At 44.4% G+C, this 1,153,433-nt stretch overlaps 2 protein-coding genes across 2 annotated transcripts; one reads left to right on the top strand and one right to left on the bottom strand.

The window, feature by feature from the left end:
- Positions 1 to 120,668: 120,668 nt before the first annotated feature.
- Positions 120,669 to 323,159, top strand: TGFBR2 (transforming growth factor beta receptor 2). The gene is made up of 13 exons (XM_078663940.1): positions 120,669 to 121,014; positions 209,661 to 209,844; positions 239,946 to 240,130; positions 243,992 to 244,160; positions 245,893 to 246,095; positions 250,025 to 250,081; positions 251,715 to 251,771; positions 263,466 to 263,628; positions 268,958 to 269,160; positions 279,308 to 280,095; positions 286,689 to 286,830; positions 314,510 to 314,637; positions 322,651 to 323,159. Exons 1-13 carry the CDS (start codon positions 120,918 to 120,920, stop codon positions 322,828 to 322,830), a joined length of 2,556 nt encoding a protein of 851 aa, XP_078520066.1. The 5' UTR covers positions 120,669 to 120,917; the 3' UTR covers positions 322,831 to 323,159.
- Positions 323,160 to 367,267: 44,108 nt separating this feature from the next.
- On the bottom strand, positions 367,268 to 1,022,154 carry GADL1 (glutamate decarboxylase like 1). The gene is made up of 15 exons (XM_078663939.1): positions 1,021,947 to 1,022,154; positions 867,419 to 867,585; positions 858,617 to 858,743; positions 836,860 to 836,950; positions 828,397 to 828,503; positions 806,356 to 806,471; positions 781,359 to 781,438; positions 781,180 to 781,234; positions 769,217 to 769,333; positions 761,240 to 761,304; positions 739,157 to 739,238; positions 684,102 to 684,301; positions 635,517 to 635,568; positions 621,191 to 621,280; positions 367,268 to 367,545 (listed from the first exon to the last, which is right to left on the bottom strand). Exons 1-15 carry the CDS (start codon positions 1,021,978 to 1,021,980, stop codon positions 367,372 to 367,374), a joined length of 1,557 nt encoding a protein of 518 aa, XP_078520065.1. The 5' UTR covers positions 1,021,981 to 1,022,154; the 3' UTR covers positions 367,268 to 367,371.
- Positions 1,022,155 to 1,153,433: the final 131,279 nt, after the last annotated feature.

The raw sequence follows: 1,153,433 nt of genomic DNA, 5'->3' as shown, positions 1-1,153,433 counted from the left end.
TGAGATTTCTACTTATAGGTTGGCCAAATACTGTGGAACAACAAAACCCTGAGGTGTTTAGAATGATGTTACAAAAGAGCTCATTTTACTACATCACATATGCAACTTGAATTAGTTGGACTGGTGTCCTAGGAGATATATATAATATTTATGGATGTAAGAAGTTGAGGATCCACACATTGTTTCACTATGCTTTGAGGTAGATGCATCAAGCATTTTTGCGAGCGCAAACGGTGCGAATCGAAAAATTCGGCCGTTTGCGCCCGCAAAAATGGCATTTGAGATGCATCAAGGGTTCATGCACTCGCAATTTAAGAATTCGCAAATAATTGCGAGTTCTCAAATTGCGATTGCATTTAAGGAATCGCAATTTGCGATTCCTTAAATGCAATGCATGAACCATTCCAAGATTGCGAATTCGCAATCTGGGGCCGCTATTTACCGCGAAGTCAAACTACGTGGTAAATACCAAAAACGTAGAAATATGCACTTTAGTGCATTTTTCTAAGTTGTATGTTACACACACACATGTCCTTGGGACATGTGTGTGCGCAACACCAGTGAACATTACCATTTCAGGGGTGCAACAGGGTGTCCTTTGGACACCCTGGCACCCTTGAATTTGCGGCACATTTGCGATTCGCTAATTGCTAATCGCAAATAAGGAATGACTCCCCATTCATTCCTATGGGCCCTTAGGCTCATAGGAATGAATGGGAAAGCCATTCCCTATTTGCGATTAGCAATCAGCGAATCACAAATAAGGAATCAGTAGAAAACGCAAATAATATAGCGATTCCAACATGCATCCCGTTTTGCGAGTCTTTAATAGCGAATCCTTAAAATTCGTTATTAAGGACTCGCAAAACATAACTTTGATGCATCTGGGGGTTTGTCTTTTGGGGAATGCATGCACTGCTGTACACTTGGGTGTAAGCACTGGATTTGGAATGTAAAGGATGTACGATGCATGCTTTTGAGCACGCTTTCATATCGTACTGAGAATTAAAAATGGTGCTCAGCACTATGGGTTTTATAACTATGCTATTAAAGAAAGTAAAATCTGCAGATTGTGAGTCTGCAATTTATGTTGTAGGAACGAACTAATTCTGTTGTTTAGTTCTTGAAGCTTCATTGAAATTAGCGGGTGAGGCATTCTTTTTGTTCATATATTATGGAACATCCGGTGGCTCCTCCATTAGGGCGGAGGAGCATCGCCCCACTGTTTTCTCGCAGTGCGAGAAGCAGAAACATAAAATGGTAAAACTACCATTTTATGTTTCTGCTTCTCGCATTGTGAGAAAGCAGTGGGGCAATACTTCTCCACACTAATGGAGGAGCCTCCGGATTTTCCATAACTACCATTTTATGTTTCTGCTTCTCGCACTGCGAGAAAGCAGAAGGGTTTGGTTGGGGGCGGGCGAGTGGGCGGGTAAGGTCTAGGGCAGTGGAGGCATGGCTTGCCCACTGCTGTGGCCACTGACTGTTTGGTCGGCTCTCTGGGGCCGACTAAACCAGTAATGCGCACTCTGCCTTTTCTCCATGTACGCAGCATGCAGCCTACATGGAGAATATGGCCTCCCCATAGGTGCCGGGCTGGTCGGCATCCGGGCTAATCCGAACGCTGCAATGGCAGCGTTGTGATTGACTTAGACGAGGGGAGGGAGGCTGCCTGTTTCCTGTTCCTGCTGGAGGTAGGAGAACAGGAAAACACAGGACCCGGCGAAAGGTACGTTTTAAAAAATGTATTAACTCCCCCCGCGTGACCCTTCTGCGTGACCCCCAACTCGCGATTAATGATGACCGTGACTGAGTAACTACCAAGCAATAGCGCCAAGTGAGGAAAGTGTGTGTTCTAGAGTTGGAGATGTGTTGACCTGCATTGGCAAGGCCACTGAGGTTTAAATATCACCGGTGTTATATGAAAGGGCAGCTGGGATTTGAACCAGTGAGGTGGCACTCATGCAACACACACATAAACTTGGATTCAGTGGGAGAGGATTTGCACTCCCCCACTCAAAAAGTCAAGGACAAGTCGAGCTGGACTACAACTTAGGCAGGGTCCTGGTCTCGGAATGTAAGAAGCTTTTATTACGCTGTCATGAACATGATGGTGCATTGCATGTTCCAGGTGGAATTTTAGAAGATGATCTCTCAGGAAACAATTTGCACTTTGGTGGAATTGGGCTGAGAGGGGAGCCCAGATGTCACTGCATTAGTCCACAGGGATCCCAGTGACCATGTTGTATACCCTCTGTTTTTTTTTTACATAGGGGGACTAGCTCCTTATGGAAAGAGGCATCGATGCGTAATGAGAGATATGAGGACAGATAGGCCCAGTCTGTCAACTGCGGTTTTCCACTTATCAGTGGTAAGTGGTAAGAAGTTTATAGCTACTTGTATTTGTTCACTTCCACTTTTGAGATAAGCAGTTGCTGCTTTCTTGGTTACCGTTGCTCGTGAGTGGGTGGTCGGACTGAGGGTGTCTGGGTGGAAAGATGTAGAATGCTTCCTCTACAGATCTGCCTAGTGAGGTGGCTCCACCTCTGTGATGGTGGATCTTTATCTTGTTGGCCTTGTTTGGAAATACAGGATTATATAATGGACAGGAGGCACAAAGGTGTCTCACGCATTGGAACAGACGATTATCCAAGGAGTGTCAAGCGCTCTTTGAAAGAGTTTTTAGCATCTACCACCCTAGCTTGGCAGTATTTTTTCTTTCCTTAGAGGACACTATGCTTGAAGATCCTGCATTGGATGCAACATGAAGCTCGATCCACACGTGAACTTGTTTTTCTTCAACTCTTGGGCTTGCCGCGTCCTTTTACTTCCTGGAGGTATTCCGTAGACTTGGTTAGACCCTCAACGAGGATATTTGTTCTTAGTTTAAAGGATGCTACAGTGTTCTGGGTCTGGGTGACTTTGCTCACAGTTTCCTCAGATGGCCCCACCATCAGAAACCCTTGACCTGATTGACTCTCTTGTCACTGGGCCGCCAATGCGAGGCTGAGCAGACACGGGTAGGGGGAAAACTAACTATGGACCTGTGCATAAGGAGAAAACTTGAGCGTGTCATGATCATTGGTAGTTTGTTTTTCAGAAACCACTGCCTCCTTTCAAAGTTTGTTTGTGGAAAACAAAATAAATGGTCAACGGACCACAAAATGAGACTCGCTCATCCTTCATCTGAACCTTAAGTGTGTGCATCACTCCGGTGAGTGCACTTGCCAGGGAGGTGGGGATCCCTAACTTCAGCAAGTAGACTGCTGATTGGATGTGGGGGCAGGTGTCTGTGGTGACTCAGAAGCTGGGCCAGGCAAAGTGTGTAACAAACTTAAAATTAAGGCCCTTGTATTTCTACAAGGACCTTTTTGACAAGATTACTGTCCAAGTAAAACTGGTAGTTGGAAAAATAAATATCATTTATTTTGGCTACTTGACCAATACCAACTAGTAAGTGGGAACATGGTTTTGAATGTATTTAGATTTACTGACCAATAGCAACAGATATGTGAAAAACGAATTTGCTTTTGTTACGGTTACTGGCTGGGAGAAACTCGTAAAAGGAAAAATAAATATGAGTTGTATGTCTGGTTGCTGGTCCTTTGCAACTGGTATTTGGAAAAATAATTTGCGATTGATTTAAGTGGCTGACCACTGTTAACTAGCAATTACAAAAATGAACATGGGTTTAATTGTTAACTTGCTGACCAGTATCTAAAGCAATAGGAACATTTGGGTTTCAAGAGGTTTGGTTATTAATAGTGACTGTTAAGTGGAAAAATAAAATTTTAGAAAGGCTTAGTAATCAGCAGCAATGAGTGACTGGAAAGAAATTCTCACAATTTTCAAACTAAACCATTAAAGGAGTATGCAGGGGTTTGTTATGCGGAAGGGGAACTGTGTGTGTGGTTCCAGGGAGGAAGATGTTCAGATTTTCCAGGCCTTGTTTATGGGTCATTTAATTCCCCATAGTCACACAATCCTGGCAAAACGCGCTTCAACACTATATTCAGGGATGGAGGTTGGAGCATCATCCTCCATGAAGTTGTCTCAAACCCAGGGCCTTTCTAAAGTAAAACCATTTGGAAATTGTCTTTTAGTTTATCCCATCCTCTTCTGATGATGTTGTCTTTCTATCAAAAGTGCTTTTGGTATGTACTTGCTGGTGTCTGTCTTTGCATACGCAGTTTAAAAACTGCCCTTCGCTTACAGAGGTGTCTTGTGTCCCTCGTCCTAGGGATATAAAGAAGAGGTAAATCCTGAATCCTCTCTGTTTCTAATTTATATCTCCAATTTTCAGTGACATAAACCCGTTCTTTTTGGTAAGGTTACCGGGGATGTATGTCGTTACAACGCGATGTTTTACATCGCAGTACTTTACGACGCATGTTTTACAACGCAAGTCGTTACCACGACTTGCATTGTTGGGGGCTGGATAGTGAATAGTTTAATTTACTATTCCAACTCCAGTCCCCGGGGATAGTAGGGAAGGAGTTGGATAGTAAATTAAACTATTTACTATCCTGGAGCGCCCCCCAGCGCAATTCGTTGTTACAACTTGCGTTGTAAAAGTTGCGTCGTAAGGGAACTGCGGTGTAACATCCGCGCTGTAAAGGATGTTCCCCGGTTACCGGTGACAGAATAGAACATGTTCATCCTTTTATTCTACCAATCAATACGGGGTAACTTCCAAGACACCATTCTAGCTAGAATTCTCAAATTCTATATGGTTATTGATCATTTATTTGCAGATGCTTCCATCGAGTTATGTGTATCAGGAATCTGAGATCTAACCATCTTGAGCACTGAATAGCAAACATTTCAGATCTAACCATCTTGAGCAGTGAGTGGCAGACATTTCAGATCTAATCATCGTGAACACTGAAGTCAGAATCTAAGATCTAAGCACCTTGAGCACTGAATGCCTGGAATCTGAGATCTAACAATCTTGCGCACTAAATGCCAGGAATCTGAGAACTAACAATCTTGAGCACTGAATGCCAGGAATCTGAGATCTAACAATCTTGAGCACTGAATGCCAGAAATTTGAGAACTAACAATCTTGAGCACTGAATGCCAGGAATCTGAGAACTAACAATCTTGAGCACTGAATGCCTGGAATCTGAGATCTAACAATCTTGAGCACTGAATGCCAGGAATCTGAGAACTAACAATATTGAGCACTGAATGCCAGGAATCTGAGAACTAACAATCTTGAGCACTGAATGCCTGGAATCTGAGATCTAACAATCTTGAGCACTGAATGCCTGGAATCTGAGATCTAACAATCTTGAGCACTGAATGCCTGGAATCTGAGATCTAACAATCTTGAGCACTGAATGCCTGGAATCTGGGATCTAACAGTCTTGAGCACTGACTGCCTGGAATCTGAGATCTAACAGTCTTGAGCACTGACTGCCTGGAATCTGAGATCTAACAATCTTGAGCACTGAATGCCTGGAATCTGAGATCTAACAATCTTGAGCACTGAATGCCTGGAATCTGAGATCTAACAGTCTTGAGCACTGACTGCCTGGAATCTGAGATCTAAAAATCTTGAGCACTGAATGCCAGGAATATGACATCTAACAATCTTGAGCACTGAATGCCAGGAATCTGAGATCTAACCATCATGAGCATTGAGTACCTTTGGTAGACGAAGCCGTTTTTAAACCTTACGCTTTATAATAACATTGTTTCAGTATATTTGATCACTTTGACTTTTCCCCAGAGCCTTCACAGACTTGAGAGTCTGTGTGTAGGTAAGATATGCAATTTTTTCCCGTGCTACCTTTATTAAACAGGGCGACCCTCTTCAAGTTGGTAATGCAACACTACTCTGTAGATAGTGTTTTTCAACAGATAATCAATTGTCTGCCTGGAAAAATCTGAACTTTAAAGGTTCTGTATCCTATAGAATATGCCACGTATGTGCTGACGTAAGGCAGTGAAATGGCTAGCAGAAAAGTATTTATTAATGGGTTTCCAGTGCTATCAAGCAGCTAGTTTTTGTCTTTTTTGCTGCTGATTAAATTTCCAATATTCAATAATGTTTACACCATTTCTCACCTCATGTGAGTGTATAGCACTATAGCAAATAAATTGATGGTGCCACTGGAGGTGGCTTCAATTGAAGTCGATCATCAACTCGTGGTCAAGCCGCAGTGACTCATGGCTTCACTTTGGTACTTTTCTAAAAGGCCTGCCGTGACACTGAGATATTTTTTAATGATTTTTCTCATGCTTTCCCATCGACCTGTTTTAGTAGCCAATTGCCTTGTTGACTATATTGAAAACAATTAAGTCATATTATATCTGGACATGTCATGTCATGAGCTGCATCAAAGTGCTGAGGCAAGTCGTGATTTTGCAAGAAGGAGCTTTGATGTGTAATAAGAGCGAGGGAAGGAGGAGAAACTGGTGTTGGAGTGATCTTCCTCGAAATGTGTGCATCTCACTGGCCCATTGAATAGTGCATTTTGTCAGCAAGTAGAAAGTAAGGCAACACAGGTAGGAGCAGAAGATGGAAGGGTGAAGAAGGAGAGGGAAGGAGGTTGAACCGGGAGGAATGAGTCAGCTAAGGTTCTAAATAATTCATGATGAAAAGGATATTAGGACAGACCATCAAAGGTTCCAATAACACAAGCAGACCATTTGTCTGTGCCATCTGCACACAGTGTCTGCAGTCAATCCTTTCATTCTTCCTCTCCCTAATGGTCACCAGGTGGCCTACAACATTAGGGAATCATGATGAAGGAAGGGCTGGGGCTGCTAGTTACTCTGCCTGTCACCTTGTTGAGTGCATGTGGTTCTGGGGTCTTCTGGCAGAATAGAAGCATCAGTATTGAAGGAGAAGGTTGAAGGTAACAACACAAAAAGATGATGGACGGAATGCTGAACATTGTCAAACATTCACCCCCTGTCACAGAACTGGGTTAAAACCATTGCTCTTTTGCTTGCCACGCCACTCCAGTTTGGACTCAGCCATGTGCAAATCAGTCTTGACACTGCTCCCCATGGGAACAGTCCAGGCCGAACTGTCAGGCCAGGTCCTCCCTGGACCGAAAAACAAGCATCCTGGGACCAGTTGTGGGGTATCATTCCCCATCAGCCACGCTAGCTTGAATCCAGCGGCACAGCAAGCACGGGACTCACGTCTGGGCATACTCTTCCCACTTAGGTTGACTATAACAACACAAAAAGATAATAGACGGAATGCCGAACATTGTTAAACATTCATTCCCAGTCACTGATATGGGATAAATCCATTGCTTTTTTGCTAGCCATGCCTCTGCAGTTTGGACCCAGCCGTATGCAAATCAGTCTTGACCCTGCTCCCCATGGGAACAGTCCAGCCCGAACTGCCAGACCAGGTCCTCCCTGGACCAGAAAACAAGTATCCTGGGACTGGTTTCAGAGTATTGCCCTCATCAGCCAAGCTAGCTTGAATCCAGTGGCATAGTGAGCACGGGACCCACGTCTGGGCATACCCTTCCCACTTAGAGTGACAATAGCAACAAAAAAAGATGATGGACGGTATGCTGAACATCGTCAAACATTCACCACTAGTCACATGTCTATGCCCAGATGTGGGTCACTTTGTGAATAAAGTGCATGGATGAGATAACTAATTACATGTATGATGCTAGTGTATACTTCTGTGATGTTAAGTAGCCCCTCATGCATTCCAAAGGAAGCAAAGGGTTACACCTAAACAGCAAATAAAAAGAAGGTGAGACTAAAATGCTCCTGTGGTCAGATCAAAGACTCAGTTGACAGTGACTTGCAACAATAGCTGAAGGCCCTTGAGGAAAAGAAGCTACTAAGTGAAAAAACCTGAAGCCCTTACAGGTCAAACCTAAAAATATGAATGGGATGCAGAAAGGAGCACATGCAACAATTAAAAAAAATCCTACACAGGTTCTCCTCAATCAACGTACCAGGGATGTGCGAAACAGCTCACTGCTATTTTTCCACAGTGCAGTAGCGGCCAGTGGAGGGAGTTCCGTGGGGCGGTGAGGCGGGGCGGGGGAGGGGCAGGGTGGGGGTAGTAAACACCAGAATATGGATGAACGGAGGTAAGTAAACAATTAAATAAATAAAACAAATTTTGTTGCGTGCGCTGCATGGCAAAATGCCTTTCTTCATTTACCTCTATCTTCGTAGCCTATGTATCTATTCTAAACTGTTTTGCCCAAACTTTGAGACCTGAGCAACATGGCTGATGCCCGATGGAGTTGCTAGACAACCAATGAGGAGATGGGTTTCCCCCTCGACCGTCACCTACCCAGCCGGACATTGGACACAGTTCTTCCTTGTCTCCCTGCTCTGGCTCATTCCTCCCCTCCTTTCCTAATAATTCTCTCGACCTCGTTTGTTTGTTTTACTACACCTTACTACGCTATTGTAACTGATGTAATTTTTAATGCAACGTTCCTCTGTTATAGCGATCTGATACCTATGGGTAAAGCCAGCGCTTTATATTCCTTTTGATGTACCTTCTAATGCAACGTTCCCCTGGTTTTGCGCTCTGATACCTCCGGGTCTAGATAGTGCTATATAACCTTCGCAAATCAAATAAACTAGAAACTGTTTTTTCCTGAACACTGAGACCTGAGCAACATGGCTGATGACCGGTGGAGCTGCTTGACAGCTAATGAGGAGACTGGCCCTGATTTCCCCCTTGACGGTCACCTACCCAGCCGGACATTTGGCATTGTTCCTCCTCATCTCCCCGCTATTACTCCTCCTCCCTTCCCTCCTTCGAATTATTGAAACATTGTTTATGTGTAATGTACCTTACTATGCTCTTGTATCTGATGTAACTTGTAATGCAACGATTCTCAATGTAAAGCTCTCTCATACCCTCTTGGGGCAAGTTCGAGCAATATAAAACTTTATAAATAAATACATTTAAAAAATGTAAATGTACCACAGAAAGTGAATCATCACAATGAATACAGTGCATTTGAATCTTGGATACACTCAACCATCATTCTCAGAACAGTGAACTACATACAATCTGTGCACAGTGCACCTGACATCCTAGCCGCTGTGCACCCTTTGACGCAGTGAAACACTTCCTTCCACACTGCCTAGGTGTCCCGAGTATTGAAGCCGCGCTTCAGCTAACACATTTGAAAAGCACATTTGCTATTTTCTTGAATGCTGCACCCAACAAATTTCCCTTGGCTCATGTCCACATTTTACTTCTGCAGAACCCTAAAGCATACCATGTTTCTAGGATTCATATGTGCATATGTTTGTTGAAGATCAGCCTAACTAACTTTGTGAGACAACTGTACCATATCAACAAAAACATTATTATTTATTTATTTATTGAGTTTTATATAGCGCCGTCTAGACCCGAGGGTATTAGAGTGCTTTACATGTTATGAGATTACATTTACAAGAAGTACATGAGGGGATTCATTAGAGTCAAAGAAAAGAGCAATACATCATCAGGTGATTATAAAGTCACAACAGTATAATACCATCAACACACCCTGGAGAGGTCACCACCATAATGGCAGTCGTTATCAGCTTCATTTATAATGTGTTCATCACTGTTTACATCCAGGCATGGAGGGGGAATGTTGCCTCCTCAGTTAGGATTGTAAATCTCCAGTCTATTCACAAGCATTCAGGTGCATCAGTGTCAGTGCCTTATTTAATTTGATTTGATTTGATTCTGGAATTTATATAGCGCACGATTGCCCAGGAACATCTAGGCGCTTTGAGAAGGAGATAGCCGGAAGTAGTGCATTAATTTGAAAAAAGCCATGTCTTTAGTAGTTTTCTGAAACCGAGCAGTGTTGGGCAGCTTTTGATATTTAGCGGAAGAGAGTTCCACAACCTCACAGTACCCAGGTCAAAGCTTTATTCCTCCCCAGCTTGCTTTCTTGAATTTTGGTGTTTGGAGGAGTTTGCTCTATGCTGAGTGTAGGTGCCTTGATGGGTGGTACCAGGTGAGGTGTTGTTTCAAGAATGTTGGTCCATTTCCGTGGACAGCTTTGTATGCTAGTCATAGGGCCTTAAAGTCTATCCTTTTCTTGATAGGACGCCAGTGGAGTTTTTTCAAACCTTCGGAGATGGATTGGAATTTGGGAACATCTAGCAGTAATCTAGCAGCAGTGTTTTGTGCTCGCTGAAGTTTAATCATATGTTGGTTCTGAAGGCCTAAGTATAGTGCATTTCTGTAGTCCAGTTTAGCCAAGACTTGGACTGTCACTAGCGTTTTTACCACTTCGGGGGGATGAAGGAGCGCCTTTTATGGATTGATTTTAGAGTGACAAAACACTGATGAGACGACTTTGTTGACCTGTTGTTGGAAGGTCAATCTGTCATCAATGAAAAACACACAGGTTCCTCACTTTCTGAACTGGAGTAGGGACAGCACCCATACTAGAAAGCCACCAATTTTGTGACCAAAAGGATGTGTCAGAGCCTAAGAAGAGGGCCTCAGTTTTTGTTCCATTGAGCTTTAGACAGCGTGTCCCCATCCAGTGGTTAATGTGGGGGTATGCACTGGTTGAAATGCTCGGCTGTTTCCTCTGGATTGCTGGAAATGGACACCACAGTTTGGGTGTCATCAGTGTAGGATAAGAGTGTAAAGCCAAATTGCCTGATGACCTTGGCGGGAGGGGTCACATAAAGGTTAAACACGGTGAGGCTTAAGGAGGCGCCCTGTGGCACCCCGCAAGGCAAGGTAAACTGTTTTGAGCAGGAGTCCCCTATCTGAACATATTGATATCTGTTGTTCAGAAAGGATTTGAGCAGTGTAAAATGAACCCTCTTCTCAACTGGCAGCCAGTCCATGGTATGCAAATTAGGTAATATATGCTTTCTCGTCACAGTGCCAAACACAGCCCTCACTGTGAAATTTTGAGGCATCTACAATTTCCTTAAGTTGGACTTTGATATCATGGAATATTATCGCCCGTCAGGAGAGGGATCTCAGCAGAAGAGCCCGGATCTGAAAATCAAAGCATATGAATGAGTGGCACACCTTGGCAAACTCTGGCGGTGCATTGGTGGTGGTGCTAGTGGAGGGAGGGCCGAGTTGGTCATGTCGCTTACCCACTGGTCTGTCCAGGGTAGGCATAATAGGTCAGTTGGCCCTTTGGAAGAAAAAACTTTAAAACAAGTGGAGTGCATCCTAGGAAAAGAGGAGAGCAATTGGTCTAGGGCAAGCTAGGAAACCAATAAGTAACTCCTAGCATTCACTTACCGGGCCACTGAGCAGACAGCATGCTGTGTAAAGAGCACTACTGGCCGACAGTCAATGCAAGGTCAGCATACATACAGTGGCCACAGTCGACGGTGGCAATTGGAGCAAGCCACATAATTGCCTGTCAAGAAGCAGCATTAATATTATAGGCAAATATTGCCCAGTTTAAGATGAATATTGTACAGTTTACAAGCCTGCTGCTTACCATCATGCGACTTGAACTGGCTCACTGTAGAAAGGGAAACAGTGTTGAAATTATGGACAAGTTATGTCTGTTGTCAGAAAAAGAACAGAAAATTGACATTAGCTTCAATTTATGGACAATTCATGTAATTAGTGGACATGTGGGCATCCTACCTCAGGAAGGCATTCAACAGACCTACACTGGATACCAGAATGTCATTCTAAAACTATACCTGTACAAATGCTAACTGGGTCTTCATAAAGTCTACCTTCCTATCCCATCAAACTGAAATATTGCAGAGCTGGGTACAAGATCATTTTACAGGGAAGGGAAGTGACATTTACTGGTTGTGTCAGATTAGGAGTACTGTCCCTTTAATGATGTGGTAGCATTGTAGTTTTACCTTACCACTGTCAGATGCTACACCAGATTGGGAAACATCCATTACAACGCAGTCATTACAACAACCTACCTTTACAACGCAAATGTTACAACGCAACAGCCTTTATATCGCATGCCATTACAATGCATGCCATTATAATGCATGTCACTACAACGCATGCTATTACAATGCATACCGTTACTACACATGCCATTACAACGCATTATAAGGTAAGTAATGGAGATATTTTTAATAATAGGGTGGGTATGGGTTTTGGGGTACATGGGAACAATAATTTTTACCCCTACACTATCCAACACTTACCCTACCGTTACCCTTAAAGTATTATATGTTGTAATGGAATGCATTGTAATGGAATGCGTTGTAATGGTAGTTTTTAAAAATGCGTTGTAATGGCATGCGTTGTAAAATCATGCAATGTAATGGTAGTTGCGATGTAAAGACAGCGCTGTAAAAGCATGTGTTGTAATTGTATGCGTTGTAACGCCATATATTCAGCAAAACTTAGTGAACTTTGCCGGCGCGGCGGAATTTTAAGCACATCCCTGGTTAAGATAAAATCACGTAGCTGCCAGTACATTATAAGCTAGAAAACTGTAAAAAGTAACTCTTTGCCTGATTTCTCTACACATCCTGCTACCTGGCGAGGCCTCTGATTTACACTACAGCCTCATGTGCGTTTGGAGCGGGAAAGTGTATATCATACCGCTAAGACCGAAGCGCCATCGCGAGACTTGGCCTTACATTTCAGACTCATAACTCAGCCTGCACAGGACAAGGTAGGATTGCTCCACTGCCTCCCAGCTATCTCCCACGGGAACTCTCAGAGGAAGCAGAACCAGGTCAAAGTCTGCTCTCACAACTGCACCTGCAGCGGGTGAACTCTCAGCAGGTGGGGCCTGCCCGGTGCTCTGTAGTGCAGAAAAATACCCGCCACAGGAGCTTTAGAAAACAAGCTTTGAAAAAAAAAGTGTCCATTTTGATTTAAATCCAATAGACATCTTTTTTTTGTTTAATGTTGATTAACAAATCCCCCCCAAATCTTTTTTTTATTCTCCAAAAGCGCAGTTAAGGGAAAAAGGGAATCGTTTATTTGTAAGTGTGTCGTTGTACATTTAAATAATGAACATTTCCTTTTATGAGTACTTGCATTTGTATCCCTTTAAAGTCTGTGGAGGAAGGCCCTTCTTTTTTGGATGTCTGCTTGCAGGCTCGAAGTTTAAGAGCTCCATAGTCCATGGCTCTGTGTGCCTGTGGTATTAACAGTGCTGGAAATAGAAACAAATTACCCCAGGATCCCATAAATTAGGGGTGCGGCGTGGCAACAGATAGTGGGCGGAGTCAAGTGGGGCAGTCATGAAGCGCCCAGAATAACAGTCAACTTTACATTTTTATTCAAGGCCGGACTGGCCGTAGTGGCATCAGGCGTTTCCCCGAGAGGGTGGGGCCGTTTTTGTTACTGGGGGCCGGTCTTGCAATGCAACAAAAGCAGCAGGGGACTGGTCAGTTAACATTGCCAGGGCTGCTTTGGGTTCCCAGTCCGGCCCTGCTTGTATTTTCAAAACTGTCACAAAGAAATTGCCCACAAGGCAAATGTGACTGTATATTTGTTCTGGCTTACTTAATTGGTATCAAAAAGGAAACATTTCAAAATATCTTATGGGGTTAAGTCGCCTTCTGTCGAGATCTTGGAATGCCCAGCAATTTTTAGGGGATGGTAATAATGCTAAGATAACTCTAGTGGTTAATGCACTTGGCGGATTGACCAGTGTTTTTTCTAGTCACAGTTCTAACTTATCATTAAGTAGCATTGGCAGTTAGGAGCATATTCTCAAGGAACTATCGCCGAGTTATTGGCACTTTATCGCAGCCAAAGTCGCAATAAATTTATCTCACCATTCACATGCTGGTGCTAAAAGCCCATATCACAAGGTAACCTGCGATAGCAGCCGCAAAAAACATCGCCAAAGATGACCCCCGCAACTATCGCTAATGAGATGCAGAGTAGGCGTTCCCGTGCAAAAAGCCGCGACAACACCACTCTGCAACATTCTCAACGACCAGCCAGATTTGTGATGAGAACCCAAAACAGGCGATAAGGTGCGTTGTCAGCAGGAAATTAACACCTACTCTGACCTGGTGTAAAGTCAGACGACAGCCTGCACCAGAAAAGGGAGCACAGCCCAGAGCCACACCTGAAGAGCAACATATGCCATGGAGCCACTGCTCATGCAGCTGTGAGCCCCAACAGGGCCACAACACCCACCTTCACCACCCCAGGACCCCACCCTGGCCCCCCTGGGCAAAGACATGGCACATCAACTTCATGTAATCTTATACAAAATAATTCGCCTGATGTCCACAATCACAACAATCAACATGCATGTGTCGTCACAAAAATTATCATCACACATTCACCTTTGAATAACCAAACAAAACATTTTATTCAACAAAACTCAAAAGAGCAATTTTGAAGATTCATGGCGAGTCTCCTAGGACAATCTGTAGGTTACTGCCTGCAAGACAAAATTCCAGATAAGAAAGTGTGTCATGCACACATCAAAGGACAGAGAGAGAGTGAAAGAGAGAGAGAGATACAGAGAGAGAGAGAAAGAGAGGGAGAGAGAGAGAGAAAGAGAGGGAGAGAGAGAAAGAGAGCAGGAGAGAGAAAGAGAGGGAGAGAGAGAGATAGAACGAGAGGGAGAGAGAGGGAAAGAGAGGGAGAGAGAGAGAGTGAAAGAGAGGGAGAGAGACACAGTGAAAAGAAGAGATGGATAGGGTGAGAGAGGGCTGACACTGTGCACCCAGGCCTCACTGCTCACCTGATGGCACTGGTGTGTCTCCAACCATGTGCCGGTATGCACTGCAGTCCACCAGGTCCATCATCAGAAACAGATCCCTCATCTGAAAGAGAGTCCAGATACATGCAGGGCAGCTGGGATTTGAACCACTGCAGTGGCACTCATGCAACACACACATAATCTTGGATTCACTGGGTGAGGATTTGCACTCCACAACTCAAAAAGTCAAGGACAAGTCGAGCTGGACTACAACTTAGGCAGGACCTTTGTCCCGGAATGTAAGAAGCTTTTATTACACTATCATGAACATGAAATGCGTTACATGTTCCAGGTGGAATTTTATAAGATGTTCTCTCAGGAAACCATTTGCACTTTGGTGGAATTGGGCTGAAAGGGGAGCCCAGATGTCACTGCATTAGTCCAGCAGGGTTCCCAGTGACATTTTGTACACCTTATGTTTTTATACATCGGACATAATGAGAGCGTGCTTGGTCCTCATGAAAGTAGGCATTTATGACTGAGGAGAGTGAAGAAAATTACATATTTATATGTATTTGTGCCCCCACGCGCTACCCTCTCACCATCTGCCATGTTGAATAAAACCCCCTGCATTACTTTACATTCAAAGGCCTTATTTCTCTGTCACCAGGCCTCTCCATGCCAGACCCTGAAAAAGGCACATGTTGCATTTCCCTGCAGCACATTAGATATTTTTGCTGAGCCCTCTCGGAGAAGAGGCCCAGCCCGGGGTGTCTTAACAGTGTTAAACAAGGGTCGACTTGATAAAGCTGCATTCCGGCCCCGAGCAGGAGGCAAGCAGAAGCCCATCTGCAGAGATAAGGCCCAGTTTTGCGGTCCGGCCCGAGCAGGAGGCGAGTAGAAGCCCATCTGCAGAGATAAGGCCCAGTTTCCCTGTCGGCTCTCAGAGATAAGTGGGGCCCATGTCAAGGGAAACCTCCAAGACCGTTACACAATGGGTGGACAGAAAGGGCCAAACCGACTTGCTAGTATGAAGCACCAACACTTCTACAGATGAGAGCAATCTGCATCCTGCCCCGAGCTAGAGATAAGACCAAACATGCTAGTCACTCTGACACCCAGGACCCTCCCTAACCAACAGAAAGGAAACAGCCCTCGTGTAAAAGTCTGATAAAGTTACGCAAACAGGCAGGGCGAGTTTTAGCTGACCTTGCAACCCCCTCTATGCACCCACCCACCTATGACTCATTACAGTGAACGCCTACATGCTCATATCTTTTTTTTCTTCTGCTTGGAGGGCTCCTCCCTATGTATGCAAAGAATGTATAAATATTGTACTCTGTGAATAAAGTTCAGAACTCTCCTGAACCCTCTTGGTGCAGGAGCTCTCTTTTAACTCGAGTTAATGAAATAAAGCCCATTGACTCTGACACCACGGACTCTGCTCCTCATTTATGCTTGACCCTTTTGATATTTATAGAAATTATGATAGTGTAAATAATTTATTTACCACATTCTGGCGCCCGAACAGGAACGCATCCCCTATCCCACGCGCCGGTGATGTAGGTCCGGCCCCTGCCCCCTTCTACAGCCTAGACGGACTTCAAGTGTACACGCCAGCGGGACTTCCCGCCAACTCCCTCAGGCCCACGGAGGAGGCGGACTGCGACCAGACATCCACACGAGGCGGTGAGGAAGATTGCGGAGCGTCCTGACCCAGAGCCCAACCAGTGAGAGCGCCGAGTCCGAGGTCTTCAGAGATCCGCCATTCCTGCGCAAGCGTCAAGTGTCCGGTGACCAGGTCTTCAAGTTCTGCTTCCCGGTGAGTACTATTGGGAATGCATAAAGACGGGTTCATTTAATGAACACGGTAAAGACGTGTCTCCTTCACGAGACCGGTATGGTTGTACTGTATTTCAGTACATAAGGATACGCTGTATATATTTTGAGTTTTGAGTTTTTTTTAATTGTTTTAGTTAGGTTCCAGCATGCCGTTGTTTTCAAAATTGCGTAAAATAGGCACTAAAAAGGGAATATTAGAAGAGGCAGTTAATGTCCCACCAAGAGATACCCCCGGCCATTTTATGTATAACAAACATGGCATAGGCGCCGTTTTATACCTTGATCTCTGGGTAGATTATACAAAGGATTTAGAGGCAATGTATAGATGGCCTGTTACGGGAACGTGGGATGCAGAATGTATCATGAGAGTAGAAGAGGAACTATGGAAAAGGAAATCAAGGCCTTCTCAAAAAGAAGCCATTGACTTATGGCGCAAAGAAGCAAATAGGAGAGCCCAGAAAGAACTCAACAAAGCTGAGAAAGGTAGACAGATGTCAGAACAGGCTAAAGAAAAGAAGTTACAAGATGAGGGTGAACAGGTCAGATCAGAACAGATGGATAGGGAGAGAAACGCTCTTGTTACTGGTATCTACCCTGTACTCTCAGAGGAGATCAAGGAGGAAGTTCCCCAAGATGTACCCCTTAAAATTAAACCAACGGCCCCAGAGGCGTTCCTTTCCGCCTACCTAGCAGAGCCACCCCCAGCCTACATAGACGCACCATTTCCCCCGCTCCCACCAGAGGCCGTGCCCCAGCCAATCTAGGACCAACAGCAGGCTTCCGGGGGTGCGGAAGGGGGGAGGGATAAGGAAATAAAGGATGACGTCGAACTCCCTAGATGTATATATGATTTACAGCCAGGTATTACTGGTCCAATGCGCGCCATATCAATACGAGTAAGGCAAGCCATCGCAGAGCTAGATGGACTGCCTGATATGAATACACATTTAGATGCCTTGTATGAGTTCATCAGAACAGGACGGAACCATGAATGCGTAGCTCAAGCTGTGGAAAATAGAAAAGTAAAAGCTAAGAACAACATCCTCCGTTTTATTATCAACTGTCTGATCAGGGAACTTGATGAGGGTGATGGGGACGTGGAGGCTAGTTTAATAGAGTGGAGCGACAGCATCAATGACGGTAAACATGATAAGGTAGCGCAGACAGAAGCAATGACGAACAAGATTAAAAAGAAAATACTAGCAATACGCAACGCCGAGAAGGAAGGCAGGGATAGTGTTTCAGAGGAAGGGGATAACAACGAGCCGGCAGACAAAATGAATTTTCTGGGCGTAGCACGGCACTGTAATGGCACCAAACACCATCGACCTCAGAAAACAAGGGTTAACAAGGAAACAAACATCTCTCCTGAGGATTTGTTCCAAACAACTGAAAAAGCCCTAGACCATTGGATGGACGACGAGCCACCCCTCACGCCACATGAGAGGGAGTTGGCTCGGTCGGCCACCCAGTGGGTGTCCCAATATCATGTATATAATCCCGACATAGTGGCCCAGATGTTCCTGAGCCTCCCACCACTCGAACAACGCCTGGCCAGCATCTATATGGTCCAACACTTGATCACGTTGTATGAGAGCCAATATCACCACCCTGGCAAATTATATAAAATACTGGAAAACGTAATACTAGATAGATGCATGAAACAGGGCCCAGAACTGATTAACACCATTTTAGACTTGCGTCTCCAATATGAACAATTCCTATCCGCCTCAATGACACCCGACCCTCGCCCCAGAGGACAGTACCCTCTGCGAGAGGTCCACCCCATAAGAAAAACAGATGGCACTGTCCAGCGGGTATATGTCTATACCCCTCTCACCAAGCTAGAAATACTGGAAATGAAGAGGTTGTTACCTTCCCATGATAAAGACCCGGGGGGGTTTCACAGAGAAATAAAAGATATACTCCGTATACTTACCCTGATATCCTAAGGTTACTAAAGGTCTTGTTACCAGCAGGCATATACGAGAAACTTAAAGAGAAAGACTGGTATGTGGGAGATAAAACGTTGAAATGGGCAGAGTTGCAAGTGGAAGATGCAGGTAGGGCCCCGGGAGATGGCCTTGGTGAAAAAATTGAGGAGCTCCCCGAACTCCTTATACAAATTTTACCAAGACTATTGACGACCAAAAAGGAAGACTGGGATGCAATTTCAGCATGTACACAGAAACCAGAGGAAGACACGAGCGATTACTACACTAGGTTGGAGAAATGCTTCGCTGTCAACAGTGGTTTAAAACACAGTAGTGAGGCCTATCCCCACCTTTTTGTGACCAAACTGGTAGATAACGCCCTTCCTCAGATTAGGAATAGAGTGCTGAAGGTTGAGAGTACTTGGCAAGCAAATAGCCCCTCACAAATGTTACAGATGTTGCAATACCACCAAAATAGAATAAGGGAAGAGCAAGAACAAGAAAAGAAGCGCATGAAGGATACAAAAATGAAGGTGCTAGTTGCCCAAACAGTACCTGCAAACACGAACAAGAATGGTACCGCACCCACTAAAGGGACCTGCAATTATTGTAAACAACAGGGTCATTTTGTAAGGGAATGCCCCGTCCTAAAGCACAATATAGCCACAGGTAAAACAAAGGAAAGGCCCTATGCACCCAGACAGTACAACACTCAACAGACACAAGCCCCCACCCCGCAGCAGGTCCAGACGCCCGCTGCCGCTGCACCTCAAATGTATCAGTACACGCAGTCAGACTACCCAGAATACCAATCTTTTTCATGAAACAGCCTAGAGAGGGAAGATTGCTTGCCCCTTATCCCAGTTCCTGTGGACCAAGAGGGTCCTTATGTGCATGCTCGTTTGCTGGGGCAAGATAGAAAGTTTCTGATTGACACAGGGGCAAGCAGGACCACCATCAGTCATGACGAGGTCCCAGGGGCACCTCTCTCGGGCTCACAGAATTTATCCCTGGGATTTTCTGGAAAGCCAATTGTCAACAAAGTATCAGAACCAGTCTCTTTAGGGGTGGGTCCATAGACACGCACCACAGACCTACTACTCACTAAAACATGTCCAGAGAATTTACTAGGTATAAAGACACTAAAAGAACTGGGAGCAGTTATCTGTTGCTCACCAGAAGGAGTAAGACTGTTTTTGCGGGATTTCAAAGGGCATTTCACGGTTAGAGATTTTGATCCCAGACTTAAGGATGTCCCACAGTATCTATGGGCACAAGGTTCGACTGACGTAGGTTACATGGATATAACACCACACGAGGTCACTCTTAAGGAAGGAGTAGTCCTACCCCGAATACGACAGTACAGGATTCCACCTGAGGCTGAAACAGCCTTATTAAAAATAATTTAAGAACTCATTGAACAGGGGGTGGTGGTGGAGACAGACTCGAATGTGTGTAACTCCCCCGTCCTCCCTGTTCTTAAACGCACAGACCCTCAAGCACCCCCAGTTTACAGACTAGTAGTTGACCTTCGAGAACTGAACAAATGCGTGGTCCCACAATACCCAGTGGTCCCAGACATTTCCTCAATATTGACTGCCATTGATTCTGAGGCAACATTTTTCACGGTCATTGACCGGAAAAATTTATTCTTCAGCATTCCAATACATCCTGACAGTCAATATCTTTTCGGATTCAGTTTAAAAGGACGCAGCTTCAAATTTACAAGAGCTCCCCAAGGCTTTACAGAAAGCCCAAGTGTTTACAGTCAGGCATTAAAGAGACAACTTGACAGTATTAGTATGCCTACCAACACAGCATTAATACAGTACATGGATGACATTCTCATCACAGCAAGATCAGAAACTGACTGTGAAAAGGCTTCCCTCACGGTCCTTCACTTTCTGGCGGACAAGGGGCACAAGGTGTCCCCTTCGAAGTTACAGTTCTGTGAACAGCAAGTGGCTTACTTAGGGCACTTGCTGTCCAAGGAGGGTAGGCAGCTGACACAAGAACAAATTAAATTGATTTCCAACATTTCACAACCCAAAACACAGAAAGAAGTACGTGCATTCATTGGCCTTACTTCCTATTGCAGACAATGGATTCCCCAGTATGCCCACATAGTCAAGCCACTCATACAATTGACTATATTGGAGGCGGCCACCTCTAACGTCCTCCCTTGGACATCAGAGCACACCCTAGCATTTGAGGAACTAAAACGGGCATTATGTCAAGCGCCAGTTTTAGCCACTCCTGATTACAAGAAACACTTCACCCTGTTCGTGACAGAGCGGGATGGAACAGCACTATCTGTTCTCACACAAGACCAAGCAGGGAAACACAAGCCATGTGCTTATTTTTCTAGTACACTGGACCATGTAGCACAGGCTCTGCCAGCATGCTTGAAATCTGTTGCGGCCACAGCTTTGGCCATAAGACAAAGTGACTCGATAGTGCTGGGACACTCTCTGACAGTACAAGTACCACACGCAGTGGAAGTTCTCCTGAATAGGACACAGACGCAACACCTGACTATAGCAAGATTGACAGGATACGAGCTGACACTATATCAACCCCACATAGAGATTAGAAGATATAACATACTCAACCCTGCCACTCTTTTACCCTCAAGCACAGATGACACCACACCCCATGACTGTGTGGAAGTAATAAATGTAGTGACGAAGCCAAGACAAGACTTGACAGATGTTGCACTCCCAGACCCTGACATAACGTTTTATGTAGATGGATCATGCATGAGAACAGGGGCAGGAGAATTAGTGGCAGCATACGCCGTAACTACTGACCATGAGATCATAGAGGCACAAAGATTAGATATCCTGTCAGCACAAGCAGCAGAGCTCATTGCTTTGACGCAAGCCTGTAAACGAGCAAAACAGTTAAGGGTTAACATCTACACTGATTCACAATATGCATTTGGGGTAGTTCATGACTTTGGGGTACTATGGAGGGAGAGAGGTTTTCTGACCTCACACGAGGCCAAGATACAGCATGGCCCTCTCATACAGGCCTTGTTAGAAGCAATACACCTACCCACAGCCATAGCGATCCTGAAATGCAAAGCACACACCAAGGCCACAGATGTCATTTCCCAAGGAAATGACCTGGCAGACCGAACTGCTAAACAGACAGCTCAGACTCCAATTGACATAACAAACTCACAGGTATTACCACTGACATGGACTATGACAGTCAGGGATCCCTCCAAAGATGTACAAGATATACAGACCCATGCCACTCCAGATGAAATAAAGAAATGGACTGAACAAGGAGGGGTCCAGACTGACCAGGGTTGGATGACAAAAAGACATGGTTCCTCCCAGATTCTATGGTACAGGTGATAATAGAGACAGCACATAGCCCGGCACACTTGGGAGAGAAGGGAATGTTGGATGGCCTGCAGAATATCTGGTTTAACAAACACTTGCGAGCGGCAGCAAAACAGAAAGTGAAGACTTGCATGATTTGTTGCCAATTCAACCCTGGAAAAGGCATCTCAGTGGAACAGGGTGGATTTCATCCCCCTGATCACCCTTTTGAGGTTCTCCAAATGGATTATATCCAAATGGACAGATGTAGAGGTCACAAGTACGTCCTGGTAGTGGTGTGTGCCCTCACCAGATGGACAGAAGCTTACCCAGTCCCAGATTATACTGCAGTTACAACAGCCAAACAGTTAGTGAGGGAGTTCTTCCCGAGATACAGGTTGCCACGTGTCATTTACTCAGACAATGGCCAGCCCTTCTCCTCTGAGCTCATGAAACAGGTGTCCCTTCTGTTGGGATATACCTGGAAGTTCCATTGTGTAAGGCATCCACAAGCAGCAGGTCTAGTAGAGAGACATAACCAGACCCTCAAAACAAAATTAGCTAAAGTCTGTGCAGAAAAGGGCGTGGATTGGATGGTAGCCTTACCGGTTGCCCTCTTTTACATGCGCATGGTAGCTCATTCTAGAACCGGCCTATCCCCATATGAGGTGGTCTTTGGAAGACCGCCGAATATGTGGGGTACACCAATACCTAAAAGAATAACTGATGTTGACAGTACTATGCCCACAGATTACCTGGCTTCCTTGATGTCTGCACTACTCTCTTGCCGTTCGCAGGTTGCCGCTGCCTTCCCTGACAACACCCAGGTCGAGGACCATGCCATAGCCCCAGGGGACTGGGTGCTAGTGAGGAACTTCGACCGGACGAGCCCTCTGGACCCCAGGTGGAAGGCACCAAAATTAGTCCTGCTGACGACGAGGACGGCCATCAAAGTCGAGGAAAGAAAGGGGTGGCTGCATGCCAGTCACTGTAAAAAATACTTTGGGACTACCGGAACATTTGCTAAAAACAAAGACAGTACAGATTTTGAGCCCCCTTTTTTGGAAAAGACTCCCCAGCAAGAGTACACTTCCAAACTGAGATCTAGAAGGTCAGTCGACGTTTGATTGTCTAAGTCCACTCGGTGGTGAAGCGGTTGAACATGATGTCTGACTTGAATAAACTAGTGAACAGTAAAGAAAAAAGGACTAATATGAGAGAGAAATACTACAAGCTATTACACAGCAGATGTATAGTGTCTCTGATTATTGTACTTTTTATGAGCATTGTGGTAATAAGTATTGGCTGGTTCTTACATGTTCTCTATCCACCTGCTGTCTCACAGAACGCCACCATAGTACACTCACATGTTGAGCTCCCAGTACACTTAGAGAACAGAAGAAATTAATTTAAGAACAATACTTTCATCACCCTTTTACAACAACATCAACTGGCCATAAACACATCCAACTGCTGGGTGTGCGGTCTTCTTCCCCACACAGTTGCCAAAGGCATGCCTTTCATCACTCTCCCTTTTTCTTATGAAGGCTCTTGTACTGGTTGGTGGGAAACAAACAAAGCTTCCTATATGGCCAACACGGACACAAAAGAGCAGTCTCAGCTCCGATATCACCTATACATTTTATGTTGGCGAGGTGAAAAGAACAGGACATGTGGTACCCCGCTAGAGCAGGAAGCCTATGCTGACCGCGGTAACAGATCTAATGGTTTATATTATCAGTATATGGACAGGAGAAAAAGATCCGTTTCGCCTGTTTTTGTGGCATCAACGAAAGCCCCTTTTTGTGTCCAAAGTAAAGGAAAGATACGTATGGGTGATAGCATCTGCAATCACACAGTCAATTTGAATGGAACAAACAATACACGGCTTGTAGCCGCACAGGGCACCTACTTCATATGTGGGGATAAAGGTTATACATGGCTCCCACAGGGCTGGTCCGGCACATGTTACATTGCTTTTCTCCTCCCCCCCACCTACACTGCCCCTGCGGACTATCATGAAATTGAGCCTCTGACTGTCTATAACAGACGGCGAAGGGGGGTCATAGATACAGAAGATACAGCAGGGCAGGAGGCGGGAGACTTCTTTGCCGGAGTCATTCCATTTTGGGGTCCAATGGTAAACAGCAGGAACATCCGCCACCTCACACGAGTGGTGCAAAATACGATAGATGCAACGGCAGGTGCCCTCTCTAATCTCACAGCCGAGGTGGTCGCGGATAGACTCATGACCCTACAAAATCGCATTGTTTTAGACATCGTTCTGGCTGACCGTGGTGGTGTATGCAAATTGATCTCCACGAGTTGTTGTGTGTTTATTCCAAATAACGCACCTACGGTATACCAAGCCATTGCCAAGCTACACAAGATGTCAAGTCAGCTAGACATGGATAAAGGAGAATGGTCCTTAAGCAGCTGGTTGTGGGGATTAATATCAACATGGGGATGGAAAGTGTTGACTGTAATAGGATCAATACTGCTTATCATCTTCAGTTGTTGCCTTTGCGTCCAATGCGGTCCGGCCATCTGCGGTCTGTGCGCCACCGCCTGCATACCCCGCCTACACATACCGACCAGAGAAAATGAAAAGATCATGTTGCAAGAACACATTAACGGCCTGATGAAAATAGAGGTGTATTAGAGGGGTGCGCTTGGGGACAAGGAGGGAATGAAGAAAATTACATATTTATATGTATTTGTGCCCCCACGCGCTACCCTCTCACCATCTGCCATGTTGAATAAAAACCCCTGCATTACTTTACATTCAGAGGCCTTATTTCTCTGTCACCAGGCCTCTCCATGCCAGACCCTGAAAAAGGCACATGTTGCATTTCCCTGCAGCACATTAGATATTTTTGCCGAGCCCTCTCGGAGAAGAGGCCCAGCCCGGGGTGTCTTAACAGTGTTAAACAAGGGTCGACTTGATAAAGCTGCATTCCGGCCCCGAGCAGGAGGCAAGCAGAAGCCCATCTGCAGAGATAAGGCCCAGTTTTGCAGTCCGGCCCCGAGCAGGAGGCGAGTAGAAGCCCATCTGCAGAGATAAGGCCCAGTTTCCCTGTCGGCTCTCAGAGATAAGTGGGGCCCATGTCAAGGGAAACCTCCAAGACCGTTACACAATGGGTGGACAGAAAGGGCCAAACCGACTTGCTAGTATGAAGCAGCAACACTTCTACAGATGAGAGCAATCTGCATCCTGCCCCGAGCTAGAGATAAGACCAAACATGCTAGTCACTCTGACACCCAGGACCCTCCCTAACCAACAGAAAGGAAACAGCTCTCGTGTAAAAGTCTGATAAAGTTACGCAAACAGACAGGGCGAGTTTTAGCTGACCTTGCAACCCCCTCTATGCACCCACCCACCTATGACTCATTACAGTGAACGCCTACATGATCATATATTTTTTTTTCTTCTGCTTAGAGGGCTCCTCCCTATGTATGCAAAGAATGTATAAATATTGTACTCTGTGAATAAAGTTCAGAACTCTCCTGAACCCGCTTGGTGCAGGAGCTCTCCTTTAACTCGAGTTAATGAAATAAAGCCCATTGACTCTGACACCACGGACTCTGCTCCTCATTTATGCTTGACCCTTTTGATATTTATAGAAATTATGATAGTGTAAATAATTTATTTACCACAAGAGATATAAGTACAGGTAGGCCTAGTCTGGATATTGTGGTTTTCCACTTTTCAGTGGTAGATGGTAAGGAGTTTCTAGCTTCTTGTATTTGTTCACTTCCACTTTTGAGATGAACAGTTGCTGCTTTCTTGGTCCCCGTTGCTTGTGAGTGGATGGTAGAACTGATGGTGTCTGGGTGGAAAGTAGAGGAATCCTTCCTCTACAGATCTGCCTTGTGAGGTGGCTCCGGATCACCGACATAATATTGAATACAAAAATATAGAATTACCAAAATATCGACCAAAAAATATAGAATGCAAAAATATTGAATTCCTATCTACAAACAGGTAAGTATAAAGAAATTGAATCAAAAATATTGTTGTAAAAAATATAGTTAGTCAAAATATCGAATTTTTTAAAATGTCTTAAAAGTATTTTAAAATTAATGAATTAATAAATATAATTAACTAAAACATACTTAAAAATGCTTAAATAACCTTAAAATTATTAGATAATTAATTTAAGCTATAAAAAAGACATACAATTTTATTTTTTAATACGTATATATATTAACGTAATATTAATAAAACATATACAATATTTTTACCGTAGGATAGCGGGAGGGTAAAATTTGCTATTACCACTCCAGTGAGTGCAACAGTAGGGAAAACGTTGGATAGCGTAGGGGTCAAAATTACTATTCCCACTCCAGTGAGTGCAACAGTAGGGAAAGTGTTGGATAGCGTAGGGGTAAAAATTACTATTCCCACTCCAGTGAGTGCAACAGTAAGGAAAGCGTTGGATAGCGGGAGGGTAAAAATGACTATTCCCACTCCAGTGAGTGCAACAGTAGGGAAAGCGTTGGATAGCGGGAGGGTAAAAATTACTATTGCCACTCCAGAGAGTGCAACAGTAGGGAAAGCGTTGGATAGCGGGAGGGTAAAAATTACTTTTCCCACTCCAGAAAGTGCAACAGTAGGGAAAGCATTGGATAGGGTAGGGGTAAAAATTACTATTCCCACTTCAGAGAGTGCAACAGTAGGGAAAGCGTTGGATAGCGTAGGGGTAAAAATTTCTATTCCCACTCCAGAGAGTGCAACAGTAGGGAAAGTGTTGGATAGCATAGGGGTAAAAGTTACTATTCCCACTCCAGAGAGTGGAACAGTAGGGAAAGCGTTGGATAGCGTAGGGGTAAAAATTACTATTTCTACTCCAGAGAGTGCAACAGTAGGGAAAGCGTTGGATAGGCTAGGGGTAAAAATGAGTATTTCCACTCTAGTGAGTTTAGCAGAAGGGAAAGTAATGATTTAATATATTAATAAAAATTTATTAAATATCAATACAATAAAAAAAGTATTAAAATTAATTACCAATTTATTATTATGTAATAATTAATCAATTAGAAATACAAGTTTATATTAGTTATTAAAATTAATTACCTATTCATAATTAATTAACAACTAATTAATTTTCAATTAATAATGAAGTAACAGTAAATTAATTATCAATACACAAAAAGTATTTTTAATATGTAATTAATTACAATTACATTACTTTCCACCCTATTCCCCTATAAACCCACAATCAGCTACAGAAAATAAATTAATACAATTATCGTAATTATCAATTATTGAATTAATACAAATTAATTACCAATTACCAATTCATTAACAATAAATAAAAAATTATTACCAATAAATAAATAAAAAATTATTTGCTTAATTACAATTAAATTACTTCCCACCCTATTCCCCTATAAACCCACAACCCGCTACAGAAAATAAATTAATAAAATTAATATAATTATCAATTAATCAATTAATAAAAAGTAATTACCAATTCAAAATTAATTAACAATTAATTTAAAATGAATATCAATAAATACATAAAAATATGTAATTAATTACAATTAAATTACTTCCCATCCTATTCCCATATAAACCTACAACCCGCTACAGAACTAAATGCAAAATTAAATTAAAAATAATTAGTAATTTCTAAAAATGTATATTTAATTTAATATAATTAAATTACTTCCCACCCTATTCCCCTATAAACCCACAGAATTAAATTATGCAAAAATGAAATAACATAAAATTCATTACTTAAAATAATTTACAAATATAATATACACTCTTCACACATATACTAACATAAAAAACTATTTAAAAAATTCAATATTATAAAAAATTCGATATATTTTAATACCTATATAATATACTTCGATATATTGACTTTCTATATTTTAAAAATCGATATTGTATTACTTACCTTCAATTCGATATTTTTTACCACTATATTCTGTCCATTCGATATTTTGTCCATTCTATATTTTGACTTTGATATTATGGCTATTCTATATTTTGGATTCAATATTATGTCTAGTCACCGTGGCTCCACCTCTGTGATGCTGGATCTTTATCTTGTTGGCCTTGTTTGGAAATACAGGATTAGGAGGCACAAAGGTGTCTCGCACACTGGAAAAGCCGATTATCCAAGGAGTGTCAAGCGCTCTTTGAAGGAGTTTTTAGCATCTACCCCCCAAGCTTGGCAGTATTTTTTCTTTCCTTAGAGGACACCATGCTTGAAGATCCTGCATTGGATGCAACATGAAGCTCGAACCACACGTGAACTTGTTTTTCTTCAACTCTTGGGCTTGCCGCGCCCTTTTACTTCCTGGAGGTATTCCGTAGACTTGGTAAGACCCTCAGTGTGGATATTTGCTCTTAGTTTACAGGATGCTACAGTCTTCAGGGTCTGGGTGACTTTGCTCACAGTTTCCTCAGATGGCCCCACCATCAGAAACCCTTGACCTGATTGACTCTCTTGTCACTGGGCCGCCAATGCGAGGCTGAGCAGACACGAGTAGGGGGAAAACTAACTATGGACCTGTGCATAAGGAGAAAACTTGAGCGTGTCATGATCATTGGTAGTTTGTTTTTCAGAAACCACTGCCTCCTTTCAAAGTTTGTTTGTGGAAAACAAAATAAATGGTCAACGGACCACAAAATGAGACTTGCTCATCCTTCATCTGAACCTTAAGCGTGTGCATCACTCCGGTGAGTGCACTTGCAAGGGAGGTGGGGATCCCTAACTTCAGCAAGTAGACTGCTGATTGGATGTGGGGGCAGGTGTCTGTGGTGACTCAGAAGCTGGGCCAGGCAAAGTGTGTAACAAACTTAAAATTAAGGCCCTTGTATTTCTACAAGGACCTTTTTGACAAGATTACTGTCCAAGTAAAACTGGTAGTTGGAAAATATAAATATCATTTATTTTGGCTACTTGACCAATACCGACTAGTAAGTGGGAACATGATTTTGAATGTATTTAGATTTACTGACCAATAGCAACAGATATGTGAAAAAACTAATTTTCATTTGTTACGGTTACTGGCTGGGAGAAACTCGTAAAAGGAAAAATAAATATGAGTTGTATGTCTGGTTGCTGGTCATTTGCAACTGGTATGTGGAAAAATAATTTGCAATTCATTTAAGTGGCTGACCACTGTTAACTAGCAATTACAAAAATGAACATGGGTTTAATTGTTAACTTGCTGACCAGTATCTAAAGCAATAGGAACATTTGGGTTTCAAGAGGTTTGGTTATTAATAGTGACTGTTAAGTGGAAAAATTACATTTTAGAAAGGCTTAGTAATCAGCAGCAATGAGTGACTGGAAAAAAATTCTCACAATGTTCAAACTAAACCATTAAAGGAGTATGCAGGGGTTTGTTATGCGGAAGGGGAACTGTGTGTGTGGTTGCAGGGAGGAAGATGTTCAGAATTTCCAGGCCTTGTTTATGGGTCATTTAATTCCCCATAGTCACACAATCCTGGCAAAACATGCTTCAACACTACATTCAGGGTTGGAGGTTGGAGCAGCCTCCTCCATGAAGTGGTCTCAAACCCAGGGCCTTTCTAAAGTAAAACCATTTGGAAATGGTCTTTTAGTTTATCCCATCCTCTTCTGATGTTGTCTTTCTATCAAAAGTGCTTTTGGTATGTACTTGCTGGTGTCTGTCTTTGCATACGCAGTTTAAAAATGCCCTTCGCTTACAGAGGTGTCTTGTGTCCCTCATCCTAGGGATATAAAGAAGAGGTAAATCCTGAATCCTCTCTGTTTCTCATTTATATCTCCAATTTTCAGTGACATAAACCTGTTCTTTTTGGTAAGGTTACCAGTGACAGAATAGGACATGTTCATCCTTTTATTCTACCAATCAATACGGGATAACTTCCAAGACACCATTCTAGCTAGAATTCTCAAATTCCATATGGTTATTGATCATTTATTTGCAGATGCTTCCATCGAGTTATGTGTATCAGGAATCTGAGATCTAACCATCTTGAGCAGTGAGTGGCAGACATATCTGATCTAATCACCGTGAGCACTGAAGCCAGGAATCTAAGATCTAAGCACCTTGAGCACTGAAGCCAGGAATCTAAGATCTAAGCACCTTGAGCACTGAATGCCTGGAATCTGAGATCTAACAATCTTGAGCACTGAATGCCAGGAATATGACATCTAACAATATTGAGCACTGAATTCCTGGAATCTGAGATCTAACAATCTTGAGCACTGAATGCCTGGAATCTGAGATCTAACAATCTTGAGCACTGAATGCCTGGAATATGACATCTAACAATATTGAGCACTGAATGCCTGGAATCTGAGATCTAACAATCTTGAGCACTGAATGCCTGGAATCTGAGAACTAACAATCTTGACCACTGAATGCCTGGAGTCTGATATCTAACAATCTTGAGGACTGAATGCCAGGAATATGACATCTAACAATCTTGAGCACTGAATGCCAAGAATATGAGATCTAACAATCTTGAGCACTGAATGCCTGGAATCTGAGATCTAACAATCTTGAGCACCTAATGCCTGGAATCTGAGATCTAACAATCTTGAGCACTGAATGCCTGGAATCTGAGATCTAACAATCTTGAGCACTGAATGCCTGGAATCTGAGATCTAACCATCATCAGCATTGAGTACCTTTGGTAGACGAAGCCGTTCTTAAACCTTACGCTTTATAATAACATTGTTTCAGTATATTTGATCATTTTGACTTTTCCCCAGAGCCTTCACAGACGTGAGAGTCTGTGTGTAGGTTAGATATGCAGTTTTTTCCCGTGCTACCTTCATTAATTAGGGTGCCCTTCTTCAAGTTGATCATGCAACACTACTCTGTAGATAGTGTTTTTCACTAGATCATCAATTGTCTGCCTGGAAAAATCAGAACTTTAAAGGTTCTGTATCCGATAGGATATGCCACGTATGTGCTGACGTAAGGCAGTGAAATGGCTAGCAGAAAATTATTTATTAATGGGTTTCCAGTGCTATCAAGCAGCTAGGTTTTGTCTTTTTTGCTGCTGATTAAATTTCCAATATTCAATAATGTTTACACCAATTCTCACCTCATGTAAGTGTATAGCACTATAGCAAAATATTGATGGTGCCACTGGAGGTGGGTTCAATTGAAGTCGATCACCAACTTGTGGTTAAGCCACAGTGACTCATGGCTTCACTTTGGTACTTTTCTAAAAGGCCTGCAGTGACACTGAGATATTTTTAATGATTTTTCTCATGCTTTCCCATCGACATGTTTTAGTAGCCAATTGCCTTGTTGACTATATTGAAAACAATTAAGTCATATTATATCTGGGCATGTCATGCCATGAGCTGCACCAAAGTGCTGAGGCATGTCGTGATTTTGCAAGAAGGAGCTTTGATGTGTAATAAGAGCGAGGGAAGGAGGAGAAACTGGTGTTGGAGTGATCTTCCTCGAAATGTGTGTATCTCACTGGCCCATTGAATAGTGCATTTTGTCAGCAAGTAGAAAGTAAGGCAACACAGGTAGGAGCAGAAGATGGAAGGGTGAAGAAGGAGAGGGAAGGAGGTTGAACTGGGAGGAATGAGTCAGATAAGGTTCGGAATAATTCATGATGAAAAGGATATTAGGACAGCCCATCAAAGGTTCCAGCAACACAAGCAGACCATTGGTCTGTGCCATCTGCACACAGTGTCTGCAGTCAATCCTTTCATTCTTCCTCTCCCTAATGGTCACCAGGTGGCCTACAACATTAGGGAATCACGATGAAGGAAGGACTGGGGCTGCTAGTAACTCTACCAGTCACCTTGTTGAGTGCATGTGGTTCTGGGGTCTTCTGGCAGAATAGAACCTTCAGTGTTGAAGGAGAAGGTTGAAGGTAACAACACAAAATGGTGATGGACAGAATTCAGAACATTGTCAAACATTCACCCCCTGTCACAGATCTGGGTAAAATCCATTGTTTTTTTTGCTTACCATGCCACCCCAGTTTGGACCCAGCCATGTGCAAATTAGTCTTGACACTGCTACCCATGGGAACAGTCCAGCCCGAACTGCCAGGTCAGGTCCTCCATGGACCGAAAATCAAGCATCTTGGAACCAGTTTCCGGGTTTCATCCCCCATTTGCCAGGCTAGCTTGAATCCAGTGGCATAGTGAGCACGGGACCCACGTCTGGGCATACCCTTCCCACTTAGGGTGACAATAGCAACACAAAAAGATGGTGGACGGAATGCTGAACATCTTCCTATATTCACCCCTAGTCACAGATCTATGCCCAGCCAGATGTGGGTCACTTTGTGTATAAAGTGAATGAATGAGATAACTAACTACATTTATGATGCTAGTGTATACTTTTGAGATGTTAAGTAGCCCCTCATGCATTCCAAAGGAAGCAAAGTGATACACCCAAACAGCAAATAAAAAGAAGGTGAGACTAAAATGCTCCTGTGGTCAGATCAAAGACTCGACTGACAGTGACTTGCATCAATAGCTGAAGGCCCTTGAGGAAAAGAAGCTACTAGCTGAAAAAAGCTGAAGCACTCACAGGTCAAACCGAAACATAGGAATGGGATGCAGAACGGAGCACATACAACAATTAAAAAGAAATCCTACACATGTTCTCCTCAATCACCGTACAAGGGATGTGTCAAACAGCTCACTGCTATGTGTTCCACAGTGCACCATTACCCACTGCATTGTGTACCGCAACCAACGGCATAGTGCACCAGCCCACATAGCACAGGGCACTACCACTTACAGAACAGTGCACTCCCACCCTCAACACATACAGCTGCAAGCTTAGGCTCACTGCACCACCACCCCCAGAAGTGTGCATCAAAACTTGCCGCAAAGTACACCACCATCCGCTACATAGCGTAACCACACCATGAGGTTCTTTATTTTTGACTCCATCTTACATTTGTCATGAATTTGTGTTGCCTTTACACAGACTGCTCTATTCATGAAGTGTTTCTGCCCTTTGGACTGCAATGTGTAAAAAAAAACCTCTGTCCTTGCTTTAAAACAAATCTCAGACACTAGCTGGCCTAACTTCATACAGACATGTTCTGCCATTACTCATTGACCTATACGTGCTGTAGTTAATTAACGTATGGGTTGGGCAGAAACACGACGTAAGGGGGACATTCTGGTTACATGATGTTTTTCTATTGGCTGATATTTTGCAGATCTTGTATGTCCATATTAGGTATTTTGTATGCTTGCAGAAGCTAGGACTGCCCATTTCTTTTATGTTTAGTTTGTAAATCCTAAGCATATAAAAGACCTCTGTGTTCTGTATTCTTTAGACTACCTCATTCACTTGCTACGGCTTCTGTGTGATGTGGCCTCACTTATTACATTTAATAAAGATGTCTTTTAAAATTTCAGCTTCTGTGCCAAGTTCTTTTGTATTAGTGAGACCCCTGAGAATGAAGATTTCAGTTCTTCAAATGGCGCGGCCAACGCGGGCTTCATCAGAGAAGTGACTTTCTGTGGGAGTGATCTTGTCAGGAGACAGAAAGCTACTGAGGAAGACAAGACAGGATTCTACTAAGAAGGTACTCTGTGCACAGTGATTCTGGGGATTTTTCGTCTCTGCAGCCCAGTGTATTTCTACTCTTCCTGATTTTGATCCTCCACATGATGTCACTCCTGACTGAGAACCCTTTTTGGCGTGAGTATTAAAAAAAAAACAAAGAGACCGTTAGGTCATTTAGAACTTGACAGTTAGAATTTGGATAACCTTTTTGATTGGTAAGAGTAAGGTAGTTTAGTAACCCTTACTTTAGCTTTGGAAGAGTAAGGTAGTTTAGTAACGCTTACTGTAGCTTTGGAACTTTGGAATTTGTGTTGGCCAACTTTTGGATTTGTATAGGTTTGTATACGCGAATTGCAATTTGTGTAGACAGGTAATGAAGAGAATTTTCTCTATTTGGTTTAGTTGAACGGTGCACGTACGAAAAGTACATTAAGCACTATTTTGATTATAATATTGTATATTTTGCAATATTTTGGGCATGCCTGTTTAAAAGCTCACATGAGAATGTGTTGCTTTATATTTGGAAGGTACCATGTTGTGATGTGAAGTAAATTAGCCGGCTTCCCTAGAGGGAATATCTAAATAGGTTTAGATTTACAAACATATTTCTTCCTTGGTGATTTTGTATCCCCAGGGAATTAAAATATGGACATAATACATTCAAGGATCCTTTGTTCTGTGCAATTTTATGAGTGAAGATATGCAGAGCGATTTTTGGTGTTCTGCTAGTCAAAGCTAGTGAATTGAGTATGTTTTTGCTTCTTGGACATACATCAGTCTGTTGGGCTGTTTTTGCAGTCTTTTGGAACACAATTGAGAAGCGTTTCTTGTAAATATGACTTACAACTAGTATTTACAAATGGTTTGGTTTAAGTACAGTCTGTGGGCTGTCCTTTATTTCTGTTCTGAGTATTGATATGTGGGTTAAATGTGTGTTTAAATGTCTATGTGGTTTTCCCATTAGTGCAATTTCTGTAAGTACATAGCGTTGGCGCTATTCACGAAATGCATGACTAAAAGCGCGCCGTATTGTGTGTCCTGAGTGTTTGACCCCTTTCTGTTTGTCTGAAATGAGTTCAAATGTGTGTTTGTGTTTTTTTTATGTTTTCAGTCTATTAAGCAAGATGTCTAAATGTTTAAAAACTAAAATGTAAATTCACATTCACTAGGAATAAAAAAAAAAAAAAAACGAAATGGGATGTTTTGAAAAAAAAAAAAAATAAACTTACAGCACTTTCCTTAGATACATTGTGTTAGGTATTAACAGGCAAACAGATCAGCAGAAGTAAATTCCTGCTGAACTCAAAATAATATAGAACACGCATTGATATGTTTTAGTTTGAAAAAGACTGCCAGCTTGTTACAAGCACTTAGAGACAAGCTGAATAGACAGGATTTTTTATTTAGCCAGGATTTTCCCCTCAGTTGCACAGGTGAAAACGTTGCATTTCAGAATGTTGTTTTAAAAAGGTTTCAACACTAAGGTTCATTATTTTGTATTATGGGAAGACATTTTAATTGCGGGTTTTTCTTTCTTTAAGCATTTCTGTAAGTATATTCTTGGCTCAGTTGCTAAATAATAATTAACCAATGTAATGAAGAAACAGTTAAAAAGAAAGAAACTGTAAAAGATGCTGAAACAAGATAGGGCAAGCCAAGGAAACTAAAAAGTTAACGATGTCTTGAACATTGATTGGCAATCTCAGATAAAGATCAATCAGGGAAATTGGCTTTGCGAGGTCAGTTTCTTACAGTTTAAACTGGTTAATGTGTAAATGACCTGGGGAGGTCAGGCCACTTTGTTCTTTGCAGGCCTACATGGCAAAAATGAAGTCAGATTCAAGGAATTACAGAGCCTTAATATGTGGAATCATCAAAAATGATAGGGTTATAAAAATAAGTGCTACAAAATTTGTTTTTTACTATTCATGAAGCTTAATACTTATATTGTGACCTCCTAGCATTATAATTTAATTTAAGTTATGGTATACTGCATAATGAGGAAATTAGCATATAGAATTTCACTTGACGCAGGCGTGAAAAACTCATTTTTCTCAGGATTTGCAGAAGATATGACCAATAGCCAATCTCTGCAATTTGTAAAGAACATTCTGAGGATGATTAATATGTAACATTATTATAGGATCTTTATTTTTAAGTGCCCCAAATGTTAAAGTCGAATTTGGGTAAAATGTGGGCATTTTTGCCATTTACAATAGCTTTAAAAGTGCTTTAGGCTTCAGTAAATGCATACATTTAGGTATAATACAAATTTGCAGGTTGTTCTCATTTGGGTTTCCTTTTAAATAGGTCAGTGAGTCAATGTGCCTGGTGCAGAGGTTTGAGTTTAATATCAGGGTGGAAGGTTTTAACTTTTGCTGGACCTAACTGAGCCTTCATCCATTTAAGGTAGATGAAATGAGTACCATTGCAAACAAGCATTTGTTCTAAAAACTGGTATGTGTGTTATGTTCTGCGAATTAGTCACAGTAACTGTTTTAATAATCTAAGTATAGAAATAAATTGTAGCCCCTAACAGGAGTAATATAAATATCATGTGTTTTTAAATAGGGTTGGCTATTGCAGGTTAGAAAGAGTTGGGAAGTTTTTTTTTGTCTTTTTCAGCCTTAGAGTGAGGTGGGAGTTAGGAGTAAGTGTAAACAGATGGAGAAATGATTGCTTGGAAAAGCAGGGCCTCAAAGGGTGTTGGCGCAGGGGACATGCAGAGTGTCTGTGAAAAAGTTTTTGGAAAGTTAAAAGGGTTTAGCATGTTTTCAAAAGATGGTTGTTACAGTTGATATTTTGTGTGTTATGTGCAGAAATGTTTGTGTGTTTTACATATTATTGCATTTTATCCTTTTATGAATTGTTCCTGCTGGTCCTGTGTGTCAGAAGCGACACAGTTAGTGGTGTTTGACAGCCAAATGTCCACTAACTGGTGATCTGCTGTCAAAAGGAGGGTGAGGTTTTTAAGCCTGACAAATTAAGCAGGCCTGAATATTCTGTTTTGGGCTGCAGGTTCACAGTGCATAAAAGTGCATGCAATAGTGTTGTGTGTCACCGCTTATTTACATATGCTATTGTTTTGTCTATGCTTTTTGTGCTTGATATACGCAAGTATATCTGATGGCTTGATATGTGCGTTTTGTGTGTTTTTTTTAATGCATGTTTTTGTTTCATGTTGCTGCTTTTTAATACTATTACAAGTTTACCTGTGTTGTGAAGGGATATATATGACGATGTGTATCCTGTACAACAGTTGGGTAGATTTGCTCTGACACTAAATTTCACAGATAGACAGACAACACTACACCAGTGTATGTCAAATTTGGCTTTAATGGTATTTGAAGGAAAATAAAAAAGAGATATACAGAATCAAAGTGTGTCATCTGCAATTAGTCACAATACTGTCTTCTTCCTTTAAGGAACAGGCAGCCCTAAAATTATGTATCCTTGATTGGACGTAAGGATAAATTATAGATTTGTGACTCTTGTACATGGTGACCTAATTTCTATATTACATTAGTCAGTTTTGTTTTGCTTCCTAAGTAGTGTATGGCTTTTTACCTAGTCCCATTTCCCTTTTCCAAATTCGTTTCACCAGTTGGTGTATTGCTCAGGTTCACACTTCCAGACTGCAGTAATGTACCAGAGACCCCATATTATGTATAATTCCCTTTTGTATGACCAGTCTGGTTTTCAAAAATTTTCTTTAGGCCTACTCTGATGTTTTTCCAGTCTGACTGTTAGGGTAGTGATGGACTGGTTAACTGACTCAATACTATAGTAAGACAAGTTTTCCACCTCAATAGGAGACACCTTACTTCTTTTTGAATATGCCAAATTCAATGCCTATTCTAATTTGGTTTTTAGGTCCTTTTTTCTGCTGCTTTAATTTTTGATGGACCAGATGTATTTTAAATAATAGAAATATCAGGACTCTCTAGTTCTTGTCTTTTGTTTCCACATTTTGATCATTAGCTTTTGTATTGCATAGTCCACCTGATGCACAATTATTAAAGGGAGGTATCTACATGTCCCTGATAATATGTATGGTGTGATCTCTCTTTTGAGGTGTTCTAGATAAGGAATTTAGGAACACCTATATGTAATCATTTAGAGAAAAAAAATGTGTTTGCCCCATTAGACAATGCCACTATGTGTGAGGACATCCATTCATATAGAATTCCCATGTCGCTATCTACCCTTAGATGGTAGAGGATATGCTCTCATATGGAAACCCAATTGAAGAAATCAGAGGCACTGTTTTGCTTATTACCTTTGTTTTTGTATTCTTTCAGAATAACAGTGTGTTCTAGACCAGAAATGTCCCATGACGTATGGCCACTCCTTTAAAGATTGCAGGCCACTTGCTTGCAGTCCCTTGTTATACAATGAACTGTTTTTGTACTTAATTGAAGGAAACAACTGTGTCACATTTCCTACGTCACTAGGTTCTGCAGGATTAAATCATGATAACCTGTGGAACTCACCCACAATCCCATCAGTGACAGCTAACAGATGAACAGTCCCAACACCCAGAAAGTGCTTCATCAGTGATATCTCCAACGTATTGTGCTTGCTTCATCAGAAGGCGTTGAACATCAGAAAAGAAGGAGGATCTGGTTTTGCCACAGAACCAGAATTTTAGTGCAAAGAGCGAAAGAGAAGGATTCTTGTTGTTTGAGGCTTCAGTTTTCCACCCACCTGTCATGAGCTGGTTAACCTCTGACAGTATGCAGTCCCTTGAGCCCCTTGGCCTGAGTTTTGGCCACACAACCCCTTTTCCTTTGCTCCAATGGAAGTGGAGTGCACCGGAGGATTTGAGATTGGCAAAAGGCACTACATTATGGTGCCCATGAAAGAGCAGCCCGAGCATCCTCTGACACTGAATAAGAGAGTGTTGGAGCCTGAAAGTGTTGCTGAGAGTGACAGTCTGTTGCTCTTCCCCGATTAATAGTACTTGGGTCTGCATGAGATGATCTGTGCCCTTGATCAATGAAGAGCACACTATCTGTAGTGCCTGCAGCACAGGAAATATTGGTGCACTGCATTGAGACATTGAGACTTTCAAGTGAGCTGTGAGTGTTTGCCAGGAAGGCACTCCAACGGATACTGAGTAACATCATTTTCATGAAAAGCCTGAATGTAGAGGCCCATGCGGAAGAAAACAACAGAAACAGGATTTTGATGGACAATAGAAGTCTGCCAGAGAGGCTTTGACGGACTCTGGGTATTTCCCGTGCGATTGCATGGAATTGGTGTTTGGAGACTGATTCTTATTGTTTTTTTGGCATTGTCAATAGTCACTGAAATACATAAAGTTTGCAAAATAATTTTAGGATTTGCCTGTGTAATGGCAAAAGGGAGGTCTGAGGTTCTTTAATTTTGACTCCATCTTACATTTGTCATGAATTTGTGTTGCCTTTACACAGACTGCTCTATTCATGAAGTGTTTCTGCCCTTTGGACTGCAATGTGTAGAAAACCCCCCTCTGTCCTTGCTTTGAAAGCAATCTAGCTGGCCTAACTTCATACAGACATGTTCTGCCTTTACTGATTGACCTATAAGTGCTGTAGTTAATTAACTTATGGGTTGGGCAGAAACACGACGTAAGGGGGACATTCTGGTTACATGATGTTTTTCTATTGGCTGATATTTTGCAGATCTTGTATGTCCATATTAGGTATTTTGTATGCTTGCAGAAGCTAGGACTGCCCCTTTCTTTTATGTTGAGTTTGTAACTCCTAAGCATATAAAAGACCTCTGTGTTCTGTATTCTTTAGACTACCTCATTCACTTGCTACGGCTTCTGTGTGACGTGGCCTCACTTATTAAATTTAATAAAGATGTCTTTTAATATTTCAGCTTCTGTGCCAAGTTCTTTTGTATTAGTGAGACCCCTGAGAATGAAGATTTCAGTTCTTCAACCAGTGACATAGTGCAGCATCACACACAGCGCAATGTAAATGTACCACATAAAGTGAACCATCACAATGAATACAGTGAATTTGAATCTTTGATACACTCAACCATCACCCTCAGAACAGTGAACTACAAACAATCTGTGTACAGTGCACCTCACATCCAAGCCGCTGTGCACCCTTTGACACCGTGAAACACTTCCTTCTACACTGCCTAGGTGTCCTGAGTATTGAAGCCCCGCTTCAGCTAACACATTTCAAAAGCAAAATTGCTATTTTCTTGAATGCTGCCCGCACCAAATTGCCCTCAGTTCATGTCCAAATTTTACCTGTGCAGAACCCCTCAGCATATCATTTTTCTAGGAATCGTATGTGCATTTGTTTGTTGAAGATGAGCCTAACTAACTTTGTTAGACAACTGTACCATATCAACAAAAGCTTTATTATTTATTTATTTATTGAGTTTTATGTAGCGCTGGCTAGAGCCGACGATATCAGAGTGCTTTACATGGTGTGAGATTATCTTTACCAGAAGTACATGAGGGGATTCATGAGAGTCAAAGAAAAAAGCAATACATCATTAGGTAGTTATAAAGTCACAACAGTATAATACCATCAACACACCCTGGAGAGGTCCCCCACTCTGACGTTAGTATCCTTACACTAAATGTACGGGGCCTACACACACCCAGCAAGCGCTACTCTGTATACTCCTACATACGGCGCATGGCGGCCAACATCACGTTCTTACAAGAGACGCACGTTAACGCTACTGAACTCATTCGCCTACAAGCCAAATGGCGAGGGACCATTTGCGCCACACAATATTCAGCGTTCGCGCGCGGCGCATTGATCTGGGTAAGACCTGGTACTCCCTTCCGAGCGCTCCGGCGAGTAGTAGATAGAGAGGGCAGATACGCGCTCCTGGAGGGAATTCTTGATGGACAAGGGGTACTTCTTGGCAGCATATACGCCCCTAACACGGATCAGGACCAGTTCTGGGATCACCTTACGGGCGTCCTGGCCCAGTTCACCACAGTCCCATGGGTGCTGGGAGGCGACTTTAACTGCACACTAGACCCCTTACTGGACCGCTCACATCCTCCCCCCACACACTCCCCGGCCCCCCGGCAGGCGGCCCTCTTCAGGGCATGGACCACACACTGGGCACTCACTGACGCATGGCGACACCTACACCCACTGGCTCGCATCTACTCCTTCCACTCGATTCCACATAACCTTCGGGTCCGCCTGGACCGTTTCCTCTGCTCGGCTCCGATCCTCCCTAAGGTTACATCTACAGATTACCTGGGACGGATCCTCTCGGATCATGATGCCCACATAATACGTCTTACCTGGCGCCCCCCGCATCCACCGGTCCCCACCTGGCGCCTCCCTAGAGACTGTCTAACAGACCCGGTCTTCAGAGACGCGCACAAAACCAGCATACGTGACTACTTTATGCACAATGAGAACACAGCGTCATCGGTACTAGTGGAGTGGGACGCGTATAAGGTGGTAGCACGGGGAGAATGCATCAAACAGATAGTGGGGGTCCGCCGCACCTTAGAACGGTCGCTCTTAACGACGGAACAAGCTCTAGCTGCTCTCACCAAACGGCCTGACGACTCGGAGGAACACACCGTACTCACGGCAGAGGCCAAGACGGAATATCAAACTGCCTGCGCTGACCTCCGTAAGTATAATTTCAGAGCATACGCCTCTCGGGTGCACAAAGACAGAGACAAAACCGGGGCGCTTCTGGCCTGGATGGCGAAGCAGGACACCGAAATCAAGCCGATCACGGACATTATCAACCCGGAGGGTGAACTGGTGCAATCACAAGCTGAGATTCTCCTAGCATTCCAACGCCATTATACACGAGTGTACGACGCCCCGGCATGCTGTACCCCGCTTACCGCGGATCAGTTTTTAGACCCCCTGACGCTGCCCACGATATCGGATTCCGACAAACGCGCACTTGACGCCAAGATAATTCCCTCTGACATCACCCAAGCGATACGCGCCCTGTCCCGCAATAAAGCACCGGGACTAGACGGCTTCCCACTAGAATACTACTCAACATTCTCTCCCCTGGTGGTTCCCCGTCTGTCACGGGTGTTCGGGGCGTCACTCCATTTGGGGAAACTACCCCAGTCGCTACGGGAATCCGTGATTGTCACCTTTCTTAAACCTCACAGGGATCCACTTCACATGGGGTCATACCGGCCTATCACACTCCTGGCGGCGGATTGTAAGATCCTGGGGAAGATCCTTGCTGATCGTTATGCACAGGTCATACGCCCGCTGGTCCACCCCGACCAATGTGGCTTCGTTCCCGGGAGAAATACCTCCCAGAACCTCCGCCGAGTCTTCCATATCCAAGATCAAGTACGCGACAGATTTCCCCGCGCTGCCTGCCTCATTATGGACCTGGAGAAGGCGTTTGACACCCTCACCTGGCCCTACCTATTTTCGGTCCTGCGACGCCTTAATCTCGGCCCGACGCTCATGGCATATACCCGCCTCCTATACACCGACCTCACTACTCGAGTTCGTATTGGAAGATGTATCTCGCCGGCGTTTGAAGTCCGACGAGGCACAAGACAAGGCTGCCCCTTGTCGCCCCTCTTGTTCGCGCTGGCGGTCGAGCCGCTGGCGGTTCGACTACGTCGGGAAGGTGTGGACTGGGGAATACCGCTTGCAGACGGGACCCATTGCGTATCCATGTACGCGGATGATCTCCTCATATATGTCCGAGACGTTGAAATGGACCTAACCCCTATAGGGGCCACATTGGCGGACTTCGCAACTGCCTCGGGTCTACAAGTCAACTGGGACAAGTCCACAGTTTACCCCCTACACCCGGACCTACCCCCCCGAGACATCGACCTTGGACCACATAGGCTTTCATGGTCCACGGAAGCTCCCCGATACCTCGGCGTCCGCTTATACCATTCTCCGACGGACATCTTTGAGGGCAACCACCGCAGGGTACTAGAGAGTCTGCGCCCGACGGTCGCCTTCTGGAATAAACTACCACTGGCCCCGATTGGACGGATAGCCCTTGCTAAAATGGTGATGCTCCCCCGGCTCCTCTACCATTTTACAAACCTGCCGGTGATACCGCCCAGATCCTTCTTTCGTGACGTTGACTCCCTCTTAGGAACTCTCATCTGGGGAACAGGCCGCCACAGAATCGCCCTGAAAACTCTTCAACTCCCCACAACGCAGGGGGGACTCGGCGCGCCATCCTTCGAGGCATATTTCCTCGCGGCACAGCTCCAGTGGCTGTCCTACTGGACAGCGGACCGTTACCCTCAGGAGACGGTTACACCTACTGGCAGAATCGCGACTCCGGAGCTCACCCGTCTGCTCCTCCCGGGCACCAAACCACGGCGCACTTGCCCCCTCCAGGTGACGATAGCGCGCCGGTGCATGCTACGGGTACACCGGCTGTCCCCCGGTAGACCCCCATACTCCCCGCTGCTGCCATTAATAGGCGGCCCCAAGCAGGATTCCTACTTTGCGGCCCCACTGCTTGCCGACTGGTCCCGCTGTGGCATCACGGTTCTAGAATCACTCTTCGAGGAGGGTCAGCTGAAACCACTGGACCGTCTGGTCGCAGACTACGGGCTCCCCCCAGGCCAATTCCTTAGATACAGGCAATTGCTCGACGGATACCGTCCCCATTTCAATCTCCAAAATGGCGAGCCAGACACGCATCCAGTAATACATACTATCCTGCATATGGGGGTGGGTCGCCACCTGATCACGTGGCTATACAAATCCATCCGGGAACTCTCATACACCCCCCTGACGACCCTACGAGCCACTTGGGAAGAGGACATAGGCCGTGTTCTGCACGACTCGGAGTGGACTAAAGCGCTTGAGGCCCCTAAACGCGTCTCTCGGAACGCCCGCTTCAAAAATATTCAATATTATATATTACACAGGGCATATCTCACCCCAGCGCGATTGCAGAAGTTCTACCCCTCCACGCCATTCCTATGTCCCAGATGCTGTTCCCCAGCTGCAAACTTCCGTCACATGTTTTGGGACTGTCCCAATCTCCAACCTTTCTGGCAGGCGGTGCACAACACACTACTGGAACTCACGGGTCTCACTACACTAGCCACCTGGGAGTCCTGTGCATTAGGCATCCTCCACATCTCTAAGCGTGCACCAGTGCATAGGCGCTTCGTGTCCTTAGCGCTTCTACTGGCCAATAGATGTATAACCATGCGCTGGCGATCCCCAGAGGGTCCCCCCATAGCACAATGGAAGGGGGCGGTTAGCAAATGGGCGGCTGCGGAGGAAGACGCTTTAAGGGAAGAGGAAGCCAAGGGCGCACGCAAATTTCCCATCTCCATGGAATGGGCCATACTCCTTCACAGCTTCCGCCAGTCCACGCAAGCTGGAGACCCGCCTAATCCTTCCCCTCCCCCCACCCAAGAGGTTCGGTAACCTCCACCTGAAGTGAGCCACCCCAGGGTCAGGCCCCGATCATCCCCTACGTCCTAGGCAACCTCTCGCATGCCCGGCCATCCGTGGGTTTCTTTCCCCAATCCCCCCCCCCTCCACACCCGCCGCCAATATCTCCCTACTTGGACCCTGCTAGCGCCTACATGCTTCCCTCCCACAGTTTCGTTACCCCTTTGTTCACTGGTTACACTGTTATGTGCACAGTACAGATCCAGATCCGGCGCTGTTACGGCATGGAAATACCCATCTGATCTTATGCATCGCCCCTATGGTGATGTCGTCCCATCACCTCTCAGCCGGCAGGAGCCTTTACATGATTATAATGCACTGATTGACCGAAGTCATGTTTCTGTGTACCAGTTCTATATAGCATGTAAACGTTGCACACATAGCTGTTCGTGGCTGAATGTTGAGGCCACGTCGGCAGACTGTTCATTCTGTACTGCAATATTTTACTGCAACAATAAAAACAAATTTAAATAAAAAAAAAAACACACCCTGGAGAGGTCACCACCATAATGGCAGTCGTTATCGGCTTAATTTATGATGTGATCATCACTGTTTACATCCAGGCATCACTGCTTACATCCAGGCATGGAGGGGAGTGTTGCCTCCTCGGTTAGGATTGTAAATCTCCAGTCTAACTCTATTCACAAGCATGCTGGTGCATCAGTGTCAGTGCCTTAAAATGAACCCTCTTCTCAACTGGCAGCCCATGATATGCAAATTAAGGGTCGGATGTACGACCATTGAATTTTGCGACACGCAAATTGCGACAAATTGCGAGTCGCAATTTGCGAGTCTCAAAATTCAATGTTCAACAGTGACACTGTTTGTGATTCCCAATGGAGTCGCAAATTCCATGCCTCATGAATATTAATGAGGAGCTGTCCCAATTTGAGACCCCATTAGGAATGGCTAGCACTCTGAGGGATGGTGGCCTGCTTGGGTCAGCAGACTATCATGTCTGGGACTGCTTTGTCACTAAAGCAGTTTTTTTAATGCAGCCTGTTTTCATTAAAGGAAAACGGGATGCATATAAAAATAATATTAAACTTTTCAGTTTATTTTTTTAAGGGCAGGCAGTGGTCCCTGGGAAAACTGCCTGCTCTTAAAAATAATTGCGCACTCATTTACAAAGGGGAAGGCGTCCCCTGGGAACCCCTTCCTGTTTGCGAATAGTTTACCACCTACATGAAGTAGGTGGTAAAATGCAAGTGTTTTGAAACCGCAAATGTGGTCGCAAAACACTCATACATGGTAATAGCACTCGCTATTAGGAAGGGACGCCTTTGGCACACCCCTTCCTAATACTGAGTCGCTAGCCCTATTTTGCAAGTCGCTAATAGATTAGCGACTCACAAAATAGGGTTAGTACATTGGGCCACCGTTTATTGCGGATGCAAATGGACCAAATGCCTCTTTGCAACCAGAATAAATGGCTGTACATCTGGCTCTAGGTGAGATGTGCTCTTTCGTCAGAATGCCAAACACAGCCCTCACAGTGAAATTTTTAGGCATCTACAATTTCCTCAAGTTGGACTGTGGAATATTATCGCCCCGTCAGGGAAAAAGTGTTATTGCACACCTGGAGAGGGATCTCAGCAGAAGAGCCAGGATCTGAAAGGACAAAGCATCTGTATGAGTGGTACACCTTGACAAAATCTGGCGGTGCATAGGTGGTGGAGCTAGTGGAGGGAGGGCCGAGTTGGTCATGTCGCTTGCCCACTGGTCTGGCCAGGGTAGGCATAATAGGTCAGTTGGCCCCTTGGAAGAACAAAAATTAAAAACAAGTGCAGTGCATTCTAGGAAAAGAGGACAGCAATCGGTCAAGGGCAAGCTAGGAAACCAATAAGTAACTCTTAGCATAAAGGCGCTATGCATGACCATTGAGTTCTTATTGTTTAAGTTAGGTTGCATGGTCCGGTATAGTTGGATGACCAGACCGAGTATTGGGATGTTCGGGGAAAGGGAAAGTCTCACAATATGGAAATGGAAAACTGTGCTATTTTACCTACGCATCACACACATCTCCAAAACACTACAAACTAGTTGCAATGACTGCACAGGGTAAATACACTATGATAACATGGAATATACGGGGTATGGGTACAGTTCAGAAGCGGCATAGGATACATCCGCAGCTACAACGTCGTAAAGCACACGTAGTATATTTACAAGAGTCTCACATGATAGGCAGTGAAGTAACGAAACTGCGCAAGAAATGGAGGGGACACATTTTTTCCACCTTCTACTCCAGTTATACAAGGGGAACCAATATTTGGGTACGACATGGAGTCCCATTTATAGCTCGGGAACAGAGAGTGGACAAACTAGGAAGATACATATTTGTAAAAGGTACGTTTGATGGGCAACCCGTAGTCCTGGGCACGATGTATGCTCCGAACTTTGAACAAGATAAGTACTGGGACATAGTGAGCGGGGCACTGGCGGGATGGGAAACGCAACCATGGATACTGGGTGGAGACTGGAATGCGGTAATGGATGTGACCCTGGATAGGTCGCATCTGCCACTACATGGGGCAGGTGTGTTCAAGCAAGCTGAGGCATTGGCTAGGTGGGCATAAGGATGGGAGTTATGTGATGTCTGGAGGATGAGACACCCCGCGCACAGGGAATGCTCCTATTATTCGGCAGTGCATGACCTACACACCAGAATAGACAGGATATACTGCTCCACCAGGATAGCAATGCAGACACTTCAATCCATGTACTTACCAAAAACCTTTCCGGATCATAACCCAATGGAGATAACTATGGCATGGGGGATGGTACCCACACCGGTTCCCACGGGGCGGTATGGTCACAGCTGCTGGAGGACTCAGTATTCGGTAAAGAACTCTCAGTGACCAATGAACATTATTTTGCGGAAAATAGCAACACAGCGACAAACAGACTCATCGAATTGGATGCTTTTAAATCTGTGATTAAGGGGAATACGATAAGCACGACAGTAGGAGTCCGACAGGAACTCCATAAGGCTTTGATAGATGTGAAAGACAACATGGGTAAATTGGAGCAAGAGGCTGTAATGAACGATGACCAAAAGGGCCCACTGCAAGAAGCGAGAATTAAACATGCAGAACTTTTAGAGTCCCTGCGGGTCATAGATTATCAAGCATATACGAGGAAAGCACAGACCGAAGCAGATAGATCCTGGGCCCTACTTGCCAAATGAATCCGAGATGCCCCCCCCCCACGGTGATTATACACGAAACTGTAACAATGGCTGGGGCATAAGTTAATACACAGGCAGATATCAACACGGCCTTTCAACAATACTACGCCACATTATACAGTGAAACACACCATAACGCGAAATCCCAAACAGAAGCCTTCCTCTCTAAACTGACATACCCAAGACAGCCACAGCTCAGAAAACTCTCGAGGGTCCTATCACCCAATCCGAGATTAGAGTAGCCCGGAAGGGACTTCCACGGAATAAAACCCCGGGCATAGACGGAATCCCCATAGAATTTTATAGTACGTACGCAGACACCCTGGTACCTTAACTGGAGGTGTTGTATAAAACAGCATGGGAGACGGGATCTCTACCAAGTACAATGGCGCAAGCGTTAGTAATATCCCTTCCGAAGGCTAAGAGGGATCCTATGGATATGGCAAACTACCGGCCGTTGTCCCTACTGAGTACGGAATATAAAATCCTAAGTAAGGTGCTGGCTAATAGGCTGCTGCCATCTCTGTCCGAATTAATCCACATTGACCAAACCGGGTTCTTGCCATCACGTAGCACATCATTAAATATTAGGAAGCTACACCACTTAATGACGGAGGACCCGAGTTGATACCCACTCGCGGGCTGTCTTTCATTAGACTTAAGACAAGCCTTTGATTCTATTAACTGGGAATATATGTTTCAGACCCTGGAGAAATTTGGGATACCTGAAGGGTATATCGCATGGTTGCGTCTGCTGTATAAGACCCCCATGGCGCGAGCCCGCACTGGTAACCACATTTCGGGCAAATACCCAATACGTAAAGGGACAATCAGGGCTGTCCCCTATCGCCTCTCATTTTCATACTGGCACTGGAGCCACTGGCTATAGAACTGTGAAAAGAGTTCGCAGGTCGGGGCATATTACTGGGAAATACATTACACCTGTTCTCAGCATATGCAGACAACAGCATTTTGTATTTACAGGACCTCAATGCGCCACTAACCTCAATATACGACACGTTCCGTCGATTTGAAACTATGTCTGGATTGGCTATCAATGTGGGGAAATCACATGCTTTATTATTCACAGCACATGCAGAACTTGAAAGTATAGACTTCGGAGAAGCTCGACTAGCGGTGGCTCAGACTACTTTTAAATACCTAGGCATACAAATTTATAGGGCACATGAAGATATGCTAGATGGTAACCTGCACAAAGCAATCCGGGCTCTGAGGTCTAGTATAGTTTTCTGGACATCATTGCCACTATCTGTTATGGAGAGGGTGGCCCTAGCACAAATGGTAGTGCTGCCGAGGCTCTTGTACTATTTCACGAATTTACCATTAATTGTACCGCAGGCCACGTTCAAACTGCTGAACACGATGCTTACTGACCTTATTTGGGGGAACGGCAGAAGGCGAATAAGCTTGAAGAAGCTACAAATGGGCACACAACTGGGAGGCTTGGGTATCCCGGACCAGCGAGCGTCCTACTATGCAAGCCAGCTGCAGTGGCTATCATACTGGACGGCGGGACGCAATTTACAGGAAATAGGGTTTACAGAGATAGATATTGATAATGGTGCATTGCATTTGCTATTATTACCTGGTAGTAGACCCCCGAGAGACCTTCCCCCATTGTTGGCCACGGCGCTCCGATGCTGAAAGGCGGCACTACAGTACACACAGGCACCCCCGGCATATGCAGGTAACATCCCTCTGTTGGGGATCCCGCTAACGGGAGGTAAGATCACGAAACGCAAGATGAAGCCCTGGTTGGAAGCGGGGGTTAGCACGGTATCAGACCTGTTTGGGGATGGAATATTGCTAGATCATGATACCTTTCTCAACGAGACTGGAGTCCCGGCACACTTATACATACTACACGCCGCATTGCTGAGATACATAAAAATGCACTGGGCCCCGAAAAGGCAGGAACCCCCCGCCAATTACCTGGTCAAGATGGTATATTACATGGGGAGAGGTAGACACCTTATAAGATGGCTCTATACAGGCATCAGCACACATACGAAGGCCGCTCTAGACACACTGAGAGCGGCATGGGCGGAAGACATAGGTAAGGACATAACAGATAAAGAATGGGCAAAGATACTGGAACACCCAAGGAAGACATCGAGGAACACAAAATTCAAATTCATACAGACAATGGTGTTGCACCAAGCTTATCTTACTCCACATAAATAAGATAGAATGTTCCCCCAAACTCAGCATTATTGCACGAGATGCTTTCTAGAAGGAGCGCACTTACTCTACATGTTATGAACCTGTCCAAAGGTGCGGGGATACTGGGACACTGTCAGGCAAAGAACGGGGGAAGCGGCAAGCCGAGAAATACAGAACACAATAGAGGAGTGCATCTTAGGACTCCACAAACAATTATCCAAACACAAAGTGCAATACCGCTTTATAGATTTAGCGCTAATCTTAGCTATACGTAATATAACTATGAGATGGAAATCGCGGAAACCCCCAGATGTAATCACCTGGCACATGGAATTACTGCGATGTGGTACTGCTGAGAGTGCGGCATTGAGTAGAGAAGAACTAAAGGGCCTGCGAAAAACACCAATAGCAATGGAATGGGATGTGATGCTAGAAGCCATAAAATCAGTAGATGAAGTTTAAGACGCTAAGCCGAATATATTCTGACTGCCCAGATGGAGATCTAAGTATAGTTAACAACGCATAGGCAGGGAGATGTAATACGAGTACACATGGCTATGAAGTGAGCATTTACCGCGTGATGCAGAATGCACAAGATTTATACATATACGTGAGACTGGGGAGGGAAGGGAGGGGGGAAGTTGGGGACTGTTTACTGTATTAATGAGACAATGTACTACAATCACTTGGGATCGCTAACTCAAAGAAAAGTGACTCGTGCAAATATTGAATAGTCTGATTATAGACAGTTACACTACAGAAGGAATATGTCCCGAATGTAGGTTTTTGACATACAGAGCAATATTGATGTCACAAGTATGTAATGTGATGGTATATGATATATAAAGCTTCAAAAACCAATAAAATGTGTTTAAAAAAAATAAGTAACTCTTAGCATTCACTTACCGGGCCACTGAGCAGACAGCATGCTGTGTAGAGAGCACTAGTGCCCGACGTATCAGCCAATGCAAGGTCAGCATACATACAGTGGCCACAGTAGACGGTGGCAGCTGGAGCAAGCCACATGATTGCCTGTCAAGAAGCAGCATTAATATTATAGCAAATATTGTGCAATTTATGGACAGTTCACAAGCCTGCTGTTTAACACCATGCGACTTTTACTGGCTCACTGTAGAAACGGAAACAGTGTTGACATTATGGACAAGTCATCATGTCTGTTGTCAGGAAAATAAACAGAAAATTGACATTAGCTTCAATTCATGGGCAATTCATCTAATTAGCAGCCGCGGCCCGTGGAGGGAGTTCGGTGGGGCAGGGAGGCGGTGCGGGGGAGGGGCAGGGTGGAGGGTGGTAAACAACGGAATATGGATAATTGCAGGGAAGTAAACAATGTAATAAATACAATGAATTTCGTAGCGCACCCTGCATCGCAAAATGTGATGCAGCGCCCGCTCCGAAATTAGTTTTATTTATTACATTGTTTACTTATCTGCAATTATCCATATTCCGTTGTTTATCACCTTGCCCCTCCCCCGCACCACCGCCCTGCCCCACCGAACTCCCTCCACGGGCCGTGGCTGCTAATTAGTGGACATGTGGGCATCCTACCTCAGGAAGGCATTCAACAGAGCTACACTGACTGCCAGAATGTACTTCTAAAACGAAACCTGATACTTTTAGCAAATGCTGGAAATCTTTCACTTCCTTTTTGCTAATTTGAGTTTTTTATGAAGTAGTTTCTGCCCGTCTAATGCCAACTGGATCTTAGATAAAGTCTACCTTCCTATCCCATGCAGCAGAAATATTGCACAGCTGGGTACAAGAGCATTTTACACTGGTTGTGTCAGATTAGGAGTACAGACCCTTTAATGATGTGGTAGCAGTGTAGTTTTACCTCACTACTGTCAGATGCTACACTAGATTGCATCACATGAAACGTAGAAATCACAATTGTGTGTATGACGCCCTCCAAGGCTTTCAAACTACCTATGGTGTTGCTCACAGACCTTCCTGGTATCAACATGAGTATCAGCAACTTCTTTATATCAAAGTCCAAGCCAGAAGCCCTCAGTGTCTGTATAATACAGCAAGTTGCAGCTCATATAATACCAAGATTCACAGAAATGTTATTAATATATTGTTCAACATGTGGGCAGCAAGCATCAAAAGTTTATTCACATCTGTCCATTCATCGATCTATAGATTCAAAATCCACCCACCAAGATCCACCATTCACCTATAACAATCCATTCCCCCAGCAAGATCCATCCGCCCAATCATCCAACCATCCGCCCATCCGTCCGTCCATCCATTCAACCATCCATCCATCAATACATGAAGCCATTTGTCCATTCATCAGCAAATCCATCCAAGAACCCGTCTGTCCATCCACTAATCGATCTATCTATCTATCCATGTACCCACCAAGATCAACCCATCCACCCACCAAGGTCTATCCATTCACCTAGGTCGATCCATCTAAGCGCATTCCCAGCCATCCTTCTGTTTATCCATCCATGCACCCACCAAGATCCATCCATCTGTCCATCCATCCATCCTACCACCAAGATACACCCTTTTACATAGATCCATCCATCCAAACACGTTCCATCCATCCATCCATATGTCCTGATCTAGCCATCCTCCAAGCACCAGGTTCATTCATCCCTCTGTCTGTCCCTCCATTCATCCACCCAAGTACCCATCCACCCATTAATCTATCTACCCTTCTATTTACCAAAATCCATCCATCTGTCCATCCTCCCAACATCTATTCAGCCACCCTCCTATTTACACCCTATCCATTCATACCCACATTCTCCATCTATTCATTAATCCGTTCATTTCAATATCCATCTATCTCTCTAGTCATCCATTCGTTCATCAATCCGTACAACTATCTACTTAAAACAATAGTTGATTAAAAATCAACGTGCTCAAATTAAATGAAAACCTATGTAAGTAAACATCTTAGTGCCAAATTATGTCTGGGTAAAAAACACTAGGAAATCATATGCCGGAAAAAGCAGTACAGACAATAGGTTACAACTTTTTAAATGTCTTGCAATGTTTTCGTGTTCTATTAAAAATATATCGATTCCATTCAGTGCTCAATAACCTTTGACACTGCACTCAAAACCAGTTCTAATGCAGGTTAAGATTATGGGTGGATGAATATCTTGGAGTTTTACTCTGCGGAATTCCACGGAGTTACATAAATTCTCTGCAATAATCCGAGGAGTTTTTCTAGTATGCCGAATTCGGCATGTCACACTGCTAGCGATGAGTTTTTAGTGTCGGGACCTTGTACCGCGCTGTAAAATCAGTGCGAAGTGAACCAAACGGCGTGCTTGAGGTCACTGCTTCTGTCTGCCACTTGAGAAGATTTTCTACTCAAGCTGCAGCTTTCGCAATGCAAACGGTCGCGACCCGCCATGACCGCCAGCGTTGAGAAATATCGCCGGGAGGCATTCTTGCACTCGAAAATCACACCAGGGGACGTAAATTCTTGCTCGCCAGATTAATGTTGGTGAACTGGTCACGAGAAAAAATTCTGCCATGAGGTGCTTGACAGAGTTTTTCTTGCGCAGACTGGGCAAAACTCAGTGAACTTCACCGGCGGAGCAGAATTTTAAGCACACCCCTAGTTAAGATAAGATCACAGCTGCCGGTAAGCTAAGCCGATAAGCTAGAAAACTGTAAAAAGTAACTCTTTCCATGATTTCTCTACACATTCTGCTACCTGGCGAGGCCTCTGATTTACACAACAGCCTCATGTGCGTTTGGAGCGGGAAAGTGTATATCAGACGCTCTAAGACCGAAGAGCCATCGCGAGACGTGGCCTTACATTTGAGACTCATAACTCAGCCTGCACAGGACAAGGTAGGATCAGCCGCGGCCGGTAGTAGGTGTAACTGCAGGGCGGTGACGTGGGGAGGTAAGTAAACATATAAATAAATAAAACGAATTTCGTTGTGTGCACTGCATCACCAAATGCGATGCAGTACGCGCAACGAAATTCGTTTTATTTATTTATATGTTTACTTACCTGTAAAACTCCGTAATCCATACATTACTATCCCCCACACTGCCCCTCCCCCTCCCCAGGTCACCGCCCTGCAGTTACACCTACTTCCGGCTGTGGCTGGGTAGGATTGCTCCACTGCCTCCCAGCTATCTCCCACGGGAACTCTCAGCGGAAGCACAACCAGGTCAAAGTCTGCCCTCACAACTGCACCTGCAGCGGTTGAACTCTCAGCAGGCGGGGCCTGCCCGGTGCTCAGTAGTGCAGAGAAATACCCGCCACAGGAGCTTCAGAAAACCAGTTTTAAAAAAAGTGTTCATTTTGCTTTAAATCCAATAGACATCTTTTTTTTGTTTAATCTTGAGTAATAAATCCCTCCAAATGTTTTTTTATTCGCCAAATGCGCGGTTTAGCAAAAAAGGGAATAGTTTAATTGTAAGTGTGTCCTTGTACATTTAAATAATGAACATATTCATTTTATTGGTAATTGCAATTGTATCCCTTTAAGGTGTTCCTGAATCACAGGCACTGTATCTATGAAAATTGTAGTTTTGGGGATTTCATTCAGATGTTTATATAATTGCCAGCTACAACGAGCTCCAAGTGCCATCTAAGGGTCAACAGAGCTCTTCCTATGTCTGTGTAGGAAGGACAAAAGGTGGCCCTTCTTTTTGGTTTGTCTCCTTGCAGGCCTCCCACCTCGAAATACCAAAAGAGCAGTATCACACATCCTGGATTCGGAAGAACTACAAGGGTGACCACCCTGCAGCAACCCCGGTCCGCCTGAAAGAGGCCAGGGCCGGACTGGGAACCACAACCGGCCCTGGTAAAGTGCTCGCCCCCCCCCCCCCCAAATTTCGGCCGATTTTGGTACAGGGCCGATTTTGCAGCTATGCTGCAAAAAAGGCCCTGTAACAAAAACGGCCCCCTGGGGCCCAGAACCGACCAGTCCGGCCCTGAAAGAGGCTGTACAAAACTAGGTAGAGAAGTAGGAGGACTAACACACTCATTGGATGATGTAATCAGTGATGCCATCAATTATGTCATAGAACATGTCATGAGTGATAAAATATGTGAGGTCATAAGCAGTGCATGGCTGGGGAACACGGTATTATTATCTCTGCCAGCTATAACTGGTGAATTTCTGTATTTTTTATTAATTTCAAAACATTACGTTGTCACTGACATTTTCACCTATTATGTCACTTTAACCTTTGTGTTTTGCAGTGAATATATACATATATAAATTCACTGGAAACAAATCAAAGGTTAAAGAAACATTATAGTTCAGTGAAATTTTCTGTGACAGTGTAACGTTTTAAGCTCAAAATCCACTGAAATTCAACAGTTATAGTTATCTGAAGCCACTACAACTCGTGCCCTCCTATAACTCATATTTTTGATGGTTTTACTTTAACGTAAAGTAAGATATAATTGTAATTCTTAACTATGTTGTCAGTTTAACCTTTGTTTTTTGTGAATATAAACACCTATATATATGTATATGTATATGTATATATATATATATATATATATATATATATATATATATATATATATATATATATATATACGTGTGTGTGTGTATATGTGTACATATTTGTATATATGTGTGATATATAAACATATATTACCTACTGGTGGTCGTTACTAAGTAGTAGTTAGGACCTAGTTTCCATAGGAAAAGCATTTTTTGATTTCCCAAGAACTTTGGCAAGTTTGACGCATCTTTGCGAAATGTTCAAACCTAATGGGACGGTCACGTCAGCTACTGTCTTGAAAATTTCAGAGTGATCCATCGGGTGGGGGCCGAGAAAAAGAGGGGGTCCCAAAATGCCTTTTCTCCATGTTAATTTCCATAGGAAACTGTTGACGCTAAAAATGGCCACGGAGAGGCGCTGGTCGGTCCCCTCCCTTAAAAAAAACCAGCTGATATCGGCCTAAATACATTTAATAACACAAAAATGGAGCATGGCTAACCAAGATGGTGTGAGGCTGCATTTCCCTGAAGGGCCGTATAATCAACGCTAGACTAAAGGGGAAGTGCCTTTCTGCCCTAAAAATAGTTGAGACTGCACTTGAGATGAGTTCTCCTGCTTCCTGAGAGGCAAGGCCTTGAAGCCAAAATCAAGACAGCTAAACCAAGAGATCTCAGGATTTATGTAAGGCCTGAGAGTGGGAGATATCCCGTGAAGAAATGGAGGGGCAGATCCCTGCCAGGGAGCCCTCCTGCTGATCAGCATGGAAGGAATGGTGAGGTTGCACCCTGTGTGGCGCTTACAGAGGGGTGTGTAGGCAATGGCCTGCATTTGTACTAATAGCCCGCTAATATATATATATATGTATGCGTGTGTGTATATGGGTACATATTTGTATATATGTGTGATATATATACATATATTACCTACTGGTGGTCGCTACTAGGTAGTAGTTAGGACCTAGTTTCCATAGGAAAAGCGTTTTTTGATTTCCCAATAACTTTGGCAAGTTTGACGCATCTTTGCGAAATGTTCAAACCTAATGGGACGGTATTTTTTGTTGTTGTTTTGAGACAAAGGATCGCTGGGGAGCACTGACGTAATCGAGCGAAGTAAGAGAAATGCACATGAGCCCTAGAGGGCCACGATGTAAAGAGCCTGCAGCCGTCCTCATAGTGGTTCAGTCCAAAACCAACAACAGAGCTACGGTGGGCAGCTCTAGGCTGGATCAGAGTATCGCTGGGCCTGCATAGGAGCAGTTGCCCCCTTACCCTTGGTGGACCTGGGCCCTGAACTGTGCTGAAGATGTCAGGCGGGTTGTTGCATGCGATGATATGCAAGTCCTAAAGGGGCAGACGGACACATCGGTGCTGTTAAAGACGAGAAACATCCTTTACCCCACATGTGTTACTCCGCATGCCATTTATTTATGTATTTATTTATGTATTTATAAGGTGCTACACTCATCCCGAGGGATATCAAGGCGCTAATAACGAATATCCTGATACGGCTGCAAGAGTGGGTTTTATTACTTGGGGAACAGATGTGTTTTTAGTTTTTTCCGGAACAATACGTAGTTGGAAGTGAGCTGTAGGTCCAGAGGTAGCTCATTCCACTTCCTAGCTGCCAGATAGGAGAATGATCGCCCTCCGGTCCTCACTTTCTTAATGCGCTTTGTTCTGGCCAAGGCTAGATGAAATGACCGCAGGCTCCTTGTGGGGACATAAAACTCGATTTTCTCCTGGAGTATTTTAGGGCCAGTTCGGTAGAGAGCCTTATGTGCGTGACTGAGTAGCTCAAATGCTGCTCTTTGGCGCATGGGTAACCAGTGCAAGATCTTCATGCACGTTGAGGCCGAACTTAGCTTGCCCTTGTTGCAGACATGTTTGGCGGCGGCGTTCTGAAGCCCCTGTAGTCGTGTGAACAGGAGCTCGTTCATGCCTACCAATAGTGCATTCCCACAATCCATCTGACTAACCAGTAGGGCTTGCGTAACAGATCTTCTGCATTCCAATGGTATCCTGGGGAAGAGCTTGGCCAGGAGTTTCAGGGTAGCAACACCTTTGCCACAAAGGGACCGTACATGGTCCTTCATGGACAGGGTATCATCAATAATGATGCCCAGGTTTTTTACGCAATGTTTTAGAGTTGGTGCGGTGCCAAGTGTGTGTGGCCACCATGTGGCGTCCCAAACTAATTTGGCACCCCCGAAAAGTAAGATCTCGGATTTCCCTGCGTTCAGCTTAAACAATGCTCATGCATCCATTGAGCCATCTCTGTAAGGCAGTTATGTAGCTTTGATTTAGTGACCTCTGGTCTTTCATCCAGGGCTATCAACAGCTTAGTGCCATCTGCATAGGAGTATATACCGATACCCCACTTCCTGCTGATTTTAGCCAGTGATGAAACATAGGCATTGAATAAAGTGGGGCTTAATGAAGCTCCATGCGGGACACCACAGCTGATGTGGCTAGATTTGGATTGAAATTGACCAAGGTGGACTGATTGTGTTCGATTACTTAGAAAAGAGCTGAGCCAACCCAACGCGTTGGAATGGATTCATGATGCCATTACCCTGCATTTTTTACACCTCGAAATCTTTTACAACGCATGGCTTTACACTGCAAACTATTACAACGCATTCCCCAATGTAACACCCCTGTTAAAAATCATTCAGAATTTAACAAAGACAACCCGACATCTAAATCATGCCAGCGCTGTCTTAAATTATCAGCGAGTGGCTGTGCTCGAAATAGCGCTGCGTGTTGCAATCAGGAAGTTCCTACAAAGAACCTCAGGTGCTGCCACCAACCTTGAGTCCTCTTTCATTCTGATCTGTAGGTTTCTTCCTCTCTTGCTCTAGGTAAATATTTGATGGTGGAAATAAGTGGCAGTCCAAAAATTAGTACTGGTGTCTCCCACTGGAAACCACTGCCTCAAATTAAGCAATGCTGTGGGTGCAATAGCAGATACAGATTACGGCTGCCAGACCATGAGTGGGTTTGGTCGGTGAGATGGGAAGGATGAGCCCAGGGGGTTGCTTGGGGAGGGGGGTATTTGAGGTGTTACACACCCCCTATTAAATGTATTTTATGATAAATAGTTGGGTGTGGGTGTTTTTTTAGTCGGGTATGGTGAGGTGTCTATCGGAATTCACCAGGAACTATAACACACACATACAAAAATGCGCACACACTCTCTCCTTCTGTCTTTTTGGAAAGACTTAATAAATGTTGAGCATTTCACCAAATAATGTGCTTTCTCTCACTTAGTTCCAGAGGCGGCTCATCCTTTGGAGAAGAGGAGCGCTGTTCAACTTAAATTACCCCCAAAGAAAAAAAATAAAATGGTTCATTACAATTTTATTTTTCATCCTCCCGTCCTGAACCGAGTGTCAGGACAAATACGAGTCCGCTGCTGAATTAAAGCAGCAGGGAGGAGGGTGTGCTGTTTGTGCACTTTTCAAAGTACACATGTCTTTTTAGCTGGCCCACAATTTGAAAACTCTAACCCAACTGTTTTAAGACAGCTGGGTTAGAGTAAGAGCAGGCCTCCAGGGTGCTAGGGAGCGCTGAGTGAGGTCACTCACTCCATTCAGGGCACTGCTCTCAGAGCATGAGAGCAGCACCAGGATTGGTGCCCGCACTGCAGCATCCAGTTCCTTTGAAAAGGTCCGGAGCGGAGGACGTCGATGTCGGTTCAGGTAAGTTTGTTTTATTATTAATATTTGCACGTGCCCTCCCCCTCGCCATAGATGCCAGCTGCCACTACATTGTTCCCCTGCCAATTTGCATTCCACTCCGTTTCTGCTGCTCCCTATGCCACACTCATGTGCCCGGCTTGTCATATAATGTATTTTAACATTATGTGCCAGGGTGATTGTTGGGTAATCAGAAGCTCACACCCTTCTATTCTTACTGACCAAGCTGCGCCCCTGGATGAGCTCACCAAATAAGTTCAATTGGAATTTTTAAACGGATGTATGACATTACAACACATGCTTTTACATCGCATGCCTTTACATCGCAGTTTTTACAACGCATGCTGTTACAACGCATAGCGCTCAAGGGTGCTGGATAGTGAATAGTTTAATTTACTATTCCAACTCCAGTCCCTGTGGATAGTAGGGAAGGTGTTGGATAGTAAATTAAAACTATTCCCTATCCTAGAGCGCCCCCCAGTGCAATGCGTTAAAATGGTTTTCGTTGTAAAACCTGCGTTGTAAAAGCACTGCATGGTAAAAGTTGCGTGGTAGAGGATGTTTCCCATTTTAAACAAATACAACAGAGGTCAGTTCACTCCAGCTGGATTGTGACCCACTTGATGTCAGTAGGAGGCTTTGCAACCTGAGATTGACTTGATGAGGGTGCTCTATGATCCATTCTTGAAACAGCAGACTGGAGAGGGAGCATGCATACAAAATGCCAAAGGGCAAGGTATTTCTGCTGGAATAAATCGTAAGCGGCCATTCCAGATCCTAAGTCCTACATATCCTTTTATTCTACATCAGTGATAGATGCCCCTTTTGGTGTTGAAGTCGATGGTTCGGGATTCCGCTTAGCTGAGAACCCCAACCATCATGGTATTGATGATCTGGAAATGAACCTAATATGTTTGTTGAAGAATGTAGGTAGTGCCTTTGTAATTTCTAAACCCATCTGATGCATAGTATATGATATAAATTTGAAAAAATTTATATGAAGTTTTGATGTATGTTCTCTGGAACAACAATTGGTTGGTGCAGAATTGGAACATGGAAGTTATAATGTAGAGCATGTCATAATATGTTCCTTTGTATATGTGGGTCCGGCCAATCAGTGGCGGCTGGTGCTGGGTGCAGAAAAAGCTACTGCCTAACGGGTGGGTTCACTACTAATAAATGTATTACAGTTACTTGGGTTATGAACGGACCTCTTCTATTGTATCCTTGAAGAATATGTGATGTTACAATGCGTGGTGTTACCAAGCGGTAGGTAACAACACGGTCAACACTTCGTCCGCGTTGTTACCACGAATGGCATTACATCGCAAGTCATTTCAGCAACTTGCGCTAGATGGCGCGCTGGACTTATGAATGGTATAAATTACTATTCCTATTCCAGGTAGTGCAACAGCTGGGAAGGTGTTGGATTTAAAATCCAACACATTCCCTGGTGTTGCACGCCACCTAGTGCAAGTCGTTGAAACGACTTGCGCTGTAATGCCATGCGTGGTAACAACGCGGACGATGTAACGCCCGCGCTGTTATCAACCAGCATGGTATCACCAGCGTTGTAAACGCTGTCTCCCATCCTTGAATAATGAAATACAGATGGAACTTCCATATCACATATCTGGTGCCTATGAACCATTGAATTGTCAGATAAGTGACCCATTGTTTTAAGGTTATGCATAAAGGACAACATGGGATAGTATCCTTTGACATGGAGTAGGAGCACAGTGAGCTAGAAGTTAATGTGTTTTATTTTGTTCTATAAAGCAATGTGCTTTTGACTAAAACATTGGCATTGTGATGGAAGATATCTATAATACATTGGAAGTGTTGTCTTATAACTAGAATCCTAAAGTGCCAGGTGTAGTGGATGTGATTCCATTTGCCTTTGACAGCACACACCCTCCCTCTATTGACTTGACATTGTTGACAACTTAGGCGAATAGTATCCTTTCAATTACATGGTGCTGTCAAGCTATAGGCAGTGGTGGCACTTCCGCTAAGGCGGAGGAGCGTTGCCCCACTGCTTCGCAACAGTGAAGTAAAGGAAATATAAAATGATAATAACTTGAGTAATTATCATTTTATGTTTCCTTCTGGTGCAGCTTTGCATTTGGGATGGGGCTGCTGCGACGACAGAGGAGCAGGGGAGGAGAGGTTTGCTCACTCCTAAGTGCACATGACTGTTTGGCCGGCCCTCTCAGGGTGGCCAAACATTCATGCGCACTTCGAATCTTCGCCATGCAAGCTAAATTACAGCTTGCATGGAGAACATGCCTAGGCCCCAATTCCCTGGCTGAGCGCCGATGGACTGTGCTTAGCCCAAACACAACGCTGCATTGCAGTGTTGCGATTGGGGATCGGGAGGCTGGGAGCCGGGTGATTTCTGCTGCTTCCTGCAACCTGCTGGGGGACCGAAGTCAGCAAGAAGACGACGGAGGAGAGGCGGCGGTCTGCCGGCCGTTACATGTTATTTTAAAAACTTTTTTCGCCCCCCTGCCTCCACCCTAGCCCCATCACCCTGGTCCAGTAGCAGCCTGTACTGGCAAAAGGAAGAGCACATTGCAGATACTACCTAACATTATAGGGTTTTGACAGCCTTGCCTACTTTCAGTTCTGGATGCCACCTTCATGACCATAGGTAGCAAGGACTGTGCCAAAGGTGCCACAGGATAAGCCCGAGGTAGAAGATGCTTTTCCTCGCTGTCCTAACTAAGATCCTTGTGTGTGACAGTTTTTTTTATTAAAATTGCTCTATAGTAAAATCTTGCTACTGAGATCAACCAAAATTGATTCAATATATTATGCCTGCAGGCCTTTGGGTGAAAAGTTATAAAGGCTTCTGCTGTTCTGTTCAGGCATTCTTGCCAATTCTGCGAGCAGGAGGCAGAAATATGGAGAGGGACAACGACTAAAAATCACTAGTGGATATCCTGTCTGCCATATACAATTGCCATGGGATATAATGTACTTGTAAAACGGCAGATGTGACATCTCTCCTGTTTATGACAGAGTAACCCATCTGCTAAAGTCTAAATCAGGTCCTAAGCAGGCTCGGACTGGCCGTAGCGGGCACCGGGCAATCCCCCGCAAGGGTAGGGGCCGTTTTTGTTACAGGACAGTTTTTGCAGCATTGCTGCAAAAACGGCCCTATAACAAAATCGGACGAAAACCGGCCCTGGCAAAGAGCGCGGTCGCACCCCCAAACCCCCGAGCACTTTGCCAGGGCCGGTTTTGGTTCCCAGTCCGGCCCTGGTCCTAAGTTTCAATCTAGACTTCTCTTTTACAAACTAATGTTCCTTTATGTGTTACACTGATTTGTTTTGAAGTAAAACAAGACTGCAACTCCCAGGATGCAATAGACTGTGAAATTAAATCTGTGAATTTCTGGACATGTTCTCTTATGATCACATGTGGACAGCCCAAAAACTCGCCAATGTGAAACAGTGCACAGTAGGGGCTGGGTTTAGTCTAAATGAATTACACCACCATGACCTACCTCTTCCTGCACTTTACAGCCCCTTGACAATGTTCCACCTCTAACTACCTCTTCCCCTCTCCCCTCTCCACGCCTAGTTCCCTCCTCCCGGAATGAGGTTTAGCCCAAGACACTGTGCACTCATCGAAGCTACCTCAGGACTTCCCCACCTCAGTGACGCTCAGCACATTGTGTCTTTGGAACATTTATGTTTACCTATGCCTTTTTATGTGATTTCTGATTTAAATCTGTTGTAAATCGCTCCGATACCCTCGGGTCTGGCCAGCGCTAAATAAAACTCCTTAATGAATAATAAATAAATTAAACAACCCTTTCTTTTTTAAATCGAGTACTTACAAATGTGTTCAGATGGCACTGAAGGTGTTGAAATGAGGGCTGATTCTCTTTCACAAGAAAGGCCTCAGTAAAATTTGCAATAACTCCTAAGTGTTAAGGTAATAAAAACGTTTTACGTGCATTACAAGGGTGGTCTGGGACCCTACAAAAACGTATTAGATTGCAGGGCTTTGTAGTTTGCAGACTGTGTACATATGTGCCCAACTAAAAAACAAGCACGGTCTCTGTCTGGGTTACTTGTTATGGGCACCATATCTCAGCTTTGCTCAGCGAGTCCTTGGAGTTCCCCAGTGTTTACATTCTCCAAATTAACCTTATCAGCAGTGACTGGCGATAAAGTGCAACCAGGCGAACCACTTAAAACCTCTTAACATTACTGACAGATGCTGCAGAAGATAGGAGGTCAAATTCTTCGGAAGCTTTCAGTCTGATCAAAGGACATGTTTTTAAAACACAGGGTCCCCAGGGAAATTATTATTCTTTTTTTTTTTACAGTTTTATGTAGCGCGAACTCGACCCCAAATTTGTAAATTGCAGTCTCTTAAAATAGTCATTAAAATTGCAACTTCAGGAATGCAGAAATTTGTTTTGAAGGTAAGTAATGTAATATCGATTTTAAAAATATAGACAGTCAAAATATCGAAGTACATAATATAGTTTATTAAAAATATCGAATTTTTAATATATTTTAAGTAAATAATTGTATGTTATTTAATTATTGTGTAATTTAATTCTGTAGCGGGTTGTGGGTTTATAGGGGAATAGGAAGGGAAGTAATTTAATTATCATTAATTAAATATGTTAATTATTTGGTATTTATTTAGAATAAAGTGTTAATTAATTTTTAATTGGTAATTAATTAATTCTTAATTGATAATTTTTTTATTAATTGATTAATTCTTAATTATGTGAATTAAATTAATTTATTTACTGTAGCGGATTGTGGGATTATAGGGGAATAGGGTGGGAAGTAATTTAATTATAATTAATTAAATATGTTAATTAATTATTTGGTATTTATTTTTAATAAATTGTTAAATCATTTTTAATTGGTAATTAATTAATTCTTAATTGATAATTAATTTGTATTAATTGATTAATTGATGATTGAGAGGAGTTGGCCTAACGGCTAGGGCGCTCCACCTCGGACCTGGGGATCTGGGTTCGAGTCTCGGTAATGACGCCAAAACCTCCTGTGATTCTGGGCAAATCACTTAATCTCCCCGTGCCTAAAATGAAAGAGTCTCCTCGTGTAACGTAACTGGAAAATATGTAAAGCGCTCTGATACCTGATTCGGTTCGGGTCTAGTTCGCGCTATATAAAACTCTGCTAAATAAAAATAAAAAAATAAAAAAATGATTATGTGAATTATATTAATTTATTTTCACTAGAGTGTGATTAGTAATTTTTACCTCTACGCTATCCAACGCTTTCCCTACTGTTGCACTCTCTGGAGTGGGAATAGTAATTTTTACCCCTACGCTATGCAACACTTTCCCTACTGTTGCACTCTCTGGACTGGGAATAGTAATTTTTACCCCTACGCTATCCAACACTTTCCCTACTATTGCACTCTCTGGAGTGGGAATAGTAATTTTTACCCCTACGCTATCCAACACTTTCCCTACTGTTGCACTCTCCAGAGTGGGAATAGTAATTTTTACCTCTACGCTATCCAATACTTTCTCTACTGTTGCACTCTCTGGAGTGGGAATAGTAATTTTTACCCCTACGCTATCCAACGCTTTCCCTACTGTTGCACTCTCTGGAGTGGGAATAGTAATTTTTACCCCTATGCTATCCAATGCTTTCCCTACTGTTGCACTCTCTGGAGTGGGAATAGTAATTTTTACCCCTGCGCTATCCAACGCTTTCCCTACTGTTGCACTCTCTGGAGTGGTAATAGTAATTTTTACCCCTACACTATTCAACGCTTTCCCTACTGTTGCACTCTCTGGAGTGGGAATAGTAATTTTTACGCCTACGCTATCCAACGCTTTCCCTACTGTTGCACTCTCTGGAGTGGGAATAGTAATGTTTACCCCTACGCTATCCAACGCTTTCCCTACTGTTGCAGTCTTTGGAGTGGGAATAGTAATTTTTACCCCTACGCTATCCAACGCTTTCCCTACTGTTGCACTTCCAGGAGTGGGAATAGTAATTTTTACACCTCCGCTATCCTACGGTAATAATATTGTGTATTTTTTATTAATATTATGTTAATATATATATATGTTTTAACAGATATGATAATATTTTTTTTATATAAGTTAAATTAGTTATTTAATAATTTTAAGGTAATTTAAGTATTTTTAAGTATATTTTAGCTATTTATTTTTAATAATTTTTTTATTTTACATTATTTTTAACTAATTCGATATTTATACAATGTATATATATAAACGATATTTTGGACTCGATATTTTGGTACTTACCTGTTTGTAGATAGGAATTTGATATTTTGTCCCTCGATATTTTGGCTTCGATATTTTGGGTAGTCTATATTGTGTCCGTCGATATTTACTCAGTGATCCTTTTCTTTCATCATCTTCCCTATACCACCCACAACGTCCTTTTCTATTGTTATTAGTCATGCATTTTTCCATTTCCAGTGTGGTCCTCTCAACTATAGCAGCTGCGCTTATTTAATTATTTAGGCTTACAGCGCAGTCCGCTTTCACTTTAGGGGCCTCGTGTATTTATTTATTTAATTTGTCGTGCGGGGCGCTTTCACTTTAGCGGCCGCGCTTATTTATTTATTTATTTTGCAGCGCAATCGCTTTCACTTTCGCGACCAGGCTACAAAAAGCTTTCTATTTATTACTTTGTGTAAAAGAGTCCCATATGTGCTTTCACTTTAATATTGGTTGCGCCCCTTTCTTTAGATGCTGCTCACTGTAACCTGAATACGGCGAGCAGCGTCTAAAGACAGGGGCACAGCCACCATTAAAGTGGTCTTGCATTTGCAAGCGTTTGAGCTATTAGCATTAGAAATGACAATGCCTTTTTATATATATGTTGCAATTTACAATGCCAATAACTTAAAATCTCGCAATTGCGAGACCTACGGGGAGATTAAGTGATTTGCTCTGAAATCACAGGAGGTTGAGCTGACGCTGAGATTCGAACCTGGTTCCCCAGCTCTAAAGTCAGCTGCTCTATCTGTTATGCCACATCCTCTCCCCAATGCCATAAATGGGCAGGGATAGGTGAGTGGGTCAAGCAGGGGGTGGAGACAAATTCCTGGTGGCATTTCAAACTGCATTGTATACCATAAGGCAGATTCCCTCTTGGTTCATGAGATCATTGCACTTGTGCAAATGGAGATTTGCACAAGTGTTTGATCTGATGACCACAAAAGCAATAGTGTGAATATGTTGCATCCCAAAATAAAGTTCCATGTCAGCGCAACTGAGGAGAGAAATGCACAACCCCATATCAGCACCACATTAGCAAATCAGTTGTTACACCATGGCGCAAGGGATTTGTGCAACAATGCAGAAGCCACTTTGTGGCAAATGTGGCCTATTGCCCAAAGGGGGTCTGATTTTATGGTCAGCATTAATTGTTATCCATCAAGACAAGCAAATATCATTGAGCAGTAAAAGGTCAACCGGTTGACATAGACAAGGGAGTTCGGTTACGCCCCGCAGGTACAATTGACTGCAGCAGAATTTCCAAAATGTTCCATTGCACTCTGTGAGCACAGCGAGCAGAAACACCTACCTGCTCTCAGCTTTTTCACACCAATATATTTCATGGTTGTGGTGTTTTGTGGAGTGCAGCATGCCACCAAAGAGCCAGGAGGAGGCTTTTGGTGCTTTGATCTGCTCATCTCTTCCAGAGTAGGCAGGGAGTTGGTGGGGTACGTTAGGCTGGTCTCAGCTAAGTTGAAGGTGTGTTGAGTAGAGAGGTTTTCAATTACTTTCTAGACTGAAGATGGTTCTTTGGTATATTTAGGGAAGAGTACTGGGCACTGCAAGGAGGAGGTCTTCTGTGCACGTTCTATTGAACTGTCTGTCACCTTGTGTAGTTGGAGCGGAGTGTTTAGTTAGTGATGTTTTGGTTGGACAATTTCTGTAGTCACTGAAACTGCCAGGAACACTAATTCCAATTGGATTGCTTCCCAACCCCAAACTTCTTACTGCGGGCCATTTTTACCACGAATTGTACCCCAACTGATCACCAGGAAGCAGGCACTCAAATCATGCCAGGTGCTGGATTTTGTTTAGAGACTTGGTGTCTCCTTTCTGTTTGTCTAAATGTCACTGGCACTGCATCTGTGTTATGTCTGGCAGAGCTAATCTCTTATGTTCATTGGGCAGATGGTGAGTGGGCTTTGGGCCAGTCCCCTACAAACCATTGACTTTCTTACGGGAGACCTTGTTGGCCATCTTGAATCAGCCGAAAGAAATATTTTTGTCCCAACATTCTGCTATTGACTGTTTAGGTTCCTTCCACCTCCAGGAAGTGCTTCCATTGGAATGCACGAGGCACTTTGTTAAATCTTTAAAGTATACTAAGTTGTCACAGTATGAAAGACTGAGTAAGTATGAATGTGTGTATGATTGAGAGCATTCTTATATGTATTGTTTAGGGGGTTCCTGCAAAGACATGATTTCACCTTGCATTTTAAATTGATTTGTACATATGTTACCATGTCACTGTATTGTCATTTTGATAAAATAATCACTAGAAAATGAGAAAAACAAAATTGTTATGAAAATGATAGAAAATAAATGAAAGAAATAAAACACAAATACTAAGTCTAAGTGAAAGACTTCATGTTTCTTGTAGCATTTTGCATGTAATTTTGATGAAACTTTAATGCTATTGTGTAAAGAAATATAGGTCAGAATAGAGGTTCCCCCCTTTCTTGTTGTAGGTTCCTTCCACCTCCAGGAAGTGCTTCCCTTGGAATGCACGAGGCACTTTGTTAAATCTTTAAAGTATACTAAGTTGTCACACTTTTTGTCACAATCTGTCCTTTACATCAAACATACAATGTATACAGGAAGTAATCGTGATTTTTTTTTTCAATGCAAGACACAATGGTTCACTTGACAAAAAATCAAGTTAAGTGCTTGGGATGCCAAAGTGCCAATCTGCGAATGGTTCCCATTAAAGATAAGACACTAGGGTGTGATTAGAAACCACAGTCAGCCGCCAGGCCACAACAACTCCCATGCTCCTGCAGCGGCATCACTGCAGAAACACAAATTAAGATCACTTAGTGGTTTTTGAAAATCTAATAGGTCTGGCTTATAACTGAAATTTGAAGCCAGGCTTAATGGCTTTGCCAATGCTTGTTCATACTGGTAAGCACGTTACCACTGTCACCTATCCTGCTTAAGGACAGCAGCACATATGCACATTTGCTCCTTGTGTGATCTCGCTTCTGTATTCTGTGCACTTTGCATCACGTTGCAGCGCGTTCAATTCTGGCATGTTGAAGCGTAGGCTTGTCTTGGGTGACAACATGTGTACTTTTAACGCGGTCCTCATGCACGTGTCAAGGACTTGCTTCCTTGTTGTTCCGTATTTCTGACGTTGGTGTTGCCTCCTCTGTCTAAAAAACACTGTGTTCTGGACACACGTGACCTGCTGACATGACATGAAGACAAAGGCGGGGCCGGCAACGGCCCCGCCGCAAGTATGGCGGGGCACCGCCCACCCCCCCCCACCAGCCCTCTGTGGTGGGGCACTCCCCGCCGCGTCATAGTGACGCGGCGGGGAGCGCCTCATCGTGGATTGGACACAGGGCTCCACAGTGACCCGGAAGCGATTGAATCGCTTCCAGGTCGCTGGGGAGCAAAGGTCAGGCCAGTTAGAACCGGCCTGGCCAGTAGGGAAGAGTTATCGGACCTAATTACTCAGTTCGCCTTAACTGACACAAAGGATGCGTTCCTGGGCAATTTCAACCTCCATTGGAACAAGGCAGAAGACACCTCAGTCCGACTACTCACGAACCTCCTGGAAGTTAACAATCTAAATCAACTCTGCAATGAACCAACACACATCAAAGACTCCACCCTTGAGGTGATTATAATTAAAAATGACCTTATCTTCATCAGCTCCATCTCACCTGATGACTGGTCTGATCACCATCTAATTATTTTCAATATCAATACCCCAGTCAGACCCCTCCCCGAAGTTGTTAAGAAACCTAAGCAGTTAACCAGAAACATCAAACAAGTCCCAATTCTTGAACTTGAATCCAAGATTAGCGATCAACCTCAGCGATTCCCCCTCTTGTCTACTGACGTAAGAGCTCACTTCAAACTACAACTCATCAATCTCAGAAGTTCTCGATCAAGTGGCCCGCCTAAACAAAAACAACTGAGATCTACAAAAGCATGGGTTAATACCGAACTCCACAGTGAAAGAAGAAACCTCAGACAAGCAGATAGGACATGGAGACAAATCCCCTCGACAAATCACCTAGCACGACTAGGAACTATAAGGCTGTTATACAAAAAGCACATCTTTAGAGAAAAAGCCTCCTTTTTCTGCAACCAACTGGACTGTGCAATAAAAAAAGACCCAGGGAGCTCTTTAACATTGTTAAACGACAAACCACGATGTCACTCCCTCTTGTTATAATCGCCACAAATGAACGATGTGAAGAAATCGCTCGCTTTTTCTCTGACGAAGTCGCCAAAATGGAGCAATCCTTCTTACAAGTCTCCCTTCTTCCCTTCGTCCTTTCTACACTCACCGACCCACCTCGGCTGCTCCACCTCCAGATCCCATTGTTGACCAAATGACCACTAAAGGAACTAACAGCTCCCTGAGTCTTTCCAAACTGAAAAACAACGCCAACTGGGTGGACTTCAAAGGAAGTCTTCAATATAATCATGAATCTAAAACCATTGGCCCACATCAAAGATCCCCTCCCATTCACCTTGGTGAAAAATCTCACATCATCGCCCGATCTGGACTCTAATCATCAACACATCTCTCACCACAGGTTGTGTACCAAACTCTCTCCAACTAGGACAAATCACACCCATTCCGAAAAATACCATGGCTGACCGTAACGATCTCAACAACCTCAGATCTATTTCCAACCTCCTGTTCCAAGACTTTGGAAAAATGTGTCTTACAACATCCTATGGCATCCTGCTGTTGCTAGGTGCTTAGAATGTACATGTTAGAGAATGTTGTCCTTTGAGTATTATGCCAGGCAGTTAGAGCCTGGGTTTGCTGTTGTTCAGACCTATCTTATGGATGGGATCCTTATGCTGAAAATAAATCGACTTTTAACTGGCCTTGGATGGACATTCATTCTTACATTTGGCGACAGGAGATGGGATGGCATTACGTATCTCAACATCATCAGTCTAATGAAGATTTGTTTTTTTAAATTTCTTCATTCTAACAAATAAACAGAAGAATCTTCCCTGGACAATGTATTGTTTAATTTTTAACCTATTTTAAAGGGAAATACTTCAATCCTCTAACATCTATATCTTTTTTTTAAAAGACTTGTGACGGATCTTGCCGGTTATGGATCAACTATTTTATCCATAGGCAAGAGCGTAAACTAAATTCGCCTTGATTTGCAAACTATCGCTTTGTGCTCTGTGCCTTCTTTTTGTTCAGTGACTGTTCATCATATGTTAAATGTGATCTTCCCCGCACACTCGCCCCTAGTGCATGTTGTTGGAAGGGGTTGGGAGCTGTAATCGGTGCGGGATCATCGTGACCGTTAAGTCTTTTGGGGCAGAAAATTTGCCGCACACTCGCCCCTTTCATCATTTATCAGCAGGGGTTGGGAGTTGGTCTCGGTGCGGGCCCGCACTGACGTTTACCTTTTAATATATTCATTGGTACACGCGGCACTCGCTGCGCTCGCTACAACCTTTTTTATTATCATTTAAAAAATTGTTGATTCGAAGAACCCACCTTGTTGGAATTCTTCTTTTGAGTCATCGACATTGTCATTCAGAGTATGTATGCCTTTGCGTCCCTGCTACGCGATCTTCACAGCATTCCAGCGCAGCACGGCCTCCTTCTCCTGCGTCTGAGTCATCACGCAAGCATTCACGGCGTGACGTCAGAGTACGCTGCTACGTGGCGGCCATTTTAGCTTTGTGTTCAGCTGTGTCCTAGCAACGCGGGGAGCTATTTTCATCGGGGATTCGCTTTTGGGTGTTTCCTTGGATATTCATTTAGATTTACATTCCACAGGTTACAGTACTTATCGACACTTTGTTGTTTCTTCCTGACAACAGTGACAAGATGGAGTTCTAATATCGATTACGTTAAAACCGATTTCTTGGATCACTCGGTTTAACCTTCTACAGGTACTTTGCTTAACATTGCGATTGTGTCTGACAACAGTGGCTCTCATTTCTTATGATTTCCCTTACTGCAAAAAGGTTTATGATTATTACTTCATGGAGGATTTTGTAAACTAAAGGCACGCTGACTCTACAAATTGTATGACAAAACTCTGAAGTCAATTTAGAAAATGTGCATATTGCACACTTTCGGTAGTGCTTATTTAGAGTTATAACTTACTCAGAGATATTATATATTTTTTGTAGCCTGTTCTTCTTATCATTTTACAATTTGTGAAAGGCATTTCCTATGACAGTTTATCTAAAATTGTGACTTCTATTTTTGTTTTACTATCATTTCTGTTCATATAAGGATTTAGTGTAACATGCAAAACGTGACTGCCCCACCATTTTTTTTAACGTCTCCTGGTGATCCACCCATAAGGTGGCAAAAATGGAAAAAAGTATTTGAGAGGTATGCTAGGGTATGTGGGTCTTCGTTAAGTGCAGAGAGAAAAACTGCATTATTGTTACACTGTTTAGGATCAGAAGTTCAGGAGGTGTTTGACCATCTTCCTGACCTTGATGATAGTAGTCTGAATGAATATGAAATTTTCATTGCTCAATTGAATAAACACTATCTGCCTAAAGTTTCAACCATTTTAGAGAGATATCATTTCGACGAAGAACCCAAGTGGAGGAGGAAACTATTGAGAACTACATAACCGCTCTCAGGAAATTGGCCTCCTCTTGCAAATTTGGTCCTTCGTTAGACGAAAGTATGCGTGATCAATTCATGCTAGGTTGTAGTATAGTGTGTGTTAGAGTGGAGTTATGGCAGAAAGACGAACGGAGCTTAGAAGATGTCATCACATTTGCCAAGAGAATTGAGCATTCTATAAAATGTGTTGAAGTCATTAAGAAAAATGGTGAATTTAAAGATAAAAGCACTATACATGTTGTTAAAACTCCTAACAAAGAAAATGTAAATCATAAGGATGTAAAGAAAAATGTTACCAATAGTGATACTACTAACAAATCCAGTGTTTCTTCCAAATTTAATTATTCAAATGTGAAATGTTTTCGTTGTGGAAGGTTGGGTCACTTTGCGAACGACAGACAATGCCCTGGGTGGAAGACTACTTGTTCTAAGTGTAAAAGGAAGGGACATTTTTCTGCTCCTTGCAAAGGGAGATCATACAAAGGCAAAGTTAGTGAAGTTTTTATGATCCTGAAGATATTTTTGAAGATTCAGAAGAGGTTGACTGTGGGCAAATCCTGGTTCAAGCAATTGGTAGTAAGGAATCTAAGACTTGTCCCATAGATGAAATTTCTGTAGATGGTAAAGCTACTAGAGTTCTTTTTGATTCTGGGGCTAACATCACTATTGTGTCTAAAGATTTTTATTTGCAAAACCTAAAAGACAAAGTTAAAATATACAAACCCGACATTAGCCCATTTGCTTGTGGCCGTGAGCCAATCAAACTTTTTGCCTATTTCCAGGGTCTGATTGAATACAAAAACACATTGACCTATTGCAAAGATTTACATATCACAAAAGGGTGATAGTATTCTAAATTGGTTTAACCATAGGGACCTTGGGGTCATGCTTGATCCGAATTCATCACCTCCCATAATTTTGAAAAACAATTTTAGGTCTACCTCTGTTTCAGCTATTCATCAATCTTCTGACGGTGAATTTACTGACATGCTCAAGGCAAAATTTCCTGGGTTTATTTCGGAAAAATTGGGTTGCTTAAAAGATTATATCCACCACATACGTTTGCTTGATCAAGCAAAGCCTTCTTGCTGTAAAGTTTGTAATGTACCTGTAGCTGTCAGGGAACAAGTTAAAAATGAACTAGTACGTCTGAATAAGGATGGCATATTTGAGGAAGTGGAAGCAATGCATTGGCTTGCTCCGGTGGTGGCCGCAAAGAAGTCTGATAGCTCCCTCCGTCTGTGTGTGGACCTCAGGGAGCTAAAGAAGAATGTTGTAGTAGATCGTTACCCCCTGCCCAAAATTTCAGACATGTTGATGTTGTTAAAAGGGGCTAAGGTGTTCAGTACAATAGACTTGAGGTCTGCCTATCACCAGATTAGGTTGGATGAAGAATCCAAGGATTTAACGGCATTCATAACTCCTTTTGGTACTTTTCGATTCGCAAGACTCCATTTTGGCCTAGTTTCGGCTGCTTCAGTGTTTCAGAGTGCATTAGAAAATGTATTGAAAGATCTTCTGGGTGTTAGAATCTACCAAGATGACATTCTTATCTTTGGGAAAGACAACAAAGAACATAATGTAAGGGTTCTGGATGTTTTATTCAGACTCAATGAGTTCAAACTAACCGTGAAAATTGAGAAGTGCAAATTTAGAAGAGATTCCATTGATTATTTGGGACACACCATATCTGCTGCAGGTATAATGCCAAAAGAGAGTTTAATTACTGCTATTCTAAAGTTGAACTCTCCGACCAATAAAGAAGAATTGATGAGCTTCTTAGGTATGGCAGAATTCTATATTAAGTTTGTTGATGGTTTTGCCTCGTTGTGTGCACACATGAGAACTCTTCTTAGGAAGGGCTGTGAATTTGTTTGGGATGAAGAATGTGAAAGAGAATTTTGTGTGATTAAGGAAAAGTTGAATTCTACACATAAACTGAGCAGTTTTGATTCTGAGAAAGAGTCTGCCTTGGTGACTGATGCAAGTCTTAAAGGCTTAGGAGCGGTTCTTTTACAAAGAGATGGAGATCAGGAAAATGTTATCTTATTTTTGTCTAGAAGTTTGATAGGAGCTGAGTTACGCTATTCTGTGATCGAAAGGGAGGCACTTGCTGTGTTTTGGGCGGTAAAAAAGCTAAAGAGCTTGCTATGGGGAGGCAAATTCGAAATTAGAACTGACCACAAACCTTTGTGCGAAATCTTAAGAAAGAAAGGTATTGATGCAGTCTCAGGCAGAATTACGAAATGGGTTGTGGGACTACAGGATTATGATTTTGATGTGAAGTACCTACCTGGTGTAGACAATAAAGTTGCTGATGCTTTGTCCCGTTTGGTTCCAGATAAAGAAGATGTTCTTCATGGCGAAGTCGATGAAGATGATGAGTTAGCTTGTGCAATTGAAGAGTGTATTGTAGGAAAAGATAGGTGGAAGAAGGATCTGTTTGAAGATCCAGTTTTAATGAAGGTTATGCAAAATGTAAACAATGGTTGGCCTTCAAAACCCAAGGATGGTACAGGTGCAGACAAATTTTGGCATGTTAAGGATCAACTTTCTATGCAGTATGGTTTTCTTCTAAGAGGAATTAGGCTTATTCCCCCAAGTTCTGTTAGAGAAGAGCCTATCTCATTGGCACATCATGGACACTTAGGAATTTCTAAAAGCAAAGAAAGGTTAAGGTTATCATATTGGTGTCCAGGAAGGGACCTACAAGTGGAGCGTAAGATCAGAGATTGTTTTGAGTGTGCTTTAAGCGAAAAGGTGGCTAAGCCTAAAATTCAACCGATGGTCATAAGAGAGCGCCCAAATGCACCTTGGAAGGAAATTGGTTTAGATATCCTTGGTCCTGTGTTTTCTTCAGGCTCAGAATGGTATTTTTTTGTGCTCATTGATTTCTTTTCAAGATGGCCTGAGATAGCCATTACGCGAGGTATTGAAACTAAACATGTTATCTCATTCTTGGAAAAAAAAAATTTGAAAGAGAAGAAAAACCCAATACGATTCTTACAGATAATGGTGTTCAACTAGTTTCTAAAGAAATGGAAACATTTATTTCTAAACATGGTATTTTACACAAAAGATCTGCTTTGTACCACCCAGAAACCAACGGCATGGTTGAGAGATTCAACCGAGTCCTTAAAGAAACCATTGGCATTGCAAAATCTGCAGGTCTTGAATGGCGCACAGAAATTTTTAAAAAGGTAAAGGTTTACAGACTATCACCTCATGCTGTAACAAAACGAACGCCTTTTGAACTCTTTAGAGGCAGATGTCCTAATACCCTTGTAACACCATCTTGGGTAAATGACATGCAACCTAATTTATTCAATGAGAATGAAAACAGTGATTGGTCTTTAGCTGAGTCAAAAAAGATTGAGTCGAGGAAAGAACATCATGATATAAAAAAATGTGTAAAAAAAACTCTGGTTGAAATTGGTGATTGGGTTATAATAAAAAATCCCTCTAATAAAAAATCTTCAAGGTTTTTGAAACCCATAAAGGTCATTAAGATTTTTAAAAACGCTGTTAAGACTGATGACCACCGCATTCGGAACTTGAACAGGGTGGTGGTAGTTAGGAAAGACTTTGCACATCATTTTATTGACTCTTCTTCAACTTCACGACAGAATGAATCACGACGGAAAGATCTACTTCATCAAAAGGGTTCATCTACTACCATGAGTTCTGATCATCGAAGTCTTTCACCTTTGACTCGTAAGTCTAGAAGAGTTTCTCATTCCCCTCAATATTTACGTGTCTATGTTAAATAGGCTAAGTATTGTTTGTTCTTCTTTCTTTCTTTGTTTTAAGGAGAGGAGATGTGTGGCATCCTACTGTTGCTAGGTGCCTTAGAATGTACATGTTAGAGAATGTTGTCCTTTGAGTATTAGGCCAGGCAGTGAGAGCCTGGGTTTGCTGTTGTTCAGACCTATCTTATGGATGGGATCCTTATGCTGAGAATAAATCTACTTTTAACTGGCCTTGGATGGAAATTCATTCTTACACACCTTAATCATCATATACGAAAATTCTCTCTCCTTGAAACCTTCCAATCAGGTTTAGAAAAGGCTGTAGTACTGAAACGGCTATGCAGAATATATCTGATGATATACACGATCCTTACACGAGGGTGGTACTTGCCTACTTATCCTACTTGACCTATTGGTGGCATTCAATACTGTTAATTACCCAGCCCTACATGAATCTCTGAAGTTTCGATTCGGTTTTAATGGTACCGTCTTAAAATTGTTCACATCCTTCCTACAACACCATTCGCAACAAATTAAAATCAACTCATATCTTTCAAAACCCACACAGGTCAATCTTGGCGTGCGTCAGGGCTCAATTCTATCCCCCTCCGTTTTCAATCTCTTCATGGAACCGCTAACGGTCATCATGAAACAGGCAGGGATCAAATATCACCTGTATGCTGATGACACTCAACTTTACTACAAAATCAAATCACCCAGTGACATTTGCCATTTCAACAACACACTGAACAAGTTACAAGCCTGTTTTTCTCTAATCTCTTAAAGCTAAACCCCATCAAAACAGAAGTAATTATATTCTCCACCAAAAACAACCACCTACCAATCCATGAATGGCTCAGCGACATGAACGCTTTAAATTGCTCTCTTACTCTATCCAACGCCGCAAAGTCCCTTGGCTTCTTCCTGGACATCAACATGTCAATGAAAGAGCACATCAAGAATTCAGAAAAAGAAGCACTGTACACATGAAGTAAACCATTTATTACCGCTGATGATTTCAAGATTGTGGTGCAATCTTTGGTCCTCTCCAGACTAGACTATGTTAATGCCACTCTCACTGGGACCCCGAAAACTCACCTAGCCTCCCCTTAGATCAATTCTTAACATGGCAGCTCGGCTCATTTCAGACATTAAACAGTTTGAACACTTCATTCCTGCTCTCAAGAGCCTCAACTGGCTTCCCATCGAAAGAAGATGTACTTACAAGACTGCCTGTATCATTCACAAAGCCCTTCACTCACATACACCCAACTACTTAGAAAACAAGCTGTCGAAAATAGGGACCACTAAACCTTTGAGAAGCACCAACGCACATTTGCTCCTACCTCCCAATCTAAAAAAGTCAGCAATCAAGTTGCGCTCTTTTTCCGGAAATGAATTGAGCATATGGAACTCCCTACCTCGTGACCTTCGATGCAACCCTTCTTTCCATTGCTTCAAAAGAAACCTGAAACTCCTACTTCTCAACACATACCTTAACTCCTAGATTACTGAACTTGGTTAATTGTCGCTTGGTCAAATCTAGACCTTCTGTCATAGACGGCTGTTTATTTGCCTATGCTGTCTATTAGATCCTCTTGAATTGCATCTCTTGTTGTCTATTTTTCTATTATCATCTTTGATGTGTACTATTATCTATTGAATTCTCACCTCATATGTTATGCATGCCTGTTTTACTGTATTCTTTCATGATCATGTGAAGCGCTCTGACATCTTAGGGTCTAGCAAGCGCTATATAAAACTTATAAATAAAAAATTGTCATGCCCCATCAAAGCTACAAAGTGAAAAGGGACACTATTGTCACATTAAATATGTTGAGGGCCCACTGAAAACAGACAATAGTAAATTATTAAAATTGCAGCAGAACTCATGAGATGTGCTAGCACTGTTGTCATGCACTTTTGGTGACTCCCCCACCGTTACCCCCCGCCTGTCCTCCCCAGCCCTCCCCCCGAAAAGTACCACTTGATCCCACTGTAAATATTGGAAAGGTGCTACCAGTATGGAATTAAAATTATAAAGTTTACCCTGAGAAGTGCCATTTTTCCACCATCACAAATGCTGAGACTGCTGAGATTTTTCTTGAGAATCCTGTTACAGATAATGGAGACATGCAGAGAAGGGCCTGTACTGCTTCATTACAAACCCATAAAAAGAACCTTTAGATACGTAAATAAATTAATATATTTAAAAAATGTAATTGTCATTAAAAAGGTGCAACCGCAGTGATGGAGTGGGGCTGTTTGGTGCACTCTATTTGGAGCCTGAAGCTGCACATGCGGCAGCATGCTAGCAAGGAACTACTATTCCAAGTGGGCACAGTATCCACAGACTTTCACAGTGCCAGAGACACAGCAGCCATCTTGGATTATTGGGTATACATTTCCCCATGGTTCAAAGCATCCTTTGCTTGGCAATTGTGATATAATATTGCAGCTGCCAGGACCCCGCTGATGGATTCCAGATTTGACTTTTTGTGCTTCCTGGGATTGTTGTGAATGAATAATTGGATCAAGAGACATAGACTGAAGTAGTGATGCTGATTTAAACAAACTTTGTTATAATTCTCTTAAACATTTATTGAACTGTGTAATCTTGGGTTATTTACTAAATTACCCTGTGATGTAATAAAGAGGGCTCTACAAGTGCATTATGCCATGTATGTTTCAAAATGCTGTGTGCAAGTTCTACAGGCATAACTCTTCTTTTGTCAGAGCCTATGGTGAAAAAGATCGAGTTGTCATCAATTATCCATGACATATAAAAGAACAGAGAGCTGGATGCAAAGACCTCGGGGTTTAACTACATTCATATGACTATATTGACCAGACAAGTGAAGGGTAGCAGTGGTGGAGTCCTGTGTTTCTGTTTTCTTTTTTAGGTCTCGCCTGTCGATGCGCATGCGCATCGAGCAAGCGAGACTATGGGGGCTTATCCACTCTTGATCCACTGCAAGGAATCGTGGCGATTCCTTGCAGTGCCCGTGACTTTTAAGCTCAATGCGCATGCGCATTGAGCTTAAAAGCGCGTGCACGTCCGTCTTGTTTTACCCGCTCCGCCCCCTCCCCTTCCCGCTGTGTACCATTTCTCCTCCCCCCTCCCCTCTCCTCCGTCCGTCTTGTTTGTTTAATTTAACCCGCTCCGCCCCCTCCCCTTCCCGCCGTGTCGCATTTCTCCTCCCCCCTCCCCTCTCTTCCCTCAGTCTCGTTTGTTTAATTTAACCCGCTCCGCCCCCTCCCCTTCCCGCCGTGTCGCATTTCTCCTCCCCCCTCCCCTCTCTTCCCTCCGTCTCGTTTGTTTATTTTACCCGCTCCGCCCCCTCCCGAGTTAGCCCACTGCTCTCTTCCCAGCTCTGAAGATCATCCTCGGCAAAAGAGCCGCCGACCCGCAGCCAGCATCAATGCGGTACAGACCTAGGACTATGCTGGTAAGTACTGGCCTCCGGTGCAAATGCTTGTTTCCTTTGTTGAAGGATGGGACATGTAATTTCCTGCCTGACTTTAACGTGGCCGCTGGATCAGTGAGCGAATTGTGTATTTTGTCTGCCTTTCTGGCCTCTTACCAAGCCCGGTCATGTGGTTCTAGAGCGCAGATGCGTGCGAGGGCTGCAAAGAAGTAAACAAACGAGTGGGCGCTGTGGTGTGTCACCGACGAGTTGAATAAACAATTTCCCACGGCAAAAATCGTGAAATAAAGCTCTTATCTTTGATTTATGGTAGTTGCGCTGTTGAAATGAGATATACTTCTATCAGCCCCACCTCTTGACAGAATGTACACACATCATGACACCGTCCCAACTTTATTTCTTGGCAAGCAAGCGCAAATAATACAGAAATCTACCTGTTTAGCATGTACTGCAGTGCATTTCCTTAATTAGGATCCACACCACAGGGTATCCGGGTGACCCGAATGTGTAGGGACTGTCCCGGGTTTCAACATCATTCTAGCCAGTACATTTAGCAAGTAGACAAACGAGTGAACAAAGGTGATTTGTCATGCGCTCCAGTGCAGAATGAGTTAGAAGCCCTCTACGGAAAATAATTAACTGAGAAGATCTGATGTGTAAAAGTTTGCATTTATTTACTCCTTATGTTTGTTTTCTACATTGGTGTTCTGTGGCCCTCAATTGATGCAAACTTGTGGTCTTGCTTCTGTGTTTCAGCAATGTCTCGGTGTTTGGTTTTCAAAGTCTGATCGCCATGCCTTAAAAATAATGCATTTTGCAAGCTGCATGTGAACTTACACTACAGCTCGTTACAAATAAATGCATCTCTGTTGACACCACTCATTCCTTTGGACGTACCTCTTAGGCAATTGTGGGGAAGAATGACTTGTGTATTTTTAGTGTTTTGAGGGCCCAGAATGTGACAGAAAGCATTGTGAAAATGAAGTTGTTTTAAACTCACATTATACCAGAATACGGTAGGCTGTCACAAAATGTGTAAAAAAAAAATAGGTTTAAGAAAAAAGCGCTTTCAAATTATAGATTTTTTGTAATACACCATCAGACTGTAACTCGTGCAAACATTTTTATACGTGTCCATTACAATCACGCACTCCACAGCTCAGCAGCTGACACCCTTACAGTGCCTCTCAAGTAGCATAGATCTATGTCATCACAAGGTTTCAAAGGGCTCCATCAATTAAAGCCTCACCCTCACCAACCCTCACCCTCACTCACCCTCAACCCCTCACCCTCACTCACCCTCACCCTCACTCACCCTCACTCACCCTCACTCACCCTCACTCACCCTCAACCCCTCACCCACCCTCACTCACCCTCAACCCCTCACCCTCACTCACCCTCAACCCCTCCCTCACCCTCACTCACCCTCACCCTCACTCACCCTCACTCAGCGCAACCACAGCATCTTCACTAAATATATTTAATAAACTTTAAGCTATTGGCAATATAAAATAAAATCCATTTTATTTACGTATTAATTATTAATTGTTTTTTTAAGCCATTGATTTTTTTTATATCAATACATATAAGTCACATATAAGTCCCGTTAATACAAAACATGTTGCTTTACAAATGCTAGAGGTGTCACATTTACAAAAATTATAACTATTGGCTTTGTAAAGAAGAAAGCTATTAATTTAGCTATTTAGAAAAAACAACACATAAATAAAAAACAAAAAAAAATAACACCTATAGCTCAAACTTTACTACTGCGAGACCTATTGCATTTCCAATGCTTGTTATCCTATTCATCTCGACCACTGGCCATCAAATGTCCATATAGGTGGTCACTTGTGGGGGTGGCGAGAGACAGATATGAAAGTTGCCTGCACGTGGTGTTTGTGGATTTAAAGTCAGCTTTTGACCTGATCTCACAGGAAAAGCTATAGTCAACAATGAAGGAGATGGGGATGCCACAAGAACTGTGGTCCCTGCTGGTACAACTGCATATCAGCAATTATGCCCTTGTAAGAGGGGAAAAGGAGGGCAATCTAACTGACCATGTAGACATACAGAGGGGGGTGAGACAGGGGTGTGCTATAGTCCCAACCATGTTTACACTCTACACAAATGGCTTAATTAGCACCCTATAGGATTGCCGTGGGGATTGTCGAGGCTTGCAAATAAGTGAAATCCAGCCCTCCTATTCGCCTATCATGCCCTGTTAATCACCAAAACACCTATGGGATTACAGAGCATTTTAGATCAATTTTCAGATTCATTCTCCAGGTTTGCCTTAGAGATTAATATTTCTAAAACCAAGTTTGTGGTATTTCACCCGCACAAGACCTTTAGAGGGAAAGTGAGCCTGGGATCTGCCAACCCGGAGCAGGTCAAGGAATTTGACTGTAATGTAAATGTGTTTGTATTTATATAGCGCACTTCTACCCAGAGGTCTCTTAGCGCTGTATTCACACCGCTGTGGAACCCATCTTGGCTTTCCTGTGAAATGCCCCCTCTGGAGCACCCCCAAGGTGAAGCCAGGCATCCACAGCGCTGCTGGGGCCGTTGTGGAGATTAAGCAAGCTATTGCCCAGAGTCACAGAGTGAGACCCATGATTAGACTAGGCACCGAGGCAAGAATTATCAGGTCCGGGGAGATTGAGTCCAAGAACCGCCGAGGCGGGAATTGAACCCTGGTCCCAGGCCAGACCTCTGCATCAGGGTCTGCCGCTCTAACCATTGAGCCACGCTTCTCCACTTTTAGGTACTGTTTAGGTATGAGATTGTCAAGTAACCCATAGTGGCAGCCAGAGTTTGAAAAGCCAAATGTCATTACAGGATGTTTAGGGAGCTAAACAAGTTTGATTCCTGTCCAATATCCCTGGTCTTTGTAATCTATCGCGCCAATGGAATGGATGCGGCTTTTTTATGGGGCCCAACTATGGTGGCATGATGAAATCAATGGCTTAGAGCTAACTGAGAGCAGATTCATACGATCAGCTCTGGCCTTGCCCAGAGTGCCCTTCTTACCCCCATGCGATTATATCTAGGGCTGATGAATATTGTACAAATTGCAGCCCTGAACCCTCTGCTATATTGGATAAAGCGTTGGTCTGGTAAGTGCAGATCCCAGTGAAACAAGCTGTGGTAGAAATCAAAGAGTTGGATAAACAATTAGCAATACCCTGGCTACAACATATTAAAACTTGGATGTATGAACAAGGTATGCAAGACGTGTGGGATAAACCAGAGAACATTAGCAAAGGGATGGCATCGCAGCGGAAGGATCGATATTGAGCATGTATTCAGGATAGGTGGAGACCCCCAGTTGCACACAGTACTTTAATAGGGTGATTTATGGATGGAAAATATATTCCAGCCATTGAACATTTCCTGGGTGGGAAACGGCCATTACAACACAGCTGTTTCCCTGCATAACCCTGACCACACATACACCGTTCCCACGAATAGCCTCTAGCATGCATACCTTTACAATGTGGTAAGGGTGTGCAGCGTTACGTTGTAAACTTATGTGTGATAAAGGTATGTGTGTAATAAGAGGGGTGGAGGCTATCTGTGTCGTTAGAGGAAACTGACCCTTCCGATTCCACTGTATGACATGTGTCGCACCTCAGAAGAGCTGGAGAGGTGACTTCGTGGAGAGGTAAGGGGAATTTTAAATTAATTAACTAATTTTGTTCCGGCTGGGGTGTAGGGGTCTGCTTCTAGGGCTCAGGGGAGGGATAGTTTTAAGAAGGGCTGGTCGCCGGGGGAGGTCGTACCGGGGTCTGTTTTTAGGGTTCAGGGGAGGAGTATTTGTTAGAAGGGTTGGGGCTGGGTGAGGTCACGCAAGGGTACAGTCCAGGGGTATTTCTTTTTTTAAGAACTGATGAGCTGAGGGGCACAAGGACCTGTTTTAGGAGTAGGTGCTGGGGCAGGGGTCAGGGAAAACCTTTACCACTAATATGCCCTTAGCATGCATGACTTTACAATGCAACTCTTTGTAAAGGTTTGGTTGGAAAGGCATATTCGTGGTAAAGGCGATGCGTGGTAATGGCATTCACGTTGTAACACATGCGTGGTAAAGGACTGCATTGCAACAGAATATGATCTAACGTCATAAAACCTTCCTCGGCCAGACAGAGCTCCCTTTGGCAAGATCTCTTTTCCTGAAACTCAGATACAGAATTCTTTCAGTAAATGAGTTCAGGAATAGGTTGCAGGCAAGCACTATATCACCTTTATGCCCTGCATGTTTGTCTTGCACTGAATCTGAAGAACATTTCTTGTTTTTTTACCCACTTTTTGCAAATCCCAGGAGAATGTGGATATCCCCGGCGTGTTGGCGATTGTCCCTGATGCGATACATAGGGAGATGCGTATAGTACAACCCGAAAACACTGAGTGGGTAGTTTGCTCGGTATCCAGGTATCCCCTGCAGGCCTGGTGCATAAGGTGTAAAATCTTAAATAATGTTTAAAATGGATATATAAGCAGGTACCATATGTGCATGAAATTGCTTACGGAGCAACCAGAGTTTTACCCCTGATGAAGGGTTATGAAATATAATAGCACTTTATTAAGGGCAGTTAATGATATTGAACATAATTTTAATGAAACTTAATGTATTTTTATTGTATTTATATATTTTTTACATGATGTGATTTGACAATACCACACTGCTATGGAAAAATGTATTTTTTAGGTATTAGATGATGTAATGTAATGATTCATGATCAAAATGACCCAATAAATATATTCTAAGAGAAAGATGCTTCCTCTGGATCCTGCTCACAAGGGTAGTGTAACCCGGCAGTAACAATATAAAGTTTTATAACTGCCCATCCGTAAGTGTTCACAGCCCTCATTTTGCAAAACCTAAAATGTAGAAACCTCACAAGAAGTATTAGTCTTGTCACTTCATACCTTCAGCCATGCTGACTTTTGTGATATTACAGGCCTGTTCATACATGTTAGAATGTATGTAGCATGCTTTGAAGAACCCTCAAGCGCAGGTACTGGCACACAGGTACCATTTACGCCATTAGGAGCCTTTTAGATGTGTTCTTTGGATTAATTCTTCAAGAGGTGAGGGGTGGAACTGGTTCTTATGAAGTTGTGCTTTGAAGATTACATTTTTAGGTCAGGGAAGAACTGGAAAAAGACAAGGGCCTGATTTACAGTTTGGCAGAGGGCCACTCTGTCACAAACAGGACGGATATTGTGGCCTCTTTATTGCAAATACCTAAGGCCGATGGTTCCTAACCTGGGAATCTGAGGACCCCTCGGGGTATGAATTTAGAAATGCTCCAACCTTCCTATTAGGAATAAAATGTAGTTTTTTAAATATTTGTTTGTTAAATGAAATAAAATATTTCATAAGTTTTTGTTTGATGAATGCTTATAGCTGCATTTTGTATGTATGTATTATTTTGTGGTTCAAATCATTGAAAATGCCTAGGCTGGGGTCCCTGGTTTCCAGTCATCAATTAATCAGTATTTGTAGAGTGCTGCTAATCCCCCGGGAGGGTATGCAGGTGCTTAGTTGTGCTTAGTTGTTGGGCTCACCCGAAAATACAGGTCTTCAGTATCTTCCTGATATCTGCCAGCAAGGGTGCTGTCCAGAGGTGGAGTACTTGGCAGCGAAGTAGAAGGAACGGCCTCCGCTGTGGCTTCAGCAGATGTGTGGTGTCTGGGAGAGGGGGGTAAGGTGAAAATATCTGGATGGTTGGTGGAAGTTCAGGCGGTGGTTCAGGTATGCTGGTCCTTGGTCATGGAGGGCTTAGTAGGCGTGCGTCTGTATCTCAGTATCAGTATCTGTGTCAGTATCTTGTAATGTATCTTGGAATGTACTATAAGCTCGGTATTGACCCAAGTGGGGATCCCAGTGTTCCACTAATGATTGCTTGTTTAACAACCTCTCCTTATGACTGCAGTAGATATGTGGTAGCTGGTGTGGGCAAAGAAGCAAGAGAAATCCAGCAAACATGGACATTTTGGCCACAAAGATGGCCGATATGATTTCCCTGAACCTCTTTCTGCGAGCCTCTTTCTCTTCTTCATGATCCTCCATGGCCCGAAAGTGGTTCAAATGACCAGATAGCATGGGAAATCTCGGTGTTCATACTGCTTTTGCATTTTGCTTTTGCAAAATGTCATAGTTAGGCTGTAACCATTTCTTTTGGGATTGAAAATCCTGTTTATTTGCAAAAATTGTGTTTTAGCTGAACTGGGTATCTGAGATATTTTTTTATTAATCCCCCTCTCACTGCCACCGTTTCCTACCAGCCGCCACTGGATGCACCACTGCCGGTTATTATTCTTGTTGCCTTTCCCACATGTCACTATCGTGCTATCTGCAAACATCTTATAATGCAACTTTTATAACCCTGCTTTAATCTTACAGTTTCATTTTGTAATTCCTCAGCATGATGCAAGAGGTTCACTCAATTAGATATAATGTCTTACAGAGAGAGCCATGTAGTCTCTGCTAGTCTTTTCATCAGATACACCCAATAACACTGTTTTCTGAAACCGGTGTGATGTTTAATTATTCTCTTTGTAGCAGAAAAGAATAGGAACAAAATGTTCATAGAGGAAAGAATTTGAACAGAAAACAAAAAAGAGATTAGAAACCCCAAAAAAGAAAAGAGAGTTAGTCAATCGTGTCAGGATAAGGAAAGATGTTTTATTTACTGAAACTTTAATAGCATGTGGCGGTCACAGAAAGTATGGCCCTACAGATGGAAATGTCTGTACCTGAGAATTGGGCTACAGAGAACTCAGCCAACATGGACTCAGGCGGGTTTCAGTAACACATCTAATGCCCCTAGCAAAACTGAAACCGGCAACGTTTTAAAGCCAAATGGTAATTTGTGCCCAGTGGAGACAGTGTGAGTAACATATTAGCATCAGAATGGCCCACTGCACCAACGTGCTCACCCATTGGCCATCAACAGGGAGTCTCCACCTATAGGCATGTCCTGCTGGTGTGGTGCCCCGTTAGTGATTGGCTGACATAGCACCATAGACAGACTGTAAGGATTATTCGTAAATGGAACCACTTGTAGGTAATAAGGACCACACGGATACATAATCAGGGCCTTGTGGAAACGTTTTTGATGTTATTTAAGCAGATTACTTGAAATTACATTAGGCAGAGGGCCCAATTGAATTAAAAAGTGCACTCCAAAAAGTAACATCAGGACAAGGGAACAGATCAAAATGAAATAAATGTTTTCAGTCTAATTGAGAGACAAACAGCGCTTTACACATTAGTGGTCAGCCAGTCAGCCAGAACATTTCTTCCCTTACGTGTCTACAAACAAATACGTTGTGCAGACACTTCAAAACTGAGCCTGGGTGGTCGACAACTAGGCTTCCTCTACTCAAGTACAGATACATCTGCCTGATTTCAAATGTTTTTTGTTGAGTTGTACCACATGGGGCACTGTACCTTTAGCTGAGGCTGTGGTGTCATGAACTGTGCCTTGTACATCACGTACTTAGAACCCTAAAATTCTCTTGTGAGCCATTACCATAATTTGGTATTCACGACAGGACTGAGACGGTTCCATTCTTATTGAACATAGAATATATCTGGGACTGGTCTCAATGAATGCCTTGTATCTAGGTATCTCCAAAGGCGAGTTAGCTATGTGTTGAAGCCATTCATCCAGAACAATAAATGAGGAGTAAGTTAATAACTTACTTTCGATTCTGTGTTGCTGCAATGTATAAATACTGGCCAGCTATAGGTTATTATAATACAGTATATATTTTAATATTCTTTAAACTGTGTCTCCATAAAGTATTTTAAATGGTCGAGAATATATATATATATATATATATATATATATATATATATATATATATATATATATATATATATATATATATATATATATATATATATATATATATATATATATATATATATCCATGAAGCTTTTCTCCAACTGACGAGAGCCACCATCCCTACAGGGCGGCTTTGCAAAACGGGCATGGAGCAACCCGCATTTTGGCACACCAAGGCAAAAAAGAGAGAAAACTGCGAAGCCCAACTGTGTCTCTCACTGGCTTTATTAGCTGTTCTGAAGTGGCAGGACATCAAACCCTACGCGTTTCGGCCGTTATTAATGGCCTTGTTCACAGGTGAGGTGCATCACAATCAATTAGCTAACACACTTTTGAACACCCTCATCACGTGACCAGGTAACAGTACTACCAGTCCCATAGTGCACCTTGGTTGTTGTTACACAGTGCGGTATCCGTAAACTGTAGCTGAATAGCGTCTTGGAACCACAGATAGAGTAAAACCATTTATCAATCCTTGTATACTGTGATATTATTATACATATTATCATATTATGATATATATATATATATATATATATATATATATATATATATATATATATATATATATATATATATATATATATATATTGCAGCTCCAGCCGTCCTTTACTCAGAAAAGACGAACACGCACTCCCGAGGTTATTTTTTATATATATATATATATATATATATATATATATATATATATATATATATATATATATATATATGATTCCAGCAAAGTTTTCTTCAAAAGAAGACGCCGCACACCACCTCAGTTATATGACTGATTTGTTTATTTCTTGTAGGTTCCCCACCTACGCGTTTCAGACAGATACACTGTCCTTGATCACGGTTACAAACACGTGTCCATCATTGATTTCTACCATTTATACTGACTAACTCCACTTGGCAATTAAGGTGCATTGTGGGTGCAGTAGTTTTTTTTTGCATTTTTTGTATCTTGCAGTGCGCTATTACCCAACCGGATCGCGGCATTATAATGGCATTTCTTGAACATTAAGTTGTTATCAATAATTATAGTCTTATTCGTCACATAATGCTAGACGATGTGAGACCACGGGGGAGTCAAGGACTGAGTGTCCATGTGGGAATTTATTAGCTAAGTGCCCAAGTTCTCCATTACTCGTGGTACACTCGAACACTCCTTTAGAAATAATCTTTGTTGAACTTTGATTTTGTACATAATTAATCTTTTGATTCCAAATGCTATGATTTGGATATGGCAAATTGAAATGACCTAATGTAATTGATAGTTTCTTAACTCTGCGCAACCCCGACTGTTGATCAAAGTATATAATGACATTATCGAACGGAGGCACTCAGCCTCACACATGCCACGAGTAATGGAGAACTTGGGCACTTAGCTAATAAATTCTTTGCAAAATAGTAGGGACTGGTACGCAGATGTGCCTTTGCTATATTTGGTGAAAATCCCTCCAGTAGTTCCTGAGAAAATCAAAAGAGAAAAAATATGTATATCTATAGCAGTTTACGTGTAAGCTTACTGTAAGCTTACCTTTCTAGCACAAGCTGCATTCTGATTGGCTGCCAATGTCTGTCAACACTCCAAACCAGAAAGTGTTGGCAGCCATCTTGTGCCTCGGTAGACTGAGGCACAGGAAAGCAGAAAAACAAACATGTAGAAATCAAAAAGGGGGCAGGGTAGAAGCACCCCGACCCCCTAGGCATGCTCAGGGGGTCCCACAAGGACCCCCAAGGCAAAAATAATTGTTTTCAAAACACAAATTCTTCATCCAAGAAGTGTTGGCAGCCATCTTGGGACCAATATACATGATAGCACCTCATTAAAAAGCTTTGCAGTTAATAGAAGGTTTTAGGACTTTAGTTACATTATAAATCATTTGTTGATGGTACCATACTCATTTTAGGAATTGTGGTGTGTTCTAAGGTGATTTTACCATGTGAAAAAGCCTTCTGCTGGGATATCATGAATCATGTTTGAAAGAAAACTATTATCTCATGCTTTTCCCACAGTGGTTTGGAAGGGGATCTATAAGCTAAACTGAAAGCAGTGATGTCATCAGTGATGTCATTTGAGATGTCATCAGTGATGTCACTGACCATGTCATGAATGATCTAATATGTGACATCATCAGCAGTGGATTGCGGGTGCGCGAAATATAGTTAGTACAACTAACTATATAGGAGCAATTTCAATGGCTTTGTATGAGTGAAATGTCCAGCTAACTATAACACCCCTAAAACTTATAGTTTTTTGAGTGAATTTCAAAGGTTTTTTAAAAGCTAATTCCTAACTATATAAGGCCTGAAACCTATGGTTTTTTCAGTGAATATATATACATATATATATATATATATATATATTCACTGAAAAAACCATAGGTTATAGACCATATATAGTTAGGAATTTGCATTTACAAAACCTTGAAAATTCACTGAAAAAACCATAGGTTAGAGACCATATATAGTTAGCTGGACATTTTATTGACATAAAACCAATGAAATTCCATATATAGTTAGTTGCACTAACTATATATCGCGCACCCGCAATCCACTGCTGATGATGTCACATATTACATCATTCATGACATGGTCAGTGACATCACTGATGACATCACTGATGACATCTCAAATTACATCACTGATGACATCTCAAATGGCATCACTGATGACATCATCTAGTGTCTGTGTGTTTTTGTAAAGTTTAAATATGTTTTACATATTGAAGAATGAGTGGATGTATGGAAGACTGAGTGTGTGTGTGACTCTGTGCATATTAATGTATACTTGTATCAGTGATTGTATAAGAGAGTAAGTATGTGTTAGTATATGTGTGAAAAGTATGGTGTTCTGTGTTTAACTGTATAGATGAGGAAATCGAAGTGTGATTGATTCTTCACAGGACTGACTAGGTGTATGAGTGCATATGATAGTGTTGTAATAATGAGTGACTGTATGTATGAGTGATTGTATGGGTGAATGAGTGAATGTGTGTGTAGACGTAGGAATCAGTGAGTGCATATGTAGTAACTGGTATTGGTGTGTCATGATGTCATCAGTGATGTCATTTGAGATGTCATCAGTGATGTCATTTGAGATGTCATCAGTGATGTCATCAGTGATGTCACTGAAGTATGGTGTTCTGTGTTTAACTGTATAGATGAGGAAATGGAAGTGTGATTGATTCTTTACAGGACTGACTAAGTGTGTGAGTAACTCCATGGATGAGTGGCAGTGCGTGAGTGTCTGCATAGGTGTATGAGTGCATATGATAGTGTTGTAATAATGAGTGACTGTATGTATGAGTGATTGTATGGGTGAATGAGTGAATGTGTGTGTAGACGTAGGAATCAGTGAGTGCGTATGTAGTAACTGGTATTGTTGTGTCATGATGTCATCAGTGATGTAATTTGAGAAGTCATCAGTGATGTCATCAGTGATGTCATTTGAGATGTCATCAGTGATGTCATCAGTGATGTCACTGACCATGTCATGAATGATGTAATATGTGACATCATCAGCAGTGGATTGCGGGTGCGCGATATATAGTTAGTGCAACTAACTATATATGGAATTTCCTTGGTTTTATGTCAATAAAATGTCCAGCTAACTATATATGGTCTCTAACCTATGGTTTTTTCAGTGAATTTTCAAGGTTTTGTAAATGCTAATTCCTAACTATATATGGTCTATAACCTATGGTTTTTTCAGTGAATTTCATTGGTTTTTTAAAAGCTAATATCTATAGCTGTAAAATATATTCTTTATTACGTGACGTATCACGTAGCCACGTGAGACGCCTCATGACGCGTCGCATAACCGTGACGTATCGGCTCTGCAGCGCAAACAAAACCCGTAACGTAAGCGTGCCGGAGCACGCTTACAGATATATATATTTTTTTTAACCTTTATTCGACAAAATCCACACGTGCACATATCTTGAGGCCTTGCAAAGGCACATCAAACAAACAGTCGCTACAATTTTGCCAAGTTTGCTGGAAATCTATTCCCTTAATTTTTTTTTTATTGTTTCTCTTGGTTTTCCCCTTGTTACGCTTACCGGGACGCTACCCGGTACGCGAACCGGACGCTCCAAAAACACAAGATGGCGGACTCCCGTTACGCTGCCGGTTAGCTGCCCGGTTCGCGTACCGGGAAGCGCCTCTACCACGAAAAATCGCGGGGGACTTTAATATCCCCCTCATCAATCCTAGGGGGTCAGGAGGGGTTTACCTTGCCCCCTTTCCTTCATTTCCCCCTTCTTTTTTCACCACATCTTGTCTCTCGAACCTACCGAGAGACAAGATGGCGGCCGCTCCGGACTGTTTACAATGTTGACAGCTACGCTGCCGGTTAGCTGCCCGGTGAGCTGCCCGGTGAGCTGCCCGGTGAGCTGCCCGGTTCGCGTACCGGGACGCGCCTCTACGGCGTAAAATCGCAAAAAAAAAAAAATTATTATTTTTTGCCCCGCGGGGCACTTTAATATCCCCCTCATCAATCCTAGGGGGTCAGGAGTGGTCTACCTTGCCCCCTTTCCTTCATTTCCCCCTTCGTTTTTCACCACATCTTGTCTCTCGATCGTACCGAGAGACAAGATGGCGGCCGCTCCAGACTGTTTAGAATGTTGACAGACACCGGAGAGCCAATCAGCTTCGCTTCGCGAAGTTCCGTTACGCGTCAGGTACGCGAACCGGGGCGCTAACCGGAGCGCTGTCACAGATATATATATTTTTTTAAACGTTAATTTCTCAAAATCCACTGGAGCACATATATTGAGACATAGCAAAGGCACGTCGGGCAAACCATATCTACAATTTTGCCAAGTTTCATGTAAATCTATTCAGCCGTTCGAGCTAAAAGTGAGTCCAACCGCCCTATGGAAAAATGAATGGGAAAAACGCGTTTTGGGACCCCCCTTTATTCTCGCCCCCCCCCCTTGACAAAACCCCCCCCAAATTTTCAGGGGCTGCTCAGAAACAAAATGTGCCATTTTCCTGAAAATTTCAGCCAATTCCGTCCACAAGCGCCAAAGTTATTAGACATAGAATTTTCAGAAATCCCATAGAGAAAAAATCCTAACTATATATACCCACTGGCTATCGCCAGTAGGTAATATACATATATAAACATATATAATCTGCATATCTATATAAATATAAATGCATGCATACATATACATATATGCATACATATGCATGCTATTTACATGAAAGTTTTAAAAACACTAATAAAAGCAAAGCTAAAAAGCCACCTCATTACAAACAGAATGGCTTTAACTTAAACGAGGGCGAGATCTATTGCATTTTCAATGCTTGTTTACTTTGGTTCTATCAAGAAGGCATTCAGATGTGTCACACATTTGCCATAAATTCTGAATGTTAGCACTCTAGTTGCTCATTAGATCACTGTAGTAAAGCTAGTGCTCACCAGGGAAGTCTGCTGCTAATCATGGTTTGCAGCCATTTTCCCGCATTTTTTATCCCGCAGACTTTCAGTCCGCATACCATTATCCCGCAAGGTCATTGACCTCGCATACCATTATCCCGCATTTTTTCAAAACGCATGTGCATTTATCGCGCATGCCTTTACAAAGAATTACGTTTTAAAGGCATGTATGGTAAATGCATTTGCGTTGTGAAAACCACGATGACGAGAGAGGTAAGTGGGTTTGTGTTAATTTTTTCGTGGGTTAGTGATTGTGTAGTGTAGTGTAGTGTTGTGTAGTGTAGTGTTGTGTTAGTGTAGTGTAGAGTTGTGGTGGTTGTTTAGTGTAGGGTCATGCTGGGGGTAGTGTTTTAGGGTTTAGGGTTGTGTTGTAGTGTTTGCGTAGTGTAGGGTCATGCTGGGGGTAGTGTTTTAGGGTTTAGGGTAGTGTTGTAGTGTTTGCGTAGTGTAGGGTCATGCTGGGGGTAGTGTTTTAGGGTTTAGGGTTGTTTTGTAGTGTTTGCGTAGTGTAGGGTCATGCTGGGGCTAGTGTTTTAGGGTTTAGGGTAGTGTTGTAGTGTTTGCATAGTGTAGGGTCATGCTGGGCGTAGTGTTTTAGGGTTTAGGATAGTGTTGTAGTGTTTGCGTAGTGTAGGGTCATGCTGGGGGTAGTGTTTTAGGGTTTTGGGTAGTGTTGTAGTGTTTGCGTAGTGTAGGGTCATGCTGGGGTGTAGTATTTTAGGGTTTAGGGTAGTGTTGTAGTGTTTGCGTAGTGTAGGGTCATGCTGGGGGTAGTGTTTTAGGGTTTTGGGTAGTGTTGTAGTGTTTGCGTAGTGTAGGGTCATGCTGGGGGTAGTGTTTTAGGGTTTTGGGTAGTGTTGTAGTGTTTGCGTAGTGTAGGGTCATGCTGGGGTGTAGTGTTTTAGGGTTTTGGGTATTGTTGTAGTGTTTGCGTAGTGTAGGGTCATGCTGGGGTGTAGTGTTTTAGGGTTTTGGGTAGTGTTGTAGTGTTTGCGTAGTGTAGGGTCATGCTGGGGTGTAGTGTTTTAGGGTTTTGGGTAGTGTTGTAGTGTTTGCGTAGTGTAGGGTCATGCTGGGGGTAGTGTTTTAGGGTTTTGGGTAGTGTTGTAGTGTTTGCGTAGTGTAGGGTCATGCTGGGGGGTAGTGTTTTAGGGTTTTGGGTAGTGTTGTAGTGTTTGCGTAGTGTAGGGTCATGCTGGGGGTAGTGTTTTAGGGTTTAGGGTAGTGTTGTAGTGTTTGCGTAGTGTAGGGTCATGCTGGGGGTAGTGTTTTAGGGTTTAGGGTAGTGTTGTAGTGTTTGCGTAGTGTATGGTCATGCTGGGGGTAGTGTTTTAGGGTTTAGGGTAGTGTTGTAGTGTTTGCGTAGTGTAGGGTCATGCTGGGGGTAGTGTTTTAGGGTTTAGGGTAGTGTTGTAGTGTTTGCGTAGTGTAGGGTCATGCTGGGGGTAGTGTTTTAGGGTTTAGGGTAGTGTTGTAGTGTTTGCGTAGTGTAGGGTCATGCTGGGGGTAGTGTTTTAGGGTTTAGGGTAGTGTTGTAGTGTTTGCGTAGTGTAGGGTCATGCTGGGGGTAGTGTTTTAGGGTTTAGGGTAGTGTTGTAGTGTTTGCGTAGTGTAGGGGCATGCTGGGGTGTAGTGTTTTAGGGTTTTGGGTAGTGTTGTAGTGTTTGCGTAGTGTAGGGTCATGCTGGGGGTAGTGTTTTAGGGTTTAGGGTAGTGTTGTATTGTTTGCGTAGTGTAGGGTCATGCTGGGGTGTAGTGTTTTAGGGTTTTGGGTAGTGTTGTAGTGTTTGCGTAGTGTAGGGTCATGCTGGGGGTAGTGTTTTAGGGTTTAGGGTAGTGTTGTAGTGTTTGCGTAGTGTAGGGTCATGCTGGGGGTAGTGTTTTAGGGTTTAGGGTTGTGTTGTCGTGTTTGCGTAGTGTAGGGTCATGCTGGGGGTAGTGTTTTAGGGTTTAGGGTTGTGTTGTAGTGTTTGCGTAGTATAGGGTCATGCTGGGGGTAGTGTTTTAGGGTTTAGGGTAGTGTTGTAGTGTTTGCGTAGTGTAGGGTCATGCTGGGGTGTAGTGTTTTAGGGTTTTGGGTAGTGTTGTAGTGTTTGCGTAGTGTAGGGTCATGCTGGGGGTAGTGTTTTAGGGTTTAGGGTAGTGTTGTAGTGTTTGTGTAGTGTAGGGTCATGCTGGGGGTAGTGTTTTAGGGTTTAGGGTAGTGTTGTACTGTTTGTGTAGTGTAGGGTCATGCTGGGGGTAGTGTTTTAGGGTTTAGGGTAGTTTAGTTGTTTAGTGTATGCTAAAGGCATATTCGTTCTAAAAGTTTTCATTATTTTAATTTGCGGGTTAATAGTACATGCGGGATTTTTTTTGCGGACTGATGGTATGCGGGATTTCGTCATATATTCGCTAATCATACTTTCTATGGCAAAATGAACCCCCTCATTTTGTTCCTTTTTAAATTAAATGTTTTAAGAGTTACCACTTTATTCCAATCAAGATGGCTTCAGGTGTGCCATACCTTTGTAATAAGTAGGACTGTTAGCACTCTAGTTGTTCTTTAGAACACTCTGGGACATTCTGTCATTGGGCTATAGTTGGGCTACATCTGGCTGATATTTGGGCTACATTTGTTTTTTTTTGTCTCTGGTGGCCATCGTTGGGCTACATTGGGCTACATTGGACTACATTGGGCTACATTTGGGCTCCAACATATATATAGCCCAATGTAGCCCAATATATATTTTTCAAAGTTAATTTTCGTAAACACCACTGGAGCCTATATCTTGAGACATAGCAAAGGCACATCGGGCTACCAGTCCCTACAATTTTGCCAAGTTTGGTGTAAATCCATTCAGCCGTTCAGGCTAAAAGTGAGGCCAACCGCCCTATGGAAAATTGCATGGGAAAAACACGTTTTGGGACCCCCCTTTTTTCTCGGCCCCCCCTTGACGAAACCCCCCCAAATTTTCAGGGGCTGCTCAGAAACAAAATGTTCCATTTTCCTGAAAATTTCAGCCAATTCTGTCCTCAAACGCCAAAGTTATTCGACATAGAATTTTCAAAAATCCCATAGGAAAAAAATCCTAACTATATATACCTACTGGCTATCGCCAGTAGGTAATATATATGTATAGAGGGAGATAGAGAGAGATAAAGATATAGATATAAAGTACAGAAAATATTAATTTTACACTTTTACACTTTTACTGTCGATGCTACAATCTACGGCCAAACTGAAGGTCAATGCACATGCCTATTTAAACTTCCAAGAAAGCCTGCTAATGAAAACCAAGGAGACATGTGTACCAAAAAACAGTCATGAATAAAGATCTAGCCCAAGACAACGGCTACACATGTACATTACCTAGAAAACATGAAAAAGTCACTCCTCGCCTAACAAATGCAGGCATGCATATGTCATGACCTCAGACATCTGACACTGGCGCCTGCAATGCAATGGTGCACACGTAAAATACACATGAATAATTAGAATACACATGTAATAAAGGTGCTCTTTATGCATGCATTTGAATTGAATGCAGCTAGACTTTATTGAAACTGTTCTTTCATAAGCAAATGAGTCCTGATAAAGGCAGGAGTATGTCAGGTGAAGCTCTTCAAATGCAACCCCATTATTCATGAGAGGCGGTAAATGGGATTATGGCTATGTGATAGAGAAGGATATAATTGGTGCTGTTTGAATGTTGCGATATACGTCAAAGCCGTAGGAAGTAAGTAAGTAAGTAATATTCAACACATGAATGTCAAGGCTTCTTAGCACTAATGTGTCTGAGAGACATGCTCTAGACACTAGAAACAAAGAACCAAGTCTTCAAGCATTTTCTGAAGACCAGCCTGCTTGTTTGAGACCTCAGTGAGAATGGCATCGAATGCCACAGCTTACAGGCCAACAGGAAAAAACCTTTGCCCCCCCCCCCCCTCCAATTTGCTTTCTTTACCTTGGGGATAACCACCAACCGGGCAGTGAATGATCTTAAGTCACGTCTAAGTGACTTCTGAAAGATGGAAGGGCCAGAATCATGGAGGGCCTTGTATACAATGCATAAGGCCTTACATTTTACCCGAGCCTGAACGGGCAGCCAGTATAGCTCCCAAATGCTCTTTGATATGGGACAAAATTTTGGAATTTTTAGTAGTGAGCGGGCTGCTGCGTTCTGCAAAGACAAACTTCAATTGCAAATGCTTCAGTGCTCCCAAATAGAGAGCTTTACAGTATTTATTTATTTATTTATTTATTTATTTATTTATTATAGAGTTTTGTATAGCGCGAACAAGACCCGTGGGTATCAGAGCGCTTAACATAGAGTAGGTGAAAAGCATAACATATATATTGACAATAAAAAGAATCACAGATATGAGGTAGATGAAGTGCAATCATTCTTGACACATGTGCCAGTGTTGTTAAAAGTGAGTTGCAGCTCCAATTGTATCAAAAGCAAAGTATATACACATAGGTGAGGTAGATAGTTATAAGTAGTCTATCTTCGATAGAACCAAGTCAACTATTACCATTTTTTGTAAGTCTAATGGGATGAATAGAAAGATCTTTTTTAAATCTTAAAGATATAGAAACATAAAGATGCAATATGATTGATCTGTTCTGAAAACACAATTGATCATCGAACATGATTCCCAGATTTTTTGCTTTTCGAACTGGGGATGGGCACGCCCAGAGACAGCCGGCCACCAAGTATTGTTCCAGAAATAGGTGTTCTTTCCAAAGAGACCTCTGTTATCTCAGTATTCAATTTGAGACACTTTTCCTGCATCCATCTAGCGATGTGTGCCACACAGTTGTTAAATTCTTTGGCCACACGTCTAAATCAGATGAAATTTATACCACTATTTGTGTATCATCTGCGTAAGAAATTGCAGAATTTATTGGCCCTGAAATAAATTCACATACATTTTGCAACACAGATCTTGGTAGAAAATAACATTCTAAATGATGTCCAAAACTCTTATTATTGTTTTAAGCCAGGAAAATCAGAATTAAGATTGTCTTAAACCATGATAAAACCCTTAATAAATGAGCAACTATTGCCTGGCTTAAGACAGTCTAATGAGTGTCTTAAGTCTGGAAAACTCCTTAGAAAGCTGGCTTCTTAGAATGTATTCTTAGTGCATTATTTATTTTTAAAATGTAATTTAATGGGATTTTTTCTTTAAAATCTATGCCAGTCTGCATTACTTATGTTATTGTTTCTCTCACAGTGTAGTTCATCATACTAAATGCTTTTGTTTGAATCTCAGCATGTGAATGACTCTATCTAGTGGTAACTGGTAAATACCTTGGTGAGTGGAGGCTGGATATAAGTATTTACTGAAAAAACGCAGTGAAAGTTTAATGTTTCACCAGTTATGGTATGCAATGAACACCGTTACTTTGGCTTGTATTTGCTGAACCATAACTAGCCTTCAAATTAATTTTTTTGTATGAATTTCCATGTGTTTTGTGATATGCGTCATTTATCTGCCATGTACACTCTAGGTCTGCACACACCTTTCGACCATGTGCAGAGCAGGTTGGCGACAGGCCCTATAACCGACAAGCTGCAGGCGGCCAACCCCCAGTGTGCATAGCACACAAGGCTTTGAGTGCAGAGTGTGGCCTTCGTCCAAGCACTACACTCGGCCAGCGGCAGGCAGCCAACCTCCACTGTGCACAGCACACAAGGCTGTGAGTGCAGAGTGTGGCATTTGTCCAGGCCCTGTACCCAACCAGCTGCAGGCAGCCAACCCTCACTCTGCATAGCGCACACAGCTTTGGGTGTGGAGCCCTGGCTTTTTTCCAAGCCCTGCACACAACCCACTGTGGTGGCCAACCCCCATTATGCATAGCATATAATGTTTTGCGTGTGGAGCCTGGCCATCATCCAGGTCCTACAGAAAAGCCACTGTGGTGGGAAACCCTACTGTGCATGTCCAGATAAGCTCTTCAGAGCACCATACATTTCTGCATGCTCCTCATTAGAAACAGTAAAGAGTTATAGTGATAATTAGAACATTTGCGTGAACTTTACCCCCGGAGCAAAGAATCGTCCTTGTGATGCTGTTCACATGCACAACAATGGTACCTTTTCAGCCTACTTTGGTCAAGTACATTCTGGGCCCTTGTCCAGTGGATTTGCTTCAGCGGCTTGCCATCATATTGCATCTAAAGCAGCTGCTTTTCAATTCCAAATAGTGGGTTGGCAAGAGTATGAACCAGAGGGCACAGTGTGAAGCACAGCTGTGCAGAACTTAATTTGTAAAATAGAAGGGGTTCAGCCAAAAGCTCTGCTCAGAAGCCTACGGCCAGTGCCGTTCAATGTTGCTGCTCCCAATAGTCCATCTCATGACTCTTTAATTCACTACCAGACACTTCCTGTCCCTTTATCTCTCTCCTGTGGGTTTATGCTTTCTCCTTTGTCAGAGTTTTTCCATCTTTCTCTTCCTCGCTCATTCCACCTAATGTGTTGTTCCTTCTCTTGCTCCCTGTAAGTGTCTGATGAGGAACAACAACCTCCAGCTCAAACTAAGTACTGCAGCTTTGCAGAAAAAATCTCAAAATTAGCAAATTTAGAAAACCTTCAAGGATTTCGGGGGGGGGGTCAAGGGATCCGAATCTAGGCAAAAGTGCAGAATAGCAAGCATAGACCAGGTATCCAGAACCACAGATCAAACCTGTTTCAAAAGTTAGAATTGTGTGGAAAATCCCAACAAAAGAGGGAATGCCTAGTGCTGCAAATGAATTTTGGACTCACAGAGCTCTATCTCATCTTCAGTATTGGAGAGGGTGTAGTTGGCACACAGATTGAGGTAATTTTAGTGCCTTCAAGATTTGGGCTGAGGACCCTGAAGTTCTAATTATGGGTAAGCAAATTTGTGAAATTAAATTCTGTTTTGGAGATAGGGAATGTGTGTAAGAAACTAAGAAACGGTGTGCATATCACAAAGTTGGCAATGGTTTTCATTGTGGGTCCTCTACATGAAAATCATGACTTTTATAGAGTTTTAATTCATATTTATTATAAATCAGACAAATTATTAAACAGAAACAGTGATTTTCTCTTCTGCAACACTACTCGACATAAAAAATAACCCCTGCAGTATGTGTCTTGTAGAGAATAAAATGTATGTAATAGTATTGTGGGAGTCTCCTGTATGAGATAGTGATTTAATACACAATTAGTATATATCACACTGCAAAAGTAATTTGTGCTAGAAGATGTTGTGATAATGTTGTGGCCCTTTGCCTCCTTTGGGGAGTTCCTACTCCCATCCAAGAGATTCGCCCGGGCCATTCCTTGTTGGTTTAACCTTTACTATATTTTCCAATCTTCTTCCTGTTTTTATGCATATTCTGCCGCTCATTTTTCATATATCTTCTATTTTTGCAGCTGGGCTCAGTGATGGCAAATGTGTGACAGATCTTCAGGTGAGTCTGTGTCATGTCTCACCTTTTGTGCCTTCACATCTCTGCCCTGTGTACTGAAAGTCGGAGAAGTGAGGGCAGAGTCTGTCCAAGTAGAAAATATGCTTGGAAAAGGTCACAGGAGAGTAGAGGTGAAGAAAGAAGGTAAGCCTTAGCTAGATGGAATCCAAGAGGCCTATCTTCTGTGGATGTTTAGGTCCAGTCTTTTGCACAAATTGTCTTTACTGTACCCACAGTCCACAAGTCATTCACACCTCAGATCCTCAGATCTGCTTTAGTTTTACTTCCCATCTTGAAGTAGCGTAATGCGTAAATATGTATATTTGTCACTGTAGGAGAAGATGAGGTCCAGAAACACTTTTTTCCTTCATATTGTTACATCACTGACGTCTAAGGACAAGTGTGTGATGCAACACATTTTTGAAAATATTGTCCTTTCAAAAACATATTGTTTTGTCCAGGATGCTGTTGCATTTTTAATACAAAGTTACCCGCCACGTACAATAACTGTTCATGCCAAAATACATTTAGCAGTACAATGAAAATTTTAGAAATGTGTTGAAGGAGATTTGAAATGCAGTTTGAAAGTGAAAGGTTGAACTAGGAAGTAGGTTGGGGTGGCATAATGCCATCAAGTCATCCATACTGTGTATCTTCAATAGATGCGGGAACCCAAGTGTAGCTGTGCTTTGCGTTACTGTATTTAAATATGTCAATTTTTTAACTTTTACATTTTCATAACATGATTAATCTAGATTTTCTCAGAAATGTACATTATTGGGGAAATTTGACCCCTCTAAATCCAAGAATCATTCTTACTCTCCTAAGAAGACTAATGTCAAGTGCCAACAGTTCGGCCAGACCCCATTATACAAAACCCGCTTGGATGGCTTTGGTGGTCCTTTACTTCTTTGAACTCGTGAACAAGAGCCAGGAGCTCCGAAACGTGTTGCGCTTTGATTTGTAATTCAAAAAAACAATGGTCCTAAGCAAACAGTAAGATTTCAGAAAGAATTGAATATAGACCATGATAGGTTGCTATATAAATCCAATGCCCAGCGGGACAAGGAGTTTAATTCATACAATATTTTGAGAATAAATCAAAGGATGAACTAAAACAAACATTTATAGTGGGGCACAGTCCTGTACCCTGCAACGAGGGGGAAGTGCGGCGGAATGGAGTAACAATTCACACAATTTTGACAAACTACAAATAGAGGCAAAGACTGGGAGCAATGGCAACTTGCATTCAAGGAGAAAATACAGCAAGTTTAGCCAAAATAGTGGCCACAACAATTAGGCACAATGGATATTTGTGGCACTATTTAGAAAAGTCGACGTTTTGATCCCAAGCTCATTAATTAATGGGATCATCTTCAGGACTAGAACATAACATTTGCCTGGTTTATGTGATTAGCGCCTGTTGGGGTAAAAAACAGGGAAACAAAAGAAAGTAACCTATAAGAATAACTAGAAACATTTAAGAAGTACAGTAAGTCAGCAAGTAAGTATTAAGAGCATACAGTAGTCGGATTCGAACGGCCACGTGGAGAAAATATACTGTTGTAATTGATGTGAGGGTGATTGTCCATTATTGTTACAGAGATTATAGAGGTGAAAGTGATCCCCGGCTCAGAGCACTATCATTCAACATGCCAATGTACGAGATCAAAATTATGCAGACAACATATTTTTATGCAAACTTAGGTGTGCTACCGGTGCCGTGAAGGTATCTATTCGGCGCGTAAGGAGCACAGTCGTGGTAGAGACCTAGCAGTGAAATATCGGCAAAAAATGCGTGCAAAACTAGACTGATCATTCAATCAGCGTGAGTAGAAGAAGTTGCCGGGTGTCAAGAGGCAATGAGCTGTGAGTGACAATTCTGGTCAATATTGTGAGGTAAAACCTGGTTTGTGCGGCGCATGAAAAGGGTGGAACATGAGGTATAGGCTTACCAAGGGTATGAACGTGAGGATAACACGTAAAGCAGTTGGTGGTGATATTGCCGAAGTGGGGGGACAGTAACGTCTTGGCAGAGTACAATGAACCGCTGAAAAGAAGTAGCGACAGCCTATTAATAATAAATAAAAAGGGCCAAGTGGGGGATGTGACTTGGGGTGGTGATGAACCTAGGGTGCATACCTCAAGAGACTGGGTTAGTCGTGCCGGCTGGTGGAGCGCGAGGCTCCTAGCCAGGGGTGGCTAATAGGCCGTTGCGGTGTGGTGGTTGGTCCGCCGTTGTCCTTAACTTTGGTCGTTAGGTTGCTGTGTTGGATTGAGTACGAGCTGGGGAGATAAAGGTTCGATTTAGCCAATACGGAGGGAAGGAGTCAGGTGCGGCAGGTAGCAGCAGGGCGGTGGCCCGTTGTTAAATCTTACCTTGAAATACGCAATGGTATTCTCTGTGTAACCAGCCACGATGTGCTGTGTGGTGCCCAGCGCGATGGCAGGCACTGATTATTTGTTTGGCCGCTCTCGGTTAAGTAGAGTGATAGTGGCCACCATCTTGGATTAGTCATCGGGGTGCCGGGAGGAAGGAAGGACTAAGGCTCATTGTATGTACAATGGAGATGGAGGAGTTACGCTACGAAAATGTATCGAAACGAACGAGGGACTACTGTCCAAAGTGTGTAGGGTAGAGATTGACTTGTTACGCTACAAGTTTATGTGTGTGTATAAGGTAGCCATATTTGGGAGAGATGGAAAGTGATACAGCCAAACGGGGATGGGAAAGTGTGGCTAATTTGAGCTATTAAACAGGAGGCAGTGTGTATAAGATTGTGCGGCCTCGTCTTACTTTACTTCTTTGTTTTAGCTGCACCTGCTAGTAGATTTCCATTATGAGTGGGACATTCTTGGTTCAGAGAAGTACATAATATATCTCTATGTTTGCTGAAGTCAGTCTCTCTGCAGCAATCCTAGAAGGCTGGTCAAACTGGACTCTGCTCGAGTGTACCTGAATAAAATATGCTTGGTTTGTATTCTCTACTGTCTGAGCGACTCTTCATTTGTATGAAAGGATGAGAGGTGGTTGCGAGTGACCCGGATGGTCCTAATCAGTTCACTTCCTTCAGTTGGCCCTCGAACAGGGACTCCATCAGGTGACCCATCCACGCCCACGGAAGGGTGTGGAGGTCGGGCTATCGTTTGGTCTGACAGGCAGAGCAGGGATCCCTGCACGAGAGAGTCCTGAACTCGCAGCTGCCCCATCTGTCTGGCTGGGTGGGGTCTCGCCCAGTGGTCATCCCGACTGGGGTCCTGAATGGCGAAATCTTGGATTTGACTATTTGGTCTGAAGAGTCGGCAGTGGATAATAAATTCTATTGACCTGTGTGCACCAGGTAAGTTTGTTTTGGTTCTTTGTGGATATAGTACCAATTTGGTTTGTCTTTAGCAAGGTCTGAGGAACGATTTTGTTTTGCATTTGTTACGGTCAGAGGACTGATTTTGGCTTGCATTTGGTACTGTCTGAGGACCGATTTGGATACTCAGTGTTTGTGAACACTTTGCCCGGCACCATAAAGAATTTGGCTTACTTTTGAAAATGCTGGTGTTCAGTTACTTTTTGGTTTCTTGTTGTAGTTGTTGTTCTGCTGATGCTCGACTGGAAGAAAGTCAGCCTGCGCCTCCTGAAGGCACTCCGAATTTTGATATGTGTGTGAAACATGGACTTGTCACTATTATGTTTAGTACATTATGACACAAATATATGAGGGACAATACTGAGTTGCAGTGGCCATTGACGGGCACTTTTGATGAACAAAAAATTGGGTCTTTAGAGGAGAAGTTGCTTGCGAGAAGAAGCAGGCAGTCTATTTTGATTTGCTCAGAACATGGCAGAAAGAGGCTAAACAGAGGCGAATGAAAGCAGAGAAAGAGGCCCGGAAGAGGAAAATGTAAACATTGACTCAGAAAGCTGTAGAGCATTATAGAGAGAAGCAGGAGATAGGAATTGTATGTGAAGATAGGAGGTTTCGACTGAATATTGATAAATCTTATGTAGCCCAAGAAGAAAATGATGCCTTTGTGGAAGAATTGCTAGATGCTCGACCTCCATCTCTGTATGGCCCGCAGACGGCATATCCCGCTCTTCTCCCCCAGGCCCAGCTACCTGTTTCTTCTATCTCTGCTGTTTCTGCTTCTGTTACTGTCAATCAGACTGCCTTGGCCACAGCACCTCCTTTCTTTGTCTTCACCGTCTGTGGCAACTGTGACTGTTAGCACTCCTGCCATACCTATTGCTTCAGCATCCCTTTCGCCAGCTCTTACACCCATGACCCAGCCAGCTGCGACGTTAATGCCCACTACCTCTGTTATCACTCCCACTGTGTTCCTCCATTCCTAAACATTACAGAGTGGTGAGACACCAGTACGTGTCCCTGAGGATAGAGACTGGACAAAATTTAAGGAGCGCCTGGAGCGAACACTGGTGCGATCTGTTATAGGAGAGGCAGAGAAACAGGTAGTGGCTAATCAGGCTGTGCAGTGGGCCCGAAACCCCATTTATGGTGTGGAGGATGTGTGGAGAATGATGAAGATTATGAGCCTTTTGTACAACAGCATGCCCTCAAGCACAATTCTGCTATTTTGATTGGACTGTGGGAGCAGTGTTTCAATGATGCAACACCACAGATTATATATGATATTAAGGATCACGTATATGTTGCTGACATGGCGCCTGGTCACGTTTTTAGTATTGTCGCAACACTGGTTGCTTAATGGGGTAGGCTGCTTGAGGAGAGCCCAAAGACAGTATCCCAGTTTCCAATGAGGGAGGTCCACCTTATATATCAATCTGAAATACCAGAGATGCAGGAACAGCATAATGTTGATCAGGGGTAGCAGCCAGTTTCCAAGAACAGTGTGTTTATACTCCATGGAAAAGGAGTGAGGTATTATCCCTTCAGACTCAGTTACCTGACCTTAGGAAACATCCTACTGCATATTGCAAATGATTGACTGAAACAGGCTCTTCAACTGTAATGACATTTGCGGATATTGAAATGTTCTTTGATTCCGGTTGATATTTGGAGACAAGTACACACAAAGGATCATGTTGTGGAATTGGGTGGTACCAGGGATCAAATTAAAGTATGGGACCAGGAGAGGAAGTCCGGTGAGAAACCTAAAGCAGAAATACTTGTTTTGCCTGGTCGTATCATTACATACATGTCTGCTCTTACCCCGCCCTGAAAGGTTGATTGGAACAAGCTCTCGGCTTGTCGTCAGAAGAAAGATGAGAGTGTGTTTGATTTTTTCACTCGCTTTAATGGTGTGTTTCTAGATAGTAGTGGGCAGGACTGGTCGATCAAAGGTGGTGTGTGTTTGTTTGTTAATAGATTTGTTTCAAACTTGCTCCCCAAGATTGTGACTCGATTACAGGCTTCCGAGAGTACCTGGTCCACATCTTTCTTTTCTTTCTGTTATTTTGAATATGGTGCAGTATTATGAGCACAGGGACAATGAGGATAAGGAGAAGGCGGAAAAGAAGCACAAGAATTTGAAGACAAAGGTGTGTTGCAGCAGGCTTCTCAGGAGAATGGTAGAGGACGTGCTTGTTTAGCCCGACAGTTTCCACATACTAGCAGGAATACTATGCCGGTGTGGCCGAATCAGTGTGCATATTATAAGGAGGAGGACACTGGCACAGTGAGTGGTACTACTGCAGATGGTGGCAGTCCCAAGAGGACGAGGGTCTCATGGACAGGGTCGTGAAGATGGTGACCAGGACAGGGCTCAGAACACTGTGGCATCTCATGGTCGTACTAATCAGAACTACTTTGACGACCCTCTGGGCAAACAGTATTATCATGATAACTACGATACGGATGAGGTGACCGAGATGTCTTACAGCTAAGACAGCCAGAGACTGGGTGAGGGGCCAGTTTTGATACCTGTAGACCAATGAGGTCCGTATGTTAGTGCGGATGTGCATGGTTCAACTAAGGAGTTTTTGGTGGATTCAGGTGCAACGAACAGCTCTATTTCTCGTTCCTTAGTCCCTGCAGCGACTCTGTCTGACCATCATTATGTTTCAGTAAGGATTTTCTGGTGTACCGGTTGTGAGCCCCATTTCAAAGCCTTGTGCGTTGACTATTAGTCCTTTCACTGTGCATTCGCCATTCTTGTTGACGTCCAATTGTGGAGAGAATTAGAGGGGTTTGGACTTGTTGAAGAAATTGCATGCTACAATTTAAGGCTCCATTGTTAGCAAGTAACATACCTCGAGTTAAGATTTTTATTCACACGTGTTCCAAATAATACTTTGGACCATATTTTAATGAATGTAATGAGAGTCTCTCTCTCTGTACGAAGTCACATGTAAATAATGGTTTCAGCACCGAGTGAATAATTGATGCCTGGGTGCTTCATTGAAACTTGGGATACTTTTGACGCACAACATATAAGCGTTTTTGGCATACAATGTTTATGTTCTCTGTTTTTAATCCTTAGGTCTGACGGTGTGGCAGTACTTTTAGCTTGCTCCAGTCATAGACCGACCAGGTCGTATAAATCATACTCCTGAGCTCACCTTTGGGCACCCAATGAATTTATGAGCACTATCTGGCCCTGAAGAATTGCCTTCAGGGCATGAAACATGTTGACCATGTCTGAGGGTTGAAATTAGGCCATACTAATGGTTATTTTGGTCCTCAATACCCCTCTTTGCACGTTTTAACAAAGTGGCTAGCCACACGAATAAAGGTTACTTTGTGGACTATCCAACTTTTTTTTAAATTCACATTTTGCTCACTACCTCACTTTTCTATGTACCTCATACTCTAGAAAATCACGGCAAGGAACAAAAGATCTCCGTAAAAGAGTAACACGCGTTGTTACCCGTCAGGCATTGCAGCGCCAGCTTGACGTAGGAGCAGGAAGCCGATGATGCAAACAACATCACAAAAGGCTGAATGAGACATGTCATCCAGCCCATTAGTTGTGTGAGGCTTCTTAGTTCCGACAAGGAACTTGCTGACTTCCCAAACTCCCATTTCCTCCACTACTTCTTCCGAGAGAGAGACTCTATTACAGACTTAATTCTAGGGGAACTTTGTACAACCTCTTTTGCTACATGTTCTTTGGACAGGTACACTGGACCGCTCTAAACACTGTCCCCCTTCGTCCCCCTCCTTGTTCAAATATACTGCGTGGGTTGCCCCCACGGGACACTTAGGATACCAAGAGTGACACTATTTCACTTCTCTGGCCCAATACACACTGGGTTTCTGTCCCCAGTATTCCGCATCTGCGGTTTTATTTAATTCTTGATATAACCTTGAACCTAGCCACACTCCGTCCATAATGGAAGATGTACCGGGTCTTAGTTTTGATGATGATGCCATTGACGAAGCCCTCAGGGCAGCACCCAGCTTACTCACCATCTCGGCTGCCTCTGCCTCTGGCGCTACTAATGACGACTGGGTCATACTTACCGATATGAAGAAAGAACTAATAAGGATTACGATGCATGGGATAATGATGACCGAATACCTGAGAAGTAAAATCGCCCCACAAGGCCTCATTGTGAACATCATACCCAAACTCTTCTTAGAAGACAAACAATTTAAGGTCGACTGGGTCCAGGTATCCTGGAAATGCACCAAAGATTTACTCTTTCTAATCGTGCAAACATCCAAACGGCTGTCAGAGGCCTTATTAGAGAAAATACAATATGAAGGTAAACACCCAGGCTATCTATTGAGCAAAAACAGCTATGTACTCAACTGCATGATTCCCAAAGTTAGAAACTTAAACCATAACACAGACAAACATAATGATATCAAAAATAGTATTTTTTAATAAAAACAAAGATAAATCTATACAGTATAAATATACAGTTATCATGAATTATTGATAAAAAAATGATAAGTTCCCTAATTAAAGAAAACATAAATTTAAAACATGTTAGAAAGACAATGATACAAGTCCTTTCTACAGTTACTGTGGCTGTTAGGTTTGAGAAAATCACAGCCATAGAAGCCACAATGAGAAGTGCGGTCAACAAGAATACCAAGGCTAACTTCACCACCAAACTAGCAGAGATCAACCAAGAAATGGCAGATCACCATGAATACCTCCTGAACCAGAAAACAGCCAAACTGCAGAAAGATATTGCAAAATTTGAGAAGGAGAAAGTCTATCCATACTTGAAGGAGGGCTTCAAGAACAAAAAGACAAGCTACTCCTCGGACGAAAACGCAGACAATAATAGCCGACGAGGCTCAACTAGCAGTGATTCAAGTGGAGGATATAATCCAAGGAACAACCGGGCCCCACAACACCCTAATTGGCAACCAGGGTACCACCAAGGACCAGTGTTCCATGGGCCCCAACACATGGCACCCCCGTGGCAATACCCCTTCTACCAACAGGGTCCACCACAATTTTTCCCCTCAAACCCGCCACCTTTTCAAGGCAGAGGTTGGGGCAGAGGAAGAGGGCGAAAGCGAGGCGGACAGAAAGGGGTCCAGTGGCAAGATCAACCAACTCCACAGACCACGGTAGAAACCAGGAGTGCAACCAGAGGGAGAAGAGTCTGACGGTGAACCTCTCGAAAAGAGTGCTGACCCCCGCGGAAAATAAAGTTTTAGAAAAGGGACTTGGCTTCGTCCCCACTCCCATTAATGACAGTTTTCAGGAAATGATTGAAATTAAACAACTCTTCAGGAAGATACGCCTGAGAGCCTTCTTCGATGGCAAACCAGAACAAGACAGTCAAGATACAGGACTACGGAAACCCTCCACTTTTACACCCACTGATGGGATGGTCCCACCGGAGATTCTGGCCTTTGAGAGAGCGGTCCTAACCAGCCTTACCAACAAACCACAATGTCACCAATTCAATAACCTGACCAAAGCAGAGAGACAGGCCTCCCAGGCGCTAGGTAATGACAACACAATCGTCATTAAACAAGGAGACAAAGGGGGTGCCACAGTCATCCAAGATTATGTTGAGTATGACCTGGAATGTAGACGACAACTTTCCAACAGTACCCACTATAGACCCCTCACCGTAGACCCTACTAAACGCCTGACAACTACCATCATGAGTCTTGTGTTAGAGGGAGAAACCAATGAATGGCTATCAAAAAAGGAAGCAGAATTCCTCATCACCACCGAACCAGTAACGCCCTACTTCTACACGCTGCCTAAAATTCACAAGGGGGTTACCCCGATGCCTGGCAGGCCCATCGTCTCTGGAATAGGGTCCCTTTTGGAACCTCTATCCCAATTTTGCGACGTCTTCCTGCAACCTATAGTCAAGAAAATTCCTTCTTTTCTTCAGGATACCAGAGACGTCCTACGCCTGATTGACGATATGGATGGGAGGGAAAATGTCGACCTCATACTAACATTGGACGTAGAAGCCCTCTACACAAATATCCCTCAGCAAGCCACACTTGAGGCAGTAGAGTCTGCTTTGAGGTCGGAGGAATGGACATCACCCACCCCTATCTCTTTCATCATGGCTCTTGCGAGTATAGCCCTGACAGAGAACTTCTTCAGATATGAATCGCAATTGTACCACCAGATCCGTGGCACTTCCATGGGTTCTACCTTTGCGCCGAGCCTGGCCTGTATTTACATGGCTACCTTCGAGGAACATTTCATCTACCCCGCCGACACCAACCCATTCCTCGAACACCTGTCCCTATGGCGTCGCTACATCGACGACATTTTGATCCTTTGGAAGGGGGATCGGACGAGTTGTGAGGCCTTTTGCTCATGGATTAATCTCCAGAACCCGTTTCTCAAATTTACGGGTACCATTTCTGAACTATCACTCCCCTTCCTCGACCTTACCATCAGGTTGGATCCCACGGAGATCACCACCACTCTCTACAGGAAAGAGACCGACAGGAACAGTCTCCTCCTTTACCAGAGCCACCACACCAGGGCCCTGAGGGAGAATTTACCCTTCGGGCAATTCCTTCGGATTCGCAGAAACTGCACATCGGTAACTGATTATGAACGCAAAGCATCTACCTTACAACATAAACTCCAGGAGAGGGGCTACCCTACCAGACTTCTGAAACAATCAGCTAAACGAGCACTCAACAACAATAGAAAAGCCCTTTTGGAGACACACACTAAGCCAGTAGATGATGCCATCACATGTGTAACCACTTACACCAAGAATTCCACCTTCATCAAGAAGATAATCAATTCCCATTGGGGCACTCTGAATTCTGCTGGATTGGACATTCCACGTCCACGCTTCGCCTTTAAAAGAACTGCCAACCTTAAGGATACCTTGACCCATACTCGACCAAAGAAGTCAAGTACCCAACACCAGAATACACTTTGGGACTTACCACCAGTGGTTGGCCATTTCAGATGTGGTAACTGCATCGTCTGTCCACAGTCCATACAAAGCAAAGAGATTACTCTATCAACATCTTTCACTTGGCATATGAACAAACATACCAACTGCAACAGCAGTAGATGTATATATATGCTCACATGCCCCTGCGGGCTTAAATATATAGGCATGACAATGCGCACTGTGAAAACACGCATAATTGAACACAACAGCAACATTCGCTGTACTAAGACACACACAAGGCTTTATGAACATTGCAAAGAAGCTGGTCACTCAGCAGAAAACATGAAATGGGTAGTCTTAGAATGGCACCCATCCATCAGTCAACAAGCATTACATAGACTGGAACAGAGGTGGGTGCATCGCTTACAATTAGACACCTGTGGGTTGAATGATTCTGTCCCTTGGAATCAGCTAGTAAGATAACTCTTATGACTCTCCATTAATACTCTGCCTAGCCCGGGATGATGTTGAGATTGGACACCTAAAAAAGACAGACTTAACTAGTCCCTCTACACACTCTGGTGCCCTCACACCTCCCAACACACCCCCGTCCCACTCGATCACCTACAGCCCGTAAATCCCTTCATAGCATCACCTGCACGGGGGGCTAACATTAACCCTTTGGAAGACGCCCATAGGACCCATCCGGTTTACCCGCCCCCCTAAGGCGACGCTAGTTTTGGGACGCTCCCTTACATTTTTGATGGTCTCGCCAGTTTTGGGACATTCCCTGACGTAGCCGCCTCCACTTTCAAAGATCTCCTCTAGGGTTCATTGCAATTCTCTACAGAGGGATGTACCGCCCTGAGACCATACAACACACTCTAGTAGGACCCGGGGGGGGGGGTTCGTAAGGTTAAGACACTTCTTTCCTATCCCATGATACTTGACCCCTGACCTTATCGTCAGTTCAGTCAACTACAATTCCCGTCCTCTGACACGAGAGGCCCCTGATTGGCTGCCCTGGCATATACGTCACAGGAGACACGCCCCCACTGAGACTCGCAAGCCCGGCATTTAATGGCGACTGGGTTACAGCGCTCTACCGGCTGTTCCGCATGTCTTTACACGCCTGAGTGTGTGGGGGTAGGTTACTAATGGCGCCGACCTCTCGTCGCTAAGGTAAGCAATCAGGGTCTTTAACCTTTCTCCGACGCTACGTCTTTGACGGACTCCCCAAAGATACCACATGGGGCTTCACGTACCGCCGGGCTGCGGTTAATGGTGACTGCCCTTACCTGGTCCTGCGGCTCTGCCTGATTTGGCGGTCGGGCCGCCACACGCACTTTTACACCCACGGCCCACCAGACCGCTGGTCGCACCGCCGACCACCGCCGCACTCGCTCGGCACCTGCGGGCGGGGCCGCGGACTGAGACTGGGAATTTGTCCTACCATACAGCACAGCCTGGCGTGGCGGGACCCCGTGTGATTTACTGGCTGTCCCGTCATTCGAATTCCTCCCCCGACTATGATCTGGTTATGACTCCTTGTCTCCCTCCCTCCCTTTTTGATTGTTTCTGCAGGGAGTTACCGCTAGCGCACGCCCCACCTGAACCAGCCGCGCAGATTGACACAGGGTTTTGCAATGGTAAGCCCCGGCACTTGCTGGGAGTCACACTTGCTGGTAGTCTTCCCTTTTAGTCCTTGTCTTCCCCCACGGGGGCCACTGGCTGTTCTAAATAAGCTATTATTTCTTGACACGAAAGGCTCCATTGTTAGCAAGTAACATACCTCGAGTTAAGATTTTTATTCACACGTGTTCCAAATAATACTTTGGACCATATTTTAATGAATGTAATGAGAGCCTCTCTCTCTGTACGAAGTCACATGTAAATAATGGTTTCAGCACCGAGTGAATAATTGATGCCTGGGTGCTTCATTGAAACTTGGGATACTTTTGACGCACAACATATAAGCGTTTTTGGCATACAATGTTTATGTTCTCTGTTTTTAACCCTTAGGTCTGACGGTGTGGCAGTACTTTTAGCTTGCTCCAGTCATAGACCGACCAGGTTGTATAAATCATACTCCTGAGCTCACCTTTGGGCACCCAATGAGTTTATGAGCACTATCTGGTCCTGAAGAATTGCCTTTAGGGCATGAAACATGTTGACCATGTCTGAGGGTTGAAATGAGGCCATACTAATGGTTATTTTGGTCCTCAATACCCCTCTTTGCACGTTTTAACAAAGTGGCAAGCCACACGAGTAAAGGTTACTTTGTGGACTATCCAACTTTTTTTAAAATTCACATTTTGCGCACTACCTCACTTTTCTATGTACCTCATACGCTAGAAAATCACGGCAAGGAACAAAAGATCTCCGTAAAAGAGTAACACGCGTTGTTACCCGTCAGGCATTGCAGCGCCAGCTTGACGTAGGAGCAGGAAGCCGATGATGCAAACAACATCACAAAAGGCTGAATGAGACATGTCATCCAGCCCATTAGTTGTGTGAGGCTTCTTAGTTCCGACAAGGAACTTGCTGACTTCCCAAACTCCCTTTTCCTCCACTACTTCTTCCGAGAGAGAGACTCTATTACAGACTTAATTCTAGGGGAACTTTGTACAACCTCTTTTGCTACAATTTACTGCTCCCCAGCCGGCATCTATATGATGATGGGTCGTGATGTGGTGAGCGCTAAGCAGTGTTTGTCCAAAGATGATCCCCTCCCTGCTGAATTTAAAGATGTGCCACCCGCATTGTGGCAACGGGCGACGCAGATGTGGGTTTGTTGCAGATATCGCCTGTTTCAATTCGTGTCAAGGAAGGTGCTATTTTACCCCGATATTCCTCAGTATAAGATACTGCAGGCAGGAGAGCGAGCTTTGAAAATGATTGTACAGGATTTAATTGAGAAAGGAGTGGTTGAGGAGATTACTGGTAATGTTTGCAATAGCCCTATTCTTCTCAATCTATGGGTCCCTATGAGTATTAAGAAGATGTTTATCATTTTGTGATTGATTTGGGAGAAATTAACAAAATAGTGATTCCCCAGTTCCTGGGGGTCCCTGACATTACAACTCTCTTTACGATGATTCCTTCTTCTGCTAAATTCTTTTCTGTCATTGACTTGAAAAATGCATTCTTCAGTATCCACATTCATCCTGATAGCAGATATCTGTTCGGGTTCACCCTCGCCGTTAGAAGCTTTAGATTCTGTTGCGCTCCTCAAGGCTATACAGAGAGTCAAAGTATCTACAGTCAGGCCTTTGAAAGCTCAGCTTGATTCCTTGTCACTCTTTACGGTGGTCAGTTTTTAAATATCGACCTACCTTAAAATCGAGTTTTTAATATCGTATGGACAGAATATCGAAGTCAAGAATATCGTTGACCAGAATATCGACCCCAAGGTAAGTGATATTATTTTTTTCAACCCCCTCCTTTGCGCCCGTCGGCCAACAGCCGTCGCAGGCTCTACCTCCATAGTGCTGCCGATGTGGCCCCGCCCGCTCAATGTAACGCCCCGCACTTTGGCGGATTTACCGCCATGGTTAAGGTGTTACTATCGAAGTAAGTAATATCGAAGTAAGTAATATCGTAAGCAAAAATATTGTTGTCAATATTATCAAGATTTTTTTTATTTTAGCATGTATTTTATATGTATATTAAACATTTTTTTTAATGTATTTTCATGAATTGTAAAATAAATGTTTAGAAATTAGTAATTTTGCTAAAGTAAAGTTTGCATTTTAGTATCAGAGTGGGTTGTGGGTTTATAGGGGAATAGGGTGGGAAGTAATTTAATTATAATTAATTAATGTGTTTATTTATTGTCATTGATTATTAATTTATTGGTAATTAATGTTTATTAATTAGTAAATGTATAATTATAATAATTATAATTAATGTATTGTTATTTTTGTATTAATGTATTGTTAATTAATTATTAATTGGTAATTAATTTTTATTACGTGATTAATTGATGATTAAATTAATTATGTGTTTTTTTATGTGTAGTGGGTTGTGAGTTTATAGGGGAATAGGGTGGGAAGTAATTAAATTAAATTAATTAATTGTTTTTATTTATTGTTAATGATTATTAATGTATTGTTGATTCTTTTTTAATTGGTAATTAATTTGTATTATTAGGTAATTTGTAATTATATTAGAATTAATTTATTATGAATTGTTATTAATTAATTAATTGATCATTAAATGAATAGTGTTTTTTTGTATGTGCAGTGTGTTGTGTGTTAAAGGGGGAATAGTGTGGCAAGTAATTTAATGTTATTCAAGTAAATATTAATTTATTTGAATCCTGAGCTGTCTAACAGCAGTCACGGCTGTGGCTGTCTCAATAAGACAATTGGCGGGACTCGTACTCGATACTGACCTCATAGTTATGGTACCCCATGCTGTGGAAACACTTTTGAATAAGACAAGGACACAGCACATCATCAGTGCACGTTTTACAGGTTACGATCTAACACTCTTGCGAAAGCACATTACAATCAAATGCTGTGCCACTCGGAACCCAGCCACATTACCACCCCTCCCTTCTGAGAATGAGGAAATTGACATACATGATTGTATCTTCCGGATGAAAGAAGAGATGAAAGGACGGGTAAACCTGACTGATGTTCCCTTATCTGACCCCCAAGGGGAACTATAGGTCGATGGCCCTTGTTTTAAATTACCAGATGGCACCACAACAGCTGCGTATGCAATTACTACATTCCGCACGGTAGTTGAGACATCGCGATTTCCCTATCATTCAGCCCAAGCTGCAGAGTTAGTGAGACCCTAATACGAGCCTGTAAATTGAGTGAAGGTCTGGCTGTCAATATTTATACTGATAGCCAGTATGCCTTCGGGTTGCGCATAATTTTGGGCCACGCTGGGCAGAGAGAGGGTTCCTTACTTCCCATGGGACGAGAATACAACATGGCCCTCTCACATATAGGCTTTTGTCTGCTTTGAAACTCCCTAAGAAGTTAGCAATAGTGAAGTGCAGCACCCATAAGAAAGTTACTGACGATGTGGGTAAGGGGAACATTTGTGCAGATCAGGCAGCTAAGGAAACAGTCTGAACTAAGATGAAAAGAATGTTTGTAGCTGGTCCCGTCAGGTGGGTACCCGAGTTCTCCATGTTTGAGGATACACTTGACAATGTGAAGGAGATACAGAGTGAGGCCACGGTGCAGGAATTAGCAATGTGGCAACAAAGTACAGCAAATTTAAACGATGAGGGATGCTGGATTGAGAAGTCAGGGAAGCAAAGATGGATGTTGTCAGACGCATATATTCTTCCTGTATTGACAATGGCCAATGGCCAGGCTCATATCAGTGCTAAGGGTATTTGAAAGTTGTTAGATCCCGTATGGTAAAATGACAACAACTCGAAGAAAGCTGCACGTTTAGTGAAATACTGCATGGTGTGTGTGATGCCAGTCCTGGAAAGGGTACCACCCGGTACTTATGGATCTCCCACTTTCCCTTTTGAGGTCCTACAAATTGACTTCATAGAGATGGACAGGGTCAATAATTTGAAGTATGTGTTGGTGGTTGTCTGTGTGTTCGGTAAATGGGTTGAGGCCTACCCCACTAAAGAAAATACAGCCATTGCGACTGCAAAGATGGTCCTGAAGGAGTTCTTTCCTCGCTTTGGCTTGCTCTGTGTGATCTGGAGTTATAATGGAAGTCATTTCAATGCCAAGGCTATTTAGTTGGTTTGTGAGGGACCACACATCAGACAGAAGTTTCATGCTTCGAATCACCTCCATACAGCAGGTTTGGTTGAGAAGTACAATGGTACTCCAGAAACTGAAATTGACAAAGATTCAGTAGACCACTGGATTGCAGTGGCCAGATGCTTTACCATTAGCTCTTTTGTGCACAAGAACAACAGCACATTCTAGGGCAGGATTATCACCCTACGCGGTCTTGTTCGGATGCCCAGTGAATGTCTGGGGCGTCCCTCGTAGGTTCTCAGAGATTGAGTACCCTTTATTGACCGATTACCTGTGTCAGTTAAATGAAAATTTGCATTCTATTCACCAACAGATACAAGAGTGGCTTCCGCCCATACCAGAGGGGCCTGGCCACAACATCCAGCTGGGTGTTGCTTTGAGACTTTCAGCGGAAGAAGAGCTTGGAGCCCCATTGGAAGGGGCACGAGTTAGTCATCTTTGCCACCAGTAGTGCTGTGAAAGTTGCTGGCAGAAAGAATTGGATTCATTCCAGTCACTGCCGCAGAGTACCCTTGCCGTTACCCTATGACCAGTGGGTGAGGTATGGTAATGGGGATGCTATACCTCAGTTTGTCCCCTTCAGTGACGCACAGCTTATATGGACCCAAACAGATGCTAAGAACGATGATGTACTAAACGCAGCAGTCCCCCCGGAGATCCGAGCAATTATAGAGCCCCACTTCATTGACCCCTATGTGCCTGGAGTCACCAGGTACAATGTGTGCCTTCGGTTGAAGAACGGTGCACAAAAGGAGAAGTCAGACTCTTTAGGGATGGACTGTGCAAGTCAGGGTGTAGTTTGACAATAGTACCAAATGTGTTAGTTTAGAGTGAAGCGAGATTGGTGCATTGTTCTGACATTGGACAGGATAGATCGAACGTGCTCCCTTGGAGGGGTGTACATTATCATGTGCGACATGGGATTCCTTGAGAGCTAGGACTGAACAGCTCCACCGCCGGTGCTCAAGATTGCCAACGTTGATGAACAATAGGAGCCTGTACCATTGAGGCTCAGCCGGACACTGGGAACTATTCCCTACATTATTACTTTTTACTGCATTCCCCTTCTTTGCTTCATAATGAATCCGTTTTGTCAGCCTATTAATGAGGAGGAACAGCCATTTGCATTGCCGTGTCCAGAATGGTGTTGGTCCACAAAGAGTAAAATACTTTTTGCATTAATAGTTGGAATTGCTTTAGTTGCAATACTTGGAATATCTCTTGGTTTCCATAGGAGAAGTATCTCATACCTTCCTTGGTTGGTACAACGCCCATTTCCCCTGAACACATTTTTGTTACTTTAGCCCCTCACAAAGGAGATCACTGACAGACTTGCACAGATAATGTCTTCATACCTCATGATGTGTCCAATATAACAAATTGTTGAGTTTGTGGATTGCTCCCCTCAGCTACTCATAAAGGTGATAATTTGTTTCCATGCCTTTGTCATATCCTGGGAGTTGTGAGGGTTGGTTTGCATTGTTTGTCATGGTACACTACCATTTCCACCACTCCGCTCAGGTTATGACACCTGCTGATTCTCGCACTGTGGTTGGTTATATACATTTTTATCATGGGTTTACTCCTATAGGTAAGGCAGGACTAAACATCTCTGGTACTTTGTCCCCAAACGCTTGAATGAGCAAATATGAACAAGGTGAAGAACAACACATGGCTTTCAATGGAAAGATTTCCAGAAGTTTATTACATCTGAGTATTGTCAATATTTCCAAGATTGTAATGTCACTAAGGACAAACCAATACTGGTGTCTGTGGTTCTTCGCTCAGCAGCTGCCTTCTGTGTCACGGGGAGGGGGGAGATAGAGTTGGGGAAAAATAAATGCAATTTCACCTACCCACTCAGCAAAATTAATAGTCCTCCTTTTATCATACCCCCTAACGTCTATGTCATCTGTGGATCCTGACCTTATATATGGCTTCCTAGGGGATGGTCCGGCAGGTGTTACCTCTCTTTTCTTCTTCCCCTGGTGTATGTTGCTCCAACCAATTACCATAAGGATCATCAGCTGCAGCGTAGGAGTATATACTTGCCCCGAGTCAGAAGGGTCATTGACACGCAGGATATAGATCAGACGGGTACCACCTTACAGCAGTTTGAGTATGCAATGAAGGGTATCATACTTTTTGGGGCCCCATGTCCAATAGCCTTAAAATTTGTTGGTTAACAAGGGTTGTTGAAGTGGTTATTAACAGTAAAGCTGGTTTACTGACAAACATCACTGCTGAGCTTCAAGCTACGCGGTTAGTTACCTTGCAGAACCGGATGGTGTTAGACGTCATACTTGCAGATAGGGGTGGGGCCTGTCACGTCATTGGCAGTAGCTTTTGTGTGTAGATACCTGACCATGCCCCAAATGTGTATGCTGCCATACAGAAATTGCATAGACTCTAATCTGACATACATCAGAGAAAATGGTACTGGGTCTTTCTCTGGGATGTTCTGGGGTATTCTCAAGTCCTGGGGTTGGAAGATCCTTAGCATTCTTGCTGTGATTGCTGGTATTTTCTTCACATGTTGCCTTTGCTTACACTGTATCCCGACCTGCTGCACTTATTGTACAAATGTTCTCACCCATAAACCGAAGAAGTCAGTTCATGACACTAGCGCTGCTATTATGTTGCAAAAGAACAATAACGATATGATGCAAATCGATGAGGGCATTTTTGGTTGCACATCATCCCTTGTTACTTCTACCCCCAATATGGAGTATATGGTTTTCTCCAAGTGTTGATGTCCTTTACTTCTTAGAATACTACACCTTTTCCCTTCATAATATAAAATGGGTTAGGGAATGCTAAAAGGAGGGGCTGATGAAATGAAAATTTTTGTGCTTTTATGGATAGTGCATATCCGAATATAGATCAATGAAACTGAAACTGAAATGAAAATGTTTTGCTATTTTGTTTGTGCTTTGTTCTTGCGCTGTTAGCACTCGCTGCACCATTTTATGTTCAGCCGCCATTTTGAATCATGTCGTCAGCTGCGTATTCCCTGACTCAAGAAGCAGGCTGTGGAAATGTTCGTTTCTCCAAGATTAGGCCTTGCTCTGCTAATGAATGCACTGTTTTTACATTCCTTTCTCATAGATAGAGGCTTTCTCCCACTAGCCTAGTGATAGATACACGCAGAACGACCTTGGCATAAAGATAATGTGTGCCCGGTCTCAGAGTCGAGACTCGTCTTACTGTACTTCTTTGTTTTAGCTGCACCTGCTAGTTGATTTCCATTATGAGCGGGACATTCTGGATTCAGAAACGTGCTATGTATGTTTGCTGAAGTCAGTCCCTCTGCAGCAATCCTAAGAGGCTGGTCAGACTGGACTCTGCTCGAGTGTACCTGAATAAAATATACTTGATTTGTATTCTCTACTATCTGACCGACTCTTCATTTGTATGGAAGGCTGAGAGATGGTCGCGAGTGACCCGGTTGGCCCTATTCGGTTCACTTCTTTCAACCCCACTCCATACCACTCCACTCCACTCTATGCCACTCCACTTTATGACACTCCATTCTATGACACTCAATTCTAGAACACTCTGCGCCACTTCACATTACAACATTCTATGCCACTCTATGACATTCTTTGCAACTCCACTCTACTACTCTTTATTCCACTTTACTCCACTCACAGGTACTCCACTCTATGCCACTCTAGTCCATTCTACAACACATTACTCCACTCTACAACACTTTACTTCATGTTCGACACAATACTCCTCTCTATGCTACGCAACTGTATGACACTTCACCCTACGCTCCTCGACTCTACTCTGACATCTTCTCTACTCTACTCCACTCTACGCAACTCCAGTATACAACACTCCACACCACTCTATGCCACTTAACTCTAAGCCATTCTACTCCACTCTACGTACCTCCACCGCAAAGTGGACAATCTACAACTCTCTATGCCACTCCACTCTATGTCACACAACTCTACAACTCTACAATCTATGACTCTCCACGGCACACCACTCCAATCTATCACACTTCATTTTGCGACACTGTAGTCTACAACACTTCACTGCATTATACTCCACGCTATGCCATTCCATTGTACTCTACTCTACCCCAAGACACTCTACGAAACTATATGCCCATCCACTACACGGTCTTCAACTCTGCGCACTCCACTCTATAACATTTCACTCTATGATACTCCACTTTACAACTCTCCACTCTACGTACGTCACTCAACTTCATGCCACTCTACTCCACTCTACACCATTCTCTACTCCACTCTCCGCCACCCTTCTCTACTGCACTCTACGCCACTCTATTCCACTCATCCCCACTCTACTCTACGCCCATCCTCTCTATGGCTCTCAACTCTGGGCTCCTCCACTCTTTGACATTCCACTGAATGACACTCCACTCTATGCACTCTAGTCCACTCTATGCCACCTTCTCTATTGCACTCTACACCACTCTACTCCACTCTTCTGTGCTCTACACTACTCTACTCTATTATACCCTATGCCACTCTACTCCACTGTACTAAGCTCTACGTCACTTTACTCCATTCCACTCTACACCACTGCATGACACTCCACTCTGCTCCACAACATTCCACTATACTCCACGATACTCCACTTACTCCACAGCAATCTGTTCCGCTCCATGGCACTCCACTATGTGACAATCCACTCCACCCTACTCCACTCTACTTTACGACACACTACTCTACAACACATTATTCCACTTTACACCATTCCACTTTAAGACAATCTATACCACCCCACTCTACGACACTCTATGACCCCACTCTACGTCCCCCTGCATCACTCCACTCCACTCTACTTTACTCCACACTACACCACTGTATTCCACTCTACACAACACTCACTCAACTCCACTCTACTCCAATTTACTTCACAATAATACTCCTCTCCATTCCAGGACATTCCACACTGTGACACTCCCCGACACTCCACTCTACAACATTCCACTCTACGACTCTCAACTCTACAAAACTACGGCATTCTATGACCTTCCACTCCATGCCACTCTCCTCTACGCCACTTTTCGCCATGCTCAACAGCAGCCACGCTGGTGTACAACATGGGCACACTGGCGTAACGAAAAGTGAGGGGGCCTCCCTGCACAGTACTAGGGGGCTCTCTCCAGGCTCAATCAGGAGCTCTCCAGCCAGACTGCAGGGCCGATGGGGCCCCTTGGAGATAGGGGCCCCCCCCGCACCACGTGGGCTGCGGGGCCTGTGTTACGCCCCTGCATGGGCAAAAAACACCTTTGCAAAACCAATGGCTCTTGCATAGGCGAGACCTAATGGCTTTCAAATGCTTGTTTACTAAGCACTTAAACACAATTAAGATTTCAGCATTTTCGATATAAAATAGACACGGGTCTGTTAGTAAACATTAACCGGACCGATTTATTCAAGAGTTATACCCTTCATGTTCGTCCCGTGGCAAACTTTGTCTCTGCAGCGGGCTTACAAAACCCCGAGTAGGAAATGGCCGTACCCGCCCGCGCCCGCGGATTTAAGGGCAGAGCGTAGCCGGAGGCATGTGAAAAATGCACGGCGAGGAGCGGGACGGTCCGTGAAGGCACGTCTGCGCTGCGAGGGGGCCTGGCCACGGAAAAAGGGCCGGCTCTGCGGGGATGACAGGAAGGGGTGAGGTTTTCTATGCAAGAAAGAAAAAAAAACAGTAAAAAAGTGCCTGAGACCTGGGAGCAGCGGGCCAGCTGTTTGCGAAGTTGAACGTTTCCTGTTCCCCTGCTCGGTGCTCGGCTGTGAGTCACCAGACACGGAGGGCTGGGAGGGCTGGGGGACGGGAGGGAGGCAGGCAGGAGCCTGTGCTGGAATCCGGGGCTCGCTCGGGACGGAGAGGGACATCGAGGGCCAGAGAGAGGCCCCCGCATGAAGAGGCCCCCTCCGGGCCCCGGCCTGGTCTTATGAGAGCCCCGCTGGAGGGACCATGACGGAGGGGCGGCCCCGGGGCCAGCTCTGGCTGCTGCACGCTGTCTGGTGGAGCCTGGCGGCCAGCGCCGTGCCGCCCTACCTTCTGGACTCCGGTAAGTGCCCTGTGCCCCCGCCCGCTGCGCCCGTCCCAGGCTGGCTGGCCTGTGCGGACGTGCGCTCTCGGTTATGTGAATTCTGTACAGCGCCTGGCGTGCTCCGGACAAGGGCCTCTGGGAGCTGCTGTTTCCGAATGCACCTTGGTGGTGTCTGACTCCTGGCCGAAGGCGGCCATAGAAAGAAGTATTTTAAATAAATTGATGCATAATCCCGAAGGTCAGAGGACTCGTGCTGTCTGGGAGTCTTCGGACTGCGTGTGGGACAGACTCCTCCACATGCTGAACACTAGCTCGGTTGAGCGCCTGCTGCGGAGATATGTCTGACTAGCAACAGGTTTCAGTCTCAGGGTGGCCGAGAGCTGCAGAGTTCAGTGTGCAACGACTCGAACATGTCACCTGTACCCATCCCTGTAGGATTGCTCAGCAGGTCACTGCACCTGCTCCAGATGCGTGTGCGTGAGATGCGCTTCACCTGTTCACATCACAGCAAGATTGGTCAGTCGTTTATTTGTGCCCTGGATAGATCTGCATAAAGCCTACCTTTCGAATTTCCCAGCCAGATAGTTCAGCGGGTTAATGTTCTTGCAGTGGCGGTCTGGGGTTTACAAGCTTGACTCCTGGCACGGTTGGTTCTATCAAAGCACTATACATTGAATGTACTTGTACGGATCAATAATAACACTATATATTTACACGCCAGGAGACAATTCCGTGCCTACTGTCGTCAATTATAATATTAGGAGACGCCGCGTTTCATATAAAAGTGACTTTTCCTGCTTTGCATGTAATCCATTGAGCAAAAAATGCTTTACTTTGGTGAAACAAATCTAAGTGGGTTTTGTTCTGAAAACGCAACATATGGGTAATCTTATTTTCCGTTTATTTTGCCTTCTCTGCCCTGCGGTCAGCGTGTGAGGGAGATGAAGAGAGTTGAGCTATGTTGGGGAGATGTGCGCGTAGTTTGCAGGTGAGCGGCACGAACCCTAACACGATTAACTCCGCCTTTCACCCTTCTGATGCCAGTAAAGCGCCAAGGTTTTTGATGCAGGCGCTGCGCCAGTAATGGAACAGTTTGTGCCCCGGGGCTCCCACAGAGAGGGGCGCAGCTCACCCTCATCCACTTGAGACGCTCTTCCCGCCACTCTCCGCCCCTGTGAAGCAGCTTTTGTAATCACGGCGCTGCTGCGTGGGAGGCTTCGCATGGTTTCTCCTGCGCAACGCTCTGTTTGATTTCTGTATCAATCTCTGTGAGCTAACCCCCGGCATGCGAGGCTGGTGGATAGCGTGTCCTCCGTTTAACGCTCACACCTCAGTTGCTGGGTGTAGCGGCCTTTAAATTACACAAAACTATAAAAACATACCATAACGTCGATGACAAAATCCCTCACATTAGTTATTCTCGTAAATGTTATGTCCCAGGGTGCAGTGAAGCGGGAAATGGCTGACCTTGGGCCAGTAAACAAAGCACACGAAGTAAATATTATGGTTCAATAATTCTATCGAGATGTTCGGGGGAGAATCTTGTAAATGCCACCAGAAACATCGGGTGACTTTGTTGGGCAATAACTCACTTGTTAGGTATGTTATATATTTTTTCATATATATCATGTTTATATTGGGTGGCAGTATGCTTTATAAAGGGACTGTTTTTGGGCAAAAAAGGGTTTCTAGGTGCCGGCAAGTTAACCACAGTGCTGTACTGTTTGGTTGTCTGCAGTATAAGGATAGACACCTGTTAGTTGCGTTACTCAGCAGTTGTGTTATAAGCAGAAGTATGTCATGCATTAATTAGCTGATAGTTTGTAAAGATCCCCCCCCCCCCCCCCCCCGCCTCCTCCTCCAGTCTCCGGCTGCTGGTAGGCCCTGATTGCCGGCCCTGATTGCCGGTGGCGCAATGTTCAGGTTTCCTTTACCATTCTCGGAGAGTTCGCTGCTTAACAAAGGGCACTGTTGCAGCTGCGTTTTTGATGCTGGCACTACATAAATGCAAAGCTATGTTTAGCAGGTGGTTATGTGGGCGAAGGAAATAATTAAATATAAGCCCCCCCCCCCCCCCCGTTGTGTGAAATGTATAATTCACAGGGATGTATGAATGTGTGACTGTGGGAATTGTGTGGTTCAAACACAGCCTTGCTACAACCTGCCGGGCAGTTAGACGGGGGCGATTGAAGAGACGGAGGGGGCACGCCACCCGGCGACCGGAATGGTGGGGATGCAGACGGAAGTGGTGGCGGGGCAGACAAGGTGGCCGTGGGGCAGATTATAGGAAGACGAGGAGCGGGTGTAAAATTACCGCCCGGAAATATCGCCGCTGTGTGTGTTAATAAAACTACCCAGTCACGCAGTAACCTTGTCTATAACAGCCCGTAACCTGTATTGTACCTTACATTCGCTTTATTCACTAACCAGTGCTCAATTTAACACGTCATACAATGACACATCAGAGTTTATCTTGGAAGTTAAGGACACAATGCAAATTGTGCAATGTGGACTTTAAAGAGCGAGTCTGTGTTCTGCGCTGGCTGATCAGTGCTGACGTCGCGTTGTACTGATTCCTCTGGGCAACATTCTAATGCACTGGTGAAACTGTTGTGTATTTGTCCATTGTGCCTCAACAATGCTGTTTTTGGCACTCCACTCCATTGTAAAGTGCTGTCTCAGGTACCTGAAGTGTGCCACCCTTGCTTTGTCGCGTGTGCCTGGCACCAGGAGTTTACACAAACGCCTCATTGCAGTTGGGTGGGGCAATGCACCTGTTGCACTAATTATTGTGTGACCGTAGTCTGATCCTACGCAGCCTGAAAGAATGTTGTGATGCGTAGTAGTAAAATACGTTATCTGCAGCACCGACGCACAGTGGCTGTGAGATCAAGCACTATACAATAAATACTGTTTATTGTACAACTTTCCAAAACTTGCCTCAACACATCAGCTTCCTTCGCATATAGCATTTGTATTATTTTTGCATTTATACAGCTCTTACTTCCCCTGACAAGGCGTTGAAGCGCTTAATTGCACTTGAAAGTTCTGGACTGTGACGGCACCTGTGTTGCCTTCCAACCGAAAGGCATCCGCTTTGATTGGTATTACACTCTCTGCTTTATTATTATTATTACTTCGGAATATCCTAAGGTTTGATGACCCCTGTGGCGCCAGGGATTCGGGTTTCAGTGCTTGCGAATACAAAAGAGGTGACCAAAATCTCAGGGGCCCTGACCAACTTTGGAATGGAGCATCTTCATTCTTACGTTTTATTTATGAGTGTAATAAACAAAGGCAAAACTTATCGCAGCCCCTTAAATGATAAAACTTTATAAAATACATAAACTGATCAAGTTGATTGTCTAATATGGGAAGAGTAAATACATTGCTGTCTCCTGTCAATGTCATATTTAAAGTGTCGCCTAAAATGATGCATTTTCCCATCCTGCAAAGTTCAACTCATAATCACACCCTTTAGAACTCTCCAGCTGTATCATACCCCCAGATTAATCAAAGTCCTGTTTTGCGAGTCCTTAAGAGCGATTTTTAAGGAATTGCTATTAAAGACTCGCAAAACGGGATGCATGTAGAAATCGCAATATTTTTTGCGATTTCTACTGCTTCCTTATTTTCGATTCGCTAATTGCTAATCGCAAATAAGGAATGGCTTTCCCATTCATTCCTATGGGCCTAAAGGCCCATAGGAATGATTGGGGAGTCATTCCTTATTTGCGATTAGCAATTAGCGAATCGCAAATAGGGAAGCGATTTCAAGGGTGCCAGAGTGTCCAAAGGACACCCTGTTGCACCCCTGAAATGGTAATGTTGACTGGTGTTGCGCACACATGTCCAAAGGACATGTGTGTGTGTAACATACAACTTAGAAAAATACACTAAAGTGCATTTTTCTAAGTTTTTGCTATTTACCACGTAGTTTGACTTCTCGGTACATAGCGGCCCCAGATTGCAAATTCGCAATTTTAAAATGTTTCATGAATTGCATTTAAGGAATCTCAAATTGAGATTCCTTAAATGCAATTATTCGCAATTTAGCGATTTTCGAAATTGCAATATTTGCATTTGGGATGATGAATCCCAAATGCAAAAATAGCGCTCGCAAAGGGGCAGATTCTCAGAATCTGGCCCTTTGCCAGCCGATTTTGCCTTAATGAATCTGGCTGATAGCTCCTTGGCGTAGCATGTTCACAAATTGCCGAGGATCACCCATTTCGGTGGTGTGGAGAAGCCTGGCTGAGCACGAGAACTCGGCCACAACAGACAGGCGCTCGCTGAACACACCACTCTACATATGACACACCCGTCGTAAAATGCCTTGCACGTGCGGTCCTGAACACACATTGGGGCAGATTTAGAGACCAGCGCCCTATCGACTCACAATGGCCCAGAGGGGGGAACACAGAGGGTGTTCTACGCTGGGCTCTGAGTGGCTATTAGTGCCCCCAGAAAGGACTGCCCCTGCCGCCTGGGGCATTACCCGTGCATGAGTCTGCACGGCCATGTCAGGGGGCACTTCATACACCTGTCATTGGTAGGAAGACCATGTTGTGTTTTTGTCATGTTATGATGAAGGAAGGCTTAAGACAGGGGTCCCTAGAACTTGAAGATTGAGAACTTAAATCAACATATGCTAAATAGCCATTATGTTCTTTGTCCAGCGGGACAGGGATTTTATTTTAACAATATAAAAATACCATGGAATTGAAAGTGATGTCAAGGGGCACAGCCTGTGACCCACAGACAACAAGACAGAACAACAATTTTCAGGCAAAAAACGGTCTGTTTCCTAGTATTCAGTAGACAGACTTAATTAAATCATGTGCAATACATTCTGGGTATTTAAGGGACATATGGTACATAGGTGTCACCTGTCACATATGGTACATAGGTGACACATATGGTACATATGTTTTTCTGTCTTGTTGTCTGTGGGTCACAGGCTGTGCCCCTTGACATCACTTTCAATTCCATGTTATTTTTTATATTGTTAAAATACAAAATCCTGTCCGGCTGGACAAAGAACATAATGGCTATGTAGCATATGTTGATTTAAGTTCTCAATCTTCAAGTTCTAGGGACCCCTGTCTTTAGTAACAATTAAGCGCCCAAGGTCCCTAGTGTATTACCTTTGGGTTCCCTTGTCTTTGTAAACATGATGAAGTAAGGCAACAGCCTCAGGGCTCCTAATGTAGATGGCATCGAATTACAGCAAAAGCCCTCCTGTTTTTCGCTGCACCAGCCTCATGCCAGAGGCAAAATGTCATTGTTTTCTGGGCGAGCTGGAACCCTCGCACTGGTCCTGCCTAGCTTTGCCTATCCATCTCAGCAGACACTATGCGACATTAATTACTTACCACAAGAGGCACTAATTTCACCTGTCTCGAGACCATGCTTTCATCCGTCCACCCCTGGAAGCACATCATTTATCACAGTGGTGTGTCAGGAGGCACTACATGCACACGTCCATTCCTAAAGGTACAACATGGATTCGAAACACTCGAGATTTACAGAATTAATCTCTCTCTGGAGGATGTAAATATACTTTAGGTCTTCACCCTCATCTCACAGTGCCTCTACCGGATGTTGAACCCGAGGGAGGCATCACTCACCCTCACACACAGGAGAGCGCCCAATGTTTGGCTGAAAAACAGAAGCTTCTAACAGCTATCAAGGCCCAAGTGGAAACTTGCAATTTTTGCTCTAAAATTTTATGTTTTAAAATCAATGGATGATTCCCACCTATAAGACAATTTATGTGAAAATATGATTGAGACTTTGCTGCAAGGTGTGTGTGCGTGTGTGTGCGTGCATGTATGTGTGTGTCTGTGTGTGCGTGTGTCACTCCGAGTGCCACCCTATGTTCCCATTTAATTCTGTCACTTAAAGTTCTGTCATTGGCCTGGACAGGCAACTGGACTGTGTAATGAAACCACTCTATTTTTATACAAGGGATGTGTGCTTGCCCCAACACTTTACATTTTCTAGTTTTTAGGTCTGGCCTTTGAGACAGCTTTAGATGTCTTGCTTGACTACTATTTTCCATCAAAAATCATACATAATACACGCATGTAAAGAGGCTTAAGGTCAGACTTAATCCAGCGATCAGTTAAATCTCATGCCACCCTTTGCTTCCGGCTAGCATACTCTGTAGCATGGGCAGTCGGTCAGTCCACTTTACCCATTGGCTCACTTCACTTTGAGTGGCTGCTCAAAGCCTGTGCACGTTGTTCTCCGCCACTTAAAAGTAGTTCTGTTATCTTCAGTGACACACCCAGTTCAGAGTGTTTTTTTTTATCTGTTTATTTATATCAACTCTGAATGCCAGCTATATATTTTACCTACACTCTAGAGGCCCAGTTGGGGATTTTTTCCTGTCTTTTTTTAAGCTGCTGTTCTGAAGTTTTTACATGTCATAATATTGTAGCTGCGTGCAATCTGAGTGCTTGGTTAGGTGGTGTTTATTCTTGTCTCCTTCATAAGTAATGAAAATTATAACATGCACAGCACAAGTAAACAGTATGTTATTTAAAATTCATCACTAGTAACACTGTTATAGTAGTGATTTTTTAGTTTTGCCCATTTTTTTTATCGCAAACATATGGTGGCCATGTTTAGGCGCGACATGTCTTTTTCTATATATTTTTGTGGCGCATGCTTGCAACGAAAACAAAAATGCACCAGCCTGCCAAGGCCTTACCCAGGGACTTTGCCAGTGCTTGTTCTGATTTCGATCTCCTCTTAGACGACCTCCCAGATCCCCTCCTACGTCAAGTTTAGGAAAATACATTCTCTTAATTACGAAAATTATGAGCTATTTGATTATACAGTGGTTGGGCATCAAAGCTCTTTTAATGTCTCCAATGTATATGTTGTGGCGGACTCTTTAAACATTCATCTTGAAAAACGGCCAAACAATGTTGTATGGAGCCGGCTCCTTCGGGGGCTCGTGCAGCAGTGATGGTCACATGTTGAAAGTGCTGCTGTTTGCACGGATTTGAGTGTAGACTTTGGCTATTATCTACATTGCAGGCCTCAAGCAGAACTGAGGAGCTAATGAGACAAATTGTGTGATGCTTACCTCGCATGCAACACCCAATAGGCCCACTTGCATGCACTGTCGTGCAAAAGCCACTCCTATGCTGCATTGGTCACTTCTGTGCTGCATTGGCCATTCTTGTGCTTGCTTTGGCCACTCCTGCGCTTGCTTTGGCCACTCCTGTGCTTGCATTGGCCACTCCTGCGCTTGCATTGGCCACTCCTGCGCTTGCATTGGCCACGCCTGTGCTTGCACTGGCCACGCCTGTGCTTGCATTGGCCAGTCTTGTGCTTGCATTGGCCAGTCTTGTACTTGCATTGGCCACTCCTGTGCCTGTATTGGTCACTCCTGTGCCTGCATTGGCCACTCCTGTGCCTGCATTGGCCACTCCTGTGACCGCATTGGCCACTCCTGTGCTTGCATTGGCCACTCCTGTGCTTGCATTGGCCACTCCAGTGCAGCATTGGCCCCTCCAGTGCAGCATTGGCCCTTCCAGTGCAGCATTGGCCACTCCTGCATTTGCATTGGCCACTCCTGCGTTTGCATTGGCCACTCCTGTGCTTGCATTGGCCACTCCTGTGCTTGCATTGCCCCACTCATGTGCTTGCATTGGCCACTCCAATGACTTCTGATTTGCCCTACTCCGACTGATCAAAAAGAGGTCGACAACAAATGATTTTAGACCTTAGAAAAGCCACTCAGGGTAGGGCTGGGATTCAGTCTAGCAGGGTGAGTGGTCTATCTAAGCCCTTGCAATTGATTTTTACGCACCCCAGTAGTACATTATGGATCATATCTCAATTGTTGCATCAAGCGACTGCCCTCCTTAGATCTTTAAAGCTAGAGGGTGCCTTGGTCGAGGCGGCAGTGCCGTATGCCATTTTACATTTGTTTTTGGAACAAAAGCTATTATTGTTAAATCCAGCTTGGCCAATTTGTTGCCTGAGAATCAGGTCACCCCTATAATTGTATTGTGATTTCTAGGGTCGTCTTCCCAACCTTTACACGCTTACCAATATCTGGGATCCATCATACAGCTTAAATTCACGCGGATTTGATTGTGCAGGGGCTGCACATAACAGCCAATATCAGCGCAGACATTGTGATTGACCTGTTGATAGTTTGCAACATGTTTTGTTCGCATGTCGGTGGATGCAGCTCCTATGGCTGCCAATAACACACACATTCCAATTGCATCTGAGAATTTGACTCTGAATAGATCTTTGCATAAATGGACGATATGTGATAAGAAAACAAAAAAATTGAATGCCTTGCATTTGTTGATGGTTAATAAGTGCTAATAGATCTGATTGTTTCACTCTAAATACAATAATAACTAATAATTCATATCTTATCATTACTAAGAACAAAGAACAGTCTGTTTGTTTTTCAGTGTTTATTTCTATTAGACATTTCTGGTTGTCCGACTTGCCAAATTCACATTATCTGATCAGGTGTGCACTAGGATATTTTAAAAAGAGAAATGGAAGCAATGAACAGGTCTGACCATCTTTACAGCCGTTCCTTCCTATACAAGGTCCTCGTTGCGGGGCAGAGAAAGAGAGACACTGAAGTCTGTAATGGATATCCCTTTGCACTTTGGAAGCTAAACCCATACCCCACAGTTATCCACAGACTGTACATTTCGAATAGGAACACAATCTCCTTTGTGAGTCAATTTTGTTTATTAGTGTTTTACAAAATTATTTAAAAAATCGTGTAATTTTGCAAAGGATATGAACTTTCTAACTTTTGAAAGCTTTTCTTCTGTGTGAAATTTGCTGTGTGGGAGATTTTTCTGTGGGGGAATTCTCATGCAATACGTAGTCTTTGTGTTTTTTCCCTCCAAAGCCTACTATTAGATGGATTTTTATACTCCTTTATTTTAGTGAAGTTGGCGAAAATGTCTGATTTTGCCAATTTCCAAGAACCCTAGTTTGTTGACATGTTAGAATGCCTATGAATGAATACATTACAAGTCTATAATACTCCAATGTGTACCATTACCATTGTGTATGGATTATACTTATCTTAATTTTCCTCCTTACTGCTTGTGTATGTTTAAGCAATTCTAGGGAAGATTTATAAAGTCTTTGCACCAGCGCAATGTTGTCAAAGTAACACAACATGGCATTAGTCTGGTAAGGGGATTTACTTATAGGGTAAAGGTATTTTGCATTGGTCAAATGAGCCCAGTGCGGTTTTTCAGTGCAAGTAGCAGATTGCGCAACTTTACTCCACTGTGTGTCAATTGGTCCGTTACTTGGGTGAAGCACGCAAACACCCATGGTTTTTGAGGCAAAGCCCAATCTACTAAAATAGTGAGACAAATCTTTGCATTAAAGAATAACACCTCCTTGTAGCAGGCACTAACTTTGAGAAATGAGTTTATTTTTCAAACTTTCCTCTCATTGTATATGTGCTGCACAGGGTGGCATGTCTAAGAATTTGTCTAGGATTGGTGTTTGTAATGGAATGATATAGGTCCAGAATAAAACCTTTCTAGCCAGCCCAGACACATCTTTACACCCTGGTGGAAAGGTTGCGCGTAGCACTGGGCAGCCTCTTTGTGAGACGGTACTCGGGCCTTAGGAGCCAAGACAGTTGTGGTTTTCAGATTTAGGACAATGAACTGGGGTGGAAGACGTTTCGTCTCCGGAACAGCCACCCCCACATATCAGGGCCTTACCCACCCTGCTCAACTTGGCAGTTCGGGCTGGACTGTTCCCATGAGGCACAGGGTCAGACTGATTTGCATATGGCCATGTCTGAACTGGGGTGGCAGAGTGGGCTAAAGAACGGTGATGGATTAAACCTAGATCTTTTGACTGGGTGTGAGTGTTTGATTGGTTCAGATGCTCCGTCCATCACCACCCCCTTTTGTACCGCAACTTTAGAAAGGAGCTTAAAACTTAAAAAACGAAGGGCTTTGCAATCATGTTCTATGTAATCAGCGCCAAGAAACCTCAGGGTATCCAAGCGCCCTGCAAATTTTATTAACATAACATATGAGGGCAGGCCGCAGGCTATTATTAATAAACCTGACTTTCATTTGTTTTCTTCCCCTGGCGCATGTTCAGTGCAGCACAGCAACTTTGATTGCCGCACTGCATTACACAAAAATGATTAAATCTGCCCCCCTCACAACTATCAACTGATTCCACGTAAGAGGGTGACGTGCACCAGTTGTTTTGCAGCCAATATCACTCATCCTGCTCGGGTCTGCATTCTCACTTTTCCACCTGTATTCCAGCCTGCTTAGGACTGCAGATATTAACCTTAGCTTGTTCTACATATTTTATTGGTCCTTTCATTAACATATGTTTTTGTGTCAGTAGATTTATGCATAAGCTCTGTTGCTATTTACACTAAGGTCACAACATGTATACAAAGTCACCAGCCATCCCCCAAGTCTGATGTTTCACTTTCAGCCCAGGGCATCTACTTCCATAAAGAAAGGTATGACTACAGCCTTGTGGCGCCACCTAGAGGTGGCACTAAATTACTGCAAAAGGCTTGATTTTTTTCTTTTTTTTTGACTGAATGTAATGTACACCAGGTAGCAAATTTCTAATGAGGCTGGGGTATTGAAAATCGTCACATCAATTCTGCTTCAGCCACTCTAGGTTTTTTACCCTGCCACACCTTGCAGGCTGGCATTTGCAGTTTCACATCCACCAGTTAGTATTATTGTGGGTTTAAAAATCCTTTCATGCAAATGGTCTTCAAATCACTTTTTGTCACTGCGTCCTTGACCCAGATTCCTACATTCTTCCCTTCTGCAGTGAATGCTGTGCTTACAGCTTACAGCCTTTCCTATCACCTTACATAAACTTTTATTTCATGGTTTACTTTGCATTCTGTAGACGAGTCAAGGAGTCCCTGTGGGCTGTGCCGGCTTCCGGATACGGAAGTGCAGTGTCAGGAAACGCGTCGCGGGGTCAGCCTATTTCGAGCCACAGGAAATGTTTTTGTACCACCCAGCCGTGTAACCCAGAGCTGGAGGCTTTCACTTCTTAGCATGGATTGACAGGCGTGCATGCAGGAGGGCGCGGGGAGGCTGGGGCAGCTGCACACATCAGAGGCCTTGTTTACCCTGGAGTAGCTTTAAAGCCCTACATAAGTAACAAGGCTTACCAACCAGATTTACCGCCATAAATTATAAAACTGTTAAAAAATAAAGATACAAAAATAAGCAGGCGTTATATACAGATGGATACCCTCGTGGAGGGGGGACGATGAAAGGGTTGAGGGTGGGAGAGAAGAATCTTCGATATGTTACACAGTGCGGCGCAGGAATACAGATACTAAGGGGCATATTTATGAGTTCTGGCGCATCTCTGCAAATCAGCAGGGATACGCCAGAACAAATGCGTCACGCAAACTACTCTTGCGTCACGGCGGATGCGCCGCATTTAAAATGCGGCACGGCGCGGCGCAAGGGTAGGCAGATGCGTGACGCATCTCGTGACGTAAGGGCGGCGCATCGCTGGAGTCGCGTCGCAAGCGCGACGCGACTCCAGCACTGCTCGGGTATACCCTATACTTAACGTGCTGCATCAGTCCTTACGCCTGCTTCAAGCAGGCATAAGGAATTGACGTAGCAGCGTTGCACAAGTGCCTGCGTGAAATCTTGTAGATTTCACGCAGGCACTTTTGCAAGGCGCACCTGCCCCGGAACGCCCAGCCTGCGTCAGAACGCCCACATGTGGCGCAGGGCTTTACAACGTGACGCATCTGCCTAGATGCATCACGTTGTAAATGGGTCGCAGGGATGCGCCACGTTTACACCGCTGTTGCGTCACGCATCGGCGGCGTAAACGTGGCGCAAGTGCCTTGTAAATCTGCCTCTTAGAGTATAAGGAACAAGCATTTGTAATGTAATATGTCTCGCAGATACGAGAGGTTTGAGCTATTGGCAATGCAATAGCTTAAACTCTTGCAAATGCGAGAACTTTTTCATTGCAAATGTTTTTATGTTTACGAGCTCCCATGCGGCGCTTTCACATTTATGGAGGCCGCGCCCCTTTCTTTAGACAAGCCGCGTCTAAAGATAGGGGCGTGTCCAACATTAAAGTGAAACCCCAGCATGGGGCGCTTTGACAAAAAAAAAGCATCTGTTTGTCAAGTTGACAAACAGATATTTTTTTGTAAAAGCACCAATGCCGCGCTTTTGCTTTAATTGCACCCGCGTACCCTTCTTTAGACAATGCTTGTCTAAAGAAAGGGGCCGGCTTCCATGAATGTGAAAGCACAGCATGGGTGCTAGTAAACAAATAAATAAATAAGCGCAGACACTATACTTAAAGCGGACTGCTCTGTTAAAATAAATAAAGAAAAAAACACAACCGCTATAGTTAAAGCGGACTGCCATTAGTAAATAAAAATAAAAGCGGGCTGCGTGCTGCGACCTAGTGGCTGCAATAGGGATACATCATTAAACAAAATAGTGCTCACAGCCAAGATAGGGCAGACCGTGTAAAAAGACAAGTAAAAAGTCCAGGCGTAATGGGAGGTAACAAATGCAGACAAGGCAGTACTAAGGAGGGAGTAACAAGCCTAATACCGACACGGAAGCCAGCGTTTACGAAGGACAATGATGCAAGCCAATTACAAATATTGGCAGAAAGTGGGCGGGGCTTCAAAGCCATACTCCAATACTGCATGCCTCGTAGCAGCGGATGCGCTGCCCAGGCTCGACCCAATAAATGGAACTGGTGCACAAATGCAGCAAACACTCATTTTTACTTTTTTATTATCACTTCTTTATTTAGGTTGTGGAGCGCCCACATTTTCCGCCAGTACATAATACAGAAACATTTTCGAATCAGGACAACAGATTGCGGCCAAAGATTGGCCCTGCTTTTCATTTTAGATCATTTTATTCACCAGTATAGTTTTTAACAAAGTTTTGTTCCTTGTTTAAAATTCAAATCACATTTAGTTTATTCCTCTTTTTTTCTGCTTTAGTAAGAATGAAGCAAGCTGATTGTTCCTCAAACTTAGTTTGATAGTTTTGCTTTTTAAAAGTTGAGAAAAACTCGTCTCGAAACCTACTGATGATTAAATATACCACATGGTTATTATTGAACTGAAACGTCCTCTGTGTTTGCTTCTGTGTCTTTATCTCATGCCTCCTCGATGGAAGGGAAGATTCAGTGAGGGGGCATGGAAGGGCTAGCAGAAGTTCTAGGGCCAGAGAATGTAAATGTACTTGTAAAGCGCACTGCAACTCCTTGCCGGAGTATCGTGGCGCTGGAGACCACTGGGGAACCCGTCCTGGTTTTCCCTGTGAGATGGTCCCTTACTGGGTATCTCCAAGGTGAAACCAGGCATCCCCGGCGACTTGTGGGGGGCCGTTGTAGAGATGAGGCAAGCTTAATGCCCAGAGTTGCCGAGTGTGATCCCTGGTTAGAGTAGGCACCGAGGCAAGAATTATTGAGTCCGTTGACCCTGGTCACGACCCTGCCGCGTCGGGAATTGAACCCTGGTCCCGGGCTGTTCTCTGCTTCCGGGTCTGCCGCCTCTAACCAGTGAGCCACACCACTCCACACAGAAGCACTTTCTTTTCAAAGTAGGTTATGATGAGAAGCTGGTATCACTGAGCAAATGATTAATTAATTAATTAATTACTTTATTTATTTATTAAAGTGTTTTGTGACGTGAGGAGCATCCTACGACTGACTTCTGAGCACTGCTATTTACAGACCAATACAGTAGAAAGTAAACCAAAAGCGACGACAAATAAAATTAATTTCTTGAGTCCTACAAGACAAGAATGGGAGAATGACCCCTGTCTAACGTTCTTCGATCACAAGCCCAAGTAAAGATTTTCAGTGAATTGGTCACCTTGGTCGGTCAGTTGTAAGGAGGTTCTCGAGTCTGGGGTAGTTCTGTTCTGCTCTGTAGTGATCCAGAGATTTGCAGACTGGCTGCGGTGCCTCTTCGATTGAGGAGGGATTCAGGGATCAGGTGTGAGGATGCTGGTGAGACGGTGTGTATCACTTACAACGCAACTTTTACATCGTAATACTGTTACAACGCAGCTATTACAACGCAGGATCCATTACAACGCATGGCATTACAACGCATGGCATTACATCACAGATGCTATTACAACGCATACCATTACATCGTAAGTATTGGTAAGTATATAATTTATTTTAATTTTATTTAATATTATATAAATGATTTAATTAATATTAATTATAAATAAAAATAAATAAAAATATTTATTTATGTTTTTAAATATTATAAATTAAATTTATTATTTTAAGTAATTTTTTAAATAAATATGAGTATAGGAGTATATGTATAGGTGTACTGAGGTTTTAGGGCAGGGTTTGGGTTTTGGGGTACAGGGGTGTTTTTAGGTTTCAGGGTAGGGTTTGGTTTTTGGGGTACAGGGGTGTTTTTAGGTTTCAGGGTAGGGTTTGGGTTTTGGGGTACAGGGGTGTTTTTAGGTTTCAGGGTAGGGTTTGGTTTTTGGGGTACAGGGGTGTTTTTAGGTTTCAGGGCAGGGTTAGGGTTTTGGGGTACAGGGGTGTTTTTAGGTTTCAGGGCAGGGTTTGGGTTTTGGGGTACAGGGGTGTTTTTAGGTTTCAGGGTAGGATTTGGGTTTTGGGGTACAGGGGTGTTTTTAGGTTTCAGGGCAGGGTTTGGGTTTTGGGGTACAGGGGTGTTTTTAGGTTTTAGGGTAGGGTTTGGGTTTTGGGGTACAGGGGTGTTTTTAGGTTTCAGGGTAGGGTTTGGTTTTTGGGGTACAGGGGTGTTTTTAGGTTTCAGGGTAGGGTTTGGGTTTTGGGGTACAGGGGTGTTTTTAGGTTTCAGGGTAGGGTTTGGTTTTTGGGGTACAGGGGTGTTTTTAGGTTTCAGGGCAGGGTTTGGGTTTTGGGGTACAGGGGTGTTTTTAGGTTTTAGGGTAGGGTTTGGGTTTTGGGGTACAGGGGTGTTTTTAGGTTTTAGGGCAGGGTTTGGCATTAGGGATAATTAAATTATATTTACCATTTTAAAATTAATTGAAATATATTTAATAAATTAAATTAATTATTTTACATTAATTACATTTTTTAATTAAATTAATTAAATTAAATAAATTAATATTATTAATTTAATTTAATTTCATTATAAAAAATATGTACATTAAACTAATTACTTTTTTTAATTAAATTAAATTAATTAAAATTTTTATTATATTTACATTTATTAAATAGATATTATTTTATTAAAATAAATTAATGACAATTTTTAAATGTCTTTTAATTAAATTATTTAAAAAAAATTATTTACAATAAACTAAATAACATTTTAAAAAAAAAGTCAACTTACCTATACTTACGATGTAATGCCATGCGTTGTAATAGCATCTGCGATGTAATGCCATGCATTGTAATGACATCCGTTGTAATGGATCCCGCGTTGTAAAATCTGCGTTGTAACGGAATGCGTTGTAATACAACGCGTTGTACTGACACCAATCCTGGTGAGACGCTCCTGTTGGGAATGCAGCAGGATGACCGACTTTGGTAGGAGTGACAGGACCTTCTTCCAGTAGGCCTGGGTGGTGGTGTCCTTCATAAGGCACCCCCTTCCCTGGCCCTTCAGAAAGGAGTAAGACTACAGTTGAGAATTATTGCAAAGCGATTCCTACCACTGAGAAGGCACTAGAGACCAGCCTTGGCAGAGATAGTCCAGGTTTTCTGAGTCCTTCAGTGCATTGCACCAGTCCAGGGGCTGCTCATGAGCACTCACATTCCTAAAATGCACAGCTGTGGCTCTGTCCAACTTGTGCCCACCACAGCATCGTTACCCAGAGGGCACACTGTAGACGCTTCGCTCACACGCAGCATCCTCCCTCATTATAGTACACCAGGGACCTACTCTTCCCCCACATACTGGTTGCATCTTCTAGCTCTAAGCCCAGGCCCCATCCATCCTTTCTTTCAACTTCCTTCATTGACATATTGGTATTTTTGCAGATATTTGGAGGAACAGTTCAATGGTTATAACAGCGTCAGGCAAAAATAAATGTTTGCCTCTGGTGGCCCATCCGTCACCGGCAGAGGGTTCCCAAGTGCAATACGGCATCCTTTGCTGCCACCTCCTGGAGGCGCCATGACACCTCCTGGAGGCGCCAGAATGTGCACGCCTTACCTTGCCTTATGAACGTGCTAATCCTGGATATTTTGTATATGTTGCTGTGAAGTGAACTATAGAACGGTTTTAGCCCTGCAGAAGTATCTAAGCTTTAAACACTGTTATGTGTGGGGTCCACACGAGACCAGATTACAGAACAAGCGGGTGCTGGGTAGCAGGTTTTGGCATGTTAGTGGGAATGCGGAGTATTCTGTTGATTACCATATATTTACATAACCCATTTTTATATTAAGTATTTGACTGCATTTATTAAAAAGTGAAAGCATCATAGATGAGGTGCAACATTATGATGCAGTGCATGCACATATTTTGTATTTATCCTTACACTATTCACCCTTTTAAACTCCAAGAGTAGTAGTGATTTCCCAGAACCCTCCATTTTTTGGACAAGGGCCAAAGCTGTAATTTGAACGCTGGGTTTCTAGTTCCAAGGGCATCAATTTAGCAATAATTCCAGATTGCCTCACTGCTTTGCTCTTCCACCTTTGTGGAGTTGCTTGCTCGTCCAACCATCACCATCCAACCACCACCAGGCCTTTTGTCCCACCAGGTTTCTATCAACTTTAAAACAGGGATAATCCAAAACTTGGCAAGAAGTCGTGGTTTTTGTGGTGTAAATCTAGTTAAAAGAACATTGAAGACGAAGAGGTTGTGTGCCATGTTTGGAGTCCATGCATCTCCCCTCCACAGGAGGGTTCATGTGAACTTTATTTTTACTCACATGAGGCTCCTTAAAATGTCCCTCTTCTGTATCCAATACCCTAAAAAGTGCAACATTTGTCTGAAACACGCCTCCTTTGGCTTTTGGGAGGGAACTTTTGCCCCCTGCTATTTCCTTCACTTGTTTTAATTATGTTGTTATGCGACCCACAACACACTTCGTAGGAATGCATGTGCTTAGTGTACACACTAAAAGGGGAATTAACTACACTTGTTACAGATTTTCAGTCTGTTATTATGTGATGGATAATACACCATGACTCACCTTTTGCCTCCCCCGCACTGGCTTTTTTAAGCAAAATCTTCTCTGTATGTTATTTTTAATATTTGTTTTATAAAGTGTGAACCCGACCCGCTTGATTTACCACAGGAAATACACTACAGGAAATCACAACCGGAAATACCAATACAGTAAGCCTTTTCTCTCCAACCACCACCCCATACAGTACCCGGCACACATTTCTATGCATCCTGCAGAATACACTGCAGGCGTGGTTTGCAAATTCGAGGTAAGACTTTGATCAAAGGGGAAAAAACGCAGGCAGAGTACATAGGAGGGGGGGGGGTAAGGGGGGGGGGTTGCAGGTTGTCATGCCTGTCTAAAGGTACAGTCTTTTTTAGTACTGTCCGTAGGTTAATTTATCAATCGATCCGCTGGAATAATGTGGCAGGGAATCGCCAAATTATGTGGCAGGTTTGTCTAAATTACACGGCAAGGAAATGCAAATTATCCAACCTAATGCGGCACGTGTGATAGTATTACTGCATAATTCTGTCCTTTTTATCACCTGTTAAAAGTGTCTAGGCAAAAGTTTGACCTCATTAGTGCTACTACTTAACTTCTAAATATTTAATAAGCAGCTGAAAGAGGACAATTGAACCTGTGGATAGGGCCGGCCTTCCTTCCACTGCACAGCAACATGGGTTGTCGGAATTTTAGGAACTTTTGAACTAGAAACACTTTTTTTTTTTTGCTAAAATCTGCAGATTATGCAGCAGATGATGGATTTTGTGGCAAATGCGGCAAATCCATGCATTTGCAGAAAACGACAGGGCTTCAGAATAGCATGATCTGCAGGGCCCTGTTTCTCAGTTTTTTTTAAGTGTGCTTTAAGTCACAGGGCCTAAGCCACAATCAAGGCAAGACATTTTAGGTAGAAGAGATGTTACTATACATTGCATGCTTACATTTCATTAACAAAACATGGTTAGATAAAATGTCTACCCAACGCTAGTGAGGTCTGGATTTGTTTGCCCTATGCCCTTCCTGCTGGGCATTGCCTGTTGGCATTCTGCAGGGTTTGAGAACTGTGCTTGCTTCTTGGTGTTTGACTTGTTTTGTCCAGTGACATTCTGACTTCCCAGAACAGTTATTGTTATATTGTATGTGTTTTAATCTCAGTGTGTTTTTGCACATTGATTGGAGGCCTTCCAGGGCTGACTGCAAACATTTAGAAAATGTAAGCCGTCCTGGTTTAAGTACTCTCGTATCACGTTTCGCCTCTAAAGGCAACAAGCCTTTATTAACTCAACGCTCCGGATTAAAAAGAATTACAAAGATGTTGAAACTCGATCTGAAATGGGTTCTACTTATTTCCTGTTTATTCAAGAACAGCAAACAGCTATGAGTCTGTCAAGGAATGTATTGTCGACCCTTTCACGTCTCATATATTAACATTCACGAGAGTGTGTTCATTACAATTTCTGTATAAAGGACATTGAACTCACTCGGAACGGTACAGAGAATAGGCGGGCGTCGCCCAGGACTTTCTAGGGCATCACCGAGTGAAGTGGGGCATGCCCAGGATCACACAAACAGTAACATTTGTGGTCTGCGAGTGTCCATAGGCATGAAGACTATATGGGGGCTGGAAAAATAAAATTAAATTGATGAAACTGAAGGCTGGCATTTGAAGGTTTTTAGAAAATAGACACATAAATATAGATAGATATATACTACTTTATTGTGCATGATTAATTAAAACCTTTACAATGTAAATCAAAAAGTATTCATTAAAACATAAATCAAATGTAAACGTGTTAAAACAAAGTTGCAGTCCTTGAGACAAAACACAAGAATCCATGGTGAGATAGCCGCAGCAAAATTAAAAGAGGCTTGACATCATGTTAGACAGCCTATTTATCCTAAAATCAAAACAGAACAAGTACAAAATTAAGAATTAGATTCTTCCTCTCTGTCTGGCATGGGAAAAAAAAAGATTCCAAGGTACAAAAAAGAATAATTAATTTATGATAACAGTTCGGGGGAACCCTATAATCTAATCAGTACTAGACAATGTAAGGGGGGGCCAAAGAGGTCTCTCTGGGGGATAGTCTTCTGAAGTACCATTAAGCTTGTCCTTAGACACTCCACCATAAAAAAAATACCAGTATTTGTAAAGCTCACAGCTACCGAAGTGGTGTCCCAGCGCTGGGGGCCCTCGAGAAGATTAAGCGTGCTATTGCCCAGAGGGGGAACATCACTTACAATGCAACTTTTACCACGCAGTGCCTTTACGACGCAACTTTTACAACGCAAACCATTACAACGAAATGCGCTGGGGGGCGCTCTAGGATAGGGAATGTGTTTAATGTACTATCCAACACCTTCCCTACTATCCACGGGGACTGGAGTTGGAATAGTAAATTAAACAATTCACTATCCAGCACCTAAAAGCATTATGCGTTGTAATGGTATGCGTTGTAAAACTTGCGTTGTAAAAGCATGCGATGTAAAAGCATGCGTTGTAATGTCGTACATCCGCCCAGAGTCACATGATGCTGGGCTGACCTGCCGCCGGCACCGGGGATCGAACCGTGAGTCCCAGATTCCAGCGTCAGTAGCCCTGGCTGCTGCCCACACCTCTTCCATAGAGTTTACCCACCATGTCAATGACATCCTTAACTGAACGAAACCTAGTGGTGGACAGACAGACTTAATCTGTTCCTAGATTTACAGCAGGAGGGTGCAGTCGTAATACTGGGGGGTGAGCGGGAATGTCCCACTTACAGCCCTCGCCGGGGTAACTGGCCCACATGCAGCTTTGGATAACCAGGGTTTGCTCTCAGTGCCTTTATTTTCATAGGGTGCCCACTTTAGTAGGTGAATGAATGTAGGTGAGCATGCCTCAAAACAAGTGGAGTAGGCAGGGAGGGTGGTGTGGTGATTCCTATCACAGCACAGTCACTGTAGTGGGAGAGAAATACACACCCTGCACCCTCCTGGACCTGGTCTGTACCCAGTAGGTCTGTAACCCACAGCACAAACAGTGTAAGTGTAAGACATAATTAAATCAGGTTTATTCCATGTACCTGGAGAACAAGTTATAGGCAACAGACTCTACTACGTACATTTCCTCTCTCAGCATCTTTGTAGACGCACCAACCACAGCAAATCCTTCCCAGTTCTGGTAGAAAGTCAAATCATGTGAAATCTCCAAGGACACAGTTCTGCCCACCCTTTGCGACAATCACTACTCTCTAAGCCCTATTCGTTCAATGTCTACCTTATTTTATTTATTAGGCCTGGCTAAACACAGCAGCTTCGGAAAGACCTATTGTTGCCATTCCTACAAAATGTCCACAGAGTAGCCCAGAGGAGCATTTCCCTCTCTCACCTCTTGCTACTGGGTGTTTAATGTAACCTTCCTGCTTCCATTGCAATGCAGGACGGATTATTATTGCACATCTCAAAAGCACAGGGAATTCTTGCACATTATATTCTTCATCTTATGTGTGCATTGCATACAGAAAGAAAATCGTTTTGTTTTTGTTCTGTGCATCAGGCTTCTTTACTCTTTTTGACAGGAAGTGTGTGTGAGTCAGACACACACATATTTTCAAACACTTCTATCCACACAGCCCGGTATCAAAAATATAATAGCATTGGCTAAACGAATAGGTCTGGCATTGCATGAAACACAGGCACTCTCACATACAGTTTAAATATTTTGCACATTAACGCCAGTTCTATTGACTTTGCCAAAGCTTGTGGCTCAGAGGCTCGCTATCTTCTTTTTATCTATTTCGGATGCCTCCACGCGCGTCTTTAGTGCTAGCTAGGAGCAGCTTCGCCTGATCTGCCTCCATGTTTCCATTCCTGGCTTTTGTTTTACAAATGATAATCAGTTGCATTAGTACAGCTGGTTCAATTAAAGCAAACAACTCCCAAAATACACTGATTGTCGGAATCAAAGCCCAGGCCTGGAGACATTGAGTCCTTTCAGCATAAAGTGGTGTGTTAACACTGGCTCTGAATGTAGAATGCATCATTGGACTGATCTCAAATGTTATTGTTGCGTTGGGTTACATTCTTATTTCAAGGGTTTGTATAGCGCTGGGTTGTGGTAGGGACCACTTCGTAGCGCTGAAATGAAATCCCCTTGCCTAGCAATGCCACTTGCTGCTGAATGGTCATCAGATGGTAAAGCAGGGGCAAAAGGTGTTCAGCCGCCACAATGAGAGGAACATCTTGGTGCACAAGTGCACAGGTAGGCATGTAATGGGCCCCAGGCTTACGTCAAAGCATGAGATGATCACGTAGAAGGGTAAAGACGAAGAAAGGACTGGCCAAGACAGCCTACTTAAAAGAGAGAGGGTGTCTATGTGGCATATGCTATGCAGTTCTATACAACCAAGGCATAACCTAGCCTGGCATAATGCCATCAGGCCTTTAAATGTAAAGTCGATGGGAGAGTAGCCTTGTGAGGTGTAGCATGTGTCGCGGGATGCAAGAAGAGGGGGTGGTAAGGGCTTTAGTGTTCCTAAAAAGGTTTTTAAAACCAAGCATTTTTCATCAAAGACTATTTGAACAACAGGAGGCAGCACTAGGAAGATGCCAGGAAATGAATGGACAGCACAGTGAGGTGCAGAGAAGGATGGACCTCAAAAAGATGGAGGCAAAAAATTGCAAAATCATTGGAGAAAGGTCTATGGTCACCTTATTTCCTAAACAGGATTAAATGTAAAGCTGGAGACCGTGCAGGGCCTGCGTGTCAGAGGTGTGGAGTACAATGGGCAGCTTGGCAGGGCCTGTCGGACACATGCACCTGCAGCTGCGTGTGGGACTTGTGTAGAGTGAATCTAGCTGCAAAGCGACAGAACACTGTACACATTCAGGGTTGTACAGAAGGAGGAAGAGAGAGGGGTTGGTACCTTGGATACAGCATCAAGTGCAGGGTTTGCACTTGAGTGGGGCAGCTCGCAGGGAACTTCAGGGCAGTGGCCGGAGTGGTAGGTAGGGGACGGTAGGCAGTTGAAAACTGTGGGAGCTGGAACTCTTAGCTGATGGCTGACGTCCATTGGCCACCCTGTGGCCTGACATCCCTCGGTTACCCTGCGACAAGGTGTTGCTTGACGTCACGGGTTACCTGCCCCTTGCAGAAGTGGGGACGGTGTGAGGAGGGGTGACTCTGGACTTGGACGGTGTTCCAGACCCTCGGATCACGGCAGGAGAATACCTGTCACCAAACCAGCAACCCCCCACCTATGCATTTCTTGTTTTCTAGTCTTGCAATGCTGCTGGGTGTTACTGTGCCTGGACAGCGGAGTAATGGAGCGGAGGCCCCTGCAGGCAGGCCACCAACCATTACTACTGAAACCTCAGACTTTTCGCAAAAAGAAAACGAGACTCAGAGCCTTCTCTCACGTGGCTCCTAAGCTCTGGAATTCTCACCCACCTGAAATTTGCAGAATCCTCTACACGGCGGCGTTCAAACATGAAGTAAAAACAATCCTAATGAACAAGTTCCTGCCTTAATTGGTTCATGGCTTGCCTGTTTGTAAAATGTTTTTGATGTTCTCCTAACAATTGTTAAGTCTATGTTTCTCTGCCATACCTTAATTATGTAACGTTTTGCTCCCATCAATGTACAATTTTATTAGCTCATCACGCTAGCCTCCCTTACCCTCTCCTCAACGACCCCTTACTTTGTTCCTCCCTCCATTACTGTGAAGCGCTCTGATACCCTTCGGGGTCTTGTTTGTGCTATACAAAACTTTAAATAAATACATTAATAAAAAATTTACCTAAATCTCCAAAGCCAATAAACCGGTGTGCATATGGGAGACTCAGAAGCCCCTCATCACATTCTGGAGGGGGGTGGGGGGTCGGTCTTGCAGGCACATGTCTGAAATCTGATCAAGCTGCAGGCAGCATCATCTGCACGTAGTCATAGTATACCCCGTCAATTACAGCAAATGAGCGCTTAATCTCTGGGCGAGGGTCTGCATTGATTCACCCCCAGACAGTCAGACAGACTGAAAGAGCAAACGTGGAGGCGGGAGGGGGCGGATGTGTGAAAGGCAAACGCATTACCTTCGCGTAGGATTCAGGGTTCAGAGCGACATTCTACTGCTACCGAAAGTAGGGATGAGGCAGTTTTGCCACTGAGTAGGTGTGAAAGAAACGCCGCACAGGATTGTGTATGCAGAGAAAAAGGTCTTTCACCTCAGAATGGAACAAGAGAAATAAATCATTTGATGCACCACAGAGAGACCGACAGGTCCCCCAAGGATGCCAGTACCCCGCCTGCTCCTGCCGTGGTGTGGTTTCACACAGCACAGTCACACCCCATCTCACAAGCACCCTGGAAACCTTCAGAAACACCCAGCATGAATACAGTGCACTCTCCCAAAACCAGCTTACAAGACACCGACCTGGTTTGTGATGCACACATTGAATTCACTAGGGTCTGGCTGATCAAGGGACAAGGGTCCCACCAAACCAGACAAAAAACAACAGGCAAGTGCTTCAACACGCCCACCCACACACATAAGACAAACACCTCAAAACAAACTCTCCTAGCCACGCACAAGCAACCACAACCTACACTCAAACACGGTTCTTCTGTGTCTGCACAAAAGGGCGCCCAGATGAAGCCACAGACACTTTCCACTGACAAAGGTTAACGCTCCAGTAGAAATGTCAGTAATCTAATATAGCACAACACTTGTGCACTCCACATTTACTTGAGCCAGGCCAGGTCTTTCTGAAATGTCTTCACTTTTTCTAGGTGGCTCTTGGACAAATTCACCACCTGTGGTCAGTGGCACCCCGCGCCTTCTGCTCTTCGAAGCATGTTGTGATCTAGGAAAGGCCATGAGCCCAAAGATGGTTGCTACTATCAGAATTTCAAATTGTCTTCTGTACTATACATATATTTATATTTTTTGAGCGTCTGCTTATAGTGAATATATGTGTATACCCGCGTTAGCACTTTTAAAGTGCAAACATAGCTAAGCAGCAATGTCTTTTTAAATGGTTGGAGGCTTTGCAGCACCACAAGCGCAATCGAATTTTGTTAGCTGGAGGGTTCCCCATACACTAAAAAAAAAGACTGTTTTCATGCCTTTTTTCAGACAATTGACAGTGCTGCCTTACCCTGCCTCTCAGAAGCTTTGGCACTGGATTGGGCCTGTGGAGTGTAGAGCATTCACCATTTTAGTTGCCCCATGTAGTTCTCCATACTGTTTTCATCCTCCTTAACACGCACGCCCACAATTCATGAAAATATGATATCCGCCTGGGCAGAAGTTACTTATTGCCATCTGTCGTAACCCCAGAGGAGAGACAATGGACCGAAAGTAATCAGTTTTTGTGCCGTTGGGCAGGACGACGCCCCTCTCAAACACTACAGTACCCCTGGGTGGTGCCTTGTATAGAGGGGGCCCTTTTCGACCCCTCTCCTGGGCTGGGATCCTCCAGGCACCATTATTGCAAATACAAGTGAGTAAACTGGACCTAAGGGCACCAATAACAGACACACATAACTTAGGGTTCTTGACCAACATGCATACAATGCACAAATAACTCTTTGCAGCAGGTGTGAGGGTGATGCGCATCATCATCACGGGGCACGTGCACTGGGTACCACAAGGCTATGCGCCCCAGAAAAGCACGTGGCGATGTATGTCAGGCCAGCACAGGGATGGGTGATGCAGGAGGGGAGCACTGTTTTTTATTGTTGTTGCTCAAGGAGCAGGGTAAAGTTGATTGGGTGGGTACGGGGTGATTTTCATCAGGGGCTTCAGGGGGATGGACACAGTGGGCACAAGGTGACAGGCAGCTGAGGATACAGAATGATTACATTAAAAGCACCAGGTGACGTGCACCAATGGGAACATTCTCTGTGCAGTCCCATAGACTCAGTTTGCAGACTCTCCTGCCACTCACTCCTGCGGGAGGTCAGAATTTCACTTTGTAAATGAAGGCGGTGTCAAGTTACATTTTCTACACAAGTTGTATTGATGATTTTAGTGTTTGCAGTACGGTTTGTTTTTGTGTTCTTGATTTCATAGGAATTTCAGTGGTTCCCTATTTCCAGGTTACAGCGGCCTAGCTGAACAAACACACTTCTGCAGCGTCTAAACGTCACTGTGCCTGACTCGTAAAAAAATCGATTATCCCGTGATTTACATGCCTGGAGACCCCTTCAAGCCATGGATGAAATGTGACAAGAGAAAGCCATGAAAGGCTGCCTGGACTACACCAAAGACAGGCTGTGCTAGTTACAGCAGGCAGTGTGCAGCGTCATTGATATGTCCATCGACTATTACAGCAAGTGCCCGCCACAAAAATGCCCATTTGAAGTCAGGGAAAACAGCAGTTGACGTGTTACCAAGGGGTAGCTGTTAAACTCCATTTCAAGGGCACGTTGCTTGTATACATACATTTCTCACTCAGGCAATCGGAAAGCTGCCAGATGCACACAGAACACCTTTGTCCTTTCTTCTTGTCTCTCCAGATGATGTAACATGAATTAAAGATGCAGGCTCCGTTCATCAAGATGCTAATGGTCGACGCAGCATCACCGATCACCCTGCACCAGAGAAAAACAGACAACTGCCCCACATCACAGCAGCACGTCCTACAAAACATAGGGGACTGGAGACCTTCAGAAGGAAATAAACAAAGATAAACTTATAAGAAAGAGGCAAAGTGTGGAATCTCAGTTTAACAAACAGGTTGGAGTGGAAAACGACAAAGGCCCAACTTATGCAATGCAATAGGTCACACATTTTAGAAACTTTGACCTATTGGTATTGTAAATAAAAATGCCTTTTATTTGTGTTTAAAAAAAAAACTGTAATACTAAAAGGCTTTGTCATTTACAATACCAATAGGTCAAAGTTTCTAAAATGCAAGACATATTGCATTGCTAAAGTGTGTTGTTTACAAGTAAACTATGCTGCATTTTCACGTTAATAGAGGCCACGCCCTTTTCTTTAGACGAGCCATGTGTAAAGAAAGGTCTTCGGCAGCTGTTAAAGTGAAAGCGCGGTATGGGATGCGTTTACCAAAAAAAGCATTTGTTAAGACATGCTTTTTTTTGTAAAAGCGCCCTGTGAAAGCACGCATGGCGCACTGAATATGCTGAATGTTGCATGAAAGTATGTAGTGCCTGCAGTAGGAGAAACCAATAAAGAAAATAGTGCTTACAGAGTAAATAAGACCTATTGTGTAACAAATGAAGTTAAGGGGCCAGTCTTCATGGGAGGTTATAAATGAAGACAAGGCGTTACTTAGGATGGACTAACAAGCCTATTAACGAATCAGAAGCAAGCATTTATGAAGGACAATGACCTAAGCCAATGACAAATACGGCCTGAGAGTGGGCGGGGCTTCAAGTCCATACACCAATACAGCATGCCTCGCAGAGTCGCGCATGCGCTGCCCAGGCTCGACCTAAAAATATAGGGTACTTGCTGGATTCCTACTGTCCCACTGAAATGCAGGGACAGGTTTCACAGACCGCAGGAAGTAGCTACCTAGTGAAAGAAGGGCCATTCTCTGGCACAGCAACTCCCACACATCCTACACTCAACATATGACTGGCTGTCGTGTTGCAGCTATTCGCTGGGCGGCATACCAATCACAGGACACAGGTTAGGCGGGTACTTCATTTATTGTCACATTGTACAGCAGCTCGTCAGTACATCCGTCCTCGTCTCTGCCATGGTCATTGTCCGTCCTCTTCCTGTACCGTCAGCGGAACTGGTGTCCGGTGACGACCTGGTCACTCTCCCTTAGGACCCACAGGGTCCTAATGCCCTACTGTCGGTCGCCCACCCTATCAGGGCATGACATCTCCCCCCTTGTTGCAAACAAATGTTCATGACACATTTATCATAACCACTGTCGCCCACCATTGACAGTCCTCATTCACAGTTGCATTGATGAAGGGGAAAAACGAAAAAGGAAAAGAGAGAGAGAGAGAGAGCACTTGTCATTCTACATTTCTTCAATGAGTCTCTGTTGTTTACTGCATGCCCTTCGTTATTCTAGTTTCTCCATCGCTTCATTGTCCTTTATCTTCTACCTTCCATATGGCTGCATCTGTCGCTGCCATTTCTTCTTTCTCCGCCTTCTTTGTCCTTGAAATGCTATCTCTTTCTTGTTATTCGCTGTTTGTCGTAGACAGCCGTTATCATCCATCCTTTCACTTTCGTCACCGCCAGTGACTCTTTGGAGAGCTTGTTGTCTTATCATCTATATTATTTCTGTCTCAACACCTTTGGTCCTGGCCCTGCGGTGCCTCTTTCCTTTATTTCCTTGGTGGCGCTTGTCCGCTCTGCTCAATGCATGTCTTTGTCCTTTCTTTTTGCTGCTCTTTCTCCTGTGGTATGTCTTTCCGTGTGGCTCCCTTTTACCCCTTTTTTCCTAGGCTCTCCTTGTCCTTTTAGCCTTTTTTAGGCTCTCCTTGTCCTTTTCTCTTGTGTCCCTTTTGTGTCCTTTTTTTTCTTCTTCTTCTTCTGTTATTCTCCTTGTCCTTTTAGCCTTTTCTAGGCTCTCCTTGTCCTTTTAGCCTTTTCTAGGCCATCCTTGTCCTTTTCTCTTGTGTCCCTTTTGTGTCCTTTTTTCTTCTTCTTCTTCTGTTATTCTCCTTGTCCTTTTAGCCTTTTCTAGGCTCTCCTTGTCCTTTTAGCCTTTTCTAGGCTATCCTTGTCCTTTTCTCTTGTGTCCCTTTTGTGTCCTTTTTCTTCTTCTTCTTCTGTTATTCTCCTTGTCCTTTTAGCCTTTTCTAGGCTCTCCTTGCCCTCTTTTCTTTTTTTTGTGTCTCTTTTGTTGTCTTTGTGTCTCCTTTTTCTCTCTTTTTCTTTTGTGTTCTCCTTTTTCCTTTCCTGTTTCTTTGGTCCCTTCTTTCCTCGTTATTTTGCTCCTCGTTCTTCTTTCTTCTTTTCTTTATTGCCTTGTAACTTCTCTTTTGCTCTTTCTTTGTCCTTGCGCAATCTTTGTCCTTTTATTTCTCTTTGTTGTTCTGCTTTCTTTCCTTTTGTTTCCTTTTCTTTTCTTTGTTGTGTCTCTTTTCTGTCTTTTATTTAACCTTCTCTGGCTTGTTCCACTCTCTTGTTCTTCTTTCTTATATATGTATATATTCTTTCCTTCTTCCTCCTTCTCTAAGTCCTCTTTGTCCCTCTTTTCTTTGTTGTTTCTCTTTTCTGTCTTTTGTTCAGCCTTCTGTGGCTTCCTCCACTCTCTTTATTGCACTCTCTTTTGCTCCTTTCTTAACTCTTTTCTTTTCTTCTTTCTCTTTCTTTCTCTTTTTATTTCACTTAATATTCTTTTCTTTTCTCTTTTCTTATTGCACTGTCTTCTTTCTTTTTCTTATTGCTCTTTTTCCACTTGTGCGCTCTTTTGCCCGTTATTTATCCTTTATTCTTCAATCACGACATTTATCTCCTTTGTCTCCCTTTTCAGACCTTTTCCGTGCTTATCTTTCTTTTCTTCTTTATCTTCTTTTTCTTCCTGTCTTTTCTTCTTGCTCGCGTTCTCCTTTATTCACCTTGTCTTATGTTCTTCTTCTTCATTGCCCTTTGCCTGGCTTTGAAATGGCTGCTCTGTTCTTTCCTTTGATCATTTCTTGAGACTCTGTTTCTTTTGGTATGCTATGTTGTGCTCCTTTTTCTTTATCCTTTATCTTTTTGTCTGGCACCTTAATTGTGTTTGTGCTTATTCTCTTCTCTTTTATCTTCTTTGTTGTTCTTCTTTTGCCCCTTATTTTCTTCTTTGTTGTTTTGTTGTGGGGATCTTTAGTCCCTTTCTACCTCTGTTTACCTTTGTTTTCTCTTCGTGTTCTTTAATTGTCTCTTTTTCAATGTTGTTTCACTTATTTTCTTCTTCGCCTGGCCTTGAAATGGCAGCCCCGCTGTTTCTTATGGCCTGTTTCTCCAATGTCCCATTTAAAATGGCCGCCATTATCTCGCGAGATTTCGCGATCGAAATCTCGCTTTTCCTGACCTCATGATGGCCTCCTCATTTGTTTCCCACTTTCATTGGCTCAGCCGCCTGACTTAGTGATGGCCGCCGAGACTCCTAAGCTCTCGCGAGACCTCGCGCCTTGCTTTCAAAGGCCCGCGCTTGTTCTTAGCGCTTACCGCGATCTGCTGCATCTTTCTACAGTCGCTGTCTGGTGGGCTCCCGCGTCGCTCTTCCCGTCTTCCATCTCACTTGCGGCACATCCAGGGTGAGCACCTGGTTTTTCCACGATGGTGCACGTGCTGGACACACGTCGATCCGTTTCTTTCCCTCGTCGCCAGTGTCGTGTTGCAGCTATTCGCTGGGCGGCATACCAATCACAGGACACAGGTTAGGCGGGTACTTCATTTATTGGCACATTGTACAGCAGCTCGTCAGTACATCCGTCCTCGTCTCTGCCCTGGTCATTGTCCGTCCTCTTCCTGTCCCGTCACCGGAACTGGTGTCCGGTGACGACCTGGTCACTCTCCCTTAGGACCCACAGGGTCCTAATGCCCTACTGTCGGTCGCCCACCCTATCAGGACATGACACTGGCACCAATGTGTGGGCCTGCGACCTGCAGGCGCACACGCTCCTTTTCGCAGCAGGTACCCAACCCACTGAGCTGTCGTCCCCGTTTGTCCATAGGATGGGAAAGAATAAGCCAAGACAAGAAAACAACCCAGATGCTCTCACATTTTCACTGAAACCTGAAAACCGCATGGGCCGAGACTGGCTGCAACCAAAGCCAGGCTGAGAAAGAAAAGTAAATTGCCCCTGACACATGGAACTTCCCTTTGGCCCTGAAGTGTTTCCACTTGATATCTAAACAGTCATCACTTAGATGTCCAGGCCTAACACCTTCTAGACTAAACACACGCCAAGAGCTTTGTTCTGAGGTATTTTAAAGGAATGGAAATACAGTTCAAATCGGGCCATTCCTCGAGCGGTGTCTGTAGGTGGAGGTGGAGTGTAAGTGGTCCACAGCTCAGCTCTCTAGAAACCAAAGCTAAAGCTCCCTGATAGGCCCTGGGGGCGGGGCCATCAGCCAAAGAATGTCAATCAAACTTAGATTTGCAGGCGTGGAAAGCAAGCGTGCTCGAGCCATTTCTTTCTGAGTTTCGAAGATGACAGTGGGAGACACGTTTTCAGGGCATGTGGTTGATAACAGTGGGGCAGATTTACAAGCCCCTTGCGCCTCTTTTACGCCGCCGTTGCGCCATGGTGCAGTGTATTTACAACGTGACGTATCTGGGAGATACGTCACGTTGTAAAGCCCTGCGCCACATGTAGGCGTTCCTGCGCGGGAGGGGGGGGCGTCCCGGCGCAGGAACACCTCCTAGAAGTGGCTAAGTGAAATCTACAAGATTCGACTCAGTCACTTTTAAGGCCATAATGCGTAAAAACCCTGCGCCTGCTTGAAGCAGGCATAAGGTTTGACGTAGCATGTTAGGGATAGGGCACCCCCGAGCCTTGCTGGAGTTGCGTCGCGGACGCAACTCCAGCAATGCGCCGCCTTTCCGATGGGGGATGCAACACGCATCTGCCCATCCGTGCGCCACGGTGCGCCGCATCAGTGGTGGCGCGCGGGTGGGCAGATTCATCGCAACTCTTCTGGCGCATCCCTGCAGATTAGCAGAGATGTGCCCGAAGTTGTAAATCTGCCCCTATATGTTTGCGAGTGATTATTGTTTTCTCACAAAACATAAGTGAACGTTCATGCTTTGCTAGGGTACGTGTGAGAGAAGCAGAATCAACCCTTCTACAGCAGATCGGTGAAATTTTGCACCTATTTATAAAAAAAAAAATCCGATCCGTGATGAACATTAAAACATGGCATTTTTGAAGAATTAATTTCAAATGCACGTTTTGCGCTCTTCCTTTCCAAAGCGCTATTGGTTTTCAGCGACTCGTGAATCGTGTCTGACGTGGGCTCATCTAGCTCCCAGAGGCGGTTTATTCAGTTTGAAGTGCTACATGAATGAAGGAGTGTGCAGCTCAGATGCCCTGCTCATCCCGTTATTGGCCTCTCAGCAGAGAAGCCTGTGTTTGTAACATTTCAGTTTAGGCTTGTAGGTACCAGCCACTCAAGGCAAGACCCCAGACCTGTATCACTGCAACCCAAGCTGACAGATGATAGCGTTTGCTTATTTCTGGGTTGATTGCAGTCTGAAATAAGACAACAATTATTGGGAGGCATTTAATTGCATGCTACAAAAACTGAAAACTCTCTTAGTACGTAAATAGTAATTGCTTTAACTAGCCTGCTAAAAGGCACCCGTGTTATCAACCTGCAGTTTGTGGTTTGTGCTGTATAAATCTTCAGATTTATTCTTATCTAATTCGAATTAGGAAGGAAGGCGCAGATGAGTGTGGGAATGGATGGAAGGACTCATGGTCATTTGTAGGTCTCTCCTAGTAGGCAGCGCATTCGCCGTCTAAAGCAAAATTGATTTACTAATAACATACAAGGGCATTGAGCCCATCTATTGCTTACCATTGGTTGGCTTTCCTGTCACTCTCATATGCCTACTTCTTGTTTGTGTTCCAGTGTGTTTGCCCACCCATGGAGCATAGCCTCTTTACCATCTCTTTTGACTGTCTGGCCTCTGTGTTTTCATTGCTTGCTTTCCAAGCACTGCATCTTAATTATGGGTTAAGCACTGTGTGGCAGCGCATGTGTTTTCCTGCTGTCTACTGTACTTTTCTTTTCCTTCCATCCACCTGCGCACTCCAACCCTCTTGCTCATTGCTTCTCCTCCCCACCTCCACCCTTTATTTTGCTTTCCTGCAATCTTGCTCTTCGTGTTGCTTCCCCCGCCCACCTCTCCCACCTGTTGCTTCTCCTTCATACTCTCACCCACCATGTTGCTTCCCCACCGAGCCTTCCTTCTATTTCTTCGATTGCTTCTTCCCCCCACATCCACCCTCCATGTTGCTCCGGTTTCTCCTGTTGCTTCCCTTCACCTTGGTTCTCTGTGTGGCCCTTAACGTGTGCTTCAAAATGAAAAATGCCTTTGTGCTACTTTTTTATTTTTATTTGCTGATCCTACCCAGTAAATATAAAACATGTTGTGTTATTTTGTTGACTGGCAGCTGCGTGATGCACTTGCCTGCAAAATGATGCATCCGCCGTGTCATTGAGCCTTTTTATTTTCCTTAGCCATGTTGAACAGCATCGAGGATATAGTACAACATGGCTTAAAACCATTGGTAAAGCCAATTGGTCTTGCCTTTGCCAATGCTTGTTTATATGTTTGAATGGGGGAGTCTGGTTAGTTACTGGGCTTTGGTGACATGTTATACCTGACTCCTTTTACTTTGAACATGTGCTTTCCATCTGAGCAGGGATTAAGGTATTAAGGGGATATGTAGCATCAAAATGTATTTATTTTATTTTTTTATTTTGAAAGTTTTATATAGCGCGGACAAGATCTTTGCAGATATCAGAGCGCTTTACACAGAAAGGGTACATGTGGGAACATAATCAAAACAATTAAGTCTGGGGAGCATAAAATACAAATAACTGAGGGCACAGCCAGCATGTAACTCAGTGAATCACTAATACAAATAATGCATATGTGCAACGGGGGTCAGACAAATAATACAGATCGGTGCCTTTTCTTAAGGTGACCTACTTAACAGTTCAGGTGTTTTTTGCCATGAGGATAGCTTTTACTTCTTTCTTAAACAGTGTAGTGGAAGAGATGAGCCTAGTTTCGGGGGGGAGTGAGTTCCAGATTCTGGGTGCCATTCCTGAGAAGGAGCGTTTATATGTTTTTTCCTTCCGGAGTCTACGAGGCTTCAGCAGAAGATTGTTTGTGCCTCTAGTTTTTCTAGCGCCGCCAGAAATTGTCAACTTCTGCGTGAGGTAGCCAGGAGAGTTCAGGTGTATCGCCTTGTGTGCCATGCAGGCGATTTTCAGATGTATTCTGGCTTCAAAAGGCAGCCAGTTCAGGGATTTTAAGTCAGGTGTAATATGAGAGTGCTTTTTTGACCCAGTTATGAGCCTCGCTGCAGCGTTTAGAGAAGCTCTTAGAGGTGCGGTAGTAGTTAGCGGGAGTCCGCAGAGGGCGACGCTGCCATATTCTATTCGAGGGATGACTAGTGATTGTACTGCGGTTTGGAAGTCATTGGCTGGGAGGAATGCTTTAAGTTTCCTCAGGGTATTGATTTGGAAATTCGCTCCCTTCGTAGCCTTGTTGATGTGTTGCTGCATGCTGAGATTGGTGTCGAGGGTTATGCCTAAAGATTTAGCTGAGTCCACGATGGTGGGTTCGACATTGAGTGCAGTAAGGTGTTTAAGCCAACTTTGAGTGGTGGAGATCTTCGATGTAGGTGATATCAGAAGGAACTCTGTTTTCAAAGCATTGAGTTTGAGATGATTATCGGCTAGCCAGGATTGGGTGCTTCTGATAGTTGAGTTCAGGAGCAGAATGTCTTTGGGGGGTTGTAATTTGAGATATAGTTGGGTGTCATCGGCGTACATGTGAAAGTGTAAGTTGGATGCTTGTAGCAAGGAGGTTAGAGGTTCCATCACTAAGTTGAACAAAGTTGGGGATAGAGAGGATCCTTGGGGGACGCCCAGTGTTACCGGTATAGGCGATGACATCAGATTGTTGCTCTTGAACTTCTGCGATCTGTTGTGAAGGAAGGAAGTGAACCATTTGAGAACAGTTCCAGATAATCCCATTCTAGTGCTTAATAGTTCGAGTAAGTTCTCATGTTTAACGGTATCGAATGCTGAAGAGAGATCAAGAAGGATGAGGAGGCAGGTGTCGTTTTGGTCTAGCATTTGAAGTGCGTCGTCAATTATGTGAGTCATAGCAGTTTCTGTACTGTGTCCTGCTCGGAAACCTGATTGATGAGGATTGAGGAGATCAAATTGTTCAATGTGTTTAGTCAATTGTAGTTGTACGCATTTTTCCAGCAGTTTGGCGAGAGTGGGGATATTAGTGATGGGACGATTATTGTTCAGATCAGAGGGGTCTGCTGTAGGTTTCTTTAGTAAGGGTGTGACTTGTCCAACCTTGAGGGAGTCGGGTATGGTTCCTTGTTGAAGTGAGCCGTTAATAATTCTGGTCCAGAGTGGGAGAAGCAAAGGGGCAAAGTCTTTTACAGCGTTAGCAGGAAGGGGATCTGTTAGGTGATTGGATGGTTTCAAGGTGCTGAGCAGTTTGCCAATTTCCTCTTCAGAGTATGTGCCAAAGGATGACCATGTAGCATTGTTTTTTGGTTCAGTGGGTGCTATGCAGTGTGGTTTGGAATAGAGGCTTGCGTCCGCGAGGAGATCACTCTTTATGTTGTCAGTTTTTTGGGTAAAGAAAGCGGAGAATTCTTCACAGGAGGGAGCTTCGCGTACAGTGCTGAGTGGTTGGGGTTGTTCCTGGGATTGTGTTTTGATTAGCTCAAACAGTTTTCTCGGACGGTTTTTTGCTTGGTCCAGCTGGAGGCTGAAGAAGTCTAGTTTTGAGCGTTTTATTTTCCTGAAATAGGCGTTTCTCTTTTTCTTCAGCGTTTTTAGGTGCAGTGCAGAGGGAGTTGATCTCCAGGTGCGTTCTGCCATTCGCATGTCTCGTCTGTCCTCATTGAGACTTCCGTTATACCATGGGTTGGACATTTTAGTTGAGACTCTTTTTAACTGCATAGGTGCCGCCTCATTTATTATTGTGGACATAGCATTGAGGTAGTGGTCCGTCAATGTTTGAACGTCCTCAACGCCGGGCGGTGGTAGTAGGAGATTGCAGCTGTTAGGAGACAGAGAGCTTGGGTTGAGCTTTTTCAGGTCTCTTTTCCAGACTTTGGGTTTAGCGGATTGAGCCGGGATGGATTTCACTTTTACACTGATGAAGAATGTGACAGTATGGTGATCTGACCAGTCACAAGGTTGGATAGACTCTAGTTGGATAGAGTCCTCTTTGGAGATGATAAGGTCGAGGGTGGAGCCTTTCTTGTGGGTCGGGCTGTTGCATATTTGGGTGAGGTGAAGGGCATTGAGGAAACTTTTAAGACTATTTACCATCGCGTCATTGTGATCGTTCCAGTGGAGGTTGAAGTCGCCAAGGTATATTTGGGTGAGCTGCCGTCCGGAATTTGTTGAGATCATATCCATGATTTGTTGAGAAAAGGTAAGGTTGTCTCTGGGTGGGTGGTAAATGCAGTGTAGAGAGCATATCGGTTTGTCCCCACTGATAATGTCTAGGCAAATGTATTCAAACGCCGACGACACCCAGCTGATCCTCTCCCTCACCAACGACCCCGCCACCGCCAGAGCCAACCTGCACGAAGGGATGACAGACGTAGCCAAATGGATGTCGAACAGCCGCCTGAAACTGAACTCGGACAAGACGGAAGTCCTCATCCTGGGATCATCACCCTCCGCCTGGGACGACTCCTGGTGGCCCCCCGCCTTGGGCAGCGCACCCAAACCCACAGACCACGCACGCAACCTGGGCTTCATCCTGGACTCCTCCCTCTCCATGACCAGACAAGTCAACGCTGTCTCCTCTTCGTGCTTCAACATCCTGCGCATGCTACGTAAGATCTTCCGGTGGATCCCCACCGAGACCAGGAAGACGGTCACCCAGGCCCTCGTCACCAGCCGTCTGGACTACGGCAACTCCCTCTACGCCGGAACCACCGCCAAACTCCAGAAGAGACTCCAGCGGATCCAGAACACCTCAGCACAACTCATCCTGGACATCCCCGCCGCAGCCACATCTCCGGACACCTGAGAGACCTGCACTGGCTCCCGGTCAACAAGAGAATCACCTTCCGGCTCCTCACCCACGCACACAAAGCCCTACACAACCAAGGCCCGGAATACCTCAACAGCCGCCTCAACTTCTACGCTCCCAAACGCCAACTTCGATCGACCAGCCACGCCCTCGCCGCCGTCCCCCGCATCCAAAGAGCCACCACAGGAGGAAGGTCCTTCGCCTACCTGGCCGCCAAGACTTGGAACTCCCTTCCGACCCACCTCCGCCTGACCCAAGACCACCTCGACTTCAGGAAGCAGCTCAAGACCTGGCTGTTCGAGCAGTAGCGGACCCCCTCCCCCCAGCGCCTTGAGACCCTCCGGGTGAGTAGTGCGCTATATAAATGCTTTGATTGATTGATTGAAAGGATGTTAGGGATGTTATAGGGGTGGACTTGCCTTTCAGAACCGAGAGGTTGTTCCTGTGGATGCATGCAATTCCTCCACCTATTTTGCCTGGCCTGTCAAGTCTAATTATGTGGTAATTAGGTGGAACCAGAATGTCCATTATAGGTGAGGAGGCTTCAGTTAGCCATGTTTCAGTCAGTTTGATTAGGTCAAGGTCCAGCGATAAGAGGAGATCAGCGATGGCGGCGGAATGTTTCGAGGCTGATCTGCAGTTAAGAAGAGTGCATTTGAGACGGGGTGTGTTGGGAGCGGTGGAGGGTTCAAGAGAGGGTTCAAGAGAGAGAGGGACTTTTCTAAGGTTCTTGGGGTTGGAGGTTCTGCTGTTTAGTGAGGGGGGTCTAAGGGCATTTGAGTGTATCGTACGAATGGTGAGATGTGTGGTGGATGTGTTATTTTGGGGGGTTGGGTCATACTCACGTAGGAGAGTGAGTGTGTCGAGGTCCGAAAGAGCGTTGCAGTGGCGCCGGGGGCGGTTGTTGCGATTGCTGGCAGGGATTGAAGTCCAGTGTGGGGGGTGTCGAGTGAGAGGGTTACCCGAAGAGGTGCGGGACTCATTGGGAGGGGAGGTGGAGGTGGGGGAGGGCATGCAGGGGCGACGGGGGCAGTTGTAGCGATTACGAGCAGGCATTGAGGTCCGGTGTGCGGAGTGCTGAGTGATAGTGTCAACCGGTAGGGTAGGGGACCTCTTTGGGGAGGAGGTGGAGGTGAGTGAGGGATGTACGGGGTGTGTGGAGAGTAGATCTTTGATGCTGTGTATGTCTCCTTTAATCTGGATGAGGGTGGCCATAATCAAGTCCAATGTGGGGTGGGTGATGGAGGTGGGGGTGGAGGTCGATGGTGGCTGACCGGCCAAGCAGTTGTCGTGCAGGCGGTGTAGTGGGCTGATGTTGGTGTAGGACTCCGTTATGTTAGTGTACGAGATGGTATTAGGAGGAGGAGAGTGTATGGCCGTGTTGGGTGAGGATGAGGTGGGTAGGAGGTTGGTGGTATGAGTATGAGTGTGGTCGTGAGTGTGGGCGTTGTTGGTGGGCGGAGAGATCAAAGTGGAGGATGGGTGTATGTTAGAGATCAGAGTGGAGGGTGGGTGTATGTTAGTGGAGCTGGGGATGCAGGAAGGATAATGGGGGCTGAGAGTAGGCGGGGAAATGGTATTGGGGGTGGTCCTGTTGTGAGGGGGGGGAGTTAGAATAAGAGAAGAGGTGTGTTCTGCGTAGTTAGTTAGAAGGGGTTGGGGGCTGAGTATGGGGGGGCATAGAGGGTGGGATTTGTTTTTGTGCGTGTTATTTTGGTGCGAGACTAGGTTAGCTGTGTTAATGTTGGCTGTGATGTTCTGGGAGAGAGGCGTGTTAATGGTATGTGTGGAGGACCTGGGCCTGGAAGGAGGGGTGGGGGTGCGAGTGTTGTGAGAGTTGGAAGGAGCTGTGTCTGTGTTTGAGGCGTGAGTGATTGTTACCTTGTGCTAAACTGGGAGAGAGGTGTTATGGGTGGGAGCTGAGAAGTCTGGGGTGGTAGGTGTGTCACTGAATGCAGAGTGCGTAGCAGCTGCCTGGGGCTGTGCTAGGTTAGAAGTGTTGTGTGTGATGGGAGCTATGGGGTCAGGGGTGAGGTCAGGGGTGGTGGAACTGAGGGCAGTGCGAGTGTCTGACCGCGGGTTGGAGAGGTGATCTTTGAAGGTGGGGAACAGGTTGTCTAGTAGTTCCAAGTTCCTGTCTGTGGCTTGGGAAAGGACCATCCCGTTATTGTAAATAGTAATGGTGGCTCTACCTGGGAATAGTAGTGAAGGTGTGATGGAGAGAGTTAGGCCATGAGCGGATTTTCTGGTGGTAGAGACTGTGAGTAAGGTGTGGAACGTTTTTCTCCATTGAGCTCTGCGTGTGGTGTGGAAGATGATGTCAGTGTTCAGGGATCCATTGACCGGTGAGAAGTAGGTGTCGGCAAAGGGTGTTTCAGGGTGCGATCTCAGGAAGTTGTGTTTATAGCGTTTAGCGGCTTTTTTGGTGAGTGTGGGTGGGTAGTTTATTCTATAAGTGTGCTCGCCGATGGGATCCATATTAGAATGGCGAGGTTGAACTGAAGTGGTACCCGTGTGCATCAGAAAACAGAAAACAAATGCAAACAGTACGTTACATGGAGCCAAACGTGATACTATTGAGCAGCCGATATAAACATAGTCAAAATCAAAATCTAAATACAATAATCACAATCAGACTCAGCAGTCGATATAAACATAGTCAGAATCAAACTCTAAATACAATAATCACAATCAGACTCAAGATACAACAATATCAGAATATAGGAGGTGGTAATTGGTGCAGTCCAGGAGAGGAGTGGAATGGGTTCACCTTACAACAAAGGAAGGAGACAGAAATATATAAAGGGAGATAGAAATAAAATAAGCATAAAAATACTGATAGTAATAATACAAGTATGAGGTAGCATGGTAATAGTAATAATAAAGTATGAGGTAGCAGTCGGTGCAGTACAGAAATAGAGGAAGAAGGGTACAGCTTATAACAGTGGATAGTCTAGAGGTGTAATATTAGTGATACACTAGAACAAGATACAGGTGTACAGAGTGAAGAGATATGGAGTTTTTAGAAATATGAGGTAGTTAACGGTGCAATACTATATTGAAAGTGCGAAGGGTGTAATATACACAAAGAAGTATAATATTAATGATATACCGGGTCAAAGTAGAAGGGCAACTGTGAAGAATGGGAAGGTTTTCACCTCAGAGGTCTGAGAGACATCAGCCACTAGGCAAGCTCCACTTTCACAATAAATTGGAAGCCCCCCAGAAACTATCATTGACAAATATTCCTGTTATTCACAGCTACCCAATTCTAATCCTATATAACATGAGATCATTGCTTAGCATCGTCTGCCTCAGGGACCATGTTATGTTTTGTTGATTTGTATAGTGCACCATTCACCGGAGAGGGTATCAAGGCACTTGGGCAAGGTCTATAGGTGTGTGGCCCCAAGGTGCTTATATGAAGAACCAGTTCTTCAGCTTCTTGCAGAACTCAAGAAGGGAGGAGGAGGCTCTGATGTGTTGAGGGATATCGTTTAGTGTACACGGTGCCATGTATGAGAATGATCGACCTCCCGTTTTGCTTTTGCAGATGTGAGAAGTATATGAATCAATGAAATAGCATTTATTGAGCACGCAGCTACTCAGAAAGAGTGTCCCGGTGCTGAAAAGACTCTATCAGACCCTCGGCTGCTCCTAGAAGCTGGAGATCGGGAATTAATTACGGAAAAGCCAGGTTTTAAGCATTTTCCTAAAAATGGCAACGTCGGTCACTTTCCTAAGAGTCAGTGAGCAAAGGTTCCAGGTATGGGCACCATGGAACCGAAAGGAACAGCCGCCGGAACTGGCACAGCGTATCCTGGGAATGTATGCAAGTGAAAGTGATGCAGAGCGTAGGTGTCTGGTCGGTTGGTGAAAGTGTATGCAGCTGTTCAGGCATTCTGGTTCTGTGTTGTGTAGAGCTTTGTATGTGTGTGTGGGAAGTTTGAATTGGCTTTGCTTGTGAATGGGCCTGTGAAGATTCTTCTAGTGTGGTGTGATGTGGGTGTGGCATGGGAGGTTGAGGATGAGTCTTGTAGCTGTGTTCTTGATGATCTAGAGTCTGTGTAGGAGTTGTTTGGAGATTCCAGCATAGAGAGTGCTGTTTTAGTCCAGCCTGCTGGTGAGGAGTGCTTGCGTGATAGTCCATCTGGTGTTCCGAGGCAGCCATCTGATTATCTTTCACAGCATGCATACAATGTGGAAGTAGGAGGTGCACACTGCGTTGACTTGAGACTGCATATTGAACATGTCATCTTGCATGATCCCTAGATTTTTGGCGTGATCAGTGGGTGTTGGTGTTCCTCCTAGCTCCATCAGACATCACGTGAAATCCCATGGGAAGGTCTTGCTGCCGAAGACAAGTACTTCCGCCGTGTCCGAGTTGAGCTTCAGGCAGTTGGTTCGCATTCATTCTGCTACCATGGTCATGCAGTTGGTGAAGTTGGTTCTGGGGTGTTTAACTTGTCGGTCATAGACAGGATGAGTTGGGTATCATCGACATAGGAGATGACAGTGATGTGTTGTGATCAGATGACGTTGGCAAGTATAGTCATGTATATGTTGAGAAGAGTGGGGCTGAGAGACGATTCCTGTGGGACTCTGAATATCAATTTCTTGGTCTCTAATGTCAAGGGTTGCAGCCTGACTCTCTGGGTTCTTCCCGTGAGGAAGTAACACATATATTTTGAGAGTGGATCCTTGCATGCCAATCTTGTGGAGTCTTCTGATGAGGGTGTTGTGGGAGACAGTGCTGAAGGCTGCTGAGAGTTCGAGCAGGATGAGGGCCGCTGTTTATCCTCAGTCCAGGATGTTTCAAATGTCATTTGTGCCCACAAAGAGTGCTGTTTTTGTTTTGTGGTTCTTTCTGAATTCCGACTGTGTGTTGTCTAGAAGATGATTAAGTTTGAGGGGGGTTGTGAGTTGCTTGTTAATGGTCCTCAATCACTTTGGCTGGGTATGGGAGCACAGAGATGGGTCGACTATGGCCTTCTTGAGGAAGGCTTGATTTCTGCTAGTTTCCATTCATCCAGGAAAGTGGCAGACATGATTGAGGTGTTGATGATATGGGTCAGGGGGTTGCCGATTGGTGAGGGTCCCAGTTTGTAGATGTTCTGGTGGAATGGATCCGTTGGGGCCCCTGAGTGGATGTTCCGTATGATTGCAGCTGTTTCGTTTCTGATGAGGGTTGTCCATTTGGTCAGATGGCTATCTCAGTTGGTAGTGGGTAGGTTAGCAATGAAATTCTCTGGGGTTGGGTTGGTTTGTGAAGTTACTGTAGATGTTTGCAATTTTGCTGTGGAAGAAGTTGGATAGGTTGTTGCAAAGTTGTTGGGAGGCAGCAATGTTGTTGACAGTGGCTAAGGGCGAGGTGAAAGCCTTGACGATCGGGCAGATCTCATTGCAGCTGTTGGAGCTTCCTTCGATGGGGTCCACTAGTGCCTTTTTCTTGGTGTCTCTAATTTGCTGGTGATAGCATCTGAGTGCAGCCTTGTAGGTAGTTCTGTCGGTGGTGTCATGCCGGGCTCTCAATTTCCTATCTAGCTGTTACAGTGTTGTTTGGTGTTTCAGAGGGCTTCTGTGTACCAGCAGGCCTGCTTGTTTGATTTACTGTGCTTGTTGCATTTGATGAGTGCAAGGGATTCCACGCAATTCTTGATCCAGTTGTTGAAATTGTTGATGTCCTTGTTGAGGATGTCTGTGGGGTTAGTGCTGAGGGCACTGAGACAGCCTGCTTCTGTGAATGTGCCCTAGCTGTGGCTTGGAGTGCTGCATCTGGTAGCAGTGTTGACTGGAGGTGTACTGATGTGGAAATGGACGATTGAGTGGTTGGTCTCAGTGAGCTGTGAAGTGGAGTTGTTTTGATGCTGTCGGTTGGGATGAAGATGGGATTCAGTGTGTTTCCTGCAGTGTGTGTTGGTTCTTTGACTAGCTGGGTGCATCCGATGTTGCTCAAGCTTTTGAGAAGTGCTGTGGAGCAGCGGTTGTTTCGGTCTCACAGGTGAAATTTGATGTCACCGTGGAGAATTTAGGCTCTGGAGTCGATAGTGAGCGGAGTGACAAAGTCGGTGATAAAGTTGGTGAAGGTGGCTTGGGTTCCAGGTGGTTGGTAGGCCATGGTTCCGTTCAGTGTGAATTTTTGGGAGATTTGCAGCTTGATGTGCAGGTGTTCTATGAATGGAGTGGTGTTTGCTGTGGATGTTGTGCATTTGATGGATTACTTGTAGATGATAGCGAGTCCTCCCCCTGGCTTGTGAAGGCTTTCCTGTTGAGCGATCTTGTAGACCACTGGGATTGCCGTAGTGATGTTGGGAGCCAATGAGGAGTTGAGACGGGTCTCTGTAATGAAGAGGATGTCGGTTGTGTTGCTGCTCAGAAGGTTCCATATTTTAGTTGAGTTTTTGCTAAATGATCATGAGCTGAGAAGCATGCGTGCGATTGGTTGTTGAGATGAGGGGTTGCTGTGGCATAGGATGGGAGTGTAGGTGTTGTTGGTGCTTTTGTAGTGTGTGTGGTGGGGTGTTGAGGATGTCTGTGGGGTTAGTGCTGATGGCACTGAGACAGCCTGCTTCTGTGAATGTGCCCTAGCTATGGCTTGTAGTGCTGCATCTGGTAGCAGTGTTGACTGGAGGTGTACTGATGTGGAAATGGACGATTGAGTGGTTGGTCTCAGTGAGCTGTGAAGTGGAGTTGTTTTGATGCTGTCGGTTGTGATGAAGATGGGATTCTGTGTGTGTCCTGCAGTGTGTGTTGGTTCTTTGACTAGCTGGGTGCATCCGATGTTGCTCAAGCTTTTGAGAAGTGCTGTGGAGCAGCTGTTGTTTCGGTCTTACAGGTGAAATTTGATGTCACCGTGGAGAATTTAGGCACTGGAGTCGATAGTGAGCGGTGTGACAAAGTCGGTGATAAAGTTGGTAAAGGTGGCTTGGGTTCCAGGTGGTTGGTAGGCGAGGCTTCCGTTCAACGGGAATTTTTGGGAGATTTGCAGCTTAATGTGCAGGTGTTCCATGAATGGAGTGGCGTTCACTGTGGATGTTCTGCATTTGATGGATTACTTGTAGATGATAGCAAGTCCTCCCCCTGGCTTGTGAAGGCTTTCCTGTCGAGCGATCTTGTAGACCACTGGGATTGCTGTAGTGATGTTGGGAGCCAATGAGGAGTTGAGACTGGTCTCTGTAATGAAGAGGATGTCGGTTGTGTTGCTGCTCAGAAGGTTCCATATTTTGGTTGAGTTTTTGCAAAGGGATCATGAGCTGAGAAGCATGCATGCGAGTGGGTGTTGACATGAGGGGTTGATGTGGCATAGGATGGGAGTGTAGGCATTGTTTGTGATTTTGTGGTGTGTGTGGTGGGGGTGTTGAGTGCATTAGTAGTATTTGTGTGGGGTTGTGGATGGGAGACTTCTGGAGAATTGGCAGAGGGTACAGGTGAAGGCTCTTACCCTTGGTGTGATGTGCGATGCAGCAGCAGGTAGGGGAACGACATCTGGGGCCCAGCGACCTAAGGAGTGCTGTATAGTATCGCTGGACGGTGATAGGAGCAGGGTTTCTGGCGCTGGGTGCAGTCCAGGCTCAGATGAGTGCTGAAGGGCTTGCCCATACCCTCTGCATGCATCTGCTGTGCGTCCATGTTGCAACTGTCATTAAGTAGGTCCTGAGAGGGAGGAGTCCCAGGTGCCATGATGTCATTTCCTGTGTTGATGGGTGATGGGTAATTAAGTCCTCTTCCTTGGCTTCTTCTTTTAAAGACAGTTTTGGCAGAAAAGAAGTAAAGGTACTTCCTGGGCTGGTGGATGATGGGAAATCCGGTGATGTCACTTCCTGCGCCGGTGGGTGGTGGAATTTCTTTTACAAAATCCATAATTTAGTGGTCGGTTTATTTCTCATAATGCCCCTCCTTAATCTATAATTTAGTGATCGGATTATTTCCCCAAAACACCCTTTAGATTCAAATAATGCTATCAGAACATGCTTGTTGGGAGCACTGAGATTTAGACATCTGATTTCAGAGTCATAAGAATAATAAAGGCATCTTGAACTGTGTACAAGGTATGCAGAAGAGCAGAGCAACAAATATGTTTTGAAAGTCACAATCTGAGTGGCTGTTTGAGGATTATTACATCACAAACTTCAAACTTTCAGAAAGAAGGCGTTTGTTACCAGTTAATGCTCACGTTCCAATAGAAGTGAATTCCAGTCATACATGCTGACATCTCCACCCTCCCTCCCTTTTTTTTGCCCCTAAACTTTCTGAGTTTTGTGTACGAAATCCATTCTTGGTTATCAGACATATCAACTGTCTGCAGCTGTCTCAGCTCAGACAGTGGTTGGCGAGAGAGCCATTTGACACAACGGTGACCCCGGTATCAGTAGGGTCTAACCACCAAGAAATCCTAAAAGACATCAAGTGTGACCGCCCATCACAGGATCTCACCCAACGATAGCCAACGGCTAGCACGCTGCAGTACTATCAAATCAAGAGCTAGGCGGGCATGGCTGGTGTCACGCATGCGCTTCTCCTGTGCCCTACATAACCGTTGGCACGGAAACAAATGAACCCTGATGGAATCAAACCATGTCAGAAGCGCCAATCATAAGTCGTATCAAGGTTTAAAATTTAATTTGATAGAATTGGCTTCATTCTAAATGCAATAGGAATGAACCACGTTTATGAAATTAGTAAAATTGTGTTAGTTTTGAATATTCATATATAAATCTTTGTTTTAATGTTGTTTGTAAGATCAGTTTTTTTAATCTAATGTGCTGAAACAATCTTAATATTGTTCAGCCATTTTGAGGTTTTACTTTGGGTTGGTGGTTTGTGGCCTTTATTCAAATCTTAGTTATTCACCTCTGAATGACTCTTCTGGAAACCATGATAACTAGCTGGTTGTACTCACTATAACCCAATGCCGCGGCATGGATTAGCGGTGGGTTTATCTGAACCCCCTAACAGCAGTAACTCCCAAAGTAGTTGATACATAGAACGTGGGGCAAAGAAAAGGCGAGTATAGAAAAGTGTTGGGGTGATCATTCCATAAGGTGAGGGACTGTTTTGGCCAAAATAAGAAAATCAGTGTTGTCTGAAGCCCTAAAAAGCTTCACGTCATTCTGGAAAACAGGCAACAGGAGGTCTCTCTCCATCAATAACAACTCGATAACTGAAATGTCATTTTATAGTTAGAGCCCTAGGTAATTTGAGATGGAGACATTTTGTGCATCAGCTATTTTATGTATATTTTAAGTCCATCATTCATCTGAATTTCACTATTTTTAGCATGGAATGGTGGTCTCACAATTATTTGTAATAAACTTTAACCCACGGCACCGAAAAAAGGTTATTCAAAGGTATCACCTAAAGCACCCATTGAAGGCAGCCTGGGAATTCAATATGAATAAGTGATAGCGTAGAGGACATCATGATAGAGCCATTAGGAAATATTGTGTCATAATAACCTGTAATGCACTGATGCAAAGGGCCTTTTTCACTGGTATTCAGGTGTACAACCAGGACACCTGTAATCACGGCGCTGCATCGAATATAGTTGGATCACAGGTGTGAGCCGCTTTTTCAATTATTGTCTGTTGAAACCAATTTGCACAAAATAAAAGAGCATCCGCTCTTACCTACATATTTACATGATTTTGTAGTGTTGTCCGGGCTTTATTTTGTCATAGTGTTGAGTTTTTATAGAGGATTTCTTGAATATTGCAGTTCTGCATGGAGTAATTAGTAGCAAACATAAATGCTTCTCTTGGTGTTAATTTGAGCATCATGAGTTTGTGTTTATATAAAAGGCATTCACTCCACATAAACACACATTTAAATAACTAAGTATTCATTTTATATAAACAAGTGTCATAATTATCCAAACCTGATTATTTTTCAGATGACACGAACGTATTTGCATGTTTGGGTGACTCTGTGGCCCTCCTGCGGGTCCTTGTCGAGCTGGGTCTGGTGGCTTAGTTGACTAATCCATCCCCTGTAGGGTCTTGTGTATGATCTCAGGGTCATTGGTTCAAATCCTGGCGGGCCCACTCAGCCTTTCATCCTTCTGAGGTCAATAAAACGAGTACCATTGAGTTGGATAACAATACACATCTGTTGTTCAGTGTCAAGATACCTTTCTGGGAGGCGGTATGCTTTACAAACAAATATCAAGTTAAAATCATAAAAATATATGAATCCAATGTACAAATTGAAATACGGAACTGCTTTACTCTTTGCACCTCTTTCATACCGGTAGTATCTACCTGTGGGGTCTCGGTAAGAAGACGGACAATATTAAGAGAAACTAAAACGATTGTATCCTGGGCAGAAAATAAACTTTTTGTACTAATGCATTCAGTAGAATCCTTCCGGTGTGCCTCACTATAGGAACGGTTTTGTCTGTAAAAGTTATTAATATAACTCGCTATAGGTTCTAGCAAACAACTCTTGTCACCATAGATCTTCCACAAGGGACAGCAAGATGCCTATAAATCTTTTTAGGTATGATATTGTCACTGATAGATGTCCGGTGATATGATATTTCTATATATTTTCCGTGCACCTTTTATGAGAAAACTTTTGATCAGGTGTTATCATGTTAAACAACATACGATACACCCACTGATGAAAGTATAGAAGCAGATATGTTCAGGTAGGAAAATTAAAATATTTAAATCCAAACATTGAAAGATTCCAGTATTTAATTTATTAATGATCAAATATGTTTATCTGGGAATGATAAAATCAAATATCAGTTTGCAAAATTCTAATTAATTAGCAATTTAACATATTAATAGCTTTAGGCATTTTTAGTACTCTAGGGTTATCATATTTCATTAGTGCGTCCAAACAATTTTTCATTGATACAGTACTGAGGCATGCAATAAAGTAAATTTTTAGCTTGCTACTCGCTACCAATAGTTTCGGCAATCGAATATTAGTATCGGACACAGTTTTTAAGTGAGAAACAAAAGTTATGATCATAGGTGACATAAGCCAAAGAGGAAATCTGGTACATTTACAACCCAACTCCCAGCACCTAATAATTGCTCCAGTTCGGCTATCACCATAGGCTGGAATCATGCCTAAAAGTACCAATTTACTAGGGGTGGGTGGAATTTGCGAAATTGACTTTCGCAAACTATCGCGAAATAGCGCAAAATCTCCGCGAGCATGCGGAACTTTTGCAAAGATGCGGAAATTGCTTTTCCCGCCCGTTCGCCATGTCTTTTTGCGTGCTTGCGGGGAAATGAACCTCTAACTTGCCATTGCGGTCGCTAATGGGCGTGGCCATCTTGCTTGCGATGCTTATTTCCTCTTCTGGGTCGAATGACGTGTTCGCGATCGCAAACTCGCGAAGGGTAGCACGACCGGTTACCAACAATCCAACACCTTGTGGCGCACGCGAACGGATAGGAAAACTCGTCGGCGAACGCAGGGACCCGGTAAGTCGCTGCCTCCTGCGCAAGAACGCATTTTTAAAGCTCGAACAAGAAAAAAAGTAAGTTTCACGGCAGATTGCAAAAGTTTTGACATTTTCACGCTCTCCGCGGAACGCAAAAATGTCAAAATATTGCAAATTTCGCAAGCGTAACAAAATTTACCGCCCAGTCCTACAAATTACCCAATTTATTTTTTATCTCTAATACCTCTGTTTAGCAAAAATGTTGGGGCACACTTATCAATTTTTCATGCAGCACAACGCAGCAAACCACCTTGCTGCACTGGTTGAAAGGGCAGGAATGCGCCCTTTTTAACACCACATGGCGCATTCCTGTCCTTTCCTTGCGCTGGCACACTCTTGGCTGTCTGGTGCCAACCCAGGCACCCTTGCACCATGGTGCAAATGTGCCTGCATTGTAAGCAGGATTGTTTTTTTGCAGGAAGGGACATTTTCCTACACAAAAACAATCCTTCAAGGCCTTTTCATCTATGTGTGCTGCACAATTTGTTGTGATTTGCGCTGCGTGACATTACTCTATATTTATCACGCCACGTAGCGCCATGCAAGGTGGCCTTGCGTGACTTAAGAAATCTTACTTCAGTGTTGCGTCTTCCTTCAGCCCCCCTTGAGTGGCGCTTGGGCGATGTAACCCATTGGTAAATATACTTCAATGTAATTTTAAATGCTGGGTGAACTATAGCAAAGTGCAGATGTAGATAACTTAACCATTTCATATTAGAACCAAATACTTTGGTTTCTTATCAAAAATAAACTTATTTGCATCCTTAGTAACACTGCAGGGTCATGAAAATGAGAGGTCATTGAAAATAACTCTATTTTCATGGGAAGCTAATTAACATATTGATAACTAGTTTTGTTTGCGATGTGCTTCTATCCTCTTAGCAGGGCCACCGCAGATAGGCAGTACTAGAGGGGCAAATTATGCGGCAGGGTTGAGTAAATTATGCAACAAGAAAAGACAAATTATGCTGCGTTATGGGGTACATTTTGTAATAGTATTTCTTCATTATTTTGCCCTTTTTACACCTGTGAACACTGTCTGGTCATTGTTTGCACCTCACGAGTACCAGTTGAACACACAAATATAGCAACGAGCAATAGAAAGGTGGCCAGTCAACCTTTGCAAATGGCCTTCCATGCGTGGCAACACGTCGCTACGTTTTCAGAAACTTTTGAACAGTTTGAGCTTGAAACATTTGTTTTGCTAAAATCTGCAGGCTATGCAGCGAATGATGGATTATGTGGCAAATGTAGTAAATTTATAATAATGCAAAAAAACGCTGCAGCCGCACAATCACATATTTCCAGTGGCCCTGCCTATTATTTGATTTCTCCTATATTATCTCTTTTGAAAGTTCTTTTTCACTTTCATATCCCTTTCTAATTTTATGATGCAACAGGCTCCAATAAAGTTTGTTTACTTCTGGTGTTAACCAATACCTTTTTGATTTTGCTAAAGTAGTATTACAGGAGCTTTGAGTCAGTCCTTTCCATCCATTGGTCCGTTATTGTGCCATGCTCACTGTTCTTCCATCCACAAGAGCATTCAGCGTTGGGCAACAGAACAACCCACTTCATCCATTGGCTAACTTCACTGCGAGTGACAGCATTCTGTCATTTAACCCCTTCGTTGCTGCCGTCGGCCAACGGCCGTTGCGAGCACTACCTCGGTAGTGCTGCGCACGTCCGTTGGCCGACGCAGCCCCGCCCGCGCAATAGAACGCCTGCAGCGCGGCTGATTGTGCACCACGCTAAACGGGTTAACAAGGAGCACATCCGCATAATTTAGTTTCCTTCATTGCTATGGACCACTATGGCAATGTGTGCTTACGGAGACACAAACTTTTTTTATGTGCATTCAGCCAATGTTTGTTTTTTGATTGACCAGGACCCAGCAGCTTCCCCTACAATAAAGTTTTGCAAAAAAAAAAAAAATGACAATACAAAACAAACATAGGCAAAGTGAAAAGATGCTGCGGTTCATTAATGTGTGGACTTTCCTAATGTCTCAATGAAAGTCCATATCTGATTAAATCCAACTGTGGACTTTGCATGCAGTCTAAAGTCCAGCCATGCAGCCAATGGTGGGGACATTGATTAAATGAAATGCGTTTAATGCTCCCATTTTTTTAAAGGAGTTTTATAACAATTTTGCTCTGGACCCATATAGACGGGCACTTTGAGCGCAGGTCAGAAAATATTGTGGTGTGTGCACACCGATAGCGCTTGTTGGCGCTTCTAAATTTCACAGTAGAAAAGTAAATAAAAACTATTTTTGTATGAGGAGGTTTTTAAAAACATATTAATTTTAACGGTCCACATTTTAAGGGTCCTAGAAATATTATCTGTTCTCCTCCACATCTGTCCGACCCTAGATGCATCCGCCCTCTCTTTATCAGCCTTACTCGCCCTTCCTCCTCGTCACTTCCCCATCCCTGTTTACCACCTTCACTCTTCCTGCACCCCCCCTTCCCTTGTCCACCCTCAACCCTCTTCCCCTCCAACCCCACCCACTTCTGCCCCTCCCTGTGATCACAGCTTACTGGACTTTGGACCTTGCCTTTACTCGTCTACCAGTTTGTGTTCGCGTCACCCTTCCCCTCTTCTCTCCATGCTGTGTCTCTCACCCTCCCCTCCTCTTTCCCACCTTCATTATCTGTATACTTCCCCTACTCCAACCCCCCTGAATCTCTCACCTTACCTTCTTTTCCCCTTGCGTATTTGTGCTTATTGTTTATCTCGACCTTACAAGTAACTATGTTGCCATGCTCTACGAACTGTGTAACCTTTGTAACGATGTAATCTGTAACTATGATCTGATGCTCATGTAAAGCGCTCTGATACCTCCGGGTCTAGCCAGCGCTATATAAAACTTTTAAAATAAATAAAATAAAATAAATAAATATTTAAAAAATAAAATAATTGAACATATACGTTTAAAATTGGTTGTATGCAAATTCTTAAACTTGAAAGTTCAGAGTGGTCCTTTCTGCAGAGGAAACATTTTAAAAGACTTGGGAGACTTTCTTTCCAAGCTGTTATTTTGGCATGCTTGTGCAAGCAGGGCTGGACTTGCAGAGAAACAAGCAGGGTTCTGTTACTCTTCCAGCTCCTCCGACCCAGCAGGTGGACTCTTCCCAGAGCACAAACAGGTCTTTCTTTAGCTAATATATGTTTCCTTATAGGGTCACAGTGCAGAGCCTTGACATGGGCCCCCGAGGCACGCCGGTACCACTGGGGACCCATAATTGCTGCATGCACCATTTGGAAGTGGATGTCAACCTTGCAGAACATCTTTGTATGTGTTCAGAGCACATCCTGCCCTCTCCAGGGCCCAGTTCATGGAAAATTCCACTCCATTCTCTCCATGTAAAACACCAATGTCACCAGAAGCACAGTTTCCCAGACTGTAAAGCAAGCTGTGAATTAGAAGGCCCTGTTTATGGGACCAATTACAATAGTCTTTCACCTGGTTGACGACAGAGGCACGCGTGGCTAAACCATGCGTGGCTCCGCAACACTGCCCGAACAACGAATGCGTCTTAACAACACATTCCTTTACCATGCATGCCTTTCCCATGCAATTTTGTGGTAAAGACAAGACTTGTAAAGGGATATATGTGTGGTAAAGATCACACCCCAGCCCTCCTGCCCTAAGCACTAAAAACAACCCGACCCCCCCCCCCGAGCCCGACTCCTCCTGAGACCTTAAAACAACCCTGACCCACCTTAGAGCCCTACAAAAAAACTTACCAGACCAAGTCTCCAGATCCTTCCTCTTCCTGTGCCTGCGCACGCGTATCTAGACCGCACACTGCCTTAAAAAACGCATCCGATTGGTTAAGGCATATGCATGGTTAAGGCAAGTGTGGTTCCGCTAGAGGGGAAACGGCATACGTGGCTCAGCCCGAGTTGTCAAGGCTGATTCCCCTATAATCTTTTTGTACGGCTCTTGCATGATCAGCTAAACTCAGATTCAAGGTTGGGGGGTAAAAATACAGGCCAAGAAAGTAAGCTCCACCCACGGGTGAAGGTAGTGATAGAGAGGTGCATTTCAGCTGCACTCGTATCCCAAAAAACATACCATTATGTCTTATTGATTAAAAGAGCCAATAATGGCTGGTATAGGCCTTCTGCTCCAACAATCCAATGTCTGTCTTCCTGTGTCTCTCTTTTTCAGTTAAAACATTCTACCCATAGATGGAAAGGTCTAGTAACTTCACAGGCCTGCTGGTTTGGGCAATAACAGTCATTAAAAGCCCTCTCTTTGTTATAGTCTATCGTCTACAGTTCGACCTTTAACACTATTAGCACATTTTCGTCAGTGTGGATAAAATGTCCTAAATCAATCATGGGCAAAGTGAAAGACAATAATTGAAATGTTGGAGCAGAGTGTCTTTATCAGCTGTTGATGGTTCTGCTACTCTATACGATTCAATGGAGCTCGCGCCATGGAAATGACCTAATACAACGATTCTCCACTGAGGGTTCCATAGACGTTTTAAGGGAGGCGTGAGCAAAGAGGGCAGTTGCCCAGGAACCAACCTTCCAAGGATCCCTGGGGAAGTGAATTTTCTCTTTATTTGACCACTGTCAATCAGTGCTTAATTTATAAAAATATACGTGCCAGGACCCTCGTCAAGGGGCCATTTGGGGCTGGCATCACCCATTGGCCCACCAGAGCGGCCAAAGACTGCACTAATACAAATACCAATTTTCGGACCCCTGCGGTTGTGATCATTCAGACTAATCCAGTCCCCGAAAGCTACAAGCATGGCTTGGGTCATTTTTTGAATTATTAAACAAATCTCTAAACTGGACAATCAGCTCCACCATGTGGCAGACTGTGATAGGTGACGGTGTTGACAAGTAAGCCCAAATTAATCACTGCTGTCTATCTTGTTTCTTTACCCAAACCTCTCTCCCTACCACTACCTCAGACTCTGTTTCTCTAGTGTGTGTCATTTTAAGGAATTTTGGGGTCCCGAGTAAGACATAAAAGTTTAACCTATAATTTATAATTGTTTAGCATCAATTTGGCTTGAATTAGCTGGAAATAGGCACTAACGCTCAAAACTGTTCCATATATGGGCCCCAAATAATCCTTGCACGGGCCCCCAAAATTCTTAAGATGACACTTGCGGGGATCCCAGAGTACCTGATTTTTAACATAACAGCATATGTAGATAAAGGTGTTTCACAAAAGAAGGCATAACCTCCACAGCCTAAACAGACAAAGGTGTTTATTGAATTGTATTGTTTCCTAAGTAATACAAAAGGAAGCACTGTAGCATGTGACCTCAAACGCGGTGCAACAACAGAAGAGCCTAAACTCATAGATGGGAAAAAGTACATGAAGGAGAGAAAAGCCCAATAGATAGACTATATCGAAAACTGAAAAATGGCACTGTTTCTTTAAGGAGACGCTTTCTGATCCCAGCATGCCTTGTGCCAGCAGCTGCCTCACGAGCTCAGTTGTTTCTCTGGCTTGTGCTGAGTCGATCTCACAACACTTCTAGGGTTTTCAAACTCTATTTTTTAGGTTTTCTCCTCCGAATGGAATCTGTTTCACGGCATTCCACATTATAAGTGTGGTTGAAACTTTTCCACTCTAAACAAATCAAGCAATCTTGTGCATATTGTCGAAAAAAGGCTGTATCGTAGCAAGTTACCCGACTAGCATTGCTTGCTAGGAATCAATCTTCATAGGCCACACAATGGGTATCCGTGGGCCGGTGTATTCTGACCTGTGTGTAAACCCCTGTTTATTCACGGGTCAGAATTATAAATTGGAAGGTATTTAACCCCTCCCATGCTCATGACGAGGTCAGCTCGTCATTAGCCACGGGGCTCGTGTGCTCATGACGAGCTGAGCTCGTCATGGCCTTTAGAACGCACACACGCGGGGCTAATTCCCCTGCTGTGCTGAGCGTTCTAAGGAAACGGGTATGGCCGTGACGAGCTCAGCTCGCCATGAGCACACGAGCACCGTGGCTCATGACGAGCTGACCTCGTCATGAGCACCGGGGCTCTGTGTGCGCCCCCAGCACAGCGGGGTAGTCAGCCCCGCGGCCAAGGGGTTAACGCATTCGATAATTATCAGATGTGTTAAATACCTCAACTTTTGTTTTGTTAAATTTCGGCAGGTCAAACCTGCCGAAATTTAACATGACTAAAGCATACGGTATTTTGATGGGTTAAACACCACAATCCGCATGTTATTCCCCACAAATATGTAATAGGCGCTATGTCTCGCACCCAATAATTAATGTACGTTGTGGTATCAGGTGCAACAAATAGCACCTATACTGGTAATCAGGGGCAAAGTGTTTTGTCATCCAGGTAATATACACTGTAAAGATCTTAACATCATCGCCCTTATGTTAAGCGATAATACTTCCACATGGAACCAACACAATGTGTGTAATAAATTCTAAACAAATCTCTACACAGTCAAACAGACGCAAACATCAAGACACAACCAATGGATGGAAAAAGGTAAACCTGGAAATATAGGCTAGGGGTGCCAAGATTACGGAAGCCTTTTGCTATCATATTAATTGTAGAACATGCTTTTCAGAGGCAGATACCATAACCTGGGAGTCTGAAATCATGCGGCAAAGCAGGACCAAATTATGAGGCAGAATTGATTAAATTAAAAAAGGCAAAAAACAGCAAATTGTACCATGATGCAGCATATTTTGTGATAGTAATACTTCATTATTTTGTCATTTTTACATGTGTTAACATGGTCTCGGAAAGCATTTCACCTATCGGTACCAATTTAACGCCCAAGTGCTGCAATACGGAATTGGAAAATGAAAAGTTCACTTGTGTGACAGGTCTTCCACTGAGCAATACCACGTATTATCATGTTTTTAGTACCTTTTGACCTGTTTGAGTTAGGACTTTTTTGTTAAAATCTTCTGATTATGCAGCAGATGGTGGATTATGTGGCAAATAATTATGCGATAAACGCGACCGATGCAGAATTATATAATTCCAGTGGCCTTGACCGTGACATAAAATGATATATTGTGTTTTCCCTTAAAAGAATGGGATAATAGAATTAACTATGGAATGTGTGCTTTTTTCGAGTAAATTCATCGAAAGAATAATCCGGTTTTGCTGCCGGGCCACCATCGCTCCAGATTTAACCCCGCCACATGCATGCCAGGGGTGGGGGGCGTTTGCCTCCTCACCAGCCCGCAGCGTAGACATCTCTTTTTTTGGGGGGGGAATAACCACTGAAGAAAGAGAAAAGTCGTTTGTGAGCCCATCAGGGCGCGGAATATCGACCTGGCTTCCCGCCGACTTTAAAAACTGGACGCTTGTTTATAGCAGTTTGCAGGCCTGCAATTTTGCACAAGTGTTTTTGAAGGAAAAACAGGGCGTTAACGGCCCGGGCCTGTCATTTGCTCTGCCCTTACTTAGCAGAAAGGAGGCTTTTCAGAGCGAGGAAATTACGGGCTGGCCTGGCCTGGAGAAGTGAGCTCTCCGTCGCGTGACTGCGAGGCTGTTTTCGTTCCTCTCTCAGCAGCTTGTCGGGGCAGAAGGAGGGTGCATTAAGGGCTGGCCGGCGCAGGAAGCGCGCCCTGTGCTCGTGCGCATTCCCAGCGTGCCCGCAGATGCACATTACGGCTGATACAGATCACGGCGCGCGTCATCGCTGCGCTGCTGCTTAATGCGCTGGCACTGCCCCCACATTCCTCCTGCGGACAACTGGGCATCAAGACCTCCAAACTAAGCCAGAAATTAACATATTACATTTTCACAGCATGTCGTGCTCAGGCTTAAGGCCCGTAATTCAGTAACATCCGTGCAAATGAGACAGCATTTGAAGTCCTATCACGTCACCGCACCACATATGTGTGTGTGCCACTGACTCCCAAATAATCTTTGTTTTGGTGGTACAGCGTCAGGGCTATTAGAAAGAATGCTGCCGCATGCCAAGGCAGCCTAGCCCTGACTCCACCTCATGCCTCCTTCTCACACCACCCTACATTGGCTCTTTATTTTATAAATTGTTTTTCATCCTTGTTGTCGTGTAAAGCGCTCTGATACCTCCGGGTCTAGCCAGTGCTATATAAAACTCTGGCAAATAAACAAATACATCCTTGCTTCTCCTTTTATCACTGTTTATCATTCTCTTTCTCCCATTTCTTGCTCTCTATGTTGCTGAAAATTAAGCCCCGGGTCACCCCCAGAAGAGAGCGCGGTGCCCACAGTCTGCAAGCCCCTGCAACTTGATGCCTTTGGGTATTTGTTGGGCTGTATATACATTTTCAACATTTTTATTATGTGCTGTACCACGCTATGTAGTGATTTCTGCAGGCAAAAGGCAGCTCTTCAGCTTCGCTAGCCCCAGCGTTGGACTGTTGGGCACTGTGGACCTGCCACAGAGAGTGGCTTTAAAGGGCCAGTGCGTGGGCTGTTTTTTTGGTCCCATGGGCTTTGATGGGGCAAAAAAAAAAACACGGCCCGCAATATGGCTCTTTCCAGCCAGCATATCGTGCCAAAGTGCCGGTTGTATGTCAATACAATGCGGGCTTTTACCCCGCATGCCATTACAACGCGGGGATTACAACGAAAGTCGTTACAACGACTTTCGCTGGAGGGCGCTGGATAGTGGAATAGTTTAATTTTCTATTCCAACTCCAGCCCACGTTGACAGTAGGGAAGGTGTTGGATAGAAAATTAAACTATTCCCTATCCAACAGCGCCCTCCAGCGAAAGTCGTTGTAACGACTTTCGTTGTAATCCCCGCGTTGTAATGGTAGTGTGGGGTAATCCCCGCGTTGTAAAGTCTGTTCTCCCAAAGTGCCCAACGGGACCGGTGCAACACCACCTGGCTCCCTATTGATCATGGATAGGATAGGGGGTCCCCATCTCATGAATATACACTGTTTTCTTTCCCTGGAATTTTACATACCCGAAGGTATCAGGTATCAGAGCGCTTTACCTGAGCACCAATTGCTTTACACTAGCACACATTAATTTTTTGTTAGGCACGGAGAGGTTAAGTGATATGCCCAGAAGCACAGGATGTTGAGCGTCATTGCTGAGGCTCGAACCCAGTTCCCCAGATTTGAGATTGACCGTCCTAGCCGTTACACCACTCCTGGGGATGCAGTATTGGTGGCCTGCTGAAAACAGGCATTGCTCCACCAGGCACCAATGGAGATGTATGTCTGTTGACAGAAGTCATCCTCGCCAAGAAAACCTTAAGGAAATGGTAAAATAGTGACATTTTCAGTGTGATGGACCCTAGAAGCTGAGAAGAAAGCGATATACCTGGCAGGCAGTAAACACATGGATATACAAATTCACCGTGCCTATAGATTTCAAAATGTCTTTAACATTTCACTTCACTTCAGTTCCCACCCACCCCTTGCACATAGATAATCTATCAGATGTATATTATGGCGGAGACTGGACATGGAGGAGGAAGGGTGAACCCGTCAAAGGTGGTGCAGAACTTCCAAGCACAGACTGCAAAGCTAGACTAATGTTGTGTACTGGGTGATACAGCAGCGGGGGCATAACACAGGCCCCCGCAGCCCCCGCGGTGCGGGGGGGCCCCTGAGCTGCAGGGGGCCTCCTCAGCACAGTACTCAGGCCTGAGAGCTCCGGATTAAATCCAGAGCGGGGGCCCCTCCGTGTACCTTGCAGGGGGGCCCTCAACTTTTGTTATGCCACTGCACAGCACGCTACTGCCCGTGTACACATATATCACAGGATCAAATACGAGATGTATTATACCAATATTATATGCTCAAGCATCAAACACATTTAGATATATCAGTGTAGAAGTTATAATGCCTCTACACAAATAACAGCCATGGCAGCAAGTAATTAGTGTTACGAAGAAACCAAAATAAGCAATTAATCTCCCAACCTCGGCTTGGATTTTTACTCCATTATCAGATTAAAACAATTTTTTTTAAAAACCTGTATGTCCCCCATTATCTCTGTGCTTCACTATCTCACACTGCAGATGATGATTCAAAATCAGTAATGCTGAGCTGCGGAAGTCAGCACCCTCCTTCCATAAATACAAACACTAACTGTTTTCTTGGCTGAGGCCCAAACTCACCGCAAACATCTGAGAAGATAAATAATCTGTAGGTGTTTGCTTGAAGAATAAAATAGCGGTGAGCTTAAGTCTAATTTTGCTTTTGCATAATTATGAGAAATTCTGCAAAAATTATGTGAAATTATACAAATGCAAAACTAGCCTTTAGTTCTAGATTTTTTTGCGAAATGTGTCCTCACATCCATTTTGGAGGCGAGGACGCATTTTATGCTTATAAAAAAAAAAATGCACAAAAAACACAAGTAGTAAGCGCTATATAAATGGTGCAATACAATCACTATAAGTTTCACAAACAACAGCCGCACATGTTCTGGGCTTTTGTACTGTCCCTCTGCTCCTTCACTAAATATTTTACCTCAAACACAGTGTAATTATATCATGTGGCATATGTTGTCTCTCGACTAATGTGCTGCTGTAGATCCTCATCTCAAGGGGATTAGACATTTGACAAAGATTTGACAAAGTTCCTTTATTAAAGGAGAAACGAGTGAAAGCATCTTTTGCGAAACGCCACTTCCTGTTATGTTTCATTTTCCTCTCCTGTAGGTGTTTGGTGAGAGCTGCTGAGAGGCTTTGCGGAAGTAGAGTCGTTCACGCAGCCTCGTGGTGGCGTCTGTGTGAACACACACTTCGCATGCGCCCGCTGAGCACACACCAGGCAGCTCCATTAGAGATTGTTTTCAAGGTTTGACAAAGGGTCAATCAATCAATCAATCAGGGGTTTATAAAGCGCGCTACTCATCCGTGAGGGTCTCAAGGCGCTGGGGGGAGGGAGGGAGGTGCAGCTCCGGATCAGTCGAAGAACTAGGTCTTGAGGCTCATCCTGAAGGTGTGCAGAGTGGGGGAGCATCTGATGTTGACTGGGAGCTCATTCCAGGTCTTTGCTGCGATGGAGGAGAAGGCTCTTCCGCCTGCTCTGGTTCTGCAGATGCGTGGGGTCTCTGCCAGGGCGAGGTTGGTGGAGCGGATGTTCCTTTTGGGTATGTGGAAGGAGACTCTCTCGTTGAGGTATTTGGGACCGATGTTTTGGAGGGATTTGTAGGCATGGGTGAGTAGCTTGAAGGTTACTCTCTTCTCGATGGGGAGCCAGTGGAGGTCTCATAGGTGCTGGGTTGAGTGCTCGTGTCGTGGGGTTCAGAGGACGAGTCTGGCTGTGGTGTTCTGGATGGTTTGGAGTTTGTATAGCACGGTTTTGTTGATTCCGGCGCAGACGGAATTATCGTAGTCCAGTCTTCTGGTTATGAATGCGTGGGTGACGGTCTTTCTGCATTCAGGGGGGGGGGTATCCAATTAAAGGTTTTACAGAGGAAGCGGAGGGAGTTGAATCAGGTGGGGGCGACGGCGTTGATCTGGCAGGTTAATGCAAACCTTTATAAATGTTCCTTTATCATTAAGTAGAATTGACCTCAATTTCAGTGATCCACCCTCATGGCCAAACGTTTTTCTGTGTACAGATTTTTGTTTACTCCTCCTGTGTGGCCTGTATTTCCTGCGTATATATTTTATCTATACTTGAACCGATAATTGTTGCAAGTCAAATGCTCAGTGACTGTTTATTACCTTGCTCTCGAATTTGTAAAGCACTTTGATACCTCCCGTCTAGCTAGCACTATATAAAACCTTTAAATATTAATAAGTAATATTTAAGGATTCATTTTTATGTACATTATATTTCTTCCCTTGCTTTCTTAATTCTCTTTTTACCTGTTCTTTTTCGATTTCCGTTTTACAATTTCCCATTTTTTGCTTCTTTGAGAAGTGGAGTTTTTTTTTTCTCTATGAAAATGATGTACAGTCACAATATGCTTTTGCGCGTATAGTGCAGGTTTCAGCAGGCAGGTGAAGTTATGTTTCTGAGGGGTTGTTACTGACTGGCCTGGCCTCTCTGGGCTAGTGCAACACGTTGTGTGTGATAATGAAGCTAGAACATTTGAACGAAAAGAAAAAAAAAAGACAGCAGTGACAAAAATTAAAAACACACACACGACGATAAAAACAACAGTGAGTCAGTGACCAAGTGCGAACATTTTTTTTTTTAAAGGAATTTTGGCCCCAGTGCCCCTCAGAAAATCTAAATATCACAGACTTCCTAATAGATCGAGAGTTTGATCTCCTGAGGTCGCTCCTGCAGAATGATTTAGATAAAGAGGGTTTTCAAACCCCAGGGTTGTGTTTGTATTTATATACAGTGCTTACATTTGTGGGTTAACCTGTTACTAAATGTCTCCTATTTGTTTCAAATGAATGGACTGGAAGTGCAGGAAGAAATGAATGGGTTTGTCCAAGATCACGCAGTTCGGACTAGTGGGGATTAGAAATCAAGACTTTCTCCATGGCCAGTGATCCACGGATGCTTTTCAGGTCCCCCCTGGCCGACATTAAGCACTATGAAGCGCTGTGAAACCCTGAAATAACCCAAAGCTGTAGTTGAATAATTTATGGGAAGAAAACAAACTGAAGTAACGTTTATCTGGGACAAATGCTCAAAGGGTTGAGCTCATGCTGCTGGTACCTGATCGGGACCTCCGTAGGCTGTTTGAATTTCAGGCGGACTGACTCGGCTTCTTATGCTTGCAGTTTGATTAAATAAATACAACTGTATTATGTAGTAATGCAATTTGTATTTAACGTGCCTACAGTTACTTTATTGTGTGCTGCGTTCTATATGAATTGGCGCTATGGTTGTGGAATGAAAAGTGACTCAATCTACAAATATTGCGCCTTGAGGTTTGCGGTCGGCGCCGTTACGTGGAAATAGCATCTCCCATCTCATGACTGCTGCCTCCGGCGGGGTCACATTGTTGTGCTGGGAGACTGTCGGCATTGACCGAGCCGGGGCATGTCAGGACAGAGCTCTGCGCTGCAGAGAGCCGTTCTTTCCTTTCATGTGCCCAGTTCGCAGTTTCCAGTCCTGCAGTCCATGTGCTTGTTGCGGGCTTTGTGCTCTGACTTCTGTCGAAGGGACCCTTTTCATCTAATTTGTGTTTTATTGAAGTTATTACAAGTTGACATTTATTAAGCACCGCCACAAACGTGCTTAACATAAAAGCTGTGAACGCAAACAGCACGCAGGCAGATCAGAGGCCAGCTGTTTCACTGTCACTCGCTCACAGCTGCTAATGTAGCTGGTTGAGCTAATAAGCGCTTTAGCCAGACCCAGCTGCTCGCCACCTTAAATCACTGGTTCAGAGTCCCCCTGGCGGCTCAAGCTTTCATTGTCCCGAGTCTGACAGCATGGACAGTGGTAAATGAGTGATGGTTCTTGTGTAGGGCATGAATCGGCTGCAAGGCACCCAGTTGTTCCCATCTAAATTAACTAAGGCTTGTGGAGATACATAACATGGTTTGTCGAGGATCCCACAGTTTGCTCAAGTTCCTTCCACTTTAACCATAGAGATGCATACGGATTTTGTGGATTATTGGGCCAAGTTACCATTTTCTGAGGGAGTGTTAACTGGTTGTTTAAAAGGGAGCCAGCTGCATTCCGTCTGAAAATAAACAAGCAGCTATTGGGTGCAATCTTGATAACCTTATAGCGAACATTCTTGTAGGCTGTGTGATCAACCAGATGAAATAATCTGCTGGATGAGGCACAGATACCTCCATCTTGCATATCGCTGGTGACACTGGTGATTCATTCTTATTAATACTCCTTGATCTACAACCGGGGTTTGACAACATGAACCACAAAATCCTTATTTAATACTCTAAAGGAACACATGGGTTTCAGATGCAGTTTTCTCCACTGGTTTCAATATTTCCCACCTAACCAATGGTTTGGAAATGATAAGAATTGACATCTGTTTCTCAATCCCTGTCCTCTTGGGCGCATCTCGTGTGTCTCTTCTGGCAGATGCACTCTCCAATCTCTACCTGGAACCACCGGGTGACATCATCAGAGGACAGTATTTGATGTCACCAATATGCTGGCATCACCCAGCTTTACCTGAAGGCTCCTCTCCTGCAGGTATCACCTTAGGCTCTTCGACTCTTGATGGCACCTAACCTGGACGATGGCGCATCATCTCAAACTTAACCCCAACCAGAGAGCGATTGTGCTCATCTGGTCTCAATCCTGTTCCACCTCAGTCCAGAGATGGCTAGACTGTACCTGACTGCACTCCATCCATGATAGAAAAGGGCTGAAACAGTGGACCTCGCTCTGCAAATTAACTCGGGCTCCCTAACGATGTCAACACGCTGGTCAAGAGCTCTAATTATCAGATGTGACTTATCTGGGGGCAAAAGTCTCATTCAGAAACAGGACTGAAGTGGTGTGGTTCACGCAGTGGTACCTTTCAGAACTGAGTATAGGTATCTCATGCTCTCAATAGTTCTTTAAATCCACCTAGGCACTCTCAGAGCATCGTTTCATGCTGCAGCACATCTTACATCTGCGATTGGATGCTATCAGAACCCTTTAAATGGCTCCTGATTGATGGTAGATAAACTTATAAACTGATGTGTTTAGTGCATAAACTCCTTCACTCTGGTCAGGCTTCCAATCTGGCAAGAAATTAGAAGATTTCAAGGGGGTTCCTACCAATTTCCCAGTTCAGGCAACGTTCTTTTAGAAATCCCTAATTTTCAACAAAACAAAAATCAGCCTTTTTCCAGATAAGCTCCCAAGTCTGCAATTCCATTCCATCTGCAGCCCACACCATCTTTTCAAACTAGAACTAAAGCATATTTCCCTCTGAACCATTAGTTGCCCTCATCCTCTCTGCAGCACAGTGACTGCCTAAGTGTGGTGTACTGAAATCGCCTCTGTGGACACGGTACTGTACTGTGCTGGTACTGTACGCGGTGAATGCTCAGGGACCGACCTCACCATCATATTGCTTGCTGTTATGGGCTGACTCAACATATATTTGTGAATATTTGGACTTCTGTACAGGTGCTGATTTGGTTCCAGTCTTCACTGTTGTAAAATTAGGGTTGAACCTATGTATTGTCATTGATGTATATAGGCTGGTAATCTTTATTACATATTAGCCTGGTGATGGACTGTCCAGTACTTGTAAAGCGCGAACAATTACCCGAAGGTGTCAAGGTGCTGGGGGCCATCGGGAAGATTAAGCGTGCTGTTGCCCAGAGTCACATGGTGCTGGGCTAATCATCTGCCGGGGATCAAACCGTGAGCCCCCGGGTTCCAGAGTCAGTCACCCTGGCTGCTGCGCTACACCTCTTCCACTATGTTACCTTGTTCTATCCGCTGCCCTCTATATAGTGCTCTGTTGCTCTTGGTTCTTCTATGTGCTAAAGAAGAACTTTCAACCAATAAATAACAAATACTTCAATGTAGTAAGGAAGATAGAAGCCAAATCTAAGTTTCTCACGCCTGTAAATTGGCTGCTAGACAAGATCTTGGGTACCCGTAACCTCTTTTTTCCCAGGACTCGGATACCCGAGACGTTAGGTGCTATGAAAGGCCATTCTTCTTCTTTTCCTGCTAACAACTAAAGCTCTTCTTAGTAACAGAGTTGTAATGCAGTCCACTTCCTCTGGCCGGCTGCCTTGAATGGGCCGGAGAAGGTATAACATTCCTCCTATTGTGTACAAGGAACAAAGGTCTCAGCAGGCAGAGCCATCTTTCATAATAAGATGTACTAAACAGACAAAAATAGCCCATTATTTCAATGCACCAGTTAACCTCTCCCCCCCTGGGGACACGCTCTTCCACGTCTCTTGCAGAGTGTAGATGTAACTGGCCAAAACACGAGCTGGCACAAGGTGAGTGTCGTTGAATAGCTCCAGAGCTGGTCTACCTCATAAATGATACTGTACAAGGTTTCATCATATTGAGAAATATATAGATTACCATATTATTCTAGCTTATGTCACAAACCTATGTCTATCAATTTATGTATACATCAATATCAATAAAACAGTTCTTGTGTAGCGCAGGGTAACACCCATGAGGGTATCCAGGTGCTGTGCCGAGGGAGTTCACTCGAAGCGCCAAATGTTGAGTCCCTTCTTGAATTCTGTCCATGATGGTGCATTTCGGAGGTGGAGTGGTTGAGCTTTCCAGGATTCGGCAGCGAGGTGAGTGAAGAAACATCCCCGGTGCAGCATCCAGGGCCGGATTGGGGACATCAACCAGCCCTGGCAGATTGCTGCTCGACCGGATCTGGGAGCGGGGGGAGGGAGATGCTAGTAAAAAGCACAGCTCCCGCTCTTAATACTGGGGGCCAATATCGCAGCACTGCTGCAAAACCATCCTCCAGTGACAAAACCGTCCCCCACAGCTAGAAAACCGGACTCCACCCCTCTGGCCCACCGGGGAAACACCCAGTGCCTGCTACGGCCAGTCCGGCCCTGCCAGCATCGATGGATGCGCGGGGTCAGTGCAAGGGTGAGCTTTGAGGACCGGAGGTTTCTGGATGGTTGGTGGAAGTTCAGGTGGTGGTTCATATGTGCAGGTCCCTGGTCATGGAGGGCTTTGGAGGTGTGGGTCAGGAGCTTGAATTGGCTTCTCTTCTGGATGGGGAGCCAGTGGAGGTCTCTCAGGTTTTGGGTGACGTGGGTCCTTTTGGGCAGGTCTAGGATCAGTCTGGCTGCTGTGTTCCGGATCGTCTGGATTGTTCTCATGAGTTCTCTGTTGGTTCCTGCTGTGTGCATATATATATATATATATACACACACACACATACATATACATATATATCAGGTTGTATGCTGCAGCGAACTTTCAGGGGATGGGCACCTTCTCTCCCTGATTGCAAGAATTCCAACATATACCAGTCTATGATTGCTGGTGGGTTATGATGTTTAACAGGTGTGTCTGGAGGTCTTGCCAAAGCTTTTATGTGTTGCCTGGCATGTTAGTATGTGACAGCATTAGCTAGAGTTAGTGGTGGCAAGGTTCTCTCAAAGCTTTCATGTGTGACCTGTATTTTATGGCTTGTTTATTGACTTGCATGTTAGTATGTAAGTGCATTAATATGTATGTAGTGGTGGTGGTGGTGAGGTCCTTCCAAATCTTTTATGTGTGGGCTATATGAATTGAATTGTCCATTGCCTAGCATGTTATTATGTGAGGGCATTAACTGGATGTAGTGGTGGTAAAGGGCTTCCAAAGCTTTTATGTGTGGCCTGTATTATGTGGCTTGTCCATTGCCTGGCATGTTAGTATGTGAGGGCATTAGCATGTATGTAGTGGTAGTGGCAAGGTCCTTCCAAAGCTTTTAAGTGTGGCCTGTATGATTTGGCTTGTCCATTGCCTGGCATGTTAGTATGTGCGGGCATTAACTGCAGTTAGTGAGGTGTTGGGAGCCATGACATCTATGGACCGGCCTTTTAACTCTATGGCAGGCGTGAGCCGTGCTGGATGTGTGCCAGGTGTGCTGTCTAATATGTTGTAAGGGTTGTACACCTTTGTATCCCTTGTATTATTATTTACAGTATTATGAATTTACTTCATTAGGACTTGATTGATTCAGACTAATCCACAAAAATTGTTAATACCCATTACTCCTTCAGGAGTCTTCTCACTTACGTTACTTGCAGACACCTCACTGAGTGGACGTCTGTTGGCGTGGACTCTCTGTTCGGTATACCCTATTTACACATGGGAGACTTGAGAATCCAAGTGTTGGCTACTGGCTTTACTCAGCACTCACGCTACCAGTGGCATCCTTCAGAGCTCCAGCAGATGAGTGACAGTGTCTCTGATTGGCTCCCACTGCTGCCATTCATGCCATGACAGCATAGCCCGCCCACTTGGGTGAAGGGTGTTGGGTTCATGCTTTGCATTACTAATCTCTCAAGTTAGCTTTAGTCCATTTCTGAGCGGGTGGATTAGCTTTTACAGGGAGCATGTCTTTATAATCCCTGGGAATTAGCCCTCTTAACACAGGAAGTGGCGTAGCAAGGGTGGGACAGCATCTGATGCGCGCGAGGGAAAGCCCCTTACTCTACGCGGCACAGTAAAAAGCCATAGGTGGGATACAGCTGTCGCCCCACACACCGTCGATATGGTGTTGCTGACCTACCGCAGTAGTCAAGGCTATGCCCCTTGTGTAAGTAGGTGTCAGCAACAGTAGGGGTTCCTGATTCACGGTTTAGCCTAGTTTGAGCATACACCTGTTGCTCAGTTTCTTCTAGTCTCTCCACTCATCTGGCTCTAATAGCCCTATGTTTACTTCCTTATTGATCATTTAATAACACATGCATATGGGTGATAAGCATGATTCACAAATCTAGAAAGAACATGTGTACAAGGGTATTTCAACATCATGCCACAGTTGTCCTAATCCAGGTTTGCGTATCGTTCGGGTGCCAAGGGTTAGAAGACTAGGCTTACGTCAACTTTACGAGGTTTCATTCATGCGTGTGCTGCGGGACATGTGTAATTTGTAGCACGTGCATCTGTGTTGCAGTTTACTACCATTTGAATGCTTCTGAAGCGGTTTCAGAGTCTGTTCTCCATCTATGGTTTTGGGGTACTCATTGACTGCAGTTATATTGTCTGTTGCCTACTCGTGCAGTAAATAAGATGTATTGTTACTTCCCCGTTTCATGGCACTTGGAACATGTGAAAGGCTGCATTGGCCTTGGTGGGGGTTCAGACTTACCCCTTTCCAGCCACAGCAGATGTCAGGAACAAGTGTTTAACTCACTGAGCCATCTTGCAGGCACCAGTACTGGTGACACAGGGGGCTCCTCCATATTTACAAGGAGAGAAAAAGCCACCCTGCGTGACTTTTCCTCTCCTCGTAAATATGGCCACTTCACACGCAGCACTTTGCGTGGAAGTGGCGTTCCAATGGGAGTTGCTGTGGGTGTTCCCACGCAACACCCATGGAACAAGACACATCTCCAGATTTACGAGAAATCGTAAATCTGGAGATGCGTGTGAATGCTACGCCACCCTAGAGGTGGCGTATCGAGGCGCAACAAGGAGAAATATTTTCAATTCTGCTCGTTTTTATTATCTCTTTCAATGCGTGCTGCATTGTATAGCACGCATTGAAAGAGGAAGAAGCCTCTTGTGATTGTTTTTGTGCAGGAAGGGAAAAACAATCTCCCCACGACGCAGGCATCCTTGCACCATGGTGCAAAGGTGCCTGCGCCGGCGCATGGCTGCAGTTTGTGCGCCAGAACAGGGGAAGCACAGAGATGCAACATATTCGTATAAATATGTCGCATCTCTGTGCTTTCCAAACTAACGCAGCATGGCACAGTAAAAAGACTTGCTGCACCGTGCTGCATTACTTTGTTGTAAATCTGCCCCCAAGTGTTCAACTCTCTGAGCCATCTTGCAGGCACCAGCTTCTTCCCAAAACTGAAACATTTGTTGTGCAGGTGAGCGTGTTATGTTGAAAACAAGCGTTCTAGATTCTTGCTAAATGCTTGGCCCAAAGTTTAAAAAAAACACCCGCTCAACAAAAGCGGGCGAGCCCTCATATGGAAGTTTGTACGCACAGAATGTACCTACCAGAACTCATCACTTGCCAGCTTTCAAACTAAGATATAACTTTGTCTTCCAGTGTGTTCGCCCAATGCCAAGAGAAAACGCTGGATGCCGTACGAGCACTTTACTGCACGCACTATTGACGTATGTGATAAAAACCCCTGTTAATAGAAGGTTAATCAGATTTCATCAGCCCAGTTTAGGAGAATTCCTGGGCGTGAAAGCACACTGAACACCCCGTACCAGACCTTCTGCTTTGCATTATGATAGATTTAAAAAAGATGGTCTGGGATGCGGCCCAAGTAATTACCAGTGGCTGAGATTAATCCAAGCATCCCACCCATCACTGTTATGAGTACTTCAGTGTGACACCCAAGTGTGATGGGTGTGCCCAGACGTGGGCCCTGTGCTCGCTCAACCACTGGAACCAATCTTTACTTAACTGATGAGCCCAACTTGGGTGAAACTGGTCCTGGGTTGCTTGTGTTCCGGTTCAGAGATGGGGATGGACTGCTCCTATTATAGCTGGATGAAACTGATTTGCATATGCCTGGGTCTAATCTGAGGTGGCATGGTGGGCAAAAAAAATCCATAGACCGGGATGTGGTTTCAAGTAATTACTAATTGTTGAGATTAATTTAAGCATTCCATCCATCACTTTTTTTTATATGCTACAATGTTGAAACCCGAAAGGGCCCAACCGTCTCTTTCACAAGAGTGGCAAATTAAATACTGTAAAGTTGGGTATAAGTAAAAAAATGTATGTACAGTTCTCTCAAAATTTTAGTACCAGAAACATGTTGTTATTGATATTCAAAGGCTTTATGTGGCCAAAGCAGTGCCACATAAAGCCTCGCTTCTTTACTGTTTGTCATTTGTTCACAGTGTGTTTCCCTTGTTTACACCCTGAGTGGTAATGCTAACTACAGGGCAGGCAGTAGCTCCTAGTGTGGCCACCTTTCCAAGAAAGAAATACTAGCCATTAGTTGTTGTTTTAAGAGTCTGCAAAGGGCTAGAGATAATATTCACTAGGACTTAGAAGAAACTCTGATGAATTTATTTGTAACATGACTTTCCTGCATTTATTTACTTTCATTATTAGTGATGGACCATTAAATCAGCTCTAGAACCCATATAAATGTGTTTTCTACTAATATTTACTGTTTGAGTTACGAATAGATATGGGCTATTAATATCGCCTTTAGGCGATTTTGCTTAGTTTTTTACCCGCTGCTACATTAAAATACTGGTTGTGTCGGTAGAACACTGGCCAGGTAGCAACCCTAGCATTTTCTATCCCAGGAAGGAACAATGGGGACTGGCACCAGCTGCTCAGGGTGAACAAGACACATCTTCCCAAGGAACCTGAGCTTGAGGCCAAAAAGTGGGTGGAGTGGAAGTAGGTTCCCATCTGGCCTTTTAGGCTGGTGAACGGTGTCCCACTAAACTGCGCCACCGATATTTTAAAGTTTTCTACCGGAACCAATCGTATTTTAAAGTTGTCTACCGGCACCCACCGGTATCATTAAATTTTCTACCGGCACCCACCGGTATCTTAAAGTTTTCTACCGGCACCACCGGTATCTTAAAGTTTTCTACCGGCACCACTGGTATTTTAATGTTTTCTACAAGCACAACCGGTATTTTAAACTTTTCTACTCGCACCGCCGGTATTTTAATGTTTTCTGCCTGCACCAACCAGTATGTTAAAGTTTTTTACTGCCACCACCTGTATTTTAATGTTTTCTACCAGCACCATAGTGTAAAAAAAGTTTCCTACCTGCACATACCGGTATTTTAAAGTTTTCTACCAACACCCACCGGTATTTTCAAGTAGGTTACCGACACCCACCGGTATTTAAAGTTTTCTACCGGCTCCACCTGTATTTTAATGTCCCCGCCGGTACAAAAATAAGCAAAACCACTTAAAGCCGGTACTTTGAGCCCTTATCTGTCCAGGCCTTGGCAGACAGTAAAACAAGAACAAATGGCCGATATTTTGCTCTTGGAAAGCGGTGTTGTGGCCGGACCATAACAGCTCAGCAGTACCACACTTTGTTTTAGGAGATCGAAGAAACTGCCGGGGAGCAGCAGGCCCCTCGCTCACTTCCAGAGGGCCAAGACACCGCATTGTAAGGCCTGGAGGGGGCCTGGGCAGTCTAGACTATCCAGAATGTCCGCGTCTGCCCAAGAATGGCAGCGAAAGTGGATATGCGCCTCCGTACTCCCAAGCGAGCCCAGCACAGGCCGCTGCTGACGTAAACATACGGGGATTCTCGCCCTGAAGCTACATCCCTTAAAGGGGCCAAGTCCAGGTTCGCAGACGTGCTTGGAGCATGGAAGAGAGCGCGTGCAGCCCTGCAAGCCTCATCACGCGCGCTGTGTCGACCCAGCATCCACCCGGAGCACGCGGCCTTCTCCCAAACAGGCCAGTTCTTTATTGGCAGCGCAGGGCCTCCTCGAAAGCTGTGCGTCACTAACGCTTTGAAGGGACAATTTCTGACAACACCTGGAGAAAGAACGCGCCGGCCGCCCTTGGATGCCTAAATGGCAGCACTCCCCGGCAGCCCCGAGTTTCCATTCTAAAATACTTTGCGTTTTGCATTTGTCACACATTTTCACTCACGTGGCCTCCGCTTGCTTAAAAAAATACCCCTTCTTTAACTGTTTAGATTTAGAAATTTCTAAAGAGCAATGCATGGTTGCAGTGTCATATTGAGGATTGGGGCCAATAAATATTTTGGGGGGCACTGTCTGGAACAGCTTTGAATTGTATAATTCATCTTGCTAATTGAAGCCCTATGTTGCATAACAATAATGAATTCTACTTTAAAGATTAAATCACAAAAATGCACAGAAGTGAGCTGGAGTGAAGCTTCACTTTAAAAGGGGACCTCCTGGAAGGTGGGGGCCCTCAGCATTTGCCCACTTTCCCAGGCCTTTAAACTTCTCTGGGTTGTTGTGTGGAGTGGAAAGTGCAGGAGAGTGATTTAGTGAGTGAGTGAGAACAGACAAGCACAGAAATGAGCCTTAATGACCTGTGCAGTGACGCCTGTCAGTGTGTGGCCAGCGACCATTCCCTTAGGTGGAGGAGTCGCAACCAGTCTGTCTTCTCTTTCTATGGAAAACACTTTCCGACAAGTAGACTAAACATTACCAGGACCACAGGGATCAGTGTACTCTCCTTGTTCTGTTTCGGTGGATTGTCCGTATGAGGCCTGGTTGCTCAAGCATTCTGAAGACAGCGTGTTGGTTCCAAAGGAAGGAGAAGTGACGTAGTGGGTAAGAAGTTGATGATACAAAAGAGTTTTATTCAATCTTGCACTCAGTCAAATGGTTTGATCCTGGGCAAAGCGATTCATCTCCTTGAGCCACAAGTTCCTTATCTCCTGCATTTTGAAACATGTATATCCTGGAAAAGTGGTATTGGTAGCATGTTGAGCTCATTTGTGACAGACGTGAAATCCATATTAGAGCAGGCGCACACACGGTTTATTTTACCTCTCTGCCTCTGTACGTTCCCCCACCACGCTCGGTTTCTAGCCCGCCACACAGCGCTATCTTCCTTAATTTCACTCCCTCTTTGAAGCAAAAGCTCAGTCTCCTCTGTTGTTCCTTTTTCCATCTCCAGTCATGGAAGAAGACTATAGTTTCCCTCTTCCTTTTGACTTCTCTTGTTTGTTTTCAATAATTCAAGTTTTAATTCCTTCAATTTTAAGACTCTTAGTAACTTTTTTTGACTCTTTTCAGTTGGATTTTCACCTCCAAACAGACCCGTGATGGAATTCAATATCTGTCCTGATTTTTCCAGTTATGAAAGTTATGCTTCAAAGTGACTTTTTGCAAAGTTTCCTTTTCTTCTGTCTTCATCTTGTTGCCAACTGAAAAATATTCACGCTTCTTTCCAGGATTTGTAACCCAATCAGATAAGCAGTGAACAGCAACTCAATGGAATCAAGTGTTTGGGAAATCTGTCTGGGCATTTTAGTGTTGCCTAAGGATTTGATTTGTACAAAGACCTGGCAGTAACACTAAGAAAATGCATATGCTTTGCACTAAAAACACCCATCGGGAACACAATACCAGGAGGTAAATGGCACCTTCTCTGTGGTCACCACAGTGTGCCTCAGGTCAGATCAGGTGTTATCCACTGAAGTAGATGTACTACTGTGTTAAGTAACCGCCTTACAATAGGGCGGGAGTGTAGACAGCCGTAGACTATGGGGCCTCACCAGGAGGGGTGACTGAGGAAGAGTCCCAGAATGTTGGTGGGTCACAGACACAGGTAGATGTTTCCAGTTCTGGTACTTCCATTGTGGACAAGGCCATCTTCATGGTGCCACCTTCAAGCTTCATCAGAATGAGACTTGAAACCCACCTTTATGAGAATTTTGCTCTTATGATCGCCACCCTCCGTCCAGTCCATGAGAACGTCATCCATGTATCGCAGATCCACCACCGGTTTCATAGGCTGCTGTTAAGAGATTTTCATTCTCCTGCATTATTCTTGTGACCAACCTGACCAGGCAGTTTGGTGATTGTAAAAGGAAAACGCCCTGTGTCGTACTGAAGATGTTCTATTAGGAGGCCGTTCTTTGCAAGGCCTTTAACCCCTTCGATACGGATGACAAAGCCAGCTCGTCATGGGCGTTACCTGCGCTACGCGGATGACGAGCTGGCTTTGTCACAAACCGCGCATTTTTAAAATTCCAGCGCACAGCGGGAAAACGCGATAGCGCGGTAGCGATTAAGAAAGGATGTGTTATTTACCTGTAGTAAATTTGATTCTCTTACTGCATATGTCTCATACCATTATTGGCCCATGGAAGTCTTACGTCACCTAGTGGTGAGATGGGACATTGCACTTTAACCGGGGAACGGGTGGGACCACATGTCCCTCCTGTGTCTCTCTCTACCCACACATCCTGAGTTTGAACAGGAATGGGCTAGATCTGACAGCAGTAAAGTTGCACTTAACTCTCCAAGATTACAAGGAAACTAATGGAAAGTAGGAGGTGTACACTGCTGAATAATCCTCCTCCAGATGAAGGTTTATTGATTTCATTCAGTGAGACCTTGCTGTAGGTGGGACTTACATTAAGGCATCTAATTATACACATTATTGACCCATAAAGTAAATTAAGTGCCGGTGGTGAATACAGTATAAACATTTTTGTTTTCTTTCCTTTATAAAATGTAGGCACACTTCAGAAATATTTGGAAGCAATTGCATGCACTTAAGAGTCAAATATCATTCAACATATTTAGGGGGGTCGGGGGGGTTGAGATTATTGTGTCAATTTCAGGAGCTGTTGTTGCCGTGTTAGGGTCTGGAGGTACCATCTGAACTTGATCTCTTCTACTTCAGATTTTCTTGGATTGTCTTTATCGTTACATAGGTTTGTTTTTCAAAAACTATTTTGACAGTACTGTTTATATGGAGTGTGTGTCAGGGAATGAATAGAACTCTTCACGGAGCAGGGCTACAGGCGCCATTTTAAAGTTGCCTTCCAGAGAGGCCGGTGGGCGTAATAAAGCTGGCCTTTTTAGTGCTGTTTAGTCGTTTGCCCTTGGTGGCAAGATGCCAGCTCACCCAGTCAGGCCATTCGAAGGCTCTTTAGAAGGGGGAAAGGCGTGATGGGAAACTGAGCGTGAGAACTGGGAAGTGGTCACGAGCCAACATCTACTGACAATGCAAAGTTCTGTCAAAGTTTTATATTTTAATCATTTAAAATTTCACCCGTGGCACACACGCAGAGCTTTCTGCATTACATCTTTAAACCCTTGCTGGTTTTCACCGAAATCTAACCTCTCTCATTTTAGGAAAGGGGTTGAGATTTTTTGGGAATCTTCTGTTGACATTTTTGAGAAACAACTTTACGCTTAGGTGGTCCCACATTCAGACAATCCCAGCATTTACCAGTATTCCAGAAACATGGTTACCGTGGGTCAAAAGTCCACCCTACAGAGACATTAATTGAGTGCTTAATTTGTAAAGTGCCTGTGCTGCCAATAATAGTAACAATGCAACCACTAACCATCCCACTTCTACAAGGGTGACATTTCGGACTATTCCAGTCCCTCAAAGTTATAAGAATGGCTGGGCGGCAGGCAATAGTCCTTTTTAAATCGATTGAATTATTAATTAACTTTTGTGGTCATCTCAAATTTAGCCAGACATCGCCACCTTGTGGCAGACTGTCAAGCGCCAGTGTTGACAATTAAGTGCCTGTGTGAGGCACCTGAAACCACTGGCTCAAATTAAGCACTGCAGGAATTAGATGTATTTTCATTGGCAGGCAAGTTTAGAGTGAGTTTATCCTTAACATGTACAAATATCAATAGTTTAATGCAGGAAAACTGCAGAAGAAGGTAGTCCAATGTGTGATGATGAGAGAGGCAGGGGCATTGTGATATTACAACTGGCCATTGACACTCTTGCAAGATATTGCTTTTCTGCAAGTCCTAGATTTTCAGCCAACAACACCAGCATTCTGGCTCTGGCCTTTGGATGTGATGTTCCATTTTGTATTAAGCTTCCAGAGGTGAGAAGAAAGGGCACCCATTTGGCATGAAAAATGCTCAAATATTAATTTTCAGTAGGGGGAGCGGAAGGCCGTGGTTCCACGTGGAAAATAACTTTTCCAGAGGAGAAGAAACAGAAAAGTGCTGCAAGTGCAAATGCACGTTTCATCAAACTTTACTCCTGCCAAGTGCCGACATATAAAACAATCTGCAAGAGATTGTACAAATGGAAGAAGCATAGGCCTTGAAATCTACTCATTGCATGGAGTTCTAAGGGTACTCCTACTAGGGCTTTAAGTGGGCTGGGTCCCTCTTTGTCTCAGTCCGGTAATAATAAAGGACAGACATTATTCATCCCCTGTATTCATGCTGTTAACCTTAATGGCAAAAAATAAAATGTAAAAACATTAAAGTAATCCATGTCAACTATTTGGTTTCTGTTTATATTTCATGTTTTACTTAATGTTGCATTACCCAATAGTGTTATCTTCTTTCAGAATGGTGTGTTTCAGTTTTTTTTTCTTCTTCCGTTTAGCATATTAGACTTGTATAATGCATACTTTCAACTGACTCGCCTCCATGCATTTAACATGAGCCATGACTGAGCGCCCTGGCGTTGAGGCTAAAGCCAGCTCGAGTTTCTCACAGTGCCTGTCAGTGTGCCAGAAAAGGTGTTCAGAATACATGCTCATCCAATCCTTGGCCTCTCTGCAGGGGAAACGGCTTTTACAACGAAGCCGTTTCCCCGAAATCTTTAACCACGCATGCAGTACAACGCATGCGTGGTTACAACTAGTGCCTTTACCACGCATGCCTTTACTACGATGTTTGTAGTAAAGGCATATGTGGTAAAAGTAAAAAAAAAGGGGGGGGCTTGGGGGGGTCTCCCCCCCAAATAAAACAACTCACCTTAAGTCACGTCGGCATCAGAGTCGATTAAGAGAAATCGGTAAAAAAAATGCCGTTTTCTCTTCACGACGTATGACGTCACCACGCAAATAGTCGGTGAAAGGTTTATGCGTGCTAAACGAATTCCGTTGTAACGCATGCGTGGTAAAGGCATGCGTTGCAACGGAATTCGTTGTATCATCATATATTCCTCTGCAGAGCGCACAGAGCAATGGTCATGTGATTGTGATTCTGTACAAATGCATGAAGGAGGTATATATTTGTAAAAATATTGACAAGGCGAAAGTAAAACTAAATGCAGCGGTTACAGGTGAGGGGGTGTCTGTGTTTGCAGAGTGGTGAAGTGAAAAAGTTGCGACCTAGAGTGAATCGAACACGAGTGATTGAGACACTCTGTAGACGATTACCCCTCCCACAGGCCTCAGCAATGTTTATTTAATTCACACTCTCGCAATTTCAGTACTGAAACATTTTGAATATTAATTATTTAAAACAAAATTATTTGTTGTTGCTCATTTATCTTAACTAGTATACAAACATTGACAAAGCCAATAGTCATGGCTGGTTTTAGGTGTATGTCACTTGTTGTTTTATATGCAATAACAGAAAGCTCAGAGAGGAACCAAAATACTGGTTGGGAGGCACACACTAGGTCCCTTTTCAAGACACACCTCCCCTGCTTTATTGATCCCACTTAAAACCCTGCAGATTGATGCAAATAGCAGTGCCTAATCAGTGACCTTTGGGTATCCAATCCCACCCTGTGTGGGGGAGGGTGGGAGTTGGTAGGTAGGTCAAGACACATTTTCTTTACATAAAAAGCAGCCTGGTGCTCCCTTTCAGTGGAATTCTTCCAATACCACGTTCTTCAGCTGGCCTAGCCCTGATGTTCTAACTGGCTTACAAGGCTCTATTTTTTCTGACAGATGTTTTCCTGAGGAACTTTTTATGCCTCTTGGAACGCTCCATCCTCAGACCGGATCCTGCAGGCGGAGGTTCTGCCAGCCTAACATCAGATCCCATCCTGGGCCAGCAGTCAAGCGGAAGTGCTTCCCTTGGGAGAGGCCTGGCCGTGAGCATAGTGGAAAATAACAATACACATCCTCCCTTGATTCAGTAGCCCACGAGACTATTGTGTGACTCTGAGTGCGAAAAACCAAGAGCACTCTTTTTATGGCTCAGAAAAAAATCTGATTTCCTCTTCACACCCTGCTTAAGCATGAAAAGCCGATATTAGCTGAATGAACCGGCTTTAGAGGGCCTTGGTTGCATTTTGTGGCGTGTTGGCACAATGTGAGGTACACTTAGCTTTCTGGTATCACACAGAAGGGATGTACGTCAGTACAACGCGATCATTTTGATCGCGGTACTTTACAACGCGGTTTTCACAACGCAAATCGTTACAACGACTTGCGTTGGTGGTCGCTGGATTGTGGATTAATTTAATTTTCTAATCCAACTCCAGCCCACGTAACAGTAGGGAAGGTGTTGGAATAGAAAATCAAATTATTCCTTAAGCTAGAGCGCCATCCAGCGCAAGTCGTAGTAACGACTTGCGTTGTAAAGGTCGCGCGGTGTAAACACCGCGTTGTAAAGGATGTTTCCCTACAGAAGCATTCAAGACATAATGCACACCCATCAATATATGAAATCGTACTTTGCAAAACGTTCAAAAGTTCCATTACCATATAGGTATGTAGGTATATTATATCATTATTATATAAAACATAGACGCCTCCAATATTTAAATAGAAGGCTGTCTCTAAATGTCTTATGAGCTTCTTGTTGTGACATCACTAGTCACTGTAATGCAAAAATTACATCACTATTGTAATACGTTATTATAGTTGAGTAGTGACAGCAGAGTGTCAGCTGCCAGAGCCTGCAGACTTTGTGAAAGGCTGACCACGAAGTAGAATTACAACTGCAGTTTAACCATCAGAAAGGAGAGCTCGCCTTTCAGCTTCTTTAAGTGAATTGTCCTTGAAAATGATCTCCATTAGCAGATAAGGATACTTTTATAGAGTACTTTTTTTGAAAAAGAAGTGCTAACATGAAAGCAGCAATCTCTCTGCACGCTACCACGCATTTGTAGTGTATCTGTTTTTTTAAAGCAACTTAGATTACACTCTTTACAAGAGGTTTTTGCAACAATTAATTGCTGCATGTTTATTTTTAAACTGCAGATTCTCTATTTATTCTTGGGTTTTGAAAGTAATCTTGTCGTTCGTTTTATGCCCTTTGTCCTTCAGCCTTGCCCCTCTGTGGTCATACAACGCCCCCTTGGACTAGCATGAACCTTCTAACGTATAGTAGACACTACTTGAGTCCATACATAAGGCTGCATATGATTTGTCATGTCTTTGTGGGTTCAGGGTGGGGTTTTCTATGCCCCATGTCTTGCTCCCTGGAATAAGAAGAAAAAAACCTTGGACACTCGTAAGTACTCTGAACTGTTTTGGTTGTAGAAGGTACAAGGCTGATTTGCATATGTGTCATCCCCCTTTGCTACCCCTGGTATCAGCAGGAACACATCAGCAGGAATAGAAAGCAAACAGGGCTTTAATAACTAGGTTTACTTTCCATGGGTTTCACTCCTTGCTGCTTCAAAGCATCTCACCAGCAAGTGCTATGTTATTGTTTCTTGGCGCTGGATAAACACAACATCTATGCCCATCATAAACCCAGGAAAGGCAGCAGTGCCTTGGAAAAAATACGTTTTGCAGCATGTGCTGCGGTAGATCACATGCGAGGACTCTCTTACCATCTAGTGTTGGGTGCAGGCGTTTTAAGTTGTTTTTCTCCGAAGAAGAGGTTTTACTTTAATGGTGGAATGCGATCCCTCTGCGAAACCCACAATGCACCAGGACAAAGAGACCAACTCAGATTATTTTTTGTGAATCTACAGCACTACAAGCTCCAAACCATTTGATAATGGTAAGAAACAATTTTCTTACAGAAGGTTATTGATCAGAGTCAAGTCTCCAGTGTTTTTGTTGTAAAACCCATAATATATAAGGTGAGAGGGAAAGTATTCCAGGCTTTGTTTATTAAGCAGAACGCTGATAAAGGGCTAAAGGTGCGATCGGGGGTCAAACCTGTAATGTCATTATTGGTCAAGGAGTGTTTGATGTACCTTTCTGCTATCCCCAGTATTTTGCTGAATTGCTGTTCCTAGCATTGTTGGCTTATAGGGCAATCTGTGCTCATGAGTTGTCTGGCACAATACAAAAAAACAATCTACATTCTGGGAGGACATGGTGAGTAAAAATAATTGGCCGCCCTTTGATGCAGCATTGAAAAATAAAAGCAGACCCAGCTTTATCAAGAGTATTTCTGTTTTACTGCTGCTAGAGGAGCACATGGTGTTCGAGAAGGGCAAACAAAAAGGACAGGCCAGCTGCAATGGCTGCATACCTGGGGAGGCCTCTGCTGGCAGAGCTGGGCGACCAGACACTGGGAAAGACTCCAGCTCTGATCTCCAGTTTATGATGGTGGTTGTCGTCCAAAACTCGGGGCAGCTGCTACAAGATGCAATAGTGTACATTCCTCAGAGGGAGGGAGGGTCAAGCTCTAATATAGAATATGGTATCTGGGAGCACCGGAAATTGATTCATCTCCGAAAGAGAAAGTGATGTGAACAGAGGGTCTTGAAAGAGGGAAGAAAAGTAATGAATAGGATGGAGTTAGGAATGATAAATCTATACTTCCTCTGTCTGCACTTACCTTTCAATATTCTGTTCCTTGAAGTTAGTTGACAATATTCTTGTCCTGTTACCCAATCTTACCTATCTACAATCACTCACAATGAGAGTCCCAAAACGCCTCTTTGTCTGATGACATCTGGTTGGGTTGTTGTAAAGATGAAGCTGAGGCGGATAAGATGTTCAATGAATGGTTTATTAATTCCTTAAACCATAGACCCACCGGAGCAGCTGGGCAAACGTCCCGACTCTCCAGAAACCAACCGCCTTTTCCCCACAATACACCAAGCTCTAACATTCTAAATTACATCACTACATTCTAACTATGACATATGCATGTTATACAGTTTGATTGGACATTACATTTACATTGACTCTAATAAAAGATATAATCAACTACCACATGTCTCTTTTATACAAAAATAACAGAATGAAATAAATCAAACATCTAAGATGTAATCGTCAAATTTCTTAGGAACTTTAGGAATCCTCTTGAGGGGTAAATGATCAACCTGAGCAGATGTTCCAATAGACTCCTGAAGATTGGAACCACCCTCACAAACACTGGAACTCTCTGAAGAAACAACAGTTCCAGTGCCAGCATCGTGAGTAGAGTCATCAGAGAACACATCAGCCACATCAGCAGCATGAAACTTCTCATCACAACCAAGGTCATTCCAAGTGCAACCACCATCCTCATCTTTGGCAAAAAAACGTTCTTGCCCAAGTTTGAGAAGAATAACTGAACCCTTGCTCCACCAACCCTTCTCAGCCAACAGAACAGCAGACTCAGTTACCCCTTCAACCTGAAACGGATTGGAAAACTTGGAAGAACCTTTGGGAGATATGGTAGGTTTCACCACACGTACCCAGTCACCAACCTTGATGCATTTATCTTTGGACTTGAGAGAAGCATCATGATAACTTTTACCAGTGATGCGAGACTCCAGAATGTTTTGTTTGACTTCATCAATGATAACTTTCATGTTAACTTCCTCCCCCACGCTTTTAACAAAGTTGGGCCTTAAGACAGATTTAGCTTGTCTGCCTCTCATCAATAGATATGGAGAAAAACCCGTGGAGGAATTTGGAGTGATGTGGTAACTCCATAATTTCTCCTTCAAGAATTGCAGAACATCCAACTTGCTCTCTAAGGCAGCCTGAATTCCCTCCTTAATAAATCTATTGGCCCTTTCCACTTGGCCATTGGCCCTGGGACAATACAAAGGAGTGGTTTCAGACTTTACTCCAAACTTTTCCAAAAATTCTTTCATTTTCCTGGATACAAATTGCACCCCATTGTCAGATAATATGAAATTTGGAGCACCCTCCAAACTGAAAACAAAATTCAAAAAATCAATAACAGCATCAGTATTGGGATGTTCCACAAAGGTGTAATAAATCCATTTGGAAAAATTATCAATCAATACAATGGAGAATCTTCTCTCCCTTCCCAAACATTCAAAGGGGCCAGAAAAATCAATAGAAATTCTATCCCAAGGGCCAACAGCTCCTTCTTTAAGAGACAAAGGTTGGGTTGAAACCTTCCAGTGCTTATCTGCTCTGACACAAACAGAACAGTTGTCAATGACCTTCTCAATACCAGCATCCATACCAGGCCACCAATAGTGGTTCTTGAGAATCTTCTTGGTACCAGAAACACCAGGGTGACCAACATGAGCAAGCTTGATGAGTTTACTTCTTAAACCATCAGGAGGAATAAACAAGTGTTGACGCAACAAAATATTCCCCTCAATGCTAAGCTCATCAGCAACCTGGGCAAAACTCCTGAAACACTCCTCCAAATTCCTAATGGGAGGCCAACCATTACCTACAAAATTTTTTACTTTATTGAGTACCAGATCCTTGTCCATGGCCTCAATCCAACTTTCCTCTGAAATGCCTGATTCAAATGTGCTCACAGCATCGACCAGTGCCACTACACATTCATGTTCATCCAAAATATCATTGTTATCTTCCTCACTGGGAGGAAGCCTGGACAAACAATCAGCGGTGAAATTTTTTCCACCCGGAATGTGCTGCGTTTCAAAATTGTATTCTTGAAGTCTGGCAATCAACCTCACCAGTCTGGAAGATGCTTTGCCGCTCTTTACACCATCCATCATAAATACCAGCGGTTTATGATCCGTGACAAGTACAAAAGGCCTGCCCCACAGAAAACTCTTGAATTTTTCAACGGCCCAGACACACGCTAAGGCCTCCTTTTCTATAGTGCTGTAATGCTTTTCAGCACCCCGAATAGCTCTTGAAATAAAAGATATTACTCTCTCTCTGCCCTCAACCATTTGAGAAAAAACAGCACCGAGACCAACAGTACTGGCATCCACGGTGACGAAGGATTTGCCCTGAGGATCAAAGGTTTTAAGACCCGGTGCTTTAGAAATAAGCTTCTTTACATTGACAAAAGCTTCATCATGGCTCTTGTCCCAACTAAACTGAACCCCCTTTCTAAGAAGCTGTCTAAGAGGCTCCACCACTAAAGCGTACCCTTTCACAAACCTTGAATAATACTCTCCCAAACCTAAGAAAGAGCGCAAAGAATCTTTGTCCTGGGGTGTACTGATGTTATCTAAATTGTTGACCAAATCCTCTTTTGGAAAAATGCCATCGGCCGTGATTTTGTGCCCCAGGTAATTAAGTTCTTCAACTAGGAATTTACACTTTTCTTTGCTGACTGTCATGCCTTTACTACCAAGAATATTGAGAACTTTGTTGAGAATAACATTGTGTTGTTCACAAGTCTGGGCAACAATTAAAATGTCATCCTGGAATGACTGAACACCAGTGATGCCTCGAAACAAATTCTCAATGAGCTTTTGAAACACACTGGCTGCAGATGCCAGCCCAAATGGCATTCTTTTAAATCTATACAACCCAAAGGGAGTAGTGAAAGTGGTCAGATCTTTCGAAGAATCATCCAGGGGTACCTGATGGTATGCAGATTTGAGGTCTATGATAGAAAAATACCTGGCACCATTGACCGCTGACAACATATCCTGAATGCGAGGTAACGGATGCGTGTCAACGACAATGTTCTTATTGAGAGACCTCAAATCTACACATAGCCTCAAATCTTGATTCTTTTTAAGTGCCAAAACTATGGCCGACACCCATTCAGAACTATCAGTAGTCTCAATGATACCCTCTGAGCATAACTTGTCCAGATGGACCTTCAGTTTCTCACGAATGCCCAGCGGAACAACACGCACTTTATGTTGAATGGGAATGGCATCCTTCTTTAGCTTAATTTTATGCATATACCCTTTCACTTGACCAACAACATTTTTGAACACATTGGCATGTCTCTTTATAATCATATCTAAACTACATTTGTCCATGTAGATATTATTAACATCAAATTCTCTGAGTTGCAGGGGACGATCAGAACCAGGACACAAAATTACTCCCAGCCTTCCTAAGTCAAACCACCCAACTAAATTCTTACCATCAATGGCAACATAAATTTTGGTGAAACTTTTCCTAGACTCAAACTCAAGGGAATCTTCAAAGTAACCTAACATGGTGATATCAAAGTTCCCAAATGCTTTGGGATTGATGTCAGATTTATGGAGAACAACATTTTTCCAATTGTCCCTAAAAAACACATCAGACAGGATGGTGATCGGTGAGCCAGAATCAGCCATGGCTTGAAAAGAAATATCACCAACTAAAACCATGCCTAACGGTGCTTTAAACGGAAAACTGACATTGTTTACAGAATAGTCAAAAACACAGTCATAAATGGTTAACAACATGTTCTGCAGATCTTCATCAACAACGTCAACATTATTGACCCCCGAGCTTGAAGAACTAGCACTCCTCCTAGGTGCATGGCAAACAGAAGAAAAGTGGCCAACTTTCCCACAATTAACACATCTTTTTTTTTCAGCAGGACAGTTGACATTGTTGGCAAGATGTGCTTTGGAACCACACCTATAACAGGCAGATTTATTGACAGCAACCTGTTTAGAATTTGACTTTCCTTTGTTGGACAATTGCACAGCACATACCGAAGAAGCAGAAGATGAAGAATTGAAAGACTTGGCATTCTCAGCAGAAATGACTTTAGAAGATAAAATGGATCTTTCAATCCCCTTCGCTAGATCAACAGCTTCACTTAATGTGGGATTTCGACAAGCCAGAAGTCTTTCTTGGACCTTTTTTGATTCACATTAAAAAATCAATTGATCTCTAATACAATAATCCACAGTCGCCCCATAGTCACAATTAGCAGCTAGCACTCTTAAAGCAGCCACATATTCCTCAATTGTTTCATCAGGAAATTGTTTCCTCTTATGAAATGCATGTCTTTCAATAAGAACATTAGGCTCATCCTGGAATTGTTTTTCGAGTCTGGCTACTGCTTCCTTGTAAATATTCCAACCATCACCACCTCCACTGGGTGGAGGAATGGGAATCAAGTTTTTAAAAATCTCAATAGCTGCAGAACCCAAATAACTGAATAAAATGGCTTTTAATCTTTCAGCTGAAAACTTGGACCCATCAATAGCCACAATATAATTTTCGAAACTTTCAAACCATTTCTTCCATTCTAATTTAGGCTTACCTGGAATTTGTAGAAAAATTGTGGGCTGATTGCAGATTTGAGCATTTGCCATGTTACAAGTCTCTGAAACCCTGAATAAGGAGATAAAGTTAGTAGTGGCACCCACCTCCTAAGGAACTGTAAATTAAATAGACCGTGGAACTAAATCAGAATTACTCAGAATAAACTCTGAAGGAGTAAACAATGCGCCAATCTCAGAAATAGCTCAGGAAGACCAGCATATCAATTACATTGAGCATAAAAGTGAACATGCATTTGAGTGAAAGTCATCAAGTTGTTAAAGTGTGCGCATCATTGAAAACGCGTTGTTCAAAGAAATTAATAGTGTGCGTATTACTGGTTAGGAAAAGCTCCTGAAGTAACACCTTGAAATTTGAAGTAAGATGTCAAAGTGCGCGCATCACTGAAAATGCGCAAATGAAGAAAATGGCCTGAACCATGCAGTAACACAATGACTTAGGATGAAAGTGTGCGCATCACTGAAAATGCGCTAATAGGCAAAAGCACGGAAGCGTGCGTATGTCTATTGCTGACGTAGAAATCGATCGGAGCCACAAGAAGAGTCTCACCGTTAATGATAAATAAATAGCCTCGGATAGATACGCGAGGCAGCTGGACTGATCCTCGGTGAATTGCAGAAAATGGCCGCCAAGCGTGAGCACGTGATGACGTCACTGAAGCGCAGACAAACAGCAAACCCCCCACAAAATGGCTGAAGCAGCGTAGTGACGTTATCATGAAACGCACTGCGGGGTTATTGATGACGTTGTCAAATGCTGTGGCGGTTACTCACGCGCTGGAACTCCGGGCTCGATTTGAAGTTAACGATGTTAACTGATCCCACGAAGCAGGTAGGAGACTCCCAAATCAGATTAAAAGGAAGTAACAGTACCTGGAAGATTGTAGAATGCAGCTGAAGTGATAAAAAAATTTCAGATGAAAGAATTGAGTCTTGGGCTAGAATATCCGGTAACTGGTGGCAAAAATTACCGAAAATTAAAATTCGCCGATCAATCCAGTGGGTCTAGTTGAACCATCCCATCCTCGTCGCCAATGTAAAGATGAAGCTGAGGCGGATAAGATGTTCAATGAATGGTTTATTAATTCCTTAAACCATAGACCCACCGGAGCAGCTGGGCAAACGTCCCGACTCTCCAGAAACCAACCGCCTTCTCCCCACAATACACCAAGCTCTAACATTCTAAATTACATCACTACATTCTAACTATGACATATGCATGTTATACAGTTTGATTGGACATTACATTTACATTGACTCTAATAAAAGATATAATCAACTACCACAGTTGTACCTACTATGGCGTCGTTCACCAAATGTCCCCTTTGAGTGGCACAAAAGTGAGTGAAACTACTGTCCTCTCCTCAGACTTTTGACCAACTTCTCTCCCTGATCTGTGCTTCCCTGAATCCACAGACTTTATCGCTGAGGAGCAGAGAACTGAGGCTGCCAGAGGGAGCAGCGCTAGCAGAAATGCAACACAAATTCAAAATGTTTGGCAACTGCAAATGACCCGTTGGGTGCTTCCACTTTTTTGCGGCAGTGCGGGCGTTTAAAAAAACGGGCGCGGTCGCGTCGGCCAACGGCAGAACCAGCGAGGTAGTGCTGCCGTCGGGCAGTGGCCGACGGCAGCAGCCAACGGGTTAAGATGCCTGGGTTATGATGACTGTCCAAATGACTCCGTTTGAAATTTAAAATCCTATAATTATATCCTTTCACCACCTGTTCACATCATACTGCTGCTGTCCACTTGAAATTGTTTTCAACATGTGGGATGGGTTAGTGAAGGGGTACCCTAATTCATATCGAGGTTCCAAAGAAAGCCTCTTTCCCATGTATCACCTACAAACGTAAAGTATATAATGGTAACCAGCCATTATGTCCTTTGATCCTATGTTTTTTTAAAGCATCTGTGCTGAATGTCTACTGTATTTGTAAAACCTGAGTCCTTATTGCTGTTTTATGGCTGTGATAGTCTATATCTTCTATGCAGCATTCTTACACACATGCATCACGAGTCCGAACAATTTGCAACTCTAAAATGCACCTGTAAATGATGCACCTGAGGATGAAGGTCTCGCTCTTTGTGAATGTCCATCCACTTACCAGATAACGGCATTTTGAATACGGAGGGTGCATCAGTGGCATGTGACATTTCAGAGCACAATTGGTCTAATAGCCACAGAGAGAAGATATTACGCCCCTTTCTGGGTTCACAATATTTTGTGCTCTCCTTATGCACATTATCTATCTTATTCAGCTATCTGGCATCTTGAAGTAGCAGAAGGCGATAGATGGTACCAGGGATGAAAATGTGTCGATCTACGAAGATTGCAATAAATTGAATATTGTTTCTAATTCTGTTAATGGGCTCATTACACTCAACAAAGTTAGAATGGGGAGCTCATCGAAAAATATATAAAAGAAAAACAGCTACACAGGTTTTCAGGATATCTTTAAAGATGAATTTATAGTATTGGCTAAATTCCATATAATGACTATCAGTGAAAGGCAACTAAATATTTGCTGGTCATTAAAAAAACCAGTGTATTTTACTGTTCGATTGGTTGGCAAGCCTAGCTCCAGCTACAATCAATACGTGTATGCTGTATTTGTTTCCTAATATGCCCCACACTCTTATGTAAAGGTACACAATTGTGTAGTTTTTGTTTACACAACACACTTTGGGCCTTATTGACAGTTTGGAGGATGAGATACTCCGTCAAAATGTGATGGATACGACGATGCACGCCGTGCTGAATGCACTGCTTGCTTAAATATGGAGACCGGAAACTGTTGGTGTGTTTTTTTATTTATCCCACCTACATGTTTGGTGGGTGTTGTTATAAGTCAGAAATATGGCTGTTGGAACAACATATCCTTCCGCCTCTCTTGCTTTGGCGGGGATACGACCCCTACGTGTTGCAAAGTAACCAAACAAAATTTGTTTCTTTATTTATTTATTCAAAGTTTTATATAGCGCGAACAAGATCCTTACAGATATCAGAGCGCTTCACAGAGACAGGGGTAGGGGCAGCAGGAATGAACAGAGATAATGGGAGCAGTACAATAGTCACTAACCTAGTAGGATAATAATAACGTACAGAAAACATATCAATATACAATCAGGTAAACAATTAATATAAGACGGCACAAGTCATTGATCTCACTACAGAAGGGTTCAGGTAAACCTTGGATGTGTGGATGGCTTATACCAATTTCTTAGGATAGAGAGAACACTGGGTGGGGGCATCGGGAGGGTGATTCAATAAACCAAAGTGTATCATATATTGGTCGGTAGTAAGAGAGTAGCGTAGTAGTGTCACCATCAAGTAGGAGTATAGTGCCAAAGGACAAGGTGAACAGTGATACAAAGCGATGCAGAGTCTCTGATCCAGCACCTATAAAGTTCAGGCGATCTTGGCCAGAAGGATGGTTTTCACCTCTTTCTTGAAGAGTGCAGTGGAGGAGATAAGCCTGGTTTCAGGAGGGAGCGCATTCCAGATCCTGGGTGCCATTCCTGAGAAGGAGCGCTTGTATGTTTTCTCTTTCCGGAATCTACTAGGTTTCAGGAGTAGATTTTTTGTACTTCTATTGGATCTTGATCTTGTTGTTAAACAAAAATGTGATGGATATCCCGTCTGCTGTATTACATATGCCATAATGTATAGTACACATGTTATACAGCACTAGGGAGATCTGCCACGTATGTGATGCCAAGGCCCAGATTCCCAACGATTTAGCATTGAGTTAGTGTTACTTTTGTAACGTTAAACCTATTTGGGGATTAACAAACCAACGCTCATTGGTATTAGCAGTCATTTGTATAGAAAAGTTACGCAAAGCAGTTTGAAACACTGCTTTGCATTACTTTGCGTCAAAGGGGCCTCACATGGGTGGTACATGGGCATTCCCATGCAACCAACACATGCTTTTGGATGCTAAACCGTACCTGCTAACATTAGTAGACAGGGTTTCGTGCCAAAAATTAACACAGCTGTAAAGCAGGCGTTACACGGAGAAATCTTTTAATTTCATCTTTGTTTTCGGCCTTGCATGCGTGCTGCACTGTGCAGTACACATATAAAGTAGGGAAAGCTTTGAAGCGTGTCTAGGCACATTATTGTATACAGGAAGGTCACCCTTCCTGTACAAAACCTATGCTAGACTCAGGCACGCACCCTAGCACTATGACTCCAAGGTGTGTGCACTCTCCTGCTCTCTCCCTGTCATTCAATGCAACGCAGCCTCTTTAGTTCCTCGCTGCATTCCTTGACAGTTTTCATAATCTGGGCCTAAGTGTCTCCCGTCTGCCAAACTCTAATTAAGGGTTTGAAGGCCAGGTTTTGATTTCGGCGAACAGGCCCTAAAATTTGCCACCCCTGGTATACTGGGCAACCTGCTTTTGCCATATGTTCCTCCACAAAATCTCCGCTCCCTGGGGTAACACCTGGTGATGGTTCCCCGGATACTGATAGTTCACCCTGGAGGCTGCTGTTTCCGCAGTAGATTATGAACAAGGGGGGGTTTTACCCATATAAGTCACTGGGACCTGGGTTGTGTAGATACTGAGAGGAAGGGGTCCCAGTGTATTGAGGAAATGATTACATATACTTTAAATGCAATTAATCAACCACAAATGTTTCTATCCACACAGTTTAATTCACAGTGGGATAAAGTATATCCGATATACATCATGTAAAAAACAATCAACTGTATTATACGTCATACAGTGCCCCAGGAAGGGAGAAGGAACGTGATAGTGAGGAGATCGTGAAGTGGTGGGATTAAGTGACAGTAAAATCAATCTTTAAAGCACTTATTCATGCTATCAACAAAGTAGCAACAACTTGCATGCCGCATAGTGTTATTATTCAAAAGAAAGGCATACAACACAGAGTAACGTGTATATACAAATTGTTGGAGTGAAGTTGCCACATTAAGAACAAACAGTCGACGTTTCGACCCTCTTGTGGTTGCAGGATCGATTAACCTTGCTGTGGGGTCTTCATCAGGACCATAAGGGGAGAGTTGGGGCAAAGGACCTATTGAGGATGTAATGAATTGCGAATTAGAGGGTAATGAATAGGCCTCAAAATAATCACATAGGTAGAGACAAACATTCACTACGTTGATGTAAATTAATTGCGCACTGTTATTTGATACGAGTCATAAGTGTAACTATAATACAGTTGATTGTTTTTTACATGATGTATATCGGATATACTTTATCCCACTGTGAATTAAACTGTGTGGATAGAAACATTTGTGGTTGATTAATTGCATTTAAAGTATATGTAATCATTTCCTCAATACACTGGGACCCCTTCCTCTCAGTTTCCGCAGTAGGGCGGCTCTCCTCTGGAACTCACTGCCTGCTCACATCCGCGGCCTTAACAACTACCTGGAATTCAGGAAGGCTATTAAAACTCACCTCTTTCCTGCACCGTAGACCTACTCTCTGCTCCATCTGAACGTGTCAGTTGCTCTGCTGTCAGCGCCGGGACGCCTCTGCGCTGGGAAAGCTGTTGCGCTTTACAAGTTGCGGTAACATAACATAGATTACTCCGACACAAACGTGACTGATATCCCATCCACCTCAGGACACCATTTTGTTTTTAAACAAAGTCATTGCTTTCTACTGCTTCTACTAACTTTTGATCAGTGGCATCTGGCACACTAAGACCCTCAGAGTTCAGATGCTGTTCCTTTCCATATTTACTGGCCATTATTGGGGGACCAACCAGGGAGAGGTGGGGGGCGTTTTAAGGAGATTCCGGAACCTTCCATTTTCAGAATAGAATAATAAAGAAATGAGATATTAATGATGGGAAGAAGTGGAAAAGTCATAACTTTTCCAACCAGAAGACAGTAAGTTTCTTGAAGAATGATCTGGGTTGTTTGCAGTCCTTCATTCTGATGCTGCTCCTTGATTTTGGTTGCGCAAACTATTTTGTTATTTATGCAGCTTGTTGGGAAGAATAACCTTGAACCTCAAAAGATGTAGCATTTAAACTTTCTTTTCTTCTTCCTGCCCTCAGATAAAAGCATGATGGATTACGACATGCTGCTCATGCCCATGCCCCAACATGATCCAGAGCCTCGCGAGCTGTGCAGGTGGTGTGATCGATTATCGCCCAGGTGCAACCTCCGCGACACATGCTACAGCAATTGCAGCGCCACTGCCACCTGTGAACATCGCCAAGAAGCTTGTGCCGCACTACAGTAAGGGCCTTAATCATCAAAACCACTTAGAGCTCCAAGTCACTATTGCATGTTGACAATTATTTCAACATCTGTAGTATATTTTGGGTTCCATCTTGAAAACTGCTTAACCTGCATGGCATATATTTCTTTACATATTTCATTATTTTTAGAAAATCCTCCATGCAGTGATTGTAGAGCATTTGCGATTTTGCAGCAAGGCAGTTTTAAGTATCTTCATAGGGTGCACCAGATTCCTCCTAGAAGAAAATAATTTGTCCCGATTGCATATGGATGCAAGTGAAGGCCTCAAAATCTGACTTTATACAAGACTCTAAAAATCCTACCAGCTACAGATTCGGGGCACTATTTCTGCCTGGGTTGTTTGATCACACAAATTAGTCTATTTGTCAATAGCGGTGGACGAACAGTGGTTATTGGGTCACATACCTGGTCTCCTATACCAAATGCTGATTTGTTCTCTGTATCTAGTGTATTTTATGATTACTGAGCCCTGGCTCTGAGGCAGGGGAGGCGGCAGGAGGGTTTCTGGGACTGCAGTGATGTCCTACTGAGTTGATGAAGTTCTGAAATATTCCCTCAAAGATGTACCGGTCAAGTTGTTTCTTGTAGTCAGATAATTCTTTCAAGTTTTAGTGGTGGATCAAGTGGATTCTGGAGTTATGAGTCTTGTATCTCGATGGATTTGCTCTACGTTTTAACACTTTAGGTTTGTTCTGTTAGATAAAAGAGGAGTGACTGACTCTAAGGAGACTGGATGAGCTGTAAATGGGAACCTGAGCTTTGACACTAAAAGACGTGCAGTTCGGGTGCGTTGTTATTAGGTGTGGGTGGGTGGTGGACTCCATCCGCTCTGCCAGCGGAGTTTGCTGAGTTTTTGCTACTCTGCGCTCTGCTTGGTGCTCGAAGTTCGGTCAAAAACTCTGCCAACCGCCGTGTAGCAGAGTCTGCTTGCACCCACCCCTGGCCTGTCAAAGGATTGGGTTCTATTTATTGTTAACATGTGATTGTGCCCCTAGAACAAGCCAGTTCACATTGTAGTCGTGAGGCACCCAGGCCTCACTTTTGGCAATCCACTCACAGCTCGACTTGAGCTGCAATCCTGCGGGGAAGTGTAAACAACGATGGAGTATGCAATCACATTACTTCTGAGTGCATAATGATTAATCTAGCCAATCAAGACAAGCAGGGGAAGGGTAAATGTTGGCGCAAAAACACACATTAAAAGTTAATCATAACACTAGAGACATGATTGTGGCTCATAGACTGCCTCCTCAGTGGCTGCGAACCCCCACTACCCCCACACACCTATAGCAAAGCAAACCAGGAAATTCAGCATTTACCAACCCCAAAACGCCAGCTGCACCAACCGATGCCTGAATCTCTGGCTCCGCCATCTTGCTACAGTTTGTCGCACATGCGTAGGTGTAATCAGCAATTTGGGATTGGGAAATGTAGTCTGTGGATTTGGAAGCAGGTTTGTGTTGAAGACTTATAAATACAGAATTTTTTGGTTTGCCTTGCTATAGGTGTGTGGGGTAGCGGGAGTCACAGCCACTGAAGAGGCAGTGTAAGAGCGACAATAGTGTCTCTACTGTAATGCTTTACTTAATGTGTTTTTGCACCAGCATTTACTCCGCTCCAGCTTGTCTTGATTGGCTAGAATAATCATTATGCACATGGAAGTAATGCTATTGCCTACTCTTTCGTTATTTGTATGTCCTCGCAGGAATGCAGCGTGAGCCGAGCTGTGAGTGGATTGGCAAACGCTGAGGTCCGGGTCACTGACAACTACAATGTGAACTGGTTTGTTCTTGGTGCACAATCACAATTTGTCAATAAATAGAAGCGAATCCTTTGACAGGATTTGCAAAGGAAATTAAATATAACAACGGTAGGATGCCACATATGGTTGGCATGCAGCCGGCAAAGCGAGGCAGATGGAACACATGCCCTTTAAACAGGTTACACTGAAAGGATTACTAGAGCGTAGCAAACTCCGCCTGCTCGCAGAACTCCATGGAATCTCGTGGAGTTTTTGGGTACCTCCACGGAATTCTTCAGAGTGAAACTCTGCAAGATCTGCCCAGGTCTAGGTGTTATAATGGCCGGGGCAACTTTTTTTTACTTAACGCACATTGCAGCAGGTATGATTTTGAATTTGTGTGTTCATCAGATGCTAGTGATTACTTGGCATGTGTGCATTTTGTCATTTTATAACTCCTGAGTTTCTTCCTGTTTGTGCAGCTTGAAGTAAGAAATGTTATAGCCACTGAAACATTCAAACTTCCCCTTCTTCACTTTGAAGAACTGTAATCTTCATTCTCAGGGGTCTCACTAATACAAAGAACTTGGCACAGAAGCTGAAATATGAAAAGACATCTTTATTAAACTTAATTAAGTGAGACTACGTCACACAGAAGCCTTAACAACTGAATGAGGCAGTCTGAAGAGTACAAAACACAGAGGCCTTTTATATGCTTAGGGTTACAAACTCAGCACAAAAGAAAGGGGCAGTCCTAGCTTTTGCAAGCATGCAAAATACCTAATATGGACATACAAGATCTGCAAAATATTAGCCAATAGGAGAACATTAAAAAAAAGCATCATATAACCAGAACGTCCCCCTTAAGTCGTGTTTCTGCCCAACCCACAAGTAAATTAATTACAGCACCTATAGGTCAATCAGTAATGGCAGGACATGTCTGTATGCAGTTAGGCCAGCTGGTGTCTGAGATTGATTTCAAAGCAAGGACAGAGGGGGGTTTTCAACACGTTGCAGTCCAAAGGGCAGAGACACTTCATGAATAGAGCAGCCTGTGTAAAGGCAACACAAATTGACGACAAATGTAAGATGGAGTCAAAATTAAAGAACCTCAGACCCTCCTTTTGCCATTACACAGGCAAATCCTAAAATTATTTTGCAAACATTTTCAGGGCTCCTAGTTATTTCAGCGACTATTGACAATGCCAGTAAAACAATAAGAATCAGTCTCCAAACACCCATTCTATGCAATCGCACGGGAAATACCCAGAGTCCGTCGAAGCCTCTCTGGCAGGCTTCCATTGTCCATCAAATCTGCTTCTGTTGTTTTCTTCCTCATGGGCCTCTTCATTCAGGCCTTTCATGAAAATGATTTTTCTAAGTATCCGTTGGAGTGCCCTCCTGGCAAACACTCACAGCTCACTTAAAAGTCTCAATGCAGTGCACCAATATTTCCTGTGCTGCAGGCACTACAGATATTGTGCTCTTCGTTAGTCATGGGCACAGATCATCTCATGCAGACCCAAGTACTATTAATCGGGAAAGAGCAACAGACTGTCACACTCAGCAACACTTTCAGGCTCCAACACTCTCTATTCAGTGTCAGAGGATGCTCGGGCTGGATGTATGACGTTACAACGCATACTTTTACAACGCCTACCTTTACATCGCAAGTTTTACAACGCATACCTTTACAACGCATAGTGCTTTTAGGGGCTGGATAGTGAATAGTTTAATTTACTATTCCAACTCCAGTCCCCGTGGATAGTAGGGAAGGTGTTGGATAGTAAAATAAACCTATTCCCTATCCTAGAGCGCCCCCCAGCGCTGTGCGTTGTAATAGATTGCGTTGTAAAAGTTGCGTCGTAAAGGCACTGCGTGGTAAAAGTTGCGTTGTAAAGGATGTTTACCGCTCGGGCTGCTCTTTCATTTAATCATAGGTACCACAATGTAGTGCCTTTTGCCAATCCTGGATCCTCCGGTGCACTGCACTTCCGTTGGAGCAAAGAAAAGGGGGTGTGTGGCCAAAACTCAGGCCAAGGGGCTCAAGGGACTGCACACTGTCAGAGGTTACCAGCACATGACAGGTGGAAAACTGAAGCCTCAATTCTTTCGCTCTTTTGCACTGAAACTCTGGTTCTGTGGCAAAACCAGCTCCTCCTTCTTTTCTGATGTTCAACGCCTTCTGATGAAGCAAGCACAATACTTTGGAGATACCATTGATGGCACGCTGGCGATCACTGTCTGGGTGCTGGGACTTTTCATCTGTTAGCTGTCACTGATGGGATTGTGGGTGAGTTCCGCAGGTTATTATGACTTAATCCCGCAGAACCTAGTGACGTAGGAAATGTGACACAGTTGTTAGTTTCCTTCAATTAAGTACAAAAACAGTTCATTGTATAACAAGGGGACTTCAAGCAAGGGGCCTGCAATCTTCAAAGGAATGGCCATACGCCATGGGACTATTGTGATCTAAAATACACTGTCATTCTCAAAGGCAATACAAAGACAAAGGCAGTAGGCAAAACAGTGCCTCTAGCCTCTTTAATTGGGTTTCCATGTGAGAGCATATCCTCTACCATCTAAAGGTTGATAGCGACATGGCAATTCTATCTGAATGGATGTCCTCATACATAGTGGCATTGTCTAATGGGGCAAACACATTTTTTTTCTCTCAATTATTACATATAGGTGTTCCCTGATTCCCTATCTACAACACCTCAAAAGAGAAATCGCATAATACATATTATCAGGGACATGTAGATACCTCCCTTTAATAATTGTGCATCAGGTGGACTATGCAATACAAAAGCTAATGATCAAAATGTGGAAACAAAAGACAAGAACTAGAGAGTCCTGGTATTTCCATGATTTGGAACACATCTAATCCACCAAAAATTAAAGCAGCAGAAAAAAGGAACTAAAAACCAAATTAGAATAGGCATTGAATTTGTCATATTCAAAAAACGTAAGGTGTCTCCTATTGAGGTGGAAAACTTATCTTACTATAGTATTGAGTCAGTTAACCAGTCCATCACTACCCTGACAGTCAGACTGGAAAACATCAGAGTAGGCCTAAAGAAAATTCTTGAAAACCAGTCTGGTCATACAAAAGGGAATTATACATAATATGGGGGTCTCTGGTACATTACTGCAATCTGGAAGTGTGAACCTGAACAATACAAAAATAATAAAAGGGCTAACTGGTGAAAGGAATATGGAAAAGAGAAATGGAACTAGGACACAGCTAAAACCCCCAATAGCTAGGCACGATGAGATATCGGTCAGGGATGAAGTAACAAAAGAAAAATCTATAGGAAGAACAAGGAATTACTTGGGTGAACAAAAATCAAAAATAGTTCACAAATGTTTGCTCTACCGCTGGCCGCTAAAACATATACGGTAATCTCCGCTAATGTTCCAGTTCCTTCTTCAGGGAAAAATGAAACCTTGTTTCCTTTATGGTACAAAGCCATACACTACTTAGGAAGCAGAACAAAACTGACTAATATAATATAGAAATTAGGTCACCATGTACAAGAGTCACAAATCTATAATTTATCCTTACGTCCAATCAGGATACATAAATTTAGGGCTGCCTTTCCTTAAGGGAAGGGGGGGCAGTAGCGTGACTAACAGCAGGTGACACACTTTGATCCTGTATATCTCTTTTATTTTACTTCAATACTATATAGCCAAATTTGACATACACTGGTGAAGTGTTGTCTGTCTTGTTCACAGCATAAAAAATCATATCTGTGAAATTTAGTATCAGCGCAAATTCACCCAACTGTTGTGCAGCGATATACATCGTCATGTAGAACCCTTCACAACACAGGTGAACTTGTTATAGTATCTAAACAGCAACATAAAACAAAAACATGCATAAAATAAAAAAAACACACACATGCCAAGCCATCAGATATACGCGCTGTATATCAAGCACAAAAAGCATAGACAAAGTACAATAGCATATGTAAATAAGCGGTAACACACAACACCATTGCATGCACTTTATGCACTGTGAACCTGCAGCCCAAAACAGAATATTTAGGCCTGCTTAATTTGTCAGGCTTAAAATCCTCACCCTCCTTTTGACAGCAGATCACCAGTTAGTGGAGATTTGGCTTACTGTGTCGCTTCTGACACACAGGACCAGCAGGAACAATTCATAAAAGGATAAAATGCAAAAATATGTAAACGCACAAACATTTCTTTTCAAAAGAAGTCATAATAAAAAAAAGCAAATCTTTTTCAACATACTGCTGACACTGCACATAACACACAAAATATCAACTGTAACCAACCATCTTTTGAAAACATGCTAAACCACCTTAATTTTGACGTCCCAAAAACTGTTTCACAGACACTCTGCGTGTCCCGTGCGCCAACACCCTTTGAGGCCCTGCTTTTCCAAGCAATGATTTCTCCATCTGTTTACACTTACTCCTATCCTACCTCACTGACCTTAAGGTCAAAATCTGCCTTGTGGGCTCCTCAGCCCTCTCCCTCTTCCTCACTCTAAGGCTGAAAAAGACAAAAAACCTTCCCAACTCTTTCTAACCTGCAATAACCAACCCTATTTAAAAACACATGATATATATATTACTCCTGTTAGGGGCTACAATTTATTTCTATACTTAGATTATTAAAACAGTTACTGTGACTAATTCGCAGAACATAATAACACACATACCAGTTTTTAGAACAAATGCTTGTTTGCAATGGTACTCATTTCATCAACCTTAAATGGATGAAGGTCTCAGTTATGTCCAGCCAAAGTTAAAACCTTCCACCCTGATATTAAACTCAAACCTCTGCACCAGGCACATTGGCTCACTGAGCCATTTAAAAGCAAACCCAAATGGGAACAACCTGCAAATTTGTATTATACCTAAATGTATGCATTTACTGAAGCCTAAAGCACTTTAAAGCTATTGTCAATGGCAAAAATGCCAAAATTTTACCCAAATTCGACTTTGATGTTTGGGGCACTTAAAAATAAAGATCCTACAATTGCATTACTTATTAATCATCCTCAGAATGTTCTTTACAAATTGCAGAGATTGGACATTAGACATATCTCATGCAAATCCTGAGAAAAATGAGTTTTTCACGCCTGCGCCAAGTGAAATTCTATATGCTAATGTCCTCATTATGCAGTATAACATACCTTAAATTAAATTATAATGCTAGGAGGTCACAGTATAAGTATTAAGCTTCATGAATAGTAAAAAACGAATTTTGTAGCACTTATTTTTATAACCCAATCATTTTTGATAATTCCACATATTAAGGCTCTGTAATTCCTCGAATCTGACTTCATTTTCTTTTTTTTTTGCTCCATGTAGGAACAAGGTGGCCTGGCCTCCCCAGGTCATGTACACATTAACCAGATTTACTCTGAAATAAACTGTAAGAAACTGACCTCTTCACCCGAAACTGACCTCGCGAAGCCAATTTCCCTGATTGATCTTTATCTGAGATTGCCAATCAATGTTCAAGACATCGTTAACTTTTTAGTTTCCTTGCACTTGCCTTATCTTGTTTCAGCATCTGTTACTGTTTCTTTCTTTTTAAATGTTTCTTCATTACATGGGTTAATTATTATTTAGCAACAGAGCCAAGAATATGCTTACAGAAATGCTTAAAGAGAGGAAAAAACCCTTAATTGAAATGTCTTCCTATAATACAAAATAATGAACCTTAGTTTTGGAACCTTTTTAAAACAACATTCTGAAATGCAAAGTTTCACCCGTGCAACTGAGGGCAAAGTCCTGGCTGAATAAATATTCCTGTTTATTTAGCTTGTCTCTCAATGTTTGTAACATAAGCACAGTGGCTGTCTATTTAAAACTAAAACTAAGACATTTCCAGTTCCAAAATGCGTGTGCAATACAGCAAGGTCCAATGTATTCAGATGATGTGTTTGCCTGTTAATATCTAATACAATGTATCTAAGGAAAATGCTGTAAGTTTATTTATTTTTCGCAAACCACCCAATTTCGTTTTTTGGGGGCTTTTTTTATTCCTAGTGAATGTGAATTTACATTTCAGTTTTTAAGCATTTATACATTTTGCTTAATAGACTGAAAACATCAAAAAGAAACACAAACACACATTTGAGCTCATTTCAGACATAAACAGAAAGGGGTCAAACACTCAGGACACACAATACGGCGCGCTTTAGCCATGCATTTCATAAATAGCGCCATCGCTATGTACTTACAGAAGTTGCACTAATGGGAAAACCACATGGACATTTAAACACACATTTAACCCACAAACCAATACTCAGAACAGAAACAAAGGACAGCCCACAGACTGTACTTAAATCAAACCATTTGTAAATACTAGTTGTAAGTCATATTTACAAGAAACGCTTCTCAATTGTGTACCAAAAGACTCCAAAAACAGACTGCTACATATCCAAGAAGCCAAAACACACTCAATTCACTAGCTTTGGCTGGCAGAACACCAAAAATCGCTCTGCATATCTTCATTCATAAAATTGCGCAGAACAAAGGATCCTTGTATGTATTATGTCCATATTTTAATTCCCTGGGGATACAGAATCACCAAGGAAGATATATGTTTGTATACCTAAACCTATTTAGGTATTTCTTCTAGGAGAGCCGGCTAATTAATTTCACATCACACTATGGTACCTTTCAAATAAAGCAACACATTCCTCTATGTGAGCTTTGAAACAGGCATGCCAAAAATATTGCAGAATATACAATATTATAATCAAAGTAGTGCTTAATGTACTTTTCGTATGTGCACTGTTCAACAAAACCAAATAGAGAAAAATCTCCTCATTACCTGTCTACACAAATTGCAATTTGCATATCAAATCCATACAAATCAAAAGTTGGCCAACACAAATTCCAAAGTTCCAAAGCTACAGTAAGCGTTACTAAACTACCTTACTTTTACCAATCAAAAGGTTGTCCAAATTCTAACTGCCAATTTCTAAATGACCTAACGGTCCTTTGTTTGGCATACTCACGCCAAAAAGGTTCTCAGTCAGGAGTGACATCATGTGGAGGATCAAAATCAGGAAGATCAGAAATATACTGGGCTGCAAAGACAAAGAATCTCCAGAATCCTTGTGCACAGAGTAGTAGAGTCCCGTCCTGTCCTCCTCAGTATATTTCAGTCTCCTGACAAGATCACTCCTTCAGAAAGTCACTTCTCTGATGAAGCCCACGTTGGCCGCGCCATTTGAAGAACTGTAATCTTCATTCTCAGGGGTCTCACTAATACAAAGAACTTGGCACAGAAGCTGAAATATGAAAAGACATCTTTATTAAACTTAATTAAGTGAGACTACGTCACACAGAAGCCTTAACAACTGAATGAGGCAGTCTGAAGAGTACAAAACACAGAGGCCTTTTATATGCTTAGGGTTACAAACTCAGCACAAAAGAAAGGGGCAGTCCTAGCTTTTGCAAGCATGCAAAATACCTAATATGGTCATACAAAGATCTGCAAAATATTAGCCAATAGGAGAACATTAAAAAAAAGCATCATATAACCAGAACGTCCCCCTTACGTCGTGTTTCTGCCCAACCCACAAGTAAATTAATTACAGCACCTACAGGTCAATCAGTAATGGCAGGACATGTCTGTATGCAGTTAGGCCAGCTGGTGTCTGAGATTGATTTCAAAGCAAGGACAGAGGGGGGTTTTCAACACGTTGCAGTCCAAAGGGCAGAGACACTTCATGAATAGAGCAGCCTGTGTAAAGGCAACACAAATTGACGACAAATGTAAGATGGAGTCAAAATTAAAGAACCTTAACTTCAGGTCCTCCACCAGATGCCCCATCTCTTTCCTCCATTCCCACCCCTTAAACTAGATCCTCCATCTCTGTTTGCCTTTGCCTCCATCCCGCCACCTTCTCACTAACTTCAACTTTGCTTCCATTCTGGCACTGCCTATGTACTCCAATCACTAAATTCACCTTTACTTCTGTTTCGCCACCGTCTATGTTCTTCTCTCACTCCCTACACCTTTACTTCTATTTTCACCTTTCTCTAAATTTACATTCAAAATTCCATCTCCTGATCTGACATCATCCTAATCCTACCCTAGCTCTGTTGCCTCTATCTACTGCTTTATTTCCACCCCTCCTAAATTTCGTCCTCCTCCTGCTCTTCCATCTTTACTTGCAAATCTCCCTCCTACTTTCCTCCCATTTCCAAATGAGTGTTTACTTCCTTTGCTTTTCTATACCCTCTTCTACTTTCATCTTAAGCTTACTTCCTTTTCTCTTTTATACCTCCTTTTGCTCCTCACTGCATCATTGCTTCCTTTTCTCCCCTTCAGCTCCTTCTTTCACCATCTTTAATTCTTTCTGGCACCCTGTACATCTCACCTTTGCTTCATTTTACTTTCTTGCCTCCTTCTATACCTTCTTTCCTTCTCATCACATACCTGCTTTCACCACCTATATCACGTCCCCTTCTCACTTCATTCTTACTGCTTTTTCTTCCTTTAGCCCGCCATCTCCTGCCTTCCCCGTCTTTACCACCCATCCACCACCTGTTTCCCCTCTCCACACTCTTCCCACCTTAACTTCAACTCATGAACATCAATTCACCAAAATGCAAGGGGTAGCAGAAGTGAAATCACACGCTCTTTGACCTTCAAGTTTACTCATACACAGTTGCTTACACATACACACACACACACTCTCACGTAAACACACTCACCCGCAAGCACACAACATACATTTAAAAGTATAGTTTTTTACTTATCTCAGTTGCCACGGAAGCCATATTCCACCTAATTGTACTCCACTTCTTATTGCACTTATAGGGAATAATGTTGCATTATTCACTATTAGTGTAATAAAAAAATTGAGAGGAATCCAAACGTGTGGATCCCCAACTGATGTCTAAAAAGACGATCTGCCACTGTGTTCCTGGCACTGATTTTGCCACCTCTGAGGCCAGGGGTCGCTAAGACCGTGCCAGGGGTTGCAGCTGCGAAACCTAAATGACGTCCATGTTTCAACTGGCTTCTGCCCGTCATCCAATGAAATAGCTAGGCCTTGCACCGCCCAAGGCAGCTGCATGTAAGAGTGGGGGTGCTAGTGATTCATGTTTGCCGCCCCACGATGGACGTAAGTAAGAATTGTGCCGCCCGGGACCACCCCCACCCCCCTTTGCTACGCCACTGTCCTGTCCCTTTCCTCCATCCTGTCAATCTGTTCTGTACTTCTTCCTCCTCCTCCAGCTCTTGTCAGCGGAGGTCGATATGATGTTCCCTACAGCAAACACAAGAAATTAAGAAGTAAATTAGGCTAATAGGTTTTTGTAAAAATGAGGGTCCTTGGTTTAGAGAGAAGGCCCTTAAGTTTAACAATTAACTCTCAAATCACAATATGGCCTGAGTCAGTGGAGACTGTAATTACACTTCTCCATTCCCTCTAGTTCTCTGTGAAAATGCAATTAGCCTAGTACTGACAGTCTTTTGTTTTTCCATTCCTTTTCACTTTTTTATAATTTTTCCCTATCTTGTCATTTCCATATTTGTGAAATAATATGGTGGCATGCAGGATCACGCGTGCATGCATGCGCACCCTTTGCACATAGCATATTTGTGCTCTTTTCATGTTGCATAATTACAGACCACCCATTTCATGAAGAACATTAAGTTGTAGCAAAATATATTATGAAATAAGCCTTTGTATAAATTAAATATATTATTCCTTTTTGCACGCAATTTCCTTCCTATCATGCACAACGTGTGCATAGTTTAAGATGCACATGAAACTTTATATTGTTCATCTGAAATGCACACTATGCACATAGATAACATGCTCGTGGGAAAGATGGCACTGGAAAAATAACTGGTCTGCACCTGGAAATGTATGTATTTATTTATTTGTAGAATTTCAATAATGCTTCTACCAAAGTGATTTACAAAAATGAATGTACAGTAATAAATGTAATAAAAATATGAAATAACAAGTAGAGAAACAAAAAAATAAGAGACCAAAAGAAGATACAAGGAGAAAAGAGAGGATAGAGAATAAAAACTCTCATAGCAGTTAACACCGATTTGTCCTGAAAATATATACTAATTAAAAAGTATTAAAGTCAAATCACACAGTACCTCCGAAAAGGGGATACACCAGATGCCCAGCAACAGATGGAATCAACCAAAAGGAGAAAACGTGCTCAGTCTATTCTTGATTCTTTCCTAGATGGAAACAGATACATTTATTCATTCTAATCTTGTCACTTCATGACTGCTCTTTTCCATGTCTCATGCATCTTGCTCACCGCTTCCCTGTTCCATCCCGGAACGCGTGATTGAAGAACATGCTCATTGTCACTCTTGGTCATGAACCCTTGAAAAAACTATCTAGATCACATGATCTGTAAGTCTACCATTCTAAACCAGTTTGGGACAAGGGCTATGTAGGATCAGGGAAAGTTGGAGAAAATCATCTACTCCACATTGCATCTTGCCAGATTGGGAGTGACTTCCCTGGTGAGTGTCTTGCACACACTGGAATTGTCTGTCATTTGTCACACCTCACATCACATTCTGCATAGAAAAATTGAGTTATTTGCCTTATTGGCCCCTTTTGCTGCACATTTTTCTCATGCAAAGTGTCCCTTTGTTAATCAAAAAAATATTCTTTGCAGCTGGAAAAAATAACATCAACAATTTTCATTTTCTTGTCCTTGTCAGGGGAGAGGAGTTGGCCTAACGGCTAGGGCGCTCGACCTGGGGATCTGGGTTCCAGTCTCGGTAATGACGCCAAACATCCTGTGATTCTGGGCAAATCACGTAATCTCCCCGTGCCTAACAAAAATGAATGTGTGTCCTCATGTAACGTAAATGTAATATGTAAAGCGCTCCGATACCCGATTCGGGTCAAGATCGCACTATATAAAACTCTGCAAAAAAAATAAAAAATAAACTGGGCAGATTTAGATCCATAAGTACTTGTGGGATCTACCCTACTAACATTCAGAAAAACAAGTATTCACCCCTGCTAGGTTTCCCTCACAGTTTTTTCATCCTGGTGTTCCACTGAACAAAGCTGTGGGGTTATCCTCTTCAGATTAGGCACACTCTTACATAAGACAGCTGTTTACTGATGGTACTTGTCCAGCGAATTTGGAGGATTTTCCTCAGACAGGTGTTGATGAAGGTCTGGACTTTGTTGGTGGAGATCACTATTGTCCTCCAAGTTTCTGCTCCATACAGAAGGACTGATCTTACGTCGGTGTTAAAAAGACGTATCTTAGTTTGTGGCAGTCGGTCCTTGGAGCTCCAGGTCTTCAGTTGAATGAAGAACAGATCCTGTGCACACGCAAAAGTAGTTTGTGGTCCTGAGGTCAGGACCTGCGAGTATGTTGAGAGAAGAGGGGATTTCGTAAAAGTTTTAAGAATACCAATTACAAAGGTTCTGGTGGTTGAAAAATATTTATAAATCAAATGTTGGTCAGTACACCCGGACCTCATACGCCTACAGAACGCATGGATCGGGTGCGCTCCTCATTACCCTGATATCCACACGAAGATCGATACGCACACGTCTTCGACTTCAGCTCCAAACGGATGAGTGGAGCTCTGATGATTTCCGTTTTACCCATAAGTGCCGTATACACGTGGCAGGCGTCCTTTCAGTCCTGCCTCCACGTCCCCCATAACTACACCGTAGCGTTACAGCCCTGATGAGTCACATCTCCTTCATGGTGTGACGAAACACGTGTCGGCTGGCTACTTTTTCTCTACTGACCCACATTTGATTTATAAATATTTTTCAACCACCAGAACCTTTGTAATTGGTATTCTTGAAACTTTTACGAAAACCCCTCTTCTCTCAACATACTCGCAGGTCCTGACCTCAGGACCACAAACTACTTTTGCAGGTGCACAGGATCTGTTCTTCAAACTTTTGGTATAGGCCTCCCTACACTTTCGCAGGGGTTGTCTTTTCCTTTGGGTTTGTGTTCCCCTGTCCTTCTCTGCACCGCGTGCCCTCTGCACAAACATAAGAAACAAGATCAAACTGCACAGAGCGCCATCACTTCCTGCTCCCTAAACTCAAAACCCATTCCCTTTCCAAAAACTTCTTTAGTTGAATGGAGGCAACCCTTGCTTCTCCAATTCTTACCTTAGCCCATAAAATTATTATAAAAAAATGTATTGGGGCCAATCAGCAAAATATTTGCCATGCGACTTACTTGCAGTGAAAAGGGCAACTACATACTTAAAATTCAGATCCTGATTCACAAAATTAAGATCTGGGGATTATTTTGAATCCGGTTGTCAGTTCTGACTTTAATAATTCATGCAATGGGGTGATGGATGATAACGGTCCCATGAAAATGATTCAATGCAAACGGTTGGAGAAACAAAAAGTATTGACATTCGGAATGCCTTTGTCAGCAATTCTAAACTTAAACATAAACAAATCTTAAATGCTGCAGTAATTGTGCCAACATGCAGTGAACATTCTCATGATTGTAGTGGTGTGGTTGTGGGAAAGGGGAACATTGAATACTATTCTCCTGAAGAAGGAGTCGGAGAAAAACAAGTTTAACCGGGATGTACACCAACCCAAATTCTGCACCTTTAGAGTTTCTGTAATGAGGCCAATAGATAAGTTTGGGGATATGACAAACATTTGTATCCTAGTGATAATTCATACTTTTCCATAGTGCACATCGAAGGGTTTCTAAATTTGGTGATAATCAGAAACATCCTAAATTTATAGGTGCACCTCTACACCTGCAGATATGTTCAACATTTACATGAATGGGCCCATAATGATGTCCTAACACCAAGCCTATCAGGCAAAGGCTCAGGTCTTCTGGCAATGTGCTTCCTCTACACAGTTGTTCAGACCACATTCAAGTTAACGTGGAACGCCGATATGCCACAGGGGCCATCTTAGATCCAGTAGGGCGATAGCTGGTCTTTGACCAACTGATCATCCCGGCTTACGGTTGTCACCAAACCTTGGAGAGGAGGAAATCATGTTCAAGTGCATCTTCCTTTCAGGTTGGTGATTGCTTCAAGCCAACCAGTTTCAATGGATCTGTTAGTGCCAAGTGTGTTGCTAAACTTTTCCCATATGGAAAATAGTTTTTGCTGCTGAAAAACCTCCCCTACATTGTCACAAGTGAAAGGGCGAGATTTTGATCGATACCTTATATCTATTGATCCAAACCTCGATCTGGTCGACTGAACCTTTATTGCCTGTCTTGGAAGGAAACAGTACACCTATCTGCAAATTAGTTCACCCAAGAAAGGACTCTACTCTCAAAGATCACGGACAACTTCTAGGTTTCAAAAGTTTATTGTAAAGATATAATGAGCTGCAAATACAAGCATCTCAGAATGAGATTCACGAGGTACACAGGTCCAATTACATACATGTGCTCTCGAAAAGCCCTCAGACGAGCAACAGAAATCACTAACACTAGTTCTAAAAATAGCAAAGCTATCAGCATAGACGCATATCTCTCCTTCATTTAGGTTGGAGGAAAACAAACACAGGTTAGGCGTCCCTACCCTGTTCTAGATGGTATCCCTACTTAACCAAATCCCAACCTAACAAAGGTGTCAGCAATGAATGACCCCCAAGGGAAGTCACCCACTCTAAGTCTCTTGGTGAAAACCTAAAGTTCTCCAGTCATGACCCCTCACTGCCTACCCATCCGCTCTCTAAAGGGTCCTCAGGTCTCTGCTCTAACTCCACCCAGGGGTGCTGTCCCTAATACAAAATAGTCAACAACATTTGAGACGCCCCTTGCGAAACGCCTCTCACGTGGTGCAACTTCAGGCTTTTTCCATGATGCTTTGTATTGGGCCTCAGACGTTAGAGTTGACCTTGCTTCTCAGTCTCTTCTCCGGCCCGCTGATACCCCTTAAACATTCCAGAACCCTCCTCCATGTCTGGGCCGTCTACTGAACAGGCCTCTATTCATTCACTTATAATTGGATCCCCCCTTTCCTGTTGCAGACAGATATCTGCCGCCAAGAACCCAACTCTCATAGACTTCTAAAAAGGCTTGCAACATTTCTCAGCCCGGACATGTACGTGTAGATCAATGCTAAAACATTTCAGGCCTACAATATTTCACATTATGATTATAGCATTCTATTTCTTCATTTAATTAAAGCATGTTAAAACTCTTATTCTATTATTTAGAAAACATTACTCTAAATCATGGCCCATTAATGCAATGACCAAAAACGTTAAACAATCTGTGTCGTGAAAAGAAACACCTTCCCTTTTAGCTCCAGCTCTGGCCCTGAGGCCTACCACGTTCTGCGTTTTACCACAGACCATCTTATATGTTTAACAGCTACACGACATAGATTCAAAATAATCACGTCTAATAAAATCATATAATGTCACACATTTCTGTATTAATTCCACTTCTACTTAAATCTCTATATTAGCTATACATTTAGAATATAATTTCAGATACTATTAGCACTCATGGCATTTCTCTTCATGAATTATGCTCTCTATAGGTAAGTGTGATGTACTCATATATTTATATCAGTTTGCGCTCTCTCAGTTCCCCCCTTTGATGACCTCTCGGGGTCATCACTAACATTTAAACTGCAGTTATTGCTGGCATTCTCTGCGCTTCCAGAGCTCTCAGGCTCCTGTACTGATTATCTTGTATGGCAGCCAATCTCTGCAACTGTTCTCTTTGGGCCCTTTCTGACCTTCTTGCTCTGTACCATTTGAATACCCTCACCAATCCCCACAATATTATCCCACAGATCAATACTATGATGATAGGCTTTAGGATATACCAAATAAAGCTTTTGCCTAAGGTGGAAAACCACCCTCCAACTGTACTCATTCCGTGGCCCACCTTTTCCCAGACATTTTCTCTACTCAAGTCTTCGATCTCTTTGTGTATATTAGTTATGTTCTTAATAACTTTCTCAAGGGGCTTTGAAAGGTCTGGAATGTAAGTGCAACATTCCTGAACCTTCAAAGCCTTACAGACTCCGCCCTCTTTTGCTAATAAGACATCTAATGCAAGCCGATTTTGAAGAACCATAGCCCTTATCGATTGCATCTCTCCTTCTACCAGCATTAAGGACTGAGCAGTGCTGGCAGACAACCTGTCGACAACTGTTGCCAGTCGTCTAATTTTAACATCATTAAGGATTATTCCCAAAAGAGGGAACATAGCTCCAAAGACATCTCCAACCATTTCTGCATCGCCTAAATCTCTCCTTCCCCTCGATGATGTCTGGCCCTCAATGATCAATAAGTCTTGTGCATGATATATTTTGGGGAAGACAATTGCCAAGTAACATGATCCATACCAGTTGTCAGGTAGTCTCACGTAAGCATTTCTTCCACATACAAAATACACATTTGGAATTACTTGCATTCCCTTCAGGAAATCCTTAGTGTAGTACTCTAAATTAAAAGCATGTTCACAGTCAACTTCACCCACGTATACATTTTCATAATACGTTTTGGCTCGGTGAAGACATAACTTTCCTTTCTGCGCTTTATCTAAAGCTATTGGACCACTACTACCCTTTCTCTTGTGTGACTTCTCTTCCTCGGTCCAATCTAATTTCCCTTGTCCTGATTTTTTCAAAATCTTTTGTCTCCTGTAACGATCATCCACCTGCCCTATGAACTTTTTCTCGACTTCTGACACCTTGCATGTCAGATTATTTCTACGGGCATGTGAAGTATCTAAGGTAATCCAAGGAATGAAGAACTTGGCCAATCTGTCTTCACTCTTCCAGTAATCCCATTTATTCATCTGCTTATAATTCGGGACTTCTGGCAACACAGAATCATAATTGGAGAAATAGTATTCAAAACTATCTCTCTCATAAAATATACTAAGCAATAAGCTACATGTAATGCCATATGTCAGAGGGAGGTGATGATATCGAATTCCTTCATCTACAGACGCAGGCAACTGCATGCAGACGTAGCAATCCTTAACCTCCATGGCATCCACGTATTCATACAAAAGTTTAGCATAAGCATTTGACCTAAAGTCTCCTTGGGACTCGTCTACATGTAACCTGCGGGCTTCTGCAGCCAATAACGCTTTCTCTTGAGTGTTTTCCCTTTTCTCACCTGCAACAGTGGGTGTAAGTGTTACTACAGAATTCGCATCAGTTACCTTTACCTCTTCCTCATGTCCCTTTACATAAGAAATTGTTACCACTAAAGCTATTAATATTATCACTCCTACTATTAGTGTACCTATTATACATTTAGCTCTGCGGTTCGGGGTGCCGGCCTCCATTTCGTCAGACAATCTAGCTTTTCCCTTTCTCTTTGCAAAAAAAGTTCTTTTCCTCTCGTTCCTTTACAGTCTCTTTCAATCCTTTTTTGTCTTTAGAATCCACACAGCTGGAGGCTGACAGCCTTTTTCGCAAAAAGTCCTTTCACAGTTCAAAAAGACAACCCTAGCCCTTCTCCATCCACTCAAAGGGTTCCCTAAAATTCTCTGCTTCCTGGGCGCTAGGTAATCTTCTTTTCTTCTGCTTGCTTTATTTACAAAGTCCTTTAACAATCGACTATTAGATTTGTGGTTGCAGCTTCAATAGCATAGTTCAATATTTCCATGCGAAGAGTATGCTCTTCATGTGCTGTTATCGTGGTACCAAAGTCGGGGAATTTCAATTCTGTAAGAAACATGTGTTTTAACTTGCTGAGGCGGGGAGGTCTGGGGAGCACGAATGTTAGTGACCCTTCTTGTTCGACACCGGGTACCAACAGTTGTATTTCCACGGTGATAATGGGCTCAGAACTGGACACCACCACCGCTCGGATCCTCCCTGTCTCCGGTTTCACAGACATTTGTCGCCAGATATGTCCACTCAGGTGTGGAGTATCTTCTGTTAGGCACACGCACTCTTCTTGACCTTCTTCGGTCTGGTGTTTCAGCGCCCTGAGCACCTTCTTCTGGGTCTGAGTCTTCTGATATCGGAGGAAGGGTTGCTTCTGGAGTTGACCTCAGGCTAGAACTTCTTCTTTGCGGCCAATTTGCTTCTCCACGTGCCCTTCTACTCCTTCTCCTTCTGGTCTGTTCTCGCTCTCTTTCAGACCTGTCAGGGTCAGACTCGTACTCCCAGCTGTCTTCTCCTTCTGTAGCGTCTTCTGTTTCGCTGTTGTACTGACCGTCCTCAGCTTGGTCAGACTCGTTCCCTGCTTCCACTGGCACCTCTACAGCTTGGCTAGCCCCCTCTATGGCTTCTTGGTCCTCTGCTGGACGTCCATCCGAGAGAGGAGCTGTTTCCAGAGGTGCTGGAACCCTTTTCGTATGCGACGCGTGTATCCAGTTGGGCAGGCCTCCCACCTTTACAGCTGTACTTGTGATCAGGATGACCTGGTAGGGCCCACGCCAACGAATATCCAAGCAGCTTCTTCTCACATGTTTCTTCACCAGGACCCAGTCCCCAGGATACAGGTCATGGCAAGGGCCCTGGCACGCTGGAACCTCTGCAGCCTGCACCTGAAGGGACACAGAACGCATGGCGTCAGACAGCCCCTTACAATAGTCCAGGATCATATCATCTGTGATATTTAACAGTGCAGTAGCTGGAATAGATGGCAGTCTCATTGCTCTCCCCATTAACACCTCATGTGGTGACAACCCTGTTCTTCTGTCTGGGGTACTACGAAGGCTCATGAGTACTAATGGCAGGGCGTCAGGCCAATTCAGGGTCGTTGAGGAGCAAACTTTCGCTATTCTGGACTTGATCGTGCCATTAATTTGTTCCACAATTCCTGAGGCTTCTGGTCGGTAACTGCAATGGAGCTTTTGGTCTATATTCAGTGCAACACAAATCATCTTCACAAGCTCGCTGTTAAAATGTGTTCCCCTATCTGATTCCAAAAAGGCCGGCACCCCGAAACGAGGGATAAGTTCTCTAAGCAGTAACTTAGCCACTGTGAGGGTGTCGCACCTACGTGTAGGGTATGCCTCAACCCATCTGGAGAACACACAAACAACCACCAGGACATAGCGGAGGCGGTTGCATCTTGGCATTTCAATGAAATCTATCTGCATTCTGTTGAATGGACCTCCAGACCTTCCTATGTGACTTAGTGCAACTGGTGTTCTTTTCCCTACATTCAGCTGCTGGCAGGTCACACAACGCTGGCACACTGCTTCTGCTGCTATTCTAAACTTAGGATTGTACCAAGTCTGTCTAAACACTCTCAGCATAGCATCTCTCCCTAAGTGTACGGGACCATGTATGAGTCTAGCCATTGGACTCACCATCTCATTGGGCAACACTGCTCTGCCGTCTGCTGAGACCCAAAAATGAGTCTCACCCATTACACATCCTGCCTTTTCCCATGTTTCTTTCTCAGAATCAGGAGCATTTTCTTGCATGGTTGACAGTTCATCCCAAGTATCAACAGTTTCCAGTATCATGGCTAATTCAGTTCTTACATTTATTCCACCCACATCCACCTCTGTGAAAGAGTAACCTTGTTCTGCGCAATACCGCGCAACTTCATCAGCATATCTATTGCCTTTTGAAACAAAGTCCTCATTTTTGGTATGTGCGATGCACTTTACAACTGCGATACTTGCTGGACATTGCAATGCTTCTAACAACAGGCGCACAAACTCTCCATTGCGAATGGGAGAGCCTGAAGAAGTCATGAACCCTCTTTGAGACCATAACTGCCCGTAATCATGAACTACCCCAAACCCGTATTGGCTGTCGGTGTAGATGGTGACTCGAATTTGATTGCCTGCTAAGCAAGCACGTGTTAGGGCAATAATCTCGGCTACCTGAGCGGAGTTTACTCCTTCCAGGCACCCTGCTTCCACAACTCCTTCAATTGTACAAACAGCATAAGCTGCTCTCAACTGCCCAACTTCGTCTCTTACACATGAGCCATCCACAAAGAAAACTTCGTCTGGGTCGGTCAGTGGCTCATCTACGATGTCGGGTCTGGGTTTGGTGCATAGTTCAGTCACATCGAGACAGTCATGGTCTGTATATTCATCATCATCATCAATATCATTTGGAAGTGGCATTAAGGTAGCAGGGTTCAAAACAGAGCATCTCTTGAGGGTCACGTTCTCTGCAGCAAGAATAACTTGCTCATAGCGCGTGAGCCTGCTGTTGGTCAGATGCTGTGTTTTGGTCCTGGTCATCAACAGTTCAACAGAATGTGGCACGCACACCTCTAACGGGTGCCCCATAACAATATTTTCACATCTCTCAATGCTGACACCCGTTGCAGCAACGGATTTGAGACATCCGGGCAACGCTGCGGCTACTGGGTCTAAAGTAGCTGAGAAATAAGCAACTGGTCTACGGGCATTCCCATGGATTTGGACCAACACAGACAACGCACAACCTTCTCTCTCACAACAGTAAAGAAAGAATTGTTTATTGTAATCAGGCATTCCCAATGCCGGGGCACGACACAGGTCCTCTCTCAGCTGTAAGAATGCCATCAAACAGTCCTTGTCCCATGGTACCGGATCACTCACCTCTTTGTGCGTCAGTTTTTGCAAGGGCTTTGCTTTCAGTGAAAAGTTCACGATCCACTGTCGGCAATAACCCACCATCCCTAGGAACATCCTGACCTCTCTCTGTGTCTGAGGCGCATTCATTTTCATGATCGCCTCTATCCTGTCTGGTGACACTTTTCGTTTGCCTTTCTCAATTCTGTGTCCCAAGTACTGCACTTCTGTCAGGCAGTACTGCAATTTTCCCGGGGATACCTTATGCCCATTGGCAGCTAGGTGATTTAACAAAGCAATGGAGTCTTCCCTGCAAGCCTCTTCTGTGTCTGACGCCACAAGGAGGTCGTCTATGTACTGGACCAGAACTGACTTCTGGGGCAGCACTAGACTTTCAAGATTTTTCTTCAGAAGCTGGTTAAAGATCGATGGACTCTCTGTATACCCCTGAGGGATACGACACCATGTTAGGACGCGATTTTCCAGCTTAAATGCGAAAAGAAAATGGCTATCTTCGTCCAAAGGGATCGAAAAGAAAGCCTGACAAAGATCGATCACAGTGAACCACTCAGCTTGGAATGGAATCTGAAACAGTATCACTGATGGATTCGGTACCACTGGACAACATGAAACGACTATGTTATTAATCTTTCGAAGGTCCTGCACTATCCGGAATTTCCCATTTGGTTTCTGCAGACCCATAATCGGGGAGTTACATGGACTACCCACGATTTCTTTCAGTATTCCCTGTTTAATCATGGACTCGATCACGGGTTTTATGCCTGCAATCGTTTCTGGAGTCAATTTATACTGGGGTGTTCTTGGGAACTCAGCATGCGGTTTCACTACAATTTTCACTGGATCCACCCCTTTGACCAATCCAATCTCTTCCCCAGTGAAATCCCATACCTCTGATGCCACTGTCTCTCTCAAATCCCAGGGAAGCTCGTCTACTGTCAAAGTAGGGTACAGCTCCACACATATTCTTGAGTTTGCAACTTTGAAATCTGCATCATCATCATTAGTCAATACCTCCACTCCCTGGGGTGTACAGTATATAGTACAATTCAATTTGCACAACAGGTCTCTTCCTAGCAGACACACAGGGCTTGAATCGCAAACCACAAATTGGTGCTCATCGCTGTACTTCCCTATTTTCACCTGTACCGGTTCTGTCAATTGGCTGGTTATTCTCCTGTTTGCGACCCCTACCACCTGTATGGTCTCTCCAGACATGGGCAGGTCTGGAACTGCAGCTGATCTGATCGTGGATCTAGTGGCTCCTGTGTCCACCAGAAATGTCGTAGGGCACCCTGCTACTTCTGCTTCCACATAGGGTCCCCTCTGATCTACCTCTAAGGCTGCCCCAAGGGTGCAGTCTTCTCTTTCCACCCTCTGTCCGGTTAATGGGTCCACATAATAGCATTCTTCACCTTCCACAAACAGGGGCATTTGTCTATAGGTCTTACCCATACTCCCTACTCGAGGAGGTTGCGGGAACTGGGCTCGGGGAGGAGCCCCCCCCCCTTTGAGCACCTTTCCTTGGTATGGCGTCGCCCCTCTCATAGGTGCGCTCTGGACCTCTTCCTCCTCTATCTCTTGCTCTCCGATCTCTACATTGTAAGGGCACTCGCGTTTCCAATGCCCCAACTCGTTGCACTGGTGGCACCTGGTCGTTTTCTTCAAGGTAGCTATGTCTACTCTGGGTCTAAAGGTAGTACTCTCCTCATTACCCTTGTTCTGACTGTACTGCTTCTTACCTCCTGTACCTGTCCCTTGCTGCTGTTGTTGCGGTCCCCCCTTTCCTGCTGCCTGCAATTGTACCACCATCAGCTTCTCTTTTAGTTTCTTAGCCTTGGAGTCTACCTCATCACAGCAGTACCTAGCATATCTCAGTATTTCATCTAGGGGTCTACTTTGCCAACAAATCGAGTGTTGCTGAATCATTAAACTAATATCCGGTCTCAGTCCCAGGACGAACTTGGACACGAATTGCCCTATGTCCTTTGGATCCATTACATCCAAGCCGCTATACTGTTTAAACGCCTTCAGCAATCTCTCGTAATATTCATGGACTGTCTCTTTGGGTTCCTGTCTCGTTCTGTCTATTCTGACCCAATCTATGTCTTGCATTGGCACTTTTTCTTTCAGCCAAGTCATCACTCTCTCGAATTTTGCCATCACGATCTCGGACGGCCCATTAGTCCTAGCATCTCTCTCTGGCTCCGTTGTGGGCCACTCAGCGCTAACCTTGCATGCTGTCCACAGATCCCCTGGTACTACAATGTCAAACAGCGTGTTCAGATCTATCCATAGGACTTTTGAGATCTTTACAAACCTCTCGACTTGCTTGTACCACTCCACGGGGCTCTCTCGTAACTTGGGGAAAGATGTGGTAAAAGCAGCTAAATCTCCCCTACTCCAAGGGACATGTACATAGCTCCCATTGGCAACTTCACGCAAAGGGTAAGCTTCTATTCCCTGCTGTCCTGGTGTTATACCAATCATGCTTCTTCTGCCGGTCCCTTTCTTGGACCACCTCTCTTCCCATTTATCTAGTGCCCTCCATGTCCTTATTCCAGTAATCAATTCCCTTATGTGTGTTTTCAGCCCAATCGTTCTCCTCTCATCTAGATCTCGATCTGAGTAATGTAGCCTGTGGTTACCCTGTAATGCTTTGGTTCTTGACAAGTCCACCATATATTTGCCTGCTAGTTCGACTAACTTCTCATGGACTGCTCTCGCCTTTCGTGTGATGTCCTTTGCCATATACAGTATTTCATCCTGTTCATACATTTCCATTCTTTCTAAAGGCAGGGTACCATCTACCATGTCATCCAGATCTGACCTTAAGCTGGAGACATCAAGTCTCTTGGCTTTTATCTCAGCTCGCAATATGTCTTTTGAAGGGGGCTCACTGGTCTCCCTACCATCCCAACTTCTAGCTCTGCGTTTGGGCTCAGGAGAATTAATGGGTGGCCTCCCTTGCTCCCATCTCTCCAGGTCCCATGCTCGGCCATCCAATCTTGGAAGGTGATGGAACACGGGCCTTTTATCCCTACTCTCTCTCTGCCTACTCTCTTCTTCTCCCCTCACACCGCACATCTCTCTGTTATTTTCCCTCTGTTCGCTACACTCCCTTTGCCTCGTATCGCTCAGTATCCGATACGATCCTTCCTGGTTCCCCATATTCCCTGGGCTGCGCTCATTTCTGTCATCACAGGGACTATGGTGCGACCTCTCACAACTCCCATTCTGTTCTCTGGTGGCAGGCACACAGTGTGGACACTTAAAGCTGTTCCTGTACTCTTGCGCTCTCCTCTCCCTTTCACTGAGTATTGGGCACGCCACCCCTCCACTCCCGGGGCCCCCGTTTTCCAGGTCTGTTCTACCTCCATTCCGGGCCCAATGGGTGACTCCCCTACTCCCTCTACAGTCCCACTCCGGGCTACTCTCCCCAGCCCCGCAGTGAGTTCGTGCTCTGCTGTCCTGACTTTCCCTTTCTGCTTCTGCAGCATTGATGCACTTTTGAGCCTTCACTGCCTCATCCCACTGCTTCATGTACTCATTTAGTTCTTGAAAGGATTTTCGTCCAGATCCCCTCAGATCCATTGGCCATCTGGGGCCCCCAGGATCTCCCCCTGGGTCCCCTGCTGTGTGCATCGGGGTGCTCCACTCTCTGGGTATCGGCATCTGACTTGGGGAATTAGTGGTATCGTTCCTCCTTGCCTGCTCTGCTCTTTCTCTGTCTTTCCGTTTCCGTTCTTCCCCTTTTGCTCTCTCTTGGTCATATATCGATATTATAGGACCTATGGTAACAGGTACCTGTAGTGCATCTGGTAATGGGTAGGATGTGGCACTTTCCGTTTCCGGCGCTCTTTGTACCACAAACCTACCGACTACCTGTTGCACCTGACTAGGCTGGAACAACTCTTTCTTTGGCTCAGGATCCCACTGTGAACTGGGAAGCGGTCTATGCTCTCCTGCAATGCCCCCCTTTTCTCCTTCAGTATTCTCGACCTCTCCCCCTGCTCTATTATACGGGGGTGGCCTGTCTGTCAGTAATCTGTTTATCAGGCTGTCCTCTGTTTCGCTCTCATCATCTTCTTCTAGGGGGCTTTTATTTACTGGCGCCTCTAACACTGGGTACAGTTTATTTATTTCCAAATTATGCACTCTCCATCTTTTAGCATCCGCATCCCACCTGGCATCCTGTACTGCCCTTACCGAGCGTTTCACCCTTTCTTGTCGTCTATTCATATTCCTTTCATGCGCTGCCCTAAGCCATGCTTCAAGGGCTTCAAACTGGGTTGGTCTAGGCAAGGGTCTCTTTGAGGTCATGACTGATTTCAATCGATGTAACACCTCTAATCTGAACGTCCCGTACTTCGGGAACGTCAGTTCCTCGTTTCCTTCAGTAATCTTACTCCACTCTGATATCCAAAGGATCGTATGCAACCCAACATTTACTGCCATATAACGAGCTGGCGTACCCTCCGGCGGGGCTTCTTCCCCTTCATACGATCCCCGCTTCTCTTTCTTAAACAGCGCTTTCAACCATTTAAAACACTTCATAATTATGCGCACAAAATCCAGCCTCGCTACTCTGTTTACTTCCTGATGACAATCCACCAATCCTGTCGCGGCTTTGCTAGCTTGGCCTATCACAGCGCGGTCTTTCTCCTGTTGGCCAATCACGTCGCGACCCTGTATGACGTGTTCGCTAGCTGGCCTATCACAGCGCGGTCTTTCTCCGGTCAGCCAATCACTGCGCGACACCACCTGACGTCTCTTTTCTCCGCTTCGCAGCAGCACCCCTCCTTTCTCAACTCGTCTCCCGGTTATGCATGCGTCCCATTCATACACTGAAAAATGACTACTTCCGACCAAGCGGTCACTTCTCTCGACTGTACGTCCACAGTCTATCTGTAATTGTCAACACAACTGACGAGATGTCTATCGTCTCTCTGATAGGTTACTTACACACACAGTAACTTCCGACCAGCGTCCGTTACTCACGCACTCACTCTTACGTTCCCCCTATCTCGGTCTCTCGGGTGATCAATGGTACCTCATGACCCCCTTCACACTAGTTGACAATTACTCTGGGTGTCCGATACACCCGAACCACTTAAGCTCTCCTTGAACTTAAGATTTCCACCGGTTGCGCGCGCTCACAACCTGTTCCACAGTCACTCTACAAACATTCAACTCCGCCAGACATTACAACATAGATACAATACAAAAACACCGCAATCTAACACGCATAACCCTTTATACTCACTCTCGACTGATACTGCTGCTTTTTCTGTCTCACGTCATCCGGATCTTCATCTGCGGGCTGTTCTTCCGATCATCGATTTCTAGGGGCCTTGGGGTAAGCTAACCTGGCCTAGGTCACCGTCCTCAAGAAGGCAACCATCCTCTATAGCTACCAACTGAAAGGGCGAGATTTTGATCGATACCTTATATCTATTGATCCAAACCTCGATCTGGTCGACTGAACCTTTATTGCCTGTCTTGGAAGGAAACAGTACACCTATCTGCAAATTAGTTCACCCAAGAAAGGACTCTACTCTCAAAGATCACGGACAACTTCTAGGTTTCAAAAGTTTATTGTAAAGATATAATGAGCTGCAAATACAAGCATCTCAGAATGAGATTCACGAGGTACACAGGTCCAATTACATACATGTGCTCTCGAAAAGCCCTCAGACGAGCAACAGAAATCACTAACACTAGTTCTAAAAATAGCAAAGCTATCAGCATAGACGCATATCTCTCCTTCATTTAGGTTGGAGGAAAACAAACACAGGTTAGGCGTCCCTACCCTGTTCTAGATGGTATCCCTACTTAACCAAATCCCAACCTAACAAAGGTGTCAGCAATGAATGACCCCCAAGGGAAGTCACCCACTCTAAGTCTCTTGGTGAAAACCTAAAGTTCTCCAGTCATGACCCCTCACTGCCTACCCATCCGCTCTCTAAAGGGTCCTCAGGTCTCTGCTCTAACTCCACCCAGGGGTGCTGTCCCTAATACAAAATAGTCAACAACATTTGAGACGCCCCTTGCGAAACGCCTCTCACGTGGTGCAACTTCAGGCTTTTTCCATGATGCTTTGTATTGGGCCTCAGACGTTAGAGTTGACCTTGCTTCTCAGTCTCTTCTCCGGCCCGCTGATACCCCTTAAACATTCCAGAACCCTCCTCCATGTCTGGGCCGTCTACTGAACAGGCCTCTATTCATTCACTTATAATTGGATCCCCCCTTTCCTGTTGCAGACAGATATCTGCCGCCAAGAACCCAACTCTCATAGACTTCTAAAAAGGCTTGCAACATTTCTCAGCCCGGACATGTACGTGTAGATCAATGCTAAAACATTTCAGGCCTACAATATTTCACATTATGATTATAGCATTCTATTTCTTCATTTAATTAAAGCATGTTAAAACTCTTATTCTATTATTTAGAAAACATTACTCTAAATCATGGCCCATTAATGCAATGACCAAAAACGTTAAACAATCTGTGTCGTGAAAAGAAACACCTTCCCTTTTAGCTCCAGCTCTGGCCCTGAGGCCTACCACGTTCTGCGTTTTACCACAGACCATCTTATATGTTTAACAGCTACACGACATAGATTCAAAATAATCACGTCTAATAAAATCATATAATGTCACACATTTCTGTATTAATTCCACTTCTACTTAAATCTCTATATTAGCTATACATTTAGAATATAATTTCAGATACTATTAGCACTCATGGCATTTCTCTTCATGAATTATGCTCTCTATAGGTAAGTGTGATGTACTCATATATTTATATCAGTTTGCGCTCTCTCACAAGTGCAGAGGAGGTTTCTTGTACCATTGTCAGGAATATATTTCTGGCCTGTTAAGTGGCTAGAGAGATGTTTGTGTCCAAGCTCACAGTGCATTCCTGCCCTGGCATGCCTACTCCCCACCTATTGAAGTACATTTACTCACACGATTCACGTGAATGTTTCTTTTTACGAATGCAATGCATTTTATTAGCTTTTAAAAATCCCAATTCATTTCATAACCACACACACACTCTCTATCTCGCCCTCTTTCGCTCTGTCTCTCTCGTGTTCAAATCTATTGCCATTGTGTAGTCGACTCGCCTCACTGAGAGTTTGCAGAGCATCCTGGGAATTCAGGAAATATGTATGGGGGGCGTGAAGGCTGCAGCCAATGACGAAGGACGGCCCGGGTTCGCACTTAACTAGCAGCAGAAATTGCCCTTCCTGTAGCAAGACCCTTTCTTGGCCTCAAACATAACACCAAAACGACCGGATGGGCGCAAGTTGGTTTATTTTTGTAGCTTTCAGCCACAAAAATGTGTTGCTCACAGTTTATGATTCCAGTGTAAGTGAAACATGTGCCCCATTCTATTTCCACCATCTGGGTTTGAGATTGAGTTCAGAGAGGGGTTCTGGATAAGTAACTTTAACGGATGTAATAATTTGGGTCAAAGGGGTAGCAGAGATGTTTGGAACACCCATTCAGGATGTCTCCTCACAATAAAATATTATACAAATCATCCCTCAAAAGGCAAGCTTCAGTTTATGGTCTGTGTGTTGAAATGATTGATTTTTATTACGTTGTTATAATTCTAAATGTAAGTATGTGATTGCCAGGCTAGTGAAAATAGTCGATGTCTAATATAGCATATTATTTGCATCAAGTGTACTATTAAAGCTGCTTTCACACATTTATTACTGCTATGCAAAGGTCAAAGTGCAGGCCAATTAGGTCTCTTCTTAAAGTCCCCTTCAGAAGACAGCTGGGCCCACACTCAGAAGGTCTATTTAGTTACATTGATCTGGCTGAGGGGATTGAAGCCCTTGTGGTGGTTCTGGCTGAATTCATTTGCTGATAATTGCTACAAATTTAAAACAGCATACACTTAGGGGTCGATTAGGATGGCGGTGAATCCGCATCCTCTGGGCCGGTGGAAGCCACCACCGGCCCGGAGGATGCGGATTCACCGCCGCAGTCCCTGTAAACACCACCCGCCAGATCAGTATGGTGGTAGGATCAGTGGCGGACGGCAGGTCCGTCCGCCGCTGATCCGCGGGGTGTAGCCTGCTATTTGGTGGCGGTGTCTGCAAGACACCGCCAGTCAAATTAGCTTTTCCGCGGCGGTTTTTCCGCCGTGGAAAAGCATGTGGACCTTTGCTTCTGGGGGGCCCTTGTGGGCCCCCAGGGTGAAGGGGGGGTGGACATGGGGGATACCTATGGTACCCCCCTGCATTTGCATGCACAAAGCAGCAGGCACCGCGCGGTGCCTGACGCTTTGTGCATGCAAATGCAATGCATGCATTTTTAACATTGCGGCGGGTGCTGCTTGAAGCAGCACCCGCCACAATGTTAAAGATACAGGATGTGACCGCCAGGGTGGCAGTCACATCCTAATTGGCATGGAGGGAACACCGCTGCCCTTGCAGACGGTCCCTCCACCTCGGGGTGGCGGACGGACGCAAGTCCGTCCGCCATCCTAATCGGCCCCCATATGTGTAGAGGCAGAGAGGGTAAAGGGAATTGGATCTGCATCCTGAAAGTCTTTAGGCTCCGCCCCTTGAGATTCATGGCCCCACCTAGCAATGGTAAGAAATGCCATATTCCATGTTGTTGATCTGAAAATGTACTGCATGCGTGCACACACACATGGATGCACACACACACACACACACACACACACACACACATGCATGCACACACACGCATGCACTCACATACACACAAATGTGAACAGAACAACACAATGTTGGAACACAAAGCAACCCAATACTCTCTCTGTCTTCTTTTCCACTTCCCTGAAATCTTTAGGCAAACAACTGGTGAGAGGTCCCTGCCCACCCAGCTGTGTGATCATCTGGCGGCACGACTCAAAGGGGATGAAGATCCTACCTCAGGCCTGTGTATGATGGAAGAAAGGAGGATAGTGGATGGACTTCTCTACATGTGCTTGTGCCGAAGGAATGAATGCAACAATAACCCGGCGCCCAAAACAGGTATGCTGGTTCTTTCCTCTTTGCTAAACTACACCAGTGGGACAGAGAGGGCCCGATTCACAGAAATAATTTAAGACAAAATCGTAAACTTACTACCATTTTGGTATTCACAGAAGGCACTTACTCATTTTAGTATTCACAGAAGTTAGGAGTCCTAACTTTAGGACTCCTAAATGCCTTCTGTGAATACAGAAAGACTTAAAGTTAGGATTTTTCACAGTTCAGGAGTAGTAAAGTTAGGACTCCTAACTTTAGGACTCCTAAATGTCTTTTGTGAATACTGAAAGTCTTAAAGTTAGGATTTTTCTCAATTTAGGAGTAGTAAAGTTAGGACTCCTAACTTTAGGACTCCTAAATGCCTTCTGTGAATACCGAAAGTCTTAAAGTTAGGATTTTTCTCAATTTAGGAGTAGTAAGAGGATGAGGATGAAGACGACATGATATAGGAATTATAGAGAATGGGGAGAATCTGTCTCCAGAGAGGACCAGATTAGGTTATTGCTTTGTGATGAGGTGTTGCTAAAAGAGGAGGCTCTTTAGTTCTTTCTTGAATGGAGGTCTGATGAGCTTAGGTGGATATGACCCAGCAAAGAGTTACACATTCTTGGGGAGTGGCAAAGGGTCTTGTATCTAGTTTCCTCCTTCCTGCAGTTTTGTTATTTTGCCCAGATGGTTTTGTTGCTGTGCATCTTACTTCACTATCACAAATTTGTGGTTGCACTGTATACTGAAGCGCCTGGAGTTAACTCCGTTATAGGCTACGTACCATGTATTGAATGCCCGGAGGGTAGACAAAGAGATGCCAAGGAGTTGCTTGAGTGTAAGTGTGATTATGATATGGTTTCAGAGGCCTTTAAAAGGTTGGCTACTCGATATAAGAAACTCCTCAATTGAGTTAGATGGGACTTTGGTATGGACCAGTAGAGCATTGTCTCCTTTGGGGAGTGACAATTTGTGTACTGCAGTTCTAATGTATGTATCGTGTAGGGAGGGTTTCACTGTGCAGGCGGTTTTTGTCTTCTGCGTGATGTAGGTCCTAAAGCTGAGATTGGGGATGATGTGCATTCTCTATGCGATGAGTCAAACCTGGCCAAGACTAAGAAATTACTTGACCCTTCCTCTCTCTGAAAATGTTGCATGTGTTTAGATGACCAAGGCAGTAAGTAAGGTCTAAGTTCTCAATACACATTATGCAACGCCAGATTTTCTCCAGGGTGGTGCAGAATGTGTACCTTCACATGGAAGCACCGTTAATTGTTTACAAATTGAATACACTACATTGCATGTGGTCCTATGTTATGTTATGTTGTGTGTATATGTATAGTACATAACGTACCTGGAATCGCACCCTTGCACTGAAGACATTTGGTTGTTCCCACCTATTTAAAAATTAACACTCTACTAGTGTTCTGGGGTACTTGGAACACAATAACAAATGTATGCTTCGGCCAAAGTACACAGCCTCTCATATGCACCTACCTATCAGAGTGACTCTACTTTATGAGAACTAACCTGCTACTAATGTAATAGGTTATGCTCAGTCTCCAATAAATGCTCTCATCACATGTGGGTCAGGAAAGTTATGCTAAAAGCCTAGGGATTCACAAGTCAAACAAGATGAGCTGGCAAATAGGTATGAACTCCTCTCGCTGTTCCCACTTATTTAGAAATCAGATGCACAACTGATGTAGAGAATTAAATGGAGGGATACCGACACACCCCTCTCCCAGGCCAAATAATGCAGAAATACAAATGATGATCTACATGTTAAATATGTGCCTGCGGGCTGCATGACTTGATTCACTATGCCAAGTAATAGGTGACTACTGTAGTGGCGGCCATATTGGAAGGAATAATTCTGAATAATAATTATGTTGTAAGGTGGAAAAAGTTAATAGACTTTAAATTCTCACATAACAAAAAAAGCCAACAACTTGACCAGTCCCATTCCATCAAGCCTAAATCCAAAAACGAATAAAAGAAAATTGCTATATAATAATAAATCTTTCTTTATTCGGTTAATCACAGGGAAAACCATAAAAGAAGCAATCGACAATTTCAATAATATACATAAAAAGAGACATTTCAAATGACGTTTAAGATTTAGTGACAACAAGAAGCATATATTTTTAAAAAAGAGAAAAATGTTTGCTTTAAAAGTTATGAGTTTTTTCAGTGCATGTTGCTAAAGGTTTTTTCTGTGATTCATAATACATTTTAAAAAATTTAGGACTAGGTAGCAAATTTCTTCAGACTCTAGGGATTGCAGTCGATAAAAGGCCGGTCGGCACTGTCTAAGGCCCCACCGCCTGCATATCGGGAGAATCCAACGTTTTCTGTGGGGGTGGTAGAACTTACAAAACAAGAAAGCGTGGATATTCGATTGAATTGATTTCCCGTCGCAGGGGCATGGGGGCATGTTTTTTTCCCAGGCCTTATTTATGGGAAAAGCTACCAGTCTGTAAAAAAGATTCAATCTGAACCTGGTCAGTAACATCCTCTCGTAAGTTTTACTCTGTAGGGTAAGGTAGGGTTGGATGCCACGTAGGTTTTACTCTGTAGGGTAAGGTAGGGTTGGATGCCAGGTAAGTTTTACTCTGTAGGGTAAGGTAGGGTTGGATGCCAGCAAAATTGCTATATGTAACTCTGTGAGAATCTTGTAAGAAATTCCCTTATTCTAATATACCAACATTTCAACTGGGTCAAAAATGCCAGCCTCCAGGGCAAAACAATCCCATAGCGGAAAACATTGTCTGATGTCACAGGAGATCTAAAGAGGAAGTGCTAAAAATCTGAATAGACCATACTACATTTTAACATAGTCCTTTATAACTAGTATATGAGGGCCTGATAAAACACAGCTCATATGTAGTTCACAAAAACGTTTATCAGATTAACTGGTTGTATATTCTCCCTCGGTATGGTTTCATTCAAGCTCCCAAATAGATGGGTCTGGAAAGTTGCAATACAGGATACTTCCCACTTTTTATGGTATTGTGCACTATATATGTTTTCCTGTAATTTGTTCTTCTCTAGGATAGCCCACCATAGACTGTTCTCAAATTCATGCTTTACATAGATTATTGAACTGGAGGAGCCTGCATCCTTTTCATTCTAACGTTTGACTTAAGTTCAGTAAATCTGGTGCAGAATATTTATCTACTTTCACCGACTTTCACCCACACAGGGTAACCGGGGCAAATAATGATAGATATGATGTTGTCCTACAGTTCCTCATCTCCTTCAAATTGACCCGAACAAGCACAACTGCTAACCAATCAAATGCTGAGCTACGGTAAACAGCTCACCGACAAAGGGGATGTCAACTTTTGTTTGCATGTCACTCTTTTGGGGAACATCCTTTACAACGCAACTTTTACAACGAAGTACCTTTACGACGCAACCATTACAACACAACTTTTACAACGACTTGCGCTGGGGGGCGCTCTAGGATAGGGAATAGTTTCCAACACCTTCCCTTCTATCCACGGGGACTGGAGTTGGAATAGTAAATTAAACTATTCACTATCCAGCGCCCCCCAACGCAAGTCGTTGTAACGACTTGCGTTGTAAAACTTGCGTTGTAAAGGCATGCGTTGTAACAGCATGCGTTGTAACGTCATACATCCCACTCTTTCACATAGCTAATGCTGTCTCTAGCCACACCCAAAAAGAGATTAGTTCTCCTTATTTAATATAAGGACATCAGCACTGACACATCTTCCAACTCATGGTCTAAGACCTTCCAACATCTACTAGAAAGTATGTTATAAGAGGATTAAAAGGATAAGATAATGTAATGTACTACAAACATGCCATTTTAACTTCCTTCATTGTGAGACCATCTTTATGTTTGTCTAGTAAAAGAGGTTTTCGAACGATCCAAACACGATGGAGGAATTCCAATGCACCAGCAGTGCCGGTATTGTGACCTGACGCCATCCGATTGCAAAAACGAAGGCCGCTGCACAAGTAACTGTCACATCTTCGCCATCTGCGATTCCGCCCATGAAGTCTGCGCTGCTGTCTGGTGAGACAACTTTGTTTTTATGCACAACAATAGGGATTTTCAGCTAACCAGTTGGCTGGCAGTCCCAAACCCGCTTGGTTGTCCTTGTAGACACACTATGAAGGTTCAAACCGGATAATAATAATGATGTGTTTTCTACGCACTGTGAATAACCTACGGCGCTGTTAGTAAATTCAGTGGTGTTCAATTTACCAACGTCTGAATAATGAAGTGCTAACTTGGTTTTATATTGACTCAAACTTGAAAACTCTTAGAGGCAGCATGCCAGCTATAGTGACTTTTTCCAAGAAAAAGAACAATTATTTTCTCTTCTTGGCTCCTGGAACAAAATGTTAAGTATTGCCGGCTTGGGACCCTCTCCAGGAGGCAGCCTGTTTTTTAAAAAAAATGTGGGACTTCCTATATGATAGGTCACAATCCACAGAGATGAAGATATCAGCTGTCTTCTTAAGAAAATCTAGGCCCTGCAGCAGTTGAACTGTGACGGATTATCAGTTCTAAATTTTATGTTGAGGAACAGGTGGTATTCGGTTATTCGACCCATTTGTCTGAAGGTTCTTATCTTTACACGTAAGCATGCCGATACAGAAGAGATGTTTCAGAAGATCTTTTACTTATTTTTTTTTAGTCTACTGTAGGTAGGCTGCTAGCTGGTCTTTTAGGTGTGCCCCCTGAATATCGAACTCACAATATCCGTGGGACGGGCATATCGAGGGCAAAATATCGACTCGTAAGTTTAGGTTTTCTAAACCCAACTTCACATATATGTACATGTATGGTACATGCATCTTCAAGGTACAGAGTTGCGGATTTAGGACTAGTAAATATATACTTCCCTATAAGCGCTTAGCTTTCAATTTTTTCTCCTTCGATAATCTTTCCTCGATATTCTTCTCTCTCGATATTTTTTTTGTCAATATCCAGCAATACAACCAGTCTTTTGAGGCAGTGTTGTTTTATATTAACTTTGGTTCTTTTAGATTTGTGAATTTAATAATGCCGTTAGTTTTTTAAAATTCGGATTTATTGTGTAGTTTTACCTGTACAGTCCAATCCATGATTACTTCCTTACTTTTAGAATGTGGTTTAGAGGTTCTTGATACTGTTTGTGAATCTTTCTGCTGAAAATTTTTACATTGTACAGCAGCGTATATGCCATTTATTTTGCATGCGTATGTGCTTTAAAAGTAACAAATATTGAGTAACATAACAGAATAATTTCAAGGGAACGGGGAATTTAGGAGATCATAGACGTTTGTAACAGTGGGACCCGTGCAGGTAAGTGCGGTGCAGTGGGGCGGGTGTGGGGGGGGGGGTGAAAGTGACAAACGACGGGATAGGGAATGTAAAATAAATAAAATAAAATAAATAAATAATAAAACCACGTACCTTGCGCTCACCGCATCGCTGCGTCGGCAATGCGGCAAGCACAAGGTAAGTGGTTTTATTTATTTATTTATTTTATGTTCCCTATCCCGTCATTTGTCACTTTTACCGTCCCTCGCCCCGCCCCTGCTCCGCCTCACCCCGCTTACCTGCACGGTCCACCACAGGTTTGTAGCAAAGCAATATCAAATTTCCGGCTATAAAAATCATGTTTGGGATTCCAGTGTGAGACAGGGAGACATATTCAGAGAACATGTATGCTGTTGATCATTTGCTGATGTAGTTGTTGGAACCTTCACCTAAGGAGGCTGACACAGCAAGCCTTTTGATTCTAATTATTCTGCAGGCGAAAGAAGGGTCGAAACGTGACCTTGGAAACCTTGTGTCATGACCCCAGGGAGAATTTATACGGTCACTCACTGGGCAACGTGGATGAAGGGAAATGTGTCCTGAAGGAACAGAAGGTGGAAGGCGGGTTGCTGTACCTGTGCGCCTGTACTGGAGAAGACTGCAACAACCAGCCCAGCTTCAGTGACTTTGATGCTGAAGGTATGTCCGCTGACAGTGATCCTCCCACTGCATGTGAGAAGACAATGGTCGCAGATTCACAATGTTCTGTGCATGTGCAGCGTTACTTTCCATGCCCAAATTACCTTTTTTTAGAAGTGTAGAAATATTTTTGCAAGATGATTTTACACTTATCAAAAGTTTTTTTTTGTGAGTTAATGTACTCTCATGAATAGAGTGGGAATTTCAGGCCAGGGACCCATGAAAGTTGATCCCAAATATAATTGTTTCTTGGCATTTGCAAAAATAATGTTTTTGTGGGTATTCTAAAAGGTTTTGTGACCCATTTTGACCATAGAAATTGTCAGAGATGTACTTCTGCCACAGGGAAGAGGTACATCTCTTTGCAGGGTTGGCACAAATCACTATCAACATTGGCATGGGTGTTTGAGAAGGGTTTTTCAAGAGCTGGCAAATGTTGACATCGATTGGCCAGTTACGCCGCGGCGATGGTTGGTTTGACAAGCCTCATATGTATCGAGGGCAACTGTTGAATTGTTCCTGAGTCTGCCCAGTTGTTCCATGGGGAGATGTCAGGGTTGCTTGGTCTGTGAAACCATTGGGTGCTGAAATGTACCAGAATCTGCTCAGTTACCCAAACAAAGCAAAACCAAAGGGGATGATGGACGGAGTGTTGAACATTGCAAGCACTCACGCCCAGTCAACTGATCTGGGTTTAATCCATCATCATTCTTTAGCTCACTCCGCCACCCCAGTTCAGAAATGGCCATATGCAAATCAGTCTGACCCTGTGCCTCATGGGAACCCGAACAGGCATGCTGAATTTTTCCAGGGAGTGCGAAATGATGGCAGATATGCACGCTTAATTCACAATTGTGAAGTAAGAGATGCTGAAAGTGTGATAGGATTTGCCCAAACATTTAAATACTCCCTCACAGACTAGGCACAAAATGTAAACTTATTAGCACTTAAACCCATTGCATATGTGCCAGGATGCCTCCAAGGCAACACCACATAATGATTAGGAAGGTTTCTGAAAAATCTCTTGCCATATAGAGAGATGGGTGGGTATGAAATACTCCCGACACTGGCAGGGTCGTACGGGAAGGGCTTTCAAGTGACCGGCAAATGTTGACTGTCCAATAATTCCATGGGGATGTTCAGAATGCCATGAGAGGACTATTCATTTGTATCAAGGGCACTGCTGAATTGTGCTACAGGCTGCTGAGTTGTCCCACAGGAAGTGCTGACGTATACCCGAAGCTGCCCGGTTATCCCAACAGGCATGCTGAATTTCTCCAAGGGGTAAGACATTATGGCAGGATCAGCAAGTTTCCTTCAATGGGAACTTCACAATTGTGAAGGAGGAGCTGCTGTGCTTTGTGATAGGGTTTGTCTAAATATGTTAAGATCTGCTCACGGTCTGGGCAACATCAGTTTAAATTTAACTAGGACTTAAGTCGTGACAAGCATGCCACGATGCCTCGTAGGCAAGTCAACATCTGCTTCCACATAATGATTTGGAGGTCGGATGGTTTTTCCACTGTCCCTGATCATTAACCATTGCATGCTTTTCGGTGCAGCTGACCAGTTGTTTTCAAAGAAGTAAAAACCAGTTTAATCATTATAGGAGAGGCCGCAGGATAATGAAACCTGGGCGGTCAGATTTTGAACATCTCAACAAAGACCAGGAACCCGAGACCCCTATATTTGATGTTGGCCCCTCAACAGCATTCAAAATCCTAGGGATGTTTTCAACTAAACCTTTTTAGGTCTTGCCTACCAGACAGCACAACCTTTCAGTTGACGAAAAGCCCTATTGTCAGCTTACAGTGGGCTTTCAGCCCGCTCATTTCTTACCATGGTTAATTATATTGTCACTCTCATTTGCTTGCTTTTTATTGCTTGCCTTGTGTGGCCTTTACATTCTCTTATGTTTTTTTACCTCCTCTGGAGCATGGCCTCATTACTTTTGTCCTTCAACTGCTTACTTTTCAAGCACTACTTTTTCCTTTTGTTTGAGCACTCCATGAGAGCGCATGTGTTTTCCAGCTGTCCCCCTCTTGTTACTGTATTGTCCTCTTCATGGGTTCATGTTGCTGTCACCCTTGTGTTTCTCCCACACCTCCCTCCGTGATGCACTTGCCCAAGTGTTCACCTCTCGCCTCAGCAGGTCCATGTTGCTGTTTCCCGTCCGTGTGCTTCCCCTCACCCTGCATGCTGCATTTCTCATTTTAAGTTTTTGTTTCCCTATAACCCTGCCATCTATGTTGCTTCCGCCTTGGCCGCTGGCCTTCCAAGTTGATTCCCCCAATCCGCTTCCTTCGTGTTTCTTCCACCCATTTGCCCTCAATCAGTGGCGGCTCGCATAGGGCGTGCTGCAGGGCAGGGTGAGGCAGGGGTAGTCAACTTGGACATAGGACGGAACGGTCGTATGTCCGAGTTTACTACGCCCCCACCCAGCCCCTCCTCTGCCCCGCAGCATGCTCTATGCGAGCCGCCACTGCCCTCCATGTTGCTTCCCCACGCTCTCTGTTACTCCTCCCATACCCCCAACTACTTAAAAAAAAACTCTTTTGCCCTACTTTTTTCTTTTCATTTAGAGATCCAACTTGAATCAGCAAATAAAGAATAGATAAAAAGACCTCAGTTATTTTGTAGGTGTGCAAATGCGCGGTACCTGTGTCTATTGCCTATAAAATGATGGGGCCAGCCACATCAAAGGCTTTTTTCTCTTTTTTTAGCCATACTGTGTAGCATAACTAAAAACCATTAGCACAGCCACTGTTTACCTAAGGGGAGGTCCATTGATTTTTCCAATGCTTGTTTGTATGTGGAATTATTTTAACTTAATCAGAGATAATGCGCGTTTTTACAAAGAATGGGTTGAAGACAAAATTACATTTGACCCAGTTCAGAAAATATTTTACAGCCAAGGTCTTGTCATCTACGCTGTCTTAACAGCTAATGTTTAAAGTATATACAGGGGTTGACTCACATAAGCATTCATGAGTATGGGAATTAGTACCACAGGAGTACTCTTTACATACTCTTGCATGTTTTTTTTATCAGCCCTGATACGTCCAACTCCCTATAAATAAAAGTGAAAGAATGCAGAGCCTCTTCTATTTGCAGTAATCGTATATGAATATTGACAGAGTATTCCCATGTTATTCTATTTTAGATGTTTTGGGGCCAGTACCGAAAATGCATGTACTCTAAAGGCCCTTTTCAAATTGGCCCCAGTGTGCTCAAAACTTCACTTTTATGTAAAAAAAAGTGCCCACTTTTGCTTACGACAGTGAACCTAGATGCAGGCGCGGTTCACAGCTGTGCACTGTGGTTCTCACCAGGATCTAATAGTCAACAAGATTCTGCTGTGAATTACAAAGGTATTATGGAGTATTGTACTGACTATAACCATTGTGTACTCAGATCCAGACCACCGACAAGAAGTAGGACAAGAAATTGGCTGAATGGCCCCTTTGTCAGCTAAGCTTTACCCAGACACCAAATCCATATCCTAGGACACATTAGAAGTAATTTTTGAGCATCCATTGTTGTTGCATATCAGGTGCCTAAGCCAAATAGAGTTGATCAAATTCCCCGGATAGCAATTTTGGGAGATTTGGGACTTGATTGGAGTTTGCACTTTGTTCTGTTATTGGCTTTCCCCAAACCTTTCCATTTCCACCATTAACATCCATTTTGGACGTTTGAGGTCCCCATTGGTACCAGTTACTATGTCTTTGTTATAAGAAATGTATTGCCGGTAACGTAGCACTGGTCTGGAGGGCGGCATCATTATTTTATGTTTCTTGTGCTGAGTTGAATGAACTTATGGGCATTGAATCACTACAGGATCTAATTGTTGTAAGTCATATCAGTATTTTATTTGTTGACTGATTTATTTCGAAGCAGTGTAGTAATCGCAATCATTGTATAATTAGGTCCGGACCAATCCGAAGTAATAGGACAGAAGATTGGATGGAAGGAACCTCCCTTAGGTAAGTTTTATTTTGATTCTATGATTCATTTGAAGTAAGGGCCTGATTTATACTTTGGCAGACGAAGTAAGTATTGTCCCCACTGCGGAGTACTTTACTCCCGCCATTGCGAGGGTACTCCACTCACCAACGTTAGAGAAGTCCACCAGCCTGGATGACATCTCTTGTATTTACAGGAAGGGTCATGCATCGAAAGTTTGATGGACGACTTCATCAACATGATGGGGCAGTACCTCAAACTTTCAATATTTGTTCTAATTTCAAAAAGAAAATCCCACTGTATAATTTTCTTTTTGAAAATAAAAAACAAATAACCCTCTCGCTGTGAGAGAATTTTCTCATGGTGTTAGGGTCAATTTATACTTTTCACTGCCCACTATCACCAGGTTTTACCTGGCAATGACGGACAGTGAAAGCGGGCCAGGTGTTCGCCCACTCTAAATAGGACGGCCAAACACATGGCCAAACCTCCGACAGCCCTTCCTCTGTCGGGCCGCCAGAGGTGTTTATAGGTGACGGAGACAGAGTAGTCTGTGCCATCTACTCACTAAAGTTCCGCCTGATGCTAAATGAGGTGGGCAGAAATTTGACCACCAAAGTCTAAATCGGGTCCTAAGTTTTTAACTTTTGAAGTAGTTCAGTGCTGGGTAACGACCCCAGGTTGGCTGGAACAAATTTGCACTGATGGGTAGTAGTGGACACGTTTAACCTTGATTTAATTTTCTATTTGCTCTGGATGTCCAGTTTTCTTCTTTGTGCAGTTCTTTCCCCCCTTTGGCATCTATTTGCAATAGCTGAGGTACACATTGTTACGGGTTCCTGAGTTTTTTGTGTTAAGAAATGTAATGACTCTAACGTAAGACTGGGTTGCACTTGTGCACCATTGTTTTATGTTTCTTTGCTTGGGATTCTTGTAATGGACATCTCTGCTTGAGCTCTGTTACTTTTAATTCTCAATACAAAAATTACCCATTAAAAAAGGAAAACATGTACAATTTTATTGTCAATGTTGTTGTGAAGACCATGATGGTCTCCATTTTAGGTAGTATATCTTTACTTCATGGTCTCCCCACAGCCTGTTCTCTTTAATAGAAAGTATGAACTTCATAACAGGCCATGAAATATGCAAATTTCCTCATGGCTGCCCACTGTTTAAGCTCACATGTTTTGTCATTTTCGTCATTAACAACATGGAACCGAAACTAAAGCTTAACATGTGGATAGATCTGATGTACTTAAATGAGTCTTGACACATCCAACTTCCCATAAGTAAAAGTGGAAAGAACACAGAATCCTTTCTATTTGCATTAATTTTATATGAATATTGCCTGAATATTTCCATTTTAGATGTTTGGGGCCAGTTACGAAAAAGCATGTGCGAATATGTAAAAGAGAACTACAGAAGTACTTGTTTGCGTAATTTTTTTTGTAAATATGCCACAGTGTGCCCAAAACCTCGCTTCCATGTAAAGAAGTGCCTAGCTCAACTTATGACATTGAAGGTAGATGCAAGCGCTCTTCGCAACCGTGTACTTTGGTTCTCCCTGGAATATAATTGTAGTTCACCACAGAATCCTCTTGTCTGACTGATTCATTACAAAGGACTGTACTGACTATAGCCATTATTACTTAGATCCAGACCACCTTCAAGACGAAGGACAAGAAACTAGCTGGAAGGAACCCTCACTAGGTAAGATTTTAATACATATTCTAGGACTCATTAGAAGTCATTTTTGAACATCCAGTGTTGCTGCCTGTCAGTAATTGACCAGTGCTTATCGGGTTCCTAACCCAAATATAGTTATCCACTGGCTGTCGGGTTCCTAAACCGAATGTAGTTGACGAGTGCTTGTCAGGTTCCTAACCCGAATATAGTTGAACAGATCCCACGGCTGGATTTTCTTTTAGAAAATTTTAAAAAAGCATTGACACACTCGCCATGGGAGATTTCTCTCATAGTGTTGGGGTCATTTTGTAGTTTTCACTGCCTGTTACCGCCAGGTTTTACCTGGCAATTACGGACTGTGTAAACTGGCCATGTGTTCGCTCACTCTAAAGAAGGCGGGTGAACACATGGCCAAACCTCAGATGACCCTTACACAGGCCATCAAAACTGTACGTTGGTGGTGGAGACAGAGAAGTTTCCACCGTCTATATACCAAAATTGCATCCGAAGCGGGAGAAACTTCACTTTGGCAACTGAGTACCCTCTTTACCAAAGTCCAAATCTGGCCTTACATTTTTAACTGATGAAGTAGTTGCTTGATAAATACCGACCCCAGGTTGGGGTGGACCAATGGGTATTAGTGGAGAAGTTTCGGCTTGACTTGCGCTTATCTTTGCTCTGGATGTCCCGTTTTCCTTTTTGCCCAGTTCTTTTCCTCCTATGGCATCTATATGGAATGGCTGAGGTTCACATTGATACGAGTTTCTGAGTTTTTTGTGGTAATAAATGTATTGATTCTAATGTAAGAGTGTTTTGCACCTGTGCACCATTGTTTCATATGTTTCTCTGCTATGGATTCTTGTAGCGGGCACCTCTGCTTGAGCTGTGTTGCTTTGAATTCTAAATTCAAAAAAATACTCATAAAAAGGGGGAAAAAACATTTGTAGTGCCAATATTGTTGTGAACACCCCATGATGGTTTAATTTTAGTTAGCTTATTGCTGCCTCATGGTCTACCTGCCGTCTGTTATCTGTAAAAGAATGTCTGACTTTCCTTGCAGCCCACAAAATATGCTGAGTTCATCCTGGCTGCTTACTGTTTAAGCCCTCGTTTTGCCACTTTCATTAGTAACAACATGGAACCTCAATTAAAACTAAACATGAGATTAGATCTGACATGGTTTTCGCCATGTTAAATCAGTCTGGTAAGAGATACAGTGTCTCTGAGCTCTGTTTTATTTTGTAAATATGAGATAGAATCAGTGGTCAAATTCTATTCAAACTCCAGGATTTGACCATTGATTAGGACAGGCCTTCTTGCTAGAAGCATTGCGAGAGGTTGTGTCAGATTGAAGATCTAGTTTCTCTCAGTCCGAGGACTGGTTTCTGACTCCATGAGGAGTGCTGAAGACATCCCTGACCGAATGTACACATTTTCCTCTCCCTGATGAAGTCCGATAAGAAACAGCTGAACGAGCTGTTCAGAGGCATCTATGATCCATCTTGAGAAACTTAAAGGGCTGTTTGCTATTTAATGCTGTAGCTACAATTTAGAATTGTACTTAGATATAGCATTAAGGTGTTAGGATGCTGGAAACAGCTTGTTCAATTGCTCGGAATGGCCTACTTGTTTTCAGTAATCATAATATAGCCTTGTAGCCCGCCGTAGCGGGCTATACCGGCTATTAAAGGCCCGCTGCAGCGTTAAAGGCCCGAGCCGAAGGCGAGGGACTTTAACAAAGTAGCAGGACTTTAATTGCCGGTATAGCCCTGCTACGAAGGGCTATAAGGCTATTGGAACATTCTGCCACTAGAAGGCAGAATGTTCTAACAAATAAAACAAAGCATTCAGGGAGCAAGAGGGGGAGGGCAGAATGTTCTAACAAATAAAACAAAGCCTTCAGGGAGCGCGAGGGGATTAAAATTCCCTCAGGCTCCCTGAACCCTTTGTTCAGAGCCAGAGCTGTGAACAAAGAAACATTGGAATGTTGGAGGTCCGGGCTTATACCAGCCATTATAAGCCCGGAGCACTCCATTGTTATCAATGGACCTACCAACATTCCAATGTCCTACCATGCATTATTGTTATTATTTTTATATACTGTGTGTTTACCATTCATATTTTTAGCATTAGACTGGGGATATTAAAATATTTTTTTTAATCTACATTCCCCGTTATCTTTGTGTGCGTTGTTCACAAATGAAAGATTGTTTGGATTGCCACTGTGTCCCTGAATCTTGAGGGATCTGATAGTAATACCCTGAAAACACTGCTTGTGCATGATCGCTCTTCCGTCTGTGTCAAGGCTGTGGACCAACTGGATTTTCTAATTCAATATTGGTACAATCAAAAATGTCCATCAGAGGGTTAGAAAGCTGACCGTTGCAGCTCCGGGGTCCCCCAGAATTCAAAGAAATATGTGGAGGTCTATATTTAGATCTGACTGTGGGCCTTCTAGCAAGATTTTCAATCAAGAAAGACCCAATGAACAGAAAAGCAAAGTGTTGATTAACAAGGAAGACAATTTGGGTTGGAGAGAAGTATGTCAATACTGTCGTTATTTCCTTGAATTTCAGCCACCTCCAGATGCTCTTGTTCCAGAGACAAAGTAGTCTGGGGTATGCTTGAATGTTTGGTTGCAGAACTTGTCTTCACAGGCCTAATATAGCATATTTTAGCCTAAACCGAACTAGAAATTAGCAGAATGCTGTGCAAGATGGGGGTATCACAATGAGACTCTGTTGGTGCTAGGGAGAGGGGTATAACTGGCCAAACGAAGGAGCGAGAGAAGGTAAATCATTTCTTTGGAGGAACTGAATAATAGACAGAGGGGCAGGAGGTGTATAATCTAGGCTCTGGGAGCATAGGAGTTTGTTTGTTGTAATTCAAGATGCCATTTTGTAGTTTTCACTGCCCGTTACTGACAGGTGTTACCTGACTAAGTATCCTTACCACCAACATAATGGTCCGCCCGCTCAATTTAAGTGTGGGTGGACTATAGGTTAGGCTACAACTGTGACTACTCCATCACCGCCATAGCCATACCTCTCAGACGGCCCACAGAGTAAATCCGTTGGTAAAATGGCTATATGTTCCCTCACCCTATCGGGAAGGGCAGCCATATAGCCATTTCTTTACTGTCCATCACTGCAATGCAAACTCTGGCAGTAAGGAAATGCTAATAAAGCTCCTCCTGCTAAGAGAGATGACTTCAATGGGGAGAGGAGCATTACACTTTTTATTTTTAAAAAGAAAATTGCGTTTTTGTATTTTCTTTTTAAAGACATATGATCAAGATGGCCGCCTGGTAGGAGCTTCCCGAAGGAGCTCCCCGTGCTTGGGATCCCTTAACCGGGTATATCCCTGTTAGCGGCAGCCAGCGATCTCTCCCGTATTAAGAGTAACAGGAGTAACGTTTTGGACACCGCTGTGACCCGCCAGCTCCACAACTGAGGAGTCCCTGCAGGAACGGAGAGCTGGAAAAGGCTTGGGACGCGGAACAACGTTGGGAACGGCCCACACCACAGCAGAGGAGCCCAAGTGACATCGGAGGGCTGAGAGAGGCTCGGGACGTTGGTAGTCGCCACCCGATATCCTCCACAGCCAGCACCAAGGACAAAGCGGAACGCACACCGGACCCCTCCCCCACCCCCGAACAGAGGCAGATGCTGAGATCGGGAGCTAGGGGGTCGCATCTCAGCAGATACTCCGGGACCGAAGGGGGTCGAGGCAACAACAACGGAACACCCTCCCGACTGCAGCAGAGGACGCTGGTCGCAGCACCGGGATCAGCAGGAGGATCACCGGGATCAGCGGGAGCAAGCCACGCGCCTGCTCGCTTTTAAAAAATCTAACTCCTTTGTTCAAAATGGCTGGGGCCATAAAACTGTAGCTATAAATCTCCCCGTACCTCTGTTGTCCACGTGGCCCCTCAGCTTAACTCCCCCACACAGAGATAAGAATTCCTCCCAGCTAGCCTTGAGCTCTGCTTGCTTAAACAGAAAGTGTAATCTCTTCCCCTGTGCTTAAAGTAATAGCAGCAGACAGAGGACTAATATCTCTATCTCCCCTGCCGGCACAGCAACAAACAGAGGACTACTGTCTCGATCTGATCTATTTGGCGGCCATTTTAGACTAGTCTCTATTGGACTATAGTATTTTAGACTAGTGGGAAAGAATGCCGGCCTATGATCGTAGTATTATACTTCTACCTATATTTTGAACATTTGTATAGTGCAGATTGCTACCTCATATATGAAAGAATGTCTGCCTATTATTGCAGTATTACACTCCTAGCTTTATTTTGAACTTTTGTAATACACAGATTGCTACCTCATATATGAAAGAGTGTTTTGCCATCATAGCAGTATTACACTCCTAGCTTTATTTTGAACATTTGTAATGTACAGATTGCTACCTTATATATGAAAGAGTGTTTGCATATCATTGCAGTATTATACCTATAACGGTATTTTGAACATTTGTAATGCACAGATTACTACCTCAAATATTTTGGTTCCTCACTAGTGCCATTTTTACCTGTATTTTGAACATTTGTAAATGCACAGATTGCTACCTCATATTTTTTTGGTTTGACAACCAATGTCACTTTCGACTCTTGAGTTTTGACTCACGCAAATTGTAGTATCTGGATCCTATCTCTATATTCTATCAGTATTATACTTGCACTTGTATTCTGCACTACTCTGCACATTTCCGTAACCTACTCCCCTTTCCTACCTTCTCTCTCCTGTTATGCACAGACTGCTACCTCATACTTAATATACACCTAATGTAACCTACTCCTATTCCTACAGACTGCTACCTCATACTTAATATACACCTAATGTAACCTACTTCTATTCCTACTTTCTCTCTCCTGTTATGCACAGACTACTACATCATACTTAATATACTTCTAATGTATCCTGCACTATTGCACAGTTATACAACCTGCATCCATTTTCATTCTTCTCTCTAAGGCACCGACTACCATCCCATATATCTTTGGTTGCACACGAGTTTCACCTCTGCCCCCTAGGGCCACTCTTGATCCATATATCTCTGGTTGATCACTAGTGTCACTTCTGCCCCTTAGGGTCACTTTTGATCCGTGTAACTTGATACTTGCATCTGTACCCTTTTCCCAGTATTTTACTTCACTTTTGTACTTTGTAATGCCGTATATATTTGCTTTACTTTGTAATATCATATGTATTTGCTATACTGTAATAACGTATGTATTTGCTATACTGCACAATCGTATATCCTGGTTATGCTGATTGATCACTAGTGCCACTTTTGTACTCTATAACCTACTGTATGTATATGTTTCTCTGCACACACTTACATTTGGGCTATGCTGATTGATCACTAGTACTACTCTTGCACTGCGTAACCTACTGTATGTATTTGTTTCTCCTGCACAAGTGTACCACTACACTGCACTCCCCCATTCCCTCCTAAAGCATCATCGCAACATGGATCCGATCGGCAATCACACATATAAAATCAACTACCCACCATCACTCACCAAAAAAGCCGCTAAACGCTTTAAACACAACTTCCTTAGGTCACAACCTGAAACCCCCTTTGCTGACACCTACTTCTCACCGGTCACTGGATCCCTGAACACTGATATCATATTCCATACCACACGCAGAGCTCAATGGAGAAAAGCGTTCCTCACCCTACTCACCGTCTCCTCCACCAGGAAATCCGCTCACAGCCTAACTCTCTCCATCACACCATCCCAACTCTTTCCAGGCAGAGCCACCATCACCATTTACAATAACGGGATTGTCCTAGCTCAATCCACAGACAGGAACCTGGAACTGCTAGACAACCTGTTCCCCACCTTCAAAAAGCACCTCTCCCACTCGCAGTCCAACACTCATATCCCCTCCAGTCCCACCAACCATGACCTCACAGCCACATACTCCTCAATCAGGGACACACCTACCACCCCTGATCGCCCATTTCCCACCCACAACCCCTCTAGCCCAGTTCAGCACCATGCAGTTGTAACACACGCCTCAAACACAGACACAGATCGCTCCCCCTCTTACACCACTCACACCCCCACCCCTTTTAACAACCCCCAGACCTCCACACATACCATAAACACTCCTCTCACACCTACAGCGGGCATCATCACTACGCTCACCCCTAACAGCACAGCTCTCACACACAACACACCTAACCTAGTCCAGCACCAGAACAACACGCACTGCGACAAATCCCCCCCTTCATCCCCCCCATTCTCAGTCCCCATTACCCTCTAACTAACCACGCAGGACACACCTCCTCTCTTAATTTAACTCCCCCTCCCCACAACAGGACCATCCCCTATCCCATTTCCCCTCCTACTCTCAGCCCCCATTACCCTTCCTGCTCCCCCACCATGACTATCAGTCTCCCAGCCTACACCCTGACCCCCCCGCCTACCACCAATGCCCTCACTCTTACCACCAACGCCCTCACTCATACCACCAACCTCCTCCCTACCTCATCCACACCCCTCCCGCCAAAAACATCTCTCCTCCCTAACACCTTCCCGTACACCAACACAACGCATACCTCCTCGAACACCAGCCCACACTCCCACCTGCACACGAATTCCCTGGTCAGCCATTCACCTCTGACTGCCGCCCCCACCTCCACCACCTACCCCACGATGGACTACGTCATGGCCACCCTTACTCAGATCAAAGAAGACATACACAACATCAAGGAACTACTCGCCACCCACCCCATACACCCTGCACCCACCTCCCCTCTCAACTTGTCCCCTACCCCTCCAGCTGACTCCCTCACTCAACACGCCCCAAACCGGGCGTCAATTACTGCCCATAGGCGGAGCAATTGCCCTCGTCCCCCTCGTCGTCCCTACAACCCCTCACACAACTACACCTCCCCGCCCAACGGGTCCCCCACCCTTCCGACTAACTCTCTCACTCAACTCTCCCCCAACCTGACCTCACTCCCAGCTAGCAATCGCAACAACCGCCCTCGTCGCACTCACAACTCTACTTCTGACCGCGACACACTCACCCTTCTCCGCTCCTATGACCCAGCCCCCCAAAATAACACAACCACCCCACACCTCAACATTCCCACGATACACTCAAATCCCCTTAGACCCCCCACACTAAACAGCAGATTCTCCATCCCCAATGACTTTAGAAAAGTCCCTCTCTCTCTAGAACCGTCTACCACTCTCAACACACCTCGTCTCAAATGCACTCTCCTCAACTGTAGATCGGCCTCGAAACACTCTGCCGCTATTGCTGATCTCCTCTTATCAAGGGACCTTGACCTAATCATCTTGACCGAAACCTGGCTAACTGAATCTTCGACACCTATAATGGACATTCTGGTTCCTCCCAACTACCACATTATCAGGCTAGACAGAGCAGGCAAATTAGGTGGTGGAATCGCATGCATCTACAGGAATAACCTCTCTGTTCAGAAAGTCAATTCTACCTCCCTACCATCCCCAACAACTTGGGAATACATCTGCCTTGATATTATCAGTGAGGGCAAACCGATATGCTCTCTTCACAGCATCTACCACCCACCCAGGGACAACTTCACCTTTTCCCAACAAATCATGGATATGATCTCAACCAATTCCGGACGCGGTGGTAAATAGTCTTAAAAACTTCCTCGATGCCCTCAACCTCACCCAAATATGCAACAGCCCGACCCACGAGAAAGGTTCTATCCTCGACCTGATCATCTCCAAAGAGGAATCTATCCAACTCGACTCCATCCAACCCTGTGACTGGTCAGATCATCATACTGTCACATTCTTTATCAATGAAAAAGTTAAAGTTAACCCGGCTCAAGTATCCAAACCCAAAGTCTGGAAAAGAGACATGAAAAAACTCAACCCAGGCTCTATACCCCCTAACAGGTGCAATCTCTTACTGCCACCGACAGGCGATACGGACGTTCAAACACTGACTGACCATTATCTCAACACTATGACCTCTATAATTAATGAGGCTGCATCTTTGCAGCTAAAAAGAGCCTCTACTAAAATCTCTAATCCATGGTACGACGGGAGACTCAATGAAGATAGACGAGACATGCGAATGGCAGAGCGTACCTGGAGATCAGCTCCCTCGGCAATGCACCTAAAAGATCTGAAGAAAAAGAGAAACGCCTACTTCAGGAAAATAAAACGCTCAAAATCAGACTTCTTCAGCCTCCAGCTCGACCAAGCAAAAAACCGTCCGAGAAAACTGTTTGAGCTAATCAGATCACAATCCAAGGATCAACCCCAACCACTCATCACTGCGCGTGAGGCACCATCCTGTGAAGACTTCGCTGCTTTCTTTACCCAAAAAACTGTCAACATAAAGAGCGATCTCCTCATTGACGCAAGCCTCTACTCCAAACCCCAGTGCCTAGCAGCCACTGAACCAAAAAACAATGCCACATGGTCAACCTTTGGCACATACTCAGAAGAAGAAATTGGCAAACTGCTCAGCACCCTGAAACCATCCAATCACCTCACGGACCCCCTTCCTGCTGCAGCAGTAAAAGACTTTACCCCCTTTCTTATCCCTCTCTGGACTAAAATTATCAACAGCTCTCTCCAACAAGGAAGCATACCTGACTCCCTAAAAGTTGGTCAGGTCACACCTCTCCTAAAGAAACCTACAGCCGACCCCTCTGATCTCAACAATTACCGTCCCATTACCAATATTCCCACTCTCGCCAAACTGCTGGAAAAATGCGCACAACTACAATTGTCTAAACACATTGAACAATTTGATCTCCTCAACCCGCACCAGTCAGGCTTCCGAGCAGGGCACAGTACAGAAACGGCTATGACTCACATAATTGACGACGCACTTCAAATGCTACACCAAAACGACACCTGCCTGCTCATCCTCCTTGATCTCTCCTCAGCATTTGATACCGTTAAACATGAGAATCTACTTGAGCTCCTAAACACAAGAATGGGCTTATCTGGAACTGTTCTCAAGTGGTTCACCTCCTTTCTTCACAACAGGTCGCAGAAATTCAAGAGCAACAACCTGATGTCTTCGCCAATACCCGTAACGCTAGGTGTCCCCCAAGGATCCTCTCTATCCCCAACTCTGTTCAACCTAGTCATGGAACCGCTCACCACCTTGCTACAAGCATCCAATGTACACTTTCACATGTACGCAGATGATACCCAACTTTATCTCAAATTACAGTCCCCCAAGGACATCTTGCTCCTGAACTCAACGATCAGATGCACCCAATCCTGGCTGGCAGATAATCATCTCAAACTCAATGCCCTGAAAACAGAGTTCCTTCTGATCTCACCTCCAGCGAAGGTCTCCACCACTCAAATTTGACTTAAAGTCCTAACCGCACTCAATGTCCAACCCACCATCGTGGACTCAGCAAAATCCCTAGGCATAACACTCGACACCAATTTGAACATGCAGCAACATATCAGCAAGGCAACAAAGGGAGCAAACTTCCAGATCAACACTCTGAGGAAACTTAAACCCTACTTCCCAGCCAAAGACTTCCAAACCGCAGTACAAGCACTAGTCATCCCTCGAATTGAATACGGCAGCATCGCCCTCTGTGGACTCCCCCTAACTACAACCGCACCCCTAAGAGCTTCTCTAAACGCTGCAGCGAGACTCATCACTGGGTCAAAAAAACACTCCCATATTACCCCTGACTTGAAATCCCTGAACTGGCTGCCATTTGAAGCTAGAATACATCTGAAAATCGCCTGCATGACACACAAGGCGGTACATCTAAACTCACCCGGATACCTCGCTCAGAAACTGACAATCTCTGGAGGAGCTAGAAACACCAGAGGCACAAACAATCTTCTGTTGAAACCTCTAAGATTCCGGAAGGAAAAAACATATAAGCGCTCCTTCTCGGGAATGGCGCCTAGGATCTGGAACTCTCTCCCGCCCGAAACCAGGCTTATCTCTTCCACCACACTCTTTAAAAATGAAGTAAAAGCTATCCTCATGGCTAAATACACCTGAACTATTATCTTGACCACTGTTAGTACTCTGCACCGATCTATACTACATGTTTGACCCTTTTGATTATTTGTATGAACTGTCTTATTACTCACATGTTTGGCTTTGTAGCCACCTATTTGTACCATTTTGTACTCATGTCATGTTGGGCTTAGTTGCCACCTATTTGTATTAATTGACCTACTGATTTATCTGTTAACCATGCTCCCTCATGTACTTCTCTTTGTAAAGCGCTCTGATATCTGAAAGGATCTTGTCCGCGCTATATAAAACTTTCAAAATAAAATTTCTTTACTGTCCATCACTGCAATGCAAACTCTGGCAGTAAGGAAATGCTAATAAAGCTCCTCCTGCTAAGAGAGATGACTTCAATGGGGAGAGGAGCATTACACTTTTTATTTTTTAAAAGAAAATTGCGTTTTTGTATTTTCTTTTTGAAAATAGAAAAGAAAACTCTGTTTGGTGCAGGGCTGGGTCCTGCTGATACAGCCCTGCACCAAACCATGACGGTGGTCCTTGCCAATGCATTATAAATAGGGCTCCCGGTTTAATGGTATTTATTTTTTCGACATTTCTGTCTGTATTTATCCATGTTTATTTTTTGCTCATTTTGTTTGTATTCATCCATTTATATTTGGTGTTTTCTGTATAAATGAAGCAGCAATGGGTATTTTTCCACATTTATTTGACTGATAAATATATACACGCACTTGAATGTCCAAATGGTTTCAGCAGTATACAGTGCATCGCATTATCTGAAGACACTTGCATTGTAGAATAGCATAATTAACTGTAGATCTGCTCGTAATTGGGAAATCTATTGTCTTTTTACATCTCTCCTCTCAATCTGTACACTTACTGACCGGGCACTCATGACTGACAGTAGAAAAAATCACCCAAAGAAGGTCTATTTTCCTTATTTTTATGTATTTAAAAGTAAATATAGACAGGAAAATAAATGGTTTTCTGCCTGTAGTTATTTGTAAAAATCAGTAAAAAACAGAATACTGGGAGCCCGAATTATAAATGACCGTCTGCTTGGCGATAATTTATACATTTGGGGGACGGTCCCTGCAAAAGCAGGCTTAGGTCTGCATTCCCTGTAACTCATACAACACTGTCTTGCATAATCGCAGATATAAACTATTACAACAGTTAAACCGCCATGACATAAAGAATTTGGCAACATTTGCTCTGCATGGGAAAGACAATCAGTCCATGTAAAGGTCATGGTGCATGTCTAAACTGAGCTTTTTGCAAGGCACAGAGAATTGTGTAACAAGTCACCTCCACTGCAGTGCATGGACACTTCACTGTTAATGCACTGCAGTGGAAACACTAGGCCGGGCAAGGCTGCTGCTGACCAATCAGCAGCTAAGCTGCCATAAAGAGGCTCAGCAACAAAGAGGACTATCCAATGGCTCTCTCTTCGTGCACTTGTTTTTTGTAATGACTTGAGCTGCCTGCAGACATCTAAAGCAGTCTTTAGCTAAAGCAGCCTCCAGCACGTCCTAAAAAGGAAATCACTTCTCCTTTAATACTAGAAGGACATCAGCACTGACAAACTCTCCTCTGAATGGACTAAGGGCAGCCAGGTAACCAAGAGAAAGTACAGCATAAAAGAGTTAAGTGGGAAGCTGATAAAATGTTATGTAATAAAGCTGTTCATTCTGAGCTCTTCTTTCTGTCTGTGTAATTACAGAGACTTTCAGACAATCCAACCCGGATGGATCAATAGCTATCAATAAGCTGTGTAAGTTTTGTGATGAGAGAGAATCCACCTGCAAAAATGAGGGCCGCTGCAACAGCACCTGTGAAATCACCTCCATCTGTGAGAAGCACCAGGAGGTCTGCGTTGCTATCTGGTGAGACATCTTTGTTTTCTGCACATGTGAGAGAAGCAAACATCCAATCAGCTGCTGTTCCTAAAGTGATGTAATAGTTTATTTGCAGATACATTGTTACAATTCAAAGTAGACTAGTTGTTTCTGTAGAGCATTGCATATGGCACTTTTGTTACTTCACCACACTGTCAATCCATCAAGGATTTGGAAAGTGCCACAAATCACCCGTGAGGGTTTCAAGGCGCTGGAGTTGCTAGCTGCTTTGTGGTGATCCGTTCATTCAAACAGCCAGGTTTTGAGTCCTTTCATGAATTGCTGGAGCCATGAGGCAGTCCTGAGGTGCAGGGGAAGGTCGTTCCACGCTTTGGCTGCCAGGTGTGAGAAGGAGCGTCCTCCGCTGCTGCTTTGGCATATCCGGGGAGGGGGATGGGGGGGTCTCTGCTAAGAAGAGGGATGTGGATCGTAGGTGTCTAGTTGGTTGGTGGAAGGTCATGCCCTTGTATGTAAATAACAGGCTTTGCTATTACCCATTAAGTGGTGCTTTAATGAATTCAGAAGGATGCATGACTAATTTGTTTTTATCAGGTTCAAATTCTATTCACTATCTGCGCCAACTTGTCTCAAGAAAAAAAAAACAATTGTTTCATCTTCTCAACTCCTCAAAAAAATGTTGTGCTGTAGTGTTTTGATTTGATTTTTGAATTTGTAAAGCGCAGCAGTTACCCAAGGGCATCAAGGCGCTGTAGACTACCATCCAAAAGAGGTTCCCTAAGAGAAGACGATATAGGAGATGGCTACCTGCAAAATAGCCAAGTCTTGAGAACCTTCCTGAAGGGCAGGTGCTGGGAAATGGCCTTCGTGTTTTTGGAAGGGTATTCCAGAGCTTGCCGGCGGCAGTAGAGAATGCTCTGTCGCCCCATCTCTTCCTGGTTGTTCTAGGTACGCAGAGATGTAGGTTAGAAGATGAGCGAAGAGATCTGCCAGGGTAGTACCAACTAAACATGGCTTTTACTCTCGTTGGGTAGGGGAGATAGGGAGCCTTATGGACCATAGAAAGAGATTTGAAGCTGATGCGTTTGTTAATTGTAAGCCAGTTGAGGGTTCCCCAACCCTTGGCAGCTGAGTGTCTTTTGGGAATGTCCAGAACCAGTCTCGCAAGGGCATTCTGCACCAGCTGGAGTGTATACTGCGCATTCCTGTTCAAATCTAGGTAGAGTGAATTGCAGTAATCCAACCTTGACATTACCAGGCCGAGAGCAAGCTGCTTGTAGGCGGGTGCAGGATAAAAGAGAAGATTATTTTCAATCTGTCCGGGAGGCAGCCAAGTTTTAGAATCTTAGTGCACATTACCAAAGTTCCCGCAACACCATCTAAACTCAACTATTGATCGTTACAAGTGACACCATGGATGCACGAAAGAAGAAGCACATGGGTATAAAAACAAAGGAATCAAGCAAAGACTGATAGGAGGCCTTCAAACATTAACTGCTGTTTTTCACCTGCCCGTGTTTTCAGCAATCCCACTTTAGCCGTCATTCCAAAAGCAACTAGTCCATATGATGTTAAAGGATCCCCATATATAACCTTCAAAGTAACCTCTATTCTTGTGCTTATCTGGTGGAAACTGTGGTTCAGTAGCAAAGTCACATGTATTGGAATCAAGGAGCCCAAGTGGTTTAAATAGTAATTTTTCCAATCTTCACAAATTGTGTGATCCTGGACGAAACACTTCCTGTACCTGTATTTCAGTATTCCAAGACCCTATTATGTTGCTGGAAGTTTCTTCAAGGTTGGGGATGTGTCACAGTCTTGAAGCTAGGCATTCGTAGGCTGGTTGAAGGGTCTGAGACAGGAGTAAATGTAAATGTAAATGTCGGAATTTGTAAAGCGCACAGCTACCTCCACCGGAGGTGTCCCGGCGCTGTCCGTATACCGCTTAGGAACCCTTCCTGGCTTTCCTGGGAAATGTCCACTCCTGGGCACCCCCCAGGTGCAGCCAGGCATCCCAGCGCTTTTGGGGCCGTTGTGGAGACTAAGCAAGCTATTGCCCAGAGTTGCAGCGTGGGACCCATGATCAGAACAGGCACTGAGGCGAGAATATCCAGTCAGGGGAATTAATGAGCCGGAGACCCGCCGAGGCGGGAATCGAACCCTGGTCCCTGGCCAGAGCTCTGCATCAAGGTCTGCCTGCTCTAACCATTGAGCCACACTTCTCCATGAGTGGCACATCCTGTGTCGGGTTTCATCTGGGGTCAGACTCCTTCACATAGGGGCACGTACCCTCGATCATAGCCCTTTATTCCCTCTCAAATACCACTGGATGGTGAAAGGAGATGTGTTTTTAACACACTTTAAGATGTGATTGCTCTGTAGTGACCTGCTACCCAAATCACGTCTTGCTTTTCCGCTCCAAGAGATTTCTTTACTTGTTCTCTTTAGTCACCAGCTACTTATGGGCTCTCCATGCAGACAGCATCGAACTAGACTGGCCACCTGCCTCCGGGTCGTTCTGGACATTTTTTTCAGTGGTGGACTTTTGTGTGATAGCCTAATGCACTCTGGGTGTTGTAGTCCTGTCTTGCATCTATAGACCTAATTAAACTGACACACTTGAAGTCCACGATTTGTAGGTGAATAGTTCAGGACTGGAGACAATGTCTATAATGACCTGGAGTAAGGTGGTCACTTAACATACGACTATACATGTGGGTGTTAACTACTGTCTACAAATCTACAATGTTGTCGCAGTACCTGGTGCTGTGAATACATCTAATAAGATATAAAAAGGATGTAGCTAATAAGATAGACATATGTGGGATATGAGAAGTATGTATTAAGTTTAATATATCTATAATTTCTGCTGCATAGTCCATTCCTTTCACCAACCCTTCAGATCTTACTTTGTCTTCCTGTCCTAGAAGCAACTCATGTTTGAAATGCTCCTGTTTCACATGACATTGTGCTGTGCACAGCAGAGGTTAATCGTTCGGGAGGGGCTCTTGTGTGTAAACTAGATGTTCATAACTTGACACGGTGCAAAGCCCTGCTATTTTTTTATGATTAAAGGTCTCAAAAGAGACCACGTGCATGCCTGATTGGCAATGTTTCAAACATTTATAAGAACTTAAAAAGGCTTTTAGGCACAATTGAATTTTTTTTAAGATGCTTATTTCATGTCGGACAAAACAGCAAATCCATTTCTTAAAAGAATAAAATGACAAACATACTTGATACACATGGAAAACAGTAGCGGCTGGCATGACTCGCGGGTGGGGGAGCTGGCACAGGATCGCGCGGGCAGGGGGGGACAGGGGGAGGAAGTGGTCAATAATTTAAAAAAAAATGTTAACTAACCTTTTCTGTGCGCCAGGTCCTGTGTCTTTACTGCTCATGCTATCCTGCCTCCGACAGGAACAGGAAGGAGGCCGCCTCCCTCCCTTCCCCTCCCCTAAGCCAATCACTTGGAGCGTTGATATTGGTAGGGACTCCGCCCAGCCAGGAGCTGTAGGTGATGGCATGTTCTCCATGCAGGAGAAGTGCAGAGTGCACATGACTGGTTTGGGCGGCTTTCTCGCAGGGCAAGAAAGCAGTGGGAAGACGCTCCTCCGCCCTAGTGGAGGAGGTGCCCCTGGAGAACAGAGATGCGAGTCACCCTTCACCGCAATACTAGTTTACAAAAAGCAATTACCTTTCTGTTGACGTTGTTTACACTCTGCTGCAGTATAGGAGAAATGTATCCAGCACGTGTGTGTGTGCTTTAAAGTCAATAAACACATAAACCGGTATTGCACTACACAGCGCCATGAAACCCGAAGGAAGCACACAGGGCCGGCCTAAGGCATGTGCAAGCTGTGCACCTGCACAGGGCCGCCAAACCCCAGGGGCCGCCACGCCAATATATATCCTTAGATACATATTTGCGTGGCGGCCCCTGGCAGGGATTTGGCGGCCTCGGGCCCCCTACCTACACTCCCTGCTCAGGGCCTCCGTGAGCCCAGAGACGGCCCTGGAAGCACATGCTCTCTACAAGTAATTATAAAATATCATATTTACGGTGACCAAATCTTAAGAACCAAATACCGGTACATATTGCAAAAGTAGAAGGACTACTTTTACATCAACAGAGGGAGCGGCGCAAAATGAAAGCTCTCATCAACATAGGAGAGGCACTAAGAAAATAAATAGAATGTAATTTCTAAAACCAGCATCATACTTGTTAATTAAATTGCTTACTTATAACAGCTGCTAAGTAGCACAGCTTCAGGGCACCTAAAAGGTGCCTCTCACTGTTTTCAGTTGACCCCCTCTAAAAACCGGGACAGGAGCCAAAATTGCCAAAATCTCTAGGGACACTGGTGAAAACCCAGGACTGTACCCGGAAATTCAGGAAGCCTGGTCGCCCTAATCATATTGCATAAAATAGCATTCTGCAAAAGACTTGGAGCCAGATATAGGTCGCCATTTACCGGTCGGTAACGGACGATTTCGGCCGTTACCGACCGGTATTTGGGATTTGGCATGTAGGGGGCATCTCATTTACAGAATCGGTATATTTACCGATTCGGTAAATATACAGAATCGGTAAAATACAGAATCAGTAAATTTACCGATTCTGTAAATCAAGATGTAGGTGGCACTTCAAAGAGTGCCACAGGCCCTTTAGGAGTCGGTATTTACCACCCAATCCCATTGGGTGGTAAAATACCGAATTCCAGTGTACATGCACATCTGTGCAAGTACACCTATGCCATGTGACACACAGACATGCCCTTAGGGCATGTCTGTGTGCCACATGGCACACAAGCCTGCAATTGGGGTGCTACACGGTGTCAAAGTGACACCCCGTTCCCCCTGCCAGGATTCGGTATTTACCGAATCGGTAAATACCGAATCGGTATTTTCAATTAATTCCTATGGGCTTCAAAGCCCATAGGAATCAATGGGGAATACCGATTCGGTATTTACCGAATCGGTAAATACCGAATCTTACAGATTCGGTAATTGTAAATTAAAAATTACCTACATCTGCCTCCTTCCAATTTACCGATTCATAAATTCCGAATCGGTAAATTTCGGTATTTATGAGTGGGTAAATCAGATTTGCCTACATCGGGGCCTAAGAGCTTTTTAAGGGCATACGGTTTTGTGATACGTAAAAGAGTACTGACTTTTTTAAACACACCACTAATTACATTTCAAATGTTAAATCGTATGTGGAAAAAATGTATAGGATCCTAGTCTGGAAGCAAAAGAGATGTTAAGAGAGCACGTCCCTTATTCACATAATTGTTAGCCTAGATGTATTTGCGGCCTATTTAACATGAAGGATACAATTGTTTTTCATTTACAGGCGGAAGAACGATAAAGGCATGACCTTAGAAACACTGTGCCATGACCCCAGCGTGCCCTTGTATAATTACACCCTGGACACCGTGGACGAAGAGCGGTGTCTGCTGAAGGAGCAGAAGGCTGCTGGTGGTCTGCTGTACCTGTGCGCGTGCACAGGTCAAGAGTGCAACGACATGCCCACCTTCAGTGACGTCGACCTTGAAGGTACGCATGCTCGGCACTATGCTATCGAACGTATCCCTGCAAATCTGCATGCAGAATGATTTACAGAAAGGGTCGAGGATATAAAACTGCACTTATTTATATTATGGGAAATTTTGTAAACATGTGGTGCATTGATCAAAGGAAACAGGACCCTTTTAGTTTCCTATGTCATAAAAAACCTTCCACAACAGACAATTACAAAAAATGATTTGACCCGCACACACTACACATAAGAAATCAGTTCCACCGGGTGAAATAGTTCACACAATTCTTTATTCTTTGAATCTTTATTTTCTTCTTCACAGTAGCCAATGTGTTTCGTCCTATTAAAGAACTTCTTCAGGGCTCATCAGTCATCCGTCATGTTCCAATGAGTGTTCCCTCTTCTCGAGTAGAGCAGACCTTATGGTCCTTCTTCTGTGTCCCTACAGTATTGGGATCATTTGTCTAAAGGATGTACTTGTCTTCTTGATATCCCTATGGCATTCCGTTTATAAGAGGACAGCTTCAAGAGCTTTGCATCCTCAGTCTGGAGTCTTTGGTCAGGCTGATATTATAAGGTAGGTTCCTTGAACAGTATACGGTCAATGTTCACCCATGCCCCTTAAAAGTATCACCAGCACGGCATCCTTCTCTCGAAGTCCAACACCATCAAAACTGTGTGAAGGGAATTCCATAGGGATATCAAGAAGACAAGTGCATCCTTTAGACGAATGATCCCAATGTCCACTTTCAGAACTCCCTCTTAGCACTAGGCACTGACCGGCACAAAACTCCAAAATAGGGTCAGTCCTGTGCATGAAGCCCTTTGTTTCTAATTAGGGTCCCACTGGACGGGTAGAAGAAGGGCACTTTTGCCCAATTAGCCCAACCACTCTGCCTCGCCCACTCTGGCTGTTTGTATAAAGTATACCCCAGACTGTGCCACTCTGGCTGTTCTTGCAGTGTGTGCCCTCGGCTGTACCACTCCGGCTGTTTATGGAATGGGTGCTCTGGAGTGTGCGAAGTTATTTCAATTTTTTTCAAGCAACATTTCATAAGAGCTTGCCGCTATCTCGATGAGTTATTCTTCACGCGAGAGCATACTTCTTGTAAAAATGTCACATGGGATTCTGACACGAAACTGGTTCAAGCAAGAAATACCTCATTGTGGGGCATTGTGTGCGCTGACTGTCCCGCAAAGTAAAATTACACAAAATTGCATAATGCATAATTTCATGTAACACAATTATGAGATTCTCACAAATTTGACCAGTTTAATTTCAATTGTGCTCATGCCTTCCTTTGGCTATGCCATGTTTCCATACTGCCACCTTGGGGGCGTACTTATTGTAGTGGGCATACCTTGCTATGTTCTTCAGTAAATATAGGGTGCCAGGCTGCTGCCTACGGGCACTTCCATTGTGCCTCCTTTTTGACGTACACTCGTGCATTAAATGAGTGAGCTAATATACTAAGCAACATATAAAAACACTTTGAGCGCCAGATGCTTTTCCATTCCTGTTTCCTTGTTTTATATCCGTATTCCATTTAAGTGAAAGCAGACTCCCTGGGCCGCTTGCCTCGGGTCGCCATGGCGGGAAGACAAACGAACATTACAGCATCAGACATGTGGTTTCCTGTCTGTGTTGAACGTGGAGCGGAACATCGCAGCCAGCTGCTCCTGGCCCCGCCCCCAACAACCAGCCAAACAACCGTCAGCAATTGGTTTCGATTGCACTGACTGGCGTCTTGGCCTAGTGACGTCACAGAACAACGTAGGGTACTGATGCTACATCCTCCTCCAATCCTTCTCCTTTATTCCCCTTCTGGCTCTGTATTCAGACCCTCTAATAGCCGTATGACTGTAAGACAGATTTAAAGTCTGACTGGAACAGGGGTATCCAAGGTAGTTCCAGGACTCCCATGCTGTACCAGATTTTCAGTAAAAACACATCAGGGCTTTAAGTGGGCCTGGTCCTGCCGGTGCTCAGCACCAGCAGTTCTAAAAAGCAAGTGTTGGCACCCTATCGGGCTCTTCATTTTTACCCACTCACTAAGGCTGACAAAAATCTTAACTTTGTAGAAGTGTCACCCATTACTGCCTTCGATGCAACTTCAAAGAGACTCGTTATAGTTCTTTCATAGTCTCATTATTACAGAAACGAAGCATTTTCAATATTCTATGCAACAAAGCCGTAGTTGTTGCTTAGTTATCTTATGCAAAAAACAACAAGTGATGGACTGAATGTGGATCAATGTCACACACTCCCCCAGTCAAAAGATCTGGGCCCAAATCCATCGTTTTTTTGCACTCCACACCACCCTGGGTCAGATAATGGCTTTATGCAAATCAGCTCTGACCCTGTTGCCCCATGGGAACAGTCCAGTCTGAACTACAACAGCCATATCTTTCCCTGACCGGAATCAAGCATCCGAGGACCGGACCGGTTTCGAGGTAACACCTCTCTTCAGCCCGGCTAGCTTGACTCCAAGTGGTGTGGAGTGCCTGGGACCCACGTCTGGGCATCCCCAGCGCACTTAGGGCGGCAATTGCAAAAAACAACAAGTGATGGACTGAATGTGGATCAATGTCACACACTCCCCCAGTCAAAAGATCTGGGCCCAAATCCATCGTTTTTTTGCACTCCACACCACCCTGGGTCAGATAATGGCTTTATGCAAATCAGCTCTGACCCTGTTGCCCCATGGGAACAGTCCAGTCTGAACTACAACAGCCATATCTTTCCCAGACCGGAATCAAGCATCCGAGGACCGGACCGGTTTCGAGGTAACACCTCTCTTCAGCCCGGCTAGCTTGACTCCAAGTGGTGTGGAGTGCCTGGGACCCACGTCTGGGCATCCCCAGCGCACTTAGGGCGGCAATTGCAAAAAACAACAAGTGATGGACTGAATGTGGATCAATGTCACACACTCCCCCAGTCAAAAGATCTGGGCCCAAATCCATCGTTTTTTTGCACTCCACACCACCCTGGGTCAGATAATGGCTTTATGCAAATCAGCTCTGACCCTGTTGCCCCATGGGAACAGTCCAGTCTGAACTACAACAGCCATATCTTTCCCAGACCGGAATCAAGCATCCGAGGACCGGACCGGTTTCGAGGTAACACCTCTCTTCAGCCCGGCTAGCTTGACTCCAAGTGGTGTGGAGTGCCTGCGACCCACGTCTGGGCATCCCCAGCACACTTAGGGCGGCAATTGCAAAAAACAACAAGTGATGGACTGAATGTGGATCAATGTCACACACTCCCCCAGTCAAAAGATCTGGGCCCAAATCCATCGTTTTTTTGCACTCCACACCACCCTGGGTCAGATAATGGCTTTATGCAAATCAGCTCTGACCCTGTTGCCCCATGGGAACAGTCCAGTCTGAACTACAACAGCCATATCTTTCCCAGACCGGAATCAAGCATCCGAGGACCGGACCGGTTTCGAGGTAACACCTCTCTTCAGCCCGGCTAGCTTGACTCCAAGTGGTGTGGAGTGCCTGGGACGTGGGTCCCAGGCACTCCACACCACTTGGAGTCAAGCTAGCCGGGCTGAAGAGAGGTGTTACCTCGAAACCGGTCCGGTCCTCGGATGCTTGATTCCGTTCTGGGAAGGACATGGCTTTTGTAGTTCGGACTGGACTGTTCCCATGGGGCAACAGGGTCAGAGCTGATTTGCATATTGCCATTGTCTAACCCAGGGTGGTGTGGAGTGCAAAAAAACGATGGATTTGGGCCCAGATCTTTTGACTGGGGGAGTGTGTGACATTGATCCACATTCAGTCCATCACTTGTTGTTTTTGCAATTGCCGCCCTAAGTGCGCTGGGGATGCCCAGACGTGGGTCCCAGGCACTCCACACCACTTGGAGTCAAGCTAGCCGGGCTGAAGAGAGGTGTTACCTCGAAACCGGTCCGGTCCTCGGATGCTTGATTCCGTTCTGGGAAGGACATGGCTTTTGTAGTTCGGACTGGACTGTTCCCATGGGGCAACAGGGTCAGAGCTGATTTGCATATCGCCATTGTCTAACCCAGGGTGGTGTGGAGTGCAAAAAAACGATGGATTTGGGCCCAGATCTTTTGACTGGGGGAGTGTGTGACATTGATCCACATTCAGTCCATCACTTGTTGTTTTTGCAATTGCCGCCCTAAGTGCGCTGGGGATGCCCAGACGTGGGTCCCAGGCTCTCCACACCACTTGGAGTCAAGCTAGCCGGGCTGAAGAGAGGTGTTACCTCGAAACCGGTCCGGTCCTCGGATGCTTGATTCCGTTCTGGGAAGGACATGGCTTTTGTAGTTCGGACTGGACTGTTCCCATGGGGCAACAGGGTCAGTGCTGATTTGCATATCGCCATTGTCTAACCCAGGGTGGTGTGGAGTGCAAAAAAACGATGGATTTGGGCCCAGATCTTTTGACTGGGGGAGTGTGTGACATTGATCCACATTCAGTCCATCACTTGTTGTTTTTGCAATTGCCGCCCTAAGTGCGCTGGGGATGCCCAGACGTGGGTCCCAGGCACTCCACACCACTTGGAGTCAAGCTAGCCGGGCTGAAGAGAGGTGTTACCTCGAAACTTGTCCGGTCCTCGGATGCTTGATTCCGTTCTGGGAAGGACATGGCTTTTGTAGTTCGGACTGGACTGTTCCCATGGGGCAACAGGGTCAGAGCTGATTTGCATATCGCCATTGTCTAACCCAGGGTGGTGTGGAGTGCAAAAAAACGATGGATTTGGGCCCAGATCTTTTGACTGGGGGAGTGTGTGACATTGATCCACATTCAGTCCATCACTTGTTGTTTTTGCAATTGCCGCCCTAAGTGCGCTGGGGATGCCCAGACGTGGGTCCCAGGCACTCCACACCACTTGGAGTCAAGCTAGCCGGGCTGAAGAGAGGTGTTACCTCGAAACCGGTCCTCGGATGCTTGATTCCGTTCTGGGAAGGACATGGCTTTTGTAGTTCGGACTGGACTGTTCCCATGGGGCAACAGGGTCAGAGCTGATTTGCATATCGCCATTGTCTAACCCAGGGTGGTGTGGAGTGCAAAAAAACGATGGATTTGGGCCCAGATCTTTTGACTGGGGGAGTGTGTGACATTGATCCACATTCAGTCCATCACTTGTTGTTTTTGCAATTGCCGCCCTAAGTGCGCTGGGGATGCCCAGACGTGGGTCCCAGGCACTCCACACCACTTGGAGTCAAGCTAGCCGGGCTGAAGAGAGGTGTTACCTCGAAACCGGTCCGGTCCTCGGATGCTTGATTCCGTTCTGGGAAGGACATGGCTTTTGTAGTTCGGACTGGACTGTTCCCATGGGGCAACAGGGTCAGAGCTGATTTGCATATCGCCATTGTCTAACCCAGGGTGGTGTGGAGTGCAAAAAAACGATGGATTTGGGCCCAGATCTTTTGACTGGGGGAGTGTGTGACATTGATCCACATTCAGTCCATCACTTGTTGTTTTTGCAATTGCCGCCCTAAGTGCGCTGGGGATGCCCAGACGTGGGTCCCAGGCACTCCACACCACTTGGAGTCAAGCTAGCCGGGCTGAAGAGAGGTGTTACCTCGAAACCGGTCCGGTCCTCGGATGCTTGATTCCGTTCTGGGAAGGACATGGCTTTTGTAGTTCGGACTGGACTGTTCCCATGGGGCAACAGGGTCAGAGCTGATTTGCATATCGCCATTTTCTAACCCAGGGTGGTGTGGAGTGCAAAAAAACGATGGATTTGGGCCCAGATCTTTTGACTGGGGGAGTGTGTGACATTGATCCACATTCAGTCCATCACTTGTTGTTTTTGCAATTGCCGCCCTAAGTGCGCTGGGGATGCCCAGACGTGGGTCCCAGGCTCTCCACACCACTTGGAGTCAAGCTAGCCGGGCTGAAGAGAGGTGTTACCTCGAAACCGGTCCGGTCCTCGGATGCTTGATTCCGTTCTGGGAAGGACATGGCTTTTGTAGTTCGGACTGGACTGTTCCCATGGGGCAACAGGGTCAGTGCTGATTTGCATATCGCCATTGTCTAACCCAGGGTGGTGTGGAGTGCAAAAAAACGATGGATTTGGGCCCAGATCTTTTGACTGGGGGAGTGTGTGACATTGATCCACATTCAGTCCATCACTTGTTGTTTTTGCAATTGCCGCCCTAAGTGCGCTGGGGATGCCCAGACGTGGGTCCCAGGCACTCCACACCACTTGGAGTCAAGCTAGCCGGGCTGAAGAGAGGTGTTACCTCGAAACTTGTCCGGTCCTCGGATGCTTGATTCCGTTCTGGGAAGGACATGGCTTTTGTAGTTCGGACTGGACTGTTCCCATGGGGCAACAGGGTCAGAGCTGATTTGCATATCGCCATTGTCTAACCCAGGGTGGTGTGGAGTGCAAAAAAACGATGGATTTGGGCCCAGATCTTTTGACTGGGGGAGTGTGTGACATTGATCCACATTCAGTCCATCACTTGTTGTTTTTGCAATTGCCGCCCTAAGTGCGCTGGGGATGCCCAGACGTGGGTCCCAGGCACTCCACACCACTTGGAGTCAAGCTAGCCGGGCTGAAGAGAGGTGTTACCTCGAAACCGGTCCTCGGATGCTTGATTCCGTTCTGGGAAGGACATGGCTTTTGTAGTTCGGACTGGACTGTTCCCATGGGGCAACAGGGTCAGAGCTGATTTGCATATCGCCATTGTCTAACCCAGGGTGGTGTGGAGTGCAAAAAAACGATGGATTTGGGCCCAGATCTTTTGACTGGGGGAGTGTGTGACATTGATCCACATTCAGTCCATCACTTGTTGTTTTTGCAATTGCCGCCCTAAGTGCGCTGGGGATGCCCAGACGTGGGTCCCAGGCACTCCACACCACTTGGAGTCAAGCTAGCCGGGCTGAAGAGAGGTGTTACCTCGAAACCGGTCCGGTCCTCGGATGCTTGATTCCGTTCTGGGAAGGACATGGCTTTTGTAGTTCGGACTGGACTGTTCCCATGGGGCAACAGGGATCGAGCTGATTTGCATATCGCCATTGTCTAACCCAGGGTGGTGTGGAGTGCAAAAAAACGATGGATTTGGGCCCAGATCTTTTGACTGGGGGAGTGTGTGACATTGATCCACATTCAGTCCATCACTTGTTGTTTTTGCAATTGCCGCCCTAAGTGCGCTGGGGATGCCCAGACGTGGGTCCCAGGCACTCCACACCACTTGGAGTCAAGCTAGCCGGGCTGAAGAGAGGTGTTACCTCGAAACCGGTCCGGTCCTTGGATGCTTGATTCCGTTCTGGGAAGGACATGGCTTTTGTAGTTCGGACTGGACTGTTCCCATGGGGCAACAGGGTCAGAGCTGATTTGCATATCGCCATTGTCTAACCCAGGGTGGTGTGGAGTGCAAAAAAACGATGGATTTGGGCCCAGATCTTTTGACTGGGGGAGTGTGTGACATTGATCCACATTCAGTCCATCACTTGTTGTTTTTGCAATTGCCGCCCTAAGTGCGCTGGGGATGCCCAGACGTGGGTCCCAGGCACTCCACACCACTTGGAGTCAAGCTAGCCGGGCTGAAGAAAGGTGTTACCTCGAAACCGGTCCGGTCCTCGGATGCTTGATTCCGTTCTGGGAAGGACATGGCTTTTGTAGTTCGGACTGGACTGTTCCCATGGGGCAACAGGGTCAGAGCTGATTTGCATATCGCCATTGTCTAACCCAGGGTGGTGTGGAGTGGAAAAAAACGATGGATTTGGGCCCAGATCTTTTGACTGGGGGAGTGTGTGACATTGATCCACATTCAGTCCATCACTTGTTGTTTTTGTAGTTATCTTATGCAACCATTGACAAAGCCAACAGTCCTGACTTCTAGGTGTAATGCTACTTGTTGTGTTTTATATCTGGATGCAATGACAGAAGCAGCAAAATATGCGTCGGGCGGCACACTATGATAAGCACGGATTTTTAGTTTCGTTTTTAAGCCACACCCTTAATTATATCCACCACGCCCCTTTGAGAGACCTCCTCCCACCAGTTTCTAAATCACACTTAAGCCCTGCACAAAGTAAACTATTTCCTTTCAGGCTGATAAAATATACTTTTATTTCATATGAATATCCTAAAAGGTTGACATGGACCTGGTATTCTAAGACCTTCGTTGGATACCCAAGTTGTGGTGAAAATGTCAGACTCGAGTCTGGAATGGAATCCTGAGATCTGGACATGAAAGTTTCTGAACTCCGGCATTGCTGGCAATTTGCTGCAAGGCCATATAATGGCAATAGAGAGCTATATAAATCTTTATAACATATAACCTCTTTAGGGAATCACAGGAGTCACGGTTTTAGGCTTCCATGATTACTGAGCACATAATAGTAGTCTGTTCACTGAGGTGCACTCCAGAGCAGACAGATTTAAAAACAAGCATTGGCAATACCAAAAGGTCTCACCTAATAGGACACAAAACAAACAGCACGGGAGCAAAAGAAACATGGGGGCTGAGGGGAAAGCAGGAGAGATGGAACTGGTGGGAGGAGCAATGAAAAGAAGCACACAGACGAGGGCAAGAGGGAGTGGGTGGCTAGAAGGAGTTGGGTAGCAGAGAAAAATACAGTGTACTGGGGGAAGAGACGTACATAAGGGAGACGGCCTGAAAACACATGCATTCTAATGGAGTGCTTCACACAAAACAAAAAAGCAGTAAGCTGTGGAAATGGCAGTGCCAGCCATTCAAAGAGATTGTAAAAAGGCAATGCTGCAAGGGAGAGACAAACACAAGATTGAAACCTGGGAGACGAATGAGAAGCAGGCAAATGCGAGTGACAAGAAAAGCCAACCAATGGAAAGCAATGTGCGAGTTTCAAGCGCCTCGATTTTCTTGGTAAGCCACAATATGCCTCGCAACAGACAGCGCATGTGCTCACTATCCGGTAAGTTCGATCTAAATATTTCTCTGTGTTGACCCCTGCTGGCAGGCAGTCCATTCTGCAGAATAGCATGTTTTACCGTAGTGCCAGCAAACATTTGGAGCGTATGCTAAGGAAATGGAGAAAAAAAAGGTTTTAATTTCTAGGTTTAAGGAGTATAAGACTCAGGTAGTTACAGTGGGTGGCTCCTGTCCCAAATATGCCAAAAACGTCTAACCAAACATCAGTGGCTGCATAATAAGTATTTACCAGGGGTGATAACTAAGTTACTGTGACACAATAAAGGTTTTGAAAAATAGTAGACTGGCATGTTTCAAACAATTTTCTGACTCCTGTTATGTCCAGTTAGTTTTGTGAAGCTGATCAAATGTCCAGTATTCAGGATATTGAACTTCTTTTCTCCTCTGCCCCATCATGAACACATCTCAAGAGATGCACTAGAAGTATTTAGAGTATCCTGGTAATTTCATGCATCTTCCAGTGATTCTCAGAGACTTCTCAGGCTGCTTTATCTGGTCAGAGAAATCTGACTATGCTACCAGTGGAAACAGGGATTCCTGCTGGGCGGTCCTCAGATTACCAGGTTCAGAACCATATAAGGGGATATACAATGTTCAGGAATTTCTTATGTATTTACCTATAACAAAAGTGTAAATTTACCTTTGTGAATAAGACCCACTACAAACAGAGGGACGCCCTATTTAATTCCTGCTGTTTCCACTGCTTGTACTTCCTTTCAACTTTCCACAGCCAATGGGAGGCAGGTGAGAGGTTAAAGGTGGACCAACAGGTCAATCCTGTGATGTCAGCGGGGGGAATATTGTCACTTCCATTAATCCTGGAATTGTGGTGAATAATCTTCAATGGGGATAGCAGTGAAAAGAAAGATGAATTCACTTCCTGTGGTGTTCACAACGGGTCAAAGTTCAAGTGATAGCATTTCGTCTACCACTTTGATTTCTGCACAACAATCTCATAGTTTTCAGTACATTACTAGAATCCAACACTAAATGGTCAGGTGCTAGGAAATAATGTACCCTGTCGGGAGAGGGGGCGGGGGCAGCTCAAAGGTCACATGATGTCACTTCCTGTATTGTCATTAAGTCATTGTTCATTAAGGTATTGTCAATGCCATATTTTTTAGAAATATACAATAAAAAAACTCTTGCTGCTTACATATGTCTTTTTAAGATGTTATGAACATTCTGTAGGGAGACTGATTCTTTATTGGACCAAACTGTTACAATGTATTTTGCTGATTCTCACTTTTTTTTTTTCCAGAATGGAAGGGGATTCCAAAGGCGATGCTAATCCCCATCAGCCTCCTCCCGCCCATCTTAATTGCCTTCTTGGTCATTATCGCTTTCTATTGTTACCGCATCAACAGAAGAAAGAAACTCCATCGGAAGTGGGAGAAGGACTGCAAGTCCAGGCACCCTAACATGGACTGCAGTGACATCCGGGCCATCATGATGGACGACGACCGCTCTGACATCAGTTCCACGTGCGCTAACAACATCAACCACAACACCGAGCTCCTCCCCATCGAGCTGGACACCTTGGTGGGTAAGGGCCGGTTCGCCGAGGTGTACAAAGCCAAGCTGAAGCAAAACACTTCAGACCAATACGAAACTGTGGCCGTCAAGATCTTCCCGTATGAGGAGTACGCCTCCTGGAAAAACGAGAAGGACGTTTTCTCGGATATCAACCTGAAGCATGAGAATGTTCTCCAGTTCCTGACAGCGGAGGAACGCAAGACAGATCGCGGCAAGCAGTATTGGCTTATCACCGCCTTCCACTCCAAGGGGAACCTACAGGAATACCTCTCCAGACATATCATCTGCTGGGGAGACCTCTGGAAGCTTGGAGGATCCCTCGCTCAGGGCATCGCCCACTTGCACAGTGACCACACGCCCTGTGGGCGACCCAAAATGCCCATCGTTCATCGGGATCTGAAGAGCTCCAACATCTTGGTGAAGAGTGACCTCACCTGCTGCCTGTGTGATTTCGGGCTCTCCCTCCACCTGGATCCAATGCTGTCCGTGGATGACCTGGCGAACAGCGGGCAGGTGAGTCATGTCCCATTGTTGAGTAGCGACTTGCAGGGATTTAGCCTGTGACTCATTTTATGAATCAGTCTCTGGGAACAAACCTAAAACAACACAATCAGCACAAATGGTGAAGAGTTTGACATGGCTCAGAAAAGAGTCTGACAGTATTTATAAACAGTGTGGCTAAAAAAACCCTTAGGCAGCATGAGCCATCCTTGATTCTAGAACTCTAATTAGATGAATCACCTGGGAGTGCACTGCATGAACTCTGGCTGTTGTTTGTTTAACTGTTAGTGCCCACATCAATGATGTGGAATATTAATTTAGAGTAAGTTTTAAAATAGTTAATTTCATTTTATTAAAAGAATTTTCAAAACTATTGCACACACTTTTTCGCAGGTTTTCATAAAAAAATTAAAAAGAGTTGGGGCTAGATGTAGGTAACTCTAATTTACCGACCCTTAAATACCGAATTTTACCGATTCTGTATTTATGAGTCGGTAAATTAGAAGGAGGGAGATGTAGGTACATTTTTATTTTGAATTACCGAATCTGTAACATTCGGTATTTACCGATTCGGTAAATACCGAATCGGTATTGCCCATTGATTCCTATGGGCCTTGAAGCCCATAGGAATCAATGGGCAATACCGAATCGGTATTTACCGAATCGGTAAATACTGAATCCTGCAAGGGTGCAGGGGGTGTCACTTTGACACCCTCTAGCACCCCAAGTACAGGCTTGTGTGACATGTGGCACACATACATGCCCTAAGGGCATGTCTGTGTGTCACATTGCACAGGTGTGCATGCACAGATGTGCATGCACACCTGAATTCGGTAATTTACCACCCAATAGGATTGGGTGGTAAAATACCGACTCTTAAGGGCCTGTGGCACTCTTAGGATTGTCAGCTACATATGGATTTACCGAATCAGTAAATATACCGATTCGGTATTTTACCGATTCTGTAAATTTACCGATTCTGTAAATTTACAGAATCGGTAAAATATAGGCCCCCTACATCAGAAAACCCTAATACCGGTCGGTAACGCGCGAATTCGGCCGTTACCGACCGGTATTAGGGCTCCTACATCTGGCCCTTAATCAGCTAAACATTTTAGAACATTTTAGAAATTAATATTAAAAGGAGTAACCACACTTTCCTGACTCGTTGGGAAGCAAGGATCCTCTGGATTCTGACGGCACTGCACTCTGATGGAAATTCCAGCCGGATCATTCATTAGGAATAATGGTGTTTATCAGTCCTTTAGAGAAAGATCTCATGATGGTGGTTAATCCAGTGTAATACAAATGCTTTTTGTAATCCTGTGTTTTCCCAAGGCAGAGGGCCTGCGCACACCCATTACTAGCAAGGGACCAGGGCAGTACTAGAGCCATGATGCCAGGTTTAATCCACCCTCCTGAAGAGGTGCAGACTAAGGAAAGCCATTGGTTTCCATTGAATTAGTGTGATAGGTGGAGCTCCAGTTTCCCTCATGTGAATGGTGTAGGAACAAGTGTCCCCTAAAGCAGCCACGGATAAAGAAAGAACCCACAAAGTGGCAGGTTTCCATTAGATAACATGATGCAGAGAAAGAAAGAACCCACATGGTGGCAGGTTTCCATTAGATAACATGATACAGAGAAAGAAAGAATCCACATGGTGGCGGGTTTCAATTAGATAACACGCTACAGAGAAAGAAAGAACCCACATGGTGGCAGGTTTCCATTAGATAACACGCTGCGAAGAAAGAAAGAACCCACATGGTGGCAGGTTTCCATTCAATGACATGCTACGGAGAAAGAAAGAGCCCACATGGTGGCGGGTTTCCTTTAGATAACACGCTGCAGAGAAAGAAAGAACCCACATGGTGGCGGGTTTCCATTCGATGACACGCCACAGAGAAAGAAAGAACCCACTTGGTGGCGGGTTTCCATTAGATAACACGCTGCAGAGAAAGAAAGAACCCACATGGTGGCGGGTTTCCATTAGATAGCAAAAACAGTTGTGGTGAGATGCACTCCTTTTTTCAATTCTTGTTTTTCTTCATATATTCTATATTTGATTAGTTCATTTCCATTAGTTATTCACCTTTGTTCGGCGTGCAAAACCTCTCCGCGCTCCGCCCAAATTGCGCTGCAATTATGAAAACGAACTGAAGTGGAGCCTGTTTAGACCCCGTTAAGCTGCACAGCCATATCCTCAAATAAGTCCAATAAATCAAACTTACATATTTTTTCTTCCTTTATCCTTATTTTCTCCATACTTTTATCAATCCTTTTATCTGTTAATTTCTTCAATTTATTTTACTCATTTCGCTTTCTTCTCAACACTTTCTTAAACAACACAGGAGAAACGTGTTTCCACAAATCACCGTTTATTCCAGAATACCCAATGCATTTCGGGATTTCCCTTCGTCAGGGGTTTATCTGAGAGAAAAAAATGTATACTTTCAATACAACCCGACTTCTTAACATCAGTGTACAAACATTAAACGTTAAAAATATCGTCAATTAAACATTGTTCTCTTAAAATATTTTAGCAGTATACAACATTTATTGCTAATTTTCTCCTAATTTTGATATATCGCGTAGCTCATTTATAAAAAAGGAAACTGCAACTTTCTTCTACATTTCTTGTTAATTCCCTCTATTACGACAACTTTTAAGTTAATCCAAACCCCCAGCTTCCACTATCTGCTTTCTATTCCAGTCTCAACTAAACAAATCGTCCCATGCCCTGCTTACCGTGACTCATGTTCGTAAACTTTTTGCCTTCATCATTCTGATCTGCTTACACATTTTATCGAACCTTGTTCCTGCCGTATCACGGTCTAACTGCGGTTACTCCCGCACTCTTGTTACTTGCACGACTGCGCACTGTTTCTGCCATTTTTATCCTGACATCCCTTCCCCCGGTGTTCTGAATTAGTGCTCTGCCTAAGATATGGACCGAAATTCAACCCTCCCGCTATACGCCTTGTTCGTTGATACTTCAATAGGAGTCTATACACACATACACTGTGTCGAGCTTTCCTTGTAAAACTACATCACCCAGAATGCTTTCCTGTGACATTTACCAACACCGTACTAACACTCCTCACTACCCCGAGTTCTCTTCGTTTAAACACTATGTGATGTAACACTAAATTCTTTCAATGCCATGAACAAATAAATGCAAATGCCAAATTGATGTGTCTTAATAAAAATACTCTCTAATAACCACTTGTTTGTGTCCAATTAATTCTCCAAGTCATATTGTATGTAATCTCCGTTTTAAGTGTCACGAAAACAGCTCTCCTGAATGTTCCATGCAGTTCTCCATGTTGTTAAATGCGCTTCTTCATTTATCCATGTTTCTTCTTCTCTGTGGGTGCAATCCCTCCGTTGGACGGTAAGTTCATACATAGCAAAAACAGTTGTGGTGAGATGCACTCCTTTTTTCAATTCTTGTTTTTCTTCATATATTCTATATTTGATTAGTTCATTTCCATTAGTTATTCACCTTTGTTCGGCGTGCAAAACCTCTCCGCGCTCCGCCCAAATTGCGCTGCAATTATGAAAACGAACTGAAGTGGAGCCTGTTTAGACCCCGTTAAGCTGCACAGCCATATCCTCAAATAAGTCCAATAAATCAAACTTACATATTTTTTCTTCCTTTATCCTTATTTTCTCCATACTTTTATCAATCCTTTTATCTGTTAATTTCTTCAATTTATTTTACTCATTTCGCTTTCTTCGCAACACTTTCTTAAACAACACAGGAGAAACGTGTTTCCACAAATCACCGTTTATTCCAGAATACCCAATGCATTTCGGGATTTCCCTTCGTCAGGGGTTTATCTGAGAGAAAAAAATTTATACTTTCAATACAACCCGACTTCTTAACATCAGTGTACAAACATTAAACGTTAAAAATATCGTCAATTAAACATTGTTCTCTTAAAATATTTTAGCAGTATACAACATTTATTGCTCATTTTCTCCTAATTTTGATATATCGCGTAGCTCATTTATAAAAAAGGAAACTGCAACTTTCTTCTACATTTCTTGTTAATTCCCTCTATTACGACAACTTTTAAGTTAATCCAAACCCCCAGCTTCCTCTATCTGCTTTCTATTCCAGTCTCAACTAAACAAATCGTCCCATGCCCTGCTTACCGTGACTCATGTTCGTAAACTTTTTGCCTTCATCATTCTGATCTGCTTACACATTTTATCGAACCTTGTTCCTGCCGTATCACGGTCTAACTGCGGTTACTCCCGCACTCTTGTTACTTGCACGACTGCGCACTGTTTCTGCCATTTTTATCCTGACATCCCTTCCCCCGGTGTTCTGAATTAGTGCTCTGCCTAAGATATGGACCGAAATTCAACCCTCCCGCTATACGCCTTGTTCGTTGATACTTCAATAGGAGTCTATACACACATACACTGTGTCGAGCTTTCCTTGTAAAACTACATCACCCAGAATGCTTTCCTGTGACATTTACCAACACCGTACTAACACTCCTCACTACCCCGAGTTCTCTTCGTTTAAACACTATGTGATGTAACACTAAATTCTTTCAATGCCATGAACAAATAAATGCAAATGCCAAATTGATGTATCTTAATAAAAATACTCTCTAATAACCACTTGTTTGTGTCCAATTAATTCTCCAAGTCATTAGATAACACGCTGCAGAGAAAAAAAGAACCCACATGGTGGCGGGTTTCCACTTTCCATTCGATGACACGCTGTGGAGAAAGAAAGAACCCACATGGTGGTGGGTTTCCATTAGATAACACACTGTAGAGAAAGAAAGAACCCACATGGTTGTGAGTCTCCATTAGATAACACGCTGCAGAGAAAGAAAGAACCCACATGGTGGCGGGTTTCCATTAGATAACACGCGGCAGAGAAAGAAAGAACCCACATGGTGGCAGGTTTCCATTGGATAACACGCTGCAGTGAAAGAAAGAACCCACATGGTGGCAGGTTTCCATTCGATGACACGCTGCGGAGAAAGAAAGTACCCACATGGTGGCGGGTTTCCATTAGATAACACGCTGCAGAGAAAGAAAGAACCCACATGGTGGCGGGTTTCCATTAGATAACATGCTGCAGAGAAAGAAAGAACCCACATGGTGGCGGGTGTCCACTTTCCATTCGATGACACGGTGTGGAGAAAGAAAGAACCCACAAGGTGGTGGGTTTCCATTAGATAACACACTGTAGAGAAAGAAAGAACCCACATGGTGGCGGGTTTCTATTCGATGACTCACTGCAGAAAAAGAAAGAACCCACATGGTGGCGGGTTTCCATTCAATGGCACGCTGCTGTAAAAGAAAGAAAGAACCTGCATGGTGGCGGGTTTCCATTCGATGGCACGCTGCTGAGAAAGAAAGAATCTGCATGGTGGCGGGTTTCCATTCGATGACACGCTCAGGTCTGCACCACTGTTGACTCATGACCCAGGATTAAGAGCAGGTCATTGAGGTGGAAGGACCTATTTCCTGGGCCTCATGTTTGGATATTTATTGAGTGGATGCAGCATGTTGTGGGTGTGGCCCCTGCCTGCCTGTGCTTCCCAGAGTCCTGTGCTTCCACAGGCTGTTACATTCAAATAGTGGCATTCAAGATCACTACCAGATGATGTAACTTACCTCAGACGGTATCTTCTGTAGTTGTAAAGGGATGCATTATCATTTGTCTACATTCGTTTGAATTCTCCTTTGTTTTCGGTGGGTTGCATGCATAGCAACTTTACTCCATTGACTAGGCCAGCTGTGGAAAGCTTGGATCTTACCCAAGACTTTCTTGGCAGATCCGAGCCCTGAATGTAGTCTGTTTAGGGAAGAGAGGCGGTCTCTAGGTCTAGTGGAAGAGGTCTGCCCTCTAATGCTGACTTTCACATTCAATAAAAACTAGGATCCCAAAATAATGACTTTATCTCAATGGGCTTCGGTTATCCAAGGATGCTAAATGAAAACCCCAGATAGTGTTACTAAATGTATGCGGAGGTTCTTGTTGAAGTTTTACATCCCTGCGACATACGTGGCTGGAACTGCAGTAGTGACACCTAGTGGCATGCAAATGAATCAACATAATGCACACATAGCTGCTTATGTACAGAGCTTAGCTACATTTGGATTGAAATCTACTGCAGTCAAATTGTTGTACATGTACAGCTTCTATCTACACTGCGGTAGATCAGGTAAGGGTCATACCCTCCTTCTGTAATGTTCCAGTACAGCTCTGAAGCTGAGTTAGAAACTTCCTAATGTCAAAGATAAACTATAGAGGAACTACCTTAGACAAATATAGCTCCCCCAGAGTTCATCTAAGCCACTTCAGGTTTACACCAGTGCCAAGCAAACTGTCTTAAAGCAGGGAACCGTGAAGCATGTCTGCCCTGCCTCTGCTTCTGGAGATGGGGTTAGGGAGGAAGGGCTGGGTCCAGGTCTGTCCTATTCCATGGTCTGACTCAGTTGAGGCTCCACTAGATCTTCACAAGCACAGACCTTTGAGCTATGTAAGTTTTACCTGGATCAAATTCCTGGTCCTCTGCATGCACCTGTCTGTCAGAACTGACTTTGGGTCACTTTGTTGCCCCTCTGTGCAGGTGGGCACAGCCAGGTACATGGCCCCGGAAGTGCTGGAATCCAGAATTAATTTGGAGAACCTGGAGTCGTTTAAGCAGACGGACGTGTACTCCATGGCACTGGTCCTCTGGGAGCTGACCTCCCGCTGCAATTCTATTGGAGGTAAGCAAGGTGTCCTGATTGTCAGTCATCATTGTTACCTGATGGAAAGGGAACCGCTCATTGCATAGTCACATGCAAAAAACTCAAATTGTGGTTAAAAAAAAAATAATAATCTGCATACTGATTGACATAATTAAGGCTTATGACACATACCTATCATTAGGTTCACTTACTCCGGTAAAATAAATATCAGTGTATGGATTTTCCACCAATGTAGCTCAACGGTTTGGGGGAGATATATATGTGTTTTTCAGGGTAAGGCACCATGCAGAGGTAGTTTCTAGGTGTGAGTTTGTTGGTGTTCACATTCTTTATACCAGCAGTTTTCCTCATCAAATACAAGTGTAAATTTACTCCTGAAAAAAATGCAAGAGTAAGTGACTTCCCAGGGTTGGGAAGAGAAGGGAATGTTTTCATATTTATTGGTAATATGAGCAGAGAGTTTCCTCTGTGGGGAAAAGTATTTATTTGTGCGAAAATTAGTTTAAAACCGTTAGTTGTGCAACATTAATCATTCCGCCTTATTCATCATAAGTAAATGTTATCCATTGGAGTTTTTCTGGAGTAAAGCTTGGATTCTGTGTGAACTCTAAGAAAGTAAGAAATTTACTGTAAACCTAAGCCAAGGAGAGTAGATTTCACGGCTCACGCGGATAGGTTTTGTGTCTGTAAAGATTATTTATTTTTTAATGGTTCATAGTTTAGGTACTTGTTCCTGGTAGTTGTGTGTGATGTGCAGGTGATTCGTTTGAATTTCAGCAGGGCCTCCTCAGCCTTTCATTCTTCTTAAGTCGAAACACTAAGTACCATTACGGTTGGTCATGGTAACATATGTTCTTTGCAGTACCTACGAACAGCAATAGTCAGTTTGACATTGTACATGAACAGGGATGTTAATAGTTATGCTTACAAAGTTCGCAATAAATCAATAAGTATCAATCAGTATTTTGAATATTGGATCAAATTGATGGCAAATCTGCCTACTAATTCAACAGCAGCATTGTAGACCTGGTACAATGCTGGGGATGCCCAGGAGAACAAGAAGCAGATGAGACCACGTAGACCTTGCATGCTACAGTAAAACTAGAACAACTCACCATTTCAGACCCTGACACATCCACACCACCGTCTCTCAGTTTAAGACTATGGACCTGATTTAGATTTCGACGGATGGGTTACTCCTTCACAACTGTGATGGATATCTTATCCTCCGAAAAATAAATCTCATTATATCCTATGGGATTTATTATTCAGCGGACGGGATATTCATCACCGTTGTGATGGAGTAACCCATCCGTCGAAATCTAAATCAAGACCGAAGTGTGTAAATCTAAAAAGGATTAAATCTGCAAATTTTCTGAATTTCACAAAGGTTGCAAAGGATTTTATGGACAAATGACCCATGCAAAAACCTATTTTGCAACGCGCAACTTTCCTCTTGTAAAAAGAGCTTCTGTGCAAGCTCTTTTTCTGTGGAAACCGTTTTTGTAGGAATATTTACCAACAAGTGAAAATTTGCAAAGGGGAAAACCTTTGCAACTTCATGAAGTTGAGAAGATTGTTCACCTTTACAAAAAAAAGCACTAAAAAATTTGAATTTTGCACATGGATAATGAAGACCTATGCATTTTAGTATTAAACTACACCTATAAACACAAATTCACCAGCCCTAACAGCGGCTTGGATTGATGATGGTGCTAAACTTGAATTTGATGCTAAGCATTGCTTCGGATAAGAATCACCAGAGGTACCTTTGACTTGTTTTGGTTTACCTTAGCTAAAAATACTTTATTATATATAGGTCAAGTTCCAGCTATCCCTCTTTTGCTGATTAAACCATAACTGCAAAAAGCAGGCATCCAATCATTGTGCAAGTCTTGGTTCTCTCCAACCTGGATGGTTGCAACACCCTAGTCCCCGTCATCACCGATTCCCAGATAGTCCCGCTGATGAGCATCCTTCATACTGATCGTTGTCTCATGAAAGTTCTCAAAAGAATGCCCGTGTCACCCTATGTTGGACCTGGCCCTCTCTGCAGGGCCACCCCAAACATTTTGCCTTTTTCCTCTCCACTTTTTGATGTATTAGTTTTTGCTGGCCTTAGGACTCTGCACACTTTAGCACCGCTAACCAGTGCTAAAGTGCTTGTGCTCTCTCCCTAAAGCATGGTTTGAATGGCTTACACCTGGTTAGCGTACTTAATTTCCTTGTAAGTCCCTTGTAGAGTGGTACACCATATACCCAGGGCCTGTGAATTAAATTCTACTAGTGGGTCTGCAGCACTTATTACACCACCCACTTAAGTAGCCCTTTAAAACATGTCCAAGGCCTGCTATTGCCGCCTGGATGCAGTGTTAAAATGTCATGTTGACTTGGCATTGAAACTGTCTAGCCAAGTCTTAAACACCCCTTTAATTACATACGTCACCCCAAAGGTAGGCCCTAGGTAGCCCATAGAGCCCTGTGCTGTGTAATTAAAAGTTTGGAAATGTTCTCTTAAGTTTTGCATGTCCTATTGACAAAACCTAAACTCGTTTGTCACTTCTGTTAGGCCTACCCCTCCAATAGGAAAACGTTGGGGATTCCTTATTACATTTAATAAGCTGTAATTTCTAATTGGGTGCTGGTGGCTATGTCATGTTTAGTTTCTATGAAATTGTTATGTATAAACCCTCTTTAATGGTAAAGGCAGATTTTGTATTACAATTTTGAAAATGCCACTTTAGAAAGTTGGTATTTTCCTGTCCTTAGCCCTTCTGTGCATGTAGCCTGTCTTGGGTCACATGAGGCTCATCAGCAACAGGGATATTAACACACTGGGCTTTCTTGCATGTTTTTGTGGCAGATAGATTTGATTCCATTTCTTTGAGGCAAGAGTATCACAAGTAGGCCATTTTTTTTATCCTAATCGTCAGCCTTTCTTCCTTGCTTTCACTTCCTGTCTGTGCACACATCCGCCTGCCTGTCCCTTTCCGGGCGGGTTTTCGCAGTTGTCAAAGAAAGTACAGAGATCCTGTCATCTCCTGCTTAATCCCTTTCATACAAAGCTTCGCTGTCTAAAGTAATTTGGAGTTTGCAGGGGATCAAACGGAATATCCGGCAGAATTAAAGGTGCCCAAAAAAGAAAGATTCTGCTTTAAAACCACGAGTGTGTGGAAGCCTTGTAATTAGTCATGCAAGCTCTGACCAGAGCATGTGAAAGTAAATACTGCAGCAACCTCAGGATGTGCTGACAAGGCTTCTTTATGAGGGGGGAAGAGACAAAGAGACCCTTCAGTAGAATTACTAGTCAGTTTATTTTTTCTTGATGACCTTGGGATCACAATGCTTTAAATCTTATTTATTTATTTATTTATTTAATGGTTTTGTAAAGCGCGTAGTAACTCTTAAGAGCATCCCAGCGCTGATCTGCTTCTCCAGGGGTTTTAGCCGACTAGTGGGATTATATTTGCGGGAAAAGGAAGGTCTTTAAGGTCTTTCTGAACTGGAGATAGTTTGGTTCTGTCCTAAGTGTTCGGGGTAACTGGTTCCATCGTTTCGCCGTGTGAACCGAGAAGCGACGGCCACCGGTCTTAGCTTTTCTCACTCTAGGGACTGCAATGAGGTTTTCTGCATTGGACCGAAGATCCCTCTCTGCTTTGTATGGGATTAAAAGTTCTTTCAGAAGAGGGGGACCGTTGTTGTTGAGTGTTTTATGGGCCAGACAGAGGGCTTTGAACAGGACCCTTTCTCTGACTGGGAGCCAGTGGAGAGAGTTGAGGGCCGGCCTGGCGGAGGATCTTCCAGGTGTGCCCGTAAGTAGGCGGGCTGCGGCATTTTGGACTTTCTGCAGTGAGTTCAAGGTGGCTTCAGGGGCTCCCAAGTATGTAGCGTTACAGTAGTCTAATCTTGCCAGGATTAGACCCTGGATGAGGAGCCTCCTTGCGGTCTCTGGGAGCAGGGGAAAGATCTTCCTGCAGGCTCTGAGTAGTCCAAAGCATGTCCCTGCAGTTCTCTTTGCCTGGGTTTTAAAACTCATGTCTTTCTCAATCCACACACCAAGGCTCTTGACCTCTTCCTTGGGTGCGGGAGGGTCCCCTAGGCACCTGGGCCAAAGGTAAGATGGTAAAGAGGGCCCATTGTGGCCCATCAGGAGGATCTCGGTCTTGGACCCGTTCAATTTCAAGGAGGAGAGATTCATCCATCGGTGGACTTCGGAAAGGCAGCTGTGGAGGTCGGAAGGAGCGTGGTGAGGGTGGGAAAGAGTAACGACCAGCTGAGTGTCGTCGGCGTAGTTGATGACTGACACGCCGTACGAGCTGACCCTCTTCTCCAGTGGGGCCATGTACACGTTGAAAAGTGTAGGGCTATACCCTATCTATACCCTCCCCCAAACCCAAGGAGGAAGTGGCAACCACTGTTGCTACATGAAGTGATGGCTTCACCAAAAGCCTAACAACGCCCACATTCAGCCTGTCCATGGGGACCAAGTTATTGAATGTCACATGACAATTTAATTTGCTATTATGTCACTTATTCCAATATAGCCAAACATTTCGATACATGGACCTTTTCCGTGAACCATGCGTATATATCAGTGGAGCTCTAAAGCGTAGTTCAGTTTTAGCCTTTAGCAGTTTTTAGGTCGAGCCTGTCCCATTCCGCAGGAATGGATAGGATCGAATTCAAGTGCTCGATCGGCTAGTGAAACCACTGGCGTTTCTTCACAGTGCATGTGAGGTCACGTGGCTACAAAGCAGGTCACGTGGCCACACAAGCACGAGCATCCCCGTAATCCGCCTGCCCCCACCAGGCTCGCATTCCCGCCCCCTCACCAGGCCTCACATCTGCCTGCCACACTTCTCCTCCCCCAATTATGTGGCCGGCCGTACTTAGGTTCCTGGCCGCTTCCCGGCCGCTCTTGTTTTTAGCTCCCCTTACCATTTGCTCCTGCCTCCGAGAGCTTCAAAGGGATCTGCTTCACACTTCACGGCCGCCGTGACTCACATTTCTCCTTCCTTCGTGCCCAGCCCCCCTCCCAGCGCTGCCTTGTTTTTCATGCTCGAATCCTTCACCCTGCTTTGGCCTGTCTTTCGTTCTTGTTCTCTCCTGTCCTCTATCTCCCACCTTTATGTTTAATCCTTTCTGCCTCTTTCTCTGTCATACAGATTTACATGCACTTCCCAGAGCAATGGAGAAAGCCAAAGCACCCCTCCCCACGCCCCTTTATGTTTCTCTTACTCCACCTATCTCTCCTTCCTCTCGCTCGCTTTTTTCCCCTCCCTCCCCTTTCTTTCTTCCTTCCTTTCTTTCTTTCGTTCTTTCTTCCTTCCTTGCTTTCTTTCTTTCGTTCTTTCTTTCATTCTTCCCTTCTTTCTTTCATTCTTCCTTCCTTTGTTCGTTTCTTCCTTCATTTCTTTCTTCCTTTCTCTCTTCTTACTTTCTTTCTTCCTTTCTCTTTTTCTTTTTCTTTCATTCTCTCTTTCTTCCTTTCTCTCGTTTTCTTTCTTCCTTCCTGCCTTCATTTTTTCTTTCTGTCTTCTTTCTTTCTTTCTTTCCCCCTTTATTTCTTTCTTTCTCTTCTTTCTTTCTTCCTTTCTCTTTTTCTTTTTCTTTCATTCTTTCTTTCTTCCTTTCTCTCGTTTTCTTTCTTCCTTTCTTTTTTATTTCTTTCCATCCTTCTTTCCTTCCTTCCTCTTTCTTTCTTTCTTTCTTTCCTTCTTTCTTTCCTTCTTTCTTTCTTTCTTTCTTTCCTCTTACCCCCCTATCTCCCCCTCAGCTTCTTTCTCTCCACCTTTCCCTTCCTGTGTCTCTCTTTCACCCCCTCTCTCTACCCCCCCCCCGCACACACACATTTCCATCCACTCCACAGTACAATGAAGAACAGTCAATTCCCCATTTCTCACAGATTGAGGCTGCAATCATTTCATTATAAAGTACAAAATGTCTAATTATCTTGGTGATTGCGAGGGGGGAAAACCGAGAAAGCACATAATATTGAAATGAATAGTTCAGATTCTTGAATACGGAAATAACTTGATTAGTGCTGGGGATCCGGTGTGCGTTGTCTGGCAGAGAACGAAAGACCCACAAGCGAGACCTATTGGCAATGCCAATGCTTGTTAGATATATTAGGAATCAGCCATAAAACGTGTTTTTTGGCTGATGAAGATGGCTCCTAAACTTTCTTCATTTCCCCACTCCCTATCTTCTTTCGCAGCATCTTCACTCTAACTCCTTTTGTTACCAATTCTTTACATATTGTATGCTTTGGATGTACCTAGAAGTATTTCCTTCCACCTCATGCTGTTGGCTGTTTGGTGTAACCTTTTACTTTCTATAGAGGGACTATTTTAACTGTCAAAAGTCCACTGACTCATCACACAGTAAGCCTGCTACCTTATAGGTGTATTATATATAAAAAACGTAGTTTTTGTTTTTTCAATGCAGCAAGCCTTTTAATCAGGACTCAACATTCAAGTCAGACCTATTGGCGTTGCCAATGCCTGTTTATCATCCAAGGCAGAGTGGCTGCTCTACGTTTTGACACACAGTGGCCACCTTGCCTTCTGTTGAGTTAATCTGATATTGGCATTACTCTAGAGAGGACTAGTCTAATCCCAGCTTTAGGGTCACTTCTTCATTCATTCATTTATTTATTTATTTTATGTGATTACATAGCGCTAGAATCGACCCCCGAAGGGGTATCTCTGCGCTGAGCGGAACACGGATAGATGTGTGAATCCCAGCAAGCTAACAGGTGCCAAAAAGAGTGGTTTTAAGCACCTTCCTGAATTGTAAGTAGTCTGTACACTGTCTCAGAGGTAGGGGCACTTCTTTCCAGTAACAGGGGCCAAGATGGGAGAGAGCCTTTCCGCCTAGTCTTGCTCTTTTAACTCGAGGTACCATCAGCATATGTTTGGTACTCGAGTGAGATCTCAAGGGAACATAAGGCTTGAATTTCTCAGAGAGATAGGTGGGGCCTAAGTTATGCAGTGCCTTGTGGATAGTGCAGCAGATTTTGACTTTAACCCTTTGGCGGATGGGAAGCCAATGTAGTTTCATCAAAAGAGATGCTCAGTAGCATTGCTTTTAATGCCAGAAAGTAAACCTGTTCCTGCCAGTGTGCCTACTTTGGCTTCATTCACCTAGTATTTTCTCTTTAGGCACATCAGTGCTCATATTCAGCTTTTAAAGTGGAGGCTGAAGCTGTTTCCCATCAGCGGTCCTCCACCAGTGTTGCTTACCTGGCACATGCCGAGGGATGCTTCATGTCTCATGTTCTACGCTGATGCAGGACGCCATGTTTGTAGAGTTGAGCAAGGATATTTTATGCCAATAGCTCTCAGCAAAATGCTCTGCGAACAGATTTGTGACTAGGAAAAAAATGTGTTATGCACTTATAGTTATGAAAATGACTTAAAACCCTTGCCTTGGTAGTACCAACAGCACATGCGTATCTATTTAACTATATCAAACGCTTTGATGTAGAAGCAGGGCGAAAAGTATGAAGAGCAAAGTTTATTTCAGAATTTAAGGATAAGGAATCTCATGGTGACACTGTGGTCGACCTGAGATTCCGTGTGGCATCAGTCTCGTCACAATTGTCATTCAAAGTATGTGAACCCTCAGCTCATCTTATTCATTCACTTTTGATATGCTGATGACACCCACATTATTGTGTAACTTGACAGCGATCTACAGAGCTCAGCCTCACAATTTCAAGATTGGCGCTGCACTATCCATCTTTGGATGAGTGCCAACCACTTGAAACTCAGCGGCAGGAAGACAGAAATCCTTTATTCCACCAATTTATCTGCTCTTCTATTTTGGCTGTATAGTTAGGCCTGACACCTATCCTTGTCTATGTGGCGAAAAATCTTGGTGCAACATTGACTCGCAGGGCCAATCACCAATGTTGCAACGTCTTGTGTGTTCCAACTGCACACATTGAGATGTGTGCTTCATCTTTGTTCATCATCACAGAAAGTGAAACTTCTGAGCACTTTTGTAGACATCCTTCCGCATTATTGCAATGCAATTATTTATGTGGAGTTAGCAGCTTTTCTGATTCAAAAGCTGCAGCTTGTTCGGAATTACACTGCCAGGGCGGCAGGTAGGGTGCACCCAGGGGCTCACACTACACCTACCTTGGCTTCACTGCACTGGCTGCCAGTAAAGGAGTGTATCCTTTTTATGTCTCTATGTGCTGTGCACAAGGCAGTGCACACGCCACAGAGATCATCACGCCTAAGGTGATACATCCCCACCTGTTCGTTAAGATCCAAAGCCAATTCTGCCTGGCAGTTCCCAAATTCCAGCTTGAAATTCTGGGCAAGAGATCCCTTTCCTAGCAGCTGCATCTAGGTGGAACTTGTAGCAATATGCCAAATGGAATTAGTGGAAATTTAGGCAGTGACTCAAGACCTGCCTATTTCCTGTTTGTGGTCAATCGACTGGCTAGCTCTACTCTTGCTTTGGTGTATTTGTACTTGTGTTGGTTTCTGGTCTTTCAGCAGCAAGGTACCCTACACAGGGTGCTTGCTGCTTTCTATAAATTACAATGCAAATACAGATACAAGTTCACAAGCCCTTTCAGCGCTAGAGCTGGCATAGTGCAAAAAGCATAGCTGTGAGGGGCACAGAACAACAATGTGCGGCGGCAAATGTCAGACCGCAAGAATTGGAAGGTCTGTCAAGGGCCCGCCCCTAATGCTGCCATAAAGCTACTTGGCTGGCAAGGTAGTTGTTTGGGGTGAGTGCCTGTTGCATATTTGAATTGTCTGAAACCCACAGGTGTACATTTTTTGAGGAATGACTGCCATCTATTGTTTCTGAGGTTGATAAAATGCATTTGGACAGTATTAAAGACTATTGCTTATATTACTTAAGCAGAAGAGACGATTCCGTTTGTGGTGTTAATAAGTCATATGATCTGGGAACTTCTCTGGTAGCATTCCCTTTCATTTTTTATCATATCACTGCCATCATTAAAGGGTGCCAGCCATTTGCAAATTAGTCTTAGTTTCACCTAAAAATTGAGGGCCCATTTCACAAAGGTAAAGTTCGACGAAAGTCTAACTTTACGACTTAGGTTATTCACAGAGGGCATTTACTACTCGTAAATGCACTTTGTGAGTACTGAAAATCGTAAAATTTGACTTTCGGTGTTCCCAAAGGGCATTTACGAGTAGTAAATGCCCTTTGTGAATAACGTAAGTCGTAAAGTTAGACTTTTGTCTAACTTTACCTTTGTGAATCGGGCCCTTAGTTGTCCAGCCCAGAAAGTTAGAACATGAACATTCTGAACAGGGCCATCAGGACATTTGGAATTTTTAGACCTCATCAGTTTCTTCTGGCATGAGTTACTACGACACTGAAAACTTGAGACTCCACCCTGGGAGTACACCTTTGATGTTGGGAAACTCTGATAAAGCAAAGATGTAATGGATGCAAAGGTTTACATCACTTTTTACTACTGTAAATTTATCTGGGCCACATTCCATTCCATCGTTTTTATGTCACCTGTGCCATTACAGAAACAAACTATATGTGTCAAGCCCTCATGCATCGCACCTCAATGTTCCCAGGAAGGTCGTATTACACCTCCTAAATCTTCAAACCAAACATCCAGGTCCACCAGTAATGACTCCAGAAGGATTGGAAGCTATCCCACCACTCTACAAGTACAGGATAATGTACAGTATGGACTCAGGCTTCTGCCGCCGCCCCAAAAGGGGCGGGCATTCTCACCTGCTAAGCCACACCCCTTCTGAACTGACACACAAACAAAGCCAGACGCGCCGGCTTCAGCCTTGTTCGGTCTCTCATGGAGCTGCACCTTCACTTTCTCTGGAAGAGTGACCTCACCCCATGTCTGGGCACAAACAACCAACTTGGGGAGACGCCCCAGGGCCACAAAAATCTAAAAAAAAATGCAAGAATGTCAGGAAGCAATAAGTAAAACAACTTATTTCAGTACTATCATTTGTATTATTCTTTGTTCAATGCATGTTTCTTTCTCAGATTCCAGCAGTCATGAAGCTAGCATGGTTGGAACTTTCTGCGTTGCGGTTTCCGGGTGCTCCCATTGGGCTCCAGTGGGGGCGGAGAGCGACAGCATGCTGCTTGAAAGAAGAGGCGGGGAAGCATGGCGAATGTTTGTCTGGGTTTTCATCAGGGTGTAATTTTCAGACAAATTTAGAAATGCAATACTGCTTTCTTAGGTAGGGGACCAACATTACTCTGCCAGGACAGCTGCGTGCCAGATGTTGGGCACTGCTGAACATTTCTTTCATCCTCTGGGCAGGAATTTGCAGATAGGTAGGGCAGGACAAATGTATTTCATTCTCACAGACTTCTAGAAATGCGAAGCATCTGGAAAAAAGTTAGTATTCAGAGTCTATGATGTCATTTCTTAGTGCTTGCCAGTTTTTTATTAAGTCGTCCTCCTTGCTTCGCCTCAAGCTATCCTCTTTCTTGTTTTCCCATTTCAGACTTCCTTTATTCCTCAAGGATTCAATAATGCTCCAAAACCATAAGGATATATGTTAAAGTGGCCAACCTATAGACAGAGGGCCTAAAAATAAACCTGATCTAAAATCTAAGCTTTCCTACATGATTCAGTGTTGTGATTTTCATCAAACAGCTTTATCTGCACACATGTGGAGTGGTGACAAGATAAACACTGGTCTTAAATGACAAAGTTTACATTGTGGGCACCATAACTGATTCTCTCAGACCTGGGAGGAATTAAAAGGAAGTAAAACCATCCCCGTAGAAATACTGTTATCCCACCCTGCCTCCAGCCCACCCCTCTTGTGTTACTTCTGAATCTGATGTATGCAGATCGAAATGAGAGAACACGATGGGTCGCTTTTACCATGTGATAAAATCCACAGCATTTATTTATTTTTATTTTTTGAAGCTTATATAGTGCAGGAATCACCCTTGAGGGGGTATCTCCTCGCTGCGGTCAAGCAGCGCTAGGGTTACAGGCAATTAAGCCACATAGGCTTCAGTTTTTAGGAGTTTCCTGAAGCTCAAGTGATCCTCACCACAACTGTGCAAAGTGAGGGGTAATGAATTCCACAACCATGGAGCCCTGTAAGAGAAGGATTTGCCTCCTGAACGCAATTTCTTCACACGGGGAATAGTAAGAAGATTTTGCGTATCCAAGCGTAATACTCTGCTGGGCTGGTAAGGAATACGTTTCTGAGCTAAAAAGCGACATCCTTTGCCATTTAAGGCTTTGTGGACAGTACAGCACACTTTGAATAAATTCTCTGGTGGATGGGCAGCCAGTGAAGTTGCTGTAGGAGAGGAAGAGAGGCCGTTCTAGGAGGCATATTATTGACCAAGCGCGCCGCCGTGTTCTGTACAACCTGTAATCTATTTAGCAGAGATTCGCTGTCAGCGTCCAAAAGCGCATTGCAATAGTGCAGGCGACTCATAACCAGTGCCTGAACTAAGGTTTTGCGTACCGCTAGTGGAAGTAGAGGAAAGACTCTACGCAGCAAGGAAACATATAAAAGCAAGTCCCAAAGGTAGCCCCCACTTGGTCCTGCCAAGACAGTGTCTGATCTAAGTAAACACCCAAGCTTTTTACGACCGTCCTAGGGACAGGGCAGTCCCCAAGTCCGCTGGCCACAATCCATAGATCAGAGTGTTTTAGCATTACCGAACAAGATAATCTCCGTCTTTCCCGATTGCCTCTGTATGCCCTGTTTTACCTGCACAAAGTCCTCCATGTATCACCTGGAGACATTTGTGCAGGAAAAATGGAGCTGTGCGTCCAATCACACGTGGCGCTGATCTCGGAGCTCAAAAGCAGCCACGAACCCAGAGTGCACCTGATTGTAGATTAATGGAGGAGCTCTGATTGAGCCCTCTGGTGTTTAAAGTAATTATACCATAGCTGGAACATACCATATCAACAGAAGGAAGGACGAAAGGTTGAGGGGGACCTGAGTGGATCTAAAAGTATGTCATTGAGTGTGTGCCCTCATCCGTCAGGAAGGCTCGCTGATCCCTGAAACCATCTTATGAACAACATTTGTGAAACCAAACATAAGTACATTATGGTCAATCACGAGGAGAGCATCCTATATTTGCATAAATAGAGAAATATATCTATGACTTGTTCCCAACACAATACAATAAGTGGGCGAATCATTACCTTGCCTGTAACTATGGATTCTTCATAACCCCAGCACTTTGGGCTTGATTCACAAAAACTTTGCTATGAGTAGGTCTGACTTACTCTTGTACTACTCCTTGCCTTTCCTGAAGTCCAGGAGTCTGACACAATTACTCCTGGCTTTAGTCATGGAATTCAATAGAAAGCACTAGAAGAGTAGGAAACAGGACAATGTTTGTAAATCAGTTCTTCTGTCTCCTCTACGGAATACAAATATTAGTGAACAGAGTATTTTACATGTGAAACACATTTCATTGTTTTGGCCAGGCTTAAACTCTCAACCAGCTACACATGTTGGTTTGGGGTCTTGCCTCGTTCGAAATGCACCACGGTCCACGTGTTGAAAATGAATGGTGAAACACATCACCTGTGGGGGGTAGAAATGAAATTCAGTGAAAAATTATTTCCATTCGATCTATGAACGCTATGTTCTCACTCTTGCGTGCAAACTGCACACTAGTCATTCACCCTAACTGTAAGTTGCAGAATAATTGCAGGGACACACACGCACACATATATGTGAACCCCTCTTCTCACCATTGTTTCTCTCGTCCCTCTTCAATGATTTTTCTGTCGATTTTCATTAAGGGCGGGCGGAGAATTCCGCTCCGGCAGCGGAGTGTGCGGAGATTTGCCTACTCTGCGTTCCGTGGAGTATAGGGCAAAACTCCCACTCCACAGCAGAGCGGAGTTGGCCAGCCCCCACCTCCAGCCCCCCCTAAAAAAATGTACAAATTAATGTAAAAAGCAATACAAACACACTTACCTGTAGTGTGGCGTCCCCGCGCTGCCCTCCTCCTCCTCGCCGACTTCGGACGTACATCTTGCGAGAACTGCGCATGTGCGCACCGACTGACAATATAACAACGTAAAGCACCACAAGTAGGAGTAATGTGCTATACAACTTCAGAGTAACCCAATAAGAATGCAGATACCTATTTTCAGTTCTCCATTTTAGTAAGGAAGTGTGTTGGTTGGATAGTGACGATCTCGCATCAGCCAGTGGTCTATCAATGATGTCATGGATCTTAATCAGAAAATGGGCCCCTTTTTCCCAGTTGGGGTATATTGGTCTGTAGTGGACCCCTCACCCTCCTGGCCCTAATGCAGCTTCACCTACTGACCTAAAGGTAGATCCGCCTCTGTGGCCATTCCGTACTACAGCAGAAGGTCTTGAACCATTTGTCCCCTCCCCCTAAACACTTCCTACAGCCTGTTATTGTTTGAGCATTGCATTGTTTTGTTTCTCCACAGATAGCCTTGTGCTAAAGCAATGCAGTACACACACACACACCTGAAATACACCTCTTCATAGAATTGATGACTGTAGCATCAGCACACCTCACCCTTCTGATGTTACTCTCCCAAAAGAAAAGAGTGATCCCAACTGTACATCTTCAGCTGGTAGACCCCCCATCCAAACTTCCCTCCAACCCCTAGGTGAATGGTGGCTGAGACCTGTGATGCAGGACATGTGTTTATGTATGTTGCATTCTGAGATGTCAAGCTGTTGGGGTTCACCCAAGGCCATCTCAAATAACCAGTATTGTGCTGGTGCTATTGCAATTTGTTGATATTAAAATGTATCAACAGTGTTACAACTTGTCAACAGGAAACTGTACAGCATTTTATGTTAATAACATATTGCACCATTTAACAATGCCAGTGATATTTTAATAAATATCACTTTGCCCAAAACCGGTTTTTAACACTAACAAATTGAAACACTGTGGAATAAATCTGTTAAGTGATGTGGCCAGTACTGCTGACGAATGCCATTACCACCAAACAAATGGTTCACTGCCCAATTCTTATTTTTCTTTGAATTCTGATACTTGTAGCTTTGCATCTCTCATCGTAAATCAAAAAGCTGAAATGTAACACAGTCAAAACGTGGAGGAAATGAATTTAGCTACACATTGTGTCTGATATTTGAATCAGCATACTGTTGAAGACTTCTAAACTAAGCAGAGACATGACGATGTATATGCTACCCAGAATAAATTGAAGACAAGAGGGAATGTATTAAATAATTTGGGGCCTGATGTATTAATCTCTGTTTGTAACCCCAAATGAGCAAATTTCACACCAACTGATTTGCAAACTAGGATGCAGTTTGCAAGCTAATTTAGGTACAAATAGGTCACATCGCACACTGCGTTTTCGCTGATCTTCACTACTTGTGACGCACAGCGATTAACTTTGAGCTTAGCGAGAATGGCCTATGAGAGGCAGTTGACCGCCATGCCTAGAGATAGGTGCTGCTTTGTAAAGATCATTTTCCTGGGAAGACATCAGGGAGAGAATGCAGCCTGCTTCTCAGGAGGCCTCTTAACATAATTCAGAATGGTAAACGGTCAGGGGCAGCTTTCCCTTTGCAAATAAAACTCCAACCCAAATCAGGTATCAGTAGCTGGTCAATTACCTACAACCGCATTTACAGCAACAAGCCATTGATACATGTGATTGCAATTCACCACCAAGAGGAGACGCCCCTTTCACTTTACCCTCCTAACCACAATGAAGAGGAGACGCCCCTTTCACATGCCACCTACACACAATCCGGGCTCGAGTCGGGGTACCACGCGGGTGGACGGAGGTCCCACACTTATTTTACTGGGAGCTCGATAGCTGGAGCAAATAGAACCACACATTTACTCTTTGGCCTCTCTGGGGCGAGATCAGAGCCCATTCAGAGCGCTGCTCATGCGCTGGCTTCTCTAATGCAATCGCATCAAAGGGGTGCGCGAGGGGAGGCAATGAGTCTGATGGTGCAAGCCACCTTTCGTGACGTCACTTCCTGTCGTGACATCAGCGTCCCCCCGCTTCATTTTTTAGGACTTATGCCCTGCCCACAATCAAGAGGAGCCGCCCCTTTCACATGCCCTCTTAACCCCTTCCATGCTCATGACGGAACGGTTCCGTCATCAGCGTCGGTGCTCCGGTGCTGATGACGGAACATTTCCGTCATGAGTCAATGTGATTTATGACCCTTCAGCACTGCAGCGAAATTCGCGCAGCACTGAAGAGGTTAACCACAATCAGGAGAAGACGCCCCTTTCACATGCCCTCCTAACCACAATCAGGAGAAGACGCCCCTTTCACATGCCCTCCTAACCACAATCAAGAGGAGGCGCCCCTTTCACATGTTCTCTTAACCACAATCAAGAGGAGACGCCCCATTCACATGCCCTCCTAACCACAATCAGGAGAAGACGCCCCTTTCCCGTGCCCTCCTAACCACAATCAAGAGGAGATGCCCCTTTCACATGCCCTCCTAACCACAATCAAGAGGAGATGCCCCTTTTACATGCCCTCCTAACCACAATCAAGAGGAGACGCCCCTTTCACATGCCCTCATAACCACAATAAAGAGGAGACACCCCTTTTACATGCCCTCCTACCCATAATCAAGAAGAGACGCCCCTTTCCCATGCCCTCCTACCCACAATCAGGAGAAGACGCTCCTTTCACATGCTCTTCTACCCACAATCAGGAGAAGACGCCCCTTTCACATGTCCTTCTAACCACAATCAAGAGGAGACGCCCCTTTCACATGCCCTCTTAACCACAATCAGGAGAAGACGCCCCTTTCACATTCCCTCTTAACCACAATCAAGAGGAGTCGCCCCTTTCACATGCCCTCTTAACCACAATCTGGAGAAGACGCCCCTTTCACATGCCCTCTTAACCACAATCAAGAGGAGTCGCCCCTTTCACATGCCCTCTTAACTACAATCAAGAGGAGACACCCCTTTCACATGCCCTCCTACCCTTAATCAAGAAGAGACGCCCCTTTCACATGCCCTCCTACCCACAATCAGGAGAAGACGCCCCTTTCACATGCCCTCCTACCCACAATCAGGAGAAGACGGCCCTTTCACATGCCCTCTTAACCACAATCAAGAGGAGTCGCCCCTTTCACATGCCCTCTTAACTACAATCAAGAGGAGACACCCCTTTCACATGCCCTCCTACCCTTAATCAAGAAGAGACGCCCCTTTCACATGCCCTCCTACCCACAATCAGGAGAAGACGCCCCTTTCACATGCCCTCCTACCCACAATCAGGAGAAGACGCCCCTTTCACATGCCCTCCAAACCACAATCAAGAGGAGACGCCACTTTCACATGCCCTCTTAACTACAATCAAGTGGAGATGCCCCTTTCACACACCTTCCTAACTACAATCAAGAGGAGACGCCCCTTTCACATGCCCTCCTACCCACAATAAAGAGGAGACGCCCCTTTCACATGCTCTCTTAACCACAATCAAGAGGAGATGCCCCTTTCACATGCCCTCCTAACCACAATCAAAGAGACGCCCCTTTCACATGCCCTCTCAAACAATCAAGAGGAGACGCCCCTTTCACATGCCCTCTTAACTACAATCAAGAGGAGACGCCCCTTTCACATGCCCTCCCAAACACAATCAAGAGGAGACACCCCTTTCACATGCCCCCCTACCCACAATCAGGAGAAGATGCCCCTTTCACATGCCCTCCTACCCACAATCAAGAGGAGACGCCCCTTTCACATGCCCTCCCAAACACAATCAAGAGGAGACGCCCCTTTCACATGTCCTCCTACCCGCAATCAGGAGAAGACGCCCCTTTCACATGCCCTCCTACCCACAATCAAGAGGAGACGCCCCTTTCATATGCCCACCTATCCAAAATCAAGAGGAGACGCCCCTTTCACATGCCCTCCTATCCACAATCAAGAGGAGACTCCCCTTTCACATGCCCTCCTACCGACAATCAAAAGAAGCCCCTTTCACATGCCCTCCTAACCACAATCAAGAGGAGGCGCCCCTTTCCCGTGCCCTGCTACCCACAATCAAGAGGAGACGCCCCTTTCACATGCCCTCCTACCGACAATCAAGAGGAGAAGCCCCTTTCACATGCCCTCCTAACCACAATCAAGAGGAGACGCCCCTTTCACATGCCCTCCTAACTTGAATCAAGAGGAGACGCCCCTTTCACATGCAGTGGCGGCTCCTCTATGGGGGCGTTTGGGCTCCGCCCCCCTGCTTTCTCGCAGTGCAAGAAGGCAGAAAAAAATTGTAGTTATTACTGTAATAGCTACCATTTGTTTCTGCCTTCTCGCACGGTGAGAAAGGAGAAGTTCCTGGTTGAGAGTGGGCGGTGTTACTCGAGGGCAGGGGGGAGTGGCTTGCCCGCTGTTGTTAATACTGTCTGTTTGGGCAGCCTGAGGCCGCCCAAACAGACAGTATTAACAACAGTGGGCAAGCCACTCCCCCCTGCCCTCGAGTAACACCGCCCACTCTCCCTGTTCTCTCTGTATGCTGCAGCATACAGAGAGAAAATGACGCGGGTGCGGCCGCAGCCGCACCAATCACAACGCTGCCATTGCAGCGTAGTGATTGGTGGAGGGGAGGGAGGCTGCCTTCCTGAGGACAAGCGCTGCAGCCAGGAATTCAAAAACTGGACGGAGGGAGTTGGGAGTCTCGGGAAGGTTAGTTTTACTTTATTTTATATTTTTGTTCCCATTATACCCCTCCCGCCTCCCCCTCCCATCCCCTCCGCGGCGCGATGACCCCATACCCACGCCACACCCCTTGTAATGCTTGCCGCGACCGCTGCCTTTAAAGGTACATTAATTCATGGCTAATTTATGTTAGTGATGACATAGTAAAAAGACTAGCAGGAAGGGGAAAGGGGGGCATAAAAATACTATAGGAAGGAATGACCACCCATAGTGCAAGCTTCAATCACACAGAAATGAATATTACGGGCCGCTGCGCTGCATCTCGACCTATTTACGTACAATACAGAAAGTATTTTATCCGCATATGTTACTTGGTTACAGATCAGTAATAACGCTGGGAGCCAGATTCCATCACCCATACTTTTTGATTTCACTCAAATGATACATAATATTCTTAACTATAGAGGCTTTCTGATTTCCAAAACTTCAGCGGAATAATTACTTTCATTACTGGTCCTGGGACACCGGCATCATAAAAGTATTAAAAGGGTCGGCACAACCTGAGTTCAACCTTAAAAATCTTTTCGAAAGTTTTTTGTTTAAAATATGCGATGTTGGGCCTGCTCCAAAAACATTCAACTGACAGTAGTGATGCGTGTTGTGACAAGTATTCTCCCAACAACCAACCGTTGTTCTGTTTGATGTCCTGTGTGTTGTTGTTGTGTTTGTGTTCTGCGTTACTATTGTGTTCTGTGTAATTTCCTGTGTATTACGGTTGTGCTCTGTGTAAGGTCCTGTGTGTTACTGTTGTGTTCTGTGTGATATCCTGTGTGTTACTGTTTCGGACTTTTACGCCCCCACTACTTACAAATCCCACCAGCCGCCACTGTTCACATGCCCTCTCAGTCACAATCAAGAGCAGACGCCCCTTTCACATGCCCTCTCAAACACAATCAAGAGGAGAAGCCCCTTTCACAAGCCCTCCTAACTGCAATTCAGAAGGATTCACAAAACCCCTTTTGCAAGCCTGAAAAGCGATTCCACTCGTCAAACAATGTTATTTTGGAAATCGCAGAGTTTGAGCCTTCATCAGGTCTTTAATTGAAAGCAGAAGGATGCTAGGTTCACGAGTAAACGAGAAATTTGCATGCTTTGCGGTTTTGTAGTAGTGCTAATATCATTGCCTCATTTGAAGGCTATCATCACCCACACACTTACAGCTAGATTCATCATTGGCCGTTTTGCGAGTCCTTAATAGCGATTATTAAGGAATCGCTATTAAGGACTTGCAAAACGGGATTCATGTAGAAATCGCAAATAAAATTGCGATTCCTACAGCTTCCTTATTTGCGATTAGCAAATTGCTAATCGCAAATAAGGAATAACTCCCCATTCATTCCTATGGGCCTAGGCCCATAGGAATGAATGGGGAGTTATTCCTTATTTGCGATTAGCAATTTGCTAATCGCAAATAAGGATGTGATTTCAAGGGTGCAGGGGTGTCCAAAGGACACCCTGTAGCACCCCTGAAATGCAAATGTACACATGTGTTGCGCACACACATGTCCAAAGGACGTGTGTGTGTGTAACATGCAACTTAGGAAAAAGCACTGAAGTGCATTTTTCTAAGTTTTCGCTATTTACCACAAAGTTACAATTCGTGGTAAATAACGGCCAAAAATTGCGAATTCGCAAAATAAAAATGGTTAATGAGTTGCAGAGATTCCTTAAATGCAATTCCTCGCAAATATACGATTTCGCAATTAGCGATTTTTGCATTTGGGATGATGAATCCCAAATGCAAAAATTGCACTCGCAAAGGGACAGATTCTCAGAATCTGGCCCTTTGCAAGCCGATTTGACAATGATGAATCTAGCTGTTAGGTCTGTAAAATATGAGAAAAATTGTAGAATTTAGGGCATCCCACTTTATGCAAACCAGCTCTAAGCAGCCCCGAGGATTCATGGAGCTGCCCTTACAATGCCATTCTCAGGTGTAGAAGTCGCCCCGAATGCTGACAATTGAGAAAATCTTTTTCAGACTCACGTCTGTAAAAGTGTTTTGCCTGTAAACCCGATCTGGAATCGGATAGCGGCTGGGAAGTCTGTGCGGCATTTCTGTGACTCGTGACGGCACTGTCTGGGGATTCACCCTTCCTTGTAACAGGAGGAGCTGGCAGACACTCTGTACACTTTGAAGAATTCTCTTTTATGCCTTAGTTCACAATGTTAAACCCGTTTTGTGTTTGCTTTCCACCTCTTCCTGTTTAGTTAATGTAGTGTGACGCCCTCTCTTCACTTTAGTTTGCCCGTGAACCTGAGAGCTGCTAAACTAAATAAACAAACTGTGCAGTGTTATTCATTAAATTTAGAACACAATCCCAATGAATCACAGCCCATGTAACCACTTTTTTTTATTTTTTTGTCGAAAATATCAAAGGTAGTTTACATTTAAAAAAACGAAATCCAGGACTTTATTTACAAAAATAAAAACAAAATAAGATGAAGCCTTGGTGAGCTCATCTCATTGGACAATGTAAGATCTCTGTGCATTATTAGCAGCACATTCTAGCGGTTAGCTATGTCACTCCCATATCACTGCTGCTTTTCTTGCTTCTTATGCCGAGCTTTCCAAAGAGGGTACAGAAGGGCTGGATTCACCACACATTTTCAGGGTAGCTTAATAAGCTAAATTTACATGTAATCTAGTTATCAATCATTACTTTATCAGAATGCATCCTTAAAGTAAAATAAAACATGCCTTTAGTTACAGAAAAGGTTTTAGTGCAACCTGATCGAACTGATGCTTGGGGCACACAATGGTGATGGACCATGGTGACAGAGAATGGGCTGTACCAGTCAAGTGTATGTAAAGCAAGTGTTAACTGCTGCCCATAATGCTGATGTTTTGATTAGGTTGCTTTGTTAATAAGGAAAGCTATGTGAACCTCTCAACAATGTTTTTATGGGCATGTGGGGAGGAGTTATTTGGCCCAATAGCTACTCTATACAGTAGCTATTGTGTGATTAGTTGTTTTGATTGTTAAACCATGGTATACACACAGATTTCAGCAGCTCACACAACCTCCTGAGCTAGCTGCCCGTAGGAAATCTGCCTTTTCTGTGTGGTCACCCCAGATTGTTCACATTTTTCTCGACCCTATGATTTTGGTCACTTTAGAACTCTGTGGATTTTACCCCTGCTGACCAATGGGTCTGTGTTCCCTCTTTAAACACGATTGACTTGGCTTTTACTAATTGGTATACTTAATTTGCCAATAAGTCCCTAGTAGATGGTGTAGAAAGGGTACCCAGGACCTGGAAGTTAAGTCTCACTAGTAGAATGCAACACCTATTGTGCCATCCACTGCAGTGGTAAAGCAAACATGACATAAGGCCTACCCTGTGTAGCTTGACTGCTGCAGTGGTAATCCCGCAATGTAACCCACCAAAACAACCTTTTTTGACCGGTAAAAACCTCCCTTTAAAATATTAGGAAGTCACCCCTATGTAATCTGTTTGGCCCACAAGGTATGGTGCATCGTATTTTAAAGGGGGGCATATAGAAAATGAATAATACCATGTCCCTACGGTGACAAGGTCCAAAAAGCTATTTTAACTGTTGCAGACCTAACTGTCCTTTGGACAAATTCAGAGTTCAGGTTAAAATACCAATACTGCTAACTCAGAAAAAAGGGACCAGCTATAAAAATAATTGAACAACTTTTAAAATAGTTTTTAAAACCCAATTCAATAGTGAAGCCAGATGTTTCATAAATATTAAGGAAAAGTAACTTTTATACAGTTACCTTTTCCCTGCCGATGCTCCGGGAGGCTAATTTGCATTAGCTCTCCAACAGTAGCACAATCAGTGATTAGCTTCGAATTGCTGTGAAAGAGGTGTGAAATGCCACAAAGAGTAAACAGTAGGCTGACCTGAATGTGAGGAGATGACTCCTCTGAATTCAACAAAAGATGCAGTGTGGGGGCTGTGAATCTCCTTTTGACAGCACAGTGTCATTTCAAATCATGCTGACGGGTCTGTTGAGCCACATGTAATAATTGGGGTGCATTTAAAAGATAGAGAACAGGATGCCAAGACAATTCTTATTAAACCCCTGTCGGGTTGCTGAAAGACCTTGTTTTGTCCTGCCAGATTTCTGTCTCTAGGTTTGTTGCTGGTCCAGGTCCCGCTTCAATCTGGATTTTAGTGTGGATGGGGGGAGATACTAGGATTACCATAATAAACTTCCCACTCGCACCAACAGCCTTAGAGCCGAAGTTTAGTTTGGATTTTTCCTGACACAGTGTGTTTTGGACATGATTACAGTAAGGCAAATAGGAATAACTGCAAAAATCAATAGGTTGGGGCCTGCTAGCTTTCACCACTGGTTAGGGAGGGGTCAGGAGTCACCCCCACGAACTAGCTAATGGCAGGCATAAATGCGGCATACCAAGGCACTTTCTTCAGAACACTTTCTGGACCTGCAGAAGATCAGAAGAGGACTGGACCTTCTGGCTGTAACCTTAGATGATCTCCGAAGGACTGAGCTTGCTTCCTCTTGTAGCCAGGAAAAAGAAGCCGACTCCAAGGGTTAGTTGGCTAACCTCCTCTGTGGATATAGGGAGACAACATCCTGCAAGAAGCCTTTTCCTGGAATTACCCAGATGGCCAGTGGCAACTGGACATGCACTAAACCCTCTGTTGGCCTCTGTCTCTGCCTGATACCCTGGGAGCCTTTAAACACCTCACCTGACGGGCCCTATAAGTGTACTTTGGTTGGTTGGGACTTAAGCAACTTAGTCAGACGGTAAAATATTTGACCAGGGCAAACCTCGTAGGTGTATCCGACCCGTACTCCATCATGGTCGGCCTCAAATTGTGCCTACATCTTAGTATACCGTGACCATTCATTATCACTGTAGCTTTGTGATTTTTTACTCCATTTCTAATTTGAAATTTGAAATCGATTTCTGTTGTATTCTTAGTAGCTTGTTGCCATTTTTGTGTCTTTTTGTTTATTAATTTATACTTGTCTAATTTAGTTAGGGATTTAGATTTTTATGCATTAGGACTATTACTGTTTTGGTACTGCATAAATACTTTATACATAGCCCTAAGTTTAGCATGTCTTCCCTGTGCCATAGCTACCAGAGGGTTTAAGTTGAGCTCAGGTCAATTTAGTGACTGGGAGGGCTCACCCTGACAAGGTAGTGATTATTCCCTAAGGTGCCCAGCGCACGCCACCCATGTTCCAAATTCCTACACTCACCAACTGTTACATGTGAAAGACATTAATGGCAAATTAGACATATAGTCACAGAATATACAGTCCTTGCACCACATACATGGAACACAAGTTGTTGAGAAATTATTTTTTTCAGGAGAATGTATGGATGAAAAAATACAGCAGAAACAACAGGTTGTGTACACAGACACACTGCTGTCTCCATGTTGGATTGCATGGTAACAAGTGGAAGATTTTTAAGACTTGGTCTAGCTCATGGATGCTATGGACCTCACCTGTTATTTTGTGTTGTGTTCATGGCTTAGTAAAGTAGCTTATTGGGAAGCTATTCCCAGGCTTTCTTACTATATCTCTATATGAGGACCACTGCAACCCTACTCCAATTTAGGAAAGAGTTGAAGATGCACCTCTTTAAAGAACACTACATCACAAAGCAGAAACTGTTCACTGCTCTAGAACCCAACCACTTCTACTGCTCTGGAACCCAACCAATTCTTTATTGTATCCTTGCCTTTGACCCTGTTCAGCACTCCGCTTCCTTTTGTCTAGGTTCACGCTATAGAAATATATCATATATAAATAGCTGGTTTAACTTCTTAGCAAGTTTGTCGATGAAGCAGTGTGATTCTGATGTCAACTTCAGAGCTCTTGAAGTGCAGCAGATTAGAACAAGTGAAAAAGTGACTCAAAGGAATGTCAAGAAGGAAGTTAGATGTGTGGTATGCAGTGTTGCGTGTCCTGTAATATAACAACAATGACCGCAGATTGTTCATACATCTGCTAGGTTAATTAGTTGTTTTTTTGGTCCTGATGTCAGTCACTGTTCATTAACATATGTCGTCCTCAAGTATTTAATGAACATTGTTTACAAAATGCTGTACAGTGTCCAGCCCCTGGATCTAAAGTTCGGTGAAGTAATTTCCTGAGGTATTACATCCAGGTTGAAAGGGTGTGAGATGACACCGCCTCTGTGTGGCAGGGATATGAGGCTACAGTTGTTACTAATGTTGACTAGCAAACAACATCTAAACATTATGGGCCCGATGTAGGACACCAAATACCGGTCGGTAACAGCAGATTTCGGCCGTTACCGACCGGTATTTGCTTTTTGAGATGTAGGGGGCCCAAATTTTAACAAATCGGTAAATTTACCAATTCAGTAACTTTAGATGTAGGTGGCACTTAAAATAGTGCCACAGGCCCTTAAGAATTCGTTATTTACCATGAAATACTATTTCATGGCAAATAACGAATTCCTGTGTACATGCACATCTGTGCATGTACACCTGTGCCATGTGGCACATATACATGCCCTAAGGGCATGTGTGTGTGTCACATGGCACACAAGCCAGAATCAGGGGTGCAAGAGGGTGTCAAAGTGACACCCTTTCCCCCTTGACAATTTGGTAATTTTACCGAATCGGTATTTACCGATTCGGTAATCGACATTGATTCCTATGGGCCTCAAGGCCCATAGGAATCAATGGCAATTACCGAATCGGTAAATACCGAATCCTACCGATTCTGTATTTTTTACCGAATTTTTACCTACATTGGATTTACCGATTCATAAATAACGAATCGGTAAAATTCGGTATTTATGAATCGGTAAATCCAATTTACCTACATCTAGCCCCAAGGGCCCGATGTAGGACACCAAATACCGGTCGGTAACGGCTGATTTCGGCTGTTACCGACCGGTATTTGCTTTTTGAGATGTAGGGGGCCCAAATTTTAACGAATCAGTAAATTTACCGATTCGGTAAAATACCGAATGGTAAATTTACCGAATCGGTACATCTAGATGTAGGTGGCACCTAAAATAGTGCCACAGGCCCTTAAGAATTCGTTATTTACCATGAAATACTATTTCATGGTAAATAACGAATTCCTGTGTACATGCACATCTGTGCCATGTGGCACACATACATGCCCTAAGGGCATGTATGTGTGTCACATGGCAAACAAGCCAGAATCAGGGGTGCAACAGGGTGTCAAAGTGACACCCTGTCCCCCTTGACATTTCGGTAATTTTACCGAATCGGTATTTACCGATTCGGTAATTGACATTGATTCCTATGGGCCTCAAGGCCCATAGGAATCAATGGCAATTACCGAATCGGTAAATATCGATTCGGTAAATACCGAATCCTACCGATTCGGTTTTTTTTTTCCGAATTTTTACCTAGATTGGATTTACCGATTCATAAATACCGAATCGGTAAAATTCGGTATTTATGAATCGGTAAATCCAATTTACCTGCATCTAGCCCTATATGTATTGGAAAGCCTCGCCTTTCAGAATTGTCATTCCTTTAGCTCTTTGGAGAAAGTCAGGGGTGGAGGAAGGAAAGGGAAATACGAGTCTGTCTTAAATCAACATCATTGTTTAGAAACAGTAATGAGGGTACGCTAACAATTCAGAAAATGACTGAAAATGTTTGTCTCACAAACCCTAAATCAATAAACATGTCACATATAAGAAGCAATCCCCTCCATCAACTCCACGCTTTATTTCTTTTTCCTCGCCTTTTTCTAAGGCCATTTCAGCCGAGAAAGAAGCATCAATCACTTCTGTTCTTCCTGCATTGTAAAAAACACACAATGAGTGAAATCAAGCAGAGAGTGATCTACTTTATATGTCTCCTGTACAGAGTTGTACCAATACTAAGAGTGGACTTTGGGTCAGCCCATTTCTTATCATTGGGTGGCTTTCTATCAATCTTATTTGCTTGCTTCCTGTTAAATGGCTTTTCTTTCTCTTCTTGTTGTTGACCCTTCCCGGGAGCATAAACTCTTTACCATCCTTTTGATTGGATGACTTGTATCCTTCCACTGCTTTTATTTATAGACCTATGTTTTCTTTTGCTTTCTTTCTCCTCTGGAGTGCATGTGTTTTCTCTCTCTCCATCTTCTCTCTGTGTTGCTTCCCCTTTGAGATGCCCATCTCCACACAGTGGAGAAGTGTGGCTCAATGGTTAGAGCAGCAGACCCTGATGCACAGTCTAGCCTGGGACCAGGGTTCAATTCCCCGCCTCGGCGGGTCTTGGGCTAAAAAATTCCACGGACCTGATAATTTTCGCCTCGGTGCCTATTCCAATCATGGAGTCCAACTCTGGGCAATAACTTGCTTAATCTCCAAAACGGCCCCCACAACGCTAAGGATGCCTGGCCTCCACCTTGGGGGTACCCAGGAGTGGACACCTCACAGGGAAAGCCAGGATGGGTTCCACAGCGGTATTCGTACAAGCGCCTTGAGACCCTTGCGGGTGAGTAGTGTGCTATACAAGTATCAATTTACATTTACATTACACACACTCTCTGTGTTGCCCGCCAAACCCCTGCTCACCCACTGCATCCCCCACATGTCCCCTTCTTGGTCATGTTTTTTAATAACCCTCAGCTCACCCCTTGGACTTGCTCTTCCCCCTACCTGCTCACTGCCATTTCTCAGAAGCTTTGACTTGCTGTTCTATTCCTCTCACTCCTCTGCTGTTCCCTGGACTTATGTGTCCCTTTTAGTTCTTTTCCTTTTTTTCCCCCTGTGAGTACAGCCAGACTGCTGCAACTTGCTATAGGGGTTGCTTGTTTTTTTACTAGATGTGCTATTGCGCGCCTTTTTTGTTTATTTAAGTCATCACTCCAAAATGGGAATCCACCATCCTGGAGCTGTAAATAAAAAACAAATGCCTGCCACATGATTTATCCACACATCATCATGCGGGTGACAAACGTCACAATGGCAGCTAAGTGGAGGGGCATGTGCGTGCATTTATCATCACGCTGGAGCCTTCTAGCGTCACAATGCATACGGGCGCAAGCGTGATGATGCAAGTTTACGTGTACATCATTTACACCAGTTGCGGGCCATAATAAAGATTTGGAGGGGCGGGTGGAGGGGGTACATGGGAGCACGGTAGGGGGTGCGTGCAGTGGGTTAATAATAAAAAACAAATTTAAAATAAAAACGTACCTGGAGCTACCTCCCACGTCGCACTCGGCATAGTCCCTCCTGGTCCCAGCAAGCACTGGGGCCATGTCACGGACTGCCTGCAATACCCGCACTGCTCTCGCAGGAGAGCAGCGCAGGGATTGGTCCGAGCGGCAGGAAAGACGCCCTGCTCAGACCAGGGTGTCTGTGGGGTTTTTCCAGTCCGTCTGCTCAATGCAGCTGGGCTGGAGAAAACCTAAGTGAGCATGTGTGTTTTGGTCAGCCTGAGACGGCCAGCCAAAACACATATGCACACTTAGCGAGTGGAATACACATCCCACTCCTCCTCCCAATGCCCCGCCTATCCCTTTGCAAGCTGGCTCAGGGCGGAAAATGAAAAATAAAATGATGACATTGTTTTATTTTTCATTTACTGGCTCTGAGCCAGGCAGTGGGGCAATGCTCCTCCGCCATTGTGGAGGAGCCGCCACTAATTTACATGTATTTACCTATTTTTCCAATTCTGTTGACCATAGGCAATAAACCTTAACAATGACTTGCACTCCCAGCTTATCTTTGTCCCGTAGAGTTCCTTTGTGTCTGGTTTACATTGCGCACTATCTTGTAAGGAACCAAGGTTCGTGGCTGTGGACAGGAGTATTGTGCTTTCGGGTTTGATAGGCTTTTGCAGGTGGTAGATTAGATTTTCTCTAATAAAATGTGACAAACTTCCAGAAGGAACATGACTAAGGGTGAAAAAGATGTCTCTCAAGCAGATGTAAACATGTGTTCATTTTCTATGTCCTGTGCCCTGTTTTATATATGTGAACCACATGCATTTACTGTTCTGTGTTTGTTTACTCTCTGGCAGAAGTGAAAGACTACGAGCCTCCATTTGGATCCAAAGTGCGGGAGCATCCTTGTGTGGAGAGCATGAAGGACAACGTGCTGAGGGACCGGGGACGACCCGAGATTCCCAACCCCTGGCTCAGCCACCAGGTGAGACCTTCCTGCCTGTGACGTTCACGTGTAGTGCGCGGAGAGTGTTTCCTAGTAACCAAAACCATTTTCATGCTTATTTAAAATATTATTAAAATTAAGTATGCACTGGGTTTGGTACAGTTTACCAGAAGGAGATTATGGCATAGGAACAGGCTTTGCTGGTCTGGTCCAGGCTTGTCAGAAGTTATAACCAGGCCTGTGGCCAAAGCAATGTGGGGATCCTCTGGACGAATAGATGGCATCTGGCACCATCTAGTGATATGCCCAGGTAAGCAGCCTTATTATCATGGACCTCTATGGTCTGATCCCAGTCTCCTCCCACCGGCATCCAATTCAGTCATCTGGAATGAGGGAGAAGGCTGGCAGTGAACAAGAGGAACATTTGTCATATTTGTCATTTCTCAACTTCCCTTCCCTCACTGTCCAAGGCGATATCATCAGGCCGGAAGGAAGGCTGGTGTCAAGGGAGCTGGTGGTGGGGAGGCCGGTTATCCTTTACTCCGCTCTCTCGCCCTTGTAGCCTACCTTCTTATGGGTCCTCTGGTCCATTGTCGCTCAATGAGTTATGACCAGACCAGGGATAAAAGCACAGGGAGTGTACCGGACTACCACTGGTTGAGTTGGGAAGGAACCAACCACGGCCCGTGCAGGTAAGAGCGGGGGCAGTGGGGCCGGGTGGGGGGATTTCGACAGATAGCGACGAGGGAAAATTGAATAAAGAATGAATTTCCCCTCATTGTCGGTCGAAATCCCCACCCAATCTGCCCCACCGCTCTTACCCGCACAGGCCGCGGCTGAAGGGATCACCCCTTTGTTTGCCCTGCTCCCTACTAGTCCCTTGATAATGCAGTCCTACACTCTTCCTTCCTCCCTATTGAGAGTTAGACAGTGATGTGCCAGAGAATCCACATAGGATTTGATGCCGGCGGAGACTACTTAATATTTTTGCTAATAAACATTCAAACCAATGGGGTGTAAATACCTTTGTCAAAATTGCCCATAGCATGCTAACTGAGCATGCTCAGATTCTGACTCATGTCGTTCATAACGTGGCCTATAAGACATAATCTACCCTGTGAGAAAACATTTGATTAACTAGGGCCAGATGATGCATTTTATTGACATAGGTTTTCGAGGTATTTCAGATGGGACACTCCTTTACCAATAGGAAATGACTGCAGGCATGTGAGGAGTTCTACCTGCAAGAAATATTTGTTAAATATGGATCAATATTGAATTTTGCAGCACAGTTTCCCCATAAAAATAGCTATTAATGCATTGGCATTCTGATAATTTCAAATAATTGGAACCTGGAATTAGACCTGGGCTTTTTTCCTGTTGAAAATGGGTCAAATATCTTCCTTCATTTTTGTATTTAGGGTTATATCATTTTTCAACCCACTGCACGTATGAGTGCTCCTCACATGACACGAGAGCTCCATCTTGTGGACGACACGAGTGCTCCACCTCTGGCTGACACAAGTGGTCAATTTTATGGCTTAAACACGAGTACTCCACCATCTGGATGAGATGAGTGGTTGTGGATGACTCGAGCGCTGCACCTTGTGGATGACTTGAGTGGTCCACCTTGTGGATGACATGAGTGATCCATTTGGTGGATGACAATAGTGCTCCACCTGGTGGATGACATTAGTGCTCCACCTGGTATATCACTCTTAAGTGGTCCACCTTGTGGGTGACGCAAGTGCTTTCTACCTTGTGAATGACATTAGTGCTCCACTTAGTGGATGACATGAGTGCTCCACTTAGTGGATGACATGAGTGCTCCACCTTGTGGCTGACATGAGTGCTCCACCTTGTGGATGACATGAGTGCTCCACCTTGTGGATGACATGAGTGCTCCACCTTGTGGATGACACGAGTGCTCCATCTGGTGGATGACATTAGTGCACGTTTGTGATCAGCTCTGAGAATGTAGCGCCAGGCAGAGTTGTCACTGATCTTGCGTTTTCATAAAGAAATCTGTAAACCTTTAAAGAAAAATAAAATAAAAAAATTGAAAAAAAAACATGCATACATTTCAGATTCAGTGCTTAGAATTGTGTTTAGGTACATGCGTCCAAAATACTCCTTTTGTCATATCCTGAACAATACTTCATCATACTAGTTAGCATGGGGATGTTATTGAAGTTTGTCAAAGCTGATAAGTCCACTGCCTCTGTCTGTGGTCACAGGACTACCTGTGTACATTGTGGTGAGTCAATAAAAGACACTGGAGATGCATTTACACTAGCACTCTAAGGAGCGATGAGATTGGCTAAGCCAATCAGAAATCTTAAAAGTCAGTCAATAATTATTATTGTTTGCCTGCAGTCTACGCTCACTCAAGAGCATGAAGTAGGCAGGAACTTTTAATGTTTTTGTGAGGGGAAGAGCATGGAAAATGGGAGCTAATAGTCTTATTCTGCACATGCTACCAGGCATTACATTTTGTTTATTGCATTTTCCTTTCACTGTATGTCCTTGTTGGTTTTACTGGCAATTAACTCCTCTTAATTCACACAGTAAATGGTAATAACACTTAAAAACAAGTGTCCTAACAACATGTTCCACCATGATAAACCATAGATAAATATGCAAACACTCACATTTGACAGAACACTGCACGCACCGAACAAAACACGCCTTTTATACCCTTATTATTCATAAAAGTCCACTTAGATGTCACATAATTATAAGATGATAGAGATGTCAAAAGTGTTACAATAAACAGAACAACATCCACCATGCAGCCATTAACTCCTCAACATAGATATACCAATGTCCCTAGACTCCAAGTAACACTGTTGTTGATTGGTCATAGTCCACATACAATGCCTAAGCCGTGCAGAAGTCAGTTCAACCCTTCAGCGTCATCGCTCCAATACCAGTGAGATTGCAGAGTGATTCACATGCCAGTCTGCTGTACTTCATTTGTGCCAGTGGTTGCAGGTGGTGGGCACTGGCATGCCTTTTTGGGGCTCTGGCCCTATTTTTCATCATATAACCCACTGCAAAAGAGATAGAGAGAGAGTAAGAGATGTATAAAAGGTAGAAAGATAGAGGAATATGAATCAGGGCTAGGTAGCTTTGGTATTCATCAGCCCAGGAATACAACAGCAACAGAGGCCGGAACTTAAGTAAAAACTATGGGGCATATGTACAAGCCCCTATCGCCATGGGAACGTCACTTTTTGTGAAGTTTCCATGGCGATAGGGGCTTTGCCTTATTTACAAGGCAGCGTTAAGCCACTTAACGAAGCATAACTCTGCCTTGTAAAGAAGGCCCCCTTTCACCTTATGCTTAGCATGAAAGGGGTGGGCAGTGGGTGTTGCGGTGGACGTTCCACTGCAACACCCATTGATTTTGACGCTGCCCACAATTTACAAGGGCAGCATAAATAGGTGGCAGTGCCAAAATTAAGACCCGGAAACACCTGGCCTTAACTTGGCAAGAAACGAGGAGAAATGCTTTATTTCTCCTCGTTTTTGCTTTTTCCATGTGTGCTGCCTTGTGTTAAATGCCTAGGATTGTTTATGTGCAGGAAGGTGACCCATTAACCCCTTGAACGTGGCTGGAATTCCCCCTCGGTGCGGGCGAATTCCACGCGTGCGTGGTTCGGACAGCCCCCGGCTGTCCGGCGCACACGCCCACCGTGACTTTGGGCGGCCCCCGGCCGTCCAGTGCATGCAAAGGGTTAAGCAGCACCCAAAGAAGTGACAAAACTGCATTTAAAGATTGTTTATGTGCAGGAAGGGACACTTTCCGACACATAAACAATCTTCCCCTGCACACAGACACCCTTGCACTACGGTACAAGGGTGCCTGTGTTGGTGCTACACTGCTAAGTGTAGCACCAGTGCTGGGGGAAACACAAGGCTGCACCTTATCCTTTTAAATATGGTGCAGCCTTGCGTTTCTGAAGTGACTTAGTGAGGCGTTAAGCCATGACGGCTAACACCTCACTCCGCCACTTCTTTGTAAATATCCTCCTATGTTTTAAAAGTTCAGAACTGAATTGTCATGGAAACTTCCTTCACCCTCATATAGCAGGGGCAACTCCTGTGCATAGAACAACTCTTCAAGGACATAGTGATGGCAGTCTGTGCTACAAATATGGGAACAGCAGTACAGCAGAGCATGGCAGGTACATGGCTGTTGGGCAGCCCCACAGTGGGAGCATTCGGGAAGCTCTGCGGACCAAGACTCAAAGTAAACAAGAGTCATTTTGTAGTAATAGGAACATGATGTGTAGCGTCTGCTGCCTGCGCCTGTCTAGGTCACAAAGTTGGCAGCACTCATGGCTCCTCTGAGCCAAGCAAGGCTTTGGCAGCAGGTACACGAGTGTCTGGGACCTCAGTGCTCTCTGCTCTGTCGAAGGCCTTTTTCAGAAGAAAAGACAGGATCCTTTAATCCTCTGCTGCTCTCAGGATGTTTGGCTTCCACAGCTGCTACACACAATGCCGAATTAGTCTGCCATGGCATGTTCAGCCTTGCCCTAGTCTGGCTTTTGTACACTTCTGTGATCTTATAAAAAAGAACTGTGTTCCTATTGAGAGATTATAACACACTGAGTACATATGTCTTAAAGTTTCAAAGATGGGGTTGCATATATATGGCAAATCATCTTTCTGACCAGTTCCTCTGAAAGGCCTTTAGGGGTGGAGTCGAATCAGTCACTTGACAAATTTGACATGTGACTCGACATGTGACTCTTCCTGAACGATCCTCCTTTCCTATCAGAAGCACCAATCAGTCAGGATATCACTTGACTTCCCCCCTAGGCTAGTCAGTCTGAAATATGAAAGCAATATGCTGTTAGTGTTGGGTTGGGTTTACTGTTATTATTAGTGTTAGTGGTCTTAGTGCCAGTGGGTTGGTGTCAATGTCAGTGTTACGGTTCGTGTTAATGATAGAGTTAGTTTTGGCAGGATTGTTAGGGCCCGATTCACAGAATGAACTTAAGACTCAATCCTAAACTTACTACTATTTTAGTATTCACAGAATGCTCTTACTACTTTTGGCATTCACAGAATGCACTTACTACTTTTGGTATTCACAGAATGAATTTACAACTTTTGGTATTCACAGAAGTTAGGATTTTTTCTTAAGACAGACTTAAAACAGACGTAAGTTAGGATTTTGTCTTAAGTCTGTCTTAAGTCTGTCTTAAGTCTGTCTTAAGTTTGTCTTAAGTCTGTCTTAAGTCTGGTCTGTCTTAAGTTTGTCTTAAGTCTGTCTTAAGTCTGTCTTAAGTTTGTCTTAAGTCTGTCTTAAGTTTGTCTTAAGTCTGTCTTAAGACAAACTTAAGACAAAATCCAAACTTCTGTGAATACCAAAAGTAGTAAGTTCATTCTGTGAATGCCAAAAGTAGTAAGTGCATTCTGTGAATACCAAAATAGTAGTAAGTTTAGGATTGAGTCTTAAGTTCATTCTGTGAATCAGGCCCTTAGACTTTATGTTGTTACTATTGGTGTTAGCTTTCTTAGTTTTGGGGTAGTTGTTGTTAGTGTAGCAATACGTGTGTTGTTGGTCTCATTGTTAATGGTATTAGCTTTATTAGAGCTGTAAATATTGTTATTGTTTTTAGTTGTTGATACTGTTAATTGTATTGTTTTCATTGTTAGTGTTCTTGTTTTTTGCGGTGTGTTTAGTGTTTGTTAGATGTGTGAGTGTTAATATTAGTGTTGTTAACATTTGTGTTTGTATAGTGATGGTTAGTGTTGGTAATGCTAGCGTTCTTAGTATTAGTCTTTAGTTTTATCACTGTTAGTATTGATATTAGTGCTGGCAGTGTTCCTGGTTGTGTTGTTGGTTTTGTTAGTGTTGTCAGTGGTACTGTTGTGAGTTTTGTGTTAGTAGTATTAATGTTGTTAGAGTTGTTAGTGTTAGTGTATTTAGGGTTGGTGTTAGTGCTGTTTATATTAATGTTTTAGTATTTGTGCACACATTGTTAATGTTAGAGTTGTGTGGGTTAGCATTGTTAGTGTTAGCCTTGTAAGTGTTATCATAGTTAGTATTAGTCCTGATATTATTGCTGTTAGTGTTCCCGTTTGTTGTGCTAGTGTTGATATTAGTGTTGTTAGCGTTAGTGTTTGTTTAGTGAGTGTTAGTGTTGTTAGGGTTAGCATTCTTAGTATTAGACTTTACTTTAATAATTATTAGTGCAGTTAGTGTTCATGATTGTGTTGTTGGTTTTGTTAGTGTTGTCAGTGTTACTGTTGTTAGTTTTGTGTTAGTAGTATTAATGTTAATATTAATGATAGAGTTGTTAGTTTTAGTGTATTTACGGTTGGTATTAGTGCTGTTGGGGTTAGTGCTGTTTATTTTAATATTGTTAGTGTTTTAGAGTTAGTACACACAATATTAATGTTAGTGTTTTTAGGGACGACAATGTTAGTATTAACGTTCTTAGTGTTATAGCTAGTATTCGTCCTGAAAGTATTGCTGTTAGTGTTTGTGCTTGCTCGTTGTCTTTGTTTAGTGAGTGTTAATGTTGTTAGGGTTAGTATTCTTAGTATTGCTGTTTATACTAATATTGTTTGAGCTATTATTGTTAGTGCAAGCATTGTTAATGTTAGTGTAGTTAGAACTTGATAATCCCTATTCAGGAACATATTGTGGCATCAGTTCTAGGATCCTTCGACGGTATCTCAGTTACTAATTCTCTTCAGTGTTGTGCTGAATAATTAACTCAACCCATTTTAAGCAAATTGAAACAAGAAAATGGCACCAAACCGTTCTCGCCAGTGAAATCACTGGTGTAAAACATTTCCAGTCCTTCTTGCACATTTCTGGGATCCTAGAAGGATGAAACTGCAGAACGAAGGGCAGTGGCAGAGCAGTTAAGTAAACAAAAGAGAGAAAGAGAAGAAAGGAGAAATGGGAAAGAGGAAAAGTATACAATGGTAGCAGTGGAAAAAACGAACTGGATTGGTTGGTGCAAAGTTGCTAAGTATTTCCCTTGTAGAATTCGTTTTTTCTTCAAAAAACCTCATTGTAGTTGTAAAGTTAAAAAAATTCTGAAAACAATCCATCAGAAAAAGGTTTTGTAGAAAAAATGGGAAAAAAAGTCCTGGAAAAGATTTACCTAAAAAAATACTTTTTTTTTTTGCTGCATAGGCAATGTTTTGCACAGTCGACAGATCCTTGCAACCTGTGTAAAGTGTGTAAACTTTGTGGGTTAACATTTTACCCAGACATTCTGGTGATGGAAAGCTGGAGATAGTAGGGGGCAGAAGGCCTGCCTTCAAAGACCATCATCAAATCCCAGTGAACCCATCATTCAGGATATCATTCTGGACCGTCTGATATGGAATCCAGACATTTCACTCGAGCCTTCCGCTCATCCATTGACCACTGGTTGACATCTTGCCCCAACATATTAATTGTCAACTTGTAGTGGTAGAGCAATAAATTAATCAAAAAGCAGCAATCAAAGACCGTTGATAGATAAAATACAACATGGCTTAAGTGAGTTAAAAGGGGACAGAAGGTGGTAGATTTAAGAAGCTGTGCACATTTGTCAAAAAATACATTTGCGAAATTCCTGTGAATTCTGCAAATATTTGAAAACTGGTGATCGACTTTTTGAACTGTTTTTTTGTGGAATGTTAGGGAAATTTGGCAAATTGTAGTATATCTAAGACAGCGGAACAGACGAACACTGCCTGGGCTACACCAGTTTTAAAAAGTCACCTTATACACATGATGGGTTCCATGACCTACCAACTATTGAGACACAACACACCCACACTTAAGCACATCATTCAAGCCATCTGACCAGTGATTTTGTAGTCCCCAAACTAGGAAATTACCTTGTGTTACTTGTCAGAGTCTACGCCATCCTCATCAACTTCAGGAAGTGTGGGAAGCCTTCTTCTTCAAGGGTCCTTAAAATCTTACAGAGCAAGCTTTATGTCAAAATCTATATCTGTATAGAGCTATGCGTGCTGTTAATCACTTAAAATAAGTAATAATAAGTAATATATTTCCCCCCATTTCTGTAGGGTATCCAGTTGGTGTGTGAAACGATCACCGAGTGCTGGGATCACGACCCTGAGGCTCGACTGACCGCGCAGTGCGTGGCCGAGCGCTTCAGTGAGTTGGAGCATGTCGATAGCCTCTCGGAAAGAAGCTGTTCAGAAGAGAAGATTCCAGAAGACTGTTCGGTGGACAACACCTTGTAAGGATGGTTTGATTGTGAACTTGGAAACAATGGCACCAGCACTGACCTCTGAATATGGATTTAAAGAAACTGTTACAAAAAACAGGATGAACTCACCTCTGCTCACTTCAAGCTTCTCTCCCAAGAGGAACAAGGAATTATGGGAGTGAAGAATGGGATGATTTGCATCTGAACTTGGAACACTTTCAGAGTATCAGCTGAGTCAACGTTTCCTCAGGAAACACAATTTACAATAGTCATTGACCTTTGCACTTTATAAATACCTGTATATAGCTATGGAATAACTATTTTTATATATACAATAATCTTCTAAAGAATCAAGCTAAAAAATACATCCAGGAAAAAATACAAATAGGAAGGCTGAGCTACTAAACAAAAATACTAGTGTGAAAGTATAGTGCTGCATAACACCAGAAAAACACCAGGAAACACCATCATAAACCGAGCATATGGGGTAGAGGATGCTTTGGGCCCAGATCTTTTGACTGAGGGAGTGTGTGACATTGATCCACATTCAGTCCATCACTTGTTGTTTTTTGCAATTGCCGCCCTAAGTGCGCTGGGGATGCCCAGACGTGGGTCCCAGGCACTCCACACCACTTGGAGTCAAGCTAGCCGGGATGAAGAGAGGTGTTACCTCGAAACCGGTCCGGTCCTCGGATGCTTGATTCCGGTCTGGGAAAGATATGGCTGTTGTAGTTCGGACTGGACTGTTCCCATGGGGCAACAGGGTCAGAGCTGATTTGCATAAAGCCATTATCTGACCCAGGGTGGTGTGGAGTGCAAAAAAACGATGGATTTGGGCCCAGATCTTTTGACTGGGGGAGTGTGTGACTTTGATCCACGTTCAGTCCATCACTTGTTGTTTTTTGCAATTGCCGCCCTAAGTGCGCTGGGGATGCCCAGACGTGGGTCCCAGGCACTCCACACCACTTGGAGTCAAGCTAGCCGGGCTGAAGAGAGGTGTTACCTCGAAACCGGTCCGGTCCTCGGATGCTTGATTCCGGTCTGGGAAAGATATGGCTGTTGTAGTTCGGACTGGACTGTTCCCATGGGGCAACAGGGTCAGAGCTGATTTGCATAAAGCCATTATCTGACCCAGGGTGGTGTGGAGTGCAAAAAAACGATGGATTTGGGCCCAGATCTTTTGACTGGGGGAGTGTGTGACATTGATCCACATTCAGTCCATCACTTGTTGTTTTTTGTAATTGCCGCCCTAAGTGCGCTGGGGATGCCCAGACGTGGGTCCCAGGCACTCCACACCACTTGGAGTCAAGCTAGCCGGGCTGAAGAGAGGTGTTACCTCGAAACCGGTCCGGTCCTCGGATGCTTGATTCCGGTCTGGGAAAGATATGGCTGTTGTAGTTCGGACTGGACTGTTCCCATGGGGCAACAGGGTCAGAGCTGATTTGCATAAAGCCATTATCTGACCCAGGGTGGTGTGGAGTGCAAAAAAACGATGGATTTGGGCCCAGATTTTTTGACTGGGGGAGTGTGTGACATTGATCCACATTCAGTCCATCACTTGTTGTTTTTTGCAATTGCCGCCCTAAGTGCGCTGGGGATGCCCAGACGTGGGTCCCAGGCACTCCACACCACTTGGAGTCAAGCTAGCCGGGCTGAAGAGAGGTGTTACCTCGAAACCGGTCCGGTCCTCGGATGCTTGATTCCGGTCTGGGAAAGATATGGCTGTTGTAGTTCGGACTGGACTGTTCCCATGGGGCAACAGGGTCAGAGATGATTTGCATAAAGCCATTATCTGACCCAGGGTGGTGTGGAGTGCAAAAAAACGATGGATTTGGGCCCAGATCTTTTGACTGGGGGAGTGTGTGACATTGATTCACATTCAGTCCATCACTTGTTGTTTTTTGCAGAGGATGTACTCAAGCCAGGTCAAGATTTGACTGTACGTGGAGGTCAACCAGAAATTGCATAAAGATCTAATATGGTCGATTAACTAGCCTCATTCTCCATGTCTTTAGGATTTTGTTTACACCGGTGAATTACTCATATAACAAATAGGAAGACATGTATGCTAGGAAACAAAGAATTCAGACACACCTTTTCTGCTGCTGTTTTGAAGATTAAAAAAAATGGTATTGAATGAGGAACCAAACAGCAAAGTTTACCTCGTATTAATGAAGTAGACAATATAATTCTACCCTGGACAGGTCTGCTGCACTCAATGGAAATCTCTTTTTTTCAAATCTTCAGAAGACTGCAATAGTCCGGGGGGAGGATCTAACCATTACGAAAGAAGGGTTTTGCAAAAGTAGCAGAGCGGCAGTATGATGCTTTTCTGCTCTTTCTTTTACCTCATTTAATACACAGAAAACAACAATCGATCCAGGACTTGGGTACCAATAGGGACCTCATGCTTAACTAAGTGTGTGCGAAACACTAGTTGGAATTGCAAATGAAAATCATGGTATAAAATCAGAAAAAATGAAAAAAGATTAAAAAAGCAATGCTGCTTATTTCCAAATATGTGGTAAATTATATAGGAGTTTTTGATTGATTGGCCTTTGGTGGACTTCACTAATTTAACTGTGCAGAGAGGCCAAAATACACAACACTTGCCGATAAGTTATCCATGCACGTGTGCGCTGCTCTGTGGTGATCATTTAGCAGAGGTAACTATAGATTCAATCAGAGGAAAACAACTGCTCTGGATTAAAGGGTTTTTAGATATGACAATATGTGCAGAATGGGACTTTGCAATACAATCAGATATGCTACATAAGGTGCCAGGAAAAATGCAGAATTCATGCAACATCTTTATACTATGTGAAACCCCTCTAGTGCATGGCCTAGTGCATAATGTTGGACATCGTAAATACTTTAAAATAAAACAAGTCACTGGTGTGCTCTTTATAGCGGAGAAAATGGATGTCACTTAACCCATTATCCCTCAATCTTCTCCACTGGGGGCACTGTGATGTCACCAAGGATGATAAAAGCATCTTGTTGTTTGTGAGTGTCAAACAATGTGTCAGGGGTCACAGGTCAAAGATCATGTGAGCTAGAGGTATGGATCCAAAAAGAGAAACGGGCCCTTTGACCTTGCCACATTCTCTCACTTCAAATTAAAAGTCTTGAATCCAGAACTAGGCCAGAAGCTGATGGCATTCACATAATTTTTACTTCATATAAAAAAAGCTAAAGCCCAAAATATTGTCATACTTTGAGGACGGTATCATTTTAAACTCGATTTTGTCAGCCAAAGACAGGTATCACTCAAAGCTATTAAAAAATTGCTCTACTTTATAGTAAGATTGTTTTTTATTGTTAAAGAAAGTTATTACAGACTTTGATTGTTATTACATAATAAAAGTGGTGGCTCTTCCTCTTGGTTAGATGCCTAAAAAGCTCAAATTTATTTTGTTGTTTATTACCATACTTAAAAAAAAAGCTTTTAAAATATTAAAAGTATTCTTCAAGGGGTCTGTCATCTGGAGCTGCTCTGCAGACAAGTACAGTTTGGAAACATGGGTGCAGATTTACTAACACTTTGCTCCAGATTTGTGTTACAAAAGTGACAGAAAATTGCTGGTGTGGAATTTACTCTCCAACGCAAATGAAGGGCTCTTACCTTGAATTGTATATGGGCGTTCCCATGCAACCACCAATGTGTGTTTTGATGCAATTCCCTATCTACTAAGGTCAGCAATGACATAAGACCCCTGGTCTCCACAAGCAATTGTGTGCTGCTCACGTAAAGCTGTTGAACGCGGGGATAGCTCAGGATTTCTCAGGCCTGGTATCCCTGAGAACAGCCTCTGTCATTCACTGCACCAAACCTGGCAATTTTCTGTTTCCACAAAAGCTGTGCACCTCTGGTCACTAGTCTCACTTTTGCATTATAAAGAGGCAATTGTAAAAAGAATATATCTCTGCAGCAGCATAAATGAATGAATGGTACTTTCTATAAAAAAAAAACACAGACAAAATAAGGATTTATTTTCGATCTACCTAAAGCCACTTTTTATAAACAAACCCCAGAATTTGATTTAAGGGAAGGTGAGTAAATATTGAATCCTTTTACGGGTAACTTAATATTGAAAGCTTGCAAAGTACCACCCAATATTGGACCTAGTTGGGGTGCATAGGTACCTTTACTCTTGAAAGCAGTACCCTCCTTGTGCAGCACGTGCAGCACCTGTTCAAGGCAGGGTACATCACAATGGTGTTTCAGGTGCTCCGCCGACATCACACTGAAGGCTAGGCCAGAAAGTCAGCCATTCATTTTTATTGTGTATTTCACAAGTCTGCCAACTGTCGCTCCGTCATATGATACCATCACCCATTCCTGGCTTTTCAGCCAGTGGCATGTTGCATTGTGGGGTTTGTAGTTTTGCTCGTAATAATGTCATTAGGGGCTCAATCCCCCAGCATTCAAAGTGCTGTTGAATTCACAGAAAGTGTTATATATATGACATGGAGCTACCAGTCTGCTGTTTTAAAAGTTTACAAATCCATCCAGTCCACTACAAAAGCTTCCTGTTTCATACATTAACTCAATAGTAAAATCAGTTCACATATTTTGTGAGGTTTCAGTCTCTCATTCACATCATGCATTAAAACATGCATTCCACTGCAAAGAGTTTATCGTGTATGTGGTGGTCATTTTTATACCGAGTTTCACATCATAGCAAAGGTACAGCATGGACAGCAGCAGCACAACCTTCCCTAACACAAGGAATAAATAAAGGACAGGTGTCAGTAACAGAAGGAACATCATATGATATTCTTACACATACAAGATAGATAAAGCGGAGATGGCTAACACACTTAGGAGGAAGTGATTGGAGTTAAAGGATGTGCACGCTCATTATAAACATGAATAACATACAAGAAGTGCAACGCTCCTGGAAAAAAACAGCCAGACATCTTATTGAATTGCCATCCATGCATGAGTGTCCCTCACCAACCTGGTGGTATGCTTCATCACTGGGTTTCACATCCAGCACTGGCAATCATCCAAGGGTACTGATGGTCACTGGTTGTACAGTTTCCTATTTATGGGTTATCTGGTTTTAGATGAGGATATGTTCCTTATCACAACATTTGGTGCCTTCCTTTGTTACTCAGTCCGACTGATATTAAAATGGTGTGTGGGTGAGCTAAAATGGTTTATACTGGTGTCTCCCTAATACAAGATTCAAAACAGGGCAGGTCAAACAATAGACCGCGCTGCCCTATTCCATCAACACGTTTCAGTGGTCAAGCATTGCTCTATGGGGTCAGGCACTTTCCTCAGGACTGTTGGTGTCTCATATCATCAAATACTATGAAACAGTTCCTGGTTCATAGGCCGTGTTATGTAAGTGCATCTAATACATCCTCTGTCGTTTCATAACAAGGGCCAACAGCAGTGAAAACACCCCTTCTTCATAGAGCAGGTACACCCTGGGCAGAAACAGTGCAAACTTCCCTTCTCCAGAGGACTGGTGAGGGCAGCAACAGTGCACACTTTGCTTCCCCACAGGACAACTGCACCATGGTAGCTGCAGAATACGCTTCCCTCTCTCCCAGAAGGCAAACAGTGCAACCTTCCATTCCCTGCACAACATATTCAGCAGGGCAGGCTAATACAAGGTTTCATCATTCAGAGCATGCCCAGTTAAGGCATAAGTGACTTGTAGGCAGTGGTGGCTCCTCCGCAATGGCGAAGGAGCGTCGCCCCACTGCCTGGCTAAGAGGCAGTAAATGAAAGATAAAACTAAGTCAGTGTTTGATTTTCCCCTTTTGTGGCTCTGAGCCAGCTTGCGAAGGGAGGTCGGGGCATTGGGAGGAGGAGTGCGACGTGCAGTCCACTCGCTAATTGAGCATATGTGTTTTGGCCGGCCGTCTCAGGCTGACCAAAACACACTTGCGCACTTAGGTTTTCTCCAGCCCGGTTGCATTGAGCTGCTGGGCTCGAGAAACCCCACAGACCCCCTGGTCTGAGCAGGGCGTCTTTCCTGCCTGCTCAGACCACTCCCGCACTGCTAATGTGAGAGCAGCACAGGGATGGAGTCTGTGACGTGGACCCAGTATTGCTGGGACCAGGCAGGGCTATGCCGAGAGCGACGCGGGAAGCAGCTCCAGGTATGTTTTTATTTTGAATTATTTTTTAATTATAACCACTTGTGCGTTCCCCGCCTGGACCCCCCTGCGCCCCCCCTGCCCGTCTCACCACCTCTTCATTGTGGTGGCCGCGACTGCTTGTAGGTACAGAGAGGAATGTATAGGTGGATGATAGGGTACATATGGAGTTCTGACACCATTTACCCTTAGTTGATATTCCGCTTCGGGATCTTGAAAGTCCTACGTCTGTCACTCAGAGATCTGCTGACACTGCTGTTAACTATTGTCATATCCTGCTGTCTTCTTTGTGTCACTTTCTTTAGTCCCAGCTGCTGCCATTAACATGCACTTTTGTCAGTGAACTTTAGAGCTCCAGTTCTAGGTCCTTGCTGTAATACAGATACCTTCTCTGCACAAGGAGTGAAAGGGAATGAGGTAGAGCTGTGTGCCCAGTACAATAAATTGAAGGAAAATGGAAGAAACAAAAAGCCTATTTGCTGATCCTTTGTTTCCCCTCCATTGCCCCCCCCTGCTCTAAATTCCCCTTCTCTCCATGAGATAGTCTCCCTTTATCTCGGTTGCTGTACATCCAATCAGTACCTCTACACATCGTCTCCCTCCCTCCCTTTTCTCTCTCTGTCTCTCCGCTTGCTTCTAGTCACCCCACTGCTTACATTTTTCTCTCTTCTCAGTCTTTTCTGAATTTCCTATTGTTTTGCATTCATTTGTCCTTGCATACTTTACATTTACCACGAAATACCTTATACTTTTCATTAACACCTCCCTCTCGCCATTTTCTATCCCAACATAATGTATTATACATACTTTCTCATTTCTACAACTCTTCTCAAGTCTACCACTCTTTCACCCCCTCTCAGCTGCCTCCTCTAACTTCCTTCTCTCTACTACTTCTGTCTCCCAATGCATCACCAGTTACCAGTGCTAAGATTTTTTCCATCTTGATCGATTGATTATAGTGCTTATATAGCGTATACTGTCACCCTACGGGTATCCTGGCGCTTCAGACTAGGGAGAATTGACCAGAATAGAATAGGTCAGAGCAGAGAAACAGGGAGACAAGAAGTTAAACCCTAGGAAAGAGCCAGGTTTTTAGACTCCTACGAAACTCTATCAGAGAATCAGTTTGTCTGAGGTTCAGGGGTAGTTCGTTCCAAAGGCGGGCACCAGCCACATTAAATGCCCCCCTTCCCGACCTAGAGCGTTTGAACCTGGGAACCGTCAATAAACTGGCGCTAGAGGAGCGAAGCTGCCCCTTGGGCTGGTACCATGTAAACTTTTCCTGCAGTGGGACTGGACCCAGCTCGTGCACCGCTCTGCATACCAGGCAGAGAGACTTAAAGTGGAGCCTTTCCTTAATAGGCAGCCAATGGGGCACACTTTTCTGCAGGAGTGGTGTCACATCTGTTGTTTGTTTCCCAAAGGTGGTTGTCTAGTATCCCACCTAATATTCTCTTGCACATCAATTCCCCTGCTCTCTCCTGTGTCTCACAGTGCCCTCTCTACTCACAGCTACTCTCGTGAAATTGTTTTAATCATTCATCCTCCTCCCTCTTCTTAAACGCATGTCTTGGGGTGGGCGGAACTTGCGGAGCTGTACTTCACGGAATTCTGGGGAGTTAAATAAAAACGCTGTGCGATTCCGTGGAGTTCCACCCATCTGTAACCTGCAAGGGAGTCTTCTCTACGCTGGTTGCTGGGGGTGGCTCTCCTGGCAGAAAGCAAAGGCGTTACGCTTTTTTCTAGCAGGCAGCCGCGGCCCATGCAGGTAAGAGCGGTGGGGCCAGGTTGGGGGGTGTTCGACAGATGACGACAAGGGAACATTAATTATTTATTTAATTTTCCCTTGTGGTCATCTATCGAATCCCTCCCCTCTCAACCCGGCCGGTATTAGGATCCATCAGCCTTGCAGGTCTGTTGAAGCAACACAGCGCAAACACATCTGGAATGGTGAAAGCAGTCATTTGCTTGCGGCTCAGCTGTGGCAGGGTGGTCCAGGCCTGTGCGGAAACTGCTCAGCCAGGAACATTTTGTCTGAATGTTAATGATGTGGGTAGGAGCCTGCTCCTGGCAGGTAGTGTATTGTTTAAATCAATCATACATTGAATTGCCAACAAACTCAAGCTAGTCACTTCCCCCTGTTGCAATTGCAAACACTGAGAAAATCTGCTATTGCACTGATCATCACTCCTACCATCAGCCCAAGGGTCTTGGCAGTCTACAGCCCAAACTGTGGCCTCCTGTTTGTTGCTGAACCAGTAGTCAGAATACCATTCTCAACCTAATTGGCAATGAATACCCTCCTCAGAGATTCTCGGTTCACTCACACACACACACACACACAGGTGTACACAGAAGACACCGAAGAGTATCCACAAACACATAGGTGAATACACACAGCCCTAGAGTGTGCGCATTAAAGCTTCTCCTCCCCCTTAAAAATAGACAGGCGTACAGAGAAAAGACTATGAGGTGACCTCAGCGCTTTAAAATAAAAATGTTGCCATCTGCGGAGAACATAACACGTCCATGAAATCCCTCTAATGACAATCGGCGCACATGGTACAGTGACATTATTACATTGAATGTTAAATAAGCCAATCGGCTCATTGGGGAAAAAAGGACCTGGGTTTTTGGGCCTGAGGCCTTGGCCTTGGTCCTGGTGCCTGGATCCTAAGTCATAGGTCCTGAGTTCTTGGGCCTAGTTCCTGAGAAGTGACTAAAGTGCATTTATTTTCACCAACATAAAATATAGGTGAGAATGCACATACAAAATGGTTTGCAGTACTAATGTCAACTTTACCATTTGAAATAAACTGGGAAAAATTCTATGGGATCTACTCACAAATTCCATTTTGTAGTATGTGAAATAGTGCGGAGATCTACACCACCATGGTGGAGATCTCTACATATGTAAGTGGGCGTTTCAGTAGTAAATGTGGGAGCTACATGGGGGACCAGCTGGAAAATGGAGAATATTTGCTACTTAATGGGAAACAAAAATTAAGGATGGGTTCAGGCAGCGACATGTTGACACAAAGGCACATCCACAAAAGGGCAAGACCAATGCTATTCACAAACTGCACTTTTAAAGTTACGACAGTCCTAAAGGTGTCAAGAACGATGTGAATGTTCTCCATCCCAGCTTTAAATTAAGTCAAACACCACACATGGCCACCCACAGGTAATACCCCATGAAAAGGCGAATACCGTGTGGTTTAGCAACTGTAATAATAGGTCATATACCGTAATTCCTCCTTCCAAGGGGTTTTACTTGTAATTGCACAATATTGGTGTGAAATTACACATGAAAATTGCATGTAATTTAAGCGCTGCCCTAGTAACATGCACCCTGTAGGGCTGAAGTGACAATTCAATTTGTGGCAGGCAGAGGTCGGGGTTTGCAGGATCTGTTGAGAACCACAATCTCAGACTTCCACAGAGGTTGGGGTGTGTAGGATCTGTTGAGAACTACAATCCCAAACTTCTACAGAGGTCAAGGTGGGCAGGATCTGTTGAGAACCACAATCCCAAACTTTTACAGAGGTCGCGGTGCACAAGATCCATTGGGAATCACAATCCCAGACTTCTACAGAGGTCACAGTGGGCAGGATCTGTTGGGAATCACGGTCCCAGACTTTTACAGAGGTCGCAGTGGACAGGATCTGTTGGAAATCACGATCCCAGATTTCTACAGAGGTCACGGTCGGCAGGATCTGTTGGGAATCACGATCCTAGACTTCTACAGAAGTCGTTGTGGGCAAGATCTGTTGGGAATCACGATCCCAGACTTTTACAGAGGTCACAATGGGTAGGATCTGTTGGGAATCACGATCCCAGACTTCTACAGAGGTCGAGGTGGGCAGGATCTCTTAGCAATCACGATCCCAGACTTCTACAGAGGTCGCGGTGGGCAAGATCTCTTGGGAATCACGATCCCAGTCTTCTACAGAGATCGCAATGGGCAGGATCTGTTGGGAATCACGATCCCAGATTTCTACAGAGGTCACAGTGGGCAGTATCTTTTGGGAATCACGGTCCCAGACTTCTACAGAGGTCGAGGTGGACAGTATCTGTTAGGAATCACAATCCCAGACTTCTACAGAGGTCACATTGGGCAAGATCTGTTGGGAATCACGATCCCAGACTTTGCCAGAGGTCGCAGTGAGCAAGATCTGTTGGGAACCATGATCCCAAACTTCTACAGAGGTCGAGGTGGGCAGGATCTCTTGGGAATCACGATCCCAGACTTCTACAGAGGTCTAGGTGGACAGTATCTGTTGGGAATCACAACCCCAGACTTCTACAGAGGTCGCACTGGGCAAGATCTGTTGGGAATCACGATCCCAGACTTTTACATAGGTCAAGGTAGGCAGGATCTGTTGGGAATCACAATCCCAGACGTATACAGAGGTTGCGGCGGGCAATAATATGGGAAGTGTGATATCTGGCTGTGCCAGAGGGGTGGGGGAGATAAAGGAGGGAGATGTGACACTAATTAATTACTGTGGAAGAACTACTAAGTAACAAGACAAAACAAAAAACTACGACTTACATAATATAAAGTGATGTTAAAAAAACAATCAAGGCTTGGATTAAGCTGTCACACATGATGTGGGGCCTCCGCGCCGCTTAAGTTTATTGTGCATGTGAAACAAGCAATCATGCTAACAACCGGCATTATCCTCCAGAATGAGAACCCCCAGGGGCCAAACTCCTAGGATAACACCCCACAGGGTCCTAAATCCCAGGATAACAACCCCCAAAGGCCTGAATCTCAGGATAACAACCCCCCAGGGGCCTGAGTCTCAGGATAACAACCCCAATGGCCTGAGTCCTGGGATAACCCCCAGATATCAAAGCCCAGGATAACAACCCCCAGGGGGCTGAATCCCAGGATAACAATCCCCAGCGGCCAGTGGCACGGGATATCAATCCCATGGACCTGAGTCCTAGGATAACAACCCCCAGGGGCCTGAGGCCTGGGATAACAACCCCCAGGTGCCTGAGTCCCAGGATAACAACCCCAAGGGGCCTGAGGCTTGAGATATCAACCCCCAGGGGCCTGAGTCCTAGAATAATAACCCCCAGGGGCCTGAGACCTAGCATAAAAAAACAGGGGCCTGAGTCCCAGGGTAACAACCCCCAGTGGCCTGAGTCCCAGGATAATAACCCCTGGGGCCTGAGTCCCAGATAACAACCCGCAGGGGCCTGAGTCCCAGATAACAACCCCCAAGGGTATGATTCCCAGGATATCAACACTCACAGGCCTGAGACCCAGGATTTCATTTCATTTTCATTTAGAAAGTTTTATATAACGCAAACAAGATCCCGAAACCCCATGGGCCTGAGTCCTAGGATAACAACCCCCAGGGGCCTGAGGTCTAGGATAATAACCCCCGGGGCCTGAGTCCTGGAATGACAACCCCCAGGGGCCTGAGTCCCCGGATAACAATCCCCAGGGGTCTGAGTCCCAGGATAATAATACCCAGAATAACAACCCCCAGGGGCCTGAGTCCTATGATAACAACCCCCAGGTGCCCGAGTCCCAGAATAACAACCCCAGTGGCCCTAGTCCCAGGATAATAACCCCAAGGAGTCTGAGTCCCAGGATAACACCAGGGGTCTGAGTCCTTGGATAACAAACCCCAGGGGCCTGGGATATCAACCCCTAGGAGAACAACCCCCAGGGGCCTGAGTCCTAGGATATTAACCCCCAGGGGCCTGAGGCCTGGGATATCAACTGACAGGGTCGTGAGTCATAGGATAATAACTCCCAGGGGCCTGAGGCCTATGATAACAACCCACAGGGGCCTCCCAGAATACCAACCCCCAGGGACCTGAGTCCCAGGATAATAACCCCCGGGGGCCTGAGCCCCAGGATAACAATCCCCAGGGGTATGAGTCCCAGGATAGCAACACTCAGGGGCCTGCGTCCCAGGATAACAACCCCCAGGGGCCTGAGTCCTAGGATATTAACCCCCAGGGGCCTGAGGCCTGGGATATCAACTGACAGGGTCGTGAGTCATAGGATAATAACTCCCAGAGGCCTGAGGCCTATGATGACAACCCCCAGGGGCCTGAGTCCCAGGATAACATCCCCCAAGGGGCCTGTGTCCCAGGATAACAACCCGCAGGGGATTGAGTCCTAGGATAACAACCCAGAGGGTCCTGAGGCCCCAGGGGTCATTAAAGAAGCAGCAAATTGGATAGCCATGCGGTCATAACGCCACTGTTGTACAACATACCTTTTTTTTTTTTGGAGAGTTTTTTTATATAGCGCGAACTTGAACCGAACCGAATCAGTTACCAGTTACGTTACAAGAGGACACACTTTCATTTTTTTTTAGGCACGGGGAGATAAAGTGATTTGCCCAGAATCACAGGTTTTTTTTGGCGTCGTTACCGAGACTCGAACCAAGTTCCCCAGGTCCGAGGTCGAGCGCCTTAGCCGTTACCCTCTCCCCAATGAATAATGCTTACTGCTGAGATGTGTAGGAACCCATGTTGCAGTGGGAGAATTTGGGGCACAGTGCCAGCATCTTTCATGACTTCACTTTACGCAGGCAAGTGACTGATACACTACTGGCGTTTCACACTTTCAGAGGCACCATCCTGTTGAAAATCTTACAATTTTTCATATAAAACAGTTGAATCAAAAGAAGAAAGGGCTGTTGTCAGTCACAAGTCAGGTACGCTTTCTATATATATGTCTCATATTTTTTCGAGGTTGCAGAATTTTCAGAAACATCAACCTATTGATAAATTTTGCTTAGAAGGTTAGTACGTCTACAGCATAAATCAGCATCTAACATGCAAGTCCTTGGCATTAAAAAATATAGCAGAGCAGAATATAGCTTTGAAGAAAATAGCATTGCAGATTATATAGCTTTGAGGAATATTCCATTGAAGAATATAACATTGCATAATATAGCATTGCATAATATTCCATTGCAGAATATATCATTGTAGAATATAGCATTGCAGAATGTAACATTGAAGAATATTCAATTGCAGAATATAGCATTGCAGAATATTCCAATGCAAAATATAGCAGTACAGGACATAGCATTGCAGAGTATAGCATTGCAGATTATAGCAATGTAGAATATTCCATTGCAGAATATAGCAGTACAGAACATAGCATTGTAGAATATAGTGTTACAGAATAAATAATTGCAGAATTTTCAATTACAGAAGATAACACTGCAGAATATTCCATTGCAGAATATAGCACTATATAATATTTTGTTGCAGAATATAGCATTGCAGAATATTCCGTAGACGAATATAGTATTGCAGAATATAGCATCGAAGGATATTCCACTGCAGAATATAGCATTGCAGAATATCCTATTGGAGAATATACCCTGACAGAATATAGCACTGCAGAATTTTCCATTGCAGAATATAGCACTTCAGAATTTTCCATTGCAGAATATAGCAAGGAATATTGATAGAAAGCTCAAACCTAGGAAGCTTGCAGGGGTTTGGTTATCCAGGGGTATCCACCATCTAAGAAGATGTGCGTGAGACATACTGGGCACAGGATCAAATCATAGAAGAGATCTCAATGGGCTAAAGCACTGTATGTAACTTGTATGTTACAGGTGTCAGTCACATAAAATAGTTCCCTCCCTACAATGCACAAATAGATGAATATATATATAGAAACACGCTGCAATGAGGAACTTTCTGAGAAAAGTGGGTAAAAATGACAAGCTTCTCAGGTTCTGCAGATGTGCTTGAATGTTAATCTCTACTTTACAAATGAAATAAAATATGATTAACTATCAGTCCCCAATGTAGTTTGGCCAACAATTTAACATGCAGCTATTTAAAGGTGAAAGGCCAACTGGTACAGAATAATTTGCTTTTTAGGTCGAACCTGGGCAGCCCATTTGCTGCTCTGCGAGACATGCTGTATTGAGGTAGGGATTTGAAGCTCCACCCATATTTTTCATTGGCTTGTGTCATTGTCCACTGTAAACTGCGGCTGTTCATTGGTCAATAGGCTTAGCAGTCCCTTCTTACTGGTGCCTTGTCTCATTTTGTAACCTTCCATGGCGACACCCTCTAATACGAGTGTTACTCAGTAGGCTTCAATTGCAGCCTCCGAGCACTATTTTCTCAAAATGCTTTGTCCTGCCAGCTGTTGCAGGCAAGACACACTCTCTCCTAACACTTTATTATTTATTTTTATAGCACAAACGCATTAGCAATCCAATAGGTTTCGTAATTGAGAGAGTTTACGCTATTGGCATTGTAAATGACAATGTCTTATTTATCTCTTTTAAAAACAACACATAAACGGCATTGTCATTTACGATGCCAATAGTTCCAACTCTCATAATTGTGACACCTATTGTATTGCAAATGCTTGTTTAGCCATGTATTTGCCTCTCTTCCCGTTATGCCCACCCCCACCCCAACCCCCTTCGTGCCCTCCTCTCCAATCAGTCTTGATCACAGTTCCTATATTTTTTATGCTCTTGAACTGCTGGTGGTAGGTGCTATATATGGCTAACAGTGTTATTAGAACATGCGGGCCCTTTTAATAAATCAGTCAATCAATCAATCAATCAGTGATTTGTATAGCGCGCTACTCACCCCGAAGGGTCTCAAGGCGCTGGGGGGAGGGGTCCGTTACTGCTCGAAAAGCCAGGTCTTGAGTTGCTTCCTGAAGGAGCGGTGGTCCTGGGTCAGCCGTAGGTGCGTGATTGGCTGGTAGGTAACAAGGGAAGCAAGCAGCTTGATAACATAGGCTGCTGGTACCTGGGCACATTTTGTAGCTCTTGTATCAATAAAAACATGATTCTCTGTGTTGCTTGTTGCCCATGTTTTGCGCTCTACGTGCCATGGCCACGGTTGGCAGCGCTGGCACTGGGCAGTTATCTCACGCTGTTCCAGATGCGCGGGGGTGAGTGGGCGCAGATGAATGCAGCTTCAGGTGCCAGCGTGCTCACTGCCACGGCTGTGTTCCTGGGCGGAGGGGGGCAGGGTGGGCAGCCTGCCAGCTCCCTCTCTTCCCACGTGCTGGCTCTGCACGAGGAGGCTTGGCAGCAGCGGCTTCCGGCGCGGGCCTCTTCCAGCCTGTGTTATGGATACAGTGTAGGAGTCACAGCTGCATCGGAATCCCAGCGCCTGGGGATTAGTGCAGGAAGGAAAGACGACAGTGCTCTCAGGCAGAAACTTTAAAGCAACAGTACTGAGACGACATGTGAGTATTACACGGAGAAGCATTCAGACCCAGCAACTGGACCCATGTCCTCAGAAGCACCTCTAAAATCCAGCCTGTTTACCAGGGGGTGCAAATAGGGTTGTTGTTTTTCTTCTTTTTTCAAACTTCACAAAGGTATATGGAAAACTCTGCAAAAGTTGTCATTTTTTTTTTACTCTGTCACTTTCACATGAAAACCAAGACTAAAGAACATTTTATGTTGCATGTATTTATATTTAACACTCATTGTAAACATATCCTTTCGATGTTCACCTAAATCACTTATTTTTCTTCTCCACAAAATGTACTACACACGGTAAACTTGAAGAGAAAAATTATGTTTACGCATGCTGTTGCACATAGAAAATCACCATAAAAGGTAGTATCAGAGAACAAATCTGTTCACCCGTGCTGTTGCACATAGAAAATCACCATAAAACAACGTATATTTGTGAAGTGCACGTTCCCAGAACGGTATCTCGGCGCTGAATAACAAATGATTATTGTTACCCTACTAAATGGTATTCATTTTATCGACCTCAGAAGAATAAAATGCTGAGTGGACTCACTAGGATTTGAACCTGTGACCACGAGGTCAAACACAGGACCTTACAGTGGAAAATTAGTTCACTAAACCACCAGACATGGCATCTGGTAAAATCTCAGAGAAAAAATCTGTGTACTCTTACAGTTGTGCATAGAAAATTACCATAAGAGGTAAACTTGCAGTAAAAAATTATGCTTATGCTTGCTGTTGTGTATAGAAAAGCACCATAAAAGATAAAGTTGCAACGAAACGTAGGGGCAGATTTATGTTGGACCTGCGCCACTTTTGCGCCACTGTTGCGTCACTTCTGTGACGCAGCGGCAGCGTAAACCCTGCGCCACATTGAGACATACTTACATCGTGACGCATCTATGGAGATGCGTCACAGTGTAAGGCCCTGCACCACATGAAACCTGCGTCAGGTTTCATGTGGGTGTTACCACGCAGGGGGAGCGTTCCGTCGCAGGAACGCCCCTGAAAAGTGACTCAGTGAAATCTACAAGATTTCACTGAGTCACTTTATCAACACTGATGCGTCAAAACCCTGTGCCTGCTTGAAGCAGGCGTAAGGCTTGACGCACCACGTTACAGATAGGGCAAGTTGGAAAAGTGCTGGAGTTGCGTGCCGCACGCAACACAACTTCAGCACTGCACCAACTTCACGCCCTAGATACGACACGCATCTGTTTATTCCTGCGCCATGGTACGCCGCATCCCTGTAAGTATAACCACACTGCTCTCTTTTTATCCGTTTATGACCTGTCCATTTTTGTTTATTAAAACACGCACACTTTTTGTTTTCTTCTAGAATGGTCCATATTCAGGAGTCTTAGATTAAAACTATTTGGCAGACTCGTACATAACTACGGTACTGAGCCTTTTCTCTTCCTACCACCACCGTGAACTCTTTCATTTGTATTTGACCCTCCCTGGGCTACTTTTTTCAATATATTCATTTTTACTTTAGATCGATTGCCCTCCCAACAACCACCCCCTCACACCGCACGTGTCCTGCTGAAGACCCTCTTGTAAGGGCCAACTTGTTCCTACCTATGTATGGGGTCGATACATCGACAACTGGATCCCTCACCAGCTTCCTGTCCTAGCTACAAATAAATTGGCTCTCAGTGGAAGCATGCTGTCTATCTAATACAGTGTCATTTATGCGTTATTGTGTGCCTGGCGCAAACCTTAGCCAGTCTCTGAGTATCTTACAAAGGAGTATTTGTGACCTGTACTGGTTTTTATTTTATTCACCACATCTACCCTCACCTTGACTCCCCCCCTGTTCCTTTTCCCCGATCCCCCCCCCCCCCCCCCCCCCCGGCACTATGACATGTTGATTATGCATTGATGCTATATGTGCTAATTTCTAATGCAGTACTTTGTGATTAAATAACAAACATACACCCTATTCCAGTTTATTATCTCTATTTTCTTTCAATTATCTATCACAACTACCTTGTATCTATCCTGGGACCTCTCTCTCTTGTACCTATAGCTACCCGCGTCCCACCGACTTTTTCGGGTTACACCCATTTACTATAACGCATTGTAAATGCGGTGCATCATGGGTGGCGCAAGGATAAACTTGCGTTCAGCATTTTTCCTGTCCCATTATGCCTAAGCTTGCAGTCAGTCCCAGGATGCTTTTTTCCGGTCCAGTGAGGACATGGCCTGGCAGTTTGGGCTGGACTGTTCCCATGAGGCACAGGGTCAAGACTGATTTACATATGGCTGGGTCCAAACTGGGGTGACAAGGCAACCAAAATAACAAAGGATTTAACCCAGATCTGTGACTAGGGTGACTGCTGTGCATAGATCACCATAAAAGATACATTCTAAGAGAACATTTCTGCTTAGACTTGCTGTTGTGCAATAGAAAATCGCCATAAAAGTAAAGTTTCAGGGAAAATTGCTGCTTATGCTTGCTGTAGTCCTCAGAAAAGTGCAAAAAGGTAAACTTGCAGGCTACAATTTTGCATGCACTTGCAATACAATTCAATTCAATAAATCTTTATTCGGTAATCAAAATCACCATGAAAGAATCAAAATCGAAAATCAATGCAATACATTTTCACGTTTTGTTGCGTCCAATTCGAGTAAAAACACATCACACTGCAATTAAAAGGAAGTAGCTAAGTTGAGAAGAAAACTTTTCACAAGCAAGGGCAAATTGGAAACTTTGCAAACAATTTGAAACCACCTATTCGGGATATTCGCAAAACTGCTGGCAATTAAAGATCATCAGAGAATCCAGGGGCTTAGCTTTGTGTGAGGGTGAGGGAGGGCGTGGGGTGTTACCAGTGCTTAATTTGTAAAAAAAGAAGTGCAGGTGCTGAAAATTTTGCCAAGCTGGCCACAGCTCACTTCTTCCTCCGGTGAGCCCCACTTACAACACTCTCACTGCCTCAGTCTCTATCTTCTTGCCTTGATCTGTTGTCTGTCCCCTAAGTCTTTGGTCTCAGAGTCTATCCTCTCACCTCTCTAATTGTTTTCTACCATCTTTGTCACACCTGGTGTGTTACCTTATTTCCTGTATTTCAGATTTGCCCTCTATTCTTTCTAGCCCTGCCCTTTTTCTTCTTCACGTTTATCCATGCTCTGCTCTCTCTTCCCTTGATCTTGGCTCTTTACTATCACTCTTCTAGCAGTTATTAGCTGTGTCTCCATGTTATCATTTGTCTGCTTTTTTTCCTCTGTTATTTCCTCTACATCCTTTCATTCGGTCTTCTCTCTTCTTAATGCTCTCTTCTTCACATCATGGCTGCTCTCACTTTGTATCTGATTTGCTCTCCTTTTCTTCTACTTAGCTCCGCCGTATCTCTCTCCTCTCCTGTTGTTTCTTTCTCCTCTTTACTCCTGCTCTCTCTCTCATTTATAACACTGCTGCTGCCTGTGACCCCTGTCGGCAGCCTATACATGTCCCTGCTATTTTTATCTCTGCGTTTTCCAGTTGTCTTTTCTAAAGAAGAGGAAGATGACATGTGTTTTACTTTCTTACCTACACCGAGTGCAAAACTAAAATGTACACCAAATGAAAATGCTATTTTTGCGTATATTAATCAGTGCAGTATAACTGGATTATATTTCTTAACAGGTAGCTGCTCGAGCACAGAAGGTGATGTCACTGCTAGTGCAGCCTGTAATTAGTAGGTCCAGGGATGGCAACAGCATCCATCCACTGCTCAGTTTGCTTTGACCCTGCCTGCTACAGCACAGGCATTGTCCCCAGCCGTAATGCTGCCAATGCCGGTAAGTATGGCTGTGGTGCCTACTGGACTCACGCACGCTCAGCAATTACCATGCTGGGGTGCAGCGCACAGATTCTACAGGTGACGCCATGGTGCATAAAGGTTGTGTTGTGCCACAACCGCATCGAGCACGCTGAGGATAGCAGCAATGCAGGGCTGCAGGATTTGCTACTCTGGCTACACAGCAAGTGGAAAGTCCACACTTACTTTTGTTTATTCTTCCTCAAGAGCCCTCACTCCCAAATTCCAAATGCGCTCTTGCAACTTCCTTGCCTCAACTCCGTCATGAGCCAGCCCCCAGCTACAATTATCCAATGGGAGGCTTAGGCTCAGGCAGTGGCAGGGTGCAGCAGACTCAGGGAATAGAATTCAAGGCATAGTTTGTCGGTGACGTCCTGGATTTGTGATCAGCCTGATGACATCATCACTAAAGTGGTGATACACAATCATGCCTGCCTGGACAGGCATATGCTGGCCTGTCTATAAACATTTACCAGCCAGTCACCATGCAATGTACATTATTCTTTTTATTTTAAATTTGAACCATTAATATTGAGACCACCACCTGCAGGGTCAGAAATTGTAGCTCCGGCCCTGTTAAAGAAGTGCCGGTCCTGAGCACCTGAAAGCACCTACTCAAATTAAGCACTGGGCGTGTTACACAGCCCTAGCACCCTAAAAAATGTATTCTGTAGTAAATAGTTGGGTACAGGTGCTTTCAGACAGGTATGGTGTGGTGTCTGTCGGATTTCACCCAGAGTGTTCACATGCCCACAATGGCAAAAACACACACACACACTCGTTCTCTCGTCTCTGCCTTAAAACTTGGTAGTTTGAAAACTATTGTGATTTAAGTACCCCTAACAATCAGCACTGCTCTGTTCTTCCGCTGCCTCTTCAGCACCCCTCATGTCCTGCTTCTCATATAATGCATTTTTAACATTTAATGTCAGCGTGATTGTTGGGAAATATGAAACTTAAACCCCCTTAATCTTACTGCCCAAGCTACACCCTGAGAGAATATAGATTGTCTTGTTCACATAGCGAAGTGCCAGCACAATTTGTGGGCATTGTATATATCAATAGACACTGTCTACAAACAAATGCCAGTGGTTCCCCTCTAATGATCAAAAGAGAACCAGATCTGCTGCATCCCCTTACAAAACTTCCTTTACTAAGATTATGGGCGACCCAGATCAAGAAGTGCTTTGTGAGAGTTTCCATTCAAGTTTTCTTTGTGCAGTAGGCATTTGTTTGCATAAATTTACATATCTTGGTAGAGCTTGCTATGTTTCTTGATGGTAAACAACCTTTACAATGCAGTCATTACATCGCACTACCTTTACATAGCAGTCATTACATTGCAACATTCTTTACATCGCATGTCATTACAACCCAGCCATTACATTGGTGGTTAAGGCAGAGCATGATCACACACATCTACGCGGTGCCTTGAGGTACAGGATTTCTTTGGCAGGGCTAGCCTTACAGAACGATTGTGTTCACAGGCAGACCCCCCTGACGGACACCAGTTCGAGTTTGTGTAACACATAAACTCGTGAATGTTCTCCCCTTATGTTTGGGGACTTAATCTCCACTGAATGATCGGAAGACCCGGAGGAGTACGGATCTGCCAGACCTACTCCATTCGGGAGACCCTGTGACCGAACTACGGCATGGGTAACGAGTGGATTTGATCGCGACAGTCCTGAGGAAGACCGAAGTGACCTTTCGAGGCACAATTGAAGCGGTCGAAACATGTTGACTTCAGCAGTGGTAGGAGGGTAGTCTTGAGGAACCTTATTTTCTCAATAAGACATTTCCCCATCCTTTTCATACTTTTTAATCCTGATAAGGGTATCAAATTGGGTTCAATAAAGTAATTCTTTCTATTGGCAACCTTAATCAGTTTTAAACACATCTTTACTGCACTTTTTTGTCGCACTATCAGCTTATCCACGAGGTGTTCACTGCACGTTCTATCACTCATGTATGTTATTCGTTGTACGTATTGACTGATTGTGTTGTACGTCTCATAGTGTGGAATTTATTACTTTTTCCCCTTCCCTAATGCTCCGCCCTGGATGTGGCTACACCAGGGCATTTGTAGCAGGCCCTATGATGAAGCATGTCACATACCTCGGTATGTGAGTGAGGGCAGTTTTTTCAAATTGGAGAATTTTCCTTTGTTGTAGTTGTGTACTCTAATACCCCTTGTGTGTGATCATTTGGTTTGCTCCAGGGGTGTGTTGATAAGGCAGTGCATGGTCTAGCTGCTGGCTGCTGCTCGGCGGAAGCAGGAAGATGCCAGGAAGAGAGCTAGAGGATACAGTGAGGTAAGTGGGGCTGTTGCCAGAGCTGGGTTTGGGTTTCTATGGGTTGGGGGGTTGTTTTCAGGGTAGTTTTCTGGGCGGGGGTCATATTCAGGGCTGGAGGGTCAGTGTGGTTTTCAGGGCTGGTGGGGGTGGTGGGGTAGCTTTTTAATTAGAGGTTAGAGTATTGAGCATAAGGGCAGTGGAACAAGTTGGGGTAGTTTTAGGGACAGCATGGGTGATGGGAGGGGGTCGGGGTTGTGTGTGTATAGAGGCAGGGTTTTAGCCCTCAGGGCAGGGGAATGGGTACTCTATAGTTTTTAGGGCTTAGGAGAGGGTGGGTCATTTTTAGGGCTGGGGCAGGTAGTTTTTTAAATGAGGGGTTAGGGTTTTAGGCTTAAGAGCAATGAAAGGGATTGGGGTGGGAGGGAAGGTTTTTGGCCTCAGGGCCAGGGAGGGCAGGTAGGAGGTTTGTAGCTTAGGGCGGGGGAGAGAAGGTCAGAGCAGTGGCACCTTAGCCACGCATACCCCTTAATCATTCAGGCCTTTTCCATGAAATTATGTGGTAAAGGCATGTGTGGTAAATAGTTTGCAGTGGCGGGTTCTCCGCTAAGGTGGAGGAGCGTTGCCCCACTGCTTTCAAGCAGTGTGAGTAAAGGTAAAATAAAATAATAATACCTCAATGTTATTATTTTATTGTTTTCAGCTTCTTTGCAGGCGGGGCTGCTCTGCTCTCAGAGCAGGGCAGGGGAGGAGTGGTTTTCCCACTCCAAGTGCGCATGAATGCTTGGCCAGTCCGCTGGGGCTGGTCAAACATTCATGCGCACTTTGCATGTTCTCCACGCAGGATGCATTACAGCCTGCTTGGAGAACATACTCAGGTCCCCAGTCCTCACCTGAGCACCGATGGGGTTCAGACCAATCACAATGCTGCATTGCAGCGTTGTGATTGGTCAGGGGAGCCTGGGTTTCTGTTCCTGGCCCAAAGGAGGAGAGATGGAGCAGAGACGTGGGATGTGGCGATAAGGTAAGTGTTTTCAAAAACTGTTTTTTTACATTCCCCTTGCTCCTCTTTCCTGACCGCTGCCCCGCCACCCCGAGCCATACCGGCCGCCAATGGTGGTTTGGACTGTGTGGTAGAGTCATGCGTGGTTTAGCAATGTGTGCCTCTATCATGCGACCCTCAAAAAGCCTTCCCTATATTTCTAAAATCATGTGGAATCATTATCCTTGTTATGTTATATCTATTTTGTAAAGCGCAACAAATCACACCCTAAGGTGTATCACAGCACTCTGCCTTTTCATGTATCGCATCTACTCCTGGACTGAACACTACAGCCCATTCTCTCTCACTCCTTTCTGTCGAATCACCCTGTCATTCCCCTCCAGCCTCCGAATGCCTTACTCTGAGTGAAAACTACCCACAGCCACATGACTATCTACCCACTCACTATTATTGTATTTCTGCAAACTTCTCACTCCTCAGCTCATAGTTCACAATCTCCTTCTTCCCTGTGACATTATAATACCTCATCTCCTCACTCCTGTATATTTATCCCTCCAGCCATTTCACAAACTCACATCCCTTCCGCTAACAATTACATCTAACCCTAATAATTTAATCGACCACAGAGAAAGTGGAGTAAATGCATGGAATGGTTTCCTTGAGAACACAGGACTAATCCTATACCCCAAAAGTACTAAATTTACCACGAACCTTGTATTCAGGATTAGTAACCTATTAGCACACTACCCACCGAATGTGCTTCTAGGTTTAAGGAACGTTATATAAATGCAGTTACAATACAATAAAATACACGTTGATGGAAATAGCAAACATGAAAGCAGCAGTTGTGTTTGCACTTTATTCAGAGCATTAACTGTAGACAGCATCATCTACTGAGAATATTTACAGATTTTAATAGCACAGGGGCATATTACCAACGATTAGCGATATTTATCGCTAACGATGCTTAGCAACTAATTTTTTAACGCTAAGCATCGCCGGAAATTATTGCGCAGATAACTTGCTATTAGCAAGGTTTATCTCAGAAGTGATAAAAATCCTCGTGCTAACTGCCAAATGAGAGATTATTGCTGGAAAACCAACGATAATCTCTCGAAGTTTGGCGTTAGCTTGATGATAGGGGCTCATAAATTTAGCCATGATATCCACCTTCCATAGGATATCATGGCTAAGTCAGGAAAATGCCAGGTGTAAAAAAAGCAGTGCTAACCGCGGTTAACGCTGCTTTTTTTAATCACTAACAGGGTTAGCGAAATTCTTGATAATAGGAGAAATGTCGCTTAACAACATTTCTCCTATTATTTTTCTCTGGAACGCCCCCTTTGCATCTCATTAGAGATGCAAGGGGAAGCGTAGAGAAAAAGGGTGCTAACATGCAAATTTGCGTGTTAGTACCCTGTTGCTGATAGGGAGATAATTTTATCTCCGCTTTCTTGGCTTTTAAAGAAAGCCAAAAAAGCGGAGATAAATCCCTTGATAATATGCCCCACAGTGCCTCTGAAGTAGGAATCCAAGCAAAGGGCATAGAATTCGGGGGCAGTTTACAACTGTTAGCATCTGAAGTCTATGGGCATTTTCACACATGCTCTGTGTTCCTGCGTCACACACGACGCAGGCAAATAACAGTAATTAATGCCTGTATTCTAATTATTTTGATTGGATGATCTGGTCTTAGTCCTAAAGTGCCTGAAGGGCAGTGCTTAATTTGTGAATAAATGAGTGCCAGGGCCCAAGGTATTTCACAGGAGGACTTTGCAGCTTGCCCCACCTACTTCACCTGCCGGCGCCTCCATTCCCACTGTTAGTTACTAACCATCACACTCCAACAAATGTGTCAATTTGGACTAGTCTATGTCGCCCAAAGCTGTACGACTGTCATGGACAAAGTATTTTATTATTTTAATTTTTAACGTGTAAATTGAATTTTTAAACAATCTGCGGGCGTGCCCTGCTTAAAAACAGACCAACAGTGCCACTTTGTGGGGGACAGTAAAAAAGAACTACCGGTGTTGAAAAATAAGTTCCAGCGTCAAGCACAAGCAAACATTGCCACAAATTAAGCACTGCCGAAAACCAATGAAATACTAACTAAGAGGCCCATCATGATCGTGGACGGACTTGAGTCCGTCCGCGACCATGGAGGAGGAGGGAACCTCCGCATGGCCTGCGGAGTTCCCTCCTGTCCAATTAGGATGTGACCGCCACCCTGGCGGTCACATCCTCTATTTTTACCATTGCGGCAGGTGCGGCTTCAAGCTGCACCTGCCGCAATGGTAAAAATGCATACATTGCATTTGTATGCAGAAAGCGGCAGGCACCGTGCGGATTTCTGCATACAAATGCAGGGGGGTACCATAGGTACCCCCCATGTGCACCCCGCAGCCCCCCTTCACCCAGGGGGCCCGCAACAGGCCCCCGCAGTGAAGTTCCACATGCTTTTCCACGACGGAAAACCCGCAGCGGAAAAGCATTTTTTAAAGCCCATCCTAATATGGTTGGCGGTGTCTGAAAGACACCGCCACCATATTAGAGCTTCTCCGCCGCCGTTGTAAGCCAACCGCGGCGGAAAAGCTGCGGACGGAAACCAGGACCCACCAGCCATTCTAATGTTATGTTATGTTATGTTATGTTACAGGTTTGTTTGAGCGCACAGCTGCCCCAGCTAAGGGGCGTCCCGGCGCTGACCGTGTCATTATACCGAAAGAGAAACAGAGAGAGAGAAACCTTAGATCAAAGGGAAAAGATAGGTTTTAATGGCCTTCCGCCTAATGTGGCGGTTGGTCTTTGGTGGATCCGCTGCGGTTTTTCCGCATCCTCCGGGCCGGCGGTGGCTTCCGCCGGCCCGGAGGATGCGGAAAAACCGCAATCGTAATAGGCCCCTTAGTAATTAATTTGTGAATTTTGGAGAGCATTAATTTTACCTTTTGAGAACTTTAAAGCACTAGAATAAACTGATCATGAAAATTCTGGGGAAGAGAAAAGGGAGGTGTGTTCAATTTGAAGGACGGGGTGCAATTCTGATATCCATTGAAAGCTGGCCCTTACTGTGGGTGATCGCTTCTAGCATAGTTGGAACACTTGGTTTCTTTGGATTTTTTTTGTGGTAGATGTCCCAGGGTACACAATTGTAGACTGTGTAAGGCCTTCAACCCAACATTTGATCTGTTGGAACTGGGCCTATTTACAAGGTCACTCCCAAACCTTTTGCCTTCCTCTTTCTACTTTTTGCTGAATTCGTTTTTGCTGGCCTTAGGATACTGTGCACCTTACCACTGTTAACCAGTGCTAAAGTGCTCTCTCCTTAAAACATGGTACCATTGGCGTATACCCAACTGGCATAGTTAATGTACTTATAAGTCCCTGGTAAAGTTCTCTGCATGAGCCCAGGGACTGGAAATTAAATGCTAATAATGGCCCTGCAGCACTGATTGTACCACCCATTTAAGTACCCCCTTTCAACATTTCTCAAGCCTGCCACTGCTGAGCTTGTGTGTGCAGTTTAAACTGTCAGTTGAACCTGGCGAAATAAATCTTTTGCCAGGCCAACCCTTCCCTTTTCCCCTAAGGAAGGCCCTGGTCAGGCCCAAGGGCAGATTGCAGTGTATATAAAAAGTTGGACACATGCTTATTATAATTGGGGAGAGGATGTTGCCTAACGGCTAGGGTGGTCGATCTCAAATCTATGGAACTGGGTTCGAGTCTTGGCAATGATGCTCAATATCCTCAACATCCTGTGATTCTGGGCAAATCACGGAATCTCCCCGTGCCTAACAGAAATGAATGTGTCTGTTCTTGTGTAAGCAGCTGGTGCTCAGGTAAGGTGCTCTGATACCTCCCAGTCAAGTTCACGCTATATAAAACTCCGAGGGGTACTTGTACGTTTTACATGTCCTGGTTGATATTCCTGGGTGTTGCTTTATGCTTTTAGTTGCTATTTTACAGTGTATTGTTTAAAAAATCATAACTCTGTTTCTACTGATTGGAAGTTTGTTGTTTTAGTCTTGTTTTATTTATTAAATTAAATTAAACTCTATTTTTCTAACCTAGTGTGTAATCATTTTGTGCAGTGTTTACACTGTTTTACAGTTTGAAGTGTTGCATACATCCTTTACACATTGACTCTAAGTTAAGCCTGGCTGATCTTTGCCAATCTACCAGAGGGTTGAGCACAGGTTAATTTGGGGTTTGCTTGTACCTTATCCTGGCTAGGATTGTGGTTGCTGCTTGACCCGGTCTCACACCTCAGCTGACTAGTAACCCAGGGGCATATTACCAAGGGCAAGTATTGCCGTTTTTTCGGCGAATTGTGCCGAGAAAGCGGCGATACTGCTAGAGCCCTATTAACAAGGGCATTTTAAAGCCTGGCGCAAGCCCACTTTGCATGTCGGCGATAAACATCGCTAATGACATGCAAAGTGGGCGTTCCCACGTCCAACCACATGTAAAATGTGGTTGGAGGTGGGAACACCCTATTACCTAGGCAGGCGTTGGGAGAGGGAGACCTGCGATAAACTTGTTTATCGCAGATCTCCCAACGCCTGCTCTGACCAGGTGTTAGGGCATTGATAACATGGAGGAGTGGATCATAAAGCTGAATCCACCCCCCCATATTATCAAGGAACACATTAGCGCGTGAAAACAACGTTTGTTTTCATGAGCTAATGTTCCATATCGCCGACTATCGCCAGATTTCAATTCACCTACGTGATGCGCATTGATAATTGCGCGCTAAAAAGGCGATGAAATCCGGCGATAGCCGGCGATATGGGGATGTGCGTTGTGCGTTTACTAACGCACTTCTTGGTAATATGCCCCCCAGTTTCTAACAAGATTCAATCCCGACCAATTGATACATATCTATGCCTAGTTGAGAATAAAGCACATTTGTTCTGCTACATATTTCCTCACATTCTATAAAGCACCACATTGTAGGTCAAGATGCACAGAATGTAAGCCGCGGCATGCACTGAACATTGTGTTTGTCTAACTGTGGCCACACTGTGATGGAACACCTTCAGTACAGGAGCATGGGGACTGCAGTATTTTGGATGGATTCCAAGGGCAGTCTATCATAAACATGTATGGGTGGTCCAGTATAAGTATCTGGCCTGTGGCTTTAAGCTTTATATAACTCCATGTTTTCATTGGAGTGACTGATGAATAACATCCAGTGTATTATTATAAACACTGACATTTTTTATAGCTGGATGTAAAGGGACATGTTGTTCCTTTACTGAATGCTCCAGCATGTACGGAAGAGGAATGTGAATGAGTTATGGGGCCTGGGTTAGAGTTGAGTGCACTGGAAAAATTCTCTGATATGTGGAGGAAGTGTAAATCCAATGAGAATTCACCTACTGAATTTCCTCCATCATCCAGCTGTGGATTCTTCTCCAATATCCTAAAGTGGGGTAAAAGTCACAGGTGAAATGTTCTAGTGCATTAGCTCTTCATCAAGGGTGTCTTGGGGTATTTTTATGCAACTATACAAAATACATTTTGTGCCTTTCTTTCCATTTTTCACAAGCACAAACACAGCAGAGCTAACTAAATGTTGATGGTGCCATGGGTGCACTTCAAGGGATGCCATAGGAGACCACCTTTATGGTGGATGCTCACAAACAGTCCTCCACACACCAGAACATGTTCCATTACCACTCAACTCTAAACCACATCCACAATCTTGTAAATATTTTAATATCCTTTTATTTGAACAGATAACAATTTGCACAACTTTCTTGATCCTGTTCAAGGAATGCGCCATCCTTCAACATAGCAGTGAAGGTCTGTTGAGATTTATGCTGCAAATAATATCATATAATTGCCTTTATATATGTAGATTATTGTAATGAGGATATAATATCACTCAATCTTCTGAAGCACATTTTTGCCCCCTAAGAATCTGTGGGTATTATGAGGGTGCAGTAGTTTGAGGAGAATTCTTTCAAAGGGCCAGAAAGAAGGTATAACGAGTTAACCACTTGCCACCGAAGATCTTCAGATCAGGTTTGTAATGTGACATGGCCAGCTCATCCTTCGTAGGTTGATATATTGAGTAAATTTATATGGGACAGTCTTAGCACCAGTTATTAATATAGAGTATTATTTTGAGGGGAAATGTATATCACACAATTGGAATTATTTCAACTTATTGTATTTTTGATGGAATCATTTTTTATGGCTACATGGACAACAAACATTGGCTTGCCCCTATGGAGATTAGCAAGACACACCACAGGAGAACTCTAGACATTGCCTAAGTGGCAGTTTCTATTGATGAACCAGAGTGAACTTCAGATAAATTCTAGCAAACAGAAACTTTAGTTGCAGGAGGAAAAAAATATTTCTGGCTCTTGGCAGCAGATAATATGGGTTCACGACCAACTGCTGCGAAGGTGGCAAAAAAATCATGGGTTTTATATAGATTAGCTTTCAGGGTCAGGTGTAGTTTTGTACTGGTTGCAAATTGTGTACTGTCTCTTTGGGATGTATGACGTTACAACGCATAATTTTACCACGCATAACTTTACAACGCGGTTTTTACCACGCATACCATTACAACGCATAGCGCTTAGAGGTGCTGGATAGTGGTAAGTAGAATTTTCTATTCCAACTCCAGTCCCCGTGGACACTAGGGAAGGTGTTGGATATAAAATTAAACTTATTTCCTACCCTACAGCGCCCCCCAGCGCAATGCGTTGTAATGGTTTGCGTGGTAATACCTGCGTTGTAATGGTAGTGCGGTGTAAAAATTTCGTTGTAAACGTTGCATACCGTCTTTTTGTGATCAGTAATTTATTTTGTGAACCAACCTATGTTCTTATAGGTCAGTTTATAAAACGTGAAATTGGAGCGGGTCAAAGAATGGCCTGCCTCCTTAACCCGTTGACCGTGGTGCAAATTCTGCAGCGATGCCGGTGAAATAATGGGTGGGCATGGTTCAGACGACCCCGGCCGTCTTCCACACACGCCCACCATGACATCAGACGACCGTCCAACGCACTGAAAGGGTTAATATTTATTAGGCAGGTCACCTATTGTGACCCCCCACTTATTAGCTCTAATTGTCACAAGGATGGCAGCCTTCAAGGGTCAGCCGACCACCATCCATGCATACGTATTATAAAATGATTTTTTAAAGCAGCCTGATTTCTTAAAGGAAAGGGAACTTTTAAAAATGTCATTGACAGCAGACAGTAGTCCCCTGGACCTGTGTTTATGCCCCTTGAAGAAACCACTGACATTATCAAAGGAAAAGTGGTCCAAAAGGACCTCTTCTTCTTTACAAATTAGTTATCACTCGACCTGAGAGTCAGTAACTGGTCAGTGGTTTAAGACTGGAATCCCAGTCGCAAAGCATTGATACATAGGTTACGATCCTCAATGTGGAAGGGACACCACAAACCTACCCCATTGCAGATTGCGAATCAGTAATCATCTCAAAACCCATTTAGCAATTCTGAATCACTAAATGGGTTTAGTACATCAGAAAACTACTTTTTACCAATGACAAACTCTCCAAAATAGTATGTTTGCAACAGCAAATAGATTTTATCTACATCTGGCCGCTAACTCTTAAGTCTCAGTTTAATAAACCTAGTATCCTGTTTTGCCATCATGTAGGTGATAAGTAAGATCCTGCCCCATTCTCTCTATAGATTGTAGAAGAACTGCCATCCAGGCAACCATTACTGTGTGCCAGGACTATGGCACCTCTATTTGCATTTACATACCTCAGGAGTTACTTGGCAGATTGCTGGTAGATCAAAATGCAGCTGATAGAGCAATCTCAGGTCTATGTAGACACGCCTACACTTCTGGTCATCTGGCCAAACTGCACTGGCTACCTCTGCACAAAGAATCTGGTTTAAATGCCTTTGCATTGACTGTTCACCCCATACCGCCCCTCCTTCAACAATACACATTTCAAAAGTATGTCCCCCATCGACACCTGTGGTCTCCCTCAGCCCACCTCCCAAATGTTTCCAGGAGGCAAAAAGTTAGAGAAGGAGGCAAAGCTCTGTCATTTCGGGCAGCTAAGGTCTGGAATCAGCTTCCGGTTTTGGACTGAGAGCAGAGCAACTAACTGAAAATCAGGAAACTTTTTAAGACATGTAGACTCCTGCAATACCCTTAAATGTAGAAGTCAGAGGTTCTCTGAGTTGGTCTATGTTGTGCTGTAGTGTGTTCGTCATTTGCACCACTTACTGAGTCGGTGATGCAACGAGTACAAGGTAAGTGTTTTTGTTTTTATATTTTTTTATGTTCAGCATCCCATTGTATGTCAACTTCCACCCCACCTCACCGCGCTTACCTGCATGGGCCGCCACTGTTTTTGATATTCATTTACCACGGCCGCCATAGGGCAGCACGGTATACCTCTGGAGAGCCCTTGCTGCCATGCTCCACTATCACCACAATGTTCTCATGTGTTTTTTTGTGTCAGATCATAGCAGGCTATTCACAACTGCATTTTCTAGTACAGTAGTATTTAGTAGTTCTATGATAGTCTTGCTAAAGTACTACAAAATATTATTCATAAATCAACAAGTGAACATCTCCACCTCTCCTATCTTTTCTATGGGGAGACCCTCACACATGTAGGTTTACTACTGAGTAGTAGATGTGTGCGGGACCAGAGGAGTGGCTGGGAGAACGGACATACATAATACTAAAACATGAAGTTACCAACAAGAGAGTAAACTCATTTTTATTCACAAACTGCACTTCTGGCGTTACTACAGCCAAAAAAGGATCCAAAACAGAGTAAGTCTAGCACCACACATGGACAACACCCTCTGTAGAAGTAATGCAGTCAGAGACTTAAATTTAACACCATAGGAATTAATGTTAAATTTCATTAAATTATTTAAAATAATAAAAAATATACATTAACATAATTTAGTATTAAAACATCTAAACATAAAACATTAATTTTATAATTATAAAATATTTAAATAACCTTTTGTGAATTTATAAGTGAGTGTAACATATTTTTGTATAAAGAAAAAACTAAACTACTTCAAATTAATTCTGTTTGTCTACTTTAATAATTAGTACTGGCCCCCCTTTTATTTTCTCTTTTTATCAACCAAATTGATTCCATTCTGTGTCAGATTCCCGCAGATGCACCATTGATAGGAGGGAAACCGGTTCCAATACTATTGTATGCGGACGACGCTGTGTTATTGTCCCGCACGCAGATTGGTCTACAGCGCCTTATTGATAGATTTATGCTGTTTATTGAAAGTAGGAGACTACTAATAAATACATCTAAAACCTTTGCAATGTCCTGTGGGGTGAAAGCCAAGAAAGCCAAATCTAGCTTTTTTATAGAAAAGGTTAAGATGACACAAGTTAAAACCTTTTGCTATCTAGGAATTACTTATGCAAACGATGGGACATGGCAACCCGAGTTCGACAACATCAGCTTAAAAATGATAAGGACTACTAATAGTATTTTTAAATTTTCATCTAAACTTGGGGTGAGGAGCATCAAAGACATGATGAATATCTATAATGTAAAAGGTGATACATCAGCGCTGTATGGTGCGGGGGTGTGGGGACATTGCGTTGGCCCATCTGTACAGAGAGATGAAAATAAGTTCCTTAGAAAGTTGTTGTGTGTACCACCTTCAGCATCAGTAGAACTGATTCACGAAGAAGTCGGAATCAAATGTATTTCTGACTTAGCAGCATTACGTCCTTTGCTGCTATGGCACTCAATCTGGGCCAAGACTGAAACACAATTCACCCAGGAGATAATCCTTGATTGTCTCAGGCTCGACCACTCTTTGCGTATCATGTGGCTTAAGTACATCCACCACTGGTTTAATCTGCTATTCAAGTTTGACATATTTCTTGACCCCAAATCTGTTGTATCTATCCCCAAAAACGACATAAAACTAAGGTTTTTAAATCACAAGAAGGAGTGTCGTGACAGGGTATCTGGAACGTTACAATCTGTGATGTTCTACCGGGAATGTAATCCAATTTCCGGTTTCCAACCTTATCTTTCTAGCGTTACTCGTAATTCTCACCGGTTTGTCTTAACACGCTTAAGGTTGGGAATCGCACACCATCTTGTAGCATTCCCTGTAATGAAAGCCAGATCCGATACTGTATGCCCTTGTAATAATATCTCACGTCAGAGTTGCTGCCACTTTTTATTGTTTTGTAAATGTTACCGTTCTTTTATGGTATTATATCTAAAACCCATCCTTTTAAAAAACAATGTTCGTTCTACAAAGAATGCTTTACAGCTACTATCCTCTTTAAATGATTTGGATATTTGTTTTTTTGTTGCGTCATACATACTAAAATGTACAGCTGCCAGGAAAGCCATAGTCATCTGATGCATTTGACCGTGTTTAACCCTATGCTCTCCTGTCTGTAAATTTGTATGTATTTTAAGTGAATTCAGTTTTTATCAGGTAATAGACTGTGTATCGTCTAAATCCCAATTGTACCGGTCAAATTAATTAATTATGTTTTTAGACTGTAACATATTATGTTCGTGATGGTTTTTTAGATAGTTTAGTTTGGTGACTTTGATGAAATTTTAGGAAACAATGTTAAATATGTAAATCTGTTTTGCTTGTATGGTTTGTTTTACAAATCGAATAAAGCTTTGAACCGAAAATTAATATGCATAATAAAACATTTATTTTCTTTACTTTCCAATGTTTTTTCACATCAGTGTTTTCACCTACTTTCTACTGTCAGGTATTCAAGATCTCAATACTTGTGGAGAGCGGGGGATGACAGTGGATCTATGTCTCTGGCTATGGCCTTTGAAAGACACCAACCTGAGCAAAGCACATAATCAGGCACTGATTAAATTATCATTCTCCAAAAGAGTGAATCTGAACTCAGTGTCTTCAACATAATTCCAAGGTTGGAGAGGAACCAGAAATTATTGTTACTATGGATACAATCCTGTGCTGAAGACATAAGAAGTACTGCAAAGGCATATCTTGAGTGCAAATAACACTAACCAAAAATTTTAAGAAAATGAAGGCTAAGGTGGCCTGTGGAAATGAGGAAAAACAGTGGCCTAAGGCAAGTTTCGATAAATTAGTGGTCCACTGAGCCAGGCGGCTCGGAGCACAGTGGTTCCCAAGAGTGTGTGCATGGTTGGCACGATTGGTGGCGCCTGGAGGAAGGATTTACCAGGAGGAAATAAACAGTGTTTTTATCGCATGGGGTAGGATGATGGGCCTTGGAAGACTTGGGGTCTGGGAGTTCACCAAACAAACAGAAGTTCTTACAAAATACCTGGCTTAGAGCTAGTCGATGTGGGGCAGATTTACAAGGCCCTTGCATCACTTTTGCACCGCTGTTGCGTCACTTTTGTGATGCAGTGGCGGCGTAAAAGTTGCGGCCCATTTACAACGTGACGCATCTAGGGAGATGCGTCACGTTGTGAAGCCCTGCATGGCATTATACCTGTGTCAGGTATAATAATGTGTTCCCACGCAGGAAAGCCTTGCAAAAGTGACGCAGTGAAATCTACAAGATTTCACTGCGTGACTTTTAGGACGCCACTGCGTCAAAACCTTACGCCTGCTTGAAGCAGGCGTAAGGAGTGACGCAGTGTATTGGGAATAGGCTGCAACACGCATTGCTGGAGTTGTGTCATGCTTGCGACACGACGCCAGCAATGCGTAACTTTTCCATCAACAGATGCGTCTGAATTTCTGACGCATCTGTCAATCCTTGCGCCATGATGTGCCGTATTATAAATACGGTGCATCCATGGTGACGCAAGGATTTTGCATGGCGGCGCAGGGAAAGTGACGCATCTCTACCCTATGCGTCACTTTCTTGTAAATCTGCCCCTGTGTTTCTTTTGAGGAAAGCTGTGGATGCTCTAGCTGCACAATGAGAAGAGAACTAGCTTATTGTTTAGAAGACAGAAACCCTAGGACAATACTCGCTCTTGGGAGCAAAGCTGAGAGTACCGAGACAGTGTGTGAAACTGATTAACATCAAGGGTACCCTAATCCTTACCTGGTGTGTTGGGTATTTCCTGGGGCCACCTATTAGGTCATAGGTGATGTTAGGGTTGCCACACCCGAATCAGGAGTGTGCCTGGTATAGAGAATAGGACATATGTTCAGAAAGACTGGATCTATTTTAGAGATCCATTCCGGATATTGATATCAGACAAATGTACAAACAATTAGTGTAGATGGAGCTCATTGAAATATTCGTAATCCTCTTACTTTGGCGTCAGTCGGGCGCACTGGCACCTATGTTGGACACCCACGAATGTTACTTCTGTTTGCTTTTCCGAAGAGGCGTTTTCCATACTCCTGATTGTAACTGTAAGAATCATTCTTATAAGTGCGGATGTAAAGGAAAAATACAATAAATACGGGCTTATGGAGAAAGAAATCTTTGCAGTTATAGATTATTGCATAAAAGAACGTCAACATCATTATAGTTTGGAGGAAATTCCAGATGTCCTTCAAATATTTTTTTTGTCCAATTATCTTTAAGGCATATATAAAAAGAGTTACACTATCCTATAACTAGACAATCAGTTAGACATTTAAAATTAACTGTCATATCAGCACACAGAATGTACAAAACAGAGAGCAACAACTATAAAACACATCGGTATCATGGGAGCAATAGCAGCACCTTTTAATGTCCAATATTTAAGAACAAGCATTAGCAAATCCAAAAGACCTGATGATTTTATAGTGTGCGGATCTGCCATACACACAAACAAGGTCAAACAAATGTCAAGCCCACTGTATTTAATCGTAGACAAAACATCAGTAAAGTGCATTTGACAGAAAAAAGTACTCATTTATTTTCTATAGCATACTTATTTCAGATGCCTTCACCCGAACTTGCTTCCATTGCTACTGAGCCGCTCTCTGGCTGTAAAATAGTCCTTAGGCATCACACTCGAGGAGAAAGCACATGCCCAAAGAGACAGTAAAAACGTGCTGATAGAAGATGTGATTGGCCAGTCTCAGGCTAATAACTGGTTCCAGAACAAAAGAAACCAGTGACTGATCCAAACATCCTTATAGTATGTATAGAATACAATATATTCTCTATGAAAGGTAAATCACCCTACACATCCCTGAAAAGAGGGTGTAAATATACACTGATAAAAACTAGGAACAGTCCATCAGTAACACACATCAAACTTTAAACTACTCTGTGAAAACATTACAGTTGTTTTGCTAAAATGAGTCTCATAAAATCAGGATTTCCTATTCTGCATTGATTCCTATTGTGAACCTAAATAACATTCCCATAGGCGCTACACGGGGTTTGAATGCTGTGTGTGTGTATATGTATCGCCACTGAGTAGTTATACAAAAATCTTTTTCAGAAGGAATGCGGGCAGTGTCAAAATGGATGGTGGAGAATTGTTTACAATGTAATGTGGGCAAAACAGAAGTCTTACTGTTTGGGGAGGCGGTGACATTGTGGTCTGATGAGTGGTGGCCCACTGAATTAGGACCTGTACCAATTCCGAAACAGACTGTTAAAAATTTAGGAGTATTGTTCGATCAAGCCTTGACATTCAAACATCATGTCAATCAAGTCGCTGGCACCTGTTTCAGGACCATTGGACTATTGAAAAGGGTATTTCCCTATCTACCTGATAATCACAGGAAGACTCTAGTCCAGGTACTAGTGATCAGTAGATTAGACTACTGCAATGGCCTTCTTTTGTCAACTAATGAAGGCCAAATGAACAAAATGCAAGTAGTCCAAAATACAGCGGCGAGGTTGGTCCTTAATGTTCCATCTAGGACCCCCTCCCAACCTCTACTGGTTAAACTTCATTGGTTGCCTGTGCGGCAACGCACAAAGTTTAAAATTTTATGTACTATCCATAAATGTTTGATAGGAAAGGGCCCCAAATGTCTTACTAAAGCCTTTCAACCTTATATCCCAGGCCGTTCCTTACGATCCAGCAACCTCCTTTTATTACAGGTCCCTAAAGTAAGAAAGTCTCGTCAGGGAGGTCGCGCCCTGGCATACACTGGACCCGTTCTCTGGAATTCCCTCTCTCCAACATTAAAACTTATCACTAATCACCTTCTTTTTCGTAAAACCCTCAAGACCCATCTTTTTATTAGTAGTTAATTTTCCACCTGTTCTAGCTTCTGAAACGATCTGGCACAGTATAGTCTCCTACACTGGACAAAGCGCGGAGATACCCCTTCGGGGGTTTATTCAGGCGCTATATAAGCACATAAAATAAAAATAAAATAAAAAATAGTTAGGATGGTGTTTCCATAGGAATTGAGTTTTTTGGTGTGCTAATAACTTTGGCACCGTTATACAAATCTTCACGAAATTATCCACAAAAAAATGGAAAGTTTGTGAGTGATCCGTCAAGTGAAGGCAGAGAAAAAGGGGGGTGTCCCAAAACTCAAAATCCCCATGCAATGTCTGTAGACATTTGTGGCATGTGCTACATCCAAAACGTCTGAATGGAATTACACCAAATTAGGCAGAAAGCTAGATCTTGGTCCAGAAATCATGATTAAGGTTAAAAAATATTTGTATATCTGGACGGTTAGGTTCACGGGACTCTTGAGAGAGAACGGTGAGCACAACCTAAAAAAATAGAGCATAGTGATCAGCATAGGAGGCTTATCTTCCCTCGGGTCACCTCGTTCGTGTGAGCGTGAGGATCATGCAAGAGCTAGCACTCCGATTGGCTGGCAGCAACATGAAACCAAATGTTATGGCAGCCATTTTTATGTTTTTAAAATACAATATAAGGGGGCATGGTAGGGATACCCTGTTGGCCTAGCTCTTGTGGAGGGGGAGAGGGGAGATCCCAGAGGGACTCCCCCAGGGCATAATGTAAATGGCAGCTGCCATTGATTTTTTCTTTAAAATGATACCTGGGGTGTGCCAGGGTCCTGGGATCGATATATAGACATTTTTGGGGACGTTGCCATGGTTGGAGCTCCCCGCCAAGCAGATTTCTTCCCCAGGAGCCCATGCCCTGGGGCCCATGACATTTTGCAAAGGTGAGAAGGAGAGGGAGGCACACAGCCTCCATCCCCAAGCATCATAAGGCCCATGGGACCACATCTCTGGGGCCGCTATATTTAAAAAAGAGAAGGGAGCATTCAGCCTCCCTCCTTAAGCATCCAAATTCCCAGTGAACCACATCTATTTAATGGGGAGGGTGGAGAACAGGCCCCCTTCCCAAGCCTCTAAAAGCCTGGGACCCCATCTCCCAGGGCTGGCTTAAATTATATGTCCAAGGAAGACCACTCCTGCAGCAGTTTCCTGTCTGCAGGAGCACAAGCAGGAAAAAATATTTGCACTCCCACCCAGCGTGAGCAGCAAAAATGCTCCCGGCAGGTGGGAGCATCCAGTTTGTTACCTGCCCGTGCTCTTGTGGGCAGGAAAAGAGATTGCAGAGAACACAGAAAACTCCTGCTCCGGCTGCAATGCCAGCTACCATTGCACACTGGATGGCTTAATGCAGGGAGCCCACATTAGGCCTAGGGGATTGTGTCCCCAGGGCCCGTAAAGGCTCAGGGAGAGGGGTGTCTGTGCCCTTCCCTCCCCTTAAAAAATGGTACAGCCCCAGTGGATTGGGTCCTCAGGGCTTGTAAAAGGCTAGAGGATGGGGGCTGCATGCCTGAGGTGCCCATTGAACCCTAGTAGTTGCTGTATTTACTACCCCAGCACTCCAAAGGGACATTTCCTTGCTTGTAACAGGGCCCATGGCATTTTTACTTCACCGCTGCATCCAGCTGTTGATTGCTGTAATAAAGCATTACAAAAAGTTAAATTTATGCTTGGTAACATAAAACACAGTAATTAAATGTTAAAATAGTGACATAAAAACTCCACATGGTACTCCGCTTAATGCCACATAATTTTCATTTTCTTGCTTCATAATTAGGCTCTCCACTGCCGCATAATTCCAGGGGCTCTGACTTTGGTGGTGTAGACTGCCACCTGGTTGTACCAGGCCTTTACTGAGATTCAGAGGGGAGGAGAGAAACATCCAAAAAAAGAATGTGGCATTACTACACGGCTGACACTGACCTCACTCTTTAAGGGCTATTAGCAACACCCACTTCTCAATAAATATGTATATTTTGTTATAGAGTTATGCTCCTTCAAAAATCATGTAAGCAATTAATATATTTTAGACCCTAAACATATTGAAAGCACAATATTAACGTTTTCTGCCTTTACCCTCAGGCTATATGTATTCCTGCAGGAGCCTAAGTAATGTAGAAAATGTGTTCATGTCAATAAAACCATCAAAAGGAAAATGTGTTTTCTTTATTTCGAGAAAAGTAACTGGCCAGTTCTCTCATGTTCAGTGGCCCATGGAGAAGGTAGGGGCCACATTGCACCCCTGCACCAGCATCTGTCTGGGGTCCTAGAATTCCTGGAGTACGGGATTCCCCGGATGCCTGGATTCACTGATGCTCTTATGTCTTCTTGCTTCGGGTGCTTTCTGCTGGTGCAAGCTAAAGATGCTGCTTCTGATACATCACTGCAGCTGTGTTCTCTCAGGGAGTCTGAGGTGAGACACACACGTCCACAGTATCATTTGTCTTCTTGTATCACAGGTTTTAGCAGTATTAATGCTGTTTCGACACATCGAAATGCTCAGTGATTTCATAACTTTTATTGTGCCCCTACTCATTTGCTACATCTTTGCCCATCCAGTACTTGAGCCCCTCCGCAGACAGTGTCACCCTACCACACGTGCGTTAGTCTCACCAAAACTTTTTTTTCAAACAAAAGCAAACTTTTTGACATCATCAAGCAAACCCCACATGTAGGGCCTTTAAGGCAAGCCTGTTTGTGATTTTTTTTATTGTGATCAGAAATCACAAAATAGATATTTAGCAATCACCACTGTATAAAAACCAGACAGACATAAGAAACTGACATCCCAGCCAGGGGGTATGCAGACAAAATATCGATATTTAAATATTGATATACAATTATATCGAAGGGACATAATATAGAAGGTAAGGAATATCGATAGATTTAATATCGATATTAGTAATATCGAAGTTTGAAATATCGATGCAGTAATATCGATGTTAATAATTTCGATGTTACTAATATCGATTTTTTAAATTATTTTTTTGTATATTATTATGTATTTATTATGTTTGTAATTTATTTTTATGTCATTTAATACAATTTTGTATTTTAGTACTGTAGCGGGTTGTGGGTTTATAGGGTAATAGGGTGGGAAGTAATTTAATTATGTTAAATTAATTATTAATTGGTAGGAATTATAAATTCATTTTAATTAATTGGTAATTAATTTTAATTAATTGGTAATTCATTTTAATTAATTGATTAATTGATAAATATGTTCTGTAGCGGGTTGTGGGTTTATAGGGGAATAGGGTGGGAATTAATTTAATTATGTTACATTAATTATCAATTAGTAGGAATTATAAATTAATTTTAATTAATTGGTAATGATTTTTAATTAATTGGTAATTAATTTTAATTAATTGATTAAGTGATAAATATGTTCTGTAGTGGGTTGTGGGTTTATAGGGGAATAGGGTGGTAAGTAATTTAAATGTAATTAAGTAATAATGTTCTTTACTTAATCGTTTTGTTAATTATATAATTGATAATTAATTATTAATTGGTAATTAAATAATATTATATGGTATTTTTTATTAATTTTTTAGTTACAAATATTTTGATAATCATGTTTTTAATAATTATTTATTAGTATTTGTAAATTGTTTATATTTATTTAATAGTTAATATTTTTTATTATTTATAAAAATACATTTATTTATAAGTTTGTTATTTTTACCCCTACGCTATCCAACACTTTCCCTACTGTTGCACTCTGTGGAGTTGGAATAGTAATTGTTACCCCTACGCTATCCAACACTTTCCTTACTGTTGCACTCTCTGGAGTGGGAATAGTAATTTTTACCCCTACGCTATCCAACACTTTCTCTACTGTTGCACTCTCTGGAGTGGGAATAGTAATTTTTACCCCTACGCTATCCAACACTTTCCCTACTGTTGCACTCTCTGGAGTGGGAATAGTAATTGTTACCCCTACGCTATCCAACACTTTCCCTACTGTTGCACTCTCTGGAGTGGGAATAGTAATTTTTACCTGTACGCTATCCAAAATGTATTTAATTTTTTTAATTAGTTTTACATTGTTATTAATTGTATTTATATTATTATTTTATGTATATAAATTTATTTGTAATTTGTTATATTTTCATTTATTTATAAGTTATTAAAATAATTATTTTAGAGTTATTATTAATGAAGGATATACTATGTATTATATCTTTATTATTATTAGTTTTTATTACATTATTGATTAATTTTAAATATTATAATATATTTTAACTATATTTATTACATTTATAATTATTATTTTGTTAATATTACATTGTTTCTTATTAAAATAAAACGATATTTTCCAAAAAACGATATTTTTGACATCGATATATTTTTTTCGATATTTTTGTACTTACCTTGTCAGAGATAGGATCTCGATATTATTGCCATCGATATTTTTATTGCGATATTTTGGTAGGTAGATATTTTTGTAGTCGATATTTTGTCATAGATTCCAGCCAGGGATGTGCAGAACCCCACTATGGAAGGAAACTGATGAGTGAAGTTAACATCCTACAGGAAGTGAGTTTGCCATGCAGGAAAGCAAACCGAAGAGTGCTGTTGTACAAGAGCTGGATTTGACTTTCCCAAAAAATAGACCTCTGAAAGTATGTTACATTAATTGTCTGTATCCTTTATTAGCGGTACACATAAGGCTTTCAGACTGCTAAATCAACATTGTCAATGATACCCAAGGGCTCTACATTGCACAGAATGTAAACATGTAAACATATGACTCACACGGTTTGCAGCATGGACATTCTGACATTATCTTCTGATGGCCATCACAGGAACATGATCATGTGTGGTGTATTGATTGATGTGCAACACCTGCAAAATACCTTTATGGTCCAGAACTCAAAAAGGCCCCACCCCCCACCCCCAGTTTAGTGCCTCTTTGAGGGAGCACCCCGCACTTCAATGAGATCTCAGCAATTTGAAAAGCAGAGGAGAACAAGCTTCACAGGGCATTGGGATGAATTGATGGATGAATGACTGGATGATGAACGGATGAAGATGTCTGTATGTGAATGAACAAATCCATAAAGTTATGTTAGAGAAATGCACAAATAAGTCAACTGATAGACGCAAGGAAGGAATTAATTAATTAACTCATTTCGAGAATTATAGGCCTGCGCACACCCTATGAGCAGGTGAATGAGGGACATCTTGTTGCAGCAGGCAGGATTCACAATGGGGCTATGGGATCAACGTATTTCTTGGGTCCGTGCTGTCTTTATTTAATTAGTTTGTCCATGTGCTGTAAATAGCGAAATGTATCATGGGAGCCTGTGCACAGGTGGAGAACGGGTTTATAAACCAGGCCCCTCGTTGGTTAACAATGACACCCTATTGAAAAGAATCTGTAACAAGTGGTCACATGAGCACACACATACACACACACACAATAACAGCAGGTAAATAATATCAGACAACTATCTCAGAAGTACAGCAGTGATGTAGTCCACACTAAGATGATGCAGAACATGAGCGGACCCATGTGTGCAGCCCGGTACCCAAGGCAGGAAGAAAACAATGATAAGGTGCAAAACAAACTATTCATACCAAACAGACCATATTATTAATGCTACCAACTGTTAGTTTTAAACCCTGACAAAACCAACAAGATATCTATTCATGGCATAACAACACATTTTATAAATAGATTACAAATTTGATTTTCAGTTAAAACTTTACAAGTTGTTCCCTGTCAATTGTTACTATGGCTTAACAACAGTTACTGCAGGAACTCAACACATCAGGGTCACGTGCATGAAGGAAGACACATGTCTAGATACTGAACATGAAATATGTAAGTAAATAAATACTTCTTTTCAAATCGCTAAAAGTTATAGCCTAGCAACAAAAGTATCATTTAAAACCTAGATTTTTTTGAGAAGTTAACAACCGTTAAATTCCGAAATTGCTGACTATTTTTTTTTTTTTTTTTTTTTTTTTTATCGGTGTGACATTACCTGTCTTTATGGAGTTTTTCAGCTTGGGATGAGTGAGGTATGTGCGAAATACGATTTTTATGCCGCAATTTCCATATGTTTGAAGTATTTATGAGCAGTTTTTTTGTTCCTCTGCTTCCCACTAGAGAGCTGGGAAAATGACTGCATGTGTGTTTTTACCACACAACGTGTACCGAGTCCTCACTGGAATACAGAATCAAGTTTGCACCTGAATTGTTGATAAAAGGGGACTCGGATTGGGCCCCCCCACAATCTCTAAGTCCTTTTACACAGCTCAGTATGAAGGGGGTTCCTTCAGTCCCAGGCAGGATTCCATCATGTTTCTTATTTGTGTGGAAGTATGAGGTTAGGTAGATTTCCAGATATGTTTCTAAAATTCAGAAGTAAGTGACAGAGTGACAGACGATGGCGGCCAGGCTTCTATTAAAGTCAAGTGACTTACTGCCAAGCGGGCGATTCTACAAAAAACCTGTTGGGCTGGGATGGAATTGGTCAGTCAAAGCCTTTTACTAAACTTACAAGTAATGTTCACTGCTGAGGCGCAGACGCTTCTGCATGCTGGTAGAATGTCAAAAAATAGGCTGGAAAATGTAGTTTCTAAAAATAGAAATGTAGTTTGCTAAAATAAAAATGTAATTTGCAAAAATAAAGGCCACATCAAAATATTAATCTTCAAAAACTGCATATCTTTAATCCCACTACAAAACACTTGCCACCAGCCAAACTGGGATTGGTATTGGAATAATACTTTACTTCAGACCTACAATATGATAGGTGAATGTGGCTAGTTATGGGAATTTGTAGCAGGTGTTTTTTTTTTGCAAGGACTTCTGCTTGTACAGTGTTAATTGTTGCAATTGTTTGGATTCTATATTTTTTAAGTCTATATTTTTAAGGTCTTTGTTTTCACAGGCAACCCTCTTGAATACGTTTTAGGGACAGATGCACAGAGGGGTCCCAAGGCTTCCTTTGAATTAATTTGAAAACTCCAATTTCGTGTGATTCGTGAGATTTCAAGCGTTTTATTCTTCTGAACAGGTGTCTGAAAAAATCAATTTCACAAACACAAGATTAGCAGCAGTATTTTCAGAGATAGTACTTATGTTTAAACAAACAGGAGTATTAGCCGTACAATCCCAAAGCCCAATGCTAATATTCAGTATTAATTTAAGAAGTGCATCTTTACAAAGAATTTTAAAAGTGTTCAACCAAGTCCCTGACATAAGTCAGTGCTACCTGTGGTGTTTCTGCTCAGGTGTGTTGGAAGAAGACTGTGGAATAGCCTTTTCAGTTGTGTACTCCATTCTGGGGCACAACTTGCGCCAGATCTGTTGCAATCATTATGATGCATAAAGGGTATATAATATATATTCCTTCCTAGGACCCTAACATAAAAATATATTTAGAAGGTTGAAAAATGTTGGGTTTGTTCATTTAAAATGTAAGGGACATTGTAGGAGTTTGTCAGTTACAGTGTTCTAAAAGAGATTGATGATTCACAGTCACCAGGTCTGATTTGGAGTTTGATGTATTGGGTGTGTCATATCCTATGGCACTTGTAATACGGCGGACGGGATATCCGTCACATTTGTCACATCCCACAAACTCCAAATCATCCTCTAGGGATAATTGTGCTCTGTGAATTTGTCAAATTTGTGAAATAAAAGGTTGTCAACTTATCCAACTTTTTTCCGCAAGGTCGGGATGAGGGAAGAGGTAAGGTCTTATCATCTTATATACCTGAACTTCGACATCTTATTCATTTAATGATTTCCATCAAACCTCATGTTGGAAAAGGCCCTGAATCTAGGAGGTGATTCTCAAGATGTATTCAACATTCATACAAAAGTTTTATATTATTTTGAAATTTCCAGCATAATTAACTGATCACAAACATTCGGCTATAAACACATTCTTTGTCTGAAAAAGAAAACAGGAACCAGCAGCCTCGTCGGCTGCTGGACTACAGCTACAAATCTTTGCCGAGCAGATCAATCTCATCCAGTACGAAATCCATGTCTTCGCGGCTGACTTGAGGGCTGATGATGATCTGACGGAAGAAGTTGACTTTGCCCCGGTGAGGCTGGTAGCCCACCATCATGCTGCCTTTTTTCATCATCCGCTCTTTAATAACAGGAGCCACCTGAGAAGGAAGAGGATATGTGATGAATTCTGGGACCGCTTATCAGCCAGATTTAAATATATACACACATGAAAAGAGGCATATGTGAAAATGTAATCCCATGGCTAGTTCTTACAGATTCCCTGCATAACCAAATTCACATAAGCCACATGCAGTGGAAAGATCTCCGAATCAATTGCTCATAAAGCTATGTCAAAAATAGGGATATTTTAGTTAGGCAAGAATATCACCCAATCGTAAACTATTTGTACAAATCAAAAGTATTGAATGGGTTTCTAAAGGTGGAACAATATGCAGAAATGTACACTTTTATGTCTCAAGTATATAGCAATGCTTGCCATATTTACGAAGGACTTTCAGAAAAATAAGTGAAAGAAAACCAGAGATACTACAACTAGGCCTGTGAAATATGTAAATTATGCTTGCGTAATTCATTAATTTCACGAATTTTACATTAGGCTTGTTATGTGAAATTCCCAAAATTATGCGATTATGAAACTTTGCATAATTACACTGCATATGTGCTAAATATTTACAATGAATCGTGCCATTCACAGTAAAAAAATTGATGTATTGCATTTTCTTTTGATATCTAGGGACAGATTTACAACCCCCTTGCGACATGTTTACGACACTGTTGCGTCACTTCTGTGACACAGCGGCGTCATAAACAATGTGCCACCATGCGGCAGATTTACAATGTGACGCATCTAGTGAGATACGTCACATTGTAAAGCCCTGGGCTACATTATACCTGCATCAGGAATAATGTATGCAGGGTGGGCGTTCCGTCGCAAGGAAGCCCGGTAAAAGTGACGCAGTGAAATCAACAAGATTTCACTGAGTCACCTTTACTTCCATGCTGCGTCAAAACCCTGCACCTGCTTGAAGCAGGCATAAGTAGTGAAGCAGCATGTCAGGCATAGGGCGCCCCTGAGCATTGCTGGAGTTGCGTTGTGCTTGCCACATGACTACAGCACCGCGCTGCCCTTACGCCAGAAGATGCAACACACATCTGGCTATCCTTGCCCCACAGTGCTCTGCATTGTAAACGCGACACATGCGTGGTGGTGCAAGGGTATTCCTGCATGTCGCATCTTTATTGCTGCATCCCTGCTGATATACAGTGATGCGCCAGTCCTTGTAAATCTGTCCTGTAGTCTTTTTCTCTTTTGTTCTTTTTTATTTTTTCTCTCCTTCTTATCTATAATTTAATTTGCTCTCTATATGACTTTACATACATTGTTAACCAAAACTATTAAACTTCCTGAAATCTAAAAATTGGCACGAGGGCGCATTTCATGTTAAAATATAGCACAAAAGGACAGATTTATATTTCACATATTTTTGCGTAGTTTTGCTCGAATTTCACGTAATTAGACAAAAGCAATTTACGCAAATTTCACATGCTGCTAAATACAACCGAAATGTACATGAGTTAGCCAAACATACTTTACTTCCATGGTTTCATCACTTCCTGTAAGAGAAGTAGGCTTTTGTTAAGGTTGAACATGGAAAACCCTCACAGATGTAACAAATGATGAGAAATTGTTCTACCTTTATAGGTACAGTGCTTAGCATTGAAAGTTGCAACACACTCTCCAAAAGTTTGATTATGCATAATTTCTGAGGCAGTCCATCTTGCATCGGGTTTGACGTCATTACCACATTTTTGGGGAGGAAAGATGATAAGGGCGGGATTTCCTTTAATTGCCTATCCGCTGCCATACATCAAATAGAACCCTCCCTATAGCTCCATCTCTCTCTCAGAAATAAGGGAAGGGAGTAAATGTTTCTGCAATCTCACATCTCATATCCGAGTTCAGGTTATTGCAGCTGCCCTGCCCTCCCCTCCTTCTGTTATATCTGTCAAACCTGGATCACGATTCATCCAGAGGGGGTATGAGGAGGATGCAGAAAACAGGAGAGTGACTGAATGTGCAATTACATAAATAGATGTAATGCAGAGTGAGTACAGGATGTTTAGTGGTTTAAACACAGAGATCAATTTCTTAGACCCAGTGAGAATCCATCATGTCTTCTTTCTTTTGCCCATGAAGTTAATGTCAAGAAAGGGAAATGAAAAGAGTGCAAGGCCATGCACATTTTCCTATTATCCTGCACACTGCTTCCCCCAAATTAGAAAAATAATATTCTCTCTACTCTCAATCATGCTTTTTTTAATCATATGGATTTACATATTGAAAATTTAACTTCCAGACTATACCATCTTGCCCTATTCGTCACAGCATGAAAATTGCTATCAATAGCACAAAAACTAACAGTTTGATTACAATCCTGGCGGATGGGATACTTCATCCCAAACATGACTGATATCTTGTTTGCCGTATTGCAAGTTCCATAGGATATAATGTAATTGTAATACAGCGGATAGGATATTCATCACGTTTGTGACAGAGTATCCCATTCGCCAAGATCGTAATCATGCCCTAAAACAATTATCACAAACAAAAGCAGTAGCAACGAGGGGTGTTAATCCACATGCATGTTCCAAAGTCTAGCAGCTCCAAATACCATGGTGGACACCGCTACATAATTAAGGACCTCCAGAGAGGGTTGACTACAACTAACTTTGTAGGCCTAGCACAATCTAGCCAACATCATGGCAACAAACACAGTGTTATGAGCAATCATAAAGGTAACTATCTTAAGAAGACTACTGAGAGAAGCTGACAGTCCGGTCACATAAATGGAGAGCAATTGAACATGCCTCGTGTCAATGCTCGCGTTTCTCCATCAAAGAGCACCACAACAGCAGGTTCAGCCATCTTTCGCTTCAGCACTCCAACACCTCCATTCTCCTCAAACATCAACCTGCTGACAGTAGGACTAAGACTGGGCATCGCACTGATTTGCGGACCACAGCACTGGCGAGAAACCAGGCGTCGCAAAAAGAACTTTCTTGTAATACACTTTTGAATGGATGAAAGTTCACCACGCCGATGAGTGCCCCATTCACCAGGCCACTCATCAGCCTGGCAGAGCACAGCTTGACCTTCTAGGACATGGAGATACAAAACTTAACTTCAGCCAGAAATAGTTACTTCGTCAGTTCAACACATATACATCACTCCAAGAGGCTGGACTGCTCTAGACACTGATCTTCTTTCTTCTCCCAAGGGCCGAATGATGGCATGTTGGCCTTTCTTCATGCCTAATCCTGTGTTTGCTTTATCCTCACACATGTGTGTCCTTCAGGTTCCTCGCTCACTTGCCTCACCACCAATGTAATGGTGTGGCCACTGGCCAGGTACTAGTAGACAAAGAACTTTGGGGAAACTGGTACAATTCTGAAAATGTATTATAGTTAAAAGTAGGCAGATAACCACCAGAAACAATCATGCTCCAAAATATGACCACGCAAAAGATACAAGTCGACACCTCCTAAGTGACATTTTCTCACGTGGCAACAGTATCATTCTTACTAGAAAGACAATCCCACCTCAACACCAACTGCTCTTGCAGTCATGGTGAGGGAGGCAGGAAGGCACTGATGTGGATGTGTGGGCCAATGACAGGAAGAAAGGATGTGTTGACATGAGTTTCCCTGTCTGTCCTTTGCACAGACTGATCATTCCACATGGTTAGATGCATTGATGTGATGATGTCAGCATTGATACACACAAATTGCCTACTACAAATAGCCCCGAAATGCATGGGACTGGCTAGTCAGCTACACCGCCTAATTACTCAGCCTTTACAGGAGACAAGGAATTGTACAACACTATTATTTTTTTTAATGGTTTTATTTAGCATTTTCAGAAGAAGAACAAGACACACAGTACATTTCCTAATGAAGCAGTGTGAAGTACATAGAAGTAGGAAACACGGGCCAGGCCCCCGCCCAAGCAATCAGCACCAATCAATTACAAATGCAGTCAGCACGTACATACAAAAAAACACACAAAAAAAGGGGGAAAAAACCAACATCATTCCACTCGCATGGTCCCAATGGAATACAGCCAGCCAGTTGGAAGTTCGGCTCTCGAGAAGCCCCTCTCGGTGTACGACGAGGACATGAGGTGAAGATCAGACACCGTAATGGTTCTAGACATTTTCATACGGAACCCTCCCGCCACCTGTAAACGGTGTGCAGTCATAATATCGAGTCTTTTATTTCGACTGGACAGAATATCGAGTAAAAAATATAGAATGGACATAATATCGACTAGACATAATATAGACAACAAAAATATCGACTAGAGAAAATTAATATCGAATAGAATGGACATAATATCGAATCAAAAATATAGAATGGACATAATATCGGCTAGACATAATATAGCCAACAAAAATATCGAATTTAAGGTAAGTTAATAATAATTTTTATTTTTGGTGTAATATAAGTCTGTAGCGGGTTGTGGGTTTATAGGGGAATAGGGTGGGAAGTAATTTAATTCTAATTAATTAAATATGTTAATTTATTTATTGATATTTATTTAGAATTAATTGTTAATTACTTATTAATTGGTAATTAATTAAAATATAATTGGTAATTAATTATAATTGATTAATTGATAAATATTTTAATTTTAGTAATTTATTTTCTGTAGCGGGTTGTGGGTTTATAGGGGAATAGGGTGGGAAGTAAAGTAATTATAATTAATTAAATATGTTAATTTATTTATTGATATTTATTTAGAATTAATTGTTAATTAATTATTAATTGGTAATTAATTAAAATATAATTGGTAATTAATAATAATTGATTAATTGATAAATATTTTAATTTTAGTAATTTATTTTCTGTAACGGGTTGTGGGTTTATAGGGGAATAGGGTGGGAAGTAATTTAATTATAATTAATTAAATATGTTAATCTATTTATTGATATTTATTTAGAATTCATTGTTAATTAATTATTAATTGGTAATTAATTAAAATATAATTGGTAATTAATTATAATTGATTAATTGATAAATATTTTAATTTTAGTAATTTATTTTCTGTAGCGGGTTGTGGGTTTATAGGGGAATAGGGTCGGAAGTAATTTAATTATAATTAATTAAATTTGTCATTTAAATTATTGGTATTTATTTTGAATTAATTGTTAATTAATTTTTAATAGGTAATTAATTAAAATATAATTGGTAATTAAAATAAATTTATTAATTTTGAAATTGTAAATTAATTTATTGTTAATCGGTAATTAATTAGTATGAGTAGGCAATTTTTATAATTAAATAACTTTATTTTGTATTTATAAATAAATATTTAATATTTTTTATACACAAATAAAATATTTTATTTATTTGTAATTGGTATTACTATTTATGTTATTTATATCTATTTGTGAAGTATTTACTTTCCCTATTATTGCACTCTCTGAAGTTGGAATAGTAATTTAAACCCCTACGCTATACAACACTTTCCCTACTGTTGCACCCACTGGAGTGGGTATGCAACGTTTACAACGCAACTTTTACTATGCACTACCATTACAACGAAACTTTTACAACGCAAAAACTTTTACAACGCATACATTTACAAAGCATGTTTTTACAACGCAGATACCTTTACAACGCATACCATTACAACGTAAGTATTGCTAAGTATATAATTATTTTTAAAATGTTATATGTTTGGGTTTTTGGGTAAAGGGGTATTTTTAGGGTTCAGGGTCAGTTTTCAGTTTTTGGGTAAAGGGGTATTTTTAGAGTTCATGGTCAGTTTTCAGTTTTTGGGTAAAGGGGTATTTTTAGTGTTCAGGGTCAGTTTTCAGTTTCTGGGGTAAAGGGGTATTTTTAGGGTTCAGGGTCAGTTTTCAGTTTTTGGGTATAGGGGTATTTTTAGGGTTCAGGGTCAGTTTTCAGTTTTTGGGTTAAGGGGTATTTTTAGGGTTCAGGGTCAGTTTTCAGTTTCTGGGGTAAAGGGGTATTTTTAGGGTTCAGGGTCAGTTTTCAGTTTTTGGGTAAAGGGGTATTTTTAGGGTTCAGGGACAGTTTTCAGTTTTTGAGTAAAGGGGTATTTTTAGGGTTCAGGGTCAGTTTTCAGTTTTTGGGGTAAAGGGGTATATTTAGGGTTCAGGGTCAGTTTTCAGTTTTTGGGTAAAGGGGTATTTTTAAGGTTCAGGGTCAGTTTTCAGTTTCTGGGGTAAAGGGGTATATTTAGGGTTCAGGGTCAGTTTTCAGTTTTTGGGTAAAGGGGTATTTGTAGGGTTCAGGGTCAGTTTTCAGTTTTTGGGTAAAGGGGTATTTTTAGGGTTCATGGTCAGTTTTCAGTTTTTGGGGTAAAGGGGTATATTTAGGGTTCAGGGTCAGTTTTCAGTTTTTGGGTAAAGGGGTATTTTTAGGGTTCAGGGTCAGTTTTCAGTTTCAGGGGTAAAGGGGTATTTTTAGGGTTCAGGGTCAGTTTTCAGTTTTTGGGTAAAGGGGTATTTGTAGGGTTCAGGGTCAGTTTTCAGTTTTTGGGTAAAGGGGTATTTTTAGGGTTCAGGGTCAGTTTTCAGTTTTTGGGGTAAAGGGGTATATTTAGGGTTCAGGGTCAGTTTTCAGTTTTTGGGTAAAGGGGTATTTTTAGGGTTCAGGGTCAGTTTTCGGTTTCTGGGGTAAAGGGGTATTTTTAGGGTTCAGGGTCAGTTTTCAGTTTTTGGGTAAAGGGGTATTTTTAGGGTTCAGGGTCAGTTTTCAGTTTTTGGGTAAAGGGGTATTTTTAGGGTTCAGGGTCAGTTTAGGGTTTTTGGGGTACAGGGGTACTTTGTAAAAATAAAGTAAAATTACATTTAAATTACATTAATTAAATACAATTAAATAAAATTAAATTATATTATAATATTTTAAATTAATTTATATTAAAAAAAATATTATATACTTACCAATACTTACGTTGTAATGGTATGCGCTGTAAAGGTATATGCGTTGTAAAATCTTGCGTTGAAAATGTATGAGTTGTAAAAGTTTTTGTGTTGTAAAAGTTTTGATGTAATGGTAGGTGTTGTAAAAGTATGCGTTGTAACGTCATACATCCCTGGAGTGGGAATAGTAATTTTAACCCCTACGCTATCCAGCGCTTTCCCTACTGTTGCACCCACTGGAGTGGGAATAGTAAATTTTACTTCTACGCTATCCAACACTTTTGCTAATGTTGAACTCACTATAGTTGTTACAATAAATTTTAACCATTTTCTATGCTACGCTAAAAATGTTAAATATGTTTATTTAATAATATGTTTATATATATATATATATATATATATATATATATATATATATATATATATATATATATATATATATATATATATGTATTATTTTTGGTGATATAATTTTTTTAATTATAGAAATTATTTATTAAAATTAAAATTTTAAAATAATTATTTCTAAGTTTATATTAAATATATTTATTACTATATTAGTTTTAACTTAATTTAAAGACATTTAAAAAAATCGATATTTTGACAGTCTATATTTTTGTAAGTCGATATTTTGGAGTCAATATTTTGGTACTTACCTGTTTGTAGATAGGGAGTCGATATTTTGTCACTCGATATTTTTCACTCGATATTTGTGTATCTCGATATTTGTGACGTCGATATTATGTCAGTGATCCCTGTAAACGTCATAGGTGAGTAGTGAATGGGCGCCATATGACATCAAAGCTGCTCCAGACCATGCACAGAGAAGATGTCAGCGCAGTGCTATGATTGTGTGATTGTGGTAGCTACTTTTCCCATTTTTCACCTTCAAAAGTGAGGAATTTTATTTCTTTAACTTCAAAGACTATGTGCAAGGTGGGGCTTTAAATGTATCAATATTGTTTGGAGGGGGAGGAGCTATGCGCGGATCCAAGATGGACGCGCGAGCAGAGGGTTCCCGAGACCCCTTCCGCCACCCTAATTTATCCTGCCACAGATCCTGATTTGGACAACGGGTGCTTCCCGTTGATGCCCTGCTGATATCGAAAGCTTTTTCCAAAATTCAATTTGGCCACCGGGAACTGGACTTGTTGCACCCCATAATCTGAGGCCTACGGCGGTGACCATCCGGGGGCTCGCGTTCCCGTGGTGCCCAGGTGGCAATTGAACAACAACGGCTGGAGTGACGCCTCCGCTGCCCCTGTACTACTTTCGGTTTCGATTTCGGTCATTGTTGGTGCCGACTCATTGCTGGTAGACACTGCTGCTCTGCTCTAGTCGCAGACTCGCATTCTGCTGTCGCTCCTCGACTTCTCGACTCCTTCAGTTTGCCGTAGGGGTGCCCAGTCTGTCCAGGTCTCGGAAGACCCTTTGGAGCTCGTTGAACATTATGACGGGCAGGACGGACCCCGAGAGGCGCCATGCCAGAGGCACGAATCGAGGGGGAGCCGCTCAGACCCAGACTATAGACCGCTTTACTCGCCCGAAGGGATCCCCGGGGGGATCGAGTAAGTCCCCCGGAGAGGCTGGTGACGGTGCCCCTGTGAATGAGGAGCCGACTTTGGCAGATGTTATGGGCGCCATTGCCAACATCCAGACTGCGATGGGGCAGCAATATGAAACTCTTGCTACTAAGTTGGATACGTTGCGATTGAGGTCAACCTTATCAGGACAGACCTGGGGAAAACCAACGAACGAGTCAAATCGTTGGATGTGAAGACGGCGAGCTTAATTACGGATGTCTCGGATCTTCAGACCGAGGTCCGCGACCTTCGCATGGACAGGAACTCGTTTGCCCGTCGGCTAGATGATTTCGAGAGCCGGGCCAGACGAAATAATGTCCGCATCGTGGGCGTTCCGGAGACTTCCGCGGAAGTACCGACGGATCTTCTGGTTGAGGACCTTATCCGGAACTATTTGTCACCAAAGGGTCTTAGTAATCTTTTTGCAGTGGAGCGCGCTCATCGAATTCCAGGTGGGAAGCCCAAGCTTGGGGCCGCTCCGAGGCCTATCATAGCCAGGATCTTTAACTACCGGGATAGGGACGCTATCCTGCAGGCATCCCGTGTCACTGGTCCCACCAAGTTTGAAAAGGTTTCGATCAGTTTCTACCCGGACTTCACCCAGGCAGTGCAGAAGCAGCGTATGGCCTTTACGGGGGTGAAACGACGACTTAGAGACATGGACCTGAAGTATGCCATGCTTTTTCCGGCTCGCCTGCGGATTGAGCATAAAACATTTTTCTTTGATCATCCCGAGGCGGCCAGTGACTGGTTGGACACTTTGCCGACACAGCATGCTCGCTCGGAGAATATGAGGGGTGCCGAGGGCGGCCTGGAAGACCTGGAGTAGTGAGTCGGTGCCGATGAGCCATTATTGGACGCTTTGCAGTGGCTCTGTGATATTGATGTATATACGCAATTAATACCCGGGGGTGGTTGGACTCGGGACTTTTCCTCCTCAGGGGACACTTTTCTCTCTTCTTGTAGGTTAGTTTAATGGGGCGACAGGCACATTGCAAGTTGGGGTGGCTTTCTGGTCTACCACAGGGGTGCAGGGAGGGGGGTTGTGTGTTGAGGGTTCTTTGGGGGATGGGGGGGTCTTTTCTTGTTTGTTTCTTTCGAGGCTCTGATTTGGTCGCTCTTTTCTCCTTTGTGCTTGCTCTGTGGCGGGGGGGGGCTGTTGTTTTTTGTCTGGGATGGGGGATAGGGGGCTGCGGGTGCTGAGCTGGAACGTTAATGGTCTCGGGGATTGAATTAAACGGGGGATAGTTTTGCAGTACTTGAAGCATCACGCCCCGGATATTGTACTACTACAAGAAACGCATTTGGTGGGCAATACGTGCCGTGCGCTGAATAGGAGAGGCTACCGTTTGGTGGCCCACTCTGGATTCACCACTGGGTCGAGGGGGGCGGGTATCTTGGTTAGGAACTCCCTCCCCCTCGAGGTAGATGACGAGGTGCTAGATGATAGGGGTCGCTATGCTGCTATCGTGGGTCGGTGGGAGGGGAAGACGATTTCCATTTTGTCTGTGTATGTTCCCCCCGGTCTGCAGTCAACCACATTTTCGGATTTGGTTGGAGTAATCCTAGGGCTCCCCGATGGTTTGCTAGTAGTGGGTGGAGATTTTAACTCGGTGGTCAGTGGAGAGGAGGATCAACACCCTTGTAGGACCCTCCCCACAGCGCAGTTATGGTTGGGCCGGTTCATGGATACACTGGGCTTAGCGGACTGTTGGAGACAGCTCCACCCTGGCCAGCTCCAATACACCTTTTTCTCGGGGGCCCATGGTAGTCTGTCGCGACTCGATTATATTCTTATTCCGGCGGCACACATGGTCTCAGTGAGGGAAATTAGGCATCTTGCGAGGGGGATTTCAGATCATTCCCCATTGTGGCTCACCATTGATGTGCGGCTGGAGTCAGGGGTTCGTGTTGCTCCTATTAATTCGTGGCATCTTCGTGACCCCAACATCCGCAAGGAAGTGGCTAAATGTGTGGATTATTACTTTGCCGAGAACGAGGGGTCAGTGTCCTCCCCTGTTACTCTGTGGGAGGCGGGTAAAACTGTGATCCGGGGTCAGACCCTCTCTTTGATTGCCAGCGAAAGGGGGCGCAGAACTAAAGAAGTGGTACGGCTTGAAAGCGATATCTCTGAATTGGAAGAACGGATGGAATCGGGGATTACGCCTGCTAGCTTACACTCCTTGGCGCTCAAACAGTTTGAATACAGGGCTCTGGTGACTGATGCGGCTAAGGTGATGAATCGTGAACAGCAGGGACGCTTGTATGATTTGGGTGATAAGGCGGGGAAATTGCTTGCTTGTCTTGATAAGCGGGATAGAGTGAATCGTGTTGTGCCTGTTGTTGAGCGAGGGGATGGTGTGCGAGTGGTGGACCCGGTCGAGATCGTTGAGGTCTTTGCCCAGCACTTTCGAAAGGTGTATTCGCCGGTCTCGGATAGACCTGAGGCGGACTCGCACCTGTTGCTCCGCGATATCACGTTGCCTAGCCTCTCGGAGTCGGACAGAGAGCTTATGGAGGTGGATTTTTCCACCGATGAAGTAGCACTCGCTATCCGTGCGCTTCGTTCTGGTAAGGCTTCGGGCCCGAATGGTTTACCAGTGGAGCTGTATAAGTTGTGTCCTGATAAAATGGCGCCGCACCTTCGTCGAGCATTCTTGGCGTCGCGAGATCTCGGGCTTCTTCCCCGTGATCAGAGACTGGCATCCATTGTGGTCATTCACAAAGACGGAAAGCCCCGGGAACATTGTTCATCATATCGGCCGATCTCGCTTCTGAACGTGGAGCCTAAGGTTCTTGCTAAAATGTTGGCGAACCGCGTGATCACGGTGATCGGTGACCTTGTGCACCCTGATCAATCTGGGTTTATCCCCCACCGTAACACTGCCCTCAATCTGCGCCATCTGCACGGTGTTCTGGCGAGGGCGGGATCTCTTGCAGATCCGTCCGTTTTGGTTTCCCTTGACGCCTCGATGGCTTTCGACACTGTGGAATGGCCCTATTTGTGGGCTGCCCTCGCTAAATTTGGCTTCGGTCCTAAGTTCATTGGATGGGTTCAACTGTTGTATGAACAACCGCTTGCGCAGGTGGTGGTTAACGGAAGGGCCTCGTTCCCTTTGTCCTCGGACGTGGCACCAGACAGGGCTGCCCTTTGTCGCCTCTCCTTTTCGCGCTTGCTCTTGAACCCCTTGCCGCGTGGCTCCGTTGGGAGCGCTCGCTCCAGGGCATATGGTGGTCTCCTACCTTTGAGGATCGGGTATCCCTGTATGCTGATGATATTCTGTTGTACCTCACTTCTCCCCGTAAATCATTGGGGGTTCTGTTCGACGTCCTGAGCTCCTTCGGGAAAAATTCGGGTTTGGTTATTAACTGGACCAAATCCTGTATTTACCCGCTTGCGGGTGGACAACCTTCTCTGCCTCGCTACTGCCCTATACCTGTCTCCAGGGATGGTTTCAAATACTTGGGGATTTACATCTCTATGGACCCTAAAGTCCGATTTGAGCGAAATTTACTGCCTCCGCTGGCTCGACTTCGGTCGGATGTGGCGGCATGGTGTGGACTGCCTCTCTCCCCTCTGGGGAGGGCAGCCCTGTTTAAAATGATGTCTCTTCCCCGATTCTTATACGCACTCCAGAATACGCTGGACTTGGTTCCGGCTGGATATTTTAGTGAAATCGAGGGCCTCCAGAGGAAATTGATTTGGGGCGGGAGGCCGCGTATAGCGCTGGCGAAACTGATTTTGCCCTGTATGATGGTGGGATAGCCTTACCGGATGTCAAACGTTATTATTGGGCGTCCCAGTTGAGTGCTATTAATCACGCAATGTTTGGCCCTGTCCCTAATCCTGCTTATGATATGGATAAGTGGCAGCTCCCGGGAGGGGATTACAATAGGGCGCTCTATTCCAAGGGTGCCGGACGGTGTTTGACAGGTCCCACTGCGGTGGCACTGCGTGTCTGGGGCAGTGCGACATCAGCCACGGGTTGGACTGATAGACTCACTAGGGCGACTCCTCTCTATGCAGCTGAGAGATTGGGTGGTCTGTGGTCCTCGAAGGGTTTCGATAGGTGGGACCTTATCGGTATCAGCAAAGTGGGTGATCTTTGGACCACCAATAGAGTTAAAACTCTTGACGAGTTGCAACGGGAATATAAACTGAGTGATAGGGAATATTTTCGATACCTTCAGGTCCGCCATGCGCTCAATTCGGTTTTCCCTGCTGGCACTTCGATCCCTGAGTCTTCTCCCTTGGAGGATAGAGTGCTTGATGGGCATGTCCCCGACAGCACTATCTCCCTCATCTACAAGAAACTCATTAATGTCCGTTCGGACCTTCTTGTGCAGCTGCGTGAGGCATGGACTAGTAACGGGCTGGAACTAGACGATGAGGATTGGCAGGCTGCAGTTTCTTCCCCAAAGGAAGTTGCTATTCCGGCACGTCTCCGGCTGGTGCAGCTAAAGATTCTTCATCGCACCTATGTCACGGGTCCATGATTGATGCATATGGGTTATTCGATGGATGGGCTATGTCGGCGTGGATGTGGTTTGCTTGCTACTTTCCTCCACATTATATGGGAGTGCCCGGAGGTAGTGGTTTTTTGGACTTGAGTGCATGAGGTGATGGGAGAGGTGACGGGCGTCGGGCTACTTCCTGAGGCCCGGCGCTGCCTGCTGAATATTTGGGAACCGAATGACTGCACCGTTGCCCAGACTCAGTGGGTCACACTGGGAAATATTATTGCTAAACGAGATATTGCTCAACTCTGGGGGTCTCATAGGGCACCACTGGTCTCGACCTGGGAGGAGAACATGGACTGGTGCATGTTTAGGGAAAAAATTGCATACGTCTCCCGGGGTAGGCCTAAGAAATGGGGTAGAATTTGGGGCCCGTGGAATTTGTATCGTGGTGGGATTTGTGACCCTCCTTTCGTAGAGACCCGTGATGATACTGGTTCTCCCTGATTGTACGTTCCAGTAATCTGGAATGTTTGTCTAATGTAAAGTGTTGCTCGCTCTTGGTCCCCACACCCCATCTCCATGATTTCCTGTTGTTCGCTTTTCGTTCTCCCCCTCATGTCACATGTAGCAGCTTCTATGTTGGTAAATTGGCCTCGTCTTCTTTTCTTTTGGGTTCTTTTATTTGTTCTTTGTGTGTTATAAAAATGGAAACCTTTTATTCCTCCTCATTTACCAAATGCTTCTGACCACGTCGTGCTTTTCCGCTGCCGGGCCCTTGGGTTGTCGGCTGATGAGCTGTGTACTGCTTTGTTTTTATTGTTTCGTATTGCTGGCCGGCCTTGGTGGTTGTAGGCCTGTATGTGTCTTTATTTTGCAAATAAAGGTTTTCAAAAAAAAAATATATATATTGTTTGGAAGAGCAGAGGTCTGTTTTTTTATATTTTTCCCATAAGCTGGCACCATATGCCAACACTACCAAGAATGACCACCATATGGACACCAGATGCCAGGGGTGGTCATAGTATGGCAGAGATTGCCACAGTACATGAAGGCCCACCTCATATCATAAATGCCCCCAGTCTGGCATCGACGGCTTCGTTGTGTACTTTTGAAACCCTGCCTCCCGTTATAGATTCCATGGCTTAGATCAAATAAGGATCCCTGCCCCCATTACATCTTCTGCCACCATGTACCTCTATTCAGCACCTATTTAACCAATCTGTTCAACAGTTCTGTGCGGTCGGCGGAGTACCCTTGCAAATGGAAACATGCCCTGGTACTCCTGCTTCTGAAAAAAAAGGCAGGTTCAGGCCTCCTCAGTATGGCAAATTACCACCCTATTTCCTTAATCCCATATGTGGAAAAAGTAATTGAGAAGCTTATACAATCACAACTTTTTCTTTATTTCGAGGAAAACAACCTGCTGAATGTGTCCCAAACGGAGTCAGAGTTATCACAGTAGGAAAACCGCTCTGCTGGCCCTGACCGATAACATCAGGCTGACTGACGATAGGGGGCAAATCTGCTCTCCTTATCCTTCTGCAGCCTGTGACACTATGTCCCATGCTGTTCTAATCAAAAGACTGCATGCGATCGGTCTTCAATGACCTACTCATGACCGGTTTCTATCCATCCTGTTGGGCAGATCACAGTCCATTTACCTTCCACCGTTTAGACCTGATCCTTCACCCTAACATGTGGTGTCTCCCAGGGCTCATCTTTGGGCCACACACTCTTTAACATTTATATGACCCATTTGGAAGACACTGCAAGAGCAAGGGGGAGTTTGACATGTCCTACACCAAAAATACACAGCTGATTGAATCAATAGCAGAAAATACTGAAACAAGCAGATGCAACCCGATAGACTGCCTGACCTGACTTCACTCGCCTCATGGATGAAAGATCAGTGCTTGAAACTGAACGGAGATAAAACTGAAATGATTCTCCTGTGGATGGCAGATTCCATCTTGAATGACTCCGGGTAGCCCAACATTCTTGGCCCTGCATCTACCCCTAAAAACACAGTGAGGAACTTAGAGATTTTAATAGGCAACACACCTTCCATGAAAGAGCATATTACCTATATATGCAGCTCATGTTATGGCACCCTGCACCTCTTGCGCCAAAACCCTCATCCAGTTGTCTCTCATAAGCCACTTAGATTAAGGAGATGCTTTGTATGTCGGAATGGCGAATTATCAATTTTCCCTTTTGCAAATTATTAAGAACCTGACCGCCTGCCTGATATGCAATATTCCTAATACACCTGCATTACATAACATAATGTAAATTAACATGAAATAAAATAACATAACATATAACATGGTATAATATAACAAATGGCCATCATATGCCGGGAGTGCTCACCAGAAGCCGAAGAGAATCCCTGTGAGCCAAGGGTGGTCAGGCATGCCAGCATGGCTACAATATGCAAGGGGGTGGGAGGTCGACGTAAACTACGGTAGGCTCTTTGCATGCCAAGATCCGAGGAGAGCTACTTGCTGTCAAGAAAGGCTTCTGTAGTAAAGTACCTCTTTTGACATGGTTATCCCCCCACTTTATGCCTGATGACTGATGTGATTTTGAACTGTGAGTGCCCTGGGTCCCTGCAAAACGTGTCCCCAGGGTCACATCTCCTTCCCTAAAATGTGCCCCTAGTAAACAGTAGCCCCGATACCTAGGGCAAGCGGACAGAAGAAGGTCCCCTAGGGGCCCCTCACCCAGACAAGGTGGTGCCACCCTCGCAGTCTGAGTGTCCAAAGGGCAGGACAAATCCAAGGAGTTGACTTAGCACACAGCCCTGTGAGCCATGTCACCCCACACTGCTTGAGGTATAGATAAATCACCTCTCTAGAAGGCCTTAATAGCCCTAAGGCAGGCTGCAATATACCCCAGGTGTTGACACCCCCGCATGAGTCAGGGAAGCCATAAAAAGTACATGGGCTGGATACCCATCCGCATGAGTTTCCTAGCTACATGATGGCTTTCCTGAATAAATCATTGCTGATTCCAGTGTCAGATTTATTAATAAGTTCACACAGGACACCCTTCTAGAGGGTCCCCTGAATCCTTATTAGCCACTAGTGTGAGTGTCTAGTTTTAGCCAGCCTGTCATCACCAGACATGTTTCTGAACTCCTGGGTGGAGAGCCAGAGCTCCTCGGATCCAGAAACAATGCCTGCCCTGGGTGGAGGTAGTCACACCTTCCTCCTGCAGGATCTGCCTAGGCAGAAGCAGGAACTTAAAAGGACATGCCATCTTTGAACCCTGCCCCCAGCCCTCTTCTGTTAGAAGCAGATGGGAACCTACCAGTCCTGTTCCACTGTTGGTGGGGGATCTGGCGGGAAAATTAGATAAAATTTGAGGTGTGTCTACCTTTCCCCTGTACCTCTCTGCAGGTGGGGCAGGCAAGGTAGACCCCACGTTTCACTATCTTCCATCTTGAGTATGGGGATGTTAGCTAATTAGAAGTCAGGGTATGCACACTCCCCACGTGGGGTGAGCCTAAAGGGGTGTAGGCACTCCACAGGTAAGCGGCCCATTGGCTACTACCAGGCCCCTCTAAATTCAGTATTTAGTGGTTCTCAGAGAAACTGACTTCAGATTTGACGGACATAATGAAGACGACGGAAGAAGACCGCTGGTGGAACAGGAACTGAGCCCGGCTACAGAAAAAAACTGTGCAAACCATGCCAACTGCAAACAGAACTCGACAATAGCACCCTGCTGTCCCTCCTGAAACCTGCTAGACTTCCAAGAAACCCTGGAGTCTCTGCAACTCTTTGCCAATTTCCAAGAACCTTACTTTGGGCTACAGGCTCTATTTCCCGGCATCTACCGATAAAGAAACCACTGTGGTTGAGGACTGGCACACTCTGTATTGACGCAACTCACCACTGGAAAGAACGTTGCAGCATTCAAGGCCTCCACCCACTCGAGGGATCCTCTCAGCGCAAAGACTCCTGCTGGAAACAGCCCCGTTTCTGAGAGCCTGTGCTTTCCTGCCAGTGCCTTCGACAGCGTAAGCAGCAATGTTAGCATGACCGCCTCCTGCTCCGTGACGGACTGCTCTTCATCACATCTGTGGCCTGACCATTGCCAGTGAACTCTGACATACAGTATACACGACTTCTGGTACTCCTGCTCCAGGTGCATCGCAACTCCTCCTGTACCCGAGTCCTGGACCTTCATCTATCCGGTGAAGACCTTCAACCGTTCCAGGTAGCGGGGTCTTCCGAAACTCCTCGGCAGAGTCCTCCTTCCAGCGACCGCAAAGGTAACTGCGTTGGCGGTCCTCAACCATCTATGACTACACCTTCAGCCTGGCAACCGCGACCGCTGGGTTGGCATTGCTTTCATAGAACTACAGTGATCTGCTGCCGGCGACCGCAACGGTAACTGGGTTAGCAGTTTACTGAACTCCATTAAAAGTATACATCTCCTTTGCTTCCTGCACCGACTGCAATGGTAAACATTTGACGTCATCTCTCGCCGAGTTTGTAGATACTGATAGTACTGCATACTTTGAACTGCATTGCCTTTTATCCCGATTTCCACAGTCTGCAAACTATTTATTGGAATATTTTAAAACTGTAGAAAGTATATCTCTGGTTTGAAGTCTTGTTTCTCAAATATATATAAAGATAATTGTTATTTTTATACAAATTGGTCTTGGATTTATTCTTGAGTGTGTGTTTCAAATATTGCCTCTGTCAGTACAAAAATGCTTAACAATGCCTTCTGATAAACCTTACTGCTCACCCACACTACCACAAAAGTGAGTTAGTATTATCAACTTATTGCCTCTATCTTCCTTTGGAGATCTCTCGCACTCTCTATATAGTGTACTTCACTTCAGCACACTGTACACAAAGGCAGTTTCCTACAGCCACCGTGTGGCAGGAATACACACCGAGGCCAGGTTGGGTACTCATGGGAAAAGAGTGTACCAAGATGCCAGTGTGGCCTCTGTCCCCACACCCTAGAGGCCAGGCAGCCACAGTTACAGGAACACGCTGCTGTATTGTTAAGCAGTTGTTTTTAAACAGCCTATGGGCATATGCATCAAAAATCGGTAATACAAGTCCTTATTAGCGAACAATAAGGAATCGCTAATAAGGACTTGCATACCGCGATGCATCAAGAGATTCGGTATTAAATACCGAATCGGTAAAAATCGCAAAATAAATCCAAAACCACGACTGCGAGACCCCAAAATAAAGATTAGCAAATACGGATTAGCAAATACCGAATCGGTATTTGCGATTTCGGTATAAGCGAATTCGCAAAAAATAAAACGGCGCATCTGAAGCAGGTTGATGACATCACAACCAGGAAGTAACACAGCCCATGCTTCATTCAGTGCCCTGAGGAGCTCAGAGGAGGAGGTAGAGCACAGGAGCTGAGGAGTGACACAGTGCCAGCACAAACCAGATACTGCACAGAATTCCAGGAGGAAGAAGGATGCACCCTAGGACAAGGAAACGCCCAGGTAGAGGAAGCAAAAGTTTTCTGACAAAGAACTTGAACTACTCATTGAGGGGGTGAGCAGCAAACATGACAAGCTGTTTGGCAAGCTGTCCCTGAAGGTGCCTGAGTCAGAGAAGCGAAAGATGTGGCTGCGCATCAAGGAGAGGGTGAATGCTGTAGGAGTCACCCACCGCAGCATTGACGATTTAAAAAAGAGGTGGTATGACCTCAGGAAAAGGGCAAAGGAGAGGATTGCAGAAAGGGTGAAGGATGCAGCTGGCACAGGAGGGGGAACATCGAACGTCACACCAAACACAGCCCTCGAGGACTTCGTTGAGGCTACCATTAAGCCTGAAGCTGTTGTGGGGGTCACCCAATTGGACAATTCCAGTGCTGCGGCAGGAGGACAAGGTAAGATGCATGCCAGTGCAGATATGCAGCGTGTTGTCAACCCCTGCCCATTCCCCCAGGCCAAACACAGTGCATATGTAGCGGTGCCTAACGCATATCCCCTCACCAGAGTGTTGCATCATGGGAGTTGTAGTCATATCATGAAAGAGTGCATGTCTGACCCTTGATGTGAATGAAATGAAACCAGCAGCACTGGGCCAAATGTCAGTCCAAATATGTCCTTTATGTAGATGAAAGTATGCAAAACAGATACATCATGACAAAATAATAACAATGCACTGTTTCACACACAGATGCATCACACCTTGATTCAGACGACAGCGGCCGCCTCGTCATGTCTGAAACCCCAGTGGTGACAAATGCTGAGACCTCGCAGGGACGTGAGCCCACAACACCACCATCACCACCGCCACAACCATCACCACCAACACCACCACCACCACCACCACAGCGGACAACTACACCACCACTACCACCACCGCAGACAATTACACAAAGCCGCAGGGAAAATGTCCCCTCCCTGCAGGTGATGGAGACAAAGCAGAGGCCAGCAGCCACAATTGTTCCACGGCAGACAGCTGTTACTCCGACCGCCCAAACACCAGCACGTGTGCGAGTCCGACAGCGGGCCAGGGCCCTGGGTAGAGCTGCAGGGAGATCTGAGGATCCAACAGACGGGTACAGAGTGGTTGAGACATGGATGCTGCGTGTCCAGCGCCTGCAGGGTAGACACATGCGTGCTATTAACAATGACCTTTCCAAATTGTCAAACAAAATTGGCGTGAGATGACCACAGACGTTGCTGAGGGCAACAGAGACATTAAACAGTGCCTGCAGGAACTCACACGTGCTGTCATTAAAGGCCAACAGAGCGAGCGCCGGAGGCATCGGCAGAACATGCTCCATTCCAATGCCTCCATTAGGGCCATCTCTAAGCTGTGCAACAGCACAGCTGTGCTTTCACGCAGGTCTGTGTCCCTGCAGGTCGACTTGGGGCAATATTGTGGAGATGTGGCTAAGTCCTTAGAAAAAGTGACCACTGCAGTGGAGCATCTGCAGTCTGGGACTTTCAGTGCCAGCAGTTTGGGAGGGGAGGAGGGGAGTGAGGCTGCTTCAAGCATGAGCAGCATCTCTGTGCCGGAGGCCAGCGAGAGGAGGCGCAGTGCGCGCAGCGCCACAGCCACTGACCCACATCGCGGCGATGTGGAGGAGTCACGAGACAGGATGCTGGGGGTACATGGCAAGCGCAAATAGCCATGTTCCATTGACTCCCTGGCCATGGTGACGTAACCATGGGCCAACTATACTGCCACATGATACACCCGTGATGACAACGGACATGTATCCCAATATTTTTTTGAATCTGCGTCATGTTGGTGTCTCATTTATCTGAACCTGACAGCTGCTCATGAGCATTAAAAATTTGCAAACAAGATCATGTTGTGATAGCTCATTCTTACCTGTCTCAGAAGTGATGCTGGGTGATGTATGTCCGCCTCCTTTGGCCTTCTGCTGTGTTAGGCACGTGTGGCTGTTGGTGTTGGGGTTGCTGTGCACGTAAGTCGTCCTCTCCGTCCACCTCTATTAGTATCCCCCTTCTTGTGGCAATGTTGTGCAGCATGGTACAGACCGCTATGATCCGGCAGCAGGTCACTGGGTCATACTGCAAGGCACCTCCTGTCTTCTGTAGTATCCGGAAGCGACTCTTGAGGATGCCAAAGGTTTGCTCCACCACATTCCTGTTGCTGATGTGTGCTGTGTTGTAGCGCTGCTCCTGAGGTGTTGCTGGGTTGAGGTAGGGAGTGAGGAGATACTCACGCAAGGCATAGGCGCTGTCACCTGCAGGGTGGGGAGCAAAGGGTTAGCAGCATGAATGCAATTGTACATGTGAGGATGGAGTTACTGATGAGGCATTAGTATGTACCTAGAAGGTGTCCCTCTCCAAATTCACCGTTGATCAGACGCTTGTGGATGCCACTGTGACGGAATATGTATGCGTCGTGTGTGCTTCCGGGGAATTGGGCTACGATGTCCTTTATGATGTGCTTGGCATTGCACACGACCTGCACGTTGATTGAATGATATGACGTCCGGTTGCGGAAGATGTATTCGTTGGCTGAGGGAGAACAGATGGGGACATGAGTGCAGTCAACACATCCTATCACATGGGGAAATTGTACCACCTGGTAGAACTCCCGTTTGGTGCGGTTCAACTGCTGTGGGGTTGTGGGGAAGCTGATATGGCGATGTATAAATGTCAGCATGGCATCTAGGAATTTGTGGAAGAAGCGTGATAGTGCGCTTTTGCGACACGCCTCCAGCTTCTGCTATTACCCCCTGGAAGCTTCCAGACGCCAGCATGTGCAGGCTGCATAGCACCTGGACATGGGCTGGGATGGCGTTGGTCCTACGGGTCTGGTAGTGCAGTAGTGGTTCCAGCTCAGCAATGAGGCGCATGATTATCTGTACTTGTCGTAGATCAGTTCCTCTGTCTGGCCCAGCAATGTGATGCGCACCCTGAAGACCCTGTCCTGGATCATCCTCCTGCGCTGTGCAAGAGCGTTGATTCTCCTCCTCCTAGCAAGCACGTAGGGGGCAGCCTTTTTGGTAGACATACAGGGTCTCCAGAGGCATATTTAAAGGGTTTCTGATTGTCTGCACCTGTGCTTTAATATTTATTTTTTTCTTCCTTCCAATAACTTTACCTCCAGTTTGTGATTCCCCTTATTTTGCTCATGCAAAATATCGATTTTGGGCATTTTCGGTATTTGCGAGTTTTGATGCATTTTGTTGCGATTCTTTAATAGCGATTCGGTATTTCCGGAGGCTGATTTCTTTCTCGGTATTACCGCTTGGCTAATTTGCGTTTCGTCAATTTTCCGAGGGGATTATTTAGCGATTCTTTATTTTTGTAGGATATGGGGTTGATGCATTGCATTTTCAGGTTTAACATTCGGTATCGGCCTGTTTTACCGATTCGCTAATTTACCGGGAGATATTTCGCTTGATGCATCTGCCAGCTAATGTTTCTCACTCGTTTTAAATTAGAAGAATTGTGAACTTAAAGAAAAGGAGAAGAAATAAACCTTGTTTCTACATTTTTACAACACAAAAATGCACTGTGCTCGTTTATTTAAAGTCAGAGAGGTTTATTGGCCAGAAGAAATATGGACAGGTCATTTACTAGCCACCAATTTCATTCCAAAACAAACAGAACTGCACAAATCACATGTTTTCACCTCTCAGGCTGGGCCTCGCTGCAGTAAACAGCCATGTTTTCTTTCATGTCTGCATGTGCTCTGGGCCTCCTTCCATCAGCTGCTCATAAACGAGGGATGTTCACCAGAGCCTGTAGCCTCACGTCCCATGAGCAACAAAGACAGACATAAACACACTCTCTGGCAATAACAGCAGACCACTTCCACAATCTCAACGAGGCAACAAGCAATGGAAAGGATGAATGAATGCAGCCTTGTGCTGATGAGCCTGGAGGCAAGGCTCGGGGCCGTAGACTGGGAAAACCAAAAGGTTGTCTAATATTCTGTATTGGTTTTACAGGTGACAAAACATACTTAATAGTTACCATTTTTAAAGCAGACACATGCACACACACAAATTGTATTACGGTTTTCCAATTCAAACTCAATACAAGAATGGAAAGTTGAGTCGCAGACCCATGCTACCAGCGCCTAACCCACTGAGCTCGCCTCACAGATGTCAGCTTCACGCTGATGGACTGAGCTAAAAGTCCATGCTTTGCAGATTGCATCACTGGGGTTTTTAATGTTATGTTATGTTATGTTATGTTATTTTATTTTGTATAGCGCACGGATGCCGCAGCCAAGAGGCGTCCCGGCGCTTGGAGAATTGGATAACACAACACATATAAGAAGGCGAAGGCAAGAAGACAAGACTAAACTGTGGAAAAGAGGAAGGTCTTCAAAGCCTTCCTAAAAAGAAACAAGTCAGGGATTGAACGGAGAGGAGCTGGCAGAGAGTTCCAGAGGGCAGCCGCCAGCACTGAGAACGAGCGTCCACCCATTCTAGCTCGTTTAAAACGCGGCACCATGGCAAGGTTCAATCCAGCAGAGCGAAGAGCTCTAGCAGGGACATAGTGCAGGATAGTCTGTGAGAGAATCGGAGGGGAAGCTAGTTTAAGAATTTTAAAAGTTAAGCAGAGGGCTTTGAACTTAACTCTTTGCTCAATCGGTAGCCAGTGGAGATTCTGAATAGTTCGACGAGCTGAGACAAATTTCGGGAGGCCGACAAGCATCCTAGCCGCCGCATTTTGGACCCTCTGAAGGCGGGATAGTTCGGCCTGATTTAAACCCAAAAACAGAGAGTTGGCATAGTCCAATCTGGTAAGAACCAGAGCTTGGACAATGAATTTATTTTATTTTTATGAAGTGCTGTAGCCAAGGCTGTGGCTTTACTACACGTAGGCAGATGAGGCAGTGTGCAGTGAGGCAAGGAGGGCCGAATAACTCGGACTAGTTCTGGAAGAGTCGAGTCTTTACCAGGTTACGGAAGCTGCCGTGGGAGTGTTGATGTAAGATGAGGGCTGGTCAGACGAGCTGAACTAAAAACAGCTGTCAGTGTTGAGATAAAGTGACTCTCGGGACGCACATGAGGACATATTATCAAGGCAGGCGAAATGAAAATATCGCTGCTTTTGTGGCCGTTTTCGGCCGCAAAGCGGCGATAATTTTATCGCCCTATTAGCAAGCTATCGCTAACATCAGTTAGCAACAGCTTTTAGGTGATATCGAGCGGTTTGGGGCCCGTTTTACATGTCAGCGATATTTATCGCTAATGACATACAAAGTGGTCGTACCCAACCAGTTAGCGACTGAAAGTAGTCGCTAACATCGCTATCGCCTATTAGCAAGGCAGGCATAGCGATAAAAGAATTTGTGCTAAGCGCAAATATCGCTGAAAACGAACGCCTGCTCAGACCACTTCTTAACCTGTATATCCAATGGGAGTTGGATATTCAGGTTAAGACACTGTTGGCGTTAATGCCTGAATATCACTGGTTTTCCAGCGATATTCACGCATTTCGCCGCTATCGCCGGATATTTTATCGCATTGGAGATAAACGTTGCTAATAGCACGTTATCTCTGCGATAAAATCCGGCGATGCTTGATGATAAAAAAAATTTCGCTAAGCTTCTTTAGCGATAAATATTGCTATTTGTTGATAATATGCCCTCTGGGCTTTTATTTTGTCTGAAATAAAGAAGAAGAAACACTGGGTAAAGGCAGCATGCTGAAAATACATTAATAATAACAACAACAATAAAGATAATAATAATATATATATTTTTTTTAAATGAAGAAGAAAAATGAACCTACCGGTGCAATTCCATTTAAAGTGTTGGGATAACGGAAGGCAACAACACAATAATAGAACCTGGTAACACCCCAGGAAGTGACATCACGCAACTTTTAACTCTGCTGATAGGTCATTAAAAACTTCAGGCAACAGCATGCTACAATGAGTGGTTGCAAACAGCAGCTAAGTGCTACTTTTAAAAGTAGAAACAGATAAAACCATAGCTACATCAGCAGTAAGACTAATTTAAAACAGACGGCACAAACCAGTCCAGGGTGGGTGGGGGTTGGGGGTGGGAGGTCCAAACATGAACAGAGCGGTAGCATTGATATACGCTTTATTAAAGGTGTCCATGTAATGTTTAGCAATAATGTGCTTCTTTAATTTCACTATTTGTTTAATTTATTCCTAGCAATTTACTGATAGAAAGTTTATGATTGAATGTAATGGCTTATTTAATGGAAATAAACAAAATATCAATTACAATAAAATAATCTGTGTCAGTAAAATAATACAGATAAAACAACATTAGGTAAAAACATTAATTGGACAACAGGATGTGGGAGCACACTGCTGACCTCTCAGGCAAGGTTCGCCCCTGGCATTCTGGGAAATGCGAGATCAGCACTATCTGCGCCAACTGTGGCGAAACACTTGAACACTCTTGAAGCAAGCAAGTACCTGAAACTGCATTTACCACAATTCCAGGGGCCGACCTTGCTGGGAGGTGAGGCGGTGTGCTCCCAGCCCTTTTCCTGTAAAAACATTAATTGGTTAAAAATAAAATCTTTGTTTAAACAATTCACTAAGGGCTAGATGTAGGTAAGTTGTATTTACCGATTCATAAATACCGAATTTTACCGATTCGGTATTTATGAATCGGTAAATATTAAGGGGGGAGATGTAGGTATTTCCAGATGTGGAAATACCGAATCGTTAAAATTCGGTATTTACCAATTCGGTAAATACCGAATCGGTATTTCCTATTGATTCCTATGGGCTGTGAATACCGATTCCAGCGAGGGTGCAGGGGGTGTCACTTTGACACCCTCTGGCACCCCAAAAATAGGCATGTGCGCCGTGTGGCACACAGACATGCCCTAAGGGCATGTCTGTGTGCCACATGGCACAGGTGTGCATGCACACATGTGCATGCACACCTGGATTCGGTATTTTACCACCCAATTGGATTGGGTGGTAAAATGCCGATTCTTAAAGCCCTGTGGCACTCTGACATGTGCCAGCTACATCTGCATTTACAGAATCGGTATTTTACCGAGTCTGTATTTACCGATTCGGTAATTTTACCGAATCGGTAAATACAGAATCGGTAAAATACCGATTCTGTAAATGCATGCCCTACATCTGAAAACACTAATACCGGTCGGAAACGGCCAAAATCGGCTGTTTCCGACCGGTATTAGGGCTCCTACATCTGGCCCTAAGACCTATTTCTACACGACTTTAAGCTAAGTTTAAAATGTCATTAATCTACGCAGAGTGGCAATCTTGTGAGCAGGAGCAGTATGTTATTGCTTCTCGAATGTGCTGTGACAAATGCTGCCTTCAGATATTTCTTCCTTAGGTCAGTCAAAGATGGACACAAGCATCGAGGGTCAGATTTACCAAAGACTTGCACTGCCTTTGGGTCAGGCAAGGCCTTAACCACATCGACGCTGATGACGAGCTCAACTCGTCATGAGGTACACCTCTCGTACGCTCATGACGAGCTGAGCTCGTCATGAACCGCGGGATTTTTAAAACTTCAGCGCACAGCGGGAAAATGCGCCGCACCGATGCGGTTGAATGAGGTTTACTAAGCCATTCAAAGCCACCTTGTGTGGCTCTGCGTGCCTTAGTAAATCCAGAATAATGCAAGGCAGCTCAGATCGCTTTGCGCTGAAAATGTGTTCCATGGGTGGAGCACGGAATTTGATGCAATCCCAAATTTACTAAGATTATTAAACCTGGGATTACATCAAAATGGTACACAATCCCAAGTGAGACGTAACGAAGACGTAACGTATCTTTATTTCCCCTCGTTATGTCCTCGAAGGATTGTTTGTTGTGCAGAAAGGTGTGCTTTCCATGGCAGAAGGGTCTCTGCATTGTCACTAGGCAGCACACAGTGCGCCAGTGCTAGGAAAGAACAGAAATGCACCTTATCCAGTGCCACTAGAATCATGCGATTGTCCGGCTGCAGCGATTTTCGCATAATTACAGATTTTCAGCATTTGCCACCTAAACCATCATCTGCCGCCTAATCTACAGATTGTAACATAATTTTTTTGTTTCTAGCTCGAACTGTTCAAATGTTACTAAAAATGCAGCAGAGCAGTGGAAAGCACTTTGCAAAGCTGGACTTGTCACCTTTCTGTTGCTTATTGCTATATATGGGTGTTAAACGGGTACTAATGAAGTGTAATTTATGGCCAGGCAGTGTTTTTCTTGCTACATAATTTACTCAGCCCTACCTCATAATTTGGCTCTATCATGCTGGATAATTCCAGTGGCCCTGATCATATTTTAGTAGATATGCCACAACTTTGCTCTCTCCCTTACACGCAACGCAGCAAGTTGTCTTACTAACATGCACGGCGTGACTTCTTTGTAAATCTGCCCCATGATATTCTCGTTGGTCTCATCCTTGTACCCCAGTATCTGCATTCGTTAGATGGTTTACACTGTTTATTCGACATACCTATATGTTTTTTATTAAAGGTAAAGAACACAGAAATACAAATATAATATATGGTTCAGAGGATGATATGTGTATACATTTATACAGCAATGACATTTGACAATAAAAGGACTAAATAAGTGAGAACAGAAGACTGAATGAACTAGTACTGATATTAAAAATCAATAATAAATAGCACAAAATAGTTATAAAACTGAACTTGGGACTAAATAAGTAGTTATTTTTGCAGGTTGGATGAAGTTAAATATACCGGACTTGCGTAGGTATATTTTTCAATTTTATTATATGCATGTTTATACTTCCATGATGTCTTCAATTCAGGTGATCTGCGAGTGATGGTCATAGTCTTACATATCAGGGTCTTGTGCTCCAGGTGGGGATGTTTGCAAGAACTGATAAAGGTGAAAGATTATTACAGCAATCAGTCGTTGGTCCAAACCACTCTGAACTTGGTGGCAGCCACCCTTATGCGAAGATCTTGCCGCTTCCTTCTCGGAGAAATCAAGACTCATCTCTGCTGACCTTGCCTCTAAGAAAGCACTATTGCCTCCCTCATGTGCCGCCTCCCCCCTTGACCCCTTTAATAAGGACAAATCGACCACCGAGAACAATGCGTCGTGGGGCACCTTTACCCCATTTAGTGAAATGTAATCACTAGTTTCTTCAGGATATCAACCCCTCCAACCACTTCAGTGACCCGTTGCCCCCTGCTATCTTTAAAGAAATCAAGAATGCACTCATTCCCACCTGGACAAGGATAGTAAAAGCTTCTCTTCAACAAGGCCCAATCCCCAGTTGCCTAAAAGCAGCTCAGGTATCACCTATTCTAAAAATACCTAACGCTGACAAATCGGACCTCAATAATTTCTGTCCCATTTCCAACATCCCCATCCTAGCGAAACTTCTAGAAAAATATGTTCAATATCAACTTTGTGCTCACATAGAGAATTATCAACTTCTAGACCAGCATCAATCTGTTTTTAGGAAGGGACACAGCACTGAATCGGCTCTCACCCACGTTATGAATGACATTTTAAAAATGCTTGACAAAAACAAATCCTGCCTCTTGATTCTCCTTCACCTTTCCTCCGCATTCGACACGGTTAATCATGGCAACCTCCTATCCATCTTGCAAAACAGAATGGGTTTTGCTGATCATTTGTTACAATGGTTCTCATCTTTCCTACATCACAGATCACACAGAGTCAAGGCAAACCACTCTCTCTCCCAGCCCTCTCCTGTACTCATGGGGGTCCCTCAAGTGTCTACCCTATCTCCCATCCTCTTCAACCTTTTTCTGGACCCTCTCGCTAACTCACTAAACTCCATGAACATTCTCTTCCACATGTATGCGGATGACATGCAACTCTATTTGAAAATCTCATCCTTAGAAAACATCATCTCCCTCAACACTACCCTAACGTCTACTCAAAACTGGTTTACGGAGAACCATCTCCTGCTTAACACTTTCAAAACAGAATTCCTGCTCATCTCCCTGAAGAACCGGGTTTTCTTAGAACCCAGCGGTGCCAGGGACATACCCGAAGTCTTCGAGTTCTCCTGTCTTGGAATACAGAGACACGGAATACTTCTAGGTGTCGTCAGAGATCAAATTTATTAGCTGCAGCTAGTAAGAGTAAACCAAGCAATACAACACGGTGTACAACTCAGGAGACATCTCAATTTTCATAGAGCAAGACATCACTTTTTATGCTGTTTTCGATTAATTATGAATGCACACCCACTGCGGCAAATTCTGACCAATGAAACACATTTTCACATACATTATTACATTCCAGAAAGCTCACTTTACATTGTACCAACCCACAAGTTAATTATTAGGACTGTCCCAAATTCAATTTCCACAAGCCGAACAAACCCATAATTGAAAGCACTACCCATGTAATGAAAAGTCGTAAGGAAAGAAACAATTTAGACGTTGAGTAGGATAAGATATGTGCAAGACACTAAAAGTTAACGATATCCTGAACATTGATTGGTAATTTCAGACAACGATCAGCTAGGAAAATTGGCTTCGCGAAAGGGTCAGTTTCAGGTGACGGGGTCAACATCTTGCAATTCACTCACAAGTCGAAAAGGGCCTATTAATGCATTCATGAACAACGAAGCCCATGCAACTTTGTTCGTTCGTTTACCTCCACAAGCCTACGTGAGGGCAACACAAAATGGCACCACGTACAATGCAAACAAAATGGAGTCCGGTCCCGAAAACCACGGAACCTCATCCCCTCCAAACCACATCCCTAAGATAGACCTATGGCTGAGTCACCTCACTGCTTTCAATTGCACTCCTCTCATCATAGACTCAGGCAAATCTCTCGGAGTCACCATAGACAAGCACCTGAATATGAAAAGTCATGTCAGCAATGTAAGGGAGAAAACCAGTTTTTGTGGTCACTCAGAAATATCAAACCTTTCCTTCCACTAAATGATTTCAAGCATGTGGTCCAAGCGCTCGTCTTGCCGAGGCTAGGCTACAGCAGTGCTACTCTCTGTGGCCTTCCCAAATACGCCCTGGCACCACTAAGGTCAACTCTGAAATGCGGCGCCTAGACTGTTCACAGACACCAAACGATACGACCATATATGCCCAGTCCTAGAATCTCTCAATTGGCTACCATACCAAGCTCGAATTTAGTTAAAGCTGTCCTGGCTCACAAAGCCCTTCCCTTTAATACTCCCAGGTACCTTGCACAAAAACTTGAACTATCCTGTGGTTTTAGAGCCTCAAGAAGCGCCACTGGCTTCCTCCTAAAACCACTAATACTTAACAAAAAAAGAACTTGTCATCGAGCCTTCTCCAGCACTGCGCCAAAGATTTGGAACTCTCTACCACCGGAAGTACGCAGAATCTCATCAACAACGACTTTCAAATTGGAAGCTAAACGATTCCTTAAGAACAAATTCTTACTCTAAGAGGGATATGCTCACTTGCTCAGATGATGATATTGCATTTATGTTATTCCTCCCATCATATTGTAAAGCGTTCTGATATCCTTTCGGGATCTTGTTTGCACTATATAAAACTTTATAAATAAATATTAGCTGCAATTGTGGAATTTAAATCTTCAGATCTTCTAAGTTCCTTTAGGCTCAAGACCCGTCTGCGCACGCTAAATAAGCATGTCCCATGTACAAACTAAATACTGTTTTGCGACTCGCTATTAGGAAGGGGCGTTCCCTTCCTAATAGCGACCGAAAAGCTATGTACCAATGTTTTTCGACCGCAATTGCGGTCGCAAAACACTCACAAATTACCACCTACTTCAAGTAGGTGGTAATGCATTCGCAAATGGGAAGGGGTCCTCAGGGGACCCCTTCTCCTTTGCAAATGCATGCAATATAGTTTTTTAAGGGCAGGCAGTGGAAAACGGGCTGCATTAAAAAAAAGCTGCTTTATTTGAAAAAAATATTAATTACCCAGACATGGTGGTCTGCTGAGCCCAGCAGGCCACCATACCTGGGAGGGCCTATCATTCCCAATGGGGTCGCAAATTGAGAGAGGCTCATTAGTATTCATGAGCCTCACAATTTGCGACCCCATGGGAATCACAAACAGTGTTAAACACACTGTTGTACATGCCAAATATCGCCTCGCAAATTGCGAGTCGCAAATGCAATGCAATTTGTGAGGCGCTATTTGGCAGGTCATCCATCTGGCCTTAAATGCTTTCATGAATTCTCCTTGGCTGAAATGCGGTGACAGACATAGTTTATTTTCGCCCTATAAGATAGTCCAAGTAGAGACGGCAGTGATTGCTCGGTCCCTTTTTTGGAAGCCTAGGGAGACGAAAAACGGTGACCCAATAGAGATTTGATTTCCTTTGTGTAAATGTGATTGATGTTATCAACCGTTTTCTCCTTAAAAACGATGGAGGCATATGAGAGTGATGGTGTCAGCTTTTAAGTGTTTATTTAAAGGGATTAGGATATGGCCCAACCACCATATACCCTAGAGAATCGCTTTACTTATCAAGTAACAAACGGGAATGTCTTCTTTTTGTTTGTGATATGATCTGTCCAAGATAGCTTATTGTCAACTGTTAGGCCTAAATACTCATTTATAAGAGGTTAGTGGTTCTATAAGATTATTACCAATGGTCCACTTCACTCCCTTCTGAGTACTACCAAAGGACATTACTTTTGTTTTCCCCAGGTTAATTTATAGTTCATTTATCTGTTTCATCAATCCCATTGAAATCAGTTGATTAAATAGCAGGCTTTTCAGACCTGAGGGTCTCAAAGCTAATACAATGATGTCATCAGCATACCACCATCACAGACTTTTTGCAATGAGATTGCAAACTACTTTGAACAAAAGATTGTTAACATTACGAACATTTTTCCAGCTACTCCTTTAAATGATGAAAACAGCGTACAAGGGAACAATACCGGGACAGCCAGATGGAACACTTTCGCCATGATTGATCAGGCAGACACTTTACAAATCATGTCAAAAATTAAATCGGGTTCGCCACTTGACCCTTGTCCCCCCTCTCTGGTTCATGTAATTAAAGAAGAGGTGAACCCCATGATTAACGCTATTATCAATGCATCACTCCAATCTGGAGAAGTCCCCAGTACATGGAAGACTGCGATTGTAAAACCATTGCAAAAAAAGACTTTACATGATCCCTCTGTCCTAACGAACCTGCGACCTATCTCTCAACTCCCCGCTCTATGTAAATGTGCTGAAACCCTGGTTAACAAACAGCTATCAACATTCTTGGAGGTAAACAACATCTTACACCCCAACCAGGCAGGTTTCAGAGCAAACCACTCCACAGAATCAGCATTACTATCCACAACAGAAACCATAAAAGCTGCACTGGATCAAGGGAGTAAGGCAGTCCTGATCCTCCTTGATCTATCGGCAGCATTCGACACGGTGTCCCATGCCATTTTATTACATCACCTAGTTGAGGCTGGCATAGGGGGCACCGTGTTGAACTGGTTCAAAAACTTTCTATTACATAGAAAACAAATAATCAGGTTAGGACAATATGACTCGGAGGAGAAGGAGATTGGCTCACGGGTGCCTCAGGGCTCAAGTTTGAGCCCCACTCTATTCAATCTGTATATGGCACCCCTGATCAACCTAATTGCTTCCTATAATGTGAATACGGTTGCATACGCCGACGACACTCAATTAGTCCTGGTTCTGGATGATGATACAGATAAGGCCGAACAGGTTCTAAAAGAATGTCTGACTGCGACTTTCAATTGGATGCATGATAACCACCTTAAATGCAACTCTGCTAAAACAGAGATCCTACCATTTGGGAAAAACAATCTCTTCTCTCCACACACCTGCTGGCCATCTGATGCGGAAGCTCCCCCAAATACCATCAACGCAACTCGAAACCTGGGCATAAAATTCGACGACATGCTTTCCTTTAAACAACAATCTAAAGAAGTAGCTGCCGTCTGTTTCAACATCATAAAAGGCCTACGCAAATTCTTTGATTACCTGCCGTTGTCTGCCCGCCGCACAGTAGCAATTGCTTTAATCACATCAAGAATTGACTACTGTAATAGTCTGTATGCAGGGGTGGTAAAATCTACCCTGCATAAATTACAGATGGTTCAAAACGCGGCGGCGCGGCTGGTCTTAAGGTGGCCAAGAAAATCGTCAGCGTCAGCCGCCCTGGACAAGTTGCACTGGCTTCCCATCGGAAGCGTATATTATTTAAAATCCTTGTGATTACATTTAGATGTTTCCACAAGCGTGGCCCAAAATATCTGTCCAACAAATTTCACAGATATCATCCCATTAGAGAACTTAGGTCAGCTACGGCCAATTTGATGACTGTCCCCAAGTTTAGACTTGCCACTAAGGGCGGAAAATCATTGGCAGTTCTAGGAGCCAAAGCCTGGAACACACTCCCTGCGCACCTCCGCCTAATCACATCAGAACAGATCTTCAAAAAATCCTTAAAAACCTGGATTTACGGATTGGCAGAATCAAAGTGCAAAACTCTTGTCTAACTGTATACAACACCTTGAACTTAGATAAAACATCTGATAATCTACCAGCTATGAAGTCAAAGCGCCAGGATTCTCCCTGGAGTGACAGAGCGCTATATAAAAAAAAAAAAACATCAAACATCAAACACTAGGTAATAAATGTGTTGCCTAGTTTTGGTACAAAGCCGTTCAGGTGATTGAGGTATGCTGTTAGGTCCAAGATGGATGTATAACGTTACATCGCATTCTGTTGTAACACATGCCTTTACCACGCATGCATTACAACACAAATGCTATTACAACGCAAAACTTTACCACACTTGTTATTTCAACGAATAAGCCTTTAACACACATGCCTTTACAAGGAATTTTGTTGTAAAAGCATGTATTTTAAAGGCATATGCATGGCAAAGGTTTCCCTGACCCCTACCCTACACACTAATTCTGGTCCCTGGCGTACCCCAACCCCCACCCTCTGGACCCAACCCTTCTAAAAATGTACCCTTCCCCTGCTCTAAACCCTTAAAACCTACCCCTGCACTCTCCCTGACCCCCAGGCCCTTCCCCTGCCGTAGACCCTAAAGCACTACCCCTACGTGTCCCCCCGTAACCCAAACCAATAAAATAGTAGCTCCAGGCCCAACCCCCTTACCTCTCTCCTCGTGCAAGCCACTCGTCTGAGGTGCGTTGTACGTTGTTGTGAGGAAGCGAAAGAGTCTCTCCATCTCCTCTAATGACGTGGATTGCCTACCAACGTGGCTATTTCCACACATATGCCCTTACTACTACACATATGCCTTTTACCATACATACCTTTATAACAGAATTTGTTGTAAAGGCATGCATGGTAAAAACATATGCGTAGTAAAAAATGCATAGTAAAGGCTACGCCGTTGTAATGGAGCATGCATTGTAACACATGCGTTGTAATGACATGCGTGGAAAAAGCTGCCAGTGTAATAGCTGTTTCCCAGCCAAGCTATATAAGGAGAAAAATGGCCTAGACTGTTTGATGTAATTTTTGGAGAAAGAACTCCTTTACACAGCTTAATTTGGAGCTAGGTGTTTTCATGCAGCAATGTCAATAAGTGTAGTAGCGTGTGGTTAATGCCTCATTTCGACAGTTTATCCCAGGGTTTCCTCTGGTTTACCATTTCGAAGTCAGAGGAATAGTCTACATAATAGGCTTTAAGATTAGTTTTCTTTTTAGTGTTTTGTCCACCAATAACTTCAACCTGGCAATGTTATCGATCGTACAGCAATTGGATCTGAATCTGGATTGATTTAATGGAAGGAAATGTTTATGATGATGGGTGGCTTGTCTTGATGAGTGAGAGAGTGGACCCCCACTTGAGTTTCTACCCTCTCTCCCTGCAGATATGTAGGGATACAGCTTTTTGGGAGGTGATGCTGTACCGCTCCAGACCTTCACAGTGACAGAAGAAGCCCAGATAACATCTGCATGTGTGATCACACAGTGTTTTTAAGACTATTTATCAAGAAAAACAAAAAACAAGGCTAACAAAATATCAGCAATACACCACATAATATAGCCTTGTAGCGGGCTATACCGGCTATTAAAGGCCCGCTGCAGTGTTAAAGGCCCGAGCCGAAGGTTAGGGACTTTAACAAGGCCACACCCACCAAGCAAAATGTTGGTAAATATGGGCCTACATCCGTGGCGTAGCTAGGCACTTTGCCACCTGTGGCGGTCTATGACTTTGCCGCCCGCGACAGATGCGCTGAAGAGTGGGAGTGCTGGCGATGATTCCTGCGTTTGCCACCCCCGCAGCAAACTCATTTAAGAGCGGGGGCAGGCCGCCACCCCCAAAACGTGTACCACCCAAGGCGGACCGCCCCTGCCCGCACACCCCTTGCTGCGCCACTGGCCAACATTTTCATATGTAAACACCTTCGGGACATCTGGCTATTTTTATTATGACGCTGCATAGAGTGGTGGAATCACAGTGAAAATGTTAAGCGGGGACATAAAGCATTCAGAACACTTTATAGCCTATTGCTGGCATGCTGTTGGACAATAACTGTTGTTAATTGCCCTCAATTATGCACCCTTGTCTGCCGCTTGGGTTCAATATTTGGACAATTAACTGGGCTTAACATTTTCTGCTGAAGGTGTTATTCACAAGCAATGCCCTGAATTTTGGACTGGGTGTGTCTACAATTCAGCAAACCTGAGTAAATTCGTATACTTTATATAGTTTAAAGAGAGTGTTCATTTTTAAATTGCCACCAGTATAACTTCAACAGTAAGAAAAAAAAATCGGACTTTTTTGACTGTCTTTTTGATATATTGGTAGAACCTAATTGTTTATTTTCTATATGCAATATTTTCCCGACATATGTGAAAGCAACAGATTTAGAGGCATAGCTGTCAATGGATCAGCAAGCGCAGTGGCACCGGGACCCAGCATCAGAGGGGCCCACTTCATCTCAATTAGAGATTTTGGGGCAGATTTACCACTTTTTCATGCAGCACTGTGTAGCATCCGCAAATGCTGTGCTGCGCTGCGTGAAAAGGACAGAGGAGGAGAATATACTGAAATAAGACACTCTCCTCCCCTTTCTCTAGCGCCGGCGCTGCAATCAGCTGCCGTGCGCCACGGAGACACCTTTGCGTCATGATGCATGGGTGTCTCCCTGAGTCTGGCATATGTTCCAGTACAATAGACGCAACCTGTTAGAAGATAGAGACTATAGGCCGAACGAGTACGCTCTGAGTCAGCCAGATTCAAAACTGTGTTGTTGTCTATATTACCTGATGTACTGATTAATAATTTCTATTGATGGAAAGAGAAAAAAGTGTTTTTAATAAAATTAACAAACAAAACCTATTTTGCATTTTGAACAATCCTTAAGTTGTGTCATGATAGTTACTGGATGGTCGCTTTATCAGTATGAGAATTAATTGAGGAACACAGAAAGGAAATCTTTTTGTTTATTGTTTATACCACCCAGTCCTTTCTGGTCTTCTGGGTAACTCTCTCTTATGTGAGGCCAGTACAAAATACTACCCATAGACTGACTTGAAACCTTTTCCCTCTTTGTACGTGTGCTGTACAGGCAGCACACGTGCAAGGTCGGAAAAGAAAGGAGAAATGAAAGCATTTACTCTTCATTGCGCCCACTTCAAAAGGGTGCAGTTTTCTGATGCTAAACACTGTCTACTTTATTTAGTAAATTGGGTTTAGCATCAGAAACCTTGGGTGGTTGCATGGGAATGTGGGAACTCCCATGCTCCACCCATGGTACGCCCCCTTGGCGCTAAGTAATGCAAACATTACTTTCGTGTTAGTAAATCGGAAAAACAAGGGGGCTGATGTACAAGCCCCTTATGCCACTTTTGCGTCACTTTTCCCATGTTAAAAGTGACGCAAAAGTGGCGCAAGGGGCTTGTAAATCTGCCCCAAGATTTTTCGCCGCTTTGCGTCACTTTTGTGACGTAAACACAGCTTAAAATCTTAGTAAATCTCCCCCTTTATTTTTACTACCTGATCAAGGCAGGGCGAGCTATTTCCTTGGGTGCATTCAGCCTCTGGGCGGTCGTGTTGTGCCTCTGAACAGATTGTCGTGTGAGAGTCGCCATGGCGCTTTACCTCTGTCCTTTATGATGTTGTCAATTTCCCTCCACTCTCAGCGGCTTTCCATTATGTCCAGAACAAATGACAAAGCCTGGTCCATGAATCGTTCTTTGAGTGTCTCGCTCGCTCTTCCGTCCGCGCGCCGTGAGCTCGATAGGTTACTGATGTAAAACTCGGAGCTGCCAGGCACTCGTTTGTCACGAGGAAGAAAATCCATAGTCGGCCATGAATCCGCGCTTCCATCTTACGCTGTCGCTTGAGCTCGCGCGCTGGAGTCAGTCATGGCGTTCCAGGGAACGGGGGTGTCACCAGCCCACTATAAATCACTTTTATTGCACAGCATCAAATTAATGAGCCCTCTAAGACAGGTGGGTTGGCCCCAGGAGTCTTTTTAAATGTATTAATTTATTTTTTTAAGTTTGAATTTATTGAAAACCAGAAAAAAAAGAACAACAGTATGATAAACAGAATAGATCATAGAGATTATTGAGATTATATACAGGGATAGGAAATGCAATAGTTACAATAAACAGCCCGAGGAGTCTTTAATCCACGCCAGACTTTCTGGCTTTCCATATAAAATACACTCACGTACAATTAATCTAAATGAAGCATTTTAATAGCGGAGATGGGAGATGTCCTCAAGATGTCCAAACCCCACGCGCTGACAGAGGTTAGCTTGGCAGGGGCGTAACACAGGCCCCTGCAGCCCCCGCGGTGCGGGGGGCCCTCACCCTCCAGGGAGCCCCGTCAGCACCGCACTTCTGCTGGGGAGCTCTAGAGTGACTCAGGAGGGGGACCCTTCACGTACCCTGCAGCGGGGCCCCCTCAAGGTTCGTTACGCCACTGAAGCTGGGAAGAGCTCTTCAGGGGCCACCGTTAAAAACACCTGCCCTTTAGAACCCAGGACCGCATTCTGACAGCAGGGTAAGTGTAAAAGCAGGCGCTAGTTCTACAACCATGGGGCGTCATTAACGAAAAGTGACGCATCGCTGCTTGAAAACAGCGATGCGTCACTTTTCATTGCACCCTCCCTGCGACACCAATGATGCGTCATATTTACAGTATGACGCATCATGTCGCAAGGAGTTACAGATATGTCAGTATTTCTGACGTATCTGTATGGCGCAAAAGTGATGCATTGCTGGAGTGTGTCACAAAAGTGACGCAACTCCAGCAGTGCGTCCTTTCACATGGGGCAAGCCCCATGTGAAAGGGCCTGCTTCAGTCTTACACCTGCTGTGAGGCAGGTGTAAGATACTGACGCATTTGCACCCTAGAAGTGGCGCAGTGAAATCTTATATATTTCACTGCGTCACTTCTACGACCCTTACTTGCGTCAATACGCCCCCCTTGCATACATTATACCTGGCGCAGGTATAATGTGGCACAGGGGTTTACAAAGTGACGCATCTACCTAGATGCGTCACTTTGTAAATATGGCGCAACAAGGCGCATTTTTACGGCACTGGTGCATCACAAAAAGTGACGCACCAGTGGCGTAAAAGTGGCGCACAGCCTCATAAATGAGGCCCATGAGTTTTGTGCAAACTGCGCTTAGTCCAGGGGGTGGTATACAGCCTTTACAACAAAACTTTTACAACGACATACCATTACAACGCAACTTTTACAACGCAAACTATTACAACGCATTGCTCTGGGGGGCGCTCTAGGATAGGGAATAGGTTCATTTACTATCCAATAACCTTCCCTACTATCCACGGGGACTGGATTTGGAATAGTAAATTAAACTATTCACTATCCAGCGCCTAAAAGCATTATGCGTTGTAAAAGTATGCGTTGTAAAAACTGCGTTGTAAAGGCATGCGGTGTAAAAGCATGCGTTGTAACGTCATACATCCCAGGGGGTGTTTGCATGCGTAATTTCATTGAGTTAATGCCTAAAGGAAAATACACGTGAAAATCAGTGCAGGGAGGAAAACACAATGCAGTGAATCCTTGTATGCACAGGATTATAATTAAACGATCAGAATGAGGTCAAAAGTGTTTTTAACACTTTTGAACCCTAACGTGGGTGTGGACCATGCATAAGTGGAAACCTGCATGTGAACGGTGGCCTCCATGAAATGCATCTATTGTTGCATAAAATAATAAACAAGTAGATGCTTTATGCAAACAGTTCCCCTTCCAGGAGCAGCAAGGCTTGGCCTTCCACAAACTCTGGGGCATATTATCAAGGGGGTTTATCTCCGCTTTTTTGGCTTTAAAAGCCAAGAAAGCGGAGATAAAATTATCTCCCTATTACCTAGCTGTCGCTAACACCAGTTAGCGACAGCTAGTAGGAGATAGCGACCATCTTGGGCCCCACTTTGCATGTCAGTGATATTTATCACTAATGACATGCAAAAGTGGGCGTGCCAAGATGTTAGCGACTGGAAACAGTCGCTAACATCGCTATCTCCCATTACCAACTTTTGGAGATATTCGCGCTAAGCGCGAATATCTCCAAATGCTAACACCTGCCCTGAGCAGTTCTTAGCCATGTTATCCAATGGGAGGTGGATAACATGGCTAAGAGCATTAGCTCGGTAATGCATGAATATCGCTGACTTTTCAGCGATATTCATGCATTGCGGCCGTTTTTTATCGCATTTGCGATAAACCTTGGTAATACCAAGGTTTATCTGCGATAAAAATCGCCGCAGCTCAGCGGTAACATTTTGTCTCTAACCAAGCAATAGCGATAATTATCGCTATTGCTTGGTAATATGCCCCTCTGTTCTCTGCTCCTGCTCTACCATGGACACCAAGCCGGGGGTGCAAATGCACCCTACCTATGCTAACAAGGCTGGTCCATCCAAGGCGGAGCCTCTGCAGACCTGGGAAGCACGCAGGACCAACCTGGAGAGGGATGTTAGTGAAATGTGAAAAAGAAGGGTCAAGGCCAGGATTAAAGCTGTACAAGAACATCTTGCAAACTCTGACCTTTGAACTAATGCACAGGATCTAATATTTGCAACACAAAGAGATGGTGCTAAGGACCAACAGATGAGCAAAGGCTGTGCGAGTAATGCTGAGGTGGATGGCTGACTATTCGCTAAATATAAAGCCGGCAGGGGCTGACAATAGCACAACAGTGTTGGACGGAGGACGATAGACTATATATTCCGGTACTTAAGATTTAAGCTTGTGCAAAGGTTCTGTCTTTCCGAAGTTGGCTAACATCACTCAACTTTGCCTTTTTACTGAGTTTCCTAAGTAAAAAAAATTTCACAAATTCTTTTTGCTGCAAAATTCTGCTCTTAAAAGTGCTTTCAGTGCTTTGATAACTTGTCGCAATTCTTTTAGTCCAATACTTTGGGGCATATTACCAAGGGAGGCGATAGACAATTATCGCTGAAAACGGCCGCTAAGCGGCGATAATTCTATCACCCCATTACCAAGCTGTCGCTAACTGATGTTAGCGTCAGCTTATAGGTGATAGTGAGCGGTTTGGGGCCCGCTTTGCATGTCAGCGATGTTTATCGCTAATGACATGCAAAGTGGGTGTACCCAACCCGTTAGCGACTGAAAGACCACCAGACCACCAGAAGATCAATCAATCAATCAATCAATCAATCAATCAATCAATCAATCAATCATAATATTTGTATAGCGCACTACTCACCCGGAGGGTCTCAAGGCGCTTGGGGGAAGGGGTCCGCTACTGCTCGAACAGCCAGGTCTTGAGTTGTCTCCTGAAGGCGAGGTGGTCCTGGGTCAGCCGAAGGTGGATGGGGAGGGAGTTCCATGTCTTGGCCGCCAGGTAGGAGAAGGATCTGCCTCCGGCGGTGGCTCTTCGGATGCGTGGTACGGCGGCGAGGGCGAGGCTGGTAGACCGTAGCTGGCGGGTGGGCGTGTAGAAGGTCAGGCGGTCGTTGAGGTACTTGGGGCCCAGGTCGTGGAGAGACTTGTGTGCGTGGGTGAGGAGTCTAAACGTGATCCTCTTGTTGACGGGGAGCCAGTGCAGGTCCCTCAGGTGGCCGGAGATGTGGCTGCGTCGGGGGATGTCCAGGATGAGTCGGGCGGAGGCGTTCTGGATGCGTTGGAGTCTTTTCTGTAGCTTGGCTGTGGTTCCGGCGTAGAGGGTGTTTCCGTAGTCCAGTCGGCTGGTGACGAGGGCCTGGGTGACCGTCTTCCTGGTTTCGGTCGGGATCCATCGGAAGATCTTGCGAAGCATGCGGAGGGTGTGAAAGCATGATGAGGAGACGGCTTTGACTTGTCTGGTCATCGAGAGGGAGGAGTCCAGGATGAAGCCCAGGTTGCGTGCGTGGTCTGTTGGCTTGGGAGCGGTGCCCAGGGCTGGAGGCCACCAGGAGTCGTCCCAGGCGGAGGGTGATGGTCCCAGGATGAGTACTTCCGTCTTGTCTGAGTTTAGTTTCAGGCGGCTGTTCTTCATCCACTCGGCGACGTCTTTCATCCCTTCATGTAGGCTGGTTCTGGCGGTGTCGAGGTCTCTGGTGAGGGAGAGGATCAGTTGGGTGTCGTCGGTGTAGGAGATGATGTTGAGGTTGTGTTGGCGTGCGATGGCAGCAAGGGGTCTCATGTAGACGTTGAAGAGGGTGGGGCTGAGTGAAGATCCTTGCGGGACGCCGCAGATGACTTCGGTGGCCTTGGAGCGAAATGGGGGGAGGCGTACTCTCTGTGTTCTTCCGGCGAGGAACGAGATGATCCATTCCAGTGCCTTGTCTTGGATGCCGGTGTTGCTGAGGCGTTGGACTAGGGTGCGGTGGCAGACAGTGTCAAACGCTGCAGAGAGGTCCAGGAGGATGAGTGCCGCTGTTTCCCTGTTGTCGAGCAGGGCTCGGATGTCGTCGGTGGCTGCGATGAGGGCGGTCTCGGTGCTGTGGTTGGCTCTGAACCCGGACTGCGAGGGGTCGAGGGATCCGTACGTCTCGAGGAAGGCGGCAAGCTGTCTGTTGACGATCTTCTCGATGACTTTGGCAGGAAAAGGGAGGAGCAAGATGGGGCGGAAGTTCTTGAGGTCGGTGGGGTCCGCTGTTGGTTTCTTCAGTAGGGCGCTGAGCTCGGCATGCTTCCAGCTCTCCGGGAAGGTGGCGGTGTTGAAGGAGGTGTTGATGATGTTCCGGAGTTGGGGTGCGATGGTGGAGTCGGCCTTGTTGAAGACGTGGTGGGGGCAAGGGTCGGTTGGAGATCCGGAGTGGATGGTGTTCAACGTGCTGGCTGTGTCTTCGGTGGTCACCGTGGTCCAGGTGCGAAGGGTGGCGGTGGAGTGCGTTGGTTCGATGGTAGGGCGCGTGGATGGTGTGCCGAAACTGTTGTGGATGTCGGCAATCTTGCGGTGGAAGAACGAGGCGAGGGAGTCGCAGAGATCTTGTGAAGGAGTGATGTCGTTGTTGCCGGTGCTGGGGTTGGAGAACTCCTTGACGATGCTGAAGAGTTCCTTGCTGTCGTGGGCGTTGTTGTCCAGTCGCTCCTTCAGTGATTTCTTCTTGATGGTGGGGATGAGCTGGTGGTGCTTGCGGGTGGCGTGTTTGAGGGCGGTCATGTTGTCAGTGGTCTGGTCGAGGCGCCAGGCTTTCTCGAGGGTGCGGCAGGTCTTCTTGGAGTCCTTGAGTTCGTCGGTGAACCAGGGGACCTTCTTGCTTCTGGGTCTGCTGGGAGGGTTCTTTAGTGGTGCGAGGTCGTCGGCGTAGGCGTTGGGGTCCGTTGTGCTGGCAGGTGGGTTCTGGCTGAGGGAGGTGGTGAGCTGGTCGGCGGTGATCTTGCTCCAGCTCCTGTGAGGAACCTGTTGCGGGTGGTGGTGGGTTGTGGTTTTTCTGAAGCTGAAGTGGACGCAGCTGTGGTCGGTCCAGTGGAGTCCAGTGGAGTGGTTGAAGGTGATGTGCTTGCTGGATGAGAAGACGGGATCAAGCGTGTGGCCGGCGTAGTGGGTGGGGGTGTTCACCAGCTGCTTGAGTCCGAGGTTGGCGAGGTTGTCCAGCAGGGCGACGGTGTTGCGATCCTTGTTGTTCTCCAGGTGGAAGTTGAGGTCCCCTAGGAGGATGTAGTCAGCGGAGCGGAGGGCGTGCAGGCTGATGAAGTCCGTGATGTCTTCGCTGACATATGTGCGTGGTCCCGGGGGTCTGTAGATGAGGGTGCCTCTGAGGGTCGTCTTTGGGTCGGTGTGGATCTGGAAGTGGAGGTGCTCGGCGGTGGCGAGGGTGTCGTTGGAGTCGGTCGTGATGCGGATGGTGTTCTTGTGGATGATGGCGATGCCTCCTCTGGTCTGGTTGACGCGGTCTCTCCTGATGATCTTGTACCCGTCCGGGATGGCGATGTCGGGGGCTGATGTGGCGTTCATCCAGGTTTCCGAGAGGAAGGCGACGTCAGGTGATGTTGTGTCGAGGAGGTTCCAGAGTTCCACGGCGTGTCTGTGGACGGAGCGAGGGTTGAGCAGGATGCACTTGAGGTTGTTGCTGGAGCTTGGCTTGGCGGGCGCGGTGCAGGTTCGGAGGCAGGTGAACTTGTAGGTTCTGCAGGTGAATGGTCCGTGAATGCATTTCGGGGCGGCCCGGCAGCAGGTGGGGTTCCGGCCGGCATTGAGTGCGTTGAGGGCAGCGGCGTCGTAGGTCTGTCGGGTCGTCTTGCGTCGGTGGGGGCCAGGGGTCCTGGCACTGGGCGCGGACCAGGCAAGGACGGGCGCAGACGGGCTTACCTTTGGCGCACCTTCGACGCTCCGTCGGTGCTCCCGCTGCGCGCGGTCGCTCAGGGGGCGTCATAAGTAAGGAGCAGTTGATAACGTCGCTATCGCCTATTAACAAGGCAGATGTAGCATTGGAAACATTTGCACTAAGCGCGAATATCTCCAAAACTAACGCCTGCTCAGACCAGTTTTTAGCCATGTTATCCAATGGGAGGTTGATAACATGGCTAAGAACATTTTGTCGCTAATGCGTGAATATCGCTGTATTCTCAGCGATATTCAAGCTATCGCCGGAAAAATGATTGCTTTGGAGATAAACCTTGCTAATAGCAAGTTATCTCAGGGATAATTTCCGGCGATGCTTAGCGATAAAAAATTAGTTGCTAAGCCTAGTTAGCGATAAATATCGCTAATCGTTGGTAATATGCCCCTATGTTCCTCGTCCAAGTTCACACTAATGTGAGGTGTCAATGCACCTTCTAGACAGGCATCCTACTGCCAATGTAAAATAATGAATTTTCCAAATGTACCCTGGGTCCTCTCAGGCGGAGGCTCCGTGCCCACACTCCAAGCACTAGATAAGTGGCGCTGGTTCAACCACATCTCCTGAGTAGGCTACCCAGGCTTCAAAAATACAGAAAAACATGAAAAAGATAAAAGTCTCCTCAACTGTACCCAGGAATACTGGAAATGGGAGTGAGGACAACAGAAGGGGAATAACCATGGCAGTAGCAGCAGAAACAGCCAGCGCTGGTGCTCACAGGTATCACAGACCCAAAAGAATGTTTCCCTTAAGAATCCCAGGACATGTTCAGGCCACAAAGAAGACAAGCCTAAACCACCAACCACAATCGAAGACAGCCACAGACACAACCCATCAAACATTGTCACAGTGAACGCCATTGAAGTGGAGGGCATCTACAGGACATGGGAGGTGAAGACCTAAGAACATAACCTCAATTGAGCTTGAGCAAACATCCAAACAAAACTTGGATGAAACCGTAGGGACAACAGGAAGTGACACTCCAAAGAGCCCAAACATCATGAGCAAAATGCCAGGATCAGCCCAGCCCACGGAAGCCCAGTCGCTCAACGAACAGCCATTAGGCGAGAACCTCTGAAGATCCTAGGAAGAAAAGAAGCAGAGTGGGTGGTGAATCTGCAGAAACACCTAGAGCATAGCAATGAGAGATACAAAGAAGGGGCTTTACAAAAGGAGACCCCAAGATGAGATCCACCAATCCTCACCAGTGCAGAGTCATGTTAGAGTGAAGAAAAGAAATGATAAAGGAAGAAGTAGGCTCAACCACAAAGACACTAAACTAAGAAAAAACATGGAAAAAGGTAATTGCTTTTTATTGAGGAGTAGTCCCCAAGAAGGTAACCCCGAAGCATAGGCGAATGACTGGATAGAGCGAATGACTTCGGGAAAAGGAGAAGGAAGACATGATTGATTCATCAATCTGTTCCCGACACCACAGTTGGAAAACAATCTCTAAGGAAGTAATCAAGGTGAAGGTCTAGCCATGTCAAATCAAATACCCTCAATTGTTATAGTATCCAAAGACACCCCACTATTGTGAAGCATCCCGAAGTCAGGGATACCAAAAGTTGGAGAACCAGAAGGATTCCTTGAATGGATGTATGTCAGTGCAACACGATAATTTTGATCGCGGTACTTTACAATGCGGTTTTCACAACGCAAGTCGTACCAACGACTTGCGTTGGAGGGCGCTGGATTGTGGATTAATTTAATTTTCTATTCCAAATCCAGCCCACGTAACAGTAGGGAAGGTGTTGGAATAGAAAATCAAACTATTCCTTAAGCAAGAGCACCATCCAGCGCAAGCCGTAGTAATGACTTGCGTTGTAATGGCTGCGTCGTAAAGGTCTCGCGGTGTAAACACCGCGTTGTAAAGGATGTTTTCCCCTTGAACCATGGCTACTGCACAAATTCATAGAAAAGGCCCTAGGAGGAGACAAGAATTAAGTCATCTGGAAGATTGCATTGAAACAAGAGCCGCAAGAGAAGAAGAATCATTCAAGGAAGCAGACTAGCTCTTCAAAGACACCCAAAATGTCTTGTGCAGAGTAAAAGGGGTTACACACACAGAGAGAAGAAAAACAGACTGAGCATAGAATCAACCTGGACCAGCCACAGGACCTGGGCTTGTGGGTGTAGAGAGCAGGTGCCACAAGAACTTGACCAGTGGAACATAAGCCTTTCCATAGTTAGGTAGCAATGAATTACAACATAGCAAGCTTGATCGAAAAGCAGGACATTGCCATTCTCTGTTTCTTTGTCTAGTGGATTTTAAACATACCAAGATGCTGAATACCTACAATATGTCTGGAGCAGAAGGTACCTGCAGGATCCGGGGGCCTCATTTATGAAAAGTGACGCATCGCTGCGTGAAAACAGCGATGCGTCACTTTTCACTTTGCTCTCCCTGCGACACTAATGATGCCTCATATTTACAGTATGACGCATCATGTCGCAAGGAGTTACAGATAGGTCAGTATTTCTGACGTATCTGTAGGTGCAAAAGTGACGCATTGCTGGAGTTTGTCACAAAAGTGACGCAACTCCAGCAATGTGTACTTTCACATGGGGCAAGCCCCATGTGAAAGGGCTTGTGTCAGTCTTACGCCTGCCATGAGGCAGGCGTTAGATTTTGATGCATTAGCGTCCAAGAAATGGTGCAGTGAAATCTTATAGATTTTACTGCGTCACTTCTACGACCCTTTCTTGCGTCAATACGCCCCCTTGCATACATTATACCTGGCGCAGGTATAATGTGGCGCAGGGGTTTACAAAGTGACGCATCTATCTAGATGCGTCACTTTGTAAATGTGGTGCAACAAGGCACATTTTTTACTCCACTGGTGCGTCACTAAAAGTGACGCACCAGCGGCGTAAAAGTGACGCAAGGGCTCATAAATGAGCCCCAAGGAGTCTGGCCAAACAGAGCCAACTTGCACAAGAGGAGAAGTAGTAGGCAAGTCAGAGTGCTCAAGCCAGAGCCCCCTGAAAAAATTAAACCACAAGAGGTGCGACAGCTGTGTGCTGACCAGCAGAAGGGGGAAACAAATAACGAAGCTTTAGATTGTCCTACAAATAAAAGACAGGATTGGAAGCCTTACTAGCAAACACTGGGGGCCTCATCTATGAAAAATGACGCATCGCTGCGTGAAAGCAGCGATGCGTCACTTCTCAGTGCGCACTCCTTGCGTCATGATTGATGCGTCATATTTATAATATGACGCATCAGGGCGCAAGGAGTTACAGATACGTCAGTATTTCTGACGTATTTGTAGGCGCAAAAGTGACGCATTGCTGGAGTGTGTCATAAAAGTGACGCAATTCCAGCAATGTGTCCTTTCACATGGGGCAAGCCCATGTGAAAGGGCCTGCGTCAGTCTTACGCCTGCTGTGAGGCAGGCGTAAGATTTTGACGCATTTGAGTCCTAGAAGTGGCGCAGTGAAATCTCATAGATTTCACTGCGTCACTTCCATGACCCTTTCTTGCGTCAATACGCCCCCTTGCATACATTATACCTGGCACAGGAATTATGTGGCGCAGGGGTTTACAAAGTGACGCATCTACCTAGATACGTCACTTTGTAAATATGGCGCAACAAGGCGCATTTTTTACTCCACTGGTGCGTCACAAAAAGTGACGCACCGGCGGCGTAAAAGTGACACACAGCCTCATAAATGAGGCCCCAGGATCCAGAAACCACCTGAGATCACAGCATCAGTAAACTGTGGTTAGAAAGGAAAAGAGAAAGATACACAGGTGTCACCACCACATGGTAGGCTCCAGGCATGGACTGAAGCAAAACAGATGTCTGCAGAGGTCTTCTGAAAGACAACCTCACCACCAATAAGTGTGAGGTCTGAGCACGGATCAGACTGAGCTAACACTCCAGACCACAGAAATGAAAAAGATGAAGAGTCAACACTTCAGTGAAAACTCCAATAGGTTGACATAGTTATGTGGTGACAGAGAAACTTGCCCCGTATGTGCGAGTCAAGAGATAGAGAATTTTACAAGCAAGGCGCACGTGACACAAGTACACAAGAGGCCAATAGCAATATAGTGCAGTGAGGGCACATGGAAACAGCAATTCTTTAGCTAATCCTAAAACAGACAACAGATTTGCTGCAAAGAGTAAGGGGGCTTGGCTGGGCTTGAACTACTGTGCTGAGTACCTAATTCCTGAGCCACAGCACCAGTAGTTAGAATCCAAATTGCAGATCTCAGCATCAATCTGTAACTAGCGAAAGATCAAGAGAAGGTCAGTAATGACATTCTTTAAACTTCATGTTATTCCTCCATACAGACCATGATGATAGTGGTAGCGGGAATGAAACCCTAACCAACAGGCTGAGATTTAAATATTAAGGAGTGACCATTAAACAAAATATAGAAATATGAGGTAGGTGAGAGGTGGTGCAAAATCTCCACGCAATCCAGTCACCACACTGCCCTTTAAAAACAGCAGCAAACTAATGTCAAACATCAAGGTACAAGCATGAATGCCGAGGTCAGCCCAATCTAAGATGGCATCTGTTGATGCACAGTGTCTCAGCCCACAGTGAGCCAGTCTCCTGAGTGAGCCAGCGTTCACTGTGTGAAACAGCCTGCATGTGCCATACCTCGCATCCACAAATGAACAGGGAAGAAAACGACAAGGCACCCAGCTTTCTGCACACACCAGAAAAGTGAAATCGAGAACAGAAAGCATGAATCAATAAATCAAACTGTTCTTATATAGCAAGGCATGTTAGGCATGAGGGTATCCAGGCACTAGGCTGATGGTCTCAGACGAACAGCCAGGTCAAGAGTCCCTTCCTGCAGTCCGCCAATGAGGGTGCTGTTCAATGGCGGAGGGGAAGGGCGTTGCAGGATTTGGCAGTGAAGTGGGAGAAGGATTGTCTTACGGTGCAGCAGGGGCAGATGTGCAGTGTTGGTGCGAGGTGAGTGAAGTGTAGGTTCCTGGGTGGCTGGTGCAAGTTCAGGCAATGGTTCATGTATGCTGGTCCTTGGTCGTGGAGGGCTTTGTAGACATCGGTCAGTAGCTGAAATGGCATCTCTTCTGGATGGGGAGCCATGGAGGTCTCTCAGGTGCTGGGAGATGTGAGTTCTTTTAGGCAGGTTAAAGATCAGTCTGGCTCCTGAATTCTGGTTTTCTGGAGTCTTCTCATAAGTTCACCGGGGGTGCCTGCATATAGTGTGTTGCCGTAGTCCAGATGACTGGTGATGAGGGCCTGAACCCCTGTTTTCCTGGTGAAGGTGGGTAGCCATTTGAAAATTCTGCAGAGCGTGCAAAAGCAGGCTGAGGAAATGGCATTGACCTGTCATTTCATGGGGAGTTTGCTGTCCAGGATGGTGCCGAGGTTGCGAGCGTGAACTACGGAGTGGGGCTGGGTCTGAGGTCCGATGGCCACCAGGAGTCATTCCAGAGGTAGGTGTGGCTGCCAAAAATCAGTACTTTGGTTTTGTTTATGTTGAGTTTCAGGCATTTGCCCATCATCCAGGCTGAGACGTTCTTCATGCAGTTGTGAAAGTTGGTTTTCGTCATAGTGGGGTCCGCTGAGAGTGAGAGGATGAGCTGGGTATTGTCAGCATATGAGATGATGTTGATGACTTGGGCTCTGACGCTGTCTGCTGCTGCTAGCAGCGTCACATAGGTGTTGAAGAGGGTGGGGCTGATGAATGATCCTTGCAGGGCTCATCAGATGGTGTGCTTGGGCTGTGAGGTGAAGGGAGGGAGACAAGTCCTCTGTGTGCACCCGAAGAGGAAGAATGGCATCAATCTGAGGGTGTTGTCTTTGATTCCGATCTGATGGAGTTGATTGATGAGTGTGTGGTGGGAGACGGTGTTGAAGGCAGCAGAGAGGTCGAGAAGGATCAGGGCGGCTGATTCCCCTCTGCCAAGTAAGGTGCAGATCTTGTCTGTCACGGCGATCAGGGCCATCTCAGTGCTGTGGTTGGCTCTGAATCCAGGTTGGGAGAGGTCTAGAAGGTTGTTTCTCTCTAGGTGTTCAGTAAGTTGGAGGCTGATGGACTTCTCAAGGACTTTGATGGGAAACAGGACCAGTAAGATGGGGCGATGGTTCTGGAGGACTTTGGGGCCTGCAGAGGGTTTCTTGAGAAGGGATCAGACCTCTGCATGTTTCCATGCATCGGGGAAGGTGGCTGTAGTAATGGACATGTTGGAGGTGTTGCAAGGGTAGAAACCCAAACTCCTGGGATAATGAGATGAAAAAACCCCAGCTCCTGTTGCATTCTGTGTGTGCCTCCTGCTACAGCAATTGACCCTTCTTGCGCTTTTGAGCTGACAAGGTCATTCTCCGTCCGAGTCAGTTCTTTCTTCCTAAGGTGGTGTCTTCTTTTCACTGTCAGGAGGATATTGTTCTCCCGGTGTTTTTTCCGGCTCCTGCCTCTCCTGAGGAGGTGCTCCTCCATTCGTTGGATGCGCTGAGGGCTCTCCACCTCGACTTGGAGCGTACGGCTGATTTCCGTAAGGTTGATTCCTTGATGTCACCTATGGCCTCTCGGGTCTGGGGCTTCGGCCTTCTTTGTCCACCATGTCTCGTTGGGTCCGGGGCGCTGTGGTTTCTGCTTACGATTCTGCCCACTGTCCTCTGCCTTCTTCTGCTCAGGGTCGGTTGACTCGGAGCGTGGGCCATGTTCAAGGGGGCCTCATTGAGGGACATTTGCAATGCTGCCATGTGGGCTTCTCCCCATACTTTTGTTACACATTATCGTCTTCAGTTGGGGATGGCGGTGAGGTTCCGTGAATTCTGAACCAGTTTCATAAAGGTCATGGTTTTGTTACGAATTTGATATTAGTGAACCGTAACTAGTTAGTGCGGCAAGTATGAGTGTTTTCGTCATGTTAGACCAATGGATTCACTACGCATTTAGGGATTTCGTTCTGAACCCTTGGGTTCCATTTTGTGTATGGCAGCCATTTTGTGGTTGCCCTCACATAGGCCGATGACTGTGGCTGAACTAGTCTTTTAAGGACATGTACACCTTAGCTCGAGTTCGTGCTGACTCCTGTTTGACCTGAGTGAACTGACCCTGTTGCCTGAAGCTGACCTTGTTAAACCAGTTCCTGCCCTTTAGCTGATCAAGATTAAGGATCAGAGCACAGGACATCATAAATTTTTCCTGCACACAAATATGCCTTATCCTACTCTCACATGTTTCTGCTCCTTTCTTTATGGTCTATTTATGATTGGGTTGTGGCCTTTTTTATTATGGGTTTGTTCGACCTGTCTAAAGAAGAATGTTGGGTTTGACCGATGATTGATCATGGGCTGGGCAACTGAAAAGTGGGTTTTACCGTCATGCGATACCTCTGGTGTAGATACATGTGATTGGACAGTTTGTAAATGTTAGGTATTTGTCTGGAATGTGATTTTTGGCATAAAAAGGGATGACTTGCTTTGTAAAATTGAGCAGTCTCCTGAGAACTCATACCGTGATGATTTCTAGGACTTCTGTTACTGGCTGCAGCCAATAAATTTGATCTTTGACGCCACTCAGAAGTATCCCGTGTCTCTGTATTCTAAGACAGGTGAACCCGAAGACTTTGCGCGTGCCCCTGGCGCCGCTGGGTTTTAAAACCCGGTTCTTCAGTTGGCGCCCAACGTGGGACAACTTCAGCGGTACCGGTCCAAGCCTGAAGATCGTGAGGAACTTCGTGAGGAAATTCTGGAGGACGGCCACCACTTCATCGACCCCAGCATGTCGAACGTGGACTGAAGGTCTTTTCTGCGAGGCTTCCCGCTTTCCTGACGGCTACTAAGGACTGCTGCCCTGACTGTCGCCCTGTCTTGGACCCATTTGTGATGCTTTGTACGGCGAGACGAGAGACGGGTCTTCTGGTGGTGGGACTGATACCTCAGTTAAGTATAAGTGGGTCGCTCCCAGTCCTTAGTTTTTGGTTCTTTGGTTCTTAGTTTGTTTGGTCCTTAGTTTTGATTTGAAAATTGCAATTTCCAAAGCCGAGGGACACGTATATTTGCGAGACTATCGTTGTAGATAATCCCTTAAAGTTTGAAGCTAGATTAGTGAGCAAAGATGCCTAGTCTTAGCAAAATTAGGAGGATATTTTGTTGTGGTTGTAACAGGGATTCCCGATTGGAGGATTCATGTCCGATACCTCCAGTTGGAACTCCGACTTATGAGCTCTATTCTAAACACGGCGTGGGCCCCATTACGTTTAATGAAGTATGGGTCCACTATACTAGGAAAGATGGTGTTTTACGATGGCACCAATATGGTAGTTTTGATACCGAGATTTTAGATAATTTAGAAACGAAATTATTTAGGAAGAAAGCCCGGCCGGCAATGTTTGACTCCTTTCGCCTTTGGCATAAAGAAGCCAAACAGAGAGAAATTAAAAAAGCTAAACGAGATAGGAAAGATAAGAATATGTCAGTACTACAAGCTGCTAGGCAGTACAGGGATGATGGAGAGGAGCGAGCGAAGGAAGTTTCAGATAGGCAGCGTTGTATGGCCATAGATAAATATTATCCGGCCTTGCCGTCTCCTCCTCCGAAAGCGATTGAAGATCTTGAAAAAGATCCTTTGATGTCTCATTTACTAAGATTACCACCTCCTTATGTGCAGGGTGCTACTGCACCTCTATTACCTCCGGTTGTTCCATCCTTTGTGGTTCAACCTCCTGCTGTTGCTCAGCCACCCGGTACTCCACAGATGGCTTTACCTCCTCCTGCGCAACCCGCTCTAGGGACGTAAGCTTCGCTACCAGCTTTGCCTCAAACTCCTTTGCCTTCCGCTTCTGCATCTGAGACTCCTACTGTTCTTATTACTACACCTTCTTTGCCTCAAAATACTTATTCTCCTGTTCTTATGTCTGCTTCTTCTCCTTCTGTTCGAAAACGAATGACAGAGACTGTTACTAGTTTATTGTCTCCATTATTTGGGTCATTGAATATGACCCCTGTTTTGGAACGTAAGCAGAGTCGTAGCCAGCTTCCTGGTTCCGAGGAACGGGCTGTGTTGGATTTGTTGGCTCGTAAATGGATTATAAATGCCTCAAGGTATAGTTTGCCAGCGGTTATGGATGTTTTCTTTCAGTGGGAACCGCCCAAGCAAAGGTATGTTTTTAATGTAATGTGTATGTTTCTGTGACAGGAATGGGAAGATAATGATTTGGGTTTGATCCCGCAGGAACTACTTGATGTTCAGTCGGATTTTGCTAAAGGGATGATAGTGGAATCTGATATTACAGATGCCGTAGAGACGATACTGGCTTTTAGATATAGCCTTCCGCCTCAGACATTGTACGAACCTGATTCCTCTGTTAGAAGAAAAGCGAGACAGTATCCCATGAGAGAAGTTCCTCCTGTATGGAAGGAAGCAGATCAGGCTAATGTAAATCAGGGTATTGTTGCCGCACCGGCTCATTTTCAGCGAGTATGGGTACATGTCCCTTGGAAGAGAGCAGAGGTCTTGGCTCTTAAGCAGACCTTACCTGATCCTCGTAAGATTCCTGCTGGTTATTACAAAGAGTTGTCCCAGACAGTAGATGCATGTATTATGAATTTAGCCAACATCGATATGTTGATGGGTAATGTAGTTCCGCAACGTTTGTGGGCGAAGATTCGTCATGAGAATCATGCGGCAGTATTAGGAGATACTTGGGCGAATATTATTGCTGCAGATGGTAGACAACAGAGAGGTGCTAAACCTGAACCTTTGGTTACAGAATTGCCAGGTAGAATTATTAATTTAATGAAGACGATGATGCCTGCTTTACGAGTGAATTGGGATAAGTTAGCAGCATGTAAGCAGAAGAAAGATGAAAGTGTTTCTGATTTCTTCACTAGGTTTGAAGAAACATTTATAGATCATAGTGGTCAGGACATGAGTACGGAAGGTGGGCAAAGATTATTTGTGGACAAATTTGTCTTTAATTTGCTCCCTGAACTTTCTAATAAGTTGAAAGAGTCTAAAAGTTCTTGGGCTGTTTCATCGTCGGCCCAGATATTGGCGACTGCACAGTACTATGAGAATAGGGATAAGGACGAGAAAGAAAAAGCAGAGAAAAAGACAAAAGACTTAAAGACAAAGGTTCTTTTGCAGCAGGCGTATCCGCCTCGCTCGAATCAGCAAGAGTCACAGCAACGCCCACAGTTTCAGCAACCTCCACAGCTTCAGAGACCGCAACAGAACGCTAGGTATTTTCCTCCAAGACCCCCCTTGGGTTTGAATCAGTGTGCGTACTGTAGGGAGGAAGGTCATTATAAAAATGAGTGCCCTGTTTTACGACAACGCGCGAGTGGTATGCCGGCCCCGAGAGGCCGTGGTGGTTTTCAGCAAGTGTCTAGGGGTAGAGGACGTGGTACGTTTCCTCAGAACGAACGTTCCTTTCCCCCGCAGAATTCTATGAATTGCTTTGATCAACAGAAAATTGCATCTGGTCAGTCGACTCAGAACTATGCTGATGACTATTATGTTGAGAGTGAGAATGCTGATTATAATGATTGCTAGGACAGCCATGGACAAAGAGAGGGAGTAGTGTCGGTTCCAGTAGATCAGAGTGGGGCTTATGCTGCAGTAGCCACATCGGGTGTGGTAGAGCCTTTTCTTTTGGATACTGGTGCAGCGAAGAGTTCTATCATGCACTCTAAACTCCCTGGCGCACCTTTGTCTGGCTTAACTAATGTTTCAGTAGGATTCTTTTGCGCCCCAGTTCGTAACCCAGTTGCTAGTCCCTTGTCTCTTTCTATAGGACCTTGTGAATTGGAAGCACCTCTCATTTTAACGACAGGTTGTGGTGAGAATTTGTTGGGTTTGGATTTGTTGAAAAGGTTGCATGCAACATTACGTTGTTCTCCTTCGGGAGTACAGCTTACATTGGGTAAGAAAGTGATCTCTCCGATGTATTTGTCTAAAGATCGGCTTCCACCGGAATTGCGTTCTCTCCCTGATACTCTTTGGGCTACTGGTCCTAATGATGTGGGTCTTTTGGAGATTCCACCTTACGTTGTAATGCTTAAAGCGAATGTTAAATTGCCACGCATTCCCCAATATAGGATTTCTAGCAATGGTGAAAGAGCGCTTTTAGCGATCATCTATGATTTGATTGAGAAAGATGTGATTGAAGAAACGAGAAGTAATGTGAGTTGATTCCTGCTTCAGCTGGCTGGTTTTCAGTCATAGACTTGAAAAATGCTTTCTTCAGTATTTCAATTGCTGAGGAGAGTAGAGATATTTTTGGCTTCTCTTTAGGAGGCCGAAGCTTCCGGTTTAAGAGAGCTCCCCAAGGCTATTGTGAAAGTCCTTCTATCTATAGTCAGGCGTTGAAAACTCAACTTGATACTCTTGTGTTGCCTGCTGGTGCTGCTCTTATTCAGTATGTGGATGATCTGTTAGTGGCCGCTGATGATGAGAAAACTTGTAAAGAAGCTACTCTTTCTTTGTTGCGACATTTGTCGGACTTGCATCATAAAGTGTCACCTTCTAAGTTGCAGTATTGTCACCAAGAAGTGACCTACTTAGGTCATCTCTTGTCGAAGGAGGGAAGAAGGGTGACCCCAGAACGAATTCAAGCGATTGTTTGAATGAATGTGCCAAGTACACAGAGAGAAGTGCGTGCTTTCTTGGGTATCACGTCGTATTGTAGACAGTGGATTCCGAACTTTTCTTTATTGGCAAAACCTCTATTGGCATTGACTTGTAAGGATATACCGAACCCTCTTCCTTGGTCCGACGATTGTCAGAAAAGTTTTTCTGAATTGCGTGATGCGTTGTGTTCTGCTCCAGTGTTGGGTACTCCTGACTACAGTAAGCCTTTTACACTCTATGTCCACGAGAGAGAGGGTTGTGCATTGTCAGTTTTGACTCAAAAATTTGGTGATAAGCAACGTAGCTAGAGCGTTGCCTAGTTGCTTAAGAGCTACAGCGGCAGCGGCTGTTTCCATCCGACAGTCTGCTGGATTGGTGATGGATAATACATTGGTCGTGATGGTTCCACATGCAGTGGATACTCTGTTAAATAGAACAAAGACTCAGCACCTTACTAGTGCGAGGTTGTCGGGTTATGAGCTGACGCTTTTGGCTAGTCATGTGCACATCAAGCGGTGTAATGTATTGAATCCAGCAACATTGTTGCCGATTTCTGTGGATACAGATGGTCAGGAACAGCATGATTGTTTTTTGAGGACGGAAGAGGAGACGAAGGGTAGAGTCGACCTGAAAGACACTCCTCTTTCGGATCCTGATGGTACGCTATGGGTTGATGGGTCATGCTACAAGCTCCCGAATGGTGATACAACTGCAGCATATGCTGTGACGACATTGTGTACGATCGTTGAAGCTGCACGTATCCCACAAAATTCAGCCCAAGCAGCAGAGTTGATTGCACTGACGAGAGTGTGTGTGTTGTCGAAAGGAAAGAGAGTGACTGTGTATACCGATAGCCAGTATGCGTTTGGTGTTGCTCATAGTTTTGGGCGTTTGTGGAAAGAACGTGGATTTCTTACTTCGCATGGTACGAAGATTCAGCATGGTCAGTTGGTGAATGAGCTTCTCGAGTCACTTTCGTTGCCGATGCAAGTTGCGATCGTGAAATGCAGTGCACATAAGAAGGTTACCGATGATGTTTCTTGTGGTAATGCGTTTGCGGATGAAGTTGCGAAAGAAGTGGCGAAAGATGTGACGAGTCGAATGTATGTTGCGGGCCCAGCAAGATGGGTTCTGGATAGAGGAATATGTGAAGATACGATAGAGAGTATGAAGTCAATTCAGGCTGAAGCTACAGAGAAAGAATTGAGGGGCATATTACCAAGCAATAGCGATAATTATCGCTATTGCTTGGTTAGAGACAAAAATTTACCGCAGAGCTGCGGCGATTTTTATCGCAGATAAACCTTGGTATTACCAAGGTTTATCGCAAATGCGATAAAAAACGGCTGCAATGCATGAATATCGCTGAAAAGTCAGCGATATTCATGCATTACCGAGCTAATGCTCTTAGCCATGTTATCCACCTCCCATTGGATAACATGGCTAAGAACTGATCAGGGGCAGGTGTTAGCTTTTGGAGATATTCGCGCTTAGCGCGAATATCTCCAAAAGTTGGTAATAGGAGATAGCGATGTTAGCGACTGTTTCCAGTCTCTAACATCTTGGCAGGCCCACTTTGCATGTCATTAGTGATAAATATCACTGACATGCAAAGTGGGGCCCAAGAAGATCGCTATCTCCTACTAGCTGTCGCTAACTGGTGTTAGCGACAGCTAGGTAATAGGGAGATAATTGTATCTCCGCTTTCTTGGCTTTTAAAGCCAAAAAAGCGGAGATAAACCCCCTTGATAATATGCCCCTGAGTGTGTGGAGAGAGAGTAAGGGAAAATTGGATTCGACTGGTTGTTGGACTGAGTTGTCAGAACATCAGCGATGGTTGTTACCTGATGCGTATGTGCTTGCAGTGGTTACGATGGCGCATGGAATGGCTCACATTAGTGCGAAAGGGATTTGTAAGTTGTTGGCTCCAGTATGGCAGAATGCTGGAATTCCTAAGTGTGAGGAGAATCTGGTCAAGAACTGCATTGTTTGTCTGATGTATAATCCTGGCAAGGGAACTCCAACTCCAGCTGGTCACTTTGCGCCTCCGATGTATCCGTTCGAGGTGCTACAATTGGATTTCATACACATGGAAAGGTGTAATAATCTAAAATACGTCCTTGTAGTTGTTTGTGCCTTTTCGAGATGGGTAGAGGCATACCCCCTGAAAGATAATACTGCCTTGTCCACAGCTAAAGCCCTACTCAAGGAATTTTTCCCCTGATTCGGATTGCCAAGGATGGTATGGAGTGATAATGGAAGTGAATTTGTGGGTCAAGTCATGAAGAGAGTGTGTGAAGGTTTGGGCATTAGGCAAACATTTCATGCTGCAAATCACCCCCAATCAGCTGGCCTAGTCGAGTGCTATAATGGCACTCTGAAGCTGAAACTAGCCAAGATTCAGGCGAGCTCTGGTCTTCAATGGCCCGATGCTTTGCCGTTGGCACTTTTGTCAACTAGGACTACAGTGCATTCCCGAATTGGTCTTAGTCCCTATGAGATCGTGTTTGGCCGCCCGGCAAATGTATGGGGAGTGCCGAGGCCAACAAAGTTTAGCGAGATTGAACATCCCGAGCTGGTTGACTACTTGTATGATTTGACGGCTAAATTGCGTGTCTTACACCAACAGGTTTACGATACACTTCCTCAAGCATCTGAAGATTCAGGACACGCCATTGACCCTGGTTCCTGGGTGTTGGTGCGCAACTTTCAGCGGACAAAGAATGATCAGCCCCGCTGGATTGGACCATTTCAAGTCCTTTTATCGACGCGTACCGCAGTGAGAGTTCAGGGCAAGAAGAACTGGATCCACGGCGTACATTGTAAGAGGGTATCAGGGGGGAGACACTTACCACATTGCCGCCACCGCCGAGAGTCACACGGCCACAGAGAAGGCTCCAGTGGTAACCGCCGACACCGCCAAGAGTCCAAGGGCACCGGACTCCGCGCCGCCGCTCCGGGAGACCACAAATCCTGGCAGGCAACGCGGCGGCGCGTGCAGAGTGACGCCGGACGCGCCCAGAGAGCGCCAAACACCGCAATAAAGGCAGGACAACCCCGGCAGAGCGGGGGAGACACTTACCACATTGCCGCCACCGCCGAGAGTCACACGGCCACAGAGAAGGCTCCAGTGGTAACCGCTGACACCGCCAAGAGTCAAAGGGCACCGGACTCCGCGCCGCCGCTCCGGGAGACCACAAATCCTGGCAGGCAACGCGGCGGCGCGTGCAGAGTGACGCCAGACGCGCCCAGAGAGCGCCAAACACCGCAATAAAGGCAGGACAACCCCGGCAGAGCGGGGGAGACACTTACCACATTGCCGTCACCGCCGAGAGTCACACGGCCACAGAGAAGGCTCCAGTGGTAACCGCCGACACCGCCAAGAGTCCAAGGGCACCGGACTCCGCGCCGCCGCTCCGGGAGACCACAAATCCCGGCAGGCAACGCGGCGGCGCGTGCAGAGTGACGCCGGACGCGCCCAGAGAGCGCCAAACACCGCAATAAAGGCAGGACAACCCCCGCGTCGCGGGACGCGAGCGGGACGCCCGGGGCTAAGCCCGGGCAAAGGGCGGGCCCTCTACGGCCCTCATCGGCACGACCGGCCAGGCTAGGCCACCCCCCTGGTAGCTTTTACACGGACCATAAGGTACTGTCCCCAGTGTGTACTATTTTATATCATTTGTCCATAGAGGCATTGGCCTTCTATTTCGTTACTGGATTTTTGCTTGACTTGCATAGCATATTGTTGCCAACATCTACAGTACCCATCTGAGTTGAGCCTTGTAAGGTTGCCTAAAATAACCGCTTCAATTATGGGGAAAAAGCTGGTTTCTGCCCCAGCTGAGACAGTGAATACTCTGGATTCATATCTTGTACAAGTGGTTAGTAACATCAATAATAAGAGAAGGCAATCTCTGGGCCTAAGCCAATCACCCATTCTGCCTATAGATGGCCCCTCTACAAGTATTCTAAGTACAGCGACAATGGATTCACCTACAGAAAATCCGCCGTTAGATCTTGCAGACTCTAATCCCCAAAATAATAGCATTGAGGCTGCTGCTGCCATTGACGCTGATTTTCCAACAGATAGAACAGATCTAATAGATCTATCAGATAGTGTTTTTATTGATGCGAACCACCAGCCAGCTGCTACGGATGAAGACCCACAATCCCCGCAGCCATCCACACGGGCTGTTAGAGCCTGTAGAAGACTCCCAGTAAAGAGGGGGGGGAAACAATTAGGAAGGAAAAAACCCGCCACACCACCCCCAAGGCGGGGGGGGAAATATGCAGACCCTGACATTGATATAGAGTCTAAACGCGTTATCGATGAGGATCTTTTTAATAGGATTCAAGAAATGATAGACATTAAGATCAGGACTATAATTAAACCCTTGATCGGGAAATTAGATAAATTAACATCTGAGGTTAAAAAACTGGGTGGGGTACACGGTAAACTAATAGAAGAGGTAGAGAATTTATCCTCCCTCGTCACAAATCTAACACCCACGGATGTGGAGGTTACCCCAATGGAAAGCAATTCACAGCCCATCCAACAAGGGCTGTTGCTTCTGCCAGCGTTACCGTCAGTACCTGTTCCTGGTCAGGATGTAGTTGTAGAAGCTGGAGACACCCGTAACAACACTACTGGCTCTATAGTGGTTACGCAACAAGAGAACGTCTCAGCTCAATTCATAGTGGAAGCCTCGCCGGTAGTACTGGTGTTGGCAAATGTCCCTGTTCTATCACAAGGTAAAATAGAGTCCAATCAGGATCTAAAAGATAAAGCGTTACATTGGCTCTCTAACAATATGCATATGGCTCAACAAGGGCTCGATAAACTGGCAGGTGATATTGTTATGACTAGGAGGGTATCTTGGATTGGCAGTAAGTTAAAAAAGTTTCAAGGGGACTGTGTTATCCTCAACTTTGCCAATGCCGAGGTCCTCCCAGATATTTTGAGCAATGTTTTCCCACCCCAACGTCGTAGTGGTTCCATAGTCCCTCTCACTCTTAAGTTTTTCTATGATGAGACTCAGTTTGCTACCATACCCACTATTCCGAATTACAAAAGAAATACTAATCCCAGTGGGTGGGGAGGGGGTATCAGATCTCGACATTTTAATGACCGGTTTCAGCCCATAGCACACCGGGAGCAAGGAAGATTCAACTACCTGAAAGAGTTAAATAACAGGCCTGTCCTTGCACATGAGCCAAGGTTTAATGGTTGGGGTTCCGGCCTTATGGGTTATGAACATAGTGTTTGGGGAAATAGGCCTACACATTGGTTGAGAAACGATCAGTTTCTTACACGCCCAAATACCCCACAACCTATGTGGAACCCAGCTCTATATGGACAGGGTCAGGCGGCTACTCCATTTGAGTGGGGCTTCGCCACAGGAAACAGGTTTGGGCCTTTATCTGATTTAAACACCTGTGATTGACTTGAACCAGGAATTGATCTGGAAAGGGAGGTGTTGAACAACCCAATATTAAAATGTGGAGATCTAAATACTGCTGAGCACTTAAACAATTTTGTCCCCAATGTAGCACCAGAGTCTCAGGTGCCAATTAATGCCGTACAGCAACCGCTTTCATCTCGGACTGTGGTTTTTGCAAGTACGAGTACGTTGGGAGAGGGTATACAGAGCCTCTGTCGAGCTGAAATCAGCGAAGGCCCATTATGGCAAACAGCAGTTGAAGGTGTCTTAGAGGATGCAAATGATTTAAGGCTACCCACTGATTCCTGTAAGATCATTAGTTGGAATGTCGCAGGCCTAATTGCAAAGCGTCAGGATCTTGCCTGGTTGAGCTTTGTTAATAAGCATCATATCATCGCTTTGCAGGAAACCTGGGACACATCCAACAATCTCTGGTGGGACGGGTTTACCTGCTTTACCAAACCCGCAGTGGCTAGCAGGGCGGGCAGAGCAAAAGGTGGACTGGTGATTTTGATCGCATTAGATTTAGTAGGAAGCTATAGGCAGATCAGTACTGACTCTGACAACATCCTAATGGTTGAAAGGGTGATTAATAAAACAAGTAGGACTTTATATGTAAATTTCTACAACTCAGGGAACAGTGATTATAGCGGTCGCAATATATCCAGTTTGGACAATATTTTAAACTCAGCAGCACAGAATATCGAGTTAGATTTTGAGTTTATTTTATTAGGCGATTTTAATATTCATTTATGTAATTTAGCCTGTAAGGGAAGAGGCGTAAATGAGTTTGATGATGCGGCTTTACAGGGACCTCATTTTGAACACTCTGCAGAGGGCCAGGAGCTTGAAGATTTATTGGCTAATTATGATTTATACGAACCTGATTGCGGCCTGAGAATGCCAACTTTTACAGGCGCCCAAAATGGCACAGTGATTGACTACATTTTTGTGTCACCAGGGATCTTAAATCGGACCATGGCCTACCGTACAGTTGCAACATACTATAGTGACCATAACCCAGTTTTACTCGAAGTGGCCTGGGGTGCCCAGATGGGGGCGCCACCAATGACTGCAAAACCGGCACATCCCCTGAGGACCACTGACCAAGATCGACGAGTGAAGTGGGCTAAAGTGATTCCGGAAAATTTTTATGGAAAATGCTTCCCTAAAATTAAAGACCAGGTGGAGCTTTGTAAAAATCCGGGCACGCAAGGTAAACACATAGTAGCAGCTTATGAGGCAATCTGCAACCAGGTTTCTAAGGATCTTTTAGCAAAACCAACCCAGGGAGCACAAGGACATAAGCGATGGTTCGATTCTGTATGCTCGAAAGCTCACAGAGAACTGTTGGCAGCCCTAAAAAATGTCCCAAGGGACAAAGATGTAATTTCGAGATCAAGGAAAACCTATAGGGCAGCCATTAAGAATCGTAAAGACACCATTAAACGTGAAACATGGGATAACCTTCTTTCAGCGGCAGTGCTTAAGGATAGTAAGAAATTCTGGGAGATTATCAAACAGCCTCTATTCTCGGATGACAGCAATGCACCCATGGACTGCGTGATCACAGATGAAAAATGGTTGTCTTTCTTCAAAAATGTTTATGGGGCTGATGATGAGGGTATTAAAAAGGGCCCATTAACCAATGTGGTTGTACATCCCATCATCTTTAATTCCCAAGAAGTGGAGAAAGCTCTTTTGGCAACTACCAAACATAAGGCACCTGGGCCTGATGGAGTCCCTGCTGACTTTTTTATGTACTCTCCTAAATTGTGGGCTGAGGTTATGACAAATGTGTTTAATGCTGTGAATGGTAATCCAGCTCCCGCCTCGTGGGCCAGATCCACCATCGTCCCCATTTTTAAAAACAAAGGTCAGCGGGATGATCCCGCGTTTTATAGGCCCATATCCCTCTTGGACTCAACTATAAAAATTCTGGGCAGAGTCCTTTTATCTAGACTGAGGGAGAATGTTGAGGGCTGTGGTGGGCTGTCAGACCTGCAATATGGTTTTAGGGAGAGAAAAGGGACCATTGAACAATGTATTAATCTGCATTTACTCATCTCTAAGTATACGGTGGCCAAGGAGGGTTCTGTGTTTATGGCATTTATGGACCTCTCCTCGGCCTTTGACCTTGTTAATAGAGCAAAACTTTGGTCAATTCTTTTAGAGATGGGTATTGATGAAGCTTTGGTTACGTTTATGGCCACCATGCATCAGGAGCTTTTCGCAGCTGTCCGAGTGTCAAACAATGGCAGATGTACCCCACTTTTTAAATCTTTAAAAGGGGTTCGGCAAGGCTGCATCTTAGCCCCCACGCTTTTCACTATCTATATTAATGGCCTGGGGGCACACCTGCGAGATCAGGACGCGGATGTGCCACGTGCAGGAGATGTCCATATCCCGGCACTCCTGTACGCGGATGACGCCGTGTTGATCGCCCGCACTGGTGTAGGTTTGCAGCGCCTCTTGGACGCTTTTGGCTCCTTCATGGACAATTTGGACCTTAAGGTTAATGTTTCCAAATCACATACGATGGTTATGGGGCGTGAGCGCTCCAAAAAAAGACATAAATCATTTTTCTGCAGAGGGGCCCCGGTAGCTAAGGTAACCACATTTCCCTATTTGGGTGTATTCTTTGTGGGGCGCTAGGGTAAACAGGAAATGTTCGGGAGGTGCGGCAGTTGTGGGCAAAAACTTTTGTAATGGGTATTTATGTTCTAGGTATACAAACAGACTCATGAACACAGCTACTATAACAGTTATAGTTACAACAAAAGCTATTTTGACCTTCGTGGTCCATGTGGAAAACATTGGCTCGTAAAAAGGTATGCGTCTAGGCGCAATAGGAAACTCTTCTTCTAGGATTACACGACCAAAAAGGTACATTGCTAGCTAAAAGTCCAGAAATAGGCCTAGCAGTCCGACCTGCCAGAGGGTTTCTTCGTTCCTGCGTCCGTCAGAGTCTCACAGGCAGACTCGTATCCCTATTCCAAGGTAGAAGCCATATCCATTTGAACAGAATCTTCTTTCTGAACAGAGCACAATAATTGAAAAGTTCCAGCTCTCAACGAGTTCAGTCCAGTGTCTCGCTCAGCGCTCAGACCGGTAGTCTAGCAAACCCTATCTTATGCAATGAAGTCCTTCCCTATCTCCTGACAATGTGGTCTGAGGCGCCGTGTGTCGGCCTTCTGGGCCGAAGATTGTATCGCTCACGACCCAACACTTCAGGGTCAGAAAAGAGCACACCCGGGGCTTTCCGTACTGGTGACGTTTGGTCGTCTGGGGTACTTGAAACAGAATTCAACGCTACTGCACGCTCACTTGCAACTTCAGTGGAGACCAAGTCATCTGATCTCGCCGATCCTTCCTGTAGCCTCTGCTCAATCTCACAGGCGTCAGAAAAGGGCACAAATGCATCAGCTCTTTCAGTTTCCTGTGTTAGAATTTCCCCTGGACGTGACCGCTCACCAGGGAGTGGAAGTGGTAGCCGTTTCAGATGCGAAACATGTATCCAATGTTTTCGGCCATCCACTTTAACCGCCGTCCGGGTGGCCAGCAAAATCTGCCGTGGCTCAGACCATCTAGGAGCCAAGCTGGTGTCTCGCTCAAACTTTTTGACCAGGACCCACTGGCCGGGCTGTAAACGATGACCGGGGCCCTCTGGCAGTGGCTGCAGTACAGAAGCTACCTGCTGATGAATAGAACGAAGGTCTTTAGTCAAAGCATACAGGTAATCAATCAACATAGGATATTCAATATCTGCAAAAGAACGAGGTCGAGGTACCCCCCACACGTTAGCAGGTCTCCCAAACAGTATCTCATATGGAGAGAGACCCGAACGTGAGTGCGGGGTGACACGTAAAGACATAAGGGCTAGAGGTAAAGTGTCAGGCCAGTTCAACCCCGTGCTCTCCTTTATTTTTGCCATTTTCAATTTTAGAATGCCATTGTACTTTTCCACGAGCCCTGCTGATTGGGGGTGTCGGGCAGCATGGAACTTTTGTTGTATGTGTAAGCCCTCGCAGATATGCCGCACAAGGGCCCCATGGAAATGTTGCCCGTTGTCCGACCAGATCAAGCGAGGCAATCCGAAGCGAGGCACAAACTCTTTCAGGAGAGCTTTTGCAGTTGCCAATGCTGTGTTCTCCTTAGTAGGGTATGCCTCAACCCATTTGCTAAATGCACAAACTACAACCAGTACATATTTGAGATTATTGACGCGGTCCATATGAATATAATCCATTTGGAGCACTTCAAAAGGCAATGCAGGTGGTGCGAAATTCCCGGCTAAAACAGTTTCTCCTTTTCCTGGATTATGCTGCAAGCAGACCATGCAATATTGGACCAAACGGACAGCCGTCCGTTGGATATTCGGATTATTCCAAACTGGATCTAAGATCCCACAGATACCCTTTGCTCCTATGTGTGCTGGTCCGTGTGCCATTGTTACCACAGCCTGTACTAATGCATTGGGCAGTAGCCATCTTTGTTTTTCAGTCAAGTCGATCCAACAATCATTTTCATCCAATCTCCCTATCTCTTGTTCCCATTTCTCTAGTTCCGCTGGGGTGGCTTCCTTCTGTAATATTCTCACACTTTCCATAGTATTATCAAATAATCCACAGTCTTCCCCCACCCATCTAGCAGAGGAATGAACGTACATGGGTGACATCAGCGACTGAGCTGTCTGCTTGGCCACCTGGTCTGCAAAAGCATTGCCTTCTCCCACCTCATCCACAATCACTTTGTGAGCACTGCATTTGATAATAGCCACTTTCTTGGGGAGTGTGAGAGCATCCAACAACCTCAAAACCAGCTGCCCATTCTGTATTCTCTGACCGTGTGAAGTAAGGAAACCCCTTTCTTTCCACAGCCGCCCAAAACTATGGGCTACGCCAAAGGCGTATTGGCTGTCCGTGTAAATGTTGACCTCTAGTCCCTCACTCAGCTCACAGGCTCGTAACAAGGCCATAAGTTCAGCAGCTTGGGCTGATCGGTGGGGTAGTCTGAGTGTTTCAACAACTGTTTTCAGAGTCGTGATCGCATATGCAGCTGTCGTTGTGCCATCTGTTAGTTTGAAACAGGAACCATCCACATATAGCTCTCCCTGGGGTTGATCTAAGGGTGTGTCTGTGAGGTCAATTCTACCCTTGGTCTCTTCCTCTGTGCGATATATGCAATCATGTAAATTAGTGTCCTGTTCACTCGTATGGAGTGGTAACAATGTGGCTGGGTTCAATGTTGCACATCGAGTAATCGTAATATGTGGTGCAAATAAGGTCAGCTCATACCCAGTAAGGCGTGCACTTGTAAGATGCTGCGTTTTTGTTTTATTTAGCAAGGTGTCTACTGCATGCGGCACCATTACAGTCAAATTGGAATTTAAAACGAGTCCTTCTGACTGCCGGATGGCCACCGCTACTGCAGCCGTAGCCCTCAGACAGCTAGGAAGTGCTCTTGCAACATTATCCAATGTTGCTGACAAATAGGCGCACGGTCTTTGCTTACCTCCAAAGGCCTGCGTTAAAACAGATAATGAACAACCGTCGACCTCGTGTACATATAGTACAAAAGGTTTACGATAATCTGGAGTACCCAGAACAGGGGCAGAGCATAAAGCAGTTTTTAGAGAGTCAAAAGAGAGCTGACATTCATCCGTCCAGGGTAGGGGTTCATGCACATCTTTGGTAGTCAAATGCAACAAAGGTTTAGCCAGAAGTGAAAAATTAGGTATCCATTGGCGACAGTAAGATGTGATGCCAAGAAAAGCGCGGACTTCACGCTGCGTGCAAGGTACAGACATGTTAGAAATGGTAGCAATACGTTCAGGTGTTAGTCGTCTACCCTCCTTCGATAAGAGATGACCTAAGTAGGTCACCTCCTTTCGACAATACTGAAATTTAGATAAGGATACCTTGTTCCCCTCTACAGCCAAATGGTGCAACAATTTAACCGTAGCTTTTTTACATCCATCCTCTGTGTCAGATGCAATGAGTAAGTCATCTACATATTGCAAGAGGACATTGCCATCCGGCAATTCTAAGTCATCCAACAGAGCCTTCAGAGCCTGGCTATATATGCTCGGACTTTCAGTGTAGCCTTGAGGAGCGCGACAGAAGCGGAAGCTGCGTCCGGATATTGAAAATCCGAAGATCTGTCTGCTATCAGGGTGGATAGGAATGCTGAAGAAAGCATTTTTCAGGTCAATGACCGAAAAGTACTGTGCAGTCGGAGGAATCATGGTGAGAATGGTAGTGATATCGGTCACCACAGGATACTGTGGTACCACAATTTTGTTAACGGCTCGCAAATCAATCACAAAACGATAGGCAGCACCCATCTCCCCTTGGTCATGGTTCCTCTTCAAAATCGGGAGGATCGGACTATTGCAAATATTGGCGTTTGTTTCTTCTACAACCCCTTTGTCAATCAATTCCTGGATGATGTGCAATAAAGCCCGTTCCCCCGCCGGTGCTATTTTGTACTGTGGGATGCGTGGTAGTTTAGCGCCTTGCTTCAACGTGATGTGAACTGGGGGTATGTCCAGTTCACCCACATCTGCGTCCCCTGTCGCCCAAAGGGAGGTTGGGACGCCATCGAACTCCGGTGGGAGTCGTTCATTTTTCGTAAAACATTGTTTAACAGGTGTTACAGAGGGACGTATAGTTAAATAGACCCCATCCGCAGAACAATGTATAGTAGCATTCAATCTTTTCAGCATATCCAATCCCAACAGGTTCTCCCCACAATTCGATGTCAATAAGAAAGGAGTGTCCATAGTGGCTGGACCAATCGTAAAGGGGATAGGTTTAGAGATGGGGCTTACAACGGGGACTCCGGAAAAACCCACCGAAACATTGTTTTGCCCGGACAGAGCTGCCCCTGGAACCAATGATCGAGCAACGGAACTGTTCATTGCTCCTGTGTCAATTAGAAAATTTTCAGATGTCCCCAACACTTCCCCTCTGATGTAGGGTCCCCTCTGATTGACCGGAATTGACACATGGCCCCCCCTCTGTCCCTGGCTATCCTATGCTGGGGCATATTCATCATCATTCCCTTCGGCATAGTCACCATGATAGTATTGTCTGCGTTGGGTATTATCGAAGTGGTTCCTTTCTGACCTGTCTTGTTGAACGTCTCTGTACTCGTCTCTATGCATATCACCTCGGTCGGGGCCCCCTCGTCCTCTACCTCGTCCGCGATTTGCTGCGTTCTGGGCGGCCAAGTATGGACACTGAGCCTTCCAGTGTCCCTCCTCTTTACAATAGGAACATTGGTTGATGCCTATTGACGGGGCTCCTCCTGAACCCCTTCCTGTCCCCGCCCCTCTCGTCATTGGGCCCCGACCACCTCTACCTCCTCCTTGCCCTCGAACCACTTGCTGTAACAGTACTCGGGTCTTCAGATCCTTAACCTTTTTATCCACCTTATCCTTATTTTCATTTTCTCTATGCTCGTAGTACTGGGCCATGCTGAGTATTACAGACGGGGAAGAGGTAGTCCAGGTACTCTCTGCCGCCTCCAGTCGTGCTGAAATTTCCGGAGCCAGGTTCGTAACGAACCTGTTAACGAACAACCTTGTGCCCCCTTCTGTGGCCAAATCTTGTCCACTAAAATCAATAAAAACCTCTTCGAACCTGGTAAAGAAGTCGGACACACTTTCGTCCTTCTTTTGTCTACAGGCGGACAGTTTATCCCAATCGACTTTTCGGGGTGGGATCAGAGTATGCATGAAAGTTATTATTTTCGCTGGAAGAGAAGTTATTTCCACTCTTGGTTTGTCCCCTGGTTTGCGATCCTGGTCCCAGCCCCTTAACTCCTCCCACGTGCCACCAAATTCAGCATGATTAGAATCGTGCACCTGTCGCCATATATCAACCGGTACTAGCAGTCCGAAGAACAATTCAACATCGGCTAAAGTCATTACAGCGGATGCAGCTGCTTCGGTCAATTCTTTGTAGTACGCAGTAGGATTCTTTCGAGGATCTGGCAACTGAGATTTCAATGCCAGTACTTCACTTCTTTTCCATGGGGTATAAACCCACTGTTCCTGGAACCGAGCCGCCACCCCTTGTCGTATGATCGCCTGGTTACCATCTCGTTGTTCGGGGATTTCGGGATGATAGATTGGGTGTACTTCTCGCATAGGGTATTGCGTAGTCCACTGTGGACTTTTCAAGAATAATCTGTCGCGATATTGTACCAAAGTGTCTACATTCTTAAATACTTCTTCCGGTGTTAGGCTAAATTTATGGGCCCAATCTCTGATAGTATACAGGATCTGGGGGGCTGTCCCGTCCCTAAAGCTTATTTCCCAATACCCAATGAGCGAATTGGACATTTCGTATAGCACATGTTGTTGCATGACTGGCTCTAAATCCTTCACAGTACTCCATATGTCAATCAGGGTATATACTTCATTCCGCACCCACTTGACAGCCTGGTCTCCTAATGCTTCTTTTTCGCCATATTCTACGGATGCTCTAGTGAACAAACGCTTGCTATCTAGGCCCCCTACAGCTCCCCTCGGGGTCGGGTCAAACCCTCTGGGTGTAATACAAGCTCGGGGGGAGGATATCTCCGGCATAGGGAGACTCAAGTGCGTCTGAGGGGAAGTGATCAGTTGTGTAGACTCGGGGACAAGCGTAGCCAAGGCCCCACCTTGAGGAGAGGAAACATCGTTATTTTGTTCATTGATAACGGAGCCCCGTTCCTCGGGCGCAGATGCCCGTGGTCTAACTTCTGGCTGGACAGGTATTGCAGGGTATATACGCTCCGGGGCATATGGTGGGGGAGGCCTTGCATTTAACAATTCCTCAATCTCATCTTCCGCCCCTTCTCTGGCTACATAACATTGGTCTACCTGCAGTTTAAACCGCCTGTCTGCAATTTCAATATTTTGTTCTACCTTATTTTTATCATATGCGATAGCCTTCTGGGTAATAGTCTGTCCCTGCTCTATCTTCATTAATTTTTCAGATCGAATGCGTCGTCTCTTAGCTTCTTTCTGCCATTTGTTAAGGGTGTCGAACATCGACTGCCGGCTGCGTTTAATAAAAAGACGTTCTTGTAAATATGCCAGTTTTTGTTCATCGAAAGACCCTGTTTTCGGCCACTGTAATTCTATATTGTCCTTAGTGTATTTATGCCACAGAGAGTTAAAGATGAGGGGGCCAATACCATGCTTACAATACATAAAGTGGCTAGGTGTCCCCTCTGGGGGGTTCGGCTGACTCTCGTCTAACCTCCCTTCCTCACTATGGACACAACCAAAACACAATTTGCTAAGGCACGGCATATTGTATTATCTAGTTTCTGGCTGAAAAGGAATTTCTCCGTTAGTACAAATTCAACAAAATTAAATATCACGTTATCCTTACGCTTTCATTCTCATGGCCATGACACCCATCATCCTCACATCCGTATTTTCCTTATACATCAGACAAACGTAAAACGTGACACATAAGTTCCTGCAATTGCAATCGAAAAAGTGGAGCCCGTCGGCTCCCACTCGTGGAGAACTCTTCTGCTAATTTATTCAAAAGGCTGCAAAAACACGACCAACAACAGTCTCGTCCTCAGACTGCCTAAAGATGGTTACACAGGTTTTAAACCACAGACCGGTCTACAGGCCATCCGACAGCATTCATGGTTCACCTCCCGAACTGTTCTGGCTAAGCCCGCGTTTCAGCGCCGCTCCAGATTTGTCCGGGTGCTACCCAATCTCAACCATCGGCTTTCCCGAGAACAGTCCGGCCGAGCAGGAACCGCAGTTCCCCTAGGCGTATAATCCTTATCTTTAGTGTACCCAGAGCGTTCGCACGTGCAGTTCCACACTGCCCCCGTCGAACCTCCGACCAAATCCTCTCTGTGACAACTAATGCAAAGTCAGAGCTTCTCCGTGACCATGGGCCACCAAATGCTTAAATCCCGTTATTTAAATCTGCATATGCAATTCAACATATAACGAGACACAACACTCACCTGGTGCACGCAGGTTTGCCGGAACGTTCTTCACTGCCGACGTTTGCCCAGTATCAGCGCTGCAGGTTCTCGGGTTGCACCCGAAGGACTCCGGCGTGGGGTTACTAGCAGCTGAAGCCCTCCGGATCGGGAGGGCAGAGCAAAACCCCAATTTCTTATGCGTCTGGTCTGCAACTCTCCCGATCAAGAGGACCCCTTTCGATGTCGCCTGTGGCTACACAGGGACGACCCCAACGCGGAGTCCCGGCGGAGTCGCCAACTGAAGTACCGAAAAATATATGATCCCCTCCCAACAATAATCATTACATTACCAAGTCCCTTATCATTACAAATAAGCAGTCGGTCGGCAGTGTAGAAGGTTCAAGCGTTTATTAGACAAACACAAACTCTGCCAGAGGAGCTCCTTGCGACCTGACCCAAAAGGTCCGCCAAGAAGACTGCTGGCACATTGTCAGCACATCACATATATACAATTGCGTTGGCACCGGCATGGCCTAACATGGAAAAATACAAATTGGTACAAGCTAGTACAGTAATAGGAAAACCCATATAAGGCACACAAAGAGCTCCTGATTTCGCTCAGGCAGCAAGGTCAGACGGGTGACTCCCTTCTGTCTTCTCAGAGACAAACCACCCTGCACCCTCCCGGAATGTGCTTATCGGCCCTTCCTCGGCTAACTACGACCTTGCCGAGCCTACCGAGCTGAAACAGCAGTTTCTGCAACAGTTGGTTTCTTTCCCAGGAGCAGGGCCTTTAGAGCTAAGGGAGAATAAGGCCTGTGCATGTACGATATTAAAGAAGGCCATAGTATGGTATTCATATAGCGTAACGTGGCATGAAGCTAAGTGAAAGTAAATACCGTAAATGCTAATTATGCATGTCTACAGTGTGAGTTTAGAGACACCATGCTAATCCTAACATATCGATTATCAATACTACGTGATCAGGAATCGATTCTGGTACCTCAGTTTGACCAGAATGGAACGTGGGGGCCACAGATAAGAGCAAAGAGGCTGGCGGTCATCAGATCTTCTTCAGCGCTCTTGGGCTTTGCGGGTAAGCTGGGAGCCAGGCCTATGGAAGCCCTTTTAAAAATCTACAAGTGTAAGCCTGTGGCTATTGCACTATATGGATCCCCTTTGTGGGGGTATGTAAACCTTGACCCCATACAAAGGGCAGAAAATAGATTCATAAGATCTCTTCTCTCCATCCCCCAGTCAACTCCGACCTATTCCATACATAAAGAGGTGGGTCTGTCCTACCTGTCAGACTCATTGAGTTTAGCACCCCTGACCCTGTGGTTGAAAATGTGGTTAAATGAAGATCTTCCTTTGAACCACATAATATTGAAGGACGTCTTATCACTTGATAAATATAGTAGTATCCCATGGCTGGCATATTTAACTAAATCATTTACTGAATTGGGTCGCCCAGAACTCTTTTCGAGCCCAGATAAAATTAGGGCTCTGGATATAGACCATATAAAAAAGTCATTTAGGGATATGAAGGAAGCGCGCCGCGAGGAAGTTGAACTGCAGAAGCCAGCAGTTAGGGCACACAATCTTTTGGTGAGCGTACCTTCCCTTGCACCTTACCTCACCTTTGTCACATTCCCTTATCACAGGTTTTTACTAACTAAATTCAGGTTTAACCTGTTACATTTTTATTTAGGTTCCTTCAAGTCTTGGCAGAAGCCAGACTTAGCCCCCCCTTGCAGCTGTGACCATTTTTCAGTGCAGGACACAATGCATTTTGTCATGTTTTGTAGCCTGTACCATGAGCAGAGGAAAAACTATTTGCTCCCTATCCTGAAAGAAGTGGGTTTTTACTCAGGTCCGTCCGGCGTTGCTTTATTTACAACTCCTGACAAATCCCCGCACAACTTTTTGTATTGCTAACTTCTTAGTGGCCGCTGCGAGGGCAAAAATGGGGGGCCAAACTTCGCCTTAAATAATATTTTAAAGTGTTGTGTTTTTCTTTTGATATGAATTGTAAAATGTATTTTCTATTTTAATCTTGTATATAGTATTTATAATATGTATTTAGATTAATGTTTTTTAGGTAATTGAAGGGTCATTTATGTATGTATCCCTTCTCAGGGTTTTATTGTTTTGTTTCTTTGTATGACTTGGAATAAGTCGAATAAAGATATTCTGACTGACTGACTGGGTATCATTACCTCTGCCGTATGACCAGTAGGTCCAGGAGGGTGTTGGTGATTCAGAGACTGATACAGTTCCACATTACGTTCCATTCAGTGACGCACGTTTGGTTGGGCCAAGTTCTGAGCGCGAGGATAACGATATTTTGCAAGAAGCTGTGTCTCCACCTGCACGATTGGACACTACTGAGACTGAGTTGTTGTTCCGAGATCAGACAGTGCCTGGTAAAGGCCGCTATAATCTACGACCGAGAGCCGATGGACTAATAAACAATTAATTCCTTTTGAAAAAAAAACGCTCTCTCATCCGAAAAGCTGTTTTGATCTATTTTTCTTTTTTCGAACCGCCATCCGGGTTCAGCTGTAGGGTCGCGGTATGAAGCCTTGGAGTGTACAGCCGTGAAGACATAAGGTCGACGGTTCTGGTTTGTTCTAGGGCGTTCCCTGGACTTACAGATGTACCTTTGAGCCGAAGAGAACCATCTGCCGCGAACAGCACGGTTAGAGGATGGAGTTTTTTGAGATCGAGAGAGCTGTTGTAGAAATGAACTTTAAGACGAGACTGTGTAGACTAATGAGTAGCAAATGTTTTTTGATAACATGTCTTTTAATGTTACTTAGCATAACGATGTTCTTAGTGGGATATCTTGTTTTTTCTTTCCAAGTGACTTTTGCACCCACCATACAACCTATGTCTTTTCCTACTACTACTTCTTCGCATTCTTTTCATCCTTTGCCTGAACATGAATCTATCAGAAGATTGGAATTTGTTAATAATTCCTTTGTGCAGCTTCTGCATCAGCATCAGTTAGTAGTGAACACCACTAATTGCTGGGTGTGTGGTCTTATGCCTCAAACCATGGATACGGGTATTCCTTACCTGGTTCTGCCATTCAGCTATAATGGATCTGTATGGGCATATAGGACGATGTTTATTTATGCCCATGAAGTTTACCCCCTGCGTTCTATGAAAGATAATCCAAGTAATAGTGCTCTAGTGAAAGGAATAGTAGATATGATTAGAGGAATCGATTCCTATGAGACTATCCCTAAAGATGAGACACTAGCTTATATTGGTTGGAACGTGACTGGATATGGTGTTAGTCTGAGTGAAAAGCAGCGAAGGGAAAAATCATCCCCGATTTGGATGGTGCCCCATCATGGTCATTTTTGTCTGCAAGGTAATGGCAAGAATCCGAGAGCTCAGTTAGGGAAGAGTGTTTGTACTGAGACGTATGTTTTTGTGTCCCAGACTTCCCCACCGTTTTTAGCAGCTATGGGTACGTATTTTGTGTGCTATGATAGAGCATATACATGGTTGCCCCCTGATTTGTCGGGAACATGTTATGTTTCGTATCTGTTGCCCCTACGTATACTGCAGCAGCAGATTACCACAGAACTAGAGTAGTTAGAGGTGTCTTCAGTAAGGAAGATACTTCAGGACAAGAATTGGGAGATTTTCTGAAGGGTTTCCTGCCATTTTGGGGACCTATGGTTAATAGTAGGAACATATGGCAATTGACGAGAGTGGTTGAGTCCACCATAGTTGAGACTGCCGGTGCCCTTAGTAATTTGACTGCTGAGCTCCAATCGGATCGTCTTATGACGTTGCAGAATCGAGTTGCGTTAGACATCATACTTGCAGACAGAGGAGGGGTATGTAAATTGATTCAATCGAGCTGCTGCATTTTTATTCCAGACAATGCTCCTACAGTGTACCAGGCCATTTCCAAGCTACATAAGATCTCCGAGTCTGTACACATGGACGAAGGAGATTGGTAGTTGATGGGATGGTTTTGGGGATTGTTATCCACTTGGGGATGGAAGATTCTGATGATCATTGGGATGGCTTTAGCGATTCTTTTCCTGTTCTGTCTTTGTGTGCAGTGCGCTCCTGCTATATGTGGCCTCTGTGCTACTACATGTGCAAGGAGACCTGTCCCAAGAGAGGTACTAAGTAATAGGATTATGCTCCAGCAACATCTTGATGATCTGATGAATATAGACCTGGACTCAGATTGACGAGAGTTTAGGTTATTGCCTATGTAAGGGCAAAAGGAGATCTGAGGTTCCGTGAATTCTGAACCCGTTTCATAAAGGTCATGGTTTTGTTACGAATTTGATATTAGCGAACCGTAACTAGTTAGTGCGGCAAGTATGAGTGTTTTCGTCATGTTAGACCGATGGATTCACTACGTATTTAGGGATTTCGTTCTGAACCCTTGGGTTCCATTTTGTGTATGGCAGCCATTTTGTGGTTGCCCTCACATAGGCCGATGACTGTGGCTGAACTAGTCTTTTAAGGACATGTACACCTTAGCTCGTGTTCGTGCTGACTCCTGTTTGACCTGAGTGAACTGACCCTGTTGCCTGAAGCTGACCTTGTTGAACAAGTTCCTGCCCTTTAGCTGATCAAGATTAAGGATCAGAGCACAGGACATCATAAAGTTTTACTGCCCACAAATATGCCTTATCCTACTCTCACTTGTTTCTGCTCCTTTCTTTATGGTCTATTTATGATTGGGTTGTGGCCTTTTTTTATTATGGGTTCGTTCGACATGTCTAAAGAAGAATGTTGGGTTTGACCGATGATTGATCATGGGCTGGGCAACTGAAAAGTGGGTTTTACCGTCATGCGATACCTCTGGTGTAGATACATGTGATTGGACAGTTTGTAAATGTTAGGTATTTGTCTAGAATGTGATTTTTGGCATAAAAAGGGATGACTTGCTTTGTAAAATTGAGCAGTCTCCTGAGAAATCATACCATGATGATTTCTAGGACTTCTGTTACGGGCTGCAGCCAATAAATTTGATCTTTGACGCCACTCAGAAGTATCCCGTGTCTCTGTATTCTACGACAGGTGAACCCGAAGACTTTGGGCGTGCTTCTGGCGCCGTTGGGTTTTAAAACCCGTTTTTTCAGCGGCCTCTGCTGCCTTTGGGGCTTGTGTCCTGTCTACGGTTCATGATTTGTAGAATGTACTGTTTTCTGTTGATTAAAATGGACCTGTTTTTTCCCAAACTTTCTGGTCTGTTTTTTTCTTGCAATCACCGTGTGCTTGGGTATGGGCTCACTTGTAAGGAATGGGACGGGGAGACAGGACGAGGAGGTAATGCCCGGTTACTCACCGGTAATATCCATTACTCCGAGTCCTGGTCTCCCCGTCCCATTCCTGAGCCCTTCCCTCCCTCCCTGGTTTGGGTTTTCTTTGGGTGATTGTCTGTTTTTCGTTCTGGTTTCTTTGGTATTCTCAGGATGTTTCTTTGATGCACTTCCCCCTTTATCGTCACGTGATGGTGACGTCATCCTGGGGGAAGTGCAAACAGCTCAGCTAGGCTAGGGGTTTCTGTGGAGCAGACTAGCTGCTCACTTGTAAGGAATGGGAATGGGTAAGTAACCGGGCATTTGTGCGCATACATTTTGTGTTTGCAGTTACATTTTGATGCAAGCATTCACTGTCGATGCCAATACGCATTAGCAAAGCCAATAGCTCATCCATTTAAAGTCAGAACATCTTACGTTTTGCCAGTCCTTGCTATTTCACTGCCTCTAATTACATTCAAACAATAGCAGAATTATTTTTCACTGAAAGGGCAAAAAAATATGTAGGAAGGTTTGCAAGAAAAACGTTATCAAGGCAGGTAGACTTTGTTAGCTCTTTCAAAAATCTCCTAATTTTCTTAATAATTGCTTAAGAGCAACATTAGAAATGGGGGCTCCGGTCTAGAAAAAAGTGCCAGGTGACCTAAAAGAGCAACCGTGTGGTGTGGCGCCGCGGCCAGGGCGACTGACGCTGGAATCTGGGGACCACGGTTCGATTCCCGGCTCCGGCGGCAGGTTAGCCCAGCACCATGTGACTCTGGGCAATAGCTCGCTTAATCTTCCCGACGGCCCCCCAGCGCCTAGAGACCCTTACGGGTGATTGTGCGCTTTACAAATGTGGACTTTACTTTACCAGAGCTCTTCTCTGATTGGCTCTTTTCTGTTTCCCAGCTCTGCCGAATAAGCATAACTGTAATAAAGTGATCTGATGTGGCCACAAAAAAGGCAAATAGTTACAGCTTTATAAAGCAATACATGTCAACATTTAAATAAATAAACCGCTACATTTAACTTAACAAAAATGGCGCTTAGACCAATAACATTACTATTCTCACCTGTCATTTACTGTTCTGCTGACTGTGGCCCTATGTACTATAAAGTCGTGTCTGTCTTGGATCTCCGTTACCGCTTGTGGGTGAATTTTCTCTTTTTTTTTGTTTTGAGAGTAGTTTAACCCAGTAGTATTTCAGCAGATACAAATGTGCTGGTTTGTGGGAGGATCGGTTCTAGGCACATAATTTAAAGCCAGTGCACCTCTCAGAGCAGACTTGTCAAACGTAGCTGTTATTTAGAAAGTTTTCCATAATAATTTTCTCCACCAGCCAATACACTGGCAGTGTTTTCCAAAAGCCGCTTTTTGGATACACTTTCACATTAGAACATTTTTCCACTAACCTCGTCCCAAACCTGCCAAAATTCTTTCCTCTGCAAGCACACTGCTGTTATTGAGACAGATGCAAATAATATTAGTGGAAACGCTGAATTCTGGAGCAGAAATAGTCCGTCGTTGGTTTCTACGTGCTTGGAAATTCACTAGTCTAGTTTCCTGCTTTTTTTGCTTCATTTCCCATTTTCGACCAGCAATTTCACACCCGACTGACTTCTTATTCATTCGCATGTAGAAAAGCACCGAACAAATGTTACAGATACGTCACAAACTCGAATTCAATGCATGGGGCGTTAAGAAAGGAGTTACTGCTGTAAAAGCCAGGGGTGGCTGGTGTCAGGGAAAAGTGGCGGGGCAGTGCGGGCAGGGGGGTAGGGACGACGACAATAGCACACTGGGAAAAAAAAAACGTATCTGCCGCCTGTAAGATTGTCTGATGCAGTCTAGTGTTTGGGGGGTGGAGCCAGGGAAGGAGCAGGAACAGGAGGAGCTGGGGGACGGTCTTGAGGCAGTTAGAGTAGGGACAGGGTCGAGGTAGGATGTATGAATAAAGGCTCCAAATAAAATACATCCTGTGTCTCTTATAATTTAGTAGCATGCTACACTGCCCGCTGCATTGCCACTCTTCTGGTACTCTGCAGGACAGGCTGAGGCTCCCAGACATCCCTCCGGCTAATCCAGATGCTGCTGACAGCATGAGAGAAGTGCCTGGATTGGTTTGAGCGCACTAGATTTGCGCTTCAACTGGGACTGTGTCACTGTGAGCCTGTGCCTGCTGTCTCCAACCCGGCAAAGCAGATCGGTTTGGAGTCTTTTCAGTGCGCATGTTGGTTTGGCCATTCTAGGACTCAAAAAAAAGTGTTACTCTTAACTTTACCATAGCGCCTAGGGAGGAAAAAATAAGAGGCAGTCAAGGGAGCGTGGGCGCATTGTATCCCTAAAGTCTCACACCTCAAAAGACATTTCTATAGCAGTAGCACGCCCACGGGGTGGGTGGGTCACGATGGTGTTAAACCTCAATTTCATGAGGCAATGTGCTCAAATCAAGGGCTACATCAGCACATCAAGAACACAGTTAAGTAAGAAAGGACTGACTTCATAAGTGAGTTGTAAGGCAGAATTAGAAATTTATGAAAATACATTACAACAATGTAATAAGTGCAGTACATAGATAATAAAGTGCTGATGCAACAGATCTCAGTTAAATGCATAAAATGATTGCCATAAAGGCACTCAGTAATGAGACAATAAGAAACCAAATCAATAATTGCCTAAGTACCAAATGTTCAGCAGAATTAGTAAAATAATCAGACCGCATCCCTAATTGCATTGGAATTGTCTCTGGCTTTCCCTCAAAATCAACAGTTTGATTTTCTTTTAGACAAGCATGGAAAGTGCTGAATCACCATAGTGTGATCAAAGAAATATATTTTCAACAAGTCAGAAATACGACTTTAGAAAATTAAAAAAAAAAAAAATCACCAGAGCACTAACCCACTACATGAACACATGCTCAACCTCCTCTGCCCTAATGTCATCCACACGTGTCAGAACAAAATACTTCCATAAACAACAGTGAACCATTGTGAAAGAATGCAATCGTGTGTGCAAGCAAAGACCCTTGGAGAAAAGATACAATACTGAGCCCATAATAGAGAGTCTTATTCGAGGATAGCGTCAATCGGAAATAAACAGACATGACTTGCTCGTCTAAAAGCAGCAGAAATAATAAACAGTGAATATGACACAATGAGACATCCGTTTTGAACAAGAGGGTGTATGAGGCCTAGCAAAGTGAGGCCTTTTAGAATAAGCCAGTAAAAAGCACTTTAACCGCTCACATCAAAATTGTGTCAAAAGCATTATCTTCATGCAAGTATACACGTTGATTTGAGCGTAGATGAATATTCTGCATACTATTAATAATGCACAAAAGTTTTCTCAGGGATAAGGGTGGGGCAAGGAGTAAATTGTGTAAAGTCATCCTGGGTCAAGGGGTGCATGATGTCACTTCCTGTACCGCTGTCATTCATTTTGGTGAATTGCCATTCATGATAAAAGAAACATGTTGTAAACTAGGTGGGAGAAAAAGTCAGAGTGTGATATTCGTGAAGCAAGCTAAAGCCAAAGATTGGAAGGCAGTTACAGATCTGAAGCAGTACTGAGATCTGAGTTACCCTAAAATATCAACAAAGAAGATCTGGAGGAAAAGTGCAACCAGCTACACCCTGGCTTGATTAACCAAAACGTGAGGGCAACACAGAGCATGCTTTATGGGAGCAGTCCCGTAAACAGAATCTATTAGAAACCATTGGTGGCCTCAATTGAGGCATTGGTATGCATGGACACAATGAGACCATGGGCCTCATTTAGGAAAAGTGACGCATCGCTGCGTGAAAACAGCAATGCATCACTTTTCATTGCGCCCTCCTTGCGAAATGCTGGATGCATCATATTTACAGTATGACTTATCATGTCACAAGGAGTTACAGATAGGTCAGTATTTCTGCCCGATCTGTAGGCGCAAAAATGACGCATTGCTGGAGTGTGTCAAGAAAGTGACACAACTCCATCAATGGGTCATTTCACATGGGCAAGTCCATTTCAAATGTGCCTGTGTCAGTCTTACGCCTGCTGTGAGGCAGGTGTAAGATTTGACGCATTTCCGTCCTAGAAGTGACGCAGTGAAATCTCATAGATTTCACTGCGTCACTTCTACAGGCTTACTTGAGTCAGAACGCCCACCCTGCATATATTGTACCTGGCGCAGGTATAATGTGGCGCAGGGTTTACAATGCAAAATATCTACCTAGTTGCGTCACTTTGTAAATATGACGCAGCATGGCGCATTTTCTACCCTGCTGGTGCGTCACAAAAAGTGACATACCAGCGCAAAAGTGACACAGGGGCTCATAAATAAGCCGCCATCCATTTAGCTCAAAAGAAAAAGACAAAGGGGTTTGCTAGAGTTTAGTAAGTTGCTTTATCTTTTAGAAATAAACCCACATTTGGACAAGCCTCAAACTTCCATTTAAAAGAAAAATGTTGACTTTTGAGGATTTTTTGTTCTTGAACTAAATATAACATTTCTGAATTTGTATATTTGTCTGATCTATACTAGTTCCTGTATTTTTGGATATTGTTTTGAGGTTCAAATCGTAGAAACTGCTTAGGCGGGGGCTCCCGGCCTCCATAGTGATTCAGTTGCAGCACCCAGAAGTCAAAAGATTAAGAACCGCTGTTCTAGCGCATACCTCATCAAGCTATGCGCAAATAATGAATTAATAAATCATACGAAGATGCAGGAATATAGATTTTTTTCTTCATAGTTTTATGTAGCGCAAACCTTACCCGAAGGAATAGGGTATCAGAGCGCTGTACACGAGCACCAGTTGCATTACACAAGAACACATTCATTTTTATTAGGCATGGGGAGATTGAGTGATTTGCCCAGAATCACAGGATGTTGAGCACCACTGCTGAGACTCGTACTCGGTTTCCCAGATTTGAGATCGACCGCCCTAGCCGTTAGGCTACATCCTCATCCCCAGATTTAAAAAAACAATAGTAGTTATGTTGAAATGCATTCAATGATATGGATCATATATTGAATATGAGTAATGTTATCCGCTTAAACTATTCATTATTGTTCATACATTTGATGTATAATCTTTTTCCAGGTACTATCTGTTGTTGGTAAAGTTTGTGCTAAAACACATATCATTTCTTATGTATTCTCAGTAATGAAACACAGTAACATTTTCTTTAAAATGTGTTGCCTTTTTTCTTTTATTATTTAACCAGAAAGGTGTGCAGGGCACTGCTGAGATTATTTATTTTCCAGAACCTAAAAGCGTGACACCTTGGTCCCAGTGGAAGCTGTAGAAAGTAAACAGTACTCACCAAGACCCTATTTGCCTCTATGTCTTGGAAATGAGTTTGCCTCTTGTGAGGCTAGGAATCACAAAGGCAGTGCCCTGGGTCTCAAGAGACAAACAGCATCCCTGAGGCTCGACTAACCACCTCACAACATACGATCAATCATCAGTATAGATTGGGAGGTGAGGACATGGTCCGCGGCAAAGGGCCAGGGTTGTTTTCAGGTGCCATTGGTGTTTTTGCTGGGACCCTGGAACAATTATGGAAAATTGGTGCTGCTGGAGGCCTGTGCATGTCTTCTGCTGCAGACTCATTGGTGTGGAACTAGGGGAATCAGGCAATGTGTCCTGACTTCTTCTCTTGTTGGACTCTTGATAGAAGATAGCTGGCTCTGAAGTCTGAGACAACTGCTCTTCTGAAGGCTAAGTAATGAGGTGACTTGGTTACTTACCATTATCACCCCCCCCCCTCCACCCCATGGGCGTTGATTCACCAAAATGCCTGGGGTATCAGAAGTGACATCATATGTTTTGACCCCAATGACATCACAGGAAGTGATGTTCTATTACTTTAGACACACTGCCCCCTCCCCTCAGCTGGTTGTGATCTGTCTAACTTTTCTATTATCTGCCACGTCTTTCTCAGCTGTTGTTAACTCTTGTTCACCCTTCCTGTCAATCTTATCTGTGTCTTTCTTACTGATCTCCATATAATACATGTTTTTCCCTCTCTCACTGATTTCCTTTCTCACCTGCTCCGTCTCTTTTTCTACTCTATTTCATCTTTCTGCCTCCCTTCTTATTGCCTTATCTGTCCTTTTTCCCTTGACTATGGTGCATGCAGTATTAGTGGTGCTTCTTTCATCCCTCTTTGTCTCTCTCAAGCATACACCCTCCTGTGTTTGTCAGGGGGCATAGCTTTGTGGGGGTGGGGAGGAGGTATTTGGGGTGTTACACCCCCTAATAAATGCATTTTGTGATAAATACTTGGGTGCAGGTGCTTTCAGTCGGATACGGCAAGATGTCAGTTTGCACCAGGAATTTTTACACGCACATAGAAAACCGTCCCTCTCTCTGTTTGGAAAGACTTAAAAGATATTGATTATTTCACAAAATAATGTGCTTACCCCAAACAAACCGCGTCCTCTCCCTTTCTGCTGTCGTTGTGCGCCCATCTTATCGTATGATGTATTTTAACATTATATGTCAACATGATTGTTTGGAAATCTGAAGCCCGCCCCCAAATATTATTGACCAAGCTGCGTCCCTGCTCTCACCTTTCTCTCTGTAGTCTATCCTTCCTTTTGTTACTTTACCCTTATTTCACCTCAAACACTTTTACCTTTAACTCCTCTCTCTTTTTCTCTCTCCTGTAGTTTTTTCTTACTCTCTCCACAAGCTCAGGGGCAGAGGGATGATCCACACCACTTGGAACAATAAATGATTCTTTTCCAAGTTAGCTAATGTCATCAGAGGTCAGGGGGTCGCAGCAACAGTGCTGGGGGTCGCAGGAGGCAAGCCAGGGGTCGCAGCTGCGACGCCTGGCGACCACTAAATGACGTCCATGTTCCCCCTTCCCCATTTCCACATCTCCCACCTTCCACTCGCTGTGGTTCCAATCCCACTATGGAGCTCAGTGGTGTAAAAAACACATTTCATTCATCTCACCCAAGTGCATGTAAGGCACTCACAAGTACAGCAAGATGCCAGATGGTGATTCAGCAGGCAGGGGCCACAAAACCAGATGCTTCCACATAAATGTCACAATGACTGGCAGGGAGTGGTCCAATAGTTTAAAACATACATGGGTTCAGAGAACAGCCATAACAACGTGGGGATTACCCCGCACTGCCATTACAACGCGGGGATTACCGCGAAAGTCGTTACAACGACTTTCGCTGGAGGGCGCTGTTGGATAGGGAATAGTTTAATTTTCTATCCAACACCTTCCCTACTGTCAACGTGGGCTGGAGTTGGAATAGAAAATTAAACTATTCCACTATCCAGCGCCCTCCAGCCAAAGTCGTTGTAACGACTTTCGTTGTAATCCCCGCATTGTAATGGCATGCGGAGTAAAAGCCCGCGCTGTTTTGACATACAACCATGGGTTCACTAAAGGTATGGCGAACACCACAGAAGGTGTCATAGGTCTTGCGCCTACTGATGAACCGTCCACCATACCTTCAGATCAGGGCACAAGTCCTAAAAAAAGAAGTGGGGGGATGCTGTCACGGGAAGTGGTGTCACGAAAGGTGGCTTGCACCATCGGGCTCATTGCCTCCCCTCGCTCACCCCTTAGATGCGATTGCATCTGAGAAGTCAGCGCGTGAGCAGCGTGCTGTGAGCTCCAAGCTCCTCGTCCCAGAGAGGCCAAAGAGTGAAGTCCAGCTGTTTGGCAGGGGGGACGGCGTCCACCCTGTAAAATAAGTGGGGGGACGCTGTCCACCCGCGTGGTACCCCGACTGGAGCCCTGCTTCAGACCCATTCTACTGCCACCCACAGGCTGGGTGCGCTCTCAGTGAAAATGCAATATGGGACAAGCTGCATCATCACTCAGAATGCCCCCTTAAACGGCCCCACCGCCCCACCATTGTTACCTGCACGGACCGCAGCTGTGGTACATGCTAATTTTTTCAGCACCAACCAAATTGTGCCATTCACTGAAATGGTCCTCAAAATGATCAGCCTCGGAAGGAACAAAGAGCCAGATGTACGAGGCAAACGATTCCAGTATACACAAGGCAAAATGCAACTCAGTAACTCGGAAGTGGTGTGTTTTGGGGTGTCCCTTCCTAATACTGAATAGCATTGGTATGTATGAATGTTTTGAGACCAGGAACAGAGCCGGTCCTAGGCCTTCTGAGGTCCCGGGCGAAAGGGAAGATGTGAGGCCCCTCTAAGTGCCTTACTGTCTGCGCGAGTGTGCGCAGCGCTTTTCCTGCATTCCATATCGGGCCCCTTGCTCTGTGGTCTACTTTGCGGGGCCGGCGGCGGGGCCCCCTGAGCGCGAGGCCCCGGGCAGCTGCCCATACCGTTCATGCCTAGGACCGGCCCTGACCAGGAACTCTGAGTTACCACCAACTTCAAGTTAGTGGTAACCCATTCATAAAGGGGAATTGATCCCCAAGGGACCCCTTACCCTTGGTGAATATGGGCGCCTATATGTTTTAAGAGCAGGCAGAGGTCCCACGGACCAATATCTGCTCTTAAAAATGAAATGGTAGCATTTTATTTTAATTTTGGAAATGCATCACATTTTCCTTTAAGGAAAACAGGCTTTATTACAAAAAAAATATTGCTCTATTTAAAAAGCAATCACAGACATGATGGTCTGCTGACTCCAGGAGGCCACCATCCCTGTGATGGTGGCCATTCACAATTGGTCGCAAATTGTGACCTGCCTCATGACTACTGATGAGGCAGTTTACATTTGCGACCGACTGCAAATCGCTAACAGTGTCAAACACACTGTTGTACATAGCAGTTTGCGATTTATAATAGCAAAACACTACAGTTCGCTATTAGGAAATTGTAAACACGCAATGGGGCTCGATGTATGTAGCATTTTACTGTTCGCAAACGTCCAGGCCGTTTGCAACCGGCAAAATGCTTTTTGGCATGTACAAAAGGCAAAATGTGACTCAATAACCTGTTACCGAATCGCATTTTGCTTTTGCCATTCGATATTAGGAATGGGGCGTGTTTAGGGCGTCCCTTCCTAATACCGAATAGCACTGGTATGTAGGAATGGTTTGTGACTAGGAAGGCAATTGCAAATCATTCGGAGTTACCACCAACTCCATGTTGTTGGTAATCCATTCGCAAATGGGAAGGGACCGGTTCCCTTTGGTGAATGTATGTGAAAACTTTTTTTTTAGAGTGGGCAGTGGTCTCAAGGAACACAGGCTGCTCTTGAAAAATTAAATGAAAACTTTTCATTTTGCTTTTTGCAATGCATCCAATTTTCCTTTAAGGAAAACGGGCTGCTTTACAAAAAAAAGATTGCTTTATTTAAAAGCAATCACAGACATGGTGGTCTGCTGACCTCAGCAGGCCACCATCCCTGTGATGTTTGCGATTCCTAATAGGTCGTAAATTGAGACCTACCTCATTAATATTCATGAGGTAGGCTGTTTGCAACCAACTGGGAATCACACACTTTCCTGCATGCCGTTTTGCGATTTCCTAATTGCGAATTGCAAGCATTCGAAATTAGGGAATCGCAAAATGGTTTCTTAGTACATCTGGCCCAAAGCTTCAGGGTAGGTCGAGAAACCATTCACACTTGTGACTGGCAGTATTTGTAGCAGAGCTTAACCTGGGCCTTTCATTCTTCCGCGGCTGGTGACAATGAGCACGCTGTGTTGGGTAAAGACAGCTCACATTGTTTGAGCACATAAAGATAGCAGGGGCCTCATTTATGAGGTCGTGCGTCACTTTTACGACGACGGTGCGTCACTTTTTGTGACGCACCAGCAGCGTAAAAAGTGTGCCTTGTTGCACCGTATTTACAAAGTGACGCATCTAGGTAGATGCGTCACTTTGTAAACCCCTGCCCTACATTATACCTATGCCAGGTATAATGTATGCAGGGGGGGAGGGGGGCATTCTGACGCAAGACAGGGTCATAGAAGTGACGCAGTGAAATCTACAAGATTTCACTGCGCCACTTCTAGGACACAAAGGCGTCAATTTCTTATGCCTGCCTCACAGCAGGCGTAAGACTGACGCAGGCCTTTTCACATGGGGCTTGCCCCATGTGAAAGGACACATTGCTGGAGTTGTGTCACTTTTGTGACACACTCCAGCAATGCGTCACTTTTGCGCTATACAGATACGTCAGAAATACTGATGTATCTGTAACTCCTTGCGCCATGATGCGTCATACTGTAATTATGACGCATCATTGGTGTCGCAAAGAGGGCGCTGTTTTCACGCAGCGATGCGTCACTTTTCATAAATGAGGCCCCTTGTTTTTAGTGGTGGCTCCTATATGAATATACCAATTATTATTGCCAAACAAAAGTATTCCACTTTACTTCTGCTTTTGGGTACACAGATCTGTTAATTTAATTCCATGTTTGGTAATGTGTTGGACAATTACCAACAATAAAGTGCAGATGAGTTCGGTTAAAATTAACGCATACATCCTCCCCCGCCAGAAGTTAATATGATGACAGGTAAAAAAAACTCTGCACTTCCAATGCATTGTGGGAGTTTTACAAGCACACCAGGTGCATAATAGTTCCCTGGAATGAATAACGCCATTGTCTGTTAAATACAGGTTTATTGACAGTGGCGCGTGCCAACAGGCCTCTCCCTGCTCTGCAGCAACCACTGGCTTGCCAGATACCCAGATCAGGTTGAGTAGTTAGGCTAGGAAAACATGCTCTCGAGTAGGGAGAGAAAACGACAATTACTAGAGATATTGTTAAATCTTGGCACAGCGGTGTTAGTGATGGAGAAACAGCCCTGTCAATCAAGGAGGGGCGCAAGCACTCAGGCGCTCGCTGCTAGTGCACAGGAGTGTTGTGCAGTGCTTAACTTGTAAACAAATAAGTGACGGGGCCGCGCTTGTCAGGAGGCCACTGGATCTTGTACCATCCATTACCCCTGCCAGCGCTGCCAATGACAGTACCAAACTCCTAACCATCACACTCCTACGAGTGTGACAATTCATACTATACCAGGGCCTCACAGCTATAAGAATGGCTTGAGTGGAGGTTCTTAGTCATTGTTAATCAATATTCAATTAATGAATGGCTGTTGCTGTGCTCATTACTAATTAGGCAGACAGCGCCACCATGTGGCAGACTGTCATAAGAGCCTGTGCTGACATTTAAGTGCTGGTGCCGAGCACTGGAAACCATCAGCTCAAATTAAGTAGTGGTGTTGTGCGATATTTATCACCCTTGGTAAGTAATGTTACACTGGGGAGCGTGTGAAATAAAGTCTGCATGACTTATAACTCTGACCCCTGCACCAACAGGGATTGGCTCAGGGGTTAGAATTTTACGAGCCGTAAACTAGGTAGGAAAGTAGGTAGCACCAGGGGCGTAGTTTGTTCAGTAAGATTGGGGTGGGTGAGCTTCAAATATCCCAACAATCACGCTGGCATATCATGGTAAAATACATTGGGCCTCATTTATAAGAAATGACGCATCGCTGCGTGAAAGCAGCGATGCGTCATTTCTCAGTGCGCACTCCTTGCGACATGATTGATGCCTCATATTTACAGTATGACGCATCATGTCGCAAGGAGTTACAGATACGTCAGTATTTCTGACGTATCTGTAAGCGCAAAAGTCACGCATTGCTGGAATGTGTCTCAAAAGTGACGCAACTCCAGCAATGCTTCCTTTCACATGGGGAAAGCCCATGTGAAAGGGCTTGCGTCAGTCTTACGCCTGCTGTGAGGTAGGCGCAAGATTTTGACGCAACAGCGTCCTAAAAGTGACGCAGTGAAATCTCATAGATTTCACAGCGTCACTATTACGAGGCTTTTTGCGGGGGAACGCCCCCCTCTGCATACATTATACCTGACGCAGGTATAATGTAGCGCAGGGGTTTACAAAGTGACGCATCTACCTAGATGCATCACTTTGTAAATAGTGCGCAACAGGAGGCATGTTTTAGGCCGCCGATGCGTCACAAAAAGTGACACATCGGAAGCGCAAAACTGACGCAAGGCCTCATGAATGAGGCCCATTATTTGAGAAGCAGAGCATGAGTGGGCTTAAGGGGCAGAGCAAAGGGATAGCAGCCCAAATTGTTAGGGTTACGTAAACATCAATCTTTTGTAATATAAGAATTTCCAAACATAGAGGAGAGATAGAGTGTGTGTATTTTTTTTGTCTGAATGTGCACATAAAAATCCTATCTGAAATCTGACTGACACCTCACAATACCTGATCAAAAGCACCTGGATCCAACCATTTCGTACAGAGTACATTTATTGGGGGGTGTAACACCCCAAACACCCCCCCCTGAAGCCATGCCCCTGGGTAGCCTCACAGTCCCCACTGTGTGGGGGCCCCTTTGCCGCAGCAGGCCCCATCCTGCACTATGCACGGACAGTGGCCCTCAAGCCTGAGAGCTCCTGACTGGGTCTAGAACGTGCCATTATAATAAATGGGGTGACCCAGTATAGTGTCAAAGGAGCTGGGTATCGATCAGTAAGGAAAACAGTTGGTCCTAGACATTCCTACGTACACTGAAATTTACTAACAATAAGTGAAAATAAGAAAAATCCACACAGCTGTGGTAAGCGATTAAGTCATATAGTTGAGAGAGTACGTAATATACAAGCACATTCCACACTGGTGACTCATAGGGAAAAGGCACCCAAGAGGCAATTTAATTGTAAACATTAGTTTATTTCATGATAAATCACATGCATTAAATGAAAGACATATATAAACATAGGAGCATACTGTTCAGCATGTAATGCTCAGAAGGTTACTTCCAAGGAAGAAGGAAGTGAAAGTTGCTGCTCATGTGACAGGTAAAAAGAGAGGATGAATATCATCAAGAACATTTGAAGAAGAACAATTCAAAACCACTAAAATACGAGGGATCTGGCTATGATTCCCAACAAGGCCAGTAGCTCTAATGTAGTAGGCCTGCCCCTAAACTAAATGGCAATACACGTTTTAATAATTATTCCTTGATTTGATGCACAGTGCAAATTCATCTGTGGCTGGGGCAGGGGGGAATAAATGTTGAGTGCAGGCCCAATGTGGAAATGTCTACGTTTCGACCTGGACGCAAAAGGGTGAAAGGACTCCTCTGCTGCGGGTCTTCTTCAGGACCGGGGCGAGGGGAACAAACCTATGTTCAACTGTGTGAAGTACGATGCCCCGGGACACTGGGTAATCCAAATATGGTTGTAGTGCGATGAAATCTTGTTCAAAACTCTGCTCCCAGTCAAACCGTCCTGAGAGTGCCCCAACAGTGGGGACAAATTAACCCCAAAGTGCCGCTGGAGAAAAGTGCGGCTTGGGACCTCTTATTTATTTGCTACCAGTCCCACAATAGTATTACAAATCTTATTTGAATCCTATACAGAACATATCCGTATCCGTCAATGTCAACGAAGGGTCCGGAGCATGGGCGGCCTCCTCCATGTACTTTACTGGGGTGGCCATCAAGTTTCATTAGGCCACTGGGTAGCACAAAAGAGAGACTTGATGGGCACTGCATTTTTATGTTTCCATTTCGGCACCTGTGCATTACTTTAGAACTCAGCTATCCAGAATATAATATGTGTGCCCTGGATGTGCCCTCGGTCTTGGCACTTCTTGAGTAAGGAAAAGCATATTCTACCATATGTTTCCTACACAATTACGGGAATACTGAGTAACATTCCCACTCCCTGCTCTTCGTAAACCTCAAAACACATCCAGTTCACCACAAAGACCGCCTCCCAGATAGAGTCAGCTTCAACAGGGTCCTAATCTGAGGTGCCTCCTGCAGTGACCTCAAGGCCTCACACATCAAACTGATGATACAGGGAGGGGCTAGAGACCCAAAGCACCCTGGTGCCTTTGGTCAGACCAGACATAGTACGGTGCATAGCGAGTGCAGCGAGCAACTCTAACCACTACAAGGAGAGCTTGGAGGGGGGGGGGGGAGGGCGGTTCCACCTAACAAAGTTTGGGATTTTTAAAAGTGGTGCTTACTACAACCCATTTTCCATTATATATTCAATTGTATTAGCATTTAAACGATGACCTTACAGTGCACCAGGATGTGACAATCTTCAACGATTCGCTCACTATCACCCTCCAACAGAGCACCTCATCTCTCCATACAGGCACGGCTCCTTCTTTATGGCGGAGGAGCATCGCCCCACTGCTGGAACAAGCAGACGAACATAAAATAAAATTATAATAAAGAGGTTAATAAAACTGCTTTATTATCATTTTATTTTACTCCGGAGCCACCGCCAAGTCTTAAGGGTGGTCTTAAGGGTGGTGTTTCCTGTCAGCAGAAGGAATAGCTAGCTGAGCACTACCAGTGTGCATGTGGGTTTGGCCAGATGTCCACGACCAGTCAATCCTTCATGTGCACTTGGATATCTCCAAGCTGTTGTTGGGAGATATCCGCAGGGCTCAATAACACAGGCTCCCAGTACCTGCTAGAGTATGGAGCCAGGAAATCAAAAAAATGGAGAGAAGAGGTGGTGCTGGGTGGCACCGAGGTGGGCACGTCCTCCTCTTGCAAAAGTAACGATAATCAATTGTGATCACGGAAGCCACGGACTGAGGAGGAAGCACAACGAGGCTGGGGGTTGATTGGACCCTCAAATACCCTTCTGTCCAGTATTGGCTCATGGGGCATTATTCCTCATCTTCCCAAGCATACTTCATCAGTAGTTTTAGCACTAGCTAGGGAAATGTGTAAATATAAACTATATATCTATACACATTGATAAATTATATCACCACTGCACTTTTTGTACATACACCTTAATTGTGGCAAGACATTAGTGAGTGACAGGGGGATCTGAACCCGGTCCTGACGAAGGGGCATGATGCCCCGAAACATGTTGACCCGCACAGGAAAGTAAGCCCAGTAACCCGCTTACCCTTTCCGACACCACATTTTTTATTGATACCAGCCAGTGTTTATTAAATAGTTTTTTCTATCACTAGGCCAGGTATTTTTTAACATCACCTTTCTTTATCACCCCTGACCCTACTGACACTCACTCCAACTCACTCACATAGCACCCACATTTAAAAGGTGCTCCAGCGTAGTCGCTTGTCGCAGCACTGCCCCGTCCGGCAGCCGGGCGGGAAGACCCCGATGATGAAGCATGACACCAAGGGCCCTTTTGGTGTGTGAGGGGTATTTTAACAAACTGTGTATACTCCAGTAACAACAGGATATACACAGTACCTCTTCGAAGTGGACCTTTTTGGAGTATGGAGCCAGCCTGCTCAGCCCAATCCATACACTCCTCTTATGCTGGGTAATACCAGCATGAGAGTAGCGTCTGGATTGGCGCATGGCACTCTGGAAGCCTGTGTGAGCATCGTCGCGTCGGAGCTGAAGAGGCGACGAGGCGGCGGACGTCGGGCTTTCAGGTAAGTTTTAATTTTTTTTATTCGGCCACCGTTTTCCCCAGCTAGTGGCCGCCACTGTCTCCATGGTCTAACTCTCACATGTATTTCATTTGTTTTATAGCCCCTCTCATACCAATGTAGGGTGTTGAAGCACTTTACATCACCCACATAAACACAGAGACAATGAATCATACATCTGTAACTCAAAGTACAAAAAATGTTTCATAAAACAAAGGGGAATACAAGATACAGGATTTACATGTCTTCCATATTGGTAGGCATTTTTAAGAGTGCTTGGTCTGGGGAAGCACAAACTCAGGATTTATAATGTAACACAGTGATTAGGATTGGCTCTACTAATACGAATTTCTTTCTACCCAAATAAACCCTTTGTAGCAACTTTAGGATAATGAAAACTAGTGTAAAACTTAATTGATGGCAGTTTATAGCTCACTGCTAGGTTACGATTGTTATGAACTGCACTGTATGAAAAGGGGCTCTGGTCATAAAATACTTTTTTGTGATCTGCATGATACATATTCTTTGCAGCAGTCCTATTAACTTGCCTCTAAACTGTGGAACTCCCTCCCTATTCAGATTCGCCACCTAGATTGCTTGCTACCCTTCTGTAAGGCCATCAAAACCTACCTGTTCCCCATGGTCTAGCCCCTAGCTTTCTACTGACACTGCTACCAGCGCCGGGACGCCTCTTCGCTGAGGCAGCTGCGCGCTATACAAGATTACCTAACATAACATACCTAGAGTTATCTTAACAGTTTTATTGTTGCCTGAAAACTGCTGTATATAGAAGGATCTCTGCAGTGGGTGCTTTTAAAAAGGCTGCATTGCTACAAAACCAGTCCCAAGTAACAAAACCAGCTCCCCACACTTCTCACCTTCTGGGGAAATGCTGAGGTCCGGTACGGCCAGTCTGGCCATGCAATCATCTTTGGTCCAGCAGTGACATGACATAGGTAGAATCCCTTACTGCAGCAACATTACAATTGGGGCTTCTCCTAGAGCAAAAATGTGAATTGGTGCTTTTCTTACTGAAGAGTCTTAATGGTGGGAGTTGACTTTACTGAAGTGACACCGCAATGGGAGGTGACTTTACTGAAGTGACACCGCAGTGGGAGATAACTTAACTGAAGTGACACCGCAGTGGGAGGTAACTTAACTGAAGTGACACCGCAGTGGGAGGTAACTTAACTGAAGTGACAGCGCAGTGGGAGGTAACTTTACTGAAGTGACATCAGAGTGGGAGGTGACTTTACTGAAGTGACACTGCAGTAGGTAACTTTGCTGAAGTGACATCACAGTGGGAGGTGACTTTACTGAAGTGACACTGCAGTGGGAGGTAACTTTACTGAAGTGACATCACAGTGAGAGGTGACTTTACTGAACTGACACCGCAGTGGGAGGTTATTTTACTGAAGTGACATCATAGTGGGAGGTGACTTTACTGAAGTGACATCGCAGTGGGGGGTGACTTTACTGAAGTGACACTGCAGTGGGAGGTGACTTTACTGAAGTGACATTGCAGTGGGAGGTGACTTTACTGAAGTGACATTGCAGTGGGAGGTGACTTTACTGAATTGATTTCACAGTGCGAGGTGACTTTACTGAATTGATTTCACAGTGCGAGGTGACTTTACTGAAGAGACATCGCAGTGGGAGGTGACTTTGCTGATATGATATCGCAGTGGGAGGTGACTTTACTGAAGTGACATCGCAGCGGGTAGTGACTTTATTAAAGTGACATTGCAGTGGGAGGTGGTTTTACTGAAGTGACATTGTAGTGGGAGGTTACTTTACTGAAGTGACATCGCAGTGGGAGTTGACGTTATCACAGTGGAATCACACCTGGAGCTACCCTTATTGCAATGACATCACACTCGCTTGTGTACAAGCACATATTAGGAGCTAGCCATGCTGCAGTGACACCACACACACACCTGCCCCCCCCCCACACATCAGAGACACAAGACATTTAGGTGAAATAATACGAATGATCTAAATGGGGGTGCCCCAGAATTTCAAGGTAGGAATCAAAATGGCACCAAATATCATGGAAAAAATGCCGAAGGATAAAATATCAAAAGGTAAATACGCTTAGATTTACTATACTGAAGTCAACTGTATTTGCATTAGCGATAAATAAATCTTCATGGTGAATAGATGTGGAGTTAAGAATAGTAAATGTATACTTCCTCTATATAGACTTGCCTTTCAATATTTTGCCCCTCAATATTTTGTCCATGATATTACTGTATCATGATAGCCTCCATAATCACTAGTACAATCACAAACAGAGGCTCACTGCTGGTACAAATGAATGGGATTTGAATCAAGTTTTTATTTTTTTGTCAAAGGTCTAAGTTGTCTTTCTGCTTGCTTAATTTCAGGTCAACCACAGCACACTCTGCAAAGGATTGTTGACCATTTTAAAGTTATGCCCAATCTTTGGCCCTCGCGGTCACGTTTACAAGGAACTTCTCAGAAGGTTTTACATTTTGTTGTGAACCGAGACCAGTGGACGTTGTCCACTGATAATTGACCTGCACAGCTTCTGTGTATGCCCTCCGCCCACTGTGAAATCCCTCAGTAATAGCCTCGAACTAAGGACCTTCCTATCAGTGTAGTTAATGTGTGAGGGGCCACTGTGCTCCCAAGAATGGACTCCCAAGGTGGCCCTGGGGGACTTTGAATCTCGCCCATATGTGCTTCCATGCGGCGTTCCCATGGGGTCCTCCCTGAGTCCGACTCTTTTTAATGTGTATGTCTCCACCCTAGCGCCAGTGATTCGATCATTTGGTTTTAATCTCACATCGTACGCAGACGACACGCAGATTGCGGTGTCGCTGCTCCCAGGTGAAACAGAAAGCACAGCAGACAGGTTCAGAGGCTGTATGCGAGAGGTCAGCAACTGGATGGCACAAAATTGTCTCATGCTTAATTCAGCAAAGACGGAAGTGCTTCTTTTTGGGTCCAAGGACAACTTCTGGTCCCCACGTTGGTGGCCAGAGGAATTGGGGACCCCCCCCTTCACCGTCGGTGAAGGTTAAAAACCTGGGCGTACTTATGGACGAGTCATTGTCCTGCAAACCACAAATTAATGCTCTATCCTCAACAACCCACTATGTCTTAAAAACCATTCGTAAAGTTCTGCCGTTTCTGGCGGATGAACACAGGAAAACAGTGGTAACAGGATTGGTGTTGTCCCGATTAGACTACTGCAACAGCCTCCTGCTGAATGCCCAACAGGGACTACTAAACAAACTCCAGATCCTGCAGAATGCAGCAGCGCGCCTGATCACGGGTACCCCTAAGTTTGCCTCGGTAGCACAGGATCTGGTGAAGCTTCACTGGTTACCAGTTCGTAAAAGAATAGTTTTCAAAGCACTCTGCATGATCTTTAAGGCACTGCACGGCCTAGGCCCCCAATGTATGATGCAGCTCTTCCCCTGGTACAAGCCTGCAAGATCCTTAAGGTCAACCGAGCAGGGACTGGTGACAGTCCCAAGAGTCAGGAAAGCGTGTTGGGGGGGCAGGAGCTTTTCGGTGGGGGCAGCTAAAGCCTGGAACGCACTGCCACAGAGCCTCAGACAGTTTCATGACCTGCTGGCATTCAGGAGAGCCCTCAAGACGTGGCTCTTTACGCACTAACTCCGCTCCACACACTCACTAGTGATCACCCAGCGCCAGGACACCTCCGGGTAACAGTGCACTTTAAAAATGTGAAAAATAAATAAATAAATAAATAAACTATTCCTGCCTAGCTGGGGTCCCCTACATTAGCGCCCATGGCACAGTTTTTATGTTAAAGACGTGGACTGGAAATGAATTAAAGATAAAGGAACTGGAATATCGGTTGTATGTCAGTACAACGCATGCTTTTACCCCGCACGCCATTACAACGCGGGGATTACAACGCAAGCCGTTACAACGACTTGCGTTGGGGGGTGCTGGATAGTGGAATAGTTTAATTTTCTATTCCAACTCCAGTCCCCGTGGATAGTAGGGAAGGTGTTGGATAGAAAATTAAACTATTTCCTATCCAACCGCGCCCTCCAGCGAAAGTCGTTGTAACGACTTTCGTTGTAATCCCCGCGTTGTAATGGTAGTGCGGGGTAATAGTTGTGTCGTAAAGGATGTTTCCCGGAATATCACCCGCCTGCTGATCAACATCAGAAATGTTACAATAAAGCTAGGGATTTGCAAAATTTTCATTCTCCTTACTGTATTCAGCCATGTTCAGGATTTCCACACCCCAAAAAGGTGGAAACATTTTGACTTCTTACTGGGCCCGCATAATTTTGGTAATTTCTCTTTAATCTTGTTATGCAAAATTCCCAAAATTGAACTATTACGCAGCATTGCGTAATTACACGTCGTTCGCTATAAAAAAAAAATTGTGGTGGGTTTGCTTTTCCCCCCGCACTTTTCATGATGTGAAATGCATCCTTGCGTACACGTTAAACGGGTACACATTATGCAAAAAAATGCAGCGCCAAATACCACTTTTGCATTTTGCATAATTACACAATTTTATGTAATTTTTACAAAATATCACATAATTATGCAAAGGATAATTATGGGAATTTTCAAAGCACTCCTTCTTATGCCAGTAACTCATCTGGCTAGTACTTCTATCAAAAAGCCAACTTTTTGATACATTCTCCTTAACAAAAGTTGAGTATTGGTAAATGTTGGTTAATTATCCTTAACTAAAGTCCAGTATTACCAGTAACAGAATTTACCACCCTCCATTGGGAGTCATGAATTCCTTGGAAACACTGCAGACCTCTCTTGTCTGTGGGCATTCATGAACTAACAAGACTAACCATCCTTGGTAAAACTAACTAAACAACCTTAATGTGGGATTTACTCCTGCATAATTGTACATAGTTGTGGCTCACAATTACATGGCTGTAAGTGAACTTACACCGACTAGGTGTAGATTTGTCAATACGCAGCTGGTGTAAATCCATGCACTTTCAGTCATAAACTGACATTATAGACATACCCAGAACACACAGCCAGCCATACACCCCCTCTGCTTTGTCCTTTCACCAATCACCGCTATGCTTACTTCTGGCTGGTCCTAAGCAGGCACAGCGGCCATCACATGGGTAGACTGTGGATGCTAAAGGCAAGTGAAGCAATAAGGTGAACGCAGGAGGCAGTGCCGGACTGGCTGTAGCGGGCAACGGGTATTTCCCTGGTGGGTTGCCAGGTTGGGTTGGTTTTAGGCCTCTGGGGGCTGTTTTTGTGACCACGGGACAGCAATATCCGCCCCCTATAACAAAATTGGCCGAAACCGGCCCTGCAAACAGCTCAGCCGCACCCCGGCCCCTCCTTAGGGGGGCCGGCCTAGCAGTGTGCCAGGCCCGGTTTTGGTTCCCAGTCTGGCCCTGGCAGGAGGACTTGATTTGGGAGGGGGTCTCCAGGACTCAGGACAAAATGGCATCTAGGGGTACCGAGTAGGACCAGATATAGGATACTAGATGCGGGAGAGTCTAAATATCCTTGGATGGCTGGGGTACAGCAATGACACATCCTAAAGCATATAGTTACAGGGTCTGGTACCAAAACTGACTTATTGTGTGCAATGGTGCTCACATGGTATCTGCTCCATGCTACCAGCGGGTGTGCATGGTCATAAAACCAAGGCTTTATGATTTGTAAATGATAAATATTGATAACGAGGCACTCTTCATAAAGTCCAACAAACAAAAGGGTTGTTCCACATGTACCTTGACTCTGAGCTTTTTATGTCAAAGGCAGCCAAAGGCACTCAATGTTACATAAAGGCTGCCATAGATGTAAAAAGTGCGCAATCCAGCTACATATGAAGTTTTGGCCTCAATTTTGGACCGTATTTGGAATACATATTACTGATTTTTGTCTACCCAATTTAGTTTTATGGACTTGTTGTTTGTTGGACTTTACGAAGAGTGCTTCAGTATCAATGAAGACGCATAGAAAGGGAACAAAAAGCAACAGATGGTTCTGGGAGCACTGCTGGTTTAGACACTAGGGGCCTCATTTACAAGCCAGTGCTGCAGCGCGGCACCGCAAGTCCTTTGGCTGTGCCACGCTGCAGCACTTTCAAAGCACAGGAATGTGTCATATTTACAAGAGTATGATAGATTCATTTGCTCTCCTCTGGACCAGTGCACAATTAGCTGCCATGTGCCGATGCAGGCACCCTTACACTATGGTGCAAGGATGCATGCGTCACGGGGGTGATTGTTTATGTGCAGAAAGGTGTCCCTTCCTGCATATAAACAAACAGAAATGGTGTTTTTCAACTACTATGTGTGCTGCATTAGCACACATAGAACTTGTAAAACGTCATTTTTTTTAATGATTGTTTATGTGCAGGAAGGAACACCATCCTGCACAAAAACAATCAGAAGAGGTAAATTCCTTGTTCTATGCATGCTGCAGAATGCAGCATGCATAGAAAGAGTAAAAGAACTAGGCAAAATGAATACATTTCTCCTCGTTGTGCCTCCCTACATCCCCCGTGGGGAGGCGTAGCATTCAGACATATTTAAAAAAAATAAAAAAAATTATTTTGCATTTTTTTTATAGCGCTACTAGACCCGGAGGTTTCAGAGCGCTTTACATGAGCTACAGCGAGTTACAGGTTACATAGTTACATCACTTAAATCAAAGAGTCACATGGAGAGGAGGAGGGGGACGGGGGGAAATGCACAACGGGAAAAACGAGGAAAACAATGTCAGATGTCCGGCTGGGTAGGTGACGGCCGAGGGGGTGAAACCAGGACCAGACTCCTCTTTAGCTGCATATGGCAGCTCCACCGGGCATCAGCCAAGGTTGCTCATGTATCAAGGTGAGTACAAACAGTTTTAAAGGCCATGGAACATCGTCAAAGGTCCAACAGAAGTTCAGAGGAACGTTATTTATGAGTTATATATAGTGCTGGCTGGACCCGTAGGTATCAGAGCAGGAGGGGGGAAGGGGTAAGTGTGAAGGGAGAGGATGAAGGAAAAGATGGCAGGAGAGACGAGAAGAAGTCTGCCCAAAGACCGACTGGGTAGGTGACATTCGAGGAGGGAATCCGCAGCCCATCACCCCTATAGCTAAACAGGTAGCTCCATCGGGCATCAGTCAGATTGCTAGGTCTCAATTGATGAGGGAAAGTTACCAGAAGAAAGTCCAGTGGATAGAAAGGGTGGGAACTATGAGCAAGGACAGGTGAGGGCAAAGGTCAATAGCTGGAGAGAGGAGAAGAGTAGAGAGGCGGGGGTAGGGGGTATGGTAAAGAGGAGAAGGGAGAAAAGTCCAGTAAAGAGACTCAGGAGAGTGTGCCCAAAGACCGTCTGGGTAGGTGATGGTCAAAGAGGGAAATCCATAGCCCGCGAGGTAGCTCCACCGGGCGTCAGTCAACATTTCTAGGTCTCAGCTACTGATGGAAAGATCTCTGAGTCAAGTGTCATCGAGGGAGAGCATGAGCGGGGTTGGGTGAAGGCTGATCTAGAACAGGACGATGACCAATGATTTTAGAACAGGATTTCGATGTCTTGTAAATATGGAAATGTGTCTGGTTCCATGGGTGTTGCGTGGAAACACCCACAGCAACACCCACGGAATACCCCTTTCAGGCAAAGTGCTGCATGTAAAGAGGCCATATTTACAAGGACAGAAAACACCATGCAGGGAGGCTTTTCTTGTCCTTTTAAATATGGGGCAGCAAAATGTGCCGCTGGTGCATCACAAGCAGTGACACACTGGCGGCACAAGGGGCTTGTAAATAAGCCCCTATAAGGCCATTGGTCGCATTCTGACATGTTTAAGTAGCAAATTTCACATACCATTAGTAATGTTGGGTCTCATGGATATGAGCATTGACCAGCTTAATGTCTGAACTGCAAACAGGGATTTGGGCACAGGGAATCAATGCATAACATGCCCTGTGCCAACAAGGGGCTGCTGCAGGCTGTTCCCACTGCATGCTAGCTGCAGGATGCTGCGCTAGATGCCCACTAGACATAGACATGCAGGGCTGGACCGGGAACCACAACCGGCCCTGGCAAAGTGCTCGCCGTCCCCCCCCCCCACTCGGGGGGGGGGAGGGGGTTGAAGGTGGCGCCGAGCTCTTTGCCGGGCCGGTTTTTGGCCGATTTTGGTACAGGGAACGGCTCTGTAACAAAAACTGCCCCCAGTGGCCCCAAACCAGCCCCCCACCCGTGCGGCGCACCGGGGATTGCCCGCTGCCCGCTATGGCCAGTCCAGCCCTGTAGACATGTCCAGAAACTGCCATAGGATGTGAGTATTCCGTCTACAAGGCACGTCTGCAACTCATAAGCTATTGATTGTGTGACTGAGTTATTAAGCGCCTGGATACCCTATTGGGTGGTTCGCTGTGCTTTATAAATCCTGATTGATTGATTGATTCAGGGGTGCTATGGTACCATAGCTAACTGTGACTGGGGTGAATACATCTGTCCAGGCTTTGCATCTTAATTTTTATGTTTTCTTAGCAGTGACTTAAAACAGACATTGCACAGGAATGATGTCATACCTACGAATGATTTGGTTTTTCATAATTACACTGTGAATTATGGATTTTAATAAAATGAGAAAGCTGGAAATAAGTGTGGAGTACAGCAGCATGCAGCAGTATTAGGCAGTGCATTTTTGTGCCCATTTTCCTGTTTTAAAAGCCTTTAATAATAATAATGTACAACAGCTAACATGGACTGGTGTAATGGTGACATTTACAAACCGCTCTGCCTCATGGCTGAGTAATGGCCACAATAACCACATATTTGCACGATACAACCAGGGGCTGTTTAAAGTACAAACTTCCGCCGCAAAGTTTCTGTAGTTGCAGAATGCAACACCTAAAACTTTATCTTAAAGGTACTGAAATACATCAGTTGAATCACATTTGAAACACACTATTAACCCCTTGGGCGCGGCCGCGATTCTGTTCCTGTGCGGCCGTTTTGAAGAGTGGGCGGGTTCATGACGGCCCCCATCAGCACACAAGCACTGTGATGCATGACGGACGGGGGCCGTCATCAGCACGCAAGGGGTTAAAGCTATGCAGAATCTGTGACTAGTTCTGAATGATTACCAGTATTCCACAACATGGCTCCCTGTATTATTCAAGACCAGTTATCATATATTCAGGAATAGTTCTATTTGTTCATCGCAATGATGTGTTTTTCGTTTTAAAAATGCACCTCAAAAGATGTGTTTTGGTACTTTTCATACCTGAATTTTTTAATTTTTTTCATTGTACACCCACTTTAAGTCTAGCCTCTCGACTGTCATATCGGCACATTTACCACATATACAAAAGTACAAAATGAGGCCTATTCGCAAAGGCATTTTGGAGTAAGTGAAGGAGTACCTCTTTTACATACCCTTGTATACCTTTGAGAATTGGCCTAAAACATCTAAAATGGGAACGTTCATAGGATATTCATTACAATTAGTACAAACCGAAAGTACGGCGACTCCCTTGCAATTTTACTAATAGGAAGTTAGATCTTTCAGACCCGATTCACCGAGGTATGTAACAGTACATAAAAAGTGCAACTGGAGTACTACTCCTTATACTCATAAATGCTTTTAAGAATTAGCTCCATGTCACAAGTGCCAAGTTATGTGCTCTCTTTATATTTATATAATATCTGTACAAATCTGGAAACAACCATCTGTCACAGGAGTGCACAGATATAGGCAATGAAGAGGGTATTTTCATAAAATTGTATGCCTTTGCTATAATTTAAAAAAATCATAACTCGAGTTATGTAGCTCTTCTTATGGCAAACGTTGCCATTTTGTAACAATGGGGTTTCTAGTTGGCAGAGGTTTGCACCCTGTCCAAGTAGGGACACGTTATCCTAGTTGGAGTAAGGGATCATATAGCTAAGATAACCGTTGCTCACATCCTTGGTAACTTGGCACGAGCAGCCAGGCTTATCTCAGAGGCAATGTGTGAAGCATTTGTTCGTACACACACAGTAACACAGTGAAAACACTACAAACTGAGTCCACACCAGTTTAGAAAAATAACCAATCTTTATCTAAGTAAAACAAGACCAAAATGGCAAAAATCCAACATACAAAAGCAAAGTTATCACTATTAAAAGGTCAAGCAAGTTCAGTCCGTAGAAATCTATGGATGCATTTGTTCTAGCACAAAGTACCTTTGATGTGTCAAAATTAGAGACGAAAAACAGTGGCAGGAGAGTTAAGGCGCTGGAAACGAAAAGCAATGCATCGATTCCTTGGGCCCAGGGGAACTGAGATGTCAGTTCCATCTGCACGGCAGGGGAAGTGTTGCGTCAATTCCTTACTGCGAGGGGAAGTGAAGCATCGATTTCTGGACATGCAGCCCCGGAGCCATCCTGTGGGGCTATGTCAATGAGGAGACAGCGTTGAAGTACAATGCGTCGAAAATCCACACCACTGGTGCAATGCGGCGGAACAGGCGATGCATCGTTTTTCCAGCCGCAAACAGGCGATGCATCGATTTCTTTTCAGCCACTCAACAAGGTTTGCGTTGAGGTCATCGTGGGTGCCACGAACATTGGTGACACGGTGCTCGAACCTCAGGCAGTAGTGATCCTTAAGCTGCATGACAGGCACGGCGTTTAATCTTTGGCCGCATGGCGGCGATGTATTGAGTCTTCATTCGCAAGGAGGTGCTGCGTCGAAAAGAATTAGTGCTGAGAGTCGATCCATGGATTTCTTTTCTCTTTGCAGCAAAGCCACCTTCAAGGGACCAGAACTGGAATTGGTACCACTTGGCAGATTAGAACCCCAAGCAGATTAGTTCTGGGGATGCGTGTGAAGTCTTTGATGGCCCTGAGACTTCTTAACAAGAGGCAAGCACACACAAGCCCTTGGAAAATCTTGAAAGCAGGATGCACAAAGCAAAGTTCAGTCCTTTCTCTGTCAAAGACAGAAGCATCAAGCAGCAGGCCAGCACAACACAGCAACAACAGAGTGGCATTTCCCCTCCTACAGTATCCAGCTCTTCTTCTTGCCAGAATTTCTTTTAGTCCAGAAGTATTCTCAAGGTATGGTGTCAGATCTACAGTACTTATACCAGTTTGAATTTTTGAAGTAGGCAAACTTCAAAGAAAAGTCTTTGTAGTGAACAAGACCCTGCCTTTCCCTGAGCTGGCTCCAGACACACCACATGTGCGAGGACAGGCACAACCCTTTTCAGATGTCAGTGGTAACTCCTCACACCACTCTAGCTCAGAAAGATGCATTAGCCTGGTGATGGGCCATTAGTGTAGGAGAGTAGGGTCTGCTTTCCTATGGTCACCCCATTTATTTGCTTTTTGCTTCACTGGTTTTCGACTTAAATGTGGCTGTGGGCCTGCTAATCAGACCCACAGCCCTGCTGTTCTCTCTCTAAATTCACACCATGTACTTTAGGTACATCACCAATTGGGAGTTGGGTCACTCTTGTGAGTCCCTGTACAGTGTACTATAGGTACCCAGGGCATAGGTGCACCCAAGGCCTACCAGGGGCTGCAGCATATCTTTTGCCACCCCTGGCTGGCCATCCAAACTGACACAACTGGCTGATCACTCAACTGGGGCAAGCTCGTGTAATCACCCCTTGCTTAGATATAGTATACCTATATCTAACCTTATATCTAGACACATATACACCTATAAGTCACTCCTATGGCAGGCCTTAACAATCCTGGAGGCAGAGTGCTTGGTTTTATGTGAGATGGTGCTCTAGCATGAGCTGAGCCTGTCTGCAGCTTTCGGAACCATGTCCTTATAGCTGTTCTAGGATATTGCCATACCATATACTCTTAAGTGCATTATGAACCTCGCGGTTAAATGCTAACTCTGGTTTGGCTTTATCAAAACATGTCGTGTAAGGTGTCATACACTTTTGAATACTACCCCCTCACCAGTTCTGGTGACGGGGGTAGCATTCCACCCCTCTAGAGTGAGAAAACATGATACTTCCACTAATCCCGGTTAAAGTTAACCAGAGACTCAGCATCACAAAATGGATGCTGCTGCCACAGACTCAAGTCTGACCTCCTGCTGCTGGGAGTCCTTCCAGCGAGGGAGGCTTGGACAATAGGTTGCCTGTCTTGGGAGGTGCTAGCACCGCCCCAGACAGGCTATAGTGTATTGGGGCAGGAAGGGCTGAATGAAATGAGACACTGCCTGGGGCACACAAGGTGTCCCATGCATAGTCAAGTTCAAACCGGTGCTGGGGCACTCCAGCCCTAGCTCAGGTGCGAAACTGGACAAAGGGAAAGGGGTGTAACCACCCCCTTCCTGGGTCCCACCCATAGGAGGGACCTAGCAGGTAATCCAGCCCCTAAATTTGGTATATAGGTAGGAGCTGAGTCCCAAGACTTTAGATTTATCCTGACTGAAACTCTGATACGAAACTCTGGAGCTTTGACATCCTACTCGACGTAGAAGACTGAAGAATCTCCCTTGTGGTCAAGGAGTGACCACCCAGTGCAAACAGGCACCATCAAGCGATCAACAGTTTCCTTTGTCGACGCTCCTGCCAGAGCCTGAACACAGAGCCTGACAAGACCCAGACTTCCAGACTTTCTTCAGCCCGATACACAGCCACAGCAAAGCTGAGACCCGTGGAGGCGACGCGAGACGTGGGACCAGCCATCTTGGAAAGCCAGCGAATTGCTTTCCGTGCTACTTCTGAGGCACCCTCAAAGTTGCGCATTGGGGATTGAGAAGCCCCAGCCCCGAGCATCAACTGCACCGAAGATCAGCCCTCCACACTCCACGAGTTCTGCGTGGGGCCCTTCTGCATTTTACTGCTTGACGCGTCTGTCCGGTCACTTGCCCGTTGGCTAGTGGCCGCTGTGACGACGAAACCTTTGAATCACAACACTGGTCTGGTTGCGCCAGACTGGCCCTTGCTCCCCTGAAAAGGAGCAGCCCATCAGACCTTGCTGGTCTGATTAAGAAGCCATCTTCCTTTTCTGTGTGGGTTGCCTTTGCCAAGGCTTGTTGACTCCAATCCGGAAGCCGACACCCCCGACAGCGAGAGCCTTTGTGGGACAGTCCCTATCCAGCACCTGGTCATCGTCGATACCTCCTGGTCTATGTGGCTGCAGAGACAATCTTCACGACATCACCTGATTGCTTCGCGACATCGCCTGGTTCCTTCCTGGTTCCGTCCTGGTCACTGGCTAGTGACCCAGACTCTGTCCCCTCTGCTTTCAGGTACTCTTCATCCTCGATCCGCCCTTGGATCCACCCAGACACTTCTCTCCTGGTCGCCTGCAGCATCTTTCTCCAAGGCTCCATAGGAATCAGCGACGAAACCCGACACACTTTCACACCTATACACCCGCTTCCTGTGGGTGAGGTAACGCGAGTATTTCGGTACTCCTGTGGGTATTGACTATCCTAGTGTCCTAGTTTCCAGTAGCTTTTCCCTAGTCGATCCGGAAGTGTCCTAAAAGAACTAGTTTCCATTTCTTTCGTTCCCATTCTAACTCTATGGTTACTTGAGTGCGTGTAAAGACACTGCACGCGCATCCCGTGGACCTCCTGCTCTCTATCCATTGGTAGTACAGTGTAGCACCAGTGATTCTCCAGACCCTAGGCCTTTCCTTTGTTCGTGACGTGGTTCTTATACCACTATTTTAGTATATTGTTCGAAGTGCCCCTAGGGCATTACTGTATTTTGTGCAACTTATTGTATTTTAATTAAGTATCTTGTATTGTGCTGGTGCCTCTGACCTCATAAAGAGGTCAGAGGATTGTGTTAGAAATAAATACATATATTTTGATATACAACCTGTGTGGTGTCCTTTCACTTGGTATTAAAGGGATTTGCATATGGTAAAACAGCTGGCTTCACATGCCCTCTTGAGTTTAGCCTAAGACTGCTTTGTCCATGCTACCAATAGGATAGGTGGTCTATAAGGTTGACTTTACAACCATCACCAAAAGGGTTGTTTGGACTGGTGCAAGGTGCTCACTAGAATGGTGAACATCATATACCAGGCAAACTTCTCACATTGGTGTGCAGTGGTTGGAATTTGAGCTTGCTGTTGTTTTACCTATTGTAATCTTTGCAATATCATTTGAAAGATCATACAGGTACCTATAGGTACATATAAGACTTACAATACTTAAGTTGTACTGAACTTAGTTGTTGTAGACCAAAGGGCCTAGCACACCCTGACTACAACTCCTAGGGAGGATTAGTAGGAAAACACTTAGTGTAGGTAGGTGCACCCACCACACCTCACTAGATCATGTCTGGCACAGGTGAACCATCTAGATCTCTACCTGTGGTGAGTGACCCTCCCAGGGCACCCTTCAGATATGAAATCCTCAGCTTTCGAGAATTGATACACTTGTGTACCTCAAGAAAGTTAAAACAGGGTTCTAACCCTACTGTTCAACACCTGATGGAACTCCTAGATGAGAATGATAGTCTCAAGGCCTCTGGCACAGAGCCTACATGGAGAACAGGTGAGGGCATACCCTCCACAGAAGATGAGGCCCCTGATCCTACTGTCATGGATGATGATGAGGAAGAGGAGGAGGAGGAAGAAGATTCTGAGGAAGAGGTAGACAGCCAGGCCCAAGTTAGGAGACTTAGCCAGGCTAACCTAAGCCTACATGGGGCTGGAGAAGGGCTAGCCCTTCCCAGACCCCACAATGGACTTAACCAGAGGTATAGGAGGGACAGATCTCACTCAGGTGAATCTCTCTACTCCAATGGCTCTAGAGGTTCTCAGAGGGGAATGACTTCCTCTCAAATGAGAGAACATGAGGCTAGGATGAGGGAAGTCCAACTCAGAATAGAGAAGGAAGAACTTGCCCTAGCCCAAGCAAAACTTGCTTTGGCAAGGGAGCAAAAGTTAAGTGGATTAGATTCCACTGGTGGCAGCAATATCCCTAATGATAAAGACAGGTCCTATGACAATAGACACCTGAGTAAGATTGTGCCCCCCTACAAAGTTGGGGGTGACATCCATAAATGGATAACTGCTTTGGAGAGGGCCTGCAAAGTACAGCAGGTACCCCAAAGTCGGTGGGCAGCAATCTTGTGTCTCTCCTTTGCAGAAAAAGGAAGAGACAAGCTTCTCACAGTTAGTGATGATGATGCTAACAATTACACTGTCCTGAAGAGTACTCTAATTGATGGATTGAACAGTACAGGTTGATGTTCAGAGATACCCAGAAGACACAGACTCAGGACTGGACTGACTTTGTTGATTGTGCCACTAAGGCTCTGGAAGGCTGGTTGCTGGGAAGTAAAGTTAAGGACTATACAGGATTGTATAATTTGATCATGAGGGAGCAAATCCTTAATAATTGTCAGAACCAATTGTTGCACCAACACCTGATTGACTCAGATCTGACCTCTCCCCAAGAATTGGGAAAGAAGGCAGACAAATGGGTCAGAACCAGGGTTAAGCAGAAACCCCAGAACCAAGGTGGTGATCAGAAAAAGGCAGACCACAAAGGTGGGGATCAGAAACAAAAAGACCAGAAGTCTTCATCAGGCCCCCAAAATTCTAATGAAGGGGGGTCAAAAACTTCTAAGAAGAAGAAGAAAGAAGGTCCAAAGAAACCCCTAGTACAGTTAACAGTGGTAGTTCCCAACCCAAGGCTATAGTGGGGTTAACCATGGGTACTGAGGTGGATTCTGGCCTAGTCAGGATACCAACCCAGGCTGTTCTTGTCTGTAATGTGGACATGGCTATGTCCTCAACAGTGAGTCCCAGTACTCTGGGCAAGTACAGACAAACACCTTTGATAAATGACAAAGTGGCTCAGGCCTACAGGGACACATGTGCCAGTGTCACCATGGTGACACCTAACTTTGTGGACCCTGGACAGATTGTACTGGGCGATAATTACCTGGTGACCAATGCTAGCAATGTCACTACTACCCATAGTGTGGCAGTTGTTAACGTCTCCTGGGGAGGGGTAACTGGCCTCAAAAGAGTTGTGGTAAGTGCAGACCTCCCAGTTGAATGTCTGTTGGGCAATGACATTGAATCTTCAGTATGGTCAGAAGTGGAGTATAGGACTCATGCAGAGATGTTAGGCATATCAGCACATGTCCTTGCTGTGACCAGGTCACAGGCCAAAAAGTGCCACACTGAACAGGCCTTGGATCCTGAAACTATGGACCAAGTGCCATCCAAGAGAAAGAGCAGTAGGGTTAAGGCAGTGCCTCCCCCCTGCCTACAAGTGAGGATCAGCCTTCCCAGGAAGCTGATTCTGAGACTCCTGAAGGAACTGCCCTAGAAGAACTTGAACCTGACCAGGTTGAGTTTCTTGGGACAGGGGGACCTTCAAGGGCAGACATGAGGCAGGCACAGTTAGACTGCTCCTCTCTTGAACCCCTCAGACAGCAAGCTGCTTCTGAGGCTGCTACAGGTACCCATAACGTTTATTGGGATGAAGGACTCCTTTATTCTGAGGGTAGAGACCCCAAGCCTGGTGCTTCCAGGAGGTTGGTCATACCTCAGGCCTTTAGGGGTTTCCTTCTTACCTTGGCCCATGATATTCCCTTAGCAGGACATCTAGGCCAGAACAAGACTTGGGACAGGCATGTCCCTCACTTTCACTGGCCCCATATGTCAGAAGATACTAAGGAGTTTTGTCGCTCCTGTGTGACCTGCCAAGCCAGTGGCAAATCAGGTGGCACAACAAAGGCCCCCCTCATACCACTACCTGTGGTGGGGGTACCCTTTAAAAGAGTTGGGATTGACATTGTTGGACCAATGGATCCCCAAACAGCCTCTGGGCACAGATTTATACTGGTGGTAGTGGATCATGCCACCAGGTATCCAAAAGCTATTCCCCTAAGGACCACAACAGCACCTGTTGTGGCAAGAGCCCTCCTGGGAGTTTTTTCAAGAGTGGGCTTTCCAAAGGAGGTTGTCTCAGAAAGAGGTGCAAACTTCATGTCTGGGTACTTGACTGCTATGTGGAAGGAGTGTGGTGTTAATTACAAATTCACTACACCCTACCATCCACAGTGCAATGGGCTTGTTGAAAAATTCAACAAGACCCTCAAGGGTATGATCAAGGGTTTACCTGAAAAGCTTAGGCGAAGATGGGACATCCTTCTACCCTGCCTTCTGTTTGCTTACAGAGAGGTCCCACAAAAGGGGGTTGGCTACAGCCCTTTTGAGCTTTTGTTTGGGCATCCTGTAAGGGGACCCCTATGTCTGGTGAAGGAAGGATGGGAGTTACCTCTCAAGAATCCTAAACAAGACATAGTGGACTATGTACTTGGTCTCCGCTCCAGGATGGCTGAGTATATGAAGAAGGCTTCTAAAAACCTTGAGGCTAGCCAAGAACTTCAAAAAGCTTGGCATGACCAAAAGTCTGTGCTGACTGAGTACCAGCCAGGACAGAAGGTGTGGGTGTTGGAGCCAGTGGCCCCAGTGGCCCCAGCAGCACTCTAGGACAAATGGTGTGGACCCCACACCATTGTTGAGAAAAAGGGAGAGGTCATCTACTTGGTGGACCTTGGAACCCCTAGGAGCCCCCACCGGGTGCTCCATGTCAACAGACTCAAAGAATATGTTGACAGGGCAGACATGGGCTTGCTCATGGCTACAGACGAGGGACAGGAGGAAGAGAGTGACCCTCTCCCAGACCTGTTGACTCAGAACCCTGATTATGGTTCAGATGATGGTGTGGCCTTAGCTGGCAGCCTCACTGACCAGCAGCAACAGGACTGTAGACAAGTTCTACAGTCCTTTAGACATATGTTTTCATTGACACCTAGTCAGACTAACTGGTGCACCCATGAGGTGGATATTGGTGACAGTCTGCCTGTGAAGAGTAAGATCTACAGGCAACCTGACCATGTCAGGGACTGTATAAAGACTGAGGTACAGAAAATGCTCGAGTTGGGAGTAATTGAGCCATCAGAGAGACCTGGGCCAGCCCAGTAGTCCTTGTACCAAAACCTCACACCCAAGATGGTAAGAGAGAGATGAGTTTCTGTGTAGACTATAGAGGTCTCAATGTTGTCACTAGGACAGATGCTCACCCAATTCCAAGAGCAGATGAGCTCATTGATAGATTGGCTTCTGCCAAGTTTCTGAGCACATTTGATTTGACAGCTGGCTATTGGCAAATCAGGTTAACTGAGGATGCCAAGGCCAAAACTGCTTTCTCAACCCCAGGAGTTCATTATCAATTTGTGGTGATGCCCTTTGGCTTGAAGAATGCACCTGCCACTTTCAAAAGGTTGGTGAACCAAGTCCTCACTGGGTTGGATGACTTTTGTGCAGCTTATCTTGATGATATTGCTGTCTTCAGCTCCACCTGGGAGGATCACCTGATCCACCTGAAGAAGGTTTTAGAGGCACTGCAGAAAGCAGGCCTAACTATCAATGCCACAAAGTGCCAGATAGGGCAGAGTAAGGTTGTGTGCCTGGGCCTCCTTGTAGGTGGGGGTCAGGTTCAACCACTGGAGAGTAAGATCCAGGCCATCAAGGACTGGGCTCCTCCAACCACCCAGACACAGGTCAGAGCTTTCTTGGGCCTGTATGGTTACTACAGAAAGTTTTTTAAGAACTATGGGTCCATTGTGACACCACTTAATGACTTGACTTCAAAGAAGATGCCAAAAAAGGTTCAGTGGACAGTTAGCTGTCAAAAGGCATTTGATGACCTGAAGAAGGCCATGTGCTCTGCACCTATCTTGAGGAGTCCTGACTACTCCAAAGAGTTTATTGTCCAAACAGATGCTTCTGAGTTGGGGGTGGGAGCTGTGCTTTCACAACTTAATGTAGATGGTCAAGACCAGCCCATTGCTTTTATTAGCAGAAGGCTGACCCCTAGAGAGAAACGTTGGTCAGCTATTGAGAGGGAGGCCTTTGCTGTGGTTTGGACCCTGAAGAAGTTGAAGCCATACTTGTTTGGCACTCACTTCAAAATTCAGACAGACCATCAGCCCCTTTTGTGGCTAAATCAGATGAAGGGTGAGAATCCCAAACTGCTTAGGTAGTCTATTTCCCTACAGGGGACGGACTTTACAGTGAAGCACAGACCAGGGACTTACCGTGGCAATGCAGATGGTCTCTCCAGGTACTTCCACTTAGAACATGAAGACACAACTGGTCAAGGTTAGTCTAATGTCCCTGCGTTTGGGGGGGTGTTATGTAGGAGAGTAGGGTCTGCTTTCCTATGGTCACCCCATTTTCTTGCTTTTTGCTTCACTGGTTTTCGACTTAGATGTGGCTGCGGGCCTGCTAATCAGACCCACAGCCCTGCTGTTCTCTTTCTAAATTCACACCATGTACTTTAGGTACATCACCAATTGGGAGTTGGGTCACTCTTGTGAGTCCCTGTACAGTGTACTATAGGTACCCAGGGCATAGGTGCACCCAAGGCCTACCAGGGGCTGCAGCATATCTTTTGCCACCCCTGGCTGGCCATACAAACTGACACAACTGGCTGATCACTCAGCTGGGGCAAGGTCGTGTAATCACCCTTGCTTAGATATAGTATACCTATATCTAACCTTATATCTAGACACATATACACCTATAAGTCACTCCAATGGCAGGCCTTAACAATCCTGGAGGCAGAGTGCTTGGTTTTATGTGAGATGGTGCTCTAGCATGAGCTGAGCCTGTCTGCATCTTTCGGAACCATGTCCTTATAGCTGTTCTAGGATATTGACATACCATATACTCTTAAGTGCATTATGAACCTCGCGGTTAAATTCTAACTCTGGTTTGGCTTTATCAAAACATGTCGTGTAAGGTGTCATACGCTTTGGAATACTACCCCATCACCCGTTCTGGCGACAGGGGTAGTATTACACCCTTCTAGAGGGAGAAGACATGTTACTTCCACTAATCCCGGTTAAAGTTAACCAGAGCCTCAGCATCACAAAATGGATGCTGCTACCACAGACACAAGTCTGACCTCCTGCTTCTGGGAGTCCTTCCAGCGAGGGAGGCTTGGACAATAGGTTTCCTGTCTTGGGAGGTGCCAGCACCATCCCAGACAGGCTATAGTGTATTGGGGCAGGGAGGGCTGAATGAAATGAGACACTACCTGGGGCACACAAGGTGTCCCATGCATAGTCCAGTTCAAACCGGTGCTGGGGCACTCCAGTCCCAGCTCTGGCGCGAAACTGGACAAAGGGAAAGGGGTGTAACCACCACCTTCCTGGGTCCCACCCATAGGAGGGACCTTGCAGGTAATCCAGCCCCTAAATTTGGTATATAGGTAGGAGCTGAGTCCCAAGACTTTAGATTTGTCCTGACTGAAACTCCGATACGAAACTCTAGACCTTCGACATCCTACTCGACATAGAAGACTGAAGAATCTTCCTTGTGGTCAAGGAGTGACCACCCTGTGCAAACAGGCACCATCAAGCGATCAACGGTTTGCTTTGTCGACGCTCCTGCCGGAGCCCGAGCACGGAGCCTGACAGTTCCTGGACTTCCAGACTTCCGTCAGCCCGATCCACAGCCACAGCAAAGCTGAGACCCGTGGAGGCGACGCGAGACGTGGGATCGGCCATCTTGGAAAGCCAGTGAATTGCTTTCCGTGCAACTTCTGAGGCACCCTCGAAGTTGTGCATTGGGGATTGAGAAGCCCCAGCCCCGAGCACCAACTGCACCAAAGATCAGCCCTCCACACTCCACGAGTTCTGCGTGGGGCCCTTCTGCATTTTCCTCCTTGACGCGTCTGTCCGGTCACTTGCCCGTTGAATACAACATTGGTCTGGTTGCTCCAGACTGTCCCTTCCTTCCCTGGAAAGGAGCAGCCCATCAAACCTTGCTGGTCTGATTAAGAAGCCATCTTTCTTTTCTGCGTGGGTTGCCTTTGCCACGGCATGTTGACTCCAATCCGGAAGCCGACACCGCCGACAGTGAGAGCCTTCATGGCACAGTCAGTATCCAGCGCCTGGTCATCGTCCACACCTCCTGGTTCACGGGGCTGCAGAGACAACTTCATGACATCACCTAATTGCTTCGCGACATCGCTTGGTTCCGTCCTGGTTCCATCCTGGTCACTGGCTAGTGACCCAGACTCTGTCCCCTCTGCTTTCAGATACTCTTCAACCTCGATCCGCCCTTGGATCCACCCGGACACTTCTCTCCTGGTCGCCTGCAGCATCTTTCTCCAAGGCTCCATAGGAATCAGTGACGAAAACCGACACACTTTGACACCTATGCACCCGCTTCCTGTGGGTGAGGTAACGCGAGTATTTCAGTACTCCTGTGGGTATTGACTATCCTAGTGTCTTAGTTTCCAGTAGATTTTCCCTAGATCATCTGTAAGAGTCCTAAAAGAACTAGTTTCCATTTCTTTCATTCCCATTCTAACTCTATGGTAACTTGTGTGCGTGTAAAGACACTGCACGCGCATCCCGTGGGCCTCCTGCTCTCTATCCATTGGTAGTACAGTGTAGCACCAGCGATTCTCTAGGCCCTAGGCCTTTCCTTTGTTTGTGACGTGGTTCTTATACCACTATTTTAGTATATGGTTTGAAGTGCCCCTAGGGCATTACTGTATTTTGTGCAACTTATTGTATTTTAATTAAGTATCTTGTATTGTGCTGGTGCCTCTGACCTCATAAAGAGTTCAGAGGATTGTGTTAGAAATAAATACATATATATTTTGATATACAACCTGTGTGGTGTCCTTTCACTTGGTATTAAAGAGATTGCATATGGTAAAACAGCTGGCTTCACATGCCCTCTTGAGTTTAGCCTAAGACTGTTTTGTCCATGCTACTACTAGGATAACTGGTCTATAAGGTTGACTTTACAACCATCACCATAAGGGTTGTTTGGACTGGTGCAAGGTGCTCACTAGAATATTGAACTTCATATACCAGGCCAACTTCTCACAATTAGGGTATGCACCTCAGCTTCCTTTTTGTGACTGTCTTGAGTGAGGGCGCAAACAGCCGAACTGTCACCCTCCCTCAGCCACGGATTTCACAGGCAGTCAGAGACACAGAATGGTAAAGCAAGAAAATGCCCACTTTCTAAAAGTCATATGTAGCGTGAATGCGCTGCAATTCCAATTGCACAGCCGGACAGCACAAGTTACAAAATCTCTTTGGTACTTGATCAAATTTTATTGAATATTCGTCTTGATTCAACAAATGTTTCTATTTTTTACTATTCTTTTCACCATAAGGCGGGTTAAAGTCCAAATTTTTTCAAATGGTGCAATTATGCCCATCCGGGCCTTTTACTGCATCACGTGGGTACATATATTTCATGATCAGCAACTAGAGTTAACATCATATCCCAATGCATTTCGGGCCTTTTTTATGGCCCTTCGTCAGGGGTAGCTGTCAAATTGAAATAAAGAACCTCTGTTAATTAGATGTGGGTGGCACAATCAGTGCAGAAGGCCGGTTAGTAGTATTTGATTTACAGGCCCTTGGCACACCTGGTGCACTTTACTAGGGACTTACTAGCAAATCAAATATGCCAATCATTGATAACCAGCCACAGTAACAATTTACACCAGGAGCACTCCCACTTTAACACAGATCAGCAGTGGTAAAATGGCAGGGTTCAAAAATCAGCAAAAACCATATGCAGTGCTCAGTCAAACAAAGGAGGTCGGAACCAAAGAAGACAGGGGGGAAAAGATGCCAGGTCTAACAATGCCCTTTAGTCAACTGAGTGATACCCATTTATCACTCATAGAAAGATTCAATGCCAACAGGTCCTGCTGGGGTTCGCACTGGTGCTCTGCAGGTTACCCATAATCCCTGCATAATACACATGCATCTATCTACATTCATATCTGAATTATGTGAGTAGAATAATATATAAAATGTTCTTCATTTAACCCAATGTTCAGATTGTAACATATTTGGTTCACATTTCCTTTGATTTCTTTTCAGTATAAAATCACAAGGAAGGAATGGGCACATAGGAGGAAGAAAATAAATATATGATGTATGTTATAATTGCAAATTTTTATTTACTCTTCCTGGAAAGGGAAACTCCTTTCCTGATTGTTTCTGTCATTTCGCTGCCTTTAATGCTAAATTAACTTTGATGGGACCTTACATTCTAACTTTCATTGTAATGAGGTTATCGCAGGTAACCCTGCTTGTGATTTGTACATGGAAACTGACGCCATAGAAGCACCTTCGCACACTGCCAGGGCCGAACTTGGAGAGAAAATAGTATATATACAAAACACCTAAGGCACACCAATATCATAAATTCCCAAAATTCAGTCAAATGCGTAAGTATTTCTCCAAATGCTCCAAATGACGTATTGACACACTGTATGTTATGAGTCCATACTGTCTCAGAACAATGTTTCAATTAGTCCAAACAAATCTTCTTGGATTGGAGTCTGTGTTTAATTTCCACAATTCACAAACGTTAAACAGCAGCCGACGCGCGTTTCGCCCGCAGGGCTTTCTCAAGGCTTGTTTGTTACTTTTTCCAAAGATCTATAGTTGTAGATATTTTCTAGGCAAGCACTTCTCAGTAGCGAAACGAATATTGGCCCAAATGTTTGGCAGCGCATTAGTGGATCATTATTGGAGATTAGTACTCCTATAGTCCTTCATCATCATAGTAGTCGTGGCCTATCTTTTGTAATTTTTTCTCCTTGAGATAGAGCTGGTGTTTCTGTATCTCCTCTTTTAGTATAACCAGATTTTTTTGTACCACATCTGGGAGATTCATCTCTTCAATTTCTTTTTCTAACACTGCAATTTCTGGTAGAAGTTTATCCCTTTTAAGCTCCGCATCCCTAATCAGGATATCTATCATGCCCATAGAGGAATTCGACAACAGTTTCTCCCATTCCTTGAGATGACCCCTATCCAAGTCCTCAAAGGAGGGAAAGATTAAGATACGCAATCCTCTGGGTACCTGCTCTTTAGCTATATATTTACGAAGGACACTTGCATCCCACCATCTGGAGAGTTCCTGCTTTTTAAGTCTCTCCAGACGTAGGAATTTCTGTTTAAGTCCCTCTTTCCCAGGAGTGCTAATGCTGTTGGTATTTGAGCTGGGATTTGCATTGAACAGATCATCCATAAGGGCATTTCTGTTGGAGAGAAAATAGGCCCGCCCACCAAAATAAAAGTGCTCCATACTGCAGATTCAGATAGCCATGGATGTCATTAACCCTTTCCATGCCGGGCGCCGTCCGACATCACGGTGGGCGTGTGCGGAGGACAGCCAGGGGCTGTCCGAATCACACCCACTCATTATTCTGCCAGCACCGCGGTGGAATATGTGCCACGGTCAAGCGGTTAAGGTCACCACCCCTTGCGACCCCTACATTGCAGCCTTGTGACCCCTGGCCTTATTCACTATTAGTGTAATAAAGAATGGAGTACAGTTAGCTGGAATATGACCTTTGTGGCAGCTGAGGTAAGTAAAACATGCTTTTAAATGTATGCTGTGTGCATGCTTGCGGGTGAGAGTGTTCTTATGTAAGAGTGTGTGAATGTGTGTGCAAGTGTGAGCATGTATGCATGTGAGTGAAAGTAGAGGTCAAAAGGTGTGTGATGTCACTTCCGCCATCCCTGGCATTTTGGTGAATTGACCAGGGGCGGCTCCTCCATTATGGCGGAGAAGCGTCGCCCCAGTGCTTTCTCGCAGTGCGAGAAGCAGAAACATAAAATGGTATTTTAAATACCATTTTATGTTTCTGCTTCTCGCACTGCAAGAAAGCAGAAGGGTATGCCTGGTTGGGGGTGTTTAGGTGGGTGGACGGGTTGTGGAGGATTGGCATGCCCAATGCTGTGGGCCCTGACTGTTTGGTAGACCCTCTGGGGCCAACCAAACCAGTCATACGCACTCTGGATTTTCTCTATGTAGGCTGCATGCAGCCTACATAGAGAAAATGGCCTCCCCATAGGTGTTCAGCTGGGCGCCGTCCTCCCGGCCATTGCAGCGTTGTGATTTGCTGAGGGGAGGGGGGCTGCCTTCTTCCTGTTCCTGCCGGAGAAAGGAAAGCAGGAAAGCAGCAGGAAAACGTGGGACCCTGCCAGGAGCTTTTTTTATTCACCCCGCGCTAACTCCGTGTGACCCCTCCACCTGCGAGTCATGCCGGCCTCGTTGACGTTCATGCAGATAGCTAAAACGTGGCCACATTCTGCAAGTTGCTGAAGTTTTGAACATCTAAAGATGTTTTTTCAGGGTATGTTGTCGTGCCCTGGACAAGGGCACTAGGACCCTGTGGCACAGAACAGAGGCCAGGGGACACCGGACACCAGTTCCGGTCAGGGGAGGGGACAGGGACATTCCAGGATGAGACCTCGGGGGAAGAGGTCACTGTATGTACAAGCTGCAGTGATAAGAATAAATGTGTACCTGAGAAGCCCCCATCGTTTCCTGTGTCTGCTTGGGGGGCTGAGAGACACTACATCTGGCGACGAAGGTCTGCAGAATCGACGTATGGACATCGCGGGACTGGGACTGACTGCATCGCGATTCAAACCAGGAGCCCACCCTGGATCGCGCGTGCCCAAGAAAGAAGAGGAAAGTGCCCATGAGAAGTGCAGCGACGCAGGAGCCCACCCCGATCGCTGCGATCAGAAGACTGCCCAAGTGCGGTAAGCGCCATGTGAAAAGAGCAAAAGTTAAAGGAATTGGCGCGAGCTCTCGTGAGAGTCTCGGCGGCCATCTTCAAGTCAGGCGCGAGGACCAATGAATGTGCAGGAAAAGCAGGCGGCCATCTTTGAATCAGATTGGCTCAGAAGTATCGCGAGAATCCCGGCGGCCATTTTGAGGTCAGGCAAATAGACCAATAGGAGCAGTGAACAGCGTGGCGGCCATTTTGAGGTCAGGAAACGCCGAAAATAAAGGACAAAGTGCCGATTGAAGGCGAGAAACAAGCAACAAAGCACAAGGCAACACAAATAAAGAACAATAAGGCACAGGAACAGAAAATAAACGAAATTTAAGGAGGAAAATAAAGAATATTAAAGGGAAAGAACAAATAATAACAAAAAAGAGTGCCAAGAGAGATAAAGATAGAAAATAAAGAAAGAAGCACAAGGCAAGACAAATAGAACAAAGAAGATGCCAGACACAAAACAAAGTGCACAGTATAGAAGTCCGCTACCATTCAACCTGTCTGAGCCACAAACAGGAATTAGATGGGAAAAATGGATTAGACGCTACGAGAGATACGTGGAAGCAACAGATGTGACAGATGCCAAACGGTTAGGCCTATTCCTGAAATTAATAAGTGATGAAGTTGAAGACCTACTAGTGACACTGCCAAAAGAAGAGACCAACACCTATGAGAAATTGATAAAATGCCTGACAAACAAATTTGATCCTCAAAGGAATGTGGATTTTGAACGATACACCTTCATGATTGCCTTTCAACAACTGGATGAAACACTAGATGACTTCGCAACAAGACTGCAAAAGCTCGTAACACACTGTGAGTTTAACAAGTTCGATAATGAACAAGCAATCAGGCTGCGTATCATTGAGGGTTGCCGTGACATTGAGTTCCGCACCAGAATCCTAAAAGAGCCAACATCACTTGAAAACATCCTGTCGTTGGCAAGAGCAGAGGCGAGAGCGACAGCACACGTGAAGGAAATGGAACGAGGAAAGGTACGAAGGGTAGAGCAAGCGCACCGCATAACAAATAACAACCGCTCGGGTGGCTGGAAAAAGGAGTTCCTCAGTAGAGACAGGTGGCGAAGAGGAAGAAGAAAAGACGGAACGACTCTATCTCATGTCGGATGTCACTACTGAGTCCGGCGATGAAGGTGAAAACGGAGAAAGAATATGCCTTGTGGACAAAAGCAAGATAAAGAAGACAGAATATGTGACCATAAGTGTGGGGCCACACAAAGCAAAGTTTGTCCTGGACAGTGGCGCAACATGCAACATCATGTGTGTCTCCGAATACGAAAAAATGAAAATCAAACCAGCCCTGAGGCCATCCCGAGTTGAAGTATTCACCTGGGGATCCAGGAGACCAGTAACGAACATGGGGAAATTCATGGAAGAACTGACATACAGGGACCAAAAGATAAAAGAAGAAATACATGTGTTGAAGGGCAACATCCCAGCACCATGTCTACTGAGCAACATCACGGCTCAGATAATGGGTCTCCTAGCAATGACCTACAATATGTCAGAGAAGAGAAGCATCCTGAAGGAGTACCCCAAGCTGCTACAAGGACTAGGAAAACTGAAAGGGCGGCAAATAACGCTACATATTGATGAGACAGTGTCATGCCTGCAGTACGATTGGCGAGGCGCATTAGAGTAGTTCCGCGGTTCAGGCAGGTTATTTATGGTTGGCTTGGTTGGCAAGAAGCGTTTGAGAGACGAGTGCGCATGCGTTAGCACCACGCATGCGCAACTGAGCAGTATTCGAGTGATAAGCCCGCCCCGACATACAGGAAGCGCTTCGCGTTCAGTTAGAGAGTGTCATTTCCGTTCCGGGTTTCACTTCGGCGTCCGAGGAGCTAGAAGAAGGTTGGCGTGCAAGTACTCGTAGGTGCATTCGTTCTTCCGTAAAGCGGCTTGCTTCAGGAAGAGTGTCTTTGTTTTGCCTTATCCCTTTTGTCTTCTGTTTACCGCAGTGTGCGGTGGTATCTTTCAGTTGTTTCCGGTTTTTTGCCTCAAGGAGTTGGAGGTTTACTTTTAGTTTACATGCTCGTTACAGCGTGTGTGGTCAGACCCCTCTGTGGAGGGCATTTCGTGGATATATTGAGGCGCACCTTGAAGGTGTGCAGGGTGAGTGTCTGTGCACTTTCTGTTAAGAAGTTGATTTGGTTAATGTGGAGAAAACTGACATGTAATAAGTGTTGTTGTGTTTAAGGGTACAGACATTTCGTACACAGTCCGTTCCAGAGTTCACTAGAGTTCCTGTCGTTAAATTTATATTCCTTTGGATTCGTGGGGCATTACACAGTCCATAAGGTACATTAGACACGCATTATATAACTTTACAAGGAAGACACAGGGAGGGGTTTCTTCTCATGATTGTTTCTTATATATCCTTGCAGTGTTATACAGAAGACACCATATACCCCAGCGTGGAAGAAGACTGTGGAGTGTCTGTCTTTTCCTCCCCCTCCTACCCTTGTTTTGTTCCCCTGTGTTCCTCTTAGTTACTTTTTGGGTGTTAGTGTTACTTCCTGGCACCCGGAGGGTGACAGGGGGAAGGCAGGGTGAATAGCATCGTGGATCCAGGGCACTTCCGAGACATAACAGGTGCGTGCATGACAGACAGTAAGGCCAGTAGCGCAACATCATAGAAGAGTACCAATACACCTGCAGCCACAGGTAGAAGAGGAGCTCTAAGCACTCCTTAAGCAGGACATAATAGAGCCAGCAGAAGGACCAACGACCTGGGTATCACCAATCGTGGCCGTCCCAAAGAAGGACACGTCAAAAATAAGAATTTGTGTCGACATGAGGATACTAAACAAAGCAATTGAACGTGAGAGGCATCCCGGACCACATCTCATTGATATGATCAGCTGCCTCACAGGCACAAGACGTTTCTCCAAATTAGATCTGTGCAAGGGATATCATCAACTAGAACTAGATCCTCAGTCTCGATATATCACGATGTTCTCCACCCACTTAGGTTTCTTTAGATACAAACGTCTGAGCTTTGGGATCTCATCGGCCGCGGAAATATTTCAAGAGACAATACGACAAGTAATAAGGCCAGTGAAAAACAGTTTGAATTACAGCGATGACATTCTGGTGTTTGGAAAGTCAGACGAGGAGCACGACAAAGCTCTGAGAGAAGTATGCTCTCACCTGGAGCAAGCAGGTCTGACACTGAATGAAGACAAATGTGAGCTAGAGCGTGATGAACTAGTATTCTTTGGCCACATTTTCTCCAAGAAAGGAATGCGACCAGATCGTAGCAAAGTAAAAACACTGGAAAGAGCGAAGCAACCGAGTGATGTAGCAGAAGTAAGGTCATTCCTCGGCCTTGCTAGCTACTGTGCAAGATATATTCAAGACTTTGCCACTGTAAGCGCACCGCTAAGAGAACTAACAAAACAGGGACAAAGTTTCACGTTGACTGACAAATGCAGCAAAGAGTTCGAAGAAATAAGACATGCTGTGACAGCAGTAGATCACCTCGCATATTTTGATCCGAGACTGTGCACTGAACTTACTGTGGATGTGAGTCCAGTGGGACTGGGGGCAATACTGGCGCAACACCAACCAGGAAAAGACTCCCCAAGACACGTAGTGGCATATGGAAGCAAAAGCCTGTCAGATGTGGAAAAAGGATACTACCAGCCGGAAAAAGAGAGCTTGGCGGTAGTGTGGGCATGTGAACACTATCACATGTTCATCTACGGAAAACCATTTACAATCATAACAGATCACCAAGCACTGATAATGATATACGGAAATCCAAATGCAAAGATACCACCTAGAATAGAAAGGTGGGGAATAAGGCTCATGGACTACAACTTCAAGATAATCCACAAGCCAGGGAAGGAACACAATCCAGCTGACTACGTCTCAAGGCACCCCCTGCCACAAGCATCACAAGCAACAACGATGGCAGAGGAATACCTGAATTTCGCACTGAAACACAGCACACCGCAACGATAACAATGGAAGAGCTAGAACAAGAAACAAAGCAAGACCCGACCATGCAAGCAACAATGAATATAACAAAAGAACAAAGGTGGAGACATGTAAACAGCAACAGCAATTGGGAACAAGGGGTAGAAAGAGAAGAATTGCTGGCATTCAAAAAGATAAAAGAAGAGCTCTCCGAAAGTGAAAACGGAATAGTGATGAGAGGCACTCGAATAGTGATATCGCGGACACTGAGAAGAAGGACAGTAGAACTAGCACATGAGTCACATCGAGGGATTGTAGCAACAAAGAAAATGCTGCGAGAAAAAGTGTGGTTTCCAGGACTAGACAACATGGTCGAAGAAACTGTAATGCACTGCAACATCTGCCAAATAACAGGGCCTTCATCAAAGCCGGAGCCACTGTAAATGCCCCAACTCCCAAAAGCAGTGTGGACAGAGCTGGCAGCCGACTTTTATGGCCCCCTAGAGACAGGAAATTAACTGCTGGTAATAGTAGATGAGTTTTCCAGGTTTCCAATCGTGAGACAAGTCGCGTCAACATCGGCAAACGCAACACTACCAGTCCTAGATGACATATTTGCAGCCTGGGGCTCGCCCCAGATACTGAAGACAGACAATGGTCAATCATTCTCTCTCCAAGAGTTCAAAAGATTCATGGAATATCTTGGAATCAATCATCGACGAATAACACCTCTGTGGCCACAAGCCAATGGAATGGCCGAACGATTCATGAGAATGATCAAAAAGGCGATACAGAGAGCAAAACTAACACAAATTTCAATCGGACAAGCACTCTGTCAGGTGCTGAGGGATTATAGGAACACCCCTCACAGCTCCACAGGCAGATGTCCTGCTGAACTGGTGTTGGGGCGCTCAAGCAGAACAAGATTGCCACAAATGAAAGAGGTGGAAAGAGCGGAGCAAAAGGACATTGCTGCAAGAGACCAAGCAGCAAAAGCAAAAATGAAGGCTTATGCTGACCAGAAAAGACACGCGACAAACGCAAAGATAAAAGAAGGAGACACTGTGGTAGTGAAACAAAGACAAGTGAGGAAATCTGACAGTGCATTTTTATTTACTTATTTTATTTAGGAGATTTATAAAGCGCAACTGTCACCTTACAGGCATCCTGGCGCTAAAGCTCCACAAAAGTGGTGAACAGAGGATGTGGCAGAAAAAGGTCCAGCAGGTTAAACCTTCGGAAACAGCCAGGTTTTAACACGTTTCCTAAAGAGGAGAAGTTCCTCCGTTTGACGAATCTCCAAGGACAGACTGTTCCAGAGTTTGGCAGCAGCGACTCCAAACGATCTACCCCCAGCCCTAGCTTTCTTAAATCTGGGTACTCTCACCAAACATGCAGTTGCTGAGCAAAGTACTCTAGTTGGGGTGTACCAGACAAATTTTGCTTGCAGAGAGCTAGGCCCGAGTCCATGAAGGGCTTTGAAGACCAGGCAAAGGGATTTGAAAGATATTCTCTGCCTAAGCGGTAGCCAATGGAGTTCAGCCAACGCCGCTGAGGCAGAGGACCTTCTAGGCCAACCAAGAGCCAGCTTGGTGGCAGCGGACTGGATTCTTTGAAGTCTGTCTAGCAGCAGACCCGGTGACTCAATCAGGAGGGCGTTACAATAGTCGAGTCTGCTCAAAATGGTGCACCTGACTACCAAAGTCCAGGCCTGTAAGGGAAGTAGCGGTAGGATCTTTCGAAGGGACCTGATGAGGGCAAAACAGCTGGACGCCGTTTTCGCCACCTGAGCTTTCATGCTCAACTTATTGTCCAGCATAACGCCCAAATTGCGAACAGTAGTGACCGGTTGAGTTTTTATGGATGTTTCTGGAGGCCAGAAGTTATCCGGAAAAGGGCGAGGAATCCGATTTCCAGCACAGAACAGCACCTCAGTCTTGCTAGCGTTGAACTGCAGTGAGTTATTGTGTAGCCAGCCAGCCGTGTCTCGCAAACAGTCATGAAATGTCTCCAGCGGGATCGACTCCTCACCCTCCCAAGATAGGATGATTTGGGTATCATCTGCGTAATTAATAGCATTGATCCGGTGAGATTTTATGAGTGCAATCAGGGGTTTCAGATAAACGTTAAACAAGATCGGACTAACTGCTGAACCCTGAGGCACCCCATGTGACACCGGAGTAAATGCAGATTGAAAAGGGGGGAGAGACACCACCTGCTTCCTGTTAAGCAGGAAGGAGCGAAACCATCGCAGGACACCACCACCCACCCCGGCCTCACTCAGTCTTTTCAGGAGGATTGCATGATTTACTGTATCAAATGCGGCAGACAGGTCAAGCAGAATCAAAGCTGCAGCTTGACCTCTGTCTGCACGCATTCGAAGATCATCCATGGCAGTGAGCAAAGCCGTTTCGGTCCCATGGGCTGGGCGAAATCCAAATTGTATATCGTCCAGAAATTGGTATTTTCAAGAGACCAGTTGACAGTAACAAAGGTAAAGGGACCAATGATAACGGCATCAGTTGGTCAATATCACATCACTCGAAATAGCTCACATTTCAGAGAATTGTAAACTAAAAAGGAGGAAGCGCCAAAAGAAGAGCAAAGGGAAGACACGAAAAGGGAAGAAGCACAAGTTAACATCGGAGGACAGAGACCAAGAAGAGAATGCAAGAAGACAAAAAGACTGATTGAGGAGATATAAAAATAAGAAGGCCTGTGGAAAATGTTCTATCAGCTATCTCTCTCTCTCTCTCTCTCTCTCTCTGTCTCTCTCTCTCTCTCTCTCTCTCGCTCTCTGACCACAGGCAGTAATCGGCGAAATATTTTGTTTACATTAAGGGGGGAGATGTCGTGCCCTGGACAAGGGTACTAGGACCCTGTGGCACAGGACAGAGGCCAGGGGACACCGGACACCAGTTCTGGTCAGAGGAGGGGACAGGGACATTCCTGGATGACACCTCGGGGGAAGAGGTCACTGTATGTACAAGCTGCAGTGATAAGAATAAATGTGTACCTGAGAAGCCCCTATCGTTTCCTGTGTCTGCTTGGGGGGCTGAGAGACACTACATATGTGGTGGGGGAAGACAGAAAGTTGAAGAACTAGAGGAAATGGATGAGACATTTTTAAACCAATGAGACCCGGATCAAAACACAAAAATTAAAGAAAGGGAATAAAACACGTCAAAGAAAATAAGTGAATAGAAAAATAAAATGAAGTAGGGAGGGAGAAGTAGCAGAGAGCACAGAAGCTATGAATGAGAAAAACAATACTAAATAAGAAAAAAATTAGGAAACGAAGGCAATGGAACAGAAGGGGAAGGTGAGAGTATAAAAAAAGATGGATAAAATGGGAGTGTATATAAGGATATAAAGGGGAGATAAGGAATGAATGAAGAAAAGAAGGGAGGGGAATTTAAATGCAGCTGGCCGCATCGTCCACAGAGGGCAGCATCGTAATGGGTGTTGCTCCCTGGCAAGAGAGGATGGTCGCTTTGTGCAGTAAAGGCCACCGTAGGTCGCGAGGGCGGCACCCCCTCTGTTTATTGTCTTGTGGTGTCATGAGCTGAAAGAATGAGTGGGACCAGAGGGGTGGTCTTATAAAGTCAGCAGACTGGGCTGGGCCTCTTTGTGGTGGAAATTACAATTACAATTGAATTGCAGTAATTGTTTAAAACCGATTGGCCATCTCACTAGGAGTTTATTAATTTCTCCCCCATTGTCAATTTCCACACAGTGGAAAAGGCAGCCTTATGGAACCAGAGCTGCTTTTGTGCGCCATCTAGTGGTCACCTTTAGGTACTACTAGAACCTTTGGGACCGACTAAACTAGTGAAATAGTTCCCATAGCTGCACCGCTTGTGTGGTATTGAAAAGGGAGTGAACAAGTAGCTTCCCTCCAAAGGTGATAGCTGAAAGGTTGCCTCGACAATTTCATTTCTTCAAACAGAATTTACCATAAATCCAACAGAATAGATAAAAAATAATCAACCAGTAAGATTGTGACAGTAATTGTATATACTGGAGCCTTCCAATGAGCAACATTTATTTTAGTTGTAGCCATTGGAAAAGTCTAGTTCCCAGAAAATGAAACATGAAACTTTTTACTTTGTGTTGGCTAAAGGGCTCTTTTTTTTTTTTTTAATCTTCCCAATTACTTTTTTGTAAGGGGGAATGGTACCGCCTAGAGATTTCGCTGTGCTCAAACCCTCCCCGCCTGCACCTCTGCCTTTTCCCTTGTTTGGCACCTAATATACATGCTTCCCCCATCCACTTCTAAGACAATCTCCCTCCCCCTTTTTTCCTCTACCGTATTGTGGTAAAAAAAACTACTTTCATTAGCATTTTGCTTCTTTTAGGCTGAAAACACAGAAGCCATAGTTGCTGATTTCCCTTTGTTCTGTGCTTTTGTCACTCTCAAAAGAAAATAGCTCTTTTCAGATGTAACGGGATGACGAGGCCCAGGAGTACCAGAGTGACTAGGCCTCCATTTTCCACATCCCCAGATTCAAGAAACTGCTGCCGCAGAACGACCCCAGGCCACAAAATGACTTCCACAGTAGATCAAGGCTCCTGGAGACGGGTGAGCGAGCCACAGGCATGTGAGAGAATCTCTTCCGGTCAGTGACGACTTTGACACAAGAGGAAGGATTCAGTTCAGTTGAATTGGCTTTAGCCTGCAGAGATGACATTCAACTTCATTATAATATGAATCATCTCTACAGCACAACACGCAGCACTGATTATTTTTGCCATTTGTAACTCTCGACAGAGCCTTTATTTTGAATAAGCAGAAGATGAAAGGCTGAATCAGCCCTGTTGAATTCAAATCCCTTTTCCCCTGTCTACAGAGACGCTATTGCTGCAGGAGCCCAACCCACTGACCTGTCTGCCTGGTGGTTAAAATGCCTTTGTTGATTCCTGAGGGCGTTCGTACCCTCATCAATCAATAATAGGACAACACCACAGCAGTCCGTTGTCTGCTTTTAGTTGAATTATGAAACACCATATGTCAGTGAAACAGGATAAATGTCCAATGTTCACGAACATCATAACGCTGTCAGTAAAAGAGGGAAGAATCCGATAAAATACAGAAAGATGCCAATGCGGCCAGAGTCTGACAAAATACCCAGATGAAAGAAAAACATCCATTCAAATAGTATGTGGAATTTGACAGTAGGCTGGTTGATTCAGCCAAGAGAATCTAGGGCCATATCATCAAGAAAGGGTGATACATTATAGCCGCTTTTATCAGCAGGAAACTGCCACTAAAGCGGCGATAATGGGCTTGATAATATGCCGTTGTGAATTCCCATAGAAGCCCAGGTTCTGGTGTTAACCTAGGATGCCTTAGGAATTCACAAGAGCATATTATCAAGCCCATTATCGCCGCTTTAGCGACAGTTTCCTGCCGATAAAAGCGGCTTTAATGTATCGCCCATTCTTGATAACATGGCCCCTAGTTGTCAACCACAAACAGTGATCATTTTTCCATTACAATGACCCATCTTATCCAGTTGATCCAATGGAGGTAAAATTCACTGCCATTTAATGACATACGGGTCTAGTGAAGAAGGTGTTGGGCTTGAACCTTGCAGAAGCCTTTCAGTCAAAAGTGTTGCTTTTTGTACATGATGCTTGGTGCATCTTAAGAGGGGGCTGGTTCTCTTGCTGTAGTATTGTAGTCTGATGAAGGAAGACCTTTCACCAGTGGTGTCTTTAGAAATTATTTTGAGGCGCACACAAATGGCCATAGATAAAACTAATGTGGTCACCTATAAAGAGCAAAGTTGAGGGGTGTCTCTGTATTTACCGTTAGAGAGACAGATGGATGGATGGATGGCTGGATGGATGAATGGATGGATGGATGGATGGATGGATAGATAGGCAGATATGGACGGACGGATGGATGATCGGGCGGGTAGGCAGACAGACAGGCAGACCTAGGAGAAGGTTTGAGGGTTGGTCCTCCAGAGGCACTATAAGAGTGGTCTGACGAACATAGGATTCTGAGTAAAGCACAGGGTGGGTTCAGCAAGTGCACAGAGAAGGTAGACAAGTAATACTTCTTCAATCCATTGCCATATAAAACAGGGCTTTAAGTGGGATGACAAAACTGGGGGGTCTCTCATAGGTGAGGGGCCAATGTAATTAAGGGCATGGCTTAAAAACACCTAAGCTAAAAATACGTGCTTAGGATAGTGTATCGCCCGACTTGCATGCTGCGTTTTCTGTTATTGAATCCAGATATATGACACAACAAGTAACATCATACCTACAACAAGTCAGGACTATTGGCTTTGTCAATGGTTGTTAGTTGCATAAGATACATAAGCAGCAACTATGACTTGTATATAATACTGAAAAAGCTTCCAGTTAAAGCCCTGGTCACACAACAACAATGTTGCTGCTACTGAGTTTCAACAAGAGAAGGGGAATCCAGAGGGAAAATGACTACTGTGGTTCCGTGAATTCTAAACCCGTTTTATAAATGGTATGGTTTTGTTACAAATTTGATATTAGCGAACCGTAACTAGTCAGTGCGACAAGTACCAGTGTTTTCGTCATGTTAGATCGATGGATTCACTATGTATTTAGGGATTTCGTTTTGAACCCTTGGGTTCCATTTTGTGTGTGGCAGCCATTTTGTGGTTGCCCTCACATAGGCCGATGACTGTGGATGAACTAGTCTTTTTAAGTACACGTACATCTTAGCTGCAGTTCGTACTGACTTCTGTTTGACCTGAGTGAACTGACCCTGTTGCCTGAAGCTGACCTTGTTGAACCAGTTCCTGCCCTTTAGCTGATCTAGATTAAGGATCAGAGCACAGGACGTCGTAAACCTCTTAATGCACACAAACATGCCTTATCTTACTTCTATCTGTTTTCTGTTCCTACTTTTATGGTCTATTTATGATATGGGTTTTGGTCCTTTTATTATGGGCTTGTCTAAAGAAGAATGTTTGGTTTGTTCAGTGATTGATCATGGGCCGGACAACTGTAAAATGGATTTGTCGTTATGCAATACTTATTGCTGTGGAAACATGTGATTGGTTGAACTGTAAACTAGGAATGTTTGCCTGAAGCACAATGTTTGGCATAACAAGGGATGACTTGCTTTGTAAAGTTGAGCAGTCTCCTGAGAACTCATACCGTGATGACTTCTAGGACTTTTGTTACTGGCTGCAGCCAATAAATTTGATCTTTGACGCCACCTAGAAGTTTCCGTGTCTCTGTTTGCCAGGGCAGGGGAATCCGAAGACATTGGGCGTGTCCCTGACGCCGCCGGTTCTGATTGACCCGGTTCTTCAGTTGGCGCCCAACGTCGGGCCACTTCAGCGGTACCGGTCCAAGCCCGAGGATCGTGAGGAGCTTCGTGAGGAAATTCTGGAGGAAGGCCGCCACTTCATCGACCCCTGTATGTCGACGTGGACCGAAGGTGTTTGCTGCGAGGCTTCCCGCTTTCCGACGGCTACGAAGGACTGCTGCCCTGACTGTCGCCCTGTCTTGGACCCTCAATAGATGATTTGTAGAGCGAGACGATAGATGGTCTTCTGGTGGCGTGACAGATATTTTGGTTAAGTATAAGTGGGTCGCTCCCACAAATTTGTTTGGTTCTTGGTTCTTGGTTCTTGGTTGATTCGGCTGCTGCAGCAATCGAAGCCGAGGGGCTTGTATATTTGCGAGAGTATCGATACTCGATAACCCCTTGAAGGTGGAAGCTGGATTAGTGAGCTATAAGATGCCTGGTCTTAGCAAACTTAGAAAATGGTTTAGTTGTCGTTGCAACAAGGATTCCAGACTAGAGGACTCGTGTCCGATACCTCCGGTTGGAACTCCGACTTATGAGCTCTATTCAAAACACGGAGTGGGTCCTATTACTTATAATGAAGTATGGATCCGCTACACTAAAAAGGATGGTGTTTTACGATGGCCCCAACATGGTAGTTTTGATACTGAGATTTTAGATAATCTAGAAGTAGCGGTTTTTAGGAAGAAAGCCCGGCCGGCAATGTTTGACTCCTTCCGCCTTTGGCGTAAAGAAGCCAAACAAAGAGAAATTAAACAAGCTAAAAGAGATAAGAGAGAAAAGGATGTATCAATAATGCAAGCTGCTAGGCAGTTTAAAGAAAACGAAGAAGATAAAGCAATTGAGGTGTCAGATAGGCAACGTTGCATGGCCATAGATAAATGTTATCCGGCCTTGCTGTCTCCTCCTCCCAAAACGATTGAAGATCTTGAGTAAAAAATCCTTTGATTTCTCATTTGCTGAGATTGCCACCTCCTTATGTACAGGGTGCTACTGCACCTCCATTACCACCGGTTGCTCCACCCTTTGTTGTTCAAGCTCCTGCTGTTGTTCAGCCACCCGGTGCTCCACAGATAGTTTTGCCTCCTCCTGCGCAACCCGCTCTAGGGTCGCCATCTTTGCTACCAGCTTTGCCTCAAACTCCTTTGCCTTCCACTTCTGCATCTGAGACTCCTACTGTTCTTATGCCTACACCTTCTTTGCCTCAAAATACTTATTCTCCTGTTCTTATGTCTACTTCTTCTCCTTTTGTTCGAAAACGAATGACAGAGACTGTTTCTACTCTGTTGTCTCCATTGTTTGAGTCACTGAATATGACCCCTGTTTCGGAACGTAAGAAGAGTCGTAGTCAGCTTCCTGGTTCCGAGGAACGGGTTGTGCTGGATTTGTTGGCTCGTAGATGGATTATAAATGCTTCAAGGTATGATTTGCCAGCAGTTATGTATGCTTTCTTTCAGTGGGAACCGCCTAAGCACAGGTTTGTTTTTAATGTGATGTGTATGTTTCTGCGTCAGGAATGGGAAGATAATGATTTGGGTTTGATCCCGCAGGAACTACTTGATGTTCAGTCGGATTTTGCTAAAGGGATGATAGTGGAATCTGATATTACAGATGCTGTAGAGACAATACTGGCATTTAGGTCTAGACTTCCGCCTCAGACATTGTACGAACCTGATTCATCTGTTAGAAGAAAAGTGAGACAGTATCCAATGAAAGAAGTTCCTCCTATATGGAAGGACGCAGTTCAGGCTGATGCAAATAGGGGTATTGTTGCCGCTCCGGCGCATTTTCAGCGAATATGGGTACATGTTCCTTGGAAGAGATCAGAGGTCTTGGCTCTTAAGCAGACCTTACCTGACCCTCGTAAGAATCCTGCTGGTTATTACAAGGAGTTGTCTCAGACAGTTGATGCATGTATCATGAATTTAGCTGACATAGATATGCTGATGGGTAATGTAGTTCTGCAACCTTTGTGGGCGAAGATTCGTCATGAGAATTATGTAGCAGAATTAGGAGATACTTGGGCGAATATTATTGCTGCAGATGGTAGACAAGAGCGAGGTGCTAAACCTGAACCTTTGGTTTCGGAATTACCAGGTAGAATTATTACTTTGATGAAAACGATGATGCCCGCGCTACGAGTGAATTGGGATAAGTTAGCAGCATGTAAGCAGAAGAAAGACGAGAGTGTGTCTGATTTCTTCACTAGGTTTGAAGAGACGTTTATTGATCACAGTGGTCAGGATATGAGTACAGAAGGTGGTCAAAGGTTGTTCGTGGATAAATTTGTCTTTAACTTGCTTCCCGAACTTTCCAATAAGTTGAAAGATTCTAAGAGTTCATGGGCCGTTTCTTCGTCGGCCCAGATATTGGCTACTGCCCAATATTACGAGAATAGGGATAAAGATGAAAAGGATAAAGCGGAGAAGAAAACGAAGGATTTAAAGACGAAAGTTCTTTTGCAGCAAGCTTATCCGCCTCGTCAGAATCAGCCTCAGTTTCAGCAACCTCCGCAATTTCAAAGATTGTTACAGAAGCCTGAGCCATATGTTCAGCGATTCTTTCCTGGCCCTAATCAGTGTGCTTATTGTAGAGAAGAAGGTCATTTCAAGAATAGTTGCCCGGCTTTGTTACAGCGTACGAATGGTGCACCTGGTCAGAGAGGTCGTGGTGGTTTTCAGCAAGCGCCTAGAGGAAGAGGTCGTGGTGTGATCCCCCAGAATGAGCGTTCCTCTTCCCTACAGAATTCTGCGAATTATTTTGACAGACAGAATGCTCCGAGTGGACAGTCTGCCCAGTATTATGTTGAGGATTACTGTGTCGAAGGTGAGAGTGTTGGCTATAATGATAGCTAGGACAGCCATGGGCAAAGAGAGGGGGTAGTGTCAGTTCCAGTAGATCAGAGTGGACCTTATGTTGAAGTGAATACATCAGGTGTAGTAGAGAATTTATTTTGGGATACTGGTGCGACAAAGAGTTCTATTATGCATTCTAAACTCCCTGGCGCACCTTTGTCTGGCTTAACCAATGTTTCCGTAGGATTTTCAGGCGCCCCAGTTTGTAACCCTGTTTCTAGTCCTTTGTGCCTTTCCATTGGCCCTTGTGAATCGGAAGCTTCACTTATTCTAACAACTGGCTGTAATGAGAATCTGTTGGGTTTGGATTTGCTGAAAAGATTGTATGCGACATTACATTGTTCTCCTTTGGGAGTACAGCTTACTCTTGGTAAGAAAGGGATTTCTCCAATGTATTTGTCTAAAGATTATTTGCCACTGGAATTGCGTTCGCTTCCTGATACGCTTTGGGCTACGGGTCCAAATGATGTTGGTCTTTTGCAGATTCCACCGTATGTTGTTACCCTTAAAACGAATGTTAAACTACCTCGTATTCCCCAGTATAAAATATCGAGCGATGGCGAGAGAGCTCTTTTGGCGATTTTCTATGATCTGGTTGAGAAGGGTGTAGTTGAAGAAACGAGATGAAATGTGTGTAACAGTCCTGTTTTGCCTGTTCTTAAGCGTACTGATGCTTCTAAGCCACCTGTGTATCGGTTTGTGATCGATCTTCGAGAAGTGAATAAGATTGTCGTGCCATAGTTTCCTGTGGTACCTGATATTACTGCATTGTTGACGTTTATTCCTGCTTCGGCAGCCTGGTTTTCTGTCATTGACTTGAAGAATGCTTTCTTTAGCATTCCGATCGCTGAGGAGAGTAGGGATATTTTCGGCTTCTCTTTAGGAGGACGAAGCTTCCGGTTTAAGAGAGCTCCCCAAGGTTATTGTGAAAGTCCTTCAATTTATAGTCAGGCGTTGAAAACTCAGCTTGATGGTTTTGTGTTGCCTGCTGGTGCTACTCTTATTCAGTACGTTGATGATTTGTTGATTGCTGCTGATGATGAGAAGATTTGTAAAGAGGCTACTCTTTCGTTGTTGCGGTATTTGTCTGACCTCCACCATAAAGTGTCACCTTCAAAGTTGCAATATTGCCGACAAGAAGTAACCTACTTAGGTCATCTCTTGTCGAAGGAGGGAAGGCAATTGACCCCAGAAAGAATTCAAGCGATTGCGCAAATGAGTGTGCCATCCACACAGAGAGAAGTTTGTGCTTTTTTGGGTATTACGTCGTATTGTAGGCAATGGATCCCCAATTTTTTACTGTTGGCGAAGCCTCTGTTAGCATTGACAACAAAAGATAGTCCGTATCCTCTTCCTTGGTCTGATGAATGTCAGAAAAGTTTTTCTGAATTACGTGATGCATTGTGTTCAGCTCCTGTGTTGGGTACTCCAGACTATAGTAAGCCCTTTACGTTGTACGTGCACGAAAGAGAAGGATGTGCATTGTCAGTGTTGACACAATCTTTTGGGGACAAGCAGCGTCCATGCACATATTTCTCAGCAACGTTAGACTCAGTTGCTAAAGCATTGCCGAGTTGTTTGAGAGCTACAGCCACAGCTGCCGTTTCTATCCGACAGTCTGCTGGTCTGGTATTGGATAATACGTTGATTGTGATGGTTCCGCATGCAGTGGATACCTTATTAAACAGGACTAAGACACAGCACCTTACTAGTGCACGTCTTTCAGGTTACGAGTTGACACTGTTGGCTAGCCATGTTCATATTAGGAGATGTAACGTGCTGAATCCAGCTACGCTGTTGCCGATCTCTACAGAGACGGATGCTCAAGAACAGCATGATTGTTTTCTTCGTACAGAGGAAGAAACAAAAGCTAGAGTGGATCTTAGGGACACTCCTTTTGATAATGTTGATGGTACGCTGTGGGTTGATGGTTCGTGTTTTAAGCTTCCGAATGGTGAAACGACTGCAGCGTATGCTATCACAAGTTTAAATACAGTTGTTGAGACAGCACGCATACCACAGAACTCTCCGCAAGCAGCAGAGCTGATTGCATTGACTAGAGCGTGTGTGTTGTCGGAAGGAAAGCGAGTGAATGTATATACCGATAGTCAGTATGCGTTTGGTGTTGCTCATAGTTTTGGGCTTTTGTGGAGAGAACGAGGGTTCCTTACTTCCCATGGTACTAAAATTCAGCATGGGCAGTTAGTGAATGAACTTTTGGAATCTCTCACTCTCCCAAAGCAGATTGCAATTGTGAAATGTAGTGCGCATAAGAAAGTTGTGGACGATGTTGGTCGAGGGAATGCGTTTGCGGATGAAGTTGCAAAGGAAACAGCGAAGGATGTGATGAGCCGTATGTATGTTGCAGGACCAGCGAGATGGGTTATGGCTGGTGGAATGTGTGAAGACACGATAGAAAGTGTGAAGACGATTCAGGCTGTAGCTACAGAAAAGGAAATGAACGTTTGGAGAGAGAGTACGGGTATGTTGGATTCTACAGGTTGTTGGATTGAGTTGTCGGAACATCAGCGATGGTTGTTGCCAGATGCGTATGTGCTCCCAGTTGTTACAATGGCTCATGGATTGGCTCATATAAGTTCGAAAGGGATATGCAAGTTGTTGGCTCCAGTTTGGCAGAATGCTGGAATTCCGAAATGTGCAGAGAACGTGGTGAAACATTGTATGATTTGTCTGCAATATAATCCTGGTAAGGGAATTCCAACTCCAGCTGGTCATTTTGCTCCTCCGACGTATCCGTTTGAGGTGATACAGTTAGATTATATTCACATGGAGAGATGCAACAACCTAAAATATGTTCTTGTGGTTGTTTGCGCCTTTTCTAGATGGATAGAGGCTTACCCCCTAAAAGACAATACTGCCTTGTCTACGGCCAAGGTCTTGTTGAGAGAGTATTTCCCTAGGTATGGATTGCCGAGAATTGTATGGTCGGACAATGGGAGTGAATTTGTAGCCAACCAACCTGGTTCATATAGGCCAATAACTCTAATGAACTCAGACACCAAAATCTACTCTAAAGTACTTGCACTAAGAATAGCGAAAGTAATTGACACTTTAGTAACCATTAATCAGCATGGGTTTATACCAGGAAGGGGAACCACACATCACACTAGAAAGGTCATAACTCTTTTTGATGCTGCAGAGGTCTCAGGAGACCCGTTCGCAGTGATATTACTAGATGTCGAAAAGGCCTTTGATCGGGTTTCCTGGACTTTCTGTGGCTCATTTTGGCAAGGGTGGGGTTTGGGGGGGTCTGGTAAGAGCTCTCCAGGTTCTATACACTGATCCAACTGCTCGGATACGAGTAAATGTGGGGTACACGCTACCATTCCAGATTAAGAGGGGTACGCGGCAGGGGTGCCCATGTTCCCCGCTCCTGTTTGCTCTCTATATGGACCCATATATACGGCAAATTGATTTAAATGAGAAGATCTGCCCAGTAGGTACTCTAAGGGGACAATGTAAAATGTTGGCATATGCCGACGACGTCGCTATTGTTACTCCTCACCCCTCAGAAGCCATAGGCTTTGTAGAGGAGGAGGCACAGATTTTCGGTGAGGTGTCTGGTTATGCCTTAAACACGGCGAAAACACAGATCATTAAAAATAGCAGTACGTCCTGTCTGGATCATCGGGTGGTGCAGAGCGGTGTATATTTAGGTGTAACAATAATGTCAGACTTAGATAAGCTTGTGGAGTCAAATATAACACCAGTAATAAAAAAGGCAAAAAAGGATTTAGACCGGTTGCATAATATACATTTTTCAATTGTAGGGCGAAGTAATATAGTTAAAATGATGCTGCTACCAAAATTTCTGTATTTGTTCAGGACTATACCCTTATTGTTTGAAGCTAGGTGGTTTAAGGATATCGAGAATATGATAAATCGATTTGTTTGGGCTCATGGAAAGACCCGAAGGGCATTGAGATCTATGGCACTTCCAAGGGAGCGGGGTGGGTGGGCATTACCTGATGTGAGAATGTATTACTGGGCGGCGTGCTTTCAGTATATGGCATGTCTATTCGGAGGGTCTGAAAGCGAAGGACAGGATGAGTTAGGAACTTATGCAATATACTCATTACTGCTAAGAGATGATGCGCAGAATTGTTTCTTGAAATTTACAGAGCATAGTTATTTTAAGAGAACTAAATTTAAAACAGTTATGGCGGCCCATAAAATCTGGACCTCGTTTGCAAAAAAGTTTGGCATAGGCAGGTACAATGCCTACACCAGGCTGAGTAATAATCCGACCCTGCCTGTGGACATATTTTCCGGGGTTGTCTTCTCGGAATGGTATAGACACGGGATTAGCAAAATGGGGGATATGATAGGAGCACAGGGGGTAATGCAGTTTAGTAGTCTTCAAGCAATATACGGATTAGATTCAACTCATTTTTTCAAATATCTGCAAATTAGGAGTTTTCTGTCGAAAAAAACTGGAGGGCCGATGGGTTTTGGTATAAACCCCATTTTGGATATAGTGCAGGATGGCAAAGAGTGTACTATTAAAAGGTTTTACTATGAATTAATAGACCATCAAGTAGACGATTTGGAAAAATATGAGGGCAAGTGGGTGCAGAAGGTAGGCAGAGAAGGGGTACCATTTCGCAGGTCATTGGAGTTGGGACAGAAACTCTTATGTGCAGCACCACTCCAGGCGCAACACTATAAGACGCTGACTTCCTGTATCATACACCTGCCAGGATCGCGCAATGGGGAGGGGTAGCGGGCACTACGTGTCCAAGATGCGACAGTTCTGATGCTGATTTGTTGCATATGTTTGCGACCTGTACTCACTTAAAGTCTACCCAGGACGAAATCGATATAGGATGCCGAGCCTCAAGATATCCAGTAGACTCTGTAGATATACTGGCTGTTGTCCTTGAATGGCCAGGTCTTTTCAAACTGTTGGTCATTAATATCTATTCAAGGCCAGTTAAAAATGAGTCCACCTCCAAAACTATAGAGCTTCTTTCTTGCCTACTGGAAACTATCCCCGCGGATATGTCTTATTTAATAGGAGGCGACTTCAACTCACACTTTGAGCCTTTACCTGGTTTACTCGATGGACCCTCCCTAGAGGAGGATTCGAGTTGGCAGGTTCCCTGGACGGAAGCACCTCCTCCCAGAGCATGGAAAACTCTGGCTGTGCAGATCAACACCCTAAATCTCACACATGGGTTGAGAGCCTGTAACGGCCGTACTAAGTCCGACATTCCATCCAAATGTACTTTTAATAAACCAGGGAGGGAATCTAGAACTGACTACTTCCTCGTACAGTTAAAGGCATGGAAAAGGGTGGTTGACTTTAAAATAACATCAAGATATGACAGTGACCACAATACTCTGGAGCTAGAGTATACTATCCCCTGGGAGAAAGTGATTGGCGAGGAGAAAGAGATAGGAGGAATCCTCCTAGAGAACAACAGGAGACGCATAAAATGGGATAGGCTCGTCTCCAGTGGGGAAAGGCTTACTTCCCTCTATGCTGGGATTGTTCCCATCCTTGAGGAGGCTTTTGATTTGTGGGATCCACACCCCACAATAGACAGAAATGAGGATCTAGCTCAGATTCACACTCATTTAATCAAGAAGCTTGAAGCAGATCTTTTTGTCAAGGGCCGTCCGAAAGCACAGGGACAACTTATCGATTCCTGGTATAATCGCACCTGCCGCTCGGCAAAACAAGACCTTATTTCCACTATAAAAGAGGGAGGCAGTATGTCAGAGATCCGTTCTAAAAGGAGTGCCTATAAATCACTTCTAACTAACGCTAGAATGGAGTGGGATATACAACATTGGGAGAATCTAGCAGAGTCCCTAGTCGAGAGGGACTCCCGTAGATTCTGGAGAATAATCAACCATGGGAGCGGGGAACTTCCATCCGCAATTGAACCAAACATTGCAGCCAATGTTTGGCAGGATCACTTCCAGGGGCTATACGCCCCCGAGGCTGAGGAGTTAGAGACATCTGCGGCTAGTATTACTACCACAGATAGATCAGCCCCTTTTACCCTGAAAGATGTTGAGATGGCCATATCGGGGTTGCCATCTGGAAAAGCCCCTGGATTAGATGGGATCCAAGGTGACCTCTTTAGGCAGGAACCTGTGATCTGGGCTCCATACCTGATGGTTTTATTCAATGCAGTACTGGGGGGAATGGGCTTACCAGATACTTGGCTGGGAGCAGAGGTGGTACCGATATATAAAAAGGGCTCGCCTCTGCTCCCCGCCAACTATCGCCCGATTAGCATTATTGATGTTAGCCAAAAGTTGTTTGGACGGCTGATCCTGGATAGGCTGCAATGTTGGATGGAAGAGACAGAGATCTTGAGTCCCCTTCAAGCGGGCTTCAGGAAGGGTGTCTCACCAGTGGACCAAATACTGAGATTAAATATTCTATTCTGGAAAACTGCATACTTAGAAGAGGGGTCATTGTATGCAGTTTTTGTGGACCTCCGTGCCGCCTTCGACCTGGTCCCTCGGGCCAGGTTGTGGGCGGTACTAGAGGACATGGGTGTCCCGGGAGATATCCTCCAGATTCTCATTAGGCTCCACACAGATAATTATGCCCGGGTAAGATACGGAAAAGGAGGTAGGCTTACAGATAGGTTCCCTGTCCAACGCGGGGTAAGACAAGGATGTGTGTTGGCGCCGACCCTGTTTTGTCTATTCACGAACGGGGTGATAGAGCACCTGTGTAGAATCCCTAATATTGATGCGCCGCAATTGAACAGCAGTAGGGTGCCGGCGATTATGTTCGCGGACGACACCCTGCTGCTGTCAAAGACACCAATGAGGCTCCAAAGGATCCTGGATGGATTCTTGGACTTCTGTAATAAAAGGGGACTAGAAATAAACCCAGCGAAGACCAAATTTATGACCCTGAGCCACAAGCATAAAAGCTGCCCAAATCTACGCCTGGGATCAACACCTCTGGAGAGAGTTCAAGTGATTGAGTACCTGGGTATAACACTCAACCAAAATTTAACCTGGGTGCCACACAAAACAAAAGCAACCACTAAACTAATCCAGAGGGCGGGCGCAATCACAAGAATCGCAAAAAAGTCCCCCCTTCGCCCATTGGCACCAGCAATACAAATTTACAAGGCCCAAGCACGAGGAGGCATTACCTATGGGGCTGAACTATGGGGACACACACCGCTTCACTCTATACAAGTGGCCGAGAACAACTTCATTAGACACTTGACGCCCCTTCCCTCGAGCACCCCACTTCTTCCGTTGAGAATGGACTTGGCATTGTGCCCAATCAGTGAAGAATTGAGCCTCAAACCACTAACTTATTGGAGGCGCTTGTGGAGTAGTCAAGATTTGGGCCACTATAGAAGTGAATTACAGGAGCTCCTTAGAACGATACAAGTGTCCAAAATTCAATGGCTCAAGTATATTAGAGACATGTGTATGACCCTTGGAGTCCCAGAGCTATGGAATAATCCTGAACCAACGTCTGCAAGGCTTCCCCGGAAAGCACTCTCTAAACTTTTCTATGATTTTATGTTGCAAAGCTCTATCAGTTCAATCCGGGAGGGCTCTCTAACTGATATATTCACCAAAATAAAAGACTTTTATAGTTTTGAATATGTCCTTGATGCAATGTCCCCTGTGCACGTTAGGAACATTTTCCTACAATGGAGATACAGCTCCTTACCGCTGAGGTCGCTCACCAAAAACTGGGAGGGTAACCTGGCCTCATCCAACTGCCCTGCGTGTAATTACAAGCTAGAAAGTGACGTACACGTGGTCTTATTTTGCAAAGCTTACTGCAAAATTAGGAGCTACTGGCTCATCCCGTACCTAAGGAACTTGGGCTTTCGAACTTATGCCCCAGCCTACAGAGTCCTGAAAACTGACCTTGCATCTCCAACAGTGTTTGTAATGGCGAAATTTCTGACGGCAATGTGGAGAGCTCGCGCAAAAATTATAAGGGATTCTACCGTGCCACAAACAATTTGCCCCTAATTTAGTCTAAAAATGTACTTTTGAAATCTTGAAAATGATTTGAGTCTAAAAATGCATTTTTGAAACCTAGAAAATGATTTTATGGATCTTAACACTGATGAATTATTTTTAACATACAATTTTATTGTTAATGGCCTAATGCTTTTTTACCTGTACATCTTTTATGATCTTAACGGTCGAAATAAAGATTGTTTGAATTGAATTGAGAAGAGCATTAAGGATAGAGGTTATCCTAACGACGGAAATGGTACTCCTCGGAATAGAGGAGAAACCTGGGCAGATTCAGTATGAATACTTTATTTTCGTGGCAATGGCGATTTTAAGGCTATGTATTGCGACGGCTTGGTTAGATCGTGTACCGCCCACTTTTCACCAGTGGCTAATGAAATTGCTAGCTGCCTATAACTTAGAGAAAGCTATATATGCAAGGAGGGGAAGAAGAGGCAAGAAATTAGGTAGGGAAATATGGGAGCCGATACAAAGCTGGAAGGAAAGGGAACCTGAGTAGGAGACATTGAATGAGATGGTAGGATCTGCAAAGGAGAAGAAATGGATTTCTGTAAAAGAGGCGGAGTTCCTGGTTAATACCAACTCCAGGACTCCGTCCTTTTACATACTTCCAAAAATTCATAAACCTACACGCCCGCCACCAGGTCGCCCCATTGTGGCTGGGATCCAATCAGTACTTGAGCCGCTGTCCCAGTACGCCGATTTCTTCCTGAGAGAATCTGTGGTCAACCAGAAATCATTTGTAAAAGATACCACCGATATTTTGAATACTTTGGAGGACATTGAATACGATCCAATGAATGAATTCCTTGTCACTATTGACATAGAATCTTTATACACTTGCATACCCCAGGACGCGGCGCTGGTGGCAGCAGCACGCGCCCTGGGTGACCAGGAATGGTTTTATGATACCACCCAGGCATTTGTACTTCAATGTATTGAGTTAGCCCTCACAAGAAATTACTTCAGCTACAAAAATCAGCTTTACCTCCAGGTCTCGGGGACCTCAATGGGGGCCACTATGGCCCCCAGTTTAGCCTGTATCTACGTTGGGCAGTTTGAGGAGCACGTCATCTATCATAACAACAATCCCTTCCAGAGTAATCTCCGACTCTGGAGGAGATATATAGATGACGTGCTCTGCATTTGGTCAGGCACGGAAGAACATCTGCTTGAATTTTTCAACTGGCTTAATGTGCAGGATGCCAATCTCAAGTTTACCTGGACCTATGACAGGCACAAGGCAGTATATCTGGATCTAGATATCGAGTATAGAAACAACATGATAAATACCTGTGTACATCAGAAGCCTACTGACAGGAACTCTCTCCTGTCCTACAATTCTTTCCACTCCAGGGCGTTGAGAGATAACCTGCCCGTTGGGCAGTTTCTGAGATACAGACGTAACTGCTCCACCACCAAAACCTTTTTTGAACAATCGGAAGAATTGGCATCGAAACTTACCAATCAGAACTATCCTATAAAGACGGTGAAACAAGCTAAGAAAAGAGCTTTAAATACACCGAGGAGTGCCCTTTTGGAGAAAGTAGTTAAACCGAAAGAAGAATGTGTACCGGTTGTGATGACATACGATCCAATGGCAACTAAAATAAGGCAATCCATTCGTAAACATTGGTCTTTGTTATCAGACAATGAATTCCAAATGCCACCACCCAGATGTGCCTTCAAGAGGGCATGTAATCTGAAAGATAAACTGGTGCATTCGCGGACCCCCATGGAAAGAACGAACCCTATCTCTACTGTCCCTAATGGTCATTATCCCTGTGGAATTTGCTCTGTTTGTCCACTCACGAGAAAAAGTACGAGTGTGAGACTTACATCTGGAAAGGAATGGTTCTTACACACTTCAGTAATTGTAACTCGACTCAAGTAGTGTATAGATTGACGTGCCAGTGTGGTTTACACTACATAGGACTTACATCCCGAAAAATTAAAGTCAGAATACAGGAACATCTAAGCACCATAAGGGCCGGTAAATTAACAACAAAGCTGGTACAACACTGTTTCACAGAGAAACACACCTTCAGTTGGACAGTGTTGGAAAAGGTGAAAGGGACCCCCCATAATATTGAAAGTATCTTACTTTCAAAGGAAGCACGATGGATTTATAGCGAAAAAACAGACAAAATTGGGCTAAATGAAATTATCGAATGGAATAAGGCCAAACAGGGTGTTTAGTACCAGTCCTGGCCCTGTTCCCTGCCCTTGCAGTCGAGCTTTCGCTGTTGGTACATGCCCGTCAATATCTGGTTTGTTAACATCTGGGGTTCAATGTAGTGGGACAGGATTATACACTGAGTAGGAAGTCCTGATTGGTATGGGACATACAAAGTTGGCCCCGTGTACATCCTCACTCTTCACCTGGTGTGAAGGGTGGCTGATTCTTCTAGACATACAGCTGTGTGTTTTTGAGAGCCTTGCCACACATTGCCAATTTGAAGATTGAAGTTTTATTCAAGATGGTTGCCATATGCAGCACTGTAAAAGGCTGCCTGGCTAGAAGTGTTTTAGAGCAATCAAAGAACTTTTATTAAGTAGGGCCCTTGTACTATGGAACCATTCCAAGATGGCCGCCATATACACTATTCTTATAGGCTTCCATTGGTGTAGATCCGTCATACCGTCATACCCACCCAAAAGCTTCTGATATATGCATTGATCTTTGTATGTGGGTAAGCACTTGCAAGGGTATGGTTTTATACGATAAGATCCCCACACCTGGCTGATGATAGACAAACCCCCGCATCCGCGTATGCCGTTCTGACATGGCCGCCGCCTTCGGCACCTGTGTCATGTGACCGGGGTGGAGACGACGTGAAGCTGTTATTTTAGCGCGTACGAGGCGAGACAAGATGTGGAGGAGACAAAGCGCCTACACGGTGGTAGTACGGTGAGATGTATCAATGTCAGACGGTATCGGCTTGTTGACTGTGGCAGGGTGCTATTACTTCGTTAAGAAAAGCTCGATCGAACTGTGTGACTTTCGGTATCTTAGGCGCGGCAGCGTTTTGTGTACTCGCCTATACTGTAAGGGAGCTGCGCTCTGAGAAAGGGAGCACTGTGAATTGTGTATTTTATGAGCTGCTTGTGCTTCCCAGTAACCTGTGGGTTAGAGGTTTGATGAAAAGCCTTTATGAGACAATTTTACAACAGCCGAATGGGTGCTGAACCTTGTGAGTTAGACACCCTCGGATCAGACAATTTTACAAGAGTTGAATGGTAGCTGAGTGTATACTACTAAACAGTATGAATGACTGAATAAGATCTGTACACAGTAACAAGACTGGTGGGCCAAGGCTACGCCTCCCACATATTTACAAAAATAAAAATAAAAACTGTGTGTTTTTTTCTAACAGCAGAAAGCTTAATGTTAAGTGAAGGTGAGAACTCACGTTTGGAGTACCCCTGCATCCTTCTCTTCCCCGGGGCGGCTGGTATGAACAACTAGGCTGACTCTGGGTAATTAAAGGCTATACACGAGGTCGCACATATTGCTAACAATCAGACATTTTACATGCTTTTAATTGATTCTCATGCCTGTTCTTCCTTGGCAGTTCACACAGAACGAGTGTCCTTAAGTGGAGTGGCGGCATATAAGTGCAGCCCTGATGAAACTGCTTAAACTAATATGGCAGTGAAACATGTCGGCACTGGCTATAGGTAATGGTATGCATGTTTAGCTACCAGCCTTTTTAACATCGCAGCATATAATCACTTCCCTATAAATAAAGTTGGTTAAGGGAATTTTATGCTGTGTTTTATGCACTTGTTTATGTCTTATGTTTGTCACTAGCAGATGTTTCTGCTTTCCACTGTTTGTCACACACTTTTTGGTTGTTTGTTTTGGACACTTCTTTTCTTATTTTCTCTGAGAAACAAGTGACGACTGAAGATGAGACAGGGGCTTGTCTGGAAATTACATACCAGTTACCCCGTTGGTGTTGTTTCCGTGAGGTGTCATTTGTTTTTCACACATTTTTTTCAAAGTAGAATTTAGTCCAACACTGCTGGTGAGGACCATTGATATTGACTTATATAAGTCATAGTATTTTTGTGTTCTGTGTCACTGTCAAGGAGATTAGGCTCCCCTTTTTTTAACTTGGACGGAGTACAGTGCAGTGTCCCCTCATAAACTGTAGTGGACAATACTAGGTATCAGTACATATTGACTGTCCCTGTAATAGCCACTGAGATGCTTTGACGTCCGTGGATTGGGTCTTTTGTTGTATGACTAGGAGACATTGAAAACAATGGCGGTGGAATTTAATTTAGGGTATTGTTTTATTTGTTCCGACATATCCTGCAATGTCATTTAATTTTGTTTAAATTGTATAGTATGTTGTTTGTTATATGAAAATGATGCATGTTAATCATAATGAACTTGATTATTGTGTGCCCTGTACAATAAAAAGGGGGGGGGGGTAAAAAACGGAATAAAAATATTTTTTTTAAAAAAGGGAGTGAATTTGTGGGTCAGATCATGAAGAAAGTATGCTCTGGATTAGGAATTAACCAAAAGTTCCATGCAGCGAATCACCCCCAGTCTGCTGGACTTGTTTAATGTTACAATGGTACGCTTAAGCTGAAATTAGCTAAGGTACAAGCGAGCACTGGTCTTACATGGCCAGATGCCTTGCCGTTGGCTCTTTTGTCAACAAGGACGACTGTACATTCAAGAGTGGGACTTCCGTATGAAGTTGTGTTTGGTCGTCCAGCGAATGTTTGGAGTGTGCCTCGTCCGAAAGAATACAGCAGTATTGAATACCCTATGTTGGTGGATTACTTACATGACTTGACTGCTAAATTACATGTTCTCCACCAACAGGTCTATGACACTCTGCCGACAGCCACTACAGATCCAGGCCACGTGCTTGAACCTGGACAGTACATACTTGTGAAGAACTTTCAGCGTACAAAGAACTTGCAACCTGATTTTGTTAGTTACTAGAACCGCTGTTAGAGTAGCAGGCAAAAAGAACTGGGTGCACGCCACCCATTGTAAAAAAGTTCCTTAGCCTTTGCCATATGATCAATGGGTAAAGGGATGGTAAAGCTGATTTTGATTATGAGAAGGTCCCTAGATTCATTCCATTTTGCGATGCTCATTTGACATGGACACAGTTTGAACGTGAGGATGATGAAGTTCTACAAGCTGCTGTGCCTCCGCATCTAAGACTGGACACCACTGAGCCTGAACTATTATTCCATAGTCAAACGAAGCCTGGAAAAGACTATTATAATTTGCGACCAAGAAACAATGAGCGAAAAAAAGTATAATTTTTCATTTAGTTTTTGGAGAACGGCACTCTTTCATCCAAGAAACTGTTTTGGCCTATTTTTCTTTTTCGAGCTGCCATCCGAGCTCAGCTGTAGGGTCAAGGTGAAAAGACTAGAGAGTGCAAGCCGAAGACACAAGGTCGACGGTTCTGGTTGGTCTAAGGGAGTTCCCTGGGCTGACAGAAGCGTTCTTTAGCGAAAGGAACCAACCGCCGTGAACGGCATCGGTTAGAGGATGGAGTTTTTTGAGATTGAGAGAGCTGCTGAGGAAAAGAACTCTAAAATGAAACTGTGTAAACTAATGAGTAGCAAATGTTTTTTGATAACATGTCATTTAATGTTATTTAGCATAACGATGTTTTTAGTGGGATATCTTGTTTTTTCTTCCCAATTGACTTCTGCACCCACCTCCCAACCTATGTCTTTTCCTACTATTACTTCCTTGCATTCTTTTCATACTTTACCTGAACACAAGCAAATTAGATGGTCGGAATTTGTGAATAATTCTTTTGTACAGCTTCTGCATCAAAACCAGTTAGTAGTAAACACCACTAATTATTGGGTGTGTGGTCTTATGCCGCATACTATGGATAGAGGTATTCCTTATCTGGTTCTGCCATTCAGTTACAATGGGTCCATATGGGCATATCAGACGATGTTTGTTTATGCCGTCGAAGTTTATCCCCTGCGTCCATGAGAGATAACTCAAGTAATAAAGCCTTGGTGAAAGGAATTACAGATATGAGTAGAGATATCGAAACGTATAAGACTATTCCCAAGGATGAGTTATAAGTATATGTTGGCTGGAATGTAACCGGATATAGCATTAGTCTGGGTGAGAAGCAGAGACGAAAGAGGTCACGTCCGATTTGGATTGTACCCCATCGTGATCATTTTTGTCTGCAAGGGAAAGGCAAGAATCCGAGAGCTCAGTTAGGGAAGAGTGTTTTTACTCAGACGTATATTTTTGCGTCCCAAACTTCCCCACCGTTTTTAGCAGCTAAGGGCACGTATTTTGTCTGCTATGATAGAGCATATACATGGTTGCCCCCTGATTTTTCGGGCACATGTTATGTGGTGTATTTGTTGCCCCCTACGTATACTGCTGCTGTAGATTACCACAGAACGAGAGTTGTTAGAGGTGTCTTCGATCAGAAAGATACCACTGGACAAGAAGTGGGAGACTTCTTTAAGGGTTTCCTACCGTTTTGGGGACCTATGGCATACAGTAGAAACTTGCGGCAATTAACGAGAGTGGTTGAGTCCACCATAAATGAAACTGCCGGTGCCCTTAGTAATTTGACTGCTGAGCTTCAAGCGGATCGCTTTATGACATTACAGAATCGTATGGTTTTAGATGTTATACTTGCGGACCGAGGTCGGGTATGTAAAGTGATCCAATCGAGTTGCTGCGTTTTCATTCCAGACAATGCTCCTACAGTATATCAGGCCATTTCTAGACTACATAAGATCTCCGAGTCTATACATGTGGATAATGACGGTTGGTCGTTGACTGGATGGTTTTGGGGATTGTTATCCACTTGGGGACTGAAGATCCTGATGATCATTGGGATGGTTTTCGCAATTCTCTTCTCATGTTGTCTCTGTGTACAGTGTGGCCCTGCCATATGTGAACGTATAAAGTAGTGCCTTCCTCAGAAGAGGTGCAGGCATCCCTTGTTGCACTGCTATATAATCCTACTGGGGATTGCCCAGTGTTCCTCACAAAAATTCACTTGTAGGCTTGAAAGTTCATATCCTTAGTTTAATTCATGTTATTTCCTTTACTCTCAATTTAAACGTTCTGATGGTACATATCTTTACATTAAATCAGTCCAATGCATTTCGGTCGTTATGACCTTCATCTGGGACCATGTGAAGCTGAAAACAAGGCATGATAATGTTCTGTATCAATAAATGTCGTAATAATATAACAAATACAATTAAACATGATTGAATCAGAAGAAACACCACTGAACAAGACGGATACTTTATTTAATAACGCAGTGCGCACAGAGCCTCTAATAATTTCAGTCCTGCCATATGTGGCCTTTGTGCTACTACGTGTGTAAGAAGACCTGTCTCGAGAGCAGTCCTGAGTAATAGGATGATGCTCCAGCAGCATCTTGATGATCTGATGAATAGTGACATTGACTCAGACGCAGACTGAGTGATTGCCTATGTAAGGGCAAAAGGAGGGTCTATGGTTACGTGAATTCGGAACCCGTTTTATAAATGGTATGGTTTCGTTACGAATTTGATATTAGCGAACCGTAACTAGTTAGTAAGGCAAGTACCAGTGTTTTCGTCATGTTAGATCGATGGATTCACTATGTATTTAGGGATTTCGTTTGAACCCTTGGTTTCCATTTTGTGTGTGGCAGCCATTTTGTGGTTGCCCTCACATAGGCCGATGACTGTGGATGAACTAGTCTTTTTAAGTACACGTACATCTTAGCTGCAGTTCGTGCTGACTTCTGTTTGACCTGAGTGAACTGACCCTGTTGCCTGAAGCTGACCTTGTTGAACCAGTTCCTGCCCTTTAGCTGATCTAGATTAAGGATCAGAGCACAGGACGTCGTAAACCTCTTATTGCACACAAACATGCCTTATCTTACTTCTATCTGTTTTCTGTTCCTACTTTTATGGTCTATTTGTGATATGGGTTGTGGTCCTTTTATTATGGGCTTGTCTAAAGAAGAATGTTGGGTTTGTTCAGTGATTGATCATGGGCCGGACAACTGTAAAATGGGTTTGTCGTTATGCAATACTTATTGCTGTGGAAACATGTGATTGGTTGAACTGTAAACTAGGAATGTTTGCCTGAAGCACAATGTTTGGCATAAAAAGGGATGACTTGCTTTGTAAAGTTGAGCAGTCTCCTGAGAACTCATACCGTGATGACTTCTAGGACTTCTGTTACTGGCTGCAGCCAATAAATTTGATCTTTGACGCCACCTAGAAGCTTCCGTGTCTCTGTTTGCCAGGACAGGGGAATCCGAAAACATTGGGCGTGTCCCTGACGCCGCCGGTTCTGATTGACCCGGTTCTTCACTACTTAAAGGATTTCCCTTTCCCTACAATGATCACCTGGCATGACGTCATGCGGTAACTTCTCCACTATTGAGAAGTGAGCAGTGTGAGCAGCGCACATCAATGTGCCCGCTGTCAATGCAGTCCGGAAAATAACGTGCCGCCTGTGCCAGGGCACAAAGCAAAGCCAGATAGAGACCCATTTCGAGACCTCCTTAAAAAAACTGATGGCGCTCAGCACCAGTGAGACCCGGCCCACTTAAAGCCCTGATATAAAATGTCCATCTTAAGAAACAAGACAAGTTATAGACTGCCTTTCATATTGTTGGCACTCCTATTGATTAATAATATGAATATAAAGGAGTCTGCATCAAGTATAATTGCCATTGTTTGGTTATTACACTTAAATACTGTGCTGTGTGTCCATTACAACAGGATGGCTTGATGACCAAGGATCTTGGGTTCTAGAAGGAGATTAACAAGGTGGCACTTTAAACCCTTTATTCTATGGCCTTAATGCTATCCCAGATTGGGGCTGGACCATGTTTCTTTTTTAGGTTTAGATCACAAATTCTCTTCTAAACAAATAAAAAGTACTTTAAAACTGGCATACTCACCACTTTTTGGCTCTAATGTCACGCTTGTTTCCTTGCTTCTTATTGGTTAGAACATCCTCCTTGCCTCAGCTTCCTACTGGAGCTTCATGTGTGTCCCTGACATGGAGCATCACACAGCTTCCTGTCTGCACCCAGTGTCCTCTCCACTTGCCACAGACTCTTGCTGATGCTCTTTTTAAAAACTTTTTTACATGCACTCTCACAGAGTGCATGTGTATGACGTCTCTATACCTCACCATCATCCTCCTTCTGCTGTTACTGCTCCCTCCCTCATGTTGCTTTCCACATCCTCTTCCCCCTGTCATTGCTTCTTTCCCCGCCTTCTTCCCACTGTCATTGTCCCTTTCTCTTCCACCCCTCCGTAATTTGTTTCCCCACCCCCCTGCCTTCCTCCTGCTGTCCGTGGTTTGTTCCCCCTCACCTGCTCCCACTATCTGTGGTTTGTTTCTCACCCCCAACCTCCTCCATGATGCAAGCTTGTCACAGAGGTCTTGGGATGGGGTGGTGTCTGTGGCTTCGCTGCGTGGGTTGGTGAATTCTTGAAAGAAGGTCAGACAGTTTGTGATGCTTTGAATTTCAGGCTTTAGGGTTGTGCAATGATCATAAAGCGAAACACGGGGAAAGGGCTCACCAAGCCCTCTCAGAATCTCTTACTGCACATAAGTGCTTTCAATTAGAGACCATGGGCCTGTTGAACAAAATGTTTGCATTCAGTCAGTGGATGTGGCTTCACAAATGCAAAGTCCAGATCTGCAATGCACAAAAATAGTTTGCATTTGGGAATTACAAAATACAGTTTGCGAACCATTGCGATTCGCATGGGGAATGGGGGATGCTGACAAGGGAGCAATCCCCCACCTCACCCCCACTCAGACACCTTTCCGACTCACGATGATGTGCACTAATGGAGGACAGTCGTTCCGGGTGAGCATTCACGTGCAGAGATCTTCTTCCCATGGCTGGCTTTAGGGCAGTGCGACTGGTGCGGCTGCACTGGGCGCTAACCTGGGGAGTGGGTGCTCACCTCAGGGGGAAGCGGTGCGTTTAGCAATAACTTATTATTTAAAAACACCTGCTGCAGAGTTCCTAGTGTGCAATAAAAATGTCAAGATAACTCTTGTGATCAATGTTCCTGCTAAGGGACAGATGGAGTTTTGTCTAGGGGCAGTGTTGAGGCACCACAAAGTGGTGCAGAGGGTTAATATGCCTGTTGCAAAGAACAGATCTGTATTTTATGTAGATAGTCGAGTGGATCACTGCTTTGGTCACAGAGATCCTTTTGTCATCACCGCAGTTCATAAATTGCAATCCTAATATAGAACAGTGACTGTTACGAAAGAGCCGCATGCAAACTGCATAAAATAGGTTGTGTTAGGATGTTATGGGCCTCATTTATGAGGACCCTTGCGCTTTTTGTGAAGTTCTGTGGCACAGGAACCTGCTCCATATATAGGAGGCAGCACTGAGACACTTTTTTAAACTTAATTCTGCCTCGTAAATATTTTCCCTTTAATGCAGTTTTCTGCATTAAAGGGGCATGCAATGGGTGTTGCTGGGGGTGTTCCCAGCAACACCCATCAAACTTTGCCTCTAAAGTACCATTTAATTTTCCTAGAAACACCCATACTGCATCCTGGCAATACCAAGCTGGCTGGCTTCCTGCTGAGAATAAAGCCCTGTATAAACCCTTGCCACTGGCCTTTAAACTCAAACAAGGATCATCCCCAAGCTACCTATCAGATTCTCAACAGCGATATATACCATCAAGCAACTTAAGACCGGCCCACCAGCACATCCTCAAAGCAGTAAGATCCCCCCGTGCCCACCCGCCTAGCAGATCCCCCACCTTCTTCGACCCACACACTGGTATGTTCTCCTGCTGAACATCAGGTGCAGACTACCATTATAGGGCTTGAAATGAAAACAAAAGAAAAAAACAAACTGAAAGGACATTCATTGAAACTTAAAGGCCATAGAGGCTACAGAGAAGAAGGGCTTCATTAACCCCTTCGTCGCGGGGGTAATTCCCTCACGGCGCGGGGGGAGAGGTGGGCCGTGGTGCCGCAGTGCTCATGACGAGCTGGACTCATCACGACTATGCCCACTGATTAATTCTCCCGCACAGGCGGGGAATCAATCGCTGGGCTCGTCATGAGCATGGAAGGGGTTAATGGGGATTTGGCATACGGTAGCACAGCACAGCATGTCACCCTGCTGCGCTGCCCTACATCAAAATGAAAGGGCAGAAATGCCCTGCATTTACCCAAAACGGTGCATTCCTGTCCTTTCCCTCTGCGCTGGAGCTGTTTTGTCAGCCTAGCGTCAACGCAGGCACACTTGTACCATGGTGTAAGAGTGCCTGTGTAATCGGCAGGATTGTTTAAGTGCAGGAAGGGGCACCTTCCTGCCCAGAAACAATCCACTGAGACATGTTCCTCTTTTTATGTGTGCTGCAGAAAGCAGCACGCATGGAAAGAGGAATAAATGTGGAGAAATAAAGCTGTTGCTCCTCGTTACGACTCATATTGCGAGGAGTAAGGTTTTAGCGCATCCCTAGATGTTCATTCTTTTGTAAATCTGAGAAAGCGTCCAAATCCATAGGTGTTGCTTGGTAACACCCACCACAATGCCCATGAAAGCCTTCCTAGCAGAGTAACGCAACACAGCGATTTGCGCTGCATTGCCTTACTACATATCTATGAGGCCATTCAGAGCCATGCAAAGTGACTTTATGTGGCCTTTTAAGTATGATTTAATGATTTGATCAACTGAAGCTTCATAAAAAGTGACGCTACGGGGGTGCAAGGGGCTCATAAATATGCCGGAAATTTTCACCACAGAAGAACCTCACAATGCACAATGTTGCTTTTTTGGTTTTGTTTGTATTCATACCTCTTGCTAAAAGACAGACAGTTCACCTTTCTTAATATTGCCAAGAGTTTCTAATCTATCAATCAATAAATCAGGGGAATTGTAAGCAAGCTACTCACCTGTGAGGGTCTCAAGGTGCTGGGGGGAATAGCCTTTGTAAGAAGCCTTTTTGTCCTTTGTGTTCTTAGTCTCCACACAACAGTTGTGTAGTACCCTCATTGGGTTTTGTACCTCCACACAATCCATACATTGCCCTATGTTCCATAAGACGTGCTTGGCCTTAGGTACCAATATTATAATACAAGTGTTATTCAATGCCGGTAATAAATACATAACAAATACATGCATTATTAATTTTTAATATTTGTGCAGTTATTAAATGTTTTGCCTTTCGCAGCATGTAGGCAACAGAAGTAACAATTATTCAACTCAATGATCATTGTTTAATCAACCTCAGAAGGGTAAAATACAGTCAGGCCTCGCAGGGAGTGAACTTGTGACCTGGAAGGTACGCACAGACATCAGCAGCGAGTATTTAACTCTGAGTTTTCCGAACATCTTTCTGAACATTACATGGAGCAAACCTTCAGTGAGAGACATTTTGCTCACTGATTAAACATTGTGCACTCCGTGGAAATTTTGATTTTCTGACATTTTTTAGATGCATTTTTGCCTTTTGTTGTGTTTATCTTTGAATTAATTATGTTTTGAGAGCTCTTCAGCCTCTGGTGGTGCACACAGCAACAAACTGCTACATAGTAATGTGTTTGATACAATCCTGAGAAGTATTTGATACATTTGTTGCATACGGGTAAACCTACGCACAAAGAGCATGACACCTGTTTACAAATAATATGTGTTTGCACTTGTGGGGTCAGCAGCCAGAGGGCGCTGCAAGGTAATGAATAACCAAGTTTGCTTACACATGACTCAGGTTATGAACATTGGACACCTTTTCCCTCACTTGAGAAACATCAATTTTAATCAATATTAAATGAAAGAAGTATAAAGGACCGAGACACAGGCGAGGAATGATAATGTAAGAGCAAAGACAGAGATAGGAACTAAGTAGAGTTTAAAATCTTCCAGTAAATAGCAACTAAGCATGGACACAATTTTTTTTAATCCTTATTAATCTGATATTAACATCTAGTGCTCAATAGCCATTGGAAGAGATAGATCAGAAATATCTTAGCCTCTTCTGTTCATTAGCAGTTTTCCGCGTCAGCCACTAGGCGTCGCTGTGTCCACAGCTAACCACAGATCCTCAATTTAAACACGTCAAGCAGCGTCGCTTTTATAGTGGTGCAGCCTGGCGCAGCAAAAAAGAAACCCTGACATTTTAAAGCAGCAGTCGCGCCGTTCTAAAGAGCTGGCTCGTATTTCCACCCACCAGAGCAGCACCCGTCTCACTCTCAACAGCTAAAGTTAGCAAATGAACGCAGGGAGGAAGAAGGAAACTTTTAATGATGCTTAATGGTGACGTTCTAATAAAAGCCCCTGATATGGCTCCCCAGAGAATGCGCGGTGTGCAATTAGTGAGAAGCTCAGAATAATCGCGATGCAGCAGCACTGATTTTGGCAAAATTGCAAAACCTCTCCCCATCACATGTTGACTATCTATAATCATGCATTTGCGTGATGGTGAAATAGAACCTTATCAATGAATGAGGGCCTTTACGTCACTAAAGTGATTAGCACAAGATCACACATGGTTTCGCGTGGGGAAACTATGATTAGATCTCGGGTCCACAGTTACAGAGTGCACAACTCACTCATGAATCCTCATATCCGGGTAAGAAAAGATCACAGAACTGGCGCAGGGAGCAGTGCAGGGCGACTGGAGCATTGCATTGTAGCTGCACGTGTGTATATATGTATATATATATGTATATTTTCTTCACCAAGTTGCTCCGCTACTGAAGGCACACCATTTAACAGCCGGTGCGAGTTCCAGGGACGGGCTTTCCCTGCTCGTCAATTTCTCACCAAAGGAATAATTACTCACACTCCACCAGGAATATGATTTCTTGCAGGTTTATTATTATGCCATTACAGCGACAGCTTTACCAACGCGTTTCACAGCATCCGCTGCTTGATCACGGTTACAAACATTAGTCCTTTGTCTGTTTTTGCTTATATACTAGTAATTCACATTTGCCCTATTATGAGGCATTGTGGTACTTGTAGTTACTTAAACTTTTTATATTTTTTTAAATACATTTTCCACAAAACAATGACGTACTTAGCTTGCCTATATTCAATCATGAATATCACATGTTGCTGGCATTAATGTCCACATCGATTTTTCATGTGCAATAGTTTGTTAAAAATTCACAGTGAAACATACAAATGCGGTTTGTTTAAACACCATATTGCCTGCAACTCAGCAATTACCGCTATTTACTACTCCTGTTTGTTAGTAATACATAGGGACTTACAGCCTGATTCATCAAGGGGCCGTTTTGCGTGGCCCTAATAGCGAATCATAGCGACTCGCTATTGAGGACACGCAAAACGGTATTCATGTAGGAATTGCTAAATAAATAGCGATTCCTACATGTTCTCTATTTGCGAGTAGAAAATTGCTACTCGCAAAAAAAGGAATAACTCCCCATTCATTCCTATGGGCCAAAAGGCCCATAGGAATGAATGGGGAGTATCCCTTATTTGCGAGTAGCAATTTACTACTCGCAAATAAGATAGCGATTTTAAGGGTGCCAGGGGTGTCCAAAGGACACCCTGTAGCACCCCTAAAATGCACATTTGAACAGGTGTTGCGCACACACATGTCCAAAGGACATGTGTGTGTGCAACATGCAACTTAGAAAAATGCTTTTAAAAGCATTTTTCTAAGTTTTTGCTATTTACCGAGAGGTCTGACCTCTCGGTAAATAGCGGCCCAAATTTGCAAAATCGCAATTTTTGTAAATGTCATGAATAGCATTTAAGGAATCTCTAATAGAGATTCCTTAAATGCTAATTCTCGCATATTAGCTAATTCTTCATTAGCGATTTTTGCATTTGGGATTGTGAATCCCAAATGCCAAAATTGCACTCGCAAAAGGCAAGATTCTGAGAATCTTGCCCTTTGCGAGTGCAATTTAGCTTCATGAATCAGGCTGTAAGTGCCCACACATTTTATGCGGTTTGTATGATATTTACAAGCAATATTATTTGCGGTGAATTAATAGTCACTTTCAAGCATTTACTTCTCACTCATATTTTGGGACTCAGTGCCCTATGATTCTCACACACTATTCGCACTCTTCAATGTTAGGTGTTTTTCTGTATATATATATCAATTGCCAGTCTTTAGCTTCTTAAAGGTGCACATAAAGTTCTTCGTCTCCATTGAGACCCCCAGGGATCTTGGTTTTGAAACGAATGATTAACCTTGATTCCATGCGCCGTAGGGTCATCAGTCTATTTCCCCCTCTCTCCTTTATTGGCACTGATACCAAGCCGCTATATGTAATGTCTTTCCAGGTCTTTTTGTCTTTTTCATGGATCAACATATGTTTTGCCATTGCATAACTTTGGTCATGATTCTCTATGGCTCGGATATGTTCTAGTATCCTTTTATGGAGAGGGCAAATGGTACTTCCAATATACCTTTGGCCACAAAAGCATTGCAACAAATAAACCACATGAGTTGTTTTACAGGTGATTGTACTTTCTATTCTAAAGATCTTTCCATTAGGATCCTCTAATTTGGTAAGATTGCGTCCCACTTGACAGGCCTTGCATTGGCTGCATTTAGTAAAGCCATTTCGTCTTCCCTCCAGCCAATTTTTTGATTTCTTCATTCTTTCAAAATGGCTGTTGACCAATTTATCAGATAAAGATGGAGCTTTCCTGAAGGTTAGCTGTGGGAACTTTCCAATCTCCTTCCCTATATCTGGATCCTTTTCTAAAACATGCCAGTACTTTTGTAATACTTTACGTATTTTGTGACTTTCTTTGGTATAGGTCAAAATCATTCTGATTGGTTCCCTGGTTGTCTCATCTGATTCTTTTTCTTTTTCTTTTTCTTTTTTTGGAATCAATGTTTCAAGTCTACTTTTTTCTCTTGCTCTTCTCTCACCTTGGTCAATGTCATGCTGTTTATATCCTCTTTGCCTGAATCTGATAGCAGTTTCTTTGAATTTTTTGTTCATTTCTTCTTTATTCGAACAATTTCTCCTCATCCTTATGAATTCACCATAAGGTATATTCCTTTTTAAAGTTGCCGGATGAAAACTTTGGCCATGCAATACACTATTCGTGGCAGTTGTTTTTCTGTGCACTGTTGTCTCCAATTGGCCATTTTTAACATAGACTTTAGTGTCCAGGAATATTATTTCACTCGTACTGATGTTATGAGTGAATTTTAATCCTTCTTCATTCTCCTTTAGGATTTTCAAGTACTCCAAGAATTCTTTATTTGATCCATTCCAAATTATGAAAAGACCATCTATGAAGCGCAGCCAGAGAATCACTCTGGCTGCGTATTGGTCATTCCCTTCTCTCCAAGCTACCATTTTCTCCCACCAACCCATGACCAGGTTGGCGTAGCTTGGAGAGAAGGAAACTCCCATTGCTGTTCCACACAATTGGGTGTAATATGCCCTATCAAAAAGAAAAACATTATTATTCAGGCACCGACCGGTAATTAGCGACCTACATCTGGCCCCTAGTCCCTCACCACTGAGCGTGTGCTCGCTGTGCACTCTGGATAATGCAGTCCTTTAGCGAAATTCTTGCCCGTAGTGAGCCGCTGATCCCTGCCCTCCACAATTATGATCCCGGTGGTAGTCTACAGTAAGTAGTTATAGTCTGGATGTAGTTTCCATAGGAAGAGTGTTTATTTCATTGTCAATAACTTGTCGTTTGACAAATTCTTGCAAAATTTTCTAAACGAATGGGTCAGTCACTTCAGCTGCCGTCTTGAATGGTTTGGGGTGATCCATCAAGTGGGGGCCGAGAAAAAGAGTGGGTCCCAAAACGCTTTTTCTTCATGTTAATTTCCGTAGGAAACTTTAGACATGATTACAGCCCGAACTACAGAACGGAATTACATCAAATCTGTCAGAAAGATAGCTCTTTGTCCAGAAAACACCCTTTTTTGTTAAATGGTGTAAATCCGTTCAGTAGTTGCTGAGAAATCTAAGATTTCTCAGATATACTAATAAGGCCAAGGCGGATCATTGAACCCTCCCGATCGGGTACCTGAGATCTGATTGGCTGCCAACTCTTCAAACCAGGAAGGGCTGGCAGCCATCCTGTGACTCAGTTGAACATAGTCACAAGAAAGAAGCTTTAAAAAAAAGAAAAGGGGCAAGGTAGAAACACTCTGACCCCCTAGGCCTCTGGAACCCCTAGGGGTAAAAACAGCATTAAAAAAAGTTTTCAGTGGGAGACGCGTTGGATTCCCGACTCCTGCCGAAAATGGAAAAAAAAGAAGCATTGTCTCCCGCGCTTTGTTTAATTTAGGCCCCGGTGGGCCAGGTCCCGGGGGCATTTAAAAATAATGATGGAGGGGGCCAGCCCCAGGGACTGCCACCTTCCCAGAGCTGAATACAAAAGAAATGTGGGGCTTTGTGGCTCCCCACAGCCGCGGGGACTGCCAACTTCCCAAGGCTAACTTATATAATAAAGTGTGGAAGGGGCTCCTGCCCCCGCACTCAGCCCCAGGGACCGCTACCTCATCAGGGCACGGTATTTTTAATTTATACAAAATGCGAGGCAGGCCTTAAGGCATCTCCTGCTGCCCAGGGTACCACCATCTCAACAGGGCATATAGATTATTATTTTTAAAAAGCGCAGGAGACTCTACTGCCTCCCCCTGAGCCCCGTGGAGAACCACCTCGCTGGGATACAAAACAAATAATAAGGGGGACTATCACAGCACCCCGGCCCTGGGCTTAATTCACAAAGGAGGGGTTTCGCATGTCCTCCTCCACAAGCCCTAGATGGCCCTGGGGTCTGCCACCCCCCAGGGCCGTATCACAGCAAACAAATGATGGACGGAATACTGACAATGCAAACATTCTCCCCCAGTCAAAAGATCTAGGTTAAATTCATCGTTCTTTTGCCCACTACGCCACCCCAGTTTGGACCCAGCCATATGCAAATCAGTCTTGACCCTGTGCCTCGTGGGAACAGTCCATACTGAACTGCCAGGCCAGGTCCTCCCTGGACCAGAAACAAGCACCCTGGGACCGGTTTCAGGGTATGTCACCCTTCTTCAGCCAGGCTAGCTTGAATCCAGTGGCACAGTAAGCAAGGAACCCACATCTGCGCATACCCATCCCACTTAGGGCAATATAAAAAAAACTATGGATTTAGGCCCAGATCTCTGTACTGGGGTGAATGTATGACATTGTTCGGCATTCTGTCCATCATTTGTTTTTGCATTTGTCACCCTGAGTGGAACGGGTATGCCCAGACGTGGGTCCGTGCTCTCCATGCCACTGGAGTCAAGCTATCCTGGCTGAAGAGGGGTGAAACCCCCAAACTGGTCCTAGGATGCTTGTTTCCAGTCCAGGGAGGACCTGGCCTGGCAGTTCAGGCTGGACTGTTCCCGTTGGGCCCAGGGTCAAGACTGATTTGCACAGTGAGTGGAGCTGGGGCGCGACCAAGGCCCGGGCAGCGGAGGCGGGTTTGGGCCTTGCTTCGGGCCCCGTCCTGCCTTCTGCGGCAGATGCGGGGGGCGGCGCGGGTCTCCCTGGTGCCCATGCATAGACTGCTGCCTGGATTGGAGGCCCTCCCGGGGCCCGCTGCCTTCTGCTGCCCTCGATGCTCCTGAGCGGCCTGGGGGGCAAAGAAGAGCTACATCCACAAGCTTGCAGAGCAGCTGACATTCTGACTGCAGGTTTCCGATCCCGAGTTCCTATCACCCATTCACAGTTTCCTTGGGCCCGCTGCCTACCTACACCTCAGTGATCCCTAAGCAGCCCCCAGGCTTCGACAAAGAGCTGCATCTGTGCACTGCCCTCACCTAGCATAAGTCCTCCCTGCTCAACTCTACTTATATATATATATATATATATATATATATATATATATATATATATATATATATATATATATATATATATCAATACCGCCACCGCTGTAAGACGGATTGTGGGCGGTAGGGACACGAACACTGACTTCGGACCCCTGGCTAGAACACAGTGCCTAGAGGCTGACATCCTAATTCGATAGGGCCAACTGCGGCCTAACTGGGTCCACCATTCATCACTATACTCAGGGATCATTGCACCGCCTTCAAGCTTTGAATGCCGGGTAGGTCCTACACCGCCACCATTAGAGACCTAGAAGACCAAGGCCAAAGAAGACGTCCAGCAAAACACCCAACAAGGTCTTGAACATTTTTGTACCGGCGGACAAGCACCCCTCGCCGAACCCTGCGGAGGTAGCTGACAACATGGCCCTGACTAAAGATGTTTTTCTGAGCATGTTCAGGGATTTTAAGACAAAACTTCGGAAGCTCCTCAGCCAAGACATCCAGTAACTGTTTATAATCATGTAACTCTTACTGAACTACCGACCCCCTACCCCTCCCTGCTCTACTCCTCTCCACTTTCCTGCTACTGATTTCTGCCCATACCTGTCCTGGCCCTAGTCCCCACCCTGTTTACCTGTGAATTTTCCCGCTTCATTTGAGAGCTAGCTATTCTGTTTGATGCCCGATGGAGCTACCTGGTTTAGCTATAGGGGAGAAAGGTCGGGGATTTCCTCCTTGGACGTCACCTACCCAGTTAGTCTTTAGCCAGACTTCCTTTCGTCTCTCCTGGCGTCTCTTCCCGCTTCCTCCCTCTATTTATTATCTCTACTTCTCCCCTCTCTCAATGTATTGAGATTGAACTTTTCTGTTTGATGCCCGATGGAGCTACCTGGTTTAGCTATAGGGGAGATGGGCCGTGGACTCCCTCCTTGGTCGTCACCTACCCAGTCGGCCTTCAGACAGTTTTCATTTTGTCTCTCCTTGTTGTCTCTTCCCCTATCCTCCCTTTCTCACCTTCCCTGTCCCCTCCCTTCTACGCTCTATTTATTTTGCCATCCATGTTCCTTAAATTGTTTCTTATTGAGACCTAGCTATTTGGCCAAAGCCTGATGGAGCTACTTGATAGCTATAGAGGAGATGGGTTTTAGGACTCCCCCCTCGACCGTCACCTACCCAACCGGTCTTTGGGCAGATTTTCCTTCGTCTGTCTGCCGTATCTCCCTCCCATCCTGTTTTTCTGCGAACCTCTTCCCTCGACACCTGAGACCGAACTACTTTGTCTGATGCCTGCTGGAGCTACCTGGTTTAGCTTTAGGGGAGACGGACCAATGGATTCCCTCCATGGTCGTCACCTACCCAGGCGGTCTTTAGACAGACTTCCTCTCGTCTCTACGGCTGTCTCTTCCCTTATCCTCACTTTCTCACCTCACCTAACCCCACTTCTTTTCTCTCTCCTTTCTCTCCTCTTCTAACGTATTGCTGACTGTTCGTTATAAGGTATAATTGTTGATCTTTTTCTGTTATACTGTTAAACCACATTGTTGCACTTCCTTTTGTCCCTCCTGCTGTCTCCTCCCGCATCCTCCCTCTTTTTATGTCTCTCCTTCTCCCTTCTCTCAATGTATTGAGACTGAACCTTTTTTTGACTGATGCTTGATGGAGCTACCTGGTTTAGCTCCAGGTGTGATGGGGCGTGGATTCTCTCCTTGGTCTACACCTTACCCTGTCGGTCCTTAGACAGATCTCTTTTCATCTCTCCATATTGTCTCTTCCCCTATCCTCCCTTTCTCACCTCCCCTGCCCCCTCCACTACCTCTCTCTCTCCTTTATACCCTCTCCTAATTGTATTGCCTATTCTTTTTTGGGGATTTATTGTGTAATTGTTGAACTTTTTCTGTTACATTGTTGATTCTCATGTAAAGCGCTCTGATACCTCCGGGTCTAGCCAGCGCTATATAAAACTCTTTAAATAAATAAATAAATAAACGGCATGGGGAGCAAAAAAACGATGGATTTAGGCCCAGATCTCTGTACTTGGATACATTTATGACATTGTTCTGAATTCTGTCCATCAATTGTTTTTGCATGTGTCACCCCGAGTGGGACGAGTATGCCCAGACAAGGGTCCCATGCCACTGGAGTCAAGCTATCCTGGCTGAAGAGGGGTGAAACCCCGAAACCGGTCCTAGGATGCTTGTTTCCAGTCCAGGGAGGACCTGGCCTGGAAGTTCAGGCTGGACTGTTCCCATTGGACACCACAGGGTCAAGACTGATTTGCATATGGCTGGGTTCAAACTGGAATGGCATGGAGAGGAAAAACATGATGGATTTAGGCCCAGATCTCTGTATTGGGGTGAATGTATGACATTGTTCTGCATTCTGTCCATCAATTGTTTTTACATTTGTCACCCCAGGGCCAGCTCCATCAATTTTTTATTTTATTTTATTTTCAAAGGTTTTATATAGCGCTACTGGACCCAAGAGTATCAGAGCGCTTTACAAGATAGGGTAACACATCAAGAAAACAAATTAGAATAGTGCAGATTAATCAGATAGGATAATGCATTAAATCAAACAAACAAAGGAGATAAAAATAGCTAAGAGGTCAGTATAGGAGAAGAGGACAGGTGAAAACAAAAATTAGATAGAGATGGGAGGTAAAGAGGGAGAGAGAAAATTGGAAATGGGAGTATGAGGGGGTGGGTCAAGGAGAGGTCACAGAAGAAGGTGACAGAATAATTTCAGTAAAATTAGGTACCCCAATATTTGTTTGGAAGAAGCACCTTGAGGTTTTTTTTTAAAAGAGGGTATGACGGATTGCAGCGAAGAGCTTTGGGGAGAGAGTTCCAAATCAAAGGGGCATTTCCTGAGAATGCCTGAGATTGAGTTTTTTTGTTTTTGAGTCGATGGGGGATAAGGACAAGGGCGTTAGTGCTTCTCAAGGACCTGGAACACCCTGCTTTTTGTAGCTTGTCAGAAAGGTAAGAAGGGGTGTTTTGGTGAAGGGCTTTATGAGTGATACAGGCAATCTTGTAAGTGGATCTTCCTTCTATTGTGAGCCAATTGAGGTATTTGAGGACTGGAGAGATGTGATCAAATTGTTTGCTGTCCGAGATGAGCCTGGCCACCAGGTTAAGAACAGATTTAATTGGGGCCAGGTGGATTTTGGGAGAGCCAGCAAGAGTGGCGTTGCCGTAATCAATTCTTGAGAGGACAAGAGATTGTACAACAATTTTGAAGTCGTCCGCTAGAATGAAGGGTTTAATTTTTTAAAGGTGGTGTAGAGTGAAAAAAAGCACCTTTCGCCGTATTTTTAATGTGTGGCATGAGATTAACGTTCTGATCAATGCTAATGCCAAGGGATTTGACAGAGTTGGTGGTGGAGAGCGAGCAATTAAGGGCTTTGATATCTGAGATCCAGTTCTGGATAGGCAGTGAGTTGTTTTTAGGAGTGAAGAGGATGATTTCAATTTTTTGGGGTTAAGTTTGAGGTGGTTAAGATGGAACCAGGCTTGGATTTTATTCAGGGTATCGTTGAGGTGTAAGATGTCATTGTGGGATTTGATCTTGTAGTATAGTTGAGTGTCATCGCATAGAGGTGATAACTGATTTTAGCTTGTTTGAGAATCAAAGTGAGGGGTTCCATGAAGAGGTTGAAAAGGGTTGGGGATAGGATTGAACCTTGTGGGACACCAAGTGAGACAGGTTGAGGTTTGGAGAGGCAGTCACTGAGCTTGATTTGTTGGGTTCTATTTTGGAGATACGAGGTGAACCATTTGAGTACATTGTCCTTTAGACCAAAACGATCTTTGAGAGTTGTAAGAAGGGTGGGATGGTGGACAGTATCAAAGGCTGCAGAGAGGTCAAGGAGGATTAGGAGGGAGGATTCACCTTTGTCCAGAGATCGATGAATGTCATCCGTAATATTTAGCATAGCCGTTTCGGTACTGCATCCTTTTCTAAAACCAGTTTGGAAAACGTCCAGGAGATTGAAGGAGACTATGTGGTCATCTAGTTGGGCCAGGACACATTTTTCAAGTGCTTTTGAGAGGAAAGGAAGGTTAGAGATAGGGCATAAATTGTTTAGGTCATTGGGGTCAGCCCAGGTGTTTTTGAGGATTGGTGAGATTTGACCCAGTTGCAGGGAGGCAGGAACACAACCAGTGGCAAAGGAGGAGTTGATGATATTAGTCCAATGAGGGGCAATGATGTGTTTGAGTTTTTGGACCAATTGGGCGGGAAGAGGATATTTGGTATGAGATGATGGTTTGATTTTAGAGATGATATTAAGGACAGTGGGTCCAAAAATTGAAGAGAATTCATTCCAATGGGCATTGTTTTTAGGGAGGGGGTCATTAAAAGAGGCGAACGCTTGGGGGATAGCAAGTAGGGGTTGAGATGGTTTAAGAAGAGGGGACGAGGAAGATAAAAGTGCAATAGGAGTGTTCGTGAGGGGAAGTTGGGTGAGGGGAGATTGGGGTGAGAGAGGGGTGGACGAGAAGGATAGCTCGATCTTGTTCACTTTATTAGAAAAGAAGCTGGCGATTTCTTCACATCGTTCGACAGTGGCTAATATTTTAGAAGGGCCAGTGGAAGTTTATTTTTTGACAATGTTAAATAGTTCTCTAGGACGATTTCTGGCTTGGTCAAGTTGGGTGCGGAGGAAAGAGGCTTTTTCGTTGAAGATGTGCTTCTTGTATTTGGCCCTAGCGTTTCGTAGGAGTACCAAGTTAGCCGGGGAGGGATGACTCCTCCACTCCCGTTCATAGTGTCTGAGGGTCCGCCTTTCATTGTTAAGGTCAGAATTGAACCAGGTTTTGGGTGGGATTTTTTTGTAGTTTAAGTTTGGTTGGGGCAATAAGGTCAAGGGCTTTGCGGATAGAGTTATTATAGTGATCAGTTAGGTCAGTGGTGTTTTGAGAGAGAGGGGGAAGGAGTAGACGAGTTTTAATTGAGGATTCAAAATCGCCAGGGGGAATAAGGTGAAGATTACGAGTATGTTTCATGGGAAGACTGCCAGTAAGGGTAGGGCGAATGGTCTCAGTGTTCAAGGTGAAGAGGATAAGGTGGTGATCCGACCAGTCACCAGGTATGATCTTGGAGAGGGAGGCCAGATCCTTGCTGGACATAATAGCGTCCAGGGTGGCACCTTTTGAGTGGGTTGGGGAATGGCAGAGTTTGGTCAGTTCAGTAATGTCCATAGTGTCATTAAAGAGGATGACTGCAGCTTCATTTTTATTCCAATGGATGTTATAGTCGCCTAGGAAGAGATTCCTGGAGTTAGAGAGCGAAGCTTGGATAATGAGATCAGACATCTCCTCAGTAAAGGGGAGAGAATTACCGGGGGGGTGGTAGATAGTATGTAGACGGATAGTAGGGGAACCGGGGACAGTCAAATCAGCGCAGAGGTATTCAAAGGGGGATGGTTCCTGGAGATGGACCAGCGTGATTTTGAGTTCGTCTTTGAAAATTAGGGCAAGGCCTCCACCTATTTGTTCAATTCTGTCTTTCTTAAGGATGGAATATCCTGGAGGAATGAGCATGTCGAGGATAGATGTGGAGTGGGGGTTGAGCCAGGTTTCAGTGAGGAAAGCAATGTCAATGTTGTCACTGAGAATTGTTTCTGCGATCTCTGTTGCGTGGCAAGAGGCAGATCTGCAGTTAATCAACAAACAACAGAGGGGTGAAGAGTCAAGGAGTTGGGTGGAGGGACAAGGGGCTGTAAGTAAATTTTGGAGGGGGTCTGGGTGATGCAGGGTGGCGTGGGTATCTGCTTATTCCCAAGAGAACTGGGATAGTAGAGTGAGGGAAGGTGAAGCTAGGTGGCGGGGCAGGTGGGGGAGAGATAGGGGAGTTAACAGTTAGGTTGATTTCCAAGATCGTTGAGCAGGAAGCATGTTGAGGGGGGAGAAAGTAGTGTCTGTGTAGGGGGTGAACACATTATTCGATTCCACGGGATCAGGAGGGGACTGGTAGCTCAGAGGGAGGGGTGGACTGGGTAGATTAATGGAGTCAGTACCCGAAGTAGACGAGAGATTAGGGGGGGAAAGAGAGGTGGATTAGGATGAGACGCTCTGCAGTATTGTGAGGGAACCGTGGGGTGAGAGTGAGCAGTAGAGTGGGACCTAGCGAGGAGCGAGACGTCATTTCTAAGGGAGGACAGTTCTATGACAATGGACGAAAGGAGAAGTTCAACATTAAGGAGTGATTGGGTGAGGATTGAAGAGTGGAGGTGGTCGTTAGTATTAGCGAAATGAAAAGAGTTGGAGTTATCCAGGAGAGGGAGATTGGTGAGAAGAAGTGGAGGGAAACCTGGGGGGGAGAGGGGAGTTGTAAAGTGTGGGAGGGTCACAAGAGGGGGAGAGAGAAGAGGGGAAACGCGCGATCTTATTGAGGGGAGGGAGGCAGAGGAGGTTGGGGAGGTTATGGCATTGGGTTCTGAAAGATTGAGTGGGATATAAGGAGGCAGGACAGTAAGGGGTGGTGTGGTTGGTATATTGGAGATCACAGGAGTGATCAAGGGAATGTGAGAAGAAGTAATCTGGAGGCGTATCGGGTGCGCCGTTGTGGGGGTATGTCAGGGGGATACGCGAGGAGGGAGAGGAAGAAGTGTATCAGGAGGCGGAGAGATGGGGGAGCTAGAAGGAGAGGAGTGAATAGAAGATAGTGATTTATTGGGAGGTGGGGATAGAGGGGGTTAGATAGGAGTGGCTGGGGGAGTATATGAAGAGTCGGAAGATGTAAGGGATGGTGGGGACTTGTTCAGGGGGGATTACATGGAGTGGGGCGTTGTATAGAGCATAGAGATATCGGGGTTATAGAGGAAGCAAGAGAAGGTATGTAAGAAACAAGAGTATTTGAAGAGTTAGAGGAGTTAGGAGGGGGAGTGGAGATAACATTGGTTGAGGGGGCCTGTGGGCAGGGAGGTGTGGAGAGGGTAGCAGAGCAGGAGAGGAAGTCGGGATGGGAGGGTGTGGGGGAAGAGCGAAGTGAACAGGGTTAAAGGGGTGAAGGTGAGGTTGCGTGAGCATAGAGGGGGGTGACGATGATAGAGGAGCATGAAGAAAGGATGTGGGGTGGTAGTGGGAGTGGACGGAGTGGGTGGGAGAGACAGTAGTGGAGGTGGAAGGGAGGAAGGGAGATACACTAGGAGATTGGGAATTAGGGGAGTCATAGCAGGTTTTGGTGTTAAGAGGAGGGGAGGTCGGTGGGGATTGGGAATAGGCATCAGGGTTGCAGGAGGAGGTGGCTGGGTCAGTGAGTGGAGATAAGGGGGTAAGGGAATTAAGGGTATCAGTACTGGAAACCGAGTTGGGGGCAATGTTGGGCAGTAAAGGTTGGGTGTAGACATCACGGTTGGGGGAAGGAGTGGGAGGGTCAATGAGAGAGACGGGGGGTAAGAGGGTGTAGGGTGTCAATGCTAGTTCCAGTATTGAGAGCAGGAATAGTCGGAGGAGGTTGGGTGTATACATTAGTGATGAGAGTGGGTGAAGGTGAAATAGCTAGCAGAGTAGGGGGGCAGGTGAAGGGAAGGGTAGAGAAGGAATAAGGAGTTGGGGGGAGGGAGGAGAGGATTGAAGGTCTGTGAAAGATATTGGGCTAGAGTGCTGAAGTGGCTTTCGAAAATGTAAAGGTGTTCTTCAGACGCTTGGATGAGGATGTTACCAGATTTGAAGATGGAAATGTCTAATTTACCTGGAAAAGAGGAGGAGGGAGTGATGGAGAGTTTAAGACCGTAAGGAATGTTGCGTGAATTAGTTACAGGGAGGTGACGAAGAAATAGTCTTTTCCATTTTTGGGGGGCGTTTTGTGAAGAAGATGAAATTGGTAATTATGGAGGAGGTGAGGCTATTATAGCTATCGGCGAACAAGGTTTCTTGGTGAGGACAGAGAAGTTTGTGCTTGAGGTTTTTCCTACCATGCTTGGAGAGATGGGAGGGGTAATGGATGGACCATGAGTTAGGGCCAAGTTTAGAGATGTGAGATACTGAGGTAGTGGGAGAAAGTGTGAGGGGAGGCATAATGGGTGGAAAGGGAAGAGAGAGAGGTGTATAAATTAAACCATAAGAACCCTCAGAACAGAGAAAAGAGAGAGTGGGACTAAGGAAAGGGGGAGTAGAGTTCGATTAAGACAAAGCAGCAAACAGCTGTGTGAAGATGGGGTGTATACATATACAGGAGCAAAGTAAAGAGTATACGAAAGGAGTAGAGTACACAGGTTGTAAATTTACAATTTAGAATGTAAAGATGTGGCTAACATGGAGAAACGTACGCTCTAGCAAGGTGCCACATATGTGCACAATAGAGATTGGGGTAGATTGGGGAGTGGTGTAGATAGTGCAATAAACAAGTTAAACTATGTACACATACAAATATAGACAGTAAAGGCGGGAAGGGAGTTGAGGGGTGGCTTACAAAAGAGCGCAAATTCAGGTACGGAAAATGGAAATAGCAAAGCAGGCGACCAAAGGTGAAGGCATCCAAATGTGGATAGTGCAATAAAATAAGTTAGACTGTTTACACATATATATATAGGCATACAGAAAGGGATAAATTATACATTTGTAAGAGGTAGGAGGGGGCAATGTCCAGAACGGAAAGGCAAAGGGTAAGGCACATCAGTTTCTGCAGGGCATCAGTTGTCCTGGGGAGCTCACCCCCGGGACAGTGCAGTTTGCTATGGCTAGGTGGGAGCATCACTCCCACCAAGTCGTAACAAACCTGCTCTGTTTTCAGGAAAGAGGAGCAAAATGCTGGTGTTTAGTGAAAACAGAGCACGGTCTGTTTCCCTGCTCGCTGGGAAGCAAGCAGGGAAACAACCATTGCTTTGGGATCAGGGAGAAGCATGTCAGTAGCTCCCTGGATCACAAAGCAATGCCTGCTCCCACAGGAAACGGGGAGCGGGCATGGTCCAGTGAGACCTTGAGGCTCCAGCCGCGATCCCCACATGGAAAATGTGGATGTCCTGGGTTGAGACCAGGGCACCCACACTACAGGCTGGGCCCTGGAGATTGGACTCCCAGGGGCCGAAATCGTCCCGGGAGGGGGGGGGTCTGTGCGGCCCACTCCCATGTTTAAAAATAAATAAGTAATTGGGGCAGGGACTGAGGGATGGGGTCCCACAGCCGAAAATGGCCCTGGTGGGGAGCGTGCGGCCACCACTCTCATGTTTAAAAAAACAAAAAATGGGGTTGACCCTGGATGATGGGGTCCCTGGGGCCAAAAATGGCCGATGAGGGGGATTGCGAAGCCCCCTCTCATTTTTTTAAATTAAAAAAATAAAATAGGGTCAGGCCCTGGGAGATGGGGTTCCAGGGGCACATAATGGTCCAGGGAAGGGGGGCATGCAGCCCCCCTCCTAAAAAATTATAAGAAAAAAAGCTACTTGCTGGAGGCCGCGCCCCCTTTCTCTACTACTCTGCAAATGCACCTCCTCCAATCCTGGTTGGGAGATGAAGTCCCCTTGGCTGCCGGGGTCGTTATTGACCAATAAGACCTCCTGTTACCTCCAGTAAGCCCCATGTAGTGGGATTACTAAGAGGTGGTTGAAGGCCATGTCCCCTTTCTCCACCACTCTGCAAACACACCACTCAGCACACTGCTGGTGCGTGCGTTTGTAGAGTGGTGAAGAAAGGGGGTGTGGCCTCCTACCAGGTCTCAACAATCCCACTGGTTGGGACTTACTGGAGGCAACAGGAGGATAGTTAGCCCCCAGGATGTCTTTGGAGGCCAACTACCTCTCCGGATATCTCAAGTAAGTCCCACACAGTGGGATTACTAAGATATCTTTGGAGGCCTCGCTCCCTTTCTCCACCACTCTGCAAACACACTCGTGGTGCAGTACTAGTTGGGACAGGAAGTCCACTTCACTCCTGATATACAGGCCACTTGGTACCTCCTGTGAGTCCTGTAGAGCGGGATTGCTTAGAGCTGGGCGTTGGCCCAGTCCCTTTCTCCACCACTCTGCAAACGCGACTACCAGTTTAAAAACCATATACATTCACTGAAATACACTGGTATGTTATGTTAGGAATTAGCATTTGAAAAACCTTAGAAATTCACTAAAAAAACTAAGGTTAAAGGGACGTTATAGTTAGGAAATAGAATTTAAAAAACCTATGAAATTCTCAGAAAAGCCGTAGGTTACAGGGATGCTATAGTTAGGCTGACATTTCACTCACACAAAACCATAGAAATTCAGCAGTTATCGTTAGCTGAGCTAACTATAACTCACGCCTCTGCAATGCACTGCTTATGACCTCACATATTACATCACTGATGACATCTCAAATTGACATTATATCATACTCAGGAATTTGCTTCAGGCTCTTTTTCTTTAGATTCTAATTCACATTTTTATCATCACAACCACGTCTTTTGAACCAAAGATTCCACAGCATTGGTTCTTACATGACATTAAGAGAGGGGTGCTTTCCGCTAACAGCTGAATCTTACCTGAGGACTGCCAGTTCCTGTTTTCTTGCCCGTGGATTTTTGGAGGTGATCTGGGGGCCTGACAAGGCACGAGGACGCTCTACGCTGCTCTCTGCTGGTCTCCCCCGCTGCCTTCTGCATCTTAGTGCGCGGCCGCCGAGGGGGGAGACTACATCTCCCAGGGCTCCTTGCGGCTGGACGCAGCCCACACGCTCATTTCCGCCAGGTGGCGTCCCAAAGGACGCCAGAGTTGCGGCAGAGTGGGTGCTTTCCGCTAACAGCTGAATTTATTTATTTATTTATTTATGGTCTTGTATCGCGCATGAATCAGCCCCGAAGGGGTATCTCCGCGCGTAGCTTGCATGAATTGGGCAGACTGTAGTAAGTGAGGTGACAAAGAGAGTGGCCATGTTAATCGTATGAGAACAGGTGAGTTTTTAATTTCTTCCTAAAGGAAAAGAGATTGGAGGTTAGCCTCAACTGAGGTGGAAGAGAGTTCCACAACAAGGGGCCTTTATAGGAGGGGGCACGCCCCCCCTGTCTTACTTTGGAGACTTTAGGAACATGCAGCAGCATGGTGTTGCTGGAGCGCAGAGCCCGTCCAGGAGAATATGGAAGAAAAATTTCTTTTAGATATTTGGGGCCGGATCCATATATGCATTTGTGCATAATGCAGCACATTTTGAAGTTTATACGCTGTTGCACTGGAAGCCAATGGAGATGGGAAAGAAGAGGGCGGGAAGGGGTGCGGGGGGGAGCATTCAGGATGAGTCTTGCCGCAGTATTCTGCACCACCTGCAGTCTGCGTAGTTGTTCCTGGTTGGCAGAAATGAGTAGACTATTACAATAGTCCACTCGTCCAAGGATTAGTGCCTGTACCAGCGTTTTCCTATAGATGTTGGGTAGGAAGGGGAAGATACGCCGTAGAAGACCTATTGTGCGGAAACATGTTCCTGTAACCTGACTGACGTGATCTTTCATGATCAGAGCTTGGTCTAGGCGTACTCCCAAATTTTTGATGGTGAGTTTGGGCGCTGGGACAGGTCCTAGCTCAAGTGGCCACCAATCTGGTGACCAGAGCAGAGTGGCACCTCCGAACAACATGACCTCTGTTTTGGACACGTTGCACTGGAGGAAGTTCTGCGCCATCCATCCAGCCACTGCTCTCATGCCATCTTGAAAAGATTTCATGACAGCAGGAGTGATGGTCTGAAAGGGAAACAGCAGCTGAGTGTCGTCAGCGTAGGAGATTGGAGAGAACCCGTAAGATCTTATAATCTCTGCCAAAGGGGCCACATATACGTTAAATAACGTGGGGCTCAAGCATGAGCCCTGTGGCACACCCTTGGTAAGCTTCCTGCAGACAGATTTATGGGAGCCTAGTTTGACCCCTTGTTGTCTGTCTTCAAGAAAGCTTTCAAGCCATGCAAGGGCGGTCCCTTTTACTCCCACTGCCTTCAGACGGTCGAGAAGAATTTCATGCGACACCGTGTCGAAGGCAGCGGACAAATCCAATAGCACCAGAATCACTGAGCTCCCCCTGTCAAGTGACATTCTGATGTTATCTGTCACTGAGAGGAGAGCTGATTCGGTGCTATGGTTGGGCCTGAAACCGGATTGCGAGGGGTCCAGGCTGCCCGCTGCCTCGATGTATCTAGACAGGTGTGCATTAACGTGTTTCTCGGCCATCTTGCTGTAATAAGGCAGAAGGGAGATGGGACGGAGGTTGGAAAGCTCTGTCCACGGGAGCGCCGCATTCTTGCGGATGGGGTTCACCACTGCATTCTTCCACTCAGCTGGTACTTTTCCCTCTTTCAAAGACTGATTTATTACATCCTGAATGTGGGGGGCTAACAAGGTGCGGAGAAAGGTCAGGGTTTTGGCAGGAATGAGGTCATTCGGTGAACCAGATTTTACTTGGGTCATAATTATGTGGAGCTCTTCGGTATTGACAGGGGGAAATGTGGATAAAGTGAAGTTGGTATTGTTATATGGGGAGGAGGTATTCATGGTATCACTTTTTGGTTGGGATGCCAGAATTTTTTCATAGATTGCCTCTATTTTATTTTCGAAGTATAATGAGACCTCTTCACATAGATTTTGTGAGAAGTCATCTGGGCTTGTGCAGGCTATGGGTTTAGTGAAAGTTTCCAGAATCCTATACAATTCTTTAGGAGAGTTGCCTGCTTCTAATAGTTGTTGAGCAATAGTGTTTTTGCGGGCAGCTTTAATATGTTTATAGTAATTGTTTTGCGCTGCACGGTGTGCCTTTTCGTTCTCCTCAGAGTGTGATTTCCTCCACCTTTTTTCTATCCTCCTGCATTCTTGTTTCTCTTTCCTAAGGGCCTCGGTATACCATTTCTCCTGCTTAGCTACAGCAAGTTGTTTGAATGTTTTCAGGGGAGCAATTTTATCAATGGCTGTGGTAAGAGATTGTTGGAGCATAGTTAACTTGTGTTCTACGTCTTCGGTGTCTCTAATCTCGGGTTTCTCCCACGCCTTTTGTAACGTCTCCAGTGTGAGTTTATGCCACTGTCTGCGTATAGAGGGGGGTAGTAGTTTCTTGTGGGGACCTGCATTAGCTTTAAAAATAGTGAATTGTAGTAAGAAATGATCTGACCAATTGAGTTGGATGGGTTTATGACACAGTATGTTGTCAAAGTTGGTATATATCAGGTCAATGCAATGTCCACCTTCATGGGTGGGATCCTGATTTTTTTGTGTCAGACCGATGGTGTTCATGTCAGTAATCAAACTTTTAGCGCCTATGGAGTCAGGTTGGTCGGTATGAATATTAAAATCTCCAAGAAGGAGAAAATCCTCATTGGCTCGTATATGGGGGCCAAGCATCTCTAAGAGAGATGTAGAAAAATTGGGACAAGGAGGGGGTGGTCTGTATATAAGTACGCCTTTACTAGCTTTCCTGTTTGGGAGAATAATTCTGAAAACCATAGTTTCCATTTCCTTGCAACATTGTTTGTCCAATATGTCTAGTTTGAAGGACTCTTTATAAATTATGGCGATTCCGCCACCAATTTTGTCAGGACGGTCGGAATGATGAAATTTGTAACCCAAAGGTACTCCCAATGCAATGGCAGATACCGTGTGGGGCTTTAGCCAAGTTTCAGTGATGAAACAGAGATCTGGAGTCAAAGAATGTATTAGATCCCAGATCTCAATTTGATGTTTGGGCATTGAGCGAGCATTAATTAGGATACAGTGCAGATCATGAGGTGACTTGCTAGGTATATGGGATTCAGCGAAAAGCATAGAGGAGTAATGACATCTTTTGCATGAAAATGGTCCTACAAAGCAGGGTCTGTTGTCCTCTGAAAAGCACGGAGATGTTTGTTGATTTACGGTTTTCAGAAAGGTAGCCTCATACCTGATATGGTTATCCGCTCGTGTAGGCGGCATGTTGTAGGTACCACGCCCCGTCGCCCCGTCCTGTCGCGGACGGGCGCAGACGGGCAGCTCTTTGGCTGGTCTTCGGCTGCAATGAGGCTGCGCGCAATCGCTGCGCGCTTCCGAAGAGGCGATGGCTTAGTAGCCCCCAGTGGACAACTAGAGCGCTAACCGCTCCCGGAAGTGCCTGGCCCTCACCTGTCCGCCCTCCGCTCAACGGTAATGAATTACCGAGTCGGACCGAGGCGGGCAGGAAGAGGAATCGGGTCAGCACTCCGGTGAAGTTAAAATAGTGATAATGCAGGTATTTAAAAATGAATTAAACAATTTCGAGCAGCGCTCTCTAGAAAGCGTGCGCTGAGTAATTTAAAACACCACAAGTCTTTAAATCTTAAAATGCGCTGTTGATTAAAAATTGCGCTGCTAGTCTCTCATTTAACAGTATGACTCCGCATACAGCAAGCTAGCGGTGGGAAGACACTGCCACCGTCTTCCACCGCCTGAGGACTGCCAGTTCCTGCTTTCTTCCCCGTGGATTTTTGGAGGTGATCTGGGGGCCTGACAAGGCGCGAGGACCCGCTTTGCTGCTCTCCGCTGGTCTCCCCCGCTGCCGCTGCCTTCTGCATCTTAGTGCGCGGCCGCCGAGGGGGGAGACTACATCTCCAAGGGCTCCTTGCGGCAGGACGACGCCCACGCGCTCATTTCCCGCCAGGTGGTGCCCAAAAGGACGCCGGAGTTCCCGCGTTGCGGGACGCGCACGGGCATCGCCGGGCTAAGCCCGGGCCAAGGGCGGGCCCGTTTGAGCCCGTTCAAGGCTGGAAAGGCTGGGCTGGGCCACCCCCCTAACGCCGGATTTTGGACAAAGACAGTAACTGTACATATCTGCCTTTGTCATATATATTCCCCGTATCTGGCATTTCGCAGTAATTGAATAAACCTGTCATGGCTGGTCGCCCAGGAAGGAGGGAGAAGGCTATATTCGGAGGCTCCGTGGCCGGTACACTGGACCAATTTATTGAAAGAGCAACATCGGTACTAGCTCGCGAAATTGACTTGACAGAGCTCCTTAGACCCGGCCTTCACTAAACGGTCCTCTTTGGGCAATATTGTACTGTCTGTTACCCGGAACGATGCACAAACATAAATGACACTGATGACTCAGCAGCTATAAGTCTGAACAGCTATATAACAACCACAGACATAACGAATAGTATGGCTGATGTGCTCCCCAACACGCAGACCCAAATTAACATCAGCACAGTTACCAGTTTTTGTAAAGGGGTATCTGCCCGTGCATCAACGCTGGCTGCAACCGGGGTCACACCACCTTCATCAGGACATACTTCAGGAGCGATACCAAAAAAGAAGTGTGGGGGCGCCAAACGAGGAAAACAGCAAAAGACAGCTAAAGCCAAAAACACTGATACTCTGGCATCTGCTGTTCAAATCACCCCTGAACTACACACACCAAGACTAAGTACCCTACCTGCAAACATGTCTGTTGGCACTTCGGTTACATTGGATGAGGTGTTCTGGCTAAAAGTCGGTGGAATCTTAACATCTTCTATCCAGCCTATCACAGACAGATTAAAGCTAATTGAAGAAAGATTAAAGAAACTCGAACAATTGACTTTATCTAACCTCGAGCTCAATAAGAAGAAACACCCAATAGCTCTAACAGTGACTCAAGACGAATTTCTCCTGCAAAATGACACAAGAAATGTCCTGGCCCCAATTTCCACGCCTCAAATATCGGCACCTGATTCCACGAAAGGTATCGCGCGGAGCAGTGCCGGAGGTGGATCGGGCCTCAAGAATAACATAAGTATTCAAGAAAAAATTGACTCATCTAAGGAAACAGTGCAACAAATCACATGGTGGGAGGGGGTACTTTCAAAGTCCTGCAGGGGGGTGGAAAAAGAACCAGTGCAAAAGACGATCACGGGTGCTTGTTACCGAATATAGACTTGCCACCAGAATCCATCCCCTACGTTGTTGTCCTGGCAGGGGTCCCTGAACTAGGAAAGGGTAGTGTGGAATTGTTTGTAGAACTGAAAAACAAAACCATGCACTGGCTTAATGCTAATAGACCCCTTCCCCCATATATCCATAGTAAAATTATGCTTGTACGTAGAGTTAGCTGGGTGGGAAGGAGTAGGAAAAACATACCAGGGGATTGCATCATTATAAATTTTAAAGACACACAAGCAGTGCAACATATTTGTGACAGGTGGCTCTGTATGTCGAAAACAAGAATTCAGCCACTTGATCTTACTTACTTTTATAGCCCCAAAACACAGAGAGTAAATTATGCCTCACAGGGAAGTACTCTGGAAGGGAATCCTGGAGTACATCGCCCCGGAAATAGACCTGAATTGGAGGGCTATGGCCTGGAAGTGGGCATTCCAACCAGTAATAGGTACAGTGTACTAAACATGGTGGACTGACTCACCTCAAATATTGCCACCCCTAAGAGTGCCCGGCTAATGGCTAGGGAAGAAGAATCCACGAGACAACATTGTGAAGAACAATTTTTTAACATGGATTTGGGAGGGTTTGTAACTCACTCTGCCGAGAGTCCAGAAGGTGAAAAAAGAGACTTATCCCAATGCTGCGACAGAAAATAATCAACATACACAGAATAAGGGTGTCTTCCCTTGCAAGTTGCACATAACTCCTAAAATAGTTGCAAGGGAAGAACCTCTGGAAAACAATCATCAGGCCAGAGAACATAGCCTGTATCCACTGGCACGGTTTAGTAAAGCTGGAAGCCTATCAGGAGATGTTCCCTCACAAGCAACTGATAGTATAAACATTAATAACATAGAGTCGGACAATAGCATTAAACTGATGTCCTGGAACAGTGCGGGGCTGTCCGCAAGGACAAGGGACCCTGGTTGTTTATCCTTTATGCAGGACTTCTCAATTATTTGCCTACAGGAGTTCTGGGTGATGGAAGCCATACATATTAATGGCTACCGTACTTTTCACACTCCTGCTACTCGGTCGATAAGGGGAAGGAATAAAGGGGGGCTTTGCATCTATGTATCAAACCTATTGAATGATTTAGTAGTAAAATCTGATGCAGAGTCTGAATACTATCAGACACTGCAGATGACTGTTGAGGGCAATCAAAAAATAGTTCTGATAAACTTCTACAATAACATCCCGAAAGTGGAAATAAGTATGGTTTTAGAGGATATACGCCAAACCCTTAAGAATATTGAAGAAAAACAGTCTGGGGATATATGTGTTATATGGGTGGGCGATTTTAATTGTACTTTATGCCCGCATAGTCACTAAGGCATTTGTGGTCTGGGTACAGGAAGAGACGATTCCTGTGCACACTTCTCCCACACGACCCTGGGCAACTATCTTAATTATTTGATTTTCCAATTAGACTTGGGCTTCGCAAATGAACTATGCTCTCCTCCGGTTCCTTTTGAGCCAACTTTCATTGGAAGGGGATGTAAATCAGTAATAGATTTTGCTCTGATATCTAACCGGTATTTTGGTCATGTCCTCACCTATAAAACATGTCACATGGCAATGAGCGAGCATCTACCAAATAGCCTATCCCTCTCTTTTGCAGGGAGTAACAAAAAAACAACTAATCTAATAGAAAATTATATAGTTATAATTTAAGCCTTGCGAAGATGAATGGATATGCTATAAAGTGGGATAAAGTAGAGCCTGTGGCCTTTTTTGAAACCCTTATTAAAAACAAACATAAGGATTTTGAAGCGTGTCTAACTGCGACTGGCGAATATGCCCCAGTTATTGAGGCCTTTCTTAGAATTTCGGAAGAACTACGTAAACTGCTCACCAGGCCCCTGAAACGGGATAGAGTTAAGACTCAGGCAAGGTTCAATTCGGATTGCAGTAAGGCCCATGCTCACTTACTGATGATGCTAAAAACTGAACCGAGAAACGTGGCTGAAGTTAGACTCGCTAGAACTGCATACCAACTTGCAGTTAAAAATCGCAAGAGTCAATTGAAACAGGAAGCCTGGCAGGCGTTACACCAAGCCTGCCTAATTAAAGACAATATTGTTTTTTGGAAGGCTGTGAATGCCCCTTTTTTTGCAGATAGGGTAACCAACACGATGGAAGTGGCAATCACCGAAGATAGATGGGTCAATTATTTTAAAGAGCTTTATCAGGCAGATGACTCAACTGAGAGTGTGAGACCAGATGAAAATGGAAAAGAGGATACTGTACCCCAGGAAACATTCCTAATAAACATAGAATTTTCACTGGTGGAAGTTCAAACTGCCATTAATGATAGTGCCACAGGGAAAGCCCCAGGGCCAGACGGGGTACCAGTAGATATATATAAATCTAATATCGAGCTATGGGTCACACTTTTAACTAATGTCCTAAATAGCTGTAATAAATATGGGTTCTTCCCTACATGGCAAGAGGCTATCGTGGTCCCTAATTTTAAGAAAGGCGATCGCAACGAATCAAAATGCTACCGTCCAATAACTTTATTGGACTCACTCATGAAGGTTGCCGGGAGGGTTTTGCTTAATAGATTACAACTCTGGGCAGAAGATAAAGGCATACTCTCACAGTTCCAATACGGGTTCAGGGCAGGACTTGGTACAACAGAACAAGGTCTGAATTCAGCGCTGATTATAGCCAAGTATGTAGCGGCTAAAAAGGAAAATATATTTTTAACATTCGTCGACCTAATTTTGGCCTTTGACTGTTTAAATCACGATAAACTCTGGACCATCTTACTGCGAATGGGCGTAGAACCAAATCTGCTGACTTTTATCAAGGAGTTATATCGGGGGGCTGGGGCGAGGGTTCGGTTTGGAAATGAGGGAGAGTGCACCTCCAAGTTTGCATAATTAAAGAAGTCAGACAGGGTTGCATACTTGCACCATTTCTGTTTAACTAATACATAAATAGCATAGCTTCCCACCTCATTCAAGATAAGCAGGATTACCACCAAATCAGGAATAACCCAGTCCCCATTTTATTATATGCAGATGATGCAGTAATCATGGCACGGACCCAAGTCGGCCTTCAAAGATCACTTACTAAATTCTCTAAGTATATGATCGATAGAGGCCTAAAAATAAACTTAAGTAAGACATTCACTATGTGCTGCACCACTAAAAGAACTTCTACATGCAAAATTTCCCTCTCAAACACAAAAATAGACGCAACTGACACATTTTCGTACCTGGGCATCAATTTCGATAAAAAAGGGACCTGGTCCTTGGCGGCCCAGGCAAGAAAACTGGCCTTTTCGCGAGCAATTGGGGCCGTCCGAAACTTTGCCAATAAGCTGGGGGGACGACCTGTGCCAGTGCTAGTGGACATATATAAATCTAAATGTGTCTCCACGGCGACATACGGGGCAGGGATATGGGGAATAACAGAAACTCATAATATTCAGCTTTGCGAGAATGCTTTTCTCCGTTATCTACTAGCTGCCCCAGGGTCCACTTCTACTTATGTGTGCCATAAGGAATTAGGCTTACATTATATTTCAGACCTTATCAAAATTAACCCTCTTCTTTTATGACATAAGGTATGGTCTTCTGACGAGACAGGTTTAAATAAAGATATAATCTTGGACTGTCTTAATCTCCAAGGAGTTTCAAGAATCTTCTGGATTATGTATGTAAAGAAACTATCTAATGACATTGGACACCGTGAATACTTCGATTCCCCGAGTTGCCTTGAGATTGTTTCAAGGAAGAAGCTGAAAGAAACTTGTTTGCTCTTCCTAGAGAATAAACGCTGGTTGGAAGAGAAACGTTAGAAATGAGTCATGGAGAATCACTTGATTCTTCAAGGACCAGGGACTCAGCCATACCTGATTCAAATGCAAATTTGTTATTCTCGCATGCTACTCGCACGATTCCGGGGGTGTGGAAAATTAGTACGTTTTGGTGAACATTATCTGCGCCATCTTGCCTCTTCCCCTGATGCCACACTTTTGTCGTGCGCGCCCGCCATTTTAAGATGCCCCGATCAGAACAAACCCTTTTGCATGCCGCTGGCCCCTGACATAGCCCTTTGCCTTCACTAAGCCTGCACGCTGACCACCCCCTGCTTGCACCTGCCTTGAGTCATAAACCCCTCTTCGGCGCTGCTCTGCCCCAGGCCCTCATCCTGTTCCCAGCGCGACACCTCCCTGCTTTCCTTTCATGATCTCCGGCCCTTAGATGCAAACCCCCTTTTTCCCCGTGTGCCCGTTTTGTCCTCCCCGTTCCCAAGCCGACACCCAGCTCTGCCGATACCATCCTTGCCCCTCCCCGTACAATAGAAAGCTTCCCCCATCAAAGAATCCCCGGGTTGATCAAAGCCCCCCACCCCATGAGATCCGATCAAACTCCCCACATTCCGTGAATCGGCGGATTATCCAGCTGCGCGATGCTCATCACCTGTTGTGACTAGGGTGGGGACTTCAACTGTAAATGTGTGTGGGAACGGGCCCAAAGGGGAGTTCCGAGAATGTCTTTTCCGTACATCAAAGCTTTAACATGTATGTGTAATCTACAATAAAGTCATAAATGTGGGTATAAGAGGCCAGGCCTCAGAAAATACAGTTAGAGCACCTCAGAACGATACCTTCTGTCCGTTTCGTTGTGTTCTCCTCCGGAGAGAATAAAAAAAACCTTGTTTCCTGCTTTCCAGTCTCCAGCGCCTGCCTCTTCATTGATTTAAATAACTAGGGGGTCACAGAGGCAATACCGCCGGGCAAATATCGATTGTCCCCGACCCGATTGAACTTTTTACAATTGGCGCCCAACGTGGGGCCCATCAGCGACTCGTGGATCCAGTGGGAGAGGTCCCGACGACAGAGTGAACGACTGCAACGATCGGGAGAGCTCTTGCCCAATAGACCCTCGTCTGGCAGCCGATCATCCGAACTTCACTAGTTCCGAACAGACCTCTCTCGAGTGATCTACGGTCCTGACTGGGAACCATCAGGAGTGCCGTGAGAAATACGAGAAAAAGAGGACGATCGGGCGCTGGATTCGGAAGACAAGAAACTGTCCACATGGTCCGGGTAAGGTCGTGTTGCCACGACAAGTTGCGAAAAAAAAAATTGTTTTGATTGCTTGATTGTTCAAAATACTAGTATTGCTCTGTTTATTTTTATTTGGAGATTCACTGTCTGCAAACGGAGAAACAACAGGCTCTCTCTCCCTTTGCAAGCAGTGGAGGATAGGTAGGGTAGCAGCCGTGCTTGTTCTTTTTCTCCCCCACTCAATAATTGCTTGAAACTGAACTGTTGTTCACAAAACTATTGTTTCCTGGAGATTCCCTGTCTGCAAGCAGGGAAGAGACCACCCTTTTTGCAGATAGTGAAAAGGGTAGGTAACGCAGATCTTTGCGGACCTACTCATTCTCCCCATTGTTATTTATTGGTCGTTTGGTTTTATATTTTTTTTGATCCATGAGGTATTCACTACCTGCAAACAACGTAGAATAGAAATATTCTGTCTAGTCTTTGCACCTAGTGATAAGATAGGCAGTGCTGACTTTTTAGTCCCTCGTTACGAGCCGTCATGTCTGTCTTCTCCCCACTGATAAATAGCCTGTTTAGCCCGGACCGGGTGTTAGAGGTGGACCATATAGCTCCACTAGAAGGCACCCCTAATAAGGACATGTTCATAAACTATGGGTTAGTCACCATAGCTTATAATAAATTATGGCACAGGTATACCGAAAATAGCCAAGACAAACAGTGGCCACTGGCAGGATCCTTTGACCTTGATAAAATAGAAACGTTAGAAATAGCCCTTCGAAATAATAAGACGACGCCAATTATGCTCGACAGTCTCGGTATGTGGCGCAGAGAGGCTACGAAACGACAGAGAAAAGACGAGGATAAACCAAGTAGGGAAATATACCGACAGGACAACCCCAGGACACCGCTACCCACAACTTATCCCCCGACACTATGCAAAGGACGACCAGACTTAGGGTCAGACCAATGCGCTTTTTGTAGGTATGTCGGACACTGGAAAGCCCAATGCCCGACTCTACTGAGCGTGAGTAAAGGCAAAGGGCCGACAAGAACGACAGACCGACAGTACGAGAAAAGGCGCGAGACAGAGAAGAACCCGACTTACATAGACAGACCAGACAGAACCACCACGTTTGATTATGCCCGATGGCACAGATTTCGCCAGGAAAATCTCAGCGGCATGCTCAAGTTCTCCTAGGTCGGGCAATGTCAAGACGGGAACCCAGCCTCGTTTAAAATTCACAGACGGAAAGAGATAATTATGACCAATAACTGTTTTTATATTTGTCTTGGGTCTTTGTATGTCGTACTTGTACTGTCCCCCGTCTGAGTTTGTGTGTATGTAATGTACAAATCTGCGTCATCCCTCTACACGTGTTTCCGTGTTACTCGACCTCTGTTAGCAGAAACTTAGCATAAAAGCAACCTGGAAAGAAAGAAATGGTAAAACAAAATCCGTAGACCATTAATAAACTTGAACTTTTAATTTAACACAACAAACAAGGAATAATAACGATAAACTGTAGAAAATGAAAGTCAAACAGAACATTCACCCCCCCCCCATTCTGGAACCTTCCAAAGTAGGGCAGGGTTACGGCTACGCCCAACCAACGGCAACCCATATAAGGCGAGCCCCGCCGCCAACTCTTGGTCAGGAAATCTTAACGTATGGGGGAGCCGGAGGAGAGGCAGGAGCCCGCAGCCTGGGCATTTGCAGGTAGTCCCGCCACATGTCTCCTTGGCCGGCCGCAACGGGCCTGGAAAGACTAAGGTAGTCCCGCCACATGTCCAGAGGAGAACGAGGCACCTCTTCCTTTTCTCTTCCGTCACAGCCGCAGCAGTCCTGGACGGCGGGATGTCCTGCACGTACCTCCACAACAATTTGTCCAAGTTGGGCTGGGAGGGAGAGGCGACGCGGACGAGCCTCTCCCACCTCCACCGGTAGGAGGTTTCCCAGCCCCCAGCCCGACGCCGAACATCCCCAGTCAGGCGATGGTGCCCATACTTCCACAGCACCGAACACACCATGGTGGCACCCCAGTACTTGCGCAGCACCGAACGTACAATGGTGGCACCCCAGTATTTGCGCAGCACCGAACGTACAATGGTGGCGCTTGGGGAACACCGGATGTGGAGAGGCCTTCATGCGGGGCGATGAAAAGGAGCGGCATGGAGTGCACCGGGAGAAGGAGACGATGTGAACGAGTCTCCCTCGCCCCCCCAGGTGGGGGCATCACAGCTGCACCCCAGCTGAACGTCCCGCTCTCACAAAACAGGGACCTCTTCCTTTCACTCCGAAGGGTCTCTTCCATTCTTGCAAACTCGACGAGAGTGGCCCCTGTAGGGCCTCAAAATGGCGTCTGGATCCGCTGGAAGGCGGGCCCCGGCCACTAGAGTAACTTTGGCCAGCCGTATAACTCGAACATTTGTCCCATGGAGCACGAGCCCCCATCTCCGACAGCATCTCCGCAGCCTTGAAGATCATACAAAGGTCCCCGGCGGAACCTTCGGCCTTTGCAGGTTTCCGGTAAGGGACGGCTGCCTCGATCGCCAACGAAACAAACATGACATTGCCACACCTTCTGTTAGCGTGAATTCTAGAACTGCCGAAAAGGACTCTGGTCCAAACTGCCAGTAATGGAAACATTTCCCCCTGATGCTGCTTCCGGACTGTGCCGGCCCCGCCCAAAATGGCGCTGGTATCAATCGGAACTTACGAACGCCTCGTGGTGTTCCTTCGCACTAATATAACCTTGATGTTCTGAGATTTTATATGATCCTTTGTACACTTGGCTAGAAAAGACGAAGAGAACTCACTCGACGAATAGTGTGAAAAGATCCCCGTTACAAATGTTGATTACGAATGTACAATGTATTATATTTTTATAACTGGTGTAAACCCCATTTACGACGCACACGTACGGTATGCATATAGGAAATCTGATTACAACTGTTATGATTATGCTTCTAAATTATGAAAATATATGCCCCCGAACCCCCAGCCAATTAATAGACGTTTTAGTCTCTTACAAATGAATGAGTAAAACTTTCCGATGTTTTTATTGTTGCAAACGACACCCCCCACTGTACGCACTTTAGCCATTGCCACGACCGACCAAATACGACCGCACCCTCATAATCCATATGCTGAAATGATTTTGCAAAATAAAGTCTTTGAAACTATGGACGGGTATTGCATGCTTTATTTTAAAACAATATGGGATGGGTGGGAAAGTTCTTTTTCTGTGCACCCTACTCTGCTCTCTCTTTAAGGTTAAAAGAAGATGGTTGCCCAGCCCTGGAGGACGGATCGGATCGACAACACGACACTCCGCCTTCAAAGTACGCGACTGACTCATGAACTCTCGCGTAGAGGAAGACCTTGACTTCCAAGGATGGGTAAAACGAATGGTGTAAATGAGGGAATGTAAAAGGAGGGTGAAATGAAATAATGTAAATATTATAAAGTACAACGTTCCAAAGTAGCAGGGACCCAAGAACCGAAGAACTTTAGAACGCCACGGCGTTGAAAGAGGTTTAAGGATCCCGATAGTGAGATATATCCTTTGACTAGATACCTCACACTAGGCACCTCTGGTTTCCTTTTTATGTTTCCCCGCACACGCCCTACATGAACACACTACCCCCCCCCTCGACTCCGGAAACCATATCCCCGGGGACCCTGCCCCAAGGAGGAAAAGACGAGTAAGAGGTAAGTAAAGGACTTATGAATCCATGTATTTGAATGCGCGCGAATGCTGTCTCCCCCACCCCCCCCTTTTTTCCTCCTTCTGCAGGTTACATCAGAGATTACAGCTGAGGTGTGGCGAAGATCTGAGACCTTGCCATGTCTAAATACACGAAACGGACTAGCGCCGCAGGGTGGTGTCTAAGCACGCCTGCAAACTACTCACGTATCGAACAAACCCGAAAAATTAGCACAACCTGATAAAAAGTGATCACCCTTAAACCAGACCGGACGAATGAACCCATGTCACGTATGATGCGAAACTGTGAGGGAATGTGTGTGTGTGTGACTGAGGCGTTGGCCCAACTGGTCGAAGGACCGAGAATGCGAGAAAGTGCGACAACATGGTACCTCCTTTTTTTCTTTCCTTTTTCTCGAGGCACGTCCCCTCTACCCTGTCTAATGCTCAAACTGCATGATTACAAGATTCTAACGCAGACTCGTGAATGCCCTTTACTGTGTAATGCACTAAATAGCCTTTCTTGAATACACTGCCACCCTCTCTGTTGCACGTGTACTATTTAGCCTGCCGTTGCACTCTCTCTCTCTCTCTCTCTCTCTCTCTCTCTCTCTCTCTCTCTCTCTCTCTCTCTCTCTCTCTCTCTCTCTCTCTCTCTCTCTCTCTCTCTCTCTCTCTCTCTCTCTCTCACTCTCTCTCTCTCTCTCTCTCTCTATTTTTGCACTACCACTCTTCCGAGTGGTTAGCCCCGAAATTGGCAGATTGCCACCCCTAGCACACCACCTAATTGGCTTCAAATACCGTCAGTATTTGCACAAACGCTTGTCTTTAATACAATCACCCTGAAGCCGCGTCATTACCTCTCCTTTTCCGCTAGAAGTCAATGAACCCAGGTTGGGCCGTAAGGGAAAGGACAGGTAAGACGACAGAGGTTCCCTAATCTGACCCGAAATAAGGGAACTACATGTCAAACGGCTCCTATAGTATAAAACAAGGACCTCAGAATACGCGACCCTCCCCTCCCCGAATTGTCGCAATACCCAAACCGGAAAAGTGACCACCCCCGTTACCTCCCCTGTCTATGTCCCTGGTTGTTTCCCATAAAACCCCTGTCCTTCCTAGTTAAGTAACCGGGCTGTAAAAGGTTACGTAGGACCCAGAATGATGTTTTACAAGGTTAACAGACTAGACCAAGGTAAAGAAATCATCAAAATGAACCCCGCAGTAGTTGAAAAGCAGGATGCACCGATAGAAAGGAAATGTTTAGCCATGTTCGTCTCTCAGCAAAATACCTGTGTAGTACCATGTTGACGACTCACTGTACCCTTTTGTAAATGTGAAACTCTAGAGAACGGCATATCTTTGCCAGATTTGTCTCCCGAAGGTGGGTTACCATCAGATGAACTGTCATGCCTGTAATAAATAATTATGAAGGAAAGTCATAGTAAATCCAACAGGTCCGCCACCGGTCATTCATATGCCAGTTGTGAACATTAAATATAACGGACATTTTCATTCTTTGCCTGGAGCTGGGAGAGAAATAGACTTTTTGATTATCTTCATCTGCAAATTTTCTAAAGACTGTCTTTTCAAACTTGTTTAAGGGTACTGCTGTTGGAGGAGAGAAGGACCGGATGTGGGAGCACGAGGCCCGACTGCAGACTAAGGAACACCTGCGACATTAGCCAAGGCGAGACCACGACTGAAAAGAGCTGCAGGACGAGGCACTGTTTTCGACAGCATGAAAAGAAAGGGTCGACCTGATGCCCCTGCTCGACGTCCAGTGCCTGTCGACAAGTCCCCGCTCTCTGAATTCCGTCACACGCCCGCCTATTTGAAGTCTCTCGTTCCCCTAGTTTGTTCCCAATTTGGCCTTGCTCCATCCCCCTTTTTCCTCTGACCTACCCTATGGACTGTTTTGAACGCTCTTCTTCCATCGGAACTTTCTGACAATCACCTCAAAGGACACAGGGCGAAAAGGACCTTTCCGACCAGAAACGCGAGGAAAGGGTCGTGCCCTGCAACGCAGAACTTAGAACAGAGCTGGACTTGTAGCTCCACCGCCGGTGCTCAACAGCGCCAACGAAAGACCACAAAGAACAATGACATCCTCAATCACCGTTTTTTTATGCCTCATTTCTCTCCCAGCCGCCATTGTATTGATCCTGCTCCAATCCGAATCTGAAATATGTATTAACCTGCCAGTTCACGTCATGATATGTACTTGCTGCTCGCCGTTTTTGTATTGCATCCCTATGACTTTCCTGCTGAACAAATTTATCAAAGTTTATCAAATAGGTGCACCTCCTAAAAACTAGAAACCTCAAAATGTATTGTTTACAACTCTTTTTCATCTAGGGTTCCTACCGTTTTCTTTCTCATGCTCACTACAGTAGAACCGAATAGAAAATGAACCAGCAAGATGTCTTGAATATGTTAAAGGGAGGACTGTGGAAAATTAGTACGTTTTGGTGAACATTATCTGCGCCATCTTGCCTCTTCCCCTGATGCCACACTTTTGTCGTGCGCGCCCGCCATTTTAAGATGCCCCGATCAGAACAAACCCTTTTGCATGCCGCTGGCCCCTGACATAGCCCTTTGCCTTCACTAAGCCTGCACGCTGACCACCCCCTGCTTGCACCTGCCTTGAGTCATAAACCCCTCTTCGGCGCTGCTCTGCCCCAGGCCCTCATCCTGTTCCCAGCGCGACACCTCCCTGCTTTCCTTTCATGATCTCCGGCCCTTAGATGCAAACCCCCTTTTTCCCCGTGTGCCCGTTTTGTCCTCCCCGTTCCCAAGCCGACACCCAGCTCTGCCGATACCATCCTTGCCCCTCCCCGTACAATAGAAAGCTTCCCCCATCAAAGAATCCCCGGGTTGATCAAAGCCCCCCACCCCATGAGATCCGATCAAACTCCCCACATTCCGTGAATCGGCGGATTATCCAGCTGCGCGATGCTCATCACCTGTTGTGACTAGGGTGGGGACTTCAACTGTAAATGTGTGTGGGAACGGGCCCAAAGGGGAGTTCCGAGAATGTCTTTTCCGTACATCAAAGCTTTAACATGTATGTGTAATCTACAATAAAGTCATAAATGTGGGTATAAGAGGCCAGGCCTCAGAAAATACAGTTAGAGCACCTCAGAACAATACCTTCTGTCCGTTTCGTTGTGTTCTCCTCCGGAGAGAATAAAAAAAACCTTGTTTCCTGCTTTCCAGTCTCCAGCGCCTGCCTCTTCATTGATTTAAATAACTAGGGGGTCACAGAGGCAATACCGCCGGGCAAATATCGATTGTCCCCGACCCGATTGAACTTTTTACAGGGGGGGGGACCTTTTTTAGACTGGTTACATTTCCAGAAGTAAATTGCTGGTCTAAAAATTTGATATTATGCCCCTGGGATGACACTTCTGTTAATCCATGCTAAATTGCATACTTTTTTGTAAATTCTATACCTTGCCGAGGAAAAGATTCTTAAGTCCTATGATGAGAAAATGGTGTTTGAGACAATGCAGAACAGCACTTTTGAGATTACAAATGCTGGAAGATGAACTGACTATGCACTTTGTGTCGTCGTTTCTAAAAACTATAATCAGATACAGAACTTCAATGAACTGATCTAAAATAACCTTCCAAGCCATTGTAAATTTCTTTTAATGTATTTTATTTTCACTTTCTACTGAATTTAAATGAATCATGATAATGTGTTTTAAACTTTTGTTTACTGTGCTTTTATGGTTTTTACAATCAAAATCGAATAAAGCAGTTTTTGATTTGATTTGATTTGACATTAAGAGACAATGTATAGTGATTACAAATATATGTGTTTTAAAAATAATCCCTAGTGATGTCAAAAGAGGAAGCTTCTGATAGAGTGCGGAAGAACATCCGATAAGGTTAATCAGTCTGATCATGAATCATAATAGAAAGTAAGTGGCAAATTGCCTATAAAATTTGGGAAAAATAAATACTTACCTTATAGGCCATATATAGTATAACCTGGCATATTGATACAAATTGCATGTAATTATGAATATGTGATGTTATTCCACGGGATAATATCCCGCACACCATTACTCCGCATTTTATATAACGCAAGTGCGTTTACACCGACCTATCATGACCCCGCAAACATTTACTCCGCATATGCCTTTACCACGCATGCCATTACAACGCACAGGCATGCATGGTGAAGGCATAGACTTTGTAAAAGTACTATGGGGCCTATTACGATTGCGGATTTCCTGCATCCACCGGGCCGGCGGAAGCCACCGGCGGCCCGTAGGATGTGGGAAATCCGCCGGGGAGCCTTGAAAGACCCTCCGCCATATTAGGATGGCTGGTGGGTCTTACTATCTGTCCTCCGCTTTTCCGCCGCGGGCGGATTCCGCCCGCGGCGGAAAAGCATTAACATGGCTGGCGGTGTCTATCAGACACCGCCAGCCATATTAGGATGTCTGCGGAAAGATGCCTTTACACGGCGGCATTTCCGCCGTGTAAAGGCATACGGATTTGTGTTTGGGGGCCCGTTGCGGGCCCCCAGGGGTGAAGGGGGGGTGGGGGGTGCACATGGGGGTTACCTATGGTACCCCCCTGCATTTGCCTGCACAAAGCGGCAGGCACCGCGAGGTGCCTGGCGCTTTGTGCATGCAAATGCACAACTTACTTTTTTATCATTGCGGTGGGTGCTGCTTCAAGCAGCACCCGCCGCAATGATAAAAATACAGGATATGACCGCCAGGGTGGCGGTCACATCCTAATTTGCACGGAGGGACCGCCGCTGCCCCTGCGGACGGTCCTTTCTTCTCTATGGTGGCGGACGGACTCAGGTCTGTCCGCCATCATAATCGGCCCCTATGTGTATATATATATATATATATATATATATATATATATATATGAGGAGCTACCTCCTCCAAAGAAAAAGGCCGTGACCCAAAGGGAGACAATCAGGAGCACTTTATTGAAACAGATGGCTTAGGCGAATGCATTTCGGCATTATCAGCCTTTCTCAGCGCCCCTCTCCAACTGCTCCTAGCGCGGCGAAATGAGAACAGTCCTTCCCCTCTGTTGTTTTCACCTCTATGCTAAGCCCCCTTGATGTGGTCAGCATCCTTGTGCAGCCCCGCGTAGTGGAACTGCATATCCCACAATGCCCCAATGTTCAGCATAGTGGGACTGGATGCATACTGAATGGGGTGATATTTCCAGAGAGAGTGTTCGTGGGAGGTACAGCTGTAGGATTTCGTTGGGAGGTAAGACAGGTGAAACAACTCCGTGCCCCCTCGAGTCCCCCTTCTTTACCGCAGCTACCCTTCTGCTTGGAATCCTTCGCCGGGGTGAACACAGGAACCTGGTTACCCAAATAGAGGATGGGATATCCCCTGCCGCTGTCTCCGCCAAGCGTCGTGGTGGGTTCTGGAGCTTTTTGCTACCGCAATTCAGGAAAAAATGCTCAGTCGAGCTTGCCAGAAAGTCCAGACCAACTTTTTGCCGCGGGGGTACACGTAGATGCGCACTGGCTTAGCGCATAAATGTCTGAGCAGCTACCTCCTCCAAAGAAAAAGGCGAAATGAGAACAGTCCTTCCCCTCTGTTGTTTTCACCTCTATGCTAAGCCCCCTTGATGTGGTCAGCATCCTCGTGCAGCATATACACATATATTTTGTTAATATAAAAAAAAAAGTTTTTATTTAAATGGAATTATTTATATATATATATATATATATATATATATATATATATATATATATATATAAAAGACCACAAACTCCGGTGTAGAAGGAAGCCGTCTAGCGGGGCGGTCCGTGTTCAGGGCACCGGCAGCCCTGTGTACTATCACTCAGCACTCCCCGACTCCAGGAAAGACAACACGGACACCTGACTTGGTTTGCAGTTAGTTTAATCGAATATCCGACTGCACAGCAACGCGTTTCACCTTTCGTGACCAAGCCGAAAGGTGAAACGCGTTGCTGTGCAGTCGGATATTCGATTAAACTAACTGCAAACCAAGTCAGGTGTCCGTGTTGTCTTTCCTGGAGTCGGGGAGTGCTGAGTGATATATATATATATATATATATATATATATATTTACTGAAAAAACCATAGGTTTCACACCAGTTATAGTTCGTTTCCATTTTTGAATGTGTGTGTCAAAGGTTATTTTATGCTGATAGGAGGTCTGCCACTTTGTCACAAGGATGTTGTCATCAGTGATGTCATTTGAGATGTCATCAGTGATGTCATGAGTGATGTCACTGACCATGTCATGAGTGATGTAATATGTGACGTCATCAGCAGTGCATTGCACGCGCAAGGTATAGTGAGTCCAACTAACTATAACGTGGGAATTTCAATGGTTTTATGCGAGTAAAATTTCCACCTAACTATAACTGGTGTGAAACCTATGGTTTTTTCAGTGAATTTAATAGGTTTTTTAAATGCTAATTCCTAACTATAACTGGTGTGAAACCTATGGTTTTTTCAGTGAAAATAAATAATATATATATATATATATATATATATATATATATATATATATATTACCTACTGGCGATAGCCAGTAGGTATATATAGTTAGGATTGTTTTCCATAGGGAAATTGCAACATTCTATTGGGAATAACTTTGGCGCCGGTTGAGGAATCTTCCTGAAATTTTCCTTAACTTTGCCTCGCGGCGCTTCGGTCCTTCCCTGAAAGTTTGGGGGGGATTCGTCAAGCGGGGGCCGAGATAAAAGGGGGGTCCCAAAACGTGTTTTCCCCATGTTAATTTCCATAGGGCGGTTGGACTCACTCGGGGAGAGGTGTGGCGCCGCGGCCAGGGCGACTGACGCTGGAATCTGGGGACCACGGTTCGATCCCCGGCTCCGGCGGCAGGTTAGCCCAGCACCATGTGACTCTGGGCAATAGCTCGCTTAATCTTCCCGACGGCCCCCAGCGCCTAGAGACCCTTACGGGTGATTGTGCGCTTTACAAATGTGGACTTTACTTTATGTGGACTTTACTTTTAGCCCGAATGGCTGAATGGTTTTCCACCAAACTTGGCAAAATTGTAGGGACTGGTAGCCCGATGTGCCTTTGCTATGTCTCAAGATATGTGCTCCAGTGGTTTTTACGAAAATTTACTTTGAAAAAATATATATTGGGCTACATTGGGCTATATATATGTTAGAGCCCAAATGTAGCCCAATGTAGCCCAATGTAGCCCAAAGATGGCCACCAGAGACAAAAAAAAACAAATGTAGCCCAAATATCAGCCAGATGTAGCCCAACTATAGCCCAATGACAGAATGTCCCAGAGTGTTCTAAAGAACAACTAGAGCGCTAACAGTCTTACTTATGACAAAAGTATGGCACACCTGAAGTCATCTTGATTGGAATAAAGTGTTAACACTTAAAACATTTAATTTGCAAAGGAACAAAATGAGGGGGTTCATTTTGCCATAGAAATTATGATTAGTGCTGAAGAAAGAAAAATTAGGGCACATTTTGAGTGACTTCTCAAATCCTCTTATATTTCATTAAAAAAATTCTGATATGCAGTCTCCCAAGATGGCCACCAGAGACACAAGAGCCTGTGCTTAAAAACTCTGTTAGCAAAGCAGGCATTTGAGATTTAAAAAACGTTTTAATATATAAAAACGTTATCCGCTCATAGAATTAGCATTTAAAAAACCTTGCGAATTCAATGAAAAAACCATAGGTTTCAGGCCTTATATAGTTAGGAATTAGCATTTAAAAAACCTTGCGAATTCACTGAAAAAAGCATAGGTTTCAGGCCTTATATAGTTAGGAATTAGCATTTAAAAAACCTTTGAAATTCTCTTAAAAACCCATAGGTTTCCGGCCTTATATAGTTAGGAATTAGCATTTAAAAAAACCTTGCAAATTCACTGAAAAAACCATAGGTTTCAGGCCTTATATAGTTAGGAATTAGCATTTAAAAAACCTTTGAAATTCACTTAAAAAACCATAGGTTTCAGGCGTTATATAGTTAGGAATTAGCTTTTAAAAAACCTTAGAAATTCACTCAAAAAACTATAAGTTTTAGGGGTGTTATAGTTAGCTGGACATTTCACTCATACAAAACCATTGAAATTGCTCCTATATAGTTAGTTGTACTAACTATATTTCACGCACCCGCAATCCACTGCTGATGATGTCACATATTAGATCATTCATGACATGGTCAGTGACATCACTGATGACATCTCAAATGACATCACTGATGACATCACTGATGACATCATCCACGTGACAATCACATACACCTTTTCATACACTATTACAATTTTTCATCACTCTTTGTAAAATACAGAGTATCATATTTAAATCCATTGTCACAGCAATACAAGTATCTAAAAATCCACTCAGTGATTCATAGATGTATACACACATCTAATCACTTACCTATGGATTCACTCATACATGCTGTCAATGAACAATAGAACACTATCAAAAATACTTATACATCTATATCGACATTAAACAACAGCACGCATCCTATTCACATATGAAGTCATCCTACTCACTTATGCAAACAATGGATCATACTTACATATTTACTTAGCAAAACACTTATACAAACACCACTTCTTCTATTCATTTAGATAGTAAGTCATACTTAGTGAATTATAAAATCATTATTACAAGTATACAGTTATCCATACAGTCACTCACACAATCATTGAGTCTTATGTATACTTATTTATATACAGCAACTGCACATACACTGCTTTTTATTTTTCTAGTTTGTTGGAAGTGTACCATTGAGAAATATATTTGCTCATCACCACACTCATAAAGAGATTCACTCACCCAAACTGTTAGAACATGTAGTTTTAACTTCATATATCTACTGAATCAACTATTCACACATCTTTGGACAGTCACACACACCCCACCGAACCACACACACATTCACACTCCCATACAATACTCAGTTAACTAATCAATAACTAATATGAGTTTCTACCCTGCCCCCTTTTTTAGTTCTACACATTTGTTTTTCTGCTTTCCTGTACCTCACTCTACCGAGGCACAAGATGGCTGCCCACAATTTCTGTTTTAGAGTGTTGACAGACAGTGGCAGCCAATCAGCATGCAGCTCATGCACGTAGGGGTACCGTACCGGTAAGCTTAGGAGTAAGCTTAGGGTGAGCTGCTATAGATATATATGTGCTTTTGAAGGTAATTTTCATAAAAACCACTGGAGCAATTTTCACCAAACATAGCAAAGGCACATCTGCGTACCAGTCCCTACAATTTTCCCAAGTTTGGTGCAATTCCGTTCAGCGGTTCGGGATGTAGACTCGTCAGACTGTCCTATGGAAATTAACATGGGGAAAACACGTTTTGGGACCCCCTTTTTTCTTAGGCCCCATTTCACGAATCCTCCCGAAACCACCAGGGAAGGAGCGCAGCGGAGCTGGCCAAAATTTGGGAAAATTACACGCAAATTCCTCAACCGGCGCCAAAGTTATTCCCAATAGAATGTTGCGGATTTCCTATGGTAGCCAATCAAAACTATATATACCTACTGGCTATCGCCAGTAGGTAATATATATATATAACTATACTACTATAATAAAGGAAGAACTTTCAGCCTTTGAGGCGGGTAAACTCGGGAACAACAGCGCCAATCCACACACCCGATACACCGTTGGAATCGTCAGGGTGTGTAGATGGTTATAGGCTATATAAATGTTTTTTAAAAACGTGATTTAAAAAATTTACAGTAAAAAAAAAGCAGTCCCTCCGAAGTAGCGCCGGCCGCGACGTGCGTGCTCACGTCAGGAGCGCGGGGAGGAGCGGCGTCAAGGAGCGCGACAAGGAGCGGCGGACATGGCGCGGGGGAGGAGCGTTGACGTGAGGAGCACCGAACAGGCCAGCGGCGGAGCGAGCAGCGGACAGGCTGGAGGAGCGGCGGCTGAGGTAAGGGAGCGGCGGTGCGAGCAGCGGACAGGCTGGAGGAGCGGCGGCTAAAGTAAGGGAGCGGCAGAGATGGCGCGGGGGAGGAGCGGTGACGTGAGGAGCAGCGGACAGGCCAGCGGCGGTGCCAGCAGCGGACAGGCGGGAGGAGCGGTGGCTCAGGTAAGGGGACCCATGTCGGGGCAGGTGGGGGTCGGGGCAGGCGGGGGTCGGGGCAGTTGGGGGTCAGAGAAGGCGGGGTTCGGGGCAGGCGGGGGACGGGCCGTGCAGGGGCCCGGGCTGCTGCACAATGTCGGGGCGGGAGGGGGTCGGGGAAGCCTGTTGCACCCGGACAAGGTCGGGACGGGCTGCTAGTATTACCTACTGGCGGTCGCCAGTAGGTATATATAGTTAGGATTTTTTCTCTATGGGATTTTTGAAAATTCTATTTCTAATAACTTTGGCGTTTGTGGACGGAATTGGCTGAAATTTTCAGGAAAATGGCACATTTTGTTTCTGAGCAGCCCTTGAAAATTTGGGGGGGGTTCGTCAAGGGGGGGCCGAGAAAAAAGGGGGGTCCCAAAACGTGTTTTTAACATTGAGTTTTCCATAGGGCGGTTGGCCTCACTTTTAGCCCGAACGGCTGAATGGATTTGCACGAAACTTGGCAAAATTGTAGGGACTGGTAGCCCGATGTGCCTTTTGTAGGTCTCAATATATGTGCTCCAGTGGATTTTGAGAAATTAACGTTTAAAAAAAGATATATATCCGTAACAGCGGACCGGGCAGCGTCCCAGGACGCGTACTTTTCGCGCAACGGAGCTTTGTGAAGCGAAGCTGATTGGTTCTCTGGCGTCTGTCAACATTCCAAAAAGTCCGTAGCGGCCGCCATCTTGTCTCTCGGTAGGATCGAGAGACAAGAGGAGGCCAAAACAAAGGGGGAAATAACCATAAGGGGGCATAGTAGATCCTCGCTGACCCCCTAGGTTTGATGTGGAGGTTTTAAAAGGGCCCCGCGGGGCAAAAAAAATAATAATAATAATAATCGAACGGCTGAATGGATTTGCACGAAACTTGGCAAAATATTAGGGACTGGTAGCCCGATGTGCCTTTGCTAGGTCTCAATATATGTGCTCCAGTGGATTTTGAGAAATTAACGTTCAAAAAAAGATATATATCTGTAACAGCGCTCCGCTTCGCGTAACGGAGGTTTGCGAAGCTGATTGGTCATTCTGTCACTGGGCTATAGTTGGGCTACATCTGGCTGATATTTGGGCTACATTTGTTTTTTTGTGTGTCTGGCGGCCATCTTTGGGCTACATTGGGCTACATTGGGCTTCATTGGGCTACATTGGGCTACATTTGGGCTCCAACATATATATAGGCCAATGTAGCCCAATATATATTTTTCAAAGTTAATTTTCGTAAAAACCACTGGAGCATATATCTTGAGACATAGCAAAGGCACATCGGGCTACCAGTCCCTACAATTTTGCCAAGTTTCGTGGAAATCCATTCAGCCGTTCGAGCTAAAAGTGAGTCCAACCGCCCTATGGAAATGAAGGAAATGAATGGGTAATTTGTAATTAGCAAATAGCTAATCGCAAACTAGGAATGGTAAAGAATCGCTATTTATTCCTTAAAGTTCGCTATTTAGGAAATGCAAAAAACTTTGATGATACATATGGCGGTTCATCTCTAACAAGATAAGAAGCATAGGGATACATTTATGATGACTGGCGCATCACCAGGGATGTGTTAGTCATTCTGTGCCGCTGTTCCGTCACCTATGGTGTGCTGCATTTACAATGCGGCGCATCATGGGGCAAAAACAGCACAGATGCGTGATGTATCTGTGCCGTAAAGGTGGCGCATTGCTGGAGTTGTATCGCAAGTGTGATGAAGCTCCAGCAAGGGTCGGGGGTGCCCCTGTCGCAGGGTTTCTGTTCTCACACAGAACTGTGGACAGAGGATTGGAACCTCGGCGAATTAGGGTGTCCCAAAACTCACGTTAGTAATCAAAAACTCCTTAGCAAGCTAGGTACAGTGTCACATTGGATATAACAAACTCTCAATGTTTAGACAATCCAGAATATGAACTTATAGTACCTCAGGATACGTGGAACTCATGAACAGTCGGTCGTTATATATTTCTTAGAAACCAGAACATGGAGTTAAGAAGAACACATGTGTATTTGAAATGTTTATTTACTAATGCCGTCTTCTCAGGCGTAGTATCTTAGATAATACAAGTACACATATTATCAGTAGCAAAATTACCAGCATAGTTACTAGTACATAAAAAGCGAATGGTGATAGTATGTTAACATGCTGTAAATGAATAAGAGTTAGCAACACTTATAAGCAGCCGCGGGCCGTGGAGGGAGTTACGGTGAGGCAGGGAGGCGGGGAGGGGGAGAAGCAGGGTGGAGAATACAAGTACACATATTATCAGTAGCAAAATTACCAGCATAGTTACTAGTACATAAAAAGCGAATGGTGACAGTATGTTAACATGCTGTAAATGAATAAGAGTTAGCAACACTTATAAGCAGCCGCGGGCCGTGGAGGGAGTTACGGTGGGGCAGGGAGGCGGGGAGGGGGAGGGGCAGGGTAGAGAGGGCTCCACCCTGCTTCTCCCCCTCCCCGCCTCCCTGCCTCACCGTAACTCCCTCCACGGCCCGCGGCTGCTTATATCTCACCCTCCCTAATACACATATTATATTATTTGCTAAGAAGGTCTCTTTGTGTTGGTTTAGGGCGTGCCCATACTTTAGTGTCTTAGATTTGAAGGAATCACATCAGCATACACCAGCTCTCTCTTCATGTGAACCGCATCAACTGTTGTGTATGTGTGTTCGGCAAAGCAATATAAAACCCGCCTCATGCCCAGAATTGGCAGAAGTTTCACTTATGTTATGAGTATGAAGTCGTGGAGATCAGACCTCATAACAATTCTGTATCGTGTTGTTCTTGAAACTTTAGCACTCGCTGTACAGATATAGTTTAACAAGCAAAGCAGATAGTAGAGCAATAACATATTATTCTCATGTAAACCACGATGAACTACTAGGTGGAAAGCTAAAGCAACAACTAAGTGTCGTGTGCAGAAGTTGCAAAAAAGGAAAAATGGCGTTTAAACCGGTAATGAGCCCATGCTAACTTAACACGGTGTAAAGATATCCAGGACCTAGATGACACCTCCCCATGATCCGGAAACGAACTGAATAAGATAATAGAAGTGCCATCTCATGAGAGCAGATTGCAAGTTTATATGTGGACGGTCCGCAAGGTAAAGCATTAAAAACTAGGAAAATTTAATGCTAAAGAAAAATAAAACAGCCAAGTACTTTATCGAGTCTTAAGCCAATAGGCAAGGTAAATAATAAAAACTTGACAAATAAGTCAATGAATTGTCAATGAAATGCTAGTACTCAGCATATCAAACATGAAAAAGGTCTATGACATAACTGTGTATGCAAAATAAGCTGCAACAGCCTCCAATAGGAAGTCACCGTCTTCATCCGAAAACAGTTCAGCCATCCAATTTAAAAGCGGAAAAGAACATACGTGCTCTCCCAGCACCGGATCCTCTATCACCATCAGAGGACAGCTCGGTGGGTTTTCAAGAAAGCTCTGTTCCAAGAAAGACTGTGCTGCCGCCAATAAATTCCAGGGACCAATTAGTCCATGCATCAATGCCACAGCCATAATCCTTTCGCCAGGACAAACCAACTCGTGAGTAATGATAGGAGTCATCAGCTGATTAAAGTCGACGTCAGGAGAAACCGGTCCGCAGAGACACAAATCAATGGCCCAATCGAAATCACAGGTCAGGCAGTGAAATACAGGCTGGGCACAGGTGAAGTAGGAGAATCGAAAAGATAATCCATATGCCGTGCTTAATATCGCCAACGGCATTGTGCCATAATATTCTAGCATGCGATTGCGGAACAGTGTCAGCAGCTGCAGGGTGGGAGGTTGCATAGGAGGGACATCCATATTTAAAAATGTAAAAAAGCACAAGAGCGTCCGCTGGTAATGCAAGTAAAAATGCCAATCCACGAAGCAGAGTGGAGAAAATAGAATGAAAGAAAGCAGGGATGACTCCAAAGATTTTCTCAAATGAAGTCACGAGACCACTGGTAACAACTTTAAAAAAGTGCGCCAGGGCCTTTGTGGAGGATGCGTTAAAGATAGTCCGAACCATCTTGCTGAAATTGAAAGGCAAATCTGAATTGAAAAGGGTCTGCACCTCTGTACGGGTGTTCGCTATGTGAAGCACGAAAGTTTCACGGGCCGAACTCAAGGCCACCTCTCTCTGAGACAAAAGAGCTCTTATTCTTGCCATGCCGTTGAAATCTCTCCCAAGGTTGGTATTTGTGGACAGATTGAAAACTCCCTATGTTCATGTGTGGGAGAAAATAGAACATTTCTGCAGCAAATAACCCGTTCACTTACTGTTACGATAAAAGGAATACTTTTAATTAACTCAGAACAATCTTCATTATTGAGCATCAAATAACTACCATTTTCCAACAACTTGAACGTGGGGATGATAGCAGGAACTGGCGTGCCTTGCAACACGCAAGCCATATTTGGTCGGTGTTTGTTGCATGAACCGTGTAACTGTATGTGCCTACACATTAGTGAATGATCTGGCGTCTCAGTGCATTCCTCTCCATTCAGATAAACTTCTTGATCATCTTTGAAACATCTGTATGTGTATGGAAGCGACCAGACCTCATGAAGAAAAGCACTACCTAAAGGTTCATAACGACCTATTGGTATATATTTCATACAATTTGAAAACTTATATAAAGCAAAAGGCAGCGTTATTAAACCATGGATAAGGCACGTTGCCAAAAAACCCGCAATCCTCTGCTGATGATGTCACTGAGCATGTCATGAATGATGTAATATGTGACATCATCAGCAGTGGATTACGGGTAATAGTATGTCTAGTTTACTCCCCTATAGCTGTCTTTCTTTTAACATAAGTGTCTGTTTCCTTCCCTTATACTTACTGTTTTTGGTTCGCTTCCGGTTCGCGTACCGGCGAGCGAACTGGGAAGCGAACTAAGAGAAATAGAGGTTGGCACAGTTCCAAATATTGTACCAATTTTTTTAATAACGGGGAGGTAGTTCTGAAAAGAACTTTTTTTTATTGTTTTTGTTGTTTTATATTTTTTTTATTATTTTTCAGAATTTTTTTTTACTTTTTTTGAATTTTTCTGAACAGTTTTATATTTTTGGGGGTTTTTCTTGGAGGGGGCAATGAAAACGATTCATTGTAAAGGGCTCAACAGGAGCAACAAAACAAAAAAAAAGTATTTATTATTTTGGGCGTTTCGTACAAACTTGCATATGATAGTCAATAGCTCTGTTGATCAGAGTGATGCTTCTTTCTCCGTAGCAAATGAATCCATCGCAAAATACGCAGATGTGTTTTACTTCACCAAATCTCATTTGTATATTTGGCACCATCTCCCTGCCCTCTGGTCCCGTTACTTCCGGTACAACAGATCTTCTGGCCATAATAGGGAGATTATCTAGGTCGTTCCGAAACTGTGCAGCACTGTAGTTGTTAGGATGCCACCTAGTCATATGGCGATGCATTGTGTAGTTTCCGAAACTGTATTTTTTCTCGGTTCCTCTGGACAGTCTATCTTGACATATAAGGCAAGTTACGTATCTTGCATTTACTTTTTTCTAACCTTTGGGAATTTTAAAAAATTGCCAAATGAAGTTTTCTTTCCGGTGAGACGTCCTGGGTTCCTCAGGCAAAAACTGCCTCTCTTCCTGCTCTTCCTCGTCTTCCTCTTCTTCCTCTTCTTGCTGAATTATAACTTGAGCAGGTGGTCCACTCTTCCTTGGATGTGGTGGAGGTGGTGGGGAAGCACCAGCTGAAGCTACTAAAGAAGCCATTGCTCAGTGATCACAAAGGGTCTTTCTCTCACAATGATGAAAGTCAGAGTGAGGAAAGAAGGAGGGATTTTCATCATTTGGGAAAAACAAGAGTTCTCAACCAATCAAAAGTGTTCATTTTAGATTATATGACCTAGTCTTACATCATTAGGAAACCAAAAGTGAAATGAACCAATGAAAAGTGTTATTACCAAGTCACATGACTTGCTGTGTTTACGTTAAGCGCTTTGCAGGGCCTCCCGGTTTGCTTCCAGAAACCTGCGCTTTGCGACTCGCTTCGCGTACCAGTTCGCTAACGTAGCACGTCATATGACGTATCACGCGACAACGTGAAACGTCATGCGGACGGGAGGCGTCACGATGTTGTTTTCTAACGCGGCACTTGCAGTAAAGAAACGTTTACCGGCTCGCGGTCTATTTCGCGGCATCAAGGTCAGCTAACGGGAAGCTTCCCGATTCGCGAAGCGGGAACGAAGAAAAAAAAATATTTTAAAAAAAAATTATTCATAAACATATAAAATATATTTTTGGATTTAAAGAAGAATACATTTTACAGCTACAGATATTAGCTGTTAAAAAACCAATGAAATTCACTGAAAAAACCATAGGTTATAGACCATATATAGTTAGGAATTAGCATTTACAAAACCTTGAAAATTCACTGAAAAAACCATAGGTTATAGACCATATATAGTTAGGAATTAGCATTTAGAAAACCTTATTTTACTCACACAAAACCATTGAAATTCCATATATAGTTAGTTGCACTAACTATATATCGCGCACCCGCAATCCACTGCTGATGATGTCACATATTACATCATTCATGACATGGTCAGTGACATCACTGATGACATCACTGATGACATCTCAAATGACATCACTGATGACATCACTGATGACATCTCAAATGACATCACTGATGACATCATGACACACCAATACCAGTTACTACATACGCACTCACTGATTCCTACGTCTACACACACATTCACTCATTCACCCATACAATAACTCATACATACAGTCACTTATTATTACAACACTATCATATGCACTCATACACCTATGCAGACAGTCACACACTGCCACTCATCCATGGAGTTACTCACACACCAAGTCAGTCCTGTAAAGAATCAATCACACTTCCATTTCTTCATCTATACAGTTAAACACAGAACACCACACTTCAGTGACATCACTGATGACATCACTAATGACATCTGAAATGACATCACTGATGACATCTCAAATGACATCACTGATGACATCATGACACACCAATACCAGTTACTACATACGCACTCACTGATTCGTACGTCTACACACACATTCACTCATTCACCCATACAATTACTCATACATACAGTCAGTTATTATTAGAACACTATCATATGCACTCATACACCTAGTCAGTCCTGTGAAGAATCAATCACACTTCGATTTCCTCATCTATAGTTAAACACAGAACACCATACTTTTCACACATATACTAACACATACTTACTCTCTTATACAATCACTGATACAAGTACACATTGATATGCACAGAGTCACACACCTCCCAGCCAGCCACACACACACTCAGTCTTCCATACATCCAGTCATTCTTCAATATGTAAAACGTATTTAAACTTTACAAAAACACACAGACACTAGATGATGTCATCAGTGATGTCATTTGAGATGTCATCAGTGATGTCATCAGTGATGTCACTGACCATGTCATGAATGATGTAATATGTGACATCATCAGCAGTGGATTGCGGGTGCGCGATATATAGTTAGTGCAACTAACTATATATGGAATTTCAATGGTTTTGTGTGAGTAAAATAAGGTTTTCTAAATGCTAATTCCTAACTATATATGGTCTATAACCTATGGTTTTTTCAGTGAATATATATATATATAAAATATATACATACATATATATTTATATAAATTACCTGGTACACCCTAAAAAAAATCCCACCCTGGTCCCTTTAAATACCCCTGCACCCCATAATTATAACCCACCCTTACTCTGAAAATTACCCCAGCACCCTTAAACAGTAATCCATCCTCACCCTAAAAAAACACCCTGCCCCCAAAACCCAAACATAGCCCTTAACCCTAAAAATACCCCTGTACCCAAACCCATACCTAGCCCTGAACCCTAAAAATACCCCTGTACCCCAAAACCCAAACCTAGCCCTGAACCCTAAAAATACCCCTGTACCCCATAACCCATACCTAGCCCCGAACCCTAAAAATACCCCTGTAACCCAAAACCCAAACCTAGCCCTGAACGCTAAAAATACCCCTGTACCCCAAATCCCAAACCTAGCCCTGAACCCCAAAAATACTCCTGTACCCCAGAACCCAAACCTAGCCCTGAACCCTAAAAATACCCCTGTACCCCAAAACCCATACCCAGCCCTGAACCCTAAAAATACCCCTGTACCCCATAACCCAAACGTAGCCCTGAACCCTAAAAATACCCCTGTACCCCAGAACCCATACTTAGCCCTGAACCATAAAAATACCCCTGTACCCCAAAACCCATACCTAGCCCTGAACCCTAAAAATTCCCCTGTACCCCAAAACCCAAACCTTGCCCTGAACCCTAAAAATACCCCTGTACCCCAAAACCCATACCTAGCTGTCTCTGCACTTAGACCTCCATGAGGTGAGGCAGCACTGGCACTCTTCAATGCTTAGAGCCACCCACCCTGAGAGCCTCACTGTTTCCTTTGTATCTTCTTGGGACATTGCACTAGCAACAAGCTGGACTAAAGAATACAGCAACCAATGAGTCAATAAAAGCACTGAAAATAGGTGGCTGCATTCCAAGAACTGACAATATGAGCAAAGCTTTCTATTATGAAATACAAGCAGAAAAACATTACTCTTCCTTTCTTGTTGTTAAATGTGTTATTACCCGCAGCATTGGCACCAGATCCCATCACTGGTGTGAGGCGGTCCAGGGCGAGAAACCGCTATCAATACATGCACTGCGTCTGCAGCAGGAAACCCTCCCAAAAACCTATAATAAACCAGAGCCAATGAACAGCTTCTGCTGCCTCCTATTCCTGTGTTCTGCAATCGATGCTATACAGCAGATGAGGAGCCAAAGTGCTGAACCAAAGAAGACCCTTCAGAATGTGGGAGGGGTGTCAGAGGAGCCACTATTTCCAAGGTCCTTTGCTTTTCTCAGGGCTCTGTGCCCCACCTGCAATCATTTATGCATGTATAGTCCCTAAAGCAGAGCTGCTCAATGACACCAGGTGCTGGATTTGCTGTGTTTTCTATTTCCCTGCAAAATTGTATTTAAATCGTTTGAATCTGCTCCTCCTCCTTTGGGTGCCCTGTGGGAATTTGTTGACCCGAGCCACACAAAAATCTCTTACAAAAAATACCCCTGTACCCCAAATCCCAAACCTAGCCCTGAACCCCAGAAATACCCCTGTACCCCAAAACCCAAACCTAGCCCTGGACCTTTAAAATACCCCTGTACCCCAAAACCCATACCTAGCCCTGAACCCTAAAAATACCCCTGTACCCCAAAACCCATACCTAGCCCTGAACCCTAAAAATACCCCTGTACCCTAAAACCCATACCTAGCCCTGAACCATAAAAATACCCCTGTACCCCAAAACCCAAACCTAGCCCTGAACCCTAAAAATACCCCTGTACCCCAAAACCCATACCTAGCCCTGAACCCTAAAAATACCCCTGTACCCCAAAACCCAAACCTAGCCCTGAAACCTAAAAATACCCCTGTACCCCAAAACCCAAACCTTGCCCTGAACCCTAAAAATACCCCTGTACCCCAAAACCCAAACCTAGCCCTGAACCCTAAAAATACCCCTGTGCCCCAAAACCCAAACCTTGCCCGAACCCTAAAAATACCTCTGTACCCCATATCGCAAAACCCACCCTGAACCCTAATAAAATAATACAATAATAATCTAATTAAATAAATGATCAAATAATAATAAAAATACCCCGTACCCCATATCCCAAAACCCACTCTGAACCCATATAAAATAATAAAAATAATAATCTAAATAAAGAAATAATGATAAAATAATAATAAATAATAATCTATAATCTAAAAATACCATACTCTAAAAATAAACCCACCCTTAAAATACCCCTGAACCCCTAAAACATATACCCCAACACCCTCAAACTAAAACAATATACTTACCTTAAACTTAAATATTAAAAACATATGCTTTTACCATTCATGCTTTTACAACGAATTTCGTTGTAAAAGCATGCGTGGTAAAAGCATTTAAGATGTAATGCCATGCGTTATAATGGCATTGCGGAGTGATGGTAGGTTCGTTGTAAAAGTATGCGGAGTGATAGTATGCGGAAAGAAAGATTCGTTGTAAAAGTGTTTTACCGTAATTATACATGCAGTACCTATGGCAAGAAACAATTAATTCTGGAAACATTTATGAGAACAATATATACCAAAAATACACAAGAGAGAGACAATGTGCACACAATGTATTGTTAATATTAATTTTTCTATTTTAATTTTTTCATTTATCTTAAAATGGAAAAGTAAGAATATTGTTCAAATGTGTAGGTGAGAGATTGGGCTTTGTAGATATGCAACTACAGGAGACACACAACCTACTGCCGTGGTACTGTGTGACAAGGCAGCTCATATGGAGGAGTGGAGCCCTAACACCCCCAATGTGGAGAAGCCACTCAATGTCTCCCAGAGCTAAGGTCACTAACACAGACAATATGCAGAGAAGAGCAATGGGTCACTGGTTGTTGAAGGGTCATTCATATTTGGCAACATCTGACTTTATGCCTTTTGTGTTGCAAATGTTAGTCAATGATGAATGGAGTTCTTCGCTTGTTGCAACCATTTCTTAGACAGAGTAGTTTTACATAGTGTGTTTATAGTGCTTTTTACAACTTGTGTCTTCATGGCCCCTGCCGCCCATCCCCCTCTGAGATGCCCTTGCTCCCACCACAAAGTGCTAGAGTCAGACCTCCCAATTCTGGAGCTACCACTGTGTCTCTGCACTTAGACCTCCATGAGGTGAGGCAGCACTGGCACTCTTCAATGCTTAGAGCCACCCACCCTGAGAGCCTCACTGTTTCCTTTGTATCTTCTTGGGACATTGCACTAGCAACAAGCTGGACTAAAGAATACAGCAGCCAATGAGTCAATAAAAGCACTGAAAATAGGTGGCTGCATTCCAAGAACTGACAATATGAGCAAAGCTTTCTATTATGAAATACAGGCAGAAAAACATTACTCTTCCTTTCTTGTTGTTAAATGTGTTATTACCCGCAGCATTGGCACCAGATCCCATCACTGGTGTGAGGCGGTCCAGGGCGAGAAACCGCTATCAATACATGCAGTGCGTCTGCAGCAGGAAACCCTCCCAAAAACCTATAATAAACCAGAGCCAATGAACAGCTTCTGCTGCCTCCTATTCCTGTGTTCTGCAATCGATGCTATACAGCAGATGAGGAGCCAAAGTGCTGAACCAAAGAAGACCCTTCAGAATGTGGGAGGGGTGTCAGAGGAGCCATTATTTCCAAGGTCCTTTGCTTTTCTCAGGGCTCTGTGCCCCACCTGCAATCATTTATGCATGTATAGTCCCTAAAGCAGGGCTGCTCAATGACACCAGGTGCAGGATTTGCTGTGTTTTCTATGTCCCTGCAAAATTGTATTTAACTCCTTCCATGCTCATGACGGAACGGTTCCGTCATGAGCGTCGGTTGGCCTGTGCTCATGACGGAACCGTTCTGTCATGAGCCCGTTGGCTCATTAGAACGTTCAGCACAGCGCGAAAATTCGCGCCGCGCTGAAGCGGTTAAATAATTTGAACCTGCTCCTCCTCCTTTGGGTGCCCTGTATGAATTTGTTGACCCGGGCCACAAAAAAACCTCTTACATGCTTCCACAAGAACATACACCTTCGCAGTTCCACTATCAGGAGTTGCTATTATCAGCTTCAACTGTAAATGCACATAAAATATTAAATACGTAGCATACACTCTTCTCTGAGCAGAGACATAACTTTCTGCAGTAAATCTTTTCTCCTCCAGACAAAATCTGAAGTTAGAAGACCCGTTGTAAAGGGGTGAATGACTTCACTGACTCATTTTTGAAACAGTGTTGGAAAATGGGTTGCTGATTAGGGGCGGGGGTGAAACCCCACTCATGCAGCAACCATAAAGGGTGAGACACAAGCAAACCCTAAATTAACCTGTGCTCAACCCTCTGATAGCTTGGCACAGGAAGTCAAGCTCAACCTAGAGGCAATGTGAAAAGTATTTATGGAGCATTTCAGACAGTAATATAGTAAAAACACAACACAAGAAAAATCTCACACCGCTTTAGAAAAATAGACTCACATGTAATAAATTATTTTACATCACAATGACAAACGTCCAATCAGAAGTATTGGAGATATGCAATTTTAAAGATTTAAGTAAAAATGAAGGTTCAGGCCGACTGCGATGGAGCACAGGCCTGAATCAGGAACCAAGTTAGGCCTGCTGAACAAGAGTACCTTAAATCCTGGTTGTGGTGCATTGCGCAGTCCCGCTTCAAGGATGCATAGCACAGACGAGATGAGTCAAGGTCCTGGTGTGGAGATGTATCATGCAGCATCCACTCCAAGAAGCTGCGAGGCTGCGAAGAGAGGTTCTGTGTTGTTGTTGAGAATGCATTCAACGAGGGGCTTGCGATGCGAAGTGCTGCGATGAAGTTGCATCATACACAGGCTGGTTTAGAAGAAGCTGCTGGGCTTGCGATGTGGAGTCCTGCATCATCGTCGATGATGCCGTTGACAAGGGGTTTGCGTTGAGAAAATCTGCATTGAGGATGCGTTATTCAGCGGCGGTTCAGATGAGGCTGCGGGCTGTGATGTGAAGTCCTGCATCGGGGATGCATCTCACAGCGGTTCTGATGCAGAGTTTTGTGAGTTGATAAGATGCACTGCATTGGCTCAACTGGGCCACAGCTAGGCTGTCGGAGCACCTTCAAGTCCACTTCCAAGGGTCCAGGACTGGGGAGACCCACTTGGGGGACAAGACTCACCACAGGCTGAGTCCATATGCTGGGTTCAAGATGGGTGAACTCTGTTCTGATCAGAAGGTCAGCCAACTGGCTCTTGGAGTCACTCTTGTGGTCCAGGGTTGAAGAAGGAGGTCCAGCCCTTCACTCAGGTAGCAGGGCAGCAGTGTAGTAGGGTGAAGGGAGATAGGAGCACACTGCCATCACGTCTCAGCATCATTACCTCTGGGCATCTTGGTCGATGTAGTACATTGTTTTCTCTCAGTACAAAGTTCGAAATGATAATTGGCTAATGCCATATTTTTAGTAGCGTATCCCTAGACACATGTTTCTGGATTCCTCCGTCATCATACATACATACATACATCAGTAAGGAAAAGTTAGTAGATTGCTGGACATGCTGCTCACAGGCACAATTCCACTTAGGACAAGCAGGTGCTCCCAAGCTTGTCAGCTCAAGCGGCTCGTGGGAGCCTTTTAAAACAGCGCAAGTCCAGCAACCTACTAACTTTTCCCTACTGATGACGGAGGAATCCAGAAACACGTCTCTAGGGACACTCTACTAAAAATATGGCATCAGCCAATTATTTTTTCGAACTTTGTACTGAGAGAAAATAATGTACTACATCGACCAAGATGACTAGAGGTAATGACGCTGAGACGTGATGGCAGTATGCTCCTATCCACTTTCACAGCAGTGTAGTAGGGCAACAGAGTAGCAGCCCATCTGACAGAGCAGCACAGCAGTCCTTCTGAGCCTTCCACAGGTTCAGAGGTGTGCTGAAGAGTTGTGTCTAAGGGTCCAATCTTTATACCTGGTAGCAGCCTTGAAGAAGGAGATGCTGGGGCCTGGCAAAAAGGTTTATCTTGCCAGGTTGAAATGGCAGTTTAAAACTGCACACACAGGCTGGAATGGCAGGCTCGAGACATGTTTAAAGGGCTACTTTAGTGGGTGGCACAATAAGTGCTGCAGGCCCATTAGTAGCATTTAATTTAAAGGCCCTGTGTACCATTTTACTTGGGATCTACAATTTAACTTCACATGCCAATTTGGAGTAAACTCATTTCACAATGTTTAAAAGAGGGAGCACACGCACTTTAGCACTTTAGCACTGGTTAGCAGTGGTAAAGTGCACAGAGTCCTAAGGCCAACAAAAGCAATAAATAATGAACAGAATTCCCTCACGACCTATGCAATGAAAGTGATACCACTTCTATAATTTTACTCTTATTATTTCACACAGTATACGGCAACATCAACTTTTTTTCATTTGTATTTTTTATTTTTATTTTTGATTTTTATAAGTACAAAAGTTGCATTTGTCAATTTATCATTTATAGCATGTGCATTTCCTATAAGTCATTTGATCAAATACACAGTAATTCGTTTAAGACAATAAAAACATTTTGTCACCCGTGCAGAAAAAACATATATAAATATACAAATAAATTTCACAACACACAAACTCACTCATTCATACTACAATCACTCCTTTTTCTGCGTCTGAGGGATCGCAGATAGATACGCGATTTATTACGCAAGGTCGACGCGTTTCGGTGGTATAAAACCACCTTCCTCAGGACCTTCTGGCAGAAAAGACAGATATTCTTTGCACAAAAATAATCACTGCACGGTATGATATCTGTAACAATAAGAAGAAATATATATATTTGTAACATACGCTTTACAGATTTATGCAATTAGATTAATCTAGATACTACACTTACAGTTGCCCTGTGTAGTCGTTTCAGACTAACATTTCATTTTTATAATTCAATACTTTATAACAGGCATAATTGGTGCATATCCAATGTAACAGCACCCATCTTTAACCTAATTCGATTATGATTTATCGAGATGTCAACAACATTAAAAGGAGTCATAGAGAAAGGAGAGAAGAGAAAAAAGGAAAGATCTCCTTGAATTCCTATATAACTACACACTTATCATTTTAGAAACTTAGATGTCATGTGTGTACTCGAATTCAGATGATTTGTTATACTGAGACTCAGAATGCATACTAGATTCGAAAGTAAGACCTCCAGGAGTGATTATGTATTCTTACCCGAGATTTTTCTAAGGTAGAAACCTGCTTCGGTCAAACAGTCTCGACATAAACACGTGAAATTCTTTAGACGATCCTACATTAGGTCAGAAAATGTTATGTATCAATGCCTACTGGTGACAGGTAATGACAAGTCATAATGCCGATATACATTGATCCCAGCTTACCACGCATTAAAAACGCCTATTTCTTAATCTTATGTAGACCTCGGGTTTTGTCTTGGGTTCTTTCTTTTTTCAGGAGCCAAGTTATTCTGTAAGGAACCAACAGTTTTCTCAGGAATATGTACAATGACCTATCAATAATTCATTGGAGAGTAAGACCACATTACTAACCTTTTTAACGCTCTCGTATCCACAAGTGAAGAGGCCTTCTCTTGTATCTATTGTATTCAGATATCTTTTCTGTGTTGGCCACGTCTATTTTAAATTTATGATAGCTGAAATTAACAGAATACCAATGGTTCAATTAATTGTCTCTTAGGCTGCAGTCTATCTATTTAATTAAGCTCAAGAATTTTTAAGCTGATAACTTCCCATTTATGTAAGCATAATTTAATATAAGAGAGTACTAATACCCCCCGTAAAACGGAGAGGCAGGGCGTCGCCCTCTCTACCTGAATTTTGTTAAAATAAAATGTGGGACTGGCTTACTAGTTTTTTTTAACGCGTTGTTTTGTTTCCCAATTCCGTAGATATCTCCTCGTCACCTTCTCTTATATCTAATATTTTCAGTGTTCTTCCTTTTATGTTGACCACGTCTATTTTGATTTTAGATCGCTGAAATCAACAAAAAGCCATTAGTCATGCCCTCGCCCGATGTAAGATTATGTGACTGCTAAGGTGAAATCTATCCGTTTAGTTGGTAAAAAGACGTGTTGGGCTAGCAGCCTCCCATTCAAATTCGATATTAAAGGGTCCTATTACACCCGGATAGACACAGAGACAGAGCGTCTACCTAAACTTCGCTAACACAAATTGGGCTATTCAACTTCCCATTTACATTCGAAGTTAAAGGGTCCTGTAGTATCCCCGTTAAACTCAGAGGCAGAGCGTAGCGCTCTCTACCCTAGCTTCGCTGACCCGAATTTGGAGTTGACTTACCAGTGCTAAATCTCCCGATTCTGTAGGTGTCTCCTCGTCACAAAGCGTGGACCGGAGAAACTACGAATCACATTTCTTTTTAAATACCCGTCGATTGGCGCCAAAGTGTTTTGTCATGTGACCACCATACTGGTCGCCATTGTTGAATGGTTTTCAAACACAAGTCTCCCTTGTGATACAAGGAAACAGAACTCAAATGGTGTATTTTAGAAAAAATTCAATGCAGAAAAGGGGAACCACCTGAGAGAACAAGGAAAAAACGAGAGTGTTATTGGATTTTTTTCTTTGATAGTGTCAAGAGAGGCCTCAATGAAAATATATCGTGGTATGTGACAGAATAAGCCCCCTATGTCTCATATGGTTAGTATAAGAAGATACTGATGCATTACATCAAAAACCATATAAGATAGCATAGGTAAAACAGGTTAAGTGGGCAGTATAACGCAGAGAGCAGCCATGATAGTTTTATAATGAATTGGACTTGTTATTCCCGTCATAAACTGTAATGAGTACATAATGATATCGCTGCATCACTTAAATGAGAACCATAATACACGTCTACATTTTACATAGAGAGTAAACTATGTAAAAGCAAAATCTTGCAAAATATTTTTTATGTTATTGTTTATAATCTTAATCCATGGTTACTTTATATATCGTCATGTAGAGATACACTAGCTAATCCCGTTACAATCACGAGGATTATTTGAGTTATTCACGCTTTGTTCAGATTTTAACATGGTTCTTTTGCGATGGACCTACATCATTTAGTAATGGCGCCTAATAAAATTATCTCGTCCCAAATACGGTATGACAGACCTTCTGCAATCGCTGATATCATAAAAAAGAGTCAACACGCGTAAAATCTCCTAATTAGATAAGCGTAAGGATGACTAATATACCTGCAGGTGATGTGCTAAATAGGATTGAGATTGTAGCATAAAATTATTGGAGAAGGAAAAAACTGTCACTTAATAATGGCGGCGAGGTTCGCGATCACGTGACCTACATTGACACATATAACGAAACTGGTATTAACATTATGACATCCTTAAAAATTTTATTGTGTGGTTAATTTAAATATGAAAACAGGACCCAAATAGGAATAGTTTATCCACCAAAATAAAAATACTCGAACAAACGAAGGGAGACTTGTGTTTGAAAACCATTCAACAATGGCGACCAGTATGGTGGTCACATGACCAAACACTTTGGCGCCAATCGACGGGTATTTAAAAAGAAATGCGATTCGTAGTTTCTCCGGTCCACGCTTTGTGACGAGGAGACACCTACAGAATCGGGAGATTTAGCACTGGTAAATCAACTCCAAATTCGGGTCAGCGAAGCTAGGGTAGAGAGCGCTACGCTCTGCCTCTGAGTTTAACGGGGATACTACAGGACCCTTTAACTTCGAATGTAAATGGGAAGTTGAATAGCCCAATTTGTGTTAGCGAAGTTTAGGTAGACGCTCTGTCTCTGTGTCTATCCGGGTGTAATAGGACCCTTTAATATCGAATTTTAATGGGAGGCTGCTAGCCCAACACGTCTTTTTACCAACTAAACGGATAGATTTCACCTTAGCAGTCACATAATCTTACATCGGGCGAGGGCATGACTAATGGCTTTTTGTTGATTTCAGCGATCTAAAATCAAAATAGACGTGGTCAACATAAAAGGAAGAACACTGAAAATAATAGATATAAGAGAAGGTGACGAGGAGATATCTACGGAATTGGGAAGTAAAACAACGCGTTAAAAAAAACTAGTAAGCCAGTCCCACATTTTATTTTAACAAAATTCAGGTAGAGAGGGCGACGCCCTGCCTCTCCGTTTTACGGGGGGTATTAGTACTCTCTTATATTAAATTATGCTTACATAAATGGGAAGTTATCAGCTTAAAAATTCTTGAGCTTAATTAAATAGATAGACTGCAGCCTAAGAGACAATTAATTGAACCATTGGTATTCTGTTAATTTCAGCTATCATAAATTTAAAATAGACGTGGCCAACACAGAAAAGATATCTGAATACAATAGATACAAGAGAAGGCCTCTTCACTTGTGGATACGAGAGCGTTAAAAAGGTTAGTAATGTGGTCTTACTCTCCAATGAATTATTGATAGGTCATTGTACATATTCCTGAGAAAACTGTTGGTTCCTTACAGAATAACTTGGCTCCTGAAAAAAGAAAGAACCCAAGACAAAACCCGAGGTCTACATAAGATTAAGAAATAGGCGTTTTTAATGCGTGGTAAGCTGGGATCAATGTATATCGGCATTATGACTTGTCATTACCTGTCACCAGTAGGCATTGATACATAACATTTTCTGACCTAATGTAGGATCGTCTAAAGAATTTCACGTGTTTATGTCGAGACTGTTTGACCGAAGCAGGTTTCTACCTTAGAAAAATCTCGGGTAAGAATACATAATCACTCCTGGAGGTCTTACTTTCGAATCTAGTATGCATTCTGAGTCTCAGTATAACAAATCATCTGAATTCGAGTACACACATGGCATCTAAGTTTCTAAAATGATAAGTGTGTAGTTATATAGGAATTCAAGGAGATCTTTCCTTTTTTCTCTTCTCTCCTTTCTCTATGACTCCTTTTAATGTTGTTGACATCTCGATAAATCATAATCGAATTAGGTTAAAGATGGGTGCTGTTACATTGGATATGCACCAATTATGCCTGTTATAAAGTATTGAATTATAAAAATGAAATGTTAGTCTGAAACGACTACACAGGGCAACTGTAAGTGTAGTATCTAGATGAATCTAATTGCATAAATCTGTAAAGCGTATGTTACAAATATATATATTTCTTCTTATTGTTACAGATATCATACCGTGCAGTGATTATTTTTGTGCAAAGAATATCTGTCTTTTCTGCCAGAAGGTCCTGAGGAAGGTGGTTTTATACCACCGAAACGCGTCGACCTTGCGTAATAAATCGCGTATCTATCTGCGATCCCTCAGACGCAGAAAAAGGAGTGATTGTAGTATGAATGAGTGAGTTTGTGTGTTGTGAAATTTATTTGTATATTTATATATGTTTTTTCTGCACGGGTGACAAAATGTTTTTATTGTCTTAAACGAATTACTGTGTATTTGATCAAATGACTTATAGGAAATGCACATGCTATAAATGATAAATTGACAAATGCAACTTTTGTACTTATAAAAATCAAAAATCAAAATAAAAAATACAAATGAAAAAAAGTTGATGTTGCCGTATACTGTGTGAAATAATAAGAGTAAAATTATAGAAGTGGTATCACTTTCATTGCATAGGTCGTGAGGGCTTTTGTTGCTCCTCTCTTTCCCTGACCTTTAAAGTAAATATAGAGGGGGTCCCATATATATGTTAATACTAAGGCCAACAAAAACCAGGTCAGCAAAAATGGAGGAGGAAGGCACAATGTTTGACCACCCTAACCCTAAGATTGTAAAAAGTTAGAGAGAGTTTGGAGGAGAGACTATCATAACTCGGACAGAGAAGCATACAAGCAATGCCTTTCAAACTACAAAAAATTGCTTTAAGCAACTAAAAAGACTTACTTTGGGGAGCAAATCAGGAAGGCTGGACCTTCTTCAAAAACTTTGTTTAAAACTATTTCTATCCTTACTACCCTTGCTAGCCCCACGAGCGAAAGTAATGCTGAGTTATGTGAAACCTTGGACGCCTGCTTTCTAATAAAAGTCGAAAATATATTTTCTTCTTTTACATTCTCGCCCTTGGTTATTAATGAGGCAATGCCAATGGGAATCATAGAAGACAATAGGACCACACTTAGATTAGACCAATTTTCATCCCTGGGTCAACATGGAGTCATTAAACTATTGTCTGAGATTCGATCAGGTTCCCCGCTAGATCCATGCCCAGTTACGGTTCTGAAACTGGTTCCCAAAATCATAGCGGAAGTTCTCACCCCTTTGTTTGGGTCCATCTTTAACACGGGTCACTTCCCTAGTCCTTGGAAAACAGCCTCTATTCTCCCCCTGCTCAAAAAACCTCATTTGGATCCAATTGATCCAAGCAATTACAGACCCATCTCTCGCCTCCCTTTTCCAAGTAAAATTATCGAGAAGGCGATGAATGGCCAACTCAGCTCGTTCCTTCAGACCAACTCTCTGCTGGACACCACACAATTTGGTTTTCGAGCGGAACATAGCACTGAGTTGACACTTATTAAATCTACGGACGAGATCAGAGAGGCCTTAGATCAGGGTGGTGCTGCCATTCTTATCATGCTGGACTTATCGGCCGCATTTAATACGGTTCACCATGGTGTTTTGATGGATCGTTTATCAGCGGTTGGAGTCCAAGGCAAGGCCTGGGATCTTGTGAAATCATTTTTGACCTGCAGGACACAAACAGTGGATCTTGGTAGAAACAGGTCCAAACCCTTCTCACTCACTTGTGGCGTGCCGCAAGGGTCTTCCCTTAGTCCTACACTATTTAACATATATGTAGCACCACTGGCAGCTTTGATTAGATCCTTTCAATTCCAGTTAACCTCTTACGCCGACGACACGCAAATCGTGCTGTCTATTGAAAAGGGCTCAGAGGCTGAGACAGGTTCCAAATGCCATAATTGTATGCAGGCAATTGCAGCCTGGATGGCATCAAACTTCCCTAAACTCCATGCAGGAAAAACTGAGGTGATTGTTTTTGGAAACACCGCCAACCTTTGGACTCCGGACTGGTGGCCTAATGATATGGGCATGCCACCAATTCCGGTGGAAAGGGCAAAAAATCTGGGAGTGTTTCTCGACTCAAAACTCTCCTTCGGGGTTCAAATAAGTAAGGTTGTTTCATCCTGCTTTCAGATTCTTAGAATTGTGAGGAAAATCAAATTCCTACTCCCGGAAGATAGTTTGAAGACTGCCGTCACAGCGCTCATTCTGTCACGACTGGATTACTGCAATAGCCTTTATATTAACATTCAGAAGAGGCACTTGGTCAGACTCCAGATCGTGCAGAATGATGCAGCCAGGATGCTCACTGGCACTCCCAGGTTTCTCTTGGTGAGGTCAGGACTCAGAAATCTTCACTGGCTTCCCGTGAAACAGCGAATTCAGTTTAAGGCCCTGTGCATAGCTTCTAAGGCTCTCAATGGCATTGGTCCCGATTTCCTGAGACACTCAATACAGTGGTATGTTCCTGGGAGAGCTCTGCGCTCCTCGCAAGCCAAAGAAGTGATCTGCCCCCGCTACAATAAATCTAGCTGGGGAGGCAGAAGTTTTCGGCACGGCGCTAACAAGGCATGGAATAGCCTGCCTTTCCATCTCAGAAACTCCACTGAGCTTCTTTCATTCAGGAAGGGCTTGAAAACATGGCCCTTCTCGTAAAATAAAATAAGAACTGGTTGACCATCCCACATTCTTTTATATGCTTTACTGGTTGGTAGTGCATAGTGCCAGGACACCTCAGGGTAACAGAGCGCTTTAAAAATCTCAGTAAAATAACATAACATAACATAAGGCGGTCAGGCTTAACAAAGAGATTTTGGAGCAATATCGCTATCCAGAGTTCCTGTCCTTTAGCAACTTTCACTGGGGTTGGAATACTGCATATAGTTACAGAAGAGCCCAGTCCATCATGACTTCCTCAACTCCCTACCACTCTACTATACCACCTCCATTGGTTTGTAAAGTTTTGCAGGACCAGTGTTGTTTTTGGCCGCTAGGTTGACTGCTGAGTGAGTAGGACAGCTGGGAATGGATCTGTGAATTTATTAATCCTCTAGCCTGGGGCTCTGAGACTTAGATGATATTTGATGGCTATTTATATAGTGTGATATTCACCGTTCCACAGCTATCTGCTGGTGTATAGTTTACAACTGGACACAGGGTTGGTCTACCAGAGCTGTTCCTGAATCACAGCCTCTGCAGGCATCACTCCCAGGAAAAAGGGACTGTAGATTGATACATGGGCCCTCTAAGCCAATCACTTAAAGTAACTTATGTTGGGCAAAAAGCACCCATAGATATTACCTTCACCTACCCACGTGCCCGATCAGGGCCGGACTGGGAACCAAAACCGGCCCCGGCAAAGTGCTCGGCTGGCCCCCGGGGGGGAGGTCTGAGCTCTTTGCCGGGGCCGGTTTTCAGCCGATTTTGTTGCAGGGCCGATGTTGCAGCTATGCTGCATAAATGGCCCTGTGACAAAAACGGCCCCCAGGGGCCCAAAACCGGCCCCCACCCTTGCGGCGCACAGAGGGATTTCCCAGTGCCTGCAACGGCCAGTCCGGCCCTGTTCCCGATGCCCTCTAGGACTAGTATTGGCAAAGCCAGTAGGTATGTCCTTTGCTGTCAAGTTTGTGAGCACTTCTTTCTTTCTTTCCGTTGAAAAAGTTTCTTTATAAAGTATACCAAAAACAATTCAAAGTGGTAGCTTGTGCTTGCTTCTTTGAATGGACCTTGTTATATTTACTACTTTGTAGTTGTGGGATGGCGGCCCGAGCAGGTATGTGTACACATAGGTGGCCCTCTAAAAATTTAGACCTCACAAAATCTATACAAATATGGCTACACAAGTGTGCACATATATCTTGGCCATCTTGTAATAATGTTTTTTAAAAAGATGGCTAATTCTGCATTTAGACACATGCGCATACAGAAGCAAGTGGTTGTAGCCAATATGAAATGGTTGTTTTCATAGTCCTATCAGGCACCCAGAACAGCGGTCCATTTAGAAATTGGTCAATTTTTGCATGATACTAATCTTATGTAGTACACCTACTTTTATATGATTTCCCAGATAAAGTTGTTTTAATAATGAGGCTAAGAGTAATGCCTTGTGTTCCTCAACAATATGCAGACTTTATGGGAAGACTTCAGAAGTTTGAAAACTTTCCAATATTAAAATATAACTACCATTATTGGAATAGCTATTTAGTGTTGTATTAATCAGAACAAACCTACATTGATACCTTAGCCGAAAAGATATATGATCAAGGATCTTTCTTTTTAGCAGTCTGACAAATTAATGATTTAGAACATTCAGGGCCCCACCCAGATTTGAGGGTTCTTTGATGGTCACTTAAAACACCTCGAATCTCAGACTGTTGCTATTTCTGTGCTTGGGTATCTAGTCAGGGGACTAAACCTATCAACACTTTGAGTCTGGTTTGTGTCACAAAACTGATGCAAACCAGCATTAAGAAGATATATTCTGGGATTTACTTTCCAGCACAAAACATGTTTTGAGATGGAATGTAACCCCTAAGTAATGCAAAGTAGTGTTTTGTACTGCTTTGCACAACTTTATCAAGGGGTTGTACCATGGGTGGTACATATGAGTTCCAATGCAACCACCCATGTTTTGTGATGCAAATCCTGATGAACCAACACTGGTCAACAGTGATTTGTGCAAAAAGGTTCACTCCTATTTGAGGCAAGAGTAACATTAGAGAAAGGTTGAAGCTGCAGGTACACACAGGAACAGAATGTAGATATCCAAAAAGAGTAGTTTATTGAAGGAACAGAAGCATCATTAGTACAGATGTAAAATGACCTAGAGATTCCTCTGACTGCTCTGAACATTTAATCATCAAGAAAGTACATTCCAATACAGAACAATAAATGATCGAAAAATAACATAGCTTCTTTACAAAATACAAAGAATGTTACATTAACCAATAACTACGTAGCTTATATATCATGCCATAGAATCTGGAGAGGGCGGAACTTGCGGAGTTTCACTCTGCAGAATTGCATGGAGTTACATGAAAACTCTGAGAGATGCAACTGAGTTCTGCAAATGGGCCGAATTACGCACGTCGTGCTGATTTTTAGCACTGGGAGCTCGTTCCATGCTGAAAAATCTGTGCAAATGACACATCGTGGCACGCGAGAGGGTGCTGCTTCTTGATCTAATTTTGCTGCCGCTCGAGAAGACTTTCTACAGGAGTGGCAGCTTTCTGACTGCAAACGGTCGCAACTGCCCACAACCTCCTTCGTTGGGGAAATTTCACCGGGTGCCCACCTAGCAACATAAAATCAGACTAGGAGATGCCAAATCTAGCTTGCTAACTTAGTGTTGGTGAGCTGCATGCAAGAAAAAAGTCCTCCATGCGGCAGTAGGCAGAATTTGGTCAGAACTTCGCATTAGAAGTGTAACGCTGAGTGGTCAGAACTTATCACCCAACCCTACATCGAATGAAACAATTCCATATAGCTACACAGATACCACATATCTCTCCCTTCACAAACAACCAGTACACAAACACAAAACAATTATCCCTCAGACACTAAAATACGCACAAACCTTAATCACAACATATGAACCAACAGGCAAGAAAATGAGCACCAACAAATAAACTAAAGAAAATTAACCATAATAAAGCCTACCAGGCACTCTTTTTCTACAAGAACTCCTACCTAACTGGCCAGCTTGATCAAACCCTAACCAACCAGCTTGATAAGACCCCATAACTTGGCTTGAACAACTTCTGGCACGACCGATTTTGGCATTCGTGACCTGCTCCACAGTTGACCATTGGAAACCCAAGCAGAGTTCCATGTATATTCACCACTTTAATAGGATACCTGAACTTTGATAAACCTTTCCTCAGTAGCAACAGATATTAAATGAGGAACCAATCTCCCACATCCACAGCTCCAACATTCTTGGACATTTTCTTTGACCTACATTCAAAATGTATCTATACTTGCTAACGTCATCCCTGACAAACTTCACTTTGGTACACAATATCTGTACCTCAACACTGGAGTCATCAATATTCACCATCCCCATAGGAGAAAGACATGACGCCACTTTCCTCCGCCTCATCACATCAAAAGTAATCTGTCCTGTTACTGAATGTGGTGTCATGAGGCAGGTCCACAATAACTCTCTAATAGCTTCAGCACCATCCTTGCCAGCTTTAAGCACACTTTGGATACACTCTACCAGTATTTTATTGAACCGTTTTACCTTACCACTGAACTGGAGATAATAAAATGGAGTGTACAAATGTTTGATGCCATTTTTCTTTATAAATTCATGGAAGTCAGCAGAGGTAAATTGCACACCATTATTTGACATTTCAGAAGGTGTTCCTTCTATAGAAACACTGCACGTATTGGGTTCGGCTAGACCCTTCACATCAACCGAGTTCAAAAGATGATCAATCATAATAATCATAATAATCAAGTACCTTATGTGAGAAGGTAAAACATTAAAATGAACCAAAAAACTAAATTGCCACTGATGGAGCGAGGTGGCAAACACAACATTTTGTGTACCCCTCTCGAAGTTAATGTCCCATAGCATTAATATTTACTGATTGCATTTTTTGTAAAACTAACCAACCATAGAGTAAGATGCACACATTATTTTATTATTATAGACAGGAAAAACTAACTTTGCTTGCATGTTGCAATAAAATTAGCTAATATGTATTGTTATAGTGTTGTGAATTAATGCTGAGCTTAGTTATAAATAAAACGCAAATTAAATGCTGCTTTTTGTACACGGTTTGTGTTGTGGAGTGGTCGAAAATGTAAGTATAAAACGCATTTATGTGGCTTATTTGCTAGGTAACAACTAATGGGGAGACATTAGTATGGTGGGAGGTAAACAGAACGGGTTTAAATTCAATATTTAACACAAATTTGTGTTTGTTTCTATGATAGTTCCAAAAGTGGCTTCTGAGGCCTAGCTAGAAAATGGACGCTCGGGTAAACAGTGAGCAAGAGCTGAACAGCGCAGGCACGCCAAAACCTGCAAGTCAGAGTGAACTGCCTGTGCTCGAGGAGGTTCAAGGCTGCCTCAGCCCGAAACCTAGGATGGGTGCCAAACATGGACGCTTGGACATTGTGATCATGGGAAAGGGTGTCGATGTATCTAATAGAAGAAATAGTTACGCTATGGACTGTCCTAAAACAAAGACCCTTTATTTTTCTGCTGAACCATCGAGAAAATGATGTTGTAATGGTGAGATGATGCTCACCCACCCCAAAATTGTCCAATGAAATTTGGAGTAAAGGATGACAGTTACTTTTTAGATAGATTAAGTTAGGGAAATAGGGTATAAAAACCCCTGGATTTGACGAGGTCGCTTTTTTGATTTCTACTGGAGATGCTGCCCGATTGCTGACCGATTCCTGGATGTAAGACTTTAATTTTTCCTACTTGTTTGCTTTACAGGACTGAGAGGATAAGATGAGGGTGTTAGTTAGGGATGTTAGGAGAGAATGAATTTGGAACTATCTGTTCTTTGCTAAACTTTAACTGTTTTCTAAAATAAAGCGATTTTCTTGAGCTCTAAATAAAATGATCAATTTTGAAATAAAGTTTAAGATTTTACTGAATAAAGAATTTACTAATGCATAAATGTCAGACATAATAAAGTTTTGCTATTAATAAAATTGGGAAAATGGAATTTTAAAAGCTGGTCTTGTGATTTTCCTACGCCTAATTTTCATTCTAGCAGATCCATTGCCACTATGGCGGTGTGTCTGAATAACTAAAGTCTGAATAAAACCATGGTAAAGTGTAAATAAGCTGCAGGTGTAAATAATAATTAGTTAAATAGGTTTAGACGCTCCACCAAATGTTACATCATTTCTCCATTGCGATTCACCAAAAGCCTTGAAGCCAAGTGTAAGTGAACAGGGTAAATACGCAGTGTTATGGGCCCCACTGATGCATGATTTGTGAGTTTTAAGGTTTCAGGGAAATGGTGAGTATTGATTAGAAATGATTTCTGGAGCCGCGCTGTAGCACCACCTTCTGCCACACCTTTTCTGGGCAGTGAGGCAAAGTGGGTGTTGGAACCGAAGTGACCAAATTTTTATCTCTACGGCAACACTGAGAACAGTTACAGACTAAATCCTCAAAAAAGGCAGTTAGATGACGAAATTCTTCATCTAGAACTACCTGATAGTAAATCATCTTTCCAACTTAGTAAACCATTTGGCCTTAACCATGGCAGTTATCAGATCTTCAATGTGAGGTATGGGGACATTTTTCATGCAAATAGCGTTGTTGAGACTCCTCAAGTCGACACACAAATGAAATTCACCTGATCTTTTTCTTAGCATCTGAAACACTGTCCTAAAACATGACCATGACACTTTGTTGCCAGACGAATATGAAGATGATGGGTTTGAATGTTATTGTTAGTGTTGTTCACCACAGAGACATGATTCACTGCATTTTCTAATTGTTTGGAATCATCTCTCAAAGACTCAATACTTTTAGCAATATCAATGGCTTCATCTAATGTAGGGTTTTTGGTAGCTAATAACCCCTCCTGAATTTTCCCTGTAAAACATCTGGCTACAATTTGATTGTGTATCAATGGAGATGTCAAACTCAAATTGCCAATAAGATGCTAAAATCTTCAGGGCAGTAACATACATGTTGATAGATTCTAATGGTGCTGGTACTCTAGTGAAAAACGTATGTCTGAGTACCACCAAATTGACCTCAAAATGATTCTCCAATTGCTCTCCAGCAATTTAATATTCATCAATAATGTCATCTTTAGAGAGTGCCTGATCTAGTAAATTGTAAAAAACGTTTACTTTCTGCATCATACTGAAACTGAAAAATAAATAAATAACAAAAATGAAGCAATATAGAAAAAGAAATGAATGGTCATAAAAATACTATTGAATGGTTCACAGATAGGTAAGAGTCAGAAATCATAGATAGGTAAGAGTCAGAAATAAATGCAACAAAATGTGCTTAATCCTGTAGGCTTGAGTTTTAAAATACACATTATACTTTTCCCATAGCATGCCAATCACTGTTGACACCAAAATTAAAACTAATGTGAGAAGTCTTGTCAACTTCGAATGCATGTAGAATATTTAAGGTTGCCAATCGCTGTCAGCATGTAAGCAGATGATAATGTACTTCACCCTGCAGGTGGCGCAGTAAACATGAAAATGCTGCACTGTGTCTCCAACTAGAGGTTGTTAAGTGTATGGCACTCTGGCGTCATCAGTGATCCCAACGCATTAAAGGCTGCTTCTTCACCAAAGTGACCCCTTTATGTCGGCTGAATAAATGATCCAACACAGGGGTAAGGCAAGGCAAAAACTGCGAAGCAGCCCATGAAGTGTAGACGCATCCACTGGAGTTGGAAGGTGACCGGGGAGGCAACCCAGTCACTCCGCATAGGTAAAGACGCTTGAGCACTGATTTTGAGCATGAGTTAAATCTCAAAGTCTATAGCCCAAAATGATATGCCCTTAAGCAGTAGCGAAAGCACAATAGCATGCCTAATTATTTTAGAGGGTTTCATCTGATGATCTCCAATGAGGGTTCACACAGTTAATGCAGTAGATGTACACACGCAAATCTCTTGGGCCTTAATTGCCAAAATGTCTTACACAGCATCCACAGCCAAGTGAATTGGCACAGTAAATTCCCCAACAAAACTCCAGCAAACTCCTCGTTGCCAAATATGAAGTGTCAGGCACACACAGGAACCCAATGCAGATATCCAGAAAGAGTAGTTTATTGAAGTAACAGAAGCATCATTAGTACAGATGTAAAAAGGCCCAGAGATTCCTCAAACTGCTCTGAAAACTTAATCATCAACAAAGTAGATTCCAATACAGAACACTAAACCTTCTAATAATAGTTGGCATCCCTACACATTACATAGAATGTTACATTAACCAATACTACAGAGCCTATATAAACCATCCATACAATGAAACAATTCCATATAGCTACACAGATACCACATACGTTTTCTTTTCTCAGTTATAAAAGAATTAAACTATGTAATGCATAGTATTTTGCACCACAGGGTCCCCTTTCCGTGCAAAACCTGTGCTAGAACTTGCACAAGAAGCAAGGGTGTTGCGCTATGCAGCAAAATTGTGCAAACGCAAGGAGAGAGAAAAACAGCGCCATATCGCATAGACACAAGGCTGTTCTGCTCTCTCCCTTTCACACAATGCAGCGCAGCTCAATGCAAACTCTCTGCCAATGTGCACTGAATGTTGTGTGCAGGGCATGTTGAGATGATGCCAATGTCAACAGGACACCACATTAAACCGCAATGCACACCCTTTGATATTAGAAGCACAAAATATAATTTGAAATCTGTTGGCACTTTCTAAACTTAGATACCCCAAGACAGTGTACATCACGTGGCTTTGCAGTGAGACACGTAAGTGCAAGTGGATCCTTAAAGTAAAGCAAGCGGCAACTGTCTATGAATGACCTCTGAAGGACAAACTATTTCCGGGGCAGGTGGCATTCTCTGCCTCACCCTGCAGTGCTAACGCCCGATCAATGGAGTCAGAAGATGCCAGTCTGCACGGTTCCTGGCACGAGGCACGCACATGAAGAGCGCGTGACCCCAGCCGAAGACAGACAGCGATGAGAGGGCACAGAGAGGACAGCGGAGGTGGTTGCATTCGGGACCGGCTATTATTAGTGCAGCAGGTGCAGTGGCACAGAGGATTGAGCGGCCCACTGTGTCTTTTGTGTATCACCCGTGCGGGAACCAGGGTGCCCATTTTTAGGTCTCGCCTAGCGTTGCAGCGCATGCATTGCTTGTTGGCGAGAGATATTGTGAGAGTGGGAATTCAGAAGTGGGCTTGAAGCCCTGCCCCTCATTTCCATTGGCTGGCGTCACCCGTTATGCTAAACGGTGGGCTGCCATTGGAAATGAGCTTTTTGCATTGCCTCCCTTTCGTCTTTTGGTCCGGCCCATCCGGACTTGATCGCCTGCTTCACGGCTGTCGTGAAGCAATTTCTTATCTCAAGGAGGCGTGTTACAGCCCATTTGGCATGTCCAAATGGGCTGTCCCAAAAGGAGACAGGGGGCCGCATGTTTATTTTTGCATCGCGCTTTCATTTAAAGTGAAAGTGCGATGCAAAAATAAACAACTGCTGCCTTCCCACAATAGCTAGCGCTTGTCTTTTATTCTGGTAGGGGGAAGGGAACTGTCATGGCGCACATCATCATGATCACGTGATCTCCCAGGTTTCGCCTACCTCCCTGAAGTGAGATATGTAATAAATATGTTTTTGAAGATATTTCTTACAAGTGTGGAGTATAGCTCAGGGCTCCATAGTTGTGGTGAAATATCTGTGGGAACGCCCGAGCCTTTAGGGGATTGTGGCCATCTCAAAAAAACTTCCAGATCCTTGGGTTCAAGGTACATAACTGAGAGAGGGCTCACTGCTCAAAAGGATACGGGGCAGACGGAAGTCAGTTGTTGGTGAAAGCCAGCGGATTTCTGTTCACCCACCTCATCGAGATATACATGGCGAGATAACGGGGCCCTGCAGCTTCCTCCCGCCAGCGCAAGTAAGCCAGTCACTCTTCATAACAGGTGGCCCACCAGCGACGGGTCCGACGAGGACAGGTGCGACTGTCAGAGGGTAGCACAGACGTAAGTGGAGGTATTTCGGGTTCCTGTATTTTTTTTTCTTCCTGTGCTTCAAAATCAAGCGGACCACAAGTCATGAGCGCGAATTGTGAGGTTTTCGCCTGGAAGGCCGACATGATGGCGGTTGGGGCCAAATCTCTCACATGTAAGGGTTCTGTCCCTGAGAGCCAGACGATGCTCCTACAGAGCCAGTCATGGCTTTCAGCACTCCCTTGCGTTGTATGTTATAGCTAGAATCATGTTATGTAAATCCCCAAACATACATGTCACTTCGATGGCCTACAAGACGGCTTACAAGACTGCGGCACTGTCGTTCAGTCAAACTTGTCTGCACTCGAGAGGGGGGTGCACAGGTAGAACTGTATGTAACAGTAAATGTTTGCCATAAAAATAAAAATTATCAATTTAGATACTGATTAAGAAGCTATGAGCTATTGTTGTCATAAATATTTAGGACTAATTAAGTTGGTAACAGATGATTTGACATTAAAGCCGTATTAAATATGTGCCTTTGATTGTTAGTACTTCATTTGGGAACAGGGGCTCCTGAAGGCTAATGACACAGGAGGTCCCTATCCTGAGTAGGCAAATGTCCCTGGCCTGGAGTTGCCTATATTTTTCTTGTTGGAGGGTTGTCCAGGCCCCAAAATGTGGCCGACTTTGTAGACAATCTGCCACGTGGAATGCTTAGAATGGAGCCACTAGATCACAGACCAGATTAGTAGTGTGGGGAGAAGGCAGAGTGACTGGCACATAATCCCTCTTTGGTTGACTTGTGTAAGAGGAGGAGGTTACTCTGTTTGAGTTCATAATGTGCAGAGTGTGTCTATACAGTGGACCATACTGCACAATGGGATGTGTACTGTGGATACTGTTCATGCTGTATACAAGGCATATACCATGTAGTGGCCTTTTATAGTATATTGTACAGAAACCTTTACAGAAGAGGAGCTTTCATGCTGTGTGGTGTATGCTGTACAGAGGGCTTTGCACAGCACAGGCATTCCTATTACAGGACAACTAAACTGGAAAATAATTCATACTGTAGTGCAATTTAAAAGCTATAGGGGTTTCATACAAAACAGAGCAGGGGTCTCCAACCTTTTGTGTAACACGAGCAAATTTATGTTCAATTACAATTATCCTAAGATATTAATATTAATAGTATTGTTTTAGTGACCACTTCAAACCAGATTATATTAGTGGCCACCCTGAATAAGATTACCAGCAGTGTTTGCCTCAATAGATCAGTAGCGGTAATGTAAACAAGCGTTTGCAATGCAATAGGTCTCTCATTTACGAGAGTTTGAGCTACTGGCTTTGTAAATGAAAATGCTTTTTATTCATGTTTTGGCCTTTGAAACATAAATAAAACCCATTGTCATTTACAATGCCAATAGCTCAAACTCGCGTATGTGCCAGACCTATTGCATTGCAAATGCTTATTCCTGGTTTGGCTGTGTGCCCACGATAACCTTCCTTTGGACCTGAGCTGTATATACCAATGGGCGGCAGGAGAGCTTGTCACAAGAGATGGGTAGTCAAAAATATGAGGACCCATTCACTTAAATGTACAAATTCTTTCACTTCATTATTTTGATTAGAAAAAATAACGGACCAAAAAACTAGGACCTTTTACATCACTCTCTGATGCTGTGACTTCGGATTGTTGTGTTAAATTAATAGTGTACAGACCAGATGAAATGATTAACGTCTTCTGGTGTGACGTTTTACCGTATTTACTGAAGAACAAGAATAATGTCACCACGCTTTACCTCGAAAGCGCAACTTTAGCAAGAACAAATTCTCAACTTAAAAACAACACAAGAACACAGAAGAACTTAAGGCGTGATGAATACACTGATGGTTCTATAACCAGAGTAGTAATCAGGCGTCACCGGTGCAGTAATTACATATCTCAGTATAATCCACTCCGGTGTCGCACTGTCGTTCACCCGACCACCAAGCCAAATACCACCCTATTATTTAAGTATCCAAGGCCCAGATTTTCACAAAAGACAAGAAATGCAGCGTAGCAGGCAAAAATATTGCGCTGCGTCGCATGATAGGGAAGGAGCACAAGAGCGCCATATCTACAGAGACATGGCTCTCTCCTTCCCTCTCTCTCGCGTTGGTGCTGATTTCAGCTGCTGTGCGCCAGGCACACAACTTAGTGCTAGGGTGCGTGTCTGAATTTACCATAGGTTTTGCACATTAGAACTTTTCCTACTTTGTATGTGTGCTGCACAGTGCAGCACGCACGCTAAGTCGGAAAAAAAATAAGGAATTAAAACATTTCTCCTCTTAACGCCTGTTTTTCAATGGCGTTAACTTTTGGCTCTAAACCCTGTCTATTGTTGCTTGTAGATAGGGTCTTGCATCAAAAGGCATGGGTGATAACATAGGATTGCCCATGTACCACCCAAGTAACGCCCCCTTCGCACTAAATAACGCAAAGCAGTACTTACGATAGGGTACTTTCCTATCGTAAAACAAGTTTTGCACTGGAAAATTAATTTAAAAAACCATTTTGTGCTGGTTAGTGTCACTTTTGTGACGTAAACCCAGCGCAAAATATTTGTAAATCTACAGCAAAGTTTCTTGGCAATTCTCTTTGAACTTTGCACAACAGTCTCTGGACCAAGCTCTCCTTTTAGTCAGGGTTTTCCTTGTGGTAAACTAATTCCCAGCTTTTCACACACATAAGGAAAACTGTTCTTTGGAAAATTAAACAATTTGTTAACATTTTACCATCTTCCAGGAGAAACTAATCATCCAACACTTTAGTCACTTTTTGGGGTTCATATTTGTGAGGCCTTCCATTCCTGACATCCAATATTCCTAATACAAGCAACATATCTACCCACTGCCTTCTATTCAAGCCTCACCCTCTTACTCCCATTCTGCACTGCATGTCTCGCATCTTGCTTCTTCAACCTGACCTAATTTCTTTGTGTTCACCTTGTTGCCTTATCTTTACTTTGGTCAGTTTGTTGTCTGTCGCTTTTTCTCTCAACAAAACAATTGCTGACACACATGTAGTAACAGTGGTTGTCATCAGAATTACTCACTACTTTTTTTAATTGATTCTGTCCACCCCAGGGTAGTGAACAAAACTAAATTGATCAAAACTAACTGTAGCTTTTTTTAATTTCAAGATGAATGCAGTCCACCAGAACGTTACTCTTAGGATGCAAAAAGTGATGTCTTGTTATATTTGATAGCAATTAATATTAAATTGTCTTCCACTTTAGGGGCTGATTCCGATGTCATTAGGAAACTGTTCCGAACGAATCGGTCTCAGACTTGTTTCCAAACAAATAGGATCCTGTGAGTCCAGAAGACCGATTACAATGCTACCAAACATCGTTCCGTTGGACTCGCATTGACTTCAATGGGAGCCTGTGTTCTAAACGAGAACACAGGCTCCCACTGAAATAAATGGGTGGTTGGGGAAAACCGTGCACCATGTGGCGGGCAACCCATGGTGCCTGCCAGATTGTGCATGGTAGGGAAGAGGGGTCCCTCAGGTACCCCCAAGGACCCCATTAGAATGCCTCTGGGTGACAGGGGGCCCGCAACAGGCCCATAAAGACAGATTCTGAGAGCTGTTTTGTGTCGGGCAAACTGAATCGGAATGGCTGTCTGAATCGGTCATCGTAATCACTCATATGGAAACCGTGTCCGTAAAGCTGTACGAATCGGCTCTGAAAGACTCTGGCTTTCCGAATGCCTTTTGGAACCGATTCGGACTCCTCGAACAATTTCTGGGCATCATAATCTGTCATTGGGAAATGTGTACGATTTGTTCGAAAACAAGGGTTCCGAATCGGATACTGAAAAACCGAATCCCATTTGGAGCCTTTCAGAACGACATTGGAATGGGCCCCTTAGATGGCAACAGCTAAGTACCATTATCTGTGGCAATTCCAGGATTTTTCCCCATGGAAAACATTATTCATTAAGTCTATTAACGCTTAGGTATTTGCATTTTTAAACAATCCTTATCTCTTGCTCCCTGGATATGGTTAGACATATACAACCTGATTTAAATCTTAGCGGTATGGATACTCCCGTGCAATGGCGAAGGAGTCTCCATACCACCAAGACTGTGGTCTGCCTGGCAGATTTGTATGCGGGTCTGGTAGACCTTAGATTTATTCATGGTGAAGACTAATCTATCTCCACTGTGACAGAACCCCTTGGATGGCCCTATAGAACAAGGACCATCAGAGATAGTCCTCTAATTCTGTCCTCCTAATTTAGATGACAGAATTAGAGGTCAGTTTTTATTGCCGATACCCTCCAGGAAAACCCTTGCGTTAAGGGTCTGTGAAAACTGCTAATTGCTCCCCTCATCATGGGAGATAATTCTTATGGTGAGGGGAGCATTGCATTTTTCAATTAAAAAAAAAATCCCGCTTCAGGATTTTCCTTTTGAAAATTAAAAAAATTCATTTTGGTGCACAGCATGAACCAAACTTCAAAAAGCATTGATGGGAACCGCAATATGTTGGTTCTTGCTAATACTTTAGAAATGAACAGTCATTTGTAAATTTGGGGGGTGGCACCTTCATCAGAGCGACAGTTATTCATACCATCTCTGTCTTATCACTATCCACATCCCATCTTCTCAATACTATTCCACTTCTCCCTCCACGCATAACAGCAAACGTGACAGAAAACTGCTGCAAGTTATTTGATTCCTTGTACATATTCCAAGTGAATAATATTCTTGCAAGTAAAATTGTGCTCTTGGTATTTGAGGTGGTGCAAACCCTGCACCTTGAGTATTAATCAAATGACAAATGTCAAAGACTTATGATCTGTTCTGGAAAGAAAAATGCTGTACCCAAGATATAGGCTCTGAAATACAGCACTCCCCACCATCTCTCTTTCTAGGGCGTAGTAAATTGGTTCAGCTAAGCACAAGAGGCAAATGCCACTAAATCATCCTTTGCATTTTCATTTTGTGTAAGGATGCACAAAAAGTGTGTAATTTGCTTTCAAGTAAATATGTGAAATTACAGTGAAGTGACGTGAAATTACACAAAATGCAAATCTGTCTTTTCATGCTATATTTTAGCATGAATTTCCACTCGCATTGTTGTTCCTTTGGGTTCTTGGTAAATTTTTACTGTGAATTGTGCCATTCACAAAATATTTTTACTGCAAATGGAATGGAATTACACAAAGTGGAGTAATGATGTAATTCCAGAAATTTCACACTAGAAGTGTAACGCTAAATACCCACAATTACATGAATTGCTGCTGTGGAATTTAAGTTTCCCCCAGACCTAATTTTTTGCAACAAAACCAACTGTAAACTGCACCGTTAGCATCAGTGATTATGATATATGCGAAAGGTGGATTTACTGCTTTGCATCAATTATATCCTTTATAACCTCAACAGCCAAAATACACTCTTCATCCCGCTCAATCTTGTCAGTTTTCTTTGGCAACCTCTGCAAAGATTTTACTTTACTTGCACAATGTGGTACGCATCTTAAAAAGTACTCCTCCAACCCTGAGAAAGACCTAAAGGGATATCAGTGATCTTAATTGCAGGTTGGGAGATTCCTAAACTGCTTTTAACAATTTCTCTTTCGACTTCACACCTCTGCTTAACACATGTTGTCATAAATAATGTACACCTTCCTCAACAAATTGCACTTTTCTTTTTCAAGGTCCTTAAGTTCTAATTTATGCTCCCCAACAGCCGCACTAACCTTTTGTTTCACATCCTTACCATAAAACAAAATAGCATCCTGGAAGGATATACCACTCACATCTTCAAGCAACATACCCAGGAATTACCAAGGATGCAGACATCGGTCAAAAAGGCGATCACTTACAGCAGTATATACCACTTGGTGTTACAAACAAAATAAGGTGACATGATTTGTGAGTTAACTCAAATTCATGACATGCGGTAGATGTATTCTAAGGATCTAAGGAAGGGAACATGGCAGCCTTTTTAATGTAACCAATATTTCCGCAATATTGATGAGTGTCTCACAAATTATTAAAAAGTTTTGGTTGAGGTCAAACAAGTCGACACACATTCTCAATGAATTATGCAGCTTCTGCACCAACCCACAGGGGGCAATCTCTCTGAACGCTCTATATCTTTTTTTGTACCCATCTCATTCAATTTTTATAATTCTTTTTTCAATTCATCTCGCAGTCTTAAAGGGCACCTTGCAAAATTTGCTGATAATTTTTTATGCTTTCTCCTTTAGAGTTGTTATGTGACAGAATCCTTTCAAGTTGCTCAATTTATCATTGAAAACTTATGGGTATTTTCTAATCCATTGCACACTTGTGTTTTCTTTCTCTTTTTAAAAATAATTAGCATCCTCTCTGTTGTTAGACAAGATTTGATTTGGATCATTTGCATCCAGTATCATATATTTAGTTCACCTTGATCCTGCCATTGCAAAAGTCATGATCAATCTTTCACCATGTATACACTTTGTTTCCTTATCTATAATCTCCATGTCTGCCATGAAATCACCAAATACAAAGAGACTAATCCCATGTTTGTCTGCCAGTGTGGCAACCACTACAAGTAAAGGAAGCTGTCCCCGCCGACAGCCTGTGTCTGCCAACATGCCCCAGGTTTACCGGTCACAGTATATGCAAAAATACCAATGTGGAATAGCACAATCGGCCACGACTGTTATCATGGTGATAATTCCGGTAATGATCCGACACAAATCTGGAAAGACACTTACCCAAGCGGTGTGCGGTCTCTGCCTGCAACCTATCCCCACGCGTAATCCGTAAGGGATCTGGAGGATGGTAAAAACGCTTACCCTCTAAGGTGCCCCGCAGTCTGCTCCTGTGGGACCTGCACAGAAGGGTCAGGCACCTAAGAGAAGAAGGGGGGGAGGGGGGGAAGGACACTTATTATCCTCAAATGTGAGCCGGTGTCAGGTTGTGGAAACCACCACTTACAACCGGGCTAATCCAGCCTAGTACACTCCCTGGTATCTGTTGCTCACTGTTTAAGAACGATAGCAGTGGCCGGAAAAGCAGTCAGGGTTAATACCGGGAGGGCAGCCATCACTATGTTAATGGACACTGACAGGGGAAACACCGGGCTTCATCCTCTTTCGAATAGACCCTTTTGGGCCTTATAATCTTTCAGTGTGTGTTTTTGTTATGTGTAGAAGAGCGCACCTAGTTTTACAGGAGACCTATTCTGATCATCCCTCGTATATGTTCTCCCTTTCTCCCTAGGTTGCGCCATTCTAAGCAGGATCAGTTGGCCTGCTCCATTACAGACCTTAAGATTCAAGGTTGTATTATTAATAATTTTTAATTTTAATATCCACTGTGTAGTACTGAGCACTGAGGTCCTGAGGAATTGCTAAAATAGCAAGAAACATGTCGAGCTAATTAGAGGGTTGCAGGTATTTCGCCACAAATACTGGTGGCGTCTATCTCCCCTCCCACCATTTTAAACAAGGGAGCTAGCCACGCTATTAAAGTTCTTTGTGGACTAACTCACTTTTTTAATTCACTTTTTCACGACTACACATTCACCTGCCCTCTCACACGCATGCACCATATGGTTGAAACAAAAGATCTCCGCTAAAGAGCCCCTTCGCGGGTGCCCGTCAGACATTGCAGCGCCAGTCTGACGAGGAGCAGGACCCATATGATGAAGCATGACACCTAGCTTGCTGGGTGTGTGAGGGTTCTAGTTCCCAAGAGGGAAATTCCCCTTTCCTTTCTTCCCTCTTGGCTATCTTTGTCTCTACACTTTACATACACACACACGTCTTTTACCTAGTCCTATCGGGGAACTTTATACTTCTCTTTGCTACTAATGTTTCCAGTGGTGCCAGCTGATGCTAGGGCCAAAAAATGCAGAGTTACGCACATTTCCATAAAAGGGTTGGTTATGAGTGGAAAATCGTGATGTGTCCCTGTTGCGTTATGGGCCCTTTTTGTCACGGGCAGTAGGCCCATCCCCACAAGTGAGATACCATTTTAATTGGGAGACATGGTAAACACTATATGGTAGAAAATTTGTGGATCCTCATATATTACAGAACTCTCTGTCACAGAAACCGGAGGAAAATGTGGGGTTTTAGGCAAAGTTTGAGGTTTGCAAGGGATTCTGTGTAAAGATAAACCCTTGTTAGAACCTCACAATTCACATCACCATGGAAATCCCACAATGTCTAGTCTTCAGGATAGTAGAACATTTGTTATTACAAATTGGATTTTTCTCCATTTGTTCCTTCCAAATGAACGCCTGTTTGCAAAAATAAATACATTTTGCAAAGTGCCCTCTGAATCACATGCTAGCATGGGTACCCATACAATTCAGAGATGTACAAAAAACACTGCTCCTAAACTTAGTATGTGGTGTAAATTTCAGATATACATAGATTACCTTCATACCCACTTTTCACTCTTTATATCTTACCACATAATTTGCTATATAAGTGGTATACAATGAAAAACATTTGAATGGTGCAGCTCAGTGGTTGGCATGGGGTACCTCGAGCTCTTGGAGAACACACAAACTCTATACATCCCCAAGACCAGAAGGGTGTGCCAGATGTAAAGGCATATTGTGTTTGTACATCGTCTGTTGTGACAAGAAGAAGTTGTATAGAAAAAAGTTGTCACAAATTACTGTTTTTTTCCTACTCATTTTAATATTTTTATTTCCACGCTGTGGAGCTGAGGCAGTGCGGGGCTGGGTGAGCGATCAGTGGAGTCCGACATGCGATGGCGAAGGTGAATGTAAATAAATAAATAAATATCTGTTGTCGTATGTCGGACTCTACTACCCCCCACCCTGCCCAGCCCTGCCCCGCCTCACCGCCCCATAGTCAATCAATCACAGAATTTGTAAAGCGCACTACATACCCGTGAGGGTCTCAAGGCGCTGGGGGTGAGGGGGTGCTGCTACTGCTCAAAGAGCCAGGTCTTGAGAAGTCTTCTGAAAGTGAGCAGGTCTTGGGTGTGCCATAGGTGGGTGGGGAGGGTGTTCCAGGTCTTGGCGGCAAGGAAAGAGAACGATCTGCCGCTGGAGGTCAATCGTTGGATGCGGGAGTGTTATCTCTGTGAGCCCCCACTGAGTTTCTCAAGGAAATCCTTGAGGGATCTACACAAATAATGATCCCCTTATGTATTCAGACTTTTGTCAACTTTTCAGCAATGTATATCTGAATACCTCTAGAGTGACACAAAAGGTAAGTAAATCTGATCTGCCTGCACTCATTAAACTAATCGGAGTCCCTTTATTTCTGTTAAAACAATTGACGGTGATGCAAAAATCCCCTTCCCATTGGTGACATATGCTAGCTATAACTTCCGAAATATAGCAGCTTTCCATAGTACAATATTCTAAGGTAAGGCACCAACCACATCCACATGAACACCAACTGGATCAAAAGAAAGGACATGGCGAACCAGCCTCAGCTGATGAAATGGTAGCCTCTTTGTGGATGCAGTCAGTGATGACAGAAATCAGAGCACATATTGCAGGTAATTCATCAGAATGCAAAAAATGCCTGATAATTAGGTTAAGAGACAATTTTACCACTCAGTCATATTTAAATTACGACAGTAATCCCCATGGCACCTCGTGGTATTATCATATTTGATTAGCAGCAGCTGCAAGCTAATGGTGACAAAATGCAAAACCCTGTTTCAGCAAGTTACTTCCAAGCTCTGAAACAAATTTCGGGCTTTTCTACTGTATAAGGAAGCAGATTGTGACTCATTAAAATTCCCAGATACTTCTGCTTTTGGACATCTGCGATGAGTGAGTAACCCTAAAGGAGGCTGATCCACTGTGAGTTTCTGAGCTGAACAGGGACCTGAGCTGTAACTCATCATTTAAAATATGATCCATGATGGACAGCTGAAGTAAGAGGATCTACGCTGCCTGTGCAACACATGTACACACACATGCATGTGCACACGATTACAGGCAGCACGCGGAAAATGTTGTCTGACAGTGTTAGATGGGACTGGGGGTAAACTGGTAATCGCCTGCAAAGGCCCTTTAATTCACCTGGAAATCCAAGAAGAACTGTCCCCTTGAATTTTTTAGGAAATGTACAAATCTGCAGTGTTTAATCTCTTTTTACACTTTGATTAAAGCATGTCTAAACCATAACTGTTGAGTGGCAAGAGATAGGAAAGTCATTGGTCCCCTACCAAAGTCATATCCAGAACTAGTTTGAATTTGTTTGCATTTGGTTGAATGTTTGTAAAATTTGACCTATTTCCCTCAGCTAGCCACAATGGAATTCATGAATTTGATTTCCTGGTAGGCCAGACAGTATTTCTGCTGGCCAGCTGGCAGTTCAAAGCACACCTTGTAGCATACCTTTAACCAGTGCTCTCTTCAATCCATGTATGGGATGAAAACCATTGAGCAGAGGTCACAGAACCCTTGTTCCTTTTAGATGTGGGAATCACATCACATGACTAGGTTTGCTAGGCATGTGCAGGGTAAGAAGAAAACCACAACAGGACTGGTAGGAACTGATACAACGCTGTAGCTCTTTGCATCTCAAAAGGCAAAGAAGGCTTGAAAGAAGCATCCCCGATTCCTGGCGACTTACTCGGATCTGCATCAATGGTTTGCAACTGTTAGCTAATGCGAACCATTTTTGCGTCACTGACCCCAGGAAAGGGGTTATTAGCTATTCTCAATGTGGAAGCTGTCTGTGACCGGTAACTTATACTATGTGAATGTGGGCAACTGGTAAGGGGAGGAGGAAACAGCCGTCCAGGCAACACTACATACAATGCCCCTATGCATCCTGCCAATTTCTTTTAATGTAATGCCTGTCCCTTCAGGGACCGGGGCTACAGTGTAGGCATTACACAGACCTGAATACACTAATGAAGGTCTGCTGACCTAGGCAGGTGTCTTATTCACTGCCAATCAGAAGGATATGAGGACAGAATCCTGTCTCATTACTATACATAATGAAGTATTACTGTGAATTGTACCAAAGGACCATATTGAGTTGTGATGGATTCGTACCTGGTCACATATCAGTACTGTGCAAAAATTTACTTTTTTTGCGAACCAATACTTAGTGCATTGGTTTTCTAATTTGCTAATTCCAACCAGCCAAAATTGATCTCTACTTTTGAGAGAAGGGTAATGGATTTTCGTGTCCAATTGAGTAGAACATTTCAGAAAGAACCGATACTTAGAATAGTGGGTTATTAATTAGGAAAATGATTTAGCAATAATATTCCCACTGACCTTGTCACTGAAATTGTCAGTATGCGGCGACAGAATTGCTTTCGCCAAGACAGCCACGCTCAAAGGACCAACCAGCAGAGCCAGATAGTTCACCAAGGAACTGCAATCTACGAAGTGCAACTGCCGACAACTAAAAAGGAGGTGGTACATCAGCAAAAAGACGGAAGACCGCACCGCCTTCATGACTGCACTCAACCAGTACCACCACCTCCTGAAAGAAACTAAGAAGTATGCCGCTAGCAGACCAGTTGGAAGCCAGAACAAACTACAGCAAGGTACTTGCCTTTGTGAAGGAGTTCTCAAGTCCTGTTTCCACCAAGAACATTACTCCCTCCCACGAACTGTGCTACAATCTTGCTGACTTCTTCCACGACAAGACCTCTGCCATTTACGAAAACTTCGAACGCCAATCCCCCGCCACAGAAAGCATCAACCAGCTCACATCCATGAACACAAACCATGAACACCTGCTCAACCACTGGGACCTCCTCACCATGCAAGATTATATCTCCATCATGAAATGCGTCCACTTGGGAGCACACACAGACCCCTGCACCTACCACGCCTCAACCCGCGGTACCAAGACAATTGGTGACAAGCTCAGGGAAGTCCTGAACACCTTTATTACATCGGCCACCTTCTTTGATGACTGGAAACAAGCTGAAGTTAAGCCCATTCTCTAAAAACCATCCGCCGACCCTAACGAATCAAAGAACTACCGGCCCATATGTCTGCTCCCATATCCAGCAAAGGTTCTCAAGAAAGTGATCACCCAGCAACTCACCCAAAACCTAGGATACCACAAACTCCTGGACCCCTCCCAATCTAGATTTCAAGCCAACCACAGCACTGAGACAGCACTGATTGCAACCACTGACAACATCGGGAGAAATAGCAGCCCTCATACTCCTGGGCCTGTCAGCCATGTTTCACACCATCTCCCATCACATCCTGATCAACAGACTCCACCACATTGAGATCCAGGGAGATGCCCTCAAGTGGATCGCCTCCCACCTTACCGGTCAAACCCAGAAGATCCTTCTCCTACCCTTCACCTCAGAGCCCAAGTAGATCATCTGCAGAGCCCCCCAATGGCCGTCGCTCAGCCCCACCCTCTTCAACACCTACATGACCCCGCTGGCTGGCACTGCCAGATCACACGGACTCCACATCAGCTCCTACGCTTACGACACTCAGCTCATCCTCTCACTATCCAAAGACCCCTTCAGTACCAGAGCCAACTTCCACAGAAGAACATTGCTGACTGGATGAAGTACAACAGCCTCAAGCTCAACATGGACAAGATTGAAGTCCTTATTTTTGGGAACAACACCTCGCCATGTAACGACACATGGTGGCCCATGGAACTTAGCACCCCCTGAACCAACCAACCATGCCCACAACCTAGGCATCATCCTGGACAGCAAGCTATCCATGAAGGAACAAGTTAGCACAGTCCACCTGCTTCAACACCCTTCGCATGCTCTGCAAGATCTTCTGGCGGCTCCCAGTCAACACCGGAAAGACTGTCAGACAGGGCCATGTCACCAGCATGCTGCACTACGGGAACACTCCGTACATAGGGATCCCTGCATCCCTCCTGAAGAAACTCCAGACAATTCGAAACTCAGCGGCAAGCCTGATCCTCGATCTCCCCAAAATGACCCATATCACACCCCACCTCAAGCAACTACACTGTCTCATGAACCAGAAGAGATGCCAGTTCAAGATGTTGACCCACAACGAAGATCCAAAAAACATCAACAAACGCCTGACTTTCCAGCCACCCACCAGACGCCTTCAATAGGCTTCCCTCTCCCTCGCAGACACCCCGCAGATTTGCTGAACCAACAGCAGAGGACCCGTGGAACAACCATTCCCTGCGCATCAGGACCGCTCCATCGCTCCAGCAATTGAGGAAACAACTCAAGACATGGATGTTCGAATTCGCTACCCACCACACAGCAGCCAACATTTCCAGCACCTCAAGAACCTGGCGGGTGACTTGCTTTGCTTTATAAATGTTTGATTGATTGATTGAGAATTCTGGTTAGAACACCTTGTTCCTCCCTTCCCAAACTATGTCAGTTTCACCCAACCTTGGAACCTGTTGCCATGAATATCAATTTACCAAAATGCCAGGGACATGGGGAAATGACACCACACATATTGTAATCCCAGTGACCTTATCTCACTCTTAACTATAGATACTTTGGCATCTTGGAGAACTGTTTACATTCTGTTCCTGTTATTGCCTTCATGATCCCCGAACCAGTCGTAGGAAGAGAATTCCTGGGGCTACCAAACTGAATTCCAGGGCTTGAATCTGCACCACCTAATTCACCTCCATTTTTTATTTTTTATTTTTATTTATTTTTATTGCAGAATCAGATACAAGACCTCAGAATAGGCCAACCATTACACATATGGCATCACAAATCTGAAAGCGACAATTATATCGTACACAGCCAATCAGCCCACATCCCGGAGGCTGGGCGGCGCGCCAGGTCTACCCTTCGCAAGAAGATGCTTCCGTGTATTCCTTTCCCAGGCATTCGGTCAGCTTCACCGTTCAGTATCCGCTTTTACCCCCCTAACATCCCCCCCGTCATGCACCAACCAGCAGACTCAGAGTTCTCATGGGGACACCGTCATCAGCCCTTACCCTTTCCGATACAGACCCACCCATATCACTCCAGAGTCCTCCTCCCGGGTCCCCCTAGTATTACTGCTAGGGTGCCTGCCTACTTCCTCGGGTGCCCCCCACTTCCTGGGTCAGTTCTAAGTTCTATCCTCCGATTCTAGTCCGTGTCGCTATGCTGAACTACCTCCCTTAAAACGCCCCTTCCCCCCTCCACCCCCCTCAACTGCTGCTAATGCGGGCACATTAAATCTGTACTAACTCTGGGGCTCATTACTCATCAGGAGTCGCTTGCAATCACTAAGTGTACATGGAATCCTTATCCGTTAGTGCTCCTCCACTTCATCCTCTACCATGTAATCACGCAATGCCTGAACCACCATCTCCCAAGCTCTCGACATTTCCAAGCAGCTCTCCTTGCCAAGTCTAGTAGCCTGCCGCAGTCTGATAATGCCCTCACAGCCTGACCATTTCAACAGCTCATTCATCCATCTCCTCACTGACGGGCCTTCTTTAGATTTCCAGTGCCAAGTTATCTCTCTCTGAGCTAGCATGAGTCCCAGATCAATAAATGTACTCGTAATTTTCGTGTGTTTAGTATGAGGGAACCAGAGCAGTAGACACGCTGCCATATCAAAGTCCACCTCCCTATCCGTTACCGCATTCAAGAGTTCCCCCACTTCCGGCCAGTACGTCCCTAGTTTCGGACATCCCCATAACAGGTGATCCAAATCAACCTCAGGCGCCAAACATCGTGGGCACTTTGCGTCTAGTACGTGGAAATATCGCTTTATCCTCTCTGGGGTCAGGTATGCCCTATGTACTATGAAGAAATGCACCCGTTGAAATTGTGCGTTTCTCGTACCCTTCCACGTCCGCCTCAGGATATGGCCCCAGTCCGTGTCCGGTATGGGTTTGCCTATACTGTCCTCCCATCGCAACTTCAGAGCCAGCAGCGGCACCAGCCCCTCATTCAACATTCTCGTGTGGAGGCAAGTTACCGCTTTAGTAGTGCCCGCTGCCATCACCACGTATTGGCATGCCATGGTCACTTCCGGCTCGGCAAGCCCTCCCCTCCAATGTTTTTGCATCGCCGCCACCACCGCCGCGTGTAATAGAAAAGTACCGTCAGGCAAGCCAAACTGCTCCTGCAACGTCTGATAGAGGACCAACACCCCATCAACGTACAGATCCCCCAGCATCTGTAAGCCCAACTCTTCCCATTCCAGAAGCTGGGACCAATCGCCCCCATGCGGCAGCGCGGTCAGCATCCCCAGCGGTATCTCCGGTGCATACGGCCGATCTCTGTCCGATCTTTTCAGACTCCTTTGCCAGCACAATTTAAGCGTCCTCTCCTCCACCGTAAGATCCCTCGAGTCCAATTTCTGTTGCATGATTATGTAAGATAGGATGCACTTTTGTATACCAGTACCACGGTCACTTACAGGACCCCTGAATTCTCTAGCAACATTCTGCGTTAGGACCTGAAGTTGTGCCGCCAGATAGTATAGTTCAAAGTCGGGGACTGCCATCCCTCCTTCAAACTTAGGCCTAGTCAGGGTATCCAACGCCACCCTACGCCGGCCATGGCCCCAGAGGAAGCCTGTCACCAGCATCTTCAGTTCCTTAAAGACCCGCTGAGGGATCCACACTGGTAGTGTTCGGAAATAGTAAAGCAGCCGCGGAAGCGCCACCATTTTCAACAATGCCATGTGGCCCAATACCGACAGAGGGAGGGAGGCCCAAAATTCCATGCTGCCCCTCAGTGCGCGGATGCAACGCCCTATGTTCCCCTCCAAGAGGTCCGCAGCCTCGTGATAAATGCGCACTACCAGGTAGGTGAAGCCGGATGGCTCCCACACTACCTCTCTTGCTAGTGGGGGAAAGGGTGTGCCCGCCCGCAACGGGAATATACAGGTCTTAGACCAATTCACCTTAAGGCCTGACAACCGACCGAATTCAGCTAGCATATCCACTGCTCCCTCTAGGGCTCGGCCAGCGTCTGCCAGGTACAGCAGCAGATCATCAGCGTATAATGATATAAAATGCGACTCTGGCCCTAGCGCGACCCCACTGTACATGGTGCCCGACCTCGCCCGTGCCGCCAGTGGTTCCATCGCCAAGGCGAACAGCAGGGGGGACAGTGAGCAGCCCTGTCTCGTCCCTCTACAAACAGGGTAAACCGAAGACACGAGCGGCCCCAGGCGCACCCTCGCCCTGGCCGACGTGTAAAGCACCCTAGTCCATCTCCGGAATCCCTCCCCAACTCCGAATTTCAGCAACACCTCATCTAGGTACTCCCACTCGAGGCTATCGAAAGCTTTTTCGACATCAACTGCCAACACCACGGAGTCAAGAGCCGAGGTCCCGGCACCATCCAAAATTCGGACCAGACGTCGTATATTCATGGAGGTATTCCTAGTCGGAATAAATCCCGCTTGGTCCCTATGCACCAGCGTGGTCATGTGCGGCAGTAACCTGGTGGCCAGGATGCGACTCAAGATCTTATAATCCACCGTCAGCATAGACAAGGGTCGATAAGATGTCACATTCAATGCATCTTTGCCTGGCTTCAACAGTGGTACTACTAGAGCCTCCCTCATTGACTCAGGTAGGTATCCCAATTCCTTTGCCTCTGAATACACCACCAATAGATTCGGTGCTAGGGTGTCAACAAATGTGGCATAGAATTCTATCGGTAAGCCATCCACCCCTGGGGTTTTATTTCGAGCCATCTGTTTAATAGCCCCTCTCACCTCTGCTAGCGTTATAGGACCTCCTAGTGCCTTTGCCTCCTCGCTGTCCAGCACCGGTAGCGGGATCAAGGCCAAGTGGTCGCCTATCTCAGATCCCCCCGCCTCCAGGTGGCATTCATGCAGTCCCGTATAATAGGTCTGAAAGCACGCCAGAACTGCCGATTGCGAGCAGACTACCTCCCCCCTCTCTGCTCATACACTCATGATCGGACACCCCCTAGGCTCCGGATCGGCAAGCTTGGCAAGGAGCGTACCCACTTTATCTCGTTCCTCATGCACCTTAATGTTGTACAACTTATAATCATAGCACCGCAGCCGTTCAGTCTCAGTCGCCACTACCTCCTTAGCCTCCACCAAGCGCTCCTGGAGATCCGGTCGTTCAGGCCTCTGCCGTTCCAGGCCTCGCAACACCTCTTCCGCTTTCGCCAGAACATTCAAGACAGCCGTCCTCACATTCGAGAATCTACCCATGCACACGCCTCTCACCACCACTTTCATCGCATCCCACTATACTGATCGCGACGTGGCCGAGCCCTCATTCTCCGCAAAGTAGCGGTCAATGCCCTGTTGAACCGTGTCCCTGAACACCTGATCCTCTAGTGTTTCAGGTCTCAGCCGCCATGACGGGACTGCCGACCTCGCCCGTTGCCATTGTACCGACACCAATAAGGGGTTATGATCCGATAATGTCCTGGTCAGATATTTAGTATGTGTCACCACAGTCGCCAAGGCACCACTACACAGCACCGAGTCTAGACGAACATGCAATTCGTGTATTGCAGAAAAGTAGGAGTAATCCCTTATCTCAGGATGCTGCTCCCTTCACACATCAATCAGTCCCCACTTCTCCTGCCAATCTTTCCAGTGAGCTGCTAGCCTGCGCACTGGGGAGTCGACTAATGGTGGATGCGACCTATCCAGTTCCACATTAGTGTTTGAGTTAAAGTCGCCCCCTAATAAGACAGGACCCGCCAGGAAATAGGCCAGCGAACTTGTTAAGCCATCAAAAAAGCGTGTCTGATCAGAATTGGGGGCATATACACTACACAGGACCACCTCCCTACCGTAAAGTCGTCCCTCGACCGCTACATATCTACCCTCGGGATCAACCCGCTGGTTCGTGACTTGGAATGGCGTCCCCGCTCTTATCCATATTAGGGCCCCTCTGGCAAATGCTGAGTATGTCGTGCCAAACACCTGACCTCGCCACCTCTTCTGTAAGGCTCCGCATTCTTTCTTAGTCAAATGAGTTTCTTGAAGCATTGCAATCTGCACTCCCCGCCTCACCAAGTAAGCATGCACCTTGTGGCGTTTCACCATTGTTTGAAGACCACGGACATTCCATGTGATACATTTCACATTAGGTAACGTCCCCATAATAGACGTTTCTGTACAGTACCACCATCTTACAGTTGTTCCCCGCATCGCAGCAGTTGCATCTCCCCTTCAAACCCCCCCACAAAACACACCACATCCCACTCCCCAGGACAGGACCTAATAACCCAGCTTCAGCCCCGTTCCAAACCATCAAAACCACACACACTAATCTGTGGTCGCCACCACAGACGGCCTTAAGGGCCACAAGAGGGTGATAGAGCGTCGACCCAGGGCAGGCAGAGCTCCCACCCGCGCCCTCAGTCCCACGCTGCCTGCACAGCCCCATACCTGAGAGGTCACCAAAAGTCCGGAGAGTCTGTCCCAACAGGTTCCCCGGAGGTACTGAGTTCTCTGAGATGTCACTCGTTAAACAGTTCATCCGAAGTCTGCGGGGTGACCGCCGGTCCCTTCACACTCCCCGTTTCCGATTCATCTGCTCCAGATTTCCCTCCTTCCTCCTCCGAGTCCGACCCCCCCGATGTTTTTTCCTGTTGCGATCTTGTGATGCTCGCCGTCGCAGCCAACGCTCCCTTCCTGTCATCCCCCATCTGGGCGTCTCGCAAGGCCCTCTCGAGTTTGTTCCGTGAGCGAATGCGCTGCGACTTCCTAATCCGGACCGGTTTAGGCCTTTCCCTTCCGCTTTTGTTCGTGCGGTCCTTGCCAGCACGGTACAGTTCAAGCCACGACCATGCCTCGTCCGGAGTCTGGAAGAAGTGCGTCCTGTCATCGAGGATCACCCTTAATTTGGCAGGGAAGAGCAAGGAGTACTGAATACCCTCTTCCCTCAGTTCTCTTTTAACTGATAAAAAGGACGCTCTGTGTTTCTGAACTTCCTGCGTATAGTCCGGAAAGATTGTGACTTTGCTATTGTCCACTTGGAAGGGGCCCTGAGACCGTGCTCTTTGTATCAAGAGGTCGCGATCCTTATAGTGCAGTAGTTTCACCACCATCGGTCGAGGTGGTCGGCCCTCTAGGGGCGGTCTTGCCGGGACCCTATGCGCTCTTTCCAGGGAGAAGAAAGGAGAAAGACCCTCTGGTGCTACGACCTTTTTAAACCAGTCCTCCATGTACGCCACCGCGTCATCCCGTTCAATTTTTTCCGGAAGGCCCACCACCCTCACGTTATTCCTCCGGTTACGACTTTCAGCATCCTCCGCCCGTCGCTCCAGAGTCGCCAAGCGACCAAGAATATCCGTCAGTTTGTGTTCCGCCGTTACCACCGCAGGCTTCAGCTCCTGGAGTAATTGTTCATTTTCTTTCACTCTGTCCGAGAGCTTTGCATGGTCCGCTCTCAGGAGGCCCAGCCCCGATGCAACCTGCGCTATATCGTGATGTAGCGATTCCTTCGTCGCGGTAATCACTTCCAGGATAGCATCGAGGCGCAGGTTCAACCTCTGTTCCGATGTTGATGCCTCCTGTGAAGCTCGGGTTCCGCCATCTTGGAGCAAGGCGGTTGCGTCATCTTGGCCTTGGGGCGCGCTCGAAACCCCACCAGTAGCGGCCATCTTGGTCACGCTAACCACGATGCCCCTACCACCGGCACACCTCCTGTTGTTTCTTCCCAGAGGAGACAGTGTCCAAGATTACCATGGCCCCACACACATCCTCAAAGATAGTCCAAGCCCCTTCCTCTTATCGTCCGTGTCCCCAGAACACTCTTTCAGGCTCTGGATACTATATTCAATTCAGAGCCGTACGCCACTTGTCTTATCCCCAGAGCGCCATCAGGGATCCGGGCCACCATCCAATTCAGCTGCCCAAGCCAGCAGCACTTCCCCAAGCAAGTAGGCGGGCACCCCCTCAGAGCCGATCACGCCGGCCGCCCGAACCAGCACACTGCGGCAGGCCAACGGTGCTGCCTCAGTCTTTGCTCCAAGTTTACCCCACCTCCACACTTGGATCGGTCTAGGCAGGCGGCGTCAGCTGGCACTGTGGGCCCCCCGTGGTCCCCACCGGTGTGCAGAGTGCCTCTCACTCCCAGCCGCTTTCGGAGATTGCCTTGCTCCCCGGAGGGTCAGGGTCCTTAGCCGTGTGTGCTACGATCCCGTTTCCGCTACGGTATCAGAGTCTGCTGCTCTCCAGCACCGTCCGCTCCACGAGCTGCCGGGTCTGCCTGCTCGTGCCGCCCCCTCCAGAAGACCCAGGCCAGCGCTCCGCACACTCGACCGCTGCCAGTTGCAGGCGTCGCCGCCCAATATCAGTCCGCCATACACCAGCCGCTAGGATGGGGGGCAGGGGGGGAGGGGGCGCCACTCTCACCACTGCCCGTGATCACGATGGGCTCGCCCCCCTCCCTCGGCTCCAAAGGCGCCCTCAGTCGTGCCCCCGCTCCACTCTCTCTGCTGGGCAGCCACCGGAACACCAGCGCAGTACAGGCGCGCTCCGTCTCCGGGTCTCTCCGGAGCTTCACGCCGCCATCTTTGTCTTTGTTTCCTGCTCGGCTCCTCCGGGCTCCGGGACTGGATCTCCGCTCGTCCCCCAAGGTCCCGCCGGCATCCAAACCCTCCTGTCCACTCAGCAATAACCTCCTGTGGTGAATCCGTGCCCTCAGAGGCACTACAGGCAAGATCAGCAGGATAATTATCGGGACTCGGCGCGGAGCTGCACGCTCACACCGCCATCCCGGTCGGCGCTCAAACCACGCCCCCACCTAATTCACCTCCATGCCTCCCACCCACCTGACCACTCAAGGAATATGTGTTTTCAGTTCATGGAGACATTTTTGCATTTAAATAAACTTCTATCGCGATTATTATAATTATGATGTACAATATGATTACTGTCATATTTATGACAATGAAGTTGATTACCATTATTGTTGTTATTTTCAAGATGACTTTTGAGAATGCCTAAATTAAAATAAATAAACAGACTTCTTTATTTATCATGTGATATAATACTGCACTTCTGTAAAGCTAAGCTGAAATAAATAAATACTCCATTGGGTGTCCTAAATAGCAATGGAGAGAGATGTTCTGTACAAAGAATGCTATAGCACTGCTTGGAAGCAATTTACAGCTCAATAAAACAGCAGCTTCCTTCTAAAACTGAAAAGCAATTTCTAATCTTTGAAAACAAATCTTCTGAGGCACATACAATTTACTGCAAATATTTCATATTTATCATCTGTTCATCTGAGACACTGCATGAAAATACACAGCAAACAGTCCCAATTACTAGGATTCAAACTCAAGGCATTGAAATCTAACTTATCAGCACATATGGAAACACAAATTTTAAAAATTAGTAGCAAGTGTTTGCCTCTGTGACCTTTGGAGTTTTTAAACCGTTGGCTGCTGCAGTCGGCCATTGGCCGACGCGACGGGCCCTTTTTTAAAACGTCCGCACTGTTGTAAAAAAGGGGAAGCAGCCAACGGGTTAAAGCTGGTGGTTACCTGACCCTTAGACAAATAGAAAAGGGCCACACAGTCATAGTAAGCACCACAGCAGATGTAGTGGGTAGTTTACGGATTCGCGGATGGACAATCAAACAGCTTGGGCCACGGAGGCCAAGCCTCCAACCTGCCCTCCATGCTGAGAGGTTCCCTCCACTGTGGCAGGGAATTTTCACTGAAAGTACTTCAGCTGACACAACAGAAGCATATTTGGAGAATTGTACTGCTAGCTGGCCCGACATGTCACTGCGACCTCCTCAGCATTGTTTTTGTTTTTAACGAGCAAAGTCTGAAGCTGGGGTTTCTTTCTGAGAAACAAAAAACCAAGGGGCATATTTACAATGAACTTGCATAGCACGGCGCAGCAAGCAATTTAGCTGCATTGCGTCATTTAAAAAATGCAGGGAAGTCCCGTATTTACAAGAAAACAGTGCACCCCTGTGTTTTCCCTTCCGTTAGTGCTAAAAAAAACTGCCTAGCACCAATGCAGCCACCCTTGCACTGTTGTGCAAGGGTGCCTTCATTGCAGGGATGATTGTGGTTGTGTAGGAAGTTACACCTTCCTGCCCAAAAAACAATCATAAATGGCGGCTTGCTCCTTCCATGCATGCTGCAGAATACACCACACATAGATAGAGCAAAAACTGAAGACAAATTAAAGTATTTCTCTTCATTGCACTACTCTAGCACCTCATTTTCATAGATTTTCAGATCCTTGTAAATCTTTAGTGGGGGAGCAACCACTGGAGCTGGATCTCCATCACCTGCTTTCAGAGAGGGTTTGCCCTCCACCACCATTATGACAAGAAGGAGATGGCATTTACAGTTGTAAACTATGCATCAGAACTTGAACCACAAAGCAAAGTGGTTATGGCATCCTCCAGCAAAGTATGCCTTCTTAACCTGTGCCTTGTCTTGGTCTGCAGTGAATTTAAAGGTAATATATCACTGTCCTCCCTTAGGGCAAGTGCTGAACAAGTGTGTTCATGGTTGCAAACACGGGTAGCAAATACTCTCAATTTCTTGTTGTTCTTCATGAGGGTCACTAGCACAGGTGATTGGTCAGTCATACATGGTCAGGGCGGCACTGTGGGCCACAGCAAGGAAGTGGGTTCACAGTCTTATGAATTTGAGCTGTATTTTGTGATACCTCTGGAATGAAATTATCATTGTTGAATCTGAAATTGCTTCAGGAGTTAATGTTTGGTGTAGTAAATTAGTCCTGCTTATTCATGTGGGTGTGTCTTACCTTCTACTGCAGAGGTACCCTACCATCTCCTATGAGGGAGACACTGGTTCATCTAGCAGCTGCACTGGGCCAATGTGGCTCATATGGTCAGAACTCATCATCCATAGAGAATGGGTGGGACAAGGTCACAAGAGCCATTGAACTGTCAAAAATGAGGATTAACTGCACGAGGCAAAACAATACTAATCTATATTGCTTTGGCTTCATGGGATCAGTCAATTGAAATGTAGTTTGGGCTCCATTAGGCAAGTTTATTTGACTTTGGTATTGATATTTTCCTGCTTAAAATGCAGGAAGCCTTTGATGGTGAAGGCTCTTGCTAAGCCAATATATCAGGAAGCCAGGGGCCTTGGATACTTCAAGATGCTAACCCCTGGGGATAACCAGGCTAGATTACATGGCAATGAAAATCCTTTTTGGACCAACAAGTTACTCCAGACAGTGGACACTGGCTGCACAAAGGATATTCATTTGGTCACACGTCGGAGCCTTTAACCACATCGATGCGGCACATTTTCCCGCTGTGCGCTAAGAAATGCAGAATACCGCGGTTCATGACGAGCTCAGCTCGTCATGAGCGTACAAGAGGTGTACTTCATGACGAGCTGAGCTCGTCATGAGCGTCGAAGGGGTTAAGGTAAGCCTTGAGGAGAACGTAATGACGCCCTTTATCCCTTTAAGAGACAATTTGAATCCTGGAAACTATGGGATGTCCTGGGAACGCTCTGCCGTACACAGGAGAACTTATCAAAGGAAATATTGAAAGGTTTAACGAGCTAAAGTTTAATGAAAGTGGTCAATCTTGGTTTCTGTTACGCCCAGGTTTCCTCAGGTTCGCCATCAGCTGTTTATTCTACCTCACATCTGAAACTCCAGTGGAAATAAGGTTATTGAAAACATAGGTTGGGTTTTAACGTAAAGACAATCACAGTGTCAGAGGTCAGAGACAGTAAACAGACACAGACTAGTATCACCCAGGATGCCAACTTTGATGGGACTCTTTTTGAGTCAGACACAACATGATCCTCTGGGCACTCAACAACACGTCTTTGACATCTGTGGTTAGTGCTTTAAAAACAGCTGTAATGCAACACTTGTCGGTTAGATTAAGAGTGTCAATGTATTACCTAAAGCTGCGACGTGAATCAATGAGTTCATATCTGAGGCTCTATCCAGTCGCTGAGGTACATGATAGAAGTGTCCGCTATAACTTTTCCTCCTTTTATTTATAATTTTAAAATACGTTTGTTAGAAGTTGTGAAGGCTCACAAATCCACATGTTTATTTAAAGCTATATATAGCTGGACAAAGTGAATAGTTGGCTGAAGAGACTAACTAAAAATGAGAAGCTGCTGAAGGTAAGAGGAAGTCTGATGTTGGTTGGTAGTTATCAACCTGGCTTTTTGCTTAGGTCCTCTTCCCATCCCACCTTCGGTTAAGGACCACCCACGAAAATCATCTAACCAGCCCAAACCCACCCAAAATTAATCCCCATAGAAACTGCTTATTGAGCCAGGCCGGAAACACTCGAAAGATTCTGCAAGTGGCATTTTGCATCCATTCACCAGGACTAGCACCCCCGGACTGCCCCAGCTACCATGACTGATGGAGAGGCGAGAAAAGTGTGTGCAGTCTCCCCTTTCACGGTTTGTACTCCATATTATCCCTGGGGATGGAGCCAATTCAATGGAAGAAGGAGATGATGGAAAAACGAGTTGCGCCCTCCCTTGGGACACTGGAAACTGTGTCCACTACCCTGAGTCTGGTCTTTATAAAATTTAAACAAAACAAACCTCTGTTTTTTGGGCACTACTTAGGCTTAATTTCCTCGCATGTAATGTCAATGTATGCCTCAACATTTGTGCAATATTAGGTTGAGCACCTTAGGGCTAAGTCATAATTGATTTATTTAATGTCTAGCATGTTCATTTTCAAGCAAGAACAGATTACAGACTCTACCAATATCCGCGTGTGCATTTCAGGCCCATCCAGTCAATTTTTCCAGTATCTTGCTTAGTAAATAAAATATGCACGTTATCTATCTTTGGGCGACTCTAAATTAGTGCAGCTTCCAATTATACTCACGGTATTGTACCCTCTTACTTCTGCTGCTATTACCAGGGCGCAAATGGAAAGCAGCTTGTCAAACAAGCATTGGCATAGCCAATAGGTCTTGCCTTTGGGACCTTATAAGTGTTTAGCCATGCAACAGTGAATGTTGTTGCACCAAGGATATTGTGCTGGATAACTAAACACTTATAAGGTCCCAAAGGCGAGACCTATTGGCTATGCCAATGCTTGTTTGGTTTAAATTTTCAGTCATATTGCACAGCAGCACTGCTGCTGTGCAACATGGATAAAAAAACATTGAAAAGCATTTCAGCCACGTTGCCCACATTAAAAGAGTATGAAGGGAAATTGAAAGCTTGGAAGTGTAAACGGGAGATAGAGATGTTTTTTGGTTGTTAATAAGTATTGCAATTGAGCTAAAAATGCATTGAGACATTATTCTTAAACGCTAATGTCTGCATTGTCCAATAATTCTCCTGGGATTGTATTTTTGCTGCAATTGTCTTTCAGCGCCGGGAAACCCTTACGGGTAGCTGTCGCGCTATACAAACTTAACAAATAAATAAATACAAAATAAAATGTATTCTTCTTGATCTAGTCTCTATGCTCTTGCTTGCATTACACACTGAAGGAACATCTTTATACACCCATAGGGCATCTGTACAACCCAGAATCACTGCAGTTGACCCTGTGACGCTGTAACAATTGAACTAACCACTGGTGTCAGTTACATTTGCTATCTGTAGGCTGACTAATGTGACCAAGGGCCCAGGAACGGACCGTTTCCTACCTTAGCACATTGACCTCTCAACTCTGCGAATCACCACAAGGGCAAGCCTGCACTGACCCATGTGACCTTGCTGACTGCAGCGTAGACGACTACACGAATTTCTCAGTTTTGGGGCTGAAGGCAGGTGCAAGCTGTGCTGCAGAGGCGGACTTTGCTGGAAGAAAGTAGACAGCATGTATGTATACGTATATGTATGTGTGGTATTTGAATAGTGTGCTGTGCAATGCTGATCTGTTGTGACCCTTAAACCCTGGGCTGACCACCATGAACCCGAGAGTGATCACTCTGACTCTGGGTCTGACCACCACGACCCGCATTCATGGGGCTAGCACTATGTCCCCAAAACTGGCGGCTGTGACACCGGGGGAGAACAGTTGTATCCAGATGTTTAAAGCCATGCTTTACAAAATGAAACAGATAGCAGCGGCGAGGGCACATGGCGCGGAGTTATTATCCCAGTAGGTTGATGAAATAGCGCTGCTGGTTTGGCTAGAGCAACCCTTCACGTTTATCACATTAGGTCGGGAAGGGGAGCCCAAAATATCATGCACAGATCATGTCATGATGCAAAATAGATGGAACTCGAGAGAAGACATTCTGCTTTAATAATTATTTTGATAGCCTTGCACGAGCCATGCTGTCACACTCTATTTAACCTTGTGTGAAAAAACAGGAGTAAAAACCCATCAACCTTGTTGGGATTGAGGTGGAGAATTATATACAAAAAACAGTATCCCAACTGGTATTATTGCTAGACAATTATGAAGGATATCTATACAGCATTAACCATCAAGAGACAAAACAAGGAGACTCAATTTGATTTTCATATGTGCTCAAGGCATCATTTTATCAACATTTCAAGAAATATAGGACAGTTGTAATTACAGTTAGTATCAGCACTGCAATTAATTAATATTAGGTGACAGCCCAAAGTTGTACAAGGTGCACGAGTGCAAGAGTGAGTGGCACTACGGCGACACAAGTGACAGTGAGAGCAGCGTGGACGGCGCAATGTGTGTTGTGAATAATTATATACAGTGAGTAAAAACAGAGTGGTTTTCAAACAGTTCAGTTTTCATTTTTCATTTTTATGAGAACCACTACGTGAGGGGCGCCTGGTATCTTGCTGGGAAGTCGACGGCGTTTCGATCCATGAGAGTTAGGATCATCATCAGGACTAAGGGGCTGGATGCAGTGCGCCTAGCAACTGATTGATGGCAAGGGAGGAGTTCCGTAGGTAGGGGATCTGTAGGGAAGTCTCGAGGGACGTCCCGGTGCAGGGTGACGATAGTGTCCGAAAGCAAATCTTCGGTATCACAATTGCTTGAGAGCAGGGGTTTAGGAGTCAAGGCAGGAATAGTCCGGATCCAAGTGGTCCGTTGAAAGGCTTCACTCGCTCGCCCATACCTCGAGGCCAGATCGATTCGCCTTGCCCTACTAATCCCGCAGAGATCAGCTCTCGCCTTTCAACGGACCTTCCAAACAGAGGATCATCGGGCTGCCACCGGCCACACTAACCGATGCATGGGTATGGGTACGGCTGAGACTGTTGGAGAGACAAGATACTCGCTGAGGACAGCGGCTGTCAATCTTTGGGCAAAAGCGGCTCACACGGATGAGTCTTGTGAAGGAGTTTTTTTGGTTGCACAAGGTGAGGCTTGCCATATGAAATTATGAGGGCACCTACTGTGGAGGGGGGGCTTAGTGCTCAAAGCCGAACAAGCACTCTCATGAAGTACATCTACAAACAGAACAAGCCAGGGAGTGGTGCGGGAGTGGTGCGCGCGCGCAGGCTCTTAATGGAATTTTTTTTAAAAAACATGGCGAAGGTGCGTGCGTACGCGCCCACGCACCCTGCTCTTTTTCAAAGCGCATACTCGTGCTTGTGGTGCACCGCTGCGCACTCCAGCAAGCTGTATGCCGCCACGAGCACGAGTATGTGCGTAGAATAAGAGCTGCACAACGGCTAAAGGTCTCCTAAGTCAGACCTAATAAATGAACCGTGAAATGCTGTGAGCAGCTTTCAATGCCCTCTTGGGTTTGAGTCAAACCCTTAATCCTCTTCTAAGTTTCACCCACCCTTTTGTTCTAAAGAAGTGGATGGACATCAAAGAGAAACTATTATAGTGTTGTGGCTTTGATCCTATTGGTTCTGCCACCATCATCCAACACCATCAACCCTCAACACCAATTTAGATAATGAGATCAACAAAGATACACCATTACACACGGAAAACAGACCTTTTGTGGAAGCCCATTTTCTACTATTCATCTTTTTTCATCAGTAAAACTCCACATTCGGTAAAGGCAATTGAAGATTTGACAACTTCACCCACTTACCACACTGACAGTACTGGAACGTCGGCAGCAAGAAATTTATTTCTGTTATCTCAAATGTCTTACCTTACTCCTATAGCCCCATCAAATGGACTCTAAAGAGTTTTAGGAGCTATCTCACTTACCTTTTGTGACAAGCAGTAGCATTCTTGCAGGTTGGTATCCACTTCACTTTGATTGGGGTCCTTTTGGGAGGTAAGCATGACCACTGCTACCCTACCCACACTGAAGCACCACATTTGTATTCGGAGCACAGATCACGAATAGACCGCGCCAGACATATCATAGCAATTTCTTACATAGAGATACATTCTAGAACCTGTTGACTCAGTTGTAATCGAGATGTCTGGCAGACCCCTGAGTTACCGGAGAAGGCCCTCGCTGATCGCGATCAGTAGATATTGCAATACCAGACGTAGCAAAGTTTCAAGTGCTCACAGTTAGGTTTTCTAAGTGCTGGAAACCCTCCTAGCTCCAGAAAGTCCAAGGATATCCTGGTATTCAATTGTATGCATTACTTTAACTTCACTACTTTACTTCCTTGTAAGTAAAAACCTATGTTTGTTCATAACTATCACACCATACGAAATGCTAATTTGTAACGGAGATATGTATAAATCTAATTAGGACATACTGGATGTACTCATAGCAGCGTTTTCTCCATATTTCTATTAAAGCCACAATACACAAATGTTAGTGTATAACACATTTTTCAAGGAATTTGGTGGGAAGAGGTGAAAGAGAGGTTAGGATTCACATTAGTTCTGCAAGCAAAAGCGTACTGAATGGTTGATTCATTCGAATCTCATACGTGCCTTTTTAAGCAATAAATCAGCATTTTCCTTTTTTTATTTGCTTAACTGTATGCACAATACAATCACATTACTGCCTTTGGAGGCTGTAATGCTTGTTATTGATTGAGCCTGCAGACAGTAACACTGTATGGCTACCGCTTCATATCCAAATGCTATGACTCTGTTGTGGCTGGCCAGGAAAATCAGCACCATGGCGGTCTATGAAAATCACATCAATTTTTATTAGATATAGATATGAATATAGCTATAGGTATATAGATACAAATTTAGATATAGATATATAGATATGGATATAGATATAGATATATAGATATGGATATAGATATAGATATAGATATATAGATATAGATATATAGATATGGATATAGATATAGATATATAGATATAGATATAGATATAGATATAGATATAGATATATAGATATGGATATAGATATAGATATATAGATATAGATATATAGATATGGATATAGATATAGTTGTGCATCTTACCTATTCAACCTTTTGTTCGTGTTGGTACTTGCAACAATTTACCAATGACTAGCTCAGTGACTGATAAACATATATTGCCTGTATCTTTTCAAGATCCTCTCCATCCTTCCCATGAAAAAGCAAACTCCTGTAGAGACGCCACTGAGTTCTAGTTCAGTTTCCATCACATTAATCTCTTCCATCACTGTCTATGGGACAATAATGTATTACAACTATTGGCAAAGCCAAGAGGTCTCGCCTACATGATATCCTTTGGCTTTGCCAATGTTTGTTGCAACATGGCTGAAAGTAAAGAGAAAAAGCTGTATGACACAGCCAGCGTTGACCATGTCTTAGCGTTTTTCTTTTTTTACTTTCAGCCCTGCTGTGCTGAAGCCAGCGCTGCTGTACAACATGGCTAACAAAACATTGACAAAGTCAATAGGTCTAGCATAGGCAAGACGTTTTGGCATTGCCATTGCTTGTGCACTGCTTATCACACGTTGCCAAAATGGAAAAAAACACTCAGAGAACTCTTCATTAAATTTGGCTCAGACCTTGCACTAACCTCTGACAAGCCTGGGACCATTTGCCACATTTTTACTCTTATTGATTTTATGTTAGTGGTGTCTATAAAACACAAACCTAGTACTGTAAACAGTAAGATGAATGTGATCAGCATCTGAGGCTGGAGGCATGCATTTATATTCAGGAAGAGAACTCAGCACAATAATGCCTACAAAGAAACACAGCACTACAGCAGCACAGTGGGGGTGTGGTCAGTGCCGTCTTAATGTATGGACATGCTGGGCAGTTGCCCGGGGGCCCCACGAGCATAGGGGCCACATGCAGACCAAAATGTAACACTCATTTTCTGTTAAACATTTTTATTCCTGTGAGTGGTTGTGTAGGCAGGGCCCAGTGCACTGCTTTGCCCGGGGGCCTATAACTATAATACTATTAAGACGACCCTGGGTCTGGTGGGTGAGAGTATGGGAACCACTAAGGATAGTAAAAAGATTGAGAAGAAGTCTGTTCAGACATTCCCCGAATTACTCCACTTATACAAGGATGCATGAGGAATCATCCACCTGGAGGGATGGCGAAAACCTGCACATGCCTGCCCTCACACACACCCCGATTATCCACCTGGAGGGATTGTATGGAGGAACCCATCCCACACCTGCTCTCACACACACACTGATCATCCACCTGGAGGAACCCTGCCCACACCTGCCCTCACACACACCCTGATCATCCACCTGGAGGAACCCTGCCCACACCTGCCCTCATACACACACACCCTGATCATCCACCTGGAGGAACCCTGCCCACACCTGCCCTCATACACACACACCCTGATCATCCACCTGGAGGAACCCTGTCCACGCCTGCCCTCACACACACCCTGATTATCCACCTGGAGGAACCCTGTCCACGCCTGCCCTCACACACACCCTGATCATCCACCTGGAGGGATGGCATGGCGGAACCCTGCCCACACCTGCCCTCACACACACCCTTATCATCCACGTGGATGGAAGGCATGGAGGAACCCTGCCCACGTCTGCCCTCACACTCACCCGATCATCCACCTGGAGGGATGGCATGGAGGAGGAACCCTGCCCACACCTGACCTCACACACACCCTGATCATCCACCTGGAGGGATGCATGAAGGAACCCTGCCCACGTCTGCCCTCACACACACCCAATCATCCACCTGGAGGGATGGCATGGAGGAACCCTGCTCACATCTACCCTCACACACACCCGATCATCCACCTGGAGGGATTGCATGGAGGAGGAACCCTGCACATGCCTGCCCTCACACACACCCGATCATCCACCTGGAGGGATGGAATGGCGGAACCCTGCCCACACCTGCCCTCACACACACACACACGATCATCCACCTGGAGGGATTGCATGGAGGAGGAACCCTGCACATGCCTGCCCTCACACACACCCAATCATCCACCTGGAGGGATGGCATTGAGGAACCCTGCCCACATCTGCCCTCACACACACCCTTATCATCTACGTGGAGGGAAGGTATGGAGGAACCCTGCCCACACTGCCCTCACACACATCCTGACACTGGCAGCAGAAGATGATCTCAGCCCTACAGTACATGAAATGGTCACCCTTTAATGTGGGGCCATCACTGGAGCACATACCTTTTGTAGGCATTCTGCTTCGAAGGCATAAAAGGCCTGAGACTGGAGATAGCTGACTAACATCTACCTTTATCTTATTACCTAGTTGTATTAGTTACACAGGCAGGTAGTTTACGGTAATTAAAAAGCACTGCAACAAACACTCACCTGATGAAGTTTTTCCCAAAACTCAGGACCTTGCTCCATTTTTCGTAAACTTGGCGGAATGTACCAAAAGCAAATATTTGAATATTCAGGCTGTTGAGAGAGAAGACAGAAGATATTTCAGTAAATAAGACTTTTTTTTTGGTAATGTGATAAAAGAATAAAGTGAATTAAGCTATCTTTGTAATGAAGAGTGAATTATTTTACTCATTCAAAGGGATAGCCGCATGGGTAGAATGTACAAAGTGTTATTAAAAGGTATAGAAACTCATCAAATGATTATAAATGCTGGTTCAATTTCACTGAATAAAGTCAATGGTAGCACTCTGTACCTCGCTATCGTCAGCATCAGGCAGATGCGGGGTTACCCTGGTAAAACCATACTCTCCGTTACTGTCCCAACATCTCCTGCTACCACGCCTGCCCCTTTCCACGTCACTGTGTTCGACCCCCCTGAGACTTGTCACACTACTCCTGCCTTTGTCCCTGCCCGTGATTAATTTGTAAAACATTATGTGCCAGAGCCCTTCTCGGAAGGCCACTACACCACCCATTGCCCTTGTCAGTGCTGCCAATTTCAGTACAAACATAACACGTACTCCTACAAGTGTGACAATTCAGACTATTTACGAACACACAAAGCTGTAATAATGGCGTTAAGAGGATATTATTATTTATTTTCAATGGAATTTGATTTCATAAACAAGGTTGTTGTGCTCCTTTCAAAAGTAAACAGGCAGCGCCACCATGTGGTGGACTGTCACTACTGCAGGTCGTGACAATTAAGTGCTGGTGCCGAGCACCGTAAACCACCGTCTCAAATTAATCACTCCCTGCCCTCTTCCCCATCCCTCCCTTATGACCTTCTCAATACTGAACCTCACCGCTATTCTTCACTCCCGGTTCTCATAATTTCTCCACCCACCTTCCGCCCTGCATCCCCCCTGCCCTTCTCTAGGGTGCTCTCATGACTATCTGCTTGTCACTGTCTCAGGCCTCCTCTAAACAACACTCCATTGTGGTTCCTATCCTACTCCCTATAAGGGCTTCGCTTCTCTCTGCAGATTACTTTCTCCGCAGATGACTCAGTGCATGCCTCCCACTGAGAAGGTAGTTGTAATTGACACTTTATGGCAACTTTCTTTGTGCGGAGTTTTATGTAGCACAAACTAGACCCGAAGGTATCCGAGCGTTTTACAAGAGCATCAGTTACGTTACAGACGGACACATTCATTTATGTTAGGCACAGGGAGATTAAATGATTTGCCCAGAGTCACAGAATGTTGAGCGTCCCTGCCGAGACTCGAACCTGTAATGTTTGTATTTATCCCCACAGGACACACAGAGGCAGGTTATTATATATAACTCAGGTTTATTCAATCCTTTCAATAAATTGCGAGCTAAGGGCGCCGAGCGTCTAACTCTGCCAAGCTCCGGTCGCCAACTGCCGTTCCTAACATTCGCGCCTTTACTCTCTCTCTCTTGCGCATGCGCCGCCTATCCGCTCTAGTCTAGTGCGTGCCGCGTCATCGCGTATACGCGCATAGACTAGAGCGCATACCACATATCTCCCCCCTTTAATGAAACATAGGTTAAGACGTTCCCCCCCAAAAGGTTGAGTGTCCTCCAACTGTGAAAGTGTCTTGGTGTGGCACCCAGGGGGGCAGCAACAAGCTAGTGTCCTTCCATCTCAAAGTCTCTATAACGAGAGGGCACGATAACTGCCCTTCCGCTGCGGGTGTGTCTTACCGGCATGTTCTCTCCCTCTTCTGTCTCTCCTCGGGACACCCCAGCTTCTCTCGCATCTGCTCTCTGCTCTGCATTCGCCTGTACGTCACCGCCGTCGGAGATCCTGGCTCCCCGGACTTCCGCTTCACTGTCATCGCCTGCACCTTCTTCGTAGTTGTCTGTGCCGTGCTCCGAGAGGGCTCTGGCCTCCTGGTGATTCCTGCAACTCTCTCCCTCCTCAGCCTTGGGCCAGACTAATATTTTGTTGACTCTGGCCATGCGGTCTTGCGACCAGACCTTTCCGTCACTGAGGAGAGCCGCCCTACCACGCACCTCCTTGACTTGTAGCGGCTGGCTAAATTTACTTTCGCCTTTCTTTTGCAGAGTGGGGAGTTTGATCCTAACCCACTCCCCTTCTTCCAACGCCGTGTCTTTCGTGCTGCGTCGCTTGTCATAGTGGGCTGCATAGATCTTCTGTGCCTTCTCCAGATTGTGTTGCACCACCGCTGGGGACCACTTGCTGGGGATGGTCTTCTCCCTCCATGCTACATTGTCCCGGGTGAAGGGATATCGTCCCCTAAGCACTTGGAACGGACTATACCCCACCACCGAGGGCGTTATCCGGTAGGCCCACAGCATGTTCATTACTTCCACCTCCCAGTCTTTTCCTTGCGATATGGCTGCCTGAATGGAGCCCATGAGCACCCTGTTAAACCTTTCAACCTGGCCGTTGCAAGCTGGATGGTACACAGCCGTGTGTTTCACCTCGATCCCATTCCTCTTCATGTATCTCCTCCACTTGTCCGATACAAATTGCGGTCCATTGTCACTGAGAATGGATTTGGGTATTCCCTCTCTGAGGAACACCGAGGTGAGGAACTTAAGGATCGTCTCCGTGTCCATCGACTCTTGTATGTCCACTTCCGGCCATTTGGAATACTTGTCAATTATCACACAGATGTACTTATTCACACCTCTGCTGTCCAGCACAGGTCCCAGAATGTCAATGGCCACCTCTTCCCAGGGGCCTTGCGGGGTGTCGAACTTCCCCAGAGCTGGTCTGAGTGGGCGAAGCACCTTATCCGCTCCTTGGCACTGTCCGCACTCCCGCACTTGCCTCTCAATGTGGGTATCCATTCCTGGCCACCAATACATCTGCTTGACCAACGCCTTGGTTTTTACAATGCCCAAATGCCCCTCATGGAGCAATGTCAGCAGTCTGGGTATCAGTGTCACTGGGGGCACCACTTTCTCCCCTCTGTACAAGAATATCCCCGAGTCACTCAGGGACAATTCCTCTCTTATTTCATATAATCGTCGCACACCCTCCTTGAGCTTCTTCTTGTCCGGCCACCCCACGGTAAGGTGTTTCCTTACTTCCATCTTTTCCTCATCGAGCTCGTAAGCCGCCTGCCATTCCTGTGCACTGATTGACATTTCGTGATCCTCCATGCTGGCAACCATCTCCTCTGTGTCCGGGGTCTCGCCCGGCGCCTCCTCCATTGCGGCTGCCCGGCTGAGGTAATCAGCTACCTTGTTCTGCGTTCCTGGAAGATATTCTACATCATAAGTATAGTCTAGCAACTTCAAGGTCATTTTCGCTATTCTCGGGGTGGCGGTGTCATGGCCCGATGATGTCAACACTTTGATGAGTGGCTTGTGATCCGTTTGAAGTCTGAATCTCGTGCCCCATATGAACTGACGAAACTTGCTCAACGCCCACGTGACCGCCAGCATCTCCTTTTCAATTACGCTGTACCTTTGTTCCGTGGGGGACAGCGCCCGGGATGCAAAACTGATCGTTTCCTTGGCTCCATCTTCCCTTTCTTGCGCCAAGACAGCCCCCAAGCCCTTGTCGCTTGCGTCTGTTGTCACCACAGTCTTGCCGGTGGGGACATACCCTTGCAATGGGATGGCATGGCTGATACAGTCTTTAATGGACTCGAATTCGGATTGGGCTTCTGCGTCCCATTCGAATTTTGCATTGTTTCTGATTAGTTGTCTCATCCTGTACGTTCTAGTGGCAAAATGTCTGACAAACCGGCTGTAATACTCGGCCATTCCGAGGAATGACCGCACTTCCTCTTTGGTAGTTGGGGCCTTGGCGTCCTTTATTGCCTTCACATTTTGCTCTTTTGGCGATATGCCATGCGTCCCTATCTCGTGCCCCAGGTAGGTCACAGAGCGGGACCCTATTCTACACTTGCTCCATTCCGCCGTCAATCCTTTGCCTTGCAGCACTCCCAGCACTCAATGTAGTTTCTTATCGTGCTCATTTTTGTCGGAGCCCATCACTAGGATGTCGTCTTGGAAGTATTGCACTCCCGAGATGTCCTTAAACAACCTGTGCATCAGCTTTTGGAATACAGCCGCAGCGGATGCTAAGCCGAACGGCATTCTCTTGAATTGGTAGCATCCAAAGGGCGTTATGAAGGCTGTGTACTTCCTACTCGACGGATGCAGTTCTATCTGGTAATACGCAGATGTCAGGTCTATGGTGGAGAAGTGGGTGATGCCTTTTGTCCTAGCCAGCATCTCCTCTATTCTAGGGAGCGGGAACCTCTCCACTATGAGGTTTTTGTTGAGCTCCCTTAGGTCCACACAGAGTCTGACCTTGCCATTGGGCTTCTTGACCACTACCAAGGGCGATAGCCATTCCGCACTGTCCACTGGCTCGATGATGTCTTGCTCTTCTAGCTTCAGTAGTTCTTGTCGCACCGCCTCACTCGTGGACATCGGTATGTTCCGGACCTTATGCACCACTGGTACTGCTCCCTCCTTGAGGACCATCTTATGTACGAATTTGTCCAGTTTGCCAACCGTGCCCTCAAATACCTTGGGGTATGCTGCCTTCCAGTCTTCCTCCTTCGAGAGGGGCCATTCGTCTGTTAGCAAAATCTGTTCTTTCCCCCCAGGATTGAGTATGATGCCGAGATCACCTGCATCTCTCCATCCCAGTACCGACGGGCCTTTTTCTGCTACATACAGGGTGCACGTGGCTGACCGTCCTCTGAATTCGAACTCCAGGTCCCTGCACCCAACCAGGGGGATGGCATTCTCGGTATACGAGATGGGTCTGATGTCCGGCGGCATTAGGTCAGGTCCTATGACTGGCGCGAAGTCCTCTTCCCATATCGACCTTTGTACAATGGTCCAGGGGGACCCTGAATCCACGGCCACATGTACTTTGACGCCCCCGATGAGCATGTCGGTGCGGGGCTTATCTCTTCGCTTCCCGGACACGTCCAGCACTTGATCCTCTATGCACAGGACCAGATCATCCTCATCCAAATCGTCTTCCTCACTGACGTTGGCCGTGGCCGCATCGATGTACTTAACAGTGGACTTCGTCCCTTTCTTCCGGCAGACCTTTTCGAAGTGACCGGTCAACCCACAGAACGAGCACCTGGCGCGGAACGCGGGACAACGCCTGTCCTGGGCCGCGTGTGCTGCACTGCCGCATCTGTAGCACGCGAATTTTGTTCCCGGGCCGGAGCGAGCCATCTGTTTCCCTGACCCTCTTATATCCTTCCTCGGGTCTCCGTAATTGCTTTTGGGTTTGCTGGATTGTGGTGCCTCATCAATCTTGTTGATCATCTGTCTCGGCCCACTTTCCCTTTTCGCCGCGTCTGCGCCTCTCTTCGACATTTCCGCCTTTTTGACCATCGCCACAACTTCTTTCAGGGTTGTCTCGTTCATTGCCCATAGCTTGTCTTGAACTGCTCTGCTGGTGGTGTGCATTACAATTTGGTCCTTGATGTATTCATCCTGCAGGTTCCCATACCTACACGTGATCGCTAGCCGACGGAGGGCTGCCACATAGTCTTCAATGGACTCTCCCGCCTCCTGTTTTCGCTGTTGGAAGTTATAGCGGTCTATCGAGACGCAAACCGCTGGGCGGTAATGGCTGTCCAGGTCGTCCAGGGCATTCACAAAAACATCCGTCTCCGTTGCACCCCTCTCCTTGGGAACCAGGTTCTTAAACACCCTCACCCCTTCCGGGCCTAAGTTGTGGAGCAACAGTCTCTTTTTCCTTTCCGGCGTGTATTCACCTTCACTCTCATCTCCAAGAGCCTCTATGTAATTGAGGAAATAATCTTTCCAGTCTTCCCATTTTAGTTGGGGTTCACCTGGTCTAGGTAGGAACGGGACTGGTGCCATCAGGGCTGACGCTTGATTCGCCATTTTTTCTTCACCTCTAGGTTCACCTTCCTGGGCCCTTCGTTGGGTGGGTTCACCAGACGCTCCTGCGCTCTCTGCCGTGTCACCTTGGCCCCTTGGGCTCCCTGGGGTATTGTCCCTCGCACTGTGCGCAGTCTGTGCACTCTCCCCCCCTTCCTCTGGCTTGGGGGAGTCTCCCTTGGTTGCCAGGTTGCTGCCTGGGGGCTCCTGGAGTCTTAGGCCACACTAACCTGGCTTGTAAGGTTGGTGTTCGGTTTCGTGCCGTGCTGCTGCGCTGCTGCCACGCCCTTTGCTCTTCCTTGCAGGTGATTTGCCTTGCTGACTCGTGAGTGTGGCTGTGGGGGTGTTTGCTGTCGTCCACTGCACCTGGTGGTGTCCGGGTCCCAGCCTCGTTGCCACTGTAATGTTTGTATTTATCCCCACAGGACACACAGAGGCAGGTTATTATATATAACTCAGGTTTATTCAATCCTTTCAATAAATTGCGAGCTAAGGGCGCCGAGCGTCTAACTCTGCCAAGCTCCGGTCGCCAACTGCCGTTCCTAACATTCGCGCTTTTACTCTCTCTCTCTTGCGCATGCGCCGCCTATCCGCTCTAGTCTAGTGCGTGCCGCGTCATCGCGTATACGCGCATAGACTAGAGCGCATACCACAGAACCCGGTTCCACAGCTCTGAGGTCGACCGCCCTAGCCGTTTGGCCACATTCTCTCCCCAACTATAACACATTGATCTTGAACTATGTTGAATGTGACTTCCGAAAAAGGGCTATGTCCAATCAGAAGGCTCAGACTGAAAGGAATCACTGGGCCATGCTGGTGATGACCATCAAGCAGTGGGTACAACCCCTTGAAATCTCCCCACAACACATTGCTGCACGTGACCTAACTCAAGTCATCTGCCAGTACATCACCGAATCAAAGTTTCACCTACCAGTTCATAAACATTTCAGCTAGACAATAACAATGAAAAACAGGTATCTGGTTATTAAAATGTAATATGGCACACAATTCCTTTTTACACCATATAGGTGCTGGAAAAGGCATTTACTATTCCTGAAAAATAGGACTGCACTCATTCTGCACCATTTTCACCGTAGGAACATGCATGTGCTCTTGCCGGAAGCAATAGTGATATACTAGTGACATCATCAACCGTGTAATCCATAATCCATGCCAGATTACATGGTGTGCAAAAGGCAGCTCAGAGCACCTGAAAATATTTTGATTTTAAACCTACACAAAAGTGGTCTTATCAGAATTGGCTGCTGGGGTTTGCTCGAGTACTTCTGCTGAGGGGAGTGTACGGCGGTAGGTGTGGTACTGTATCAATTCTGCAACGGGCCCTAGTGCAAGCAACAAAAATGGCCCATTTACCTATTGTTGGTGTAGTAAAATACAGAAATGATCAAGGACTAATGTGCCTCTCAGGGCTCTAGGGCACGGTGCACTGCACCTGCTGCACCAATGGTAGCTCCGGGGGTGGGGATGGGCTGCTGCTTCTATTGAACACTGTACATGGGCACTGCTCTAAAGGAGCTAGCACATGGGTCCCTGCCACACATCTGCTCTGCAGATGGAAGTCCTGGGACAGTTTTTAGTTCAGCCTGAAAGAGCTACCATTGGCATATGCAAAACAGAATGCATATTGCCTGCTGTAGCACAATGTGCATTAAATGCACCCCCACCCAGAGCTTAATTTGAGCCAGTGGTTGCCGGTGGGGGTAGCACCTCTCATTTCTGTGGACTGACAATTATGTTTCCTCCTCAGAAAGGAACAAATAGTGAGAGAGCAGCCCCCACTGGGACCCGCCTGAGCCACTTCCTGCCTGGTCCCCTCCCTGCCTAGTCCCGAAATCCCAACAGTATAGCTACAAACAGCATGCAGCACCTCCACCCCCTGTCACTTCTCCCTGGTTTGTCCCTGAGTTTACAGTTTGTTACCTCTTTCCCATTTTTCATTATTGGAAACACCCCCCGCCTCTTTGGAAAGAACTAGCTCCTTCAAAGCATCATTTGACCCCTTCACATTTCCAGTTTCAGTCCTTGATTCAGTCCTTGTGATATGCCTTTTATTACTAAGCCTGTAACCATGGTCAATATCAATGTGTAATGGTCCTAAGATGTGGAAAACTCAATAAAATGGATTTAGGCCCAGATCTCTGTACTGGGGTGAATGTATGACATTGTTCTGCATTCTGTCCATCAACTGTTGTTTTTGCATTTGTCACCCCGAGTGGGACGGGTATGCTCAGATGTGAGTCCCATGCTCTCCACGCCACTGGAGTCAAGGTATCCTGGCTGAAGACGGCTGATAGCCGGAAACCGGCCCTAGGATGCTTGATTCCACTCCAGGGAAGACATGGCTTGGCAGTTCAGGCTGGACTTTTCCCATGAGGCACAGGGTCAAGGCTGATTTGCATATGGCCATGTCTGAACTGGGGTGGTGTGGTGAGCAAAAAAACGATGGATTTAGGCCCAGATCTCTGTACTGGGGTGAATGTATGACATTGTTCTGCATTCTGTCCATCAACTGTTGTTTTTGCATTTGTCACCCCGAGTGAGACGGGTATGCTCAGACGTGAGTCCTGTGCTCTCCAAGCCACGGGAGTCAAGCTAGTCTGGCTGAAGATGGCTGATAGCCAGAAACCAGTCCTAGGATGATTAATTCCAGTCCAGGGAAGACATGGCTTGGCAGTTCGGGCTGGACTGTTCCCATGAGGCACAGGCATAAGTTTTATATTCGAAGGGTACCCTTCCCCTGCAAAATGCTATGCTTAGGCTAACTTCAAAACTTTTTCCGCTTTGGATGTGGCTGCAAAGTGCAGCACAAATGAAGTGGAACAAGTTAGTGTAAATACCTGTTTCAAAGTGGGGATATTTTGTGGTGCAAAACCCTGTCTACTATTGTTAGTACCTAGCGTTTTATGTAAAAAAAATACACGGGGCTGCATGGGAACGTCCATGCACCATTCACGGAAACGCCTTGATGCAGAGTAACACAAAGCAGCACTTTGTGCTGCTTTGAGTTACTTCCCGACAGCATTCCAGTGCAAGTTTGGCACTGGAATTATTTTTTTCCAAAACATTTTGCACAGGGTTGCATTACTATTGTGATGCAACCCCAGCACAAAATGTTTGTTAATCTGGGCTTTGATTTACTGTTGTCTAAGAATACCTGAGTAGGCATGTGATGGCCTGGGAGCCAAGAACAGACTCTCAGATAAAGCCTGTGCAAATGTCACTAGATAAAGAGAATGCAGCGAATGCTAGAGGAGGGTGGTGCAAAATGTATACAATATCACAATCTGTCCAGCAATAGCCGAGATGTTGAAATGCTTCAGACACATTTGAAAAGATTAGAAGATGTTGCTGGTCGTTAAGGGATTGCTTTCTGAGAATAACATAAATCAGATAATACACAGTAGCTGCTGAGGCTCTGTGAAGGGGGAGGGACTGTGGCTGCAGTGATATGAGACAAGTGATATGAGCGAATTTAGTGATAAGGAGTCTTTTCAAAGTACACATCTAGAGAATAAATGTTATCTCAGGACCAGAGGCTGCTATTATATATTTCTTTTCTGCATTTATTTCAACAGTAGATACCAAAACTATTTGAAGAACAGACTGAAAATAAAACAAGCATCTGCAATCCAATAGGTCTCGCATTTACGCAAGTTTGAGCTATTGGCATTGTAAATGACAATGCCTTTTATTTATGTTTTGGTTTTTAAAACATAAATAAAAAGCATTGTCATTTGCAATGCCAATAGCTTAAACTCTCGCAAATGCGAGACCTATTGCATGGCATCGCTGCTCCCTTCTGTCTCCCATGGCCCTTAAAGAGCTCCCCGTTTGCTACTAGTTAAATAAACATGCCGGTGGTCAGAGCTGCGTGCAAGAGACCCTCCTGCAGTAAGAGAAACTCATTAAAGAAAGTAGTGCTTACAGACTAAAGAAGACATACCGTGTTACAACAGAAGTAAAAGGGCCAGTCCTCGTGGGAGGTTACAAATGAAGACAAGGCGGGACTAAGGAGGGAACTAACAAGCCTAATAACAAATAAGAAGCCAGCATTTAACCCTTTAAGTGCTGCCGTCGGCCAACGGTCGTCACAGGCACTACCTCCCCAGTGCTGCGTGCGACCGCTGGACGTCCAGTTCAGCACTGAATAATGGACAGCGCAGCACTGGGGAGGTTTATTTACAAGCTCCTAAGGTGTTAAGGAGGACTATGACACAAGCAAATTACAAAAATGGGCGGAGAGTGGGCGGGGATTCAAGTACATATTCCAATACAGCACGCCGGAGGCTCAACCTAAAAATGCAAACTCCCTTTATCGTTTGGGGAAAAACTATGTAGGCAGAGATCATTGGAGCTGTACCATATATTAACGCTCACTGAGACATTGCTCCTCCGTCTTGATGCTCAATGACAGCCAGTTGAGTCAATTCCATCATTCTTATTAATTTGCTGTTGTCTTTATTGCACATATTTGGTTCAGTATTGGTTTCAGAGTGAACACATGCTCAATGCAAAGGCGTATTCTACAGCCTTTTTCCCTGGACAGCAACACTCCACAGAGCTGTTGTTTGATCCCCTGGGGGCTCCATTTGTTTCCAGACTCTTGAGTCCCCACCGGAATGCTGTGGCCTCCGCCCATGTCCTCAGTTCAGGAGAAAGGGTGGCACTGAGCATTTTGTAGGATGTGAAGCTCCCTTTTTAACCCCTTGACTCTAGGGCTGTGCCTCCCCATCCAAAACCCTTTTTAGGGTGTTTGTGGTAGCTTCTACTTAAACCTTCATAGTTTTATTTCCACAAAAGATGTCCACACCACATGTATGTCCTTTTTTTCTAACATCCTGGGGATCCTAAAGGAACCCAGGGGTTGTATATACCCCTAGAGAGAACTGAGAAAATAGTCAAATATATCTAAATTTAGTTTTTGGTGGAAAATTTGGAAACAAGGATTATGCAAGAAGCATATGTTTCTCTTCTAAAAATGGCATCAACAAATCATTTGCAGTGCTATGATCACCATGTTACCAGCAATCAAGAACAAGCTGCGTTGCATTTTTTAAACAAAACATTTTTTGCCACCGTTTTTGCATTTTTATAAGCAGTAGCCCATTTTTCATAATTGTTGTGGTTTCAACCTGCTTGCAGTTTGTGGTGGAAACAGGTGTGAAACCCATGGGTGACCGCAGAATGTTATATATTTCTGAAAAGTACACAAACTTCTGAATCCATCAAGGAGTCACTGATATAGACCCCTAAAGGTTTTCCATAAGAAACTAATATTTGGAATAAAGAAAACAATGAAAATTAGTATGAAAAACTAGCTATGGGTGTCAACGTTTTCATCTGTAATTTTTTGTCAAGTTGCCCAATTTACAAAAGCAACATATTGTTACACCCGTCACACCCTTCTGGTCATAAGGTTTACCAAGGTTTATAGGTTTTGCATAAATAGGCAAATCCCAGAGCTGCAGAAATGTTGGGAAAATGTATGATATTAGGCAAAGATTGAAGTTTGCAGGGCATTGTGAGTAAGAAATTGTCATGGAATCCATGCAAGGCACACACCTGGTCCCTCTCGGAGGTCTACTTTTTAAAAATGTCTGGGTTTGCTAGGCTTGCCTGTGTGGCTAAGCCCAGGCCCAAATTATGGAAGTGCCAATCACAGAAATATGAGGAAAATGCAGGCTTTTGACAAATTTCAAGTCTGAAGGTCAATGTGGCTAAGAAAACATTGTGGGATCCACACAAGGCAGACCATCCTGCACTCCTCTCAGTGTCTAGTTTTCAAAGATTTCTGGGTTAGCAGGCTTTCTCTGGTGGCGGCTGAGCACAGTTCTGAATAGAGCAGCCACAGTATGGCAAGCAATAGGACATTTGAATTCACCCCATCTCTGCCAGTCTATATTTCAGAACTACCCTAGAAAGGATCCAAATTTCCTCTTGCTTGCCATGAGGATGGGGATGCTTTATAACCCATGCTCGCAGAAAGACTGTTGGGGCATTAGGGACAGGATAGGCCCAAAGCCTGGAGGCCGCCCACGCCCAACATTTTTTTACTAAAACTAAAAAATGCATCACAGTTGGTTAGTGGGTATTTTGGCCCACAGAGTAGAATTGCAATAAAAATCCATTAAATCCTTGGGAATCCTAAATGTATAACATAATTAAGTGGAAAGTGTAAGAGGATAAAGCTTCAGCATCCTGGTAAATTCATGGCCTCACGAATGCACAGCTTTCTTAAATATCATAAGAAAAGAAGATCCAGTAGACTTCCCCCACAGGCAAACATTGTAATTCTAAGCAAACAATATTACATGTATTGTAAATTTCATGTGGGTGCATCATCACTCCTAGCAGAGTGGTCCCAAACATGGACATCTACTTGGTATAGCTAGTCCAGGGATGTGCCTGCTAACACTAGTTGCCCTTTGGTACCCCTGGTACGTATGCTGCTATCCCAGGCTACATGGGTCAAGGAGGTAGAAGAAGGAATAGAACAGAAACAGGATTTTAATAGTCATGTTTACTTTCTATAGTTTTTACTCCTTACCCTTGAATAAGCTCTCAGCAACAAATAGAAGGCTATGGATGAGATTCAAGATTGGACATGTGATTTTATAATGAGACAAGGTATGCTTGAAAACACTTTCTGCTACCTCTTTTTTTTTTGGTGAATTGATGTCAATGGTCCCAAATAAGGAAGGACATCTGCGCCACTTATGCTGTTTGGTTGTGGGGAACATTGAGCATATATTGGAAGTGAAATAAGTAATCCCAGTGAATAAGATATTGACTGAAAACATCAGGGACCTTAGTTTTAATTCTGACTGTCCATCTCAGCCACATTATAATCTCCACTGGCACAATTGAAAGTGATACAGAACACAGGATATTCACATTTTGCCATTAGTTCATGATTTTAAGATTGATCCAGCATCCAAAGACAGTTCTGTAATTATCCACTTCATTGCCATAAAAAAGTTCAGCTCAGAGCATGTGGTCTCAGGACAGATCACAGGCGGAACACATCCACAATGTGAAACATTAAAACCCTACAACCAGACTTTCCATCTTCATATGTAGCTTCAACAAAGTGAGCATACACTGATACAGCTATAAGCTATCTCTTACCGCTGTAGAGAATGAGGGCCTACATTGCTGCCTCCATCATCTTTCAGCACTTTTTACAAGTACTGAAAAATTATTAATTTCAGTGGGCCCAGTGCAAATCCAGTACCTCAATTGACAAAGAGTAAGATGTGGGCACAAACAAGATTATTCAAATTATTAGTCTGATGTAATTTTGTTTGCAAATGTCCACATTAAATAGATGTCAGTGGTGCAGTTTTGCATTGACATTTTACCTAACATTTGGACTGACCAAATGATGCAAAATGTAGCTTTTCCAACGATCAATCAGAGCTACTTTCATTTTTCTAGCTCAGACTTGACAGTCTTAGCCAGCCACGGCCCGTGGAGGGAGTTATGGTGGGGCGGAGAGGCGGGGCGAGGGAGTGGCAGGGTGGGGGGTGCTAAAAAATGGAGTATGGATAATTGAAGGTAAGTAAACAATTTAATAAATAAAAAAAACGAATTTCGTAGCGCACCCTGCATCGCATTTTGCGATGCAGGGTGCGCTACGAAATTCATTTTTATTAATTAAATTGTTTACTTACCTTCAATTATCCATACTCCAGTTTTTAGCACCCCCCACCCTGCCCCTCCCCCGCCCCACCTCTCTGCCCCACCGAAACTCCCACCACGGGCCGCGGCTAGTCTTAGCGGTCTATCCGGCATCTTGCAATTAATATACAGAGAGTCATTCAGCCACTGGACTTTTTGGGTTAGACACCTTTGGCCATTGCTTCCAGCCAGGTACAATAACACCTTGGATCATCCAAGAGGGGTAACTCTCGGTCATCGCCAGGCTATTGACCATTGGGTGCATTGTTCTACCTTAGAGCAAGTGCTTCCACATCAATGCATGGCGTGGATAATTTGCTGGAAGAGGTTATTTTCAGCAGCTGACAGGGACTACTTGTTGAATGGAGAAGCCATCTCAGAAAGAAGGCTTTCTACACTTGCAAGCCTCAGTTTGACCTCAGTAGCATTTCAGCAATAAATTGAGAGGCTATGAGACACTTTTCACCTTACCACTCCTTTAGGAAGCTGAAATAATCCCCTTACAGTGATTGAAAAAATTTGTCTGACTGCGCCAAACCCAAGGTCTTGGTGAACATGCTCCACAGATGTGCAAATAGTTTCTGAACATCATTGCATGCTGTCACCAGGCACGCCCGGATCATATGAACACAATGAAAACCTGAGACAGTGCCCCCCCCACAAATTCTACCAATCAGACCTACTTCATCCACTTGTACTTAAGAACTATACTACTTACCTCCATTAGAAGCTGGAACCCTTCTCGTTTCTTAATTTCCCCCACTAAGTACCTAAAAAACAAGAGAATCAGCATTACCAAAATTAACAAGACACTGTACACATAAACATGCTGTCGTGACATTGTAATCGTGAGGAAGGAATGCCCACTAGAGGGCTTATTTCAGAAAACTGAAGTGATGCAATTCCAAGAAATCATAGGGATTGAAAAACTGACAACACTCATTAGACTATGGACCTGATTACGAGTTGCTCATTAACCCTTTGGATGCATCGGACGTCACGGTGGGCGTGTGCGTCGGACGGCCGGGAGCCGTCCGATCTGTGCACGCGTAAAATTTTGCTGCCTTAGGGGGGAATTCCACCCGCATTCAAAGGGTTAAAATGTATCCCGTGCATAAACCCCTGGTTACATATGAGTTGGAATTTTGAGTTGTTAGGTACTTAACTGATCAAATATATATCAGATGCATTACATAACTCAACCATGGTTAAATCCCAGTAGGTCAAATCGAGGGGATAACAATATGACAGTTACCGTAAAAAGTGGCTTTTTTCACATGTTAGTCACCAACAATTCACCATAGGTGGTATTTATCGCACTTGTAGTATCGTTATTTATCATGCGGGATAATTAGCACCTATACTCGTAATCAGCCCATTGTATTCTAAAGTCATTCTAGATACCGGCAAGGGAAATTTTCTTCTCAAACCTGTACCCCACCAAAAAATGCTTTCAAAATTGTACATTCACAAAATTTGCATATCACAAATTTTATTTAATGTAAAGTTCACGTATGTTATGAATTTTGCCTGCATAATAAAATGTTGCACACCGCCAAATTAGATATAGAAGACAAGTACAGACAAGTATTGACAAGTCTCTGGCTTTATAAACTAATTTCCAACACTGGGATTCCCAAATGCAGGTTGAGAGGAGATGGCTGAAGGATCAAGGAGTTCTGGAAAGTCTAATGAGTACCCTCTGAGCTTCTAGAAGGCAGTCAACTTTGCAATCATGTAATAGACATTCAAAATATTTTTCACTATGATGTGAGAGAAGGAATCTACATCCTTCTTCTGTTAGTTTGATGCTGATTATGGAATCTTTGCAGGAGGTGACCCCTAGGCTGGGTTTGACAGTCAATAGTCGTAGGGTTCAATGGGCAGCTATCAGGGCTTTGTAAATCCAGTATTTGTAAAGCGCACAGCTACCCGTAGGCATCTCGGCGCTGGGGGGCATTGGGAAGATTAAGCGAGCTATTGCCCAGAGTCACATCAGAAATGGTTGAATAATCTAAGGATGATGATGGAGGTCTAGTTTCTAGATGCTGATGTTTAGTCCCTGACCCTTAAGACTTTCGCAGGTCTGCAAGGCGATTGGGGAGTTAGGTGCTTTGTCCTGCAAATTCCCCTTCTAGGGAATTTCTGAGGATACAGTGGTTTTGGTTCCGGTTCTTTTGTTTGTTCAGAAGACCAGCTCCTCCTTTCACAAACAGCAACATTCTCCCTGAGTTTTTTCCTTCACTTTCCTTTGATGAGGAAAGGGCATTCTTTAGAACCTAGGAGGTCTCTCCTCATCTATTTACAAAGGGTTCAACCTTTTCGAAAGGCTAAATCTTTGTGAATTTTGGTCTTTTGAGGAAAAGGGAGAAACCTATGGTTTCTATATTGAGTAGGTGGATCAGGTCCCTCATTGCTAGGGCATATGAGGTTGAAGGTAAGGTCTAGCATGAAGTGGTGTAGGGTAATTTAACATGTAGTATTTCTGCAGTATGTCTTTCACTGTGGCAGAATTGCAAGGTGCTTCAGTAGCTGAGATTTGTTGGGCAGCCGCATGGTCTGACTCTTCTACCTTTACTATGCATTATAGGCTCTTGCATAAATTATGTCTTTAGTTACAGAGTGCTTTCCTCTATGATGAAATAGTGGATTGTTTATAGTCAGTTTAACAAATCATGGTTCTGTTTCTTTACCACTATTGGTTGTCAATTTGATTTGCTTGATAACTCTCTCTGTATTGAATTCAAGTGAGGGAGTCTTACTCCCTTGCTTTAATTTATACTCCCTCCAGACCTCTCACTTCAGAACAACTGACTAGTGAGTTGGTTGTGAGCTTGGTTAAGGTGCAGGAGGTATGGCAGGAGAGGGGCTTCTATTGTGTGGGCTTTCTTGGGAATGGTATCTGGAGAAAGACACAATGCTTCTTCTGTAATTAATTAAAGTGAGGGAGTAGGACTCATTTTAATGCTATCACTGGTAAGTAATAGAAGCACAATAATCTCAGAAATATGTGCATTGCAATGTATTTAAAAGAAATAAGGCTAGATGAACTAAAGCCTTTTTGGGTTTGCAAAGGGCTTGATTCGCAAAATCGGCCCATTTGCAATTGCATAAAGCCTTTTTAGCAAACACAAATTGTGATTCAGTAACATCCTACTGAATTGCAATTTTAATTTTCCAGATACATACAGAATCTGTATTTGGAGGGAGCATGTTTAGGGCATCACTTCCATATACAGTTTTGAAATGAGATCGAAATCTGGTTGCAAAACATTAGTATATTACCGACTGCACAAAGGTAGTGGTAACTCAATCGCAAATGGTCAGGGATCTAAAAGAAACCCTTTCTTTTTGGTGAATACTGACCACAATTTTTTAAAGAGTAGTTTCAAGTTTTCAAGTTTAATTTACGTTTATTTGGACCTTTGGTCCTCAAACATTACATATAATAAAATACATCTAAAATTACATAATCTTAAATACACTAAACACATCTTAAAATATGATACAATTAATAAACCCTCCATTAATAATGAAATCTGGGTGGGTTAAAAACTCATTTAAAACCATTAAGAAGAAGAGCCTTCACTCTTTGCATGAACTTCCCAATAGCAGCAGCAATATCTAAGTGGCTCATTTCAGTCACCAAAATTACCGCCTGAGCCCTAGACTTAATCTCATATTTACTAAAGATCGGTCTTAAAAACATGATTCGAATATCAAGAAACTTATGTCAATCTATTAAAATATGTAACAAATCACATGAAGAGCCCAAAGTGCGAATACATCTTACCATCTTATCAATCATTGAGCTTTTTACCACATTATTTACATAACACGGGTTTACCCCAATTCTTGTCCTTAGATCCTCTCTTCTCAACCAACAATCGGGTAGCCTGTCAACATAGGGAAAACATTGTCCTTTTTTCCATGCCACAGTCATAAAGGGGTCAATTCCGATATGGTAAAAAGCGCTCCGAATTGCCGCTCGGAGCGTTCTTCCCGTACGAATCGTACCCTGCAACGTCCCCCGTACGTACGACGAAGTACGATCCGTACCGGGAGCTGGACTCCGTACGAATCGTACAGGGACCGTACGAATGAAATCCCCGTACGAATCTCACTCGGAACCCGCTGTACGCGACTTCTGTACAGTTCGCGGCTGCTTATTCCCAACCGGAAAGTACGATTCGTGTTGGGTATGCACCGTACGACCCTTTTTCTACGGGAGCTGAAAACAGCCGTAAAAGCCGAGTTCGCCCCGAAACAGGTACGGAACGGCCCCTTCCGGGTATGGTGCGTACCCTCCATGATCTTAGGGGTACGCACCGTACCCCTGCGATCACTGGGTGTACGCACCGTACCCCACGATCTTGGGGTGTACGCACCGTACCCCATGTACGCTGGGTGTACGGTGCGTACCCCATGTCCGCTGGGTGTACGGTGCGTACCCCCCATGATCGCAGGGGTACGTGCGTACCCCTGCGATCATGGAGGGGTATGCACCGTTCGGTGTGTATGTGAATGTGCGCTTTTCCGTACGAATCGCCCTTACCTGACGTGGACCGTACGAATTGAGTCCTGATATCCCGGTCCGGATCGTACTCGGCGAGTCGTACGGTGTGTGTATGAGTCGTACGGAAACGGCTCCGGATGCGAATCGTACGGACGGGAATTTTACCGGATCGGAATCGGCCCCTAAATGTACTGAGGTTTTATACGCAAGGTACTTTTGATCCTGTGCCTGCGATATTTCATTTCCCAATGCCCTTAATACCTTCTTATCACAATTAATCATGTGAGTAATGGGACACAATTTAACCTTCATCGTGCTACACAGCTTCGTCATGATAGCTCTAGTCTCTTTTTCCCATTCTAATTCACTATTCCGAATTTCATTTTTACACCATTTTGATATTTTGGTGTTCTCACCTACTCCTAGGCTTTGCCAAAAACGAAGAATGGCCATACTGGCTAAGATGCCCCATGCGGTCAATCCTAGTTCAAGTCTTATGGCCTGTACCATTGTTGACGAGGGGAGTGAGAATAGATTTTTTAGATTTTTACCTTCCTCAACATCCCAACCCTTTTTGCCACTCAAGCATAAAAGTTCTGCACCATACAGAAACTGCGGAGGTACCATGGCAGAGTAAGCTTTTAACACTGGTCTATCTGACATTGCACTATAAGTTTTGTTAAACAATTTCAGTCCGCTAATCGATGCTGCTGTTCTTAATTTTAATGCATCTAGATGGGTATGCCATTTCAAATTTCTTTCAATCCACATTCCTAAATAGCTGTATTCTGTGACCGTTTCTACTTTCTCAGACCCCAAATACCATGCAAACCCAACTTCCTCCGGCCAAAGCTCAAGGCTTTAGTCTTATCCATATTGACCACCAGCAATAATCATGAAACATATTTTGTTTCCTTTGCAGGCCGATTTCGGTCTGATCCATGATCACCAGGTTGTCCGCATAAAGCAAACATGCAATATGCTTACCATCTTGTTTTGGGCTTGCCCCATTGGCGTTCTCTAAGGTCAGTGGCAAGTCTGCATAGAACAAGGAAAACAGCAGAAGAGCCAATACACATCCCTGCCTCAACCCATTTCCAATCTCAATCTTTTTGGTTAAACTTCCATCTACATCTAAAATTATCTGAGTCCAGGTCTTTATGTGGAGCATTTGAATCAGACTTTACAAATCTTTTGGGATACCATAACTGATTAGGGCCTCCCACAATAGCTCCCGGTCCACCAGATCGAAAGCTGAGCGGAAGTCTACAAAACAACAAAATTCATTTCCCAGCTGTTCGATCAATTTCCGCACTATGGCCCTGAGAGCAAAGCAATGGTCATTTGTGGAATGGCCTGCTTTAAATCTCCCCTGTTCTGGGGGTATAATCTGATTTTCTTCCGCCCACTCTGTAAGTAGTCCCAAAATGACTTTTGCAAAGACTTTCTCCCCTATATCTAGGAGATGTATTAACCTATAGTCCTTCAGTCGATTTCGATTACCCTTCTTGTGACTTGGTCTTATAATTGCACCCCTCCAACTTTCAGGTACAATTCCGGTCATCAAAATCACTTGGTACATCTTTGCAAAAAACTCTGCCCACCATTCTGGTCTAGTCTTTATTATGACTGCTGGAAGATTGTCTGGGCCCGCGGCACGAGTGGCGTTCAAATTTACTATAATTTCCTTGATGTAACTGGGGGCAAAATGTTCTTTTAGATCGTCCCTCACCAGCGACCACCCTGTAACCCCGGCCTTTTCTTGTACCGGCCAGTTCCCATATATCTCTTCCAAGTAACCCACCCAATCGTCCTCAGGGACCCTACAGTCCAGGGATCCTACTTTCCTGCCCGCGCTTTCTTGGACCAATCTCCAAAAACCTTTTACATCTCTGGTTTCAATTACCTCCAACATATTTGTCCAGCACTTATCTTTATAAGTTCTTTTTTTATTCCTGATTAATGTTTTATATTTTACCCTAAGTGATTGAAGGAACCTAGCCCTTAACCTTCTTTCTTCTTGCCTGATCTGAGCCTTTACTGCCCGGCATTCATCGTCAAACCTGCATATTTTTATTAACTCTCTGGCTTCCAGGCCCTGATTTACTTGATTTAAATGTTATCCTTAGGGTATCCACTAGCTTACTTATGGTGGTTTTGAACCAGAATCTACTGGGATTGGCAGCTGAGTTTGTTTTAATTTCTCAATGTGTTCCTCTGTTATCCTGGTTGTCAACCGTTTAGGGTAATCCACATGAACCTGTAGAACCCTTTCTCTCTTTTTACTGCTTGGTACATATAATACAGTTCTCAAGGGGTAATGATCGCTACCTTCCATTTTCACCACCTCAAAATGTTTGATTAGCCCAAAATGCCAAGCATGGGTAAATACATAATCTATTGGGCAGAGTTGCTGGCTCTTCATAAAGGTGCGACTTTCTGGCCAATCCCCCTGCATTCTCCCATTTAGGCATACCATGCCTAATGAACCCATCAACTGAGTACATTTTGTATCTTGTGGTGAGGACTCGCCTCTAGGGAAGTTGGCCACTTCAATATTATAAGATGTTAATAATTCCTTATGCCAACTATCCACCCTTCGGGTATCTAATCTATGATTAAAATCTCCTAACACCAATAATATATCCTCCTGATACTTTTCACTTACGGACGCAATATCATCTTTCAGCTTTGCCAAGTTCTCCTCATATTCATGGTCCTTTCCCTTCTGTATATATACATTAATAATGCATATCCCTTCATAACAGGGCTCCGACTTCTGCAGCAAAACCCTACAGCCTAGTGCCCAAACACAGTGTACCTTCACATTTTCAACCTTCCTTGCTATCTGTGTAAAGATCAGCGTTAATTGCCCCCCGATGGCCCCCCAAGGGGTTTTTCCTTGCTGCTTTAGCATTTTGAACGAATCCTGCTATAACTGGGTTTGCTAGGGTATCGTCACACAGCCAAGTCTCCTGTAAGCACACAATATTGTTTCTTTTAATGAATTTATCAACATTATCTTGAGTTGATATTTTCTTATATCTGTTTATATTCCACGACAGGATTGATAGTCTGTGTGACGACCCATGCTCCTAGTCTATTTCACTCAGGCACCCCTCTTCATCGTACTCCCTTAATTCTGTGTTTGCTAGAACATTATACCGGTTTCCAATGGGTACATCTCTTTCATGTCTTGCAATTTCATTATCGGTTATAGTTATTGCAATACCATCTTGCTTATTCCAACTTGAATTAATTCACCTCACCTGCCGTATCCCTAAACCTGCATGGTTCATAAGGAAGTGCTGCCCCTGGATTTCCTCCCTTCTTACCAATCTAATCCCCTCCTTTTGCAGCTCATTTTTTGCTTTTTCCACCGCTGCTTTTACCAAGGCAGAATAAAAGAGAACCTTAGTTTCTTCGCCCCCTTTACTACTCATAACAAACCCTACTTCTCTCAGGTCCTCTGTGCCAATGCTGCAGAGGCTTACACATTTTGACAAGGAGTAAAGGAGCTGTGAACGATTTAATAGGTTTAATTTCCTACCTTTTTTCCCACCTTTCCCCTGTTCGGCAGGTTCCAGGAAAACCCATAGGTTGGGGTTACATTCTTGCCTTGCACCATTGGTGCCCCCCAATAGACCAGCTTCTCTTTTCCTTGAAAGGCCGTCTCCTTTATCTTTTTCCTGAAGGGCATTATTACACATAGGCCTTCTAGCTCCCAACTGGGCAGTTATCCTCTTTTCTATGTCTGTCCCCTCCTTTCCCTTCGATGTTGATACCAAGTTACTTTTACTAATCTTTTTTCTTTCTAGCGGATTCCAGTATTCTTTTTGTTCAACTTGGGGCTTTGCCTTATTCTCCTTTGCTCTTTGCGTCGCTTGTCTCTCTTAATCTTCTTTTCTATTCCTTTCTACTTTCCCTCTTCTCTCCTTCCTTTCTAGTTGTTTTATGCTGTCTATTTCTAGCAGCGACCCCCTCCACCTTAGACCTCAGGAGGCCCCTCGTATTATATCTTCTTTCTCCCCATTTTCTCACAATCATAGGCTGTCGAGATATATAAACACTCGGTTCCTCTTTCTGTAGGTTCGGAGCCCTAAGGACAACTTCCTCTTCCTGTATACCACCTACTCCTTCCTGTTCTTCACCAACCGGTCTAACTAATGCTGGCATGAATCCTTTAATTTGTGTCAACTCACTATCATAGGTTTAAGCTGCTCCCATTGTGTTTTTAAAATTTCAATATTTACTACAGATACCTCCAATAAGCCTTGCAGGGTTTTTTGGAGGATCCACATAACCTCAAGCATGGAAGTATGTAAGAGTAGGTAGTAGTATGAGAGATCACTGCCTATTCTTAAAAATAGTTTGTCACACTTTTCACCTTTCTTTAAATGCATCCCTTTTTAAAAAAGAAAAATGCGCAGCCTTATTTTAAAAAAAGTGAATGTTTATTTAAAAGCGATCACAGACATAGTGGCTGTGAATCATAGCGGGTCACAATTTGCGATCTACCTCATACATAGTTATGAAATAGTTCAAATTATAACCCACCATGATTCTGCATTGTGCATATCCACCAAGTAGCACATAAGTCAGTTTGCAAAATACTGAATTGGTCACAAAAATACTGGTCACAATTTGCGACTTGTATTTTGCAACCAGGGCTATGTACATTTGTCCCTTAGACCTCTCACCTCTACCTCATTCCTCTGCAGCCTTGCACAATTGTTCTTGATTCGGATCCACTAATAACTGATTGCACAAGGCTATTAATTGAAGGTCTCCAGATATCACCAGTTTCATCTCGGTTCCTCAGTATTAATGAGGACCGTTGAGGCTCTTTTTGTGGCTCAAGGACAGGCCGTAAGGGACTCTAGGAGTTGAAGTCCCCTGAGCACTACACCATCATCTTGTATTCGAATACAAGTTGGTCCACTGTTTTTGTTATCCTACAATGGTACCAACATAAAATCGGTCCTTCTGTAAGGAGCAGAAACGTGGATGATAACAGCAACCACCATCAATATAGTGCAGACCATCAGCAACACCTGTCTCAGGAAAATCCTCCAAATCCACTCGCTAAACACCATCAGCAACAACGAACTCCGGCAGCAGACTTCCCAACTGCCTGCTCATTAAGAAATCATGAAAAGACGCTGGTGCTGGCTAGGTCACACCCTCCACAAGCCTGCATCAGACACCACCAGGCAAGACCTGTCCTTGAACAATCACGGGAAAAGGAAAAGAGAAAGAGAATCCAATGGCGCCAAGGCCTCGAGGCTGACTGCAAGGATATAGGTTACACCTGCAGTCAAATTAAAAGAAAGTCCAGGACAGAGATGGCTGGAGGGTCCTAGTTGATGACTTATACCCAAGAAGGGGAAGTAGGCATAAGTAAGCACAATGGTGTGAACAATCGATGTTGATAAGAGTAAGCACATTGCACGCCAGTTCACCTTTGATTGTCCCCATGAACTCAGAGAAGCAATAATACTGCACACAGGGGTGATAACCATTTGTCCCACTCACATCTTTTCTTATATTCAGTACATCTCTGTAAAAATAAATCTATAATTATCACATTGTGATGCTGCAACTGCTATTTCTACAATTGCACACAATCCATTATGCAAAGTTAAAAAGAGCGCCTGTATTATCTGGGAAACTGCTCTATAGACTACAAGGTTTCCTAAAACAACTAAATGACTCTGGCAGCCAAGCACCCTGTATACTAAAAGCATTGAATATATCCTCCAGCCACAATGTAACTCAAATAAATGTGTTACCTTTGGAAATTAGAGTAAAGTTAAATGGATAATGTGTCGCTTTGCTTAGGTCAGGGTAGATCTGCTTGCTTGCCTTCAGTTTCTCAAACTTTTTGTCTACAGTATTTTTCCCAATCTCAATGGAGACAAGCATTGTAAAGCCAATAAGTCTCAGTTTTAAAAGGCCAAAATGTTGGCTTTGCGTATATGTTTTTTAACTGCCGTGAGATTGCATGCAACAAGAAGCCTGTTGAAACATGACGTGCAACCTTGGAATGGGTTTCCCCTTAGAGAACAGCCATTTTAAGATAACTGCGATACGTACTCATGCATTATGGTGAATGAACACGCAAAATGACATGGTTCATAATGTGTGCACACGCATGTGCGGCAACACATGCATGCGCATGTGTAATAATACAACCCTGGCTGTTGATTAGCTGTTCTAAGATGATGGACGGCCTTGTTAGAACAATTAATTCGAATGTTAGGGTGGAAAATAAATTGCCCATTAATTGCAACTTATGCGAGTGACTGTGCAGTAATTTTCTGCTACCTTGATCCCTAAATAAATAAACAGATAAAGATCATACAATTGGGAGTGGGGCAGGGTGCCCTGAAGGAGGGTTTAACATGTTAAATAAAAAAAAGAGAAAGAAGTGTGCCCAAGGCATCAAACAGGAAGAGAGTATCACAAGAGCACTTTGCAGCTGAGCTGCCCCCCCCCAAAAAAAATAAAGGAATAATAAAAGAATATTATAATATGGGGAGCGGGGTGGGGAGTGATGTAGGGAATATCAGGGGCAGAGTGTGGTAAAAGGAGAGTATCCCGAAGACAGGGAGAGAAAGAAAGGAAACACATGGACTCCTATTACATTGTTATAATTGACTTGTGCTGTTCCTTTCTCTAGCTGTGTCTTCCCTGCTGCTCAGTCAGGATAAGTGTTAGAATGTCTGATGACCTCACGGAATGCTTGAGTGCTGGCTTGTGTGTGGAGTGTCAGATGGTTGATGCAGGCTGAGCAGGAGGGAGGCTGCTCCTGGTGGGGTTACATTTCCATCTACCTATCTTCTTCTAATGATCTTACCATGTAGCTAAGCTTCAATAAATCTAGCCTGTTTTCATTGCCATCTATCTTATCCTGATTAACTTAACCTGGAACTTAGCTAAATAAACCTATCCTGTTTTATACACCTGACTCAAGGATCATACATTTACTACAGACATGCTTGATGCCAAATATAAAAATAGTCCCCTCAAGTAAGCAGAGGAAGTATACAACTCATCCAGTCAGCACACCGTGAGAATGAAATGCTCCTGGGTGGTACATTCATAAGAATATAGAGGAAAGCCACTGAATCAAGAGCAGACTCCTAAAATAGAAAACAAATCCATGAAATCATAATCAAGGGGATAAACCAAATCACACCCCGAATTCCTCATTAGAAGTAGCAGGGGTTACCAGGACCACTAAATTATAACTTTTTTTTCACATGAGAATTCTAGCTACTTAAAACATGAAATTTCAGTTTGAAACTATGGGGGAAGTAATGCGTGAAATGACACAGAAATTCAGTTACCACATGGTATTCTACAAAATTATGCAATTGCCATTGCCCTGGCCCCCTAAAATTCCAGGAATTTCCTTTAAAGATAGTTCTGGGGCAAAATCGGATTTTAAGTGGTCATTCGTAATGAGGGCCTAAGTATATGTAATGTACTGGAAACAATAGGTCTTGCCATCTAACAGGCTGCAGGAGAGACTTAAAAAATATGATAGGTTAGAATGGGAAGACCCACATATTAAGTGCCCCTATCCTAGGAACAGGCTATGCAACCTAATGAAGAGCTTTGCTGAAGAATGGTACGTGGGTGTGGTCAAAGACATAGCTTGTGTGCACTCTGCATACTCCTTTTTCATGCATAATAAAATAAAACACACTAGGGAGTATGCTTGTTTTCTCCAGCTGCTAGGTGGCCCTTGTCATGTATGACACATTTCTGTAGACCGTATAGTTAGACAACAGCACTTACAATGGCCAGTGTGAAACTACAACTCCCAGAATGCAAAGTGATTTTTGTTGAAAGGCAGGAATATTTAAAGGAGCTGCAAATTATCTCGGATCATTTAGAAACTACTGGCAGAAACTTTCCATTATCTGAAATGTAGTGACTAATTGATAAACTATCTTTTGAATGAAGGTGATGGAGCAAGGATTCGCACGTAAAGCGACTTGCTCATACTAATGAACCTCGAATAACGTTAATAATGTAACCAACATGTTCGTCTTACTAATTTTTCATATTTTCCCTTTACACGGGGTATCCGAGTGAAGCTTGCTTCTGTGTTTTTTAATCCTAACACGCTTGCAAATAAAATGGCTGCTGCTAGGCGGAAATTTCTACTGCACATGCGTCGGTCATACCCATGTGACGTGACGTACTCGCAACTTTGGAGGGAATCTGTCGCATCTGCGCACTAGAGCTAAGATGGCTGCTTTGTGTTCTCACATGCGAGAAGCCTGCATTGCTGCTTTTGCTAAGCTGTTCGTTCTGCTTAATCCTAATGCTATAGTTTATTATAAAGTAATGGGTATAGAGTAGAAGTTCATGGTATACAGTGAAATCATTTATTCTGTGCTCTAAAACTGTTTCCTTTTACTTTTCATGTATCATAATCTTTGGGCCGGAGGGACGGGAATACTCCATTTTGAAAATCCTTTTGCACACGGCACTCTACAAGAGGAGGGCTGAAGTCATCTGTCATTGAAACCAAGCCAAGACAAGAGACAGCCAAGATGCTCCTGGGAAGCTGACCTCTTCCCTCAGTCGAAGAAGCCAGAATGTACCTGTTGAATTACAATGTATTTATTAATAAAGCGACCATTGCGAAGTGAAATGCAGATGTAATGTGAACCTGAAAATGATGGGCGGGAACGTAAACATTAATATTCATTGCTGAAGTAACAGAAATTTAGGTGGTGTGTTGACCTCTCCTCCTCTCTTGTCCAATCGAAATTGGGGATCCTTACACTTGCAACATTGGGGGGTGGTACACTGACCTGGAAAATAGTATAACTAGCTTAGGTTTAGCTAGAGAAATTGTCCGACTTGTCCGAATAGCTGACCTGTCACTGACCCAATGCACTCAATAGCTGATCGAGAACAGAGGTGCTGCGGAGCACTCTGTCAGAAGACTCGCTGACCCAATCGGGGTTCTGGGACCTTAAGTGCTTGGCGAAGCACTTTGCTGGGGAAATTGATAACCCAATCAGGGTTTTGACTGATAGTGATGGAGCGAGATAGAAAACAAAATTTTGTTTAAACTCGCAAAGTCACATTTCCATAACATGAATAAAATTATTAATGATTTGTGATATGTTGTGCTAATACAACCTAGATTAAACTTTACACGTGGGGGGACTAACATGTGTGCTCATAAACGTGCATAAATGTTGCATCTTTTTGTTCGTGCAAAATAATAAAATAATTTATTGTTTTCGTTTTTGTCATTACTAACTGCTGCATATTTAAAATAAGCATGTGCTTGTTTTGCTTTTCTTTGTCTGTGTGATGTCATTTCTACTATTCTAGGTGCATATGGGTCTCATAGAAAAACGGAGACTGGTAAATATAAACGCTGCTTTATTTGTTTGCAATGGCTAGGTAACATTTTGATTAATCGGGTGGGTTAATTATTTAGTAAACCATGGGGTGGATACAGAATATACTTTATTTCTTACATTAATACTTTTCTTGTGTTTGTTTTATACTAGAAATCATAAGTTGCCTGCTTTTGAGGCCTAGCTATTTGAGCCGCAAAATAAAAGCTGATCTGAATTTCTGCAGAAAGTCACGAGACGCCCATTCTGAATTAAAACGTTTATTGAAGCTGCATTCACAAAGCAAAAACTGATGAGCTGACATCATTCTGTCGGACATGGCCAAGGTCGAAAGTGAACTTTTTGTCAGTCCTTAACTTGGCATCCGCGGAAGTTGCACTGAAAGACTATGGAAGCTGCGAGGATGACTTAAAACAAAGTTGCAATCGCAGGAAGCCTCTGGCTTCACGTGGAAGAGACAATGGTCTTTGTAAGACATGATTTTGTGGAACTTTTTAAGAATCGGGTGACATGTCACTTGTCACTCTCAGCCAATGGGACGTCGAGTATTTCTGAAAATTTTCCTTCGCTAGTTTAGTTAGCGTAGAAAGGTATAAAAAGTCATGCCCTTAGGGTTGGGCTGGCTGCTGCTTTCTGACTTTCCGATGAGGGTGATGTGCTGCTGGACTTTGCGTGGAGCACGTAAGAATCCTCAAAGAACTTTACTTTAATTTCTGTCTATTTAGCTCAGTTAGGGAAATAGGTTTTAGAAATGCTAAACTTTATATAATTTCTTTAAACTGATTCAATTGCTTAAACTGTATTTTTCTTAATTCTTACTATCATGCTTGCTTTATTGCTAATAAATTTCATTTATAAAACTTACAACTTATATACCATAATTTAGAAAATAAAATCTTACTTTTGACAAACAAGCTGGTCTTGGTTATTTAGAAGTATAGGTTACCTTTAGCTAGATCACGTCGCCTACGGTGGTCATTTAAATGATTGGGTTTTATTCTAATGACAATATTCTTTCTGCAAATGTATAAAATGTTTATAGTTTGTAAATAATGTGTATATAGATTTATTTGACCACCTGATTCAGTAGGCCCAAAAATATATCAGGTTCATAAATGGGTCCATGTATAGTTTAGAATTTTGTTTATAGGTTATGAAATTGGGTAGCGTAGTTTATGATATATTTTCTATAGCCCGCTGGATCAATTATCTGGTAGCAGAAATTGATGGTTGCTAAGCGGTAACCAAGGTAACATGTTGGTTGCTAAGGATTGCGTCATGGTATGCAAATAGGATTAATGTTTTAACACTCGTTAAGTTCGTTTTTCGTGCCTATCTGTAAGCTATACCGGTATAGATTGTGTGGCGAGAAATTAGTCACGCAAGCCATCTGTTCGTTTGTAGTGATATCGCCGAGTATCACAAGAGGTATCGCCGTGTACCATAGTGTTGTCGCCGAGCAGCACAGTTTTAGGGCTAGGTCTGAATCTTGTATAGTGAGGATTTTCTAAGAAATCAAAGCAGCATGAGAATAGGGACAAAGCGCCTTCCATAAAACTCACTGTGATGAGAGTATTAGTTATATCCGAGCTTGAATGAAGGGTAAAATTTAACGTCGGTGCATGATTATCTATAAACAGGTTAGAGTCCTGTACGGGTACATGTTTCATATCTATAAACAGGTGAGAGCCCTGTACGGATAACGTCGTTATTTTGCTAACGGTGCATGATTTCTATAAACAGGTGAGAGTCCTGTACGGATTTCGTGTGTGTTTGAATTTAGGGAATTTTCCGTGTAAAAGTGCGAGTTTGAATTGTATTTTATGTTCAAGTGGAACTCTTAGAACTTTCACTTCGCGGTGGGTTCAGAGCAAAGCGAGTTCATAATTATACGTGTTAGAAGGGTGGGGTAAGGTTACTCTACTGACAATTGAATATTATCCTTAGTGTGAATAGCGCCGTCTATTCCGAAGTGTGGATACTTGAATGTGTGTAAACTATCCTAATTAGTGAAACGAACAGATGTTGTCTTTATAAGTCATTGTTAAGAATTAATTTACACTGAAAAGTGTTCTTAAAATGGCGCTGTGAAAAGATTTTGTGAAGGAGGGGTAAGCGCCAGGAGAGAGAAACGAGAAACCGCAGCTGCTGTGTACGTCACAGAGCCGCGCTGGGATTGGGTGACCTACGTCACAAGCTGTATTCTGATTGGCTCCTGAGTCTCTGACGGCCTGTGAGCTGATTGGTCCTTAGGAAAATCTCCAAAATTATTGGTTGAGCAGGAAACTGACGTAGCTCAACTGCCATTGGCTTGTTGGTGTGTTTCGCGCACGGATTGGTTGTTTTGCGGAACATCCCGGAAATATTTTACGAACGATTTTGTGAATTAAATTTTACTTTTGAAAATGAGTTATCATTTTAAACATGTTGAGAAAAAGACAACATTATTTCAAAAATTTAAGAATTTATTTTCACCTGACAAGAAAATCGAAACGCGAGGTGGTAAACTACTTCATAAGTATAAAACACCTGCAGCGTACATGGAAGGTGAATACGGATATCATACTGTCTTATGGTTCGACAGTTGGAAACGTTATACTAAAAACGATGGTGTTTTGGCTTGGCCTGATGATGGTTCATTTAATGTAAGAGTTTTAAGAAACTTACGAGAGAAAATGAATGCTCTTGTTCCTAAACCGAGACCAACTCAATTTGAAGCTTTAGTTGAGTGGGAAGATGAGATGTATCAGTTACAAAGAGAAGCTAGTGGAATTAAAAGACCTTCTAAAAATCCATCATGGAAAAGAGAAACTCATGAAGATAGATTACGAATGTGGAGACAGGGAAACATGAGTGAAGGATTGTATTTAATTCATGAAATGGTAATGGGTTCTCCTACAGGAAAATCTATGGAAAGTGAATCTGAGGATGCAATTATGGAAGAAATATATACAACTGCTAAAAATAAACAGCCTAATCAGTCTTTGAGACCTCCTAGATCATGGTCTACTCCGGTGGTTTCTACTGAAACTTCACCGAGTGCACCTCCAATTAGTGAAGCTCCTAAACTTTATCCAAATAATTGTGAAATCACTGAAACTCCTAGAAGACCAGAATTTGAGAATGCTCGAAATGAGGGTAGACATTTTTCAATGACTCCAAGAGCAAGGGAACCTCCAAAAGATTATACAAGAGAGACAAGAAATGTTGATGAGGATGATTATAATGAATACTTAAGGTCTAAAGAAGAATTAATTAAAAGAATGACAAAAGGCATGGAAGCTGTCACAGTTCCAGTAACAATAGGTCCTGTTCAACCTGTATTTGATCAAAGAAATACAAACAAAACTGGATTAACTATTCCTTTAAATACAGAAATTCAAAAGCCTGCTGAAAAATTTTATTCAGACTTGACTGAATTAAACACTTCTAGATCGAGAATGCCTGATTTAACCTTTAATGAGGATTTATCTCCAAAAACACCAATGGGTGCTATGTCAGATGTAGGAAGTCCTGAAGTCAGGGTAACTACACCAAAGCTTGATGTGGCCAAATTAAAAGCAAATATTGAAGAATTAATAATTGGAACAATTGGCCCAGATAGTTTAAATTACTATCGGGATGATGAACTATTATTCATTTGCAAAAGTATTCAATGGAAAACGAAAAATAAATATGATCAATTAGAGGATCTAGCTGCAGAACTTGAAATCGATGTGAGTAAACAAAAGAATTTTGCAAAACATTACAGATTAGATTTCTCAGAAAGCGACATTGAGAGTTTGAACTCAATGGGAAGAATAGTTCACATTAAAGATTTAATTGTCTATATCAAAAAGCTAGGAGAACTGAACAAATGGAGAGTGAAATGGACTAAAAGGAAGGAAGATGAAAGATTAGAAAGAATGTCAAAACAATTTCCAATGAGAGAAGTTGCAGGTGGAGGATATGTTCATGTCCCATGGTCGAGACAGGACATTCTGTTATTCACAAATGACTTTCCTAAATTAAGAGAGAAACCTGTTGAGTGGTACAGGCAAGTCGATAGATTTATCAAAGTGTCAAAAGTTCTGTGGATTGATTTGGATGGATTTTTTGACATTGTTGTTCCATCTGATCTTTGGACAGAATGTAAAATATCTATTAGTTGGCCAAAAACAGAACCTGAGCGAATTAAAGAAACAGGTGCCCCAAATCCACTTGTAATGGATTTTTACGAGAAAGTAATTGTTTGGATGAAAAACAAAATTCCACCCAAAGAAGTTGATTGGGTTAAAATAGAAAGAACAGAGCAGGAAACAAAAGAATCAGTTCATTCTTTTTATGAAAGACTACTGTTAATCTTTAAACAATACAGTGGTTATGAAAAATTAGATGAGAAAGACATGAGTCATTTTATCTATAGATTTGTTTATGGACTAAAGCCTGAAATTGGAGAAATGATCAGAACTAGTATTGTCGGATGGCAAGCACTATCTATTGATGATATTCTGAGAAAAGCAAAATATTGTAGCGATGAATTAGAAGTAAAACAGAAAAAGCTGAAGGAGAAAGCCATGTGGGCACAGGTAAAAGTGGCTGAGCAACAGATTGCCAGCATGGGAAATAAGAACACTAATTTTGTTCAAACTGGAAATACGAACCAGATACAAGGAAAGTTTAAAGGTAATAATTTCCAAAAGAAATTTAGCCCAAAAATAGAAGAGCTGAAACAAAGATTACCTTGTTTTAATTGTGGCGAAATTGGACATTGGAGGGACGAGTGTCCTCATCCTCCTAGAAACTTAAAGAATCCCTTATTGAATCCACAGATGCAGAATGGTGTTAACGTGCAGCAACAGCTACAGATGCAACAGGGGTTAAATGAATTTAATATTCAGCGACAATTACAACAACAGCAACAACAACAGGTGAATAATCGACAGGACCAGTTGCCACAACCACCTTTTCCGAATTGTGGGGGAGTTCAAAAATATAATCCAAACGTGGGATTTCAGGGATGTGAACAGGTAATAAAACCACAAAAACAGCAAAAGCAGCAAAGGGTTCAAATGCAAAATGCTTCACAACAATTTTTATTAACAGAAAGCCAAGACAGTGATTCTGATGATTATTGCTGACGGTGCCCGAGAGAGGAGGAAGAGTGTGTTGTTGGAGCCACTCTTGAGGTTGACCAGTCTGGTCCTTATGTAAACGGGAAAGTTAATGATGTAGACATCACTTTTCTAGTGGACACTGGTGCTACCCGTTCTACTGTTAGATCAGTGGAAATTGAAAACCTACCTCTCTCTGGGGATACCATCCAAGTTGTCGGAGTAAGTAATCAGCAAATTAAAACAGATTTAACTGATCCAGTACCAGTTGAAATTGGAAATTACAGAGACAAACACAGATTTGTGGTTTGTAATAGTAGTCCAGTAAATCTATTAGGTAGAGACATCCTATGTAAAATGAATTGCAGAATATATTGTTCTCCTGAAGGAGTTGAATTACAAACAATGGAGGAAGATGGTTTGTACAGAATGACAATGATGATGATGGAAGCAGAAGAAACAAAATTGTTTCCTGCATTTGAAGAAAAAGATTTACCTGAAGAGCTAAAAGAAACAGTGAAATCTGAAATATGGGATTTTACTGGGAATGAGATGGGTCTGATGAAAAACGTAGATCCTGTTAAAATTGCATTGAAGCAGGGAATAGAATTTCCAAACACTCCACAATATAAAATGAAAACAGAGACAATCGAAGGTATTACACCTGTAATTGAAAAATTAATCAAGCAAGGTGTATTGGAAGAAATGAAGAGTAGCTCTTGTAATTCACCAATTATGGGAGTTAAAAAGGCTAACGGAACATTTAGGATCGTACAAGATTTGAGAAAGGTTAATCAAATTGTTATTCCATGTTGTCCTGTGGTTCCAAATCCAGCAGTGATTCTATTTCAGATTCCATATGATGCTGAATGGTACACAGTCATTGACCTTTGCAATGCATTCTTTACTGTTCCTCTACACCCAGACAGTTATGAAATCTTTGCTTTCAGATTCCAAGGTAAGACCCTTGGATGGACAAGAATCCCTCAGGGCTATACAGAAAGTCCTTCAATCTTTAACGAACTGTTAAAAAGATCATTAGAAGATTTAGACTTACCAGGTAGGTCTACGTTGGTGCAGTATATTGATGATTTGTTAATAGCTGCTAAGACAAGAGAAAATTGTGTAACAGACACAATAATTCTGTTAAATCGCCTTGCAGAAGAAGGACACAAAGTGTCCCCAGCAAAATTACAGTTTTGCAAACAGGAAGTGAAATATCTTGGTCACAGAATTGCAAAGGGAAAAAGACAAGTAACAATAGAGAGAATAAAAATGATTCAAGCAATGTTACCGCCAAGAACACAAAGACAGGTCAGAATGTTCCTGGGAATGGTAGGTTACTGTCGACAATGGATAAGTGGATTTTCAGTAATTGCGAAACCACTACAAAGACTGACCAAATCAGATGTAAAAGATCCAATTATTCTCAATGATGTTGAGATGGAATCTTTTGAGAACCTGAAAAAGAGCTTATGCCAAGCTCCTGCTTTGGGTATGCCAAATTATGAGAAAGATTTTGAACTGTATTGCAGTGAGAGAGAAGGATGTGCATTATCTGTGTTAATTCAGAGACATGGAAACCTAAAGAAACCTATTGCATATTTCTCTGCAGTTCTTGATCCAATTGCAAAAGCATTACCAGGTTGTTTAAAAGCAGTTGCAGCTACAAGTATCAGCCTTGAACAAAGTGAAGGAATCATTATGGGATTTCCTGTCAAAGTTTTTGTGCCTCATTCAGTTGAAATATTACTGACAAGAGGTAAGACTCAACATTTAACAAGTAGCAGATTGACAAAGTATGAGAAAATCATACTAGGAGCAGATAATGTTTCGATTTCAAGATGTTTGAATCTGAATCCTTCTACATTACTGCCTGATTCTGAAATCGTTAATGACATTGAGACAGAACATGAATGTTTAGATGTCATGGAATTCTGCACAAAACCAAGAAAAGACATCAAAGACAGACCTTTGCCTGAATCGGATTTTGTCTATTTTGTAGATGGCTCATGCTTAAGATCCGAAGGTGGTGTCTTGAAAGCTTCATACTCAGTTTGTACAGTTGAAAACATTAAAGAAGCATCATGTCTTGAAGGAGTTCGTTCAGCTCAAGTAGCTGAATTGATTGCTTTAATTCGTGCATGTGAAGTATCAAAGGATATAAGAGTTACCATCATTACTGATAGTCAGTATGGGTACGGAGTTGTCCATGATTATGGACAACTCTGGTCACAGAGAGGATACATGACATCAACAGGGTCACCAATTAAAAATGCAGTTTTCATTAGAAGATTAATTGAAGCAATACAATTGCCAAAAGAAATTGCCATAGTCAAGTGTGCAGCGCACACTAGAGGAACTGATTATATTTCCAAAGGAAATGCCTTCGCAGATGAAACAGCAAAGTACTGTGCAAGGAAAAATTATTCTTACAATCGGAATAGAAGCACAGAAACTGATTCAAATTCATTAATGCTAACAACTATTGTAGAAACATGGAATGAGATTAGAGATTTACAAAACGAAGCAGATGATGAAGAAAAAGATCAGTGGTTAAGATCAGATTGTAGACAACGTGATGAAGATGGAGTGTGGGTTTACAAAGATGGGAGAGTAGTTTTACCAAATTGCATGATTTCTGACATGGCCAGATTATATCATGGTCCTGCACATTTAGGAAGAGATTCTATGGTCAGACTGTTTAAAGAAACATGGTTCAATACCAAATTTAGAACCATTGCAGAATCTTTTTGTCAAAGGTGTTTATCATGCCAACAAATGAATCCTAACAGAAAATCAGTGGTGGGGACAGGAATAATTGGTCGAGAAGGTGGTCCCTTCACCAGGTTACAAATAGATTTCATTGAAATGCCCTTACACAACTGTTTGAAATATGTACTTGTAATTGTATGCTTGTTCTCAAGGTGGGTAGAAGCTTTTCCTACAAGACATTGTGATTCAATTACAGTAGCAAAACTAATGCTCAGAGAAATCATCCCAAGGTACGGTTTTCCAGTCACTATTGAGAGTGATGGAGGAAGTCATTTTGATAACAAACTGTTGAAATTAATTTGCGAAGCTATGAGTATTGAGCAGAAAATACACTGTGCATACAGACCAGAGGCATCAGGTGTAGTTGAACAAATAAATGGAACTATCAAAAACAGAATTGGGAAAATGTGTCTAGAGACAGGAGTTAAGTGGACTGATGCTCTTCCACTTGTTTTGATGTCAATAAGAAGTACACCAGATAAAAAGACAGGTTTGAGTCCTCATGAAATTTTGATGGGAAGAGTTATGAGGCAAGCTTTTGTACCTGTAGGTAAACTGTTGAGCATAAATGACAGTGCAATTTTGGATTACTGTAAAAGGTTATCTGATATGGTAACTTCTGTGTCTAATCAGGTGGGAACTGAAGCACAATCAAATGACAAAGTTTTGACACATGATCTGAGACCTGGAGACTGGGTCAGAACGAAAGTACATCGGAGGAGGAATTGTCTATCTCCTAGATGGCAGAAACCTAGGCAGGTAATCTTGATCACTACTAATGCTGTAAAGTGCAGAGGATTGAAGCGTTGGATTCATCCAAGTCATACTATTCCAATACCAACTCCTGAGAGTTCTGATGTTGAAAGTGATACCACAGATGACTCTGATTCTGAAGCAGAAGACAGAACAGAAGGTGAAGTAATTCCAGATTCTGAAGATCGACAAGAAAGTCGACATCTGGAAACTGTGCCAGTGAATGGAAATCTGACAAGAAAAGACTTAGAAATAATTGAAATAGATTCTGAAGGTGAAGAGAATCTGCTAAAAGGAAAGATAACTGAGGATTCGGTTGTCTATGTTGAAGACAGAGAAGCTGAACCAAAAGAAGTTTCAGACCAGGAGAGTATCGAAAGGCAGAGAACAAGCTCTGAAGTAAGGAACAAAAATCCGAAATCTGGGAAGCTAGAGGTAATTGAGGAAGAGGAAGAGAACGAATTACCGAGTACCAGTGATGGAAGACAAAGTGAAGTTCCTGAAGGAGTGAAATTGCCGAATAGAGAAGTTCCTGAGTCAATTGAAATTTCAGACTACGAAACTGAGGAAAGTGATGTGGAAGGTGGAAGTGAAAGCAGAAAGAAAAGGACTTGGAAATCTGAATCGAATAATTCTGAACCAAAGAAAAAGTACGTGAGAAAAGCAGACTACTGGCCTGGTGGGAGATTGAGAGTCAGATTGATTAAAAAGCCAATAGAACAAGTTGAAGAAATCAGTAGTCAAAAGAGTCCTGGAAAAGAGGTTGGAGTTGGAAGGAAAATAGAAGTGATATCAAGAAAAGGGAAGAGAATAATTAGACCAAACCAGAAATACAAGTCTCCTGAGTGGACTTACTTAGTGATTCCACCTGTTATAGACATATATGATAGTAGTGAAGAAGAAAACAAAATCCAAGAAATTAGTGACAATGATTGAAGTACAGATTTATTAAATTGGCATAAGGCTGAAGAAATCCTGTTAGTTGACACAAGGTCGAAGAAAAACTGTCTAGTAGAAGAAAAACTTATGTATGACATAAGGTCGAAGAAATCTTGTTTAGGGTTATAAAAAGAAAAATATTTTAAAAGGGGGGTGTATATAAATTTTAAAATTTATTTTTATTTTTTATTTTATTTTTGAGGCTAAAACTAACCTAAAAATGCCTTACATTAAGGAGAGCACTTCAAAATGCTCTGTTTTTAAAAGATGCTGTAAGATGACTCTGGTGTGTCTGCTCATTTTAGTTCTGCTCTGGTTGGTACTAGCTGTGATTATACCTTTAGAAATGAATAGAGAATTACACAAAGTTAATTTAACAAGCAAAGCTCTGGTTAGCCAAACTAAACATAGTGCATCTGCAAAAGTAATTGATCATCAGCCTAACATTCATCAAGATAAATCAATAGGTGATTTTTCAAGCAATACTTTCACAAAGCTTTTGAGTGAATATGTAAAGGTAATGGATGCAAAGGATTGTTATGTGTGCGTTAAGTTGCCCGCTTCTGTTTCTGAGGGAGTAACATATAATATGCTTCCTCTCACTTATGCTGTTACATGTAGTGTATTAACTAGTTTATTTTATCAAACCGGTCGTTTAGAATATTACTATTCAAATTATGATGAGATTTTTGCTAATGTCAAGATTGATAATGCTTTAAATAAGCATAAGAAAGCTAAACAATTGAGAGAATATTTCCTTGTTACTAACGAACTCACTTATGAGTATGCTTACAAGAATAATTTAACATGTAAATTAAGTGCTGAAGGGAAGAAATTTTTGAATATGGTTGAGGAGAGAAGAGCAATTTATAAGAGAAATGAATTAGTCAAGCAGACTAAGTCATCATTCTGGCAAAAAGAGGATGAGAAACTAAATGGCAAAATGCTTGAAAATATTGCAATTCACATAGACAAACCTGTTAGTGGAAAGCTTTGCATTAGAAGAGATAACACACTTTTTGATAATTATTTTGTAGGTGCAAGCAACTGTGAAGATACTTATCAGATTTTGGGAGGTTGGGGATTTAAAGGTGGAAAAGATCCTATCTTTCCTGGAATTTATTTTGTTTGTGGTGACAAAGCCTACTACAACCTTCCAGACCATTGGTATGGAACTTGTTATGTGGGAATTGTTTTTCCTAAAGTGTTTCATGTTGACAGAGATTCAGAAGGATTATTTAAAATTCATAATTATGTAAATAGAGCTAAAAGAGAAACTTTTACTGAAGTTCTGGGAGATATTTTCCAAGCTGTAATACCTTTTGTTGGTATAACCCTAAATGCAGGGAGAATCAGAAAATTGTCCACTATAGTTGATAGATTATCAACTGACACTGCTGATGGATTTCAATTAGTGAATGTTGAAGTTATTGCAATTAGATCCATGGTAATTCAAGACCGTCTTGCTTTAGACATACTCCTAGCAAAGGAGGGAGGAGTCTGTGGCATTTTACATGTCCAACATTGCTGTACATATATACCGGATGAAAGTAAAAATATTGAAATGTATATTAAGAATATTACACAAATGCATTCTGAAATAATTCCTTTAGAAGAAGAAGATTTTACTGGGAAACTTTCAAATAGGTTTCAAGCAATTAAAAACTGGTTTCATAATATCGGAAGTTCAATTCTTGGCAAGATTCTGGCACCTTTGATTATAATTATATTCATTTTTATTTTGACTAAAGTAGGTTGTTTGTTGCATAAAAGAAAGAAGCATTTAAGAGAAAAGAAGAGAATTTATAAACTCAGAAAAGAAGAGGAAAGGGAGATTGAGTTGCAGGAGTTACATAGAGAGCGTCATGTTAATTGCAAGGATTATGCTGAAACAGACTTTTAGGTTTACTAATACAATGAATTTGAATCGATTTCTTATAAATTAAATTTACCAAAATTTTGAGTGCTGGTGTGGTGATTTGTTAATCACCAGATGAGGGAGTTGATGGAGCGAGATAGAAAACAAAATTTTGTTTAAACTCGCAAAGTCACATTTCCATAACATGAATAAAATTATTAATGATTTGTGATATGTTGTGCTAATACAACCTAGATTAAACTTTACACGTGGGGGGACTAACATGTGTGCTCATAAACGTGCATAAATGTTGCATCTTTTTGTTCGTGCAAAATAATAAAATAATTTATTGTTTTCGTTTTTGTCATTACTAACTGCTGCATATTTAAAATAAGCATGTGCTTGTTTTGCTTTTCTTTGTCTGTGTGATGTCATTTCTACTATTCTAGGTGCATATGGGTCTCATAGAAAAACGGAGACTGGTAAATATAAACGCTGCTTTATTTGTTTGCAATGGCTAGGTAACATTTTGATTAATCGGGTGGGTTAATTATTTAGTAAACCATGGGGTGGATACAGAATATACTTTATTTCTTACATTAATACTTTTCTTGTGTTTGTTTTATACTAGAAATCATAAGTTGCCTGCTTTTGAGGCCTAGCTATTTGAGCCGCAAAATAAAAGCTGATCTGAATTTCTGCAGAAAGTCACGAGACGCCCATTCTGAATTAAAACGTTTATTGAAGCTGCATTCACAAAGCAAAAACTGATGAGCTGACATCATTCTGTCGGACATGGCCAAGGTCGAAAGTGAACTTTTTGTCAGTCCTTAACTTGGCATCCGCGGAAGTTGCACTGAAAGACTATGGAAGCTGCGAGGATGACTTAAAACAAAGTTGCAATCGCAGGAAGCCTCTGGCTTCACGTGGAAGAGACAATGGTCTTTGTAAGACATGATTTTGTGGAACTTTTTAAGAATCGGGTGACATGTCACTTGTCACTCTCAGCCAATGGGACGTCGAGTATTTCTGAAAATTTTCCTTCGCTAGTTTAGTTAGCGTAGAAAGGTATAAAAAGTCATGCCCTTAGGGTTGGGCTGGCTGCTGCTTTCTGACTTTCCGATGAGGGTGATGTGCTGCTGGACTTTGCGTGGAGCACGTAAGAATCCTCAAAGAACTTTACTTTAATTTCTGTCTATTTAGCTCAGTTAGGGAAATAGGTTTTAGAAATGCTAAACTTTATATAATTTCTTTAAACTGATTCAATTGCTTAAACTGTATTTTTCTTAATTCTTACTATCATGCTTGCTTTATTGCTAATAAATTTCATTTATAAAACTTACAACTTATATACCATAATTTAGAAAATAAAATCTTACTTTTGACAAACAAGCTGGTCTTGGTTATTTAGAAGTATAGGTTACCTTTAGCTAGATCACGTCGCCTACGGTGGTCATTTAAATGATTGGGTTTTATTCTAATGACAATATTCTTTCTGCAAATGTATAAAATGTTTATAGTTTGTAAATAATGTGTATATAGATTTATTTGACCACCTGATTCAGTAGGCCCAAAAATATATCAGGTTCATAAATGGGTCCATGTATAGTTTAGAATTTTGTTTATAGGTTATGAAATTGGGTAGCGTAGTTTATGATATATTTTCTATAGCCCGCTGGATCAATAGCTGCAGAGAGGGAGTAGCACAGGTGTTGCAACTGAACTGCGGGTGCTGGTCTCAACTTTCGGTGGTCCTGTTCTGATCCTAATCTGGTCTACCCTGTCCTGGTTTCCATACTGCACCTGCTGGCCTACTGGCAACTGCATTCCTTGGGGTTTCTTCTGTCTTTTCAACTGACCTGTGGCCAGGGTTGGTCTTCACACCATTTTAGGTAAATATAAACCTGCATGGGGAATAAATAGTACTTTTGCGTCCTTTTCTTACCCTCCCTGAATCTTGCTAGAGTCATAATTGCATATGTTCCTTTTTCTCTCCCCCTCCTGTGAGACATTGTTGGATCGTGATTCTTGCTATTTTAGCATGACCCATTTTTCTGCTATCCTTAGAATTAAAGATAAAGAACTGTTCATGAAAATATAGGTGTTCCTTTTCTTTACCCTCATTTAGCCGAACTAAAGTGGTTGCTCTAAAATATTAGCGTGTTCCAAATTCTTACCTTTCCCTTATGCTTTGTGGTTAAATCAGTGTCGTCATAATAAATTGTGTTCCTTTTCTTACTCACCTCGTTATTAGCAATAAAACTGTGATTTCTAGCATGTCCCTTATTTACCCCGTCCTTTAGAAAACAACATTTTAAGTCTGATTTCTGTGAGTTCATTACAGTATGTTCCCTGTTCTTACCTTCCCTTTAGATTTCTAAATGGCTGGCATAATATATCTTTTGCATAGTTATACACTTTTCATGATTCTGGTCATTGATAGCTTGCTTGCTGTAAACCTTTGGCTCACAACTCTTGATGAAGATTAGATAAAGGTTTTTGAAACTTCTCGAGTCAGTGGTTATTATAAGAGAGTGCAAATGTTATGGTAATTTTGACTGTTTTGCTTATCTTTACAACTAACTCCTTGATCCATTGAGGTCATAGGTACCAGTGACAAGGATCGGTAAGTTAATGGTATAGGAATTGGTAGTATTTAATAAACTGGTAGGAGAGTGTAGGTTACCCGATTGAGTAAATATGGGGAACTGAATTATGGGCCCAAGTGTGCATTGATAAAATTATAGTCGGGTGACCTGCGCGCTCTATCAAAGGGACAACAGTAGTACCATGATTTTAGGAGATCATTAATATATTGAGTATGAATAGAAGCAGACCTGGGTTAAGATTTCGACAGCCTATTTTTCTAGTCAAACTCAATTATAAATCTGGAGGGCAAGGGTTTACTTTGCTCATACATTGTTTCTCGTTTACAATAGTCTTAGAGAAGGAGAGGTAAAATGCAAAGTAAAAGAACAGCATATTTATGTTCTGGCTTGGCAGCGCATCCGTAGCCACACAATTAAATAAGCATCTCTAGAGCGGGGCTTTGCCTCCTCTCACATTTTGAGAGCCAGGAGAACATGTTTTGATTGCACAAAAGTTGTGTGCTTCCCCAAAAAAGGACTTGCCCTCCAGGTGTTATGATCATTGTGTTTATTTATCCAGTTGCCTGAACTGGAACTTTCAGGGAGGCACTCAGGAAATTGTAATGCTGTTAAAGTGTCTTGGATAACTAGATAATTAATGTATTTTTCTGGCAGCAGCACTGATGGGAGAGGGCAGTCAATAACTTACATGGATTTTAGATCTGGCTTGACAGTGCAACTGCCACCTGACCATATGACCTTCACCAATATTATTCTGCAGTTCTTTGCTTCCACACACATGAGATATCTATCCCCATGCACATTTACTTGTAATGCTTCACGTTACTATACAACTTTTCTTAAAAGCCAGATCAGGCAGAGGTACCAAAGGGCAAGCCAATGTTAGCAGCTGCTACCTTTGGTGACCCCTATCCAGTAGCGGCCGGCAAAATTAACATCCGGTGGCTGCAATGCCCATAACACTCACCACAAGTATGTTGCTGACGACAGGGTCTGGTCACTGTCTCTCTCTTCTTCTGGCGCTCTCGGGAAGGGAGGGACTTCCTCCCTTGTGCCACATGAATCCAAGCAATCCTGGAGCTGCAGCGCAGCTTCAGGATTGGTAGGATCAGGCTAACCCAGTGATCATTTTGAGGCTGAGGGCCTGCTGCTGCAATACATCGGCTGGTTTTTCAGCCCAGACAGTTTGGCCGGCTGTAGCCTGCCGGCTAAACTGTCATGCGCACTGGCAGGAGGTTGATGTAATAGTGCAATTGCATAATCAGCACCGCCCCCGACTGCCCCTGACCTTGCACTGAGCAGCGCGAGCCTGCCACACATGATAACATTTTATTTTTTACCATTTTATGAATGTGTGTGCCTGCTGCGCTGGTAGCAGGTGGACCGACGCTCCTCCGCCATAACAGAGCAGCCACTGCTGCCCCTGTAGTTGTGCATTACAGCCCAGATTAGGGTATAGTGTTGAATAAAACACGCCTTTCAAACTAGTTGAAAAGAGGCAGAGCTTCATCTGTAAAAGAATAAGTGCAGGGCCCCAAGGATTTGCACAGAAGCCCAAGGTCAGCGCTATTGAATGTCAGGGTGTCAAATGCCAAGGCTAACCCCCTCCAAATCCCCCAAATCATCTACCTCTGCTTTCAGCAGCAGTGTAAGTGCAGAGGAGTAATGTGGAGTTATCCATAACCTGACCTATCCTCTATGTCCTAAATATAGAACACATTACAGGCCTCCTGCCATCCAAGTTACCACCCTCTGCCATCTCACTCCCCTCACCAACCGAGCTGTGCCCTCTGCTCTCCATCAGAGCAGAGATCCAGTGTTCCACAGCCAGGCTCTCAGAGAAGCCCCAGAGCAGCCTAGAACTCCTTAATGATGTAGCAATAATGGGTAAGAAGTTTTATTAGCCAATGCTGCTGCATCATAGCAGCGAATAACCAGATTTAGAATGTGGAATTCACACTAACATCTCTCAGTGAGAGCCATACATAACAACACATATAAACCAGAGCTTAATTTGAGCCTGTGGTTTCCGGTGCTCAGAACCGGCACTTAATTGCCAACACTGGCGCTCCTGACAGTCTGCCACTAGGTAGCAGTGTCCGGCTAATTTAGAGATGGCCTCAACCCAGTTAATTATGAATTCAATATACATTAAAATGACTATTACCTGCCACCCAAGCCATTTGCACGGTTTTGTTGGGCTGAAATAGTCTGAATTGTCAGGCTGATAAGAGTGTGATGGTTACTAGTGGTGTTACTATCACTGGCAGCGCTGGCAGGGACAATGTGTGTTGCGAGCTGTAATGGCCTCCTGACAAGGGCCCTGGCACTTTTTTTGTTTTTACAAAGTACTCACCCATATAAACACACTGCTATGCTGGCCTTGCCCTGTGCACTCTAATGTCTGGTGTTTATGCGCGTGCTCTTGTCCACGTCACACACAATCAACGCTTGACTGTGCTGCAAAGGCTGCTCAGCTGAGGAATGCTAAGCAGTGATTTACTCTGCAGCCTGGGCTGACAGGTCGGCCATTTTCGAAGGGGATTAGAGCCCTCGAGAGGCATTTGAAACCAGCAGGGAGAAATGATTGGCTTTCTGAAGGAGGCCAAATTGTCATATAATAATCAGTGCACGGCCCACGGCCGCTTAAATTCGCCTTCCGCAGGCCACGGTGCTCTCGAGGTCTCGAGTCTTCCAGGCATCAGTAATATGATTGCTTTTTGCTGATTTAATGGGGCACTGTTGCGTCCATAAAGTGCTATGTGTTTCAAGTAATATTTTGATGTGTTCTGATGGCTGGGAAGAGTATGGATGCTCACAAAGTGGTGCACTTCAAAGGAATGAATTATTAATTTGATTCCTGAAAGAAAGTGCTTTCGTGGAAAATTGCACTGAATGGACATGACCCTATGCCTCCCATAAACGAGTGGAAACAGGAGGGCCCGACTAACAAGCTATATTTTTAGATTTGCAGTTTACAAGCAATTATGTAATTGCAAATTCCTTGCCTTGCAAATAAATGTTGTTTGTTGAAACAGAAACCAGCCACAAGATGTATGTATTTTTTTTCTACTGCGTTATTCCTAGAATGAGACATGAAACACGTTACTTTAGCCATAGGGGTTTTCTAAAAATGACCACCTTGATGTGATATTTTCACATCATAAGTGGAGAAATAGCCACCAGCCAGCAACTACATTTAATTAAATAGTATTTTTCTTACAAGGATTAGAATTCTACACTTGCCAGTTACATATATATTTCAGGAGGAGGTGCCCTAACCCCCCGAGCTACTTTGCAGGGATTGTATACAATCTGCATTTACACACACCTGTATAGAGTATTCAGACTATCTACATTCAAACACACCTGTAGAATTAAACTCACCTGTATACAGTAAATCAGGCTACAGGTATACACACCTGTATAGAGTAATCAGACTGTCTACAGATGTACAGGCCTGTATAGAGTAATCAGACTATCTACAGCTATACACACATGTATAGAGTAATCAGACTATCTACAGGTATACAAATCTCTATAGAATATTCAGACTATCCACAGGTATACCCCAGGTATACACGCCTATATAGAGTAATGAGACTATATATAGGTATACACACCTGTATAGAGTAATGAGACTATCTACAGGTCAGACCTTTACATAGTATTCAGACTATTTACAGGTATACACACCTCTATAGAATATTCAGCCTATCCACAGGTATACACACCTATATAGAGTAATGAGACTATATATACGTATACACACCTGTATAGAGCAATGAGACTATCTACAGGTCAGACCTCTATGTAGTGTTCAGACTATTTACAGGCATACACACATCTATAGAGTATTCAGACTATCAACAGGTATACACACCTGTACAGAGTAATGGGACTATATATAGGTATACACACCTGTATAGAGTAATGAGACTATATATATATGTATACACACCTGTATAGAGTAATGAGAATATCTACAGGTCAGACCTCAACATAGTATTCAGACTATTTACAGGTATACACACCTCTATAGAGTATTCAGACTATCAACAGGTATACTCACCTTTTAAATGTGGCACAGTATAGGTTTCAACTCTATCTTCTTCAAATTCAATATCCATAGATGGAATTGATGCTGATTTTGTCATGGCGAAAATCGGCAGTTCTCAAGTTGCAAAAATAAAATGTCCAAAAAGAAAAAGTTCCACTAATTGTATGTGGTTGCGTGATTTTCTGCATTATACTAGTAGTGCACACCAATCACTGCATGTAGGGCACAAACGCAGGTCCAGATCCTCACCGCTGACCACCAATGTTAGAAATGGGGGGCTGTAGTTTGAAATGGTTTGCACCATTGTGCAAGTAGGGACCCTTCTTCCTAGTCAAGGTAAGGGGAATACACTTCTAAAATATACCCTGCTTACCCCCTTGGTAGCTTGGCACATGCTGACAAGCTTATCTCAGAGGAGGTGTGGTGTGTAAAGCATTTGTGTACACATACAGTAATACAGTGAAAACACTACAAATGGACACCGCACTAGCTTAAAAAAATAAGTCATCTTTATCTAATCCAAACAAGAGCAGAACAACAAAAATCCACAATACATTAATCAAAATATGACTTTTAAAAGGTAGCAACAGTTCTGTCCATAGCAAACTATAGTTGTGACACTTTCAACACAAAGTACCTTGGATGCATCACAATCACAAACAAAAACAGCTGCAGAGAAGATGATGCGTTGGTTCCTTATGCCCAGGGAAGTTGATGGATGTATGACGTTACAACGCAGGCTATTACAACGCATGCCTTTACAACGCGGTTTTTACATCGCAATCCATTACAACGCGTAGTGCTTTTGGGTGTTGGATAGTGAATAGTTTAATTTACTATTCCAACTCCAGTCCCCGTGGACACTAGGGACGGTTATTGGATAGTAAATTAACCTATTCCCTATCCTAGAGCGCCCTCCAGCGCAATGCGTTGTAATGGTTTGCGTTGTAATGACCGCGTTGTAATGGTAGTGCGTTGTAAAAGTTTCGTTGTAAAGGTTGTTTATCGAAGTTGATGCGTTGGTTCCTTACTTCAGGGGAGGTGATGCGTTGGTTCCTTACTGCCATGCAGGGGAGGTGATGCATCAGTTCTTTACTGAAGGGGAGCTGATGCTTGGGTTTCTTACTGTACGGGCAGGTGATGTGTCAGTTTCTTACTGCGGCCCGGCGTTCTTGTAGACTTGGTGCCCTGGTGTGATGCATGAGGATCGGGGATGCGTTGGTTCTCGATAAGCAGGAGGCAACGGCGCTGTGTTGGTTTCTCCAGCTGCGGTCCCACGATGCGTTGGTTCTTGCAGCCGCATAGCAGGGCTTGCATTGGAATCTGTGTGGTGATCTCGGACTTCGGTGCACTGGATTCGGCATGCGGCGATTTCTCCAGCCGCAGGCAGGCACTGTGTTGGTTTCTTCAACGCTGCATCGGAAACAGGTGTGGATGTGCTGCGCTTCTCGTAGTTGCGTTACTTTTCCAACTCCCAACAGCAGAAACAACCTCCAGATGCCCAACACAGTCACAGGCGCCTCTTGGTAGGTCAGAACTCCCAGCAAGAAAGTTCAGGGGAGTTGGTGGTGAAGTCTTTTTACCCCTGAGCCTTCAACACGGGAGGCAAGCTCGACTTCAAGCCCTTGGAGATCGTCCTCAAGCAGGAGACACAGCACACAATAAAGTTTTTATCTTCTCCTTGGTAGAAACAGCTACTGCAGGCCAACCCCAATCAGCACACAGCAAAGAGGCAGTACTTTTCCTTCAGTTTCACCAGCTCTTTTCTTTGGCAAAGGTTCCTCTTGAATTCCAGAAGTAATCTAAACTTCTGGGGTCTGGGTCCATATATTTATACAGTATTTCTCTTTGTTCTCTGGTGTCAAAAAGGCTCCTTGCCAGTCCTGTCTTCTCTGGTGCAGCTTCCCGGCAGGAGGTGGAGACAGCATTGTGTAAGGATGACCAGGCCCATTCAGGTAAAAGGAAATCTCCTCCCCCTACTCTAAATGCAGCCGAGGGCTATTCAGCTCAGCGCTGACTCATCCAGAAAAGGCAGGACACACCTCAATCACACCCCAGTGGCTGTCTACAGTGAATGCACATCCCTAGCCCCAGTCACTCCAAAGCGAGTCAGTCAATACACAAACCAAACAGAGGCATACTGGAAGGCTAAGCAAGAAAATACCTGCTTTCAAACACAGAATGTAAAAATCATCCTTAATAAAAGATTCATCTTTATAGTCTGAGTTCTGCCATACTAAACTTCACCTTCCTATCTTTTCCCAATGGGAATTTATATTTAAAAGATGTCATAACTAAACTCCCAGTCTATCCGATGGGACAGTATAGCCTTTCGATAGTGAAAAACTAAATTCACTGTAGTTCACTATCAGGACATGTTATACACACCAGTACATGTCCTAGCTTTCACGTACACTGCACCCTGCCCAAAGGAGTCCCTTTGACCTACCTTAGGGGTGACTCACATATAAGAAAAGGGAAGGTTAAGGCCTGGCAAGTGGGGGCACTTGCCAGGTCGACAGGGCAGGACTAGACTGTGCACAGGCACTACAATGGCAAGACTGAGACACTTTTGTAAGGCTGCGTGTGTGGGTGGCACAATCAGTGCTGCAAGCCCACTAGCAGCATTTGGTTTACAGCCCCTGGGCACACACAGTGCACTGTACTAGGGACTTAACAGTAAACCAAATAAGCCAATTATTGAAACACTAATCCATGACAACAATTTACAGAAGGAGCACTTGCACTTTGGCACTGAACAGCAATGGCAAAGTGCCCAAAGCATCTAGACTAGCAAAAAAGAAGTTCAACACACAGTAAAAACACAGGAGGCAAAGGCAAAAATACAAGGAAAACCTACTTCAAGAATGCCAGATTTAACAAAATGGTGATGCAAATGTTGAGGTTAGGTAGAGAGGGAAAGAGGGGGGTTTCCTACCCAGTACTTAATATTACACACTAGGACTAAAAACTGCACACAGATATATATTCAGAATTGAAGTTAGGGTCCTGGTGCTATAGTCAGTTGGCATCTCTCCCCCCTATGGCCGAATCTATTAGTGACTCAGGTGGATCTCCCTTTTGGACATGATGTAGCAAGAATTAGTTATAGTGCCGTTTTGCCTCGAACACAGTTTCTCAGTCTGTACAGTTGCTCATCCAGATGTGAGGCTGCTCATCAGACTGAGTCCTGGCAGCATCCCTGCTTCTGGGGCTCAGCATGAGTCAGTCATCAGTCAGGCGTTCTTCATGGTAACATCTGATCAGTTGGTCAAATGCTTCTCTGTAGGGCACTGGTTCTCCAAAGTCCCAGAGTTGTTAGTTGCAGCCACGCTCCAGATGTGCAGTTCCAGAAAGCTGCAGCCACAGGTTCCATGGGTCCTAGGAAGAGGGTGAGGCAATGGTAGGCCTCTCACAGTGGGTATGGTGTCCACAGATAAGGTCATGCCGAGATCAGGTATGTCTTGGCACAGGGGCTCGGGTCATGCTGCACCTAATCTGTTGACACAGCAGTTCAGGTCATGACACATTCATTCACCTGCCAAAGAACATGGGGGCCCCAAGCACTCCATCTCTTGGCACAGCTGCTCAGGTCATGCTGCACTCCATCACTTGGCACAGTAGCTCAGGTCACACCACACTTGATCTCTGCAAACCACAGCCTACAACTTCAGGCTTAGTAGCTAGGCAATGCAGGTATTCTCAATTGCAACTGCCAGTCCCAGGAAAGTCTGCAGCCTGCTGCCATCGAGTGCACAGATCAGTCTACGTGCCCCACACACTCCTGCAGGCCACGGCAGCGGGGTCCCACTTTACTTCTTTTCTCCTAGACAGTCACACCTCTCTTATGGGTGACAGGGAAGCTGACCTCTAGGTGCCTTGGACTGGTAATCATCTCTTGCTGCAAAACGCAGGCTACAGACAATGTCCCCTCATCTCTGGCAAGCTAGCAGTCAGGCAGACACCAACTCTTGTTTCGCAGCTGTCCGTTGAGTATTCTTTCCTTACCTTTTCTTTCTTATTTCTTTCATCTCTATTTTTTCATTTTTTTGATATATGTATCCCTGTTCTTGTTTGTCAAAAAGGCTAGAGGTGAGGTTAAACACCCAACTTTTGTGGGTAAGCTATGAAACACTGTGAAAACATTTTAAGATGATACACTAGAGTTTTTACATCAGTGCCACGTGTGCGTTCTGCAATGATGACATCTGCATACATAACAGCAACACTCAAGATATACGTATGCACCACAGTGCTCTTTCAATCATTAAGCCACCTTGTTTAACTATGTTTGTCTCTATGCTGTCATATATTTTACTAAAACTGACGACAAGAGTGCAGTGGCGTAACGAAAGTTTAAGGGACCCCCCTGCAATGTGCACAGAGGGCCCCCCGCTCCGGATTTAATACGGAGCACTCAGCCTTAAGTACTGCGCTGAGGGGGCTCCTTGCAGCTCGGTGCCCCCCGCACTGCGGGGGATGCGGGCGCCTGTGTTCCGCCCCTGCAATGGTGGACATCTACCACAACTACTGTGAGCCACTCTCTGTATCTTCTTTTTACATCATTCTCACTTAGACAAGCCCTTCAGCCCTAAAATTTGACAGAGTTACAATACAAAATGGTGGTGCTGAAGAATGCCTAGAACATAATTGTAAGGCCATGAACCAGGCAAAAATATGTGGACCACTCACCAATTGGGATGAAGTCTCTCAGTTTTAATCTACACCTTGGGATACCAGAATAAAGTAATTGTTCAGTAGTTTTATTCCATAAGCACTTACCCTGCGTAGCTCCAATAGGGCCATAAATAACACAAAACACACTCCAAAGAGTTCCTCAATTGCTTAAAAGAGTTGTAGCCAACACCAGGAATCCTAGAGTCTGGAGTGAGGAGGGAACCTATGATGAGGCATGCTACATAATGGCAGGTGAGGGCTTCTGTCCTTAACATAGGGACTTGTCAGTAGGCCTGGGTGTAAAATTCCTCTCCGCTTGCAGAATTAGCAATATTCAGGAACATCGCAGAGAGCATGGAATTCCCGATAAATTCTGCATTCCGTCTCGTAACAGAATTTTTTTTTGGTTGGCGCACTTGAGCTGGGTTTTTGTGCGTGCTGGCGAGCGTGACGAGTCTTGCCGAGCACTCACAAGCACTGTCGAGATTAGCTGGCTGCCCGCGTGCGCCAGCAACACTTTCTGACTGCCCGTGAGGGCCTGTGTGACTCGTCCCGCTTGCTTGCGCACACATCAGTGCCTTTTTTCTGAAGACAGCGAGCACGAGCTAGCACCAGTGACCGCGACTGCATCCTCGAGAAGATTTTCTCCTCGTGGTGCTGTTTGCACGCAATATTGAGTGTGAGAACATGTGTTGCATTGGCGAGCGTCAAAAACGTAGTGCGACAGGCATGGTGAGCTACTCCGCCAGCTCGCGGAATTCCGCTGAGTTTTTGGGTCGCTCCATGGAATTTCGCACAGCAGAACTCCATGTGTTCCACCCAGGCCTACTTGCCAGCAGCACAGAACCTATCCCCTTTAAAACTGATCTAGTTTGAGTGACTTTATGGACTGTGCAATGAATCAAATGACTGTCAAGGTCAATTAATTTATACAGATTTGATATTTTTGCATCTGATTTTCTTTTCCTTTTCAACTACAGTCAAAAGAACAGACAAGTAGGTGCTTAATATGACGTTTGCAGTGTTTGGGGATTCATGACAGTGGCGTAAAGGTGCACAGGTAAGTAGTAATATTCAAATACAATGTTAGACTTGTATTCAATATAATTCAAAACACTGACTGCACTGTAAGTTCAGGTTTGCAGATGTTTGCATCTATTTAGACAGCCAACAAATAATCATGTTGACAGAGCCCAAACTACATTTTAAAACTTTCAATTCAATCCTACTCTCATTTGTAAGTTCCAAGGAATCATAAAATATAACCTACCTATTTAGAAATGTTTACATATTAATAATAATATATTCCTTGCAACATATATATATATATATATATATATATATTTTTTTTTTTTAATTATATTTATTATTATATTTTTTATATATATATAGTTATATTTTTCCTACATTAAAAAAATGTACTTCTAAAATAAAATTACCACTACTATTAAAATAAGGCAGCTATTTATGTTTTAAGTAATTCTTTATTGATTATAAATGTAATAAATTGGTAAATATAATGAAAAATAATTGACTGTTTGAACAGTTTAACTTATTTTAAAATCAATATAATCAAAATATTAAAACTATGTATGATTTAAACTCTTTTCTGACGCACAAATTGCATGAGACTGCCTTATCGTATTTGACACGGCTCCGGCACCTGACACTTGGAAGATGGACAGAGACTTTCCCAATACGACCACTACAGCTCCGGTGTACAGGCAGACTGACTTCAACTGACATGGCCTGAACTACCACACTCTCAACTGGGAATTTCTCCTAGCCGTGACTTTGAGCCTTGAAAAGGCCCCAGGCCTGCGCACCACTACGGGAGCAACACGTGTCAGCCCTCTTTCTTCTCACTTTGGACTTCTGTCACCTTTCCTTATTAAACGGATGAACATATGTGTGCTTTGAATGAACATTCCATTCTTTAATCAACTTATATATCTATAATTGATAACGCAACTGAGCATTCACTAATTTAATAACTTCTTTCAGAGTGTCCACGACATTAAAATTCCCTTTCTGGTTCATAGTGGATGGGGTGGGGGTGATGTACACACATTTCCCATAAAAATATATTATGGCAATTATTGAGTATCAATTAAACGTTTACAAAGATGCAAAATAATACAGTTTTTAATAAAACATTACCCTCCCAATACCTCAGTAAACACAACATCCAGAAAAAAATCTGATAAATTATATATCTTTTTTTATATATTTCAAAATTATTTTATTTAATTTTTTTTTACAAGTATAATACATATTAATGATAAATAACGATATAACTTTAACAAGAAATCTAACTGAATATTATACAGAAACCAATGTTGCATATCAGAAGATTTTACCTTTCAATATTTTACAGTTTTGATATTACTGTAAACAAAATAGACCTATGCTTGACCTTCTTTATTTCGATTTGTTTGTAGTCAGGAAATATTGACTATGCGATTTAGATATTCTGGTGTCAATATTCAGGTGTTGCTCTCTCCTCGAGCAAAGCTGTCAGAAGATATTCTATCTAAAATTTAAGAGCAGCAGAGAAGCAAATATTATTTTCGCTGATAGAGTTTGAGCCTGGCAGGGGCCAGCTGGACAGGAATCATGACCGTTTTGGAGGACAATACACTACTCCAAAATAAATAAGGAAGGGAAGCAAGCTGCTTACTGCTTTATCATTTGTAGGGTGGCCACACATATTTATTGATGTATTTATCAATTTATATATGTACTTCTCATAGGTATTGTTTAATTTGATGCGTTTGTGTGGCACCAAGTTACCGTATGGCTAGAGCTTCAGGGTGGGGAGACTTTACACGACAGAAGCAATGGTTTTAGAAAATCTGTGCCTTTTGAAGTCAGTAAAACCTCAGGTAACAGCAAGTTGATGTAATGTTCGCTGGAAGAGGATTGAAAAGTTTGAGTTCAAGAGGCTGGCACCAAGTGCTGAGGGGGCTGAAATGAGTGGTTTTATGAGGAACTGTAAGTGAGCCCTTAGGGAGTGGTTTTCTATACCAGAGTTGTTGTTTGATCCTTAAATAACTTGCCCCTGAATTATTTTTTCACTACACTCAGATAAGTTGAAATTGTTCTCATATTTTTAGGGAGTTAGCACAACAACTTGATGTGAGGTTAGATGTAGCCCTAGTGGTTCAGAAGTTATGGGCAACTCCTGAAACTTTTCAGACTGTTTGGGACTCATCAATGAGGTGCAACCTCAGCCCAATGGCAAAGGGGGCATGGGAACACCCATCGCACTTGCACCATCTCACTTAAAAGCAACAAATAGAGTGATTGGTGGAATGCATAAATTAATCTCTATCAATGATAATTGCTTGGGCCACATATAACTCCATAATTTCTTGCCCACGGTGCCATTCCAGGCAGACACAAGTTACATGCAAATCCGTTTTGCTCTGTCTTCAATGGGAATGGTGGCCCCTGTCTGGAGTGGCCTTAGGGTGCCAATCTGAAAACTCTAAGAGTGACCAAGGCTCATCATACCGAATATACCTCACCATGCTGTGTCTCCACCGTCTCAACCCTCTCAATGGGACATCGACCACCTCCGCCTATAGCAGCATGCAACTTCGGCCTTACTTTGATCCCTGGGGTCAAAGAAGCCAGCACAAAATGTCTTGCTGCACAGGACAGGTTTAAGCACAAAATGTCTTCAGTGACAACAGCACAAGCCGAGAATGTGTGACAACAGGCTTTTTCTTGGCAAACTAGCCCCTGACATTATCTTGAATCACTTTGGAGGGTAAGTACGCTTTCACAATCAATTTTCACTCGAGTTACCACAAAGTTCATTTTGCACAATTTACGTCTCCTTGTTATGATACTATGCATAATCTCAGGGGGAGAGTGGGTAATATCCCGCACAAATTTAGTCAACAGTCCCAGAGAAGAGTTAAAACTCTGCTACCAACGAGCAGAGAGAGGAAGGTGGCAACAGGAAAGAAGCAATGGCGTTTGCCCCCCAGCCCCCAGATGGAGTCCACCTTGGGAGGGAGACAGGTGCACAGAAGAGATGTTTGTCAACCAAATGTTCCATGTGATATCTGGTTTCTGATGCAGGGACTGTTACTAAATCAGAATGTGGGGGCAGGTGTTACGACAGCATCATGTAGGGCCTGATTCACAGAACTAACTTAAGACAAAATCCTAAATTTACAACCATTTTGGTATTCACAGAAGGCACTTACTCATTTCGGTATTCACAGAAGTTAGGACTCCTAACTTTATGACTCCTAAACTGACAAAATTGCTAACTTTAAGACGTTCGGTATTCACAGAAGGCATTTAGGAGTCCTAAAGTAAGGAGTCCTAACTTCTGTGAATACCAAAATGAGTAAGTGCCTTCAGTGAATACCAAAATGAATAAGTGCCTTCTGTGTTTACCAAAATGGTAGTAAGTTTAGGATTTTGTCTTAAGTTAGTTCTGTGAATCAGGCCCCTACACTTTAACTTTTTCAATTAAATTCTGAAAAAAATGCCCTTTCCGAGCTGAGAAGCCTCCACGGTGTCCAGATGGATTAAGTGATGGAACGTCTTCTGTGCGCCTCCTCGGTTCAGTGAATGAACAGCTGCTGCCCTTTAATTGGCTGTGCTTCGTCTTCAACTTCTCCAACATTGCGTTAAAAGTTACCATTATCCTGGGGCCTGACAAGAAGTCAGAGCAGTTAATTTCATGCTGTTTTACGAGAGAAGAGCATCTAAGGGTAATTTGGAGTTTTATGAGCCACCCAAAGGGCTCAACTTCAGAGGCGCAGAAACAGCATGGAACACTGGGCTTTAGAAAATCCCAAAATGAACACTAAAAACAGTCTCACTCTTTCTTGTTTTTACTCCTGTGCACTTCATACCTGTCATTGCTCAACCAAAATATGTCTGTGTCACTAAGAAACCTGGGTGATCCCTTGAGAGCTCCCAGCCAATGACCCCATTCTCTTTGAGATACAACCAATTAAACTTTCTGCACTTAAAGCAAATAATGTAGGCACATAAGAAGCTCGGGAAAGAGAATTAAGGAAAGACAACCAAGCGGCGTTCAACAAGAGAGTTAGGACATCTAGGATGGAATGACGTTTCCACAGAAAATTAGAATAATTTGTGGAGCTTTGTCAGTGGGAACTGGTGAACTTTGGAACTGGTGGAGTGGAAACACATTTGCGGGCTATCGCGAGCTTTTGAAGGCAGCATATCTGAATACCACAAAGGGAATGCAAAGCAGCTTGGGTTCTTCCCTAAAACACGTTTGAAACAAGCACTGGCAAGGCCAATAGGTCTTGTCCTTTGGCCCTACTGTTTATGCTTGTGGTTTTAACAAGGCTGCATAGCATTCCTCATGCTGGGTAACAGCATGAGGAATGCTATGCAAACTAATAGGTTGGTTCTTAAAAATCTGAATCGTAATGCATTGGAATCCAGCATACCTCTTGAATTTAACTGACGTAGGTTGCACATTGCGACCCACTATGATTTTCTTGTCATCACAGGAATGGTGATATATTGGGCTCAGCAGACTTCCATGTCAGTGCATGCTTTTAAATTAAGCCATTTTTGTTATTAAATTGAGGTAATTTTCCTTGAAAGAAAAAGGGCTACATTTTTTAAAAATTGAAAACTATTTTTAAGAGCAGGCAGTGGTCCCAGGGATTTGCCACTTCTGTCGCAAAATGTTACTACATACATGAGGAATTGGTATTTGGTAGGGACACCCACACATGTGCCTTCCAAATACCGATGTGATATGATTTTTTAAACCAATTAAGGGATTGGTTGACCAGTTATCAAATCACTTAATGGGTTTTAATACATTTGAAAAATACATTTACTGCTTGCAAACCTTGCAATTTACTGAACCACAGGGGTTGTGACCAGTAAATGTGTTTGCATATATGCCCCTTTATAACGAGGCTGGGTCACCTGTGTGGACGAGCACTTATGTGAATTTCAATGTGGATTGATGTACCATCCACCGAGTTTAAGTATGATGGATGTGTATAGATTCCTGTTAATTAGTGTAGTTTCATGCTGAATTTGGTGCTTTCTATAGGATGCACTTTTAGTGTAGTTTGATGCAGACAGTGCTTTACAAGAATGCTAATAATCTTGTTTTTACTAGTCATTTGCTACAGCTGCTCAGCAACAGCCAAACCCACCTGCAACCAATGCTGCCTAATATTTATCCAAGATGACCTTACCTAGAGGCAGTCCTGTGAAGACCATGTGGTTGATGCATTACTTTTCTCTTTTCCTGGACCAGAAGAGCCTCACTTCTTTAATTAACTTTGGGAGAGTCCTTTTCAGACGAGGAGAGCAGAGGTCACCTAGAACCTCTCAGTACAGCACCACCCATGTGATCAGTGGTGTCAGCGAGGACTACATCAGCATTGTGTACCTAAAGCATTTTGTAGAAAACTAAATGGCTGGCATGTCTCTGTTAAAAGGGCATGGTGCAGTGTAGAGTTTCAGGTGGTTCATGGAACTATGACCATGGGACATTACTGCTAGGTACCTTCCAAAGAGACACAATTCCTTTGTATGTCAATTCTCATTGTCCACATAACTAGGGGGAAGAAGTATTTAGGTAGAGCCCATACTAAGGGCTAGATTCCGACTTTTGGAGGAGTGGTACAAAACCGCTGCACCACCGCTTCGCCAACGTTCGCCACCCCCAGCCTGCTGGATTTCGACTTTTCTGTAGTCTGTCAGGCAGGTGGCACTGCAGTCCCATGGTGGTGCATCTTTTAAAGGCTGCAGTGCCTTTGAAAACGACACCGCAATAGGACCGCACTACAAGGTTCCTGCACAGCATGGACTCGAACGACTGTTGCCGTGCAGTAACCTATGTGCATGCACACTGGGGGGCACATGTTATGCCCCTCTGTGTGCACATGTTATGCCCTCCTGTATGCATCCATGCAGTTGAGGCACAGCGGCATTTTGTTTCCTCTCCTCCAGGGTTTACATGGAGGAAGAACCTCGATGTAAACCCTGGAGGAGAGGAAACTTGTAACATGCTTGGCCGGACCGTGACGGTCCCACCAAGTATATTGCGGCCTCTGACCACTGTCCTAACACCAGGGAACGGTGATTGACTAGCGGAGCTGGTGGTCCCAGGGCAGTCCAATTGCCCAACTCCTAATGGGGGGTCAGACAGCCAGTGCGGCGGTGGCTGGATCTGTCACCATGAGTCTGGCGGACCTCGGACCGCCAGACTCGTAATAGGGCCCTTTGTGTCTTCTAAGGTCTATTTGTGCCAAAATACTGTAGTACAAGCTAAAGGAAGCAAATTATTGCATCACATTTGGCATTTAACCACTAGTAAAGAAATTCCTCAGAATATGATGTGTCTTCAAAGTGAAAATTAAAGCATTTATAGAAGTTTGCAGAGTAATGTAGTCACTGTCTTCCTATCAGAGGATGCAGAAATTAGGGGAACAAATTGCCATATGCCACCAGTCACAGAATCAGAACAATTAGCTTCTATGTTATGTTTCAGGGAGAAACCTGTAATTTATTTCAATTTATTTGTGGACTTATTTAGCGCAAACCCAGCCCAAAGAGCTGCAGAACGCTTTAAGCAGAGGAACATCTTTAGTCAGAGATTATGACATTTTGACATTAGGAAACAGTGCCTTAATTCAAGCAAGAAATACGATTTCAGGACTGTTTATAATTTTATTTTATTTATTTTATATTCTTGTATAGCGCCTGAATAGACCCCCAAAGGGGTATCTCCGCGCTTTGCCAGTAAGAATATAGCTCCAGATGGTCTTATTCAAAAGGGATATTACATCTTACAAGGGAAGAAATTAGTTGCTGGTAAATAAGTGTGTTTTTAAGGTCTTCCGGAAAGTCAAGTGACTAGTGAGTGATCTCAGCTCAAGAGGTAGAGAGTTCCAGAGCACTGGTCCCACATGAGCCAGCGCTCGGCCTCCTTGTCTAGACTTCTTTATTCTAGGTATCTGCAATAGCTGTTGATTGCTAGAACGCAGAGAGCGCCTAGGAACGTGTGGCTGAAAGATTTTGGCCAAATATTTTGGGCCTTCGCCTATCACACTTTTGTGAATGGTACATAGAGTCTTAAACTGTACTCGTTTCCTCACCGGTAACCAGTGGAGTCTAGTCAGCAGGGGGCAGGAAGGAGTCCTAGGGGGAACATTCAGGACTCTCCTTGCTGCCGTATTTTGGATTACTTGTAACTTATTAAGTTGTCCTTCGTTGGCTCCTAAAAGAAGACCGTTACAGTAATCCACTCTGCTGATGACTAGCGCCTGCACAAGTGTTTTCCTGTGGCAATCTGGCAGATAGGGAAACACTCTTCTTAGCATCCCAATTGCCCGAAAGCAGGTACCAGCCACCTGGTTTACGTGATCTTTAAAAGTGAGTGTCTGATCTAATAACACTCCCAAGTTTTTTGCCGTACTCTTAGGGCTGGGAACAGGACTTAATTCTGAGGGCCACCATTCAGGTGACCAGTGTATTGCCGCTTGTCCAAACAGCATGACCTCTGTTTTCCCTACGTTGCATTGAAGACAGTTTGATGACATCCACTCTGATATTGCTCTCATTCCATCTGCAAATGATCTTTTTATTGCAGGGGTCAGATTTTTAAAAGGAAAGAGGAGTTGGGTGTCGTCGGCGTACGACACCGGGGTAAACCCCAATGATCTTGCTAAGTTGGCCAAGGGGGCCACATACACATTGAAAAGTGTCGGGCTTAAACATGAGCCATGTGGCACTCCCTTTTTGAGCTCCCTATAGGTGGATTTGTGCGAGCCCAGCCAAACTTCTTGGGAGCGACCAGATAGGAAACTTTTCATCCATGACAGAGCCACTCCTTCCAAACCTACGTCCTTTAAGCGATCGAGGAGCACCGTGTGAGACACCGTATCAAAAGCGGCGGAGAGATCCAACAGCACCAGAATCATAGAACTGCCCTCATCCAGTGCCATTTTGATGTTATTGGTCACTGTTTGGAGGGCTGATTCGGTGCTGTGGTTAGGCCTGAACCCAGATTGCGAGTAGTCCAGGCCCTCCGTCGCTTCTAGATGTCCTGATAGATAGGTGTTCACGTGCTTCTCTGCTATTTTGACGATGTAAGGCAGAAGTGAAATGGGACGCAGGTTTGAGAGGTCTGTCCATGGAGAAGCCGCTTTTTTCCTTATTGGGTTTACCACCGCGTTTTTCCAGTCTGCCGGGACCTGTCCTTTCACGAGAGAGATGTTAATAACACTCTGTATGGAGGGTCCCAAGAGAGAAATCAGAGGGGCAACCATCTTGGCAGGGAGGAGGTCATATGGAGATCCAGATTTAATATGGGCGATAAGGGAAAGGAGCTCTGCATTGTCAATTGGAGGAATAGATAGCAGCGGATGTTTGTTGTGCTTTGGCGGGATCGGGGGTAGGGGCTTATCGGTATCACCCATGTTGTTGTTAGCTGCCACTATTCTTCCATAGATAGTATTTATTTTTTCCTCGAAGAATAGCGAGATTTCATCGCATAGAGTCTGCGAAAAATCGTCAGAGCTCTCACATGCGGCGGGTTTTATAAAATTCTGCAGAATTTTAAAAAGCTCTTTGGGACAGTTACCCGCTTCTGCTAATTGTTGCATTAGACGATGTTTCCTAGCTCACATAAAAAGGTTATTTATGCAACATTGCTTAAGGTGGGGAGAGGAGGAGAGGAGGAGAGAAATTTGGACATGTAGGTATGCTAAGGATTTACATTTTCTGACCCTAAAGACTCAGGGGCTTATGTATGAGCCATTGCGTCACTTTTGCGCTGCCGGGGCGTCACTTTTTGTGCCGCCCCAGCAGGGTAAAAAATGCGCCATGTTGGAACATATTTACAAAGTGACGCATCTCGGTCGATGCCCCACTTTGTAGACCCCTGCGCTACATCATACCTGCACCAGGTATAATGTATGCATGGGGGGAGTTTTGATGCAAGTAAGCCTCGTAGAAGTGACGCAGTGAAATCTATGAGAGTTCACAGAGCCACTTCTAGGACGCAAATGCGTGAATATCTTACGCCTGCCTCATGGCAGTTGTAAAACTGACGCAGGCACATTTAACTTGGGACTTGCCCATGTGAAATGACCCTTTGATGGAGTTGCGTCACTTTTGTGACACACTCCAGCAATGTGTAATTTTTGTGCCTACAGATACGTCACAAATACTGACGTATCTGTAACTCCTTTTGACACGATGCATCATACTGTAAATATGACGCATCATTGATGTTACAAAGAGGGCACAATGAAAAGTGACGCATCAATGTTTTCACGCAGCGATGCGTCACTATTCATAAATGAGGCCCTCAGATCACAGATGCTGAATAATATCAGTGGAAGCATGACAATGTTCCTCTGGCGCGAATCGTAGATACACTGATGGACCATGAGTTAAATTTGGGCTCCACTTTCAAGTATTCCACTGCAAGGAATGGTATCTTAAGGTAGGACGACCCTTGAAGTGCCCTTTACTAATACCTGCAAATGTGCAATCTTCCCCTGTCATTATTGTTTTAATGGGACAGAGACGGACATTGCCTTTTTGATTGTGAATGTGCAAAATTATGATATTTACCAGAAAAGGTGCAAAGTTTCTCACCTTTGTAACTGTATATCTGGGGAATTTATTCCTACAAAAAAGATTAATGTAACAAGGTTCATCCCTCAAAAGCCTTTTGCAAGAGAATTCCTCTTCAAAAGAAGGTGGTTTCGCTAGATTCTTTGCTACAAAACCATTTTGAAAGACTTTAAAAATCCTCTGTCAACTTCATGAAGTTGGCAAAGTCAGTGAAGTTTTAAACAAAATTTCACAAAGTTGTCAAAAGGCAATGTTGCACATTTCGTGCACCTGTAAGTTTAATATGAGAGGCATTTGCAAGCGTGTTCATGCCCTCAAGGGGAAGCCGAGCAGAAGTGTGAAATTGGCTTGTTAATTTATGGACCGCTCACTGAGTTATAGGTGTCGTGATCAAAGACAAGCTCATGTAGATCCAAGAAGAACCCTTTGGAGGTCATCACCAACCTGTCATCGGACTATGAAAAGTATTCCAACATTCTGTACAGTGTTGAAATAATCCTTCTTTGTGGACTGACACTTACTTCTTCACTGCTGTTGAAGGACATCACATAACCAATGGGAACATGTTGAGCTGAAACATCACTCAAGTAGACAATTATTTGACCCACAAAGCTATTAGTCTATAAACATCAGATGGGCATGTTTGATTAGTGACATGGATAAAACAAAAAAAAGTTGTTTGAGATATAGGTCAATGTTTACAAATAATATTTTAATGGATATCTGGAGAGCAAGAGAGTGAAGACAAAACAGAAGTAGACATTCGCACTTCATGTGTACATTGGCTTCCAAAATCAATATATGATGTATGACATGATTTGCACCTACATTTGAGCCAACAACAATCAGAATGATGCTTCTATATTCGAGAAAATGTTTGCCCAATGGATCCTTTAGTTGATCAGAAAATAAAGAGAGAGGCTTATGACATTTATCTTTACCCATGCCATGCATGGATGTTTTAAATATGTAATATGTTTACTCTTACTTGATATACTCAGCCACTCAACACCCAATGTTTAAGTGCAACAAAGTGAGTTAAATATAATAAGAAATGTGCTGAGATATTGCTGAGCAGGTACGTGAATCCTGTGCTGCGGGGATCTCTTGAAATACTGAGACCCAGACTTTGGCCAGTCTGCAGGAGAGTATACGAGGCCCTGGTTTGAAGAGATAGCTTTTTGAGACCTCAGTAAGGCAGATGTTTTAGTCCCTGGGACTCAAATAAGGAATATCCCAGACCTTATGGTGTATACTCAGGATCACCATCTTTCCTTGACTTCTACTGATTGTTTTTGCCGTCACTATCCTTACAAGTCAGAGCTCTATTTTCATTGTATATCGATTCCTGATATGCCTGTGTTGGCCGTTGAGCCTTGTCTTTCAACCAAATCGCTTACCCGTTATTCAGCTTTGAAGGTGACAGAGCTAGTTTTGCATCATCGATCACTCAAGGCTAGCTCTTCGTAAGGGGAAACATATAAGGTACTTTGTTGGTGTGACAATACAATAACACCTTTGCAGCTGTGTCAGGAACCCCATCTAACTGAAGATATTGCCACTAGTCTTGGATAAACCTGGTCATAGAGCCAGTGACAGCCACAGCATGTTGGCTACTGCATCAATGTGCAAACTGGCTCCTAGTGGCAACTTATTGCTTCCTGGTGTTAAACAAATAGCTAAATAAACACTGGACAAAAGAGCCAGAACCTACAAGTAAAAAAAACTCACACGCTCACACCAGCTATTTTCTGCCACGAAGAGAGACACAATTTGTCTCCAATGAACCAGAAGCAACATCTGACCCAAATTCAACATGAACAACAGATTCCATGACACTATGCCCAAGGATATCAGTTTTGTAACTCTAATAACTTGACCTCAGACAAGTATTAAAAGTCTTGCCCAGAACTATCTCAAACCGCTGTGAACTCTCTCCCCCAATTTAGATGTTCCACTATGGTAACACTATGCCTTGTAAACACAGTAGCTACTGTTTGGGGGATTGTACCTTGATAATGCAAGGGCCCGGTTCACCCTTTCTTCGAGACCAGCAGTGCCAATGGCCTTCCAAGTAAGCCAGAATTTGAAGGCATCGGCGCGTCTGCTGCACTGGACAGACTTGTCCCCTGTATCGTACTTGACATCATAGAACTTGTCCTTCTGGAACAGGTAAGAGGCGTTTGCTGAGTGACATCTTTGAAGGAGGTTCTGTAAAAGAAGAAGGCAAAACCTTTCATTAAGTGCATAAAATCATTTTTCTGAACTAAATAACTGGAATTGAGGTATTCCTAAGCAAGGAAGGTGTACCAATTCAATTTGATAACTTTATTTCGGCCAAAGGCCATAAAAGCACAAATAAAATATGTACATGCAAGATAAACTACATAGAATACATAAATAGTTAAAAACCTTAGTTAAAAAATTTTTATTAAACAATAAGTTATCAAATGAAGGATGACAGTCAATTCAATTAATCACAATTTAACACGATTAATCAGAGTATACCTTCTACGCCACATACCATATAAAAAGCGGGAGACCGAGAACACAATAGGGGGTGAAGTATCAAATCTTAAAATTCTACAAGCCTGGGCACATTGTTTTAAGCCCAAATTCCTACACAACGGAGCCAGCCAAGATCTCCGTATTTCACTGTAGGCAGGGCAGAAGAACAAGGCATGAACCATATCTTCTTTACTGTTGTTGCAAACTGGGCAGATTCCCTCTTCTCGTCCCGCCCATTTGCAAATCAATGCCCCAATCGACAAACAGCCGTGTCTTAATTGTGTATATAGTTTTCTTGCAGTGGGAGGTTGTATTAAATCCATGAATTCCTCCCTCCTGGGCACAAGTTTAACCTGCAGAAATTGTGTAGACAACTTGCCCATAGTTGACGAACAATGCAGCAAACCTAGATTATACTGTCTCAGGGAGGCCAGCAGCTCAGTTCTCCGGACCGCTGGACAACTCTCCTCTGGGGTCTCCCATAATTGGGGCAAACCTATTTGGTATACAACAGCTTTAATATGGGATAACCAGGGTATATTTTTGCTCTTCAGCCGCCCCCAAACTGCGGAGAACTCAGCTCTATAATCATCAAGCTCTAGTACTGTCCAGAGCCTTCTCCAATACAGGAGAGGTCGAGCCGCTAACAGTTCTGAAATGGGCTCTAAACCCAGATCTAGTCTCAAGGGTATGAGCGGAGTACTCTGGGGGAGGCCAATCAAGTTCCTCATAAAGGCCTGCTCAACACTGAGGAGACTTGATATACGCGTATGACCCCACAGCTCTGCACCATACATTACAGCTGGTCTGGCTTGTGCACCGTAGATTTCAAGCGCTAGGGAGACTGGCTTGAATTGGGTTGTACTCTGGAACTTGCGAATACCCCCTACGATCTGCGAAAGCCTCAGGGCAGACTTAGCTACCTGTGGGCCCCAGCAGAAATATTCAGTCAGGGTGACACCCAGGTATACAAAGGTTCTCACCCTTTCAAGCGGGGTGCCATTTAATACAGGGCTAGGACGGGTGCGTTTCGGGGGACCGAAGATCATGAATTTCGTCTTCTCTAGATTAATCTCGAGTCCCCGCGAGGTGCAGAATGATACAAAACCATCCAAGACCCGCTGGATGCCTGTTGATGTTCGAGACAACAATAAAGTGTCATCTGCGAACATCAGAGCAGGCACCCAACCTGACGCCAACCAAGGGGCATCACTATCCCTGACGTTGTCTAGTTCACCCACCAAGCCATTTATATAGAGACTAAAAAGTGTAGGTGCCAGGGCACAGCCTTGGCGTATGCCTTTAGTTACTGGGAAGCGGGCTGATAATTCCCCGTTCTTCCCGCACCTGACCTGGGCATAGTTCCCTGCATGGAAACGCTTCAGGACATCTAACAGATAGGGCGGGAGGTCTAGATCTTTCAAAACCCTCCATAAACTCTCCCTGGGCACAAGGTCGAAAGCAGCACGCAGGTCTACGAAGACCAGGTAGAGGCTGCCACTCTCAACATTTACTGTCTTCCAAAAAAGGACCTGCAGCCTCAAAAGTTGGTCCAGGGTCGAGATCCCGGATCTAAAGCCGGCCTGGAGGGTAGTCATTACTTTATGCTCCTCCGCCCATCCCAGTATTCTATCCAGAAGAATCCGGCCCATTAGCTTCTGAGTGGTATCCAGGAGACTAATCGGCCTATAATTTGAGGGGACTAAAGGGCAGCCCTTCTTAAAAATGGGGACGATCTCAGCCCCCGCCCAGGTATCCGGTAACTTGGCTCCCAAGAGGACTGCATTAAACAATACGGCCAAGTACGGTGCCCACATTTTTGGCTGAGAGCGAAAGAGATCACCTGGTATCCTGTCAAGGCCTGGTGCTTTATTAGGGAGTTGCCTAGTAATTGCAAATTCTACCTCCTTGAGTGAGATACTCACAACACTTCCAGAGGCCACCCTCGCCCCGATATCCCACTGGTCTGTCTGGTGTCCCAAGCCCGAGGCCCCCCGCAGTCGACACTCGTGCGGGAGGCCTAGGACTGGGGAAGTCCAAAGAGGACCATCTGGCTCTAATATCCCGGTCCTATCTAAATATTCAGGGGTGTCAGTCACAGGACTAGTGTAGAGTGCAGCAAAATGCACCTTCCACACTGAGGGAGCAATATTTGATAAAAGGTGTACCTTCTGGTGTGAAATGTCATCTGGGTTTGATCAGTGAGCTAACCACCTTTTCAACACATTCCATCACTGGTCAGTGGATTTGAGTTCCCTTTTGCCCTATCAGAATCCGTAAAAGGCCTTGGAGGCATCATGGATGCCCGACTGATGTTTGGAGCCAGGTACATTTTGTTATGAAATCCTCTTTTGGTACCCTCCGTTCATGAGATTTCATCTTCAAAGTTCAAGCTGCCACTATGCTCGTGCTCTTAGACCTTGACTTTGACGAATGACTCACCAACCCATATCTCCCATCGAGTCGGTTTCAGAGGAATTATGTGGAATTCTCCTGTTCAATCTCTGCATCTGGAATGACATGGCATCTGTCATGGAAGCCATTCACTCACCAGCAGTGCCCTTCTGAATATCCTTTAAGGCCATGCATACAGCACATCATGCTCTTGGAGGAATATAATCATTATTCATACAAGTTCCAGGTCTTACTAAGGCCTGCAGCATCATTTTCCCCAATTCGAGCAGGCAAACTAGTAAATATACTATCTGAATGTCCTTGAGGACCACTTCTTATTGAAGAAAGTCTGTTAAAAGATGGATATTCCCTCCAAATTGTAAGGAAGGATAGGATTCTGGGTATTATATTGTCTACAGCTTTGTATCCTGGCTAAGGTGTAGGGGATGTCAATCTGACAACCCTCCAGTATAGCCACATGGGTAAGGAATAGTGTTCATGTATGTGCACATCTCCCAGCTGATGCACCTCCCCGAGACTCTATCACAGTTTCATGCAACAACTCGACCGGATCATGTCTCTGCCTAACTAACATAAAGGCCAATGCTTCCCACACAGAACAGTTGCAAACATGCACCTCTCCATCCACATCCTCTACTCTTCATCTTACCACATAAGACCCCAGCACCCTTAAACCATAGTGTTAAGTGCACTACAGAACAGTCAGAGTGCACCACCAGCTTTTGTACATGACAGCTATCACTTCACATGCAGGACACACGCGACTGAAGGTCTCCTGCTGCTCATGTGCGACTCAGCTTTAAGATCCATCAAATTAGGTAACTAATCTACCCCTCAATATAAGCGGCAGCTTGAACTACACAAATGAAAATGAATTATGTAGTGTTGGAAAAGCAAGGGCGCAGTCAAATTGTATGTGATTCCCTGAGAGAGGTAGGTGTGACTCTAGGCTAGGCTTGGACTACACAGAACTCTACAAATGGACCAAAAACTCTGCAGTGCTACGCAGCATTCCGTAAGCCGCGGAGTGCATTACTTTGAGCTATTCAGGCTGATTTTTAGCGCTGGGTGTTTGTCTCCTGCTGGAAAATCAGCGTGAACAGCACAATGCGCAGTGGAAGAGGGCGCTGATTTTTTCTGCCACTCAAGTGGAAGTTTTACTCGAGCGGCAGCTTCCTCAATGTGAATGGAAGGTTTCTCAATGTGAGCTGCAGCAGCCATCAGCGACCGCCCGCATGAGAAATCTCGCCACATGGTGGTCTGTAGTAAGATTTTGCTTGCTCATACTCATCAACTTAATGCAGGCAGCATGAGTGAGGAAAAAACTCCACTCTGCACGTTTTTGGGGACTCCGCGCATAGCAGAGCATGGAGTAGGGAAAACTTTACAAACTCCGTGAGTGGAGCGGAATTTCACGAAAAGGCCTGCTCTAGACCATATAGCTCTGGGTAGCCTCATCCTCCCAAGAAGGAACATATCCGTCTAGTAGAATTGCAGAGTGCACCAAAAAGGATGTTTTGTAGAGAGGAAATTGATATATGTGCTTTGGTATCGGTGGTCCCTGAGAGAGGGGACAAAATGTAGTTCCTACACTAACATTACACCAGGTGGAGACACTTTATAGCATGCTAAAGATACATGGCACAGCACAGACACATGGTCAGGTCTGTCTACCCTCGCCTGTTCGTACATCACAGAATGGGCATCTGTGAGACTGACCTATAGGGACAGGGAGCTAGAATTTGACCTTGTTGAATGAGGCAATATTAGCTTCATATGTTCAACTATACTGTCTTTCTTCTATGTCCATTCTTTTTTCTTTTTATATCATGTTTAGGATTTGTATATTTCCGGTTTTACTTTTGTACTGGACATATATCAATGTATTTCCAAACAACATTTTTTATCACATACCAAAGTAAAAGACAAACATCTACATTTAAGTAAAACTGCTCCTCTAAGTAAAGTTCCTTTTGAAATCTCATACTACATCTGTTAAGCCTAAAACACAGCAGAAACATGGGTTATAAGTGGAAGCTGGACAGAAGAGAAATGCGAGTAGCAAGTTCTCATTCAAAAAGCCTCAGATGTGGAAACATAACGCCCAATGTAACACACAAAGCAATCTCAAGCCAAGTCCAAAATCCAACAAAAGTACCATCATTTTGCTTATTGTCCAGTGAGTGTCCAAGAACAGCGTGGAATCCCCAAAAGAGCTTTTGCTGAAACCACAGCAGCACTTTCAGCAAACACTCCCAATCCTTGCAGACCACTCTGTGATAAAGGCATGTTGGGTGAGCCTGTTGCCATTTTTATTTCTAAATCAAAATACCCTAAGTGGGAGGAGGGTTTGGGGGAAAATGCATTTTCTTGAGGCATGGGGAATTTTTTCCTGATGCATCAGGGACATATATTTATTCTTCCTGGTGGTCCATGCAATTCTGTTCATGGTGTGCCAGGGTGGAAAATACAATATCAAAAACAATGCACCAAATAGGATCCTTCTGAATCCATGGAACTGGTGGCCCTGCAACAGTTGGCCCACTGGAAAGATATTCTAGTATGTAGAACTTACTGACATTTCCCTGTGGATAATTCAGTGAATGGAGGTCCAAGAGTCGGATGGACGAGTTATCCCACTTTTCTGACAAATGCCTGATCACTGTCATAATCTAAATGAGGTTTTTAGTCACTTCTCCAAATTCTGTTTAGTTGCCACCATAGTTAGAGATTATTTTGGTAATCAGGTCAACCTCCTTTGCATCTGCTGTAGTGCTTCCTTTCTCATCCAAGGTAACTGGCAGGACCCATTGGATTTTCACAAGCCATTTTTAATGTCACGAGAGTCTCTATTTATGCATTTAACTTTGTAATGCCATTCCAAAAGCAACACAATGTGCAATATCCCTTTAAGTAGACTCTCAACCTACATGTATATTACTTTCTAATACAGCATTTTCCACTTTGGAAGAGCAGAGGCCTCTATGGGAGTGGCTATCACACCTCATCCTTTCTGTCTTCTCCTTCCCAGCACCAGGCAATTTGATAATGTCTCTCCATCCAGCTTGGACTTAATTATCCTCCCAAAGGTGGCTTCCATCTCTACCTTCCCTATGAGCTAAAATAAATACTCTGGTCATAATTTAAATCTTGGTGTAGGGGAGCACTCTGTCACAAACGTGACAGTTATCCCATTCGCCATATTATGACCCCATTATATACTATGGGGAAATGGGATATGAGATTTGGATATCCGTCACATTTGTGACGTAGTAGTCAATCTGCCGAGATCTAAGTAAGGCCCTCTGTTTTTGTTATCTCTGCTCTTTCCTTTTCAGTGCTTTAGCTCTTGCTTGATCACCATTTCAGTGTACCTCTAGAGTACTGGGGAGTCATTCCACTGGGTCATCTTTATTGTCCTTGTATCCCTACTCTGCTCCAGGCCCACACACCAGCCTTACACCAAGGGTCCTCTGTGTACAGTTCCAGCTACACAGCTGCATCAATGGAGGCTTTGGTCCACCATGCCAGCTTCTTTTTGTTTGCCCAGAGCGTTCTAATGAGTGCATGTTCCCTGCCTGGAGGACCGCTTACCCTTGTCACTGAGAAGCACTGGGCTGCAATATAGGCACATTGTTTTTTAATCAACAGGTGTAGGTCTTCTGTAAATGACCGAGTACAAGGAAACCCTTAACAGCTTTTCATCGCATTGCATTCCCATAGTTACATATTAATTAAAAATTCACTTAATACAAGTTAGTAGGCAGTTAACATAGAGCCACTCATATTCCATTGATGAACTCATGAGAGATTTTCTATAAATGTATAATTTTCAAGGTGCTGCTGTGATCTGCATAACCCCTTTCGAAGAGGCTGTCATTTTATATGTAAAAAGTTATAAATTGTTCTTTTGCCCCCACAGTTCAATGGTCGCACACTTGGCTTGCTTGTTTACACTGTTCTTCCATGAAGTATTTGATTTATCACTGAATCTTTGTCCATGGGGTTATTTTTCTACAGACATCATGATCAGGTGTATGCAGACAGTATGTTACTGATAGGCGAGTGAATAATTGGAGAGTGCTAATCATTTGCCTGCTTGCAGTGATTGGCTTCATGGTCCAGTTGGGGTGGCATCTCCAAGGACAGGGTGGGTGACTGAAGGTTTGCGAAGTAGGGTGCTTGCACGCAAAGGGCTTATTAGTTGGGCATATTTTTGTTCCAGAGGTCAGTGAGCACTAGAACCATGTCTGTCTTAACTAGGCAGATGTGCCCCAATCAGGGCAAAATTATATTTTGTTGCTTGTGTTCCGACTCAGAGAGAACCTGGCCTGCCAGTTCAGGTTGATATTAGGGCAGGGTCAAGACTGATTTGCATATGGCTGGGTACAAACTGTTGCGGCATGGTGGGAAAATGAACAATGGGTACGAATGCTGCTACGAGTGTTTGCCAGTGTTTAGGTTTATGGCTAGCAGCCTGCCATCACCTCTTGTGTGTTTTTTGTACAGCCCTAAGTGGCAAGGGTGTGCCTAGACATGGGTCCCCTACTCACTGTGCCACTGGAACTAAGTGGCACCTGGCTGATGAGCCCGGGTCAGGGTGAAACCAGTCTTGGGTTGCTTGTCTTCTGGTTCACGGAGGACAATGCCTGGCAGTTCAGGATGGACTGTTCCTCTTGGAGCAGGGCTGGGTCCAAACTTAGGTGTCATGGTGGACAGAAGATTGGTTGGAATGCTACATCAAGCGGCTGAAATTGGTAAGACTTATTGCAAGCATCCTCTCATCACCTTTTGTGTGTTAGGGATGGTGTACAGTCATAATATCGAGTCAATTATTTCGACTGGACAGAATATCGAGTAAAAAATATAGAATGGACATAATATCGACTAGACATAATATAGACAACAAAAATATCGACTAGAGAACATTAATATCGAATAGAATGGACATAATATCGAATCAAAAATATAGAATGGACATAATATCGACTAGACATAATATAGACAACAAAAATATCGAATTTAAGGTAAGTTAATAATAATTTTTATTTTTTGTGAATATAAGTCTGTAGCGGGTTGTGGGTTTATAGGGGAATAGGGTGGGAAGTAATTTAATTCTAATTAATTAAATATGTTAATTTATTTATTGATATATATTTAGAATTAATTGTTAATTAATTATTAATTGGTAATTAATTAAAATATAATTGGTAATTAATTATAATTGATTAATTGATAAACATTTTAATTTTAGTAATTTATTTTCTGTAGCGGGTTGTGGGTTTATAGGGGAATAGGGTGGGAAGTAATTTAATTATAATTAATTAAATATGTTAATTTATTTATTGATATTTTTTAAAAATTAATTGTTAATTAATTATTAATTGGTAATTAATTAAAATATAATTGGTAATTAATTATAATTGATTAATTGATAAATATTTTAATTTTAGGGTTCAGGGTCAGTTTTCAGTTTTTGGGTAAAGGGGTATTTTTAGGGTTCAGGGTCAGTTTTCAGTTTTTGGGTAAAGGGGTATTTTTAGGGTTCAGGGTCAGTTTTCAGTTTTTGGGTAAAGGGGTATTTTTAGGGTTCAGGGTCAGTTTTCAGTTTTTGGGGTAAAGGGGTTTTTTTAGGGTTCAGGGTCAGTTTTCAGTTTGTAGGTAAAGGGGTATTTTTAGGGTTCAGGGTCAGTTTTCAGTTTTTGGGTAAAGGGGTATTTTTAGGGTTCAGGGTCAGTTTTCAGTTTTTGGGTAAAGGGGTATTTTTAGGGTTCAGGGTCAGTTTTCAGTTTTTGGGGTAAAGGGGTTTTTTTAGGGTTCAGGGTCAGTTTTCAGTTTGTAGGTAAAGGGGTATTTTTAGGGTTCAGGGTCAGTTTTCAGTTTTTGGGTAAAGGGGTATTTTTAGGGTTCAGGGTCAGTTTTCAGTTTTTGGGGTAAAGGGGTATTTTTAGGGTTCAGGGTCAGTTTTCAGTTTGTAGGTAAAGGGGTATTTTTAGGGTTCAGGGTCAGTTTTCAGTTTTTGGGTAAAGGGGTATTTTTAGGGTTCAGGGTCAGTTTTCAGTTTTCGGGTAAAGGGGTATTTTTAGGGTTCAGGGTCAGTTTTCAGTTTATGGGTAAAGGGGTATTTTTAGGGTTCAGGGTCAGTTTTGGGTTTTTGGGGTACAGGGGTACTTTGTAAAAATAAAGTAAAATTACATTTAAATTACATTTATTTAATAAAATTAAATTATATTAAATTATATTATAATATTTTTTATTAATTTATATTCAAAAAATTATTATATACTTACCAATACTTATGTTGTAATGGTATGCGTTGTAAAGGTATATGCGTTGTAAAATCTTGCATTGTAAATGTATGCGTTGTAAAAGTTTTTGCGTTGTAAAAGTTTTGTTGTAATGGTAGGCGTTGTAAAAGTATGCGTTGTAACGTCATACATCCCTGGAGTGGGAATAGTAATTTTAACCTCTACGCTATCCAGCGCTTTCCCTACTGTTGCACCCACTGGAGTGGGAGTAGTAAATTTTACCTCTACGCTATCCAACACTTTTGCTAATGTTGAACTCACTATAGTTGTAACAATAAATTTTAAACATTTTCTAAAATGTTATATATGTTTATTTAATAATATGTTTAAATATATATATATATATATATATATATATGTGTGTGTGTGTAATTTTTGGTGATATAATTTTTTTAATTATATAAATTATTTATTAAAATTATATTTTTTTAATAATTATTTCTAAGTTTATATTAAATATATTTATTACTATATTAGTTTTAACTTACTTTTAAGACATTTTAAAAAATCGATATTTTGACAGTCTATATTTTTGTAAGTCGATATTTTGGAGTCGATATTTTGGTACTTACCTGTTTGAAGATAGGGAGTCGATATTTTGTCAATCGATATTTTTGACTCGATATTTGTGTATCTCGATATTTGTGTCGTCGATATTATGTCAGTGATCCGTTAGGGATGAATGTTAGTCACTTTTGCCTGTGTACTTTTCTTACATTTTCAATCCTATCACAATGGGAAGGTTGCAAGGTCCAGCAGTTAGACTGGGGCAGTCATTGAAATGTTGAATAAATCAAGGTATTTCCCAATTGCTATACTCATGGTTGTCCCATCTTCATCAGAGAGAGATTTTCCAATTGCCATATTCACAGTTTTCCTTCCTTTATCAGAGTTGGGATTCCCAATGACTATCGTCACAGTTTCCCAACCTTGTCCAGAGTTAGAACTCCCCATTGCCATGCTCTTGCTTTTTCTCCTTTTTCATATTTGGACTTCCCATTGCCGGGACCCTGCTTTTTAATGCTTGGTTCAGAATTACATTTACCATATACCATATTCAAGTTTTACCATCTTTTCACAGTCTGGGAAGCACTGAGTCTCTGACAGCAGAGTCTCACCTGACTGCCATCGGAAACAACCTGCCGGAGGGCCAGCCACCAGAGAACAAACAGCTCAACTGCATCATAAGGGCATCCATATTTAGGTCTGGAGGTCTAAGTAGGAAAAAATAATGCCCCCCATGCACTGGCCCACTTCCAGGGCATTAGGGACATTGACGTTCTGTTTTACATAGACAACCCCCCATTTGCCGACCGGGCAGCCATGACATAGTGGCCTGGCCTGCATTCAGGACTGGCGAAATGAGGGGGCATTTGAGGACCAGGCCAGCCCATATTATTCTGTGATCCCCTCAAAATACCCAAGGAAGCTGGTGAAAGAGAGACCATATGTCCCAGAAGCCCTGCATCAGCTTGCCCTGCACTGAGGATAAGGAGGTGAGGGCACAGAGTGTAATAAGAGTGCGCCTGTAGGCAGTTGCAAAGTAGACTTGTGGCATTTCTTAGGATAATAGTCTGCTTGGCTAGTTAATGCACTGGGTTATCCAATCAGAAAGGTTATATGTAATTGTGGGCCTGAGCTGGCATGGTTATAGCGGGAGACAACAGGAGAGATCTGCTGGGATGTGCATTGTTACTATCATCTTATATATGAGTGTCATTGTGTCAGTGTATAGATACTTGAAACCAGCAGTCCTGGACTAGATGAAAGTCGTACGATTGCCGGCAGTGTGTGACAGATCTCGTCAGTAATTCTATGCCTGCTCTTTTAGTGAGGGCTGGTTCTTTGGCTGCACAGTACTGGTGATAAAAACGCTCGTAGCATATATGTTTTATGTTAATGTAAGAGGTGCAAGTTACCGTTGGCTGTCGACATCTGAGTGTTATGGTATTAGTATCATCGTGGGCTTGAGCTGTAAAGTTACATACCAACATAATACCCCAGAAAACCATAGGTCAACCCTCCTTAACTTACTTCCTATCAGAGGTAGTTTAATGATTGGGTTGTTTCCAATCTGTGGATTGTAAACTAAAGATTAAGCTTGAGGGAGTGACTGTCTTTCAGAGGGTTCTGTTTCCAGAATGTGTGGTTGTGTAGTTGTCTTGGAAATAGCCACGGTTTCACTTGTCTCCTGAAGTGGATGCATCCTAGAAGCCTCAAATGCTGGTTGGTATTGGGTTCCAGGGCTTGGCAGTGTGTATTGAGAAACCAGAGGTTCCTGTGGATTTCTTATGGTAAGGTGGTATGATGAAAAGTTCTGCAAGCCTGGAATGAGGTCCTTTTTGATGTATATCACTTGAATTTGGCTTGCTGGCTTATCATTCCTTTTCCTTGGAGGCTTTGTGGACAATGCAAAGTGCATTGAATATTGTCCTTCTTGCTCTAGGTATCCAGTGGAGTTATTGCAAGACGGGAGTCATGTGTTCTCTTGGATGAAGGTGGAGAAAAAGTCTTGCAGCAGCATTTTGGATGAATTGAATTTTGCATCCAATGAATGTGGGTACGTCAATGTGTAGGCTGTTTCCATAGTCAAGCTTGGAGATTACTTGTGTGAAGATGGCTTGCAGCCTCTGTTGGTATCCAAGGTATGGGAGGATGCAACATAATGCTCATTGTGTAGAAGGCACTCTATTTGAAATTATTAACATGTGGTGTGAAACATAATTCTGAATGCATGATCACCACTAGGTTTTAGACTCCTTGATATTGTTCGAGGGGGTCTCATGCTCTTTAGGTCAAATGGCAGTAGGCTGGTATTTTTGCAATTGCTCATTGGTCATAATCTCTGTCCTTGCTGTATTTAGATTTAGAGGGTTTTTCGTCATATGCTTATGGCCCAAATGCAGTCATCAAGTTTTAAATTGTAGAGTTTTTCACACCATCCATTTTTAAAATGGTTTGGGTGTCATCTGCATAGTTATAACACATGAAATTGAATTATTCAATTGGGTTTGGTAGAGTGGTCAGGGCAGTGGGTATATGTTGAATAATAGAGGGGATATGATGGACCCCTGAGGGACGTCACACTGTTGAATGTGAGAAGCTGATGTGAATGCTGGCACCACCACTAGTACAAAGTCTCAGCTGAGAGGCCAAGAATTCAATAGGCATTAGCTGAACTCCCTCTCATCTTTCACATCTAGTATGTCAAACAAGAATTTTATGTGTGGGAAGATTGCTCAACTGTACAGGACTTTGAGTCATGTTATTCTTCAGCCAGCAACTCTCATGATCTTTTTACTTTCCTGATACATAAGTGGTTGTCACAACCTAAACATACCAGCCCTTCAGAATCAATGTTCAATCAGGAAACTCCAGATTCCAATATGGCAAAGTGCTTTGATTAGCTTATTGTGCTGCGGCATCACAAGTCAGGCATGATTTACATTTGATTGATATTGCTCCATCCTACACTGCCCTGTTGTGAATAATGAACCTGCTCTCTGGATCTTTATATTGTGTGTAGATTTATTGTTAGGCTAATATGTCTACTGCAGAGACCTGCAAGTACCCTAACTAGAATTAGTGTGAATCTGAAATGACGCAACATAACATGTTATGTCCCAAAGGGCTGCTATGACAGACCAGGGGCCACACGTACTAACAATTCTGTTTGCGATTACCTAATGCAAATCTTTGCGATTCGCTGTTTAGTAATGGCAAACCTCAATGTACAAATGTGTGTTTTACACATTTTGCGATTCCATCTGGGCGGCATATAGATTTCCCTCATGAATATTAATGAAGTAGGTCTCGGTTTGCCACCCATTGGTAGTTGCTAAAGTCGCAGGGATGGTGGCCTGCTGGGGTCAGAAGACCACCATGTCTGTGATTGCTTTTAAATACAGCAATCTTTCATTAAAAAATGCAGCCTGTTTTTCCTTAAAGGAAAATAGGATCTATTTCAAAAACAAAAATAAAAAGTTTTCTTTTCATTTTTGAAGAGCAGGCAGTGGTCGATGGAACAAACATTCACAAAGAGGGAGGGGTCCCTTGGGTACCCCTTCCCATCTGAGAATTGGTTAACACCTACTCGAAGTAGGAGGTAAAAAGCCGAAATTAGCCAAAAGAATGGTACACTGGTCGTAGCGGAATCCCGACTGGACTGTTTTGACACCCCACCTCCCCCCCCCCCGGAAATACGTGATAGAGCTGGAGGGGCCTAAATTGATGCAGGAACATTTTACACATTGCAGCTCGACCCTAAGATGGCGGCCGTATGAGGGACTTTCGGCGAGCGTATCATCCTTTGCCTAAGAAACCGTGCTGCAATACTTTAAAATGTGATCACTCATTATTGTTTAGTGGCCGCTGGGGGCACGGAGCGTCCTTATACACAACTGTTTATTTCACCATGCGTCCTTTCACTACATCTGGGCTGACCCCAAGATGGCGCCCAAGTCAAATTGGAACTTTGGTGCTTTTTGCATTGCTTTGGCACCCACTACACTCTAATGGCAGCCAAGTCATTCTCCAGCCTTCAGCAAAAGTAACTAAGCACCGGGCGGCCAGCAATTGCCTGAGAATCTCATTCTCAAACGTTTTAGTTGCATAAAACTGTATGTGGGGTAGCGGCGGTCTGCCGCGGGGGAAGCGGCATGACTGACCGCTCCATCAGCTTCCAGTGACCTGGATGATACTGGGGGCAATTAAGTGAAGCCTCCTGCAAGGCGGTGTAGGCTGACACGAGGGATCACTCCCGAGTTGCCTGACTCTACGATGGCGGCCTATCCTGAGGAAACTTTGTTATCTGGGGCTTGTCAGAGCCTACAGGGAGAAAATTGAAATACCTGAGTCCGAGGCGAGCGGTCGCGAGACCACTCCCCTAAGAGGTTGGACTGGAGTTTGCATGCTCTTAGCGCCAAGTGAGCTTCGACCAGCTGAAGAGAGATGAGTGCCGGAGAGATGGAGGTTTGAGGCAGATGGCGCATCCCACTAACACCGGGACTGGTGCGGCCGATCGATCTATGACGATGCCCCCTAGGTGAAAACCTTTTATGTTGTACTGACCGCTGAGCCCGAGCAACATGGCTGATGCCCGGTTGAGCTGTTCCTTCAGCTATAGAGGAGATTGACTTTGGTTTTACCCCCTTGGTCGTCACCTACCCAGCAGGACATTGGACATTGTTTTTCCTCGTTTCTCTGCTGTGTCTCCTTTCCCTCCCCTACCTCCACCCTCCGCAATCCTGTGGCTGCCTCCTCCCCCTTCCAGCCCTGTCTGACTTTGTCTGTTTTGCTTTTTTATCCCTACACCCTTGTCTCATTCATCCCCCCCACCCATCCTTATGCTCCTATTGACTTGTATCTGTTTCTATTGTATGCTATTGTAACTGATGTAACTATATACAATCTGTTCTCATGTAAAGCGCTCTGATACCTCCGGGTCTAGCCAGCGCTATATAAAACTCTTCAAATAAATAAATAAAAAATTTCGACGCATAAGCACATGGCACTGTGATTTGGTATTAGGCAGAGATGCCCTAAACACGCACCTTCCTAAAACCGATTTGCAAACCCAATGTGCGATTCGGTAATCAGTTACCGAATCGCAAATAGGGCCTTGTATATGCAAAAAAGCCTTTTTGCGTCCGCAAACGTGCTGATTCTGTGAATCAGCCCGTTTTGTGATCAAAAAAACACTCTGAACATGTGGCATTATCTATTGTTGGATAATGGTTTAATATCTAGATACAAAAGGGGGTGGTGATTGACGAAGCATCTGAACCAATCAAACACTCACACCCAGTCCAAAGATCTGGGTTTAATCCATCACCGTTCTTTAGCCCACTCTGCCACCCCAGTTCAGACAGGGCTATATGCAAATCAGTCTGACCCTGTGCCTCATGGGAACAGTCCAGCCCGAACTGCCAAGCCATGCCTTCCCTGGACTGGAAACAAGCTTCCGATGACCGGTTTCTGGCATTACAGCCGTCTTCAGCCCGGCTTGCTTGAATCCAGTGGCAAAGTGAGCTAGGGACTCACGTTTGAGCATACCCTGCCACACTTATGGCGGCCAAAAGCGGTACAAAAGGGGGTGGTGATGGATGGAGCATATGAACCAATCAAACACTCACACCCAGTCCAAAGATCTGGGTTTAATCCATCACCGTTCTTTAGCCCACTCTGCCACCCCAGTTCAGACATGGCTATATGCAAATCAGTCTGACCCTGTGCCTCATGGGAACAGCCCAGCCCGAACTGCCAAGCCATGCCTTCCCTGGACTGGAAACAAGCTTCCGAGGACCGGTTTCTGGCATTGCAGCCTTCTTCAGCCCGGCTTGCTTGAATCCAGTGGCAAAGTGATATCTAGATAACCTGTCAGAGTCAACATGTTGAGAATTAATTTCCTTGAAGCAAATACTGTAGAAACCATAACCAGGACATCTGACACTGAAAGCATTTGTATTATAATTAACCACTCAAGACATCCCAGCAGAATATTGAATAACATTTTCTGATTTTTATATATTGTAATTTGATAACTGTGTAGTATGAATCTACATTTTGAAAATGTAATTACTCCTTTGAAATTCTGCTTTATATTGATATAATTTATGGTCCTAGCAAATAATGTGCTATGAGGTCCTATATAATTGTTGTACTAAATGCATAATACTTGGTGAACATTTTTGGTAGAATTTTTATTGGGGGAAGTGTAGGAACGCTGGGTGGTATTTTATTAACCCTCACAAATTCTGGAATGTTCCATCACAGAGGTATTAGGAAAATCTGCGATTTAGACAAAGTTTGGTGTTTTCAGGGCTAACTGAGGAAGAAAAGATATTGGGATTCACCCAAGCCACACAACCCCAGACCAACGTAGGTGCCTTGTTTTCAGAAATGTATGAGCCATTCTTAACTCAGAAAAAACCGAGGTCGTTCTTTTTGGCAGTAAACCCCTTTTTGGAACCCAGCTTCCTGGCCTAAAGAAGTAGGGAACTCTTCCCACCCCGTTTCAAAAAAGCAAAAAATGTGGGCGTAATCATTAATGACAAACTGGATTTTAACAAGCATATTTGCTCTGCCGTCTCGTCCAGTTTCAACTTGTTGCGAATCATTAAGAAGATTCTCCCTTTCATTCCTTTCACCTCCAGAAAACCAGTAATCTATCTCTCTATTAGTTCTTTCAAAACTTGACTAATGTAATGGACTGTATGTCAAGCTCCAGAAGCAATACAAAAGGAAATTACAGAAGGTCCAAAATGCTGTGGCTAGACTTGTCCTTGAGCTGCCCAAATTTTATCCTATATCAACATCCATAAAAAACTTTATTGGCTTGAGGAAAATTGAATTTTGCCTTGTCATGTGTCCCTACGTGTTCCCCATTATATGTCACATGTGCATGATCGATATGCATATGTTCCCCCTTGACCGAATAAAGACGCAATTATAGTTGTGTCCAACGTTAGTATGCCAGTTATCCAGTCCTCGTGAAAGCAACGAGTATTAGGCCTATGTTGCCAACGTTTTACATTGTGCACGTTAATTCATCGAGTTGTCCCCGTTTCTAGGCCTCAAAGGGCCCGGACACCAGATTCGAGCTACAGTCTCCTGAAACCACTCCGAGGAGCGATGCAGCCCCTCCCGTATTTCTGACCCTTCGCTCACTTTCTGCCAAGCAGCGCGGTGCCCGGCCTGGCCTGCCTGCCTGTCTGCCAAAAATATGTTATGCCTCTAGTTATCAGTTCAGCTCCCCGGCTTCACATTCCTAAGCTAACGAACCGCATAAACATTTTCAGCTATAGTCTAGTCTTCCTGTCTCCTTGCAAGAGAATTACTGAATTAATATCCATAGAAGATCCATAGCACACGCAATACATGTAGAATATATGCATGCACCAGCCTTAGTGTCAAGTAGCCTTTGCTCTGATGACATTTAGATTCTATCAACATGTACTCCAAACACGAGATACCAGATATGCTATAGGTACATGTCGTCCTGACATCCCAGACTTTAGTCTCCTCTTCTAGTGCAGAAGTCAGAGCCCCCAGCTCTCCCCAGTTACACGTCATGGCCCGTTTGCGCGCACCAGTAGGTTAAACGTTCTAGCTGCCCAGGTAGCCCCCTCCATGTATCCACCCATTCATGACACTTCTGTGACGTTTACATCACATGTCTCCGTGCAGGCCCTGTGCAGGCCTTCTTTGTACGCCCATATGTTCTTATCTTACGTTTGTCACTTGTTACGCCTACTGTATGCAATGCAATTATACTGTTTTACTATATATACTGTACGATGTTTATAAGACGTTGCAGCTGCCATTCCATTCCATTGCCTGTCATTTCATGGTCTTTAGGCTCGAGCCATCCGATTAAAGCCCATTCTGACTCAGATATCACGGATCCTGCCTCTTATTTATCGAGCTATCTGTTTTAGTTAATGTATAGAAAAATAGTACCGGTAATTAATTATTTATTTACCACATAAATGGCGCCCGAATAGGGACGAGCCCCTTCCCCACGCGCCGGCGATGTAACGCAGGCCCCCTGACCCTTCTACAGCCGTGACGGAACCTCTACCGTGCACGTGCAGATATTTCTGCTTCAAGTCTCCCTCAGGCCCACGGAGGAGACGGAGACTGCGGTCCGGCATCCAGACGAGGCGGTGAGGAAGGCGGGTCGTTCCGACCAGAGCCCAAGCCGAGAGAGCAAGGTCCGAGGTATCCGGAGGCCCACCTGCAACCGAAGCCCGAAGCCCGAGGCGCATGCGTAGTGCGTAGCAGTAACCAGACGTCGTAGCTGTCCAGTCCGAGGCCTTCAGTTTTGCTTCCCGGTGAGTACCGTTGCTGGGGGTATCTAGACGGGTGTTCATTGATTATGCCCGGTCCGATGGGTTTGGGTACACAGATCCGGTCCGACGTGTTCACCTAGGTGGATACGGTATGACGTGTCTCTTTAGGAGACCGGTATGTTCTGTACTGTTTTAGCAGTACATCCAGTAATTCTAGTAAGTCCGTTCTCGAGAAAGTCAAGTATTGTGTTTTCAATGTATCAGGTAGTATTCTGTTCGAACTGTTATTAATGTGTTCTTGATGTCGTGGTATGAATGATTGTTTTGCTATTTCATTACTGTGTTCATTGTGTATTGTGTTCAAGTTCAAGTACGGTTCAAATATGCCGCTGTTTTCGAAATTACGTCAGATAAAAACCAGAAAAGGGTTACTCGAAGAATCAGTTCCTGTCCCTCCCAGGGACAGTCCTGGACATTTCATGTATCACAAGCATGGCTTAGATGCCATACTGTATCTAGATTTATGGGTTGATTATACCAAGCATCTTGAAGAAAAATATAGATGGCCTGTTTCAGGAACATGGGATGCCGAGTGCATCATGAGAGTAGAAGAAGCATTATGGAAAAAGAAAGCCAAACAGTCCCAGAAAGATGCCATAGAGTTATGGCGTAACGAATCTCATAAAAGAACCGAGAAAGAATTCAGAAAAGCAGAATTAAGTAGGGAATCCTCAGAAAAAGCCCAAGAAAGGGAATTAATCGAAGAAGGTGAACGAGTTAGAGCAGAACAGTCAGACAGACAGAGAAATGCCCTTATTAAAGGTATGTATCCTCTTCTTGCCGAGGGTTTGCCGAAGGCGACCCCGGAAATATCCCGTAATTTACCGCCACCATTGGTTCCGACTAAGCTGCGTCATAAACCGACTGCAGCCGAAATTTTTCTTTCTTCCTATTTAGACGACACTGTTCCCGAATATACTAATACAGATCCTACCCCGCCAGTCCAAGTTCAAGTCCAGCCCCCTGTTAATAATGTAATTCCTGTGCCTCCAGTTGTTGGTCCCGGGAATCCTGTTCATGTGCCAGTTCCCCAGGGTCAACCCACATTACGTACTCCTACTTTGCCAGTCACGTTACCAGCACCTGCACATTCAGTATTAGTTGACGATTCCAGTTCAGGAGGTGCAGGGGGAGGTACTCCTATCACCCCGCCTCAAACAAGGCGACGGACGCTGAGAGATGTAGCGTTACAGCGTACGCCAAAACTGGCTACGTATGACGCCCTCAGAAAGTATCTTACAGAGTGCGGACCTGATTGTAGATATGATCCAGTACCAGGCGAAGATACCATGCTAATATATTCCATACGTTTACGTCGAGTTGCAAGTTTCTTGGTTACCATATCAAATATGGAACCATATCTAGACAGAATATACCACTTTATTCAAACAGGGGAGAATCCAGAAAGTATTCACGAAGCTATGGCACACAGGAAAGTCGAGATTCAAGGCATGATTTTGCAATTTCTGATAAATTGTTTAATAAGAGAACAGGATTATCCTGACAAAAACAAGGAAGATATGAAAGTCCTGACAAGATGGAGTGACAATATAGCAGAAGGAAAACACAGAACACAAAATTGTATAGAATCCATGTACAAAAAGATCCGTAAAGAAATTATAAGTATACACCAAAAGGAGGAGGAAATGAGAGTAGCCGAGAAAGAGAATGACTCTTCAAATGAAGAGGTAGATAGCGAGAACCCCACCAGAATAGCGTATGTAGGTAGAACGAGAACTTCAGATAGACATTCACGTCTAGATTACAAGAAAGTTTTTCCTCCTCCCGTACCAGAACAGTGTTCTCTTGAACAAGTATTCCAGGCTACAGATAAAGTTCTGAAATTACGAATAGGTTACAGTGAGCTTAGTACCATGCATGAACAAGAACTAGCCCGATCAGCAGTTCGATGGGTTAGTGATTCTGCCACGTTTCCAGACGAAGTAGTGGCCCAAATGTTTCTGAAACTGCCCCCAGCCGAGCAGCGACTGGTGGGTATGTACATGATCCAGCACCTCATCACACTGTACGAGAATCAGCATTCTGATACAGGTCCCTTATATAATGTATTGAACGAGTTACTACTAAACAGACGGAAAGGTCTAGGTACCGATCTAATTAGCGTCATTTTAGAACAGCGCCACAAATACAGAACGTTCCTGACTCCACATTTTGTTCCTGTTTCACCTCCGTTCTACATAGACAGACAGAATCCATTACGAGAAGTGCATCCAGTTAAGGGAGCGGGGGGTAATCTCGAACGAGTATTTGTCTATACCCCTATAACGAAAATAGAACTACTAGAAATGAAAAAGTTAATACCCTGTCACGATAAAGATCCAGCAGGGTTCCATCGAGAATTAAAAGACATGCTCCGTATGGGAGAATACACGTATCCTGATATCATCAAAATGTTAAAGGTCCTGTTGCCTGCGGGCATATATGAAAAACTTAAAGAAAAAGAATGGGAGGTGGGGGAGAAAAAGATAGACTGGACCGCGTTAGAGAACGAAGATAACATACGAGTCCCAGGTACTGGTCTTGGGGATAAAGCCAAAGAGTTGCCCGAACTGTTAATACAAGTCTTGCCAAGATTACTAGCCACGAAAAAGGAAGATTGGGATGCCATCTCAGCCTGTAAACAGAAACAAGACGAAGACACTAGTGATTTTTATTCCAGATTTGAGAAATGTTTTATTATTAATAGCGGTCTGAAAACAAGTAGTGAATCGTATCCACATCTTTTTGTTACCAAATTAGTTGAGAATTCTTTACCGCAAGTTAAAAATAGAGTATTGAAAGTCGAGAGTACTTGGCAAGCTAATACCCCATCTCAAATGCTCCAGATGCTACAGTATCACCAGAACAGAATCAGGGAAGAGCTAGAACACGAAAAGAGACGTATGAAAGACACGAAAATGAAAGTACTAGTTGCACAGTCCGTTCCACAAGATAGTCAGAAGAGGGGTCCGAATCAGACTAGTCATTCTGCGGCTCCCGTTAAAGGGACATGCAATTACTGTAAACAGCCAGGTCATTATATAAACGAATGTGCAGTTCTGAAACACAACATAGCTACAGGTAAGACAAAAGAGAGACCACGTCGTCCTAGACAAGAACATGTTCCGCAGAACTCACAGCCACCGCAGAACGCACAACAGACAGTTACAGTACCGCAGCCTATAGCTGCCACACAACACGTTACACAACAGATGTACCAGTACGCACAGTCAGATTATCCAGAATATCAGCAGTATTCGTGAAACAGCCTAGAGAGGGAGTTTGGCTTGCCTCTCATCGAGATTCCTGTAGATCAAGAGGGTCCCTATGTACACAGTCAAGTATTAGGGAAAGATAGAAAGTTTCTGATTGATACAGGGGCAAGTAGGACTACCATCAGTCATGACGAGGTTCCAGGGGCTCCACTCTCAGGCTCAAGAAACGTTTCCCTGGGATTTTCAGGAAAGCCTATTGTTAATGAAATATCAAAACCAGTTCCCCTAGAAGTTGGTCCATTGTCCCGAACTACAGACTTGTTACTCACGAAATCCTGTCCTGAAAATTTACTTGGTATTAAAACATTGAAAGAATTAGGAGCAGTGATATGCTGTTCCCCAGAAGGAGTGAGATTGTTTTTACGTGATTTTAAAGGTCATTATGTGTTACGAGATTTTGATCCAAGGTTACTGAATGTACCACAGCATTTATGGGCGCAAGGTCCAACTGATGTAGGTTGTATGCACATTACACCCTACCGTGTCACTCTGAAACAAGGTGTTGTATTACCACGAATCAGACAGTACAAATTGCCACCCGAGGCTGTAGCAGCCTTATCGAAAATTATTGACGAGCTCATTGCTCAAGGAGTGGTTGTAGAAACTGACTCCAATGTATGTAATTCTCCTATCATTCCGATTCTTAAACGTACTGATCCAAATGCACCTCCAGTATATCGATTAGTGATTGACCTTCGAGAACTTAATAAATGTATCATACCCGAGTACCCTGTGGTTCCAGATATCTCTTCCCTATTGACTGCCATTGATTCTGAAGCTACGTTCTTCACTGTTATTGATCTCAAGAACGCATTCTTTAGTGTTCCTATTCATCCAGACAGCCAGTTTCTTTTCGGATTCTGTTTAAATGGAAGAAGCTATAAATTCACACGAGCTCCTCAAGGTTTCACAGAAAGTCCTAGTATTTACAGTCAAGCACTTAAGAGACAACTAGACAGTATTCACATGCCAACTGACACTGCCCTGCTTCAGTATGTCGATGATCTATTGATCACAGCCCGTACAGAACGTGACTGCGAACGTGCGTCACTTACAGTCCTGTATTTTCTGGCCGAGATGGGGCACAAGGTGTCCCCTTCGAAACTGCAATTCTGTGTCCAGCAAGTGGTATACCTTGGACACTTACTGTCCAAGAGGGGTAGACAGTTGACACCTGACCGTATCCAGTTAATAGCACATCTTCCGCAGCCCAAGACACAGAAGGAGGTACGAGCTTTTATCGGCCTCACTTCTTACTGCAGACAATGGATTCCTCAGTACGCATATCTAGCTAAACCACTGATACAGTTAACGACACAGGAGGCAGCGACATCGACTGTCCTCCCTTGGACCCAGGAACATACACTTGTTTTCAATGAATTAAAGAAAGCTTTATGTAATGCACCTGTATTAGCGACACCAAACTACAGTAAGCCTTTTACACTTTTTGTCACTGAACGTGATGGTACAGCATTGTCTGTCCTTACGCAAGATCAAGCAGGACAACACAAGCCTTGTGCTTATTTTTCTAGCACATTAGATCCAGTAGCCCAGGCTCTGCCTGCGTGCCTCAAGTCAGTTGCAGCCACAGCTCTAGCTATCAGACAAAGTGATTCCATAGTGTTAGGACACTCCCTGACAGTACAAGTTCCACACTCCGTGGAAGTTCTTTTAAACCGAACACAGACTCAGCACTTGACAATTGCACGTTTAACAGGATATGAACTGACACTGTTTCAGCCACACATAGAAATCAGACGCTGCAACATTTTAAATCCTGCTACACTGTTACCCTCGATTACATCGAATCCTGCCACACATGACTGCGTGGAAGTTATTAACATCATGACAAAGCCAAGACAAGACTTGACTGACATTGCATTACCTGATCCCGACCTGACACTTTATGTGGATGGTTCATGTATGAGAACAAGTACAGGAGAACTAGTAGCCGCGTATGCAGTGACTACTGAAACTGAAGTTATAGAAACACATCGTATTGACACCCTGTCTGCTCAGGCAGCAGAGCTCATCGCTCTGACCCAAGCCTGCATACGAGCTAAGAACCTGAAAGTAAACATATATACAGATTCACGTTATGCATTCGGAGTCGCACACGACTTTGGAGTACTCTGGCAAGAAAGAGGTTTCATGACCTCTCATGGAGCCAAGATTCAGCATGGCCCCCTCATTCAAGCTCTGTTAGAAGCAATACATCTACCGAAAGCCATTGCCATCATGAAGTGCAAAGCACATACGAAAGCTACTGACACCATTTCTCAAGGTAACGATCTAGCAGATCGAACAGCCAAGCTTACAGCTCAGACTCCAGACGTTCCAGTTAATACGACAAAGATAGATATTCCAGATCAGACTACTTGTATGACAGTTAAGGACCCTACACGAGATGTACTAGACATACAGACACATGCTACCCCAGACGAAATCAAGAAATGGTCTGAACAAGGAGGGGTCCAGACAGATCAGGGATGGTTGACGAAGGGAAAAGCCACATGGTTTCTCCCCGACTCTATGGTTCAAGTCATTATTAACACCGCACATAGCCCAGCACATTTAGGAGAGAAAGCCATGTTAGACAGCATCCAGAATATTTGGTTTAACAAGCATTTACGAGCAGCAGCCAAACAGAAAGTACGTACCTGCATGATATGTTGTCAATTCAATCCAGGTAAAGGTGTTCCGGTGGAACAAGGTGGATTCCATCCTCCTGACCACCCTTTTGAAGTCCTCCAGATGGATTATATTCAGATGGATCGATGCCGAGGTTTCAAGTATGTCCTCGTAGTTGTATGCGCTTTGTCCAGATGGACGGAAGCATATCCAGTCCCAGATTACACTGCCGCGACCACTGCCAGGCAGTTGGTTCGTGAGTATTTCCCTCGCTATGGTTTACCTAGGGTCGTGTATTCAGACAACGGCCAGCCATTCTCATACGAACTCATGAAACAAGTATCTCTTCTGTTAGGGTACCAGTGGAAGTTCCACTGTGTGCGACACCCCGAGGCAGCTGGCCTTGTCGAGAGACATAATCAGACTCTGAAAATCCGCATTGCAAAGGTTTGCGCAGAAAAAGGCGTAGATTGGATGGTAGCACTGCCAGTCGCCCTTTTTTACATGAGAATGGTCGCTCACTCCCGTTCAGGTCTGTCACCTTTCGAGGTTGTTTTCGGTCGTCCCCCGAACATGTGGGGTACACCAATGCCACGTAAAATAACCGATGTCGACAGTAATATGCTGACAGATTACCTAGCTTCCTTGATGTCTGCACTACTCTCTTGTCGTTCACAGGTTGCGGCTGCCTTTCCAGACAACACCCAAGTAAAACCGCACGAGGTCATACCAGGCGACCTCGTTCTAATAAGGAACTTTGATCGTTCAAGTCCGCTGGAGCCCCGCTGGAAAGAGCCGAAACTCGTTCTGATGACCACAAGGACCGCGATAAAAGTGGAGGGCCGCAAGGGATGGATCCACTCCAGTCACGTCAAGCGTTTTCATGGACTCCGTCCAAAGACTTTTTTCAAGGACTGCCCAGATACTGACTCTAAACTCCCCCTGTTAGAGAAAACTCCGCAGCAGGAGTATAAACTAAAGCTTCGGTCTAGTAAGTCAGACAGTTTAATTGTCTAAGTCCCTCTCGGGTGAAGCGGTTAGACAGGTTCCTGACATGTATGAGATAGACCCCCATAGTGAGAGAGTTAGACGAAACTCTAAGAAAACACGTTATTGTAAAGATCTGCGCAGCAGATGTATAATCACTTTAATGTTTATGTTATTTCTGAGTCTTATGGTTACATGCATAAGTTATGTTTTACATGTATATTTTCCTCCTATTGATTCACATGTACATCCTTCCTCTAATGATACAGTAGAGCACACTTTTAGTGAACTACCTCCTCACGAGTTATCCTATAGACTTGCCATGCGCAACAATACTTTTATCCGAATGTTACACTATTCACACCAGACTAGCAATGCCACTAATTGTTGGGTGTGTGGTCGACTCCCCCCTTTCCAGACACCGAAGGGAGTTCTGCCACTCTTTCCCTATCCGTTTTCACACAATGGTTCGTGTGGAGCATGGTTTACGTTAACATCATCCTCAGACGATAAGTCCCTTCTGAATAGAACATGTTTCCCAGACAAGGAAGGTCTTTCCCATAGAACAGGGTTAGATCTAGAAAATGAAGTATATGATCTAGGTAATTATTCCTCGAATTTCATGGTTTTGAATGTTCAGTCTGAGACTACTCCAGACTTGCCTGCTATTACAGTCCTACCAGTGAAAGGCGAATTATGTGTCAGAAAGAATGGTTCAGTACATCTAGGACACAGTGATTGTACTACTGTGGTCGAGTATGGTGACAGTGGGAAATCTACTTTCAAAGCCTCACGTCATTCGTATTTTGTGTGTGGTCAGACCGCATATGTTCGTCTGCCCCTAGATTGGGATGGAACATGTTACATTGCCTTCCTACTGCCACCAGTTTTCCTAGCCCCATCCGATTATCACAGAAATACACATCTAGTACACGTCAGACATAGAAGGGAGACCGAGTCCCCAATTGTCGATCAAACTGAAACTGCCTTAGAACAGTATACAGACTTCAATAAAGGTTTCTTTTTCTTCATAGGTCCTGTCCAGAATAGTAAGCTAATACGTAGGTTAACCAGAACCCTTGAAGCAGTAGTGAATGAGACTACTTCCGCTCTAGGTAACTTAACCGAAGAACAATCTGCTATGAGATTTGTTGTCCTTCAAAACCGCCTTGTCCTTGACGTCATACTGGCCGATAGGGGCGGAGCTTGTAGAGTCATCGGATCTAGTTGTTGCATTTTCATTCCTAATAACGCACCGTCTGTTTATTCAGCTATAACCAGACTTCACAAAATAGCCCATCAGTTACACCAGAATCCAGGCACCTGGACGTGGTCCGGTTGGCTCTGGAGTATAATATCTGCCTGGGGATGGAAAGTATTGTCATTCCTAGGAATAGTAGTAATGATCATATTCAGTTGTTGCCTATGTTTACAATGTGGCCCTGCGATTTGCGGCTTGTGCGCCACCTCTTGTATTCCAAGTCCTAAGTCCCGTTCCAAGAAGATAAGAGACGAGCAAATGATGCTCTATGAACAGATAGATGGTATCATGAATATTGATGTTTTCTGAAGGAAACGTAGGGAACAAGGAGGGAATGAGGAAAATTGAATTTTGCCTTGTCATGTGTCCCTACGTGTTCCCCATTATATGTCACATGTGCATGATCGATATGCATATGTTCCCCCTTGACCGAATAAAGACGCAATTATAGTTGTGTCCAACGTTAGTATGCCAGTTATCCAGTCCTCATGAAAGCAACGAGTATTAGGCCTATGTTGCCAACGTTTTACATTGTGCACGTTAATTCATCGAGTTGTCCCCGTTTCTAGGCCTCAAAGGGCCCGGACACCAGATTCGAGCTACAGTCTCCTGAAACCACTCCGAGGAGCGATGCAGCCCCTCCCGTATTCCTGACCCTTCGCTCACTTTCTGCCAAGCAGCGCGGTGCCCGGCCTGGCCTGCCTGCCTGTCTGCCAAAAATATGTTATGCCTCTAGTTATCAGTTCAGCTCCCCGGCTTCACATTCCTAAGCTAACGAACCGCATAAACATTTTCAGCTATAGTCTAGTCTTCCTGTCTCCTTGCAAGAGAATTACTGAATTAATATCCATAGAAGATCCATAGCACACGCAATACATGTAGAATATATGCATGCACCAGCCTTAGTGTCAAGTAGCCTTTGCTCTGATGACATTTAGATTCTATCAACATGTACTCCAAACACGAGATACCAGATATGCTATAGGTACATGTCGTCCTGACATCCCAGACTTTAGTCTCCTCTTCTAGTGCAGAAGTCAGAGCCCCCAGCTCTCCCCAGTTACACGTCATGGCCCGTTTGCGCGCACCAGTAGGTTAAAGGTTCTAGCTGCCCAGGTAGCCCCCTCCATGTATCCACCCATTCATGACACTTCTGTGACGTTTACATCACATGTCTCCGTGCAGGCCCTGTGCACGCCTTCTTTGTACGCCCATATGTTCTTATCTTACGTTTGTCACTTGTTACGCCTACTGTATGCAATGCAATTATACTGTTTTACTATATATACTGTACGATGTTTATAAGACGTTGCAGCTGCCATTCCATTCCATTGCCTGTCATTTCATGGTCTTTAGGCTCGAGCCATCCGATTAAAGCCCATTCTGACTCAGATATCACGGATCCTGCCTCTTATTTATCGAGCTATCTGTTTTAGTTAATGTATAGAAAAAGAGTACCGGTAATTAATTATTTATTTACCATAGGCTGTCGGTAGATTCTTACAGTAAGTTCAAGGCACTTTGCCTTGTGTATAAGGCCTTACATAACTCAGGACCCGCGTACCTTAGACACTCCTTTTCTTGGTACATTCCTAATCGAGATCTACGATCAAAAAATAAGTTGATGATCGCTCAACCCAAATTCAAGAGAGTTAAATTGGGGGGGCAGCTGTTTCTCCTCCAAAGCCTATAAATATCAAAGCAGCATACACTCTTTGGACTTTTAGGAAACTATTAAAAACCTGGATTTTTAATAACTAGCTGCTCAGTTTTCTTTTCCTGATTACTACCCCACTGCAATACCCTATATAGCGCCAAGAAACCCACTGGTATTCGTGCACTGTACAAGTTTATTAACATAACATACCATAACTTCCCACATCAGCGGAATGAGTCAATTTGCAATTCAAAATCTTAATGTTTCCTTGTGTCTAAGGTGGCTTAGCGATCCTTATATTTCACAGTGGACAACTCAATCATACAAGTGGGGTACTGTTGTCATAGAGAGTAGTGTAGGAATGCTGTGTGAAAGAACATTTGTGGATTTCCGCTGATTCCATTAGAGCAGTCTGATTTCACTATTGTTTTACTGTGGAATGGCAGTGCCCACAGCGTGCTGAGCAATACACCAACAACACCTCTAACTCGGAAGTCGTGGGAAGAATTTCCCTCTCATCCCAACTTTGATTTTCTAAAACAAAATGTTGCCGGTGTTTTTACCAGAAACACTTTCTATTCCAGTACTTTAGACAAATGCACTGGAAAGGCAGTGTGTTGGACATCGATGGGTCAGCGTCTGCCCTATTGCAATTAAATCACACCATATCCATGCAGAATCATGTCCTGTCTAACAAGAATTGACAGCAAACTGCAGAGATATGATGGCCAAATTGCACAAAGAGAGGACTGAGTGAAAGAAAGGAGAGTAAATAGAAAAAGCAAGAGAGAAAGGCTTTCTATAGTAGACTTAAATATGGCAGTCTCTTAACTGTTTCATCACATGAATATTGACTTTTATCTACAACTGTAGTAATGCCAAACAATTCTTCTGCAAACAAATATTTTTCATTTCTAACACACATGGCAGGCTTCCATGCTTTCTAAATTCATCACTCTGAAATGTACATGCTTGTCCAAGCAATGTTTGCCACATAGAGGTTGCTGCCTCAGGATTCTATGGAAAGAGTCTACTGTATGTGAAGGAGTGGAGAATGCCCATAATACTGAAATTGTGGGACTGTGTAACATCCAAAAGCGGGTACAATGAAAACAACATCAAAGAGAGATGTTATTATAGAGCAGGATCCTAGATGAAACCTGTAAAGCTATCACCCAGAGCTTTAAAGGCAATGCTACTGTCTGCCCATCTATATATATATATATATATATATATATATATATATATATATATATAGGGAAGCTTATAAAGCGCATGGTTACGCTAAAGCGTGTCCCTGCGCTACAACTGAAAAACTCAGAGCAGTAGTAAGGAGTGAGCCCAGATTATCTTGAAAATAGATATGTTTTTAAGTTCTTCCGGAAACTGGATTCAGAAGGGTCTAGGCGAAGATTAAGAGGCAGGGCGTTCCAACTGTTCGCTACCAGATGGCGAAAAGAGCGTCCGCCCATGCGGGATCTTTTTACCCTAGGGACCTTAAGTAAGCCTCCGTGTGAGGAGCGCAGAGCGCGTGATGGTACATACTTGGTGACTAGGTTCTGAAGTGGTATTGGTGCTTTCCTAGCGAGAATACGGTGACAGGTACAGAGGGCTTTAAATTGCACTCTGCTTCTCACTGGCAACCAATGGAGGGTCTGAAGGGCAGCTTTAGAATCCGATCTTTTTGGGGTTTTCAAGATGAGGCCGGCTGCCGCATTCTGTAATACCTGGAGGCGGTTAATTGCCTTACAGGTGGCTCCCAGGTACAATAGGTTGCCGTAGTCAAGGCGCGATGTCACGAGGGCGTGTACCAGCGTTCTCCGGGCGGACATAGGAAGGAGAACAAGGACCTTCCGTAGGGTTTTTAAAACGCTGAAACAGACTCCTGCCATTCGGTCTATTTGGGGTCCAAAAGACAGGTCCGCGTCAACCATACACCAAGGTTTTTGACTTCTTGACAGGGCACAGGAGCCTCACCTAGGCATGGGGGCCACCACGCCGATGACCAAACAGATGGACTCCCCCCCACCACGAGCACCTCGGTCTTGCTGCCGTTTAATTTAAGGCAGTTGGTGGACATCCAGGTAGCAAGATCTTGCATGCAAACCCTGAAACTGTCCATAGCAAGTTCGGGTGCACATGAGAGGGAGATAACCAGCTGCGTGTCATCGGCATATGACACAATGTTCAATCCATGACTATGACACGGCAATCGAAGCCACTGGAGAGACATAAAGATTAAACAGGGTTGGGCTCAGGGACGATCCCTGGGGAACGCCCTGTCCCAATCCAATGTCTCTGGAGTAGTAATCGCCCTGGCGGACTTGGAGTGCCGCTTCAGATATTCCTCCGTTATTCAGACACTGTAGCAAGTTGGCATGAGCTACAGTGTCGAATGCTGCACTCAGGTCCAATAGGATGAGGGCCATGGTGTGGCCCTCATCTGCCCCCTGAAGTAGGGACTCCACTGCTGTTAAGAGCGCAGACTCCGTAGAGTGGCGGGGACGGAAACCGAATTGAGTGTCGTGCAATAAGGCAGCCTTTTCCACGAAGTCCATCAGTTGCAAGTTGACCGTTTTTTCGGCTACTTTGGCCAGGTAGGGTAGAAGTGAAATTGGGCGGAGGTTCTCTAGTTTCTCAAAACTAATAGTAGATTTCTTCCTTAGTGGTAGAACCACCGCCTTTTTCCAATCTTTAGGTACGGACTTGGTGCTAAAAGACACATCTAATAGATGTCTGATGTAAGGTTCCAATACCCCCAGACTATCTGCCAAACGTTTAGGTGTGGTAGGGTCCCGCGGAGAACCTGACCTCACAGATCTACAGATTTTTAAGAGATCTTCAGGTGGCGGGGTAACAAAGTTGGTCAGTCTGTATCTGTCACCCCATTCCCTTGGGCTTTCGACAAATTCTGTCCCAGTTATGGGTTGCGTTGGAAATGCCGAATAGATTTTGGCTATCTTTTCTGAAAAAAAGTCTGCGATTTTGTCGCATGATTCGGACGAGCAGTCATCTGGGACAGTGACTGATTTTCCGCTCGAAAGAGTTTTGTAGAGCGAAAACAGCTCTTTCACTGAATTACCAGCTTCTCTGATTCTGGACGTATAATATGCTGTTTTGGACTTTCTAATTAGGCCATGGTAAAGTCGCCTCTCAGTCAAGTAGGCGATTCTGATTTCTTTGGAGAAAGTCCTTCGCCATTCTCTTTCGGTTCTCTTCAGTGCAGTTTTCGAGGCTCTTAATTCATCGTTGAACCAAGGGGCGGTTTTTTGAACACGGCCCCCAAATTTGGCTTTTAGAAGAGGAGCTGTGCAATCCAATGCCTCATTAATGCGTTTGCAGAGATTAGTGTTGGCCGTGTCAGCGTCATCCCCCCCGGGGCTCCCCCCTTTAGTCAGCGCCTCGCATAACTTGGGCTGGGAGAAAGTAGCCCATTTCCGCCTGAGATGATACCGTGCTGTTAGCTGCGGGGGTCTACTCCCAGGAATTCGTATAGTGAAAGGGACTAAATAGTGATCCGACCAGGGGATGGGTATAGGGGCCATAGCTTCTACTTCCCCCCAGTTGACAAATATGGGATCCAGCAGGTGACCCAGCTGGTGAGTTGGACCGCTAACAATTTGATTCAGTTGGAGGGCTCCTAATGCCTGGCTGAAATTCTTACTAATGCTGTCTAAGGGGTTATTAAGATGTAAATTAAGGTCTCCAAGTACCAAAAATTTTTCTTTGCATAGTGCAGTCTCCATAATGCCTTCAACCAGACTCTCCTCAAACTTGGCTATAGGGCCTGGGGGTCTGTAGATTAGCATGCCCTTTAGCATGTAGCTATTATTCAATTTAATAGTGAAGCTCCCTGCCTCGCTGTCCAGGATGGAAGAGTTGTCTAGTTGGCATCGCAAGCTTTCCCGGACCACAATAGCAATACCCCCTCCTCTGCCTATGGGTCTGTCCTGTCTATGTATTGTATACCCTGCTGGAAGTGCCTCAAGGGCATCAGATGTGGAATCATTATCTAACCATGTCTCTGTTAGAAACACGAGATCCCACTGTTTCTCCACAAGTAGATCATATAGGTCTAACTTGTGTTTCCTTAATGATCGTACATTAAGCAGTCCGCAATGCATGGTGTAGTCCGTACTGGTCGTATTCTTATCAAGATCATAGGAGAAATGACAGTGTTCACAGCCTGTGTGGTCTTCCACTCGTAAATTATGCTTGCAGGACTCATTAATATTGCATCGTAGGGTAAGTAATTCCTGTTTGCTCCACCGTATATGGTCATTTTGATGGGCATAGAGTGTAGCCCTGGACCGCGTACGATCGCGGACGGGCGCAGACGGGCTTGACTTAAGCGCGACTTCGGCGCGATGACGGCGCGCCCGCTGCGCTCGCCCGCTGCGCGTCCGGGGAGGGCACATTGATATGGAGGCGGAGGGCGTGGCCTCTAAAGTGGGCGTGGCTTGAGGGTCAGGCGCGCGATGGCGGCAGCGCGGTTCCCCACCTGCAACAGCGCTAGAATCCGCTGTGCTAGTGCTTCTCCCACTGCAACAAAGTCAGAAGGTGCTCAAGTAGGTGCAAGATGCTTTAAAATACACAAAGTATGAATAACACAATTTTAAAATCTCGAGCAAAATCTCCCGGCTTTCCGCCTCAGGAGTGCTTCAGGTTGTTAGGCGCGCTAGTGAGTCAGCGCGACTATATAGGTCTGGGAAGTGGGCGTGGCCTCGAAAGTGGGCGTGGCTTGAGGGTCAGGCGCGCGATGGCGGCAGCGCGGTTCCCCACCTGCAACAGCGCTAGAATCCGCTGTGCTAGTGCTTCTCCCGCTGCAACCAAGTCAGAAGGTGCTCAAAGTAGGTGCAAGATGCTTTAAAATACACAAAGTATGAATAACACAATTTTAAAATCTCGAGCAAAATCTCCCGGCTTTCCGCCTCAGGAGTGCTTCAAGTAAAATACACAAAGTATAAATAACACAATTTTAAAATCTCGAGCAAAATCTCCCGGCTTTCCGCCTCAGGAGTGCTTCAGGTTGGCTATGGCTCCTCTAACTGGAGATGGAACTAACGTCTTCAGCCACGCCACAATTGGACCCACCCCGAGCTCACGCAATCACCTTTCCTTTGCCATGCCTACATATCTTGATGGTCGATGTCTGACCAAAGTCTCCTTTTGTACAACACCTTTCGCACAGCCTGCCTGTAAATATAAGGGGTGTATGAGAATGTTGGAGCCTGCTTCAAGTCCATGAAGTTTTGACGGTGCTTTTGTTCCAATGTAATTTAACTATCCATCTTTTGTCACAACCTTATGATGAAATGTATTGTGGGACTTTCCCAACTTTCCCTATAAAATGACACCTACATTTTACTTAGTTCCCACCATTTTAATATCCTTGACACATTTACAACACACTGTTCACCACTAATTTCCAAAAATATTCTTGATTGATTGCTCCAAGTTCACTGAAAGTTATTTTAAATTAGTGCCTGTGTAAATTAAAACTTCCCTTACAAAGTTGAGTGGAATCAGGAAACTCCATACTTTACAAAGCAGATTAAGTTTCCTAACTTTACGTAAAGTAAGGTTTATCCTTTCAGGCCTTCCAGCTGTGATGACTTCTCCAGTAGGACATCACCCAGCAAACAAATGTTGAGGGTGGAGGCTGGACATGCACCGCCTGAGGTAAGAGGTGTGGGAGGAAGAGCTGTGTCCTGAGGCCTGCTTATTATAAATAAATAAAACCTTCATAAGCTTTGCATCTCTGAAAGCTTGAATAGATTAGAAAATACACAAGGTTGGAAGCCAGCCTGCTTTACAACTTTACACCCTCAACTTTAAATCCCATCTAATTGATAGGATTTTAGGTTGGACTGTGGAAAATTGATTGAGTGTGCTTTAAGATGTGCCTTAAAAAAATCCACATATTATTGCACATAGAATCACACGGTGTGCACTCTGGATATTGAAAGCATAATATGTAGGACAGAATATGAAATCCAAAATTTCAACAGGTGAGTAAGTATATATTTTCTATACCCTACTCTACATATATTTACATACGCAAAATATATATTCAAGGTATGGAGAAATGGAATTAGGAATAGTAAATCTATGCTTCCCTATGTGTAGGGGTGGGCGGTAAACTCTGATCCACTGATGGAGTTTGCAGAGTTTTGCCTTCTCTGCGCTCTGTTTGGAGCTCAGAGTTTGGCAAAACCTCCGTCAACTGCTGCGTGGCAGAGTTTACCTCCCACCCTTAGTATAGAGCATGGTTCTCCCCTACAGTGAAGTGACACCTTCAGACAATTCTAGCTTTTTCCAGACAACAAAAAAAATACTTTTTTAGAGGTTTTTCGTGCAAAAATTCCTGCTTTAATGTTGTATGGTATTGAATTGCTTGATGTATAATTTTTTTTTTTAAAACAACAGAGGGCAACATTTTAAGGAGCTTGGCTTCACTAAACTCTATTTTCCCTGTGGCTGTACTAAGGCTAGAATTTGGATTAAGAAGTAGTTGGGTACAGCGTCTAGCGGGATAGCGCGATGGGTTATAAGCCTGGTAAAAGGTGATCCTGGCACATTAGAATCTTTAATTCAGAAAGAAATATTATAAAGTTTAAAGGAACAGTCATTAATTCTTAAAAACTTTAGAACTGGGGTTGATTTGCTTCAACTGGATGAGTCTTTGCTTTTCACCCTATGGCTATATCAACTAAGGGCCACATTGAAGCAGGACACTTGGAAATTAAGCTTCACTAAGGATATCTTAAAGAGAGTTCTCCATCCGGCCATAGATTCCTGTGTGATAAATAAAGTACAGGCTTATATTTCCTGGAACCTGCCCCATTGAGTGTCCCGTTTTTGGCTATTATTGAGGCAGGGTATGCTTCCGTTAAATAACGTACTGTCTAAATAGTATGGTTCTTCTCCGATTTGAAATCTGTGTAATAATTCCATCCAGGACGTTAGCCATGTTCTATTTATTTGCCCCGCTTTATCACTGTGTCGGCGTAAATGGATGAGACCAATTTGTCAACAATTATCTATTCTTTCGGCCTCTGCACTAACTGATTTTATTCATGAGACACCAAATGAAATGTTTTGTCATAGGATTTTTAACTTTTTTAATGTTTTTTAAGTTTGTATTAACGTGCATTATATGAAGGATGCAATTATTAACTTTGGTTTTACCTGATGTTGTATAGTATTAAGGGGATTAAGGATATTTTAATTTTTCCTAATGTATAAAATATTTTAATGTTTTGTATTTGGAGATTATTTATTGTATGCTTTTACTTATGATTATAGAAACCTTACTGCACAATTTTTATGTGATTCTCTTTAGAGTTCCAAGATCATAAATAAATAAACTTGAACTTGTACTTGTACTTTTTTTGCTTGAGCCATCAACGTTAAAAGTGAAACTTCAAGACCCAAAATGCAAAATTTGTGTGGAGAAATACCTGTAATGCTGAAGGTGACATGGACCACTTTGCGGATATCCAAGTACCCCATGAACACAGCATCTGCGGGAAAGCCCACAGAAGCAGTCTCTGTCCGAGAAACTCAGAGTTTCCTATACAGGTTCCCCCTCCTTCCTCCAGTGAAACCTCACCTTGGACAGGCTTGTGTTTCTGTCTGGTTGCCTGGGTATTGTGTTTCTCTTTACTGCAACCTCGCTCCTCCCGGTTGAGATCCTGATCCTAGGGGCGATATCATGGACTGGCATCTCTCCCTCCCTGTCCCTCAACTACTCGCCCGGAAAGGGCTCCCTCTACAGCTCGCCCTGCAGCCAGAACAGCAGCTCCAGCGCAGGGAGCTACCACTGCAACATGCAGGCCATGAACCTGTACTCGGGAGAGCGCTTCCTGACTTTCATTTCTGAACTATGTACCCCCCAGACTTCGCCTGGCTCTCTAATCCATACTCACTGGGTTACCCTCATGGACTTCTTTACGTTTTTTTCTTTTGTCCTGGCCGCCATTTTGTTGCTGTTCACGGCCGCTTTTCTCTGGACCCTGACCCGCCATCTTGTCCATTCCCTCGTCCTTTCCCCTTTTCCCTCATTTCCCCCTTGACGATCCTTAAATGTTTCTTCCTTTTTCTGATTTGCCTTTTCTCCATACCCTTGTATCCCTCCCACCCTCCCTTGGTGTTGTGACTGCGTCCCCCCTCCGACCCCACTTAAGGGAACTCTGCTCTCCTGGTTTTTTGGGTCTTGACCTGAGAAAATCTACTATTTGTATATCTTTGTATATAGAGATAACTCTAATCACTAGTATATGCAGTAGACCTTTGTACTCTCTACCATTCCTATGTGACTCGTAGAGTATATCCATTCGTATCCCTTCCCTATGTATATAGAGATAACTCTAATCACTAGTATATGCAGTAGACCATTGTACTATCTGCCATTCTTATGTGACTCTTAGAGTATATCCATTCGTATCCCTTCATTGAGTGCTCCTCCTTGTGTGACTATAACTTGTACATTTGCACTTTTTTCTGTTTGTATCTTTTATGCAACGCACGTAATCCTGAGTCCTTATGTATCGCAACTGGTTCTTATGTATGGCGCTCTGACACCTTCGGGTAATGTTCGCGCTATATAAAATCGCATTAAATAAATAAATAAATAAATAAAAACAGCATGGGGAAAGTTAATTCATTCTTCATGACATCGCACAGAAAGTGTACCTTGAGAACTGGCACAGAGAAGGCACCAACATGCAGCTATTGGAACTAGGAGCCACCCTGATGCCACTGCTGAAGCTGGCAATGGGAGGGATGGCATCATGTAAGAGAGCAGTGTTACAGTGGAAGCATGGCTCCAATGCCAAAGTTGTGCCACACTTGTACCCCTGTTACTGCTCCATTGAGCAATGGGGTACTGGCACAAGGTCACAAAGTGGGTGTCATATTCACAGTGGCATCCTGTGTGCCAGCTGGTAGTGGACACTCAACATGCCATGACACTAAGACTGCATGCCCATTTTAATAGTGGGGCTTCAGGTTGGAGCAAGTTGCTCCAACCTGAGCTCACTAACGGCCAAGTAGCAGGCTGCTTTTGACGCTGATGATCCGCTGTTTGGTGCCACGCTCTGCCTTCTGCGTTTACTGATTTTTTTTTTTACATGTTGGGCGTAGTGCCGGTCTTACCGGGGCCCTAGTCAGTAGCACCAACTGACACCTGCATTTGCTTTGTATTTCTAACCTGCAGGTGGAACACTTTTTAGAAGTGTAATATATACCAGCATGTGCAACTACAGAACTACTGTGACTACCACAAAGTTATTTGGACCTGCAATTAGGGCTACTAGTAAGCACATAAAGGCATTCCATAAAAACCATGGGCCCTGGTGCATGTACATAAATGACTCCATCCCCCTCCTTTTCACCCGCACTGTCATTGGTTGGATAGTAAAGCCCTAGCTAGGCTTTAGGGGGGGCTATAAGAAACCTGGTGATATTGCACCTGACACTGTATGTGCTGTAACCTTCTCAGAAGCGCCCACCCCCCTGCCCCCCCATGTGCATCAAATAAACTTCTGTACTATTGCCAAGACATTTGGACTACTTTTGGGGAAGTTGTGGATGCTTTATGAGTCAGGTGAAACAATTACATTTTGAAATATTTCATGGGAACTACAAAATATATCTTATGGGCCCTGGAAGAACAGCATCCCAGCGGCATGCTCTTCACACTGCACACTAGGTGTGCTCTGCTGCAGAGATCGGTAATGTGTCTCAAAGATCTAAAGCAGTAATATTAACTAAGGTTGGGTGGAACTCTGTGGAAACTTAAATAATGTTTATGTAACTCAGCGGAACTCCATGGAGTGAAACTCCACGAGTTCCACCCACCCTTACCTATATGGTCCTTACCTTTCGATATTCGGTGCTTGATATTCTTCTAGCACAATATTCCGAGGGGGCGGGGGTATTTTTAGGTGTACGACCAGTATTTCGGAAAGAATGCCCCTACAGAATACAGTTTTAATGATTTGTTATAGATGAGGACCATGCACCCCTAAAAAGTTGAATTCTGGCTCCAGGCCTGCCTGAATTGCCTTTTCGCAGAAAGGAACACTAAATTGAGAAGACTGGTCTTCAAACCACTAGGGACGTAGGAGTGCTGCCTCCACCACTTCTGCGAAGGATAGATCTGAGTGTTATCCCTAGCCTCGCAACAGTTTACTGACAGCAACACTCAAAGTAAATTCTGTTCCACATCTTACAATAACATCATGGAACGTGGCTGGCTCTAAAAGCATCAGGGCAAGCAGTAGACAACATGAAGAAGAGCAACATTTTGTGCCTTAAAGAGACTTGGGCCCTTTCCTAGTCGACTTTGCACGGATATTATGAAATCTTTAAGCTGGCGTCACGACTCAGCCTCTTTGGCCGCACTTCAGGAGGGCTATCTATTTTCATTAAATGCACAAGTAAGTTAGAGACCACTCCAAATAATCGGAGCTCCTCGTCTCTACAAGCAGCCACCATTACAGGTACACAAATCAATCATAAATCAATAGCTTTGCTGCTCTTAAATTTTTATCTCAAGGCACCAAAACACCCAAGCTGATCATTGCAGAAGAGCTATGTGGCAGGCTAGAAGGACTTTTTATGGACTTTCCAAGCCATGATCATCTGATTGTGAGTGAATTTAATGTCCATGGACTGGAGAACATAGGTGAATCCTTAGCCCTGTCCAAAGAGGGTGGAAAATTGCAAGACCTCTTGTCGACTTACAAACAGCCTGAGGCACAAGGAATTCACCAGTCGATTCATTCTTCCTACCTGCAAACGAATATCGACGATCTTTATATCAGAGCATTTAGCAGACCAGCTTGTAAATGTAAAATGTAAATGTAAATCCAGTATTTGTAAAGTGCACAGATACCCATGGGTGTCCCCGCGCTGGGGGCCGTTGGGATAATTAAGCGAGCTATTGCCCAGAGTGACATGGTGCGGGGCAGACTTCTGCCGCCAGTACCGGGGATTGAACCATGATCCCCAGCGTCCGGCGTCAGTCGCCCTGGTCGCTGCGCCACACCTCTTCCCTTGTAACCTTCCAAATAGACAGACCAGAATGTGGCCACAACTTACTAAGGTCTACTTTGGAGCAAACATAATCCATAGCGTATAGAAGTAAGAAAGTCGGGTCTTCGACTGCGCGGAATCTGTGAACCTACTGAGGAGAATGAAGTGGAGACCGGAACACAACTTAAAGGTCACTACATGGCTATGAAAGCAGGACATTGAGGAAATATAAAGGCACCCACTGTCCATGCATCAGACATGGGACAGTCTTATAGAAGATCTAAGAGCCTACTTATCAGGTCATGACATCAAGACTATTTGTTCAAGGAATGGTTGGCAAAGGAGGCCACAAATTCCCCATAACCAAATTATTGTTTCCTCTAGAAGATAATTACGTAGGACCCAGCTAGTACATAAACAAAATCCCATTGCAAAGTCCACCGCAGCGGTAATCGCATATGAATGCTGCACAAAAAACACAGCATGGCAGCAAAAGATTGCTATGGATCAAAAGGAATGGTCTAACATCTTGCTAATGCTTAAGAAAAAAATGCAGGCCCGTTTTTAGGATCACATCAACAAACTAAAAAACTGTAAAATCACAAGGGAAAATGGTGTCTAGGAGATGCCTAGGGTAAGGCACGTGAAGAAACTATATACAGATCAGACCCTTGCAGCCCGATATACTGCATTTCCAGCTGCAGCAAATCTTTAACCAAACCCCAACACCAGAACTAATAACCACTGACATGGTCACAAACACAATTAGGTGCATAAAAAAAGATGGAGCACCTGGCACAAATGGCCTTCCAGGAGGTATATTCAAATGCACCCCTGAAGCATGGTACAGTTTTTTTACTCCTTTCTTCAAACACGCCTTTCTAACAGCAATGGAACCGGAAGCATGGAGGGGTCTATCCTGGGCCTGAATATAAGAAAGAGGACCAGACCATAGCGCCAAATTGGGCTTTTGGATCTGGAGGCTAAAGCCTACGATCACGCTCTACTTGATCAACTAGAGGCATGGGTTTTAGGGCATAAAATCCTGCCTTTTTTTTAATTCAGGTTTCCGGGTGGCTGCATCTACAGCAGGTAGCATTACAGCCCATCCTTTTAGAGACACAGAGTGGAACAAAGAAATCAGTTACCACTTTTTTGCTGTTTTGTTGACTACAGTGCAGCATTCAACGGATATATGACGTTACAACGCGGACTTTTACCACGCAGACCATTACCACGCATTTTTTACAACGCAGGACCCTTTACCACGCATACCATTACAACGCTGGTATTTACAACGCAGGTACTATTACAACGCATACCATTACAACGTAAGTATAGGTAAGTAAATAATATGGTAAAATAATTATTAATAATATTTTTTTAAATTAATAAATTATTATTTTAATATTTAATATTTTAATTATTTATGTTAATATTTAATTATTAATTTTTAAATATATATGTTAAAAATACCCCTGTACCCCAAAACCCAAACCCAGCCCTAAAACCTAAAAATTCCCCTGAACCCCAAAACCCAAACCCAGCCCTGAAGCCTAAAAATACCCCTGTACCCCAAAAACTGAAAACTGACCCTGAACCCTAAAAATACCCCTGCACCCCAAAAACTGAAAACTGACCCTGAACCCTAAAAATACCCCTGTACCCCAAAAACTGAAAACTGACCCTGAACCCTAAAAATACCCCTGTACCCCAAAAACTGAAAACTGACCCTGAACCCTAAAAATACCCCTGTACCCCAAAAACTGAAAACTGACCCTGAACCCTAAAAATACCCCTTTACCCAAAAACTGAAAACTGACCCTGAACCCTAAAAATACCCCTTTACCCAAAAACTGAAAACTGACCCTGAACCCTAAAAATACCTATTTACCCAAAACCCAAACCTAAAATATTTTAAATAAAATTATATACTTACCAATACTTACGTTGTAATGGTATGCGTTGTAAAAGTACCTGCGTTGTAAATACCAGCGTTGTAATGGTATGCGTGGTAAAGGGTCCTGCGTTGTAAAAGTTGCGTGGTAATGGTAGGTCGTGGTAAAAGTTGCGTGGTAAAGGTTGTATACCGCATTCAACAAGCTTGACAGGGCAACCCTATGAAAAAAACCTGAAACTTGGGGCGTCCCACCGAGAAAAGGGCTATAATAGTATATACGGGGACATGGGTCTGTTGAAAACAGTACTCAGCACTGTGACACCCAAAATAAACACCTATGGAGGCTTAAAGCAGGGGTGCGATCTCGCACCTCAACTTTTTACTCTGATTTGAGGAAGTGCATGGAGACCGGTTGCTTAGTGTCCAGCAGGCTTCGGCTCACTAAACTCCCCATCATCCAATACACGGATGACATTATGATAATGGACCACACCAAGGCAGGACTCCAATGAGTGATGTAAGCCCTAAACACATACTGGGAGATAAATCATCTTAAGGCAAACCAAGATAAGGCAAAGGTCCTCATCTTCAGAAGATATCGAAATAAGTATGTGAACTGGCACCTCGGTAGTATGATTGTTAACACCACCAAGAAATATAACTATCTGGGGGGCCGATTCACAGAACTAACTTAAGACAAAATCCTAAACTTACTATTTTTGGAATTCACAGAAGGCATTTAATAGTAGTAAAGTTAGGATTTTGTCTTAAGTTTGACTTAAGACAAACTTAAGACAAACTTAAGACAGACGTAAGACAGATTTAAGATAGACTTGAGACAAGATCCTAACTTAAGTCTGTCTTAAGTCTGTCTTAAGTCTGTCTTAAGTTTGTCTTAAGTCAAACTTAAGATAAAATCCTAACTTTACTACAACTAAATGCCTTCTGTGAATACCAAAATGAGTACGTTTTGGATTTTGTCTTCTTACTTCTGTGAATCGAGTCCAATGAGTTTGGTTTGAAGAAAACACCAAACCCACCAAACATGTGAAAATTCTGAAAAAGAAATTAGCTGCAATTGCCTATAGTACCACCCAACAGAAATCCATACTCAGTAGTGTGTCAGCTGCCCCTATACTCAGGGTCATGAATGCCAGACTTCTCCCTGCCCTGCAGTATGGGCACCAAGCTTATCCAGGAGCCTTTGCATCTGTCAGGGAGCACATTCATTGTACTGCCTCTAGGAAAATATTCCAGCTGCCACTTTATATTTGACAGTCAAGATTAAGGCTGGAATTTGGCTTGGTTAATCAGTCCTGAGAATGTAAAGCTGCCTTATTAAAGTATCACATCAGGATTATGAAGGCCGCAGCTAACTCACTAAAGGCACATTTGAAATTAATCTTTGAGACCCCGGATAATCCATGGCATCATTATCTGCAGGGCACTACTGTGTCTCTCCAAATAGAGGAAATGGTTTTAAGGAACGTGGATATACCCCACCTAGCCTGGAAAAAAAGCTGTAAACAGACAATTGAGGGAACTTTCAAGGGAGTAGGATTTGAGGCTATTAAATAACTCTGCATCTGCCCATCTTCTAAACAGCTCTTACTTGGTGGCAAATCCTCAACCTTACCTTCTGGGATCTATAAACAGATAGGTCCATAGGAAGGTCTTGTGCATGCAGCTCTTAGGGCTACCAGTGAGATATTTCAACCCTGTCTGCACCAGCCAAGGAGGGTCTGGGGAATGTAGGTTGTGCAGCTACAGACATGATTTGTGGTTGCACCTGCTGTGCTGCTGCCTCAAATTAAGCGATACAAAAGGGGGTGATAGGCACATCTAGGAGGCAATTGTCGAAGCCAATATTTCTGGCCTAAGGGGTACGCACGTGCCAGAAAGCTTCCACGCTCTGGTTTACACACTCTGCTACATCGATATTTTCGAGATATGGGAAATTTGTGGATGAATTCAAGGCTCTGCTTCACCCGCAATTAATTTACTTGAATGGCACTGATGATGTGCACTGGGGCTGATGGGGAAAAGCCAACCGTAAATGGCTGTGCCAACAGAAATGCATAATTTCATCCTGTCTGATCTAAGTGGTTGGGTTGGTTTTAGCATAACTAAGTGTGCAATGGTTTAGAAATAGATCACTGACAAAATCAAACAGTGGTGTGGCTGCTGGCAGTGATATGAAAATAAACACCACCGCTATCCCTCCTAGCCTAAGGCCAATGGCTAACACCAGGGGGTCAGAGGTAATACCATTATGAATTCTCATTTCCCAATTGCGAAAAATCAGCCTTCCTAATGTATAAAACTCTTTTGAGTTTCATTAGCAATTCCTAGTGGGTCGCAAATGGGCCTACCTGTTGTTATGTTATGTTATGTTAACCAATTCTTCTATAGCGCGGCGGCTACTCCAGAAGGAGTGTCCCGGCGCTTTGGCGAAGAGGTCCTTCGAGGAAGGCAACATAACTGAGAGACCTTAAGGAGAGGCAAGGGGCCTATCTAGTGAAGAGCCAAGTTTTTAAAGCTTTTCTGAAGGACATAAGGTTGGGAATCTGTCTCAGGGAAAGGGGGAGCTCATTCCAGGCACGGGGAGCCAAGTGATGGAAGGAACGGCCGCCCTGTCTGGCGCGTTTAATGGTCGGTACTACCATTTTGAACAGAGAGGCGGACCGTAAGGCTCTATTAGGTTTGTAAGGCACAAGACGTTTCCTAATATAGGAAGGGCCGGAATCATGGAGGGCCTTGTAAGTCAACGTCAGACTTTTGAAAAGGACTCTCTTGGCTATAGGGAGCCAGTGCAGTTCTTTTAACAGGTTGGAGGCACTAGCACGTCTGGGAAGCCCGTAGATAGCCCGAGCAGCTGAATTCTGGACTACTTGAAGTCTCCTTTCGAGGTATTTAGGGAGACCCAAGTAGAGACCATTTGCATAATCCAATCTGGACCCTACAAGTGCTTGGACAATGATCCTACGATGATTGATTGAAATCAGGGGAAGAAATTTCCTAAGCATCCGAAGGATGCCGAAACATTTCCCAGAAAGGCAAGATATTTGAGGCCCAAAGGTTAGGTCATTGTCTACAATGATTCCCAGATTTTTGGCTTTGACACTTGCTTTTGCAGGTGGAAACAAGTCTGGCGGCCACCAGCTTTTCCAATTTGGTTCTGTGGCACAGCCAAAAAAGAGCAACTCCGATTTGTCGGAGTTGCATTTCAAGCCGCGTCCCCGGAACCAACCAAGACTGCCTCTAAGCATCCTCTGATGCGAGCCCCGTCGAACACCTCATTCTTGTTACATGTATACAAGAGCTGGGTGTCGTCAGCGTAGGACACGATCTGGGCGCCATAGGACTCCGCCACCTCTGCAAGGGGGGCCAAAAAGATGTTAAAAAGCAGGGGGCTAAGAATAGACCCCTGAGGGACCCCTACTTCCAGAGATGCCATAGCGGCGGAGTGTGGGGGCGCCCAGATCGTTTGCCGACGGCCGGCTAGGAAAGATTTCAGCCAGTTCCACACCGTCCCCCGAAGACCGCACTCCCAGAGTCGTGTTAGGAGGGTATCATGGGGAACGGTGTCGAACGCCGCCGACAAGTCCAACATAGCCAACATGGCCTTACCTCCCGCATCCAACACCTCTCTAATAGCAACGGTGACTTCAAGTAACGCGGTCTCTGTACTATGGTTAGCACGAAATCCGGATTGAGTGTTGTGCAACAGATGGTTCTCTTCGATAAAATTTGAGATTGATCTGTGCACATGTCTTTCGGCCACCTTTGCCAGAGCAGGAAGAAGCGAGATTGGCCTATAGTTGGCATGTATGATGGGATCAAGGGCTGGTTTTTTTAGAAGTGGAAGAATGAGAGCACACTTCCAAGCCCGCGGGACTACACCAGAGGACAGTGAGGAGTTGAGGATGGAGTTGATGAGGCCATTTAGGGCTGGGGCTATTTTATTGAGGCATGAAACAGGGCAGGGATCAAGCGGGGAGCCTGATTTCAGTCCTGTAAGGTGGTCTAAGGAAGAAGCCAGACTCAGCGGGGGGAATTCCCAAAGAGTGGGGGCTGGGACAGATTGTAAGGCGAAGGGGGCCTCCAATAGATCAGCCTGAGTATGTTCAGAGTACGCAGCAAGAGAGGCTTGGATAGATGTTATCTTATCACCAAAATAATGCGCCAATTCAATCAGCCAGGGTTCTGAGTGTGATTGGGCAAGGGAGCCTGAGGATGGAGAAGTAAATTCCTTGACAATCTTAAAAATTTCCTTACAGGAGTTACCTGAATCGTCAATGCGCTGTTCCAGATAGGATTTTTTTGCTTTCCACAACAACTTGTGGTAAGATTTAGTCAGATTTTTAAGTGTTATTTTCTCTAGAGGATTATACTCCTTCCTCCACGCTCTTTCAGCTCTCTTACAGATTTGGCGAGTTTCCCTGAGCTGAGAGGTAAACCAAGGGGCAGAAGGCCGTTTGTTCCCAGTTTTACTTATTTTCTCAGGAACGAGAGATGCTAGTCTTGCCGTGAGCCACTCAGCAAAATAGACGAGATCGTCTTCCACGCTACCTGATAAAATGCAAGGTGTGCATTCCATCGCTTGTAGTACCATCTCATTTGAGAGAAGATGGAAGGGTCTAAACGGTCGCTTGGAAGAAACAGTGGGTTTCATTCTAGAGGAAGGGGTGCATGGGAGAGAAAAAGTAATTAAATAGTGATCTGACCATAGCACCGGCTGAGGAGCTTGAACGTCAATAGTAGTGGTGGAATACACTTGGTCCAGAATGTGTCCCTTATTATGCGTAGGCTCGCAAATAAAAGGTAATAACCCTAGTGCAGTCGTTATCTCCGTAAGTTTCAGAGTGTCAGGATTAGTAGGCTCATCCATGTGTATATTTAAGTCGCCTAGGAGTAAGCAATGCTTTGATTTGAGACAGGGGACTGAGAGTGCCACCTGAAGTTCGTCCAAGAAAGGTCCAAGGGCGCCGGGGGCTCTGTATAACAGAATACCGGTATATGCCTGGGAGGGGGACAGATGGAGTGTGAAGCCAAGGGCCTCTGTCTCCTGAATGTTGTCAATCGGAAAGGAGGTGCAGCGCAGCAGCCTATTTACTATAATCGCCACACCGCCCCCACGCCCAGTTGCTCTATCCTTCCTTATAACTGAGTAATTTGGCGGAATTGCATGAGCCAAGTCCGGGGCCGAGGAATCATGCAGCCAAGTTTCAGTCACAAAAAGACAGGAAATATTGGAGTTATAAAGCAGGTTCCAAATGTCCAGCGCATGGCAACCCAAGGAGCGTGTGTTAAGAAGTAGGCAGACTACTGGGGTCGAAAGGGGAGTCAATATAGGTTTTTCATATTTAGGAAGACGCCAGCCACAGCTATTACAGCCTTTCCTAAGGGCACGACTGCCAGGGAAGACATGATGACAGCGGCCTAACGGAGGACGAAGATTTAAAAGGGTCTCGAAAGTATATGAACACAACATGATTTAGGAGAAAGAAAAACAAGACACCTACCAAATGAAAGTGCCGGCCGTCCTGCCCCGTCCACTGCCGGTACGCTGACGGGCGCAGACGGGCAGGACTCTGGCACGACTCAGGCGCAGAGAAGGCGCCACCCTGCGCGTCAACGCTGCGCGTTGAAAGAGGTGGAGCTTTAAGTAGGCGGGCGTAGGTTCACTCTTCAGGCGCCACGACCCGCACCAATATGGCGGCGTCTGGCTTCAAAGGCTGTACAAATATGGCGCTCCCTCACCACCCCAGAACCGGACCCGCAAAGTAGCGGTGCTTTGGTAGTTTTAAAGTGAGAGTGAGGGGCTGGAAATAGCGCTACGGCTAACAGGTAAAAAACGAAGTTATTATTATTCAATAACAAGACAAAAATAAAAACGCTGCTACAGCAGTTTTAAAATCACCGCGGTTACAGCGAGCGCGCAGTCCTTAGGAGCGCTAGGCAAGCGACCTGTCCTCAAAGGCACCTTTACCAGGGAGAGCCCCAGTGAGGTTCCGCCTTAAGTAGGCGGGCGTAGGTTCACTCTTCAGGCGCCACGACCCGCACCAATATGGCGGCGTCTGGCTTCAAAGGCTGTACAAATATGGCTCTCCCTCACCACCCCAGAACCGGACCCGCAAAGTAGCGGTGCTTTGGTAGTTTTAAAGTGAGAGTGAGGGGCTGGAAATAGCGCTACCGCTAACAGGTAAAAAACTAAGTTATTATTATTCAATAACAAGACAAAAATAAAAACGCTGCTACAACAGTTTTAAAATCACCGCGGTTACAGCGAGCGCGCAGTCCTTAGGAGCGCTAGGCAAGCGACCTGTCCTCAAAGGCACCTTTACCAGGGAGAGCCCCAGTGAGGTTCCGCCTTAAGTAGGCGGGCGTAGGTTCACTCTTCAGGCGCCACGACCCGCACCAATATGGCGGCGTCTGGCTTCAAAGGCTGTACAAATATGGCGCTCCCTCACCACCCCAGAACCGGACCCGCAAAGTAGCGGTGCTTTGGTAGTTTTAAAGTGAGAGTGAGGGGCTGGAAATAGCGCTACCGCTAACAGGTAAAAAACTAAGTTATTATTATTCAATAACAAGACAAAAATAAAAACGCTGCTACAGCAGTTTTAAAATCACCGCGGTTACAGCGAGCGCGCAGTCCTTAGGAGCGCTAGGCAAGCGACCTGTCCTCAAAGGCACCTTTACCAGGGAGAGCCCCAGTGAGGTTCCGCCTTAAGTAGGCGGGCGTAGGTTCACTCTTCAGGCGCCACGACCCGCACCAATATGGCGGCGTCTGGCTTCAAAGGCTGTACAAATATGGCACTCCCTCACCACCCCAGAACCGGACCCGCAAAGTAGCGGTGCTTTGGTAGTTTTAAAGTGAGAGTGAGGGGCTGGAAATAGCGCTACCGCTAACAGGTAAAAAACTAAGTTATTATTATTCAATAACAAGACAAAAATAAAAACGCTGCTACAGCAGTTTTAAAATCACCGTGGTTACAGCGAGCGCGCAGTCCTTAGGAGCGCTAGGCAAGCGACCTGTCCTCAAAGGCACCTTTACCTCATGCATATTAGGGAGGTATGTTGCAATTTATTGTGACCCATTAGGAATCGCAGCCATCACATGGGTGGAGGTCAGCATATCACCATGTTTGTGATTGTTTTTTAATAAAGCAATCATTTTTTTTAATGCAGTTGATTTTTCTTAAAAGAAAACGGGATGTGTTTAAAAATAAGAAAATGAAGATTTGCAGTTTCATTTTCTAAGAGCAGGCCGTTGTCCATGGGACCACGGCTTGCTCTTAAAAAACATTTGTTTTCCATTCTCAAAGGAGGAAAGGTCCCATTGGGACCCCTTCCGATTTGCGAATGGGTTACCATCTCCTTAAAGGAGTCGGTAAAATATTAATATTGTGCGACTGGAATTTGGTTGGAAAGCATTCATGTATCCCATTCAGATTCGGTATTTGGAAGGGGCACCGTAAATTTGCCCCTTCCGAATGCTGAATCGCAAATACGAATTGCTATTGAGTAACGTGTTACCGAATCATAATTTGTGTTTTGTACATATGTAAAAGCATTTTTGCAGTCAGAAACGGCCCTATCGGCTGCTTCGGACCACAAAAATGATTCGAACATGGGGCCCTACATTTTAAATAGTCCTACTGAAATAGGTCTAACGGGTTTTAATAGGGCATAACTGAGATGCGGCTCATTCCTTAATATCTTAGGCATTGCTTTTTAGTAACTCCCTGTATTTGATAAAGCTTTTGATAACACAATTTTTGAATATCTTTTTGAGGGAAAATCAACACTATTTTTTAGCAAGGTTTCCTATAAGAATCATTGCGTTTCATTATCGAGAGGTCGAAGTCTGTTACATGTCACAAAAACTGCTGCTGCTTCTTAGCTGAATATTCGTAGAACAGGCTGAGTACTGTAATTAATTTTATCAACGCATTTGAAAACATACATCTTTAATGCTTTTACCGAGGCTATATTGAACTGTCTTCTTTTGGCACGGTAATTTAATCATTAATAATGTATTTTACTGCACATCTTCGAATGGTTACTATGGTTTTCATTGACTAAATTATAAAGATTACATTGACATTGCGATGCAGCCTTGCCTAAAAAAAGCCCAAAGTTTTCTAACTTTTGCAAAACTACACATTCGTGTCACGTGTGAACATTCATGCAAATAATGTGGGTGGTCTTTTGCAACAAAGGTCTCCTGCTAAAAGTGGTGTTTGTTTAGTTTTTTCTACAAAAACGTACTTTTTGCAGGCATTTTCCCTGTTATTTAAACTTCTTAACCTCTGTGCCCCCCTTGCCGACATCCTCCATCAGCACGGCCTCAACATGTATCCTACGCGGATGACACCCAGCTCATCCTCTCCCTCACCAAGGACCCTGCCAACACCAGACTCAACTTCCAGGCAGGAATGCAGAACGTCGCAACCTGGATGAGTAACAGCTGCCTAAAGCTCAACTTGGAGAAGACAGAAGTCCTCATCCTTGGAACCGTCCCATCGGCATGGAACAACACCTGGTGGCCCACTGCCCTCAGCACCCCCCTACCCCTACGAACCACGCTAGAAACCTCAGCATCATACTCGACCCCTTCCTCTCCATGAACTGTTAGGTCAACGCTATTGCCCCCAGCTGCTTCAACACCCTCCGCATCCTCCATAAGACCTTCAAGTGGAATCCCCTTGACTCCAGAAAGACAGTCACCCACGCACTCATCACCAGCAGGCTGGACTACGGAAACGCCCTCAACGCCGGCATGAACAAATCTCTACCCTGCAAGCTCCAGACAATTCAAAACACAGCTGCCAGACTAGTCCTCGGTATCCCTCGACATAAGCACATCAACCAACACCTACGAAAGCTCCATTGGCTCTCCGTCGAGAAGAGAGTCACCTTCAAGATACCCATCCACGCCTACAACTGCCCACACAACACCGGACCCCAATATACCAATATGCCCCCGGGCATTCGAGCGCTCTACAAATCCAATAATCAAATCAAATCAATCAAAATCAACAACAGAATCACCCTCCACACACCCAAAAGGAACCTCCCATCCGCCCAGAGCCAAAGCAGGGGGAAGATCCTTCTCCCACATCGCGGCCAAGGCCTGGAACGAGCTCCCGATCAACATCAGATGCGCCCCTTCCCTGAACACCTTCAGGAAGCCTCTAAAGACCTGGCTCTTCAGTTTAATGGAACTGCTGACCTCCCTCTCCCCCCAGCGCCTGACAATTCCCTGATTGGTTGATTGTGAACATCGAGAAGTTCATGAAGGTTAAAGAAAAGTTTACAAAGTTAGCAAGAAACTTTGCTGCATCTTCTTTACATTTCTCTTCCCATGCTAGGTAGCTTATCCCTTTCCTCCACCAAGGATGACACATCCACTGGAAGAATCACTTCACACTCGCACCCCATCCAAAGGTTTCCCACAAGAGCAGATGTGTGCCATCTCCATGCAACGTTGCTCTCTATCAGAGGCTGCACCCTCCTGGGAGCTCTCCATCTGTTTGCATCCCCCGGCCCTCCGCTATAACTCTGCTGCTTAGAACATGAGGCCCATAAAGACTGACAACATTCTGAAACGAATTAGATGCCGCCGCACGCAGGCAGCGGAGTCTTTCTGCACTCAATCTCCTTTTCACATAAAAATACTTCTGCGATATCTCACCGGTGCAAAAGACGGGATTTAATCTCCGCTAAAATACACTGGGGATATCTGCCAGCAAATGATGATACAATAGTTCAGAAAATGCAATTTCTTTGTGTCTCCAGTGACATGAAACAATAATTCCTGAGGATAGAGAGGCATCCGGTGAAGTGTGGTGGAGGCAGTAACAGGCAGTGCCTGAGAAGGAAGTCTGGGCTGGCATGTGTGGCCCCTGCCAAAGGGGCCGAACAGGGCCTGGTTTCCTGATACTCTTTTAAAGTCTATGGGTTGATGTGCTAATATTGGGAATACTGATTTCCGGGAAACAACCTTTACAACTCAACTTTTACAACGCACTACCATTACAACTAAACTTTTACAACGCAACATCCATTACATCGCATGCCATTACAACGTAACCATTACAACGCATGACACTACAATACATACCACTACACCGCATGTCATTACAACGCATACCATTACAACGCATAACATTACAACGCATAGTACCCTTACACATTCCAACACTTACCCTACTGTTGCACCCCCTGGAGTTAGAATAGTAATTTTTACCCCTACACTATCCAACACTTACACTACGGTTGCACCACCCTGGAGTTAAAATAGTAATTTTTACCCCTACACTATCCAATACTTACCATACATGCAATACAATGTTATGCGTTGTAATGGTATGCATTGTAAAGGTAGTATGCGCTGTAATGGAATGTGTTGTAAAGGTAGTTTTTAAAAATTAGTTGTAATGACATGCGTTGTAAAAAATGCGTTGCAAAGGTATGCGTTGTAAAAGTATGCGTTGTAACGTCATACATCCCTGATTTCCTAATTGTGATTAACTCCTAATGTATGAAATTGCTTTACTCCCAAATAGTGATTCCTAGTAAGTTGCAAATTGAATTTTAATGAGTTAGGTTGCAATTTGTGACCCATTAGGAATCATTGTCATCCCAGGAATGGTGGCCTATTGAGGTCGGCAGACCACAATGTCTGTGATTGTTTTTAATAAAGGATTTTTTTTTTCTCTTTTTAATCCAAACCATTTTCCTTAAAGGAAAACGGGATGTGTTAAAAAAGAAAAAGAATAAACATTGAGTAGGCAGTAGTCCGTGGGTCACTGCCTGCACTTAAAAACACTTTTTCAACTTTCTCAAAGAGGAAGGGGCCCCAAGGTGACTTATTTCCATTGCAAATGGGTTACCACCACTTTTAAAATAGTGCTAAAGTATTACTGTTTTGCGACTGGAATTCAGATGCAAAAAAGTAACACATACTGATTCGGTATTTGGAAGGGATGCCCAAAGCATGCCCCTTCCAAATACCGGATCACAAATGCAAATTGCAATTCGATAGCAAGTTACTGAATTGCATTTTGCATTTCATTATTTAAAAAAAAAACATTTTTCTGGTCTCAAATAGCACGCTTCTGTGAATTGGTTCATTTGCATGTGGAAAAATGCTTTGTACATCTGGCCATAAGTCCTCTATTTACCAATAGAGGCTAGGGTGGGCCGAATGTTTCATTCCGTCTGTGAAATTGGTGGAAATGTGGTCACTCCGCTTTACCCTTTAACGCAGAGTTCCGGCCAAATGCCACCAAACGCTGCATGGCTGAATTTTTCTCCTGCTAGGCTCCAGAAAATGAGATTTGGCGAATGAGATTTTGCGGCCTCTAGCGAAATATTCTAAAGTGGTCTGTTGCGGGTGGTCATGAGAGGTCGCTGTCAGAGGCTGCCGCTCAAATAGTTTTGCTGCCGCTCTAGTAGATTTTTTACTTGAGCGGCAGCTTAATAAATTTGGGTGGCTGCACGCTCTTGCTGGAAGCATGGTGCCGTTTGAGCTAATGGTGCTAGATTGGTGAACGAGCAGCGCAAGCTTCATACTAGCCGTCTGTTTTATGCAACTCTATGGAATTCTTCAGAGTGAAACCCTGTGAGTTCCGCCCACCTCTAATACAGGCACAATTTTGACTGTGTTGACTCATGGCTATATCTTTACATAAGTTAGGCCTATGCTGGTCTCTTTACCTCCTTGGTTAAACAGGTATGTGCTGTCATAAGAATAAGTCATGGTGTCAGAGTACAATGTTTATTTGCTTAATGTTCCAAGGGCCAGATTATTGAAATAGTTCATGCAACTCAACAAGACACTTAGCTGCGCTGCAGGAAAGGGAGAGGGCAGGAATGCACCATATTTAACATTACATGGAGCAGTCTTATCCTCTCCCTGTTCTGGTGCACATTTGGCTGCCTCACGCCCATGCAGGCACACTTGCAAAATTTGTGTGTTGCAGACAGGATTGTTTTTGTGCAGAAAAGCACACTGTCCTGCTCCAAAAAATCCTCTGAGGATTGTTCCTCATTCTATGTGTTTTGCAGAATGCAGCACACGTAGAAAGAGAAAAAAAATGGAAAAATAAAGATATTTCCTTGTTACGCATCCCTTAAAAAGGCATAGCATTTTGATGCATTTCCAGGATTACCACCCATGGTAAATCTGGGAGTTCACCAAAATACATGAATGGATGCGTGGGAACACCCACGCTCCACCCATGGAACTCCTACTTGGGGTAGAGTAATGTAAGGCAGCGACTTGCGCTGGCTTGCTTTACTCTAGGCTTACCAAGGACCACTTTGCCACGCAAGGTGGCCTTGCATGGCTAGGTATATCTGACTTTAATGTTGCGCTGCCCTTATGTTACCTTGCATGACACAATTTGTCCTAAATTTTCTCAGATCCACGTTTGGAGGTACTCCAGAACTGGTGCTTGCATGCTCAGCAACAAACACTGATGGCCCCCAGAGTGTGTGTGTGTTTGTGTGTGTGTAATTTATTTCATTAAAAAATAATTAATTTTAAATTCAATATCACTTTTAACATAGAATATATATATATATGTGTGTGTGCGTGTATATATATAAATATATATAATATGTGTTAAATGTTATATTGAGTTCAAAATGATTATTTTATAAAATTATTTAATATTTAATTTTTTGTTACAACATAGTTTAATAAAACTTTTAATGCAAAATCAAAAATACTTAAAATTAAATAAACATATAAGTGTTAATAATTATTATGTTACTTTGATTTACATTTTTATTTAATGCTGAGATATTTAAAATATTTGTTAACAATTATTAGACATTATTATTTTTTCCTGTATTTTACCATTTGCGATATCCCTGCCCAGTGGCGGTGATCTCTGCCTACATGTGAAAGATTACTGTAGTGCCTTTACATTCTTAAATTCAGCCTTCGATGTCTCCACCCAGTGAATGGAGATATGCAAACCTAGTAAATGTATACTTTTATACGGTGAAGAGCAAAAATGTGTCAAGTTACTACAAGCTGCAGTAGTACATTTACAAATTAGTAAATCAAAATGTGTACATTTACCTTTCTGAACAGCCCCTCGAATTTGTTAAGAATTACTTGGACCAATCTGAACCTTTCAAGAAATTACCGAAGAATAACGTCAAGTTTTAGAGGATGATAGAACAGACTTTGGGGAAGCTTTGGAGTTTGGCAGACATGGCGCTCTACCTCAAACACCTACATTAATTTTAGGGCTATACTTATTTCCTTGGGTTTCCACCATGAAAGTTGGTTTCATCTTTTGAACTGTACAAGCTGGTGCTCTGTGTGGATTACTCTACCCTCTCCATGATGATGCAGGTCAACGCCGTCTCGTCCTCCTGCTTCAAAACCCTCGGCAGGATCTACTAGTGGATCCCCACCAAAAGGAGAAGGACGGTCACCAAGGCCCTCGCCAGCAGCAGACTGGACTACGGAAATACCCTCTAAGCAGGAGCCTCGGCCAAACTCCTGAAACGGCTCCAACGCATCCAGAATGCCTCCGCATGCCTGATCCTCTACATCCCTCGCCGCAGCCACATCACACCCCACCTGAGAGACCTGCACTGGCTCCCTGTCAACAAGAGGATAACCTTCAAGCTCCTCACCCACGCATACAAAGCACTCCACAACACCAGATCAGCATACCTCAACAGCCGACTCAGCTTCTACACCCCCACCTGCCAGCTCCGCTCCACCGACCACGCCCTCGCCACTGTCCCCGCATCCGAAGAGTGACCGCCGGCGGCAGATCATTCTCCCACCTCGCCGCCAAGACATGGAACACCCTCCCCACCAGCCTATGGCAGACCCAAGACCTACTGACCTTCAGAAGACTCCTTAAGACCAGGCTTTTCGAACAGTAGCAGCATTCCCCACCCCTTAGCATCTTGAGACCCTCACGGGTAAGTAGTGCACTCTACAAATGCTTTGATTGATTAATTGATTACTGTTTATATTTATTATTCAAGGCAATGCATGCACATAGTGTGTAGTTTGGCATTGAAACAACATACAGGTCACAGTGTACATCATGTACTAAGCTCCCAAATGCCTCTCTGTGAACTTTTCTGGAGGGCTACAATGAACCCAGGAACAACAAAACAAATACAAAGCTATTGCCATTGGCATTCCCATTGACAGGTCATGAAATACTTGGGGTAACTCACAGAGGTGTCTTTAACTAGCAGGGCACAGCACTGGATCCCGGCCATCAGCATCTTATGTGGATTCCACGCAACAGAGTCAGCCCTAGAATAACAAGAAAGAGACTGAGAGGAAAGCAAATGATGGGTGGTCAGAAAGTGAGGACTGTAAAGGAAAATAAACAGTGTTAATTCTTCATCTGCTGGTGTAGTGTTCTCAGATAACTGTAAACCAGGAGGGAGTATTAATCCATTAGACACTATCACTGTTTCCAGCCAGGTCTAAACCCGGCCACCATACCAGCATATGAGCTGGTCTGATTACTCCTCATTTGTAGTGATGGCTGGGCTATGATAGGAGAATGGTTGTGTGAAGGTAGACAACAGCATGGTGGTGCAAGGGTAAGTGCGCTATGATCCTAATTCTGCCTGGGGGCCCTGCTAGTGAGCTTGGCACAGTACAGGTTGTTGGCTTTTACCATGGTCCACATGCTGCCGGCTCCAGAGAATGTCAAAGATTCCTTCTCATCCTACTCTGCATGTACCGCAATGTGGTGGGACCACCTGGGGATCTCCCTTTGGATGAGACTTTTATGATCCCTAAATCTCAAGATTTACAGACAAGTGAATGGCCTAGCTTCTGCTAGTGGGCCCTCTAAGGAAAGTCATCCTGACAATTATTTAGGTGCCCCAGATTGGTGGAAGTTCCTCAGACTCTCTGAACCCTGGGACAGGTGGCTATTGGCCATGTTTTACTGATGGCACACACTATCACTCTACTTCCATCCTACCTCATCTATTGTTAGACTGATGTTTGAGCACTCCCACTGGGTGGTGGTCTGTGTGAGGATAGTGTAATGTTCTGCCCTGACACCTTGCTGTGGGGAGTCAAGTCTGACATTTTAACTTTCTATTATTTTGAGAGGCCGTTGTTTGGTGCCTGCACATTGTTTCACTGAGTTTGTAGTTGAATGTCAGTTATAGTCCATATTGTATGGCTGATGTGGTAATTCTTGTACAAGAATGCAAATATATATGGTGTGAGGTGTGTATGTATGACGTCTGACAATGCATCCTGATGGTTGTATCATCAGTCCATAATTGCTGGGACTTTACTGATTTTATCGGATCTTTGGGTTTACTTCACATGGACTTTGCCATGCATTTGTTGCTTCATTTAAACTTTTTGTCTTGTGTAGAGGTTTGGTGAAATATGTCTTTACTAGCTTCTGCTGGTCTAAGACATCTTATCATGGCTTTTATAGTTAAATCCCATGTCGGCACCGGTCACCTGTAAATGTGCCAGGTTATCAGGCCATAAATTACACTAAGACCCTGACTGCAAGTGTGACAGAATTTGGTGCATGGAAATCGGGGGTGAGGGGGGTTGGAGGGGAGCTATGCACCGAATTCCAGTGATTACAACTTGCCTGAGCGGAGTTTATGGAGTTCTGCTATGCGGAACTCTGCAAAGTGCAAAAACAACTCAACCGCGCTATGTGGAGCTCCGGAAGTGGCAGAGTGCATTAGATAAATACTGTTTGTGGTGATTTTCAGCACCAGGTGCTTGTCCGCACTGTGCAATCATCGCGAACGGCACCATACACAGCGCAAGTGGGCGCTGCTTCCTTTCTGCCGCTCGAGTAGATTTTTACTCGAGCGGCAGCCTTCTCAACGCAAACAGACAGTTTCTCAACGTGAGCATACGCGACCACTTGCAATGAGAAATCTGACCACCCGCATTGAGAAATCTCGCCAGGAGAATGATTTTCGACGCTTGCGCTTGCCAAATTGATGTTGACGCTCCCGCAACGAGGAAAAATCTCACCGCTCGCCAACTTGGCGTTGACGAACGCTAGCGAGGAAAATAACTCCGCTATGCTGAGTTTTTCAGAACTCCGTGAGCTCCGTGTAACGCAGAGTACAGAAAATTCTGCAAACGCTACAAGCGGAGCGGAGTTCACCGCCCAGAATTACCTTTTCTACTAGTTTTAGGAATACCCACACAGACTGATTATACTGGGTACTGTTAACGTGCAGTTTTTCCTAATTCTTGGGAGAAATCTGTTGAAATGTTCTGCCTGATCAGATACACTGGAAAGTGGAGGTCAGTGGGAAGGGGTTGGTGTGGGGTTGGGTGGAGGAGTGGTTAATATCAGCCTGCACAGGGGGAATCTTTGTCTTTTCCCCTATTATATTGGAGGGGTTGGACAGGGTGGGTTGTGCTCTGCCTGTTATGTTATATTATGTGTATTTGTATGGTGTGTATGTCACCGGGAGGGTACACTGACACCTTGAAAAGGGGGTGCTGTCTTGACTGGGGCCTCTCGGAATAACCAGCCCCTGCAGCATATAATCGGGTCTGGTGTCTTCAGGCATAGACCTATCTGGCGGAATTTGAGGAGCTGATAATTCTGGGCCCAGAAACACTCTGAAATGCGGCTGCTGGAATTCTATCCGGAGTTATTGCTTTTGAATTCTATCATGAAGGCACTGACTAATTCAGCCCCCAAAAAATCTCTATGGAGAACCCCTATGCCTTAGATGCTCACAGAGTTTCGGGGTGATCTGTTCCCCTTCAGAGCTTGGAAGGGCGTTTCCCCAGCCCTTTGCAGGAGGAAACCTCCCCCTTGTGTGGAGTGAACTACCGTGTAATTGATCAGAGTTTTATTACACAGTAGTAAAGCATTTAGTGCTTCCAGGTATCCTTTGAGGGATATCTTATTGGCGTAACTGCAGCCTTTTTCATTGTAAATCCAGTTTGATGGCGGAGACTAGCTTTGTGAATTGGGTCTTGTGGATATTCTACATAGAGCCTGATTTGCAAAGAACTGACCCTACAGTATAAAACATACCAGGAGCAAAATGTGCCCACAACTGGTTGCAACTTGATCATTAGGGGCGATTCACAGGCGTTTCCATCTGCACCATTAATAAAATGGGCATTATCTTTAATGAGCTTCGAGCTCATCACAAAACATAATATCCCGCATTTATCACTACGATCACAACGGTACACAACTTAAGTGTTCCCGTTTGAGTGAATATTTTTAACAAGCAATTTCCTTTCCTTTTTAGGTCAAGCCTAGCGACAGTGCGCATGCGCTGCTCGCTCTGCTAGACCGCTGTAGTAGAGTATGGGAGAGAAGCTGCGGCAGCTCTCCTCCCATATTTTTCATTGGCTTGTGTCACTGTTTTTGTAAATGCTTCCTTGGGATTCGGTAATAGGCTCGTTAGTCCCTCCTTAGTACAGCATTGTCTTCATTTGCAACCTCCCATTGCTATGGGCCCCTTTACTTCTGTTGCTACACGGGACCTGTTATTTAGTCTGTAAGCACTATTTAGTTTATTGAGCTTCTCTTATTGGAGGCCAGACATGCGCTGCTTCAGCTGAAACTGCTTGTGTTTTTTTAGGGAGCAGGGCCTTCCCATAACACGGGCACCGCTTTCAATAACTTGAACCAGGCTGAAATCAACAATCAAAGAACTTACTGATCAGGTCAAACTACTCATAGCTAGTAGTGCGAGTATTGTACCGGCCCACTCCCCGCCTTGCAGGCGCTGTGCCACTTCACCTTCCGTAGCGTGTACAATCTCACTCAAACTCCAATGAGTGTTGTTCCTGTCATTTCCAAGCCAAATTCCATTGCTGCATCTAGGCAAAATGACCCTCTTGGGCCATATATAATAAATCTCCAACCCAGGCAGGGCTCACACCCAAAATGGGGCTGCCGCCTAATTTTGCACATCTGGCCAGACCTAATAGCAATGCTTATTCACTTAATAATCCAAAAGGGCAGTATATGCACTCCGTCTCACTCCCTAAATCTATCTTTATGACCAATGTCCCTAGACTCTCCCTAAACCAATAATATGAAGGGGAAGATTTGCACATAAACAAAATTGTACATTGGACTCGTCATGAAGGGGCTGCCACTCAGTAATTAGAGATGATATTTTAGGAGCCAGAAGGCTCACCCACCTCAGCAACCATATGGATTGCTTTGAAGTGTCCTTGGCTGATGAGATGGTGGCCCAGAATTTGATAGCCTTAGAAGCCAGATTTAGCGCTCCAACATCCTCTTCCATCCAATTTAAGTACAGATTACCACAGAACTCCTTGCATGTTAGAGCCCAACCTTCAGCTATTTACCTAGCTACCGATTCCAATCTGGCTGCTAATGACTGACTCGTACCTTCCAGCAATCATCTGTGCTAAAAGTCTTTGCTACCACATCACCTAATTTCCCATCACTCACATATAGATCTAATTTTACCTACCCCTAACTGCTCCACACGTGCTTAGAATTTTTTTATCCGGCACCCCAACGAGCTCTTGCATCCCGGCAGAATTGAGACCATTGGAGTGCCTGGTACCACTCCTGCACAGTTACTTCCGCATACCACAACTAAGCTCCAACAGCAGGCAGGATGTATGTAGTAAGCTCAAAGTGATAACATGGAATGTGGCTGGGGTAAGACCGAAATTGACCCTCCCACATTGGATATATTTTATTGAATTTTTTGACATATGCTTACTACAAGAAACATGGAGTACCACCCCTGCCTATGTGCCTGGTTACATAACATTCTATGACCCAGCAATCTCCAATAAGCCCGGACGTCCTGTAGGAGGTGCTGATAATTTGGATTAAGATTGCACTCCAATGTGAGCTGTGGTCCAATAGCTTGGAAATTCTTGTTGTGCAAATTAAAGGCCCAGAAGGTGCCTTACTTGACATCTACAATGTCTACACTAGAAGGACTAAAGCTAGAAAGAGGTCAGCCATGTTAGATGAGTTGGAGGCTCTCTTGGATGATAGGGCTACTCCACCTCTGCTGATTGTGGCTGGCGACTTTAACATCACCTTCGAACCCCTGGATAGCGAGGATATCTGCGAGGCTAACAAGGAGGACAAGCTGTGCAATGTCCCCCCACCTCGATCTGACTCGTATAAAAAAAATGTACCTAAGCGGCACTCCAATTAAAATCACTTTTTATGGAGTTTTGATCATGGGCAGCAAATGGGCGCACCGCTTCAGATTTAAGGGGGGCAAATACAGTTAATAGGACCAACAATTTAAGTCGTATCTCCTATATTTTGGAGGAACTCAGGTTGTAGTCCAGAGTGTTTGACATGAGTGTGGGTTCCAAGGTGGACACCGACCATAATCCCTTACAAACTCTTGTTGAGGTCACTCTGGGAGGGTCCGCATAGTTGTTCAAACCAAGCCCTGCCCTCAAAGGTGATATTTATTTCCAATGACGACTATTGCCTTAAGTGGCCCAAAATAGCTATGAATGAAGACAAGCTGGAATTCATCAAAGAGAACTTGCTGACAACCACAGCTGAGCTCCAAAGTTTGATTGATTATTTGGGAGGGCTGGGCAAGATTAGGGATTGGCACAGTCAACTCTTTGAGCAGTTACCCAAGCTCTTCCATGAATCAGTGCGCCCATGCAAATCTGCCCCGAACAGAAGACCCCCGATGGCATAGGTACAATAAGGAATGTAGGGGCATATTATCGACAAATAGCGATATTTATCGCTAAGTAGGCTTAGTGGCAACTTTTTTATCGCCGTGCATCACCGGATTTTATCGCTGAGATAACGTGCTATTAGCAACGTTTATCTCAAAAGCGATAAAATTCCCGGCGATAGCGGCAAAATCCGTGAATATCGCTGAGAAGCTAACAGGGTCTTAGCCATTATATCCACCTCCCATTGGATATAATGGCTAAGAACTGGTCTGAGTAGGCATTAGTTTTTGGAGATATTCGCGCTTAGCGCAAATATTTCCATTGCTACGCCAGTGTTGGTAATAGGCGATAACGATGTTAGCGACTGCTTTCAGTCGCAAACAGGTTGGTTACGCCCACTTTGCATGTCATTAGCGACATGCAAAGCGGGCCCCAAAACGCTTGCTATCTCCTATAAGCTGTCGCTAACTGCTGTTAGCGACAGCTTGCTAATAGGGCGATAGAATTATCGCCGCTTAGCGGCCGAAAAAGGCTGCGAAAGCGGCGATAATTTCCTATCGCCCCCCTTGATAATATGCCCCGTAGTGTCATTAGATGTCAACTAGGTCAGGCAATCAGAGAAAACAATCTGGCTCTAGCGAGGGATCTGAGGAGAAGGTACAAGTTAGCACATAAGATGGCCAACATGGAGTGGGATACAGGTAGATGGGCTCTGTTTAGGGAGACATGGGATAGCAAGGACTCGTAGAAGTTCTGGCTCCTTGTAGCTAGGGGGGCTGTCAACAGGACTCCACCCCCTAACAACAATATCTATACCACTGCATGGAACGATCCCTTCTCGCTGCTATATTCTGGGCCTAGTTCACCCGAAAGAGAGGAAGAATCCTACGGCCATGCCCCTGCTCCAGCAAATGACTTCTCTCGAAATGAAATCTTGAATTGTATTAATTCAATCGCCAAGGCTAAAGCTACTATACCGGATGGCATTTTGTGCGACGTGTTCAAATACAACAGTGAGAACTTGGCAAACTACATCTTGGCCTTCGCTAATGCCATAGCCCTGGGGACCCAAATACCCAATTTCGGGAAGGGAGCAGAGGTGATCCCAGTCTATAAGAAAGGCGATAGATCCCTACCTGGCATTTATAGGCCAATTCGTTTGATAGACTGTATCCAAACAGTCTCCGCCCGGACACTCCTCCTTAAGGTCCAGGATTGGATGAGCGAACACAACATCCTTTCTCCACACCAGGCTGGTATCAGACAGAAGATGAGCACCATTGATCAGGTGTTTCGTTTTCTGCTTCTGTCCTGGAGGTTCATTGTCTTGGGTTGTGGGAGTCTCTAAGTAGCCTTCATTGACCTAAAGACCTCCTTCAATCTTGTCCCCAGGAATATACTCTGCAAGTTCTAAATTATATGGGCCGACCTAAGGAGATTCTATCACTCATCATCCAACTCCATAAAGCAAATTTTTCTAGGGCGCGCCGGGGCTGTCTAGGCCCGCTGTGCCCTGGCTTCCACACCTTTCTCCCTCTTTGTGAATGGTGTAGTCCAGCATCTGTCAGGTTCCAGTGGATGCCCAAATATTAGGGGGAGAAAAAGTGGCAACTCTTTTATTTGCTGATGATTCTCTGTCAGTACGATAAACATCAAATGGGCTCCAACTGCTTAAGAATCGTTTAAATTCTTTTTGTGATTTACAGGGTCTGCAGATTAACACCTAAAAGATTAAGCTCCTTCTCCTCAACCCTCATAAGTCAATTAGAGGTACATTAACAATAGGAGGGGTCCCCTTGGAGAGGGTGAAAACCTTTAACTATTTCGGAATTACCATCTCCAAAGATATGTCATGGAAACCTCATGCAGCAAAGCAGACGCTCAAGCACAGACAAATTGTCGGGCCTTGCTCAAGGAACATAGCACCTCCTGTACTAAACCAGTGGCAACCCCAGTTCAGATCTATGAGGCTAAAGCTGTGGGTTCCACGCTTTATCCAGCAGAATTATGGGGATTTGAAAGGATGGATAACCTACTGAACTCGGAGAACAAGTTCCTTAGGTCTCTTGTCTCTCTACCGCAGAGCACACCACACCATCCATTATGACTTGACTTGTGTAGGGCCACCATTGTGGAAATGGCCAAGCTATGCCCCCTATTATTTTGGCTGCACATTAGGTTAACCCTGGAGTTGTCCTTGTACTCCGCTGCCCTTGATGAAGTGGTCGCACTCTGCCTTTCCAGTATGATTGGCTGGATCCATAATGTGACATTTTCTCCAAAGGCATTATGCATAGAGGGTTTCTGGGACACCAAGGACCATTCACCGCCCCTTAGCAAAGATGCACATAAGAAATACTATTGGGATTCGATAGCCCAGGGTTCAGTTACCAGCCCTTTGTGGGGATGCCTAACCTTGGAATTTATGAATTTTAAAATAACTGGATTTTATGAGCAATACTTTGAAATCATCACCAGTCCCCTGGACAGGAAACTCTATGCAATTCCGTTTTGGATCACTACCTTTAAATTCATATACTAGCACCTGGATGCAGACATCCACTAGCTCTCAGTTTTGCCCTAGGTGCATGTCTGCTATAGAGTCCATTGCCGATGTGTTCTTGGTTTGTCCCAAGTATTCTTGTCCAAGGCGCAAATGGCTGAACCATTCTGTAAGCAGCTGGGTACGCGCCACCATGTCGAGGCTCTTCGTATCTTACTATCAGATGCTACAACTGTCTGTGCAGTTGCCAAGTTCTAGGGCCACATGTTGGCAATAAGGAGGCATCTGTTGAAAGTGGGAAACTCTTACAGAGATTACTGATCTTTTAATCTACTGTATCCATATGGTTTTAAATCACCCCCACCTCATTGTTTTGGGTCCACTGGTTAATGGTTTATTGGCTTTGAGTGTGTAAAAAGCATAGAAACCTGCCTTGTTGCCCGAGTGGTTAAGGCAAAGGCTTTTATTGTCATGGTTCTTACCTCACACCCGTGTTCACCTAAATCACAATGGAGTTTTAGATTGTGTTCCTATGGATAGTTTTATTCTTTGTCTTAGCCTACTGTGTTTTTTAACTTCCAATTGGTTACCAATGTATTAACGTTCATTGTACCGTACTTCATGTCGTGTACTCCTCCATTTGTTTCCCAATGTATAGGTTTGGTTTTACTAATTGTTTGTATGTTGTACTTTGCACTTGCACTTTTATGTTCTATGACCGAAATAAAGTTGAATGATGATGTCTCCACCCAGCTCTACAGTACAGCTGGGTTGGAGAAACTTAAGACGGCCAGCCAAACCATCATACGCACTTCCAGTGCCCAACAACTGCCCCTCCCTCTGCTGGCTGTCACTCAGAATGCCCAGATCCCCCCTGCCCTTGATTCTGCAGCATCGGCTGTCAGAGAAAAATAAAACGATAATAAAATTATTTTGATATTGTTTTATTTTTCTTCTGCAGTGAGTGAGGTGACGCTCCTCCGCCATTGTTTAGAACCCACCTCTGCAGGTATGCGTCTGGAATATCGAGCAGGGAGTATCGTGGTACCGTAGCAAAAATATCGAGGATCAAAATATCGACAGGTATGTATAGATATTCTATATGTAACATAGGCAGATGTGGAGATATAAGTATCTTCAAGGCAATCAGTTGAGGTGTTAAGAACATTAAATCTATGCTTCCCTATATGCACTTACCTTTCAAAATTTTTGTCCTCTATATTTTCATCACAATATTAAGGTTTCATGATTTCCCTACTAAATTTTCCATTCCACATCCGCAGGACATTGTAACATAATAAAGCACTATTGTATTGTTTTGTCAGTGCATTTCTATAGGGCTTACTCACCGAGAGGAGGCATTGAAGTGATTATTATAGTCTTGTATGAGAGAGCATGCTCCTGCACTTAGGGAAATGCAACATAAAATGTTTAATAACAAGGCCCGGGGGGAAGAGAAGGCCCCCACCACCACACGCAAATGAAGCATTTGTTTGATATTATATAGCCTAATGAGAATCTGCTGAACTCCTAAGGGCAATGAGGCATATTTTTACCACCTTCATGCTATGGGCATGTTTGAAACACTCTACAATGTCTACAGAGGAAGCCAGAAGTGAAGCTGTACAAAACCATTGATCCACATTTTCAATAAAATTATTTCCAAGAATTTAAAAATGTGGGCGAGTCAGTAGTGTAAAGGTTATCCCTGACTACTATTAACTACATATTTCACCTCCTTTCGCTAGGCTTTCTCTGTCTACATCATTAATTACACTAAGTATGGTTCATGGGGGCGGAGCCTAGTCAGACAGCAATATGGCCGCTCTGTAGAGGGGCTCTGCCGGAAGTAACTTTAATCCACCAGAAATCCAGCAACAACGTGCTCTTCCACGGCAGCAAAACTACTAAATATCACTTTACAACTGCGGAGAGACTGCGGGCCCTCATCGTGATTTGCGGGCCCCCATCGAAAAACCTGTGCCATGGCCAGCCTGGTTGCGGCCTGTGCCGTTCCTGGGTGCTGCAGGTTTGGAGGGCTGTGCCACCCTGAACTCCCCGTCTGGGGCCAGCCTCTCTGAGGCCCACTGTCACTGCCGCGGGGGCCACCAATGGGGCGGCCTTGACATCATCTGCAATCAGAGATCGCTGGCCTGAGGTAAGGGCATGGCTCAGTGCACCCGAGATTGCAGGCCTTTCTTGGGAGAGATGGAACTGCTGGCGCCTATGTATGTTAATGCCTGCTGTGCCCCGCGGGAGCGGGTCTGCTTTGGTGAACTGATCCCGGCGCAGATGAGGTGAGGGCCTGCCCCTCTTATTTTGATTGGTGCTGGGGCCTGGTGTTGGGGGGCTGCTTTTGCTGGGTCATGTGAAGCTTTTGGGCCTGCTCGTACCTCCTGGTCCTGGTTGCTATCCCGGGATGAGGTGGGGTTGAATATAAGAACAGTAGTCCTTGTCAATTCCTGGCTCTCCTGGGCTTGTACGCGGGACGGTCCTGGCCCTCCCTATAATGCAAGAACAATCCGCTGTGTGCCCCCTGCCTGAGCCCAGCTCATAGATGGAGGATGCCACTTGGGCAGGGGTGCCCTCTGGCCTTAATGCTGCTGTAGTGTCCTTTGAAACCGGCTCTATTTCTTTATAGAACCCTGCATCTCAGCTGTGATCATTGGGACCGAGGTCCCCTTCGTACAACCTACTTCCAACCCAGGGTCTGCTCGTAACCCCCACGATTGGTGCACAACACGGGGTGTGGCGGGACCTGGACATAGGTGTTTTGGGATGTTTGCCCTCGATGCCTTGCCTAGTCTGGTTACCCTGCCTGTATTAGCCCTGTGGGACCACTTGGTCTTCTAATGCAGCGCTGGACCCTTGTCTTCATTGGTATCACTGTTGAGCAGTCTGTGCCTCACTCAGAGACGCAATGGGTAAACAAGCTACCTGCCAATCGAAGCTCCCTTTTGAGGGCAAGAGACACACCTGAAAGGCAGACCAGGACCCACCGAACGATGAGCAATCTGATTCCTCTCGCGAGGCCTCTAGACACAATATCGACCTCAAAGAAATCCTAGTGGAAGTACAATCTAGTCGCTTAGACCGCATGAAAGAGCGGATCGATTAACATACAAACTGGCTGGAGCACCTTAAAACCAGAGAATCCGATGTGGATGATGCGCACGCTGTGGCCAGTTAACACCTCCTGTAAATGGATAAGGTCTTGGAACTCATTAAGGCAAAAAAAGATGACTTAGATGCATGCTCACGGAGCAATAATCTTCATATTACCGGGTTCCGAAGTCCACGGCTATAGATAAAAAAGGAGGACTATGCTGAATCCATGTTGAGAAAGCTTTTAGGGGGGACCTTATTCCTGGTCTTTATCGTGGAACAAACCCTTGCACAATGACTGCCACCGTGCACCTCTGCCTGCCATGTAGACGCACAGCTACTCAATTACAAAGACCGAGATGTATCCCTTCGACAGACCTGGAAACAACACGACGTGCAATACCGAGGCAATGTACTACCCTTTAATCGCAATTTTACTCCCCAGTGCAAGCTTCCCAAAGAGAGTTCCTGCCCGCCAAGATACTCTTCCCGAAAGCGAACATCAACTACGCTCTCCTTTATCCCGCTGAACTAAGTATCCCTCACAAGGGGAAATCTCATTACGTAACCGACGCAAAGGCCCCTCTTAATTTTGCCAAAAGCATCACAGTCAGCACGATGTCTCCACGAGCAACCCTGCGGGGTCGAGAGGGGGCCTGACTAGATGAAAACGACTGACTTCTCCGGCTTGGTGGTTTGCCACCTAAACTATTTCATCCCTCCCCGGCTTGGGCGCTATCTGGGCACCTCCGAGAGTGGAAACTGTGATCTGGCAATGCAGTTTCTTCAGTTGCCAAATCCATTGACCCCTACAACTGGAACCCTTGGACATCAATCTGGGGACCCTGTGACACCCACGGCCCCCAGTCAGCTCTTGACTGAACAGTTCGCCTGGCTCCTCACTGCCCTCAAGGATGATTCCTATGCTCTCTGTTTTGCTATGCGGAAGGGCCTGGTATGGAGGTGGGTTAATTGGTTCAGCCATGTTCGGGATTGGAGTGGGTGAGGGTGGAAACATTCTTACTTGTTTGTTGTTTTTCTTTTTACTCAGGCAGGACTTCCATGCAGCACTCAATCCTACCTTGGCCCCCAAACTGACAACTTACTATATTCTAATCTCCTCCTCATTTTCCTTTGCAGGCTTCCTGTTAGCATCCCACAAGTTTCCTATCCAGGCCCACTAGGGTCAGTCCCTTCGATCCATGTTATTACCCCCAGACACCATGACAACAGCCATTAGGTGCCTAACCTGGAATGTACATGGGCTAAACGACCAGCAGAAGGCCAGTCTAGTGGACACTTTCATTGTCAGACACCACATTGACATCTGTTTCCTTCAGGAACACCACCACACCCCATCAACAACCTCCAGCCTCAGGGCGGGATGGTGCACAGAAACGCATGTATGTCTCTATTCTAACTATGCACGAGGGACAGTTGTACTTATAAGTATGGCTCCCTGTTTTCCGTTTTTACGGATATTTACAGATAAATACAGACAGAAAACTATGTGATTTCTGTCTGCATTAACTTTTAAAAGTGGATAATTACAGAAAATGTGCTTCTTTTAAGTGACTCCTCGTGCTATCTTTCATGAGCCAAACAGCTGAGCACACGGGCATCATGGAAAATTAAAAAAACAGGATGACATTTCTTAAAATAACTGCATGTATCAATATACATTTGTGGCATAATGCTAATATTTGCCAATGGATGTACTGTTATGTAATATTTGGCAACTTAAACGGCTAAAACATGACTGACACCAAAGTATGAGTGCACTTCTATGATTGAAATGAATACGGAAATGTACAGTTTTACAACTACATTTATAGGTAAAACACAAAATAAATATGGATAAATACAGAAAAAATGGCCCAAAAATAAATATGGATAAATACAGACGGAAATGTTAAAAAAATAAATACCATAAAACCGGGAGTAAATGTTTACCTTGGCACCTGACCCAAACTGTAGCGACCTAGAGGGCTGCTATGTCATCCTAGCAGGTACACTACATCCAGTCATACTGGCCTCTATCTATGGTCCAAACACGGCCTGCCTGGAGTTCTTTGCAGATGTATTGGGACGAGTGGCTAATGTGGGGCCAGGAGCTGTAATATGGGAGGAGCGACTTTAACATAGGACTAGACCCAGCTGTAGATCGCTAAGGTGCGCTCCATCAAACACATCCCAACACGGCTGCACGGCTGCACACCTAAATAAGCAATATTTGCCTTACAGATGTACCTGTGTTACATTGGCACATGGTCACCCATAGATTATTGGTTGACCGCCCAGTATATCCTCACATGGGCCATTGCCATATCACATCTACCTCGTGCTCTTTCAGACCACACTCTGGTACTCCTAGAACTCCCCCCACCACTAGCCGCTCCGCTGTCATTTACATGGCAACTGCCTCCCCGGGCCCTCCGTGACCCTGTCTTTCGAACTGAGATTAGTACCACTATCACTAACTATATTGCTATTAATGAGGGATCAGTCTCTTCTCCATTGGTCTTATGGAAGGCCTTTACCGCGTGACCAGAGTAGTTAGTAACACCAAACAAGCCGGCCTCCTCAAAGCAATCAGAACGTGTCTCACCATGCTGGAGCGGGAACTCCGAATGCTAGAACTAAAGTGCTAAGGGGCAGATTTACGTTTCCTGGTGCATCCCTGCAAATCAGCAGGGATGCGCCAGGAAAGATGCATGACGCAAGTTTATCCTTGCGCCACCACAGATGCGCTGCATTTACAATGCTGCGCATCATGGCGCAAGGATAAAAAGATGTGTGTTGCATCTGCCGGCGTAAGGTTGGCGTAGTGCTAGAGTTGTGTCGCGGGCGCGATGCAACTCCAGCTCTGTTCCAACCTGGCCTATCCTCAACATGGTGCGTCCCGCCTTACGCCTGCTTCAAGCAGGTGCAAGGTTTTGACGCAGCGGCGTCGGAAAAGTGACTAGTGAAATCTTGTAGATTTCACTCAGTCACTTTTCCGAGGTGTTCCTGCGACGGAACGCTCACCCTGTGCCGGAACGCCCACTTGAAACCTGACGCAGGTTTCATGTGGCACAGGACTTTACAACCTGACGCATCTGACGCATCTCCCTAGATGCGTCACATTGTAAATAGGGCGCAATGTGGCACATGGTTTACGCCGCAGCTCCATCACAAAAGTGACGCAACGGTGGTGCAAATGTGGCGCACAGGGCTCGTAATCTGCACCTTAGTCTCTAAGTCTCCCGCCTCTATGGCAACCTTTTGTGAAACACTCACTGAATACAACGACAAGGCAGTGCAAGAGTTAAGCTATTTTACCCGTGAGGTAGCGTCGCATCACTATGGAGAGGGAAATCGGCCCGGTTGAACACTCACAAATATGATCCGTAGGCTGCAAACCTCGGATTATGTTGTAGAATTGCTCGATGACCAACTGATACGAAATGTATCCCCATTACCCTGCTAAATACAATGGCCTCCTTTTACTCTTGTCTCTATCAGACTATGGCAGCCCGAGCCGGGAGGAGCTTGCAGCCTACCTGGATATTATACAATTACTCTGGCTTGACCGTTCACACCACTCATACTTAGATTCCCCGTGTACGTAAGGTGAAGTGCTACAAGTTATAGAAAGCCTCCTAGTGATAAGGCGCCAGGCCTCCTATTACAAAGAATACGCTACCCAACTGATCCCACACTTACTAGCTATGTCTGCGGCTTCCCTGGCATCCGGTGAACTACCCCCATCGCTCGACGCAGCAGACATCCTTACAATACAGATAAGCCAGCGAATCGATGCAATTTCTACAGGTCACTGTCAATGAAAAAAGTTGACAATAAAATACTCACTAAACTTATTGCTAATCGCATCCTCGCTTACTTGTCTGATAAGGCATGCCCAGACCATTATAACGGTAATGGCTCACAATAACTGCACACTGTACAGTTCCCACAGTAACCAGAAAAGTGCTCACTTCTAGGGCCAACAGTTAATAAAGCCCTAATACTTCAAAGTTTTACAATCACGCAGAAATGAATGAATGAATGAAAGGAGACTTATATCGCGCAACTTAGCCCAAGGTCATCAAGGCGCCAAAACAGGTCATATGGATTGTAATTCCCGCAGTGCACAATTACGGGTATGCCTCAGTAAAAAAACAGGCCTTCAGAGCCTTGCGGAAAAGCACAAGGGAGGGTTGCCCTGCGAGTTCAGGGGGAATCGAGTTCCATAGCCTAGGAGCTAAGGTAGAAAAAGCTCTACCTCCCCATCTTGCTTTTCTAAATCTGGGAATCAGGAGGATGAATCAGGAGGATGAACGGAGGACTCTCATGGGGGAGTAGGAGTGGAGAAGGGATCTGATATCCTCTGGGCCAGTACCGTACAAAGCCCCATGTGTAAGGCATAGGATCTTAAAGGAGATCCTGGACTGGATGGGCTGCCAGTGCAGGTTTCTTCTTGCCAAAGATGCTGAGGACAATCTGTGAAGATTAAGAACCATCTATGATTATTAATATATTGTCTACTGGGCCTGAAATAAAGACCGAAATGCACAGTCACACAAGACTACAGTTCATCATGTGTTCCAAAAGAAGGCATGTCAAGACACATCTTTTCTTAGTGCTCATTTCTTTATTTTTTTCATTTTCAAAAGGAACAAGGACACAGCCAACGTGTTTCGTCCCAAATCATGAGGACTTTCTCAGGGCAAAAGACAGGTCCTATAAACATAGGATCTCTCTGTGTATTCTTCCCATAAGGCACAACCATGTACCCTGCCACCATACATATAGAAGCGGTAATTAGCGATGTGTTAAACAGAAACCACTCCATGTGTTTCCAGTGAAGTCTCTCCTTGGGCCCATGCGTGCATAATTCAAGCAAAAAGGCCCTTTTTAGGTTTTGCCTGGCGAAAAGATGCGCTCTGCGCATCTTTTTCGCGCAGGCGAAAACCTAATGAGAACTGTAGTGTGGGTTTGGGTCGGCCCTCGTCATTTATTGGCTGGCTCCATAAATGGAGCATAGCCATTGGACGAGGGGCCTGTCCGTCAATGCCGGACCAGATTCGGGGGCGTTCCCGAGATTCTTTGGCTTTTGCCGACGTCACGCGACGTCAGCCGAAAGCCGGGAACGCCCCCGAATCTGGTCCACCCCCCTTTCCCGCCCCCTCCCGCTTGTTGCCTGATGCTGGCCTCGCAATGGCGCTGCGTCTCTCCTCCCCCTTCATGGTTTCCTGCTTATGCCTGTGTTCACCTTTGGCGCTCGTAGCTGCTTACATTTTAATGCAGCATTTATCCCATGTTCTGCATGCCCACCCTGCGTCGCTGTTTCTTCTTTTTGAAACTTTCATAACAGTGCTGGTCTGCCAGGTTTCCGTGGAGCGCTTCCCTATCCCTCACCCTTCCTGCCTCGTTACAATACCACTGTGCAGCTGCGGCTGTAAATCTCACGACTATCTTGAAGATATGCCATTTCAAGTAAATAAAGTAGTAGAAACAAAATGTGTACACTGTAAAATCGTAACGAAAGCAAACAATGCGCGCTGTTTATGTACAAAACAGATGCATCCACTTGCAGTATGTAGCGAAATCAAATTAATATTTAACCATTAGCAATACCATTAGTATACGATGTGCTCAAAGAATCGAAGACTTTCACATAGCTTAAAAATGTGCTTGCCAGTGCTTTCTGCAATTGAGCTTTTTACAGCAACATTACATAGCAGGCAATATTTTAAGGGGTATGCCTGTGTTCACCTTTGGCGCTCGTAGCTGCTTACATTTTAATGCAGCATTTATCCCATGTTCTGCATGCCCACCCTGCGTCGCTGTTTCTTCTTTTTGAAACTTTCATAACAGTGCTGGTCTGCCAGGTTTCCGTGGAGCGCTTCCCTATCCCTCACCCTTCCTGCCTCGTTACAATACCACTGTGCAGCTGCGGCTGTAAATCTCACGACTATCTTGAAGATATGCCATTTCAAGTAAATAAAGTAGTAGAAACAAAATGTGTACACTGTAAAATCGTAACGAAAGCAAACAATGCGCGCTGTTTATGTACAAAACAGATGCATCCACTTGCAGTATGTAGCGAAATCAAATTAATATTTAACCATTAGCAATACCATTAGTATACGATGTGCTCAAAGAATCGAAGACTTTCACATAGCTTAAAAATGTGCTTGCCAGTGCTTTCTGCAATTGAGCTTTTTACAGCAACATTACATAGCAGGCAATATTTTAAGGGGTATGCCTGTGTTCACCTTTGGCGCTCGTAGCTGCTTACATTTTAATGCAGCATTTATCCCATGTTCTGCATGCCCACCCTGCGTCGCTGTTTCTTCTTTTTGAAACTTTCATAACAGTGCTGGTCTGCCAGGTTTCCGTGGAGCGCTTCCCTATCCCTCACCCTTCCTGCCTCGTTACAATACCACTGTGCAGCTGCGGCTGTAAATCTCACGACTATCTTGAAGATATGCCATTTCAAGTAAATAAAGTAGTAGAAACAAAATGTGTACACTGTAAAATCGTAACGAAAGCAAACAATGCGCGCTGTTTATGTACAAAACAGATGCATCCACTTGCAGTATGTAGCGAAATCAAATTAATATTTAACCATTAGCAATACCATTAGTATACGATGTGCTCAAAGAATCGAAGACTTTCACATAGCTTAAAAATGTGCTTGCCAGTGCTTTCTGCAATTGAGCTTTTTACAGCAACATTACATAGCAGGAAATATTTTAAGGGGTAGGCCATATTTCTGTAAAGGGCACTACAGTTAGAAAGTGTTGCCCTTCTTCACTGTTCTTGCTTATAGAACTCCAGCAACAAGTACCAAGACGCCCAAGTGACGTCATGGTTCTAAGGTCCCGCTGTTGAGCAGACGGAACCAACCTGTTTCTAAAAAGTGACAGGAGGAACGCAGCACGTTTACACATTTGCAGGCAGCGTCGAGGGGTTGAGATGGTTCAGCTGAAGTCTGTGCGTAGCAGTCAGGACTATGAAGCGGACTGCAGTGGTATGACCGAGGTGAGCTCTATAGCAGCACAATTACCAACAGATTGGCGGGGAGCGCGATGTTATGCACTCGCACTTCCCAACAATCAGGGGAATGCACTTGCGCGGGCATTCTGTTTATTTGTATAAGTAACATTGTATAGTGTCACAGGGCTCCCGACTATATTGCCCACCTCCAGAGGCCGCGGCGCAGTGTGAGTAGCTGACCGTCGGTACACATTTACTGTCTGTCCTCGTCCTTGGTTTTGAAAAGAAGAGAACTTCCGCTTTGCCAGCTAGCGTCGGTTTCTGCTGAGCTGGGAGCCTTCTGAATTATTCGGACCACCCTGTAGCCCCATCTGAGGCCAAGAGCTTCCATCTGCCCCAGACTCACCCTAACCCCCGCTGATCTTAGTTCTACTCTACTTTTGTTACACTTCACTTCTACATGTAAAGATGACACCGGTAGTACTGCCGTGTACGTTAAGTGTATACAGTTCATTGCACATGATTCTGCTGCAGACCTTGTGCTTCTAACAGACGCAGTTTCCCCAATCTCATAGAAGGAAACACTCTAAAGTATGCATGTACGCCGTTCTCTTATAAAAAGTGAGGAAATAGATATTTACATTCCACCATAAGAGTTAGAGGTGCAGCATTTCATACTGGACGCATGGGTGCCTGTGCTAGTCCGAAAATAAAAGAACAGACCTAAGGAGGTGCAAACCCCCTCAGGAAGTTTCTCTTCTTCCATTATCTACATTTTCTCTAGTTTCCCCGTGCAGTTTTTGTCCTTCTATAATCTTGAATCCACTCTTCCCTGAAATGTCTGTGGCTGCTACCTCTTCCACCTCAACCTACTATACTTCCCTTCCCTGCTTCCGATCTCTTGCTCGTTCTCCCGCCTCTCCACTGCTGTCTCTATACCCCAACATTTATTTTGTGAGGTCTTTGTCTCTTCTGTCTTATTCTTCTGGATATCCTATCTCTCTCTTACCTTCTACCCCCCTGTCTCTGGACCCTACCCGCTCCTACAAAAGGTGTTTTTATCTTCGTTGAGTTTCCCAGCACTCTCACCTTTTCCCCCTGAAGACTCTCTGTACCCCACTCTCTCTTCCGTGTAGTGTCTCTTCTTTGTCGGGTATCCCACATTTCACTGAGTCTAACGCCTTTCTTTTTGGTACCAGACTAAACGCAAAATGCTCAAACTTCATGTCAAGAGAATGCTGCACAGCAACGGCACTGCTTTATATAATTACAAAAAGATATGGGCACAGCCAATATCCATTGCACAGGTGCGAGCTATTGGCTATGACAGTGCTTTTTAGGTTTCGCCTGTGTGTGTGGGGGGCTCTGTGTGGGTGTGTGTGTGGGGAAGGGCTCTGTGTGTGTGGGGGGGGTCTCTGTGAGTGTTTGTGTGTGGCATTTGCGAGAGATTAAGCTATTGGCATTGTAAATGACAATGCCATTTATTTATGTTAAAAAAAAACGTAAATAAAAATAATGTCAAGAGCAATGCCAATAGCTCTAACTTTAACAAAGGCAAAACCATTGCATTGTAAATGCTTGTTTATTCTTCAATCGTTCTGGCTTGGGCCTAAGTCTGCAGTTTGTGCGCCTCAACAAGCTACTGTATACTTCCCCAACGGCCAGAATATGCTTAAACGGGATGATATTGGACCTGTTTCCAATAACGTGTGGCACTCGCCAGGGCTTCCCCCATCCCCAGTTCTTTCTGCGGTTGCGATGGAGCCGTTGCCAGCCAAGTTGAGACAACACCGCGCCCAGGGAGGGCTCAACTTTACAGTGCAGGATGTCAATATCTATGTACGCAGAAGATATTCTTCTTCATGTCCGGGACTGCCAGGTCAATCTTGAATCACTTATACTGGAAGTCATCATATTTGGTGGCTAACTACGGTAGGGCAATGTTTTGGCTAGAGGAGAAAATCACAACATGGAACCGACTTCCCTTATCCCTGACAGGCCGACTAGAGAAAGCCAAAATGGTTGTGCTGCCCAAATTCCTATATCTTTTCATTAATACCCCCATGCAGCTCACTTCCCAATTTATTCAGCATCTGCGCTCAAATTTTATATAACTGGTGCGGGCCAGAAAGCTGCCAAGAATCGCATGGGAAACAATCACACTACTGCTGCGACAGGCTGGTCTTAATGCACCAGACATGACACTGTATGCACTCTGCGCTCAAGCTTAATATCTTCATTTCTGGCTGCATGCCACACGATTCTAACCGCATATGGCGCTAAAGACGGATGTGGTGTCCCCCAAGTCGCTGCCTATTGCGCTATATCAGACACACAGGCATTCACATACAGATATTAATACAGCTGAGTGTGTTTGGTGGGCGTGGGATGGCCTGCGCTGCAGAGCCAGACTGAAATGCATCTACAACTCATGTTATGTTATGTTACCGCAACTTGTATAGCGCAACAGCTGCCCCAGCAAAGGGACGTCCCGACACTGCCAGCAGAGTAGCTGACACATGTGGGTGGAACTGATAGTAGGACTACGGTGCAGGGAAAAAGTGAGTTTTAATGGCCTTCCTGAATTCTAGGTAGTTGTTGCCCTACAAGACGACGGCAATAGAGCACAAGCACAAAAGAGGAAACTATTCACATTTGGTGAACCCTGATGGCCAATTCCTTCCTCGTTTCATTCTGAGTGAACCCCCACATCCCACTGTGCTAGCCACCCTGCTTTACCACCAGTTATGCGCCACAAGCAGAGCTATGCATGACATGTTCCCCGAGTCTCCACCCACGTTAGATGCTCTTTAGAACATGCTGGCATACCGTCTCCCGCAAATGAGTGACCAGATTACATGCTATTATGCAGGACAAGACACCAGCTTGTACCTCAACAGCCTGCTATTCCGGGTCCTTTGATATTGACACCCCCATCATGGATGAGCTGTGGACATATTGCTGTGAACAGACTACAGCCCTCTCGCCAAACTATAGACTGAGACTTATCCATTTTAAGTTCCTCCATCAATTGTATCGTACTCTGACACAAATACAGCGTATGGGACTGGTGATGGAGGCATGCTGTGTGAGGTGTCTCGCACCCCAGGCCTCCTTTCTGCACCTTGCCTGGGACTTTGCAAAGGAGGCGGACTAGCGGCAGACAGTGCAACTCACCTGGCAACAGATTACTGGCCCCCTCGTGTCGCCGACCCTGCTGGCAAGCTTTCTGGGCTACGTCGAGGACCTCTCACCTGGGAATCTACGTCTCATGGCTATGCTCTTGCTTCTAGCAAAGCACCAAGTTTCCATGCACTGGGGAGGAGGCCTGCACCCAGAGTTAAATCCTGGCTACAGGGTGCGGCCTATTGTCAGGAACAACTGGCCAACTACTGGGAACAAATGCAGCCGACATCTCGCCCTTAAGATATTTGGGAACCACTGCTACTGTAGCTTTGGCTCCAAAATTACCCCCGCCCTTTTGCCTGCAGAGGAGGAGTTGCCTCTTGGCATCTCATCCAGGGACTCTGCAGCAGCTGCACCCCATAAGTGCACAAACCTCACCGTGGGATGCTTGATCTTCCACTTGATGTGGTCGAATTGGTTGAATGATACATTACTCTAGAATTTGGAGAAGCCTAGATTTCACTAAGTGTTGTCTTTATCTTACAGACTCAGTAATTTTGTTGAATCTCACTTTCAGCCCTTGTCAGCATGGGGTACTGCTTGCTTCTTTTGATCTGACCTGCAGTTCCCCCACACTACCCCCTACTCCCTCCTTCCCCTCCTCCCCTTCCTCTCCATCCCTTGTCCTTTTATTGTTAATTGTTCTGAGGCCTTTGCATCTATGATGTTCTTCATTCTAAATGCCAATAAAAACCAAGTAAAAAAATAAAAGTATAGTTAACAATACCAATATGTGCCTTGTCCATGCCAGAATCCCACTGGGTCACCAGGCTCACTTTACAACCACTGGCTGACACTGGCTTTAAAACCCCCTGTCTAGAGCTCCGTGTTGGCGTGCAAAGCTCACCTCTGGATTCCATGCAGCAGTTTGCGGTGTTTCCTCGACATCAGAGCTGAGCCACCCCAAGATGCCTGTCCAAATGAAATTAAGACAAGTGTTTACATTCTTGATGGCTCAACAGTGCACGCATACTCAAGGGTAACTTACCTCTAGATTAAAACTGATTAGATTTAATTCTTTAGGATCAGTCAAGAGAATGGAGATGAAGATTAGCTTAATTGTATTTACTTATAACAATAAAAATCTCAAAGTATCAAAGTATTAAACCACTTAATCGCTAAGGGACTCTTGACATGTACAACTAATTCCATAAAAATGTAAAACAATCTTATAAATAATTAGCAACACCATATCCTGAATAGTAGCTTACCAATGCTTTCTGGCTAATAAATATGAGATTAAGGGAAATAAAATTGCTGAGCAGTTAAAAGACATCTGAAGTCACCGGAGAAGAGAAAATAAACTGAAGATAATAAGGCAATGAGTTCCTGGTGAGGAATTTGATCAGAAGAGAATGTGTTTGTTGGTATGGCTGTGCAGTTCTGGTGAAACACAAACGCATTGAATTCCTCACTGAACAAATTATGCAAGAATATAATAAGACAGCTAGAGAATCTAAGGGCCACCTGCATCAACATAAAAACCGGTCGCACAATCTGCCTCTTTGCGACCGGTATTTTTGCATTTGGGATGCATCATTCCTAATGCAAAAATCGCAATTTAAGGAATCACAAAATTTGTGATTCCTTAAATTGCGATTGCATTTAAGGAATCGCAAATTGCGATTAATTAAATGCAAAGCATAAAAAAAATGTGATTTCGCGAAAATGAATCGCAAATTACCGTCAATCTAAAGTTGATGGTAATTTGCGATTTCTTTGAAAAAATGCACTAAAGTGCAATCAATTCCTTAATTGGAACTCGCAATTTACGAGTCACAAGTAAGGACTGTATAGGAATAGGGAAAAAAAAGTGCGATTCCTACATGCATAGGCAATAGCGAATCTTTAATTGCGATTCTTTTAAAAATCACAATTAAAGAATCGCTATTGTCTATTTTGATGGTTGTGCACCTAAGAGACACTGTCTTTTTAAGCAGAGAGCATTCTAAGTGAAACAAATCAGTCCACCAATGCTAATTTCTGCAATGGATTTTACAAATTCGGGGCTTATTCCTGGTGGTTGGTAGACAGGGCTCCCCCCGGGGTACTGTTATCGGAGATGCCCAGTTTGAAAGCGAGGTGTTCCAGTTTGTCACATATGTTCGCTTTGGTTAGGGAGCAGCAGACGTGTTTCTTGCATATAATAGCAGTTCTTCCTCTGGGTTTGTTTGTCCTGTCTTATCTGATGACTGTGCATCCCGGGGATAGCTATAGAGATGTTGGGGGCTGATATAGATTTAAGGCAGATTTCTGTAAGGAAAAGTAGGTCTTGGGAGAGGTAATTTAAAAGATCCCGGAGTTTGACTCGGTGCTTGGTGAGGGAGGGGGATGGAGTTGAGCAGGGCGCAGGTCGGAGGGAAGTGGGTGTAGTGAGTGTCTGTGTCAATGGCTACAGGAGTGTGGGTTATGTGGAGAAGTAGAGGGTGCTGGTGCGGTTGCAGGAGTAACCGCAGGCGGCGTAGGCAAACGTGCCTTTTGTGTTTGTTGGAGAGATCCTTCAGCACCATGGAGAGCTCTGTCCTGGGTTCAGGAATGAAGGATGGTGGTGAGGTAGCTTCAGGGGCTGTGTTGGGATGGTAGTCCCGAAACCGGTCCTAGGATGCTTGTTTCCAGTTCAGGGAGGACCTGGCCTGGCAGTTCGAGCTGGACTGTTCCCATTGGGCGCAGGGTCAAGACTGATTTGCATATGGCTGTTTCCAAACTGGATTGGCATGGTGAACAAAAAAAATGGATTTAGGCCCAGATCTCTGGGGTGAATGTATGACATTGTTCTGCATTCTGTCCATCAATAGTTCTTTTTGCTTTTGGGATGGTGGGGGACCAGAGATTCTGGTCATAGGTGCGGGCCAGGTGCAGATGGGCACAGACAGGCCTGCCTTTGGTTCACTAGTGGTGCACCTGCATCTGCTATGTCTGCACTGCGGCTGCCATGTAGAAGGAGTGAGAGAGCAACAAGATCCTGAGGGCAGTGGACGCGGCTGGTCGGGTCCAGGCTTGTCACAGGAGAGACACAGAAGGCGGTTATGGGATGTAACAGGTATGACAAGTGGCAAAGGGACACTGTAAGAAGAGGAAAGAGTGACAATAGTAGGGGAAGAAGGGGCGAAAAAGTTCACAAAAAGGATAACAATGCCAAAAACTGTGAAAGAAAAGAGAGAAAGAGATTGGGGGAGTAAAACATCTGCAAAAGGTGCTAATAGAGAAAAGGAAAAAGAAATGTCAAAGTGTGAGAGAGTACAAAAATGACAAAAAGTGCTCAGCAGAAGGTTAAAAACAAAGGGCAAAATGTGTGAGAGACAGTGGAGGAGCAAGTAGCGGTAAGAGATGCAAAGAAAAGAAAGGCCAAAAAGGGTGAGAAAAAGCATGAACAAAACAGCAAAAAGATGTAAGAAAAGAGAGTGAAAGAAAAGGAAAAAGAGGCAGCAAGTGGAGATCAAGAGGGCGTGACACTCGCGGTCTGAGGGAGGCCTGGCCTCCAAAGTGGGAGAGCAGTGTTGCGGAGTCCAAAAGGACCAAGGCCTGGCCAGAGGGCCAAGGCATCCAGTAAAGGCAGGGGCAGGCAACTTATTCTCAAAGTGAAGACGGAACCCCAAACTTCAATCTACCTACTGAGTACAGCATCAATGGACATGGAAGAAAGCTATTTGCAATAGACATGCAAGGTCATGTTTTCCTTGATGTGCCCCTTACACTAATAAGTGCAAAAGCCTATGGCTGCAGCCACTGAAGAAGGGTGTCCTGATAGAGCTGACATGATAGAAATAACTGGGCCAAACTATGTCAACAGTCCTTGTCCAGTGCTCTCTGAGAGACACAGATATTATGACATACCGTTCTTGAGTCATAATGTATTAATTATGATCCAATGTTGGGGAGAGATGAAGGAACATAGATTTCCTACTTGCACTTCCAATTAAACCTGTATTCATTGTACAAAGGTAAATTAAATCAGGTGGCGGAAATGGTAATGTCCTAAATTAGAATGTTTGCTACACCCATAAATTCCGGAAACTATGACCTTTCTTTGCCTGACTTTACAGTAGCAAGCTTTAACCCACAAGGGCAGACACATTGAGCTGATTTCAAGCCCAGAATATTTGAAATGATATGCACTAGAAATGGCTCAGATGTATGGTAGGGCACAGGCAGTGCCAGGGTCTGTGGCATGGTGAGTTTGAGCACTGGTGATGATCTGAGGAGAGGTAGGAAAGTGCACATGCCACATATGTGGGCTTGGATGGAGGCACTGCTGAGTTGCAGAAGTCCACCTTCAGTTCATCATTGTCCCATGTAGCTGCAGGAACAGAATCTCACTGCTGGGAAGGATAGGGAAAATGACATATTTAAAAACTTTGAAAGCTTTGCTCTTTGTTAAGATTGCAAAGTTTAAAAAACTGTGCAGAGTGGTGAGATATTAAAAGTTACACACAACCACAGTCATTGATTTACATATGTAAAGAAGTTGTGGCTTATTCAAGTGTGAACCATGGAGGCATCTATCAGTGTAGTAAGGTATGCTTAGGGAAAGTAGAAGTGAGTATTCTTAAAGAATTGTGAGATTAGTGGTAATGTAAAGGAAATCAAAATAAATAAACACCCGCCTATTTGTAACATTGTGAGTGTTCAAATCTTTTCCCATGTCTATCTGCATTTGTAATACCTGAATGGTCCTTTGGTGATTGTTGCAGAGAGCGTGGAAAATCTCTCAACAGTCACCATTTCAACAAGGTAGGTGGGTGTGGCAAGGTAATTTATTTGATGTAAAATCATTTAACATTATTTACCATAAAAAGAAAACTTGAAACAGAACATTCCCCGGCATTGACCAGAAAATCTGAACTCCCTGCCTCTGGAAAGCAGACTGATCCGTTCGATTGCATTCTTCAAAAAAGAAGAGCAATCTTTATTTTTGACCAAACTTCTACTTCCTCATTTTGCTACTTTACACAGTGTGCTCCTCTGTAATGTATGTGGCCGGTCTTGTGTTTCTTACTGTGACTTATCTCGTAACACTTGTAAGGCGCTCTGATACCCTTTCGGGTCATGCTCATACCATATAAAACATTTTAAATGAATAAATGGAAAAAAACAGAAAATAGGGGATATTTGTGAAAGTTCACTATTAAGAATCAAAACGATAAAGGAAAACTAGCACGCATAGGGATATTTTTGAATATCAATCTTTTCCATGCGTAAATGCCAAAACCTATTGGTAACGCACATATTACATAGAATTTTGTGAATTTGATGAGAAGCCTGAAAAGTCATATGCTTAAACATCCTAGAATGTGTAAATATTGAGGAAATCTATGCCCATGTTGCCTTTTACACATTATTTCTTAATGGATAAGGGACTTTTAGCATGACTCTGATTTTTCTTCTTATATTTTAATAGCAAAGGCAATCCATCATAATCCAAGTTGTCTGGAAATTCCATATGTATTTTGAGTTAATCTGTACAGATGCCAACATTATAGACCACAAGTAGTGTGAGATCAGAAGATGGATAAAAATACCTAAAGGCAAAATTAATAATAATATATTTGGCATCAAGAGAGACCCAAAAGGTTAATGCCAGTTCGCTTTCATGTCAATTTCCAGTGTTTAGGCAAATTAATGATTATGTAAAATGACTCTGTCATTAGCAGCTACTTGTTTTAATTACTTCAAAAGTGACATAGAACATTTATACATGTATAGCTCATGCTTATTTGAAAGAGAAAACTTGTATTAATCTTCTGATTAGATAAGGACGCTTGACTTACAGTCAGAAATGTGAACCATGGCATTCATTTGATAGGTTTGTTATCAATTGATGTTCTGCTTGTGCATAACTTGTTATAAAAAAGAAAATAATCTAAAATCATTTTATGTCCTATGGCTACCTGGGTAGCTCTTGTAGACATCGAGCACCAGACCGATGTAATTATTTAGGCCACTTCCTTTCCCTACTGCTTACGGTGTATCTCTTTTAGGGTAAAATCTCTCAGAAGTAGCCAGGGAATGAAAAAATAAATTACTTCACTAAAGCCTATTGAAAGCTATAATCATGATATTTGTCAGTGTGAATCGGTAGTTTCTACAACACTTATTATCATGATCATTTCATATGGCTTGTACTGGCTGCTAGCAAGATCCTAGATCCATTTGAATCTGGCCTATGAGGCTCTAAATAAATGTACATGTAGCCTTAGCTACCTCTATAAGAAGTTAGTTGTGTCTTCCTAACTCTTCAACTGTAGACTGAAAGCATGACTCCTCCTAAAAGAAAACTCAGAGTCAGCAGTTTCTTCTGCTGAGTCCCTTCTGTGCCCTGGACAAGTGTAAATGTAGGGCTTATTTCACCAAAGAGGTATTTTATCAAGGGTCTAGAGATTGCCATATGTTTTATACATTTTAGAGAAATGCATTGGTTTTGTTTAAGTAAAGGTGATAGATTACCCAAAAGCCAATACATGTGGAAGTAAAATTGGAGTAACCATCCGCTGCTTTCTAGACATGAATGTATGACCCACATTAAGATCTTGAGTTTTTCTCAGACAGGTAATTTACAGTACCATGATCTTACAATTGTGCTATATTAAAGTGCGAAATGGAGTATAAGAAATAAATATTACAGTAACATTATGTGGCAGTGCTCATCACATCATAGCTACTTCCCAATCTATAATATTTTTGTGCGTGTGTAAGATTTTGAGTCCATCCTTGTTAAATTCAGTAGTGCAGTTATAGCTGACATAAAACCCCAATGGGTAAATTGGAGGTCAAAGCATATTTATTTCGTGACACTTCCCCCTTCTCTCACTGGAATATCTAATTCCCGTGATACAGGCAAAAAACTGTGTGACCTTATACACGTAGAGGTGAAGGATTTTGGTTGGATTTCTATTGATATGGACTACCCACTACAGGAAAAAAAAAACATTTATATTTATCTGCTTTCTGTGAGGGGGTAGCCAGAAAAGTAAAACACCCCCATTGTGAACCAAATGACTGTGCAGATGTGAGAGAAGCATGCAATCCTGACTCTTTCTAGGAAGGTGCACTAGAATTCTATTCCTCAGCGAAGTTCTTTCACCCTCTCATTCCATTTACCTTCTACTTATTTTCTTCTATTGCCATTTTCTATCACTTCTCTTTCTTCCACCATGTTTGATTGAATTGCCAATTTCCCCCTCCCCAAGCTGTGTTGTTGTATATTCTTTTTGTGGTGTTATTTATTAGCTTCTGCTTCTCTTTTGTGACCTGCAAATCACATACCGAAGCTCAGAAGGACCATGTATGAATTGCAGTGAAGTTCCCACTAATCTGTAGGAACTGTGCATTTGTTAAACAACATAAACCTTGGAAGAGGAGACTAGACTGATTCCAAGCACCTCCACAGGATATGTTGGCCTAGAGACGAGTTAGCTCACAGTGCCTCCACCAGTGCCCCAAGCCCAAACAGGGAACAAAAGGTTTCAGGCAACCAATGAACATGACAACCCTAACCCACTCAGGGATTGTGGTAACAGATCTGGAACCCTCTCACTCAGTCACTCGTGCTTATTTGTTCTCAGAGAACTATACAAAGAATGCACAGTAGGTCGTTTTTTTCAATATATTTACTGAACCAACGTTATTCTGTTATAAAATACATGTACTGTGATAATCAGTTGACAGAAGCAGATAAAAGTGATTACAAGCACCAAAAGAGTAAAAAGCAGATATAGTTCCACCATGGTGCTAAGACAGTGTATATATGCAGGCATATAAAACAAAGTAGTAATCAGTTAAACTCCTACTATGCAATCCCTACGCTATGTATGTCTAGAGTGTGTGTAGGTGTACAGCCAAGAATCCCATGACAGGATAATCCAACCCCATCACCTGGCACGAGAGAATTTAAGACCCTGTCTTCGTCACAAACTGGACAACCCTCACGGAGATGTCAGACCACTGCGCTGTGAAGTCTCAGCATGCAGGGACCCTATGTGTCAGCTAAAGTGCCTCCTATGCTAATCCTTAGAGATGCTTATTATTTATAACAAAAATCATCCTTGTGATGTACATATAGATTAACAATGTTATGGGATATGTACATAGCCCTATCGCCCAGTGGATAAAGATAGAAAGACGTTTGTACATTGTGTGTAAATGTCTTGTACTTGGTGTTCTAGGCATCATGATAAAGTTATACAAAGCCAGTTGTGTAAACAGAAGTAGTTCCAGAGAAACTAATCCAACATTGTCACACACATGAATATAGGCAAAAGGTCACAGCAGTAATGTTATTGTGCAAAAAGAGGACAATGTAAGAAAATATGCAGCTGTGTTACAAGGGCCTAACTCGGGCACATAACAAAATCATTTACTCTGTCTAGTAGTACCCTTACTTCACTATGCCCTTGTTACTGTGCATGGTAAATAAATCCTGTCTTCATCCAAAAACAACTTTTCTTACTTAAACCACATGGCAGGTCTGGACCTTCATTACATAGTCTCACCATATTCCCTCCCTGCTTCTGCACCACTGATTTACATTCAGCCTACTCAACCCTCTGTTGAAATACATCTGAGAGAATTACCAAAAATCCATGTGTTTTTTGGAATCTACTTCTAACTGCTGCTGCTCTTTAATGTTCAAAGGGAAGCACAGCAAGAACGTAGCACCATCTCATCCTTGTCAAGTGACCAACAGAAGTGTAATTTGTGTGCCAAGGATGATCAAGGTGACAGGTTAGTTGAACCGGAAGGATAAAGAGGTTGAGGTAGGTGCAGGGTTGCCACAGATGATACGCTTCAGAGGCACACAATCTGTCTTAATGAAAAAACCACTTACATCGATATGCAGCCAAAGTCCATACTTTTCACAGACATCTGCTATTTTATCCAGAGGATCAAAGGCACCCAGAACCGTGGTTCCTGCTGTGGCACTGACTAGGAATGGTGTTGCCCCCTGTGGAATGATCAGAAACAGAGAAGTCACTTGCAGTGTCCATTCATATCCATACACAATAGAATAAGAAAATAGCACAGAAGAACCTTGAATAGAAAGGACCCAATATACAACGGGCTAGCCTTGGCCTCAGAGGGGTCTGTCTTGTCTTTAAAAAGGTAGACTTATAAATATCAGTCCTGCATTAATAAAGGAGGTTCCTTGGATTAAAACTGATTCTTCATCCAGCGCTTGGTTCTTTGAGTGCATGCTATGGCTTGCGTCATCCTTGCTCCTTCACAGTGACATTTCAAATAACACTATAACATATGAAGAACATGAAACTAATAAAATTCCTCCAATTACTTGCGTCTGACAAATGGATACTGCAGGACATTTCCATTGTTGAGACTTTTCATTAGACATATCTTTAGTACTTGGTCTTTCCTCCTATGAATATAGTTCTGAATTACTAGTTTTATGTTAGAACATTTTGTTTTACCTATGTTTTTCCTGATAATATGTTTGTTTGTTAACTCCTTCTTTTTGTCTTTGTTCCTCAGTTTTCGCTATTTCTGTTATCATGCTCCATTGTTGATGTGTGATGCTTCATAGATGTGCCATTTTAATTCTGTGTAGTCTCCATTTCCGCCTCTTTTTAGTCAACTTATCAAAGTTTGTTATTTCAGTCGTAGCTTGTTTAATATGTTTTGTCTCTATCGTTTCTCTTATTTCTCTTGTTCTGTCATTTTTCCCTTGTTTTTTTTTGATTGTTTCATGTTTTTCTCTCGTAGTCTTTCTCTCCTCCCTATACCACGCTTCTTCCTTGGATTCTTCTTGTTTTCTTCCAAAAATCATTTATAAGCTCTTTGAGTACTGTTTTCAGAAGCTAAGTTTGTATATTCTCACATCATTTAGAGTATTATCATGGAACTTTAACATATTTTATGAATCCCATCAAGCAACAGAGAGTTCTATCTCACCTGGCTAAATGCAATCAGGATATGCCCTATTACAAGAAACACACCTCACAGAAAGTGAAGCTATGAAACCTAAATGGGGATGAGTAGGCTCTATCTTGATGTCCCCATCGTTGCATAAGAAAAATTGAGTGGTTATCTTATGCAATAAAAAACTAGATTTTAATGTGTTATCTCAAGAAACTGACAAGGAGGGCAGATGGATTTTGCTTTTTTTCCTTAGTAACAAAATTCCGATAATATTGTTTAATATTTATGGGCCTACCCAAGTGGATTATGACTTCTGGCCTGTTATAAAAAGCAATTCTTCTGTATGATGATACGTACTTCGTTTTGGGAAAAGCCTGTAATCAGATTATTGATTCATTCTGGACCCACACTCTTTAATTAGCACATAAAATGAACAAACAATTTTGTTATACTGTCTCCCATACCACTCTCTTTGATTCCGGGAGGTTATGTCACCCTGCTTCTAGAGACTATTTATTCTAATCTCCAGTTCATGGATCACTCACTAGGCTAGATTATATATGTTTAAGCAAACACTTGTCACAATGCCTTGTCACTGCTAGTATCGGCCTCATTGTGCTTTCATATCATGTCCCATGGATTACAGAGACAGATTTGATTCCTGCTACTTCTTTTTTTTTTTTTTTTTTTTTTTAAACCTTTATTCACATTAGATAGGTACAGTCAAAGTTCAGCAACCGTCACGGTCGTGCATAGGTACAGAGGTAGAATAAACAAACAATGTAATACAGGAGCAATGCGGAGGCACACCTCATAAATCTATGCCGTAATTCAGGAGACCTAAGTACCAACACGGCCACAGGATTAGGGAAGGTTTGTGTTTTTTAAATGAAAGAAATGCAGGATCTGATGCCACACAATAAGACCTCACCAAGGCCAGAGTCACACATAAAAAGGATATTCGCAGCAGGAGCACCATAAGCAGGACATTATGTCAGGACGTGGAGACCGGATATTCAATAAACATTACATGTCCCCACCTAAACAATATCTGCCCGCCGTGCAAATAAACAGTATAAAACATATATCACATACCCGAACCAGAAAAACGCACGGCGAGTTACCTCTAGTCAGACCCGCGAAAAAGAAAGAAAAAGAAGAAAAGAAGAAAAACAAAAGTTGAAAAAGAAAAATAAAGGCCATAGAACAGAAAGGAAAAACAAAAATACCCCACCCCTATCCCCCCACCCTGCACCTCTGCATACGGCTACGGCCTACCCCCCTAGCAGCGTGCCTGTCGCCCCATGTCTAAACCCGAAATATAGAGAAGAGAGATAAAGGGAAAAGAAAGAGACAATATTCCACACAAGATAAAGAAACAAGCATTGGAAATGCAATAGGTCTCGCAGCATTAGAGTTAGTGCTTTTAGAATTGTTTATGGGTTTTTTTGTAAATCTTTAGCATTTTTGTTTCCTGTAGCCAATGCTAAAGAATTAAAAAAAAAAAGCCATAAACATTTCTAAAAGCTCTAACTCAAATGCTCCGAGACCTATTGCACTGTGTGAGGGTGAGGGGTTGAGGGTGAGTGAGGGTGAGTGAGGGTGAGGGTGAGTGAGGGTGAGTGAGGGGTTGAGGGTCAGTGAGGGTGAGGGGTTGAGGGTGAGTGAGAGTGAGGGTGAGTGAGGGTGAGAGTGAGGGTGAGTGAGGGTGAGGGTGAGTGAGGGTGAGGGTGAGTGAGGGTGAGTGAGGGTGAGGGTGAGTGAGGGTGAGGGTGGGTGAGGGTGAGGGTGGGTGAGGGTGAGTGAGGGTGAGGTATTGAGGGTGAGTGAGGGTAGAGGGTGAGTGAGGGTGAGTGAGGGTGAGGGTGAGTGAGGGTGAGGGTGAGGGTGAGTGAGGGTGAGGGTGGGTGAGGGTGAGTGAGGGATTGAGGGTGAGTGAGGGTGAGGGTGAGTGAGGGTGAGGGTGAGTGAGGGTGAGGGTGGGTGAGGGTGAGTGAGGGTGAGGTATTGAGGGTGAGTGGGGGTAGAGGGTGAGTGAGGGTGAGGGTGAGTGAGGGTGAGGGTGAGTGAGGGTGAGGGTGAGTGAGGGTGAGGGTGAGTGAGGGTGAGGGTGGGTGAGAGTGAGTGAGGGTGAGGTATTGAGGGTGAGTGAGGGTAGAGGGTGAGTGAGGGTGAGAGTGAGGGTGAGTGAGGGTGAGGGTGAGTGAGGGTGAGTGAGGGTGAGGGTGAGTGAGGGTGAGTGAGGGTGCGGGTGAGTGAGGGTGAGGGTGAGTGAGGGTGAGGGTGGGTGAGGGTGAGTGAGGGTGAGGTATTGAGGGTGAGTGAGGGTAGAGGGTGAGTGAGGGTGAGTGAGGGTGAGGGTGAGTGAGGGTGAGGGTGGGTGAGGGATTGAGGGTGAGTGAGGGTGAGGGTGAGTGAGGGTGAGTGAGGGTGAGGGTGGGTGAGGGTGAGTGAGGGTGAGGTATTGAGGGTGAGGGTGAGTGAGGGTGAGTGAGGGTGAGGGTGAGTGAGGGTGAGGGTGGGTGAGGGTGAGTGAGGGTGAGGTATTGAGGGTGAGTGAGGGTAGAGGGTGAGTGAGGGTGAGTGAGGGTGAGGGTGAGTGAGGGTGAGGGTGGGTGAGGGTGAGTGAGGGATTGAGGGTGAGTGAGGGTAGAGGGTGAGAGAGGGTGAGGGTGAGTGAGCTATTGAGGGCGAGTGAGGGTAGAGGGTGAGAGAGGGTGAGGGTGAGTGAGTGTGAGGTGATCTTCTAGGTATGTATGTGCAAAGACTCAAAGACCTACGCATCATTTGTGCCTGCCATGCCAGTAATCTTGTAGTCCACACCTTGCCTTGCCTTCTGCCGCCACATTGCTTGTTGGAGTTCATGTTTTAATGAGGAATTGTTTCTAGTACAGTGTGGGTGAGTGGGGTGAACAACAAGCTAATTTTACAGCTACAGTTTCTGCACTAACATAGCTTTTCTGCTTTTGTAGTGCAACTCTCCAAAATAGCGAGTGCATCGCAAACTCAATTTTGCTGCAAAACTACAGTGCTGTAACAATTAACGTCTGTTCTTTGTTGTGAAAACACACTTCTGTGCTCCAGTCAGTATTTTTGTGTGTCAAATGACTCAATATCTTTCAGAAGTGAAAGGTGGGGGGGCTTCCGAACGTCATTTTAAAACTCAGTTTGGGCCGGGTCTACACTATACTAGTCTGCCAACTTGAACTCACATTAAGCAGGACGCTTCCAAACTCACTACATGTGGCGTCATACAAAGTAAATAACTGCATTTGGTCCTGTGGGGGGTAGGGGCAGTCTACAACAGCCTGCGTAACCTTTTTTTTCCAAATTAAATTCCACGTGACCACGCCCCGGCACACGCACCGCAAGAGTCATTGCCGCCAGAGTTCAGCACGACGTGGAGGCGGGCAGTGTTCTTGGAGCAGCAGCAGTATTTAGCAGGCCTCTTATAAAGGCAGTGCCACCAGTAAAGTAAACCTGTGAGTAAAAATGAAAAACCAAACCATTCTACGCAATTGTATATTAGCGTTATTTTCTCCTCAAGCGAAAGGATCGGAGACACGACAGTCTAAGAGCATTTGTCGTGTGCTAGTGCACTGCAGTCCTGCTGGCCATTTAATTCCATGGAGCCAGGCGGCTGCATCGCTGTCGTGGGGCTCTGTGGACCAGCTCGCCCTTTTCGACCAGCTCGGCTGAGCTGACGGTGGTGCGGTTCTGTATGGGATGTCGGACATTGGAGCATTTTGTGCAGACTCGTCCCAGTCTGGAGCAGCCGCCTTCTCTTTTGTCAGTGTGCTCTGGCCTTTGCTGGTTGACTTATGACGGGTGGATTTGATAGCCTGGTGATGGCACATGCGTGTTGTTCGGGTTTACGTTCAGAGTTGTGTGTTGGCGGCTGCTGTTTGTACGAGGTAATTGCCATTGTGGTGCTCCGTTGGGGGTCACAGCATTCCTTTTGGTGGTGCGTGCTGGGGGGCGGGTGTTTGCTCTGCCATTTCGAGTGAAGTGATGCATTGATTGTCAGCATTGGGGCGCTTGAGCTCGGCGAGGCTCAAAAGTGCAAGCAGCAGCTCTAAAATACAAGACGGAGGGAAGAGAGGGGAGGGGGGAGGAGAAATGCGACACGGCGGGAAGGGGAGGGGGCGGAGCGGGTAAATACAAGACGGAGGGAAGAGAGGGGAGGGGGGAGGAGAAATGCGACACGGCGGGAAGGGGAGGGGGCGGAGCGGGTAAATACAAGACGGAGGGAAGAGAGGGGAGGGGGGAGGAGAAATGCGACACGGCGGGAAGGGGAGGGGGCGGAGCGGGTACAATAAACAAGACGGAGGGAAGAGAGGGGAGGGGGGAGGAGAAGTGCGACAGGGGAAATGCGAGACGGCGGGAAGGGGAGGGGGCGGAGCGGGTAAACAAAGACGGACGTGCACGCGCTTTTAAGCTCAATGCGCATGCGCATTGAGCTTAAAAGTCACGGGCACTGCAAGGAATCGCCACGATTCCTTGCAGTGTGGATAAAGAGCGGATAAGTCCCAATACTCTCGCCTTGCTCGATGCGCATGCGCATCGACAGGCGAGACCTAAAAACAAGGAAAAAAGGGGAAAATGAAGCAAAGCCCCACGATAGGGAAAATTGAGAACAGGGAGGGACCCGAATACAGGCCCCCGGCCCCACCCCGCCGCCCTACGACATCATAATATTACCAGAATGGACAATAAGCATCAAGAAGCAACAAGTTTAGAATCAGGATTGCTGCCCAGCCCCTCAAACTACCCAAGCAAGATGGAAATCCCCCCACGATGAGACAAGGAACAGAACGTCATTGATGCACATGAATCACGTAGCCCTGAGCATAAGTATGCCACAAATATCAGGAAGCGGGAGAAGGCAAGTAAAAATCGTATCGAATGGGCAGACCAGATCGGAAAAGAACAGGAAGCCTTGCAATGTTCCAGGTAATTGCGTTATCAAAGTGCATCCGCCGCCATTTTATCCGTCTGCGATCCGGAGGACAGTGCGTAGCATAACAAGGACGGCCATTTTGTAGCATCCGGCACCCACAGTAAGACTCTTCACCAGGAGATACGAACCTCCCCTTTCGCTGCCAATAGAGTCAAAACAAGGTCTCACCATAGTGCCTGGACAATAAGGCCGAGCCGGGGCCACATAAACAATGTCCCGCAACAAGGAGACCAGCGGCAGGTTGTCTTCCCCAGTCCGGTGATAACGGGCTCATCCCTGTAGCAATCCAGATCCGGGTCCGCCCTTCCAGCGCACGGGAGGCATTAGATCCCTCTCCCCTCGATCTATTGTGCGCGTCGCCAACGCCATATGCGGACACACCACCGCGCCACACTACTCACAGGAGGGACCCCCAATAGAACGCCGCATCGACCAGTGTCAGGGCCGCCCGCCCTAAGATCGGAGAAAGGGGGACGGCGTCAACAGTTCCAAAACGTTAGCACACAATAAAGGCATCGCCCCCACTTCGTGGTGCGGGAGCACCGACGGGCCCCCCCCCACAGTCAGGATGGTGCAACAGCGGTACAGCTCCGCATCCAGCTCCGAGGAACTGTGATGCGGAGTGTTAGCAGCGCGTCGCAGGCCAAGCAAAGTCCCATTAGAGTATCAAAAAGTAGTCGGTAAATGTCCAACTCCATCGGGGGGGGGGGAACACCAAACCAGCTCCAAAGGACAGCATATGTCGTGCCCTCACGCTCCACAGGCAGCACTGACGCCAAGTTCTTGGGGGCGGGCCGACCAGCATAGCGTTCACCGGTACCTTCTGGGTCCGTGCAGCCGTAGTTATTGCACTTCGAGGCGGCTGTGAGATCACGCGGGGTCCCGGCTGCAAGGCTCGAGCAGGCCAAAATCACGGAGGTCCGTAGCTTCGCTTCCAGGGCACATCTGCGTAGCGCACCATCCGACACACGGGGGCACCGGAGCTGTGCGGGGCGGGCGACGGGATCAGGCGGCGGGAGAGGAGAGCCGGCGGAGCCGGGAACCCGGGCGACCATCTTGGCCGCCGGTCCGGCTCCGCCCCCTACACATCATTCCTGCTACTTCTAAATCAAACAGATGGAGGTTTAACAATTCTTTAGTGAAAGACATACAATTTTCTTCTTCTTTTCTCTCCTTTGAGTCTGAATTGTTTTATCTTAATTCAACCCCTGACATGTCTCCACAGCTTTTCTGGGACACATCTAAGGGAGCTGCAAGGAGCGTTATCATTGACTTTGTTTTCCGGAAGAATCGTATACAAGATAAAGCGCATTAAAAGTTACTGTCTTCAAATAAAACGTTAGAGGCCCAATTTTATTCTTCAATATCTGAAGAAAGCTTACAAAATGTAATCAAATTCAAATAACATTTCAATGAAATTTCTACGAAGCAGGCTTCCTCCATATCACCTAAGAGTAGTGCTCTCTACTATGGGGGTAATAACAAAGTTTGGAAAGTATTGGTGACTATTTCAAAATTAAGAAACAGCGTTCTCATATTGCCTCTGTTTCTAATACTGAAGGTGTTTCACTGTTTAAAGATGAAGATATTTTACCAGAATTGGTAAAATTCTACACTGATTTTTATATACCAGAGGCCTCACCTCGGGAACCACATATTGCTTCCTACTTTCAACAAATTCCGGACTACCAAGCTGAACATGTCTGCCATGGAAAGGTCCTTAGTGCACTCTCTCTCCTAAAAAAAGGCAAATACCTGGTCCAGATGGATTTACTGTTGAATTTTTCCTTCACTTTTCTGGCCTATTAATTCCTGAATTGCTACAAGTATTTCATTATTTCTCTACTTCTGGTTTGCAAACTGGTTAATTTCATCCCAAAGGAAGTTAAAGATCTCATATTATGTTAGAATTATCACCCTATATCTCTTGTTAATTTCGATTATAAGATTTTCCCTAAAGTATTAGCATTACATTTAGACCCTCTCGTACCACAATCGATTGGGAAGGAACAGGCAGGGTTTGTGAAAGGTAGATTAGCCTCCAACAACACACGTCTATTCTTCAGTGTTCTGAGCAAATCCTCTGCAGTCAATTATTCTTTAGCAGCTATAATGGTTGACACTGAGAAATCATTTGATAGGATTATTTGTGATTTCTTGCTTCAATCTGTGCAGCAGCATGGTTTTAAGCCTAGATTGATTTCTTTAATATATGCCGTTCCTAGAGTATTGGTCCTGGTTAATGGACAGACATCCCAATATTTTGTTCTATGGCAGGGTGTGCGTCCGGGTGGTCCTTTATTGCCGTTAATATTTATCTTAGCGCTAGAACCCTTTCTTTTCCATATCTGACACAATCCATTTCAATATGGTGATAAGCAGTGCAAATTTGGGGACTATGCTGATGATATTCTGTTTTTCGGATCCGGATTGCACTATACCAGATCTTCTTATGGAAATGTCATCTTTTTCATCAGCTTCTGGATATAAAATCAACCCTGAGAAATCAGAGGTACTTCCACTTATTAATCCTGAGGAATCAGAGGTACTTCCACTTATTAACTATTGCTTTACACATTTTTTTACCTCCTCTGGATTTCAATGGACTACCTCTGAGATTAAATACCTAGGTATTTGGTTTACCAGTGCTATCCCCAATACAGTGTGTCCCAACTTAAAAGAGGGTTTGAGTAAAATTGAATCTCTACTAACCTCTAGGAATCCACTGTTTTACTTTCGTAGGAATTAAAACGATAATCTCCGCTATATTGTTACATATACTTTCTATGATACCGGTACATTTTCCTGTATTGTTTTTAAAACATTACTCTGATCTTTCCCAATTTTTATAGCAGCATACAAAATCTAGTATATTGTTATTTAAACTCATAAAATCCAAATTGTAGGGTGGGATGAACTTTCCGGACTTCCATCATTATCACCAGGCCATTTGTTTATGACAGGTAGCTTTGTGGCTTCAAATTTGTGCCTCCCTTTTCTCTCCATTATGGCGTGGAATGGAACGGCCACTGCACCTCCCTTTTACTCCACCAAAAGTTATCTCTTTTACTTTCCTCTTTCATCTGATGGCATCTCCATTTTTCAAACATACTTATAATTTATTAAAATCTTTTTCATGTCCTGGTGAAATCTCTCAGGGTGCCTTTTCACACTGCACTTTGTGGAATAACAAGTTGATCAAACATAGAAATAAATCTTTGCCCTGTAAGTCTTGGAGAGACCAGAATATAATTTGTGTTGCTGATTTGTTTCAGAATAGTACACCAATCTCTTTCCCATAGTTTCTGAAGTCTTTTAAATGCCTTAATTCCAACCAGCCTTGCCTTACCCTTTGGTTAAATAAAGTATTAGATGACTTTTTTTCCCCGAGCGATACGAATTCTTCATTTTCTTATGATCAGGAATTGTTAGGTCTTTTAGTTTCCACTCCAAAAGCTTCTCAGATCTATAAATATCTTTCCCTTGTTAACTCGCAGATTTCCAAATCTAGAACTGAAAAACTTTGGGAAGCAGATTTGGATTGTACTTAGTCAAGTATGTTTTGGAATACATTTTGGGGAGAAATTTATAAAACATCTAGAGCAGCAAACACAACACAAACACAATTTTCTTTCCAGAGGCCAAATGCTAATTGTTGGTCCTGTAACAAACCTAACAGTAATTTAATGGAAATGTTTGTCTGGTGCCCACATACTCTTTCCTTTTGGCACAAGGTCTGGCAGCAAATCAATGCAATTGTTCACAGTCATTCTCCTTTTAGGATTGTCTACCTATTTCTTGGCAGTGTAATTGATGTCAATGATGCTCCTGTATTTAAAAAAATAAATAAATAACTGTTGGACTTGTTACTTGCTGTTGCTTTTCAACAAATGACTATTAATTGGAAATAGTCTGCCAATTTTTTCACCTAGAGCTCGATGGTATAGTATTTGTTCTCATCATAAATTGGATAGAGCTTTTAAGATGTCTAATGGTTATAACGTTAATAATAATTTGTTTTGAATACCTCTTATGCCTTTTTTTGATTGTAGTTTTAAACAGCTACCAGCCACTGTTTGTTTATTATCAGGGAACTCAAACCCACATTGAACTCCCTGATTCCAAATTAAATACCTTATTTATTGTAGATTATATATTGATAAATGGTTTATATTTGATAATCTTTTGTAATGGTACTCAGAGTATTATTGTGTTAATGTTTTCAGATATTATTAATCTTATGCATGTTTTTATATTATATATTTATTCCTTGCAATTCCTCTCCATCCCCTCTTTCCAGTTTCTTCCCTGTATTCAAAGATGCAAACTTGTTTTGAAAAATGGCTTTTAGGTACTTCTGCTTCATTCATTAGATAGTTTATATTGCAATGTATGATTTACAAATTTCCTTTTTTCCCTTTTATTGATTAAACATTGAAAGAGTTGTTTTTACAATGTAATGTATGGTTCTCAAATAAAGCCTTTTTGAACACAAAAAAGCCTCCTAATAACATTTAACGTCCTAAATTGAATTTGGAATTAATGAATGCAACTTTGTTACATACATGGGCATTTTTAAATGTGTTAAACATTAAAATAGAGGAAAACTTGTCAAATATATGTGTGGAAAATGCTTTGCCTGAAATAAGAGTAAATCTGAAGCACCCATCTTTTCCTTCATTCTTCCATTGTTTGATTAGCAACAGTTTGTTAGTGTTGCTTTCTAAATTTTGTAACTTTTAAACATTTTCACAGAGTGGATTCAAATTCCAATTACCAATTATCTAGTAGGATCTCAAACCCTAAGTAATTTGCATTTTCAGGAGAAAGGGAAAAAGTACTGGGACAGACAGAGGCACAATAATAACAGATGTCCTGTAATTTCAAGAGAATGGAAGAGAGACACGAAATACAGCACAACACTACAACATGACATTCATCAATCTCAAAAGGCACATTGTTGTGTTCAACTGTCAGCTTGACAGAATTCTTTTTTCGTTGAACAATGGCAATTACAGAACTTTCATTATGAAAAGGAATCCATTCATTGCCACATACAACCACAACAAAAGTTTAGATACATTGTATCGTTGTCATGATAGATGTGAGTATCAAAACATTTGTTGTTTCAAGTGTTTAGGGATACTTAAATATTTACTTTAAAATACTGAACATTAAACTCAGCATGGTAAAGCTACCAAAGCTTTGCGTACATAGCAGTTTATTTATTTTTTTGTCTCTGCCGTAGGAAAAATGTTCCATGGTGGACAACAAGCCTCAAAATGTTATGATATTTTAAAGTCATGTGTTTAGCAAAAAGGCCTGCAATGTTTCTATCTGACCAGAAATATGATAGAGTTGCTTCTATTTGGTTGCTTCTTCTTCACTAGTACAACATTCAGAACTGAAGATTGATTCAGACAGACACTGCCGCAAGACCTCACATCCATGTAAGTATTAGGACCTTGCTACTTGATCACTGTCTTGGGTGATAACTTTCTGTTTACATAGCATAAATATGTTGTAATCTTGCAGTTGAGGAATAGAATTTGTCTCCAAACATTTCAACGTAAACCCACCTACTCTCCTTTATCCTCACAAAAAGTCTACCAGAGTACTCCACTTTGGGGATTGACAAGGCTTTAGGACACTGTCAAATTAGTACAAGTAGTCAAAATAAGATGGTAGGAGTAAGGGAAACCCAGGAAGCACTCTAGTATTACAAATACGGAGAGTCTTTTCCACATACCAAAGGAAGATACTGGGAGTTTATGATCCCAACATGACCAAAACATCGCAAAAGATGACAAAGGTGAATTTATGGAGTTCTCAAACTCTAATCTGTTCTTGTTTCAATTTCCCTCACTAGTTTACACACATACACACTCTCTCTTATTTTTATGCAAGGGAACTCTAGTTTGTTTGAATGATGGCACATCTCTTGTTTACACTCTCACCTCTTGCTTGGCTCGCTGGACCTCTTTCTCCAGTTCCTCAGGTATCATCTTACCTCTAAAGGACACAGATTTTTTGCTTTCAGTTATGTACAAACATGTATTTAGGATTTAATTAAAAAACTAACTGACTAGTAGTGATATTTGATTATAAAGGGGAATGTCAGGTTGTGCCTCCTCACCTGTCATCAGCTTTCACAAAGTAAATATTATCTGTACCGATCCCAAGGAAGGATGCAGCTTTTCCCATGGAGTAATGACACTGAAAGACACATGACAATCAAAGTTAACATGATGTGCAATGGGGTGTGAGTCTAGAATGGGAGAGGTTAACTTACAAAGGCATAAGGGCATTATGTTTATAAAGACACTTTCTTCTGAAACATTCAACCCTACCAACTAACTATTCCATCTGCATTTCCTACTAAGACCGAGAACAGACACTGCTTCTCTTCTCTTGTGTAAGTCAAGATAGGTTCTCAAGTGGTCCTCATTTTATTTTCCTCATTTATTTGGTGTATCGAAAGTGTAAACCTTGTCATGAGGGTAGTGCTGCACTTTACATTCAACCAGGTACATAAGCCATACCAAAAGAACATATCTGTAACAGAGGTACATTACAGTAAAATGAGTGCATGGATGCTCAGCAACAATTGGTACAACATATGTGAAGAAAGGAGTGTTAGATCCAGGTGCTGTAACTCTAGAGATGAACACCATAACAGAGGCAGACATAACTAGGAATCTAGCTGCCTTTATTCTTCAAGATGTATCTTGATCAGGTATGTCTTCTATATTTTTCTGAAGCAGAGAAGATATGGTTTGAGACTAACATTTCCACAATCTAAAGGCTATGCAAGAGAAGGCCTGGTTCAAGAACTTGCATTTTTGTTTTGGGAATTTCTAGTAGAAGGCACAACTTGCCCATTTCCATTCTTTCATGTCTGCGTTGTTTTCCATTAGGTGTTATAGTATCCAGGAGCCATATGAGTTATACTTGCTCCTTTAAAGTTAACCAAATTATAAATGTCTTGTACTAACTGCCCTTCATCAGAATTACAGACTAGAGATCCACTCTACATTAAACCATGCTGTCTGAAAAATCAAGAACCCTCTTGCTGAAAGGCTTAGCACTACTACTAACAAGACACAAATCTTTATTCAGGGAACCTGGCCCTATGTGTCACTCTTCTCACCCTAAGTCTCAGGAAGACAGGATCAGTAAAAATACTTAGTTTGTTTAAGGCCATATCATATACAACCATATTTCCCCCACTCATTGTATTTCCAGAAAAGGCTCGATACAATCTTCCTTTTGAAAATAACTTAGCTTCTGCCTCTCACATTAGCTTTCCAATGCCCCAATTGTTTGCTCTTGTTTCTACTTTTCTCCCAAACACGTACGGCTACTATTTATTGTGGCAAGCATACAGCAGTGGCCAAGAGGTGGTATGTAGTGCAACATAAAATAAATTTAGTAGTAACACTTGATATTTTACTTGTCCAGCAGAAGAACACCTGCCCAATGCACACCATACAATGAAATACCATTAATCCCTGCATTGGTATTCTTAGCACAGAAGGCAAAGGCTATATCAGTAGCAGCCTAAATGTCCCACTACCCTGCTACAGAAGACTTGCTGCACACTGGAAATACAGAAACACTTGCCCTCTTGGGGCAAGGCTTCTAAGGCCTCCGGGTGGAGGTCATCAGGGGACCATGATGGCTCACCAGGTGGGAGAAGGCACGAGCAACAAGGAAGCAAAGTCATACTATCATAAAAGCTAGAATACAACATGACAATTAAGTAATGTCCAACAAATGTTTCAGAAACTCTGTAGAGCATCCTGGGTACCAGCAGTTTTCAACTACAATATTTCATGATCACTATATGTGGACACTAACATCAGTCAGGAACCTCAGTATGATTGATGTGGCTATTTGCTGTGTAGATGCTCACTGTCTAAGGGAGGATGTAGTATGCATACTTATTTGGTCAATGGCCTTTGTGCTAAGGCTTTGCACACATTGACTGTGGTTTTGGCAAGGGCAGCTCCTTGTGATGAGACCTGTACTCTAAATATCCACCTACAATTGATGAAAAGTAAGTCTTTGAGGGTCCTCTGCATTGAAGTTTATGAGGGGATGCAAATGTGAGGCGATCATCTTCAATTAATTGACACTGGCTGATCAGAGCAGCCCATATATGGCAACCACGGCATCTGTAGCTGGTTTTTCTTGGAGTACGCTTTTTGGGACATGGAATTTGCGCAGGATTGGCACACCACTCATTCTAAAATTCAACTGCTCAACTCATGCATGAGTCACTTCTTGCCACTAGTCATCCAGAAACACCAACCTTAGTCCCGGATGTAAACAGATGACACTCAGCCTTACCTGTGACTGAAAAAGGGAATGGGGGACTGCAACAATAGCTCTTGCTGCCTGGAACCATAGGAGCTGAAGTAGGGGTGCGTTGGGTTGGGGTATGCTGTAGCACCCAAAAATAATCATGCTGGATTTCAGATAGTGAATGAACAATAAAGAGACAATTAATTTATTGTTGTATCTTGTCACATTTGCTTTGTGTTCTAAGACAGAGGTCAAATGTCAGGGTATGTCTTCTGACACATTGCTGCTTATTTATTTAACATGGAAATTGGTGTTTACTTTTCTGTCTCTGACTACAAAGGTAAAGGAGTTTATAAAGTGAACTATATGACCATCTTGCCGTGAAAGCTAAGGCTATAGGGTGTCAAACTTAATACCTATAAATGAACTGTACCTATATTTATAAATATATCAGCAGTTCAGAAACCACAAATGAATCACACTTTTTGCAATTCTAAAGTATTTTAATAGGATAAAAACAAATCAACCACTTTGATTAATGATGCGGAAAAGATAAATATGAGATGAACCCTGATTTCCAGACATCATTGTTCATGCGCTGCATAGTTTTATCAGTAAAACCGAATATCTATACCAAGTTAGTGACCATTTCAACGGAAAATGTGCTGCTTGTAAAGGACAGTGTGATACAATCACCTGCTTTTTAAATATATTTGCAACAATGTGCTCCAAATTCACCACTGGCTACATACCACACGCACACCATTCACCTGCTATATGGAAGTGTGGCTCATTTTGTTCTTGTTCTTGGGTGATACTTGTATATTTCGCAATCCCTATGATGCTAGTGATGTAATATTGATGGCGGCACACTCCCTCTGAAAATTGTTCCAGCACCATATTGTTTTTGATAAAAGATTATCAGTTTGCCTAAGTGGGTCTAAGACCAATGTTATACTTTGAACCTAAGTTTGTATAGAAAGTGACAATAGAATAAACAAATACATTTCATAGATATGCCTGGCACTTTAAACCATACTATTCATGAATACAGAGTTATAAGTATTTTAGAGGCAGATGAATTGCCATAGATGGAGTCAGATGACAAAAGAATTGATGTGTTGGAAGAAGCTCCTCAAGCTCATGATACTGAACCATCTATTGGTTAATACATTAATGCACCCATTACTATATCATATACAGTCTTTCATATATGCTCTTTCAAACTACACCTATAGAAAAATGAATCTAGAACTTGTCGACTGTGATGTTAATGACCCACCCCAAATCCCTAGTGAACACAAAGGGTAAAGAGAATAGGTAGGGTCTGCGCTACTGCATTAACAAGGCATGTCGCAGAGACTGCTCTACCTTTTGACAATAACGACAAATGGATATGGTAAGGGCTCCTTCATTGTAGACCTGCACCTAGTTTTAAATTGAAAGTGTGTTCAAGTAACAGAGGTAAAAGCCTGTGTGTGGGTTTAGAGAACAAACTGGCAGAAATGTTGATAATGGGGCATTGTATGGTCCCTAATAGCCTCCTGGAGGCAAAGCAAACTTCTGAACAAGGTTCATTAAAAGTCTGAGTGCTTACTGCATGGTGAGATTCAATGCCTGTCATGCAGCGAGTTGATTCACAAAGGATTTGATCTGGAGGGATTGCTTTCAAATGCTATTTCTTTGTGTGTGAGTTGTTACATTCCACCACCACTGTTATTGTTGCAATTCAGGTTCGTGTACCGTCTGATGTGTGTGGTGCTTGCAGAAAAAGCTATACAATTGTGATGGAAACAAGAAAAGGGGAAGAGCAGAAGCAACATCAGGGCTTGAATGGCAAACAACACGACTTTGCAAAACACGAGCCCAAACTACACAATAGGAGTGAACCTTTCCATTCAGCTAGATAACAGTGGAGTTTTCTCACTCCTAAAGGAAATTGTTAGAAATAACTGGTTACCATGATGCAAACTAAACCACAATTTTATTTTCTATATATTGGCTGAGTGCTTTCAGGGCTGTATCATGGCAGCTCTTCCACCCTAAAAGCAGCCTTCTAGCTTTCAGCCCTCTCAGAAATACCAGAACTTTCAAATTGCCTGTCTGGCCATGCACAACATGCAACTCCAGAAAAGTATTTGAGCTGCTTGGGGGGCGTGGTCTAGCTGTGCTGTGAGATGGCCGCGAGAATTAACCCCTTTAATTGTGAAGGCCGCCTGTACGGGAAAATCGGAGTGTGGGTCGACACGCGGAGCCTGCGCCCGACGGAGGATGATCCTCACCTGCTCATCTGCGACCTGACTGGCAAGGGGCCCGCTCTGTGGAGGGTGAATGCGGCCAGGATCCCGATCCTGGGATCAGGTGCGTGCCCTGGCCTGGGCGGTGTGCGGCGGACAGAAGCCAGGCGGCCCCAGCTGTTGTAGCTGTGCTACGTGGTTGCCGTCCCACATGCTGCTCTAGGGCCAGTGGTCGAGGCCTCTCCCAGTCTGGAGTCTCTCCCTTGCATGGTCCTTGGCCGGGCTGGATAAATGAACAGGGGCTCACAAGCTGGCGTGCAGCGGCCGCGGCTGGAAGACGTCACCGTTCTGGCAATCGGACATTGCGCAAGCGGGGGAGGAGATCCCCGGCTTCCCACCAGGCTGCCATTCTACAATCTGGCCCATATGCAGTTGCCCTGAGACACGGGTGCCACTGAAGCACCTAGGGGACCCCATTTGGATTCCTGTCATCCCTGGGAACTGGGAGGCAACCATCTGCCCACCGCTACGTTGGTGTAGGAGGATTATCTGGATTTGGCCTTGCCCCTGAGCCCCGTCTGAAGCCCCACTACAATGTTGCCCACATACGATTGCACTGAGAAGTGGGCGCCACTGAAGCACCTGGGGGGAGGCCCCCCCTTGGACTCCTGTCCATCTCGGGCGCGGGGACCTGGCCCTATGCCAACCGCTGAGTTGGGGCGGGGGATTGCCTGGATCTGGCCTTGCTCCTGGGACCCAACTTGAAGCCCTACTACAATTTGGCCTGCTTGCGATCACCATTAGACGCGGGGACCGAGGAAGCACCCGGGGTCCCCCCCCCCTAGAATCCTGCCCGGCCCGGGCATGGGGGCGCAGCACTCTGCCAGCCGCTACGCTAGTGTGGAGGGATCATTTGGATTTGGCCTTGCTCCTGCGCTCCAACTTGAAGCCCTACCCTGGAACCTCGCCGGTTGCGGGCCCGGAGGACTACTTACGCGAAGGTGCTGGCATCCGAAGCAATAACAGTTGTGCTAAGATGGTCGGGCATGCCCCTCCTGCTGCCTACTTGATGCCCCAGTGACAACAGCGGGCCAGAGTGCAGCCTATGGGTTGGGCGCGTTCCCGGTGCCAGGCCTAGGAAAGGACAGCGGAACATGACAATACCCCCATATTAAACATCCCACTGTCGGGAGGAGTACGACGGTGAACAGCGCAGAAACATGGGTAAAATGGACACAAAACAGTCCAAACTGCCGTTTGAAAATAAAAGGTTAACTAGACACACTGATTCTGAATTGGACCCCGAAGTTGAGCACAGAGATGGGGCCGCCGAGGGAGGCGATGATCTGCGCTCTATACTCCTGGACGTAAAGTCTAGCCTCAAAACAATTGACAATAAGTTAGATAAGCTCACTGACAGGTTAGAGCAGGTCAAAAAACAAATGGACACTCATTAACTGAGCATTGATAAATTAGAAAACCGAGCCACAGATGTGCACGAGTTTCAAGCTGAATCCAGAGAACAATTGTTAAATATGGAGAGGGTCCTGGAGGTCATTAAGGCTAAAAATGAGGACTTGGAGGCTCGTTCCCGCCGTAATAATATCCATATTACAGGCATATCTGAGACCACGGCTATAGGCAAAGTTGAGGACATTTTTGGGTCTTCTCTGTCAGCCATGTTCATTGTAGAGAGCTCACTGATCCCAAGCCCCGAGACCTCCAGTGGTTGGTACCCCGCAACCTATCCTGGCTTGCTTACTCAATATTGGGATAGAGATGGAATTCTCTGTGTGGCAAGAGAGATGGATAAGATAACACACCAGGGTAACCAGATCACCTTTTTCCCGGATATCACCCTTGCGGTCCAGTCTGCGAGAAGAGAATTCATCAAGGCCAAACGTATCCTTCATCAAGCAGGCATCACCTTCGCCTTTCTGTGCCCAGCCAAGCTCAAGATCCACTAGAAGGCGGTCGCCACCTGTTCACAAATGCAAAATCAGCTCTGAAGTTTGCCAAACATGTAGTAGGTAACAAACGCTCACCAAAAACCTCAGGAAGATCAGAAGTGATCCTCAGTGACAATGATTGATATTTCTGCGCATTTCCAATGATCGGACTCCTGGGAGTGGTGGTAAGGAGAAAGGTGGGGGGCTTGGACATTTTGTACTAAAGAATCGGTTTGTGACTACACCTTCCACTGCCTAAATCACATTGTCAAAAAGGAAATGGCTAATTTCAACTGATCTCTCATTAAAACTCCCAGCCACCTGGTCTTTGACCAGGTTGTACGTCGGAGACACCTCGCCCTTGGGGAGATCTCCCGTAACTGTTCTCTTTAGCTCATGTTGGGGGGCTGTTCGAAGTTTGGTGGGGGGGAGGGATGCTAATGCTCAACCTAATTGGAGGGTTGGTGTGGGTGGGAGTCTTGGTTTGGGAGTTACAGTACAGCAGAATATTGTTAAATATTCAGGAAATGTGTGTAAGCTACTAGGCATATTTCTATCAGTCTATATGGGATGACAGGGTAAGGCACACGCAGAGATTCGGGCTGGCTTCTGAACCTACGTTGATCCGGGGCTCAGAAACGGGGGTACAAATGGAAAACTGAAAATATTGCATTAAAATAACATGTCAGCCTAAGGTTCTTAACATGGAATATTAGAGATCTGAATGACCACAGAGAGGCCAGGCTCATTCAAGCATACCTGATACATCACAAGATCGATTGTTGTTTTCTGCAGGAGGCCCATCTGTCTGACACATCCAACACTAAGCTCCACCATAGATATTGGGGGAAGGTGTACGCCACCGGTTACTCTTAATTATGCAAGATGGGTGGCTATACTCACGCGTAAGGGTCTGGAATGGAACACCACAAATACACACTTCGATACTGAAGGGAGATTTGACATTCTTAAAGGCTCATTGTGTGGGACGGAGGTGGTGTTCGCTGCTATTTATGGCCCCAACACGGATATACCAGAGTTCTTCCATAATGACTGGGCTCATATTGAGTGTCTGGGCTGTGAAACTATCTTCTGGGGATGGGTCTTTAATGCTGTTTTAAATTATTCCCTAGATAGAAGAGGGGCGTTGCGGAGACTTGATCCCCACACTAACGAATCTCTTAACTCTCTTATTCAAGCAAATGACCCGGGGGACATATGGAGGCGTCGGAACCCACATAGCACAGTAGGAACCTGCATAACCTCACATCATAACGCCTGGTCTTGACTAGACTACTGGGTGGTTTCCCGGGATATTGCTACATGGACATCAGATGTGTGTCTTCTGCCAAGAACCCCCTCTGACCATGCCCCCTGTCTGTTGCAGCTAGAAATCCAGTCACCAACTAGATGCTCATTCACATGGAGGCTCCCTCCACTGGCCCTACTAGACTCGGCCTTCCGTGAGGAAATTAGGAAGGATATAAGTGTCTACTTTGCTGAAAAAAAGGGCTTGGTTGCATCGGCAGGAACACTGTGGAAGGCCTTTAAGGTGGTCATAAGGGGATGCGGTATTTCCAAACCAGCGGGCATATTAAAATCCATCAGACAGAGTCTCCAAACTCTCGGGCCACAAATCAAAGCTGGGGAGACTTAGAAATCCTTAGAGCAGTGGTCTTGGAATATATAGAGGAAGCAAATCGGTAAGTGAAGTTCATGGGAAATACAGCACTGCTAGAAGATACGGGGAGGGAGATTGCCCTGGGAGAACTCTGGCGTCCATGCTTAGACTTCATAGAAACTCTGCTATCGCTACAGAGCTTAGGGATGAGCATGGCAAACCAATTAGAAGATCACAACAGATACTCATTCACCTATCTGAGTTTTATGCTAACTTATACTCCTCTACTATCCCGGATATAAAGGATGAGCTACACACATATTTAGAATCACTAGAGTTACTCTAGCTGGGTTGGGCACACAGGGAATATCTAGATGAACCCTATAAAGTAGAATATATAATACAGGTCATTAATAGTTTTCCCAATGACAAGGCCCCAGGCCTGGATGGCCTGACCACTTATTTTTATAAAACCTACAGTACCTTATTAGCCCCACACTTACTAGAGATTTACCAGGAATCGATCGACACGGGTCATCTTGTGGTAAATAAATAAATAATACCCTATTTTTGACTAGGCATATATCATAACAGATAGCTCAATAAATAAGAGTCAAGATTCGAGGTAGTAGGAGTTTGCAGGTTTAATACAGCATAAGGACAGGAACAGGACGACCTGCACGGGAACAGGATGACAGGGCCCGGCAGGACAACTGGGGCCCAGCAGGGCGACAGGGGCCCAGCAGCTGCTGGGGCTGGGTCTGGGATGAGCGCGCTAACTTTTGATAACAATACACGAGCATATATACATAGCGCAAACACATAGCATTACATTGCAGTAGGCGTAGCAGTGGGTGGAGCAGAAGGCGTGACGCGTAGCAGTCGCGAAAGATAACAGTAAAAGTAGGTGTAACTAGGCGTATACATAGACATGTGGTGCAGACGTAACAGAATATGTCATGAATGGGGCGGAAACATTGGAGGGGGCTACCTAAGGAGCCGGGACCTCTAACCTGGTGGTGCGCGCAAACTGGCAATGACGTGTTACTAGGAGAAGCTGGGGGCTATGAACTCTGTGCTAGGAGCAGAGACTAAAGTCTGGAGGGTCGGAGCGACATGCACCTAAACCTTATCTAGTATCTGATGTTTAGAGAACATGTTGATATAAACTAGAAGTCAGGAGGGGAGAGGCTAACTTGACTTTAAGACTGGACCATGCATTATTCTACATGTAGTGCGTGATGAAGAATATTAAACGACCAGTAAATGCAGTATTTCTCTAACATGGAGCCGAATAGGCTAGACAATGACGGAAACTATTGATGCAGTTCAGTAGCTTAGGAATGCAGAGAAGGAGGACTGAACTGATAACTGGAACTATAACATACTTTTGGCAGACTCAGAGGCAGAGCCAAGCTGCACCGGGCACTGCGAGGCAGGAAGTAAGTGAAAGGTCGAGGATACAGGTGGGGGCTGTATCGCTCCTTAGCGAGGCTTCAGGAGACAGGAGCTGAATCTGATGTCCAGGCCCTTTTGAGGCCTAGAAACGGGGACTTTATAATGGAATAATGTGCACACTGGGAAACGTGGCAACGTAGCTTTACATAGGCCTGGTATTCGTAGTATTCACGAGAACTGGAAACTGGCATACTAGAGGTGGACACAACTGTAATTGCGTCTTGAATCGGACATGGGGAGTACATATGCATATTGGTCATGCACACATAACATATGATGGATGAGGCGTAGGGACACAGAACATGACAAAATTTACTTTTCCACATTCCCTCCTTGTCACTACGTTTCCATCAGGAAACATCAATATTCATAATACCATCTATCATTTCATACAGTATCATTTGCTCGTCTCGAATTATCTTGGAACGGGATTTAGAACGGGGCTTGGGACTAGGAATACAAGAGGTAGCACAAATGCCGCAAATCGCAGGGCCACATTGTATACAGAGGCAGCAGCTGAATATGATCGCTACTGCAATACTTAGAAAGGACAGGACTTTCCATCCCCATGCGGAAATTATATTCCAGAACCAACCGGACCATGTCCAGGTGCCTGGATCTTGGTGTAACAGATGGGCAATTTTATGGAGTCTGGTTATAGCTGAATAAACAGACGGCGCGTTATTTGGAATGAAAATGCAGCAACTAGATCCGAGGACTCTACAGGCCCCGCCCCTATCGGCCAGTATGACGTCAAGGACGAGACGATTCTGGAGCACAACAATTCTCATAAAGGATTGCTCTTCGGTTAAGTTACCTAGAGCGGAGGCAGTCTCATCTACTACTGCTTCAAGAGTTCTTGTTAACCTACGAATTAGCTTACTGTTTACAACTGTACCTAAATAAGGGAAAACACCTTTATCAATATCAATGAATTGTTCTGCAGCGGTTTCAGTATAATCGACAATCGGGAGGTTTCTCTTGTGTCTAGTATGTACTAGGAAGGAATTCCTATGGTAGTCAGGTGGGGCTAGGAAAACAGGTGGCAGTAGGAAGGCAATGTAACAGGTTCCCTCCCAATTGAGGGGCAGACGAACATATGCAGTTTGACCACAAACAAAATAAGAATGACGTGAAGCTTTGAAAATAGATTTCCCACTGTCACTATACTTGACAATAGTAGTACAATCACTATGTCCTACGTGTACAGAACCATGATTACGGACACATAATTCGCCTTTGACTGGTAGTACTGAAATAGCAGGTGAGTCTGGAGTAGTATCAGACTGAACATTCAGGACCATAAAATTCGACGAATAATTACCTAAATTATATACTTCATTTTCTAGATCTAAACCTGTTCTGTGGGGGAAACCTTGCTTGTCTGGGAAACATGTGCTGTTAAGAAAAGACATATCTGTTGAGGATGACGTTAACGTGGACCATGCTCCACACGAACCATTATGTGAAAATGGATAAGGAAAAAGTGGCAGAACTCCCTTTGGTGTCTGGAAAGGGGGGAGTCGACCACACACCCAACAATTTGTGGCATTGCTGGTCTGGTGTGAGTAATGTAACATACGGATAAATGAATTGTTACGCATAGCGAGGCGGTATGAATATTCGTGAGGAGGCAGATCACTAAACGTGTGCTCTACTGTAGCATTAGCAGACTTATTTACATGAGGAACTGGAAAATACAGGAAAAATGCGTAACTAGTGCAGGAAATCATTATGCTGATGAATAATATGAAACTTAGGAAAACGATACATTGAATTGAGTTTTGACTGACTCTCTCACCATGGGGGTCTATTTTATACATGTCAGAAACAGTCTAACCGTTTCACCTAGGGGAGGACTTAGACAATCAAACTGGCTGACTTATTTTACTAGACCGTAGTTTTAACTTATACTCCTGCTGCGGAGTTTTCTCTAACAAGGGAGGGGTTGTAGCAATGTCTTTTGCGGGACAGTCCTTTAAAACAATATTTTGGCAATCCTTCGAATCCTGGGAAATGTTCTTGGAAATGTTTTTAGGTTTTAGTCCGTGAAATGTTTTAACATGAGACAGGTGGACCCACCCCTTCCTGCCTTCCAGCTTGACGGCAGTACGGGTGGTCAAGAGGACAAGCTTCGGCTCCTTCCAACGGGGCTCCAGCGGACTTGATCTGTCAAAGTTTCGGACCATCACCATGGAACCTGGAACGATTTCATGCGGTGCATCCTCGGTATTGTCTGGAAATGCGGCGGCAACCTGTGAACGACATGAGTTGAGGGCAGACATCAAGGAAGCTAGGTAATCTGTCAGCATATTACATGAAACATCAGTAATACTTCGGGGTCTAGGAGTACCCCACATGTTAGGGGGGCGGCCGAATACGACCTCATACGGGGACAGACCTGATCTGGAATGTGCGACCATGCGCATATAAAACAAAGCGACTGGCAGAGCTACTAGCCAGTCCACACCTTTTTCTTTACAAACTTTGGCAATGCGGATTTTCAGAGTCTGATTATGTCTCTCGACTAGACCGGCTGCTTCAGGATGGCGTACACAATGAAACTTCCACTGGTACCCTAACAACAGGGAAACGTGCTTCATCAACTCGGATGAGAATGGCTGGCCGTTATCAGAATATACGACTCTAGGGAGTCCATATCGAGGGAAGAATTCACGAACCAACTGCTTAGCAGTGGTCGCGGCTGTGTAATCTGAGACTGGATATGCTTCTGTCCACCTGGACAAAGCGCATACAACTACAAGAACATACTTGAAACCTCGACATCGCTCCATCTGAATATAATCCATCTGGAGGACCTCAAATGGGTGGTCAGGAGGCTGGAAACCACCTTGTTCCACCGGGACACCTTTACCTGGATTAAACTGACAACATATCATACAGGTACGGACTTTCTGCTTGGCTGCAGCTCGTAAATGCTTGTTGAACCAAATGTTCTGGATACTGTCTAACATGGCTTTTTCTCCTAAATGTGCTGGACTATGTGCGGTATTAATAATGACTTGAACCATAGAGTCGGGGAGAAACCATGTGGTTCTACCCTTTGTTAACCATCCTTGATCTGTCTGGACCCCTCCTTGTTCAGACCATTTCTTGATTTCATCGGGAGTAGCATGTAACTGGATATCTATGACATCTTGAGTAGGGTCCTTAACTGTCATACATGTAATCGGATCTGGAGTATGTGTCTTGTTAACAGGAATGTCTGGAGTCTGGGCTGTAAGCTTGGCTGTGCGATCTGCTAGATCATTACCTTGAGAAATAATGTCAGTAACTTTCGTATGTGCTTTGCACTTCATGATAGCAATAGATGTCGGTAAATGTATGGCATCTAACAGGGCTTGAATAAGGAGACCATGCTGAATCTTGGTTCCATGAGAAGTCATGAAACCTCTCTCCTGCCAGAGCACTCCAAAGTCGTGTACGACTCCAAATGCGTAACGTGAATCTGTGTAAACATTAACTTTCAGGTTCTTGGCGTGTATACAGGCTTGTGTCAGAGCAACTAGCTCTGCTGCTTGAGCGGACAGGGTATCAATACGGTGTGTTTCAATAACTTCAGTGTCAGTAGTCACTGCATACGCGGCGACTAGTTCTCCTGTACTAGTTCTCATACATGAACCATCCACATAAAGTGTCAGGTCAGGATCTAGTAACGGAATGTCTGTCAGGTCCTGTCTTGGCTTTGTCGTAATGTTGACTACTTCCACACAGTCGTGTGTGGCAGAATCTGAACTAACTGATGGTAACAGTGTAGCAGGATTCAGGATGTTGCAGCGTCTAATTTCTATGTGTGGCTGAAACAGTGTCAATTCATAACCTGTTAAACGTGCAATTGTCAAGTGCTGTGTTTGTGTTCGGTTTAAAAGAACTTCCACGGAGTGTGGGACTTGTACTGTCAGGGAATGTCCTAAAACTATGGAATCACTTTGTCTGATAGCGAGTGCTGTGGCTGCAACTGACTTGAGGCACGCAGGCAATGCCTGGGCGACTGGATCTAATGTGCTTGAAAAATAAGCACAGGGCTTGTGTTGTCCTGCTTGATCTTGTGTAAGAACAGATAATGCTGTACCTTCACGTTCAGTAACGAAAAGTGTAAAAGGCTTACTGTAGTTCGGTGTAGCTAGAACTGGAGCTTGGCATAGGGCTTTCTTTAACTCGTTGAAACTAAGTGTATGTTCAGATGTCCAAGGGAGAACAGTCGATACGGCTGCCTCCTGTGTCGTTAACTGTATCAGTGGCTTGGCTAAAAATGCATACTGGGGAATCCATTGTCTACAATAAGAAGTAAGGCCGATAAAAGCACGTACCTCCTTCTGGGTTCTGGGCTGGGGAAGACTCACTATCAACTGGATACGGTCTGGTGTCAACTGCCTACCCCTCTTGGACAGCAAGTGTCCTAAGTAGACCACTTGCTGGACACAGAATTGAAGCTTCGAAGGGGACACCTTGTGCCCCATCTCGGCTAGGAAATACAGAACCGTGAGTGACGCTCGCTCGCAGTCACGCTCAGAACGGGCTGTGATCAGTAGATCATCGACATACTGGAGCAGGGCAGTGTCAGTTGGCATGTGGATGTTGTCTAGTTGTCTCTTAAGTGCTTGACTGTAAATACTAGGACTTTCAGTGAAACCTTGAGGAGCTCGTGTGAACATATAGCTCCTTCCATTTAAACAAAATCCGAAAAGAAACTGACTGTCTGGATGGATGGGAACACTAAAAAATGCATTCTTGAGGTCGATGACAGTAAAGAACATGGCTTCGGAATCAATGGCTGTCAATAGGGAAGAGATGTCTGGGACAACTGGGTACTGCGGAATAATACATTTATTAAGCTCTCGTAAATCAATCACTAATCGATATACTGGGGGTGCATTTGGATCAGTACGTTTCATGACTGGAATGATCGGAGAATTACATACATTGGAGTCAGTTTCTACAACTACTCCTTGAGCCATGAGCTCGTCTATAATTTTGGATAAGGCTGCTACAGCCTCAGGTGGCAATCTGTACTGTCTGATTCGTGGTAACACTACACCTGGTTTGAGAGTCACACGATAGGGTGTGATTTGAATATAACCTACATCAGTTGGACCTTGCGCCCATAAATGCTGCGGAACATTAGACAGTCTTGAATCAAAATCTCGTAATACATAGTGACCCTTAAAGTCACGTAGGAACAGACGTATTCCCTCTGGGGAACAGCATATGACTGCACCCAACTCTTTCAGTGTTTTAATGCCTAATAGGTTTTCTGGACATGACTTAGTAAGTAACAGATCAGTAGTACGGGACAATGGACCTACTTCTAGGGTAACTGGCTTTGATATCTCGTTAACGATAGGTTTTCCTGAAAATCCAAGGGAAACATTTCTTGAGCCTGAGAGCGGAGCCCCTGGAACCTCGGCATGACTAATTGTGGTCCTACTTGCCCCTGTATCAATCAAAAACTTTCTGTCTTTCCCTAATACTTGACTGTGAACATAGGGACCTTCTTGATCTACAGGTATCTCGATGAGAGGCAAGCCTACCTCCCTCTCTAGGCTGTTTCATGAATATGGCTGGTACTCTGGATACTCAGACTGTGCATACTGGTACATCTGCGATGTAACATGCTGTGTTGCAGCAATAGGCTGCGGTGCTGTAACTGTCTGTGGTGCATTCTGTGACTGAGGAGTCTGTGAAACTTGTTCTTGTCTAGGCGGACGTGGTCTTTCTTTAGTCTTACCAGTAGCTATGTTATGTTTCAGAACTGCACACTCTTTTATAAAATGACCTGGCTGTTTACAATAATTGCAGTTCCCTTTAACGGGAGCTGCAGGATGACTGGCTTGATTCGGACCCCTCTTCTGACTGTCTTGAGGAACAGATTGTGCAACTAGTACTTTCATTTTCGTGTCTTTCATACGTTTTCTTTCGTGTTCTTGCTCTTCCCTGATTCTATTCTGGTGATACTGGAGCATCTGGAGCATCTGGGACGGAGTATTAGCTTGCCAGGTGCTTTCGACTTTCAGAACTCGGTTTTTAATTGATGGACTTGAATTCTCGACTAATTTAGTAACGAAAAGGTGAGGGTATGACTCACTACTTGTCTTGAGACCACTGTTGATACTAAAACATTTTTCAAACCTAGAATAAAAATCACTAATATCTTCATCTTGCTTCTGTTTACAGGCTGAGATTGCATCCCAGTCTTCTTTTCTAGTTGTCAATAATCTGGGTAAAACTTGAATCAATAATTCCGGTAATTCTTTACATTTATCTCCAAGACCGGTACCTGGTACTCGTGCCTTGTCTTCAGCTTCTAGAACTGCCCAATCGATCTTTTTCTCTCCCACCTTCCATTCTTTTTCCTTTAGCTTTTCATACACCCCTGCGGGTAGCAGAACTTTTAACATTTTAATGATATCTGGGTAAGTATATTCTCCCATACGGAGCATGTCTTTTAATTCTCTATGGAACCCTGCTGGATCTTTGTCATGACAGGGAATTAATTTCTTCATCTCGAGAAGTTCCATCTTTGTTATTGGGGTGTAAACAAACACTCGCTGCATTTCGCCACCCGTTCCTTTAACTGGGTGGACTTCTCGTAACGGATTCTGTCTGTCTATGTAGAATGATTTACTTTCTGGGGGTGAGACATGAACAAAATGCGGGTTCAAGAATGTTCTATATTTGTGACGCTGTTCTAGAATGATACTAATTAAATCGGTACCTAGACCTCTCCATCTATACTGGAGTAACTCGTTCAGGATATCATGTAACGGGCCTGGATCAGAATGTTGACCCTCATACAGAGTAATGAGGTGCTGAATCATATACATACCCGCCAGTCGTTGCTCGGCTGGGGGCATTTTCAGAAACATTTGTGCCACTATTTCGTCTGGAAAAGTGGTAGAATCAGTAATCCATCGGACTGCTGATCGGGCTAGTTCCTGCTCATGCATAGTACTTAACTCACTATAACCGATTCGTGATTTCAGAATGTGATCGGTAGCTTGGAATACTTGTTCTAGAGAACCTTGTTCTGGTGCTGGATGATGAAAAATAGACTTGTGTTCTAGGCGTAAATGGCGGTCTGGAAATCTAGATTTTCCTACATACGCTATTCTGGCGGGATTCTCGTCGTCTTCCTCTTCAGGATCAGAGATACTTTCTTTCTCGCTTACTTGTGCTGCTTTACGCTGTTCGTGTATCTTTATTATCTCTCTACGGATTTTCTTGTACATACTTTCCATGGCACCAATGGTATTGTGCTTTCCTTCGGCTATATTATCACTCCACTTTGTCAGGAGTTTCATTTCGGCTGGATCTTTAGACGGGTAATCTTGTTCTCTTATTAGACAATTAATTAAAAACTTTAATATCATGCGCTGAATCTCGGCTTTCCTTTGAGACATGGCATCACTAATGCTTTCTGGATCATCCCCTGTACGGCTGAAACGATATATTCTGTCTAGATCTTCTTTCATATTCGGCAAGGTGACTAGATACTCGGTCACTCTCCTTACGCGTACGGAATATAAAACCATATTAAACTCGCCTGGAACTGGGTCATAGACACATTCGCCAAGGGCTTGCCTGATTTCTGTAACAGACTTATTACTTTTAGGAGTACGCTGTGATGCTTGAGCATGTAATTCGAGGGCTGATAAACGCTTGTGTGGCGGCGGGGTTTGAGGAAGACCCCCTCCTGCGGCCCCTAGACTGGAATCATCAACTGATGCTTTTCGTCCTGGCAGGGTCGGTAATTGTAACGTGGGCTGGACTTGTATGGCGGGCTGACCCGGGGGGGCTGTTAAGGGCACCCCGGTGTCTGGAGGAGCAGGAATTACCTGATTTACAGGGACTGGCGGAGCGTGAACAGGATTTGCATATTCGGGGACTGTGTCGTCCAGATAGGACGAAATAAAAATATCAGCTGCGGTCGGTTTGTGACGTAGCTTGGTCGGGACTAATGGTGGCGGGAAATTACTGGATGCCTCCGGGGTCGCTTTTGGCAAGCCCTCAGCAAGAAGAGGATACATACCCTTAATGAGGGCATGCCTCTGTCTGTCTGACTGTTCGGCTTTGACTCGTTCACCTATCTCGATTAATTCTTTTTCTTGGGCTCGTTCTTGGGATTCTCTACTTAGTTCTGACTTTCTGATTTCTTTTTCGGTTCTTTTATGAGCTTCTTTGCGCCATAACTCGATGGCATCTTTCTGTGACTGTCTGGCTTTCTTTTTCCATAATGCTTCTTCTACTCGCATGATGCACTCGGCATCCCATGTACCCGATACGGGCCATCTATACTTTTCTTCTAACTGTTTGGTATAATCTACCCATAAATCTAGATATAATATGGCGCTTATGCCATGCTTTTGATACATAAAATGACCTGGACTGTCCCTGGGCGGGACAGGAACTGCTTCCTCTAACAAACCCTTTCTAGTTTTTAACTGACGTAATCTCGAAAAGAGAGACATTGTAAACTTGAATCGGAACACAATACAATAAACGAGGAACAATAACAATTGGGAGAACAATTCAGGCATACCACGACATTGGACTATACATTGAACAACATCATAACATTACAGTTTGGACAGAATATTACCTGGAATACTGAGAACAGAAACACAAGAATTTCTCGAGAACAGAACAGACTAGAGTTACTGGATGCACTGCTGTAACAGTACGGAACATACCGGTCCCATAAAGGGACGCATCAAGACCCGTATCCACCTAGGTGAACACTTCGTTTGTGGGTCTGGGTACCACCAACCCACGGACCAGGAGTCAATTTAGACTGACCCTGTCTAGATACTACCCCAGTAATGGTACTCACCGGGCAGCAAGAACGGAAGCTTCGGACTGGACTGGACTGCTACGACGACGGACGACGAACTTCGGACTTCAGTTACGGGTGGGCCTCCGGATACCTCGGACCTTGGACTCTTGGCTTGGGCTCTGGTCGGGACTCGCCGCGTTCCTCCACCGTCTCGTTTGGATGCTGGACCGCCTCCTCCGTCTCCTCCGTGGGCCTGAGGGATACTTGAAGCAGAAATATCTGCCGGTGCACGGTATGGTTCCGTCACGACTGCAGAGGGTCAGGGGGTCGGCGTGGCTTCACCGACGCGTGGGGAAAGGGCAAGTCCCTATTCGGGCGCCATTATGTGGTAAATAAATAAATAATACCCTATTTTTGACTAGGCATATATCATAACAGATAGCTCAATAAATAAGAGTCAAGATTCGAGGTAGTAGGAGTTTGCAGGTTTAATACAGCATAAGGACAGGAACAGGACGACCTGCACGGGAACAGGATGACAGGGCCCGGCAGGACAACTGGGGCCCAGCAGGGCGACAGGGGCCCAGCAGCTGCTGGGGCTGGGTCTGGGATGAGCGCGCTAACTTTTGATAACAATACACGAGCATATATACATAGCGCAAACACATAGCATTACATTGCAGTAGGCGTAGCAGTGGGTGGAGCAGAAGGCGTGACGCGTAGCAGTCGCGAAAGATAACAGTAAAAGTAGGTGTAACTAGGCGTATACATAGACATGTGGTGCAGACGTAACAGAATATGTCATGAATGGGGCGGAAACATTGGAGGGGGCTACCTAAGGAGCCGGGACCTCTAACCTGGTGGTGCGCGCAAACTGGCAATGACGTGTTACTAGGAGAAGCTGGGGGCTATGAACTCTGTGCTAGGAGCAGAGACTAAAGTCTGGAGGGTCGGAGCGACATGCACCTAAACCTTATCTAGTATCTGATGTTTAGAGAACATGTTGATATAAACTAGAAGTCAGGAGGGGAGAGGCTAACTTGACTTTAAGACTGGACCATGCATTATTCTACATGTAGTGCGTGATGAAGAATATTAAACGACCAGTAAATGCAGTATTTCTCTAACATGGAGCCGAATAGGCTAGACAATGACGGAAACTATTGATGCAGTTCAGTAGCTTAGGAATGCAGAGAAGGAGGACTGAACTGATAACTGGAACTATAACATACTTTTGGCAGACTCAGAGGCAGAGCCAAGCTGCACCGGGCACTGCGAGGCAGGAAGTAAGTGAAAGGTCGAGGATACAGGTGGGGGCTGTATCGCTCCTTAGCGAGGCTTCAGGAGACAGGAGCTGAATCTGATGTCCAGGCCCTTTTGAGGCCTAGAAACGGGGACTTTATAATGGAATAATGTGCACACTGGGAAACGTGGCAACGTAGCTTTACATAGGCCTGGTATTCGTAGTATTCACGAGAACTGGAAACTGGCATACTAGAGGTGGACACAACTGTAATTGCGTCTTGAATCGGACATGGGGAGTACATATGCATATTGGTCATGCACACATAACATATGATGGATGAGGCGTAGGGACACAGAACATGACAAAATTTACTTTTCCACAATCTCCCACCCACGATGCGTGATACTAACACTCTTTAAGCCTGATAAAGACCCAACAAGCTGAGACTCTTATCGCCCGTTATCTCTTATAAATGTAGATAACAAAATGTATGCTAAACTAATGGCTCAAAGATTATAGCCCCTGCTTCCCTTGATAGCAAGGCAGGACCAATCCGATTGTATACCAGGTAGGTCGACAGCACATAATCTGAGATTTATTTTGCTTTAATCCATTATTTAAACCCCAGACACCAGCAGCAGCTGTTTTGCTAGATGAAACTAATGCATTTGATTGTCTCAAATGGACATATCCATTCACTATATTGTCTAGATTAGGCTTTAGTCCAGCATTCATAACTCAAATCAAGCTCCTCTACTCTGGCCCCACTGCTAGACTCCGGGGTAAACAGTCTACTGGCAGAGAGCTTTCTTATCACTAGGGGCACAAGGCAAGGATTTCCTCTATCCCCTCTCCTCTTCGCCATAGCTACGAAACCTTTGCCGCTCGAATTCAACAGCATCATGCCAACAGAGGGGTGGGGTTCTCATCTAGAGGCTTGCTAATCTCGCTACACGCAGATGGTATCACATTTTATATAAATGACCAAGCAGCAAACACATTCCCTATACTCCGCAAAATGACCAGATTTCGTGGGCTATCTGGGATCCAAATGAACTGGTCCAAATCCACGATGTTCCCTCTGACAGACTGCACAGTCCCATGCCCACTTGACTATCCACTCAAATGGGCTGATGGTCAGGTTAAATACCTGAGTATCTGGCTACGTCATGACATGCAGGAGCTCTGGGAGGTGAACTTTGGAAGCACGATTAGTTGGCTGGAAGGGAAGATTAATACTTGGTCACGTCTACCCGTCTCCTTAGCAGGAAGAATTGCTACAGCCAAGATGATCGTGCCGCCCAAACTTTTATATCTCTTTGTCAATGTCCCTATCCCCCTTACACAATTGTTTCTAAGAACCGTAAGATCCTCGATGATACAACTAGTATGGGCTGGGAAGCAGGCGCAAATTTCATGGTAACTTCTCACTCTGCCTCTGAGTCAGGGAGGGTTGGAAGCACAGGATACCCCCTTGTACACCAATTGTGCACAAGCCAGTTCCTAAATCATTAGGTATTACCTACCCCATTCCAGCCGCATGTAGCTATTCAGCTGGACAGATCAGCGCCTGTTCCATTAAACGTGGCAATATTCACCAAATTTACCCAGAAATGAAATTGATACTACAGAAATGCTCCAGTGGACTTGGGACGGGTTGCGTATGAGAGCAAAGCAAATGATGCTGTTTGCCCCCTCCGCACCTCTTTCATAAAACTCCCTGATACCGGCATTGGCTGATAACGGAGAGGTTGACAGAGCTGAAAGACTTGGCAGGAAGAGATTTGCCAATCTGTACCCAGGGCTTACCTTCCTCTCCCCCCCCCGGCGGCGGCAGGGGCTGGCACTTCACATTTTTCCGATTCACTCTTATATTACCGTTTTAGGGCTATCTGGCACAAAGCACATAACTCCTTCCCTGCCCCTCCACCTACATTAATGCCCCTAGAGCAAGTACTAAATAATACATCCCAGCGGAAGCTAATCAAACGATTAAACAATTCTATGCAACTCACTTTCCCGACCATTCAACCCAAGGCATTTGCAGGTTGGCGCGAAAAGTTACCCATGCTTATGTCTGAAGAACAATGGACATTCTGCTGTAGACAGCAGGAGATGATTTCTTCGAATTATAAACTCTGTTGGATTCACTTTAAATTCTTGAACAGATATTATAGTACGCCCATGCAGCTTCTCCGGAGGGTTCTGCGTGATGATGCTAGATGCTGGAGATGTGGTTCATGCTAGGTCCCCTTCCTCCAATAGCTTGGTACTGCCCCAAGATAATACAATACTGGCTAGAAATTTTTGCTTCAATTAGAGAAATACTAGAGTCGTGGTTGGAGCCGTCACCACTCCTGGGTGTCCTGGGGTACACGAAAGACATAGCACTTGATATTAGCTTCTTGAGATGTTGATACTGATAGCGAAGAGATTTGTGGTCATGATGTGGGGAGGGCAGTGGTCCCGAAGGTCCAATCTTGGATGACAGATGTTATACACTGCCAGGAACAACTCAATACATTAGGGGAGTTGATGCTGATGGCCTCCAAACCGCTGGATATTTGGGGGCCATTTCAGGGTTGGATTCGCACACAAGAACCATTAGATGTGAGCCTTAGGGGTGCACTAAGTTCTACTGCATGTTCTTCCTATTGACGGGGTCAGCCCGATGAGCCCAGTAGCTACGACAGCGGGACTTTCTAGGTAATAACAAACTTTGTTGAATATTCTACTGCTCCTCCCTAATGTCTACATTGAGATAAATTATGTAGTTGTCACTGTACTTTGCTTGTTAATCCATGTGCTTTCAGATGCTGTACTGGCTTACCCCTTATGTTGGGGCTGTTGCTTGTTTTCTCCCCCTTTATTTTCTCTCTTTCCTTCCCTTTCCTTTCATTTTTATTTCCCTTCAGTATTTTTGGATGTAAAAGATTATAAATTGTGCGTTACGATTGCAATATGTATGTACTCATTTGCCCTTTTTGATTTACATGCATGACTAATTAAATGTTCAATAAAAAAAAAAAAATTAAGCCACTGATATGCTCGTTATTACATTAAATCCCCAACACTCCAGATTAGTCAAAAGTTCGAAGTTTTGTGCACAATGCCATACACAGACACACTTGAGGGTGAAGAATGCAGAGAATTCTCCCGTTGCTCATCGATACATATGTGGGTGGTGATTGTAACTTATGACTGTGAATGAGGATATTGATTTCTTATACTCATCGTAAGAATTGTGATTTGGATATTGCTATTAGTAAAAGTCCTGAGGAAGTCGATGGGAAATCTGACCAGTGCCGAAACACGTTTTGACTAGATTTGTGATGAATGGAAAATGGTGCCAAGAACATCATATAAAAAATCCTGCAAATAAAGCAGAAGATTTGCTCAGGGATTATATAGTAGCAGTTCCTCCCTTCTTGAGCATCCATCTATTTGTAGAATTTGTTAATTAGTTTACTTTTTTTGTATAATCTTCAAGTACTTGGTTTGTGGGCACCGCATACTTGCCCAGCTATCAATTTGTCTATGTTAATATGCTCATTAGTTGTATTTCTTTATTTAAAAAATATGTGAAACAGAAATGCTATCCAGATAATGCATTAAACTTTTCATAGGCACTTAGCAGTACATAGGAATTTTGCAATGCAATATGAAATAATATTTGGAATATCAAGTGGTCAGTATGCAAAGCTCACAAAGCTTTTTTTTATTTTGTATGTTGTTTGCAAAGGTGAAGGGCAGTGCTCGGAGATGTATGTGGGAGCTGGTTCTTTTAGCCATAAGTTTACCCATTTTTGTTTCCTTTGTTCATGTTTAATGTAGGTATGCTAGTCACGCTAAATAACGCACATTTCCCAGAGTATATGCTATGAATAACAGCTGACGGTGCCATGCTCAGCACTTTATGGCCACATGCATCAATCTAGGATTTTGCATTTCCTAAATAGCGAAAATTAAGGAATCGCTATTTAGGAATTGCAAAATCCTATGCATCAAGAAATCCTAAAGTTTTTTAGGATTTCTTAAATTTCTGAATTTGTGATTCCTTAATTGCGAATCGCAATTAAGGAATGGCATTATATTGATTCCTATGGGCCTAGAGGCCCATAGGAATCAATGCCGTTTTGCATTTCTTATTTTAGGAAATCGCAATTTGTTGATGCATTGCAAGGGTGCAGAGGGGGGTCCAAAGGACCCCCCTCTGCACCCCTGAAATGTATTTTAAAGTGCATGTTTCACACACACATCTCCTAAGGACATGTGTGTCTGTAACATGACACTTTTCAAAATGCATTTTTGTGCTTTTTTAAACAATTTCGCAAATTAACACAAGGGACAACCTCGTGTTAATTTGCACTTCCAAATTCAAAATCGCATTTTTTTTAAAATTGATGCATTGCATTTAAGGAATCGCACAAATGTGATTCCTTAAATGCATTCGCATTTTTAGGAAATGCAAAAAAAAAAAAGAATTTTGAAAACATGTTTCATGCATCCCAAAAACGTATTTAGGAAGCGCAAACGGCCGAATTTACCGATTCGCACCGTTTGCACTTCCTAAATAGGTTGATGCATGTGGGGGTAACTACGTTATGGCCTTCATTATGAGTAGGGTTTGACATTTCCTGTATGTAATTCCACTCAATAAGGGCAGGAACTGAGTGTGACAAGCACCTGTAACTAACTGAAATGTGCTTCAATTTGATGTTTCACTATTACTTAAAAATGCATTGCCTGGTCAGGCATTGTCGATAGCTCTAAAGGTCTGATACTTACAGGATAGGGGAGTAACTGATTATTTAACGTTCTTAATGACTATCTGACAGTAATTTCACTGCTTGCTTGATGAGCTCTTTTATCTTCAGCACCACGGAAGAAGAAGGAATTTAGGGAAGAACTCCTACCATTTAATTGTGCCCACACACCTGTGGGTATACCTGGAGACAAGGGGCATGGCCTATGTCTTCAAAATTCAATGAAATGTTGACATTAAAGAGGGAAGAGATGTGTTTAAAACTAATAATATTTGAAGATGTGGATTCATTGGTCACTTTAATAATTGAGAGCAAAGAAAGACTAATAAAACCCTCCCAGAAAATCAACAGCCATCTTGAAATGGTATTGTTCTCATACAGCACAGAGGCAGCACTTTTGTAGTGAATCTCTAAATGAATAACTAAATTCATTATCTTTTTGTTTTTCTTCAGTAACTCTGATATGTGAAAAACAAAAACTGTAATCACATTACTTTCACCTTACCTTGCACTGTAATTTTTGTATACTCACAGCATTTTCAAAGAGGCTACAGTTTTGATGGGCATTCAACACCTACTTCCTCTTAATGAACATAAGTGACTGAACTCCTTTTCTAAGTCGAGAGGAGTCAAGGCTTCGACATACTTTTTATACACACCGCCAGACAAATCAAAGCTCAATCCTAAAGGCAACCCCACTGATGCACTCCAAGGATGTTAATTTCAGTTTGAGAAAGTTAGTTAGGTGCATTTACCTCTTCAGATGTAAACATCACAAGCCGTGGTCCCCCATAGAGTCCTCTTTCTTTTATTTCAGGGAAGTACTTATACCTGGCCAAATTCAAAGCATACATGTTGGAAATTGACCCACCTGAAAAAGTAAAACATTTAATTATTTTTTATTTCATAGAATTGCAAATGTTTTCCCTGTTGGAGATATTAATAGCAGTGCAATAACAAGGAAGTTGTGGTTTGCCACCCAATTCTGCCCATGACCTTTGAATTTAACTCGTTGCGTGCTCATGGCGGCTCCAAGCCATCATGACTCACGGGCGGCGTGTGCTCATGATGACGTGGAGCCGCCATGCTGCTGCCGCTCCGCCCACACGGCATTAATTCCCCACCTGTGCGGGCGAATGTGAATGTGAATCATGACGGCGTGGAGCCGTCATAAGTACGGGAGTGCCACGCTCACCCCCTAGTCTCTCTCGCACTGCGGCGGAATTCGTGGCACAGGGAAGGGGTTAATAGCAATTCACATAACCAGAGCCAACCTGATGAGCAGTGATGAATAAGGCTGCATGCTTCCCACTGCACTCTGTTTTTGGCCAACATCCAAATGGTGACCCTGGTGTGAGGCTAATGAATATCTAAATCTCATCGTCTTTCTGGGAAATGGCTGCTATGTCCTCAGGGCCGGACTGGGAACCGAAATCGGCCCTGGCAAAGTGCTCAGCCGGCCACCCCTCTCCCCTGGGGGTGCGAGCGCACTCTTTGCCAGGGCCGATTTTCGGCCGATTTTGTTACAGGGCCGTTTTTAAACGGCCCTGTAACAAAAATGGCCCCCACCCATGCGGCCGACCGGGGGATTGCCCGGTGCCCACAACGGCCAGGCCGGGGCGGTATGTCCTACCATTGTGTAATTTATATGGATGGGCCTGAATATCTCTCTTAACTTGTATAAGAACTGAACTTTCTTCTGGCTCCTGGTAAATGTTGAGAATCTCTACCAGCACAATCCAACTTACAGTCATTACAAGTGTCCTCCTTGTTCTTCTTCAACGTGTAATAGCTATCTAATTTACTGCTAATCTCACGATGCAACCGAATTGTCATTTTCTGGTGCCTAAATATTGAGGTAGACTGTCCTAATCACTCCAGCAAAAAATCAACTCTTTTTCCTTGACTTGCTCCTCTTTATGCAGCAAGTGGCTGAATATACCCAGAAGGTCATACTCTGGAAGTAGTTTCACAATGGAAGACTACATTGTTTTTATCCCCACTCCCATTGGGACGGTAAGATCATCTGGAGATTACAATATGAACTACTTATCAGCATCCTATGTCCACAACCAAAACAAAATACTGAGTTAAGCAAAATTGGAAATATGTGAAAGCTGACAATAATATTGCATTTATTGGGGTGCATACTAGTCCTGGGTGAAATTTGCATTACGCAAGCATAATTTCAATAATTTCATGCTATGTTTGTTACACGAAATTACACCATTATGCCACTTTGTGTAATTATGCACCATTCGCAGTAAAAATTCACAGCTAGCACACCATTCGCCGTAATGCACAGGAACAACAGAATGCATGAGGCTGCTGATCATGGTGCTTTTGCTTATATGAGTCCTTGCAACAACAATTGATGCTGTGGGCAGTCCCTGCTAAAATATAGTGCAAAATGATGGATTTGCATTTTTTCATAATTATGCATGATTTCTTATAAATTTGTCGACATTTTGATTAATTACCTCAATTTTGTACACTCATGGTGACTACATTGGAATTGCTAACTCAATAATTCTGGTGATCTCATGGCGACTTTTTGCAGTTGTCTAACAGAAGTACTCCTGTTAAGATTCCTAGAGTCAAAGTGTTCCTCCTTGACGCTGAAGTCTCTATTGTTGCCACCATGGGGATCTAACCCCAAAATCTTCCTCTCTTTTTTCACTTCTAGGAATTCCCTTTCAAGGGACAACCATTTGCAGTTGTCTAACAGAAGTACTACCCTTCTAAGATTCCTAGACCTATTAACACGAAAGAGCAACTAGCAGTTGTTGTTACAGGTATTCCTGTTGTCTTTGGAATCACATAGGCAAGAAATTACTGTAAGGTCACTGACTTGCCAAGTACTTCCTATATGGGCTTTTTAGTGGCCATTGTTATCAACTTTGCACTTTCGTAAAAGAAATATATTATAACTTAAGACTTCTCTGGTAACCATTGAGACAGCTCTCTCAAAATTTGACTCCTCACTGATGGAAGCCATTAATGTTCTGGCTCCTCAGAAGGTAGTCAAACAACCTACCATAGCTAAAAGGGAAGCATGGTACACTGAGGCCCTTAAAATAGAAAAACAGGGGTGCAGGAAATTGGAGAAACTATGGAGACGATCACATAAGGAGGAAGACAAAGATCGTTATTTAACATCTATGACCTCCTACTATAAAAATATCAAAAGAGCAAGGAAAGTCAGTCTTACCTCCCAAATAACAGAGGCAGGTAACTCCACTCGAGAGTTATTTAAAATCATACAGACCTTTACCAACCCTGTAATATGTGAGAGCCCGGATGTTTTTACTCAAGATCTCTGTAACAACATCTCCGAGTTTTTCGAGGAAAAAATTGAGGGGATATATAAGAAAATTACGAAAATTACAGGTCCTCTAAAGACTATGGCTCCTGAGACCCTCCCCTCAACGATGACCCCTGACAAAACGCTCCATGCAATCCCAGAAGTTACTTTAAAAGATCTGACCACCCTTATTGGTAACATGAAAACTGGCTCCCCCGCTGATCTGATCCCTGCAAAAATGATTTCCCCCTTGGTGGAATCATTAGGCCCTACCATTCAGGAGCTCATGAATCTTTCCTTTGCCGAGGGACAACTACCACAACCTTGGAAAGAGGCGGTTGTGAGCCCTATACGGAAAAACACCACCCTTCCCTGGTCAGAGCTCTCCAACCTTCGCCCTATTTCCCTCCTCCCCTTTATTAGCAAGCTGGCTGAGAAACACGCTAATACCATCCTCTCCAACTTTATCGAGGCGACAGGGGGCCTGGACCAATCACAATCTGGGTTCAGGCCCAACCACAGCACTGAATCTGCCCTCCTATCTGTGACTGATAAGATCAAAATGTCACAGGATAGAGGAGGGTCCATGATATTAGTGCTGTTGGACCTGTCTGCGGCCTTTGATACCGTGTCTCATAACATCCTTCTCAGCCGCTTGCAGGGAGTGGGGATTGGAGGCTCAGCTCTATCTTGGTTGGAGAGTTTCCTCTCCGGGAGATCGCAATCTGTCAGCTTGGGCCCCTATCGTTCCACCTCGAAGGCGCTCACAAAGGGGGTGCCACAAGGCTCATGTCTCAGCCCTACATTGTTCAATGTATATGTGGCCCCCCTTGCTGAGATTGTGCGGAAGCTCCCTTGGTCCTACAGTCAAGGAAAACTTTGCTGAGGGTATGAGGGCAGTGTCACATTGGATGGCCGCAAACTGCCTCCAATGTAACGTTGCAAAAACTGAGGTTATGCTCTTCGGCAGGGCGAGCCTTCTATGGTCTCCTGAATGGTGGCCGCTGGACTTGGGCCCAGTTCCCACATCAAAGCCCCATGTAAAAAATCTAGGGGTTAAGATTGACCAAAAACTGACCCTCAAGGAGCATGTCAATCACACTGCAGGACTATGCTTTTATACCATTGGCCTTCTAAGACGAGTATTTCCATACCTTCCTGATACTTATAGGAAGACACTCGTGCAGACTTTGGTAACTAGCCGCCTAGACTACTGCAACGGCCTGCTGACGCTAGCTAATGCTGATGCAGTAGGTCGTTTGCAGGTGGTCCAGAATACGGCGGCTAGGCTGGTTATGGGTGTGCCGGCTAGGACTTCCTCTAAGCCTTTGTTGATGGAGCTACACTGGCTCCCGATACGGCAGCGCATCAGCTTCAAAATATGCTGCACGGTCCACAAATGCTTATATGGGAATAGCCCCAAATATCTCTCCCAATCTCTTGAACTGTACCAACCCAACCGCTCACTTCGCTCAAGCAACCAAGCACTTCTGAAACCCCCTGCAACAAAAAGAGCTAGGCAGGGAGACCGAGCATTTTCATCAGTTGGTCCTGCCCTATGGAATAAACTTCCCACAGAAATGAGGATGAACATCAATTATCTGGCCTTCAGAAAGGCGCTGAAAACACTCCTCTTTCAGGAAGCATTTCAGACCCTCTAATGCACTTTGTAGACTACGACAGTTTTTCTGGCTGGCAAAGCGCGGAGATACCCTTATGGGATTGATTCCAGCGCGATACAAGAAATTAAAATAAAATAATAAAATAAACCATCTAGTTAGTCTCAGAGAATGTTTGAAAAGTGTGAATATTATTAATAATTCTTTTTACTGTATTTAAAGTGTATGCGCTTTTATGGTTTGCTTTTATGAACCGAATAGAGTGAATGATTGAGGTTCAGGAGTTACCAAAGTCAAACTGTCAATCAAGACTTAGGGGCTGAGTAGGATGTTGGTGGAACCGCCACCGACAGGACGTCGGTGGTGGTCCCACCGACATCTAGCAGAGCAGTCCGACCGCCGCATTATGATGCAGTCGTTTGGACTGCATCAGGCGGCGGGACTGACTTATGCTTCTTTGGCCATCGGTAGGATCGTATTCCCTACAATAGAGGCTGCGCCCGCTCGGGCACCTTGGTAGGGATTACGATGTCCCTTTCCGGCAGCCTTTCCATAGCGGTCCACTTGCCATAGAACGGCTGTCGGAAAGGGACATGGGGGCCCCTAGCAGGGCCCCCGTCCCCCCTGGGCCTCCGCTATAGGGCTCGGGGGCACACATGGAGCCCCCCCAAACACCCATACACCCAGTGCCAGGCACCACATGATGCCTGACACATGGTGCAGAAATGTTTGTAAACATGCCTTTTGCCATTGGGGCGTGTGCTGCGGCCCTTTTTCAGGCTGCAGCACAAGCCTCGATGGGAAAAGGCATTTTTCCGGCTGCCCACACAGCGGTCGGATCAAAATTCGGCAGGCGGGACCACAGACTACCTGTCGGCTGGTCCTTATCCCGCAACGATGGCAGTTGGACGGTTGTGCAATCGCCATCGTAATAAGGCCATTGATCTTGAAGTTTGGTATTTGGGTAGAATATTAACTTCAAATAGTACACGTACTGCTAGCAATATAAGTAAATCCAAGCAAGGATGGTATATCTTTATTTTTGAAAAGGAATAGAATTGAGTGAGGGGACTTCTAGCCAAGCATGGACTGTTGATTCTCCAGCAGAAAAACACAAAAGATGTGAGGGATGGACAGGCAACTCAATTCTATTGTGTAGGAGTGCACCAACCCTTTGGCAATGTCATAGGCCACAGATTTTGAATGGACTTTTTTTTATCTGCAGCTTCTTGGGATCCTGCATGGGAAAACTACAACCCTCAAGATGAGATCTCTTAAATGTGTTAATAACAAATAGCTGGGCAGAGGTTTATTTCAGGGGAGGAAAATGTGAGTGCCGAGAAATAGCCACAGAAAGAAGAGATGTATGGTGCAAAAGGAATTTGTTGACAATGTGCCGATGTCAGCTGAAGGAGAACCTTTGGAGCTCACCAGATTAGCTGACAAGTTTTGAAGTACCTTAATCCATTGAAGAATAAAGAATTGTCATGTGTGGTAGCCACAGCTTCTGAGACGTGGCTGAAGAGGCATTTTCGTATATATGAAAAGTACAGGTGAAAACTAAGGGCCCCATTAGGATGACGGGCAGACATTGTCCGCCCGCCACCCTATCGTAGAACGGGACCGCCCGCCATAAGGGCGGGGGTCCCGTGGGGCGAATTAGGATGTGCCCGCCACAGTGGCGGGCACATCCTGTAGTTTTAGCATTGTGGCGGGCGGTGCACTCTGCACCGCCCGCCACAATGTTAAAAATGCTTTTTTGCATTTGCATCTGCAAAGCGGCAGGCACCGTGCGGTGCCTGCGGCTTTGCATATGCAAATGTGGGGGGTACCATAGGTACCCCCCATGTGCCCCCCGATAGTGGTGGCAACCTGGGGGCCCTGCAGGGGGCCCCCGCAGCAATCTCCGCCTGCCTTTCCGTGGCGGCATTGCCGCAGCAGAAAGGCCTCTACTTTTTGCCATTGTAATATGGCTGGCGGTGTCCATTGGACACCGCCACCATATTAATCTATTACCGCCGCGGTCACAAGGCGACCGCGGCAGTAAAGCGGCGGACAGTCTTTCCGTCCGCCGCTGTCCCCTCCGCCATCCTAATCTGGAGATGGGGAAAAGGAGAGTGCTTGTCGGGCGGATTGCCTCCGTCAGGGTGGCCTAGCGGAGGCAATCCGCCCGACATCCTAATGGGGCCCTATGGCTTAAAACTGCAATGTCACGGTAAGGTTAGAGTAAACAAAATTCTCAAATTGTGGAGCATATTAACTGGGATGTGGAAGGTCCCACCTTCTAGGGCCTCTGACTTTTTTTCACATTAACTGTTTCTGTTTTGAGGTGCTGTACTAAATGTATTTTTTTTAGGGATTTTGTTTTTCTAATGTGGGTTCGTGTCATGTTAGATCTAGATGAGGTATGTGTAAAATTGTGAAAAATCCCAGGGTTACGTTATTTGAAAATACCTTTTTGTTAATCTTATGTGGATGAAACATTGTTTTTTATAATTGCCTTTCTTTCTTTTCATGAAATAAAATACATTTAACAAAAAACCTGTGTGCCAAAGCCTCTAAGGCTTTTAAGACAACACCAATCCAGCAAAAATTTACTGAAGCAGCCAACTGCAAAAGCAAACGAAAGTAAAGCCACGTCACCAAAGAAGACAAACACAGTTGAGAGAAAACAATGCTTTATATATCATATCTTTGCTGCACTATTTTCCCACATTTTGCTGGATTTTGATAAATGTAATGGATGTGATCTAACAATCTTTGCACTTCTGGTGAGTACCATTAGCTGGTGTGCAGGTCTCAGACTGGGACAGTACACCCTTCTGCAGTTAATGCACTGCCCCCAGGGCAGCACTAATTTTGCACCTGCCCTGGGGGCAGCACATTAGTGAAAGGTGGAGTGATTGTTTGAAACCCCTGGACTGCCTTTCAACCCATAGGTGACAGTGCGGTCCATTTTCAAAGGCGGGCAGGGTTTTCCCTGCAGCTGGATGCAGTCACTCACTGCACCTGCTTACAAGGGGATGCCTGTGGGGTCCATGGGACCTCTTCTTCCCCCTTTCAGTGTTCTTTCTCAGGGGGTGCGCTGCCTGTGCACAAACATTGTGTCTCTGACAACTCCTTTGCCTCTGCGCTCGTGTCTATTATAAAGCTCTGGAGCAGAGGCCATGGAAATAAGAGAATACCCCCTTAGAATCACGCCAATGCTATATTTGAATGTATGACATTACAATGCATACATTTACAACGCATGCACTTACAACACAGTTTTTACATCGCAACATCCACTACAACGCATTCCATTACATTGCATGACACTAAATCGCATTTTAAAAAACTATCTTTACCATGCATTCCATTACATTGCATACTACCTTTACAACGCATACCAGTACAACGCATACCATTATATTGCATTAAAGGTAAGTATTGGATAGTATAGGGGTAACAATTACTATTCTAACTCCAGGGAGTGCATTAGTAGGGTAAGTGTTGGATAGTGTAGGGGTAAAAATTACAATTCTAACTCCAGGGAGTGCAACAGTAGGGTAAGTGTTGGATAGTGTAGGGGTTAAAAATTACTATTCTAACTCCAATGCTATGCGTTGTAATGGTATGCATTGTAATGCCTGCGATGTAGTGACATGCGATGCAGTGTCATGCCTTGTAATGGTATGCGTTGTAATGCCTGAGTTGCAGTGCCATGCGTTGTAAAGGATGTTGCGATGTAATGCATGCGTTGTAAGTGTAGTGCGATGTAATGGTTGTGTTGCAAAGGATGTTTCCCTACATTTGAACTGGCATGATCTGTAGTGAAAAAGGGGCTGCACAAGCATCTGTGGCCTTTTCTGTAATAACAGAGTTCCCTGGGAGGCAGAATGATGGCACACAGGCGCGTTGCCACCCTGGTGCCGCTCAGTATAATACAGCTGCCGGCGTCTCTATTTCACTTTAAAAAAATGTGGGCCTAGTTTTGATGATAGCGTCATAATTATGGACTCCTCTCTTTGCTTATTAACTAACACCACAGTGACTACAGAAAGGAGTCATCAAACTACAGACTTTGAAATCCTCATAGCGGAAGTGATAAACTTAAAAATAAATTTTACACAAAATCAAAAATCAACTGAATCTTGGTAAAACAGGTCCTCTCAAGATGGTGCACATCAGGACCACACAATGAGTGTGTGCACTGGTGCAAAATGGAGCTCTGAACGTACTTGCTCTATCCACAGTGCAAATATTTACTTGGAAACCCTCCGAGTTAGTGCTTGAGATCAGAGCCAGACAGGCCTTTTATTCCACTGGGCATTTCCCTGGTGGGCTGGAGCTTTTTGAGACCATTTTTGATGGCCCAGAGTCACTCCTGGTGCCTCTGTCACTCTCCCTAGGTCCTGTGGGTAATAAGCACGAGGCACTGGGAGGGAGAGGGAGAGGGAGAGAGAGAGAGAGAGAGAGAGAGAGAGAGAGAGAGAGAGAGAAGAGTGAATAGAGAGAGAGAGAGAAGAGAGAATAGAGAGAGAGAGAGAAGAGAGAATAGAGAGAGAGAGAGAGGAGAGAGAGAGAGAGAGAGAGAGAGAGAAGAGAGAGAGAGAGAGAGAGAGAGAGAGAGAGATGAGAGAGAGAGAGAGAGAAGAGAGAGAGAGAGGAAGAGAGAGAGAGAGAGAGAGAGAGAGAGAGAGAGAGAGATGGATGCAAAAAGAGATAGTGTGAGGAAATGAAGGGAGAGGGGCTAGTTTTTTGAGCATCTTTGTCCTGGGATGCTATTGGTTCCCCAGTCAGGCCATGCTTGAGATTCAATGGGCTCGGCTTGAAAACACAGAACTGCCACTATTACTATGTGCATCTGAACTCTGCTGCCTGTGGCGTATACATGAACTCATATTATTAAAGAGAAAGCGCATGGGCATATATACAGCACAACTTTGTTCAAAACAGGTGCACTGTTCTGTCCTTTGCACCTGTTTTTCATGCTATGTCTCCAAATACATTTTTCTAGTATGTGCTCCCTTTAAGGTGTTTATGCTGTCACTTAAAAACTACCATATATGAAACCTTTAATAAATAGAGGCGTCATGAATGTCGCTGGCACACGCTGCTCAACTGCTATCACCAAGACAAACAGTTTGCTCAAGTACCTCCCTCTGATATGAACTATGTCAGCTTCTGTGTTATGAAAGGTGTTCTGCACGTGTTTGCACCGTGTCTTGACACGCCTTGCCCTACCTGGCTCAACCCTGATACCGAATGCTGGGATGGTAAAGCTGCCTATTGCACTATATTGCAGCATTTATATAGAGCTTACCCTCCCCATGTGTGTTCCTGAAGAGCTTGCCTGTCTGCTCAGCATACCTTGCCATGTAGGGTTTGTGGTTGGAAGTGTATTGTCATAGTTTTTGATCCGATGTCAGAAGAGTTTACATGTCATGGGTGAACTCTACCGAGGTGAGGTTATCGTATTATGGAACGCTGTGCTTAGAAATGTGGTGGAGTAAAAGATGCAAAACATCGATGTGCAGTTTATGGTTTTCAGTAAGCTGGCAGCTCTGAGTAGCTCTGCAGGCCACTCTCTTTTTTTGAATTATTTTTATTGCAAACAACGTAATAGCAACACATCAGTTATATATCATTATACATATAATTCGACCATTCATTTTTCTTTTCCCTACTGTTATCGAAGCAAGTATCTCACCATGGTGCAGAATCCTCCCTGTAAGCCTAAGGTTCTTTTCACAACACTGGATAGGTCTGTCATTGTCCCCAAATCTTTTCCCATGTCTTCTGACAACCTCTGTTATGGTAAATAGTTTGTTCTGCCAACCAGCACCAGTCTAGGTCCATCTGTCAATCCACAACCTTTGGTAGAGCTTGGGCACCCCAACACCTACCCAGGTTTCGTTTGGCAACCACTGAGGCCAGCGCCAGCCAAATCCCAGTGTGTCTCGGCCATACCACCTTCCCAGGGATCAGTAACAGGAACCAGTACGGCTGCAGGGAGGCCTCTACCCCTGCTACCTGCATCATGGTTCTTCCTATTTTACCCCAGTCTATCTATGTCTGTGGGCATTCCCTTTGTCCCATTTCAGGTGATAGAACATTGCGTCCTGGCCACAGCCTCAATGGCATCGTGATGACTCTGCCCTACCCAAGTGGTGCAGGAGCCCCCTGGAGGAATATGTGTGGTGGAAAACCTTTATCCGGATTAATCAGAAACTGGAGCTAATTGCTACCTCCCTCTGTCCCTGAAGGGCTTCTCTCCAGACTTTATCATGACGCTAAACTTCAAGGGTGGTTGGCACTTGTGTCGGCCTACTCAGACTCCTGAGGAAACTCTCCCCCATCCTTTCATACTCCACTATGAGAACAGTGGTATCCGCCATGATCCTAGCCCGCCTGGACTATGCCAATTCACTTTATATTGGACTGCTGGACTCCTTCGTGAGCAGATTACAAATTGTAATGAATGATGCCGCCAGACTCATCTTCAAACTCCCGAGGCACACGCGAGCATCACCCCTCCTTCAACTCCTTCACTGGCTACCGCTCAAGCAAAGAGCTAAATTTAAAGGCCTCTGCATAGCTCACAAAGCTATCTACGGTCAAGCCCCTGTGTATATTAAACAACGCCTTCAGAAATATACACCCACTCGCTCTCTCAGATCCTCCATGGACTGCCTCTTAAAAAACCCTCGTTTTAACTATGTTACCAAAGGAGGACGAGCCTTTTCTAGCTCGATACCCACTCTCTGGAACAAACTGCCGAGACACCTCCGTGCGGAAAGCCGCCTCCTACCCTTCAGGAAACAATTAAAAACCATCCTGTTCACAGAGGCTTGGACACAATCGCCCTGCTAATTTTCTGGAATCCCCGCCTTTCTCTTACAGCGCTTAGAGACCTTCCGGTATTAAGCGCTTAACAAATATAAATTAACATAACATAACAGTCCGGCATCTCCCACCCATGCAGCTCTCAGGTCTGGTGTGTTATTCACTAGTTTTTTGTATACTAACGATAACGTCTTCTCCTCCAAGGGTTCTATCAGGAGTCTATCCTCCAAGGGAGAGACCTCGGCCAGTTTTTCACCTTCACGTATATATGACACCGAATGGTATGGCCCAACTGTAGGTATCGTAACCACCCCCCAGTCGTAGTCATACTCTTGTTGGAGGGTATCTAACTTCACGAATGCCTGGTTCCTCCAAACATCAGCAAGTTTTTCCAGTCCCATCAATTACCATTTCCTGCAGCCCTGTAGTTTGCCTACTTTCTCTAGTTGGTTGTTCCCCCATTGAGGGTTCATTGCCGTCAGTTTATCCCCCCAACCTAAGTATTTCAATGCCTCTCACCAGGGTTTAATCACCATCTGTGTGTGTGTCGGCAACTCCTTATGTGATTTTTTTTATATAGCAGTTTGCGCAGCCCCTACACCCCATATACTCTCTGTCGACTCTACAGGCTAGTTTCATCCTGGCTCCAAACATCCAGTTATTCACCGTGATCAGCGGGGCGGCCCAGTAATACAACTTTACCGCTGGTATCGCCAGTCTTCCGTCATAGATTCATCTTTGTAATTTATGTAGGGTGATCCTTGCTGCCGCTGCTGTCCAAAGAAGGGATCGCAGTTCAGTCTCCACCGCTCTGAAGAACGATGATTGGTTCGGGTATGGGGTGTTTTGTAGGACCTAGAGTAAGCAAGGTAGCGTCACCATTTTAAATAGAGCAGCCCAGCCAATTAGCGTTAGTGGCAACATCTTCCTCCTCTTGGCATCCCTTTTATATCTGTCTAACTGGGGTAGAAGGTTTCTCTCATAGAACTGCTGGGGGTCCCTTGTAATATTAATCCCTAAGTATTTAAACCCTTCCACTTCCAGTGGGATCTCGCATCTCGATGTAAGGCTAGGTGTCCCCCCCCCCCCCCCCCCGACAATGAGAACATTAAGGACTTAGTCTAAGGAAATAGGATGCATTTAAAAAAGAAAAATTAAACGTTTTTGTTTTCATTTTTTAAGAGTAGACGGTGATCGCAAAACAATCATACATTGAAGTATAACTCGCTTATTGGAAGTGGCGCCCTTGGCTCACTCATAATAGCGAGTCTCAAAATCTATTTTGCGAGTCAGTAATGCGTTACCGACTAACAAAATATTGCTTTGTACATAGGCCAGACCTATTTGCAGGCGAAAACGGGCCGATTTCCCGTTTGAGACTGCAAAAAATGGTCGCATATCTGGCCCTTAATGCACATATCTTAAAAAATGAAATGGTGACTATCCACTGACATGTTTGAGAACTGCTTCTCAAGATGCGAAAGACATTAGTGTTCAAAGTTGAGCAGTTCTAAGAGTCATAATTTAGTCCTTTAAAAAAAAAAATAAGAACTTCACAAATGTTACCCACAGAAAAATAAAAAAAAGCATATTGGAGTCCTTGTCACATGCTTACTTTTGAATGATTGGCACCATAAAACTTTTGTTTCCCGTTGTCCCAAAATCCCAGAACAGGACTTCTGGTAGCAGAGAGCAGGGAGATATGGTTGTTTCTCAAGGCTACTGCAGATGTGTATTTCCATGTTCTAACCCAGCGACAGTTCCACCATGGGAGTAGTAGTAGGTCTGACGCTGTCCGGCAGCCTTTGGGCATTTCTTCTATTTTTGTCATGGCTTTTGCATAACGTTATTGTTCAGGAAGCTAAAGGGACTTGGTCAATCTGAACAACAACAAAACATTGACTAATGCAGAAAAATATTTTGGGGTCCTGAAAAAACACACATACCTTGGTACTCCTTTGCATTGAAGGGAACTACTTTGTGTTGGATGTGCTCCTTGCGAAAGGGCATAAAACACACAAAAGGTGATGGGAGGCTGTTTGCAACATGTCTAACCACTGACATTAGCTTAGGTTAGCACTCCAAATCATCGTTCTTTTGCTCGCCATGCCACTTCATTTTGCAAATCAGTCTTTAACCTGCTCCTCGTGTTCAGTCCAAACTGCCAAGCCAGGATGGTTTTGCGTTGGGTGTTCCACCACAGCACCCATTGCTTTTTGGTGCTGATTTGCAAGGATCTGTAAATCTGAGGCAGCACCAGAAACTAACGCCATGAAAAGCAGGCGTTAGACTGGAGCAATGAGGAGAAATGCTTTTATTTGTCCTCGTTTTATGCCCTTTCTATGTGTGCTGCATTCTGCAGGACACATAGAAGGACAAAGTTGCCTTTAATAATTGTTTATGTGCAGGAAGTTGCCCCTTCCTACACATAAACATTCATCCCTTCACCATAGGTAGCCTTGCGTAATTTCTTTGTAAGTATGGCCCAGGATGGCTATTCCTTTCTTAACTGAGACGGGGAGGATTGATAATGTAGGAACACCGGGATAAAGTCAGCTTTGTAATCCCCAACATTTGATTCTGGAGTTTTGAGTAAGTTAAAGAAAATACTCAAACTTAGTTTGGTCTCTAGCTGTTTTTTTTCTTGTCAAAATAGGAGCAGGGATTCTGCTAAAGTATCTCTGCGAGCATGCTCAGCTTACGGGGCGAGGGGCAAAAGAAAAGAAGACCTACATCCAGTGAGGCTAAAAAAAAACCTGTTCCTTGCCCTTCCCCCACACACCAGTAGTGACTGGTAGTGAACGGGGTGGTGGGAGGGGTGTTGAAAAATATAAAATAAAAACTTCCTTACCTTTTCCGCTGCCTCTCCACCAGCTCCGCTTCACTTCTATTCCTGACTCCAATACAAAATAAGCTGCAGGAAGCACCCAGGTACACAGGCTCCCCTGAGCCAATCACAATGCTGCAATGCGGTGTTGTGATTGGTTTGAGCACCGTGAATCAGTGTTCAGATGGGGAAAGGGAGCCTGTGCATATTCCCCGCCAGGCTGTGCACGACAGCCTGGTGGGGAATATGCAAAGTGCGCATGACTGTTTGGCCGGCCAAGCAGTCATGCACACTTCAGTGTGCACAAACCACTCCTCCACACTGAGCCACCAACCCCTCCCTGCCCTAACCCAAGAGAATGATAATAACATTGTTATTATCATTTTATTTTTCCCTTTTTCACTGCTCTAAGAGCAGTGGGGCGTCACTGCTCTAAGAGCAGTGGGGCGACGCTCCTTCACCTTAGTGGAGGAGATGACACTGCCACTCAGGCTAAGAATCACCCACCTCCTGTTTTTCCAGTAACGTGCCTATACCTGGCTGAGCCATGTTCTTCCTGGAACGTGGCTGAGGGCTCCGCAAAGCGGGGGTCTCTCTCCTCCTTCCTTGTGTTGCAGGTGTATCAACTTCCTCATGTCTTCAATCCGCTGCACAGAAACCACGTCTCATTGTCCATAGCTCTGTTCGATGTTCAGAAACGCCTCCATGGTCTCTTCCCTCACCATCCATCAACACGTTGCTGCGTCATTCCTCTGAGAACCCAGCTTGGCTCCCATTGGTTCATTAAATCTTGAAGCCAGTTCTAGACTTCCCCCTCTCTCTGTTGCGGCTTGTACATTAAAGGGGCAGTGTCCCTTTGCTATTGATTCATTCACTTCCCACTTCCTGTCATCCAATGTAGGGGAGAAGGGTTGTAATGTCGCCAACTAGTTGTGCCTGACTTTCTTCTATGGGCTGTAGGGAAAGAGAGGAGTGAGGAGATAAGGGCTCGCTAAGCATTAGGTGCTACAGAATTGTGTCAGTATCATCGTTCTCACTGAGGTTTGCCTGGCAATGACATAGCAAAGAAATAGGTCAAAGAATCATCAAGGAACTCAAGAGAACATTTTTATTGAAGCACGAGCAGTAGACCTCACAGCCTTAGCGTGGTGTTCCCCATAACGTTTTGCCTACCTCCTTCATGTTTCTGACTTCGTTTGTGCTGGCTTTTGGAGTTTATGCACTTTTCCACTGCTAAACAGTGCTAAAGAGCTTGTACTTCTGCCCATAACATAGTAATATTGGCTCATCCCCAATTGGCAAATTCAATTTTCAGCTAAGTCCCTAGTTAATTGCACTACATTTGCCCAGGGCCTGTAAATTAAATGGTACAAGTGGGCCTGCAGCCCTCATTGTGCCACCTACTTAAGTACTTCCAAGGGGTTGGGTAGCTTTCACCAGTTTAGCTGGGGCGGACAGACCCAACAGCCTTAGTGTGGTCTCCCCGCCCCCAACGTTTTACTGAGATCCTCCATTTTTCTGACCTCGTTTTTGTTAGCTTTACCGCTGCTAAAACGCTAAAGTGGTTGTGCTCACTCCCTTAAAAATGGTAATATTATCTCATCCCCAAATGGTATATTTAATTTACTTATACACAAAGTGCACTACATGTGTAAATTAACTGCAATTGTGAGCCTGCAGCACTCATTGTACCACGCACTTAAGTAGCCCCCTAACCATGGCTCAGGCCTGTCATTGCAGAGCCTGCATGTGCAGTTACCCTGCCATTTCGGCCTGGCAAGATGCACCTCTTTGCAGGCCTAAACCTTCCCTTTATATACACATAAGTCACCCTCTACGATAGACCTGGTATAACCCAGTTTTACATGTCCTTGTACAGAAAAACACTCAAATTAATTTTTCACTAATGCAAGGCCTATCTGTCCCATAGAATAACATTGGGATTGCCTTATTACATATTCTAATTGTAACTCTCAACTATAAAGAGATGGACTTTTCAAGTTTGGTGTCTCTGGAATCAACGTTTTAAATCACAACGTACAGTGAAGCCAGATTTTAAATTTGAATTCTGAAAATTCCACTTTTAGAAAGTTGGCATGTTCTTATTTTAGCTATTTGGCATCTTCTACCTGCCTCTGATACACATTTGAGAAAGGAGACAACTGGGCTTTGTGTATTCCCCTAGACAGCCACACACAATGTGAGCTTAGGTGGGGGGATGGGGGGGAGGAGCTGGGCACAGCCTCACACTTACACCTAAACAAGTGGTGTCCTGTCCCCACACAAAGGGCTGCATACATCCCTGTAGTGAGTCTGGAGCCAGGGCAGGAAGAGAGGACCTCTGTGCACTTCAAAGACCTGCCTTTGATATCCCCCCCACTATAAAGGAATAACTGGGTATAAGTACTGGGCCTCTGCAACCATCACTTCAGTACACTTCTGGACCTGTGAAGACTCTGCCAGGAAAAAGGACTGCTGTGCTGCTAAAGGACTGCCACTCTGCTGGACTGCTGTTTTGCTGGACTCCTGTCTTGTTGTGCTGCCCTGCTGTCTGCTATCCCCTTGTCTGGGTGAGAAGGACTGCACCTGCATCATTTGAACCGAGAGTGACTCCAAGGGCTTTCTAGTTTGCCTCCTGTCTGAAGTCTCAGTGACTTAAAGGACTTCCAACGCTTCTGCTGCTGCACCTGGACTCAGCCATCTGTGAGCATGCCCTGCCAAGTGGTGACACCCCATGCCTGGACCCTTGGAAGAGAGGCCTAAAGTGCTTACCTCAATGAAACTCATGCATCATCTCTGGAACCGGAGCATCAGAGCCTCTGCTGCGTGAATCGATCCGACTCATCTCCTTCGTAATCAGCACGGTGCTAACCAATGTTTTTGCATGTCAATTGACAACAGCCTTGACGACAAGGACAAGAACTTCACATCATAGCGCCCGCGCTCATCGGAGACGACGCACTGCCACTGTTGCGCAGGCCAGGACTACCGCATCTCCGTCATTGTGAGGAGCAACGCCAACACATTGCTTCCCTTCAGCTGCACCCTTCGTCTTCTTCAACATCGGTGCAGCCAGGATCAAGGTACTGTCTTTCAGCAGGCTTAATTGGGTCTATTTAACCATCGTGGTTGGCCTTAACTTTTGACTTTGTCCCTGTCCGGCACGACGAGATATTCAAAATAAGCGTTTATTGCTTCTAAGCGCTATTTTACAGTTTATTCTTTAAAAATGTATATCGCAAGTTCTACTACTGAAATTTTTGTTGTTTGGTCTTGTTTTATTTATTAAATTAAGTTCTATTTTTCTAACCTGGCGTTGAATCTTTTTGTGTGTTGTTTTCACCGCTTGAAATGCTTCACAAATACTTTACACATTTCCTCTAAGTTAAGCCAGACAGATTCCAGAGGGTGAACACAGGTTAATTTAGAGTTTGCCTGCTTCTTACTCTGACTTGGATTGTGGTTGTAGCCTGACTGCATGCTTGGGCTCATACCCTAGTCAATCAAATACCCAACGAGCATTACTACATGAATTGCTGTCAAACAGCAGTATGGTGTGCATGGTCAGGCTTGGTTCAATAAATACAACTGGGGGGTTGATTTATTAATCTTGCACGCAGCACAACGCAGCAACCAACCTTGCTGGTCTGCGTGAAAGAGAGAGGAACAGTCAGTGGTAGAAGTGTCTGACCTGCTGCACCCATGCATTGTCCTTGCTACCACTGGCGTCAAGGGGAGAGGGGGGTCAAACAGCCAAGAACAGTGATAAAGAGTAAATAAGGCCCTGCAAATCAGTCTTAACCCTGTTCCTCATGGGGTATGCCCAAACTTGGGTCTCTTGCTCACTGGATTCAAGCTACCCTGAGGGGTGTTACCCTGAAACCTGTCCCAGGATGCTTGTTTCCGGTCCAGGGAAGCCCTGTCTTGGCAGATTGAGCTGGACTGTTCCCATGAGGAACAGGGTCAAGACTAATTTGCATACGGCTGGGTCTGAGCTGGAGTGGTGGATGGAGCTAAAGAACGATGACTCAAACAGACCTAAAGTGACTGGGGGTGAGTGTCTGGTTAGATTCAGGGCTCCATCCATTATCTCCTTGTGTCATAAGGTGGTCTTCAATACCTTGTTGCCTGTGGGCCAATTTCCCTTGTCACCTTATCTATGCTTCGGTGGTACCTTAGTCCAGCTGTATGGACAAACTGTTTCCTAATGTCATGAAAACAACCCATGCTACCATCTCTTCATATGATGTCTGTCATTTAACACTACCTGTGTCCTCCTTCCCACTCCTCCTGTCTGTGTCTGTGCATATCTGTACCTCTTGCTATCTGCCCATGCATCCACCCAGATTGCAATGGGATTAGTAAATCTTCCTGTCCACTTCCAGTATACTAAAGAGCCACCCCCCATCCATGTGCCCTAGAGCAGAGGCTCTGAACACGTGTTCTGAGGACTCCTGGAGGTCTGTGAGGCCTAATCAGGAGGTCTGGGTCTATTTTACAGACTAAAACAATATTAAAAGTAATACATTAAAATGAATTAAGTAAAAACAAACTAAGTAAAGATGGAAGTGTCAAAACGTATTTTATACTTTAAGTAATTAAACAAAATAGTTCAATATTTGAGCATTTTCTTTGGTGTATGCCTGTTTTTGTATTTTTGTTTATTGTTTTGAGGTTCAAATCATAGAAATTGCTTAGGTAAGGGTGTCTTCTGTCCCCCATTAATGACTCAGTGGAGATCCCTGGATTCCAGTGATGATAAAATGGGAGCCCACAGCAAGTCAAAAGGTTAAGAACTGCTGTCCAAGAGGGGGAACCCTTCATTCACCAGATTTGTATTCCAATTCTCATTATTTCACCCATAAAAATATATGTATCCTATCCTCTATATTTACGGAACATCCATAAATTTCCTCAAACTGTGGCAGGTCGGTCATTTAATTGGTAGATGAGTTTTTCTAACGCATTCACGTCAATTTTGGATAGTGGGGACTGACTTTTTGCCAGTGCATCAACTTGCTAACTTTGCCACCATTAGGCGCAATGGGTAACCAACTTTTTATATGAAAAGGTAGTGGAGAGAGGTCTGTGGCAGTGGCATTGGAAGTATGTGTGCTGCAGCACACCCAAAAAAACTATTCAGGGTCCTGGAAGGTGAATGAACAATCAAGATACATTTAAATTGTATTCCTATTGTGTCACATTTGCTGTGCATTCAAAGACAGAGGTCAAATGTCAGTCTAGTCTTCTGACAAATTGCTGCTTATTCTTTTAACATTTAAGACAGGTGTTTATTTTTCTGTCTCTTACTACAAAATGATAGGATTTTATATAGTGACCTTTTTGTAAAGTGACAATCTTGATGGTGTGAAAGGAAAAGCTGTAGGATGTGTTTTCTTCCTACACACAACAAAATGTAAATACCTCTAAATGACCTTTTTCAAATATTTCAAAGTAAATAATCAGTTAGGAAAGCACAAACGAATCATATTTTTTCGAATTCTTTAGTGTAATGGAAAGCGAGATTGCAAAAGGATAAAGACACTTTACTTAGTGATGCACAAATCACAAATATTCGCTGAAACCCAATTTACAAACATTATCATTTGTGCGCTATGCAGTTTTATCAGCAAAACTGCATGGTTGTGCAAATTTAGTGGTCAATTCAATGGAAAGTGTGTTGTCAGTAACTGGCAGTGTGCTAACACACCACTTTAGTAATATATTTGACAGTGTGCCACTAAATGCAACCCCATCTACATACTACACCCTTACTTACCACTACCCTGCTGCATGGAAATGGCTTATTTGCAATACTTGTTCTTTGTGTCAGGCAGAATCCATTTGAGTTCATCAATGTAACAGTGATGGCAGCACCCCCACTCTGAAGACTGAACCAGCACCACTAGTCCCTGGTGTCAAGTAGGGTCATTAAGGTGGCATTAAGGCCCATTATAGTGCTGAGGGCTACCTTCACTGTGTCATAAATATGCTTCCATGAGATGTGTGTGTATATATATATTTATGTTTATTATATGAACACACACACACACATATATATACATATATATATGTAATGCCCTGCGCTAGTTCCCAGATCCCTATTTTCCTTTCAGGGAATAGTCACACATTAGGTTATGCTCTGAGAAAAACACACTCTTTGCATCATAAGTGTCAATGCAATTTTTTTTTATTATCGTCCGCCCTTGTTCACACACAAAATAAGTTGTCTTAAACTTCGGTAGAAGTAACATTTGAAATACATCATATGCTTGATTACAAAATTCTCTTCACATAGTAGTGGTACAGAACAGCCAAGCCAACACGTGTTTTGCAAAATTAATTTGCTTCTTCAGCGCTTCAGAATTTCAGTTCCATCATACTAATAGTCTTCTCAACTCTTGACAAAGGGATCCCAGATTCATCCTGGCACTATGCACTGTAAAATATAGACTTTCAATATCAGAAAAAACGGCTATAGCCTCCCATCGATACGAACACCAGTCAGTTACTTGGATCTCACCATGCCATAGCAAGCAGTGCTCTGATTTGAGTATGCAAGAGCATTTTGCTCCTGCTTTTTCAAAGCGGAGCCCTTTGCTTTTACACAAAGCAGGGGCGGCTCTAGTCTCATGGTGGCCCTGGGCAGGGAGCGTAGGTAGGGGGCCCCGGAAGAGGTTGTCCGGGCGGGGCGTAGCGCGGAGGCCAGTGAAGAGGGGGGGGGTGTCAGGGTCTTTGGAAGTGGAACAGAGCCAGGGGGCGCCACGCAAATGTGTATCTATCCTCAGAGGATTATTATATTAAGGATATATATTGGTGCGGTGGCCCCTGGGGTTTGGTGGCCCTATGCAGGTGCACAGCTTGCACGTGCCTAAGGCCGCCCCTGCACAAAGAGAGCTGCATGTAAGCACCTCCCTGTGTATAAAAGCAATGCAGGCTCCAGCGGGAGGCGAGGAGCTGGCAGGGACCGTGGGGCCTTCAGGCTTCTCCTGCTGTCCCCAACAGAGTGGCCAGTCCCCATAGGATGGGGTCCCCATGGCCAAAAATGGGTATGGGGTTACCGGGGCCGAATTCAGCCTGGGAACGGGGGCCAACTTCCACGTTACCATTTTTTAACCCATTCAAACACCCATACCAGTGCTTACACAGCTACTCACTGATTCATAGATCAGCACACACATCCACTCACTCACCCATACAGCCACTCATACACCCACTCACTCACTAATACAGCTATTAACATATCCACTTATACACACATACCACCACTCACATACTGAGTCAGTGAACCATAGAGCTACTCGCACACCTAATCACTCACCCATACAGTCAATCACACAGCCACTTACAAACCCATACAGTTAAACACACACACACTTACTCATACAAATACTAACACGTACTCACTTACCTGTACAGTCACTGACAGAAGCATGCACTCATCCATATAGCCACCCTCACATTCACTCATTCACCCATACAGTCACTCACATCCCCCGTCACTCACCTATACTGCCTGTAACATACCCAGTACTCACCAATATACCACTGACACATCTACTCACCCACAGAGCCATAAACACACTCACTCTCCCATGCAGCCCTTCACACACACAGTCACTAACCCATACAGCCACTGACTCACCCACTAACTCATCCATGCAGGCAGTCACACACTCACTTACTCACCCACCCACACAGACACTCAGACACCCATAGAGGTTCTCAGTAAGCCAATCAATCACTCATCCAGCCACGTCTGTATCTACTCACCAACCCATTCAGTCACTTAGACACCAATTGACAGACAGGTACAGACATTCACATAACCAGTCAATCACCCAAACATTCACTAAGACACCTAATCACTCAGTTATACAGTCAGTCAGTCGGTCATGCACCCACTGAATCATGCAAACAGCCACCCACGTGGACCTTAGTATACATATTTAACGCTCATAAACATTTTTTAAAACACTCACAATCACTGGATGATGTCATCCGTGATGTCATTTAGCTGAATTGCTGTCTGTGGCGTTTTTTTCTTTCTCTGGTGTGCCAAAACACTTTCAACAAATACTTATAACCCTGCCAGATGTCTCCTGTGTTACATTTTCACCTTGAGCATATTCTCAAAAGGTCAACTACCCGGAAGATGCGCGCAGCTGCCATATTTCACGTGTGTACCAAAGTAAAGAAACCCTACTGTTTTTTGTACCTGGGCTGAAAATACCGTCACCACCTTCCCATCCTATAAATTCAATCATTTTCGTGAGGACAGCTTCCTCCACTAACAGGAAAACCGGAGACACCTCGTATGTATAGCTTTAAAAAGAGAAAAGAGAAAAATAAGCTGTTAGTATCAACCACACACAAAACCCACCAAGGGCTTCATTTTCAATCAAGTACGATTTCACCCTTGTGGGGATTAATAACAATTTCCGTAATAACCATGTGCCAAGCCATAAATGTAACCCTTAAACAAAGGGCCAATTCACCCTTGCCAGGGATGGCTTCGAAAATGGCCTCTTTGCTGTGAGTTCTCGCACAGAACATCTGCTAAAGAGATGCAAGGCAGATGCAGACGGCCCCAAGGTCCTGCAATTCACAGGGTAAGCACAATAGAAGTAGGACAAATGGTGATGGGGACGCCAGCAATAATGATGAGCAGTTTAATGATGCCCTCTCAAACATGCATGCTAATTTCAATTAAAACCTGTTTTCATCTCCTGGCAGCATCCAATTATATTAGGATGGAACATAACACAACTCCCTCTTTTATAGAACCCTCTCACACATCACTGTGGTCGCTAGGTGCTGATGCTAAGCACGTTTTCTGTTAACCAACAAAAATGTTCGCATTTTAATGATTTGAGAATGATGAACGGTTAAGTAGCAGCCAGTGATTTCTGAGCAATACTGCTGTGTGTTCAACACAAATAAAGACATCGTTCTTACTCCACCTAAATCTTTATTTTCACTTTGCTCATTCTTCACTAATCCTTTATGGATCCCGGAGTAGCGTGCGACTCGCCGAAAAATCGCTTTGACGCCTCGTCAGGGGTAGTAAGCGCTATCAATGCAATTACAATACAATACAGTTTCCGATAGAGAAAAGGAGAAATCAGAACCCCTGTTAAAAGTCAGAAGCATGGGCAGGTTTAAAACTCTAAACTTTTCTACTTCAGTTTACAGTTTTATTTTTGTGCTAGCTTAAAAGGGAGTCACTCTCTGTCCTACAGATATTCTGTTTATCTTGTCTTGCCTTTTCTAAGGTGGGAAGTCAGGAGTGTAACACAGGCCCCTGCTGCGCCTGCGTGCACCCCCCCCCCCTAACTCTTCAAGGGGAACCCAACGTTTCTGGGGGCCCTAATTCGCACCTAATCATATGTATGGGTAAATGAAAACTTGAAGAAAGAAATTGGGGCCAGATGTATGTAAATTCCATTTACCGAGCACATCGGTGCTCATGACGAGCTCAGCTTGTCATGAGGCACGGTGGCCATGTGCTCATGACGAGCTGAGCTCGCCATATCGGCCGCAACGCTCGCACGCGGGGATAATTCCCCCGCTGTGCTGAGCGTTCTACGGAAACGGGTGTGGCCGTGATGAGCTCAGCTCAGCATGAGCACACGGCCACCGTGACTCATGACGAGCTGAGCGCATCACGAGCACCAGGGCACTGTGCGCGCCCTCCGCACCCCAGCACAGCGGGGGAAATACCCCCACGGCGAAGGGGTTAATAGCGATTTTAACCAAATCGCTATTAAGGACTCTGTAAATGGAATGTAGGTAGGAATCGCTAAAATATTAGCAATTCCTTAATATTCCATTTACCGAGTCCTTAACCACATCGGTGCTCATGGCGAGCTCAGCTCGTCATGAGGCACGGTGGCCGTGTGCTCATGACGAGCTCGCCATAACGGCCGCATCGCTCACACGCAGGGATAATTCCCCCTCTGTGCTGAGCGTTCTACGAAAACAGGTGTGGCCGTGACTAGCTCAGCTCATCATGAGCACACGGCCACCGTGGCTCATGATGAGCTGAGCTCGTAATGAGCACCGGGGCGCTGTGCGCTCCCCCTACCCCCCAGCACAGCAGGGGAATTACTCCCGCGGCGAAGGGGTTAATAGCGATTTTAACCGAATCGCTATTAAGGACTCTGTAAATGGAATGTAGGTAGGAATCGCTAAAATATTAGCGATTCCTTAATATTCCTTAATAACGAATCGGTAATGGAGATTCGTTATTAAGGAATACCTAGCCATTCGTTCCTATGGGCTAGGAGGCCCATAGGAATGAATGGAAAGATATTCACTATTAGCGATTCGGTATTACCGAATCGCTAATAGCGGGAGGTATTTCAAGGGTGCCAGGGTGTCCAAAGGACACTCTGTTCCACCCCTGAAATGTGCATGTGTACACATGTGGCGCACATACAGGCCCTAAGGGCATGGATGTGTGCCACATGACACATTTAAAAAAGCAAAAAAGTGCTTTTTTAAGGAAATCGCTACTTACCACCAACTTGAAGTTGGTGGTAATTAGCGATTCCTTAAGGCTGAAGTGCACTATTTTGAGTGCTACGTACATTGCATTTAAGGAATCAGTATTTCCGATTCCTTAAATGCAAGAGCAAAATAAGGAATTGCTATTTAGCGATTCCTCATTTTGCAAGTAGGTTTTTACATTGCACATGGCTAAATACCGGTCGGTAATGCAGTCATTTACCGAATTTCGGAGTTACCGACCGGTATTTAGCCACCTACATCTGGCCCTTGTTTCTCTATTGCAGGGCTATGTTGTTAGAGCTGTTGAAAGACCGGTCAACAGGACAAAAGGCGCAACACGTTTAATCAGAGGTGTTGTGAACATGCATGAGTCTTAGTTTTGGAGGGGAGGCTAGCCTTCCTCTGGCTAGTAGAACTCACCAATATAAAATACCTCTTTGAAATTGTCCTGTTTAATCTTAAAGAATAAAAAGAAAGTGCTACGTCATGAGAATAACCTGAAATCTGAGGGACAAGGCCTATAATGTGGTTTGATAATGCAGAGTACCTTCCGTTTCTAAATGAAGCTTCCACGCCCCAGCCTATTCAGAGAGGGAACCAATGAATAAATACAGTCAATAATAAAAAAGAAGGAATGTATCTGCCCTTCAGGAGTGACCCACAGAAATACTCTTTCAGATGTTAATCTTCCTCTCATTTACCCTTTTGAACCACAGGCCAGGGGGCCACAAGCTGAGTGGTTAGTCACCTGAACCGGTTGTATGTGATTTCGTAGAAAAAGGATTTGATGGAATACCATTACTGAGAAACCATTTCACCTAAACTGTTTAATAGAAATTTGCAGCATGAATGGCATTTACCACTTGATAGAAACCAATTCATTGAATGTCTTTTTTTTCAAAATTGGTTTTTGTATGCTTTTTTTTAAGGTATAAATGTAATGGTTACATTGAAAAATTGTTTTGCCAGAGGTATTTCTTTCAGAGCTTGACTTCAGGGGACATTACTTCAAATTGATATCTTTTACGTTTCAAACAAGCGCTTTTGACATGTTTTTGAAGTGTATCTTCTCCTTTTTAATGATTGTCAATCGAGGATGTACTTAATTACTTTGCATCTTAACACATTTTATTTGATTTTATGTGCATCTGTGTATACTTTTATGTTTGTACTCTGTTGAATAAAGTTTATTCATTCAAACACTTTTTATGCTTTTAATTCGCTGACCCCTCACCATGCCTAAACACCATCCATCCCTGACCTCTTCACAACCCTGACTCCTAAAAACCCCCACACCAAAACTACACCCATGCTAGATCCTTAAATGCCCTTACCTCTCCTAGATATCACCCATTCCAGATACCTAAAATCCCGTAAAGTCCACCTATCCTGATCCCTAAAGGCCATTTCAACCCTAAACTCTACTCATCCAGTTGTGTGCTTTGACCCCTCAACATGGCTACATTGAATTTGCTTATTTATCTTTTCATTAACGCCACAGTAAGTTGGCACAGGGAAAACAACAGTGCAAACAAATGAAATGTCACATGTGGACTGCAGCATAACATCCACATATATGAATGTGCAAAGCTGGATTTAGGCCCCACCATTGTAGGCTCGAGTTTGCAGCTGAAATCTCTGCAGCAGCAAGTGACAAGACACCCTTTGCGACAGGTAGATAACCCTACTTTTAAACATTAGATAAGCCACTCTTCAGTGCCTGTTGTTGCCACAAGGCTTACTGCTTAATGTATAAAATGGTGGCTTTTCCTATGAAACATTCCCATTTGCAAATAAAAGTTATAGTTTTAATTTGTGGGTTAGAAAACTGTTACAAAGTTCCTTCAAAATGTATTTGTATTATTTAAAAATATATAGTTGAGTGGTAAAGACAGGTTTTTGCTAAGTATAACATACATGTTGCAGTGTAATAACATGGTTTGTGCTGCCTGGAGGACTGCCAGAAGTCATAAAGTTCTACTACTTGTACACCCCTCTAGTTGCAGTAATAATCCCTCTAGCTAGGCTTGCCAACTACTTCTTGCCACAGAACAACAGTGTGGGTCTGCTGGAAGAACAGCTGGGAGAAGTAATTATTGGCCAACTAACTTGGGATTGGGATATGGGAATGGGAAGGTCCCATTGATATTGCAAAGGAAAAAGCTGGGTACGGCTTTTTTACATTTATGCCAAAGAGAGTCCCAGTGTGAGAGAGGCATTTGAACTAGGCTGTTTCCCAGACTTCTTTTCCTTGTTTTCAGAAATATTCATAGTTGGATTCTGCTGCACAGGTCTTCATTTCAATAAGGCAGTCCTTGTGTGGAATTTCGGAGCTCTGGGCCTTGGAGCAAGAGTTCTGATAATTATGAATCAACAAATGTAGGGATCTACAGAGAAACATTATACAAAAGTGGAATGACAGTGGTGTAGGACTTCTATGGAGGATGGCTCAGGAGTTCTCATAAATATCAAGCTAGTTTGTAGCATAAAGATGGGTTCCACAATACAACGGAAAGGGAGAGAAACCAGAATAGCCCAAGGCGGATGTATGTCGTTACAAAGCATGCTTTTTCCACGCATGCCTTTACAACGCAGGTTTTACAACGCAAGTCGTTACAACGACTTGCGTTGGGGGGCGCTGGATAGTGAATAGTTTAATTTACTATTCCAACTCCAGTCCCCGTGGATAGTAGGGAAGGTTTTGGATAGTAAATTAAACTATTCCCTATCCTACAGCGCCCTCCAGCGCAAGTCCTTGGAACGACTTGCGTTGTAATTCCTGCATTGTAAAGGTACTGCGTGGAAAAAGTTTCATTGTAAAGGATGTTTACCGCCCAGGGCACAGTTTTTATTGAATGTCTGGAGAAAGACTGAGAGGAACCTGTTTCTCCTGGCACTTTTGCCCTGGAAGTGTTTTCCAAGGTCAGTTAGGCTTGCCTTATGTTGCCACCATGACACACAAGGATCGCAAACCATCTGACCAGTTGGCAGTGGTCTGCAATGGACCTTGCTTGAGGCTTTACTGGAAAGCTAGTGGCTGAGCATGCCTCCCAACCCTGAACTGTGGATGGACTATAAAAACCTCTCCCAGCTCTTTGGTAGCCTTGGGTGTGACAAGGAAAATGTCACTTAGCATCTTAAAGTGCCATTGTCAATAGCAGAAAGCAGGGACGGCACAACTGATCTCGCTTTTAGAACTTTGACTAGTGTCCCCGGAAAAAGTCAGGAAGATTTCAATTTACTCATATCACCCTAAAAGGTAACTGACACGTCCCCTAGACATCTGGCTATTGGGAGATAGAATAGCTTGATGGCAACATTATCTTAATTTTTCCTTTGATGCAAGAGTGTCCTCCAGAGTCCCTGTTTGGCAATGTACACGGACTGACTTTAAATTTCATAACACCATGTTACGACGGACATCTTTTGACCCAACAGCTTTTAAAATCCACATCTCCAGGTATCTTAAACCAATATTTGCACTTTTTATTGTTTTTTTAGATTCACTAGATTGGTTTGGAAATGTTAGTGTGTTGTCTATTGTTTTTGATATTTGTTTAGTGCTGATTAGTTTAGCAACTAGCAAGTAATTCCCTGAAGTAAACAAGATGCTTTAGGATAAAGCTGGGAGGGGGTGTTAGAGAAACTGTGTTTAGAAATAGAAGATATAAAGTTAGTGGAGTGCCCCATCCTAAAGTCTCATCCATTGAATATTGTGATAGTGAACTGTACTCATTTCTAGGCTTCCAGACTTGATCTGTGGCAGGGGCAAAAGTATAAAATTGCACAACAAAAAAGGGATAATATTGTTGGCCACTAAGATCACAAACTAAAACATATGTTAGAAACATAAACATTTCTTACAAAAGCTTAAATTGAAGGGATGCTAAGTTTACAATCCAAACCCTAAACCCTCTCTGAAATTCCCTAATTATAATTAGCGATGCAACCATGAACACTGCACTCTGCTCATGACCTGCCATATATCACACATGATCTCCAAATAGCATTACCAGTGCCATTGCTATATGGCAATACCACATGGATACACATAGACCTGCATGAGAGTAATAAGAATACTAAGGAATTTCTGACTATATGATGGAATTTAGTGCAAGTGTTCTAAAGGAACATATGTAATCGCTTAATATAACTGTGAAGACACCGATTAACTGTCAATGATATTCATTGCTATTGATATTTATGTCACTTCTGTGAGGATTTTTATTAGGTGTTATTGAAATTGCTGCCTTACAAGTGTATTGAATGCCTTGTCGGCGATAACAATATTAGTGACTTCAACTGTGATATCACCAGTGATGCCATGAGTGAGTTCATGTGAGTGTTGGTCATCAGCAATGTATTGGGGTGGTATTATGATGGCCTAGCAAACTATAATAGGGGAATTTTAGCGTACTTTAGGTTTTAGATCATACCCATAGCACCACTTGAGCTTTTCCTGGGAAGAACATTTTGTCTACAGTAAGCTATTTTGTTATCTAAATTGTCAATTCCAATCAAACATTCAAGAATAATTTTCTCACTAAAATTCTTCCAAGAGAATCTCAAATTTCTAAGGACCTGATCCACAAAGGTAAGCTTACACTTCTGTGTAAGTTTACGATTGTTTGCTATTCACAAAGGTATTTTACAAGAAGTATCTTTATGAAAGCAGAATCTCCCCATATAAAAAGATAGGACTGTCCTATCTTTTTATGTGCGGAGACTTCACTCTCATATAGATACTACTCATGAATCCCTTTGTGAATAGCAAACAATCATAAATTTACACAAAAGTGTAAGTTTACCTTTGTGAATCAGGCCCTCCAATTCCAGTTGGCCGAACTGGTACAAGAACACATTCTGGATCAATTATGAGACAAATGTGTATCTATTTGTGTTGATTGAATAAGTGTACAAATACTATCAGTGGGTGCCAACATTTAGTTTGTGTTTCTTATTCAAAGAGTTCAGGAAAATGATAACTCAAACACCACTAGACAAATTTGCACGAAATTTTGTATGTTGACAAATGGCACTGGTGTTTGTGTTTATTTTTGCTATTTGGTGTAAATCCATTCAGCATTTTTCTGAATAATTAAAATTAAGTGTTTTTTCAAATATTGACAGATGCATTTTTTAACTTTCATACTGGAATGAATCAATGGTGTGCAACTGCAATTGTGGTTGCAAGGCAATGATCAGTTACCAACACCTCAAAGGACATGGTAATCAATTAGCAAAGGGGAAAGCATGCCCTAGGGAGACCTTCCTCTTTGTGAACAATGCTGGGCGACCTCGGGGGGAGCTGGCAATGGTCCATGGGAGAATTGCCTGCTACCCTGATGTGTTCCCAAATAAAAAACGTTTTTTAAAAGCAACACCATTTCATTAAGGAACATGAGCTTCTTAAAAATAATGTTTCCCATTTGGATATACCAATGCACGCTGTTCTAAGCAGACTGCCACCCCTCTGTTCATAGCCAATAACATGGGGGCAGAAACAGCAACCTGCCTAATTAATATTCATTAGGCAAAGTTATTTTGCAACACCAACACCGCCCACTCAGTGACTGGAGATTTTTTGACGCACCCTCTTTAGAATATTAATCACACCACAAAATAATGTAACAGCAAAATGTTGAGGCAGAATTTGCAAACAATTTTTGGGAGTTGTTTCTTACTACATCATGCACAAGGTGAACACCAAACACCAGGGTATCAGAGCACAGCCAACAGGTGTGGAAATTGCCCCCACCCCTGAACAAAAGTTGCAATGTGAGTGGAAAGGTTTTAAAAGCTCTAGACTATTTGACATATGTGCATGAAATGTGGCCCTATTCTGGCAGCTGTGCACTTTACAAGTGGCGCATCATCATTTGACCGTCAAAATGTGACCCTCCCCACGTTGGCTACTTCTATATCATGAGTGCATCCGTCTGTGCGATCATTATCCACCATTGTCGTTTTGGGAGTTTTACCTCTTAATTTAAGACCTGCAGTTGCAAATTTAGATCAGCGGATGCACCCAGGCCCTCTATATACTTAAATGCAGGCTTGGCTTTCTCTTCCAATGGACACTGAGCCCATTGTCTTAAGTCTTTTGCCCTCAGCCAAGTATACACTGCTCTAACTGGATGGCACATATGAAGAATAAGATTATACTTACATACTGGGGTTCAATGCTTCTGTAATGAAACGCGCCACAAGAGAGTAGTGGTCCATGCCAGCATACAACTGGTTAAAGAATCTTGGATGGCCTGTAAATTGGAAACATCTTAGAGGTTACCCAAACTCGTGAGAGGTGGGCAGATTAGCAAATTAAGATGGAGATCCCAGCTACGGGGTCTGATTTGACATTTAAAAACACTTTGCAATGATTATTTACCAATTTCGTCACATTCTCAAACTTTATCATTTTAGGTCATTAGATAGTATCACATCATTGAAGGCTTTAAAATGGAGGATTCAACAATCTCCCCAATGCTCTAACGGCATCGCCTTGTTTTTAACCCTGGGCGTAGTGGGCGTAGTGGGGCTTCGCGAAGTGGGCAAAAAACTACGCCCACCCACGCACTTCGCGTAGCCCCACTACGCGCCACCCGCCTCCCTCCCGCCCTCCCTAAATGCTTTAAAAGAATATATAAATGAATTATAAAACCACTTACCTTGTCCGCCGCGTCCCCGGGGCTCCCGCTCGTCATCGCGCCGCCGTCTTAGATACTAATGCGCATGCGCGGCCGCCCACGCATGTGCATTTCTCACGAGAAATGCGCATGCGCGGGCTGCCGCGCATGCGCATTAGTATCCAAGACGCGCGCGCCGGCGGCGCGATGACGAACGGGAGCCCTGGGGCCGCAGCGGACAAGGTAAGTGGTTTTATAATTCATTTATATATTCTTTTAAAGCATTTAGGGAGGGCGGGAGGGAGGCGGGTGGCGGGCAACGGTGGGCGTAGTGTTGCCTGCTTCGCCTACTTTGCAAAGGGCGAAGTAGGCAACACTACGCCCACTTTGTGGGCGTAGCGAAGTTGCCCGCCCAGGGTTACTTATTTTTGTAACCCCATCTTTTTTACTTTCCCACTTTCTTGTCTCTACTTTGTGATACCATTCCTTTGTTTCCTTCTTTCGATTGTGAACTTTTTAAAAGGGGCAACAGCATAAAAAGGAATTAATATTTGGGACCCACAAAGCAAAGTAAAAGGATTTAAAAATGCATCTCTCCCGTTCCCCATAGCAAAAACCTAAGTGTTTGAGTTCACAGCTTCCCCAATCTTGACAAACAAAACTGGTCCAGGGCAAGCACACCAATTAAGGTATTTACATAGATTAGCAAAACAACTGGGTATTGGAGATCCTACTGAATTTGTACCCAAGTTAGATCCTTTTTGCACATATGCCCCATGATAGCGTAATTGCTGGATGCTCTTCATTTAACAGGATCTAAGGGCCTTATGATAGAATACTCCTCACAAAGGTCCTGTCCACCGTATTATAAATACATTAACCCCTTCCATGCTGCCGTCGGCCATTGGCCGATGGCAACGCTACCTCACTGGTGCTGCCGTCGGCCAATGGCCGACGCAGCCCCGCCCGTTTTGCGGAAGTGCCGCACTTCCGCAAAATCGCGGGCGCAGTAGAGGGGTTAAAGCCTAAGCTACTTGTAACACAGTGGGCGGGATGTCCACCACAATTTCACCGAGTATCCCATCCGCCAACCTCTAAAGACGCTTCGGTTTTATTGCACAGCAAAAGGACCAATGCCTGGAATGCTGACCTCAGCTCTGACATAGCCCACTATTCCTTCATAGGCAATAGTGGGCCTCGAGGAGTGGGAGTAGTTGAGATTCATTCAGCATTTTTACATCACTTTTTTTATTTTTCTTACTGAGATGTCCCGAGTGCGACTAATATGTAAACACTAAGACTAGATGTGGTTCCCATGCTCACTGTGCCATTGGACTCAAGCATCATCTCACTGTTAAAGCCCAAATACCATAATACTGGCTGGCTTTGCTTGAGTTCCCATCTAAAAAAGATCTGACTTGGGAGTTCATGCTGTACTGTTCAGAATGGATCAGGACATGTTCTGATTTGCATGTGCTCTTCTGTCTCAGAAGTGGCTCAGTGAGCAAAAGACTGAAGAGCTGAGCTGTAGTTCCAGGTAGTTAACAGTCTGAGGATCACTCATGTATTCATCTCATTACATTTTTTCTAATTGAATGTGCAGCAGGAAATGGATAAATTCAGGTAAATTTGTATAAAAGTTTCACGCAACACAACGCAGCAACGTCACCCTGCTGCGCTGAGGGAAAGGCGAACTATGAACAATGCTCTAGCAGGATGGATATTAGGGCTGGGCGTAGTTTGCGAAGTAGCGCTACATGTAGCTACTCGAAGTGCACTTCGCACTACGCGTCATTCCCTGTTCTCACTGTGCATGATGCAGTTTTCAATGATTGCACAGTGCGGACAACCATCCGGCACTGTGCAATCATTGAAAACGGCATCTTGCGAGCTGTAGTTTTCTGCCGCTCGAGGACATTTTTACTCGAGCGGCAGCTTTTTCAACGCGGACTGGCAGTTTCTCATCGCGAGCGGTCACGAGCATACGCGACCACTCGCAATGAGAAACCAGACCTCTCCACATTGAGAATCTCGCCGGGAGGTTTATTTTCCACGCTCGCAATCGGCAACTTGATGTTGCTGATCGTGAACGGGGAAAAAGTCTTGCCAGGATGTAATTTTGCTTGCTTGCGGTCGCCAACTTGACATTGAGGACCGCGAGCAAGCAAAAAATTACTGCTGCACTAAGCTACGCTACGCTACGTGTGTTTGCACTGTGCTACGTGCAGTTCGCGTAGTGCGAAGTTGCGCAAACTTCGCAAACTACGCGAGCGTGGCGTAGTGCTTTGCCCAAATGAAAGGTCAACCTATTATTTGTCACCTCTGTGGTGCTAGAGTCACCCTTAGGGATTAAATCATGATTATTCTGATAATCTGAGATCGGTTTGCATTAGAGGCGTTGCTGCGCTACAGTTAAAAAAGGCACTGACAATAACACATATCATTCTCACAAAAATGTTTACTTATTAAAATTTGCTTTCATACTTTACATAGAAATCAAAGATATCAACTAGTTGTATGTGCTGGTACTGTTTCTGTGGATCAGGACAACTGTCATAGCTAACAATTTTGTGTCCAGGTGAACAGTGTGAGCGCAATGACGGACAAATGCACCGTTGTTAAGGGATCAAGCAAATACCATCTCCAGGTAAAAACGTTTATTTTCAATAGACCTGCTCATGTGATACACAAATGAATTGGATAAAACAACAGCTATGACATTGGTTGATAACAGCATTCGAATCCTCTATGTGTTCTTCTTGGGTGGAGTTGATCGTGGAAGATGTGGGTCGATGCGTTTCGGCCTAATACTTTGTGGCCTCTACAGGACAGTGCGGAGCCGTTGTCACACAAGCTTTTGCCTATTCTGGGATAATGGTTATGTGGAGGATTTTGTGACACCCTCCTGTGAAGGTTAAGGAGAGGCTGGCTACTTTAAGGGGCGACCCTCTGTTTGATGCATTGTGTGGAGGAGAGCCAGAGTCGGGCAAGTGGAAAAAGTGGGTGTCACTGTGGGCAGAACCGCAAGAACGCAGGTCCTAGATCTGGATTCCTTGTAAAGTAGAAACCAAGTTGCAAGAAAGAATGTCGGCAGCTGGTTTGGGTCGCAGACGCAAGCCACAAACCGGTGTGTGAAGTAACTCACTGCGCTGCGTTAGGTGCTGGGTAAAAGGGGTATTTACCATTACACGGCATTACATTACATTACACAACACCTTGACCTCGGTCACAGGCCTGCACTCTCCCCGACAGCTACTGCCATCCATTGCTGCCTCTGGGCCCCCTGCCTTGCGTGTTCGAGTCTGATGCTTCAGAGTACTGTTCATTTGTTTTTTGTTGTAATTTGCGCTTGCCTGCTTTTCTTCTGTATTTCTGTTTCACTGTGATATTCTTGCCTCTGTTTTTATTTTTCTGCCCATACCTGATTCTTGCCCCCTCACGCCGTTCCCTTTCCATGCTTCCCGGCACTGCTCACCCGGCCCATTCCCTCTGCCCGCGCCCTTTCCCGCCCCCTAGATGAGCGTCCTGTCCCATCCCCAACATAATGCAGACTGATACGCGGTCGCACACTAACGACGTGCCTAAGACAAGCCCATCCGCGCCCGGACGCGACCAGCGCAGGAACCCTGGCTCTCCCAGGACCCACCACTACGATCCTACCACCCTCAACGCACTCAATACCGGAAGACACACCGGCTGCATAAGATCTGCACCGAACACCACCCAAGGAGAGTTCTTGTGCAGAACCTGCCACAGATCCTCCACCATCTGCAATGCCACCACCACCACTGAAGACCCGCCCAACGGGCGCATCACCAATACCCTTACCTTCATCCTCCTCAACATGCGTTCCCTGCAGCACACGCCGTAGAGTTCTGGGACCTGATCGACACCCTCTCGCCCGGCGCCACCTTCTTCACGGAAACTTGGACCAACGCCACCTCCGGTCCTGACATCGCCACTGCCATCCCTGACGGCTAAAAGGTCCAGAGAGAAGACTGCCCCCACCGCCCAGGAGGAGGACTCGCCATCACACACAAGACTCCCCTCCGACTATCCACATCCAGCATGAGTGACCCTCACTCTGACATGGAACACCTCCACTTCCAGATCCAGATGAGCCCCAGGACCATGCTAAGCGGCACCCTCATCTACAGACCACCGGGCCCTCGCACCTAGTCCGCAACCACTATCGCCGAACTCGCAGCACCCCACGCAATCACCTCCATGGACTACATCCTCCTCTGAGGCATGATTTTCCACATTGTCAACCGAAACAACCCCAATCCATCACTCTCCTCGACAGCCTGGCCAAACTCGGACTGAAGCAGCTGGTCAATACACCCATGCACAGAGCTGGACATACTCTGGACACTATCTTTGTGGGAGGAATAAACATACTGTTCAGCCACACCACCCAGCCGCCCTGGACTAACCACCACTGCGTCCATTTCGGATGTATGACGTTACAACGCATACTTTTACAACGCCTACCTTTACATCGCAAGTTTTACAACGCATACCATTACAACGCATAATGCTTTTGGGCGCTGGATAGTGAATAGTTTAATTTACTATTCCAACTCCAGTCCCCGTGGATAGTAGGGAAGGTGTTGGATAGTACATTAAACCTATTCCCTATCCTAGAGCGCCCCCCAGCGCTATGCGTTGTAATGGTTTGCGTTGTAAAAGTTGCGTTGTAATGGTAGTTCGTTGTAAAAGTTTCGTTGTAAAGGCTGTATACCGTCCATTTCACCTTCAACACCACCACCGCACTCAAGCCCGGACCGCGTCCACCACAAACAAACTGGAGCAAGGTCATAGAGGAACTCCTCAACATCACTCTCCTCCAAGACCCCCCCAACTCCACGACCGACACTAAAGCCGCAGTCGCCCGCTGCGTCAACACACTCGCACCCCTCCGGCATCCCGCCAAGCAACGCCCGCTGAAGGCCGCCTGGTTCACCACAGAACTATAGGAAGCCAGGCGTTCTTGTAAAGCCTAGAGAAAACCTGGCAAAACCAGAAAATCACGGAAGCACGGAACAAGCAGAGGATCACCCTGTAGGAATACCACCAGAGCATAAGAGACTCCAAACAGACCTTCATAAGAGACAAAATCAAGACCAACGCGACCAATGCCAAGGAATTGTTCAGCGTCATACAGCAGCTCACTAAACCACCCAGCACAGCCATGGACGTCACACCTTCCCAGCAACTCTGCGACAAGTTCAGCTCACACTTCCAATGGAAGATCAAAGACCTCTATGACAATTTCAGCAAACCGACGCTGGACATCACCCCTCCCCCCCCTTTGCGGCCGATCAGCCAACCATCTTGACCTGGAAGCCCGCTACCGTCGAACACATCACCGCGACCATGCATAAAACCCACTCAGGAGCCCCTACGGACCCCTGCCCACCACACATACTCCACAAGGCTGCCGCCGCCATCACACCTGAACTTAGACTGACCATCAACGCCTCCTTCATGTCTGGCATCTTCGCAGATGACTGGAAGCGGGCGGAGGTTAAACCCCTCCTCAAGAAGCCCACGGCCAACCCAACAGACCTGAAAAATTACTTGCCCATCTCTCTCTTCCCTTTCGTAGCCAAAGTCACCGAGAGACTCGTGAACGCTCAGATGACCACTTTTATCGAAGGGAACTCCATCCTAGACTCCTCCCAGTCCGGATTCTGCAGGAACCACGGCACTGAGACCGCTCTCCTCGCCGCCACAGATGACATCCGCATGCTACTTGACCAGGGACACACCGCAGACCTCATCATTCTGGACCTCTCCGCAGCCTTCGACACCGTCTCTCATCGCACCCTTGCAGCCAGACTTCACGAAGCAGGGATTCAAGGAGCCGCCCTTGACTGGATCCGATCCTTTCTCTCCGCAGAACCCAGAGGATCAGACACCCTCCCTTCCTCTCCAAACCCACTGACATCAACTGCGGAGTGCCCCAAGGCTCATCACTCAGCCCCACGCTCTTCAACATCTACATGGCTCCCTCATCGCCATCGTCAGACAGCATGGGCTCAGCATTGTATCCTACGCGGACGACCCCAGCTCATCCTCTTATTCACAAAGAATCCTGAAGACACCAGACTCTGCTTCCAAGAGGGAATGAAGAACGTGGCAACCTGGATGAAAGACAGCTGCCTGAAGCTCAACTCAGAGAAAACCGAGGTCCTCATCCTCGGACCGTGCAACTCTGCCAGTGACAACTCCTAGTGGCACTCTGCCCTCGGGAACCCACCACCCCTACAGACAAAGCATGCAACCTCAGCATCATCCTCGACTCTTCCCTCTCCATGAACCGCCAGATCAACGCCGTCGCCTCCACCAGCTTCAACTGCTTGCGCATCCTTCGCAAAACCTTCAAATGGATTCCCCGAATGCAGAAAGACCGCCACGCACACGTTCATAACCACCAGACTGGACTACGGCAACCTCCTATACATCACAATCAACAGATCTCTCCAACACACACTCCAGACCATCCAGAACGCCGCAGCTCGACTCGTACTCGGGACCCCACGCCACGATCACATGACCCAACACATAGGAGACCTCTACTGCTCCCTGTCAAGAAGAGGGTGACCTTCAAACTTCTTACCCACGCCTACAAATCCCTCAACAACATCGGACCCAAATACCTCAACAAGAGATTATCCTTCCATGTACCCAAGAGAAACCTCCACTCTGCCGACCTCTCCCTGGCAGCAGAGGTCCCCCGCATCTGCAGAAACAGAACAAGCGGAAGAGCCTTCTCCCACATCGCAGCCAAGACCTGTAACGAGCTCCCCGTGAACACCAGACGCTCCCCAACCCTGCACACATTCAGGAAGGACCTCAAGACCTGGCTCTTCGACTGATCCGGAGCTCCCCCCAGCGCCTTGAGACTCTCACGGGTGAGTAGTGCACTAGACAAACCCCTGATTGATTGATTGATTGATCATTTCTGTCCTATTCTAATGCTGCCACACTTTATGCTGCCTATAGCCAATACAGGCACCCTTGCAACATGGTCAAGGGTGCCTGTGTTGTAGGCAGAATTGTTTTTGTGCAGGAATGGGCACCTTCCTGCACAAACAATCCTCAGAGGAATGTTTCTCTTTCTACGTGTGCTGCAGAATGCAGCACGCTTAGAATGAGGAAACAATGAGGAGAAATAAAGATATTTCTCCTCGCTGCACCTCTGGTGGGGAGGCGTGCAACTCTGAAGCATTACCAGGTCTACTAATGTTGGCAAATCTGGAAATGCGGAGACCCTCACAACCTAATGTAATGTACTTGTTTTGTAGGGGGGCCCAGGGCCGGACTGGCCATAGCGGGCACCAGGCAATCCCCCGGTGTGCCGCATGGGTGGGTGCCGGTTTTGGGCCCCTGGGGGCCGTTTTTGTTACAGGACCGTTTTTGCAGCATAGTTGCAAAATCGGCCCTGTACCAAAATCGGCCGAAAACCGGCCCTGGCAAAGAGCTTGGCGGCACCCACAACCCCCTCCCCTCTCCCCCCGAGTGGGGAGGGGGAGGCGGCCGAGCACTTTGCCAGGGCCGGTTGTGGTTCCCAGTCCGGCCCTGGGGGGGGCCCCTTCACCTACAAAGTCATGCCATTGCATGCCTTGAAGAATGTGTGCAATGGCATGGGACAAGAAATAGGGAAATGCTTGGGAAAGTCACCCTGCTTTCTCAAGCAGGCCACCAGCAGCATGGCGGGGGTGAGGGAGACACAACCCTTCAAGGGGACCCCATCAAGCTCAAGGCCAATGAATATCTGTGTGACCTGAGAAACGACGCGGACCCTTATTACATATTTTGCAGGGGGGCTCATTGTTTTGTGTTATAACACTGCTCAACACAATAGCATACAATGTTTTTTAACAGACAATAATGCAGTTTCTATGGCTTTTATGCATATATATCACTGGTTCATGGTTCCTTTCAAAAGATACGGTGACTCCTCTTGACCCCCAGTTTCTGCTGGGAAAAAAACTTGCACTCCCAATAAATGTTCTGTTTTTTATATTTTTAGGAAGTTCCGTGCTGATCCAAGATTTTCGGTGACCTTAGGCAAAAAGATACATTTTGCTGCTCTGTTCTTTCCTTGTAATTGGACCAGATTCGATTCTGTTAGGAGCTGTTCTCTTCTCCTAGCTGGGGGCGCCTCTGGCACACGCCTCGTCTCGATGCATTTTCCTGCAGAGCTCTCAGTCAGGTTCCCTGAGGCTTAGAAAAGTGATGGAGGCGATGCCTGCCCAGGGGAACGCGGAGCCCGGACTGTGGAAACCTTCGCATGCTTGGCAGCCCACGTGCATGCGGGGCGCGCGGGAGTGACAGCCGGGACCCCTGGGTGACCCGCGCGGAAGCGGTGACTGCTTCCTGTCCTGCCGCCGTGAAACGCGAGGACCTCTCTGGCAGGTGACAAGGACCTGCTGCCCCCCAGGGTCAGAGCCGCGCGCCGCGCTGAGGCCGCCCCAGTGAAAGTCACAGCAGAGATGGGCTGAAACCGGCAGGGAAAACAGTTCAAACCGAACATATGTGGTGTATTTTCAGAAAGTAGAAACATGGGGCGTCCCATCATCAGCGCCGGCCGTGCTCAGAGCTGTCCCCTGCGATTCGGCAAACATTCCTTTGGAAATCCGCCCAGATGGTTATCAACAGTGTAGTATTAATGTTATTTAACCCTTCTCTCCTCTGTATTTGCATTTCTTTAACGCGCACATACTTACTACTGTGAACACTTGGAGCTGGCACATTTATGAGGCTGTGCGTCATTTTTACGCCACTGGTGCGTCACTTTTTGTGACGCACCAGTGGCGTAAAAAATGCGCCTTGTTGTGCCATATTTACAAAGTGACGCATCTAGGTAGATGCGTCACTTTGTAAACCCCTGCGCCACATTACACCTGCGCCAGGTATAATGTATGCAAGGGGGCGTATTGACGCAAGAAAGGGTCGTAGAAGTGACGTAGTGAAATCTATGTGATTTCACTGCGCCACTTCTAGGACACAAATGCGTCAATTTCTTACGCCTGCCTCACAGCAGGCGTAAGACTGACGCAGGCCCTTTCACATAGGGCTTGCCCCATGTGAAAGGATACATTGCTGGAGTTGCGTCACTTTTGTGACACACTCCAGCAATGCGCCACTTTTGCGCCATACAGATACGTCAGAAATACTGACGTATCTGTAACTCCTTGCGCCATGATGCGTCATACTGTAAATATGACGCATCATTGGTGTCGGCAAGGAGGGCGCAGTAAAAAGTGACGCATCGCTGTTTTCACGCAGCGATGCGTCACTTTTCATAAATGAGGCCCAAGGTTTTTTTTAGGCGTCATTCACACCTTTAACATCCAGAACGCCTTGCACCCCTTGTCGGTACTCTTTTATTGTAATTGTGCAGCGTCATAGTGCGGAAATAAAGTGACCATTTACTCCCGCAAAAAGCTGGTGGCAAATTTGCATAAATAAATGTAAAAAAAAAAGACTCGGAGGAGGAGCTTGGCGGGCATCTGTGATGGCCGCGTGAGCACAGCGCTCTCCGGGCCCCCGCCACTCCCGGCATGATATCCTGAACATATCCTGAATAATTACAGGGATTCTTGTAGAGGAACCTGGGCTGATCTTGATACTGTTTTTGGATTTCGATTTGGACCAGGGGCACCGAAGTTACGTCGACTCGAACTTTCGGGCCCGCCCTGGTGGTGCGCCCGGGACTTGGTGAGGCTCTGTTGCCGTGTCTGAGTTGAACAACAGCGGCAGGGGATTCGACTTGTGGGTCCCCCGCTTAACTTTCGGTTTCGATTTGACTCGGACTACGTTCTCCAGTGGAGGTGTCTGGCCGGTGTTGAGATCAGCGGCGCGAGGTCGCAGTTGCACCTTCTGTCTGCTTTGTGTCCTTTCAGGCCGCTTCACACCTCGGTGTGCCCTCGTGGCTGACTTTTGGCTCCGGCACCTTATCTTCCTGCGGCCATTTTCAACAGGTCGCTTGGGTCCCTCGGGGACGGATTCTCCACTATGACTGGCAGAGGGGACCAAGAGAGGCGAAAGACCAAGACGCCCCTTCGCGGGGGCCAGGTCCAGTCTAATATCATGGACCGGTACACTCAATCGAAGGGGTCCCCGGGAGCTGCCTTGCCTGGCCCGAGTGCTGTGGGGCACCCTTTGGAGGCTTCGGCAGAGCCGTCCCTGCAAGACATTATGGGCGCCATCTCTGGCATAAGAGAGACCATCGGTCAACAGTATGAGGCTATTGACGTGAACTTGATCAGGGCCGGCCTATCTAAAACCAATGAGAAGGTGAAATCGTTGGACCTCAAGTCATCTAGACTCACGGCCGACGTCTCTGAAATACAGACGGAGATTGGCAACCTTAGAAAGGCAAATGATTTCATGACTCAGCGCTTGGAGGATTTTGAGAACAGAGCACGGCGCTGCAACGTGCGTGTGGTTGGTGTTCCGGAAAATCCTGACCCACATTCTGTTGATCTCCTGGTTGAGGACTTCATACAAAACTACCTTTCTCCATCTGGATTGAGCAAATTCTTTGCGGTGGAGCGTGCCCATCGCGTTCCGGGCGGCCAGGGCAAACCGGGCGCCCCGCCGAGGCCCATTGTTGCAAAACTTTTTCACAATATGGACCGAGACGCTATCCTGCAGGCCTCGCGAGTTAAGGGCCCGGTGGCCTTCGAAAATGCCACGGTGAACTTTTATCCTGATTTCTCCCAGCTTGTGCAGAGACAGCGAATGGGCTTCCGTGGAGTCAAGAAGCGTCTTCGGGACTTGGGACTGCGCTATGCCATGCTTTTTCCTACCAGGCTGCGAGTTGAGTACCGTGAACGGACCCTTTTCTTTGATCGGCCTGATTCGGTGAATGACTGGTTGGACTCTTTGCCGGACCGGCCTACTTTGACTGAGCCCACCGAGCACCCGGGTGGTGCCGAGGGTGGTGTAGAGAGTTGAACTTACTGTCTGCGCCCCTGTCTCCATGTAATGTGTTTCTTCCTGGGTTCTATACTTGAGTGCCTTTATTTTCTGTGTCTTTTCTTTTTCTTTATCTCTATCGGGGTGGCGGGTGGGACTGGGGCCTTTTCCTCCTCTGGGGTCTTTTTGTAGAACGGGGGTTTTTGAGCGACAGGCACACTGCATGTTGGGGTGGCTTTTTTGCTTATTGCAGGGGTGCAGGGTGGGGGGTGTTTTCTTGGATGTTGGGGGGTGGATTGGTGGGGTGTTTGAGGTTCGTGTTTTGTTTTTTCAAGGCGATTCTATCTTGATAATGGAATTTTCAGTGCCATGCTCATTTGGGGATGGTTCCTGCATCACTTTGTGGGATGGGGGGTAGCGGGTTGAAGTTTGTTTCATGGAATGTCAATGGTCTAGGGGATCGTATAAAGCGGGGGGTGGTGCTGCGATGCCTGCGACGTTTGTCTCCCGATGTTGTCTTTCTGCAGGAGACACATCTAGTGGGTAATACTTGTCATGCAATGAATAGGTGGCGCTATCGTCTTGTTGCGCATTCAGGATTTACTACGGGTTCCAGGGGGGTGGGCATCCTTCTCCGGACTTCCCTTCCCCTTGCTATAGATGATGTAATCCTCGATGATCGGGGGCGTTACGCCGTCCTCGTGGGACGATACGAGGGCCGAACCCTTTCCCTGTTCACCGTCTATGTGCCCCCCGGCCTACAGTCCTCTACCTTCTCCGATTTGGGCCGAGTGCTGTTGGGACTCCCTGATGGTGCTCTTTTCATGGCTGGTGATTTTAACGCTGTTCTCTCCGGCCTGAATGATCGTTACCCCCCTAGGGATACTCCTTCGGCCCAATTGTGGCTGGGTGGCTTTTTGGATACTTTTGGTTTGGTGGACTGTTGGAGACTTATGAACCCCACTCAGCTTCAATACACCTTTCATTCTGGAGCCCATGGGAGTTTGTCTAGACTGGATTACTTCCTCATGCCAGCTGCACAATCGTCGGCTGTCCGGGAGATTAGACACCTTCCCCGGGGCATCTCGGACCATTCTCCGCTCTGGCTTTGTTTTGATGTGGGGGTGGAGGCGGCGGGCCGGGTGGCCCCTATCAACCCTTGGTACCTGACCTCCCCTGTGACCCGTGGTCTGTTGATTAAGTCCCTGGACAACTACTTCCTAGATAACGAGGGGTCTGTCTCCTCTGCGGTGTCCCTTTGGGAGGCTTTTAAGACAGTGATTCGTGGGCAGGCCCTGTCTCTTATTGCTGAAACCAAAAAGGCGAGGAATCGGGAGGTGGTGGGTCTTGAAATGGAAATACTTGAGCTGGAAGCTGACTTGGAATCGAGTGTTACTCATGACAAGCTTCATGCCCTGGGTCTGAAACAATTTGCCTATAAGTCTCTGGTCACAGATGCGGCTAAAATTATGTTTCGAGAGCAACAGGGTCGTCTGTATGATGTTGGGGACAAAGCGGGTAAATTGCTTGCCTGGTTGGATAAGAAGGAGAGGGCGAATCGAGTCGTGCCTGTGATTCGGACTTTGAATGGTGTGAATGTGACTGATCCAGTTGAAATAGTTGATTGCTTTGCTGATTATTTTCGTGCGGTTTACTCCCCAGTGTCGAAGCGGGATACAGACGACTCTCGCCTCTTGTTGCGCGACATAGCTTTGCCCTGCCTCTCTGATCTGGAGCGGGACTCTAAGGAGGGCCCGTTCTCTAAGGACGAAATAGCGACTGCGATTCGCTCTCTCCGTTTGGGCAAGGCTTTGGGCCCGAACGGTTTGCCAATCGAATTATACAAACTGTGTCCTGATAAGATTGCGCCCTATCTTCGAACAATGTTTTCGGAGTCCCGTGAACGGGGTGCTCTTCCCTATGACCAACGCCTAGCTACGATTGTTGTAATTCCTAAGGACGGTAAGCCCCGGGATCTTTGTTCGTCGTATAGACCCATCTCCCTTTTAAATGTTGAGCCCAAGGTTCTTGCCAAGGTCTTGGCTACTCGCCTCCTAACGGTCATTAGTGACTTGGTTCATCTGGATCAGTCCGGTTTTATCCTGCACCGTAACACTGCTCTGAATCTGCGTCGCCTCCACGGAGCCATCGCGAGGGCGGGGCTTCTGACGGAGCCGGCCATTTTGGCTTCGTTGGACGCCTCGATGGCCTTTGATACGATAGAGTGGCCCTACCTTTGGGCGGCTCTTGAGAAGTTTGGTTTTGGCCCGGGGTTTATTGGATGGGTGAAGCTGCTGTACACCGACCCCCTGGCGCAGGTTGTGGTTAACGGCCGAGTTTCGGTTCCCTTTTCCCTTGGTAGGGGTACCAGACAGGGCTGCCCCTTGTCTCCACTGCTGTTTGCTCTCGCATTGGAACCGCTGGCTGCGTGGCTTCGCTGGGAGCCTTCTATCAAGGGTATACGTTGGTCCCCGGATCTTGAGGACCTTGTTTCGCTTTACGCGGACGACATTCTTCTTTATCTTACTTCCCCGCGTAAATCTTTAAATGTTTTATTTGATGTTCTCACCTCGTTTGGCAAAAATTCTGGTTTGGTTATTAACTGGGCTAAATCCTGTGTCTATGTTCTTTCGGGTGATCTGCCCCCATTGCCGAACAGAGTTCCTATCCAGATTGTTCAGTCCGGGTTCAAATATCTGGGGATTTTTATTACGCTGGATTCGTCGCTCCGGTTTGAACGTAATCTCCTTCCCCCACTTCTTAGACTGAGGCTGGATGTGGCCCGTTGGCGTAGATTACCGTTGTCGCCGCTGGGCAGGGCCGCCCTTTTCAAAATTATGTCCCTACCTCGATTCCTTTATGCACTCCAAAATTCTTATGATCCTATCCCTGCTACCTATTTCCGAGAGGTTGAAAGTCTGCAAAGGCAACTGATTTGGGACGGGCGTCCACGTCTCGCCCTTGCGAAGCTCACCATCCCTTGGTATGACGGGGGCATAGCACTTCCTGATATCAGGAGATATTACTGGGCTACCCAACTGTCTGCCATTAACCATTCAATGTATTCCCGGGTCGGAACCCGGCCTTTGACATGGATAGACTCCAGCTGCCGGGTGGGGACTTTAACAGAGCGCTTTATTCTAGGTCGGCTGGGCGCCATCTTACGGGCCCTACCAGGATCGCGGTTAGTGTATGGCGCGCTGCGAATGTAAGCCTGGGGTGGGACGACCGAGTGACGCTTGCTACTCCGCTCTTTGCATCTGAGCGTCTGGGATGTCTCTGGACGACGAAGGGGTTTGACCGCTGGGATACGATTGGTATTTGTAGAGTGGGTGAAGTATGTGTGAATGGAGCGGTGAAGTCCTTCGAGACCCTTCGGAATGAATATGAACTGAGTGATAGGGAATTTTTTAGATATTTGCAGGTCCGTCATGCTCTCGCTTCTGTTCTGACTCCTGGTGCCGCTCTTCCCGAATCCTCCCCCCTCGAGGATCGTATCCTGGACGGCCATCTCCCCGATAGCACTATCTCCTTGATTTATAAGAAGCTGATTCACAATCGCGCCGACTTGCTTGTTCGACTCAGGGAGGCTTGGGTCGGCGACGGGCTGGAATTGGATGACGAAGATTGGCAGTCGGCGCTGTCTTCTCCAAAAGAGGTCGCCATTCCTGCCCGCCTCCGTCTAGTTCAGCTTAAGATCCTCCACCGGGTGTACGTCACTGGTCCTCGTTTGGTTGTGATGGGTTTTTCCCCGGATGGCCTGTGCAAGCGTGGGTGTGGGATGAGTGCTACGTTTCTTCATATTATCTGGGAGTGTCCGAGGGTGGCTGCCTACTGGACGGAGGTGGTTGCGGTGATGACTGATGTGACTGGAATTGCTCTGGCGCCAGAGGCCCGGAGATGCCTGTTGAATGTGTGGGAACCCACCGACTACTCGGTGGCCCAGACCAGATGGGCGACCCTGGGATATATGATTGCGAAGCGAGACATAGCGCAACTTTGGGGCTCACACAGGCCCCCCAGTGTCTCTGTGTGGGAAGACAACATGGACTGGTCTATGTTCCGCGAGAAGACTGTTTACACAGCCAGGGGCAGGCCTAGGGCATGGACGAAGATCTGGAGTCAGTGGAACGCCTATCGCGGTGATATTTGCGCTCCTCCCTTGGTTGAAACCCCTGATGTTATCCTGTCTCCCTAGGCCGACGTTGCTGAACTTTCGTATACTGTCCCTTGATTTGATTGACCTCCCCGCTGTCCCCCCCTGCCTTGCCTTATCCTGTTGATTGTGACTTTGGATTCCTGATCAGTGGGGTTTCCCTCCCCCTCCTGGGCTGACTCCGTTTATTATGCATTCGCCTTTTAGATGTTTGTTTGTTTTTGTGTGTATAAAATGGAAAATTGTCTTCTCCTGTTTTACAGTGTGGGCGACATCCTGTATCCGGTTTGTGCCCGCCCGCCGGAAAGGCTCTCATTGTTTTTATTACGTTGTGCTTTGCTTTTAGCGGCCAGCCCGTGCGGTTGTAGGCCCATCTCTGTAAATTTGATTTTGTTGCTCAATAAAAGTTTTTAACCAAAAAAAAAAAAAAAAGACTCATGATATTTCTGCAAGTTAATTTATATGTCTGCATTTATAATTCTTGATTCAAGAAAATAAAGTGCATCATGGCTGAAGTAACATAACTAAGGCAAGAAGGGGATGGCTGTTAACGCAGAAGGACATTTTTAATAGGGGGGCCTAGTATTCATAAAGGGAAAAAAATAAGATCAATAGTGTCATGGCTAGTAATTTGTTATGTGTGATAAGATGTTTGAGAAAATGTGTTGGTTTCCTATGGAATCTTGGGCCACAAGTCAAAACATATTGGGCCTGATTATGATGTCGGGTGAAAAGCCTCCGTCCAGCAGTCGGAGGCTTTCAGCCCGATATGGCAGGCTTACAGTCCCACCGCCGTATTAGGATGTCTGTGGTCGGAGTGAGACCTGTGAGGGGATTCCGGCCGCCATCTGGATTATGATGTTGGTTTCCGACAGCCTTTCCATGACGGCCTAACAGGGCCCCTTACCCCTGGCCCTCCGCAATGGGTACCTTGGGTGCCCCCCTACACATCGTTGCACCGAATGGCAGGCACTGTGAGGGATGTTTACAAATCTCTATTTGTCAATGGAAGTTTGCGCTGTGGGCCTTTTCCGCCCGCAGCACAAACGTCCATTGACAAACAAAGTATCCAAACATTGAAACATAATTTTGCCGTGGCACTGAAAAGGCAGGCAATTGAAATGAAGTTGATTTCAACTTGCTATGGGCAGCCAGCTTTCCCCTAGTATGAGGCACAATCGCATCCCTCGTGAGCATCTCTGAAAACTTGGTGCAACTGAGTCACTATTTCACATAATATCCTCTCAAGTTTCTGCTCCTTGACAAGATTGACCACAGAATTTTGCCCATCTCTTGTATGTACAAGCAGTGGCCGCTGGTGACTATTGAAAGTGGTAGGGCGTAAAAGTTGTGTGTGAGTTGCCGGTAGTGAGTCAGCGAGCCCGACCGCCATAAGGGGAGTTCGGGGGGAGTGGGTTCTCCTCCCAAGAAATATTTGAAAAACAATGGTAAATTGTGCATTTTCAAACAAATTTGATAAAGGAAGATGGTTAATAAAGCAATTGTGAAAGTGTAGTTATGACATCAATAAAGAGATTTCATATAATAATGATGTAGGTAGCTGCTTATTCAGTATTGCCACAGAAGTTCTTAACAGACTTTGTGACTACACCTCCTCTGAATATGCTTGAGAAGTGTTTACATCTGATGCCATGATGACAGCACCAGTGGTGGCTGCTACTTAACAGGGGTGTCGGGGCAGGGAAGAGGATATTTGATATTTTTTTCAATTTTGCTTTAGAAACACAACAGATTCTATTTTGTGAATCATTTTGGCGGTCAATCTCCCTTCAACCGATTTACAGAATCTTCAAGTAATATTGTTGCTATTATGGGCACTATGAGGCTGAGCTCTAGGAGAGACCCCGATGCATCTGCAAACATCATTGGCATCTGTGCATGACATCTGCATAACATTGTATGTGCGTCTTTGATGCATTCACTGGGCTGCAGCTCTTTGCAGCTCTTTTAGCAGCGCTACCTAACCATGTATAACATTCTGTGTTTTCTGACACAATCACTGTAACATGCTGTAATTTCTTCATCTGTGAATTTGTTGACTCAAGTACAACCATGTTTTTCTGCACGGCGTTTCGAGATGCTCAGTTAATGTAGCACGAGGGCTGGGAGGATGTAACCAAAATGTGATGTAGCCTCTCACATGGAGTAGCGGGGCTAGCAATGACTACTCCTCACAATATTTGGCAGTGGCAAGGATTATATTTCTGCAGTAGCACCAAAAAAGCTTTATGCTGCATAACGTACATGCTACCACAGTAACTTTTGTAAATTTGGGCCATGTACACAGCACTACATGCTGTACTTATCACTGCTTTTGTGAATCACAACCTCTCCCCTCATACATGTTTTTACGCAGATTTGTGAGTTATTCACGAAGGACATTTTTAATGTGATACTTGTTTTATAAAGTGTCCCAAGCACAAATGTTTTTGGATGCGCTGCAGCTTCAGACGCCAGAGATGTCAGACTGCACCTTTGAGAAAATGCCAATTTACAAAAACAATAGAACACATAGGGCCTCATTTATGAAATGTGTTGCATCGCTGGGGAAAAACAGCCATGCAACACTTTTCATTGTGCCATCCTTACGACACCAAGGATACGCTGTATTTACACTACGGCGCTCCATGTCTCAAGGATTGCACAGATACGTCAGGAATCATGACGTATCTGGTGGCGCAGTAATGACACATTGCTGGAGTGTGTTGGTAAACTAACGCAACTCCAGCGATGTGTCAGCACACATGAGACGAGCCCCATGGAAAAGGCCCGGCGTCACTCCTTCCACCTGCTTGAAGAAGGCGCAAGGATTGCGACGAAGTCAAGTTGTTGGAGTGGCTCAGTGAAATCTGACAGATTTCGCTACGCCACTTCTACCAGTCTTTTTTACGTGGGAATGCCCACCCTTTATGCATTCTACCTGATGTAGGTATAATGTGGCACAGAGCTTTACAAAGTGACATATTTGCATAGATGCAGTACTTTGAAAATAGAGAGTGTGGTGCATTGTTTATGCTGCTGCAGCATCAGAAAAAGGTGATGCAACGGCGGAACTTGCCTAACCCTGGGCGTAGTTCATGAAGTAGAGCTACGCGTATACGCGAAGTGCACTTCTCACTACGTGAGGTTCGTGAGCTCCATGTAGCACTACGCGAACTGCGTAGTACCCTGTTCGCGATTATTGCACAGTGTCGGATGCTTGTCCGCACAGTGCAATCATTGAAAACAGCATCTTGCACAGTGCGAGCTGTCTTTTACTGCCGCTCGAGTAGATTTTTACTCGAGCGGCAGCTTTCTCAATGTGGACTGGTAGTTTCTCATCGCGAGCATACGCGACCACTTGCAATGAGAAACTTTACTCGAGCTGCAGCTTTCTCAATGTGGACTGGTAGTTTCTCATCGCGAGCATACGCGACCACTTGCAATGAGAAACCTGACCTCCCCACGTTGAGAATCTCGCCAGGAGGTTTATTTTCCACGCTCGCGTTTGGCAACTTGATGTTACTGATCATGAACGAGGAAAAGTCTCGCCGGGATGTCATTTTGCATGCTCGCGGTCGCCAACTTGACATCAAGGACCGCAAGCAAGCAAAAAATGACTACTGCACTACGCTACGCTACGAGTGTTTGCACTGTGCTACGTGCAGTTCGCGTAGTGCGAAGTAACGCAACCTTTGCAAAATACGCGAGCGTATCGTAGTGCTTTGCCCAGGGTTAGACTTGCCCTCATAAATAAGGGCTAAAGTGCTTCACATACAGCCAAACAGAATGCCAGTGTAAGATCTCCTGCTGTCATGCTATTGTGTGAGACTACTATGTCAGTTTTTAGATCTGAGCACCCAGATCTGGTGTTAGCTAAAATGCTTCTAATATTTAATACATATAAAAAAATAAAATCATGGGGAGGTTTCAGCTACATCTATTATGTTTTCCTGCTTTTGTTGGAATTCAAGTTGGTTGAATAAGAGACACTTTGCGTTCCCTAAGTATTTGGCCAGACATTGTGTCTTGACAGAAAAAAAACCCACATAAAAGCGAAACATGTTCTCTTCGAAAGAGAGTCTCTGATTTTGTAATTTAGTATCTGGACTTTACCTGTAATATACAACTTTTTCAAAGTATAGGGACTGATTCACAAAGCTCTCTTGCATTTTTGAGTACGGTTACACTCTTAAATAAGTTTACTACTTTTTGGCGTCCACAAACTGTAATTCTTTAGCAACTCACACTTTTGTAGTAACTTACACTTTTAGTCACTTCAGCACTACTAAAGGCAAAACACTGGTACTGCAGCAACTTCTCATAGAAAACAATAGAGGTAGGAATGTGCTACAAATGTGCAAGTTATTACAAATATGTAAGTTACTACAGTTTGTGCAGTTTGTACCATGCTGAAAAGTATTGAACTTACTTAAACGTGTAAGTTACTACAAAAGTGCAGCTTATGAATAGCGCCTTTTAGAAAGCTCTGTAGTTCTACTGCAGGACTACAAACCATACCACAAAGTGCAGTTTGTCTATCAGGCCATTTGTTTGCACTTGTGATTAGAAATGGACTCAGAATTGGATCTGAAGTATTCTGAGGGATTTGAGTTGAATTTAGCTAGCAATTTGAACTGAAAATGTGACACTTACATTTTGAAATAGAGTTTCACTTCTTAATTCTAAACCTTCTTCATTTTTTTCAGTTGCAATTTAGATTTAATCATAATAGGCTAATATACTTTGGGGAGTGAAGTTCCAGATGCAGATGTATTCATGTGTTGTAGAGAAATCAAGCTAGATAGATCCACACGTTTCAAGGATGTAGTGAAGGGGAATCCACATGTTTTCAGGATGCTGATATGATTGTGGAAGCTCATATTCCCAGGGACCAATCTGTTTTAATGAGGACAAGATCTGATTGGATCCACCTGTTCACAGGATGAAGTGAGCATGGGGTTCACCATATCTACAGAAGGACAGGAGCAGGTCCACCAGTTCCCAGGATGAAGTAAGCACGTAATCCACACGTTCCCAGATCCGATCCACCTGTTCCCATGATGAAGTGACCTGAGGATCCACATGTTTCCAGGATCACATGACCAAGTCCGATCCACCTGTTCCCACGTAACCAGAGGATCCATGTGTTTTTAGGAGGACATGAGCAGGTTGGTTACACGTGTTCCCACAATGAAGTAAGAAAGGAGATTCAAATGTTTTAAGGAGGATTCGAGAAAACGAAATCCACATTTTTCCAGGATGAAATGAGTTGGGTGAACCACATATTTTAAGGGGCAGCATGATTAGGGTGGGCCCACAGGTTTACTGGATCAAATGAGCAGGGAGATCCACACATATCCAGGAAGACATGAGCAGTGTGGATCCATATGTTCCCAGGATGCAGTGAATATGGTAGATTCACAAGTTCTCAAGAACAAATCAACACAGTAGATCTATATGTTCCCAAATAAAGTCTGCAAGGTGTACCGACAGCTAGCAGGCCCACATAGGCCCCAGAGGAAGCGAACTAAGTGGACCTACATGCCTCATGATACTCATGTGGACCAGGATGCATTAAGTGTGTGATATGGTCATTATATATAACTCATGGTAAGAAAATATATGTTTCAAGGAGAGGCCTGTGTTTTTCCTTATTCTCTGGTTATTTGGTTATGCACAAAGAAAACTCCTTTGAATCCCAGAAAAATAACAACATAACTACCCTGTGTTCATTTCCTTAACCCCTTCCATGCTGGGCCGATTCCGCCGCTGTGCGGTAAACAAACGAACAGGGCGGGGCCGTGATGAACCCCTGCCGTCATCAGCACACGAGCACCGTGGAGCGTGACGGCTGGGGTTCGTCATCAGCATGGAAGGGGTTAATGCCACAGTGATCAGCGGCTTGTTTATACAATGGACCACTGGAAGATGCATTCAAATGCATACCAGTATGTGTAGCATACACTATCTTTAATGCAACTTTGTGCACAAAGATTGTGGAACTATCCAGTGACCTGTAAAATGATATAGGATTTGCATGGCACACTAATCACATTAGCATTATAGTGCTAGTTTTATGCACGTTAAACTTCAAACATCATGGGATCATTGAGTAGTACGATGCATTCTTGAATAAACAAAATGTCACTTGATTTGCAGAACTTCAGATGCAGTAAAACTGAATTGTAAATTATTTGAGTGCATACTTGTTTTAACGCTATAACGTATAGTGTTCTGGCATAGTTGCAAGAGTCGCTGGTGTGTTTCCCCTCTGTCTCGCAACTCTAGGTCAATTCGCTTTTTCAGTTCTTCTGGAGGCAGCCACTCACAAACCTATGGCAATAATAGGAAATATAAGCAACACAAACATATTCACAGCCAAATCCAAAGAATTCAGGAACTTTTGCTGTTGTAGAAGTAGGTGTAGGTGTAGGTGATGTTTTTGTCAATGCTATTGACAACACAATGTATATGTCAGATGATACTCTGGTTATGATATTCTTGTACTGCACCTCAGTGCAATACACCCTCAGAGGAAACCAATGTTACTTGTTTCCACATCATGGATTTGTTTGGAGTTTGACATCCAATTAATTCACCCATGATCAAAGACACACTCCCTGAATCAATGAAAAGAAAGTCAAGAAACAACACAGCTGCCTCGTTGATATATCATCTCATCTGTTTCCTTTGAGGAAAGACATTACTTTACCTCATCTATTCTCAAAAACACTCTAATTAAGTTACTTCTCTTGTGCATGCTCTAATTGGATTGTAAGCAAACAGTCTGTCAAGAAATCACAGGTCAACTATCCCAATAATTAAATTGATTAGAATAGGGTATTGAGCATGACATCCTTGGACAGTGTCTTCCATGTCATTTATCATCATGTATGAAGTCCATCTACGACTTTAACAGATATCCCCCTTTTCTCCCTCTGAGGATGCTTGGAGTTAAGTTTAATTCCATTCCCTCCAGGACCTTGAAGGTTCATAATTAGTTCATAATTTTTTTTAAAGGTTTTTGTATCATCGCTGAAAAATGAATTGTCTCCAGATTCCACACATGTTCCAGACATAGATATTGAAAGAAGTCAGTGCTTAGTTTTGCTAGTACTTGTGGGGGGGGGGATATACAGAAATATGTTTTTCAGTATCAAGACACTTTGGTGTGGTTAAGTGTGACCAGAACACATGTAAGACACTGCAGGCTTCCAATGATACAAGAGAGAGGGGGCTTCAGCACTGGCACTTCCCACCTAGCACCTCCCATTTGATAGACCTGACTAGCTTGGTTAGTCGCGCCATGTAGTCTGGGTCAGCAAGTGAGCATTCCTTATCTCTTGATGGTGGGTGTTAGGGAGACTGGATGTGGGCAGTTCCAGGGCTGAGAGGGACGTTAAAGTCTAAGGGGCATGATATTACTTGCTCAAGGGGATGGAAACATTTCTAGTGTACTTTATGAAGTGTGACAGATCTGACTCCTCTGTGAAATGCTTAACTTAAAATGGTAAATGGGCAGTTCTTACCAATTTCACCAGTTGCAGATCCTAAAGTGACTGTGATAGCAATATATTCCTTTGTTGCTTTGACGGCATGTAACTTTAACGCGGAAACTGTTATACTCCAAGGCTGAGTTAGAAAGCCAATGCTGTTTTCACTCTGTTCTGACAACACTTAACACAACCCATGCGGTCAAATTCTGATCTTTCCATGGTGGGGCATTCTGCAGGGAACTGTACCCCACCCCTCTTGCAGCAGCAGGAGTTGTTTCCTGCTCCCACAGAGTACCGCGCTCAAGTTGTCCTAATTTTTTTGTTTTACTTCATACACTTTATATTCCAGCAAGCTTGCAAAGTTTTGACAAATAAATGTGAATTTGTGAGTCTAAAGACTTTGTGACTTTGTGACTTTGCACACAACTAGCCATGTTGATACTGTTTCTCTTTAGAGCTGGCTAAGATCTCCTTCTTGAATTAAAATTTTGATCCATGCTTCCTGTGCTTTTCTATCATGCCAGGCAGCATCTGGACATGCCCTCCTATGTCAGTCCTAGTATTCGGGGTTCCATTCTGATGGGTGGACTGATACTTCGCGTGTTATCATTTGGGGTGATCATTTCATGGCCAGTGGAGATTGTGCATGAGGGTGGGACTCATTATATTGGCAGCCATTGAAACAATTGATCCTCAGATCCTTACGTATACTGCTGAGTGGCACTGCAGCTCTTGCCTGGAAAAATATCCCAGTTGACCAGTTTAAAATGGTTTTTCTGAACCTAGCTGCGGAATCCGAAGTTTTCAGAAATTACATTTGGTACAAACAAGGGAATCTCTTCTAGGTAAATGAAAACACCAAGGTAACCGTATAGACACCAACACACGATTTTAACCACTTCCAAAACGCATAGGCTTTGAAGTAGAGTTTTCTCTCTATCAGTACAGATGTTGACCTAAACTCCATACTCCATCAACTGCATCTAGTAGAGGCCATTTGTAAATGGTCAAATTGAATTATTCCCATGATCCAGGATTTTTTTTATTATTATGGATTAAATTATTGTTGTTCATAAGTGTATTAAAGGACTTTAATTCGAGGAATGAGGCCTTTCTAATCTTGCAATGTAGAGCTCTAGGACTCTAAACCCATGGATATCTATAAAGGATACGCCTATCTATTAAGGATAGGCCTCTTTAACTTATAGGAAAACTCTAATCCCTATTGTTGACTCCATAGAGGTTGTTTTGGGGACGTGCTCAACTGCTTTTGATTCGACATGCACATGCAGTCTCAGAGGTTGCAAGCAGTAAAGCTTATTGTTGTGTTTGTGAAACATCCACCTTGTTCCCACTCAGTGAAGAATGTTGCCACATTATTAAAACTATCCTCAACAAATATCGTCTGCATTATATCATTTTGCAAATTCATTGTATTCATTTTTCAAAATGTTCATTCTTTCCTATTGTCTTTCTTCTTGATTCTCATTTTTTACCTTTTCATTCCAAAAGTGCAGTTTTCAGTGAGAGCTCATATACAGCTCCTTTCGACAGGAGCTACACTCATGGACTATGCAGTCTCTAGAAGCATAATCACCTAATGTATGAGTTGAGGAACGTGGCTACATCCTTACATTGTGGAAGAGGTGTGGCGCAGCGGTCAGGGCGTCTGACTCCGGAACAAGGGGGCTCATGGTTCAATCCCCGTCGGCAGGTTAGCCCTGCAACATGTGACTCTGGATAATAGCTCGCTTAATCTTCCTGACGGCCCCTCAGCGCCTTGACACCATCGGGTAATTGTTCGTGCTTTACAAATGTGAAATGGACTATGATCTAAAATATGACATTTTCAAAAGCCGTAGTATTTATGAAGAAGTGTTAAATGGATCGAAGCCTTGGTTTTGCCAATCAGGAGGTGACACTGGTTAATGGAGGGTTATCTAGCTCTAGTGCATTTTCCTATTTTCATTTTCTTATCAGTTTATCTGCTGTGAAGAAGTATAAACGTGACATGTTTGTCTAGGAATCGCCTTTATTTACAATATTACAATTATTATTATTATTAGCGGGTTTGTAAAGCGCTGGAATCGACTACACAAGGGAGTATCTCTGCGCTGTGGAGCTTTCATAAATGGTAGTAATGCATACCGAAGACCGAGACAAAAGCACAAAGAGAGAAAAAAAAGAAAAACAGGAAAGAGAATAATAATCATAAAGGGTCAGAAAGCCCAAGAAGTTAAAAGAACCAGAAAATAGATCATCGAATCATCACATCAACCCTAAAACAGAAAAGTTTTCAATTTACTTCTCAAACTGGAGTGGTTCACACATTGTCTCAGAGAAAGGGGAAGATCATTCCAAAGTGTAGGACCAATGACAGACAGTGCTTTGCCGCCCTGTCTTGCCTTTTTTATCCTAGGCACCTTCAAAAGCAGCTGATTGCTAGATCGTAGACACCTGATAGGAGCGTAAGAAACACATTTTTCTGCTAAATATGAGGGCCCTAAATCATTTATTCCTTTATGGACAATACAGCAGACCTTAAATTTAATCCTCTGACGGATAGACAGCCAGTGAAGCTTGGTCAGAAGGGGCTTTGAAGGAGTTCTGGGGGGGGGCATTTAAGACCAGTCTGGCGGCAGCATTCTGAACTACTTGGAGTCTGTCTAATACTCCTTCATTGGCAGATGCTAACAGGCCATTACAGTAGTCAATACGACTTAATACCAGCGCCTGCACCAGGGTCTTCTTGGTAGAATCAGGTAAGAGAGGAAATACCTTACGAAGAAGGCCAATCATGTGAAAACATGTCCCAACTATGTGGTGTCCCTGTTGTTTGAAAGTTATGTGAGCTATTTCAGGTGTTCATCAAGATTTCTTTGTGTGATAAAAACCCTGCGGCTTTAACTCGTGAATGTTTACACCTGGTAATCGCTTCCTGGCTCTGGCTCCAGAATAACTTCAGGGGTTATGCAGCCCTTTGTGTTGAGGCAGGACACAGCCTATTCAAGTGCAAGAGGAGTTGTGCCCAGCTCCCCACTCTGGATATGGCTCAGGGCACATCACTGCCTTAATGGGTGAAATGTGCTTCCCTCTTGTGACTGTCCCGGTCGGAGTGTAACTGGGCGTTAGGGTAGGAATGCTGCAGTTGGGGAGGTTGACTGACTGAGGCCTACAGTGGGTGGGCTCTACTGAACTTGTGAGTGGATGACAGACTGTTGGGAGTGACTCTGAGATTGTATTGTTTACCGGAGCTGCTTGCGAAGAGCTCAATGATGAGATAGCTGAAGGTGAAAGATACTTGCTCGGCTGCATTGTAAGGGAGCGCCCGTATCCAATGACATGCCGTCTTGGAGTGGCAACTAGCTGGTGATACCTTCCCTCCAGCAAACGCTGGACAAAATCCTGGCTGCCATTGCAGACTCCAAGACCTCCTTCCAGACGCAGGTAGGGAGTGTCTTGGAGGAACTGGGCCTCCTGCGGATGGACCATAAACTCTGAGATAAGGCCTGGGAGAAGGAGGTGGTAGTTGAGGAATTTAAGCAAACACAACAGTTGCTATAACATCAGCAGACGGACCTAGCCAAGAGAGTGAAGATTCTGGAGAGCAGACCGGAGCACGCTGAGGGCTGCAACCGGTGCAATAATGTGCAGGTCGTGGGACTGCCTGAGGGAGTGGAGGGGAATGACATGATTGCTTACTTGGATAACTGGATGAAAACTCATATGGTCCCTACAGATCTTACCCCCTTCTTTACCCTAGAGCCTGCATTCTGAGTTCCAGCGAGGTCCGCTACCCTGGGACACCCACATAGGCCAATGGTGGCCAGACTGCTGCATTACCAAGACCATGACATCTTGCTCCAGGAAGCCTGCATGAGTGTCCCGTTCCATGTTGATAATACAACAGTGACCTTGTTCCTCAATTTCACTGTGGCAGTGCCAGCTAAAAGAGCTTCCTTCCTGGAGGATAAGAGAGAACTGCAGCAACTCGCCCGCAGATACTCTCTCCCGTTCCCTGCTAAACTTTCTGAGTTCCACCAATGCTTGGCAGTGGCTGGACGAGTACCAAGCGGAGGGCACGAGTGGTGGTGCACCGGAACAATATTCTCTCCCTCGCAGGTAATCAAGGAGGAGACATCGGGATCAGTCTCAGGCAAAGACGTGTTTGGGGTCCAACGAGAGCTCAGGCGAAGCAGGACAGGGCGGCAACCCTGATAACAGTAACAGTGGAGTGGAGTTCAGACTCAGAAGCTGGAACTCACTCTGAAGGACACCCAGGTGATACCTCAGATGATACCTCAAGTGGTAAGCAGTGTATGCCACCTGTGACACCGCATATGGCAATTGAGCTGCTTTGATTGACTGTTGGTATGTTGGATAGGTAGGCATGCAGGAGGGTGGTGCTATTGGATGGGATACGGAAAACCTGTACATAACAAGGCTGCAGTATGCTACCAAGAAGCAGTGAGGAGACCCTCCTAGAGGTGGGCTGTGTCTGTGCCCCTGTGGCACTGACATTGTTGCTGATCTCTGTACCGTGGCCTTGGTGGATGGAGCTTTGTTGGGGAGTACCTGACCTCCCACCACCTGCTTAAGCTGCCTGGAGGACTGCTCAGAGAGGAGATGTGGGAGGGGGAATTGATTGCTCTTCTCACCCTGCTGCTCATGAGTTTGAGTGGATTTGGAGGTGTTTGGTGAATGGAGGAGGGATTTGTGAAAGTCACTGACTGCTTGGAAGCCATCACGCTGAAACCCCTGTAGGTTCTTGTTGAAGCATATGGCTTGCCACCTAGGCCGTTCCAATGAGGTATTAGCCCAGACAGTGGTGACTCTTTGGGAGACTGGGGTGGATGAACCTCAGACACATAATGTCCTTCATTTACTGCTGTCCCTGGGAAAGAGTAGACACCTGGTTAGATGGTTGTAGAGAGCCCTCAATGGATTGGTTTGGAAAGATTTGAACACCCTCTGGCAGAAATGGAATACTATACTGGACAGAGAAGTTGCAGATAAGGAATGGGCACAAATGTTGGCTTATCCACAGATAGTGTTCCAGAATACCAGGTTTAAAGTGATTCAGTTTAATTTTCTCCACCAGACCTAGCTCACCTCAAATAAATTATATATGGAGGGAAACATAAGTGCTGTCCTCGTTGTGCATTGATGGAGGCAGATTTTTTACCAGGTCCTGTACTGATGTAGATGCATTTCGGACTGCAGTGATGTTGAGTCTGAATGTAACACTGAATCAGGATGTGCCGTGTACCTTGGAGGTGTTCCTGTTTGGTTTATTCCCATGATCAATATTTACCAAAGTGGGGAAAACGTATCATGGATTTGGCTCTCATGTAAAGCAAACAACTGATTTCCATGACATTGAAATCGACGGTTGTATGGGTGATAGCGAGATGTAAACGACTGTCAGGGAATGGGCTCGGACGAAGGCCTCAGCACTACACAGAGGGGAGGCATGCATAGTGAGGAGACGACAGATAGCCTCACTATTGACGGAAGAGTTAGACACATTTGAACGCTGAGGGACATGATCAGTCATTGTCCAAAGGACAGGGATCTGGGAATGAGAGTGGACTGGCCGACTAGGTACACACAGGGAGACATAGCTACTTAGCTACATACACGAGAGGGCAGTGGTGTTGTGGTGATTGGTTGTCCATACACTATGGAGAGCCACACTTTGGGGATGCAAAAGTTGCCATGCTGATGTCGTCTGTCACCTGTTTTTGGTGACAGTATTTTCAATGGGGGGAGCTCTCACCTGCCTTTTCCCCTTCATACACTGGTTGAGATGCTAAGTGATAGCCCACTTGTATCCTACTTGGAGCCCACTGTTATCACTGGTTGTTTCATTAATGGTTTTATTATTGGTACACAAATGCATATACAATGCACATTTGATTATTCCCTCTTGTAGCTCCTTATACATTCTAGGTAACTGGGACCGCTGGGGTGAGCCTCAGAACTATACGACAGATATGTAAAACTGTACTTAGTCAATGTATAATAGATGAGTTGTGATGTTACTCTGTGGACAGGCATGATGGAAACAGACCAGTTACTGTGCTGCTCTGAACTGTGCTTGTGTAATGTTTTGAAACGACTAAGAAAAAAAAATGTTTAAATAGAAGAAATACACAAAGCCCAACTGTCAGCCACACCCAGTCCTGTGACCCAGAGTCAGGCTAAAGACACTAAATGGCTAAGGCACAAAAATGCTAACTTTCTAAAAGTGGCATTTTCAAAATTGTAATTTAAAATCCAACTTCACCATAAAGTAAGATTTTTCATTACTATTTCAAAGACCCCAAGCATGATTAGGTTATCTTTTCCTATTTGGAAGTTACAATTTATTGAATGTAATGAGGTAACTCGAATGTTACCCTAGGAGAGAGGTAGGCCTTACAGTAGTGAAAAACTAGTTTAGGATGTTTGTCACTACCATGACATGTAAAACTAAAAAGTACAAGTACATGTCCCACTTTTAAAGTGCACTGCACCCTGCCCTCTGGGCTGTGCAGGTCCTACCCTAGGGGTGACTTTCATTTATTTAAAAGGAAGATTTGGACATTGCAAGAGGTTTATTTTGCCAGATTACATGGCAATTGTAAAACTGCACAGAAATGGAGTGCTACTTAAGTGGGTGGCATAGTCAGTGACACAGTCCACTCGTAGCATTTAACTTACAGGCAATGGCTCGGGTAGTGCCACCTTACTAGGGACTTACACATACATTCAATATGCCAATTAGATAAAGGCCAATCTTACCATGTTTTAAGGAGAGAGCAAAAACACTTTAGCAGTGGTCAGCAGTGGTAAAATGTGCAGATTTCTAAGGCCAGCAAAAAGGAAGTCAGACAAACGAGAAGTCTGATGGCAAAAGGTTAGTTGGCAAATCACGCCAAGGATGCCAGGTCTAAGAGGTTTCCATAACAAAATAAGTAAAATAAAATGCAATGCTAGAACCAAAGTGCAGAACAACAAAAACAAATTACAATAATACTGCACAAAACACAACCACACATAAACAACACAATACATCAGCACTCCATATTCTTGGCATGCATTACTACCTCCAGAAACCTGCTTTTAGGATATGATGAAAAAAGATGTTTGGACTAAGCAGTGCCTTAAATTACCACTGAGGACAACTGATAATGACAACCAGAATATATTGTGAGAAAGTCCTTAGTCACTAGACGTCTTCAGTCTTCTGGCTCTATAGATTGAGCGCTATCACCTCCCTTTACCAGCGCCAACCACTCAGCAAAACCTGCACCTAGTAGGCCATCTTTGCTGCAATACTTAGAAAACCCTTGCTTTGATATCACTAATCCTTCTTGATTGAGCTACACCATGACCAGTCAAAGAAGTCAGTTATATTGTCATGCAAAAATAAACAATCAAGATCTATTTCATGAAGTTGTACTGCTGAAGAGGGAAAAACTGAAAAATTATATGATTTAGGCACACCTCAATGCAAAGAAGCCATACCTTCTCATTTACATCTGTGGCCTTCTTTACAGCATCTTCCATGATGATATGGTACGCTTCCTCTACAAACCTCTGCCCCGCTTTTGAATCGATAATTGGTCCATTCAGAACGACCCCGTCCACCAGCACAGCGGTCTTCTTCATCATCTCCGAGGTGTGGTGGTCCACTGTAGGGAAAACATTCACCAGCATGAGTACGTAGTCAGAAGAAAGAATAGCAAGAGTATGTGTGCTCATATCTCAAAATCTATCAAACTCACTACACCCATCTTTTACTTAAGGCTCAGTTATGAGTGAAGTACTATCTCATAAACCTGAGAGAGAGCTCTTCTGCAGGAAAATAAAGCGCCCAGTTCCCTGAGGCACAGTGCCTGATGCGTAGCCATTTCTTGAAATAGTCAAGCTGTTGAAAGGCATTTCAAAACAATTACTATGCTGCAAGACGAGTCTCACTCTAGCGTCTAGAATGCTCTACAGAGAAATTCATTACATTTTTAAATTTATTTTATACTTCTCGTTTAATCTTTGTGAGACCTTTCATAAGAGAGCCCTTGGATATGTTATTTCCCTGTTGTATGATGGAATGGTGTGGATGTGCAAAGCATTCTGCACATGTGTTGTATGATAGTTGCAGCTCTATGATACTTCAGACCCCTGATGAGGCACCAAAGTGCATTTGCGGATGGTTGCTATGCTGGACCATGGGTGTGCTTGGCTCCAAGCATTTACTTTTCTGGTGCGAGTAGTGTTTCGATGTTGTACATGAGGACCATTGTTGCCCTTGTATTGTGTTCTCAACTTATCGTGTTCTTCTTTTACTGTTCTCTGGTGTGTTGTGAAGTCAAAGGAATGAGGGATGGGGTGCTTATGATTACAAGAAGAAGTGTAGCGTTGGAGAGCGGTTGTGTGAGTGCATTGTAGCCTATGTGGGATCACAGTTGTTCATATCCAGTAGTGGTTGCCACTGCAAACCTATAGCTACACATATGTGTGGTGTGTAGCACACATGTTTGAGAGGTCGCTGCACATGCGGCTGTGCCTAATATCCTGAGGGTGATCTGTGTTCAGCTTTGAGCGGGTATGATCCCGGTTCATTATTTTCCATCTCCTTGACTGATGATAACTGGTTCTGTATGATCATCTTAGGAAGACTCAAGTCTTCTCTGCCTTTTTGAATTGCATGTGATGTTGAGAGTTTCTTCTCTTTGGCTGGAAAGAATCCCACGGTTCAGCTAATTGTCCATAGAAAGTTAATCCACCAAAACATTTCTACTTATAGTGTATGTAAGAAAGGCAGCGGGCCATAGAAACGCACCTGGCCCTTGTTCAAGTCTCCCAACAGTTGAAATACGAAAAACATGTGCACACACTACAAGCACCTGCTGCCAAGGTAAAATCCCCAACATAGGTTTCAGACAATGATATAGACCGTTGAGGTGCACCACATCAGTAACCCTAAAGGGATAAGGAGAGAAAACCGTAATCAAAAAAGTAAACTGTGTGTAGTTCTCGTCTTTCTTTTCTTTTCCTTAAAAGCAGCTCTAAGACAATCTGAGTGTTGTTGGCCAAGGGCCTGATTACAACTTTGGAAATCTGGGAACGGGTCACCACACCAGCGCCCCACTCCCAGACTGCCAAAGTCGACTGGCGCCCACGCGCCAGATTGTGAATTTCCTCGTTGTGTCTGTCGGGTGGATGGACGGCACGGCGGTCCAATTGCAGTGCCTATTGAAAAAGCACCGCAGTGGGAGCACTTAAGGCCATTCATGCATGACAAGGACTGTGCAGTCTATGGGTGTGGCCACCTGCATACATCCCAGTGCACATGGGCAACATGTAGTGCCCCCTTTGCCTTCCCACTATCAATCAATCAATCAAAGCATTTATATAGCGCACTACTCACCCGGAGGGTCTCAAGGCGCTGGGGGCGGGGGGGGGGGGGGGGTCCGCTACTGCTCGAACAGCCAGGTCTTGAGCTGCTTCCTGAAGGCGAGGTGGTCTTGGGTCAGGCGGAGGTGGGTCGGGAGGGAGTTCCAAGTCTTGGCGGCCAGGTAGGAGAAGGACCTTCCTCCTGTGGTGGCTCTTCGGATGCGGGGGATGGCGGCGAGGGCGTGGCTGGTCGATCGAAGCTGGCGTTTGGGAGCGTAGAAGTTGAGGCGGCTGTTGAGGTATCCTGGGCCTTGGTTGTGTAGGGCTTTGTGAGCGTGGGTGAGGAGCCGGAAGGTGATTCTCTTGTTGACCGGGAGCCAGTGCAGGTCTCTCAGGTGTCCGGAGATGTGGCTGTGGCGGGGGATGTCCAGGATGAGTCGTGCTGAGGTGTTCTGGATCCGCTGGAGTCTCTTCTGGAGTTTGGCGGTGGTTCTGGCGTAGAGGGAGTTGCCGTAGTCCAGACGGCTGGTGACGAGGGCCTGGGTGACCGTCTTCCTGGTCTCGATGGGGATCCATCGGAAGATCTTACGTAGCATGCGCAGGATGTTGAAGCACGACGAGGAGACGGCGTTGACTTGTCTGGTCATGGAGAGGGAGGAGTCCAGGATGAAGCCCAGGTTGCGTGCGTGGTCTGTGGGTTTGGGTGCGCTGCCCAGGGCGGGGGGCCACCAGGAGTCGTCCCAGGCGGAGGGTGATGATCCCAGGATGAGGACTTCCGTCTTGTCCGAGTTCAGTTTCAGGCGGCTGTTCGACATCCATTTGGCTACGTCTGTCATCCCTTCGTGCAGGTTGGCTCTGGCGGTGGCGGGGTCGTTGGTGAGGAAGAGGATCAGCTGGGTGTCGTCGGCGTAGGAGATGATGTTGAGGTTGTGCTGGCGTGCGATGTCTGCGAGGGGGCTCATGTAGACGTTGAAGAGTGTTGGGCTGAGCGAGGAGCCTTGAGGAACGCCGCAGATGACTTCGGTGGCCTCCGATCTGAACGGGGGGAGGCGGACTCTCTGTGTCCTTCCGGCGAGGAAGGAGATGATCCACTCCAGTGCCTTCTCCTGGATTCCGACGTTGCTGAGGCGCTGTACTAGGGTACGGTGGCAGATAGTGTCGAAGGCTGCGGAGAGGTCCAGGAGGATGAGGGCCGCTGTTTCTCCGTTGTCGAGCAGCGCTCGGATGTCATCGGTAGCTGCGATCAGGGCGGTCTCGGTGCTGTGGTTGGCCCGGAAGCCCGACTGCGAGAGGTCGAGGGAACCGTTCGTCTCGAGGAAGGCGGCCAGTTGCTTGTTGACGGTCTTCTCGATGACTTTTGCCGGAAACGGGAGCAGCGAGATGAGGCGGTAGTTCTTGAGGTCGGTGGGGTCGGCTGATGGTTTCTTTAGTAGAGCGCTGAGTTCGGCGTGCTTCCAGCTCTCCGGGAAGGTGGCGGTGTTGAAGGAGGTGTTGATGATGTCCCGCAGGTGGGGTGCGATGACAGCGTCGACCTTGTTGAAGACGTGGTGAGGGCAGGGGTCTGTCGGAGATCCGGAGTGGATGGAGTTCATCGTGCAGACGGTGTCTTCGGTGCTGAACGGGGTCCAGGCGCGGAGGGTGGTTGTGGGGGGCGGTGGTTCGGTCGTGGCGTGCGTCGGTTGAGTGCTGAAGCTGTTGTGTATGTCCGCGATCTTGTTGTGGAAGTAGGAGGCGAGGGAGTTGCAGAGGTCTTGCGAAGGGGTGATGTCGTTGTTTCCGGCGTTGGGGTTGGAGTTGGAGTTGGGGTTGGAGAGCTCTTTCACGATGTTGAAGAGTTCCTTGCTGTTGTGTGCGTTGTTGTCCAGTCGTTCCTTGAATGCGGTTTTCTTGGTGACGTGGATCAGTTGGTGGTGTTTTCGGGTGGCGAGCTTGAGGGCAGTCATGTTGTCCGGTGTTGGGTCTCTGCGCCAGGTTTTCTTGAGTGCTCTGCAGTTCTTCTTGGTGCTCTTGAGTTCGTTGTTAAACCATGTGGCTTTCTTGCTGCTGGGTCTGCTTGGCGGGGTCTTCAGAGGAGCGAGGTCGTCTGCGCAGTCGCTGATCCATTTCGTGAGGTTGGTGGTCGCTTGGCTGGGGTTTGCTGTGCTGGTGGGAGGGTTCTTGCTCAGGGAAGTAGCGAGCTGGTCTGCAGTGATCTTGTTCCAGCTTCTGCGGGGAACCTGTTGCTGGTGATGGTGGAACGTGGTCCTTCTGAAGCTGAAGTGGACGCAGCTGTGGTCCGTCCAGTGGAGTCCCGTGGCGTGGCTGAAGGCGATGTCCTTGCTGGAAGAGAAGACCGGGTCGAGTGTTGTCCGGCGTAGTGGGTGGGGGTGGTCACCAGCTGCTTGAGTCCGAGGTTGGCGAGGTTGTCCAGCAGGGTGGTGGTATTGCGGTCGTTGTTGTTCTCCAGGTGGAAGTTGAGGTCCCCGAGGAGGATGTAGTCGGCGGAGGGGAGGGCGTGTGGGCTGATGAAGTCGGCGATGTCTTCGCTGAATTGTGTGCGTGGTCCCGGGGGTCTGTAGATGAGGGTGCCTCTGAGGGTGGTCTTGGGGTTGACGTGGATCTGGAAGTGCAAGTGTTCGGCGGGTGCGAGGGTATCGTCGGTGTCGGTCGTGATGCGGATGGTGTTCCTGTGGATGATGGCGATGCCTCCTCCTGTCTGGTTGACGCGGTCTCTCCGGATGATCTTGTAGCCGTCCGGGATGGCGATGTCGGGTGCTGAGGAGGCATTCATCCAGGTTTCCGTGAGGAAGGCGACGTCTGGGGCTGTGGTGTCGAGCAGGTTCCAGAGCTCGACGGCGTGTCTGTGGACGGAGCGGGTGTTGAGCAGGATGCACTTCAGGTGGGTGCTGCCGGAGTTTGGCTTGGTGGGTGCTGGTGTGGCGTGGGTCCGGTTGCAGGTGAACTTGCAGGAGTGGCAGCTGAAGGGTCCGTGGGTGCGTCTCGGTGTGGCTCGGTAGCAACGCGGGGTTCGGCCGGTGTTGAGTGCGTTGAGTTCGGTGGCGTCGTAGGTCCGTCGGGTCGGCTTCCGTCGGTGGGGGCCAGGGGTCCTGGCACTGGGAGCGGTCCAGGCGCAGACGGGCTTAACTTTGGCGCACCATCGGCGCTCATTCGGCGCGCCCGCTGCGCGTCAACACTGCGCGTTGGCCACTCTGCCATATGTGGAGAGTGGGGGGGCGGAGCGTGGGAGGAGCAGCTGGGAGGCGGGAGCGGGGCGGCGAATGGGTGGGCGACCCAGGGGAGTGGGCGGGGCCGCAGGGGGGCAGCGGCGGGGAGGTGGCGGGAAAACGCGGCAGGGGCTGCCCTCAGCAAGGGGGCCAGGGGACAACGGTGGGCAGAGGCGGGAAAAGCTGGCAGCGACGGGCCAGCACAGGCACAGGCAACACAGGTAGAGAAGGCAGAGACACACAGAGACACGGCGGAGCACAGAAGCAGGGGTGGAAGGAGCAGGCAGCGCAGGCGGGGCACAACCAGGAGCAGCGGCCGGGGACCAGGGGCACCGCTGCGGGCAGCGGCCGCACACGCCTGGAACCAGGGGCACAGCAACGGGCAGTGGCGGCACTTGGCGGCAGCGGGGGCACACTCTACTCACACCAGGAGGAGCGAGCTCGGTGCGTGGGGTGACCGGCCCAGAGGGTCAGTGGTCACTGCTCACCACCGGGCTCCCTCCACCACTTCATGGTGGACTCTCCGCTATGAAATTGCTTGGGGTGGGGAAGCTATGCCTGGTGGTGCCGCAGTGGCACTGGCAAGCATCTTGCTTCCCCAGACTGCTGCAATACCACGAGGGCTCCGCGGCAGTCCGCTGGAAGTCGGACCACCGTACTCAGAATATGGCGGTCATATCACTGGTGCGGCGATCCCGACCGCCACCGCACTTCCACCAAGAGTTTGTCGGTCCTATGAACCGAAAAACTTGTAATCACAGCCCCTAATCAGTTGCTAATTTTATATACTGTACTTTTGATCATGCCTGTAATGAGGTAATAGCTTGTGATCAGGATCAGGATAGTAAATGGTTAGGGCCATAACATCATTTGCCCGTCTTGCGTATTTTGGAAACTGACACCCCGAGATCCTTCCCATCCCATAAATGCTCCTTGTTGTTATGATCAAATCCTGGCCCTTGACTTGACCTCATGATCTTGAATGCCTTCTGCTGCCTAAAAAGATTTGGGTTCACTGGATCTGATGACTCTTCCAAACCTCATCTTGCCTGCCTGATGCTGATGATACACTTTGACTCTGGTGTGTCCTTCCTCCCTCCAATCACTGGCTCTCTTGCAGTGTCAAGGTCCAACTACCTGTTTGTAAGAGTGTGTAGCAGCAGGCACCAGATGGGAATCCTGTCCAAGGACGCAGCTGGTTCTCTGTAACAGGGTATAGGCTCTCTACTGTTTCAGGGAACGTCAATCACCCACGGCATTAGTGATATTCAGTCTGAAGCTTTATATAGGACACTGAGGGCAATTGCCACTGGGTCTGTCTGTACTGTAGACTATCTGTGATCTAGGCCATGTCCTGTTAGAGCAGGTAGCTCTGCCACACAGATTGTGTGCTGAAAGTAGGGGTGCAGAGTGTTCTGCAGCATGCCCTAGTGAAATTATCCACACATAAGATGCCTATGATCTATGATTTAGGATCTCTGCAGAGGGGATTTCTGGGATGTATGACATTACAACGCATGCTTTTACATCGCATGCTTTTACAACGCGGTTTTTACAACGCATACCATTACAACGCATAGTGCTTTGGGGCGCTGGATAGTGAATAGTTTAATTTACTATTCCAACTCCAGTCCCCGTGGATAGTAGGGAAGGTGTTGGACAGTAAATTAAACCTATTCCCTATCCTAGAGCGCCCCCCAGCGCAATGCGTTGTAATGGTTTGCGTTGTAAAAGTTGCGTCGTAAAGGCACTGCGTGGTAAAAGTTGCGTTGTAAAGGATGTTTCCCGGATTTCTGAAGTGTGCTATCCCTGAGGCACGTTGCACTCTACTTTATGGGTTACAAGTTTATCCTTCAGTGGCATTAATGCTGTATTGATTGAATGTAATTTACTTGCAATGATTGAACACATACGAATTTAAATGCTTTCTGAATTTTTGAAGATCAAAAAAATTATCACACACTGACTGATTTGGTCTTAGAAATACAAAGTAGATATGTTTGCTGGATCTCAACTTAAGAGCCGGGGAGTACCATTTAAACTTGCCGGCCAGAAAGTCTGGGTTACCTGCATGCAAATACATGGTGCACTAAAGCAGCAGCTTTGCAATTACTTTTTTATTTCATTGGTAACTATTGTCAATTTTTCAGGATGGAGAGATATGAGCTTCTTAGAAATCAGACGTGGTGCTACATTTTAATTGAACTGAAATTAATAAAGTAAAGATTATGAGCAGCCAAAATAATTACATGGCTTCAATCCAAAATGGATTATATTAAAACAATTATAAATGGCATATGTGAATTACCATCAATATATGGAAATGGTGCTTTCAACAGTTTTAACTGCCAAAAGCAGGTTTGGGTGGCCTTGGCTACTTGGTTTTTCAGAGACAGCTCTTTCTCCATTACAATGCCTAATTGATTTTAAAAAGGGTTCCATCTCTTGGGGGCAATAAAGAGATCATTGCCGTGTGAGCGATTGAGGGCATTTTGGATGGATTACATTTTAGAAAGTGTGAAACCATCCACCATTGGGTGAATCTGATAGCGTCCAATAGAAGCTGATTAGGGCTGTGAAGATAATTTTCTCACGCTCCCCAGAAATTGCGTGTCATTTGCATTAATTGTAGAAGGTAACTCCCATATTATGCTGCTATATACACATATATATATATATTCACTGAAAAAACCATAGGTTATAGACCATATATAGTTAGGAATTAGCATTTACAAAACCTTGAAAATTCACTGAAAAAACCATAGGTTATAGACCATATATAGTTAGGAATTAGCATTTAAAAAACCTTATTTTACTCACACAAAACCATTGAAATTCCATATATAGTTAGTTGCACTAACTATATATCGCGCACCCGCAATCCACTGCTGATCATGTCACATATTACATCATTCATGACATGGTCAGTGACATCACTGATGACATCACTGATGACATCTCAAATGACATCACTGATGACATCACTGATGACAACATCCAGTGACTGTATGTTTCTGTAAAGTTAAAATATGTCTTAGATATTGAAGAATGAGTGGATGTATAAGTGTCTGGATGAAGGATTTAGTAGGTGCGTGACTGACTGTATGAGTGAGTGATTAAATGTGTCTCACTGAATGCATGGGTTAGTGACTAAACTGTCTTAATTTGTGCATCATTATGTCTGTTGTGATGTAAACTGCTGCATGTGTTGATCATTAGCTATACGAGAGGCTATATGTGTTATTAATTGGTTGCCCAAGTATTTCTATGGGAGATTGAGTTTGTGTGGGGGTGGCTGGAAGGTGTGTGACTCTGTGCATAGATGTGTGAGCAGTTTATTCACTAGGTGTATGAGTTCAAGAGTGCATGTGGAAACAGCTACATGGGCAGTTGACTGTGTGCATGAGTGTATTGATGAGTGAAAGGATATCTCAATGCTACATGTCATAGTAAGTACATATGTAAAACACAGTACATGTGAGAGTTGGCATATATAAATAACTGTGCATGAGAGCCACTGAATGAGTGAGTGGTTGTATCGATCATTGTGAACTTGTATCAGGGATTGTATAAGAGAGTAAATATGTGTTAGTATATGTTTCAATAAGTAAGGTGTGTATAACTGTATAGTTGAAGAAATGGAGGTGAGATTGTTTCTTTGCATGACTGACTGGGTGTGTGAGTAACTCCATGGATGAGTGGCAGTGTGTGAGTGTCTGTATACACTGAGTGTATCTAAGGTTATATTAGAGTCTGAAGAGGTTTATCGTATTAGCACAAGAATGATGTCAAATGAGACGTCATCAGTGATGTCATCAGTGATGTCATTTGAGATGTCATCAGTGATGTCATCAGTGATGTCACTGACCATGTCATGAATGATGTAATATGTGACATGATCAGCAGTGGATTGCGGGTGCGCGATATATAGTTAGTGCAACTAACTATATATGGAATTTCAATGGTTTTGTGTGAGTAAAATAAGGTTTTTTAAATGCAAATTCCTAACTATATATGGTCTATAACCTATGGTTTTTTCAGTGAATTTTCAAGGTTTTGTAAATGCTAATTCCTAACTATATATGGTCTATAACCTATGGTTTTTTCAGTGAATTTCAATGGTTTTTTAATAGCAAATATCATAAGCTGTCGAATGTCAAGTACGTGGTAAGTAAAAACATTTTCGTGTTTATGCACACTGATCTGCTTTGAATGCTGCCCCCCACCCCTCATTTCTATTAGGAGTACTCTCTCTTTGCAGATAGTGAAGGGTAGTTAACGCAGGCCTTTGCCCCCGTTGTAATCCGTCGTGCCTGCTTCTCTCTCCATTTGATTGATTGTTCTCTTTGGTTCATTCTCTATTTACAAACAAGCACAGAGTCGCAATACTCTGTTTAGTCTTTGCAGATAGCGAAAAATCGTGTAAAAAAACAAAAGGAATCGAGCAAAATCAGTAGGCCACTAATGGGATCTCTTTTTGACCTCCCTAAAATAGAAACATTAGGAACAACCTGTTGATAATACCAATGTGTATGTACATAAGCGGCGTTCATTTGTGTTCACAGTACCCCTTGTTGATTGTTTGAATCGAGCATTGAATTGTTCGAAGTTCATTCTCTTAAGAATCTTCTCTGCCTGCAAACGAGGAAGAATAGGAATATTCTCTCTCCCTTTGCAGATAGTGAAGGGTAGGTAACGCAAACCTTTAACACGTCGTGCCTATTTCGTTCCTCATTGATTGATTGTTTCCCCAAACATTGACTGTTTGGGAATTGGTTCTTTTTGGAGGTATTCCCTGTTTGCAAATATACGTAGGAAAATCTTTGCAAATAGTGACAGGGTACGTAATGCGGACCTTTCTCCCCCGTTGTAATCTGTCATGCCTATCTACTCCCCACTGATTGATGCACCTGTTTCACCCGGACCATTTACTAGAGATACGTCATCTGGCCCGACCAGAGAGCACCCCTAGTGAAAAGGACATATGCAATAATAACGAAGTGATCACTGTATCCTGTTAACAGAAACTTTAGCATGAAACAACCTGGAAAGAAAAGAATAGGAAAACGAAAATCAGTAGGCCACTGATGAACATGAACTTTTATTAAACAACGAACAAAGAAACGATAACATAACGTAATGATAAAACCTATTAATGTCCTAGAAACAAGAAAACATTAAAATATGCCAGTGGTGAGAGACCAGAAAAACAGTAAGAGAAACCAAATCACCCCTCGCTGTCCCACCGCCTGCCACGCCAAAAAAATCGATAGACTAGGGAAAATGCAAGTCAGTAGAACATCCGCCCCCACTCTGGAAACTTCCAAGGTGGGGCAGGGTTGCGGCTACGCCCAGCCGGGAGCAGCCCATATAAGTCGGGTCCTGCTGCCACGCCTCGGCCAGGAGATCCTAACGTAGGGTGTAGCCGGAGGAGAGGCCGAGGCCAGCGGGACCCGGCCAGGGGATTGCCTTTACAACGCTGAACAGTTGCAGGGGGGGGGAATGTCTCCTCGACCCTCCCCTCTCTCTCCCAGTCTGGCCGCGGTGGCCCTTGACAGTTTCAGGTAGTCCCGCCACATGCTCTTCCGGTCCGGCCACCAACGGTCGGGGGGCCGAGGCCGACGGGATCCGGCTGCAGCCGATAAACCAAGAAACCCGTTCATGGGGCCAGAGCCAGGGGCGTCCGGCCGACATCTACCGGAAGCCCGGCCCGAAGACGGACGGGACACTTCTTCTTTCTTGAATAATGGCTGCGACAACACTGGGGGGGATGTCTTGCACATGCCTCCGACCCCCCCCTCGTCCTCATCGCCTGGTCCGGCCATAACAAATCTCAAGCGAGACGCCGTGGGGTGCACTGGGAGGGAGAGACGGTGCGAACAGGCCTCTCCCGCCTCCCCAGGTGGAGGCTTCCCAGCTGCACCCTCAGCGCTCCAGGCGCCCGGAAAAGGGTTCTTCTACTGTGGCCATGCTGCAACGTCTCGCCCGGCAGGGTGGAGCCCGTCCGCTCATTTGACCCCGCGATCGCCAGTAGCTACCGAACTCTCAAAATGGCGGTCGACCTGGCAAGAGCGGGCCCAGCATAAAGAAATGGCCCGGTCACTGGTTGACTCCACCACCGTAGTCCTCCACGACCTTGAAGATTCTAGAGGAGCCGCGGGAGTCTCCGACCCCCGATGGGGAATGACTGCCATGATCGCCCGTGGAGTGACGAAACTGTATCCGCGGGACGTCGGCGCTCCCATGCTGGCGCCAGCCTCACTTTGAATTACTAGAATCCTGCAGACCTCAGTTCCGGTGAAAGCACAGTGTGACCCGGTAGGAAAAATTGTTGCACCCCCTCCCCTTTTTGACTGATAGTTCAAACCACCGATCCTTTCCTTTGCCCTTTTAACGGAACTTTGGACTGCCTCCCCCTCTTTTACATTTTCTAGAGAAAACAAAACATTAACCACTACATTAGCATAGCAGTTGACACCAGAACTGTATTCAAATTGAAAACCAACAACATCTTCAACAGAATCCTTTTTGTTTCTGCTGTGACCCTGCTACAGCACAGGCATTGTCCCCAGCAGTAATTCTGCAATGCCGGTAAGAATAGCTGTGGTGCCTACTGGACTCACTCACCCCCGCGGCGCCCCACGCCGTTATTTGCTGGGCGGCAACTTACTAGACATCACTTTCGTCCCATCTAGATTTCAGCGCGTTCTGCTGCCTTGGAACTATTCGCACAACAGACTGCTACTGACGACTCACCCCCAGGCAACATCTTCTGAATTTTCATAATTTGAAAGAACTAGTAACATGTCCTCATCAGGAATTCAAAAGAAATTGCCACGGTCTCGTCGTTGTTTAAATGTTTTTACTGTTTTTGTTTTGTTGTATATATTTATATGTTATTAAAGTTTTATATTCCTACTACTTTGTTGGAGTGCTATATATTTTTAATGTGACACATAATTGTAAAAACTTTGATGTACAAAGAGTCATTCCTGGAATCTTCCGCTTCAGGCTCGGTCCCCTCCCCAATCACAATACAGGATGGTTTTCAGATAGTAGGAACACGTGTGGTGTGACGGATCTCATCGGGTGTGGGCCTTGATCTACTATAACTCCTTTGAAGAGGGGTGATTCTTTACAGCTGGGGCCATAAACTACATCTGCAGGGCTAGGTGATAGCCTGGACAATCGGACACAGAGGAAGAGGAGTGTCAGAGGGTGCGGTAGTGAATAGGGCGAAAGGGAGGTGTCGGGCGGCACAGAGTGTGATTTTCAGGGAAGAGCAGCGCAGATGGGGGGAGGTTTATTGCCGATGCATAAGACAGAGAGCGGGGGTGACCAGTGCCTGGGGAAGATGCTTGCGAGGGTGGGGAGCCATGCTACGAATCGACAGCGTGCAGAGAGTGGGTCTGGTCAAGGCATCTAAAATGGCTGCCGTGCACGACAAAAGTGTGGCATTTCAAAAAAGGCAAGATGGCGCAGACAATGTTTTTCAACACTTCCTCATTTCCTTCGAATCGAACGTTAACAGACATTGGTGCATATTACCAAAGTTAAGCGATATTTATCCCTAACGATGCTTAGCAACGAATTTTTTACCGCTAAGCATCGTCAGAAATTATCAAAGATAAACCTTGCTATTATCAAGGTTTATCGCAAATGCGATAATAAACGGCCGCAATGCATGAATATCGCTAAAAAGTCAGCGATATTCATGCATTACCGAGCTAATGCTCTTAGCCATGTTATCCACCTCCCATTGGATAACATGGCTAAGAACTGCTCAGGGCAGGTGTTACTTTTTGGAGATATTCGCGCTTAGCGCGAATATCTCAAAGTTGGTAATAGGAGATAGATATCTTGCATGTTGTAATGCAAATTATTGTGGTATATGGAACTCATACCATAATCTCTCAGGAAAGCAGAAACTGATCCTTTTGGGACCGCCTAAAAAGGCCTAGGGGGTGAGGGGTACTCTACTTTGCCCCCTTTTCACGTTCCGAACTATTTTATTTTACTCTCTTCTGTAGTTACACAAAATAGCAGCGATAAGATGCATCGGAGACACACAGTGAGAGAAAGGAGGCCGGAGATGAAGAAGAGATGTCAAATACACATTGGAGATAATATAGTGGCAGAAGGGAAGTAAATATGAGTAAACTTACCATGTAACATAAAAATGTTGCACTCTATACTATAAGTCTCATTTTATACTACAATCACTTCGCTACAACCTCATAAAATAAAAATAAAAATGAATAATGTCTCAAACAATTTTTGATTTCTAAATATAAATTTATTCTTCAGAATTTTCTAAATTTGAAAGAACTAGTAACATGTCCTCATCAGCAATTTCCTCATGAAAAGTCTGCAATGATGATTCTTGTAACTCTATGGTCTCCAAACACTCGATAAATTCGCCATCAACAGATTGATCAAAAAAATCATTCATGTCATCTCCTCCTTGTGACAATATTTCATTATTGGTGCTGTCAATTTCAATCAATGTAGTGGAATCATTCAAGTCATCTCCTCGTGACAATATTTCATTATTGGTGCTCTCAATTTCAATCAATGTAGTGGAATCATTCAAGTCATCTCCTCCTTGTGACAATATTTCATTATTGGTGCTGTCCATTTCAATCAATCTAATGGAATCATACAAGCCATCTCCTCCTTGTGACAATATTTCATTATTGGTGCTCTCAATTTCAATCAATGTAGTGGAATCATTCAAGTCATCTCCTTGTGACAATATTTCATTATTGGTGCTGTCCATTTCAATCAATCTAATGGAATCATACAAGTCATCTCCTCCTTGTGACAATATTTCATTATTGGTGCTCTCAATTTCAATCAATGTAGTGGACAATTCAAAAGAAATTGCCACGGTCTCTTCATTGTGAGCCATTTTATTTTGAAATTGCTTGCTGTAAATTGCAGAAAAAAATAATCACTTTCATTTATCGTTTTTAGTAATACATAATATAAAACTAACTTTATCAAGTATTTAGTATAACAGAAGGACTGCAAATAAATACCAGAAAACATTTTTCAAATTATCTTCAAGTGTACAACATAGTTCCCCTTACAAATTAACAACTCACCTTTTTAAAAGTAGGAGAAGTGTTAGTACTGTGTAAATCAAACACCAGAAATTCACCACCAAAAATTCCTCACAAATGTACCTCAGACAGTAGTATCACAAAATGGCTGTGGTTTCCTCTCATTTGACATATATACATAACCAATTAACTTTCATCACACACAAATACAAAACCAAAGTAACATTTTAATTGGTTCTAAATTTCAACACTTTCAAATGTGTTTTCCCCATGCAATTTTCCATAGGACATTTACATACGTCTACAGCCTGAATGGCTGAACGGAATTACACCAAACTTGGCAAAATGGTACATCAAACCTAAGAGGTCAGGAAGGATCTACTATGCCCCCTTATGGTCATTTCCCCCTTCGCTTTGGCCTCCTCTTGTCTCTCAATCCTACCGAGAGACAAGATGGCGGCCGCTACGGACTGTTTGGAATGTTGACAGACGCCGGAGAACCAATCAGCTTCGCAAAGCTCCTTAACGCGAAAAGTACGCGAAGCGGAGCGCTGTTACAGATATATATCTTTTTTTGAACGTTAATTTCTCAAAATCCACTGGAGCACACATATTGAGACCTAGCAAAGGCACATCGGGCTACCAGTCCCTAATATTTTACCAAGTTTCGTGCAAATCCATTCAGCCGTTCGATTATTATTATTATTTATTTTTTTTGCCCCGCGGGGCCCTTTTAAAACCTCCACATCAAACCTAGGGGGTCAGCGAGGATCTACTATGCCCCCTTATGGTCATTTGCCCCTTCGCTTTGGCCTCCTCTTGTCTCTCGATCCTACCGAGAGACAAGATGGCGGCCGCTACGGACTGTTTGGAATGTTTACAGACGCCGGAGAACCAATCAGCTTCGCTTCACAAAGCTCCGTTGCGCGAAAAGTACGCGTACTGGAGCGCTGCCCGGTCCGCTGTTACAGATATATATCTTTTTTTAAACGTTAATTTCTCAAAATCCACTGTAGCACATATATTGAGACCTACAAAAGGCACATCGGGCTACCAGTCCCTACAATTTTGCCAAGTTTCGTGCAAATCCATTCAGCCGTTCGGGCTAAAAGTGAGGCCAACCGCCCTATGGAAAACTCAATGTTAAAAACACGTTTTGGGACCCCCCTTTTTTCTCGACCCCCCCTGGACGAACCCCCCCCCAATTTTCAGGGGCTGCTCAGAAACAAAATGTTCCATTTTCCTGAAAATTTCAGCCAATTCCGTCCACAAACGCCAAAGTTATTAGACATAGAATTTTCAAAAATCCCATAGAGAAAAAATCCTAACTATATATACCTACTGGCGACCGCCAGTAGGTAATCTATATATTATGCTCCAGCTTGGGATCGTTCATTTGAAAGGCACTCAAAAAACACCAAAGGGCTCCAAGCATAGCACCTTTATTCGTGTGACATTTGCCAGCCTCTATTTGGGGATTTACACTCAGGAATTGAGGAAGACGTCTAAATGCCGGGGCTCATCCAGGGGCTTCGTTCAGCAGGATATTAGCACACTTATCCAAAGCCGTCACTACATTGCCCAGAATACTTTGCTTATTGAACACGTGGCATCTGATCACATGGTGTGCCACGGAGTGTTTTTAAGTGTAAGGAGTGAGCGGATGTGCAATTTCTCACCACCAGCACTTGTAGAGTGGTGTGGCTCAATGGTTAGAGGCGGCAGACCTGTAAGCAGAGAACGGTCCGGGACCAGGGTTCAATTCCCGACGCGGCAGGGTCTTGTACCAGGGTCAACGGACTCGATAATTCTCGCCTCAGTGCCTACTCTAACCAGGGAACACACTCGGTAAGTCTGGGCATTAAGCTTGCCTCATCTTTACAACGGCCCCCCACAGACGCCGGGGATGCCTGGTTTCACCCTGGAGATACCTGGAAAAGGGACCATCTCACAGGGAAAACCAGGACGGGTTCCCCAGCGGTCTACAGCACCAGGACACTCGGGTAGAGTAACAGTGCGCTTTACAAGTATCCCACATTTACATTTACAGAAGAGAATCCTTGAAATGCGTCGGCGTACGTGGTGGGGGCTGTGAAAGCAGCAGGCAGACGTTGTCCTTTCCGCACGAATAAAGGTGCTATGCTTGGAGCCCTTTGATGTTTTTTGAGTGCCTTTCAAATGAACGATCCCAAGCCTGGAGCATAATATATATAATGGCGACAGCTGAATATAGATTAACAGCATCCAAAACAGTTTGGTCCGTGTCTGTGTTCGCAGGCGTGGTCGTGGAAGAACGAGTGCGCGAGGAGACGGAGGTTGCTATATATATATATATATATATATATATAAAAGAAATCTTCGTATTTCACGTTCTCATCAAAGAAAGACTCGCACTCGAGGATCGTGGTCTAATGATTATTATTCTTGAATCAACACCAACGCGTTTCAACCACAAGCTCTTTTTCAAAGCCAGTTTGCATAGGCAACAAACCACAATTTTAAAGTGTATAAACATTAAGTGAAATAGAAGACAGACACAGAAGAAGGGTAAACCCAAATGTAGTCTCTGGGACCTGGGTGTAGAACAGTACGTAGGAACGGTGGTCCTAGAAAGTGATACTACACAACATTTACATAGATCAAAACACAAATTCAAAAAGATACAAAGAATATTTGTTGCACTCAGTGTTATTTAATCACACTGGGCATCGATCTATTGGTGTCAACATTTACACATTATTGCATATAAAGTGCCCCGAGAAAGGAACAGGAAAGGGGGGGGGGAAGGTGGGGTGATTGTGGTTTCAATGTTAGGGGTGGTTACAGAAAAGAAATATTAGGGAGGTCCTGTATTACCTGATTAATTCTGTAGATGGGCAGAACTCCACTGAATCTCACGGATTGTTTGTACCTCTACGTGGAATTCCATGGAGTACAACTTTGTGAGCTCCACCCGCTCCTACTATCGGGTGGGTATATGAGCTCTGCACAAGGAAGGAAAAGGTCTACATGTTAGATTTAGGTAGATAGTGGCAGTGTGGGGAGTGTTTGCAGTAGGATGCACACGAATTACTGTAAAAATGGGTAGGGTTACCCTGGGAACCTATTCCTTATTGCTCAAGGAGGGGTCAACTGCACCTTCCCAGGACCTTGCTCTTGGCTTTTGTTGAAGTCCTGACCCCCAATAACTGTTCCTGTTGTCCTGGAATCTTTGGCTGCTTGGGAGAGTGTACTCCTGCCTCCCAAATCTAAAAGCTTGGAGAACCGACAGAAGACCAGGACCAACCTGCCAAGCTAATCCACCTTGGGTGTAATGGTGATGGGTCTGACTTCACCGTAGCTCCTGATACCTTCTTCTCCACACCAGAAAATCGAGCCACACATCAAGCAGAATTGAATCAACATCTATGGTTTCCTGGCTGCGAACTCCAGAATTTTCCTGCTCACAGCTTTCCAGCCTTCATCGATGGCTTCATCAAGACCTTATCATTTGCTAACCCGTTGTCGAAGAGCCCATCTTTGGATCCATTCTCCAGCTTTGCGTTGTTGATGACTTTGCCTTCTCAGAAAATGTCTAAATTTGAAGGAAAATCTTTGACCTGGTACTCATATCCGAGCTGCACTTCATTGCGGTTGGCCCTAAAACTTACCTTTATCCCAGTCTAGAGCGTTCAGTTGCCTGCAGGGCTTAGAGTGGGCTTAAAGGGGTTGAACTTTCATCTCTCAAGTGTGGAAGCAGAGGAAGGTAAAATGAAAGAGGTTTTGATAAGTGGGCATTCAATTGTGAAGTTGGCCGAGGATCATCCCTGAAAACAATTATTTGCCAACAGCTGGGCTTGAGCCCAGAAAAAATTTATCTGCATTGGCATGGGTCACATGGGATGCAGTGGGAACACCTGATGCACCAATAATTGGAGCTCAGAGTGAAATCTTGTTGAACCGATGCAATGGTGTTACACCAGCTGAATAATGATTTGGTTCAGTCGACAGTGCTGGAGTTTATCAAGATGATGAAGCAAGACTTGAAAAGCTTGAGGGAAAGGTTGGCTAACACACAGTTAGGATGGACAGATTTATTGCCCAGGACAGCGTGGAAGGAGCGCAGAAGCTGGCAAAGACCAACATGGCCAGGAAAGTGGTTAACAGGACAATTTCAGGGGTTTGCAAAGTGAAAAGGATGAATGTTTTCAGGCACAAGGAGATTGTTTATGAGTGCCTTTCATTGTCCTAACATGATGGGATCCACCATTTGATGCATGGAAACAAATTATATCTGAAGGTATTTATGGTGGTGGTGGAAGAGTTGCAGAAATGAGTTCGGAAACATTGATCGGGGATAGAAATAATACCTCAGGAAAGGGTTTTTCTGGTGGCAGCTTGAGGGGGCAAAGACAGAAAGAAATGGTCAAGCGTTAAAATGTGGAGATAGAGTATGGGAAGATAGAAAAGGAAATATAAATCAATGACGTAGGGCTTGCTCCGAGGCCATGCAGGTGAATAAAATAAGGAAATGGATAGTCAGAAAGGAGAGCATATAAGATTCTTAAGGCATAACGCTGGAGTTCTCACTGCTGTTGAGTAGTAATGGGGGCAATGTTGGGAATGGAGCTTTTTTAGGTAGTGGGGGATGGGTTAGTGTCTAATAGTTAGAAAGTTAATAAGAACATTGGACTGTTGGGGGCTCCATTGAAAACAATGGAGTGCTCTGGGTTTCTAATGGCTGGTAGAATCCCTGAGCTTCAACATTCCAATGTTGTTCTTCACAGCTATTGCTGTGAACAAAGGCCTCACAGAGCCTGTGGGGATTTCAATCCCATCGGGCTCCGTGAGGCCTTTATTCTATGTGTTAGAACATTCTGTCCTCTAGTGGCGGAATCTTCTAATAACCTTATAGCTCTCCGTAGATTGGCTATAACAGTATGAAAGTCCCGCTCCCTTGTTAAAAGCCCTTGCTGCACTTGAAAAGGCCTTTACTAGCCGGTATAGCCCGCTACAAGGGGCAATAAAGCTATAGTCGATCATTTTCACTATGGGCAGCTTGACCAAAGGATGTAGGGTTGCACAACTTGCTCTCAATAAAAGCAGTAATGATTGTCTTCTAATGTGGGCCCCAGGTGTGGGGGTGTGAAATACCTTCTATGCCTGGGGGATGAGGGAGGCGCATGGAGTGGTGCAATGATGTGGGGGGCACTTATCCAAAAGAACACATCATTGTACCAGGTGTGCAGGTAAAGTCCATTTCCCTGTGTCACTAAACTAAGAACCCACCTTGCTGCACTGAAGAAGTAGGAGGTAAGAGGTGTTAGGATGTAATGTCAGTTGGGAGCAAGCAGTTTGAGTTGGCAAAGACAGAGAAATGGATACAAAGGAGAAAGGGGAGACAAATACAGTATGAGAAGGGAGAAGAGGAAAGAGAATCGAAAGAGGTGGGTGTAATAAAAGTCTCCAATCCAAGTGCAGTTTCAAAGATTTATTTTCAAAGACAGCACAGCACCAGCCATCAGGCAGTCAGTCAAACTCCCAAGTGCCCCATTATTCTAGATCCAGAACCCAGGCAGGTAACTGGTATGACAAAGGTATTTAGAAGAAAACAATACTCTTTTTTTATTATTTTTTATTATTTTTATTTAAAAAAAAAAAAAATTAAATAATAAAAAAAGAAATTAAAAAAAGAAAAAAAAGAAGAAAACAATACTCTAAAAGGAAAAAAGAAATAGAATTGTACAATAAATGTAACAGTGGGCCCTGGACCAAGGGCAGGCAGGCAAATCAAAAAAGGAAATGGATAGTCGAACAGGAGCACACATGAGATTCTTAGGGGTGGGTGATTGGTTAGAAAACAAGGAACATATTTATTTAAAAGTAACATAGTGCAGTGCGGCAAGAATCCTTGCTGCGCTGCGCTACAGGAAAGGACAGAAATGTGATGTATTTATGACAACACGATGCATCCCTGCCTTTTCCCAGTGCTGGCGCACACTGTGTTACCTAGGGCCAATGCAAGCACCCTTGCACCATGGTGCAAATGACTTGCACTGTGTTGCCATATTATGGATTTATCAACCAAAGTGGCCTTGCGTGGCTTGATAAATCACATTTTGGGGTTGCGTTATGCATGTTACGTGGTGCAAAACTGATGCAACTCCTTGATAAATAGGGCCCTAATTCTTAGAAACTTGAGTAGGGGATTTTTATTATGTGTGGCTCAGACATGAGGTATAAACTTGCTCAGCTTCCTCCCAATAAAAGCAGTCTTTTGCACATATGACATGATGGAATGTGGTAATGATTTCCTCCCAATTAGTTATAGGGGGAAATAATAGAATTAAGCAATTTAGTAGGAGCAGCATCATTAGGAGATCCTGAAGGCAGCTAATTAGCTAATGTTCTAACAAAGGTTGAAGAGGTAATTGGTTCAAAACAATCAAACCGGGTGAGTGAGATCAGTTTGTGTGCTGCTCTCACTTGGAGGCTTGGTGTCTGGTGCAGCTTGTTTCCTGAGTAATGTAATATGCTCCTTCTGTCCCCTTTCTGAACCCGCTCAATGCACACAGTTCCCGCTGCAAGATTTGAAAATGCAGGCAAAAATGCAGCTTATCCATAATAATCTGTGCTCCTCCTTCCTCTTTGTAACCCGGCTGCCTTTCATTGGCCCTGCCATGCTGAAGATTGCCTAGGTTTTTCAGGCTCCACGGCAGCTCTGAGGTGAGGAATTCTTGCCAGTATAGCACCAGGGACAGACTGGCCATAGCGGGCACTGGGCATTTCCCCAGTGGGTCTGAAGGGTGGAGTACGGTTGTGGACCAGTGGCGGTCGGTTTTGTTACTGTGGGCTGGCCGTGTCTAGCACATCCTACTTTACAACTCTTCTTGTGCCCTACTGAGCATGCATGAACATGCTCTGTTCTGCTGGATAGTTAGGGGTTGGCTGGACTGTAGGACTGTCGGGTGCTTTCTGATGTGCACCATCCTCCTGCATTGAAAGTAGCCAACAAACCCTGCCGAGTACTGTAGAGCATCCTGGAACCCCTGTTGGAGAGTCAACCATTGTTCATAACGTACAGGTAGTGGACTAGAGGTGGGCAAGCCAACAAATTAATGGGGAGAGCCGAGCCAGAGCTGAGCCATGGATCTGGCTTGGATCGTAGAGCCCGTGCATGAGCCAGGCCCTGAAAATGTTTGTTACGTAAGTGATAGGCCACAAATCCAGTTAAATATGATAATGTCTCTCAATATTAAAAAAAGTTTATTTCTTTAACATATGGAAGCTTTGACATTAATATGTCACATTATAGCACGGTACAGAGAAGTACTTTATTAAGAATGAAGTAAAATATTTTCTTAAGCTCACAAAATTTAAGTGGGGAAGCCGCGATTTATCCAGGTTTTCTGATTTCACTTTGTACAAACCACCCAGCTAATGTCTATCTGTTTGTCTTTCTTTGTGTTAAGGTTTTGTTTTTACTGCTTTGTGCAGTTTTTATATATGGCGAGCTTGACCCGAAGGTAGCGGAGCACTTTGCACGAGCACCCGTTATATTACACAAGATAATTTTTCATTGTTTATAGGGAAAGGGTGATAAAGTGATTAACCACAGGGGAACGTCGTTTACGACGCAACTTTTAGCATGCAGTGCTATTACAACGCGGTCTTTAAATCGCATTCTATTACAACGCATGACTCTGGCGGGCGCTCAAGGATAGGGAATACTTTTAATTTACTATCCAACCCCTTCCCTAGTGTCAACGGGGACTGGTGTTGGAATAGTAAATTAAAATATTCACTATCCAACACCCCTTTCTGTTATGCGTTGTAAAAGAATGCGTTATAAAAACCGCGTTGTTACAGCATGCGTGCTAAAAGCATGCGTTGTAACAACGTACATCCTAACCACAGCATGTTCAGCCGACTGCCAAGACTTGAAGCTGGTTCCTTAGGTCCAAAGTCCACAACTCTGGCCCTAACACCACATTCATGGTACAGGGAGGGAGGGAGGCAGGCAGAAGCCACATGAAAGCTCTGCTCTTTATGGGTACTTGAGGTTCCAAAAGAACTTAGAGCTGGGCCAGGCTTAAGGCTCAAGCCTGGATCAAGTTTTCAGTGGCTCGCCCACCTCTATATTGGACCATATACGCAAAATAGAATTAATACCTACAACGAAGTATAAGCCAAAAAATGGAGGTGAGAGAGTTGAAATATTATTTTTTTTAAAAAGCTGGAAGAACAGATGAATATTAATGAAGGTGGGAGATGACCCAGTGCTTAATTTCTAAAAGAATAAGTGCAAGGGCCCAAATGTTTGTCAGAAGTCCTCCAATGCCGCCTCCAAGCATCAGGAATGCTGAGTCTTGATTTCAGCTCATGCCTCCAGTGGCAGTTCCTCAATATAAGCGGAGTATCATCGCCACCCCCCCACACCCCACCTCATGCTGCTGCACAGAAACCTGGAAAAATCAAATGATAATAAAATGATTTATTACCATTTTATTTTTCAAGCTGTCTGTCAAACGGAAAAGAAGGGCAGGGTCAGTGCGTCATTGCTGATAATTGACAGCAATGAGGAGTGCTTCCTACAGTTTGAAGTGCGCATATCGGTTTGGAAAGCTAGCTTGCTTCCCAACCCAATCTTCGCAATTCAAACTATCCAACACAGATGGGTCGGAGAGCAGGCACAGGCCTCCAGTGTCTTTTGGAGTGATGAGCCAGCTTGCTCCAGCTAATCAAGATGCTTCACAAATGCTGCTCCACAGCAAGAGAGCAGCGTCTGGATTGGGTAAGTAAGGTTGCTTTGGGACGCCACCTCGCACTTGGATTAGTTGGAGCCCCAGACGGGAGAACATGAGGATGTGCTGCAGGATAAGGTAAGTGAAACTTTTATTATTTATTTATTAAATTCGGTGCTTTCTTGACTCGCAATATATTTTGATTGTGTGTATTTGTGTGGCTGTGTTTCTGATTGTGACTGTATGGGTGTGTTTTGACTGTGTACCCCACTCTGAGTGTCCCACCATCTGCCACTGAATGCCTTTCTTTTACAAGCAGACCTCCCTGTCCTTTTATCTCACTTTTGCATGTTCTTTTTCATTCTTACTTTCTCCCCTGTTTTTCCATCTGTCTCTTACTCGCCACCATCATCTGACAACACAGCCGCTACGCCGTCTCTTACGCTGATGCCACCCATCTCATCCTCTCCCTCACCAAAGACCCCGCCACAGCCAGACTCAACTTCCAGAAAGGAATGCAGGAGGTCACCATATGGATGACCAACAGCTGCCTCAAGCTCAAGGCCGAGAAGACAGAAGTCCTGAAAGTCGAAGTCACCTCTTCAGCATGGGTCAACACCTGGTGGCCGACAGCCCTCGGAAGCCCACCGACCCCCTCGGACCACGCCAAAAACCTCAGCATCGTATTCGACGCATCCCTCACCATGAAACGACAGGTCAACACCGTCGCCTCTAGCTGCTTCAACACCCTCCGCATCCACCGCAAGACTTTCAAATGGATCCACCCCGGAGTCAAGGAAGACAGTCACCCTCGCACTTATCACCAGCAGACTCAAGTATGGAAATGCTCTATACGCCGTCATGAACATGTCCCTACTCCAAAAACTCCAGGTGATACAGAAAAACCCCGCCCTACTCATCCTCGGCATCAACCAGCATGAACACATCAGCCAACACCTTCGAAAGCTCCACTGGCTCACCGTGGAGAAAAGAGTCACCTTGAAAATCCTCACCCATGCCTACAAATGCCTGCACAACACCGGACCGAATACCTCAACTACAGAATCGATTTCCATGTACCGAAGAGAAACCTCCGATCTTCCAACCTCGCACTGGCCGAAACCCCACGCATCTGCAGAGCCAGAGCAGGTGGAAGATCCTTCTCTCACTTTGTGGCCAAAACCTGGAACGAGCTCCCGGCATACATCCGACTAGCTCCCTCCCTGAACACCTTCAGGAAGGTCTTCGAGACCTGGCTTTTCGGCTAATGGAGTTGCGAACCCCTCCACCACACAACAAGGAGAAGTGTGGCTCAGGGGTTAGAGGCGGCAGACCCGGAAGCTGAGATCAGTCCTGGACCAGGGCTCAATTCCCCGCCTCGGCGGGTCTTGGGCTCAAAAATTCCACGGACTCCATAATTCTCATTCTGGTGCCTACTCGGCTCACGGGTTCACACTCTGCGACTCTGGGCAATAGCTTGCTTAATCTCCACTATGGCCCCTTGTGGCGGGATGCCTGGCTTTCACCTTGTGGATACCCTGCTGGGGTTATCTCACAGGGGAATACCAGGACGGGTTCCCAAGGCAAGCGCCTTGATGCCTTCAGGTGATACGTGCGCTATATAAATCGCAATACATTTACAACAAACCCCTGATTGATTGATTGGCTCGTTCTTTCTCACTTTGCTGCCTTTCTCGTTCAAAGTCTAATGATTAATAAGCGCTGGCAAAACCAATAGGTTTGCCTATGAAAGGAGAAACAACAGTTGGATATTTTAAGTCAAGTTTAATTGTTCATGCATGGTTTTAGGAATACTTTGGAGGCTTTTGAAGACAGCATGCAATCTGAGGATGCACAGCTGCAGAATGAAAAAACATCATTTGCATGTGAGATGGCTCTATATAGGTACTGACACTCTCTCTCTCTCTCTCTCTCTCTCTCTCTCTCTCTCTCTCTCTCTTTCTCTCTCTCTCTCTCTCTCTCTCTCCCCCCCCCCCCATGGGCATGATCCTTGATATTTATAAACTAGGATCAATTTAATCTCCAGAGTTTAATCACCTGCTTGAGGTTTTAAGATGCATGATGCCCTCGAAATAGACAGTTTGATTGTCCAGGCCCAAACAATGGAGTGCAGTCACATTCCTACATTTCCCTATGGGAGCATGCATTATGGCCATAAACCGGCCTGTAATACATGCTCCCATAGGGAAATGGAAAGTGCTCTTCATCCCTGCACCCCGTGGCAGGCACTGCTGGGATCAACAGGTAAGTCATTTTTTAAGGGTTTTGAGGGTAAGTGGGATTTAAGGGGAAGTTTAAAAGTTGATTTAACTGTGTGATGTTAGTTATGTTTTGATGATTAACTTTAATGTAAATGTATTTTTTGGAACTTAACGTGTTTCAGGGTGTTCTTTAAAAAGAAAATACTCTACAGGTTTTTGCCTACAAATGTGTTCTATGGCCATTTGTAAATTTATTTTCTTTTATGGAAATCCATTTTGGTTTATAAAAAATCTATGGTTTTTGCTTTGATTTCTTTTTTTTCCAGTTTTGCTTGAGCGCTTCTAAAACACTTTTTGGGTGTTTTTTGTGGACTCTAGATACTTTGGATTGCTTTGAGGGATTTTGATTTGATTCAATATAGTTGTATTTCTCTCATTTATTTTGGGGGGAAAATGTGATATATTGTTTATGTAAAATTTATGTGAAATTATGTTTATGTGGAATTGTTTGGGTTATGTGCTGTAATTATTTTATGTGATGGATCTATTTGGTAGGTGATGAATACAATTATTTTTAAATAATTTATATTTTTGTATTATATCAGTCTTTATTAACATTGTGATTTTAAATAATTGTTTAAATGATTCAATAAAATATAATTATTATTTTCTTTTTAAAAAATAGGTTGGTATGTTGTTTTAGAGTTTGTCATCGTTTTTGAGAACTTTGGTAGGGTAACGTTTATTTTATAATATGCTCTTGGGTATGATTCATAAATAATCTACTTCTTTTTTATTTATGAAGAGGTTGACTTTAAATTGTAGCATGTTGTACATTCTTTTAATTTGTGTAGGGCCAATTTGGCTAACAGATTTCTTCATTGATAGTTCTTGGTAGCTTTGTAATGCTAAATTTGTATAATGTAGGTTGAGTTCTGCCTAGTGTTGATTGGGAAGGTGTTGTGCAATCCTCCCATTGCGTTGTTTGTTTTGACTTCCTGTGCCAAGGTGCTGTCATAGACATTCCACCATGGTATTTGGAATTTCGGTTGGCTTCTGTGCCCAGAGTGATGCAGTCTGCCAACCCAAGTGTCTTTGAAATAAGTTTGTCTTCCTTTTGTTGGCAGAAAGCAATTTCTATAAGCAAATTGTAGAGGTAAGCTACCTCTGTGACAGGGAAATTAGCTAGTGTGACATTCACCATGGATGGTGCAAAGCTGTTTGAATGGTTTGAAACACATTTTGAAGGTCGCATCCATAATCCAGGTTTGACTATGGCTATGTTTCATTAAGAAGGTTGCTGTAGAGAATATTAAGATAGATTTCGTATTATTTAGGTTGTCTTGTAAAAGGAAAGGTTCTATCATTTACAAAGAATCTCCTTTTCCGATTCTGTCAGGTTGCACAGCTCAACTGTGCAACCTGACAGAATCAGAAAAGGAGATTCTTTGTAAATGATATTTCTATACAGCGCACTGAGGCGAAGCGCATAAGCAGGTGAATGCACGCTGCGAAAATACAACACAGATCAAAAGATGGATGAAACACTGACGACCGGGAGTGCATCTCTTTTCCTGAACTGAAAAGGAAAGGTTCCTCATTATGTGTAATTTCTAAATGTTCAGGTATGTTCAGGTATGTGTATGTCTTGGTATTGTCTAGGGGCAGGTGGGGTATCATCGGTGGTTGTTTCAGTTTGCGCTATTAAACATTTTATAGTAGGTATAGGTGGTAGTTGCCCTGCTACGTGTTTGTGGACTCTAGGTAGTATTTTTTCCATAATTTTGCTTGTGGATCCCTGGGAGCTAGTGTTTGCCTCTCTTATATCTTTCAATATTTCTCTTATTTCTATTTCTGTCACATTTGGGGAGTGGTTGTACTCTCTTCCATGAATTACATCATCTTTTGTATTTTCCCTCCCATAGCATGCATTAGAATAATATTTAGTACATTTCCTGTTTATAGTTTCTTATGATGCACTTTCTTGGCTATTGGTGTGGCCCATGTGATTTACTAACTGCTTTCCTTTTTTGTGAAGTGATACATTTGGAGACTTCTGGCATTGTATCTGTAAGTAGTGTAATAGTATAAATATGTATGATATTTTAAATTTTGCATGTGCGTTATTAATATGTTAAAAAAGGCACATCTATTTTAAATGTCTACAGTATGTTATGTTGATATGTTTCACACAGTTTTGCTGCTATTCTGTTGGGGAAGTTCGAATGTGCTTTCTGTTGTATTGAATGAACCGCCAAAGTGGCCCACCAGATTACAAGTAATTTTGTTGTCTAGCAGGTGGTTGGCATGTCAGACCCGCAGGGGTGCTGTTTAAAGGCTCATTGTGAGCCTTAAACAGAACAGCCACAGGACCGCCAGTGCACACTCCTGCACGAGAAGGAATGCACCATGTCATGCATTCCTTCCCATGCAGGATCTTGGGTAGCAAATCTACAGGGAGGCACAACATGTGACCCCCTGCATGTACCCCCATGCACAGGGGCAAAATGGGGTCCCTATAGTGCCCCTTTCTTTTCTCATCGCCAGCAGTTACATGGAGGAAGAACCTCCATGACATCGCTGGAGGGGGGAGATGTAATATGCTTGGGGGTGTCTCAGGGCACCGCCAAGATTATTGCAACCCTCAGATTGCTGCCGGACTGCAAGGGAACGTGGTTCCCCGGCAGTTGCTGCCTTGCAATGGCGGTTCGATCGCCTAAGTCCTAATACGGCAGTCGGACTGGTGGTGCGGCGGTGTCTGGACCGCCATTGCTGCGTCACTGCGAGTTTGTCAGTCATCGGGTCACCAGATTTCCAATTAGGGCCTTAGTGTGGCATTGAGCAACAAGAATTCTTAGATGTTAAAACTGTGCTTTATCAATATCACATCAAACCCTAAGATAACCAGACACATATAAACTTTTATTTTGTGGCTTTGGGCACCTAGAAACCCTTGTGGGTGAACACTTTGCTACATTAGCTTCACACTTTAGACCTAACATAACCTGACACAGTACAGCTGGATGCGAATCACAGTAAGGGTGCCTCACCACCCATGGTTTCTCTTGAAATGTAACAATCATCCTTGATTGTGAAGCTCTCCCATGGAGTGGAACTACTGTCACGCAGCAATAAAGCAGTCGTAGGTGCATGCAAAAACATGACACGCTGACTGAGAGGGCTTCGCATTCTCGCCCATCACATCAATATGCCTTCAATATGAGGCAGTACCAACTCCAGTGCTCAACAATCCTAACTAATTATACAAATAATTAATTGACCCCAGCGCGGGGGTGCTAGAACTGGAGGAGGCAATGTGCCATGGGAGCACTTGGGTAAAAGAGGGTGACAGAGATGTGATCAGAAAGTGTGAATACAAAGGACGGGCTGGTTTTCCACTCACTGGAGTGCACAAAACCACCACATAAAATTCAACAAAGGAATTAAGCTCCAACAAAAACATGACTTTTTTCACATTGTAAATATTTATTGCCGTTCTCTACAGCAAAGATAACAAGCATTTGCAATGCAATAGGTCTCGCATTTGCGAGAGTTTCAGCTATTGGCATTGTAAATGACAATGCCTTTTATTAATGTGTTTAGAAAACCTGCAGGCGGTGCGTAAACACACACTTTGTACTTATAGTCATTGCTTAAGAGAAGCAAAGCTGGCAGTAAAAGAGGCGCAGTTACTGCCAGCCTTGCTTCTCTTAAGCAAAGACTATAAGTACAAAGGGCCTGCTTACGGACGGCTTGCAGGTTTTCAAAATGCATAAATAAAAAACCTTGTCATTTACAATGCCAATAGCTCAAATGCAAGCCTTAGTGCATTGCAAATGCTTGTTTTACATGTCACTCAGATCCTATTCACTGCCACTTCATTGAAGGCTAGCAGCTAGTTTTCTGGTTGAGTAATGACATCCTCGGATGTCTTTTTCAACTCGCTTATTTGCTGCTTTCCTAGAGCCTGTATTCGATAGCAGTCGCGCCGGGCACTATCCTTGAGAAGAGCACTCTCCATGCTGGAGATCACAGTATGCAACATCATTTCTGATTTCCGCTCATTTCACTGCCTCTAATTACCCTCCCTAAACTCAGTTGATTGTCAGAAACCCCTGCATGTTTTAAGGCTGATTAGCAACACAAACAAATGAGCACCAAAAATATATATTAAAAAAAATAAATATGTAAATGTAGTGCTTATATAGCGCACGAATCACCCCCGAAGGGGTCTCAAGGTGCTGTACACATACCGCTGTGGAACCCTTCCTGGCCTTTCCCTGTGAAGTGCCCATTCCTGGGCACCCCCAAGGTGAAGCGAGGTATCCTAGCACTGTTGGGGCCATTGTGGGGATTAAGCAAGCTATTGCCCAGAGTTGCACCCATGATTAGAAGAGGCACCGAGGCGAGAATTATCAGGTCCGGGGAAATTGAGCCCAAGACCCGCCAAGCTGGGAATTGAACCCTAGTCCCGGGCCAGACTTCTTCATCAGGGTTTGCCACTTTAACCATTGAGCCACACTTCTCCACAAGAGTCTGTAATTGTTGAAGCTGTCTAAGACCAGTGGGCTGAAGAACCTCAGTTTGATGTGTGAGCTGCTTGTCCAGTCGGTGTTAATTCTTTGCAATTTGGTAGTACTACTCCTGGTTGTATAATGCAATTATCAGGACTACAGGGAGAGGAGGTGGCGCAACGGCCAGAGCTAACGACTTTGGAGCTCTAGAACCAGATTCGAGTCTCGGTGTCAGCTCAACATCTTGTGATTCTGGGCGAATCCCTTAATCCCTTTCCTGACAAAAAATGAATGTGTCACAGTGTAATGTAACTGGTGCTCATCTAGCACTCCAATACCTTCGGGTCGAGTTTTCGCGATATAAAACTGCTCAAAATAACATATAAAAGCAAATGAAAAACCAGGACTGGATGAATTATTCCCACTGGATCAGGGTAACACAGCCCCTGGTCAATAGATATGTGGTAATGGAAAACGCTAGGATTTGCGGAAGTCGTGCTAAATGCGGTGGAGAATCTACCAGTCAATTTGTTTTCTCCTAGGAATAAAATGTTTGACAATATTATAGGTGCATTTAGCTGTTCTCCCAGTTATCAAAGCTTTTTCTGTTACCACCCAGGCTCTAGGTGTATCCAATGCCAAAATGCCTTTACTCAAATGCCATTTTTATGGCCAGGAGATGCTTAAGTATCGTTGTAGCAGTGAACAAACTGCGTAATGTAACACAAATTTTAGGCACGTGAAAAAGTTGCTAGGCCAAGATCACAAAATTTGCTTGTCAAAAACCAAGGATTAGAACTCTTTTCATCTTGCTCCCAAGTCAATCAATTAGCTACTAAACATCCGTTCTTCCCTCATTTAAGGTTTTTACATGTTGTTGGCGTGACTAGTGACAATCATTTTGAGTTGCTGGTTTTAATGGTAAACGTGATCCCAGATGCACACAAGGGATCCGATAGTTCATAGTGCTGCGAGGCTGCAGATTGTGGAGGTGTGCTTTGATGTATTATGGAAGTAGGGTACACGCTCTGACAGAGCACACGCTGCATGTTTGTGGTTGAACAGTTGCAGGTGCATGCCATGGCTTTGCACTCGCAGTCCAAGGGTAGACAGTTCCAACAGCATTTAATGGGTCGTTTTGCGGCCAAAATAGTGAAATAGCATTTGGCTCTAGGGAAAGCTGAACTGCCATCAATAAACTAGAGGGCAGACCCATAAGAAAATGGAAGACCCACACAACAAGATATAATGTGGCCGAACGGTCTAAGGCACTGTAATTAGGCTCCAGTTTCTCTGGAGACGTGGGTTCAAATCCCACCACTCCCAATGTTTTGTTTTTCAAAGAAATATTGTTACTTTAAATAGTGGACTTAGTTTACACTGAATACCTGAACTCACATTTCCTTTTATTGATTCCAGACTTTAGGCACACGTTGAAGCCTCAGCTCCCATCTGTGTAAATAAGATATGAAGTGAAACAGAAACCTAACACTGTACAGTCGGTGACAACGTAGCCGCACAAGCAGGCTGAGCAGACGGCTTTCGGATATATATGAAAGTGGCAAAGTGCTGAAAAAATCACAGCGCCCGTGCACATAAGTTAGACGCATGGCAACCCGTGAAGCAGGCAACATGGTCATAAGAAATTAATAATGAAAGCCTGCGCCGTGCATTCTAAACTTATGAGATGGCGGACTGAGAAGCCTGCACCACAGCAATTTAAAAGAACCAAAGTAGTCCTTCTACGAAGCAGATACAGAGCTACAGCGTAACTAAGCTGTAGTTTTGACCGCACTGCTTGCCTTAAAATGGATGTGACGTTTCGGAACGCCACCCAATAATGAGCCAGGAGAGCGCAGCAAAACCTGAATGAACCAATGCCGAGCGGCAGGCTGGATTCCGTTTACTTCAGGTCTTGCGACAGCGCATGCGCTGTCTAGGCTTGACCTAAAAAGGGACTTTACAACTTGGCACAATAATTTTTGTTTTTTATACCGCAGCTAACCAAGAAAATTGCTTGAGTTGGTAGGTGTGTGTGGGAGAGGGATTTTTAAAGAGTAGTCAGCGGGGAGGAAGGCGAGGCAATTTCCCAACAAGGGACAGTGTGGAGTAGAACGCTAGAGGCAACGTTAAGCAAAAGGGGGTGGGCAACAGAGGAAGCAATGAGGAAGCAGAAAGGGGTTAAATGGAAGGGGTCAAGCAACAAGGGTGTAAGGGACAGAGAGGGCCTGCAAACACATGCACTCTTATGGAGTGCTAGTGGAAAAAGAAAAAAGTACCTGTGCAAGCAGGCAGCCAGTGGAAGGATATTGGCCGCAGGGAGGAAACCTTACTTGTCCAAGCTCCATGGAAGACCGAAAGAAGTGAAGAGAAAGGGAAGAAGGAGATTCTGCCCAATGAGTAGCAAGGAAGAGAGAGATGTCGAAGCCAACCAATGGTAAGTACAAGTAAGTAATGGGCGGGCTCTAAGCCAGTTTTCAGTTTTGTTTTTTTATTTACAAGAGATTTTGCAAGCACATTTCAAGCGATGTGCTGGCAAAACCTGGAAATAAGTGGCGGTCCACAAAAAAGAGTGGTGGTGAATCTCATGTGAAGCCACCACCTCAAATTTAGCACTGAGAAAACAAGTTTTAAAGACACTTGAAAGCAAAAGAAGAGAGGGTGAATTATATATACAAATGTGACATTGGTTCCTGTATACAGATGCGAGAAAGCCCTATTGGATGCTGGCGCTCTCCTGGCAGCTGACGTCATCACAGGCATGTGCGCGTGATGACCTTTCACCTCACTGTTTCTGTTTTCACAGCTGGAAGCTCGATTGATAACAGGCTCTCGACCCGCCTTACTCGGCAAATACCACACACAAGATGTTTCTTTATTGTTTGGAATTCCATTCATACTTGAACCTGATACCAGCATCAAACACGAATTTAGAATTTTTATCTGGATGTACCAGAAAGTAATTGGGTAACTATGGCTACAAAGTTAAGGATGATGTTTTGGTGGCTCTGTGGACTCATGCAGTCACTGTGGGTGCCTGGGTATAAACGGCTTGAATCTCATCTTGTTAATTCAACCTCTCAACTCTCTGCTGTCCATGAAATGAACAACCTTGAGCTGTCTAACAACACATGCATCTGTAGTGCTTTGTCGCGCATTCCTATTATGGGTTGTCACTCTGTATGGTTCTCTAATTTATTTTTCATCAGTTGCCTACGATTGTCTGGTTCTGTACAGGTGTGTATGATTTGTTAAATTTAGTAAGTGTTCTTGTTGGTTACTTTATAAGTAACCAAGGGGCATATTATCAAGGGGGTTTATCTCCGCTTTTTTGGCTTTAAAAGCCAAGAAAGCGGAGATAAAATTATCTCCCTATTACCTAGCTGTCGCTAACACCAGTTAACGGCAGCTAGTAGGAGATAGCGACCATCTTGGGCCCTGCTTTGCATGTCAGTGATATTTATCACTAATGACATGCAAAGTGGGCGTGCCAAGATGTTAGCGACTGGAAACAGTCACTAACATCGCTATCTCCTATTACCAACTTTTGGAGATATTCGCGCTGAGCGCAAATATCTCCAAAAGCTAACACCTGCCCTGAGCAGTTCTTAGCCATGTTATCCAATGGGAGGTGGATAACATGGCTAAGAGCATTAGCGCGGTAATGCATGAATATCGCTGACTTTTCAGCGATATTCATGCATTGCGGCCGTTTTTTATCACATTTGCGATAAACCTTGGTAATACCTAGGTTTATCTGCGATAAAAATCGCCGCAGCTCTGCGGTACATTTTTGTCTCTAACCAAGCAATAGCGATAATTATCGCTATTGCTTGGTAATATGCCCCTGAGTTTTATACTGCAAAAGATGTTTGTATTTTATTACTCGTATTGATGTGATGGAGCAAGGTTTCATACGTAAAGAGACTTGCTCGGACTCAACCCTCTTGAAATAACAAGTCCTTTCTTAATCAACATGTTTTGTCTTACTAATAAGTGCACCACACGACATTTCCAGTATCTAGGGGAAGGTTTTCTATGTGCTTTACTAACAGTAACCTGAGTGTCCTAATATGGCCGCCGAAAAAGCGGGAATTACACTGCGCATGCGTCTGCCACACTCACGTGGTGTGTCGTCCTTTCTGCTTTGGAGGGAATTCTTTGCAGCTGCGCATTAGCGTTAAAGATGGCTGCTTCATGTTACACATACTAATACACCTGCTGCTGCTCTAACTAAACAGTATTCGTTCTGCTTAACTATTAATTCTGTAGTTAAAATAAAGTAATGGGAATAGTGTAGAGATAAGTGTTATACAGTGCATTAATCTATTCTTTGTTCTAAAATTGTTTCTCTTTTACTTTGCTACTAGCTTGTATTTGGGCCTGGAGAGTGAATGTAACTCCATATTGAAACCCTCAGTGCGCATGAGCCCGAAGTTCAAAAGTCCATAAGCCGTGGCATTAAAACAGTGACAGTCTTGCCTGCGATGCGCCTGGGAACCTCACCCTATGAACTCTCCGGAGGAAGAGAAAAATACAAAATGTTAATACATTGTATATCTTTTGCTAAAATAATGCTGGGTGGAATAAAAGTGCATGGGAAAATAAAATTATGGGAGGGAACCCTAATTTGAATTATTGAATGAAAATTATCTCATACTGGTATGCTGTGATGACCTGTCCTCGCCTTTTGACCAATCAAATCAAGGGAACACACACATTTGCAACATTGGGGGGTGGTACATTGCCCTGGAAAATGGTATAACTAAGGTAGGCTTAGTTAGTTAGATTGTTCGACTTGTCTGAATAGCTGACCTGTCACTGACCCAACGCACGCTATAGGAGATCGAGAGCAGAGGTGCTGGCGGAGCACTCTGTAAGAAAAATACATAAATTGCTGTGGGAGAAGAATCGATAACCCAATCGGGGTCAGACTGTTAGCCGCAGAGAGGGGTGTGACGGAGGTGTTGCACTTAGCTGAGGGTTCCTGTCCTGACCTGCATCCGTCCTGTCCTGGTCCTCACCTGACTTGATCTGCACCTGTCCTATCCTGTTGGCACCTGAACCATCGGAAGTCCTGTTTCTTTGTCCCAGCCCGTGGCCAGGGTTGGTCTTCACACCATTCTAGGTAAATATAAATCTGTGTGGGTATGTCATTGTACTGTTTCCCTTTTCCACCCTTCCTATGTTTCAATGCCTAAAAGAGGTCTCGTAATATTTCCGCATATCATTGCTTTGATTATAATCTTCCTTCTCGAAAGGGCTTTAATTGCTTCTGTATGGACTAAGACATTTAAGAATTTACATAGATAAAGTTCTTAAACTTTTCCTGAGTCTGTGGTTATTTTATGAATGTACATGTTATTTTCTATCTATTATTCTAACTACCTTTGATCCCTTAGGACTTTAATACAGGTGACAAGGATTGGTAAGTCAATGTGTATAGGTATAAGTCCTAAGTAAAAATAAAAATTCCTGATGGGAAAATGGTAAAAGGGTGGATTACCTGTTCAAAGTGTATATGTTTATTGGCCCAGGTGAGTATGGTAATTGAGCAGGTAGCTCCGCGTGCCACCAGATGGTTGTGCCAAAAGACTAGTGTATACAAAATTGTAATAATTAGCACTCCTCATTTAAATCACTTTAAACTAATATTTGACTTATTTTACGTTTTTCTAATTACATCTGGTGCAGACCCATATCTTGACTAGCCCCAGTCAAGTTAGTATTAATGAATAATCCACAGAAGCCTGTGTTATGGGGTGCACTGTCCACTGGCCCACTATTACGTGATGCAAAATATGCTCACAATTTTATGTTTACATTCCAACCAAATCGTATCAGAAAATATTTCATGACAATTTTTTCAAAGATTAAACAAATTATTATTAATCATCACATTGCACAATCACTGTGAAAAAATAACAGCTAAAGCTAAACGAAAACAGGAATGCCATAAAACAGTTGTTTAGTTATCTTTCTTCAAAAAGGCTTTTATTCTTCTTTTTTCATCATTAATTGTGTTTGTTTGAAATCTTCAGACAACTCTCCAAATATCAACACATGAAGACATATCCCAATGCATTTCGGCATGCACCTTCGTCAGGGGAATGCTCTACAAATAACATAAAAATCTATCACTATACATGAAATGCTAGTAAGTTGTTAGCACTTTCTAGAAAACTTGATTCATTATAAATCATTTAATACGCAGAATATTTTATCAGAAACCAGAGAGTAACCAGCTAGGTACCCACATCTAATGTATTACCAATTATCATGCTCACAAAAGTTCGCCAGTGACTGAAAAGTGTGATGCTAAAAACGATATTATCATTATATTTCAGGAAAGGGGAAGAGACAAAGTCGAAGTAGCGTTGCGGACATTATTCGAACATTGCTTCAGAGACAAGTGAGTGATCATCAGGTGTCATACATGTAGGAATAATCTACTAATAGACACGGCAACTTAGATATTTACGGATGACATCATTTTCTCTACAGAAGTTCGTAAGAGAATCATTTTGGTACACCACGCTTACCCGTTCGATTGTGGTCAGTGAAGGTAGGAGTATGAATAAGTTAGAAGCATGATTTATGATACTTGGGCACACACAAAGTTTTTTTGGTGAATATCATTTTGGGCACTGACAGTGCATGGCATAGTTTTGTTCTTTGTCGTTTTTAGCATCACACTTTTCAGTCACTGGCGAACTTTTGTGAGCATGATAATTGGTAATACATTAGATGTGGGTACCTAGCTGGTTACTCTCTGGTTTCTGATAAAATATTCTGCGTATTAAATGATTTATAATGAATCAAGTTGATTAGAAAGTGCTAACAACTTACTAGCATTTCATGTATAGTGATAGATTTTTATGTTATTTGTAGAGCATTCCCCTGACGAAGGTGCATGCCGAAATGCATTGGGATATGTCCTCATGTGTTGATATTTGGAGAGTTGTCTGAAGATTTCAAACAAACGCAATTGATGATGAAAAAAGAAGAATAAAAGCCTTTTTGAAGAAAGATAACTAAACAACTGTTTTATGGCATTCCTGTTTTCGTTTAGCTTTAGCTGTTATTTTTTCACAGTGATTGTGCAATGTGATGATTAATAATAATTTGTTTAATCTTTGAAAAATTTTTCATGAAATATTTTCTGATACGATTTGGTTGGAATGTACACGTAAAATTGTGAGCATATTTTGCATCACGTAATAGTGGGACAGTGGACAGTGCACCCCATAACACAGGCTTCTGTGGATTATTCATGTGCCAAAAGACTGCCATTTTTATTTGAATTACTTTGTTGATATTTCATTACAAGGCACATGTAGGCTGTTTTAAAGAAAGCACCCGGTTAGAGAGCAGTGATTCTGTTTTACATGTAGATAGTGTGGTATATTGAAGCTAAAATTATCTGAAAGATTCTAAGATGTGTGTTGGTAGGCGGTGAGGTTTGTTCCCAGTTGGATGTGCTCATCAAGGTATAAGGCTTTAGTAATGTTGGGCAAGTCTAGGGCGTTATGTTTGAGAAAGACGAATTATAAATGTTTGGAAAGGTGCTGTGTAGTAGGTTTTGTAGGGTACAGATAAATATATATATATCAAAGAACAGATTGGCTGAAGAAGAGCATGCACCAAACGTCCCTTGGTGTGTGCACCAAGGGGGAAATCTGTATTCCTTCCCCATAATAATTCACTCATAGTCAGCTACTTCCAGTACTTAATTTGAGCCTGTGGTATCCAGTACTTGGCACCAGCATTTAATTGTCATCACCGGAACTTATGACAGTCTGCACATGATGGCGATGTTTGTCAAATTTAAACACTAGCACAACAACAGCTGTTCATTAATTCAATATACATTAAAAATTACTAATATCTGCAGCCCAAGCCATTCTCATAGCTCTGGCGGTCTGGAATAGTCTGAATTATCACACCTGTAGGAATCTGGTAGTTAATAGCTGCGTTGATACTATAATTGGCACTGCTGGCAGGGTCGTTGGATGGTGCATGCTACAGTAGCCTCCTAAGAACGTTCCTGTCACTTCTTATTTTTTTAATGAAGCTCTGGCTACTGGAACTCAGCACTGATGGATTCCTGCAAATTGGATTCTTTTATTTTGTAGCTAGTAGCACGTACAAGCTAACATATGTTGGCAAAAAGCCTTGCTCACAATCTTTTTTACTATACCATATGCACCATTCAGGGTCTCCAACCTTTTATGTAATAGGAGCTACTTAAGCTCAATGAAAATCACATGGAGCTACTATTTTTCGCTTTGTAATAGTGATTGCATCAGTCACCACATACATGAATACCAGCAGTAATCACGTCAGTGCATCAGGGAGGTTTACCAGTTCTAATGTCAAAAAGGCTTTATCAATTTGAAATGCCTCGACAAGGGTAATACAAAGCAACCGAAGATGAAAAGGTAATATTATTATTAGCAAGGAGCCTCCCAGTCCCTCAAAATTCATAACTCAAATATCAGCGTTAAATATAGTTTGCTAATTCAACTACTTTTATCCAATCATCAGCATGAGTTCTGTAAATACATTTTCATCTTGTAAACAAGCTTTCAATTTTAATATACACATATAAATTCAACCAAACAAAATCTTCTAATTTAATATGCAGGGCTGCTTACAGGAGAGCTACTTACAGGTAGATGTGGAGCTACCAGTAGCTCACGAGCTACTCGTTGGAGAAGCCTACACCATTGTAAGTGAATAAGCTGCAAAAATACATATTTCATTACATTAAGGTTGTGTATCCAACTGGACTGAATGGCTCTCTATGAAGGGAGTCACCACCACGGAGACTCTTACCAGCAGTAAAGTTTTTTGGACAGGAGCTGTATTTAAAGCGCCCACTTTGTTCAGAAAATACTAAAACCCATAGTGGGATTTTTTCAACTGAAGAGAAAGTAAATGGCCCAACCTGCAGGGAGTTCTTTTTCTGTGCTTGGTGGGCCAATTAACATTTTACCTGCTCATTTCTAGCATGCCTCTCATGTCAGAAAAGGTCAGAGAAAATAAGTTACAGTCTTCCTGCCCTCAATGGTTCAGGAAGAGTGTCACTGTAATCCAGTGTCACTGTGGTGGAGAGACTCCTGGGTCAGGGTGACTGCTGGGGATGTCTCCACTGTCATCATCAGTGTAACTCCTTATCCAGAAGTCTCTCCACCAAGAGTTGATGGAAACTAGGTGGCTTTTCCGACCCTAAATAAAGTGAGGGGACCGTAGACTTGGTGGGGTTGGAGGACTTCTTGTTTGCAGCATTCCTCCTGCTAAAAAGGCACACAATGCAATGGGGCAAGACAACTTAGTGTGCTGCGTTGTGTCATGCGGAGAGAGCAGGAATGTGCTAAGCCATATGTATTATGATATGATGCATTCCTACACTCTCCCTGTGCGGGTGCACTGAGTGCAACTTAGCGCTAACGCAGGCGTCCTTGTGCCATGATGCAGAAGCACCTGAGTTACAGGCAGGTTTGTTTTGTGCTGGAAGGGACACCTTCCTGCACAAAATAGTCCTCTGAGGCTTTTTAGTCTTTCCGTGTGGTTGCATGACACAACCATGCAAGCCTAAACCACAAGTTCCTTAACACTGCGGTCGGAAAAACGAATGCATCTTAACCACGCATTCCTTTACCATGCAAGTCTTTACAAGGACTTGCCTTAGGAAAAGTGCTGTACTTTGGAACAGTATCATTTATTATTCCAACTCCAGTCCGTGCAACAGGAGGGAAAGTGTTGGACTTTGAAGACCAACGCCACTTTACCCAAGGCATGAGGTTGTAACGACGTACATGGAGTAGGAATGCGTGATTCAGACGCATTCATTGTTCCGATTGCGTTTTAAAGGCAGTGCATGGTTTGGCCATCATTGTAACTGCTGTTTCCCTTCTATGTCTGCTGCAGAGGGCAGCACATGTAGAAAGAGTAAATAACGAGGAGAAACTAACATATTTCTCCTCGTCACGCCTCACCTGGGAAGTCTAGCATTTTGATGCATTCCTAGGTTTGCTAGTGTTAGTAAATCTGTGAATGCGCCAAAAACCATGGGAGGATGTGTGGGAAAACCCACGCTCAACCCATGGCCCCCCTATCGAGGACAGATTAATGCAAGGAACGGCTTGCACTGCCTTACGATGCTCTAGATTTACTAAACCACAGAGATTCATGCAAGGTGGCTTTGCGTAGCTTAGTAAATCTCTCTGAAGCCCTTGAGTTACCTAGCAACGCCTTGCGGGACACAATAACTAACACAAGGGGCCTCATAAACTGGGCTCGAGTTCAGGTAAAATCCAGTACATTTGGCTTTGGTATATTAGAATAATTGGCTTTCTTTTCATGGCTCAGCATGACGCACAGAAATGATACCTTGTGGCTTGCCACAATGTGTGCTTTAAAAGCACACGTCTTCACGCATGAATATGTATAAACACAGGTCTAGCATGGCAGAAACAATGCAAGCTTCCCTTACACATAATGGACATCTAGGGCCTCTTTTATGAAAAGTGACGCATCGCTGCGTGAAAACAGCGATGCGTCACTTTTCGCTGCGCACTCATTGCGAGACCAATGATGGGTCATATTTACAGTATGACGCATCATGTCGCAAGGAGTTACAGATACGTCAGTATTTCTGATGTATCTGTTAGCGCAAAAGTGACGCATTGCTGGAGTGTATCACAAAAGTGACGCAACTCCAGCAATGCTCCCATTCACATGGGGCAAGCCCTATGTGAAAGGGCATGCGTCAGTCTTACGCCTGCTGTGAGGCAGGCGCAAGATTTTGACGCAAAGGCGTCCTAAAAGTGACGCAGTGAAATCTATGAGATTTGCGTCAATATGCCCCCCTTGCATACATTATACCTGGCGCAAGTATAATGTGGCACAGGGGTTTACAAAGTGACGCATCTACCTAGATGCGTCACTTTGTAGATATGGTGCAACAAGGCACATTATTTACGCTGCTGGGGCGTCACAAAAAGTGACGCACCGGCGGCGTAAAAGTGACGCACGGCCTCATAAATGAGGCCCCTTGTGCGTGCCTTAACAGTGCAAGCATCCCTGACATACAAGATGGACACCTTATGTTGAAATTCAGCATCTGTCACTAACAGGACATGTACAGTCCAGGCACCATCACTGCAAAGAACCCTTGTAAGGAAGACAGACAGATCCCAGGCAGACAGTGGGCAACGCTCCCTCACACAACACAGGCACAGCACAAGTAGTAACATCAAGTTTCGCTCATTATATGGGCAGGGATGATACGATCCTGTACAAAGACATAAAGAAATATTGAATGGAAAACAATAATATTGAGCCTCGTGTAGAGTTTGGTGATAACTGAAAATCCTGCAATTGCTGTATCAGATTCTAAAGACAGACTACAATCCATTCCTGAGTTTTCTCCACCTTAGATACAGTAATGCTGAACAAAATGCAACCTACGGATTCTACTCTGTATTTACATTTTGTTGCAGAAATGTGAGTTTCTTTTGTTACTAATGAACTCTAATTCGAGTTGTAACTATCTTTATAATGATCGCCACTATTCCCACAGGTATTGCACACCAACCCTATTATTCACTGACACTTTGCACAAATGTTGCACTGTCCTTGGATGTGATTGGCTGCTGTTGCAGTCTATAAGTAAAACCGGAATCGGAAGGTAGCTCAGTTCGTTGCAGGCATGAACCAGCAAGGTACAGGCGAGGCATTGGCAGATACATCAAATATTGTTACGATGCACGGTTACCAACTCACCGAGCCCATCCTAACGAGTTCAAGGCAAACGCACAAATGCATAAAATAAGGATTATTCTCATGAATATCTAGTTATTTTGCATATTGCCAAGCATACACAGACTTCAGTTCCAATCCTGATTCTAAGTCCTGGGCGATCCGATTCGAAATCGATGGTAGCTAATCTATTGGTCTCATCACTACAACTAAAGCAACAGCATCTGAGCCATGATTGATTATTGTCACATATTCAAAAAAACATCACCTACTCACATGGTCAAGAACCAGAAAGATCAACCAACAAGGGACATATTAGAAATAGACGGCGATAAATATCGCAAAGCGCGCTTACTCTTTTTTTAATTATCGGCATCTATCGCTGGAATTTATCGCCCGGTTAGCCCATTAATAACAACGCGTATCACTGAGGCGAAAATAATTCCAGCCATAGCGCGAATATCGCCGTTTTCAATGGAACAATGCTGGTTTTCCAGCGATGTTCCATTGAAAACGGCGATATGGTTGATAATAGGGCCCTGAGCTCTTAGCTTCACAATCCACCTCCCATGTCAGGTATGCCTTAGTCAGGAATTTAACAGATGTTACATTTCTGCGTTAAGGCATAGCGCAATTTCAAATATGGCTACCCCTCGTTGACATTATCGCGAAGCTGGGTTAGCAATATTTTCCCATGGAGTTTTGCCAGGCACGCCTCCTTTGCATCTCATTAATGATGCGATGCGAGGTGTGTTGACAACGGGTGCTAAGACAAGGAAACACGCGCTAGCCTGTCCTTGTTAATAAAGCGATAACATTATCACCGCTTTTCGCCCAGAAACGGACGCTAAAGGGGCGATAATGTTCTCGCCAGCCCTTGATAATATGCCCCCAAATGCTTCCTTACTATAGAGGTCACAGTTCTCCTGATTCGGGCTCAAACTACACTTTTGTGCCCAAATTCAAGTCGCAACAAGGCCCAAAGTACAGCAAATGGCGATTTTTAACACCAAATACATTTTGCTAGGTATACATCGATAACATTCATGTAGGAAATAAGCGTAGCTATTCCTCGCTTTCTACCAAAAAAATAGGAGAAAACATGCAATGTTATTGATTATCAATACGCATCATTACTGCCCACATGTGAAAAATAACCTTACAAAATGACGATTGTCTGTGCGGTCGTGCAACACCATTTTTACGATGTTACATAAAATTATGGAGTGAACACAGAGGAATTTCTATTATGTGCCTGTGAGAAATTGGGTTGGTTGATGGGGGCGAAACCCTACTCAAGCAACCGCCACAATCCTTGTCAGTGTGAACCGCAAAAAAGTCACTAAATTGGCCTATGCTTAACCCTCTGGTAGGTTGGCAAAAAGGCAGTCAGGCTTAAATTAGAGACAATGTGTAAAGTATTTATACAGCACCCTAACAGTAATAAAGGAAAAATACAAGAATCACCCATACCCATTTAGAAAAATAGAGTAAAATGTAATAAATTATTTGAAACCAAAATAGCAAAAATCCAATCAGTCAATCAATCAATCAGTAGCACCAGAGATATGCAATTTCAAAGATTTAAGGTACGCATAGAGTCTAGAATCACAAAGCAACATTTGCAGTAATCTGGTCATGCGAGACCGGGTGAAAGTCACTCGTTCAGGCTGGCCCCTGAAAGAGTTACCTTCTAAAGTCTAGCGTGAGGAGTTTAGTTCATATGAGAGGGGGCCACAAGGAGCAGGGAGAACATCACGGACAGTCGTCGTCGTTGTGCGAAAAGCCTGTTGGGCGTCGAAACGGTCGTTACTGGACACTTCCGTTGGTGATCACGGCGAGCTGTTGATGTTGTAGTGCAAAGTGTAGACCTCTTATTGCTAGTCGTCATTGGCGGTCGCTGTAGTGTGAAGAGTCAGGTTCACCAGAGTTTCGTGTTGACGGTTAGTGCAGGCTGCAAGATTTTGGTGTGAACAGATTTGTTCGTTATCACGAAGAGACCAAAACCTCTGGATTCCTCCTTTTCTTTGAGGAGGACCTCAATTGATACCACACCAAGGGTCCAGAGCCTGGGGGGCACCACCTAGGGATCAAGATTTTACTCTAGCAGAGGCCACAAGCGCTCAGACAGTTCGAGTTGATGGTCCTATTACAGTTCCAGACAGCAGTTATGCCCCCATCCTGTAGGAGATGGCCCATCCTTGCAACATACACACCCTCTATATGATGCTATCTGGAAGGAATACACAATGCGCAATTGCCAACCACACCTAGTCATGTGATTAAGAAAACAAGCTCCAGGCACCAAATAGGACAAGAAAATGGCAACGTTCTAAAAGTGGCATTTTCAGAACTGTGACTTAGAATCCAATTTTACCATACAATATGGTTTTAAAGTAGAATTCCTCAGACACAAAACATGACTTTCCTACCTACTACAATCAAAAGAAATCACATATTATGTGAAATAAGCTAACCCAATGTTATTCTATAAAAGAGGAAGGCCTTGTAATAGCGAAAAACAAATTTAGGAGGTTTTCACTACCAGGACATGTAAAACTTAAATGTACATGTCCGACTTAATAAATACAGTGTACCCTGTCTAAACGCTGTTTAGAGCCTACTTATGGGGGACATATGTATAAAAAGGAAGGTTTAGCCTCGTAAAATGTTTAATTTACCAAGAAATGGCAGTTTAAATCTGCGTACACAGGCTGTAGTGGCATGCTGAAACACGTTGCAAAAGGCTATTTAAGTGGGTGGCACAATTAATGCTGCAGTCCCACTAGTAGCATTACTCTGCAGAGAGAGCCAAGCCCAACAGTGCTCCTGTCTGGTGGGCAAAATATAAGGGTTAACTCCACACTGATAGCATGTCAACACAGTGGCATAGGTGAGGGTGGTGTGGGGGGTCCAGCTGCCATATCAGGCAGCAACAGCCCCCTCCTTCACTCCTCAATGCGTTAGCCACGAGGTGGTATCAAACGGAGAAAAATACTTGCCAGCCCCCCTCCCGCTCATCACTGTGGCCGCCTGGCTAGCTACGCCACTGTGTCAACAGCAAGTAGTGACTTTCCCTGGTCAATTTGTTGGTTCTATGCAGCATTGACAGAAAGAAATCGCAGCTCTGTATGATGATGAATGTGTTCAAGGGTACAGTGAATCAAAAGGAAAACAGAGAATAAGTGACTTCATTTCTGTATGATGAGTGTCAGCAGGTGATATTTTCACATTTCTTTTCCACACAGAAAAGAGGTCATGCTACTGTGATAGAGGGCAAAAGGTTCAAGGGGATTGGCATATAATCTGGTATAAATCTAAGAAAATACTTGTAATGTGTACTATGATAACTCTGTATAAGAAATCCAACAACCTTTTCTCATGTACTGATGTTAAACCTGGAGAAAGTCTTCCATGTTTAAGGCCCACCATCTGTTTATTGCCTCCCTGCAAACCATGTACTCTCTTTGAGCTTTAGTTTAGTTTAGTTTTTAAATTTATAGTGCGCAACAGCTACCCAAAAAGGGTTTCCCGGCGCAAAAGACGAATCTGTGCTCAGAGGAAAAGAACAAAACAACACAGTTTATCTGTCCAATAGCCAGGTTTTTAAAGACTTACAAAACTGGGTATAGTTCACACATTTACAAAGGTCTGGTGCTTAGCCCTCTTTTTCACTTTCCCACAGCTCTTACACATGGCCGGAGGCCCTCTGGCCCACCATTTTCCTGCAACCTGTCTCAGGGGAAGCGTCATGGATTAACTTTTCTTGTCATTTGAGGAATCATCAGGCAACAATAGCTTTCAGGGGTTTCCTCACTGCTTCTTGATCTCTCACCCTGCCCTGCAGCATCTGGATTGTTTGCTTGGTCCATCACATCTGGGGGTAGTTTCCAGGCATTGGAACGTTTGGCTCCTGTATCCCCATTAATAAACTATTTGTTCTTCTTCCTACTTCAAAAGCCACATCTGGTCACTGATAGACCCTAAAGGTCACTTGACCTTTATTAACCCGATTCCTAAGAAGGTATCTTTTTGAGAAGTGCACAGTTGGAAGTGAGAAATCTTCCGTTTGCCAACATGGCTTTTAAAGCTTTATATATCATGAATGAGGCCAGTAAGTTCGTACAAGCGCGACAGATAAAGAGAAGCCATGCAAGTATTGGCGTGAAACAGCATCTTAAAAAACTGCTCTGAGTAGAATAAGACCCTTTACAAAGCTCCTATATCAGAATTCAAATAAGAATACGCTACATTGGAGGTAGAGGACCAAATGACAAAGTTTACTGGTGATGGGTAGTTGAAAAAATACAACAATAAAAAAGAAAATTTAGAGCATATTTGAGAAACCCATTGTAGGATCTCTACGTTAACATCCAGGCATAATGAGGTGAACACATGAGGTGGAGACAGAGAAATAATATAAAATCAAGCGCTGTTGATAGAGAATAGAAAAGTGGGGCTGATGATAGTGTGCAGTAGTTAAGTAAAAAAACAAACTATGACCACATTAAGAAAGATGGAAAAAGTGGGTTTTTAACTTGAGAAACGTTGCAAGATGGCTTGTTGATCGATCAAGGTAGGGTTCTCAAGGCTCTGGAGGGCGTGTTGACCCACATGATGGTCAGTAGAGAATTGTGTGTGGGGTCTTGAGGACTTCAGTAATGTGAGTTAACTTTTTGTGTCAGTGATAGGTGACTGACAGCATGTTTGGTAGCTTTGGTAGTCAGATCTCCAGAAGGACCTGAGAGTACGGCGTTGCCATAGTCGTGCCTCGAAAGGACTAAGAACCTTGTCACCACTATAACGTAGCCTGCTATCAATGCATTTTGATATATTTCCTTGTCTTGAGCTGAAATTAAAGATTTTTGGCCAGTTGTTGTCTGATGAGGTGCTCACAGCCGAAAGGTGTCAGTTGACCATGTATGAACAGGCGAGTTTAATGGGTTTGAAGAGGTAGCTAGAAATTCAGTCTTGCATGTATTCCGTTAAAGACAGATTTGAGGCATCCAGGTTTGTATTTTACCAAAGGTTTGTGTAGGAAAGTAGGATTTGCTTTTAAGGTTAACCCCACTTTTTGCCTGGTGCTAAGCTGTTATTGACTAGTCTGACTGGAATCCTGCTAATCAGGACCCCAGTCTATCTCGCTTTCTCCCTTAAATTGTTATGTTCAGAACTTAGGTACGCACCAGATTGGATACCGGGGTACCCTTATCACTGCCTAGTATATGGTACTAAGGTACCCAGGGCATAGGTTCCCCAGAGGTCAGCCATGGGCTGTAGCATGTATTATGCCACCCATGGGAGCCATTCAAACTGTAACTACAGGCCTGCCATTGCAGCCTGTGTACGCTGGTGCTGGCACCACTTACGAGAGATATAGGTTTCCTATATCTAGGGTCACTGCACTTAAAACCTATAAGTCACCCGTTTCGTAGGCCTTTGCAATCGTGAAGGCAGGGCACTTGGCTCTAAGTGTGAGGGTGCCCCTGCATGAGCAGGACACCCTTACAGCTTACGGCGTCCATTCTCCTGTGTTCTAAGTGAAGCAGCCGTATATCATACAGAGCGTCCCCTCTGCTTGCAGGTACCTCTCAACTAGAATCCACCTTCGGATTCCACTGAACATTTTCTCCTTCTTCAGCAGCGGCACTTTCCTGAAGTCCTCGATAGGGTTCAACAGCAGTTTCCAACACCAATTCACACCTATGCACCTGGCTTCCCTGGAGTAGGTAACGTAGGTACTAGGGTGTCCATGGGTGGGGTGGCTGTCCAACCTTCTGTCTTCCATGGGGTTTCTTCACGGTCCACTGGGAAGGGTCCTTAATCTATAAAATTCGAAACCGCAACTTAAACATTGATTTGTATGGAGAATGCGGTCCTGTTACCACACTGCACATGCTTTCCGTGGGGCTACTAGTCACTTACATTGGATGGTTCCTTGGGTCCACAGCACTTCTACGTCCTCTCAAGATTGTCCCGAGTCATGGTGCTTGTACCACTTTCTTTGTATATGGTTTGGTCCCCACCTGGGGTCCACTGTGTATTCCGTGCTATTTACTTGATTTCTATGCAAAGTATTGTGTGCATTGTGCATATCTCCGTGTAGGAGATATTTGTATGTGTTAGAGAGTATTATATAATAAATACATATTTTTATATTCACCTTGTGTGGTTCTTTTTCACTTAATCTATACATATAAGATTGCATTCTGGTAAAAACAAGCTACTTTACACACCTTCTGGACTAAGCCTGAAGGCTTTTCTCCACAGCTACCACTTGGAGAACTTTCTAAGGTTGTCTAAGACCTCTTAACCTCATCAATGCTACAGCAATTCCCCCTGAGTGCTGTTACTCATGATTTGCCATTGTTTATGACGAGCTCAGCTCGTCATGAGCACACGAGCAGTGTACTGCATGACGAGCTGAGCTCGTCACGAGCATGGAAGGGGTTAAATCACCATAAGGGTTGTCTGGACTGGTGCAGGGTGCCCACTTACATAAGTGGCCATCATATACCAGGCCAGCTTCTCACAGTATGAGAAAGCAGAACAATGTCACATAGCACCAGACTTTCACTGTAGCTTCTGCAGGGGCCCAACGTATAGATTGAACAAGTTGGTGACTTGAATGGGACCTTTATGTACACCAGTGAGGACTTGTCTGGGGTCAAAGAATGAGCATCATACTTTTCCCGCTTAAAATGCATTTTGAGATAGGATAAGAGTCATTTAAGGCTGTGGCAGATTAAGAAGGATTATCAGGCATTATTTACCTTCTTCAGATATGCAGAGATGCAATCTCTGTTCTATATGCTGGTATGAAGACTAACACCTTTCCTGAGCCCTTTAGAGACAGATCAGTGTGAGTAGAATGTAATGCAGAAAACTAATTCAAGTGTGCCGCAAGGAAGTCACATTATTTGGGATAAAATGTATACAAGCAGCAAATAAACATAGATACCTATTTGTTTATATTTGAGATGTACTGAACCGATTTGGGGTGGTTCTTCTGCACCTGGTGGTTATCAGCCACAGAAGTGTGATTAGGGTAAAGAAAATGGGCAGGCCACATCTTAGGGGCTTCGTTCAACGTCAGCAGCAGAGACTGACATCCCATTCTTCAACAACACCATCTATCTAAAGAAAGTGCTACAGGAAGACTACTCAGCAGCTCTAACCATCAAAAGGGCGATTTGAGGTTCTAAAGGATTCTTGTCCCCTCAGTCCCCCATCCTTGTCTAGGCCTCCTTCCTCTAGCTTAAGGAATGTCAGCAATACACTTCCACTGCCTGGGAATACACCTTCATCTCCATCCTCTTCACAGGGTCAGGTCAGGGGCATGTAAAATGGATCCCACAGGCCTCCATTATTCAGACTCATTCATGGACACAGTCATTAACTCATAGATAAACACACACAACATACACTTGAGATGTTAGCTCAAGGTTCCTTTTATATTTGCATTTGCATAGTGATGTACAAATAGCCTTGAATAGGATAAGGAAATACAACGTACAAATGGGCCTGTGCTGGTGAGATGCTCTCAGCATGGGCTAATAACTAATTTTCAGTAAGACGACCTGCGAGTGCAATGATATTGGAATAGCAAGGGAAGATTATTAAATTAAGCTTTTTCTAACAAAGAACTCTGCGACACCTTCCTTCATGCAACATACAGACCTTAGGCCCGATTCACAAAAGTATTCTGAGACAAAATCCTAACTTTACGACTTTCAGTATTCACAAAAGGCATTTAGGAGTAGTAAAGTCAGGATTTTGTCTTAAGTTTGTCTTAAGTTTTAGTTTTAAGACAAAATCCTAACTTAAGTTAAATTTAAATTAGGATGTTGCTTTGAACGCAAGGATGATTTGTTGCTTGAAGAAATAGCGCTAGATGCAACAGAACATATTTAGCAAGTACGAGCAGCCACTTGCCCTTGCTAAATGTGTGTTTGGGGTAGGATTTGACCACAACTTGCTCCTGGCATTTACCATTTAGCACTATTTTCTTTGCGAAAATGTCACCTTTGCATCCTAAATGGATGCAAGGATGCATTTTACGCTAAAAAGTAGAGCCAATTGCATCAAAACACGCATAGTGAGCACGAGTGGCTGCTCTCGCTCGCTAAATGTGTTCTTGCGCTAGGAATTTTCCTCCAAATTGCACGAGCAGGAGTAATACCGTAATTATTGCTTATTCTGCATCAAAGAGTAATACAGAACTTCCAAAATTACTCTGATTACTCCAGCGTAATTAAAATGATGCCCAGGCCTTGTTACCGTCAGCAAAGCCTAACCTGGACCTCCAAATGGCAACCCCTGATCCAGTGGTCCATCTGCCACAAGGTCGTGACAATGATGGTTATCATGCCCTTTTGAAGACATGGTGACTATCACTGACTTTCCTTGTCCTGTGTCCAAGGACATCTTTTTGAGAAAAAAAAATCAACTTTAGGAGTTTGTTTTATTTCTTAATAGGTTACACCGTTCACTGCCAGAGTAGCGAAGACCATGGCTTCTGTGACCCTGGTGGACCGACAGAAAATTCATCAAGATCTTAATGTGTCTCCTTAGTATATTGTGTGCCTTTTATCCCTGAAACGAAATGGTTCCATAGGTGAGACCCCAATACTTGTAGCATGTTATCCCAAGAGCTCTCCTCAGAAGCTTGATGTAATTAGATCTAAGTTCTCGAGGAGAGGTGTGCCTCTGACAATAATGCTTCTAGTCAGCAGGTCTATCTCACTCCAAGGTTCTATAAACAATACTTAGCCCCTGATTTGTATATTGGTGGAGGGGGTACTCCTTCACAAACGTGACAGTGTTCCATCTCCCCATTACAGTTGTGTGCCAGTCAAATTTAATTGCAAGTAGACCTTAAATTTGGCCACGGTGGAGACTACCCTGTTTCGACCGTATCCAAACTTCTTCGATGGCCCTGGGGAGTGAAGGCCATCGGAGAAATGTCCACCCACCCAATTTAGATGGGCAGACATGTAGTCATCTTTTACTGTTCCTTACTGCCAGCTAAAATACATCTAATGCTCCCTCCGCCATCTCTCCGACACTGCCCTGCAGCAAAAAGTAAAGTGCATTGACAGGAACCGCCGGGATTGGTTGCTTCCAATGCTTTTATAAATGGCCACCTGCTTGGCTGTCATTTATTTATTTTGGTGAGCGTTCTGTAGGTCATGGGACAGAGTAATTTACTATGTCCCCCTGGTGGAAGAGCAGGCGGCCCACCATAATATAAATCGGGCCCGAAATACCGTTAATATGGTATGTAGATCAATGGGTAATCAATGGAGCATCTGTAAAATGGGGGGTAGCACTTGCATAACAGGGAGCTGCAACCACTGCTTTTGCAATATAAATTTGAATCTGTTAATCTAGCACTCATAGGTTTGGGGTCCCCGGGAAAATGTAATAATCTTATTTTACATAAATAGCAACCGCAGTTGTTAGTAAGGTCATTGCTGGGTTCTTCTAAATTAAGCTGGGGGTTGGGGAGTCAGAAAATATACCAAGTATTTTGACCATTTGTGAGATAATATGCATCTCCAAACACCATCTACATATAAATGGTCTTTGACTTAGTTCATAGCAGTCAAGTTTGACCCAGCGGTGTCCACTTTCACCTTGATTTAAAGCAAGTCACGTCCTGGCCATCCATGCCTGCACTAGATTTATACCACTGAAACTATTAGTATCCTGTTAAGGTCATTGCAGAGAGGTAGAATGATCTAGGCATTATCTGCACAAGTAATCTATCTGATACCAATGGGTTTCACTGAATAGCTGAACAGAGTTGGCAAAAGTGAGGACTGCTGAGGAACCCCAGACCTCGATCTTAGGAGCCAAGAAATCACCACAACTACCCTGCAAGACCCTTTTATGAAAGAAGGCAGCAAACCATCATGGTACATCATCATTAGTCCCCCAGTCGAGATTAGACATTCCAGTTGTATGTCATGCTCAATGGTATCAAAGGAAGTGAAAATGTTTAGGATCGCCGCATTGCCCTTTTCCGCTACCCCAAAGAACTGCTCCCTTACATCCAGCAAGTCATTCCCGTACCCCTTCTGAGTCTGAATCTCAAATGTATGTCCCTTGAAATCTTGACAAGTTCAGAACGGTGAGAAATTTAGAAATGTCCTTTTTTTTCTTTTAAAGGGATGGTAAGGGAGTGGAATTTACATAAAGGCCACCACACAACTGTTTTAGTATCCTCAGGGTAGGACTTGACTAATGTATTGAAATTGAAACAACCCCTATACATAAACTATACTCTGTATCCTATTGTACTGTGTGACAAAATTACATAAAGAATAAAAAGGTTCCCTTTTTATCATACCTACAACATGCTGTCGTATAGCTCTATGACAATAAAGTTTACCAATGTGCATTTATTTTGGCAAAATATTTTTAAAAAATACAAATATCCGAATTTTTAACAGCATCAATTGTCACAAAAACCATTCTATATAAATGTCTAAAACTTGACCTCGGAAACCCTCTACTAAGGGAGCAGCAAATATGCACTTTTGAGACTAAATCTAGGTTTAGTATTGGACAGGGATTGGTGTTTTCTGGGTTTTATTTGAAGTTGTATTATTTTTCCCTGGGGAAGGTCTCTGCTAGAGATACATTGGGAATGATATCACTAATTGCTGATTCAGGAAAAGTAGTGGAACGTTATCTATGTTCCTTGGAACCTCAGTAAAATAATTATTAAACACTACATTATTCAGGTGTTTACTGTAACTTCGCTGGATGAAGAAGAAATTAAAAACGGTTCCTTTACAGAAGAAATCCAGAAATTGCTTCAAGCTAGTGAGCACACTACCCTTTGAAAAGGAGGGGCACTGATGATGTGAGAGATGATGACGGACAGCAAGGGGACAAATAGGTTTTCACACTGGTGGGACTTGGTCACCTTTCCATTTTGTGTGATTGATGGGGATGATAGCGTCCTCTATCACAGACAGCACAGTAGTTTTTTTTTTCCCAGAGTTTTATATAGCGCGAACTTGACCCGAACTGAGGGCCATATGTATCAACATACCCTTTTGCGATTCCTTAATAGCGATTTTTAAGGAATCGCTATTTAGAAATTGCAAAATGGTATGTATGTAGAAAATCGCTTTTTTTTACCGATTCCTTAATATTCCTTAATTGCGAATTCGCAATTAAGGAATAATTACCCATTAATTTCTATGGGCCAGGAGGCCCATAGGAATGAAGGGGAAATTTGCGAATCGCAATTTGCTAATCGCAAATTGAGAATATTTTCAAGGGTGCAGGGGTGTCCAAAGGACACCCTGTTGCACCCCTGAAATCTGCATGGGTGCACATGTGGTGCACACACATGCCCTAAGGGCATGTATGTGCGTCACATGGCCCTTTGAAAAAAGAAAAAATATGCATTTTGAAAGGAATTCGCAACTTACCACCAACTAGAAGTTGGTGGTAATTTGCGATTCCTTAAGGCCAATTTGCAATTTTTTTTGGCTTCTTACATTGCATTTAAGGAATCGCAAAATTTGAGATTCCTTAAATGCAATCGCAAGATAAGGAATCGCAAATTTTGCGATTCCTTATTTTTCAAGGAGATTTCCTTGATACATACCATTAGTCCAAATTGCATTCGCAAACGCCGAAATTCTGCGAATTTCGGCGTTTGCGAAGTCAATTTGGCTTGATACATACGGCCCCGAATCAGGTATCAGAGTGCTTTACATAGCACCAGTTACGTTACATGAGGACACATATTCATTTTTGTTAAGCACGGGAAGATTAAGTGATTTGCCCAGAAACACAGGATGTTTTGAACCCAGATCCCCGGGTCCCCAGGTTCGAGGTCGAGCGCCTTAGCCGTTAGGCTGAAACGAAAAACAGAGTGTTGCTTAAACAGGGTGATTACTTTTAAGTCTGCCTGTGATGATGCTATAAGAGTTATAGCATCACCACAACCAAAGAATATTTTTATCTTAAGGACCTAGGTACGATGTACTAAAGTGCTTTGCGGTAGCAAAGCCTGTGATTCATACATTCTCAGGCTTTGCAACTGTAACAGTGTCTGAAATGTGCAATGATTACTTTAAGGGGCATATGTATCAAAAAACCCGTCTGCAAGTCCTTAATAGTGAATTTTAGTGAATCACAGTTAAGGACTCGTAAAATGAAATGTATGTAGGTTTCGCAATATTAATTGCGATTCCTATGTATTCCTTAATTGTGAATCACAAATTGCAATTCGCAATTAAGGAATACCTTCCCATTCATTCTTATGGGCCTTCAGGCCCATAGGAATGAATGGAAAGACATTTGCAATTTGCGAGTACCCATTAGGTACTCGCAAATTGTGAATGTAATTTTAAGGGTGCAAGGGTGTCAAAAGGACACCCTGTTGCACCCCTGAAATACGCATGTGTGCACATGTAGCGAACATACATGCCCTAAGGGCATGTATGTGCGCCACATGGCACTTTGAAAAATGCGAAAAAGTGCATTTTACAAGGAAATCGCAAATTACCACCAACATGAATTTGGTGGTAATTTGCGATTTCTTAAGGCAAATTCGCACAACTTGGGCGCTACCTACATTGCATTTAAGGAATCGCTATTTGCGATTCCTTAAATGCATTCGCAAATTTTGCGATTCCATATTTTGCAATGGACTTTTGGGATAATACATCCCAAAAGGCTTTTACCCGTTCGCAAACGTCCCAATTCTGAGAATCGGCCCATTTGAGAATGGGAAAAAGGCTTGATGCATATGCCCCTATGTCTGGAAAGTTTTTCCAACTCACAAATAAACTTTTACGACCACTTCTGATGAGCAAATCGGTTGGGGTTTGAAAGCGGCCTCCTCTTCTATATACAATTCAGAATGATAAGTATCAATGGTTTTGGTCCATAATTTTGGTTACAAACCATAGCTCACTTACTGACCCTCTGTTATTGTGGTTACTGATTCTATAAGGAGAACCTGTGCCCCTGGGTCAGTTTCCCCTTAAGAAGCAGGCAGTGATCCAGGGGACCCAGGGAATGGTCTTCATTCCAAGTCAACACATTTTTAAAGCGGTCTGTGTGCCTAAGGGACATAGGATGCTTTTTAATAAATAAGTTCACTTGGAACGAATATGGCTGTAGAGATGGAAGTCTGCTGTCCCTCACAGGTTTCCCGCAATGTGTTCACAGGCAACTACAAGCGGTGGCTGAAAGACTCATGACAGATTCATATTCATTGGGTAGGACGCTTTGCAATCCCTGTGAATCCACATTTTACATTACAACTTATTAATACACAAATCATGTTGCAAAATGAAGGACAAGTTGCAAACCAGACTGCAACGCTGGTTTGAGATCTGGGCTTTGGCATTGAGCCCATTGTCCTGAAAGAAATCTTGTAATACTGTAGGACTATCCTCAGAGGCCGTAGTAGATTCTCAACACACATTTACTTGGCTAACTTCTTTGAGAACACACAAAGGCTCCTTCGTGGGATTGTGTACTTGTGAAATTGTAATAGGGCCATATTATCAAGAACGGCAATAACATTATCGCTGCTTTAGCGGCAGGAAACTGCAGCTAAAGCGGCGATAAGGGGCTTCATAATATGCCCTTGTGAATTCCTATAGAAGCCCAGGTCTGATGTCCTTCACTCCACAAGTTTCCTGCCGCTAAGGCGGCGATAATGTTATCGCCGTTCTTGATAATATGGCCCATAGTGTCTTCCAGCTTCTAATAAATAAAGCAAGGCACTTATAGGAAAAGATACATATTTTAATATCAACCTTGTGCAAATCTACTGAGGTTTAAGCCTTATTACTAAAAGTCCTTTCTGCTTTTTCACCCCCTTACTTATTAATCCACTTGCTATTGGCCTGGCAGTCTTGGCTGACAGCATTTGGATTTACTAATAATTAGTAACAGTTTTTCACACATTTATAGATGAATACAGACAGGCAAATACATGTTTTTTCTGTTTGTATTTACCTGTAAAAATCAGTAAACACGGAAAACAGAAAGCCGTAATTATAAAAGACAAAAATTCTAAAAGAAAGACATTTTATTTATTGTAGAAAAACTGACATTTCCATGTTGCTTTTAACAAAGTATTTCATTATCAGTAACTCCCTGCCTATAGGCTTTGGCAATAGGTTGTCAGAAACAATAAACACTTGCCTGTTCGATATCACAACAGGTCTTTTCAATAGATCTTGGAAGAGGGTTTTTCACAAGCAATAAGCCACTGTCTCTTCACAATCTATCACCTACTGCATATGAGCTTAGACAAAAGGTCATATGGGGCCAGCCAGCAAGTTAAGAGTTAAGGCCTCATAGAGGGCCAGATTACACCCATTTTTGCATGCACAAACGGGTTTGCAGACCCATTTGCGCATGCAAAAACAGCATGGGGAATGTACAAACTCTATTAACCCCTTCGGTGCTGATGACGGAACCGCTCCGTCATCAGCCGCGGTCGCGCTGTGCTGATGACGGAGCGGTTCCGTCATGGCCCGCCCAGCTCGATAGAACGCTCATGCGCGGCGCGAATTCCGCGCCTGCGCTGAGAGTTCTATTGAGCGGGGCGGGCCGTGACGGAACCGCTCCGTCACAAGCACAGCTCAACTGACGCTGGTGACGGAGCGGTTCCGTCACCAGCATGCGGCCGCCGCGCGGCCGCCCCACACCCTTATTACTGCGGCGGAATAGCCGCCGCAGTGAAGGTGTTAAGCGAGTCCCAGTTTTTTGCGACTCGCAAAATAGGGTTTTGCAACTCGCTATTAGAAAGGGGCGTTCCCTTCCTATTAGCGAGCGCAACCCTATGTAAGAATGTTTTGCGTACGCAATTGTGGGCGTAAAACACTCGCAAATTACGACCCTCTTCAAGAGGGTGGTAATGCACTCGCAAGAGGGAAGGGGTCTCCAAGGGACCCCTTCCCATTTGCAAATGCAGGGGAAACTATTTTTTAAGGGCAGGCAGTGGTCCCAGGGACAACTGCCTGCCCTTAAAAAATTAAACGAAACGTTTTAATTTTTTTTAAATGCATTCCGTTTTCCTTTAAGGAAAACGGGATGCATTTAAAAAAATATAAACTACTTTATTTAAAAGCAGTCCCAGACATGGTGGTCTGCTGAGCCCAGCAGACCACCATACCTGGGAGGGTCTGCTATTTCCAATGGGGTCGCAAATTGAGAGAGGCTCATTAATATTCATGAGCCTCTCTATTTGTGACCCCATTGGGAAACTCTAACAGTGTGAAATACACTGCTGTACATTGGAAATAGCGCCTCACAAATTGTGAGTTGCAAATAACTCGCAATTTGCGAGGCGCTATTTCCACAGTCGTACATCTGGTCCCTAGAGTTTGGGGGTGCTGGACCACTGCCTAAACTGGGTTGGGCTCTTGATCCACCAAAGTCATGCTTCGCAGAATTTACAGCTAGGCAAAGAGCAGACTTTACTCAGATGGACCATTAGCTGGCTCATGCTGTGCAATTCCTTAGGCTACTTCATAAACAATCTAGAACATATTCATATAAATGATGGTATGACACTAAGATTAGGAAAATACAAAATTATTTATTACAATACAGAATCATTAAAATTATAGAGCTATTAGATCACAGAAAAACTATTCAACATTCTAATCATTTATCCATGCACACATACTATATTCTCAGACATCTTGGAAACCACCCTACAATTATAGAAATCCAAGAGATTCTATGTGTCAAATAATCATCAGTATATGCTTTTGGTCAGACAATTAATTAACTCAACATGCTGACAATGCACAACCTTTAGAATATAGTACATGTGCATGGATGAATGTTTTCTGTGATCTAATAGCTCTACAATTTTAACGATTCTGAATTGTAATAAATAATTTTGTATTTTCCTAATGTTAGTGTCACTACCATCATTTATATGAAAATGTTCTAGATTGTTTATAAAGTAGCCTTAGGAATTTCACAGCATGTATTTCCCTGCCTAGGTGTACTTCGCACTAGTATCAGGGAGCCCCTTGTCTTTACATCCATTAGCTGGCTCAGCTAGTGGAAATCCTTTACCTAATGACCAGTCCTCCATTGGAGAACAGTTCAGAGGGACTGTTGCCCATATCCTCACTCCTCCCCCACCACTCAACCTATTATTATGCCGGGGCGACCATCATTAGACTTCCCTTTCTGGAACCACCACGATCGTGAGCAAGGTAATCCATCAATGGCTCGCACTCTCAGATAAATGTGCCTGCTCATCAGAGCCATTGTGGTTTTTTTGGTTTTTGGAGGTTATTCTTAAAATAAGTTTGAAAAGTGAGTGTATTAAACATGGTGCCCCACTGAATCTATATGTTCCTCATAGTGTTTTACATTCCTCAAACATTGCTGACAAGCAAACACACGAATTCTCCCATGAAGTGGGAATGAATCTTAATATCTCCAAACCCTAAGCCCAACCTCACAGAACAGCTCTAGGGAAGGTGCCCCTTCCTGCAAAAAAAATCCTGAATGCAACACAGACACCCTTGCACCATGGTGCCTAGGTAGGTGCAAGTGTGTCTGTGTTGGCGCTGGGCAGCCAAAATGGTGCCAGCACAGGCGAAAAGGCATGAATGTGTTGTATTCTTTTAAATACAGCACATTCCTGCCCTTTTCCTGTAACTCTGTGGAGCGCATCAAGGTTTCTTGCTGAGCTGCGCTGCACTGCGTGACTTTTTGATAAATATGCCTCAGAGTTACTGACACAAAGCAGAAATGCTACAGAACATTGCATAGAAGCTGTGCTCTACCAGAACACTTAACCACAGACAATAACCCCAAACCTAGACAAGTAATGCCCAGAGTCAGTGATCAAAGGCCATCATTTGCAAGAGAGTAGCGCTGACAAAACTAAAAAATAAAACCTGGAACTGTATCCTAATCCCATTCTCTGCATTGTGTAGACAGAGAAGGGGTTTGTTAATTTCACTTTCCCATCTTCAACAGTTCCATTAACTCTAAAAATCTCTGGATCAGTGCATGGGCTGAAGACAGCAAATCTTGAAACATGCTCTGTAAATGCCTCGTGCTTCTGAGCTCTGCTGTCAGCAGAACATGCACTAACTTGGAGATTTTTGTGAGTTAATGCAGGGGAGTGTCTACCATTGATGCAAGGGGTTCAGTGGCACTGGGGACCAGAGCCCTGAGGGGCCAATTGACCTCTGATAATTTCTGCATTTTACTACTCCAGCACCAGTCAAATGGGCTTGCACCAGGGCCCATGGCATCCTCGCTACGCTACTGAGTATGCACTGTAGACAGAAAAAAGAAATCCACAAACCAGGGGTGGCTGGTGTTAATGGGCATCACCCTGCCCCTACCACTCTGAGGGTAGAGACAACAAGAGAATTTAGAAAATCGCCTCTCAGCTGAAAAGAAACTACTACTTGCTGCTCTCTTATTTTTATGGGTAGCTGTGATGAACTTTGCAGCTGTCCTGCTGCGTATGTGCCTGCTGGGCGAGGTATTCTTCGACCCTCAGACACAAGCTGCAGCTGTGACATCAGGGCAGAAGGCTTGAACATTTTTAATGCTGTGGATAAGTTTGGATTTTGGGCGCTTGCACAATGGCCCTGGGAGGAGTTCACATTCATTTCAATGGCAGGGGGCGGGGCAGGCTGAGAAGAGAAAGAGGTAATGGGTGGTAACAATTTGAAGTCATCACGAGAGCGGGCAGGTTGTGGGAGGGGTGCAGCTGGTTTCTCTCTTCATTCCTCGTGTGTCATGTGCTTTCACTTTTGGAAACGTTACTTATGAAGCTGAGCCCTTTTCTATGTGGGCACCTCGCTCATCTTGTTCGTTGCAACACAGGCCTAAAAGAATACAGGTTGGCACCTATGTTTCCTTTAAGCTGCGATTACATGAGCCCCCTGGCTACATTAGAGAGTTCAGCTATTTTTAGGCACCAGGTTAAGCGATTTGCCAGGATCACATCACAGGGTATAGAGTCAGCGCCGAGACTCGAACAGCTCGTAATGCTTTTTTTTCCTTTTTCTCTCACACCTCTGTTTCGCCTCGTCCACAGCCTCTGTTTTTCTCTTTCGGCAGTGCACATCCTATGTCTGTGTCTTGTTGTAGTGTTCTGTAATGTGGCAGCCGGTACCTGTCTCTTGTGCTTCACTTCCTATGTCTATCTGCATATCCAGTGTCTGTCCCTGCAGCACACAACCTGTGTCTGCCTCTTGCTGTAATTCTCATCCTCTGTCTGTGTCTGTTTGGGTACAGTGTCTAGCTGGTGTGTGTTGCTGTAGCGCTCATTCTGTGTCTTTCCCTGCAGTGTACAGCCTGTGTCTGTCTCTTTCCGTAGGGCACTCCTGTGTCTTGCTCTACTGTCGAGCCTATGTCACTCTCTGAACTGCACATCTTTAGAAGTGCTGTGGCTGTCAGTGATGTGCCTGGGACTGTCTCTGGCTGTGGTGCACATCTTCTGTCTATCTCTTGATGCAGTGTGTGTCTGTCTGCAGAGTGCAGCCAGTGTCTGTCTCTTGCTACAGTGTTCATCTTGTGTCTGTCTCTGCAGTGTAGAACATGTCTGTCTCTTGCTGTGATGCACTTCGTCTTTTTCTACACAACCAATGTCTGTCTGTCTGTGCACGGCTGGACTGGGAACTGAAACCAGCCCTGGCAATCAGCTCAGCCGGCCCCATGGGGCGGGGGCGTGCCAGTGGGAAGCAGCACTGCTGCTGTCGCTATTGTTACAGGCAGCCGATATAGCAGCACTGCTGCAAAACCGGCCACCTGTAACAAAACCGGCTTCCAAGGGTCCAAAACCGGCCCCCACCTTTCCGGCCCACCGGGGAAACGCCTGGTGTCCGCTACGGCCAGTCTAGCCCTGTGTCTGTGCTGTGCATAGTTTGCATGTATCCCTTCATTTTCTCAGTGTGTTTCCATCTCCAGTAGTGCAGTGCCCTAGTTGTCTTGGCCTATCTCGCATAGGTTGAACCTATACATTGTTTGTCTCAGTGTGTCCACCTCCAGGACTGCAGTCACCTGCCTGTCTCATAGCCGCGTCAATCCCAGCCTGCCTCTAGCTTATAGCAGTGTGTGTCCGTATCCAGGAGTGCAGTCACCTGCCTGTCTGAGCAGTCTCGGCCTGTCTGGCATAGGCTGTGGCTGTCTCCAGGTGTGCAGTCACCTGCATGCCTTGCAGCAATGGTCAATCTTGGCCAGCCTGCTCTGTGTTCTGCTAAGGGCGCCAGTCACCTTTGTCCCTACCCATTCTAGATTAGAGAATGGCTCACCTAAAGGCTATTTTTAACATTCATATTATCTACACCAAACCTCTGATCAAAGGAAAGAGATCCTTGGAGGAAATTCGAATTGCACTTGGTTTCCATTGGTATGATCTACTTGGTAGAATATATGGAATTTTGGACATCTAAATAACTGATATGGAAAGTCGGCCCACTTGCATCTAGGAACCGGACACAAGTCCATATTGGCATTCCTCTGTTTTTTATTAACCTCTTCCATGCTCGTGACAGCCGGAAGCCATCATGCGTCACGGTGGGCGTGTGCGCAGGACATCCCCGGCTGGCCGAATCGGAAATTCCGCACACACGGAAGGGGTTAAGGACATATATAGCCTGTTGTCAAAACACCATGTCCTGCAATTGGACCCTACCAAAAGATATTTGCAATCAGTGAACTAGAATTTCAAATCAGTTGGGTTGATTCCAGTTGCATCAAGTAACTGGCGAACACTGCCTCATCGAGCTTGTTAATAGTATCTCATGGAGCTGGGTAATAATATCTTATTGAGCTGATCATCAGTGTCCTTGAAACTTGTTCAATAGTGTGTCATGGCGATGTTTAATACAGTCTCAGGGAACCAGTTAAAAGTGTCTCACTGAACTGGTTAATGTTGTCTCATTCTGCTGGTTAATTGTACCTTGTGAATCTGGTTAATAGTGTCTCAGGGAACTGTTTAATAGATACTACTGCTTAATAGTGATTCTCAAGAAACAAGTTAATAGTGCCTCAAGAAATTGGTTAATAGTGTCTCAATTTAACTGGTTAATAGATTCTAATAGAACTGGTTACAACTAAGTGTCTCAAGAAACTGGGTGACTGTGTCTGAGAAAACTTGTTAATAGTGTCTCACAGAATATGCAAAGTCCTGCAGAAACGGTTATTAGAATATCATGCAGTTAGTTAATAGTGTTCCAGGGAATAGTTTAATAGTGTGTCATGGTTACGCTTATTCTCAACTTTTATGCCTCACCACTTTCAAATGTCACCAGCTGCCACTGCCGCAGACCCCCTTATGCGTCAGCACTGATGAAAGCATGGGAATGTGATACTGCCCGAGACATTGGCCCAGATTCACTAAAGCTTTGCGCTGGCGCCAAACACCACAGATTAATGCAAAGCGATGCAAGGTCTTGCGAGGATATTTACTATCGAGCTCAAAAATTGTTTCACACTGAAAAGAGACCTATTTCTCAGCAGCAAACCCCCCTTTGTCCTTCTTTGCATCAAGGGAGTAGGGCTGGGACAGAAAAGCACAAACAGCTATAGGTTTTATTACACACAGCCCAATCTACTAAATAGCCACAAGGGGGCTTTGTGTCAAAAACAATTGCCAATTTATGCAGGCATTAACAGGAACAATTTGCTTATTTCTCAAAAAGACACATATTGCATGTTTGCTGAAGTTGTCTAGGCATAGGAATTGACAAGGAAAGGTAAGCTTAGAGGGGAAATCACAATTTTAGAGAGCGTGCACTCATTTCTGCACCGTGGTGCAAGGCTGTGCATTATACAAAGCAGCCTTGTTAGGTCACCAGCAGAGGCCATGACAGCAGCAGAAGGCCTATCATCAGGGGCGTAGCTTCAGGGGAGGGGTGTATGGGGTGTTACACATCTCCCCGACCCCCCCCCCCCCAGTAAACGTATTTTCTGGTAAATAGTTTGGTCCTGTTGCTTTAAGTTGGGTATGGTGAGATGTCTGTCAGATTTCACCAGGAATCGTTCCATACATTCAGATAAAAAACCACACACACTTTCTCTCTGTTCTCAAAATCTTCAAAAATGTTGGTTGTTTTACAAAATATTGTGTTTTCTCCCACCGTACCAATTGCTATTCATCTCCCTTTCCACTTCCCCTTTAGCCACTCTCATGGACCCTGCTTGTCGTATAATGTATTTTAATATTATATTCCAGTGTGACTGTTGGGCAATCTGAACCTCACCCTCCCCACCCCCATTTTACTGACCAAGCTACGCTCCTGCCAATCATCGTAGATATGGCTCTGCAGTGTATTTAATAACTTATGTAATTTAGTGCAGCAGATTTGGTTGGCTCATTGTGTTGCATGAAAAGTTAGTAAATCTGGTCTATAATCTTTTAATAATGTGACCTGCACCTTGTGCCTAGTGAAATACACTTCCTCGTGTGGTGTCCCAGCTATAGATTACATGGAACCAGTAGTTTTTGGAATGTGCCGTGGTATCACTGGCCTCATATGATGCATAGATGACAGTGGCGGCTCGCAGTAGGAGTGCTGAGGGACTGTAAGCGGGGAAGGGGCAGGGTGGGGTTGTAGTGGAAAGAAAGATGTCCCACAGCGGATCAGCCAGCAAGCACCTCAGGTTTCCAAAGTCCCTTAAAGTATTTCATATAGTTGTGCTGTCAACCTCCAGGACCTGCTGTGGTTCGGTCCCACTGGAATTCCAGACAAAAGATTTCAAAAAAGAATGGAGGCAGCAGCAAGTTCAAAGTCAATCAACGGAACCAAAGTTTGTTCAAAAAATATATTTTTCTTTTTATTTTCTTATTCTCAAAGTGCACAAGACAGCCAACGCGTTTCGCTCCCCAACCGCGGGAGCTTCGTCAGGGCAATTGTAATAGGCGGTTACTCTTTCAGTAGTGCAGTCAAGTTGAATAAAGAGAATCTGGCCAATGTAATGGTACAGATACTAGTGCAGATATGCCAAGGTAGGAATAAAGATATCACAAAGCATGAAGGGCCGTCGGGTAGTTCACACAGATTTCATAAAGAGATTATCCCGCATGGTAAATATTAGTATCCTAGGTACACTGGACGAGAAACGACGTATGTGCAGTCCTTGATAAGCTGCTGACACACGTGCTTCCAAAATATGTCCGGCAAAGACGGCCCGCGGCGGATTCTCTCGAAGAGATGGGCTCCACCTCTGACTCATAACTCAGCGACACTTATCCCGTGTCGAAGAGGACTGGTTGGATTCTGTAGCTTTAGAAACATTGCCTTTTGAAGGACTTATCCATTCCTCACCGACCCCTTATCGGCCTATAAGATACTCAGCACATTTAAGTGAAGATTACCCTGTCCCTGATACTGCATTGATGTGGATGTAATATACACGTCTTTCCGTTATTCTGAATCTACAATACACATTTATCAACAGTTTGGGACACTTGACCTGTATTTTACCGAGACTTTCTCCTCAGTATCCTAGACCCCGACCGGGTTGGAATTATCACCGGCACAGGGATTGCACATACCGCCTATTACGACTTGGCCTTGAAGAGTCGGAGATCACTGTTTCTCTGATGAAACACCTGTCGTCTGGCTGTTCTTTGTGCCAACAAGTATTAAAAGAAGCAGGAAGACTCACAGCAATTATTGTGTTTATGTGCTGAATACAAGCATACTTAGGAGCCCATTAGGATCGCGGACGGACTTGAGTCCGTCCGCGACCCCTGAGGAGGAGGGAACGTCCGCATGGGCTGCGGCGTTCCCTCCGGTGCAATTAGGATGTGACCGCCACCCTGGCGGTCACATCCTCTATTTTTAACATTGCAGCGGGTGCGGCTTCAAGCTGCACCCGCCTCAATGGTAAAAAAGCACGCATTGCATTTACATGCAGAAAGCGGCAGGCACCGCGCTGTGCCTGCCGCTGTCTGCATGTAAATGCAGGGGGGTACCATAGGTACCCCCCATGTGCACCCCCACTCCCCTCTTCACCCTGGGGGCCCGCAACGGGCCCCCGAAGTGCACATCCGTATGCTTTTCCACGGCGGAGAACCCGCCGCGGAAAAGCATATCTGATACGCAATCCTAATATGGCTGGCGGTGTCTGAGAGACACTGCCACCATATAAGAGCTTTTCCGCCGCGGTTGTAAGCCGACCGCGGCGGAAAAGCGGCGGACATACACAAAGACCCACCAGCCATCCTAATTTGGCGGTGGGTCTTTGGAAGCTCCGCAGCGGTTTTCCCGCATCCTCCGGGCCGGGTGGTGGCTTCCGCTGGCCCGGAGGATGCGGGAAAACCGCGATCGTAATGTGCTCCTATGTTTTGATCTTATGTGTGCACAGGTCTATTGCAAATATCTGCACTCGTTGTCATAAGAATACCCGGATCCTTTACAAGAAACACTGAGGTTCCACAACGCATGCAGTGATGAATACATGACATCTCTATAGGGGAATTTATATTTTGAGCATCATTGATACAGAGTTGACTTTCCAAAGCCAGACTATGACTTTTGCCAATAGGAATTTGCATTGAGATAAATTTATGCTAGATGTGAAAAATGTGCCAGTTATAAAACGAAGAATGGAATGATAATGTGTAAAATGTACAATGTGACAAATAACCATTATTACTGCCCGCTCTTTTAGACAGAGGAAATTCAGGGATATTCATACCTTTTCACTGAGCCAGACAACATTACATACACTATGTTCATATGGAGATGACCGCACAGGCAGTCGATGGTACACTCCAAGTTTTAGTCTTCCGTTTCCATGTAATGGCCTTAGTGGGATTTGTCTCGTTGTGGGACTTCCACAGTGACACTGTAATGACCTTGAGTTGCCTAGCGCCTGCTGCTATCTCTTTACAGTCAGACTCCTTTTCCAGAGCCTAGAAGCAGAAAACTGTGGTTTGGAAGTTGGTCTCCCCACCTAACTGCGGCAGAAGACGGTCTGTCGATGCTGTGCACAGACATACAGATAAACTCGAACCTGCCGAATTGAATGAATGCAGAAGTCATCAGTTGTTCTTTTTGCATTTCTCACCCCGAGTGGGAAGGGTATGCCCAGACGTGGGTCCCGTGCTTTCCATGTCACTGGGATCAAGCTAGCCTGGCTGATGAGGGCTGAAACCCTGAAACCGGTCCCAGGATGCCTGTTTCCGGTCCAGGGAGGACCTGGCCTGGCCTGGCAGTTCGGGCTGGACTGTTCCCATTGGACACAGGATCAAGACTGATTTACATATGGCTGCGTTCAAACTGGAATGGCATGGGGAGCAAAGAAACAATGGATTTAGGCTCAGATTTCTGTACTGGGGTGATCTATGGTGGTGAGCTATGGGGCTATAATTTCCACCCTGTAATCAACACTATAGAAAACAGGTTTCTCAGGCAGCTGGTATCCTTGCCAGCCAGCACGCCCCTACTTTCCCTCAGGATGGATTTGGGACTTAGACCCCTCAAGGAAGAATTGGGACTTAAACCCCTTACCTTCTGGAGACGTCTTTGGGTAACACTGGAACTTGCCAGCTACAGGCGAGAGCTCGCAGAACATCTAAAAACACCAAATGTCTGGAACTTGCCCTGGCTGAAATATATTAGGCAAGATTTCGATAGATTGGGATGTTCTCTACTATGGATGAACCCTGAGGAAGCGTGCAGTGGTCTATCCAGACGGGAATTGGTTAGCCTGTACTATGATAAAAACACGTCTGCCCGTCTAACCAATGCCAAAACTGGAACATTGACGAGATCATTTTTGGGTCAAAAGGACTATTATAAACTGGAGCTTGTTTTTGACATTATTAGCCCAAACGGTTATAGGAAGCTATATCTCCAATGGAGATATGACTCCCTACCGACAAGGGCCCTGACCTCACGCTGGCATCCTAATGCCCCCAGAAACTGCCCTGCGTGTAGCGCCGAAATAGAGTCCGAGTTACACATACATTTCTTTTGCCCTTCCTACAAGAACTCCAGGAAGAAGTGGATTATCCCTACCTGCAAAAATCTGGGTATTAGGCAGTGTTCTCACTCCTATCGAATACTAAAAACAGATTTGTCCCCAATAATTGTTTGCGGTCACGAAATTCCTGGCTGCCATGTGGAACACTAGAAAAAATTGTTGGAAAAATGAGATGCACTACAATTGTGTAATTTCCCTAAGGTGTTCTGTGGTCTGTGATGATCTGAGGCCTTCTCTGGGGGACAGTTCTATGATTTGTGGTTTGACAATGTATTTAAAATAATTTTAACATTGGAACCTGTTTTCTTTTATAATTATAATGATATATGATGTTTTAATGTGCACTCTTTTATGACATTTCCTTTGTCGAAAATAAAGATGAAATGAATGAATGAATGTATGACATTGTTCAGCTATTCTTCCATCAGTTGTCCTTTTTGAATGCAGAAGCGGGCACTGCTGGTGACCGACGCAGCGTTGGAGAAACTCTTGCTACTGTTTTGCCTACCTGGACTGCTTGCGATAGGTTATCTGAAGCTCAGGGTGATGGTGACCGGAATGGCACTCTGAGCTGAAGTCTTCCATGCTGTGGAACAATTTATTTTTCAGGAATTTCTATATCAAAGTCTGGACCTGCAAACCATAATTGCTGTGTGACTGTGCACCAAGTCTGTCAGAAGTCCCAAAACCCTGGGAGAAAAGTTCTACAATGCAAAGCTGGCTATAAAGAACACCTGGGAGAGAGGCCAATCCATTTCATTTCAGTCAAGGTCATAAGGTCAGATGATTGAACATGCCAACAAACAATAAAAAGACAGTGCTCTCACTAAACAAATTGAAACTGTATCCCCAAGTAGACATTTGAAGGAGCCTGGCACCTCCGAAGCAACATTTTTTCCATGCACATTTGATTCTCTCTAAATTTTTCAAATAAATAGAGCGCTGCATAGATCAGCCACATTCTGCAGGACCATATATAAAGGTGTGTTCACTATTTTTTTTTATTATTATTTTTTTTAATTTATTTTGAAAGTTTTATATTGCACGAACAAGATCTTTGCAGATATCAGAGCGCTTTACAAAGCAGGGAATATAAACAAGAGAGTGAATAACAGGCCATTAAGTATAGCGTAGTTGTAGGTAATAAGTGGGGAGGGGTAGGTACATGAGGGAGCATAGTAAAACAGGTACATCAATAATGCAAAAAATACAAATAAGTGTGAGCATAGATAGTCAGGTAAGTCAATAATACAGGTAAAACAAATAATCGAGGGGAACGAACAGATAATTTTTATCCCCCCTCTGTGCCTTCGTGCCTTAAACACATTTTAAGCACAAGATTGTGACATCTGCTAACAACAGGAATGTTTCCCCTGTTTATATTTCTGGACTCTAAGTGAATCATAATATCACAGAAACGGAGCTCCTTATTTTACAGAAGAGTAAAGGGATCTCAGCATGTGATTTTGCAGAAATGTCACGTTTATTAGGCTGTGTAACTCATATTTTTGTCTCCTCGCTTTTAAGACCGCACATGTCCCTCCCTCGGGCTGCTGTAAAACAGCAGAACGGATTCTTCTTTTATTCAGAAGGACAATCTAATTACATTTTACAGTATGTGAAAGGCAAATACGGATTTTGTAATTCAGGAAAGGAAGGCATGCAGCTTTTTGTTTGACGTTATAATATAATGTGTGAAAGAAAATCTATAGGTAGTGGAAACAGGAACATTAATTTCTGTTTGTTCCTTTCATATTCGCACCCCTGTCCAGAAGGCTCGGGGAACGGGCAAGTTTGCTAAGTAAAGTAAAGCAATGGATTGGAATGTTTACCTCAGCTGTCACTCGTTGCCACAACACAACTCTTTACGCCAGTAGTCATGTTTGGCACTGAATATATTTCAAGACCAACTGCAGGCAACATCAAGAATATAGAAAAGTGACATGGCAACAAACGTCTGATTGGTTTCGTACTATTGCTCTGTGGTCCATGCGTTTGATTGGTCGAGCATGCTGCCATTTAAAGGGAATGCCAATTAAGCCCCCCTACTATACCAGAGTGCCCAGCAGCAGCTAATCCTCACACCTTCAGACCTTTCAAAACTGCCCTGGAGAACTCTGGTCCTGAAAAGAAATGGCAGACTCAGATGCTCAAACTTGGCATCATATACTATTTGTATATATAGAACTCTAACTATTAGTATATGTAGTAGACCTTTGTACTTACTACCATTCCTATGTGATTTTAGAGTTTTCCGTTTGTATCTCTTCCTTGAGTGACTTTACAACTTGTACATTTGCAATTTTTTCTTGTTTATATCTCCTCCTTGAGTGACTTTACAACTTGTACATTTGCAATTTTTTCTGTTTGTATCTCGTATGTAACTCATGTAATCCAAAGTCCTTATGTAACGGAACTGGTTCTTGTGTAAAGCGCTCTGACACCTTTGGGTAATGTTCGAGCTATATAAAATCGCATTAAATAAATAAACATATAAAATAAAAGGGGGCTAGACCTACAGCTCGATGGAACATTACAGAGACTGCCAGGACAGAGCATTTACCAGAGGTGCATTCATTAGGCCAGGCAGCTCAGAGGAATCTTCCCTAACATCTCTGCAGTGCACAGTGCAATGTTCTAGGCTTCCTGCTGATGCCCAGACCTGCCTATGCCAACGCCTGGCTCTGCTGTAAGAACCAACTCAACCAGCTACAAATATCCAGAACTCAGCTGCAAAGGCCTCTCTGGGGTATAAGACTCCAAGTTTGTGCAAGAGAGGCCCTTACGTTGGCACCATAAGGGGCCCGGAGGAGAGTTGCATTACCTGTGGCATCAATGAACTTCATCGGTCACAGAGGACTTGGGGCCAGATGTAGGAGCCCTAATACCGGTCACCGACCAGTATTAGGGTTTTCCAATGTAGGGGGCCTATATTTTACAGATTCTGTAAATTTACCGAATCGGTAAATTTACCGAATCGGTAAAATACCGAATCTGTATATTTACCGATTCGGTAAATCCAGATGTAGCTGGCACTTCAAAGAGTGCCACAGGCCCTTTAGGAGTCGGTATTTACCACCCAATCCTATTGGGTGGTAAAATACCGAATTCAGGTGTACATGCACATCTGTGCATGTACACCTGTGCCATGTGACACACAGACATGCCCTTAGGGCATGTATATGTGCCACATGGCACACAAGCCAGGAATTGGGGTGCTACAGGGTGTCAAAGTGACACCCCGTTCCCCCTTGCAGGATTCGGTATTTACCGATTCGGTAAATACCGAATCGGTATTTCCCATTGATTCCTATGGCCTTCAAGGCCCATAAGAATCAATGGGAAATACCGATTCGGTATTTACCGAATCGGTATATACCGAATCTTACAGATTCGGTAATTGTAAAATAAAAATTACCTACATCTGCCTCCTTCCTATTTACCTACTCTTAAATACCGAATCAGTAAAATTCGGTATTTAAGAGTAGGTAAATCTGAATAACCTACATCTAGCCCTAGATTATGATCAAAGCCTTGGCTTCAGGAAGTCTGGATGGGCTGGGCCGGCAGACTCCACCGCAGGGTGTGGAAATCACCCTCCTGCGGCTCGGCAGCGGTCTGGTGGTAGGCTTTCGTTCTTTTGGAGAAAAGTTCAGAAAACGTTTCTGAGTGTCCAGTCTTGCAAATTTGAAAGGGGAAAGAGTACACTCTAACACCAGACCTTGGCCCAGCCCAAAACTTTTTGGGCACAACTTGGGGATTATGACTCAATTTCCCAGGAGCCACACCAGGGTCCAACGCAAATCCAGTTGGAACTGGTCAGCTCTGTTTGGCAGAGATTTGGACTTCTTGCAGCTTTTGTGTTCTGGAACTTAACAGGAGGCTAGCCAACTAGCCCTTAGAGTCCACTCTAATCTCCTGAGTGCGAGTGGAGAGCAGGTCCAGCCCTTGGGTTACTCTACACAGGATAAACATCAGATGTAGTTCCTATTCTATCTCCACAGCTCCAGAGGTGATCTGCAGTGGGTACTGGGAATACCACTTTTATGCCCAGTGCCAGTCTGTGGATGAGGGAAACTCCTGGCCTTTTCCTAACAAATGCAGTAAAAGTTCCCAGTGGTGCCCCAACCCACTTTTACAGCGCTTACTTTGTGTTTTACTATACACTAGCCCACAATGCCCTACCAGTACCTAAAACCAATATGGCAGAATCTTTTTTCTCTTGTGCAGAGCTCCCTCTGTCCACCAGAGGTGTAGCTAGGATAATAGATGAACGCTCCCCTGCGGCCACTAAAAAGCCGGCTCTGGAGGCAGGCCCTCTCCCACTCAGATTTGTGCCTTGTTGTCTAGCAGGGCAATGAAGGAGCAGACCTTGGTGTGAGTTACATCTGCTTCTGATAGGGTGGGCACCTTTTGAAGTTTAAATTACTTCCTGGACAAAACCCGGCTGACCATACTGTCAAGGGGAAATGCATCTCCTCACATTCAAGATTTTTGTCCACTGTCTGGGAGCAATACACAACTCACCACAGGAGAGCCGAAACTAGGTGACACTAAACATTGGCAAAAGGGCACATTTGACTTAGGCAAGAACTTGGGAACTTTCTAAAAGTGTAATTTTCAAAAATGTAATTTAAAATTCGACTTAACCACCTAGCCTCCTTGGTGTGGCCTCCTTGGTGTGGTTTTCCCCTAACGTTTTGCCTTCAGACCTCCTGTTTGGCTGACTTTGTTTTTGCTGGCTTTAGGATTCTGCACATTTTGCCACAGCTAGCCAGTGCTAAAGTTCTTGTGCTCTCTCCTTACAACAAAGTAAGATTGGCTTATACTCAAATAGCACATTTAATTTACTTGCAAGTCCCTATTAAAGTGGCACTACGGATGCCCAGGGTTTGTAAATTAAATGCTAATAGTGGGCATGCGAAAACAGGGAAGGCTTGGGTCCTGTACTCCCCAGACTGGACCACCCAAATATTGAATTCACAGAAAGGTGTCAAGGGAGGTTTATTTTAAATATTCGCAATAAACCTGAGACCACTAATTCTGAGGTTTTTTTAAACACCACATTAGTAAATCACACAATTGCAACACATTTGTAGGAGTGAATTTAGAACCATTTCTTTTGTGAGACAATATATACAACACATACATAATACGAAAACGTTATTTGTGACAAAAATATATACAGCAAACCAATGATCACAAGACAAACATTGATAAATTATGTGGTCCAGCCTGAAATTAAACCAGTCTTGAATTTGCACTGAAAACACAAGGCAGACAATTTATCATTCAAAGACACATGTCTACTGTCCTGCCTGTGGGAGGGTGGGGATGCATATCCTACTTAAGGGTGTTAACAACCTAGAAAAAGCGGAGAAATAATTTCTATTCATTCCCCTCGTGGCGCACCCTGTTCTATCTTCCCCCACACTCAACAGCCAACATGTTTTGAATCCCCAACAATTCCGGGATTCTCTGCAGGACTCGGACTTGGTTTTGTTTGGGGTCTCAATTGTGCTGCAGACAGATGTCCATTATCTGTTCTTCAATTCATAGTATTAATCGATGCTTACATTTTATGGGTGTGTGGAAGCTCTTGATAATGATTAAAAAACGGTCCAGGATCTTGAAACTCGTAAAATATAGTTAGTGCTCGCGGGCGAGTCACCGTGAATTTCTTCTGCAATAATCCTGACTGTTTCCTTTCATTTCAGCCATGCGAAAACAGTTGGAAAATCAACTTGTGCTGCGGGTTTGAATGCGAGGAGCGAGATGATTTTCCAACTGCTTTCGCATGGCTGAAATGAAAGGAAACAGTCAGGAGCTTCCACACACCCATGTTGAGGCTGTCATCTGCTGCGAGATGGGGATCGTCTACTGTGATGACGAGCATTGTCGCTGTGCTGCTGCCAGAACAAAAGCCAGACTGGGCACCATTAAGCTCTCAATAGTATTTAGGATAAGAGCACAACTTCTCTATTACTTGTTTAAGAAATTAAGTTAACGCATGAAGCAATCAAAATCAATCAATTGTTTGCAGGGAGAGCAGGGTCCAGTCCTTCTTTCTTTAAAATATGGAAGTACGGAGAGATGCATGAAAGACGGTTGGTACTACTGGGAGTGATTTGGCACACTAGTCATGTGTCAAGAGGAGGCCACAATTTGGAATGGATAACAATTTTAATACACTGAGGGGTAGCGATAGAGTAAAAACATTAAAGTGAGAGGGTGGCGGCACAGAAGATAGAGCAGGAAATCTTGTGGGCAATTTGACCTATAAAGTTGGAGATCTTTTAAATAAAAATTGATAATGGAATGTTATTGAATAATTGGATCTGCATGCCCACGCAGGGCAGACTTGTGAGCAGATTCACACTATTTCAGCATATTTAACAGTTATCTCAAAGACAAAAAAAAGTCTAGGGCCTCATTTATGAGGAAGTCACGCAGTGCAGCGCAGAAAGTCACCTTGCTGTGCTGCACTGCATGACAGGAAAAGGACAGGAATGCACCATATTTAAGGCAATACGGTGCCTTCTTGTCATTGCCCTTGCACTGGTGCCCTTCTGGCAGCCTAGCACTAATGCAGGCACCCTTGCACCATGGGTGTTACAGCTAGGATTGTTTTTGTGCAGGAAGAGGCACCTACCTGCATAAACCCAATCCTGGGGGGCTTATTTCTCTTTATATGTGTGCTGCAGAATGCAGCATATTTAGAAATAGGAAAAAACGAGGAAGAACAGAAATATTTCTCCTCGTTACACCTTCTCTGGGGAAGGTGTATGTTTTCTGGGAATCCCCAGGTTTACAAGTTCTTGTAAATCTGGGGATGATTCAAAATCCATGGGTGTTGTGTGGGAACACCTGCGCAATGCCAGGTAACAGCTAGCCCAGGCAGAGTAACGCAACTCAACTATTAACGATGCGTTGCAATACTCCTGATTTTTGAAGACACTCAGAGCCACGCAAATTAGCTGTGCGTGGCTTCAAAAATCTGATGTAGAGGTTTGAGTGACACATACACAGTGTTGCGTGGTGCAAAAGTAATGCAAGCCTCTCATAAATGATGCCCATGTTTTCTTACCCAATCTTGCATCATTTGCAGCTGCAAATATTATGGGTTCCAGAACCTCTGTTTGATGATGTCTGGTTGAGTTGTAAAACTTAATATGGCATTATCCACTGCATGGCCCCTTTAAAAATAAGCAGGGCTTTTGAAAACCAGATTACTCTTGTATGCCTATATACCTTTAACTCTTGAATATTTTAGCACTCTTAGTTGCATAATTTGCATAAAATGCACATTTCTCAAGTACATTCGTTAACACAATCCTTGGGTGAGAAATCCCAGATCCCATATACATTGAACAACATCTTTAGATTCCACAATCTTTGATCAACGTGACCAGCCTAATAGCAGACAAATGCACCAGTCATTTGCCATCAAATCCCCTTGTCCATGCCTGTCACAAACCCTGCCTACCCACACCTTTGACACCGCCTGCATTTCTTGCTTAGTTTGCCGACTACACGTCTGAGCTACCATATCCTTGTTAAGGGTTTTCTCATTAGGTATGTGTGCCCACTTGATTCTTTATTTTTTTTTTACTGTTTTTTATTAAACAAAAAGTTTGGTCATTGCTTACAATTAATCATTGGTTGCAGCAATATCAGCCCACTTCATTCTTAGTCATTTCTAAGCAGACATGTCTGTTGACAATTAGCCCAGACAAGATGCATAAATTAGTTACTAGTGGTTAGATGTGCACCTCAATCTCTTATTGATAGAAGTGAAATCAGCAGAAAGAAACCTGAGAATCCTTTGGTGTAGACTGTAATGTTCATTTTGAGAAGGATGGAGATGGGCTGTCGTGTAATGTTATCAACATTTTTCTTACTTCACATCATCTACGGCTATTCTTAGTCTATAAGTATCACAGCTCTGTATGATTTTCAAGCCCCTTTTCTCTATCTTTGCTCACTTCCTAGTGACTTGAAAATGTGAATAACCCTCCCTTCCCTCCAAAAACATAATGTTTGTTGGAGCAGAAATGGCTGGCTCTCCAGGATATCCACATGGAGGACTTGTTAGTTCAGGTATACACATTGGATGAAGGTCAATCGCTGCAATTCTCAATTTCTTTTTCATGGGAGTTAGGTAGACAAATAAATTTGCAATTAGATCTCTTTCCTTGGTCTGGCTTTGAAATTGTGAATTGTTAATGAATAACATTGATCATAGATAGAAACAAATTGGGTTTTTAATAATGGTGGAGTAACTACTAGATAATTAGATCAAAACAAATGCATATATTATAAAAAGCCTAAGTAAATTGTAGTCAGAGACCATGGAGTGTGTGCTATGGAGAACCTAATAAGATGACTCAGATCCTTGGAGAGATGTTGGCCAGGGGTGCATTGTATAAGTCACTATTTACTTCTGTAGCCGTGAAAGACATGTCAATGATGAATACGATACCAAAACATTTCTCGTGACTGTGCAAAGTGAACAGGGTGAGACACCAGTGCAAAAAGTGCCATATTTATTTTCTCTTGCAAATTTTTCTTGTATCCAAAACTAGGTTAATGGGGCGGTGTGTGTTTATGGCATTAGTTGGCCCACCAGCTACTACCTGCGCTGGTTCCAGGAGAAAGGAGCTGCAGGCTTTTGGAAGATTTCACTGATTCTGTTGTATGATAAGACACAAAAACCACAGTCTCTGCTTAGGTAAGGACTTATTAATGCTTTCTCCAGTGTAACTGGGTGTCTAGACAAAATATCGAGGTTGAATATCGTGGTACTATTGTTAATAAAATATTATTATTTTCAAAACTTCGTGGGACAGAATATCATTGTGAAGAATATTATTTCTTTGGGTATATGATATTGTTTTCAATACTTTAGTTGGTTTTAATTTTGTATTAATTAACACTTTTAAAAATATATACTTTTTTAACTAATTTAAAATATTTTAGCTATTTTAGTTGATAGTTTTGTTAGTATAGTTATTGGTTTTCAAGGATACAGTTTGGGATTTTAAGTGTTTTAGCAATATATTTTTGAATCTTATTCATAATCTAAGATGTAGAAGACAGTTTGTTGGGTTTGTAGGGGAATAGGGTGGGAAGTTAATTACATTTTCTAATAAACATTATGCTTTTTTTATTGTACATGAATTATGTAATTGAATATTAATTATGTAAATTGATTATTTGGTATGGTATATTTTCTGATTCATTTGTTAATTTTAGTGTCTATTTTCATTTTAGTATTAGTGATGGTAAGTTATATTTTAGTAAAGGGTTGTTGGTTTTGCAGGGGAATAAGGTGGGAAGTATTTAGATTATAAATAATTTAAATGTCATGGTAATTATTTTTTTACAGCAAATATATCATTTAATTGATTATTATTTATGTTAATTGCTTAATTGATATGTTATAGTAATGAGCTGAATTTGTTAATTTCTTAGCATATTTTATTTGTATTATTAGTAATAGTAACTTATATTTCAGTAGTGGGTTATTGGGGTTGTTGGGGTATATGGTGGGAAGTAAATTAATATAAAATGTATTTAAAGTCGATATCTTATTTTTAAGTAAATTCAATAATATTTTAATATTCATTTTGCACATTGCTTAACATTTTAATTGTTGTTTAATTTTTGCAATGTTTTATTTCTTTAATGTGTATTGGAATTCTTATATGTTTATCAAGCACATATTTTTTATACTGTGTTATTCTTTTGGGGGATATATAGTGTGGACAGATATTACATTTTTAATATTTGTTACATGATTTTGCTTTTATGTGCAATTGATTACATGATAATTAATTATTCCCACTTTTAATATTGTACTTATGTTAAGTGTTTTATAGATTTAGTTTGTCTAATTATTTTTTGTTTTTAAATTGTATTTGTTTTTTTGAGTATTAATTTAAATTAATATTTTGGTACTTATTTTAAAATGTTCTTATTTTTGTCATTAGGCGAGTGAATGTTTTTAAAAACAAAAAATTAAAATATGTTTCCATGTTTTTGTAATTTTTTAGATAATACATTTTTATGTAATGGAATTTAATAACGTTATTATTATGCATTGACATACTTTTAGTAAGTGACTAGGACTTGCATTCTTTATAAAGAATTCCTTTGAAGTTCAACTCTATAAATAAATACATATTTATATGTATGTATATTAATATTCATACATATGAATGCATTTTTAATCTACTTATACTTACTCTTCCTTTATGCATCTATATACCTTCCATGTACTTGGATCTATATATTTATTACTTTCCTCCCCTAAAAATAAAATAATACATATTCAATGCACTAATCTATTTCTCACCCTATACCTCTATCAATATCTTTAATCTACATATACTTACTTCCTTTATGGATCTATAAACTTTCGATGTACTTATGGATCTATACATTTATTACTTTCTTCTAATTCAGCATATCGAATGCACTACCCTTTTCTCACTCTATACCTCTCTCAATATATCTTCTACCTCAACTCTCTGACTCATCTCGAACCTCTTTCTACTACTCTTTCCAATGCACCATCCTAATTCTCACCATATACCTCTATCTATATAACCTCTACATCCACTCTCTCATTCATCTCAAACCCCATACCACTACTATGAACCCCAAAATAGGCCTTTCTAGATTCTCCCCCACTCTACCCCTCCTTGCACCATCTGGCACATCTTTTACTATACTGATACCCAAAACAAGCCTTTCTAAACTCTTCCCTCTGACTCTTCCCATACACATCCCTTTTGAATCACCCAAGCCTCCTACTACTCTTTTGTCCTTCCCAACAAAAAAGTCTACATCCTTCAATTTTCCATCCATCCACTATCCTTTTCAATCAAAATAACAGACTAACATGTCCACTTCTAAAATTTCATATTGCACTATAATTTCACCACTAATCCTTTATGGGTTCCAGAGTAGAGTGCTACTCGCCGAAAAAAGTGCTTTGACACCTCATTAGGGGTAGCAAGCACTATATAAATGCAATCCTTTTTTCCCTCTTCTATACTTCCATTATCCTTCTCAATCCAAATAACTGACTTACATATCCACCACTCAAACTATTTTTATATTTCACTATACTATTTCAACACTATTCCTTTAATGGGCTAAAGAGTAGCATGCTACTCGCCAAAAAGCACTTCAACACCCCCAAGGGGTAACAAGCACTATATAAATTCAAACCTTTTTCCCTCTTTTATCCCTCCGCTATCCTTCTCAATCCAAATAACTGATTAATATCCACCACTAAAATTACTTTCATATTTCACTATACTAATTCACCGCTAATCCTTTATGGGTTCAGGAGTTGCTTGCTACTTGCCAAAAAAACCACTTCAACACCCCATCAGGGGTAACAAGCGCTATATAAATGCAAACTTGTTTCCCTCTTCTATCACTCCGCTATCCTTCTGAATCCAAATAACCGACTAACCTATCCAACGCTCAAATTACTTTCATATTTCACTATACTAATTCACACTAATCTTTTATGAGTTCTGGAGTAGTGTGCTACTTGCCAAAAAAGTGTTTTGACGCCTCGTCAGAGGTAGTAAGCGCTATATAAATGCAATTACAACACAATACAATATACACATACACAGTTGTGCATGTAGTATGAAACAATTAGTGAAAACAATTTATTTGTACATCATATTAAATGTATATATTTTAATATTCTAAATGTATATTTTTAAAGCATATATATATATATATATATATATATATATATATATATATATATATATATATATATACACATATACATATATATATATATATACATACATATCCATACTAATATAATAAAGACAGAGCCCAAACCTCTCAGGAACCACAGCACCAATCACAACACCCAATACAGCGTTGGAAAGGGCAGTTGCAGCAGAAGGACATAGGCTATGCATACGCCCGCCATATACATTTAAAAGGTAAAAGAACCGTGCCAGCAAAGTAGTCCCATGTGGGCGTGTCTGCGTTGTGCTGTGGGCGTGTGCTGGGGGCATGACAAACGCTGGGGCGTGTGGTACGTTCCGCCCTTCATGCCATGTCTCATATTGTGTGCTAATCCCACCCTGCTCCCTTTAAATACCCCTGCACCCCATAATCATAACCCACCCTTACTCCTTAAAATACCCCAACACCCTTAAACACTAACCCATCTTAACCCTATAAATATACCCTGTACCCCAAAACCCACACCTATCCCTAAACCCTAAAAATACCCCTGTACCCCAAAACCCAAACCTAGCCCTGAACCCTATAAATACACATGTGCTTCATAACCCAAACCTACCCCTGAACCCTAAAAATACCCCTGTACCCCAAAACCCAAACCTAGCCCTGAACCCTAAAAATACCACTGTACCCCAAAACCCAAACCTACCCCTGAACCCTAAAATACCCCTGTACCCCAAACCCCAAACCTACCCCTGAACCCTAAAATACCCCTGTACCCCAAACCCAAACCTAGCCCTGAACCCTAAAAATACCCCTGTACCCCAAAACCCAAACCTAGCCCTAAACCCTTAAAATACCCCTGTACCCCAAAACCCAAACCTACCCCTGAACCCTAAAAATACCCCTATACCCCAAAACCCAAACCTAGCCCTAAGCCCTAAAAATACCCCTGTACCCCAAAACCCATACCTATCACTAAACTCTAAAACTATCCCTGTACCCCATAACCCAAAACTATATCTGAACCCTTAAAATACCCAAACACCCCAAAACATATACCTCAGTACCCCAAAACGTATACCCCTATACCCATACTTACCTTATCCAAACATTAAAAAAAACCATGCTTATACCATTCATGCATTTACAACGAATTTCGTTGTAAATGTATGCGTGGTAAAAGCATATAAAATGTAATGCCATGCATTATAATGGCATTACGGAGTCATGGTACTTTCGTAATGAAAGTATGCGGAGTGATGGTATGCGGAAAGAAAGTTGCGGAATAATGGGTGTTTACCCTCCCCCGGTAAGTACTTTGGTGGCATGGCGGCCCACATCTCCAGCAACATACTCATATTTTTTCACCACCCATTTGAAAAATGCACAGGTCTCTCTCATTGATGGCCAGCACCGACATACACTTTTAGACACACCTCCCGCCACAAGTTCTAGAATTGCGAACTTTATAGCTGGGGAGCTACGTTCGAATCTTGGCATCAGCTCAACATCCTGTGATTCCAGATAAATCGCTTTGTCTCCCCGTGCCTACCACAAATTAATGTGTTCTTCTGTAATGTAAATTGTGCTCATGCCATGTTGTCGAGTTCGCGCTATATAATATTGTAAGGAAAAATAAAGTAGGGAAACTCAAGTTCACACACTACTGAACGCGCACTCTTAGTTGCATCAGCAGTGCACTGTGAATCGGAGCGTTTCATAGGCCTGTCAAAGATAAGAAATGCTATCAAAACGAAATCCTACAAAACAATATACTACTGGCAGCAATTCATACCGGACACGGGACGGGCTGCTAGTATATATATATATATATATATATATATATATATATATATATATATTACCTACTGGCGGTCGCCAGTAGGTATATATAGTTAGGATTTTTTCTCTATGGGATTTTTGAAAATTCTATGTCTAATAACTTTGGCGTTTGTGGACGGAATTGGCTGAAATGTTCAGGAAAATGGAACATTTTATTTCTGAGCAGCCGCTGAAAATTTGGGGGGGTTTCGTCAAGGGGGGGCCGAGAAAAAAGGGGGGTCCCAAAACGTGTTTTTAACATTGAGTTTTCCATAGGGCGGTTGGCCTCACTTTTAGCCCGAACGGCTGAATGGATTTGCACGAAACTTGGCAAAATTGTAGGGACTGGTAGCCTGATGTGCCTTTGCTAGGTCTCAATATATGTGCTCCAGTGGATTTTGAGAAATTAACGTTCAAAAAAAGATATATATCTGTAACAGCGGACCGGGCAGCGCTCCAGTTCGCGTACTTTTGACGTTACGGAGCTTTGTGAAGCGAAGCTGATTGGTTCTCCGGCGTCTGTAAACATTCCAAACAGTCCGTAGCGGCCGCCATCTTGTCTCTCGGTAGGATCGAGAGACAAGAGGAGGCCAAAGCGAAGGGGCAAATGACCATAAGGGGGCATAGTAGATCCTCCCTGACCCCCTAGGTTTGATGTGGAGGTTTTAAAAGGGCCCCGCGGGGCAAAAAAAAAAATAATAATAATCGAACGGCTGAATGGATTTGCACGAAACTTGGCAAAATTGTAGGGACTGGTAGCCCGATGTGCCTTTGCTAGGTCTCAATATATGTGCTTCAGTGGATTTTGAGAAATTAACGTTCAAAAAAAGATATATATCTGTAACAGCGCTCCGCTTCGCGTACTTTTCGCGTTACGGAGCTTTGCGAAGCTGATTGGTTCTCCGGCGTCTGTAAACATTCCAAACAGTCCGTAGCGGCCGCCATCTTGTCTCTCGGTAGGATCGAGAGACAAGAGGAGGCCAAAGCGAAGGGGCAAATGACCATAAGGGGGCATAGTAGATCCTCCCTGACCTCTTAGGTTTGATGTACCATTTTGCCAAGTTTGGTGTAATTCCGTTCAGCCATTCAGGCTGTAGACGTATCTAAATGTCCTATGGAAAATTGCATGGGGAAAACACATTTGAAAGTGTTGAAATTTAGAACCAATTAAAATGTTACTTTGGTTTTGTATTTGTGTGTGATGAAAGTTAATTGGTTATGTATATATCTAAAATGAGAGGAAACCACAGCCATTTTGTGATACTACTGTCTGAGGTACATTTGTGAGGAATTTTTGGTGCTCAATTTCTGGTGTTTGATTTACACAGTACTAACACTTCTCCTACTTTTAAAAAGGTAAGTTGTTAATTTGTAAGGGGAACTATGTTGTACACTTTAAGATAATTTGAAAAATGTTTTCTGTTATTTATTTACAGTCCTTCTGTTATACTAAATACTTGATAAAGTTAGTTTTATATTATGTATTACTAAAAACGATAAATGAAAGTGATTATTTTTTTCTGCAATTTACAGCAAGCAATTTCAAAATAAAATGGATCACAATGAAGAGACCGTGGCAATTTCTTTTGAATTATCCACTACATTTATTGAAATTGACAGCACCAATAATGAAATATTCTCACAAGGAGGAGATGACTTGAATGATTTTTTTGATCAATCTCTTGATGGCGAATTTATTGAATGTTTGGAGACCATAGAGTTACAAGAATCATCATTGCAGACTTTTCATGAGGAGATTCCTGATGAGATGATTGAAGAGGAAATTCCTGATGAGGACATGTTACTAGTTCTTTCAAATTATGAAAATTCAGAAGAATACATTTATATTTAGAAATCAAAAATAGTTTGAGACATTATTCATTTTTATTTTTAATTTATGAGGTTGTAGCGAAGTGATTGTAGTATAAAATGAGACTTATAGTATAGAGTGCAACATTTTTATGTTACATGGTAAGTTTACTCATATTTACTTCTCTTCTCCCACTATATTATCTCCAATGTGTATTTGACATCTCTTCTTCATCTCCGGCCTCCTTTCTCTCACTGTCTGTCTCTGATGCATCCTATCGCTGCCATTTTGTGTAATTACAGAAGAGAGTAAAATAAAATAGTTCGGAACGTGAAAAGGGGGCAAAGTAGAGTACCCCTCACCCCCTAGGCCTTCTCAGGCGGTCCCAAAAGGATCAGTTCCTGCTTTCCTGAGAGATTATGGTATGAGTTCCATATACCACAATAACTTGCATTACAACATGCAAGATATCTATCTCCTATTACCAACTTTTGGAGATATTCGCGCTAAGGGCGAATATCTCCAAAAACTAACACCTGCCCTGAGCAGTTCTTAGCCATGTCATCCAATGGGAGGTGGATAACATGGCTAAGAGCATTAGCTCGGTAATGCATGAATATCGCTGACTTTTTAGCGATATTCATGCATTGCGGCCGTTTTTTATCGCATTTGCGATAAACCTTGATAATAGCAAGGTTTATCTGCGATAATTTCTGACGATGCTTAGCGGTAAAAAATTCGTTGCTAAGCATCGTTAGCGATAAATATCGCTTAACTTTGGTAATATGCACCAACGTCTGTTAACGTTCGATTCGAAGGAAATGAGGATGTGTTGAAAAACATTGTCTGCGCCATCTTGCCTTTTTTCAAATGCCACACTTTTGTCGTGCACGGCAGCCATTTTAGATGCCTTGACCAGACCCACTCTCTGCACGCTGTCGATCCGTAGCATGGCTCCCCACCCTCGCAAGCATCTTCCCCAGGCACTGGTCACCCCCGCTCTCTGTCTTATGCATGGGCAATAAACCTCCCCCCATCTGCGCTGCTCTTCCCTGAGAATCACACTCTGTGCCCGCCCGACACCTCCCTTTCGCCCTATTCACTACCGCACCCTCTGACACTCCTCTTCCTCTGTGTCCGATTGTCCAGGCCGGTCCCAGGCTATCAGCTAGCCCTGCAGATGTAGTTTATGGCCCCAGCTGTAAAGAATCACCCCTCTTCAAAGGAGTTATAGTAGATCAAGGCCCACACCCGATGAGATCCGTCACACCACACGCGTTCCTACTATCTGAAAACCATCCTGTATTGTGATTGGGGAGGGGACCGAGCCTGAAGCGGAAGATTCCAGGGATGACTCTTTGTACATCAAAGTTTTTACAATTATGTGTCACATTAAAAATATATAGCACTCCAACAAAGTAGTAGGAATATAAAACTTTAATAACTTATAAATATATACAACAAAACAAAAACAGTAAAAACATTTAAACATTTTTAGGGAAAAAGAAGGAACAATGGTCAGTAGCGGTCAGTTGTGCGAATAGTCCCAAGGCAGCACAACGTCCAGATTTCTGGACGGCACCCAGGTGATGTTGCCTGGGTGCCGCACTGATTTGGGTATCCGGCGTGGGGCGTCCCGGGGGATGGGTCGTCAGTAGCGGTCTGTTGTGCGAATAGTTCCAAGGCAGCAGAACACGCTGAAATCTGGATGGCACCAAGGTGATGTCCAGTAAGTTGCCGCCCACCAAATAACGGCGTGGGGCGCCGCGGGGGGGTGGGGGAGGCAGTCCAAAGTTCCGTTAAAAGGGCAAAGGAAAGGATCGGTGGTTTGAACCATCAGTCAAAAAGGGGAGGGGGTGCAACAATTTTTCCTACCGGGTCACACTGTGCTTTCACCGGAACTGAGGTCTGCAGGATTCTAGTCATTCAAACTGAGGCTGGCGCCAGCATGGGAGCGCCGACGTCCCGCGGCTACAGTTTCGTCACTCCACGGGCGATCATGGCAGTCATTCCCCATCGGGGGTGTCTGCGGGGGTCGGGTACTCCCGCGGCTCCTCTAGAATCTTCAAGGTCGTGGAGGACTATGGTGGTGGAGTCAACCAGTGACCGGGCCATTTCTTTATGCTGGGCCCGCTCTTGCCAGGTCGACCGCCATTTTGAGAGTTCGGTAGCTACCGGCGATCGCGGGGTCAAATGAGCGGACGGGCTCCACCCTGCCGGGCGAGACGTTGCAGCATCGCCACAGTGGAAGAACCCTTTTCCGGGCGCCTGGAGCGCTGAGGGTGCAGCTGGGAAGCCTCCACCTGGGGAGGCGGGAGAGGCCTGTTCGCACCGTCTCTCCCACCCAGTGCACCCCACGGCGTCTCGCTTGACATTTGTTATGGCCGGACCAGGCGATGAGGACGAGGGGGGGGGGTCGGAGGCATGTGCAAGACATCCCCCCCCCAGTGTTGTCGCAGCCATTATAAAAGAAAGAAGAAATGTCCCGTCCGTCTTTGGGCCGGACCTCCGGTGGATGGCGGCCGGACGCCCTTTGCTCTGGCCCCATGAACGGGTTCCTTGGCTCATCCGGTGGGGCAGGCCTTGGCGTGTGGTGCCTCTCCTGGGCCTTTCGTGCAGTGGCCTCTCCAGTCCCAGGCCCTCCATGGATGCTGGCCCAGAGTGGGAGAGAGAGGGTCTAACCTGCAATTCTCCAGGGTTACCGCCACCGCGGCCGGATCCCGTCGGCCTCGGCCTCTGGTTGATGGTGGCCGGACTGGGAGAGAGAGGGGAGGGTCGAGGACACAGACATTCCCCCCCTTGCAACTCTCCAGGGTTGTCGTAGCAATCCCCCTGGACGGGTGCCATTGGCCTCGGCCTTTCCTCCGGCTACACCCTACGTGATGATCTTCTGCCGACGGTTGGCAGCAGGACCCGCCTTATATGTGTTGCTTCCGGCTGGGCGTAGCCGGAAACCTGTTGCACTTTGGAAGTTTCCAGAATGGGGCGGATGTCTGCTGGCTTGTATCTTTCCCAGTTTGCCGTTATTTGGCCGTGGCAGGCGGTGGGACAGACACGTTTTGGGGCAGTGAGGGGCGATGAAGCCTCGTTGCCTTGTGGCCGTTGCAATGTCACACTTGGTTTCTCTTACTGTTTTCAGGTTTCTTATTACGGGCTTACTTCTAACGTTTCTTGTTTCTAGGACAATAATAGGTTTTATCATTACGTATTGTTATCGTTTCTTTGTTTGTTATTTAATAAAAAGTTCATCAGTGGCCTACTGATTTTCGTTTTCCTATTCCTTTCTTTCCAGGTTGTTTCATGGTAAAGTTTTTGTTAACAGGATACAGTGATCACTTCGTTATTATTGCATATGTCCTTTTCACTAGGGGTGCTCTCTGGTAGGGCCAGATGACCTATCTCTAGTAAATGGTCCGGGTGAAACAGGTGCATCAATCAGTGGGGAGTAGATAGGCATGACAGATTACAACGGGGGAGAAAGGTCGGCATTACCTACCCTTTCAGTACTTGCAAAGATTTTCCTACGTTTATTTGCAAACAGGGAATACCTCCAAAAAGAACCAATTCCCAAACAGTCAATGTTCGGGCAAACAATCAATCAATGAGGAACGAAATAGGCACGACGTGTTAAAGGTTTGCGTTACCTACCCTTCACTATCTGCAAAGGGAGAGAGAATATTCCTATTCTTCCTCGTTTGCAGGCAGAGAAGATCCTTAAGAGAACCAACTTCAAACAATTCAATGCTCGATTCAAACAATCAACAAGGGGTACTGTGAACACAAATGAACGCCGCTTATGTACATACACATTGCTATTTTGAACAGGTTGTTCCTAATGTTTCTATTTTAGCGAGGTCAAAAAGAGATCCCATTAGTGGCCTACTGATTTTGCTCGATTCCTTTTGTTTTGTTTACACGATTTTTCGCTATCTGCAAAGACTAAACAGAGTATTGCGACTCTGTGCTTGTTTGTAAATAGAGAATGAACCAAAGAGAACCAATTCTAAAACAGTAAATGCTTGGATAACAATCAATCAAATGGAGAGAGAAGCAGGCACGACGGATTACAACGGGGGCAAAGGCCTGCGTTAACTACCCTTCACTATCTGCAAAGAGAGAGTACTCCTAATAGAAATGAGGGGGGGGGGCAGCATTCAAAGCAGATCAGTGTGCATAAACACGAAAATGTTTTTACTTACCACGTACTTGACATTCGACAGCTTATGATATTTGCTATTAAAAAACCATTGAAATTCACTGAAAAAACCATAGGTTAGAGACCATATATAGTTAGGAATTAGCATTTACAAAACCTTGAAAATTCCCTGAAAAAACCATAGGTTATAGACCATATATAGTTAGGAATTAGCATTTAAAAAACCTTTTTTTACTCACACAAAACCATTGAAATTCCATATATAGTTAGTAGTACTAACTATATATCGCGCACCCGCAATCCACTGCTGATCATGTCACATATTACATCATTCATGACATGGTCAGTGACATCACTGATGACATCACTGATGACATCTCAAATGACATCACTGATAACAACATCCAGTGATTTTTTGTTTCTGTAAAGTTTAAATATGTCTTACATATTGAAGAATGAGTGGATGTATAAGTGTCTGGACGAAGGATTTAGTAGGTGCATGACTGACTGTATGAGTGAGTGATTAAATGTGCCAGGGGTCGACCAAGCGGAGCAAAGTTGTGGGATATATATATCTATATATATATATAATATATATATATATATATATATATATATATATTCACTGAAAAAACCATAGGTTATAGACCATATATAGTTAGGAATTAGCATTTAAAAAACCTTATTTTACTCACACAAAACCATTGAAATTCCATATATAGTTAGTTGCACTAACTATATATCGCGCACCCGCAATCCACTGCTGATGATGTCACATATTACATCATTCATGACATGGTCAGTGACATCACTGATGACATCACTGATGACATCTCAAATGACATCACTGATGACATCACTGATGACATCATCCAGTGACTGTGTGTTTCTGTAAAGTTTAAATATGTTTTACATATTGAAGAATGAGTAGATGTATAACTGTCTGGACGAAGGATTTAGTAGGTGCATGACTGAATGTATGAGTGAGTGATTAAATGTGTCTCACTGAGTGCATGGGTTAGTGACTATACTGTCTTAATTTGTGCATCATTATGATCATTATGTCTGTTGTTCTGTAAACTGCTGCATGTGTTGATCAGTAGCTATATGATTAACTATATGGGTTATTGATTGATTGTCCAAGTATTTGTATGGGAGACTGAGTGTGTGTGTGGCTGGCTGGGAGGTGTGTGACTCTGTGCAGATCAATGTGTACTTGTATCAATGATTGTATAAGAAAGTAAGTATGTGTTAGTATATGTTTGAAAATGTAAGGTGCTCTATGTTTAACTGTATAGACAAGAAAATGGAAGTGTGATTGATTCTTTACAGGACTGACTAGGTGTGTGAGTAACTCCATGGATGAGTGGCAGAGTGTGAGTGTCTGTATAGGTGTATGAGTGCATATGATAGTGTTGTAAAGATGAGTGATTGTATGTATGAATGATTGTATGGGTGAATGAGTGAATGTGTGTGTAGACGTAGGAATCAGTGAGTACGTATGTAGTAACTAGTATTGGTGTGTCAATGGTTTCAAAAATTATACTCTGTATTTAACACTGGGTGAAACAGAGGTTATATTAAAATGTGAGGAGATGCATTGTATTGTCACATGAATGATATCATCAGTGATGTGGTCATTGATGTCAAATGAGATGTCATCAGTGATGTCATCAGTGATGTCATTTGAGATGTCATCAGTGATGTCATCAGTGATGTCACTGACCATGTCATGAATGATGTAATATGTGACATCATCAGCAGTGGATTGCGGGTGCGCGATATATAGTTAGTGCAACTAACTATATATGGAATTTCAATGGTTTTGTGTGAGTAAAATAAGGTTTTTTAAATGCTAATTCCTAACTATATATGGTCTATAACCTATGGTTTTTTCAGTGAATTTTCAAGGTTTTGTAAATGCTAATTCCTAACTATATATGGTCTATAACCTATGGTTTTTTCAGTGAATTTCAATGGTTTTTTAATAGCAAATATCATAAGCTGTCGAATGTCAAGTACGTGGTAAGTGAAAACATTTTCGTGTTTATGCACACTGATCTGCTTTGAATGGTCCCCCCCCCCTCATTTCTATTAGGAGTACTCTCTCTTTGCACATAGTGAAGGGTAGTTAACGCAGGCCTTTGCCCCCGTTGTAATACGTCGTGCCTGCTTCTCTCTCCATTTGATTGATTGTTATCCAAGTATTTACTGTTTTAGAATTGGTTCTCTTTGGTTCATTCTCTATTTACAAACAAACACAGAGTCGCAATACTCTGTTTAGTCTTTGCAGATAACGAAAAATCGTGTAAAAAAAAAAAGAAAAGGAATCGAGCAAAATCAGTAGGCCACTAATGGGATCTCTTTTTGACCTCGCTAAAATAGAAACATTAGGAACAACCCCTCATGACAAATACAAAACTAGTGAAATGAACTGAACTCCACACAATGATGGCTGCAAAACAGCTCGGCTCCGCCACCCACTCCGCCCAAAATAACGATAAAGAGCGGCTGCCATGATTGGTTGCGGAATGGCCACGACGGAGCTACGAAATGGTGCTGCTCTCATGCTAACCCCAGCTTCAGTCTGAAACATCCAGAAACACTGTAGACTACCAATTCGATCAGTTCCGGTAGCGCCCCAATGTAACCCGGTAGAGAAGAACTAGCCCTCCCCTCTTTGACTAATGGTTCTTGTTGCCTGTCCCTTCTGTTGTCATTTAACAGAACTATTTAGCCTGCTGAAAGGGGTTGTGTTCCGACCGCTGGTTGGTGGAGACATTTTGACTATATTCTGGACCTGCGTTGTCGCGTAATGCGTCATATGACGCGCCGCGTTAGCGCATCCGGAAGTCATCCGGGGCGCGACGCGCAGCGCGTAACGTAAGCATAACAGGTCATGTGACTTGTTAATAAAACTTTTCATTGGTTCATTTTACTTTTCTTATTCTAATGATGAAAGGCTTGGTCATATGACCTAAAAATTACGCTTTTTATTACTTCCGAACATTATTTTTTCTTAAATATATGTTATATTGTTTCAGGCTAATGTACTTTCCCGGAAAATTTACAACTGTCCTGCAAGTAAAATATATTCTTTTTTCGAGAAAAATAGCGTTTCTTCGTCCCATGACGGAGCCGTTGAGCAAAAGAGGGTCGACCTGCTGTCTTAGTTGCCGATACGCCTGAATATGAGATTCTTATCGATCACTTTATGTTGCAGGAATAGAAAACACAACAGCCCTTGACCATTTATCTTTACTGCGTTCCTTCGTATTATACCTTTTACCCTTCATGTAATTGGTCTGCTTTATTTCACTTGCCTTTTAATGATTCTAAAACAGTGACTATTATTAAAAACTTTACCAATGTATATACTACTACCATGTTTTCTTTTAAAAATCTTTATTGTGAAAATTTCATTATACAAATACGAGCCTATAACCACGTGGGCCGGCCACGGAGCAAACTGTAATCGTATATGATGAGTAGACATTTACACTGTAGAGGAACGTAACGGGCGGGCCATTAGGTTGCAAGAACTAAGGTGTCTAACAGTTACGGAATCGGTGGACGTACATTTTATAATTAAAATACGACAGGGCCAGTTACAATAAAATTATCTAGATATACATTTGCGGGCAAGTACCATGGGTGACGTTAATTCGAACTTTCAATAGTACAGTAATCAATAACACATCAGAACTTAATATCAATAGGGATGTCGAAATATTCAATCAATTCTCGTCCCCGCCCGCCATGTGCTTCAAAACTGCATACGTATCTCGTGATTTCAAGGTTCTGCAACCAGTACACAACAAGGAGTTACGAGTCCCATTTATTCCGGCGCCATTTTGGGCGAGGACGGGCAGGTCCAGGATATAGTCAAAATGTCTCTACCAACCATCGACTATGATGATGTTCATATGCTGTATTTATTAGAGTAACACTCATCTGTCCACATGAAATTAATTTGCCACAATCTAAACATGTCATTTTAATCTTTCCAAAGTTCTTCTAAATATTTGGGACCGTTTCCCTTGCCTCTGATGCTGTCAGTGCCACTTCTTTGATGAATGTACTAGCAGGTCAGGGGTTCTCCTCCAAATCTCTCTTTTATGCAGCACTATAATTAATTGGTGCCACCTCTCCATATGACGATGCATGGTATAGTTACCATAACTATATTTTTTTTCGGTTCCTCTGGAGAGTTCATCGTGGCAGATGAAGCGTGTAACGTACCGGGCATTTACCTTTTTTTGCATGTACAGGAAAGGAAAAAAAAATCGAGCGTCCGAGTTCTAAGGTGTCCCAGGGCCATTTTAGTGGACCAGGCCCAAATCCAAAGAACAGGCCGCCATTTTGAGAGTCCTGTTGCAGCCGCCTGTCGCTGTAGCATCAAGAGCAGCCGAAACTCAGCTGAATGGCAACTGAAACGGTAAAGGGGCGCCCCACTACAGCAGACGAGCCTCCACCTAGGAAGGCCCGTTCACGCCGCCTCCCCCCCCCCCTTCGGGCACCCCACGCCGTTATTCGGAGCAGTATTGTAGGATGGCCACACCAGTGCGGCAACTTGCTAGACATCACCTCGGTGGTAACCGAATCTCAGCGCCTTGTGGTGTCTCCTCTTCAGAAAATATTCTTGCGCTACCTTTGCCCCATTCACACATTGGTCCGCTACTGACGCCATCTCACAGGCTAATGGGGCGCCCCACGCCGAGTTTCAGCATTGTAGGATGACCACACCAGTACAGCAACTTGCTAGACATCACCTCGGTGCCATCCGGATCTTGGCATCTCAACGCCTAGTGGTATCTTCCATACAGAAAATATTGTTGCGCTGCCTTTGGCCCCATTCGCACATCGGTCCGCAACTGACACCATCTCACAGGCCAACAGGGCGCCCCACGCCGACTTTTACCATTGTATCGTATCGTATCGTATCGTAAGGGGTGCTTATAAAGCGCACTGACACCATGGGTTTCCTGGCGCTGGTCAGAAGTGAGGGGGGACAGAAAGACTAACCAGATTGGGGGAAGAGCCAAGTTTTTAAAGATTTACGAAAAAGAGTCAAAGAATTAGAAGTTTTAAGAGAGAGAGGGAAAGAGTTCCAGAGCTTGGGGGCCAGGTAGGCAAATCTCCGGCCTCCAGATCTGCAGAGCTTGTAAGAGGGGACAGTCAAGAAGTGGAGGTGAGAGGATCTCAAGTTGCGGGATGGACAGTAGGGTCTGATGAGGGATTTCACAAAGGCAGGGCAGGGGCCAGCTAATGACTTAAAGGTAAGGCAGCCGATCTTGAAGGCTGCCCTAGAGATGACAGGGAGCCAGTGGAGTTTGACAAGGAGGGGCCTGGCGGATTGCCACTTCGGAATCCCTAAGGCCAATCTTGCCGCCTGATTTTGGACCACTTGCAGTCTAGCCAACGATGTTTTAGGCAGACCATGGTAGATCGCATTGGAAAAATCTAGGCGGGAGAGGACGAGGGCCATGATAACCTGCAGGAGGGCATCAGGTGTAAGAAGATATGCCACTTTCCTGATCCTGCGCAGTTGGTAGATACAGGACGAGACCACGGTCCCCAACTGCGGCCCTAGGCATAAGGCGGAATCAATGGTGACCCCCAGACTCTTCACCGAAGCTACCGGGGTGGGAGAAGGGCCCAATTCCGCCGGCCAGAATTGAGGCCCCCAGAAGGTGGCGCTCCTACCGGGAAGGAGGAGCTCCGTCTTACCGGGGTTCAACTTTAACTGGTTGTGGCCCATCCACTGGAGAATGTGGGACATGACTGCCTGAAAGTTGGGGATAGCAGAGGGGGAGTTGAGAGAAAAAATGAGTTGCAGGTCGTCCGCGTAATTAAATACGGTAACGTCCCACTGCCTCAGAGAAAAGAGAAGGGGGCGAAGATAGAGGTTAAAGAGAAGAGGGGACAAAGAAGAACCCTGGGGGACCCCACAGAGCGAGTGCTCTCTAGGAGCCCTGAAGGCGCCCAGACTGAGGGTCTGAGACCTGCCAGTCAGGAAGGATCTGACCCAGGCCAACGCCAGGCCCTGAATGCCAGCCTGCTCGACACGGCGGAGAAGGATGTTATGATCCACCGTGTCGAAGGTGGCTGACAGGTCTAGTAGTACCAGGGCCTGGGGGGCCCCCTTGTCAACACCGTCTCTCAGGGCATCCAGCACGGCCAAGATCACTGTCTCCGTAGAGTGGCCGGGTCTGAAGCCTGCCTGATTGACCTCGAGGAAGTTGGAGCTCTCAATGAACTGTGAGAGACAGGTGGTGACGTGGGCTTCCAGGATTTTTGAGAAGAAAGGTAAGAGGGAGATAGGGCGGTAGTTAGCCGGGGCAGCGGGGTCAGCCCCCGGCTTCTTCAGGAGGGGCACCAACACCGCCTCCTTAAAGGAGCCCGGCACCGTACCAGAGTAGAGAGAAGAGTTTAGCAGAGGGAGAATGCAGTCGGGTAAAGAGTGGCAGATGTCCCGGAGTATAGAGGGGGGGCAACAGTCATCTGGAGATCCCGACTTAATGCGGGTAGCGAGAGTGGCCAAGGAAGATGAGTCTAGGGAGGAAATTGTGTGAAAGAGGAAGTATTGTGAGGGGGAGAAACGGATCCAGCGCCAGGAGACATAACAGGGATGGTGTCCTTAATCAATACGATTTTTTCGATGAAAAAAGTACTAAGGGTGTTACATGCTTCCTGTGTGGGGGCCTGGGTAGGGAGCGTCCTGGAGTCGGAGGTAAATTCATTAAGAACCTTAAAAATTTCCTTAGACTGGCAGGGGGCAGATAGGATTTTACCTGAGGCATACGTTTTTTTGGCAGCCATAATGGCAAGTTTATACCTATTGCGGGCAGCCACATAGGCGTCTCTGCTAGAGGGGCAGTAGTCCCTCCTCCACTTGCGCTCAAGCTGGCGGAGTTCCAGGTGGAGAACTTTTAGGTGGGGGGTAAACCATTTATGGGAATTGCTGTGCCGGGATTGGGGGAACTTAGTGAGGGGGGCAAAGATGTCACTGGCTGTGGTGAGCCAGTCTGCCACAAGCCCATGGAGCTCGTCGGTGCCAGCGTCATTGGGTCGCAGGGGGTAAGTATGGGACAGATGAGCCAGTAGTTTAGAGGAATCGACAGCCTTCCACTTGCGAGCCGAGCCGCCCTCCCGTGGGGGGACCTTGATCTGGCCAACCGCCGAAAATGTGGTGTCGATCAGATAGTGGTCTGACCACACACAAGGTGTTATTAATGGGCGAGAGGACGTGACTCCATGGGTCCAAATATGATCGAGGATGTGGCCACCCTTATGGGTGGCGGACCTGACAAGTTGGATAAAATTCAGGCTCGTAAGACCCTCGAACAATTCGGAGGCATGAGGGCCAGCGTCCTCGTGCTGAAACCAGTAATTAAAGTCACCGATGATGACAATGCGGGAGGAGCTGGTAGCAATGTTGGTCAGCTGGTCGATAAAGGAAGAGGGGAAGGACGGCATAGAGTGGGGGGGGCGGTATAATAACACAAGAGTGACTGCACCTACCCTAGTCCCCAGACTGAGGACCAGGGTATCTACTTCCGGTAGAGTCATGGCCGTAGAGGCAATGATCTTAAGATCCTTGCGTATTACTGCCGCCACCCCTCCCCCGATGCGACCCCCTAATCGATTAGAGTTCAGCAGGAAATAGTCGGGGGGTAGCGCGGCCAAGATGTCTGGGAGAGAGTCGTCGGTAAGCCAGGTCTCTGATAACAATAAGACATCGGGACTTTCAGACATGAGTAAGTGCAGGATGTCAACTTGGTGCTTGACCATTGAACGAGTGTTTAGGTATAAGACCCGAATTAACGACTCGATAGGAGCCAGGGCGGGAAGTGATGGAGTCGGCGCAAGAATAGGGGTAGAAATGCCTGCAATGCCGAGTGATGTGATGCGAGCCCAGGTGTCGGGGGGGAGAGGGCTGGCCGAGGCATGTAGGCACTTAAGGGCAGGGGACGAGTAAGATATAAAGGAAGCAGCGTCCCTAGGCCCTGGTCCCGTACGGCCGCGGACGGGCGCAGACGGGCTTAACTCAGGCGCAACTCCGGCGCGCCTACGTCGCGCCCGCTGCGCTCGTCCGCTGCGCTTCCGGGGAGTCATTGCAATTTAAGCACAAACCCCACCCCCAGCTAGAGCGCAGCGCGCGTCGCCGCCAGGGACCAGGCCCTCACCCAAGATGGCGCCTGCCCTCCACAACAATCGGCACGTCAGCCGTGATGGACCGGGGCAGGGAGGCACACCTCGGGATGTGGGAACGAGTAGTAGATCACCCGCTGTCTGGCCAGAATTAATCAGGTAAGTGAGTTAAAATGATTTTAAAAGATTAAAAAAAAGATCGCGCTGCCAAGCGCTGTGAAGTGGTCAGGAGTAGGTAAGACCAGGAATAAAATGAAGACGGAGACAGAAGAGCCCAGGGAATGCCAGTGGCTCGCAGTCTGTCCCCAGCGCTCAGTGGACCTTCGGTAGTGCTGCCACCACACCTCCTAGTACCGCAGAGCGCCCCAGATGTCTGGTCAATTTAAGCACAAACCCCACCCCCAGCTAGAGCGCAGCGCGCGTCGCCGCCAGGGACCAGGCCCTCACCCAAGATGGCGCCTGCCCTCCACAACAATCGGCACGTCAGCCGTGATGGACCGGGGCAGGGAGGCACACCTCGGGATGTGGGAACGAGTAGTAGATCACCCGCTGTCTGGCCAGAATTAATCAGGTAAGTGAGTTAAAATGATTTTAAAAGATTAAAAAAAAGATCGCGCTGCCAAGCGCTGTGAATGAAGTGGTCAGGAGTAGGTAAGACCAGGAATAAAATGAAGACGGAGACAGAAGAGCCCCAGTACAGCGATGCCAGTGGCTCGCAGTCTGTCCCCAGCGCTCAGCGGACCTTCGGTAGTGCTGCCACCACACCTCCTAGTACCGCAGAGCGCCCCAGATGTCTGGTCAATTTAAGCACAAACCCCACCCCCAGCTAGAGCGCAGCGCGCGTCGCCGCCAGGGACCAGGCCCTCACCCAAGATGGCGCCTGCCCTCCACAACAATCGGCACGTCAGCCGTGATGGACCGGGGCAGGGAGGCACACCTCGGGATGTGGGAACGAGTAGTAGATCACCCGCTGTCTGGCCAGAATTAATCAGGTAAGTGAGTTAAAATGATTTTAAAAGATTAAAAAAAAGATCGCGCTGCCAAGCGCTGTGAAGTGGTCAGGAGTAGGTAAGACCAGGAATAAAATGAAGACGGAGACAGAAGAGCCCCAGGGAATGCCAGTGGCTCGCAGTCTGTCCCCAGCGCTCAGCGGACCTTCGGTAGTGCTGCCACCACACCTCCTAGTACCTTGTAGGATGGCCACACCAGTACAGCAACTTGCTAGACATCACCTCGGTGCCATCCGGATCTTGGCATCTCAGCGCCTTGTGGTGTCAGTCAGAAAATATTGTTGCGCTGCCTTTGGCCCCATTCGCACATCGGTCCGCTACTGACACCATCTCACAGGCCAACAGGGCGCCCCACGCCGACTTTTACCATTGTAGGATGGCCACACCAGTGCCACAACTTGCTAGACACCACCTCGGTGCCATCCGGATCTTGGCATCTCAGCGCCTTGTGGTGTCACTCAGAAAATATTGTTGCGCTGCCTTTGGCCCCATTCGCACATCGGTCCGCTACTGACGCCATCTCACAGGCCAACGGGGCGCCCCACGCCGACTTTTACCATTGTAGGATTGCCACACCAGTGCGGCAACTTACTAGACACCACCTCGGTGCCATCCGGATCTTGGCATCTCAGCGCCTTGTGGTGTCTTCTATTCAGGAAATATTGTTGCGCTGCCTTCGGCCTATTCGCACATCGGTCCGCTACTGACGCCGCCTCACGTGCCAACGTATTTTCTCCGCATTTTATACCCTATGCCGCATAACAGGTCATGTGACTTGTTTATAAAACTTTTCATTGGTTCATTTTACTTTTGGTTTCCTAATGATGGAAGGCTTGATCATATGACCTAAAAACAACACTTTTCATTGGATGAAAACTTTTTTTTTTTCCCAAACGATGAAAGCCCCACCTTGTTTCTGGATGTTTCAGACTGAAGCTGGCGTGAGCATGAGAGCACCACCATCTCGTAGCTCCGTCGTGGTCATTCCGCGAGCAATCATGGCAGCCGCTCCCCACCAGAAGCCTACAGGAGTCGGGGGCCCCCAAAACTTTTGATGAATCCTCAAGGCGGAGGGGACGCTTTCGAGAATGGGGTCCAAGACCTAGCAGACAAGCGTCCGATTTCCAAGGTGTCCCAGGGCCATTTCAGTGGACCAGGCCCAAAAAGGAAACAGCCTGCCGCCATTTTGAGAGTCCTGTGACAGCCGCCTATCGCTGCACCGCAAGAGTGGGCGCAACTCAGCTGAATTGCGGCTTTTGACACAGTGGACCAAAAGCGGACGGAATGGCAACTGAAACGGTAAAGGGGCGCCCCACTACAACAGATGAGACTCCACCTGGAGAGGCCCGTTCACGCCGCCTCCCCCGGGGCGCCCCACGCCGTTATTCGGAGCAGCATTGTAGGATACCAAAACCAGTGTGGCAACTTACTGGACATCACCTTGGTGCCATCGTTCTGCTGCCTTGGAACTATTCGCACAACAGTTTGCTACTGATGACCCACCCCCCGCGACGACCCACGCCAGAATTCTGGACGTTGTGCTGCGTTGGGACTATTCGCACAGCCGACCGCTACTTCGTTGTTTTTCCCTAAAAATGTTTATATGTTATTACTGTTTTTGTTTTCTTGTATATATTTATAAGTTATTAAAGTTTTATAATCTTACTACTTTGTTGGAGTGCTATATATTTTTAATGTGACACATAATTGTAAAAACTTTGATGTACAAAGAGTCATCCCTGGAATCTTCCGCTTCAGGCTCGGTCCCCTCCCCAATCACAATACAGGATGGTTTTCAGATAATAGGAACGCGTCTGCTGTGACGGATCTCATCGAGTGTGGGCCTTGATCTACTATAACTCTTTTGAAGAGGGGTGATTCTTTACAGCTGGGGCCATAAACTACATCTGCAGGGCTAGCTGATACCCTAGGACCGGCCTGGACAATCGGACACAGAGGAAAAGGAGTGTCAGAGGGTGCGGTAGTGAATAGGGCGAAAGGGAGGTGTCGGGCGGGCACAGGGTGTGATTCTCAGGGAAGAGCAGCGCAGATGGGGGGTGGTTTATTACCCATGCATAAGACAGAGAGCGGGGGTGACCACTGCCTGGGGGAGATGCTTGCGAGGGTGGGGAGCCATGCTAAGGATCGACAGCGTGCACAGAGTGGGTCTGGTCAAGGCATCTAAAATGACTGCCGTGCACGACAAAAGTGTGGCATTTGAAAAAAGGCAAGATGGCGCAGACAATGTTTTTCAACACTTCCTGATTTCCTTCGAATCGAACGTTAACAGACGTTGGGGCATATTACCAAAGTTAAGCGATATTTATCCCTAACGATGCTTAGCAACGATTTTTTTACCGCTAAGCATCGTCAGAAATTATCGCAGATAAACCTTGCTATTATCAAGGTTTATCGCAAATACGATAAAAAACGACCGCAATGCATTAATATCGCTGAAAACTCAGCGATATTCATGCATTACCGAGCTAATGCTCTTAGCCATGTTATCCACCTCCCATTGGATAACATGCCTAAGAACTGCTCAGGGCAGGTGCTAGCTTTTGGAGATATTCGCGCTTATCGCGAATATTTCCAAAAGTTGATAATAGGAGATAGCGATGTTAGCGACTGTTTCCAGTCGCTAACATCTTGGCATGCCCACTTTGCATGTCATTAGTGATAAATATCACTCACATGCAAAGTGGGGCCCAAGATGGTCGCTATCTCCTACTAGCCGTCGCTAACTGGTGTTAGCAACAGCTAGGTAATACAGATATAATTCTATCTCCGCGAAGCGGAGCGCTGTTACAGATATATATCTTGTTTTTGAACGTTAATTTCTCAAAATCCACTGAAGCACATATATTGAGACCTAGCAAAGGCACATCGAGCTACCAGTCCCTACAATTTTGCCAAGTTTCGTGCAAATCCATTCAGCCGTTCGATTATTATTTTATTTTATTTTTTTGCCCCGCGGGGCCCTTTTAAAACCTCCACATCAAACCTAAGAGGTCAAGGAGGATCTACTATGCCCCCTTATGGTCATTTGCCCCTTCGCTTTGGCCTCCTCTTGTCTCTCGATCCTACCGAGAGACAAGATGGCGGCCGCTACGGACTGTTTGCAATGTTTACAGACGCCGGAGAACCAATCAGCTTCGCAAACCTCCGTTACGCGAAGCAGAGCGCTGTTACAGATATATTTCTTTTTTTGAACGTTAATTTCTCAAAATCCACTGGAGCACATATATTGAGACCTAGCAAAGGCACATCGGGCTACCAGTCCCTAATATTTTACCAAGTTTCGTGCAAATCCATTCAGCCGTTCGATTATTATTATTATTTTTTTTTTTTGCCCCGCGGGGCCCTTTTAAAACCTCCACATCAAACCTAGGGGGTCAGCGAGGATCTACTATGCCCCCTTATGGTCATTTGCCCCTTCGCTTTGGCCTCCTCTTGTCTCTCGATCCTACCGAGAGACAAGATGGCGGCCGCTACGGACTGTTTGGAATGTTCACAGACACCGGAGAACCAATCAGCTTCGCTTCACAAAATCCCATAGAGAAAAAATCCTAACTATATATACCTACTGGCGACCGCCAGTAGGTAATATAGATATATATACACATTTATATATATATGTAAAATATATATTATAAATATAAATATATATATATATACATGTGATCAAGGTCCAAGGCGGGACCGAAATGCGTCGTGACGCTCAAGCACTGAAATAAACAAGAAGCACTAATATGGTGGTCCGTGTCCGTATCTTTTTGATTACTTGGATTGTGGTTTTCTGCTCTGGATATGGAAACTGCGTGATATATATATATATATATATATATATATATATATATATATATATTACCTACTGGCGGTCGCCAGTAGGTATATATAGTTAGGATTTTTTCTCTATGGGATTTTTGAAAATTCTATGTCTAATAACTTTGGCGTTTGTGGACGGAATTGGCTGAAATTTTCAGGAAAATGGCACATTTTGTTTCTGAGCAGCCCTTGAAAATTTGGGGGGGGTTCGTCAAGGGGGGGCCGAGAAAAAAGGGGGGTCCCAAAACATGTTTTTAACATTGAGTTTTCCATAGGGCGGTTGGCCTCATTTTTAGCCCGAACGGCTGAATGGATTTGCACGAAACTTGGCAAAATTGTAGGGACTGGTAGCCCGATGTGCCTTTGCTAGGTCTCAATATATGTGCTCCAGTGGATTTTGAGAAATTAACGTTCAAAAAAAGATATATATCTGTAACAGCGGACCGGGCAGCGCTCCGGTTCGCGGACTTTTCGCGGTACGGAGCTTTGTGAAGCGAAGCTGATTGGTTCTCCGGCGTCTGTGAACATTCCAAACAGTCCGTAGCGGCCGCCATCTTGTCTCTCGGTAGGATCGAGAGACAAGAGGAGGCCAAAGCGAAGGGGCAAATGACCATAAGGGGGCATAGTAGATCCTCGCTGACCCCCTAGGTTTGATGTGGAGGTTTTAAAAGGGCCCCGTGGGGCAAAAAAAAAATATAATAATAATAATCGAACGGCTGAATGGATTTGCACGAAACTTGGTAAAATATTAGGGACTGGTAGCCCGATGTGCCTTTGCTAGGTCTCAATATATGTGCTTCAGTGGATTTTGAGAAATTAACGTTCAAAAAAAAATATATATCTGTAACAGCGCTCCGCTTCGCGTAACGGAGGTTTGCGAAGCTGATTGGTTCTCCGGCGTCTGTAAACATTGCAAACAGTCCGTAGCGGCCGCCATCTTGTCTCTCGGTAGGATCGAGAGACAAGAGGAGGCCAAAGCGAAGGGGCAAATGACCATAAGGGGGCATAGTAGATCCTCCTTGACCTCTTAGGTTTGATGTGGAGGTTTTAAAAGGGCCCCGCGGGGCAAAAAAAAAATAATAATAATAATCGAACGGCTGAATGGATTTGCACGAAACTTGCAAAATTGTAGGGACTGGTAGCTCGATGTGCCTTTGCTAGGTCTCAATATATGTGCTTCAGTGGATTTTGAGAAATTAACGTTCAAAAACAAGATATATATCTGTAACAGCGCTCCGCTTCGCGGAGATAAAATTATATCTGTATTACCTAGCTGTTGCTAACACCAGTTAGCGACGGCTAGTAGGAGATAGCGACCATCTTGGGCCCCACTTTGCATGTGAGTGATATTTATCACTAATGACATGCAAAGTGGGCATGCCAAGATGTTAGCGACTGGAAACAGTCGCTAACATCGCTATCTCCTATTATCAACTTTTAGAAATATTCGCGATAAGCGCGAATATCTCCAAAAGCTAGCACCTGCCCTGAGCAGTTCTTAGCCATGTTATCCAATGGGAGGTGGATAACATGGCTAAGAGCATTAGCTCGGTAATGCATGAATATCGCTGAGTTTTCAGCGATATTAATGCATTGCGGTCGTTTTTTATCGTATTTGCGATAAACCTTGATAATAGCAAGGTTTATCTGCGATAATTTCTGACGATGCTTAGCGGTAAAAAAATCGTTGCTAAGCATCGTTAGGGATAAATATCGCTTAACTTTGGTAATATGCCCCAACGTCTGTTAACGTGCGATTCGAAGGAAATCAGGAAGTGTTGAAAAACATTGTCTGCGCCATCTTGCCTTTTTTCAAATGCCACACTCTTGTCGTGCACGGCAGTCATTTTAGATGCCTTGACCAGACCCACTCTGTGCACGCTGTCGATCCTTAGCATGGCTCCCCACCCTCGCAAGCATCTCCCCCAGGCAGTGGTCACCCCCACTCTCTGTCTTATGCATGGGTAATAAACCACCCCCCATCTGCGCTGCTCTTCCCTGAGAATCACACCCTGTGCCCGCCCGACACCTCCCTTTCGCCCTATTCACTACCGCACCCTCTGACACTCCTTTTCCTCTGTGTCCGATTGTCCAGGCCGGTCCTAGGGTATCAGCTAGCCCTGCAGATGTAGTTTATGGCCCCAGCTGTAAAGAATCACCCCTCTTCAAAGGAGTTATAGTAGATCAAGGCCCACACTCAATGAGATCCGTCACAGCAGACGCGTTCCTATTATCTGAAAACCATCCTGTATTGTGATTGGGGAGGGGACCGAGCCTGAAGCGGAAGATTCCAGGGATGACTCTTTGTACATCAAAGTTTTTACAATTATGTGTCACATTAAAAATATATAGCACTCCAACAAAGTAGTAAGATTATAAAACTTTAATAACTTATAAATATATACAAGAAAACAAAAACAGTAATAACATATAAACATTTTTAGGGAAAAACAACGAAGTAGCGGTCGGCTGTGCGAATAGTCCCAACGCAGCACAACGTCCAGATTTCTGGCGTGGGGCGTCGCGGGGGGTGGGTCATCAGTAGCAAACTGTTGTGCGAATAGTTCCAAGGCAGCAGAACGATGGCACCAAGGTGATGTCCAGTAAGTTGCCGCACTGGTTTTGGTATCCTACAATGCTGCTCCGAATAACGGCGTGGGGCGCCCCGGGGGAGGCGGCGTGAACGGGCCTCTCCAGGTGGAGTCTCGTCTGTTGTAGTGGGGCGCCCCTTTACCGTTTCAGTTGCCATTCCGTCCGCTTTTGGTCCACTGTGTCAAAAGCCGCAATTCAGCTGAGTTGCGCCCACTCTTGCGGTGCAGCGATAGGCGGCTGTCACAGGACTCTCAAAATGGCGGCAGGCTGTTTCCTTTTTGGGCCTGGTCCACTGAAATGGCCCTGGGACACCTTGGAAATCGGACGCTTGTCTGCTAGGTCTTGGACCCCATTCTCGAAAGCGTCCCCTCCGCCTTGAGGATTCATCAAAAGTTTTGGGGGCCCCCGACTCCTGTAGGCTTCTGGTGGGGAGCGGCTGCCATGATTGCTCGCGGAATGACCACGATGGAGCTACGAGATGGTGGTGCTCTCATGCTGACGCCAGCTTCAGTCTGAAACATCCAGAAACAAGGTGGGGCTTTCATCGTTTGGGAAAAAAAAAAAGTTTTCATCCAATGAAAAGTGTTGTTTTTAGGTCATATGATCAAGCCTTCCATCATTAGGAAACAAAAAGTAAAATGAACCAATGAAAAGTTTTATAAACAAGTCACATGACCTGTTATGCGGCATAGGGTATAAAATGCGGAGAAAATACGTTGGCACGTGAGGCGGCGTCAGTAGCGGACCGATGTGCGAATAGGCCGAAGGCAGCGCAACAATATTTCCTGAATAGAAGACACCACAAGGCGCTGAGATGCCAAGATCCGGATGGCACCGAGGTGGTGTCTAGTAAGTTGCCGCACTGGTGTGGCAATCCTACAATGGTAAAAGTCGGGGTGGGGCGCCCCGTTGGCCTGTGAGATGGCGTCAGTAGCGGACCGATGTGCGAATGGGGCCAAAGGCAGTGCAACAATATTTTCTGAGTGACACCACAAGGCGCTGAGATGCCAAGATCCGGATGGCACCGAGGTGATGTCTAGCAAGTTGCTGTACTGGTGTGGCCATCCTACAATGGTAAAAGTCGGCGTGGGGCGCCCTGTTGGCCTGTGAGATGGTGTCAGTTGCGGACCGATGTGCGAATGGGGCCAAAGGCAGCGCAACAATATTTTCTGTATGGAAGATACCACTAGGCGTTGAGATGCCAAGATCCGGATGGCACCGAGGTGATGTCTAGCAAGTTGCTGTACTGGTGTGGTCATCCTACAATGCTGAAACTCGGCGTGGGGCGCCCCATTAGCCTGTGAGATGGCGTCAGTAGCGGACCGATGTGTGAATGGGGCAAAGGTAGCGCAAGAATATTTTCTGAAGAGGAGACACCACAAGGCGCTGAGATTCGGTTACCACCGAGGTGATGTCTAGCAAGTTGCCGCACTGGTGTGGCCATCCTACAATCCTGCTCCGAATAACGGCGTGGGGTGCCCGAAGGGGGGGGGGGAGGCGGCGTGAACGGGCCTTCCTAGGTGGAGGCTCGTCTGCTGTAGTGGGGCGCCCCTTTACCGTTTCAGTTGCCATTCAGCTGAGTTTCGGCTGCTCTTGATGCTACAGCGACAGGCGGCTGCAACAGGACTCTCAAAATGGCGGCCTGTTCTTTGGATTTGGCCCTGGTCCACTTTTTTCCTTTCCTGTACATGCAAAAAAAGGTAAATGCCCGGTACGTTACACGCTTCATCTGCCACGATGAACTCTCCAGAGGAACCGAAAAAAAAATATAGTTATGGTAACTATACCATGCATCGTCATATGGAGAGGTGGCACCAATTAATTATAGTGCTGCATAAAAGAGAGATTTGGAGGAGAACCCCTGACCTGCTAGTACATTCATCAAAGAAGTGGCACTGACAGCATCAGAGGCAAGGGAAACGGTCCCAAATATTTAGAAGAACTTTGGAAAGATTAAAATGACATGTTTAGATTGTGGCAAATTAATTTCATGTGGACAGATGAGTGTTACTCTAATAAATACAGCATATGAACATCATCATAGTCGATGGTTGGTAGAGACATTTTGACTATATCCTGGACCTGCCCGTCCTCGCCCAAAATGGCGCCGGAATAAATGGGACTCGTAACTCCTTGTTGTGTACTGGTTGCAGAACCTTGAAATCACGAGATACGTATGCAGTTTTGAAGCACATGGCGGGCGGGGACGAGAATTGATTGAATATTTCGACATCCCTATTGATATTAAGTTCTGATGTGTTATTGATTACTGTACTATTGAAAGTTCGAATTAACGTCACCCATGGTACTTGCCCGCAAATGTATATCTAGATAATTTTATTGTAACTGGCCCTGTCGTATTTTAATTATAAAATGTACGTCCACCGATTCCGTAACTGTTAGACACCTTAGTTCTTGCAACCTAATGGCCCGCCCGTTACGTTCCTCTACAGTGTAAATGTCTACTCATCATATACGATTACAGTTTGCTCCGTGGCCGGCCCACGTGGTTATAGGCTCGTATTTGTATAATGAAATTTTCACAATAAAGATTTTTAAAAGAAAACATGGTAGTAGTATATACATTGGTAAAGTTTTTAATAATAGTCACTGTTTTAGAATCATTAAAAGGCAAGTGAAATAAAGCAGACCAATTACATGAAGGGTAAAAGGTATAATACGAAGGAACGCAGTAAAGATAAATGGTCAAGGGCTGTTGTGTTTTCTATTCCTGCAACATAAAGTGATCGATAAGAATCTCATATTCAGGCGTATCGGCGACTAAGACAGCAGGTCGACCCTCTTTTGCTCAACGGCTCCGTCATGGGACGAAGAAACGCTATTTTTCTCGAAAAAATAATATATTTTACTTGCAGGACAGTTGTAAATTTTCCGGGAAAGTACATTAGCCTGAAACAATATAACATATATTTAAGAAAAAATAATGTTCGGAAGTAATGAAAAGCGTAATTTTTAGGTCATATGACCAAGCCTTTCATCATTAGAATAAGAAAAGTAAAATGAACCAATGAAAAGTTTTATTAACAAGTCACATGACTTGTTATGCTTACGTTACGCGCTGCGCGCCCCGGATGACTTCCGGATGCGCTAACGCGGCGCGTCATATGACGCATTACGCGACAACGCAGGTCCAGAATATAGTCAAAATGTCTCCACCAACCAGCGGTCGGAACACAACCCCTTTCAGTAGGCTAAATAGTTCTGTTAAATGACAACAGAAGGGACAGGCAACAAGAACCATCAGTCAAAGAGGGGAGGGCTAGTTCTTCTCTACCGGGTTACATTGGGGCGCTACCGGAACTGATCGAATTGGTAGTCTACAGTGTTTCTGGATGTTTCAGACTGAAGCTGGGGTTAGAATGAGAGCAGCACCATTTCGTAGCTCCGTCGTGGCCATTCCGCAACCAATCATTGCAGCCGCTCTTTATCGTTATTTTGGGCGGGGTGGGTGGCGGAGCCGAGCTGTTTTGCAGCCATCATTGTGTGGAGTTCAGTTCATCTCACTAGTTTTGTATTTGTCATGAGGGGTTGTTCCTAATGTTTCTATTTTGGCGAGGTCAAAAAGAGATCCCATTAGTGGCCTACTGATTTTGCTCGATTTCTTTTCTTTTTTTTTTACACGATTTTTCGTTATCTGCAAAGACTAAACAGAGTATTGCGACTCTGTGTTTGTTTGTAAATAGAGAATGAACCAAAGAGAACCAATTCTAAAACAGTAAATACTTGGATAACAATCAATCAAATGGAGAGAGAAGCAGGCACGACGTATTACAACGGGGGCAAAGGCCTGCGTTAACTACCCTTCACTATGTGCAAAGAGAGAGTACTCCTAATAGAAATGAGGGGGGGGGGGGGCACCATTCAAAGCAGATCAGTGTGCATAAACACGAAAATGTTTTCACTTACCACGTACTTGACATTCGACAGCTTATGATATTTGCTATTAAAAAACCATTGAAATTCACTGAAAAAACCATAGGTTATAGACCATATATAGTTAGGAATTAGCATTTACAAAACCTTGAAAATTCACTGAAAAAACCATAGGTTATAGACCATATATAGTTAGGAATTAGCATTTAAAAAACCTTATTTTACTCACACAAAACCATTGAAATTCCATATATAGTTAGTTGCACTAACTATATATCGCGCACCCGCAATCCACTGCTGATCATGTCACATATTACATCATTCATGACATGGTCAGTGACATCACTGATGACATCACTGATGACATCTCAAATGACATCACTGATGAGATCAATGATGACATCTCATTTGACATCAATGACCACATCACTGATGATATCATTCATGTGACAATACAATGCATCTCCTCACATTTTAATATAACCTCTGTTTCACCCAGTGTTAAATACAGAGTATAATTTTTGAAACCATTGACACACCAATACTAGTTACTACATACGTACTCACTGATTCCTACGTCTACACACACATTCACTCATTCACCCATACAATCATTCATACATACAATCACTCATCTTTACAACACTATCATATGCACTCATACACCTATACAGACACTCACACTCTGCCACTCATCCATGGAGTTACTCACACACCTAGTCAGTCCTGTAAAGAATCAATCACACTTCCATTTTCTTGTCTATACAGTTAAACATAGAGCACCTTACATTTTCAAACATATACTAACACATACTTACTTTCTTATACAATCATTGATACAAGTACACATTGATCTGCACAGAGTCACACACCTCCCAGCCAGCCACACACACACTCAGTCTCCCATACAAATACTTGGACAATCAATCAATAACCCATATAGTTAATCATATAGCTACTGATCAACACATGCAGCAGTTTACAGAACAACAGACATAATGATGCACAAATTAAGACAGTTTAGTCACTAACCCATGCACTCAGTGAGACACATTTAATCACTCACTCATACATTCAGTCATGCACCTACTAAATCCTTCGTCCAGACACTTATACATCTACTCATTCTTCAATATGTAAAACATATTTAAACTTTACAGAAACACACAGTCACTGGATGATGTCATCAGTGATCTCATCAGTGATGTCATTTGAGATGTCATCAGTGATGTCATCAGTGATGTCACTGACCATGTCATGAATGATGTAATATGTGACATGATCAGCAGTGGATTGCGGGTGCGCGATATATAGTTAGTGCAACTAACTATATATGGAATTTCAATGGTTTTGTGTGAGTAAAATAAGGTTTTTTAAATGCTAATTCCTAACTATATATGGTCTATAACCTATGGTTTTTTCAGTGAATATATATATATATATATATATATATATCGGCTGTAATTGCACTACATGCACACAAGTAACATGTGGATCATTGGGATTATGTAAAGTATTACTATGGTTGAAAAAGAGCATAGATCCATGTTTGTTTGGAGCTGGGATCTTCAAATTCTGATGTACACAACTAGAATAGAAGCTAAACAGCAGCATTGAAACTCTCTCAAAAACGAAAATGTAAATTTAAAAACAGAATGCAATTTATTCCCAAACTGTCCCAGAACTCTTAAATGTCCACATTTACTTTGGCACACTGTTCAATATACTGAAATAGTTTTTGTCGGATGTTGCTCTTCAACTTGATCAATAGACGGACAAACGGTTTTATGTAATCTTTCTCTCTCCCAGCCAGCACGCAGTGTTATTTAAAATACACTTTGGAATGAACCACCACATGCCAGGGGTCACTAGAGCAGTGCCAGGGGCTCAAAGGGCAGGCTAGGGTGAGCAGCTGCTACCTCTGGTGACCCCTAATTGACATCTAAGGTCTTCTCATCTGCCTAAGGATGGGCTTTAGTGCTGTGCTTGCTGTCATCAGACCTCTCCCTCCCTTTGTGGTCATGGTGAGAAGTGGGAATTGGTCCATGTTGTGTGTGTTTGGGTTAGGTTGGCAGGGCCATTCATGTATGTGATGTTCAGACCCAGCTGGTCCCTGTGACTGTGTTTATATTGCCTGTGATGGATGGGGAATGGCAGCGGGTGCCGTGAGAGTAGGGATATGCCACGGTCATGGAACTCCACCTGCCAACTCTAAAAAGAGGGCCCTTCAACACTGAGAATCTGGCCCAACATGAACTTAGCTTTGAAATGTATGAAAATTATATTTTCTGGGTGGTCACAGTAGAAACCTTGACATTATTAAGTAAGATGTGGGTAAAATGATGTCCAATACCCCAATTAAGGGTCATTTGAAACTGTTAAGGTACTGGGAGACAGTGGGGTTGAAGAACCCTATGAGAGATGGGGCATAGAGAAAGATGGCAGAACTGGAGGCAGACACAGAGAATGTAGGTCTTAACTATTATAATAGAATGAACGGCTCCAATCTCATTTGTAATGAAGGGCTCCTGGCTTTGAATTGCTGGTCCTACTTGAATTTTCGATTCAAGAGTATTAAACTACATTAATCTTTTATGGAGGTTAACCACAGGAAACTGGCAATTTATTGACAAAAAAGTGTAAAATAATGGACACTTGTAATTTCCAGAGGAGTCAAAAGAGTAAAAAGGGTAGAAGATAGCATTTTGAGATAGAGGAAAGATGAATGCGGGTGGTGAGAGAGAGGGATCTGGAGGAGGTATTCCGAATCCTCTGCAGGTGTGTGGGTCACAAAGCTATTAAAAGAAACCCTATCAAGAGCATTTAGAGACCCCATTGGTAAAGGTACCCTCAGATGCAACCAGTTTGGCAGTAGCCAGTTCAGCTAATACTGTGCAATAGGGCTCAATATTTAGCCATTCAACGTGTTACACCTAAGGTATGTACAGATTGTACTACTGAATCTCAAAACATTTGTTCAAATAAGTGGCCGCGGGGGATTGGGTTACAGAAGCTACTTTCAGCCCCCAGGAATACAGCTCCTGGGGCCCAGTACACTTTAAGGGGAAGGGCCACACAGTCCTCCTCCCAGGACCAAATTCGACCCCGGGGACCCCATCCCCTGGGGCCTTGTCCATTTTACAGGGGGCAGAGGGGGGGCAACAGCCCCCACCCTCCCCAGGCTGATTAAAGCTCCTAGGACCCCATCCCCTGAGGTCCGTACTGCTTGTTTGAGGGAGGGGGGCACACAGCCCCCCTCCGCGAGCTGAATTTGGCTCTGAGGATTCCATCCCCCAGTGCCACTTACTTAAATAAAGGGAAGGGGCACGCTTGGTCCCCCTCCCTGGTATGATTTTGGCTGTGGGGATCCCATCATCAAGGACCTGGTGTAATTTTTATGCAGAGGGGGCATGTAGTCCTCCACACCAGGCTGATTTCAGCCCTTGGTACCCCAACCCCTTGGGCCCTGCAGCATTTCTTATGGGGAGGGGGATGGACGTGGCCCCTGTCCAGATTTTGGTCCCATAGCGCCCATTCCTCAGGGCCCGGCACTATATTGATTGGGGAGGGAGGGCATGCAGCCCATCTCCCCAGATCAATATCGGACCCAGGGGTCCCCGACCCCTCAGACCAGGCACCATTTTATAGGGGGTGGGAGTTACGTGGCCCCCCTCCCAAGGCCAGCTTTTACTATGCGGACCCCCATACCCTGGCATTAATAGAAGGGGAGGGGGTTCGGACCCCTCTGGGCAAATTTCAAGCCTGGAAACCCCATCTCCCATAGCCCTGCAAAATAAAAGGTGGGTGCCCTTGTGCCCACCCAGGGCATCCACCATATCCTCGTTTGGAACCGAGGGAAAAGCCACAAGGCCACTGCATCCAGCGGAAGAGAGCATTGCTTCTGCCCACACGGAGCAGCTAATAATGCTGCTCCCTGAGTGCAAGAGCAATATTTAGATGTGTTTCCCTGACCGTATCACTGCAGGCAGGGAAACAGATCTAAAGTCCGTGCCCAGCGGGAAAGAGCATTTTTGAAGATATTGCCAGCTTGAAGTGGACTTGGTGTTTGCTCCCACTTAGCTTTATATTTACAAATGGAGTGAGCCTGTGAGCTGGCCCTGGGAGATGGGGTCCCCAGGGCCATTAATGGCTCAAGGAGAGGAGCCATACGGCCCCCCCTCCCATAAAGGAATTGGCCCCAGAGAGGACTCCCAGGGGCCATTTCAAGCTTGGATGAGGAGGGGCCGTGCAGCGTCTCTTCCATTTTAGTTACATTTCAGCCCCAGGAATGGAATCCCCTGGGTCTTTTTCAGGCTTGGGGATAGGGGCCGTGTGACCCCAGTACCCATGAAAATTAATGTCGGCCTGGGAGGGGGAGGGGTACCCCAGGGCCTCTCGAGGCACGGAGAGGAGGGATATGCAGCCCCTCTCCCCATAAATAATCATGTCAGCCCAGGGTGTGGACTCCCAGGGTCCGACAATGGGTTGGGGAGGGGGCCACGTGCACTCTACCCATAAATAATAAGATTGGCCCCAGGGGTGGGAATGTGAATGTGCATCTGGCTTAATGATGGGAGCACATTGGCATATGATAGTCAAACTTTGAATTTGATATCAGTACCTGGGCCTTTGAGCCTGTTCCTCACATACAAGGGTGTAGCTTGGCATATGATGTTTGCATATGGCCATCAAACAGCTATGCCTGGCATAAGATAGGTTTACATTAGTCTATGAGCCTGTCCATAGCACATGTGTGTCTGGCCTTATGAGGAGCTACACAAGCTTGCACAACAATAGTAGTTTTCAATATTGGTGGAAGTATTTGTAAAGTTATTAGATTCCCACCCCGCCCCACTGAGGTGACAACTTCCTATTAAATGGTTGTTAACAACGCAACTGTGGCTGACCAAGGTTTCGCACTTAAATTTCAATGTCGGATAGTCAATATGACTTTGTGCACAACAACATCCGGAGCTGGCCACAAAAAAGCTCCACTGTCAAAACAGATACCAGATTCTATAAGAATAGGATGGTGCACCAAAATTAGCAGTCCACGTAGGCTGTCGTGTTTTGAAAAAGTCTTTTATTATTTTCAATCTTTTAAAAAGTCCTCAGCTGGAAATATAAACCTCTTCTGACCTTAGTCCTTGCTGAGGTGTAAGTGAACAGGAACTCTGAGGAACTGATTATTTTTTACTTTAACTCACAGCCTGTACTTTTATTATCAAGCTGAAACTTTCTTTTTGCAGTTAACGAATCTTTGTTATGGTTTCTTCTTGTACCTAACACTCTCTTATGCCATTATTTCATTGATGTGCTTTCTGAGATTGGAGGCAACCAAAATGCAATATATTTCCTTTGAGTGAGAACATTTAAAAAAATGTAAAAAATCTAGGAGGATCCCCTCTTCACACTATTCCCTTGACTGACCGCTCCCTCCTAAACCCTCAGTCACATGGTTCATCAGCTGCTCCCCTTCCGCGCCCCTGCCCTGCCAGAATTCTCCACGGGTCACCGTACTACTGTTTTTATTTATTTTTACACTTTGACCTCCGAGTCCTCTGCTCAAAGTTGAAATGACCCTAATATTTGTAAATTAAAATTATGTTGGCACAATGATTTATGGCTCAAAGATGGAGGGTACCAGCATGTGGGATTAGATGAGAATTTCTAAACAGGTTCTTAGAGGAGATAATTGCAATATTCCCAGAACACTACTAGAAAGAGCATGCTTAGAATGCTTCAGCCATACCAATGTTCTTGGGAACACTGTACCCTGTAGAGTTGTATATGTGTGACAGTAACTGGTACATCACGGTGGCTCCCCCTTTAGTTTGTGGTTAGAATGGTTTGATCTGGTTCTAGATCATGAAGCAAATAAAAAGACTCTAGAACATTCCCTTGGGCATCGAGCATGTGTGCAGGTGGCGTAGATGGAATGCATTATGGGGCATATATATATATATATATATATATATATATATATATATATATATATATATATATATATATATATATATATATATATATATATATATATATATATTTTAGTTTTATATAGTGCAAACTCGACCCCGAGTGCTTTACGTGAGCACCAGTTGTGTTACAGATGGACACATTCATTTTGATAGGCACGGGGAGATCACGTGATTTGTCCAGAATTACACAAGAGCAACCCGAGCAGGTAAGAGCGGTGGGGCCGGGTTGGGGGTGGATAGACGACCACGAGGGGAAATGAAATAAATAATTAATTTTTCCTCATTGTCGTCTGTCGAAATCCCCCCCGCCCCCCCTCCCCACCCGGTTGCACCGCTCTTACCTGCACGTGCCACGGCTGGAGTCACAGGATGTTGCCCTTCCCTGCCGATACTCAAACCCGGCTCCCCAGCTTCGTGGTCGACCACTCTCGCCGTTAGGCCACATCTTCTTAACAAAGGATGAGGGTCTCACGTACTCAAATGAGTAATATGAGTTTTTCATTTGGGTAGTGCAGTGATGTAAAGAAACTTGAGGGGATCCCCCTGCAAATTGCATGGAGGTGGCCTCCCACTGGATCCAATCAGGAGCTCTCCGGCCAGGGCTTGCGGCCCATGCACAGTGCAAGAGGGTGCCCACTGGAGCCCACCCCCCCCATACACAGTGAGGTCTAATGTTACGCCACTGGGATAGTGATTTACGAGGGAAACATCCTTTACAATGCAACTTTTACCACGCAGTGCCTTTACGACGCAACTTTTACAACGCAAACCATTACAACGCATTGCGGTGGGGGGCGCTCTAGAATAGGGAATAGATTTAATTTACTATCCAACACCTTCCCTACTATCCACGGGGACTGGAGTTGGAATAGTAAATTAAATAATTCACTATCCAGCACCCCTAAGGGCTATGCGTTGTAAAGGCATGCGTTGTAAAAACCGCGTTGTAAAGGCGTGCGTGGTAAAAGCATGCGTTGTAATGTCATACATCCGATTTACGAGCATAGGTTTATTCCTAGTAAAGAAGTAAAACATAAAGGAATTGATGAATAAGTTACCCCTTTAAAAGTTCTTGTGGTGAATTTGGACAGGGCTATTGGAATTATGCAGAAGCAATCACTAAAGTATGCGGCATTAAGAGGCAAATTAAGCAAAATAATGTGGCACATTTTGTGGCAGTATTACTTCATTGTTTTGTCATTTTTACACATGTTTAAAACTATCGGGTCAAAGGTTTGATCTCAGCTACTATTTGTGTCGCATCTAAAGAGTGTATTCAGCAATTGAAAGGTGACCAGTTAACTGGTGTTGGAGGGGTTTCGTAATTTTCAATGTCTGCAAATTCTGCAGCACATCATAGAATATGTGGCAAAATCCTTAATTGTGAGGAAAACACATGGCCACAGAATGACATAATTCCAGTTGCCCAGATTCCTGGCTAAAACAGGTTATTTCTTTAGAGACCAAATAAGTTTTCATATGCTATAGGAAGCAACAGTAACGTTAAAAAGTTGTGTACACCACATTTAGTTCAACGAAGATGCAGAGCCAACAATTTAGAAAGTGGGAGCTATTTCTATAACAATTAGGGCCTGATTACGAGTACAGTGGTCCGAAGCCGGCCATGAAAAGGGTGGCAGAGAGGCAGCTATCCGGAATTGAGTCTAGGGGTCCATGTGGGGGAATGGCACATTTTGTACCCCCTTATAATTGCACCCCAGTTCCTGCACACTGTGGCATGCATGCCGCAGTGTGCAATAACAGGCTGCAGGTGCTGTCATGGTGGCGGGCTGCATGTTAGGCTCTCTTATGACAATAACAGTCCACCCCCGTGAGACCGCCGCAGCACCGCCTGCCCAATCCACTTTAGTCTTGCAATCTGGCGGGCGGCAAATCACAGATTTGGTGGTGCTCCAACGGATGGCACCCTGGTGGCACGACTGGAGGACCGCCAAAGTCATAATAAGGTCTTAAGCCAGAATGAGGGCGAATTGAATACATTGGAAGAAGCTAACCTAACAGAACAGTAGAAACTTCCTTGGGCTCAGTAAGTTGAGCACTCACTTCTTTATCAGTGTGTGACCTGTAGCTCACCAGTAATGCTGCTTATCACCATATACCACTGCACCATGTCTACTGGTAAATCCAGTTGGGCCTTATCTATGTAAAATTAAGTCAGTTGATAAACAGATTACTCAGAGGCTCAATATGGCATTGGAGGGTGGAGGATGTTCAGAGAGTGCAAATGGTACTCTGGTTACTAAAGGAAATAAGATTAATTGTGTGTATAAAGCATCAAGAACGCTCTGTTTAAAGCACAGTACCAGCTGAAAGACGCTTGGAGGGAGCACCAAGAACGCTCTGGTTACAACACGGTTCCATCTGAAAGATGCTTGAAGGGAGCATCAAGAACGCTCTGGTTACAGCACAGTACCAGCTGGAAGACGCTTAGAGGGAGCACTAAGAACGCTCTGGTTACAACACGGTTCCAGCTGAAAGATGCTTGAAGGGAGCACCAAGAACGCTCTGGTTACAGCACAGTACCAGCTGGAAGACGCTTAGAGGGAGCACTAAGAACGCTTTGGTTCCAGCATAGTACCAGCTGAAAGATGCTTGGAGGGAGCACCAAGATCGCTCTGGTTAAAGCACAGTACCAGCTGAAAGACGCTTGGAGGGAGCACCAAGAATGCTCTGGTTAAAGCACAGAACCAGCTGTAAGACGCTCGGAGGGAGCACCGAGAATGCTCTGGTTACAGCACGGTACCAGCGGAAAGACGCTTGGAGGGAGCACCAAGAACGCTCTGGTCACAGCACGGTACCAGCTGAAAGACGCTTGGAGGGAGCACAAAGAACGCTCTGGTTACAGCACAGTACCAGCTGTAAGACGCTTGGAGGGAGCACCAAGAACGCTCTGGTTACAGCACAGTACCAGCTGAAAGGCGCTTGGGGGGAGCACCAAGAACGCTCTGGTTACTGCACAGTACCAGCTGAAAGACGCTTGGAGGGAGCACCAAGAACGCTCTGGTTAAAGCACAGTACCAGCTGTGAGACGCTTGGAGGGAGAACCAAGAACGCTCTGGTTTAAACACAGTACCAGCTGTAAGATGCTTGGAGGGAGCACCAAGAACACTCTGGTTACAGCACAGTACCAGCTGGAAGACATAAAGGAAGCACAAAGTACGCTCTTGTTACAGCACAGTACCAGCTTTAAGATCCTTTGAGGGAGCTCTAAAAATGCTTTGGCTACAACTTAGTGCCTGCAGTAAAACGCTTCAAAGGAGCAATAAGAATGCTCTGGCTACAGCATAGTACCTGTTGTTATACTTTTGGAGGAAGCCCTAAGAATGCTCTGGTTACAGCATAGTACCTGTTGTAAGACACTTGGCAGGAGCACAAACGACACTCTGGTTAGAGCACTATATAAGCTGTAAGACGCTTGGAGGGAGCAGTAAGAATGTTCTGGTTACAGCATAGTACCAGCTGTAAGACGCTTGGAGGGAGCAGTAAGAATGTTCTGGTTACAGTATAGTACCAGCTGTAAGAAGCTTGGAGGGAGCACTAACGACACTCTGGTTAGAGTACTGTACCAGCTGTAAGACGCTTGGAGGGAGCAATAAGAACTCTCTGGGTACAGCATAGTACCAGCTGTAAGACCCTTGCAAGGACCACTAAGAACGATCTGGTTACAGCATAGTACCAGATGTAAGATGCTTGGAGGGAGCACTAAAGTAGCTCTGGTTGGAGCATGGTACCAGCGGTCGACACTTGGAGGGAGCACTAAAGATTCTCTGGTTCCAGAACAATTCCATCTGTAAGACACTTGGAGGGAACACGTAAGGCAATCTGGTAAGAGGATAGTACCATTGGTAAGCCCCTTGGAGGGAACACTGAAGTAGCCTTGGTTAAAGTATAGTACCAACTGTAAGATGCTTGAAGGGAGCACTAAAGACGCTTTGGTTAGAGCATAGCACCAACTGTAAGATGCTTGGAGGGAGCACAAAAGACACTCTGGTTAGAGCATAGCACCAACTGTAAGATGCTTGGAGGGAGCACACAAGACACTCTGGTTGGAGCACATATTATGATGTAAAAGGTTAGGAGGAAGCACTAAGGATGACCTCATTAGAACCTAGTATCAGCTGTAAGACGCTTGGGGGAGCACAAAAAATGCTCCGGTTACAACATTGTACCAGCAGTAAGATGCTTAGAGGAATGCTCTGGTAACAGCATAGTATCAGCTGTAAAACGTCTTGAGGGAGCACTAAGAACGCTCTGGTTCCAGCATATTAACAGTTGTAAGACGCTTGGAGGGAGCACTAATGGCACTTTGGTTAAAGCAGAGTACCAGCTGAAAGACGCTTGGAGGGAGCGCTAAGAATGTTCTGGTTACAGCATAGTATCACCTATAAGACGGTGCAGAGTAGGAATATCGACGGAGAAATATCATGTTACATAAATATCTCCGCGGAAATATCGAGTGGAAGAAATATCGACAATAAAAATATAGTTTGACCAGAATATCGACTGATAGGTAAGTAATATCGATAACAATAATATAGTTGTAATAAATATCGTTTACAAAAATATAGTTTACAAAAATATCGATTTATTAATAATGTTATGTATTTTAGTGTTTTTGAAGAGAATTGTTTGTCATTTTATTATATGTTTTGGAATTGTATTAGTTATTAATGTATTTTATGTTGAATTTTGTGTTATTAGTTCCGTAGCGGGTTGTGGGTTTATAGGGGAATAGGGTGGGAAGTAATTTAATTATATACAATTAATTGATTAATTAATGTGTTAATTTATTAATACTGTTTTAATAAATAGTTGTTAATTAATTTCAATAAGCCAATTAATAATTAATTATGTTGATTGTTTAATTAATTTTAGGTGTGTGTTGTGGAGTTTATATGTGTAAATGGTGTGAAGGGTGGTGAGTAATTAATTATTTATTGATTAATTATTAAATACTTTTGAAATTAATTACCAATAATTAATTAGTAATTATTAATTGTAAATGTGTAATTAATTATAGGTTTGTGTTGTGGTGTTTATAAGTGTATATGGTGTGAAACCTGGTAATTAATTACTAAAATTAATTACTAAAAAAAACATTAATTATCATTAATTAATTAGTAAATAATAAATGTATTTGTGTAATTAATTTTAGGTGTGTGTGGTGGATATTATAGTGTAAAATAATGTGTAAATAATTATTTTTTATTATCTTTGTTAATAATAATAAATTTAAATGTATATATTAATTATGTTTATATTGGAAATTACATTTAAGAAAAATTTTGATAGTTGTTTTTTTTATTGTTTTGGGTTCCAGCGCTTTCCCTACTATTGTACTCACTGGAGTGGGAATAGTAATTTTTACCCCTACACTATCCAGCGCTTTCCCTACTGTTGCACTCACTCGAGTGGGAATAGTAATTTTTACCACTACGCTATCCAACGCTTTTCCTACTGTTGCACCCTTTGGATTGGGAATAGTAATTTTAACCCCTACGCTATCCAACGTGTTCCCTACTATTGCACCCTCTGGAGTGGGAATAGTCATTTTTACCCCTACGCTATCCAGCGCTTTCCCTACTGTTGCACTCACTGGAGTGGGAATAGTAATTTTTACCCCTACGCTATCCAACGCTTTCCCTACTGTTGCACTCTCTGGAGTGGGAATAGTAATTTTTACCCCTACGCTATCCAACGCTTTCCCTACTGTTGCATGCTTTGGAGTGGGAATAATATTTTTTACCCCTACGCTATCCAAAGCTTTCCCTACTGTAGCATCCTCTGGAGTGGGAATAGTAATTTTTAACACTACGCTATCCAGTGCTTTCCCTACTGTTGCACTCACTGGAGTGGGAATAGTAATTTTTCCCCCTACGCTATCCAACGCTTTTCCTACTGTTGCACCCTTTGGAGTTGGAATAGTAATTTTTCCCCCTACGCTATCCAGCGCTTTCCTTACTGTTGCACCCTTTGGAGTGGGAATAGTAATTCTTACCCCTACGCTATCCAGCGCTTTCCCTACTGTTGCACTCACTGGAGTGGGAATAGTAATTTTGACCCCTACGCTATCCAACGCTTTCCCTACTGTTGCACCCTTTGGAGTTGGAATAGTAATTTTTAGCCCTTCGCTATCCAGCGCTTTTCTAACTGTTGCACCCTTTGGAGTGGGAATAGTAATTTTTACCCCTACGCTATCCAGCACTTTCCCTACTGTTGCACTCACTGGAGTGGGAATAGTAACTTTTACCCCTACGCTATCCAACGCTTTCCCTACTGTTGCACTCTCTGGAGTGGGAATAGTAATTTTTACCCCTACGTTATCCAACGCTTTCCCTACTGTTGCACCCTCTGGAGTGGGAATAGTAATTTTTACCCCTACGCTATCCAGCGCTTTCCCTCTGGAGTGGGAATAGTAATATTACCCCCTTCGCTATCAAATGTTTTAACTACTAATGTTTTTATTTTGTTATTAAATGTATGTATTATTATTTTTTAATACTTTAATGTGTTAATTAAATATAGAATATTTTATTTCATTCAAAATGTTTTATATATGTGTTTATTTTATATTTATATAATTATTAAAGTTTATAAATTAAATAAAGATAATAATAAAATGTATTAAAGAAAATATATGTATATGTACACATTTATTGTGTTTATATTAATTAAATTAAGTTTATTTGTTATAAATAGTTAAAATATAAATGTAATTTAATGTATTTGGTTAATAATATTAATATTATTTAATTATTTAATTTAAGTTATATTATTTTTTAAAGTCGATATTTTTTACATCTATATTTTTTACATCGATATTTTTGAGTCGATATTATTGTACTTACCTGTTTAAGTATAGGGAGTCGATATTTTTGTAATCGATATTTTTACAACTATATTTTTGTAAACTATATTTTTGTTGTCGATATTTAAACATGGAACATGGAACCCTGTAAGACATCTAGAGGGAGCATTAGGAATACTCTGGTTACAGCATAGTACCTGCAGTTAGACAGTTGGTAGGAGTGCTAAGAATGCTTTGGTTACAGCACAATACCTGCTGTAAGATGCAGCATAGTACCAGCTGTAGGACGCTTGATGGGAACACTAAGAACCCTCTGATTACAGCACAGTACCAACTGTAAGATGCTTGGAGGGAGCACTAAGGATGCGCTGGTTACAGCATAGTACCAGCTGTAAGACGCTTAGAGGGAGCACTAAGAACTCTTTGGTTACAGCACGGTACCAGCTGTAAGACACTTAGAGGGAGCACTAAGAACGCTCTGGTGACAACACAGTACCAGCTGTAAGACGCTTAGAGAGAGCACTAAGAACGCTCTGGTTACAACACAGTACCAGCTGTAAGACGCTTAGAGGGAGCACTAAAAACGCTCTGGTTACAACCCAGTACCAGCTGTAAGACGCTTAGAGGGAGCACTAAAAACGCTCTGGTTACAACACAGTACCAGCTGTAAGACGCTTAGAGGGAGCACTAAAAACGCTCTGGTTACAACACAGTACCAGCTGTAAGCTGCTTGGAGAGAGCGCTAAGGACGCTCTGGTTAGAGGATAGCACCATTGGTAGGACACTTGAAGGGAACAACAAAGGCATTCTGGATAAAGCACAGTACCAGTGGCAAGATGATTGGAGGGAGCACTAAAAACGCTCTGGTTACAACACAGTACCAGCTGTAAGCTGCTTGGAGAGAGCGCTAAGGACGCTCTGGTTAGAGGATAGCACCATTGGTAGGACACTTGAAGGGAACAACAAAGGCATTCTGGATAAAGCACAGTACCAGTGGCAAGATGATTGGAGGGAGCACTAAAGACGCTCTGTTTAGAGGAAACAGGGAACACTAATGTAGCTCTGGTTAGAGCATGGTTCCAGCTGTAGACACTTGGAGAGGACATTAAAGATGCTTTGGTTACAGCACAATTCCATCTGTAAGACACTTGGAGGGAAAACTGAAGGTGTTCTGGTTAGAGGAAGGTATTATTGGTAAGAAACTTGGAGGAAAAACTAAAATAGCTCTGGTTAGAGCATGGTACCATCAGTAAGACCCTTATGGTGAGCACGAAAGATGCTCCGGTTAGAGCATAGTCCCAACTGTAAGACACATGGAGGGAGCACTAAAGGGGCTCGGGTTAGAGCATTGTATCAATTGTAAGATTGTTGGAGGGAGCACTAAATACACTCTGGTTAGAGCACAGAATCTGCTGTAACACCCTTGGAGTGACCAAGAAAGATACTGTCATTAGATCATAGTACCAGCTGTAAGACACTTGGAGGGAGCACTAAAGATAGTACCAGCATAGTACCAGCTGTAAGATGCTTGGAGGGAGCATTAAAGGCACTCTGGTTGGGGCACAAAATCTGAGGTAAGATGCTTGGAGGGGCCTCTAAAGATGCTCTATTTAGAGCACATTACCAGCTGTAAAACCCTTGATGAGAGCACTGAAGACACTCTGGTTACAGTACAGAATCAGCTTAAAGCAAGAAATTACAGCTGCTTGCAAACAATCTTCCACTCAACCACCCAGGAATAGTTGTCAGAGAGGGGAGGAAAGGCATTTGCTGAGCATGGTGCAATTCATGGCCCGGATGGATGGGGAAGCATGATGATGGGTCCATGGATGTTTGTTCTACACCTTGTAAGGAGTTTGAGTACAGTCTATGGGCAGGATTGGCAGGTGAAACATGCATATTAAGTGGATAGAGGCGGGCTCAGAGAAGGCGACATAGGATGACTCTTATGCAACGCCAATCCTCTTCTTCTCCTGAGCAGTCCACGTAACACTGGAAAATCCCCTTCTTCTCTTGAGCAGTCCACATGACACTGGAAAAGATTTCCGGCTGCCATGAAAGTCCACTGAAGCTGCTCTTTTTAGGTTTGGCCTTTGAGACATCTTTAGCTGTCACTTCGGACTATTGTTTAAAAAAAAAAATCATACTATTCATACGGAGTGGGTCTTTTGGTCAGCACTGCATCTAATGATCTGTTGAACCATCTCCCACAGCATGCAGCGCGGAGCAGCAAACTAGCTTCCTAACTATGAGTGACTGTAGAAAGCCTTTGCACATTGTATTTTATTGTATTGCTGCATTTATATAGTGCTCACAAACCATTGGTAGGGTGCTGAGAAGCTTGCCGTAAGAAAGTAGGATCTGTTTCCTATGGTTACCCCCACTTTTTGCTTTTTGCACCCACTGATTTGACTAGTCTGGCTGGGATCCTGCAATTCAGGACCACAGCCTATCTGCTTTCTCCATTAAATTGATATGTATGTCTTTTGGTACAACTCCAGATTGGATACTGGGTTACGCTTATCAGTCCCTAGCATATGGTACACATGTACCCAAGGCATAGGTACCCCAGATGCCTTCCATGGACTGAAGCATACAATATGCCACCCATGCGAGGCCATGTAAAATGGAACCTCAGGTCTGCTACTGAAGCCTGTGTAAGCTGGTGCTTGCACCACGTATGAGAGATGTAGGTTCACTATATCTACATATAAAACTACACTTAAAACTTTGTTAGTCACCCCTGTAGCAGGACTTAACAATCCTGAAGGCAGGGTGCTGGGTTTTTCATGAGAGGACCCCTCTACAGTCTTCAGAGACCATTCTCCTGGTCTGTACGTGATGCTATCAGACATATAGATAGAGGTGCATTATAACCTCGCGGGTAAATGCTATCTCGAAAATGACTGCAACAAAGTATGTCGTGTTTGGTGTCAAACACCTTAGAATCATACCTCCAAACCAGTAACTGCTGTGGGACGTATGATTCATCCCCTCAGAACCAAGGTTCCGGGGGTACCTAAGACTACCGGTACCAACTTTCTCGAGCCTTACAGCACAAAATGGATGCTGCCAGTCACAGACATGAGTCTGCCCTCCTGCTGCTGAGCCAAGCTCATGCAGAGGAAGGTAGGACAATAGGTATCCTGTCACAGGGAGGTGTGACCACCTCCCAGACATGATTTAGTGTATTGGGGCTGGGTGGGTGCACAGTCTCAGTGCCAGCAAGTCTGCACAAGGGGCATATTTCGTGTCCCTGTGCATAGTCCAGCTCAAACCAGTTCTGGGAACCATTTTCTCCTGCTCTGGCGGGAAACTGGACAACAGACATGGGTGTAGCCACCCCTCTGTCCTGTCCCTCCCCTACGAGGGTCCCTGGAATCTGTCCAACCCTATCCTGTGGGTATAAAATGGGTTACCTGGTTACAGGACATTAGATTTTATGTGGACAAGATTCTGCAAGAAGATACCACTACACTTCGACCGTCTGGACATGTTGGACTTCGCTGGACCTCCCTTGGGCTTGACTTTGTCTTCCCTTGTCATACTCAGTCTCACCACTGTCCGTGATCTATACAGGCTCCATGCAGGACCCTGTGGAGCTCCACGACAACAGAAGAATCTCCCTTGGAGTGAAGGAGTCACTCCTCTGCAAACACAAGCACTGTAATGCATCTGACTGGTTTGCTGATCCTGAGCTCCTGCAGACTACGAAGGCTCCAGCAACACAGGTCTCTGAGGTTGAGCTGCTCTCTTACCGAGTTTAAGGTTGATATCCCTTGTGGGGACTGCATAACCTGTACCCCTGTGCAGCACATCTATTTGCAGATGCACATGCATGTTGTCCTGCAACAGTTCTGTACAGTGGACCATTTGCAGCCCTAATCCCAGCACATTTTTTCTGAGAAGGACTCCAGCATCCTCGTACCCTGTGCCCTGTTAGCTGGTATCCCGTGAAACCACCTGAGGGCCCCTCACGACTCCTGTGCCTGTGGCCTGTGGGTCCCCTTGAGGGTCAACTTTGCTTTATTTGAGCTACCCTGGTTGCTCCAGCCCTACCCTGACTCCCCTTGCTGTGGTCAGTCCCCTGGTCCTTGCTGGGCCAGATCGACACTGAATTTGACCTTCTGCGTTATTTGCCGCTGCCAAGGTTTGTTGGTGCTCCTACCAGACACCGACCCCTCAGCACTCAACATCCTTCGTGGGAAAGTTTTAATTTGATTTCTGGATGTCCTAGACATCTCCTGGTCCGCGCAGCTGAAGAGTCAAGATCACTGTCAACACATCTGAAGCACCCGACATCGGTGGGCATTCGTCTACCGAGTCCCTGGTCACTCCAAAGTGGCTCAGACTCTGTCACCTGTGCTTTCAGGTCCTTCTCATCTAGAATCCATGTTTGGATTCCACTGAACACTTCTCTTACTTCCAGGGGAAACCTTTCTTTGTCGACATCCATAGAGAACGACAAGGGTTTCCGACGCCACTTCGTGCCTATGCACCCGGCTCCTCTCGTATAGGTAACTCTGGTACAAAGGTATCAACTGGTGGGGTGGCTCTCCAACGTCCTAAATTCCAAGGGTTGTCTTCGTTATCTGTTGGGAAGGGTCCTTAATCTCTAATTTTCTAACCACAACTTTCCTATTGAATTGCACAGAGCACACGGTCATGTTCTCACTCTGCACCCGTCCTCCGTGGGGTCCCTATTCACTCACTTTGGCTGGTTCCTTGGTGTCCCAGCGATTCTACATCTTCTAGACTAGGTCTAGTCCCGAGTCGTGGTTCTTATACCGCTTATTTAGTATATGGTTTGGTCTCTCCCTGGAGGCCACTGTGTATCGTGCTCTCCATAGCTACCACTAGGATAGCTTTCTATATAGGTTATCTTTGACCTAATCACCATAAGGGTTGTTTGGACTAGTACAAGGTGTCCACTTTAATTAGTGCACAGCATATACCAGGCCAACTTCTCACACTTGCCAACATGTGTAGCACACCACACCATGTAGCGTGTACAGTTGGAAGAATGTTGTGTTTGTTTTGATCCTGTGCGTAAAGTGTTTCAGTGTTGTGCCTGGTGACCACCGAGATGCAGTTATCGTTTTTATGTGACTCAGCGTGTAGCAGTAAGGTGGATGATGAAGCGTGAGAGGCAGATGCACAGTTGTATTGTTTTCATTGTTCACATCTGCTCAGAAATATGTATTTCTCTCCTGTGATTTATTTTCCATCTCCCTTTCACAGATGCTATTATAAAGACTTTAAGTGTCATTGTAATATTGTAGCTGCTGTAATGTGTGTGCCTGGTTAGGTGGTGATTTATTCTTGTCTCCTTCACAGATAGCATTGGAAATTGGATTACTGACTGAAGGAGGTGAAACTCTACTCAAGCAGCAACCAGAGTTCTTGTCAGGGTGAAACACAAGTAACCCCAAATAGTCCTGTGCTTAACTCTTTGGTATCTTGGCACAGAGGCAGTCAGGCTTAACTTAGGGGTAATGTGTAAAGTATATACAGCTCTTCAAACAGCAATACAATGAAAACAGCACACAAGAAAAATTACATGAGCCCAAAGTGACAAAATTCCGATCAGTAGAATCGGAGATATGCAATTTCAAAGATTTTTAGTAAGTAAAGCTTCTAAAAGCACAAAACACCACTCGCAGATAACTGGTCGTGTGAGACTGGGTGAAAATCACAAGTTCAGTTTACCCACGATGAAGCACATGCCGGATACAGGGACCTGGTTAGTTACCTTCTAAAGTACAGCTTGCAGAGTTCCATTCGCTATGGAGTGGACCACAAGGAACAGGAAGAGCATCATGGATGGTCATCATTGTAGCATGAAGAGCAGTCCGGCTGTCACCGAAGGTTGTTATTGCTGCGCAAAAGTGCAGATCTTGCATTGCCAGTCATTGCTGGCGGTCATTGTGGCGTGAACAGTTGGGTTCACTGGAGCTTCAAGTGGTGGTGCAGGTGGCAAGATTTTGGTACGAACAGGACCGTTCACAGTTGCGAAGACCCCAATACCTCAGGATTGCTCTTTTTCTTGGAGAGAGAGAGATCAACTGATCCAGGACCTGGGTGGCATCTCTTGTGTGAATCAGGATCTCACTCCATAAAAGGCCAGCAGGGCTCAGACAGGTCCAGTTACAAGTACAGGCAGCAGGTCAGCTGGCCAACCCGGGATGAAGAGTTGAGTGTTCCTTCTCAGCACACAGGGTGGCAGGCAGCAGGGTAGCAGAGTAGCAGGGCAACAAAGTAGCACACACTCCTTTTCTGTAGTATCCACAGGAATATGGCACATTACAACGGAATGTAATACATTGCGTGCCATTACAACGCAGTAGTTACAATGACTCCGTTCTTAGTACGCGATGTATTACATCACAAGTCTTTACAACGACTTCCACTAGGGGGCTCGCTGGACTTAAGAATAGTATTATTTACTATTCCAACTCCGGTTTGCACAACAGTAGGGAAGGTGTTGGAAATGTATTTCCAATACCTCAGCGCCCCCTAGTGGAATTCGTTGTAAAGACTAGCGGTGTCATTACATCGTATACTAACAACGCGGTCCTTATAACTACTGTGTTGTAAAGGTATCGCGGTGTAATGACCGCGTTGTAAAGGTTGTTTCCCTTCCACAGATCCAGAGGCATACTGAAGAGCTGGGTCTGAGGATCCACTATTTTTCCTTGATCCTAGCTTTGAAGTAGGAGAGGTTTCTAGAGGTTTCCACCCCATAGTTGCTTGTAATTTCTGGCCTACCTGCCCTGACACCAGCTTGTCTGAGGACACAATAGACTGGTGTGAATCCCTTTGTGAGTGAGCTGACGCAGAGTTGTTGTCATGTGCACGTGTGATAGGTGGCAGCTCCACCCCCTGTGAGGATAGAGATGGCCCATCCTGTCAACGCATATCTTCCATTGCATCACTGTCTGGGAGTAATAGACAAAGACCAACAGCCAGCTACACCTAGTCATGTGACCCAAGGTATAGGCTGAAGGCACCAAATGGTGAAGACTTTGGCAGGAAAAGGGAGCAGTGAGATGGGGCAGTAGTTCTTCAGTTGACTGGGGTCGGCAGAGGGTTTCTTGAGGAGGGGCCTGACTTCTGCATGTTTCCAACCGTTCTAGGAAGGTGGCCAGGGTGTTGGATGTGTTGAGGATGGAGGGGAGTTCACTGCTGATTTCTTTGCTCCTGAGGTTGAAGAAGTGGTGGGTCAGAAATTCGTGGGTGCTCCCGAGGGGATAGAATTCATGATGGCTGTGGTGTTCTGTGTGGGAATCTGTTCCCATGCAGTGAGCGGGTGGTTGTAGGTGGCATCCGGTCGTGTGAGGAGGTTGTAGAGATCAGTGGGTCAGGGTTTGAAGTTGCTGTAGATGGCAGATATCTTGTCGTCGAAGTAGTCTGCCAGTGTGTCACAGAGTTGCTCAGAAGTGGGGTTGGGTTCTTGGTGGCTAACGGGGGCAAAATAACTCTCTGACAATGGTGAAGTGTTCCTTTATGTGGTTGGCTGCTTCAATGCGGCCTGCTATGAAGTCTCTCTTAGTGTCTTTGAGGCATTGGTGCTATTTGTTGATGGCTGACTTGAAGGGTGCTCGGTCTGTGGTGTCTCTGCTGGTGCGCCATCTTCTTTCCGGTTATTTGCAGTTGAGTTTTGAGGTCCTGAGTTCTAATGTGTACTAGTTTGCTTGTTTGGTAGCTCTGCTGCTCTTGGCTGGCTTAATGGGGGCAATTATGTCAGTGCAGTTAGTGATTCAGACAGTGAAATTCTGGTCAGCTTATTCCAGGTTGGTTGCCGTGTCGGGCTGGGTGTTGAGGGCGCAGCCCATTGGGACTCAATCACTTAGTTCCACTTGCAGTGGGCAGAGCTGGGGGGCCTGGTGAAGGTGCTCTGGGATCCTGTAATGGTGAGTACGGTGACATGACTGTCCTTGACTCTTTCGCTGGCGGTGAAAATCGGATCTAGCATGTGTCCTGCACTGTGAGTGGGGTTGGTAACCAATTGGGCTGTGCCAATGTTGCTTATGTTTTCCAGGAGGATGGTGGAATTAGTGTCTTTGGGATCCTCGAGGTTGAAGTTTAGGTCACTAAGGAAGATGTAGTGCTTAGAGTTGATTGCAAATGAGGCGATGAATTCGGGGATGGTGTTGCAGAATCCAGGGTGTGGTCTTTGGGGTATGGAGGCGAGGGTGCCTCTGATGGTTGTTCTGCTGCAAATTGGGAGCTGCAAGTTGAGGTGTGCCATGATTGGTGTAATGTTGTCTCCTGTGGTTGTGCAACGAAGTGTCTCTTTGTGGATGATGGCAATGCCTTCTCCCTATTTGGTGGTGAGGTCCCGGCTTATGATTTTGTAACTGTTGGGCGTTGTAGTGGTGATGTCGGGTATGGAGGGGAGTTTGAACCAGGTCTCTCTGATGAAGATCACGTCAGGCGTGGTGGACAGATTTTGGTGGAATGTTTCCTGGGAGATCTGGCATTGAGCATGAGCAATTGGAGTGGCTCCAGGTTGGTCTCGGTCGGCAAAGTGGGAGAGGCATTGGTTCGTGTGAGGGCAGGAGGTCCTACGTTGCAATTGAAGAGATAGCAGTGGCAGATGAACTGTCCTGCTATAGAACGAGGGGATGCAAGGAAGCAGTTGTTGCGGCATCCTTGGTCCAGGGATCAGAGATCTCCGGTGGCAGCAGGGTGGGCGATGGTCCTCTGCTGTTATGGAGGCACTTCCATTGGGTAATGAGAAGTTTGTGGAAATCTGGAAAGACTAAAACAAGTAAGAGACTGTTCAAGTAGTACAGCATTTGATGTATTATTAGCGTGTTTAATAGGGCACAGACTAATGTACTACATTCAATGTATTCTGATCTCTACCGTTGCTAATGCTGGTGCAGGAAGGAAGGATTGATTAGTTATAGAACAACCCAAGAACTAGATGCTGAATTGTGCAAAGTATCGCTATGGGAGGGTCAGGAGAAACATTCATAATTTTCTTACATAAAGGTTAGCAATGCATGGAATAAGCTCCAGCAGGAGTGGTTGATGAAGACCAAAATTGAGCATTAGGGAGAAAATCAGAATGTGTTAAATGCGGACTCCCATGGTGGGGAGGAATGACCTTACTGCGCAGGGCTACAGGGGAATGGCTGAAGACGTGTTACATGATTTCGGCTCCCTTCACACGGTCACACAGTGAGGAGCTGAAATCAAAAGGTGGCAGAAAAAAGAAGCTGAAAACCACTGCAAACAGTGGGGGGCCGATTCACAGAACTAACCTAAGACAAAATCCTAAACTTACTACTAAAGTCTGTCTTAAGTCTGTCTTAAGTCTGTCTTAAGTTTGCCTTAAGTCTGTCTTAAATCTGTATTAAGTCTGTCTTAAGTTTGTCTTAAGACAAACTTAAGACAAAATCCTAACTTCTCTGAAAACCAAAAGCAGTAAGTTTAGGACTTTGTCTTAAGTTAGTTCTGGTAATTGGGCCCTGGATTTTTAGCTCCTTTCAGAGGCTGTAAGAACTGATTTCCATTAAGAGGTGTGAAAACATCCTGGGCCTCAACCATATTTACCCTTGGTTTTTATTTTTCTGGGAGAGGCGGGGCTTGGTGAGGTGGCTCTAAGGGAGATCACAGCACGAATCCCTGACCCCTTCAAGGCCTCGCCCCCTCCTCACACTGTGGGATTAATTTGTAAGGTAGCAGATATGGATGACGTGATGATATGTGAGGCCGGCAGCCGTTTGGCCACAGTTTACACTTAGATTTGGCATTGCGGCTCAGGGGATTAATCAAACCCTCTGTGCATGTGAAAGCCCACATCCCACCCAGTGGACAAAAGAAAGGGCTGTACTGGAAGCAGGGTAAGGCAAGGCAAGGGAAGTAATTATTTACACTGTAGTGTTTGGTTTACTCTGGAAGTAAGTGGAAGAGAGAGTTTAGATTAAGGCAAGGAGAGAGTAGTGAAGTTTTAGCAGCTGAGAAGAAGGGAGAAAGAACATCAACAAAAAGAAAAATTGAGACAGCCTGAGCCTAGTGTGGTAGGCTGGAAAGAAAGTCGATTGAGATATGATGTATACCATTAATGTGTTGAAGTTAACAAAAAGGAAGTATGTTAGACATTTGAGGGAAAAGTAATATTTGAGGTTCACTTGTTAGTACAATGATGGGGAACTTTAGTTTGTACAGCTTATCCGAACCATGGTGTTGAGAGGTCTGCTTTTGAATAAAGCAATCTTTTCCACTAAATAATCAGTCAGGAGTTTCTTTCCCAATGTTAGGGGTTCTGAGTCTAAGGGGCATATTACCAACGATTAGCGATATTTATCGCTAACTAGGCTTAGCAACGATTTTTTTATCGCTAAGCATCGCCGGAAATTATCGTTGTCATAACGTGCTATTAGCAACGTTTATCTCCAAAGCGATACATTTTCCGGCGATAGCGTGAATATCGCTGAGAATACAGCGATATTCACGCATTAGCGACAAAATGCTCTTAGCCATGTTATCCACCTCCCATTGGATAACATGGCTAAGAACTGGTCAGAGCAGGCGTTAGTTTTTGTCGATAGCGGGAATATTTCCATCGCTACGCCTGCCTTGCTAATAGGCGATAGCGACGTTAGCGACAGCTTTCAGTCGCTAACAGGTTGGGTACGCCCACTTTGCATGTCATTAGCGATAAATATCGCTGACATGCAAAGCGGGACCCAAACCACTCGCTATCACCTAAAGTCGCACGCTATCGCCTAAAGCTTTCGCTAACTGCTGTTAGCGACAGTTTGCTAATAGAGCGATAGAATTATCGCCGCTTAGCGGCCGAAAACGGCCACTAAAGCGGCGATAATTGCCTATCGCCCTGCTTGGTAATATGCCCCTAAATGTTGTATTGTGCTCTTGCCTTGCACGATAAGCATTGGCTGTTCAGCCAACCTGATTGGCTGAAGCTTTATCCAATCAAGCAGAATAAAACTGTAAATCATCAGAAACAAGGCGTTCCAGGGAGCATGGAAGCTCTCTCTCAAGGATCCTTTCTTGGGCAGGTCCTGGATTTGGGATAAACAGGGTTCTGCTCACCATAAGGACATTGACAATCCGCCCTGCTCTACTTAGGTGTGTGAAAATATAGAATGAGAGGGACACGGACAACATTTAGGATAGTTTTGCAAACTAAACAGTGTCCTTTATGAAGTCCATGTGACAGAGGTACAAATTGCTTCAGTGAGCGCCCTTAACTGGACACAGAGCAGCGTCTGCTTGGAAACCACTTTGGGGCAGATCTACAAGGAAGTGCTGCAGCGTGGCACCGCAAGCCCTTTGGCTGCGCCCCACTGCAGCAAATCCGAAGCACAGAGATGCAACATATTTACCAGAATATGTCGCAACTCTGTGCTTCCCCCTGCACTGGCGCACAAACTTCAGCCATGCGCTGGCACAGGCACCCTTACACCATGGTGCAAGGATGCCTGCGTCGTGGGGAGATTGTTTTTGTGCAGGAAGGGGCACCTTCCTGCCCAAAAACAATCACTGCAGGCATTTTCATCTTTCAATGCGTGCTGTAGAATGCAGCACACATTAAAAGAGGAAAAAACGAGGAGAAATGAAAACATTTCTCCTCGTTGCACCTCGCTACCCCACCTCTAGGGTGGCGAAGTATTCAGACGCATCTCCACATTTACGATTTTTCGTAAATCTGGAGATGTGTCTTGTTCCATGGGTGTTGCGTGGGAACACCCACAGCAACAATCATGGAACGCCCCTTCAACGCAAAGTGCTGCGTGTGAAGGAGCCCTATTTACAAGGAGAGGAAAAGTCACGCAGGGTAGCGTTTCCTATCCTTGTAAATATGGAGTAGCCCCCTGCGCCACCAGTACGTCACGAAAAGTGACGTAATGGTGGAGCAGGGGGCTTGTAAATCTGGCCTTTAATATCTGGAAAATTACATAACAGAGAGTTGTGCAAGGGCTCATGTGCAATTCTTTCGCCTGAAGCAGTGCGTTGCTGCACTCAGTGTCTGCCGTCTCTTGCACCCTCTAAACCTATCAGAGCCGCCGTAAAACGAAGAGGCTCTCTCGCGGCTCTTTCACTGCACTGTCCACTTTAAAGCAATCTATTGCTTTGGAACCAAAATACTTCGAAAAGTGGTAGTTGACGTTGGATTATAATCGATAGAACAATTTGGGCATTTGCCATTCCTTTTTCGTGAAAGGTTTTCTTCAACGAAGATCTAAACCTTTTAAGTGGCTTTGCACAGTCTGGCAGTGCCTCATTGATGTATTAAACTGGGAATAAAGCAAGAAAAATCATTACTGAGGACGCGTCTATTCTACTCCAACTTCTGCTGTCAGATAAATGTTCTGAATACTTTGGTAATCTGCATTACTCGTGGCTTCCTCTTTGCAGTCCTAATGCGTGCTTCACCACCGACCTGTCTCCTCTGGAGACTGGCAAAATACAGCCCCCTAAAGTAGGAAAGAAAACCTCTTTCTTTCCCTTTTTTAAATATTTCTTAATCAGTGCTACAAAGCTCATCCCCTAACACACACACTGCCTACATTAAAAGACCAAGCAAGAGCCACTACAAAGCAAAGCTGCGAGAGGCAGGGACATGTTGAGGATTTTGGGGGCCCCTGTTAGGAACAGATTTGAATTTATGATTCAATTTCAGATCTTACATGCCCACTTTGGCTAGGTCACAGATACAGAACGCAAGCACACAAGTGCACATTCTAAACATGTTTACATCTAATATGTGTTTTCAGCATCTCACAAATGTTACTGCAAATGATCTCTGTAACACTAGCCCGTTTCTCATATTTTAGGTCCTCTTTTGATCTAAAACAAACATTTTTTTATGGAAAAAACACATTTCTATGCAAGGTGTCTGTAATAGACTCACACATCACTCACATTAAAGATGCATGAAAGGAAAACGGTATTTAAAACAATCTAAGAATTATTCAAGGTCATCAGGGCAAGACTCTCTGCAGACCAGAGCTGGATCTATCAATGGGGGGCCCTGAAAGGCTGCATCCCGGGGCAAGAGCCCACTTTGCCCATGCCTTAAAACGTCTCCGGCGGGAGGGCGGGAAAGAAGGGCGACGAGTCTCAAAGTAATGAAGATTCACAGTCAGTAATCAGGACAGGACAATGACCAGGGCTCGAGTCAGGGTACCACGAGGGTGCCCGGCTTCCTACCACTTATTTTTCCAGGAGCTCGATTCCTGGAGCAAATGGAGCCACACATTCACTCTTTGGCCTCTCTGGGGCGAGATCAGAGCTCATTCAGAACGTTGCTCACTCGCTGGCTTCTCTGAATGCAATTACATCTAAGGGGTAAGCGAGGGGAGGCAATGAGTCTGCTGGTGCAAGCCACCTTTCATGACGTCAGCGTCACCTCACTTCTTTTTTTAGGACTTGTGCCCTGGGACAATCTCCCTTTCCTTCATCGTCACAGTCCTGACGAGTTATCGGAGTATCTATCAAGGACAAATGCACATCACCCAGAAAAGAATTATACGTGTTGGGACTGTGAGGAGAAGGGGAGGTGAGGTGGCAATGCGTGTTCGATTGTAGATGTTACCCCACAACCAGGACTTAGTGATGTGGTGGGCGTGTGTTGTTGTCAGTGTGTTTGTGCACATCCCACTTTAAGTGACGCCATCTTGTCAACAGCAGGGGGTGTGGACGCGCACGCTCCACGCAAGGGCCTGTCCCTCCGGCATGCGCCTCCTGTCAACTGTCACTCCATCCAATTGACACTTTCAATTTTCAGTCAGCTTTTTTAGAGTCGCTGTGTCACGGCGGAGGTGAAGTATTTACCAGGGCTCTCCTAAGGGGCACGTTGAGAGGTCACTCACGGTCACTGGTTGCTAAGGGCGACCTACAGAGCAGGTCTAATTTTCTTTAACCGTTTGCCTGGAGTTGGTTTAAAGGAATATTTTCAAAACTTTCTTACTTAATTTGCACTTTCCTCCTTGAAACAGTAGCATTAATTTATTGGACTGGCATTATACACAAGTAAACAATACGTACTAATCTTATGAAAATGGCAATGGAGGTAAAAACTCAATACATCACAACAGAGCGATATTGCATTATTTTGAGTCCCAACTATGTAGGGCATAGAAGTTTGCCACCTTATCCACAAAAGTACACCACTACTGCAATGACTAAAATGCATCACTTCTCACACTTCTTAAAGTCGGTCACATATAAATGGAATAATGTAACCATTACAAAATAAGGAATACAACGATTCCACCACCAGTTCCAGAATAAATATGAATCTTTTTTAGTGAATAATTTACAAAACTTTCATTTGTCTTCTTTATTGCACAGTGCTTGATAATCTAAAATATAAATATAATTAGTTCAATAGGCATTAAGGCAGCCATAATGTTGTATAATGCACTACTCAACATTGTAGAAATAAATATACAAACGAATGGACAAAAAAATAAATAAAGTGGAACCAAAGTGATATAGGTTACACTTGTCAATAGATAGGAGAAAAAGGTGCAGGCAGACTAAGTTGCAGAGTCACGCGTTCATATAATCAATATATGTTAAACAAAATAATGTCCATACAAAACAAAAAAATCAAAATAAACAGATAGTATTAATGCATCAAACTCTTTAAAAATGCCACAAGGTAAAGCTAGACATCATAAAATTCATTGCATAGTGTAAAGGGTAGCTTTTGTGGATCAGTTTTTGTGTTGTGACAGTGAAGACACACCGAATCTAGTAGGATAAGACTGCTGACTGTAGCATAGTGCTATGGCGGCCATGCTCTGCCATCCATCAATTGAGTGGCAACAGTGGAAGCAGTGCAGACTCTGCTGACTCACTGCTGCTGAATACAGTAATAATAATAATAATAATCCACATTTGTAAAGCGCGAACAATCACCCGTAAGGGTCTCTCGGCGCTGACGGGAAGATTAGGCAAGCTATTGCCCAGAGTCATATGGTGCTGAGCTAATCTGCCGCCAGAGCCAGGGATCGAACCCTGAGCCCCCAGCTTATGGAGTCAGTCACCCTGGCGCTGCGCCACACCTCTTCCAGTAACATTCATTTGCATGAGGAAGAGCCCTTGCAATGTGCTGCCCGCCCTGTGGTATGGGTTTTAACCAGCACCACACCACACTGGTGATCAGGACTGGATCTGCACTGGAAGACGCTCAATACGTCCCCGGCTGGTTGATAGATATAGAGCGCGCTTGCTCTTTCTTCATTGGTGAAGACTGACCCGCCGACAAACACTTGGAGGTGAACGTTGAAGATTTACTACCAGAAGATCAGCAGCAGCAAAAATATCTATGTCTTCCATCCAACACCCAGAAACTGTTGTAGCCATTAGGCCACAGAACCAACACTAACATTCAGGAGTTATTCAATTTTGAGGGAAAGCAAAGACGAAGATGAAGGTGAATGCTCTCCAAGATGTCAAGCTACGCACATGAACCACTAGCACACGATTGCTGCTTCAACCAGATACCGCCCGGGTGCATCAAAAGCACATGATCCCAGCTGTAACATGAAGGCTGACTTTGCACCCTCCAGCGTGTCACCGCTGCATCATCTGATACATTCGCTGGTCAAGAGTTGTAACAGCGTCCTCCTCCAGCATGGGACAGCGTCATCATTAGAGGAGTGCGCTAACTGGTTGTGCGTTGTTGTAGCGTGCATCTCCAGTGTCTGGATTAGAGAAGTGTCCTACCGGCCGGAAGCACCATCCAATCACCTGTGTGCTTTGTGCGTATCTAGACACGCCATTTCGCTGGGCTGGACACGTCAAGGTCTAGTCTTCTCTTTAAAGGAGCGTGTGAAGTTATTTGAATGCATTTCTTCTTTCCTAAACTTCTTACTAACAGATCAAGCTTCACCTGTATACATCGGTGTTTCTTTGGAATAGTATCTCCAAACTTAAATATCAATTTTCAATGAGCCATAGTCATGATGGTTGCATCATATTACACGCTCCTTTCAAGAGACCAATACAGCTTGACCATATCTGGTCCTGTGAAATGGAGTGCCTAGATTTCCAAATAGTTCAGAGTGATTGAGTTGTGATTCAGGCCATTAGCACACTCCTCTAATCCAAGCACTGAAGATGCACGCTGCATCGGCTCATACTGAGTGAGCGCACTCCTCTAATGATGACTCTCACCCATGCTGGAGGTGTACGCTGTAAAACTCTCCACTAGGGCATGTGTCAGATGACACAGAGATCCCTCTCTGGAGGTGTGCAATGTCAGTCTTCATGTTGAATCCGGGATCGCGAGCTTTTAAAGCACATAGGCAATCTCTGGTTGAAGCAGCATTTGCGTGCTAGTGGTCTATGGGTGCAGCTTGACTTCTTGAAGTGCTTTTACATTTGTCTTTGTCATTGCTTTAATTAAAATGAAATAACTCCTCAATGTAGATGCCATTGTACACATGGTACTTGGCATGTGTTGGTTAGCGTGGTCCATCAAGCTTTTGCAGCTATGAGTAGACACTTAAGCATTACCACATGCCTTGACGGAAGCTGCCCTACATCTTTCACCCAACTAGGGATAGAGGTATACAACCTTTACCACGCATTTTTTACCACGCACTACCATTACAACGCGGTTTTTACCACGCATACCATTACAACGCATTGCGCTGGGGGGCGCTCTAGGATAGGGAATAGGTTAATTTACTATCCAATAACCTTCCCTAGTGTCCACGGGGACTGGAGTTGGAATAGTAAATTAAACTATTCACTATCCAGCACCCCAAAGCGCTATGCGTTGTAATGGTATGCGTGGTAAAAACCGCGTTGTAATGGTATGCGTGGTAAAAGTATGCGTTGTAACGTCATACATCCAGGGATAGATCTAGCGTCTCTCAGTGCAGACGCAGTCTTGAGCGCTTGTGTGAAGTGGCGCAGAATAGGGGAGCAATTTCCACGGGCAAACTCATGCATTGCAATTTCCATGGGCAAATCCACGCATTGCAATTTCCAAGGGAAAGCTCATGAATTGCAGAACTCTATAGTAGATTTGTTGAAGGTTTTTCTAGTAACTCTGTATTCATGAGGAAATTGCTGAAGAAAGGAGTGAATTTTGTACTGAAGTAAGAAAGTTGAAGAAGAGTTTCCAGAATCAAAGAAGATTTGAAGCAGCTACACAGCTTTTACGCATTTGATATCAACAAATTCTGAATACTGAAGACAGATGCTAGTAACATAGATTTAGAGACAAATTTGATGCAAAGAGAATATACCATTGATTTTGCATCAATAGCACTTAGAAACAGAGAAGAAACGTTTTCAGTAATTTAAAAGGAGACTCTTGACCTTATGTAGGCATTAGGGGCATTCAAAATGTTTTATGGGGAAAACAATTAAAAGTAGAAACAGACAATAAGCCACTTAAAGACATGTTTAATAAAAAAGGATTCTACATAACGTGCCTATGAGAATTTCCAAGTGGTATCTTTTTTACGAGAATATTTTTATGTAGTGTACATACCTGGTGTAAAAATGTGGCAGCAGACTATTTCAGTAGGTTAGAGAATCAAATTTAAGGCTATGTGTATCACGCATAAGTCCATCTGCGGGAATGGACCGACAATCAGTCGATCTATGATCACGCCCTACTGCCCAAACAGAAGCCTCAGTTCGGCTAACCTCTCACTTGCCGTGCTTCCCAAAATAAAAAGAGTTAGAAGTGGCGGGTGTCCTGTCCTTTCTCTTACAACTCTGCTAAACTATGGAACGCTCTCCCTCACCACATACGTGGGGAGCCCAACCTGATGCCCTTCCGGAAACTCCTTAAAACCTGTTTTTTTTCAGAATTCCACTTAATCATTTGGTCCTCTTTGTAGGTGTCTGATGACTGCCTTAGGGTAGCTACGCGCTTTATAAATGTTTTTTTTATTTCATTTCATTCATTCATTAGGTGACAATGTAAAAGGACTCAGAAGCAATTTCTTACCAGTGGTGGGACATTAGAACCAGTTTCTTGGAAAAATGTCTAACTAACAGAGGGGCATTACATCATGGCCGTTTACAGGAAATCGTTGTCCACCCCAACGTCGTACTGCTGTTAAAAGACTGTATTTTGTAAATTATGTACTGGCAAAAATATGGACAGCTTTGGTAATTCTATTTAACATCCGACATTTCTTTGATACACTCTACTATAAAGACATAAGATATTGGTGATGGATCATGTATTGCCTGAGATAAATTGATTGTACTGTTCTTTGCTGTTTGTTTATTCAATTTCATACGGTTTAATGTAATTTTTGCATTTGATTGTGAATAGTAATAACTTACGTAACAACTGAATATGTTTGTCAAAATCTAAAATTTCCATACAATGAACTCATTTTTTATCACCAGACTACTTCCTTTAATCTTTTTTAATATAATTATCTAAAAAATCCATCCTTCGGGTATTCCCTTTTAGTCCTTCTGTTATAGTGATCCAGCCTGATAGCATTAGGGACCCACACCCTTCTCCCTGTAAGAAGCATGGAACTACCACAAGTAGAGAGATTCCATTTTTAGATCTCTTATTTATGAAAGAAGGTGTTCTAAATGTAATAGTGGGGTGCAGTAACCTTTTAAAGAGATGGAGGGATTTTTGAAACAAAGAAGCATTAAAAATAAAAAGCATCCGTTATCATCCAGAAACAAATGATGTAGTGGCAACATTAAAGTGTACACCAAAGGAAATTATTTGGCATCTAAATGCATGTGAGTAGGTACAAGGGGGGGTCCGGGACAGGGACCCCCCCCCGTTACAATGCAATAATATGTGTTGGAGAAGCAATATTTAACAAACTTTGGGAATATATAATTCGGCCCTGATGAATTTCCCGAAATTATGCCATTACACCTCTTTTCGCAACTATGTGCCACTCAAATTACAAATTTACTGTGAATGCTCCATTAGTTCCAAAAATTTACCGCAAATGCACGGAACAAACAGAAAGCAAGTGGCTAGTGTGCAGAGTGCTTTTATTTAATGCAGCCTCATCACAAAAATTGAACAGAGGAAACATTTGGAACATAATATAGCACAAAATTTGCATTACAAGCAGTTATTTATAAAGACGTGTAATTTTGGCAATATTTTGTGGAATTAAGCAACATCTAATTACATGAATGTCACGCTACCTTATATAGAATACCCCCACACTGCTCTACTGAAAGATCTACTTTCGATTTGTTATGGGGAAGAAAACCCAATACTTTTTTATCACCAGGCTGGATGTGTTGCAACAAAGAGAAGTGTGATCAAGATACTCAAAGTGTGTGGCACAAAACTGAGAATAAGAGACAGAATAGCAACAAAGCACAATTTGACTAGAGAATGACTGTGGGGTGGAGAAAAATCAATGCAAGTGAAGAGGTGATTGAGAAGGTTACAACCAGTAATTTACCATATTCAAAACAAACGTGTCCGGTGAAAGTAGTTGAAGTGCACAACAGGACTTTTAAGACTCAAGAAGGAAGGGTATGGAATTTGAGGAAATTTGCTAAGTACCAAAAGCATGACCCATCTGATGGAGAAGTGAAATATGAAACTTGGAAGGAAAGTAATGACTGTGATAATACAAAAAAAGACTTTCAAGAAGACCAAAGTTCTTTGATGATCATGTATGCAACTAGTTTAACCTTTTATAGAATTGTATTGGTTGCTTTAGACAGCTAAATATACACGTATAGCCAATTATGTAATTAATTGTGTTAATAATTTTACTATAAGAGGAAGATATGAGATATGCAACAGACAGACATTTGAGAGGAGGCACTCAATCACAGCAGAGAGATATTACATTAGTTTGAGTCCCAACTTTATATTGAATAAAGGTTTACCACCTTATCCACAAAATTACATCACTACTGTAATGACTGAAGTGCATCAGTTTTCCCACGTGGTACCGCTTGGATCAATTTTGTTTTCTTTTTTTGCCAGTACTGCAATTTTCAATTTGAATTTTTAACATATCTTCAGTAATATTTCAATTGTATGATAATTTAGGGGCAATCATTTTATTTAGTTTAGTTCTGTCTTTCCAAATACCCCCACATAGTTCTTCTGGATGTAATGTTCTTTCTGTTCATTCTTATTATTATTCATACATTAAAAGTAAACTCTCATTACTCATTGATGCAAATTTCTGCGGGAATTCCACAATTAAACAAATAAAATAGAAAAACGATATGAAAACCATCTGACTATTTAAAGCACTGGAATTAAGTAGACACTCGTAATGAGGATGTTTCTAGGTACTTAAAATAGTTCCAAAAAATGGAATGGTGGCAGATATAGATAACCTCATTTGGCAGATTCACACCATTTATCTGAGAAGAGAGACCAGAATTAGGATTGAAATTCAGGTGTCATGGACCCACTATGGACAATCTTAGCCACTCTCCCTCATTTACTTCCTGCACACTTCTCATACTTACCAACTGTTGTCAATACTTCCACTTAACTTACATGACAATTCCTAGTTCAGTGAATTTTAGAACTCTAGATGGAGATAACAAATGCGTTCTGAACTCCTGTTCCAGAAGATGTACTCATGATCCATGCCAGGGAGATAATCTCTCATATCATGAATGCCCAAGTCCATCCAGTACAATACCCTAGGGATTACTATTCCTAAAGAGAGCTGCCATTCTGTGTGAAAGGGGTGTGGCCATCAAGGGTGCGACATGCAGCTAGCACTAGAGCCTGGAAGAGGTGTCACACACTATGCTAGGGATGCTGACACAATGATAGATAAGATATACGGATATTGTAAGTGCCCCAGGCGTTGTCATCAATGGTGCCAGGGAGTGCGGTATTAATCACGGCAAGGGGCATTGTCATTATTCAGGGCAGTGAGTTCAGCCACAGTTACTGCCTGCGGATACCTCCATCATTGAGACCAAAAACTGCAGCCAAAACCCTGGATGTGGCTTTTGTCATCATTACTGACAGTGACTTCAGCCACATCCTGCGCCTTGGAGTCCTGCATTATGAGGCCCTGGGAACGCTCTCATAATTAGTGCTCTGGAATACCGCCATCATCAACGTCAAGGAGTGCCCCCATCATCAGTACCAGGGAGTGCTGCCATCATCAGTGGCGGGGTGTGCTGCCCTCATAATTACCAGGGAGTGCTGCCATCATCAACGTCCAGGAGTGCTGCTACCATCAGTACCAGGGAGTGCTGCCATCATCAGTACCAGGGAGTGCTGCCATCATCAGTACCAGGGAGTGCTGCCATCATCAATGCCAGGCAGCGCCACCATCATCAGTGGCGGGGTGTGCTGCCCTCATAATTACCAGGGAGTGCTGCCATCATCAACGTCCAGGAGTGCTGCTACCATCAGTACCAGGGAGTGCTGCCATCATCAGTACCAGGGAGTGCTGCCATCATCAATGCCAGGCAGCGCCACCATCATAAGTGGCGGGGTGTGCTGCCATCATCAGTACCAGGATGTGCTGCCATCATCAGTGCTAGGGAGTGCTGCCATCATCAGTACCAGGATGTGCTGCCATCATCAGTACCAGGACGTGCTGCCATCATCAGTACCAGGACGTGCTGCCATCATCAGTACCAGGACGTGCTGCCATCATCAGTGCTAGGGAGTGCTGCCATCATTAGTGGTGGGGTGTGCTGCCATCATCAGTACCAGGGAGTGCTGCCATCATCAGTACCAGAGAGTGCTGCCATCAACAGTACCAGGGAGTGCTGCCGTCATCAATACCAGAGAGTGCTGCCATCATCAGTACCAGGATGTGCTGCCATCATCAGTACCAGGGAGTGCTGCCATCATCAGTGCTAGGGAGTGCTTCCATCATCAGTGCCAGGGAGTGCTGCGGTCATCAGTACCAGGGAGTGCTGCCATCATCAGTACCAGGGAGTGCTGCCATCATCAGTACCAGGGAGTGCTGCCATCATCAGTGGCCGGGAGTGCTGCCATCATCAGTGCCAGGGAGTGCTTCCATCATCAGTGCCAGTGAGTGCTGCCGTTATCAGTACTAGGCATTGCTGCCATCATCAGTATCAGGGAGAGCTGCCGTCATCAGTACCAGACATTACTGCCATCATTAGTATCAGGCATTGCTGCCATCATCAGTACCAGGGAGTGCTGCCATCATCAGTACCAGGCATTGCTGCCATCATCAATACCAGGGAGTGCTGCCATCATCAGTGGCCAGGAATGTTGCCATCATCAGTACCAGGGAGTGCTGCCGTCCTCAGTGGCCAGGAATGTTGCATTCATCAGTACCAGGGAATGCTCAAATCACTAGTGACAGGCATTGCTGCCATCATCAGGGCCAGGGAGACCTGCACTCTTCATTGCCAGGGAGTATTGCTATGGAGGGCTGCTATCATTGTAGCCAGGGTGTGCTGTCATCATCAGTCGCAGGGACGGCTGCCATTGCTAGTGTCAGTGAGATCTGCCATCGTTAGATGAGAGGAACAATGCTCCTTCGTGAAGAAGACATGGAGCGATGATGCTCCTTCGTGAAGAAGAGATGGAGGGACGATGCTCCTTCGTGAAGAAGAGATGGAGGGACGATGCTCCTTCGTGAAGAAGAGGTGGAGGGACGATGCTCCTTCGTGAAGAAGACGTGGAGCGACGATGCTCCTTCGTGAAGTAGACATGGAGCGATGATGCTCCTTCGTGAAGAAGAGATGGAGGGACGATGCTCCTTCGGGAAGAAGAGGTGGAGGGACGATGCTCCTTCGTGAAGAAGAGGTGGAGGGACGATGCTCCTTCATGAAGAAGAGGTGGAGGGACGATGCTCCTTCGTGAAGAAGACGTGGAGCGACGATGCTCCTTTGCGAAGAAGACGTGGAGCGACGATGCTCCTTCGCGAAGAAGAGGTGGAGGGACGATGCTCCTTCGTGAGGAAGAGGTGCAGGTACAATGCTCCTTCGTGAAGAAGAGGTGAAGCAACGATGCTCCTTCGTGAAGAAGAGGTGGAGCGACGATGCTCCTTCGTGAAGAAGACATGGAGCGACGATGCTCCTTCGTGAAGAAGAGGTGGAGGGACGATGCTCCTTCGTGAAGAAGAGGTGGAGCGACGATGCTCCTTCGTGAAGAAGAGGTGGAGGGATGATGCTCCTTCGTGAAGAAGAGATGGAGGGATGATGCTCCTTCATGAAGAAGAGGTGGAGGGAAGATGCTCCTTTGTGAAGAAGACGTGGAGCGACGTTGCGCCTTCGTGAAGAAGACATGGAGCGATGATGCTCCTTCGTGAAGAAGAGATGGAGGGACGATGCTCCTTCGTGAAGAAGAGATGGAGGGACGATGCTTCTTCGTGAAGAAGACGTGGAGCGACGATGCTCCTTCGTGAAGAAGAGATGGAGGGACGATGCTCCTTCGTGAGGAAGAGGTGGAGCGACGATGCTCCTTCGTGAAGAAGAGGTGGAGCGACGAAGCTCCTTCATGAAGAAGAGGTGGAGGGACGATGCTCCTTCGTGAAGAAGAGGTGGAGCGACGATGCTCCTTCATGAAGAAGAGGTGGAGCGACGATGCTCCTTCGTGAAGAAGAGGTGGAGGGACGACGCTCCTTTGTGAAGAAGAGGTGGAGGGACGATGCTCCTTCGTGAAGAAGAGGTGGAGCAATGATGCTCCTTCGTGAAGAAGAGGTGGAGGGACGATGCTCCTTCATGAAGAAGAGGTGGAGGGACGATGCTCCTTCGTGAAGAAGAGGTGGAGCGCCGATGCTCTTTCGTGAAGAAGAGGTGGAGGGACGATGCTCCTTCGTGAAGAAGAGGTGGAGGGACGATGCTCCTTCGTGAAGAAGAGGTGGAGCGCCGATGCTCTTTCGTGAAGAAGAGGTGGAGGGACGATGCTCCTTCGTGAAGAAGAGGTGGAGCGCCGATGCTCTTTCGTGAAGAAGAGGTGGAGGGACGATGCTCCTTCGTGAAGAAGAGGTGGAGCGCCGATGCTCTTTCGTGAAGAAGAGGTGGAGGGACGATGCTCCTTCGTGAAGAAGAGGTTGGCTGCTAAAGAAGTGATGGCTCTGTTTGACATTTAGCACAACCTGCCCCAACAGGTTCTTTCTTTGAGTACAGTGGGGACACCCTGGGGCAAAGAAGGAACTCCTGAGCCCCTGCCTGGTATGGCTCTTTATCAAAACATGCTCTTTGATGTCTAAGACTGCCCTCTGCCATCCTCAGGAGCCTCTTGGCCATGTTGGGATCTGGAGTGGTCCAACACGCTGCCACCTTAGTGTCTGCGAGTCCTGAAAGACAGCGACACAAGCGCTGACCAGTTACTTGACTTTAAGGGGAGGTGCCAAGCCACAAAAGCTCCTATGGGCGTATTAATAATGACCCACTGCCATCACCTCTTAAAAAGCACCAGACCCAGCCTTCCAAGCGCACAGAGAGGTCCTCTTCTTACCCGCCGCCCCAAGAAGTGACATCTTTTGCCAACCCGACAATGGAAAATTACCAAAACTAGACCCTGAGTCACAGAACACAAACTTATCTTGCCTGCAGCACTTGAAGGGTTAAGTTATAAATAAAACAGCACCACTCTTTCTAACGTCTACTGTTCAACGAAGTGAATGTGTTTACTAAAGAGTAATTGCTTTTCAGGAAATGGCCTTCTTTCACATTCATCTCTATTGTGATTGTAACACCAGAGTTATATTCTTTCTGACTCACCTTCACACAAACTACCATACGGTAGGCATTTACTGATTCACAAAGGCACACTTTCCACACCAAACTAGGCATTTACAACTTAACAAAGTCACACCATCCACCCAACACTAGACATTTACAGCCTAACAAAGTCATGCCGCCTACCACACACTAGGCATTTACTGTTTAACAAAGTCACACCCTCCACCCAACACTAGACAATCACTGCTTAACAAGGCTCCCAAAGAAATTCAATTTTCTATCAACGATATAGTACCAGAAATTCTGGTCAGGGGTGTCCTGGTCAGAACACAGGCAACAACTTAGAATGTGTGAATTGTGAAATCCATCTCATTCTGAGACAAACAGGGGTCTCTCCTCTGTCCCGTTTTATTGCAAGTGTACAGTAGTCCATTGCCACCTCTGATCTATCAATATCACCTATGGTTCCAATTGTACATTGAGAATATCCAGCTTCATATTCATGTAGGTTGTGCTTAATTTGAGCCAGTGGCTTCCCTCGGCACCGACATTTGTCAACACTGGCACATATGTATGACAGTCTGCCACATGGTGGCGATGTTTGTCCTATTTAGAAATGAGCACATCTACATTTGTTTATGAATTGAGTATATATTAGAAAGGACTAATATCTTCCACTCAATTTATTCTTAGAGCTTTGGGGACCTGGAATAGTCTGAATTGTCACACTTGTGGGACTGTGGTGGTTAGTAGTTGTGTTGGTACTGTGGCGGTGCTGCCAGGGGTAATTCATGGTGCAGGCTGCCGTGGCCTTCTGGCGAGGGCCCTGGCACTTATGTTTTTTACAAATTAAGCTATGGCGCTAACACACTATGTCGTAACATCACCATCCCCCAGAAAGTGTTAGGTGAAAGAGGGCTACCTCGGCTTGAACGAATGAACAACTTAAATCCTTAAAGTCTAGGATACTTCTCCTATCTGCCCTTCTTTTGCCACTGCTGCAGGATATACATCACGATATATAAATGGGATGTGACATTTAATCTAACATTTCAATGGAAAGTGCCATCAAAACCGAAATTGCATTATGCATTATTGCATTATGCAGGTAACGAGAGCTGCTGTAAATGCCAGTGAGTAAAGGTAGAGTCCAATTACCTAATGCCGGGATTGCAGTTATGAGATGCAAAATGTATGCTGACTGAGCTCAACCGCAGCACATTTCAATCACATTTCTATCTGGAATCACACTTATTTCACGCAATCCGATGACGATGCCTCTTCAGAACTCTGGCTGCACAATGGGGCCTATTTACTAGAAAATGACGCAGTGCCGCGCTGCAAGTTATCTTGCTGCACTGAGCTGTGCCATTAAGAAAGTGCTGTGCTGTCCTCTGCGCTGACGCACAATTGGCTGCCTAGCACGAATGCAGGCAACCTTGTACTGTGGTGCAAGGGTGCCTGCGCTGCAGGGATGATTGTGCCCCTTCCTGCACAAAAGCAATAATTGATGGCATGTTCCTTCTTCTATGTGTGCTGCAGGGTGGAAATGGGTGGCAGGAGGCAAAGATTTCCCATATTGGAGGAGTGCTGCAGAGGGCCTTGGGGTGGTTTTGATGTCAGAATGGTTGCACCCAGTTCAGGCAAAGCCTTAGTTTCATATCAGAGTGTCAGTGGCAGGGAATTTTATGAGGACTGACCAGCGCCTATCACCAGTGAAATACTGTTTTGCCCTTCAAAGCTCTGTCTTTGACCAATTACAAGAGAAGAAAATATCTGGAACTAAAAAGGAAAGAAGTTTGCAGTGTTTGTTGCATGAAGCAAGTGATGCCTCTTCCACAGATCATTGATATGTCCTGCCTGATCCCAACATTCTGCCTTGGGGCTGGGGGCCTCCTCCTGATCAAATGGATGAAAGGAGGAGCAAGATCCTTCCAGTGAAGGCTGCATCACCATGAGGAACTTTCCCTGAGTTGGAGGATGCAAACTGTCCTGAGACAGAGGATGCGACATGTAGGAGGTGCAGTGATCAAGTTGGCACTGGGCATTTCTTCTGGACATGAAAGCTGAGATGTGGGAAGCCCTCTGGAACTGAAAGAAGGCTTGATGGAGTCTCAGGAATAAGTTCTGAAGATCTGAGTACTTTCCTTCAAGGTGAGATCACTACCAGAACTTGTAAAAGTCCTTTGGACATTGAGAAAAGAGAAAAAAAACCTCCATGATCAGGGAAGGAGCTAGAATATCAGGAGAAATCAGGATGGTGTGGAAAGGATGACTCGAAAGACAAACGGAAGGCAGGCACTGGTTGACCACTGCTCCTTACACATAGACGCGTGTGCACCATCGGACAGATGGCAACACAATTGAGTAAGACTTTTAGGCCCAAGACACCAGCTTATATTCTTATGTGTGGTAGTATGTATTTTATCAGTCTTCAACTTTTAAATGTGTCTATATCAAAATTTCACAAGTCTTTATCCATTTATTTTAATCTCGTTTTTCATTTTTAGGTCTCGCCTAGACGAAAGCAAAGCAAAGCTTTGCTGTCTGGCGAGACAACTTATGTAGTTACTTTTCGGGGAATGTGGACAGCAGAGTTCCACGCGCTTTCCCTTGCCGAGATTGAACCTCGGGAGCGCGCACGTCGCCGTGCCTCATAAAGCCTCACTCGCGCATGCGCACATACACAGCCATACACACACTGCATACACACACGCACCCCCCCTTAAACAGACACACGCGCACACAGACAGACAGACACACGCACGCACACACATACTCAGACACACACCTCTCCTCTCCCTCAACACACTCACCTGTTCTGGCGGTGCTCGGCGGCGGTTCTGGCTCTCGGGCGGCGGTAGCGCTTTGCGGGGCTCTCTCACCACATGAGAGCCCTGCCTTCCCCATGCGCCCGGTCGCTCTTCACCCGGTCCCCCATTTCGGGACCGGGACTCAATCAGGAGCCTTCGTGGCTCCTCGGGCAGCTCTCTCTCGCTCTCGTGGCGATGGGGCGGGACTTCCTGTTGGGGCCGCGATGTGATTGGCCGGCTGCCGAACCGCTTCCGGGTCGTCGCAGGCAGCGCGGCGGCCCGGCGGGGATTTTTTCAAAATGTAGTCTTCTCACAGGAATGTCCGGGGGTGGGGGCGGACTGTGGGCTTGCTATGCCATTACAGGGTGTGACAGTGCAAACATCAAGAAGCGAAACCTGAATAGATCTGTTAGTGTTCACCCACAGGCGCTCAGATATATGGAAAATATGTGACGGTTCATGTTTTCTCTGCTTTGAGTCTGCTGTTAGACAGGCTAGCGAGCAATGGCTGTAACACCCATTCCCACCCTGACTGCCCACGTAAACTAGCATTTGTAGATAGCACATAGACAGAAATAGCAAATGCACTGCACAGACAACAAACAAGCTAACAGAACGCAACAGTACATTTCTCGTGGACAATAAAAGCTAAACTTTGAGGGCATAGAACATGTAGATCCCATAAGCAGAGGAGGGGACTGTGAATTAAAACTAAACAAGCATTTACAATGCAATAGGTCTCGCAGTTACACAAGTTTAAGGTATTGGCATTGTAAATGACAATGCCTTTTATTTATGTTTTTAAAACAAAAACAAAAATAAATGGCCTTGTTATTTGCAATGTCAATATCTCAAACTCACGTAAATGCGAGACCTATTGCATTGCAAATGCTTGTTTATTTTGTGTTCAAAATGTAGCTGCCCGAGTCCTTAGTAAATTAAAAAATAATGGTATCAGGGAGCTGGTCTTTAAAGTCCAGAGTATGTATGTTCTAATAGGGGGGGAGGAAAGATGAAAGTGAGTGAGGAAGTTTGCTCCAGGGTCATTAAAGAGAGATGCTGAAGGCAGGGATGTTCATGAGGTATACGTAAGGAGTGAATAGGAAGATGTAGGACATATAAAATGTGCAATGATTTCCATGACTTGATGTCCTCCAATGTAGTGTCTCTGTTTTCCGCTGGGAGAAGGTGCATTAAAGGGTGGAGAGCTACAGAGTGGTGGGACGTCACGCTGCCCCCACCAAGGGAGATGGCAGTCCCATCTAGGCTCAGGTGAGGACAGCCAATATTTAAAGGGCCTTAAAGGAGGTGGTATTGAATGCCTCCATCTTCAATGTTGGTGCGGGGAGAGCATCACACTCGTCCCCTATGACAATTGCCATGTGGGAGATGGTGCGTGAGACAATCGGAGGCCCCAGGACCAATAGAACCTACTGGTACTCCTGTCATGGGCGGCTCTAGGCTCATGGTGGCGCTGGGCAGAAAGTGTAGGTAGGGGGCCCCGGAAGAGGGGGTCCGGGCGGGGCGGAGCCTGGAGACCAGTGAAAGGGGGGGGGGGGTCAGGGTGTTTGGAAGTGGAACAGAGTCGGAGGCCGCCAACTCCCTGCCAGGGGCCGCCATGCAAATATGTTTCCATCCTCAGAGGATTATTATATTAAGGATATATATTGGCGTGGTGGCCCCTGGGGTTTGGTGGCCCTGTGCAGGTGCACAGCTTGCACATGCCAAAGGCCGCCCCTGCTCCTGTCCATGCCCCTAAGCATTACAAAGAGGGGTTGAAGCATGCATCACATGGTGCCCACATGCATGACAAAGAAGGGTGTGATCGCGTCCCTCACTGCTCTCCAGACATTACAATATCCATCTGTAGAGGTTCCTTTTGACTGCCCCTGTGTCATTCAACGAGGACTTGGAGGATGACCCGTGAACTCTAGAAGGAAGCAATCTATTATAAAGGTGAGTTATGCTTTTACTCACTGTGTCCCATTGTATTCCATGCAAACTGGGTCTGAGCCTCAGAGCTTCCAATGTATCTCAATGGGACTCTGGAGGCCTGTCTCCGAGCACTGTCAATGTACTCCAACTAGGGGTTAGTGCAAGTCTTAAATATTACCTTTATGTGTTACGCTAGTGCCAATACTAGATTCCCTCGTCTTCCCAAATGCACATCATTATAGCCACAGAAATGCGTTCCCACTACAACTTATTGTAGGTTTGCAATGAGAGCTTTTATGCAGCTCTCATAATTACAAGTACAGCTCAGTGGCAAGCTGAATCAGATCTGATAGTTTCAGAGAATTTCAGGGGGAAATCATAGCAGGTCCCTCCTCCAATTCTGAGACTTTGTATTTTATTTTAACTTCCATTCCCTTTAAGTTGCACCTTTCAAAAGCTTCGCTTACATTTTCCACCAACCATGACGCGGTCTGATTGACAGTCCCGCTGCGCTCCTCTCAAGAACGGACTGAACCCCCTTTGGCTGCAGTCAGTCCAGAGTATGAGTGATGGTGAACTCTTTGCTGCCATACACTACTTGCATGTCAAAATCATGAGGTCAGCAACATGGACCTGCACATATATGGACTTCAGAATATCCACTTCCAACATATTGTCAAGGTGAGATGTATCCTTCTTAACTCCCCATCAAGTTATGTTGATGATATGCTGGAAGACGATATGGTGTGATCGGTCAAGTGCAGGGCTATGTTAAAAACTCAACATATTTGGTGGAACACACAGCTCCATCACTGAGGTGATCAATCAGGTGGTCTCAGAAAGTTGTGGTGCGTTTGTGAAATTCCTGTGATATGTGGGCAATTTTTCCTCAACGTTAGCATGATCCACAATCGGCGCTTTTACTGTATTTGAAATCATGTTTTCCTCTGATGAACCCCTAAACTGTTTCTCAATTTTACCCCACATTTTCTTCATACAGATTCAAAGCAACATATACCATTTACTAAAGGTGCCATCTCTTGACAGCCTAAAAATATTCACCTGAACTCCTCATCACACGCATAGAAAAAAAGCATTTATCATTACTTTTGACTCAAAATGTCCATCACTTGCACACAAAATGCCTCACACTGTCAGCAGTAGTGGGGGGCACTGTCCGAGATTGCACAGTTCCGGAATTAGGTTTTACTAAGAACTGAAATGTGATACTTACATCCATTTGTTTTAACACACTTCAGCCAAGATCACAAGTCGCGACATTTATCTGGTGGCAATCTAATATTTTGTTGTGGTGACGCAGACATTTGATAAACCCATATATTTTCAAATCAAAATAACTTTTATCTTTAAATTTACAGAATTTTCAAAACATACACTGTCCTTCACATTCACAAAAATGAATTTCCAAACGATTTAAAGCGTTATTAATTTTCACCAACTAACACCTTTCAGTTGGGTTCACAGTGACACTCGTTTGCAAATAAATTGTATCACACATAAACAACTTCCAATGAGGCCATTTGGTTTCATGACAAGTGAACCGGTGTTTGCGCTGATGTAATAGAACCAAGGCCCTGATACAATAGAACCAAGAACCTGATGCAATGGAATCAAGGGCCTGGCGCAATAGAACCAAGGGCCTTATGTATTAGAACCAAGGGCCTGATACAATAGAACCAAGAACCTGATGCAATAGAATCAAGGGCCTGGCGCAATAGAACCAAGGGCCTTATGTATTAGAACCAAGGGCCTGATACAATAGAACCAAGGGACTGATACAATAGAACCAAGGGACTGATACAATAGAATCAAGGGCCTGGCGCAATAGAATCAAGGGCCTGGCGCAATAGAACCAAGGGCCTTATGTATTAGAACCAAGGGCCTGATACAATAGAACCAAGGGACTGATACAATAGAACCAAGGGACTGATACAATAGAATCAAGGGCCTGGCGCAATAGAACCAAGGGCCTTATGTATTAGAACCAAGGGCCTGATACAATAGAACCAAGGGACTGATACAATAGAACCAAGGGACTGATACAATAGGATCAAGGGCCTGATACAATAGAACCACGGGACTGATACAATAGAATCAAGGGCCTGGCGCAATAGAACCAAGAGCCTTATGTAATAGAACCAAGGCCCTGATACAATAGAACCACGGGACTGATACAATAGAATCAAGGGACTGATACAATAGAATCAAGGGCCTGGCGCAATAGAACCAAGAGCCTTATGTAATAGAACCAAGGCCCTGATACAATAGAACCACGGGACTGATACAATAGAATCAAGGGGCCTGGTGCAATAGAACCAAGAGCCTTATGTAATAGAACCAAGGCCCTGATACAATAGAACCACGGGACTGATACAATAGAATCAAGGGACTGATACAATAGAATCAAGGGCCTGGCGCAATAGAACCAAGGGCCTTATGTATTAGAACCAAGGGCCTGATACAATAGAACCAAGGAACTGATACAATAGAACCAAGGGACTGATACAATAGAATCAAGGGCCTGGCGCAATAGAACCAAGGGCCTTATGTATTAGAACCAAGGGCCTGATACAATAGAACCAAGGGACTGATACAATAGAACCAAGGGACTGATACAATAGAATCAAGGGCCTGGCGCAATAGAACCAAGGGCCTTATGTATTAGAACCAAGTGCCTGATACAATAGAACCAAGGGACTGATACAATAGAACCAAGGGACTGATACAATAGAATCAAGGGCCTGGTGCAATAGAACCAAGGGCCTTATGTATTAGAAACAAGGGCCTGATGTATTAGAAACAAGGGCCTGATGTATTAGAATCAAGGGACTGATACAATAGAATCAAGGGCCTGGCGCAATAGAACCAAGGGCCTTATGTATTAGAACCAATGGCCTGATACAATAGAACCAAGGGACTGATACAATAGAACCAAGGGACTGATACAATAGAATCAAGGGCCTGGCGCAATAGAACCAAGGGCCTTATGTATTAGAACCAAGGGCCTGATACAATAGAACCAAGGGACTGATACAATAGAACCAAGGGACTGATACAGTAGAACCAAGGGACTGATGCAATAGAACCAAGGGACTGATACAGTAGAATCAAGGGCCTGGCGCAATAGAACCAAGGGCCTGATGTTTTAGAACCAAGGGCCTAATGTATTAGAACCAAGGGCCTGATAGAATAGAACCAAGGGACTGATACAATAGAACCAAGGCCCTGATACAATAGAACCAAGGGACTGATACAATAGAACCAAGGGCCTGATACAATAGAACCACGGGACTGATACAGTAGAACCAAGGGACTGATACAATAGAACCAAGGGACTGATACAGTAGAACCAAGGGACTGATGCAATAGAACCAAGGGACTGATACAGTAGAATCAAGGGCCTGGCGCAATAGAACCAAGGGCCTGGTGTATTAGAACCAAGGGCCTAATGTATTAGAACCAAGGGCCTGATACAATAGAACCAAGGGACTGATACAATAGAACCACGGGACTGATACAATAGAATCAAGGGCCTGGCGCAATAGAACCAAGGGCCTTATGTATTAGAAACAAGGGCCTGATGTATTAGAATCAAGGGACTGATACAATAGAATCAAGGGCCTGGCGCAATAGAACCAAGGGCCTTATGTATTAGAACCAAGGGCCTGATACAATCGAACCAAGGGACTGATACAATAGAACCAAGGGACTGATAAAGTAGAACCAAGGGATTGATGCAATAGAACCAAGGGACTGATACAGTAGAATCAAGGGCCTGGCGCAATAGAACCAAGGGCCTGATGTATTAGAACCAAGGGCCTAATGTATTAGAACCAAGGGCCTGATACAATAGAACCAAGGGACTGATACAATAGAACCAAGGGCCTGATACAATAGAACCAAGGGACTGATACAATAGAACCAAGGGCCTGATACAATAGAACCACGTGACTGATACAATAGAATCAAGGGACTGACGCAATAGAACCAAGGGCCTGATGTATTAGAAACAAGGGCCTGATGTATTAGAATCAAGGGACTGATACAATAGAACCAAGGGCCTGACGTAATAGAACCAAGGGACTGATGCAGTAGAATCAAGGGCCTGGCACAATAGAACCAAGGGCCTGATGTATTAGAACCAAGGGCCTGATGTATTAGAAGCAAGGGCCTGATGTATTAGAACCAAGGGCCTGATGCAATAGAAGCAATTGCCTGATGTATTAGAACCAAGGGACTGATACAATAGAATCAAGGGCCTGGCACAATAGAACCAAGAGCCTGATGTATTAGAACCTATGGCCTGATACAATAGAACCAAGGGCCTGGTGTAATAGAACCAAGGGCCTGTTACAATAGAACCAAGAGCCTGATACACTAGAACCAAGGGCCTGATGTAATAGAACCAAGGGCCTGATACAGTAGAACCAAGGGCTTGAAGTAATAGAACCAAGGGCCTGATGTAATAGAACCAAGGGCTGATGTAATAGAACCAAGGGCCTGTTACAATAGAACCAAGAGCTTGATACAGTAGAACCAAGGGCCTGATATATTAGAACCAAGGGCCTGATGCAATAGAACCGTGAGCCTGATGTAATAGAACCAAGGGCTTGAAGTAATAGAACCAAGGGCCTGTTACAATAGAACCAAGGGCCTGATGCAATAGAACCGTGAGCCTGATGTAATAGAACCAAGGGCTTGAAGTAATAGAACCAACGGCCTGAGGCAATAGAACCAAATAGCTGATGTAATAGTACCAAGAGTCTGATGCAATAGACCAAGGGCCTGATGTATTAGAACCAAGGGCCTGATGCAATAGAATCAAATGCCTAATGTAATAGAACCAAGGGCCTGATGCAATTGAACCAAGGGCCTGATGCAATAGAACCGAGTGCCTGATGTAATAGAACCAAGGACTCCCCCGGCCCTCACCGACCACGCACGCAACCTGTGAGTCATCCTTGACTCGAAACTCACCATGACCAAACAAGTCAACGCTGTCTCCTCCACCTGCTTCAACACCCTCCGCATGCTCCGCAAGATCTACAGATGGATCCCAACAAACACAAGGAAAACAGTCACCCAGGCCCTAGTCAGCAGCAGACTTGACTACGGGAACGCCCTCTACGCCAGAGCCCCATCCAAGCTCACCAACAGACTGCAAAGAATCCAGAACGCCTCTCCACACCTGATCCTCGACGTCCCGCGCCGCGACCACATCAAATCCCCACCTGAGGAACCTGCACTGGCTCCCCGTCGACAGGAGAATCTCCTTCAAGCTTCTGATCCATGCACACAAGGCACTCCACAAGACCGGACCAGCCTATCTCAACAGTCGACTCTCCTTCTAGGTACCCAACAGGAAACTCCGCTCTGCTGACCACGCCCTGGCCACGGTCTCGCGCATCCGTAGAACCACTTCCGGAGGCAGGTCCTTCTCCCACCACGCCGCCAAGACCTGGAACACCCTCCCCCTCTACCTACGACAAACCGAAGACCAGCTGACCTTCAGGAGACAACCCAAAACATGGCTCTGCGACCAGTAGCAGCAGCACCGTTCTCCCCCTCCCCTCCAGCGCCTTGAAACCCTCGCGCATGAGTAGTGCGCTTTACAAATTAAATGATTGATTGATTGATTGATTGATTGATTGATTGATTGAACCAAGGGCCTGAAATATTAGAACCAAGGGCCTGATGAAATAGAACCAAGGGCTGGATGTATTAGAACCAAGGGCCTGATGCAATAGAACCAAGGGCCTGATGTATTACAAACAAGGGCCTGATGCAATAGAACCAAGGACCTGATGTAATAGAACCAAGGGCCTGATGTAATAGAACCAAGGGCCTGATGCAATAGAACCAAGGACCTGATGTAATAGAACCAAGGGCCTGATGCAATAGAACCAAGGGCCTGATATAATAGAACCAAGGGCCTGATGTAATAGAACCAAGGGCCTGATACAATAGAACCAAGGACCTGATGTAATAGAACCACGGGCCTGATGCAATAGAACCAAGGGCCTGATACAATAGAACCAAGGGCCTGATGCAATAGAACCAAGGGCCTGATGTAATAGAACCAAGGGCCTGATGTAAATGTAAAATGTAAATGTATTGCGACTTATATAGCGCATGTATCACGGCGCTTGCTTAGGGAACCCGTCCTGGTATTCCCCTGGGAGATACCCCGGCAGGGTATCCACAAGGTGAAAGCCCGCCGTGAGGGGCCGTAGTGGAGATTAAGCAAGCTATTGCCCAGAGTTGCAGAGTCGAGTAGGCACTGGAGCGAGAATTGTTGAGTCCGTGGAATTTTGAGCCCGAGACCCGCCGAGGCGGGGAATCGAACCCTGGTCCACGGCTGATCTCAGCTTCCGGGTCTGCCGCCTCTAACCACTGAGCCACGATTCTCCACTGATGCAATCGAACCAAGGGCCTGATGTAATAGAACCAAGGGCCTGATGTACTAAGAGTTTGTTCACGAAAAGTGGTTGCAAGTTGCACACTGGCTTTTTGAGAACAGTCTTTACTGCAGTCCTGCCCCTTAGGGAAGCCCTGCTGTTTTAACATTAAAATAAATGTTTTGCATTTGGAAAAACATATGGAGCGCCTGCTGCGTACTCCCCTGAGGCTACCGACACAATACTTGTCAAAAAGAATAAGTGTGTGTCATCAGGAAGCATCAGGTGATTCCATTAATTAAAGTCGATACCGGCAGTTGCACACATTTACATTGCTTTCAGACAAGCAGACACCCTGGCCAGAAGGCTTGTTTAGCTGTATGCCCCTCCCTTGGTGTCACAGCAATGGAGACTCCGTGACTGACACTTCAGCTGAAACATTCGAACTATCGGAATGCAATGTCCCTTGACGGTTGTCTTTTCACACAAAAATTTCTAAAGTATGGGCAGGCCGTGCCCCTCAGATCCCCCTCACTTCGACCACTGGCCTGGAGGAACAAATCAGATCACAGACAGACGGACACAGGTACTTTACCCGGGGTCTGCGTGGGGCCGGATGGGCCATTCATTGCTGGAGAGTTGCTGCTCCCGGGTTCTTCCCTGAGGTGGCACACAGGTGGGCCTCGGTGTTCCGGGTACAGTTCACGCACAGCTGGGTTATCCCTCCGGGGGCAGGTCCGGCTATCCCAAGCTGTTATCCACGGCAGCAGCAGCAACCCTGGCGGGACCGAGGTTTGTAGAGCAAAGAGGCAGCGCGCAGGCAGGGCGGCTATTAATAACAAGCCAGCTGGCCCCCGGCCAGCCCTCTCAGCCCTGGAAAAACCCAAGCGCCCAGATGGTCAGGAGAGAGGGAGGGGGCAGCCCCTGTCACTGCTCCCTCGGTCCCCGGCTACCTACAGAGGCTTATCGCTTACAAAGTGTGCCGTCTCTGCATCCCCGCTCCGAGGGTTTCCCTCTAGCATACATCACAAGAATAAAATAGCGCACTGAAGCCTCGTCACTTGGGTAAACAGGAGTGACGGGGAAGGTAGGGAATGTGTAATGCACTTTCTGTAGTCTGAGGGTCAAAGGTCTCCAAACCAATGGGGCTTACCCTGCTTTTGCAGCTCCATGGAAAACACCATTGACCTTTATTTGTACCCCAGTTGTGATAAGGCGCTATATAAAGAAATCCAATTAATACTGGTGTATATCATGTGTGTCATATAGCATGGTAGAAAGGTCCTATTTAAGCATAATACTAAAAGAGAGTATTTTCACGGCACACGCTTTTCTCTGAGCTGCTTTGCGTTACATGGAGCAAGTACATCCAAAATAACATTTTGTGCAGGTTTGTGTCACTTTGTCACTTTAATGATGTACACTCGGCGCAAAAAGTTTGTACATCTGGGTCTATGAGTTCATGCAGAAGCCAAGCCATGACAATGTTTGTCATGTATATCGTGCAACACACACTTAGGTACATCCTCCAACCCCAATAAAGAATTTTAGAAAATTCAAAATTAAATGTGACACTCCCGCATTGTCGAACTACGAGATATAGCCCAAAAAAGTACACCACTGTTGCTTCTTTCAGCAAAAGAGAAAATGAATTAAATATGTATCAAACTCAGTGCTTAATTTGAGGGGGTGGTTGGCGGTGGGTGGGGGGGACAGGCGCTCATTTTTGAGGACTGTCACTCATTTTTCCTCATCAGACATTTCCTGAGAGCAAGAAAGAGACAAACACACAAACAGGAAAGAAGCAGGAAGAGAAAGAAGGAAAAAAAGTTTGAGCTATTGGTATTGTAAATGTCAAACTTTTTATTTATGTTTTGTTTTTGAAAATAGCGAAATTAATAGCTTTGTCATTTACAATGCCAATAGTTATAACTCTCGCAAATGTGACACCTATAGCATTTGTAATGCAATATGTGTTGTATTTACGTGATTTACATGTATTGATACTACAAATAACAATGGCTTTTAATTTTTATTCAATAATTAATACTTAAATAAAAGTTATTGTAATTTATAATGGCAATAGCTTAAACTTTTGTAAATAACTTTTGTGAAGATTATGTTCAGTGTATTTTATTGTGACGAAAATCCAAGAACAGAAGTGAAATATTAACATCTTTTTGTTACATTTGTAATAAAGCTTGAAACATTGAGAGAACATATTTGAACCAGGTGTTGTTGAATGGTTGCACAGACTGATGTTGTGGTGATGCTGAGTGATGTGATGGCGAACGAGTGTTGCTGTGGCGTTCAGTGATGCTGTGGTAGCGCATAGTGATGTTGTGGTGCCCCTGAGTGCTGCTGTGGTAGTGCGGAGTGATGCTGCATAATTTGTTTTTAGCATATTTCAATATCCAGTGCTATAACCAGTGTCGCACGTTTAGTTCTCATTTTTACGATTGTCAGAGTTAGTGTTCTTCTTGAATCCTTCAGTGTGGTCTTGTATTGTTGTATACGCAAGGCTATGTTTGGTAGGGACTTTAGCACACGAATTCCGTAATGTCCGCACTTGCACCCGTTTGGGATCTTTCGTGTTTTTTTAATCGGATGGAAGGCTTCTTGTTGAGATTGTTGAAATAAACAATTGTATGTGCGACTGTTCCTTGTGCATGGAGTCAGAGAATCGGCGCTCCCTAAGGAGTGAGTTATGTTATTTGTAGCGATAGAAGGAAATAGCAAAGAAATGAATATCGAATAGGAAGGTGGGCCTGAGGACTTTAAAAAGAGAGGGGAAAGTGAAGGAATTAATTAGTGAAAGAAAGATGCTGAGGAAAGACGGTGTGTGATAATGGAGGGCAGGACAAAAGATGGAAAGAAAGGAAACTGTGGGTAGTGGGGAAAAAGTGAGAGAAAGAAAAATATAAGAGAAAGGGACGTCACAAGGAGCGAATAGGGGTTACAATGAGGAACGGACAGAAGAAATTACATTTAAAGGGAAATATTAAAATAAAGAAAGATAATTTGGAAACCATAGTACTCATTAAAAAGTGAGAGGAGCTCCTGGGTCAGGGTCCTGTGCTGATACCCCCCCCCCCCACTGTGGGGGGGGGGGGTAGGTATTTTTACACCACTGATTATGCGGTAAGAAATGGCAAAATATGTGGCATAATGCGGCACATTTTGACATTTTATTGGTTTATTATTTCGTCATTTACAAACTTGCAAGCACTGGCTGCACCTCATCTGTATCAATTTAACACCCAAATAAATCAATAAGCAACAGAAAGCTGACCAGTAAAGTTTTGAAAAGGGCCTTCCACCACGCTGCTGCATTTTTAGTATTGTTGGAAGCGTTTGAGCTAGAAACAAAAAATATTGTTGTTAAAATTTAGAGACGATGTTGCAAATGCGGAAAATCTATAATTATGCGAAAATCACGCAAACGCACAATGGTATAATTCCAGTAGCCTTGCTTTTAGCCTACATGTATCATTAGGGCAAGTTCAGTGGACTTAGGGAAACATACTTCCCTAGAAAGATACTACGACTCATGCTGGAAACAAAAACTTTACAGAAATATTGAAAGAATACTCAGTATATTACACTACAGTATACTAATTATAATGGTATACCACATGAACAGGAGAACAGTAATGGAATTAGTAATACGAATAATGACCATAATAAAACAGTACGCAGCACAGCTCTGCCAGGCACACTAATGGCGGCACGGCGCTGTAAACATCTCAACATAGAACTCAATTGTAACTTTGAAAGTAACTCACATCACGGTGACAGTGACAACAGGAATAACGCCGACACTCACAATAATCACATTATTAGGTATCATACAGTGTGTAGTGATGCGGTGCTTATATTCAATAACCAGTTTAGGCTGAGCCGTGGTGATATGTTATGTGCAAGGGAGTTATTGGGAGGGGGAGGGGGGGCGGGAGTGTGGGCAGGAGGAAAGGGACAACCTGAGAGGAGAGAGGCAAGATAATGGACAGAGCCCGACTGTTGTGCCCAATAATAACATGAAACTTGAAAAACGGGTTTGTGGGAAAGGAGGAAAAGTAGAAGGTTGGAAGGTAAAGGAAAATGCACCGGGGAGGTGAAAAAAGTAACAAAAGGGAAGGAAGCGAGGAAAGCGAGAGAGTACATATAGAAGGGAAGGAAAACCTCGAAGACTTTGGATAAAAGGTGAACGACAGAGAAGGAAGGAGGTGAGGAAATGCACTGGGAGTGAAGGAAACGGTGGGAGGAAGGAAGGAAACGGCGAAAGGCGGAGTCAAGCTAGGGAGGTGAGAAAAGAGAACGAGGCGAAAAGACGAGTGAGAATAATCTAGAAATAAGGAAACAACCCAAGACAGAGAGAGGGAAGGGGGTTGAGTGGAGTGGGGGAAAGGGCAAGAAGGGCTGGGGTGAAAGGCCAACACGAGAGAGGGGAGGGAGGTAAGAGATGAGTGAAGAGAGAAAGTAGGGCTCGCAGAACAGAGGGTGGTAGAAGGAAGTTTCCAGAGGAAAAGATATTAGGAATGGCAGGAGGTGAGAGAAAAGAGACCTTGGTAGAAGGAGGGAATATGGGAAAGAGGAGCTCAGTGGAAGTCGGGGAAATGAGGGTAGATTGGGGTAGGTACAACTATGGAAAGACGGAAAAGGACGAGGGAAATAGGGGGCAAGGAATGAGCATGTGAATGAAAGAAGAGTGTGTAAAGAGTTAGCAGGGTGAAGAAGTAGAGATGGGAAGAAAGAGTGATGGAAGTAAATCGGGAAATGAAGGAACCAGTTACGAATTTAATATCACAATTGGATGTATGAATTGAAGCCTATAGTGCTGGTGGGGGGTGGGGTGTAGCCCCTTGAAGCCTGGAAAGGGCTTGAACTATTAAAAAGTGAAGAGACAGCTTGTGAAAGGCAAGGGCGTCCGAGAGGTAGAATGCGAGAGCGCCATGGCACGAACTTCAGGATGTTAGGGAAACAAACTCTCAGCATTGCTGGGTGGGCGGGGGAGCAGCAGCCTGTGGTGTGAGAGACAAATGTTGGTGTGCGAGGCTTCCTTTTAAGTCGGATGGGGGAGCCAGCAAGTGGGAGGGAATAGCTCTCGGCATTGCTGGGTGGGCGGGGGAGCAGCAGCCTGTGCTGTGAGAGACAAATGTTGGTGTGCGAGGATTCCTTTCAAGTCGGGTGGGGGAGCAGGGAGCCAGCAAGTGGGAGGGAATGACTGAGGCCAAGCGCACGCTGGTGAAGCGTCACGCTTCAATACTTAACATGCATTGTGTGAAATCCGCTTCTTCAAGAGAGTTTGGTCACATGTAATAGGTTCAGAGCAATAAATTGCTCGACCTAAAAAGTCACAAAGGGAGACAGCAGGAATCTACAAGAGTTAGATAAATGGGCATGGAGTGTTTGACAGCGAATCAAAGGCACATGAGGCGGATTCAGGACCACACAGCCTTGGTATTCGGTGCGCTGATATTTAACTCCTTGGCCGCGGCGGTAATTCCGCCGCTGCGCTGGCGGGAATGGAGGGCCGCGCGGCGCCGCCATGCTTGTGACAGAACCACTCTGTCACGAGCCACGGGTGCGCTGTGCTTGTGACCGAGTGGTTCCGGCACGGCCCCGCCCGCTCAATAAAACCGCCGCGCAGGCGCGGAATCGCGGAAGCGTGGGCGGGGCGGGTGCGCCGTGACGGAACCACTCCGTCACCAGCACAACGCGTCTCTGGCACTCAAGGGGTTGATAGCGCAGGTCGCGGGCTTCTGCAAAGCGATTAGGCACTCATGATTTTACAAATTACGCACTCATCAAACTAGTTTAAAACACTATGGGCCTCATTTATGAAAAGTGACGCATCGCTGCGTGAAAACAGCGATGCGTCACTTTTCACTGCACCCTCCTTGCGACACCAATGATAGTCATATTTACAATATGACGCATCATTGCGCAAGGAGTTACAGATACGTCAGTTTTTCTGACGTATCTGTATGGCGCAAAAGTGACACATTGCTGGAGTGTGTCACAAAAGTGACGCAACTCCAGCAATGTATCCTTTCCCATGGGGCAAGTCATGTGAAAGGGCCTGCGTCAGTCTTACGCCTGCTGTGAGGTAGGCATAAGAAATTGACGCATTTGTGTCCTAGAAGTGGCGCAGTGAAATCTCATAGATTTCACTGGGTCACTTCTACGACACTTTCTTGCGTCAATGCGCCCCCCCTTGCATACATTAAACCTGGTGCAGGTATAATGTGGCGCAGGGGTTTGCAAAGTGACGCATTTACCTAGATGTGTCACTTTGTAAATATGGCGCAACAAGGCGCAATTTCTACGCCACTGGCGCGTCACAAAAAGTGACGCACCAACGGCGTAAAAGTGATGCACAGCCTCATAAACGAGGCCCTAACTTATTTGTAATCAGACATAGCCCACGTAAATGAGTAAACCCTCTGCTTATTATTAGTAGTATAGATGTGGGCACAGGGGCAAAGAATAAATAGTAAGGTGCACTGATTGCAAACCACAAAGTCAGTGCATCCACAGAGGGTGCAAACACCACCTGGATCCGGCTAGTCAATAATAAACCCTGCTATGATTAAACAATGGTCCTGCAGCCAAAAGGCTGGAGTATGAAATGTATAAAAGGCTTGTTAGCTACGGATTTAAGTAGCAGCCTCCTCTGTCGTGTCTTTGACTGGCTTTGAACTCTGTCCCATAGCCCGGGCTATTGAAATAAATCTGTGTTCCTCCTGCAGACGAAGGCTCCTTTGTCTCCTTTTACTACGTATGAAGGGTATGAGAGATTTGAGCAGTTCCCCTGCTGCCGAGACCCTGTAAGTGGGTTATTCCGGTTCTTCAAATGGCGCCCGAATAGGGACTCCATGAGTACGGAGGTCAGGCCCCGTGGATGTGTGGAGGTGCACGGAGAGACTCTGACGGAGGCGCCCTACCCAAGGATCATCGTTATATTCCGGTAGACCCCACGACTCACCCGGTGTTCCTCCCCACCCGATCCGGGCCACTTGACCGCCTTCTTGCTGGAGTCCTCTAGCAAATAATTTCTGGAACAGGACACAGCCCTACGTCTGCAGAATAGAACTACCCCTGTAAGGTAAGGGTGGACTGATCACCCACCAAGTCTGTCTGTTATTGACTTTCGCAAAAGCCAATTTGTTATTGACTTTTGCCAAAGCCAAGCAAGCGAGGTAAATTTTTCAAAACCCGCTGGTTTCTGTTCTGTATGAAAACTGTATGAATAATTGTCCTTTGCAAAAGACAAGCAAGCGAGGTGAGTTTTAGGAACCCGCTGGTGTCTGATATCTGTTTTTAAGCATGCCGGCCATTAGTAAATTCAAGAGGTTATGTTGTTGTATGTGTTCCCAGGACTCCCAGCTGGAAGAGGCCTGCTCGCTTCCTCCAGAAGGAACTCCTGGCCATGCTATGTAAATTAAATATGGCCCTGCTGCCATAATGTTTTCCTCGTTGTGGGTGAAATACACCAAGAAAAGTAGCGCGGAGTTACAGTGGCCATTTTTTGGCTCCTTTGATTCCCAAGTCCTTGCAAACTTAGAGGAACAATTAATTAAAAGAAAAACGCGCCCGTCCATGTTTGAGTCTGTTCGATTTTGGAGAAAAGAGGTAGAACAGAGAACTAGGAAACAAAAGGCGCAAGAAAGAAAACAAGAACGAATGTCTATGGCCGACCACGCCAGAGAAAATTTGTGAAATAGAATGACCAAATCGGTAGAAATAGCTGATAGGGAGCATGGGGCCCGGGTACAGAAAAGTTATCCTGTCCGTGAGGAAAAAGTAAAGGTCCATGTCGAGGGGGGAGAAGAAAGCGATTCTTTGCTTGATACCATGCTAGAAAGCCCTCCTAAATATGCCCCAATGCATCCTTCCCTGACGCCTCACACTCCGCATGTCCCCCTACCACCACCCGCTCCAGCCCCCACTGCCCCTCCTACCGTTTCCCCTGTCACCCCAGCCCTCCCGAGTTTTCCCATGACTTCGACCACACCCATTAACTCTATCCTCGCCGAGGGAATTACAACAAGTCACCACCAGTCCAACCCTAGCGGCTTTACCCCTACCCATCCTTCTCCTGCTTCCCCGTGGTCTACAGTCAAACAAGAGTTATGTAAATTATTTATTTCCCCCTGATTAGCCTCCTTACCCCCAGCAGTCATCTTTTCGTCTCTTCAAGAGAAAGACCTACAGAGGCAACAATGTGAATGTTGGATGAATAACAAAAATATGTATTCCTTTAAAGAGATATGGTCCACCTTTTCACAATGGACAATTATGGAACAAACCACCTGGGCTGAATATATGTGTGTTTTGATATTGCAAAAATTTGAAAATGTGTCTGTTCAGATACCTACCAGATTGATGGACCTTAGGTCACAAGTAAAAAGGGATGATGTTCAGGGAGAGGGGATGTTTAGTGCTATATCTGTTTTAGTGCCTTACCGTGACATTACTACCTTTTCAAATGCCCCTTTAGAAACAGCCATGCCCATGAGAGAGGCAGCCCCTGTCTTTGTTAATGCACTTACCGACGCCCAAAATAATGGCCGGGGGCTGTCGAAGCACACTGGCGCAGGCTTTGGGTTCATGTCCCTTGGAAAAGGTCAGAAGTAATGCAATTAAAAGGTCAGTTACCAGATCCCCGGAAGAATCCGGCTGCCTTTTACCGAGAGTTAGGCCAGATTATATCCGCAGGTACTCTTGTTCTGGAGGATATAGACTTACTTTTTGGTACGGTTGTACCCACTGAAATTTGGGATAAGATTCGGCATACCGATCATGAAGTGGCATTGGGAGGTAAATGGGCCGACCTAGAGGCTATGGAAGAAGCAAGGATAGGACGGGCTAAACCAGAAGCTGTCATCCTGACTTTGCCTGGTAAAATAATGACGTTTATGAAAACACTTTTACCTGAAACTTTCATTAACTGGGATAATATTAACGCCTGTAGACAGTGAAAAGATGAAAATGTGGCTGACTTCTACACCCGTTTTGAGACTGAATACAAGGGACATAGTGGTCTGGATCCCCGGACTCCAGGTTTTGGCCCAGTGTTTGTCGACAAATTTGTCAGCAACATACTTCCTGAGATATCTGCCAGGCTTAAGAAGGTTGAGAGTACATGGTCTGCCCAAACTATGACCGGTATCTTGGCTATGGCTCAATATCATGAGAATAGGGAGAACGAAGATAAAGATAAGGAAAGTAAGAAGGTTAGGGATCTTAAGACTAAGGCACTTCTACAGCAAGCTTATCCTCCCAGAGGTCCCGATGCCCGCGGAAATTTTAGACCGCAATCCCAAACCCCTCCAAGGGCTCGCCAGTCCACCCCCTCCAGTCTTCAAGGTACGGGAGCCCTCCAAACCGATCAGTGTGCTTATTGTTAGGAGTATGGCTATTGGATAGATGAGTGTCCTGTATTAGCAGAAAACATAAGAACAGGGAGGACTCGGCCTCACGCTCCCAGGGAAGCGAGGCCGGCTCGGGATCCTGGCCCGTCCCACCCACAGGATAAAAAACGTAGGCCCAGGGATGACACCCCCATCCGGCAGCGCCTGACCAACAAGTTTGATGGGAACGAAGCAACACGCACTTATTATAATGATGATTATGATGACATTGATGAAACAGGATCCTACCAAGCATAGGACAGCCAGGAAAGGGGTATTACCAGAGTGCAAATTCCAGTCGATCAAAGGGGCCCCTATGTTAAAATGTCAGTTGTGGGGAATGATAAGAATTTTTTTGGGGATACTGGGCCACCAGGTCTTCTATTGCACGTCTGTCAGTCCCGGAGGCACCCCTTTCTGGCAATATGAATGTCTTCGTGGGTTTAGCAGGGACGCCCGTGACAAGTCCTGTCTCTGAACCTCTCCCTCTCGCCATTGGCCCTGCACATGTTGACGCTCCCTTAGTCCTTACTACAGATTGCAGTGAGAACTTGCTAGGTTTAGATTTACTAAAAGCCCTGTATGCGACCATATCATGTAGTCCCCAAGGTGTGTCCCTAATAATGTCCCCGACTGCAGCTTCCTACATGTATCTGTCCGTTCCTCTCCCACCTGAGTTGCAGTCTTTACCTTCCTCCCTCTGGGCATCATCAGACACTGATGTAAGGTGTCTCAACATTCCTCCTCATGTGGTACGTATCCAGCCAGGTGCACTTCTCCCCCGCCTTCGGCAGTATCGACTGCCCGCGGAAGGAGAAATGGCCCTGTTGACAATAATATCCGAATTGATGGACAAAGGCTTGGTGGAGGAGGCACGTGGCAATATCTGTAACAGTCCCATTATTCCGGTTCTTAAAAAGACTAATGGAGATGCTCTCTCCCCTAAAATATACAGATATGTGATTGACCTAAGAGCCCTTAACAAAATAACAATATCCCAATATCCTGTTGTCCCTGACATCACTGCCCTCTTGACGATGGTTCCCTCTGACGCCACACACTTCTCTGTCATTGACCTGAAGAATGCCTTCTTCAGTATACCCATACATCCTGACAGCAGACAATTTTTTGTTTTCTCCCTTGGTGGGCGGAGTTTCAGATTCTGCCGCGCCCCCCAAGGATTTACCGAGAGCCCTAGCATCTACAGCCAAGCCCTAAAAAGCCAACTAGATGCCTTGGAACTTCCTGAGAATTCAACACTATTGCAGTATGTAGATGACGTCCTCATTGCTGCAAACTCTGCCCCAACATGTAAAGAAGCTACTCTCTGTCTGTTACGCCACCTTGCCCTCCACAACCGCAAAGTCTCTTTAAAAAAGTTTCAGTTTTGTCAAGAGAAGGTGACCTATTTAGGTCATCTCCTCTCGAAGGAGGGAAGGCAGCTCACCGCTGATCGTGTAGCCATTATCAATGCTATGACGGCCCCACGAACACAAAAGCAGGTACGAGCTTTCATAGGCCTAACCTCATACTGCAGACAGTGGATTTCAAATTTTTCGGCTATGGTCAAACCCCTTCTTGCCCTCACCACCAAGGAAGTATCAGACAGTTCTTTTCCATGGACTACAGTGCATGCGCAGGCCTTTGAAGATTTGAAGAAGGCCCTGTGTACTGCTCCAGTCTTCGGTACCCCTGACTATTGCAAACTATTTTTTCTTTTTGTACATGAGACAGATGGCTATGCATGCGCAGTCTTGACCCAGATGTTTGGAGGTCACTGTAAAGAAGTCCAAATGCATGTTGAAGGATGAATTAAGTATTTATTAGGAAATAGGATCTCATCCACAGGATAGTTGTCTCACAGGTAGGAAGGTCCAGGCTTAACTGTTTCTACATTCTAGACTAAGTTATCAGAACATGTACAAAGAGTTCTGAAGCATGTGACATCCTAGCAACAAGCTACAATGGCAGGATGCCACACATCTCCCTCCTTATAACAAAAACAAAAATACGTAAAATAACTATTTTCTGTATTTGCAAGATGATGCTAACTTTCTCATTGCAGTTATATAATTCTCTATACTCTCCTCTTCAAGTTGTAATCTGCGCCCAAAATGATATCTCTCTAAAATAGTAGACACTTTTGGAAGATAATGCTTGTCTAGCATTGCTATACAAATTTCATACTCGTTTAAATTTCTATCTTGTATTTCTGGAAGATGATCAAATACTTCCTGGCCTTCTGATCCCAAACAGTGTAGTAACAAAGCTGTTTTCCTTTCTGCACTTAAGTTGGCTCCACAAACCTTTGCATACCTTTCAAAGACTTTACGCCATTTTTTCCATCTAATGGGAGGGTCCCCAGGAGTTTGTAAGAAGAATGGAGGCGCTGTCACATTCTGCATTATATAAATTATACACAAAATGTATTAACAAGAATAAAAACAACAAGAGAAAAATAAGGAAAACTTATGTGATACAAAGTAAACCCCCAAAAAATGTTTTCCTGGAACAGGAACAATGTTTTACCAAGTGCAGAGATGTAATAAAATTATTTCACAAAGTAGTCTCAGTGTCTTTCCTTTTTTCTTTCTAGAACTCCTTCAAGTAAGTTGTAGAATCAAATACCTGTAGATCTGTCATGTTCAGTGCACTACTCAGCTGATAATAACTTGTCTTACTGTTGACACGTCTGTCGACACGTCTATAGTCGAATTCAAGGCAGAGATCAAGGCGTTTGTCTACTGTGTCTGATATCGCCGTTTATTTTGCGTTATTTGCCACCAAATTCACATAAATCGGCTTCCGATGCGATGAATGTGCTCCCATAACTCGGCTTTCGATGTCACGAAAGCGCTTCCAGAAGTAAACAACAAAGATGGCTGCTACGTCGTTGTGCATGCGTGAAGACGCTCCTGGTTACCCAGGTTACGCAGAATGCATTCCCGAGTGCATGCGTAACAGAGAACGCTGTGGCGCTGTGCTGCGCTGGCGAAAAAGAACACCGTGACGCTTGGGAAAGCTCGAGCCGGGCAGAGGAAACGGTGAGGCTTTTCTTTTTGAAAAATGCCAATATCGAAGCGAAGGCTCAAATTAATGTCAATTCCCTGATGTGTTCTTCCAGCTAGGAAGCAGCCAGTTGAGACGAGCGCTGAGACTGTCAGAAGGGTGACACGAAGGTGTAATCACCTAACAGCGCTCAAAGTCACAAAAAGCGTTGAAACGAGGGTTTGATTACTTTACAGCGCTCAAAGTCACAAAAACGTTCCAAAAGCATTAAGAAAAAGTTGTGCATGAAAAGTTAGACACAACATGGGAGCGTTAAGTTCGCTGAATACAGGGTTTGATTAAAAGGAAACAGTACCTTTTAAGAATTTTCCATATAAAAGTCAAGAAATCCTTGTTGAGAAATCCTTGTTGAGATCCTTTCTTCTTTTCCTCCTTCAAAGATCCCATCCTCGTCACCAATGTAAAGAAGTCCAAATGCATGTTGAAGGATGAATTAAGTATTTATTAGGAAATAGGATCTCATCCACTGGATAGTTGTCTCACAGGTAGGAAGTTCCAGGCTTAACTGTTTCTACATTCTAGACTAAGTTATCAGAACATGTACAAAGAGTTCTGAAGCATGTGACATCCTAGCAACAAGCTACAATGGCAGGATGCCACACACACCAACGGCCATGTGCCTATTTTTCAGCAACCTTAGATCCTGTTGCGAGGGCTCTCCCAGGATGCTTACGGGCGACAGCGGCAGCCGCCCTCATGGTCCGTCAGAGTGTGGGAATCGTCATGAACTCCCCTCTGACCCTGATGGTCCCCCATTCTGTAGACACCCTCCTAAATAACACCAAGTCACAGTACCTCACTAACGCACGACTTACAGGGTATGAATTAACACTCTTTGCCAGCCACATTAACATCAAAAGATGCACTGTACTAAACCCTGCCACATTACTTCCACTAGACACTCCAGATGCCCGCTCAGACCCACATGACTGCATTTTAAGGACAGAGGATGAGACAAAGGGACGGGTTGACTTACAGAATACCCCGATAGAGGACCCAGAAGGTACACTATTTGTAGATGGATCATGTCTCAGGAGGCCAGATGGTAACACTTCAGCTGCCTATGCACTCACAACATTAGAAAAGGTAGTCGAAACAGCTCAAATCCCGCAGTGTTCTGCCCAAGCCGCAGAACTAGTGGTCCTCACTAGAGCCTGTGAGTTAAGCAAGGGTATAACGGTGAATATCTACACCGACAGCCAGTATGCCTTCGGGGTGGCCCACAACTTCGGGAGGTTATGGAAAGAAAGGAATTTCCTTACTTCCCATGGGACCAAGATCCAACATGGCCTCCTAATACACCGACTGTTAGACTCTCTGTCACTCCCCAAAAAGGTGGCCATTATGAAATGTCAAGCGCATAAGAAGGTGACAGACGATGTCGGGAAAGGCAATGCTCTGGCTGATCAGACGGCCAGACAAACAGCGCTGAGGAAGAGGGAAGGAATGTATGTAGGATGTCCCGCTAGGTGGGTGACAGAAGTGGGCATGGTTGAAAATACAGTGCAAAGTGTGCTTGACATTCAGTCCCATACTAGTCCTGAAAAACTAGGAGTGTGGGAAGATCACTTAGCAAAGGAGGCAAGTGATGGTTGCTGGGTCCGTACAACCACGGAGAGACAATGGATGTTGCCTGACAGTCACGTGCTGGCCGTAGTTACAATGGCTCATGGTCCCGCCCACATTAGCGCGAAAGGAATTTGTAAACTATTGGAACCTACATGGTACAACTCCAAAATACCAGCATATGCTGAAAAGCTGGTTAAAACATGTATGGTTTGCCTAGTGTACAACCCCGGAAAAGGCACCGTTACTCCTAAGGGAGGATTCTCTCCTCCTACCTTCCCGTTTAAAGTCCTCCAAATGGACTATATCCAGATGGACAGGTGCGTGAACTTAAAATATGTCCTGGTAGTGGTTTGTGCATTCAGTCGATGGGTGGAAGCCTACCCCGTCAAAGACTGCACTGCTATCACTACCGCCAAACTACTACTCAAGGAGTACTTCCCACGATTTGGTTTGCCCCGCTTGGTCTGGAGCGACAACGGGACACACTTTACAGCTCAAATCATGGATCATGTCTGTACAGCACTAGGCATAAAGCAAAAATGTCACGCCGCTAACCACCCCAGTCAGCAGGTCTAGTGGAAGTATACAATGGCATCCTAAAAACTAAAATGGCCAAAATAGTAGTTGAGACCGGTGTCACTTGGGTTGATGCTCTGCCCTTGGCCCTACTGTCCACTAGAACAACGGCCCACACCAGGATAGGATTATCACCACATTAGATTGTATTCGGGAGGCCTGCCAATGTCTGGGGTGTCCCTCGACCTAAGAAACTGTCAGATGTTGAAAACCCTGTATTGACCGATTACCTGTACAATCTAACTCACAACTTTCATACTCTTTACCACCAGGTGCACGAGGCCATACTGGACAAAAGCGAGGGCCCAGGACACGTCATCCAACCTGGGGACTGGGTCCTGATCCGGAATTTCCAGCGGGCCAAAAGCCTCGAGCCCCGCTGGCCACAGCCATGCCAAGTTCTGTTGGCCACCCGCACCGCTTTGAAAGTGGATGGTCGGAAGAACTGGGTCCACTCTACCCATTGCCGGCGTGTCCCTCTGCCTCTCCCCTATGATCAGTGGGTGAGGAAAGGACTGGGAGACACAGAAACAGAGACAGTGCCAACCTTCATCCCATTCAGCGACGCCAGGCTACATTCCACATCCACTGAAGCAGAAAGTGACAATATTCTAAGAGGAAGGGTGGAACCCTCCCTTAACACTGCTCAAGAACTACTGTTTCCTGACCACACTATCCCTGCCTCCAACAGATACAATTTACGTTCCAGAGGGAAGGCTTGCCCTTGACTTTGCCAGGTGCCAAAGGCTGTAGGGCTGTGATCCTCCCAGGCTGAGAGTAGTGCCATTTGTAAGACTGAGGTAAACTCCAAGGGTCCTCAGCCCTCTCCATTCAGGCGAAGCAACCACCAATCACAGAGAGCCACTAGGGGTCTCTGGCTTAGCACAATGCCCGCCCTCCCAAACACCCGTATCCAGAAACGAGATGCGAGTCTCCGGCATAGCCAATGCTTCCTGGTCACCGTGGTGACACTGTCTGTCTCCCTCCTCCTATCTATCCTTGGTTGTCTCTTCTTGATGTTCCATCCTGCTACACCACCGACTCCTATCCCGACTCCTGCAGAGCATCAGTACTATTCCTTGCCAGCCCACGAATTACCCCGCCGTGCAGAATTTTTCAATAACACCTTCATTCAAATGCTGCATCACCACCAACTCATCATGAATACTTCCAACTGCTGGGTGTGCGGACTGATACCACATTCCATGCTACATCCTGTCCCTTTCTTTCCTTATCCATTTTCTATCTCTGGGTCTTGCCTTGCATGGTGGATGTTGGTGCAGGAGGCCTTCAATGTCAATGGCACTGCCCATCCTGTCCTCGGAACATTCCGTGATGACTTCTGGCGGAACAGATCTGGCAATACCAGTGCTCCTTTTTGCCCGACCAGCTCTTCCACATTGCTACTACCACCAGATGAACTCGGTGAGATGGTAGTATTTAATTCCACCACTCGATAAACATTTTCAAGGTTCCGCACAAGAAAGATACTGCCCAATGAAAGAGACACTTTGAACGTTATAAATGTACAAGGCCGTGTCTGCATCCATGGCCTACGGACTAAGACAGTTGGAACCAGTATATGTGACATCACTAAGACACTAAACTCCACATCTCCTCCGAAGTTGGTGGCATTCCCCAACACCTACTTCATCTGTGGAACTGCCGCCTACACTTGGCTCCCCTGTAACTGGTCTGGTACCTGCTATCTGGCCTTCCTCCTTCCACCAACATATTCCACCCATGGAGGCTACCATCTGACAATGAAGGGCACCCTGCGACGCTCACGTAGGGGTGTCATATCAGCCGAAGATACAGCAGGCCAGGAAGCTGGGGATTTCTTCAAAGGTATACTTCCATTCTGGGCCCGATGGCAAACAATCGAGATATCCGAGGACTGACCAGGGTCCTTGAGGCCACCATCACAGTAACAGCTGGTGCCCTCCCCAACATCACTGCGGAGCTGCAGGCGGACTGCCTCATAACGCTCCAAAACCGCATGGTCATGGACATCATCCTGGCTGATCGTGGTGGCGTATGTAAATTGATCGGCTCCAGCTCGTGCGTGTACATCCCGTACAACGCACCTACAGTGTACGATGTCATCCAACGTCTGCATCGTCTCTCTTCCGAGGTACATCTGGATGAAGGCAACTGGTCCCTCACCGGCTGGATCTGGGGCCTTCTTTCCCAGTGAGGTTGGAAGGTCCTCATCTTCCTTGCATTGGGAGTAGCTGTCCTGATCTCCTGCTGTCTGTGTTTCCAATGCCTGCCAGTGCTCCACAACACCAATATGATGGTAATGGTCCAGCAAGAAACAGATGGGCTTATGAACATTGACATTTCATAAAAGTATTTGCCACTCTATGGCAAAAGGAGGGTCTGAGGAAATGTGTTTTTTAATGCCAATCCCTTTTTACTGGACTCCACTGATTTTTGCCTTGCCATCTCGTGGCAAAAACTTCCACAGGACCCATTTGGTTGTTTCCCCTTGAAATTACAAAAGAAATTCCACCACCACGATAAAAACCCATTTTTGCAGGCCTGCATTTCTGCCCAGAGACCGTCGCCCACCCAACACCCGTTCTCTGCAGCCCGTCACAGAGCAACATGGTCCTCACAGTGAGTAAATGATCCATTCTTCCTGCTCCTGCTCCCAGCCTGACAAACATCCCTGACACCATGGTCGGGTTGTCTGGACAATGGTCTGATTGCCGCATTCTCATCCAGGACAATCGGAGAATGGCTCGTAAAGCCGGGGCTTTTTGATCAAGGCGACTGGGCAAAGAGACCTGAGGAAACCAAGCCCCGATCAAAGCAGAACCAACATTTGACTGTGTGCTTTTCCTTGATCAGGTCACTAGCTGCAAACACCACATGGATCCGGCTAGTCAATAATAAACCCTGCTATGATTAAACAATGGTCTTGCAGCCAAAAGGCTGGAGTATGAAATGTATAAAAGGCTTGTTAGCTACGGATTTAAGTAGCAGCCTCCCCTGTTGTGTCTTTGACTGGCTTTGGACTCTGTCCCATAGCCCGAGCTATTGAAATAAATCTGGGTTCCTCCTGCAGACAAAGGCTCCTGTGTCTCCTTTTACTACGTAGGAAGGGTATGAGAGATTTGAGCGGTTCCCCCGCTGCCGAGACCCTGTAAGTGGGTTATTCCGGTTCTTCACCCCCAAACCATGAAGGTTGCAGGGGCTATTGTTACCCCACAGCTTATTGCCTAGGTTTCTAGAAAACTGAACTCCGTGTTCTAGAGTTATCTAGAAAATGCTAATTTGTATAGTAAAAGAGAACCCTAATCGAAGTGCAGTAACCCTTATGTCCATGGGTCCTGGTGCCACTGTTCCTGCTGCTCTAATGATAGCTATGTCCCCTATTTTAGATGACTAAAGTGATGTGGCATATGTTATAAAACTGGGAATGTAGAGGGTTGCTTTTGGAGGTTTACAAGTACAAATCTGAGAAACGTTTGCTTGAGAAGTGCCTTCTTAACTTGAGAATTGTTTACCCTTTTACAATTTTGGGTCCCAAACCTTTGTGTATTTTCTGCTTCGTTCCAAGTACTCGCAAAGGAAAGTGCCTATTTATTTATTTATTTATTTATTTATTTATTTATTTATGTATTAATCTTATATAGCACGACAGCTACCCGTAAGGGTTTCCCGGCGCTGAAAGACAATGGTAGCAGAATACAATCCAGAGGGAAATGTATTGGACAAAAAGCCAGGTCTTTACGGCTTTACGGAAGAGAATATGACAGTTCTCCATACGCAAATTCAAGGGAAGGGAATTCCAGAGTTTGGGTCCCAAGGTGGCAAAAGAGCGACCACCCACTCTGGAGAGCCTGAACTTAGGAATACAAAAAAGGTGTTGGGAAGAAGAACGGAGAGAACGGGCAGGTACATAACATTTAACAAGGGACTGAAGATAGGAGGGGGCAACTCCAATTTTGATCTTGTGCATAAAGCACAATGCCTTGAATTTTACCCGGTTATCAAGGTTGAGCCAGTGCAGTTCCTTAAGACGCTCGGTAATATGATCGCGTTTTCGACAACCACAGAGAAGCCGTGCAGCAACATGCCTATGAGCTGTAAGCACTCCTACCGGTTACATCCAACCTGACTCTCCATGATTCTTTCTTGTTCTTGACTGCCTTAGCAGTCAGACACTTAGAACCCGGTTAATGTTCGTCAGCAGTGCATTGAAACTCCATCACCTGACCTTAAAGATCCTGCCAAGTTAGTTGAGTTGTTACTTTCAGAATGTATTCATCTAGCCCTGGGGTCATTACATTGCTGGGGTTGGGCTTATTTCAAGTACTTTATTGTTAAACGAAAACAGGATCTTAAGTAGGCAGCTTGAGAGGACCGTTCCGATTGTTTACAGTAACCAAACTGGTATTATCAAGTAAAGCACCTCCCAAAAATATTCATGTCTTAAACAAAGCAAACAACACTTAACCACAATTGTGCATGTTATTAGACATGCCATCATCAAAGGCACTGCCAGGGGCTGCCACTGGAGCTGCAGCCTTCACACATTATTCCCCAGACAATGCTGTGTGCTCAGCCCTTGCAGCCTTCGTTTCCTCTCTGAGCTGAGCACTAACCCTTGAGACTACTCTAAAGGACTCCAACTCCACACCCAGTCAACATTGATCTGTGTTACTAATAAAAGTATTGCACTGAGTCCCTTTTCACCTGCTCAGAAGCATCTTATCCAGAGTGGAAGAAGATCCAGTCTTTCTCTGAAGAGAAGGTAGCTGAGCAGGATATTTAAATATCCACAACCCTTTATGTCACATCTACATTCCCACAATCCTTTCTTCTATTGCTGCAATCTTCAAATGCGATTTTCAATAATTAGGCTGACTTTTCCTTACATTGTAACATATTCCATGTGTTTCATTTATATTTAAAATAAGCCACTGTACCTTTCAAAGGTTTATCTTTTTCCTGGGATGACAAGCACTAACCTTCTTTTGTAAAATAAATAAATAAAAATAATACAAAATTTATAAAGTGCCTGGTTACTCCATACGGAGTGTTCCTGCGCTAGAAATAAATTCTCCAGTATAGAGCCAAAATGCACAGTCTACCCACCCTAAATTTGTTTAAAAAGCCAAGTCTTATGTTTCTTACGAAAGACTAATCCTGCTTATTCCTGTCTCGGATCCAGAGGCATGGTGCTCTACATCTTGGAAGCCAGAAAACTAAAGGAACATCCTTCCATGGGTGCTTTTTTCATGATAGGGATTATCATCATCATCAAAGCTTTATTCGATATACAGAATATCATAAAAGCACATAAAAATATAAAATCACAATTCATTAACAATACATTTTAAAAAGATTATAGTAAAAGACCTTTTGTATCACAATAAATAGGTTAAGAATATATTAAACTTTAGCCGCTTTGTGAAGATTTAAACATATAGAAGATTCAGCTAAAACTTAAATCATTTAGTAGCCTTCAGCCTAATCATCCAGGCCCAACTAAGAAATGTGGCCACCCCACTCACTAGGGATTATGGTCAACGCGGCTCCTGCAGACTTAAGACTTCTTCTGGATCGATTAGGCTTCATCAGAGAATATAGGTAATAAGGTCCTTTATAATGCAAGATTGTATGGCAGAAGCACGTGGATTTAAAGGACACTCTCTTGCTTAGCAGGATCTAGTGTAGTTTAGCAAGGGCTGACCCCATGGAGGAGCGTCTTGTGATGTTCAGCAGCAAACTTGCTGCCGAATTCTGCACCCTCTGGAGCTTTCCTAACTTCCCTTGTTTGGCTTCGATATATAACACTTTACAATAGTCCAGTCTGGACATGGCCAGGGCCTGGACTACTGTTTACCTGGCGGCTTCACACAGAGAAGGCCCCTGGTCTTGTTCAATGTTTTTAGGATACCAGCACATTTCACCGCGAGGCTGGCTGTCCGGCTGTCAAATGATAGATTTTGTCAAACCATATTCCTAGGTTCTTCACTTTCAGCTAGGGAACAGGTACTGGTCCATGTGCGTCTGGCCAAAGACTGTCAAAACTCTGAATCTGACATATGTTTGCAGTTTCCGTGTCAGTGAAATGCCCTGCATGCCCTGCTCAGCAGTCTGGATAATCACAGCCTGCAAAGAACATCCCAGATACTGCAAGGAGTGCACACTGTTTGGCTTCAGCACACTTCAAACGTAGCTCCCAGAGTGGTGTGATAAGTGATCCATGCCACCTCCATGTAAGGTGGCAAGGGAGCTCCGGCACTGTTGGAAGGACCCCCTCTGGTGTGTTTGGGAAGTGGTGGTACAGATGGAGAGGTGCTACGCCTCCTGGAGCTTGCCCATCCCTGATGACATGCCATCCATCATGGCGCTAGATAATCCAGCCACCAATTGACTGCCCTTTGGGCTGTTCAAAACTGAAAATGACATTTCCAGCTAACCAATGACTGTAGGTGGCAGCTCCATTGCCCCAGTGGGCACCATTACGCCAAGAGTGCTTACGGTATGTTAAGATTTGCTTCCATTATGCCACAGAAAGCATTACGGAGGACACCATTGTGCCAAGTATTCCCACATTATGTTCAGAATTACCATCATTATGCATAATTAGATTTGCCCCATCATTCATTATTAGTATATGTTTGAATATACACATCCCTCAATAATCCTTAATGCGAGCTCAGAGTTGCATCATCACTCAGTAACCCTAACTGCATACCCAGACTTGCACCATCGACCAGTAGTAATCAGTACATGCTGATATTTTCCCAGTCCTTTTGAAATGTCAACTGAATGGCCACATTTGTAGCATCACACAAATTCTATTTTATGCATGGATTTAAATCATCACTTAAAAAGCTTGTGCATGATCAGTTTTGCAGCTTTGCTGAAAAATATTGGTTGAATGCACGCTTTTCAGAGAACTGAGGGGCATATTATCAAGGGGGTTTATCTCCGCTTTTTTGGCTTTAAAAGCCAAGAAAGCGGAGATAAAATTATCTCCCTATTACCTAGCTGTCGTTAACACCAGTTAGCGACAGCTAGTAGGAGATAGCGACCCTCTTGGGCCCCACTTTGCATGTCAGTGATATTTATCACTAATGACATGCAAAGTGGGCGTGCCAAGATGTTAGCGACTGGAAACAGTCGCTAACATCGCTATCTCCTATTACCAACTTTTGGAGATATTCGCGCTAAGCGCGAATATCTCCAAAAGCTAACACCTGCCCTGAGCAGTTCTTAGCCATGTTATCCAATGGGAGGTGGATAACATGGCTAAGAGCATTAGCTCGGTAATGCATGAATATCGCGGACTTTTCAGCGATAATCATGCATTGCGGCCGTTTTTTATCGCATTTGCAATAAACCTTGATAATAGCAAGGTTTATCTGCGATAATTTCTGACGATGCTTAGCGTTAAAAAATTCGTTGCTAAGCATCGTTAGCGATAAATATCGCTTAAAGTTGGTAATATGCCCCTGAGATCTTTACACACTGCCATAAGCATTCGGCTCAAGCCTGGGCTTGAGCCATCTGATTCTACCAGTGCAAGTTTCTAAGGGACCATTTAAGTGTCACTCATAACACCCTAACACCTCTGCACCCAGAGTTACTGGTACCCCAGTTATTGATAGCTTGGGAGAGAGATAGAGGGTGGGATGTATGTATTTTGGTTTATTTCTTCATCGTCTAAGCTCCGGCACACAGTTGAATCTTAAAAACATAAAAATGAAAACATTTACACATCACCTTGACTGCTTTTCTGGTCTCTGTTTCTGATTGGCAGCCATCTGTAAATTACTGTTGCCGGTTACTCTGCCTGTGATGTTTTAGTCTTGGTAAATGAATGGTTTAAAAAGGAATGTACCTTTTCATTGTTCTCTTTCCAATGTGTTTTCATTATCATGATTATGAATTATGGAAAGTTATTTTGTCTGTTCGTCTTCTTTCAAGGGTTCTGTCGACATATACTATTCCTACAACGAAGTGATGGTGTTTAAATTGAATCATTTATGTTGGTGAAATATATGCAATGTACATTTCAGAACTGAAACAATTAATACCTGATGCAGTGTATAACTGCATGTTACTTGAAAAGGAGTTCTAAAGTGGTGCAGAGGTATATAGGGGCATATTATCAAGGACAGGCGATACATTATCGCCGCTTTTATCGGCAGGAAACTGTCGATAAAGCGGCGATAATGGCCTTGATAATATGCTCTATGAATTCCAATCGAAGCCCATGTTAGATGTGTTCACATCTAACATGGGCTTCGATTGGAAATCATAGAGCATATTATCAAGGCCATTATCGCCGCTTTATCGACAGTTTCCTGCCGATAAAAGCGGCGATAATGTATCTATCGCCTGTCCTTGATAATATGCCCCATAGTGAGCTGAGTTGAGACAGAGTTGGGCGAGCCATTGAGAGTTGAAGCCTGGATCTGGCTCAACTCGAGGTCCCATTGGTACCTTGAGCCCATAACGAGCCGAGCCTTCATGTGCCTTCTGCCTGCCACCCTTGCTCTACCTTTATGGACAAAGAGATGAAAACAGAACCTTAACATTTGAGATAAAAAGGAGAGATAAACAGATACCCATTTAGTGAATGATTTGTACAAAGTGGAACAAGAACACTTGGATTTATTGCGGCCTCACCCGTAACTCAATTGTGTGATCTTAGGCAGATATTTCTTTTTACCTGCTTTTTCTTCACTATTGCATATAAAAGCACCTTCAAATATGCTGAAAACTGTCTTTCCGCTTAGTTCATTGATAGCACTACTGCCAGGGTGGGGGCGGGGGCAGAAATGGTTATAAATTCAAGTTAAAAACGATCACTTTTGATAAGTACGTCTCAGACAGTGTTTCCATGTGATTTATAATGTCACAGCTTCCACGTGTTCAAGAAGTATGATTTACATCGCAAACGTGTTCGCGGCTCGGCTCGTGCACGGGCTCTAAGAACCACCCAGACCCTTGGCTCGGCTCTGTCTTGGCTCGCACTGTTAATTTGTTGGATTGCTCACCTCTAAGTTGTGGATTTGTCTACCTACCTTTCATGAGATCAGTCATTAGTTATTGTTCGTTTACTCCCTCCAAGTTCCATGTTTAACTTTCCAATTATGTGCTCCATGGGAATAGTCCCATTGTTTCCCAATCCACAAGGACTGGGCTCGCGCTCCAGGCTTCCGTGGGTGACCTTTGGCCTGATTGACGTGAGCAGTGGTTGTCTGTTCGATTCCCTGAATACACTGCGCATGACTTCCTAAAAAACTCTATACAAAGCACTGAGACGATTATGTATTAACCCTTAACCCATGGATAACGGACATTGATGCGTAGTAAAGTTGGCCCGCGCCATAATTGAGTCTTTTCTTGTTGTAAACTTTTTATTTATTTTATGGAAGGTTTTTTAACTTACTTTTATTCATTATTTTCATAACAGACATGTGAAAGGGAAGATGGCAGAGAGAAAGTCTGTATACCAAGCGCTTCCTTTCCTCGGGCACAATAAGCCATTCATATTGCATGGTTTTGACATGTAACTAGCATTTTATTTTGCTTCTGTATAATTGTGTTTTTTCTTAAATGTTTTCTATTGTCATGGTTTTAAGTAATCTACACAATAAAATTTGTATTGACATTCTATGACGTTTATCACAAACAACATTGTTTCTCTAATTTATGGACCAAATGAAACTTCGAGAAGAAGAAAGGTAACGGATATATTTATATGTAGAATGTGTAGAACTGTGTCATGGAGAGCCCCCCCCAAACCTGCCAAGGTTTTAGATCGCTATGTGTGACATTTTCATAATTTCAGTGTGATTAGGAGTGACATTTCAATGACCATGAGTGACACTATCCCTAGAGCAAAATACAGCAATGAAACAGAGGGAAATATATCAATATCAGAATTTACAGCCATATGAACAACGAGGAAAATATTTTAGAACTACTGCAAAGCATCATTAGAAATTAGAAGGCACTAGTGCCCTTGTAATCTGATCGTACTGTAAAGCTGGGCAGGACGCCGCCCCCTGCTGGAGAGATCTTGTTTTATTTGGCGCAGGGCGTCGCCCATGGCGCTATAATGAGGCAAATTGCATGCAGCGCTAGTCGATTAGTACGGGACCCCCTCCCGACCCACGCTGTTACACTACAATATTGTGCACTAACATGTCACTGCTGAAGTAGAGAGAGGCTCAGGGCCGGACTGGCCATAGCGGGCACCGGACAATCCCCCGGTGCGCCGCACGGGTGGGGGCCGGTTTTGGGCCCCTGGGGGCCGTTTTTCTTACAGGGCCGTTTTTGCAGCATAGCTGCAAAATCGGCCCTGTAACAAAATCGGCTGAAAACCAGCCCTGGCAAAGAGCTCAGCGGCACCCCCAACCCCCCCCCGGGGCAGGGGGGCGAGCACTTTGCAAGGGTCGGTTTTGGTTCCCAGTCCGGCCCTGCTTGTACTGTAACTTCTTGCTGCGGTGCTCAGTGGGACAGTCTAGCCAAAGATGGGCGATCAACTAAGTGACCCTGAGTGAGTGTAGAACGATCAGACACAGGGCAAAGGTAGCAAAAAGACTGCAGAGAGGGGCTCCCACCAAACAAGCTCCTTCTGGCACCCATCTGATACCTTTGAAATTCCCACCTGTCCGGACCTACAACTGCAGCATTAGAGATGTTGATAATAATTGACTCCGCAGGGATTGTAACGTCGAGGGAATGTGGAGGGTAATTTTTAATGAAGTCTTGATGGGGTTCACAATGTAAACTTTAAAAAAAAACTTTTGTTTCTGTACCACAGCATGGCAGTGTGAACCCCACCCGTCCCAGAGTGAATAAGTAAGCACTTACTGCAGCGACACCCGGGCAATGATTTTAAGGGTACTCACCAGCTCAGGCGCGCAACACCAATTGGACTCAAAGGGATTCACCCCCCCTCCCCCTCTCCATCGTGTGTGGCAGCCCGGGATGAGACAGCTTCCCGGGCACACACACAGCCGCACCCAAGCACTTCACAGGTCTTTAAAAGACCATTTGCATATTATAAGGAATTGTTGTTGTTTCACCCCTTCTAAGAGCCCCTGTAGCTCCACCCTGACTATTGCCTAAAAATTCAGCCCCCCAAAAAATATTCTTAGCCCCCGCCCCGAAATTTGGCTCTAGTTGCGCCTCTGCACCTGCTCTGGGCTCCATCGTGGCTGCCACGGTCCCGTGAGTCGAGAAGGGCTTCAACCCACCATCCTATCTGCTTGGCGTGCATGTGGGGTAGGAGTCCTTGTGACGGAGCGCCAGGGATGTTGTGTGCTTTTCAGAATGCTGTGCTCCCTACTCTGCCCCCCCTCACCGATGCGATACCCCACCACCCTCTGAGTACCCCTCGTGAACTCACACTCATTGCTTCATACTTTTTAGTCTGGTGTGGGGCATTGTTCGAAGGTTTCCAAATCGCTCTTTCGTCACCATTTTCGGTGGGATTGGATGTACATGCACGAATCACTAATGAACAGAAATGTCTGCATGTTGATTAATATCTGTACTGACGTCATTACACTTATACTGATTTATTGGTATGTTGTGCTGTTCTCTTTTAGTTACAAATCCTTGTAAATCTGGGAATGTGTCAAATACCATGAGAGTAGCGTGGGAACACCCACCACAACACCCACAGAATGCCTCCTTTACGCAGAGTAAGGTAACACAGTGATTAGCACTTCTATGCCTTACTTTATATTTTTTAAGCCATTCAAAGTCACACAAAGCAGCTTTGCGTGGCTTCATAAATCTGACTTAGAGGCTTGCATCACGCATGTGCCACTTTACGTGGTGCTAACATGATGCAAGTTTCTCATAAATATACCCTTCAGTCTCTCTATCATGGTGTATGGGTCTCCCTCTTCCAATTCCAGACTTCTCTTGGTACCAACGTAGTGTTCTCAATTTTAGGGTCACCTTATTCCCTGTGTCTTCTTTGGTGTGATTCCTGTCCCAGTATCAGTTTGTTCAGCGCATCAGTGGTTGGTGTGACATTGGGGTCAGGAAGATGCTTGCAGATGCGTGGTAGAGTCTCTTTGATGGAACAGGCAGATGTTCACACTGAGAGTGGGAGACTGAATCACTGAAAAGAGAATAAACTGACAGTCAGATAGGTAATACGCGTACACCGGGATCATGAGTAAAATAAAACTTGTGGTTGGAAGCATAGCATAGTGAGCAGTGAACATGCTCAAACTGGGATAAGACTTAGACTATCTCTCACGGAAAGGGTCTTTTAGGAGCATTATACCCCCAAAATAACTGTACTCCTCCAATATAGATAAACACACACTATGTATGTCGGTATGAGAGACAGGAAAAGAAAGGAAGAGGAGCGCACTGCTCTGTTAGGACGAGAACCCTTACTCACCCTAAGGTGACATGCTTCATCATAGGGTCCCCTCCTTACACCGGGTCAGCAAGGCACCCTGTGTGGGCTACAACTCACCCGCGGGGTAGTAGCAGATGTGTTCTACAGCACGATGGGTACTACCTATGTGGGTAACAGAGGGAGGAGTTACAGCTAGGAGAAGGAGTGAGAAGCCAGCCTATGTATTCCTTCAACAAGTGAATTTTCAGTTTCTTACTCAATAGTAAGAGGGTTGCAGCTCTTCTGGTATCAGAGATGTTATTCCAGATTCGAGGGGAATAGGCTGAGAATACTTATTTTCTCCTTCCTGCTTTGTTTAGTCTTTTTTCTGGTGATGTTGGAGCTCATCAGCTAGTGTAGACCTCCAGATATTGTCAGTTTGTTAGCTATATAAATAAAAGTCTTGGGGTCAGATGTATCAAAGCTTTTTTTAGTCACAAATGCTGCGAATCGCTAAAAAACAGCGTTTGCGACAAAAAAATAGGAAAATTGTATGTATGTAGGAATTCGCATCGCAAAATATTTTGCGAAAACACATTTTCTGCTAATTGTTTTGCAATTCCTTATTTTGCGTGGTTCAACATTTGCGAAATTCGCAATCTAGATATCGCAAAATAGGAAATCGCAAAGAGATGTATGAAAAAATCGCAAATTGCAAAAACATGAAAATCGCTATTTAAGAAATCGCTATTAACACCAACTACATGCAGGTGGTAACCATTTCCAAAGTATAAAAAGAAACCCACAATGCAATGTTAACTTTCAAAATGGAGGGACTTTACCTGATAGCCATGAGGCTGCATATCCAAGCCCTTACACAGAGGAGACAGAGACAGGAAAGAATATTTAGACTGCGCATTACACTGTTCCAGAAGACTGAAGAGGACATCTATGACAAATACAGACTTCACCCAAACACTATTTTGGATCTCATTGATGAATTGAAACCTTTTTTGGAGCATCAAACATGCAGGACACAATCAATTCTTACTCATGTGCAGGTATTGTGCTTACTGCACCTTTTGGCTTCTGGTTCTTTTCAAAGCGTCATTGCAGAGATTGGTGGGGTGTCCCAGAGTGTTCTGTCACGCTTTTTCCATGCCTTTCTGGATGCAATGATGAATAGGCTACAACATCACATCTATTTATCAAACACCCAACAAGCCATGCAAGAGACTAAACTGGATTTTTATCAAATTGTGTGTTTCCCACATGTAATTGGTTGTATTGATGGCACCCATATTGCCATCGCTCCACTAGCAGCCACAGAATAGTTGTATAGAAATAGAAAAAGTTACCATTCACTCAACATTCAGATGGTGTGCAATGCAAAATATATCATTAATGACATTGTGGCAAAGTACCCAGGCAGCACACATGATTCCTTCATTTTTAGACATAGTGGAATTCATAGATGTCTGAGTGCTGGACAGTTTGGAGAGGGATATCTACTAGGTAAATGAACCTCAAACATACAGTCATTCACACAACAATTACTCATTGATGTAACACACACTCACTTTTTTCTCCATCATGCAGGTGACAGTGCCTACGCAGTGCGCGATTTCATTCTTACACCATATTTGAATCAATCAAATGCAAGTGAAAGAAGATATAATAGGGCACACCGGTCAACATGTGGTGTCATTGAACGCACATTTGGAATTTTAAAAAGCAGTTTTCGTCACATACACAAAAGTGGAGGTGCATTACAATACAATCCTGAAACATGCTGTAAGATTGTAACTAGCTGCGCTATGCTACATAACATGGCTATGAGAAAAGGTACAGAAATTGAAGTGAGTAACTCAGACTCATCTGATGATGATGACATACCTCCACCTAGAAGGGCTACAGCAGGAATAGGAGCTGCGGCAGGCCGCCAAAGACGGTCTGAGATAACACGAAATTACTTTTAAGTGACACTTGGGGCTGATTCCGATCCTGGAAAAACGCTGTACAAATCATGGTATGGAGCGTTTCCCCATACAAGTCGTACTTGTAAGGAGGCCCCTATAACCTAGGAAGTACGATCCGTACAAATAGACGCACTCCATACAAATTGTAAAAAAGACCATACAACTCGTATATACAAGCGATTCCGATTTGGATTGCTCTGTACGCGACGTTCCCATGTATTCCCGGCAGCAGTTTACAATCCGGCAAATACGATTCGTACAAACGGCACTCCGTACGGCTCTTTTTTTACAAGAGCCAAAAGTGCCGGAAAAACCTTGTACGCCCTGAAAACAGTACGAGACAGACCCCCTCATGTACGAGTCGTACCCCCCATGAATACAGGGGTACGGTGCGTACGGATGACACGGAAAGTGGGGTACGTGCGTACATACGCGATGAAGGGGTACTGGTCGTGTACGTACCCCAAAATCACGTACGTACGCACAGTACCCCAAAATCGCGTATGTACGTACCATACCCCAAAATCGCATACGTACGCACCGTACCCCAAAATCACATATGTACACACCGTACCCTAAAATCGCGTATGTACGCACCGTACCCCAAAATCGCATACGTACGCACCGTACCCCAAAATCACGTACATACGGTGCGTACATGCGTGATGTTGGGGTACGCACCATACACAGGCCTCGCATGTGGGGGGACCCCTGTATGCCTCATACCCCTATACGACCTGTACCCCGGTATGAGTCGTACCCCCAGAACGAGTCATACTAGGGTACAAGGCGTATAGGGGTTCGCTTCGTTGCCCGGTACGAGTCGTTCCCCGTATACAGGATATTTTCCATAAAAATCGTATGGTGACAACCCGGTACGAATCGTACTTGACGGGTTGGACAGCCTTTTTACAAATTGTATGGTCTTTTTTACAAGTCCGTGTCGTACAGCTTTTGCCGATCCGATTTGTAAGGATCAGGCCGATCTGTATGCATTTTTCCCGTACGAATTGTACTACACGGGTTGGAAGGGACTTTTACAATTTGTATGGAAAAAAATACAAATCCTATTTGTATGGAAAATAAAAATCCAGGATCAGAATCGGCCCCAAGGTATTTCAAAACATGTATTACTTTTGAAAATGAATGTTTTTATTTTCTAAACAATAAGCTTAGTATTGTATGTTCACATGACATGTTACTGCACAGTCATATTTATGTTAACTTAACAACAAATATAGCCCAAATTTTGCAAATGTGCAAGGTCAAATATTTCAATGCACAATGTCATTTTTTTCGATGGCGGCTTTGCGTGAGCGCTGCTGACATTCCATGCTCTCCATAGATGCTGCATTTCCAGTATTTCTACCACTTCTGCGCTGCGTCAGTTGTGAAGTAGGAGTGGGGTTGCTACTACTCCTGCTGGAGGTGTCCTCGCTGTCTGCTGCAGCCAAAAGTGCACTTGCGCCAGAGTTTGATGTTTGAAGTAGTTCCACAGCAGATGTGACCTTCTCCAGGCCTTTAGCTATGTTTTGAGTACAGTCACTCATTTCTCTTTGCATCTTTATGTTGCGCCTTGTAAAGTTACATGTGACAGAACATAATCTGTTAATGGCTTTAGTGTAGCCATGCATTCTGCCATGTGCACAGTGTGCTGCCCTGTTGCGTGAGTTTTCAGTGCGTTCTAAAGTCAGACACAGTCTGTCTATTGATGCAGCCATTGTTTTCATTCCATCTCCCATGCTTTTTTGGTTGTTGTTCAATTTTAACAGTTGCCTATTAATAGACAGCAGGGCCTTATGTTGCAGGCGCTGCACATTTAATATATCCTGCTCTAACCCTGCAAAGACTGTTGGAGTTTCAACATGACCACTGCTGCTCCTTGATGTTTGCAAGCTATACATACGTGACCTTCTTGGTGTTTGGGCTTGGTCTTCAGTACCACGCGGGACCACTGTGTCAAGACCACTGTCTCTTGTAAGATCTTCATTATTGAAATCATCACCTAAAGGAGGCAGAGGGGCAACATGTCTGCGCTTTCTACGCACAATGGGAGTAGAGACGGTCTCATCACTGCTTACGTCTTCTGCAGCAGAAACATCTTGAAGAGGTGAATCATTGCCCTCAGTTTCATCTCTTGAATGCCTTGACTGTGCTGTGGATGTAGAGTGACATATATGAGTTTGTTGTTTGATGAGCTTTATGAACTCAATAAAGTGTTTCAACTTGAAAAATTGAACATCATTGAAAGTAGTTTTCAGTCTTCTTTTAAGAAGCACTATGTGGGTGTGTGTTTTACTTGATGACAAAATCAAAATGTGAAAGGTAAACTAAAACACCCATGATGCATTGCTGTCTGTATGTGAAACTGTGTACCAGGACTAAAACATTGCTACCACTGTGTACTTGTACTAGACCAATGCACATGCTTTACCCACTAATTTAAATACATGAAATCATGCATCTTACCTTGTGCACTTTGTGTAGGGTCAGAGCTGTCTATATCAGCCACACCACTCACACTCTCAGGCAAGAGAGTGGCCCCCACCAGTTCCTCGTGTGGTGTAGGCTGCTCTGCAGTTGAAGTACCACCTCCAGTCTTGGTAGCTTCCTTTAGTCTTTCTGCAACCCTTTCTTTTGACCACTGGCGCATGTCGTACCATCTTTTGCGCAATTCCTCAATGGTACGGTTTGTCACTCCCACTGAATTAACTTTCTGCTGTATGTCCAGCCGGATCTTTCTTTTTCTTGCTTCTGGCACTTTTAGTGTCTTTTTACCAAAAAGCAACTCATGGATGCAAGCCATCTCTTCAATTAGTATTTCGTGTTCTTTTTCAGAAAACTTATGCTTTCTCTTTCTTTTCTCTCCAGCCATTACCTCCTGTGTGTCTCGGGATGTCAGGTCCGTGTGTCCTCAGGATCGTATGATGCTCAATGGGTTCCACCTCTAGACAGCCCCTAGGTCTGAATTGCCACAGACTCATAGGAGTGGTCCAGTGAGGGAAAAAAGGGGAGGGTAGGATGGGGACGGCGGGGAGAGAGAGCTGTAACGGGAACAAGGCACTATAAGTCAAGCACATACAACGTGGTCCCCTTATACATAAGATACAAATGGCACACTCTAATCTTCTGTATATAAACACATATGCAGCAATACCTGTAAGATATAATAAGTGTTCTTTGCCTGGCTATCTGGATATACTGTGAACGTCACAATGTCTAAAATGCAAAGAACAACAGGTTAAATGGCTATCAACAAATCAGTAACATAACACCACAAAAGACATTTGCAAAACACATACCAAATGAGAATTGCAAATAGGCTTCAACAGGGGGCAATGGAAAACAGCCAGCCAGGCGAAGCTCATTTACCCCTGTTGCAAAGAAACAAAAGAATGCGCAACGAATAAGTCTTTGATCCAACTCTGGTGATTGCGCTTTGGGTTAATATCACCCTGAAGTATGCCACATGACAGTAACATCCATTGATCCGAATCAGAGACAGTTCCCAGTACTGGTTATCGAATGGACACCCAAAAGAGTCAATATGTGCTGAACTTGCACACAACAAAACAAATGAAATAATACTTCAGCTTGAAGTTCCGGCTTGGTGTTGACAACAAGGAAATTGCCAAGAACAGTACAAAAAAACAAAGTCATAAGAAAAACCCTGTAACGTCCAAACTCCAAAGACGACTTGTCCGAAGGGGGGGGGGGGGGGGGGGGGGGGAGGACGTTACAAAGTCAAGGATACTCTCCTAAAGAAGAGAGTCACTTGAATGTTATTTCCTCAGTGCCTGAAGGCGAGCATGGTACACAAAGTCACGAGTACCCTCTACTGACGAGAGTCACACCATAAGCATAGGGAGTAAGACTCCCAACCATCACTCGTAGAAAGGAACACCTATCCAAAGTGAATCGGTGTTAAACAAAACTCAGAGAACGAACCGCTAGAGCCGGTTAACTCAAAGCGGAACCAAAGGCGAAACCAACTTAAGGAACAGAACTAATAGGAGCTACTGAACGGCTCTCTGAAAAGGATGCGCAGGAACAGGTGCAAAACACCCCTACCGTGAACTTCACGAAGAATGCAGAATCAACGGCGGCGCTCCACAGTTCCCGGTTTCCTCTTGAGACGGTGCGTGATGACGTCACCTGCTTCTTCCGCCGCCCGCTTCTCCTAGGAGCCTGGGAAATGTAGTTCTGCCTGCAAAACAGGTCTCAAGGCAGTGTTCGAGCCTGCACTCCGCCATGGGACACAACAGTACATCCCACCACCGAAGAACACTGACAGAGACATGGTTTGAGCGGGAACCTGTTATGAAAATTGTCTTACATACCTGGGAGCATGTACACCAGCTGCAGGCTCCCATGAGTTCTCCTCATTGCCATACCCCTTCCAAGCCACCAAATACCACAATCTGGTGCGGTATATTTTCGAATCCACAATACCCCTTACTTCATGTTCTTCTTCTCCGTCTATCGTGACCGATGCAGGGCTGATTCTCTTATTAGAACGTGTGGGTTTAACCAGAGACACATGAAAAGCAGGGTGTATCCGCAAAGTGGAGGGGATGTCCAACTTGACCACCACAGGGTTGACAAGCTTGACTATTCTATAGGGACCTATGTATTTTGGGTTGAAGATGCTGTATCGTTTGAAACGTATGTTCTTGGTCGAGAGCCAAACATAATCCCCCTTTTTATACACCGGAGCCGGTTGTCTGTGCTTGTCAACATAGGCCTTGTACCCCGTTTTGGCTTGTCTCAGATTATCCCTGACCTTCTTCCATGTCTCCTGGATAGTCTGTACCCTTTCCTGTACTTCTGGTACTGGTGTTGCCGATGCAGGGTGTTTGAAAGGTGTGAAATTGGGATGGAAACCATACGTGCAAAAAAAAGGGGCATGTTTGGTGGAACTATGCATTGCGCTATTATACGCTATTTCAGCTAACCACAACCTGTCCACCAATCCTCCTTCGTAACATCCACATAGCATCTAAGATACTGTTTTAATGTTTGATTAACTCGTTCAGTTTGACCGTCTAATTGGGGGTGGAAGCTGGTGGAAGTGTTCGATGTTATTCCTAGGGCCTTGCACCAGGTCTTCCAAAATCTAGCAGTGAATTGACTGCCCCTATCAGAGACTATCACCGTGGGTAATCCATGTAACCTCACTATGTGTGATAGAAGTAAACGAGTCAATAAACTAGCAGAAGGAACCTGTTTGCATGCTACGAAGTGAGCCATTTTTGTTAAATAGTCGACAACTACCAGGATTGCAGTACACCCTTGATCGACAGGCATGCCCACCACAAAATCCATAGAGATGTTTTCCCAGGGAACCTCAGGAGTAGGAAGGGGCTGCAATAGTCCAGATTGTTTGGTATGTAGATGCTTCATTTGACTACATATAGGACACTCAGCTACCCAGGCAGCTACATCTTTCTTCATATTAGGCCACCAGAATTGTCTCTGTATTCTTTCCGTTGTCTTAACTGTCCCGTTATGTCCTGCACACGGAGCACTGTGACACCACTGAAATGCTTGTTTCCTTAGCGCCTGGATGGGCAGTAGAAGTTGTTTCTAGCGCATAGGGAGTCCCTGGACCACCTTCCACTCTGTATTTTCCTTTAGCCATTTCTTCCATCCTTCCTGCAAAATGTTTCTGGCGACACTACGCAGAAACGTCTGGGTACATGTTATACCGGTGACCCTATCCGGGCTGATGATAGAGTCTTCGTGTACATCTTTGAGTTTGGACAGGGTTGACTGTCTAGTCAAGGCATCGGCTTTTTTGTTCTCCTTCCCTGGTCGATATATCACTATGAAATCGTATTCTGCAAAGAACATCAACCATCTCATCTGCCTTGGTGTTAAGTGGCGGGCCGCGGCCATGAATTGCAGGTTTCGATGGTCTGTATACACGGTTACAGTGTGTCGGGCTCCCATGAGATGATGTCTCCATTCCAAGAATGCAATTCGTATCGCCAGCAATTCCTTTTCTGAAATGGTGTAATTCTGCTCCGCCTGGTTCAATTTTCTGGATAGATATGCAACGGGATGCAACTGGCCAGTATCACTATGGCGTTGAGAGAGGACTGCTCCTACTGCTGAGTCGGAAGCATCAGCTTCCACTATGTATGGTTTGTCTGGGTCCGCATGCACCAAAACGGGTGCTGACACCGAACCCCAAAAGGGGGGTTTGTGGGGATTACCCCCCCCCAAGAAAATTTTGAAAAAAAGAAGAAAGATCATGCATTTTCAAGAACATTTGAGAAAGCAGGAAGGTTAATAAAGCAATTGTGAAAGTGCAGTTATTACATTAATAGATGGCATAACATAGGTAGCTGCTTATTCAGTATAACCACAGAGCTTCATACATTCCGTCCTATTACAGACTCCGATATTGGCATTAAAAGTACCCTCCAGCTTATCAGCTTCAGCAAGGTTTCCAACAGCATAGCACCCCTTTGCTACACACAGATTACAGGTTCAGCCACATGATGAAAATAGCAACTCATTCAGTGTGATAATTAAGGGAGCAGAGCGCATGGAAAACCTATTTAGTGATGGGCTGAGCAAAACACAACAAACAAATTGAGTTCTTTCATCTCCTTTATTTCAAACCATTTACAGGGCTCAGGTGTTTTAAACCTTGTGAAAACAACAAGCTAATTTGGTGAAAGCATACTTAGAAATCTGTATTTATGTATTGTAATTGTAGACTGGACCAAAAAACGAGTGAAGGGGCTCCACCAAAGCACCTCTCCCTTAATTATTTACACATAAATCACATGCGGTCTGACAAGTCTGCCAAAAATGCAGCAGATGAGCTGGGGCGTTTACTCCTGGCTTGGTTGCTGGGGCATTTACTCCTGGTCTGGGTAATGCTGCAGAGCTGCAAACTAAGGCGCTACCAGGTAACCAAGACTCAAGTACCACCACAGCATCAATCTGTGCAACCATTCAACAACAACTGGTTCAAATATGTTCTCTCAATGTTTCAAACTATATTACAAATGTCACCAAAAGATGTTAATATTTCACTTCTGTTCTTGGATTTTGGTCACAATAAAATACACTGAACATAATCTTCACAAAAGTTATTTACAAAAGTTTAAGCTATTGCCATTATAAATTACAATAACTTTTATTAACGTATTAATTATAAAAAAAATAAAAGCCATTGCTCTTACCTGCAAAGGCCTCCTTGAGATCCTCAAAACTTCTTTGGGCTTCTTCTGACCAGACAAAAGGCACCTTCTTTTTTAACAGCCTAGTTATAGGGGTAGCCAATGCTGAGAAGTTCTCAATAAACCGGCGATAAAAATTTGCAAAGCCAATGAAACACTAGATATCCCGGACTGTTTTGGGAGTTGGCCAATTCTTCACTGCCGTGATCTTCCTTTCGGACATCTCTTGACCCTTTGGGGTGAGCATGACCCCTAGAAATTCAACGGAGGAGGTATTGAACTCACACTTGCTGAGTTTGCAATATAGTCGATGTTCCAGTAATGTTCGAAGGACGGTTTTCACGTGCTCTGAGTGTTACTCCCTTGTGGATGAATAGACCAAAATGTCGTCTATATACACTACGACAAAACGCTCCAAATATTCTTTGAGCACGTCATCCAAGAAGAATTGAAAAGCAGCTGGCGCGTTACATAGCCCGAAGGGCATTACTAAGTACTCGTAGAGCCCGAAGCGGGTTTTGAAGGCCGTCTTCCACTCATCCCCGGGTCGCATTCTGACTAAGTGGTAGGCTCCCTTCAGATCTAAACGAGTGAATATGACAGCCTTCTTCACTTGCTCCAGTAGCATGTTGATAAGGGGGAGCGGATATCTGTTTTTTAAAGAGATCGCGTTCAACGCTCTATAATCCGCACAAGCACGAAGTTCTCCATTAGCCTTGGGAATAAAAAACAGAGGCGAGGCCGCCGGGGACTTGGATTCTCTGATGAACCCTAACTCCAATAACTTGTCCAAATACGACCGAAGGTGTAAAGTCTCCGGCTCAGTAAGCGCATAAACTCGCCCTGCTGGAATCTTCGCCCCTGGAATCAAATCAATTTGACAATCGTAGGGCCTGTGTGGCAGTAACACTTCAGCCATAGTCTCACTAAAGACTTCCGCTATCTCCTGATACTCAGATGGAAGCTCCACGTCCTGTTCTACAGCAGTTGCTATATGATGTATACAGGCTAGACCAGAAGCGGGACTGGGTCTAGGAGGGTAGCAGTTTTGCTGACAGTAATCCGATGTGAATTGCAGGGTTTGGCCTTCCCAATCCACCGTGGGATTGTGTCTTCGTAACCACGGAAGCCCCAAGATCACCCCATACTGGGGGGCATGAATAATGTTAAAAAATAAGATTTCTTGATGTTCCGTACCCATGGTCATACTGAGGTCCCCTGTTTGTAACCTTATAGGTCCAGAATCTAACTTTCTGCCATCCACTGCAAATACTGCTTCTGGTACTTCCTTTGCCTGCAATAAGAGCCCTAAGTTGGTAGCCTTGGATTTGTCCATAAAACAACCCGTGGCTCCGGAATCCAACATGGCCCGGATAATCAACCATTCATTCCGTACTTTCAGCTGAATGTCTACATAGAAATGTAGTCCTTCCTTTATCAATTATCCGTCCAATGAAGGGATGAATAAACAACTTGAAGGGGTCCCTTCGTCCTCCTTCAAGTTCTCTCGTTTCCCGTCACATGGTCTAAAGCTACAACAGACACCTTTTTATACTCTTATTTAGGCCTTGATCTCGAAGGGCATTCCCTGATAAAATGTCCCTTCTTTCCACAGTATATGCACAGTCCCTTCTTCCTTCTATATTCCCGTTCCTCGGTGGTTAAAGGAGATCTCACCGCTCCTATTTCCATGGGTTCTGCCTTCGACACGGTATTTCCCTCGGGTACTCGGGACGGTTCGTAACGTGGTGGGAGTCTTTCCTTTCTCCTGTTCTCCCCCTTCCTGTCGCTAAGGCGGTGATCCAACCTGATTACCAGGCTAATCATCTCTTCACAAGTGCTGGGCTGTGGATCAATCTGTGCCAATATGTCCTTCATCTCCTCCCTCAAACCCTTGTAAAAGACAGCAAGGCGTTTCTCTTCTGGCCATTCGGATTCGGCGATGAGCCTTCGGAAATTATTGAGGTAAGCTATCAGATCTCGACTACCCTGTTTCAACTCCAGCAGATCCCTATCGGCTGACAGAGTGGCAGCTCGATGGTTGAAAGTCTTTTCAAAGTCTAGAAGAAAAGCCTCCCAATCCCGCAATATGGGGTCATCTCTCTTTACCAAAGGTACTGCCCATTGGGCCGCATCCCCTGCCAAGTAAGATATAAGAAAGGCCACTCTGGAATGATTGGTGTTGAAGACCTTAGGCTTACAGGAGAAGTGGAGCAAAACCTGAGTGAGGAAAACCTGTACCTTACTGCTATCCCCATAGTATCTCTCCTGGGGGGCTAATGGTATCGGAGCGGGAACCTCCACTACCACTGAAGAAGCGTGTGGTGTACCTGCATCAAAGGGATTACGGGATATCCTATCCACCTGAGCTTGTAACGCAGCTGTCTCAGCCCCAGAAGCCTGCAACTCTGATTGCACTAACGCTAGAGCTGCCATAACATCCTCTATGGTGGACATGGTATCGTGCGATCGGGAGGACTATAATTCTTGGGCCGTTGATTCTGTCAGGTCCGTGTGTCCTCAGGATCGTACGATGCTCAATGGGTTCCACCTCTAGACAGCCCCTAGGTCTGAATTACCACAGACTCATAGGAGTGGTCCAGTGAGGGAAAAAAGGGGAGGGTAGGATGGGGACGGCGGGGAGAGAGAGCTGTAACGAGAACAAGGCATTATAAGTCAAGCACATACAACGTGGTCCCCTTATACATAAGATACAAATGGCACACTCTAATCTTCTGTATATAAACACATATGCAGCAATACCTGTAAGATATAATAAGTGTGCTTTGCCTGGCTATCTGGATATACTGTGAACGTCACAATGTCTAAAATGCAAAGAACAACAGGTTAAATGGCTATCAACAAATCAGTAACATAACACCACAAAAGACATTTGCAAAACACATACCAAATGAGAATTGCAAATAGGCTTCAACAGGGGGCAATGGAAAACAGCCAGCCAGGCGAAGCTCATTTACCCCTGTTGCAAAGAAACAAAAGAATGCGCAACGAATAAGTCTTTGATCCAACTCTGGTGATTGCGCTTTGGGTTAATATCACCCTGAAGTATGCCACATGACAGTAACATCCATTGATCCGAATCAGAGACAGTTCCCAGTACTGGTTATCGAATGGACACCCAAAAGAGTTAATATGTGCTGAACTTGCACACAACAAAACAAATGAAATAATACTTCAGCTTGAAGTTCCAGCTTGGTGTTGACAACAAGGAAATTGCCAAGAACAGTACAAAAAACAAAGTCATAAGAAAAACCCTGTAACGTCCAAACTCCAAAGACGACTTGTCCGAAGGGGGGAGGGGGAAAGGAGGACGTTACAAAGTCAAGGATACTCTCCTAAAGAAGAGAGTCACTGGAATGTTATTTCCTCAGTGCCCGAAGGCGAGCATGGTACACAAAGTCACGAGTACCCTCTACTGACGAGAGTCACACCATAAGCATAGGGAGTAAGACTCCCAACCATCACTCGTAGAAAGGAACACCTATCCAAAGTGAATCGGTGTTAAACAAAACTCAGAGAACGAACCGCTAGAGCCGGTTAACTCAAAGCGGAAACAAAGGCGAAACCAACTTAAGGAACAGAACTAATAGGAGCTACTGAACGGCTCTCTGAAAAGGATACGCAGAAACAGGTGCAAAACACCCCTACTGTGAACTTCACGAAGAATGCAGAATCAACGGCGGCGCTCCACAGTTCCCGGTTTCCTCTTGAGACTGTGCGTGATGACGTCACCTGCTTCTTCCGCCGCTCGCTTCTCCTAGGAGCCTGGGAAATGTAGTTCTGCCTGCAAAACAGGTCTCAAGGCAGTGTTCGAGCCTGCACTCCGCCATGGGACACAACACGGGACTCCATCTCAGCTCAAACAGGTCTATTCAGCCTCCAAAGAGTCTTCCAACTGCCACTGGGTGTGGCTCAGGCAAGCAGGTGCAGGTAATCACTCCCACTTCCTGACTGTGATGTCATCAACCTGTTCCTGCATTGCAGATTCCCGTTTTTTGCGATTTCTTATTTTGCGAATTTCGCAAATTAAGAAATCGCAATAAATTCTGAGAATTGTTTGCGATTTTTAAGAAATCGCAAAATAATCGCAAAAACGTACATACATCGCGTTTTGCGAATCTGCAATTGTGAATTGCTATTTATCGCAATTACAGAACCGCAAAACACAATCTTGATACATCTGCCCCTTGGTGTAACCTTGTAAGCGATGCAGCAGCTCTTGAAGATGATCCGGGTTTGTAGGGGGAGCCTGAGTAGATCCTTAAATGCAAGTGAATCCTGATTGGATTTTCCCCCACTTGATGAGCCATACTGCTGCATGAAGGATGCTCTTTAGGGGAGCGAAGGTGGTATAAATCTCGGTGGGGAGAACTTTGGCTTCAACGGTTGTTCTGTTGTCCTCTCCTGGAAGCAAAGTGTGGAAATCGCATATATTACCGTTAGCATAAACTGAAGCCATTTTGTTTGTGGCAGCCATTTTTGTTAGGCATGTGCTCACCATGTGCTTCTCCTTCTTCACTGTTGCCTGCCCTTGTATTTTGCTTGAGTCATCAACTATAGTTAACTCCTTCATCACTGAGCCAGAGCAATGTATGCTCAGAAAGGCCTGTAGCTGCTAGAATGCATCTGTCTTAGTGTATAACTGTCAGGCTATTCCAACTGATGTAAAGGTTTTTGTTACTCCTCTCACTCTGTTGACTAAGTGATTCTCATGTACCCTTATATGTGAAATGCTATTCATGTGTACACTTGTACCACCTCTTTTTGAATCTCCATGCTTACACTTCAACTATCACAGTATATAAGCACCATGGTTTCTGTACTCCTTGGATTACCTCATACAGTGGCCTGAGGGTACCGTATTGACATAGTTTCCCTCATGAGAGGTTAATAAATGTAATTCCTTTAATATTACAGCTTCCGTGTCAATTTCTTCTTTGTTGGTTTAAGGACCAGTGCATCAGTGAGCCCCTAAAAAGGCTTTTTATTCCACTAATGGTTTCACTTTTTTTTCTGAAGAGAGAGTTGAAATCAATTGTTTTGTTCTTATTGATGTGTTCTTTGAGTGAAAGGTTTGAGTTGAGGGTAGATCTGAGTAATTTGGCCTATTCTGTCAGTTGAGATGGGAAGCCCATTAGGTTTAACTCAGAAATCCATGACTGAATAATGAAATGTTTGACATTGTTGGCATCTTTGTGGGGTTTAGCATCAGGTAGTTTGGTAACATCCAGGATTTGATGCGTTCAAGATGGGGTTGGAGTGTCTGTATGTCGTGGTTTAAGGAGATTTTGAGATAGTGTTGGTTGGCATGCTAGGCAGTACTTAATTTGTAAAAGAATCAGTGCTGGGGCCCAAAATTCTGTTTAGGAGCCCCCAGTGGTGCTACAGAATGTTGGGGTCGCCGCATACCAAAGCTTTGCAGTCTTGATTCTACCCCATGCCTCCTTCTTACACCACCATACACTCCCTTCCTCTTTAGTTTGCACTTCTAGGTTCTTTTTGTATCACTGTATTCTCCCTTTGGACTGTTTTGTAATATTTTGCATCCTCCTTTTTTCTTCCCTCATATTTCTTCCCCCTTTCACGATTTCTCTCTCATACTCACCATCTCTCTCTTGTTCTGGTCAAAATCTGATTTTGAAAGGAAATAAGTGCTGATCCTCAAAATAAATTCAGAGCTGGTGATACACTTGCAGCCACTATGTCTATGTAAGAACGGTCTATTCTACAGGCTGCTTCATAATGTGAGATAGTATTTAACATAAATATAAAAATAATGCTCATATATTCAATGATGTGTCACCCTTTATTAAGTTGCTACATAACTATTTAGATGTCCGCTCATTATGCAAGATCACTGATTATCAAATAGGTCAATGCATCTCGCTGTGCTTGGCAGGCTTTATATACCAACCGTCTATTCACCGTGCCTAGGTTGTTAATCACATTGGTGAGTACAGATTACTGGCCTTACAAAATCAGTCCACATGCAGTAAAATTATCAATCTGCATGGAGTGTCATGATGCTGTTGTCCTCGTTGCACAGTTGCAATCTTTGATTTACTAATATGTAAAGTACCAAAACATATCAGTTTCTGCGTTCCTTTTGCAATCTCTACTTCCCCCCTCTCTTTCTACTTCACATTTCTCTACTTCACATTTTTCTTCTTCCTCTCTTGCTGTATCACATTTCTCCACCCCCTCAATCTCTAATTCCCTTCTTTCTCTTACAACACTTCTCTATGTACTCCTAACTGTATCTATGTCAACTCTCTGTATTACCTCTCTTTCTCTTCCTTGTCTTACTTTCTCACATCTTCTACATCTTTTCTTGAACTCTTCTGACATACCTGTCTTGTTGGGCCTTCATATCTCTCTCTCTCGCTCTATCTCACCCTCTCTCTCCATTTCAATGTACCTACTACATCTTATCTCCACTCCCTCACATTTGGACCTTTCTATTTCGCATCTCTCTTTGTATCTTCCACTCCTGTTTTTACTTTCCTATCTCCCTTACACACTCCTTTTACTGAAATGTCTTTTTAAACTTCTTCGCTCTGCATTCCCACCTCTTTCTTTACATTTATTTCTGCCTATTTCTAGATTTCAACTTCACTCTATAACCTTAACTATCTTTATAATTCCCTTTCACTCCCTATCTCTATAGCATTCTTTCCCAGGCCGTGGAGGGCTTTGCAGGTGTGTGTGAGGATCTTGAACTGGCATCCCTTCTGGATGGGGAGACAGTGGATGTCTCTCAGGTTCATTCGGGGAGGTCCAGGATGAGTCTGGCTGCGGTGTTCTGTATGGTCTGGAGCCTTCTGAGGAGCTGGGTGGAGGTGCCAGCATGGATGGCATTGCAGCAGCCGAGGCAGCTGATGATGAGGGCCTGAGTGACAGTCTTTCTGATGTTGGTTGGGATCCTTCTGAAGATGTGTGGAAGCAACAGGAGGCAACTGCATTGGCCAGTTGTTTCATAGCCAGTTGGCTGTCGAGGAGGATGCCGAGGTTGCTTGCATAGTTGGTCAGTGTAGGTCTGAGTTCTGGAGGCCACCAGCTGTGGTCCCATGCAGATGTGTTCTTTCCGAAGATCAATACTTCAGTTTTGTCAGAATTGAATTGGAGGCAGTATTCTCTCATCCATTTGGCTATGTTGGTCATGATGTTGCAAAAGTTAGTTTTGGCATTGGAGGGGGTCCTCGGCAAGCAAGAGAGAGGGAGAGAGAGAGTGTGTATTCATGCCAGTATCAATTCTTCCCTCGCTTCCTGCCAACCCTTTTCAGTCCCTGACCATTTATATTACATAGCACAAACAGTGTGCAGGCCAGAAATCTTGGAGCCAGAGCCAAGCCCAAGCCAATAGTTTTTCTTCGTCTATAAGAGCCTGAGTCAGCGGTGTTGGAATTATGGGTGTGAAGGGTGTTGCAGCACCCATATGAATACTTGATGGGGTTATGGTTAGAATTAATATTGACAATGGCTTTATTTATTAGTCCTGAAGCCTTTACTGTGCATTCAGGAACAAACTGTCTCATGACTAGCAACTTTGTTTGAGAAAGCAAAGCAAATTCTTTTAAAAGGGCAGCCATGTTTACTATTCCTATTACTTACTGCATGCTTACGGTATTTAGTAATTTTACATAAGGACACTCTTGGGGGGTACGGTTGAAAGGAGAAAGTCATAGTATTTCAGAGGTTCTCTAACACACTCAATAACATCAAGAGAGGGAGGAATACAGAAACTTGTCCTTTTCCCCAAACGTATATATTCAAACAACGAGGACAAGACCTCAAGCAGGTTTAGGTCCAGGGTATTACCTTGGTGCCTGGTCAGTCAGTTAACAACAAGCTCTTGTTGTTATGAAACCCCTCACCCACCTACCTGGTAGGAGGCATGCTTCATCATCGGGGCCCAGCTGGATCACCTGCCTGTTAACAGCGGAGCGGGATTTTGTGTACTGGTGAACAAGTGCTATGTGTGGTGAGTTATGTGCTAAAAATGCCTATAGGAAATACCCTTAAAGAAGTTTTAATGGAAGGGTCCTATGGCATGGGTAAAAACATAGATGTGATATAATTGAGGAAAAAATTGTCCCTCTATATCGTAGTCAAAACAGTGTAGGTCTACTAGTTTCAGCCTTCTATGACAGTCGTGAGGCTTTCTTCAGGACCACTGGTGAGCTGACCCAAAAAGACGGGAACAGCCGTGTGTGTATATAGCTCTCAACGCGCACCCTAAAGCGCGTTGTGTATGTAGTGGATCAATATACTCACAGATCCAATTCGCAAAGTATGTTATCTTTACGGGTAAGAGGCTACATGGATCGAGCCTCACATCGGAGTGCTAAGGGACCGTTTGCCGCCATTAGCTTAGCTACCAACCTAGTCCGTGGAGCTCTTCCGCCGTTCTCTAACACATACATAAATAAAGGCATGTGGTTACTGTACCAACTCCTCACTATACCTACATCAGCAATATATCTACATCATCAGTTTGCAAAGTACAGCCAAGAGTCTTAAGTCGGGGCATGTCGATAACCAGCTCAACATTAAAAAAATTGTTCTACTACCATTGTACGTGCAGAGTCAGCGGGCCCTGTGAAGTTGCACAAGTAACAGCCACATTTTTTTTTTTATGGAGTTTTATATGGTGCTAACTTGACTAGAAGGTATCGGGTATCAGAGCGCTTTACATAGCATGAGGACACACTCATTTCTATTAGGCACAGGGAGATTAAGGGATTTGCCCAGAATCACAGGATGGCTTTGCCGAGACTCGAACCCTGTTTCCCAGATTCGAGATCGACCACACTAGACGTTAGGCCAACTCCTCTCACCTAAATTCTAAAAAACGGAACACATACAAAGACCCCCACCAGTAAATCAAGGATACTTCTAACATAAATTATTTCTACACATAAGAAAATGCTTTTCTCAATTGACATATACTTTTATTCAAATCTTGTGACATGCACACATTTGGTTCAAGCCATTATTCCCTTGCCCAACTTTGTACAACTGTTAGACATGGCTAATAGCCAGTATCTAAGCTAAAGCCTAGTGAAATCATGTGATTTCCATCAGGTCATACATTTAGTGCAGCTTGGAAGCTGACATTATAATGAATGTTTCCTGTGCCCAGATCACAAGGAATTAGCCCCCAATCGAGTGTGCACATCTCCTTCCACATAGACTCTGTTCCCTGGTGTGGCGCAGGAATGTCCAAATCATAAAACACACCTTTCGTACATAACTAGTTTTACTCACAATTTTGCATCCACCCTGCAAACCTTCTCCCACTTCCAACTACATTCTGACATGTGCCCTTCATTTTGAAACAAGGTGCCAACTCAATTTAAGGACTTTTGTGTGACATCCTAATGCATTATGGCTCTTGTAGTCTTGGTCCACTTGCTTTGAATTACTTAGACTCTATTGCCCAATAGCACTGATTTGCAGATAAATAACTAGGATTCGAAATTGCTTCCATGATAACATGAAGAGTGAGCTGGCCACCCTACACAACACTAGCAACCACTCTCTGACCAGCCACCTTCCTTTCATATATAATGCCCTCTCAGGATCCTCTAATTTGCCTGCTGTCCCCACCCTGGAGAACCTCACCCTACACCTTGTCTGTCACATGCTAGACGTAAATGCAAAGTTGCTCAAATGTCCCCACATTATGTGTGACACATTCAGCCAGATCTGCCTTTTTAGTCAGCAGCACGTTGGAATTCTTATATTTCTGAAAATAGACTACAGGTCCCAGAATGCAAAGTGATGTAAAAAAGCGAGGGCTTGTTGAGGAAGGGTCACTTCAAAGGAAGGTAAATGGCCAAACTACAGTGACACAGCATGTAGGAAGGTGGATACCTTACTATGGTTACCCCAGATTTTTTTGCCTTGTTTTTAGCTGGTTTTCGACTTAGTTGGCCTGGGACCCTGCTAATCAGGGCCCCAGTCTATCTGCTCTCACTGTAAAATGGACTCCATGTACTTTAGGTACATCTCCAATTGGATATTGGGTCACCTTATGAGCCCCTGTATAGTGTACCATAGGTACCCAGGGCATAGGTGTATCCAAGGCCTACCAGGGGCTGCAGCATGTATTATGCCACCCCTGGCTGGCCACCCAAACTGACACAACTGGCTGATCACTCAGCTGGGGCAAGGTCGTGTAATCACCCCTTGCTTAGATATAGTTTTCCTATATCTAACCTTATATCTAGACACATATACACCTATAAGTCACGCCTTAACAATCCTGGAGGCAGAGTGCTTGGTTTTATGTGAGAAGAGGCTCTAGCATGAGCTGAGCCTGTCTGCAGCTTTCGGAACCATGTCCTTATAGCTGTTCTAGGATATAGCCATACCATATACTCTTAACTGCATTATGAACCTCGCAGTTAAATGCTAACTTTGGTTTGGCTTTATCAAAACATGTCGTGTAAGGTGTCATACGCTTTGGAATACTACCCCCTCGCCAGTTCTGGCGACGGGGGTAGCATTCCACCAGTGGCGTAACGAAACTTGAGGGGGCCCCACTGCAAACTACATGGAAGGGGCTCCACTCCCATTCTTCGTGCCAGTCTACAGCTCTCAGGCCAGCGACCCGCCATACTACAGGGGATGCGGGGATATTGTTACGCCACTGTCACCAATCCAGCCGTTGTAAGTAACACTGGATGGTGGAGTTAAAGGTTGGGCTTAGTCTGCCAGCAGGCTATCATAGGCGGTGGTTCATTCATTACAGGGTTCCTGCCATCGTTAGACCGGGGAAGTTTGCCCATTTTTAGGAGGGTTTCCTGATGCAGACTGCTGTCATGATATACAACATCGGGCCCACTCACCGTTCAGTTTTGACAAAAGTGCATCCACTGCTCCTTCTTGTTTCCGTCTTAAAGCATTAGACAATGCTTCAATGCAGTATTTCAAAAGCAGATGTAACTACAAAGAGCACATTTTGATAATACATTTTTGCTAGTAGACAATAGCAATCTTAAGAGGCATTCCAAAGCTTCATTCCATCACATTCTCTCTCTCTCTCGCTCTCTCTCTCACTCTCTCTCTCTCTCTCTCTCTCTCTCTCTCTCTCTCTCTCTCTCTCTCTCTCAGTGAGTCAGTCTCTCTCTCTCTCTGTCACTGTCATTCAGTCTCTCTCAGTCAGTCTGTCAGTCTCTCTCTCTCTCTCTGTCAGTCTGTCAGTCAGTCGGTCTCTCTCTCTCTGTCAGTCTCTCTATCTCTCTCTTTCTGTCAGTCTGTCATTCAGTCAGTCTCCCTCTCTCAATCAGTCAGTCTTTCTCTCTCTCAGTCAGTTTCTCAGCCATTCAGTCTCTACTCTCTTTCCACTCTTCTCTCTCTCTCTCCATTCTCTCTCTCAACTCTGCCCACTCTATCTCCACTGTCTCTCTCTCCACTCTCTCTCCACTGTCTCTCCACTGTATCTCTCTCCACTGTCTCTCCCTCCATTTTCTCTCTCTCTACTCTCCCTCCTCTCTCTCTCTCTCTCCACTCTCTGTCCACTATCTCCATCCACTGCCTCCCTCCACTCTCTCTCTTCTCTCTTTCTCCCTTCTCTCTCTACTCTCTACTCTCTCTCCACTCTCTCTCTCTCTCCACTCTCTCTCTCCACTCTCTATCCACTCCCTCTTCTCTCCATCTGCACTCTCTCTCCTCACTCTCTCCACTCTCTCTCCACTCTCTCTCCCCTCTCTCTCCACTCTCTCTCTCTCCACTCACTCTCTCTCTCCACTCACTCTCTCTCTCTCCACTCTCTCTCCTCTCTCTCTCTCCACTCTCTCTCTTCTCTCTCTCTCTCCACTCTCTCTCTCCACTCTCTCTCCACTCCCTCTTCTCTCTATCTCCACTCTCTCTCCTCACCCTCTCCACTCTCTCTCCACTCTCTCTCCACTCTCGCCACTCTCTCTCTCCACTCTCTCTCTCCACTCACTCTCTCCACTCTCTCTCGCTCACTCTCTCCACTGTCCCTCCACTCTCTCTCCACTCCATCTCTCTCTACTCTCTCTCCACTCTGTCTCTCTCCACTGTCTCTCTCCACTCTCTCTACTCTCTCTCTACTCTCTCTCCACTCTCTCTCCACTCTCTCTCCACTCTCTCTTCACTCTCCCTCTCCACTCTCTCTCCACTCTCTCCCTCCACTCTCTCCCTCCACTCTTTCTCCACTCTCTCTCCACTCTCTCTCCACTCTCTCTCTACTCTCTCTCTACTCTCTCTCTCCACTCTCTCTCTCTCTACTGTCTCTCCACTGTCTCCCTCCACTCTCTCTCTCCACTCTCTCTCCACTGTCTTTGTCTCTACTCTCTCTCTCCACCCTCTCTCTCTCTCTACTCTCTCTCGCTTACTCTCTCCACTGTCCCTCCATGCTCTCTCCACTCTCTCTCTCCACTGTCTATCTCCACTCTCTCTCCACTCCATCTCTCTCTACTCTCTCTCCACTCTGTCTCTCTCCACTGTCTCTCTCCTCTGTCTCTCTCCACTGTCTCTCTACACTGTCTCTCTCCACTGTCTCTCTACTCTCTCTCTACTCCCTCTTTTCTATCTTGCACCATTCTCCCGACATTTTTATTGCAGCCTGAAATCTGGTCGCACAAGGAACTCTGCATCAAATGCTTTTACATCCTAAGTTATTGCTAAACACAGCGCCCACCTTCCAGGTTGGCGCCCAGGGCGGCCGCACTGGTCGCACTGACCTAAAACCAGTCCTGACCTTTAAAAGAGAGTGGAAATCTTTTCTGTTCCAACGTCACTTCCTCTGGGGACCCGTTTCAAAATTCTGGGTTCTTTCCACAATGTACTTATTCTAAAGGTACTACATCTGTTGGGAGGAACACTCTGCATTTCTGTATATAAATAGCTTTTCTTGCCAGTTATATATATACTTTTGGTACAATTCATACAATTAATTCGCTTTGTAATGCCTTTGTATATTGAGCATACATTTTCCTCCCTTATAAAAGCGCTCTGCCACTCGCTGCGTTAAGTCCACGTTATAAAATCGCAAATAAATGAATATATCTGACTGAGAATACAGTCAAAGTAGTTGCCTGCCAGTGGCGGTGGAATTGAATCAAGTTCCTGAGGGATGTGTGTGTGTGGGGGGGTCCTTGCACTGAAGAGCTGGCGATAAAGCCTGCATTACTCTCTGTTTGGAGTGAGTACCTTAGGTGAATGTACAAGCAGGCACTCAGGAGTGAGGGATATGCCAATGACAGTCCAAGGGGCGGGGGAAGGGGGGATGACCCCAGTGTGTTCCAGGCAGAAATGACAGCGCCAAACCAAAAGGAGGTGTTTTAATACTGTTTGCATGACATCACCCTCCGCAGGGAGAGGGACTGACTCCTCCCTCTGGGGAGAGAAGGCTAGAGAAGAAAGTCACCCCCTCCTGGACAGGTACAACTACCATCTACATACCAAATAGAGAACATATTGAATTATCTGCGGGTGCCTCACTGATATTTGATGATTCTGCAAGTCAGTGGTGCTCGTTTTACCTACTTCACTCGAAACTGTCACTTACAAGGGTTAGGCATGGAACTCTGCAGCAGGCACTTTAGCAGCTGAGCTATCTTTCTTTAATCTCCTAGCCGCTATACTGAATACTGATTCATAATAAATCTGGGAGAGGGAGTGCTCTTGTCCGTTTCCTGTGTGTGCTTTGTGATTTCACGAGGACCAATCAGAGCTTGGTGTCTTACTATCCCATGTTTTTCAAATACAATACTACTGGTTTGTTTGAAAGAATAAAAGGTGCGCACCCTTAATTAGCCACACAACTAGCATTTAACCGCAGCTACCGTTTAACCACAAACTGGTTATGGGGAAGATACATGCAGGTCTCTGGAAGCCCTCATTCCCAGTGCCTCCTGCTCTCCGGGGCCCCTACCCCATCCTCTTTCCGGCCTCGAGCGCTCTGACTGAAGAGAAACAATTTAACTTGATACATTGTTTCTCTTCAGTCAGCGGGAGGGGCGCTGCAAGCGGATTATGCGGATCGCGAATTCGATTTCACAAATTTTGCCCATACTTAAAAATCATCTCATAATCTTTCTCTGAGTATCTTTGAGTATCTACCGTATAATGCATGTACATCATAGAGAGCAGTTTGAACCAAGCTTCACAGCTTCCTAGATGAGATAGGGGTAGAGATATAAATAAATCGTGCTTGTGCATAACAGAGGGCAGAAGGCCACAAACCCAACAATTGGTAGTATTAGTAGCACTGTGTGCTTGATGAAGCATTTCAACAAATACATTTTTTGTCTAAGTCTGACGATGCCTTTCCTTATGAGGGGCCAAGGTATAAAATACATGTCCTGGAGGCGGGGCAGTGGTACCTAAAACAGTATGCATAGGATGGCGAAAGTCCAAATATATAAACACACTCATTAATATTATTTACAAGGTCGCTATAGTGACCACAAATACAATATTAGCACATTGTGTCCAACTAGAAAAGACAGGCATATTTACAGAGTAATAGCGTGGTGCAATAGGACGTTCCTCTTCGGGAACAAAACGGGCAAAGGGGTACATGTTCGCTAAAAGTCCAAAAATAAACTCGGGAAAAACTCGAGCGGTACAGTCCAACCTGCCAGAGGGTACTTCTTTCCTGTGTCTGTCTAGAGCCTCACAGGCAGGCTCCTATCGTTCATCACAAAGAACAAGCTTCTCACGTTGGAGTTATGTCCTCACACAACCCGTGAAGAAACACAATCTGGGCCCTTTATCAAAGAATTCAGTCTTTCTTTCTGAGCAAAGCCAACAAATGTTCAAGGCTCGCAGCGCGTTCAGTCCAGTGTCTCGCTCAGTACCCCAGAAGCGTATCTTACAAACCCTAATACTCAAGTCTCTCCCTATCTCCTGTCATCTTCACCTGGGCTACCGTGTCGTTTTCTGGGCTGCAGATGGTAACGAACATGGCCAGGCGTTTCCTGATCAGGTAACAAAACAGAGGACGATGGGTCCGTTGCAACAGGAATATCATGAACCTCTCGTTCAACTGCAGGGAACAACGAATTCGGGGCAATCACTTGTGCAAATGACAAAACCCCTTTCGGGCCCGGAGCTCCTTCCCCTTGCCCTTCTCCAACTTCCAGGGCATCAGAGAAAGGGACAAAGCGAGAGGCCCGTTCACTCTTCTGGGTCAAAATTCCTTCCTCGTTTCGCTGATCATAGGGAAGCGGCAGGGGCAGTTTCTTCACGTGGGAGACATGGATCCAATGTCTCTTTCCGTTCAACTTCACCGCTGTCCGCGTGGCCAGTAAAATCTGCTGAGGCTTGGACCAACGAGGGTCCAGACTGGATCTCCGCTGATAGTTGGGGACCAAGACCCACTGTCCTGGCTCCAAGCGATGTCCGGTACTCTCCGGCAGGGGCTGCAACACTGCCGAAACCTGTTGATGAATGGAACAAAGATCTTTAGTCAAGGCATACAGATAATCTGTCATAGGATATTCAATATCACGAAACATTTTGGGTCTTGGGACACCCTAAACATTGGCAGGGCACCCAAAGATCACCTCATAGGGTGATAAGCCAGATCGAGAATGTGGGGTTACCTGTATTGACATCAATGCAAAGGGTAGGGGATTTGGCCACCTCAACCTAGTACTTTCTTGAATCTTTGCCAGTTTGAGTTTCAGTATTCCATTATACTTCTCGACTAAACCAGCAGACTGAGCGGCGAGCCGCATGGAATTTCTGCTTAATTTGCAACCCATTACAAACATGACTGATAAGATCTGCATTAAAGTGCCCCCCGTTATCACTCCAGATCACCCGAGGCAATCCATAGCGTGGGAAGTATTCCTTTATCAGAGCTTTTGTTTTCGCCAAGGCAGTGTTTTCTTTAGTCGGGTAAGCCTCCACCCATTTACTGAAGGCGCACACCACCACCAGGACATACTTCAGATTGTTCACGCGCTCCAACTGGATGTAAACCATTTGGAGCATCTCGAAGGGCAAAGATGGTGGTGCGAAATTCCCACTCAAAACAGGTTCCCTACCTCCAGGATTATGTTGTAAACAAACCATGCAATATTGAACTAAATGAGCGGCAGTTCTTGGGATGTCAGGGTTATTCCAGACCGGGTCTAAAAGTGCACAAATGCCCCAATATGTGCTGAGCCATGTGCCATGGTCACCACGGCATTCACTGATGCATTGGGCAACAACCATCGCTGTTTCCAAGTTAAATCAATCCAGCAATCTTGTGCATTTAATCTCCCCACTTCCTTTTCCCAATGAGCCAGTTCAGAAGGAGTAGCGTCTTTCTGAATTTCTCGAACACTTTCCATGGTGCTGTCAAACATTTCCGTTTCTACCACCCACCTAGCAGAAGTAGTCACGAACATTGAGGACATTTTAAATTTGGCACTTTCTTTAGCTATCTGATCAGCAAAGGCATTACCCCCTCCTACTGCATCCACCACTGTCTTATGTGCACGGCATTTAACTACAGCCACCTTTTCTGGTAATGTTAGCGTGATCAGTAATCGTAAAATCAAAGGGCCATGTTGTATTCTCTGACCATGAGAATTAAGAAAACCCCTTTTCGCCCACAGTCGACCAAACCTATGAGCCACGCCAAAGGCGTATTGGCTATCTGTGTAAATATTTACTCTCATTCCTTTGCTCAACTCACAAGCCTGGAGCAATGCCACTAACTCAGCTGCTTGTGCTGACTGATAGGGTACTCAGGAAGCCTCAACTACAGTGTGAAGAGTCGTAATCGCATATGCAGCAGTTGTCATGCCATCTGGTAACTTGAAACAAGAGCCATCCACATACAATTCCCCTTGTGGGTCATATAAAGGAATGTCTGTGAGATCTACCCGTCCCTTCGTCTCTTCCTCTGTCCGAAATATACAACCATGTACATCATTGTCTGTCTCGTCCGATGGGAGGGGTAGTAACGTGGCAGGATTCAGAGTGGCACATCATTTAATTGTAATATGGGGAGCAAACAAAGTCAATTCATATCCAGTAAGACGCTCACTCGTCAGGTGCTGGCTCTTCGTTTTGTTCAATAATGTATCCACAGCGTGCGGTACCGTCTCTGTGAGCTCAGTATTCAGGACGAGCCCTTCCGACTGTCAAATGGCCACCGCTACCACAGCAGATGCCCTTAAACAGCTAGGAAGTGCTCTGGCGACATTATCCAGAACCGCCGAAAAGTACGCACAAGGTCTCTGCTTACCACCAAATCCTTGTGTTAAAACAGAAAGCGAACAACCGTCCACCTCATGTTCGTAAAGCACAAAAGGTTTTCCGTAGTCAGGAGTACCCAGGACGGGTGCAGAACAAAGCGCAGATTTTCAAAGGGTAAAAAGCTTTCTGACAGTCATCAGTCCAAGGTAGAGGTTCATGCACATCTTTAGTGGTTAGATACAGGAGGGGTTTAGAGAGAAGAGAGAAATTAGGAATCCATTGGCGACAGTAAGAAGTTATGCAGAGAAATGCATGAACATCACGCTGGGTACGAGGTACAGACATATTAGCAATGGTAGTCACACGCTCAGGGGTTAGTCTCCTCTCCTCTTTCGACAGTAGATGACCAAGGTAAGTCACCTCCTGTCGACAATATTGGAATTTGGAAAGGGATACCTTATTACCATGAGCCGCCACATGAGACAATATTCGAACAGTGGCTTCTTTACAACCATATTCAGTATCAGAAGCCACTAACAGATCATCGACATACAGCAAAAGCACATTACCAGGGGGCAAGGTCAAATCATCTAATAAAGCCTGACTATAGATACTAGGACTCTCGGTGTACCCCTGGGAGCACGACAAAACCGGAAGTTGCTACCAGATAAGGAGAAGCCGAAAACTTGACGGCTAGCGGGGTGAATCGGAATGCTAAAGAAAGCATTCTTCAAATCAATAACTGAAAAATACTTAGCAGTGGGAGGAATCATTGTGAGAATAGTAGTGATGTCAGAAACCACAGGGTATTGCAGCACCACTATCTTATTAATTTCCCGCAGGTCAATCACAAAGCGGTAAGTATCAACATGGTCAGGATCGCTTCAAACAGGGGCCTTCTTCAAAATCGGTAAAATTGGACTGTTGCATACATTAGCTGCTGTTTCCTCCACTACACCAAATCTTGTATGATAGAGAGTAAAGCTTTCTCACCTGCAGGTGAAATTTTGTATTGAGGTATGTGTGGTAAACGAGCATTACGTTTCAGAGTAATAGAAAGTGGCGGAATCTATAATAATCCCACCTCTGCGTCTCCAGTGGCCCATAGCGTTGCTGGGATAGCAGCGAACTCAGGAGGGAGGGGTTCATTTGTAGCGAAACACTGCAAAGTATGTTTACCAGGGGATTGTGTAGTTACATAAACACCATCGGGAGAACAATGAATTCTTGCATGCAACTTTTTTGAAAAATCCAGCCTTAATAGATTCTCCCCGCAATGTGAAGTCAACAAAAACGGAGAGTCCACTGTGACCGGACCAATAGTAAACAGAATAGGTTTAGAGATGGGGCTCACCACCGGAATTCCAGAAAATCACACTGAAACATTATTCTGCCCGGACAGAGCAGCCCTGGGATCAGCAAACGAGAAATAGAACTAATCATCGCGAGTTCGCAAATTAATTCGCAGAATCAACGTGGAACCCCATTTGCGATTCTGTAATAGCGATGTTCCACTATTTCTGCGAAATCATTTGCGAATCGCAAAATAATCGCGAAGCAAATTCATCAATAATCGCAATTTGCGAAAAAAAACAAAATCGCTATTAGCGAGGCGCATTTTAAGGAGAACTCAAACGAGGTGGTAACCATAAAGTTCAGTTGGAAAAAAAAATAATTACTAACAAGATACAGGTTCGGGGCTAAACAAACACACTTAAGGAGACACAGTAGGAGCATGAGGACATTCCCAATACCAGGACTCTACGTCGTGGTAAGGCGGCTAAGGCTCCAGGCTGCACCCCGGTACCGACGCAGGATCCAGGAGCGCATCTTCCGGCTGCGGATCACACTCCTGGTCCAGACTGAAGAGGAGATCTACTCAAAATACAGGCTGAATGGGGCAATGATAACCAAGCTCATCCGAGACCTCGACCCCCTGATGCAGTACCCAACGAGGAGGACCAATGCAGTGCCCACCCATGTCCAGGTCCTGTGCTGCCTGTACCTCCTTGCCTCCGGAAGATTCCAGGGGATAGTTGAAGTTGCAGGGGGAATCTCCCAGAGCACACTGTCCCGCTGCCTATGGAGTTTCCTGGACGCCATGCTGACACAGATTCAACATTACATAACCTTCCCAACCACCCAACAGGACTTAAATCAAACAAAGCTTCAATTCTACAACATTGCACAATTCCTCCATGTAATTGGATGCATTAACTGTACCCACATCCACATCTGCCCACCCGCTGAGACGAAATACATGTACCGGATCCGCAAGTCCTACCACTCACTCAACATCCAGATGGTCTGCAATGCAAAGACAATCATCACCGACATAGTGGCCCAATACCCGGGGAGCACGCATGATTCTTTCATATTCAGGCACAGCGGCTTACACACCCGCTTGGCCAGGGGTGACTTTGGTGAAGGACACCTCCTAGGTAAGTACACATGCCCACATAAAGTACGTCAAGCACATGTAGCTGCGCATGACAGGCACTGATTCACTGCTCCTTTCCTTCAGGTGACAGCGTCTATGGCCTCCGTGAGTACCTCCTCACCCCATACCTCAACCCTGCCTCACCACAGGAACGGCGTTACAATGCAGCGCACATTCGCACCAGGAATGTCATTGAACAGACATTTGGGATGTTAAAGAGCCGATTCCGCATCCTACATAAGACTGGTGGGGCCCTCAAATACCAGCCTGAGGTCGGCTGCCGCATCGTGGCCGTGTGTGCCATACTCCACAATATTGCTATCAAGTGGAGGATACCTGTGGAGATCTCTGGCAGTGAGTCGGAGGGGGACAACCGCCCAACTGCACATGTGCGTCATGCACACGGGGAGAATCCTGCTGAAGGACACAGGCGCCGCAACAACATCACACTGATTTATTTTTAGTGCTCACATACCCCTCACACAACACTGCACTCATGCATGCCAAATGAAATAATGACAAGAGATATGATTTGCGTTTGAAATAAATTCTCATTATAATGTAAACAGGATCTTTCTTTTAAATTTTTTGGTTCACAAAACATGAAAACTGTATTAAGTCATACAGCCCCATTATTGGGAAGCAGGCCTGCTTTGTACTTCAGCATGGCACTGCTGCTAATAGTTAGTTGATCACTAGCGCCTCCGGCTGGACACGCCCTGTCGCCTCTCCACATCCACCTCGCCAGTATCGGGCCTTGATGCTGCAGTGGGCCTGGTACTGCGGCGTCATTCTTCTACCACCGGCAGGGACAGGCTGTTCAGACTAGAGGTGCCCTCACTGGCATCCCCCCCCCCCCCCCCCTTGCATGGGCATGGCCACATACCTGCTGGTTCTGGACAGCAGTTGTGATCTGTTCCAACGCCCTAGCAACATCCTGGCAGCATTGCACCATCTGACATTGCATTGCCAGGGACGGGCGTGAGAGTTGGGAAGTAGCATTCCCGATCAGGTAGTTTGACCTGGAGTATGCCGATAGGCGGGTCAGCAGCTGGCGGTGGCGGCGGCGGCGGCGGGTGATGTCCTACTGTGACGCCATGATATGGCTGTTCTCCCTCACTGCAGCCGTTAACACCTGCACGCTTTCGGTGAGCTGGCACCCCTTCTGCGCTGTTTTGTAAAGCTGAAGCTGCGTGGCTGCCATGTGCCGTGCCTGCTTCTGGTGGACAGCTAGCATCCGGCGTTCGATGCCAAGCCCTTGTTCCTGATCATGTTGACCCCGGTCAGCCCGTGTTGCCACCTTGCCCTGCTGCCTCATCTGGCCACTCGACTAAGACTGCACAGTGGCTGTGCGCCGTGTCTGCCTCCTGGGTGGTGGTGTGGCCTGTTCCACTGCCATGTGTGACACATGGGGTGGTTGCTCTCCTCCTGTGGCTGCAGGGGTGGCCCTGTTTGCATGGGGAGGTGGTGGTACTGGTGCAGGTGTGTTGGAAAGTCCAGGTCGTGGGGCAGGATGGCTCTCTCCTTCGGTGTCCTCTGTGTTCTCCTCAATTTGGAGTGCTTTGCTGTTTTGCTCTGTGGTTCAGCAGCACCTCTGATGTAAATGGGTGCATGATTAATTATATGAATCTTGCACATGGGAAGTTGCGACATGCATGCAGGCTTGCATTCCCTGACTGGCTTTAGGTACATGTTTCACTTTACAGGTCTGGCTGTGTGTGGCTATCAGGAAACTATTATCACACTATAGGTCCCACAATGCAATATGGCGTTTCTGATGTGCATGGCCTGCATCACTAGGGTTTTCAGATAGCTAGCTCTGGGGGCATGGGCATTGTTAGGGGACGGGGTCGCAGTTGCATGGCTCTTACCTTTGGATTGTTGGGTAGGTCGGGAGATGTCCAGCTGGGTGACCCCCAAGCAGGCTGCAGAGTTGATGGTCTACTCCACCAGGTCTTCAAGTGGTGTGTTGGGCGCAACTGTGGGGTCTCCTCCTCCAGTCGCATGTTGCTCCCCCAGCCTCTCTGCAATGCGCTCTTTGGCACGGCCTCTGAGGTCGTACCACCTCTTCTTTAGCTCATCAATAGAGCGCTGGGTGACTCGGACAGAGTTGACCGTAGCCCTGATGCGCTGCCAAATGCGCCTCTTGTCTGCTTCAGGGACCTTCCGGGATTGCTTCCCAAAGAGCCTATCATGGTCCCTGCTTACACCCTCGATGAGGAACTCGAGATCCTGTTCAGAAAATTTAATTTCTATTTTTCTGCCAGGTGAACTGCTACCTGCTGCTTCCTGGGACATTCTGGATCTGGATGTGTGTCCTGTTGTGGGGCTGCAGGGAGTGTATGTTGGAGCTCTGTGCTGTGCTTCTTCCACTCTCAAGCTCTGTGTTCAGAATGAGTGAGGGAATTACCTACTTCCTGGTTATAATGTCATCATTGTGCTAGTAATGCGACTTCCCGTTCTTTGCGATCTCGCAGTTAGCGAGATCGCAATTTGCGATTTCGGTAATTGTGAAATCGCAATTTCTCCATGGGAAACCAGCGATTCTGCGATTTTTGTAGGATTAAGCGGAAATCGCAATCGGCCATTGCAGCCGACTGCAAATCGCTTTTTTGGTTGGCTTTTATTGGTGCATCCCATTTTGCGAATTCTAATTTGCAATTCGGTATTTCTCGCAATTTAGAATTCGCAGAATCTGGGCTTGATGCATCTGGGGGCTAGTCACTTCAAGCGGGGAATCTGCTGCCCTGCTGCCCCGCCTTTACGATGCAAAACCAATGTTTCTGATAAAGGGCGTGCGCACTTGTGTGGAGGCAACCTCCATATGCTTTTCCCAATCTGAAGCAACATCTTAATCAAGGTGCGGGAAATTCTTCAAAGTTCTCAGAGATTCCTTCCAGTTCCACTCCGGGACCTTCCAACTCCTGCATAGTTTTCAAAACTTATTACTGATTACTACTCCAAGAACCCGGGAAACTTCAAGGGCCTCTCAAAATAAGGGTGCATATTATCAAGGACTGCGTTAAAAATTATCGCCGGTTTAGCCGCAGAAAACTGCAACTAAAGCGGTGATATTGGGCTTGATATTATGGCCTTGTGAATTCCCATAGATGCCCATGTTCTGGTGTGAACTCTTCAGGGCATATTATCAAGCCCATTATCGCCGCTTTAGCTGCAGTTTTCTGCCGTTAAACCGGCGATAATTTTAACGCTGTCCTTGATAATATGCCCCGTAAATCGTTTAATTATGCCTCTATTTTAGCTCATCGTTTATTACAATCGCACTTTCTCACTCTGCTCGGGGGTACATTTGTTGATTTTTTTTTCCTTTTACAAAAAAATCCAACCTGTTTAGAACCAATGCATAAGTGCTAGAACACTTTCCGCCCCCAGTCTAACCTTGATGGCTTCTCGTATAACTGTTGCATATGAAAAATATTTATAGTTTGACGCGCTGAAAGGGCATCTAATTTATTGACTTGATGGTTTCATGCACTAGCACATTAGAATGTGAATTGTCTGAATAATTAGGCCTTTTTAGGTCTCGCCTATTACATCCCGAAGGGATTATAGGCGAGATTATAGTAAGCGGTCCGAAAAGTCTACCTTGCTGCGGATCGCGTACAGTTCATGTGAGCAAGGCGCGTGCACATCATCGTTAGCCACATCACACACCACCATTTGTCTGTGCCTCGGCATCAGACTTCAAAGGCTGCTGCTCCTCTGCATCAGATTTGAAAGGAATGCACTCCCCCCCGCCCCAGCAATGCCGAGAGCTTGTTCTACACTTGCAACAGTTGTCCGGCTCGTGGTTAAGAATGCTGATTTTTTACATTTATCCTATTCTCTCTGTTGCCTGTCTTCTCCTCTGTATGATCTTATTTCTCTACCTACTGTTTCACACTGATTATTCCTTCCGCCTTCCCTTCCTGGCCGTGTCCCTCCTCGTTTTTTTTCGCTGTTGTTTGCTCACGCGCCGTCACTTCCAGGTCCGTGCCAACCCGCCCCTCCTCTTCCTCACTAACACTTTCAGCTTGGCTTTCCATTATTTTTAAATATTGGGCTGTGCATAAAGTTATTTGCTGGAACAGCGCCATTATGAAGAGGGTGAGAATCGGAAGCTGTGCGTTTTTTTCTACACTTGAAACAGTTGTCTGGCTCGTGGTTAAGAACGCTGATATTTTACTTTTATCCTATTCTCTCTGTTGCCTGTCTTCTCCTCTGTATGATCTTATTTCTCTACCTACTGTTTCACACTCTGATTATTCCTTCTGCCTTCCCTTCCTGGCCGTTTCCCACCTCATTTTCGCTGTTGTGTGCTTGCGCGCCGTCACTTCCAGGTCCGCGCCAATCCGCCCCTCCTCTTCCTCACTAACATTTTCTGCTTGGCTTTCCATTATTTTGAAATATTGGGCTGCGCATAAAGCTATTTGCTGGAACTGCGCCATTATGAAGAGGGTGAGAAACGGAAGCTGTGCGTTTTTTTCTACACTTGCAACAGTTGTCCGGCTCGTGGTTAAGAACGCAGATATTTTACATTTATCCTATTCTCTCTGTTGCATGTCTTCTCCTCTGTATGATCTTATTTCTCTACCCACTGTTTCACACACTGATTATTCCTTCTGCCTTCCCTTCCTGGCCGTGTCGCTTCTCATTTTCCACTCAGCTTATCATCTATCTATTCAACGCCTTTGTGTCCCATTCCAATTGTTTCTTTTCACCTTTCTCTCTTGCTTTGTTGTTTTTTTCCTCGCTTTCTTTCTGTAATCTTTGTGCTTGATTCTTTTCCTGTTTCGCTCTTGCCTCTCGTTTTTTTCTGATCTCCTATTCTCTTACTAATCACTTTACCTTTAACTTGCTTAGCTTTCTTCCTGTTTTGTCTTGTGCCTGCTCCATTTTCTCTTCTTTCCTATATTTCTTCCTAGTATTGCTTCTTCATCTCCCCTCCAGTTAGCTTCCTCTAGCTCTTCTTCCTACAGTTGTACTTTCATGCACGAGATGTTTTCAGCAGTATTACCCATGTTTTACTCGCATTCCAAAAGTGTTTGCAGAACTTTTATTTCAAAAACGTGATAGCAGTGCTAAAGATAAGAAGCTACTGTGCACCGTTCAGATCTGGGTTTTTTCAGTGTGTTAGAGTGTAAAGTTAAACAAATGCACTGGCAAGGCCAATAGGTAATGCCTATGCGAGATCTATTCAATTTTTCAGTGTTTTAGCTCTATTTTACTACAGAGAAGCTGCTGTTCAGGATGGCTGAAAGTAAGGACAAGCATTGGCATAGCCAATAGGTCTCGTTTTTCATTTGAGATTGGCCTTTTTATTAAGAGTATATTTGAGTACAGGTTATGGTGCAGTTATGTAATCTGTATTTCAGTGATATATCAGATGGACTGGTATGTTTGCTGCCTGTCATATGCTTGATGAAGTTAAAATATCACAGTTGGTGAAATGCTTCTCTGAATAGTTCTGATTTAAACTGTTCTCTGACCTAGGGGTAGGTGTGTGGACTACTATTTCATTTATATATGTGTTTTGTGTATCACTAATACCGTTTGACAGTCATTTCAAAGCGCTGAGTGGCGCTGAAGTGAATAGACATCAATGCACATGCCGCTAAATTATGATGTGTAGCGTTCCATGATCGAGCACAATCAGGTGACATTTATTTCTTCTGACTGTGAGGCTCAGTCTCTCATTAGCTGAAGATGTCTGCTAAGGAGTTTCCTTAGGATACCACAACTATTCTACTCCTGTGCCATTCATGCCTTGATGTGCTCCAGTTACCGCATTGTGTGAGTCCATGCCACCATGTGGCAGTGGGGTGTGGGTGAGGGAGCTGGCCCCAGCCACATGATGCGGAACCACTTTACTTCCTGGGTCTTTAAGTAAAGCTCTCCGGGCTACGCTTCTTTGCCTTTGAGGTCACAAATAAGACCCTTAATAGGATGGGCGGACAAAACACCGCAGAAACTGTGGTCATGCTGTTTATCAGGCTCAGCCAGTGAGCGGAGCAGAGGGGACCTGTGCACGCTGTTACCTATGCTTGTAGTATGTTTATCTAGGGACCTGTATCGATATTCCTATTTCTGACCCTTGCCCAGTTATAAATCACTAATATCCATACAACGGCACAGAAATCCGTTTCATAAATTAGTCATAGGGCATGCTGTCACATTAAGCAAGCACTATTCCTCCAGCCCCCTAGAAAGCACATCGAATTCTTAAACAAATCCAAGCCTCGAGCAACCTGGGAAATCCCCGCCTGCTATGTTTTGATTTGGTCCGAGAACTCCTGTAAAGCACTGCAAGAACGCTCAGTTCTTAGTGACATCTTATTGACGTCTTATGTCCATCCTTACGTCAAACCCAGCACCTCTCAGGTATAAATATACCAACGCTGCCCTAAGCAGAGACACGGTGGTGATGAACCTGGAGCAGTGACTACTTGCCGGAGAGCCCAGCTGATGCGAGAGCCCACGGACGCTGCCCCTCCCTTTTGACGCGCTGAGGAAGACGCTGTCTTTTCTCTTGCCGAGAAATCCAGCCTCCAGCGTTTCCAGCCCACCTTCGTGGGTGACTGGGATACCGAGTCCTGAGAAAGAGATACCAGCCCTCCAGCCTTCTAAATCCCAGGTACTGAACTGACTAAACCCTTATAGAGAATTCTTGAGTCAGATTCTTGGCAAAACAAACTTAACTTAAACTGCTACTTACTTACTCCCTCCCATGTATTAGGCTTAGGTCAGGTACACCGGGGTAGGCGTAGTTAGAAGCACCAGTTGAGTACGATTAGTCAATGTATATATGTATGTATATCTTTTATCCATTTTAAAGTATCATATGGCTAAGAAACCATATCCATGATTTTACAGTATTATTTTATGATCCTGCTTTTACTGTATGCACTTTACTTAACTATAAGTATTGCAATCGTAGCGATTCATTTCTCTTGTATGAGAAAAGAGACTGATCAATAAATAACACCTTTTATTGAAAACGCCCGTCTCTTCCTTTTCTCTACAATCTGGTGAAACTAAGTATGCACGTATTGACTGAGTAAAATAGCTGTCTTTTGTTTTCACACGACTCTAGAGATATACTCTTGATCAGGGAGAGCAAAGTTGTCATGTTCTATGGTTGTCAGAAACTAAATCCCTTCTTGTCTATCCAGGGAGGTTAAACTCCTCCTCGCTTATTCGAGAAAGTTTCTAGTGAACTCCGAGCTAGCTGGCACACAAAACTTAAGTCTAATATCGTCAGTAGAAGACCTAGTTAACCTCTGTCCTACGTCTATACTATTGAAGATATTATTCCAATGCGCAGAGCCTATTGGGAATATAGGAACTACACTACATGGCGCCCAACGGTTGGTAAGGCGATAAATCTAACGCAAGACATTAGAGTAACTCAGTCGTGCTTTTTCACACAGACCCTTTTCTCCCATAAATACTCCAAAGACGTCTGGAGTGGGTAAAAGGTTAAAATCCGCCAAACTTAGTAGGAGGAGACTCCTATGTATGGTTTTTGGTTAATTTCAACGTTGAAGGATACAGTGTTCCAAAATATTGTGCACCTAATCTTTGTTTCCTTGGAAACCTGATCTGCAACAACAAAAAAACCTTCTTGACAGTAAAATGTCAGACAATGAAGGAGAAAGGGAGGCAGCTAGAATAGCAGCTCAACTCCTAGCAGACGACACAAGTCTCCTACAGACTGACCCGGATGCAATACTAATCCCGGTCAGCATAAGAAAAACTATAACTCTTAAGCTAATAGAAAATGGACTGACATCGAGAGGTGGTACAGTCATATTCGCGATTGAGGCACATGAATATCGGCAGACAGAGGTATTCTATTCATGGATAAACTTTCCAGCAGCGAACGCTGTCACACATGAGTTCCACTATTACAAAATAGAGGAACCACCGGATGAGTACACTCCTTTCGAGGAGGTGGAAATACCATTAAAATACCAAGAGCACCTGCTCTGGTTTAAAGGCGCCCTAAAACATAAAGATCACATCACCAGGCTCGGTCCACTAGGTAGACCAGGAGCAACATGGCCAGTTCTAGCCGGCTACACACCACATCCAGACATTGAAAAAATGTCTATACCAGAACTTTTAACACAGCTTAAATTACTGATTAAAATTCATAGACAATTAGTCCAATATGTAATGCGGACTTCAACAGTCCAACCAGCTATTAAAATTCCACAGCTGACCCCTAATCAGGGGAACACAAATAAAATCACACCACAGAACATACAGTCCTGTATAGGTAAAGTACCCATTAAACGGGAACAAATTCCATTCTGGTTAGCACAAAAAATCACTCAAATAGAGGAGGTATTTCCGGATACTACCCCTGTTGAGAAGCACAGAATTCTGACTATCTGCCTTCCAATGGGGATCGCACCACATGTGGAGGACTGTGACACTTGGGGCACAGTCTTTGCCTCCATTTACACAAAAACACATGGTGTTCCATCCATGGCGGTAATACCTGATGTGCTAAGACAGATTCAAAATGAATACGGTCCAGAACCTGCTTTAACTCTGGGTATGAAATTACTGAAAGGTTTCAAGCAGGTCTCGGCTATATTACTAGCCAACATAAAAGGGGAAGCAGCATCTGTAGCGATCCGCTAGAAGTTGAAAGAAACAGATATAGCAGAACAACCATTTGAACTTGCCAGAATCATAGAAAAATCCTATGAAGAACTAGGAAGAGATAGTTTGGGTGGAAAACCAGTGAAACCCCAACTAACTGAAAATCCTGAAAAGGTATTTATTAAAAATAATCTAAACGCTCCAAAAAAGAGCTGGGATGGAAATAAACAATCCACTCCCAAAGAAAAAAGATTCCAGTCCAGAGGAAGGTCTCCTCGACGGAGAGAAAGATCTCCGGACCAAGGACACAAGTCTCCCTAGAGGGAGCCCTCTGAGAAAAAATACAACCTTAGAAATAGGGATAATTTGAAGAAACCTGATAGATATCAAGATATTGATACACGTCCATCTCGATCTTTTCAGACTTCTTCGCAGAAATCGGAAAGAAGAGGACGGTCAGAACAAAGAAAATTACAAAAACAAAAAGGAATCCAGAAGCAATTGAAACAATTGACAGAACAGCATCAGGCTACTTCATCAACTTCGATGATTTTTCTGAGGATCGGAGTGAACCTGAGAAACAGCCGACAACAACAAAGACTTTTAAAGACAAAGCAAAGGAACTCTTTCATCAACTACAAGAAACCTATCTGATTTCTCCATGGATTGAATTTTGGGTGGCACAAGGTGTATTTGTCCTCATACTTTGGCTCATCATGGTACTATGCTTGGGACATTTCATTGAGGGAAAATATGTTATAATGGACACAGCAAGTCAGAATATCAACTTGGTCCTGAAACCACACAAGTCTTCACACATCGAGAAAAGAGAACTTTCTTCAGTAAACTTCACAGCCAATCCTATACCCGGTGGGGTAGCATGGGACAAAACTTATTACGAAATCTATGGCCCGGTCGAGCTCTTGAAGTATCCTCATCAATTTAAGGTTTCATTAAGTGACTTTGTAAAACCAAGCACATTCGCTGATGATTGAGACTTTGAAAGTATTAATGATATGATGTCAGATCTAGTGATGTCAGCTAAATTTACAGAACATGATTATTTACAGGGTTCATCTAATTATGACCAGATGTACTGTTACAACCACTATGGTAACCATTATCTGCATAAATCTGCTCAACCTAGAAATGTTTTTAATTATAACCAATGGGAACATTGTGCAACTCCACCAAAAGGCAGTTCGAAAACATTTTATGAAAAATTTCCATATTTCTCAGGGTTTAACACAAGTAATGCAGAAACGTTTTATTTCAAATTGTTAAATAGGACAGGAATGAAAACCATGCTAACAAACACAAAATTAATCTATTCTGAATCATTTTTTGACAAAATGAATACATTCGGTTTTGATTTCTGGAACAATAATATTGAAACGAAAACCATCTGGGGTACAAAAGATTGGCAGGTGCAAGGTTTAGAATCATTATTTAGAGCCTGCATGATCCCAGAACAAATTATATTCTTGAATGACACAATTCAACAGACAACCTGTCTTGGCCTAGCCAAAATTAAAGACTTGAACAAACCGTCTATTCCAAAACCAACACCTGAAAGTAATAGCACTACAGATGTTGGGATAGACGTATCCGATATTTTTAACCAAAACAGAACACATACTGATTGGAAAAAATGGTTGATCTGGCCCACAGACACAAATAACTGTCAAGATAGATTCCTGAATAAAATACAGGGGTTCAAATTGACCAGGCCAGACCCAAGATACTCCCAGAGACAACATCCAGGGATTATAACTACATACAGTATAGGGAAACTCTGCCTCGAATGGCTATGAACATCCACAATGGCAGAAATTAAGCAACACTTGACTTTACTTAAAGAGGGTGCTGACTTGCGTGATTTCATTATGGGACCACGCAAACAGCGTCAAAAACGTTTCATAGCGGCCTCTATATATGCAGCTTATAACGAAGCTTGGAAAGAAACTCAAATTGAGACAGCAGAGAAAATACGGGAAATTGACCGTGTTATTTTGGAAAAATCACTTTCTGTTGTGGACAATGGGTTAATGACTCTGTCTTCCAGAATATATTCACTGGACAGTATTGTATCATCTGCAATCGATATAATAGAGCAAGACTTACTGATGTTGCAACACGGTCAGTCCCAATTACGTTCTACTGTACAGTTTGGCTGGACGTTACAAAATCTGCGTTCAGGCTACGTGCCTTGGCGTTTAATCAACACAACGTCATTATTCACTATCTTTAACCTTACTGATACACAAATCAGCTTGGCACAAAAGGGTGCAGACTATACAATTCTGAGCATTGAAAAACTTGAGAGATTACCATTGACAATGTCAGAATGACCTGTCATTGAATGGATAATACATGGGATAATAACTATTCCGATAACGACTTTCCAATTTCGATACTGCCAAAAATATATACAGGCAGGCCAGTATGAAAGGTTGGGTAAAGGATACATTAAGTCAACATGGAACCTGCCTTACACACACACATGTTATAGTGAAAAAGGACAGAGTGTATTTCTTAGTGGTAACAATTGTGAAAAATCACTAAGTGGTATACTTCTGTGTCAGGGCATAAATTTGCATGGGGCCTGTGAGGGGACTTCAAATAACCTTTCATGTCAACAACTCGGCACACCTGCAACACAAATAGAACCATTCTTTAGACGGCTTTCTAACGGGAGCTACATTCTAATTGTGGATCACAGATGTTGTGGCTTGCTGCCAGGAAAACCTTATCTAGTAAGCGTAAGCTCCATGGTCACTTACTGTGAGCGAGTATTGGATCCAAACGACACTCCAGACAGGGAGGGAAAAATTTGGCCCAGTTTGAATAGCTCTTCTATTCGAATTGATACTTTAAGTAGAATGAAGACTGTGCTCCTACAGACGCCAGTTCATTTGACGTCGTCAAAAGAAACGTATGAACTCCAAGTTGCAAGGACAACGGGAGAGATACATGCATTGTTATCAACAAACTGCCCCCTACACTTCGCAGAAATGCTAAACGAAATATTAAACATTTCGGATACAACTGGTATCGCAAGTGTATTTAAGACCGTTTTTTCGGGACTATTAACCCCATTCAAAGCAGTCCTGGGAATATTTCCCAATTTTGTCCATTCTGTCTTTGGCGGACTTCCACTCCTGTTGGGACTCGTAGCAGGCATCTTATTTTTGCTACTCCTGCTTCGTTATGGCAAGCCATGTCACTGACAAGACTCCAGCAACAATGGAAGAAACGATCCTAGCTATACGCTATCGGGACCGCATAACTAAAGTCCTTGGATTAGCCCGGCTAAGAGATCTGAATATGACCTGGTTTCTTTCGTTCAGACCCATATGGCAGAATTGTGTCTTACCTGTATTGTGGTGCATGCTATGCGGCGAAGAATGCGTGTTGGACACATGTCTTACACTACAATCAGTAGTACCATTGGATAAAGATACTTTGTTGGGTCCAGTAAAGGCTCATGCATCGTGCTGTCCCCAGCGGCTACCTATCCTGATGACGGCATTCGTGGAGACTTCACCACTACGATTGAAGGGTAGTGAAGTACAAGATAAGAGCAGCATCAACCAGGTACGACCTTCTGTAAGCAATGCTGATCGAAACATCATTGAAAGCGAACATGCGCACGACTGCATGGTAACGACATTTTCCAATCTGATTGAACTTTCACCTGAGGCGGTAGACTGTTTTTTTGAGAGTCTGTCTGACATGATGTTTTCACCCGAACAGAAAGAATGACTTTAAGCAAACGAACACACAGCGTTCCCTGAACTCTGAATTTGGCCTTCAGCTTTAGAAAACAAAGCTACTGAGAACTATTTTTTCTTCCCCTGAAAACGAATTTTTTTTCGAAATCCAACATATTTACCTTTTTGCCACTTATCTTCTGCTTAAAGTAAAACTATTCTTAGAGAACAGAGCTTCTATTTTTAGGAACTCTAGAGACAATACATTGCCTCAACCTCTAGCATATTTACATGTAACTGTATGTGTCATGAAGTGGCCTTGCACCTTTTTTTTCTGTATTAAGAGCCATTTCAAGTGTAATTTCACAAATCATTCATGCTGATATAAATGTGCTTCTTTTTCTTGAATGATTACACTGCTTGAATGCATACAGTACCTATACTCATTTTCGTGTATTTCGCAAATGCAAAAAATTTATTTTGGGGTGGTTCGGTATACACATGCACTATTAGTTATGTTTACTATTGCTTAGGTTAGTAAATATGGACATGAATTCGTGGAGTGGGTGTAGTATGTTTATCTAGGGACCTGTATCGATATTCCTATTTCTGACCCTTGCCCAGTTATAAATCACTAATATCCATACAACGGCACAGAAACCCGTTTCATAAATTAGTCATAGCGCATGCTGTCACATTAAGAAAGCACTATTCCTCCAGCCCCCTAGAAAGCACAACGAGTTCTTAAACAAATCCAAGCCTCGAGCAACCTGGGAAATCCCCGCCTGCTATGTTTTGATTTGGTCCGAGAACTCCTGTAAAGCACTGCAAGAACACTCAGGTCTTAGTGACATCTTATTGACGTCTTATGTCCATCCTTATGTCAAACCCAGCACCTCTCAGGTATAAATATACCAATGCTGCCCTAAGCAGAGACACAGTGGTGATGAACCTGGAGCAGTGACTACTTGCCGGAGAGCCCAGCTGATGCGAGAGCCCACGAACGCTGCCCCTACCTTTTGACGCGCTGAGGAAGACGCTGTCTTTTCTCTTGCCGAGAAATCCAGCCTCCAGCGTTTCCAACCCACCTTCGCGGGTGACTGGGTTACCGAGTCCTGAGAAAGAGATACCAGCCCTCCAGCCTTCTAAATCCCAGGTACTGAACTGACTAAACCCTTATAGAGAATTCTTGAGTCAGATTCTTGGCAAAACAAACTTAACTTAAACTGCTACTTACTTACTCCCTCCCATGTATTAGGCTTAGGTCAGGTACACCGGGGTAGGAGTAGTTAGAAGCACCAGTTGAGTACGATTAGTCAATGTATATATGTATGTATATCTTTTATCCATTTTAAAGTATCATATGGCTAAGAAACCATATCAATGCTTTTACAGTATTATTTTATGATCCTGCTTTTACTGTATGCACTTTACTTAACTATAAGTATTGCAATCGTAGCGATTCATTTCTCTTGTATGAGAAAAGAGACTGATCAATAAATAACACCTTTTATTGAAAACCCCCGTCTCTTCCTTTTCTCTACAATCTGGTGAAACTAAGTATGCACGTATTGACTGAGTAAAATAGCTGTCTTTTGTTTTCACACGACTCTAGAGATATACTCTTGATCAGGGAGAGCAAAGTTGTCATGTTCTATGGTTGTCAGAAACTAAATCCCTTCTTGTCTATCCAGGGAGGTTAAACTCCTCCTCGCTTATTCGAGAAAGTTTCTAGTGAACTCCGAGCTAGCTGGCACACAAAACTTAAGTCTAATATCGTCAGTAGAAGACCTAGTTAACCTCTGTCCTACGTCTATACTATTGAAGATATTATTCCAATGAGCAGAGCCTATTGGGAATATAGGAACTACACTACATGCTGCTGGCACCTTCAGAACAGGAAGAATGATGCAAGAGCCCTTTTGCCAGTACCATTGTGTACACTGCTCAAGCAGAGCAGTACTGCTGCACATGCCCCCTGCACTGTGCAATGTAAGTAAATGTAATCTTATGGTTTTAGTGTAGATCAGGTCAGCAGCAGTGACATAACAATAGCCCCTGCAGCCCCCGCCGAGCAGGTGGCAGCATTGGGAGCAATTTTGTGGCCGCTTTGATGTTCTTAGTGAGCCACGTGGCCACTCAGAACATCAAAACGGCCGCAAAATGCTCACCATTTGCCACCCCTTCCTGCTTGTTTGCGTTGCCTGTGCTGTGCTTGTTTACGTAATGCCCCTGTGGCTGCATGCATTTCAAGTGTGCTTGTTTTCATTTCATGTTTGCACTCCATTTGAGTGCATGTGATCTGTTTTCCACTCGGCGGGCTTCTGTGCGACAAAGGTGGTTCACGGACCTAATTTATTGACTTGATGGTTTCAAGCACCAGCATCTTAGAATGTGAATTGTCTGAATAATTAGGCCTTTTTAGGTCTCGCCTATTACATCCCGAAGGGATGATAGGCGAGATTATAGTAAGCGGTACGAAAAGTCTACCTTGCTGCGGATCGCGTACAGTTCATGTGAGCAAGGCGCGTGCACATCATCGTTAGCCACATCACACACCACCATTTGTCTCTGCCTCGGCATCAGACTTCAAAGGCTGCTGCTCCCCTGCATCAGACTTGAAAGGAATGCACTCCCCCCCGCCCCAGCAATGCCGAGAGCTTGTTCTACACTTGCAACAGTTGTCCGGCTCGTGGTTATGAACGCTGATATTTTACATTTATCCTATTCTCTCTGTTGCCTGTCTTCTCCTCTGTATGATCTTATTTCTCTACCTACTGTTTCACACTGATTATTCCTTCCGCCTTCCCTTCCTGGCCGTGTCTCTCCTCATTTTCGCTGTTGTTTGCTAGCGCGCCATCACTTCCAGGTCCGCGCCAATCCGCACCTCCTCTTCCTCACTAACACTTTCAGCTTGGCTTTCCATTATTTTTAAATATTGGGCTGCGCATAAAGATATTTGCTGGAACTGCGCCATTATGAAGAGGGTGAGAATCGGAAGCTGTGCGTTTTTTCCACACGTGCAACAGTTGTCCGGCTCGTGGTTAAGAATGCTGATATTTTACATTTATCCTATTCTCTCTGTTGCCTGTCTTCTCCTCTGTATGATCTTATTTCTCTACCCACTGTTTCACACTCTGATTATTCCTTCTGCCTTCCCTTCCTGGCCGTGTCGCTTCTCATTTTCCACTCAGCTTATCATCTATCTATTCAACGCCTTTGTGTCCCATTCCAATTGTTTCTTTTCACCTTTCTCTCTTGCTTTGTTGTTGTTTTCCTCGCTTTCTTTCTGTAATCTTTGTGCTTGATTCTTTTCCTGTTTCGCTCTTGCCTCTCGTTTTTTTCTGTTCTCCTATTCTCTTACTATTCACTTTACCTTTAACTTTCTAAGCTTTCTTTCTGTTTTGTCTTGTGCCTGCTCCATTTTCTCTTCTTTCCTATATTTCTTCCTATTATTGCTTCTTCATCTCCCCTCCAGTTAGCTTCCTCTAGCTCTTCTTCCTACAGTTGTACTTTCATGCACAAGATGTTTTCAGCAGTATTACCCATGTTTTACTTGCATTCACAAAGTGTTTGCAGAACTTTTTTTTCAAAACGTGGTAGCAGTGCTAAAAATAAGTAGCTACTGTGCACCGTTCGGATCCGATTCTTTTCCTGTTTCGCTCTTGCCTCTCCTTTTTTTCTGATCTCCTATTCTCTTACTAATCACTTTAGCTTTAACTTGCTTACCTTTCTTTCTGTTTTGTCTCGTGCCTGCTCCATTTTCTCTTCTTTCCTATATTTTTTCCTAGTATTGCTTCTTCATCTCCCCTCCTGTTAGCTTTCTCTAACTCTTCTTCCTACAGTGTACTTTCATGCACAAGATGTTTTCAGCAGTATTACCCATGTTTTACTCGCATTCACAAAGTGTTTGCAGAACTTTTTTTTCAAAAACGTGATAGCAGTGCTAAAGATACGTAGCTACTGTGCACCGTTCGGATCCGTTTTTTTCAGTGTGTTTGTAGTTGAATAGAGTGTAAAATAAACAAATGCACTGGCAAGGCCAATAGGTAATGCCAATGCGAGATCTATTCGATTTTTTAGTGTTTTAGCTCTATTCTACTACAGAGAAGCTGCTGTTCAGAATGGCTGAAAGCAAGGACAAGCATTGGCATAGCCAATAGGTCTCGTTTTTTCATTTGAGATTGGCCTTATTATTAAGAGTATATTTGAGTACAGGTGATGGTGCAGTTATGTAATCTGTATTTCAGTGATATATCAGATGGACTGGTATGTTTGCTGCCTGTCATATGCTCGATGAAGTTAAAATATCACAGTTGGTGAAATGCTTCTCTGAATAGTTCTGATTTAAACTGTTCTCTGACCTAGAGGTAGGTATGTGGACTACTATTTCATTTATATATGTGTTTTGTGTATCACTAATACAGTTTGACAGTCATTTCAAAGCGCTGAGTGGCGCTGGAGTGAATAGACATCAATGCACATGTCGCTAAATTATGATGTGTAGCGTTCCATGATCGAGCACAATCAGGTGACATTTATTTCTTCTGATTGTGAGGCTCAGTCTCTCATTAGCTGAACATGTCTGCTAAGGAGTTTCCTTAGGATACCACAACTATTCTACTCCTGTGCCATTCATGCCTTGATGTGCTCCAGTTACTGCCTTGTGTGAGCAGTGGCGGCTGGTGACATTTGAAAGTGGGAGGGCGTAAAAGGTCTGGTCTGGATCAATGCCCAGTGGCGGGCAAGCGTAGAGAGCAAGCCAGACCATCATAAGTGCGGTTCGTGGGTTCCCCCCTCGATAACATTTTGAAAAAAGAGGGAGCAAATGGAGCATTTTCAACTACATTTTAGAGATTAAGAATGTTAATAAACCGATTATGAAAGTGTAGTTATGTAGTTGTGGTAAATAAATAATTAATTACCGGTACTATTTTTTAATATAATCAATAAAACAGGTAGCTCAATAAATAAGAGTCAGGATTCGAGGTATCTTGAGTCGACAGGCTTTAATCAGACATAAAGGACAGGAACAGGACAGCCTGTACGGGAAAGGAATGAAGGCAGCTGCCGGGGGCAGGATCTGGGAATTGGCTAGCAACTTTTAATATGGGTGCACAGTATATATACTTAAACAAATACATTACATTCAATACATTCAATACAGTAGGCGTAGCAGTAGGCGTGACTCGTAGCAGTCGCGAAAGATAAGGGCAAAATGATGTAACAAGAAGGCGTGTACAGGGCGTATACATAGACATGTGATGTAAACGTAACAGAATATGTCATAAACGGGGCGGAAACATGGAGGGGGCTACCTGAGCAGCTGGGACCTCTAACCTAGTGGTGCGCGCAAATGGGCAATGACGTGTTACCAGGGAGAACTGGGGGCTATGACTTCTGCGCTAGAAGAGGAGACTAAAGTCTGGAGTGTCAGAGCGACATGTACCCAAGACATATCTAGTATCTGGTGTTTAGAGTACATGTTGATAGAATCCAAAAGTTATCAGGGCAAAGGCTAGTAGACTCTAAGACTGGTGCATGCATAATTCTACATGTATTGCGTGTGCGAGGAATATTCTATGAATATTAATACAGTATTTCTCTTACATGGAGACATAAAGGCTAGACCATGACGGAAACTATTGATGCGATTCAGTAGCTTAGGAATGCAGAGAAGGAGAGCTGGACTGATAACTAGAAGCATAACATAATCTTGGCAGACTGGGAGGCAGAGCCAGGCCGGGCCGGGCACTGCGAGGCATGAAGTAAGCTAAGGGTCAGGGATGCAGGTGGGGGCTGTATCGCTCCTCGGAGAGGGTTCAGGAGACAGGAGCTGAATCTGAGTCCGGGCCCTTTTGAGGCCTAGAAACGGGGACAATTCAATGAATTAACGTGCACACTGTGAAATGTGGCAACGTAGGTTTACATAGGCCTAATATTCGTTGTTTTCACGAAGACTGGAAACTGACATACTAGAGATGGACACAACTGTAATTGCGTCTTTAATCGATCAGAGGGGAATACATGCATATCGATCATGCACATATAACATAAGATGGGGAACACGTAGGCACATATAACATGGCAAAATTTACTTTTCCACATTCCCTCCTTGTGCCCTACTTTTCCCATCAGGAAACATCAATATTCATGATACCATCTATCATTTCATATAGCATCATTTGCTCGTCTCGAATTGTTTTGGAACGGGATTTAGGACTAGGAATACAAGAGGTAGCACACATGCCGCAAATCGCAGGGCCACATTGTAGACAGAGGCAGCAACTGAATATGATCATTACTGCAATACCTAGGAATGACAATAATTTCCATCCCCAGGCAGATATAATACTCCAGAGCCAACCGGACCATGTCCAGGTGCCTGGATTCTGGTGTAACTGATGGGCAATTTTATGAAGTCTGGTTATAGCTGAATAAACAGACGGCGCGTTATTAGGAATGAAAATGCAGCAACTAGATCCGATGACTCTACATGCTCCTCCTCTATCGGCCAGTATGACGTCAAGAACGAGACGATTTTGGAGCACGACAAATCTCATAGCAGATTGCTCTTCAGTTAAGTTACCTAGAGCAGAAGTAGTCTCATTCACTACTGCTTCAAGGGTTCTGGTTAACCTACGTATTAACTTACTATTCTGGACAGGTCCACTTCTGACCTCTGGTGAAAACTCTTCTGGACATCCCTAAAATTACTACTAAGGACCTGACTACTCTCATTAATAAAACTAAATCTGGTTCTCCCTCTGATTTGATACCAGCTAAATTCATCCCTCCGCTAATCGAGACATTAGGTCCTCATATTCAGAACCTACTCAACTTGTCTTTTGCCAAAGGCCAACTCCCATCTGCCTGGAAGGAAGCGGTAGTGAACCCTATCCGCAAAAACTCCACCATGCCCTGGTCTACACTCTCCAACCTTCGCCCGATTTCTCTCCTCCCCTTTATCAGCAAGCTGGCTGAGAAGCACGTCAACACCACTCTCTCCAGTTTCATCGAAGCGACAGGGGGCCTGGACCAATTCCAATCTGGATTCAGGCCCAACCACAGCACTGAATCAGCCCTCCTCTCTGTGACAGATCAGATCAAAATGTCACAAGATAGAGGGGGCTCTATGATTCTAGTGCTGTTGGACCTGTCCGCAGCCTTCGATACCGTGTCTCACAACACCTTACTGAGCCGGCTGCAGGGAGTAGGAATCGGAGGCGTAGCATTATCTTGGTTGGAGAGTTTCCTCGCCGGGAGATCACAATCTATCAGCCTGGGCCCCTTTCGTTCCATCTCAAGGGGGCTCACGAAGGGGGTGCCACAGGGCTCATGCCTTAGCCCTACTTTGTTCAATATCTATGTGGCCCCCCTTGCTGAGATTGTGCGGAAATACGGGTTCATACCGGTTTCCTACGCTGATGACACTCAGCTTCTCTACCCTTTCAGCTCCCTTGACTCGAAAACCAAGGGGAATTTTGCTGAGGGTATGAGAGCGGTGTCACACTGGATGGCAAGGAATTGCCTCCAGTGCAATGTAACAAAGACCGAGGTCCTGCTCTTTGGCAAAGCAAATATCCTCTGGACCCCTGACTGGTGGCCACTCGACCTTGGCCCAGTACCGGTACCCAAAACACACGTTAAAAATCTTGGAGTGAAGTTTGATCAAAAACTGACCATGAAAGAACACACCAATTACATCGCGGGTTTGTGTTTTTACACCATTGGTTTACTCAGGCGTGTCTTTCCTTTCCTTCCTGCCACATGCAGAAAGACACTTGTACAGGCTTTGGTAACCAGCCGTCTGGACTACTGTAACGGCCTGCTGACATTAGCCAGTACGGATGCAGTAGGTCGTTTGCAGGTGGTCCAGAACACGGCAGCCAGATTGGTCATGGGTGTACCTGCCAGGACTCCTTCCAAGCCCTTGCTGAAAGAACTGCACTGGCTTCCCATACGACAGCGCATCCACTTTAAGATCTGCTGTACGGTACACAAATGTCTGTATGGAGTAGGCCCCAAATACCTAGCCCAGTCTCTTGAACTGTATCAGCCTAGCAGATCCTTGCGCTCCTGCAACCAAGCCCTGTTAAAACCCCCTATTACAAAGAAGACTAGACAGGGTGACCGGGCCTTCTCCGCTGTTGGTCCTGCCCTTTGGAACAACCTTCCCACTAACCTAAGAACCACCATAAACCACCTGTCCTTTAGAAGGGCATTAAAAACCCTCCTTTTCCAAGAAGCATTCCCACCCACATAAGCCACATAAACCTCAGGTTGCTCTACTCAATAGCTCTCTTAGCTGGCAAAGCGCGGAGATACCCCTCCGGGATTGATTCCTGCGCTCTATAAGAAATTAAATAAATAAATAAATAAATAAATAAAGAAGAAGAAACCTTTATTAAAGTCTTGATACTGTTCTAGAGTAGTTTCAGTTTGATCGACAATTGGGGACTCGATCTCCCTTCTAGGTCTGATGTGTACTAGATGTGTGTTTCTGTGATAATCAGATGGGGCTAGAAAAACTGGTGGCAGTAGGAAAGCAATGTAACATGTTCCATCCCAATCGAGGGGCAGACGAACATATGCGGTCTGACCACAAACAAAATAAGAATGACGTGAGGCTTTAAAAATAGATTTCCCACTGTCACTATACTTGACAATAGTAGTACAATCACTATGTCCTACATGTGCGGAACCATTCTTTCTGACACATAATTCGCCTTTGACTGGTAGTACTGAAATAGCAGGCAAATCTGGAGTAGTATCAGACTGAACATTCAGGACCATGAAATTCGAAGAATAATTACCTAAATCATATACTTCATTTTCTAGATCTAACCCTGTTCTATGGGAGAGACCTTGCTTGTCTGGAAAACATGTTCTATTCAGAAGGGACATATCATTGGAGGATGACGTTAAAGTGGACCATGCTCCACACGAACCATTATGTGAAAACGGATAAGGAAAGAGTGGCAGAACTCCCTTCGGTGTCTGGAAAGGGGGGAGTCGACCACACACCCAACAATTAGTGGCATTGCTGGTCTGGTGTGAATAGTGTAACATTCTAATGAATGTGTTATTTCGCATAGCAAGACGATAGGATAGCTCGTGAGGAGGCAGATCACTAAACGTGTGCTCTACTGCAGTATTAGAAAACATTTTTACATGTGAAATTGGAAAACATAAATGTAAAGCATAACTTGTGCAGGTGACCATAAGACTCAAAAATAACAAGAAACTTAGAACAATAATACATCTTGTAGAGTTTTGACTAACTCTCTCACTATGGGGGTCTATCTCATACATGTCAGGAACCTGTCTAACCGTTTCACCCGAGAGGGACTTAGACAATTAAACTGGCTGACTTATTTTACTAGACCGGAGTTTCTGTTTATACTCCTGTTGCGGAGTTTTCTCTAACAGGGGAACTTTGAGTTCAGAGTCTGTTTTTAGGCAGTCTTTAGGAATAAGGCAGTCCTTAGCAAAAGTCTTTTCTCGTATTCCATGGAACTTCTTTATGTGGGTCAGGTGGACCCAGCCTTTCCTGCCCTCGAGTTTTACTGCAGTCCTTGTTGTTAGCAAAACGAGGCGGGGCTCCTTCCAGCGGGGCTCCAGCGGACTTGAACGATCAAAATTCCGCACCAACACCAGGTCGCCTGGAATGACTTCATGCGGTTTCACCTCGGTGTTGTCTGGAAATGCGGCGGCAACCTGTGAACGACAAGAGTGTAGGGCAGACATCAAGGAAGCTAGGTAATCTGTCAGCATATTACTAGAAACATCTGTAATACTGCGGGGTCTAGGTGTACCCCACATGTTTGGGGGGCGGCCGAATACGACCTCATACGGGGACAGACCTGATCTGGAATGTGCAACCATCCTCATATAGAATGAAGCAACTGGCAGGGCAACTAGCCAGTCTACACCTTTCTCTTTACATACTTTTGCAATGCGTATTTTCAGAGTCTGATTATGTCTCTCTACGAGACCGGCTGCTTCAGGATGGTGCACACAATGGAACTTCCACTGGTACCCTAACAGAAGGGAAACATGTTTCATAAGCTCAGATGAGAATGGCTGGCCGTTATCGGAATACACAACCCTAGGGAGTCCATAGCGGGGAAAGAATTCACGAACCAACTGCCTGGCAGTGGTCGCGGCTGTGTAATCTGGAACTGGATATGCTTCTGTCCATCTGGACAAAGCGCATACAACTACGAGGACATACTTGAAACCTCGACATCGCTCCATCTGAATATAATCCATCTGGAGGACTTCAAAAGGGTGGTCAGGAGGTTGGAATCCACCTTGTTCCACCGGGACACTTTTACCTGGATTGAACTGACATCATATCATACAGGTACGGACTTTCTGCTTGGCTGCAGCTCGTAAGTGCTTGTTGAACCAAAGGTTCTGAATACTGTCTAACATAGCTTTTTCTCCTAGATGTGCTGGACTATGTGTGGTATTAATAATGACTTGAACCATAGAGTCGGGGAGAAACCATGTGGCTTTTCCCTTCGTCAACCATCCTTGATCTGTCTGGACCCCTCCTTGTTCGGACCATTTCTTGATTTCTTCGGGAGTAGCGTGTAACTGTATGTCTATGACATCTTGTGTAGGGTCCTTGACTGTCATACAAGTAGTCGGATCTGAAGTGAGTGTCTGTGTCGTGTTAACTGGAACGTCTGGGGTCTGAGCTGTAAGCTTGGCTGTTCGATCTGCTAGATCGTTACCTTGGGAAATGATGTCAGTAACTTTCGTATGTGCCTTGCACTTCATGATAGCGATAGCTGTCGGTAAATGTATTGCATCTAACAGAGCTTGAATGAGGAGACCATGCTGAATCTTGGTTCCATGAGAGGTCATGAAACCTCTCTGCTGCCAGAGCACTCCAAAGTCATGTACGACTCCGAATGCATAACGTGAATCTGTATATATATTTACTTTCAGGTTCTTGGCACGTATGCAGGCTTGGGTCAGAGCAACTAGCTCTGCTGCTTGAGCAGACAGGGTGTCAATACGATGTGTTTCTATAACTGTAGTTTCAGTAGTCACTGCATACGCGGCCACTAGTTCTCCTGTACTTGTTCTCATACATGAACCATCCATATAAAGTGTCAGGTCGGGATTAGGTAATGCAATGTCTGTCAGGTCTTGTCTTGGCTTTGTCATAGTGTTAACAACTTCCACACAGTCATGTGTGGCAGGATTTGAAGTAACTGACGGTAACAGTGTAGCAGGGTTTAGAATGTTGCAGCGTCTGATTTCTATATGTGGCTGGAACAGTGTCAGTTCATAACCTGTTAAACGTGCAATGGTCAAGTGCTGAGTCTGTGTTCGGTTTAAAAGAACTTCCACAGAGTGTGGAACTTGTACTGTCAGGGAGTGTCCTAACACTATGGAATCACTTTGTCTGATAGCTAGAGCTGTGGCTGCAACTGACTTGAGGCACGCAGGCAGAGCCTGGGCTACTGGATCTAATGTGCTAGAAAAATAAGCACAGGGCTTGTATTGTCCTGCTTGGTCTTGTGTGAGAACAGATAATGCAGTACCATCACGTTCTGTGACAAAAAGTGTAAAAGGCTTACTGTAGTTCGGTGTTGCTAGGACAGGTGCTTGACATAAGGCTTTCTTTAATTCATTAAAAACAAGTGTATGTTCCTGGGTCCAAGGGAGGACAGTCGATACGGCTGCCTCCTGTGTCGTTAACTGTATCAGTGGCTTGGCTAGAAATGCATACTGAGGAATCCATTGTCTGCAATAAGAAGTGAGGCCAATAAAAGCTCGTACCTCCTTCTGTGTCTTGGGCTGTGGAAGACTCGCTATTAACTGGATACGGTCTGGTGTCAACTGCCTACCCCACTTGGACAGTAAGTGTCCTAAGTATACCACTTGCTGGACACAGAATTGTAATTTGGAAGGAGACACCTTGTGCCCCTGCTCGGCCAGGAAATACAGAACCGTGAGTGACGCACGCTCGCAGTCACGTTCAGAACGGGCTGTGATCAGTAGATCATCGACATACTGGAGCAGGGCAGTGTCAGTTGGCATGTGAATATTGTCTAGTTGTCTCTTAAGTGCTTGACTGTAAATACTAGGGCTTTCTGTGAAACCTTGAGGAGCTCGTGTGAATTTATAGCTTCTTCCATTTAAACAAAAACCAAAAAGGTACTGGCTGTCTGGATGAATGGGGACACTGAAAAATGCTTTCTTGAGATCGATAACTGTGAAAAATGTAGCTTCAGAATCAATGGCTGTCAGTAGGGAAGAAATATCTGGGACTACTGGGTACTGGGGTATGATACATTTATTAAGCTCTCGAAGGTCAATCACTAATCGATATACTGGAGGTGCATTTGGATCAGTACGTTTCAGGACCGGAATGATAGGAGAATTACATACATTGGAGTCAGTTTCTGCAACCACTCCTTGAGCGATAAGCTCGTCAATAATTTTGGATAAGGCTGCTACAGCCTCAGGTGGCAATCTGTACTGTCTGATTCGTGGCAAAACTATACCTTGTTTGAGAGTTACACGATGGGGTGTGATATGCATACAACCTACATCAGTTGGACCTTGCGCCCATAAATGCTGTGGTACATTCAATAATCTTGGATCAAAATCACGTAATACATAATGACCTTTAAAGTCTCTCAGGAACAAACGGACTCCTTCTGGGGAGCAGCAAATTACTGCACCTAATTCTTTTAACGTTTTAATGCCTAACAAATTTTCTGGACATGATTTCGTAAGTAACAAATCAGTAGTTCGGGACAATGGACCAACTTCTAGGGAAACTGGTTTCGAAATTTCATTAACAATCGGCTTTCCTGAAAATCCAAGGGAAACATTTTTAGAGCCTGAGAGCGGAGCCCCTGGAACCTCGTCATGACTGATAGTAGTCCTACTTGCCCCTGTATCAATCAAAAACTTTCTGTCTTTCCCTAATACTTGACTGTGTACATAGGGACCCTCTTGATCTACAGGAATCTCGATGAGAGGCAAGCCTACCTCCCTCTCTAGGCTGTTTCATGAATACTGCTGATACTCTGGATACTCGGACTGAGCATACTGGTACATCTGCTGTGTAACATGCTGTGTTGCAGCGATAGGCTGCGGTGCTGTAACTGTCTGTTGTGCATTCTGTGGTGGCTGAGAAGTCTGTGAAACTTGTTCTTGTCTAGGCGGACGTGGTCTTTCTTTAGTCTTACCAGTAGCTATGTTGTGTTTCAGAACTGCACACTCATTTATAAAATGACCTGGCTGTTTACAGTAATTGCATGTCCCTTTAACGGGAGCTGCAGGATGACTGGCTTGATTCGGACCCCTCTTCTGACTGTCTTGTGGAACAGATTGTGCAACTAATACTTTCATTTTCGTGTCTTTCATACGTCTCCTTTCGTGTTCTTGCTCTTCCCTGATTCTATTCTGGTGATGCTGGAGCATTTGCAACATTTGTGACGGAGTATTAGCTTGCCAACTACTTTCGACTTTCAATACTCGATTTTTAACTTGTGGACTTGAATTCTCGACTAGTTTGGTAACAAAAAGATGAGGGTATGATTCACTACTCGTTTTCAGACCACTGTTAATAATAAAACATTTTTCAAATCTAGAATAAAAATCACTAGTGTCTTCATCCTGTTTCTGTTTACAAGCTGAGATTGCATCCCAATCTTCCTTTTTCGTGGCTAGTAATCTTGGCAAAACCTGTATCAATAACTCGGGCAATTCTTTAACTTTACCCCCAAGACCGGTACCTGGTACTCGTGAAGTATCTTCAGCTTCTAGAGCTGTCCAATCTATCTTTTTCTCTCCCACCTCCCATTCTTTTTCCTTGAGTTTTTCATATACCCCTGCGGGCAACAGGACCTTTAACATTTTAATGATATCAGGATACGTGTATTCTCCCATACGGAGCATGTCTTTTAATTCTCGATGGAACCCTGCTGGATCTTTGTCGTGACAGGGAATTAACTTTTTCATCTCTAAGAGTTCCATCTTTGTGATAGGGGTGTAAACAAATACTCGTTCTAGATCCCCACCCGTTGTCCTAACTGGGTGTACTTCTCGTAACGGATGCTGTCTATCTATGTAAAATGATTTACTTTCTGGAGGTGAGACATGAACAAAATGTGGTTTCAGAAACGTTCGATATTTGTGGCGCTGTTCTAGAATGATACTAATTAAATCAGTACCTAGACCTCCCCATCTATACTGGAGTAACTCGTTCAGAACATCATGTAGCGGACCTGGATCAGAATGCTGTCCCTCATATAGTGTAATGAGGTGCTGGATCATATACATACCCACCAGTCGCTGCTCGGCTGGGGGCAGTTTCAGAAACATTTGTGCCACTATTTCGTCAGGAAAAGTGGTAGAATCAGTAGTCCACCGGACTGCCGATCAGGCTAGTTCTTGTTCATGCATGGTACTAAGTTCACTGTAACCGATTCGTGATTTCAGAATGTGATCGGTAACTTGAAATACTTGCTCAAGAGAACCTTGTTCTGGTGCTGGAGGGGGGAAAACTTTCTTGTGTTCTAGGCGTGAATGTCGGTCGGGAAGTCTAGTTCTACCTACATACGCTATTCTGGAGGGATTCTCGTCGTCTACCTCTTCAGTAGAAGAGTTGTCTTCTTTCTCGGTTACTTGTGCTGCTTCTCGTTTCTCGTGTAACTTTATTATTTCCCTACGGATTTTCTTGTACATACTCTCTATACAGTTCTGTGTCTTGTGTCTTCCCTCGGCTATATGGTCACTCCACCTGGTCAGGACTTTCATTTCTTCCGGATCTTTATCCGGATAATCTTGTTCCCTTATTAAACAATTAATTAGAAACTTTAAAAGCATGAGCTGAATCTCGACTTTCCTTTGTACCATGGCGTCGCCAATACTTCCTGGATCTACTCCTGTACGGATGAAACGATATATTCTGTCTAGATAACCTTTCATATTCGGTAGGGTGTCCAAATATTCGGTCACCCGTCTTACACGTAATGAATACAGGACCATATCATCATCGCCTGGGACTGGATCATAACGGCATTCGGTAAGGGCTCGCTTGATATCTGCAATTGACTGAAGTTTGGGCGAACGCTGTAACGCTCGTGCATGTAGCTCGAGTAACGTTATATGTCTGGGTTGAGGCGGGGTTCCAGGAGGACTACCCCCCGTGGCCCCTAGACTAGAATCGTCAACGGGTATTGTACGTCCTGGGAGAGTGACCGATGTAGCGGGTACATGTACTGTAGGCTGGACCGGGGGTATCGTAACAGGTGCTGCAACGGGTGCCCCGGTGGCTGGAGGAACAGGAATTACATTATTTACAGGAGCAGGCGGAACAGGATTAGCATAGGCTGGGACTGTGTCGTCCAAATAGGACGAGAGAAAAATATCAGCTGCGGTCGGTTTGTGACGTAACTTAATCGGAACTAATGGCGGCGGAAACTTACATGGTGCTTCCGGGGTTGCTTTCGGCAAGCCCTCGGCAAGAAGAGGATACATACCCTTAATAAGGGCATTTCTCTGTCTGTCTGACTGTTCGGCTTTAACTCGTTCACCTACTTCGATCAATTCCCTTTCTTGGGCTTTTCCTGAGGATTCCCTACTTAATTCTGTCTTTCTGATTTCTTTTTCGGTTCTTCTTTGCGCCATAACTCGATGGCATCTTTTTGGGACTGTCTGGATTTCTTTTTCCATAATGCTTCTTCTACTCGCATGATGCACTCGGCATCCCACGTACCTGATACGGGCCATCTATATTTCTCTTCTAATTCCTTGGTGTACTCCACCCATAAATCTAGATATAATATGGCACTTAAGCCATGCTTATGATACATAAAATGACCTGGACTGTCCTTAGGCGGGACAGGAACTGCTTCCTCGAGCAATCCTTTTCTGGTTTTTAACTGACGTAACTTCGAAAATAGAGGCTGGAGTCTGGACACAATACAATACACGATAAACACAATAACAACTGGAAAAACAAATCACTCATACCACGACATTGAAAACACATGAAATAACCTTTAACATAACAGTTCGGACAGAACACTTGAATTTCTCGAGAACAGAACTTACTAGAATGACTAGATGCACTGCTAAAACAGCACGACACTTACCGGTCCCATAAAGAGACACGTCAGGACCCGCGTCCACCTAGGTGAACACTTCGTGTTGGATCTGCGTACCCAAACCCACGGACCAGAGACAAAATAACTTGACCCTGTCTAGATACTACCCCAGCAACGGTACTCACCGGGCAGCAAGAACGGAAGGCCTCGGACTGGACTGGACTGCTACGACGACGGACTACGAACTTCGGACTTCAGTTACAGGTGGGCCTCCGGATACCTCGGACCTTGGACTCTCGGCTTGGGCTCTGGTCGGGACTCGCCGCGTTCCTCACCGCCTCGTCTGGATGCTGGACCGCAACCTCCGTCTCCTCCGTGGGCCTGAGGGATACTTGAAGCAGAAATATCTGCACGTGCACGGTATGGTTCCGTCACGGCTGCAGAGGATCAGGGGGCCTGCGTGGCTTCTCCGGCGCGTGGGGAAAGGGCAAGTCCCTATTCGGGCGCCATTATGTGGTAAATAAATAATTAATTACCGGTACTATTTTTTAATATAATCAATAAAACAGGTAGCTCAATAAATAAGAGTCAGGATTCGAGGTATCTTGAGTCGACAGGCTTTAATCAGACATAAAGGACAGGAACAGGACAGCCTGTACGGGAAAGGAATGAAGGCAGCTGCCGGGGGCAGGATCTGGGAATTGGCTAGCAACTTTTAATATGGGTGCACAGTATATATACTTAAACAAATACATTACATTCAATACATTCAATACAGTAGGCGTAGCAGTAGGCGTGACTCGTAGCAGTCGCGAAAGATAAGGGCAAAATGATGTAACAAGAAGGCGTGTACAGGGCGTATACATAGACATGTGATGTAAACGTAACAGAATATGTCATAAACGGGGCGGAAACATGGAGGGGGCTACCTGAGCAGCTGGGACCTCTAACCTAGTGGTGCGCGCAAATGGGCAATGACGTGTTACCAGGGAGAACTGGGGGCTATGACTTCTGCGCTAGAAGAGGAGACTAAAGTCTGGAGTGTCAGAGCGACATGTACCCAAGACATATCTAGTATCTGGTGTTTAGAGTACATGTTGATAGAATCCAAAAGTTATCAGGGCAAAGGCTAGTAGACTCTAAGACTGGTGCATGCATAATTCTACATGTATTGCGTGTGCGAGGAATATTCTATGAATATTAATACAGTATTTCTCTTACATGGAGACATAAAGGCTAGACCATGACGGAAACTATTGATGCGATTCAGTAGCTTAGGAATGCAGAGAAGGAGGGCTGGACTGATAACTAGAAGCATAACATAATCTTGGCAGACTGGGAGGCAGAGCCAGGCCGGGCCGGGCACTGCGAGGCATGAAGTAAGCTAAGGGTCAGGGATGCAGGTGGGGGCTGTATCGCTCCTCGGAGAGGGTTCAGGAGATAGGAGCTGAATCTGAGTCCGGGCCCTTTTGAGGCCTAGAAACAGGGACAATTCAATGAATTAACGTGAACACTGTGAAATGTGGCAACGTAGGTTTACATAGGCCTAATATTCGTTGTTTTCACGAAGACTGGAAACTGACATACTAGAGATGGACACAACTGTAATTGCGTCTTTAATCGATCAGAGGGGAATACATGCATATCGATCATGCACATATAACATAAGATGGGGAACACGTAGGCACATATAACATGGCAAAATTTACTTTTCCACATAGTGCTGTCATCTTATGAATGTGACATGAACTACTGCCCGATCCAGGTCACCCCTGCAAACTAAATATTTTATTCATGCAAATTTACTTTTTTCAGTACACACTTCCATCGGGACGTTTCAGTACAGACTTCCATCGGTTGCCAATGTAATATTGTAGTCTAAAAAATCCTCTTAGTTCCAAAAAACCAATCTGTGGCTTCATCTTTAACCTGCACCACGGTTTACACGCCGCTAATTTCCCTTCATCCACACTACACAAGAAGTGATAAATAATTAATGTGCCCGGCTCTTTGTTGTGTGTCCCTGGACTGCAGAGAGTAGGGAGGCTGACAGCTGCGTCCGGACAAGCACCGAAGATCTGACATGACAAGTGACTAACAAGTTTCTTTCAGCCTGCAGAGAAAGACAACAATGACACAGAGTGCAAAAAAGCGAAATCCAGAAACAAAATGAAACGGACTGTTTCTTTCTCTTTGCCTAAGTGTAGGCTATGAGCTTATTTCCGACCCGTGACCCCCTGGTCATTTCATAGGTTTTAAAACGCAGCTATGGTCATGCGGCACAAGCAGCGAAATTCATTGTTTATAGCTGAGGTATCGGTAACAGGCACAGGCATTGCTTTGAGCGGCAAAACACATTCATGTCGTTTTTTTACCAATGACTTAACTTAAGACATAATCTCTTGCACCCTACCTTCCCTAATAGAGCGATACTGTGGAAATCCAAGCTTCTTTTCATCATGTGCTCGAGTGAAACCATATTCATTTAGCTTCCAAACCCGCCGTCCTGGTTCAAGGCTGCAGCAGCACGTCATCAGCGTTCTTGATTGGTGCGGCCGGCTGCCTCACCTACGTCATTTTCTCTCGAACAGGGAGAGTTACTCGAGGGCAGGGGGGAGTGGCTTGAGGGAGTGGCTTGCCCACTGTTGTTAATACTGTCTGTTTGGGCGGCCTCAGGCTGGCCAAACAGTCAGTATTAACAACAGTGGGCAAGCCACTCCTCCAAGCCACTCCCCCCTGATCTCGTGCACTCTAAAAGAGGAAGTTCTGCTTTCTCGCGGTGCGAGAAGGCAGAAACAAATGGTAGTTATTACAACAATAACTACCATTTGTTTCTGCCTTTTCGCACGGCGAGAAAGCAGGGTGGCGGCACCCAAACGCCCCCATGGAGGAACCGCCACTGTGTGTGAGTCCATGCCACCATGTGGCAGTGGGGTGTGGGTGAGGGAGCTGGCCCCAACCACTTGATGCGGAACCACTTTACTTCCTGGGTCTTGAAAGTAAAGCTCTCCAGGCTACGCTTCTTTGCCTTTGAGGTCACACACAAGACCCTTAAGAGGAGGGGCGGACAAAATACAGCAGAAACTGTGGTCATGCTGTTTATCAGGCTCAGCCAGTGAGCGGAGCAGAGGGGACCTGTGCACGGTGTTACCTATGCACCTTCAGAACAGGAAGAATGATGCAAGAGCCCTTTTGCCAGTACCATTGTGTACACTGCTCAAGCAGAGCAGTACTGCTGCACATGCCCCCTGCACTGTGCAATGTAAGTAGATGTAATCTTATGGTTTCAGTGTAGATCGGGTCAGCAGCAGTGGCATAACAATAGCCCCTGCAGCCCCCGCCGTGCAGGTGGCGGCATTGGGAGCAATTTTGTGGCCGCTTTGATGTTCTCAGTGAGACGCGTGGCCACTCAGAACATCAAAACGTCCGCAAAATGCTCACCATTTGCCACCCATTCCTGCTTGTTTGCTTTCCCTGTGCTGTGCTTGTTTACGTAATGCCCCTGTGGCTGCATGCATTTCAAGTGTGCTTGTTTTCATTTCATGTTTGCACTCCATTTGAGTGCATGTGATCTGTTTTCCACTCGGCGGGCTTCTGTGCGACAAAGGTGGTTCCCAGACCTCACCAATGCTCCACATCCGGTAGAAGGAGCCACGGGGGCCCACATTGTTTGGCAAATTCGCCCTGTGTGCACCTCACTCCCACTCAGGGCAGGAGATTCTTTTTAAGCAGCACTAGTATTACGAGCTCTGCATCACTTGAATATTTCTCAACACAGATGGGAATGCCGGGCCCCGGGGGAAGTAGGTCGCAGACCAGTCTCCCCCGGGATCATTCGCGCAGGGGATAGACCAGGCAGGGGAAGGGGAGGGTTTAGGGGGTGGGTATAAGAGCGCAGGGGAGGAAGCGAACTTCCTCTTCCTCCGCTCGGCATCATCGGGAGGAAGGATTTTCAAAGCAGTCAGGGGGTAGTTTTGGCAGTGTTTTTTGGCAGTTTTGTGATTCCGGGTGAGGTCTTAGCCAGCGCGGTGTGAGCGCTAGACTCGACAAGCTAGCGACTACTGGCCGGTGGTCGGGGTGAGGAGTATCGGGAAGCGGCATGGCGGGCATGCCACCGGAGGCGGTAAGGGAGGCGTTGTTGTTGCTGGGCCCCTCCAGCCCGGCGTTCTCAATGAGGCCTGGGTGGGCTTTGCCAGAGAGCCGAGCGCGGCCTCAGCAGGGGTGGCGGCGGCGGTCCTGGCATGCCAGGAAGACCCGCCGCCGTGTGAGGAGAGTGCAGCAGTGCGAAGGGTGGGGCGCGGCTCGGAAAGAGCCCGCCCGCGGGGGCAAGAGGAAGAGTCTGGCCCCTCGAGTCATGTTTCCCCAGTTAGAGTTTGTAGGCTCGGGGGCGGCCATACAGCCTGGCGCCCGTGGTGTCCCAGGATCATTGAGGGTGGAGGGTGGGGATTGGGTGGGGGTTGGAGGGCCCAGCGCAAGACACACCAACAGCGGGAGAGGTTTCTGGCTTGGTGGGGGAGGGCATTGAGGTCGAGGGTGGGGGGAGGGCGGGATGGGCACCCTGATAGGCAGCCCTGTGGAGCAGGTAGTGGGTGAGGAGGAAGGGGTGGAGGCCGGGCAATGGGAGGACGCTCCCATTGACCTTTCGACCAGTTCCAGGGTGGGCACCCCGGCCCCGAAGAGGAGTGGGGGGGACCCCTCTCAGGCTCGAATTCCGGAGGAGAGTGGGGTGGAGAGGGTTCCCATGGAGGCAGGTGCTCGGGCATGGTTGTTCCCGCCTGGAGTGGGCATTTGGGGTTACTGCCCTCTCCCTCCCCTCCCGAGTTGGGAGGCATTGGCGTGGGAGGATTGACTCAGGGAGCAGAGGATCATGGTGCAGCTTAACGAGGCGCGCTGGGCAGAGCAGAATGCGGCCAGGGTAGGGGCAGTGTTGGAGGAAGAGGTTGAGGGGTCCCTCCTCCCACGTCAGAGGAGGAGAGGTGGGCTGCACAGGAAGAGGAGGCCAGGGCGGCTAGGTGCAAGAAAGGAGGTGCAGGGTGAGGTAGGCAGCAGCAGGGCCGATTAGGGATGGCCTGGACGGCTTTGAGACCCGATGGTACTGGGGCCTATCCATGTTCGAGCGGCCTGGGGGATAGGGGGCTCAAAGCCGTCGGATGTCGGCAGAATTCGGGGTGGCCCGGCGGGGCGTAAGATGGCCCCTGGACGCCGGATTGAGGGCAGTCCGCGGCGGTCATCCCTCGGGCGTGGGAATGGGCAACGGCATCAGGGGTGTCTGTGAGGCAGGGAGCGAGTGCGGTGAAGAGCAAGGGAGTGAAAAGAGCGGTGAAAGAGGTGTTGTGGACGCCTTTGGACGTGGATCCGGTGGGGGAGTTGGACTATGGAGATGAGAATAATGAGCTGGAAGAGGGGGAGTGCGGGATGACAGTGACTGGACCGGGGGGGGCGAAGGACAACAGTAGCCTTGGTGTTTTGCAGGTGCCTCAGACAGCTAAAAGCAAGGAGAAGGCGGAGGCGGTCAAGGTTTCTACCCCCAGAGGATGGCCCGGGAGCTGCACGCATCGGTATCAGGTAAGGGAGCTTGGTGGGCGGCGTGGAATGGGGGTCCGAAGGGAAGCAACAAGTAGGCATGCAGGTCGGTAGGTGTTGGGGATGGGTCTGTCCGGGTTGCAGAGGAGGCGTCTAAAGAGTTTGTTTTGTTTTGCATTGACAAGGGGTTGACTGCTGCGACAATATCTGGAAAACTGGCAGGAGTGGCCTTTTATTGTAGCCTGTTTTTGGGGTTTGATCCTACAAAGGATGTGATTTTAAGTTAGATGCTCAGAGGTTGGGGTAGGGATGTTGCGGGAGGCAGTTACATTTGAGTTGTTGGTTCGGCTGGTTGGGGTTTTGCCGGAGTGTTGTTATGACTCTTTTGAGGAACGAATTTTTAGGTTGTACATGGTTTGGATGTTCTTTGGAGTCTTTCGGGTGTCAGAATTGTTGGGCACAAGGTCAACGGGTGGAAGAAGGAATGATGAGATCCGTTGGGATGGCGTGCGTTTGGGGACTTGGTTGGGGCACTCTCAGACGGATCAGTTAGGCCGGGGCAAGTGGGTATGGCTGGGTGAGTCAGGAGGTGTGAATGTGTGTCCGGTGGCCGAATGGAGGCTGTTTTTGGCAGCGTCATAGGACAGGCATGGTGAAATATTCTGTCATGAGTCTGGGGCACGGATGACGTCTGGCCAGTTGCTGGCGGTGTTGCATATGGCTTTGCGATGTCTGGGACTGGAGTCGGCTGGTTTTGGGACTCACTCCTTCCGCATTGGAGCTGCGACAGCTGCGGCCCGGTTGGGGTGGTCTTGGGATAGGATGCGGCAGATTGGGAGATGGAAGTCTAGGTGCTGTGAGCGGTATGGACGAAAGTAAGGTGCAGGCATAAGCGGATTCGTGGTTGGGTTTTGTGGTTTCTTAGGCTTGTCCTAACGTATTTTTCTTTCGTAGGTTGCATGGGTGGACCGGGGGCCAAGACGGTCACCTGGATCGTGGGGCATTCCTTCGTGCACTGCGCGTCCAATTACGCAGAGCAACAGGTGTATGGCCGTAACCTGGGACTCAAAGGACAACAACATGAGGTGCACTGGTAGGGAAAAGGGGGGATGCGATGGGGGGCACTATTGCCCTGACTCGCAAAGATGGTTCCAGAAAAAGGATGCCCGGACTTACTGATAATTCACTTGGGGGAGAACGATTTGGTCCAGCTGTCGGGTTTGGCGCTCTTGCAGCTGATGCAAAGGGATTTGGAGGTTCTAAAAACCAAACTTGCAGGGACTTGCATAGCCTGGACTGAGTTTGTCTCCAGGAAAGTGTGGAGGGGTTCAATGAAACATGGGGCCATTGAAAAGGCCTGGAGGAAGCTCAAAAGAGCAATGAGACTGTTTTGCGGGGACAAGGACATAAAGGTTATCTCTCACGCAGGTCTACGACTGGAGGAGCCCTTACTGTTCAGGGACGACGGAGTGCATCTTTCACGTTTGGGGAATGCATATTATATGATGGAGATAAGGGATGTGGTCAGTAAGCTGTAGAACGAGGCGATTTGGTGTTGTAGGTCTGTGTGAGTGGGGTATGGATGAAGGATGCAATCTTCGGTTTCCTACAGGGGGTGGGGCAGACAACCGCCCTACAGGGGGTTCCCTGGTTGGCGATTCTATGAAGGGGTAGGGGGGTCAAGAGCGGGTGCACCCATCCCTCGCCGGGGGGGAGATTGAATGAGGTGGAGAACTGGAGGCATGACTGGAATGCCAGAGGATATCGGGGGAGGATGCTAGGTGATTTGTGGATATGGATGAGGTACGGAAGGGATATGGAGCGGTTGGAGGCATGAGTCAGAGTGGGTGAAGAGAGTGAAACAAGGATGAGTGATATGGGGGTTTGCTGTTATTAATGTTGATGTTATTGTTTATTGTTTAGTTATGCAGCCTGGTCCTAATAAATGGCCTTTTACGCTTTAACATCTGCGTAGTCTGATTATTGCGCGATCTTTATGAACACTCCTGGAATGTGTACTTGAGCACTGTTTCTGCTGCATTCAGGTCCCCTCATTTCCCAAAAGCGAAGACTGATGGGAATTTGGAATTCATAACTCCCCTAAAAGGAGTAACTGCATCAAAACAGCAATTAGTGTCCACGCTTGTACTGGAACTGAAGCAAAGCCGCTGTACCTTCTGTGAAGATTACGGGTGTTTAAAGCTCCTTTTGCCCGTTCGCTTAATTAGCCTCCATTGTAAAACTTTGTCAGAGCTGAGAGGAGCTGTCTGATGCCAGTTTGTTCCAGGCCCAGCCTTAAGCTCAACAGCTCATCAGCACTTGGCATCTCCTCTCTGCTGATCACACAGATGAATTATGACTTACACTTTTGTTTATATAGTCAGATAGGTTTACACCAGTTTGGTTGCTTTTTTGTTGAAAGTTTAGACCTGCACTTGTAAAGAGTGCCTGTGCTGCAGTCTCTTGTTTGTATTTGCATGCTGCATGGGTGCAGCTGCTAGGTTCTTTTACTCCCTTCTGGAAGATGTATGTGAAAGCAGTATTCTTGTGGAATGCCATTGTTCCGTGCTGAACCGACGGAGGAAGACACCAAAATGTTTTAACTCGATGCATATAGTCCTTTTTAGGTCTCGCTGAGCCAACCCCACACACAAGCACAACTCCACACACAAACACAACCCCACACACACCCCCACACACCCCCACACACACACAACCCCACACACAACCACACAATCAACCACACACACAACCATCTATCTATCTATCTATCTATCTATCTATCTATCTATCTATCTATCTATCTATCTATCTATCTATCTATCTATCTATCTATCTATCTATCTATCTATCTATCTATCTATCTATCTATCTATCTATCTATCTATCTATCTATCGCCCTCACTCTATCCATCTATTGCCCTCACTCTATCTATCTATCTATCTATCTATCTATCTATCTATCTATCTATCTATCTATCTATCTATCTATCTATCTATCGCACTCACTCTATCTATCTATCTATCTATCTATCTATCTATCTATCTATCTATCTATCTATCTATCTATCTATCTATCTATCTATCTATCTATCTTTCTCTCTATCTATCACCCTCACTCTATCTATCCATCTATTGCCTTCACTCTATCTATCTATCGCCCTCACTCTATCTCTCGCACTTACTCTATCTATCTATTGCCCTCACTCTATCTGTCTATCTATTGCCTTCACTCTATCTATCTATCGCCCTCAGTCTATCTATCTATCTATCTATCTATCTATCTATCTATCTATCTATCTATCTATCTATCTATCTATCTATCTATCTATCTATCTATCGCCCTCACTCTATCTATCTATCTATCTGTCTATCTATCTGTCTGTCTATCTATCTATCTATCTATCTATCTATCTATCTATCTATCTATCTATCTATCGCCCTCTCTCTATCTATCGCCCTCACTCTATCTATCTATCACCCGCTATCTATCTATCTATCTATCTATCTATCTATCTATCTATCTATCTATCTATCTATCTATCTATCTATCTATCTATCTATCTATCTATCTATCTATCTATCTATCTATCTATCTATCTATCTATCTATCTATCTATCTATCTATCTATCTATCTATCTATCTATCTATCTATCTATCTATCTATCGCCCTCACTCTATCTATCTATCGCCCTCACTCTATCTATCTATCGCCCTCACTCTATCTATCTATCGCCCTCACTCTATCTATCTATCGCCCTCACTCTATCTATCTATCGCCCTCACTCTATCTATCTATCGCCCTCACTCTATCTATCTATCGCCCTCACTCTATCTATCTATCGCCCTCACTCTATCTATCTATCGCCCTCACTCTATCTATCTATCGCCCTCACTCTATCTATCTATCGCCCTCACCCTATCTATCTATCGCCCTCTATCTATCTATCTATCGCCCTCTATCTATCTATCTATCGCCCTCTATCTATCTATCTATCGCCCTCTATCTATCTATCTATTGCCCTCTATCTATCTATCTATTGCCCTCACTCTATCTATCTATCTATCTATCTATCTATCTATCTATCTATCTATCTATCTATCTCCCTCACTCTATCGCCCTCAGTCTATCTATCTATATATCTATTGCTCTCACTCTATCTGTCTATCTATCGCCCTCACTCTAACTATCTATCTATCTATCTATCTATCTATCTATCTATCTATCTATCTATCTATCTATCTATCTATCGCATCACCACAGCATCACTCCGCACCACCACAGAATCACTCAGGGGCACCACAACATCACTATGTGCTACCACAGGATCACTGAACGCCACAGCATCACTCGTCGCCACCACAACATCACTCAGGCCACCACAGCACCAATCTGTGCAACCATTCAACAACAACTGGTTCAAATATATTGTCTCAATGTTTCAAGCTTTATTACAAATGTCACAAAAAGATGTTAATATTTCACTTCTGTTGTTGGATTTTCATCACAATAAAATACACTGAACATAATCTTCACAAAAGTTATTTACAAAAGTTTAAGCTATTGCCATTATAAATTACAATTACTTTTATTTAAGTATTAATTATTAGAATAAAATAAAAGCCATTGTTATTTGTAATATTAATACATATAAGTCACGTAAATACAACACATATTGCATTATAAATGCTATAGGTGTCACATTTGTGAAAGTTATAACTATTGGCATTGTAAATGACAAAGCTATTAATTTCGCTATTTTCAAAACCAACACATAAATAAAAACGTGTCATTTACAATACCAATAGCTCAAACTTTCCTAATGCGATACCTATTGCATTGCAAATGCTTGTTATGAAGTGTCTTAATTTTAGATTGCTGTTATTTAAGTACTAGATGAAATCTACATTGGGAAGAGTCAGGCACTTGTACTTCAAATATGCAATAACAAGATATTTATTGAATTAATTTTAGTCCTAGAAATGTTCTTACTTTTATTTGAGTGCGCACAAGTTAAACAGTAGTTGTTTATTTCATGTAATGGTCTTAATTAATTAAATCATGACGAATTAACATTGACAGTGTGGGCAGTCTGTACTTGGCAAGCACAGTTAATACAGCATTGCTATGGCATGGTCAGCACTCAGAGGGCCAGATGTATGACGGTTTTTAGTGTGCGCAAACAGGTCTACCATTTGCGCCCTCAAAAACCATGGGCACATGCACAAACAGTATTTTGCGAGTCGCAAATAAATTGCGACTGGCAAAATACTGTTTTGTGACTTGGTATTTTGAAGGGGCGTTCCCTTCCAAATAGCGACTCCATAGCCATGGACGAATGTTTTGCGACCGCAATTGCGGTCGCAAAACACTTGCAAATTAACACCTACTTCAAGTGGGTGCCAATGCATTTGCAGATGGGCAGCGGTCCCCTTCCCTTTTGCAAATGCATGCAAAATTAATATTTAAGGGCAGGCAGTGGTCCCAGGGACTCAGGAAGGTGAGCGTTTAATTCATCCACGTTCCCAGTTAAATCTGCCAAGAACAAATTGAAAAGGAGTGGGTCCAGTACACAACCTTGTTTTAGGCCTTCGGTTGCTGGGATTTCCTTTTATAGCGTTTGGCCATCCCCCATCCTCACATGGCTTGGCAGTTCGGGCTGGACTGTTCCCATAAGGCACAGGGTCAGACTGATTTGCATATAGCCATGTCTGAACTGGGGTGGCTGAGTGAACTTAAGAATGGTGATGGATTAAACCCAGATCAGTTGACTGGGGGTGAGTGTTTGATTTATACAAACGCTCCGTCCATCATCCCCTTTTGTATCGCATCCCCCATCCTCACCCTAACCCAGGTTTTACTATACAAGAGCTGAATCAGTTTCAACAGGACCATTGGAATATTTTTTCTTGGAGCTTTTTCCATAATACATTTCTTTGGACACAGTCAAAGGCAGATTTGAAATCTGCAAAACATAGATACATGGGTTGTTTGACTCTGATTGACTCTTCCATTAGAAGTGATAATGCCAGAATGTTTGTCGTAGTCCCCAGCCCTTTAATCAAGCCAGTTTGATTCAGTGGCAGTATCTTAATTTTTATTGCCCATTCATTTAAATTTGTAAGCAAAATCCTAGCAAACAGCTTGGCATCTGTGTCTTGTAGGGTAATGAGCCTATCATTTTCCGGAATAACGCCTTTATGTATAATTTCTTTAAATAGCTTTTCTAAATATTCTGCCCATAGATCTGGATTTTCATTATAGAGCGTAAGCGGGATACCGTTCGGTCCTGGTGCCCCATCTTTCTGTTTTTTAATTAATTTTATTAGTCGATCTTTTGTTATTAATATAGGTACTTCGTATCACCGTCATAACTGACTATGTATTGCCTTTAATTTTTCCTCATTACTGTACTATTCTGGTTTAGATGTTTTCTAAGAAATGTAACTCATCCGTGCTCAGTTAATGCAAATGAAACCACCAATTTATTTGGTCGAACCAGTCCGTTTATGATTTTCCAGAACTCTCTTGCATTTGTTCGTTTGCTTGCGTGGAATACTTTTGCCCATAATACTTGTTGTGCTTGTTTTTTCTCATTCCATATTAATTTCTTCAAGTTTTGATTTAGTGATTTCAGTTTGCCGGATATTTCCTCGTTAGCGACGGATTTCGTGATTTGCCTTCTCACCTTATTTCGAGCTCTTTTTAATTTCGTAATTGTATATGGAAAGTTTATATATGTTTTCTTTTCCTTTTGTTCCTCATTTTGATTTCTTTTGTTCAATTGCATTTGAGGTTGAGATTGGGGTTTAACCAGATTCTTGGTAAGGTTTTCCCACTGTTCTATCGATGTTTCCGATATTCTATCATTGAAGCAAGTTTCTATTAGTCTCTCAACTTGTTCATTCATCGTTTCCTTATTCCTTATTATCAGCATTCAAGGATCGACTCGACAACAACTCTCACAACAGCAAGGAACTCTTCAACATCGTCAAAGAATTCACCAACCCCACCTCAGCATCTAACGACATCACTCCCTCCCAAGACCTCTGTGATACGCTTTGCTCCTTCTTCTACAACAAAATTGCAGCCATCCACAACAGCTTCGTGAATGCCCCCAGCGATCAACCCCCCCACCCACCTCTGTTCCCACTCCGCCTACTAACAACCTTAGCAACTGGAACCCAATCACCACTGAAGACACCACCCGCCTAATGAACTCAATCCACTCTGGCTCGCCAACCGACCCCTGCCCCCACTACATCTTCAACAAAGCTGACTCCATCATCGCACCCCATCTCCGTGACGTCATCAACTGCTCGTTCAACTCTGCCACCTTTCCAGATAGCTGGAAACACGCCGAACTCAGCGCCCTTCTGAAGAAACCCACAGCAGACCCCTCGGAACTTAAAAACTACCGACCCATATCCCTCCTCCCATTCCCGGCCAAAGTCATTGAGAAAGCCGTCAATAGCCAACTCGCCGCCTTCCTTGAATCCAACAACTCCCTCGATCCATCTCAATCCGGGTTTCGAGCCAAACACAGCACCGAAACCGCCCTCATCGCTGCGACTGACGACATCCGAACACTACTAGACAACGGAGAAACTGTGGCCCTCATTCTACTCGACCTCTCCGCCGCTTTCGACACAGTCTGCCACAGCACCCTTATACAACGCCTCAGCAACATCGGCATACAAGGAAAAGCCTTGGACTGGATCATCTCATTCCTCGCTGGGAGAACTCAAAGAGTTCGACTTCCCCCATTCAACTCAGAGGCCACTGAAGTCATCTGTGGCGTACCACAAGGATCTTCACTCAGTCCCACCCTCTTCAACGTTTACATGAGTCCTCTCGCATCCATCGCGCGTCAACACAACCTCAACATCATCTCTTACGCCGACGACATCCAGTTAATCCTTTCCCTCACCAAAGACCCCAACACCGCCAAAACCAATCTTCACGAAGGCATGAAAGAAGTAGCCGAATGGATGAAACATAGCCGCCTAAAACTCAACTCAGACAAAACCGAGGTGCTCATCCTAGGATCTTCCCCCTCTGCCTGGGACGACTCTTGGTGGCCCTCCGCCTTGGGCACAGCACCCACTCCCACAGACCATGCACGTAACCTTGGCTTCATCCTAGACTCCTCTCTCTCGATGTCCAGACAAGTCAACGCAGTCTCATCCTCCTGCTTCAACGTACTTCGCATATTCCGCTGGATCCCCCTCGAGACAAGAAAGACTGTCACCCACGCACTAGTCACGAGTCGTCTGGATTATGGAAACACCCTCTATGCCGGAATCACAACAAAACTACAGAAAAAACTTCAAGGCATCCAAAACGCATCAGCGAGACTCATATTAGACATCCCTCGCCAAGACCACATCACTGGACACCTAAAAGACCTCCACTGGCTTCCCGTCAACAAAAGAATTACTTTCCGCCTCCTCACCCACGCACACAAAGCCCTCTACAATCTAGGACCCGAATGCCTCAACACTCGACTGTCCTTCTACAAACCCACCCGCCAACTAAGATCGTCCAATCAAGCCCTCGCCGCAATCCCGCGCATCCGAAAATCCACCATGGGTGGCAGATCATTCTCCTTCCTTGCTGCCAAGACCTGGAACTCACTCCCCACTCACCTCCGCATTACTCAAAACCACATCTCCTTCAGAAAAGAACTTAAAACCTGGCTATTCGACAAATAATGAACCCCTTCCCCAAGCGCCTTGAGACCCTCTGGGTGAGTAGTGCGCTATACAAATGCCCGAACTTGAACTTGAACTTGAACTGACAGTCCAAAACAATTTTTGATAGTTTACAGTTCCAATGCACCCCTGGACAGTTTGGTACGCTTGGTTTGTGTTACTCCTAAAATTAATTGTTATTATCTGCTGACAGTGATCACTATCTGTAACTTTCTCTAGCTGATATGAGATAATGTTCTGAAAAATATTAAGTGATGTCATTGTGTAGTCAATCCTCGACCTTGCATTGTGCGTGAAGTATGTATATGCTGGTGGCATATCTGCTTTAAATCAACCATTAAGAATTCGCAGACCCATCGCTTCCATGTCTTTAACAAATCGTGTGCCGATTTTATTACGGAGGGAATTAATCTCTTTTCCCAGCTGCTGTTGGGGGATTGACCATTGATGATCTTGTGATTGAGAAATGTCATCCTTTATAAAAGGTGACATTAAATTTAGGTTAAAGTCCCCAGTCATCATATAGTCTGCTAGAGGGTCTTCCAACATTTGTTCCAATAGAAAATTATTAAGAGTTGCACAAGTTGATTCCCTACTAGTGCGTGTTGGCTGTATATATACGTTAATCAAATATAAAGTCTTTGGTTTCTGATTAATCGTTTTATATTTCAATTTGAGTATTAGAATGTTCGTACTACTTGAGTCCAGTCGCTCATGCTCAACCTGTAGGTCACTCTTAATAAATGTTGCTAGACCCCCACTTGGACGACCAAATGTATGAATTTTATTTGCATATTCAAAGTGACTTATATATCCGTGTAACATAAATGGATTGGTTTCCCATGTTTCCTGTAAAAAAATAATCTGACATGGGCGTAATATAGAATCTATATGTGCATTTTGAATCTTTGTTCCCAATCCATTTATGTTCCATGAGCACATTCTCACTTGTCCCATCTCTTTTATATTAACAGAAGGGAACTTAGTTCTATCGGCTCATTGTTCCTTATTACTATGTAATGCCATGGTGATCCATTTTTCATTTATTTCCGAGTTTTTTTCTAATTTCCTTTGCGGTAATGTTACTCCTGCTTTCTTAGGGGATCTGCCCCGTGCATTTTTTAGTACAGGAACTATTTGTCTGTCTATTTTTGCCTGGTGTAACTGATTTTCCTCACTAATAAGCGGTGTCGGATAAACCTTTGGGACTTGTTTAGCAATTAATATGACCCAGGCTTTAAATGACTTTATCTCGGTCAGAATCTGTTCTGCTATTGTCGGAGATTTTAATGTCATTAATGTGGGAGCCTGGAGGCTATGTTTTCCTTTTTTTTAATTTATTTTTTTAAATATATTTTATTTTTCCCACACTTTGCACATTGCACATTGTACAATTAAACATTTCATGTCAATCATATGTAAATGAAAACCCCCCCCCAAAAAAAAAAAATCATTCTATTATATATATACAGTACATCTTTTAACTCTACATTACAATAAGAATCTTAATCTTAATGCGAACCCATATTCTCTTTCCATCTAGATATAGGTTCCCAAATTCTCAATCCTCTCATTTTACCCCTTATCCCTTTCCGAGCATATATAGATTTTTCCAAATTATAAGCCGCTAGTAAATTAGCCAACCAATTTTGCATGGCAGGTGGATTTTTATCGAGCCATGCTCTGGCTATAGTCAATCTGTATACTGCAGCGGCCACAAAGATAAATTCTCTCTGCGCATTTCCCCAATCTGGGTCTGTCCCCAACAACAACAGTGAGGGCGTGAGGGTTATTTGAATATCCAATGATCCATTTAAGAAACGTTCTATGTTTCCAATCAAGGTATGCAATTGTGGGCAGGTAGCAAAAACATGAACAATATCTGCCTCAAGGAAGTTGCACCTCGGACAGGTAATACCAGTAGTGCCTCCCCATTTAGCTATTCTCGCTGGGGTAAAATATAATAAGTACAGTGTTTTGTAGTGCTGGGATTGAAGGGGAGCAGAACACAGTACCATACGAGCCAGTTCAAGTGATTTCTGGAATATTTCATTCGGAATGCTCAATTTATCTACCCATTTGTTACAGTACTTTTCCATATCATCTACTTTCCCTTTCACCAAACATGCATACAAACTCCTAATTGTACAGTCTGCAGAGACCTGTATTTTCTCCATAATTTCGTTTCTTTGATACCCTGCGGGTCCTCCTTGTTTATTACTCAAAAAGCTCCTAACCTGCAGGTATTTAAAAAACGACCTCCTATCAATATCATGTTTCGCCGTAAGGTCTGCAAACTGTACTATCTCTTCCGTGTCCCTCAAATCCCCAATCTGTACTATTCCTCGTTCAGCCCACCTAGCCATTGTACCGTCAGCAAAAACTGCCGCAGGGAATGACCTATTCTTATATAGCCTAGTATATCTATTAAATCTTCCAAGACCTGCCTTTTTTAAAAAAGCATTCCAAATTCTGACTGCTGCGTTAAGTGTTTTAAATCTGGTCCTCTTGTAGTACCCATAGTCCGTGCAGTTTAGGAAGCAGTTTTCTGCTTCCTCTCCTAAAACAGCCGCATAGATTTCTGTAGACATGGTTGTCACTTTTTGCTCATTGCCACCCCCCCTATTAACCCCTGCATATATTTTAGGGCAGCCGCAAAATAATACATTCTAAAATCAGGTACCCCCCGCCCCCCTCTCTCTCTCGGTAAAGCCATGAATCTGTAAGCCCTTCTGGTCTTACCCTGTGCCCAGATGAATCTATTCAAAATAATCTCTAATGAATTAAACCATTAAGTTAAAAAAAAAGTGGGATAGCTCTAAATAAGTAAAGAAACTTGGGGAGAATTAACATCTTAATAACATTAGTAGTACCTACCAAGGATAAGTGCAGGTTGTTTAGTCTTTCCAAATCAGATTTTACCCTTGATAATAGGGGGGCAATATTGTTTTCAACAACTTTATCTAAATCTGACGAAATAGCCACCCCTAAATAAACTGCAGAGGTAACCACCCGTGGGTCATTACAGCTGGAATGTGCATTTTCTACAATCTGCGTCTTTGATCTATTAAGACTATATCCAGAAATTTGTCCAAACAACTCAGCTTCACCTTCCACTTCACTAATTGACAAATGAGGATCTGGGGTAAGTATTGCCACATCATCGGCGTAGGCCAGTGTTTTGACCACGCATCCATTCACCCTCACAGGAGGGATCAGTGGGTTGAATTCGAGCCTACGCAGAAGTGGCTCTAAATATAGTGCAAACAACAATGGGGATGAGGGGCACCCTTGTCTCGTCCCCCTCCCAATTTTAACTGCTGCCGAGTACCCTCTGTTAACTCTTATTTTAGCCGTAGGCTCCTTATATAGCGCCTGTATAGCCCTAATAAATCCTTCTCCTATCCCACACCACCTCATAGTTTGCCATAAGTACTCCCAGGAGACCCTATCAAATGCCTTTTCGCATCTAAAAAAAGCGCTGCCATAGGGTCTCCCAGGATACCTGCCGCATCGAACATAGTTACTACCGTCCTAATGTGCTGCGTTGTCCCTTTACCGGGGATAAATCCATGTTGGGCTGGGCTTACCAATCTCTCAATGACCGCTGACAACCTTGTGGCTAAAATTTTAGAATACACTTTAACATCAGCGTTCATCAAATGTTATCGGTCTGTAAGACCCCGTGACTTTTGGATCCTTCCCCTTTTTCAAAATTACAATGATGTCCGCTCCCCCCCATGATTGGGGGATCGACTCTCCCTTTTGTGCCATGACCATGATATTAAACATATCAGTTATCAGTGAGCCTCTAAATACTTTATAAAACTCCACCGGTATGTGGTCCGGTCCTGCTGCTTTACCTGATGGTAGACTACTCAATGCAGCGTTTAACTCATCTATATGTAGTGTCATTTCTAAATCTTCACTTCCCTCCTCAGACAGTTTACGATGATCAATTTCCCTAAGATATCTTGCTATATCAGCAATGCTTTCTTCCTTCTCAGGGGTGTACAGGGTGGTGTAGTAGTTCCTAAATACTTCTCTAACCAGTTCAGTCTCACCTACCATATTACCCTGGTGATCCTTAATCTCTTTAATATCTGAGGTAGCCAATCTCTGTCTAGTGCGCACGGCCAAAATATGCCCTACCCTTTCACTTAGTTCATATGCATTCTCCTTTTTGGTCAGGTAATTATTTGCAGCTTTCTCAGCAATACCTTCTATGGCTTCTGATTTTAGCGCTATAATTCTAAATAAATATGGTTCTAATGGGCGATTCTGTATTATAGCCAAGGCCAAATCTTCTTCCTCTTTTATCAGCATCAGTCTTACTTCCTCTAATCTTGCTCTTTCTTTCTCCTGTTTTGCTAAGACAAAACTTGTAGTCTCTCCCCTTATCGCAGCCTTAAAAGCGTCCCACACAACACCTGGTGATGCGGTTTCTCTATTAATCTCCCAAAAAAATGTAATCCATTTCTCCATATGTTCTCTATAGGCGGGATCTATTAGTAAAGCTCTTTCAAAAGTCCATTGTGTTCTAGTATTTTGTTCCTGCCCCATTTTCAAAGTTAATATCAGTGGACTGTGGTCTGACACTATCCGAGGCTGCTTCTCCAATTGCGATGCCTGTAGTAATGTTCTAGAAATTAAGAAATAATCCAACCTAACCAAAGTCTTATGTGGGGCTGAAAAAAATGTACTGCCATCTATATGCGGGTGCAGCTTGACCCAAGGGTCTTCCAAAGAATTATGTGACACCAGATCTACCAGAGCCTTATATACTTTCTTCTTCCTCCCCCCATACTTTCCTCCAGCCTGCAAAAAAGAGCTATCTGGTACATGTATGTTAAAGTCCCCGCAGCATACAATAGGCTCTGGCCATTGAGCTAGTTCAATATCTAAATATTGTAGGACATCTGGATCATCCTCAGTAGAGCCATAAACTGTAACTAAAGTTAAAGTCTCCCCTTTAAAGCGAATTTCAAGAATCACCCACCTCCCCCATTGATCCTCTTTCTTTCTTCTTACTACTATCTCACTATTTCTGCCCAAGACTGCTACCCCCCTTGTTTTTGTCCCTTGTTTAGTGTTTGCTAATACTCTAAATCCCAGTTGTTCCAATAGATACCCTCTTGTACCTTCTATATGTGTCTCTTGTAGACATACCAAATCCAATTTCAAAGATTTTAACAAGGCTCCCACCCTCATTCTCTTAGTAACACAATTGAGTCCACAGATATTAATAGAAGCGATCTTACATGTCATCGTAATGCCCTAATTTCCTTATGTGAGAACCTACTATTTTTGTGTACCATATACTTTTAAACTTATACAATGTGCCACTGTGCTTGATCAAATAGTGAGTACCAAAGATTTGTGGGTTCCCCCCCGCCACCCCACCCCTGAGCTCCCTCCCCTCCCTCCACCACCCTCCCCCTTTACGGGCAAATAGGTCAAAAATGACCTATGTGTGGCCACTTTTGAATTGCGTCAGTCGCATCCCCCCTCAGCCTATATAATCACAAGCCGAATCCCTGAATCATCCTTTCCCATCATACAGAGCTATACATTTGTGCACACCCACCTTGTATAGCATTTCCAGCATCTTAACCCCCCCTTCCTGTTTTTCAATTCTTCAATAAACTGCTGTGCTTTTATTTCTGAATTAAACATTCTTATTTTCCCTTTTGTTACCACTTTCAGTTTAGCAGGGAAGAGGAGATATGCTTCTGACCCTAATGCCTGTAATGGTGCAATCAGCTGTCTAAGCCTCCACCTTCTCTCCACCGTCACATGGCAAAAATCAGGTCTAGCGAAGAATGAAGAACCTTCAAATGTCCTCTTACTGTCGGGTCTGGCTTTAGCGATAATTTCCTCCCTTAGCAAGAAATTCCCCACATTTACTAGGATTGCTCTGGGAAAGGAGCCCTGCCCATCCTTTCTTACTCCCTGCTTCAATGTGAAGGGGTATCTGTGCGCCCGTTGAATCTCTTTGTCCCATTGCCAATCTGACTCTGGAAAAGCCCCCTTTAACATATTCACTATAAAGCGCCTCGTGTCCTGCCCTTCAATCCCTTCTGCCACACCCAAAAGTCTAATGTTATTTCTTCGCTGGCGATTCTCAAAATCTTCCAGTTTCCATTGGAAGTCCTCCGAGAGTTTTTCTTGGTCCGTCTTAAAAGTCTTGAAATCTCCCATGTCGTCTTCCAACTTGCCTGTTCGTTCTTCTGCTTCCGTTACTCTTTCGGCCAGTTCGTCATATAATTTATTCATTTTCCTCATTGTGTTCTGAATTTTTTTAGCATCCTGCCTTGCCCTCCGACTTTCCGCTCTGGCCTCCGCTTGTATTTGTTTAAGAGTGTTAAATAGAAGCTCTACGGGAATCTGTTGCGTTGTACCCCCAGGGGGAATTTCTAAGTTATTATCATCCACTTCCCGATATGACTGTGAAGTCGCTGAGTAGTCCCATACTAATTTCCTCTGGGTCCCCTCAAAACCCCCTGCCAGCTGCCTGGATAGCTTTAGGGACTTTTTTTTCTGGGTAGTGTCTTTATCTGTACCGGACTCAGAGCCAGAGCCTGAACACTCCTCTGTACTCCCAGCACTTGTTTGTTCTAGCTCCGATTCCTCATTGAGGGAGTAAAAACAATCCCCCTCAGCAGAGCCACCTTCAGCTTTTTCTATTCCCTCGCTCAGTCCGTCTTTACTTGCAAGGCTTAGGGTGCTTCCCCACGTTTTAGAAGACTCCCCCATTGCTAAATTCATCTCCTTTTCTACTAACATTAGAGCCCCCAACATGTCCGTGTTACCGAACTCAAACACAGCCTGCCCCAGGCTCTCACCAGTTTTTGTTCTATTTTTCACAGCAGGGTCGGTAACATTACCTTCTGGCTGTAGCGTCTGATCTGCCTGCTCTGCTTGCTCTGTCAGAGCTACCGTGCGAGTGCCAGCAATTGAATTGCGCTCCAGCTTGCTGCCTGGGTCGAGCTTACGGCGTTGCATAGCAACCTCACCATCGGCGTCCTCGGCGTCCTCGAGGACGCTCTCTCGATCATCCAGCTTTTCACCGCCTTTACCGGCTCCGCTGAAGCCGCTGATGCCGTTGATGCCGCTGTCCCGTCTGCCTCCGCCGCCTACTGTATCCTCTACATGCTGAGAGGGTAATCTCGGTGAAAAGGCCTCCGTGACGGTAGGCTGCCGCATCATTGTCTCCTTACTTTTCTGTTTCTCTTCGTTTTTTCCCATTTTGCTGGAGTTTGCCGCCCGTTGTGCTGCGGTGTTCACTTGCACCTCAGAAGCTGCTTTAGTTTTTTGCTCTGTTTTCTTTTTCCCCCCAGCAGAGATTCCTGTCTTAGAGATGGCGCCGGGGTTGCGAGGGGGTTTACTCAGATCCTCCGCATTCGCAGCTACTCCTCCCGGCGTCTTTTTTTTTATTCTCTTTTTCTTGCTTTGACGTCCTCGCTGACATCTTGCTCACTTGTGCCAGCTGCACCTGTTGTTTCTTTTTGAGCCCGAGCCCGAGCACACTCATCAGGCCTCTAGCACCTCTCTTGAGCCAGGCAATAACCCGATAGCAATTTTGAATATAATTCACGGCAGACCCTGTATCAAACACTCCAAGTAAATAATGTCCATTCAGGTGCCATTCAGAATATACAGGATATTCGGGGTATTCAGCATCTCAAAATCATGCTTCTAAGTCCTTAAAGCTGGAGAGGGGAAAAAGTGCGACTGCTCACAGCAATCCAGCGTCGGCCATCTTGCCTGTCGCCTCAGATTTGGAGGCTATGTTTTCCTGTCATAAATTCAATAGAGATGATATCCTCACTTACAATGTTAGATAAGGATGGAATTGACTTAAAATAATCTGAGTATATTCCCTCGATTTAGTGTATCTTGCCTACCTCTGGACTCAAATTCTGGTGTAAAAATAAGTTGCTCAAAAAACATATATATGTGGAGGGTCAAGGGGAATATTTACCGACCTGTCTGCTCATACCCCTAATGTCAAGATACATAGCACACAACAGGAACAGACCAGGTCTACAAATGGTGTGAAACTATACAGGTAACCGTGAAACAGTTAGGCACATGCGTGAACAAATACTGTTGAGTCGCATCGGCTAGAACAAGTCCCATCCGCCCACCCTTCTGGTGGAATTTCGTCATGTGGGAATTGCTGAACATTCAGACCCCGACCATGTAGTGCCAGGAATGGTTGTCAGAATCATAGCCTTGTTGTTCCTCAAACAATAATGTTAGTGAAGTGCAGTGCTCAAGTGATGGTGATGAATAGAAATAACTACAAAGACTCAAAGAACGTACAGATAAAAGTCTATGTGTCAAAGATTAAAAATACGCCGAGTAGTTTAACGCTAACACTACTCAGTGGCGCTTCGCAGGGCGGTCGACATGTTTCAGCCGACAAGGGAATTACCCCGGCTTTCTTCAGGACCTATAGTATGTAATAGCTACTGCAAATGGAAAGTAGTGAGTGAGAGAGGAATAAAAACAATGTACTAAAGAGAAGTTACATATCTACCAGGGACTCTGCGCTCCAATGTCCACTGGAGGAAGAGACATACCTCCTTCCTGTCAAAAGACAAAATTTTTTTATTTTTACAACAGTACCAGATAACCACATGCAACAACACAGTCACACAGAAAATGCATAGATAAACACATCTGCACGAATAATTTGTATTCCGCAATTTACAAGAAGCATAATAACTTCATCACAAGGAGGCATTTCCTCATAGTGATACTCACCCAGCTTTATGTGGGTGAAAGCCTCACCTCACCCGGCAACCGCTCGGGAGAATGAGGCCCCGCTCTGCAGTGTAGAAAAAGGACACAGTAAGTACAAAACTTTACTATGCCCAGCCAAATAGCTCTACACAATTAACCCAACAGATGTGTGATAGTACACCTACTATCAGACCACAGTTAGCCCATACATCGACCTACAATGAACAGAATGGGATGTAACACATCACCCAGTACGCAGACTCTGCACTGGTTGGTATATTGGAAAACTATCTTCAAAGGCCACTGGGGAGGCTCATCACATAACCAGGAGTAAGTAAGTAGGGGCTGAATTCTGACTGTGAGCTAAAGTCCCCTGAATTAGACAAAGAATTCTTTGGTAATGCCCCTTACATAGTGTCCTTTTACAGCACACTGTTAATACCCTTAGAATGCCAACACAGTAGTAAAAGGACAGAGTCCATAAAATTTAAAGACCATACAGGCTCGAGTCTAGTCAGCTCGGTATAGGTCAAGTGAACACGGCAAGGGAACAAGGCGTCTCACCTGTCCGTCGGTGCCCCTAGTTTGAGGCCAAGCGGAAGTGGAGGTGCTCATGATACCGCCCTCCTCCCTTTTTATGCAAGTTTAAACGGTAAACAGATCGTGAGCCACATTGGACATCCGATCTCAGACCAGCGCTTCTCGGGAGCCATTTGTGCCAAGGCATACAGATGGAGTAGAAGTATCGCGGCTTCCTAGTGGCCGTGAACCAAAGGAGCATCTGCGTGCGCGTATGGTAGAAGACGCTATTCCTACGCGCTTGCGCAGTCTAAAGGGGGGCCACAAGATAGTTGTCACTGTTTCTACACGCATGCGCATTCTGAAACGGAGCCGTAATGTAAAACACATTGTAGTGCAAACAAAGCCCCTGCCTCTAGCTTACATATTAAATCTCGAGGGGTGTGTGTAAAAAGGCACTACTAAAGGGGAATTCTTATTTATGTCGGTACGCCTATTCTGAACATACCGACCTTAATGGTTAAGTGTCCACCATGACCTGGCAGTCCTGGTCATGCAGAAAAAACTCTTATCTGGACTAGCGCCCATGTAAAAGACAGTAGGCAGCAAGCTTATATAAAAGAAATTTCGTTGTGGGTCCATGCGAAGTGGACCTGTAATAGCTGAAAAATATTCATAGTTAATGCCATAAAGAAACTCCAGTTTCTGAACATAAACTGGATGGAATGTTGTTGTCATCAGATGTCAAGGAGGACGATGTGGGTAAGGCGAGGTCAAAAAAGGGGGTGACATGCACAATTGAGTTAGGTGAGCTTATAGGATGTAAATAAGGGTTCCTTTTACATCCAGTACAGACCCGCAAACAGAGGTTGCTCTAAATACTCAAAAAACATATATATGTGGAGGGTCAAGGGGAATATTTACCGACCTGTCTGCTCATACCCCTAATGTCAAGATACATAGCACACAACAGGAACAGACCAGGTCTACAAATGGTGTGAAACTATACAGGTAACCGTGAAACAGTTAGGCACATGCGTGAACAAATACTGTTGAGTCGCATCGGCTAGAACAAGTCCCATCCGCCCACCCTTCTGGTGGAATTTCGTCATGTGGGAATTGCTGAACATTCAGACCCCGACCATGTAGTGCCAGGAATGGTTGTCAGAATCATAGCCTTGTTGTTCCTCAAACAATAATGTTAGTGAAGTGCAGTGCTCAAGTGATGGTGATGAATAGAAATAACTACAAAGACTCAAAGAACGTACAGATAAAAGTCTATGTGTCAAAGATTAAAAATACGCCGAGTAGTTTAACGCTAACACTACTCAGTGGCGCTTCGCAGGGCGGTCGACATGTTTCAGCCGACAAGGGAATTACCCCGGCTTTCTTCAGGACCTATAGTATGTAATAGCTACTGCAAATGGAAAGTAGTGAGTGAGAGAGGAATAAAAACAATGTACTAAAGAGAAGTTACATATCTACCAGGGACTCTGCGCTCCAATGTCCACTGGAGGAAGAGACATACCTCCTTCCTGTCAAAAGACAATTTTTTTTTATTTTTACAACAGTACCAGATAACCACATGCAACCACACAGTCACAAAGAAAACGCATAGATAAACACACCTGCACGAATAATTTGTATTCCGCAATTTACAAGAAGCATAATAACTTCATCACAAGGAGGCATTTCCTCATAGTGATACTCACCCAGCTTTATGTGGGTGAAAGCCTCACCTCACCCGGCAACCGCTCGGGAAAATGAGGCCCCACTCTGCAGTGTAGAAAAAGGACACAGTAAGTACAAAACTTTACTATGCCCAGCCAAATAGCTCTACACAATTAACCCAACAGATGTGTGATAGTACACCTACTATCAGACCACAGTTAGCCCATACATCGACCTACAATGAACAGAATGGGATGTAACACATCACCCAGTACGCAGACTCTGCACTGGTTGGTATATTGGAAAACTATCTTCAAAGGCCACTGGGGAGGCTCATCACATAACCAGGAGTAAGTAAGTAGGGGCTGAATTCTGACTGTGAGCTAAAGTCCCCTGAATTAGACAAAGAATTCTTTGGTAATGCCCCTTACATAGTGTCCTTTTACAGCACACTGTTAATACCCTTAGAATGCCAACACAGTAGTAAAAGGACAGAGTCCATAAAATTTAAAGACCATACAGGCTCGAGTCTAGTCAGCTCGGTATAGGTCAAGTGAACACGGCAAGGGAACAAGGCGTCTCACCTGTCCGTCGGTGCCCCTAGTTTGAGGCCAAGCGGAAGTGGAGGTGCTCATGATACCGCCCTCCTCCCTTTTTATGCAAGTTTAAACGGTAAACAGATCGTGAGCCACATTGGACATCCGATCTCAGACCAGCGCTTCTCGGGAGCCATTTGTGCCAAGGCATACAGATGGAGTAGAAGTATCGCGGCTTCCTAGTGGCCGTGAACCAAAGGAGCATCTGCGTGCGCGTATGGTAGAAGACGCTATTCCTACACGCTTGCGCAGTCTAAAGGGGGGCCACAAGATAGTTGTCACCGTTTCTACGCGCATGCGCATTCTGAAACGGAGCCGTAATGTAAAACACATTGTAGTGCAAACAAAGCCCCTGCCTCTAGCTTACATATTAAATCTCGAGGGGTGTGTGTAAAAAGGCACTACTAAAGGGGAATTCTTATTTATGTCGGTACGCCTATTCTGAACATACCGACCTTAATGGTTAAGTGTCCACCATGACCTGGCAGTCCTGGTCATGCAGAAAAAACTCTTATCTGGACTAGCGCCCATGTAAAAGACAGTAGGCAGCAAGCTTATATAAAAGAAATTTCGTTGTGGGTCCATGCGAAGTGGACCTGTAATAGCTGAAAAATATTCATAGTTAATGCCATAAAGAAACTCCAGTTTCTGAACATAAACTGGATGGAATGTTGTTGTCATCAGATGTCAAGGAGGACGATGTGGGTAAGGCGAGGTCAAAAAAGGGGGTGACATGCACAATTGAGTTAGGTGAGCTTATAGGATGTAAATAAGGGTTCCTTTTAAATCCAGAACAGACCCGCAACCAGAGGTTGCTCTAAATACTCAAAAAACATATATATGTGGAGGGTCAAGGGGAATATTTACCGACCTGTCTGCTCATACCCCTAATGTCAAGATACATAGCACACAACAGGAACAGACCAGGTCTACAAATGGTGTGAAACTATACAGGTAACCGTGAAACAGTTAGGCACATGCGTGAACAAATACTGTTGAGTCGCATCGGCTAGAACAAGTCCCATCCGCCCAGCCTTCTGGTGGAATTTCGTCATGTGGGAATTGCTGAACATTCAGACCCCGACCATGTAGTGCCATGAATGGTTGTCAGAATCATAGCCTTGTTGTTCCTCAAACAATAATGTTAGTGAAGTGCAGTGCTCAAGTGATGGTGATGAATAGAAATAACTACAAAGACTCAAAGAACGTACAGATAAAAGTCTATGTGTCAAAGATTAAAAATACGCCGAGTAGTTTAACGCTAACACTACTCAGTGGCGCTTCGCAGGGCGGTCGACATGTTTCAGCCTACAAGGGAATTACCCCGGCTTTCTTCAGGACCTATAGTATGTAATAGCTACTGCAAATGGAAAGTAGTGAGTGAGAGAGGAATAAAAACAATGTACTAAAGAGAAGTTACATATCTACCAGGGACTCTGCGCTCCAATGTCCACTGGAGGAAGAGACATACCTCCTTCCTGTCAAAAGACAAAATTTTTTTATTTTTACAACAGTACCAGATAACCACATGCAACAACACAGTCACACAGAAAATGCATAGATAAACACATCTGCACGAATAATTTGTATTCCGCAATTTACAAGAAGCATAATAACTTCATCACAAGGAGGCATTTCCTCATAGTGATACTCACCCAGCTTTATGTGGGTGAAAGCCTCACCTCACCCGGCAACCGCTCGGGAGAATGAGGCCCCGCTCTGCAGTGTAGAAAAAGGACACAGTAAGTACAAAACTTTACTATGCCCAGCCAAATAGCTCTACACAATTAACCCAACAGATGTGTGATAGTACACCTACTATCAGACCACAGTTAGCCCATACATCGACCTACAATGAACAGAATGGGATGTAACACATCACCCAGTACGCAGACTCTGCACTGGTTGGTATATTGGAAAACTATCTTCAAAGGCCACTGGGGAGGCTCATCACATAACCAGGAGTAAGTAAGTAGGGGCTGAATTCTGACTGTGAGCTAAAGTCCCCTGAATTAGACAAAGAATTCTTTGGTAATGCCCCTTACATAGTGTCCTTTTACAGCACACTGTTAATACCCTTAGAATGCCAACACAGTAGTAAAAGGACAGAGTCCATAAAATTTAAAGACCATACAGGCTCGAGTCTAGTCAGCTCGGTATAGGTCAAGTGAACACGGCAAGGGAACAAGGCGTCTCACCTGTCCGTCGGTGCCCCTAGTTTGAGGCCAAGCGGAAGTGGAGGTGCTCATGATACCGCCCTCCTCCCTTTTTATGCAAGTTTAAACGGTAAACAGATCGTGAGCCACATTGGACATCCGATCTCAGACCAGCGCTTCTCGGGAGCCATTTGTGCCAAGGCATACAGATGGAGTAGAAGTATCGCGGCTTCCTAGTGGCCGTGAACCAAAGGAGCATCTGCGTGCGCGTATGGTAGAAGACGCTATTCCTACGCGCTTGCGCAGTCTAAAGGGGGGCCACAAGATAGTTGTCACTGTTTCTACACGCATGCGCATTCTGAAACGGAGCCGTAATGTAAAACACATTGTAGTGCAAACAAAGCCCCTGCCTCTAGCTTACATATTAAATCTCGAGGGGTGTGTGTAAAAAGGCACTACTAAAGGGGAATTCTTATTTATGTCGGTACGCCTATTCTGAACATACCGACCTTAATGGTTAAGTGTCCACCATGACCTGGCAGTCCTGGTCATGCAGAAAAAACTCTTATCTGGACTAGCGCCCATGTAAAAGACAGTAGGCAGCAAGCTTATATAAAAGAAATTTCGTTGTGGGTCCATGCGAAGTGGACCTGTAATAGCTGAAAAATATTCATAGTTAATGCCATAAAGAAACTCCAGTTTCTGAACATAAACTGGATGGAATGTTGTTGTCATCAGATGTCAAGGAGGACGATGTGGGTAAGGCGAGGTCAAAAAAGGGGGTGACATGCACAATTGAGTTAGGTGAGCTTATAGGATGTAAATAAGGGTTCCTTTTACATCCAGTACAGACCCGCAAACAGAGGTTGCTCTAAATACTCAAAAAACATATATATGTGGAGGGTCAAGGGGAATATTTACCGACCTGTCTGCTCATACCCCTAATGTCAAGATACATAGCACACAACAGGAACAGACCAGGTCTACAAATGGTGTGAAACTATACAGGTAACCGTGAAACAGTTAGGCACATGCGTGAACAAATACTGTTGAGTCGCATCGGCTAGAACAAGTCCCATCCGCCCACCCTTCTGGTGGAATTTCGTCATGTGGGAATTGCTGAACATTCAGACCCCGACCATGTAGTGCCAGGAATGGTTGTCAGAATCATACCCTTGTTGTTCCTCAAACAATAATGTTAGTGAAGTGCAGTGCTCAAGTGATGGTGATGAATAGAAATAACTACAAAGACTCAAAGAACGTACAGATAAAAGTCTATGTGTCAAAGATTAAAAATACGCCGAGTTGTTTAACGCTAACACTACTCAGTGGCGCTTCGCAGGGCGGTCGACATGTTACAGCCTACAAGGGAATTACCCCGGCTTTCTTCAGGACCTATAGTATGTAATAGCTACTGCAAATGGAAAGTAGTGAGTGAGAGAGGAATAAAAACAATGTACTAAAGAGAAGTTACATAACTACCAGGGACTCTGCGCTCCAATGTCCACTGGAATTCCATATATTCCACATATATATGTTTTTTGAGTATTTAGAGCAACCTCTGGTTGCGGGTCTGTTCTGGATGTAAAAGGAACCCTTATTTACATCCTATAAGCTCACCTAACTCAATTGTGCATGTCACCCCCTTTTCTGACCTCGCCTTACCCACATCGTCCTCCTTGACATCTGATGACAACAACATTCCATCCAGTTTATGTTTAGAAACTGGAGTTTCTTTATGGCATTAACTATGAATATTTTTCAGCTATTACAGGTCCACTTCGCATGGACCCACAACGAAATTTCTTTTATATAAGCTTGCTGCCTACTGTCTTTTACATGGGCGCTAGTCCAGATAAGAGTTTTTTCTGCATGACCAGGACTGCCAGGCCATGGTGGACACTTAACCATTAAGGTCGGTATGTTCAGAATAGGCGTACCGACATAAATAAGAATTCCCCTTTAGTAGTGCCTTTTTACACACACCCCTCGAGATTTAATATGTAAGCTAGAGGCAGGGGCTTTGTTTGCACTACAATGTGTTTTACATTACGGCTCCGTTTCAGAATGCGCATGCGCGTAGAAACGGTGACAACTATCTTGGGGCCCCCCTTTAGACTGCGCAAGCGCGTAGGAATAGCGTCTTCTACCATACGCGCACGCAGATGCTCCTTTGGTTCACGGCCACTAGGAAGCCGCGATACTTCTACTCCATCTGTATGCCTTGGCACAAATGGCTCCCGAGAAGCGCTGGTCTGAGATCGGATGTCCAATGTGGCTCACGATCTGTTTACCGTTTAAACTTGCATAAAAAGGGAGGAGGGCGGTATCATGAGCACCTCCACTTCCGCTTGGCCTCAAACTAGGGGCACCGACGGACAGGTGAGACGCCTTGTTCCCTTGCCGTGTTCACTTGACCTATACCGAGCTGACTAGACTCGAGCCTGTTTGGTCTTTAAATTTTATGGACTCTGTCCTTTTACTACTGTGTTGGCATTCTAAGGGTATTAACAGTGTGCTGTAAAAGGACACTATGTAAGGGGCATTACCAAAGAATTCTTTGTCTAATTCAGGGGACTTTAGCTCACAGTCAAAATTCAGCCCCTACTTACTTACTCCTGGTTATGTGATGAGCCTCCCCAGTGGCCTTTGAAGATAGTTTTCCAATATACCAACCAGTGCAGAGTCTGCGTACTGGGTGATGTGTTACATCCCATTCTGTTCATTGTAGGTCGATGTATGGGCTAACTGTGGTCTGATAGTAGGTGTACTATCACACATCTGTTGGGTTAATTGTGTAGAGCTATTTGGCTGGGCATAGTAAAGTTTTGTACTTACTGTGTCCTTTTTCTACACTGCAGAGCGGGGCCTCATTTTCCCGAGCGGTTGCCGGGTGAGGTGAGGCTTTCACCCACATAAAGCTGGGTGAGTATCACTATGAGGAAATGCCTCCTTGTGATGAAGTTATTATGCTTCTTGTAAATTGCGGAATACAAATTATTCGTGCAGGTGTGTTTATCTATGCGTTTTCTTTGTGACTGTGTGGTTGCATGTGGTTATCTGGTACTGTTGTAAAAATAAAAATAAATTGTCTTTTGACAGGAAGGAGGTATGTCTCTTCCTCCAGTGGACATTGGAGCGCAGAGTCCCTGGTAGATATGTAACTTCTCTTTAGTACATTGTTTTTATTCCTCTCTCACTCACTACTTTCCATTTGCAGTAGCTATTACATACTATAGGTCCTGAAGAAAGCCGGGGTAATTCCCTTGTAGGCTGAAACATGTCGACCGCCCTGCGAAGCGCCACTGAGTAGTGTTAGCGTTAAACTACTCGGCGTATTTTTAATCTTTGACACATAGACTTTTATCTGTACGCTCTTTGAGTCTTTGTAGTTATTTCTATTCATCACCATCACTTGAGCACTGCACTTCACTAACATTATTGTTTGAGGAACAACAAGGCTATGATTCTGACAACCATTCCTGGCACTACATGGTCGGGGTCTGAATGTTCAGCAATTCCCACATGACGAAATTCCACCAGAAGGGTGGGCGGATGGGACTTGTTCTAGCCGATGCGACTCAACAGTATTTGTTCACGCATGTGCCTAACTGTTTCACGGTTACCTGTATAGTTTCACACCATTTGTAGACCTGGTCTGTTCCTGTTGTGTGCTATGTAAAAATAAGTTGTACTTTGTCATTTGGTAGGTGGTAATCATAAACATCTATTTCCTTGGGTTGCTTTGATTTATAAGTTATTCTTTTTACCCCTTCCCTGTTTTCAATAAACAAATGATCCCACTCTGGCAATTTTGTATTCATTTTAACTTCCTCACTCGCATTAGGTTTAAAATATATTTCTGTTTTTCCGTCAGTATACTGATTCTGATGATAGGTGGTTGTTGACGTTACTTTAATAGGGGTCCTATCCTTCCTTGTTTGCGAACTGAAGGTTATCGGGCAACTATCCTCTTCTTCATCTCCTTTTGGTAGTTCGTCCTCAGCTTGAGGTAGGCTACCTAAGGTCCTACTGACCGCCTGCTCTTTTAAACTTCTACTTTCCTCCATCGGTGGTTTCCCTATTTGATTTATTTTAGCACATTTTACTGGTATATTTTCCCTTGCTGGTTTTTGGTCAAATATAGGAAAATGCTTATTTTTTCCATTCCTAATGAGTGATGAAATCTTTTTTTCCTCTCTTGATAAATCTTTTCCTATATCATGTCTACTCACATCTACAGTTGGTATCTGGTCTTCATCCGAGTGCATTGCGGCACAGTGTTTGGTTTTTACGTTTTTCCTTGCTTTACGTAATTTTTTCCTTTTTCGTTTTGACAACATAGTGAAGCCGTCAGTATCCTGACCCTTACATTGCTGTTCTAATCTTGTTTCATTGCTAGCAGTTTCATCCCTTATTTGATCAAATAAATGTGCATCTAGTGATGGTATTTTTCCGCCTTGTCCATTGAGTTTTATCTGCGACTTTGTTATTGATGTTATTTCTGGGCCCTCAAGTCTTTCCGTCCCACTCATATATTCATTATCAATCTTATGAATCGTTCTAGTATATTTATTATTGTCTTTGAATTTTTCATAGACGTTCTCTGTTTTCTTTTGAATGTTCCTTTTAGTATCTTCTATTATGCTATGCAGAACCTCTGGTATTGTTGCTAGTTTGTCTATAATCGGTGAGTAGATACATTCCGTGGTCATTTTTTAATTGTCTTTCTGGGCTCTAACTATCAGGCCATTATGCTGAGCAAGTTTATTATCAATCCCCGCAACTGTGTTTGCCATCATTTTTAGAAGATCAATTTGAATATCCATTTTATTGGATTGATATTGTAATGCTTCCAATGTGAGAGTCGAAGTTTGATAGAAAATATCCCAACTTATCATGTTGTTTAATTTCCATTTGGTTGTTTTGTGTTGTCTTGCCATTTTGATATTTATTATCCGAGGAGTTTCCATATTCCACCATGGGTATATCATTTGTTTTTGAGTCAAAATCATTAATTTCTTTATTCCCTGACTCTTCCCCCCCATTTGGATTGTCTTGTTTTATTCCGTAATGGTCATGGTCTTTTTGGATGTCGCTCCCGGTTTTGCCACTGTGGTTGCTCAATTGTTTAGGCAATATTTCCTCAGGAGCTATATGCAACCTTTTCTTGATTTCTACATTTAATTCTATAGGAATTAATAAGTGTTTTTTTGTTCCATCCTGCCTCCCTGATATGCTTGATTGACTTGAGGAGAATTGAAATCAGAGTTGTTTATAAAGCAATTTGTGTCCTTAATCACTACATCTGGTACACTTGTTGCATCTGATATATACGTTTCTTTTGTTTTTTCTTGATGAATTGTCCCTGGAGATATAGTTACAATTATATCTTGGTCTGTAATTTGGAATTCATTGTCCTTTTGTTCCTTTATCTTACTTTGAGAGTTACACATTCCGTTTTGTACGCTATTTTGTGTGACTTGCATATTGATTTTTTCACTGCTTGTAGGTTTGATGGGGGTCTGTAGTTTATTATTTTCCACATCTGTTTGCATTGTCATCAAAACTCCAGTTGGATCCTTCATGAATTGAAATCTATCTGGTATTTTACCTGATTTCTCAAACATCCTTGCTATTGGAGAAATTACAGTATTTGATTTAACCTTTTTTAACACCCTAGATTGTTGTATTTTCTTAGTACGTTTTGTTGTTGGTCCTGATGTCCTCTCCTTACCAGAACGCATAATTCCCCTTTATGATCACCTTTATGCTTAATACTTTCCCCCCGTTTTCACACTCAGCCTCCGTTATCTGCCGTTGTTATCCAATACCCAGTTCACCCAATTGTTCTGTTAATGAGAGTGATCTGGTCACCATACAGGCAGTCAGTTAGCACCTGGTTTACTCCGGCTTACCTCTGATTCAGCTTGAAGTGCACCGAGGGAAAAGAAAGAAAGCTAAAGGGTACTGATGGACCGCTTACTCCGTTCACTTCAACACCTGTGACAGACCCGTAATAGGTTGTCTCCACTTCCCCAGCCTGTATGCTCTTTTTCCCTGCAGACCCAGTCACAAAATTATATATGGCTGCCAACGCCTATTCCGACACCAATGTGCCGGTATTGCCGAATCGCCCAACACGAAGACAAAGGCAGCAGAGCACGGCGCAGTGTACTGGCGGCGTTATATTCAAATGTCAAGCACCCGGGCAGCTGCAGGTACCAGGAACACCAGCCGTCGGGGTCTAGCAGTGAAGATCGGTAGGGGTCATGCGGGTGGGTGTAGGGGCAGCCCCAATCCTGTAGTTCAAAATCAGCAATGCAATAAAATGCGGCTATGCGGGAGAACCGCTCCAGCTCCAGTTCCTAGTCCTGTTCTACAAAGAGCGTGACTCCTCCAGTTCCCACCACTCCGCGTTTTGCAGTTTCCACACTGGACAACAACGTGTAGTAATGTAGCAATCAACCTTGGTAATGGAAATGGAACCGAGTATAGGGTTCAGTTCTACTATGTGGGAGTTTCTCCATCTTGAATGAATACCCCCCCACAGCACCAGAGTCTGCTCTACTATGTGGTTGTTCCTCCTCTTTGGCCCATATAACTCCCCCACAACACCAGAGACTGATTGCTCACCTCTGCTGCGATCAAATGGGGCTTGGTTTTGCTGTCTGCTCCTGCCGCCTGTGGGTGGGTCTCTCCGTGGGTCCTGCCTGCTGCTGTTGCCGCTGCCGGGCTACCAGAATGCTCCCGCGGCTCCTCCCGCTGCAGGGAGCCTTGCTGCGGCTCCGCCACTACCGGGCTTTTCCCGCGTTTACCCGCTGCTGCGGATGTCTCTTCGCGGCTAGTGTGGCTGGTGCGGCTGTGGACTGCGCTGCTTGGGAGACCTCGAGATCAGCGGCTTCTGGCGGCCCCGCCCTGCCCTGCGCCCACGCTCGGCACTCCACGGGGGAGCCGGAAACGGGCAAGACACCAGCCAGAAAGCTGCTCGCACCAAGTCGCAGAAGGGGAGAGGGGCGAGTCGAAGCTGGTCGAAGCCATGGTAAGTTCAGCTGCCTCCTAGCTGCCTCCCAGCCTAGCCTAGCCTAACGCGTCCTCTCACTCGTGTCCTCCACGGCACAGCACACCTCTCCGCTCCGCTTCACTTCCGGAAGTTCAGAAAACTCATCGCATTTTGCGACCCCATTGGGAATCGCTAATAGTGTCCAAGACACTGTTGTTCATGCCAAATAGCGAGTTGCAAATTGCGAGACACAAATTGCGAGTCGCAAAAGCGACGCAATGTGCAATTCGCTATTTGGCAGGTCATACATCTAGCCCAGAATGTAGTAGTTATATTTCTCAAGCAACGCAGCCTAAATTGAGCAATTCAGTATTTTTTTTAATGTGAGATTCTAAGTGCAGTTGTCCGTCCTGGTGGCAGCCCAGTGAGTTTACCTTTGAAATCTTCCTGGATAATATCCCATTCATCATTAGGGAAGAACAATTTGCCTGTAGCTATAAATGCCCACGTGAAATTCTGCTAAAAGTTCTTGTGTAAAAAATATATGGGTCTCAAAGAGAGTGATGCTTAACTCTCTGAAGCTCTTATTTGTTCACCCCTTGGTAACTCGAATAGGCAGCATTTAAATTCAAAATCAATGAGCATCTAGACATTACTTGCGTACAGTTAATCTCTCTTATTAGATGATGGACTCAGTCAGTTCAACATCAATGGGAACATAAAAGTTGAGTTTCACATCTGTGAAAATTATGAATAAATATGTTTTGATTAAAAACCCTAAAAGTGCAACCAATCCCATGCCCATTCTTTTACAATTCTCCTCTCCTCTCTATTTCCTTTGTCTTCATTTAATCATTGTTTTTCTCATCCTTTCCTGCTAATTTTCCACCGTCTTTAAAGCTTTGTTTATAGTGTTGATTTTTTTGTGCCTATTTGATTTAAAAAATGTAGAAATATGGAGCATGGCCTGAAGGCTCAAGATGCCGGACGCTCTGAGCTTCTGACCCGACCGGTGCACCTTTTATTATTCCCCGGTGCTGACTGGTTATTTCTGGGCGTGGTCGGGCCGCCTTGCCTTCTGCCAGTTCAGACCTTCCTCCAGCCCTGGTCCCGGTGTCACTGACCTGGCAGAGATTCCAGTGAAGCTCTATAGCTATCAACTGCTTCAAGGCAATTGAGGAGCTTGCTCCATCCCAGGAAATCCCTGAGGTGCTGGTGCTGAGTTTCCGTGTCAAGCCCTCCTTCCTTCTCTGATGACACTCCCACCCTGACCTGGCAAGCTAAAGGCACCCGAAACAAACACAGGACTATTGGATTTTCCCCTTAGTGGATAGCTTTATAGTAGTCACTCTTTCATTTTCCCTTAACTTCTACTGAGGTTCACAGAATGCTGACACCTTCCCTTCTTGTTTAGAAATCCCCGTCTCTCTCTTAAATTTGTTTTAGACAGTATGGGTTTCTTTATGGAACACATTAATTGAATATTTTGCATTCTTTACCTATTGGTTGTTACCATCCTGTATTTCATAATATTTAAATTTAGAATACTTGAGTACCTGAATATTAAGGCTGTATTCATATACTTACCGAGCCATTGCCTAATTTGCTGATTGATTAATAAGATGAAAAAGAAATCTTTATGGTAGGTATAACCTCTTTTCTGTAACCATTAAGGGCCTAGTGAACCACCCGCTATACCAGCTTAAGAAGGGGTGCTACTGCGGCAGATTAAATTGGTTTATGGACCTTCTTAACATTTATCTTTGGCTTGCAAATCACAAGTTAAAAGGGATAAACTCTGCAACAATGGGGACCAAAAAAACCTTAAAGCAACCTAAAATGATGACATAGAGAAAGACAATCTATTATTATGGCAAAGAAAAAAAAGTTAGAGGCCAAGGGAATGAGACAGTACAAAGGAAATCGAGTAAAATGCAAATAATGATGGAAGGAAAAAGGAAGCATAAAGGAAAGAGGGTACAATTCAACACAGAAAATAAGGACAAAAGGTGTAAAAGAAGCAAAGGAAGGAAGAAAAGATAAAAAGAAGAAAAGGAAAGATCAAAAAAATAAAAATGAGAAAGTGAAAAGAAAGAAAGAAAAATAAAACGCAATGGCAAAGAAGAAATGTGAGATGAAAGGATGAGTGAATGAAATAAAGAAGAATGAATTAACAAATGAAAGGACTACCAAAAGAAAAGATGCAAGTAATGTGTGAAATAATGGCAGAAACAACATAGGAATAAAGCGATAGAAAAAAGGATATAAAGCTAGAAAAATTGATCTGATGGAATGAGAGAAGAATAGCCCGAAGTAAAGAAAGATTGAAAGAAAGAATTAAATGCACATAAAACAAAATAAGATGGTGGAAAGAAGGGTAGAAAGAAGCATAAAAAGAAATAGGAGGGGAATGATGAATCAGAGAAATAAGTCAATACAGCTAAATGTGTAGTTTAGGTTAAATTCCTTAAGAATCATGCCATAATATTCATCATTTTGCATTATGCTCACCAAATATTCTCCAGGTGTGCAATTCCCACAACACTACATAGGAAAGATTAGGTTTGCTCACTGTACTTGAACATTTATAGTTTTTGTTTGGTCAAAGTGGGGATATTTTATTTTTCTGGCTACTTTCTTGGTCATCATTGTAAAGCCTCTTGGGTTCACTGAATATTGAAATATACTCCAGATGTTAGTTTCCTCCCAATGGTTCAAGTCAACAATCAAAGGTCCATACAACCAGTGGGAGATTCTATTTATTTCACCCAGAGATTGAGGTTTAAGTATCCTCGCCCCATCAAGCGGTAGCGATCAGAAGATGGTTTGTCACTGGAACATGGGAATCAGACTACTCTGGAAGAAATATGAAGTCACCAAAGCCAAGTTCCTGCCCTTAAAATGCAAATCTCAGTTCAAAAGTTCGGCTGTGTCGCAACTGGTATGAAGGAGTTTGCATTAGCTGAGAAATGAGTATTGATAAGGTTGCGTGTTAAGATTGTGTATGCCAAGATTGTGGTGTGATGTTACAGATATGTGTCTTGCGGTGTGATAGTAATTCTTTGCTTGTTGTATAGATGCATATGTGCATAATGTTGAGCAATTGAAGTTGTTATCGGCCAAGATCGTCCAAGATCCCAAGATAGATAGGAGTATATCGTTGTCTTTCTACTAAAGGTTGTAGTGTTGGTTTGTGAGGTTTTATTGGGCGCACAAATAGAAAGAGAACTGCAACCCTATGGTGAGAGTACTTAAAGTGATTGATGCTGGTAGATTCCATTGCGCAAAGGAGAAACTGCTTTATTCATAGGCCCAGATGCATCAAGCTTAAATCCGCTCGCAAAGGGGCAGATTCTACAAAGAGCGTGACTCCTCCAGTTCCCACCACTCCGCGTTTTGCAGTTTCCACACTGGACAACAACGTGTAGTAATGTAGCAATCAACCTTGGTAATGGAAATGGAACCGAGTATAGGGTTCAGTTCTACTATGTGGGAGTTTCTCCATCTTGAATGAATACCCCCCCACAGCACCAGAGTCTGCTCTACTATGTGGTTGTTCCTCCTCTTTGGCCCATATAACTCCCCCACAACACCAGAGACTGATTGCTCACCTCTGCTGCGATCAAATGGGGCTTGGTTTTGCTGTCTGCTCCTGCCGCCTGTGGGTGGGTCTCTCCGTGGGTCCTGCCTGCTGCTGTTGCCGCTGCCGGGCTACCAGAATGCTCCCGCGGCTCCTCCCGCTGCAGGGAGCCTTGCTGCGGCTCCGCCACTACCGGGCTTTTCCCGCGTTTACCCGCTGCTGCGGATGTCTCTTCGCGGCTAGTGTGGCTGGTGCGGCTGTGGACTGCGCTGCTTGGGAGACCTCGAGATCAGCGGCTTCTGGCGGCCCCGCCCTGCCCTGCGCCCACGCTCGGCACTCCACGGGGGAGCCGGAAACGGGCAAGACACCAGCCAGAAAGCTGCTCGCACCAAGTCGCAGAAGGGGAGAGGGGCGAGTCGAAGCTGGTCGAAGCCATGGTAAGTTCAGCTGCCTCCTAGCTGCCTCCCAGCCTAGCCTAGCCTAACGCGTCCTCTCACTCGTGTCCTCCACGGCACAGCACACCTCTCCGCTCCGCTTCACTTCCGGAAGTTCAGAAAACTCATCGCATTTTGCGACCCCATTGGGAATCGCTAATAGTGTCCAAGACACTGTTGTTCATGCCAAATAGCGAGTTGCAAATTGCGAGACACAAATTGCGAGTCGCAAAAGCGACGCAATGTGCAATTCGCTATTTGGCAGGTCATACATCTAGCCCAGAATGTAGTAGTTATATTTCTCAAGCAACGCAGCCTAAATTGAGCAATTCAGTATTTTTTTTAATGTGAGATTCTAAGTGCAGTTGTCCGTCCTGGTGGCAGCCCAGTGAGTTTACCTTTGAAATCTTCCTGGATAATATCCCATTCATCATTAGGGAAGAACAATTTGCCTGTAGCTATAAATGCCCACGTGAAATTCTGCTAAAAGTTCTTGTGTAAAAAATATATGGGTCTCAAAGAGAGTGATGCTTAACTCTCTGAAGCTCTTATTTGTTCACCCCTTGGTAACTCGAATAGGCAGCATTTAAATTCAAAATCAATGAGCATCTAGACATTACTTGCGTACAGTTAATCTCTCTTATTAGATGATGGACTCAGTCAGGTCAACATCAATGGGAACATAAAAGTTGAGTTTCACATCTGTGAAAATTATGAATAAATATGTTTTGATTAAAAACCCTAAAAGTGCAACCAATCCCATGCCCATTCTTTTACAATTCTCCTCTCCTCTCTATTTCCTTTGTCTTCATTTAATCATTGTTTTTCTCATCCTTTCCTGCTAATTTTCCACCGTCTTTAAAGCTTTGTTTATAGTGTTGATTTTTTTGTGCCTATTTGATTTAAAAAATGTAGAAATATGGAGCATGGCCTGAAGGCTCAAGATGCCGGATGCTCTGAGCTTCTGACCCGACCGGTGCACCTTTTATTATTCCCCGGTGCTGACTGGTTATTTCTGGGCGTGGTCGGGCCGCCTTGCCTTCTGCCAGTTCAGACCTTCCTCCAGCCCTGGTCCCGGTGTCACTGACCTGGCAGAGATTCCAGTGAAGCTCTATAGCTATCAACTGCTTCAAGGCAATTGAGGAGCTTGCTCCATCCCAGGAAATCCCTGAGGTGCTGGTGCTGAGTTTCCGTGTCAAGCCCTCCTTCCTTCTCTGATGACACTCCCACCCTGACCTGGCAAGCTAAAGGCACCCGAAACAAACACAGGACTATTGGATTTTCCCCTTAGTGGATAGCTTTATAGTAGTCACTCTTTCATTTTCCCTTAACTTCTACTGAGGTTCACAGAATGCTGACACCTTCCCTTCTTGTTTAGAAATCCCCGTCTCTCTCTTAAATTTGTTTTAGACAGTATGGGTTTCTTTATGGAACACATTAATTGGATATTTTGCATTCTTTACCTATTGGTTGTTACCATCCTGTATTTCATAATATTTAAATTTAGAATACTTGAGTACCTGAATATTAAGGCTGTATTCATATACTTACCGAGCCATTGCCTAATTTGCTGATTGATTAATAAGATGAAAAAGAAATCTTTATGGTAGGTATAACCTCTTTTCTGTAACCATTAAGGGCCTAGTGAACCACCCGCTATACCAGCTTAAGAAGGGGTGCTACTGCGGCAGATTAAATTGGTTTATGGACCTTCTTAACATTTATCTTTGGCTTGCAAATCACAAGTTAAAAGGGATAAACTCTGCAACAATGGGGACCAAAAAAACCTTAAAGCAACCTAAAATGATGACATAGAGAAAGACAATCTATTATTATGGCAAAGAAAAAAAAGTTAGAGGCCAAGGGAATGAGACAGTACAAAGGAAATCGAGTAAAATGCAAATAATGATGGAAGGAAAAAGGAAGCATAAAGGAAAGAGGGTACAATTCAACACAGAAAATAAGGACAAAAGGTGTAAAAGAAGCAAAGGAAGGAAGAAAAGATAAAAAGAAGAAAAGGAAAGATCAAAAAAATAAAAATGAGAAAGTGAAAAGAAAGAAAGAAAAATAAAACGCAATGGCAAAGAAGAAATGTGAGATGAAAGGATGAGTGAATGAAATAAAGAAGAATGAATTAACAAATGAAAGGACTACCAAAAGAAAAGATGCAAGTAATGTGTGAAATAATGGCAGAAACAACATAGGAATAAAGCGATAGAAAAAAGGATATAAAGCTAGAAAAATTGATCTGATGGAATGAGAGAAGAATAGCCCGAAGTAAAGAAAGATTGAAAGAAAGAATTAAATGCACATAAAACAAAATAAGATGGTGGAAAGAAGGGTAGAAAGAAGCATAAAAAGAAATAGGAGGGGAATGATGAATCAGAGAAATAAGTCAATACAGCTAAATGTGTAGTTTAGGTTAAATTCCTTAAGAATCATGCCATAATATTCATCATTTTGCATTATGCTCACCAAATATTCTCCAGGTGTGCAATTCCCACAACACTACATAGGAAAGATTAGGTTTGCTCACTGTACTTGAACATTTATAGTTTTTGTTTGGTCAAAGTGGGGATATTTTATTTTTCTGGCTACTTTCTTGGTCATCATTGTAAAGCCTCTTGGGTTCACTGAATATTGAAATATACTCCAGATGTTAGTTTCCTCCCAATGGTTCAAGTCAACAATCAAAGGTCCATACAACCAGTGGGAGATTCTATTTATTTCACCCAGAGATTGAGGTTTAAGTATCCTCGCCCCATCAAGCGGTAGCGATCAGAAGATGGTTTGTCACTGGAACATGGGAATCAGACTACTCTGGAAGAAATATGAAGTCACCAAAGCCAAGTTCCTGCCCTTAAAATGCAAATCTCAGTTCAAAAGTTCGGCTGTGTCGCAACTGGTATGAAGGAGTTTGCATTAGCTGAGAAATGAGTATTGATAAGGTTGCGTGTTAAGATTGTGTATGCCAAGATTGTGGTGTGATGTTACAGATATGTGTCTTGCGGTGTGATAGTAATTCTTTGCTTGTTGTATAGATGCATATGTGCATAATGTTGAGCAATTGAAGTTGTTATCGGCCAAGATCGTCCAAGATCCCAAGATAGATAGGAGTATATCGTTGTCTTTCTACTAAAGGTTGTAGTGTTGGTTTGTGAGGTTTTATTGGGCGCACAAATAGAAAGAGAACTGCAACCCTATGGTGAGAGTACTTAAAGTGATTGATGCTGGTAGATTCCATTGCGCAAAGGAGAAACTGCTTTATTCATAGGCCCAGATGCATCAAGCTTAAATCCGCTCGCAAAGGGGCAGATTCTTAGAATCTGCCCCTTTGCGACCGGTATTTTTGCATTTGGGATGCATCATCCCAAATGCAAAAATCGCAATTTAAGGAATCTCAAATTGAGATTCCTTAAATGCAATGCATCAAAGTTAAAGAAATTAGCGATTTCGCTAATAGGGGGCGCAAATTACCATGAAGTTGAACTTCATGGTAATTTGCGAAAACTTTGAAAAATGCACTAAAGTGCATTTTTCAAACTTTCATGTTGCGCGCACACATGCCCTAAGGTTATGTGTGTGCGCAACAAATGTGCACCGAACAATTTCAGGGGTGCAACAGGGTGTCCTTTGGACACCCCTGCACCCTTGAAATCGCATTCTCAATTTGCGATTCTCTAATTGCTAAATGAGAATTTCTTCCTATTCATTCCTATGGGCCTCTAGGCCCATAGGAATGAATGGGGAGGTATTCCTTAATTGCGAAGGAATCTTAAGAAATCGCTATTTTTAAAGTGATTTCTTCATGCATTGCATTTTGCAATTCCTTATTAGCGAATCGTTATTTTCCGCTAATAAGGAATTGCAAAATGGATGCTTGATGCATCTGGGGGGAAGGTGATTTCCTGGTGGCCAAGATCTCATCTGTATGTATGCTAACGTCAGAGAATGTTATTTCCCTTTTCCCCTTATATGAATGTTACTTTGAATTTCTTTAGTGGAGCCGACAAACAACTTGTAATAAAAGTGCTTGCTTTAATGCTTTTAAAGTGAGTTTGTGCATGGACAGAGATATTGTAAAGGAGGGTGAACCACAAGGAGCGAGAGTTGAGTCAAATTGTACTGTGCTGAAATGGTGGGAGTAGGTGCTGCACTGATATTGGTTGTTACAGCATCAAGTATTGCACTGTAATATGTCAGGCTAAAGAGACCTGCAATGAGATGGTATACCTCTGTTGCAATATAGTGATTTGTGATTTGATACCAACTGCTAGTTATTTAGAATAGATTTCTTTTCACTGTTGAAATTGATGTAAAAATAAAATGTTTCAGAGCTATTTGGGAAAGGATGAGGCATGATGTGGGAATCGCTATCTGAGGGGACAGGAAAGCACCACCTGAAGGCATGCAAGGTCATTATATGGCATTAAATGTGGGGCTCCACATGTGCATTTGGCTTAGCCAAGGGCATAAAATCACTAAGAAAAAATGGGCATTACAATTCCTTCAAAATAGAACATTTAATTTGGGAATAATTGAACGAGGCTTTGAATTCTTGGGAGTGTGCTGCTCATACCAAAGACAAAGGAAAATATCAGACCAGAGCTAAGACAACTCTTCATAGTTGTGTGAATGCTAAGTGGGATGCTGAGCAGCACAAGTGGAGAAGGGAAATAGACGGGGAAGTTATGATGTACCCTGTATTAACAAATGAGAAATTTAAGAAATAAAAAATCCCAGGGAGAGCAAGATGCAGAGACAGCAGACACATCTGGTACTGATAGTGACTCCAACGACCTATTATCATTGCGTTGTCTATCTTATAAAGCTGCCCCACCTTAGAACAGTGATGGTGCCTCTAATAGCAGTACTGTTGCTACGGCCCCTGTTAACCACAATGTGATACACGCTGGATGACCCTCATCAGGTCTTCAAGTAGCTGCCATGCCCAATTCATATGTGCTACTCGAACTATCCTTGGTGCCTTTGGGCCTGCAGCACTTGTTTTTAGGATGACACCGCCTATATTGCCTGCACAGCCTGTAGCGGTCTTGGGAACGACTGTATCGTTGGTTAGTCCTCAAATTACCACCACATTGGGGGCAGTGGGAGTAGCACCCACATCTGAGATTACTTCTATGTCCCATAATCCCCAGGTAACCATTTGGAGTCCATCTCAAATTGTCCAGTGTAATAGACCTGTAGGGAGGTTAGTGTTCACTACCCCAACTACATGGAATAAGGCAGGTTCAACTGAGATTGATGAATTAATTTCCTTCTTTAATGGATTACCCAATAGTGGTAAGACTGTGGTAGCAAGTGAGGACATTAGTCCCCACCAAGTGAGAGATCCTTAAATGTTGTTAGGCTACACACAGACCTAGATGAGTTAATTTTGAGAAATCTTGACCTTTCCCATTTAGCTAAGTACCAGGAAAATGAGCCCATAAACGTAAGTAAGGACATTACTCGTCATTCAGTCACATGACAAGCTAGCAGAGTTAGCAGATTCATTTGACAGAAATATCAATAGAATTAAATCCATCAGAAAAAAATTTGTGCCGAATTTGATGAGTAGGCTATCCTGAATATGAGGGCATCTGAAATTAAATTACAGATGAAAGAATTGGTCGGAGAAGTATTTAGCAATGGAGTGACTTAGATAAATAGGAAGGTAGATTGAAAAAGAAGCTGGAGTAGAAAAAAAAGATGTTGCTTTCGGAGAGAGAGAAAACTTGCCGCGGGCTCCCCCAGATTGGATGTCTCCTCAATATTTTCCTCTTAGAGAGGTACTTAGAGTGGGATATGTACATATGCATTGGAGTCGAAGTGCTCTAGGATATGTACATGTGCCTTGGAGTCGAAGTGCTCTTGCCTCTTTCACAAATCAATTCCCAAAATTAAGGGAAAATCCTGATCCATGGTACATTCAAGTTGACCGGTTTCTACAAATTTTAAAGGTTTTTGAGGCAGGATTTGAACAATTTTCGATAGTGGTTCCGACTGACTTGTGGGCTGAATTTAATATGTCAATCTAATGGTCGGCTGTGGAGCTGCCGAGGGTGGTTGGGACGAATGGTCCTTCACCTGATGTGATGAAAAAGAATGACCTGGTGATAAAGCTTTTGAAGGGCAAGGTTCCACAGAAGGAGATTAATTTGTTGAAAACAACTTGTAAGACTCAGGAGGCTAATGAGTCAGTGCATGCTTATTATGAGTGACTGCCACAAGTGTTCAAACAGCATAGTAGGGTCAATAACCCAGAAGGGGGTAATCTGAGCAATTTGTGCCTCAGTTTATTTTTGGTTTATGACTGGATATTAGCATGCATATTCAGCAGAATGTAATCTCCCACACTGTTAGATGTGATCCTACGGTATGTGGAATATTGCAGTGATGAGCTGGAGATGAAGTAGAAGGGGCCCAAAGAAAAGTTTAAGTTGGCTCAGACTAAATCAATTCAGAAAGGATTTCAGAATGGGTGTCATGTGGGAAATTTTGGCAGAATGCAGGGAGTGGGAAACCCATCTGGAGGACAGCTTGTGTATGAAGCAAATGGTGGTTCACAAGCTAGAGGTCAGTGGTCGTATTGATCCGAGTACAGGTACTGATGTTGCGATGTTGAACAAATCCATTCCATGTCACTGTTGCAACATGGTGGGGCATTGGAAGCAGGAATGCAGCTTGAATTCGCAATAAAGGGTTGAATGTTAATCAGGTGTCAAATGCAAATTATTTGCAAATGCAGAATGTTGGCTCGGTACAAATGCCAAATAAGAAATGTAGAAAATGCAAAATCCTAATATGTCTTATGTCGATGCCACAACAGAATGTGGGGAATCCTATATTTATCTTAAACCATGGTTCAGAGGCAATTCAAGCTCTTTTTCAAACCAAGATACCTTGTAGCAATTTCCTGTTTTTGACTCTTCACAGGGCTATGGCTCTGATTATGGGTGGGTGGTAAACTCTGCTCTAGGGGTGGAGTTTGAGGCCTCAGCAGCCCTGGGGACTTCATTCCTCAACCAGTAGTGAGCCAGGAGGACCTTTTGCAGAGAGGTTGAGAAAGGGGGCAGGTCCTTTGATGACTTCTCAACAATGTCGCTGTGGGGCACTTACTTGTGGCAACAATAGGGGTTCTATGTCCCCATCGGCCCTCATCAGCCACCAGCAGTTTGCCAGTAAACCCCTTTGCAAAGAGGTGAGAAAGGGGGCTGGACTCCGTCGACGTCTTATCAATCCTGCTGTGGGGGACTTACTTGTGGCAACAATAAGGGTTCTTGGCCCCCAACAACCCACAGCAGTCAAGGGGACTTCGTCTCCCAACCAGTGGTGCACCAGGAGACCCCTTTGCATAGTGGTTGAGAAAGGGGGCATGGCCTCATACGACGTCTGAGCAATCCAGCTGTGGGGGACTTACTTGTCACAACAGTAAGGTTCTTGGCCCCCACCGACCCTCAGCAGCCAAGGGGACTTTAATAGGGGTGGCCAAGCATTATACGGCCTGCACACAGAATACCACAGAATTTGGCTCAGTTTTTCTGCATCTCTGAAGAATTCCGCTGAGTGAAATTGTGTGAACTCTGCCTAGACCTAGCTCTGATCAGTCACAATGATGGAGCCCTAGAGGGGAGGAAGATTGCGTACTTGGCGCAGTCATTGAAGTAGACCAGAGTGGTCCATCCGTAGAAGGTCAGGTGAATGACCATCAAGCAACCTTTCTTATTGCCACTGGTGCTACCCATTCCACTGTGAGAACAGTGAAAGTCCCAAACCTTCCCCTCTCAGGAAAATAGATCCAAGTGGTGGGAGTTGCCAATAAACAGATCACTAACTCTGTTTGACAAAAAGGGCATGTAAACCTAGTCTCATTTGAGGAAGACCATCTGTTTGACTATCTTTGTGACTCTAATTCTGTGAAACATTCAGGGCGACATGTATTGTGAAAGTTAAATTGCACCATATTTTACACACCAGATGGTGTTGAATTCCAAACTCATGATGAAGATGTTGATCTCAAACTGGCTAGACAAGAGGCAGCTGTTGGTCTGTTTCCCTTAATAGACTGTTGAAGATTTGCCATTAAATCATAAGGATAACGTGAAGTCCGAGGGTTGGGACTATTTTGGTAAAGACATTGGTCTCATCCAAGGTGTTGAACCTGTCTCAGACACTATTAAACTATATGCTGAATACTCTATGATGCCACAGTGTAATCTCACTCCCTGAAATGATAGCTGGAATTACTCCAGTGATTGAGCCACCAATACAAAAGGCATTCTGAAACAAATAATGGGGAGTCCATCTAACTCACCCATTATAGGTCTGCATAAACAAAACAGTAAATACCAGATTGTGCAGGACCTGAGGAAAATGTATAATATCATTGTTCCCTGTTGAACAACAACTGCCTGATTGTGTTCCTAGAGCTGAAAGAAAGTCTCTCTCATGCTCCGGGACTCAGAATGCCAGATCATTTTAAAACTTTTACACTCTTTTGTAGTGACAGGGATGACTGTGCAGTTTCAGTACCCACGCCATTACATGGGGATGGTCGAAGACCAGTGGCGTATGTTTCTACTACTCTTGATCCTGTGCCCTGAGGACTGCCTGGCTGTCTTAAAGCTGTCTCGACAGTGGGTGTCAACATTGAAAGATGCGAGAGTACTGTTAAGGGACATCCTCTTATTTTGTGGAGATCTTACTGACACACACTGACGAATAGTATGAACAGGGTATACTGGTTACTGATAATAGCTCTCTAAAGAGGTGATCATCCATAAATCCTTCTACATTGTTGCCATTGCCAGAAAATGAAATGGTTGAATGGGAGGTTGAGCACGTTTGTCAAGATGCCATGGAATTGTGCACCAAGCCAGGACCTGCTAATTAAGATGAACCCCATGAGGAGCCGTATTATATATTGTTTGTA

Source organism: Lissotriton helveticus, chromosome 10 (assembly GCF_964261635.1).
Source record: "Lissotriton helveticus chromosome 10, aLisHel1.1, whole genome shotgun sequence".
Classification (NCBI taxonomy): domain Eukaryota; kingdom Metazoa; phylum Chordata; class Amphibia; order Caudata; family Salamandridae; genus Lissotriton; species Lissotriton helveticus.
Note: the sequence above shows the minus strand (reverse complement) of the source record. Positions and strands in the feature narration are given on the sequence as shown.

Excerpts from the sequence above, each read along its gene's own strand:
- TGFBR2 (XM_078663940.1), top strand. The coding sequence starts at position 120,918 with ATGACGGAGGGGCGGCCCCGGGGCCAGCTCTGGCTGCTGCACGCTGTC. Across the intron at positions 246,096-250,024 it reads CAGTGACTTTGATGCTGAAG|GTCCGGACCAATCCGAAGTA; the intron begins GTATGTCCGCTG and ends TTGTATAATTAG. Across the intron at positions 280,096-286,688 it reads ACCTGGCGAACAGCGGGCAG|GTGGGCACAGCCAGGTACAT; the intron begins GTGAGTCATGTC and ends CCCTCTGTGCAG.
- GADL1 (XM_078663939.1), bottom strand. The coding sequence starts at position 1,021,980 with ATGAATGGCCCATCCGGCCCCACGCAGACCCCGG. Across the intron at positions 858,744-867,418 it reads CCACAGATGTAAATGAGAAG|GTTTGTGAGTGGCTGCCTCC; the intron begins GTATGGCTTCTT and ends TTATTGCCATAG. Across the intron at positions 836,951-858,616 it reads ACGTTATAGCGTTAAAACAA|GCCATCCAAGATTCTTTAAC; the intron begins GTATGCACTCAA and ends TCCAATTTACAG.